Source organism: Anomaloglossus baeobatrachus, chromosome 1 (genome assembly GCF_048569485.1).
Source record: "Anomaloglossus baeobatrachus isolate aAnoBae1 chromosome 1, aAnoBae1.hap1, whole genome shotgun sequence".
NCBI classification, from domain to species: domain Eukaryota; kingdom Metazoa; phylum Chordata; class Amphibia; order Anura; family Aromobatidae; genus Anomaloglossus; species Anomaloglossus baeobatrachus.
Window position 1 is genome coordinate 756662833 of NC_134353.1, and position 1153433 is coordinate 757816265.

Below are 1153433 nucleotides of genomic sequence, written 5' to 3' on the forward strand. Positions count from 1 at the left end.
TGTGAATAATGAATTGCATACCTGCTATGAATATTAGGAAAAAGGAGATATTTAGCAATCGCATTGATCAATGTAACTGAGCCCCAAAGCCTCGTCAAGGCATATCTCTATATTGGGGTCCCTAGCTCTGTGACCCTAACTGTGTGTCATCTCATTGCAATTAAAAACTGCTGTGGGTGGAGAGGGGTAACTAAGGACTTTCTTATATAGGAGATGGAAAAAACATGGCCGAAAGGGGCGGAGCTGTGTTCACATTCAGAAAAAAAACTACATATAACTGAATAGGATAACTGAAGTGAGCACTAATATATATATTATGAGTGCAAGCCAAAAAATACATACTATACAAAGGATAAGGCTGCACATCAAACATAGATAATGGTATAATGCCTCAAGCATATGGAAAAATATTGGAATATACAATGAAAAATGCTACTTGCTAATTTGAACATGTGAATAATGAATTGCATACCTGCTATGAATATTAGGAAAAAGGAGATATTTAGCAATCGCATTGATCAATGTAACTGAGCCCCAAAGCCTCGTCAAGGCATATCTCTATATTGGGGTCCCTAGCTCTGTGACCCTAACTGTGTGTCATCTCATTGCAATTAAAAACTGCTGTGGGTGGAGAGGGGTAACTAAGGACTTTCTTATATAGGAGATGGAAAAAACATGGCCGAAAGGGGCGGAGCTGTGTTCACATTCAGAAAAAAAACTACATATAACTGAATAGGATAACTGAAGTGAGCACTAATATATATATTATGAGTGCAAGCCAAAAAATACATACTATACAAAGGATAAGGCTGCACATCAAACATAGATAATGGTATAATGCCTCAAGCATATGGAAAAATATTGGAATATACAATGAAAAATGCTACTTGCTAATTTGAACATGTGAATAATGAATTGCATACCTGCTATGAATATTAGGAAAAAGGAGATATTTAGCAATCGCATTGATCAATGTAACTGAGCCCCAAAGCCTCGTCAAGGCATATCTCTATATTGGGGTCCCTAGCTCTGTGACCCTAACTGTGTGTCATCTCATTGCAATTAAAAACTGCTGTGGGTGGAGAGGGGTAACTAAGGACTTTCTTATATAGGAGATGGAAAAAACATGGCCGAAAGGGGCGGAGCTGTGTTCACATTCAGAAAAAAAAAACTACATATAACTGAATAGGATAACTGAAGTGAGCACTAATATATATATTATGAGTGCAAGCCAAAAAATACATACTATACAAAGGATAAGGCTGCACATCAAACATAGATAATGGTATAATGCCTCAAGCATATGGAAAAATATTGGAATATACAATGAAAAATGCTACTTGCTAATTTGAACATGTGAATAATGAATTGCATACCTGCTATGAATATTAGGAAAAAGGAGATATTTAGCAATCGCATTGATCAATGTAACTGAGCCCCAAAGCCTCGTCAAGGCATATCTCTATATTGGGGTCCCTAGCTCTGTGACCCTAACTGTGTGTCATCTCATTGCAATTAAAAACTGCTGTGGGTGGAGAGGGGTAACTAAGGACTTTCTTATATAGGAGATGGAAAAAACATGGCCGAAAGGGGCGGAGCTGTGTTCACATTCAGAAAAAAAACTACATATAACTGAATAGGATAACTGAAGTGAGCACTAATATATATATTATGAGTGCAAGCCAAAAAATACATACTATACAAAGGATAAGGCTGCACATCAAACATAGATAATGGTATAATGCCTCAAGCATATGGAAAAATATTGGAATATACAATGAAAAATGCTACTTGCTAATTTGAACATGTGAATAATGAATTGCATACCTGCTATGAATATTAGGAAAAAGGAGATATTTAGCAATCGCATTGATCAATGTAACTGAGCCCCAAAGCCTCGTCAAGGCATATCTCTATATTGGGGTCCCTAGCTCTGTGACCCTAACTGTGTGTCATCTCATTGCAATTAAAAACTGCTGTGGGTGGAGAGGGGTAACTAAGGACTTTCTTATATAGGAGATGGAAAAAACATGGCCGAAAGGGGCGGAGCTGTGTTCACATTCAGAAAAAAAGTTTTTTCTGAATGTGAACACAGCTCCGCCCCTTTCGGCCATGTTTTTTCCATCTCCTATATAAGAAAGTCCTTAGTTACCCCTCTCCACCCACAGCAGTTTTTAATTGCAATGAGATGACACACAGTTAGGGTCACAGAGCTAGGGACCCCAATATAGAGATATGCCTTGACGAGGCTTTGGGGCTCAGTTACATTGATCAATGCGATTGCTAAATATCTCCTTTTTCCTAATATTCATAGCAGGTATGCAATTCATTATTCACATGTTCAAATTAGCAAGTAGCATTTTTCATTGTATATTCCAATATTTTTCCATATGCTTGAGGCATTATACCATTATCTATGTTTGATGTGCAGCCTTATCCTTTGTATAGTATGTATTTTTTGGCTTGCACTCATAATATATATATTAGTGCTCACTTCAGTTATCCTATTCAGTTATATGTAGTTTTTTTTCTGAATGTGAACACAGCTCCGCCCCTTTCGGCCATGTTTTTTCCATCTCCTATATAAGAAAGTCCTTAGTTACCCCTCTCCACCCACAGCAGTTTTTAATTGCAATGAGATGACACACAGTTAGGGTCACAGAGCTAGGGACCCCAATATAGAGATATGCCTTGACGAGGCTTTGGGGCTCAGTTACATTGATCAATGCGATTGCTAAATATCTTCTTTTTCCTAATATTCATAGCAGGTATGCAATTCATTATTCACATGTTCAAATTAGCAAGTAGCATTTTTCATTGTATATTCCAATATTTTTCCATATGCTTGAGGCATTATACCATTATCTATGTTTGATGTGCAGCCTTATCCTTTGTATAGTATGTATTTTTTGGCTTGCACTCATAATATATATATTAGTGCTCACTTCAGTTATCCTATTCAGTTATATGTAGTTTTTTTTCTGAATGTGAACACAGCTCCGCCCCTTTCGGCCATGTTTTTTCCATCTCCTATATAAGAAAGTCCTTAGTTACCCCTCTCCACCCACAGCAGTTTTTAATTGCAATGAGATGACACACAGTTAGGGTCACAGAGCTAGGGACCCCAATATAGAGATATGCCTTGACGAGGCTCTGGGGCTCAGTTACATTGATCAATGCGATTGCTAAATATCTCCTTTTTCCTAATATTCATAGCAGGTATGCAATTCATTATTCACATGTTCAAATTAGCAAGTAGCATTTTTCATTGTATATTCCAATATTTTTCCATATGCTTGAGGCATTATACCATTATCTATGTTTGATGTGCAGCCTTATCCTTTGTATAGTATGTATTTTTTGGCTTGCACTCATAATATATATATTAGTGCTCACTTCAGTTATCCTATTCAGTTATATGTAGTTTTTTTTCTGAATGTGAACACAGCTCCGCCCCTTTCGGCCATGTTTTTTCCATCTCCTATATAAGAAAGTCCTTAGTTACCCCTCTCCACCCACAGCAGTTTTTAATTGCAATGAGATGACACACAGTTAGGGTCACAGAGCTAGGGACCCCAATATAGAGATATGCCTTGACGAGGCTTTGGGGCTCAGTTACATTGATCAATGCGATTGCTAAATATCTCCTTTTTCCTAATATTCATAGCAGGTATGCAATTCATTATTCACATGTTCAAATTAGCAAGTAGCATTTTTCATTGTATATTCCAATATTTTTCCATATGCTTGAGGCATTATACCATTATCTATGTTTGATGTGCAGCCTTATCCTTTGTATAGTATGTATTTTTTGGCTTGCACTCATAATATATATATTAGTGCTCACTTCAGTTATCCTATTCAGTTATATGTAGTTTTTTTTCTGAATGTGAACACAGCTCCGCCCCTTTCGGCCATGTTTTTTCCATCTCCTATATAAGAAAGTCCTTAGTTACCCCTCTCCACCCACAGCAGTTTTTAATTGCAATGAGATGACACACAGTTAGGGTCACAGAGCTAGGGACCCCAATATAGAGATATGCCTTGACGAGGCTTTGGGGCTCAGTTACATTGATCAATGCGATTGCTAAATATCTCCTTTTTCCTAATATTCATAGCAGGTATGCAATTCATTATTCACATGTTCAAATTAGCAAGTAGCATTTTTCATTGTATATTCCAATATTTTTCCATATGCTTGAGGCATTATACCATTATCTATGTTTGATGTGCAGCCTTATCCTTTGTATAGTATGTATTTTTTGGCTTGCACTCATAATATATATATATTAGTGCTCACTTCAGTTATCCTATTCAGTTATATGTAGTTTTTTTTTCTGAATGTGAACACAGCTCCGCCCCTTTCGGCCATGTTTTTTCCATCTCCTATATAAGAAAGTCCTTAGTTACCCCTCTCCACCCACAGCAGTTTTTAATTGCAATGAGATGACACACAGTTAGGGTCACAGAGCTAGGGACCCCAATATAGAGATATGCCTTGACGAGGCTTTGGGGCTCAGTTACATTGATCAATGCGATTGCTAAATATCTCCTTTTTCCTAATATTCATAGCAGGTATGCAATTCATTATTCACATGTTCAAATTAGCAAGTAGCATTTTTCATTGTATATTCCAATATTTTTCCATATGCTTGAGGCATTATACCATTATCTATGTTTGATGTGCAGCCTTATCCTTTGTATAGTATGTATTTTTTGGCTTGCACTCATAATATATATATTAGTGCTCACTTCAGTTATCCTATTCAGTTATATGTAGTTTTTTTTCTGAATGTGAACACAGCTCCGCCCCTTTCGGCCATGTTTTTTCCATCTCCTATATAAGAAAGTCCTTAGTTACCCCTCTCCACCCACAGCAGTTTTTAATTGCAATGAGATGACACACAGTTAGGGTCACAGAGCTAGGGACCCCAATATAGAGATATGCCTTGACGAGGCTTTGGGGCTCAGTTACATTGATCAATGCGATTGCTAAATATCTCCTTTTTCCTAATATTCATAGCAGGTATGCAATTCATTATTCACATGTTCAAATTAGCAAGTAGCATTTTTCATTGTATATTCCAATATTTTTCCATATGCTTGAGGCATTATACCATTATCTATGTTTGATGTGCAGCCTTATCCTTTGTATAGTATGTATTTTTTGGCTTGCACTCATAATATATATATTAGTGCTCACTTCAGTTATCCTATTCAGTTATATGTAGTTTTTTTTCTGAATGTGAACACAGCTCCGCCCCTTTCGGCCATGTTTTTTCCATCTCCTATATAAGAAAGTCCTTAGTTACCCCTCTCCACCCACAGCAGTTTTTAATTGCAATGAGATGACACACAGTTAGGGTCACAGAGCTAGGGACCCCAATATAGAGATATGCCTTGACGAGGCTTTGGGGCTCAGTTACATTGATCAATGCGATTGCTAAATATCTCCTTTTTCCTAATATTCATAGCAGGTATGCAATTCATTATTCACATGTTCAAATTAGCAAGTAGCATTTTTCATTGTATATTCCAATATTTTTCCATATGCTTGAGGCATTATACCATTATCTATGTTTGATGTGCAGCCTTATCCTTTGTATAGTATGTATTTTTTGGCTTGCACTCATAATATATATATTAGTGCTCACTTCAGTTATCCTATTCAGTTATATGTAGTTTTTTTTCTGAATGTGAACACAGCTCCGCCCCTTTCGGCCATGTTTTTTCCATCTCCTATATAAGAAAGTCCTTAGTTACCCCTCTCCACCCACAGCAGTTTTTAATTGCAATGAGATGACACACAGTTAGGGTCACAGAGCTAGGGACCCCAATATAGAGATATGCCTTGACGAGGCTTTGGGGCTCAGTTACATTGATCAATGCGATTGCTAAATATCTCCTTTTTCCTAATATTCATAGCAGGTATGCAATTCATTATTCACATGTTCAAATTAGCAAGTAGCATTTTTCATTGTATATTCCAATATTTTTCCATATGCTTGAGGCATTATACCATTATCTATGTTTGATGTGCAGCCTTATCCTTTGTATAGTCTGCTTTCTGAGTCTGTTGTTCAGGCAACTGAGCATGCTCAGGCACTTAGTGCTTCAGAGGCTAGGTCCGGTAAGGACCTCACTGAGCATGTCCGTGAGGTGGCAGGTCCTGATAGGGCAGAGGGTGTCAGGTGTTCTGATGACGTGGCTACTCCGGACTGGCTCGCAGACGCCCACCCCTATGACCTGGCACCTCAACATTAGTCGTCAGATGATGACTGGTTAAGTGTTTGGGGCATGGCTGCCATGAGGTCATCAATGATGTGCGGTTTCGGATAGGCCGCTGGTGACATCGCTGATGATATGGCACTCTGCTATTGGACCTTGGTGGTTCCACCCTGGGTTTGGGGAGGATCTAGGTTATAAAAGGGGCTGGAGACAACATGGAGATATGCAGTCTTCACTCATATTCATTTAGAATTCATGGTGGCATAAACCTAGTTGGAAGCGGTAGGTAGGGCTAGGCAAACAGTGCCTTTCACGTCAAGATTCATGGCTCAGCACTTGAGGGTCAGGTGCCGTGCTTCCTTGCTACCGTCCCTGTTGTGCTATAGCAGTCCAGTGGCGTCAACTGGGCTGCGGCTGCTGCGTCACCTGTCCAGTTGTGCCTCCTACGCACACAGACAGCATACCTGCTGCGTCACCTGTCCGAGAGTGCCCTCTACGCACAGAGACAACGCAACTGTTGTGCCACCTGTTCGGTTGTCCCTCCTACGCACACAGACCGCATACCTCAGGACCCCTGTGGAGTTAACAGGGTGTTCTAGGATGCGGTGTGTGAACCTATTATCTTCCTTGGCTTCCCAGTCAACGCTACTGGTGTGATCCCTTGGCCTGACGTGTCCTCTACACACATGGCCATTTGAGTAGTGACCAGAAACGCTAATCAAAGGACCACTCGACCTGTCGTCTCTGACACACGTGGCCGACAGGGCGCTGTCGCAGCGGTCTTCTCAGTCAACGCTACCTGGTCACCATCTGGCTTGATGTGTTCCCTGCACACGTGGTCGGGGTTGCGCCAATTCCACCGAAACGCTAACTGGGTTGTCGTCCAGTCTGATGTGTCACTATAGACGTGACCGGTTCCCTGGGTTATCTCAGAGCCATCCAGCTCTATAGTCTCCGCCTAACCTACAGGGTGCCAGCAGCTCCATTACCATCTGAAGCATGGTGGGCCCCGTCTGGCGATTGGGAAATATACCCCCTGGTCCTAATCTGCCGGTTCCCCCGTAACACGCAGCCTATTAGGTGACGCCCATACTATTAGATCAGGCGGGCTGCCAAGCCATACCCCACCTGTGTATCATGCAGGGACAGAAACTCTAAAATGCAAGGCCCAACAGAAAGAGGCCTGGCTGTATTCTGTACAAAAAAATATCAGGTTTTAGTTGGTATTTATGGCCATAAAACAGAAGCCTACAACCCTCGTCATGGGACCTCATGCTTGTAGGCCCCTACACTAAATATAAAAATAGTAGCAAAAAGAGGAATAAATATCCTTCAAAAATTAAGTATTGCCTAATGCTTATGTGATGCCCTGGACTATCCAGGTTGTCCCAGGTAGGCACATAACAACACTACACCCCTCTTCCAGTTAGGTCACACCAGCCAAACCAAAACCCTTGTCACCACCCTCCAGGTTTGATGTCCACACCAGGGGGGCGGAGCCAGGTGGTTGACTCCGCCCACCGAGGAGTTCACAGGCCTGGAGGCAGGAACCTAAGTAGTCAAGTTCAAGTTGAAGTACAGAGTAGTTTTGACAGTGAGAGGTAGGAGGGAGAGGAGAGCATTAGGGAGTTGTAGCTCCCGGGCTGCTGCTAAAAGAGAGGTGAAGACCCATATAGTGAAGCGTGTTCCAGGAGAGCCGGGACAGGCTGTGCGTGAGGAAGGGACCTGAGGTGATCGGGACAGGGTAGTGGCCCGATGATACCGAGAGAGGGCCCGGATCACCTCAGGGGAGTGGGCTCCCCGTTCCCGGCCGAGGAGTAGAATAGAGAAGGAGAGAGAGGGCCTTGCTGTACCGCAGGTGGGATCTGAATAACACCCGCCGAGGACCTACGGACATCGGCAGTTTCTGGATAAATACAGACTCTGTGTGTGTTATTCTCAAGGTGACAGTGAGTACCGCACACCATCCCCCGGTCCCACCTGCACCATCACTCCCTGCACTACCTCACCAGGCCCCGGGGCACCCATCCCTACCCGCAGAGGGTTAACTCCATCTAGCTGCTGAAGTCCAACTCCCCGGGTGTCCCCCTAAAGCAGCGGTGGTACACACACATTACCAAACACCGCGGGTAGCGTCACGGACAATCAGAACTTTATCCAAAATCCAATCCCCATTTTCACTCACGGGCGAGGAGCGCTGCTCGAGCCCCGGGTCTGGCCCCACTCAAGCCACCAAGGAGAAGGTACCGGACCCGAGCGTGGTCCCCGAGCAGCCCCCGGGACGGAGGACTGGCCCCCGCCCGCGACACTTACAGCAAAGATGGGATGCAGTGTGTACACATCGCCCAGGCCAAAAACTAGTACTCTACCAGGATACAGCTAAACCTGGTAGAGTATTAGTTTTTGGCCTGGGCTATGTACACACTGAAGCCCATCCTTGCTGTAAGTAATACTTAATTTTTGGAGGATTCCTCTTCTTGTTGCTAATTTTGCATCATATTGACAGCACAAATTAACATGACATGCTAACAAATGCTAAATCAAATGCGGAGTCTATGGTTCATCTAAGACAGTAGGTCTCTTTTCATTGACTAGGTCGATTACAAGTAGAGATGAGCGAACCAGTCATGGTTCGGCTCGAGTGCGGTTCGTCGAACGGAAGTCTCGTTCGATTTCAGTTCGTCGAACGTTCGACGAACCGAACTCGAACCGCATAGGAAACAATGGCAGGCAATCACAAACACATAAAAACACCTAGAAAACACCCTCAAAGGTGTCCAAAAGGTGACAAACAACTCACAACACAACACAAACACATGGGAAAGTGACAAGGACATATACTCATGCGAAAACAAAAGAGCAGGACAAGGAAAAAGAGGAGGAGACACAGATATATGAGTATATGCAAGGAAACGTCGATGCCATTACTGTGCAACTTGAGCCCTGCTCATTTTAGGCTTCCAATCTGGATAAATTGCCTGAGCTTGCCATGTACGCCTTGGGGATCTTGTCGTGTCCTGCAGCCAACGTTCTCTTGGAACCTGTCTTCAGTGCTGCTGGGGGTCTGCTGGCAGATAAGCACATGTGTCTGTCCACTGACAATGTGGACATGGCTCTCAGAGGACTTTTCTTCCCCTGGCTCATCCAGGGGAGGTGAAAGGCACGCGTATTTTTGAGAGTGCTTCATGCAAAGCATGTTTTTCTTTTTCAAAAGGGGGGTCAACTGATGCCAGTCAAGTGGGGTGTGTGTGGCCCAATTAGTGGCAACAAGGGAGACTGTGGTTGGAGTCCCCTCGCTGTGTTTGTAAAAGAACCAAGATGAACAAGTCATGGCTCTCAGAGGACTTTTCTTCCCCTGGGTCATCCAGGGGAGGTGAAAGGCACGCGTATTTTTGAGAGTGCTTCATGTCAAGCATCTTTTTCTTTTTCAAAAGGGGGGTCAACTGATGCCAGTCAAGTGGGGTGTGTGTGGCCCAATTAGTGGCAACGAGGGAGACTGTGGTTGGAGTCCCCTCGCTGTGTTTGTAAAAGAACCAAGATGAACAAGTCATGGCTCTCAGAGGACTTTTCTTCCCCTGGGTCATCCAGGGGAGGTGAAAGGCACGCGTATTTTTGAGAGTGCTTCATGCAAAGCATCTTTTTCTTTTTCAAAAGGGGGGTCAACTGATGCCAGTCAAGTGGGGTGTGTGTGGCCCAATTAGTGGAAACGAGGAAGACTGTGGTTGGAGTCCCCTCGCTGTGTTTTACATGATTTTCGAAGGGCATGAAATGCCTAAGAGGTTGAGTTTCATCATCTGCAACTTGTTGGCAACAGAAAGGCTGCCTTTACACCCTTTTGAGACCGAGGATTTTTGAGACCTTATGCCCATTGCAGTGCCCCAAGAGCCGATGGCCAGTCGTCACTCCTTCTCCAAGAAAGGCGTGCCCGCGCTACCACAGCAGGTCGCACACAACCTCACCGATTCCTTGAGAAACTCTGTGTATGACAGGGTGCATTTCACCACAGATACCTGGACCAGTAAGCATGGACAGGGGAGTTACATGTCGCTGACTGGGCACTGGGTAACTATGGTGAGAGATGGAGAAGGGTCTGCTGTACAAGTTTTGCCATCCCCACGAGTTGTGTGTCAATCCTTCCTCTGTATGTAGACGTTCCTCCACTGCTTCTGCCTCCTCAACCTCGTGTGGGTCCTCCACCTAGGCCCAAACCCTGTGTGGTCAGGCCACCCGCGTTGTAACTGCGCACAAGGAATCCCACACACCTCCTTACTATGCTGGCAGCAGAGCTCAACAGCATGAGGCGGTCGACTGTTTTCTTTGAAATGTCTGTGAATTGTGAGTCACACCGCTGAGGAGTTGTGGACGGTGAGCTCTGGAGAGTGAGACCGAGTTTCAGCAATGGTTGTCTCCACTCAACCAGCAGCCAGGGAAGGTCGGGTGCGACAATGATTCAAACCAGTCTGCGACCCTTCTTCAGGGCAATGTGACACATGTGCCTTGTATGGCTCACGTGTTAAACCTAGTTGTCCAGCAATTTTTAAAACTCTATCCCGGCCTACATGGCCTTCTGCAGAGGGCACGGTGTAACGCCTGCCTGGATCGACACACTCAGATGGGCTGTAAAGGATAGGCTAGAGGCAAGCCACTCACCAAGCTGGACACCCAGAACCCTGAAACCCTTTAACCCCTATACAGTGATTTGGAATTACACAGGGCCCAAGTTGATCAATACCTGTGGAAGGCTGCAGTTCCAGAGAATAGTAGTCATGCAGGGTCAAAAGCATTAATTGAGGAAGAGGAACAGAATGGGATGGCCAGGACTTAATCAGAAAACAAGCAGAGGTGAAATGCGGATCGGCCAACGAGGTACATAAACAGCAAGCAGGAAAAGTAGTCAGTTAACAAGCACACAAAATCATAAAACTGAACTGGGGGTAACAGTAACAAGAGGTTCATAGCTTTGTCTGGCAGTGGTCTGCAGACAGGAGGGGCCTAAAAAAGGGTGTGGTGTCTTCCCATTGGTTGTAGCTGAATGATGGTACTTCATCTGTGAGATACCCACCACCTACATTCAGCCTGTGGTTCTGTATCTGTCAAGGTAACGCAACCCAGTGGGTGACCATAACCTGCGTCCACCTGCGCCGCTGGCATCGACTCCTTTCCCATCATCAGCACTATGCACGAAAGGAACATGTTGTCACCTGGTGACCGGAGTACAAATTGATTGAGTGGACTACGTTGGTGACTTAACAGCCGTGTGCGGCAATGATGTAAACCTGTCTGCGGCCCTTCGTCAGGGCAATGTGACACACGTGCCTTGTATGGCTCACGTGTTGAATCTGATTCTCCAGCAATTTTTAAAATACCATCCCCGGCCTACATGGCCTTGTGCAGCGGGCACGCTGCTATGTGCTCACTTTCATCCATCGCACCCAGCAGCTCAACAACTTTCATCGCTCCGGAAGTCTTAGGGTCTGGCGGTTAAACGCCGGAAATGCGATGTTCCGACATGCAGGAATTGGAATCTGCACATGTTGCAGCGTCTGTGGCAGCACCGCAGAGCCCTGCTGAAATACGGACTGACGTATACCCTGGGCTAACTTGATCCAGAGGTGGTGCAGATCACGCTGCTGGAGTGGTGTCAGATCAAGGACCTATGCACCCTTCTACACAGTTTACAAATGTCGACGAAGATGTTTAGCACTGGCGATGCCATTCTCAGCATGACAATTCTGGTCATCTACAAGATGGAGCACACTGTAAGCATTATTCAGAGTCAGGTGTTGGTCCAAGAGGAAGGGGAGGAAGTACAGGAGGAGTCATATGCAGAAGGGATAATAAGATCTACAAGGTCCAGACGGTGAGCGGCACCTAGGCGGCAGTCATGGTGGGGGAGAGGGATTAACAAGGGCGCATAGTATCAGCAAAAAGTGTTGAGGAAGGTGCAGGATCCCATGAAGAAATGGAGGATGAACTGGCGATGGGCATGGAAGACTCAGCAGATGAGTGAGAGCTTGCTCACATTTCGGTTGTGCGAGGTTGGGGGGAGAGGGCAGAGGAAGGTGGCACGATTCTCACCTCTCTGCCACCAACACACCAAGGACTTGGTCCTCCTGGATGCACAAGACACATGAGCGCCTTCTTGCTGCACTACCTACAACATGACCCTCGGATTGTACGAATTCGAAGTAATGCTAACTACTGGGTTGCCACACTGTTAGATCCCTGGTACAAGACAAAATTTGGCGAAATAATTCCTGCCATAGAAAGGGACGCACGTATACAGGAGTATCTGCAGAAGGTGGTACAGATTCTTAGATCTGCTTTTCCACTAAACACCAGTGCTGCACAGAGTGAATCTCAACGCTTTGTCATGGATAGGAGGAAATGGTATTTTACTTGTCCACATCTGAGGGATCGAGGGCTGGCTGCTGTGCTGAGATGGCATTGAGTACGGTGTCCCTGCAGAGTTGCACTTTTGGTCATATACAAAATGAGTTGAAAAAGGACAGATGCTGGTGGAAAGGGGAACAGTTGTGTTGGAAAGGGGAAAAACGTTTTTGTCCGTGGGTTTGGTGGTTAAGCAAAAGTAACATTTGCTGAAGAAACACCATCTGTTACGGTGGGACTGGCAGATTTAGATAAGGTGGTATATACTATATTACCACTATATAACGAAAATTAATAAGAAAAGAAAGAGAAAGGTATATATCCCCATCAGCAGTCAATGTCCACTGTGCTCCCAGATGGAAAAAGAGAGGTTGGCAACTGGAAGGTTAGGTGGAGGATACAGATCTGTGTGGCTATGAAACTAATAGTTGCCTGAACTGAGTTAGACGCCACTGGGATCTGGAGACTTGGAGCCCTGTTAGCGTCAAAGGGTCCACACGCCCACCCAGCCCAGGAACACCCTGTTAACATCACAGGGGCCATTGAGTACGCTGACCGTGTGCATTGGGGCCACACCTGTGGACAGCAGGCGCTGCAGCAGGCCTGTTAATGCCACTGGGCTGCACAAGCAGGAATGGTAGGACAGGAGCTGGTCTTAACCGTTCTGCGTTACCAACTGTGGTGGCGGCCTGCATCGACGCCCTATCCCTGCCTACCTTTGGCCTAAAGCCGCAATGGGTTCAACACATGGAGGTGTGCTCTTTCGAAGCATAATAGAAGACTGCGCACCTCCTTGTTGGCTCCAGCCCGTTTTATAACCTGGGTCCACCCCAAACCAGGGTGGACCACAATGCACCTCCTGAAGACAAAAGCAGAGTGACACATCATGAGTGGCATAACTAGCGTCCTATTTGGAACCGCAACTTCAATAATGACCTCATGGCTGCCACGACACAAACACCTCACCAGTCATCGTCTGACCATCAATAATGAGGTGACAAGTCATAGGGGCGGGCCTCTGCAAGCCATTTGGGAGTGGCCTGGCCACATCGTCAGGACACCTGATGCCCTGTGGTCTATATGGGCCCCCCACATCAGGGGCAGTGCCAAAGAGTTCATTACCGGACCTAGTCTCTGATGCAGTAAGTGCCTGAGCATGCTCAGTAGCATGAAATACAGTCTCCGAAAAAAGACTATCAGCTTTAGCATGGTGTCTAGGCACAACACAGGACTTAGACCTGGCACGGAATGCAAGTACCTGTGCAAAGAGGTTTTTCGCACTAAATGTGGGAGCATGCGCTGTATCCCGAAATGAAGACTTAGCCTCAGGAATGGCACAGTCAGGCTGAGCATACTCACTAGGCGAAACACTGTAGTTAGGCTGCAGCTGGGGTAAATCGACACACGCATGCGCACTAGCTGCCTCTCCACACTTAGACGTGGAGGAGAAATTGCTCTTTGGGTGTGGACTTGGAGATGCTGTCTATGAACAGAAGGAAAAGATAAAGGAAGCCTCACTTTCTATCCCTCCGATTGATCAAATGCAGCAAGGAATTCCCTGAGTTTGCTATAAAATTAGCGTAGCAAAATGTGCATGAGGGTGTCATGCAGAGGTGCTGCACATAGATTTGCACCAGTGGGACACTAATGGAAGTCCAACAGCCAGTTCTTGTATGCCACTAAATGGCAGGATTTTTTGCTATCATTATAGCTTATTAAAAACAACGCAGGAGGGTGTCCTGCACAGGTGCTAGAAATAGCTTGGCACCAGTGGGACAATAATGAAATACAACAGCCAGTTCTTGTATGCCACTAAATGGCAGTATTTTTTGCTATCATTATAGCTTATTAAAAACAGAGCAGAAGGGTGTTATGCAGAGGTGCTGCACATAGATTTGCACCAGTGGGGCACTAATGGAGTACAACAGCCACTTCTTGTATGCCACTAAGTTTACTCAATTTTTGGTATTATAATTTATAATGTCTTAGTAACAATGAGTTTGAGTGTGCAATGGAGGCAGACGTGCTGCAAATATCTTTGCACTAGTGGGACAATACAGAAGTCCAACAGCCACTTTTATGATGCCACTAAGTTCACTCAGTGTTTGCTAGTATAATGGCTTGTAACAATGAGTTTGAGTGTGCAAAGGGCAGGAGGGTACAGTGGCAGGGTTGTGGGTCTCTGGGTAGAGGAAAGGAAGCCTGCCTTTCTATCCCTCCTAATGGGGAAATGCAGCGAGGAAATCCCTGACCTTAGCTACACAGACGCTGTCATCTTGTGTAGCTGGGTCATAATCCAAAGCTTATATTAAAAAGGTATAATTTTATTCAATACAAAATTCATACAAATAACACTAGCTATACTACCACAGTATGAGTAGTTGGTGAGTATCAAGGGATTCCAAATGGCATGTAGTGCAAACCACATCCGATACAGTTAATATTTATGTAATGGTGCTGATATCTGGGTTAGCCAGATCTTTAAACATACTGCAGTAACACCAGTAAGCCTGGGGATCCTCCTCCCACCATATAACATAGGCTGCTGTCAGTGACACGACAGAACCTGTTACATTATGGTAAGTATTTATAATATGGTGGTAGAGGCAGGGATCCCAGTAGCCACATGGAAATATACCACAGGTGTGTAGTGAATAGCAAACACCCAGAACTCAGCACATATAATAGAGTTAGTTACATCGGATGTATAACAAAGCTGCACACCAGCCAACATAGAATGTAAAGTTTACATAAGGTTATAAATGCTCACCCATAGTATGAGATGCGGTAGGACTGGCCATTATCCATACAGCAGTGATCTGAATGCGCTGTTCCCGCACACTATACACTGAAATTTCATAATAGTGTGAGTCACAGAGTGACTTACACTATTACAGCGGAAAGCCAGCTAGGAATTAGCTGGTCTCTTTGCTGCTAGAACCGTTCTCGAACGTATCTAGAACTATCGAGCTTTAGCAAAAAGCTCGAGTTCTAGTTCTATCTAGAACAGCCCCCAAAATCACTCGAGCCGCGAACTGGAGAACCTCGAACCGCGAACCGCACTCAACTCTAATTACAAGTCACTAATTCTACATCTCACTTTATATGTTAGAGAATTGCCTAAAGTTGAGGCTCCATTTAGACCATCAACATGGGTGACAGAACATCTACAGTATGGTCAACACAGTCCGCCTAACATAAGCCTGAAACAAAAAGAATCTAGTCTAGGGGCTGGTTCACACTAAGCGACAGCGACAATGAGGTCACTGTTACGTCACCATTTTCTGTGATGTAACAGCGACCTTGTAAGTCGCTGTTATGATCACTGCTTAGCTGTCAAACACAGCAGCCGAAGCAGCGATCATAACCGCGAGAGCAGGGAGCCGCGCACACTGCTTAGCGCTGGCTCCTTGCTCTCCTAGCTACAGTACACATCGGGTTAATTAACCCGATGTGTACTGCAGCTACATGTGCAGAGAGCAGGGAGCCGCGCACACTGCTTAGCGCTGGCTCCCTGCTCTCCTAGCTACAGTACACATCGGGTTAATTAACCCGATGTGTACTGCAGCTACATGTGCAGAGAGCCGGAGCCGGCAGCACAGGCAGCGTGAGAGCTGCGGAGGCTGGAAATTAAGGTAAATATCGGGTAACCATCTTGGTTACCCGATGTTTACCCTGGTTACAGCTTACCACAGCTGCCAGATGCCGGCTCCTACTCCCTGCTCGCTTCATTTCGTCGCTCTCTCGCTGTCACACACAGCGATCTGTGTGTCACAGCGGGAGAGCGCCTTTGAAGAAAACGAACCAGGGCTGTGTGTAACGAGCAGCGATCTCGCAGCAGGGGCCAGATCGCTGCTCAGTGTCACACACAGCAAGATCGCTAATGAGGTCACTGTTGCGTCACCAAAACCGTGCCGTAGCAGCGATTTCGGTAGCGATCTCCCTATGTGTGAAGCACCCCTAAAGCCCCCGTCACATTTAACTATATGTTCTAATCTCATATAAGGCTGATCTGACCTGGTATGACTAATATAACTACAAAGATAAGGCATGATAAGGCTGCACAACCAAGCACTGATGGAAGAAACAAAGCCCTGGTAAGAAAGTGTGTACTGCAGTACCAGATTAGGTGGTAAGGTGTGTACAGGAGTACCAGCATAGGTGGTATGGAGGTGTGGTACAGGAGTACAAGAATAGGTGGTAAGGAGGTGTATACAGCACTACCAAAATAGGTGGTAAGGAGATGTGCACGGGAGTACCAGAATATGTGTTAAAGAGGTGTGTAGTGGAGTACCAGATTAGGTAGTAAGGAGGTGTGTACAGGAGAAACAAAATAGGTGGTAAGGAGGTGTGTACAGGAGTACCAAAATAGGTGGTAAGGAGGTATGTACAGGAGTCTCAGAATAGGTGGTAAGGAGGTGTTTATAGGAGTACCAAAATAGGTGGTATGGAGGTGTGTGTCTGTTTATAGGAGTAACAGAATAGGTGGTATGGAGATGTGTACAGGAGTACTAGAGTAGGTGGTAAGGAGGTGTGTACAGGAGTACCAGAATATGTGGTAAGGAGGTGTGTACAGTAGTACCAGATTAGGTGGTAAGGAGGTGAGTACAGGAAGCTGCAGCGCTATAGCAATAAACTTATAACTGCTTTTCTGTTTCTTGTGACAGGGCTTTACTTTGCAGCCTTATCATGCCTTATCTTTACAGCTATAATAGTCATACCAGAGCAGATCAGCCTCATACGAGATTATGAACATCCAGACAAGATTCTATCCCTGTTACTGCATCTATACATTCCATCTATATGGTTATTCTAGTTTTGCTTTATGAGTTCTTATATTGATATGTATGGATTTATGCTCACTGTAGTCTGTGGTCTTGCCTAATGCTTGTAAATTTCTGTACACATTGTATGCTATTATTGCTTATTTGTATGTTCAATTTTACTTTTTTATTGCAAATTTTCATTTACACTGTTTCTTTTGTTTATTTTTGTAGTGCTTACTTGATAAAGGTCTACCATTGACAGAAACCTTACAATTTTTTCACAAGTATGGTTAGATTTTCATAATAAAAGCATCTATTATCTCGAATATATGCCTTGTTGAGTACCGGATTTCCTATATATTTATGCTAAGGACTGGGAACCTATCAGGGCACCTACTCCCAAGAGTTGCATGTTTCATTCATAAATATAAGCCTGAAACATTTATGTGCAGCCGAGCCACTCGGATCCGGGCTCGTTGGTGGGAGGCTCGAGCGCCTCCGGACCCGGAATCACTTCGCTCTGAAGGATGCTGGCGCTACGTAGGGGGTTAGGTTTACGGCCGGGGCCGTGGTTTTTAGTTAAGTTTGTGGCGCCACCCATGGGCTGTGGTGAATGTGGACACCACCGCTGCTGTTTACTAGGCACCCGGGGGAGATGTTGCGCAGCAAAGGTGTTAACCCCTCTGTGGGAAGGGGTGATGGCCTGGCGACTTGATTGGGATGGTATGTCGGTGCAGGGCGGTGCGTGGCCCGAGGGCACAGTTGTACTCACTATGATTTATGCACAGGAGTCTCTGGTAAACCAAGATGATGGTGGTCGGTGCCCGCAGCCGGCTGCGTCTGCTCCCCCATCCGGTTCGGTGGTCTTTGCCTTTCTCCTGGACCGTGTAGTGTGTATGTAGACTGCCTTCGCTTCAGCGACGGAAGTCTGCTCCCCTGCGGTATGTGTGTCGCGAAAGCCCGTTTGCCCGCAGCCGCTGGCCCGTGGGATCTCTCTGCCTGTGTGGTGGCTTTCTTTCCCCCTCGTGGGCTGTTGTCTTCAGTCGGGACTTGGGTAGGAAAGGACCTATAGTCCAGACTTCAATCAGTGAATTAACTCAGTCCAGTGGCTTCTGGACCTCGTTTCAGGGTCTGAGTGAGTACCCCCCTGTGTGCTCCGGTTTCCAGTTGGTTCCCCGGTTCGGTACCGGCGGGCCACTACCCTGTCCCGGTCCCTTACGGTTCCACCTGGCCATCTTTCCGGCTCCTGCAGGCTGAAGCCACTGTATGCCTCCTAGCCAGAGGTGACTAGGCCCCGACCCAGACACCTGTTGTCAGTCTGCGGCAGACCTGGGCACAGGTCTGCTGCACTTGAACTTCACCACTCAAAACTCAACTCAGAACTGACTGAACTGTTTCCTACCTCAGGCCCTCTGAACTCCTCGGTAGGTGTGCCAACTGCCTGGCTCCGCCCCCCTGGTGTGGCCATTAAGCACTGAGGGAGGTGACTAGGGTTTTACGTGTTTGGCGGGTGTTACCTAGTGTGGGACTGGTGTTATGCAAGGGCCTACCTGTGACTACCTGGCTAGTCCAGGGCGTCACATTTATATACACCCAACCAACATACAATATTAGGAAAGTCTTTAAATATTTTTTTGAAGCCCCCATAAAATATTATTAGCCAACAGTATGTTTAAATATGCCCTCATCATATGATTAACTGTATAACCCCTTAGCGACCGCCACCAAAGATGAGCTGAGCTATATACAGTTGTGGTGCTGGCGCTATTATATATCCAGCTTTGGAGAGTAACCCATATAATTCAACTTAGTTGCAGATTGACCCCTTAAAGGGAAGGTGTCGTGATTTTTTTTATTTTTGTATTAAAAATAGGGATTATGAAATCAAGTATTTTTAATACAAAATTAAAATCACTGCTTATTTAGTTTTTATTTAATTCTAATTTTACTGGAGGCACTGCGGGCTGCCAGGCTGGATTTGCTGTGTATGTAATGACAGTTACTCACTGCTTTATGGCAGCCCCTGTGCATAGACTCTGATAGTCGGAATCCAACCCCTAGGCTTATTACAGTAGAGTTCCCTACTGTGACTTGGACGCGCCCCCTGGGCTGTCCAGATCACAGCACAGGGAGGAGATCAGCGCCATCTTTCTGCAGCACACAGCGGTCATGCTGTGTGCAGAACTTTTCCCCCTGTCACCTGTTCGGCCCGTGGGAGTAGTGTACTGGTGCCCCTCCCCCCGCCGCCAATGCTACCATCTCTGATAATACCCCCACGCTCTCTCCCCTTGGCCTGTCACCTGTCGGCCTGTGTGAGTAGTGTACGGCCCCCCTCCTTCCCCGGCCGCAGCGGGCATGCTTGTGTGTGTGTGGCAGAGCATTTTGCGTGTGTGCTCGCAGAGCATTGTGTATCCGTGCGTGTGGCAGAGTGTTTTGTGTGTGTGCTTGTGTGTGCGTGTGGCAGAGCATGTTGTGTGTGTGCTGGCAGAGCAATGTGTGTGCATGCTTGTGTGTTTGTGTGTGGCAGAGCATTTTGTGTGTGTGCTGGCAGAGCATTGTGTGTGCGTGTGGGAGAGCATTTTGTGTGTGTGCTTGTGGGTGTGTGCATGTTGCAGAGCATTTTGTGTGTGTGCTGTCAGAACATTGTGTGTGCGTGTGGCAGGGCATTTTGTGTGTGTGCTGGCAGAGTAATGTGTGTCCGTGCTTGTGTGTGTTTGTGGCAGAGCATTTTGTGTGTGTGCTGGCAGAGCATTGTGTGTCCGTGCATGTGGCAGAGCGTTTTGTGCGTGCATGTGGCAGAGCATTGTGTGTACGTGCATGGCAGAGCATTGTGGGTAAGCGTGCAGCAGAGCATTGCTCCGCTCTACCCAGCCCCCTCTACTGCTGCCGCCCCTCCTCCCGCCGTTACCATCTCTAATGACACCCCCTCCCTCCCCTCTACTCAGCCCCCGCTCTGCCCACCGCTGCTCTGTGTGTGTGTGTGTGTGTGTGTGTGTGTGTGCCACTGCATGTGTGTGTACCGGTGATACTGTCTGCAGGGTAATGTGTCTAATCCTATCCTGTGTGGTACTGTCTGCTGAGCCGTGTATCTAATCCTCTCCTGTGTGATACTGTCTGCTGAGCCATGTATCTAATCCTCTCCTGTGTGATACTGTCTGCTGAGCCGTGTATTTAATCCTATCCTGTGTGATACTGTCTGCTGAGCCGTGTATCTAATCCTATCCTGTGTGATACTGTCTGCTGAGCCGTGTATCTAATCCTATCCTGTGTGATACTGTCTGCTGAGCCGTAAATCTAATACTCCCCTGTGTGATACTGTCTGCTGAGCTGTGTATCTAATCCTATCCTGTGTGATACTGTCTGCTGAGCCGTGTATGTAATCCTATCCTGTGTGATACTGTCTGCTGAGCTGTGTATCTAATCCTGTCCTGGGTGATACTCCTGCTGTCCTTGGTGACACTTTAGACATTTCTGGTCACCAACTATATGGCTCTGCACTATGTCCCTACATGTCATTCTCTGTTATCTGTTGTAAACACTCAGATTGGAAGGGGGAGGCGTGCCATCACACACAGGAGAGCAGACTCCGCCGACTTTTACTGCAGTTGTAATGCGAGCTTTTTCTACAGTAGGATTTCTGTAGGATTTCAGAAGCTTCTCCCCCTAGTGTTTAACAGTGAAAAATATCAAACTTTTTAATTTTTTTTTATATTTTAGAAAAAGAAACTCCCTCTCCAAAAATATAACTGATATAATCACTTCTGTTTCCCCCTTCACTCTTCCATAATAAAAGTACTTGTGGCATGTTCCGTTTTGACCATCCATGTCGCCATCCATATGTACGTGTATGTGTCATACGTGTACTATCCGTGTGCCGTCCAGAATGGCTATATTGGCTCCAGAGGTGACCACACCCCACAGCCTAAAAACATGCTGATTGGCTTCTCTCCTACCTTTCAAGAAGTTTTATTTGGGTGACAAACCCGAACAAACCAGTACAGACCCTAAACTTTACAGTTTAGGTTCAGTCATCCCTAGTTACTGCTGTTCAGGCTCGCCAAGATACCAGGTCACTCCAGGGCATTCTGCACTGTGCTAGACGAAGCCTCTGAAGAGCAGTGACATTATTAATGTTACCGCTCATCAGAGCTACCAGGTCTCATGTAGCACACATTGACCCAGAGTGTCTCATTGACTCTCATGAGCAGTAGCATTAATGATGTCACCAATCATCAGAAGCACTGGGGCACCAGGTCACTCTGGGTCACGTTGTGCTGTATGTTAACCGGTGCCTCTGATGAAAGATAACATGAGTTACATTACCGCTCCTCAGTGGTGCAGCATGACCAGGAGTGTCCTGGTGACCAGCACCTCTGATGAGCAGTGACATCATTAATGTTACCGCTTATCAGAGTCGCAGAGTCACTCTGGGTCACACTGTGCTGCTGAACAGTGGTAACATTACTGATATCATCACTTTTCAAAGGCAACAGGTCTGATACAGCACACTGTGCTAAGTCTATGGCGTGTCAGAATGAAGTTCCATAGACGTTGTTCATCAGATTCGCTCTGGACTATGTCTGATCAGCTGGGAAAATTTTTCTTTTAAAAAAAGTGGTGAGCGAGAGTACAGCGCTTTATTTCTCTCTGTTTGTGTTTATATCTATGCGTTTTTTTCAGATATCCTTTTTGGACTACAACAAATTCCATAGACTACAGCGGATTCCCTGGACTACGATGGAGCTGCATGGCTTTTTTTACTTTTTAAAAAAAATGGTAAATGAGGAAACGTTTTGAGGAGTGTTTATTGGAATAATTTTTTTCTCGTGCGTCTTTTTTTTTTTATAGATAATCACCCATTACTAACCTTTGGGCTCGATGCCAGTTGTCAATACAGAGCTGACATCAATCCAATTAACTATTATACCGATTGACACTGCACCAGGGAAATTGGGAAGAGCCATGCAATGCACCAGATTTGGCACAACTAATAGATGCACAACTTCTGGGACAGCTGTGGGCTGCTATTTTTAGGCTGGGAAGGGCCAAATAACTATGGCTCTTCTCATCCTGATAACACCAGCCAAAAGTGGTCTGCTTTACCTTGGCTGTTTATCCAAAATAAGGGGGAACTTCATGCCATTTTTTTATTGCAATGAAAAAGGGTGCAATTGTGTCGCCCAGGGATAGGGGGTACTCAGATCCGGACCAAGGGGTCACTTCTGTAGGTATCACGGTGTCGTGACCCGGTCTGTGATCCCAGGCTCCACAACAAAAAAGGGGATTAGGTAAGGGAGATTGTCCGTGACGCCACCCGTGGGTTGCGGTGATGAGATGGTGGCACCGCCGCTGCCTCTGGGGATCGTGCCCGGGACTGGTTGTGTGTGGCAGCAAGGTGGAATTCCCTCCATGGGTAGGGGAGGTGTAGTCCCAGGGCCCAATTGGGAGTTGTGGTGGTGGCAGGGATTGCAGAGAGCAGGAAACTCACAGTTCGGTTGTCTTGGTGTTGGATGAAGCTAGGCTGATGTGTGTGGTCAGGAAACACAGAGTCCTCTGTAAACCAACTTGCCGGTGACCGGGAGCCTTTTGGAGGGGTGTGCTGGTCCCACACACAGTGCAATGAGCAGGAGCCCTCTTTTGCTGCACTGCACCTTGTAGTCTGCTTAGCTCCTCTGGTTGGAACAGGGGAAGTCCACTTCTCTGCACTATTCCAGGTTCCCGATGCTGGCAGGCCACTACCCTGCCCCGGTCCACTTTGGGTCCCCTCCTAGTGCCTGACCTGTTCCTGCAGTCCAGGGGCTCCAACCCCTGACCGCTCTGCAACTTTCTCTGCAGCCCAGGAGACACACTCCTGACTGCTCTGCTGCTCTCCTCCGACTGCCTGAACTCCTCCACTGCTGCTCTTTTCAGCTCCTAACTGGGGGGGCAGCTGCTCATATGCACCACGTGGGGGTGGGGGTGTGTAATCCCAAGGAGGAAGCAATTCCTGTACCCTTGGTGGGGGGGTGCAGTCATCTGTGACTACCTGGTTTTGCCAAGGCATCACATTCCCCCTTGGTTAAACACAGCCCGTCCGCGGGCTGTCCGGCCACTGACGTTTATTTTTACGGGAAAAAGAAAAAGTTAACACATTACAACCATACATCTTCCCACATCGGGAGGTACGTTTGCTCAAACTTTTAAAGTCTTAAACATTACAGCGCCCATAGCCCACCTCCCACCAGTCCACAGCAACAAACAGGTCACCGGTCCTCATGGTGACTGGACCTCGGTCACCTTCATCACAGGCCACTCCTCGGACAGTTCACTCCATGTATACTTTCATTTACTTTCTACTCGTGCCAGCGATGCACCTTTGGCGTTTTACCTTCTCCCGCTGACACGCCTGGCACGCCTCTCCATTATTTTCTGTGCTCAGTTTCATTCATGTATGGCTGATTAGGATTTTGTTTTTCACCTTCCATCATTGCCTTACCTTAGTGCTCCATGACTATTGTGAATTAGATTCATATACAACCATTTCTGAGATTACATTGTTTCATTTTTCATATATTCTTTCCTTTCTTTTATGACTATATTTAGTCATTTTTTTCATCTTATATTCACATACTACCTTACCTCTTCACTCCATGACTACTTTTTAATCTTTTATTTAGCTTTACTACTCTGCTTTTTGACTGCTGTTGCAGTGATTCTCTTGGTATTACAGCTATACCTCTCTGTTACTCGACTATCTTTATTATTCACCTCATGTTAATTATTTTACCTTTTACTTTTTAGTTACTTTTGGTATATGGATGCACCAGCAGTCCCCAGTATCCACAATAATTTTTATTGTGTACTATTTTCCCTTTGGCATTCCTTGTTTTATACAGGCTTATGTATCTGGGCTTTTTTAATTCCCACCCATTTTTCTGTGCTAGGGATAGGAGGTACTCAGATCCGGGCCAAGGGGTCACTTCTGTAGGTATCACGGTGGCGTGACCCGGTCTGTGATCCCAGGCTCCACAACAATAAAGGGGATTAGGTAAGGGAGATTGTCCGTGACGCCACCCATGGGTTGCAGTGATGAGATGGTGGCACTGCCTCTGCCTCTGCCTCTGGGGATCGTGCCGGGGACTGGTGGTATGGGGCAGCAAGGTGGAATCCCCTCCATGGGTAGGGGAGGTGTAGTCCCGGGGCCCAATTGGGAGTTGTGGTAGTGGCAGGGATTGCAGGGAGCAGGAAACTCACAGTTCGGTTGTCTTGGTGTTGGATGAGGCTAGGCTGATGTTTGTGGTCAGGAAATACAGAGTCCTCTGTAAACCAACTTGCCGGTGACCGGGAGCCTTTTGGAGGGGTGTGCTGGTCCCACATACGGTGCAATGAGTAGGAGCCCTCTTTTGTTGCACTGCACCTTGTAGTCTACTTAGCTCCTCTGGTTGGAACGGGGGAAGTCCACTTCCCTGCACTATTCCGGGTTCCCGATGCCGGCGGGCCACTACCCTGCCCTGGTCCACTTTGGGTCCCCTCCTAGTGCCTGACCTGTTCCCCAAATCCAGGGGCTCCAACCCCTGACAGCTCTGCAACTTTCTCTGCAGCCCAGGAGACACACTCCTGACTGCTCTGCTGCTCTCCTCCAACTGCCTGAACTCCTCCCTGCTGCTCTTTTCAGCTCCTAACTGGGGGGAGAGGTGGCTGCTCATATGCACCATGTTGGTGTGTGTGTGTAATCCCAAGGAGGAAGCGATTCCTGTTACCTTTGGTGGGGGTACAGTCATCTGTGACTACCTGGTTTTGCCAGGGCGTCACACAATCCCCACTATTTTTGATAACCAGCCAAGAGAAAGAACTGCTGGGGGTTGCAGCACATAGCTGTTTTACCCGTGTGTGTGGTTGTTTTTTTGTTTTGTTTTTTTTAATTATTGCTTATTTCTTTTTTTTACTAATACAACTGACTTATTGAAATTAATCAAGATGCAAAGATGCTGGCACAGAGGGTTGGTGGAGTAAGCAGGGAATATTCATGTAGTTTAATGGGCAGGCCAGAAAAGAGTATGACTGCTGTGTTATCTTTGGAGAAACACAGTATGCATAATTGTCCTGCTACTATTCCCATTTTCATTGCTTTTGCAGTCCCCTGGCCCTTATTACAACCATTTTACAGCACAGACTTGTATGCGGCTCATTGTCCAGGATCAAGTTTGGGTCAAGTCCAGTTCCCGAACCAAACTTTCTTTTTTAAGTTCAGCTGAACCTGCCGAAGCCAAACATCCATGGGTCCGCTCATCAGTACTCAGTGAAAATCTATAACAACCAGAACGAGGCTGTCACAGATTTACATTGAAGCGTAACTTCAGTCTTGCTCCATGAAACACTGGAGCAGCCAGCAGGTTACAAACTGCAGAACACTAACCTGAACGGTAGTGATAGAAGATGGAGATGGCGGTAAGTATATGAATAGAGTCAGGGAACTTAAATTTAAAGCACCACTCCAGCAGTAAAGCAAAATAAAATGTTGAAGTCGTGTTTTAAGTTTACAGTATGAACATCACACACAAAAATACACACACTTACATGCCTTGGCTGTTGTTAATAAGGTAGTTAATGGTTGCCTGAGCAATGTTATACCACACTGAATGCACTTAGGCAGTGGTAGTCGTGCGTGCAGGGGTCGTCAGGCTGAAGCGCAGCCGCTCAGCAACCCCTTACCTCTCTGTCGCCACACCACTCACAGGAGGAATCCACAACAATCCAATCTTTACAGCCTTCTTTCTCAGAGACAAAAAATCAGAGGCACATTTTCTTCTTGCAACCATCTGGACCTTATTGTTCTTTAACTCAGGTACAACTTCTGATTGCATCACATGGGCATTGTCACTGGTCCCATCCAGGTTCCCTCCAAACTTCACTATAGTATTCATTTTAACAGTCGACCATTCTCCTGGCACCTGGGCTCTATAAGACAATGCTAGGCCCCTCATCCTTTTGTCTAACGTAACACTAGCATGGACCGAATCATAGTCTTTTTGGCAACTCCATCCCATCCACAGGGACTGCATGTGCATATGAAAGGCCATACATGATGGCACTCCTCCGTCCATGCTCAGGCCAGGACCAAGACATACCCTACTTCTGAGGGCTAAACTAACCTTTGGTCTCGCAGAAGGAATCTTCGAGTTTTCGATCCAGGAGAAATTGGACACCTTCCCCCGACCGATCGGACTATACCCCGCTTCTGGGGATGCAGTTAGCCAATACTTTCCGTACAGGATCCCGCATGTCCGTGATCGTAGGGGCGACCCTTAAGGGGGCTTTACACGGTAGCGATATCGCTAGCAATTTGTAGCGATAGCGAGTGTGTAAGTACCCGCCCCCGTCGCGCATGCTATTGTTTGTGATTGCTGCCGTAGCGAACATTATCGCTACGGCAGAGTCACACGCACTTACCTGGTCGTCGTCGTCGCTGTGACTGCCGAACAATCCCTCCCTCAAGGGGGAGGGACGTTCGGCATCACAGCAACGTCACCGCAACGTCACTAAGCGGCCGGCCAATCAAAGCGGAGGGGCGGAGATGAGCAGGACGTAACATCCCGCCCACCTCATTCCTTCTACATTGTGGCCAGCGGCAGGTAAGGAGACGTTCCTTGCTCCTGCAGTGTCACACACAGCGATGTGTGCTGCCACATGAGCGATGAACCACCTGGATAAACAACCATTACCGATTTTTGAGTTTGAGACGACCTCTCCATGGTGAACAATTTTCACCATTTTTGAGGTCGCTTAAGGTCGCTGGTCAGTGTCACACGCTGCGATATCTTTAATGACGCCGGATGTGCGTCACTAATAACTTGACCCCGACGACAAAACATTAACGATATCGTAGCGTGTAAAGCCCCCTTTAGGATCAGAATCGACAATGTTGGTCTTTCATCTGTAACTACTAGAGTTGAGCGCGGTTCGCGGTTCGAGGTTCTCCAGTTCTAGGCTCGAGTGATTTTGGGGCCTGTTCTAGATCGAACTTGAACTCGAGCTTTTTGCAAAAGCTCGATAGTTCTAGAAACGTTCGAGAACGGTTCTAGCAGCAAAAAAACAGCTAATTCCTAGCTTGATTTCCGCTGTAATAGTGTAAGTCACTCTGTGAATCACACTATTATGACATTTCAGTGTATAGTGTGCGGGAACAGCGCCTTCAGATCACTGCTGTTTCTATAATGGCGATCGCCATTTTTATTTTTTTTTCCTTGTCTTCCTTCCCTAAGCGCGCGCGTCTTGTGGGGCGGGCCAGCATGTCAGGCAATCCCAGACACACACACAGCTAAGTGGACTTTTAGCCAGAGAAGCAACGGCATGTGTGATAGGATGTCCATGTCACATGTCCCTGCATTATAAAACCGGACATTTTCCTCCAGGACGCCATTATCTCTTCTGCGTCTTTGGTGTCAGACATCACTGTCGCAGCTCCGTCCTTTGTCCTATCGCTGATACAGCTGTATGCGCTCCATACACAGCACTAGACAGCTTAGGGAGAGCACTTTCTATCAGTCCTTTTAAGGGCTCAAACCGGCAGGGTCAGAGCCATAGGTGACAGGTCCTGAAAACAGCGACAGCGTCTATGTAGCAAAGGTCAGGGATTTCCTCCCTGCATTTCCCTATTAGGAGGGAATAGAAAGGCAGGCTTCCTTTCCTCTACCCAGAGCCCCACAATCCTGGCACTGTACCCTCCTGTCCTCTGCACACTCCAACTCATTATAACTAAGCCATTATACTAGCAAACACTCAGTGTACCTAGTGGCATCCTAAATGTGGCTATTGGACTTTGCTATAGTCCCACTAGTGCAAAGACATTTGCAGCACCTCTGCCTGCATTGCACACTCCAACTCATTATAACTAAGCCATTATACTAGCAAACACTCAGTGTACCTAGTGGCATCCTAAACGTGGCTATTGGACTTTGCTATAGTCCCACTAGTGCAAAGACATTTGCAGCACCTCTGCCTGCATTGCACACTCCAACTCATGATAACTAAGCCATTATACTAGCAAACACTCAGTGTACCTAGTGGCATCCTAAACGTGGCTATTGGACTTTGCTATAGTCCCACTAGTGCAAAGACATTTGCAGCACCTCTGCCTGCATTGCACACTCCAACTCATGATAACTAAGCCATTATACTAGCAAACACTCAGTGTACCTAGTGGCATCCTAAACGTGGCTATTGGACTTTGCTATAGTCCCACTAGTGCAAAGACATTTGCAGCACCTCTGCCTGCATTGCACACTCCAACTCATGATAACTAAGCCATTATACTAGCAAACACTCAGTGTACCTAGTGGCATCCTAAACGTGGCTATTGGACTTTGCTATAGTCCCACTAGTGCAAAGACATTTGCAGCACCTCTGCCTGCATTGCACACTCCAACTCATGATAACTAAGCCATTATACTAGCAAACACTCAGTGTACCTAGTGGCATCCTAAACGTGGCTATTGGACTTTGCTATAGTCCCACTAGTGCAAAGACATTTGCAGCACCTCTGCCTGCATTGCACACTCCAACTCATGATAACTAAGCCATTATACTAGCAAACACTCAGTGTACCTAGTGGCATCCTAAACGTGGCTATTGGACTTTGCTATAGTCCCACTAGTGCAAAGACATTTGCAGCACCTCTGCCTGCATTGCACACTCCAACTCATGATAACTAAGCCATTATACTAGCAAACACTCAGTGTACCTAGTGGCATCCTAAACGTGGCTATTGGACTTTGCTATAGTCCCACTAGTGCAAAGACATTTGCAGCACCTCTGCCTGCATTGCACACTCCAACTCATTATAACTAAGCCATTATACTAGCAATTTTTGCTGCCAGTTTAAGGGCCGTAGTTGCATTGTCAGGGATATTTATTCCTTATTATTCTGCTGTTAATAAAGCTAGACCACCACTGCAATCTACACCACCTTTCAATTTTTACTACCACATTTTCAGTCCACAATCTTGTCGCAATCAACATGAGTGGCAAAATGACAGATGCTGGTGGAAAGGGGAAGAGGCGTGGTGGAAAAGGCAAAAAAGGTTTTGTCCGTGGGGAAGGTGGCAAAGCTCCATTATCATCTGCTGAAGATAGACCATCTACCAGCAAAAGTAAGATGTCTACTACTTACCGTGGACAATCCGATGTGCTCCCTTTTTTACGGACACGAACAACAGGAACAAAGGTAGATGATGGCCAAAAAAGGAAAACGCTTGAATGGATCTCAAGTGGTCCAACAAGTGCCCTCTCAGCCACTTCAAGTACCGCATCCAAAAAACACCAGTCCTCTGAGTTGTCATCCCAATCAAACTTGATTTCTCCCAGCTCTGAAGTCTCCATCAGCCCTGCACAGTATGGTGGAACTGAGATGGTTGAGTCTGCAGAGCTGTTCAGTCACACTATAGCCTGGGAATCAGAGGTCTGCTCCCAAGCTACAGTGAGTACAGAACAGGAAATGGTCTGCAGTGATGCCCAGAACCTTTGTGACTCTGATTCAGGCCATGAGGACCAAGTTTCGGAGCATAATGTTGACCCTTTGTCACAAACTGTAACACCTGTGGTTATAGACAATGAGGAACATACTGATGAAGATGAGACTCAGATACCCGATTGGGATGACAACTTAAATATTTGGTCAGGGCAAGAAGAGGCTCGGTCTGAGGGGGAGGGGAGTGGAAACACAACAATTGATGATGAAGTTCTAGATCCCACCTACTGTCAACCCACAGTCAGGCACTCGAGGAGGTCAACAGAGGTGGTGGAGGAGGATGCAACTGATGACGAAGTTAACTTGCGCCTTCCTGGACAGAGTCGGAGTACTGGTAGCACGTCTACAACTGCATCCTCAGCCACCACTCTGCCTCTGAGCATTATTCGGGGTGGATCAACAGGTCGCATGGCCTCTAAGCCTTGCCTAGCCTGGTCCTTTTTTGACATAGAAAAAGATCGCCCAAATTATGTGATCTGTAAAATTTGTCATGATTCTCTTAGTAGAGGTCAAAACCTCAGCAGTTTGACAACTTCTTCCATGAATCGTCACATGAATAAATATCATATGGCCCGGTGGGATGCTCACCGTGCTGCAATGCGGCCTAGCAGAGCGAACCATCCACCGCCTGCCCCTTCCAGTGCATCCGCGCGCTCGTCATCTTCTAGGACTGTGGGGACAGCTGTCACACCTTTTTTTCCACCCACAACTTCCACCACTGTAACCGCAACAGGCAGTTTGCTTGGTAGGTCGTCAGTTGTTTTGGAAGGGGAAACAAGTGAGTGTGTACAGCTCTCTCAGACATCGATAGCACCAACTTTGGATGAAGGCAACATCATGTCTCCTCCTGCACTTTCCTCACAAACCTGCATTTTTCCAGGGACACCCTACTCAACACCGTCTACACACAGCAGCCAGATCTCTGTCCCTCAGATGTGGACAAATAAAAGGCCATTTCCTGCGACCCATGACAAAGCTAAGAGGTTGACTCTATCCCTCTGTAAGCTGTTGGCTACCGAAATGCTGCCTTTCCGCCTAGTGGACACACAGGATTTTAGAGACCTTATGTCTGTCGCTGTGCCCCAGTACCAGATGCCTAGTCGCCACTACTTCTCTAAGAAAGGTGTGCCCGCGCTACACCAGCATGTCGCACACAACATCACCGCTTCCTTGAGAAACTCTGTGTGTGAACGGGTGCATTTCACCACCGATACTTGGACCAGTAAGCATGGACAGGGACGTTACATGTCGCTCACTGGGCACTGGGTAACTATGGTGATAGATGGTGAAGGGTCTGCTGCACAAGTCTTGCCATCCCCACGACTTGTGTGTCAATCTTCTGTCTGTCCAAGTTCCGCCACTGCTTCTGCATCCTCCACCTCATCTGGGTCCTCCACCTCCGCCCCAAGCCTGCCTGGTCAGGCCACCAGCGTTCTCACTGCGCAGAAGGAATCACGCATACCCTCATTACTATGCTGGCAGCAGATCGCAACGGCATCAGGCGGTCTTTAGCTTGACATGTCTTGGGAATAAGAGTCACACAGCTGAGGAGTTGTGGTCAGCTCTGCGGTCCGAGTTTAATAAATGGTTGTCTCCACTCAACCTGCAGCCTGGTAAGGCCGTGTGCGACAATGCTGCAAACCTGGGTGCGGCCCTTCGCCTGGGCAAGGTGACACACGTACCTTGTATGGCTCACGTGTTGAACCTTGTCGTGCAGCAATTTTTAACACACTATCCCGGCCTAGATGGCCTTCTGAACAGGGCACGAAAACTGTCTGCTCACTTCCGCCGTTCAAGCGCCGCAGCTGAGCGACTTGCATCGCTCCAGAAGTCTTTCGGCCTGCCGGTTCATCGCCTGAAATGCGATGTGGCGACACGTTGGAATTCAACTCTCCACATGTTACAGCGACTGTGGCAGCACCGCCGTGCCCTGGTGCAATACGTCATGACGTATAGCCTGGGCCAACGAGATGCAGAGGTGGGGCAGATCACCCTGATGGAGTGGACTCAGATCAAGGACCTATGCACCCTTCTGCACAGTTTCGACATGGCGACGAATATGTTTAGCGCTGACAATGCCATTATCAGCATGACGATTCCAGTCATTTACATGCTGGAGCACACGCTAAACACTATTTGGAGTCAGGGGGTGGGACAACAGGAAGGGGATGAACTACAGGAGGATTCATATGCGCAAGACACAACAACATCACCAAGGTCCAGACGTTCATCATCACCAAGGCGACAGGCATGGGAGCATGGGGGACAGGGATCAACAAGGGCGCATGGTAGCAGGCGAGATGTTGAGGAAGGTGCAGGAGGACATGAAGAAATGGAGGACGAACTGTCCATGGACATGGAAGACTCAGCAGATGAGGGAGACCTTGGTCAAGTTTCAGTTGAAAGAGGTTGGGGGGAGATGTCAGAGGAAGAAAGAACGGTTAGCACCTCTATGCCACAAACACAGCGTGGACTTGGTCCGCATGGCTGCGCAAGACACATGAGTGCCTTCTTGTTGCACTACCTCCAACATGACCCTCGTATTGTCAAAATTAGAAGTGATGATGACTACTGGCTTGCCACACTATTAGATCCCCGGTACAAGTCCAAATTTTGTGACATAATTCCAGCCATAGAAAGGGACGCACGTATGCAGGAGTATTAGCAGAAGCTGTTACTCGATCTTAGATCCGCTTTTCCACCAAACAACCGTGCAGGTGCAGGGAGTGAATCTCCCAGTTGTAACTTGACAAACATGGGACGGTCTCGTCATCTTCAACAGTCTACACGTACCAGTAGGACCGTATCTGGTGCTGGTAACAGCAATTTTATGGAATCTTTTCATAATTTTTTTAGACCCTCCTTTGCAAGGCCACCAGAGACAACAAGTCTGACACATAGTCAACGGCTGGAGAGGATGATACAGGAGTATCTACAAATGAACATCGATGCCATGACTTTGCAAATGGAGCCTTGCTCCTTTTGGGCTTCAAATCTAGAAAAATGGCCAGAGCTATCCAGTTACGCCTTGGAGATTTTGTCGTGTCCAGCTGCCAGCGTTGTCTCTGAACGTGTCTTCAGTGCTGCTGGGTGTGTGCTGACAGATAAGCGCACGCGTCTGTCCAGTGACAATGTGGACAGACTGACGTTCATCAAAATGAACAAGTCATGGATCCAGAAGGAATTTACTACCCCTGTGTCATCCTGGGGAGAGTAAATGCTTGTGGATTTGGAATGTGCTTGATGCAAATCTAGCTGTGAAGTGTACAACTAGGGCACAAGTGCTGCCACTGAATGGGTGGGTGTGTGGGGCACAATTTTTGGAAAAAAAGGAGGCTCCGCTTGGAGTAACCCTTGCTTGATGTGTTTTTAAAAGAAGCCAAGATGAACAGAGCTGGGATCAGGAAAGACTTTGCTACCTACCCCGGTGTCATCCTGGGGACGGTTAAGAACAGCGTATTTTTGAATGTGCTTGATGCAAATCTAGCTGTGAAGTGTACAACTAGGGCACAAGTGCTGCCACTGAAGGGGTGGGTGTGTGTGGGGCACAATTTTTGGAAAAAAAGGAGACTCCGCTTGGAGTAACCCTTGCTTGCATTGTTTTTAAAAGAAGCCAAGATGAACAAGTCATGGTTCAGCAAAGACTTTGCTACCTACCCCGGTGTCATCCTGGGGACGGTTAAGAATAGCGTATTTTTGAATGTGCTTGATGCAAATCTAGCTGTGAAGTGTACAACTAGGGCACAAGTGCTGCCACTGAATGGGTGGGTGTGTGGGGCACAATTTTTGGAAAAAAGGGTGGCTCCGCTTGGAGTAACCCTTGCTTGATGTGTTTTTAAAAGAAGCCAAGATGAACAGAGCTGGGATCAGGAAAGACTTTGCTACCTACCCCGGTGTCATCCTGGGGACGGATAAGAGCGGCGTATTTTGGAATGTGCTTGATGCAAATCTAGCTGTGAAGTGTACAACTAGGGCACAAGTGCTGCCACTGAATGGGTGGGTGTGTGGGGCACAATTTTTGGAAAAAAGGGAGGCTCCACTTGCAGTAACCCTTGCTTGATGTGTTTTTAAAAGAAGCCAAGATGAACAGAGCTGGGATCAGGAAAGACTTTGCTACCTACCCCGGTGTCATCCTGGGGACGGTTAAGAATAGCGTATTTTTGAATGTGCTTGATGCAAATCTAGCTGTGAAGTGTATAACTAGGGCACAAGTGCTGCCACTGAAGGGGTGGGTGTGTGTGGGGGGCACAATTTTTGGAAAAAAGGGAGACTCCGCTTGGAGTAACCCTTGCTTCCATTGTTTATAAAAGAAGCCAAGATGAACAAGTCATGGTTCAGCAAAGACTTTGCTACCTACCCCGGTGTCATCCTGGGGACGGTTAAGAATAGCGTATTTTGAAATGTGCTTGATGCAAATCTAGCTGTGAAGTGTACAACTAGGGCACAAGTGCTGCCACTGAAGGGGTGGGTGTGTGTGGGGCCCAATTTTTGGAAAAAAGGGAGACTCCGCTTGGAGTAACCCTTGCTTGCTGTGTTTTTTAAAAATGATCCAAGATGAACAGAGCTGGAGTCAGGAAAGACTTTGCTACCTACCCCGGTGTGATCCTGGGGACGGATAAGAATGGCGTATTTTTGAATGTGCTTAATGCAAATCTAGCTGTGAATTCTACAACTGGGGCACAACTGCTGCCACTGAAGGGGTGGGTGTGTGTGGGGCACAATTTTTGGAAAAAAGGGAGACTCCGCTTGGAGTAACCCTTGCTTGCTGTGTTTTTAAAAGAAGCCAAGATGAACAGAGCTGGGATCAGGAAAGACTTTGCTACCTACCCCGGTGTGATCCTGGGGACGGATAAGAATGGCGTATTTTTGAATGTGCTTGATGCAAATCTAGCTGTGAATTGTACAACTGGGGCACAACTGCTGCCACTGAAGGGGTGGGTGTGTGTGGGGCACAATTTTTGGAAAAAAGTGAGACTCCGCTTGGAGTAACCCTTGCTTGCTGTGTTTTTAAAAGAAGCCAAGATGAACAGAGCTGGGATCAGGAAAGACTTTGCTACCTACCCCGGTGTGATCCTGGGGACGGATAAGAATGGCGTATTTTTGAATGTGCTTGATGCAAATCTAGCTGTGAATTGTACAACTGGGGCACAACTGCTGCCACTGAAGGGGTGGGTGTTTGTGGGGCCCAATTTTTGGAAAAAAGGGAGACTCCGCTTGGAGTAACCCTTGCTTGCTGTGTTTTTAAAAGAAGCCAAGATGAACAGAGCTGGGATCAGGAAAGACTTTGCTACCTACCCCGGTGTCATCCTGGGGACGGATAAGAATGGCGTATTTTTGAATGTGCTTGATGCAAATCTAGCTGTGAATTGTACAACTGGGGCACAACTGCTGCCACTGAAGGGGTGGGTGTGTGTGGGGCCCAATTTTTGGAAAAAAGGGAGACTCCGCTTGGAGTAACCCTTGCTTGCTGTGTTTTTTAAAAATGATCCAAGATGAACAGAGCTGGAGTCAGGAAAGACTTTGCTACCTACTCCGGTGTGATCCTGGGGACGGATAAGAATGGCGTATTTTTGAATGTGCTTGATGCAAATCTAGCTGTGAATTGTACAACTGGGGCACAACTGCTGCCACTGAAGGGGTGGGTGTGTGTGGGGCCAAATTTTTGGAAAAAAAGGGAGACTACGCTTGGAGTCACCTTGCGGTGTTTTACATGATTTTAGAAGGGAGTGCCATGCCTATATCTGTGTGTCCTCCTCTTTTTCCTTGTCCAGCTGTTTTGTTTTCGCATGAGTATATGTCCTTGTCACTTTCCCATGTGTTTGTGTTGTGTTGTGAGTTGTTTGTCACCTTTTGGACACCTTTAAGGGTGTTTTCTAGGTGTTTTTCTGTGTTTGTGATTGCCTGCCATTCTTTCCTATGCAGTTCGAGTTCGGTTCGTCGAACGTTCGACGAGCCGAACTCGAACGGGACCTCCATTCGGCGAACCGACCTCGAGCCGAACCGGGACCGGTTCGCTCATCTCTAGTAACTACTACTCGGGGACTCTCCTAACCTTCCACTGTCTCCCGTCCTTTTTATATACCAACTTCTCCCCCTCTTTCTTAACTGTTTGTCTGCCTACCTAGGCGCCAGGACTACTGTTCCTAAGTAGGGCTAAGTGGATCCAAACTGTAAAAATCCGGATCCACGGGGTTTCAAAGATTTCCAAGTGCCGGACCTGGATCCGGAATTCCGGGTGCACAATCCAGATCTGGCACTGGCGAAAATAATTGAGAAATAAAGAAAAACAGGAAAAAAACAGCGTTTCATAATTACCAAGAGGGTGTCATGGTAGCACACTGCTTCCGGGTCGCACATTCACTTCCTGTACTGTGCATCGTATACACACAGCTTTCCGTGTTTTCCCCACCCACCACCCGTTCTCTCATCTGTGATTGGTTGCAGGCACAGCCTGTGACAGTATCTACTTGCTGTGCAGTCATCGCAGTTCAGTCATTGTCTGCACAGCCAGCTGTCGTGCTCTATGGCCGCTGGCTGTATGTAGCAGAGGTGAAGCGTCGTGGGACCTCATGTGGATTATGCTGGACATGCAGGGTGTTGGGGGTTAATAAAGTGGTGAAGGAGGGTGTGTGTTTTGTACTTTATTTCAAATAAAGGATTTTTCTCTGTGTCTGTGTTTATTTACTTTCATTTACAGGTTAGTGTGATGCTGTTATGTCCAGGTGGTGGAAACTCTGGACCGTACACCGGTTTCCCTTGAGGAGGCAGCCAGGCCGGTTACCCCGCCAGGGGGTCTGGATGCACGGCAGCCGAAGCACTGTTGGTAGTCAGACAGTCCGTAGGAGAGCTGGAAAGTTGGATGTCGTGGAACAAACGGAGTTCTGGACGGTAGTCCGGGTGACGAGGCTCAGGGTCCAAGGCCGGGTAGTAGGGTCAGGCGGGATCCGGAACCTGCTGAGCGATGGGACGGGTCACCAAACGGAGCCAGAGACTGGAGACTGGCGGAGCTACAGAGGTGGTGGAACATCCGCCGAAGTCACCGTCAGGGTACTGTAGTGGACGTGGTTCGGAGCGGCTGGCGTGGCAGAACAGGCTCTACGAGACAGGACAGGGTTAAGACAGAGCAAGCAATATAGGGACCTGAACTCCTAGTCTATCAAACACGTAGAACAGGCCCCGCCCACCAGGAAAGTGAATCTTAATATACCCTGTACCTGTCTATGCAATTTCCTGTTTCTAGGTGCTGGCCCTTTAAGAAAGGGTCAATGACCGCGGGCGCGCCCTAATGCGCATGCGCGAGGCCCGAGTACCAGAAGCCAGTCCAGGGAGCGGTGCAGAGGAAGCAGGGGTGCCCAGCTGGGTGTCCCACGTCGCAGAGGAGCGCCGGGAGCGGGGAGCTGGACGCATGGAGGCCGCAGGCGGGGAAGAGGAGGCCGGGACCGGAGTGGTGAGCAGGGGACGCCACCGGGGAGTGGGGAGCGGGCCACGGGGACTGGAGAGCGGGGCCAGGGGACCAGGAAGCGTGACAGTACCCCCTCCCCCACGCCCCCCTCCCCGCAACCGGGACAGGAAGGCACGAATCAGAGGAGTGCCAACATTCTCCCGGGGCTCCCAGGACCTATCCTCGGGACCATAACCCGCCCAGTCTACCAGGAAGTATTGCCGACCTCGCACGGTCTTCATGGCCACGATATCCCTTACCGCATAGATGTCATCGTCAGCAATAGGAGGAGGAGCAGTACCGGCATCAGCGGAGAAGGGACCAAGGACAACAGGCTTGAGCAAGGAGACATGGAAGGAGTTGGGTATCCGCATCGTGGCCGGGAGCTGCAGCTTGTAGGAGACTGCATTGATCTTGCTGATGACCTTAAACAGCCCGATGTAGCGAGGACCCAACTTGTACGAGGGTAACTTCAATCGGACATATCTGGATGCAAGCCAGACCAGATCACCTGGGGAGAAACACGGGGTATCCAGGCGCCTCTTGTCCGCATGTCTCTTCATCCGCAAAGAAGCACGTTCTAGGGAAGACTTGAAAAAGTTCCATATACCTGAGAAGTCCCGAACCAGAGCATCTGCTGCGGGGACATCGGAAGCCGAGGATACTGGCAACGGGACAGAAGGCTGCAGTCCGTAAACGACCTGAAAGGGAGAGCTGGAGGTGGACTCACTGATGTGCTGGTTATGGGAGAATTCAGCCCAAGGTAGGAGCGTGGACCAATCGTCATGATGGATGTTGACGTAGTGGCGCAGGAAGGAGGTCAGGATCTGATTGACCCGTTCCACTTGGCCATTCGACTGAGGATGGTAGGCCGAAGAAAAGTCCAAGGACACTCCCAGATGTTTGCAGAGAGCCCTCCAGAAGCGCGAGGTAAACTGAGTTCCTCTGTCGGACACAATGTGTGCGGGGAAGCCATGCAATCGGAATATGTGCTGTATGAAGGAGTCAGCTAGCTCCTGGGCAGAGGGCAGCCCTGCCATGGGAACGAAGTGAGCCATCTTTGAGAAGCGATCCACCACAACCCATATGACCGTATGTCCGGAGGATAAGGGTAAGTCCGTAATGAAGTCCATTGCGATATGTTGCCACGGAACGGAAGGAATGGGCAAAGGCAGAAGACGTCCATATGGTAGGTGCTTGGGTGTCTTGTTCCGGGCACAGGATGGACAGGCTGAGACGAAGGTTGCGACGTCTTTATGGAGGGACGGCCACCAGTAGTGACGGACAATCGTACTCCAAGTCTTCTTCTGACCAGCATGGCCGGCGATCTTCGAGGCATGGCCCCAGTGCAGGACTCTCTGTCTGTCAGTATCTGAGACATAGGTTTTCCCAGGGGGTATCTGAGTTAGAGCAACAGGATTCACCGGAATGACTTTACTGGGGTTGATGATGGGCTGGAACGTCTCCTCCTCCAACTCCACGGGCACGAAGGACCTGGACAAAGCGTCTGCCCGCACGTTCTTATCCGCAGGCCGAAAATGGAGTTGGAAATCAAATCGAGCAAAAAACAAGGACCAGCTGGCTTGTCGTGGGTTCAGTCTTTGGGTAGACCGCAGGTACTCCAGATTCTTGTGGTCCGTGTATATGATCTCAGGGTATACTGCTCCCTCCAAGAGGTAGCGCCATTCCTCCAAGGCCAGCTTCACGGCCAGTAGTTCCCGATCCCCGATGGTGTAGTTGCGTTCGGGTGCCGAGAAGCTCTTGGAGAAGAATCCACAAGTGACCATCTTTCCGGAGGGGGAGTTCTGCATCAACACTGCCCCGGCTCCTGAGGAGGAGGCATCCACCTCTGAGGTGAACTGTCGGTTCAATTCAGGGCGATGGAGAACCGGGGAAGAAGCAAATGCCTGTTTCAAGGAGCAGAACGCGGCATCGGCCGCCGGGGGCCAGTCCTTAGGATTAGCTATCTTCTTAGTCAAGGCAGAGAGAGGCGCTGTCAAGGCAGAGAAATGCGGGATGAATTGACGATAATAGTTCGCAAAGCCGAGAAAGTGTTGGATAGCCTTCAGTCCGGAAGGAGGAGGCCAGTTGATGAAGGCAGACACTTTCTCTGGGTCCATCTGCAGGCCAGTGTCCGAGATTACATAACCCAGGAAGGGAAGAGACGACTTTTCAAAGATGCATTTCTCGTACTTGGCGTACAGACGGTTCTCTCTAAGCCTCTGGAGAACTAGCTGCACGTTCTCTCTGTGGGTCTGTAGATCCGGAGAGAAGACCAGGATGTCATCCAGATATACCACGACACAGACATAGAGGAGATCTCTGAACACGTCGTTCACCAATTCTTGGAAGACTGCCGGAGCATTACAAAGACCAAAGGGCATGACACAATACTCGTAGTGCCCATCCCGAGTGTTGAATGCGGTTTTCCATTCGTTTCCAGAGCAAATGCGAACCAGGTTATAGGCCCCACGGAGGTCCAACTTGGTGAATACACGGGCTCCTCGGAGCCGATCGAATAGTTCGGGGATAAGCGGCAGAGGGTATTTGTTTTTTACGGTGATCTGGTTTAATCCCCGGTAGTCAATGCAAGGGTGCAGATCATCTTCCTTCTTCTTGACGAAGAAAAAACCTGCTCCGGCAGGGGACGAGGACCTCCGAATGAACCCCTTAGCCAGGCTCTCGGTGATATAGGCAGACATAGCTCGTGTTTCAGCAGGGGACAAGGGGTATATCCTTCCTCTAGGAGGCGTAGTTCCTGGCAGTAAATCGATGGCACAGTCGTAGGGACGATGAGGCGGTAGTACCTCTGACTCTTTTTTATCAAAAACGTCCGAGAAGGACCAGTAGGCAGAAGGCAGTCCTGGTAGACACTCTGGAACCGGAGGGCGTCGGACGGGCTGGATGGATTTCAGACATCTCTCGTGACACGAGGAGCCCCATCGGGTGATTTCACCTGTACTCCAGCTGACCGACGGTTCGTGTGTCCGTAACCATGGGAGTCCCAGCAGGATCTGATGAGACATGCGCGGGAGGACGTAGAAGGTGATCTTCTCGGTGTGCAGAGCACCGATCCGTACTTCCACAGGCTTGGTGATCAGTGAGACGGTGTCAGAGAGGGGTCTCCCATCTACAGAGGCGATCACCAGCGGTTTCTCTAGAGGGAGGACAGGCACCTGGTACTTATCCACCGTGGCCTGCTGGATGAAGTTGCCTGCTGCTCCGGAATCGAGATACGCCTCTTCCGTGAACCGGGTCTCTTCTGTAGTGACTTGAATAGTCCAGGTAATGGAGTCTGAGAGAGTCCCAGCACCTAGGGTGGCCTCTCCTACCAAGCCTAGTGTGAACGTTGCTTACCGCAACCCGGGGGTTTTACTCGCTTGCAGCGATGCAGGGTAGCTTAGGCATACACAGGCAACACAGTCTCTCAAAAATGCAGCAGTTTATTAGTAACATAAACTGCCCTTCCAAAACACAATGAAGCCTCTCCTGGCTTAAAGGAAAAGGTAAACAAAACACCTTCACATACCGTGGGCTTCAAGTCCATTTAAATGTCCATAGTGAAGGTATGGCTGTCTCCCCAGGAGACACGGATTTCTGGTCAGTCTCTGTAGTGGACCGCCCACACAGGTTTGGACACGAGTGTCAGAGTGGAGCTCCCTCAGCCTCCACACACTCAGTTCCAGAAGGTTGAAGGCAACCTACGCTTCCTTGGGCAGGTTCCTTCCAGAGGCTCCAACCTCTCTGAGAATAGCAGCCTCTTTACCTGCCGGAGGCTGCTCCTCGTGCAGGGCTGCTCCACACACACTGACAGTCTCCTAAATCAGCCTCGACACACCCACAGGTGGAGGTTTGTGTTTTCAGACCTGCACAGCATACTGGCATTGTTAAAGGGAACCTGACCCTTATATGCAGAACCAAGCCTTTGTGGAACTACAAGTCCCATAGCAACTTCTTCACTTTAATATCGCAGGGACCTTCTCCATTGCGACACATAGCGACCATTTACCACATTGGTGGTCGCTACCTAACATATCCCCCCCCTCTGTTCAAACTCGTAGGGTTGAACACTTGACACCCAAAGGGGCCCCGAGACAGGGCATCAGTGTCACCTTGTCCTACCAGTTGAGAGGGCCCTCTTTGACAAACTTGAGCTTCAGCTCCTGACATAAAGTCGGTCATTGTCACCAGACTCGTCTCAGTCAACCCCCTTCTCAGACACGCCCCCCGGTCAGACCTATCTCTCCATGACTGTCTCCAACGGCTAGTGTAGTAGCGAAACTCTCTTCCAGTCGAAACTACTGTCTGGTCCGACTCTGAGCTATCTAATCCACTAGAGAGGCTACTGTCTGGGCACCTCAGCAATGAGCTGATAGATGATCTGCCATATCTAGACCGTCTGCATTCTCTTTTTGCAGATTTACTATGGCTTGTTCTTCCATTGCGTCTTCGGTCGTCATCGCTCTGTTGGCGTGTTTTCTCAAGACCATCCTTCGCTGTAGATATATTACTCCCTTCATCCATTCCTTTGGAGTTTAGAGTAGAGGGCTTGGACCATTCAGAGTTTATGCTATAGCCCAAAGTGTAGTTAGGTCTTCCATGACCTTGGTTCCTTTCTTTATAGGACCTACTTTCTGTGCCAACTGAGGCAACACCTTTATCAGGTGGGCAACCCTTCTCCTGGCCCCAGCCTGAAAGCTGTCTCCACCTCATAATAACTTGATGGAGTTGTTCTGCAATATTCTGCCTTTTTAGGGTCAACTGCCTTAGTTCTTCCAGGTAACCCAGGCGGTACTCTAGGAGGACTCGTACATTTCCAACACACTCTTTTGTTCCCACAATGACACATGGAACCATACCGACTTCACAGAGTATCTTGGCTTCATTATGAATATTAATTCTTACTCTCGTCACACCGGACTTGTCAACCATCTCCTGCATGACTCTTCCATTTCTTCCAATCAGTTTCTTAACCAGTTCTCTGGGTACTTGTGTGACCTCTTCCACAAACTCCAACAACCTTCGAGCTGTCTTGACTGCTTCTGCAGTTTTCCCATAGATTCGGAATGTTCCACTGTTTTTTTCCACTTCAATAGCTGTAATACCTGGAACCTTCCTGGCTTGCTGAATGTTACTTCTCAGCGCTCTTATTGCAAGCCCAATTAATGGTTTCTTCACAACCACCACTTCCTGAAACGCTGCGGTGAGCCGCTTCATATGCTCCAATCGTCTGGTGTCTTCTTCCGTCTTTGTAGAGATGAGCCACTTCGTGGGAAGACACTGTAGGTGCATGCCACTCAGGATAGCCACCCGCTTCTTTGTTACATCACTTACAGAGCACACCACCAACCGACAAGACTCTGGGGCAAAGTACACTTTATAGGCTCCTACGGCAGTCTTGAATTTTTCATGTACCGCCTCACTGGCACAGGCTTTTCTCAAGTCTGCAGGGACTTCTACCATGCACGTAAAGACTGGCCGTATTTCTTTAGCTGTAAGGCCATCGGACCGTTCCTTGGGTCTTCCATATCCATCCTCTTTTCTTATCACAGGCTCCACCTTTGGAGTTGCATTCTCCTCAGCTTTTTCCATAGCCTCAGAGCCTTTGAATTTTTCCTCATCTTTGGCCTCAAGATTCTCAATCTTCTGTACCAAGTCCATCTTTCTGGCCTCCATCTTCGTCTTACCAGTAAGTTCAGTTAAGCTCTCAGCTGCTGATGGGACTTCTGGGCTAGATTTTCCTACTTTAAGGGTTCTCTCAATTTCTGCAGCTTCAGCCATCTCTTGGGACTCTGCAGCATCTTCCTCAATTTCCTCTTGATTCTCTGCAACTTCAGAGGCTTTCTTGCACTTCATACCTTCGACCTCAAATTCTCTGGGGTCTACAACAGCTTTTGTGCCGTTTGCACTATTATTCACCCCAGCACTGGGTGGATCACTGGTCTGCTCACCATGACCTTTGTGGATTTTTCCTCCACCAACATCCTCCAGGATTTCTTCTCCTATAGTGTTATCACTCAACAGACTATCAGCTTCACACCAGGAAATCATAGGGGACATCACCACTACTGTTTTGGTCGGCTTCTTTTCTGCACTTTCACCCTGCTGATTTCTGCCGTTACAATGTGTCAGTTCCAGCTCAGACTCATCTTTCTTTTGCATGATTTTGCTGTCCAACTCTAAATTAGCGGTTGCTATTGGCAACGTGCCTTTCTCCACCTTCTCTGCACACTCAGATTCTGGAAGGGAATCCACCCTTTTGGCAGAAATACATGACACTGTCTCTACCTGGACCATATTTTCAGAGGATGTAGCTCGCTCCGCCTCTCTACGCCTGTTGCGCCTCCGGCGACGGGAGGAGGTTTTCCCCTGTTTGCTCATCAGTACGTCACTGTACTCGTTTGTCACTTTAGTAGAGTCAGTGTATTTACTGGAGTCATCGTCACTCAACCTGGTGTCCTGGGCTAACATGTTCCCACCTAACCAGGTGTTGGCTCCCTTTTCTGGAGCTCCCCTGTCACTAACGGTCATATTGTCATTTATTTTCTTACACATCATGTCACTAAGTTGGGCATGTCCACCTTTTTCTCTGCTCCCCACTAACTTAGGACAGTCACCTTTAGGGGGTGCTATCTTCACCTTACCACACACAGCCACCCCACAAGGACTCTTTTTAATCTCCCACTGTGGTGGAGCTTCCTTTGGACTGTTACGGCTCTTACAAAAGCAACCGTATACGTCCCCCTGCTTCCACAAGTCTACAAATAATTTAGAGTCCCAACCTATAATAATTGGGTGCTGTAAATCTGAAACTACACCAACATCATGAGAACCAATGTCCCTGTCCGTCTTAATGACCACGCTGGACATTGGGTATTCTTTATCATTATTGTGGGTGCAGTTGGCGTGGAACTTCTTTCCAGGAATCAGGTAGACATCAGATGTGGCCCTCACCAGGGTCACCAAACTCCTTGAGTCTACAAGTCCAGTTACAGATTCCCCATCCACTTCCACGGTACACAGACGTGGCTTCTCGTCAGATGGGTGGTCTATACTGCAGACAGGACACTTGCAGCATGAACACCTTTGTGCTTGACTACTGTCCATCTGCGCCACTGCACCCTTGTCTATGGGATGCTCCATCCCCTTTTGGGCAACCACCCCTTCATGGGATTCCACCCCCTTTTGGGGTTTCTGTGGCTTCCTTGCAGTGTCTTTAGACCCCAGTTCACACAGTTCCCCTTTATCTTGCTGGGCACCCTGTGTTCGTACTGGCCCCAGAAGGGAGTTTATCAACTGGTCCACTGCTGCCACATCGGTCCACACTGACGGCTCCTGCTGTCCACGCACAAGGAACTGGTACAGCTCCTCCATAGCATCCATTTGTGCACCCTCCATGCTGAAACAAGAAAACAAACAGCAGGGGCGCTCCAATGGGTAATACCCGGTGGTCTAAAGAGGGGGGAGGGGGTTAGAGAACCACTAACCTTTCCAGGTTGTACCGCCCGTACAACCAGGATCTCCAGCCTGTGGTGTATCACTGCTCACCAAACAGGGCCCCGCAATTCCGGGTTGGCCTGGAACCTCCAGTCACTGGTCTCTCGCCACTGCAGCACAGAACCCTGCAGACCCACTGATTCACCGCCAGCAGCTGGAGCACGCTGTCCCTGTTCGTGGACCCGCCGATCCACCGCCAGCTGCTTGAGTGCGCAGACAAAATTTTCGTGGACCCGCCGATCCACCGCCAGCTGCTTGAGTGCGCCGACACGATTTTCGGAGACCCGCCGATCCACAGCAATACGTCCTAGGCAGTTGCCCTTAGCAACCAGGCTGCGTAGCCCCTAGCAACCAGACCGCATGCCCGCATTCTCCACCATATGTGAACGTTGCTTACCGCAACCCGGGGGTTTTACTCGCTTGCAGCGATGCAGGGTAGCTTAGGCATACACAGGCAACACAGTCTCTCTCAAAAATGCAGCAGTTTATTAGTAACATAAACTGCCCTTCCAAAACACAATGAAGCCTCTCCTGGCTTAAAGGAAAAGGTAAACAAAACACCTTCACATACCGTGGGCTTCAAGTCCATTTAAATGTCCATAGTGAAGGTATGGCTGTCTCCCCAGGAGACACGGATTTCTGGTCAGTCTCTGTAGTGGACCGCCCACACAGGTTTGGACACGAGTGTCAGAGTGGAGCTCCCTCAGCCTCCACACACTCAGTTCCAGAAGGTTGAAGGCAACCTACGCTTCCTTGGGCAGGTTCCTTCCAGAGGCTCCAACCTCTCTGAGAATAGCAGCCTCTTTACCTGCCGGAGGCTGCTCCTCGTGCAGGGCTGCTCCACACACACTGACAGTCTCCTAAATCAGCCTCGACACACCCACAGGTGGAGGTTTGTGTTTTCAGACCTGCACAGCATACTGGCATTGTTAAAGGGAACCTGACCCTTATATGCAGAACCAAGCCTTTGTGGAACTACAAGTCCCATAGCAACTTCTTCACTTTAATATCGCAGGGACCTTCTCCATTGCGACACATAGCGACCATTTACCACATTGGTGGTCGCTACCTCACACTAGGCTTTGGAGTTTCCCGGCTTCTCGGGACAAGAGCATAGCAGGTGTGTGCCATCACCGCAGTAGAAGCAGAGACCCTTTGCTAGTCGTTCTGCTCGGCGTTGCTCCGACTGCCTCAGGCGGTCAATCTGCATGGGGTCGTAGGTAGACGCGCCAGGTGACGCCAACTGGGGAGCGATGGACTTCTGTGGTGGGGAGGAGTGCCATATCGGACACCTCTCGCGGGACACCTCTTTGGATCGTTCCTGAAAGCGAAGATCCACTCGAGTCGCTAGAGCAATCAGGGCATCCAGGGTGGAAGGCACGTCACGACCAGCCAGCTCATCTTTAATACGACCCGAGAGTCCTTCCCAGAAGGCGGTGGTTAGGGCCTCATTGTTCCACCCGAGTTCCGAGGCCAAGGTGCGAAAACGAATAGCATATTGGCCCACCGTCAGAGTCCCCTGACGTAGCCGGAGGAGGGATGAGGCAGACGCGGAGGCGCGTCCGGGCTCGTCAAAGGTGCTACGAAATGCCTGCAGGAACTCCTGGATGTTGGTGGTTACCGGATCCTCCTTCTCCCACAAGGGGTTCATCCAGGCCAGTGCCTCTCCCTCTAGATGGGACATCATGAACGTGACCTTGGCTTGGTCAGAGGCAAAAAGGTGCGGCAGCAGCTTGAAATGGAGGGAGCATTGATTTATGAATCCCCTGCAGGTCTTGGGATTTCCGGCGTACCGGGGTGGTGAGGCCAAACGAAGCTTGGAAGCATCCGAGGAGGCTGCCACAGGAGCTGCGGCCGTGGATTGTGCAGTGGAAACCTGAGAAGCCAAGGACGTGGCCGTTGCTTGCAGTGTGTTCAGGCGGGTATCCACAGAAGACATGAAAGACAGCATGCGGGTCTGGGTCTCGCGCTGTCGTATGAGTTCCTGCTGCAGGGCCGCTAGTGCTTCGGCGGGATCCATGGTCTGTTCTAGCTGTTACGTCCGGGTGGTGGAAACTCTGGACCGTGCACCGGTTTCCCTTGAGGAGGCAGCCAGAACGGTTACCCCGCCAGGGAGTCTGGATGCACGGCAGCCGAAGCACTGTTGGTAGTCAGACAGTCCGTAGGAGAGCTGGAAAGGTGGATGTTGTGGAACAAACGGAGTTCTGGACGGTAGTCCGGGTGACGAGGCTCTGGGTCCGAGGCCGGCTAGTAGGGTCAGGCGGGATCCTGAACCTGCTGAGCGATGGGACGGGTCACCAAACGGAGCCAGGGACTGGAGACTGGCGGAGCTGCAGAGGTGGTGGAACATCCGCCGAAGTCACCGTCAGGGTACTGTAGTGGACGTGGTTCGGAGCGGCTGGCGTGGAAGAACAGGCTCTACGAGACAGGACATGGTTAAGACAGAGCAAGCAATACGGGGACCTGAACTCCTAGTCTATCAAACACGTAGAACAGGCCCCGCCCACCAGGAAAGTGAATCTTAATATACCCTGTGCCTGTCTATGCAATTTCCTGTTTCTAGGTGCTGGACCTTTAAGAAAGGGTCAATGACCGCGCGCGCGCCCTAATGCGCATGCGCGAGGCCCGAGTACCAGAAGCCAGTCCAGGGAGCGGTGCAGAGGAAGCAGGGGTGCCCGACTGGGTGTCCCACGTCGCAGAGGAGCGCCGGGAGCGGGGAGCTGGACGCATGGAGGCCGCAGGCGGGGAAGAGGAGGCCGGGACCGGAGTGGTGAGCAGGGGACGCCGCCGGGGAGCGGGGAGCGGGCCACGGGGACCGGAGAGCGGGGCCAGGGGACCGGGAAGCGTGACAGATGCAGGTATTCATAGATGCCTGTGCTATCACTAACGTAGGGCTTAGTAGCAGCTGTGCGTTGCTATTAACCTCTTATTACCCCAATTGCCACCACTCCAGAGCAATCAAGAAGAGTCGGTAAAGCACCGGGATTGTCACATCTAATAGATGCGGCAATACTGAGCGGCTGCGGGCTGAGAATACCTGTTTTATCCTGGCTGGGGATGAAAATTAGAGATAACTGCACGTCGTTTTTTTTAAATTTATTTAAATAAAAAAAAAAAAAAAAGCTGCATCACTGACACAGCCGCACACACTTCTGACAGCAACGTGCATCTGTTTCTAGGTACATGCACGCGCATGCTCAAAGAGCGCAGGCTGTGCCGGCTGATGTTATGTCAGACTTGTACGAGTCTGACACCACATTACCGGCACAGCCACGCACACTTCTGACAGAAGCGTGCATGTGTTTCTGTACATACAGAAATTGATCAAAGAAAACACGACTGTACACAACACTATAAAATTTATAATATAAAATGACAAGTGCAGATATTTACACAGTGTGAGGGTCATATGGATGTAGTAGACCTACGAGAATGATATAAGGCAACAATTTTTAGAACAAAAAATTCTAAGATAAACTGATTTGGTCAAAGATAACAATTTTATTAATGGTTAAAAATTAATGAATGCCGACTAGCAGAATGACTAGAACAGGGGTATCACATGTATAAATATAAAATAGTTAAATACAGGTGTTGCTGCTTAGGTATTAAATTAGATACAAAAATTCTATAGCTCTAAACTTGTTTACCTGTAAAAAATAGAGTAAGTGACGACATAAAATACCATAAAAGTTAGAATCAAGTGTTACTAGAGATGAGCCACCCCCCTAACATTCGAGTTCGGTTCGGTTCGCCGAACGGAGGCTCCGTTCGCCGAACGTTCAAAGAACCGTCCGACGAACCACTCGAACCCCATTGAAAACAATGGGAGGCAAACACAAACACATAAAAACACATTATACATGTACACATACAGTTAATAAACATTGCCATAACACTTACAGGTCCCCGCGAAGCGTCCTGCACTCTGTTTCCCGCCGCTTTTCCTTCCGATAATCGCTGCGTCCTCCCGGTAACCAGCACTGATAATAGGACCTATTGTGACATCAAAATAGCATGTGACCAGTCACGTGTCTATTATCTCATTGGCTACAGACTGGTCACATGGCTAGTTGTCATGCTAGGTCCTGTCAGTGCATCTTTCCGGTACGCGGTTTTCATTCCAGCATCTCTGTGTACCAGTGAAATGCTCTGGCACATGGTCGACTCAACGTTCATGCATGTGGGCGCTCTTTACAGAGTCAGCCACATGAAAGGACTGGATGCCACAGCTGTTGAATAACGGAGATCACCGTTGCTATAGCAACCCGCCTGTCAGCGGTAACGTCACCGCTTACAGCACACAGCTTCTGCTCACTCGCTGAGTGATTAGACTGCACAGGAAGCAGCAGCGTCTTCCTCCCATGCAGTGCTGTCTAATGTAGAAGAGCTGCATGGGTTGAAGGAGAAAGAAGACAAAAGACCATGGATCGTGGAGGGCTGACAGGGAGTAATAAACATGGAGTCTCTAAGTGTGTCTGTGTATTTATTTCTATTAAAGTATTTTTTCTCTGCGTGGTGTATTTTTTTTAACCCTTTATTGGAGATTCTTAATGGCCGGGTGAAACTTGCCTGACATTAAGAATCTCTGGCTTAATACTAGCTAGTAAAACAAATCTAGTATTAACTCATTATTACACAGCAAGCCACCCGGCTTCAGGGCTACTGGAAGAGTTGGATACAGCGCCAGATGATGGCGCTTCTATGAAAGCGCCATTTTCTGGGGCGGCTGCGGACAGCAATTCGCAGCAGAGGGGCCCAGAAAGCTCGGGCTAATCTGTGCTGCGTATTCCAATACCCTGCTGCCTAGTTGTACCTGGCTGGACACAAAAATGGGGCGAAGCTCATGTTAATTTTTTTTTTAATTATTTCATGAAATTCATGAAATAATTAAAAAAAGGGCTTCCCTATTTTTTTAGTTCCCAGCCGGGTACAAATAGGCAGCTGGGGGCAGCCCGTACCTGCCTGCTGTACCTCGCTAGCATACAAAAATGTGGCGAAGCCCATGTCATTTTTTTTGATGGGCAAAAAACTCCTGCATACAGTCCTGGATGGAGTATGCTGAGCCTTGTAGTTCTGCATCTTCTGTCTGCTCTCCTGCATACACTAGCGAATGAAGCATGCTGAGCCTTGTAGTTCTGCAGCTGCTGTCTTCTCTCCTCCATACTGACAGACAGCAGCTGCACAACTACAAGGCTCAGCATACTCTATCCAGGACTGTATGCAGGAGTTTTTTGCTCCCCCAAAAAATGACGTGGGCTTCGCCATGTTTTTGTATGCTAGCCAGGTACAACAGGCAGCTATCGGCTGCCCCCAACCCCAAGCTGCCTATTTGTACCCTGCTGGGAACCAAAAATATAGGAAGCCCTTTTTTTTAATTATTTCATGAATTTCATGAAATAATTAAAAAAAAAATGACGTGGGCTTCGCCCAATTTCTGTGTCCGGCCAGGTAAAACTAGGCAGCTGGGGATTGGAATCCTCAGCTCAGGGTGCCCAAGCTTTCTGGGCACCCCTGATGCGAATTGCAGTCCGCAGCCACCCCAGAAAATGGCGCTTTCATAGAAGCGCCATCTTCTGGCGCTGTATCCAACTCTTCCAGCTGCCCTGGTGACGGGTGGCTCGCTGGGTAATAATGAGGTTAGGGCTAGCTGTACATTATCAACTGGCCCTAAGCCCGAAATTCATGGTGTCACGCCAATATTAGACATGGCCACCATGAATTTCTAGTACAGATTAAAAAAAAAACACAACTCACAGAAAAATATTTTTATTAGAAATAAAACACAACACAATTAGTGACTCCATCTTTATTGAAATAAATTACCCCCCTCCGCAGTAATCCTGGGTCAAGGGTCCCGCGCCGTCCAATCCGGATCCAATATCATCTGATCGCTTTGCTGGAAGGCAAAAGCGATCAGATGATGTGTCAGGTTCAAGGGCCTGAATCACATGACACAGCAGCTGATTGTATAAACAACTTTTATACAATCAGCTGATACATCAGTGTAAAAAACCCCAAAAATCTACACACTTCAGTGCAGACTCATGTCCGACAGCATCAGCTGATAGTTTAGCCGGTCGGATGGTAAAAAGCCGGCCTCACCACTCGACTTATAGTGTCAGCTGATTCCGTCAGGTGACCGCATCAGCTGATCATCGCCAGGTCTGAGAGAGAGAGAAGGAAGAGAAAGAGAGAGAAAAGAGAGAGAGAAGAGAGAGAAAAGATAAGAGAGAGAGGGAGAGAGGGAGAAGAGAGATAGAGAAGAGGAAGGAGAGAAGACAGAGAGAGGAGAGAGAGAGACGAGAGAGAGGAGAGAGAGAGAAAAGAGAGAGAGGAGAGAGAGAAGAAAGAGGAGAGAAGAGAGAGAGATAAGAGAGAAAGAGAGAGAGAGAGAAAGAAAGAAAAAGGAGAGAAAAAGAGAGAGAGCAAGGGAGAGCGAGAGAGGAGAGAGAGAAGAGAAAGGAGAGAGAAGAGAGAGGAAAGAGAGAGAGGAGAGAGGATGAAAAAGAAAAAATAGAGACTGAGAAAAAGAGCGAGAGAGAAAAAGAGAGAGAGAGAAAAAGAGAGAGGGGGAGAGAGAGAGGGAAAAAGAGAAAAAAAAGAGAGACTGAGAAAAAAGAGAGAAAGAGAAAAAAAGAGAGGGAGAGCGAGAGAGAGAGAAAAGAGAGTGAGGAGAGAGAGAAAAAAGAGAGAGGAGAGAGGAGAGAGAGAGGGAAAAAGAAAAAAAGAGAAACTGAGAAAAAGACAGCGAGAGAGAAAAATAAAGAAAAAGAGAGAGAGAAAAAGAGAGAGAGGGGGAGAGAGAGAGAGAGAGGGAAAAAGAAAAAAAGAGACTGGGAAAAAGAGAGAGAGAGAGAATGAGAGAGAGAGAGAGAAGAGAAAGAGGGAAAAAGAGAGACTGAGAAATAGAGAGAGAAAAAGAGGGAGAGAGAGAGAGAAAAAGAGAGAGGGAGAGAGAGAATAGAGAGAAGAGAGAGGAGAAAAGAGAGAGGAAAGAGAGAGAGAAAAAGAGAGAGAAAGAGAGAAAAAGAGAGAGAGGGGGAGAGAGAGAGGGAAAAAGAGAAAAAAAGAGAGAGAGAAAAAGAGAGAGTGAGAGAAAAAAATAGAGAGCGAGAAAAAAGAGAGAGAGAAAAAGAGAGAGAGAGAAAAAGAGAGAGAGAGAGAAAAAGAGAGAGAGGGAAAAAGAGAGAGAGAGAGAAAAAGAGAGAGAGAGAGAAAGAGAGAAGAGAGAGAGGAGAGAGTAATGCAGCCTCATTCTGTGAACTGCTCCGATTTTAGAGGTGTGTCCCACGGCTTACAGCTGATGTCCAGCTCCTCCCCTCAGTGCATAATTAAATTAAATTATAACTATAAATAAGTAATAATTTAAAATTAAATTCTTTACCAGGCGGCCAGGCATTGAACACGTAAACTAATGCTTCTTAGGCGGTAGCTCTATCCATTGAGCCACTGCCTCCAATGAGAAGCAAAGGCAGATTTGGTAATCTTTAGCTCTATACTGCAGGAGATAATCTAGAAGCAGATTGTTCAGCTGCAATGATGGATGGATGGGCGGATGTGCGGGCAAACACCGGCAGTACCGCACTCATCACCGCACACACGCAGGCACTACAACCCCCATCATTCACCCCTCAGTGCATACTTAAATTAAATTATAATTATAAATAATAATAATTATAATTTAAAATAAATTAAATTATTTTCCAGGACGGCCAGGACTAGAACTCATGAACTAATGCTTCTTAGGCAAGTGCTCTAACCATTTAGCTACTGGCTCTAATGGTAAACACAGGCAGATTTGGTAATCTTGACGTCTGCATTGCAGACTGAAGTCTCTAGTGACAGCGCGGCTCACTTCAGGTGCTACGTGGAGAAGACACAGAGCGATCGTGTTCTACAGTGCTCCTGCATCTTCATGTAGCAGAGCTGACAGTGTCGTGTGGATTACGTCGGACCTGGAGGGGTATTTGGGGATTTTAATAAAATGGTGAAAGAGGGGATTTTTTGCCTTTTATTCCAAATAAAGGATTTTTCGCTGTGTGTGTTTCTTTACTTTCACTTACAGTTTAATCATGGAAGGTATCTCGGGGAGACGGAGGCAAAGATTAACTCATTATTACCCCAATTGCCACCGCACCAGGGCAATTCGGGATGAGATGGGTAGAGTCCCGGGACTGTCACATTTAATGGATGCGGCAATTCCTGGTGGCTGCTGGGTGATATTGTTAGGGTGGTGGGCTCCCCATGATGTGGCGCTCCCCATCCTGACAATACCAGCCCCCAGTCGTGTGGCTTTATCCTGACTGGTATCAAATATGAGAGGAACCACATTTTTTTTTTATTATTTATTTATTTATTTTACTGCACTTAATAGAGCCGCCCGCCGGCGGCTGTGATTGGTTGAAGTAAGACAGCTGTCACTCATCGTGGGGGCGTGTCTGACTGCAACCAATCATGGGCGCCAGTGGGTGGGGAAGGCATGGAATAACTAATTGAATAATGAAGTGGCAGCCATTTTCAAAAGAGGAAATACCGCTGGAGATTTGTGACAGCCGTGCAGCGAGACGCCCGTGATCAGTGAGTAAGAAAGAGAGAGGGATTGTGCTGGGGAAGCAGGACGCATGCAGATAGCCACGTGTGCACATAGCCTTACTGTGAAAAGCCCCACTTTTGGTTCTCGAACCGTTCTCAAATGTAACTCGAACTGCCGAACTTTTAGCAAATCGTTCGAGTTCGTCGAACGACTCGAACACCCCCAAAATCACTCGAACATGAAAATTATAAACCTCGAACATCGCTCATCTCTAGTGTTTACATATGTAGTATGTATAGCAATCATGCAATAACAATAGCCAGGATATATAATGTTGTAAAGATATTGAGCTGACTATTAATGTTATTGGGGGTCAGAACTAGAGATGAGCGAACCGGTCGCGGTTCGGCTCGAGGTCGGTTCGCCGAACGGAGCTCCCGTTCGAATTCGGTTCATCGAACGTTCGACGAACCGAACTCGAACTGCATAGGAAACAATGGCAGGCATCCACAAACACATAAAAACACCTAGAAAACACCCTCAAAGGTGTCCAAAAGGTGACAAACAACTCACAACACAACACAAACACATGGGAAAGTGACAAGGACAAATTCTCATGTGAAAACAAAACAGCGTTACGAGGAAAAAGAGGATGAGACACAGATATAGGCATGGCATGCCCTTCTAACATCATGTAAAACACCGCAAGGTGACTCCAAGCGGAGTCTCCCTTTTTCCATAAATTGGGCCACACAGACACCTTATCAGTGGCAGCACTTGTGCCCTAGTTGCAAACAGGATGTTTTGATTTGCATCAAGCACATTCAAAAATACGCCATACTTAACCGTCCCCAGGATGACACCGGGGTAGGTAGCAAAGTCTTTCCTGATCCCAGCTCTGTTCATCTTGGATCATTTTTAAAAAACACAGCAAGCAAGGGTTACTCCAAGCGGAGTCTCCCTTTTTTTCCAAAAATTGGGCCCCACACACACCCACCCATTCAGTGGCAGCACTTGTGCCCTAGTTGTACACTTCACAGCTAGATTTGCATCAAGCACATTCAAAAATACGCTATTCTTAACCGTCCCCAGGATGACACCGGGGTAGGTAGCAAAGTATTTCCTGATACCAGCTCTGTTCATCTTGGATCATTTTTAAAAAACACAGCAAGCAAGGGTTACTCCAAGCGGAGTCTCCCTTTTTTTCCAAAGATTGGGCCACACAGACACCTTATCAGTGGCAGCACTTGTGCCCTAGTTGCAAACAGGATGTTTTGATTTGCATCAAGCACATTCAAAAATACGCCATTCTTAACCGTCCCCAGGATGACACCGGGGTAGGTAGCAAAGTCTTTCCTGATCCCAGCTCTGTTCATCTTGGATCATTTTTAAAAAACACAGCAAGCAAGGGTTACTCCAAGCGGAGTATCCCTTTTTTTCCAAAAATTGGGCCCCACACACACCCACCCATTCAGTGGCAGCACTTGTGCCCTAGTTGTACACTTCACAGCTAGATTTGCATCAAGCACATTCAAAAATACGCTATTCTTAACTGTCCCCAGGATGACACCGGGGTAGGTAGCAAAGTATTTCCTGATACCAGCTCTGTTCATCTTGGATCATTTTTAAAAAAACACAGCAAGCAAGGGTTACTCCAAGCGGAGTCTCCCTTTTTTTCCAAAAATTGGGCCACACAGACACCTTATCAGTGGCAGCACTTGTGCCCTAGTTGCAAACAGGATGTTTTGATTTGCATCAAGCACATTCAAAACTACGCTATTCTTAACCGTCCCCAGGATGACACCGGGGTAGGTAGCAAAGTATTTCCTGATACCAGCTCTGTTCATCTTGGATCATTTTTAAAAAACACAGCAAGCAAGGGTTACTCCAAGCAGAGTCTCCCTTTTTTTCCAAAAATTGGGCCACACAGACACCTTATCAGTGGCAGCACTTGTGCCCCAGTTGCAAACAGGATGTTTTGATTTGCATCAAGCACATTCCAAATCCACAAGCATTTACTCTCCCCAGGATGACACAGGGGTAGTAAATTCCTGGTGGATCCATGACTTGTTCATTTTGATGAACGTTAGTCTGTCCACATTGTCACTGGACAGACGTGTGCGCTTATCTGTCAGCACACACCCAGCAGCACTGAACACACGTTCAGAGACAACGCTGGCAGCTGGACACGACAAAATCTCCAAGGCGTAAGTGGAGAGCTCTGGCCATTTTTCTAGATTTGAAGCCCAAAAGGAGCAAGGCTCCATTTGCAAAGTCATGGCATCGATGTTCATTTGGAGATACTCCTGTATCATCCTCTCCAGCCGTTGACTAGGTGTCAGACATGTTGTCTCTGGTGGCCTTGCAAAGGAGGGTCTAAAAAAATTATGAAAAGATTCCATAAAATTGCTGTTACCAGCACCAGATACAGTCCTACTGGTATGGGTAGACTGTTGAAGATGACGAGACTGTCCCATGTTTGTCAAGTTACAACTGGGAGAATCACTCCCTGCACCTGCACGGTTGTTTGGTGGAAAAGCCGAGCTAAGATCGAGTAACAGCTTCTGCTGATACTCCTGCATACGTGCGTCCCTTTCTATGGCTGGAATTATGTCACAAAATTTGGACTTGTACCAGGGATCTAATAGTGTGGCAATCCAGTAGTCATCATCACTTCTAATTTTGACAATACGAGGGTTATGTTGGAGGTAGTGCAACAAGAAGGCACTCATGTGTCTTGCGCAGCCATGCGGACCAAGTCCACGCTGTGTTTGTGGCATAGAGGTGCTAACCGTTCTTTCTTCCTCTGACATCTCCCCCCAACCTCTTTCAACTGAAATTTGACCAAGGTCTCCCTCATCTGCTGAGTCTTCCATGTCCATGGACAGTTCGTCCTCCACTTCTTCATGTTCTCCTGCACCTTCCTCAACATTTCGCCTGCTACTATGTGCCCTTGTTGATCCATGTCCCCCATGGTCCCATGCCTGCTGCGTTGGTGATGATGAACGTCTGGACCTTGGTGATGTTGTTGTCCCTTGCGCATATGAATCCTCCTGTAGTTCCTCCCCTTCCTGTTGTCTCACCCCCTAACTCCAAATAGTGTTTATCGTGTGCTCCAGCATGTAAATGACTGGAATTGTCATGCTGATAATGGCATTGTCAGCGCTAAACATATTCGTCGCCATGTCGAAACTGTGCAGAAGGGTGCATAGGTCCTTGATCTGAGACCACTCCATCAGGGTGATCTGCCCCATCTCTGCATCTCGTTGGCCCAGGCTATACGCCATGACGTATTGCACCAGGGCTCGGCGGTGCTGCCACAGTCGCTGTAACATGTGGAGAGTCGAATTCCAGCGTGTCGCCACATTGCATTTCAGGCGATGAACCGGTAGGCCGAAAGACTTCTGGAGAGATGCAAGTCGCTCAGCTGCAGCGGTTGAACGGCGGAAGTGAGCAGACAGTTTTCGTGCCCTGGTCAGAAGGCCATCTAGGCCGCAATAGTGTGTTAAGAATTGCTGGACGACAAGGTTCAACACATGAGCCATACAAAGCACGTGTGTCACCTTGCTCAGGAGAAGGGCCGCACCCAGGTTTGCAGCATTGTCGCACACGGCCTTACCAGCCTGCAGGTTGAGTGGAGACAACCATTTATTAAACTCTGACCACAGAGCTGACCTGTTATGGTTGCTGCGAGCACTGGAGACTATGTCCAGATTTCTTGCTACTGCACATGTGCGAGCGCTGGAGACTAAGTCCAGATTTCTTGCTACTGCACATGTGCGAGCGCCGGAGACTAAGTCCTATCTTGGAGCCATTGCACATGTGCGGGTGACATCATCGCTGACACGAGGTCACATGTCTCTGACACCTTCTATGCCGATTGGTCACTGGTCATGTGCTTGTGATGCCTTGCTCGGTGATAGGCCAGCATGACGTCACTCCTGTCGTTCTGGCAGCGGATTGGCTCTGGTGTCCTCCATCTTGGATGAGGCACAGAGTCTATATAAGACCCTGACACACGCCGCATGGCGCTCAGTCCTCTTGGTTCATGCATAAGAGTAGACGCTCTGTGCGCGTTCCTCTAGGCATTCCTCTGTCTATGCTAGGTGAGCGCTACCGGCAGGGTAGCGTTCTTATACCTTACAGCTTCGGCTGCTGTCCGTATCCTTACCTCTTAGGGGAGCGGACATAGGCAGGTGCCTGAGGCACATGGTCTGGCTGGGCCTTGTGGTTCAACTCGTAGGTGGACGTTGCCGCTAGGGTAACGTTCCTTATACTGCGTCTGGCAGTTGTTCGTATCCTCGCACACTAGGGGAGCGAACAGAGGTAGGAGCTTTGTGCGGCTTACGCTGCTGTTCGTCTCTTTTGCACCACTAGAAGAGCGGACCTAGGCAGGTGCCATATCTAGTGGTTCGTGTCCTCGCACACTAGTGGAGCGAACGCAGGTAGGAGCTTTGTGCGGCTTACGCTGCTGTTCGTCTCTTTTGCACCACTAGAAGAGCGGACCTAGGTAGGTGCCATTTCGCACACATTGCCTTTGTCTCTGTGATTATTAACAGAGATCATTCCACACACCCTCCAAGTAAGGGAGGAATTGCTTTACTTACTTATTATATCGTTCTGTGAGCTAACAGAGGTATTGCACTCTGCCATAGTCTGCAGCAGAGTCTTTGCACGGTGGACCCTGACTGTCTGATACTCCTTTAGGTTATTATCAGACAGCCCCCCGTAACATTAGGACTGAGCCAAGGGTCTGGCAGTTATGGCAGAATATCAGCAGTTACACCGTTACATACAAGTACTTGAGTCACGGCTCAGTCCTAATGTTACGGGGGGCTGTCTGATAATAACCTAAAGGAGTATCAGACAGTCAGGGTCCACCGTGCAAAGACTCTGCTGCAGACTATGGCAGAGTGCAATACCTCTGTTAACTCACAGAAGGATATAATAAGTAAGTAAAGCAATTCCTCCCTTACTTGGAGGGTGTGTGGAATGATCTCTGTTAATAATCAGAGAGACAAAGGCAATGTGTGCGAAATGGCACCTACCTAGGTCCGCTCTTCTAGTGGTGCAAAGGAGACGAACAGCAGCGTAAGCCGCACAAAGCTCCTACCTGCGTTCGCTCCACTAGTGTGCGAGGACACGAACCACTAGATATGGCACCTGCCTAGGTCCGCTCTTCTAGTGGTGCAAAAGAGACGAACAGCAGCGTAAGCCGCACAAAGCTCCTACCTCTGTTCGCAATTCCTCCCTTACTTGGAGGGTGTGTGGAATGATCTCTGTTAATAATCACAGAGACAAAGGCAATGTGTGCGAAATGGCACCTACTTAGGTCCGCTCTTCTAGTGGTGCAAAAGAGACGAACAGCAGCGTAAGCCGCACAAAGCTCCTACCTGCGTTCGCTCCACTAGTGTGCGAGGACCCGAACCACTAGATATGGCACCTGCCTAGGTCCGCTCTTCTAGTGGTGCAAAAGAGACGAACAGCAGCGTAAGCCGCACAAAGCTCCTACCTCTGTTAGCTCCCCTAGTGTGCGAGGATACGAACAACTGCCAGACGCAGTATAAGGAACGTTACCCTAGCGGCAACGTCCACCTACGAGTCGAACCACAAGGCCCAGCCAGACCATGTGCCTCAGGCACCTGCCTATGTCCGCTCCCCTAAGAGGTAAGGATACGGACAGCAGCCGAAGCTGTAAGGTATAAGAATGCTACCCTGCCGGTAGCGCTCACCTAGCATAGACAGAGGAATGCCTAGAGGAACGCGCACAGAGCGTCTACTCTTATGCATGAACCAAGAGAACTGAGCGCCATGCGGCGTGTGTCAGGGTCTTATATAGACTCTGTGCCTCATCCAAGATGGAGGACACCAGAGCCAATCCACTGCCAGAACGACAGGAGTGACGTCATGCTGGCCTATCACCGAGCAAGGCATCACAAGCACATGACCAGCGACCAATCGGCATAGAAGGTGTCAGAGACATGTGACCTCGTGTCAGCGATGATGTCACCCGCACATGTGCAATGGCTCCAAGATAGGACTTAGTCTCTGGCGCTCGCACATGTGCAGTAGCAAGAAATCTGGACATAGTCTCCAGTGCTCGCAGCAACCGTAACATGATCACAACTCCTCAACTGTGTGACTCCTATTCCCAAGACATGTCAAGCTAAAGATAGCCTGATGCCGTTGCGCTCTGCTGCCAGCATAGTAATGAGGGGTGCGTGATTACTTTTGCGCAGTGAAAACGCTGGTGGCCTGACCAGGCAGGCTTGGGGAGGAGGTGGAGGACCCAGATGAGGTGGAGGAGGCAGAAGCAGTAGCGAAACTTGGACAGACAGAGGATTGACACACAAGTCGTGGGGACGGCAAGACTTGTGCAGCAGACCCTTCACCATCTATCACCATAGTTACCCAGTGCCCAGTCAGCGACATGTAACGTCCCTGTCCATGCTTACTGGTCCAAGTATCGGTGGTGAAATGCACCCATTCACACACAGAGTTTCTCAAGGAAGCGGTGATGTTGTGTGCGACATGCTGGTGTAGCGCGGGCACACCTTTCTTAGAGAAGTAGTGGCGACTAGGCATCTGGTACTGGGGCACAGCGACAGACATAAGGTCTCTAAAATCCTGTGTGTCCACTAGGCGGAAAGGCAGCATTTCGGTAGCCAAGAGCTTACAGAGGGATAGAGTCAACCTCTTAGCTTTGTCATGGGTCGCAGGAAATGGCTTTTTATTTGACCACATCTGAGGGACAGAGATCTGGCTGCTGTGTGTAGACGGTGTTGAGTAGGGTGTCCCTGGAAAAATGCAGGTTTGTGAGGAAAGTGCAGGCAGAGACATGATGTTGCCTTCATCCAACGTTGGTGCTATCGATGTCTGAGAGAGCTGTACACACTCACTTGTTTCCCCTTCCAAACCAACTGACGACCTACCAAGCAAACTGCCTGTTGCGGTTACAGTGGTGGAAGTTTTGTGGTGGAAAACCAGGTGTGACAGCTGTCCCCACAGTCCTAGAAGATGAAGAGCGCGCGGATGCACTGGAAGGGGCAGGCCGTGGATGGTTCGCTCCGCTAGGCCGCATTGCAGCACGGTGAGCTTCCCACCGGGACCTATGATATTTATTCATGTGACGATTCATGGAAGAAGTTGTCAAACTGCTGAGGTTTTGACCTCTACTAACAGAATCACGACAAATTTTACACATCACATAATTTTGGCGATCTTTTTCTATGTCAAAAAATGACCAGGCTAGGCAAGGCTTAGAGGGCATGTGACCTGCTGAGCCCCCCGACTAGTGCTCAGAGGCAGAGTGGTGGCTGAGGATGCAGTTGTAGACGTGCTACCAGTGCTCCGACTCTGTCCAGGAAGGCGCAAGGTAATTTCGTCGTCGGTTGCATCCTCCTCCACCGCCTCTGTTGACCTCCTCGAGTGCCTGACTGGGGGTTGACAGTAGGTGGGATCTAGAACTTCATCATCAATTGTTGTGTTTGCACTCCCCTCCCCCTCAGACCGAGCCTCTTCTTGCCCTGACCGAATATTTAAGTTGTCATCCCAATCGGGTATCTGTGTCTCATCTTCATCAGTATGTTCCTCATTGTCTATAACCACAGGTGTTACAGTTTGTGACAAAGGGTCAACATTATGCTCAGAAACTTGGTCCTCACGGCCTGAATCAGAGTCACAAAGGTTCTGGGCATCACTGCAGACCATTTCCTGTTCTGTACTCACTGTAGCTTGGGAGCAGACCTCTGATTCCCAGACTATAGTGTGACTGAACAGCTCTGCAGACTCAGCCATCTCAGTTCCACCATACTGTGCAGGGCTGATGGAGACTTCAGAGCTGGGAGAAAGCAAGTTTGATTGTAATGACAACTCAGAGGACTGGTGTTTTATGGATGCGGTACTTGAAGTGGCTGAGAGGGCACTTGTTGGACCACTTGAGATTCATTCAAGCATTTTCCTTTTTTGGCCATCATCTACCTTTGTTCCTGTTGTTCGTGTCCGTAAAAAAGGGAGCACATCGGATTGTCCACGGTAAGTAGTAGACATCTTACTTTTGCTGGTAGATGGTCTATCTTCAGCAGATGATAATGGAGCTTTGCCACCTTCCCCACGGACAAACACTTTTTTTCCTTTTCCAGCACGCCTCTTCCCCTTTCCACCAGCATCTGTCATTTTGCCACTCATGTTGATTGCGACAAGATTGTGCACTGAAAATGTGGTAGTAAAAATTGAGAGGTGGTGTAGATTGCAGCGGTGGTCTAGCTTTATTAACAGCAGAATAATAAAGAATAAATATCCCTGATAATGCAACTACGGACCTTAAACTGGCAGCATAAATTGCTAGTATAATGGCTTAGTTATAATGAGTTGGAGTGTGCAATGCAGGCAGACGTGCTGCAAATATCTGTGCACTACTGGGACTATACAGAAGTCCAACAGCCACGTTTAGGATGCCACTAGGTACACTCAGTGTTTGCTAGTATAATGGCTTAGTAACTATCAGTTGGAGTGTGCAATGCAGGCAGACGTGCTGCAAATATCTGTGCACTAGTGGGACTATACAGAAGTCTAATAGCCACGTTTAGGATGCCACTAGGTACACTGAGTGTTTGCTAGTATAATGGCTTAGTTATAATGAGTTGGAGTGTGCAATGCAGGCAGAGGTGCTGCAAATATCTGTGCACTAGTGGGACTATAGAGAAGTCCAATAGCCACGTTTAGGATGCCACTAGGTACACTCAGTATTTGCTAGCATAATGGCTTAGTAACTATCAGTTTGAGTGTGCAATGCAGGCAGACGTGCTGCAAATATCTGTGCACTACTGGGACTATACAGAAGTCCAACAGCCAGGTTTAGGATGCCACTAGGTACACTCAGTGTTTGCTAGTATAAAGGCTTAGTAACTATCAGTTGGAGTGTGCAATGCAGGCAGAGGTGCTGCAAATATCTGTGCACTAGTGGGACTATACAGAAGTCCAATAGCCACGTTTAGGATGCCACTAGGTACACTCAGTGTTTGCTAGCATAATGGCTTAGTAACTATCAGTTTGAGTGTGCAATGCAGGCAGAGGTGCTGCAAATATCTGTGCACTACTGGGACTATACAGAAGTCCAATAGCCACGTTTAGGATGACACTAGGTACACTCAGTGTTTGCTAGTATAATGGCTTAGTTATAATGAGTTGGAGTGTGCAATGCAGGCAGAGGTGCTGCAAATATCTGTGCACTACTGGGACTATACAGAAGTCCAACAGCCACGTTTAGGATGCCACTAGGTACACTCAGTGTTTGCTAGTATAATGGCTTAGTAACTATCAGTTGGAGTGTGAAATGCAGGCAGAGGTGCTGCAAATATCTGTGCACTAGTGGGACTATACAGAAGTCCAACAGCCACGTTTAGGATGCCACTAGGTACACTCAGTGTTTGCTAGTATAATGGCTTAGTAACTATCAGTTTGAGTGTGCAATGCAGGCAGACGTGCTGCAAATATCTGTGCACTACTGGGACTATACAGAAGTCCAATAGCCACGTTTAGGATGACACTAGGTACACTCAGTGTTTGCTAGTATAATGGCTTAGTTATAATGAGTTGGAGTGTGCAGAGGACAGGAGGGTACAGTGCCAGGGTTGTGGGGCTCTGGGTAGAGGAATGGAAGCCTGCCTTTCTATTCCCTCCTAATGGGGAAATGCAGCGAGGAAATCCCTGACCTTAGCTACACAGACGCTGTCTCTGTTTTCAGGACCTGTCACCTATGGCTCTGACCCTGCCGGTATGAGCCCTTAAAAGGACTGATAGAAAGTGCTATCCCTAAGCTGTCCAGCACTGTGTATGGAGCGCATACAGCAGTATCGGCGATAGGACTGAGGACGGAGCTGCGCCAGTGATGTCTGACACCAAGGACGCAGAAGAGATAATGGCGTCCGGACGGGCAGATACTCGTTTTTATAATGCAGGGACATGTGACATGGACATCCTATCACACATGCCGTTGCTTCTCTGGCTAAAAGTCCACTTAGCTGTGTGTGTGTCTGGGATTGGCTGACATAATGGCCCTCCGCACTACACGCGCGCGCTTAGGGAAGGAAGACAAGGGAAAAAAAAAAAAATGGCGATCGCCATTATACAAACAGCAGTGATCTGAAGGCGCTGTTCCCGCACACTATACACTGAAATTTCATAATAGTGTGAGTCACAGAGTGACTTACACTGTTACAGCGGAAAGCCAGCTGGGAATTAGCTGTTTTTTTTGCTGCTAGAACCGTTCTCGAACGTATCTAGAACTATCGAGCTTTTGCAAAAAAGCTCGAGTTCTAGTTCGATCTAGAACAGGCCCCAAAATCACTCGAGCCGCGAACTGGAGAACCACGAACCTAGAACCGCGCTCAACTCTAGTCAGAACTTTATATGTTGCTAATAACACTTATATTGGTATATGTAGTGATTGTAGTTGTAATTTATAGTGTGAATATGCTGTGAAAAAATGCTGCGAAAAAATTGTATAATTACAGCATAAGGTATCACATACAGTATATAGCTTGTTATACACTGATGTCCAGAGCAAGTGTGTAGGGAGGCCCCCCAATTAAAGACATGATAGATATGAAGTATTTACCTGTGCAGGAGAATACCTGTGTACACATGTGACGTCAGCCCCAATGTGCACGTTTCGGCGTCACCTAAATCAGGGGGTCTGTGTTTCTGTGTACCTGCACGCTCATGCTCAGAGAGCACAGGCTGTGCCGCCTGATGTCATGTCAGACTTGTACGAGTCTGACATCGCATCACTGGCACAGCCGCGCACACTTCTTACAGGAACGTGCATGTGTTTCTGAAAGCCATGCACATTCACCATACTGACCCGAAGACACTTGCACTGCTTTCTCCGCCCACTGGCCATCCTGCTGCCTGTTATTGGTTGCAGTCAGCTGACACGCTGCCACTCAGGGTGGGGGCGCGTCTAACTGCAACCAATTACACGCACCGGTGGGCGGGCAAAACAATGAATATTGAATTGTCAGCTCTGGAAGGGAAAAGCGTGACCCGGAAGGAGTTTGCTGCCATGACACAGCCTCGAGCAAGTACACCGCGCACTCTCCTAACCCCCTACCCCCTCCACCACCATTTTCAATCTCCATAATCTGGTCCCCATAGTCTTATATGGGCACCGGTATCCAGAGCGGATCCGAATTTTTTTTTCCAATCCGGCAATGATCCGCTGGTCTTTGATTTTGGCGGATTCAATCCACTTTGTTCCTAAGACTTTCTGCACTTGGTGGCCATTTACATCAAATGCCATACAACGTATACATTAAATGTAACCCTACAGTGTGCTGACTACTCCTGAAAAGGTGGGCGTAGCCCTGACCCCTCCACACCAGGTGCCTGGAGAAGTACGGTATCATCATGTGTGTTTGTGTGCATTCCGTGGTCTGGTGAGTATGATTGGGGGGGTTTTCTTTATTCTCTCTTTTGGGGATGTCTGCTTTCTGTAAGGAAGGGTCCTGCAGTATTCTCTAACTTTTTTAGCTGCATCGACACTTCATTATTGAACAACAACTAGGGCTTATTTTTGGGATAGAGCTTATTTTTGGGAAAATGCGGTACTTAATTTGTTGCAAAGCGGATGAATTGGAATCTCAAAAGATTTTCTCATATCTACAATCTTGTACAGATTACCGTATAAAAAAAAATGTGTTTGGAGTTGGAAAACTTCTTTTATGGTATTTGCACACTGCACCATTTACACACCAGCGCAGCCTTAGTTTTTTTTTCCACGCAGATACATTTAATTAAAATAGTCCTTTTTCTGAGGTTGCTTTACCAGTGACTTTGCCGTCGCCCTTGCAGTAGCTGCACAGTTGTCTGCTTTCACTGTATGCTGTACGAGTAAAGTATAGAGAGCGGCTGCTTCTGCTCAGAAAAATAATGAGCATGTCTCCTCTTTTAGCAGTTTAAGGATTTCTGAACACTTAAGCTGTTAATAGAAGTGACATAAGTTGGAAAATATGCACAGCAATATCAATATGTTCATTTTTAGGGCACTTTTGAGGGGCAGAAATCACCTAAAAAAATATGTCATGTGCACATATCCTAACAGAGTTTTCCGTATAATGTTTCTTATATTACTTGGAATTTATACCTTGTCTTTACATACCACAATACATCTAATGGTTATCTTGATTGCTTAAGGGTTTATAACCCAACTAGACAACTTATCTAGGTGTCTAACTGTTTTTAGGTATGTGTAGCCATCACACCATTCTAATATGGACATTTCTGAGCCCTATTCTTTAGATCAGTAGGTGTCCCTGACCCTACTGTTATTGCGAGTGTGAGATGGTGACCAGTGATGAAGTTAATGGGAGGTATGTTGGACACGATTGGTCTGAGCATCGATAATGCTGGTGTAGCGCCCGGGGGCAGGGGGTAGTCAGGCATGGGTCTCGTACCTGTTTTACTCATCACCGAGTCGGTGTGGTGGTCTGGGATGTCGCGATGGCCTGCCCGGCTTCGTGCCACCAGGTGTACACCAATAAGGAGGGGGGATGATTGGGCTTGTAATAGGATCTCAAAAAGAAGGAGCCAGCACTATTTCTATACTGTATTTGTTGATAAATTAGAGATTTTTGGCAAAACATTGCAATATTTTGAGCCACCCCGCCAACGTCACGGAAAATTCCATGGGGCAGTCCTACACTAAATATTATATTTTGTTTGGGGTGCCATATGGCCTCACACATCAAATGCAGAACTGCTTGAGGCAGCACTTACCTAGTGCTTTTCATACCCGTACCTGTGACTGAGTCACAGCTGTGGGCGGGACAGGCCCAGGCAAGTGCTGCCAAGATTAAAAAGCCTGTGGACAGGGCCGGTGGCTGTGTGTGAGCAGTCACCAATAGCTAAACCAGTTTACAGATAGAACAACCAAAAAAGGGTGCACGGCCTGGTGGAGGCTAACCACCTGCCAAAAAAAATTCAAAAAGAAGGAGCCAGCACTATTTCTATACTGTATTTGTTGATAAATTAGAGATTTTTGGCAAAACATTGCAATATTTTGAGCCACCCAGCCAACGTCACGGCAAATCCCATGGGGCAGTCCTACACTAAATATGATTTTTTGTTTGGGGTGCCATATGGCCTCACACATCAAATGCAGAACTGCTTGAGGCAGCACTTACCTGGTGCTTTTCATTCCCGTACCTGTGACTGAGTCACAGCTGTGGGCGGGACAGGCCCAGGCAAGTGCAGCTAAGATTAAAAAGCCTGTGGACAGGGCCAGTGTGTGAACAGTCACCAATAGCTAAACCAGTTTACAGATAGAACAATCTTAATCTTAGCTGCACTTGCCTGGGCCTGTCCCGCCTGTGACTCAGTCACAGGTACGGGAATGAAAAGCATCAGGTAAGTGCTGCCTCAAGCAGTTCTGCATTTGATGTGTGAGGCCATATGGCACCCCAAACAAAATATAATATTTAGTGTAGGACTGCCCCATGGGATTTGCCGTGACGTTGGCGGGGTGGCTCAAAATATTGCAATGTTTTGCCAAAAATCTCTAATTTATCAACAAATACAGTATAGAAATCATGCTGGCTCCTTCTTTTTGAACTTGTAATAGGATGATTGTCGTGATGCCACCTGTGGTACGAGGCCAGAGATTAGCCGCCGCTGCTCTGTTTTCCGCGCCCCTGCCTACCATGAGAAAATCCCCACAGAAGGCACAGTGAAAAAAAATGAGATTACTGAAATTCCCGACTGCTGTCACACTATTTCTGCAACCACTCAGTAGATTTCATACATATGCACTGCTTCCCCCAGCCACACTTTCTGCCGGTGTCTCTGTCTGGCTGCCTTCGCAGTAGCTGTCTGGGTCACCTACTGGTGTTTAAAAATACATAAATAAATAAATTAAATTGTTGCCGTGTCTCCCGTATATAGATACCCAGTCTTGCAGATCCCAGCCGTATGTATTATCTTGGCTGTGAATCAAAACAGAAGGGACCCCATGTGGGGTTTTTTTAATCATGTAAATAAATAATTTGTAGATAAGACTGTGGTCCCAATAACCATGGGCCTCCCCAGCCTGAGAATACTTGCCCCCAGCTGTCGGCTTTATTTTGTCTGGATATCAAAATTGAGGGGACTGCATGCTTTTTTTTAAAAAAAAAAAAAATAGTTATTTAAATAATTTTTTCCCTTTTATGTTCATACACAACCAAGATAACGAGCGCACCTGGGGGCTGCAGCCAGTAGCCGTCGGGTTTATCTGTGCTGGGTATCTAGAAATATATTTTATTTATTTTTTTTCTCCATTCGGGGTCCCAGTGTCACGGGGTGTAACGGGGTATGTAATGATGGGACAAGTGACTCTAGGCTGGCCCTCAGACTAGAGCCCCTGCGCTGTCACTTATCTCAGAGGTAGGTTTGATGGTAACCAGGTCCAGGTTACCATGAATCAAACTCACTCTTTCAACTATTTGAATTCATTTTAAACTTAAGCTTCACACTGATGAAATCTTAGTTGTATCTTAGTGCTGTTCATTTTTCACTGACTTTTTGCTAGGAAAAGCTTAAGAAACCTTCATCTTTTTTTTGCATACTAGTAAATCGGTTAAAATACTGACAATGAGAAAACAAGGATGAAAATTTGATTCAAAATACAGATTAGTGTTTTTTTGCAAGCAGAAAAAATATACATCTGAATAAGCCCTTAAATAAGGGGGCAGAGTAGTCAGATGGAAATTTCGGTGTCACACCTGTGTCCCACAAGGCTGGTATACATTGTCATGCTCAATGCAGGCACCATTCTGTGCCTGGCCAGCTTGCTGAGCTTTCTCATGCAACTCTCTTAGCTTTGCTGCATCTGCCTGTTGCTGGTGAGTCTCCTCCTGCCTATAGGGAGACATGCACAGGTTCAGCAGGAATTTGTATTCCTTACATCATACATAGTGTTTACTCCCCAGCCAATCCCTTAGCAGCACTTGGTATATCATGCAGCCCCTCCCTAAGGCCGGGGCCACCCGAGGATCTACTGCAATCCTCGCATGAAACTTGGCTCACGCTGGCAGTACAGCGGCAGCCGAGTGTCATGTGAGTATCACTGCGACTGAGGTCCGATCATGCGATCGGACCTAAGCTACAGGGGGGCGGGCCAGCAATTAGGAGGGGCGGGCCAGTGCTGAGGAGGAGAGGGAGGGATTTATCTCCCTCTCTCCTCTGTTGCCCGCTATTGCCATTCTCGCCCTGCACTTGCGGTACACCTGTGTACGGCGAGTGCAGTGCGATTTTTTTCTCGCCCCATAGACTTGAATGGGTGCAAGAGAAAGAGTCTCACATTAAAGTCACAGCATGTTGCGATTGTTTTCTTGGTCCGATTAGGACTGAGAAAATCATCGCTCATGGGTGCTGACACATAGGCTAATAATGGTCCGAGTGGAATGCGATGTTTTATCGCAGCATCCCACTCGCTCCGATTTTCACGCCGTGTGTCTTAGGCCTAACACAGATGCCTGATCTTTAGTTCTTGTTCTGTTTGCTTCAGGGCTCTGTCTGTTTGGCCTGGCCATTTAGTCTCTCCAGATTTTGCCCTGGCTTGCCTCCTGCTCTAGCTTGCCTCCTGTTTGTCCTGATCTTTCCACTCCTGTCCTCACCTAGGTTTTCTGTATCTGTTCTGTTTGTCCCATTTCTGTCCTGCCACTTGTGAGAACGTCTCTGAGTTTTGCCTTTTACTTCTGCACCCTGACCTACCAGTCAACTGCTGCTGGCCCAGAAACTGCCCTGGAAAAGAACCTGGTGACTATCTGCAACTCAAGCCTATCCTCATCATCAGAGGCTCTAGTGAAAACCAGGTAGCTGCCTAGTTACGCACTTCCAGTGTAAAGCCTGCTTTACACGTTGCAATTAGTTGTACAATCGCATTTGCGATGTGACACGCCCAGGTTGCATACGGGATCTTATGAGATCACACGTAGGTCATTCATTTGCTGTCACACGTGCGTTAGTAGTCTATGTTAAATTGATCAATTTTGTGTGCGATCCTTTAGATCATGTGTTCTGTGACGTATGCATTGGGCACCTTTTTTTTTTTAATTTATTTATTGACTTGCCAAGCGTGTGTAATGTGTAGGGATGCATTTTTACTATGTCATCTGCCATTCAGCTCTGCTACATGGCCGCTAACAGCAGACACAGACAGCCATGTAGCAGAGCTGAATGGCAGATGACAGCAGACACAGACAGAGCCGCACTGTCAGAATGAACTCGGGTGAACTTCACCCGACTTCATTGTCATGCTGCGGCTCTGTCTGTGTCGCGCCCTGATTAGCGGTCACCTGTGAAGGGCTCACCGGTGACCGCTAATCTCCTAAGTGACTTAAGTTAGCAGCCCTCTCTCATACTCACCAATCCCCGATCCCCGGCACTGCACGGCATTCACACTGCTCCGGCGGCTTTTACTGTTTTGAAAAAGCCGCCGCCCATTAAACAATCTCGTATTCCCTGCTTTCCCCGCCCACCGGCGCCTATGATTGGTTACAGTGAGACACGCCCCTACGCTGAGTGACAGGTGTCACACTGCACCCAATCACAGCAGCCGGTGGGCGTGTCTATACTGTGTAGTGAAATAAATAATTAAATAATTTAAAAAAACGGCGTGCGGTCCCCCCCAATTTTAAAACCAGCCAGATAAAGCCATACGGCTGAAGGCTGGTATTCTCAGGATGGGGAGCTCCACGTTATGGGGAGCCCCCCAGCCTAACAATATCAGCCAACAGCCACCCAGAATTGCCGCATACATTAGATGCGACAGTTCTGGGACTGTACCCGGCTCTTCCCGATTTGCCCTGGTGCGTTGGCAAATCGGGGTAATAAGGAGTTATTGGCAGCCCATAGCTGCCAATAAGTCCTAGATTAATCATGTCAGGCGTCTATGAGACACCTTCCATGATTAATCTGTAAATTACAGTAAGTAAACACCCACACCCGAAAAAAATCCTTTATTAGAAATAAAAAACACAAACATATACCCTGGTTAACCACTTTAATCAGCCCCAAAAAGTCCTCCATGTCCGGCGTAATCCAGGATGCTCCTGCGTCGCTTCCAGCGCTGCTGCATGGAGGTGACCGGAGCAGCAGAAGACACCGCCTCTCCAGTCACCTCCACACAGCAACTGAAGACAGCCACGCGATCAGCTGAGCTGTCACTGAGGTTACCCGCTGTCACTGGATGCAGCGGTGGCCGCGGGTAACCTCAGTGACAGCTCAGCTGATCGCGCTACTCACCGCCGCTCCTCTCACCTCCACGCAGCAACTGAGGTGAGTAGCGCGATCAGCTGAGCTGTCACTGAGGTTACCCGCGGCCACCGCTGCATCCAGTGACAGCGGGCAACCTCACTGACAGCTCAGCTGATCGCACGGCTGTCTTCATTAGCTGCGTGGAGGTGACCGGAGCGGCTGTGTCTGCTGCAGCTCCGGTCACTTCCATGCAGCAGCGCTGGAAGCGACGCTGGAGCATCCTGGATTACGCCGGACATGGAGGGCTTTTTGGGGCTGATTAAAGTGGTTAACCAGGGTATATGTTTGTGTTTTTTATTTCTAATAAATGATTTTTTCGGGTGTGTGTGTTTATTTACTGTAATTTACAGATTAATCATGGAAGGTATCTCGGGGAGATGCCTGACATGATTAATCTAGGACTTATTGGCAGCTATGGGCTGCCAATAACTCCTTATTACCCCGATTTGCCAACGCACCAGGGCAAATCGGGAAGAGCCGGGTACAGTTCCAGAACTGTCGCATCTAATGTATGCGGCAATTCTGGGCGGCTGCTGGCTGATATTGTTAGGCTGGGGGGCTCCCCATAATGTGGAGCTCCCCATCCTGAGAATACCAGCCTTCAGCCATATGGCTTTATCTGGCTGGTTTTAAAATTGGGGGGGACCGCACGCCGTTTTTTTTAATTATTTAATTATTTATTTCACTACACAGTATAGACATGCCCACCGGCTGCTGTGATTGGGTGCAGTGTGACACCTGTCACTCAGCGTGGGGGCGTGTCTCACTGTAACCAATCATAGGCGCCGGTGGGCGGGGAAAGCAGGGAATACGAGATTGTTTAATGGGCGGCCGGCTTTTTCAAAACAGTAAAAGCCGCCGGAGCAGTGTGAATGCCGTGCAGCGCCGGGGATCAGGGATCGGTGAGTATATGAGAGAGGGGGATAGACTGACATGGACAGAGAGTGAGGGACAGAGATAGTGACCGACTGACAGAGATTAGTGAATGACAGACATTGTGAGGCGCTTCAGAACGCAGCTTTTCAGCTGCGCTCTGAAGCGGACCTTTTTTAAGCTGCGGTGCAGAGCACACACCTGCGCACATAGCCTCAGACATCAAAATCATATGAGGGATGTCACACGTTACAATTGACTAGGTTCGTGCAACAAAACGCCCAATTCTAGACAAAGATACGATGTGTTTGCGATCAACGGTTTTGCGTTCAATCCTGATCGCACGTAGCTGTCACACGCAGATACCTCACAAACTATGCCGGATGTGCGTCACTTACAACTTGACCCCAACGACGGATTGTGAGATATATTGAAGCGTGTAAAGTGGGCTTAAGTCTGGCTAGTGGCGCATTAGGTCCACATTCCGTTAGTTTTATATCTGTTATCTATTTATTTGTCAATAAACTTTAATATTTAATGTCATTTATGTATATTCACCTTTTGCCATTGCCTGTATATTCATTGTGGCTTTGGCATGTTTTGATTTTGTGATTATTCTGAGGGAATAATAATAAATGTATCAATAAAGGACTATTTGCTAGCAAACAATTTTTGCCAGAATTCTGGTGAAAACAAAGAAATGTTGCAAAAGTTTTTGCACAGCTCGAAGTTGAGGACAGCAGTATTGCGCAATAGGGTCACCACATGCGAGAAAAATTCTTTAAAATTTAACTTTTAATTAAATTATTCATAAAAATGAGGATAATCCTCACTGACAAACAAACAAACAATACAAGAATAGGTTTGGCCCCTCCTACTTTTCAAGAGTTCAATGCAAACCACAAGTAGATTATTACCGCTAATATAAAGTGGAACTTTTTGCCCATAAATCAGGTGCCAGTTTCATAAAGTCCACTAATAAATAAAGAATTGGAATTATCTCACCAAATTCTGATATACCACATATTAAATTCGAATGGGTTCAGGCATCCTCCTGGCGGAACCTCATGATTATGAAATTGTACCTCCCAACGCGTTTCGTTAGAAAAGCAAACTCATCAGGGGAGCTTATAATTGTGGCAATTACATCTCAGATCTCATAAAAAATGAGTCCAAAAAGTTCATATGCAAAGATCATAGACTCAATGTGCGGTCAATCCAATTCAGGTCCCACAAGCCATGGACCTCACTTGCAATGGCATGCTGAAATACATTTATAGATAAACAGACATCAGCATGTCAGGAACGATTCATTCCATGACAGCATGCAGACAGAGCAGGGGGACTCACCACATGGCAGGAGCGGCCGTGCTTCTCGCTCTAACAAGAGAGCCACCGCAGACTGTCAGGGTTTAAATGTTCCCACCCTGCACCAGCGTGTGACGTGGTTTCCGCCCATTCCGGTCACATGACCGCAGAGGAGCACACCACGTCATGATGTTTACACTGTAGCCGTGGTGATGTGCACCTCCCCTCAGCAAGTCATGTGACAGAACGTCACACAAACAAGGGAAACAGCCCGATATTAAACTGCAGGCACACAGTATCATTCCGGCTTGCATGCAGATTCAAAGAATCGTCCAATCCTCCAGCATTCATTCACAAGTAATCACTAGGAGGGTATTGTTTGTACAGAACAGACTGCTCATGACTCAGTGATTTATATCCGCTTATTTTGAACAGTCGGTTTCACCAGTGTATATCACAAGCAGTATAATGGTGATTGCATACCATACTCGAAAGGTCACAGCCATACCACCACAATAATCAAAGACATGCCCGTGGAGAACAAAAGCCCCACTTTAGAAGGATGTCACCCAGAAATATGGGGACCTCAAAAAAGCTCAAAATCAATATTATACTCAAAGGGCAAAATAGCAAAGGGGCTCCGATGTCATACTAATAGTCAGATTAAAATATCCTACTGAAGAGCTAGCAATAAATTGTGCCCATATCGATCACAGCAAACCTCCAAAACCTATGAGGTTCATCAGGGGAACCTTTAAGAATACCAATCAGAAATAGAATTTGAAACCGCCACATAGGTATTAGCCTGACCCTACTTAAACCAAATTTCAGGGATGGCCCTACCTATCACGTGGGGGTCGGCGCCGTAAGACAGAACGATGTGTGGGCGCCCCCACTCGGCCGACGTCTCACCCTCCTAACTAAGCTCACCCTACAACACCACTAAATAAAGGGTGCGAAAGAGAGTTCTTCATTTAAACCATTAGGATGAAGTGTTTTCAACCAGAAAATCCATCTGGATTCTTGCTGCAACAGTCTCTTATCCCAGTCCCCTCCTCTAGGTGGAGGCCTGATGTGATCGATACCCTGAAATTTCAAAACAGTGGAGTCTCCATTGTGTACTTTATTAATGTGCCTCGCCAATGATGTATCATTATTAAGTCTAATGTCCCTCAGATGTTCTCCTATCCGTCGTCTTAGTTCCCTGCGAGTTTTACCTACATACTCCATATTGCATATACAGGTCGCCTTATATATCACACCTCGTGTTTTACAATTAATAAACGACCGGATGTCATACTCTTTCTTGGTCACTTGACTGTGGAATTTGTTTCCCACTATGATGGAGTTACAGGCAATATATCCGTCACATCTAAAACAACCCTTCAACGTTGGTATAGCCTCAAAAGGATTTTTTGGGGCGAGATAGCTGTGAACCAGCCGGTCCTTCAGCGATCTCGCTCTCCTATACGTAACGGATGGCCTGTCTGTAAGAAGGTCTCCTATATCACCATCCATTTTCAATATGGGCCAATACTTCTCAAGGATGTCTCTTACATCCCCCGCTCCATTGTTGAAAGTTGTTATAAATCTCATCACATCCCTGCCCTCGTCCTTCACCAATTTTTTAGGGGGGTATAGAAGATCCGTTCTTTTGACCTTCTTTATGTCAGCAGCCGCTCTACTTATCACTTGTTCTGGATATCCTCTTTCAAGAAATCTTTTCTCTAGATCTTTAGACTGGTTTTTGAAATGCAATTCATCAGAGCAGTTCCTCCGAATTCTGGCGAACTGTCCCTTAGGGATGCCCCTCTTCAAACTCAGGGGGTGACTGCTTTCCCATTTTAGTAACGAGTTAGTTGAAGTCGGTTTACGATAAGTACTCGTTACCAGGTTGCCTCCCGAGTCTTTCTCGATCAAAAGGTCCAAAAAGGATAATTTTGACTTGTTCATCTCAAAAGTGAAAAAGAGACCCAAGTCGTTTTTATTCAAATCATCCATAAACCTCTTTAGTCCAGCTTCATTGCCTTTCCACACCATAAAAATATCATCAATGAATCTATACCAGATTCCGATGTTCTCATTGATGGACTCACGGTCCTCTCTGAAGACCACTGTTTCCTCCCACCAGCCCAGGAGCAGATTTGCGTACGACGGGGCACAGGGGCTCCCCATCGCTGTGCCCCTGAGCTGGTGGAAGGTGTGGCCATCAAAGGAAAAAACATTGTGTGTCAGGCAAAACTTGAGGATATCCATGATAAAACCAGTGTGTTCTTCACACTGTATTCCCCTGCCCTTCAAAAAATATTGGGCCGCCGACAAACCCAAGTCATGGCGTATGGACGAGTACAAGGATTCAACATCAATACCCACAAGGAGCGTCTCTTCCTCAAATGTAAGTCCTTCCACTTTTCTCAGCAGGTCAGTTGTATCTGACAGATAAGAGTCCAAGCCTAAAACAAATGGCTTAAGGATGTTATCCAGATAAACACCAAGATTCTGTGTCAGATTATCGACACCAGAAATTATAGGTCTACCTTTCAGGGGGTTAGTCCCTTTATGCAGTTTGGGTAGGCTGTAAAATGTAGCCATCACTGGGTGCCTTGGGAGGAGGAAGTCAAACTCAGACTTACTGATCAGTTTCTTCTCCAGAGCAGTCAGGAGAATCAATCTCAAATCCTTCCAATACTGTTGTGATGGATTGGACTTCAGTCTCACATAACTATTTTTGTCCCCTAAGATGTTATAACACATTTCAAGATATTTTTCTCGATCCATCACAACAGTGTTCTCCCCTTTGTCAGATTGCTTAATAATTATATCAGTCGCCTTCCCCAAAGCGTTAAGACTCACCATCTCCTCCTTAGTCAGATTAAATTTTACCTTATGGTTGGGTTTCAACCTTTCCAACTCCTGAGAGACAAGGTTACAAAAGACATCAATTGCACTGAGATCATTCTGGATTGGTGGCATTCTAGTACTCCTCAGTTTGAGATCTGTGAAGGGACCCTGACCCGTTAATTCAGGTCCCATCACATCCAAACTATATAGGAGTCGGACATCTTCCAGGATGTCATCCTGAATACCTAGATCAGTGCATGTCTTTTTGTTATCCCTAATGAAGTATTTCTTCCACTTCAGTTTCCTAATGAAGAGATTGAGGTCCTTAACGCTTTCAAAGCCATTGTAATCTGTCGTCGGCACAAATGAGAGACCCTTACTAAGCACACTTAATTCGATGGTGGTAAGTACCCTGTTGGAGAGGTTAACTACTTGCTGGTGTCCGGAGGATTCTGATAACCTCCTCGGTTCGTTCGATTTCTGAGGAAATATTCCCTCGGCTCTAAAAAATGGCCACTCTGATAAGGTTGATTAAACCTGCCCCTCCCATTCCCAAAGTTCTTTTTCCTTCTACCTCTAGCTCCTATATTTCTTCCTTCGGAATCAGATACATCAGTATCCGTTGTGGAGCACTCTGTCTCACTGGGTTTCACAAAACGTGGCGGGGCAAAGTTATATATTTTATTTTCCCTAAAATCTTGCAGATCTCTATTATAGAATTTATGTTTTTTATCTTTCAAATGATACTGATATTTTTCAATTGTATTCTGCAGAACTTTTTCTTTACCCGAAAATTCTGATTCTTTTGAAAAAGTATTAGTCATTTCTATCTGTTCTTTAAGTGCTATCTCTAGATCTGCAAGATTCTTTTTCTCTTCATCTAAGAGTAAGGTCATCAACCTTAGAGAACTCTCAGTGGCTTCTTTCTCCCATTTTGCAGCCAGTTCCTGGCTTCTATATCGGTAACCCGGCTGAAGGGAGATCCTCAGATGCCTAGGGACAATCCTATCACGAAGATAAACCTCCAGAGACTGTACTTCCCACCAAGAAGCTGTCCTGTTTTTGTAAATTTTAGTTAGTTCACGAAAAGCCCCATTAAGGGTAGGAGTATATTTTTTCTGTACGAAAGTTTTCTCTGAGAAAACATCCTTTGCTTCATTTGCCCAGGAGCCTATATCAATACCTGTACTCAGGAAGCCCGCCATACCAAATCAATATATTAAATAGCCACTGGGTTAAATACACAGATTAACGGTTCAGGACAGCAGTATTGCGCAATAGGGTCACCACATGCGAGAAAAATTCTTTAAAATTTAACTTTTAATTAAATTATTCATAAAAATGAGGATAATCCTCACTGACAAACAAACAAACAATACAAGAATAGGTTTGGCCCCTCCTACTTTTCAAGAGTTCAATGCAAACCACAAGTAGATTATTACCGCTAATATAAAGTGGAACTTTTTGCCCATAAATCAGGTGCCAGTTTCATAAAGTCCACTAATAAATAAAGAATTGGAATTATCTCACCAAATTCTGATATACCACATATTAAATTCGAATGGGTTCAGGCATCCTCCTGGCGGAACCTCATGATTATGAAATTGTACCTCCCAACGCGTTTCGTTAGAAAAGCAAACTCATCAGGGGAGCTTATAATTGTGGCAATTACATCTCAGATCTCATAAAAAATGAGTCCAAAAAGTTCATATGCAAAGATCATAGACTCAAAACAGGAGTCATATGTGCGGTCAATCCAATTCAGGTCCCACAAGCCATGGACCTCACTTGCAATGGCATGCTGAAATACATTTATAGATAAACAGACATCAGCATGTCAGGAACGATTCATTCCATGACAGCATGCAGACAGAGCAGGGGGACTCACCACATGGCAGGAGCGGCCGTGCTTCTCGCTCTAACAAGAGAGCCACCGCAGACTGTCAGGGTTTAAATGTTCCCACCCTGCACCAGCGTGTGACGTGGTTTCCGCCCATTCCGGTCACATGACCGCAGAGGAGCACACCACGTCATGATGTTTACACTGTAGCCGTGGTGATGTGCACCTCCCCTCAGCAAGTCATGTGACAGAACGTCACACAAACAAGGGAAACAGCCCGATATTAAACTGCAGGCACACAGTATCATTCCGGCTTGCATGCAGATTCAAAGAATCGTCCAATCCTCCAGCATTCATTCACAAGTAATCACTAGGAGGGTATTGTTTGTACAGAACAGACTGCTCATGACTCAGTGATTTATATCCGCTTATTTTGAACAGTCGGTTTCACCAGTGTATATCACAAGCAGTATAATGGTGATTGCATACCATACTCAAAAGGTCACAGCCATACCACCACAATAATCAAAGACATGCCCGTGGAGAACAAAAGCCCCACTTTAGAAGGATGTCACCCAGAAATATGGGGACCTCAAAAAAGCTCAAAATCAATATTATACTCAAAGGGCAAAATAGCAAAGGGGCTCCGATGTCATACTAATAGTCAGATTAAAATATCCTACTGAAGAGCTAGCAATAAATTGTGCCCATATCGATCACAGCAAACCTCCAAAACCTATGAGGTTCATCAGGGGAACCTTTAAGAATACCAATCAGAAATAGAATTAGAAACCGCCACATAGGTATTAGCCTGACCCTACTTAAACCAAATTTCAGGGATGGCCCTACCTATCACGTGGGGGTCGGCGCCGTAAGACAGAACGATGTGTGGGCGCCCCCACTCGGCCGACGTCTCACCCTCCTAACTAAGCTCACCCTACAACACCACTAAATAAAGGGTGCGAAAGAGAGTTCTTCATTTAAACCATTAGGATGAAGTGTTTTCAACCAGAAAATCCATCTGGATTCTTGCTGCAACAGTCTCTTATCCCAGTCCCCTCCTCTAGGTGGAGGCCTGATGTGATCGATACCCTGAAATTTCAAAACAGTGGAGTCTCCATTGTGTACTTTATTAATGTGCCTCGCCAATGATGTATCATTATTAAGTCTATCGCATATGGTGACCCTATTGCGCAATACTGCTGTCCTGAACCGTTAATCTGTGTATTTAACCCAGTGGCTATTTAACAGCTCGAAGTTGAGCCAAAATGTAACAACTGTGTTAATGACAAAATGCATGCGTTTTGCTTCCCCAGCAAAGTCTATGAGAAGTCAAAATTTCCATCCGCACATTGCTTTTTTTTTAGACAGTGTTTTGTTTGACAATTATTTGTCAAAATTGTTGCGTAAAAAAAACAGCATGTCACTCCTTCATTGCGTTTTGTGAACATTTTCCACCCATTGAAATGAATGAAATGTGTCAAAATGCAACCAAAATGTTTAGCTGTGCACTGCACTGCGTTTTGGTTGCATTTTGGATCTGTTCTTCTCAACAAAAATGCAGGTCTCTCGGTATCGGTGTCCCTCTCTCTCTGCCGGTCTCGGTCTCTCTCTCTCTGTTGGTCTCTCCCTCTCTCCTTCATACTCACCGATCACAGTGCTCCTGTGGCTTCTCCTGCTTCTTGTTACGGTTGCTGCGAGCACTGGAGACTATGTCCAGATTTCTTGCTACTGCACATGTGCGAGCGCTGGAGACTAAGTCCAGATTTCTTGCTACTGCACATGTGCGAGCGCTGGAGACTAAGTCCAGATTTCTTGCTACTGCACATGTGCGAGCGCTGGAGACTAAGTCCAATCTTGGAGCCATTGCACATGTGCGGGTGACATCATCGCTGACACGAGGTCACATGTCTCTGACACCTTCTATGCCGATTGGTCGCTGGTCATGTGCTTGTGACGTCTTGCTCGGTGATAGGCCAGCATGACGTCACTCCTGTCGTTCTGGCAGCGGATTGGCTCTGGTGTCCTCCATCTTGGATGGGGCACAGAGTCTATATAAGACCCTGACACACGCCGCATGGTGCTCAGTCCTCTTGGTTCATGCATATGAGTAGACGCTCTGTGCGCGTTCCTCTAGGCATTCCTCTGTCTATGCTAGGTGAGCGCTACCGGCAGGGTAGCGTTCTTATACCTTACAGCTTCGGCTGCTGTCCGTATCCTTACCTCTTAGGGGAGCGGACATAGGCAGGTGCCTGAGGCACATGGTCTGGCTGGGCCTTGTGATTCTACTCGTAGGTGGACGTTGCCGCTAGGGTAACGTTCCTTATACTGCGTCTGGCAGTTGTTCGTATCCTCGCACACTAGGGGAGCGAACAGAGGTAGGAGCTTTGTGCGGCTTACGCTGCTGTTCGTCTCTTTTGCACCACTAGAAGAGCGGACCTAGGCAGGTGCCATATTTAGTGGTTCGTGTCCTCGCACACTAGTGGAGCGAACGCAGGTAGGAGCTTTGTGCGGCTTACGCTGCTGTTCGTCTCTTTTGCACCACTAGAAGAGCGGACCTAGGTAGGTGCCATTTCGCACACATTGCCTTTGTCTCTGTGATTATTAACAGAGATCATTCCACACACCCTCCAAGTAAGGGAGGAATTGCTTTACTTATTATATCCTTCTGTGAGTTAACAGAGGTATTGCACTCTGCCATAGTCTGCAGCAAAGTCTTTGCACGGTGGACCCTGACTGTCTGATACTCCTTTCGGTTATTATCAGACAGCCCCCCGTAACATTAGGACTGAGCCAAGGGTCTGGCAGTTATGGCAGAATATCAGCAGTTACACCGTTACATACAAGTACTTGAGTCACGGCTCAAGAGTATAGAGGATAAACCTCAGACCATGGTGACATCTGCACATGATCCTCGACTTGCTCTGCCAAACAGATATTCTGGCGATGCCAGATCATGTCGTGGTTTCATTAGTCAGTGTCAGATACACCTAGAGGTCAACTCTTCTCGCTTCTCTATGGAGAGGTCCAGAGTAGGCTTTATCATCTCCTTACTTCAGGACAAAGCCTTAGAATGGGCGACTCCCCTATGGGAGCGCTCTGATGTGGTTACTCTGAGACATCAAGACTTTCTTGATGCTCTTAAGGCGGTATTCATGGGTCCGCAGGTTACCCATGATGCGGCCCTGAGACTGTTAGATCTATCTCAGGGTTCGTTATCCACTAGTTCTTATGCCATTGCTTTTAGAACTCTGGTGGCAGAACTAGATTGGCCAGAGAAGGTGTTGATTCCTATCTTCTGGAGAGGGTTGGCAGGCTATGTCAAGGATGCTCTTGCTACTCGTGAGGTCCCTGCTTCTCTGGAGGACTTGATCACAGTAGCAACGAGAATCGATGTACGCCATAAGGAACGTAGACTCGAGGTCTCTTCCTCACGCCCTAAGCATCGGGCTATTCCAGTTGTTGAGGGTCCACTATCATCTTCCTCAGCATCTGAAACATCTCCCACTCCTATGGAGTTAGGTCATACGTTCTCCAGACTACGCAAGTCTGGTCCTCCTATATGTTACGTATGTCGTCAGGCTGGGCACTATGCCAACAAGTGTCCTAGTCGTCAGGGAAACTCCCTGGCCTAGTAACCATTAGAGGGGGGTTACTAGAGACGTCTTCTGCACCCTCTAAGTGTTGTATCCCAGGTCAGCTCTCGTTATCTGAGAATACATGGCCTATTATGGCTTTTGTGGATTCCGGAGCTGACGGGATTTTTGTGTCCTCAGGATTTGTAAAGGGACACAATATTCCCTCTATCATGTTAGAGGCGCCTATTCCTGTCCGTGTTGTTAATGGAACTATGTTGTCTGACTCCATTACATTGAGGACAGTTCCCTTGCGCCTTTCCCTGTCTCAGGGTCACATAGAGGAGATTTCTTTTCTTGTTTTGCCTGAGGGTATAGACGACGTCCTTCTGGGTCTTCCATGGCTTCGGACTCATGCTCCTCACATTGACTGGGAGTCTGACAGCATTATTAGTTGGGGTTCGAAATGTCAGTCCCGATGTCTTCCCTTACCACCTAAGGTCGTTGCGGTTGCATCCACTGATCTCTCTCCCATACCTACACCATATATGGATTTCGCTGACGTGTTCTCCAAACAGGGTGCTGAGGTTCTTCCACCCCATAGGCCGTATGACTGTGCCATAGACCTTATCCCAGGTTCGGTTCCACCTAAAGGCAGGGTTTACCCCCTGTCGATACCTGAGTCGGAGGCCATGTCGACCTATATAAGAGAGAGTTTAAAGAAGGGGTTCATTCGTAAGTCTGTCTCTCCCGCGGGAGCTGGGTTTTTCTTTGTTCGGAAGAAAGAGGGTGATTTGCGTCCCTGCATAGATTACCGGGGTCTCAACGCAATCACAATAAAGAACAAATACCCATTACCTTTAATTTCGGAGCTCTTTGACAGACTGAGAGGAGCTCAAGTTTTTACGAAGTTGGATCTGCGGGGTGCGTATAACTTGGTACGAATTCGAAAGGGTGACGAATGGAAGACCGCTTTTAACACCCGAGACGGTCACTATGAATACCTCGTCATGCCTTTTGGGTTATGTAATGCACCCGCAGTATTTCAGGACTTCGTAAACGATGTGTTCAGGGATTTACTGTTATCCTCAGTAGTGGTGTATCTGGACGACATCCTGATTTTTTCTCCTGATCTGGAGACTCATCGTCAGGATGTCGTTCGTGTCCTTTCCCGTTTAAGGGAGCACTCATTGTTTGCTAAACTCGAGAAATGTGTATTCGAGCAATCCTCATTGCCTTTTTTGGGTTACATTATCTCACAAGAGGGTCTGGCTATGGATCCTGCGAAGCTCTCTGCTGTCCTGCAATGGTCCGAACCTCATTCCTTGAAGGCGGTGCAACGCTTCTTAGGATTCATAAATTATTACAGGCAGTTCATACCCCATTTTTCTACCTTGGTGGCCTTGACTAAGAAAGGTGCTAATCCCAAAGCCTGGTCTACTGAGACATCTCAGGCTTTTGAGGCAGTAAAAAGACACTTTTCAACTGCTCCCGTTCTTCAAAGACCCGATGAGAGTAAGCCCTTCCTCTTAGAGGTTGATGCCTCTTCAGTGGGTGCTGGTGCGGTCTTGTATCAAAAGAACGGTGCAGGTAGAAAAAGGCCGTGTTTCTTCTTTGCTAAAACCTTTTCACCAGCAGAGAGAAACTATACCATTGGGGATAGGGAACTGCTCGCCTTGAGATTAGCCTTGGAGGAGTGGCGTCACTTGCTGGAAGGAGCGAAACATCCTTTCCAGGTCTATACAGACCATAAGAATCTGACGTACTTACAAACCGCCCAGCGTCTGAATCCTCGCCAAGCCCGCTGGTCCTTGTTTTTCTCCCGCTTTCACTTCTCCATCAACTATCTGTCTGGGAGTAAGAATAACAAGGCAGACGCCCTGTCTCGCTCTATGCTTTCTACTGAGGAAGAGATTGACGAACCTCGTCTTATCCTTCCCTCCAGGGTTTTTCATACGCTCTCCCCTGTGACGTTAGACCAAATCCCACCGGGCAAGACCTTTGTTCCGCCTGATCGACAGAATGATATACTGTCATGGGCCCACACCTCAAAGGTGGGTGGGCATTTTGGTATTAGGCGGACACGAGAGTTACTGGAGAGGTGGTATTGGTGGCCACACTTAGCCAGCCACGTCAAGAGATATGTCGGTTCCTGCTACTCGTGTGCTCGCAACCGTCCATTACGGCAGAGACCGGCTGGGCTCTTGCATCCTTTACCAGTGCCAGATAGACCATGGGAGGTGGTAGGCATGGACTTTGTGGGTGATCTTCCAAGTTCACAGGGACATAGATTTGTGTGGGTCATTACGGACCATTTCTCCCGGATGGTTCATCTCGTACCGTTATCGAGAATCCCATCTTCCAGGGTACTAGCCAAACTATTCCTCAAGCATGTCTTTAGGCTTCACGGGATGCCAGATCGTATCATTTGTGATAGAGGCCCGCAATTTACTTCCCGTTTCTGGCGAGATCTTTGTAGCCTTCTGCAAATTGAGTTGAATCTCTCTTCGGCATACCATCCGGAGACTAATGGTTTGGTTGAACGTACCAATCAATCTATGATTATATACCTTCGACACTTTGTTGCTGAGAACCACGATAACTGGTCCTCCCTCCTACCCTGGGCAGAATTTGCCCTTAACAATTCGCTGGCTGAGGCCACTGGGCAGACACCGTTCGTACTCAATAATGGGCAACACCCTAGGGTACCGGTACCATTTCCCGCTGCTGCACCTCCTCCTCTTGTGGCCGACTGGGCAACTAATGCCAGAGAGGTTTGGGATCGGACTCAAGAGTCGATCCAAGCAGCTAAGGACCGTATGAAGACGGTGTCCGATCGGTTTCGTCGCCCGGCTCCTGTCTTTTCTCCAGGGGACTTTGTGTGGCTCTCTGCAAAACACGTGAGACTTAGAGTGAGCTCTGTCAAATTTGCTCCTCGCTTCCTGGGTCCTTATGAGGTTCTTCGACAGGTAAATCCTGTAGTCTATCAATTGAAGTTACCTGTCCATCTTAGGATTCATGACAAATTCCATGTCTCACTGCTAAAGCCGGCTATTTTACCTCACGCTCGTGAAGCGCACTCTCCTGCCTCTGATTCCTCTCGCTCTAGCTATGAGGTACGAGCCATAGTAGGTTCTAAGATGGTTAGAGGGCGCAGGTTCTTCTTGATAGATTGGGAGGGCTATGGCCCGGAACATCGCTCTTGGGAGCCCGAGGAGGCTGTCCATGCTCCCGACTTAGTTGCCGATTACCTGCGTCGCCGGGAGGGGGGCCCTTGAGGGGGAGGTACTGTTACGGTTGCTGCGAGCACTGGAGACTATGTCCAGATTTCTTGCTACTGCACATGTGCGAGCGCTGGAGACTAAGTCCAGATTTCTTGCTACTGCACATGTGCGAGCGCTGGAGACTAAGTCCAGATTTCTTGCTACTGCACATGTGCGAGCGCTGGAGACTAAGTCCAATCTTGGAGCCATTGCACATGTGCGGGTGACATCATCGCTGACACGAGGTCACATGTCTCTGACACCTTCTATGCCGATTGGTCGCTGGTCATGTGCTTGTGACGTCTTGCTCGGTGATAGGCCAGCATGACGTCACTCCTGTCGTTCTGGCAGCGGATTGGCTCTGGTGTCCTCCATCTTGGATGGGGCACAGAGTCTATATAAGACCCTGACACACGCCGCATGGTGCTCAGTCCTCTTGGTTCATGCATATGAGTAGACGCTCTGTGCGCGGTCCTCTAGGCATTCCTCTGTCTATGCTAGGTGAGCGCTACCGGCAGGGTAGCGTTCTTATACCTTACAGCTTCGGCTGCTGTCCGTATCCTTACCTCTTAGGGGAGCGGACATAGGCAGGTGCCTGAGGCACATGGTCTGGCTGGGCCTTGTGATTCTACTCGTAGGTGGACGTTGCCGCTAGGGTAACGTTCCTTATACTGCGTCTGGCAGTTGTTCGTATCCTCGCACACTAGGGGAGCGAACAGAGGTAGGAGCTTTGTGCGGCTTACGCTGCTGTTCGTCTCTTTTGCACCACTAGAAGAGCGGACCTAGGCAGGTGCCATATTTAGTGGTTCGTGTCCTCGCACACTAGTGGAGCGAACGCAGGTAGGAGCTTTGTGCGGCTTACGCTGCTGTTCGTCTCTTTTGCACCACTAGAAGAGCGGACCTAGGTAGGTGCCATTTCGCACACATTGCCTTTGTCTCTGTGATTATTAACAGAGATAATTCCACACACCCTCCAAGTAAGGGAGGAATTGCTTTACTTATTATATCCTTCTGTGAGTTAACAGAGGTATTGCACTCTGCCATAGTCTGCAGCAAAGTCTTTGCACGGTGGACCCTGACTGTCTGATACTCCTTTCGGTTATTATCAGACAGCCCCCCGTAACACTTCTAAACGTGCCAGCCACTGATTAGGGTAATCTCATATTCACAGCTTCCCCCGCTCCCCCGCCCACTGGTGCCTATGATTGGTTTCAATCAGATGCGCCCTCTTGCTGAGTGACAGCTGTCTCACTGCAACCAATCACAGCCACTGGTGGGCGAGTCTATATCATTCAGTACAATAAATAAATAAAAAAATAAAAAACGTTGTGCGGTGCTCCCCAATTGATACCCAGCCAAGATAAAGCCTTACAACTTCTGGCTGGTATTCTCAGACTGGGGAGGCCTATCGTTTTAGGCTGCCCCCCAGCTTCAGAATATTAGCCAGTGTAGTGCCCCTGAACCCATCAGGGCACTACAAGGTACTGCATACTCTCAAAGATGAAAGGCCTACCCCCCAAGGACCTGGAAGACCAGTGCTGGTAACAGCAAAACACATTAAAATCCCAGTTTTTCCCCATCTACAGACTGGTGACAAACTAGAGTTGGACCCAATGGATGGCCACCCAGGGGTGGAGCCAATCCAGTCCACAAGATGATGACCAGGTGGGAGGGGACTGACAATTATACAGTTAGTAAGTGGAAGTGAGAGGAGACGGACGAAACTGCTCTGACAGGAGAGTGTAACGACTACCTGAGGGCCCAGGCGTGTGGTTGCCGGAGAAGTACAGTGGAGTACTCCAGGAACCCTAGCACCGAAGGGGTACAGAACCCTAGGTCAGGCAAACGCTCCAGGCAGACCTGATAAAATCTACACAGTGAGGGGACCATCCAGGACCTCACTGAACTTAGAAGTCCGGGGGCACCAGCAGTAATGGGAGAACCAGGGACTGGAATACCTACAGGGTTCACACTGCCCACCGTATGGACCAGAGACTGGGAGGCTACCAGGAGAGGACTCCCAAACGCTCCAAGCCATGGGGACCCTCCAACTTGAGAACGGTTCAGGGGAAAGAAGCCATGAGGTCACCAAACCGGCATTGGGACTAAGAGGACCCGCGGTGAGAACCAGCCTTCCTCCGGGTACCAGCTATCCACCTGCTGTGAGTAAAGAGAACCAGTTACACTGCAATCACTTGTGTGGCCTACCTTCCTTTCTGCGCCTAACTCCATCACCTACCCACCTGGGGCTCCGGCGCTACTTGTGGAGGGCCCAACATCCAGGCTACAATCAACATCAGCCCCAGCGGAGAGACTGTGCAGTGGCGGTTCTATCTCCATAACTGCAACCCGCAAGTGGCATCATGAGATAAACTCTATTATTTCTCCCCAGGGTCATGGAACTGGGCAATGGCCACCCAGTGACACATTCCAGTAGTACACCGCTCGGGACCGAGTACCCCATAGCCCTGGGGAGAGTCACCAGCAGTTGCCCAGAATTGCCTCATCTATTAGATGCAACAGTCCCGGGACCTTACCTGGCTCATCCTGGTGCAGTGGCAATCGGGGCAATAAGGAGTTAATGGCAGCCCATAGCTGCCACTAAGCCCTACGTTAATCATGGCAGGCGTCTATGAGATATCTCCATGATTAATCTGTAAGTGAAAGTAAATAAACACATACACCCAAAAAAATCATTTATTTGGAATAAAAGACAAAAAAGCCCCCTCTTTCACTCTTTCACTGCTTTATTAACCCCCAAACACCGCTGCACGGACGACGTAATACACACGAGGTCCCAAGATGCTTCCAGCTCTGCTACATGGGAAGCTCACAGCGAGCACCCATAGAACAAGACTGCCCACTGTGAGTTTCACGCAGCAACTGAACTGAGTCGCGCTATCAGCGGTGACATCACTCAGGTGATTTCCAGTCACAGCTGGAGTCCTCCACATGCAGTACGCAAAAAAAAACGGAAGGCACACGGATGACAAACAGATGACATACGGACCGTATACGGAACGAAAACGGATGCCACACGGATGCACCCGTGAAAAAAACGGACAGTTTTTTGTGGACCGCAAAAACGGATTGGTCGTGTGAATGCAGCCTTATTCTGATCTGCCGTTTATAAGCAGCAGGCAGAAATAAGTGAATAGCGCCCCCCAGCATCAGAAATTCTCCGGGGTTTCAGGGGTAGCTGAGACCCTGGAGATCATGATTCCGGCCGTTTTTTCCGGTCCCCGCTCACGTGATCACAGGTATACACTGTATACCGATGATCACGTTACAGTAAATGACAGCACCGGTAAAAAATGATTTATCTCCCATCTGGCATGAACAAACATGTCAGATGGGAGATAAATCTCCCCCCTGGTCCCCACCGGTCCCCCGGTGTTGTCAAAGTGCCCCCCCCGACACCCTCCCGGAAATCCAAGATGGCCACGCGCACAGCAGCACGCCGGCCGCATTCACCCTACTCCTCTAATTTCTGTCGCATGTGCCATGACACATGCGACAGAAAACTCCTCCCCAGGCCCTGCCAGGTCACCCCCCATAACACCACCGGTGTTCCCCAGTGTCCCACGGTATCTGTGCAGTGTTGATCCCCCTAGCATGACTGCCAGCCTTATCCTTATGTACTCTGTATTTTTTTGGTTTGCACTCATAATATATTAGTGCTCACTTCAGTTATCCTATTTAGTATTATGAAGGGTTTTTTTGAATGTGAACACAGCTCCGCCCCTTTCGGCCATGTTTTTCCATCTCCTATATAAGAAAGTCCTTGGTTACCCCTCTCCACACATAGCAGTTTTTAATTGCAATGAGATGACACACAGTTAGGGTCATAGAGCTAGGGACCCCAATATAGAGATATACCTTGACGAGGTTTTGAGGCTCAGTTACATTAATCAATGTGATTGCTAAATATCTCCTTTTTCCTAATATTCATGGCAGGTATGCATTTCATTATTCACACTTTCAAGTTAGCAAGTGGCTTTTTTCATTGTATGCTTCAATGTTTTTCGGTATGCTTATAGCATTATACTATTATCTAACTTTGATGTGCAGCCTTATCCTTATGTACTATGTATTTTTTTGGCTTGCACTCATAATACATATTAGTGCTCACTTCAGTTATCCTATTTAGTATTCTGAAGTTTTTTTTCTGAATGTGAACACAGCTTCGCCCCTTTCGGCCATGTTCTTTCTATCTCTTATATAAGCAAGTCCTTGGTTACCCCTCTCCACACATAGCAGTTTTTAATTGCAATGAGATGACACACAGTTAGGGTCATAGAGCTAGGGACCCCAATATAGAGATATACCTTGACGAGGTTTTGGGGCTCAGTTACATTGATCTATGCGATTGCTAAATATCTCCTTTTTCCTAATATTCATGGCAGGTATGCATTTCATTATTCACACTTTCAAGTTACATACAGAAATTGATCAGAGAAATATGCGACCATGCACAACACTAAAAAGTATATGGTGTAAAATAATAAATATATGTTCCAAAAAAATAGTGTGTGGGTCCTATGGATATAGCTGACCTACGGTAGCAGAGACTAGGCACCGAAAATTAGAAAAAAAAATTCTACGGAGAACCGATTTGGTCAAAAAAGTATAACAAATTTTATTATTAAAATGCCAACTGGTAGAGGGCTAAAAACAGGGGCATCACATGTATAAATATTGAACAGGTAGGGACAGGTGTCAATGTACAGGTATAAGGATACTAGACCTGATGGTTTATAAAGGAAAAAAAATTCAGGTATACAAAGCCATATCAAGTTAACATAGTTATTCACAGCAAAATCAATGGTAAATATACAGTAATAAACCATCAGGAATTCGTTTAATAAAAGATGGGGTAATGATGAACACATATATAACCAGCCAATGAGGGTGTTAAAAGCCACACCATATGTATAGTTGTCAACTTTAACATTAGTATATGCAGTAGTGAGAGCTGTGGTATGCTGTGTAAATGGATGTTAAGGAGGTGTGCATATACAGCTCAAAGAAATCATTAATATGGCCTATTGTGCAAAAATAGAGACATATGTGTCCACATAAATAGGGGAGTAGTGGTAATAAGAAAAGGTTGTTTTACCTGGATACAAGAAGACCTGTGTTCACATATGACGCCAGCCCCGACACGCACGTTTCGGCATCACCTTTGTCAGGGGATGGAGTCATCATGGTCAGGGTCACGATATATATATTAGAGAAGCAGAATGGTGGTCCAATGGGAGGAGGCAGTGTTGATAAGTGTTGTGTGTCATGTGACTTTAACAACAAAGTCCGTGAGTGGCTGCAGTGCAAGTCACTCACAGACTAAATGAAACATGTGACAGGAAGTCAATAACAAAGTCTGTGAGTGGCTGCTGTGCAAGTTACTCACAGACTAAATGAAGCATGTGACAGGAAGTCAATAGCAAAGTCCATGAATGGCTGCAGTGCAAGTCACTCACGGACTAGCTGAAGCATGTGACAGGAAGTTAATAGCAGAGTCCGTGAGTGGCTGCAGTGCAAGTCACTCACAGACTAAATGAAACATGTGACAGGAAGTCAATAACAAAGTCTGTGAGTGGCTGCAGTGCAAGTCACTCACAGACTAAATGAAGCATGTGACAGGAAGTCAATAGCAAAGTCCGTGAGTGGCTGCAGTGCAAGTCACTCACAGACTGGCTGGAACAAGTGGGCAAAAATATATCCCACAGTGGGGGCACGCGCACGCTAGCCACTCCCCCACCCTCCACAGGAGACGATCATGAACGTAACTACATCAAAGGAGGGCACAGGGGAGCGCGAACGCGGAGACGCAAAGCCGGGAGGCACACACAGGAAATGCACGTCAGCGCCCTGCCCCCACACCTACCACCAGAATGCCAGTCACGGACATGACGGCACTCAGGGAGGAGGCGCAAGGAGCGTGCTAGTGACGACGCGCACCCGGAATATGCATCCCGGATTACAAGTAAAAGCACCGCCCCCGTGTTTCCAACTGACGACATCCAGAGGGGAGGCGCAAGGGGGCATGAGTGTGATGACACGCAAATAGGGGCGTCTCCAGGCGGCACAACACACGAGCCGCCCCCGCAACCTGCCACAGGGATGATGATATCCAAGGGGAGGAGACAGAAGTGAAGGTGTCGGACGCACAGCCCGGAGCCCAATAAAAATGCCACTGGGACACCTGTCACAGTGTTATGTAGCACTGTAGCCAAAAAGATGGCCAAAATGAAAAATAATGATAATAAAATAGTAGAGGTAGTGATGGGATATATTGGGGAGTAAGTGATTGATGTGGTAATGGGATAAAGATGATGGTGGAGTATATGGAAAAGGGGAGGGGGGGGATTATTGATGTACATAGTAAAGTACAAGAAATAAGTTAAGTGAATTAATTAAGTAAATTAAATCAGTGTGAAAAAAGTGTATATATATAAATATATAAAAAAGTGGATGTATATATAGGATGGAAGAATAATGAGTGAGGGGTGGAAAAATATGAATACATTATATGAATAAACACCGTAAATAGGTCTCCAGGGTCTGGTTAGCCCTTTCAGTCTGACCGTTAGTCTGAGGATGAAACGCCGAGGAGAAAGACAGCTGAACACCCAATTTGGAGCAAACAATCCTCCAAAACCTGGATACAAACTGTACCCCTCTGTCAGAAACAATGTTTTCGGGAATACCATGCAAACGAACAACATGTTGGAAAAACAAAGGTACCAACTCTGATGAAGACGGCAACTTAGATAGGGGAACCAAGTGGTCCATCTTGGAGAATCTATCACAGATCCCCCAAATCACAGTCATTTTCTGAGAGACGGGAAGCTCTGAAATAAAATCCATAGAGATGTGCGTCCAAGGTTTCTTAGGTACCGGCAAAGGCAATAATAGCCCACTAGAACGTGAACAACAGGGCTTGGACCTAGAACAAACTCCACACGACTGCACAAAACGACGGACATCCCGGGACAGGGAAGGCCACCAAAAAGAGCGTCTCACAAGATCCCGAGTACCAAAAATGCCAGGATGACCCGCCAAAACAGAGCAATGAACCTCAGAGACAACTCGGTCTCTCCATTGGTCCGGGACAAACAGTTTCCCTGTAGGACATTTCTCAGGTTTATCCCCCTGAAATTCCGCCAGTGCCAATCGCAGATCAGGTGAAATAGCAGAGAAAACTACACCATCATTTAGGATAGAAGACGGCTCGACAACCTCCAAAGAGTCAGCGCAGAAACTCCTGGAAAGGGCATCGGCCTTAACATTCTTGGTGCCCGGCAAAAAAGAGACCACAAAATTAAACCGGGTAAAAAACAAAGCCCACCTGGCCTGCCGAGGATTCAACCTCTTGGCCGATTCCAGATAGATGAGATTCTTGTGGTCCGTAAGCATCACAACTTGATGTCTAGCCCCCTCCAACCAATGCCTCCACTCTTCAAATGCCCACTTCATAGCCAATAATTCCCGGTTCCCCACATCATAATTCCGTTCAGAAGGAGCAAACTTCCGAGAGAAAAAGGCAAAGGGCTTAAATTTACCTGAAGTAGCGTCTCGTTGAGACAGAACAGCTCCTGCTCCAATATTTTGAGGCATCAATCTCAACTTGAAATGGGCGAGACACATCAGGTTACTGCAGCACTGGGGCAGAAGTGAATCGCCTTTTAAGCTCCTGGAAGGCCACAATCGCCTCTGGGGTCCAATGCTCAGCATCAGCTCCCTTCTTTGTCAAATCTGTCAGAGGCTTGACAATGGCAGAAAAATTGGCTATAAATTTACGGTAAAAATTAGCAAACCCCAAAAACTGCTGCAGGGATTTTAGAGAAGTCGGTTGCACCCAGTCGTAAATAGCCTGAACCTTAACCGGGTCCATTTCGATAGTGGAGGGAGACAAGATGAAGCCCAAAAAGGAAATCCTTTGCACCCCAAAGAGGCACTTTGACCCCTTAACGTACAGTGCATGATCCTTGAGTATCTGAAAATCAGCCCATACTTGCCCAACATGAGAGTCCCAATCATCAGAAAAAATCAAGATGTCATCCAAATACATAATCAAAAATTTACCAATAAGGTCCCGAAAAATATCATTCATGAAGGCCTGGAAGACGAAGGGTGCATTAGTGAGCCCAAAAGGCATCACAAGGTACTCAAAATGCCCCTCAGGAGTATTAAAAGCCGTCTTCCATTCATCACCCTCCTTAATACGGATGAGATTATACATACCCTTGAGATCCAGTTTCATAAACCATTTGGCGCTCTTCACTCTAGAGAAAAGTTCAGACATCAGAGGCAAAGGGTACTGATATTTGACCGTAATTTTATTATGAAGATGGTAATCAATACAAGGCCTCAACGACCCATCTTTCTTAGCAACAAAGAAGAAGCCAGCACCAAAAGGAGAAGATGAGGGCCGAATGTGCCCCTTCTCCAATGATTCCCTGATGTATGACCGCATGGCATCATGTTCGGGCACAGACAAGTTGAAAATCCGCCCCTTGGGAAATTTACAACCTGGCACCAGCTCAATGACACAGTCACAGTCCCGGTGGGGGGGCAGAGAATCAGATTCCTGGTCATTAAATACATCACGGAAATCAGACAAAAAGGCCGGATGTACTGTTATGACACTGAACCATGGAAGACCACCATAACTCATTGGTAAAAGGTGACAAGAGCATTGGCAACTAATCTGGCCGCCATCCCCTTACTAACCATCAACACTAGAAGTAGCCGAGGGGTGAACTAACATCCTGTGCACCGCGAACCCAGCCGGAGAACTAGCTATCCTAAAGGAAGGAAAGATGAACAACTCTCTGCCTCAGAAAAACAGACAAAGAATATCAAGCCCCCCACATTCAAAGACTGAGGTGATATAGGAAAACACAATACACAGATAGATAGGATTAGTAAAAGGGGAGGCCCCCACTGACTAAAATAGGAAAGGACAGGAAAGGGGCTGATGGTGGCCAGAGAAAAACCCTGCAAAATTCCAAATTCCTGATAGTACAAAAAGGCCCTCAGATCGCACGATCTGAACTCCGTCCTATACCAGACGCTCTTGTCATACCAATGAACAGAAAACAAGAATCATTACAAATTGAAAAAGCCACAAACACATGGACTTATAGGAGCTATACTCCAAACAAAACTGCAGGGAAATTCTCAGCTAAGCAACGGAGAGGGAAAATCTCTGCATGCAAATAAACTGAAAACAACCACAGCAAATGACAAACCCAGATAAGAGTAAAAGAACCAAACAACAAATAAAGAATAAAGCACTTATCTGGGGTAGATGTGGTGTGGAGCAGAATGAAGCAGGCTGGTGAACAAAGAACAACTGACATCCGGCATAGCCTGCTATCAGACCAGGATTTAAATAAGCAGAGAGTTAGCAATGGAAACGCCCATTGCTCAACACACCTGGTCTATGTCCAAACCATTCCTGGCCACAAGAGGGAGCCTCCCAGCAGCCAAAGCATAACTGACATTCACAACACATGCCCTTACCTCATGAGCAGGGCATTGCAGCTTTGATAGCAACAGTTACAACATGGACGCTGCTGCTGTGGATCTGTGGAGAGTGAGTGCAGATTCATTGCACCCACACCCCCCACATGGAGGGTCTGCACTCCTAGAAAATGGGGGATTCGTTCCCTGAGCGTGTCCCCCCATATTGAAGACGGTCCAGAGTCGTCGTGGGACCCCCTTATTTTTTTTCCTTACAATAAATTGGTGAAAGAGGGAATGATTTGGGAAGTGTTTTTTCAAATACATTTTTTTTTGTCTATATTTTTGTTAGTACTGACAGTTTGTGATGTCGGGTATCTGATAGACGCCATGACATCACAAACTGCTGGGCTTGATGTCAGGTGACCTTACAGCTAGTATCAACCCCATTTATTACCCCGTTTGCCACTGCACCAGGGCACGGGAAGAGCTGGGGTGAAGCGCCAGGATTGGCGCATCCAGTGGATGCGCCACTTCTGGGGCACCTACAGCCTGCTATTTTTAGGCTGTGAAGGGCCAATAACTATGGACCTTCCCACCCTGAGAATACCAGACCACAGCTGTCCGCTTTACCTTGGCTGGTGATCCAATTTGGGGGGGGACCCTACTTTTTTTTTGTAATTATTAATATTTATAAAATAATTATAAAAAAAGAGCCTAGGGTGACCTCCACATTGGATCGCCAACCACGGTAAAGCTACCAGCTGTGGTTTTCAGGCTACAGCCGTCTGCTTTATCCTAGCTGGCTATCAAAAATGGGGGGACCCAACGTCTTTTTTTTTAACTATTTTTGTAAATAAAAAAAAATAATGGGCTTCCCTTTATTTTGATTGATAGCAAAGGTAACACCAGGCAGATGGGGGAGGCAACCTGTAGCTGTCTGCTTTATCTGTGCTGAGAATCAAAAATACCGCATGGCGCTACGTCATTTTTTTTAATGATTTTTTACAGCACTGTCATGTCAGGCAATCAAAATACAGGGAAGCCCATTTTGTTTTTAGTTATTTAAATAAATAATTAAAAAAAATATATGGGCTCCTGCTGCATTTTTTTGCATTGCTAGCAAAGGGTAATCCAAGCAGCTACTGGCTGCTCAACCCCACTGCTTGGTGTTACCTTCACTGTCAATGGAAAATCCAGGGAAGCATTTTTTATTTTTTTTGCCAAAAAACTAAAAAAAAAATGACGTGAGGTTCGCCATATTTTTGTATGCTAGCCAGGTACAGCAGGCAGGTACAGCTGCCCCCAGCTGCCTATTTGTACCTGGCTGTGAACTAAAAAAATAGGGAAGCCCTTTTTTTAATTATTTCACTTATTTCATTAAATAATTAAAAAACAAATGACGTGGGCTTCGCCCAATTTTTGTGTCCAGCCAGGTACAACTAGGCAGCTTGGGATTGGAATCCGCAGCACAGGTTAGCCCGAGGTTTCTGGGCGACTCTGCTGCGAATTGCAATCCGCAGCCGCCCCAGAAAATGGCACTTTCATAGAAGGGCCATCATCTGGTGCTGTATCCAACTCTTGCAACAACCCTGGAGCCGGGTGGCTTGCTGGGTAATCATGAGTTAATACCAGCTTTGTTTTACTAGCTAGTATTAACCCCTTAACGACCCATGACGTACTGGGTACGTCATGGATCGTGTGCCGGTAAGCCCCGCCTCCTGGCGGCGATCCGCGCACATATCAGCTGTTATCAAACAGCTGACATGTGTGCCTGCTAGCCGCGGGTGGAATCGCTTCCACCCGCGGCCATTAACCCCTTACATTTCGCTGCCAAAATCTGGCAGCGATATGTATATGGGCGCCGCCATGACAGTCAACTTACCCCGCCCCCACCGGAAGTCACGTGACATGATCACATGACTTTTGGTGGTTGCCATGGTAGCACAGGGTCATGTGATGACGCCTGTAGCTAACATGACTCACTTCCTCTCAATGCCGGAATACAGCCGGCATTGAAGGTAAAGCAGCAAATCTGCAGTTCTCAGCTCTGTAGCTGAGATCTGCAGATAGATAATAGCGATCGGATTGCTGATCGCTATAGCCCCCTAGGGGAACTAGTAAAATAAAAAAAAAAAGTAAAAAAAAAAGTTTTAAAAAATTAAAAAAAATTAAAAAAACCTAAAAGTTCAAATCACCCCCCTTTCACCCCATTGAAAATTAAAGGGTTAAAAAAATAAAAAATACACACATATTTGGTATTGCCGCGTTCAGAAATGCCCAATCTATCAAGATATAAAATCAATGAATCTGATTAGTAAACGGAGAACCGGCAAAAAAATTCCAAACGCCAAAATTACGTTTTTTGGTCGCTGCAAATTTTGCGCAAAATACAATAACAGGCGATCAAAACGTAGCATCTGAGCAAAAATGGTACCGTTAAAAACGTCAGGTCAAGTTGCAAAAAATAAGCCATCACTGAGCCTCAGATCCTGAAAAATAAGAACGCTACGGGTTTTGGAAAATGGCGCAAAACGTGCGCCACTTTTTGTGGACAAGCTTGTGAATTTTTTTAACCCCTTAGATACAAGTAAACCTATACATGTTTGGTGTCTACAAACTCGCACTGACCTGAGGCATCACATATATACCTCAGTTTTACCATATAGTGAACACGGTGAATAAAATATGCCAAAAAACTATTGTACGATCACACTTTTTTTGCAATTTTTCCGCACTTGGAATTTTTTTGCTGTTTTCCAGTACACTATATGGTAAAACTTATGGTTTCATTTAAAAGTACAACTCTTCCCGCAAAAAAACGCCCTTATATGGCAAGATTGATGGAAAAATAAAAAAGTTACGCCTTTCGGAAGAAGGGGAGCAAAAAACAAAAACGCAAAAACGGAAAGTGCCCGGGGGCTGAAGGGGTTAAGCCAGAGATTCTTAATGTCTGGCAAGTTTGACCCAGCCATTAAGAATCCCCAATAAAGGGTTAAAAAAAGACACCACACAGAGAAAAAATACTTTAATAAAAATAAATACACAGACACACTTAGGAACTTCATGTTTATTACTCCCTCTTACCCCTCCACGATCCATGGTCTTCTGACTTATTTCTCCTTCAACACATGCAGCTCTGCTACATCAGCAGCGCTGCATGTGAGGAAGGACGCTGTTTCCCGTGCAGCCTTTTCACTACGGGAGTGAGAAGGAGCTGCTGCCTGTAAGCGGTGACGTCACCACTGACAGGCGTGTTACTATAGTAATGGTGATCTCCGTTAGTGACCGGCTGTGGCAGCTGGTTAAAAACGGAACGGGGAAGCAGACCGGGAACCCGATTGTGTGTCAGAGTATGTCGCCGGTACACGGAGATACACAAACGATCACCGCGTACTGGAGAGATGCACTGACAGAAACTAGGACAGGACATGACATCTAGCCATGTGACCAGTCTGTAGCCAATGAGATAATAGACACGTGACTGGTCACATGGCTATTTTGACGTCACGATAGGTCCTGTCATCACTGCTTGTTACCGGGAGGACGCAGCGATTATCGATGGAAAAGCTGCGAGAGAGAGAGTGCAGGACGCATCGCGGACACCGGTAAGTGTTATGGCAATGTTTATTAACTGTATATGTACATTTATAATGTGTTTTTAGGTGTTTGTGATTGCCTCCAATTGTTTTCATTTGGGTTTGAGAGGTTCGTCGAACGGCTTGTTGAACGGGGCACCATTCGACTAACCGAACCAAACTCGAACTCTAGGGGGGTGGCTCATCTCTAGTCAAGAGTCTGCCAGAAGGTGTATTTTTGTTGTTAAACCAGAACGCAGCGTGCGGACATAGCCTTAGTGTTTTTGCACCATTTCTGCCCAGCTCTGCCAAGTTTTAAAAATTCTTATTTGAAAAGGGATGTGGCTGACCACAGCTTACAAATCCATTCTATTTATGGTAAAAAAGTAACAAACTACAACCAATACCTGACTGGTGTGCATTTTTTGCAGTGGTGATGGCTGGGGAAATATGTGCCACTCTTCATCATGACTGGTGTACAAACTGGGCCCAATGTTCTTTTTAAGAATGTTCTACATGTCAGTTCACTATATGCAATAGAAACTTAAGAAAGTATCAAATCCTTTTCTCTAATTTTTAATATTTTTTATCATTCAAGTATAAGCAGATTGTTTGGGTTTGATACCAAGTTTGCAGCTTAAGAGACAAAAGTGCACAGAGTGGAGTACGGATTCAATACAAAGCGTGGCTTTGTAGTGTTTGCTCTCTATTATATTCATACGCAGCTTTGTGTCTACACTTTTGAGCAGCACACTTCACTGGCGTTTTTCTGAGAATCCGCACCCCACTGACATGCTTGCAATAAAGAGGATGCAAATATATACATATATATATATATATATATATATATATAAAACAATGTTTCAAACTTCAGTTACCCTTTATCTGCAGTGATATGTAGGATTTCCCATGTAAACACTTGGTGCTGAGCAGTGTTAAATAACTTTAGCCAGTTTAGTATCAAATATTATATATATTACATGAATGCATAATAACTATGTAAAGATGAATGAATAAATTAATGAATCTGTTAAGACTGAGAATCTTTACTGGCACCATCAATTATGAAACAGAGTATTTGGAGAATGGTAAAGAACTGAGACATTCTATAAAGCCCTCGCTTCTGCAGCACCATTGAATTGTACAACGATCATTCTAAACTTTGCATTGATCCAGCTGTGAGCAGTGCCACAGTGACCATCCTGCATCTCAGCGGTAAGGCTTAGCATTTCATCAAGAACTGAAAATGACCTGCACTGTTCTATATAAGCCATAATAAGGGAACATCTGATCTCCTGTCAGACATAGCAAAAAGAAAATAGTCTAGAGTTGGGAAAGGTAGATATGAGCGCACAGGCTATTTATATACTGAAAACAGATATGCCTTTTACATGAGGGATTTTAGAAAAGGTCTGAATTAAGCCTGCTTTACATGTTACGATTCTGCATACGATATCGTATCCGATCGTAACCGCCCCCATCATATGTGCGGCATGTTCAATTTTGTTGAATGTGTCGCACAAACGATTAACCCCCGTCACACGTACTTACCCGTCCATACGACCTCCAAACATCCCGCCCACCTCCTTCCTTCCGCATTGCTGGCCGGGAGCCGCAGGACGCAGGTAAGCTGTGTTCATCATTCCCGGGGTATCACACACTGCGATGTGTGCTACCCCGGGTACGATGAACAACCTGACATTCAAATCATGAGGAATGAACGACGTGCGTGCGATGAACGTTTTACCGTTCATTCACAATCGCACGTAGCTGTTACATGCTACAATGTACCTTACGATGCCGGATGTGCATCACTTACGACGTGACCCCGCCGACACATTGTAAGATATATTGTAGTGTGTAAAGCGGGCTTTAGACATTCAGAAGATATACTTAAAAGGCGTTGTCCTACAGACAAAATACTTTTTAATTAATAGATCATGGAATAAAAATAAATTCCAAAATTGAATGTATTGAAGAAAATATTCCTGTGGTGAGATAATGTTATAAATGTGGCCCTGTTATGTACTGTGTAATGGCTGTGTCTGACCGTACAGGCAAATGGTCTAATCATAACACAGCTTCTGGCTGGGAAGAAAGAAATAGAGTATATAGACATTACAGAACGGGATATTAGTTGATTCTTTCTGTGAGGTAAAACAATTTTTTAAACAGGGAAATGTTTTTCCTTACAGACAGCAGCAGATGTGATCCCATGCTGTAATGTTTTTATACTCTTTTTACTTCCTCGCCTGTCTAGGAGCTGTGGTATGATCAGACCATGACCCTGTTTGGTCACACACGGCCATTACACAGCACATAGCAGGGACACATATATAAGATCTCATCACAGGAAAATTTATTTTTTAAACGCATTCAATTGTGGAACTTATTATTCTAAATCTAATGATGATAGTGAACCTTGTTCAAGGGGCAACCCTTTTTAACCAAGGCTTTTATTGTCACATTAAAATGAATTTATTACTTAAATTCCCTTTAAAGGGGTTGTCCACTAATTGGACAACCCCTTCTCATTCATCTTAAAAATAAAAAAGCCTATATTCAATTCCGGCGTAGTTGCAGCAATTTTTATGACACGTGAGGCCTACTACCAATCAGCACCAGCTTCTGTCTCCCTGCCTTCGGACACAGGAGCAATTAACAGGAAGTAAGTGGGAGCCATAGCAATCACTTCCTGTTAATTACTTAAAGGTTTATTCCCATCTCCAAGATCCTATCCAAATATGAAGTAGGTGTCGCGGGCGGGGAGGAGGGTGTCAGCACACCGCGCTCACCCCTTCTGCTCGGGTCCGGCAGCTGCTCAGTGTTGGCTCGAGCGGTGGGCCGGATCCCGGGGTGTCTCGAGCGACACTCCTCGCCCGTGAGTGAAAGGGGGGTGTTTGTTGGGTGTGGGGATTGTTATAGTTCGTGACGCCACCCACGGTTGTGGTAATTGCACCACCGCTGCTCAGTGTGGGGGTCCCGGGGATGGTGATGCGGAGCAGCCAGGTGTTGTGTTGCCCCTCCGTGGGTAGGGGTTGGTGATCCCGGGGCCCAGTGATGAGATGTATAGTGTAGGGCCTGGAGGGCGCAGGGACGCGGGGGCAGCGCTGTGCCTTGCGGCACTATGGTACTCACTCAGCCTGACACACGGACACAGTTTGTACGGTAAACCAACGGCTGGTAGGACGGTCCCACAGACGGCTGCACCTGCACTCCCGGTAGGTGACGGTGATGTCCCTCTTCCTTGCACCTTTGTTTGACTTGTGGTAGCGGTGGATTCCCTCTGGTTACCCGCTCCCCGGCTGCAATCTGGGCCGGAGGAGCTCTACACTTTGCCCGCAGGCGCTGGCCCTGGGGAAACTGGTGCCCTGGCGGTGGCGGTGTCTCCCCGGTTCAGGTTGGGCTGTTGCCTTCACTCGGGACTTGGTTGTTGGGGGAGCTGCGTCCCCGTCACTGACGGATTTGGCAAATCTGGCGACTCCTAGCCTTGCCGGGGTCCGAGAGGCCCCTGCCCTGGTGCTGACTGTCCTTCGGAACACTGCTCCAGACCACCGGGCACACAGCCAACGGGGTCCTTCCAGGAACTTCCAAACGGTCCCCCTCCAGACAGTCACCGCCGTTGCTGACCTTGCTGATCTGGCCCTAAACAAAGCTGGACCCTTCAGGCTTCTTTCTCTTCTGTCACTTCACTTGCTTTCCTACTTTACTACTTTCACTTTCACTTTCTTAGCTCCTCTCCTCCCTGAGCTGAACTCTGCTGTTTACTCAAGCTCGTCCCTGAGCTATCTGCCTGGTTACTTCCTGCCTCCAGAGCTGTGAGCTCCTTGGTGGGCGGAGCCAACCGCCTGGCCCACCCCCTGGTGTGCATCATCAGACTCCTGGAGGAAGGCAACAAGGATTTCTGGTTAGCTGTGATGTGCCTACCTGGAGTGTGGGGTGTGGTGGTGTGTGACCTGTGTCCCCTGGCTTGCCCAGGGCGACACATTCCCCCTTAGCAAAATGCAGACCGTCCGCGGGCTGCCGTCCTACACCGGTTTTATTTTTCTGTAAAAAGGGGATAACAGGGTTAAGCAAAACATAAATACATTTTTAATCAAAACTCTTCCCAAGACGGGAGGCACATTTACTTAACGTTGCAACGGTATACGGTCACGGTTTCCGCTCTCTCCCACCCAAGCAACCTGGCCCTGATGCTGCCCCTAAAACCCAGGCAGCACCCCTTGACCCACAGTCCAGCACAAGTTACCCGAGCGGGATCTGTCCTTCCCCTCCAGAGGGTGGCCACCGGTTCCTTTGGTGGCTGGGCCCTGGCCTGCTCTGCTCAGGGCCCTCCCTCCAACCTGCCTCTCCGGAGGTGGCATTGCGGAAACGGTAACGGTATCCAACATATTTACAAGCTACTTAACGTTTGTGGTGCCCTGCTAGTTCACGGGCTTGTCCATGGATAGTTCCCATGCAAAACTTTAAACGGTCCCCACGGGGACAACGGTGCCGGCTCCTGCCGGTTGCAAATCAACACACAAATCAGGTGAAGTACTCGGTATCATTTTCATTTTCCTTATCATTTCAAACTTTTTAAACTTTTTCAAACAAACAGCAACACTCTTTTACATTTGCGGACCCCTTTCACTCATAGAACGGTCTCCCTGTACCTAAGTGGGGGTCTACCTAGGTTGGAACGGGTGGACCTCCGGGGCCCGGTGTCAGTGGTGCTAGACAGTGGGGTAGAGGGAACAATCGGTTCCTCCTCCCTGCTACAGTGTGGGGCAGGCGGAGGTGCAGGGGAGCTGGGTACAGGTTCGTCCCTGGGCACTGGCACTGGTTCTGGCTCACGGTTAACCGCTTCCACTACTTCTTCATCCACGGATTGTGGGAACAGTATCACTGGAAGTATCACCGCGCCGTTCTGTGTAGGCCAGTCTGCTGGGAAGTCACCCATTACAGTGTGGATTACCTCTGCTGCCTTCTCCACTGGTGGAGGAACCGGTACTTCAGCCTCTGCCTTCAGCGCTGGGGGGCATTTTTTTAGATGGTCCCGGGAAACTGTGGCTAGGGTGTCCCCCTGGTCACGACTGATCTGGTAGGTCTTCCCATCTCCCCATTCTGTGGGTTGTATGACATAAGGGACTTGCTCCCACTGATCATCCAGCTTGTGGGTTTTCCTCTTCCGTTTCAGCACCACATCTCCTGGCTGGAAAGGACCTGCGGGCGCCTTCTGGTTGAACCGGTGCTCCTGCTGCTCTCGACTTCGACTGAGGTTTTTCTCCACATACTCCTGGATTTGCCGGTACTGTGCCCTCCTCCGACTTTCCCACTCTGCCGTTGAGGGGAGTGCTTCCGGGGCTTCCAACCCCATCTCCAGATCCACCGGCAGGCGGCCAGGCCGAGCCCTCATCAGATACGCTGGGGTGCACTTCGTCGAGCTGGACGGGATATTATTATACATGTCGACCAAGTCAGGTAGCTTTTCCGGCCACATGTTCCGTTCTTCCAGCGGTAGCGTCTTGAAGAGCCCCAGGACCAAGTGATTCATTTTCTCGCACATGCCGTTGGTTTGGGCGTGGTACGGAGTGGTCCAGATCTTCTTGCAGCCGTACAACTGGCAGAATTCGTGAAACACCTCTGCTTCAAAAGCCGGGCCTTGGTCAGTCAGCACCTTCTCGGGGTACCCATGGGGTCGGCAGAAATAAGCCTGGAACGCTCGAGCAGCGGTTCGACCAGTTAGGTCCTTAACGGGGACTACCACCATAAATCTTGAGTAGTGGTCTACCATGGTCAATGCGTAGGTGTACCCACTTCGGCTAGGGGTGAGCTTGACATGGTCCAGGGCGACCAGCTCCAGCGGCTGATGGGTGACTATGGGATGTAACGGTGCCCTCTGGCTAGTCTCGTCCTTTCTCCTCAGTGTACAAGGACCACACTCTCGACACCAGGCTTCCACCGATTCACGCATCCCACTCCAATAGAACCGCTCCCTCAACAGCATCTCCAGCTTCTTCCACCCGAAGTGGCCAGCACCATCATGGTATGCCCGCAGGACAGTAGCGACCTCAGCTTGAGGAACGATCAACTGGCATATCTTCTCATGGGTCTTCGGGTTGATCAGCTCACGGTACAGCCTCCCTTGGTGTAGGTAAAGCCGTTTTCGTTCTTTCCACAAGCGTTGAGCTTCGGCTGGAGCGGCAGGGTCTATTCCCATAGCACCTTGTTCCACCAGAGTCTTGACAAGGCGGACAGCCGGCGCTTGGTCCTGGGCGTCCTGCCACTCTTGACTGGGCCGCGGGTCCAGATCCACCCTTTGCTGACAGACTTGTACCCTCCCAGTAGGCAGCTGGTGAAACGCAGGCAACTCGATCTCCTCGAGGTCGTCATCCTCGCACCCCTCTTCTGACAAATGGGGCATCCGGGAGAGAGCATCAGCATTTATGTTGACACGACCAGCTCGGTACTTTATGGTGAAATCATAGTTGGCTAGCCGGGCTACCCACCGCTGCTCCAGCGCGCCCAACTTGGCCGTGTTCAGGTGAGTCAGCGGGTTGTTGTCCGTAAACGCGGTGAATTTGGCTGCCGCCAAGTAGTGGCGGAACCGCTCTGTGATAGCCCACACCAACGCCAATAGCTCAAGCTTGAAGGAGCTATAGTTCTCAGGGTTCCTTTCGGTCGGCCGGAGTTTTCGGCTAGCGTAGGCAATCACCTTCTCCTTTCCATCCTGGACCTGGGATAGGACCGCTCCTAGCCCCACATTACTGGCGTCCGTGTGGAGGATGAACGGGCTCCCATAGTCAGGGTACGCCAGGACCTCTTCTCCGGTCAAGGCCGCCTTCAACTGGCAAAAGGACTCCTCATGCTTGTCCTCCCACGACAGTGGGGCCCCAATGGGTCTACCACCTTTGGTCTGTCCCACGAGGAGATCTTGCATGGGGGCAGCCATCTTCGTGTATCCCTTTATAAAGCGCCGATAGTACCCCACCAGACCCAGGAACTGCCTTACTTCCCTCACTGTAGTTGGTCTCGGCCAGCTCTGGATGGCAGTAATCTTCTCAGGGTCGGGGGCGACACCATCCGCACTCACCACATGCCCTAGATACTGCACTCTGGGTTTCAGCAGGTGGCATTTTGAGGGCTTCAACTTCATCCCGTACTGGGCAAGGGACGCGAACACCTCAGCCAGGTGCTCCAGATGGGCTTCATACGTCTGGGAATAAACAATCACATCATCCAAATACAGCAGGACGGTCTCGAAGTTTAAATGTCCCAGACAGCACTCCATCAACCGTTGGAAGGTCCCAGGGGCATTGCACAGCCCAAACGGCATGCTATTGAATTCGCAGAGTCCCATCGGGGTGGTGAAGGCGGTCTTCTCCCGGTCCTCTGGGGCCACGGCCACTTGCCAGTATCCGCTGGTGAGGTCAAGGGTCGAGAAGTAGTTTGCGGTTCTCAGTGCAGCCAAAGACTCTTCAATACGAGGTAAGGGATAGGCATCTTTATGGGTTATCTGGTTGATCTTCCGGTAGTCCACACACATCCGCATGGTACCATCCTTCTTCTTGACCAGTACCAACGGAGCGGCCCAGGGACTACAGCTGTCCCGAATAACCCCTGCCTCCTTCATATTCCTCAACATATCTTTGGCACACTGGTAATGTGCAGGGGGAATAGGTCTATACCTCTCTTTGATAGGGGGATGTTCACCTGTGGGAATGTGGTGTTGGACCCCCTTGATCCGCCCAAAGTCTAGGGGGTGCTTACTGAAAACCTGTTCGTACTCCTGCACCACCCTGTGTACCCCGGCCCTGTGATGTGTAGGGGTATCATCAGTGCCTACATGTAGCTGTTGGTGCCACTCCTTTGTGTCCCCCTGGGGTGGGGAAGTGCTGGGGGTAGGTGGGAGTGTGGATGGACTGGCTTCATGGATAGTGTGGGGGTCCAGGGTGAGCAGCTTGGCAATGGTGGCATACCGGGGAAGCCTGACTTCTTCCTCCCCACAGTTCAACACTCTCACGGGCACTCTCCCTTTCTTCACATCTACCACCCCTCGGGCGGCCACTACAGTGGGCCAGTGTTCGGAGGGCATGGGCTCCATCATCGCAGGGTAGTCACGCCCCTGAGCCCCTACTGCTGCCCTACACCAGATCATCATCTCACTCCTAGGGGGCACAGTCAATGGAGCAACATCCATCACTCGCACTCCACCAATCTCCCCTCCGGTTGAGCTTACATGCTGGCGGTAAATCAGGGCGCGGATCTCACGCTGCACAGCCCTCTGCCGGCTCCCCGCCGCTGTGGCGGCTAGCTGTTGCAATAGGTTCAACACATCAGCCATGCAGTGTTCCATCACATTGGTTCCCAGCACTATTTTCGGGTTATGATCACTGGGTTCATTCATGATCACAATCATACCCTGGTGTTGCAGTTCAGCTTGCCCCACTGTCATAGCCACTTGTTTATACCCCACCTGGGTCAATGGAAGTCCATTAGCGGCAATCAAATTTATACTATTGTCTGGAGGCGCCAGCTCGTCTGTGGCCCAATACTGCCGATACAACGTGTACGGTATGGTAGTTACCTGTGATCCAGTGTCCAAGAGAGCCATCACTGGTATGCCGTCCACAGCCGCGGGGATGATAGGGCGGGCCCCGACATATCGGTCTCGCCAGTCCGGGGGGCCACGGTGTTCTACTCCTGAGGATTGGCCCGGGGCCCCAGGGGTTGCTCGTTTAACGGGCACTGTCGGTAATAATGGCCCGGCTTACGGCACTTGTAGCAGATTGGGGGTCTGCTCCGCGGGTTGTTAGCGCTTCTCCGCTGCATCCAGGGAACATCTTCGGGACTGTCAGCAAGCTGTATCTGCGCTGGAGGCTGAGATCTGGTCAGAGGTTGTAGCGCAGCAAGGATCTTGGCAAGGTCTCCGTCCAGGCGACGGACCTGGGCTGCCAGTTCTTCCACGGTGCTGCTCGGGGCTGCAGGTATTAAGGAGGTTGGTTTGGCTGGGGCCGCCACAACGGGAGCTGTCTCGAAGGGCCACGGGACGGGTTCCAGGACTTCAGCAGCTGGGGGCTGTAGTGCCTTGATAGCCCGCTCCTTTAACACAGCAAAGTCCACATCAGGGTGTTCCAGGGCCCACAGCCGGAGTTGTTTACGATCCTCAGGGGACCTCATCCCCTGCGCAAATTGCTCCACTAACATCTTGTTGCTATCCGCCTCATTAATAGAGTTCACCCGCTTCAGCGTGCGGAGGGCGGTCTGCAGACGTAGAGCATAGTCCCGAATGCTATCTCCAGCTCGTTGCCGGCACTGGTAAAACTGCATTCTCAGCTCAGCTTCAGTCCGGGTCTCGAAGGCAGTCTGTAGCTTCTCGAAGATGGTGGCTACAGAGAGCCGGTCCCCCTCGGCCCAGGTCTCCGCCTCCTGCTCCGCCGCACCGGTTAACTGGCCTAGCACTATCGCTGCAAGTTGCTTATCAGTCAGGGGATACAGCTCTAGCAACGGGTTAAGCTTTTTCCGGAAGGCCTGTAGGGCATCCGGTTTCCCGTCATACCGCGGTAGCCAGGCAGCTCCGGGCGCATAGGGCAAGGAAAACGGCATGACCTGAGCAAACGCGGGGGCCGCGGCACCTCCCGCCGGTACGACCGGGACCTGGGCAGGCCCATTCCCATCCGCGGGTGCCGCCGCGGCTGCGACCACCGCTCCTCCAGCGGCTCCGTCGGGCGCAGACATCTTGTTTCCGTCCCCCTTAGCTCTTTCCGGCCCCTCCTCTCTCGGGGCGGAGTTTTGGCCTCGCGCTTCTACTGCTCGAGAAGACGCTCGAGCGGGAACTTTTCGCGCCAAAGATGGCGGCTTCTGAAATTTTTCTGCCGGATGCCTCCGGCGGTAACAAGGCGCACCTCTACCTGACGGCAGAGCGGTAAGATCCTGTTCGTGACGCCAAGTTGTCGCGGGCGGGGAGGAGGGTGTCAGAACACCGCGCTCACCCCTTCTGCTCAGGTCCGGCAGCTGCTCAGTGGTGGCTCGAGCGGTGGGCCGGATCCCGAGGTGTCTCGAGTGACACTCCTCGCCCGTGAGTGAAAGGGGGGTGTTTGTTGGGTGTGGGGATTGTTATAGTTCGTGACGCCACCCACGGTTGTGGTAATTGCACCACCGCTGCTCAGTGTGGGGGTCCCGGGGATGGTGATGCGGAGCAGCCAGGTGTTGTGTTGCCCCTCCGTGGGTAGGGGTTGGTGATCCCGGGGCCCAGTGATGAGATGTATAGTGTAGGGCCTGGAGGGCGCAGGGACGCGGGGGCAGCGCTGTGCCTTGCGGCACTATGGTACTCACTCAGCCTGACACACGGACACAGTTTGTACGGTAAACCAACGGCTGGTAGGACGGTCCCACAGACGGCTGCACCTGCACTCCCGGTAGGTGACGGTGATGTCCCTCTTCCTTGCACCTTTGTTTGACTTGTGGTAGCGGTGGACTCCCTCCGGTTACCCGCTCCCCGGCTGCAATCTGGGCCGGAGGAGCTCTACACTTTGCCCGCAGGCGCTGGCCCTGGGGAAACTGGTGCCCTGGCGGTGGCGGTGTCTCCCCGGTTCAGGTTGGGCTGTTGCCTTCACTCGGGACTTGGTTGTTGGGGGAGCTGCGCCCCCGTCACTGACGGATTTGGCAAATCTGGCGACTCCTAGCCTTGCCGGGGTCCGAGAAGCCCCTGCCCTGGTGCTGACTGTCCTTCGGAACACTGCTCCAGACCACCGGGCACACAGCCAACGGGGTCCTTCCAGGAACTTCCAAACGGTCCCCCTCCAGACAGTCACCGCCGTTGCTGACCTTGCTGATCTGGCCCTAAACAAAGCTGGACCCTTCAGGCTTCTTTCTCTTCTGTCACTTCACTTGCTTTCCTACTTTACTACTTTCACTTTCACTTTCTTAGCTCCTCTCCTCCCTGAGCTGAACTCTGCTGTTTACTCAAGCTCGTCCCTGAGCTATCTGCCTGGTTACTTCCTGCCTCCAGAGCTGTGAGCTCCTTGGTGGGCGGAGCCAACCGCCTGGCCCACCCCCTGGTGTGCATCATCAGACTCCTGGAGGAAGGCAACAAGGATTTCTGGTTAGCTGTGATGTGCCTACCTGAAGTGTGGGGTGTGGTGGTGTGTGACCTGTGTCCCCTGGCTTGCCCAGGGCGACACATAGGTATAATAATACTATTAGTAATTACCTCCAATTAAAAAATATAGTATAGTGCTCCTGATATAGAAATGTCTCTTACCTCATGTGCAAGGCATTACAGCTTAGTTTTCCATGGTTAGGTTCACTCATATAGTGAAAATTAGTTAGTTGCTAGTGGTACTAACCATGCATACCTGGGAGCTTGGGCAAAGGACCTCTTACCTCTATTGAAACACCGGAGTCCCCTGATGATTCGAATATGATGAAATGCATCGGGACGAGGCTAGGAATGGTATAGGGGTTCCAAGAGAGGGTTAGATGTGGTCTGCCCTTGTCAGGGCGGAAGCTATTGGGGTAACAGAAGAAGTTAGCTCTCCTAGGGATTTATAGGGTCAGTGACAGTTTGAAAATGAAAAGACTCATACAGAGGAGACTTTGATGTACCTCAAGATGCAAAGAATGGGTGAGATTCTTCCTATTTTCTCATCTATAGTACCTGTGAATACTGAGGGTTCTATTGTATAGGAACATGATATAGTATTTTGGTTGTTTATATTGAGTTTTTTCATTATTTTTTAGTGTGTGCTCACATATTGGACCACTGTCCCATTCTGGGCCAAATAACCATACTCGATATTTTTGCATCTATTTGCTACTTTTACGCACAATAAACAATAACTTGCAGAAATTATAATTTTTGCATTGCCATATTCTGATAGCTGTAGCTTTTTTTTTATTTTTTTGCTGAATGAGCCATATAAGCGTTTGTTTTTTGCGAGACAGTTTAGTGTTTTCATTTTTCACCATCTTCTTTTAACACATGACGTTTTGGTCGATATTAATTCACCTTATATGTGTCAGTGTGATGAAAAAGTGATATTTGGACATGTTGTTTGTTATTATTTTGGACTGTTTTCCATACAAAATAAATAACAAGGCAATTTTATAGTTTGTGTCATTCCAGATGCAACAATACCAATAATGTATATATTTTTTTGTTAATACATCTTTTACAGTGGCCATTAAGGTGTTAAGTACAGAGCACACTTCAATAAAGCACTGTGGATATATTACATATACACCATACACTTCACATAAGCACATAGCCCACATCAGAAATATCAAATAAAAAGGGCCCCATAGGAAAAGTCCTAATTAGGCCCTCCATAAAAAAAATAAATATTCTGTGGTGTCACAGAAGAGGATATCTCACACCTTTGCACCCAAAGTAATTTTCTTTCTATTCAAGCCTCTTAGTGTTCCCACATATTAATATGCTTCTTTCATGGCCAGTATACAGTATGATACTTACAAAAGTGTCCCCAAACACAGTATGATACATTCACAATGACTCTCTCCACAATATCCCCCCACACACAATATGATGACCTGATGACCCTACAGTATCCCCTCACCCGCAAAATATAGTGACCCCAAAGTATGATGCCCCCACAGTAACCCCAACACAGCCCTCCACACAATATGATGACCCCTACACAGCCTTCCATACAGTATAATGGACTTCCATACTGAATAATGGCAATCCATACACTATTACGGACACCATATAACCCTCCACACTGTATAATGGCCCACACACAACATAATGGCCTCCAGTAGCCCACCAAACAGTATAATGGCTCTGTGGCGCCCATGCTGGGTCAGTACAAACAGGTAATCCCAAAGGCTGAGTAGAGTGTGTACGCACAGACACAAAGTACCCAGAACACACACACAGCTTAGAGGGGACTCCTGGGCAGACCCAGGAAGGGGGTGTAGCCCTCGAATCCCAGCTAGTGGTGGGTAGTGGGACTGGAGATGGGGAGTGTGCAGTGGCAGTCAGAGGAGAAGGAGTGGAGCAGCCGAGTCTGAAGTGTAGAGCTAAAAAGCAGGACACTAGTCATAACCTGCACCTGTAGTGGCTGCTGGCGGGGGAGTTCAGTCACAGAAGTTGGAAGGAAAGACGCTGGGGAAAATCAGCTAGTCTGGAGGACGCTGAAGGGAACCAGCTGGTCGTGTACGGAGACTTCTGGAGGACTAGGCACGCAGGGGAAACAGGTTCCTGAAGTAGGCTCAAGATTAACTAACTACTAAACCTGCCGGTGGGGTGGACAACAAGTCCCACACCAACCATCACAGAGTCCGCAGAATCAGCAGCAACGAACGAGGGGGCCCATAAGTGGGAACGGGCAAGAAGCCAGTGTGACGACATGGACCCTGTCAATGCCTAGCAGGGGTTACATTTCTTAAAATTCAGCCAGACATGAAGATAGTTTGTTTATAGACTGGGGATAAGCCCCTCATTGTTTTTACAAGGCTCTTGTTGACTCAAGTAATTGTGTTGGCCACTAAAGGCCAGACACCCAGATAACTCAATTATGCGAACTTCCCATTGTATTACTAAGTGAATTGTTAGATGTGATGTAATTTACCTGTATCAACCTTGTCTATGGATATTTGAATACAGCTTGAAATTCATCCAATAAAGCCTGCTTTACACGTTGCAATTTCGCATACGATATCGTATGCGATTTGCAACGCCCCCATAGTATGTGGGGCACGTTCAATTTGTTGAACGTGCCGCACAAACGATTAACCCCCGTCACACGTACTTACATTCCATACGACCTCGATGTGGGCGCCGAACATCCACTTCCTGGAGTGGGAGGGACGTTCGGCGTCACATCAACGTCACGCGGTAGCCGGCCAATAGAAGCGGAGGGGCGGAGATGAGCGGCACATAAACATCCCGCCCACCTCCTTCTTTCCGCATTGTGGACCAGGAGCCGCAGGACGTAGGTAAGATCTGTTCATCGTTCTCGGGGTGTCACACACTGCGATGTGTGCTGCCCCGGGTACGATGAACAATCTGACATGCAATTCTAGAGAAAGGTACGATGTGTATGTGATGAACGTTTTAACGTTCAATCGCAATTGCACGTACCTGTCACACACTGCAATGTAACTTACGATGCCGGATGTGCGTCACTTATGACGTGACATCGCCGACACATTGCAAGATACATTGCAGCGTGTAAAGCAAGCTTTAGAGAAGCAACCTTGTACAACCAATCTGATAAGGGCAAAGTTTATCCTAAAGCCTGCTTTACACGTTGCAATTTCACATACGATATCATATGCGATTTTCAACGCCCCCATCGTATGTGTGGCAGATTCAATTTGTTGAACGTGCCGCACAAACGATTAACCCCCGTGACACGTACTTACCTTCCATACGACCTCGATGTGGGCGGCGAACATCCACATCCTGGAGTGGGAGGGACGTTCGGCGTCACATCGACGTCACGTGGCAGCCGGCAAATAGAAGCGGAGGGGCGGAGCTGAGCGGGACGTAAACATCCTGCCCACCTCCTTCCGCATTGTGGGCCGGGAGCCGCAGGACGTAGGTAAGATCTGTTCATCGTTCCCGGGGTGTCACACACTGCAATGTGTGCTACCCCGGGTACGATGAACAATCTGACGTGCAATTCTAGAGAAAGGTATGATGTGTATGCGATGAACGTTTTAACGTTCAATCGCAATCGCACATACCTGTCACACACTGCAATGTACCTTACGATGCCGGATGTGCGTCACTTACAACGTGACCCCGCCGACACATTGTAAGATACATTGCAGTGTGTAAAGCAGGCTTAAGGGAAGTTTATGGCTATAAAAGGTGACTTCTTGGAGTCACCAGGATGTTGCATGATCCTGTCTAAGCTCTTAGGAGCTGGCTAGGGGATCAGAACCAGGATGCCTTGTGGACTCAGTCTAGGGACTTTGGCTCCGACTAGAGGATCACTTGGCTACATAGCTTCAAACTAGGGACTTCGATTCCGATTGGAGACCATACCACAGACTAGGGATTTTTACTCCGGCTGCCAGGATTATATTATCTCATCATACCAGAGACTACTTAAGGAAGAAACCTAGGTTGGAACAATTTGGTCACCTGGCTACAGACTTTGGGGACCTCAGCCAGCTTCCTAAATCTGGCGTTATTCCATTCTCGGTGGGTGCCCGCCAAAAGCGGGGTGCTGCTGGATTGGAGTAAGTAGCCGTGGAAGCTCTGAAACACGGACATTGTAAATCCCTGGTGAGCCAGCGGAAGGGTGAGACTCTGCTGCCTGTTACATTTGTGTGTTTTGCTGGTTATGTGCTATGTGCCATTAATTGTTTGGGGATCCAATAAAGTCTTAATATTGTGATTCCCACATCCTGTGTTGTCTGAGTAGTGTTCCGTCCATTGTTTAGGAGGTCGGCGTTCAGTTTGGATGAGACCTGGGCCATGCTGTCTTTCTAAAGGCGGCCGGGCCAGCGGACAAGAGCAATCACTGACCCCCGTGTCTCCACAGCCAGTTCTTTACTTGGTCCACACTGCCAGCAAACGGGCCAGAAAGGGGAGAAAGGCAGTTGCAACTTCCCTGGGTGATTCCCGCAGCACTCCAAGTCAGGGGTTATACGAAACAAGAAGGGCTAGGAAGGCGAGTTGACAGTCACCCCTATATTAGCCTGATGGATACCCGATTCCACCTGGTTCATCATAACATCGCCCGGGTTGTCTCACTCTACCAGCAAAAAGTGAGTAAAAACCCTGAAAGACATTGCTGCCTGTGTATGAGTTCTTCTGCGACCTGTGGTACTACACACTTATACCTGAGCCCCTGGGGCCAGCCTCACTCTTGGGAGGCATGACATCAGACTGCATTTACCATCAGCCCCAGAAGCTCTCTAAACTGCAGTGGCGGTCATCCCCTGACCGCAATTACCAAGAGTGGCGTCACGATTCCTATTGAAGTTAACCTGACCTACCTGTTGCCAAAAAATTCCCAGCACGTGAAGACTCTGAGGCGACCTGCAGGTGAGCGGGGGCTTCACAGCTCCTATATAGCCCTCATTACAATGGCCCACACAGTACTCAGCACAGTATGATGGAACCTACACAAACTTCCACACTGTATAATTGATTGCTTACAGTATAATGACCCTCATTAGCCCTCAAAACAATAGAATGACCCTCACTAGCCCTCAAAACAGTATGATGGACACCACAACACTCCACACAGTATGATGGTCCCCATACAAACTTCCACACTGGATAATTGCCTGTTTACAGTATAAATGGCCTCCACGTAACCTTCCAAATAGCATAATAGGCTTCCATATAGCCCTTTAAACAGTATAATAGCACCCAAATAAGTATAATGACCCCCATATAGCCCTGTAAACAGCATAATGGCCTCCACATAGTCATGAAAATAGAATGATTGTAGCTCTCCAAACAGTCTAATGGCACCCACATAGACCTGCAAATATTATAACAGCTCACATATAGCCCTGCAAATCATTTATTGGCTCCCATATAGCCCTTCAAATATTATAATGGTCTCCATACTGCCCTACACACAGTATAATGAGCTCTGTATAGCCCTCTAAAGAGTATAATAACCCATGCATAGCCCTCAAAATATTATAATGACTCCTTATAGCCCTCCAAACAGAATGACCCACACATAGCCCTGCAAATATTATAATGACCCCCTCACATAACTCTGTAAACTGTATAATGGCCCCCTCATAGCCCTTCAAATGCACTAACGGTCTCCATACTGCCCTCATAACAGTATGAGGTCCGTATAGCCCTCCAAGGAATATAAAGGACCCCACACAGTCCTCCAAATAATATAATAGCCCTAATATAGTCCTCCAAACAGTAAAATATCCACTACATAGCCCTCCAAAGAGTATAATAGCACCTCATATAGCATAATGGATCCCACATAGCCTTGTTAAAAGTATAAATGGCCTCCATATAGTCCTGCAAACAATATAATGGCCATCACAAAGCCCTTCAAATAGTATAATGGCCCCTACATAGGTAGCTATTAGTGCATCTGCACGCACAGTGAGGCAAAGTATTTTAGATGCTGGCCAGGTGTTAAGGGCAGGAAATAAAAAAAAAATCACTTCTCTAAAAAGAAATACCTCAACAAGTAAAGGAATTGGACTACGGAGGACTGAAGTTAAATTATTTTCTGTGATGAAGTTCACTTCAAACTATTTGGGACATTTTGAAGAATGACTCTCAAGAGAAGAAAAAGTGAGCTCTGTCTTAAGTCCTTTGTCATGGAAACAGTAAAGAATCCTTAAAGCATTCAGGTGTGGGCACACTCAAAATTTTGCATAGGAATTCTGCCATGAAAAAAGAATGATATCCAAACATCCTCCAAGAGCAACTTTTCCCAATGATCTAGCAACAATTTGTTGATGAAAAATGCTTTTTCAAGTATGATGGAACACTATGTCATAAAGCAGAAGTGATAACTAAGTGGCTTGCTGAACTAACATTGAAATTGTGTAACGCCTGCCTGGAACCACAGACTCAGACTGGCTGTAACGGACAGGCTAGAGGAAAGCCGCTCACAAAGCAGGACCTCTAGAACCCTGAAACCCTTTATCCCCTATACAGGGATTTGGAATACACAGGGCCCTGGAGATCACTACCTGTGGTAGGCTGCAGTCCGATGTGAGTAGTAGTCAGGCAGGGTCAAACCAGGAAATGCAGAACAGGGACAAAATGAAGCAGGCAAAGACGTAAATCAGAAAACCAGGCAGAAGTTAAATCCAGATTGGGCAGTAAGGTACAAAAACGGCAGGCAGGAAGTTACTCAGAGAACAGGCAGAAGTCAAAACACAGGAATCACCATACAAAACAGACCAGGAAGCAGGAAGTCAGAACTATCTCTAGCAGTGACCAGCAGACAGGAGGCGGAATTAGAAGGGTGTGGTGTCTTCCCATTGGCTGTAGCTGACTGGTGCTAACTTCAGCTGGAAGACACACGCCACCTACAGTCAGCCAGTGGTACTGCAGGTTCCAGGGAAACCCAGCCTAGTTAATGAGCGGAGCCTGCGCCCACCAGAGCCACTGGCACCGACTCCTCTCCTATCACCAGCACTATCCACAGCAATGCCTGGTGATCGAAGCAGAAGTCATAGGAGTGGACTCCGGTGGGGACGTGACAAATTGTGCTTCCAGTGCCAGGAAACTTCCCTAATTACAATCACATTGTAAACTTGTGGTCAATTCTCAAAAAGTGAATGGACAAAACAACACAAAAATTGTGATAAACTCCCAGCATTGATTAGGCAAGAATATTTTGTCATCAATCAGGATTTAGCCTAGAAGCTGATATCTAGCATGCAGAAATATTGAAAATTAAGGGCAGTTCTAAAGAACAGAGTTAATTATGATTACAGCAGTAGAAGAGTTAATAAGCAAACAGATAGCCACTGCAGGTATTGATCTAAAGGAAAAACAGTTTGTAGAGTAGATACAGTTTATTGCAGCAGTTTTTGTAATGTGAACAGCAGCAAAGAAGAGTTTGTTATGCTTAAAGAAAACAAATGGTTAGCGCGAGTCCGAACTACGAAGTAAATAAGCAAATGTAGATTTTAGAAAAAAACAGGAGTTTGCCGAGATGACTGAAAGCTGAGAGAACTTCTGAAACAAATACATGATGAACACAAAGCTTACTAAGGGTGTGGTTCCACTTGCATTTTGCACAGACGAGTGCAATCCGATAAAACATTGGACTGCACTCACACCAGTGCAAAACTATGGTTCATTGTTCATCTGCGATTGATTTCTCATGCCATATTGGCCTGAGAAATGAATTGCAGGCTGCTGCGTTTGGTAGTGATTCTCGGCTCACGCACCCCCATACAAGTCTATGGGAACATGTCAAACATGGCACTGCACTCGCATGTCATCCGACTGCAGTGCGATGTACACAGAGATAGGCAGCAGAGGAGATGGGGAGAAAGTACTCCCTCCTTCTTTTCCGCAGCTGCGATATGATCGCAAGATTGTGTAAGGGGTGGGCAGACCCCTTACAAGGAGGTGCAGTGTCCCCCTGAGAGTTGTTAAAAATTGATGTTATTTAATAAAAATGTTTTACTGTTTTAGTGGGTTCCCCTAGTGGCCGGGTGGGACGGCTGTCCCCATAGAAACTGTACAGGAGGGAGGAGGAGCCGGCAGTAGCAGGGGAAGGGAGTGTGTGTTGAAGGCAGTTGAGTCCGGGACGGGAGAGAAGCAGCAGAAGGGGCAGAGTGTGGGAGCTGGGTGAACAGGAAAGCAACAGAAAGAAGAAGTTTCCTCAAGTGTGAAGCAGTATTGGTGTGGGTCCAGTCTGTGTTAGCCGGAGTGGGAGCCTAGGCGAAGTAGAGTAGCCGGGCACATCCCCACTAGAGGAGACGTCCAGAAAAGGTTTTTCCCCAGCAAGCGTTGTGAAGTCATCTGTTTATTGCCTCTGTGTTTGGAAGAAGTGTACAATAAACATGCCTACTGGTTCAACCGACCTACGTCTGCAAAGTGTTTGTACATCTGACAGCGCTATCTGCACCGCCACACTCTGCCCCACCAAGTCATCTCCTGTCTAGAGATGAGCGAACCGGTCCCGGTTCGGCTCGAGGCCGGTTCGCCGAACGGGGGTCCCGTTCGAGTTCGGTTCGTCGAACGTTCGACGAACCGAACTCGAACGTATAGGCTATAATGGGAGGCAATCACAAACACATAAAAATGCATTATAAATGTACACAAACAGTTAATAAACATTGCCATAACACTTACCGGTCCTCGCGATCCCTTCTGCACTCTGTCTCCTGCCGCTATTCCATCCGATGATCGCTGAATCCTCCCGGTGACCTGCACTGCCAGCAGAGAAGCAGGACCTATCGTGACGTCAAAATAGCCATGTGACCAGTCACGTGGCTATTATCTCATTGGCTACAGACTGGTCACATGACTATGACACGTCATGTAGGACCTGCGAGTGCATCTCTCCGGTACACGGTGCACATATGTGTATCGCCGTGTACCGGCGACATGCTCTAGCACACGGTCGACTCCCCGTTCCGTTAGGGACCGGCTGACACAGCCGGTCATTAACGGAGATCACCGTTGCCATAGCAACGCAGTTAGCGGTGACGTCACCGCTAACCGCGGCTCCGGGAGCACCGTTGCTATGGTAACGCGTCTGTCAACGTTACCGCTAGCAGCCAGCAGTGATCACTCACGGAGTGAAGGCTGCACGCTGCTTCCCGATTGTAGTGAGCATTGTAGTTAGGATGGAGGTTCCCCAGCCCCAAGTGATGCCCCTCACTACAATCGTCACTACTACTACACTAGAAAGAAAGAAGACAGAAGAGCAGGATCGTGGAGGGCTGACAGGGGTAATAAAGATGGAGTCTCTAATGTGTCTGTGTATTTATTTCTATTAAAGTATTTTTTCTCTGTGTGGTGTCTTTTTTTAACCATTTATTGGAGATTCTTAATGGCCGGGTCAAACGTGCCTGACATTAAGAATCTCTGGCTTAATACTGGCTGGTAAAACAAAGCCAGTATTAACTCATGATTACCCAACAAGCCACCCGGCTCCAGGGCTGTTGGAAGAGTTGGATACAGCGCCAGATGATGGCGCTTCTATGAGAGCGCCATTTTCTGGGACGGCTGCGGACTGAAATCCGCAGCAGAGGCGCCCACAAACCTCGGGCTAACCTGTGCTGCGGATTCCAATCCCCAGCTGCCTAGTTGTACCCGGCTGGACACAAAAATAGGGCGAAGCCCACGTCATTTGTTTTTTAATTATTTCATGAAATAAGTGAAATAATTAAAAAAAACGGGCTTCCCTATATTTTTGGTTCCCAGCCGGGTACAAATAGGCAACTGGGGGTTGGAGGCAGCCCGTGGCTGCCAGCTGTACCTGGCTAGCATACAAAAATATGGCGAAGCCCACGTCATTTTTTTGGTGGGCAAAAAACTTCTGCATACAGTCCTGGATGGAGTATGCTGAGCCTTGTAGTTCTGCAGCTGCTGTCTGCTCTTCTCCATACAGACAGACAGCAGCTGCAGAACTACAAGGCTCAGCATACTCCATCCAGGACTGTATGCAGAAGTTTTTTGCCCCCTGAAAAAATTATGTGGCTTCGCCATATTTTTGTATGCTAGCCAGGTACAGCAGGCAGGTACGGCTGCCCCCAACCCCCAGTTGCCTATTTGTACCCGGCTGGGAACCAAAAATAAAGGGAAGCCCTTTTTTTATTATTTCATGAATTTCATGAAATAATTAGAAAACAAATGACGTAGGCTTTGCCCCATTTTTGTGTCCAGCCAGGTACAACTAGGCAGCTGGGATTGGAATCCGCACCACCGGTTGGCCTGAGCTTTCTGGGCCCCACTGCTGCGAATTGCAGTCTGCAGCCACCTCAGAAAATGGCATTTTCATAGAAGCGCCATCTTCTGGCGCTGTATCCAACTCTTCCAGCACCTGCCTGCTATACCTGGCTAGCATACAAAAATATGGCGAAGCTCACGTCCTTTTTTTGTAGCTTTTTGGCAAAAAAAAAAAAAATGCTTCCCTGGATTTTCCATTGCCAGTGAAGGTAACACCAAGCAGTGGGGGTTAGCAGCCAGTAGCTGCTTGGATTACCCTTAGCTAGCAATACAAAAAATGCAGTGGGAGCTAACATATATTTTTTTTAATTATTTATTTAAATAACTAAAAATAAAATGGGCTTCCCTGTATTTTGATTGCTGGACATCACAGTGCTGTAAAAATAAATCTTTAAAAAAATGACGTAGCGCTCCGCGGTATTTTTGATTCTCAGCGCAGATAAAGCAGACAGCTATGGGTTGCCACCCCCATCTGCCTGCCGTTACCTTGGTTGGCAATCAAAATACAGGGAAGCCCATTAATTTTTTCTATTTAAAAAATAGTTAAAAAAAAAAAATTACGTTGGGTCCCCCCATTTTTGATAGCCAGCTAGGGTAAAGCAGACGGCTGTAGCCTGAAAACCACAGCTGGCAGCTTTACCGTGGTTGGGGATCCAATGTGGAGGTCCCCTCAGGCTCTTTTTTATAATTATTTTATAAATATTAATAATTACACAATAAAAGTAGGGGACCCCCCAAATTGGATCACCAGCCAAGGTAAAGCGGACAGCTGTGGTCTGGTATTCTCAGGGTGGGAAGGTCCATAGTTATTGGGCCTTCACAGCCTAAAAATAGCAGGCCGCAGGCACCCCAGACGTGGCGCATCCACTAGATGCCCCAATCCTGGCGCTTCACCCCAGCTCATCCCGTGCCCTGGTGCAGTGGCAAACGGGGTAATAAATCGGGTTGATACTAGCTGTAAAGTCACCTGAGATCAAGCCCAGCAGTTTATGATGTCATGGCGTCTATTAGATACCCAACATCATAAACTGTCAGTACTAACAAAAACAAAAAATCGACAAAAGAAATTTATTTGAAAAAACAGTCCCCAAAACATTTCCTCTTTCACCAATTTATTGTAAGAAAAAAAATAAAGGGGTCCCACGACGACTCTGGACCGTCTAGAATATGGGGGGGAGACACTCAGGGAACGTATCCCCCATTTTCTAGGAGTGCGGACCCTTCATGTGAGGAGTGTGGGTGCAATGAATCTGCACTCACTCTCCCCGGGTCCACAGCAGCAGAGTCCATGTCGTAATGGTTGCTACCAAAGCTGCAATGCCCTGCTCATGAGGTAAGGGCATGCCTAATCAGGAGAACTACTGTAGAGGAAGCTCTGCTCACTGGTATATAGGTGCTCAGAGGTAATAATAGATAAAATTAGTGAGTAACCTCGGCACTCTATATCTCCCAGACTAAGTCAGTAAGTCACAACGGATAGTAATGCAAAATCACTCTTTATTGGTCCGTATTAAGAAAATTTTTTTTTCATAAGCATATATGTTTTTGTCCAAAACAAGTTACAAATGACGTTTCGGCCTGAGCCTTCGTCAGATTGGACTTATCTGCATGTAATCATGAAAAATGACAATAATCAGTATCACATAAGAGTGAGAGAACAATAACATAAACTCGAACAATGTAGAGGTACAATTGGGATGCAGCAAAAAAATTGCAACACAGCAAGAAATGAAACACATGATACAAATGTCATAATACAGTACAAGGACAATATAGTAATGACAAATATGGGGTCAGAGTAGACTTAGACAGCTCTGGTACGAAAGAGATGTCAATCATAAAGTAACATGTGCAGTAGGTGTAGAGCTACACTATGCATGGCAGAGCTAATGGGTAGACCGACCATAGAAAAAGTAGAGAAAAAGTGGAGAAAAAGTGGAGAATAAGTGGAACATAAGAGGAGAAAAAGTGGAGAAAAAGTGGAGAAAAAAGTGGAGAAAAAGTGGAGAAAAAGTGGAGAAAAAGTGGAGAAAAAGTGGAGAAAAAGTGGAGATTAAGAGGAGAAAAAGTGGAGAAAAAAGTGGAGAAAAAGTGGAGAAAAAGTGGAGCATAAGTGGAGAAAAAGTGGAGAAAAAGTGGAGAAAAAGTGGAGAAAAAGTGGAGAAAAAGTGGAGCATAAGAGGAGAAAAAGTGGAGAAAAAAGTGGAGAAAAAGTGGAGAAAAAGTGGAGCATAAGAGGAGAAAAAGTGGAGAAAAAGTGGAGAAAAAGTGGAGCATAAGAGGAGAAAAAGTGGAGAAAAAGTGGAGAAAAAGTGGAGCATAAGAGGAGAAAAAGTGGAGATTAAGAGGAGAAAAAGTGGAGAAAAAGTGGAGCATAAGAGGAGAAAAAGTGGAGAAAAAGTGGAGAAAAAGTGGAGAAAAAGTGGAGAAAAAGTGGAGCATAAGAGGAGAAAAAGTGGAGAAAAAAGTGGAGAAAAAGTGGAGAAAAAGTGGAGAAAAAGTGGAGATTAAGAGGAGAAAAAGTGGAGCATAAGAGGAGAAACAGTGGAGAAAAAAGTGGAGAAAAAGTGGAGAAAGTGGAGAAAAAAATGGAGAAAAAGTGGAGAAAAAGTGGAGAAAAAGTGGAGAATAAGAGGAGAAAAAGTGGAGAAAAAGTGGAGAAAAAGTGGAGAATAAGAGGAGAAAAAGTGGAGAATAAGTGGAGAAAAAAATGGAGAAAAAGTGGAGAAAAAGTGGAGAAAAAGTGGAGCATAAGAGGAGAAAAAGTGGAGAAAAAGTGGAGAAAAAGTGGAGAAAAAGTGGAGCATAAGAGGAGAAAAAGTGGAGAAAAAAGTGGAGAAAAAGTGGAGAAAAAGTGGAGCATAAGAGGAGAAAAAGTGGAGAAAAAGTGGAGAAAAAGTGGAGCATAAGAGGAGAAAAAGTGGAGAAAAAGTGGAGAAAAAGTGGAGAAAAAGTGGAGCATAAGAGGAGAAAAAGTGGAGAAAAAAGTGGAGAAAAAGTGGAGAAAAAGTGGAGCATAAGAGGAGAAAAAGTGGAGAAAAAGTGGAGAAAAAGTGGAGAATAAGAGGAGAAAAAGTGGAGAATAAGTGGAGAAAAAAATGGAGAAAAAGTGGAGAAAAAGTGGAGAAAAAGTGGAGCATAAGAGGAGAAAAAGTGGAGAAAAAGTGGAGAAAAAGTGGAGAAAAAGTGGAGCATAAGAGGAGAAAAAGTGGAGAAAAAAGTGGAGAAAAAGTGGAGAAAAAGTGGAGCATAAGAGGAGAAAAAGTGGAGAAAAAGTGGAGAAAAAGTGGAGCATAAGAGGAGAAAAAGTGGAGAAAAAGTGGAGAAAAAGTGGAGAAAAAGTGGAGCATAAGAGGAGAAAAAGTGGAGAAAAAAGTGGAGAAAAAGTGGAGAAAAAGTGGAGCATAAGAGGAGAAAAAGTGGAGAAAAAGTGGAGAAAAAGTGGAGCATAAGAGGAGAAAAAGTGGAGAAAAAGTGGAGAAAAAGTGGAGCATAAGAGGAGAAAAAGTGGAGAAAAAGTGGAGAAAAAAGTGGAGAAAAAGTGGAGAAAAAGTGGAGAAAAAGTGGAGAAAAAGTGGAGAAAAAGTGGAGATTAAGAGGAGAAAAAGTGGAGAAAAAGTGGAGAAAAAGTGGAGCATAAGAGGAGAAAAAGTGGAGAAAAAAGTGGAGAAAACGTGGAGAAAACGTGGAGAAAAAGTGGAGAAAAAGTGGAGAAAAAGTGGAGCATAAGAGGAGAAAAAGTGGAGAAAAAGTGGAGAAAAAAGTGGAGAAAAAGTGGAGAAAAAGTGGAGAAAAAGTGGAGAAAAAGTGGAGAAAAAGTGGAGATTAAGAGGAGAAAAAGTGGAGAAAAAGTGGAGAAAAAGTGGAGCATAAGAGGAGAAAAAGTGGAGAAAAAAGTGGAGAAAACGTGGAGAAAACGTGGAGAAAAAGTGGAGAAAAAGTGGAGAAAAAGTGGAGAAAAAGTGGAGCATAAGAGGAGAAAAAGTGGAGAAAAAAGTGGAGAAAACGTGGAGAAAAAGTGGAGAAAAAGTGGAGAAAAAGTGGAGCATAAGAGGAGAAAAAGTGGAGATTAAGAGGAGAAAAAGTGGAGAAAAAGTGGAGAAAAAGTGGAGAAAAAGTGGAGAAAAAGTGGAGCATAAGAGGAGAAAAAGTGGAGAAAAAAGTGGAGAAAAAGTGGAGAAAAAGTGGAGAAAAAGTGGAGATTAAGAGGAGAAAAAGTGGAGCATAAGAGGAGAAAAAGTGGAGAAAAAAGTGGAGAAAAAGTGGAGAAAGTGGAGAAAAAAATGGAGAAAAAGTGGAGAAAAAGTGGAGAAAAAGTGGAGAATTAGAGGAGAAAAAGTGGAGAAAAAGTGGAGAATAAGAGGAGAAAAAGTGGAGAATAAGTGGAGAAAAAAATGGAGAAAAAGTGGAGAAAAAGTGGAGAAAAAGTGGAGCATAAGAGGAGAAAAAGTGGAGAAAAAGTGGAGAAAAAGTGGAGAAAAAGTGGAGCATAAGAGGAGAAAAAGTGGAGAAAAAAGTGGAGAAAAAGTGGAGAAAAAGTGGAGCATAAGAGGAGAAAAAGTGGAGAAAAAGTGGAGAAAAAGTGGAGCATAAGAGGAGAAAAAGTGGAGAAAAAGTGGAGAAAAAGTGGAGAAAAAGTGGAGCATAAGAGGAGAAAAAGTGGAGAAAAAGTGGAGAAAAAAGTGGAGAAAAAGTGGAGAAAAAGTGGAGAAAAAGTGGAGATTAAGAGGAGAAAAAGTGGAGAAAAAGTGGAGAAAAAGTGGAGCATAAGAGGAGAAAAAGTGGAGAAAAAAGTGGAGAAAACGTGGAGAAAAAGTGGAGAAAAAGTGGAGCATAAGAGGAGAAAAAGTGGAGATTAAGAGGAGAAAAAGTGGAGAAAAAGTGGAGAAAAAGTGGAGAAAAAGTGGAGAAAAAGTGGAGAAAAAGTGGAGCATAAGAGGAGAAAAAGTGGAGAAAAAAGTGGAGAAAAAGTGGAGAAAAAGTGGAGAAAAAGTGGAGATTAAGAGGAGAAAAAGTGGAGCATAAGAGGAGAAAGAGTGGAGAAAAAAGTGGAGAAAAAGTGGAGAAAGTGGAGAAAAAAATGGAGAAAAAGTGGAGAAAAAGTGGAGAAAAAGTGGAGAATAAGAGGAGAAAAAGTGGAGAAAAAGTGGAGAAAAAGTGGAGAATAAGAGGAGAAAAAGTGGAGAATAAGTGGAGAAAAAAATGGAGAAAAAGTGGAGAAAAAGTGGAGAGAAAGTGGAGAAAAAAATGGAGAAAAAGTTGAACACCCTTTGGTACCTTTCATGTGGCACTAAGGGGTGCTTAGCTTTGTATTTAGCCAAAAAAATGAAAAAAAAATGACATAGGGTTCCCCCTAGTTTTGTAGCCAGCTAGGGTAAAGCAGACGGCTGCAGCCTGCAGACCACAGCTGGCAACCTCACCTTGGCTGGTAATCCAAAACTGAGGGCACCCCACGCTGTTATTTTAAATTAAATAAATAATTAAAAAAAAAAACACGTAGGGGTCCCCCAAAATTGGATCACCAGCCAAGGTAAAGCAGACAGCTGGGGCCTGATATTCTCAGACTAGGGAGGTCCATGGTTATTGGAATCTCCCCAGCCTAAAAATAGCAGGCCGCAGCCGCCCCAGAAGTGGCGCATCCATTAGATGCGCCAATCCTGGTGCTTCGCCCCAGCTCATCCCGCGCCCTGGTGCGGTGGCAAACGGGGTAATATTTGGGGTTAATACCAGATGTGTAATGTCACCTGGCATCCAGCCCTGGGGTTGGTGAGGTCAGGCGTCTATCAGATACCCGACATCACCAACCCAGTCAGTAATAAAAAAAAAATAGACGACAAACACATTTTTATTTGAAAAAACACTCCCCAAAACATTCCCTCTTTAACCAATTTATTAGATTGAAAAACAAATCCAGGTCTGGTGTAATCCAAGGGGTTGCCATGACGATGCACACTGTCCCAGTCAATGAAGAGCAGGATGTTCCCCATTGGCTGGGAGAGCAGTGCAGTGACCTGAGCTAACATCAATGGGTCAGCCCAGGTCACTGCAGGGGGGTGACAAGTGCTGCTGTCAGTGAGGTACATTACCTGCGCTGATCTCCAGCACACTGACAGCCCCTGTCACTGAGGTCAATGACCGGCGCCTTCACATCAAGTATCGCGAGAGGTCCGTGACGTCACCGCCAGTGTCAGTCTCGGGTCGGAAGCGATAGGTGATGTGACAAGCGGCGGCCATGGAGGACAGTGACAGCGCTGAGGTCGGGATGGCGGGACTTCATCACCGCAGGTAAGCCGAGCGAGCGAGCGAGCGAGCGGGCGGGCGGGGGGGGGGGGGTGGATGTGTGTGTGTGTGTGTGTGTTTGTGTATGTGTATGTATGTGTACATGCCGCGGGCAGGAGGGGGTGGAGCGAGCTGAGCGGGAAAGTGTGGGCTTCCTGCACGTAACTAAGATAAACATCGGGTTACTAACCAAAGCGCTTTGCTTGGATACCCGATGTTTATCTTGGTTACCAGCTTGTGGCAGGCTGCCAGCGATGGCTCCTGCTCACTGTAGCTGTAAAAAGCCCTGCTTTTTGCTGCTAGAACCGTTCTCGAACGTATCTAGAACTATCGAGCTTTTAGCAAAAAGCTCGAGTTCTAGTTCGATCTCGAACAGCCCAAAAATCACTCGAGCCTAGAACTGGAGAACCACGAACCACGAACCGCGCTCAACTCTACTCCTGTCCCAAAAGTGACGGCGGAGCCAGGGGTAAGCCTGACAGAAAAAGGGGCCACGACTACAACCCCCGAGGCACCCCTGGCACCCCGTTACATGTGGCGTAGTCGGCAGGATCCGGATTATTGGCGACGGGTCCCGATCCCATGGTGGGAAGATCAAGTGGTGCCTGAGGCGTTGGACCGGGCACAAGATGGAGGCAAGATGGCCGCCGTCTTTATGGACACAGTGAGCGCGTGAAGAATTGGCGCCAAAAGAAGAGCCTGGGGCTGGCCGGTGAAGAAAAAGAAGTGCGGAGTGCGCTGCTCAAAGAGGGGAGGTGCTGGCCCCAGGATGCTGATGAAGATACGTGAAGAGGGCGGCGGTACAGAAAAAAAGAAGAGCCGCCTTGGCCGGGTTGATGTGATGTGTGAGACCGGGGGTGGAGTATACCCAAGAGCGGGAAAAGAAGGCCCGCCTCCACCTTCCCCAGTATCTCCACTGTCCCCAGCGCCATTGCAAGAAACGCCAACGCAGAGACTGACTCCGAGCAAAATGGAGACTCCGAGAAAACAGCATGCTGCAGTGGGCGCGCTGGTAGCAACCAGCCTGGGCAGAGGACGCCCGAAGCAGACTGCGGACACGGAAGGACTTGCCCTTGCTTTACCGGCTGTGCCAGAAGAACCAGAGCGGCCTACAAAAGTAACCTGGGCCACTACCTGGGATGCCGCGACCGGTGAGACCTCGACTGAAGTCCGGGCCACCTACAAGGCACAGCTACATCCGGGAAACAAAGTCCTGGGAACTCCACACCAGTGTCCGGAGGTATTCCCGCCAGTCGAGGTGGGATCTCCAACCCACACAGTAGTTCCGGCCCCGGAAGAGCGATATGTCCGGGAGCTAGAAGAGGACGAGTGGGGATTCTTTTGGGAGTCGGTGAAACCAACGCCCCTGATGCAGCGAAAGTCCCCATCACCTGAACCCGACCCGGTGCAGGAGAGGTTGCTGGCCGAGACCGTGGCCCGCAAGATGATGGCCGGTCCTCTTAGCGACGAGTTCGACCGGCAGTGCACCATAGGCACCGTAGTCAAATTTAACCAGAAGGAGGGCTATGGATTCATTGAAGATGAAGAGACCGGAGACCATTTCTTCTACAACCGGGTTAACCTGGACACTGAGGGCTTACCACAACGCCTTCATACGCTATACCCGGGAGAAAAGGTTAAGTTCCGGAGAGAAGTGGGATGCCGGGGCCTGTTTGCCGTGGGAGTGACCCGGATGCCCACTACACAAGAGGCTGCACAATGGCAGCATGAAATCGATTGGGAAGAGTGCCAATACCGGAGGTGTACCCAACAGAGACCGGTACTGGCTGATATGCCTCGTCCGAGAAATATGCTGGCGGTATCGCCCGAAGTCGTGACAGGACTGAGTGCTGATTCCGAGAAGGGGACACCGGCGGTGTTGGCAATTCACCAGAGTCTGGTCACACACCCGGTGATCATCGTGGGCAGTCCCCAGCCGTCCCGTTCAGCGACCCCATCACCCCCGTCGGGGGTTGAGGAGGCAAAACCGGAGACAGAGGCGCCAGAACCACCAGTCAACTACGAACCGTTCCGGAGACTGCGCCGCTTGCCAGGTCAGTCCATTTCTGATTACGTGAGGGCCCAGCGGGCCGAATGGCAGCGCGCTTACCATCCCGAGTGACCCGTAATGACCGGAGGTAATGGACATGTTCGTGTTGAATTCCGGCAGTGTTAAAGAGCCGGGAAAGTTCCACAGTTTGCAACCTGTTCAAGCTACAAGCCCGGAAGGAGCCTGATGCTGGACTGAGCCAGGGGCTCCCTCCGTGTTGTTAAAGAAGACTTTGTTGTTTTGTGCTCCTATCTTCCAAGACCGGGAGTGTTGTGAAAACCTCCGGGCAGAAGACCTGCAAAGACCGGGAGTGCCTGCTAAAGGTCTCCGGGCACACTATCTACTAAGACCGGGAGCTCCCAGGAGGGACTCCGGTCACCAGACTCGTGCGCCCTTTAAGTGTGCCTTGATGTGAACCTGTTTAGAGTTTTTATAAAAATGACTTTGCTGCTAAAATGTGTTTTTAGGTTCATGCCTTGCCGGGAGGCTTAGGCAGAAAGAGGGGAGGAATGTAAGGGGTGGGCAGACCCCTTACAAGGAGGTGCAGTGTCCCCCTGAGAGTTGTTAAAAATTGATGTTATTTAATAAAAATGTTTTACTGTTTTAGTGGGTTCCCCTAGTGGCCGGGTGGGACGGCTGTCCCCATAGAAACTGTACAGGAGGGAGGAGGAGCCGGCAGTAGCAGGGGAAGGGAGTGTGTGTTGAAGGCAGTTGAGTCCGGGACGGGAGAGAAGCAGCAGAAGGGGCAGAGTGTGGGAGCTGGGTGAACAGGAAAGCAACAGAAAGAAGAAGTTTCCTCAAGTGTGAAGCAGTATTGGTGTGGGTCCAGTCTGTGTTAGCCGGAGTGGGAGCCTAGGCGAAGTAGAGTAGCCGGGCACATCCCCACTAGAGGAGACGTCCAGAAAAGGTTTTTCCCCAGCAAGCGTTGTGAAGTCATCTGTTTATTGCCTCTGTGTTTGGAAGAAGTGTACAATAAACATGCCTACTGGTTCAACCGACCTACGTCTGCAAAGTGTTTGTACATCTGACGGCGCTATCTGCACCACCACACTCTGCCCCACCAAGTCATCTCCTGTCCCAAAAGTGACGGCGGAGCCAGGGGTAAGCCTAACAGAAAAAGGGGCCACGACTACAACCCCCGAGGCACCCCTGGCACCCCGTTACAATCGCATCACAGTCGCATGACCCTCGGCTTATGCTCGCAGCAGACAGTCATTAGCATATTGCTTCCTATGCTCTCGCATCGGAAGCTATGCACAAGTGGAACTGTACCCTGAATATGATGCTAGTCACTATTTACGAAAAAGCATGAGACAGGGTAGTCAAGAGATCCGGGGTCAGATACCAATAGAGCTTGTCATAAACAAAGGAGTAAGAAAAAGGCATAGTCAGGTCACAGTCAGGGGTCAGAATTCCAGGAAGGTAGCAGATCAAGACAAAGTTGCTAGGCAAAATCGATAGTCCAGAACCCAGATTGCTGGATTGTGGGACACTGTTGCACAGCACTCCAGCAGTTCAGCATTCAGGTCATCGGAGTTCATACTTGGGACTCTCTCGCTGCTCTCAGTGATCTGCAATGAACCCGCTTCTGGATTGCTGCATTGTCGGATTGTGGAACACAGTTGCACAGCAGTCCAGCAATACGGCAGTGGGTTCAACTGAGTTCACTGACGGCAGTGAGGGAGCCCCTGAGTGTGAATTTTAGTGACCTTACTGCTGTTGTGCCACCGTGTCCCACAATCCAGCAGCCTGGCAATCCGGCAGCAGGTTTACCCGTGGTCACACTTGGTACCATTGTAACCTGGCTGTGAACTCCGGTAACCTGACTGATGTCACCTGTTCACATAGCCAGGTCTCCCATTGTGTGGATTATGTTGGACCTGCGGAGGTGTTTCAGGAGTTAAAAAAATGGTGAAAGGTTGTGTTTTCTTTATTATTTAAAATATAGGATTTTTGTATGTTTGTTTTTTTTCTTAATTACGCTGGTGGTAATGGGGGGTCTCATAGACACCTTGCCATTACCAACCCAAGACTTGAGGAAAGCTGTGATTTTTGACAAATCACAGCTGACATCAACTAATTATATTATCCGGATTGCTACTGCACCAGGGCAATCGGGATGAGCTGGGTAAAGCACTATATATAATGGATGTGCCAATTGTGGAGAGGCGGCAGGCTGCTATTTTTAGGCTGGGGAGGACTCAATAACCTTGGACCTTCCCAGCCTGAAAATACCATTCCCCAGCTGTCTGCTTTATCTGCGCTGGTTATCAAAAATTGGCAGGAGCCCACAATGTTTTTTTTTATTATTTATTTCAGTGGCTTAATACTCAGACGACATTTTTCCCAGAAGCGACCTGTGTTTCAGACATGTATCTTCCTTATGCTGTTCCCATTCAATTTCAGCACTTTTTTATCCCTTTCAGCATTTTTGTAGCCTCACCAGACATCCTGGGAGGGTCCGTCAGAAACTTATTTGAGTTTCCCATTGACTTTCATTAGATTCGTTATTCGTCACAAATACATGAATAGTATAAAATATTCAAAACAAATAATCCAAACCTGAATATTTCACAATTTGCTCATCACTACTTTTCATCTCATTCGAAGGATATTCTTCAAAATAATGTGCTAACTGATTTAAAGCAGTTGATTTCAAGCCAAACAGAATCAAATGTCAAGTATTCAACATGGCATGCCGTAGGGGGCCAGCGGTTTTCACCTTTGTGACAATACTTCTAGTTGGGTTCTTAAATCCTCCCTCTTTGTTCAGATCACTCCTGGCAGGACCCACAGACTTTATTCTCAGTACCCATGATGGAAGAGACTGACAGCTGATTGTGAACCCAGCTGGAGAAATCATTGTACCCAGAGCAGTGAAAATGAAGAACTGACAGAAAAAATATCTCTTCTAAACACATGATGTAATAAATGTCATCATTGTGGAATGAGTGCATTGACAGCTTCTATTTTTCACTTTAATTTTACAACTCAATTATGCCAGAGTAAAATAAATAAATGATAAAGTTGCCTTTTATCGCAAATTAATTAAATTAGCATTAACTTGAATTTTCACCTTGTGTTTTGACACATAAAAATGTTACGAATGGAAAATCAGGAAGCAAATTATATATTCTGTTTTGTACATTTTGCTTCTGTTACATATAAATGTATTTTTTATAATGAATAAAGGGTTCAAGTTTAATGTTTTTTCCACCTGTCATTTTTTTTTTGCAAAGCTTTATTACTATACTGTACCTGGCGTATGCCCCTCTGTTCCCAGGTGCCTTTCAGGTCTCCCTGCTTCCGTTAACTGATGGGATAAGCATGTGAATGCTGTAGCCAATCACTAAACAATGCATCACCAATGAATGCAGTGGTTGGTTGCAGAGGTCACATGTATATGTAGCGCCCCTGAGAGCCTCAAGGCACTACAAAGAGCTACATCCTCTAGGAAATGCAGGACCTACCCCCTGGGACCTGGAGTACCAGTGCCGATTCCACCAACACACATCTAAATCCTAGTTCTCCTCTCCACACTGGGCATAAAGAGTTAACCATGTAAGGGGATGGTCGCCATGGGAACGAGTCCCTGGGTATAGCCAGCCTGTTGGGAGGGGTCAGAGAGTGGTCTAGAAGAGGAGAGCACACAGGAGAGGTGTGCAGACGTGCCTGAGCTGGGTCCGTGTAACGGTGACCCCGGGGCACAGGAGAGAGGTCACCAGGATGGGTACCGAGATACCACTGGGACTGAAGCATGCATGGAGCACAGGGCCCGAGGTCAAGCGCAAGATTTAGACTGTTTGGAAAATACCTGTATGGTGAAGACACCTTCACGGACTTTATCGAACTAAATAATCCGGGGGCATCAGCAGCAAACTAGGATCGGGGTTCGGACACTTACCTCCTCGCAGGGTCCGCACTGCCCCCCGTATTGAGAAGGAGACTGTACCCCAAAAGGGACAGTCGGGGTTCCCAAATGCTCCATGCTACGGGCACTCAATTTACAGAGAGTGCCGGGTACAGAGCAACCTGGGTCACTACATTGGCACTGATACTCCTGGGACCGGAGCCAGCAAGCCAAGGGTCCATGTGAGTAGAGACTGTTAAAGTTAACTTGGTGTGGTCTCCATCATTATACATCATACATCTCCCAGGCACAGCCCTACCTGCGGAGGGCCTACCACCATAGCTGCCACTATCACCATCCCTGGGAGTACCCCTGTTGACCAGCGGCGGTTCCCCATTCCTAACCGCAACCTGCAGATGGCATCACGAACATTAACTCTATTATCCCCTGTAAATACCCCCTTTTATTAAGCGTCCCCAGGGCACGGGACCGGGCAATGGCCACCTGAAGTGACATTCCCGTTTGCAACCGCCCGGGACCAATTACCCCCTTCCCTGGGCAACACATATATATGGATGGTCACCGCTGTAACAAGTGATCTGCCGCAGCCACGTGTCCATCCAATTAGAAAAAGTATGCATGGAGACTGGTGGGGCTCTCTAGCAGAAAAAGAAGAGGTCCAGTATGGCGAGTGTGCCATGAAAAATATGTCAATGGTGGAAAACCCTGTATAGACTATGATGCATTTTCATCATTGATTGATATGTATCGCCACATACTATTGGTAAATAAGTCTGTATTTCTGGCCCCTAAATTAGGTTTGCTCACATTATTATATAGCTTAAGAGCTTCAGTTCATGTCTATATTATATATATCTATATTATCTGTTCTGTGTGAAGTCATAATGGGACACCACTAGAGGTACAAGATGCCTTACAGTGAGCCTCACAGATATTTAGTAGAATTGGCAAGTATGATATAAGATATCGATTTATTTTAGTATTTAAAGCAATGAGAGCTTTAAAAATCTTTATACAGTTAATTTCACATGGAGATAGGATATTGTAATGCGATGTCCTCTTCCACAATAAGCACCATGACAATGCCCTATCTCTATAGTAGGTACAGGACCAGTTTTAGGCAAAGTGGGGCCATGAGCAAACATTTAAAGTGGGGACCCAAAAGCTTACATAGCGCACGACCACACACAAACATTTAGGTAGCACTTACATGGGCTGAGTTCAGACAATTAAATAACCACAATCAACAATATTGAAATCTTTCGATGCTTGTTGACCATCTTCCTGGCACAGGCAGAGGGAGAGTGATTGGCACAGAACAATCACTAATAGAGAATTCTGTCCCAATACAGCATCATGTTATCAGCAGCACATTTTCAGTTTACATTGGATGATGTGCTACTGGAAAACAATGATTTTTGTTATGGCATAAAAAATCCAATCAACCGATGAATAATCAGAATTTTACACAATCGTTCGGTGATTGCTGACATGTATACCACTATAAAATTGCATCAATGCTGCTGGTATTTATTCATGTTGATACTGCTTATACACACTATATACATACACTGATACAAATGTATGAACACAATGCATGTTACGCACACATGCACTGACAAGCAAATGGGTAACAATGTTTTGAACTTTTGATTTTCAAACTCCATATCTCACTATTCACTGAAGCTTCAAACGTGAGACTACCATTTTATAGGCAATCATCTTGGCTATCTCCTACATAAATTTGACTTACAACTATTTAGCACATGATTTGCATTGTTTCCTGGTGGTGGAAAAATATTTTTCCTCCTGCATACTACAAATTACAACCTGTTCTCACATTCCCTAATAGCTCAGGTGGATATTAGGTTTATTCCCAAGCAAAAAGGTCACTTGTTCAAATTGAGGAGCAGCCAGTAAGATTTCCAAAGAAAAGAAAAATAGCATCATCTAGCAAGCTCATCTACTGCAGTTTCTCGACCAAGAAAATGGTCAAACTGCATCATGTGCCATGACAGTTGGAAGTATATGAAATTAAGTGCATCCATTGTTTCAAAAGCCAATAGTGGACATCAAGGCAAAGTATTGGAGTCAACAAATCTGCTCATCACAAGGTCTATCAGTTCTGGAGGGACAAACACAGGAGTGGATGTGGCTTGTATGCTTCACTATAGTAAGATAATAGATATCCATGTAGCGCCCCACGGGGCAGGTGTGTTTACCCTACTCATCGCCGGGCCGTCGACTGTCATAGTCACGGGCGGCCTAGCCTGTCTCCGTTGCCCAGAGGTGTACAGAAGATGGCTGGGGAAGGATGATAGGGGTAGTTGTGAGGTGTTTGTCGTGACGCCACCTGAGGTATGCGGCCAGGGAATGGGCCACCGCTGCTGTCTCTGTCCTCCGGGGAAGATCGTTTTAGCAGCTATGGGTGGTATCACTTCCCACAGGTGGAGCAGGCCCTGGGGAGGATGATGAGAGGAGCAGTAATGGCGGCTCAAAGCAGCAGTATGGGTAATAAAAAGTCAGCGTCTATGGCTGCGGTTTCAGGTTGTTTACTCACTTGTGTACGGTGCCGCTCACTCAGGTAATACCGGTCACTTGCTATGATGGGCTCTGTCGAACCCGAATCCCTTTAGAGATCAGTCCGGTTTGGTGTTCGGTGAGTTTCTCCTTGTAACGCCTCTCTGTGGATTCCCTGGCTTAAAGCTATGAGGGGACCCTGGGTTTCACGAGATGTACTCTTGTCCCCATCTGCAGGTGCCGCGTTTCCTATGTGGGGTCCGGCTTGATGCGAGGCCCCGGATCCTGTATGGCACTGTGCTGTTGGGCTCTGTGTGGTCAGGGAAGCTTGAAACTTTCCCCATCCAGGCAGATTCTGGAAAACCAACATGAGGTATGATCTTCGCTAGGGTCCTGCCACCCTGCGTGGTATCGATTCCCTGTGAAGCAGATTCACTCCCCCCACGGCAATTGTGTGAACTTCTCCTCCTACCCATGGATGTGATTGCTCCCTTCCTCTCCTCCTGGAGATCTTCCTAGACTGCGTTGTTGGCTCCTGACTCCCCCCTGCTGGCTGCACCTTCCCCATCCCAGGTCCTAAGCTAGTAGGACTGGGGCCCCTGTTGAGGGCATCCTGTAAATGCCACTCTGTCGGTGACCCCTTTATTACCCGACCCTAGCCCAGTCCTCAGTGTGTATTTGAGTGTGTAATATGGTGAAACCAGGATGAAACCAGGACTTACCTCCTCAGGAACCAGGTTTAGCATTATACCCAATTTGGATGCAATACTCTGTGGTGACTGAAGCCTCAGGGGCGCCACATCCATACAAGCACAATGTGATGCAACTTACAGAAGTCTGGAATGATGAACTGAAAAAAGGAGAACTCAATATCATCATAAGAAGCGTTGACTCGAGATTGCAAAAAAGTACTAAAAGTTAACAGTTGAAAATTGTAAACAGGTGGTTTAGAGCAATAAGATAAAAGTCCATAGACTTGGTGCGTCGGCCATTTACAGTCATGCCATTACTCGGCATTAATGTGATGGCTGAATTAGTGCCCACAGCCAAAAAGCTTGTTGTTTGGCTGTGCAGGCTGCCTGCGTCACACAGAGGCTGTCTCCTTGAGTAGTGATGGGCGGTCCTGAACTGCAAAGATCGGGGATCGTACCGATCACATAGTGATCGTGTAGACGATCCTGATCACGAGCTTTCCTAGGAAGCTCGTGTTACAGATAGGGTACAAATTGAGTCCAGGGGCTGTAAACAAACAAACATTGTCATTATACTTACAGGTCCCGCGACACATCCTGCAGACTCTGTCTCCCGGCCGCTTCTGCTTCCGATCATTGCTGTGCCCCCGGGTTAAAGGACCTTCCGTGATGTCATGGCCATGCGACCAGTCAGGTTTGAATGTCGTATTACCTCATTGGTTATAGACTGGTCACATGACTATGACTTCATCAAAGGTCCTGTTAAGTGATTGTCACTGGGCGAGTGTTGCATCTAATTACGGCGCACACTCTCCCGACAAGAGCGATCAGCTGCATGTGTTTCCATGCAGCTGAGGCGCTCCTGTCATGAGAGCATCAGGCTTTGCAGTGTGATCCTAACCTAGTTTTACCTGACTGGCTATCAAGAGCCCTTGCATTTTTTTTAAATTATTTTTTTTAAATGATTAAAAAAAAACAACTTAATGGCTTCCCTGTATTTTGATTGCCAGCCAAGGTAAAGCCAGGCAGATGGGGGTGGCAGCCCATAGCCGTCCACTTTATCTGCACTAAGAATCAAAAATACCGCGGAGCACTATGTCATTTTTTTAATGATTTATTTATGTTTACAGTACTGTGATGTGAGGCAATCACAGACCCGACACAGAGAATGGGCGTCTGTGATTGCCTGTTGGAGCAACCTGAAAAGAGAAAAATTAAGAATAATAAAGAGAAAAATAAAGAGAAAAATGAGAAAAACTGAATATTTTGCAGTGGTCTCTTAATTTTTGCCAGAGCTGTATATATATATATATATATGTGTATGTGCCGCCCCCGTGCCAGCAACCGGGCTGCTCGGATCCGGATCCGCGGTGGCTCGAGGGGTCTCTGGATTCGGGGGTCGTGCGGCCACTCGATTTAAAGGGGGGTAAACTATGTACAGGGGGAATTGGCAGTTCATGACGCCACCCACGGTGCGTGGTAATGTGGAATACCACCACTGCTGTTGGGGAGGGGGGAGCCCGGTGGCAATGGTGTAGCAGCAGGATGTTTTAACCCCTCCATGGGTATGGGGTTTGTGCCCCGGGGCCCGTTAGGTGTCAGTGACAGGGTGCCATTGGGAAGAGGCAAAGGGGGTTTTCAGCGTACTCACTCAGTCTAAGAATAATAACACCGACAGCTTGTAAACCAGAATTCTGAGCACCGCTGCAGCATGGAGGGAGCAAGCCTGGATCCATGTCCTTGGTATTGCTGTTAGCCTGTGGCCTTTTTCGTGGCACCTTCTCACTATTGGACCCTCAAGCTTGGAACTATTCGGGTCCCGCTCACCCGTATGGCTAACGGAGTGAGCTTGCTCTCAGGGTTCACACATAGTATTTCTTTGGACCGTAGTTTGGGAAAGTCCTATCCCATCGGTGCACTAGTACCCCGATTTTGGAGCAGGTTGGGGATCATATCTTGAAGTCTTCATCCCCGTCGAGTAAATTACCGGGACACGTGAAGCTACTTCCCAGCCTAGGGTCCACGTACACCGTCGTGCCCTGGCCCCTGCCCGGTGATGGCTCAAGGCCGCCGGCTGCCCTTCTCGGCAGTCCGTGCCCCTTGACACGATCCCCTGCGACCGGGGTTCCAGCTCCTACCAGGCCCAGACCAACATCTGCCACCTAGTACTCAAGGAGCCAAGCTCCTAACCTGTGACCTCTCCTCTTGAGAGTCAACACACAACTCCTCTTACTCCTTTTCCACCTTGTTCCTAGGATTTTGACTGGCAAAGCTGTTAGCAACACCAAAGGACCAGGATCCGTAACCAAGGAGGAGTGGATACCGTGCAGAAGGGCAGATTGCACAATACCATGTGACGACTTGATAAGCTAGGCCGTCACATATACACACACAGACACATATATATATATATATATATATATATATATATATAGTACAGACTAAAAGTTTGGACACACCTTCTCATTAAAAGAGTTTTCTTTATTTTCATGACTCTGAAAATTGTAGATTCACATTGAAGGCAGCATCAAAACTACGAATTAACACATGTGGAGTGAAGTACTTAACAAAAAAGTATGAAACAACTGAAAATATGTCTTATATTCTAGGTTCTTCAAATTAGCCACCTTTTGCTTTGATTACTGCTTTTCACACTCTTGCCATTCTCTTGATGAGCTTCAAGAGGTAGTCACCGGAAATCATTTTCCAACAGTCTTGCAGGAGTATATATATATATATAGGAAAAAAATCCAGCGCAGTCCTCAGAGTGTAGATTTTAAAATCATCGGCGTTTATTCATGAAAATCCAATAAAAACATAATGTACAAAGCGGTCAGCAGAAAAATACAAGGGATTACAGGTTATAGGGACCCCATCGAACTACGCGTTTCGACACATAGTCTTACTCATGTTCCTTTTTTCTTAGATATATGTATATTACACATACATACATGTATATACACACGTTATAAAGGACTTACTAGCCTGTCTCCTACTTTTCTGTTCTTCTACACCCCCATATGGTACAGGACCTGTGGTGACATATCGGTCACATGAATTTGTTGTCACCAAAGGTTCTACTCCACTCTCAATGTCAGACACTACAATGATAATGCTGCTATTATCAATAGTTTCTGCAGTGAACATTGGAGACCTCTAAGGGAGTGGGGGCCTTGGGAAATTAAACAGTTTTCCTCCTCACCCCCTAACACCGTCCCTGGATAGGAATTTCACATGGAAGTGGATTCCAAATAAAGTGAATGGCTGGATTTACACACAAATAAAGTATATACTTCTCATACGGAGTGTCACGCCAGTAATCCCCTCGTGTTTACAGCAGCGGTCCACTCACCATGCTGCTCCACTCAGCCTCAGGCCTGCACACTGAAATGCCTGTTTGTTGCACTCTCCTGCTGTCTCCCATTAGCCAAGTATGTTTGGCATGTGACAATCACCTGTCCTAAGTGCACCAGAAATAGGTACCTCAGTAACAAGCCTGCTGGCCTTTTTCAACCTCTGCTGGATCCTTCTGTCCCCTGGCAACACATAGCCATGGATTTTATCAAATCAAATCAAATAGGCTTTATTGGCAGGACCAAAATACAATCAGTATTGCCAAAGCAAGAAAAGAAATGTGACAGGGGAGTGGGTTAGGGTTGTGGGGTGTTGGGGCCACAATTTGGGGAATGATGGTCCATTTGGAGGTCTTTAGTACCCCTCAGCTTATGACATGTGGTGAGTGACATATTGGGCGGCGATCTCCACCATTGAGATCACTTTGAGGGTTGTAACACGATCTGGGTCATGATGGACTATTTCTCCAATATAGCTCATTTAATCCCTCTGGTCTCCCTTCCGCTCCCAAACTTGCTATGCAATTTATTCAGCATGTGTTTCATCTCCATGGTCTTCCCTTCTATAAAATCTCTGATCAAGGGGCCATGGTCACATCAAAGTTCTGGAGAGCCGTTTGCAAGCTCCTGAATGTTCAGCTGGACTTCTCTGCTTATCATCCTCAGAGAAATGGGTAAGTGAAATGGGTTAACCAGGTTCTTGAGAATTACTTACGTCATTATTTCTGCTCATCAGAACCATATACAATCACTGCACAGAACCTTTCACATAGCATACACGATCACAATTTATTACCATTTTTCTGAGATATTTTAAAAGGGAAACTTCTAAATGAGTCATAGGTGATAGTGAATTCATTAGGCAATTAAATACACCCCATTAGCTTAAAGGTGCTATCCACTACACAACCCTAGTTTAATCAATTCTCGACACCATGCAAAATAAAAAAGGGTATAATTGTCATGCGCTGTCCAGTTCCGCACACACGAATTACTATTATGGCGTTGGTCTCTGTTCACATTGCAGAGTCTGACATGCAGCCTAGTCTCACTTAAGTGCGCATTTCGGTTGGGCGTTGGCTGAGTTGTTTCACTGCTCCCAGCTGTGCAGGAGTTAATCCTTTTTGAAGGAGTGTATAACTCTTCTGAGAGCCAGGCTGCTAATTACCATCTCCAGCTGGTTTCTTCCTATATGGCTGGGGAGTGTAGTAAGAGGCCGCTGAAGATAGCACCAGTGATTCCAGTCTCTTTTTGTTCATGGTGAACAACAGTTGCTTTGTTAGATGGTGTGAACATTCCCCTCGTGTGAGTTTTTCCCTACCCTTTTCTTTATTCCCCTGTACACATATTGTCTCTCCTCTGTGTTTGAGTGTAGTATGTACGAAGTTTTGTTCTCCCTTGTCCATGTCTTTTCTGTGGGATTTTGTACCGAGTTTCTTGCCCACTCCCAGGGTTTGGGGGGAGTAAGATAAAAGCTCGGACAGAAGACATGGCCAGGTCGGGGATCCAGACCTCCCTACATTCAAGGGTACCTCTGGGGTGAGGGTGAGTGTAGGGGTCCCAGTATAGGGCCTGCTTAGAAACCCCTGGTCTGTCAGTACCACCCCCGTGACATTACTCACCTCTTTCAGCAGCACCATACCAGCAACATCAGTTATGCTGTTCCCAGTGATGATGTGACTTTGTGGTGTCATGTACCAGCTGCTGCCAATGAGTTGCTGTTTGTCAGTTGAAGCCTTTACTATTTCATCAGGTCAGACAGCAACCTGACAGAGGTTTAATGAGCTGTATCTAAAGAGTGACTGGTTATTGGCTGTGGCCTTCATACGACGCATGTCACTCTCTGGGATGGCGCCACTAAGGAGGTGTGTGTACACTTCTTTTATTGTATATTGTTTCTTGATTCTATTACTTTGGGCTTGTATCGTACTGGAGAACTTCATTAAACAAGGCACGAAAATGTGAAAAAATAAAAAATAAAGCTGTCATCTACAACTCATTCTCTGTAAAATGATAAAGAAGAGTTTTTAGTAAATAAAAGGAAAGCCAATTCTGAAAAGAATGGTACAAAAGTATTGGCCATTGTATTTATATTCTAAAAGTCTGCATCTACAACAATTTAAAACTTGGTGAATGTCGCTATGTTGCATTCTTGGCATAAGAAAAGCAGCCGTTGCATAGGCTTGTGTTACTGTCATCCATCAGGAGTTAGCAGCAGTCGCTGAAAGATAAGTCAGCAGTGAGATTATTCTCCAGACTCGGTGGAAAATAAATGGTTTATTTCCGTCGTATACTTTACTCACCCTTTCCTAATAATGTTAGAATTTCATCTTGATAAAAATATTGTAAATAAACTCCTTTAGGACGATTTCTTGATAAGATTAACTTTTTCTATTTTTTCTCCGTTTACATAGTTTGGAGGGTATTCTGGTTGTGACATTTAGAAAGCAGAGGTCGTCTTTAAAATTTATTTTTGCAAAATCTGATTAATATTCCACAAGAGATAGGCAAACATGAGATTTGAGAGCTGCCAAGTTTCATACCCTGTGCCCTGAATTCAGAGGCTCTAAAAGCCTGGCAAATAAGATTATTAATCAGAGGCACACTAGTTTAGTTGCCTGGACAAGCGGCCTGACACCCCCCTATAAAAAGCTGACACTATCAAAAAATGTTTTATTAAGCAGCGTGAGTGATGTATCTTTATTTCACTATTAAAAAAGGATTCACAGCAAAAAATCAATCTCCCTTTTGGTTTTAGTGAAATTTAAAGGCTGCAGTTGATCAGAAGTTACTGAGTAAGGCCCTATACACACTAGAAAATGGAATTTTCTGAAGAAAATTAGTCACGCTCTGAAAGATTACCGCACCTGTGGTAAAAAAACGGAGCAAAGTTCACCCAAAATCCACATGCGGTTTTACCGCGGTTTGCTGCGGACTTGCTGTGGTTTTCCTGCGGTATGTCCCTGCGTTATTTTGATATCACAGGGAGATACTCACCAGTCCCCTGCTCCTTCTGTCCATGGTGCTGAAGTCTCCTGCGATGCTGTGCCCCGTGTGTCTGTCTCCGATGCTCTGCTACTTACGGGTCGGCTGTGCAGTGCATAACTGCATATGCATGAGCCGGCCTGGAATCAGGAGATGTAGTGCCCCTGAAGCCATCAGGAGCTACAGGGAACAGCATTCTATCAAGGATGCAGGGTCTACCACCATTGACCCAGAAGACCAGTGCCGGTAACACGAAAACATTCATTTTAATCCCTGTTTTTCCCGTTCCCAAAGACTGGTGATAGGCTAGGGTTGGACCGATTGATTGGCCACCTAAGGGTGGAACTGATCCAGTCCACTAGACGACAACCAGGGGGGAGGGGTCAGACAGTCTGTAAGTGGAGGTGAGAGGAGATGGATGTAACTGTACTGACGGGAGAGTGTAGCGGTGACCTGAGGGCCCAAGCGTGGAGTACAGCAGAGTATTCCTGGAACTATAGCCACAACAGGGTACAGAGCCCTAGATCAGGAAAACGCTCCAGGCAGACCTGATATAATCTGCACAGTGAAGGGACCATCCAGGACCTCACCGACCATAAAGTTCGGGACACAGTAGCAATGGGAGAACAGGGGAACAGGAACAGAGAAACCGACCACACAGGGTTCAAGCTACCTGTCATATGGACTAAGACTGAAAGACGACCAGGAGGGGACCCCCAGATGCTCCAAGCCACGGGGACCCACCAACCAGAGACAGGTGCAGTGGAAGACAGTCACCATGTCACCAAACTGGCACTGGATCTAAGGGGACCAGTGGTGAGGACCAGCCTTCATCGGGTTGCCAGCCATAACAACGCTGTGAGTAAAGAAACCAGTTACTCTGCAATCCCTTGTGTGGCCTACCTTCTTTCCGTGCTCCAGCACCATCATCTATCCTCTGGTATCTGGCCCTACTTTCGGAGGGCCCAACATCCAGGCTGCCACCAACACCAGCCCCAGTAGTGAGAAACTGTGCAGCAGCGGCTCCATCTAAATAGCCACAACCCGCAAGTGGCGTCATGATAAAACCTTTATTATCATTCCCCTGTAAATAACTCTTTTCAAGCCCCCAGTGACCCCCAGGGTCACGGAACCGGGAAACAGCCACCCAGTGAACTGTTCCAGTGAATCTACTGCCCGGGACCAAGTACCCCATAGCCCTAGGGTGCATCAGAGACCAGCGTTCAGAGGCAGCCTCGTTGGAGAAGGTGAGTATAATATCAGCGGTGACTTCAGTCAGCGGATGTGCAGTTGTGATGCCCTGGCAAAACCAGGTAGTCACAGATGACTGTACCCCCCACCAAGGGTAGAGAAATCGCCTCCTCCTTGGCAATTTACACCACACATCCCACAAACAGGAACATCAGCCACATAGCCTAGTCGCCCAGCCCCATGACAGCCAGGACACACCAGTGGGCAGGACCAGGCGGATGGGAATGCCCACCTAGGGGTCTTGAGGTGACAAGGGGTGGGAACCAGGGAGTTCAGTGAGAGTGGAGTGGAGTGTTGGAGTTGAAGGGGAGTCTGTAGCAGGAGCAGAAGTGCAGCGTGGTCAGGGTTGGAGCCCTGGGACCACGGGATAACCGACTAGGTGGCAGACGGCAGTGTAGGGCCTCAGGCGACTGAGATCCGATCGCGGGAGACCTGAAATAGACCGGGGCAGGGTTGTAGCCCGACGGTACCGATGACGGGAACCCAGTCCGGAGGCCGTGCACGGGCGGGGTACCTGGACCCTAGGATGAGGCAAGCTTCAAGCCCCTTGTTAATTGACCAGTGGGACAAGGTACCAGGCTTTGTTCTCAAAGAGAAAAGCCCAGATAGAGGAGACCGGCAGCCCATCGCGGGGGACAGGGTGTCCGCCAAGAACCCATTGAAGTCTCACGGGTCAGCATCTGTGGGCAACTGCTCCCTCTGCATCCAAAGCTGCAGGGGAGCCGATTTCTCCCGTTCCAAGTGGGGTTAATCCATACACCAAAAGACACGAGTGCAGGAGGAAGGGCCCCTACATTGTTAACCCGTGTGCGGGACCAGCACACCCCTCCAGAGGCAACCAGCATCCGGCCTTGGTTTACAGTACGGACTCTGTGTGGATTATTCATAATCGTGAGTACACCGGTGTCACCTGGTCCAACCTGCCGACAACGCCCCAGGCCTGCTCCTTACCCACACCTGGGCCCCGGGACTACACCAAACCCCTACCCGTGGAGGGAAAACCACCTTGCTGCCCCTACATCACTGGTCCCGGACGTCGGCTCTAAGAGGCAGCGGCGGTGCCACCATCCCATCACAACAACCCACGGGTGGCGTCACAGACAATCTCCCCTGTAAATACCTCCCTTTTTCACTGTGTGCGAGGATGGGTGGTTGCACGAGCCCCCAGGTTTGGTCACCACTCGAGCCCAAGACACAATCCCGGATCCGAGCGCCCCTCGAGCAGCCCCGGCCACCGCAGCGGAGGTGGCACCCGTCCACAACACAGTGACAGCTAGAGTCCTCCACCTGTCACTGCAAAGCTTATGAGTGAAGTCACCGCTGATCCCGCTCGGCTCACTTCGCTTGTGGCCTGACCCTCACAGTGAGCAGTCATGGTCTATGGTGCTCGCTGTGAGTCAGGTGTAGTTGAGCTGGAAGCATCATGGAAACTCGCGTGGATTACGTCAGACCTGGAGGGCTGTTATTGGTGGGGTTAATAAAGTGGTGAAAGAGGGGGCTTTTTTGTCTTTTAGTTCAAATAAAGGATTTTTGGGGTGTTTGTGTTTATTTACTTTCACTTACAGTTTAGAGATGAGGGGGGTGTCTCATAGACGCCTGCCATCACTAAACAAGGACTTAGTGGCAGCTATGGGCTGCTGCCATTAACTCCTCATTACCCCGATTGCCATTGCATCAGGGCAACGGGAAGACTGTGGAAAAGTCCTGGGACTGTCGCATCTAATAGATTACTGGCGGCTGCTGGCTGATATTTTTAGGCTGGGGGGCTCCCCAGCCTGAGAATACCATCCCCCAGCTGTGAATCTTTATCCTGGCTGGTTATCAAAATTGGGGGACCGCAAACCGTTTTTTTAAAATTATTTATTTATTTTATTTTATTTTACTGTATTTTATTTTACTGTACGCTATAGACCCGCCCACTGGCGTCTGTGATAGGTTGCAGTCAGACAACTGTCAGTCAGCATGGGGGCGGGTCTGATTGCAACCAATCACAGCCACCAGTGAGCTGGGAAGGCGTGAATATGTTATGAGACTAATGTGCGGCCGGCTCAGGAAAATGAAAGAGCCGCGGCAGCAGTTTGACAGTCGACTGGTGATCGGTGAGTATGTAGCGCTTCCTCCTACCCCTTTGTGTCCGTTTGCGTTCCCCATATACTTTATATGGGGAGCAGCATCTTACCAGATACTAGGGATCAATCCTCCGCCGGCCCAGAGTCAGCGGGTGATTGATCTGCCAGCCCTCCAAAACGCAGGGACCTGCGGAAAATAAGTGATATGCAACTTCTTTTCCACTGCAGAAATTCCGCAGCAAAACCTGTTGGTGAAAAAAACGCAGTGTGCACACAGTATTTTTTTTTTTTACCATAGGTTTTGGTGGGGAAGGACTGCAGCAAGGTTATGAACATTTTCTGCAGCAAAACATGCAGCAAAACTAAGGTAAAAAACACAGTGTGCGCAAAGGGCCTAACTGTAGAGATGAGCGGACCCATGGAAGTTTGGTTTGGCAGGCTCAGGCGGACTTTAGATAAAGTTCGGTTTGGGATCTGGACTTGAACTTTTGGGAGTCACTAATTGGGGAGTTTGGGTCTCGGCTCACATGCAGCCAGCCATAAACAGAACACTTCCGGGGGAGAGTGGGCAGAGTTTTTCCATATTATTTTTTGCTGCACGCTATATCGAACCATGTTGTTGTTACCCTTAGTGCGAGACATTCAAACACTTCAAGCAGCTCGCACTGGACTGAGCACCGAAAGTACCCGAACACAGCGACGCTCACACAAGTGGTTTACATACATAAATCACCTGTTTATTTTCTAAAGTCTGTGTTTGGTATGAATCGAACCTTAAACCTCAGGTTAGCTTATCTCTAACTGGCTGTAGTCATCAGCAGACATACAGCAGAGCAGCAGATCAACAGGGTTTGGGAACTTAAAGCGTAACTGGTGTTTTAATTTTTATTCCATAAATCAATAGTTCATATCAAAATAAACAACTTTGTAATATATCTTATCTGACAAATTAGATTCTTTCTCTAACAGAATTGATCAATCATTATCAAAATTCTCAATTCTGATGTAAAATCTGTATTCAGTGAAGAATTTCCCATTACTGAGATAGGAGGTGGCACTTGTTAATAGTGAGTGTGATGGTGGGATATGGGGGGAGGTGTGTCTAGCTGTACAGATTTCTATTTTAAGCTTGGTTCACTGTGCATTATTTGTACTGCTTCTGTGTACATTGTATTGTTTGTAAGTAATCACCCCCTATAGGGCAAGGTTATAGCCTCTTGAGGTGCTTCCGTCCCAGGGTGTGGGGGAAGGTGGGCCTAGACTCCACCTACTGTGGACTCTCTGCTTACCAGGGAGATTTGGTAGTCTTTTTGGAGAACTTGAAGTAAGAAGGATTGAACCTCTGGGAGAAGCTGGAACTTCTCAGAGAGACCTGGACATTTATCGCTTATTGGATTATATTCATATTTCTAGATTAATTTTGCCCTCTGTTTTGTGGATTATGTTATGCACCATTTGATTTGCTTGGAATAAATGCTCTTTGGATTGTACAGCCATCTCTTGCTCTGTTGATTGTGTGATATGGGAGAAGGACCCCGTTACAACTGGTGGCAGCAGTGGGATCAACAGAGCGCAGCCTAATGGAGAACCACCCACAGACTGAGTACAGAAACTGGACAGCATCCGGTCTAAAGGAGAGAGACAAAGATCTGGGCCTGAACTACCAAGGACTGAGTAAAGAAGCCTTGATTGAGCTATTTGTGGGTGAGAGCCAGTCCACCTCCTCCCAGATGTCTGACAGACAAGCACTGTAGACGGGGATCCCTGCCCCAAAAAGACAGTGGTTGGTGTGGTTCGAAGACGAGATGGCAGCTGTAGGCCCTGGTGTATCTCAGTAGTATAAGGAGGAGGCTGCTCTCCGAGCACAGCGGAGACAAGCAGCAATGGAGTCAGACAGAGAAAGTAATGTGAGTTGGAGTGTAGACCCAGCGATCCAGGAGTGTGTGCGGATCAACCGGGCGGACTTCAAGCCATTTGATGAGGCTTCTGGAGGTATGGAAGGGTTCTTCAAAGACTTTGAGCAGCAGTGTGTCATGATGGAGGTTCCCCACTCTGGCTGGGTGCGTTTGTTAGTGGGACTCCTGAATGGAAGCATGGCAGAGGCTTATCGCACCATTGACTCACAGCAGAATCGGGATTACAACATTGTAAAGCGGACTATCCTAGATTACTATGCCATCACCCCAGACTCACATAGGGCACAGTTCCGAGTCCTCCCATGCACCACAGGGGATCGTTTAGGATGTATGCCCATAAGATGTCCCAGGCATGTCGGAGATGGCTGGAAGCGGAAGACGCCTTCACCATGGAAGACATTCTGCAGGTATTTCTTATAGAACAATTTCTTTACAAGTGTCCCTCAGAAATACGGGAATGGGTCAGAGAGCGCACGCCGTGCACCTTGGATAGAGCTGCAGCACTGGCTGATGAGGCCCTTACTATCCGACCGCAATGGAGGACGCTTCTGGACAATAAGCCACATTCTGATCCTCCTGCGACTCGGTCCTCTCCAGTTATATCTGACCCTCCACCCAGCTGCAGGCCGATGACATCCACGGCTCACAATTCTGGGCTCCAAAAGTTCCAACCACGCCATGGGGGAATCATAGAGAGGACATGTTATGGGTGCGGGCAACCTGGGCACCTGCAATCCAGTTGTCCCACAAGGACTCGGAGGGACACCCACGCACCTCCATCTCGTTAGGACATTTTGTGCACTCCATCCCGCCTGAGGAAGATTTACCACCAACTCCACCGGAGTGTACCACTGACCCTTGCACCATAGATGCCCCTGTTGGAGTGTATGGCCTCCGGCCTTTGTCACCAGGTTCTCCTACTGCCTTCTCCAGAATGCACGTTGAAAGGAGTACGACACAGCGTAGATGTTATCGATGTGGGCAGCCTGGACATCTGCAAAACACTTGCCCTGCTGGTCGATTGAGGAATGACTTTGCACCAAATCGAGCTATTCATTCTCTACAGCCAATACAATAGGGGAAGAGTTCTCACCCTTTCAAGTTGACTGTCCTAATGACTCAGACACTCGTGGTCGACCACTAGGGGTTTATGGGGTGCGAGCCACAGCCCCAAGTTCCTCTTACCATCAAAGTAAGCACTTACAGGAGGTTATGCTGGATGGACAGAGAGTCATTGGATTTTGTGACTCCGGGGCATTTCTCATAATAGCTAATGCCCGAGTGGTTCGGCGAGACGTAATAAATCATGGACCAGGGATTGTTATTGAAGTGGCTGGAGGACAAAGGAGGAATATCCCAAAGGCGACAGTAGATCTGGACTTTGGCTTTGGGGTCAAACAATGTGTGGTTGGGGTGATGAGCGGCCTGCCTGCAGATATTCTCCTAGATAATGATGTGGGAGATCTACAATGCCGATTTGTGGGTGCAGGAAACACAGTTTGAGTGAAGGAGGACACAAAGGTGAAGCTTATCCTTACAACTCTACAGCTTCTCCATCCAATACACGCATGGAAGCCAACACCAGAATGCTGATGGACTGTCCTGGCAAGAAGAACCATAGACTATCCACAGCTGAGCAACATGAATTTAAGTGAGATGGCCAGAGTTCTGTGTAGACCTCATGGCATACTCACTTATTAAGAAGAAGGGAGAGATTGTGATGGTGGGATATAGGGGAGGTGTATCTTGCTGTACAGATTCCTATTTTAAGCTTGGTTCACTGTCCATTATTTATACTGCTTCTGTGTACATTGTAATGTTTGTAAGTAATCACCCCCTATAGGGCAAAGTTATAGCCTCTTGAGACGCGCTCTGTCCCTGGGTGTGGGTGGAGCTGGGCCTAGAGTCCACCTACTGTGGACTCTCTGCTTACCTGGGAGATTTGGCAGTCTGTATGGAGAACTTGAAGTGAGAAGGATTGAACCTCTGGGAGAAGCTGAAACTTCTAAGAGAGACCTTGACATTTATCGCTTACTGGATTATATTCATATTATTAATTTTGCCCTCTGTTTTGTGGATTATGTTATGCACCATTTGATTTGCTTGGAATAAATGCTCTTTGGATTGTACAGCCATCTCTCGCTCTGTTGAGTGTGATATGGGAGAAGGACCCCGTCACAGTGAGATTCTATGTACATAGAGGGGAAAGGGGGCAGAGCTCTTCATCTAGCTCCTCCCTCTTCATCTAGCTCCTCCCTCTGACTCTAGCTCATCCCTCTGCCTCTAGCCCCTCCCTCCTCTCATTATCATATAATCTAAACAGTAACATCTGCCATTTCCTATCACAGTAATGGGAAAGAACCAGATTTGTCTGTATTACAATTTTGCCTATTTTCATTTGTACGATTGAAGGTTGTTGATGGTTATACACAAAAACGTGTAATTGTAATTAGTTTTTGGGATAAATACTTCATTTTCTGGAACAATTTCAAGCGTGCCTACACTCTGGGCCTTGACAGTTTATTGCTGTGTGAAAAGTGTTTTTTTTAAATTAAAATATTTGACTTTTTCAGAGTTTTTCTATTTAAATATCCTCTATTTTATAATTGATAACTGAATACTGGTGTTTTGTATTTCTTCATATCCTATATACAGTCATGGCCAAAAGTTTTGAGAATGACACCAAAATTATATTTTCACATGATCTGTTGCCCTCTGGTTTTTAATTGTGTTTGTCTGATGTTTACATCACATACAGAAATATAATTGCAATCATATTATGAGTACCAAAAGGTTATAAAGACAGTTAGAATGAGTTAATGCAGCAAGTCAATATTTGCAGTGTTGACCCTTCTTCTTCAGGACCTCTGCAATTCTCCATGGCATGCTCTCAATCAACTTCTGGATCAAATCCTGACTGATAGCTGTCCATTCTTGCATAAGCAATGCTTGCATTTTGCCAGAATTTGTTGGTTTTTGTTTGTCCACCCGTCTCTTGATGATTGCCCACAAGTTCTCAATGGGATTAAGATCAGGGGAGTTTCCAGGCGATGGACCCAAAATCTCTATGTTTTGTTCCATGAGACATTTAGTGATCACCTTTGCTTTATGGCAAGGTGCTCCATCATGCTGGAAAAGGCATTGTTGGGCGCCAAACTGCTCTTGGAAAGTTGGGAGAAGTTGCTCTTGGAGGACATTCTGGTACCATTCTTTATTCATGGCTGTGTTTTTAGGCAAGACTGTGAGTGAGCCGAGTCCCTTGGCTGAGAAGCAACCCCACACATGAATCGTTTCAGGATGCTTAACATTTGGCATGAGACAAGACTGGTGGTAGCGCTCACCTCTTCTTCTCCTAATAAGCTGTTTTCCAGATGTCCCAAACAATCGAAAAGGGGATTCATCTGAGAAAATGACTTTACCCCAGTCCTCAGCAGTCCACTCCCTGTACCTTTTGGAGAATATCAGTCGGTCCCTGATGTTTTTTTCTGGAGAGAAGTGGCTTCTTTGCTGCCCTCCTCGAAACCAGGCCTTGCTCAAGCAGTTTCCGCCTCACAGTGCATGCAGAAGCACACACACACCAGTCTGCTGCCATTCCTGAGCTAGCTCGGCACTGCTGGTAGTCCGATCCCGCAGCTGAAACAGTTTTAAGATACGGTCCTGGCGTTTGCTGGTCCTTCTTGGGCGCCCTGGAGCCTTTTTGGCAACAATGGAAGCTCTCTCCTTGAAGTTCTTGATGATGTGATAGATTGTTGACTGAGGTGCAATCTTTGTAGATGCGATACTCTTCCCTGTTAGGCCATTTTTGTGCAGAGCAATGATGGCTGCACGTGTTTCTTTAGAGATAACCATGGTTAACTGAGAAACAATGATACCAAGCACCAGCCTCGTTTTAAAGTGTCCAGTGGTGTCCTTCTTACTTAATCATGAATGATTGATCGCCAGCCCTGTCCTCATCAACACCCACACCTGTGTTAATGGAACAATCACTAAAACAATGTTAGCTGCTCCTTTTAAGGCAGGAATGCAATGATGTTGAAATGTGTTTTGGGGGTTAAAGTTCATTTCCTTAGCCAATATTGACTTTGCAAGTAATTGCTGTTAAGCTGATCACTCTTTATGACATTCTGGAGTATATGCAAATTGCCATTAGAAAAACTTAAGCAGTAGACTTTGTATAAAATAATATTTGTAGCATTCTCAAAACTTTTGGCCATGACTGTACAGATACTTTAGAAGTGGCCCAAGAGGTAAGTGGGCCCATATAAGCTTCTTGCACAGGGACCCTCTTCTGTCTGTGTCCTTCCCTGATTTACAGTCATATGAAAAATTTTGAAAAGTAGACAAGGCACTCCCAAAATGCTTTGCATGAAAATGTATTTATGTGCTTTATAACGTTTTCGGTCCTATTTGGACCTTCATCAGTAGTACATACGTAGTGAACAAGGTGTACGTGGGCTGTCAGGCGCGGTATCCACCGCTGCATGGATACCGCGCTTGACAGCCCACGTACACCTTGTTCACTACGTATGTGCTACTGATGAAGGTCCAAATAGGACCGAAAACGTTATAAAGCACATAAATAAATTTTCATGCAAAGCATTTTGGGAGTGCCTTGTCTACTTTTCACTTTATGGCTTTGGAACCTAAAGTGCACCCCAATATCTTGTTGACACACTGACAGGAGGTGCCATCCTTTTTCTTACCATATGAAAAATTTTGGGCACCCCTATTAATGGTAACCTTTTTTCTTTATAACAATTTGGGTTTTTACAACAGCTATTTCAGTTTCATATATCTAATAACTGATGGATTGAAATGAGGTTTATTGTACTAACAGAAAATGTGCAATCCGCATTTAAACAAAATTTGACTGGTGCAAAAGTATGGGCACCCTTATCAATTTCTTGATTTGAACACTCCGAGTCCTAACCACTTTTTACTGACTTACTAAAGCACTAAATTGGTTTTGTAACCTCATTGAGCTTCGAACTTCATAGTCAGGTGTATCCAATCATGAGAAAAGGTATTTAAGGTGGAACTTACAAGTTGTTCTCCTATTTGAATCTCCTATGAAGAGTGGCATCATGGGCTCCTCAAAACAACTCTCAAATGATCTGAAAACAAAGATTATTCAACATAGTTGTTCAGTGGAAGGATACAAAAAATCGTCTCAGAGATTTAAACTGTCAGTTTCCACTGTGAGGAACATAGTAAGGAAATGGAAGAACACAGGTACAGTTCTTGTTAAACCCAGAAGTGGCAGGCCAAGAAAAATATCAGAAAGGAAGAGAAGAAGAATGGTGAGAACAGTCAAGGACAATCCACAGACCACCTCCAAAGACCTGCAGCATCATCTTGCTGCAGATGGTGTTAATGTGCATCGGTCAACAATACAGCGCACATTGCACAAGGAGAAGCTGTATGGGAGAGGGATGTGAAAGAAGCCGTTTCTGCAAGCACGCCACAAACAGAGTCGCCTGAGGTACGCAAAAGCACATTTGCACAAGCCAGTTACATTTTGGAAGAAGGTCCTATAGACTGATGAAACAAAGATTGAGTTGTTTGGTCATACAAAAAGGCGTTATGCATGGAGGCAAAAAAACACGGCATTCCAAGAAAAGCACTTGCTACCCACAGTTAAATTTGGTGGAGGTTCCATCATGCTTTTGGGGCTGTGTGGCCAATGCCGGCACCGGGAATCTTGTTAAAGTTGAGGGTCGCATGGATTCAACTCAGTATCAGCAGATTCTTGACAATAATGTGCAAGAATCAGTGACGAAGTTGAAGTTACGCAGGGGATGGATATTTCAGCAAGACAATGATCCAAAACACCACTCCAAATCTACTCAGGCATTCATGCAGAGGAACAATTATAATGTTCTGGAATGACCATCCCAGTCCCCAGACCTGAATATCATTGAAAATCTGTGGGATGATTTGAAGCGTGCTGTCCATGCTCGGCGACCATCAAACTTAACTGAACTGGAATTGTTTTGTAAATAGGAATGGTCAAATATACCTTCATCCAGGATCCAGGAACTCATTAAAAGCTACAGGAAGTGACTAGAGGCTGTTATTTTTGCAAAAGGAGGATCTACAAAATATTAATGTCACTTTTATGTTGAGGTTCCCATACTTTTGCACCGGTCAAATTATGTTTAAATGTGGATTGCACATTTTCTGTTAGTACAATGAACCTCATTTCAATCGAGAAATATTACTCAGTCCATCAGTTATTAGATATATGAAACTGTAATAGCTGTTGCAAAAACCCAAATTGTTATAAAGAAAAAAGGTTAACATTAATAGGGGTGCCCAAACTTTTTCAAATGACTGTACTTCAATTGACATATTGGGCTAATTTTATCTGAAGTCGCCGATATTGATGGGTTCGGCTCATTGTGATATTTGTTTGGTAGCCCCGACAGATGATTGTAAGGCAGATGAAGATCTAGCATGTCCAATTTTGGACTTCCAAAACTTGTTTTTTTAACAGATAAGCCATCGCTGTAACATGTTTCTGTGGCCAAAAGCTCAAAAGGGCTATTTCAGACAAATGTGGCACAAGCAACTCCATTTTGTAGAATCTAGAGAAACCCTGCCACCCTTTAACTCTTACACAGTGATCTGGATTTACAACGGGGTTTAATGGATAGCTACCTTCGGATGGGCTGCCATCTGGAGGTGCCAACCAAAGTCAGGAATGGTCAGCAAGCAGAGTCTAAGCAAGGTCAAGTAAAGGATAAAATTATGATCCATAAGATTAGTTAGGGAGCTGGATCAAAACCGAGAGAGCAGCAAGGAGCAAAATCACCAGGAAGGCGAAGCGTCAAATAACCAACGTCAAACAGATAACTAAGCAAGAGAACAAAACCAGACTTATCCAGGAAAGCACAAGGCATACTGGGCAGTTTCCAGCAGTATGCTGGAAGCTTTATTGGGGTGTTGTGCCATCTAATAAGCTAAAGCCAGAGCTAACAACTCCAGCTGGAGAGCACACAAACACATTCTGTCAAACTGGAAAGTACTGCAGGTCCCAGCCACTCTAGTCTGCACTGTCCAGAGCTTCTGGTACTAACAGCTCCTCTATCCCTAGCACTCACCACATAGTGAATATGTGGCGCCCCTGCGACCTCAGGCGTCACAGGGAATTGCACCCACTAAAGGTGTAATGTCTTCCTGAACTCCAAGGGACCAGCCCCAGTATGTACAAGCCAGACCAAATTGCCCACACCTGTCCAAGCCCAGGGGAAGAAGTCAGTTTGCCGGAGGAGAATAGAAACACAGGGAGTTGAGGGTTGGAGGTTGAGCAGTGAGGAGCTCTCCTGGCAACCTCTGTGGACTGTGAGGAGGAAAGGGAATAGTTGCCGGTGGAAGTCAGACAGGACTCCCGGAATCGTGTGTGTCAGGTGCAGAAACCTAAACCAGGGAGAAGTTCCAAGCCCCTGGTAAAACTGCAAAGGGGAAGAGAAGGACAGAATGGTGTCTGCCCCATCAGAAGCCTGAGACCTAGCTGCAAGAGAGTGAGCCCAGGTAGAGAAGTAAGGAAGCCTACCCCAGAGAGGTTCCCAGGGTGCAGGCCAGTTCTAGGACCAGTGCAGGAAAGCGTCCCCCAAGAACCACAGGTTACAGGGACCAAATTACTAGGACACAAAGCGGGAAGAGTCTGCAGGGGAGAATACCGGTGTCGGAACCTGAGGAGAGAGGGATCCTAAGGCCCACTTTGGTGAAGACCAGCCGTCGGGGCCCAGCAACACTCCCAGGGAGTAAAAAGACTTTTAAACGACTTCACTGTGTTGTCCCAGTGACTTTTGTGCATACACTTACACTGACTACTACTCTCATCCTCCCCTGGGGCCAGTCCTACCCACGGAGGGCTTACCAACCTGCTGCTCATAACACCGGTGCCAGCAGGAGTGAAACACAGTAGCAGTGGCCATTCCACCTGGCCACACTACCGTGGGTGGCGTTACAAACGTTTCCACTTAAACTATCCCCCTTTTATTGTGGCGCCACACCAGGGCACAGGACCGGGCACTGCCACCAGTGACCTGTTAAGCCCAGGACTGAGTGACTAAGTCTGAGTGACTAAGTCCCTGATCCCTGGGACTGCGCCCCTAATAGCGCAGGGTGACACAAATACGACAATGCTTGATGACAGAAGCAAACAAGGCAGGAGCAAGTTCTGGTAGAAATGTGACAGTGACCATAGATACCTAACACAACATAGGAGCCCTCGGCATTTTGAGTGTTCACATGCATATTAAAGTTTGGGGAGATGCCTGCCAGCCAAATGATCGTCTTAAGCATTGTTTGGCTGACTGCTATCTAATGACAGAGGTAGTATCGGTAAATCCTAAATAATGAAGGGGGAATCATCGCCGGCTGCTGCGCTGAACCGGCGCTGATCTCTGCACATGTCAGCTGATGTGAACAGCTCACATGTGGGCTTCATAGGTGCAGGTGGATCTGTGATCCACCAGCGCCTGTTAACCCCTTAAATCATGCTGTCAAAATATGACAGCATGATTTAAATCCCTGCAGCGGGGAATTCGTCTTTCCCCGCTGCCATCGGAGGCCCCGTGACGTGATCACAGGGAGCTCATGGTTGCCATATTAGCACAGGATCATGTGCTGACTCCTGTGCTATTATGACCTAGTATCACCTCCTGTAAGAGGCGGCAGAGCTGCCGCTGTTACAGGAGATGAGCATTTCTGGTGATCTGAGCTGTGCAGCTCTGATATACAGAAATGAATCAGCGACCAGACTGCTGATCCTTATAGCCTTTTAGGGGGACTAGTAAAATAAAAAAAGTGAAAAAAAACTTTTAAAAAATTTAAAAAAAGATAAAAAAACCCTGAAAGTTCAAATCACCCCCATTTGCCCCATTGAAAATGAAAGGGTTTAAAAATAAAATTTGTATACATATTTGATATCACCACTGTCAGAAATGCCCAATCTATGAAAATATAAAATCAATTCACCTGATTGGTAATTGGGGTAGCAGCAAAAAATGTAAACGCCAAAATTATGTTTTTTGGTCTATGCAAATATTACACAAAATGCAATAAAAGGCGATCAAAACATAACATCTGTGCAAAAATACTACCATTAAAGACGTCAGCTCAAGACACAAAAAATAAGCCATTATTGAGCCTCATATCCCTAAAAATCAGGAATGCTACAGGTAGCGGAACATGGCGCAAAAAGTGTGCCTGTTGTGGGACAAACGTCTACATTTTTTTAACTCCTTAGATAAAAGTAAACCTATACATGTTTGGTGCCTACAAACTCGTACCGACCTGAGGCATCACACCAATACATCAGTTTTACCATATATTGAACATGGGGAATAAAATATCTCTAAAATCCTCATGCAGTCGTACATTTTTTGCAATTTTTCCGCACTTGGAAATTATTTTGCCATTTTTCAGTACACTATATGTAAATCCTATCCAAAATAAATGAACAAAGGCCAGCTTACCCTGGTCAGTCGTCTGATGAGAGGGCTATAAACTCAGGAGGATTCAGCATGGGAGGGAAGGATTGAATCACACCCAGAAACAAATATAGATAATTCAAGTTTTTTTTCTCTTCCAGCATATCACTCCAAATGAATTCTTATAAAATATAACTTTTATTGAATAAAGATAAAAAAGCCAATCTTCGTACAGTAAAGACCAAAAGTTTGGACATACCTTCTCATTCAAAGAGTTTTCTTTATTTTCATGACTCTGAAAATTGTAGATTCACATAGAAGGCATCAAAACTATGAATTAACACATGTGGAATGAAATACTTAACAAAAAAGTGTGAAACAACTGAAAATATGTCTTATATTCTAGGTTCTTCAAAGTAGCCACCTTTTGCCTTGAATGAGAAGGTGTGTCCAAACGTTTGGTCTGTACTGTATATCTGACAGACAGTTTTAGATCTTGAATGTAAGTCTCAGACTGCGTGTTTCGACATACTGCACTTCTTCGTCATGGTCTAAATTAAAAAAGAATCCCAGCCACCATTTTAAAAACATAGTAATTAGATCATGTGGTATTTCAGTTGGAATAATTGATTAATTATGGGTGTATATACCACAAGTCCTCCTAAGGTGGAAAAAGAAGTATTTAAACACTAAATGTGAATACAAAACATTCAAGAAAAATTAATATGTATGATCTATATGGATATAATTAGAATATATTCAATAATAAGATATGAAGAAATACTTTTATAAGTAGATAATAATAAATAGAGCCATACTCACTACATTGTCAAGGCAGACATGACCAAACTAAGTGTTGAAAAAGTCGAAAATAATTAGATGATAAAATTAGTAATTTTTCCCAAAATTCGAAGTCAAGATAAATAGTACAAGTATTATGGAAAGGAAATGGTTAAATAACAGCATTAATAATATTTTCAGGATGCAAAATCAAATTGATTATATCAAAAAAGTCCAATAAATTTTTAATATTGCATGATCATGTCTTGCCCAAGATTCAAACCACATGGCATTCTGGTTTCCAGTGTAAAAATCCATTTAAGTTCTCTGTTTAAGATCTTCCTGCGGTAATCTCCTCCACCCACTCGTCTGGCACCAAGATATCTTTGAAAGCGCGCGAATCTGGACTTTTATAGACTGGATCCGCTCAGCCCTAGTTAAGAGATCTATTTAATAGTACATGTGTTGCAGGGCTGATGGATTGAAGGGAAAATATAATTGCTTAAATCGCAACCCAGGGTTCACCGTGCAGAGATGGTATACTGCTGCTAATAGTCCAGAGGACAAAGCAGACAAACAGCTTGTAGGTAAAAATAAATTTAAACCCAATAGGCTGCGTTGATGGCACACAATAGTATATAGTGGGTCGCAATAACCTGTGGTCACATCACAGATGTTATGCAAATTAAATGAAGATAGTTGCCATAACCACTATCAACCCCACAGAGTCTACGCAACTCAACAACTCAAAGTAAAGCCTCATGCACACCCACACTCAGAACACATGCCTAACCAGGTAATCTGAAGCGGCATTGGAGTGTGACACACCCATCCTGCATGCACACAAAGGGAACGTCTGTGGACAACCTTGAACACGCTGTGCTTACCACAGATCATGTCCAAATCTAATCTGCCTAAGCGGCCCGCATAAGGTGCAGAGAATCTCTCATAGCACCAGGCCATGGCACGAGCAGTACCTGCCCAGGTGACCTGCACAAGATGTGGAGTAACTCTCTCACAGTACCGAGCCACCAGATGTACGGTATGAGTAGTACCTGCCTACGTGACCTGCACAAGATGTGGAGTAACCCTCTCACAGTACCGAGCCACCGGATGTACGGTATGAGTAGTACCTGCCTAAGTGACCTGCACAAGATGTGGAGTAACCATCTCACAGTACCGAGCCACCGGATGTATGGTATGAGCAGTACCTGCCTAGGTGACCTGTCTAAGGCGTGGAGTAACTCTCACAGACCCAGATCACAGCAATGGTAATGTCCTTTCTTTGTTACTACCTTATAAATAACAAGTTAATTAGCAAAGATCTGAGGTTCTTGTGGGCACAAATGACAATGTTGGCATTCATTAAGCATTTTTTAACAGTTTTCTGGTGTAAAACTGCTTAATATCTGGCAAATTTTTGGCTTATCTCATAACTGCACAACAAAGTTGCCACTGTTGTCAGTTCTACACCAGTCCCGGCCAAGTGCAACAATGTTTTGTAAAGAGGGCCGAGCTTAGCACACAGGCCACATGGATGGGCACAGCCAACAAGTTGATCCGATTTGAGAACTTTTTTTGTGGTCACACTGCAGCTGAAAAATGTGCCAAATTCAATAAGAGATACATAACTCCTCATCAAGACAAGACTACTTTGTGAAACGCCAGTCTACATCAATCAGGGCCTTAATTTGTGTTTATTTATCCACATCTGGTCAAGTTCCTTATAACCAAGATGGGAATACATTTATCTAACGTTAAGAAAAAATATTTAGGTTAGTAAATCTAAACATGGAGTAAGAATACAGAAAATTGCTTTCAGTCAGTAAATGTTTGCTCAATATTTATGACTTTATTCCTGGTTTAATAATTCTCTCTTGTAATGAAAGCGGTAGGCTAGCAATCTGAAGAACTGCTAGCTGATACAAGTTTTATTGGTTTAATCATACCGATGTCAAATAAATATTGTAAATTGTAAGTTCTGCAAATATTACTTGCTCATGCCAAGATTTAATTACTTTTGACAGTTTACTCAGTGCTAATGATATAAACAGGGAAACATACAGTGTACATGAAGTTTACATGAAATGAATGGAATTAACTCTGGTCTTGTCTATGACTTTAAGAGGACCTTCCATAAATTGTGACCTTATAAACAGTATATTCTTGCGCATAGCAGTAGGAATCTAGATAAAAATGTGTTTTTGCATTATTTTCTCCACTGTGTTAAAGGGCACCGAAATTGCAGGAGCTAAAAATGTTAATCTTCTTGTTATCCAATAGAGGTTTTACATCACTGGTTGTGTAATTTCAACTCACAATGATGGTGTGTTTTTTTTATAGGCAGCGTCATAGGGAGAAAAAAGTATATGCCCATAATTCTGTGTCAGCATTGAAAACGCTACACTATCTGTCTTACATGAACACACTGACAATACACTGTGTGCAGAATTATTAGGCAAATGAGTATTTTGATCACATGATATTTTTTATATATGTTGTCCTACTCCAAGCTGCATAGGCTTGAGAGGCAACTACCAATTAAGTAAATCAGGTGATGTTCATCTCTGTAATGAGGAGGGGTGTGGTGTAGTGTAATGACATCAACACCCTATATAAGGTGTGCTTAATTATTAGGCAACTTCCTTTCCTTTGGCAAAATGGGTCAGAAGAGAGATTTGACTGGCTCTGAAAAGTCCAAAATTGTGAGATATCTTTCAGAGGGATGCAGCAGTCTTGAAATTGCCAAACTTTTGAAGCATGATCACCGAACAATCAAGCGTTTCATGGCAAATAGCCAACAAGGTCGCAAGAAGCGTGTTGGGCAAAAAAGACACTAAATAGCTGCCCATGAATTGAGGAAAATCAAGGGTGAAGCAGCCAAGATGTCATTTGCCACCAGTTTGGCCATATTTCAGAGCTGCAATGTTACTGGAGTATCAAAAAGCACAAGGTGTGCCATACTCAGGGACATGGCCAAGGTAAGGAAGGCTGAAAAACGACCACCTTTGAACAAGAAACATAAGATAAAAATGTCAAGACTGGGCCAAGAAATATCTTAAGACTGATTTTTCAAAGGTTTTATGGACTGATGAAATGAGAGTGACTCTTGATGGGCCAGATGGATGGGCCAGAGGCTGGATCCATAAAGGGCAGAGAGCTCTACTCCGACTAAGACGCCAGCAAGGTAGAGGTGGGGTACTGTTATGGGCTGGTATCATCAAAGATGAACTTGTGGGACCTTTTCAGGTTGAGGATGGAGTAAAGCTCAACTCACAGTTTCTGGAAGACAACTTCTTCAAGCAGTGGTAAAGGAAAAAGTCGGTATTGTTCAAGGAAAACATGTTATTCATGCAGGACAATGCCCTATCACATGCATCCAACTACTCCACAGCGTGGCTGGCCAGTAAAGGTCTAAAAGATGAAAAAAAAATTACATGGCCCCCTTGTTCACCTGATCTGAACCCCATAGAGAACCTGTGGACCCTCATAAAATGTGATATATACAGGGAGGGAAAAAAGTACACCTCTCGTAACAGTGTCTGGGAGGCTGTGGTGGCTCCTGCATGCAATGTTGATCGTAAACAGATCAGTCAACTGACAGAATCTATAGATGGTAGGCTGTTGATTGTTATCATAAACAAACGTGGCTATATTGGTCACTAATTTTTTAGGGTTTTGTTTTTGCATGTCAGAAATGTTTATTTGTAAATTTTGTGCAGTTCTATTGGTTTACCTGGTGAAAACAAACAAGTGAGATGGGAATATATTTGGTTTTTATTAAGTTGCCTAATAATTCTGCACAGTAATAGTTACCTGCAAAAACAGATATCTTCCTAAGATAGCCAAATCTAAAAAAAAACACTCCAACATCCAAAAATATTAAGCTTTGATATTTATGTCTTTTGGGTTGATTGACAACATAGTTGTTGATCAATAATAAAAAAAAATCCTCTAAAATACAACTTGCCTAATAATTCTGCACACAGTGTAATACTTATAATAGGTCTGCCGCCATGGCTGCTCCTGCAATTCTCCTCACTCTTACAGCTGCTTCAACAGTATGGTGCTGGTGACTGCTCCACTCTCAGCGCTTTACTAGGAGGTAGTGCTGGGAGTGAGGTGTTGCCAGCTTGGTCACATGAGATAAAGTCTTGCATGATTACTCTGGCACAGTTTTAATATTCTTTGTGGGAAGGCCCCTTTTGTACTCACTGGTGATAAGCGGGCTTGCAGATAACCGGCCAACTTATCTGTCACGCTCCCCGGGTCCTCGGCTCCCCTCCCCGGGTCCTCTGCTCCGCTCCCCGGGTCCTCAGCCCCGCTCCCCGACTCACCTGCCACGCTCCCCGCTCCCCAGCCTCCGGTGCCCGTCCTTCCCAGGTTCCCTGGCCTCCGATCCCGGCGTCTGACGGCTTCCCAGGTCCTGGCCGGCTCCCCTGCGTCCTCCCCTCAGCTTCCTTCCCTGGCTTCTGGCACCCGGGCGGCGCGCATGCGCATTAGGGCGCGCGCGCGGTCACTGACCCTTTCTTAAAGGGCCAGCGTCCATTAACAGGAAATGAAGCTAAACAGGTACAGGGTATATAAGGGTTTATTGTCCAAGGGGGCGGGGCCTGATCTTCGTGTTTTCCAAGCTAGGAGTCAGGTCTCCTTGTGTCTCCTTGCCATACTCACGTATCTCTCTTCTAGAGCTGATCCTGCCTCGGCATCCGGTCCTGCTGAATCCCGAACCCCGCACGCTGTCCGTCTGCCATCTGACAGTCCGTACCATCTCGGATCCCTGCGGTGACCCGTCATCTCGCTCCAGAGGTTCCGGACCCCGCCTGACCTCATCTCGGCTTCCGAACCTGAGCTACGTCACCCGGACTACCATCTGTGACTCCGTGGTCCCAGGGACTTCTCCGTTACACACTTGCACGGACTGTTCTGCTGCCCATAGTGCTTCAGCTACCGGACTCCTTACCACCATCTTAGAGTTCGGACCAGTGGATCCACCTCCTGGGTCTGCCCGACTGCCTGGCCCTGACAGTAAGATCAGGCCATGGATCCCGCTGCAGCACTAGCGGCCTTGCAAGAGGAACTCCAACGCCAGCGTGAAGTCCAGACCCGCATGTTGGACTTTATGACTTCCGTGGACACCCGCCTGTACACGTTACAAGCGGCAGTTACGCCTTCAACATTCCGGGCCTCCACTAGTCAATCCACGGCTCCCGCACCCGTGGCAGCCTCTTCGGATGCTTCCCGACTCCGTTTGGCTTCACCACCTCGTTATGCCGGAGATCCCAAGACCTGCAGGGGCTTCATAAACCAATGCTCCCTTCATTTCACGCAGCTGCCACATTTGTTTGCCTCCGACCAAGCCAAGGTCGCCTTCATCATCTCTCACCTAGAGGGCGAGGCACTGGCGTGGATGAATCCCTTGTGGGAGAAGGAGGACCCTATGACCAAGGACCTTCAAGAGTTCCTGCAGGCCTTTCGCAGCACCTTCGACGAGCCGGGACGCGCCTCTGCGTCTGCTTCATCCCTTCTCCGCCTGCGTCAAGGAACACTGACGGTAGGCCAATATGCCATCCGTTTCCGCACTTTGGCTTCAGAACTCGGGTGGAATAATGAGGCCCTAACAGCCGCCTTCTGGGAAGGACTCTCGAGTCGTATCAAAGACGAGTTGGCGGGTCGTGACGTGCCCTCCACCCTAGATGCCCTGATTGCCCTAGCAACTCGAGTGGACATTCGTTTTCAGGAACGCTCCAAAGAGCTATCTCGTGAGAGACGTCCGGTACGGCATTCCTCTCCTCCACGGAAGTCCTCCGTACCTCAGTCATCAACAGAGGGGATTCCCGTCCACGAGCCCATGCAGATTGACCGAGTACGGCGGTCTGAACAACGTCGAGCAGAGCGGCTCGCCAAGGGTCTCTGCTTTTACTGCGGAGAGGGCACACACCTGCTACGCTCCTGTCCAGAGAGGCCGGGAAACTCCAAAGCCTAGGGTTGGTAGGAGAGGCCACCCTAGGTGCTGGGACTCTCTCAGACCCGGTTATGTGGACCGTGCAAGTGTCAGCGGGAGAGACGCGCTTCACGGCTGAGGCATACCTCGACTCTGGAGCAGCAGGCAATTTCATCCAGCAGGCCACGGTGGACAAGTACCAGTTGCCTGTTACTCTACTCGATAAGCCCCTAGTGATTGCCTCTGTGGATGGGAGACCCCTCGCTGATACCATCTCCTGGGTCACCAGGCCGGTCGAACTGCGTATCGGTGCCCTGCACACCGAGAACATCGCTCTCTACGTCCTTCCACACATGTCCCATCAAATCCTGCTGGGACTTCCCTGGTTGCGGACACACGAACCATCAGTCAGCTGGGGTACTGGCGAAATCACCCGATGGGGCTCCGCCTGTCATGAGAGGTGTCTGAAGTCTATACAACCCATCCGACGACCTCCGGTTCCAGAGAACCTACCGGAACTGCCCTCGGCCTATTGGTCCTTCGCAGACGTTTTTGACAAGAAGGAGTCTGAGGTACTTCCGCCTCACCGTCCCTACGATTGCATCATCGACCTGCTCCCAGGAACAACACCACCTCGAGGACGGATATATCTGTTGTCTCCAGCCGAAACCAGGGCCATGTCTACCTACATCACAGAAAGCCTGGCAAAGGGATTCATCCGGAGATCCTCCTCTCCTGCGGGAGCAGGCTTCTTCTTCGTTAAGAAGAAAGAGGGTGACCTACGTCCATGCATTGACTACCGGGGTTTGAATCAGATCACCATAAAAAACAAGTACCCCCTGCCGCTCATCCCCGAATTGTTCGACCGGCTCAGAGGAGCCCGTGTGTTCACCAAACTGGATCTTCGGGGTGCCTACAACCTAGTTCGTATCCGCTCTGGGGACGAATGGAAGACCGCGTTTAATACTCGCGATGGGCACTATGAATACTGCGTAATGCCCTTCGGTCTGTGTAACGCTCCTGCCGTATTCCAAGAATTGGTGAACGACATTTTCCGGGACCTCCTCTACATCTGTGTAGTAGTTTATCTGGATGACATCCTTGTCTTCTCTCCGGACCTCCAGACCCACAGAGAGAACGTACGGCTGGTTCTACAGAGACTGAGAGAGAATCGTCTCTACGCCAAATATGAGAAGTGTGTCTTTGAGCAGTCTTCTCTCCCTTTCCTGGGATACATCATCTCGGGTACAGGGCTGCAGATGGATCCACAGAAGGTCTCCTCCATTCTCAACTGGCCTCCCCCTTCTGGACTGAAGGCAATCCAACGGTTCCTGGGATTCGCCAACTACTACCGCCAGTTTGTCCCTCACTTCTCTGCCCTGACTGCTCCTCTCTCCGCCTTGACCAAGAAGGAGGCTAATCCAAAGGACTGGTCACCTGCGGCCGACGCCGCGTTTTGCTCTCTGAAGCGAGCATTTGCCTCCTCTCCTGTACTCCACCGACCGGAGTTAAACCGCCAGTTCACCTTGGAGGTGGATGCCTCCTCCTCAGGAGCCGGAGCAGTGCTCATGCAGAAGTCCTCCTCCGGGAAGATGGTGACTTGCGGTTTCTTCTCCAAGAGCTTCTCAGCGCCTGAACGTAATTACACCATCGGTGACCGAGAACTATTGGCGGTCAAACTGGCTCTGGAGGAGTGGCGCTACCTCCTGGAAGGAGCAGTGTACCCCGTGATTATCTACACGGACCACAAGAACCTGGAATACCTGCGGTCCGCTCAGCGACTGAACCCACGGCAAGCCAGGTGGTCCTTATTCTTTGCCAGGTTTGATTTCCAGCTCCATTTCCGACCCGCGGACAAGAATGTACGCGCTGATGCCCTGTCTAGGTCTCTCATGCCCAAGGAGCAGGAGGAAGAGAGTACCCAACCTATCATCTCTCCTAGCAAGATTATTCCGGTAGCTCCTGTCACCCTGGCCCAGATACCGCCCGGGAAGACCTATGTCTCCGAGACCGACAGGCAAAAAGTCTTACACTGGGGTCATGCCTCAAAAACAGCCGGTCATGCAGGTCAGAAGAGAACATGGGGTGCGATTGTACGCCATTACTGGTGGCCATCCCTTCGCACGGACGTCGCTGCTTTTGTCTCTGCCTGCTCCTCTTGTGCCAGGAACAAGACGCCCAAGCACCTGCCATATGGCCGTCTTCTGCCTCTGCCTATACCCTCAGTTCCATGGCAACACATAGCGATGGACTTTATTACGGACTTGCCATTATCCTCCGGGCACACAGTCATATGGGTCGTGGTGGATCGGTTCTCCAAAATGGCTCACTTCGTCCCTATGGCCGGACTGCCCTCTGCTCAGGAACTCGCGGAAGCCTATATACAACACATCTTCCGCTTGCATGGCTTTCCATCCCACATCGTGTCCGACAGGGGAACTCAGTTCACCTCCCGCTTCTGGAGGGCGCTATGCAAACATCTGGGAGTGACTCTGGACTTTTCTTCTGCTTACCATCCTCAGTCTAATGGCCAAGTGGAGAGGGTCAATCAGATCTTGACCTCCTTCTTACGTCACTATGTCAACGCCCATCACGACGACTGGTCCACGCTTCTGCCTTGGGCTGAATTCTCCCATAACCACCACATCAGTGAGTCGTCCTCCAAGTCTCCCTTCCATGTCGTTTACGGACTTCAGCCCTCCGTCCCGTTGCCTATATCCCCGTCTTCGGATGTCCCTGCTGCTGATACTGTAGCCCGTGACTTCGCTACCATTTGGGACTCTGTCAAGGCGTCCCTTGGGCGAGCTTCCCAGCGGATGAAGAAACACGCCGACAAGAGGCGCCTGGACCCTCCGTGTTTCTCTCCTGGTGACCTGGTGTGGCTTGCTTCCCAGTACATCCGATTGAAGATACCTTCCTACAAGCTGGGTCCTCGCTACATCGGGCCGTTTAAGGTCCTCAGCAAGATCAATGAGGTCTCCTACAAACTGAGGCTTCCGGCCACGATGCGGATTCCCAACTCCTTCCACGTCTCTCTGCTCAAGCCGGTTTTCCTTGGTCCCTTCTCCTCTGCTGCCAGTCCGGCTCCTCCTCCTATTGCCGAGGACGACATCTATGCGGTAAGGGATATTGTGGCCATGAAGACTGTTCGAGGCCGACAGTTCTTCCTGGTGGACTGGGAGGGGTATGGTCCTGAGGATAGGTCCTGGGAGCCCAGGGAGAACGTGGGCACTCCTCTGATCCGTGCCTTCATGTCCCGGTTGCGGGGAGGGGGGCGTGGGGAGGGGGGTACTGTCACGCTCCCCGGGTCCTCGGCTCCCCTCCCCGGGTCCTCTGCTCCGCTCCCCGGGTCCTCAGCCCCGCTCCCCGACTCACCTGCCACGCTCCCCGCTCCCCAGCCTCCGGTGCCCGTCCTTCCCAGGTTCCCTGGCCTCCGATCCCGGCGTCTGACGGCTTCCCAGGTCCTGGCCGGCTCCCCTGCGTCCTCCCCTCAGCTTCCTTCCCTGGCTTCTGGCACCCGGGCGGCGCGCATGCGCATTAGGGCGCGCGCGCGGTCACTGACCCTTTCTTAAAGGGCCAGCGTCCATTAACAGGAAATGAAGCTAAACAGGTACAGGGTATATAAGGGTTTATTGTCCAAGGGGGCGGGGCCTGATCTTCGTGTTTTCCAAGCTAGGAGTCAGGTCTCCTTGTGTCTCCTTGCCATACTCACGTATCTCTCTTCTAGAGCTGATCCTGCCTCGGCATCCGGTCCTGCTGAATCCCGAACCCCGCACGCTGTCCGTCTGCCATCTGACAGTCCGTACCATCTCGGATCCCTGCGGTGACCCGTCATCTCGCTCCAGAGGTTCCGGACCCCGCCTGACCTCATCTCGGCTTCCGAACCTGAGCTACGTCACCCGGACTACCATCTGTGACTCCGTGGTCCCAGGGACTTCTCCGTTACACACTTGCACGGACTGTTCTGCTGCCCATAGTGCTTCAGCTACCGGACTCCTTACCACCATCTTAGAGTTCGGACCAGTGGATCCACCTCCTGGGTCTGCCCGACCGCCTGGCCCTGACATTATCTGGTTCTTAAAATACGGTTCTGGGTCGGATTCCAGTCCCTTGCAGGTGGCCGCTCATTCACTTTCAGGGCCGATAATTTACCTTCATTGCATATGCACTGCTTTCCCCACCCACCAGTGCCTGTGATTGGTTGCAGTCAGACGTGCCCCCACGCTGAGTGGCAGCATGTCAGGTGACTGCTTCAAATCACAGGCGCTCTCTGAGGGTCAGTGTTACGGGGGGCTGTCTGATAATAACCGAAAGGAGTATCAGACAGTCAGGGTCCACCGTGCAAAGACTTTGCTGCAGACTATGGCAGAGTGCAATACCTCTGTTAACTCACAGAAGGATATAATAAGTAAGTAAAGCAATTCCTCCCTTACTTGGAGGGTGTGTGGAATGATCTCTGTTAATAATCACAGAGACAAAGCCAATGTGTGCGAAATGGCACCTACCTAGGTCCGCTCTTCTAGTGGTGCAAAAGAGACGAACAGCAGCATAAGCCGCACAAAGCTCCTACCTGCGTTCGCTCCACTAGTGTGCGAGGACACGAACCACTAGATATGGCACCTGCCTAGGTCCGCTCTTCTAGTGGTGCAAAAGAGACGAACAGCAGCGTAAGCCGCACAAAGCTCCTACCTCTGTTCGCTCCCCTAGTGTGCGAGGATACGAACAACTGCCAGACGCAGTATAAGGAACGTTACCCTAGCGGCAACGTCCACCTACGAGTAGAATCACAAGGCCCAGCCAGACCATGTGCCTCAGGCACCTGCCTATGTCCGCTCCCCTAAGAGGTAAGGATACGGACAGCAGCCGAAGCTGTAAGGTATAAGAACGCTACCCTGCCGGTAGCGCTCACCTAGCATAGACAGAGGAATGCCTAGAGGAACGCGCACAGAGCGTCTACTCATATGCATGAACCAAGAGGACTGAGCACCATGCGGCGTGTGTCAGGGTCTTATATAGACTCTGTGCCTCATCCAAGATGGAGGACACCAGAGCCAATCCGCTGCCAGAACGACAGGAGTGACGTCATGCTGGCCTATCACCGAGCAAGACGTCACAAGCACATGACCAGCGACCAATCGGCATAGAAGGTGTCAGAGACATGTGACCTCGTGTCAGCGATGATGTCACCCGCACATGTGCAATGGCTCCAAGATTGGACTTAGTCTCCGGCGCTCGCACATGTGCAGTAGCAAGAAATCTGGACTTAGTCTCCAGCGCTCGCACATGTGCAGTAGCAAGAAATCTGGACTTAGTCTCCAGCGCTCGCACATGTGCAGTAGCAAGAAATCTGGACTTAGTCTCCAGCGCTCGCACATGTGCAGTAGCAAGAAATCTGGACATAGTCTCCAGTGCTCGCAGCAACCGTAACAGTCAGTATCGGACAGTAAAAATAAATAAATAAAATAATTGGCTTAGGGTCCCCCCATATTATGATACTCAGCACAGATAAAGCATATGGCTACAGGCTGCAGCCCCCAGCCGTACACCTATCCTAGCTGTGTATCCCAATAAGAGGAACCGTATGCTGCATTTTTTTTAAATTATTTATATAAATAATTTTAAAAACACTGTGCGGTCTCCTCAATTTTGATACCGAACCATGATAACTCGCAACAGCTGGGGGCTGGTATTATCATCCTTGTAATCCCATGGTTATTGGGACCCCCCCAAGCTAAGAATAGTAGCCTACAGCTGGCCCAGAATTGTTGCAAGCATTAGATGTGTCAATCCCGGCACTTTACTCGGTTCCTCCCGATTGCCCTGGTGCGGTGGCAATTGGAGTAATAGGGTTAATGGCAATGTACAACAGTCATCAAGCCCAGAATTGGGCTTGATGGGTAGGGGTCGATCAGACCCCCTCTATCACTAATCCTAAAAGTAAAATTAAACACAAACACAGAGAAAAATCATTTATTTGAAATAAAATACAGCACTCTCTTTCCCCTGTTTATTAACCCCAAAAAGACCCTTGAAGTTCTCGCTAATTTACTCGATGCCCCACGACAGTCCTAGCTCTCACAACTACAAAATTTTAATTTTGTTTCTCTCACTGAGAGCAATCAATCATTTTTCAACTGGCTAACACGGTACCAAAACCTTTTTCTTTTAACTAAGTCTTAGCTCTGCAACATCCGAGGCTGGAGAGACCAAAAACATGTCCGATCTCTCCAGGCTCTGGCAAACACTGACAAGGGGAGCAGCAGTGACGTCATTCAGTTCACTGAAGGTCATACCCAGTTCCCATGGTATGACCTCTGGTGATAAGAGTACTGCACTATGGCTTAAAGTGCGGGGCCCTGCTCTGGATCCCATCAGCCCTTTAACAATGCCAGTGACAGCCGGGGGTGAGGTAGTGCGTGGCAGCCCCACACCGCCCTCCTCCCAGTCTGCACTGTCAGTATTAAAGGGCTGGTGGGGTGCGGGACACAGCCCTACACTTTAACAGTGACCGTGCCAGTTAGGTCAGTGGGTGAGGAGTTGCTTCGCTCTCTCTGACCCCTGGCCATCACTGTCAGTGTTAAAGGGCTGGTACACTTTCACAGTGTCAGTGCAAGTCAGGAGAGGGGTGCGGGGCATACCCGCATTCCCCGACCCCTGGCTGGCACTGTCAGTGTTAAAGGGCTGGCAGAGTGTGGGACACGGCCCAGCACTTTAAGCCAGAGTGCTTCAGGTCCTTAGAGGTCATACCGTAGGAACCCAGGTATGACCTCTGGTGAACTGAGTCACTTCACTATTGTCAGCCAGTTCATCCTTGTCAGTGTTTCCTGGAGCATGGAAATATCAGACATGTTTTGGTCTCTCCAGGCTCGGATGTAACAGAGCCAAGACCATCATGAGACATCTTGCGGATTACAGCAGAATGTCAAGGGTCTTTTTGGGGTTAATAAAGAGGGCAAAGAGGGTGCTGTATTTTATTTCAAATAAAGGATTTTTCTCTGTGTTTGTGTTTATTTCTTCTTACTTTTAGAATTAGTGGTGGGGAGGGGTCTCATAGACCCCTACCTATCACTAATTTTGGGCTTGATGACAGTTGTGCACTGTCATTAACCCCTGTTACCCCGATTGCCACTGCACCAGGGCAATAGGGAAGAGCTGGGTAAAGCGCTGGGATTGTCGCATCTAATGGAGACAACAATTCCAGGGTGGCTGTAGGCTGCTAGTCTTAGCCTGGGGAGTACCAATAACCAAGGGACTCCCCAGGATGAGAATACCAGCACCCTGCTGTTGGGCTTTATCATGGCTGGCTATCAAAAAATGAATCACTGCTACATGCATTGTGATGTGATGTTGATTCATGTTTTGGCATGATGTGTAGATTGGGAACAGGAATATGGCGTAAAAATTTTGGCACCAAATCTGCATCTCTTGGTAAAAAAAATGCAGTTTTCTGCAAGGAGATGGAGGTCTGTGAACTCAGTGAGAGTTCATTAAGGTCACCTGTTTTCATTTTACCTGTGATCACAGGTGGAGGACTGTGGGAACCTCCAGCTGTGACCACAAACTAACCTTAGTGACGTTACCACTGATCGCGGCTCATTCTCTGCCTAATCCTCAGAGTGGCCTTTAGTAATGTAGCAGAGCTGGAATTGTCATGGTACGGCGTGTAGATTATGTCATACCTGCACTGGTGTTTTTGGGGTTAATATAGTGGGAAAATGGTGTTTTTTTGTCTTTTATTTCAAATAAAGGAATTTTTTGGTGTTTGTGTTTATTTACTATCTATCACTTACAGATTGATAATGGGGAGTTTCATAGACACCAGCCATTACAAATCTAGGGCCTAGTGGCAGCTGTGGGCTGGGATTAACCGCTTATTACCCCAATTGCCACCACACTAGGGTAATCAGGAAGAACCGGGTAAAGTACTGGGGTTGTCACATTTAATGGATGCGCCAACCCTGGGCGGCTGCAGGCTGATATTTTTAGGCTGGTGGGCTCCCAATAACCATAGGTCTGCTCAGCCTGAGAACACCAGTATAAAAATTGGGGAGAAAGGGGGGACCACAAGCTGTTTTTTTTGTTTTTTTTTAATTTATTTAAATAATTTAAAAAAAAGCTGCATGCGGTTCCTCTCAATTTGATTCACAGCCAAGATAAGCACATGGCTGGGGGCTGCATCCTTTAGCTGTGGGCTTTATCTGTGCTGGGTATCATAATTTGGGGGGACCCCAAGCCAATTTTTTTATATATTTATTATTACTTTACGATTTAGAGCTGCAGACTGGGTCTGTGATTGTAAGCATCAGACAGGTTGTCACTCAGGGTGGGGGCATGTCTGACTGCAACCAATCACAGATGCTAATGGACAGGTAAAGTAGTGCAAATGCATGAGCCTAATGTGCGGCTCCGGAAGTGAATGGGTGGCCATAGGACCAGTTACAGCCATGGCTTGATAAGTATAACACCACTCACTTTATTATTTCTTTCTATATTTTTCCTTTATTTTTTTTGTATTACCCAAGTGCCAGACCCAGATCATTAGTTGTAGTTCCATGAGAACTGCAAGCACGGGTTCGGTATCTGGTTACATTTGAAACCACGCGGCTCTGGACTTTTACAGTCCGGTCCGCTCCGCTCATCACTACTCCTGACCACTCATAGACTGCAGATCTAAAGCAAACTATGAAGGTATAAGTGATGCATTCTGATGATGGGGATAAAGTGGAAAGTGGAGATTGCCTGGGGATCTGTGTCCTCATGCCAAATAATAACGACGACTGCTAGAGATGCCTCCAGCATGCAAAATTTCTTTCTTCAAGGTACCTTACAATAATTCTAAGAATTGCCAAATGGCCAGTCTGGCTTTGATGAGAAGTGCTGTAATTCTCTGTTCATAGTAAAATGGGCCCCTGCCAAGGGTGAAATCAGATGTCTGTGAAAGAGGGTCTCTGTAGGGACTGTGATGCACAGACTGGCCTCAGGTCTCCTAACCTGAAATTGACAACCTCATCGGAATATATTAGGCTGTTAAGTTCAAGTTGGGAGACCCACGGCACTATAGTCCGCACTATACTCCATACATGGACCGTGTCTCATGAATGGCCATTTCATCTCCTGATACTACTCCATTACCCCTTTCTCGCTTGCTCATTATTAGTAAGGGAGATGGAGATCATTATGAAAATCTTAAACACATCTCTTCTGTATAAAAGTGCGCTTATTTAGACTAGACCCACATTACACTTCTTACATTTAGTCAGTTCCACACTTGCAAGTTGCAAACTGAAAAATTGAGCTAAATCAAAATCTTCTGAATGATATAATCAAAGATTTCTCAGCCAATGTTTTCCTGAAACTGAGCGTTCACACAGCTCATGGGCTGATTTATGTTGTACACACTGATTCAAACCATTGTTCCTGCGTATCTTCTACAGATTACATTCCTCATGGATATTTGTCGAAACAATCTGTTCTTTTTGTAAGGACAAAAATAAAATGCTGGTGTTAAATTCCCATTCCAGATTTTATAATAAACACAAATTGGTTTCATGTTGGGTTTTTTAGATAACTATACTCAAGAGAAACATACATTGAGAAGTGCTACTAACTTGTAGAGGTAATATTGCAGAGAAGTATAAGATTTTAGAGCTGGTGGATCAGGCACATGGGCACATTTATAGATCCTGGCATGGACACAATGCAGAGGAATTGTGGGGAAATAAAATAATAAAATGGCTGTTGTGTTTCAGCAGCCAATAAACTTTACTCATAAAACAGTCGTGTTACACTGTTTCAAATAGTATTACTTTGGCAGGAATAGTGAATACGGGAACAGAATTACTTTCTTCTGAATCGCCCACAAGCTAATGTCATTCCCAAAAGTTCACCAGCAAACTGTCAATGATAAAATATTTTGCATTTACCTCTAGTCACATTTATAAAATCTAGTTTGACTATACTAGTTAAGTGTTTAAAGGTCTCCATACGCATAGAGTCGTGTCTGCCAAAGGCGGCAAGTACGTGCGGACTGAGGCCTCCGGTTTTACCCCAACAGATGATGTTGGGTAAGTGAAGGGACAAACAATTTAAATTCAAAATTTCAATTAAAAAAACATATCTTTTTACTCTCAGGGAGAGTAAAAGAGTAAACTACAACATCTGGCAGTGACTTTCTTCCATTTTAACTTTATTGAAAACACGTAAGTGCTTGGCCGAGCTAATCGTTCATAGGTATGGGGGTGTCAGAAGAGATAGCTGTTCGTCAAAATAACCTTCTTATGTGTATGAACACCTTCTCACACACAAATTAAGGTACTGTAGATAGGATCTAAGGGGTACTTTGCACGTTGCGACATCGCTACTGCGATATCGTCGGGGTCAAATCAAAAGTGACATACATCTGGCACGGGTGATGACGTCGCAACGTGTAAAGCCTAGGAGAGAAGATGAACGAGCGTGAAACAGTCAAAAATCGGTGATCTGTGTCACATCGTTCATTTTCATAATGTCAGTGCATCCGCAGGTACGATGTTGTTTGTTTTCCCTGTAGCTCCACACATCGCTGTGTGTGACGCTACAGGAGCGACAAACATCTCCTTACTTGCGCCCGCTGTCCACCGGCAATGCGGAAGGGAGAAGGTGGGCGGGATGTTTACATCCCGCTCATCTCCGCCCTCCGCTTCTATTGGCCGGCTGATTAGTGACGTCGCGGTGACGTCACTGTCACGCCGAACGCACCGCCTCCTTGAAGGAGGGATTCTTCGGCAGTCACAGCGACGTCGCCGACCAGGTATGTGCGCGTGAAGCTGCCGTAGCGATAATGTCCAGAAAGTGTATTGGTATTGTTTACATTACAAAGTTATACAAAGTTGATTAGGGCGTAACTATGCAACATACATATTCATTAATCTACATTCATTAAGGCGTGGATTGCATATTCCCAGCAAGAGAAATTAATATAATGACTTATACTCCCATAATAGTCTATTCCGCCTCTCATTCTCATAACAAGATGTTTGTCAGTCATTTCTAAGTCAAAACATTCTGCGTCCTTGAAGTTGGTCTCATAGTTTATGACGCAAATAAGTCTGGTTCGGTCTTGCCAGGGAGAATGAATTTCTATTATTTTCTAAGTCAGTGAAAAAGGTTAACTCTTTCCTCACAATCCCCCCTATTGGCGTGATTGATGGACAGGGGGCCATCGAGAAGCTATGGACTATAGTGAAAGCAGGCTAGCCTCCAGATACTTTCTGAGCCGCGGGTTTGCTCAGGGAGTGTCGTCTCACATCCGTCACCCAGGACTGCCTGCATGCCTCTCGATAGGAGTCTCATCATGATACGCCAAGGTGATTTCTAGAGGAAAGAGTAGAGAAGAAAAAAAAACATATTAGTGATTTCATACGGGTGCTGAATAATCATTGTATCTACATTGCTTCAAGCAGCGGGAAAACAAAGCCATTAGCAACTTGAACACTACATAAGCAACTAGTAAACAGAGTAACACTTGGAACACTGATAGTCTGTTGTAACAGCCTCCCCATTGAAACACTTTGTTTATTGGGATGGGTATGGCTAAGTATTGCATGGAAGAGGCTGTCACAAGTGCGTGTGTACATATCCAGCAGTCTGTGATCTCAAGTTTTTCAGCTAACACTTCATGATGGGTCTCAAATGAATTCTGCCGTGGTGTAGAAGGCCCCAAATGGAGTACACATAGAAATACTTATCAGCAGTATTGGGCCTTCTTGCAGTGGCTGGCATGGACCCATGTCGATCTCCCCTCAAGTTTGACGGAGGTTGGAGTGGTCAGCTGGACAGTCAAAGGCCCTTCGAGTCATGGCGCAAGGGTCTTTTTCACGTGCTTCTTTAGGTAGACCCGGTCACCAGGCTTTAGGGAGTGGGTTCCTGGAACAGCATCAGGATCAGGTAGAGAAGAGTAGACCCTTTGGTGGGTTTCAGTTAGTCTCTTCTGCAGGGAAACAACATAAGACGTTAGGCTATCACATTGCAGGTGTAACTCCTGTGGGAAGTAGCATCCTAATCTGGGTGCACTACCAAAGAGTATTTCAAAGGGTGAGAGCCTGTGCTTTCCCTGCGGGGTAGTCCTTATAGAGTAAAGAGCTATGGGGAGACATTCTGTCCATGGTCTACCAGTCTCCTCCACTGCCTTAGCTAGTTTGAGCTTTAGCGTTCCATTTAACCTTTCCACTTTCCCTGATGACTGTGGGTGGTAAGGTGTGTGTAAGGCTGACTGAATGCCTAACAGGGCACAGGTGTTCTGGAAAACTTGTCCAGTGAAATGAGTACCTCGGTCTGACTCTATGATTTCAGGGAGTCCAAACCGGGGTACCAGCTCACAGGCCAATTTTTTTGCTGTAATTCGGGCTGTGGCTGAACTGACAGGGTAGGCCTCTGGCCATCCTGAGAAGAGGTCTACACAGACAAGTACAAACTCGTAGATGCCATGTTTTGGCAACTGTATATAGTCTATTTGTACTCTTTGAAATGGGGCAAACGTCTTTGGCATGTGTCTTTGCGGGGTTTTAGTTAGCTGGCCTGGATTGTGTTGTTGACAGATGTGACAAGCTTTTATTCTCTGGGAGGCGTATTGTCTTAAGCCGGGGGCTATCCAATATTGTTGCATCTGGTTCATGATTGAGTTTGTGCTACTGTGTGTAGGTTAGTGGAGTACTTGGAAAATGGCAGGGAACCAACTGCGTGGCAGGACGGGAAGTCCGTTTAGGCGCCAAATCCCCTCCACCTTTTCTGCCCCCTTGGCCCGCCATCCGGCCTTTTCTTCCTCAGAGGCGTTTTCTTGTGTCTCAAAGAGGTTCTGCATTTCTTCCTCCGTCGTTGACACTGTTTCCGTCTCCTTCAAAGGGAGTAAGGCGGCTTGTTTTGCTGTTTGATCGGCCAAGCGATTTCCCCTTGCCTCGGGTGTTTGAGCCTTGGTGTGGGCAGCAACCTTTATGATTGCTAGCTGTTTTGGTATCAAGGCTACTTCCATTAGTTTCTTCACTGAGGCTGCATGCCTGATGGGATTTCCTGTTGCTGTGAGGAATCCTCTAGTCTGCCAGATAGTGCCAAAATCGTGCACAATGCCGGGTGCATAGGCTGAGTCCGTGTAGATGTTCGCTGTTCGTTCTTCCAGAAACTCAATTGCCCAGATGAGGGCAAAAAGTTCTGCTTCTTGAGCAGATATGCGTGGAGGTAGCGGTTGTTTGGCTAGGACTGCATATAGAGTCACTACTGCAAATCCGGTGTGGAACTTGCCTGCTTCATCAGCGTATCTGCTACCATCCACAAAAAGTTCAAAGTCTGGATTTGTAAGTGGTGTTGCCTGAATATTGTGCAGGGGCTTTGCCTCATGTTCAATGAGTTCCTGACAATCATGATCAAATGGTGCGCTGGTACGTTTGTCACTCTCTTCTGTCCTCTCTTCTGTCCCCCCTTCTAAACCTGTAAAGATCAGCAGATCAGCAATGTTTAGACTTGTAACTCGAGCAAATGAGATGTTTGGGGGGTTGCTACAGCGTGCACTGAAGTCTGACTTGTCTTGCCATGGAGAGGTGTTTCAGCTGCACTTGATTGAGAACAGCATAGATGTAATGGCTGGTAAGGATGGGGGTCGGGAAATCAAGTGAGATTTCAGATGCTTTCTGCAGTATGTTTGAAACTGCTGTAACAGCACGGACACAGGTTGGTGCTGCTCTGGTGACGTTGTCGAGTTGAGAGGAGTAGTACCCGATTATGTGATGTTTGTCCGTCTTCTGGGTGAGTACTCCTACGGCAAATCCTTGAAGCTCTGCTACGAACAGATTAAAGGTGAGATCATAGTTTGGTAGTGCCAGAGCAGGTGCATCAATCACTAGTTCCTTGAGCTTTTGAAAATTTTGTCGAGCTTCTTCTGTGAGGGAGAAAGGAACATTCTTTGTGCAATCATACAGTGGTTGCATGAGTAGCGATGCATTGGGAATCCACTGTCTGCAAAATGATATTAGCCCTAAAAATCCTCTGAGCTGCTTGAGATTTCTAGGAATGCTTGCTTTCCTGATAACTTCTTGTCTGTCCGGGCTGAGGTGTTTTTGTCCCGCAGAAAGGCAATGACCCAGGAAAATGACCCTCGTTTTGCAGAACTGCAATTTATCTCTGCTCGCTTTGCATCCTACTTCTGCCAGAAAGGTAAGAAGGCTTATTGAAGCAGTTGTGCATTTTTCTTCACTAGGGCAGCACAGTAGTAAATCATCCACGTACTGGTAGATGTACTGCGAGAGGTAGCGGGAGGGGGGATTGTCTCAGCTGCGGTGGCGTAATTCCAGGCTTGACTGAAACTTTTACTGTGGGCACGGGTAGTGTGCCGAGGTCAGTTTTTGATGTGGACCAGAGTTTTGCAGGAACTTGTAGAAGTATTGGGTCCGTGTTTACTTCATGCGGGCGGCACGGTGGCTCAGTGGTTAGCACTGCAGTCTTGCAGCGCTGGGGTCCTGGGTTCAAATCCCACCAAGGACACCATCTGCAAGGAGTTTGTATGTTCTCCCCGTGTTTGCGTGGGTTCCCTCCGGGTACTCCGGTTTCCTCCCACACTCCAAAGACATACAGATAGGGACTCTAGATTGTGAGCCCCAATGGGGACAGTGTTGCAAATGTATGTAAAGCGCTGTGGAATTAATAGCGCTATATAAATGAATACAATTATTATTATTAATTATTATGTGTAACTTCAGATTCTGGTCGGTCTTCTATCATCTGGAGAGTGCACAGGATTTCTTCTGGGATATCTTCTAGAATTTGCAGGATACCATCTTCATTGTAGACAATCTGAGCTTGCAGTCTTGATAGTAGATCTGCTCCCACTAAGGCATCTCCACCCAGGGGGGACACTAAGAATTTAGACACGAACATGTGTGGTCTCAGTTTCACCTTCAGTGGATGTGTTATTGGGATTATCTGGGCTTGTCCATCAAATCCGGATACTACAGTAGCTTCAGATGAGATGGATCCTTCAGGCACTAGGTTCCTGGGGTTCAGGAGCGTGAGGCTCCTGAGTCCACCAAAGCTCTTATTTCCTTGTTGCCAATGTGAAGGGGGACATGTATAAATGGACCTCTGGCATCCCTATCCCGTGCTGCCGCAAGTCAGGCAGTCTTCTCCTCCTGACTCTCACAATAGTAGCAGGTCGGTGCCTTCCTTCTTGTACCTTCTGGCTGACCGTCCACTGCTGCTATGACAACTTTCTTGTTGCTCCTTTTATCCTTTACGTCGGTTTCTAAGCCACTTGCTTTGTTAACTAGAAGATCTATGTCTTCCATGTTCCTCCATTCTGGGCAGCACGCTTTCAATCTTTCTGCCAGAGGTGCATGTATTCCATCCATGAAGGATCTTACCATCAGGCGACGTATTGCACCCGCTTGTAAGTCCAGCCCTTCCTCTGCGAATGACTGCATCAATCTGTAGTAAAATGAGCTGACATTCTCCACAGGACCTTGATGCACTGGTCCCATTGTGCCCTTAGTTCTTTGCTCCTGGGCGCAGAAGAGATTGAGTCTTATCATGAAATCTTGGCCCGATTACACATTACGGGTATTGTCCGGAACATGTGAGCATGTCCTGTCAGGTGGGCAGTGAGTTTGGCATACAGTTCGGGAGACATTTTAACTCTACACAAACCTTCCATGTCCAACCAAGTGCTTCTGTAGGAGACCTGTATTTGGTTCACGTAACGTGAAAAACTGACTGGGTTTCTAGTCGGGTCTGGAGCATTTTGCAGGAAAGCCATCTGCTCGGCTGGAGTCCAGGGTACGTAGTCTTCATACGTACGGGGAACTGCATCTCTAGGAGCATCTGAGTTTTGTGGATTAACAGGTGGTCTTATCAGAACTCTTCTTTCCACTACGGGATAAAGAGGCACTGGTGCTGTGGCTTGTAGCTTGTGCTGTGGGGCTCCACAGGCTAGGCATGTTTCACTCCAGTCCGGATTTTGTTGGCCACAGTTTGTGCAGGTCCATCCCGGGGATCCTGCTATTTTTGGAGCTGTTCCAGGAGTAGCTGACAGGTACGGAGTGGGCTGCGGATCCTTATTAGCTTGCTTCCCAGCTTCCTCCCATGTGTCTGATTCTTCATGATATATCCAACCTTGATCGTGGGCTGTTTTTGCCATGTCAGAAAGAGTTCTGATCAGTTTAGTCCATGATTTATCTGCTATCACTCCTGCTCTAGTAGCTGTTATTGTATCCCATTTGTTGGGGTCCAATTGATCCTTCCCCTTCAATCCAAATGTCTTGAAAACTTCCTTGGACTGACTGGCTGTCCTCTTGCCATGATAACACGTAATGAGATGTTGCAGGGTGCATCCAGCTCTTCTGTCTTTTGATATTCCTTGCCCCATTCTTCGTCTTCTATCTTCTTCAGCTTTTAGACCCTTGAACGTCCTTTGGACTAAACCTACCTATCCTGGAGATACTCAGAGACTAACTCCTTTTGTATTCCTACCTAAGGTGAGGTCTAGAACCACCTTTCCTGGAGATACCCAAAGACTGATTCTTGATGTGTATTCCTACTGAAAGGTGGTGTCCTAACTTCAGAGGGGGCTGAGAATGTTGAATGGCGCTGGGTTACCCTTCTTGTACCAGAGATACACTCTATATCCGATAGCAATGGCAAACAGGGCTATTCCCACTAACACTAGGGCAGTGAATATCACATCCATTGGACAGAGCAGGTACACTATTCCCTTTCAACGCTCACTGATGTATGGGATCTATGACAACCAACAAAGAAAACAGCACAGAAGCAAAGCACAGGAGAGCAGACACGCGATACACGGAGAGGCAGAGAAACACAGAGAAACAAACAAGCAAACAACCAAACAAAGCACAGAAAACATCAGCTGGCAAGGCTCTCTCAGAGTTCAGTAGAAACCCGCCAATAACCCAGTATCTACTCACAGTGTACCATTTTGCGCGTTGAGGAGAGGGGAGATCAGATGTGGGGAGCATAAAGAGAAGAATAAGGTTCAACTCTTACCTGGCCAGGTATTTCTGGTCCCCACGTCTGGTCACCTCCTCCTCGGCTTGGCAAGACAATCCACTGCGTCCTGGGATTACAAACACGGGTCCCTGTTCGGGCGCCAGATAATGTTAGGTTGACCTAACGGTCACAGCTGTTGCCAGCGATGTCCGAATGCAGAGAGGGTACCAGTGACCCCCCCCCTCTGCTACTCCGTCTCAATGAAAACAAGCGAACGCCGTTATACACATAAGACTGGAGATGTGCGGCTCCGAATAGAAAGTGTATTGGTATTGTTTACATTACAAAGTTATACAAAGTTGATTAGGGCGTAACTATGCAACATACATATTCATTAATCTACATTCATTAAGGCGTGGATTGCATATTCCCAGCAAGAGAAATTAATATAATGACTTATACTCCCATAATAGTCTATTCCGCCTCTCATTCTCATAACAAGATGTTTGTCAGTCATTTCTAAGTCAAAACATTCTGCGTCCTTGAAGTTGGTCTCATAGTTTATGACGCAAATAAGTCTGGTTCGGTCTTGCCAGGGAGAATGAATTTCTATTATTTTCTAAGTCAGTGAAAAAGGTTAACTCTTTCCTCACACTATCATCGGCTAGCAATGTCACAGCGTGCAAAGTACCCATTAGTGTCTGTTAGCCACATGGATCATATTTGAGCTTAATGACAACTTCCTGTGCTTTCTGTAATATGTAGTCACCATTGCTTATAAACATGGTTCTTGAAAATTAGTTTGTCTTTTGACCTGGTTTTAGCAAAATTTTGTTACTGTTGCATGCAGGCAGAAATAGTTAAATTAGCTCTCCACCCCAGACACAGCAAATGGCAAAACTTGAGTCAAGTGTTGTCGGTGAACGTTTGACTCTATCACATGCCTCAATTGGCTCCCAGTCCGCCTCTGCATCCAATGCAAACTACTAACGCTGACCTACAAAGTTCTCCATATCTGTCTTCTACGTATATTTCCGAACTAATTTTATGATACACTACTACACGTAATCTCCAGTCCTTAGAAGATCTCCTTCTCTCCTCTTCACTCTTTCACTCCTCATCCAACCACCTCCAAGACTTCTCCGGAGCATCCTTTGTCCTCTGGAATTTTCTGCCTCAACACGTCAGTTTATATGCTACAGTTGCAAGCTTCAAACGGAGCTTGAAAGCTCATCTGTTCAGAAATGCCTATACACTCCCTGACAGAAGTTCTGTCGCTTATCCATGTTATGTAAATAAAAGCTTATAACCTGACTTTAAATTCATCCATTGGTTTTATAAATTACTCTTTTGAAAACTGAAACCCTATCAAATTTGGTTTAGGTTATGAAAATAAAGTTGCTGGAAAGCTGAAATATTGATCATTTAATGAACACAGAAAGGTCAGATTTTGGCAAGACAAAGGTTTGTCACCCACACAAATTAATGTGAAATTCAAACAAATAATTAACTTCTAATACAAAGATATGTTGCATAACATTAGTGAATGAAGTTGTGGTGCTGTTAGAGACATTTTTAATATTTTGTGTGACTTCCATGAGCTTGAAGGACTGCATCCATACGGTTCAACAATGATTCATACAATTTATTGATGAAGTCATCAGGAATAGCAAAGAATGCAGTCTTACATGCTTCCCAGAGTTCATCTAGATTCTTTGGTTTTGTCTTAAAAGCTTCCTCTTTCATCCTTCCCCAAAAATGCTCAATGATGTTCATGTCTGGTGACTGGGCTGGCCAGTCCTTGAGCACCTTGCTCTTCTTTGCCAGGAGTAACTTTGTTGTAGAGATGGATGTATGAGATAGAGCACCATCCTGCTGCAGAATGTGACCCCTTTTATGATAGGGAATGTAAGAGATAGCTAATACTTCTTGATATTTTAGGCTACTGATATTGCCTTCTACCATGCAAATGTTTTGCACACCCCATACTGAATGTAACCCCAGACCATTATCTTTTCACCACCAAACTTAACTGTTTTCTGGGTGTATTTTGGATCCATACGGGCTCCAGTAGGTCTCCTGCAGTATTTGCGGTGGCTGTGGTGTAATTCAACTGAAGATTCATCAGAGAAATCCACCTTCTTCCACTTTTCCAGCGTCCATCTGTTTAGCAGGCTGTGGGACTTAGCAAATGCTACACGTTTTTTTAATTGCCTTTTGTTTAGTGCTGGCTTCTGGGCACTGATTCGACAATGGAGGCCATTTCGAGACATAAACCTACAAACTGTTCTAGTTGAGACAGGGACTTGAGGTGATCAGGCCTGTTGGAGCTCTGCTGCAGTGGAAGAGGGGCTGGCTTTGGATTTTCTAATGAACAAACGTTCCTCCTGAGCAGTTGTCTCGCGGGGGTCTGCCGAACCTGGGCTTGTCAAAAACACCTCCAGCCTCTTCAAATCTTTTTTTTAATTCTTTGTACTTGACGCTGAGACATATTAAGGGTGCCAGCCACCTCTGCAGTGGATCTGGTCTTCAGCCTCTTAATAATCAAGGCTTTAGTCACAGGGTGGATTTTTGGCATGTTGTCAGAGGTCAAGTTGCAGTTCAAGTGAAGGTCTGGGGTGCTGGGTTTCTTTTTATACACACCCACTAATTAACCGATCATCTAGTGAGCACAGGTGAGGATGTAAACTAGGATTGGGTACATTATATGACAAGGCGACAACATTTTTGTCTTGCCAAAATCTGATCTTTCTGTTTTCATTAGATGATCAATATTTCAGCTTTGCAGCAATTTTATTTTCATAACCTAAACCAAATTTAGCAGGATTTCAGATTTCAAAAGAGTAATTTATAAAACCAATGGATGACTTTAAAGCCAGGTTATAAGTAGAGATGTGCGAGCCTCTAGAGGCTCGAGTTTGGTTCGGTTCGTCGAACGGAGGCCGCGTTCGTGTTCGGTTCGGCGAATGGCTCTATGAACCTCTCGAGTCCCATTGAAACCAATGGCAGGCAAACACAAACACATAAAAACACATTATAAATGTACACATACAGTTAATAAACATTGTCATAAAACTTTCCTGTCCCCTCGACGCGTCCTGCACTCTGTTTACCGCCGCTTTTCCTTCCGATAATTGCTGCGTCCTCCCGGTAACCAGCACTGATGATAGGACCTATGATGACATCAAAAAAGCATGTGACCAGTCACGTGTCTATTATCTCATTGGCTACAGACTGGTCACATGGCTAGACGTCATTGCTAGGTCCTGTCAGTGCATCTCTCTGGTACGCCGTGCTCGTTTGTGCATCCCCGTGTACCAGCGAGATGCTCTGGCACATGGTCGGCTCCCCGTTCTGCTTCCCCGTTCCGTTATTCATCGGCTGCAACAGCCGGTCAATGGTCAATGACGGAGATTACCATTGCTATAGCAATGAACCTGTCAGCGGTGATGTCACTGCTTACAGCACGCAGCTGCTGCTCACTCACTGAGCATATAGACTGCACGGGAAGCAGCGTCTTCCCCCATGCAGTGCTGTCTGATGTAGCAGAGCTGCATGGGTTGAAGGAGAAAGAAGACAGAAGACCATGGATCGTGGAGGGATGAGAGGGAGTAATAAACATGGAGTCACTAATGTGTCTGTGTATTTATTTCTATTAAAGTATTTTTGCTCTGTGTGGTGTGTTTTTTTTAACCCTTTATTGGAGATTCTTAATGGCCGGGTCAAACTTGCCTGACATTAAGAATCTCTGACTTAATACAAGCTAGTAAAACAAAGCTAGTATAAACCCATTATTACGCAGCGAGCCACCCGGCTTCAGGGCTGCTGGATGAGTTGGATACAGCACCAGGACTGTAATTCACAGCAGAGGCGCCCAGAAAGCTCAGGCTAACCTGTGTTGCGGATTCCAATCCCCAGCTGCCTAGTTGTACCTGGTTGGACACAAAAATGGGGCGAAGCTCACGTCGGTTTTTTTTAAATTTTTTTCATGAAATTCATGAAATAATTAAAAAAAGGGCTTCAATATATTTTTAGTTCCCAGCCAGGTACAAATAGGCAGCTGGAGGTTGGGGGCAGCCGTACCTGCCTGCTGTACCTAGCTAGCATACAAAAATATGGCGAAGCCCATGTCTTCTTTTTTGGTGAGCAAAAAACTCCTGCATACAGTTTTGGATGGAGTATGCTGAGCCTTATAGTTCTGCAGCTGCTGTCTGCTGTTCTCCATACAGACAGACAGCAGCTGCAGAACTACAATACTCAGCATACTCCATCCAGGACTGCATGCAGGAGTTTTTTGCCCCCCCCCGGAAATTATGTGGGCTTCGCCATGTTTTTCTATGCTAGCCAGGTACAGCAGGCAGCTATGGGCTGCCCCCAACCCCCAGCTGCCTATTTGTATCCGGCTGGGAACCAAAAATATAGGGAAGCCCTTTTTTTTTTATTTCATGAATTTCATGAAATAATAAAAAAAAAATGATGTGGGCTTCGCCCAATTTTTGTGTCCAGCCAGGAACAACTAGGAAGCTGGGGATTGGAATCCGCAGCTCAGGGTAGCCCGAGCTTTCTGGGCACCTCTGCTGCGAATTCCAGTCCGCAGCTGCCCCAGAAAATGGCGCTTTCATAGAAACGCCATCTTCTGGCGCTGTATCCAACTCTTCCAGCTGCCCTGGTGATGGGTGGCTCACTGGGTAATAATGGGGTTAGGGCTAGCTGTATATTATCAACTGGCCCTATGCCCGAAATTCATGGTGTCACACCATTATTAGACATGGCCACCATGAATTTCTAGTACAGATAAAAAAAGAAAAAAAAATATTTTTATTAGAAATAAAACACAACACAATTAGTGACTCCATCTTTATTGAAATAAAGAACCCCCCTCCTCAGTAATCCTGGGTCAAGGGTCCCGCGCCGTCCAATCCAGATCCAATATCATCTGATTGGTTTGCTGGAAGGCAAAGCAATCAGATGATGTGCCAGATTAAAGGGCCTGAATCACATGACACAGCAGCTGATTGTATAAACAGCTTTTAAACAATCAGCTGATGCATCAGTGCAAAAAAACCCAAAACAAACTACATACTTCAGTGCAGACTCCTGTCCGACAGCATCAGCCGATAGTTTAGCCGGCCGGGCGGTAAAAAGCCGGCCTCACGGCTCGTCTTATAGTGTCAGCTGATTACGTCAGGTGACCGCATCAGCTGATCATTGCTAGGTCTGAGAGAGAGAGAGAGAGAGAGAGAGAGAGAGAAGAAAGAGAGAGGAGAGAGAGAGAAGAGAGAGAGAAGAGAGAGAGAAGAGGGAGGAGAGAGAAAGAGAGGGAGAGAGAGAGAAAGAGAGAAGAGAGAGGAGAGAGAGGAGAGAGAAAAAGAGAGAGAGAAGAGAGAGAGAAGAGAGAGAGGAGAGAGCAATGCAGCCTCATTCCGTGAACTGCTCCGATTTTAGAGGTGTGTCCCGCGGCTCACATCTGATGTCAGGCTCCTCCCCTCAGTGCATAATTAAATTAAATTCCAATTATAAATAAATAATAATTATAATATAATATAGTATGTTTTCTCTGCCCTCTCTGAAACACTTTCTTTCCTCTCCTTGTCCATAGTATGTGTTCTCTGCTCTCCCTGAAACACTTTCTTCCCTCTCCTTGTCTGTAGTATGCTTTCTCAGCCCTCCCTTAAACACCTTCTTCCTTCTCCTTGTTCATAGTATGTTTTCTCTGCCCTCCCTGAAACACTATCTCCCCTCTCCTTGTCTATAGTATGTTTTCTCGGCCCTCCCTGAAACACTTTCTTCCCTCTTCTTGTCCATAGTATGTTTTCTCTGCCCTCCCTGAAACACTTTCTTCCCTCTCCTTGTCTGGGGGAACCACATTTTTTTTTTATTATTTATTTATTTATTTTACTGCACGATATAGACCCGCCCGCCGGCGGCTGTGATTGGTTGCAGTGAGACAGCTGTCACTCAGCTTGGGAACTTGACTGACTGCAACCAATCATGGGCGCCGGTGGGCGGGGAAAGCACGGAATAACTGATTGACTAATGAAGCGGCAGCCATTTTCTAAAGAGGAAAAGACACCGCAGATCTGTGACAGACGTGCAGCGAGGCGCCCGTGATCGGTGAGTAGGAAAGAGAGAGGGATTGTGCTGGGGATGCAGGACACCTTCTTCCTTCTCCTTGTTCATAGTATGTTTTCTCTGCCCTCCCTGAAACACTATCTCCCCTCTCCTTGTCTATAGTATGTTTTCTCGGCCCTCCCTGAAACACTTTCTTCCCTCTTCTTGTCCATAGTATGTTTTCTCTGCCCTCCCTGAAACACTTTCTTCCCTCTCCTTGTCTGTAGTATGCTTTCTCAGCCCTCCCTGAAACACTTTCTTCCCTCTCCTTGGGAGACAGAGAGAGAAAGAGAGAGAGAGAAAGAGAGAGAAAGAGAGAAGAGAGAGAAGAGAGAGAGGAGAGAGAGGAGAGAGCGAGCAATGCAGCCTCATTCCGTGAACTGCTCCGATTTTAGAGGTGTGTGCCGCAGCTCAGAGCTGATGTCCGACTCTTCCCCTCAGTGCATAATTAAATTCAATTATAATTATAAATATATAATTATAATTTAAAATTAAAAAAAAAGAAATAAATAAATAAATTCTTTACCGGGAATAGAACTCCTGAAGTTCTTAGGAGAGCGCTCTATCCACTAGTCTACTGCCTCTAATGATAAAGATAGGCTCATTTGGTGATCTTGACTTTTGCATTGCTGAAGTCTCTGCTGACAGCGCGATTCACTTTATTGCTACGTGGAGTTGATGCAGCGCGATCGTGTTATACAGTGCTGCCGCAGCTTCATGTAGGCGAGCTGACAGTGTCGTGTGGATTACGTCGGACCTGGAGGGTTATTTGGGGATTAATTAAGAGGTAAATGAGGTGTTTTTTTGTCTTTTATTCCAAATAAAGGATTTTTCACTGTGTGTGTTTCTTTACTTTCACTTTCAGTTTAATCATAGAAGGTGTCTCGGGGAGACGCCTGGCATGATTAAACTCATTATTACCCGAATTGCCACCGCACCAGGGCAATTCAGGATGAGCTGGGTGGAGTCCCGGGACTGTCGCATTTAATGGATGCGGCGATTATGGGCGGCTGCTGGGTGATATTGTTAGGGTGGTGGGCTCCCGATAACGTGGTGCTCTCCATCCTGACAATACCAGCCTCCAGCCGTGTGGCTTTATCCTGGCTAATATCAAACATGGGGGAACCACATTTTTTTTTTTATTATTTATTTATTTATTTTACTGCACGATATAGACCCGCCCGCCGGCGGCTGTGATTGGTTGCAGTGAGACAGCTGTCACTCAGCTTGGGAACTTGACTGACTGCAACCAATCATGGGCGCCGGTGGGCGGGGAAAGCACGGAATAACTGATTGACTAATGAAGCGGCAGCCATTTTCTAAAGAGGAAAAGACACCGCAGATCTGTGACAGACGTGCAGCGAGGCGCCCGTGATCGGTGAGTAGGAAAGAGAGAGGGATTGTGCTGGGGATGCAGGACGCAAGCAAATAGCAACGTCTGCACATAGCCTTACTGTGAAAAGCCATGTTTTTGGTGCTCGAACTGTTCTCGAACCTAACTCGAACTGTCGAGCTTTTAGCAAAAAGCTTGAGTTCGAGCTCGAGCTCGAACACCCCCCAAAATCACTCGAACATAAAATTGGCGAACCTTGAACATCGCTCAACTCTAGTTATAAGCTTTTATTTACATAACATAGATACGCGACAGAACTTCTGTCAGGGACTGTAGTCTCCAATGACCCCCACCGTTTCACCAACTCTGGAGCTGCCACCTAACCACCGCCAGAGCTGCCCCCTTACCACCCCCCACCTACTGTTTCCTCAACATTATCCTATAAAATGTAAGCCTGCAAGGGCAGGGTCCTTTTCCCTCCATACCAGTCTGTCTATTGTAACTTGTATATGTATTCTGTATGTAACCCTTTCTCATGTACAGCACCATGGAATCAATGGTGCTCTATAAATAAATATTATTAATAATAATTATTATTATTAATAATAATAATTCACTAGCTTTCCAACCTAGATTTTCAGCTTGCTTATATGAGGTTTTTGCTTGTGCTCCTAATCTATATTACAATTTCCATCCACTAATTTAATTTTCATCAACACTGTAGAAGCCTCAATTCTAAGGTGGCATGCTGTTGTTTGTGTCAGCCTAGAACACCCTAGTAGAGTGACATGAAAGTTGCTTGTCAGGTTCTGTGGTAACCCAACGCACACAAGAGCAGAGGGAGCTAGCTACTGAAGAAGTAAGATACAAAGTCCGGCACTGGAGCCAGGTCTAGTGAGATACACAAGATTAACAATATGTCAAGAGATAATCTCTATTCACTCAGGTATGGTTTACAATATATTCAGTAACACAATACACGGCAGTCAATATTAATATATTTTGCATTAAAATGAAAATCAATGTTATCCATCATCATATACTTTCCTGATAATTTTGGGGGTTATAAAAAAAAGCTATAAATGGACAAGGCTGATGTGAATTTAGTTTTATATCTTATTTTTATACGTGTTTCTACTCTCTATACTTTTTTAATTCCCCACAATTTGCTTGATTGACAAGTCACATGTTTTTTTTGTTTTTACAACTACAATATTTTGTGCAAACAAACAGGCTACAAACAGAAGGTTCTATACTTCTGAACTGAATGTCTACTAAAACATATGCAAAGTGATATGAAACAATGAAGTTCATATTCGTCTATTTTTTACTATGACAATACATTTTCTATGATTTTGTAAAATTTGAGGAGACTTTGCTAAATGATAAATAAATTATTTCAATTAGTCTGTATAATGTAACAATCCAGACATTAAAGAATAGTTTTCAGTGATATACAATGGGTTGGCTTTATAATGGCATGTTTTTGTATGCATTTCCATAAAATGCTGCTAAAAAATCTGCAGCTGTATTTACTACAGTGTATATTATTGTAAAAATGATACCGGTAAGCAATTTTACACCTTGCATTGCAAAGGATGGAATATACAGTAACAGACACAGGATAAATGGACATGCTGCAGATTTTAATACTGCAAAACTGGTCAACTCAAACTGATGATTATTTTTAAGCATGAGCTTTCGAAAAACCTTATACACACTGTTGCTGCTATTATTAAACACATGTGAATACTCAAACATGCAGTTGAGCTTAGATAGCTATTGAATTATCAAGTGAACAGTCAGGGACCGACTGGGTCGGGGGGCAAACCTGGCCCCCTCACCCAGTAGCTGTGCAGGGCTGCCATGTGACTGTGGCTTTGTAGGGCGTCACTTTAACAGACGTAGCCAGACACAGTGCACTGTGCCACCATGTCTGCTCCATGCCGACCCAGCCGCACCATTGCTAGCAAACATAGCCGCACAGTGCATTGCGTGCAGCCATGTCTGTTTGTGATTGCCATCAAGCAGTGCACCTTGCTCTGTCACAGCTGGCATTAACCCACAAAATACTACCGTGATTGCAACCACACCATGATAATCAGGAAGAGCAGGGTAAATCGCTATAATTGGCTCATCTAATGGATGCGCTACCTCTGAGGCTTCTGCAGGCTTTTATTTTTAGGCTAGGAAGAGTCAAATAACCATCAGTCTTCCCAGCCTGATAATTCCAGCCTCCAGCTGCCTGCTTTGCCTTGGCTGGTTATAAGAAATAGGGGGGACCCTATGCCATATTTTTAAAATGTATTTATTTATAAATAAATATTTTTTTAAAATGGCTTGGGATCTATTTTTGAAAACCATCCAAGGTAAAACAGACATCTGATTGCTGCATCTCGCTTGGCTGATTATCAAAAATAGGGCAGACCCGAGGTAATTTTTTTAAATTATTCCCAGCTGCATCCAGGCATCTTTTCCATGCTGGAAGCTTGTTGATTGGATGCGCTTATGCCTTTCAACAAGCTTTATTCATCCAAACAGCATCAGAACTCTTGTCTCAGACACAGACTTCTGTGAAAAGTCTGTGTTTAAGTTCGAATTTGAGCCCATGACACCAGGTGTCTGGTAAAAAGCCCAAACTTTACCTAGCAACTATGTCACCATAGGGCTGTGCTTGTATGGAGCGGGTTCAGAAGCTTATCCCACCCCATACCAGGGAGATGATGACTGTGATACATCTGCCTGTGACAGCAGTGATCAGAGCTCACCTTGATTGCTGCTGTTTTAAGTATTTAAATGCCTGTGTCAATCACTGCCAGCTGCAATTAGATAGCATATTGTCCGATGCATGAACTCACCAGCTTCCATCAGCCCCAAGTGACGCATTTGCGGGTTGCCATGTGTTGCTGTCATATTGGTTGTTCTATGAAGCCAGCCTGAGTCTGGGCTCATTGAAAGATGTGACAAAAATGCCGGCATGCTCACTTTGTAATGAGTGCTGACTGTAACAGCTCTTTGCACTGCCCATATGTAGCCAGTGCTTTTCCAGTACATTGGTTAACCAGGCTTTAGTGACTACTTACCTGCAGATTATTCCTATATCTGTAGATAAAGCATTTCTTGATGTGATATGTTCCTTTTAAAGAGGTGTCAAGCACACATGTAGAATTTCATTCTGATTCTTATTATTGTGTCATGTACTGTTAGGGTTCAGCTGTTTTCACACTCTCTGCACTCATCCCATTACCGCTCCATATGCAATGTGCATAGAGACAATCACGTGACACTAGCTTACTTTTCTGCTTCTTTCATTGTTTCAATTGAGAAAAGTAGTAGAGAAAGGTTGGCACTTGATTGTAAATAGGCAAACTGCAGAAGGAGCAGTGATGTGAAGAGTGCAGAGAGTGTGAAAACATCTGAATCCTAAAACAAAAGCAGAATATACTTTTTGAAGGTGAAAAAAAGTTTACAACTGTCCTTTTTTTTTTTAAAGGTGGTGTGCAAAAGGGCCCCACTATATAACTTTAGTATAGTGTTCGTTTTTTGTCAACACAACCTGCTCGTTGATGAATTAGGCAAAACTATGAGAGTATTTTGCAATTTCCAATCCACAGACCATTTATTCTGACAACATATTGTTCTGTTTTTGTATCTATGCAGAAAGCTCAGCTGTTTCCGTATTTATGTAGAAAGCTCAGTTCTGGTTCCATATCTATGTAGTAAGCTCGGATCAGTTTCTGGATCTATTCATAAGCTTGGTTCTGTTTCTGTATATATGTAGTAAGCTGCGTTCTGTTCCCTGTAACTATGTAGTAAATGCTGTTCCGTTTTCTTATCTACATAGTAAGCTCAGTTCTTTTCTTGCATCTATGTAGTAAGATCATTACTTTGACTGTATAGTAAGCTCAGTTCTGTTCCTGCATCTATGTAGTAGGCTTGGTTTTGTTCCCCTATCTATGTAGTAAGCTTGCTTTTGTTTCCATATCTATGTAGTAAACTCAGTTTTGTTCATGTAGCGATGATGTAAGCTCGGGTGTGCTCATGAATCAATGTAGTTAGTGTCATTCTATTCCTGTATCAATGTAGTAGGCTCTGTTTTGTTCTTGTATCTAAGTAGTAAGCACAGTTATGGTCTTGTGTCTATGCAGTAAACTCTATTCTGTTTCTGCATCTATCCTGTAACCTGTGTTCTGTTCCTGTATCTATGTAGTAAGTAGAGATGTGTGAACTGGAGGTTTAGTGTTTGTACCAAACACTGACTTTAAAAAAACAAAAACAACAAAGTTCGGATTCAGAGTTTGGGTGCTTTATGTATGCAAACCCCTTGTGTGAGCATCACTGTGTTTGGGTACGCTCTGTGCTCAACACAATGCAAGCCGCTTGCAGTGTTTTAGACAGCTCGCACTGGGGGTAACAACTGTATGATCGGATGTTGTGTGCACAAAAAAAAGGAAAAACCCTGTCCACCATCCCCCTGAAGTGTTTTGTTTATGACTGGCTGCATATGAGTGTAGACCCAAACTGCCCAATTAGTGACTTCCATTAGTCTTCAGGTCACATCTGGGTACCAAATCAAATTTTATCTAAAGTCCAGCTGAACCTGCTGAAATAAACTTCCACGGGTTCCCTCATCTCTAGTAGTAAGCTCTGATCTGTTCCTGTATCCATGTAGTAAGCTCTGTCCTGTTCATGTATCTACGCAGTAAGCTCCATTTCGTTCCTGTTGTTATGCAGTAAGCTCTGTTCTGTTTCTATGCAATAAGCTCCGTTCTGTTCCTGCATCTATGTAGTAAGCTCTGATTTGTTTCTGTATCTATGCATTATCCTCCATTATATTCCTGTGCCTATACAGTAAGCTCCATTCTGTTCCTGCATCTGTGTGGTAAGATCTGTTCTGTTCCTGTATCTATGCAGTAAGCTTTATTATGTACCAGTATCTATGCAGTAAGCTCAATTCTGTTCCTGTATCTATGTAGTAAGCTCTGTTATGTGCCTGTATCTATGTAGTAAGCTCTGTTCTGTCACTGTATGTATGAAGTAAACTCCACTCTGCTCCAGTATCTATGCAGTAAGCTCCATTCTGTTCCTGTATCTATGCACTAAGCTCTGTTCTTCTCGTGTATCTATGCAGTAAGCTCCGTTTTTTTTGGGTATCTATGTAGTAAACTCCGTTCTCTTGCTGCATCTATGCAATAAGATCCATTCTGTTCCTATATCTATGCAGTAAGCTCCGTTCTGTTCCTGTATCTATGCAGTAAGCTCCATTCTATTCCTGCATCTATGCAGTTAGCTCGGTTCTGTTCCTGTATCTATGCAGTAAGCTCTATTCTGTTCCTGTATCTATATAGCAAGCTCCATTCTGTTCCCGTATCTATGTAGCTGCCATCATAATTTTGAAAGCCTTTTACCTCTGCTTCTTTAATCTAGCAGCCAGACAAAAGCTTGCTAAAGGTGGGCTGCCGCAACATATGGGCAACTGCTTTGTGATTGCCCGATGCCAAATTTGCCAGCCCCTGGTACACTCATCACTCAATTAAAAAAGACTATCATAGACCAATAGGGATGAGTGAGCACTAAAGTGCTTGGTACTTGAATTAAGCAGGTTGGACGCACGGACCAGCTTAATTCACATACCTAGTATAAAGGAAATTCAATGGGAAACTCATACGTTAAAGAATATCCGCTGTCTAGAGTGGTCATTAAAACAGCCAAAGGTATGAAGTTCCATGACCTGGGTGTATTGGAAAGTGCATTAAAGTAGAGCCGAGTAAAAAGGGTAAATTGTTCTCCCTATGCCAGAGACAGAGACATATACTGAACCTGCTGATAAGAAAAAGCAAAAAGACATAGAGATTGACTGCCCAACAGACTGAGAAACCAGAGGTCCAGACTCTTCAGCAGCAGGTCAACAATGCTGGAGACAGAGCATGGGGTGCTGCAAAGCGAGCTTTTCATTGAACGGGAGCTGTGTGAGAAAGCCAAAGGGGATGTGCCTGCATTAAACCATTTTATCCAGCTTGTAGAATAGTAGTTGGATTGCGCTCAGGTGCATTTAGCTACAGAGTGATAAAAACTGAAAGATGGCTTCAGAAGACCCAAGCAACTCAACAATGGCAATGAAGGAGAAGCAATCTGTTCTGTATCCCATTTCAGTCCCAACATGGAAGATGTGATGGGGGAGTTGCCTTTTTTGCTTTCTAAAAGAGAGTCGTGAAAGATGTTCCTGACGTTTTGAGAGAAGTTTGTGCCAGTGAGACAGTGTATGAAAAACTTGAAGCAGCCACCAGACACTTAGAGCATATGAAGCAGCTGACCGCAGCATCTAACAAAGAGCTTGTAGATAGAAGAGATAAAATAGGACTCGCGCAATATTTACACTAGAAAGTAATGTAAAGCAAGCCAGAAAAATCGCAGGTATCACAGTTATCAAATTCGAAGAAGATAAGGGAACATTTTGAATTGATGGAGAGAGTGCGGAACTAGTGAAGAGAGCTTAAAGTTTAGAGAAATTTGTGGAAGACTTCATCTAAGTACCCAGAGATCTTATCAGAAACATTGGTGGAAAGAATGGAAAAGTCATGCGGGACTTTATGAATAAAGCTGGACTTGTGAGTGTAAGTGTTGAAGATTCTAATAAAGCCAAAGCACCCAGTGGATATGGTATGGTTTTATTTGTTGTGACAGTATCGAGGGAAAGGGTTGGAATTGTACAGGTTCCTCTAGAATATCATATTCATATTACATCCCTGGAAGTAGTAGAGCAGTTAAGCTTGAAAGGATGGAATATTGTGCAGCAACTTCTTCAAGAAGTGTGGTCTACCTGATAAATATGTTGCCTCATAAGTCAGAGGAAGCAGGCTCTACAGTGGAAGGAGCTAAGGTTATGGAGGACCCAATTACACAGTAGGCTATGGTGCGAATGCTGAATGGTTCAAGCACGCTGAAGTGGAATTCAAAATAAGGGATGAATGGAGTGACTGGTGTCTAGCTGGAGATCTAATTAACAACATTAACAGAAATAAACACTTGAAAACGATCACTCTGTTTGTAATGACTCTATGTAATATATGTATTTCCATTTTTGTACTGAATTACTAAAATAAATTAACTTTTTGATGATATTCTAATTTATTGAGATGCACTTTTTTATATTTATATATGTATATATATATATATATATATATATATATATATATATATATATATATATATATATATATTGTAAACTACACCAACATCATGAGAACCAATGTCCCTGTCTGTCTTAATGACCACGCTGGACATTGGGTATTCTTTATCATTATTGTGGGTGAAGTTGGCGTGGAACTTCTTTCCAGGAATCAGGTAGACATTAGTTGTGGCCCTCACCAGGGTCACCAAACTCCGTGAGTCTACGAGTCCAGTTACGGATTCTCCATCCACTTCCACGGTACACAGACGTGGCCTATCGTCAGATACGTGGTATACACTGCAGACAGGACACCTGCAGCATGAACACCCTTGTGCTTGATTACTGTCCATCTGCGCCACTGCGCCCTTGTCTATGGGATGCTCCACCCCCTTTTGGGCAACCACCCCTTCATGGGATTCCACCCTCTTTTAGGACACCCAGTCCCGAGAGGGTACATTCCATGGCCTTTCCATGGAAAACGCATGTCCCAAACCACGCAGTACCTCGGTGCCCCAGGTATCCTTCTGAGTCCCCTGTGTGTGCACTGGCCCCACAAGGGACTGTACCCACTTGTCCAGCGCCACCAAGTCCAGACGCTCTGCCAGCGACTCCTGTCGCCGCTGCAGCTCATGCTGCTGTACCTCCTGGCGGCCGGTCTCCTGCAGTCGCTGCTCACCAACCCACACTAGGTACTTTAACAGTAGCTCCTCCACACAAGCTGCTCCAGTCATGGCCGCTCAGCTCCCACGGACCTTCGTGGACCCGCCGATCCACTGCAAACAGCTTCGAAAATTGTTTTCATGGACCCGCCGATCCACCGGCAACACTTCCTTGCAGTGTGTAGACAGCAGGAAAAAAAAAAAAAACCTTTGCAGCTGCTAGATGTGTTGCCTGGATTGCTGCCCGCATTCTCCACCATATGTAAACGTTGCTTACCGCAACCCGGGGGTTTCACTCGCTTGCAGCGGTGCTAGGCACCTTAGACAGCATAGGTATCACCGTCTCTTATAAAACGCAGCAGTTTATTTATTAGACTCAACATAAACTGCTAAACAAAATGTAACAAAGCCTCTCCTGGCTTAAAGGAAAATATAACATCCACATACCATGGGCTTCCAGTCCAATTAAATGTCCATAGTTGATTCTCCACACTCTGGCTCCAGCCAGCGAACACAAGCACTGTGGTTGCTTCCTGCAGCCTCCAGCCCTCTCCAGCCAGGCTGCAGTATTTTCCCCAGTCCTCACCTGGACTGATTTCCAAACGTCTCTCTTCAGTCTTCACACAGACTCAGATCTCCAGCACACATCCTCCATGTGCAGCACTCTCAGGCTTCCCCCTGTCTCTAAAACCAAACAGTCTCTTAAACCCAACTGGATACACCCACAGGTGGAGGTATGTGATTCTCCAGCCCTGTCCATCACACTGGTCACAGTTTAAAGGGAACCTAACTTTTAATTACAACCCAAGTTCTGTGGAACTACAGGTCCCACAGTCACACCTTCAGTTCAATATCACAGGGGGATCCTTCTCCACTGCAACCATCCACAACATTGGTGGTCGCTACCTCACATATCCCCCCCTTCTGTTCAAACTTGTAGGGTTGAACATTTGATAACCCACAGGGGCCCTGAGACAGGGCATTAGTGTTACCTTGCCCTACAAGTCGAGAGGGCCCTCTCTGATAACTTTGAGCTTTAGCTCCTGACATAAAGTCGGTCATTGTCACCACACTCGTCTCAGTCAACCCCCTTGTCAGATACGCCCCCCGGTCAGACCTATCTCTCCATGAATGTCTCCAACGGCTAGTGTAGTAGCGAAAGTCTCTTCCCGTCAAAACTACTGTCTGGTCTGACTCCGAGCTATCTAATCCACTAGAAGGGCTACTGTCTGGGCACCTCAGCACTGAGCGGATAGACGATCTGCTATATCTAGACCGTCTGCATTCTCTTTTTGCAGATTTACTATGGCTTGTTCTGCCATGGCATCTTCGGTTGTCATCGCTCTGTTGGTGTGTTCTCTCAAGACTATCCTTCGCTGTAGATACATCACTCCCTTCATCCATTCCTTTGGAGTTTAGAGTAGAGGACTTGGACCATTCAGAGTCTATGCTATAGCCCAAAGTGTAGTTAGGTCTTCAATGACCTTGGTTCCTTTCATTATAGGACCTACTTTCTGTGCCAACTGAAGCAACACCTTTATCAGGTGGGCAAACCTTCTCCTGGCCCCAGCCTGAAAGCGGTCTCCACCTCATACCCACTTGATGGAGTTGTTCTGCAATATTCTGCCTTTTTAGGTTCAACTGCCTTAGTTCTTTCAGGTAACCCAGGCGGTACTCTAGGAGGACTCGTACATTTTCAACACACTCCTTTGTTCCCACAATGACACATGGAACCATACCAACTTCACAGAGTATCTTGGCTTCATTATGAATATCAATTCTTACTCTCGTCACACCGGACTTGTCAACCATCTCCTGCATGACTCTTCCATTTCTTCCAATCAGCTTCTTAATCAGTTCTCTGGGCACTTGTGTGACCTCCTCCACAAACTCCAACAACCTTCGAGCTGTCTTGACTGCTTCTGCAGTTTTCCCAAAGATTCGAAATGTTCCACTGTTTTTTCCACTTCAATAGCTGTAATACCTGGAACCTTTCTGGCTTGCTGAATGTTACTTCTCAGCGCTCTTATTGCAAGCCCAATTAATGGTTTCTTCACAACCACCACTTCCTGAAACGCTGTGGTGAGCTGCTTCATATGCACCAATCGTCTGGTGTCTTTTTCCATCTTTGTAGAGATGAGCCACTTTGAGCGAAGACACTGTAGGTGCATGCCACTCAGGATAGCCACCCGCTTCTTTGTGACATCACTTACAGAGCACACCACCAACCGACAAGACTCTGGGGCAAAGTACACTTTATAGGCTCCTATGGCCGTCTTGAATTTTTCATGTACCGCCTCACTGGCACAGGCTTTTCTTAAGTCTGCAGGGACTTCTACCATGCACGTAAAGACTGGCCGAATTTTTTTACCTGTAAGGCCATCGGACCGTTCCTTGGGTCTTCCACATCCATCCTCTTTTCTTATCACAGGCTCCACCTTTGGAATTGCATTTTCCTCAGGTTTTTCCAAAGCCACAGAGCCTTTGAATTTTTCCTCATCTTTGACCTCAAGATTCTCAATCTTCTGAACCAAGTCCATCTTTATGGCCTCCATCTTGGTCTTACCGGTAAGTTCAGTTAAGCGCTCAGCTGCTGATGAGACTTCTGAGCTAGATTTCCCTGCTTTAAGGGTTCTCTCAACTTCTGCAGCTTCAGCCATCTCTTGGGACTCTGCAGCATCTCCCTCAATTACCTCTTGATTCTCTGCAACTTCAGAGGCTTTCTTGCACTCTATCCCTTCAACCTCAGATTCTCTGGAGTCTACAACAGCTTTTGTGCCGTTTGCACTATTATTCACCCCAGCACTGGGTGGATCACTGGTCTGCTCACCATGACCTTTGTGGATTTTTCCTCCACCAACAGCCTCCAGGATTTCTTCTCCTATAGTGTTCTCACTCAACAGACCATCAGCTTCACACCAGGAAATCATAGGGGACATCACCACTACTGTTTTGGTCAGCTCCTTTTCTGCATTTTCACCCTGCTGATTTCTGTCATTACAATGTGTCAGTTCTAGCTCAGACTCATCTTTATTTTACATGATTTTGCTGTCCAACACTATATTAGCGGTTGCTATTGGCAACATGCCTTTCTCAACCTTCTCTGCACACTCAGATTCTGGAAGGGAATCCACACTTTGGGCAGAAATATATGACACTGTCTCTACCTGGACCATATTTTCAGAGGTTGTAGCTTGCTCCGCCTCTCTACGCCTGTTGCGCCTTCAGCGACAGGAGGAGGTTTTCCCCTCTTTGCTCATCAGTACGTCACTGTACTTGTTTGTCACTTTAGTAGAGTCAGTGTCTTTACTGGAGTCGTCACTCGCCCTGGTGTCCTGGACTAACGTGTTCCCACCTAACCAGGTGTTGGCTCCCTTTTCTGGAGCTCCCCCGTCACTAACGGTCATATTGTCATTTATTTTCTTATCCATCATGTCACTAAGTTGGGCATGTCCACCTTTTTCTTTGCTCCCCCCTAACTTAGGACAGTCAACTTTAGGGGGTGCTATCTTCACCTTACCACACATAACAACCCCACAAGGACTCTTTTTAACTTCCCGCTGTGGTAGAGCTTCCTTTTTACCGCTCCGGCTCTTACACAAGCACCCGGACACTTCCCCCTGCTTCCACAAGTCCACAAATAATTTAGAGTCCCAACCTATAATAATTGGGTGCTGTAAATCTGAAACTGCACCAACATCATGAGAACCAATGTCCCTGTCTGTCTTAATGACCACGCTGGACATTGGGTATTCTTTATCATTATTGTGGGTGCAGTTGGCGTGGAACTTCTTTCCAGGAATAAGGTAGACATTAGTTGTGGCCCTCACCAGGGTCACCAAACTCCGTGAGTCTACGAGTCCAGTTACGGATTCTCCATCCCCTTCCACGGTACACAGACGTGGCCTATCGTCATATGGGTGGTCTACACTGCAGACAGGACACCTGCAGCATGAACACCCTTGTGCTTGATTACTGTCCATCTGCGCCACTGCGCCCTTGTCTATGGGATGCTCCACCCCCTTTTGGGCAACCACCCCTTCATGGGATTCCACCCTCTTTTGGGCAACCCAGTCCCGAGAGGGTACATTCCATGGCCTTTCCATGGAAAACGCATGTTTCAAACCACACAGTACCTCGGTGCCACAGGTATCCTTCTGAGCCCCCTGTGTGTGTGCACTGGCCACACAAGGGACTGTACCCACTTGTCCAGCGCCACCAAGTCCAGATGCTCTGCCAGCGACTCCTGTCGCCACTGCAGCTCATGCTCCTGTACCTCCTGGCTGCCGGTCTCCTGCAGTCACTGCTCACCAACCCGCACTAGGTACTTTAACAGTAGCTCATCCACACAAGCTGCTCCAGTCATGGCCGCTCAGCTCCCACGGACCTTCGTGGACCCGCTGATCCACAGCAAGCCACTTGAGTGCGTCGTCAACGTTCGTGGACCCGCCGATCCACTGCAAACAGCTTCGAAAATTGTTTTCGTGGACCCGCCGATCCACCAGCAACACTTCCTTGCAGTGTGTAGACAGCAGGAAAAAAAAAAAAACCTTTGCAGCTGCTAGACGTGCTGCCTGGATTGCTGTCCGCATTCTCCACCATATGTAAACGTTGCTTACCGCAACCCGGGGGTTTCTGTGGTTGCTTCCTGCAGCCTCCAGCCCTCTCCAGCCAGGCTGCAGTAGTTTCCCCAGTCCTCACCTGGACTGATTTCCAAATGTCTCTCTTCAGTCTTCACACAGACTGAGATCTCCAGCACACATCCTTCATGTGCAGCACTCTCAGGATTCCCCCTGTCTCTAAAACCAAACAGTCTCTTAAACCCAACTGGATACACCCACAGGTGTGGAGGTATGTGATTCTCCAGCCCTGTCCATCACACTGGTCACAGTTTAAAGGGAACATAACTTTTAATTACAACCCAAGTTCTGTGGAACTACAGGTCCCACAGTCACACCTTCAGTTCAATATCACAGGGGGATCCTTCTCCACTGCGACCATCCACAACATTGGTGGTTGCTACCTCACTATATATATATATATATATATATATATATATATAGTGCATCTCAATAAATTAGAATATCATCGAAAAGGTAATTTATTTTAGTAATTCAATACAAAAAGGAAAGACATATGTTACATATATATATATATATATATATATATATATAGCATATATATGCTTGTTTACTAGGCACAGTGTATTTGTATTAATTTAATACTAAAGATGTGATGGCCCTTTTTTCTGGGGGGCATCATACTGTATGGGGCCATAATACTATGACAAGACTATGGAGGTCATCTTGCTTTGTGGGGCTTTGTGGGGGCTGCCATTCTATGTGGTGGCCAAAAACTATCTGGGGGCCTTTTTAGGGCATTATACTGTATGTCAGGCTAAGGAAGCCATCATACTATGTTACAAGCTGTGGAGGCCATCATACTGTATACTGGACTGTGGGGGCCATCATTCTTTGCTGCTTTATTAGTACATAATTGGGGGTGATACTTGATTAGTTATGGAGTGTATATTCTTTATTTCCTTCCTCAGATATAAGACTTCTGACAACATTTGCATTAGGCCTCTTTCACACGTCCATGAAAAACCATGCACGTTTTTCACGGACGTGTCAAAGGTGCGGTTTGCCCTCCGTGAGCCGTGTTTATGGCACATGTGTGTTCTCCGTGTGTTGTCCGTGATAACACATGGAGAACGGGAACTTTCTACTCACCTGTCCCTGGCTTCGCTGTCCGTGGTGCTGATCTTCGGTCTCAGGTCCTGCCGACTCCCCACTGCTGCTGCTTCCGGCCGCAGTTAAGTGAATATGCAATGAGTATAATGAGCGGTGGTCAGACGCAAGTGACAGCAACGCAGAGACAGCAGTGCTGGAGAAGGTGAGTAAAGTTTTTTTAGTTTTTCTCAGACACGTGTGTTTTCTCCGGCGCGTGTCACACGGAACATCTCCGTTTGGTCCGTTTGCATTCCATGTGACACCCGTGATGCCGGAGAAAAACGGACATGTCTACGTGTGGAGCACACGGGCACACGTATGCTCCACACGTACACATGGTCCATGGCAGAATACGTGAGCACAGACCCATTGATTTAAATGGGTCTACGTGTGCCCGTGTCTCCGGTACGTGAGGAAATGGACCAAACACGTGCCGGAGACACGGACGTGTGAAAGAGGCCTTAGAGTGGGTCCTATTCCAGGGTATGTCTCTTAGGCTATGTGCGCACGTTGCATAATTTCATGCGTTTACGCTGCATATTGCACTGGAACGTAAACGCATTGTTACGTCACCGCCGGAGTCTGCTCCAGTGACTTCTGCTCCGATCGCCAGGCGACGCCGTTTTCCTGCCGTGGATGGTGCTGGTGATGGGAGAGAAGTCAATTCCAGCGGCACCAGTGGGCGCAGGGTCCTATCATCCACTGGGTTGGGTTAGCTTGGGATCTGCAGTACCACTGGCTGACTGTGCGTGGCATGTGTCTTCCAGCTGAAGTTGCCAGCATTCAGCTACAGCCAATGGGAAGACACCACACCCTTCTTATTTCCCCACCTGTCTCATGATCACTGCCAGATATAGTTCTGATTTTCCTGGCTCCTGTTACGTCCTATTCTGTTGGTGATTCCTGTGTTGACTTTTGCGTGTTTTTGACTACCCTTCTGCCTACTGTTTTTGTACCTTGCTGCTCGACCCGGATCTGACCTCTGCTACGTTTGCTGACTACGTCACTGCCTGCTGGTTCTGTCCCTGTTCCGCAATTTCTGGTTTGACCCTGCCTGACTACTACTCTCATCGGACTGCAGCCTTCCACAGGTAGTGATCTCCAGGGTCCTGTGTAATTCCAAATCCCTGTATAGGGGTTAAAGGGTTTCAGGGTTCTGGGGGTCCTACTTGGTGAGTGGCTTCCCTCTAGCCTCCCCTTTACAGCCCATCTGAGTCTGTGTATCCAGGCAGGCGTTACACGCATGCATCCTGCGTCACCAGCACAATTTATGAAGATTGTGTAAAATCCATCCGCACGTTGCGTTTGAGAGTGCAGCGATTTGCATGCTGAAATTTTGATCCAAATTGCTGCGCTCAATAAAGCAGCATGTCACTTATTTTGTGCGCTTTGGATGCTGCTCCCACTCTGTCTATGGGAGAAGCAGCATCCAGAGCGCATTAATTCGGCATCTATTCTGCAGACACATTGCATCCATTACGCAGTGTTTCTGCAGCGATTTGAAGCGCACATGTACTGCCAAATCGCTGCAGAGTTTTCAGCATGGACACTACTCAACATGCGCAATAGCCTTACTGTAATCATAAACCTTATTGCTACTTATAACATATAGCTTCACTTTCCAATATAAAAGTTCTCTCGCTCTCTTCCTAAGTTTCTAATTCGACACTGCATCTATTTGATCATTTGCTGTCTTTCTACTCTGCCTCGGTTTATTATTATATCGGCACATTGTTGACCTGCAGTCAGCATTTTCGCCTGAAATTCAATAGTGTGTCCTAGGCTTTACGTATCATTTTTGTTGCAATAGTGCACTATTGTAATTAGGATATTATGTCCTGTGTGCCGAATCTTCTCCTATGAGACTCTTTTTACTTTATTTGAGATTTCTTAACACAATATGTTTTTGTTATTTTGTGATATTTATTTGTATGTTAACTAGGGATGATCGAATACTTCGATTATTCGGCTTCGCGAATATTTTCCGAATACCACGCCGTTATTCGACTATTCGTGAATATTCGATGCGCAATGTAAGTCTATGGGAAACCCGAATAACAACTATTCGGGCTTCCCATAGAATTACATTGCGCATCAAATATTCGCATAGCGACGAGGTATTCGGACAATATTCGCGAAGCCGAATAATCGAAGTATTCGATCATCCCTAATGTTAACCTCTTATGACGATTCAATTGATACTGTGTATAGCAAATATTTTCTCCGGGAGATCTGCTGTATTTACGGAAGCGAACTGAAAATGTTATTGATACAAAAGTCAGACAAAACTTACACAACACAGGATACAAAATCCTGATGCAAACAAAACAAATAGTATTGACTTTTGTGGTGATTGGGACTTAGATTGTCCTTGCGTTACTGTCTAGTGCAGTATTTAATAGTAATAGGACTTGGAGCTTAGCAGCGAATTCCTTCAGCTGTAAAATTTACAGTATTGGAGGCAGTCACAGAACTAAGATCTGCTAACAACTTAATGGATCTGTTACTGCAATTTTTCAAAAATATCTTTCTTTTCAGGCTAGTCCATTGCTGTCGACTAAAAAAAAAAAAAAAATTCAAATATATGCCAAAATAATGTGTAGAAGGCTAAACATTGTGGTGTAAAATGATCACATTTTCAGGATTGCTTTCTTTTTTCATGTGATGTGGGCTGTACATCAGCACACGTCAGCATATTAAACGTGCCCAGGAACAATAACGTACGAGAAAGAAGCCGAGGCTGTGATTCCACATTCCCCAGCACACATGGCACTTAATGAGTTAAGCAGTAGGCAGTGCTGTGGGCCTTTGAATATAGTGCAGCTGAGTGGAGCTGCAGCAAGGAGAGATCTGGATAGAGATGTTAACTAAGGGAGATCAGAGAGTCTTACAGTCCTGCTAGAGCACATCACTGGCTACTATATTTAGAGTCTGGGAGAGACCTCCAGCTCCTGCTTCCTGGGGGCTGTCAGCAGAGGTGGGATCCCCTTTTCAGCACTGCAAGGATGGACAGCTATTCTCTGGAAGCCAAACCTGGGGATTTCTAGGAGAGGTTTCTGCAGACTTGCTATCTTCAGTGAGTGAGCTTAGACTTACTCTGAAGCACAAACTGCTGAAGCTGCTGTATCTTTCTGCTCTCACCCAGAACAAGACATGAAGAAGCCAGGCTGTGGACAGCTTATGACATTCACCTCCAGGATCATGCAGCAGTTGACAGGCTAAAGGTTGGGGATGCCTCTGGAGAAAGGAGCTGAGCTAGAAACTAGCTGAGTAGTACAGCCAAACCTGGCAGGTAAGGAGCACAGATAACCTTACTAAGCATGCCTTCCTAATTAACCCTGGTTAATGATTCATTAACATACAGTAGACATTACTTAGCTGAAACCATGATATCTAAAGGCAAAGCCTAAAAATACAAGTCCTCTGCCTGGGCAAACTTTACAACCCATCTGATATATGGCTGCGTAATACTCTATAGATGAATGTCTTGGAAATCCTTTTCTTTTAGGTATAGATAGCATTGGGGGATGGAATTTGTGAATAAATGCCCATCTCTATTGGTTTCCCAGGTGTGTGATTTGCAGCATATTTGGGAAGATTTGATCAACTCTAGTCTAATATGTGCAGATGGGTAAAATGCTGAGAGATAAAGCAATGTTTTATTAATACCTGGTGGATCTGTAGATGGACAACATGGACAGTATACCTGTGTTCTTCAGGTTTCTAAGTTATATTAGATAGAATACAATGCTTATGTGACAGACCCAGAGAAGTGGATCTGGTTATTCCATTATTCATGTTGGAAAGGTCATTGCACAAATACAGCAGAAATTTGGTAAATTCTTGTCCAGCAGTTTGCCATCAGTTACATTCGAGAATGAAATAAAAGCCAATTTGTATGGTTTTAGATTTAGGCAGGCAAGTTTCAGGCTCGTTAGCTTCATGGCAAGTACAGCAGTGTCACAGAGTGAGGCAGATGGCTGAACGACAGGTGAGCAGGGCAAGTACTGCGACCAGCTCAATCCCTACATCCAAGAGTTTGCCTGGTACACTCCAGCACACATCAATGTGCAGATTGCTGCTTAATGCACCACTGCTTTTCATAAATCTGTTCTTTCGGCTTCTAGCTGATCCTTGCAGAAAAATGGAGTTTAAGCAAGACTAGTTTTATGTATTCCTGCAGCCTGGAAATTTCCCAAACCTTCTGCATTCAGAGGACAGTGGTCTGATGTACTGAGCACATACATGAAAGGAGCGAGGAGCATTTCATTAGAATATTACATAGCATATGGTGCCCTTATGGGGAAGTAGTTCATCATATGTCACAAATGTTTAATTCATTGAATAAAAGCTTTTTCCATTAGTTTACATTAGTGTGACTTTATTCTTAGCCCTATACACTCTTAATATACTACTAAGATCCAGATATAGGTTCTAATACATCAACTACAATTGGTCACATCATAGTGACTCTACGCCATGAACTTGTCATTGGGTTGCCTAGGGGTATAACATTCTTACCGGACTAATCACTGAAATATACCATGCACTGCCCATATTGAGGATAGATATTAAAGGTTCAGTAGCTGTGATGGCTACAATGTTACACAACTTTCCTTCATTCAAATCAAACCTTGTTTTCTTAGTGCATATCCCCTGCAAGAGTTAAGTGTAAGTACAAGTGGCAATGAAAGGGTGGCATTGGCAAATTTCACAAATTTTAGATGCGGCAGCGGTCGGGCACTAAGTGGATTATTGGCGTAATATGACAAGGATTACATGTGATATACCATAATATGACGGGATTTAGCTTGTGGTGCATGCTCATCAATAATGCCTGTCATTTGCAGAGTTTGCCTCCCTTATTATATATGGAGGTAAGTCTGTGCTGACAAGTAGAGTGCTTATGTGCTGGTGCATAAAATAATCCATGTTATATAGTGTAGTTCTATCTTATCTTATCTATCTATCTATCTATCTATCTATCTATCTATCTATCTATCTGTCTGTCTGTCTGTCTGTCTGTCTATCCATCCATCTAATTTAGCATCTATCTATTCTCTATCTATCTCTATCTATTCTCTATCCATTATCTCTATCTATCTATTCTCTATCCATTATCTCTATCTATCTATTCTCTATCCATTATCTCTATCTATCTATTCTCTATCCATTATCTCTACCTATCTATCTATCTATCTAGCGATCTATCTATTATCATCTATCTATATGTATCTATCTTTGTTTTTTATATTTTGTTCGCCCAGAACCAAAAAGTTTTAGTAATCAATTTATATTTCAATGTTTTACAGTCAACCACACAAAATTTTTCCCCTAAAGGGTTACCTTACCAACATTTTTGATATTTCTTCCATGAAATAATGAACTGAATGGATGAGAACAATACCATCACATATCAAACCCAAATCATTAAAAGAGCGTAGTAACTGACAGCTGTCACAATGTCGTATTTTTAGCGCTTTTGTCTTCATTCATTACCATTCATCATCATCGTTTCATCCCATGATAATACAACAGTGGAGCCTACACAATATAGCAGCTATTACTAGATATATCTGCCTAGTTTCAACCTGAACTGACTCTGAAAACAGCACATTGAACCACCGGATGGATGTCTGGAAAGGTGTTAGCGCATTGATTGGACGGTCCAGTGGTTTTCACACACATGGAATTGTCGGATATGACTGGCACTGTGATTACTAAGCTGTGGTCAGAAATGCAGATTTTTGGGCAGAATCACAAATAACATTTCATTCTACCATCGTAGCCGAGCCACCAGACACACATTTGTTGTCATTGGCATTTGAGGCAGGCTAGAACAGTATAATATGAACACCGTGAAATCCAAAGAAATTGTTAGCTTTGATTGTGAGACACATTTTGTTCTCAACTAGCTTTAAAACATGGTGAAATCCATTGATTGGAAAGTACTTTGAGAAAAGTGCCATTGTATATAACTTCTTCTCGAACTCAGCAGATTACTGACTTGTTTTCTTCCTTTATTTCCTGAGACATTTCTCAATCTAAAGTTAAGTTCATAGACCAATACCATCCTATAGTAATCCTAATGTGCAATATCTGGTCTATTTTTATTCAAAACCCTGAATATATATATATAATATATATATATATATATATATATATATATATATATATATATTATATATATATATATATATATAATATAAATTTTTTTTTAATAAAAAACAATTTACTTATGAGGGTAGATATCATATACAGCAGCAAAATGTAAGGAAACCGGCCGCAAAACTGTGATTTTGGAGACTGTTAACATAGTATGGCTTCAGAACAATAATATTAACCAGCCAGAAAAGATAAATGAAAGTTTAACCTTGGATTCTGTTGGAAACCTCTGTCCAGAAATGAAAATAGCTTTTCCCTCCTCATCTCAGTATGGTATGAAGGGGTTGTCGACTACTTATTTTTATTTTAGAAGTATGTCATGAGTGTAAGCAAAATGCACTCCTTTTATGCCATTGGAACTCCAAATTAGTAAGATTTGTTTTACAAGCGCTCGGGAAATCATTGTAGCACACACGCTTTGTGTTGTACTGAAAGTTTTTGCTTTATTATATCATGTGACCAGTTTATATAGTATCCCAAACAAAGAAATAACTTCTCCGAACTATACACCAATAAGAGGCGCAGGGGTGTGTGTGAAACTTCCCACCTATCAGTGTTAGCTAGGCCCTATGACATCATTCAGTTATAAAACAAGATGTTTTCTCTAAGAACAAAATGGATTGTATTCTCTCACATTAGGGTCTTATAATAAAAAAAAATCCACACCTTCCAAACCCCATCATTCCATCGCCCTTGTTCGTCTCTGGTCTTCTCCAGTGGCTATTTTTTGGCTGCAGATCTGAAGCTCTATCCGAACTGGAAGAGTGAACTGGTAGACTGTCCCTGCTGGTTCAGATGTATGGTCAGATATGAATCCAATTTGGAACCACAGGGACACAGGGATAAGTATTAAAAGGGTTGAGGTCTACACTATATAGACAATTGAGAAATACTCCTGTATTCCTGTATTTTACCATTTTAATTTTAGAATAGATTTTACAAGAATCGTGTTTATGCTCTTGACACTTATCGGTAGAGTTGTCAGTAGAGTTGTAAGCTGTGATACTTATATTACTGTATTTTTACTTGATTGTGGTTGGTTGAACAGTACAATCATAAGGGTGCAGTGAAGGTTGAACTTTTGTATTACATTTTCCTCTGCAGTTTATGGTGGAAAAGTCATACTCCAAGCCCTTTTTAAAATTTAATATATATATATTTTTGGCACGTATTTATGTTTATAAGCGTAAAGTAGTGTTATTCAGTTCTCTGTTTCAAGAAAGAAGAAGTGGTCAAAAATGAAAGATAAGAAAGACTCTAGTACAATCTACGCAATCCTATATAAGTGTATGTCTTATGAACTGACAACACTAGCTAAAAGCATAACAATGAAGATGAAATGTTTCATGTAAAACAACCTCTAAATTTGGATCCACTGCAGCCAAACAAAGGCCTTAGAGGTCATTTATTCCATAAGCTAACATCATGGTTTAGGACAGAGATTAGCTACAATGGTCATCTGCTGCTGCAGCACCTCAACCCTCAGGAAAATATCTCCAGCAGGGAAAACCGAATCATACTCACTGTAGTGACAGAGGATTAATATTTCAGTATTTTTTTCCTATAGTTTATAACATTTCTTGCACTTGATTTAGTTAATAAACATTTTGACTACCCTTGTAAAACCAAGTCTTCAAGCTTGATCTATCTGTATACAGAAGGGAAGAAGTCATCATAAAGTTTTGAAATACATACCTATCTAAACTTCTACAATTTATTAAAAGAAGTGCATCAACTAGGGTAATGTTTCTCTTGGGACTTGTAGTTCTATGGGACATAATTCATTTAATGCTGTGCATTTCATAAGGCTTTTAATGGAAACTTAGTAAAAAGACTTTTCACTATGTACTAGTTACAATTTTTGGGTTAATCTTAATGACTCAAGAAAAAAGTAACTGGTAATACAATTACTTACATGGTTATTTCCCAGATGCCCATTGCGAACAGATAAGTGATACATTTTTATCAGGTAGTCTTCTTTATCCCCTTCATGACATTGGACGTACTGGTACATCCAAGGTCGTGTCACTCCTTTTGATGTGGACTCACACCCCGAGCCTTCACCTTTCCCTGCACATGTAGCCTGATCTGATTAGCCGACACGTGCCTTCAATAGCCGTGAGTGGATTTCTGATACACTCGCGTCTGTTAACTAGTTAAATACATCTGTCAATCTCTGCACCAATCAGGGCCTGGTCTTTTGACTTTTGTCTCATCACTTCAAGTCAACCATTTCCAATCTTCTACTGTCAACTTTTTGTACTTTTTGTGCAAACTCAAGCCTACGCATCTATGACAATATTGAAGTGAGGCTTCTTCTCCTTTTTTTCTGGGTATCAATCCAGACTTGTATAACGTGTGTCGCATGGTGCTTGCATGTATGTCTGTGGTCTCACTATTACGAAGCATACAAGCCACCTCCACTGTCGTGTTTGTTGCTCTAGAACTAATAGATCTTGTAAGGACCTTGTACTAAGTACTTGTTGACCCTCAAGAAAAAGTCCACACAAAGCGCTCATCAGGGGAACCCTGTATGTACATACCTGACTAATTGTGGTAGCTACTATATAACTGAGTTTTTTTGCATTGTTACAACACTGTTCTCAGACCCCTTCTGTTCCCAAAATAAGAGGTTTATTGTATGGGATGTTTTTTACAAGATATCATGACATGCAATATACATCACTAAGTTTGCAATTTAGCATCTCTATCTAAAATACTGTTTGGTTCATTATATCAGCATTTGCGTTAAGCACCTTATCATAATGTTCTTGGATCCAATTCATCATACCAGTATGCATATTTAATACCTGTTTTATATTTAAAGAATAATCATCTTTTTAATTTTTATTGAATAAATCAATAGTACACATAAAAATCAGCATCTTTATTATAAATCTTATCAGACAAATTTGCTTCTCTCTTTGCCAGAATTCTCAACTGGTGGATTTCAGTATAAATGACCACCTATGTCATAGATTTTCAACTCCTTGAAATTCCACTGATTGTCGTAGGACCAAATTTCTTATTGACAACATTGGAGCCAAATGGTTTAAAAAGCCAGATTGTAATTCATATTTGTTTAAATGACAGTTTCACAATTTCTTGGAGTGCACTGACAGCTATCATACAAGAGCATTCTTAAAGGGAACCTGTTGCTATGAAACATGGTCCAATCTGAATGCATCATGAAATAGAGCAGAGTGAGCTGAGTGGTTTGATATATAATGTTGTAAGAAAAGATTCCATATAACCTTTGTTTTAATCATGTATTCCTCTCTGGGAATTTTGATGCAGTGGGTGGTTCTATCAGTGAATGATAGCTTTCTTAGTATACATGAGATAGCTGTCAATCACTGATAGGACCGCCCACTGGACCTAAAGTCCCAGAAAGAGTAGAGGACTCAGTTATTAAAACACATGTTATACTGAATCTTTTTTCACAAAACTATATATCCTTCTACTCGGCTCCTCCTGCTCTTTAACATGAGGTCTACAGTTTGGACTGAATTTTCCTGGTGACAGGATCCTTATAATAATGCTTTTCTCACCATCTTTCAGTTTACAACAGACTGCTGATCAAGCAAACCGTTCGTTTATCGGGTGAAATGATCTGCATCATGAAATGCATAAGCTCATCATTCTTGGCAGTGCATCATACTGTGTAAACAGAACTCATGCTGCTGACAGTGTCAGCCGATGTGCACTGAGCAATCTATTACCGATCTCTCAGAGTGCACCACTTACTTTAGTCTGCCTGTGTAAACAGTCGTTTAAATGACTGCTGATTGGTAAAAGTTTACTGATTGGTGATTGTTTAGTGGCATCAGTCAGCCAATGTAACAAATCCTTGATCTCCGCTAATCATAACCAATTTAAATATGTAATTGTAAAACCCCACTACAGTAGCCACACACCTGTATAAAAGCTTCATACTGTGTGTCATGTAGATGCTAGTTATGAGGGCTTGCTGAGTATTGATGATATTGTGTGACTTCTTAGTTCATGACTAGTGGTTTGTGAACGTGTTTGCCATTGTTTGGTACTTGATCGAGCATCGGGGTGCTCTGGTACTCTCGGTGCTGGGTTGAGTATTGCAGGTGCTCAGATTTGTTGTCCATGAAACAATGAGCACAACGCACTGACTTTTCACTGCAGGATGGCATCCGCAGTCTCTGAATGGCTCTCCAGGGAATAAAACTATATTCTTGGACGTGGTGTGTCTCTACCCCAAAAAAACCCCGCCCTCACTACTTCCAGAAATCCTCTGTTTATATTTGGCTGTGTGTGGGCGGAATCCCTAATAGGCCAATCATTGACTTCCATAATACTCGTTTTTTGCATCCAAGCGTCTGATCAGCTCGAACTGAAAAACAAACATTCAAGCAGCATTTTAGTCCTCGCCCATCACTATTCATGACCTTTCATTCCACTATGGTGAATATTTCTGTTCCCTAATGCGAACACACTTTTAACAATAATATCCTCTGAAAACCTAGCACTGTAGTGTAATAAAGAAATCCCATGAAACATTTTTTTTATAAACCACCTACATTTTCAGACCATTGTGTGCAAGGACTAAAGGAAGTCTATTCATCCTACATTTAATAACAGTCATTGTTTTCACCTTCTGAACTCATACGTTGTTGTTATTCTTACTGATAATACGAACTTCTAATAGTACATTCTGTCATTTATACTGAATTCACTCAGTCATTGCTTTTTTCATTGGATTTATTGTAGAATATGTATATACATGTACTATTAATACAGTGCCCCAACAAAATATCTGCTGACATATATACAACGATCATTTCTATACCCAATATGCAAAAATAGCCATAGTAGATTAGAGTTTAGAGCAGTAGATAAAGTGTGTTTTGTTATATTTATTTTGACTAGAAGAAATTTGCAAAAGAACAAGAGGACATGTCTCCATATTGGTTGGGACTTTTCATTCGCTTCTCAAAGACTGATGACCTCTGTCATTCTGTAGCCTATTTCATCAATTATAATTTGACAGTGGCTGCCAACACTGAAGACTAATTTATGAGTAGTTAAAATTTATGGTGGAGTTTGTTTTCATAAATGAGATAAATCAAGAGAATTGCACATGAAATGTATTACCTCTTTGACAGCATTTTAGAAAAATAGTCTTGAAAAATACTACTCCCGAGTGCACATTTCACATCATCTAGTTCAACAACTTAATATTTGGAAGGCACATAGCTGGCAGCAGACAATAATATCTTAATTAACCTTAAGGAGGTTGTCTGGTACTTTTATATTGCTGGTCTATTCTAGAATCGCGGACTCAATGAAGTTCGAGTTCAGTGGTTAAGCCGGACTTTAGATAAAGATCTGTTTGGGATCTCGGATTTGACCTGGACCGCAATGGAAATCACTAATCTGGCAGTTCAGCCCACCGCCCACATGCAGTCAACTATATACAGAGCATTTCCAGAAGAAATCTGATAATGCTGCTTTTACCCCCAGTGCGAGCAATTCAGACAAGTGATTCACACTGGGCAAGGCACCGATCGCACCTGAACACAATAATGATCAATCAAATGGTTTTCATACAAAAAGCACGTAAACTCCAAACTTGAATACTGATTTTTCGTAAAGTCTATGTTTGCTACAAACACTGAACTTTATTGTTCGGGTTTACTCATCTCTAGCCATTAATAGTAGATTGGTATGGGTGTGACACCCATTACCCTCCCCCCAGTACCCTTCCCCCACTTAGCTTCTTCATCATAGCTGTGCTCCATCATCCATATAATGGCTGCAGCAAGATATGCATTCAAATAGGGGTGAATGTGCAGTACATGCAGCGACTATTTAGTTGATGGTGATGTGTTTTGCTGTTTTACAGCTGATCACATCCGGCCACAACCAGCATCATGAGCAACTAATCGGCGGGGTGCAAGTTATCCCCCCCCCCAAACTGATCTGGTATTGATGATGTATTCTATGGATAAGCCTCAATTATTGAACTACTGGACAACTCTTTTAACACCTTAACACAAAATCACATAGAAGTATGTGATTACAGAGGTTTCCATGTGTGAAGTGGGCTCAGGAGCTGAGCTCTCTCTATGCCCTGTGGATGCCAGCTATCCTACATATTGGCATCTATGCCTCACAACAGCTCTAGGAGCTGAGTTCTGATCACTAAATATTAATTATTAAGCTGTTAACTATTTAAAATCTGCTGCCAATCCCAATCTATGACGGTGGCATTTAAATTGAATGAGTGCTCACACCGTTCCATGCAATCATGGGCATCAGTGGGACACCATAGCAGCATGGGCCCTGCTGAAGCACAGGCCATAGGAGACCTGGATTTTCATTATGTACCGCAATACAAAAGTATTGTATAGTGATAATCTAGGTCTCCTATCAAATGATAACAGGTTCAAGCCTGCTAAGAAAATAAAAATAAAGTAAAACAAATTAAAAAAAAAAATGGAATTCATTCCTCCGCAAATAAATATATAAGTTCCTCACACAGCCACAGCTCAATCAATAGAAAAATGAAAATGTTAAAGGTTTCAGAAAATGGCGACAAAAAAAAAATTGTTTTATACAAACTTCAGAATTTTTTTATTCACTTTAATGAAATAAGAAAATATTTGCAAGTTTGGTATTACCATAATTACAATGACCTGGAGATACATTATTCAAAGTCACTTTTACCATAGAATGAATGCCATAAAAACAAAATCCCAAAAACATTCCAGAATTGCATTATTTTCAGCATTTCATTGTACTAGGATTTTTTTTTTCTGTTTTTTACTATAATGTAATATGAGCGGAGTAATTGAAAACGACAACCCATGCCAGAACAAACAAGTTGTCATATGGCAATGTCAATGGAAAAATAAAGTTTTGGCTTTTGGAAGAAGGGGAGGAAAAAACAAGTGTGCAAAAATGAAAAATGGTATTAATTGACATAAAAGTGATGGTTTAGATGACATTTTTGCAATTTACAGATAAAAAAAAAACAAAAAGCCAGCACCAAATGTGCACTGCGGCACTAAACATTCCAAACTGTACTTATTTTAAAAATTTTGAGATTTTTGGCAAAAAATTGCAATTTCTTGAGCTGCTTCGCCACGTCACGGCAAATCTCATTTGAAGCAGTCCTACACTAAAATATTTTTATAAAGTGTGCCATACGGCCTCACATATGAATAGTAGAACTGCTCTTAGCAGCACCCACCTGGTCTATTTCAATCCCGTACCCATGACTGAGTCATGGCTGTGGGCGGGACAGGTCCAAGCAAATGCTGCATGAAGTAAATAGCCTGTGGACAAAGCCTGATGACTTAATGTGAACAGTCACCAACCGCCAAAATCCAGACAGATGGAATACATCCCAAATTGGGGTGCATAGCAAGGTGGAGGTCAACCACCGACCAATTCAATGAAGAAAAAACAAAAAGCCAGAACCAAATGTGCACTGCGGCACTAAACATTCCAAACTGTACTTATTTTAAAAATTTTGAGATTTTTGGCAAAAAATTGCAATTTCTTGAGCTGCTTCGCCACGTCACGGCAAATCTCATTTGAAGCAGTCCTACACTAAAATATTTTTATAAAGTGTGCCATACGGCCTCACATATGAATAGTAGAACTGCTCTTAGCAGCACTCACCTGGTCTATTTCAATCCCGTACCCATGACTGAGTCATGGCTGTGGGCGGGACAGGTCCAAGCAAATGCTGCATGAAGTAAATAGCCTGTGGACAAAGCCTGATGACTTAATGTGAACAGTCACCAACCGCCAAAATCCAGACAGATGGAATACATCCCAAATTGGGGTGCATAGCAAGGTGGAGGTCAACCACCGACCAATTCAATGAAGAAAAAACAAAAAGCCAGAACCAAATGTGCACTGCGGCACTAAACATTCCAAACTGTACTTATTTTAAAAATTTTGAGATTTTTGGCAAAAAATTGCAATTTCTTGAGCTGCTTCGCCACGTCACGGCAAATCTCATTTGAAGCAGTCCTACACTAAAATATTTTTATAAAGTGTGCCATACGGCCTCACATATGAATAGTAGAACTGCTCTTAGCAGCACTCACCTGGTCTATTTCAATCCCGTACCCATGACTGAGTCATGGCTGTGGGCGGGACAGGTCCAAGCAAATGCTGCATGAAGTAAATAGCCTGTGGACAAAGCCTGATGACTTAATGTGAACAGTCACCAACCGCCAAAATCCAGACAGATGGAATACATCCCAAATTGGGGTGCATAGCAAGGTGGAGGTCAACCACCGACCAATTCAATGAAGAAAAAACAAAAAGCCAGCACCAAATGTGCACTGCGGCACTAAACATTCCAAACTGTACTTATTTTAAAAATTTTGAGATTTTTGGCAAAAAATTGCAATTTCTTGAGCTGCTTCGCCACGTCACGGCAAATCTCATTTGAAGCAGTCCTACACTAAAATATTTTTATAAAGTGTGCCATACGGCCTCACATATGAATAGTAGAACTGCTCTTAGCAGCACTCACCTGGTCTATTTCAATCCCGTACCCATGACTGAGTCATGGCTGTGGGCGGGACAGGTCCAAGCAAATGCTGCATGAAGTAAATAGCCTGTGGACAAAGCCTGATGACTTAATGTGAACAGTCACCAACCGCCAAAATCCAGACAGATGGAATACATCTCAAATTGGGGTGCATAGCAAGGTGGAGGTCAACCACCGACCAATTCAATGAAGAAAAAACAAAAAGCCAGCACCAAATGTGCACTGCGGCACTAAACATTCCAAACTGTACTTATTTTAAAAATTTTGAGATTTTTGGCAAAAAATTGCAATTTCTTGAGCTGCTTCGCCACGTCACGGCAAATCTCATTTGAAGCAGTCCTACACTAAAATATTTTTATAAAGTGTGCCATACGGCCTCACATATGAATAGTAGAACTGCTCTTAGCAGCACTCACCTGGTCTATTTCAATCCCGTACCCATGACTGAGTCATGGCTGTGGGCGGGACAGGTCCAAGCAAATGCTGCATGAAGTAAATAGCCTGTGGACATGGCACATTTTATAAAAATATTTTAGTGTAGGACTGCTTCAAATGAGATTTGCCGTGACGTGGCGAAGCAGCTCAAGAAATTGCAATTTTTTGCCAAAAATCTCAAAAAATTTTTTTATAATAAGTACAGTTTGGAATGTTTAGTGCTGTAGTGCACATTTGGTGCTGGCTTTTTGTTTTTTCTTCAATTTACAGATAAAGTTGCATTTATTTTGCAGAGGTTGAATTTTTGATAAAATGAATTAAAAAAATATTGTATTGAGAAATATTATTAAAAAAGTTAAATAGAGAATTGGATATAAATTTTTGGTACCTTTATTTTAGGCTGGCAGATATTATAAACTATATGTCTTATAAGACGTGCTAGGTACAGTATGAAACTGTGAATATATCAATTGGGAAAGACAAATAAGCACTGAACAATTCATAGTCAGGAACATTCCCGGACCTTTCTCTAAAGGGAAGAGGTGGTAGGGCTCACTCACATGACCGTAAAACAAATCGGAGTGCTATCCAATATTTGGATCACGCGCACCCATACAAATCTAAGTGCAGTCTGATTACTGCGGATACAGGTATAGGCAATGGAGAGGATGGAAAAGTTAAGTTATGATTTTTTGAAGCCCAATCAGTGCACAAAAACACGCAAACATTCGAGCAACCCTGTAGACTATTGTACCACCCCGCGCTCGGCTGCAGCCGAGCCGCTCAGGTCCAGGCTCGTTTGGTGGGTGGCTTGAGCGCCTCCGGACCCAGGGGTCACGTCGCTCTGCAAGGGGGTTGCTGGCGATCTCGATGGGGAGTGGTTAGGTAGGTGTACGGCCGTAGCCGTGTTTGAGTTTGTGACGCCACCCACAGGATGTGGTAAAGGTGTAGACACCACCACTGCAGTTATGGGGCGCCCGGGGGAGATGGTCGTGCAGCAAGATGTTAACCCCTCCGTGGGCAGGGATGGTGGGCCCGGGACCTGTTTGGGGAGAGTGGTAATTGGGTGGTGCAGGGCGGTGCACGACCGGATGGCACTGTTGTACTCACAATTACTGATACACACAAGTCTCTGATGAACAAAGTTGATGGTGGTTGGTGCCCGCCGCTGGCTGCGCCTTGTCCCCCACCCGGGTTGGTAATCTTGGCCTTTTTCCTGCACCTTGTTATGTTTGTGTACACTGCTTGTGCCTCAGCAATGGGAGTCCACTCTCTGGCTCTGTATGTGTTGGTGGAGTCCATTTGCCCGCAGGCGCTGGTCCATGGGATCTCTCTGCCTGTGCAGTGGCTTTCTATCCCCCTCGGTGGGCTGTTGCCTTCTTTCGGGACTTGGGATGGGAAAGGACCTAAGGTCCAGACCTCAATCAGTAAATTCAACGTGGTCCAGTGGCTTCTGGGCCTCGTTCTGGGTCTGAGTACCCCCCCTGGTGCTCCGGTTTCCAGTCGGTTCCCCGGTTCTGTACCGGCGGGCCACTACCCTGTCCCAGTCCCTTACGGTTCCACATGGCCGTCTTCCCGGCTCCTGCAGGCCAGGCCACCGCCTGCCTCCTAGCCAAGGTACCAGGCCTACGACCCTGGCACTTGTCAGTTTCCGCTGCAGACCTGTCACCACAGGCCTGCTGCACTCTACTCCTCTCAACTCCACTGACAACTGACTACTCCTTACAACTGACTGACTGTTTCTCCTGCCTCGGGCCCTCTCGACTCCTCGGTGGGCCTGGCCAACCACCTGGATCCGCCCCCTGGTGTGTCCATCAAGCTCAGAGGGAGGTGACTAGGTTTTAATGTGGTTGGCTGCTGTTAGCTTTTTAGAAGGACAGGTGTTATGTGGGGCCTATCTGTGACTACCTGGCTAGTCCAGGGCGTCACACTATAATGGGTAGATGACTTACAGATGTCTGAATGGGGCCATCATATACAAATCGCTGCATCCGTTATGCAGAAATTGATGTTTAATTGAATATGCTTATTAGGTCGCTTTGTGTGGCCAAAAGGCTCATGCACCGTTCTGACCACTGGTTTTGTATACCCCCACTTCCTTCACTGGTGATTGACCATGGTGACTTGCATGGAGCACTGTGTGCAGATGAAGCTCATTTAGCATATTTGATTAATATTTGATTAAGCTTCAGTTCCAGCAGAATGAAAGCAGCAAAAAGAACTCTAAAGCCTCGCTCAAACAAGCATATATATTGGACTAGTGCAATGTGAGAAAATCTCACATTGCAGTCTGACCAATGTTAGTCACTGAGGCAGAGCAGATCTGCAAGTTTTTCCTCAGCTCTAATTGGACTACAGCAAGTGATTATCAGCGTATCTTAAATCACGCGCATCCATAGAAGTCTATGCATGCTTATGAAACATTGGACTGCACTGATGCACTGATGTCATCTGTGTGCAGTCTGATATGCACAGAGATAGGCAGCAGAAAAGATGGAGAGTTAAATCTCAAATTACAGGTTTGGATCCAACTTCTGTACCACTAACTGTGTGAGTGCCACGATTACTTTATGAATAGAGATGAGCAAACCTGAGGTTTGGTGTTCATACCAAACACAGAATTTACAAAAAAAAACAGAGTTCACATGCTTTACATATGCAAACCACTCTTGCGAGCATTACATTGCGCTCAGTCCAATGTGAGCCGCTTGCAGTGTTCCAACAGCTCGCTCTAGGGGTAACAAAAGCGTGATCCGATGTAGTGTGCAGTAAACACAAAAAAAAGGAAAAACCCCAAGCACACATACCCTGGAAGTGTTCTGTTTATGGCTGGCTGGATGTGGGTGGAGACCCGAACTGCCCAACTAGTATTTCTATTGGGTTCAGGTCAAATCCGGGTCCCAAATCAAACTTTATCTAAAGTCCGGATGAACCCTGCGAGCCAAACGTCCACGGGTTCCCACATCTCTATTTATGAATTATATTTGTGATAGAGACCTCCTTCTGCAGAAACGGAGGAAGAACTATCCTCTGTTCTTTCAAATGTCAAAGCCATATTCCAATCCCAGACTGACTAGGTCACTTACCAGACCAAGTGCTTAGTTTTTACCGTCAGTTTGGGCTGATACACTCCAATGAAGAATTTTCAACTTTAATTGGACTGCTCAATATACTTCCCACCATTCTCATAGCTCCTACTACAGCAGACTGTGAAGAGACCACTGCTGGTTATCACACAGAAAAGTTCCTATTATACACTTCTAAAGAGGAGATTTGGATCCTCTGGTCACAAACACCTCTGCGAAGTGTGCTCTACTGATTATCCCAATCTCCCTGTCCTAGTACTGCTGTGCCAGGAGAGGCCATATAGTAACACCAGTAATGGTCAGTGAGTGTTCTCAGGTCACTTTCTGTCCTCTGCACAGGGTTTCCTACATTCCTTTATCAAACAAGATAGCCCAGGCAATGGACCTGTTAATCCTTGTGCCCTGTTGTGTCAGTTGCATGTTGATGGCATGACTGACGTGTAGCCCACAATCTGTGTATGGCTGATCAGGGAGCTTTGTGCACGGCTATATTAATAAACTGAATCTGCATTATGATGGCATATAAGGGGCTATTTTAGCCATAACCCACTCAATACTGTACTGTGGAAGTCATATTATACTTTTCTAATGCCATTTATTTATTAGGAATCTCTCTAAAGTTCGAACATGGGAAACATATATATCTTTTATTTTCTTTTGCCTAAAGGTGCAAAGCAAACCTCAAATTGAAAACAATACCAACATTACCCTTTTATCATTTATTTCTTGTACTATTTATAACTATTTTACTCATTTTTATATCTGCAAAATTTTCTACAGCAATTTACAAAGAATGTGTCATCAGTCACAGCTAGAGATGGTGTGCATTGATTTGCAGGACGGGGACCATCGGCCACATCATTAATCTGAGATTTCTGAATATGAGCCCAGAGAGTCACCTCCTACCTCCTGCCATCTGTGGCTCTTGTTTAGACTATCCGGCCTAGAACGTTGTCAAATTTGTAGCGTAATGCACATGTGACTTTGCACTAGGCTGGCTAATCAAAAGAAGAACTGTGAATACAGGGAATAGGAGTCAGAGCTCAAGGTTCCTGTCTGGTGGCTAAAGATACTGATGAAGGCAATAGACCAGGTCTTGCTAATTAATTTCCATTAACCATTGGTATGTTTTTTTTTTAAATTGCTGGAGGACACCTATGCAGTAGGGCGAATACAAACCCAATACATATAGTATGCTGCCATTGGTTGGATACAAGACTACACTGCCAACCATGGAGCTGTGTGCCGCACTAGAGCACAAAACACTATATCACTTGGCTCAGACACTATATCACTTGCCTCAGAGTGTCCCTCTAGGAATATTTATACCTTCATTTGTTTTTTAGAGCGGAAAAAATCAAGATATACACTATGTCACAAAAGTGAGTACACGCCTCACATTTTTGTAAAATATTTTATTATATCTTTTCATGGGAGAACACTGAAGATCTGACACTTTGATACAATGAAAAGTAGTCAGTGTACAGCTTGTATAACAGAGCAAATTTTGTGTGCCCTCTAAATAATGCCACACACAGCCATTAATGTCTAAACCGTTGGCAACAAAAGTGATTAAGTGAAAATGGCTAAATTGTGCCCAATTAGCCATTTTCCCTCCCCGGTGTTATGTGACTCATTAGCATTGCAAGGTCTCAGGTGTGAATGGAGAGCAGGTATATTAAATTTTATGTTATTGCTCTCAGACTCTCTCATACTGGTCACTGAAAGTTCAACATGGCACCTCATAGCAAAGAATTCTTTGAGTATCTGCAAAACAGAATTGTTACTCTACATAAAGATAGCCTAGTCTAACAGAAGAATATATCTGCAGCCTGGTGGCCAAGACCATACAGTGGTTTAACAAGACAGATTCCACTCAGAACAAACCTCTCCACGGTTGACCAAACAAGTTTGAGTGCATGTGGTCAGCATTATATGCAGAGGTTGTCTTTTCAAAATAGATGTATGAGTGCTGCCAGCATCACTGCAGAGGTTAAAGCGGTGGGGGATCAGCCTGTCAGTGCTCAGATGATGCATAAAAACGCCGCAAACAGTTTGTTGAAGACAAGCAGACTAAGGAAATGGATTACTGGAATCATGTCCTGTGGCCTGATGAGACCTAGATAAACTTATTTGGTTCAGCTAGTGTCAAGCATGTTTGGCACTAATAGAGTGAGGAGTACAAAGACAAATGTGTCTTGCTTACAGTCAAGCATGGTGGTGGGAGTGTCATGGTTTGGGGCTGCATGAATGCTGCCGGCTGTGGGGAGTTACAGTTTATCGAGGAAACCATGAATGCCAACATGTCCTGTGACATACTGAAGCACAGCATAATCCCCTCTCTTTGAAAATTGGTCCACAGGGCAGAATTTAAACATGGTAATGACCCCAAGCATCTCCAAGATGACCATTTCTAAAAAATCTGAGGGTAAGGCTATGTGCCCATGAGAGTCTCTATCCGCGGATTTTGCCGCTGAAAACCTGTGAATTTATCTGGATTTTCTAGATAAATCCGCAGGTTTTAGCAAGTACAGACACTCCCCTTGTTATCCTATGGGGCATGGGGAGTGTCTGTGTCAATGCTGCAGTATGTGCGGCTGCGGAATATGCTCCGGATGTTCTGCAGCTGCACATAACTGCATTTCAATTATTCCTGCGGAAATCCCAGCCCTCCACTATGGAGATAGAGAACAAGACTTCCGCAGGTAAGTCACATGAATGTCCGCAGGTTTTTCACAGCTATATCTCTGGAATCCCACAGCTATGTATAGCTGCGGATTCCGGGGAGCTGCTGCAGGAAACCTGCGAGCTCCCATGGGCACATAGCTTAAAGGTGCTTATCTGGCCAAGCATGTTTACAGACCTATACCCTATTGAGCATCTGGGGAACATCCTTAAACAGAAGATGGAGGATCGCAAGGTCTCTAATATCCTCCATGATGTCGTCATGGATAAGTGGTAGAGGAATCCACTGGCTCCTGGGAAGCTCTAGTGAACTCCATGGCCCAAGAGAGTTTAGGCAGTGATTGAGAATTCTTTGCCATGAGGTGCCATGTTGAACTTCCAGTGAGCAGTATGAGAGAGTGTGAAAGCAATAACACCAAATTTAATGCACTTAATCCCCATTAACACCTAAGATTATAACACTAAAGAGTCACATGACACCGAGGAGGGAAAATGGTTAATTGGGCACAATGTAACCCTTTTCACTTAGGGGCATACACACTTTTGTTTCCAGCAGTTTAGACATTAATTACTGTGTGTTGAGTTATTTAGAGGGTACATCAAATTTACACTGTGGCAATGGCCAAACAAAATATTGACACTTTGGGTACGATTTGGCCATTTTCACTTAGGGGTTTACTCACTTTTGTTGCCAGCATGTTTTTTTAGTTGTTTAGAGGGCACTAAATTAACACTATTATTCAAGCTGTACACTGACTATGTTCAGTTTTGTTCCACGAAAAGATATAATAAAAAATGTACAAAAATGTGAGAGGTGTACTCACTTTTGTGATATACTATATATATTTAGGAAGAAGTTTCCCTATTCTACTTGCAGTATTAAACAATTCTCCTGTTAGCTATCAAGATGAAAATATATTAAACTGTGTAGTATACGCATGCTCACAGGACAGTATATCATTACCAACATCTCATTTTCGTAAAGCCATTCGAATATAAATATTCTTGTTCTACATCAGCAACAATGAGGAAATGTATCTATGGAAAACATCGTTCTGCAGACAATTTGTGGCAGGAACAGATATATCACACATTGAGGAAAAAAATCAATTCAAGAAATGAAAATCTGCACGGTAGAAATAGAAAGGCAGACTACGTACAGATAATTTAGGCTGTCCACACAGAGAATATATTCAGCAAGTAAAAATACAGCTGGAAGACAGCAGACAGCATATGGCCATGTATTCTGAGACCAATCTGAAAGTTCAATAATATTCTGCTTCTGAAAGAAGTTATACAATAGCGCTCAAAAACATAAGAATATAATCAGTATTTTAGGTTTGAAGAGATATAAACCCAGCATGAATATCACCGCCATTCTACAGATAAAAATACAATTGAGTTTGTAAACCTTGACTGTGCCTTTTCCTCTGAACAAAAAATGTCTTCATATTTTAAAATTTCTTCCTGTGTTTAGCGATGGATAGAATTTTCAATAAAAAAAATAAGTATGTTTAATTCAAAGCTTTCAAATACTAAAGTATAATGGGAGTCTGTCAGCACAAAAATGACCAAGCACATGCACTCGGTGAACCTCGGCATGGCTGATCAGTTCATTCAGTACACTTTCCCACCTATATATTTTCCATTCCCCTTCATCCCGTTATTTAATTTCTCTGGGGACAATATAGATGGAAAACAAGTATCATAGTATCATAGTATCATAGTTTTTAAGGTTGAAGGGAGACTCTAAGGCGGGCTTTGCACACTACGACATCGCAGGCCGATGCTGCGATGCCGAGTGCGATAGTCCCCGCCCCCGTCGCAGCAGCGATATGTGGTGATAGCTGGCGTAGCGAAAGTTATCGCTACGCCAGCTTCACACACACACTCACCTGCCGTGCGACGTCTCTGTGGCCGGCGACCCGCCTCCTTTTTAAGGGGGCGGGTCGTGCGGCGTCACTGCGATGTCACACGGCAGGCGGCCAATCGGAACGGAGGGGCGAAGATGAGCAGGATGTAAACATCCTGCCCACCTCCTTCCTTCCGCATATCCTACGGAAGCCGCAGTGACGCCGGTAGGAGATGTTCCTCGCTCCTGCGGCTTCACACACAGCGATGTGTGCTGCCGCAGGAGCGAGGAACAACATCGGACCATTGCGTCAGCGTAATTATGAATTACGCCGACGCTGCAGCGATGATACGATTACGACGCTTTTGCGCTCGTTAATCGTATCATCCAGCCTTTACACACTGTGATGTCGCATGCGATGCCGGATGTGCGTCACTTTCAATTTGACCCCACCGACATCGCACCTGCGATGTCGCAGTGTGCAAAGTGCCCCTAAGTCCATCTAGTTCAACCTGTAGCCTAACATGTTGATCCAGAGGAAGGCAAAAAAACCCCAATGTGTCAAACAAGTTCCAATGGGGAAAAAAATTACCAGCCTATAATTTCCCGGCTCAGTTTTTGTCCCCTTTTTGAATATTGGCACCACATTTGCTATGCGCCAGTCCTGCGGTACCGACCCTGTTATTAAGGAATCTGAGAAGATTAAAAATAATGGTCTATCTATCACAGAACTCAATTCCTGTAGTACTCTGGGGTGTATGCCATCCGGGCCCGGAGATTTCTCAACCTTAGTGATTTCGAGGCGGCGGCGTACTTCCTGCTGGGTTAAGCAGGTAATATTCAAGGGTGAATTTATGGTATCACTGGTCATGTCATCTGCCATGGCATTTTCTTGTATAAAAACTGTAGAAAAAAAGTCATTCAGCAGGTTGGCTTTACCCTCATCCCCTTCCACTATTTCACCAAGACTATTTTTAAGGGGGCCAACACTATCGCTTTTCAGTTTTTTACTGTTTATGTAGTTAAAGAATATTTTAGGATTATTTTTACTTTCTCTCGCAATGAGTCTCTCTGTCTCAAACTTAGCTAACTTAATTTGCTTTTTACATATTTTATTTAATTTTCTATAATTATATAATGCCTCATCACTACCTACCCTCTTTAATTCTTTTAAGGCTTTCTGTTTTTCTTGTATTGCTTCCCTTACAGCTCTATTTAGCCATAGGGGTTTCCTCCTATTTCTAGCATGTATGTTCCAATAGGGTATATTTTCTGCACAAGCCCTATTCAGGATGCTCATAAAAGTCTCCCATTTGCTTTGTGTACTTTCATTACTTAGTACATCATCCCAGTTTATTGCACTTAGATCATCTCTCAACCGTTTAAGATTTGCTTTCCTGAAGTTTAGTGTCCTTGTAGCCCCTCTACTAGACATCTTACTAAAGAATACATGAAAACTTATTATTTTGTCATCACTATTCCCCAAGTAACCCCCAACTTGTATATTTGATATGCGGTCTGGCCTATTGGTTAGTACAAGGTCTAGTAGTGCTCCCCCTCTTGTGGGGTCCTGTACCATTTGTGAAAGGTAATTATCTTTCATTGTTATCAAAAATCTATTTCCTTTGCTGGAACTGCAAGTTTCTGTTCCCCAATTTATATCAGGATAGTTAAAGTCCCTAGTTAAAGTAAGTTGTGTCACGCTAGGTACAGGGAAGTACCAAGCAAGTGGTGAAGTGGACCCCTACATCTATTGAATTGGGATATGGTGACCCCGGATCAAACCTACTGCTGGTCCCTGGGGTCCTTCACCACCTTAGATAAATTTCGTACCTATGCACCAAGCTGGATATCTTACCCTAGGTATCCCTAGTGCTGAACCCTAAATCAAGAATGGGTAGGATGACCTCTTCATCAACACCCACTAAACACTAAAGGAAGACACAAGGAGGACACACAAGGGCGAAATGCATGAACTACTTATCCATAGATGACTCAGGCAGAAGTTCAGCAAAGCTTTAGCAATATTGCCACAGAGGAGTACAAGCCTCCTGCTTGCAACCAGAACTTGAATGAACTGGAGAATAATACCAGCACAAGTCCAAGGAAGATGGGTGTATTTAAGCATAAGGGAAATAATGATAATTAGCAGCTGGACAGAAGTGTAGCTCCACTGCATCATAAAAGGGAACAGATGAAAATCCAGAGGGAACAATAGAGAGTCAGGGAGCATTTTGCATAGCCAAGTGTTGTAACGTTCTATTGCCAGAAACCAAATGACTGTCTGCCACCCATGACATACCTATAACAGTTTGCCCTGAACATTATGCCCATGCACCTGTGCTTAGTTTGAACATTCCTTTTGTGCTGACAGACTCCCATTACTAATCAGGTGTCTTTGTAGCCTCTTGGCCCTTTATGCTGGGAATGTTAGTACTAGGCAAGGCTGAATCTGTAAAACTGGATAAAGGGAGTCCTATCAAAATAATCTTCTGATATTGTCAAAGATATCCAAGAACATATTTGTGATGTCTGTGGTCTTGGATCTCTTTTAATTTCATGATGTTGAATATCTGACAAAAATGTAATGGAATCCTCTGAGCAGTGCCAAAGGAATTTCATAATGCCAATTCATTGTGGAAACCAGTAGTCTGAGATCATAGACTTTATAAATGCAATTTCTTGTATTGCCTATAAATGACTGGAACATCATTTTGATTAGCTTTTCATTCACTTGTCATCTGATGTAGTATAGATTTGTGTTGTACAGATCCATATTACACGGCTACCTCTAAAATGTAGTGGCCTGAAGAAGAATCCAGTGACACATTCCTTTACAAAAAAGCTTGATGATTAAAGGCCCTGTCACACACAGAGATAAATCTTTGGCAGATCTGTGGTTGCAGTGAAATCATGGACATATTGTTCCATTTGTACACAGCCACAAACCTGGCACTGATTGTCCACAATTTCACTGCAACCACAGATCTGCCGCAGATTTATCTCTGTGTGTGACAGGGCCTTTACTCTTGGTGCAGTTGCAAGATACGTCGAAGCCGGGTGCGAAACGCGCGTCGGGTTGTTTATGGGACCGCGGCACTTATACATCCTCCGTGCAGGTAATTTCATCTCTTTATTTTCATCTTACCATTAAGATGCGCAGAATTCTGGGTGTCATTGGTTGACAGTGTGTACGTAGCCATACACTTGGTCCTCATATGGGGTATTGTGATCTGCCTATAATCTGGAAGTTATGGTGTATGGTAGGATGGGCTCACTTGTTGATTTTGACATGCGAACGATAGCGCATATGACTCTTTTGGTTTACTAGTTTGTAGCACTAGCAGGAGGTGGCAGCTGATGGTCGTCTAAGTCTTTACATGACAAGTAGATTATCTCATAGTGGTGCTGGATTTTATTCACCTATCTACCTCATTTATGATGCATACGCAATTAGGCACTATATGCACTTTGTTAGGAGTGGGTGCTCTTGTCCTGCATTACTTGAATTGATACTTAAAACATTTGTCAGTTTTGAACAGCGATAATGAAATTTGATGCCAATTTTTGCATGCCGCTGGTCCCATTTTTACTTCTTTCTGTATGCATCTCTTTTAATAGTGTGGTGTTTCTTGTTATGCTGATATAAAATAAAAAATTAATTTGTATGTGAATTGGACTGTGTACTCTCTTATTTTGGAGAAAATATATCATTATTTTTTCTTGGAATAATAACCTGTGTGTATGGGAGTGTCCGTATATATATTGACCGTTTTTTGAAAATAATCATATTAGGAATTAGTTTAGATTACCCCAATAAATTGATAGGGATTTGGTTGAAAATGTATTTAGCATTTGGACCACCCCTTTAATGCGTACGTGTTGGTTTTTGACCGTATTCTCAAAATTACTATGGAAGTTATAAGTAGACGGATCGAAATCATACATTATGGTAGCTCTATGCAGTTTGTCCTTTGCGTAGTCAGCAGGTATACTTTTCAGTTTATGTTACATCTCCATGGAAATATTTTTCCAGATCTTTGCCATGGGCTATGTTGAGATTGTGTTGGCGAATATACTTGTTCTCAGACCCCATGGGTTTTTATTGAGCAATATATTCTATGAAATCTGAAGTAGATACAGCGAAGAATTTGAGTAATTTATGTTCTTCCGTGCTAACTCACCGGTGTCAATAATGCATAGATTTTGAGGAATATAGCAAACTTTTCCCATTTGGCTTTTTAGATATCTGCCCTCTGCCATTGCGAAAAAGCCATGTGATAGCTGAAGAGATGAGTATTGCTTCTTATGGGAAAAAAATAAATATTGCAAAATATTTTAGAGACATTACTTGTATTTGCAGCATAATGTTCCCAGCCCTTTCCTGCACGTGATGTAGAAAACAATAAATTGAAAAGCAGAGCGGGGCTGGTAAGAGTAACAGCAACACATAAACAGCCTAGAGGAATGTTATGATGAAGAGCTCCTTTACATTGCTATCCATTTCTATTCTTGCATATGGAATGCTGTGCATGTGTAGAACGGCATCTAAAACCATTACCTGGGAACAGGGAGGCGACCAGAATATCACAAATGTAAGCACACACTGAGTAATGCTCTCTTGATTGACAGTTCTGTTAATTGAGGTTCTTCTTATCACTAGGCTATTCTTAAGGGATCACAAGTGACAGAAATGCACTCTAAAATGCGTTGGTTTCCTCTTATTTGATTGAAGGTAATAATGTGAAAGCTAGGAAGTGACCAGCATGTCCAGAGGAGTAGCTGGACAAATGAAGAAAAAAAGTTTGTGTTTTGCCATAATGTGTGCTTAGAGAATGGTAATGGCACATGCTAAGTGTTCATAGCTTATCCTGCCTATGTTTATTTATTTTACTCATTCACAGTGCCTTGCAAAGTATTCAACCCCCTTCCTTTGGAACTTTCCGTGTTTTGCTACACACAATCTGGAATTTCACTGTTTTGTTTTTTTATTGTTGATAGTTTGCATCAGTGCCTGTAAAGACCATGCCTACCACTGTGAACATTTGTTTTTCATTTTATTGTGAAGCAAACAACAAATAGGACAAAATAACTGAAACTTCAGTGTGCACAACTATTCACCTACCTAAATTCATTTCTTTGTAGAACCTCCTTTTACTGCAATTACAGCTGCAAGTCGCTTTGGATAAGTTCCTATGAGCTTTCCACATCTTGCCACTGGGATTTTTGTCCATTTCGCAAGGCAAAACTGTTCCAGGTACTTTAAGTTAGATGGTTTCCTCTGGTGAACAGGAATCTTCAAGTCTGACCACAGATTCTCAATTGGATTAAGATTTGGGCTTTGACTAGGTCACTGCTATTCATTTACACATTTTCCTTTAAACCACTAAAGTGTTGCTTTAGCACTATTCTATGGGCCATTATATTGTTGGAAGGTGAACCTCCATTCCAGAGACAAATCGCTGACAGACTGAAACAGGTTTTACCACAAGAATATGCTTGTATTTTGCACCATCCATCCTCCCCTCTTGACGTGAACTATTTTCCCTGTCCCAGCTGCTGAAAAACATCCCTAGAGCATGATGCTGCTACCACCATGTTTCACTGTGGGGATGATGTTCTTGGAGTGATGAACTGTGTTGGTTTGAATCCAGACATAGTTAAATTTTGTTTTCATTTGACCACAGCACCTTCCTTCATACATTTGGGGAGTTTCCCACATGTCTTTTGTCAAAATCAAAATGAGCCTTCTAATTTTTTGGCTGTAAGTAAAGGCTTTTTTATGGTCGCTCTTCCATAAAGGCCAGTTCTATGGAATGTACAGCTTATTGCTGTTCTATGGACAGATACTCCAGTGTTACGAGGGGGACCCGGGGAAGCGTGCCAAGATGGGAAATGGACTGCTTCCGCCGGTCAAGGTCCACTGTGCGGTGTAAGGGACCGCCGCTATGGTGGGTGAAGAGTGAGCGGGTTGCTGCTAGCGATCGTCTGGAATGTCACAGACGATCTATGTACACCGATCTGCCCTAACCCGTGAGGGTTGTATGGCACAGATCTCACGGCTCGGTGTACCTGTTGCACGGGGAAGCACAGAGGTGCCCACGCACGTGTGCCAGTGGAAGTCACGAGAATATGGCACGAGGGTAGCACAGAGGTGCCCACGCACGTGTGCTTTCAATAACCAGGTGAGTCCAATGGAGACTTGAGGAGCTCACCTGGGACAGGAACACGGCCTGTTGACGGGGGTACTGCCGGAGCAGCAAGGCAGGAACACGGCCTGCAAACGAGGTACTGCCGGAGCAGCAAGGGCCAAGCCCACAAGAGACAGTAATGCCTGAGCAGTGGCGTGGCAGCACGCTGCCAGACATCCAAACATAGAAGGACGGTCGCGCGCCGCCATGATGGCAGGGGGAGCTTTTAAGGAGGTGCAGCTCCACCCGAGGGCGGGCGCGAGGCGGAGATGACGGACTTGACCCAATCAGGGTCCACGACGTCCCAGCCTGGCCAGTCAGGATTCACCACGTCACCAGCCTTGTCATCAAGCCGTGTGACGTCAGTGAGCGAATCAGGACCCACCACGCATTGCACATGCTCACCCTCCTGCCTCTGGGAAATAGAGGCGGGATCCTCGGTCTCACAATGTGCAGAGATAACGGGAATCTCACTGCTTCCCTGAGCAGTAAACCTCTGCACATTGCGCAGCCTCGCAGACCTTCGGGGCCGCTGAGCAGGAGAGTCTGCGGCAGGCCAGGAATGGGAGACCGCTTCACTCCTTGTAACAGGTGAACCACTAGGTGTCACCCTTCTGCTGCCTCTCTGAGAAGGTATCTCCTGCACACTGCGCAGTCTGGCAGACCTTCGGCGCTGCTGAGAAGGAGTGCTCGTGGCAGGCAAGGAATGGGAGACTGCCTCAGTCCTTGCCTCAGGAGAGCCACGAGATGTAACATTACCCCCCCGTCTAGGCCCCCCCCCCTGGCCGTGCTCGAAGGCCGCTATCAAACCCGGGGCGCGGATATGATCCTCCAACTCCCAGGATCTATGCTCCGGACCACGGCCGGCCCACTCCACGAGGTAGTACCTCTTGCCCTGTATGACTTTTGTCTCCACAAGTTTTGCCACCTCAGGGTCGTCGGACGGGGAGTCGGTTTGAGCCGGCAGGGACCCCGAGAATTTATTAAGTCGTACGGGTTTCAGGAGGGACACGTGAAAGGTGTTGGCTATAGCCCAGCGTGGAGGGAGCTGGAGTCGATATGCCACTGGGTTTACCTGCTGTAGTACTTTAAACGGACCCAGATACCTAGGGGCGAATTTGGCTGCCTGTACCCGTAGGTTAACATTCTTAGAGGACAGCCACACTAGGTCACCAGGGGCGAAGGATGGTGCAGGGCGGCGGCGAACATCAGCCGTTGTCACCATCCGGTCTTTAGCCTTTTTAAGAGCCTCTTGGGTGTCATCCCAGATCTCCCGGGCCTTGGTCGCCCAATCCTCCACTCTAGTATCGGGTGACGTAATGGGCATCGGAACCGGGATTCTGGGATGTTGTCCGTTATTGAGTAGGAACGGAGTCTGGCCAGAGGATTCATGGACCGAATTGTTAATGGCAAATTCGGCCCAAGGAAGGAGGTTAGCCCAGTTGTCGTGGTGCGCGGAGATAAAATGGCGGAGGTAAGTTACCAAGGTCTGATTAGTCCTCTCCACTAGTCCATTGGTCTCGGGATGGTATGCGGAGGAGATGTTCAGCTCTATCTGCAGGAGCTTACAGAGCTCTCTCCAGAAGCGAGACGCGAACTGGGGACCCCGGTCGCTCACCACCTTGTCAGGCATGCCATGCAACCTAAATACATGCCGAATGAACAAGGTGGCGAGAGCACGTGACGTCGGGAGTCGTGGGAGAGGCACCAAGTGGACCATTTTAGAGAAGTGGTCCGTGATGACCCATACGACCCTGTGCCCTGCTGACTTGGGCAGATCTCCCAGGAAGTCCATCCCTACCACTTCCCAGGGACGATCCGGCACTGACAGTGGGTGAAGAAGACCTGCCGGTCTCTGCCGGGACGGCTTATTCCGAGCACACGACATACAGGCTCCCACATACTCCTGTATGTCCTGGGGTAGTCTCGGCCACCAATAATGCCTGGTCACCAGGTCTCTGGTCCTTTTGACCCCGAAGTGACCCCCAACCTTGGAGGCATGGGCCCACGATAGCACCTCGTTCCGTAGTTCAGGGGGAACGAGGGTTTTGCCAGGTGGCACCTGGTCCAAAGAAGTGGGAGTGACCATCCTCAAGCTGTCCGGGGGTAGTATAAGACGAGGCTCCTCCTCGTCCTCCTCCAACACAACCATGCAACGTGACAAGGCATCGGCCCGTACGTTCTTCTCACCGGCCAGGTGGCGGATAATAAAGCGGAACCGGGAGAAGAATAAAGACCAACGGGCCTGCCTTGGGTTCAGGCGTTGTGCTGTCTGGAGGTATGTGAGGTTTTTGTGGTCAGAAAAAACCTCAAATGGATGCTTCGCACCCTCCAGGAGATGCCGCCATTCCTGGAATGCTAGTTTCATCGCCAGTAACTCCCTATCCCCTATGGAGTAGTTCCTCTCGGCCGGAGAAAAGGTCTTGGAGAAAAAGAAACACGGATGTTTCCTTCCTCGTTCGTTTTTCTGGTACAGGACTGCACCTGCACCGACCGAAGAGGCGTCTACCTCCAGTAGGAAGGGTTTGGAGATGTCTGGACGATGAAGGATGGGAGCTCTGGAGAAGTGAGTTTTGAGAGTGTGAAATGCCTCTACCGTTTCCCGTGTCCATGCTTTGGGATTAGCGCCCTTGCGGGTAAGGGCAATGATGGGTGCTGCCACCGTTGAGAAGTTGGGAATGAACTGGCGATAATAATTGATAAACCCCAAGAATCGCTGGATCGCCTTCAGCGAGCGGGGCTCAGGCCAGTTCATCACTGTCTCCAACTTCCCCGGATCCATTGCTAACCCCTGACTGGACACTATGTAACCCAGGAACGGCAAGGATTCCTGTTCAAAAACGCACTTTTCCAGCTTAGCATATAACGAATGGGTGCGGAGCCTCTTAAGTACTCGGATGACATCCCTCCGATGGGTGGTAAGATCGGGGGAGAAGATAAGAATGTCATCCAGGTATGCAACCACGGAAAGATACAAATCCCGGAAAATGTCATTCACAAAGTCTTGAAATACGGCGGGGGCATTGCAGAGTCCGAAGGGCATTACTAGATACTCGTAGTGACCGTCCCTGGTGTTAAAGGCGGTCTTCCACTCATCGCCCTTTCGGACTCGCACTAGATTATACACCCCGCGTAGATCCAGCTTTGTGAAGACCTTTGCCCCGCGGAATCGATCAAATAGCTCAGTAATGAGGGGCAAAGGGTATTTGTTCTTGATTGTGATTGCATTTAATCCCCTGTAATCGATACAGGGGCGCAGATCCCCTTCCTTCTTCTGCACAAAAAAGAACCCTGCACCAGCCGGTGAAATAGACTTGCGAATGAACCCCTTCGCCAGGCTGTCCTGAATATATTTGGACATAGCCTCCGTCTCTGGAGCAGAGAGTGGATACACTCTGCCCCTGGGGGGCTCGGAGCCTGGCTTCAGGTCTATTCGGCAATCATATGGCCGGTGGGGAGGAAGAGTATCTGCGGCCCTTTTGGAAAAGACATCCCTGTAGGCCTCATAAGGTGTCGGTAAACCCGGCCCCTCAGTATTCCCTGAGGACCCAACCGACCTAATGGTAGCGGGTGGTTCGGTAGTCACGAGGTGCTCTCTACAGGATCCTGCCCAGGATGAGATCTCCCCTGTTGCCCAGTTGAGTATAGGAGCATGCTGTCTCAACCAGGGAAGGCCCAGTAGGATCTCATCCGTCCCCCCTGGAAGCACCAGGAAGGACGCCTGCTCATGGTGTCCCGGTGGTACATCCATCCTGAGAGGGATGGTGATCTGGGTGATAGGATCGAGTAGTATGGACCCGTCGACTACCCGGACCCTGAGTGGCTTGGGCAACAGAACCAGGGAAACTGAGTATCGGGTTGCCAGGGAGGTCGAGATGAAATTGCCTTCAGCGCCTGAGTCCAAGCAAGCCAGGGCAGAGAAGAGAGTAGTGCCGAACTGCAACTGGGCGCTGATAGTCAACCTAGAGGGACAAGTAGCGTCTAGAGTCCCCCCTCTGATAGAAACTAGACGCTGACTTTTCCCGACGGTTTGGGACATCGGGTAGCTATGTGTCCCCTCTGCCCACAGGAAAAGCAGATGACACAAGACCGAGAACATGGGGCAGAGGAGACCACCTTGGACACCTCCATTGACTCCACGGAGTCGCCTACAGGACTGGCTGGGGGACCTGTCTGATGGAAGACGGGAGTCAGACGCTTTTTAGGCCGAGAAGACGTGGGTGCTGAAGAGACCTCGAGCCTTCGCTCTGCCTGGCAAATGTCTATGCGAGAGGCAACCTGAATCAAGGACTCTAAAGTGGCAGGCACCTCACGTGTGGCCAGTGCGTCTTTGACAAACCCTGCCAGGCCCTCCCAAAACACAGGGACAAGGACCTTATCCGGCCAGTCCAGCTCTGCGGCCAGTGTCCTAAAGTGTACAGCAAAGTCCCCGACTGAAGCAGACCCTTGCCGAAGTCGTAGGAGGCGCAGCGCGGAATCGTGGGTGACTTGAGGCCCGAGGAACACCATTCTCATGGCCCCAAGATAAGCTGCTAAGTTATTCACCACACGATCTCCGTGCTCCCACAACGGCGTGGACCACTTCAGCGCTCTCCCTGTGAGCAGGGACTGGACGAAGGCTACCTTCGCCTTCTCGGTAGCGTAAAGAGTCGCGGACAGCTCTAAGTAGGTGGTAACCTGGTTTATAAAACCACGGCACTCAGAGCTGTTGCCGCTAAAGCGCTCTGGAAGCGCAAGGCGAGGAGACCTTCCGCCCAATAGCACAGCCTGGGTAGCCGCCTGGGTGGCGACTGTCGTCAGAGTAGTCTTATCGGAGGAAGACTGCTCCACTGCTGCCAATCGTGACTCCAACTGCTGCACATAACGCAGCAACTGCTGCTGCTCTTCAGCCATAGCCAGACCTTTGGCGCGACCGTAATGTTACGAGGGGGACCCGGGGAAGCGTGCCAAGATGGGAAATGGACTGCTTCCGCCGGTCAAGGTCCACTGTGCGGTGTAAGGGACCGCCGCTATGGTGGGTGAAGAGTGAGCGGGTTGCTGCTAGCGATCGTCTGGAATGTCACAGACGATCTATGTACACCGATCTGCCCTAACCCGTGATGGTTGTATGGCACAGATCTCACGGCTCGGTGTACCTGTTGCACGGGGAAGCACAGAGGTGCCCACGCACGTGTGCCAGTGGAAGTCACGAGAATATGGCACGAGGGTAGCACAGAGGTGCCCACGCACGTGTGCTTTCAATAACCAGGTGAGTCCAATGGAGACTTGAGGAGCTCACCTGGGACAGGAACACGGCCTGTTGACGGGGGTACTGCCGGAGCAGCAAGGCAGGAACACGGCCTGCAAACGAGGTACTGCCGGAGCAGCAAGGGCCAAGCCCACAAGAGACAGTAATGCCTGAGCAGTGGCGTGGCAGCACGCTGCCAGACATCCAAACATAGAAGGACGGTCGCGCGCCGCCATGATGGCAGGGGGAGCTTTTAAGGAGGTGCAGCTCCACCCGAGGGCGGGCGCGAGGCGGAGATGACGGACTTGACCCAATCAGGGTCCACGACGTCCCAGCCTGGCCAGTCAGGATTCACCACGTCACCAGCCTTGTCATCAAGCCGTGTGACGTCAGTGAGCGAATCAGGACCCACCACGCATTGCACATGCTCACCCTCCTGCCTCTGGGAAATAGAGGCGGGATCCTTGGTCTCACAATGTGCAGAGATAACGGGAATCTCACTGCTTCCCTGAGCAGTAAACCTCTGCACATTGCGCAGCCTCGCAGACCTTCGGGGCCGCTGAGCAGGAGAGTCTGTGGCAGGCCAGGAATGGGAGACCTCTTCACTCCTTGTAACAGGTGAACCACTAGGTGTCACCCTTCTGCTGCCTCTCTGAGAAGGTATCTCCTGCACACTGCGCAGTCTGGCAGACCTTCGGCGCTGCTGAGAAGGAGTGCTCGTGGCAGGCAAGGAATGGGAGACTGCCTCAGTCCTTGCCTCAGGAGAGCCACGAGATGTAACACTCCAGTCTCTACTTGGGAACTCTGTAGCTCTTTCTGGGTTACCTTTCGATCTCTGTGCTGGTACCATGTTCTTTCCACTTGATGGTTGTCCTGGAGAATAGCAGAGATTGGGATATTTGTTTAGAACCCAATCCTGGCTTGCATTTCTCAACAATTTTTATCTCTGACTTGTTTGAAGATCTCCTTGGTGTTCATGGTGTTTGGTTAGTGGTGCCTATTGCTTAATGGTGTTGCAGCCTCTGTGGTGTTTCAGAAAGGTGTATATGCTGACAGACAACGCAATATATAGATTGCACACAGGTGGACTTCCTTTCGCTAAACATGTGACTTATGAAGGTAATTGCTTGCACCAGAAATATTTAGGGTCTTCATAGCAAAAGGGGTGAATACATATGCACATGACAATTTTTATTTGTATTATCCCAGAAATTTAATTTTTGCCTATATTTTTCTCACTTCACTTCCTCAACTTAGACTATTTAGTGCTGATGCATCACACGCAAATCAGAATATAAAAATATTTAAACACATGTATTACTGTAACAAAGTAGGTAAAAACCCAAGGGGGTGAATACTTTTACAAGGCACTGTATATAGCGCCATTAATTCCTCAGCGCTTTACAGACATCATCATCACTGTACTCATTGGGGCTAACAATATTAATTTCCTAGGAGTACATCTTTGGAGTACTGGAAGAAAACCCACACAAACACAGGGAGAACATAGAAACTCCTTGGAGAGATACCCAGGACTCCAGTGCTGCAAAGAAACAGTGCTTATCACTAAGCCACCGTGCTACCCCTAACAATATGTTTCCAGTGACTACAAAGTATTTTGTTTCTTGTTTTATTTTTTTTTTTATTACAAAGAACATACAGTTCTTAACATATGTTCTAATTATTTTGTAGCTAAATTTTTGCTACTTTATAACATAAACAGGACCACAATGCTAAATATTGTATTCCAGTATAAACCTTTGCTTCCTTCAAGTAACCTTAGGGTCACACAACTGTAATTTCGTAATTGGACTTTGATTCAAGTTTGATATGAGTGGGATCCATTTCTCTCACATATGGAGAAAAAAAAATTCCCACCAAACCATAGACTTCAGTGGCCAAGTGCGATCCGATTTACGGAGGCAAAAAGTGCGTGCAGTGATTTATTTCCTCAGATCACTAGGTCCAATGAAAAAATGTGCATTGAATAAAATTGGTCCAAATGCTATCTGATATATTTTTGGACCAAAAATATGGTCGTCTGCACCAGCCTTAACAGTAATGACATGAAGGACCCTTACAACTGTGAACATTTGTTTTTCATTTAATTAATTATTAATTCAAATAATGCTAAATTAATCAATAGAATCTTCCCTGAGAACTTTCTTGAGAACTTTCTTCTTCAGAAATTAGGAAAAAGTTCTCTGAAGCTAATTGTAAGTCGTCATGCATATACTGTACCTTTGTTACAGCTCCGTACAAGTTTAAAATAATACAGCACCCATAATAGTTTGTGAGCTAATACTGCACCTCAGTACACAGGCAGAGGAATATTTTCTTTTATATCCATTTGAATGCAACATAAAAAAAATTATATGTTTCATTATATGCGATATAGAAATTTTCTTTCCAAAAAGCTTAGCTCCATATGGTGGCACAAAACTGCCTACAAATCCACAGTATAAAACCATATTGATTAGGTGTACCTGCTACATGCAGTGGGACTAGTTAAAGGGAACCAATCACCAGGATTTTCCTATATAACCTAAAGCCAGTGCTATACTGGCACTATCATGCTGATTCTATACATACATACCTGTAGTTGTCAGATTGGATGTATAGTTTTAGAAATACAGGCAAGTAAAGTTACAGACATGTACAGCTTTTTGATTGGCAGCAGCTGCAGAATAGCTAATGTGTGGGTGGAGGTTTGCTATGTATTCTCACCCCTGTCTGCTGTCTGGCCTCTGTAGATGTTAGACTGTAAGGGCTGCATTTCTAACACGCCCCAATCACGTGACAGAAATAACTCATATCTGGAAGGATCACATACAGTCTAACACCTACAGAGGCCAGGCAGCAGACATAGGTGGGAATATATAGCAAAACCCCACCGACATATTAATTATTCTGCAGCTGCTGTCAATCAAATAGCTGTACATTTCTGTAACGTTACTTGCCTGTATTTCAAAAACTATACATACATCTGACCACTAAAGGTTTGTATAGAATTAGCATGATAGTGCCAGTATACCACTGGCTTTAGGTTATATAGGAAAATCCTGGGGATCGGTGCACTTTAAAACCATGACTTCAAACTTATGTCTGCTAGTACTTAGACATTTAGAAACATCACCTGTACCTTTTGAGAAAGGCTATGTTTTCATGGTCACTCCCTGAGGAAGCGTTTGTGAAATGCGCGTTGGAGTGCATGACAGGGGAACAGCATCACGCTCAGACTCAAAACATGACAGCAGGTAACTGGTAGCGACTTTCCCTGTGTAGCTAGGGGATCATGTAATTGCAGCCACATTCATTGTGAAACATAAATATTACTGTGGATTGTATGTTGATTTGCAGTGTTTTGACCACTTAGTTGAAGGGAATAATACTGTAATATAAAGAAATAGAAAAAAAATCTTATCATTGTTTTTCCTTACTGCCTTAATTTATTTATATATTTTTTTGGGTCATGAGTGTGACCTGTTCCCTTGCCATATGTTTTTATGGTTGTAAACATGTCTTTTGTGATACATGTTTTTTTTTCTTTTTAAAATGTTGCTATCAATAAAGATGTAATTATGATTGCTAATTAATGTTTTTAGAGAGTTTTTTTCTGGGACATTTTGGTTGGGTTTATGTTCGCATATTGATCATGTGGTGCAGAAATTTTCTGCATTAAATCTGCACCTTTTGGCAGATTAATGCACCAAAAAATGCATGCCTTTTTGGTGCGTTTTTGATGCTTTTTTGCCATGCATTTTTCATAATGAAATCAATGGGTGGAAGGGCCCAAAATGCAGACAAAAATGTAGACAGAAACGCACCAAAAACTGAGATGCTGCAGATTATTTTGTGCACCAAATTTGCAAGGAAAAAATAATCAATGTGTGAACAACACTTCAGAATTATCATTGGCTTTGGTGGCATAAGGATGACATGCAGATTTAGGACTTAACTTCACCAAAAAATGCATCAAAAACTGCATAAAAAATGCAGTGTGTGCACAAATCTTTAGATGGAAGTAACATGGAATCATTTGACAAACATAGCTTAGAAACTAACTTCCCAGTATATGTAAAAAACAGCAGTCGTCAACGGAACATTCCTAGTTGTGAGCGACAGTCAAAAACAGTTCAGATTCCACTTGTCTCAAAGCAAAACAAAAAATGAAAAAATATCTTGGCAGCGCTCACCAGAGGTTGTCAAAACAAGAGATAAAGATGTATTTCTCCATACACAAAGCAATGTCTTTATCAAGCTTCTATAAGCTGTGTATCATAGAAATAGTAACAGGGATATATCCCAATCTACTGTCTCCTTCCCCCATAGCCGGTAAGCCCCCAAGGGCATGGCCGTCTCTATCATTGTTAGTTTGTTTATTATAATGTATTACTGTATATTTCTTAAAACCCCTTCTCATGTACAGTACCTCGGGAATCAATGGGGCACCAAAAATAAATATTAATAATAATAATAATAATATATTATTTTGGAAACCATTCGGAAGAACAATTTTATGGGAATTCCACTGGGAAACTATGGACACTTCAGTGTGACGTGAATTGTGATCTGTTACGCACACTGATTCTAGGATTGATAATTGCACAGTTCTTTGTGGCTTTTGTGTCCGGTACTTGGCATGTAGAAGGCTTAGCTTCCCACCTAAAATATTTATTGAAGATGCAAAATGCATAACATTCATAAATAACGAAAGATGTTTTGAAGGCTTCTAGAAGACTATTAGGAAAAGGTCTTTGCCCTAATATGTGAAAATTTCGATAAGTTTCTTTACAGAAATTGGATATGAAGTTTAGACCAATGTGTTTCATTTTAGAAACATGCAAGTGACATAAAACGTCTACACCTCTGTTAAAAAGCCAAGTTTTTGTCAAGTTAAAAATACCAAGAAGAATTATTTCAGAACTTTAACAGGAGTGTGTAAACTTTTTATCTTCTTTTATATCAACACTTTTTATTTTATACACTGTGTGTATTAAATAGGTAGAGAACAGACCTAAAACACAAATACACAACTTAAAGACAAACTGATGGGTAAATTAGAGTAAGGAGAATGATGATATCTGGAAATTGCTGGAGAATATTATGGCACTATATAAGCCAGTAAATTAATAATAAAGTTGCAGTTAGTAAAAAAAGACCCTCAGATCTTCATCTTGTGAACAAAATAAAAAATTCAAAGGACCATTGGAACAATGGCTTAAAATAAGTGGTGAAAAAAAGAACCAAAAAAATCGTTGGGGGATTTCAGTGGTGTGTTCTACAGCAATCACCAATGTATCCATTATCCTGTAAATAAGTGATAAATGTTTTTCGTGTTAAAACCCTTTTAACACCTTTGTGACGTGGCCAATTTTCGTTTTTGTTTTTTTCTCTACTTCTTCCCAGAGTTATAGTTTTGTTTTTTCTGTGTCCACACAGACATATGAGGGCTTGTTTTTTTCCAGGATGAGATGCACTTTTGAGTGCCACCATTCATTTTAAGATATAGCATACTGTAGAAGGATGAAAGAAATCAAAATGTGGAGGACTTGTGAAAAAAAAACAAATTCTGACATAATTTGGGGTTTGTGTTGCCTTTTGCAGCAAACAGAAAAGCGTAATTTTGCCGTTCTTAAATTTTGTGCGTTTACCGATCATGTTAATTATACTTTGATAGTTCAGACTTTTTTGAAAGTGGTGATACCACATACAGTGCTTGCCAAAAGTATTGGCACCCCTGCAATTCTGTCAGATTATACTCAGTTTCTTCTTGAAAATTATTGCAATCACAAATTCTTTGGTATTATTATCTTCATTTAATTTGCTTGCAATGAAAAAACACAAAAGCGAATGAAACAAAAATCAAATCATTGATCATTTCACACAAAACTCCAAAAATGGGCCAGACAAAAGTATTGGCACCCTTAGCCTAAAGGGGGCTTTACACGCTACGATATCGTTAATGGTTTGTCGTTGGGGTCAAGTCTTTAGTGACGCACATCCGGCGTCATTAACGATATCGCAGCGTGTGACACTGACCAGCGACCTTAAGTGACCTCAAAAATGGTGAAAATCATTCGCCATGGAGAGGTCGTCCCAAACTCAATAATTGGTAAGGGTTGTTTATCCAGGTTGTTCATCGCTCATGCGGCAGCACACATCGCTGTGTGTGACACCGCAGGAGTGAGAAACGTCTCCTTACCTGCCTTCACCGACAATGCGGAAGGAAGGAGGTGGCCGGGATGTTACATCCTTCTCATCTTCGCCCCTTCGCTTTGATTGGCCGGCCGCTTAGTGACGTTGCGGTGACGTCGCTGTGATGCCGAACGTCCCTCCCCCTCGAAGGAGGGATTGTTCGGCAGTCACAGCGACGCCGACGACCAGGTAAGTATGTGTGACGCTGCCGTAGCGATAATGTTCGCTACGGCAGCGATCACAAACAATCGCATGCACGACGGGGGCAGGTACTTACACACTCGCTATCGCTACAAATTGCTAGCGATATCGCTACCGTGTAAAGCCCCCTTAATACTTGGTTGCACAACCTTTAGCCAAAATAACTGAAAAACCACTTCCAGTAACCATCAATGAGTTTCTTACAATACTCTGCTGGAATTTTAGACCATTCTTCTTTGGCAAACTGCTCCAGGTCCCTGAGATTTGAAGGGTGCCTTCTCCAAACTGCCATTTTGAGATCTCTCCACAGGTGTTCTATGGGATTCAGGTCTGGACTCATTGCTGGCCATTTTAGTAGTCTCCTGTGCTTTCTATCAAACCATTTTCTAGTGCTTTTTGAAGTGTGTTTGGGTCAATGTCCTGCTGGAAGACCCTTGACCTCTGAGGAAGACCCAGCTTTCTCACACTGGGCCCTACATTATGCTGCAAAATTTGTTGGTAGTCTTCAGACTTCATAATGCCATGCACACGGTCAAGCAGTACAGTGCCAGAGGCAGCAAAGCAACCCCAAAACATCAGGGAACCTCCGCCATGTTTGACTGTAGGGACCGTGTTCTTTTATTTGAATGCCTCTTTTTTTTTCCTGTAAACTCTATGTTGATGGCTTTTCCCAAAAAGCTCTACTTTTGTCTCGTCTGACCAGAGAACATTCTTCCAAAACGTTTTAGGCTTTCTCAGGTACATTTTGGCAAACTCCAGCCTGGCTTTTTTATGTCTCGGGGTAAGAAGTGGGGTCTTCCTGGGTATCCTACCATACAGTCTTTTTTCATTCAGACGCCGACGGATAGTAAGGGTTGACACTGTTGCACCCTCGGACTGCAGGGCAGCTTGAACTTGTTTGGATGTTAGTCGAGGTTCTTTATCCACCATCCGCACAATCTTGCATTGAAATCTCTCGACAATTTTTCATTTCCTTCCACATCTAGGGAGGTTAGCCACAGTGCCATGGGCTTTAAAATTCTTGATGACCCTGCGCACCATAGACACAGGAACTTTCAGGTCTTTGGAGATGGACTTGTAGAATTGAGATTGCTCCTGCTTCCTCAGAATTTGGATTCTCAAGTCCTCAGACAGTTCTTTGGTCTTCTTTCTTTTCTCCATGCTTAATGTGGTACACACAAGGACACAGGACAGAGGTTGAGTCAACTTTAATCCATGTCAACTGGCTGCAAGTGTGATTTAGTTATTGCCAACACCTGTCAGGTGCCACAGGTAAGTTACAGGTGCTGTTAATTACACAAATTAGAGAAGCATTTCATGATTTTTCAAACAGTGCCAATACTTTTGTCCACCCCCTTTTTTATGTTTGGTGTGGAATTATATCCAATTTGGCTTTATGACAATTTTTTTTTTTTCATTGAAGACAAATTAAATGAAGATAATAATACCAAAGAATTTGTGATTGCAATCATTTTCAAGAAGAAATTGAGTATTATCTGACAGAATTGCAGGGGTGCCAATACTTTTGGCCAGCACTGTATGTACAATTTTTGGGGTGTTTTTTATTATATATTTTTAATGGGGCAACTATTATGGGGTTTTTTACCTTTTTCCTATTTTTTAAAACTTATTTTTTTACTTTTCATTGTTTTCATTAGTCTATTTAGGTAACCATAACTTGCGATTATCGGATCACTTGTACTATATACAGTGATGCAATAGCATTGCTATATACAGCTGTAATCACAATTTCCTTTGAAGCTTGGCCACAGGCAGGGTTTCAAAGGAGCTCTGTAATGACAAGCATGGAGGTCTTAAGCAGACCACCTGCTGTCATAGCAACCCATCGGTGCCCCACGATCAAGTCCTAAGCGTGCTGGTGGGCACTTAAAATGGTGCCCTCCACTGTGTTAAATCCCATGTCAGAGTTTGACAGTGGGGTTTAACAGATTAACAATGACAGGTGAAATTCCGCTGTACCTGCGTCTGTTAGTAGCAAGTCCTGGCTGTAACATATCCTGCCGAGTGTAGGCTGGGCTCACCCCGTAATCCCGCTCTATACACCCACTTCTGACATGCTCTGTGTATGTACAGTCAATGTAGTAAAGGGGCTAAGCACAAAGTATTATTACTGTATCAGTTATTGCAGTGGTTTAGGTCTATTAATTGGGGTGGACATTTAGGTAGTGTACCACTCCATCAAAACAGAACCTGACACCAAGACAGTAGGAGCTAGTGTAATACTTTAAAGTGTCCCTCTCTTTTCAGCTAAAACATGAGTAAAAGCTTGTACCTGCTGACCCCGTCCCTCACAATATGGTAAGGCTTTTGGTGCATATATTGTACCAGTCTAATATGTCTAATAACAACTGTGCCGATTCTCATGCCCCTGTAATTTGCAATCTACATTTTTTGAGTTTGCAGTTATTTTTATCAGTATTCTGCCAGCACTAATAGTGCAGGAACTTCCTATCATTCACTTCCAAGTTTGCATTGTTCCTGCCATTGTCTAATGACTTTTTTTGCACAAAACTAAAAGCCCATGTTTGTTCTATCTGTATAGAGTTTGTCAGACATGAGAGCAGAAGTAGTGACACAGCTTAAGGAGACTGAAAGGAAAAGCTTTTGTCAATATAGTATACTGGAACCTTAGTTTATGAGCATAATTTGTTCCCGGAGTGTGCTCTTAAACCAAGTTACTCTTATAGGAAAGCAAATTTTCCCATAGCAAATAATTGAAACAAAGACCATTCGTTCCACAACCCAAAAATAGCAAAATGTACAGTACAATACTGTACTATATCCACAAATGCAAATTGACAAACAGTATAGGATAGTATAAAGAATATAGTGTATACTATACAGTAATGTACAATGGAATTGTAACGTTATACTGGGGAGACACTGGAGCTAACTAAGGGAGTATTTAGCAAACCAATCACTTGGGGGCAATAGGATAGTAGAACAAGCCTTGCCTAATGTAATGCTACCCTGAAGGGAAGCACTGAAGATCACCTAAAAGAGCAGTAAGCAGGCAAGCCCAGTGGAGGGCATGATCACTGGAACAGGGACACAGGTCAGAGGGAAATGGGCAAAGAGACAAACGAACAAAGAAGGACTCAGGAACGGAGGGGAACCGAGGAGGAGACAAGGACAAGACGGGAGACACAGGTCAGGTCTGGTTCGGTGGGAGACAGAGGTCAGATTGGGTCCGGGGGGAGGCGAAAGTCAAATCAGGTCAGTGGGAAGACAGAGGTCAGGATGGCACAGGGCAGAACACAGGTCATTCACGGTAATGTAATGCAGGTGAGCTGAAATATCACTGGTGAAGCACTGGAAATGCAGGGCCAGGATATAGTGGATTGTCTACTGTATAGACAGAAAGTTACCTCTAGGTTTACACAGAGCCAGAGGCAGATCAGAGCGCACTGACAGGACAGAACCGGAAGTGTGCGCGGTGAGAATTTACTCGTATTGCGAGTTCCTGCTCATAAACCAAGTTACAAATTTGTGAAAAGCTTTGCTCATCTAGTGGAAAGCTCGCAAACTGGGTTACTCATAATCCAAGGTTCACTGTACAGGTAAAAGTTGAGAGACGATGGTTATATACATACCCCACATGTACTGAATGTTTTTGCTGTGGTTTCCTCAGTGGGAAAATATCTACTTTTCAATTCTTAAAAAGTAATCCCTATAAAGTCCTCTAAATTACACATATATGCTGCGAGGGGAGAAAAATGAGCTCCCATTAGAGATCATGGGACATCAAGGAGCGCATATGTATTATGTCTGTATGGTGCTTGTGAGTTCACATTAGAGAATCAATTTACATTTATATTATTAGAGTGAGCTCCTAGGCTTCTATCACACGCTCATCCCTATTTTTGGAGTGTGGTTTATGACTGGTGTGTGTCCATACCAACTGACGATCTGCACCGGTATTAGTAGCCATCTTTTTTCTAGTCATTCACATCTATTAGAATATACAGCAGTTGCAAATCTTTATTCCTCCATTAAACGTAGGGATGAATTTTTAGAACTGTCAGATGGGATGTGATACCAAACAGACTGATTTCTGGAAGATTTGTCAGTCCCTCCAGCTCGCTTGTGTAAATGCCATTAATAGTGCACTTGTTTTATGCTCTGAGGATGGCTGGCTGGGTAGCGGTTGACAAAATGGGATCCATGTAGTCAGAGACGTGTCACAGAAGTTGGTTCAAATTGAGTTTCTCCTTTATTTTGTTGTACAATATAAAAGGCAAACATTTACTTCCCTGACTACACATGTGGTCTACTATACCTCCTCTTCCCCCACAAAAAGGAAACAAAAAGTTTATATGCTACTCACACCTAGATCATCAACTTGAGGTTGCCAGCCCTTGGACAAAGATCTTCTGTCCCTTCACACAATTTTCCGCTAACTAAAGTGCAGTGATAAATCAGTCCAACACCAGGCCGGCTGTGGGCTACAGAGAAGACCAGGACAAGAAGGGAATGACAAGCCAGCCTACTAAACCTGTCTGGAATTTTAGAAAAATCCAGGCCCAAAAATAGAAATTACCAAAGCCCTTAGCAAAATAACCTATGGCTAGGGATATTCAGCTTTACCACGTTCATTATACGTCACTCAGCTTTTCCCAGATGAGATATATATTTCTTGTAGCTTAGTATGCTAATGAGAGAAATCCTGAGGAAAGGTAGTGATCTCGGATCCTTGTCTAGTTCCTATCTCACATATCTATGGCCCGGATTCATCATTGTCTTTGCATCCATTTTTTGTCTAGTTTTGTGTATTTTGTGCTCATGGTGGGAACATAGCCTTATTTTTCTTTTCTGCTTTTTGGTAGAATTTAATGAATACAGATGTTTGAGATTTTTTCTTGCTAAGTCATCAATTCCTGCATTTTATCAATTGTGGCTATGACAGTTTAGAAATTATCATATCTTGTGCAGTGGTGGTCAGTAGTACCTGGCCCATCACAGCAGAGTTATATGGTGAGTTTTTCTCCAATTTAAGTTTAATTTCTTATGGTCAGAAAGATCTTTTTTTCTGTCTCATGTTGAGTGTAAACTCTTATGGGGCAGTGGGATTTCACCCTCTCCTGTAGAGTTTAAGCTGTTATGGTCAGGAGGGTCCTCTCTCCTATAGAATGTAAGCTTTTATGATCAACGGGGTCCTCTCTCTATCTTTCTTGTAGAGTTTAAGCGATTGTGATCCACAGGGTCCTCTCTCTATCTCACTCTCTTCTGTAGTTTGTAAGATCTTATGATCAGCAGGGTTCTCTCTCTGTCTCTTTTTCTCTCCTGATCTTATAGGGCAGTAGGATTCTCTCTCACTTCTGTAGAGTGCTAGCTCTTATGATCAGCAATGTACTCTCTCCTGTAACGTGTAAGTTTTTATCTTCAGCAGAGTCCTCTCTCTCATGTAGAGTGTAAGCTCCTATCATCAGCAGAGTCCACTCCTTTTCTCTTTCCTGTACACTGTAAGCTCTTATAGTCAGCAGGGTCCTCTCTCCCATGTAGAGTGTAAGCTCTTATAGTCAGCAGGGTTCTCTCTCTCTCTCTCTCTCTCTCTCTCCTGTAGAGTGTAAGCTCTTATAATCAGCAGGATCCTCTCTCCCATGTAGAGTGTAAGCTCTTATAGTCAGCAGGGTTCTCTCTCTCTCTCTCTCTCTCCTGTAGAGTGTAAGCTCTTATAGTCAGCAGGATCCTCTCTCCCATGTAGAGTGTAAGCTCTTATAGTCAGCAGGGTCCTCTCTCTCCTTTAGAGTTTAAGTTCTTAAGGGGCAGTGGGATCCTATCTTTCTTGTAGAGAGTAAGTTCTTATGCTAAGCATGATCCTTTATATCTCTCTTTTTCTATAGAGTGTAAGCTCTTATGATCAGCATGGTCCCCTCTCTCTTTTCTGTAGACTGTAATCTTTTATATAGGGCATTGGGAATCTCTCTCTCTCCTGAAGAGTGTAAGCTCTTATGGTCAGCAGGGTTCTCTTTTTCCTGGAAAGTGTAAGCTCTTATGGAGCTGTGGGATTCTCTCTTCTGTGGAAAGTGTAAGTTCTTATGGACAACAGCGTCCTCTCTTACTTTCTGTAGGGTTTATGCTCTTTTGGTGTCTTTCCTGTAGTGTGTAAGCTCTTATGAGGCAGTGGGATTCTTTCTATTGTGTACTGTTTAAGATCTTATGGTCAGCATGATCCTCCCTCTCTTCTGTAGAATGTAAGCTCCTATGGTCAGTAGAATCTTCTCTCTCTTTTCTGTAGAGTGTAAGGTCACATGGGACAGTGGGATTCTCATTCTCTCCTGTAGAATGTAAGCTCTTATAACAGTGTCCCTTCTCTCTCTCTCTCTCTCTCTCTCTCTCTCTCTCTCCCTCTCTCTCCTGTATGTAAGCTCTCATGGTCAGCATGGTCTTCTTTCTCTCTCCCTGTTCTGTAAAGTTTAAGCTCTCATGGTCTCTTTTCTGTAGAATGTAAGCTGTTATGATCAGAAGAATCCTCTCATTCTTTCTCTTTCCCTCTCCTGTAGAAAGTAATCTCGTAATCAGAAAGGTCCTCTCTCTCTTTCTCTCTCTCTTTCTTCTGTATAGTGTAAGCTCTTATGGGGCAGTGGCATTCTCTCTTTCACTTTCTCTCTCCTGTAGAATGTAAGTTCTTACTATCAGCAGGGTCCTCTCTCTCTCTCTCTCTCTATCTTCTGTATATTGTAAGCTCTTATGGGGCAGTGCCACTCTCTTTCTCTCTCTCTCTCTCTCTCTGTCCTGAAGAATGTAAGTTCTCACTCTCAGCAGGGTCCTCTCTCTTCTCTCTCTCTCCTCTCTCTCTCTCTCTCTCTTATTCTATCTTTTGTACAGTGTAAGCTTTTATGGGGCAATAGCACTCTTTCACTCCTGTAGAATGTAAATTCTTACTATCAGCAGGGTCCTCTCTCTCTCTATCTTCTTTTTAGTGTAAGCTCTTATGGGGCAGTGGCACTCTCTCTCTGTCCTGTAGAATGTAAGTTCTTACTATCAGCAGGGTCCTCTCTCTCTCTCTCTCTCTCTTTCTCTCTCGCTTTCTCTCTCCCTCTTTTTCCTATCTCAGTCTGCTGTATAGTGTAAGCTCTTATGGGGCAGTAGCACTTTCTGTCTTGTAGAATGTAACTTCTTACTATCTTACTATTAGCAGGGTCCTCACTCTCTCTTTCCCTCTCTCTATCTTCTTTATAGTGTAAGCTCTTATGGGGCAGTGGCACTCTCTCTCTCTGTCCTGTAGAATGTAAGTTCTTACTATCAGCAGGGTCCTCTCTCTCTCTCTCTCTCTCTTTCTCTCTCACGTTCTCTCTCCCTCTTTTTCCTATCTCAGTCTTCTGTATAGTATAAGCTCTTATGGGGCAGTAGCACTTTCTGTCTTGTAGAATGTAAGTTCTTTCTATCTTACTATTAGCATGGTCCTCGCTCTCTCTTTCTCTCTCTCTTTCTCTCTCTCCCCTTCTTTTTTTTATCTTCTGTATAGTGTAAGCTCTTATGGGGAAGCAGCACTCTCTCTGTCCTGTAGAATGTAAGTTCTTACTATCAGCAGGGTCCTCTCTCTCTCTCTCTCTCTTTCTCTCTCGCTTTCTCTCTCCCTCTTTTTCCTATATCAGTCTTCTGTATAGTGTAAGCTCTTATGCGGCAGTAGCACTTTCTCTCTGTCTTGTAGAATGTAAGTTCTTACTATCAGCAGGGTCCTCTCGCTCTCTCTCTCTTTCTCTCTCTCTCTCCTTCTTTTTCTCTATCTTCTGTATAGTGTGAGCTCTTATGGGACAGTAGCACTTTCTCTCTGTCTTGTAGAATGTAAGTTCTTACTATCAGCAGGGTCTCCTCTCTCTCTCTCTCTCTCTCTCTCTCTCTTTCTCTCTCCCTCTCTCTCTCTCTCTTTCCTATCTCAGTCTTCTGTATAGTGTAAGCTCTTATGGGACAATGGCGCTCTTTCTCTCCTGTAGAATGTGGGTTCTTACTATCAGCAGGGTCCTCTCTCTCTCTCTCTATCTTTCTCTCTCCCTCTCTCTCTCTCTTTCCTATCTCAGTCTTCTGTATAGTGTAAGCTCTTATGGGGAAGCAGCACTCTCTCTGTCCTGTAGAATGTAAGTTCTTACTATCAGCAGGGTCCTCTCTCTCTCTCTCTCTCTCTCTTTCTCTCTCTCTCGCTTTCTCTCTCCCTCTTTTTCCTATATCAGTCTTCTGTATAGTGTAAGCTCTTATGCGGCAGTAGCACTTTCTCTCTGTCTTGTAGAATGTAAGTTCTTACTATCAGCAGGGTCCTCTCGCTCTCTCTCTCTTTCTCTCTCTCTCTCCTTCTTTTTCTCTATCTTCTGTATAGTGTGAGCTCTTATGGGACAGTAGCACTTTCTCTCTGTCTTGTAGAATGTAAGTTCTTACTATCAGCAGGGTCTTCTCTCTCTCTCTTCTCTCTCTCTCTCTCTTTCTCTCTCCCTCTCTCTCTCTCTCTCTCTCTTTCCTATCTCAGTCTTCTGTATAGTGTAAGCTCTTATGGGACAATGGCACTCTTTCTCTCCTGTAGAATGTGGGTTCTTACTATCAGCAGGGTCCTCTCTCTCTATCTCTCTTTCTTCTATAGAGTGGGAGCTCTTATAAGGCAGTGGGATTCTCTATCCTGCAAAGTGTAAGCTCTCACGGTCACAAAGGGTTTTCTCTCCTGTAGAGCGTAAGCTCTTATGGTCAGCAAGGTTTCTTGTTCTTCTCAGCTCTCTGACACATGTATTTTTTGAGTAATTACAAGCTTTCTAGTATTGCAATTTGTGTAAATTTATTTGCCGCAAATCAAATTTGGGGAGAGGGAGATTCAGTAAATCTGGTGACTTTGAATTTCAAAAGATGTTTTAATACAAATGCACTTCTTAAGTACGAATGCATGCATGCAGTCATCTGGTCTTGTATGGACCAGCCTTCTACAAGTCAAAAGCAGTCAGCTCCTGCATCAGTCTGATATGTGGATGTGGAGCTGCACATGGAGTCTGTAACTTCTGCAATTTACAGATATGACTTGCCCTACTTTTAGTATGGCTGTGTGCATCTGGCCTAAATCAGTCAAATATTCTACAGAGATAACAAGAACATTTTACACTATGCATAATTTTTATTTTATTTTGGAAAATATTATTTTCGTCATAAAAGTACTCATCTTCAAATCTGCATTGACAGATAATAGACGTGTATCATAACTTTACCGCCATGATATTTTTCTTCTGTCCTTCGCTCCGTATGTTGAACAAATAGCTAAAATTCTTTTATAAAAAATAGCCCTAGAAACAAAAATATTATTTAGAATTGTAGGCACTTTGTGATGTACTTGCAAATAGTTAATAAATGATGTCTGATCCATGGGGAGCGAAGTATATAGCTCAATTATATTTGGCGAGATGACATATTTTGATCCATTACGAAGACTATAATGTCCATGCCAACTTTTTCAATTATGAATCATGGGTACATTTTAAGAATGAATGACAACGTTACTTGGTAAAAAACATTTGAAACAGCCCACAGAGTTACAGTTATCCGAAAAGATTGATGGAACTGTCTGCAGTAAAACTACGGATTTAGATTTTTCATGTGTTCTGGGATCAGATAGTAAAGAAAAGATGTTCATCAATGAAGTACAATACAACAAAGGTTATGCATCATTCAGACATTACTACATTGGAAATGACAAAATGTCGAACATAAAAGGAAGGCGAAAAATGATCATTACAGAAAGAATATCTATGACAGGAGAAAAATCCATATTCTACCCGAGATAATGAAAGGAGGACTTTTAAGTGGATTTACTAATATGTTTGGTCAATACTAAGACGAGAGCATTGATCGAACAGTATTTCATATTGCTACCTATTGTATATCATTAACATAGTTTGTCTCAGTGCTAGGGTCATTATTGAATATGCATATCCTATTAGTGATAAAATATCTCTTGTAAGGATTTTATTTCCATAGAAGCACTTTTTTATACAGGCCCCAATATTTTATGAAGAGAGCAGATAGTCCAACTTCTTGCACCATCAAAAATGCAATGTTTGGCTAGCAAATAGCTTTCACTACTTTGTGATGTAGAATGTTTGCTATGGAGCACAAATTACAACATATACCAGTTAACAACCAATTGCACATTACATCTTGAAGAGAAAGGTATACAGTGGGTGACATAAATATTGCACGCATCACCAATTTTACAAGTAAATATATTTCTAAAGATGCTATTGGCATGAATTTCTTGACAGATGTCAGTTACAACCCAATCAATCCACAGAAGCAAAAAAATAAAATCATAGCTGTCCATAAATTATAGGTTATAATGAGAAATGACACAGGGAAAAAGTATCGAATACATGCAAAAAGAGAGGTTCAAAAAGCCATGGAAAGTCATGACAGTGAAAATCTGTGTGTAATTAGAACGCAATATTGCCACGTACTGAACAATAATATCCACTGGTTCAATTGTTGAACTATAAAAAGGTTTCTAATTACCAATGTGGCACAAAAGAAACATCTCACGATTGATAAAACCAGTGGCTCTCTCAATACCTTTACAACCTTTTTGTTCCCAAACATAGTGATGGCATTGGTTACAAAAGAATTTCTCAACTTCTGAATGATCGAGTGAGCATTGTTGGGGCCATAGTCCAGAAGTGGAAAGAACATTTCACCATAAATGCCTCAACCAGGTGCTCCTTACATGATGTAAGTCAGAGGAGTGAAAATAATTATCTTAACACTTGTGCAAAAGTCAAGGACCATCTGTGGAGAGTTATGGAAAGACCTAGAATCAGCAGGTAGGATTGTTTCAAAGAAAACGATAAATAATGCACTCAATCTCCATGGCCTGTATGTATGCTCACCAGGCAAAACTCCATTGCTGAACTAAAAGCATATTCATGCATGTTTAAAGTTTGCTTAACAGTATTTAGACAAACCTGTGAAATACTAATAGAATACAGTCTTTTTGGATGCCATAATACACACCATTTTTGGAGGTCAAAAGACACTGCACATTACTCCAAAGACACCATACAAATAGTGAAATTTGGGGGGGGGACATCATAGTGTGGGGCTATTTTTCAGCCCTCTGCAAACTTCATATAATTAAAGGAAGGATGAATGAACAAATGCACCAAGACATTCTTGATGAAAATGTGCTGCCATCTATCAGCATGATGAAGAAGAAATCAGGGTGGACATTTCAGCAAGACAATGATCCCAAACACACAGCCAAGGAAACTCTTAATTGGTTTCAAAGAAAGAAAATAAAGCTGCTAGAATGGCCGAGCCAATTACCTGACCTGAATTCATTAGAAAATTTATGGAAGGAGCTAAAGTTCAGAGTTCATAGAAGGAGCCCATGGAACCTTCAGTATTTGAAGACTGTGTGGAAGAATGGTCCGAAATAACACCTGAGCAATGCATGCCACTATTTTCTTCATACAGAAGACATCTTTTAGCTTTCAGCACCAACAATGGCTTTTGTACAAAGTATTAAATACTTTTCAGTAAGTGTGTTCAATACTTTTTCCCTGTGTCATTTTTCATTATTGCACTAAATTTATGGAAATCTATGTTTTGATTTCTTTGTCTGTCTGCATATGATGGGTTGATAATAATATCTGGTGAGAAATTCATGTCAATAGGACCATTACAAATATATTTACTTAAAAAATTGTAACGAGTTCAATACTTATTTCACCAGCTGTATGTCCTTACAGTTTTATATAACAGTCAGGATGTACAGTTAGTCCCTGAATTATGAACAACTGATGTATGACTCGTACTTAGAAACATAAGATGTAAAAAGACAAGCAAAAATAATATTCACTTCATCGCTCACCTCTCCAGCCACACCGCTAACCTGCCATCTGGTCCTCTTCTTTTGCTGTGATGCCTGCATTGCTGCATTTTTCATTAAAGTAGAGAATATCTGGCCACTTTTAGGCTTTGAAGGTCACTGCGTGTCAGGAAGTCCCAATGTCATGATGTCACGACATACACCACAACCTTACAATAGCACAAGGAGAAGTGAGTAATGAGGTATTAGCTTTTTTACTTTTTTTATATTTACTAGCCCTATACCGTTCAGCAAAATGGTGGCCAGTTGGCCTCCATTTTGCTGAATAAATATGGAGTGAAATGTGAAAAATGTGTAGTTTGGAGAATAGAGATTTTTTTTGATAATCCTAGTAGAATTCAATTCCACTCAAATAATTTTACCCATCTCTAGTGTTAACTCTTCCATATGCTACAAAAAAAAAACCCAAAAATATTAACTGTAGTTACACTTAAAAATGTACTTGTTCCAACTTGCATACACATTAAACTTAGGAAGAAACCTACAGAACCTTCCTTGTTCATAAAATGGGGGCTACCTGTAACTGTAGGGATAGGGAGGTAGCAGTGACACAAGTGTAATGGTGCCTTAGGAAACTCAATAGCACTTCTGCTATATGGAAACAAAACAGTATTATAAGTTTCATATGGTTGGTAGGAGTGGCCCTGTTACAGATTTTGCATTTGGGCCCTGGAGCTTAGTAACACCTCAATTAGTAGTTCACTTGTGGTCAATCTACTGCTCTTTTTTAATGGACTTACATGGGAACTGTCACCTTTTCTGCATTTATTAACCACTCCTGGTTTTGGCTTACAAATACTGAGGTAAAAAAACCTAACCAAAAACGTGGCCTTAGGCTTTAAAACAAAATAAAAACTTTTTTTTTTGTAAACTTAAGTGTTCAACTGCAAAAAAACTCAGCCACAAATATTTCAAGGCAAAAAAAGAAAAATGACTTCAAGAAAATGTCAAGTGATGAATAGGGGCTTAAAGGGAACTTGTCACCAGATTTGTCCCCCTATATATTCATCTGCGGGGCGGTCCTATGGGCCTCTCTGGTCTTCATCTGGGGCCTCCTCTCTACTTGCAATTGCCGTCCTCCTTCCCTGCTCCATGTGGCTGACATGTCCTATGTCATCCACACATAGGCCTGCATTATGTTCCTGTGTATGCGCACTTCTCTCTGTCCTGCTGAGAGCAGATCAAAGTATTGTATTGCACTTGCGCAGTCGTTCTTTGAACTTACCCTGTGCCTGCGCATTGCAGTACTTTGCTCTGCCTTCAGCAGGGCTGAGAGAAGTGGAGGCCTCTGTGTGGATGACATAGGATGCCTCATTCACATGGAGCAGGGAAGGAGGACGGTGATCGCAAGAAAACACGAGGCACCAGACCAAGACCAGCGATGCCCATTGGACCCAACTGCCCCAAGGTAAGTATGATAAAAGCTGTTTTTTAAGTTATAAAGAGTGACTGGGGCTCTTATATACAGCATTACAGAACACTGTATACAAGGGCTTGCAGGTAGTGGCCGCAGTTTATAGGGGACAAATCTGGTGACAGGTTTCCTTTAAATGTCTACCAAGAAAGCAAACTGCAATTTCCTTTGGAAGGAATGTTCTAATCAATGAATCCTGTGGAAGCTGTAACTGTCTGCAAGGATTGAAATTGTTATTGTAAGTATGAAACTTATTTGGAAGTATGATATAGTTAATTCTAGTCTGCAGCAGACAGGAGAGTGATATTTAAGCAATACTAGATTGAACATTTTTAGGTGAAATCTTCCCATTCTGCTGGGCTACATACTGAGTTTGGGTGTTGATTCTCCAGCCAATTATGCCTTTTCTTCATGAAATGTTTTTCCAGAGCAAAAAAGTGTAAATACTGTAGAATCTAATATATGAGAGTATGAATAATGATACGAATGAATCATTAGCTTTTATTGTGATCAGTATAATTTTTATACATGGAAACCAAGCCACATTTTTTATTATTTTTATGTCAGATTCTGGCTTTATTTGCTGTTTGAATTTGCTCCAGATCATAAGTCATCACTTGTATCGATTTCAGCAATGCAGCTTCATAAATTATCCCTTGTGTTGATGGTTCGCTTTGTGCAGCTTCTAGAAATGTGCCGAGATGTTGCTTTAGCATAGAGAGCCCATTTTCTCAGTTACAGTTTTGGGCTACGCTTGTTATAAAATTCCATTTCTATAAGTGTATGAGCTATAGAAGTCAATGTGTGTACTGTCTTTAAAAAGTTAATTTTACGTTATAATTCCTTAACTACTATTACTAAGCAATTTCTGCAATGCGGCATGGTGACTGCTGAAAGAACTCATTCCTTAAAGGAATACGGTTGCCATGAAAGGTTTACCTACAAAATTGTTCAGGAGTAGTATCAAGGGCAGGCATACAAAAGGTAGCCCCCACCTCCAAAGCAAGCAATTTTTGTCATAGACACAGAGTGGACCATATGCTGCACAGGGGCCTTCATCTGTGTATGTCCTCCACTGAATAGTAGGTAGAAAACTTACATCCATAACAATACAGAATACAAGGATCCAAGGTATCCTAAAACAACATTGTCTAGCATCACACTGCCTCTAACAGCTTGCCTTTTTCTTTTTATGCATCTGTGCTGCCCCTGCAACAGTCGAACTGCTCTGATCCAGGGTTACTGTGGCTTTAGGGTCTCCGGACCCGGGGGCTTGCGACCACTCAGATGTAAAGGGAGTATTTACAGGGGATAAATGTTTATGACACCACCTGAAGATTGCAGTAAGGGGAGTACTGGGGCTGATGGTGTGGGGCAGCAAGGTGTCAGTCCCTCCCCAGCTCCTCACTGTTTGAGGGCTACTACTCAACTCCTTGTCTCCCCTCCCACCAGTCTGCCTGACTCCTAGGTGGGCGGCCATTCTCCAACTTGACCAACCCACTGGAGTGTCTGTACAGGTCATGGTATGAGGTGTGGTTGGCATTTGTAGTGCGGATGTTAGTGACACCGCTGTTGGGAACCTGGAACCATGGGGGGTAGGCCCAGCACCCTGGGTGACAGGATACAGTTCCCTGTAGCACCCTGATGTATTCAGGGGCACTACACATCATGTTATCATACATTCTGTTAATCAGAAAGATAGCACTTTCCCTTAGCGGTGATTCCGCATGTCCATATGCGCCTCTACCTTCTGTAACTGAATAGGATAACTGAAGTGAGCACTAATATATATTATGAGTGCAAGCCAAAAATTACATACTATATACGGATAAGGCTGCACATCAAACTTAGATAATAGTATAATGCCTCAAGCATATGGATAAATATTGGAATATTAAAAACTGCTTTTTCTGAATGTGAACACAGCTCCGCCCCTTTCGGCCATGTTTTTTCCATCTCCTATATAAGAAACTCCTTAGTTACCCCTCTCCACCCATAGCAGTTTTTAATTGCAATGAGATGACACACAGTTAGGGTCACAGAGCTAGGGACCCCAATATAGAGATATGCCTTGACGAGGCCTTGGGGCTCAGTTACATTGATCAATGCGATTGCTAAATATCTCCTTTTTCCTAATATTCATGGCAGGTATGCAATTCATTATTCACATGTTCAAATTAGCAAGTAGCATTTTTCATTGTATATTCCAATATTTGTCCATATGCTTGAGGCATTATACTATTATCTAAGTTTGATGTGCAGCCTTATCCGTATATAGTATGTAATTTTTGGCTTGCACTCATAATATATATTAGTGCTCACTTCAGTTATCCTATTCAGTTATATGTAGTTTTTTTTCTGAATGTGAACACAGCTCCGCCCCTTTCGGCCATGTTTTTTCCATCTCCTATATAAGAAAGTCCTTAGTTACCCCTCTCCACCCATAGCAGTTTTTAATTGCAATGAGATGATACACAGTTAGGGTCACAGAGCTAGGGACCCCAATATAGAGATATGCCTTGACGAGGCCTTGGGGCTCAGTTACATTGATCAATGCGATTGCTAAATATCTCCTTTTTCCTAATATTCATGGCAGGTATGCAATTCATTATTCACATGTTCAAATTAGCAAGTAGCATTTTTCATTGTATATTCCAATATTTGTCCATATGCTTGAGGCATTATACTATTATCTAAGTTTGATGTGCAGCCTTATCCGTATCTACCTTCTGTAAGCCACAATTGACCACAAATTTCATGTGAGTTTGGAAAAGGTCCAAGAAAGGATGGAAACGTCACTAATTGGCACACCTTGTGGTCTTTGTCGTTGAAATACATTTCAGAATTTTCTTTGATCTATTTCTTTGAGTGACAGATTTCTTTTCTGCTATATATGAATGGACTGCGATCCTATCCGAACACCTATATTTAGAAGGGAGTCCATTTTGACTTATACTATTGGACACATCAATATTAAGTCATCTACATAAAGTTAAAGACAAGGTAATTTATTGGACTTGATTACATTTTTCCATTGCTCTATGATCCAGTTTTAATTTCCTGTGTTCATTGTATTTTAATATGCACAGTTACGAGAAAAAGGGTAACAATGTTCTGAACTTTTTACTTTCAGTCTCCATATCTCACCCTCTACTACAGCTTTGAGCATATGACTACCGTCATTTTATAGACAGTAATCATGCTTATCTTATACATGTTGACTTGCAACTATTTACCATATGATTACTCTTGCAGATTCTTGTCATGTTACTGCATTATTACTGTTTTGCTCCTGGTTTTTGAAAAAAGTGTTACTTTCTGTATACTACATATTACAACCTGTTCTCATTCCGTAATAGCTCAGTATTTTCAAAAGGGTGATTCCCAAGTAAAAGTTCACTGGTTCAAATCAAAGAACATCCATGAAGAAGATTTTCCAACCGAAGAGAATCAACATCATCAAGCTTATCGATAGTGGTCTCTGGGCAAAGAAAATTTACAAACTACATTATGTGAGTACCATGATAGTTGTAGTAATACAAAATGAAGTCCATCTATCCATTCAAAAGCCAAGAGGTGGATGTCCAGGCAAAATATCGTAGTCAACAAGTTGGCTCATCACAAGGTCTGTCAGTTCTTATGTGACAAGCATGACAGTGGAGCTAACGGGTATGCTTCGTAATAGTGGTATCACAGACATCCATGCAAACACTGTGCAATGCATGTTACATAAATCTAGAATGGTGGCCCGAAAAAAGTTCCTCGACTTCATTATCATTATGTGAAGCGTCAGTTGGAGTTTGCAAAGAAGTACAAAAAGTGGAATGTAGAAGATTGGAAATGGGTGATTTGGAGCAATGAGACAAAAGTCAATAGACTACGCTCTGATGGGTGCAAATGGGTCTTAAAGAAACAAGGGAAAAAAGGGGCTAATTGATCAGGAAATTGAAGGAACTGTCAAGTACAGTGGAAGAAGCCTGATGATATGCGGTTGTTTGACATCAAAAGGCAATATTTGAACAGGATTGATGATGTTCTCAATGCTGAGCTATATGTGAGTATCCTACAAGACGAATTACTTTGTACACTAGAGTACTATGGGTATAAAAAGGACAACATAGAGTTCCAGCAGGACAAACAAAGCATACATTGAGATTGGCAAAGAAATGGTTCAATGGCAATGAAGTAGAGGTGTTGTATTGGCCTCCATAGTCCACAGACCTCAACTCAATTGAACACTTGTGGATAGAATTGAAGTAAAAGCTGTATATATACCCAAGTGAGTTGACCAGTATGTACCAACATTGGGAACGTGTAGAAGAGACATGGGATCAGATGTCAGTCAAGACATGCTTGAATCTGATCGAGAGCATGTCTAGAAGGATTCAGGCAATGATGAAAGCCAAAGTTGATTTAAAATACTAATAAAATTATAAAAAATTTAATTTAAATTTTTAGGAGCAAAACAGTAACAATGCAATAACATGACAAGAATCTGCATAACTAATCATATACTAAATAATTGCAAGTCAAACTTATATATGAAATAGCCAATATGATTGTCTATTAAAAAAAAGTAGTCTCAAGCTCAAAGATCAAAACCAAAAAGGTCCCAGTGGCCAAAAACTCCAATAAACAGGGTAAAAGGGAAGACCACTGGTGGAAAAAAGACCAGAAACAAGTTCTTAGTGAAATACAAAATCCATTTTAATGAAATATATGTGACATAAGGACAGACAGTGGTGATGAATAAGATCTAAAAATCGCCAGACACAAAATTGCACAAACACCACAAGCAGATGTAACGGAGCTGCTAGACACAAGAGGGTTAATAAAAAAAAACAAGGAGAAAATTGTAGAAAAAATACCCTGACTATAAATAAATAAATTGCAAGTGCTTAATAAACAGGGTACTTAGTATATACATTTTTGCAAAAAGGTAAGAAGCTGTCTCACCTCGTCACGGTGTACCCATCTGAGACAGTCCCTAACCTACTAAAGTTAAAAACATATTCTGTACCTGACTAGTGTCATGTCAAAACTTCAATATGGATGGTAAAGTGGTTAGCTGGGTCCCAGATTAAATACACAGCAAAAAGTGAGAAGCAGGTAATTGTTCAGCCTCAGTATCAGGAGGGCTGCACCCCCAACTTGCATTAAAGCAAGATAACAGACAAAAAAACCAAAAAACTGAGCTGTGACAAATGTTCAATAAACATGCAACATTACAAGCATGTGAATTGCAGCCTCAAGACTAGAAAAAAACCAAGGAGAAAATTGTAGAAAAAATACCCTGACTATAAATAAATAAATTGCAAGTGCTTAATAAACAGGGTACTTAGTATATACATTTTTGCAAAAAGGTAAGAAGCTGTCTCACCTCGTCACGGTGTACCCATCTGAGACAGTCCCTAACCTACTAAAGTTAAAAACATATTCTGTACCTGACTGGTGTCATGTCAAAACTAGTGATGAGCGAGCATGCTTGTAACTACTCGGTACTCGCACGAGTATCGCTGTACTCGGGCTGCTCGGCGGGTACCGAGTAATTTTGCAATACTCGTGCTTTACTCGTGGTCTTCATCCCTGCATGTTGGCGCTCTTTTGAGAGCCAGCCCTCATGCAGGGATTGGCTGGCAGACCACTGCAATGCCACAGCCCTGTTAGTTGTGGAATTGCAGTGATTGGCCGGCCTGCACAGCGTGACCGAGCCTTTATACCGGCCGGCGCGCTGTGCTCTGTACACAGCCATCTCATATTCCCTGCTTTCCACGCCCACAGGCGCCTATGATTGGTTGCAGTGAGACACGCCCCCACGCTGAGTGACAGGTGTCACACTGCACCCAATCACAGCAGCCGGTGGGCGTGTCTATACTGTGCAGTAAAATAAATAAATAAATAATTAAAAAAACGGCGTGCGGTCCCCCCCAATTTTAATACCAGCCAGATAAAGCCATACAGCTGAAGGCTGGTATTCTCAGGATGGGGAGCCCCACGTTATGGGGAGCCCCCCACCCTAACAATATCAGTCAGCAGCTGGCCAGAATTGCCGCATACATTATATGCGACAATTCTGGGGCTGTACCCGGCTCTTCCCGATTTACCCTGGTGCGTTGGCAAATCGGGGTAATAAGGAGTTATTGGAAGCCCATAGCTGCCAATAAGTCCTAGATTAATCATGTCATGCGTCTATGAGACACCCTCCATGATTAATCTGTAAGTTACAGTAAATAAACACACACACCAGAAAAAATCCTTTATTAGAAATAAAAAACACACACATATACCCTGGTTCACCACTTTAATCAGCCCCAAAAAGCCCTCCTTGTCCGGCGTAATCCAGGATGATCCAGCGTCGCATCCAGCGCTGCTGCATGGAGGTGACCGGAGCTGCAGCAGACACCGCCGCTCCGGTCAACTCCACACAGCAAATGAACACAGCCGCGCGATCAGCTGCTGTCACTGAGGTTACCCGCTGTCACCGCTGCATCCACCGGTGGCCGCGGGTAACCTCAGTGACAGCAGCTGATCGCGCGGCTGTGTTCATTTGCTGTGTGGAGGTGACCGGAGCGGCTGTGTGTGCTGCGGCTCCGGTCACCTCCATGCAGCAGCGCTGGATGCGACGCTGGATCATCCTGGATTACGCCGGACATGGAGGGCTTTTTCGGGCTGATTAAAGTGGTGAACCAGGGTATATGTGTGTGTTTTTATTTCTAATAAAGGATTTTTTCTGGTGTGTGTGTGTTTATTTACTGTAATTTACAGATTAATCATGGAGGGTGTCTCATAGACGCATGACATGATTAATCTAGGACTTATTGGCAGCTATGGGCTGCCAATAACTCCTTATTACCCCGATTTGCCAAAGCACCAGGGTAAATCGGGAAGAGCCGGGTACAGTCCCAGAACTGTCGCATATAATGTATGCGGCAATTCTGGGCGGCTGTTGGCTGATATTGTTAGGGTGGGGGGCTCCCCATAACGTGGAGCTCCCCATCCTGAGAATACCAGCCTTCAGCCGTATGGCTTTATCTGGCTGGTTTTAAAAATGGGGGGAACCGCACGCCGTTTTTTTTAATTATTTATTAATTTTAATTATTAATTTTAATTATTTATTAAATAATTAAAAAAAACGGCGTGCGGTTCCCCCCATTTTTAAAACCAGCCAGATAAAGCCATACGGCTGAAGGCTGGTATTCTCAGGATGGGGAGCTCCACGTTATGGGGAGCCCCCCACCCTAACAATATCAGCCAACAGCTGCCCAGAATTGCCGCATACATTATATGCGACAGTTCTGGGACTGTACCCGGCTCTTCCCGATTTACCCTGGTGCGTTGGCAAATCGGGGTAATAAGGAGTTAATGGCAGCCCATAGCTGCCACTAAATCCTAGATTAATCATGTCAGGCGTCTCCCCGAGATTCCTTCCATGATTAATCTGTAAATTACAGTTAAAAAACACACACATCCGAAAAATCCTTTATTAGAAATAAAAAACACTAACAAAGTCCCTCATTACCAATTTATTAACCCCGACAAACCCTCCATGTCCGGCGTACTCCACGGACTCCGGCGTCGCGTCCAGCTCTGCTGCATGGAAGTGACAGGAGCTGCAGAAGACACCGCCGCTCCGGTCACCTCCACGCAGCTAATGAAGACAGCCGTGCGATCAGCTGAGCTGTCACTGAGGTTACCCGCTGTCACTGGATCCAGTGACGGCGGGTAACCTCAGTGACAGCTCAGCTGATCGCGCTACTCACCTCATTTGCTGCGTGGAAGTGACCGGAGCGGCTGTGTCTTCTGCAGCTCCGGTCACCTCTATGCAGCAGCGCAGGATGCGACGCTGGAACATCCTGGATGACGCCGGACATGGAGGGCTTTTTGGGGCTGATTAAAGTGGTGAACCAGGGAATGTGTGTGTGTTTTTTATTTCTAATAAAGGATTTTTCGGGTGTGTGTGTTTATTTACTGTAACTTACAGATTAATCATGGAGGGTGTCTCATAGACGCCTGACATGATTAATCTAGGATTTAGTGGCAGCTATGGGCTGCCATTAACTCCTTATTACCCCGATTTGCCAAAGCACCAGGGCAAATCGGGAAGAGCCGGGTACAGCCCCAGAACTGTCGCATATAATGTATGCGGCAATTCTGGGCGGCTGCTGACTGATATTGTTAGGCTGGGGGGCTCCCCATAACGTGGAGCTCCCCATCCTGAGAATACCAGCCTTCAGCCGTATGGCTTTATCTGGCTGGCATTAAAATGGGGGGGACCGCACGCCGTTTTTTTTAAATTATTTATTAATTTATTTTACTGCACAGTATAGACACGCCCACCGGCTGCTGTGATTGGGTGCAGTGTGACACCTGTCACTCAGCGTGGGGGCGTGTCTCACTGCAACCAATCATAGGCACCGGTGGGCGGGGAAAGCAGGGAATAGGAGATTGTTTAATGAGCGGCCGGCTTTTTCAAAATAGTAAAAGCCGCCGGTCACCTCCACGCAGCTAATGAAGGGAATAGCGCGATCAGCTGCTGTCAGTCAGGTAACTCCCGGCCACCGCTGGATCCAGCGGTGCCGCGATTAACCTCAGTGACAGCAGCTGATCGCTCTACTCACCTCAGTTGGTGCATGGAGCTGACTGGAGCGGCGGTGAGTAGCGCGATCAGCTGAGCTGTCACTGAGGTTACCCGCGGCCACCGCTGCATCCACCGCTGGATCCAGGTAACCTCAGTGACAGCTCAGCTGATCGCTATACTCATCTCATTAGCTGCGTGGAGGTGACCGGAGCGGCGGTGTCTTCTGCAGCTCCTGTCACTTCCATGCAGCAGAGCTGGACGCGACGCTGGAGGACTGTGGATTACGCCGGACATGGAGGGTTTGTCGGGGTTAATAAATTGGTAATGAGGGACTTTGTTAGTGTTTTTTATTTCTAATAAAGGATTTTTCGGGTGTGTGTGTTTTTTAACTGTAATTTACAGATTAATCATGGAAGGAATCTCGGGGAGACGCCTGACATGATTAATCTAGGATTTAGTGGCAGCTATGGGCTGCCATTAACTCCTTATTACCCCGATTTGCCAACGCACCAGGGTAAATCGGGAAGAGCCGGGCACAGCCCCAGAACTGTCGCATCTAATGTATGCGGCAATTCTGGGCGGCTGCTGACTGATATTGTTAGGGTGGGGGGCTCCCCATAACGTGGAGCTCCCCATCCTGAGAATACCAGCCTTCAGCCGTATGGCTTTATCTGGCTGGTATTAAAATTGGGGGGACCGCATGCCGTTTTTTTTAATTATTTAATTATTTATTTCACTGCACAGTATACACACACCGGCTGCTGTGATTGGTTGCAGTGAGACAGCTGTCACTCAGTGTGGGAGCGTGTCTCACTGCAACCAATCATAGGCGCCGAAAAGCAGGACAGCAGAGAATAGGAGATTGATTAATGAGCGGCCGGCTTTTTCAAAAGAGGAAAAGCCGCCGGAGTTTAGTGAACAGCTGTGCAGCGCCGCGGCAGTGATCGGGGAACGGTAAGTAAGAGAGAGGGGGGGGAACTGACCGACAGACTGTGAGAGGGGGACAGACAAGACAGAGAGAGACAGACCGACGGACTGAGGGAGATAGAATAAAAAAAAAAAAATGACCGACATCGCTAGTAAAAAGCACAAAACGTGCGTTTTGGACATCGGAGTGCCACACAAGGTTTTCATGTAAAATCTTTCATGTATTAATCTCAAAAAGTAACATACACCAGCTCTATCTCACTATTGGGTATGTGCCCTTAACATTTCCGCCATGAAAATTCATTTTGGTGTCATTTTGGAAGGTTTTCTGGTGAGTCCGTAAAAATGGCGTAAAACTCGGACAAAATTGTTCACATCTGTGACTTTTGAGTGATAAATGCTTCAAGGGGTCTTCCCCATGCTGATGCCATGTCATTTGAGCACTCTTCTGAGACTTTTGTGACATTTTTAGGGTTTCTCCATGCTGCCGGGGGGTCATTTCACAAAAATACTCGGGTCTCCCATAGGATAACATTGGGCTCGGTGCTCGGGCCGAGTACACGAGTATCTTGGGAGGCTCGGCCCGAGCTTCGAGCACCCGAGCTTTTTAGTACTCGCTCATCACTAGTCAAAACTTCAATATGGATGGTAAAGTGGTTAGCTGGGTCCCAGATTAAATACACAGCAAAAAGTGAGAAGCAGGTAATTGTTCAGCCTCAGTATCAGGAGGGCTGCACCCCCAACTTGCATTAAAGCAAGATGGTTAATGTCAGAAACCCAAAAGCCAGAAGATGGGGAGATCATGTAGTAGATAATGAACTAATTATTGTCACCCATGTGTTTCTCTCCCTATATGAGCCAAAGGAACATGTCACTAAGTGAGCATATAAAAGGAAATACCTTGAGACATGTTGGAAAATGCTAGCAGGCAAGGCAGGTGGCGGTGGGCGGGACCTCGACACACGTTTCACCGGGCGTGGCTTTGTCAGCCACGCCCAGTGCCACAAAGCCAAGCCCGGTGAAACGCGTGTCGAGGCCCCACCCACCTCCACCTGCCTTGCTTGCTAGCATTTTCCAACATGTCTCAAGGTATTTCCTTTTATATGCCTATTTAGTGACATGTTCCTTTGGCTCATATAGGGAGAGAAACACATGGGTGACCATAATTAGTTCATTATCCACTACATGTTCTCCCCATCTTCTGTCTTTTGGGTTTCTGACATTAACCCTCTTGTGTCTAGCAGCTCCATTACATCTCCACGTGGTGTTTGTGCAATTTTGTGTCTGGCGATTTTTAGATGTTATTCGTCATCACTGTCTGTCCTTATGTCACGTAGATTTCATTAAAATGGATTTTGTATTTCACTAAGAACTTGTTTCTGGTCTTTTTTTCTACCAGTGGTCTTCCCTTTTACCCTGTTTATTGGTGTTTTTGGCCACTGGGACCCTTCTGGCTTTGCTGGCCTAATTGAGACCTTCAAGGGAAACTGTAGTTTTATATCAAGGTCAAAGATGTTGTGGATGGTGAGATATGGAGCCTGAAAATCAAAAGGTCAAAACATTGTTACTAGTGATGAGCGAGTACTAAAAAGCTCGGGTGCTCGAAGCTCGGGCCGAGCCTCCCAAGATACTCGTGTACTCGGCCCGAGCACCGAGCCCAATGTTATCCTATGGGAGACCCGAGTATTTTTGTGAAATGACCACCGGCAGCATGTAGAAACCCTAAAAATGGCACAAAAGTCTCCGAAGATTGCTCAAATGACATGGGAACTGCATGGGGAAGACCCCTTGAAGCATTTATCACTCAAAAGTCACAGCTGTGAACAATTTTGTCCGCGTTTTACGCCATTTTTACGGACGCACCAGAAAACCTTCCAAAATGACACCAAAATGATTTTTCATGGCGGAAATGTTAAGGGCACATACCCAATAGTGAGATAGAGCTAATGTATGTTACTTTTTGAGATCAATACATGAAAGATTTTACGTAAAACATTGTGTGGCACTCCGATGTCCCTGAGAAGAGACGTACATAAAGGCCTCTGAGTCTAATGTGCCCATTTTGAGGAACTGAGTCTTTGTAGTATTTTCCTTTGCCAGGGCAGTCCAAAATTGTGAGGTTCACCAATGCCCCTGCATACAGACGTGCATGATGGCCTGTAAACCTGAAGTGCCCATTGGAAGGAAGTGGGTCTATTGTAGTATAGCCCTTAGGCAGGGCAGCCAAAAATTGTGAGGCTCCACGTTGTCCCTGGATAGAGACGTGCATGAGGGCCTCAAAACATTAAGTGTCCATTGTCAGGAAGTGGGTGTATTATAGTATAGCCCTTAGGCAGGGCAGCCAAAAATTGGGAGGCTCCACGTTGTCCCTGGATAGAGACGTGCATGAGAGCCTGTAAACCTGAAGTGCCCATTGGAAGGAAGTGGGTCTTTTGTAGTATAGCCCTTTGGCAGGGCAGCCAAAAATTGGGAGGCTCCACATTGTCCCTGGATAGAGAAGTGCATGAGGGCCTCAAAACATTAAGTGTCCATTGTCAGGAAGTGGGTGTATTATAGTATAGCCCTTAGGCAGGGCAGCCAAAAATTGGGAGGCTCCACGTTGTCCCTGGATAGAGACGTGCATGAGGGCCTCAAAACATTAAGTGTCCATTGTCAGGAAGTGGGTGTATTATAGTATAGCCCTTAGGCAGGGCAGCCAAAAATTGGGAGGCTCCACGTTGTCCCTGGATAGAGACGTGCATGAGGGCCTCAAAACATTAAGTGTCCATTGTCAGGAAGTGGGTGTATTATAGTATAGCCCTTAGGCAGGGCAGCCAAAAATTGGGAGGCTCCACGTTGTCCCTGGATAGAGACGTGCATGAGGGCCTGTAAACCTGAAGTGCCCATTGGAAGGAAGTGGGTCTTTTGTAGTATAGCCCTTTGGCAGGGCAGCCAAAAATTGGGAGGCTCCACGTTGTCCCTGGATAGAGACGTGCATGAGGGCCTCAAAACATTAAGTGTCCATTGTCAGGAAGTGGATGTATTTTAGTATAGCCCTTAGGCAGGGCAGCCAAAAATTGGGAGGCTCCACGTTGTCCCTGGATAGAGACGTGCATGAGGGCCTCAAAACATTAAGTGTCCATTGTCAGGAAGTGGGTGTATTATAGTATAGCCCTTAGGCAGGGCAGCCAAAAATTGGGAGGCTCCACGTTGTCCCTGGATAGAGACGTGCATGAGGGCCTGTAAACCTGAAGTGCCCATTGGAAGGAAGTGGGTCTTTTGTAGTATAGCCCTTTGGCAGGGCAGCCAAAAATTGGGAGGCTCCATGTTGTCCCTGGATAGAGACGTGCATGAGGGCCTCAAAACATTAAGTGTCCATTGTCAGGAAGTGGGTGTATTATAGTATAGCCCTTAGGCAGGGCAGCCAAAAATTGGGAGGCTCCACGTTGTCCCTGGATAGAGACGTGCATGAGGGCCTCAAAACATTGTTCCCATTGCAAAGGAGCGGGTCTCCTGTCGTTGTAATGTCCATTCTGCAAAGAATGGGCGAAAAAATTTACCACTGGGGGTATACCTGAAACAAAGGCCTAACTCTTGTAACGGTCATCATGGTGGCGCATGAGGAGAAGGAGGAGCAGTCCAGCGATTATCCAAAGTCCAGAAGTGTGTACCCATGGGTGACTGGAGGTACATGGCAAATTCCCGTTACAAACTTTAAATTCCGCTCTCATTTGCTGGTGGTGTGGTGAAGTCTGGCCCAATCCAACCCTTGTTCATCTTGATCAGAGTCAGCCTGTCAGCATTTTCAGTTGACAGGCGGGTGCGTTTATCTGTAATGATTCCACATGCGGCACTAAAAACACGCTCTGACAAAACGCTAGCGGCAGGGCAGGCCAGGACTTCCAAGGCGTAGAGAGCCAATTCATGCCACGTGTCCACCTTGGATACCCAATAATTGTAAGGCACAGAGGAATGTCGGAGTACAGTTGTTCGAACTGCAAGGTACTCCTTGAGCATCTGGGCAAACTTAGGATTTCTTGTGGCACTACCCCGCACCTCAGGGGCTGTGGTACGTGAGGGGCTGAGAAAACTGTCCCACATCTTAAAGACTGTTCCCCTACCTCTGGCGGATTGGACTTGTGCCTCTCTCGGCTGTACGCCTTGGTTGTCCACTGATTCCTGACCTATGCCGCTAGCGTTTTGTGAGGGGAATGCTTTGCCTACTTCCGTGACTATGGCCTTCCGGAACTGCTGCATTTTGGTTGACCTCTCCGCTTAGGGAATAAGAGACATAAAGTTCTCCTTGTAGCGTGGGTCTAACAGTGTTACCAACCAGTAATGATTGTCGGCCAAGATGTTCTTAATGCGAGGGTCACGAGACAGGCAGCTTACCATAAAGTCAGCCATGTGCGCCAGACTCTTAACAGCCAGGACTTCAGTAGCCTGACCAACACGTTGACTGAACATGCTGTCCTCCTCCTCCTCCTCCTCATCTACCCTGTCCACGCTGAACCGAGGATATGACTGGTGTGCATGTGATATCCTCAATTTGGCCGGAGATTTGCTCCATGTCTTCATCCTCCTCCTCGTCATAGTCCTCCACTGCACGTTGTGATGAGACGAGGCTGGGCTGTGTGTTATCACCCACACCCACTACTGTTTCTTGCTGCAACTCATCGCGCTCCGCCTGCAATGCATCATGTTTGGTTTTGAGCAGAGACCGTTTTAGAAGGCAGAGTAGCGGTATGGTGACGCTAATAATGGCGTCATCACCACTCACCATCTTGGTGGAGTCCTCAAAGTTTTGGAGGATGGTATATAGGTCGGACATCCATCTCCACTCCTCAGGTGTTATGTGTGGAGTTTGACCCATTTCCCGACGGTTTAGGTGATGCAGGTACTCAACAACTGCCCTCTTCTGCTCACATATCCTGACCAACATGTGCAGAGTTGAATTCCAACGCGTGGGGACATCACACACCAGTCTGTGAGCCGGAAGATGCAAACTGCGCTGAAAGCCGGCAAGGCCGGCTGAAGCAGTAGGTGACTTTCGAAAATGTGCAGACAGGCGGCGAACTTTTACCAGCAGATCAGACAGCTCTGGTTATGACTTTAGAAACCGCTGAACCACGAGGTTGAGCACATGGGCCACGCATGGAACATGTGTCAGCTGGCCTCGCCTCAAAGCCGCCACCAGGTTCCGGCCATTGTCAAACACGACCTTTCCTGGCTTTAGGTTCAGAGGTGTGAGCCAGTGATCTGCCTGCTGTTTCAGAGCTGTCCACAGCTCTTCTGCATTGTGGGGTTTGTCACCTATGCAGATTAGCTGCAGCACAGCCTGTTGCCGCTTCGCCGAGGCAGTGTTCCAGTGCTTCCAGCTTGGGACTGGTGTGGAGGGTACAGTGGATGAGAATGCGCAGGAGGAGGAGGAGGCTGAAGAGCATGACATTCCGGAGCTGTAGAGTGTGAGTGAAACACTGACTGAGGTAGGGCCTGCAAACCTTGGTGTGGGAAGGACGTGTTCCGTCCCTCGCTCAGACTGGGTCCCAGCTTCCACAATATTAACCCAGTGTGCCGTCAACGAGATGTAGCGGCCTTGCCCACAAGCACTTGTCCACGTGTCTGTGGTTAGGTGGACTTTGGGTGAAACAGCGTTGTTCAGGGCACGTGTGATGTTTTGTGACACGTGGTTATGCAACGCGGGGACGGCACACCGGGAGAAATAGTGGCGGCTGGGGACCGAGTAACGTGGGACAGCTGCCGCCATCAGGTCGCGGAATGCTTCTGTCTCCACCAGCCTAAAAGGCAACATTTCCAGCGCAAGCAGTCGCAAAATGTTAGCATTTAGAACTGTGGCATGTGGGGTGTTGGCAGTGTATTTGCGCCTGCGTTCAAAGGTTTGCTGAATGGATAACTGAACGCTGCGCTGGAACAAGGACGTGCTTGATGATGGTGTTATTTCTGTGTAGGCAACTGCAGGTGCAGGACCGGAGGAGGCTTGTTCGCAGGCAGCATGGACAGGGGATTGGCTCGCATGCACAACCAGTGAAGACGTAGCAGTGACAATAGCAAGCACTGCTCCTCGACTCTGTTGTACTTCCCACAAAGTCGGGTGCTTGGCTGACATGTGCCTGATCATGCTGGTGGTGGTCAGGCTGCTAGTTTTGGTACCCCTGCTGATGCTGGCACGGCAGGTGTTGCAAATGGCCTTTTTAGAATCATCTGGATCCAACTTAAAACACTGCCAGACTCGGGAAGACCTAACATTTGTACAGGCACCTTGTGTCGTGTTGTTGTTCCGGGGAATGGTTGCCTGACTTCTGCCTGGAGCCACCACCCTGCTTCTTACTGCCTGTTGGGATGCTACGCCTCCCTCCCCCTGTGCACTGCTGTCCTCGCTCTGCATATCCTCCTGCCAGGTTGGGTCAGTTACTGGATCATCCACCACGTCGTCTTCCTCTTCCGCACCCTGATCCTCCTCCTGACTTCCTGACAATTGTGTCTCATCATCGTCCACCCCTTGTTGAGACACGTTGCCAACTTCATGAGACCGTGGCTGCTCAAATATTTGGCCATCTGTACATACGATCTCCTCATGACCCACTTCAACATGAGCTGGCGAGAGGCCAGAATGTGCGAATGGAAACGTGAACAGCTCTTCCGAGTGTCCAAGTGTGGGATCATTAATGTCCGAGGACGTGTACTCAGCCTTGTGGTAGGAAGGAGGATCAGGTTCTGAAATGTGCGGTGCAGTATCACGGCTACTGACACTTGACCGTGTGGAAGACAGAGTGTTTGTGGTGGTGCCAATCTGACTGGAAGCATTATCCGCTATCCAACTAACAACCTGTTGACACTGGTCTTGGTTCAAGAGCGGTGTACTGCTGCGGTCCCCAAGAATTTGGGACAGGACGTGCGAGCGACTAGATGTGGCCCTTTGTTGTGGCAAAATTAGAGCTTGCCCACGACCTCGGCCTCTGCCTGCACCACCATCACGTCCACTTCCTTGTTCCTTGCCAACGCCCTTGCGCATTTTGCAATGCTGTGCTGACGTGTATTCACTAGACTTGGGCGTTATATCAAAGTTTGTGCAAATCGTGCACCTGTACGCTGCCACCGACAGGCACACACGTGCGGTTTTTAAATGCAAGCACGGACGCACTAAGAACCTAACAGGTTTTAGGAGCAAAAATTAATGACGAGAACTCTGACACTATCAGCCACTGCTGACTGACGTGTATTATACACTACACTTGTGCGTTATATAATAGTTTGGTAAAAACGCACACAAGTGCACCTGTACGCTGCCACCGACAGGCACACACGTGCGGTTTTTAAATGCAAGCACGGACGCACTAAGAACCTAACACAGGTTTTAGGAGAAAAAATTAATGACGAGAACTCTGACACTATCAGCCACTGCTGACTGACGTGTATTATACACTACACTTGTGCGTTATATAATAGTTTGGTAAAAACGCACACAAGTGCACCTGTACGCTGCCACCGACAGGCACACACGTGCGGTTTTTAAATGCAAGCACGGACGCACTAAGAACCTAACACAGGTTTTAGGAGAAAAAAATTAATGACGAGAACTCTGACACTATCAGCCACTGCTGACTGACGTGTATTATACACTACACTTGTCCGTTATATAATAGTTTGGTAAAAACGCACACAAGTGCACCTGTACGCTGCCACCGACAGGCACACACGTGCGGTTTTTAAATGCAAGCACAGACGCACTAAGAACCTAACAGGTTTTTAGGAGCGACAATTGCTGAGAAGTCTGACACTATCAGGACTGTTTTAGACTGTGTACACCAGCCCCAGATATGATGAAGGCTGGTATACGGTCACCACTAGGAATGGCTATATACCCTGCCTGCCTGCCTGCCTGCCTGCCTGTATACTGCTACAATAGTCCTGACAAGGACTCTTTTGGTCACTAGCCTGTATTCCATCCTGGCTATACCCTGCCTGTATACAGCAACAATAGTCCTGAGAAGGACTCTGCTACTGTACTCCGACCTGGCTATACCCTGCCTGCCTGTATACAACTAGAATAGTCCTGAGAAGGACTTTTGGTCACACTGTTTGCAGCCCTGCTACGGAAATAGCTATAAAGGGCCGCAAACCTTTCCCTGAAGCAGCGACCCTCTCTCTGCACTGACTGTCTGGATAGCTGTGAGCAGAGCACAGCGCGCCCGCCGGTATAAAGGCTCGGTCACGCTGTGCAGGCCGGCCAATCACTGCAATTCCACAACTAACAGGGCTGTGGCATTGCAGTGGTCTGCCAGCCAATCCCTGCATGAGGGCTGGCTCTCAAAAGAGCGCCAACATGCAGGGATGAAGACCACGAGTACAGCACGAGTATCGCGAGATTACTCGGTCCCCGCCGAGTAGACCGAGTACAGTGATACTCGTGCGAGTACCGAGTAGTAACAAGCATGCTCGCTCATCACTAATTGTTACCCTTTTTCTTGTAAATTTATATGAGAAGTAAAGGGTGTCAGTTTCCAATCCCAAAATATAAGCAGATCAACGTCTGAACACTTTTTTCTGAATTTTATATTTTTATAGAGAAACAATTCACTTTATATAGAATTAGAGTAAAATTTTGAGGAATTCACTGAACTTGACAAATGCAAACAATTAGTGATTCACTTTGCAATGATTGCCTAAAATGGAAGCCAACATGTTTCACATTGTAGAGGATTAGAACCAGAGAAAACTCACATGACCTTGGGTGCAGCCATCCAGTTACTAGATCAAATGGTATAACACTGCCAATAAGAAAAGACTGTCATAACCTATATTTAAGCGAAAGCATATAAAACAATAGGCAGCCATTTTGGTGTGAATCTGGATGGTGAAAGGACATCACATATCATAATTTTTGCACTGAGATGTGGATAGAAAGCCATAATACATTGATAGGTATGTATAAATACTGCGTGTATTAGCACAGCAGAGCAGAACAATTATCATCGATTATCATCGATTTACCATAACCATATACTGTATATTTAGGTCATTTTGACATCACTAAGGCTGTGTTTGCATTAGAGCTTGAAAAGAGTGTCATACAATCCTTGGATACCTCAAAGTATTAGATGCATTTTATCAGGGTGATTGAAGGATTTGCACTTCTTGCAACTCATGGAAAATCTATTCAACACAATCGTATTTTTTGGTTAAATCAGACAAAACTGTCTAAGGCTACTTTCACACTTGCGTTGTGCGGCATCCATCGCATTGCGTTGTGTGACGGATGTAACGGATGCGTTGCATATAGTGTCACAACTGATGCAATGGATCCTGCAAAACAACGCAATCCGTTGTAGCTTTTTTTTCAGTGATAACTCAACTGAGCATGCTCAGTTGTGTAAAGACGGATCCGTCACAGGAATCCGTCAAATGATGGATTCCAAAGGATTCCACCACCATTGGCTTCCATTATAAAAATGACGGAGGCCGACGGAATCCTGCACATTGCTTTTTTGTGACGCTCTGGGAAGCGCAGAAAAACACTACATGCTGCGTTCTTTCCGCCCGGCGGATGCAACACGGCATCGGCCGACGGGTACAACGCAAGGCCTTCCATCGCAATGCATCGTCAATACAATTCTATGGGGAACAGCGCACATCCTTTAACGGATTGCTCGGTTTACCAAAGCGGCGGATTGCGACGGCTGCCAAATGATGCATGTGTGAAAGTAGCCTAATTTGAATTAAAAAACATGATCTCTTCTTTATTGTTCATGTATGTAAATACATAGTGATACATCATGTATGTGACAAAGACGTATGCTTGCAATCAAATTATTTAACCCCATTCACAAATTAGCTTTCTTAGCAGATGTAGTGGAGGAAAAAAAAATAGTAAAATAACATAAGATCCTACAGTTATGTGATCAGAGTCGCCACAGAATGATGTCCTGGTCAGGTGCACTCTCAAATCGTAATAAAGAAGTGTCAAGTAGCTAGATGAGTGAAATTAGTCATGTGATTGTGTGACCTTTAATTTATTGCTTGTGCTATGCGTTCAAACCATTAGATCCATGATGTATTATAATGTAATGACCCAATTGGATAGTTTGTTTTATTTCATTTTCAGCTCTGTATTTTACAGATAGTTTGATGAAGATCTTTTTACCACAATAATCTGTCTTAACTGGATTTTGCTATAAGCAAAAGGATCTTTACATCAAGAAATGGTTGTGCAGGCGTTTAATACATCTGCCTATTGTAGTACATTTGGCAGTGGAGCAATGGAAGAGAGGCGCGTAGACTCACTGTTCTCAGAACCAGGCTTACCCCGAGAGTGGCATGACTAAGTGCCTATTCAACCTTTACCAGAGCCTCTGTGTTACGTCACCACCGGGGTCTGCTCCAGCGACTTCTACTCTGATCGCCAGGCGACACCGTGTTCATGCCGTGGATAGTGCTGGTGATGGGAGAGGAGTCGATGCCAGCGGCGCCGGTGGGCACAGGCTCCACTCATCAATTGGGCTGGGTTATCTTGGGATCTGCAGTACCAATGGCTGACTATAGGTGATGTGTGTCTTCCAGCTGAAGTTACCATCATTCAGCTACAGCCAATGGGAAGACACCACATCCTTCTTAATTCACCTCCTGTCTGCTGACCACTGCCAGAGATAGTTCTAATATTCTGGCTCCTGGTCTGCCCTGTTCTGTAATTCTGGTGTTCTAACTTTTGCTTGTGTTTTGACTACCTCTCCTGCCTGCTGTTTATGTACCTCGCTGCCTGATCCGGATTTGACCTCTGCTACGTTTTCTGATTACGTCCTTGCCTACCGATTCTGTCCCTGTTCTGCAATTCCTGGTTTGACCCTGCTTGACGACTACTCTCTTGGACTGCTGGTAGTGATCTCCAGGGCCCTATGTAATTCCAAATCCCTGTATAGGGGTTAAAGGGTTTCAGGGTTCTGGGGGTCCTTCTTGGTGAGTGGCTTCCCTCTATCCTGTCCATTACAGTCGTCTGAGTCTGTGGATCCAGGCAGGCGTTAGACTATGATAGTGAGAATGGACTTGTTTGATGATAGGCACCAGGTACCACTTCAGGGCAGCTCCAAGATCGGTACAAGGCGAGATGGGAGAAGGGATGTACTGCCATTAGGAAAGGATGTGGAAGAGTCTGGATGTGTCTTTCCCTGGACAGAGCCCTGTCTAGTGAGCATGGCAGTGGGAACAATAGTCCCACTCTAGGTTAAAGACACAGAGAGGATAAAATAGACAGAAGTAAAATAAACAGCAATCATACACTGGAATCCAAACAATTTGCTCTAGTTTCCTCCCTTTTTGTATTGTCTTATACCTCTGTGATTGTGTGCTGTGTGACAGAGTTTTGATTTCCCCGTCCGTCTATTTTTGTGGGTTTACTCTCAATCTTGCCCAGTTCCTCCTGGGTGAGGGGGTATCAGATCAGGGCGATTCAGGAGTAGGGCTAGGAAAGAGACTCAGGCATCCTCACCTTTAGTGGTATCCTTGAGATTAGGGATAGGAAAGGGCCCCCTAGCATGATGGTCAGCTTAGAAGCCCCAGTTTCCTGCTATCCCCATAGTCATCATGACATGTTTTTGGTACTTCGGTACTAGCCACTACACATTAGAATCACCAGATTTGGCTAGCCAACATAATTTGGCTGTTGTTTACTTTGTCTTGGACCCTTCGACTTGCCTATTTTTGCTTCTTCCAAAACATCAACTTCAAGATCTCACATGCTGTCTTTTACATCCTTGTCCTTAGACTGGTGCCATAGATGCCTTCCTAATTCAAAGTTAAACAAAGGGTAAAGTTATTCATTTAACCTGTTAATGATTTTTATGTTATGGCTGCTAGGTGAATATATAGGACAAATCCCATCATCCACGCTGAGCTTCTGACTCCTGGGACAGATAACTTAAAACAGCCCAGGGTTTGCCTTGGGTAGAGAGAAGAGTCTTGTCCTACATACAATGCTATATTTAACTCTAGATTAAATTTAGTTCTTTTTTTGTATACCTTGGTATGCAAATGGTGAATGTTTGATACAGAATAATTAAAAATAGAGTTTAGAAAAAACCTTTGACTTTTGTCTTGATAAAATCAGTGTTTTCTAATCTCCATCAATAATCTTCTGCTTTAGTTTTTGCCTTAGGCAGCCATCATAGCTTGCCTCATTACACAGAGCCTAAATATTCCTCCTAAATTTAGAGAACAGAGGAAATAGTATCAATTTGTACATAACTCAAACTTCTAACCAGTTTAGAACCGGGAATGCATTCATTACAAAGTTAATTGAATTGTAATTGTGCCGCTAACCCACCTTAAATCGCAATCTATACTTTAGTATGTGAAATGATACATTTTCCTGGTGCTGCTACCTTCAGACAGAGTGATCTTTCTTTGCCTCTCATGGCATGCAAATAAGCCAGTTTGGTATGCCAGGGAAGTAAGTGCCCTTAGCACATCTACTTTCCTATACTTGATTTACAGTCTTAATCACAGCAGCCTTCTACATCTCCAAATCAATGTCTCCATATATTTTTGTCACAGTGGTATCTATCTACTTGCAGCTGTTCCTTATTTGCCACATCAGTCTTTGTATCTGTTCTGCAAATTAAACTATGCCTCTCTAATTGAATTATTTATATGCTTAGCTTCCTGCAACAGCTCGTATATATGTACATACATCATGCCGACATTTGTGTACACCAAGAAGAAAAATACGTCACTTTAATACTTGTATATTTGACAGATATACATTGGTGTTTTTATATACATAAAAAAAGTCGGTGGTCTGAAATATTTATTAAAAAGACCTTGAAATCATTGATTAGTTTATTGTATATTGTATATCATTTTAAAAGATAAATTAAGGGTCAAGGTTAGTGATGAGCAGATTCACAGATAACTGGTCTATGGGGACTAGAATGCGGCAATTAAAAATGGTGGGAGAAAAGATAGGGGGATGGGAGTAAGGACACTCTACTTAATGAGGCTCCGGCATGACTGTAACTGCTCCCCCGGCCGCCCATTCACTTTTGGGGCCGTGCATTAAGCTCATTCATATGCACTGCTTTCCCCACCTACCGGTGTCTATAATTGGTTGCAGTCAGATGCTCCCCCACACTGAGTGACTGTGTGTCTGTATCGGGGTATAAAAATAAATAAATAAATGAAAAAATTGTCTTAGGGTCCCCCCATATTATGATATCCAGCACAGATAAAGCATATGGCTACAGGCTTCAGCCCCCAGCCGTGCGCTTATCTTGAAGGAAGAGCTGAGAAAATTGCTGGGATTGTTGCATCTAATGGATGCGACAATTCTGGTCAGTTACAGGCTGCTATTTTTAGGCTGGGGTGCGGCCCTTTAACCATGGGTCTCACCAGCCTGAGATTACCAACCCCCTGTCGGTCTTTATCATGGCTGGATATCAAAATTGGGGGGGAGCACATGCTGTTTTTTTAATTATATATTCATTTTGATACACAGCCAAGATAAATGCACAGCTGGGGGCTGTAGCCTGTAGTTATAGGTTTTATCTGTGCTGGGTATCATAATATCAAGGGACCGTATGTCAAATATTTTATTTATTTGTTTTTACTGTACAGTATTGGCCTATGATTGGAAGTGACAGACACACTGGGGGCGTGTTTGACTGCAATGAATCACAGACATTGGTGGGTGGGGAAAGCAGTGCATATGCATGCATGAGCCTAATGTGCGGCCTCAGAAGTAAATGAGCGGCCGTGGGAACACTGTACAGCCACACTGGGGCTTGGGTAAGTATGAAGTGCTTGCTTCAGTCTTATTTTCTTTGTTTTTCCTTTATATTTTTATTTCCCAAGTTGTCAGATCTGGATCAACACCTGGAATCCCAGGCCCGGGTCCGGCACTCAGGTAAGTTTGAAACCACGTGGCTCCGGACTTTTACAAGGTCAAGGTCTAGTTATGCGCCCTTTTATTATAGTTTGTATCTGCAGTAAAGACTTTATTTTCTACACTACACCTATTTTTTTATAACGCCATCTGCAATGCAAACTCCACTAAGGCCAGAGTTGTATAGGGAATTTTGTAGAACAGTAATGGTGGTCAAAAGCAGAAGATTTGCTCTAGAAATTTCTGACACTGTTCCATACTTCTAAATGGGGTTTCTAAAATTCCATGGGCATGGGCATGGAGAAGAAACAAGATGCAAGAAATAGATATAAAATTACTAAAATTTACACAAACATGACCATTCCTTTACCATTGTGTAATCTTTTAATTACATATTTTCCCCAAATTTGTTTTTGTTTTACTGTATTATATTAACTAGAAGTCATTTTATTTTATTAATTTCAGCAGTCAATTATTTGTTTTCCTTAATGAGGTTGTGCCATGAACGAAGTTCATTTTAATCAATATATCTTGGAATTATAAAAATGTGCACAATTTTATGTGTTAAACAAAATGTTCCTGTGCTGAAATAAGCTTAAAAATTAGATCCTGCTAAAGTGTGTGGAATGGTTGTGTCTGACCGTACAGGAATATAGTCTGATCACACCAGATCTCCTGGGCAAGGGAGTATGCAAAAGAGTATATAGACAGGACAGCATGGGATTACAGCTGCTACTTTTTGTGAGGTAAAACATCTATATATAATTGTCTAACACTGTCTGTCTGTAAAGGAAATCTAGCGTCGCTGATTGGTCGCGGGCAGCTGGCACGACGAATTAGCACTGGCCCAGCAGGCTGGGAGACGCGGCTGCTTCCTATTTCCTCCTCGGCATGTCCCGCCAACCTCTCTGCTCAGTTGCCTCCAGATTGGATGTGGGTGTTGAACCTGTGATAGAGAGCAAATGGAGGGAAAGGGGAAAATTAACAAATGCAGGGGAAAATAATGATTGCGGCGTGATGGCATGATGTGTGTGGGCGTCGGTGGGTGCTGACGCCGGCCCTGTGTATCTAGAATACCCGATGCGCCAGAATCGGGCAACCATCCAGTGTTTAATAAGAGGCAGGAAACTGTTTAACTTCACCAAAAGAATCATCTGCGATCCCATGAGATGTGGTATGTTCAGATCATCTTCCTGCATGGTCAGAAACAGTTAATTGAGGTAATTATGATTTTTACAATTTCTATTAAAATGTATTTTGTTTTGGGACAGCATCTTTAACTAATTCCAGACCACCTAAATACATTTCCAAGCAGGCTGCATTCTACCCTGTATTAGCAAAGTGTCTGCAGGAACAGAAATGTGGCTGTCAGACACAGTCGGACTCCTTCAGAAAAGGGAGGGATAACTGTATGGCCTTGTGCGCACTAGGTGTTTTTGCTGCGTTTTTAGCGGCGTTTTTTACCTCATTTTTATGTTGAAAACGCAGTGACATTGCTTCCCCAGCAATGTCTATGGGTTTTCATAAGTGCTGTCCGCACACAGCGTTTTTTTGTAGTTGCGTTTTTGTGGTGACCACAAAAATGCAGCATGTCAATTATTTCTGCGTTTTTCACTGCGTTTTTCACCCATTGAGTTCAATGAAATGTTTAACAACGCAATGAAAAACGCATATAGCTGCGTTTCTATGACTAAAAACGCAGGTATAAACGCAAGGGGTGGGTACTAAAGTGATGTGTACAGGAAGAGGATTCCTTCTGTTGGTAAACACAGAAGCATGAATCCTCCCGGTACCGTCATCGCTGCGTCCACAACCCGCCCGGTGCCATGTCAGCTCCCATGCGGCGTCATGTCTGGGCGGGAGGTGGATGCAGCGGCAAAAACTAAAGTGAACAGTAAAAAAAAAAATGTCATACTCACCTGTCTGCAGACTCCCGGTGCCATGCCCGCTCCCAGCTCCTGTCCCGGTACTGCTGCTCTGGCTGTGTGCAGTCTCCCTGGGCTCGTACGATGCTTGCAGGACCTGGCGATGGATCACCTGATGCAGTCACCTGACGCATCAGCTGATCATAATTCTCGCGGTTTTGCTGGCTTTTTAGTGCTCGGCCGGCTTAACTTATCAGCTGATCCTGCCGTCAGGAGACTTCATCAGCTGATCACCGGCAGCTCCTGCAGCGATGGGACAGGATCAGACTCTCATCCGATCGCTCCAGGAGCTGCCGGTAATCAGCACATAAGTGAGTATTTATTTATTATTTTTTTTCTACTGATGCATCATCTGATTGTATAATCGGCTTTTATTCAATCAGCTTATGTGTGATGTGATTCACGTCCTTTAACCTGACATCATCTGATCAGTATGCCTTCCAGCAAACCGATCAGTTGATATTGGATCCGGATAGGACGGGGCAGGACCTTTGACCCAGGATTACTGCGGAGGGGGGCTTCTTTATTTCAATAAAGATGGAGTCACTAATTGTGTTGTGTTTTATTTCTAATAAAAATATTTTTCTGTGTGTTGTGTTTTTTTTTTATCATTACTAGAAATTCATGGTGGCCATGTCTAACATTGGCATGACACCATGAATTTCGGGCTTAGGGCCAGCTGATAATATACAGCTATCCCTAACCCCATTATTACCCAGCGAGCCACCGTCACCAGGGCAGCTGGAAGAGTTGGATACAGCGCCAGAAGATGGCCATTTTCTGGGGTGGCTGCGGACTGCAGTTCACAGTGGGGGTGCCCAGAAAGCTTGGGCACTCTGCACTGCGGATTCCAATCCCCAGCTGCCTAGTTGTATCTGGCTGGACTCAAAAATTGGGTGAAGCCCATGTCATTTTTTTTTTAATTATTTCTTGAAATTCATGAAATTAAAAAAAAAAAAGGCTTCCCTATATTTTTGATTCCCAGCCGGGTACAAATAGGCAGCTGGGGATTGGGGGCAGCCTGTACCTGCCTGCTGTACCTGGTTAGCATACAAAAATATAGCGAAGCCCATGTCATTTTTTTTTCTTTTTGGGCAAAAAACTCCTGCATACAGTCCTGGATGGGGGATGCTGAGCCTTGTAGTTCTGCAGCTGCTGTCTGCTCTCCTGCATACAATGAAGAACATATTGAAGAAGGAAATGACATCAGACCTTTTTTTTTTTTTCATCAACAATCGTTAATGGCATTGTGCACTGATTAAAAATGCAGTGAGCAAAAACGCAGCAAAAAATGCACCAAATCGCGGTAAAAACGCATGCGTTTTTGTCACGGTTTTTAGCCGCGGGTGCGTTTTTTGAGACAAAAACGCACATAAAAACGCAGCGTGAAAAAAACACCTAGTGCGCACATACCCTATCTGAACAAGCGTTGTGTATGCAGTATTAAAAAGTGTTGTTGGTGATGCTCCTCCTGACTCATTGGTCATGCAATCACTGGGTCTAGTGAAGTAGTAGGAGCTGCTAGATCCACACAGGCTATCAACCTGCACTTCTTCTGTAAATTTATATATATATATATATATATATATATATTCTCCCAATATGTCCAATTATTTTTCTTTTATAAAGAGGGGAATGACAAGCAAAGAAGCAGAAAGCCCCATATATCATGAAAATAAATAAATTAGGAGTACCAATGGGTTACCATGTAGCCAAAGGTCTGCTGAAAAACCCTGTGCTTGTCATTCTGGATAAGAATGAGAGCCAGAATTTAGCTAGTATCCATCGGAGATCATGATTTTCACTATACACAGCAGTGATGATAGTGTTGAACGGAGATTGTGATTTTCACTATACATAGCAGTGCTTGTGCCCTACTCTGCATAGTACAAGCATTCAAATTATCACAGACTCAAGTTCCCTAAGGGAATTACCAAATACAGTAAAAGGTGAACCATTATATCTATCTGTATAATATATATACAGTACAGACCAAAGGTTTGGACACACCTTCTCATTCAATGAGTTTTCTTTTTTTTCATGACTCTGAAAATTGTAGATTCACATTGAAGGCATCAAAACTAAGAATTAAAACATGTGGAATGAAATACTTAAAAAAGTGTGAAACAACTAAAAATATGTCTTATATTCTAGGTTCTTCAAAGTAGCCACCTTTTGCTTTGATTATTGCTTTGCACACTCTTGGCATTCTCTTGATGAGCTTCAAGAGGTGGTTTTCCAACAGTCTTGAAGGAGTTCCCAGAGATGCTTAGCACTTGTTGGCCCTTTTGTCTTCATTCTGCGGTCCAGCTCACCTCAAACCATCTCGATTGGGTGCAGGTCTGGTGACTGTGGAGAGCAGGTCATCTGGTGTAGCACCCCATCACTCTCCTTCTTAGTCAAATAGCCCTTACACAGCCTGGAGGTGTGTTTGGGGTCATTGTCCCGATGAAAAATAAATGATGGTCCAACTAAACGCAAATCGGATGGAGTAGCATGCCGCTGCAAGATGCTGTGGTAGCCATGCTGGTTCTGTATGCCTTGAATTTTGAATAAATCCCCAACAGTGTCACCAGCAAAGCACCCCCACACCATCACACCTCCTCCTCCATGCTTCACGATGGGAACCAGCCATGTAGAGTCCATCCGTTCACCTTTTCTACAATGACACGGTGGTTGGATCCAAAGATCTCAAATTTGGACTCATCAGACCAAAGCACAGATTTCCACTGGTCTAATGTCCATTCCTTGTGTTCTTTAGCCCAAACAAGTCTCTTCTGCTTGTTGCCTGTCCTTAGCAGTGGTTTCCTAGTAGCTATTTTACCATGAAGGCCTGCTGCACAAAGTCTCCTCTTAACAGTTGTTCTAGAGATGAGAAGGTGTGTCAAAACTCTTGGTCTGTACTGTATATATATTTATATATATATATATATATATATATATATATATATACATATACACTGCGCAATAAAATAAAGGCAACACTTAAACAACAAAATGGTATTTCAGTGTACCCTTTATATTTTTGAGCAGTGTATATAGATATAGATATACTGTAGTATATCTAACATCAAACCATCCCCTTTTTGCCCCATTAAAAATGTAAAAATAAAACAATTAAAAAAATGATTTTAATCTACCAAAATCTAAAATAAATTAATTACACGGGTAAATAATGTAACGAGAAAAAAAAAGCAAAATGCCAGAATTATGTTTTTTTGGGGGGCAGCTGCAATTTTGCAATAAAATACAATTAGAGACAATCAAAACATTATATCTACCCCAAAAAGATTTCAGTAAAAACATCAGCTCAGGCTCAAAAAGAAGTCCTCACACAGCCCCATATCCTAAAACTTGAAAGCATTATGGCTCTTGGAAAATGGCGACACAAGTATATAACGTTCTCTTTCTTCATCTTCCCTTTGCATCAAGACTTTGCACACAGAGTTGGACTATGACATTGCAACACATATGATTAGATTGCAGCAGGCATATGCAGCATATGCCTCTGACATTAGGTGACGTCAGAGGCATATTTTAAGCTTAATACTCAGCACAGAGTGAAAATGGAGGAAAAAGGCATTAAATGCCGTAAAGAAGTTACCGGGGACCTGTCATGTAAAAAAACAATACTATTAACCTGCAGATATGGGGTTAATCGGTAGTTTAATAGCGTCTGAAGCTGCCTGAGAGCCACACTTCTTGGAGAAAATTAACTTTATTCCTCCCTGAAGCCTCAGGCTTTCAGTCATAAGTGTGGCGCAGGCATGGCTTCAGTCACCACTCTGTGCATAGTGAACAGCAGCTGTAGCTGCGCCTCTGGCACTGACTGACGTCAGCTCAGCAATTTTTTACATGACCGGCTCTCTTTAAGAAGAATTGGGGGAAGCTAATCTTAGGACTGGCTGTAGGGCTGCAAGGTGAGTGATATATTTTTATGTTTTGCACCTCTTTTCTGACCGTCTACAAATCAGCAAAATGACCCTTGACTGGCCTCCATTTTTCTTGATTTGCCCTACATTGAATCACAGAAAAATTGCATTCAGAAAGAGACAATTGTTTTGCAAAATTCAAAGTAAATTACCAATTTTTTCATCTACAATTAAAGCTTAACAAAATAATTCTGGAATATTAATGTTATCACAGAGATTCTTCCCTATGGTAAATATTTTTTTAAAAAATCTATGGCCTGCAACTGTTCCATAAAAGCTAATATAATTACATATAAAATATTAATGCATTATACCTTGTATCCTGTAAATATATGGTACTTGTTTTCCTTTCCGCTATTAAAATAGATTACTTGGCCTCTCAATGAAATTCGCAGCCCACTAAGTGTGACAGATCGTATGTTATATGCTTGTTTTCAATACAGATATTCAACCTTGGTCAAACGCTATTGTTCAAGGACCACAACTGGACGTCTTTCAATATGTCATTTAGATTATGCTCTCGGCACATCATCCTCTTAAGACGTTTAGTTTCCAAACTCAAAATTCTATTTTTAAAACTCAAATGTGGAGGAATCAGCTAGAAATGTGTGAAATCGGCTCTTGGATTTCCTCTGCGTCTTCTAAAACACAAGCTCCCCAGGGGAATTCTTCATCTTGCAGTCTTGATTCAATTTGTAATGCATACTCATGTCACAAGTATATATTCCTAGCTGGACTGAAGTCTACTTCTGGGGGATTATGTGACACTGTTTTATGAGATTTAGTGCAGATGGATAGTGCAGATAATGGAGGACATCGTAGTTTAATATACATTTACAGTGGGAGCCATTTGGGCAGATGTATTCTCAATGTCAAGACCAAGGTCCATTTTGCTCCGGTAACTCGCAGAAATCTTCATAGCTATGCATAATTCAAAGTGAAGAATATTCTGAACAGTTCCATTAGAAGAAGTTATTCTTGGTGTCAATGTAAAAACATGAAGACTAGTAATTTTAATTACAATATTGATCAGTGTTTTGTAATGTAGCCAAAAAGCTTATTTGAAGAGTTAAAGCAGTAGCCAATGTTTCTCCATTATCTTATTACTTACAGAAATATTGACATTCCTCTTTTATTGTGTCTGCCATTCTGCAAGTGACAACAGGAAGTGCGGACATATTGGTTGTCATTTCTTAATTAGTTCTTCAGAAGGTAATAATCAACTGTCAATTTGACTGTCAACAACAAAGTGATATTAGTGACCTTCAGTGTCAGACTGGCTATCGGAGATACCGCCAGTAATACCAGTCCTGGCCGCGGTTACCTGCATTGAACTCCGGAGCTCTCACCTGAACTCCAGTGTGTAGCCTGGACTGAACTAAGGGTTTGCAGGACTGAACCGCGAGCGCCGACTGATTCCCCGGCGATTGCGGTTCAGTTCATGACAGCTGCGGACAGGCTGGGCTGCACTCTTGTGCTCAGGTGAGAGCTCCGGAGTTCAATGCAGGTAACCGCAGCAAGGCTTGGTATTACTGGCGGTTTCTCCAGTAGCCAGTCCGACACTGGTGACATTAATTGTTGAGGTGCTAGAAAAGCAATCAATGTGCCTCCTTTTCCTGTTGTAGTCCTCAAAAATGTCTTCCATAAGAAATCCTTAAATATTGCTAAGTAAAAAAAAATTATATTTCGAAAGTTTGTATTGTGCTCTAAATCTTAGTTTACTAATATTTGTCAAATATTACATTTTGAATGCAAAATGGCATATTAATATTTGAATGGACAATTTAATGAGGGACATCTTTATGGACCTGCCCACCAGTATAAGGCTGGGTTCATACAACCTTATTTTCTCTATTTGAGAAAAATTGACCGATTATGCTAATCAGACTCTGATCAGAGTTTGATTGGTGTGGGATCCATTTTTGTCGGAGGTAGAGAAGAAAAAAACAACTTTTTTCATCTTCTCCATTTTGTTAGTCAGTGAAAATTGGACTGCACTCGGATGTCATCGAAGTGCGGTGTGATTTATTTTCACGTCACGCCATTTGATTCTCAGAGGCAAATAGCTCATTCTGCAGTTTTTCTCCTCTGATCACTCACTACAAGGAAAAATTGGACATGTTCACTGTCTCATTACATAACATTGTTTTAAGCGCGATCCATTATTTTGTTTGATTACACTCGAACCAAAAATATGGTTCTCTTCATGAGCCCTAAAGGAAACATGTTGGTTTAGAAGCCTCCGATCAAGTAATCAGTTGAATTTAAGACTCTAGGATAGTTGGTGCTTTAAATATCTGAAAACTATGGTGGAAAATATCGGTTTTCACCAAAATTTCCCAGAAACATATAAATAAGGCCAAATAGTATTAGAAAAAAACTCAACAACTTACTGTATATGTACTATAATAAATTTAGAAAATGTTTCTAAAGGTCTAATATCAAATATTCTGCATCTCAACACTTTACCTTCCCATTGAGGAATAGTCATCGAAAGTGTTTTTTTCCAGATTTGTTTTTTATATTACTGTGCTTTGTGAAAGCATTTACTCCCCTTGGCATTTTTTGTGTTCTACTACCTTATGACCTGGAATTTCACAGGTATTTTTGAGGGTTTGCATTAGGTCATGTAAAGAACGTGCCTACAACTGTGAACATTTGGTTTGCAAACAACAAATAGGACAAAATAACTAAAATCTTCACTGTGCATAACTATCACCTAAAGTCAGTACTTTGTAAAGCCTTCTTTTGCGGCAATTACAGCTACAACTCATTTTGGATAAATCTCTATGAGCTTTCCACATCTTGCCACTGGGATTTTTGCCTATTCCTTAAAGCAAAACTGCTCCAGCTCCTTCAAGGGAGATTGTTTCCTCTGGTGACCAGCAATCTTCAAGTCTGACCACAGATTCTCAATTGGATTAAGGCCAGGGCTTTGATTAGGCCACACTAATACATTTACATGTTTCTCCTAAAACCACTTGTGTGTTTCTTTAGCAGTATCCTGAGGGTCATTGTCTTGTTGAAAGGTGAACCTCTGTCCTAAGGCCCCGTCACACACAACGAGATTGCTAACGAGATCGTTGCTGAGTCACAGTTTCTGTGATGCAGCAATGATCTCACCAGTGATCTCGTTATATGTGACAACTCCCAGCAATTAAGCCCCTGCTATGAGATCGCCAGTCATTGCAGAATGGTCCGGACCATTTTCTTCAAAGGCAATGTCCTGCTGGGCAGGAGACATCACTGTGTTTGACACTGTGTGACATGGTCCCAATGAACGCCGAGATCGTTATACAGGTCGCTACTGCGACCTGTATCATTACTGTGCCGTTGGTAAGACCTGATTGTGTGACATCTCACCAGCGACCACCCAGCGACTTACCAGCAATCCTTATCACGTCGTATTGTTGTTGGGATCGCTGGTAAGTCGTTGTGTGTGACTGGGCCTTTAGTCTCAAATAACTGACAGGTGCAGAGAAAACCTCGCATCACCTCTTGTGGGTGCTCTGGAGAAAAATGAGTCAGACAATAGTCTTCAAATAACTGACAGACTGAAACAAGTTTGGTACTACCACCAACTGCACAAACTACAGATATCAGTAGGAGTAGTACCGCAGGACTTATAGGATCCTATCTGGGGGGGGACCTTTCTACCTTATTACACATGTCTATCTATCATCAGCTAACCTGCTCAGCCAACTGTATGTAAATCATCATATTTAACCTTATCCTCATAGACACACTCCGTCTTACCACACTTTTTTTTATTACCTATTTTAGGCTACTGATACCTCGTTAATACCTAGCCGCATGCAACGGATTGTCTGCTACCTCAGAAATCAATCCCTTTTATCTATTTTCAGGTAGGCAATTCTGTGTTGGTTTCCAAGATACCTACTAGTCTTAATGGGATTTTGGGGAAACCATAAAAGATTCCTATGCTTCAATAATATTTTATTTACTAGTACAGGAACTTTGCGGATTGGCATGCCTATCAGGATTCTATAGCCAAAGGCAAAATTCCTAAAATCCCAAAGGTAATACATATTGGTTATTAATTATTTTACATGTATTCATTCCTACTCTATTTATATAACCCCCCTTTTATAGTAGCTACATTTTGGAACGTATCTACTAAATCAATTGTACTGACTTCAATTAGTACGACTGCTTACTCTTATGTAGTTACTCAATTATATACAGTATATATACTGCTCAAAAAAATAAAGGGAACACTTAAACAACAAAATGGTATGTTAGTGTTCCCTTTATTTTTTGGAGCAGTATATAATTGTACTACAAAATATTTCAACAAAAATTGTAATGTAACAAAATAGGTAAAAAGCCAAGGGGAGTGAATACTTTCACAAGGCACTGTATCGTGCAATAACTGTAGAAAAAGACAAGAACCGTACCTCCAAAAATTATACTTTGATCTAATGCCGCCAGGGAAAACTGTATATATCTGAACATGAGGCTCTTGGTTTAACATTGTATACACTGTATCTTGCATAAAAGTGTAATTTAAAGCTCTTTGTGCCCCAATGCAAAACCGTTTCAGGGTCCCTCAAGTACAAAACTTTATTTGTATTTTTGGTTTCCTCCTTTGCAGAGGGTATCTTTAGTGTCCATAAGGCTACAAAGACTAAAATGCTACTGCAACCTTTGCATCCCTTTAGCCACTCAGTGGGTCTTAGCTGTTGATAACTTGCTAAACTACAATAGGTATGTTATACAGTGACGCCTTCAGGACCTGGCGATTTTTTTTGCATTTGTGATTTTCTTTTTCCCTTTTTCCAAGAGCCATAACTTTTTTATTTTTTTCAATGGCATTGCCATGTGAGGCTTGATTTTTTTTTTTGTGTGACAATTTGTAGTTTTGAATAACTCCATCCATTTTGCCATAAAATATGTTAGAAAGCAGATAAAATTTCCAATTGTACTAAAGTTAAAAAAAAAAACAAAAACCCCACAATTTCAACATTATTTTTTGGATTTTGTTTTTACGATTTTCATTGTTTAGTGAAGAGACCTGGCAATATTATTCTCAAGGTGTTCCAAGTCCCATATTATTATTATCTTCCGGTCGATTGAGCTGTGTGAGCTGATGTTTCTATTGATTCCCTTTTGATGTAGATGCAAAGATTTTAGCGCTTCTTACTGCGTTTTCTGGCTTAGTTTCTGTGACCAAAGAACAGTAGTTCAGACTTTTTCATTTTTTTTTTCCTTTTCAGTGTTTACCGAATGGGTTAATTTTATCTTTTGATTGGTCAGAATGTTATGGATGCAGAGATACCTCATGTTTCTTTTTTACATTTTTTTTCATATCCGTTTATTTTTGATTGCGGAGAATGGCAGTAATTTGAATGTCTATGTTTTTTTTATATTTTAAAAATATGTTTTTCTTTTTTGTTAGATCACTTACACCACAGTACAAGCACATTATTTCAATATATAATACAAATAGACAAGTTCCATAAATGCCAGCCTCAGGTCATGGCAGCATTTCATGTCAAGCATGGGTGTTTTCAGTAAACCCCACCTGCCCCTCCAAATGAATGCCAATGCCAATGGGCAGGGCCTGCTCCAGGTTTTTGTATGCCCTGGGTGAAAGAGTCTCAGTAGACCCCATCCACACGCAGACATGCATATACACCGATACGTACATATACATATTTAAAGATAAATTCAGAAAAACACATATAATCAGGGCTGTGGAGTCGAAGTCGTGGAGTCGGAGTCGGAGTCAGTGTTCATTTTGGTGGAGTCGGAGTCAGTATAAAATGGACTGACTCCGACTCCTTAAATATATAATAAATTGATATCGATATGTTTGTGACAACAAAAAAATTGTTACCAAGGCACTGGCAGTAAAAGATACTAAAGCTCATCACACCAGCCAGTTTCTCCAGGCCTTAGTGGAAAAATGTCTGCAAGATTACGAACTCAAAAAAGAACAGGTTCCTGACAGTGCTACTGCTGCCATATCTTCATCCTCATCAGATGAGGAGTTTAACTTTGACAAGTATTTGTATGACATGGAGCAGGCAAAGCATTGTCGCAAGGAAAAAGATTTCACACCATATCCTATAGCAAGCAGATTGACCATATTTCAGCAAAATTTCTCACTTGCTCTCAAAGAAATAGAAAAATTCAACCGTTCATCAAAACTGACTGTGCATGAGGCAATTCCTTTATACCCGGAAATTGTTAGAGATGTTGCCCATGTGGTTACGGCTTTGCCTCCAACCCAAGTTAGTGTAGAGAGGTTGTTCTCTAGCCTTAAAATTATTAAGTCAGATTTGAGGTCATCTATGAAGGAGGATCTGATGGAGGCAATTCTATTTCTTAGAAGAAATTCATAGACGGCACAAAAAGTCAGAGTCGGAGTCACAGGTTTGGCTTACCGACTCCACAGCCCTGATAAATATACATAAATATATACACAGTTATATACACTGACATATATAGCTATATACATCATACATGCACACACAGACACATTAGAAGTATTTTTAATATGGGGAAGCCAGCAGCAGCCTTACTAACCTCCACTGCTTGTTTCCCGTGAAACCCCTCCTGGGCATGTGGCTGCACCTCGCTAATTTGTGGCCATCACTAATGGACATGGCGCACACAGAGCACACTGACACTGCTGTATATACATCACTGAAGAGACTAAAAACGTACTAATTACTGGGGGTGTACACATTAGTGGGGAGGGGGGGATACTGCAATGGGGGAATATAGCTCGAGAGAGAAGAATTCAGCTGTAGATGGGAGCATTCAGCTCTGGGATGGGGAACATACAGCTCTGGGGGAACATGCAACTCTGCGAGGCATACAGCTTTGGGGTATACAACACTGTGGTTGTGGGACGTGCAGCTCTGGAGGGGTTTACAGTACTGAGCTGGGGAGACATTCAGCTCTGGGGGTATACAGCACTGCTTTGAAGTGAACTTACAGCACTGCTTTTGAGTGAAAATACAGCTCTGGGATGTATGCAGCACTGGAATGGAGGGGATATACAGCTCTGGGGGGTAAACAGCACTGGGGTGGAGGGGACATACAGCTTTAAGGACTATACAGCACTGGGGTGGAGGGGACATAGAGCTATGAGGAGTATACAGCAATGGGGTGGAGGTGACATACAGCACTGGGGTGGAGGGGACAAAAAGCTTGTTGCTGGCAGGATGCTGGGAGCACTGAGGCTCCGCTTCATTTATTGGATGGGAGTACACAGCACACTAGCTCCGTCCACACGGGAATTTTAATGCCCCTGCACACAGCATTCAGCAGTGAACACTGCGTGCAAGTGCCAAATTTATAGGCCAGCTGCCAGGATTTCGGCCCAGGGGGCCACAGAATACATCACTGTCCCTGCTGACTGAGAGTGGGCCCCCTACCGGCGGTCCAGGGCCTCGGCACTTGCCCGGGTGAGCTGGGAGCTGACTCTGCCAAAGAGATATTATGATTTATATTTCTGATACATTATCTAACAAGATTTTTTTAAATAAGATAAGATATCTTTCTTACTTGAATAAAAATAAATTATTTATCAGCACAGCTTTTTGAAATACGATTAACGATTATTGGTTGTTGCTGCATTAACAGAAAAAACCCAAGTGTAGTAACATGTAACTTTTTTCTTAAATTAACATTTAATACACCCTTATCAAAATGCAATATCGAGGGATCCTGACGGACGCGTTTTTTTGCTTGCTAATTTGACGTTCTGAGTTTGTTTTTAATTTCCAATTCTAATTGATTTGGCATGGTAAGAAGTCTTCAGAAGTGCACAAAATGGTATATTGCAAGTTTTACATGAATTATCTTCCTTTTTTTTCAAAACAAATTCATCATAGTTATAAAGATAAAAGTAAAAGTATTGTTTAGTTCCTTTAATAGGATAAGAAATCAATTTACAAAAATGTCCTTGGGGTATGCTACACGATAACAATATTTGGGAGTTTCAAAATCTCATTATAAACCAATTAATATATGGCAGCCTCTTACACAACCTTGAAAAAATGTTTCTAAAATGCATTGGGCCTTCACATGTAGACCATATACAATACATCAACAAAAACAGATTTTTTTTTTCATAGTGCTGCACTATTTTTGGTAGTTAGCTGCCCTTGAACTGAATAGTGTGCATATTTTTTTTTCATACTATGAAAATAATGAATAATATTGGATTCCTAAACATTTTGTGTGTATGTTACCCATGATTGACAGTATTGCCTACAGCCAGTAATCAGACACAAAAACTGACAGATATATAGTCCAACATATAGGACTACAGAAATAGTATACTACCGTATTTTAGTTTTATAAAAATCACCCCAAATTTAGAACAAAAAAAAGGTACAAAAAATGAGGTCCGTCTTATACTCCGGTGGTGTCTTACCGGGTGGGCGGCAGCAGTGGAGGAGCAGGGTCTCAAGACGCATGGGCAGTGCTGGAGTAGGATGATGCTGCAGGCGCTGCGGTGAGGGCTGTGCTGTCAGCGGTGGGGGCTGTGCTGGCTGCCGGGGCCCTGCTGGCTGTTTGGAATAGGGCGGTGCAGTGGGTGTCTGAGATACTCTGTCGACGGTGAAGGCTTAAAAAAATAGTGCCAGAAGTTGGCACATGCACAGACTGAGCTTTTGGCTCAATGACAAGCCGAGATCTCATCTGCGCACGCGCCACCTCTGGGTGCCATTGTCATATAGTCCGCTGCTGGGAGATAAATGAGCTGTAGGCGGCATGTGTGCAGATGAGATCTTGAACCAAGAACTCCATCTGCACATGCGTCTACTCCGGGCGCCATTATTTGAAACCTGCACTACCAAAAGTGCATCTGGGACACCCACCACACCGCCCTGCTCCCCACAGCCAGAACCGTCGCTCGTTTCCAGCATGGCCCCTGCAGGAGGCACAGCCTCCGTAGCCAACACAGCACCCACTTCCAACACAGCCCCCGCCGCCAGCACAGTGCCCGCCTCCAACACAGCGCCTGCCTTCAGCACAGCACCCGCAGCCAGTACAGCACCTACTCTCCACCTCCCGGTAAGCTGCATTCGTATTGTAAGATGCACCCCTCATTTTCCTCCCAAATTTTTCAGAGGAAAAGTGCATCTTATAATCTGAAAAATGCGGTACTTTAAAGGAAATCTGTCACCAGGTGTTTGTTATCCTATCTGAAAGCAGTATGATATAGGATAGAAACCTTGATTCCAGCATTTTACCTGCTGCACACCTACCAGTTCTCTTCAGGCTGAGCTCTGCATAACCCCGCCAACGCCATTGATGGAGGTTGATTTCTATGTATACTATGTATAGACAGAAAGCTGGCAATCAAAGGTTGGAGTAGGGTATACAGAACTCATGAATAAGGAGGACTACATTGCAGCAAATGTACTAGTGCACTAGTGATAATATCCTGATGATAGTGAGTTTATAAAAACTGCAGCAAGCATCCCACTAAGTGATACATCCCTGGAATTAGGGTCTCTTTCTGTACTCCATGTAGCTCTCAGATTAGTGGTAATAGTCTGGTAACAGATTGTTTGTTTTTTTTCATTTTTTTTAAATGACAGTCCATTTTTTAATACATACAGTGCCTACAAGTAGTATTCAACCCCCTGCAGATTTAGCAGGTTTGATAAGATGCAAATAAGTTAGAGCCTGCAAACTTCAAACAAGAGCAGGATTTATTAACAGATACATAAATCTTACAAACCAACAAGTTATGTTGCTCAGTTAAATTTTAATAAATTTTCAACATAAAAGTGTGGGTCAATTATTATTCAACCCCTAGGTTTAATATTTTGTGGAATAACCCTTGTTTGCAATTACAGCTAATAATCATCTTTTATAAGACCTGATCAGGCCGGCACAGGTCTCTGGAGTTATCTTGGCCCACTCCTCCATGCAGATCTTCTCCAAGTTATCTAGGTTCTTTGGGTGTCTCATGTGGACTTTAATCTTGAGCTCCTTCCACAAGTTTTCAATTGGGTTAAGGTCAGGAGACTGACTAGGCCACTGCAACACCTTGAAATTTTCCCTCTTGAACCAGGCCTTGGTTTTCTTGGCTGTGTGCTTTGGGTCGTTGTCTTGTTGGAAGATGAAATGATGACCCATCTTAAGATCCTTGATGGAGGAGCGGAGGTTCTTGGCCAAAATCTCCAAGTAGGCCGTGCTATCCATCTTCCCATGGATGCGGACCAGATGGCCAGGCCCCTTGGCTGAGAAACAGCCCCACAGCATGATGCTGCCACCACCATGCTTGACTGTAGGGATGGTATTCTTGGGGTCGTATGCAGTGCCATCCAGTCTCCAAACGTCACGTGTGTGGTTGGCACCAAAGATCTCGATCTTGGTCTCATCAGACCAGAGAACCTTGAACTAGTCTGTCTCAGAGTCCTCCAAGTGATCATGAGCAAACTGTAGACGAGCCTTGACATGACGCTTTGAAAGTAAAGGTACCTTACGGGCTCGTCTGGAACGGAGACCATTGCGGTGGAGTACGTTACTTATGGTATTGACTGAAACCAATGTCCCCACTGCCATGAGATCTTCCCGGAGCTCCTTCCTTGTTGTCCTTGGGTTAGCCTTGACTCTTCGGACAAGCCTGGCCTCGGCATGGGAGGAAACTTTCAAAGGCTGTCCAGGCCGTGGAAGGCTAACAGTAGTTCCATAAGCCTTCCACTTCCGGATGATGCTCCCAACAGTGGAGAGAGGTAGGCCCAACTCCTTGGAAAGGGTTTTGTACCCCTTGCCAGCCTTGGGACCCTCCATGATCTTGTCTCTGATGGCCTTGGAATGCTCCTTTGTCTTTCCCATGTTGACCATGTATGAGTGCTGTTCACAAGTTTGGGGAGGGTCTTAATTAGTCAGAAAAGGCTGGAAAAAGAGATAATTAATCCAAACATGTGAAGCTCATTGTTCTTTGTGCCTGAAATACTTCTTAATACTTTAGGGGAACCAAACAGAATTCTGGTGGTTTGAGGGGTTGAATAATAAATGACCCTCCGAATAAACTTTTCTCAATTTAAAAAAAAAAAAAAGAAATAACATTCTTTTTTGCTGCAGTGCATTTCACACTTCCAGGCTGATCTACAGTCCAAGTATACCACTATTAAAACTACTCTCATAAAAAAATATTTTATTAAATTCAATAAATATTAAGATAGAACATCCGTAGTGTTCTTATCTTTCAATTTCGTACATCACATAAACATATAACAAGTGCAAGTGTAAACCAGGGTTAAACCCACGCCTGAGCGTAGCCTTGAACAGTGGTTGATAGAGAGGGGGACAGATGTTAATACGTCACTGTCCAGCTGGTAGTCGTTTGATATATACTGTATCTACCTCCTTGTTAGTAGATATATATATACTAATTTTACTCAACTATAAGGTATATAGCCCTCACTGTCCTTGTCAACCTCCAGCAGGGTAACCACCACCAGAAAAGTGATAAAGTGCAAACAATTAGACCGTAGACAAACAAACAGTGGCAATGCGTTAGCTGTCCAGGGTTCTCATATTAGGTATAGTTTCCCTAATCAAAGGTTGCTGGATAGGTTAGGTAGGAGCCTGGAGTTCCACTTTACTTATGGATCCCCCCGCTCTCCTGACGCGTTTCACCCCCCTTAACGCAGTAAAAAGGGGATCATCAGAGGATATTTTATGAGTCACTTCTCTGTGGTAGGGTGTTGGTCTTGCTTACACACCACTGCTGGCCCTTGCAGGACAAACTATCCTTCATATCTTATATATTCGCCTGCAAAGGGGTCACCTATACATTTAGAATATACAATCTGATATAATCATAAAACCATACGTCTCCTGGAGAAGTCTAGTGGACACAAAAACTGCCTCTTTATATATTAAAAGTGTATATACCGCTACATCTATATACAGGGACTAACTACTAAATAGCTTCATTTTTCTCCTGGACATTTGAACAGTCCGCCCATTAAACTACATTGTAAGAGGGAACATATATTATTACTCTGAACAAGAGGACTGGTCCCCTGTGTCCTTTTTGAGAAGTGACTCATAAAATATCCTCTGATGATCCCCTTTTTACTGCGTTAGGGGGGGTGAAACGCGTCAGGAGAGCGGGGGGATCCATAAGTAAAGTGGAACTCCAGGCTCCTACCTAACCTATCCAGCAACCTTTGATTAGGGAAACTATACCTAATATGAGAACCCTGGACAGCTAACGCATTGCCACTGTTTGTTTGTCTACGGTCTAATTGTTTGCACTTTATCACTTTTCTGGTGGTGGTGATCTACAGTCCAAATGTCACAATGCCAAGTTAATTCCGAATGTGTAAACCTGCTAAATCTGCAGGGGGTTGAATACTACTTGTAGGCACTGTATGTTGTTATGTCTCCTATCATAGTTACTGAAAATGGATGGACAATGCATGTTACATATGTTGTTATGTTTCCTAACACAGTTACTGATAATGGCTGGACAATGCATGTTGCATATGTTATGTCTCATATCCCAGTTATTGATAATGGCTGGACAATGCATGTTGCATATGTTATGTCTCATATCCCAGTTATTGATAATGGCTGGACAATGCATGTTGCATATGTTATGTCTCCTATCAGAGTTACTGATAATGGCTGGACAATGCATGTTACATATGCATACCTCCCAACCGTCCCGGATACAGCGGGACAGTCCCTCTTCTGAGCCTTTGATCCCGGGTCCCGCCCATGAGGCTGTCTGTCCCGGGCTCCACCCACCCACTGTAGCCCCGCCTCGCTGTTTCTCCCTTCTATTCATTACAGAGTCGAGCGCGCACCTTGAAACTCCTGTGACTGCTGCTGAGGTATGAATCACCCCCTGCAGCAGAGCGACCCCCCCCTGCAGCAGAGCCGACCCCCCCTCCCCCAGAGCGGACATCCCCAGCCCGGAGCTTCCCTGCAGCTGTTCTCTGATTCCCCGTGTGCGGCTTCTCACTGCTGCAGACACGCGGGGAATCAGGAAGCTGAGGAGACCGTGCAATCAGCACTTCTCTCTCCTGCAGATAGCACTGGCAATAACCTATGCAGAGTGACATCTGCAGACTTCTATTAGCTTACTGATCAGTGGTCTCCTGCCTGTGGAGCTGCTGGGTCCTAGCTACCCAACAGCTTCAGCTCTGCTTTATCCTGGCTGCCCTACCAGTTAAAGGGAAACTGTCAGCAGAAATTTCACAATGAAAGTAATAGATTCCCCTCTGCAGCTCCTGGGCTGCTTCTAGAAAGGTTCCTGTTGTTATTGTGCCCCCTTTGAGACCTACAAAAATACTTTATGAAGTCTTACCTTTTTGTATGCAAATGTGTTTTTATGGTCACGGGGGCGGGCTGTCTGGCGTCCGTTATTCCCCCTCCTGCCGCTTTACGCAGTCCCCCATTGCTCATTTTCATACACAAGGACGCCTTCCTCATGTAACTGTCCTCCCGAAGTTTTGCGCATGTGAACGCTTTTTCAGGTGATTGCGCAGGCACGAGATTATGGGCGGTGCTGTGATTGTCATCAGCAGCATTAACCAAGTACCCGCCCATAATCTCGTGCCCGCACTTTTCCCTCTGACTCCACCGTTAAGTGCTGGCCATATGAACCATGTTACCTATTACTGCTTGCACGAGATTATGGGCGGGTACTTGGATGACTTTGCTGATGACAATCACAGCGCCGCCCATAATCTCGCGCCTGCGCAATCACCTCAAAAGCGTTCACACTTTGCACAGTGCTCAGTCCCGCGAGAGTGGCACTGGGCATGCACAAAACTTCAGGAGGACAGTTACATGAGGAAGGCATCCTCATGTATGGAAATGAGCAATGGGGGACGGCGTACAGCGGCAGGAGGGGGAATAACGGACGCCAGGCAGCCCGCCCCCGTGACCATAAAAACAGATTTGCATACAAAAAGGTAAGACTTCATAAAGTATTTTTTTAGGTCTCAAAGGGGGCACAATAGCAACAGGAACCTTTCCAGAATGCAGCCCAGGAGCTGCAGAGGGGAATCTTTTATTTTTTTTGCTAAATTTCTGGTGACAGGTTCCCTTTAAAGGGAACCTGTCAAGTGCAATCTGCACTCAGAGCCAGGAGCAGTTCTGGGTGTATATTGCTAATCCCTCCCTAACCGTCCCTGTATACACTAGCATAGATAAAGGCATCTATAGAAAAAGTATTTTTAAAGATCTTATATCTTATGCTAATGAGCGCGGGGACTAGTCACAAGGGCGTTACTTCACTTGGCTAGTCGGCTCACATAGCGTGTTAGTACTCACACAGGGGCGTAATAACATGCTAACATGCTATGCGAGCCGACTAGCCAAGTGAAGTAACGCCCTTGTGACTAGTCCCCGCGCTCATTAGCATAAGATATAAGATCTTTAAAAATATTTGTTCTTGATCTCTTTATCTATGCTAGTGTATACAGGGACGGTTAGGCAGGGATTAGCAATATACACCCAGAACTGCTCCTGGCTCTGAGTGCATATTGCACCTGACAGGTTCACTTTAAAGGGAACCTGTCACCAGATTTGGGGCCTATAAGCTGCGGCCACCACCAGTGGGATCTTATATACACATTCTAACATGCTGCATACCTCCCAACCGTCCCGGATACAGCGGGACTTTCACGCTTTACGTTATTTGTCCCGTTGCCACGGGCGGGACGGCCGGCTCCCGGGCTCCGCCCACCCACTCTCTCTCCGCCTCCCTGCTTTTCCCTCCTACCATCCTAGTAGACGTGGCATAGAGAGGAGCGCTGCCTGTGCTGCTGCTGGTACAGTAAACTAATCTCCCCAGCGCTGATTTCCCTCCCTCCCCCCTCACCCCCGGCCGGAGCCTGTCTGTGCGGTTGGCCCGCCATCTGTCTGTGTGGGCGCCCCCCTGCCGGCTGTCTGTGTGGGCGCCCCCCGCCGCCTGTCTGTGCGGGCGCCCCCCGCCGCCTGTCTGTGCGGGCGCCCCCCTGCCGCCTGTCTGTGCGGGCGCCCCCCTGCCGCCTGTCTGTGCGGGCGCCCCCCTGCCGCCTGTCTGTGCGGGCGCCCCCCTGCCGCCTGTCTGTGCGGGCGCCCCCCTGCCGCCTGTCTGTGCGGGCGCCCCCGCCGCCTGTCTGTGCGGGCGTCCCCCGCCGCCTGTCTGTGCGGGCGTCCCCCGCCGCCTGTCTGTGCGGGCGCCCCCCGCCGCCTGTCTGTGCGGGCGCCCACCGCCGCCTGTCTGTGCGGGCGTCCCCTGCCGCCTGTCTGTGCGGGCGTCCCCCGCCGCCTGTCTGTGCGGGCGCCCCCCGCCGCCTGTGTGTGCGGGCGGCCGGCCGCCTGTCTGTGAAAACGACCGGCTGCCTCTCTGTTCGGGCCGCCTCTTTGTGTGGTCGGCCCACGCCTCTCTGTGCCGCAGCTCACCACCTGTCTGTGCGGGCGGCCCGCCGCCTGTCTGTGAAGGCGGGTGGCCGGCCGCCTGTCTGTGAAGGCGACCGGCCGCCTCACTGTGCGGGCGACCGGCCGCCTCACTGTGGCTGCCTGCGTGTCCGTGCTGGAGGCCCGCCGGCTGCCTGCGTGTCCGTGCTGGAGGCCCGCCGGCTGCCTGCGTGTCCGTGCTGGAGGCCCGCCGGCTGCCTGCGTGTCCGTGCTGGAGGCCCGCCGGCTGCCTCCGTGTCCGTGCTGGAGGCCCGCCGGCTGCCTGCGTGTCCGTGCTGAATGGGTGTGGATGGGGAGTGGATATGGGCGTGACTGTGAAATGGGTGTGGTTAGGGGGCGTGGCCTAAAAATTTGCCGCAGCGCACTATGCGCGCCGCAAACTTTGTCCCTCTTTTCCTTCTTTAAAAGTTGGGAGGTATGCATATGTTGTTATGTCTCCTACCACAGTTACTGATAATGGCTGGACAATGCATGTTACATATGTTGTTATGTCTCCTATCAGAGTTACTGATAATGGATGGACAATGCATGTTACATATGTTGTTATGTGTCCTATCACAGTTACTGATAATGGCTGGACAATGCATGCTACTTTGGAGCCCCGCATTACCTTTTGATGCCGGACGCAGCAGAGTCTACACGGGCTGGGTAATCTTCTGGTCACGGGTAGGTTAACTTCAATGGGGGATTCGTGACGCCACTCTCGGTATTTGCGGTCAGGGGGGTGACCGCCACTGCAGTTTAGGGGATGCCTGGGGCTGATGTTAGATGCAGTCAGATGTTGTAGCCTACCTAGAGTGAGGCTAGCCCCAGGGCCCAGTGTAAGTGTGTAGTACCACAGGTCACAGAAGAACTCACACACAAAACAGTAATGTCTTTCAGGGTTTTTACTCACTTTCAGGTGGCAGGGGTGAGTTTACCCAGGCGATGCTATGGTGGACCAGGAGGAACCAGATATCCCTTCGGCTGATGTAGGGGTGACTGCTGACTTGCCTTCCTAGCCCTTCTTGTTTTGAGGTGACCCCGACTTGAAGTCCTGCTGGGATCACCCAGGGAAGTCGCATACGCCGTTCTCCCCTTTCTGGCTCGTTTGCGGGCAGCGTGGACCAAGTAATTCTGCCTGCTTGCCTTCTGTCACTTATGGGCCCCCTCGTTGCTGCTGTAGCTGCGGACTCTGTGTAAGTTTGGTGAGGCGCATAAACTGCCCTCACCAGCAGGTTGAGCAGGCCAACTGAATGGGCCCCTGCTCTGGGGACCTGTACCCTGTGCGGGCAGGGTCTACTGGGAGTCCCTGTACTCAGCCACCTCTCTGCACCAGATGGTTTTCGGGCGGCACTACCAAGTAGCCCTTTCTCCCCTGCCAGCAGCCACGAATGGTGCAGTGTCTGGAAGGGCCCTGCTCCACTGCTCTGCCCTCCAGACGCAACTCCTCCACTTCCTTCTCCTTCGGCTGCCTCTGCACATCTCCCATGTTCCCAGTGACACCACCCACCACTAGCTGGGAGGTGAGGGCCACGCCCCCTCCCTGAGTCTGCTCAGAGGTCCCCTCTAGCTGTGCTTGTATTCTGGTTACCAGTGTTCCGTGTGTCCACACCCTAGTCAGCCTTGGGGATTAACTGTGTTGTACTGACCAAGCATGGGTGCAGCACTCAGTGGCGCCTGACCAGTTCAGGGGCGCCACACTACATATGCTATTATGTCTCCTATCGAAGTTACTGATAATGGCTGGACAATGCATGTTAGGCTAAGTTCACATTTCCGCTAAAATCTATCAGTCACAATCCGCTGCTCTTGTAAACAGCGGAATCCGTTTAGCGGATTCCGCTGCTCCCATAGACTTGTATGAGCAGCGGATTGTGACTGATGATGCTGCGTTGCACCCTCCGCCCGACTGATCAGTCGTGGAACGACTGACCGCCGGGCGGGGGGAACGCATCATGTAACGTTTTTTGAGCAGCGAGATCCGTCGGATTTCGCTGCGCATGCTCTCTGGCTCCCTGCACACGTCACCAGCTTTGGTTGGTTACCCGATATTTACCCTGGTTACGGTGCAAGGAGCCAGCGCTAAGCGGTGTAGGCCCGTAACCAAGGTAAATATCGGGTAACCAAGGTAAACATCGGGTGCTTTGCTGTTACCCGATATTTAGGCTGGTTACGTGTGCAGGGAGGCCGACACTTCCCCGCTCGGTCCCGCCCCCTCCCGCACTCCGCACATGTATGTACACACACACACACACACACACACACACCTGTCCCCAGCCATGCAGACAAGCACTGCCACTGACATCCTCGTCTGGCCCCGCCCCCTGCTCGGCTCCGCCCCCTCCCGCACTTTGCATGTGCACACACACACACATACATACATACATACATGCACATACACACACTCACTCACACATACACTCACCTGTCCCCAGCCATGCAGACCGCAGCACTTCTACTGACATCCTCAGCACCTGGCCCCGCCCCCCGCTCGGCTCCGCCCCCTCCCGCACTTTGCATGTGCACACACATACATACATACATACATACATACATACATGCACATACACACACTCACTCACTCACAGATACACTCACCTGTCCCCAGCCATGCAGACCGCAGCACTTCCACTGACATCCTCAGCGCCTGGCCCCGCCCCCCGCTTGGCTCTGCCCCCGAACTCCGCCCCCCGCACACAACGGAATCCGACAAAGAATTCTGTTCTTTGTCATCCGTTGAACAGCGTTGAACAGCGCATCAGTCACATGCGTCAAGCGACGCATGTGACTGATACAAATCAACGGAAATGTGAACTTAGCCTTACATAGAATGAAAGTGACCACAGTTCAGCCTCCCTGACTTTATACTTATGTAATATTCTGTTAGTTATTTAGTAGAATATAGCAGAAAGGATGATCACACTCTTCAAGCAGTGATAATACTGACTCTAGTTGTGCTATAATGCTGTACTGATACATCATGAGATTAAAGCACAGAGGAATAAAATGCAAGGGGAAATATGGGACTCCAGATGGTCTCTGGAGAGTGGTAAGAGGAGGCATGGATGCTTCAGGGATGGAAGCACACCATGTGTAAGTGAAATGCAGAGCATCTTAAACTATTGGGTGCAGGAATGAAACTAATTTGGTGGACTGCTTTTTTAAAGCACCCCTTCAGCATTTTTTAGACTGGAGTGGTGCTTCAATTCTAAGTTCACTGCTCCTAGTCTTATACTTATTCATCATCGTCTTCACCTTCTATCACCACTGCACCCATCAGTCTCCAGCAGTTTGTGTCCTGTTGGATCTCTCCAGTGTTTGTTGGAGCAAGCCTTTTTGATGCAAGTCTATAGAAGCCTCCTGCTGGCTCTGATAGACTTGCATTGGGTGCTTATGACAGTTACCTATTACTTCCAACAGTCAGAGGTTGCGGGACTGGAGTGGTGCTGAGAAAAGGAGACGATGCCAGTGGATAAGTATAATACTAGGACAGGGACCTTAGATTACAAGGACCACTCCAGCAACAAAAATAAAACAATCTTTAGAGATTGTTTTATTTTTGTTGCTGGAGTGGTTTAACTTTTTCTAAAACTTTATAAACTAGATATTCTGAAGAGATTTAAACTCTTGACATTTGTAGCATTTTGAATCTGTAAATCACAAGAACTTGTGTAGGGTTGAGATTTAGCCATAATTTTGGAACTTGTCATAAAAAAGGATGGCTATGGAAGGAAGATAAAATAGGGGGCCAAGACCAGCAACACTCATCGGACCAGACCGCCTGCAGGTAAATATAATAAAAACCTGTTATTTTTATGTTATACAGCGCAGCCTGGGCTACTCACACGAACAGTCGGCATTCGGGTTACTTTTTGCATTGCGAGTATTCCCCATTGACTTGCAATGTAGACACTATTCGGAATGCATATGCGAGTATTAGACAGTACTCGTTACGAGTATCGCAAATCCGAGTATTTGGAAACTTGCTCATCATTAGCCGTCTACTACCCCTTCTGATTCTACATGTTTCCCCCAGTTAAAATAAAAAAGCCTATACACCTCCGTGGCCGCGAAGTGCCGGGGCTCATGTTCCTTTTGCTCATGTGACCTTGTGACTTTTTTAATTCAACTGTAGAAGTAATGTAGCATTATATACATTGTTTATTACATAATTTTTAAAATGTGTTATCATCACCGCTTAAAATGTAGTAAGGCTGCTTTCACACTACGTTTTTTTAACATGCGTCCTGAACGTTTTTTTAACGCAAAAACGGATCCAGTGCAAATGCGTTTTCATTTCAATGTATTTGCAATGGACTTGCGTCAACATGCGTTAACCTGCGTTTGCGTGCGTTATAGTGAGGATCCAGCGAGTTGCAGTTTTTTAACATTTTTCAAAAACGCTACTTGTAGCGTTTTTGAGCTGCGTCCAAACACTGCAAATTGCTGGATCCTGACTATACTGCATGCAAACGCAAGTGAACGCTGGCATGCTGATAGACAGGATCCTACTTGCTCTACTGAGCATGCCCAGAAACCAGCCTAGGGTGATCAGTCCCTCCCTCCCCCTCCCTCTCTGTCTCTCTCCCCCTTCCTCTCGATCTCTCTCTCCCTCTCCTCTCTCTCTCTCCCCCGCCTGAGAGCTGCGGACACTCGTAACCAAGGTAAATATCGTGTAACAAAGCAAAGCGCTTCTCTTAGTTACCCAATGTTTACGTTGGTTACATGTGCAGGGAGCAGCAGCCCGGGTCCTAGCACCTGCGGATGCTCGTAACCAAGGTAAATATCGGGTATCCAAGCAAGTTACCCGATGTTTACCTTGGTTACGAGCCTCTGCAGCTGTCAGAAGCCGGCTCCCAGTCTCTCACATTCAGTTCCACTGACTCCCGATCACATGACTCCAATGCCCGCCCATAAACTTAAAGTGACAGTATCCTGCAAAATAACACGCGTTTGCATGCGTTTTTTTGCTGTAAAAGCAGGATCCGCTTATACAGCAAAAAAACGTTCATGACGCATGTTAAAAAAACATAGTGTAAAAGCAGCCTAATTAGTATTTAAACATGATTAGTTAAAGATGAGCTAAGTGAGTCTATACCAGAAATAATGGCTTTGCAGTTGTATTTAAGTAATAAATTCTAATTTGACATTTTTAAGTCAGTAATGTCTGTATCCTTAAACTCTCTAAACTGCTTCTATTTTGCCACTGAGAACTCTGCAGAACCCACTGCCTTCTGTTTGCTAGCCCTTTTTTACCCTCTTGTATCTGGTTGGTGTGTGGCAATGGCCTCACTTACCTCCACCTTTCATTTTAGTCCATCTTTTTTGCTTGGTATCTTCGACTTTCTTTCTTGACTTTGTTCTTATTCATCATCAGAGTAAAGAACAAAGCAAATGGAAAAACAAAATCAGAGAGCAGTCAAGATCGAATGTTAAGTATTTGGATGTTATGACTTTTTCTTTGATATATGAGCACTTTTATCATTATATCTTCATGTTTAGTACCAGCAGAGTGGGTGTTTTTCATTGCCCTCATCATAAAATGTTACGTGAAATCTTATTTTTATTTTTTACAATGTCTTGCTGCCTGTGACCTATAATTTTTAAGTTAAAAAAAAAAGTTTGTAATGTAATTTTTTGGGGCTTTGTTGTTTTCCATACTAAGTTTGTCACAGTCCGTAAAATGACTCATTGACCCCTATTATTAATGTGATGTTGCCCAGGAACTGAGCACAAAAGGGCCCGGAGCAAAAATTTTGTATGTCCTCTAGCTCTTTCTTAAGGGGGTTTTTCATTTCTGCTCATTGTCTTGGGCTTGGAAAAGAATAATAAAATTAGACACATCACACAAGCACAGCGTACACATTCAACACATCACACAAGCACTCCGTACACATTCAACACATCACACAAGCACAGTGTACACATTCAACACATCACACAAGCACTCCGTACACATTCAACACATCACACAAGCACAGTGTACACATTCAACACATCACACAAGCACAGTGTACACATTCAACACATCACACAAGCACTCCGTACACATTCAACACATCACACAAGCACAGTGTACACATTCAACACATCACACAAGCACAGTGTATACATTCAGCACATCGCACAAGCACAGCGTACACATTCAACACATCACACAAGCACAGCGTACACATTCAACACATCACACAAGCACAGTGTACACATTCAACACATCACACAAGCACAGTGTACACATTCAACACATCACACAAGCACAGTGTACACATTCAACACATCGCACAAGCACAGTGTACACATTCAGCACATCGCACAAGCACAGTGTACACATTCAACACATCACACAAGCACAGCGTATACATTCAGCACATCGCACAAGCACAGCGTACACATTCAACACATCACACAAGCACAGCGTACACATTCAACACATCACACAAGCACAGTGTACACATTCAACACATCATACAAGCACAGCGTATACATTCAACACATCACACAAGCACAGTGTACACATTCAACACATCACACAAGCACAGCATATACATTCAACACATCACACAAGCACAGCGTACACATTCAACATGTCACACAAGCACAGCGTATACATTCAACACATCACACAAGCACAGTGTACACATTCAACACATCACACAAGCACAGCGTACACATTCAACACATCACACAAGCACAGCATATACATTCAACACGTCACACAAGCACAGCGTATGTGGCGCCCCTGACCTGGTCAGGCACCACTGAGTACTGTACCCATGCTGGGGACAGTACAATACAGGTAATCCAGAAGGCTGACCGGGGTGTGGAACACAGGCGCATAGTGATCAGGTCTCACACATGTACCCATGAGAGGACCCCTGGGGATCCCAGGAGGGGGCAAAGCCTATACCTCCACTGGAATAGTGGCAGGGGGTTAAAAAGCCTCCATCTCCTCTCAAGGGGTGTGGTGGAGAGTCTGGTTGCTAGGTGGCGTAGGCAAGAACAGGAGAGGAGGAGCAGTGAGTCAGTTAGAAGGAGAACTCCAGAGGGCTCAGTGAGGAGCAGACCTGTGGGGCTGATGCTGTCTAACAGCGCCCGCGCAGTGACTACAGACGGGGGAGAACGGTCAACTAGGAGTGCTGCCTGAAAGCCAGCTTCAGCTAGAGAGTGCACGGAGTGGGAAGTAAGGAGACTTCTAGAGAGCACCAGGCCCAACCGGGCGGCAGATCCCGAAGCGAGGATAGATTCACCTTTCCCTGCTAAACCTGCCGGTGTGGGGCTCTTACAGCCCACACCACAACAACCAAAAGCCGCAGCCACGTAACCGCAAGTAGGGCCCATAGGTCACAGGAGGCAAGAGGCTGGAGTGGCCTGGCCCGGGGAACAAGCACACGGCAAAACAAGAAGGGGAGAGAGGCTTGGAGCATCTTCCCTGGGTGACCCCCATAGGGACTCAAAGTCGGGGTCACCCCAAACCACCAAGGGCTAAGGAAGGCGAGTTTGTAGTCACCCTCATACAGTCAGCCGGAAGGATACCTGGTTCCCACCTGGTTCATCCCAGCTACGCCCGGGTTACTCACCCTGCCACCTGAAGTGAGTAAAAACCCTGAAAGACACTCTGCCTGTGTGTGGTCATTCTGCGACTTGTGGTACTACAGCTTTACAAAGGGCCCTGGGGCTTGCCTCACTCTCAGGAGGCTACTACACCCGACTGCACCCACCATCAGCCCCAGGTGCCTCCTAATCTGCAGTGGCGGTCCCCTCTGACCGCAAATCTGAGAGTGGCGTCACGATAAAAACAGAAGATTTCCTACCAGTGACGGAGATCCAGCAACGTGGAGTCCCTGAAGGTAACGCACCGACACCGACACAACACCTGTGGGGCTTCACATCTGGCGTCACGAACAGGATAAGGACTAGACCTGTTCAGACAGGTGACCATGTGCCTGGGCGGTCCGCTTGAAAAATTGGAAGCGCCGCCATATTGCCACCATGAAAAGCGCGCTGAAAAACAACAGCAGCCCGCGCTGGAAGAAGTTACCGCCCACGAAGAGGCGTGGCTACCCAGAGATCCCCTGCAGAGTTCTGACCTTGCCAGCTATGAGAGTGGAAGCGTCGAGAGACGGCGGGAAGGAAAGAGAGCCACAAGCCTGCTGCTGGGAGCGGAGCTGCTGAAAGAGGCAGAGCAGAAACTGGACAGCTTGTTACAGGAGGCAGCGAAGAGTCCACTGCTAGGAGACCGTGCAGAAGACGGCGCAGAAGAAATGGCGTCTGACCGCAGGAACCCAGAACCAGGCTCCGCTGCCTGGTGGTACCGAGAGCTGGCCCAGTTTTGCAACCGGCTGGAGACCCGGGTCGTGGAGCAGATTCGGGAGGAACGGATGGAACTGCAGGAGCTGACCGCGGCGGTTCGGGCCTATGAAGGGAGAGCTGCATGCCGGGTGTCAGGCGGGACGGCGACGACGCAGACCCCAGTGCTACCAACAACGGGTGAGTCGAATGATGCCCCGGCCCGCGCAAGTGCCCCGACCCCTGCTGCCACGTCCGCGGTCCCTGAAGAGGCGTCCGGTGCGGCGACGCTGAAGCAGGCCGCAGCCACGCCAGGTGCGGCCCTCCAAGCCCCAGCGGCTGCAGCGATGCCCTGCTCGGCCCTCCAAGCCCCAGCGGCTGCAGCGATGCCCTGCTCGGCCCACCAAGACCCAGTCCCTGCAGCGATGCCCTGCCCGGCCCGCCAGGACCAGGCCGCCGCCATCTTGGGCGCGGCCCGCCAAGACCAGGCCGCCGCCATACAGGGCGCGGCCCGCCAAGCCCAGACTGCTGCAGCGACGTCCAGCCCGGCCTGCACAGAGCCCCCTGCAACAGCGACACTGATCCAGGCCGCCGCCATGCCAGGCGCGGCCCGCCAAGACCAGGCCGCCGCCATTCAGGGCGCGGCCCGCCAAGACCAGGCCGCCGCCATGCCAGGCGCGGCCCGCCAAGGAAAGACTACCTCAGCATTTACCCCGGCCTGTAAGGCCAGAGCAGACACCGCTCCCCGGTCCACAGAGGTCCCTGATAGGCAGCCCACGGTGGGTGAAGACCCTGCATATTGGCAGATGAAGGCTGACCTGGAGGCCAAATTTCCACAATGGCTGGTGAGCCAATACATACCCCCTCCGCATACCCCGAAGAGTCTCCTGCTAACTCCAGCAGCAGCTACACCAGAGAGTCTCTCACCTGGGCCAGCTGAAGAGCATCCATCCCCGGCACTGCCACAGCTGGAGTGCCAGGAAGAACTAAGGGGGAGAGGAGGCCAGGGAGCAGAAGGGTTGACTCCGACTCCAGTGCCACCAGTAGCAGATGTGTATTCAGAGCCGGAAATGCTGCCATACTCCCGCTGGGACGAGGAGGACCTGACCCCCTCTGCAGAAGAAGAGCTGCCTAAGAGCTTCACCTGGGAGCCCACAGGCATGGATCCAGCCCGCAAGACACGGCGCAGAAGAACACAGTTTGCTCCAGCACCACAGTCTCCTGAACAGAGAGCAGTCACCGCCAGAGACCTAAAGGAGAAGCGTATGTTGAGAGAGTCCAAAGCCCAGGCTAGAGGACCCCTGTGTTATGGCGTAGTGGAAGATTTCAACTTGAAAAGTGGTTATGGCTTCATTGTAGCACCAGGAATAAAAGAAGGGATATTTGTAAACCGCAGAGATGTGAACGCTCATCTGCCAAGAGGACACCCTTGCAGAAATCTAAAGATGGGAGATTCCGTTCAGTTCACCCTGCATCAAGGCGAACGAGGATTGTATGCTCTGGACGTAACGCTATGTCCCAACAAACCTTACAGCCATCCCCTGCAACAAGAAAGACAAGAAAGACAAGAAAGACAAGAAAGACAAGAAAGAAAAGACAGAGATAAAGAAACAGATACAGAAAAGGAATCAGATGCAGACCAAGAAAGGAAAGATAAAGATCCTACAGATGAGGCAACCACAGATGAAGACAGAGACAAAGAGCAAGAAAGTCACAGGTGCCAGTGCCCAACGTGCCCTCGCCCTAGTGAAAAAAGAGGAGTAAAGTAAAGTACAGAAAAGAAGTACAGAAGTTAAAGTTTTGAAAGTTTGGTTTGCAACGTTTTAAAGTTCAAGAATGTGCCCACATAAACTGATGTGAGAAATAAACTTAAGGCTATGAACTTGCTATAGCCACAAACTCTCGCAGTGTAAATAGTTACACCAGTGGCACCACCACCAGGGCCAGCCTGTTTAGGGGCTTGGCTCGTCTGCAACCAGGGGGGCCCGTCCGTAGAAAAGGGCCTTGGCTCACCTGCGACCAGAGAGCACGCCTGTTTATGGGGCCTTGGCTCACCACCACAAAGAGGGTACCTGGTCAGCACCAACTGTGGAGGCCGCCTCTGCATCCTGCCAGAAGAGGTTGAAGGCGCGGATCCACCAGGCCAGGTATACCCTGAAACCACCAGCCCATGAAAGCCGCCTCTACATCCTGCCAGAAGTGGCTGAAGTCGCGGCCAACGGGAGAGGAAGATTGGAGGAAAGGTCTGGGGAAACGGATGGCCCAGACCTGGTTACCAACAGGACCGGTGACCTGCCTCCTGAGAGGGTTTTGGGTGGGTTAACGGACTTGTGGGTGGAGGGTGGTGATGTCTGATACCTGGTGCTTTTAAATGTTTTTACATGTTTTAATGTTTTATGCATTTTAAAATGTTGTCTTGCAGCCCGAGGACGTGCTGGTGATAACTAAGGGGGAATGTGGCGCCCCTGACCTGGTCAGGCACCACTGAGTACTGTACCCATGCTGGGGACAGTACAATACAGGTAATCCAGAAGGCTGACCGGGGTGTGGAACACAGGCGCATAGTGATCAGGTCTCACACATGTACCCATGAGAGGACCCCTGGGGATCCCAGGAGGGGGCAAAGCCTATACCTCCACTGGAATAGTGGCAGGGGGTTAAAAAGCCTCCATCTCCTCTCAAGGGGTGTGGTGGAGAGTCTGGTTGCTAGGTGGCGTAGGCAAGAACAGGAGAGGAGGAGCAGTGAGTCAGTTAGAAGGAGAACTCCAGAGGGCTCAGTGAGGAGCAGACCTGTGGGGCTGATGCTGTCTAACAGCGCCCGCGCAGTGACTACAGACGGGGGAGAACGGTCAACTAGGAGTGCTGCCTGAAAGCCAGCTTCAGCTAGAGAGTGCACGGAGTGGGAAGTAAGGAGACTTCTAGAGAGCACCAGGCCCAACCGGGCGGCAGATCCCGAAGCGAGGATAGATTCACCTTTCCCTGCTAAACCTGCCGGTGTGGGGCTCTTACAGCCCACACCACAACAACCAAAAGCCGCAGCCACGTAACCGCAAGTAGGGCCCATAGGTCACAGGAGGCAAGAGGCTGGAGTGGCCTGGCCCGGGGAACAAGCACACGGCAAAACAAGAAGGGGAGAGAGGCTTGGAGCATCTTCCCTGGGTGACCCCCATAGGGACTCAAAGTCGGGGTCACCCCAAACCACCAAGGGCTAAGGAAGGCGAGTTTGTAGTCACCCTCATACAGTCAGCCGGAAGGATACCTGGTTCCCACCTGGTTCATCCCAGCTACGCCCGGGTTACTCACCCTGCCACCTGAAGTGAGTAAAAACCCTGAAAGACACTCTGCCTGTGTGTGGTCATTCTGCGACTTGTGGTACTACAGCTTTACAAAGGGCCCTGGGGCTTGCCTCACTCTCAGGAGGCTACTACACCCGACTGCACCCACCATCAGCCCCAGGTGCCTCCTAATCTGCAGTGGCGGTCCCCTCTGACCGCAAATCTGAGAGTGGCGTCACGATAAAAACAGAAGATTTCCTACCAGTGACGGAGATCCAGCAACGTGGAGTCCCTGAAGGTAACGCACCGACACCGACACAACACCTGTGGGGCTTCACACGTACACATTCAACACATCACACAAGCACAGTGTACACATTCAACACATCACACAAGCACAGTGTACACATTCAACACATCACACAAGCATAGTGTACACATTCAACACATCACACAACCACAGCGTACACATTCAACACATCACACAAGCACAGCGTATACATTCAACACGTCACACAAGCACAGCGTACACATTCAACACATCACACAAGCACAGTGTACACATTCAACACATCACACAAGCACAGTGTACACATTCAACACATCACACAAGCACAGCGTACACATTCAACACATCACACAAGCACAGCGTATACATTCAGCACATCGCACAAGCACAGCGTACATATTCAACACATCACACAAGCACAGCGTATACATTCAGCACATCGCACAAGCACAGCGTACACATTCAACACATCACACAAGCACAGTGTACACATTCAACACATCACACAAGCACAGCGTACACATTCAGCACATCGCACAAGCACAGCGTACACATTCAACACATCACACAAGCACAGTGTACACATTCAACACGTCACACAAGCACAGTGTACACAATCAACACGTCACACAAGCACAGCATATACATTCAACACATCACACAAGCACAGTGTACACATTCAACACATCACACAAACAGCATATTCATTCAACACATCACACAAGCACAGTGTACACATTCAACACGTCACACAAGCAGAGTGTACACATTCAACACATCACACAAGCACAATGTACACATTCAACACGTCACACAAGCACAGCGTACACATTCAACACGTCACACAAGCACAGTGTACACATTCAACACATCACACAAGCACAGCGTATACATTCAGCACATCGCACAAGCACAGCGTACACATTCAACACATCACACAAGCACAGCGTACACATTCAACACATCACACAAGCACAGTGTACACATTCAACACATCATACAAGCACAGCATATACATTCAACACATCACACAAGCACAGTGTACACATTCAACACATCACACAAGCACAGCATATACATTCAACACATCACACAAGCACAGCGTACACATTCAACATGTCACACAAGCACAGCGTATACATTCAACACATCACACAAGCACAGTGTACACATTCAACACATCACACAAGCACAGCGTACACATTCAACACATCACACAAGCACAGCATATACATTCAACACGTCACACAAGCACAGCGTACACATTCAACACATCACACAAGCACAGTGTACACATTCAACACATCACACAAGCACAGTGTACACATTCAACACATCACACAAGCATAGTGTACACATTCAACACATCACACAACCACAGCGTACACATTCAACACATCACACAAGCACAGCGTATACATTCAACACGTCACACAAGCACAGCGTACACATTCAACACATCACACAAGCACAGTGTACACATTCAACACATCACACAAGCACAGTGTACACATTCAACACATCACACAAGCACAGCGTACACATTCAACACATCACACAAGCACAGCGTATACATTCAGCACATCGCACAAGCACAGCGTACATATTCAACACATCACACAAGCACAGCGTATACATTCAGCACATCGCACAAGCACAGCGTACACATTCAACACATCACACAAGCACAGTGTACACATTCAACACATCACACAAGCACAGCGTACACATTCAGCACATCGCACAAGCACAGCGTACACATTCAACACATCACACAAGCACAGTGTACACATTCAACACGTCACACAAGCACAGTGTACACAATCAACACGTCACACAAGCACAGCATATACATTCAACACATCACACAAGCACAGTGTACACATTCAACACATCACACAAACAGCATATTCATTCAACACATCACACAAGCACAGTGTACACATTCAACACGTCACACAAGCAGAGTGTACACATTCAACACATCACACAAGCACAATGTACACATTCAACACGTCACACAAGCACAGCGTACACATTCAACACGTCACACAAGCACAGTGTACACATTCAACACATCACACAAGCACAGCGTATACATTCAGCACATCGCACAAGCACAGCGTACACATTCAACACATCACACAAGCACAGCGTACACATTCAACACATCACACAAGCACAGTGTACACATTCAACACATCATACAAGCACAGCATATACATTCAACACATCACACAAGCACAGTGTACACATTCAACACATCACACAAGCACAGCATATACATTCAACACATCACACAAGCACAGCGTACACATTCAACATGTCACACAAGCACAGCGTATACATTCAACACATCACACAAGCACAGTGTACACATTCAACACATCACACAAGCACAGCGTACACATTCAACACATCACACAAGCACAGCATATACATTCAACACGTCACACAAGCACAGCGTACACATTCAACACATCACACAAGCACAGTGTACACATTCAACACATCACACAAGCACAGTGTACACATTCAACACATCACACAAGCATAGTGTACACATTCAACACATCACACAACCACAGCGTACACATTCAACACATCACACAAGCACAGCGTATACATTCAACACGTCACACAAGCACAGCGTACACATTCAACACATCACACAAGCACAGTGTACACATTCAACACATCACACAAGCACAGTGTACACATTCAACACATCACACAAGCACAGCGTACACATTCAACACATCACACAAGCACAGCGTATACATTCAGCACATCGCACAAGCACAGCGTACATATTCAACACATCACACAAGCACAGCGTATACATTCAGCACATCGCACAAGCACAGCGTACACATTCAACACATCACACAAGCACAGTGTACACATTCAACACATCACACAAGCACAGCGTACACATTCAGCACATCGCACAAGCACAGCGTACACATTCAACACATCACACAAGCACAGTGTACACATTCAACACGTCACACAAGCACAGTGTACACAATCAACACGTCACACAAGCACAGCATATACATTCAACACATCACACAAGCACAGTGTACACATTCAACACATCACACAAACAGCATATTCATTCAACACATCACACAAGCACAGTGTACACATTCAACACGTCACACAAGCAGAGTGTACACATTCAACACATCACACAAGCACAATGTACACATTCAACACGTCACACAAGCACAGCGTACACATTCAACACGTCACACAAGCACAGTGTACACATTCAACACGTCACACAAGCGCAGCGTACACATTCAGCACATCACACAAGCACAGTGTACACATTCAACACATCACACAAGCACAGCGTATACATTCAACACATCACACAAGCACAGTGTACACAATCAACACGTCACACAAGCACAGCATATACATTCAACACATCACACAAGCACAGTGTACACATTCAACACATCACACAAACAGCATATTCATTCAACACATCACACAAGCACAGTGTACACATTCAACACGTCACACAAGCAGAGTGTACACATTCAACACATCACACAAGCACAATGTACACATTCAACACGTCACACAAGCGCAGCGTACACATTCAACACGTCACACAAGCACAGTGTACACATTCAACACGTCACACAAGCGCAGCGTACACATTCAACACATCACACAAGCAGAGTGGAGGGGTTAACATCTTGCACAATATCTCCCCCGGGTGCCCCGTAACAGCAGTGGTGGTGTGACACCTTACCACACACCGTGGGTGGCGTCACGAACCTATTACTGCCTAGCCTATAAATCTATGTCCCCCATTGTATTCGGCATTTCCGCGAGACCCTCGGGTCCGGAGACCCTCGAGCCACCACCCCTGAAGGGCCGGATCCGAGCAGCGTCGGCTGCTGACACGGGGGGCGGCACATATACTGGAACCAACATCCCAGATATACAGAGGAGATTTCATAAGAAGGGCCTTTTACTGGGTCTGTGGCCCATCAGGATTTAGCAGTTCCCTGGTGAGTCAGTCAGACCCTGGCAATATACAATATTTATAAGAGTTCATGGCCCTCCCCACTGGGCCCCAATGCAGCTGCACTAGCTTTATGTTCGCCACTGATGTTGCCTCTACTGACATAATACACAATACTAATGTAAAGATTATCAAGAAAAAGCTTTTTTAGGAAGCCTCATTGCACAATAAACATAAAGAGTGAGCAGGCTGCTGATCACCCAATAAACAAACAAAATGCTCAATTGTTTGGCCAAATAATCTATTCTGCTGCACAAAAGCTCATCATTCTCGTCAGAGCATCACCCTGTGAACAGCACTGTTGCTGTTAAGAATAATGTGCATTGAGCAATCTATTACACATCATTCTATGTATGTTTTTTTACTAAGTGTAGTCTGTGTATATAAACAGACTATTAAGCAGCGGCCAATCGAAAATTTGTTACTGATTGTTAGTTGTTTAATACTGCGAATCGGTTATTGTAAGAGTACCTTTAGCTCAATTTAGGTATTCCATCCCTTAGATTACCTAATTAGATGTAAAACTCTTCCCTACTAAAGCAAGTCCCTTCATTCATCATCAGTACTAAATATATTCAGGACCAACATTTCATGACTAGTGATGGGCAAACCTGCAGATACCCAGGATTGGTGGGTCCATCCGGATTTTTACAAAAATGGATCGAGCCTGGAATTAATCCCCCTGATATCTTGCTGGATGCCTGTCCCCATATAAGTCTATGGGGACCAGAATCAAACGCTTTAAAATAGTAGTGGAAAGAGCTAGGGGGATCAGACCAGGCGCATTATACTTAACAGGCTCCGTGCGGATGTAACGCTACTTTTGTGGCCGGTCATTATCCTCATGAATATGCACTGCTTCCCCTGCCCACCGACAGTCCTGACGTCTCTGATTGGTTGCATCAGATCGCGCCCCCAGTGTGACTGCTTGTGTGACGCCCTGGCAAAACCAAGTAGTCACACATTAGGCCCCCACATAATACCTTCCCTCACAGGGTTACATACTGCAGACCTGAAACCCTAGTCACCCCCCTCAGGGCAAGACAGGCACACCAGTGGGCGGGACCAGGCAGTTAGGGAACGCCCACCTAGGGGTCTAGACAGCCCGGGGTGGGAAAACAAGCAGTTCAAGTCTAGAGTTCAAGTTGAGAGGAGTGGAGGCTGGGGCTAGGTGTAGCTCCAGCGGAGGAGACGTCCAAGTTGAACGGTGCCAGGGTTGGAGCCTTGGTACCTTGGCTAGGTGGCAGATGGTGGTCTGCATCGGCAGGCGACGGGAAGGCAGCAGCCGGAGATCCAAGGTGGACCGGGACAGGGTTGGAGCCCACCGGTACACACACCTGGACCCGACCCGGAAACCATGCACAGAAGGGGTACTCGGACCCTGAAGCCAGGACTGGAACCAACGGCCTAGCTAATCAACCGATTGAGGGCAGGATTATAGGTCCTGTCCCAATGAAAGTCCCTAAAGCAGACAACCACCCACAGAGAGGGATAGGGCAACCGCCAGGGCCCATAGATCCCACGGGTCAGCGTCAGCAGGCACAGCTCCTCAGGTACACAAAAAGCCGGGAGCGGACTCCCGTGTTCCATACAGGGAAGTCTAAACAAACAACAGAACTAGTGCAGAGGAAAAGACAGCGACCACCAGCCCGGGTGAGGGACCAGAGTACAACCGGCCGCGGCGGCCAGCCACCAGCACCTTGGTTTACCAAAAGACTCATGTGATTCATTTAATTGTGAGTAACCAAACATTCCCTGGTACGTCCGGGCGCACAATCTCTTGCTATCGCCATACCCTGCACAGAGACACTGGGTCCCGGGGCAACCATCCCCACCCATGGAGGGGTTAACATCCAGCTGCCACTACATCTCCCTCGGGTGTCCCACAACAGCAGCGGTGGTGTCCCACTTCACCACACACCGTGGGTGGTGTCACGAACTGAATATGGCCAAGCCCGTACAACTATGTCCCACTTTTCATTTGGCGTGTCCGCGTGACCCCCGGTCCGGAGGATCCCTCGAGCCACACAGCGGGTCCGGATCAGAGCGGCCCGGCTGCTACAGGCGTGGGGGCGGCACACTGTTACACTGTGTGACCCTCTCATGGTGTAAAAATAAATAAATAATGAAATGGCTCATAAAGGAAAAATATGGTAAAACCAGTATAGCCTATAAGAACTGATAAACAATGCGATTGTTTAATTTGAAAAAAAAAACAGTCTGTTTAGGTTAAAGTAAGATCCACAAAAAATATCACATATCTTGTACACTGGGACGGACTAGCCCACAGGGGAATGGGTGAATCTGCTGGTGGGCCTCTGTGGAGTGGGCCTCGTATATGAATCATAGTACACTTGATTAACGCATAGTACATTTAATTAACAAAGCACTCAGTTTATTGTTATATAGCATAGGCAAATTTGTGAATGAGGGACTGTTCATATTTGCATATAGCTGTACAGTAGGCCCATGGTGTCAATGTTATTAGTGGGCACTTGGCAACCCAGTCCAACACATATTTACTATTTATTTTCTTTATGTTAAAGGACAATAGGGTTATTATTACCTAAGGCTGACAACTTTACCAGTGTAAGAAAATCAGGCCACCATTTGTTAGATCAGCCATATTCTCTAGAGATTAGGAAAGGCAGGATACTCTGCTGAGTTGAGATCTATATTTGACAATTACCTTACCTTTGCAGCTTACAATCTTTTACAGCTTCCAAATGTCAAACCCTCCCTATTTCCAACATTTATGATTTATTAATGTCTGGAACTGGCCTCACGATTCCAATAAATGTTTGCGCGGACAGTGCATCTATATAACAATAAAATTATGTTTAGACAGAAACTCACTATTATTTGACTCCTTTATTGAACCTTGTATATTCAAGCATTACTATCGTCTTCGCAACTGTCAGAATGCATTGCTGAATTTGGCCTCTGCCTAAAGATTTATTCACTGTTTAATGATTTGATTTTAATTTATGCACACCGCAGAAAGGCTATGGGACCTTGAAATGAAATGCTAATTCTAAATCTTCAACTCTGGAAAGAGATTAAACTACACTACGTCTCTTTGTTGTGGTATTTTATGAAGCAATTATCCCAATCAGTTTCTATGAAAAATAGAATGAGCATTTGACCTTCGCTAGGTAGTAGGGCAGGCTTGAATCCTGAATCTCAAATATTTCAATTACACACTATTTCTAAGGGATGCTCTGCACCCTCTGGTGTATTGTATGAGGTCAAGAGGTTTCATCTTAGCAGGACCTGGTTACCTTACTTAGCACATCTATAGCTTACAGTCATGGCATTTTGGGTTTCCTTGGCTGTTCATAATGCACATCCAAGAACCTATTGACATTTGTTCTGGAGCTCATTTCTCTGGCCATTGACATAATGAGATTGAAGACATTTCATGCATGAATTGCTTGCTGAATAGATGAATGCGATGGATGGTGTAAATGCAAACAGAACTGTCTGGCAATGAGCTGTTCCTCAAATAGCTCAAGATTGGAAAAAGAATGACCTGGTGAAGTCTGTCTTTATGGCTCTGCATCTTACTTTTTACGTAAGGGTGATATCAGCTTCTTTCATTTAAAAATAAAATGCCTCTGGTCCTATACCAAATTACTAACAGAAACCACTAGATTATATCTAACCATGGGTTACTGAGAAATAATATATCTCAATGGCAACATAGAAAGAGATTAGAATAAGTTAGTCAAACAACGTGAATGTGAACCTCATTGTGTTTAATCTGCATATACACTGCAAGATAATCATGAATGTGCGTTATTAAAAACTATTGTTTCACGATTATCTTACAGTGTAAACAGGCTGACGATCATCGGATCAACAAGTAAATGCTTATTCATTGGGTGAAATGATCTTTTAAGCAGCACATTGTCCTAGGTGGAGTATTGTCCTGTGTAAACAGGACTTAAGGCCCCTTTACACACTGAGACTTTCTAGCGATCCCACCAGCGATTCCCGACCTGGCTCAAATCGCTGGAAAGTCGCAGGTGAGCTGTCAAACAGACAGATCTGGCCAACGACGCAGCAGCGATACGGACCTTCAGAACGAACTCGCTGGTCGTTGGGAACGTGTCACACAGCAAGGGTAAGGGAACACTATAGCACTGTGGGTTCTAAGTCACTAATGATGTCATTGTAACGGTGTCAAACACACCGATGCATGATGCGCAGCAGGACACAAAGGACCAAAAAATGGTCCTGAAAGATTTGTAGCGATCAGCGACCCCACAGCGGGGGCCAGGTCGCTGATGTGTGTCACACACTGCAATGTCGCTGGAGAGGTCGCTATTACACCACAAAACCGGTGACATACAGTGATATCGCTAGCGATGTTGCAGTGTGTAAAGGGGCCTTAACACTGCCGAGGATAATGGCAGCCTATGTGTACTGAGCGATCTTGTATAGATCACTCAGTGCGCACTGTTTACTTTGGCCTGCATGTGTAAACAGGTATTCAGATGACCGCTGATCAGTAAAAGTTTACCAATCGGTGGTTCTATTGTGCCACCAGTTGGACCTTTAGTTATAATCTCGCATCTAAGCTCCTGATCAAAGTATACTTTATATTAGATGAATAGTTGTTCTATTGTGTAAATTACATATATAACAACCTTGGTATATTATACATTACATTACAGCTCATTTAGTAATATGTGGGTTAAGTATGGATGTAGGTAATTAGATTGTCTTCATCAAAGACTTGTTGGCTGAAGGCTATTCATTCACACCTTCGATACACATGCATACCCAGATTAGTTGAGCCTGCACGTATCATCAATAAAGAGTGGAGTAAGATGCTGCCAGAAATCTTAACTCCCTTGAAAACAAATTATCTGACATGTTGAAATCTAACTTGCCTGACCTTTCTGTCTTCTGATAAACAGAACTAGTAAAGGTTACCTTGACTTAGGTAACACAGCGCTGCAATATTACTGCATAACAGAAGTGTAATATCATTCATAACTTGACATAAATTAAATTCTTGCATAACGTTAAGTTATCTTCATTTTATTAAGCAAGATAACATTCTGTGACAAGTTGTCAAGCTGGTGTATTGTGGGTCATAATAACCTATGCTACATCTGGATGTTGTTGCAGGTGAGTTTAGAGGTCCTTATTAGAGATGAGCGAACCGGTCCTGGTTCGGCTTGAGTTCGGTTCGCCGAACGGAGGTCTCGTTCGAGTTCGGTTTGTCGAACGTTCGACGAACCGAACTCGAACTGCATAGGAAACTATGGCAGGCAATCACAAACACATAAAAACACCTAGAAAACACCCTCAAAGGTTTCCAAAAGGTGACAAACAACTCACAACACAACACAAACACATGGGAAAGTGACAAGGACATATACTCATGCGAAAACAAAACAAAAACAAAAGAGCTGGACAAGGAAAAAGAGGAGGACACACAAATATATGAGTATATGCAAGGAAACGTCGATGCCATTATTGTGCAACTTGAGCCCTGCTCATTTTAGGCTTCCAATCTGGAAACATTGCCTGAGCTTGCCACGTACGCCTTGGGGATCTTCTCATGTCCTGCAGCCAGCGTTCTCTCGGAACCTGTCTTCAGTGCTGCTGGGGGTCTGCTGGCAGATAAGCACATGTGTCTGTCCACTGACAATGTGGACATGGCTCTCAGAGGACTTTTCTTCCCCTGAGTAATCCAGGGGAGGTGAAAGGCACGCGTATTTTTGAGAGTGCTTCATGCAAAGCATCTGTTTCATTTTGAAAAGGGGGATCAAGTGATGCCAGTCAAGTGGGGTGTGTGTGGCCCAATTAGTGGAAACGAGGGAGACTGTGGTTGGAGTCCCCTCGCTTTTGAAAAAAGATCCAAGATGAACAAGTCATGGCTCTCAGAGGACTTTTCTTCCCCTGGGTCATCCAGGGGACGTTAAAGGCACGCATATTTTTGAGAGTGCTTCATGCAAAGCATCTGTTTCATTTTGAAAAGGGGGATCAAGTGATGCCAGTCAAGTGGGGTGTGTGTGGTCCAATTAGTGGAAACGAGGGAGACTGTGGTTGGAGTCCCCTCGCTTTTGAAAAAAGAACCAAGATGAACAAGTCATGGCTCTCAGAGGACTTTTCTTCCCCTGGGTCATCCAGGGGAGGTGAAAGGCACGCGTATTTTTGAGAGTGCTTCATGCAAAGCATCTGTTTCATTTTGAAAAGGGGGATCAAGTGATGCCAGTCAAGTGGGGTGTGTGTGGTCCAATTAGTGGAAACGAGGGAGACTGTGGTTGGAGTCCCCTCGCTTTTGAAAAAAGAACCAAGATGAACAAGTCATGGCTCTCAGAGGACTTTTCTTCCCCTGGGTCATCCAGGGGACGTGAAAGGCACGCGTATTTTTGAGAGTGCTTCATGCAAAGCATCTTTTTCTTTTTCCAAAGGGTTGTCAACTGATGCCAGTCAAGTGGGGTGTGTGTGGCCCAATTAGTGGAAATGAGGGAGACTGTGGTTGTAGTCCCCTCGCTTTTGAAAAAAGAACCAAGATGAACAAGTCATGGCTCTCAGAGGACTTTTCTTCCCCTGGGTCATCCAGGGGACGTGAAAGGCACGCGTATTTTTGAGAGTGCTTCATGCAAAGCATCTGTTTCATTTTAAAAAGGGGGATCAAGTGATGCCAGTCAAGTGGGGTGTGTGTGGCCCAATTAGTGGCAACGAGGGAGACTGTGGTTGGAGTCCCCTCACTTTTGAAAAAAGAACCAAGATGAACAAGTCATGGCTCTCAGAGGACTTTTCTTCCCCTGGGTCATCAAGGGGAGGTGAAAGGCACGTGTATTTTTGAGAGTGCTTCATGCAAAGCATCTGTTTCATTTTGAAAAGGGGGATCAAGTGATGCCAGTCAAGAGGGGTGTGTGTGGCCCAATTAGTGGAAACGAGGGAGACTGTGGTTGGAGTCCCCTCGCTTTTGAAAAAAGAACCAAAATGAACAAGTCATGGCTCTCAGAGGACTTTTCTTCCCCTGGGTCATCCAGGGGACATGAAAGGCACGCATATTTTTGAAAGTGCTTCATGCAAATCATCTTCTTCTTTTTCCAAAGGGTTGTCAACTGATGCCAGTCAAGTGGGGTGTGTGTGGCCCAATTAGTGGAAACGAGGGAGACTGTGGTTTGAGTCCCCTCGCTTTTGAAAAAAGAACCAAGACGAACAAGTCATGGCTCTCAGAGGACTTTTCTTCCCCTGGGTCATCCAGGGGAGGTGAAAGGCACGCGTATTTTTGAGAGTGCTTCATGCAAAGCATCTGTTTCATTTTGAAAAGGGGGATCAAGTGATGCCAGTCAAGTGGGGTGTGTGTGGTCCAATTAGTGGAAACGAGGGAGACTGTGGTTGGAGTCCCCTCGCTTTTGAAAAAAGAACCAAGATGAACAAGTCATGGCTCTCAGAGGACTTTTCTTCCCCTGGGTCATCCAGGGGACGTGAAAGGCACGCGTATTTTTGAGAGTGCTTCATGCAAAGCATCTTTTTCTTTTTCCAAAGGGTTGTCAACTGATGCCAGTCAAGTGGGGTGTGTGTGGCCCAATTAGTGGAAATGAGGGAGACTGTGGTTGTAGTCCCCTCGCTTTTGAAAAAAGAACCAAGATGAACAAGTCATGGCTCTCAGAGGACTTTTCTTCCCCTGGGTCATCCAGGGGAGGTGAAAGGCACGCGTATTTTTGAGAGTGCTTCATGCAAAGCATCTGTTTCATTTTGAAAAGGGGGATCAAGTGATGCCAGTCAAGTGGGGTGTGTGTGGTCCAATTAGTGGAAACGAGGGAGACTGTGGTTGGAGTCCCCTCGCTTTTGAAAAAAGAACCAAGATGAACAAGTCATGGCTCTCAGAGGACTTTTCTTCCCCTGGGTCATCCAGGGGAGGTGAAAGGCACGCGTATTTTTGAGAGTGCTTCATGCAAAGCATCTGTTTCATTTTGAAAAGGGGGATCAAGTGATGCCAGTCAAGTGGGGTGTGTGTGGTCCAATTAGTGGAAACGAGGGAGACTGTGGTTGGAGTCCCCTCGCTTTTGAAAAAAGAACCAAGATGAACAAGTCATGGCTCTCAGAGGACTTTTCTTCCCCTGGGTCATCCAGGGGACGTGAAAGGCACGCGTATTTTTGAGAGTGCTTCATGCAAAGCATCTTTTTCTTTTTCCAAAGGGTTGTCAACTGATGCCAGTCAAGTGGGGTGTGTGTGGCCCAATTAGTGGAAATGAGGGAGACTGTGGTTGTAGTCCCCTCGCTTTTGAAAAAAGAACCAAGATGAACAAGTCATGGCTCTCAGAGGACTTTTCTTCCCCTGGGTCATCCAGGGGACGTGAAAGGCACGCGTATTTTTGAGAGTGCTTCATGCAAAGCATCTGTTTCATTTTAAAAAGGGGGATCAAGTGATGCCAGTCAAGTGGGGTGTGTGTGGCCCAATTAGTGGCAACGAGGGAGACTGTGGTTGGAGTCCCCTCACTTTTGAAAAAAGAACCAAGATGAACAAGTCATGGCTCTCAGAGGACTTTTCTTCCCCTGGGTCATCAAGGGGAGGTGAAAGGCACGTGTATTTTTGAGAGTGCTTCATGCAAAGCATCTGTTTCATTTTGAAAAGGGGGATCAAGTGATGCCAGTCAAGAGGGGTGTGTGTGGCCCAATTAGTGGAAACGAGGGAGACTGTGGTTGGAGTCCCCTCGCTTTTGAAAAAAGAACCAAAATGAACAAGTCATGGCTCTCAGAGGACTTTTCTTCCCCTGGGTCATCCAGGGGACATGAAAGGCACGCATATTTTTGAGAGTGCTTCATGCAAAGCATCTGTTTCATTTTGAAAAGGGGGATCAAGTGATGCCAGTCAAGTGGGGTGTGTGTGGTCCAATTAGTGGAAACGAGGGAGACTGTGGTTGGAGTCCCCTCGCTTTTGAAAAAAGAACCAAGATGAACAAGTCATGGCTCTCAGAGGACTTTTCTTCCCCTGGGTCATCCAGGGGACGTGAAAGGCACGCGTATTTTTGAGAGTGCTTCATGCAAAGCATCTTTTTCTTTTTCCAAAGGGTTGTCAACTGATGCCAGTCAAGTGGGGTGTGTGTGGCCCAATTAGTGGAAATGAGGGAGACTGTGGTTGTAGTCCCCTCGCTTTTGAAAAAAGAACCAAGATGAACAAGTCATGGCTCTCAGAGGACTTTTCTTCCCCTGGGTCATCCAGGGGACGTGAAAGGCACGCGTATTTTTGAGAGTGCTTCATGCAAAGCATCTGTTTCATTTTAAAAAGGGGGATCAAGTGATGCCAGTCAAGTGGGGTGTGTGTGGCCCAATTAGTGGCAACGAGGGAGACTGTGGTTGGAGTCCCCTCACTTTTGAAAAAAGAACCAAGATGAACAAGTCATGGCTCTCAGAGGACTTTTCTTCCCCTGGGTCATCAAGGGGAGGTGAAAGGCACGTGTATTTTTGAGAGTGCTTCATGCAAAGCATCTGTTTCATTTTGAAAAGGGGGATCAAGTGATGCCAGTCAAGAGGGGTGTGTGTGGCCCAATTAGTGGAAACGAGGGAGACTGTGGTTGGAGTCCCCTCGCTTTTGAAAAAAGAACCAAAATGAACAAGTCATGGCTCTCAGAGGACTTTTCTTCCCCTGGGTCATCCAGGGGACATGAAAGGCACGCATATTTTTGAAAGTGCTTCATGCAAATCATCTTCTTCTTTTTCCAAAGGGTTGTCAACTGATGCCAGTCAAGTGGGGTGTGTGTGGCCCAATTAGTGGAAACGAGGGAGACTGTGGTTGGAGTCCCCTCGCTTTTGAAAAAAGAACCAAGACGAACAAGTCATGGCTCTCAGAGGACTTTTCTTCCCCTGGGTCATCCAGGGGAGGTGAAAGGCACGCGTATTTTTGAGAGTGCTTCATGCAAAGCATCTGTTTCATTTTGAAAAGGGCGATCAAGTGATGCCAGTCAAGTGGGGTGTGTGTGGCCCAATTAGTGGAAATGAGGGAGACTGTGGTTGGAGTCCCCTCACTGTGTTTTACATGATTTTCGAAGGGCATGACATGCCTAAGAGGTTGAGTTTCATCATCTGCAACTTGTTCGCAACAGAAAGGCTGCCTTTACACCCTTTTGAGACCGAGGATTTTCGAGACCTTATGCCCATTGCAGTGCCCAAGAGCCGATGGCCAGTCATCACTCCTTCTCCAAGAAAGGCGTGCCCGCGCTACCACAGCAGGTCGCACACAACCTCACCGATTCCTTGAGAAACTCTGTGTGTGACAGGGTGCATTTCACCACAGATAATTGGACCAGTAAGCATGGACAGGGGAGTTACATGTTGCTGACTGGGCACTGGATAACTATGGTGAGAGATGATGGAGAAGGGTTTGCTGTACAAGTCTTGCCGTCCCCACGACTTGTGTGTCAATCCTTCCTCTGTATGTACAAGTTCCTCCACTGCTTCTGCCTCCTCAACCTCGTGTGGGTCCTCCACCTCGGCCCAAACCCTGTGTGGTCAGGCCACCCTTCCTTGTAACTACGCCCAAGGAATCCCACACACCTCCTTACTATGCTGGCAGCAGAGCTCAAGGCCATCAGGCGGTCAAATGTTTACTTTGAAATGTAGGGGAAATGTAGACACCGCTGAGGAATTGTGGAAGGTTAGCTCTGGAGAGTGAGACCGAGTTTCATCAATGGTTGTCTACACTCAACCAGCAGTCAGGGAAGGTCGGGTGCGACAATGATGCAAACCAGTCTGCGACCCTTCTTCAGGGCAATGTGACACACGTGCCTTGTATGGCTCACGTGTTGAGCCTGGTTGTCCAGAAATTTTTAAAACACTATCCCGGCCTACATGGCCTTCTGCAGAGGGCACGGTGTAACGCCTGCATGGATCGACACACTCAGATGGGCTGTAAAGGATCGGCTAGAGGCAAGCCACTCACCAAGCTGGACACCCAGAACCCTGAAACCCTTTAACCCCTATACAGTGATTTGGAATTACACAGGGCCCAAGTTGATTAATACCTGTGGAAGGCTGCAGTTCCAGAGAATAATAGTCATGCAGGGTCAAAAACATTAATTGAGGAAGAGGAACAGAATGGGATGGCCGGGACTTAATCAGAAAACAAGCAGAGGTGAAATGCGGATCGGCCAACGAGGTACATAAACAGCAAGCAGGAAAAGTAGTCAGGTAACAAGCACACAAACTCATAAAACTGAACTGGGGGTAACAGTAACAAGAGGTTCATAGCTTTGTCTGGCAGTGGTCTGCAGACAGGAGGGGCCTAAAAAAGGGTGTGGTGTCTTCCCATTGGTTGTAGCTGAATGATGGTACTTCATCTGTGAGATATCCACCACCTACATTCAGCCTGTGGTTCTGTATCTGTCAAGGTAACGCAACCCAGTGGGTGACCATAACCTGCGTCCACCTGCGCCGCAGGCATCGACTCCTTTCCCATCATCAGCACTATGCACAAAAGGAGCACGTTGTCACCTGGCGACCGGAGTACAACTTGATTGAGTGGACTACGTTGGTGACTTAACAGCCGTGTGCGGCAATGATGCAAACCTGTCTGCGGCCCTTCGTCAGGGCAATGTGACACACGTGCCTTGTATGGCTCACGTGTTGAATCTGATTCTCCAGCAATTTTTAAAATACCATCCCGGCCTACATGGCCTTGTGCAGCGGGCACGCTGCTATGTGCTCACTTTCATCCTTCGCACCCAGCAGCTCAACAACTTTCATCGCTCCGGAAGTCTTAGGGTCTGGCGGTTAAACGCCGGAAATGCGATGTTCCGACACGCAGGAATTGGAATCTGCACATGTTGCAGCGTGTGTGGCAGCACCACAGAGCCCTGCTGAAATACGGTATGATGTATACCCTGGGCTAACTTGATCCAGAGGTGGTGCAGATCACGCTGCTGGAGTGGTGTCAGATCAAGGACCTATGCACCCTTCTACACAGTTTACAAATGTCGACGAAGATGTTTAGCACTGGCGATGCCATTCTCAGCGTGACAATTCTGGTCATCTGCAAGATGGAGCACACTGTAAGCATTATTCGGAGTCAGGTGTTGGTCCAAGAGGAAGGTGAGGAAGTACAGGAGGAGTCATATGCAGAAGGGATAATAAGATCTACAAGGTCCATACGGTGAGCGGCACCTAGGCGGCAGTCATGGTGGGGGATAGGGATTAACAAGGGCGCATAGTATCAGCAAAAATTGTTGAGGAAGGTGCAGGAGCCCATGGAGAAATGGAGGACAAACTTGCGATGGGCATGGAAGACTCAGCAGATGAGTGAGAGCTTGCTCACATTTCGGTTGTGCGAAGTTGGGGGGAGAGGGCAGAGGAAGGAGGCACGATTCTCACCTCTCTGCCACCAACACAGCAAGGACTTGGTCCTCCTGGATGCACAAGACACATGAGCGCCTTCTTGCTGCACTACCTACAACATGACCCTCGGATTGTACGAATTCGAAGTAATGCTAACTACTGGGTTGCCACACTGTTAGATCCCCGGTACAAGACAAAATTTGGCTAAATAATTCCTGCCATAGAAAGGGACGCACGTATACAGGAGTATCTGCAGAAGGTGGTACGGATTCTTAGATTTGCTTTTCCAGTAAACACCAGTGCTGCACAGAGTGAATCTCAACGCTTTGTCATGGATAGGAGGAAATGGGCTTTTACTTGTCCACATCTGAGGGACTGAGGGCTGGCTGCTGTGCTGAGATGGCATTGAGTACGGTGTCCCTGCAGAGTTGCATTTTTGGTCATATACCAAATGAGTTGAAAAAGGACAAATGCTGGTGGAAAGGGGAACAGGTGTGTTGGAAAGGGGAAAAAAGTTTTTGTCCGTGGGTTTGTTGGTTAAGCAAAAGTAACATTTGATGAAGAAACACCATCTGTTACGGTGGGACTGGCAGATTTGGATAAGGTTGTATATACTATGTTACCGCTATATAATGAAAATTAATAAGAAAAGAAAGAGAAAGGTATATATCCCCATCAGCAGTCAATGTCCACCGTGCTTCCAGATGGAAAAGGAGAGGTTGGCAACTGGAAGGTTAGGTGGAGGATACAGATCTGTGTGGCTATGAAACTAATAGTTGCCTGAACCGAGTTAGACGCCACTCGGATCTTGAGACTGGGAGCCCTGTTAGCGTCACAGGGTCCACACGCCCACCCAGCCCAGGAACTCCCAGTTAACATCACAGAGGCCATTCAGTACGCTGACTGTGTGCATTGGGGCCACACCTGTGGACAGCAGGAGCATCAGCAGCAGCAGGCCTGTTAATGCCACTGGGCTGCACAAGCAGGACTTGTAGGACAGGAGCTGGTCTTAACCATTCTGCGTTACCAACTGTGGTGGCGGCCTGCATCGACGCCCTATCCCTGCCTACCTCTGGCCTAAAGCCGCAATGGGTTCAACACATGGAGGTGTGCTCTTTCGGAGCATAATAGAAGACTGCGCACCTCCTTGTTGGCTCCAGCCCGTTTTATAACCTGGGCCTGCCCCAAACCAGGGTGGAGCACAATGCACCTCCTGGAGACAAAAGCAGAGTGACACGTCATGAGTGGCATAACTAGCGTCCTATTTGGAACCGCAACTTCAATAATGACCTCATGGCTGCCACGACACAAACACCTCACCAGTCATCGTCTGACCATCAATAATGAGGTGACAAGTCATAGGGGCGGGCCTCTGCAAGCCATTTGGGAGTGGCCTGGCCACATCGTCAGGACACCTGATGCCCTGTGGTCTATATGGGACCCCCACATCAGGGGCAAGGCCAAAGAGTTCATTACCGGACCTAGTCTCTGATGTAGTAAGTGCCTGAGCATGCTCAGTAATCATGAAATACAGTCTCTGAAAAAAGACTATCAGCTTTAGCATGGTGTCTAGGCACAAAACAGGACTTAGACCCGGCACGGAATGCAAGCACCTGTGCAAAGAGGCTTTTCGCACTAAGTGTGGGCGCATGCGCTGTATCCGGAAATGAAGACTTAGCCTCAGGAATGGCACAGTCAGGCTGAGCATACTCACTAGGCGAAACACTGTAGTTAGGCTGCAGCTGGGGTAAATCGGCACACGCATGCGCACTAGCTGCCTCTCCACACTTACACATGGAGGAGAAATTGCTCTTCGGGTGTGGACTTGGAGATGCTGTCTATGAACAGAAGGAAAAGCTGAAGGAAGCCTCACTTTCTATCCCTCCGAATTATCAAATGCATCAATGAATTCCATGAGTTTGCTATAACATTAGCGTAGCAAAATGTGCATGAGGGTGTCATGCAGAGGTGCTAGAAATAGCTTGGCACCAGTGGGACAATAATGAAATACAACAGCCAATTCTATGATGCCACTAAATGGCAGTATTTTTTGCTATCATAATAGCTTATTAAAAACAGAGCAGGAGGGTGTCCTGCACAGGTGCTAGAAATAGCTTGGCACCAGTGGGACAATAATGAAATACAACAGCCAGTTCTTGTATGCCACTAAATGGCAGTATTTTTTGCTATCATTATAGCTTATTAAAAACAGAGCAGGAGGGAGTCATGCAGAGATGCTAGAAATAGCTTGGCACCAGTGGGACAATACAGAAGTCCAACAGCCACGTTTAGGATGCCACTAAGTTCACTCAGTGTTTGCTAGTATAATGGCTTAGTTATAATGAGTTGGAGTGTGCAATGCAGGCAGACGTGCTGCAAATATCTTTGCACTAGTGGGACAATACAGAAGTCCAAAAACCACATTTAGGATGCCACCAAGTTCACTCAGTGTTTGCTAGTATAATGGCTTAGTAACAATGAGTTTGAGTGTGCAATGCAGGCAGACGTGCTGCAAATATCTTTGCACTAGTGGGACAATACAGAAGTCCAACAGCCACGTTTAGGATGCCACTAAGTTCACTCAGTGTTTGCTAGTATAATGTCTTAGTAACAATGAATTTGAGTGTGCAATGCAGGCAGAGGTGCTGCAAATATCTTTGCACTAGTGATACAATACAGAAGTCCAACAGCCACGTTTAGGATGCCACTAAGTTCACTCAGTGTTTGCTAGTATAATGTCTTAGTAACAATGAGTTTGAGTGTGAAATGCAGGTAGACGTGCTGCAAATATCTTTGCACTATTGGGACAATACAGAAGTCCAACAGCCACGTTTAGGATGCCACTAAGTTCACTCAGTATTTGCTAGTATAATGGCTTAGTAACAATGAATTTGAGTGTGCAATGCAGGTAGACGTGCTGCAAATATCTTTGCACTAGTGATACAATACAGAAGTCCAACAGCCACGTTTAGGATGCCACTAAGTTCACTCAGTTTTTGCTAGTATAATGCCTTAGTAACAATGAGTTTGAGTGTGCAATGCAGGCAGACGTGCTGCAAATATCTTTGCACTAGTGCGACAATACAGAAGTCCTACAGCCACGTTTAGGATGCCACTAAGTTCACTCAGTGTTTGCTAGTATAATGGCTTAGTAACAATGAGTTTGAGTGTGCAATGCAGGTAGACGTGCTGCAAATATCTTTGCACTAGTGGGACAATACAGAAGTCAACAGCCACTTTTATGATGCCACTAAGTTCACTCAGTGTTTGCTAGTATAATGGCTTAGTAACAATGAGTTTGAGTGTGCAATGCAGGCAGACGTGCTGCAAATATCTTTGCACTAGTGGGACAATACAGAAGTCCAACAGCCACTTTTAGGATGCCACTAAGTTCACTCAGTGTTTGCTAGTATAATGGCTTAGTAACAATGAGTTTGAGTGTGCAATGCAGGCAGACGTGCTGCAAATATCTTTGCACTAGTCGGACAATACAGAAGTCCAACAGCCACTTTTAGGATGCCACTAAGTTCACTCCGTGTTTGCTAGTATAATGGCTTAGTAACAATGAGTTTGAGTGTGCAATGCAGGCAGACGTGCTGCAAATATCTTTGCACTAGTGGGACAATACAGAAGTCCAACAGCCACGTTTAGGATGCCACTAAGTTCACTCAGTGTTTGCTAGTATAATGACTTAGTAACAATGAGTTTGAGTGTGCAATGCAGGCAGACGTGCTGCAAATATCTTTGCACTAGTGGGACAATACAGAAGTCCAACAGCCACGTTTATGATGCCACCAAGTTCACTCAGTGTTTGCTAGTATAATGGCTTAGTAACAATGAGTTGTAGTGTGCAATGCAGGCAGACGTGCTGCAAATATCTTTGCACTAGTGGGACAATACAGAAGTCCAACAGCCACGTTTAGGATGCCACTAAGTTCACTCAGTGTTTGCTAGTATAATGACTTAGCAACAATGAGTTTGAGTGTGCAATGCAGGCAGACGTGCTGCAAATATCTTTGCACTAGTGGGACAATACAGAAGTCCAACAGCCACGTTTATGATGCCACTAAGTTCACTCAGTGTTTGCTAGTATAATGTCTTAGTAACAATGAGTTTGAGTGTGCAATGCAGGCAGACGTGCTGCAAATATCTTTGCACTAGTGGGACAATACAGAAGTCCAACAGCCACATTTAGGATGCCACTAAGTTCACTCAGTGTTTGCTAGTATAATGGCTTAGTAACAATGAGTTTGAGTGTGCAGTGCAGGCAGACGTGCTGCAAATATCTTTGCACTAGTGGGACAATACAGAAGTCCAACAGCCACGTTTAGGATGCCACTAAGTTCACTCAGTGTTTGCTAGTATAATGGCTTAGTAACAATGAGTTTGAGTGTGCAAAGAGCAGGAGGGTACAGTGCCAGGGTTGTGGGTCTCTGGGTAGAGGAAAGGAAGCCTGCCTTTCTATTCCCTCCTAATGGGGAAATGCAGCGAGGAAATCCCTGACCTTAGCTACACAGACGCTGTCATCTTGTGTAGCTGTTAAACTCTGTTTTCACGGACCTGTCACCTATGGCTCTGACCCTGCCGGTATTAGCCCCTAAAAGGACTGATAGAAACTTCTATCCCTATTCTGTACAGCGCTGTGTATGGAGCGTACACAGCAGTATCGGAGATAGGAGCTGCGCCAGTGATGACTGACACCAAGACGCAGAAGGCAGACAATGGCGTGCTGGAGGAAAATGTCCGTTTTTATAATGCAGGGACATGTGACATGGACATCCTAACACACATGCCGTTGCTTCTCTGGCTAAAAGTCCACTTAGCTGTGTGTGTGTCTGGGATTGGCTGACTTGCTGGCCCGCCCCACTACACGCGCGCGCTTAGGGAAGGAAGACAAGGAAAAAAAAAATGGCGTTCGCCATTATACATACAGCAGTGATCTGAATGCGCTGTTCCCGCACACTATACGCTGAAATTTCATGATAGTGTGAGTCACAGAGTGACTTACACTATTACAGCGGAAAGCCAGCTAGGAATTAGCTGGTCTTTTTGCTGCTAGAACCGTTCTCGAACGTATCTAGAACTATTGAGCTTTAGCAAAAAGCTCGAGTTCTAGTTCGATCTAGAACAGCCCCCAAAATCACTCGAGCCGCGAACTGGAGAACCTCGAACCGCAAACCGCGCTCAACTCTAGCCCTTATACATATTAGATGGTCATTTTGTGCCCAATCAAATCTGTTGCAGCATGGGAGTAATTGTAACTACTGCTATGGCGCCCATTCAGATTCAGGAAAATAATTTATTTCTTTACTGCCATCAAGATCCTTTATTGGAATAATGAATTTATATTCATATATTACAAAAATGTGCATTCACCAAAATGCAGATTTTTGTAATTTGTTTCTGTCACGGGTGTGTCACGGGTGACAGACAGTCTGTGGTTTATAGCAATAGAAGGTCACAGCATTTAGCTGCGCCAAATGCTCCCTGAAATTCTATTGTTCCTACTGTTAGTATTCATTGCATTAGGTACCTTTCCTGATGAGTTTTCATCTTTCCCTCTTTAGGACCCAGCAGACCCCTCCTTCCATCTAGCAGCTGATTATCAGTATTCTCCGTGTGCTTAAATACTCCCATCTTCCCTGGACTGATGCTAGTGATATTACTCAGTTCATTCAATCTCTGGTTGCAAGCAGGAGGCTTGTACTCATCTATGGTATCATTGCTGAAACTTTGCTGAACTTCTACTTGAGTCACCTATGGATAAGTAGTTCATGCATTTTCCCTCCATGTGTCCTCCATATGACTTCTCTAGTGTTTAGTCGATGTAGACTCAATCCTTATTTAGAGTCAGGAATCCAGTTCAGTGCCTATCTAGGGTGGTGAGAGACCCACGAGACCAGCGGTAGGCTTAGTTAGGGGTCTTCATCTCTCCCTTCCCTACATGCGTGGTTTTCCTTCCCTTCCCTTTCGACGTTCGCTTGGTACTTCCCCTTACCAAGTGTGACAGTTTCCTTATGGATTTAGCAAAATGGAGGCTGTTGGCCGCCACTTATTGAAATGTTAGTCATCAAAAGGTTAGTATTAATAAATACTTATACTATATACAGTACAGACCAAAGGTTTGGACACACCTTTTCATTCAAAGAGTCTTTATTTTCATGACTCTGAAAATTGTAGATTCACATTGAAGGCATCAAAACTATGAATTAACACATGTGGAATGAAATACTTAACAAAAAAGTGTGAAACAACTGAAAATATGTCTTATATTCTAGGTTCTGCAAAGTAGCCACGTTTTGCTTTGATTACTGCTTTGCACACTCTTGGCATTCTCTTGATGAGCTTCAAGAGGTCGTCACCGGAAATGGTCTTCACTTCACAGGTGTGCCCTGTCAGTTTTAATAAATGGGATTTCTTGCCTTATAAATGGGGTTGGGACCATCAGTTGTGTTGTGCAGAAGTCTGGTGAATACACAGCTGATAGTCCTAATGAATAGACTGTTAGAATATGTATTATGGCAAGAAAAAAGCAGCTAAGTAACGAAAAATGAGTGGCCATCATTACTTTAAGAAATGAAGGTCAGTCAGTCCGAAAAATTTGGAAAACTTTGAAAGTGTCCCCAAGTGCAGTGGCAAAAACCATCAAATGCTACAAAGAAACTGGCTCACATGAGGACTGCCCCAGGAAAGGAAGACCAAGAGTCATCTCTGCTGCAGAGTATAAGTTTATCCGAGTCACCAGCCTCAAAAATCGCATGTTAACAGCAGCTCAGATTAGAGACCAGGTCAATGCCACACAGAGTTCTAGCAGCAGACACATCTCTAGAACAATTGTTAAGAGGAGACTTTGTGCAGCAGGCCTTCATGGTAAAATAGCTGCTAGGAAACCACTGCTAAGGAGAGGCAACAAGCAAAAGAGGCTTGATTGGGCTAAAGAACATAATGAATGGACATTAGACCAGTAGAAATCTGTGCTTTGGTCTGATAAGTCCAAATTTGAGATCTTTGGATCCAACCACCGTGTCTTTGTGCGACACAGAAAAGGTGAACAGATGGACTCTACATGCCTGGTTCCCACTGTGAAGCATGAAGGAGGAGGTGTGATGGTGTGGGGGTGCTTTGCTGGTGACACTGTTGGGGATTTATTCAAAATTGAAGGCATACTGAACCAGAATGGGTACCACAGCATCTTGCAGCGGCATGCTATTCCATCCGGTTTGCATTTTAGTTGAACCATCATTTATTTTTCAACAGGTCAATGACCCCAAAGACACCTCCAGGCTGTGTAAGGGCTATTTGACTAAGAAGGAGAGTGATGGGGTGCTATGCCAGATGACCTGGCCTCCACATTCACCAGACCTGAACCCAATCGAGATGGTTTGGGGTGAGCTGGACTGCTGAGTGAAGGCAAAAGGGCCAACATGTGCTGAGCATCTCTGGGAACTCCTTCAAGACTGTTGGAAGACTATTTCAGGTGACTACCTCTTGAAGCTCATCAAGAGAATGCCAAGAGTGTGCAAAGCAGTAATCAAAGCAAAACGTGGCTACTTTGAAGAACCTAGAATATAAGACTAAAGGCCGCTTTACACGCTGTGATATCATTACCGATATCGCTAGCGTGCATACCCACCCCCATCGGTTGTGCGACACGGTCAAATCGCTGCCCGTGGCGCACAATATCGCTCAGACCCGTCACACTACTTACCTGTTTAGCGATGTCAATTTGACCGGCGAACTGCCTCCTTTCTAAGGAGGTGATTCATTCGGCGTCACAGCGACGTCACTAAGCGGCCACCCAATAGAAGCGGAGGGGCGGAGATGAGCGGGACGTAACATACCGCCCACCTCCTTCCTTCCTCATTGACGGCGGCCGCAGGTAAGGTGAGGTTCCTCGTTCCTGCGGTGTCACACATAGCGATGTGTGCTGCCGCAGAAACGACGAACTACATCGTACACGCAGCAGCAACGATAATTGGGAATAGGGGGCATGTCACCGATTAGCGATTTTGAACGTTTTTGCGATGATTCAAAATCGCTCATAGGTGTCGCACGCAACTACGTCGCTAAAGCGGCCGGATGTGCGTCACCAATTCCGTGAACCCAACAAGATCGCTTGAGCGATGTCATAGCGTGTAAAGTGGCCTTTATTATCAATTGTTTCACACTTTTTTGTTAAGTATTTCACTCCATATGCTAGTTAATTCATAGTTTTGATGCCATCAATGTGAATCTACAATTTTCAGAGTCATGAAAATTAAGAAAACTCTTTGAATGAGAAGGTGTGTGCAAACTTTTGGTCTGTACTATATATATATATATATATATATATATATATATATATATATACAGTTAGGTCCAGAAATATTTGGACAGTGACACAATTTTCGCGAGTTGGGCTCTGCATGCCACCACATTGGATTTGAAATGAAACCTCTACAACAGAATTCAAGTGCAGATTGTAACGTTTAATTTGAAGGTTTGAACAAAAATATCTGATAGAAATTGTAGGAATTGTACACATTTCTTTACAAACACTCCACATTTTAGGAGGTCAAAAGTAATTGGACAAATAAACCAAACCCAAACAAAATATTGTTATTTTCAATATTTTGTTGCGAATCCTTTGGAGGCAATCACTGCCTTAAGTCTGGAACCCATGGACATCACCAAACGCTGGGTTTCCTCCTTCTTAATGCTTTGCCAGGCCTTTACAGCCGCAGCCTTCAGGTCTTGCTTGTTTGTGGGTCTTTCCGTCTTAAGTCTGGATTTGAGCAAGTGAAATGCATGCTCAATTGGGTTAACATCTGGTGATTGACTTGGCCATTGCAGAATGTTTCGCTTTTTTGCACTCATGAACTCCTGGGTAGCTTTGGCTGTATGCTTGGGGTCATTGTCCATCTGTACTATGAAGCGCCGTCCGATCAACTTTGCGGCATTTGGCTGAATCTGGGCTGAACGTATATCCCGGTACACTTCAGAATTCATCCGGCTACTCTTGTCTGCTGTTATGTCATCTATAAACACAAGTGACCCAGTGCCATTGAAAGCCATGCATGCCCATGCCATCACGTTGCCTCCACCATGTTTTACAAAGGATGTGGTGTGCCTTGGATCATGTGCCGTTCCCTTTCTTCTCCAAACTTTTTTCTTCCCATCATTCTGGTACAGGTTGATCTTGGTCTCATCTGTCCATAGAATACTTTTCCAGAACTGAGCTGGCTTCATGAGGTGTTTTTCAGCAAATTTAACTCTGGCCTGTCTATTTTTGGAATTGATGAATGGTTTGCATCTAGATGTGAACCCTTTGTATTTACTTTCATGGAGTCTTCTCTTTACTGTTGACTTAGAGACAGATACACCTACTTCACTGAGAGTGTTCTGGACTTTAGTTGATGTTGTGAACGGGTTCTTCTTCACCAAAGAAAGTATGCGGCGGTCATCCACCACTGTTGTCATCCGTGGACGCCCAGGCCTTTTTGAGTTCCCAAGCTCACCAGTCAATTCCTTTTTTCTCAGAATGTACCCGACTGTTGATTTTGCTACTCCAAGCATGTCTGCTATCTCTCTGATGGATGTTTTCTTTTTTTTCAGCCTCATGATGTTCTGCTTCACCTCAATTGAGAGTTCCTTAGACCGCATGTTGTCTGGTCACAGCAACAGCTTCCAAATGCAAAACCACACACCTGTAATCAACCCCAGACCTTTTAACTACTTCATTGATTACAGGTTAACGAGGGAGACGCCTTCAGAGTTAATTGCAGCCCTTAGAGTCCCTTGTCCAATTACTTTTGGTCCCTTGAAAAAGAGGAGGCTATGCATTACAGAGCTATGATTCCTAAACCCTTTCTCCGATTTGGATGTGAAAACTCTCATATTGCAGCTGGGAGTGTGCACTTTCAGCCCATATTATATATATAATTGTATTTCTGAACATGTTTTTGTAAACAGCTAAAATAACAAAACTTGTGTCACTGTCCAAATATTTCTGGACCTAACTGTGTATATATATATATATATATATATATATATATATATATATATATATATATATATATATATATATATAGTATATATACTTTATATACTAAAAGTATGTACTGCAGCTTGTAAAATAGATTGGGATTACAACTGTTGCTGTACTTTGTTTATCATGCCATCTTTACCTTTGTCTCTTAGGCTATGTGCGCACCTTGCGTAAATTCATGCAGTTACGCTGCGCTTTGTAGCGCAGCGTAACTGCATGCGTCCTGCGTCCCCTGCACAGTCTATGGAGATTGTGCAGGGGCCGTGCGCACGTGGCATATTACAACGCAGCGCTTCGGCTACTGCCGAAGCGCTGCGTAAAAAGAAGTGACATGTCACTTCTTCCGTGCGCTTTGCCGGCAGCTCCTGCTCTGTCTATGGCAGGAGCTGCAGGCAGAGCGCACGTTCTCGCCGGCACCATGTGCCTCAGAACGGAGCTTTTCAGCTGTGCTCTGAAGCGCACCTTTTACGGTGCTGGGCTAGTACGCAACGTGCGCACATACCCTTATATGTGAGATGGGAGGGAGTTGTGACTTACCTACTCCCTACCTTGCACTTTAGCTCCTCTGTTTTTATCCCATATTGTTTTACATGTAGTTTTTTGATTAATAAAATTCTGGTTGAACTGTTACTCAGTAGTTTCTATAATATTAATTTTGAGCAGAATTAATTTCAACCTATTGGTTTGGCCCTCCACACCAGTCATGGTCTCTCATGTGGCCCCTCAGTTAAAGGAGTTGTCTGACATTAGCTTAACAAAAAATTTTGAGTTTATCTGTGCTGTATTGTCATATAAATCACACCTACATTGTTATTTTTTGTTTTCTAACTTTTGTTCCTCTTGAATTATCCCTTTATTCTCTGCAGCTCTTGTTTACATTCAGATCCAGCAAATATGACTACTTCCTGTGCTAAACCTCAGTCAGAGCTGTCACCACCCACCCCAGTGTCCAGCCTCAGTGTCCAGCCCCACCCCAGTGTCCAGCCTCGCCCCCTGCCCGCCACCTGCACACACATTCCATGTCAGTATTCTTCCCCAGCACCTGACCTGGTATCACTACAGCATTGCAAATAACAGCCCCACATCGGGCTCTGCACCGCACACGCACACCTATGGCTCTGTACCGCACACGCACACATATGGCTCTGTACCGCACACGCACACATATGGCTCTGTACCGCACACGCACACATATGGCTCTGCACCGCACATGCACACATATGGCTCTGCACCGTACATGCACACATATGGCTCTGCACCGCACACATATGGCTCTGTACCGCACACGCACACATATGGCTCTGCACCGCACACGCACACATATGGCTCTGTACCGCACACACACACATATGGCTCTGTACCGCACACGCACACATATGGCTCTGCACCGCACATGCACACATATGGCTCTGCACCGCACACATATGGCTCTGTACCGCACACGCACACATATGGCTCTGCACCGCACACGCACACATATGGCTCTGCACCGCACACGCACACATATGGCTCTGCACACGCACACATATGGCTCTGCAACCCCCCCATCCCCATCCCCATCCCCATCGGGAACACATGTGGAGTACATACTCACCTGTCCTCGGTCCCCGCCGCTCCTGCACGTTCGTGCGCTGTCTGTGCTCTCTTCAGCACAGTAGTGACGTCACCACTGTGCTGAAGAGAGCACAGACAGCGGGAGGGACAGTGATGAGAAGCTGCGCTGCGCTGCTTCTCATCAGCACTTTCAAATGTACCGGCATCGGTGATCTGTGATGCCGGTACATTTGAATGTGCGATCCTGGGCAGGGGCCCGGTGCTGGTGCTGACACCACGGCAGCTGCCGCCAGGCCCCGCCCCCAGATCATGGACCCCACAGCAGTGCAGGGGGAGGTTACTGGAGGTGCGGGGGAATGTGTGGGAGGGTGCAGGGAAGGGGGGCGTGGCTCATCACACTGTAGACACCCAGCAGGGAGGCGACAAGCTGTTCCCCATTTGCATGTCAACATGGCCCTGCCCATGTAGACATGAAATGACCGGAAGCAGAAAAATCGCGGCAGGAGCGGTCACATGACCGCTCTGAGCCGGGGGAGAGGGGCTGACAGCAGGGCAGGTAAGTGGTCTCTATCTACTTACCTGCCCCAATGTAGCCCAATAGGGAAATAAAAAAAAAAATGTCAAAGAAGCCGGATAACCCCTTTAAATTAATTGCCCACCCTATAGTGTTCTATGAACTCTAAAAATGGGGCATTAATAGGATATTAATGAATGCCTTTGTCTTTTCTAAATAATCAATGCAGACTACTTTTTGCTCTGACACTGGAACGATGTGCCATAGGAATGAGCGGAGAACAGGAGTGCTATTTTAATGTTGTGTTTAAGCTATCAGATTTACAATAATGGGTTGGTTGCGTGTCAAAAATCGAAACTCTCTATCTGCTTGATTACTACCCTGCCATCTCTTACCCACACAGTGTAGTATTCTCTGTAAAATCAAGCAATTATGCCTGATGCAAAGTTATACTGCCTATTGACAGAATAACCACGTGGAAAGATAATGCCAGATATAGATCTTGTTCAGTCAGTTTTATGGCCATTATAAATATTATTTTATGTAGAAAATATTCTAAAACTAATCGTGCCATTTTTTTGCAATATATTTAATACAATTCTGACATAGAATGTTGCACAATTATTATTTGTATATCAGGTATTGAGAATATTCAAAGCAAGAAGGCCTGCGGAGATACCATCACATGTTTCTCAACGCTGGCAGGAAACTAGCCAGGTCTTTCACCGGGAAGGAACAACCATGGGAAGGGCAGTCTCCAGTCAAGGAGACCACCTATACCAAACATGTTATCCATCCACAGACAGCCGTTTCGGGGTATTTGCCCCTCATCAGTGTGGAGTAGGAATCTGGCTAGTGGGACATTGCCTAGTAAAAGACTATGTGAGCAAGGATGGTTGACCTTAGGGAGATCAACATCCACCACTACAGAGACACCATCACATGTTTCTCAACGCGGGTTCACTCCACACTGATGAGGGGCAAATACCCCGAAACGGCTGTCTGTGGATGGATACCATGTTTGGCATAGGTGGTCTCCTTGACTGGAGACTGCCCTTCCCGTGGTTGTTCCTTCCCGGTGAAAGACCTGGCTAGTTTCCTGCCAGCGTTGAGAAACATGTGATGGTGTCTCCGCAGGCCTTCTTGCTTTGAATATTTCCCAGGGGGCATTGCTCTAGAATCACTGCGTTGAGAAACACGTGATGGTGTCTCCGCAGTGGTGGATGTTGATCTCCCTAAGGTCAACCTTCCTTGCTCACAAGGTATTGAGAATAAACATAGATGTCCTGTAATAAAAATGTCCTTCAGGTATAGGGTTAACTTGCAGGTAAACAGCCTTTAAATCTTAAGTGGCTGTAGACAAAAAATGAAAATCACAGAAGAATATTCCTAAAATTTTTTACCTTTATTGATTATCAGCATGTTAAAAATTTTGAAAAATAGGATTATTATATATATTATACCCTTAGGGGTACTTTGCACACTACGATATTGCAGGTGCAATGTCGGTGAGGTCAAATCGAAAGTGACGCACATCCGGCGTCGCTGTCAATATCGTAGTGTGTAAATCCTTGATGATACGATTAACGAGCGCAAAAGCGTCGTAATCGTATCATCAGTGTAGTGTCCAACATTTCTATAATGTAGCTGCAGCGACGGTACGATGTTGTTCCTTGTTCCCCTGCGGCAGCACACATCACTGTGTGAGAAGCCGCAGGAGCGAGGAACATCTCCTACCTGCGTCACCGCGGCTCACACCGGATATGCGGAAGGACGAAGGTCGGCGGGATGTTTATGTCCTGCTCATCTCCGCCCCTCCGCTTCTATTGGCCGTCTGCCGTGTGACGTTGCTGTGAGGGGAAGAACCCATTTAGGGACAATAAAGAGTGCAAAGTTCAACCTCAGATGAGTGTTTAGGGGTCACCCATACCCTCTCCCCCTATTGCCAGGGCCCCTTGTACCTGTTTCCTTTCCCTTTGCACTGCATGCTGGGCATCATCCTGCCCTGGTGTTACAGCGGCTACAGGAGGAAATGAACTGATGTCTTCCCAGGATCCGCTGGCTTTCAGACATAGAGGTGTGCAGTGAGTGGCTCATAGGAGGAAATAAATTTTCTCCCTGTAGCCATACTTCCAGTAAGGCAACTGAGTAGCATTGTAACTGTTTACCCTCAGATTAACCCAATATCTGCACACAAATAGCATTTTTTCATGTGACAGTTTTCTTTAAAGTCTATAAAAGCTTTTGATTTTACTTTTATTATCTCTCTATCTGAAATAACAAAAAAGGGATAAAAGAGTCATGATATTATTTACCTATACAAAGATTATATAGGTGTTCTTATCACTTTTCCTGACACCTCTTCCCAGGTGATTTTCTGTTTCTGGTACTGTCCTTTCTTAGATTTCTTTCTTAAACTACAAGACAGGTCTTTGTACTGCTGTCATTGTAATGATCAGTAGAACAAATTGCGCTCAAGCTCTTTGGTTACACTAAAGCCAAGGAGAATACGTGATACCTTCTGTGAACGTTCAGCCTCTTGATAACTGTCTTAAACAGCAAAAACAACACTATGTTTAGCCGGTATTTTTGGTAAGCTAGCTTTTTTCCTCCACCTAAAGTATTCAAAACAAGATTTAAGACTTTAAGTCCCAACTTTTTTTTATGATGTACATTTTGTTTGCAGGCAAAGTAAATGAACATTTTCTGATGTGGGTCAAATATATCATAATGTATTATGCATGAGCAGATGCACATAATGACTCAGCTAATGCTTGGCATACTCACATTGTTGCAGCGGGCATGGTATCACTCCTAAATGCACCTGCTCCTTTTAACATTTGCTTATATGTATAGTACCACCAATTCCGTACTTAGTTTGACTTAAAATTCAGATAAAAATCCCTTCCACTATATCGGTGACTGATATATGGATTAATTTAATAAAGATTAAAATAGTTTAAATCAAACAACTTAAATTACATTTCTTTGTCTTTTGAGTTTAAAGCAAATCACAGGAATAAGAAATGCTTTCAGAGGTAGACATCTTCCAGAAGGCCAATGAGATATATATATAACTACAAAATTATGAATGCAAAATATGTCACTATCACTCTGGGGAATCTTTTAGACTAGCTATTTCTAATCTTGGTTCGTTCGCTGTTAATACATTAATATATTACTGAATATGTATGTATTGTATGTTAACTGATAGCAAGCTGCTTAAGTAATTATTCAAAATAGTCAGTAAATGGCAAAATGGGTATCAAGGTCAAAATTAATAGAAGAATCTAACAGGCGTGTATGACCCTGATTCATCATTTTGTATTTTTTAAGTCACTTTTCTTTTTTCCCATGTGGCATTAGTTGTCTTTTTTTAAGCCAAATGCATCAAAATGACAGCCGCGATTCCTGAATTTGCACAAAATATAGAATAATCCTAATTCATGTCTTGAATTGTTTTTGTGACTTTTGGTGCAAAATTTTGGGTGTTCTCAAAATCACATGTGGGGGACTGGAGTGGAGTTGCACCAAATTTTACGACATTTTCAAATATCACAATTCATGGAAATTGGGAAATTGATGGCTAAAATATCTGGAAAATAGTAAAACAACAAACAAACAGGCAAGCACATATAAAAAAAAATGTGCTAATAGAATAATGAATTGCAATGAATTGTGCGAAAAGAACACAAAATTAGACAAAAAAACAACAAGCCAAAGGCAAGATGATATGGGGTTTTAAAAGAAATTTGTAATGTAAAAAAATAAACCTGCAGATATGGGATAATTTGCAGATTTATAGCATTCTGACGCCGTGTGGTCAATGAGAGCCCTGCTGCCAGGAGGAAATTATCCCCCCCCCCCCCCCCCCGCAGCCTCAGGTTTTCAATCATAGGGGTGCGGTGAGAGGCAACAGTAACCACGTCCCCGGCACTGACTGACAACTGGCTCAGCAGTGCATCAGTACGGAGCCGGCTTTCAGAACGTTATTAACCTGCAGACTTTTTTTTTACATTTAATTTAGTAATCGCCAAATTACAATGGTCTCATTATTCTTAACATTCCACAGCCTTTTGTTTTTTGATAAAGCAATAGGAACGTTTTCTTCAACCATTTGCTAAGAATTAGTTTGGTAATGATATTATACCTTGGGCCTTCACAAGAACCAGAGCGCTAGACCAACTTTTATTTCTGCACCTTTTCTATACCACTGGTAATTCTCTTTATAGGCATTATACTATTATATTATCCTTCACTTGTTCCAGGTTTACTGTTGTCTAAATACAGTTAGGTCCATAAATATTTGGACAGTGACACAAGTTTTGTTATTTTAGCTGTTTACAAAAACATGTTCAGAAATACAATTATATATATAATATGGGCTGAAAGTGCACACTCCCAGCTGCAATATGAGAGTTTTCACATCCAAATCGGAGAAAGGGTTTAGGAATCATAGCTCTGTAATGCATAGCCACCTCTTTTTCAAGGGACCAAAAGTAATTGGACAAGGGACTCTAAGGGCTGCAATTAACTCTGAAGGCGTCTCCCTCGTTAACCTGTAATCAATGTAGTAGTTAAAAGGTCTGGGGTTGATTACAGGTGTGTGGTTTTGCATTTGGAAGTTGTTGCTGTGACCAGACAACATGCGGTCTAAGGAACTCTCAATTGAGGTGAAGCAGAACATCCTGAGGCTGAAAAAAAAGAAAAAATCCATCAGAGAGATAGCAGACATGCTTCGAGTAGCAAAATCAACAGTCGGGTACATTCTGAGAAAAAAGGAATTGACTGGTGAGCTTGGGAACTCAAAAAGGCCTGGGCGTCCACGGATGACAACAGTGGTGGATGATCGCCGCATACTTTCTTTGGTGAAGAAGAACCCGTTCACAACATCAACTGAAGTCCAGAACACTCTCAGTGAAGTAGGTGTATCTGTCTCTAAGTCAACAGTAAAGAGAAGACTCCATGAAAGTAAATACAAAGGATTTACATCTAGATGCAAACCATTCATCAATTCCAAAAATAGACAGACCAGAGTTAAATTTGCTGAAAAACACCTCATGAAGCCAGCTCAGTTCTGGAAAAGTATTCTATGGACAGATGAGACCAAGATCAACCTGTACCAGAATGATGGGAAGAAAAAAGTTTGGAGAAGAAAGGGAACGGCACATGATCCAAGGCACACCACATCTTCTGTAAAACATGGTGGAGGCAATGTGATGGCATGGGCATGCATGGCTTTCAATGGCACTGGGTCACTTGTGTTTATTGATGACATAAAAGCAGACAAGAGTAGTCGGATGAATTCTGAAGTGTACCGGGATATACTTTCAGCCCAGATTCAGCCAAATGCCGCAAAGTTGATCGGACGGCGCTTCATAGTACAGATGGACAATGACCCCAAGCATACAGCCAAAGCTACCCAGGAGTTCATGAGTGCAAAAAAGTGGAACATTCTGCAATGGCCAAGTCAATCACCAGATCTTAACCCAATTGAGCATGCATTTCACTTGCTCAAATCCAGACTTAAGACGGAAAGACCCACAAACAAGCAAGACCTGAAGGCTGCAGCTGTAAAGACCTGGCAAAGCATTAAGAAGGAGGAAACCCAGCGTTTGGTGATGTCCATGGGTTCCAGACTTAAGGCAGTGATTGCCTCCAAAGGATTCGCAACAAAATATTGAAAATAAAAATATTTTGTTTGGGTTTGGTTTATTTGTCCAATTACTTTTGACCTCCTAAAATGTGGAGTGTTTATAAAGAAATGTGTACAATTCCTACAATTTCTATCAGATATTTTTGTTCAAACCTTCAGATTAAATGTTATAATCTGCACTTGAATTCTGTTGTAGAGATTTCATTTCAAATCCAATGTGGTGGCATGCAGAGCCCAACTCGCGAAAATTGTGTCACTGTCCAAATATTTCTGGACCTAACTGTATATTGTGCCGATTTCTACCTGTGACAGGGCAAATGGCTCCTAGAATTATTTGGTAAAAAGGACTGCACTGTGTGTATATTTGTATATTTTATAGATCTCTGAGAAAGCTCCTCCTGTCCTCGTTACAAAAAGAGTATTTGCTTGCCTTAATTGGCACTTTGTGACCTTTGAATTAGTATTATAGTAGTAATTACCACAGTGTGTGTATATATATATATATATATATATATATATATATATATATATATATATATACAGTACAGACCAAAAGTTTGGACATACCTTCTTATTCAAAGAGTTTTCTTTATTTTCAGGATTCTGAAAATTGTAGATTCACATTGAAGGCATCAAAACTATGAATTAAAACATGCGGCATGAAATACTTAAAAAAATGTGAAACAACTGAAAACATGTCTTATATTCTAGGTTCTTCAAAGTAGCCACCTTTTGCTTTCATTAGTACTTTGCACACTCTTGTTATTCCCCTGATGACCTTCAAGAGGTAGTCACCGGAAATGGTTTTCCAACAGTCTTGAAGGAGTTCCCAGAGATGTTTAGCACTTGTTGGCCCTTTTGCCTTCACTCTGCGGTCCAGCTCACCCCAAACCATCTCGATTGGGTTCAGGTCTGGTGACTGTGGAGGCCAGGTCATCTGGCGTAGCACCCCATCACTCTCCTTCTTAGTCAAATAGCCCTTACACAGCCTGGAGGTGTTCTTTAGCCCAAAGAAGTCTCTTCTGCTTGGTGCCTGTCCTTAGCAGTGGTTTCATAGCAGCTATTTTACCCTGAAGGCCTGCTGCACAAAGTCTCCTCTTAACAGTTGTTCTAGAGATGAGAAGGTGTGTCCAAACTTTTGGTCTGTACTGTATGTGTGTATATATATAAAGATTTCTGGGTCGCAGTAATTTATCCAGCTAGTCTCTAAAGGATTTATTGAAGGGCTTCATGACTGTGCTTTTCATCAGATGTCCGGATTAATGCATTTTAGGTTGAATAACAATAGACAAAGTTATTTTTTTAACACTTTTTCCTTATTATCCAGTTTCCAGCTTTATGTTGCAGCTTTCCAAGTATAAATGATTATGGAATAATATTTTGGCAGAAGGTCTTTTGGGGGGGACAGAACTTCCTACTACTTACTCTCTTCTAAAGGTTATTTCCTCAAATGACCAACTAAAAATAAACTATGTTTTACAAACACTCGATCCATCTATGCTTTATGTAGATATTCATTCTCTGCAGATACCTTAATCAGCTGTAGACGCTGTAAGTGGAAATTCTTAGTATGGATAATGTTCTTCTGTCTAAGATAAACCACATCCAGTTCCATTTACTTTGCATTAACCACATGACAAATGGTGATTGAAAGCTTCTCAATTGTGCTACTTAATAAGGGCAGAGTAATTTGTAGATAAGATTCCAATATGATTTATTAGCAGTTCAGGTGCTAAAGTCACACAGGCTGTTCCTGTAACACAGAGGAATGAAATATGTAACGATAGCACAAAATAATTAATTGGATAATACATCAATGAAACATGGTTACATGTATACATTATAATAGATAGATACAGTGCCTACAAGTAGTATTCAACCCCTGCAGATTTAGCAGGTTTACACATTCGGAATTAACTTGGCATTGTGACATTGGGACTGTAGATCAGCCTGGAAGTGTGAAATGCACTGCAGCAAAAAAGAATGTTATTTCTTTTTTTTTTTTTTTTAAATTGTGAAAAGTTTATTCAGAGGGTCATTTATTATTCAACCCCTCAAACCACCAGAATTCTGTTTGGTTCCCCTAAAGTATTAAGAAGTATTTCAGGCACAAAGAACAATGAGCTTCACATGTTTGGATTAATTATCTCTTTTTCCAGCCTTTTCTGACTAATTAAGACCCTCCCCAAACTTGTGAACAGCACTCATACTTGGTCAACATGGGAAAGACAAAGGAGCATTCCAAGGCCATCAGAGACAAGATCGTGGAGGGTCACAAGGCTGGCAAGGGGTACAACACCCTTTCCAAGGAGTTGGGCCTACCTGTCTCCACTGTTGGGTGCATCATCCGGAAGTGGAAGGCTTATGGAACTACTGTTAGCCTTCCACGGCCTGGACAGCCTTTGAAAGTTTCCACCCGTGCCGAGGCCAGGCTTGTCCGAAGAGTCAAGGCTAACCCAAGGACAACAACGAAGGAGCTCTGGGAAGATCTCATGGCAGTGGGGACATTGGTTTCAGTCAATACCATAAGCAACGTACTCCACCGCAATGGTCTCCGTTTCAGACGAGCCCGTGAGGTACCTTTACTTTCAAAGCGTCATGTCAAGGCTCGTCTACAGTTTGCTCATGATCACTTGGAGGACTCTGAGACAGACTGGTTCAAGGTTTTCTGGTCTGATGAGACCAAGATCGAGATCTTTGGTGCCAACCACACACGTGACGTTTGGAGACTGGATGGCACTGCATATGACCCCAAGAATACCATCCCTACAGTCAAGCATGGTGGTGGCAGCATCATGCTGTGGGGCTGTTTCTCAGCCAAGGGGCCTGGCCATCTGGTCCGCATCCATGGGAAGATGGATAGCACGGCCTACTTGGAGATTTTGGCCAAGAACCTCCGCTCCTCCATCAAGGATCTTAAGATGAGTCGTCATTTCATCTTCCAACAAGACAACGACCCAAAGCACACAGCCAAGAAAACCAAGGCCTGGTTCAAGAGGGAAAAAATCAAGGTGTTGCAGTGGCCTAGTCAGTCTCCTGACCTTAACCCAATTGAAAACTTGTGGAAGGAGCTCAAGATTAAAGTCCACATGAGACACCCAAAGAACCTAGATAACTTGGAGAAGATCTGCATGGAGGAGTGGGCCAAGATAACTCCAGAGACCTGTTCCGGCCTGATCAGGTCTTATAAGAGACGATTATTAGCTGTAATTGCAAACAAGGGTTATTCCACAAAATATTAAACCTAGGGGTTGAATAATAATTGACCCACACTTTTATGTTGAAAATTTATTAAAATTTAACTGAGCAACATAACTTGTTGGTTTGTAAGATTTATGCATCTGTTAATAAATCCTGCTCTGGTTTGAAGTTTGCAGGCTCTAACTTATTTGCATCTTATCAAACCTGCTAAATCTGCAGGGGATTGAATACTACTTGTAGGCACTGTAGATAAATAGATAGATAGATAGATAGATAGATAGATAGATAGATAGGTGGGATATGCAGCGCTGCTTACAGAGGACCTTAGAAAAAAACCCCTCAGCTTCCCTGATGCTGGAGTTATTTTTCTTTTTGTAATAATAACATTTGCTACTTTTCAATTCAATATGTGAAATTTCTGCAAACTTTGCATTTCTTCATAGTCTCATCTGGAGGAGGGTGGGCCTATTATTTTACCTCTTCTTCCCAGAAGCTGCCAATCACAGCTCAGTAGCTTGAGACCGCAAGATCAGCTGCTAAGCTGTGATTGGCAGCATCTGCGAGAGAGAGGTGAAAGTGCACGTCCACAGAGATGACTGAAGTTGGTCTGTGAGCAGACATTTCACAAATTGCGCTCCAAAATCAACAAATTTAAATATCTCGGCAATGGAGTGATTCCACATAAAATAGAATAGAGTAGCAGAATCAGAGACACCCAAGGATTTTTAGTTGGTGTGTAACTCAATTTAATAGTTAACCTATTCATATAATAATATTTATTTACTTATTTAGCAACATTAATTCCATAGCGCTTTGTATATATCAGCAAAACTGTCCCCATTGAGGTTCACAATTTAAGTTCCCTATCACTGTGTCTTTGGAGTGTGGGAGGAAACTGGAAAACCCGGAGGAGTTCCACGCAAACACGGGGAAAACATACAAAGTTGATGCAGATGTTGTCCTTGGTGAGATTTGAAACCAGGACCCTAATGCTGCAAGACTGCAGTGCTAACCACTGAGCCACCGTGCCCAGAGGTATCAATTGCACATGGATCCCTGTTATTGTAACAATCTGTTATGTCCTGGATTGTGGATACACTGCACCGGACTCCCCTGGAGGAGCAACCAAGAGCTAACCCCTGTACAGGGACTGTCTGGTCACCCCACCAGAGGGCCTAAATGCACGGTAGCTGGAACACAGGAGGTCCAAAGTCCAAGTCCACTTAAGGAGTGCAGGAGTCCAAGGGGATCCGTAAGGCAGAGAGGACGACTGGGACCAGGTTCAGGTGCCGCGTAGGAATAGCAGACGGGGGTCCAGGTCCAGTGAGACTTGCAGACTGAAGCACCAGGTAGGGTCGGGAATCGGTGACGGGTGCAGGCAGACGAGAGATGGCAGTATTCTCAGTACACAGTCACCGGACACTTTCTGGAAAAACCAAGTCAGGACCAGCGGACGGACTCTGTGGACAAGACAGTGTTAGTAACAAGATCAAGCACAAGGGGACCTGAGCACCTAGCTTAGAGAACACATTGATCAGGCGCCGCCCACATGGAAAGGGAAGTCTTATATACCCTGTCCCTGTAACATGTCATATGCTGCTTCAGGAGTGCTGGGCCTATAAGACTAGGTGAGTGGACGTGGCCCCGCCCTATACACATGCATGTGCCTAAGAATCAGAGTCAGACACAAGAGGTCAGGGACCGGACGCCGGAGAGCACGAGCGGGAGGGGCAGCCGTGACCGGTGGGCACGTGCACTGGATCAGTGGGTAAGGAGCAGTGCCGTGATGGTGAGACCGGATCAGTGGGTAAGGAGCGGTGCCATGACACCGGGAGCGGGACATAATCACTAATATGGTCACTGTGGTGTGATAAGTGAAATGTATAAGGCTACTTGTGAAGTGTAATTCGCATTAAAAGTAAGTTGGAACGTACATATACTAATACCAATTACAAGACATCAGCAACATCAGACATCATACAACATGAATAGTCTAGGATTACTTTAGGAATTGTCTAAATTTATGACACTTTTGATTAATGTCGGCCAATGTCTAGATCAATGTTAGTTATTATACCTGGACCAATATTTATTGTTTTTGTTTCTTTTATTTAACAGGATTTTATAGATGGGAGCACAAATAGAAAATTAATGAAATCCAAGTGGAAATATCGGTACAGTGTGTTAAGAACTTGATCTCAAAAGGTAATTATGTTTTTATTCTTTTATACTAGAACCTGCTTCATCACAGATGTCTGTATTGTGATTTAGGTGCCATACTGTCTTTAATATTTATGCTTCAATTAGAATGCTATCCATTCATTACAGACTCTCTCTTACACAGCCTGTGTCAAGTTACTTGTGTTTCATCTTAGAATAGCAGGTGGCTGTATCATTCAATTAAACGACTAGTTTATTCTTACTCTTGACCTCTCGGAGTGACTGGAAAGCCATAACACAGAGGGTATCAATATTATGTTTCTTGTTTTAGGTTTATTTTGTTATGTTATAACTTCAATGTTTAATGTGTAGTTAGAGGTTTAACCCCCAATACACATTATATGGCTCTCAGTCAAACAAAGCTTTGGTTGACCCTTTCGGCCACAGCCATTTTGGCCGCCTCTCCCATGCACCTTAGTACTCATCTCTGACAAGAGCTTATCTCTGAAAGAGCAAATCTATTGCTAGTCCTAAATTAGACATGCCTGATCAACATTTTCCCCCACAGTCAATTGGCTGGCACCGCCATACACATTAGAGTGTCATCCGAACCAGTTAATATCAGTGGGTGTGGGCGACATTAGTCTAATGTGTATAGATGCTGGGTCAGACATATTATTGGTGCAACCAGGTTCCCAAGAGGTAATGGGGCCCATTTCTACCTCCCAAGCAGGTGTAACTGTGCATTATGATGAGCAAAAGGCCCATTTACTGTTCTTCCACATGGGCCATCTTCTGTCTGTGTCCGCTAGTGTTTAGAAGGCTTTAGTTATGTATCACCTGATGTTAGGAAATGTACAGCTTGCCTCAGTGATCAATTTAGACTTTTTTCTCTGTAAATATTGTTTATTGTTTACACATGACAATATGTCTCTGCATCTAGCGATAAGATAAATGATAACTGACAGCGTGTAGTATTTCTAAACGTTTTCAAGCATATTTTATATACATTAATAGGATAGCTAGTTCATCAGGAAAGGAGAAAAATCAAATAAATGACACAATCCATAGATCGTATACGAAAACCCATCTTCCATTATGGTTAAGGTAGGAACAATTGTCATAGAAAGTCAATACTAGTCTGTATTGGTGTGTTATGTCGATGAGCAAATAAAATGGAGTGTCGTCTATACGGCCAAATGGTCATTTATTTTTCTTTATATAGTGCCATAATATTCCACAATGTTTTATAGACATAATTATTATTGTGCCCATTTGGGTTCCAAATCTGAACACCCTACCAGTATGTCTTTAGAGATTGGAAGATAACCCACACATCATGCAAAGAACATACAAACTCCTTGCAGATATTGTCCTTGGTGAGAATCAAACTCAGGACACAAGCTCTGGAAAGTAACAGTGGTAACCACTGCGCCAACGTGATGCCCGTAGAACAGAACTGGGTATGCTGTAATTAAAATAAGACTCGGGTCAGAAAGGATCAGGATTTAGTGACTTGAAATTAATAAATCTGTATTCAAACAAGTCAGAGTTTAGGTAATGGCATTCAGACATGATCATTTTGTAGTACCGTGGAAAATCTGAAAAGTAATAGAAATCAAGTATACACTTTAAGGCCTCTTTCACACGTCCTTGAAAAACACACACTTTTTTTATGGACGTGTTAAAGGTGCATATGGCCCTCCGTGTGCTGCGATTTTGGCACACGAGTGTTCTCCATGTGCTATCCGTGAATACACACAGAAAATCGGAACTTTATGCTTACCTGTCCCTGGCGCTGCTCTCCGTGGTGCTGATGTCTCCTGCTCTGCGGTCTCCGTCCCCGCTGTTACTTCTGGTCTGTGGTGCAGTGAATATTTATGAGCATAATTAGCCAGCCTAGAAGCAACAGACAGCATAGGCAGAGACAGCAGCACTAGAGAATGTGAGTATAGAAAATCATTTTATTTCACAGACACATGTTTTCAAAAACGAACATGTCTACGTGTGGAGCACACAGACACATGTATGCTCCACTCGGACACACAGTCAGTGTGAAAACACGGACATGGGCACAAACCCATTGATTTTAATGGTTCTACTTGTGTTCGTGTCTCCGGTACGTGTGAAAACGGACATCATACGTACCGGAAACACGGACATATGAAGGAGGCCTAAACCAAAGAAACATAAGCAGTCATGTAACAGATATAACTACCACAATGACCAGTGTGGGGCCTTTGGTTTTGGTTGGCCAAATCATGAAACCATATATGCATACCAAAGATTCAGCTCTGAAGCAAGGGGAGGTAATATTTATATATTAGGCCTCTTTCACACGTTCGTGAAAAACCACGAACGTTTTTCACGGACGTGTCAGAGGTGCGTTTTGGGCTCCATGAGCCGTGTTTATGGGCTATGTGTGTTCTCCGTGTGTTATCCGTGATAACACACGGAGAATGGAAACTTTTTACTCACCTGTCCCTGGCTTCGCTGTCCGTGGTGCTGATCTTCGGTCTCCAGTCCTGCCGATTTCCCGCTGCTACTGCTTCCGGCCGCAGTGAAGTGAATATGCAATGAGCATAATGAGCAGCAGTCGGCAGCAAGTGACAGCAGCGGCAGAGGCTGCAGGGCTGGAGAAGGTGAGTAAAGTTTTGTTTTTTATGTCACAGACACATGTCTTTTCTCTGGTGCATGTCACATGGAACCCATCCGTGTGGTCCGTTTGCATTACGTGTGACATGTTTGCGTTCCGTGTGACACCCGTGATGCTGGAGAGAAAACGGACATGTCGGCGTGAGAAACACACGGACACACGTAAGTACGGAATAGACACACATTCCGTGTGCAAATAATTACGTGTGTCCAAAACCATAGGAATACCTAGGTCTACCTGTGTACGTGTCTCCGGTACGTGAGAAAACTGCCAAACACGTACCAGAGGCATGTATGTGTGAAAGAGGCCTTAAATTGATGTTAGAAATGCATGCAAAACATCTGCAAGATGGAAGTAAGAAGCATTACACAGTACATCATAGATAGTTTTGTCAGAAGTCGTGTAATCAGGATATTAACATAGGTCCTCTAATCCTGAAAAAGAAAACCATTAACATTTGCATCATTTGTAACAATAAAGAAGAAATTCCACTTATAAATAAATATATTGTTAGTTTTCTACAGGTCGAGGCAAAACTAATCTTGGAAATACCAATTGTCCCCTGTAACTAATCACAATTATTGCCCTGAACAGTAGTTTTGTTAATTAAATATTGACCTTTTAGGTTAGTTGTCGGCAGCTTCTCTAATGGAGATGCTGGGAATTCCTGGCAATGTCTCACTTTACCAAAGACATTATAGAAACCTAAAAGAAAAAGTATGATATGGTGGAAGAAAATTGTTGTTAGATGGGAAAGTCTTAAAGGGAACCTGTCATGTCATGTTTCAACGTTAACCCCTTCACCCCCGGGCGATCTTCCATTTTTCATTTTCATTTTTTCTTGCCCTTCTTCCAAGAGCCATAACTTTTTTATTTTTCGGTCAATATTGCCATATAACCCCAATCATTTTACCATATAGTGTACTGGAAAAAAGAAAAAAAATCCAAATGTGGAGAAATTGTGAAAAAAAGTGAAATTCCATAATGGTTTTTGGATTTTTTTTATTCACCACATTCACAATATGATAAAACTGATGAATACATATGCTGCCTCAGGTTGGTACAAGTTTGTAGCTCCAAAAATGAATACTTTTACTTTTATCTAAGTGGTAAAAAAAAATTCTGACATTTGTTAAAAAAAAAAAAATAGCGCTTTTGTGGCCATTATCGGAGACCTGTAGATTTCCCATTTATTGGGATCTGGGTCTCAGTGATAGCATACTTTTTGAATCTTGAGCTGGTGTTTTTAAGTATATCATCTTTGTGTAGATGTGATATTTTGATCGCCTGTTATTGCATTTTAATGCACTGTTGAGGTGACCAAAAAAATGTAATTTTGGCTTTTCAATTTTTTTTTCTTGCTACGCCGTGTACCGATCAAATTAGTTGATATTTTATTTTGATAGATCGGGCATTTGTGATCTCGGCAATACCAAATATGTGTATTTTTCTATTATTGTTTATTTTCAATGTTGCAAAAGGAGGGTAATTTGAACTTTTAAGGGTTTTTATATTTTAAAGCTTTTTTACATTTTTACTGATTTTTCTAGTCCCCCTAAGGACTTTATGACTCTACAGTCTGATAGCTTCCCCTGATCAGAGTGATAACCCTGCACTGTCATGGTAAAATATTGATGCCCCATTATCGCATCATAGGACCAGGAAATAATGTGATCCCCGACGCAGTGCTTTAGATCTCGCTGTCAGAGTTTGACAGTGCGATCTAAGGAGATAACAGGCATGGGTGGATCTCTGATCCACCCATTTATGCTAGCCACACATGTCTGCTAATCAGGTTGAGCAAGCGGTTATCAGGTACACTGCCTCCAATGTTTTATTAGTGATGCAATGGACAGTATTTATCTAATTTAAACACTTTTTATCATTAGGTGAATGCATCACAGACCTCGGCGTGGCACTTTGTGGTTTTTCAGTCACGGCCCTAATTAAGCACACCCATTGCAGCCTGATTGATGATTGCCATAACTGGCAAGGCACGGCAATATCCTAGTAAATCCCATGCTGGCACACTGCCCATCAGCTCCCCGTGCATACACACTGAATCTGAATGTACATCCCTGGCGACATTTTATATGTGTGCATGCTTCGGAGTCTGGGGATGTACACCCAAATTCAGTGCACATTCCTCAGGAGCTGATGTGCAGTGCATAAGCCTGGATTTATTAGGATATTGCCTTGACTTTGGTCAATCAATCAGACTGTTTGGGGTGTGCATAATTTGAAGAGGAATATGGCTGACCGTGATTGAAACACTACAAAGTGCACCCCGAGGTCTGTGATGCATTCACTTAATAATAAACAGTGTTTTTTTAGATAAACACTAGGACGTTTTGTTTGAGAACACCATGTTAGTGATGCATATTGCATCACTAACAAAACATTGAGGGCATTTTAATATAGAAAAATGACATGACAGGTTCCCTTTAAAAAGAGATTGTACTGGATTCATTTACAGCAGCTAAATCACCATGGTTACCAGAAAGTGTGTTAGGCAGTAAGCACTTGCTTAAAACTCGATATATGCTCCTAATAATACTGTTTACTGTTCACTGATACGCTTCGGTATTATCAAAGATTTTGGGCTGAATACTGTGACCCATTGGTTACCTACCCGGCTTCTTCTAAGGCCTGTTTCACACGTCAGTGAAAAACACAGATGTTCTTCACTGACGTGTAAAACACGCACATGTCCCTCCGTGTTCCGTTATTCATGGCACACGTGGGTTGTTCATGTGCAATCCGTGATCTGTGATTGCATATGGACATTACTCACCTGCCTTCGCTCCTGCTGTCCATGGTACTGAGGTCTCCAGCTCTGCAGCGTCCGCCCACCACTCTCGGCACCTACTTCCTGGTCGGGTTTTCCTGCTCTCATGAATATTCATGAGCCAGGCAGAAGCTGCCGAGAGCGGAGGCTCCAGAGCAAATCGCAGGCAAGGTAAGTTGAAAATATTTAATATGTCCGTGATTTTCTGGTACATGTTTCACTGATCGCACATGGATCACACCATAGTGTGGTCCGTGGGTCATCAGTGGTGCCAGAAAAAAACTGACTTGTCTCCGTGCAGAATCACGGTCACGCGTGCACGCTGCACGGAGACACGTTCAGTGAAAAATCACTGATGTGTGAGCAGACCCATTGATTATAATGGGTCTGCGTATGTCAGTGATTCTGGTACGTTTTAAAAAAAGCACAAACGTACCAGAATCACTGACGTGTGAAAGGGGCCTAAGTATTCAGCGCTAATTGTTTTAGTTATTACTGATTTTCTGTGTCATCTTAAGTCGGCTGCCAACTATGGACTCCCTTTTATACTTTTTATAGCATAAAATGAAAGTTATTTGGCTATTTTTTTGGCCAGGTAGAGATTTGAAAAAAAAAATATAAGAACAGGAGAAAATTCAATAAAATAAAATAAAAGATAATATATAACTTATATAGCTGATAAATTCCTATCCACACAAATGACATTGGCCTGGTGGTCTCCGCTTGATTTTGTTGAATTTCTTGGAGTGGTGACGTGCCAAATATCCACATGATTGCTTCAGCCCATCACTGGCAATCCAAAATCACTATTGAGACCAGTGACTGTCTGCAGTGGTCACCAGTGTATGGAAGGTACAAGAAAATGAACAAATACAGGCAGGAAACCCCATAAGATATCACCTGATTTATTAATTTAATGTTATCAAAGCTTACCAATACACAGAATAAGTGATAAAGGATCTATTGCTAAGAGCTGCCCAACAATTTCTGGAACATGAACCCATGTGTTTCTGTTTCCTTTAACCTTCATGACTATATCATGGAAATATAATGGGCTTGCCATATACCTTGTGATCAACAATGACCATATAATGGAAATGTCTGGGGCTTACCATATACCATGTAACTGACCAACAGTGACCATATAATGGAAATATCATGAGCTTGCCATAAACCTTGTGACCAACTATGACCATATAATGGAAACATGATGGGCTTGCCATATGCCTTGTGATCAACAATGACTATATAATAGAAATGAAAATACCAAAAAACTGCAGCACCTAAAGTCACTGACCGCCTGTGTAGACACACAAACTGGCGGTATTGGTACGCCCGTCCAGTATTACCAAGTAGTACCAAGGGATCACTTGGTTTCACATACCATGTAGAGAACAGGAATGAAAGCGTCCACTTGAGTGAAAAAATCTTCCTTCTTTTTATTCCATCAAAGGGCAAAAAACAGTGCAACGCGTCGACATAGAATGTCTTTGTCAAGCATGACAAAGGCATTCTATGCATATAATAGAAATGTCTGGGGCTTACTATATACTATGTAGCTGACCAACAGTGACCATATAATGGAAATATCATGGGCTTGCCATAAACCTTGTGACCGACCAACAATGACAATATAATGGAAACATCATGAGCTTTCCATAAACCTTGTGACCAACAATGACCATATAGTGGAAACATCGTGGGCTTGCCATATATCTTGTCACCAACAATGACCATATAATGGAAATATCATGGACTTGCCAAATATCTTGTCACCAACAATGACCATATAATGGAAACATCGTGGGCTTGCCATATATCTTGTCACCAACAATGACCATATAATGGAAACATCGTGGGCTTGCCATATATCTTGTCACCAACAATGACCATATAATGGAAATATCATGGACTTGCGATATACCTTGTGACCAACAATGACCATATAATGGAAATATAATGTACTTGCCATATACCTTGTGATCAACAATGACGATATAATGGAAATTTCGTGGACTTGCCATATACCTTGTAACTGACATAGAATTGCACTGCAGAGGCTTTTACTTTTGCAGTGACATGGTCAGTTATGCGATATCCAGGAAGGAATGGTGATGAAACTTACGGCTGATTATAATGTCACTGCTTTCTTAGACACCGGAGCCAGTGGGGGCCTGATGCAGATGTCAACAGGAGAGCATTAATTATACAATATTCAGTAACTTGTGTTTAACTATATTCTTATAGTTTTTCCTCATTAATACTACCTTTGCACAAATAGTCATTTACAGGATAGTGCAAGGTAAAACATTCTAAAAGTTGCCTATTACAGCACCATCCACTATGCCATTGTACCAAAATTCAACTTTTCATTTATTGTTATGCAAATTAGGTAAAAAAAAGGACTGTTGGAAGTATCAGTGAACTTGCAGTCTTTGGCTGTTCTATGTTTCTCCCAATTGGCATCATTATTGACAGAAGAAACAGAGAATCTGCTGCATAACATAAACTTTCCTCTCTACTGTTAATCATGATGTGGAGGTGGTGCTTGTGGGGAGAAGTGAAGAGGAGCCATAGACTGCAAGTGCGCTGAGACACCAGCCATTGTAGTTACAATGCTCATTTTCATAACATTAAAATCATAATTTTGCTGCAACGACACAGTGGATGATTCTGTAATAAGCAACTTTCATATTGTTTTATATTGCCCTATCACTTTACTACCTCTACTTGTGCAGGGGTAATGTTACTGTAAGGTTTCCTTTAAAGTAATATTAAATGGAGAATACAATTAAAATAACTAAATTATCTGTGGCTTTGTTGGTAAAATCTCACATTTTACTTTCTGCAATGATGTTCAGCCACATTGTACATGATACAGCATTATTTTGTGATATGTTTATTTTATGTTGCTTATTATTTACAGATTTTTTTTAGACATTGGACCAATACTGTCAAATATGGAATGAGTAACATTTGTTAATGAATAATTAATATTCGAGGCAACACTTGATCTTGCAGTCAAGAGAGTAGCATCACATTTTGACTCTTTTGAAAGGATTATCATGCAAAACAAAATAATTCCTAATGGCATATGTGTCAAGCCTGTTCATTTTCACTTAAATTCTTTAGTGATGACAAACTGAAAAACCTAAACACTCTTATGAGAAGGAGCATTCATATAAACATGATACAGTTATGGCGAAAATGTTAGCACCCTTGAAATTATTAAAAAAATTGAGTATTTCTCAGAAAAAAATATTTCCATATGTTTTGCCATACACGTATTTACTTTCTTGTGTGTATTTAAACAACACAAAAAAAAACTAAAGAAAAAAAGGTAAATTGGACGGAATTTCACACAAAATCCCCAAAATGGACTGAATAAAATTGTTGGCACTCCCAAGTTAATATTTGAATGCACTCCCTTTGGAATAAATAACTGCCATCAATCACTTCCTGGACCCATCAACAAGCTTCTTACACCTCTCAACTGAAATTTTGGGCCACTCTTTTGCAAACTGCTCCAGGTCTCTCATATGTGAACTGTGCCTTCTCCTAACATCATTTTTAAGATCTCTCCTCAGATATTCAATGATATTTAGTTGCAGATTCATTGCTGCCACTTCAGAACTCCTCAGCACTTCTTTGTTGCCATCCATTTCTTGGTGCTTCTTGGTCATTGTTCTGCTAAAGATCCATGACCTAGGACAAAAAACAGCTTTCTGACACTGGGCACTATATTGCAACCCAAAATCCTTTGGTAATATTTACAAGGACTGCTTCATTTAAAAAGGGGATGTCCAGACAGTGGATGTCTCCTTTAAACCTCGTCTGGTACCATGGAAAAAAAACACTAGTGGTATTAATTTGCATGGAGCCATATTGATGTCATGATATGAACCCCTGCAGATTGATATTATAATGTCATTGATAAAATTGGTGTCATTAACCCCATGTCATTGATATCATTGATGTGGATAAACACAGCACTTCTGTGGTATTTGTGTGGTAAGTGCTCAAGTAGTATCTAGTCCCATATGTAGGAAAAAGCAAATACTTGGCACTCAAATAGTAGAATAAACTGGTATTTTATTGAGTAAGCTTGACTATATGCAGCACAGATGTTTCGGTCTAACATAGAACTTCATCAGTGTGCAGTGTAGATGGTCTGCTCAGCTTGTGAGTGAAAGTAGCGCTGGTGTAGATCATGGTGTCCACCTCTGTATGGCTGAGCGGACACCGTGAGCTACACCAATGCTACTTTCACTCACAAGCTGAGCAGACCATCTACACTGCACACTGATGAAGGGCTATGTTAGACCAAAACATCTGTGCTGTATCTGGTGAAGCTTACTCAATAAAATACCAGTTTATTCAACGATTTGAGTGCCAAGTATTCACTTATTGATATCATTGAGGTCATGATATGACTCCCATGATATCAGGCAAGGGGTAAGGGTGCTTTACACGCTGCGACATCGCTAACGATATATTGTCAGGGTCACGTCGTTAGTGACGCACATCCGGCACCGTTAGTGACATCGCAGCGTGTGACACCAATGAGCGACGATCAACGAGTGCAAAAATGTGAAAAATCGTTGCTCGTTGACACGTCGTTCATTTCCTTAATATCGTTGCTGCTGCAGGTACGATGTTGTTCGCCATTCCTACGGCAGCAAACATCGCTATGTGTGACACCGCAGGAACGACGAACATCTCCTTACTTGTGTCCACCGGCAATGAGGAAGGAAGGAGGTGGGCGGCATGTTCCAGCCACTCATCTCCGCCCCTCCTCTGCTATTGGACGGCTGCCGTGTGACGTCGCTGTGACGCCGCACGAACCGCCCCCTTAGAAAGGAGGTGGATCACCGGCCAGGGCGACATCGCAGGGAAGGTAAGTCTGTGTGACGGGTGTTAGCGATGTTGTGCGCCACGGGCAGCGATTTGCCCGTGTAGCACAACCGATGAGGGCGGGTATGCTCGCTAGCGATATCGGTACCGATATCACAGCGTGTAAAGTATCCTTTAATGTCTGCCATTTTGGTGAACTAATTGTATTACTATTAGAGTTGAGCGCGGTTCTAGGTTCGTGGTTCTCCAGTTCGCGGCTCGAGTGATTTTGGGGGCTGTTCTAGATCGAACTAAAACTCGAGCTTTTTTGCAAAAGCTCGATAATTCTAGATACGTTCGAGAACGGTTCTAGCAGCAAAAAAACAGCTAATTCCTAGCTGGCTTTCCGCTGTAATAGTGTAAGTCACTCTGTGACTCACACTATTATGACATTTCAGTGTATAGTGTGCGGGAACAGCGCATTCAGATCACTGCTGTATGGATAATGGCGATCGCCATTTTTTTTTTTTCCTTGTCTTCCTTCCCTAAGCGCGCGCGTGTAGTGGGGAGGGCCAGCATGTCAGCCAATCCCAGACACACACACAGCTAAGTGGACTTTTAGCCAGAGAAGCAACGGCATGTGTGATAGGATGTCCATGTCACATGTCCCTGCATTATAAAAACGAGTATCTGCCCATCCGGACGCCATTATCTCTTCTGCGTCCTTGGTGTCAGACATCACTGGCGCAGCTCCGTCCTGAGTCCTATCGCCGATACTGCTGTATGCGCTCCATACACAGCACTGGACAGCTTAGGGATAGCACTTTCCATCAGTCCTTTTAAGGGCTCATACGGGCAGGGTCAGAGCCATAGGTGACAGGTCCTGAAAACAGAGTTTAACAGCTACACAAGATGACAGCGTCTGTGTAGCTAAGGTCAGGGATTTCCTCACTGCATTTCCCCATTAGAAGGGATAGAAAGGCAGGCTTCCATTCCTCTACCCAGAGACCCACAACCCTGGCACTGTACCCTCCTGTCCTCTGCACACTCCAACTCATTATAACTAAGCCATTATACTAGCAAACACTGAGTGTACCTAGTGTCATCCTAAACGTGGCTATTGGACTTCTGTATAGTCCCAGTAGTGCACAGATATTTGCAGCACGTCTGCCTGCATTGCACACTCCAACTCATTATAACTAAGCCATTATACTAGCAAACACTGAGTGAACTTAGTGGCATCCTAAACGTGGTTATTGGACTTCTGTATAGTCCCACTAGTGCAAAGATATTTGCAGCACCTCTGCCTGCACTGCACATTCAAACTCATTGTAGCTAAGCCATTATACTAGCAAACACTGAGTGAACCTAGTGGCATCCTTAACGTGGCTGTTGGACTGCTGTATTGCCCCAGTAGTGCAAAGATATTTGCAGCTGGTCTGCCTGCATTGCACACTCCAACTCATTATAACTAAGCCATTATACTAGCAAACACTGAGTGAACTTAGTGTCATTCTAAACGTGGCTATTGGACTTCTGTATAGTCCCAGTAGTGCAAAGATATTTGCAGCACGTCTGCCTGCATTGCACACTCAAACTGATAGTTACTAAGCCATTATACTAGCAAACACTGAGTGTACCTAGTGTCATCCTAAACGTGGCTATTGGACTTCTGTATAGTCCCAGTAGTGCACAGATATTTGCAGCACGTCTGCCTCCATTGCACACTCAAACTCATTATAACTAAGCCATTATACTAGCAAACACTGAGTGTACCTAGTGTCATCCTAAACGTGGTTATTGGACTTCTGTATAGTCCCAGTAGTGCAAAGATATTTGCAGCACGTCTGCCTGCATTGCACACTCCAACTCATTATAACTAAGCCATTATACTAGCAAACACTGAGTGAACTTAGTGGCATCCTAAACGTGGCTATTGGACTTCTGTATAGTCCCACTAGTGCAAAGATATTTGCAGCACCTCTGCCTGCACTGCACACTCAAACTCATTGTAGCTAAGCCATTATACTAGCAAACACTGAGTGAACCTAGTGGCATCCTAACCGTGGCTATTGGACTTCTGTATAGTCCCAGTAGTGCACAGATATTTGCAGCACCTCTGCCTGCATTGCACACTCAAACTCATTATAACTAAGCCATTATACTAGCAAACACTGAGTGAACTTAGTGGCATCCTAAACGTGGCTATTGGACTTCTGTATAGTCCCACTAGTGCAAAGATATTTGCAGCACCTCTGCCTGCACTGCACACTCAAACTCATTGTAGCTAAGCCATTATACTAGCAAACACTGAGTGAACCTAGTGGCATCCTAAACGTGGCTATTGGACTTCTGTATAGTCCCAGTAGTGCACAGATATTTGCAGCACCTCTGCCTGCATTGCACACTCAAACTCATTATAACTAAGCCATTATACTAGCAAACACTGAGTGAACTTAGTGGCATCCTAAACGTGGCTATTGGACTTCTGTATAGTCCCAGTAGTGCACAGATATTTGCAGCACCTCTGCCTGCATTGCACACTCAAACTCATTATAACTAAGCCATTATACTAGCAAACACTGAGTGTACCTAGTGTCATCCTAAACGTGGCTATTGGACTTCTGTATAGTCCCAGTAGTGCACAGGTATTTGCAGCACGTCTGCCTGCATTGCACACTCCAACTCATTATAACTAAGCCATTATACTAGCAAACACTGAGTGTACCTAGTGTCATACTAAACGTGTCTATTGGACTTCTGTATAGTCCCAGTAGTGCACAGATATTTGCAGCATGTCTGCCTGCATTGCACACTCCAACTCATTATAACTAAGCCATTATGCTAGCAAACACTGAGTGAACTTAGTGGCATCCTAAACGTGGCTATTGGACTTCTGTATAGTCCCTCTAGTGCAAAGATATTTGCAGCACCTCTGCCTGCATTGCACACTCAAACTCATTGTAGCTAAGCCATTATACTAGCAAACACTGAGTGAACCTAGTGGCATCCTAAACGTGGCTATTGGACTTCTGTATAGTCCCACTAGTGCAAAGATATTTGCAGCACGTCTGCCTGCATTGCACACTCCAACTCATTGTTACTAAGCCATTATACTAGCAATTTATGCTGCCAGTTTAAGGGCCGTAGTTGCATTGTCAGGGATATTTATTCTTTATTATTCTGCTGTTAATAAAGCTAGACCTCCGCTGCAATCTACACCACCTCTCAATTTTTACTACCACATTTTCAGTGCACAATCTTGTCGCAATCAACATGAGTGGCAAAATGACAGATGCTGGTGGAAAGGGGAAGAGGCGTGGTGGAAAAGGAAAAAAAGGGTTTGTCCGTGGGGAAGGTGGCAAAGCTCCATTATCATCTGCTGAAGATAGACCATCTACTAGCAAAAGTAAGATGTCTACTACTTACCGTGGACAATCCGATGTGCTCCCTTTTTTACGGACACGAACAACAGGAACAAATCTAGATGATGGCCAAAAAAGGAAAATGCTTGAATGGATGTCAAGTGGTCAAGTACCGCATCCAAAAAAAAACACCAGTCCTCTGAGTTGTCATCCCAATCAAACTTGCTTTCTCCCAGCTCTGAAGTCTCCATCAGCCCTGCACAGTATGGTGGAACTGAGATGGCTGAGTCTGCAGAGCTGTTCAGTCACACTATAGCCTGGGAATCAGAGGTCTGCTCCCAAGCTACAGTGAGTACAGACCAGGAAATGGTCTGCAGTGATGCCCAGAACCTTTGTGACTCTGATTCAGGCCGTGAGGACCAAGTTTCTGAGCGTAATGTTGAGCCTTTGTAACAAACTGTAACACCTGTGGTTATAGACAATGAGGAATATACTGATGACGGTGAGACCCAGATACCAGATTGGGATGACAACTTAAATATTCGGTCAGGGCAAGAAGAGGCTCGGTCTGAGGGGGAGGGGAGTGCAAACACAACAATTGATGATGAAGTTCTAGATCCCGCCTACTGTCAACCCCCAGTCATGCACCCGAGGAGGTCAACAGAGGCGGTGGAAGAGGATGCAACCGACGACGAAGTTACCTTGCGCCTTCCTGGACAGAGTCGGAGCACTGGTAGCACGTCTACAACTGCATCATCAGCCACCACTCTGCCTCTGAGCACTAGTCGGGGGGGCTCAGCAGGTCGCATGCCCTCTAAGCCTTGCCTAGCCTGGTCCTTTTTTTGACATAGAAAAATATCGCCCAAACTATGTGATGTGTAAAAATTGTCGTGATTCTGTTAGTAGAGGTCAAAACCTCATCAGTTTGACAACTTCTTCCATGAATCGTCACATGAATAAATATCATAGGTCCCGGTGGGAAGCTCACCGTGCTGCAATGCGGCCTAGCGGAGCGAACCATCCACGGCCTGCCCCTTCCAGTGCATCCGCGCGCTCTTCATCTTCTAGGACTGTGGGGACAGTTGTCACACCTGGTTTTCCACCCACAACTTCCACCACTGTAACCGCAACAGGCCGTTTGCTTGGTAGGTCGTCAGTTGGTTTGGAAGGGGAAACAAGTGAGTGTGTACAGCTCTCTCAGACATCGATAGCACCAACATTGGATGAAGGCAACATCATGTCTCCGCCTGCACTTTCCTCACAAACCTGCATTTTTCCAGGGACACCCTACTCAACACCGTCTACACACAGCAGCCAGATCTCTGTCCCTCAGATGTGGTCAAATAAAAGGCCATTTCCTGCGACCCATGACAAAGCTAAGAGGTTCACTCTATCCCTCTGTAAGCTCTTGGCTACCGAAATTCTGCCTTTCCGCCTAGTGGACACACAGGATTTTAGAGACCTTATGTCTGTCGCTGTGCCCCAGTACCAGATGCCTAGTCGCCACTACTTCTCTAAGAAAGGTGTGCCCGCGCTACACCAGCATGTCGTACACAACATCACCGCTTCCTTGAGAAACTCTGTGTGTGAACGGGTGCATTTCACCACCGATACTTGGACCAGTAAGCATGGAGGAGGGACGTTACATGTCGCTGACTGGGCACTGGGTAACTATGGTGATAGATGGTAAAGGGTCTGCTGCACAAGTCTTGCCGTCCCCACGACTTGTTTGTCAATCCTCTGTCTGTCCAAGTTCCGCCACTGCTTCTGCCTCCTCCACCTCATCTGGGTCCTCCACCTCCGCCCCAAGCCTGCCTGGTCAGGCCACCAGCGTTCTCACTGCGCAGAAGGAATCACGCACGCCTCATTACTATGCTGGCAGCAGAGCGCAACGGCATCAGGCGGTCTTTAGCTTGACATGTCTTGGGAATAGGAGTCACACAGCTGAGGAGTTGTGGTTAGCTCTGCGGTCCGAGTTTAATAAATGGTTGTCTCCACTCAACCTGCAGCCTGGTAAGGCCGTGTGCGACAATGCTGCAAACCTGGGTGCGGCCCTTCGCCTGGGCAAGGTGACACACGTGCCTTGTATGGCTCACGTGTTGAACCTTGTTGTCCCGCAATTCTTAACACACTATCCCGGCCTAGATGGCCTTATGACCAGGGCACGAAAACTGTCTGCTCACTTCCGCCGTTCAACCGCCGCAGCTGAGCGACTTGCATCTCTCCAGAAGTCTTTCGGCCTGCCGGTTCATCGCCTGAAATGCGATGTGGCGACACGCTGGAATTCGACTCTCCACATGTTACAGCGACTGTGGCAGCACCGCCGAGCCCTGGTGCAATACGTCATGACGTATAGCCTGGGCCAACAAGATGCAGAGGTGGGGCAGATCACCCTGATGGAGTGGTCTCAGATCATGGACCTATGCACCCTTCTGCACAGTTTTGACATGGCAACGAATATGTTTAGCGCTGACAATGCCATTATCAGCATGACAATTCCAGTCATTTACATGCTGGAGCACATGCTAAACACTATTCGGAGTCAGGGGGTGGGACAACAGGAAGGGGAGGAACTACAGGAGGATTCACATGCGCAAGGGACAACAACATCACCAAGGTCCAGACGTTCATCATCACCAACACAACAGGCATGGGACCATGGGGGACAGGGATCAACAAGGGCACATAGTAGCAGGCGAAATGTTGAGGAAGGTGCAGGAGAACATGAAGAAATGGAGGACGAACTGTCCATGGACATAGAAGACTCAGCAGATGAGGGAGACCTTGGTCAAATTTCAGTTGAAAGAGGTTGGGGGGAGATGTCAGAGGAAGAAAGAACGGGTAGCACCTCTATGCCACAATCACAGCGTGGACTTGGTCCGCATGGCTGCGCAAGACACATGAGTGCCTTCTTGTTGCACTACCTCCAACATGACCCTCGTATTGTCAAAATTAAAAGTGATGATGACTACTGGATTGCCACAGATCCGCGGTACAAGTCCAAATTTTGTGACATAATTCCAGCCATAGAAAGGGACGCACGTATGCAGGAGTATCAGCAGAAGCTGTTACTCGATCTTAGCTCGGCTTTTCCACCAAACAACCGTGCAGGTGCAGGGAGTGATTCTCCCAGTTGTAACTTGACAAACATGGGACGGTCTCGTCATCTTCAACAGTCTACCCGTACCAGTAGGACTGTATCTGATGCTGGTAAAAGCAATTTTATGGAATCTTTTCATAATTTTTTTAGACCCTCCTTTGCAAGGCCACCAGAGACAACAAGTCTGACACATAGTCAACGGCTGGAGAGGATGATACAGGAGTATCTCCAAATGAACATCGATGCCATGACTTTGCAAATGGAGCCTTGCTCATTTTGGGCTTCAAATCTAGAAAAATGGCCAGAGCTCTCCAGTTACGCCTTGGAGATTTTGTCGTGTCCAGCTGCCAGCGTTCTCTCTGAACGTGTCTTCAGTGCTGCTGGGTGTGTGCTGACGGATAAGCGCAGGCGTCTGTCCAGTGACAATGTGGACAGACTAACGTTCATCAAAATGAACAAGTCATGGATCCACCAGGAATTTACTACCCCTGTGTCATCCTGGGGAGAGTAAATGCTTGTGGATTTGGAATGTGCTTGATGCAAATTTAGCTGTGAAGTGTACAACTAGGGCACAAGTGCTGCCACTGAATGGGTGGGTGTGTGTGGGGCACAATTTTTGGAAATAAAGGGAGACTCCGCTTGGAGTAACCCTTGCTGTGTTTTTTAAAAATGATCCAAGATGAACAGAGCTGGGATAAGGAAAGACTTTGCTACCTACCACGGTGTCATCCTGGGGACGGTTAAGTATGGCGTATTTTTGAATGTGCTTGATGCAAATCTAGCTGTGAAGTGTACAACTAGGGCACAAGTGCTGCCACTGAATGGGTGGGTGTGTGTGGGGCACAATTTTTGGAAAAAAGGGAGACTCCGCTTGGAGTAACCCTTGCTTGCTGTGTTTTTTAAAAATGATCCAAGATGAACAGAGCTGGGATAAGGAAAGACTTTGCTACCTACCCCGGTGTCCTCCTGGGGACGGTTAAGTATGGCGTATTTTTGAATGTGCTTGATGCAAATCTAGCTGTGAAGTGTACAACTAGGGCACAAGTGCTGCCACTGAATGGGTGGGTGTGTGTGGGGCACAATTTTTGGAAAAAAAGGGAGACTCCGCTTGGAGTAACCCTTGCTTGCTGTGTTTTTTAAAAATGATCCAAGATGAACAGAGCTGGGATAAGGAAAGACTTTGCTACCTACCCCGGTGTCATCCTGGGGATGGTTAAGTATGGCGTATTTTTGAATGTGCTTGATGCAAATCTAGCTGTGAAGTGTACAACTAGGGCACAAGTGCTGCCACTGAATGGGTGTGTGTGTGTGGGGCACAATTTTTGGAAAAAAAGGGAGACTCCGCTTGGAGTAACCCTTGCTTGCTGTTTTTTTTTAAAAATGATCCAAGATGAACAGAGCTGGGATAAGGAAAGACTTTGCTACCTACCCCGGTGTCATCCTGGGGACGGTTAAGTATGGCGTATTTTTGAATGTGCTTGATGCAAATCTAGCTGTGAAGTGTACAACTAGGGCACAAGTGCTGCCAATGAATGGGTGGGTGTGTGTGGGGCACAATTTTTGGAAAAAAAGGGAGACTCCGCTTGGAGTAACCCTTGCTTGCTGTGTTTTTTAAAAATGATCCAAGATGAACAGAGCTGGGATAAGGAAAGACTTTGCTACCTACCCCGGTGTCATCCTGGGGACGGTTAAGTATGGCGTATTTTTGAATGTGCTTGATGCAAATCTAGCTGTGAAGTGTACAACTAGGGCACAAGTGCTGCCACTGAATGGGTGGGTGTGTGTGGGGCACAATTTTTGGAAAAAAAGGGAGACTCCGCTTGGAGTAACCCTTGCTTGCTGTGTTTTTTAAAAATGATCCAAGATGAACAGAGCTGGGATAAGGAAAGACTTTGCTACCTACCCCGGTGTCCTCCTGGGGACGGTTAAGTATGGCGTATTTTTGAATGTGCTTGATGCAAATCTAGCTGTGAAGTGTACAACTAGGGCACAAGTGCTGCCACTGAATGGGTGAATGTGTGTGGGGCACAATTTTTGGAAAAAAAGGGAGACTCCGCTTGGAGTAACCCTTGCTTGCTGTGTTTTTTAAAAATGATCCAAGATGAATAGAGCTGGGATCAGGAAAGAGTTTGCTGCCAACCCTGGTGTCATCCTGGGGATGGTTAAGTATGGCGTATTTTTTAATGTGCTTGATGCAAATCTAGCTGTGACGTGTACAACTAGGGCACAAGTGCTGCCACTGAATGGGTGGGTGTGTGTGGGGCACAATTTTTGGAAAAAAAGGGAGACTCCGCTTGGAGTAACCCTTGCTTGCTGTGTTTTTTAAAAATGATCCAAGATGAACAGAGCTGGGATCAGGAAATAGTTTGCTACTTACCCCGGTGTCATCCTGGGGACGGTTAAGTATGGCATATTTTTGAATGTGCTTGATGCAAATCTAGCTGTGAAGTGTACAACTGGGGCACAAGTGCTGCCTCTGAAGGGGTGTCTGTGTGGCCCAATTTTTGGAAAAAAGGGAGACTCCGCTTGGAGTCACCTTGCGGTGTTTTACATGATTTTAGAAGGGCATGCCATGCCTATATCTGTGTCTCGTCCTCTTTTTCCTCGTAACGCTGTTTTGTTTTCACATGAGAATTTGTCCTTGTCACTTTCCCATGTGTTTGTGTTGTGAGTTGTTTGTCACCTTTTGTACACCTTTGAGGGTGTTTTCTAGGTGTTTTTATGTGTTTATGATTGCCTGCCATTGTTTCCTATGCAGTTTGAGTTCGGTTCGTCGAACGTTCGACGAACCGAACTCGAACGGGAGCTCCGTTCGGCGAACCGACCTCGAGCCGAACCGCGACCGGTTCGCTCATCTCTAATTACTATATACCTATACTGCCCATTTTTTAACCCACCCTCTGAAAATAAAACTTTAAAGATATAGTAATTTAAACATTAAAAATGAAAGTGTTCAATTGAAATGATAATAAAAAAGAGTTAATACTAAACGTTAAAATCATAGATTTTTTTGTATGTTTTGTTTCCATTTCACAAAGTAAATTTCTTGCTTCCGCATTAGGCTGTTGTTATGCTTCTCCGGCGTTGCAGCCACTGTATGTGTTACTTTTTGACAGCTGATAGAGCAGATTTGCAAATCAAGAACTCACATAATACATTTCCAGCTGGGAAATGTACTTAATTGCTTTAAGAGCTAATGCTTAAGTCTGATTCATCACAGTTTCTCATTGTTAGATTGTGTTATATGTTGGAGACTGTTTAGCAGCAGGAGACAAAGTTGAAAGGTCCCATTGATATGTTTACGACTGCAAATAGCACATCTGATGGAGCTAAAAGATATCATTTCATTCAACGTGGAGTCTGGACATTCTGTTCTAATGCGTTATTAGGAGTGGAAAAGTGCCGTTCGGCTAAGCTAAGCTGAAATTTTCTTTGCAAACATTTGCTAGCTGGGAGCAATATGGGAAACAAATGATCTATTTGAGGCTACGAGGAAGCATATTAATGAAGGATATATGCAAATACTCTGTAATGGACCTAACATGCATTAAGTTCATAGTAAAGAAGAATGATCTCCAGATGGCAGAATGATAGTAATTCAAGTCACTTCTATATAAAGTATGTCACATTTGTAAAGGAAAAAAGCACAAACAAGTAAGTTCACTAGTTTAATTTTGCCCTTGACAGAGATATGTTAAAGAAAAAGCTTCATAGCATCCAGAATAAGCCCATAGCGGAGTAGATATTGCTCTCTAGTGTTCTACAAATTATACATCAAACTGAGAAAATGGAGATTTAGACAAACATTTTTACAAAAATGTTGTAGGATAAAGATTGAATTAAACCTTACTTATTAAGGTATAAAAAATGCAAAAATACAAAAAAGGGAAAGCTAAGGGCAAAAAGGAAAGTCTCCTGAGGGAGAGGTTAAAGTTCAACATATAAAAACATTTTAGAGAGAGTTCTTTAATACAAGAAAACTTTGATTCCATATATTAGATGCATAGATAACTGAGATTTAATAAGAGCAAAGACAGAAAAGCAGCAGGATCAGTATTCAGAGGCAATGTATACATTTAGGGCACCGCCTGTATAGCAAAAAGACACAAAGGAGTAAGGAAAGGAGAATAGAGGCTTCCAATGGTGCCTTATGCTATTTTTTCACACCAATCCAAATTCTCCAGCGGCAAGGAATGACTAACGTTTTGAGTTATGTTATATCTCGATTAAGCCAAAGGGAACATATAGGAAACCTGTCATGTTAAAAACTCTAATAACCAACAGATATGGGGTTTATCTGCAGAGGATAATAACATTCTAAAACTACCTGACTGCCACACTTGAAGCTTGGCTAATGGGAGAAATGAACTTTATTCTTCCTGGCTGCCTCAGGCTTGTAGTCATAGAGGAGCAGTTTCAGTCACCGCTCAGTACATAGTGAGCTACAGCGGTAACCAAACTCCAACACTGACTGACAGCAGCTTTGGACTCGTGCACTGCTGAGTCGGCTATCAGTCAGTGCAGGGATGTGTGTACTGCCGTTGCTTACTATGAACTGAGTGGTGACTGAAACCTCTCCTCCTCCTATGACTGTAAACTGGAGAATACCGAGACTTCATTCCTCTTGGTAGCTGGGCTTTCTGTGCGGTGGCTGAGCAGTCTTACAGCACTATTTACCTGCAGATTCATCCTATGTCTATTTTTTTATTTTACATGACAGGTTCCCTCCCTATAAAGTAACTTGCAGCCCCAGGGTATTAGGGATGTTAACACCAATCAACTTGCAGATAATTTAGAGGACGAAGCCTAAACTGCTATTGGGCTTTGTTTGCAATAAAACACCTTTTAAAATAGAAATTGTACTTGTTGGACATTGTGAATTGTTTACTAAGTAAATTATAACAAACATGTGAAGGATAGGGGAGTTGTTGAAGTAGGTAAGAAATTAGGATTTAATAAATGTAGACATTTTAATTTAGGAAAGTTTTTGACTTTATCAAAATGTTAAGTCACTCATCGTATGATGCCAAAATCACAATGTGTTTTCAAAACTAAGTGGTGGAGGGCTCTTAAATTATTTAATGGCCATGGTGAAACAAGACTCGAACTGCGAAGAACTATGGCAGAGTAAGAACCTTGAGCAATCTATTATAGATTACTTCATCCACATTGTTTACTTTGGTCTGCTTATATAAGTCTAAAGGCCACTTTACATGCAATGACATCGCTAACGAGATGTCGTTGGGGTCACAGAATTCGTGACGCACATCCGGCCTCGTTAGTGACGTTGTTGCGTGTGAAACGTATGAACGACCGCTAATGATCAAAAATACTCACCATATTGTTGATCGTTGACACGTCGTTTTAATCTCATATATTGTTGCTGCTTTTGGACGCAGGTTGTTCGTTGTTCCTGAGGCAGCACACATTGCTACGTGTGACACCCCAGGAACAATGAACAGCACCGTACCTGCGTCCTCCGGCAACGAGGTGGGCAAGTCTTTCCTTTGACTGCTCTCTGCCCCTCCACTTCTATTGGCCGCCTGCCGTGTGACGTCGCTGTGACGCCGCACAAACCGCCCCTTTAGAAAAGAGGCTGTTCGCCGACCACAGCGACGTCGCTAGTCAGGTAAGTACATTACAGACCAAAGGTTTGGGCACACCTTCTCATCTCTAGTGCAGCAGGCCTTCATGGTAAAATAGCTGCTAGGAAACCACTGCTAAGGACAGGCAACAAGCAAAAAGAGACTTTTTTGGGCTAAAGAACATAAGGAATGAGTCCAAATTTGAGATCTTTGGATCCAACCACCATGTCTTGGTAGAAAAGGTGAATGGATGGACTCTACATGCCTGGTTCCCACCGTGAAGCATGGAGGAGGAGGTGTGGTGGTGTGGGGGTGCTTTGCTGGTGACACTGTTGGGGATTTATTCAAAATTGAAGGCATACTAAACTAGCATGGCTACCACAGCATCTTGCAGCAGCATACTATTCCATCCGGTTTTTGTTTAGTTGGACCATCATTTATTTTTCAACAGGACTATGACCCCCAAACACACCTCCAGGCTGTGTAAGGGCTATTTGACTAAGAAGGAGAATGATGGGGTGCTACGCCAGATGACCTGGCCTCCACAGTCACTAGACCTGAACCCAATCTACAATTTTTAGAGTCATGAAAATAAAGAAAACTCTTTGAATGAGAAGGTGTGTCCAAACCTTTGGTCTGTACTGTATGTGTGATGGGGACTAACGATGTTGTGAGTCACGGGCAGCGATTTGCCCGTGACGCACAAACGACGGGGGCGGGTGCGATCGGTAGCGACTTTGCTAGTGATGTCGCTGTGTGTTAGTCTTTCTGTACCTGTAAACAACTACTCAAAAGACCTCTAATCAGAAAAAATATACTGATGAGTGGTCGTATCGTGCTGCCAGTTGCTCCATGTTAACGGATCCTTAGACAGCTACCTTTACCTTTCATCGTCTGGTGAGAATCATAAATATTTTATTTAGATATGCTTTTAAAAATATCCCAACCAATGTGCAAAAAACCCCAAAATTTCTAAGTGGACAGAAATGGGAGAGATAAACTGATCCTGTAAGAGTCACTCCCTCCTGTGCCCTATCTAGCAGCAGAGGTCGGCATGCTAGATTGCAATGTGGCGCCCCGACTTACCGTAGACTTACCCTACTAATCCCTTCTATCCCTGCCAGAAAAAGGTGCAGTGCCTATAAAGTGCGACAATAGTGTCATAAAGTGCGCAGTGCTAATATTCAAAAATTAATGATGATATACGCAGGTTACGCAGGTACAGGGTACTGATATGATGAGAGTATAAAAGGTTACTTATCACTCTCCTTTGGAGATGGACCGTGTCACATTATTTGAAGGTTGCAAGCCTCTCTCAAGCTTCTCAAGCCTTAAGAGGCTTGAGAAGCTTGAGAGAGGCTTGAAAAGCTTGAGAACTTTGCGACCTGCAAATAATGTGACACGGTCCATCTCCAGAGGAGAGTGATAAGTAACCTTTTATACCCTCATCATATCAGTATCCTGTACTTATATATATCATCATTAATCTTTGAATATTAGCACAGTGCACTTTATGACACTATTGTTGCACTTATAGGCACTGCACCTTTTTCTGACAGGGATATGCAGGTTTAAGTAGGGTAAGTCTACGATGAGCGGGGGCACCACATCGCAATCTAGGGTGCCGACCCCACTGCCAGGTAGGGCACAGGAGGGAGTGACTCTTAGAGGGTCAGTTTAACGCTCCCTTTTCTGTGCACCTAGAAATTTTGGGGTTTTTTTGCACATTGGTTGGGATATTTTAAAAAGAGTATCTAAAAAAGTATTTATGATTTTAAAGAGAATTTTGTTCTATGATATACTTTGATGCTACCTTGATTATTTTACCTTTTTTATGTGAGTTTACTATAATATTTCATTTTGCCATGACTAGCACTTTAATTGTGACATCCTCATGGGGTATATACAGTAGACCCCAGTAGACCCCAGTAGATAGTGACCCAACTACCTTAACTACTTAACTACATGTAATTTTCATAATAGTTGTCCGTCCTCAGAAATATGCTTTATAAATTTAAAAACATTTAGTTTTTTGCTAACTGAAATAAAAATGTGAATTTCCAAACGGATTTTTTGGTTAGGAGAATTTTGAAGCTCACCTTGTCCAGTTTCCTCTCACGCTGCTAAAATAAGTACAACCTATTATCTCTTATCTTTCTTATGCTGGACACTCCGTTGCTGTCTCACCACATAAGGCAAAGAGCTTTCAAGGAATATGTGCTGAACATTTGTTGCAGGATTCATGAAATAACAAGGGAAAACGACTCTAAATCTTTAATCTGCCTAGAGATATTTATATTTAGAACAGTGAAAATGTCAGGCCCTAAGGAACAAAGTGAGAGTAGTAAAAGAAGACTGTAATGATAGCTGTACTGATTTATGGAGGAGGTGGAAGGTCCAAGAAATGTTTGGCAGTCATATGTGTCTCAGATATTTGCCCTTCATTAGATGCTGGCAGGAGGATGAAGAATAGAAAATCTCTGTGTGGAGTTGTCCAGCATTAAAGTAAATATTCAGTACAGTGATATCTAAACTGTTATGTGTGGATATGATATTTGAGAGCGTAGTATGTGCTACCAAAAAGTCACCTTCAGCGCTGGAGTTACTGCTTACCTCCATCTCTAACAACTACGGGTATGTAAGGAGGATTGGACTTGGAATTTTGTTGGTGTTGGAATAAAAGATCAGTTTTATTCAGTATTATTATATCAGAAATATAAAATGTATCCCCCAAAAAATGTAATATGTCATCAGAGCCAATATGGGCAGCATGGTGGCTCAGTGATTAGCACTGTTGCTTTGCAGCACTGGGGTCCTGGGTTCCAATCCCACCAAAGAGTTTGTATGTTCTCTCTGTGTTTGCATGGATTTTCCGCCAACCTCCAAAGACATACTGATAGGGAATTTAGATTATGAGCCTTGATAAGGTCATTGATAACGATGTCCATATAGAGCTGCGGAATATGATGCCTCTGTATAAGCAAAGCATAATAAATAGTGATGAGCGAGTACTAAAAAGCTCGGGTGCTCGAGGCTCGGGCCGAGCATCCCAAGATACTCGTGTACTCGGCCCAAGCACTGAGCCCAATGTTATCCTATGGGAGACCCGAGTATTTTTATGAAATGACCCCCCGGCAGCATGTAGAAACCCTAAAAATGTCACAAAAGTCTCAGAAGAGTGCTCAAATGACATGGCAACAGCATGGGGAAGACCCCTTGGAGCATTTATCACTCAAAAGTCACAGCTGTGAACAATTTTATCCGAGTTTTATGCCATTTTTACAGACTCGCCAGAAAACCTTCCAAAATGACACCAAAATGAATTTTCATGGCGGAAATGTTAAGGGCACATACCCAATAGTGAGATAGAGCTGGTGTATGTTACTTTTTGAGATTACATGAAAGATTTTACGTGAAAACATTGTGTGGCACTCCGATGTTCCTGAGAAGAGACGTACATGAAGGCCTCTTGAGTCTAATGTGCCCATTTTGAGGAAGTGAGTCTTTGTAGTATTTTCCTTTGCCAGGGAAGTCCAACATTGTGAGGTTCAGCAATGCCCCTGCATACAGACGTGCATGATGGCCTGTAAACCTGAAGTGCCCATTGTAAAGAAGAGGGTCTATTGTAGTATAGCCCTTTGGCAGGGCAGCCAAAAATTGGGAGGCCACACATTGTCCCTGGATAGAGACGTGCATGATGGCCTGTAAACCTGAAGTGCCCATTGAAAGGAAGTGGGTCTATTGTAGTATAGCCCTTTGGCAGGGCAGTCCAAAATTGTGAGGTTCACCAATGCCCCTGCATACAGACGTGCATGAGGGCCTGTAAACCTGAAGTGCCCATTGTAAGGAAGTGGGTCTATTGTAGTATAGCCATTTGGCAGGGCAGTCCAAAATTGTGAGGTTCACCAATGCCCCTGCATACAGATGTGCATGAGGGCCTGTAAACCTGAAGTGCCCATTGTAAAGAAGAGGGTCTATTGTAGTATAGCCCTTTGGCAGGGCAGCCAAAAATTGGGAGGCCACACATTGTCCCTGGATAGAGACGTGCATGATGGCCTGTAAACCTGAAGTGCCCATTGAAAGGAAGTGGGTCTATTGTAGTATAGCCCTTTGGCAGGGCAGTCCAAAATTGTGAGGTTCACCAATGCCCCTGCATACAGACGTGCATGAGGGCCTGTAAACCTGACGTGCCCATTGTAAGGAAGTGGGTCTATTGTAGTATAGCCCTTAGGCAGGGCAGCCAAAAATTGGGAGGCTCCACGTTGTCCCTGGATAGAGACGTGCATGATGGCCTGTAAACCTGAAGTGCCCATTGTAAGTAAGTGGGTCTATTGTAGTATAGCCCTTAGGCAGGGCAGCCAAAAATTGGGAGGCTCCACATTGTCCCTGGATAGAGACCTGTTAGGGTCTTAGTGCGTCCGTGCTTGCATTTAAAAACCGCACGTGTGTGCCTGTTGGTGGCAGCGTTCAGGTGCACTTGTGTGTGTTTTGCACAAACTTGGATATAACGCATATAACGCACAAGTCTAGTGAATACACATCAGCACAGCATTGCAAAATGCGCAAGGGCGTTGGCAACGACAATTACTGAGACGTTTGACACTATCAGACACTGCTGACTGACGTGTATTATTCACTAGACTTGTGCATTATATACTAGTTTGTGCAAAACGCACACAAGTGCACCTGTACGCTGCCACCGACAGGCACACACGTGCGGTTTTTAAATGCACGCACGGACGCACTAAGAACCTAACAGCTTTTTAGGAGCGACAATTACTGGGAAGTCTGACACTATCAGGACTGTTTTAGACTGTGTACACCAGCCCCAGATATGATGAAGGCTGGTATACGGTCACCACTAGGAATGGCTATATACCCTGCCTGCCTGTATACAGCTACAATAGTCCTGAGAAGGACTCTTCTGGTTACTAGCCTGTATTCCGACCTGGCTATACCCTGCCTGCCCTGCCTGTATACAGCAACAATAGTCCTGAGAAGGACTCTGCTCCTGTACTCCGACCTGGCTATACCCTCCCTGCCTGTATACAACTACAATAGTCCTGAGAAGGACTTCTGGTCACACTGTTTGCAGCCCTGCTACGGAAATAACTATAAAGGGCCGCAAACCTTTCCCTGAAGCAGCAACACTCTCCCTGCACTGACTGTCTGGATGGCTGTGTGCAGAGCACAGCGCGCCCGCCGGTATAAAGGCTCGGTCACGCTGTGCAGGCTGGCCAATCACTGCAATTCCACAACTAACAGGGCTGTGGCATTGCAGTGGTCTGCCAGCCAATCCCTGCATGAGGGCTGGCTCTCAAAAGAGCGCCAACATGCAGGGATGAAGACCACAAGTACAGCACGAGTATCGCGAGATTACTCGGTCCCCGCCGAGTAGCCCGAGTACAGTGATACTCGTGCGAGTACCGAGTAGTGACAAGCATACTCGCTCAACACTAATAATAAATCAAATTAAAAGTTTTATAGAGGGCAATATGTTTATTCAGAGTCAATGGAAGGTTGGTAGAGGACAATAATTTGGAAGAGGTAGTTTCCAATATAAAGCCGACCATACACATGGGATAGCTGTCACCCAATTAATGTGTGGGCCTATTGTTTGTCCTATAGCCATCTCCAACATTGAGAGAGCTGCCGCTGGACATGTCTGGCGATGGTTTATCTCTGGGAGAACAAATTAATTCTGCTCTCTAAAATTGGACAATCCGAATCGATATCTATGAATTGTTTTGGGCTCCCATACACATTAGACTGTCGGGCAGACCTGTCATTATCAGCAAGTTTGGACTATATTATGTGCATGGGGACCTTAACAAAGATACAGTCATATGAAAAAGGTTGGGCACCCCTATTAATGTTAACCTTTTTCCTTCATAACAATTTGGGTTTTTGCAGCAGCTATTTCATTTTCATATATCTAATAACTGATGGACTGAGTAATATTTCTGGATTGAAATGAGGTTTATTGTACTAACAGAAAATGTGCAATCCGCATTTAAACAAAATTTGACTGGTGCAAAAGTTTGGGCACCTCAACATAAAAGTGACATTAATATTTTGTAGATCCTCCTTTTGTAAAAATAACAGCCTATAGTCGCTTTCTGTAGCTTTTAATGAGCTCCTGCATCCTAGATGAAGGTATATTTGACCATTCCTGTTTACAAAACAATTCCAGTTCAGTTAAGTTTGATGGTCGCCGAGCATGGATAGCCCGCTTCAAATCATCCCACAGATGTTCAATGATATTCAGGTCTGGGGACTGGGATGACCATTCCAGAACATTGTAATTGTTCCTCTGCATGAATGCCTGAGTAGATTTGGAGCGGTGTTTTGGATCATTGCCTTGCTGAAATATCCATCCCCTGCGTAACTATAACTTCGTCACTGATTCTTGCACATTATTGTCAAGAATCTGCTGATACTGAGTTGAATTCATGCGACCCTCAACTTTAACAAGATTCCCGGTGCCGGCATTGGCCACACAGCCCCAAAGCATGATGGAACCTCCACCAAATTTTAATGTGGGTAGCAAGTGCTTTTCTTGGAATACTATGTTTTTTTGCCTTCATACATAACGCCTTTTTGTATGACCAAACAATTCAATCTTTGTTTCATCAGTACACAGGACCTTCTTCCAAAATGTAACTGGCTTGTCCAAATGTGCTTTTGCATACCTCAGGTGACTCTGTTTGTGGTGTGCTTGCAGAAACTGCTTCTTTCACATCACTCTCCCATTCAGCTTCTCCTTGTGCAACATGCACTGTATTGTTGCCCAATGCACATTGACATCATCTGCAGCAAGATGAAGCTGCAGGTCTTTGGAGGTGGTCTGTGGATTGTCCTTGACTGTTCTCACCATTCTTCTTCTTGGCCTTTCTGATATTTTTCTTGGCCTGCCACTTCTGGGCTTAACAAGAACTGTACATGTGTTCTTCCATTTCCCTACTATGTTCCTCACAGTGGAAACTGACAGTTTAAATCTCTGAGACAACTTTTTGTATCCTTCCCCTGAACAACTATGTCGAATAATCTTTGTTTTCAGATCATTTGAGAGTTGTTTTGAGGAGCCCATGATGCCACTCTTCATAGGAGATTCAAATAGGAGAACAACTTGCAAGTGGCCACCTTAAATACCTTTTCTCATGATTGGATACACCTGCCTATGAAGTTCAAAGCTCAATGAGGTTACAAACCAATTTAGTACTTTAGTAAGTCAGTAAAAAGTAGTTAGGAGTGTTCAAATCAAGAAATTGATAAGGGTGCCCATACTTTTGCACCGGTTAAATTTTGTTTAAATGCGGATTGCACATTTTCTGTTAGTACAATAAACCTCATTTCAATCCAGAAATATTACTTAGTCCATCAGTTATTAGATATATGAAACTGAAATAGCTGTTGCAAAAACCCAAATTGTTATAAAAAAAAAAGGTTAACATTATTAGGGATGCCCAAACTTTTTCATATGACTGTATAATGTGTTGCTCACCTCCTTTTCCAGTGTTTGAAAAAGCTTACATAGTATTCACAGTATGAACATAATAAATATTAAATACACTGACTTATTTGACACCTATTCATTTTAAAGGATGACCAGATTTTTCAGAGTTAGCAATGTGGGTATCAGAACAAGGAGAATGGAATTTAAACAATTAAACAATTTGTTAATAATTTGCATTAGGAAAAGCTGCATAATTTTCTTCTTCTGCCCCATATTAATATTATTTAGCATTTTGAGGTACATGTCTACACTTTTTATACTCCTGTGTCTTATGTGGGTATTACTAGCTATTACTGAAGGGGCCTGAGATGTGAATGACTCTGGGCAATTGCCGTTGTATGTCATGCCCATGTTTTCATCTGAAGGATTATTTTTTATCTACTCCTCTTGTGATGAGAAATATGTAAAGAGCTGCTGCCTTTCAACAAGCTTTATTAACAAAACAGTGCTAGAACACTGAACTTGGACACAGACTTTTTTTTAAAAGTCTGTTTTCAAGTCCAAGACCTGTATACCTGGTGTTCGGTGTGAAACCCCAACTTTCCAGTTCGGGTTCGCTCATCCCTATTCAATATACAATCACATATGCACAAATCATTTGCAGATATATGTAATTATATCTGTGCCGCCCCCATGCCAGCAGCCGCCGCTGCTCAGATCCGGACTTTCAGGGGTGGTTGCTCGACAGTCTCAGGACCCGGGGGTCTCGTGGACACGCCGAATAAAATGGGGGACATAGATGTACGGACTGGGCTGTATTGAGTTTGCGACGCTACCCACGGTGTGTGTGTGTGTGAGTCCTGGCCTCAATCGGTTAATTAACCAGTTCCAGTAGGTTCTGGTTTCTGGCTTCAGGGTCCGAGTACCCCCCTTTGTTTATCTGACTAGTGTTTATAAATATGTGAGCAAGGATGGTTGACCTTAGGGAGATCAACATCCACCACTGCGGAGGCACCATCATGTGTTTCTCAACGCAGTGATTCTAGAGCAATGCCCCCTGGGAAATATTCAAAGCAAGAAGGCCTGCGGAGACACCATCACATGTTTCTCAACGCTGGCAGGAAACTAGCCAGGTCTTTCACCGGGAAGGAACAACCACGGGAAGGGCAGTCTCCAGTCAAGGAGACCACCTATGCCAAACATGGTATCCATCCATCCCAGGGGGCATTGCTCTAGAATCACTGCGTTGAGAAACACATGATGGTGTCTCCGCAGTGGTAGATGTTGATCTCCCTAAGGTCAACCATCCTTGCTCACTGGCTAGTGGGACATTGCCTAGTAAAAGACTATGTGAGCAAGGATGGTTGACCTTAGGGAGATCAACATCCACCACTGCGGAGACACCATCACGTGTTTCTCAACGCAGTGATTCTAGAGCAATGCCCCCTGGAAAATATTCAAAGCAAGAAGGCCTGCGGAGACACCATCACATGCAGGCCTTCTTGCTTAGTGTTTATAAATAGTGATGGGCGATCCCCCCGATGGTTGGTATCGGAAGCCTCGCCCGATCATTTTGTAAAGATCGGGATTGGGATCGAGATAACACGATCTTGCCTTTGATCACCGATCTCAGGCTTTACAGTTATGGGATGGGGCGGAGGGGGGCTGTAAAATAAAGAATATAGTTAATAAACATTGTTATTATACTTACAGGTCCCACGACGCGTCCTGCAGACTCTGTCTCCTGGCCACTTCTGCTTGATCATTGCTGTGCCCCCGGGTTAAAGGACCTTCTGTGACATCATGGCCATATGACCAGTCAGGTGTGGATGTTGTATTACCTCGTTAGTTACAGACTGGTCACATGGCTATGACGTCATCAAAGGTCCTGTCCTGTTAACTGAACTTTAACACTGTGCGAGTGTCGCATCGCATCACTGAGCACAATCTCCCGACAGCAGCGGTCTGCTGCATATATTTCCATGCAGCTGAGGTGCTCCTGTCCGGAGAGCGTCAGGCTTTGCGGGGTGATGCAATGCGACACGCAAGTGCAATCACTGTACAGAGCGATGTAGCAGAGCTGACAATGCTCTCCCCCTCCCCCTGTTGGAATTAGCATAATTATGTTACCATCAATTTAAATTTTGAGTTGCAGGAACTGTGCTAAGGTCATACCCATGTGACCAGAAGGGGTGGGGCTTCAGCCAACAGAAAAATGTTGCTTCCTGGTATCAGGTTTGTTGGCTGAGTCCACGCCCCTTTTAGTCACATGGGTATGACTTCACACAGGTCCTGCAAGTCAAAACTTTAATCGATGGTATAATACTTATGCTAATTCTAACAGGAAGAGGGGATAACTATGAATACCCTCCAGCTATTATCTGATCCTCAGCTGTTGTCACTCAAGAAGCTTATGATTTATAAACTTTACTTTCTTGGATTTAAAAACCTAAACATCCGAGCTGACCACTAAAGGTATGTATAGAATCAACCTGATAGTGCCAGTATAGCACTGGCTTTAGTTTATATACGAAAATTCTGGTGATTGGTTCCCTTTAAAGGTATTTGTTTATTCATTAATGGAGTGTATGTGCTCCAGGAAACACTGCCAACAAAGCCTAGAGAAAAAATAAAATATTTTAACATTTGTTTATGCCATTAAGTAATTTTGACTCATTTACACAATTTTGTTCATTGCTAAAAATAATAATAAAAAAGAAACTGATATCATAGGTCTCAATTTCTCAAGTAATCTTTTCTGTTTAATCAGTAGAACAATTGTTATTGCTAAAAACAAAATGCCCCCTGCACTACTTGGTGAAAAACCTTTTTTTTGTTTTCTTTTGTTAATCGTATCTGTACTGTTCCGATTTTATCATGTGTGCTGAACCTTTCTGACCTATCCAATTTAAAAGCTACACAAAGTTTTAGCTTTATGAACTCAAGTTTCCTACTTTAATGAGAATGAGAAGCCTTTAAAAGTAACAATTACTATTTACCCTTTAAGGGCAAAGATAATTCTAGTCTTAAGATATTTTGCCAAACTTGTAACTGAACGTTTGTTATGATTTTTATATATATATATATATATATATATATATATATATATATATATATATATATGTGTTATTCTCTTAAATACAAGTAAATCGATGGGAGTCTTCATTATGAAACGTCCATCTATCACTGAAACACCACAAGAGGAGAACAGCTTAGTAGACAGGAACGCACAGCATAGGCTTTGTACTGTATCCATAACCCTCTGTGTGTGCTGCGGCAGGAGTTGTATGTCCCTATCCCCTGAGCTGTGTATGAGCTGACATAGTCCTCCTGGAGGGGCCCGCATCCAGGTCATCTCCCGCTGATTTTACCTGCACTGATGGAAAAATTCCTTGAATAAACTTTTCCGGCACAGCAGCTGTATGCAGTCAGGTTTCTTTCTTGCTTCATATGATAAACTTAACCATATAGAGTATTGGAAAAGTGTGGTAAAAGTGCAAAAAAAGTGCAACTCCACACAATTATTTTTTTTTTCATTTACCATGTTCACTATATGATAAAACTGAGTGGGTAATAATATTCCCCTGGTTAGTATGAGTTCATAAATACAAAACTTGAATAGTTCTTTTTATTTAATTACTGAAAAAAAATCTGAAATTTGTAAAAAAAAAAGGTCTCTTTTGTTGCCGTTTTCCGCGATCCATACCATTCTCATTTTGGGGCATCTGGGGCTGTTTAGGGATGAATCTATTATCAATAACTGCTCTTACTATGGTGATCGGGTGACTATTGTTGTGCCCACATGTTAATATAAATGTACACAAATAATGCCTGAAATGTTTGTTGAGACAATTATATAGAGTCCCCAATACAGGAATGGGTTAATAAATTCATGCATCATGTTAAATGAAGAAAACAAAAATAGAAAACTTAATTAGACATAGGTTAATCTGTCCAATTAATAAAATATTTTGAATGATTAAAAAAGTAATGTAGGCAGAACCATATACTTTTGACTAAATGAACTTTGTATAAAATTACCCTCTCTAAGGACAATTTACAGCATAAGTGACTTGTGTTATCCATGACCTCTATTCAATGAAGGGAATTGCCATATATTAAAAACAAAGGAACTAAAAGTAGGTGAGAGCTAGCAGATTGTCTTTCTTATTTCCCTTAAGGAAGCTTCATCAGCATGCCATCTTGGTTTACAAACCACTTAGATGTGTTTTTCCTGACTATGCTCCCTCGGGATTAATATAACCGCTTAAGAAATATGCAATTAATAGTCTTGTGGTATTTGATTTGGATTCTTCTCATGAAACCCCTGACAGCAATTGTGAGTATAAACATAGAGAACAATCAACATTTCCATACCTATTTGTTAATAATTTATTCTTTAAAGCATGATGTCGTGAAAATGGCAAAAAAAGTATATATGCGCAACAGCTGGTTAGGTTTGTTTAATATAGCATATGTATATCTAATGCTTATGTAATAGCTGATATGGCCACTGAGTCTGGGACAATGGCCACTATAAATAATTAGGTACTGTGGGATCTGCTGTAAGTCCGGCACTACAGATAGTGCTACTGTACCAATTAAGGCTGCATTGTTCTTTATGATTAAATAAAATGTTGACCAGAGAAATCTAGAGAAAGGTTCCTTTGTGCAAAAAATTGTAAGTTTTCTGTTTTAACCACGGGTACTTATCCCACTTTGCCATGTCCAGTTACTAGCATAGGGTTACATTTTACATTGTGTTCTAAGCAGCAAATAATATCTACATGTTTATTTTACCAAAACACATGGGCATGTGATCTATCTTCAAATTGATTATTTTTCTTTAAAGTTTACATCTTATTTTTGAAAGCCAAGATACTTTAGAAGCCACAATTTTTCGGCTGATACAAATGGGCAGTGAGCCTGTACAGCATTGCATAAAAGCCTTGCAACTTATTTATATAGAATCACAAGTTTTCTGTATTAGAAGCATTTCTAGGGAAAAAAAAGTGAGCTAATATATAGCAATTTTAATTTAAAATTGGTTTATATAATTAAATCTTTATTTCTAATCTCTCTTATTTCTATGGCAGTGTACAAGGGTTCACAAATTACTTTTAGGGTCAGAGTGATTCTTACATTTTCACATCCCATAATTTAATTGTTTCTTACCATCACCTACACAATTTAACAGTTGTCTCATGGTCTACTAGAAAGACCACAGGTTTAAATTAAGTGTGTCATTTTAGTTCTTAAAATATTTACCAAAATGAAGCAGAAAAAATCTTCTAAATATAAAAAAAAGAATTTGCCATTTCCCATTATGAAAAAAAGTGAATAACAAATTTAGCAATTTATTCACTGGTAGCTTTGATCAAAAACTTTTTGTGACAGTCAACGTTCACTTAAAGAGAACCTGTGAGCACGATTTTGAAATGTAAAGCAAATACATGGCTGTAATACTCGTTAAATTGTTACCTTTTATTTGAAGTTTTCTAGTAATTAGGTTTTGGTACATATGCACTGGATTGTACAACACATACATGTCTACCTGAGCAAACTTGTGTATGTTATGGACCCATCTAGTGAGGTGAATTCTCTATGCTGCAGATAATGGAGAGCAACATGGACCAAAGGAGATAGCACATCAGACAGGATTAGCCATATATTACATAACCCAATGAGGAGAAAGACAGCAGGACATGCAGGATGACAGGTAGATATGCAGAACAAGAAAGACCAAAAGTGCGGGAGCAAAGAGTGGATATATTTATAGGAGCTGTTGATGCTTACTCAGCTCAGCACTTAAAGTAATCAAACACTAATGTCAAAGTTGTATGCAATTAGCAAAATGTCAATGGCAGAGATACAGTATATGCAATTGAAAAACAAATGTTTAGTTACAGGTGGTAGTGATGAATAGTCAAACTAAATACCAAAATGTTACAGACTGTTGCAACAGTGTAGTAGTGGAAAAGGCAGCAGTACTAAAGAATACATTGTCATGCTTACAGCAAATGATTGGTTAATCCACAGGTTAGGCAGCTAGGAAGTAAATTCAGATGGTTGGTAAATAAGAAGGCATGATTAGCCAGCAGAGAGAAATGGATTGTGAAGTAAAGTCCAGAAATATATGTGGTAACTGAATACACAGTTTACGGAATACAGAGTCTGCCATAAAAGGAAATGGGTTATGATGTCAGAGGAGTTCGCTGGTTTCCTTAAAAACCCTGCATGTACTAAAAAAAAGGAAAGTGGCCATAAGAGAAAGAAGCAGGACTCCGCACTGATGCTGGGACAGTTCAGTAAGGCCTCTTTCACATGTCAGTGAATAACACACATGTTTTTCACTGACAGGTTAAAGATGCATATGGCCCTCCGTTTGCCATGATTTTGGCCCACGTGTGTTCTCCGTGTGCTATCCGTGATAACACATGGAGAGGAGGAACTTTATACTCACCTTTCCATGCACCTGCTGTCCGTGGTGCTGATGTCTCCTTCGCTGCTGTCTCTGGCCGCTGCCATCTCACCGTTGCTTTTGCTTCCGGGTTGTGGTGCAGTTAATATTCATGAGAATAATTAGCCGGCCTGAAGCAGGAGACAGCAGTGGTGAGAGACAAATGAGTATAAAAATCATTTTATTATAAAGATACATGTTTTTCTGGTACGTGTTACACTGATCATACCACTGTGGTGTCCGTGTGACATCAGTGATGAAAAAGAAAATCGAACTTGTCTCCGTGCGGAACACACAAACACACGTGTGTGTGCCACATGGAAACATGGTCAGTGAAAAATCACTGATGTGTGTGCACACCCATTGATTTTAATGGGTCTGCGTATGTCTGTGATTCTAGTACGGATAAAAACAGTAACATACGTACCAGAATCACTGATGTGTGTAAAGGGCCTGACAGTTTATATGGAGTCAGGAGATAAGTCTAGCTTTCATGGTCTTCAGAAATGTAAATTTACAAGCAATTGCATTTAGGTCACGTAATTCTCTCCAAATAGAACTGTGTTCTGGATTTTTGGCAACTCCGTTCCAGAGGATTGTGTTGTACAGTACTTTGTTGGTCCAGTCAAGCCCTATTAGTTTGGTTTCCTGATCAGCATTTATTATTTACAGCACATAGATACTGTCAGTTTATCAAACAATTTTTCTGTTAATTTTAAGATGCAAATTTATTTGTTTAAAAAAAAAAGTATGTGGAAAAAGCATGCAAAAAATATCTGATGCATGGCTACATTCTGTCATTGTTAGTTCTAATGGTTCTTGTAAACGCTTCTAACTGAAGGGTTTAAGCACATCTCACCTCTTCATTCTTGATATTTGTATATGGTGTTCCAGCGTGTTTAATCCCTTCCATTAACCTCTTATCACACGTTTTTCTCCATGTAACATTTCTAAAATATCTATTTTATACATTTTCATGTGACTGACAGCAGAAAGAAACAAATATTTTACATGGTTATAAATAAATCTCCTTACTCTATTCTGTGTTACATTTATGTGAACCTGTGAAGTGACCTATTCTCTGATGTCTCTATGTCTCTGCCTTCTGCATCTTTGTCGAGTGTTGATACTTCACATTCCTCCTCTTTCAGTTGTACATAATCCAACATTGTTATCCATAACCAAATCAAAGCATTTTTTTTTTTCGTCTCAACATTTCCAAGTTTGTGGTGTGTGAGAAAGGAAGAAATAAAAAGATTGCTCTTCTTTCAAAGAAATAAAAGCAGAATTATTCACATAATAAAGCAAGGGACATGATCAAATGTAAAATGCATTCAATAAGAGCTTTGTACTTTTTTTTTTATTATTTTCTCCATGAAAAGATGCTGAATGTATTGTATAACTTTCACCAATGCAAAAGTTTAAAGAAAACATAAAAATACCAAAAATATAAAAAGTCAGAACCAAACATCTTATTTTCTCGAGGTCATGGAATTTGTCTTTCTTCCCAAAAAAAGATAAGGCCTTGTGCGCACTTGACGGATTTTACCACGGATTTCCCGCGGATTTGCTGCATGTTTCGCTGCAGAAAACGTTTATAACCTTTCTGCAGTGAATCACCAGCCAAACCTATGGGGAAAAAAAATGCTGTGCGCACTAGGCGGATTTTGACAGCTACCGGTTTTGCTGCGGGATTCCCGCAGCAAAAACAATTGCATGTCACTTTTTTTCCGCAGGTAGCTGCGGCATTTCACTCCATTGACTGTAATGTAATCATGAAATCCCGCAGGGAATAACGCAGGCAGCAAATTCTGTGTGATTCATTGCGTTTTCCTGCGTTATTCCTTGCGGAATTTTACATTTTTCAGGACATAATGTTCATCACTGCCTGCGTTTTGCAGGGAAGTGATGTCATTATGACAGGAAGAGGAAGCAGAGCAGAGAGTAAACACACACAGATCACACTCACACACAGACACAGACATATAGAATGCACATAGAAATCAAACGTACATATAAAAATAAAAAAAAAACAAAACGCTGGCTCCGCCATATTTTTACCATCCAGCCGAGGTAAACACACAGTGGTGGGCCGGTATTCTCAGGCAGGGAAGGGCAAGAGCCAGGGTTAATGCCTCCCCCCCCCCTGCAGCCGAGAATTTCATCCCGCAGCTGCTCCGGGACTGTCGCATCTATTATGCGACAGTTCCGGAGTGTCCCCGCCTCTTCCATATTGCCGTGATGCGGTGGCAATTCAGGTAATAATGAGTTAATGGCAGCGCATCACTGCCACTAAGTCCAAGCTTAATTATGGCAGCATCTATGAGACAGCTTACATGATTAACCCGTAAGTAAAGTGAATAAACACAAACACCGAAAAATCCTTTATTTTAAATAAAACACAAAAAAGCCCTCTCTTTCAGCACTTTATTAACCCCCCAAACACACAGCTCCAGCGTAATCCAGGGAGCTGAAACTCAATGTTGCTGTAATGCTCATGGCTGGTGAAAATCAAAAAGAAGAAAATAGCCAAAAGGACAAAAAGTATATAACAATAATATTAATCAATTATATAAATATAAAATATTAAAATTCAATGATCAAAGTAATGATAAGTGCACAAGCAACACCAACACGTGTTTCGGCCGAAGTCTTCGGCCGAAGACCACACCTCCCTTATGAAGGTTTCGGCCGAAACACATGTTGGTGTGGCTCAGCAGTGGTGAACAATGGCGACAGGTATTCACTCCTATTTTTGGAAGTTTGGGAATATTTAATCTTGTTTCTGTGCCATATAATTACATGTGAGCAGTTTTTGAAATTCCTTTTGACATTTGGTGTTGAGCATTTGTTAATTTTTCATGGGGTATTTTTAACTCCTTGATGGATATGTTTATATAGTGTTGCACCTTCGTAGTATTGCTATACCTTTTAGGAAAAATACCCATTAGGGGAGTTACTATTTTTCTACATTTATTTAGCAAACAATTTTTCTGCTTACAATCATCTTTGCTGAACTCTGTGGTGCTTGTGCATTACTTTGATCCTTGCATTTTAATATTTTATATTTGTATAATTGAATAATAAATATTATTGTTATATACTTTTTGCCCTTATGGCTATTTTCTTCTTTTTGGTTTTCAATTGATCCAATAGCCAGGTTCTATTTTTGTTACCTGGAGATGTTTTGATACATGTATCTCCTTGTGGCGACACGTTTTAGTAATTATATGCACGCGGCTGCAGGGGAGCGAGTGGGGTTAGTGGACCCACAAGACCACAGGGAACCCTTTAGTGGGAGGGGCTTAACTAAGCACCTACTCCTAGGCAGATGCCTGGTATCACTCCTAGTGCAGGGCCCGTGACTGTGGCAACTGACCCCCAGGGCAGGTAATGGACTTAGGTATGGACACAGATGCAGGCAGGTAAAGGAGGGATAGCTGAGACACACAGGAAGGCGGGTATTAACAGAAATAATAGGCACTGCAGAGACAGATAGGTATGGGAAGGCAGGTAAAGGTGATGAACACAGGATAATGGGACAAGAGCTTGGGACCTGACAACTAGCTAGCAAATTAGTAGCCAAACTAAGGACATTGTGCAGGCACATCCCCTAATGGGAGGGTGCCTTAAATACATAGTGCCTCAGCCATAAGCTTAGAGACATTTCCTGGAAATGGCATTCCAGCCCTTTAAAAAGAAGGCCAGTGTGCGAAGGCGCATCTTAGGTGCGCTCCCGGGAATTCTGTGCGGCATGTACATGGCCCAGGAGGGGAGCAAGGCAGGAGAGCAGGTAGCTTGGAAGAATGGGACCCAGCTGGGGTGGTGAGCAAGTCGGCGTCCTTGCAGGAACGCCGGTGCTAACGTTGCCCAGTGACAGCACCAACACCTGAAAGATCAAAACTTTCAAAATCAGCAGTGTAGTAAATATTTATTTTCCCCACTGTATGCATTTGTCTCCTGAATAAAAAATTCCCTATACCATGCTGCTTTTTTTTCCACACAAATTTGTTGTGGGAAAATATGCAATGTTTTACAGTACAGTATAAGATTTCTGAAATCTCAAATTCATTCTGCTTATTTTTTCTTGAAAATTTGCAGCAGATTAAAATCTGCAGCATATCAATTCTAGTGTATTTCACTCTTGCTAATGAGTGGGGAAAATACGCAAATTATTTTATTAGGGTCTTTGCCCCTTACTGCTATCATTTCCCTCCAATCCTCCTGTCATGCCAGTAATAATGCCCTCTATCCTTGTCTTCTTTCTGGTATATTATCCCAAATCCTAGACCCCTTCCTGGTATAATGTCATATAATGTCACCCATCCTGGGCCCCTTTCTGGTGTAATATGCCCCATCCAGGGCACCCTCTAGTTATCATGTCCTCCATCCTGGAAAATTATAAGAATAATGTCCCTCATCCTGGGCCCTTTCCAGTAATAATGTCCTCATCCTAAGCCCCATCCATATATAATGTCCCCCATCTTGAGTCCCTTCCTGGTATAATTTCCTTCATACTGGGCCATTTCCATTAATAATGTCACCAATTCTTTCTGAAATAATATCTCACATCCTTGACAACTTCTTGATATAATGTGACCCATTCTGAGCCCTTTTCAGTAGTAATGTGGCCCATCCTTCACCCATGCATGGCATAATGTCCCCTAGTTCCAGACGATTCCTGTTAAAATGTTCCCTGTTATTCTGCTCTTCTGCAACACATTAAAAAAATTCTTCTTACCATACTCTACTCCCATGACATGCAGTGTCCTCTTCTATAGTTGACACAGGAGCTAGCAGCTCACTTTGGCTTGCCTGCTATGGTGCATGATGTCACTTCCATTCGTTGCCTTTTATGGGCATGCTGACATCAGCTGCCAGCCTCTGATTGGCCAGTTTGGTGTATTAAAGTGCAAGAAGACAGCGGGTTTCTGCGTCTCAATACATGTCAGAAGAATATGCATGTTCGGTTGCACATTCAGCTGAAATAGGCACTGGTGTAGGTAGGACCCCTCCACCTCTAGGCTACGGTGGTGCTGCACTTGCTGCACTGGCTGTATGTCTGCCCGTGGAACAGTGTAAAGGATTAACACAGCACTGTGGTATTTAATTACACTCAGGATTTTTTTTAATCACAGAGACACATGTGTCTGCATAGGAGCTTTTTACACAAAATCATCTTTTTTCTATGCAATGGAGCTATTAAAAAATGATGCAAACTTGAACGTATCTCTACATTTTTAAAGTAATCTTGTGCTTGACAAAACAAGGAATGTACTCTTCAATAACCAAAGATGCACGTTGTACTGCTGATAATTTCATAGTTTTTTTTAGAAAAAGAAGTGGCAATGTGTTAGTTTTAAGGCCCGTTTAGACTTGCCAATAATAAGGGAATGCTCCTTCCTAACTATTAACCCATCTAAACTCACCAGTAAACATTAGGAAAATGCTCATTCAATACGTGCAATGTTATTGGCAGCACATCATGTGTAAAGAAGAGATGTGCTACTGATAATATGATATTTTATGTGTATAGAACAATTGTATTAATGATTATTTTGTGCACAAAGAATCATTAAATAACCATTGATCAGCCTATATCCCGTCAATCGTTTGGCGGTCATTTAACTGCCACAGTCAGCACGTCTAAGCCCAGCATTAATAGATAGAAATTCAGCACGCCAGACAGATGAAATGGTGAGGATAAGTATTATAAGAGCAATCCAAAATGGTAATAAATGTTTCAGCCAACAATAGAACTTTGTCAGTACCCAGATTGCAATGTTGGGACTGCTAGGAGCTTAATCTGATGCTGCAGTGTCCACCGCTAGTAGAATGCAGAAGAGCGCTCTCCTACATTCTACTAGTGGTGGACGCCACAACATCACACAACTGCTAAGCTTCTAGCAGTCTCAGCTTTGCAATCTGTATACTGACAAAGGTCTGTTGTTGACCTGAAAAGATTATTATTAGGGATTATCGAATACCTCAATTATTCAGCTTCGCGAATATTCGACGAATAGGTCGCCACTATGCGAATAAGTAAGTCTATGGGAAGCCCGAATAGTTCTGAATAGTTGTTATTCAGGCTTTTCATAGACTTACAATGCGCATCTAAAATTCGCGATTAATCGAATAGCGACGACGTAATTGGAAAATATTCGCAAAGCCGAATAATTGAGGTTTTCGATCATCCCTAATTATTACCATTTTGGATTGCTCTTTATAATTATCCTCACCATTCCACCTATCTGGAGTTCCAAATGTATGTCTATTTATCTACCAGACAGGAGCCTATTTGTGCACCCACCCAGAGACGTGCCTTGGCTTCCTATTATAAATCCAGCATTAGTCTGTCAAGAAAAAACTGTAAAAAAAAATACATTTAAAATGCTATTATAACTTTTTCTAAAGTGTTCTTCTGTATAGCCAAACAGAAATTTTGTTTTTATGCACATTTTCCAGAAAAAAGTGTGTGAAAATGCTTGTTATTGTCAACACCAAAAGGCTAAGCTCTTGAAAATCATTCTACTTCACTTGTTCTCTTGTGTAGCACTTCAGAACTGCCATCAGGACAGTAATGAATGTAAAATTAATTCTGTACCATTTATTTCAATGAAAGCTGCAAAAGGCGAAAAATGGAAGGCATAACCACCATTAGTTTAATGGCCTTTAATCTTAAACCAGCTGTGTTTGATGAAGTAATGCATTGCAGGAGCATATGGTGCAAATTATAAATAAATATTTAAATTCTAATGTCTATTTTAGTTTAATGAGAACTTTAGAGCCATCACCCAAGCCTTTGTAAAAATAATAAATCCAGGCATTTGTATTACAATGCATAATGGGGTTATCCCACGATATTTCCCAACTACCTCAGGTCCTGTGCCCCTTAATAACAAACTATCACAGGTCCCATACCTCTTATTTTTAATTAATTTCCATAGACTTTGAATGTAGCAGTGTTATGCATATAGGGAAGAGGTGGCAGTGTGTGGTTAAATGGGAAGGGGTGGCGTTTCCTGCAATCAAATATTCATTACAAATCCTATGAATTCATCATACTGTACAGTGGTGCAGAGCGGTAGTCGTGGTTGAGGAATTGGCTCCAGATGCCCCTGAACACTACATGAAATACATGGTCCTGGCTGGATGTGTGCACTTGTGTCATGTTGCTGCTCACCTGAGTGGGACATCTGTTGTCGCTGATTTCAGCTACCTAGGACCAGGTGATGACTCATCATGAGACCATGAGTCCATTTTAAACAATAATTATTTACTTAACAATTCCTCAACAACAACTTTACACATGAGATAGTGGGCACATAACTTCCAAGTGGTTCTGTTTGCACACAACAGTTACAAGCTCAGTTCCCTCTGGCTTTCCTCCATTTTTACTGATCTTGTGAGTCCCAGAGCAACCCAGTCTGCCACAACGATAGAATTTGTGACAGTTATTTCCCTATCTATATCTCGACGTCTCTTCTCCTTATAAAGGAGGGGGTAAGGCGGTTTGCCACTATGGCGTAGAAAAGACTAGGCTCTTCAGATGCTTGGGGTAGATTCTGCCTAGATAAGCCAACTAAAATTGCACGCCAGTTTGGATTAACCTATTACCTTGATGGCTGAGGAACTGGCCACTAGAGTCCTGTCTTGGCTGCTCCGTTCGAGAGTCGGTTTCTAACTTCACTATTGTTCCTACACAATGTCCCAGCCAACACTTGAAGGTTACGCTATCTCCGTATGGAACTCCTTCCTCCATATACCACAAGTAACCTACTGCAAATGGCTTTGACAGCCTACAGACTATACTTCCATCTCTGTTACACACCGGGCCTTCACTAACTTTCTAGAAGGAACTGTTCTTTCCTTAGCAACTAATGCCTCACATGTGGACTTGTCCCAACACTTAACTCTAACTGTTTCTATAGTCTGTTGCTGGGCAGAACTCAACCCCCTTATCAGGATGGTGCAAATCATATACATTAATACTGTTATACATTATACCTTACATAGCATTACCAGCACTGCATATATTACACAGGAACACACTGTTCATTACAATTCCTATATCACAATATTTACAAAAGACACAAGGTATTCACATTACACTGCACAACATGATTACTATCTGCAGGGGCAAGATTGTGACAACTATAGTCCACTACTTTTACTATACAATGGACATAACCTTTGAACAGACCCTCTTAATGAATCAGGAGCCTCTGACAAGTGATATGTGTCACAAATCTTTTCTAGTATAAGGTATGCCACAACTCATCCTGAATTAGACAAGATGTATAGTCACACCCACATTCTCCCCCGTTCCACTCATTTTGCAGGAGCTGGACATAACTGACATAAAAATGCCAAAAGTCATACAATTTTGTGACTTTTCAAAGTGATTTACAGCAGAATTTGGGTGTATTCACTTTGATGAATCAGGTCCACAGAGTTGATAAAAAAAAAATCACTGCACCTTGATCCAGCAGTTATGTCGGCAGCGTGTGACTGCTGGAATAGAGCAGTGTAAACGTCCTACTGCCTGCAACATCCTTGATGCATCTATTGATTTGTAGTAGATAGATGCAAATCTACATTACCCCAATTGAAATGCTGTATCGGGAGCAAGAGAGCGGTGCCTAAACGAATGCCCACAAACCTCAGTGAACTTAAAAAAGTTCAGCAGAAGAGTGATACAAATTGTAGACTGATAAAGTCATACAGAAAAAGATTACTTCAATTTATTGCAACTACGGGTGTTCTTACGGAATATTGATTCACGGGATGTACTTAATTTAAAAAGAAACCAAACACGCTTCTGCATTTTTACTATTTTGTGTTATATAAATGTTTACACAATCTTAATTGTTGTGAGTTGGTTATTTTTAGGTTTTATTTATCTATTTTTTACACCTCCTAAGAAACAGATATTTTTTGTAATTATGTCCTGATAGGCAGAAACAAAGAATTTTAAAAGGGCCGACTTAATTTTTCTCATGACTACAGTAGCTCATAGGAAGAAAATACTATTGCCCAAAGGAGTGTATAAAGAGTATACATAGGCCCCAAGCTGGTAAAAACTGTGGCCCCCAGTCACATGATTTGGGTTATTTGATTAGGGTAATGTGACATAGCAATGTCATATGACAAATCAAGTGACAAACAGAGAGATGCTCTGGTACTTAATGGTAAACATTGGATGGGCATGCATTTTTTTTTTACTTATGCATTGTTTATCCTTTGACAATTGAACCCAAAATAAATGCATACCTTACCCTTGACAAATACAAACCAAACACAGAGGCATTAATAACTGTATATATAAGGTCACTTTATATGGTAATATTAGGAGACAACACTGTAAATATTAGTGAGGATACTGTATATAATAAATGATGATGTTATTGTAACGCCTGCCTGGATCCACAGACTCAGACGGACTGTAATGGACAGGCTAAAGGGAAGCCACTCACAAAGCAGGACCCCGAGAACCTGAAACCCTTTAACCTATATACAGGGATTTGGAATTACATAGTTTCCTGGAGATCACTACCAGTGGTAGGCTGCAGTCCGATGAGAGTAGTAGCCAAGAAGTGTCGAACCGGGAAATGCAAAATAGGGACAGAATCACGCAGGCAAAGACGTAATCAGAAAACAAAACAGAGGTCAAATCCGGATCGGGCAGTGAGGTACAGAAACAGCAGGCAGGAGGGTAATCAGGAAACAAGCAGAAGTCAGCACACCAAAATCAGTAAACAGAACAAGGCGGGACAGGAACCAGGAATACAGAACTATCTCTGTCAGTAGCCAGCAGACAGGAGGGTAAATAAGAAGGGTCTGGTGTCTTCCAATTGGTTGTAGCTGAATGATGGTAACTTCAGCTGGAAGACACACGCCACCTACAGTCAGCCAGTGGTACTGCAGATCCCAAGGAAACCCAGCCCAGTGGATGAACGGAGCTTGCGACCACCGGCGCCGCTGGCATCGACTTCTCTCCCATCACCAGCACTATTCACAGCAGTAACATGGCGTCGCCTGGTGATCGAAGCAGAAGTCGCTGGAGCAGACTCCGGTGGGGACGTAACAGTTATATATAATAAGGGAGGACATAACGTCATGTCAAGCTAATGATTGCAAAGTAGCTTTATTTATTTATTTATATTTTTTAAACCCGTGCTTATTAAAAAAAAATCCAAAAAACAAAAAACAAGGTACACAGCCATATCCAAGATAAAATAAAAGGAAAAAAAAGGAAATACAGTTTGTCAGTAGTACAACAAAAGAGCGGGGATTAGATGGCATATTTTAAGTATAAATCAACAAATTGGGAGAGCTTCCTAGAAATGCACATCTGCCTCCTATAGATTTGAATAGGACCTGGCCGCTGTCAGAAGACAGGGCAGCAGCGGAACTGAACATTTCCTGCTGCCGCCACCTGGACCAAGAATAGGTGATCGGTGGGGCGGAGGTGCAGGTCGTCGGCCCTCGGCCAATCAGACATTGATGACCTATCCTAAAGATACGCCATCAATATAAAAGTAGTGGACAACCCCTTTAAGCCTAGAATTTGAAAGTTCAATAACATAAAATTTATGTGATAGTAACGAATTGTAAGTTTTACAAATGGGCAAAATATCCTCTACCAATAACCTTATAGGAAGAATACCCCTTTAAGTAATAGTATTATTGACCTAAACTATACCTCCAAAAATATTAAAGGGCTTTTACTTACCTGCAAAGTCTTTTGTACAAAATAGTATCAATTTGTTTTGGGCAGGAAGAAAGAAAAAAATATGTCTAAAAATCTCTTCTGTTAATTAATATTTACAATATGAAGTAATTTGAAGCACTCTTATAATTGAGTCTGTGCTTAAAATTTTTGACAATGCCATTAGACTGTGAAGAAAATTATTCATGTAACGTATTAATATATCCTGCATGTAAGCAGCGACCTGCCTAAAATTGGGAAACATAATGACTAAACAGTACATGAAAGCGGACTTAATGCATTTCTCAGCCAAACCCCCCTGGGCAGTTCCTTCACGATTTTCTAATAAAGCAGTTTTATGCAGGATGGAGATGTGTATCCAGAGGGCCTTTGTTCATCAAAGAAAAAAAAAAAGTTTGATGCTTGAAATTCTGTCCTGCAAGCCTTAAGAGTCTTTATTATTCTTTATCACCAGTAAAGTAAAATTGTTACATTGCGCTTTTCTTTTGGGAGAACTTCATCTTGACATGCAGAAAAAAAAGCGAGTGGTTTCACACAGCAAGGCGGATACTTGTTAGGGAAGAGTTATATATCACAAGAGGACCTATTAATCAAATGAGTGATCATACTATGCTATTCTATGAGCATGACTCATGAAAATGTCTAAAGTGAACTGTGCGTGATGAATGGACACGCTTAATATACTATAGATGGTGAGGAAAACTGTAGCTATTGAGCACCTGGGGAACTAATAATCCCAGCCATTCTTCAATCTGTACTAGAAGGTGGTAAGTTATCAGTTGCTATTACTTTTATTACTATTATTCTTTTTATATAATAATAATAATTAATCATGTATTATCTGCAATACACTGGTATAGATATTAGAAAGTCACAGGATGAGTCTATTTGGCTTCTCTTGAAGTCAAAGGAGAACCCCTGATTGTCACGCTAGGTACGAGGAAGTATCAAGCGCATGACGAAAGGCAAGGGAAGGGAAACCTTGTATCTAGGGAGAGGGAAGATGGTGACCCCTGACCAAACCTACTGCTGGTCCCTGGGGTCCCTCGCCACCTTAGATATGTTCTGCACCTATGCGCTGAACCGGATACCTGACCCTAGGTATCCCTAGTGCTGGGATGGGATGGAAATTGATGGGATGAGCTCTTAGTCAACCCCACTAAACACTATAGAAGGCACAAGGAAAAGGGGGAAAAGCATGAACTACTTATCATTAAATGACACAAGTAGAAGTTCAGAAAAGCTTTCAGCAATTATACCACAGAGGAGTACAAGCCACCTGCTTGCAACCTCGGCTTGAAGGAACTGAAAATATCACCAGCACAGTCCAAAGGAAGGAAGGGGTATTTAAACACCAAGGGAATACTGATAATCCCCAGCTGGGTGGAAGGCAAGCTCCTGCTGTGTCTAAAAAGGAGAGAGCTACCTACACCAATGAATACTGACAGCAGTAAGGCTATGTGCCCACGGGAGCTCGTAGCTGCAGATATATCCACAGGTACGGCCGCAGGTTTATCACAGCTGCCCGCCAGCATCCACAGCTATTTTTAGCTGCGGTAGTACAGCGGAATAGCTGTGGTAAACCTGCGGATATTCATGTGATTTACCTGCGGACGTCCCGGCCTCTATCTCCATAGTGGAGGGCTGGCATTTCCACAGGTAATTTTGCAGGAATAATTGACATGCAGTTATCTGCGGCTGCGGGACATCCGCAGCATATTCCGCAGCCACACATTCCGCAGCGTGGACACAGACACTCCTGATGTCCCATAGGATTTCATGGGGAGTGTCTGTACTTGCTGAAACCTACGGATTTATCTGGAAAATCCAGATAAATCCGCAGGTTTTCCGTGGCAAAATCCGCAGAAGCAAGCTCTTGTGGGCACATAGCCTAACAATGGAAAGTCATAGAGTATTCTGCGCAGTCAGACACTGTGACCTTCTACCATATGACTGTCTGTCACATGTGACACACCTGTTACTCTGGTACTGCGCATTTATAAAATGGCAGCTAAAATGCCCAAAACTGATTATGGAAATGCTACAGACAGCTTTATCATTCATATAACCAGGGTTACTAATTATAAAGTAGTTCTGCCATCCATTAGTTGGCCCGAGGCAAAAAGAGGGTTTAAATAGTATCTCTGTCCTTCATTTTCTCAAGGACCAAGTACACAAAAAGCCCATTGATCTTAATTGGTATCATGTAATACTTCATTTTTCATGTGATGGTTGTGAGTGAACTGAAGCTTGCCGACAGATTTCCTTCCAGCCAGAGTTGCTGCAGATATAGGCACCCAGTGGTCATCTTATTTTTGAGCTGTCCAGCTCAATGATGGGGTTAGATGGGATTGTCCAAAGCAGAAAACATTCTTTAATGAAGGGTAATCATGGGACAGTGCCCTCAAATTGAACGCATATTGTCTGTTCAAATAAACAGCATAATCAAAGAGATTTGGGGCCTTTTCGTAGAAGGATAAATCGAAATTAGACCACTTTAGCTACATTTGTTTTTGGTGCAATATTGAATTATGTTCAATTCTTATGATCATAGTTTGAGATCTGCTACCTTTATTGTCAGAAATAGAAAATGTACCAGGGAAATGATCAGAAGCAGCAGAAATCGACTGCAAAGAAAAGGTTGTTTTGAATGTCTGTCCTATTATATCCCTGGAACAAGCAATTCTATCTACACTCTATACTCACTATTTAATAAGCATTGGTAAGAAATGTTACTACTTTTGTGATAACAAATTTTAAGGAGTTAACTGTTTCAGAATTAAGATGGTAATACACCTTAGCTGATGGCAGAACGCTCTTTCGGTAAACAGCTACTCTTCCTGACCCCATCATACACATATCAAAAAAACTGACTAGAACCTCCAAGAATAAGACAAGTGTGAACAGGTGCAAGCCGAGACAACAAGTCAATATAACTAAAAACGTACAGCTGCACTCTGAAATGCTATAATATGTAAATATGGAATATATGAAATAGGAATTTCTCTACTCCCATCAGTCTAGGGCATTATTAATGAAAACTGCATCCTCTCTGCCCTTAAAATTGTAAGTTAAAGGTACATAAGGTTAAGGTCCCAACAAAAAAATAGGTCTTCTCGTTGGATGATGGTATCTCATGAATTGACCAATTTGTGCATTAAGTACCTAATTTTTTAACATAATTTCTATAGCAGTAGTGCAATTCAAATTTCATATAGACAATGTTTACATATTATAACATTTCAGAGTGCAGCTTTATTTTTCTGGTTATATTGACATTATATACACATGAATGCTTGATTCCTCTAAGTAAAGATGTGCTCTCAGTGCGGAGCATAAAAGAAGCAGTTGTCAATCTCCTTTGCTTTATCTCCTGTGGCTGTCCCTCATTTGAACACTATTTATTTGCAGATTACCACTGTATCTGGACGTTTTTGGAGGTCTTTAGGTTTTTTGTAGTGTACTGTACAAAAAGATTTCCACTCCATAAAACCAATCACAGTGATGTAATGTTTAATAGGGTTAAGGGTTATGAAGGAGAGCTTGGGAGATGTGACCTTGACTCACCTTATCAGTGCCATCACTGCAGCTTAGAATAATCAAAGCAGACAAAACACATTTGAGAGAAAATAAAAAACACTTGTGATTAATTGGATTGTCTACAATAAATTGCTTTGTAATTGCAGTAGGTAGTGTGTTTGTCTTTGACGACACTAATGTGTCAATATAAGAAATATATACAATCTAAAAAAAAAGAGACCTATGGAAATTCTTCTAGTTTGTAATCCAATTTATTCATTGTAAGAAAAAGGTCTTAATTATGCAATTCTAGTAAGTGACAGTTACATTTTCTGATGCTGTAGTGCCAAATCAATAAAGAATAATACACTAGACTTGTTATGTAATGTCCAACTAAATAATATATTAATAGCAGGATATTAAATAAGATGCACATAAGGGGTGATTAGGATGTAAGTAAAAACTTTTTTTCTTGATATAAGAAGGAATTTATATAGCGATAGGTGGACCCAAACTGAAAAAGTCTGAATCTGTATGGGTTCAAAAGTACCCGAGCGCTTGGCCTAGAGTTCTCAGGGAACTCCAGGTAATGATTCGGGTCAGGCAACTCGGGTAATAAAAAAAAAAAAATAAATAAAATAAAATAAGAATAAATCAGGCGAGCTATACTTATCTCTTGCGAAGCTGTAACTGCTTCCGGGGCTGCTCATTCTACTTCCAGGGTCGCTCATTATCCTCAAACATGTTCCCTGCTTCCTCTGCCCACCAGCAGTCAAGGCGTCTATGATTGGCTGCAGTCAGATGCACTCCATCCTGTGTGACAGCATGTTTGACTGCTTGGAATCACAGACGCTGTTTGTATGTCTATATAGTGGTGTAAAAATAAATAAAAAAATTGGTGTATGGTGCCCCCATATTATGATACTCAGCACAGATAAAGCATATGGCTACAGGCTGCAGTCCCCAACCGTGTTCTTCTCTTGACTGTGTATCAAAATAAGAGGAACAACATGTGGCTTTTCTAACAAATTATTAAAATAAATCATTTAAAAAAATGGCATTCGGTCCACTCCAATTTTGATACCCAGTCATGATAAAACCCAACTGCTGGGGGCCGGTATTCTCAGGCTAGGGAGACCCATGTTTATTGAGTCCTCACAGCCTAAAAATAGAAGCCTGCAGACCAGGATTGTTGCATCCATTAGATGCATCAATTGCGGAACTTTATGCAGCTCATCCTGATGCAGTGGCAATCGAGGTAATAAGTAGTTTATTTTTTACAGCAATAGAGATGCAGACACAGCTCTCTTGATTGGTTGCAGTCAGACATGCTGTCACACAGGGTAGGGACGCATCTGACTGCAACCAATCAAAGATGCTGGAACTGTCGGTTGGCAGGGTAAGAAGTGAATATGTATAAAGGATAAAGAGCTGCCCCAGAAGTAGCATTAAAATTGCACGGAGACTCGGTAAGTATAATGCGCCTTCTCCAATCCCCCTATTCCTTCTACCACCAGTTTAAAGTACCGGATTCTGGTCTCAATACACTTATATGGGGATGATCATCCGGCCATATATCTGGGATCAATTCCAAGCCCAAACCCTTTTTTTAAACTATGTATAGAGAACAGAATGAGGAGATGAGAACTATCTGAGGACTTGAGAAGGAAAATTGTTGAAAAATATCAACAATCTCAAGGTTACAACTCCATCTCCACAGATCTTGATGTTCCTTTTTTCACGGTGCACAACACAATCAAAATGTTTACAAGCCATGTTACTGGACGTGAAAGGGCTGAGAAAACTTGATGAAATGTTGCAGGATAGTCCAGATGGTGGATGAGTAGCCCCAATCAAGTTCCAAAGAAATTCAGGATGTCCTGCAAATTTAGTGGAGATTCAAAGATGTTTTTGGGTTGTTTTGCTGCAACTGGCACTGGGTGCCTTGACTGTGTACAAGGCATCATGAAATCTGAAGATCACTAAAGGATTTTGGGTTGCAATGTAGTGCCCAGTATCAGAAAGCTGGGATTGCGTCCTAGATCATGGTTCTTCCAGCAAAACAATGACCCCAAACCTACTTCAATAAGCAACCAGAAATGGATGGAAACAAAGCACTAGAAAGTTTTGAAATGGCAGCAATGAATAAATCCCATTGAACACCTGTGGAGAGATATTAAAATTACTGTTGGGAGAAGGCACTCTTCATCTATGAGAGACCTGGTGCAGTTTGTAAAAGAAGAATCCAAAATTCCAGTTGAGAGGTGTAAGAAGCTTGTTGATGGTTATACAAAGTGATTGCAGTTATTCTATCCAAAGGGCATGCAACCAAATATTAAGTTTAGGGTGCCAACAATTTTGTCTGGCCCATTTTTTTTTTCTTTTTGTGAAATTATGTAAAATTTTCTTTTTTTTCTTTGTTTTTTTTGTGTTTTTCCAATACACACAAAGAAAATAAACATATTTATAACAAATCGTGTATTTGTATTAATTTTCATTTTTTGAAACAATTTAAAGGGTGCCAACACTTTCAGCCGCCATGACTGTATATAATGCTTCTTTTATCTCTAAGGGCCGTTTCAGATCAGCGGTATTTTGCCGCACTCGCAGATCCGGCATAAGGGCAGTACAGTACTTTACAGTTCACAGGCAAGCTCCGGGCACATAGGGTCATGTCACCGGAGCCAGTGACAGCATGTGACCGGGGCTTGCCGCACTGTCTGTGAACTGTATTGTACTGTATTGACTTTGTGCCAGATGTGCGAGTGCGGCAGAATACAGCTGATCTGAAACGGCCCTAAGTGACAGGTCACTGCTCAAAACCTGCCTATTACCAGCTCCAGACTTATTTTACCATGTGATATTCTAGCTATCACATGGTTTGCAGTCTCTCTATATATTTATTATTATATTGAGCATCGGTGTTTCCTTTATTAGCGCTATCATTTTTTCTTGATATGGCAACCCACAATTAATAACACATAAGACTGGGAAATATAATGTATTCTTTGAATCCCTACTCAAACAGAACATGTATACTAAAATGAATAGAATGAATAGAAAGTAGAATAGAAAAAAAATAAATATATATGGAAAAACGACACTGTTCAAACTACATTACTAACATCACAGAATCGAATGCCATGTTATCTTGAATAACCGCAATAGCTGAATTTTACTTTAAAATAGCAATTGAATGTTGAATAGAATACATTTTTCAACGCCAACGTAAAATAAATCCCCCACCTCCTTGAGGGTCGAATTTAAAATAGCTTGCGGGAAGCTTTGTCTGTCTTTCCCCAGATCAAGCTACAAGGTCTGACAAAAGGTTAAACATGATGGACAAGTGATTTTTTTTTTAATTACCTATAGTAGCTTTGTAAGTCCATGTGCACAAATTGACTATTTAGGGATTTTTTTTTTACCTCAGTATCTGTAAGGCCTCGTGCACACCTTGAGTATTTGGTGAGCTTTTTACCTCAGTATCTGTAAGCCATAACCAGGAGTGGGTAAATAATGCAGATGTGGTACATGTGTTTCTATTACACTTTTTTTCTGGTTTTGGCTTACAAATACTGACGTAAAAAAACTCACCAAATACTCCACATCTGCACGTGGCCTTATAACAATTTAAGGCTTCATTCAGGTGTCAGTTTTGTTCATGTACGAGAAAAACAGGCTGAGTTTCACCAGTTATTTTTATTAGAGCCTCATCTGATTTTCATCAGAGGTTGGTCTGAGTTTCATCAGTTTTTTCACAGATGAGAAAAATAAAAGTTTCATCAAGTCTTAATGCTGTTTGTGACGCCCTGACAAAATCAGGTTGTCACAGGAGGCTGATGCAGGACATTCTCCTCCTTGTCCTACCAACACATCCCCACACAGGTACAAACACCAGCCACAAAGCCTAGTCACCCCCCAAGGATAATAGGGACACACCAGTGGACGGGGCCAAGCAGATGGTGACCCCCACCTAGGGGTTTTGAGTAGAGATGAGCGAACCGGTCGTGGTTTGACTCGAGTTCGGTTCGTCGAACGGAGGTCCCTTTCGAATTCAGTTCGTCGAACGTTCGACGAACCGAACTCGAACCACATAGGAAACAATTACAGGCATTCACAAACACATAAAAACATCTAGAAAACACCCTCAAAGGTGTCCAAAAGGTGACAAACAACTCACAACACAACACAAACACATGGGAAAGTGACAAGGACATATACTCATGCGAAAACAAAAGAGCTGGACAAGGAAAAAGAGGAGGAGACACAGATGTATGAGTATATGCAAGGAAATGTCGATGCCATTATTGTGCAACTTGAGCCCTGCTCATTTTAGGCTTCCAATCTGGATAAATTGCCTGAGCTTGCCATGTACGCCTTGGGGATCTTGTCGTGTCCTGCAGCTAGCGTTCTCTCGGAACCTGTCTTCAGTGCTGCTGGGGGTCTGCTGGCAGATAAGCACACGTGTCTGTCAACTGACAATGTGGACATTGCTCTCAGAGGACTTTTCTTCCCCTGGGTCAGCCAGGGGAGGCGAAAGGCACGCATATTTTTGAGAGTGCTTCATGCAAAGCATCTTTTTCATTTTGAAAAGGGGGATCAAGTGATGCCAGTCAAGTGGGGTGTGTGTGGCCCAATTAGTGGAAACGAGGGAGACTGTGGTTGGAGTCCCCTCGCTTTTGAAAAAAGAACCAAGATGAAGAAGTCATGGCTCTCAGAGGACTTTTCTTCCCCTGGGTCATCCAGGGGAGGTGAAAGGCACGCGTATTTTTAAGAGTGCTTCATGCAAAGCATCTTTTTCATTTTGAAATGGGGAATCAACTGATGCCAGTCAAGTGGGGTGTGTGTGGCCCAATTAGTGGAAACGAGGGAGACTGTGGTTGGAGTCCTATCGCTTTTGAAAAAAGAACCAAGATGAACAAGTCATGGCTCTCAGAGGACTTTTCTTCCCCTGGGTCATCCAGGGGAGGTGAAAGGCACGCGTATTTTTGAGAGTGCTTCATGCAAAGCATCTGTTTCATTTTGAAAAGGGGGATCAAGTGATGCCAGTCAAGTGGGGTGTGTGTGGCCCAATTAGTGGAAATGAGGGAGACTGTGGTTGGCGTCCCCTCGCTTTTGAAAAAAGAACCAAGATGAACAAGTCATGGCTCTCAGAGGACTTTTTTTCCCCTGGGTCATCCAGGGGAGGTGAAAGGCACGCGTATTTTTGAGAGTGCTTCATGCAAAGCATCTTTTTCATCTTGAAAATGGGGGTCAACTGATGCCAGTCAAGTAGGGTGTGTGTGGCCCAATTTGTGGAACCGAGGGAGACTGTGGTTGGAGTCCCCTCGCTGTGTTTTACATGATTTTCGAAGGGCATGACATGCCTAAGAGGTTGAGTTTCATCATCTGCAACTTGTTGGCAACAGAAAAGCTGCCTTTACACCCTTTTGAGACCGAGGATTTTCGAGACCTTATGCCCATTGCAGTGCCCCAAGAGTCGATGGCCAGTCGTCACTCCTTCTCCAAGAAAGGCGTGCCCGCGCTACCACAGCAGGTCGCACACAACCTCACCGATTCCTTGAGAAACTCTGTGTATGACAGGGTGCATTTCACCACAGATATTTGGACCAGTAAGCATGGACAGGGGCGTAACATGTTGCTGACTGGGCACTGGGTAACTATGGTGAGAGATGGAGAAGGGTTTGCTGTACAAGTCTTGCCGTCCCCACGACTTGTGTGTCAATCCTTCCTATGTATGTACAAGTTCCTCCACTGCTTCTGCCTCCTCAACCTCGTGTGGGTCCTCCACCTCGGCCCAAACCCTGTGTGGTCAGGCCACCCTTCCTTGTAACTGTGCCCAAGGAATCCCACACACCTCCTTACTATGCTGGCAGCAGAGCTCAAGGCCATCAGGCGGTCAAATGTTTACTTTGAAATGTAGAGGAAATGTGAGACACCGCTGAGGAATTGTGGACGGTTAGCTCTGGAGAGTGAGACCGAGTTTCATCAATTGTTGTCTCCACTCAACCAACAGTCAGGGAAGGTCGAGTGCGACAATGATGCAAACCAGTCTGCGACCCTTCTTCAGGGCAATGTGACACACATGCCTTGTATGGCTCACGTGTTGAACCTGGTTGTCCAGCAATTTTTAAAACACTATCCTGGCCTGCATGGCCTTCTGCAGAGGGCACGGTGTAACGCCTGCCTGGATCGACACACTCAGATGGACTGTAAAGGATAGGCTAGAGGCAAGCCACTCACCAAGCTGGACACCCAGAACCCTGAAACCCTTTAACCCCTATACAGTGATTTGGAATTACACAGGGCCCAAGTTGATCAATACCTGTGGAAGGCTGCAGTTCCAGACAATAGTAGTCATGCAGGGTCAAAAACATTAATTGAGGAAGAGGAACAGAATGGGAGTGCCAGGACTTAATCAGAAAACAAGCAGAGGTGAAATGCGGATCGGCCAACGAGGTACATAAACAGCAAGCAGGAAAAGTAGTCAGGTAACAAGCACACAAAATCATAAAACTGAACTGGGGGTAACAGTAACAAGAGGTTCATAGCTTTGTCTGGCAGTGGTCTGCAGACAGGAGGGGCCTAAAAAGGGTGTGGTGTCTTCCCATTGGTTGTAGCTGAATGATAGTACTTCATCTGTGAGATACCCACCACCTACATTCAGCCTGTGGTTCTGTATCTGTCAAAATAACGCAACCCAGTGGGTGACCATAACCTGCGTCCACCTGCGCCGCAGGCATCGACTCCTTTCCCATCATCAGCACTATGCACGAAAGGAACACGTTGTCACCTGGCGACCAGAGTACAAATTGATTGAGTGACTACGTTGGTGACTTAACAGCCGTGTGCGGCAATGATGCAAACCTGTCTGCGGCCCTTTGTCAGGGCAATGTGACACACGTGCCTTGTATGGCTCACGTGTTGAATCTGATTCTCCAGCAATTTTTAAAATACCATCCCGGCCTACATGGCCTTGTGCAGCGGGCACGCTGCTATGTGCTCACTTTCATCCTTCGCACCCAGCAGCTCAACAACTTTCATCGCTCCGGAAGTCTTAGGGTCTGGCGGGTAAACGCCGGAAATGCGATGTTCCGACACGCGGGAATTGGAATCTGCACATGTTGCAGCGTGTGTTGCAGCACCGAAGAGCCCTGCTGAAATACGGTATGACGTATACCCTGGGCTAACTTGATCCAGAGGTTGTGCAGATCACGCTGCTGGAGTGGTGTCAGATCAAGGACCTATGCACCCTTCTACACAGTTTACAAATGTCGACGAAGATGTTTAGCACTGGCGATGCCATTCTCAGCGTGACAATTCTGGTAATCTACATGATGGAGCACACTGTAAGCATTATTCGAAGTCAGGTGTTGGTGCAAGAGGAAGGTGAGGAAGTACAGGAGGAGTCATATGCAGAAGGGATAATAAGATCTACAAGGTCCATACGGTGAGCGGCACCTAAGCGGCAGTCATGGTGGGGGATAGAGATTAACAAGGGCGCATAGTATCAGCAAAAATTGTTGAGGAAGGTGCAGGAGCCCATGAAGAAATGGAGGACGAAGTTGTGATGGGCATGGAAGACTCAGCAGATGAGTGAGAGCTTGCTCACGTTTCGGTTGTGCGAGGTTGGGGGGAGAGGGCAGAGGAAGGAGGCACGATTCTCACCTCTCTGCCACCAACACACCAAGGACTTGGTCCTCCTGGATGCACAAGACACATGAGCGCCTTCTTGCTGCACTACCTACAACATGACCCTCGGATTGTACGAATTCGAAGTAATGCTAACTACTGGGTTGCCACACTGTTAGATCCCCGGTACAAGACAAAATTTGGCGAAATAATTCCTGCCATAGAAAGGGACGCACATATACAGGAGTATCTGCAGAAGGTTGTACGGATTCTTAGATCTGCTTTTCCAGTAAACACCAGTGCTGCACAGAGTGAATCTCAAAGCTTTCTCATGGATAGGAGGAAATGGTCTTTTACTTGTCCACGTCTGAGGGACCGAGGGCTGGCTGCTGTGCTGAGATGGCATTGAATACGGTGTCCCTGCAGAGTTGCACTTTTGGTCATATACCAAATGAGTTGAAAAAGGACGAATGCTGGTGGAAAGGGGAATAGGTGTGTTGGAAAGGGGAAAAAAGTTTTTGTCCGTGGGTTTGTTGGTTAAGCAAAAGTAACATTTGATGAAGAAACACCATCTGTTATGGTGGGACTGGCAGATTTGGATAAGGTGGTATATACTATGTTACCGCTATATAACGAAAATTAATAAGAAAAGAAAGAGAAAGGTATATATCCCCATCAGCAGTCAATGTCCACCGTGCTCCCAGATGGAAAAGGAGAGGTTGGCAACTGGAAGGTTAGGTGGAGGATACAGATCTGTGTGGCTATGAAACTAATAGTTGCCTGAACCGAGTTAGACGCCACTCGGATCTTGAGACTTAGCGTCACAGGGTCCACACGCCCACCCAGCCCAGGAACTCCCTGTTAACATCACAGGGGCCATTCAGTACACTGACCGTGTGCATTGGGGCCACACCTGTGGACAGCAGGCGCATCAGCAGCAGTAGGCCTGTTAATGCCACTGGGCTGCACAAGTAGGTCTTGTAGGACAGGAGCTGGTCTTAACCGTTCTGTGTTACCAACTGTGGTGGCGGGTTGCATCGACGCCCTATCCCTGCCTACCTCTGGCCTAAAGCCGCAATGGGTTCAACACATGGAGGTGTGCTCTTTCGGAGCATAATAGAAGACTGCGCACCTCCTTGTTGGCTCCAGCCCGTTTTATAACCTGGGTCCGCCCCAAACCAGGGTGGACCACAATGCACCTCCTGGAGACAAAAGCAGAGTGACACGTCATGAGTGGCATAACTAGCGTCCTATTTGGAACCGCAACTTCAATAATGACCTCATGGCTTCCACGACACCAAAACCTCACTAGTCATCGTCTGACCATCAATAATGAGGTGACAAGTCATAGGGGCGGGCCTCTGCAAGCCATTTGGGAGTGGCCTGGCCACATCGTCAGGACTCCTGATGCCCTGTGTTCTATATGGGCCCCCCACATCAGGGGCAGGGCCAAAGAGTTCATTACCGGACCTAGTCTCTGATGCAGAAAGTGCCTGAGCATGGTCAGTTGCATGAAATACAGTCTCTGAAAAAAGACTATCAGCTTTAGCATGGTGTCTAGGCACAAAACAGGACTTAGACCCGGCACGGAATGCAAGTACCTGTGCAAAGAGGCTTTTCGCACTAAGTGTGGGAGCATGCGCTGTATCCCGAAATGAAGACTTAGCCTCAGGAATGGCACAGTCAGGCTGAGCATACTCACTAGGCGAAACACTGTAGTTATGCTGCAGCTGGGGTAAATCGGCACACTCATGCGCACTAGCTGCCTCTCCACACTTACACGTGGAGGAGAAATTGCTCTTCGGGTGTGGACTTGGAGATGCTGTCTGTGAACAGAAGGAAAAGCTAAAGGAAGCCTCACTTTCTATCCCTCCGAATTATGAAATGCAGCAATGAATTCCCTGAGTTTGCTATAACATTAGCGTAGCAAAATGTGCATGAGGGTGTCATGCAGAGGTGCTAGAAATAGCTTGGCACCAGTGGGACAATAATGAAATACAACATCCAGTTCTATGATGCCACTAAATGGCAGTATTTTTTGCTATCATTATAGCTTATTAAAAGCAGAGCAGGAGGGTGTCATGCAGAGGTGCTGCACATAGATTTGCACCAGTGGGGCACTAATGGACTACAACAGCCACTTCTTGTATGCCACTAAGTTTACTCAATTTTTGGTATTATAATGTCTTAGTAACAATGAGTTTGAGTGTGCAATGCAGGCAGACGTGCTTCAAATAACTTTGCACTAGTGGGACAATACAGAAGTCCAACAGCCACGTTTAGGATGCCACTAAGTTCACTCAGTGTTTGCTAGTATAATGGCTTAGTAACAATGAGTTTGAGTGTGCAATGCAGGCAGACGTGCTGCAAATATCTTTGCACTAGTGGGACAATACAGAAGTCCAACAGCCACTTTTAGGATGCCACTAAGTTCACTCAGTGTTTGCTAGTATAATGGCTTAGTAACAATGAGTTTGAGTGTGCAATGCAGGCAGAGGTGCTGCAAATATCTTTGCACTAGTGGGACAATACAGAAGTCCAACAGCCACTTTTAGGATGCCACTAAGTTCACTCAGTGTTTGCTAGTATAATGGCTTAGTAACAATGAGTTTGAGTGTGCAAAGGGCAGGAGGGTACAGTGGCACGGTTGTGGGTCTCTGGGTAGAGGAAAGGAAGCCTGCCTTTCTATTCCTCCTAATGGGGAAATGCAGCGAGGAAATCCCTGACCTTAGCTACACAGACGCTGTCATCTTGTGTAGCTGTTAAACTCTGTTTTCACGGACCTGTCACCTATGGCTCTGACCCTGCCGGTATTAGCCCTTAAAAGGACTGATAGAAACTTCAATCCTTATTCTGTACAGCGCTGTGTATGGAGCGTACACAGCAGTATCGGAGATAGGAGCTGCGCCAGTGATGACTGACACCAAGGACGCAGAAGTCAGATAATGGCGTGCTGGAGGAAAATGTCCGTTTTTATAATGCAGGGACATGTGACATTGACATCCTATCACACATGCCGTTGCTTCTCTGGCTAAAAGTCCACTTAGCTGTGTGTGTGTCTGGGATTGGCTGACATGCTGGCCCGCCCCACTACACGCGTGCGCTTAGGGAAGGAAGACAAGGAAAAAAAAAAAAAATGGCGATCGCCATTATCCATACAGCAGTGATCTGAATGCGCTGTTCCCGCACACTATACACTGAAATTTCATAATAGTGTGAGTCACAGAGTGACTTACACTATTACAGCGGAAAGCCAGCTAGTAATTAGCTGGTCTTTTTGCTGCTAGAACCGTTCTCGAACGTATCTAGAACTATCGAGCTTTAGCAAAAAGCTCGAGTTCTAGTTCTATCTAGAACAGCCCCCAAAATCATGCGAGCCGCGAACTGGAGAACCTCGAACCGCGAACCGCGCTCAACTCTAGTTCTGAGGTGTCAGATGAAGGGAACACGTCAGTAGAGTGGAGGAGTAGAGTGGAGGAGTAGAGTAGTGGAGGCAGTCTAGTGGAGACAGAGGAAGTGAGAGGAGTGAAGTGGTAGTCGAGGGTTGTAGCTCCCGGACTGCCGGACTACCTGAGCTGACTAGGTGGCAGACGGCAGAGCAGGGCCACAGGTGATGAAGATCCAGTCACGGGAGACCTTAAGTGGACCGGGGCATGGTTGTAGCCTGCCGGTGCCGACAGCGGGACTCTGGTTTAGAGGCCGTGCACAGTCGGGGTGCCTGGACCCCAGGGCGAGGACAGCTTCAAGCACCTTTCCGATTAACCAGCAGGGGACAAGATTCCACATCTTGTCCCACTAGTAGCCCAGATAGAGCGAGATGGAAGCCCAACGTGGGGGATAGGGCATCTGCAAGTGCCTGCAAAAATCCCAAGGGTCAGATCTCGCGGGCCACAGCTCCCACAGCAAAGACACCGGGAGTGGACTTTTCCCGTTTTATGCGGACTAGTCAACACACCAGACACCAAATAAGAGTGCAGGAGGAAGAGGAAGGGCCCCTGTTCTGTTCACCGGTGTGCGGGACCCGAGCACATCCCTCCAGAGGCTACTGGTATCCGGCACTTGGTTTACTACTTGGACTTTGTGTGACTTATTTCCAAATTGTGAGTACACCGGTATCATCCGGTCCACCTGCTGATTGCGCCCCAGCGTTCCGCTCCACCTACACCTGGGCCCCGGGACAACACCTCCTCTACCCGTGGAGGGCATACCATCCTGCTGCCCTGCTCCATCAGCCCCGAGCGCCCATATAAAGGCAGCGGCGGTGTTACCAACCATCACCGCAACACACGGGTGGCGTCACTGACAAACTCTCCCCTGTAAATAATTCCTTTTATACAGTTGTGGGCGGGCTGCTGCACGAGCCCCGGATTCGGCTGCCACTCGAGCTACAGCCACGATGTCGCATCCGAGTGCCTCGGGTGGCCTCCCCTGCCGTGGTCCGTGCCCCTGCCCAAGACACTGTTCACTGATGAAAGTCGATTCTCGCTGAGCAGAAATGATGGCTGCCAAACATGTTGGAGATATCAAGGAGAGCGCTATGTATCAGTCACTGTTGTCACCAGACGAGCCTTTGGTGGTGGTATTACAGTGTGGACAGGTGTGTCTAGTCAATACAGAACTGCTGTATACTTTGTGAATGGTACAGTGATAAGCCCCTACTACTTGAATAACATCATTAATCCAGTCATTGTGCCTCTGAATGAACAACACAGACCGAACTGTTTATTATTCCCTTTATGGTTTTTAGATGGTTTATAAAAAAAGTTTGTTTAAAAGAACTGAGAGTCCTCAGTAGTTGATACCTTTTAATGGCTAACTGATAAGATGACAAACTTTTTTTTATCTCTACTGGCTAACACGGTACAAAGATATATTTTACCTAGATGGTTTATACAAATTTATGTTTTTACATACTTTGTTCCCAGGAGATCATGTGGAGAGCATTTTTTCTGTTATTGTCCATTTTTTTCCCACTGTAACTAGGGCATCCATAGGAGCAGTAGTTGCAAAAACTGCATTCAAAAGACTGAACATATGCCCAGCAAGTAGTTTTTACATTTCACAGAATATATTCATTCTTTCTTCAGCGCTCTATTGGGAGACCCAGACGATTGGGGTATAGCTACTGCCCTCTGGAGGCCACACAAAGCACTACACTAAAAGTGCAAGGCCCCTCCCCCTCTGGCTATACCCCCCCGTGGTATCACGGGTTCTCCAGTTTTAGCTTTGTGTGCGAAGGAGGTCAGACATTCCATGCATAGCTCCACAGATTTTAGTCAGCAGTAGCTGCTGACTGTTTCGGATGGAAGAAAAGAGGACACATATAGTGTCCCCAGCATGCTCCCTTCTCACCCCTGGATGGTGTTGTAAGGTTGAGGTACCTATTGCTGGTACAGGGCTGGAGCCTGACATGCTGTTTTCCTTCCACATCCCCTGGTAGGGCTCTGTGGAAGTGGGATCCTGCCGGCCTCTCAGCTCTGATGCCGGGCTCCATCCACAGACCCATTAGAACCTGATGGAGACGGAGCAGGAGTACGATCAGGGACAGGCCCTGCATCATACAGGTACTCTGTGTCCCCGGCAGGCACAGACACACTCCGGGCTGGCTGGGTGTTGTAGTGCGCCGGGGACCGCAACGTGGAGTTGGTGTCCCTACAGATTACTGGGGGACTTTTTTGTGTATGGGAACGCAGCGCCGACCCCCTCTGGATTGGGCGGCGCTGCTGTGACTTGTGGTGCGCCGGGGATCCGCCGTCCGCGCTTTTACGGCGGCGGCGGTTATAAATTTAGTCCCCGGCTTTTTGGGCCTAGGACGCCGGCAGCTCCGATTCGTTCCCGCCCCCACCCTGTCATTCAGGGTAGGGGAGAGACGCTGTTCGCTAGCAGCGACGAGGGCTGGAGCCTGATTTACATGCTCCAGCCCTCTCACTTGGCACAGAGGGAAGCAGGCTTCCCGCTCTTGGCCAGGAACGCCCAGGGCCCGCCCCCCTTCCTCTCTCGAGACGCCGGCAGCCATTACATGCATGCCTGGCTGGAGGAAGGACGCAAGGCTCTGGGAGACCTGGACTAGGGGCTATCGGGCGACCACACACCCGCTTTTTTCAGCGGGCGGTAAGCGATTTGTCTGTGCTGGTCCCTCTATTGCCTCACAGTGTATCGGTGTACTGTGTACAGATATATAGATATTGTATTTCTTGCACTGTGAGGTTGCTTCTGGCTGCATATCCCAGATCGCTCTGTGGAAGCAGCAACATGTCATCCTCAAAACGCAAGGCGGCCAAGGCAAAAAGGGCTGTGTATACTGCGTGTGCTGCATGTGGGGCTAATCTACCAGCAGGCTCCGATGACCCCCATTGTGTGCAATGCTCCGACCCGGTGCTGCTTCGCCAGCCGGAGTCAGGAGAGGTAGCGACCCAGGCTGAGACGCTTGTCAGTTCTGCCCCGGTGACAGGGACAGACTTTGCAGTTTTTGCAGATAATATGTCTGTGTCTATGGCAAAAATCCTTGAAACCTTGCAATCTATGCATGGGGCTCAGTCTCTGGGCACGGCGAGGCCTCTGTCCTCAGGTCCCCCTTACTTGGAATGTATCCAGCCCACAGGGGGGTCCCCGGCTTCACAGGCCGAGGATTATGACTCAGATGATGGCCCCAGCCACCCTAAGCGAGCTCGCTGGGAAAGACCCTCGACGTCTTCACACTGCTCAGGGTCTCAGCGCAATCAGTCTCCCTGTGCTGTGTCTGATGAGAGTGATCAGGAATCCACTCCTGGAACCCCTCTCAACCTGGATACCCCGGATGGGGATGCCATGGTAAACGACCTTATCTCAGCCATCAATAGGCTGTTGGATATTTCTCCCCCAGCCCCTTCAGCAGAAGAGGCGGCTGCGGAGCAGGAGAAGTTTCGTTTCCTTTATCCCAAGCGTAAATTGAGTGCCTTGTTAGATCACTCTGACTTCAGAGAATCAATCCAGAAGCACGACGCTCACCCAGAAAGGCGTTTCTCTAAACGATCTAAAGATACGCGTTTCCCTTTCCCCCCTGAGGTGGTCAAGCGCTGGACACAGTGTCCAAAGGTAGACCCCCCGATTTCCAAACTTGCAGCTAGATCCATAGTTGCAGTGGAGGATGGCGCTTCACTTAAAGATGCCAATGACAGACAGATGGACCTTTGGTTAAAATCTGTCTATGAAGCTATCGGCGCGTCGTTTGCTCCGGCATTCGCAGCCGTATGGGCACTCCAGGCTATTTCAGCTGGCTTAGCAAAAGTGGATGCTATCATGCATCCAGCAGTGCCGCAAGTGGCGCACCTTACCACGCAGATGTCGGCGTTTGCGTCTTACGCTATCAATGCGGTCCTAGAATCTACCAGTCGCACCTCAATGGCGTCCGCCAATTCGGTAGTTTTGCGCAGAGCCTTGTGGTTAAAGGACTGGAAAGCAGATGCTGGTTCCAAAAAATGTTTAACCAGTTTGCCTTTGTCTAGAGATAGACTGTTTGGCGAGCCATTGGCTGACATCATTAAGCAGTCCAAGGGTAAAGACTCCTCTTTACCACAACCCAGAACATCCAAACCTCAGCAGAAAAAGTGGCAGCAGAGGTTTCAGTCCTTTCGAGGTTCGGGCAAGACACCATTTACCTCGTCCAAAGGGACTCAGAGGACGCAAAGAAACTCAGATTCGTGGCGGACTCACACACGCCCCAAGAAAGCAAATGGAGGTACCGCTTCCAAAGCGGCTACCTCATGACTTCCAGCCCCCCCCCTCCGCATCGCCGGTCGGGGGCAGGCTCTCCCGCTTTTCCGGCATTTGGATGTCACAGGTCAAAGACCGGTGGGTGACGGACATTTTGTCTCGCGGGTACAGAATCGAGTTCAATTCTCGTCCTCCAGCTCGGTTCTTCAGAACCTCCCCACATCCAGACCGAGCAGATGCTCTGCTGCAGGCGGTGGATTCCCTAAAAGCGGAAGGAGTGGTGATCCCAGTCCCTCCTCAGGAACAAGGGCAAGGGTTTTACTCCAATCTCTTTGTGGTTCCAAAAAAGGACGGCTCGTTCCGTCCTGTTCTGGACCTAAAACGGCTCAACAAACATGTGCACGCCAGGAGGTTCCGGATGGAAACCCTCCGCTCTGTCATTGCCTCAATGTCCAGAGGAGACTTCCTTGCCTCAATAGACATCAAAGATGCTTATCTCCACGTGCCAATTGCTACAGAACATCAACGTTTTCTACGTTTTGTGATAGGAGACGACCATTTTCAGTTCGTAGCTCTTCCGTTTGGTCTGGCGACAGCCCCACGGGTCTTCACCAAGGTCATGGCGGCGGTGGTAGCAGTCTTGCACTCTCAGGGACACTCGGTGATCCCTTACCTAGACGACTTATTGGTCAAAGCTCCCTCTCAGGAGGCATGTCAGCACAGCCTGAATGCTACGCTGGAGACTCTACAGTCTTTCGGATGGATCATCAACTTTCCAAAGTCGATCCTGTCACCGACTCAGTCACTAACGTATCTTGGCATGGAGTTTCATACTCTAGCAGCGATAGTGAAGCTGCCGCTGAACAAGCAGCGGTCACTACAGACAGGGGTGCAATCTCTCCTGCAGGGCCAGTTGCATCCCTTGCGGCGTCTCATGCATTTCCTAGGGAAGATGGTGGCAGCCATGGAAGCAGTTCCCTTTGCGCAGTTTCATCTGCGCCCACTTCAATGGGACATTCTCCGCCAATGGGACGGGAAGTCAACGTCCCTGGACAGGAAAGTCTCGCTTTCCCAGACGGCCAAGGACTCTCTACAATGGTGGCTCCTTCCCACCTCATTATCTCAGGGAAGATCCTTCCTGCCCCCATCCTGGGCAGTAGTTACGACAGATGCGAGTCTGTCGGGGTGGGGAGCAGTGTTTCTCCACCACAGGGCTCAGGGGACGTGGACTCCGCAGGAGTCCACCCTTCAGATCAATGTTCTGGAAATCAGAGCAGTGTATCTTGCCCTACTAGCCTTCCAGCAGTGGCTGGAAGGAAAGCAGATCCGAATCCAATCGGACAACTCCACAGCGGTGGCATACATCAACCACCAAGGAGGGACGCGCAGTCGGCAAGCCTTCCAAGAAGTCCGGCGCATTCTAATGTGGGTGGAGGACAGAGCATCCACCATATCCGCGGTTCACATCCCAGGCGTAGAAAACTGGGAAGCAGACTTCCTCAGTCGCCAGGGCATGGACGCAGGGGAATGGTCCCTTCACCCGGACGTGTTTCAGGAAATCTGTCGCCGCTGGGGAGTGCCGGACGTCGACCTAATGGCATCCCGGCACAACAACAAGGTCCCGGCATTCATGGCGAGGTCGCGCGATCAAAGAGCTCTGGCGGCAGACGCCTTGGTTCAAGATTGGTCGCAGTTTCAGCTCCCTTACGTGTTTCCGCCTCTGGCGCTCTTGCCCAGAGTGCTACGCAAGATCAGATCCGAGTGCAGCCGCATCATACTCGTCGCTCCAAACTGGCCGAGGAGGTCGTGGTATCCGGATCTGTGGCATCTCACGATCGGTCGACCGTGGTCACTGCCAGACCGACCAGACTTACTGTCCCAAGGGCCGTTTTTCCATCAGAATTCTGCGGCCCTGAACCTGACTGTGTGGCCATTGAGTCATGGATCCTAGCATCTGCGGGATTATCTCAAGGAGTGGTTGCCACAATGAGACAAGCTAGAAAGTCGAATTCTGCTAAGATCTACCACAGGACGTGGAAGATTTTCTTATCCTGGTGCTCTACTCAGGGAGTGTCTCCCTGGCCATTTGCATTACCCAAGTTTCTTTCCTCCCTGCAATCGGGGTTAGAAAAGGGCTTGTCGCTCAGCTCCCTTAAAGGGCAAGTTTCGGCACTATCCGTGTTTTTTCAGAAGCGTCTAGCACGTCTTCCTAAGGTGCGCACGTTCCTGCAGGGGGTCTGTCATATTGTGCCCCCGTACAAGCGACCGTTAGATCCATGGGATCTGAACAGGGTACTAGTTGCTCTCCAGAAGCCGCCCTTCGAGCCTCTGAAGGAAGTTTCCTTTTCTCGGCTGTCGCAGAAAGTGGCGTTTCTTGTTGCGATCACATCGCTTCGGCGAGTGTCTGAGCTGGCAGCTCTGTCATCCAAGGCTCCCTTCCTGGTGTTCCACCAGGACAAGGTTGTGCTGCGCCCTATTCCGGAGTTTCTTCCTAAGGTCGTATCCTCTTTTCATCTTAATCAGGATATCTCCTTGCCTTCGTTTTGTCCTGATCCGGTTCACCGGTATGAAAAGGACTTGCGTTTGCTAGATCTGGTGAGGGCACTCAGAATCTACATTTCCCGCACGGCGCCCATACGCCGTGCCGATGCACTTTTTGTCCTTGTCGCTGGTCCGCGCAAGGGGTTGCAGGCTTCTAAAGCCACCCTGGCTCGATGGATCAAAGAACCAATTCTAGAGGCCTACCGTTCTGCGGGGCTTCCGGTTCCTTCAGGGCTAAAAGCCCACTCAACCAGAGCCGTGGGTGCGTCCTGGGCATTACGTCACCAGGCTTCGGCTCAACAGGTGTGCCAGGCAGCTACCTGGTCCAGTCTGCACACTTTCACCAAGCATTATCAGGTGCATACCTATGCTTCGGCGGATGCCAGCTTAGGTAGAAGAGTCCTGCAGGCGGCAGTGACACCCCCGTAGGGGAGGGCTGTTTTGCAGCTCTAACATGAGGTATTTATTTACCCACCCAGGGACAGCTTTTGGACGTCCCAATCGTCTGGGTCTCCCAATAGAGCGCTGAAGAAGAAGGGAATTTTGTTACTTACCGTAAATTCCTTTTCTTCTAGCTCTTATTGGGAGACCCAGCACCCGCCCTGTTGTCCTTCGGGATGTTTTTTTGTTGTTTGCGGGTACACATGTTGTTCATGTTGAACGGTTTTTCAGTTCTCCGATGTTATTCGGAGTTAATTTGTTTAAACCAGTTAATGGCTTCCTCCTTCTTGCTTTGGCACTAAAACTGGAGAACCCGTGATACCACGGGGGGGTATAGCCAGAGGGGGAGGGGCCTTGCACTTTTAGTGTAGTGCTTTGTGTGGCCTCCAGAGGGCAGTAGCTATACCCCAATCGTCTGGGTCTCCCAATAAGAGCTAGAAGAAAAGGAATTTACGGTAAGTAACAAAATTCCCTTCTTTTAGGCCTCTTTCACACGTCAGTGATTCTGGTATGTATGTGACAGTTTTTATACATACCATACCATACTGTGTGCTCCGCACAGAGACAAGTCCATTTTTTTCTAGCATCACTGATGTCCCACGGACCACACTATGATGAAACACGTACCAGAAAAACACAGACATTGAAAATAAAATGATTTTTATATTCACCTTCTCCAGCGATGCTGTGTTCAGCCGCTGCTGCCTGTTGTTCCAGCCCGGCTAATTATGCTCATGCATATGCATTTATGCATGGAGCAGCCGACCTGAAAGTAGCTTCAGTGGAGGTATGCGGCAGCCGGAAACACAGCAGAGCCGAAGAGTTCAGCACCACGGAGAGCAGAAGCGGAGACAGGGGAGTATACATCCATGTGCTATCACGGATGGCAGATCACGGATTACGGAAAGCACATGGATAACCCACATCTGCTGTGAATCACGTCACATGGAGGGACATATGCGCTTTTTACACGTCAGTGAGAAATGTCTGTTTTTCACTGACTTGTGAACCAGGTCTTAGACTGGGGGAATACGAGTGTATGAATCAGACGAGCGCAGTTCAAAAAAATCTCGCATTTCACTCTGAACAATGTTATTGAGGCAAAGTAGTAGTACGATCGCAGCACAGTTTCAGCCGAGTGTCATTAATATATCGCATTTAATGCTACCTGCTTGTGTGAGCCCGGCCTTAATATTTAATGAGTGCTTTTTAAGGTGAGTTAATAATAAAATGCCTTTCCATCAGTCTTCTACGCCTTGCTAACTTACTAATTGCAATCTATCAAAAAGTAGGAGAAAGATAAAATGGAGAACAGGAGTTTGTTTAGTATTATATTGAGTATTTGTGGCCTTTTAGCATGGTAACACATTGGTTGCAGCTAGAAATAAAGCTTTAGGGCATTTTTAATTAAAAATCAATGCATGATAATCAATTTTTATCGAGTCTTCTAAAAATCTAGATTGTCATTCAATTCTGGGCTGAGAACATTTTCTTGGTTACCAAATTGTATTGTGAATCACGTCTGTGAATTTTACTTTTTACGCTTATCTACAGATCCATTTTTGTTTATATTATTTTTCATTCTGAAGATGTAAGTTTTGTAGTAAGATTAAACTGCATGGGATTGTTGGTAGAAGTGTTTAGTGTCTGCAGTGGGATGTAATAAGCCTCGGCGCTTTTTAATAGATTGCTGGATGTTGATCGTATTGACGGGATTAAATGAGCTATTCTTGGGTGTGACATGCTGCTCTCTGGAGCGCTGTTCTCACCATGATCACCTTTCATTGCAGCTATACCAAGAACTTTATTAGAGGAAAATATATTTATATTATGTTACTCACTGTTCATCAATCAGGGATCAGGGAACATAAGTAATGTCAAGAGGGCACATGCATTAAATAAAAATCTTAGTATGTATAGTGGCTAATTAGTACTATTATAAGGCCGTAGTACCTAATAAGGCCCCAAACCACACTGTCACATTAGAAGAAATGAGTTTTATAAATGGCACATAGTAGGTGTGTTCCTATTACACAGTATAACACTGAGATACATTTTTTCTCTGAATTCTTTGTATATTACCAGTATTACTATACTAGTTTCAAAGGGATCTTTTACCTTTTTTTTAGCTGCTCACTCTTAGTTCTTATATACAAGGCAGAGCCATGTTCCTCTGAGGTACGGAGCCACAGGCACGTCACATGTTGCCATATGGTATCTAATTTGGCACTGTTACTGCTAATTAAGTATCTTTCTTTAATACAGTCTCTGATGGGAACATTCCACATAGGGAATAATGATACAATAATACATTTCTCATCTGGTTTCAGAAGGTTTTTTTTTTTTATCACTTTGAACATATGCCTCAACACAATGAAAACCTTTCAAAATAAATGCATGTGACTGCCCAAAGTAAACATCCTGATTCTTCCTTATCTTTAGGCACTGGTCATATTATGTCTGGGCCTACCATTAACACTAGAACTACTGGACTCGGGAAACCTATATAGAAATACATGGTGCAAATAGTCAAAATGACTACCTCAGTAGTTCTAGTGTTAAACATATTGTATATACCGCAGCACTAAAGCTCCAACATATCAAGACTTGGTGACTGGGTATGAGGATCAATACACCTTAGACAAGTGTCTTTCTGACATCCTACTATATGCTTTGGTCCAAATTTGGTATACAATTATTTGTATAAATATTTGTACAGTTATTGTATCATTAATTCTATAGAATTCTTGTAAATAATCAAACAAGCATTAGAGGAGCACGCCAGCATTTTTTTTTATTGCCCCATATTTTATCAATCAATAATGTGTGTGCAGTGTTTATATAAAATACTTACCCATAACTGTCATCCGTCATTTCCAGCGCTGCTTCAGGACTCTTCTACATCATGGGACTGCAGCACTTTATTGCCAACCCACACTGAAAATGTTGCTTTCTTAAACTAAGGCCCGTTTCACACGTCAGTGAAAAACACAGACGTTCTTCACTGACATGTAAAACATGCACATGTCCCTCCGTGTTCCGTGATTCACGACACACGTGGGTTGTCCATGTGCAATCCGTGATCCGTGATCCCGTGATTGCATATGGACATTACTCACCTGCCTTCACTGCTACTGTCCATGGTGCTGAAGTCTCCAGCTCTGCAGCGTCCGCCCACCACTCTCTGCACCTACTTCCTGGTCGGCAGTTCCTGCTTTCATGAATATTCATGAGCCAGGCAGGAGCTGCCGAAAGCAGAGGCTGCAGAGCGAATCGCAGGCAAGGTAAGTTGAAAATTTTTAATATTTATTATGTCCGTGATTTTCTTGTACGTGTTTCACTGATCACACCATAGTGTGGTCCGTGGGTCATCAGTGATGCCAGACAAAAACTGACATGTCTCCGTGCAGAATCACGGCCAAGGGTGCACGGTGCACGGAGACACGTTTAGTGAAAAATCACTGATGTGTGAGCAGACCCATTGATTATAATGGGTCTGCATATGTCAGTGATTCTGGTACGTTTTAAAAAAAGCACAAACGTACCAGAATCACTGATGTGTGAGCAGACCCATTCATTATAATGGGTCTGCGTATATCAGTGATTCTGGTACGTTTTAAAAAAAGCACAAACGTACCAGAATCACTGATGTGTGAAACAGGCCTAAATCTTTGACAGCCTTGTTCTGAGTCTCATAGACTTACATTGAGAAAGAGAACTTTGGTTGACACAGAAGGCGCTGCATGAGCCAACAGGTCACCACTTCACTCACATGATGCAGAAGAGAGATTGGAGCAGTGCTGAATATGGCAGACGTCAGCAATCATAAACACATATTACTAATTGCTAACACGGTGGCCAATAAAAACTCACATGATTACACCGTTAAATGTTGTATGAACATTTAAAGTACATGTACACAGCATGTATGTTCTTACATTGTCTTATTGTGATGTATCCTCAGAAAGCAATTTTGAACATAAAAAGCCCAAACATATGATGGTTTATATGTATAAAGAGTCCTACATTAACAATGGACTCCCATTGAAAAAAGTAACATAGCATGTAATTTACATTTTTTATTTTTACTGGATGTCTCTGAATACTCTGTAAAGGCCCCATCACACACAACGAGATCGCTAACGAGATTGTTGCTGAGTCACAGTTTCTGTGACGTAGCAACAAGAGATGAGCCACCCCCCTAGAGTTCGAGTTTGGTTCGGTTCGTCGAACGGAGGACAAGTTCATCGAACGTTCGATGAACGTTCGACGAACCAACTCGAACTCCATTGAAAACAATGGCAGGCAAACACAAACACATACAAACACATAGAAAACACCTTCTAAGGTGTCAAAAAGGTGACAAAAAACTCACAAGACACCACAAACACATGGGAAAGGGACAAGGACATATACTCATGCAAAAACAAAAGAGCTGGAAGGGTAAAAAGAGGAGGAGACACAGATATAGGCATGTCATGCACTTCTAAAATCATGTAAAACACAGCAAGGGGACTCCAAGCAGAGTTTCCCTTTTTTCCAAAAATTGGGCCACACACACCACTTTAGTGGCATCCCTTGTGCCGCAGTTGCAAACTTGACATGTTGATTTGTATCAAGCACATTCAAAAATACACCTGCCTTAACTGTCCCCAGGATGACACCGGGGTAGCAAAGTCCTTACTGATCCATGACTTGTTCATCTTGATGAACGTTAGTCTGTCCACATTGTCACTGGACAGACGCGTGCGCTTATCTGTCAGCACACACCCAGCAGCACTGAAGACACGTTCAGAGACAACACTGGCTGCGGGACACGACAAGATCTCCAAGGCGTAATTGGTGAGCTCAGGCCATCTTTCAAGATTTGAAGCCAAAAATGAGAAAGGCTCCAGTTGCACAGTCATAGCATCGATGTTCATTTGGAGATACTCCTGTATCATCCTCCCCAGCCGTTGATTATGTGTCAGACTTCTTGTCTCTTGTGGCCTTGCAAAGGATGGTCTGAAAAAATTATGAAACGACCCCATAAAATTGCTGTTACCACCAGATACGGTGTTGCTAGTACGGTTTGACTGATGATGACGAGACAGTCCCATACTTGGCAAGTTACAACTGGGAGATTTACTCTGTGCACTACTGGTGTTCGGTGGAAAAGCCGAGCTAAGATTGCATAACAGCTTCTGCTGATACTTCTGCATACGTGCGTCCCTTTCTATGCCTGGCATTATTTCGCCAAATTTGGACTTGTACCGGGGATCTAAGAGTGTGGCAACCCAGTAGTCATCATTACTTCTAATTCGGACAATCTGAGGGTCATGTTGTAGGTTGTGCAGCAAGAAGGCGCTCATGTGCCTTGCGCATCCATGCAGACCAAATCCTTCCTGTGTTTGTGGCGTCGAGGTGATAACCGCGTTTCCTTCCTCTGACATCTCCCCCCAACCTCGAACATCCGAAATTTGACCAAATTTGCCCATCACCAGTTCGTCCTCCATTTCTTCCTGGGCTCCTGCACCTTCCTCAACATTTTGGCTGCTACCATGCGCCCTTGTTAATCCCTCTACCCCACCGTCCCATACCTGCCACCTTGGGGATGCTGAACGTCTGGACCTTGTAGATCTTGGTATCCCTGCTGCATATGAATCCTCCTGTACTTCCTCTTGTCCCACCCCCTGACTCCGAATAGTGTTTAGCGTGTGCTCCAGCATGTAAATGACTGGAATTTTCATGCTGATAATGGCATTGTCAGTGCTAAACATATTCGTCGCCATGTCAAAACTGTACAGAAGGGTGCATAGGTCCTTGATCTGAGACCACTCCAGCAGCGTAATCTGCCCCACCTTTGCATCTCGTTGGCCCAGGCTATACATCATAAGGTATTGCACCAGGGCTCGGCGGTGCTGCCACAGTCGCTGCAACATGTGGAGAGTCGAATTCCAGCGTGTCGCCACATTGCATTTCAGGTGATGAACCGGCAGGCCAAAAGACTTCTGGAGCGATGCAAATCGGTCAGCTGCGCCGGTTGAATGGCGGAAGTGAGCAGAGAGTGACCGTGCCCTGTGCAGAAGCCCATCTAGGCCAGGATAGTGGGTTAAAAATTGATTTACAACAAGGTTCAACACATGAGCCATACAAGGCACGTGTGTCACATTGCCATGGCGAAGGGCCGCACCCAGGTTTGCAGCATTGTCGCACACGGCCTTCCCTGGCTGCAGGTTGAGTGGAGACAACCATTCGCTAAACTCGCTCTCCAGAGCTGATCACAACTCCTCAGCTGTGTGACTCTTATTTTCCAGACATTTCAACGTAAAGACCGCCTGATGCCATTGCGCTCTCCTGCCAGCATAGTAAGGAGGTGTGCGGGATTCCTTGTGTGCAGTTACAACGCGGGTGGCCTGACCAGACAGGCTTTGGGTGGAGGTGGAGAACCCAGACGAGGTTGAGGAGGCAGAAGCAGAGGAGGAACTTCGACATACAGAGGATTGACGCACATCTCATTGGGACGGCAAGACTTGTACAGCAGACACTTCTCCATCTCTCACCATAGTTACCCGGTGCCCAGTCAGCGACATGTAATGCCCCTGTCCATGCTTACTGGTCCAAGTATTGGTGGTGAAATGCACCCTGTCACACACAGAGTTTCTCAAGGAATCGGTGATGTTGTGTGCAACATGCTGGTGTAGCGCAGGCACGCCTTTCTTGGAGAAGTAGTGGCGACTAGGCATCTGGTACTGGGGCACAGCGACGGACATAAGGTCTCGAAAATCCTCTGTGTCCACCAGGTGGAAAAGCAGCATTTCTGTAGCCAACAGCTTACAGAGGGTGAAAGTCAACCACTTAGCTTTGTCATGGCTAGGAGGAAATGGTCTTTTAATTGTCCTCATCTGAGGGACCGAGATCTGGCTGCTGTGCGGAGACGGCGTTGAGTAGGGTGTCCCTAGAAAACTTCTGGTCTGTGAGGAAAGTGCAGGCGGAGACATGATGTTGCCTTGATCCAAAGTTGGTGCTCTCGATGTCTGAGAGAGCTCTACACCAACACCTGTTTCCCCTTCCAAAACAACTTACAACCTGCCAATCAAACTGCCTGTTGCGGTTAAAGAGGTGGAAGGTCTGCGTCGAAAAACATGTGTGACAGCTGTCCCCACAGTCATAGAGGATGAAGAGCACGCGCATGCACTTGAAGGGGCAGACGGTGGTTGGCCCGCTCCGCTAGGCCGCATTGTAGCACAGTGAGCTTCCCACTGGGACTTATGTTTGTTATTCATGTGACGGTTCATGGACAAAGTGGTCAAACTAGTGAGTTTTTGGCCTCTACTTACAGATTGGCGACATATCTTACAGATCGCATGAGTTGGGTGATTCTTTGTGATGTCAAAAAAGGACCAGGCTAGGCAACTATTAGAGCCCATGCGACCTGCAGAGCCACCTCGACTTGTGCTCAGAGGCATAGTTGTGGCTGTGAATGCAGTTGGTGACGTGCTTCCAGTACTCTGTCTTTGTCCAGGAAGGCGCAAGCTAACCTCATCGTCAGTTGCATCCTCCTCCACCGCCTCTGCTTACCTCCTCGAGTGCCTGACTGTGGGTTGACAGTAAGTGGGATCTACAACCTCATCATCAACCTGTGTGTTTGCACTCCCCTCGCCCTCAGACCTAACCTCTTCCTGCCCTGACTGAATAGTTAAGTTGTCATTCCAATCAGGTATCTGAGTCTTATCATCATCAGTATGTCCCTCATTGTCCCCACCAAGAGGTGTTACAGTTTTGGAATGAGGGTCTACATTATGCTCAGAAACTTGGTCATCAGGGCCTGAATCTGACTCACAAAGCTTCTGGGCATCACTGCAGATCATTTCCTGGTCTGTACTCACTGTAGCTTGGGAGCAGACCTTGGCTCCCAGGCTATAGTGTGACTGAACAGCTCTGCAGACTCACCCATCTCTATTACAACATACTCTGCAAGGCGGGTGGAGACTTGAAAGCTGGTAGAAAGCAAGTGCGATTGAGGTGCCAACTCAGAGGACTGTTGTTTTTTGGATGTTGAAGTTGAGGTGGAGGAGAGGCCACTTGTTGGAGCACTTGAGATCCATTTAAGCATGTTCTTTTTTTGTGCATCATCTATCTTTGTTAGAGTTGTTCGGTTCCATAAAAAAGGGAGCACATCAGAGTGTCCACGGAAAGTAGTAGACATCTTACTTTTGCTGGAAGATGGCCTTTCTTCAGCAGATGTTACTGTAGCTTTACCACCTACCGCACGGATACAAACTTTTTTTCCCTTTCCAACGCGCCTGTTCCCCTTTCCACCAGCATCTGTCCTTTTGCCACTCATTTTGTTTGTGACCAGATTGGACACTTAAAATGTCATAGCAAAAATGGAGAGGTGGTGTACAATGCAGAGGTGGTCTAGCTTTATTGACAGTTTAATAACCAACACTGACTAACCCTTACAATGAAACTATGGCCCTAAAACTGGCAGCACTTTTTGCAATTTAAAATAGCATAGCAAAAATGGACATGTGGTGTACAATGCAGAGGTGGTATAGCTAAATTGTCAGCAGAGGAACCCTAACGTAGCATCTCAGACAATGAAAGTATGCCCCTAAAAATGGCAGCACTTTTGGCAATTAAAATTGCGTAGCACAAATGGACACGTGCTGTACATTGCAGAGGTGGTATAGCTAACTTGTCAGCAGAGGAACCCTACCGTAGTATCCCAGACAATGAAAGTATGCCCCTAAAAATGGCAGCACTTTTGGCAATTAAAAGTGCGTATGCGTAGCACAAGTGGACAGGTGCTGTACAATGCAGAGGTGGTATAGCTAAATTGTCAGCAGAGGAACCCTAATGTAGTATCCCAGACAATTTTAGTATGCCACTAAAAGTGTCAACACTGTTTGCAATTAAAATTACGTAGCAAAAATAGGCAGGTGTGTAGAATGCACAGGTGCTGTAGCTAGCTGGACAGCAAAGGAACAATAAGTTAGTATCCCAGACAATTTTTAGTATGCCACTAAAAGTGTCAGCACTGTTTACAATTAAAATTGCATAGCAAAAATGGGCAGGTGTGTAGAATGCACAGGTGCTGTAGCTAGCTGGACAGCAAAAGAACACTAAAGCCTGCTTTACACATTACGATTAAGCATACAATATCGTATGCGATCGTAACCGCCCCCATCCTATGTGTGGCACGTTCAATTTGTTGAACGTGTTGCACAAACGATTATTTGCTGTCACACGTACTTATCCTTCCATACGACCTCGATGTGGGCGGCGAACGTCCACTTCCTGGAGTGGGAGGGACGTTCGGCGTCACATCGACGTCACGCGACAGCCGGCCAATAGAAGCGGAGGGACAGAGAGGAGCAGGACGTAAACTTTCCGCCCACCTCCTTCCTTCCACATTGCCGGTGGGAGTCGCGGAATGCAGGTAAGATCTGTTCATCGTTCCCGGGGTGTCACACACTGCGATGTGTGGTACCGCGGGAACATTGAACAACCTCACGTTCAATTTTTAGCAATTGAATGACGTGCATGCGATGAGCGTTTTAACGTTCAATCGCAATTGCACGTAGCTGTCACACGCTACAATATAACTTAAGATGCCGGATGTGCGTCACTTACGACGTGACCCCGCCGACACATCGTAAGATATATTGTAGCGTGTAAAGCCCGCTTCAGTTAGTATCCCAGACAATTTTAATATGCCACTAAAAGTGTCAGCACTGTTTGCAATTACAATTGCGTAGCAAAAATGGGCAGGTGTGTAGAATGCACAGGTGCTGTAGCTAGCTGGACTGCAAAGGAACACTAAGTTAGTATCCCAGACAATTTTAGTATGCCACTAAAAGTGTCAGCACTGTTTGCAATTAAAATTCCGTAGCACAAATGGGCAGGTGTGTAGAATGCACAGGTGCTGTAGCTAGCTGGTCAGCAAAGGAAGCCACACTTTCTATCCCTGCCAATGAAACAATGCACCAAGGAATTACCTGAGCTGATGTAGCCAGACACTGTTATAGAAACCCCTGCACAGTGTTGGCACAGACCTTCCTAGCAACAATGGCTATGAAAGGCTGTAATGCAGCCCTGAAAAGGGCTGAAATTACAAGTAATCCCTAATCCCTAAAGCACTGTGTAGATTGCACTGTATGTCTATAGCGCACACAGCAGCAGGAGTGGGAGCGGTTACTGTCACCCACCCGCAGCAGACAGATAATGGCGGCGATGGGGAAAATGGCCGTGTCTTATAAGGCAAGGACATGTGACATGCACAGCCTATGACACATGCCCTTGCTTGTCTGGCAAAAATCCCCTTTGCTGTGTGTGTGTCTGTGATTTGCTGACAGCCTGGCCCGCCCCACTGCACGCGCGGTTAGGAAAAAAGAAAAAAAATATGGTGATCGACATTCTTTCAGCGCTCAGCAGCAGCACTGATTTAAACCCCGACCCCCCGCACACTATACACTGAATTTTGATAATATCATGATTCACAGTGACTCACACTATTACAGTGAAAAGTCAGCTAGTAACTAGCTATGCTTTTTGGTGATCGAACCGCTTTCGAACGTAACTCGAGCTGCCGAACTTTTAGCAAATCTTTCGAGTTCATCGAACGACTTGAACACCCCACAAAATCACTCGAACTTGAAATTGGCGAACCGTTCGACTTGAACATCGCTCGTCTCTAGTAGAAACAATCTCGCCAGTGAACCCGTTATGTGTGACACCTACCAGCGATCAGGCCCCTGCTGTGAAATCGCTAGTCGTTGACGAATGGTTCGGACCATTTTCTTTAAAGGCGATGCCCTGCTGGGCAGGACGCATCGCTGTGTTTGACGCCTACCAACGACCTCCTAATGACCTTGTTGACGACTGCAAACTGAGACACTTAGGCGTGCATTGTGCATCGCCTTTTCCACGCCCCTTCAGTTCCGATTGGTGGCCGCTACTGCGTTGTGATTGGGCGGCCTTAACTTTCGGATCGTCGTTCCAACTCCACCCAGATTCATTTAACCAGGAACAAATGAACCGGGGACGAATGAATCCCGGTGGAGTCGCAGCTACGATCCTGAAAGCAAGACGACAACAGGAACAAAGGGTGAAGCGTTGCTATGCTACCTTTTAAAGGCTGGCCGCCCAATCAGAACGCAGTAGCGGCCACCAATCAGAGCTGAGAAGCACGGAAAAGGCGACACATATGCACTCCTACGTGTCTTACATCTTCAAACACTACACCCCTATTCAAGGTCTGAATCGTCACACTAGCTGATGTGTGACAGGGTCCCAACAACTGCTGAGATCGTTATAGAGATCGCTCATCATTACTGCATCGCTGGTAAGGTCTGACTGTGTGACATCTCACCAGCGACCTCCCAGCGAGTTACTAGCGATCCTTATCAGGTCGTATCGTTGTCGGGATCGCTGGTAAGTCGTTGTGTGTGACTGGGCCTTAATGCGATTCTGTACAGCAATTAAAATGAAAAACCGAGGTGTACCAACCCAAAGGAGGTGAAAGGGTGGTCCCATATTTCTCCTCCTTTGTAAAGTGGGCCTTATGGATATATTTGAAGTACATTCTGGAATCATTACTGGCATACATGGCAAATATAGGGCACAAAAGCAATCTGTCTCAGCCAGACTTGTATTTTGCCCAAACCAATTCTCTGCTGGAAAAAGAAGCGTTTACAAGGAGCAAAGTCACTAATTACAGATGAGCCAAGATGTGTGACTGTCCTATAAAATGTAATTGAAAATCAAAGGGAATCTGCGGAATTACTGCTGAGCATGCAATTATCAATGTTAATGGCTCAGTGAAAATCAATTATAGATAAATACAATGTATATTCATAAAACAGGACTGAATTATCACCCTTTCTCCTTCACTGTAGTGAAGAACCTTTTCTTTCAGGCTTTTTAGATAAAACATTGTTTTCCTTTTTATTGTAAGAGACTTTGAGATTTTAAAAAGCATAGCAGCAATAATACATAGAATTTATCATGTTAGCCTTATACCAAACAGACTTGGGTTATGTTCACAGACTTGAGTTATGTTGATCAGAGTGTCAAAGTAATGTGGTTTGGTTCTGGGCTGCATGGTGGCTCAGTGGTTAGCATTGGTTATCATTGCACGGTGGCTCAGTGGTTAGCATTGCACAGTGGCTCACTGCAGTCTTGCAGCGCTGAGTTCTGGGTTCAAATTCCACCAAGTACACCATCTGCAAGGAGTTTGTATGCTCTCCCTGTGTTTGCGTGGGTTTTCCCCGGGTACTCCGGTTTCGTCCCACACTCCAAAGACATACTGATAGGGAATATAGATTGTGAGCCCCAATGGGGGACAGTGTTGCTGATGTATGAAAAGCGCTGCAGCATATGTCAGCACTGTGTAACAATTATTATTCTTTCGCATAAAAGAAACATAGAACAGGTGAGGAGGAGGAACAAAAATTTCCCAATCTTTTGCATTCTGTGAGTCCGTGGAAATAGAAATAAACTTTGATGACATCCGAGTGCACACTAATGGTTTCCATGCACCCATAGACTTGAATGGGTGCCCGACGCCTGGTATACACTGCTAATCACAATATGCGGAAATTTTTTAGGTCATGTCAAAGAATGAGAAAACAATACGATGATCGGCACTGCCCCATTATATAACATTGGGCCAAGTGCTACCCAACAAAACATCAGATAGTACTGATTTGAGCCTAAGGGGTACTTTGCACACTACGACATCGCAAGCCGATGCTTGCGATGATGAGCGTGATAGTCCCCGCCCACGTCGCAGCTGCAATATTTTGTGATAGCTGCCGTAGCAAACATCATCGCTACGGCAGCTTCACATGGACTTACCTGCCCTGCGACGTCGCTCTGGCCGGCGACCCGACTCCTTCCTAAGAGGGCGGGTCATGCGTCGTCACAGCGACGTCACGCGGCAGACGGCCAATAGAAGCGGAGGGGCGGAGATGAGCGGGACGTAAATATCCCGCCCAGATAGGACGCAGGTAGGAGATGTTCCTCGCTTCTGCGGCTTCACACACAGCGATGTGTGCTGCCGCAGGAACGAGAAACAACATCGGAACATCGGTCCTTCCAAAATTATGGAAATGACCGACGCTACACCGATGATACGATTTTGACGCTTTTGCGCTCGTTAATCGTATCAAAAACGATTTACACACTCCGATATCGACAGAGACTCTGGATGTGCGTCACTTTCGATTTGACCCCACCGACATCGCAGCTGCGATGTCGTAGTATGCAAAGTACCCCTAACGCTGTCGTTTTATTGATATGTCATGTTTTAAATAAAGCTGCTTTGTTTTTGGTACTTCCTTTTTTAAAATTTGTTGATACAGTCATGTGTGAATTACATGTGTTTATTCCATGTTTAAATGCATGTGCACTTTTTTAACTGCATTTTTTCTGCATCTAATACAAGTCTACGGGGAAAATTTGCATATGAAGCTCAGCGTACCCGCAAAAGAAATTGACATGTTGCGGATTTCAAACATGCAAGGCCAGGTTACACTCAGTAAAAAAGAAGCACAGTGTGCATGAGAATTCTATAAATCCCATTCATTTTGCTGGAATTGCAAAAAAAACTTGGCTTTTTATTCATAGGCAACCAGTCTGATTCCATATGTCATTTCTCTAGTACAGATTTAAAAAAGAAAACTATATAGTTGCCTTGGCATGGCAATTTTATTAGATACTGGAAGAGGTACTCTGGGAAGATAGAAACTTTTTCCAATGGCCATGTTCTCATATACTATAAAGATGAGATCTACAGTGCTGTTCCTCTCCCTCACAGTACTTGTAATTCAGTGTCACAGGAGCTCCTCCTTGCTGCTCCCCCTCCCCTCTGGGAAGTTACATCACACATCAGTAGGCGCAGCCTGCTCCATGCTGTTGGTAACAGCCCATCCCCTAATAAAATCTGCTTCCTTACAGTCCGAGAACAGGGTGGCATGGTTCCTGCTCTCTTTTTTATATTTTTAGTTGTACCCCTCCCAATTAAATCTTGTATGAATGTGTATATATGTAAAAAAGCAAAAACAAGGACAACAATTTTTTCAGAAGATAACAAATATACAAGATTGGGTAAGGCAGGGTACGATGTAAAACAAAAATAGGGAGTAGAGTTTAATATGGATTTACTGTATATAAGGATCACATTCTCTCTAGAATAAAAGTCAAAAAAGAGTCTCCTATGACTGTGCTTCTAATTAGTAATAGTAACCATATACAATATATGAAAAATATAATAAATAAAAATAAATAATAAGTTACAGCACAAATTATAAGACTAGTAGCATGCAGTAATTTAGAAGACGAAAAAACTCGATATACCGGTGTATAAAGAAATATATAATTGTATCTGCAATAATAACACTAGCATACAGAAGTAGAGAGCACCAAAAGACTCACTGACTTAAAGAGTCATGGACCCATAGTGAGCAATATTCCCCAGGAGACATTTACAGTATAAATGTCACATCATAACACCTTCAGAAATTGTGCATGAGATGAGCCAAAGGGAGGACATGAGGGGGTGCACAGGCACTAAACGCACGGAGGTGCCTCTACTTCCTATTTACTTTCTAAGTCGTATACTTCCTCACCAAATATTATATATTTGTTATCTTCTGTTATTTTTTGTTAAATTAACTTTATGGAATGATTTTTGTTGCTTGGTTTGCCTTCGTTGTTGTTTTTTTCCTGGCTGTTTACTAATTATATTGCTGTCAATTGCTTCACGGGATAATTGAAAAAAAAAACTCCTTCTGGTTTTTCATACATTAAATATTATTTACAGTTAGGTCCAGAAATATTTGGACAGTGACACAAGTTTTGCTATTTTAGCTGTTTACAAAAACATGTTCAGAAATACAATTATATATATAATATGGGCTGAAAGTGCACACTCCCAGCTGCAATATGAGAGTTTTCACATCCAAATCGGAGAAAGGGTTTAGGAATCATAGCTCTATAATGCATAGCCTCCTCTTTTTAAAGGGACCAAAAGTAATTGGACAAGGGACTCTAAGGGCTGCAATTAACTCTGAAGGCGTCTCCCTCGTTAACCTGTAATCAATAAAGTAGTTAAAAGGTCTGGGGTTTATTACAGGTGTGTGGTTTTGCTATTTGAAAGCTGTTGCTATGACCAGACAACATGTGGTCTAAGGAACTCTCAATTGAGGTGAAGCAGAACATCCTGAGGCTGAAAAAAAAGAAAAAATCCATCAGAGAGATAGCAGACATGCTTGGAGTAGCAAAATCAACAGTCGGGTACATTCTGAGAAAAAAGGAATTGACTGGTGAGCTTGGAAACTCAAAAAGGCCTGGGCGTCCACGGATGACAACAGTGGTGGATGATCGCCGCATACTTTCTTTGGTGAAGAAGAACCCATTCACAACATCAACTGAAGTCCAGAACACTCTCAGTGAAGTAGGTGTATCTGTCTCTAAGTCAACAGTAAAGAGAAGACTCCATGAAAGTAAATACAAAGGGTTCACATCTAGATGCAAACCATTCATCAATTCCAAAAATAGACAGGCCAGAGTTAAATTTGCTGAAAAACACCTCATGAAGCCAGCTCAGTTCTGGAAAAGTATTCTATGGACAGATGAGACAAAGATCAACCTGTACCAGAATGATGGGAAGAAAAAAGTTTGGAGAAGAAAGGGAACGGCACATGATCCAAGGCACACCACATCCTCTGTAAAACATGGTGGAGGCAACGTGATGGCATGGGCATGCATGGCTTTCAATGGCACTGGGTCACTTGTGTTTATTGATGACATAACAGCAGACAAGAGTAGCCGGATGAATTCTGAAGTGTACCGGGATATACTTTCAGCCCAGATTCAGCCAAATGCCGCAAAGTTGATCGGACGGCGCTTCATAGTAGAGATGGACAATGACCCCAAGCATACAGCCAAAGCTACCCAGGAGTTCATGAGTGCAAAAAAGTGGAACATTCTGCAATGGCCAAGTCAATCACCAGATCTTAACCCAATTGAACATGCATTTCACTTGCTCAAATCCAGAGTTAAGACAGAAAGACCCACAAACAAGCAAGACCTGAAGGCTGCGGCTGTAAAGGCCTGGCAAAGCATTAAGAAGGAGGAAACCCAGCGTTTGGTGATGTCCATGGGTTCCAGACTTAAGGCAGTGATTGCCTCCAAAGGATTCGCAACAAAATATTGAAAATAAAAATATTTTGTTTGGGTTTGGTTTATTTGTCCAATTACTTTTGACCTCCTAAAATGTGGAGTGTTTGTAAAGAAATGTGTACAATTCCTACAATTTCTATCAGATATTTTTGTTCAAACCTTCAAATTAAACGTTACAATCTGCACTTGAATTCTGTTGTAGAGGTTTCATTTCAAATCCAATGTGGTGGCATGCAGAGCCCAACTCGCGAAAATTGTGTCACTGTCCAAATATTTCTGGACCTAACTGTATTTAGGGACTGACTTTGTTTACTAATGGAGGTTGTTTTAAGCTTATAAGATGGGTGCAATGATTTTTAAGAAGACTGAAAAATCATCATTATTGGCAGCACATCATACTGTGTAAGTTCACATGTTCAGGAATCTGATAGAACAGATCCAGCAGCAATCTATTGGCCAAAAAGATGTACAGACCACTTTTTGGTCTGTTTTAAATAATTGATTTCAGCTGAATTTGTTTTCTTACATGGTCTATAAAAAACGGATCCGTTAATGGATTGCTATTTAGCCATCCAATTTTCTTTCATTTGTAAAGGATGTTTTCTGTTTACTGGATCAGTTTCAAATGCAAGATAATTAGAAATCGGTTAATGGATCCGTTTTTCATAGACTCCAATGTCAAACAAATTATTCCAGCTTAAATCAATTATTTAAAAACTGACAAAACAGTTATCACTATAGGTGAGTAGACCCGTGGAAGGTTCAGCTGGACTTTGGATAAAGTTCGGTTTGAGACCCAGACTTGACCTGAACCCCAATGGAAATCACTAATGGGCAGTTTAGGTCTCTGCCCACATGCAGCCAGCCATAAACAGAACACTTCCAGGGGAGGGTGAGCAGAGTTTTTCCTTTTTTTGGGTGCACGCTACATCCAATCATGCTGCTGTTACCCCCAGTGTGAGCCGTTCAAACACTGCAAGCGGCTCTCACTGGGCTGAGCACCAAGCATACCTCAGCACACCAAGGCTTGCTCAAGTGGTCATCATATGTAAAGCACCCGAATTCTGAACCCAAATTCAGTTTTTTTTTATAAAGTCTATGTTCGGTACAAACACCAAGCTTTGGGGTTCCTTCATCTCTTTTGCCAGCATATTTCTGCTGGATCCATTCTAACTGATGATAACTGGACAAGTGAACTTAGCCTAAACAGGACATGTGCTTTCAACAGTGTGGTAAACAATGTTGTCCACACTATAATTATACGAACATACAAACCATTATTCTGTGGTTTTGGGAATGTGCTCTTCTTTTCTAAAAACAGTCAGTAAACATCTGCTGATAGGCTTGTATATTGCTGATAAGGAATCGTTTAACAGTTGGAGTAAGGCAGTGTAAATGGTTAGTTAACCCATGCTGAAGCCATCAATAAAACAGTGAAACACAAAGCAACACATCATCTATAGAAGGCAAATGATGCAAAATGTTTAATGAATCCAAATTCAAAAAAGATTTTTAGTCCAAAATATGTTTAACTTCTTCCTGACATAGGACATAATAGTATGTCTTATTTCGAGTTTCTATGTATGATGCAAGCTCAGCTCTCCTAAATGACAAATGATGGCTGTGTTACGTAGCTGTCATCTGTGTCTAACGGCAGATATTGGTACTTGCTCTAATTGCTGAAATTTTCCACTGAGAATTTTATTTTGTGAAAGGGGACTAAAAAGTAAAGTAAAAATAAAATTCAAACCTCAAATTCAAATTTCCCCCTTTTTTCTCCATAAAGAAGTAAATAAATAGACAAATAACTAAAAAACAATATTCAGTATTTCCTCACCCATAAATGTCCAGTCAATCAAAATCTAAAATGAATCAAAGCGAACAGTAAAGCGGGCTTTACACGCTATGATAATGTTAATGTTTTATCGTTGGGGTCACGTCATTAGTGACGCACATCCGGCGTCATTAACGGTATTGCAGCGTGTAACACTTACCAGCGACCTTAAACGTCCTCTAAAGTGCTGAAAATCGTTCACCGTGGAGAGGTCGTCCTAAAACCAAAAAATGTTAATGGTTGTTTATAGATGTTGTTCCTCGTTCCTGCGTCAGTACACATCGCTGTGTGTGACACCGCAGGAGCGAGGAACCTCACCTTACCTGCGTCCTGCCCGCCCGTTTACATCCTGCGCATCTCCGCCCCTCCGCTTTGATTGGCCGGCCGCTTAGTGACGTCGCGGTACGTGACGTACTCTCGGAAGATAGAAACTTTTTCCAATGGCCCTGTTCTCATTTACTATAAAGATGAGATCTACAGTGCTGTTCCTCTCCCTCTCAGTACTTGTAATTCAGTGTGACAGGAGCTCCTCCTTGCTGCTCCCCCTCCCTTCTGGGACGTTACATCACACATCAGTAGGCGCAGCCTGCTCCATGCTGTTGGTAACAGCCCATCCCCTGATAAAATCTGCTTCCTTGCAGTCTGACAACAGGGTGGCATGGCCATGTCCCCGCCATGCCTCCTGCTCTTTTTTATATTTTAGTTGTACCCCTCCCAATTAAATCTTGTATGAATATGTGTATATGTAAAAAATCAAAAACAAGGGCAACAATTTTTTCAGAAGATAACAAATATACAAGATTGGGTAGGGCAGGGTACGACGTAAAACAAAAATAGGGAGTAGAGTTTGATATGGATTTATATAAGGATCACATTCTCTCTAAAATAAGAGACAAAAAAGAGTCTGCTATAACTGTGCTTTTAATTGATAATAGTAACCATATACAATATATGAAAATTATAATAAAAATAAATAAGTAATAAGTTACAGTACAAATTATAGAACTAGTAGCATGCAGTAATTTAAAAGACGTAAAAACCCGATATACCGGTGTATAAAGAAATGTATAATTGTATCTGCAATAATAACACTAGCATACAGAAGTAGAGAGCACCAAAAGACTCACTGACTTAAAAGTGAGCAATATTCCCCAGGAGACATTTATGGTGTAAATGTCACATCATAATACCTTGAAAAATTGTGCATGAGATGAGCCAAAGGGAGGACATGAGGGGGTGCACAGGCACTAAACGCACGGAGGTGCCTCTACTTCCTATTTACTTTCTTAGTCGTATACTTCCTCACCAAATATTATATATTTGTTATCTTCTGTTATTTTTTGTTAAATTAACTTTATGGAATGATTTTTGTTGCTTGGTTTGCCTTCGTTGTTGTTTTTTTCCTGGCTGTTTATTAATTATATTGCTGTCAATTGCTTCACGGGATAATTGAAAAAAACCTCCTCCTGGTTTTTCATACATTAAGTATTATTTATTTAGGGACTGACTTTGTTCATTAATGGAGGTTGTTTTGTGCTTATAAGATGGGTGCAATGATTTTTAAGAAGACTGAAAAATCATCATTATTGGCAGCACATCATACTGTGTAAGTTCACATGTTCAGGAATCTGATAGAACAGATCCAGCAGCAATCTATTGGCCAAAAAGATGTACAGACCACTTTTTGGTCTGTTTTAAATAATTGATTTCAGCTGAATTTGTTTTCTTACATGGTCTATAAAAAACAGATCTGTTAATGGATTGCTATTTAGCCATCCAATTTTCTTTCATTTGTAAAGGATGTTTTCTGTTTACTGGACCAGTTTCAAATGCAAGATAATTAGAAATCGGTTAATGGATCCGTTTTTCATAGACTCCAATGTCAAACAAATTATTCCAGCTTAAATCAATTATTTAAAAACTGACAAAACAGTTATGCCTATAGGTGAGTAGACCCATGGAAGGTTCAGCTGGACTTTGGATAAAGTTCGGTTTGAGACCCGGACTTGACCTGAACCCCAATGGAAATCACTAATGGGCAGTTTGGGTCTCTGCCCACATGCAGCCAGCCATAAACAGAACACTTCCAGGGGAGGGTGAGCAGAGTTTTTCCTTTTTTTTGGGTGCACGCTACATCCAATCATGCTGCTGTTATCCCCAGTGTGAGCCGTTCAAACACTGCAAGCGGCTCTCACTTGGCTGAGCACCAAGCATACCTCGGCACACCAAGGCTTGCTCAAGTGGTCATCATACGTAAAGCACCCGAACTCTGAACCCAAATTCATTTTTTTTTTTTATAAAGTCTGTGTTCGGTACAAACACCAAGCTTTGGGGTTCGTTCATCTCTTTTGGCAGCATATTTCTGCTGGATCCATTCTAACTGATGATAACTGGACAAATGAACTTAGCCTAAACAGCACATGTGCTGTCAACAGTGTGGTAAACAATATTGTCCACACTATAATCATACGAACATACAAACCATTATTCTGTGGTTTTGGGAATGTGGTCTTCTTTTCTAAAAACAGTCAGTAAACATCTGCTGATAGGCTTGTATATTGCTGATAAGGAATCATTTAACAGTTGGAGTAAGGCAGTGTAAATGGTTAGTTAACCCATGCTGAAGCCATCAATAAACAGTGAAACACAAAGCAACACATCGTCTGTAGAAGGCAAATGATGCAAAATGTTTAATGAATCCAAATTCAAAAAAGATTTTTAGTCCAAAATATGTTATCTTCTTCTTGACATAGGACATAATAGTATGTCTTATTTCGAGTTCCTATGTATGATGCAAGCTCAGCTCTCCTAAATGACAAATAATGGCTTTGTTGCGTAGCTGTCATCTGTGCCTAACGGCAGATATTGGTACTTGCTCTAATTGTTGAAATTTTCCACTGAGAATTTTATTTTGTGAAAGGGGACTAAAAACTAAAGTAAAAATAAAAACAAAATTCAAACCTTCAATTCAAATTTCCCCCTTTTTTCTCCATAAAGAAGTAAATAAATAGACAAATAACTAAAAAACAGTTTTCAGTATTTCCTCACCCATAAATGTCCAGTCAATCAAAATCTAAAATGAATCAAAGCGAACAGTAACGCGGGCTTTATACGCTACGATATCGTTAATGTTTTATCATCGGGGTCACGTCGTTAGTGACGGACATCCGGCTTTATTAACGGTATTGTAGCGTGTAACACTTAACAGCGACCTTAAACGTCCTCCAAAGTGCTGAAAATGGTTCACCATGGAGAGGTCATCCTAAAACCAAAAATTGTTAATGGTTATTTATAGATGTTGTTTCTCGTTCCTGCAGCAGCACACATCGCTGTGTGTGACACCGCAGGAGCGAAGAACCTCACCTTACCTGCGTCCCGCCCACAATGAGGAAGGAAGGAGGTGGGCGGGATGTTCGTCCCGCTCATATCCGCCCCTCCGCTTTGATTGGCTGGCCGCTTAGTAACGTCGCGGTGACGTCACCGTGACACCGAACGCACCTCCCCCTTGAGGGAGGGATTTTTCGGCAGTCACAGCGACGACGACAACCAGTTAAGTGCGTGTGACGCTGCTGTAGCGATAATGTTCACTGCGGCAGCGATCACACGATATCGCATGCACGACGGGGGCTGGTGCTTTTGCGTACGATATCGCTAGCAATTGCTAGAAATATCGTAGCATGTAAAGCCCACTTTAATGCTATAAAGAGAAAAATAATCAAGATGTCGAAATTAAGCTTTTTAATTGCCCCATTTCCCTAAACAAATCCAATAAAAAAATGATCAAATTGTTGTAAGTAACTCAAAATGGTTCAAAGAAACCTTTAGTATTACTTGCAAAAAAACAAGCTCTCACACAGCAACATTGATGGAAAAATAAAAATCCCATGTGTCTCAGTAAATGGCAAGAAAACAAGTTTATTTTTTCTTTGCAAATTTCTATCTTTTTTCACCTTAATTTAAACACAATCAAAAACCCAATTCTCACATGAGAATTCTATTTTTAATTATTTCTTTATGCTTTTCTAGATAGAAAAATAAAAAGTTGTCTCTTGGAAGAAGGGGAATGTAAAAAAGAAAGTTCAAAAATGAAAATTGCACTCGGCAGGAAGGTACAAAAGCAATTCTGCAATGCAGAGAGATAATGCCCAATAGTCCTAAATCAATAAATATAATAGCAGGGACTAAGGGGTACTTTTCACGCTGCGACGTTGCTAGCGATCTCGTTAGCGATGTGAAATGCTAGATCGCAAGTGTGATCTTTCGAGATCGCACATAGGTAATTTAACGCATGTGCGATCTCGAAAGTTCTAGCATTTCACATCGCTAACGAGATTGCTAGCAATGTCGCAGTGTGCAAAGTACCCCTAACACTTGACACCAACATTCAAGCACTACACACAATCTGGCTTGAGTGAAGAGCTTGTGTTGTGAGGATTTTTCTTAAATGGCAGTCATTAATTCTGGTATCTGTAAGATTGCACATATTGACCTATATGAAGGCAGATTATTATAGAGCAAGAGGACCTGAACAGTTTGATTAGATAAATGTTTGGAAAAATACTCAGTATCTTGCCATACACATGAATGCTTGGCTCAGGTGAGCGTTCATGTGTTCTCTATGGTGAGAGGGGAGTAAGCTGCTACCAGACAGTTGGAATCAGCTTATGTAGTGAGACAACAAAATAATTTAGTGTCTGAATTCAAACTGATCAATTCTCCACTCTCTGAATCTGAACATTATTTGTCAGAGGTGAGAGGAGAAGCCCCCATTCACATTAGTTGGTCTCCAGTGTAATTGATGATAGGCCCTTCCTCATGTGCACAGGACTAATCTCATTATTATTATTATTATTTATTATTATATCGCCATTTATTCAATGGTGCTTTACATGTGAAAAGGGTAAACATAAAAAGAAGTACAATAATCATGAACAATACAAGGCACAGACAGGTACAGGAGGAGAGAGGACCCTGCCCACGAGCGCTCACAGTATAGAGATTATAGGTGAGGGTACAATAGGTGAGGACAGAGGTGGTTGTGAAGTAGTTTACTGGTCTGAGGGTTACTGCAGGTTGTAGACTTGTCAGAAGAGGTGGGTCTTCAGGTTACTTTTGAAGCTTTTCACGGTAGCTGAGAGTCTGATATGCTGGGGTAGAGCATTCCAAAGTATAGAGGAGGCCCAGGAGAAATCTTGTATGCAATTGTGAGAAGAGAAGCTAAGAGTGGAGTGGAGAAGGAAATTTTGTGAGGTTCTGAGGTTGCGTTTAGGTAAGTACCGGGAGACTAAAGGGTGCCTTACACGCTGTGACATCGCTAGCGATCTCGTTAGCGACGTGACACACCAGATCGCAGATGCAATCTGCTGAGATCGCACATAGGTCGTTTTTTTTTATAGCGCCGGTCACATGTGCGATCTCGGCAGATCGAATCTGCGATCTGGCGTGTCACATCGCTCACGAGATCGCTAGCGATGTCGCAGTGCGTAAAGCACCATATAATCACAGATGTCATATGACACATTGGTCATCGATCGACTCTTCAAACTATGATTTCCCTGGCTACAATCATGCAGTCAGGCACTGATTCATGCTGCTTGTTGTTCATGCAGCAGGAATTGAATTACAGGTTACCTTTAAGCCCTCTATGGATGAGAATTAAATATACTACAAATTATGCTAATCTGTTTCTCACAAAACTAAGTATTGATTTAATCATCTCATCTTGTTCTATATCATGCTACCTGATCAGTGAGAGTTCATTGTCACTGGTTTTTGTTAACAGCTGATATAAATATTTTTCCATTCTTTGCTTTTCCGTGTTTACTTGTATTTAGATCTCATTCTGTTGTACTGTTAAAAATATTCTTTCTTTTTCTTACGTTTTTTTTTAAGCTGAAATGTCCCAAATGACTAAGGAGGTTATTTTCCATTTGACTTGTAGGTGCAGCATTTTCATCTTGGACCAAAGTGAATGACGGTTTATTTAACAAAAGGTTCCTCTGAGTGTTTTGTACCTGGGGACCTTTCTTCTTTACAGAAAAAGAAGTGGTGTCATTTCCATTAAAGTGATGCTTCCAAGATTCTGTGCTCAAGAACTGAAAACAGAAAGAATGAGCGAAAGCTGTGTCAGCTGATCGGCTTTCAAACCACCTTCATACTCTCAATTTTCTTAAAATGAACTGTCCATCAATGGCGTCTCTAGGGTCCCTCTTTGGAACCTTTATTGGCTAGGAGTAGACTGAGCAGAAATGGAATACACAGCACAGTCACTTGTAAAGCAATCGCTTCTTATTTTTACAGCACGCTGCTTTTTAGTGCAAAGAAATGTTTTCTCCTTCAGATAATTTAAAAATTGCAGTATATTTTCTTAAACAGCCCACTTCTGCTTAACTATTCTGACCGTGTCTATAATACAGGATGTTGTGAACAGAATGTGGCAGATATGGAAGCTGAATATTGTGATTAATTAAACTAGTGAAAAGGCTTTTAAAATAAACTCAGATAATGTACAAGATATGGCCAAGATAATTGCAAAATTTCAGAGGTATTTTCGACGGAAGCCTATTCGCTTTTTCACGTTTATAATCTTATATTTAACGGCTGGAAGTGTTGTATTTTTGCACGCAAGTTTTGAAGGAGAACATATTGTGTCAGAAAGTGATAAGACGTTGGTTGATGGCATCAGTGATCGAGGAGACCTCCCAGAACCTGGAACAGCCCCGTTAGTTAGGGTTTTTAAGGAAGCACCAGAGTCACCAAGCACACCAAGGAGATATGGACCATGGTTCAAAACATCAGGCAAAGAGTCTCTGGAGAGGACTAAGCAAGGAGACTTTGGAGGTACATGGAATAGAGCTCTGAAAGGGAGAAGTATGAGAGAACAGGAAGAAGGGAGAGGTAAGAAGAAACAGATCTGTGATACAGATGTTCTTTGTCTTGTTAAAAAAAATTGCAGTTCAAATTTGAAGAGAAAAGGGTTAATAGACCACACTACTGTAGAAATCAGGATCCATGTAGAAGGAATTATTTTATTTGTCTACGTGTTTCAAAGCCTTAAAGCTTCTTCCTCAGGTATATGATTGGTCCTGAAGAAGAAGCCATAAGGCTTTGAAATGCGTAGACAAATAAAATAATTCCTTCTACATGGATCCTCCTTTGTACAGTAGTGAGGTTTATTAACCCTTATCTCTCCAAATTTGAACTGCATCTTGATGTGGGTTCTGCTGCAGCCGTATTTACACCATTACAGTGGTTGTGACTCTCACAACCACACCAGTTGAGTCTACCCTCCCTTACAGCACATTGCTGACAGTGTTTTAGGATAAGACCCTATTTGTACTTTCTGTCTCTTCCAGCATTTTTAACAATTGTTAAAAAAAGTTATAATTTATGTGCTGCATTATTCCTAAATCAACCTCAAAGAAAACTAAAAGTACTACAACTAGTAAATTTAGAAAATAATCCACTTAATGACCTGTGATGTACATTTCCATCACAGGCCTCTGCAGGATGTATATAGAGCAGGCTCAGGAGCTGAGCACACTTCATATCTGTCACATGCCATCTCTCTGTAACAGCAGATAGAGCTAGTACCAGTCGCTGCTGTTAACCATTAAATCCTTACGTCAATCACCAACATCCCCATTTAAATGTCTTGCTTGCTGATTTGCCCAAGCACTGGCACATATTCCCTACCTACTTTCCTGGGGCGCAGAAGGGTAAATATAGCAGCCACGGGCACACTGATAGCTCCCATGGCTTCACAGTTACCCTGTGAAGCTCAGCCACATGCTGAGCAACATAGGAGAACCACAATTATACTATAAACTGCAGCATATAGTATAAGCAATCAAAAAATCAGGTTCAGAAATAAAATGAAAAAGAAAAACATAAAAGTTTAAATCACCAACCTTTTCCACCATTTAAAAATAGAGAAATAAATATGTTATTATTGTGTCCATAAAAATCCAATCTATCGAAATATAAAATGAGTGAAACAGTACATTAAACCCCCCAAAAAATAAGAATTGTTGTTTCAGTCTTTGAATTTCTCAAAAAAAATAGGATAAAAAGTGATTTAAATGTCCTATGTGCCTGAAAATAGTACCAATAAAAAATAAAGCTCAAAGCTAAAAAGAAAAACAATAAAAAACAAACCCTGACATAGGTCAATGTTTGTTTATCACATTGTTCAGATTTATTTTTAACCACTAAAATGCTAAAAGAAAAAGACAGCCTTGTATGGCATCAGTGCAGTCTGAGGCTGTCTGTGCACATTTCGTAATTGCATGCAGTGACGTCCCCAGCACAATCTATGAAGATTGTGCATGAGACGTGCGCACGATGCTTTTATGAATGTAGCGATTTGGGTGCTAAAATTTTGACCCAAATCCGTGCGTTCATAAAATGAGCATGGCAATTATTCCGTGCGCTATGGATGCAGCTCCCGCTCTGTCTATGGTAGGGGCAGCAGCCATAGCGCATGAAATCGTCTTTTTTTGTACAGAAAAATGCATCCATTACGCATTGTTTCTGCAGCGATTTGAAGCGCACATGTGCTGTCAAATCGCTGCAGAATATTCAGCAGTTACGTGCGCAGGAGCCCTGAGGGTATGTGCGCACATCAAATGCAGAAAAAAATGCACCCTCTGGTAGACTGGACAACTGTAAACACTGCGTTTGACAAAACAAAATGCATCCATAAAGCATGCATTTTGAATGTGTTTTGAATGCGTTTTGAATGCAATTTGGATGCATTTTTGACAGTGCAGTCCCACTCGGCTCTGCTACATCCCCATAGAGCATGGCTGGCTGCCAGACAGAGACGCACGATCAGAATGAACTCGGATGAACTTCACCCAACTTCATTGTCATTGCTCTGTCTGTGTGCCATGGCCTGATTTGCAGTCACCAGTAAAGGACTCACCGTTGATTACAAATGCCCTGAGTGACTGAAGTGAGCCGCGCGATCAGCGGTGCCGCCACTCAAGTTACCCGCGGCCAGCAGGAGTCCACCACCTGAGAATTCAAATCACCTGAGTGAGGGCACCACTGATCGCGCAGCTCACTTCAGTCACTTGGGCGACTTGCTGTCACAGTTGGAGGATCCAGCGGTGGTCACGGGTAACCTGAGTGATGTCATCGTTAATAGCGCGACTCACTTCAGTTGCTGCGTGGAGCTGACAGAGTGGTCGTGGTCTGTCTCACTGTCAGCTTCCGATGTAGCAGAGTTGAAAGCATCGTGGGACCTCATGTGGATTACGTCGGACCTGGAGGGCTGTTTGGGGATTAATAAAGTGGTAAAAGAGGATGTTTATTCTTTTTTTTCTTTTATTCCAAATAAAGGATTTCTTGGGTGTATGTGTTTATTTTCTTTTACTTACAGATTAATCATGGGGGGGTGTCTCATAGACGCCTGCATGATTAACCTAGAACTTAGTGGCAGCTATGGGCTGCCATTAACTCCTTATTACCTCGATTGCCACCGCACCAGGGCAATTCGGGATGAGCCTGTCAGAGTCCTAGGACTGTCGCATCTATCATAAGCTGCTGGCTGATATTTTTAGGCTGTGTAGGGCCCCCCATTCTGAGAATACCAGCCCTCAGCCATGTGGCTTTATCTTGGCTGGTATCAAAATTGGTGGGGACCGCACGTTGTTTTTTTTTAAATTATTTATTTATTTATTTTACTGCATGACATAGACCTGCTCAACGGCGGCTGTGATTGGTTGCACTGAGACAGCTGTCACTCAGCGTGGGGGCTCGTCTGAATGCAACCAATCATAGGCGCCGGTGGGCGGAGGTAGCAGTGAATACAAGATGGAATAATGAGTGGCCGGGATTTTCAAAAGCTGGAGAAGCTTTGCGATAGCTGTGCAGTGCTGCCCGGTGATCGGTTAGTATGGCAATAAGTAAGGAAGGCTGAAAAACCACCACCTTTAAACAAGAAACATGAGATAAAACGTCACGACTGGGCCAAGAAATATCTTAACCCCTTCACGATCCATGACGTAGATATCCATCATGGATCGTGTGAGGTTAATCATGAATTAATGATTTCAACAGCTGACGTGTGTCTGCAAGTTATGAGTTGAATCGCATTCCACCAGCAACTTTGAACCCCTTACATCTCGCTGCCAAAATCTGGCAGCGAGATGTATATGCGCGCGGCCATTACTTTTACTTACCGCCGCCCCCACCGTAAGTCCCACTCATGATCTCATGACTTCTGGTTGCTGCCATGGTAGCACAGGGTCATGTGATGATGCCTGTAGCTAACATGATTCACGTTCTCTCAGTGGCAGCATAGTGCTAGCACTGAGAGTAAAGCAGCATATCTGCAGATCTCAGCTCTGTAGCTAAGCTCTACATATATGGCATATTTGGAGTGATCAGATTGCTGATCGTTATAGTCCCCTAGGGGGACTAGTAAAATAAATAAAAAGTAGAAAAAAGTTTTAAAAAATTAAAAAAAATATAAAAACCTAAAAGTTAAAATCACCCCCCTTTCGCCCCATTGAAAATTAAAGGGTTAAAAAAATAAAAACTATACACATATTTGGTATCGCCGTGCTCAGAAATGCCCAATCTATCAAAATATAAAATCAATTAATCTGATCAGTAAATGGCGTAGTGGCAAAAAAATTCCAAACGCCAAAATTACGTTTTTTGGTCGCTGCAAGTTTTGCGCAAAATGCAGTAACAGGCGGTCAAAATGTAGCCTCTGCGCAAAAATGGTACTATTAGAAATGACGGCTCGAGTCGCAAAAAATAAGTTGTCACTGAGGTATAGATCCCAAAAAATGAGAACGCTACGGATTTTGGAAAATGGCGCAAAACGTGGGCCACTTTTTTTGGACAAACTTGTGAATTTTTTTTAACCACTTAGATACAAGTAAACCTATACATGTTTGGTGTCTACAAACTCGCACTGACCTCAAGCATCACAACTAAACATCAGTTTTACCATATAGTGCACATGGTGAATAAAATATCCCAAAAACGTTTGTGCAATCACACTTTTTTTGCAGTTTTTCCACACTTTGAATTATTTTGCTGTTTTCCAGTACACTATATGGTAAAACTTATGGTTTAGTTTAAAAGTACAACTCATCCTGCATAAAACAAGCTTTCATATGGCAAGATTGACAGAAAAATAAATAAGTTACAGCTCTTGGAAGAAGGGGAGCAAAAGGAAAATGGAAAACACCCTGGGGCTGAAAGGGTTAACACTAATTATTCAAAGGTTTTATGGACTGATGAAATGAGTGTGACTCTTGATGGGCCAGATGGATAGGCCAGAGGCTGGATCAGTAAAGGGCAGAGAGATACACTCTGACTCAGACGCCAGCAAGGTGTAGGTGGGGTACCGGTATGGATGGGCTGGTATCATAAAAGATGAACTGCCAGTTTCTGGAAGACAACTTCAGCAAGCAGTGGTACAGGATGAAGTCGGTATCATTCAAGAAAAACATGATTTTCATGCTGGACAATGCTCCATTCCATACATCCAACTACTCCACAGCGTGGCTGGCCAGTAAAGGTCTAAAAGAGGAAAAAATAATGGCATAGCCCCCTTGTTCACCTGATCTGAGCCCCATAGGGAACCTGTTGTCCCTCATAAAATGTAAGATCCACATGGAGGGAAAGCAGTACACCTCTCGGAACAGTGTCTGGGAGGCTGTGATGGCTGCTGCACGCAATGTTGATCGTAAACAGATCAAGCAACTGACAGAATCTATGGATGGTAGGCTGTTGAGTGTCATCCTAAAGAAAGGTGGCTATATTGGTCACTAATTTTTTGGGTTTTGTTTTTACATGTCAGAAATGTTTATTTTTAAACTTTGTGCAGTTATATTGGTTTACCTGATAAAATAAACAAGTGAGATGGGAATATATTTGTTTTTTATTAAGTTGCCTAAGAATTCTGCTCAGTAATAGTTACCTGCACAAACAGATATCCTCCTAAGATAGCCAAATCTAAAAAAAACCCACTCCAACTTCCAAAAATATTATGAGTCTTTTGGGTTGATTGAGAACATAGTTGTTTATCAATAATAAAAAAAAATCCTCTAAAATACAACTTGCTAATGATTCTGCACACAGTGTATTGCTAAGGGTAACCCAAGCAGCTACTGGCTGCTAACCCCCACTACTAGGTGTTACCTTCACTGGCAATGGAAAATCCAGGGAAGCCTTTTTCTTAAGTTTTTTTGCCCAAAAACTAAAAAAAAATAAAAAAAAATGACGTGAGCTTCGCCCTATTTTTGTGTGCTAGCCAGGTACAGCAGGCGGGTATGGGCTGCCCCCAAGCCCCAGCTGCCTATTTGTACCCGGCCGGGAACTAAAAATGTAGGGAAGGCCTATTTTTTAATTATTTCATCAATTTCATGAAAGAATTAATAAAAAACAATGTGGGCTGCGCCCAATTTTTGTGTTCAGCCAGGTACAACTAGGCAGCTGGGGATTGGAATCTGCAGCACAGGGTAGCCCAAGCTTTCTGCCCTCCCCGCTGAAAATTGGAGTCCGAAGCTGCCCTGCTTTCATAGAAGTGCTATCTTCTGGCGCTGTATCTAACTCTGCTAGCGGCCCTGGTGCCGGATGGCATGATGGGTAATAAGAGGTTAATAACAGCTGTGTTTTACCAGCTGATATAAATCCCAAGATTCTTAATGTCAGGCCAAGTTTGACCCAACCATTTAGAATCTCCAATAAAGGGTTAAAAAAAAACACCACACAGAGAAAAAATACTTTATTAGAAATAAATGCACAGACACTTTATTACAAATAAATACAAATACACACTTAGGAACTCCATCTTTATTATTCCCTCTCACCCCTCCACAATCCTGGTTTTCTGTCTGAGAGAGAGATTTTGGTACTGACCATGCCAGGCTGCTTTCTGGGCATGCTTAGTACAGAAAAAAGGATCCTGTCTATCAGAATGTGGTGACTTCCAGTAGAGCAGGATCCGGCTCATTGAAACACATTGCAGGTACCGTCGCAATCTAATGGATCCATTGACATGCAGTATTTTGACCGAAAACAAAAACTCTGCAAGTAGCATTTTTGAAAAAAAGTAAAATACCGCAAAGCAACGGATTCAGTGTGTTAAACAAGCAATCGCAAGTGACCGCATATTGCTGCAATTCCATAGAAATGACAACGCATTTGTAAAGGATCCAGCTTTGCGCCAAAAAACCATTTGTGCCGCAGTTAAAAAAAAGTTGATGTGAATGTAGCCTTAACCGTATTCCCCCTATTTTCTTAAAGGAGTTGGTCAATTGATTAAAACAATTTTAAAATAAGCTGAGACTAATATTAAAATATCAGAGGAGATACGTCCTGCCAGCAGTTCTTACTCAGTCTCGTATTGACATCAGAAAGGTCAGGAAATGCCCTCTTAAAGCGCACTAATCACCAGTATTTTCCTTTATAACCTAAAGCCAGTGCTATACTGGAGTTAACATGCTAATTCTAATACATACCTTTAGTGATCAGCTCGGATGTACAAGTTTTGAAACACATGCAAGTAAAGTTTGTCAATTGAACAGTGTTTTTGATTGTCAGTAACTGGCGATCAGCTAATAGCTGGGATGTGGTTTGATAGTAATTCCCGCCCCCTTGTCTGTTGTTCTTCCCCCTATCATTTATTTATGCTAATTTCATTATAGAAGCATTTTACTAATGGTTGTGGCTAGAAGGACCTTGCCAACATCATACCCATGTGACCAAAAGGGGCAGGGCCTCAGCCAACATAGCTGATACCAGAAGCAACATTATTTTTCTGTTGGCTGAGGCCCCACCTCTTGTGGTCACATGGGTATGACATCAGGAAGGTCCTTCTAGCCACAGTGATTTATAGCCACAACCTTCTATAATTAATGAAATTAGCATAAATTATAGATAGTGGGAGAATGGACAGGCAGAGGGCGGGAATCATTATCAAACCCCACCCCAGATATCAGCTGATCGGCAGATGCTGCCAATCAAAAAGATGCTCATTTTACAAACTTTACTAGCTTGTGTTTCAAAAACTATACATCCTAGCTGACAACTAAAGGTATATATAGAATCAGCCTGATAGTACCAGTATATCACTGGCTTTAGGTTATGTAGGAAAATCCTGGTGATTGAGGCGCTTTAACCATTCATTGGCTGCAGTGGTGACCTCAGAAATTAATTGGAGATTTTCTATCACTCCCATTGCGTAAAAACTAGCCAAGGAAGGTAGGACTGAGAAAGTTTTGGACTGAGACCTTTAGGGGATTACTTTTATTTTTAATATCAGTCTTAATCCGTCAAGGCATAGGTTTAATCCACTAGACAACTCAAACGTCTCAATGCTCCTCACAATTATAATATTTGTTCTCTACTTTGATGATAAGTGTTGATAAAATGTATTTCCATGATACAAAGTATCTGTATATATAAACATTGTATTATTTTCAGCTTTAATTTCGCAGCAGTACAGTGATTCCAACAATTTATCTTTTTTATGTTTGTTTTTTATCTGCAGAATTGCTACACATGACACAGCATGCACTGTACACAAGCAATTTCAGACAAAATTTCAAAGCATTTTCAGAGAAAAAAAACAAACAAGTAAAAGACTAGTCAAAGAAAAATAGTCTTTGTATTTCTGCTGAGGAGCTTAGAGTGAAACATGAATTATTACACCTGCATGATGGAAACAAACAGCACAGCTCACCTGAGATTCCATTGTTCTTGTGTAAGATGTTTGACCAGCACAATGATTCCATTACCAAGGTTATCTCTGTATAGGTTCAAACTTAGCAAACCACTTGAAATTGTTATTTAATGCAAATAGATTTTTTGGAGTTGGAATAAGTGTCAGAATTCAATGCAATTAATCTATCGCATTTGAGCTTGAAGAATGAATACCAAATTGTGTTGCCAGAAGGAGATATACACGAATGAACAAAGAAAATTAATAAATAATAAATAAGTAATCTCCAAAATGGAGTCAGGCTACTACGCCAGAACAAAACCAATAGAAAAGGTAGCCAAGGACAATACAATAATAAAATATAGAATTTTTATTAAAGATAATGGTAAAAACAGTACATGCAAGGGTGAGTAATGAACAAAGTGCCGAGGCACCACAAGATTCAGCAATTGGGTTTGCAAACAGAAAATCAATAGATTACATAGGGATAAAGGTATATGTTACATTCTAAATATCTGTCCCCATCATGGGTATAACAGTAATTTAGATGAATGTGATCTTCAAGCAAATCATATGATATAATTAACTGTTTGCATATCACTAAAAGGCATAAACACAGGCAGGAAAAGCCAAGGAAAAATACCAAGGAAATCCCATCATAGGGGTAGATTACCTGTCGCCATTAGCCACTGCTGAGCCACACCAACACGTGTTTCGGCCGTAGCCTACGTCAGGGAGGTGTGCATTTGAGCTTGCCAATATCATTTCTGTAATCAGGACATAAAAGAAATAATCATTATTAGAGATTTGCGAATCCGAGGTTCGGTGTTCGTAGCAAACACAGACATTACAAAAAAAAACAGAGTTCGAGTTTGGAGTTTGGGTACTTTATTTATACAGGGTGGGCCATAAGTAAGGATACATCCTGGGTGGGCCATAAGTATAGATACACTCTGATAAAAAAAGAGTAAAGTTGAATTCAAAATGGCGGCTTTGCAGATGGCTGCCTTCGGCATCACTCGGCCACAAACGGTAAGGTGATATTAGCAACCACTTCCATTTTATCAGGGTGTATCTGTACTTATGGCCCACCCTGTAGTAACCACTCGTGCGAGTATCGTTGTGCTCGGGTACACTTGGTGCTTAGCCCATTGCGAGCCACTTGCTGTGTTTCAATGGCTCGCACTGGGGGTATCAACAGCATGATTGGATGTAGTGTGCACCAAACAAAAATAATAAAAAAAACCCTGCCCCCCCGCCCCTGGAAATGTTCTCTTTATGGCTGGCTATATGTGTGTGGAGACCCGACCTGCCAATCAGTGACTTCAGTTGGGGTTCAGGCCAAGTCTGGGTCTAAAACTGAACTTTATTTAAAGTCCGGTTGAACCCGCTGAACTGAACTTTCACGGGTATACTCGCGTCTAATCATAATGCAATTTATTTCTTCAGCACATAATAATCAATATAAGAGTTTTAACTTTGGGAAAGGTAATCCAGGAGTCTAGTAGATTGTAATTTGTGACGCATACAATATAATGCATTAGACTGCAAAGGTGTACATATAAATCACATTCGGAGATGAGTGGATCGATACATGGGAGATCAAGTTTGAGTCGAATTTCCTGAATTTCACAGTTTGACACAAATTTGAATAATTTAAGATTTGATTAATGGTTTGCAAAAAGAGATAAAACTTGCCCTTCATCATTTCTCACGCTGCTGAAACATTAGAAAGCAAAGCTAACATTATATTGCTTGCCGCGCGGGCCTCCCCAAAAAGCCATGCAGTTATAATACAATCTATATTATAATGTGCCCCTAATATGTCACTTTATTTTCTTATATGCCACTTTGTCCTCCAGAATAAAAAAAAACCAATCACCTCCCATCCTACCCTCTTTGTACAGACTTCTAGGTGCGCTTCTACTGAATGATGCCAGCAGCGCATTTACATCATTATGCCAGGCATCATCACAGAGAAGACATTGAACAATGCAGAAAGGAGCTGTCTTTTGACATTTTGAAGAGCCGCTGCTATATTAAATTTTAGGATCTCAGATGCAGATTGAATATATCTGCGGCAATACAGGAGCCATGATTTCCCCCCAGGTCACCTCTAATCAATATGATACCATTTATACACCAACAAAAGAGATAAGAGCAATGCTTCAGGGATAGTGAACAATACATCTAGTTTATTCACCAACGTTGTACATCCATCATTGTAGCTTCCTTATCAAGAATTTCTCAATATAAGTGATATGCATTGTGCCTCCTTGAATTCAGTTCAAGTCTCTTCTCTCTGAAGAGAAAATTTGTATATTTAATTTCCCAGAGGAGCATTGCATGGATCATAAGCCTCCTCACACTGGCATGGCAGGCATGCCACAGTCCAAAAGGAGAAACGTTACCCCTTAGATCTCAATGTGGGTGAAAAAGTAGAATGCCTTGTTCATTATTTTTGGGCTGTTACCTCCAGTCTCCATTGTTGGCTTCATTTTTATGGGAACCTTCAGGTTCCAGGAGGCTTTTTCTAAAACTTTGAACAGTGTGCTGCTTCTTTTTCACATTTATATGTGCGATTTATTAATATGTTGCAGAAAGATAGATATATGTATGTTTTATTTTTCTGGCTTTTATTTCATTAACATACTACTTCAGTTTTACAACCTGTAGCTTTTTATTATGCTAATTTTATCATTCTGGTGGTTATGCCATGAAATGTCTTGATCAAGCTACATGTGTAAATGGATAACAAAAAAGTGAGCTGGAGTATGAGTTGGTGTGCATGCAGCTTGTAAGCTCATGTTCATACTAGCGATAAAACATAAAAATCCAAAACCGAAAATAATATAAACATATACCCTGCTGTAACTAATTAAAAGTATAATGCATATAAATAAGCATAGGGTACTTAGTAAACACTATTTTTGATCAAAAAAGTGTAAAGCCATCCCAACGTGATAAGGTGTACCCAATCAGGACAGTACTACACTCTCTAATATTAAAGCCTCTGAAGATTTGAAAAAAAAAAAGAATTATTGTTCTATATGAAGATGGCCTAGGCTATAAGAAGATTGTGACACCCTGAAACTGAGCTACTGCACGGTGGCCAAAACCATACAGCTGTTTAACAAGAAAGGTTCCCCTCAGAACAGGCCTCACCATTGTCGATCAAAGAAGTTGAGTCCACGTGCTCAGGGTCATATCCAGAGGTTGTCTTTTCAATTAGATGTAGATTGTAGATTGTAGATTTCAATCCTTTCTTGAAAAATTTAATATTACCAGTTATGTATATTAGATTTTATGACAGGGTATTGATCCAGGGAACTAGTCTGATTGCCGGATCTGGAGTCAGAAATTTTTTCCCCATTGGAACTTGTTTGCCACATTGGGGTTTTTTTTTTGCCTTCCTCTGGATCAACATGTTAGGCTACGGGTTGAACTAGATGGACTTAGAGTCTCCCTTCAACCTTAAAAACTATGATACTATGATACTATGATACTATGTATGAATGCTGCCAGCATTGCTGCGGAGTTTAAAGGGGTGGGGGAGATTGGTTTGTCAATGCTCAGACTATATGCCGCACATTACATTAAAGTGGTCTGCATCATCCAAGAAGGAAGCCTCTTCTAAAGATGATGCACAAAAAAAATGCAAACAGTTTGCTAAAAACAAGCATACTAAGCACATGGATTACTGGAACCATGTCTTGTGGTCTGATGAAGCTAAGATAAACTTATTTGTTTCAAATGGTGGCAAATATGAGACAGCAACCAGGTGAGGAGTACAAAGACAACTGTGTCTTGCCTACAGTCAAGCATGATGGTGGGAGTGTTATGTTTTCTGGCTGTATGAGTACTGCTGGCTGTGGAAGTAAAGCTCATTGAGGGAACCATAAATGTCAACATGTACTGTAAAATACTGAAGCACAACACAATCCCCCTCCCTCGGAAACTGGGTTGCAGGGCAGTATTCCAATATGATAAGAAACCTGAACACTACTTTATGATGGCCATTGCCATGTTACTGCTGAGGATAAAGGTACTAGACCTAAACCTTATGGAGCATCTGGGGGCCTTCTCAAATGTAAGAGTGGAAGAGGCTTCAAGTGGTTCCTGTGAACTTCATGCTCAAGAGAGTTAAGGCAGGGCTTGAAAATAATGGTGACCACACAAAATATTGACGCTTTGGACACAATTTGGTCATTTTCATTTAGGAGATGTACTCATTTTTATTGCCACTTGTTTAGCCGTTAATGGCTTTGTGTTGAGTTATTTAGTGGGCACCAAATTTACACTGTTATACAAGCCGTACACTGACTATTTTACATTGTATTAAAGTATAATATCTTCAATGTTGACCCATAAAAATGATATAATATAATATTTACAAAAATGTGAAGAGTTTATTCACTTTTGTCAAATACTGTGTATGTATATAAAACATCATTTAACATCATATAAAAATATCAGAGATTGATTTCTGCAAAAACAATCTCATAGCTTGTAGTGCTGGATGTGTGTTGGCAGTGATGAAGTGAGCTGGTGCAGAGATGCAGTATAACATATTGCTACAGAACAATGCTCCCATGACAGTTGAATAATGAATTACTCTGGTATTTAGGGAAATTGTGGCTGCTGAACGTACAATATGAACATACAATTAGAAGTAACAATGACCACTGAAGGCATACAATGCTTCTATTTATATGAAAATAAGCCTTCTGCTTATTATTTACTATATTTTGCCTGGGGATACACGGTATGACATTCAGGTATATGGGAATACTCTTGAATAGTGTGTGTGTATTGGTACAGCTTTATATATCTGAGTACATTATGCATTTGCTTGTTTTGAACAAACCAAAATAAAATATACATTTTCTTGCACAATTATGTTAGCCATGTACATGATACATGGTTAATGAAATAAGTTACATTGTTATACAGTATATGCACTGATGCCATACATTTACTAAGCTCACTTTTTAGCTATCTTTAATAAGTAGGGATGAGTGAACGTGAACTGTAAAGATTGGGGTTCGAATCAAGCACAGACTTATAGAAAAAATCAGTCTCCAAATTTGGAGTTTGGGAGGTGCACATATGCTAACCACTCGATCCAGCATCGGGGTGCTCTGATATGCTCGGTGCTCTGCCTTAAAGAAGCCTCTTGTAATCTCTTAATGGCTCTCACTAAGGGTAAAAACTGGTGACAGGTTACCTAAAAAGCATTCAGGAAAGTGGGTCCCAAACTGTGTAAAATACCTAAAATAATAAACTGAGCTAATACTCACACTCTTGGATCCAGCACCAGCTCCCAACCACTTCGCCAGTTGCAGTGTTTAGGCTGCAGCGGTGACATCATGTGAACAGTGCGTGTCACCGCTGTAGTCAGTTAGTTCAGTGACTCATGCCCTGCACTCAGTGGTTGTGCTGTACTGGACGACATGCTTCGTTGACCTCAATGATTGTCACTGGGCTAAGCGATTGGATCGGTGACACGCACTGTTGACATAATCTAACCACTGTAGTCAAAACACTTGGAATGGAGACTAGTTGGGAAGCCAGCACTTGGACCCATATCTGCCTAATAATTCCCAGAGGGGCATTGCAGCTATAAGTCCCCTCACCACTGACAGCCAGACTGGTTTGTCAGGCCTCCATAAGGAGAATAGTCTTCCCCCATGTTCCCCACAAAGCTTCTCATAAGCCAGATCAGTTACCCACACTTTGCACTGACGAGGGGCAATCACCCCGAAACACCGTGTCTGCAAATTGGGATTCTGATCTGGAAAATATCCTAGGTCATATGAAAAGGCTTGTTAAAAGGCCACTTTTGACTTTTAGGATTGCTACTTCTAAAAGGTGGCACTAGAGTTTGTCTCCATTCCTGGAGAGACAATTTGAATAATTCTCAAAGGGGCATTAGAGCTGTAAATCCCCTCACCACTGACAGCCAGACTGGTTTGTCAGGTCTCCGTAAGGAGAATAGTCTTCCCCTGTGATCCCCACAAAGCTTCTCATAAGCCAGATCAGTTACCCACACTTTGCACAGACGAGGGGCAATCACCCTGAAACACTGTGTCTGCAAATTGGGATTCTGATCTGGCATATATCCTAGGTCAAATGAAAAGGCTTGTTAAAAGGCCACTTTTAGCTTTTAGGATTGTACTTCCAATAGGTGGCGCTAGAGTTTGTCTCCTTTCCTGGAGAGACAATTTGAATAGTTTATTTCAGTAAGTTTACACAGTTTGGGGTCCACTTTCCTGAATTTAAACAACCCCTTTAACTTCTTCTGGATACAGCTATTTTGATCCTTGAGAACTTTTTGCAAGACAAGTTATATTTTTTAGTGCCCATATGTTTGCTTTTCAAATTTCTTTTTGGTGCCATTCATTGTGCAATATGACATTTCAGCTTTATTCAGTTGCTCAGTTCTAAATCAAAACTACTTAAATTATTATTATTATATTTGCCATGTTCATCGTACAGGGTATATAATGCTCTAAATAACATATTTCTATTGGTCAGGTCATTACGAATGTGGGGATGCCAATGAAGGGTGTTATTTTCATTTTTTTATTTATATCTCCTAATAATGCAAGTGGTCAGGAGAAAAAGCTGATCTTTCTCTTTTGTGGGTTCTGGCTAATGGAACCCCACAATCGTGAAACAAAAGGGCTTGATGTGCTGACAGGGAGGGCCCCATACTTCTGTCTGACCAGATAGATGCCAGGGCAGCGTTGACCATGGCATTTAATAAGCTTTGACTCTCCTATCCACCGCAGCTTCAGCAGGAGCTCATCTATGTGTATCAGGCAGGGTACTTCTGCTGATCTCATGAGAACTGTATTTCATTAACATGACAAATATATCCGTCACAATGCAGGTATTTATCCCCACTCATGACAGATATAAACAGCATGGTACTTGAAGGGATTACATGGAAAATGACATAACTGGAGTTCTTCTGAGGGCTGATTGTAAAGACTGTCAACAGTGTAAAGCGGGCTTTACATGATATGATATATCAAACGATATGTCATCGGGGTCACGTCGTAAGTGATGCACATCCGGCATCGTTTGACATATCATAGCGTGTGACAGCTACAAGCGAGTGTGAACGAGCAAAAATACTCACCTTATAGTTTCTCGTTGACATGTCGCTCATTTTCTAAAAATCGAATGTACGGTTGTTCATTGTTCCCGAGGCAGCACACATCGCTCCGTGTGACACCCCGGGAATGATGAACTGCAGCTTACCTGTGGCCCGCCGGCAATGCGGAAGGAAGGAGGTGGGCGGGATGTTTATGTCCCGCTCATCTCCGCCCATCCGCTTCTATTGGCCAGCCACTGTGTGATGTCGCTGTGACGCCGAATGTCCCTCCCCCTTCAGGAAAAGGATGTTCGCTGCCCACAACGACGTTGTCCGGGAGGTAAGTACGTGTGATGGGGGGTTACGACTTTGTGCGACATGGGCAAGAAATTACCGGTGCCGCACAAATGATGGGGATGGGTGCGATCGCTCATGCAATCGCACGAGAAATTGCAGCATGTAAAGCAGGCTTAAGGGTGGGTTTACACTGAGCAATTTGCGAGGTTAAAAGACTGCCGATCAGCTCCATGTTTGCCAATAGGCAGCCAGTTTAGAAAGACTGATCACACTTTCGATGTATACAGAATAATCAGCAATAGATCATTCTGTACGCATACGAAGCATTGTTCCCTGTAGCACATGTCCTGCGTAGAGCAATGCAGCAATGATTTTTTGAAATTTGTTTATCGGATGATCACCAATCTGTGTACATTTCACAATTATTGGCAAACTAGAATTATTAGGAACACTTATTGCTAGTAGTCATGCAGCGTAAATGCATCCTAAAAACCCTGATACACATTTGAGTTATATTGGCTAAATTTGCTGTTGTTTGGAAGCTTCACCAATGATCTGCTGTGTATGGGCCCCTCTCAACTCTGCTTTGATGGATAATGTCAAGGGAGATAAGGATTTGGCATTCCCAATTTTGGATTCACCATCATTTTGGCAAAGATAGGCCAAGCTAAATGCTCCTGTTTATCCATGAAAGAGTTTGGAGAGTTAGTTATCGAACAAACTTCTCGCTGACAGAGCTGGAATGTGGCTTAAAGGGATTCTGTCAGGTCCCCTATGCTCTCCAACCCAGCAGCACTGATACCTGTATGCCTAAATTCCCACCCTAACACGCCTTGTATAATGCCATTCACTAATATGAATGTTTTAAAAAAATTACTTATAAACCTCACTGTCCCTATGCTAATTAGGGCCTTGACTAGTCACAGGAGCATTAGTTCCCCATACTAGTCTGCCTTTTTCATGCTATCACACCCCTGTGGATGTGATAACATTGTTCCCACGAGCTGGTGATGTGTCGCCCCAGCGATGTTGCTCCAGCTCTAGGGATGCCACAGGACCTTCTTCTGTATATGGCAACAGGTATGTCAAATTTGTATATGTGTCGTGACGCCACTCACAGTTTGTGGTCTGGGATATGGGTGACCGCCACTGCAAATTTAACAAGCGTCTGGGGCTGATGGGGTCTGTATTCGGATGGTGTGGCCTCCCGTGAGTGAGGCTGGCCCCAGGGGCTCGGGTGTGTAAGGATAGCGGGTCAGAAATAACTTAGGCTCAGTCCAAAAGTCTTTCAACTCGTTTTTACTCATTGTTGGTGTTATTGTGAGGTAACTCGGGTGATACTGCGATAAACCATGTGAGAACCAGGAGCTACTTCAGGCCGGTCTGAGGGTAACTATTAACTCGCCTTACTAGCACTCTTTGTTCGGATATCCCCTGACTTGAAGTACCGTGGGGTTTATCCAGGGAAGTTGCTACTGCCTTTTCTCCCCTTTTTGGACCATTTGTTGGCAGTGTGGACCAGGTGAGATGGCTTCTGGCTCTGTCTCCTTATGGGTCCCTGCGTTGCTGCTGAGGCTCGAACTCTGTGTGGTTGGTCAGGTACTTGTAGTACCCTCACCGGCAGGTTTAGCAGATAGTTAAACTTGAGTCTACTCTAGGGACCTGTTCCCCGTATGTGCCTAGTCACCAGGAGTCCCCGAACTCAACTGACTCTCTCTCTCTGTCTTTCTGACTAACTGGTAACCGTTCTCCCCCACTAACGGGTACTCCACGTGCAGGGTCTGACTAGTGTGAGTGCGCGTCTGCGTCTCCTAGCAACCGCCGCTCACCACTACCAGACTGGCTCGCTCCACTCCTTTCCTGACAGCCCCTGCATTTTAGCTCCCAGCCCCCCCCACTACACACCTTAACAAGAATTGAAGGCCAGACCCCTCCAGGGTCTGCCCAAGGGTCCCATCTAATGGTGTTGGAGACCTGGTTGCTATGTGTCTGTGCATACACACCTCATTCCGACCATTAGGATTACCTGGAAGTACTGTCCCAGCATGGGTGCAGTACTCAGTGGTGCCTGACCGGGTCAGGGGTGCCACAGTGTCAAAGCTCGCTCCTGGAAATCTCATGCATGTGTGTGGCTCATTTCGGTCACATCATTGCACTCTTGAATCTGGGTGTATGTGAGCCTTAGGAAGCCAAGAAGCGTCCACTCAGCTACTGAAGTGCACTGACGCTGCTAAAATCAGCCACGCGCATGAGCGAGATTTCCATTAGCTGGTGGTGACGTTGAATCGTGGAAATAATTTTATCATGCCCATAGGAGCGTAATAATATGGAAAAAGGGCCGACTAATCTGGGGAATTAATGCCCATATGACTAGTTAACGCCCTAATTAGCATAGGGACAGTAATGATTATAAGTCGGTAAACATTCATATTAGTGAATAGCATTATACAGGGCGACTTAGGGAGGGAGTTTAGGCATACAGGCATCAATGCTGCTGGGTTGGCGGGTATAGGGGACCTGAAAGATCCCTTTAACACTGCAATAGTCTGGAGATCATTTTCATGCGTATCTGAAACATAATGCAGTTGTAGAATATCCCCAAATACCATGGGCATCAAAGATGTGAGAGTTATAAAAATAAAGTCTCGTCTTGGTACCTACTTTGATACATGACATTACCTGTAGATATTATCACTTTGTATCCCATTTAAACAACATCTTACTTTAATGCCTTATCTTGCTTGTGTCTATTATAGTTGTGGTATCTTCTTGTCCTTTGTTACCTGCATCATCTCTCCTCACTTTCTGTAAGATCTGTTTGACCTGCTTCCTTCCAGGCATCATTATACCTGTGAAACATTTACATGTAGAAAGAAACTCAATGAAGTTGGAGGATGTGGAAGTAAAAATAATCCATAAAGTAGAAAATTACTCTGATAAATGGTGCAATTAAAATGTACACAACATTGAGGATGTGTGCAAACCACAGCAGGAAAACACAATACAAACTTCTCATTACTTTTATTTTGATTGGATATGTTTCATTTTTCTTTTGTTTGAAAAAGAAGTGTAACTGTAATGCAAGTCATTACTTATGGGTCGTACAGATGGAAGAGTAGTCCGGAAAGCTGGGGTCTGGTAACAGGAAGGCACATATGGATACAGGGAGAAAACAGAGATGTAGTCAGGTCACAATCCGAGGGTCAGAATTCCAGGAAGGCACCTAGTAGATACAGGGAGTAAACTGAGACGTGGTCAGGTAATGATCCAAGGTAAAAGCCAGTTGGTCACGATAAGAACAGGGAGCAGGCAGAGAGGAGTCAAACAACAGTCTGGGGTCAGAAAACAAAGATCATGATCTAACAGAAAGACAGGCCAACAGCACAACAACTGAACCAGAATGTACAACTGGCAAGATTCAGAGAGAGCATGCTCAGTAAAGAAACAGAGCAATCAATCAACCTACCAGCTCAGTAGTCCATGAAAACACAGCAGAGAATCTCCCAGTGCAAAATGCTCTGCAGAGAGAAATCGTGATGATGCCAGCTCAGTAGTTCAGAAAAACACAACAGAGCATCTCCTAGTGTGCAAGATGCTCTGCACAGACGAATCGTGTCTAACTCTGTTAAATAAATTATTAAAATATGCGTTTTTTAATAAATACTTAATGTTTTATTGTAGAACATAATCTTTAGGTTTTCTGCAAAAATCAAAGTTGTATGCAGAGACCCTAAAACATGGCTCCATAAGATTCTATATTGTAAATCTGTAGGGAGTTTTTGTAGGGGTCAAAGTAATAATTCTAGTGGAAAATTTCTACATAAAGCAACATGTACAAAATCATTAGATCAAGAATCACAGACTCAACATGAATCCTTGAGAGAGAACAGTTTACATCTATAGTCATTGTAGGATTGATCTTCAGAATACAAATCCATAATGTCCATATGTGCATGAGGTCTAAAGAGCTCATGTTCTCTGAGGACCATAGAATCATTAACATTTGAATAAACTTATTTTTTGATTTCTTTATCATTTATTTTTCATCACCGTCATTTCCATATTTGATAAATATTGACAATCTGACACATTTCTGCTCTCATGGACACTAGATGAATGGACATGTGCTATACAATGAATACTGTATTGCCCAAGGTGTTGAACATTCACAATTGTAATCAGGTACAAAGACAAGTGATTGGGAGTATAGAAATCCGAGGCTCCGCGGCTGAGCATTGACGAGTCTGGTCCCTTCTTGTCAGCCTGATTGTGCCACATGTTTTTGTACTCTAAATGCTTGAGCTGTGCTTTGATTCAGCCGTAATTCAGCTCCTCTTCAGATCCTTAATTAAGCTTTTGTAGCAAATGAGAGAGAACTAGAATAAAGAGGAGGGTATGAGATATGTCGTCAACGAGTATAATCTCTGGCTAATTTTAATCAAAAACAGAATCCAGAAAATAAGGACACACTTATCTCAGCATATATATTCTAAGGTTGTAGCCCCTTTACAAATGCGGTATTTTCAGCCTTCATAGCTTTATGGTTGTTTCAGGTGCTGATTTAATGGCTCTTTAATTATGGTGTGGTCCATTTATCTTTATTAATATTGTTTATAACTAGAGCATAATTTATAGCATCAATAGATTACAGCTTATTAGTAGAGATGATCAAATCTTCTAAAATTCAAATTCAACCTGTTTTTTGTGAGACGAGTTGTAGCTTTGAATGACATCCTTTATTTTACCGTATATTGTACTGAATCATATAAAAATAATTCCAAGTGTGATAAAATGGTGAAAAAAATGCCCATCCACTTTATTTTTGCGGTTTTGTTTTTACGGCTTTCATTGTATGGTAAAAATAACCTGGAAATAGGATTGTCCATTTCATTCTGATTATGGTAATACTAAATGTCAATCAATTTTTTAATCTTTTTAAGTGAAGAAAAAAAAAATCCTGCAAATTGTTTTTTTTTCTTTGCCTGGTGTCGCCATTTTGCAAGACCTGGAAGATTTTTTTTTTCTTTTTATGGACCTAATTGAGGGATTGTATTTCCAAGCTCAGCTAATGTTTCTGTTGATATTAATTTTGTGTACATACGATGCTTTGATTGTTTGCAGTTACATTTTTCAAGGATGTGTGATGACCAAAAAAAATGCAGTTGTACTATTTTATTTTTTTTCTGTTTTGTAACATTTACTGATTAAGTTATTTAAATCCAAATTTTAAAAGATCGCACTTTTACAAGCGCAGTGTTATCAAATATGTTTATTTTTTTATTTTTTATTTGAAACAATGTAAAATGGGGTGATTTGAACTGTTGTTTTATTTTTACTTTTTCTATTTTTTAAAATGTTTAGTCTTTAATTCTTGTATTATCTTTTAGTCCCTTCATACTTCAAACTACTATTGTTTTATCATGTATGCCACATGCTACAATACCACAGTATTGCAACATATAGAAAAAATTTCCATCTCCTTTGGAACTCGAGCTATGGCTGGAGTCACACTAACGAGTGACTCACATGTAACTCGCATGAGTGTCGCATCATTTCCCCCGGCATGGCTGCACACTCTCCTGACAGGAGCAGGTCAGCTTCATGTATTTCTATGCAGCTGAGACACTCCTGTCCGGAGAGCATCAAGCCGTGCTAGGTGATGTGATGCGAGACTCGTGCGAGATATGCGCAAGTGTGACTCCGACCTATGGGTGAGTTTCACAGGATGAACGAGATGACAGTGATGGAGTTCGTCATCGGATTCTTGGCGATCATGGTAACCTCTCGGTCACCCGCGATTGCGTTATGGGTTGATGGGAATTGGTGCATACTAGCACCAGCACGCGTTCCAGATTGTTAGTAGCATTTAACTGGTTTACAGACATGGCCATAATTCAGTCCCAGGTGTGGCTGTTAGAGACAGATTACGAGTATATAAAATAGCCAATATCTGCAGCGTGTGGAGGGAGTTCAACTTTTGAGACCCATCCGCTCCTGAGGACTCCTTCTCAGGGCATGAACACAATGTCCTTTAGCGGGAAGGGATTAACATTGCAATGGGTAGAAGAAGTTTGCAATTTTTTTTACATTTTTTTGGCATACAAGAAATCACTGGTGGTAGAAATAAACATACTGACCAACTACTGATTCAAAATAGGTTCTTTTTACCACATATGTCTGAATGAGGCCAAAAGCAGACCAATCTCATTTCACATAACTGACAACATGTAAAAAACAAATACTAAATACAACATATGTACCATAGTTTTCGTTTTATAAGATGCACCGAATTATAAGACGCACCCAAAAATGTAGAGATGGAAAATAGGAAAAAATAATTTTTTAAATGTTAACATGAGGGTCCGTCTTATCATTCTAGTGCGTCTTAATCCTAATGCTCACCAGGGGGAGTGGTGGTGGTGGAGCGGCTCAGGAAGGTCACAAGAGGCAGGGTCAGCGACTCTGTGGGCTCAGAGGAGGGGATGTTGTGGCTCAGGAGCGTCAGCGATACTGCGGGCTGCGGGGGTGTCATTGCAGTGGAGAAACTCAGGAGGGCCACAGGATGGGGTTTCTATGTGGCGGGTGCCATTGATCTGACTGCAGGCTCCATTCAATTGCCCGTGGTTGACAAAATGGACTTAAAAAATATGGCCGCGGAGGCGGTGCATGTTCAGATAGGACTCCATGGCCATTTTCGTGAAGTCCATCATGTCAATCTGCACACGCGCTGCCTCTGCGGCCATTTTCTTGAAGTCCATCGTGTCAACTGTGGGCAATTTAATGAAGCCCGCAGTCAGGTCAATGCACCCACCGCCGAGGCACCCTATCCTGTGACCCTCCTGAGCAGCTCCACTGCTCCTCTGAGCCCTCAGTATCGACAACCCTGCCTCCTATGACCCCGCTCCACCACCGCCACCCCGTTAAGCCATATTCGAATTGTAAGATGCACCCCCATTTTACCACCAGTTTTGGGGAAAAAATATGTTTTATAATCCAGAAAATATACATATTGCTTGATAACTGTAAGGGTTTGTATTGCTCTTTGAAGATATAATACTGATAGTATCTGGATAAGAACATGTTGCATATTTACTATATTTTCCATTTTGTAGGTACTGTACCTGCTCTAGCCTGTGTAATAAACATCAACTCCCTACTCTTCATCTCAGAGTGGCTTGATATGACATTACGGTCTTCTGATGTTAAACCATCTAAAGAGAAAATCCCTTAATGTACTTGAAAGATTCATGTGCAAATTGTTTTTGCAAAGCTCCACACATTCAGAATGACTTAAATATGCAGTGAGCACATTAATAATGCCTGTTGCCTGAAGAGATTGAAGTATTTGGAAGGCTTCTCCTGCACTAGAGTGAATTAGCATGTCTAATATCACCTACAAAATGAAGCTAATGACAGCAATTAAAGTGTGATTATGAGATGTCCAGGTTTTTCATTCCTGGGGGAATAGAGGCTTAAGTGGATTTCTGCATGTGACTAGAAAATAAAAATGTGATAGGATTAAGCATTATGGTAAAAAAGGTGTTCTGGTAGACCAGGCCTGCCAGGATTTATCAGTGAAATATTAGTACTGTATTTTAATAGAGAAAACAATATATTTTGTTCAAAAGAATTAACACAAAACCACACTAAGGCCCTCTTCACATGTCACACACGTTTTTCACTGACGTGAGAAAGATGCATATGTCCCGTGTGCCATGATTTTGGCACACGTGTGTTCTCCGTGTGCTATCCATGATAGTACACAGAGATCGGGTACTTATAATCACTTGTCCATGTTACTGCTGGTGCTGATATCTCCCTCGATGCTGTGTCTGGCAGCCGCTGTCTCACCGCTGCTGCTACTTCCGGGTCGGCTGTGCAGTGAATATGCATGAGCATAATTAGCCAGCCTGGAAACAGGAGATAGCAGCAGCTGAAGGCAGCATTGCTGGAGATGGGTGAGTTTAAAATGCTTTTTATTTTAAATGTATGTGTTTTTTCTGGTATGTGTTTCACTGATCACACTACTGTGTGGCCCATGAGACATCAGTGATGCCTGAAAAAAAACGGTCTTGTCTCCGTGTAGAGCACACAGACAGCCGTGTATGCCACACGGAAACATGTGAGTGAGAAATCACTGATGTGTGTGAAGATCCATTAATTTTAATGGATCTGCATATGTCTGTCATTCTGGTACGTATAAAAACTGCAACATATGTACCAGAATCACTGATGTGTGAAGGGGACCTATAATGTAGTCCAGCTATTGGTTTATCAATACATGAGCAGTATGGTCGCTAATTTGATGAAGTCATAGTTTTTATCATTGGAGCCCTTTTATTCATGTAATCGTAGATTTTCCTCTTGGGCAGGCAAAATAGGGCAATATCGAAGGGTGCACAATTCAGAGGTGAAAAAATATTTATTGTTTCATTTACAATTTTTTATCTGCATGTTTAAATAGTTTAGGGGGGTTTCTGGTTTTGCAAAACCTTTGTCACTTGGCCACAGTTTGTTTTTTCTAAACAAATTGCAGCTGAGAAATGGGATTTCCAAAATCGGAAAACATTTTAAATGTATATGAATATATTAAAGAAAGTAATAGTTTATGCAGCTTAACCTATACACTTTTAAAAAAATTACTTTATTTACAGAAGATTAGGAACGTAGGTAATGTTCAGAATGTGTTGAAGGATTTTTTTTCTTGCACTGAGATGTAATTTTCTTCTTGTGCTGCATTGAAAAGGATTTTAATGATTATTATTATTATTATTGAAAAAAGTTATTTTTTTAAAAAAATAGGGATTAGGTAAGATATACTTTAATGTTTAAATGCCCCACAGTGGGGATGTTCTAGGCTCAACAAGATCAAAAATAGACAAGTGGTAGTTTTTTTATATCATCTAAAAGAATTTCACCCTGAATTGTGGTTTCATCCTGTGCCATATGAACTACAAATTAAGGAAGTTTTTTTGTTTCTTTTTGGTCATCATGTTGAATGGTATCACTGTCGCTGACCTAATAAAAAGGCTGCACAGGCAAATGTAGGACTTATTTAAGGCCCTTTTATTCAGGCCAATAATCGCCTCAATGTACATTAGAAGGAACTCTAAAACGGGGTTTACACGCTGCGACATCGCTAGCATCGGCTAGTGATGTTGAGCGTGATAGCACCCATTACCGTCATACGTGCGATATTGTGTGATTGCTGCCGTACCAAACATTATCGCTACGGCAGCATCACACACATATACCTGCTCTGCGACGTTGCTCTGGCCGGCGAACCGCCTCCTTTCTAAGGGGGCGGTTCGTGCGGCGTCACAGCGACGTCACACGGCAGGCGTCCAATAGAAGCGGAGGGGCAGAGATGAGCGGGAAGTAACATCCTGCCCCCCTCCTTCCTTCCGCATTGCCGGTGGAGGCAGGTAAGGAGATGTTCGTCGCTCCTGCGGTGTCACACACAGCGATGTGTGGTGCCGCAGGAACGAGGAACAAATCAATCGCTAAAAAACCCCCCAATTTTTTGTTTCAGGACGACCTCTCCGCGGCAAACGATTTTGACCGCTTTTGCGAACGTTTAAGGTCGCTCATAAGTGTCACACACTGCGATATCGTTAATGACGCCAGGTGTGCGTCACAAACAACGTGACCTCGACAATAATTCATTAACGATATCGTAGCGTGTAAACCCCGCTTTATTCATGCTAATTGCCCCATGTATTTACCTTGTGGCAGTGATCAGATGATCACTTCTTGTATGCTGCCCCCAAATAATATTTGTCATAACTAGAAATGAGCGAACCTGAAGTTCGGTTTCCAAACCGAACTCCAACTTGAAAAAAATCAAGGTTTAGGTTTGGATGCTTTAAGTGCGAACTTCACTGTCACGAACAGTGCTGTGCTCAGGTACTCTTGGTGCTCAGCCCTGTGGGAGCCTCTTCCAGTGTTTGAACGGCTAATACTGGGGGTAACATCAGCACAATTAGATGTAGCGTGCAACACCAAAATGTTTTTTGAAAAAGAACGCACACCCTCTCTTGGAAGTGATCTGCTTATGGCTGGATGTTTATCGGCGGAGACTCAAGCTCTCAATCAGTTACTTGCTCTGGGATTCAGGTGAAGCTTGAACCAGTGGAGGCTTGGCTCCTTGACTGCCGGCGAATCCAACCTCTACGGAACCGCTCATCTATAGTCATAAACACGGTATGTACTGCAATGCAATATGTATACTGTTTGGCGGCTGAGCAATCTAATTAACAATTTATCACATCTCATTCCAGCATGCAAATCAGCTATAAATTAGTTTTATATTCAGTTATATGTTTATACTTTGTGAAAATGTTTGATATACTTTAATTTTTGGCTGTATTGTAGACATATAGACCCTAATTCAAAAAATCCAGCATTGTTCAGGCCGGTCTTGATGAAGGAGTGTGTTGGAGTCAGAGACGTCTGATTCATTAAGAAACACATGTCTCTTAAAGGGAACCTATTATGTAAAAAAAAAAAAATTATTAACGCTCCTTCCCATCCACATCCTATCCCAGCTTAGCCCATTTTGACAAAATTGTGTGAAATCGCCAAAAGTAGCAAGATTTTTGCATAAAGTCACACTGCATAAAAATGTTACAACTTTTCAAAGTGTTTTACTGGCTGAAACACTTTGATGAATGGAGTTATTGTTTATCAATAGAGAACACATTTTCAGTGAATACTACGAAACTGTGAAATTGGCTAAAGAATTTTCACAGGATCCTTATTGACACAAGACCAGAAGGTATATATAATTCTATCCACTAGGAAAAACCCTGGGATAAAACATATATCATAACTCATTCAAGGGGTTTACTAAATCAATAGTGTAAGAAAACACAGATATCAAGTAGTAACAGTACAAATAGAATACGTTAATCCTAGACATGTACAAATATGCCTAGAGTGAAAAAGAAAATGTATGTGTGATCACTGCCAAACATACAAAGAACAGCAAGCCAAATATAAAGACTAACTTTTCTATACCCGTATAGATTTAGCATTTCTTAATCTAACATAAATATAAATATGGTTGTCTGATATACACTGATGAGCAAAAGGATAACAATGTTTTGAAATTTTGATTTTCAGGTTCAATATCTCACCATCCACTACAGCTTCAAAAGTGAGATTACATTCATTTTATAGACAATCTTCTTGGCTATCTCATACATAAATTTGACTTGCAACTATTCAGCATATGATTAGTTATGCAGATTCTTGTCATGTTACTGTTACTGCATTGTTACTTTTTTGCTCCTAAAAATCTAAATTTTGCAAATCCACCTTTGGCTTTCAACACTGCTTGAATCCTTCTGGGCATGCTCTAGATCAGATTCAAGCATGTGTTGACCGAAATCTGATCCCAGCTCTCTTCTACACGTTCCCAATGTTGGTGCATACTGGTCAACTCACTTGGATATATATATACAGTTAGGTCCAGAAATATTTGGACAGTGACCCAAGTTTTGTTATTTTAGCTGTTTACAAAAACATGTTCAGAAATACAATTATATATATAATATGGGCTGAAAGTGCACACTCCCAGCTGCAATATGAGAGTTTTCACATCCAAATCGGAGAAAGGGTTTAGGAATCATAGCTCTGTAATGCATAGCCTCCTCTTTTTCAAGGGACCAAAAGTAATTGGACAAGGGACTCTAAGGGCTGCAATTAACTCTGAAGGCGTCTCCCTCGTTAACCTGTAATCAATGAAGTAGTTAAAAGGTCTGGGGTTGATTACAGGTGTGCGGTTTTGCATTTGGAAGCTGTTGCTGTGACCAGACAACATGCGGTCTAAGGAACTCTCAATTGAGGTGAAGCAGAACATCCTGAGGCTGAAAAAAAAGAAAAAATCCATCAGAGAGATAGCAGACATGCTTGGAGTAGCAAAATCAACAGTCGGGTACATTCTGAGAAAAAAGGAATTGACTGGTGAGCTTGGGAACTCAAAAAGGCCTGGGCGTCCACGGATGACAACAGTGGTGGATGATCGCCGCATACTTTCTTTGGTGAAGAAGAACCCGTTCACAACATCAACTGAAGTCCAGAACACTCTCAGTGAAGTAGGTGTATCTGTCTCTAAGTCAACAGTAAAGAGAAGACTCCATGAAAGTAAATACAAAGGGTTCACATCTAGATGCAAACCATTCATCAATTCCAAAAATAGACAGGCCAGAGTTAAATTTGCTGAAAAACACCTCATGAAGCCAGCTCAGTTCTGGAAAAGTATTCTATGGACAGATGAGACAAAGATCAACCTGTACCAGAATGATGGGAAGAAAAAAGTTTGGAGAAGAAAGGGAACGGCACATGATCCAAGGCACACCACATCCTCTGTAAAACATGGTGGAGGCAACGTGATGGCATGGGCATGCATGGCTTTCAATGGCACTGGGTCACTTGTGTTTATTGATGACATAACAGCAGACAAGAGTAGCCGGATGAATTCTGAAGTGTACCGGGATATACTTTCAGCCCAGATTCAGCCAAATGCCGCAAAGTTGATCGGACGGCGCTTCATAGTACAGATGGATAATGACCCCAAGCATACAGCCAAAGCTACCCAGGAGTTCATGAGTGCAACAAAAAGTGGAACATTCTGCAATGGCCAAGTCAATCACCAGATCTTAACCCAATTGAGCATGCATTTCACTTGCTCAAATCCAGACTTAAGACGGAAAGACCCACAAACAAGCAAGACCTGAAGGCTGCGGCTGTAAAGGCCTTGAAAAGCATTAAGAAGGAGGAAACCCAGCGTTTGGTGATGTCCATGGGTTCCAGACTTAAGGCAGTGATTGCCTCCAAAGGATTCACAACAAAATATTGAAAATAAAAATATTTTGTTTGGGTTTGGTTTATTTGTCCAATTACTTTTGACCTCCTAAAATGTGGAGTGTTTGTAAAGAAATGTGTACAATTCCTACAATTTATATCAGATATTTTTGTTCAAACCTTCAAATTAAACGTTACAATCTGCACTTGAATTCTGTTGTAGAGATTTCATTTCAAATCCAATGTGGTGGCATGCAGAGCCCAACTCGTGAAAATTGTGTCACTGTCCAAATATTTCTGGACCTAACTGTATATATACAGCTTTTTCTTCAATTCTACCTACAAGTGCTCTATTGGGTTGAGGTCTGGGGACTGTGATGGGGCCAATTCTGCACCTCTACTTCATTGTTATTAAACCATTTCTTTGCTAATCTTGACGTAGTATTGTCTTGCTGGAACACTATGTTGTCCTTTTCATACCCAAAATACTCTAGTGTACAAAGTAACTTGTCTTGTAAGATACTCACATACAGCTCAGCATTAAGACCACCATCAATCCTGTCCAGGTATCCAATGCCTTTAGCTGTGAAACCATGCCATATCATCAGGCTTCATCAACCGAACTTGATAGTTGCTTCAGTTTCTCTATCCATTAGCCCCTTTTTCCCTTGTTTCTTCCAGACCCATTTGCAACCATCCAAGGCTAGTCTATTGACCTTTTGTCTCATCTCTCCAAATCACCAGTTCAGTCTTCTACTGTCCACTTTTCGTACTTCTTTACATACTCAAGCTGACACTTCTTATAACAATTTTGAAGTGGAGACTTCTTCACCTTTTTTGGGCCACCATTCCAGACTTGTGTAACATGTGTCATATGGTGCTTGCTTGGATGTCTGAGATCTTATGATTAAAAAGCATATGAACCACCTCCACTGCCGTATTTGCGAGCCAGAACTGATTGACTTTGCAATAAGTTGACTTGTTGACTCCAATATTTTGCCTGGATATTCACCTTTTGATTTTTCAATGGCTGGAAAGACTTAATTTCATATTCTTCCAACTGTCATGGCACACACATGCTGCAGTTGGACAATTTTCTTGGCCAAGTAAAGATTGTAAGAAAAGATTGTAATTTCTAATATACAGTAAGAAATAATATTTTTACACCACCAGAAGCAAAACAGTAACAATGCACTGACATAACAAGAATGTGCATAACAAATCATATGCTAAATAGTTGCAAGTGAAATGTATGTATGCGATAGGCAAGATGATTCTCTATAAAATGATGATAGTCTCACGTTCAAAACTGTAGTGGATGGTGAGATATGGAGCCTGAAAGTCAAAAGTTCAAAATATTGTTACCCTTTTGCTCATCAATGTGAGAAGTAAAGGACACATATATTACCTCAAGACAGCATGCTGCTTGAGAGTAAAGGCCACTTTACACACAGAGATAAATCTTTGGCAGATCTGTGGTTGTAGTGAAATCATGGACATATTGTTCCATTTGTACACAGTCACAAGCCTGGCACTGATTGTCCACAATTTCACTGCAACCACAGATCTGCCGCAGATTTATCTCTGTAGAAACAACAAAGAGCCAGCACCAATGTGCACTAAGGCATCAAATATTCCAAACTGCATTATAAAAATTTTTTTTTGAGATTTTTGGCAAAAAATTGCAATTTCTTGAGCTGCTTCGCCACGTCACGGCAAATCTCATTTGAAGCAGTCCTACACTAAAATATTTTTATAAAATGTGCCATGCGGCCTCACATATAAATAGCAGAACTGCTCTCAGCAGCACTCACCTGGTCTATTGCAGTCCCGTACCCATGACTGAGTCATGGCTGTGGGCGGGACAGGTCCAAGCAAATGCTGCATGAAGTATATATATAGCCTGTGGACAAAGCCTGATGACCCAATGTGAACAGTCACCAAACGCCAAAATCTATACAGATGGAATACATCCCAAATTGGGGTGCATAGCAAGGTGGAGGTCAACCACCGACCAATTCAACAAAGAAACAACAAAGAGCCAGCACCAATGTGCACTAAGGCATCAAATATTCCAAACTGCATTATAAAAAATTTTTTGAGATTTTTGGCAAAAAATTGCAATTTCTTGAGCTGCTTCGCCACGTCACGGCAAATCTCATTTGAAGCAGTCCTACACTAAAATATTTTTATAAAATGTGCCATGCGGCCTCACATATAAATAGCAGAACTGCTCTCAGCAGCACTCACCTGGTCTATTGCAGTCCCGTACCCATGACTGAGTCATGGCTGTGGGCGGGACAGGTCCAAGCAAATGCTGCATGAAGTATATATATAGCCTGTGGACAAAGCCTGATGACCCAATGTGAACAGTCACCAAACGCCAAAATCTATACAGATGGAATACATCCCAAATTGGGGTGCATAGCAAGGTGGAGGTCAACCACCGACCAATTCAACAAAGAAACAACAAAGAGCCAGCACCAATGTGCACTAAGGCATCAAATATTCCAAACTGCATTATAAAAATTTTTTTGAGATTTTTGGCAAAAAATTGCAATTTCTTGAGCTGCTTCGCCACGTCACGGCAAATCTCATTTGAAGCAGTCCTACACTAAAATATTTTTATAAAATGTGCCATGCGGCCTCACATATAAATAGCAGAACTGCTCTCAGCAGCACTCACCTGGTCTATTGCAGTCCCGTACCCATGACTGAGTCATGGCTGTGGGCGGGACAGGTCCAAGCAAATGCTGCATGAAGTATATATATAGCCTGTGGACAAAGCCTGATGACCCAATGTGAACAGTCACCAAACGCCAAAATCTATACAGATGGAATACATCCCAAATTGGGGTGCATAGCAAGGTGGAGGTCAACCACCGACCAATTCAACAAAGAAACAACAAAGAGCCAGCACCAATGTGCACTAAGGCATCAAATATTCCAAACTGCATTATAAAAATTTTTTTGAGATTTTTGGCAAAAAATTGCAATTTCTTGAGCTGCTTCGCCACGTCACGGCAAATCTCATTTGAAGCAGTCCTACACTAAAATATTTTTATAAAATGTGCCATGCGGCCTCACATATAAATAGCAGAACTGCTCTCAGCAGCACTCACTCACCTGGTCTATTGCAGTCCCGTACCCATGACTGAGTCATGGCTGTGGGCGGGACAGGTCCAAGCAAATGCTGCATGAAGTATATATATAGCCTGTGGACAAAGCCTGATGACCCAATGTGAACAGTCACCAAACGCCAAAATCTATACAGATGGAATACATCCCAAATTGGGGTGCATAGCAAGGTGGAGGTCAACCACCGACCAATTCAACAAAGAAACAACAAAGAGCCAGCACCAATGTGCACTAAGGCATCAAATATTCCAAACTGCATTATAAAAATTTTTTTGAGATTTTTGGCAAAAAATTGCAATTTCTTGAGCTGCTTCGCCACGTCACGGCAAATCTCATTTGAAGCAGTCCTACACTAAAATATTTTTATAAAATGTGCCATGCGGCCTCACATATAAATAGCAGAACTGCTCTCAGCAGCACTCACCTGGTCTATTGCAGTCCCGTACCCATGACTGAGTCATGGCTGTGGGCGGGACAGGTCCAAGCAAATGCTGCATGAAGTATATATATAGCCTGTGGACAAAGCCTGATGACCCAATGTGAACAGTCACCAAACGCCAAAATCTATACAGATGGAATACATCCCAAATTGGGGTGCATAGCAAGGTGGAGGTCAACCACCGACCAATTCAACAAAGAAACAACAAAGAGCCAGCACCAATGTGCACTAAGGCATCAAATATTCCAAACTGCATTATAAAAATTTTTTTGAGATTTTTGGCAAAAAATTGCAATTTCTTGAGCTGCTTCGCCACGTCACGGCAAATCTCATTTGAAGCAGTCCTACACTAAAATATTTTTATAAAATGTGCCATGCGGCCTCACATATAAATAGCAGAACTGCTCTCAGCAGCACTCACCTGGTCTATTGCAGTCCCGTACCCATGACTGAGTCATGGCTGTGGGCGGGACAGGTCCAAGCAAATGCTGCATGAAGTATATATATAGCCTGTGGACAAAGCCTGATGACCCAATGTGAACAGTCACCAAACGCCAAAATCTATACAGATGGAATACATCCCAAATTGGGGTGCATAGCAAGGTGGAGGTCAACCACCGACCAATTCAACAAAGAAACAACAAAGAGCCAGCACCAATGTGCACTAAGGCATCAAATATTCCAAACTGCATTATAAAAAATTTTTTGAGATTTTTGGCAAAAAATTGCAATTTCTTGAGCTGCTTCGCCACGTCACGGCAAATCTCATTTGAAGCAGTCCTACACTAAAATATTTTTATAAAATGTGCCATGCGGCCTCACATATAAATAGCAGAACTGCTCTCAGCAGCACTCACCTGGTCTATTGCAGTCCCGTACCCATGACTGAGTCATGGCTGTGGGCGGGACAGGTCCAAGCAAATGCTGCATGAAGTATATATATAGCCTGTGGACAAAGCCTGATGACCCAATGTGAACAGTCACCAAACGCCAAAATCTATACAGATGGAATACATCCCAAATTGGGGTGCATAGCAAGGTGGAGGTCAACCACCGACCAATTCAACAAAGAAACAACAAAGAGCCAGCACCAATGTGCACTAAGGCATCAAATATTCCAAACTGCATTATAAAAATTTTTTTGAGATTTTTGGCAAAAAATTGCAATTTCTTGAGCTGCTTCGCCACGTCACGGCAAATCTCATTTGAAGCAGTCCTACACTAAAATATTTTTATAAAATGTGCCATGCGGCCTCACATATAAATAGCAGAACTGCTCTCAGCAGCACTCACCTGGTCTATTGCAGTCCCGTACCCATGACTGAGTCATGGCTGTGGGCGGGACAGGTCCAAGCAAATGCTGCATGAAGTATATATATAGCCTGTGGACAAAGCCTGATGACCCAATGTGAACAGTCACCAAACGCCAAAATCTATACAGATGGAATACATCCCAAATTGGGGTGCATAGCAAGGTGGAGGTCAACCACCGACCAATTCAACAAAGAAACAACAAAGAGCCAGCACCAATGTGCACTAAGGCATCAAATATTCCAAACTGCATTATAAAAATTTTTTTGAGATTTTTGGCAAAAAATTGCAATTTCTTGAGCTGCTTCGCCACGTCACGGCAAATCTCATTTGAAGCAGTCCTACACTAAAATATTTTTATAAAATGTGCCATGCGGCCTCACATATAAATAGCAGAACTGCTCTCAGCAGCACTCACCTGGTCTATTGCAGTCCCGTACCCATGACTGAGTCATGGCTGTGGGCGGGACAGGTCCAAGCAAATGCTGCATGAAGTATATATATAGCCTGTGGACAAAGCCTGATGACCCAATGTGAACAGTCACCAAACGCCAAAATCTATACAGATGGAATACATCCCAAATTGGGGTGCATAGCAAGGTGGAGGTCAACCACCGACCAATTCAACAAAGAAACAACAAAGAGCCAGCACCAATGTGCACTAAGGCATCAAATATTCCAAACTGCATTATAAAAATTTTTTTGAGATTTTTGGCAAAAAATTGCAATTTCTTGAGCTGCTTCGCCACGTCACGGCAAATCTCATTTGAAGCAGTCCTACACTAAAATATTTTTATAAAATGTGCCATGCGGCCTCACATATAAATAGCAGAACTGCTCTCAGCAGCACTCACCTGGTCTATTGCAGTCCCGTACCCATGACTGAGTCATGGCTGTGGGCGGGACAGGTCCAAGCAAATGCTGCATGAAGTATATATATAGCCTGTGGACAAAGCCTGATGACCCAATGTGAACAGTCACCAAACGCCAAAATCTATACAGATGGAATACATCCCAAATTGGGGTGCATAGCAAGGTGGAGGTCAACCACCGACCAATTCAACAAAGAAAACAGATTTGTCTCTGTGTGTAAAGTGGCCTTTAATGTAGAACGATGCACGGAAATGGCAATATCGGGTTTAGGTAAATTAGTAGAGGAAGAAAACACACGAAGTTCATTTTTTCACAGATTCAGTTTTAGACCTAGTCTAGGAGTGAACCTTGAAGAGCCGTAACAGTAAGGGGAAGAGGAGAGGAACATGAGCCAGTAAATGATACAGTGAAGGAGCGTTCAGAGAGTCAGAAGGACAACTAAGAGAAAGCGGCATCCATAAGACCTATAGAGGACAGCATAGTGAGGAAGAGCTGAAGATTCACAGTGTCAAATGCTGCAAAGAGATCTGAGAGAATCAAAAGAAAGTAGTGGCCATTAGATTTACCTGTAAGTAGATCATTAGTCATTTTAGTGAGGGTTGTTTCTGTGCAGTGGAAAGAGCAGAAGCCAGATTATAAAGGGTTGAGATTAGTGTTGAGCGGATCTGCGCGGTTTTAGCGGCAGATCTGAGTCCGACCCGGATGCGGGATTCCAGTTGCACAATCCGGATCCTTTTTTTTCTTTCTCTCTCTCTCTGTCTCTCTCTCTCTCTTTCTCTCTCTCTCTCTTGTCCCGGATTCCGCTCCCCATTGACATATATGGGGCCGGATTCCGGATCGGATCCGGACTTCTTTGTCAACCCGCCGGTGATCCGCCGGGCCCGGATTATTCACAGTCCGCTCAACTCTAGTTGAGATTTATCTAAGAGATAGCAGATTTGTCTCAGGCGTTCCAGCAGTGTAATGATAAATGGAAGGTTAGAGACAAGTCTATAGACAGCAGTGCAGTTCTGGTCAAGGGGTGATTTTTCTATTTATTTTTTTAATGATGGGTTTAAAAGATGGAGGAAAGTTACTTTTTGAAAGAGAGAAGTTAAATATTTTAACTATGTGCTAAACTTCTACAATTTAAAAATTCTATATCTTATGTGTCTATAAAGATTTACAGCCAGTCAAGATTTCTGAAGCAAAATATAATTTAATAGATCACCTACATACTGTAACATAACACATACTTCAATTTCTTTATATGAAAGCAGTAATGTACTGGTATGTGTGTGGAAAAGCCATCTCAGTAATGAAGGAATAGGATCTGTCTGTCTCAAGGTCAGGACATTTTTCTGCTTACTGTAGTGCATTATATTAGAAGTTATTGCTAAGGAAATCAAAGAGACATGGTATTTCTCAGATTATTATTATTAGTGATGGGCGAGCATGCTCAGCAATACTCGGTACTGGATTGAGCACTGCAGATACTCTAGCTAAATACTGAACCCAGTTCTCTTACCTGCCCTGGATACAGCCTACGGCCAACATAGTTACCACAGCAGCAAACATTGACCAACAGCTTCCGTTCCGTCTTCCCAGGCTTCATCAGTCTCTAACATATGGGTGCATTCTGCATCATCCAGCAACTTCCATTCCATTTGTACCGTCCAAACTGTGTTCCCTGGCTAAAGTAACTGTGCAGTTAGTTCCGCTCAAGTCCCCGTTCTGGAAAAGAAAGGAAAAGGGACTCCAGCAGAATTTATCATAAAGTTACTTAGGTGGGGGAGAAACACTTGGATGGAACTTGCCGGCGATGCTGGCTGCACTCTGGATGATGGAGACTGATAGAGGCTGGGAAGACAGAACAAAGGCTGCTGAACTATGTCTGCTGCTGCGAGGACTGGACTGTGGTGGCCGGGAGCTGTGTCCAGTAGTGTTGAGCCACCCCCCTAGTGTTCGAGTTCGGTTCATCGAATGGTGGGTTAGTTCGGCGAACGTTCGACAAACGTTTGACGAACACCTTCGAACCCCTTTGAAAACAATGGCAGTCAAACACAAACACATACAAACACATTATACATATATATATATATATATATATATATATATATATATACAGTTAATAAACATTGCCATTATACTTACAGGTCCCCGCGATGTGTCCTGCACTCTCTCTAACACCGCTTTTCCTTCCGATCATCGCTGCGCCCTCTCGGTGAAGATAGGACCTTCCGTGACGTCGTCATAGCATGTGACCAGTCACGTGTGTATTATCTCATTGGCTACAGACTGGTCACATGACTAGACGTCATGCTAGGTCCTGTCAGTGCATCTCTCCGGTACGTGGTGCGGAGTTTGAGCATCTCCGTGTACCGGCGAGATGCTTGGGCACATGGTCGGCTCCCCGTCCCTGCAGAGTCAACCCACATGCAAGGACTGGATGCCACAGGCAGTGAATAGGGAATCAGGTGATCGGAGATCACCGTTGCTATAGTAAACCGCCTGTCAGATTACTATTTCAACGGTGGCAGCGGTGACGTCACCGCTTACAACCCGCAGCCTCTGCTCACTCACTGAGTGATTGGACAGCACGGAGGCAGCAGCGTTCTTCCTCCCATGCAGTGCTGTGTGATGTAGCAGAGCTGCATGGGTTGAAGGAGAAAGAAGACAGAAGACCAGGATCATGGAGGGGTGAGAGAGGGAGTAATAAACATGAAGTCTCTAAGTGTGTCTGTGTATTTATTTCTATTAAAGCATTTTTTCTCTGTGTGGTGTCTTTTTTCTAACCCTTTATTGGAGATTCTTAAGGGCCGGGTCAAACTTGCCTGACATTAAGAATCTCTTGCCTAATACTAGCTAGTAAAACAAAGCTAGGATTAACCCATTATTACCCAGCGAACCACCCGTCACCAGGGCAGCTGAAGAGTTAGATACAGTGCCAGATGATGGCGCATCTATGAAAGCGCCATTTGCTGGGGTGGCTGCGGACTGCAATTCGCAGCAGAGGGGCCCAGAAAGCTCGGGCAAACCTGTGCTGAGAATTCCAATCCCCAGCTGCCTAGTTGTACCTGGCTGGACACAAAAATGGGGAAAAGCCCATGTCATTTTTTTTTTTTAATTATTTCATGAAATTCATGAAATAATTAAAAAAAGGGCTTCCCTATATTTTTAGTTCCCAGCAAAAATAGGTAGCTGGGGGTTGGGGGCAGCCGTACCTGCCTGCTGTACATGGCTAGCATACAATCTTCGATGGAGTATGCTGCGCCTTGTAGTTCTGCAGCTGCTGTCTGTTCTCCTGCATACACTAGTGAATGGAGCATGCTGAGCCTTGTAGTTCTTCAGCTTCTTTCACCTCTCCTTCATACAGACAGACAGCAGACAGAAGCTGCAGAACTACAAGGTTCAGCATAGTCCATGCAGGACTGTATGCAGGAGTTTTTTGCCCCCCAAAAAAATTACATAGGCTTCGCCATATTTTTGTATGCTAGCCAGATACAGCAGGCAGCTACGGGTTGCCCCCGGCTGGGAACCAAAAATATAGAGAAGCCCCTTTTTTTTTTTATTTCATGAATTTCATGAAATAATTAAAAAAAAAATGACATGGGCTTCGCCCAATTTTTGAGTCCAGCCAGGTACAACTAGGCAGCTGGGGATTGGAATCTTCAGCGCAGGGTGCCCAAGCTTTTTGGGCACCCCTGCTGCGAATTGCAGTCCGCAGCCGCCCCAGAAAATGGCGCTTTCATAGAAGCGCCATCTTCTGGCGCTGTATCCAACTCTTCCAGCTGCACTGGTGACGGGTGGCTCGCTGGGTAATAATTAGGTTAGGGCTAGCTGTATATTATCAACTGGCCCTAAGCCCGAAATTCATGGTGTCACTCCAATATTAGACATGGCCTCCATGAATTTCTAGTACAGATAAAAATATTTTTCTGTGTTGTGTTTTTTTTATTAGAAATAAAACACAATACAATTAGTGACTCCATCTTTATTGAAATAAAGAACCCCCCTGCGCAGTAATCCTGGGTCAAGGGTCCCACACCGTCCAATCCGGATCCAATATCATCTGATCAGTTTGCTGGAAGGCAAAGCGATCAGATGATGTGTCAGGTTCAAGGGCCTGAATCACATGACATAGTAGCTGATTGTATAAACGGCTTTTATACAATTAGCTGATGCATCAGTGCAAAAAAAAACAACTAAATACCTCTGTGCAGACTCCTGTTCGACAGCAGCAGCTGATAGTTTAGCCGGCCGGGTGTTAAAAAGCCGGCCTCACCGCTCGACTTATAGTATCAGCTGATGCCGTCAGGTGACCGCATCAGCTGATTATCGCCAGGTCTGAGAGAGAGAAAAGAGAGAGATAAAGCAGAGAGGGAGAGAGAGAGAGAAAAGAGAGGGAGAGCGAGAAAAGAGAGAGAGGAGAGAGAGAAAAGAGAGAGAGGAGAGAGAGAAGAGACAGAGAGGAGAGGAGAGAGAAGAGGAGAGAGAGGAGAGAGAGAAGAGAGAGAGAGAAGAGAGAGAGAAGAGAGAGACAGAAGAGGAGAGAATAGAGAGAGAGGAGAGAGTGTTAGAGAAGAGAGACAGAGAAGAAAGAGAGAGGTGGGAAGAGAGAGAGGAGAGAGAGGAGAAAGCAATGCAGCCTCATTCCATGAACTGCTCTGATTTTAGAGGTGTGTCCTGTGGCTCACAGCTGATGTCAGGCTCCTTCCCTCAGTGCATAATTAAATTAAATTATAATTATGAATAAATAATAATTATAATTTAAAATTATAAATAAATTAAATTCTTTACTGGGCTGGCCGGGACTCGAACTCATGAAGGAATTCTCCTTAGGCAGCAGCTCTACCCATTGAGCCACTGCCTGTAACAAAAAGCATAGGAAGATTTGGTAATCTTGACCTCTGTATTGCAGTAGGGAATCCAGAAGTGGATTATTCAGCTACAAAGAGGAGAGAGAGAGGGAGAAAGAGAGAAAGAGGGAAAAAGAGAGAAAGAGAGAAAGAGAGAGAAAGAAAGAGAGAAAAAGAGAGAGAGCGAAAGAGAGAGAAAGAAAGAGAGAACAAGAGAGAAAAAGAAAGAAAGAGAAAGAGAGAAAGAGGGAAATAGAGAGAAAGAGAGAGAAAGAGAGGGAAAGAAAGAGAGAGAAAAAGAAGGAGAGAGAAAGAAAAAGAGAGAGAAAGAGGGAAAAAGAGAGCGAGAGAAAGAGAGAAAAGGAGAGAAAAGGAGAGAGAAAGAGAGAAAAAGAGAGAGAGAAAAAGAGAGAGAAAAAGAGAAAGAGAGCAAGAAAAAGAGAGGGAGAAGAGAGAGAGGAGAGAGGAGAGAGAGAGAAGAGAGGAGAGAGAGAAAAGAGAGAGAGAGAGGAGAGAGAGGAGAGAGGAATGCAGCCTCATTCCGTGAACTGCTCCGAATTTAGAGGTGTGTCTCGCGGCTCACAGCTGATGTCCGTCTCCTTCCCTCAGTGCATAAATAAATTAAATTATAATTAGAAATAAATAATAATTATAATTTAAAATTATCAATAAATTAAATTCTTTATTGGGACGGCTGGGACTTGAACTCGTGAAGTAATTCTCCTTAGGCGGCAGCTCTACCCATTGAGCCACTGCCTGTAATGAAAAGCACTAGGAAGATTTGTTAATCTTGACCTCTGTATTGCAGAGAGTGAGAGAGAGATCTCACACGCAGGTACTACCTGAGTGAAGTCTCTGGTGACAGCGCTTCTTACTTCAGTTGCTACGTGGAGCTGACACAGAGCGCTCGTGTTCTACAGCGCTCCCTGTCAGCTTCATGTAGCAGAGCTGAAAGCGTTGTGTGGATTACTTCGGACCTGGATTGTTGTTTGGGGATTAATAAAGAGGTAAATGAGGGGTTTTTTTGCCTTTTATTCCAAATAAAGGATTTTTCGTTGTGTGTTTTTATTTACTTTCACTTACACGTTAATCATGGAAGGTATTTCGGTGAGACGCCTGTCATGATTAACCTAACCTTATTACCCTGATTGCCACCGCACCAGGGCAATTCGGGATGAGCCAAGTAGAGTCCCGGTACTGTCGCATCTAATGGATGAGGCAATTCTTGGCGGCTGATGGCTGATATTGTTAGGGTGGTGGGCTCCCCATAACATGGCGCTCCCCTACCTGACAATACCAGCCTCCAGCCATGTGGCTTTATCTTGGCTGGTATCAAAATTGGGGGGGACCGCAGGTTTTTTTTTTTAATTATTTATTTATTTATTTTACTGCACAATATAGACCCACCTGCCGGTGGCTGTGATTGATTGCAGTGAGACAGCTGTCACTCAGCGTGGGGGTGTGTCCGACTGCAACCAATAATGGGCGCTGGTGGGCGTGGAAAGCAGGGCATACCAGATTGAATAATGAGCAGCAGCCATTTTCAAAAGAGGAAAAGCTGCCGGAGCTTTGTGACAGCTGTGCAGCGCCGCACCAGTGATCGGTGAGTAGGAAAGAGAGAGGGATTGTGCTGGGGAGGCAGGACGCATGCAAATACACAACGTGCGTACATAGCCTTACTGTGAAAAAACACGATTTTGGTGATCGAACCGTTATTGAACGGTAACTTGAACGGCCGAACTTGAAGCAAATCGTTAGTGTTCGTCAAACGACTCGAACACCGCCCAAAATCACTCGAATTTGAAATTGGTGAATGATTCGAATCGAACATCGCTCATCTCTAGTGTCCAGGGCAGGTAATAGAACAGGGCGCTAAAGCAAAAACATATGCTCAAGTCCCCAATTGACTTCTATTGTGCTTGGTAGTCAAGTCGAGCACAAGAGCATTCCGATTCGATTTGAGTACCATGCACCCGGGCACTATTGTGCTCGCCCATCACTAATTATTATGCATGTTCTTCTTTGTAAACTTTGCAGAACAATTAAAACTAAAGAAGCTGTTTAGGAATGATTACTGTAGCATTTAATTACAATGTTATTCCTGTCTGCTTTTTTAAGCAACTGCAGTACAATATATAATTTGGAGTACTCTGAAATCAGTTCTTTAAAAGTCAATTTCTTGAGGTGCTGAAGGTCTGTCGGTAGATTTACATGAGCATTTTTCTAACTTTTACAAAAATATCATCTATCTTCCTGCGCTATTTAGAGACCTGTATTCGTGTGTCACAAGGAGGTTTTTGCAGGCATTGCCGATTGTCATGATGGCATTAGGATGTGGGGAAATTTCAGATTCTTGCACACTGCCTGCTAACTTCCCTGATGTCTGGGATCAGTGCAGGGTGACTCAGGCATGGTTTATGGGCAGTCTAGCAAGAGTTAATCTCTGCTGGACTGCTTGTTAGCCTCCTTGGTCACATGCTATGGGAGAGCTAGTCACATTCACTCTCCTCCTATATATATTTGCTGAACTGTTCTTATGGTGCTAGATATAGCTTGACTATACCTGGCCAGGAGAGGTGCATTTATCCAGGCTTACTGGTGGTTGTGATTAGAGATGAACAAACCTTTAAAAGTTCGGTTCACCAATCTTTACCAACCCTCCCGGTTTCCGCTGGACAGTATGGCGAACATACCAAACATACCATGTAAAATGGTGTAAGAGGGCTGTAAAAGAAAGAGAATAAATAAGGACATACTTACCAAGTCTCCGGCGGAGCTGTAAGTGCTCCCGCGGCTGTAACTGCTCCCGCGGCTGTAATTTCGGTGCCGCTGATTATCCCTCATCCATATTCACTGCTTTCCCCGCCCACCAACATCTTTGATTGGCTGCAGTCAGACCCCACCCCCAGACAGCGCCAATCCTGGGTAACTATAGGCTGCTATTTTTAGGCTGGGGGGCCCTAATCAGGCTTTATCTTGACAGAGTATCAAAATTGGGGAGGACTGCACACCGTTTTTTTTTAATTATTTATTTAGATAAGTAAAAAAGAAAAGAAAGCCGTATGCGGTTCTTCCTATTTTGATACACAGCCAAGATAAGCGAATGGCTGGGAAATGCAGCCTGTAGCCATGGGCTTAATCTGTGCTGGTATTAAGAGATGGCGGAAATTGCTAGTTTATTTATTTATTTATTTTATACCGTGAAAGACCCGCAGATAGTGTCTGTAATTCCAACCAACCACAGATGCTAGTTGGGGGTGAGGTCTGACTGCAGCCAATTAGAGACACCGGTGGGAAAGGAAAGCAGTGCATATGGATGAGGGGTAATCAAGAATTGTAGCTGCGAGAGACGTTACAGCCGCAGGTTGATTCAGTAAGTATTTTGTGTTTTAAACCTTTTGCTTCCTTTTTTTACAGTGATTTCTCTGGCCAGTCACAGCCATGCCAATACTTAACATAGCTGTGATGGGCCCGGGAGGGTTTTTCTGCAAATGAACACTTACCAAACATTGATGACTTTTGAGCAAAGTGTTCAGTAAGCTAAGCCCGAACAAAAAGGCCACGGCTTGTACCGAATCAGAAATTTGCGAACGCAAACCAAATAGATTTATTCATCTCTAGTTGTGATGTTAATGTTGTATGCGGTTGTGGTGTTAACCCTTTGTTGTTCTTTTGTTTCTGTATTGCTTTCCTTGCTTTTCCCTTTTGTTACTTACTGTTTATGCCTCATGGTGTGCAGTGTGACTGAGTTTATGTTATCCCTGTCTATCTTATCTGTTTTTCCATCACACTCCTGCCCCTTCCTTCCCTTGGGAAAGGAGGAGCAGATCAGCTTTACTCAGGAGTATAATAAGGCATGGGACTCCGGCATCTCCACCATGAGGAGTAATTAAGAGGACAGAGAGAGTCTAGGGTGCCCTATCATGAAGGACAACATAGGAGCCCCTTTTCCCTTGCTATCCCAAAGTCAAATTGTGACTAGTGATGAGTGAACCCATGGCTATTCCAGTTCACCTAACCAACACAGGAAAATCAAAATTGGGATTGGTGAATGACCTTGACGTCAAACTTAATCCCTACCAACAAACCCCTTACCAACAAACCCCTTACAAGTCAATGGGGACAAGACATTCAGGGCTATAAAATGGCCGCAGCAAATACTAGGGGAATGTGGTGGAATTTAAATGGTAGTAAGAGCAGGATAGTTATACTTACTGTGTTTCCAAGTGTCTTCCAGAAGATCACAGCGCAGTCAGACTCTCTTCCAGGCTCTCTAATTAAGGTTCATGAATATTCACTGCTTCCCCCTCCCACCCTGTGCCAGTGTCTGCCCAGCTTTTTAGCAGTAGTCACTACACTGTAACCCAAAAGCCTTTGGTAATCTTCTAATTTCATGTTGCCTTGCACACAGTCAAAGCACCCAGTTCCAGAGGTACCAAAACAACCCCAAAGCACCTTTGAATCTCCACCATATTTGACTGTTACGAGGGGGACCCGGGGAAGCGTGCCAAGATGGGAAATGGACAGCTTCCGCCGGTCAAGGTCCACTGTGCGGTGTAAGGGACCGCTGCTATGGTGGGTGAAGAGTGAGCGGGTTGCTGCTAGCGATCGTCTGGAATGTCACAGACGATCTATGTACACCGGTCTGCCCTAACCCTTGAGGGTTGTATGGCACGGATCTCACGGCTCGGTGTACCTGTTGCACGGAGAAGCACAGAGGTGCCCACGCACGTGTGCCAGTGGACGTCACGAGAATATGGCACGAGGGTAGCACAGAGGTGCCCACGCACGTGTGCTTTCAATAACCAGGTGAGTCCGGTGGAGACTTGAGGAGCTCACCTGGGACAGGAACATGGCCTGTTGAAGGGGATACTGCCGGAGCAGCAAGGCAGGGACACGGCCTGCAAACCAGGTGCTGCCTAAGCAGCAAGGGCCAATCCCACAAAAGACAGTAATGCCTGAGCAGTGGCGTGGCAGCACGCTGCCAGACATCCAAACATAGAAGGACGGTCGCGCGTCGCCATGAAGGCAGGGGGAGCTTTTAAGGAGGTGTAGCTCTACCCAAGGGCGGGCACGAGGCGGAGATGACGCATTTTACCCAATCAGGGTCCACGACGTCCCAGCCTGGCCAGTCAGGATTCACCATGTCACCAGCCTTGTCATCAAGACGTGTGACGTCAGTGGGCGAATCAGGACCCACCACGCATTGCACATGCTCACCCTCCTGCCTCTGAGAAATAGAGGCGGGATCCTCGGTCTCACAATGTGCAGAGATAACGGGAGTCTCACTGCTTCCCTGAGTAGCAAACCTCTGCACATTGCGCAACCTCGCAGACCTTCGGGGCCGCTGAGCAGGAGGACTTGCGGCAGGCCAGGAATGGGAGACCGCTTCACTCCTTGTAACAGGAGAACCACTAGGTGTCACCCTTCTGCTGCCTCTCTGAGAAGGTATCTCCTGCAGTCTGGCAGACCTTCGGCGCTGCTGAGCAGGAGCGCTCGTGGCAGGCAAGGAATGGGAGACTGCCTCAGTCCTTGCCTCAGGAGAGCCACGAGATGTAACATTACCCCCCGTCTAGGCCCCCCCCCTGTCCGTGCTCGAAGGCCGCTATCAAACCCGGGGCGCGGATATGATCCTCCAACTCCCAGGATCTATGCTCCGGACCACGGCCGGCCCACTCCACGAGGTAGTACCTCTTGCCCTGTATGACTTTTGTCTCCACAAGTTTTGCCACCTCAGGGTCGTCGGACGGGGAGTCGGTTTGAGCCGGCAGGGACCCCGAGAACTTATTAAGTCGTACGGGTTTCAGGAGGGACACGTGAAAGGTGTTGGCTATAGCCCAGCGTGGAGGGAGCTGGAGTCGGTATGCCACCGGGTTTACCTGCTGTAGTACCTTAAACGGACCCAGGTACCTAGGGGCGAACTTGGCTGCCTGTACCCGTAGGTTAACATTCTTGGAGGACAGCCACACTAGGTCACCAGGGGCGAAGGATGGTGCAGGGCGGCGGTGAACATCAGCCGTTGTCACCATCCGGTCTTTAGCCCTCTTAAGAGCCTCTTGGGTGTTATCCCAGATCTCCCGGGCCTTGGTCACCCAATCCTCCACTCTAGGATCGGGTGACATAATGGGCATCGGAACCGGGATTCTGGGATGTTGTCCGTTATTGAGCAGGAACGGAGTCTGGCCAGAGGATTCATGGACCGAATTATTAATGGCAAATTCGGCCCAAGGAAGGAGGTTAGCCCAGTTGTCGTGGTGCGCGGAGATAAAATGGCGGAGGTAAGTTACCAAGGTCTGATTGGTCCTCTCCACCAGTTCATTGGTCTCGGGATGGTATGCGGAGGAGATGTTCAGCTCTATCTGCAGGAGCTTACAGAGCTCTCTCCAGAAGCGAAACGCGAACTGGGGACCCCGGTCGCTCACCACCTTGTCAGGCATGCCATGCAACCTAAATACATGACGAATGAACAAGGTGGCGAGAGCACGTGACGTCGGGAGTCGTGGGAGAGGCACCAAGTGGACCATTTTAGAGAAGTGATCCGTGATGACCCATACGACCCTGTGCCCTGCTGACTTGGGCAGATCTCCCAGGAAGTCCATCCCCACCACTTCCCAGGGACGATCCGGCACTGGCAGTGGGTGAAGAAGACCTGCCGGTCTCTGCCGGGACGGCTTATTCCGAGCACACGACATACATGCTCCCACATACTCCTGTATGTCCTGGGGTAGCCTCGGCCACCAATAATGCCTGGTCACAAGGTCTCTGGTTCTTTTGACCCCGAAGTGACGCCCGACCTTGGAGGCATGGGCCCACGATAGCACCTCGTTCCGTAGTTCAGGGGGAACGAGGGTCTTGCCAGGTGGCACCTGGTCCAAAGAAGTGGGAGTGACAATCCTCAAGCTGTCCGGGGGTAGTATAAGACGAGGCTCCTCCTCGTCCTCCTCCAACACAACCATACAACGTGACAAGGCATCGTCCCGTACGTTCTTCTTACCGGCCAGGTGGCGGATAATAAAGCGGAACCGGGAGAAGAATAAAGACCAACGGGCCTGCCTTGGGTTCAGGCGTTGTGCTGTCTGGAGGTATGTGAGGTTTTTATGGTCAGAAAACACCTCAAATGGATGCTTCGCACCCTCCAGGAGATGCCGCCATTCCTGGAATGCTAGTTTCATTGCCAGTAACTCCCTATTCCCTATGGAGTAGTTCCTCTCGGCCGGAGAAAAGGTCTTGGAGAAAAAGAAACACGGATGCTTCCTTCCTCGTTCGTTTTTCTGGTACAGGACTGCACCTGCACCGACATAAGAGGCGTCTACCTCCAGTAGGAAGGGTTTGGAGATGTCTGGACGATGAAGGATGGGAGCTCTGGAGAAGTAAATTTTGAGAGTGTGAAATGCCTCTACCGTTTCCCGTGTCTATGCTTTGGGATTAGCGCCCTTGCGGGTAAGGGCAATGATGGGTGCTGCCACCGTCGAGAAGTTGGGAATGAACTGGAGATAATAATTGATAAACCCCAAGAATCGCTGGATCGCCTTCAGCGAGCGGGGCTCAGGCCAGTTCATCACTGTCTCCAACTTCCCCGGATCCATTGCTAACCCCTGACTGGACACGATATACCCCAGGAACGGCAAGGATTCACGTTCAAAAACGCACTTTTACAGCTTAACATATAACGAATGGGTGCGAAGCCTCTTAAGTACTCGGATGACATCCCTCCGATGGGTGGCAAGATCGGGGGAGAAGCTAAGAATGTCATCCAGGTATGCAACCACGGAAAGATACAAATCCCGGAAAATGTCATTCACAAAGTCTTGAAATACGGCGGGGGCATTGCAGAGTCCGAAGGGCATTACTAGATACTCGTAGTGACCGTCCCTGGTGTTAAAGGCGGTCTTCCACGCATCGCCCTCTCGGACTCGCACTAGATTATACGCCCCGCGTAGATCCAGCTTTGTGAAGACCTTTGCCCTGCGGAATCGATCAAATAGCTCCGTAATGGGGGGCAAAGGGTATTTGTTCTTGATCGTGATTGCATTTAATCCCCTGTAATCGATACAGGGGCGCAGATCCCCTTCCTTCTTCTGCACGAAAAAGAACCCTGCACCGGCCGGTGAAATAGATTTGCGAATGAACCCCTTCGCCAGGCTGTCCTGAATATATTTGGACATAGCCTCCGTCTCTGGAGCAGAGAGTGGATACACTCTGCCCCTAGGGGGCTCGGAACCTGGCTTCAGGTCTATTCGGCAATCATATGGCCGGTGGGGAGGAAGGGTATCTGCGGCCCTTTTGGAAAAGACATCCCTGTAGGCCTCATAAGGTGTCGGTAAACCCAGCCCCCCTGTATTCCCTGAGGACCCAACCGACCTAATGGTAGCGGGTGGTTCGGTAGTCACGAGGTGCTCTCTACAGGATCCTGCCCAGGATGAGATCTCCCCTGTTGCCCAGTTGAGTATAGGAGCATGCTGTCTCAACCTGGGAAGACCCAGTAGGATCTCATCCGTCCCCCCTGGAAGCACCAGGAAGGACACCTGCTCATGGTGTCCCGGTGGTACATCCATCCTGAGAGGGATGGTGATCTGGGTAATGGGATCGAGTAGTAGGGACAAGTCGACTACCCGGACCCTGAGTGGCTTGGGCAACAGAACCAGGGGAACTGAGTATCGGGTTGCCAGGGAGGTTGAAATGAAATTGCCTTCAGCGCCTGAGTCCAAGCAAGCCAGGGCAGAGAAGAGAGTAGTGCTGAACTGCAACTGGGCGCTGATAGTCAACCTAGAGGGAGAGGTAGCGTCTAGAGTCCCCCCTCTGATAGAAACTAGACGCTGTCTTTTCCCGACGGTTTGGGACATCGGGTAGCTATGTGTCCCCTCTGCCCACAGGAAAAGCAGATGACACAAGACCGAGAACCTGGGGCAGAGGAGATCGCCTTAGACACCTCCATTGACTCCACGGAGTCGCCTACAGGACTGGCTGGGAGACCTGTCTGATGGAAGACGGGAGTCAGACACTTTTTAGGCCGAGAAGACGTGGGTGCTGAAGAGACCTCGAGCCTCCGCTCCGCCTGGCGGATGTCTATGCGAGAGGCAACCTGAATCAAGGACTTTAAAGTGGCAGGCACCTCACGCGTGGCCAGTGCGTCTTTGACAAACCCTGCCAGGCCCTCCCAGAACACAGGGACAAGGACCTTATCCGGCCAGTCCAGCTCTGCGGCAAGTGTCCTAAAGTGTACAGCAAAGTCCCCGACTGAAGCGGACCCTTGCCGAAGTCGTAGGAGGCGCAGCGCGGAGTCGTGGGTGACTTGAGGCCCGAGGAACACCATTCTCATGGCCCCAAGATAAGCTGTTAAGTTATTCACCACCCGATCTCCGCGCTCCCACAACGGCGTGGACCACTTCAGCGCTCTCCCTGTGAGCAGGGACTGGACAAAGGCTACCTTCGCCTTCTCGGTAGCGTAAAGAGTCGCGGACAGCTCTAAGTAGGTGGTAACCTGGTTTATAAAACCACGACACTCAGAGCTGTCGCCGCTAAAGCGCTCTGGAAGCGCAAGGCGAGGAGACCTTCCGCCCAATAGCACAGCCTGGGTAGCCGCCTGGGTGGCGACTGTCGTCAGAGTAGTCTTATCGGAGGAAGACTGCTCCACTGCTGCCAATCGTGACTCCAACTGCTGCACATAACGCAGCAACTGCTGCTGCTCTTCAGCCATAGCCAGACCTTTGGCGTGACTGTAATGTTACGAGGGGGACCCGGGGAAGCGTGCCAAGATGGGAAATGGACAGCTTCCGCCGGTCAAGGTCCACTGTGTGGTGTAAGGGACCGCTGCTATGGTGGGTGAAGAGTGAGCGGGTTGCTGCTAGCGATCGTCTGGAATGTCACAGACGATCTATGTACACCAGTCTGCCCTAACCCGTGAGGGTTGTATGGCACGGATCTCACGGCACGGTGTACATGTTGCACGGGGAAGCACAGAGGTGCCCACGCATGTGTGCCAGTGGAAGTCACGAGAATATGGCACGAGGGTAGCACAGAGGTGCCCACGCACGTGTGCTTTCAATAACCAGGTGAGTCCGGTGGAGACTTGAGGAGCTCACCTGGGACAGGAACATGGCCTGTTGAAGGGGATACTGCCGGAGCAGCAAGGCAGGGACATGGCCTGCAAACCAGGTGCTGCCTAAGCAGCAAGGGCCCAGCCCACAAAAGACAGTAATGCCTGAGCAGTGGCGTGGCAGCACGCTGCCAGACATCCAAACATAGAAGGACGGTCGCGCGTCGCCATGAAGGCAGGGGGAGCTTTTAAGGAGGTGTAGCTCCACCCAAGGGCGGGCGCGAGGCGGAGATGACGGATTTGACCCAATCAGGGTCCTTGACGTCCCAGCCTGGCCAGTCAGGATTCACCACGTCACCAGCCTTGTCATCAAGACGTGTGACGTCAGTGGGCGAATCAAGACCCACCACGCATTGCACATGCTCACCCTCCTGCCTCTGGGAAATAGAGGCGGGATCCTCGGTCTCACAATGTGCAGAGATAACGGGAGTCTCACTGCTTCCCTGAGTAGCAAACCTCTGCACATTGCGCAACCTCGCAGACCTTCGGGGCCGCTGAGCAGGAGGACCCGCGGCAGGCCAGGAATGGGAAACTGCTTCACTCCTTGTAACAGGAGAACCACTAGGTGTCACCCTTCTGCTGCCTCTCTGAGAAGGTATCTCCTGCAGTCTGGCAGACCTTCGGCGCTGCTGAGCAGGAGCGCTCGTTGCAGGCAAGGAATGGGAGACTGCCTCAGTCATTGCCTCAGGAGAGCCACGAGGTGTAACATTTGACTGTAAATACTGTGTTCTTTTTTTTGTAGACCTCATTCTGTTTTTAGTAAACAGTAGAAGCATGTGCTTTACCAAAAAGCTCCATCTTGTTCTTTTTCATCTACAAGACATTTTCCCAGAAGGATTATGGCTTATTCACATACATTTAAGGAAAACTGCAGTCTCCCTGTGTTATGTTAATGTGTCAACATAGAGGTCTCCTTGGGACTCCTGCCATACATAGTGTTTCATTTCTTTCAAATGTTGTTGTATAAATCACGATGACAATGATGCACCCTGAGCCTACAGGACAGCTTTAATTTTTTGGGAACTTGATTGAGGCTGTTTATCCACTATCCAGACTATCTTGCATTGCAATTATTCATACACTCAATCAATCACACTCCAACCTCTCCATCATCGTCAAGATCAAAGAGCTGTGTAAAGACACCAGGGACAAAGTTGTAGACCTGCACAAGCTGGGATGGGGCTACAGGGCAATAGGAAAGCAGCTCGGTGATAAGACAACTGTTGGCGCAATTATTAGACAATGTAAGAAACACAAGATAACTATTACTCAGTCTGGGGCTACGTGCAAGATTTTGGCGCGTGATGTAAGGATGTTTCTGAGGAAAGTCAGCAATCAGCCCAGAAATGCACAGGAGGCCCTGAGCAATGACCTGAACAGAGCTGGGACCACAGTCTCAAAGATTACAGTTAGTAACACACTATGCCGTCATGGATTAATATTTTGCAGTGCATGCAAGGTCACCCTACTTATGTCAGCCCATGTTCAGGCCCATTTGAAGATCGGCAATGACCATAGGAGGTATGTGGTCAGATGAGACCAAAATAGAACTTGATACAAAAAAACTCTACTTGCCATATTTGGGGGAAGTAGGATGAGATCGACCTCATGAACACTGTCTCCACAGTTAAGCATAAGTGTGGAAACATCATACTTTGTGTGTGCTTTTCTGCAAAGGGACAGGATGAGTGCACCGTATTGAAGGACGGATGGATGAGGTCAAGATTTTGACCAACAACCTCATTCCCTCAGTAACAGCATTGAAGATGGGTTGTGGCTTGGTCTTCCAGCATGGCAATAAAACTAAACACACAGCCAAGGCAACTAAAGATTGGCTCCATAACAAGCACCTAAACCCAATAAAAAATCTTTGGAGGGAGCTGAAACACAATGTTGTCCAATGACAGGCTCGAAACCAGAAAGATCTGGAGAAATCTGTATGGAGGAGTCGGCCAAAATCCCTACTGCAGTGTGTTCAATCTTGGTCAAGAACTACAGGAAACATCTGACCTCTGGAATTGCAAACAAAGGTTTCTATAATAAATATTAGGTTCTGTTTTTCTATTGTATCAAATACTTATCTTATTCAATAAAATGCAAATTATTTATTTAAAAATCATACAATATGATTTTCTGGGTTTTAGGGGGATTCTGTCTGTCACAGTTGAAATGTACCTACGATAAAAATTACAATCTCCATTCTTTGAAGGTGGGAAAAAAAAATAGCAGAGTATCAAATACTTATTTTCCTCATTGCATATATCATGTGTGTGTTTGGTTTAAATAACTCAATACAATAACTTTAATATATTATTGGATTTTCTTTACTTTCTTCAACATGTTTCAAAGGTTTAGTTTTCTGAACATAGCAAAGCTCCTGTCTGTCATATGGTATCTTGAGACAGGGTAATTCTGATGAGGATGTGTTTTTAGTCTCTTTATATTTTGAGTGTGGTTGCCATTAATTGTTGTCGTTCTTCAAAAATTTGTTTGAGAAAGATAAGATATCATTATCATCTAAATGCATAAGAATTCATAATCTGAATGAGTAGGAAACATTCCATGTTCCAAACCTGAATTCAATTCAATACCACTGGCACCTTTATTAAGGAAATAGATAAATATAATCTCCACCTTGTCTTATTGTACTAGTCTACCCTCCATGTAGGACGTTGACCCCCTGGTGGACTTTTAAGGGATATTTCCATCTCGGGGTAAATAGCAGTATACTAACAATAGATCCACAGTAATTGACCAAATTAGCTGGGTCAAAATTATAGGATAAGGACTACACCTAAAAAATAACTTTTAATATATATGCGGATAAAAGTGAGCATAAGCTCACAGGTTAGAAACAAAGGTGGCACAAATCCACCCAAACTAAAATTGGGCTAAATATAGAAGGCCCAAAATACTATGTGTTACGGGGGGCTGTCTGATAATAACCGAAAGGAGTATCAGACAGTCAGGGTCCACCGTGCAAAGACTTTGCTGCAGACTATGGCAGAGTGCAATACCTCTGTTAACTCACAGAAGGATATAATAAGTAAGTAAAGCAATTCCTCCCTTACTTGGAGGGTGTGTGGAATGATCTCTGTTAATAATCACAGAGACAAAGGCAATGTGTGCGAAATGGCACCTACCTAGGTCCGCTCTTCTAGTGGTGCAAAAGAGATGAACAGCAGCGTAAGCCGCACAAAGCTCCTACCTGCGTTCGCTCCACTAGTGTGCGAGGACACGAACCACTAGATATGGCACCTGCCTAGGTCCGCTCTTCTAGTGGTGCAAAAGAGACGAACAGCAGCGTAAGCCGCACAAAGCTCCTACCTCTGTTCGCTCCCCTAGTGTGCGAGGATACGAACAACTGCCAGACGCAGTATAAGGAACGTTACCCTAGCGGCAACGTCCACCTACGAGTAGAATCACAAGGCCCAGCCAGACCATGTGCCTCAGGCACCTGCCTATGTCCGCTCCCCTAAGAGGTAAGGATACGGACAGCAGCCGAAGCTGTAAGGTATAAGAACGCTACCCTGCCGGTAGCGCTCACCTAGCATAGACAGAGGAATGCCTAGAGGAACGCGCACAGAGCGTCTACTCATATGCATGAACCAAGAGGACTGAGCACCATGCGGCGTGTGTCAGGGTCTTATATAGACTCTGTGCCTCATCCAAGATGGAGGACACCAGAACCAATCCGCTGCCAGAACGACAGGAGTGACGTCATGCTGGCCTATCACCGAGCAAGACGTCACAAGCACATGACAAGCGACCAATCGGCATAGAAGGTGTCAGAGACATGTGACCTCGTGTCAGCGATGATGTCACCCGCACATGTGCAATGGCTCCAAGATTGGACTTAGTCTCCAGCGCTCGCACATGTGCAGTAGCAAGAAATCTGGACTTAGTCTCCAGCGCTCGCACATGTGCAGTAGCAAGAAATCTGGACATAGTCTCCAGTGCTCGCACATGTGCAGTAGCAAGAAATCTGGACATAGTCTCCAGTGCTCGCAGCAACCGTAACAGTACCTCCCCCTCAAGGGCCCCCCTCCCGGCGACGCAGGTAATCGGCAACTAAGTCGGGAGCATGGACAGCCTCCTCAGGCTCCCAAGAGCGATGTTCCGGGCCATAGCCCTCCCAATCTATCAAGAAGAACCTGCGCCCTCTAACCATCTTAGAACCAACTATGGCTCGTACCTCATAGCTAGAGCAAGAGGAATCAGAGGCAGGAGAGTGCACTTCACGAGCGTGAGGTAAAATAGCCGGCTTTAGCAGTGAGACATGGAATTTGTCATGAATCCTAAGATGGACAGGTAACTTCAATTGATAGACTACAGGATTTACCTGTCGAAGAACCTCATAAGGACCCAGGAAGCGAGGAGCAAATTTGACAGAGCTCACTCTAAGTCTCACGTGTTTTGCAGAGAGCCACACAAAGTCCCCTGGAGAAAAGACAGGAGCCGGGCGACGAAACCGATCGGACACCGTCTTCATACGGTCCTTAGCTGCTTGGATCGACTCTTGAGTCCGATCCCAAACCTCTCTGGCATTAGTTGCCCAGTCGGCCACAAGAGGAGGAGGTGCAGCAGCGGGAAACGGTACCGGTACCCTAGGGTGTTGCCCATTATTGAGTACAAACGGTGTCTGCCCAGTGGCCTCAGCCAGCGAATTGTTAAGGGCAAATTCTGCCCAGGGTAGGAGGGAGGACCAGTTATCGTGGTTCTCAGCAACAAAGTGTCGAAGGTATATAATCATAGATTGATTGGTACGTTCAACCAAAGCATTAGTCTCCGGATGGTATGCCGAAGAGAGATTCAACTCAATTTGCAGAAGGCTACAAAGATCTCGCCAGAAACGGGAAGTAAATTGCGGGCCTCTATCACAAATGATACGATCTGGCATCCCGTGAAGCCTAAAGACATGCTTGAGGAATAGTTTGGCTAGTACCCTGGAAGATGGGATTCTCGATAACGGTACGAGATGAACCATCCGGGAGAAATGGTCCGTAATGACCCACACAAATCTATGTCCCTGTGAACATGGAAGATCACCCACAAAGTCCATGCCTACCACCTCCCATGGTCTATCTGGCACTGGTAAAGGATGCAAGAGCCCAGCCGGTCTCTGCCGTAATGGACGGTTGCGAGCACACGAGTAGCAGGAACCGACATATCTCTTGACGTGGCTGGCTAAGTGTGGCCACCAATACCACCTCTCCAGTAACTCTCGTGTCCGCCTAATACCAAAATGCCCACCCACCTTTGAGGTGTGGGCCCATGACAGTATATCATTCTGTCGACCAGGCGGAACAAAGGTCTTGCCCGGTGGGATTTGGTCTAACGTCACAGGGGAGAGCGTATGAAAAACCCTGGAGGGAAGGATAAGACGAGGTTCGTCAATCTCTTCCTGGGTAGAAAGCATAGAGCGAGACAGGGCATCTGCCTTGTTATTCTTACTCCCAGACAGATAGTTGATGGAGAAGTGAAAGCGGGAGAAAAACAAGGACCAGCGGGCTTGGCGAGGATTCAGACGCTGAGCGGTTTGTAAGTACGTCAGATTCTTATGGTCTGTATAGACCTGGAAAGGATGTTTCGCTCCTTCCAGCAAGTGACGCCACTCCTCCAAGGCTAATCTCAAGGCGAGCAGTTCCCTATCCCCAATGGTATAGTTTCTCTCTGCCGGTGAAAAGGTTTTAGCAAAGAAGAAACACGGCCTTTTTCTACCTGCACCGTTCTTTTGATACAAGACCGCACCAGCACCCACTGAAGAGGCATCAACCTCTAAGAGGAAGGGCTTATTCTCATCGGGTCTTTGAAGAACGGGAGCAGTTGAAAAGTGTCTTTTTACTGCCTCAAAAGCCTGAGATGTCTCAGTAGACCAGGCTTTGGGATTAGCACCTTTCTTAGTCAAGGCCACCAAAGGGGCCACCAAAGTAGAAAAATGGGGTATGAACTGCCTGTAATAATTTATGAATCCTAAGAAGCGTTGCACCGCCTTCAAGGAATGAGGTTCGGACCATTGCAGGACAGCAGAGAGCTTCGCAGGATCCATAGCCAGACCCTCTTGTGAGATAATGTAACCCAAAAAAGGCAATGAGGACTGCTCGAATACACATTTCTCGAGTTTAGCAAACAATGAGTGCTCCCTTAAACGGGAAAGGACACGAACGACATCCTGACGATGAGTCTCCAGATCAGGAGAAAAAATCAGGATGTCGTCCAGATACACCACTACTGAGGATAACAGTAAATCCCTGAACACATCGTTTACGAAGACCTGAAATACTGCGGGTGCATTACATAACCCAAAAGGCATGACGAGGTATTCATAGTGACCGTCTCGGGTGTTAAAAGCGGTCTTCCATTCGTCACCCTTTCGAATTCGTACCAAGTTGTATGCACCCCGCAGATCCAACTTCGTAAAAACTTGAGCTCCTCTCAGTCTGTCAAAGAGCTCCGAAATTAAAGGTAATGGGTATTTGTTCTTTATTGTGATTGCGTTGAGACCCCTGTAATCTATGCAGGGACGCAAATCACCCTCTTTCTTCCGAACAAAGAAAAACCCAGCTCCCGCGGGAGAGACAGACTTACGAATGAACCCCTTCTCTAAACTCTCTCTTATATAGGTCGACATGGCCTCCGACTCAGGTATCGACAGGGGGTAAACCCTGCCTTTAGGTGGAACTGAACCTGGGATAAGGTCTATGGCACAGTCATACGGCCTATGGGGTGGAAGAACCTCAGCACCCTGTTTGGAGAACACGTCAGCGAAATCCAAATAGGGTGTAGGTATGGGAGAGAGATCAGTTGATGCAACCGCAACGACCTTAGGTGGTAAGGGAAGACATCGGGACTGACATTTCGAACCCCAACTAATAATGCTGTCAGACTCCCAGTCAATGTGAGGAGCATGAGTCCGAAGCCATGGAAGACCCAGAAGGACGTCGTCTATACCCTCAGGCAAAACAAGAAAAGAAATCTCCTCTATGTGACCCTGAGACAGGGAAAGGCGCAAGGGAACTGTCCTCAATGTAATGGGGTCAGACAACATAGTTCCATTAACAACACGGACAGGAATAGGCGCCTCTAACATGATAGAGGGAATATTGTGTCCCTTTGCAAATCCTGAGGACACAAAAGTCCCGTCAGCTCCGGAATCCACAAAAGCCATAATAGGCCATGTATTCTCAGATAACGAGAGCTGACCTGGGATACAACACTTAGAGGGTGCAGAAGATGTCTCTAGTAACCCCCCTCTAATGGTTACTAGGCCAGGGAGTTTCCCTGATGACTAGGACACTTGTTGGCATAGTGCCCAGCCTGACGACATACGTAACATATAGGAGGACCAGAATTGCGTAGTCTGGAAGACGTATGACCTAACTCCATAGGAGTGGGAGATGTTTCAGATGCTGAGGAAGATGGTAGTGGACCCTCAACAACTGGAATAGCCCCATGCTTAGGGCGTGAGGAAGAGACCTCGAGTCTACGTTCCTTATGGCGTACATCGATCCTCGTTGCTACTGTGATCAAGTCCTCCAGAGAAGCAGGGACCTCACGAGTAGCAAGAGCATCCTTGACATAGCCTGCCAACCCTCTCCAGAAGATAGGAATCAACACCTTCTCTGGCCAATCTAGTTCTGCCACCAGAGTTCTAAAAGCAATGGCATAAGAACTAGTGGATAACGAACCCTGAGATAGATCTAACAGTCTCAGGGCCGCATCATGGGTAACCTGCGGACCCATGAATACCGCCTTAAGAGCATCAAGAAAGTCTTGATGTCTCAGAGTAACCACATCAGAGCGCTCCCATAGGGGAGTCGCCCATTCTAAGGCTTTGTCCTGAAGTAAGGAGATGATAAAGCCTACTCTGGACCTCTCCGTAGAGAAGCGAGAAGAGTTGACCTCTAGGTGTATCTGACACTGACTAATGAAACCACGACATGATCTGGCATCGCCAGAATATCTGTTTGGCAGAGCAAGTCGAGGATCATGTGCAGATGTCACCATGGTCTGAGGTTTATCCTCTATACTCTTGAGCCGTGACTCAAGTACTTGTATGTAACGGTGTAACTGCTGATATTCTGCCATAACTGCCAGACCCTTGGCTCAGTCCTAATGTTACGGGGGGCTGTCTGATAATAACCGAAAGGAGTATCAGACAGTCAGGGTCCACCGTGCAAAGACTTTGCTGCAGACTATGGCAGAGTGCAATACCTCTGTTAACTCACAGAAGGATATAATAAGTAAGTAAAGCAATTCCTCCCTTACTTGGAGGGTGTGTGGAATGATCTCTGTTAATAATCACAGAGACAAAGGCAATGTGTGCGAAATGGCACCTACCTAGGTCCGCTCTTCTAGTGGTGCAAAAGAGACGAACAGCAGCGTAAGCCGCACAAAGCTCCTACCTGCGTTCGCTCCACTAGTGTGCGAGGACACGAACCACTAGATATGGCACCTGCCTAGGTCCGCTCTTCTAGTGGTGCAAAAGAGACGAACAGCAGCGTAAGCCGCACAAAGCTCCTACCTCTGTTCGCTCCCCTAGTGTGCGAGGATACGAACAACTGCCAGACGCAGTATAAGGAACGTTACCCTAGCGGCAACGTCCACCTACGAGTAGAATCACAAGGCCCAGCCAGACCATGTGCCTCAGGCACCTGCCTATGTCCGCTCCCCTAAGAGGTAAGGATACGGACAGCAGCCGAAGCTGTAAGGTATAAGAACGCTACCCTGCCGGTAGCGCTCACCTAGCATAGACAGAGGAATTCCTAGAGGAACGCGCACAGAGCGTCTACTCATATGCATGAACCAAGAGGACTGAGCACCATGCGGCGTGTGTCAGGGTCTTATATAGACTCTGTGCCTCATCCAAGATGGAGGACACCAGAACCAATCCGCTGCCAGAACGACAGGAGTGACGTCATGCTGGCCTATCACCGAGCAAGACGTCACAAGCACATGACAAGCGACCAATCGGCATAGAAGGTGTCAGAGACATGTGACCTCGTGTCAGCGATGATGTCACCCGCACATGTGCAATGGCTCCAAGATTGGACTTAGTCTCCAGCGCTCGCACATGTGCAGTAGCAAGAAATCTGGACTTAGTCTCCAGCGCTCGCACATGTGCAGTAGCAAGAAATCTGGACATAGTCTCCAGTGCTCGCACATGTGCAGTAGCAAGAAATCTGGACATAGTCTCCAGTGCTCGCAGCAACCGTAACACTATGTCTCAGAATGGTACCACGGTAGGAGATTCCTAAAAGTTACTGGTCACCACCTGAGGCATAGACACACCAAGAGCCAACAGTCAGAACCCCATCCAAGGGAAAATGTATGTCTGTGTGTATCAGAAAAGCAAAGGAAAACCTCCTAGACCTTTATGAGCCGTATATTTCATAAATCCCACTCCAAATGGGAACGGTCTTACCAGGTCCGGAGATTCCACGGGCATAAAACATAGGTTAGAGGTTCAGGCGGGGGGCTGTTTCAACAGCGTCTCTAGATCCCTCTGAGGCCTCAACCAAGACAGGCATATAATCACCGTGCCCACTCCCAACGTTTCAAAGGCAGATCATCAGGGGAGTTCCAGTGGGGAAGTGCAGTCAAACGGTATCTCCACCGGATGACTATCAAAAGATGCCCAGGTCACTGTGAAAAAAATACATAGGATAAGCCCTAGGGCCGTCAGTCAGGCCATATGTGTCTAGCCCATAGGTTCCCAACACTCACCGCATCGTGGCGTACAGATCAGACCCAAAGTTCATAAATGCCGCGCTTAGCGTCCACAGGACGCTCCATAAATAGCACGGCGCATGCGCGTATGGGTACGTCATCGGTGACGTGCACTCCCAGAATGCTTCCGGGCCGGAAGTGACGCGGCATCGATCACCATCAATGACGTTCACTCCCGGCATGCATTCGAACCGGAAGTGACTCATCATCTATCGCCGCGTCGCCACATAAGCGTCACGGCTAATACCCGATGTGGAGACATCCGGGTATATGGAACGCAAGCTCTATACTGTATTCAAAGTGAAACAGGATGCGCCCATAGTGATATGAGCGTCCGGTATATTAGCCGCGGACCAATCAAACAAAAATGGGCACGTAGGTTCAAGTCCATAGACGTGCCGGTATACAAACATAATGGCAATGGTCAGACTCAACACAGCAGATAATTAAAAACAAGGGCTTTAGTCAAATATAGTCATGGAAAGTGTCCAAAAATCATGAGAGGAGGAAAAAAGGGGGAGGGGGGGTTTTACATCAATGGGGCGGGACTTACTACAATATACAAGAGGAGGCAAAACTCCGTATCCAAGGATGGGACAAACCTAATCCATCCTCCAGGGATCCATGACGTAGACAAGGAAGGTAGTTGGACGGGGGGGGGGGGGAGAAAAGAAAGTGGGACATATAACCATAGAACCCATATCGAACAGGTTAAGATCCTAGGGGGACAGTCATAGTCAGGGTGGAAGGCAGAGAAAACTAAAGTGCACACTCGCCACGCACCCTAACTGAAAAGGCCCTACCTATCATGTGGGGGTCGGCACCCTAGTACTCCCCCGCCTGTGGTGCCCCCACTCGGGCGTCGGCTATCCCTCCTTTAAACCACCCTACTGCTAGGGTGCTCCTAAAAAAGGTATGAAAGACAGGGATTCATTCAGTCCTCCTGGTGTCATTGTGTCCAAGCTGTAAATCCAGAAACACTCTTTCTGAAGGATGGTCCTGTCCCAGTTGCCACCCCTGCAGGGGGGGGGAATGAGGTCAATGCCCATTACTCTAAAACTTCCCAGGTCACCATTTTGACAGATGTTAAAGTGTCTCGCCACAGGTGTGTCGTTCTTCTTAAGAATGTCTCCCTTATGCTCCCCCACTCTGCGTCTCAGTTCCCTGATCGTCTTACCCACATACATTTTGCCACATCCACAGGTCACCTTATACACTACCCCTTTCGATTTGCATGTTATTAACGACCGAAGGGAGTATACCCTGGTACCACTAGAGTTCTTGAAGTCCTTCCCTTCCTCAATAAACTTGCAATTTATGCAGTCATGGCATTTGAAACAACCTTTTGTTCCAGTTGCTGTCCTCACCGGTCTTTTTTCCTCAAAGTGACTGTGCACCAGTCTATCACCTAGGGATTTTGATTTTCTAAAGGTGATTGACGGGTAGCTGAGGAGAAGTTTATTGATTGTGGGATCCATGTGCAATATAGACCAATGTTTGCTTAATGTCTGTCTCAGGTCCGTTGCACTGTTGTTAAACGTTGTAATAAATCTCAGGACATCGGAGTTATCATTATTCCTATGGTTGGAGTTTAATAGGCTACTGCGATCAAGCTCACATGTGGACTTGTATGCCCTTGCAATCACCCCCTCTGGGTAACCCCTCTCTCTCAAACGTCCCATAAGGTCAGAAGATTGTGAGCGAAAGGACATATCATCGGAGCAGTTCCTCCACATCCTGATAAACTGTCCCTTAGGGATTCCTTTTTTTAGAGAAACAGGATGGGCACTATCCCACTTCAAGAGTGAGTTTGAAGAGGTGGCTTTCCTATAGGTTGTTGTCTTTAGGCGACCCTCCGGACCCTTCTCGACCAACACATCCAAAAATGCCAGACTGTCCCCGCCCACTTCACAGGTGAAGTGCAAACCAATGTTGTTGTTGTTGAGGACAGCCATGAAGGAATGGAAGTCTACCTCCAATCCCTTCCAGATAACGAAGACGTCGTCTATGTAGCTTAGCCACAAGACGACGTCCTCGGTATCCACATTGCCACCAAAAACAACCTTCTCCTCCCACCAGCCCAAGAGGAGATTAGCGTACGATGGGGCACAGCACGTCCCCATCGCAGTCCCCCTGAGCTGATGGAAGAACCTCCCATCGAAGGTGAAAACGTTCTTGGTTAGGCAGAAGGTGAGTGTTACGGGGGGCTGTCTGATAATAACTGAAAGGAGTATCAGACAGTCAGGGTCCACCGTGCAAAGACTTTGCTGCAGACTATGGCAGAGTGCAATACCTCTGTTAACTCACAGAAGAATCTAATAAGTAAGTAAAGCAATTCCTCCCTTACTTGGAGGGTGTGTGGAATGATCTCTGTTAATAATCACAGAGACAAAGGCAATGTGTGCGAAATGGCACCTACCTAGGTCCGCTCTTCTAGTGGTGCAAAAGAGACGAACAGCAGCGTAAGCCGCACAAAGCTCCTACCTGCGTTCGCTCCACTAGTGTGCGAGGACACGAACCACTAGATATGGCACCTGCCTAGGTCCGCTCTTCTAGTGGTGCAAAAGAGACGAACAGCAGCGTAAGCCGCACAAAGCTCCTACCTCTGTTCGCTCCCCTAGTGTGCGAGGATACGAACAACTGCCAGACGCAGTATAAGGAACGTTACCCTAGCGGCAACGTCCACCTACGAGTAGAATCACAAGGCCCAGCCAGACCATGTGCCTCAGGCACCTGCCTATGTCCGCTCCCCTAAGAGGTAAGGATACGGACAGCAGCCGAAGCTGTAAGGTATAAGAACGCTACCCTGCCGGTAGCGCTCACCTAGCATAGACAGAGGAATGCCTAGAGGAACGCGCACAGAGCGTCTACTCATATGCATGAACCAAGAGGACTGAGCACCATGCGGCGTGTATCAGGGTCTTATATAGACTCTGTGCCTCATCCAAGATGGAGGACACCAGAGCCAATCCGCTGCCAGAACGACAGGAGTGACGTCATGCTGGCCTATCACCGAGCAAGACGTCACAAGCACATGACCAGCGACCAATCGGCATAGAAGGTGTCAGAGACATGTGACCTTGTGTCAGCGATGATGTCACCCGCACATGTGCAATGGCTCCAAGATTGGACTTAGTCTCCGGCGCTCGCACATGTGCAGTAGCAAGAAATCTGGACTTAGTCTCCAGCGCTCGCACATGTGCAGTAGCAAGAAATCTGGACTTAGTCTCCAGCGCTCGCACATGTGCAGTAGCAAGAAATCTGGACTTAGTCTCCAGCGCTCGCACATGTGCAGTAGCAAGAAATCTGGACATAGTCTCCAGTGCTCGCAGCAACCGTAACAGTACCTCCCCCTCAAGGGCCCCCCTCCCGGCGACGCAGGTAATCGGCAACTAAGTCGGGAGCATGGACAGCCTCCTCAGGCTCCCAAGAGCGATGTTCCGGGCCATAGCCCTCCCAATCTATCAAGAAGAACCTGCGCCCTCTAACCATCTTAGAACCAACTATGGCTCGTACCTCATAGCTAGAGCGAGAGGAATCAGAGGCAGGAGAGTGCACTTCACGAGCGTGAGGTAAAATAGCAGGCTTTAGCAGTGAGACATGGAATTTGTCATGAATCCTAAGATGGACAGGTAACTTCAATTGATAGACTACAGGATTTACCTGTCGAAGAACCTCATAAGGACCCAGGAAGCGAGGAGCAAATTTGACAGAGCTCACTCTAAGTCTCACGTGTTTTGCAGAGAGCCACACAAAGTCCCCTGGAGAAAAGACAGGAGCCGGGCGACGAAACCGATCGGACACCGTCTTCATACGGTCCTTAGCTGCTTGGATCGACTCTTGAGTCCGATCCCAAACCTCTCTGGCATTAGTTGCCCAGTCGGCCACAAGAGGAGGAGGTGCAGCAGCGGGAAACGGTACTGGTACCCTAGGGTGTTGCCCATTATTGAGTACGAACGGTGTCTGCCCAGTGGCCTCAGCCAGCGAATTGTTAAGGGCAAATTCTGCCCAGGGTAGGAGGGAGGACCAGTTATCGTGGTTCTCAGCAACAAAGTGTCGAAGGTATATAATCATAGATTGATTGGTACGTTCAACCAAACCATTAGTCTCCGGATGGTATGCCGAAGAGAGATTCAACTCAATTTGCAGAAGGCTACAAAGATCTCGCCAGAAACGGGAAGTAAATTGCGGGCCTCTATCACAAATGATACGATCTGGCATCCCGTGAAGCCTAAAGACATGCTTGAGGAATAGTTTGGCTAGTACCCTGGAAGATGGGATTCTCGATAACGGTACGAGATGAACCATCCGGGAGAAATGGTCCGTAATGACCCACACAAATCTATGTCCCTGTGAACATGGAAGATCACCCACAAAGTCCATGCCTACCACCTCCCATGGTCTATCTGGCACTGGTAAAGGATGCAAGAGCCCAGCCGGTCTCTGCCGTAATGGACGGTTGCGAGCACACGAGTAGCAGGAACCGACATATCTCTTGACGTGGCTGGCTAAGTGTGGCCACCAATACCACCTCTCCAGTAACTCTCGTGTCCGCCTAATACCAAAATGCCCACCCACCTTTGAGGTGTGGGCCCATGACAGTATATCATTCTGTCGATCAGGCGGAACAAAGGTCTTGCCCGGTGGGATTTGGTCTAACGTCACAGGGGAGAGCGTATGAAAAACCCTGGAGGGAAGGATAAGACGAGGTTCGTCAATCTCTTCCTGGGTAGAAAGCATAGAGCGAGACAGGGCGTCTGCCTTGTTATTCTTACTCCCAGACAGATAGTTGATGGAGAAGTGAAAGCGGGAGAAAAACAAGGACCAGCGGGCTTGGCGAGGATTCAGACGCTGAGCGGTTTGTAAGTACGTCAGATTCTTATGGTCTGTATAGACCTGGAAAGGATGTTTCGCTCCTTCCAGCAAGTGACGCCACTCCTCCAAGGCTAATCTCAAGGCGAGCAGTTCCCTATCCCCAATGGTATAGTTTCTCTCTGCCGGTGAAAAGGTTTTAGCAAAGAAGAAACACGGCCTTTTTCTACCTGCACCGTTCTTTTGATACAAGACCGCACCAGCACCCACTGAAGAGGCATCAACCTCTAAGAGGAAGGGCTTATTCTCATCGGGTCTTTGAAGAACGGGAGCAGTTGAAAAGTGTCTTTTTACTGCCTCAAAAGCCTGAGATGTCTCAGTAGACCAGGCTTTGGGATTAGCACCTTTCTTAGTCAAGGCCACCAAAGGGGCCACCAAAGTAGAAAAATGGGGTATGAACTGCCTGTAATAATTTATGAATCCTAAGAAGCGTTGCACCGCCTTCAAGGAATGAGGTTCGGACCATTGCAGGACAGCAGAGAGCTTCGCAGGATCCATAGCCAGACCCTCTTGTGAGATAATGTAACCCAAAAAAGGCAATGAGGACTGCTCGAATACACATTTCTCGAGTTTAGCAAACAATGAGTGCTCCCTTAAACGGGAAAGGACACGAACGACATCCTGACGATGAGTCTCCAGATCAGGAGAAAAAATCAGGATGTCGTCCAGATACACCACTACTGAGGATAACAGTAAATCCCTGAACACATCGTTTACGAAGTCCTGAAATACTGCGGGTGCATTACATAACCCAAAAGGCATGACGAGGTATTCATAGTGACCGTCTCGGGTGTTAAAAGCGGTCTTCCATTCGTCACCCTTTCGAATTCGTACCAAGTTATACGCACCCCGCAGATCCAACTTCGTAAAAACTTGAGCTCCTCTCAGTCTGTCAAAGAGCTCCGAAATTAAAGGTAATGGGTATTTGTTCTTTATTGTGATTGCGTTGAGACCCCTGTAATCTATGCAGGGACGCAAATCACCCTCTTTCTTCCGAACAAAGAAAAACCCAGCTCCCGCGGGAGAGACAGACTTACGAATGAACCCCTTCTCTAAACTCTCTCTTATATAGGTCGACATGGCCTCCGACTCAGGTATCGACAGGGGGTAAACCCTGCCTTTAGGTGGAACCGAACCTGGGATAAGGTCTATGGCACAGTCATACGGCCTATGGGGTGGAAGAACCTCAGCACCCTGTTTGGAGAACACGTCAGCGAAATCCAAATAGGGTGTAGGTATGGGAGAGAGATCAGTTGATGCAACCGCAATGACCTTAGGTGGTAAGGGAAGACATCGGGACTGACATTTCGAACCCCAACTAATAATGCTGTCAGACTCCCAGTCAATGTGAGGAGCATGAGTCCGAAGCCATGGAAGACCCAGAAGGACGTCGTCTATACCCTCAGGCAAAACAAGAAAAGAAATCTCCTCTATGTGACCCTGAGACAGGGAAAGGCGCAAGGGAACTGTCCTCAATGTAATGGAGTCAGACAACATAGTTCCATTAACAACACGGACAGGAATAGGCGCCTCTAACATGATAGAGGGAATATTGTGTCCCTTTACAAATCCTGAGGACACAAAAATCCCGTCAGCTCCGGAATCCACAAAAGCCATAATAGGCCATGTATTCTCAGATAACGAGAGCTGACCTGGGATACAACACTTAGAGGGTGCAGAAGACGTCTCTAGTAACCCCCCTCTAATGGTTACTAGGCCAGGAAGTTTCCCTGACGACTAGGACACTTGTTGGCATAGTGCCCAGCCTGACGACATACGTAACATATAGGAGGACAAGACTTGCGTAGTCTGGAGGACGTATGACCTAACTGCATAGGAGTGGGAGATGTTTCAGATGCTGAGGAAGATGGTAGTGGACCCTCAACAACTGGAATAGCCCGATGCTTAGGGCGTGAGGAAGAGACCTCGAGTCTACGTTCCTTATGGCGTACATCGATCCTCGTTGCTACTGTGATCAAGTCCTCCAGAGAAGCAGGGACCTCACGAGTAGCAAGGGCATCCTTGACATAGCCTGCCAACCCTCTCCAGAAGATAGGAATCAACACCTTCTCTGGCCAATCTAGTTCTGCCACCAGAGTTCTAAAAGCAATGGCATAAGAACTAGTGGATAACGAACCCTGAGATAGATCTAACAGTCTCAGGGCCGCATCATGGGTAACCTGCGGACCCATGAATACCGCCTTAAGAGCATCAAGAAAGTCTTGATGTCTCAGAGTAACCACATCAGAGCGCTCCCATAGGGGAGTCGCCCATTCTAAGGCTTTGTCCTGAAGTAAGGAGATGATAAAGCCTACTCTGGACCTCTCCGTAGAGAAGCGAGAAGAGTTAACCTCTAGGTGTATCTGACACTGACTAATGAAACCACGACATGATCTGGCATCGCCAGAATATCTGTTTGGCAGAGCAAGTCGAGGATCATGTGCAGATGTCACCATGGTCTGAGGTTTATCCTCTATACTCTTGAGCCGTGACTCAAGTACTTGTATGTAACGGTGTAACTGCTGATATTCTGCCATAACTGCCAGACCCTAGGCTCAGTCCTAATGTTACGGGGGGCTGTCTGATAATAACTGAAAGGAGTATCAGACAGTCAGGGTCCACCGTGCAAAGACTTTGCTGCAGACTATGGCAGAGTGCAATACCTCTGTTAACTCACAGAAGAATCTAATAAGTAAGTAAAGCAATTCCTCCCTTACTTGGAGGGTGTGTGGAATGATCTCTGTTAATAATCACAGAGACAAAGGCAATGTGTGCGAAATGGCACCTACCTAGGTCCGCTCTTCTAGTGGTGCAAAAGAGACGAACAGCAGCGTAAGCCGCACAAAGCTCCTACCTGCGTTCGCTCCACTAGTGTGCGAGGACACGAACCACTAGATATGGCACCTGCCTAGGTCCGCTCTTCTAGTGGTGCAAAAGAGACGAACAGCAGCGTAAGCCGCACAAAGCTCCTACCTCTGTTCGCTCCCCTAGTGTGCGAGGATACGAACAACTGCCAGACGCAGTATAAGGAACGTTACCCTAGCGGCAACGTCCACCTACGAGTAGAATCACAAGGCCCAGCCAGACCATGTGCCTCAGGCACCTGCCTATGTCCGCTCCCCTAAGAGGTAAGGATACGGACAGCAGCCGAAGCTGTAAGGTATAAGAACGCTACCCTGCCGGTAGCGCTCACCTAGCATAGACAGAGGAATGCCTAGAGGAACGCGCACAGAGCGTCTACTCATATGCATGAACCAAGAGGACTGAGCACCATGCGGCGTGTATCAGGGTCTTATATAGACTCTGTGCCTCATCCAAGATGGAGGACACCAGAGCCAATCCGCTGCCAGAACGACAGGAGTGACGTCATGCTGGCCTATCACCGAGCAAGACGTCACAAGCACATGACCAGCGACCAATCGGCATAGAAGGTGTCAGAGACATGTGACCTTGTGTCAGCGATGATGTCACCCGCACATGTGCAATGGCTCCAAGATTGGACTTAGTCTCCGGCGCTCGCACATGTGCAGTAGCAAGAAATCTGGACTTAGTCTCCAGCGCTCGCACATGTGCAGTAGCAAGAAATCTGGACTTAGTCTCCAGCGCTCGCACATGTGCAGTAGCAAGAAATCTGGACTTAGTCTCCAGCGCTCGCACATGTGCAGTAGCAAGAAATCTGGACATAGTCTCCAGTGCTCGCAGCAACCGTAACAGTGAGTGCCTCTATGACAAATTTGTTGTGTTGAATAAACTGATTACCTCTGGTCCCAAGGAAAAATTGTACAGCCTCGAGCCCAGCCGTATGGGGGATGGAGGAATATAAAGCCTCGACGTCGATGCTGCACAGTATCATACCCTCCTCTAAGAAAATATCGTCGATTCTCCGAAGAAAATCCGTAGTATCTCTCAGATAGGAGTTGAGTGAAAGAACGAATGGTCTTAGGATTCTGTCTACATAAATGCTCAATTTTTCCGTCAGACTACCTATCCCAGACACAATTGGGCGACCCTTTAAAGGGCTACAGCCCTTATGTATTTTAGGTAGAATATAAAAGGTCGCCATGACTGGGAAGGTCGGTAGTAAGTATTCGAACTCATTTCTGTCTATAATGTTCCTATTCAGGGCTGTTTCTAACATACTCCTTAATTCGTTTTTAAAACCCAGTATTGGGCTTGAATCAAGTTTTGCATAGGAAGACTTATCCTTCAGGATATCTAGACAGATGTTTTTATAGTCCCTGGAGTCCAGTATCACCAGGTTGCCCCCTTTGTCAGAGGGTTTTATGGTGATACTGGAGTCCCTTTCTAAACATTGTAGACTGGACATTTCGGACTTTGACAGGTTAAACTGACCCTTACGTCTGCCCACGTTCCTTCTTAGGTCCCTGGTTACCATGTTCACAAAGATGTCTATAGCATCAACCTCTGCCGCTGTAGGGGGCATTCTTGCACTCTTATTTTTTAAATTCGTGAAAGGTCCTTCCCCCAGGTCATTGGGATTTATGTCGCTCAAGTGAAAAAGTAACCTGACATCTTCTAGAAGATCTTCTGAGATCCCCAGTTCACCTGAGGTTTTCTCATTTTGTCTGCCAAAATACTTCTTCCACTTAAGACGTCTAGCAAAAAGATTTAAGTCTTTAATCGCTGTGAATTCATCGAAATCCGAGGTGGGGACAAAGGACAAGCCTCTATCCAGAACTCGTTGTTCAGTATCGCTGAGGGGTCTAGAGGACAAATTCATCACCTGAGGTGCCACACACATTATTGCGGATTTATTTGGCTCTTGCTTCTCAGGTGGTATTGATTGTCCAAAAAACCACCCCGGCCAAAGTTGTGGTTGGCTCCCCTATAGCTCGATCGGCCTCTCCCTCTCTGCTTTTTAAATTGTTGTGGTCTGAACTGGTTGTTCCTAGTATCAGTGTCCGATACTTCTGCATCCGTTGAGGAAAAATCTGTCTCGCTCTGTCTAGTCGCTCGATTGCCCGATGGAATATAAACTCTATTATCCTTGAAGTCCTAGAGATCCCTAATGTAGAACTTGTGCTTTCTCTCTTTTAGTTTATATTGGAACTTCTCAATTACACCTTGTAACACAAGTTCTTTATTTGCAAAATCGCCTTCACTGGAGCACTTGCGTGTTATATCAATATGTTCCCTTAGGGAATCCTCCAGAGTAGACAGATTTTTCCTCTCTTCCTCAAGAAGTAGTTTCATGAGCCTAAGGGAGCTTTCAGTGGCCTCTTTTTCCCACTTCGCTATAAAGTCAGTATTTTTATGCCGGTACCCTGGCTGTAGTGTTATTCTTAAATGCCTGGGAACGATTTCCTCCTTCAAATAGCTCTCTAGCGATTGGACCTCCCACCAGGATACAATGCGTTCCTTATATACCCTGGTGAGGTTCTTGAACGCCCCACTCAAAGTTGCTGTATACCTCTTGAGGACTAAGTTTTTTTCCGAAAACACTTCCTTGGCCTCAGAGGCCCATTGCCTTGTGTCAATATCCGACGATAGGAAGCCCGCCATCGGCCACGTAGTTGAACAGGGTAAATAGCAGTATACCAACAATAGATCCACAGTAATTGACCAAATTAGCTGGATCAAAATTATAGGATAAGGACTACACCTAAAAAATAACTTTTAATATATATGCGGATAAAAGTGAGCATAAGCTCACAGGTTAGAAACAAAGGTGGCACAAATCCACCCAAACTAAAATTGGGCTAAATATAGAAGGCCCAAAATACTATGTCTCAGAATGGTACCACGGTAGGAGATTCCTAAAAGTTACTGGTCACCACCTGAGGCATAGACACACCAAGAGCCAACAGTCAGAACCCCATCCAAGGGAAAATGTATGTCTGTGTGTATCAGAAAAGCAAAGGAAAACCTCCTAGACCTTTATGAGCCGTATATTTCATAAATCCCACTCCAAATGGGAACGGTCTTACCAGGTCCGGAGATTCCACGGGCATAAAACATAGGTTAGAGGTTCAGGCGGGGGACTGTTTCAACAGCGTCTCTAGATCCCTCTGAGGCCTCAACCAAGACAGGCATATAATCACCGTGCCCACTCCCAACGTTTCAAAGGCAGATCATCAGGGGAGTTCCAGTGGGGAAGTGCAGTCAAACGGTATCTCCACCGGATGACTATCAAAAGATGCCCAGGTCACTGTGAAAAAAATACATAGGATAAGCCCTAGGGCCGTCAGTCAGGCCATATGTGTCTAGCCCATAGGTTCCCAACACTCACCGCATCGTGGCGTACAGATCAGACCCAAAGTTCATAAATGCCGCGCTTAGCGTCCACAGGACGCTCCATAAATAGCACGGCGCATGCGCGTATGGGTACGTCATCGGTGACGTGCACTCCCAGAATGCTTCCGGGCCGGAAGTGACGCGGCATCGATCACCATCAATGACGTTCACTCCCGGCATGCATTCGAACCGGAAGTGACTCATCATCTATCGCCGCGTCGCCACATAAGCGTCACGGCTAATACCCGATGTGGAGACATCCGGATATATGGAACGCAAGCTCTATACTGTATTCAAAGTGAAACAGGATGCGCCCATAGTGATATGAGCGTCCGGTATATTAGCCGCGGACCAATCAAACAAAAATGGGCACGTAGGTTCAAGTCCATAGACGTGCCGGTATACAAACATAATGGCAATGGTCAGACTCAACACAGCAGATAATTAAAAACAAGGGGTTTAGCCAAATATAGTAATGGAAAGTGTCCAAAAATCATGAGAGGAGGAAAAAAGGGGGAGGGGGGGGTTTACATCAATGGGGCGGGACTTACTACAATATACAAGAGGAGGCAAAACTCCGTATCCAAGGATGGGAAAAACCTAATCCATCCTCCAGGTCTAGGAGGTTTTCCTTTGCTTTTCTGATACACACAGACATACATTTTCCCTTGGATGGGGTTCTGACTGTTGGCTCTTGGTGTGTCTATGCTTCAGGTGGTGACCAGTAACTTTTAGGAATCTCCTACCGTGGTACCATTCTGAGACATAGTATTTTGGGCCTTCTATATTTAGCCCAATTTTAGTTTGGGTGGATTTGTGCCACCTTTGTTTCTAACCTGTGAGCTTATGCTCACTTTTATCCGCATATATATTAAAAGTTATTTTTTAGGTGTAGTCCTTATCCTATAATTTTGATCCAGCTAATTTGGATATTTCCATCTCCAAGATCCAATCCCAAAATGTATTAGGGGTAATAATATTAGTATTGGCAAATACCTCCAATTAGAAATGTAGTATAGTTCTTCTAATCCGCTGTGTCTCTTACCTCATATGCAGGGCATTGAAGTGGCTTATTTATCCATGATTATGACCACTCATATAGTTACAGTTGGTTTTGTTAATTGATAGTGGTCATAATCATGGATAGCTATGCTGCTGCAATGCCCTGCACATGAGGTAAGGGACATAGCTAATCAGGAGAACTATACTATATTTTTAACTGGAGGTATTTGCTATTATTATTATTATTATTATTATTATTACCACCACATATTAGGATTGGAGATGAGAATTACCCTTTTCATGCTACCAGCCTGGCCATTCTCTATTAATAATCTCAATGTTAGTCACCTTTCCTGTCATGTTTTTATCTTTCAATATCCAGAACGCTCACCCTCCCTCAATTGTTTATTGGACTGCTCAATGTAGCTCTGCTTTTAGATGTTTGTCTTTTTTATAATATTCCTCGTAGTTTTCTAATCTTAACTCATTGCCTCTCAGAAATCACAGAATGAATTATTCAGTACTTTAAAAGTATAAGCAATTTAATTTTGTACCACACCAAAAATAGTTTTTTTACACTTAAAATTAAGAAGTTTATATTTCCAGATATTGTTACTAGTGATGAGCGAGTATGCTTGTTACTACTCGGTACTCGCACGAGTATCACTGTACTCGGTCTACTCGGCGGGGACCGAGTAATCTCGTGATACTCGTGCTGTACTCGTGGTCTTCATTTCTGCATGTTGGCGCTCTTTTGAGAGCCAGCCCTCATGCAGGGATTGGCTGGCAGACCACTGCAATGCCACAGCCCTGTTAGTTGTGGAATTGCAGTGATTGGCCGGCCTGCACAGCGTGACCGAGCCTTTATACCGGCCGGCGCGCTGTGCTCTGCTCACAGCCATCCAGACAGTCAGTGCAGGGAGAGGGTCGCTGCTTCAGGGAAAGGTTTGCGGCACTTTATAGCTATTTCCGTAGCAGGGCTGCAAACAGTGTGACCAAAAGTCCTTCTCAGGACTATTCTAGTTGTATACAGGCAGGCAGGGTATAGCCAGGTCGGAGTACAGTAGCAGAGTCCTTCTCAGGACTATTGTTGCTGTATACAGGCAGGGTATAGCCAGGTCGGAATACAGGCTAGTGACCAGAAGAGTCCTTGTCAGGACTATTGTAGCAGTATATAGGCAGGCAGGCAGGCAGGGTATATAGCCATTCCTAGTGGTGACCGTATACCAGCCTTCATCATATCTGGGGCTAGTGTACACAGTCTAAAACAGTCCAGATAGTGTCAGACTTCTCATTAATTGTCGCTCCTAAAAACCTGTTAGGTTCTTAGTGCGTCCGTGCTTGCCTTTAAAAACCGCACGTGTGTGCCTGTCGGTGGCAGCGTACAGGTGCACTTGTGTGCGTTTTTACCAAACTATTATATAACGCACAAGTGTAGTGTATAATACACGTCAGTCAGCAGTGGCTGATAGTGTCAGAGTTCTCATTAATTTTTGCTCCTAAAACCTGTTAGGTTCTTAGTGCGTCCGTGCTTGCATTTAAAAACCGCACGTGTGTGCCTGTCGGTGGCAGCGTACAGGTGCACTTGTGTGCGTTTTTACCAAACTATTATATAACGCACAAGTGTAGTGTATAATACACGTCAGTCAGCAGTGGCTGATAGTGTCAGAGTTCTCATTAATTTTTGCTCCTAAAACCTGTTAGGTTCTTAGTGCGTCCGTGCTTGCATTTAAAAACCGCACGTGTGTGCCTGTCGGTGGCAGCGTACAGGTGCACGTTTTGCACAAACTATTATATAACGCACAAGTCTAGTGAATAATACACGTCAGTCAGCAGTGTCTGATAGTGTCAGACTTCTCAGTAATTGTCGCTCCTAAAAACCTGTTAGGTTCTTATTGCGTCCGTGCTTGCATTTAAAAACCGCACGTGTGTGCCTGTCGGTGGCAGCGTACAGGTGCACGTTTTCACAAACTATTATATAACGCACAAGTCTAGTGAATAATACACGTCAGTCAGCAGTGTCTGATAGTGTCAGACTTCTCAGTAATTGTCGCTCCTAAAAACCTGTTAGGTTCTAATTGCGTCCGTGCTTGCATTTAAAAACCGCACGTGTGTGCCTGTCGGTGGCAGCGTACAGGTGCACGTTTTTCACAAACTATTATATAATGCACAAGTCTAGTGAATAATACACGTCAGTCAGCAGTGGCTGATAGTGTCAGACTTCTCAGTAATTGTCGCTCCTAAAAACCTGTTAGGTTCTTATTGCGTCCGTGCTTGCATTTAAAAACCGCACGTGTGTGCCTGTCGGTGGCAGCGTACAGGTGCACGTTTTTCACAAACTATTATATAACGCACAAGTCTAGTGAATAATACACGTCAGTCAGCAGTGGCTGTTAGTGTCAGACTTCTCAGTAATTGTCGCTCCTAAAAACCTGTTAGGTTCTTATTGCGTCCGTGCTTGCATTTAAAAACCGCACGTGTGTGCCTGTCGGTGGCAGCGTACAGGTGCACGTTTTTCACAAACTATTATATAATGCACAAGTCTAGTGAATAATACACGTCAGTCAGCAGTGGCTGTTAGTGTCAGACTTCTCAGTAATTGTCGCTCCTAAAAACCTGTTAGGTTCTTATTGCGTCCGTGCTTGCATTTAAAAACCGCACGTGTGTGCCTGTCGGTGGCAGCGTACAGGTGCACGTTTTTCACAAACTATTATATAACGCACAAGTCTAGTGAATAATACACGTCAGTCAGCAGTGGCTGATAGTGTCAGACTTTTCAGTAATTGTCGCTCCTAAAAACCTGTTAGGTTCTTATTGCGTCCGTGCTTGCATTTAAAAACCGCACGTGTGTGCCTGTCGGTGGCAGCGTACAGGTGCACTTGTGTGCGTTTTTCACAAACTATTATATAACGCACAAAGTGTAGTGTATAATACACGTCAGTCAGCAGTGGCTGATAGTGTCAGACTTCTCAGTAATTGTCGCTCCTAAAAACCTGTTAGGTTCTTATTGCGTCCGTGCTTGCATTTAAAAACCGCACGTGTGTGCCTGTCGGTGGCAGCGTACAGGTGCATGTTTTTCACAAACTATTATATAACGCACAAGTCTAGTGAATAATACACGTCAGTCAGCAGTGGCTGATAGTGTAAGACTTCTCAGTAATTGTCGCTCCTAAAAACCTGTTAGGTTCTTATTGCGTCCGTGCTTGCATTTAAAAACCGCACGTGTGTGCCTGTCGGTGGCAGCGTACAGGTGCACTTGTGTGCGTTTTTCACAAACTATTATATAACGCACAAGTGTAGTGTATAATACACGTCAGTCAGCAGTGGCTGATAGTGTCAGACTTCTCAGTAATTGTCGCTCCTAAAAACCTGTTAGGTTCTTATTGCGTCCGTGCTTGCATTTAAAAACCGCACGTGTGTGCCTGTCGGTGGCAGCGTACAGGTGCACGTTTTTCACAAACTGTTATATAACGCACAAGTCTAGTGAATAATACACGTCAGTCAGCAGTGGCTGATAGTGTCAGACTTCTCAGTAATTGTGGCTCCTAAAAACCTGTTAGGTTCTTATTGCGTCCGTGCTTGCATTTAAAAACCGCACGTGTGTGCCTGTTGGTGGCAGCGTCAGGCTCCATATTGTCCCTGGATAGAGATGTGCATGAGGGCCTCAAAACATTGTTCCCATTGCAAAGGAGCGGGTCTCCTGTCGTAATGCCCATTCTGAAAGAATGGGCGAAAAAATTTACCACTGGGGTATACCTGAAACAACGGCCTAACTATTGTAACGGTCATCATGATGGCGCATGAGGAGAAGGAGGAGCAGTCCAGCGATTAGCCAAAGTCCAGAAGTGTGTTACCATGGGTGAGTGGAGGTACATGGCAAAATCCCTTTACAAACTTTAAATTCCGCTGTCATTTGCTGGTGGTGTGGTGAAGTCTGGCCCAATCCAACCCTTGTTCATCTTGATCAGAGTCAGCCTGTCAGCATTTACAGTTGACAGGCGGGTGCGTTTATCTGTAATGATTCCACCTGCGGCACTAAAAACACGCTCTGACAAAACGCTAGCGGCAGGGCAGGCCAGGACTTCCAAAACGTAGAGAGCCAATTCATGCCACGTGTCCAGCTTGGATACCCATTAATTGTAAGGCACAGAGGAATGTCGGAGTACAGTTGTTTGATCTGCAAGGTACTCCTTGAGCATCTGGGCAAACTTAGGATTTCTTGTGGCACTACCCCGCACCTCAGGGGCTGTGGTATGTGAGGGGCTGAGAAAACTGTCCCACATCTTAAAGACTGTTCCCCTACCTCTGGCGGATTGGACTTGTGCCCCTCTCGGCTGTACGCCTCGGTTGTCCACTGATTCCTGACCTATGCCGCTAGCGTTTTGTGAGGGGAATGCTTTGCCTACTTCCGTGACTATGGCCTTCTGGAACTGCTGCATTTTTCCTGACCTCTCCGCCTCGGGAATAAGAGACATAAAGTTCTCCTTTTAGCGTGGGTCTAACAGTGTTACCAACCAGTAATGATTGTCGGCCAAGATGTTCTTAACGCGAGGGTCACGAGACAGGCAGCTTACCATAAAGTCAGCCATGTGTGCCAGACTCTTAACAGCCATCACTTCAGTATCCTGACCAACACGATGACTGAACATGCTGTCCTCCTCCTCCTCCTCATCATCATCTACCCTGTCCTCTGGCCAGCCACGCTGAACCGAGGATATGACTGCATGTCATATCCTCAATTTGGCCAGAGAGTTGCTACATGTCTTCATCCTCCTCCTCGTCATAGTCCTCCACTGCACGTTGTGATGAGACGAGGCTGGGTTGTGTGTTATCATCACCCACACCCACTACTGTTTCTTGCTCAAACTCATCGCGCTCCGCCTGCAATGCATCATGGTTGTTTTTTGAGCAGAGACCATTTTAGAAGGCAGAGAAGTGGTATGGTGACGCTAATAATGTCGTCATCGCCGCTCACCATCTTGGTGGAGTCCTCAAAGTTTTGGCGGATGGTACATAGGTCGGACATCCATCTCCACTCCTCAGGTGTTATGTGTGGAGTTTGACCCATTTCCTGACGGCTTAGGTGATGCAGGTACTCAACAACTGCCCTCTTCTGCTCACATATCCTGACCAACATGTGCAGAGTTGAATTCCAACGCGTGGGGACATCACACACCAGTCTGTGAGCCGGAAGATGCAAATGGCGCTGAAAGCCGGCAAGGCCGGCTGAAGCAGTAGGTGACTTTCGAAAATGTGCAGACAGGCGGCGAACGTTTACCAGCAGATCAGACAGCTCTGGGTATGACTTTAGAAACCGCTGAACCACGAGGTTGAGCACATGGGCCACGCATGGAACATGTGTCAGCTGGCCTCGCCTCAAAGCCGCCACCAGGTTCCGGCCATTGTCACACACGACCTTTCCTGGCTTTAGGTTCAGAGGTGTGAGCCAGTGATCTGCCTGCTGTTTCAGAGCTGTCCACACCTCTTCTGCATTGTAGGGTTTGTCACCTATGCAGATTAGCTTCAGCACAGCCTGTTGCCGCTTCGCCGAGGCAGTGCTGCAGTGCTTCTGTGTTGCCCTGGACAAGCCAGGGGCCACAGAGCACAACACTTACACACCCCACACTCCCTGCAGGCATATCATAGTCAAAACACAAAATCCTTGTTGCCTTCCCCAGGGGCTGTTGTCCACACCAGGGTGTGGAGCCAGGCGGTTGGTCTCCACCCACCAAGGAGGAGGGAAAACACAGGCAGTGAGAGTTAAGCTAAGGAAGTGGAAGGAGGAAAGTAGTAGAGAGGAGAAAAGTGACAGCAAAGAGCCTGAAGTTGGTCCGGGTGTGTGGCCCGGACAGGACAGCAAGGTTGGCAGGATGTGGTGACCGTCTGCAGTGGAGGCCGATTGGAGTCTGCCGTAAGGACCGTGGACGGGTGGTGACCCGGCCGTACCGGACCGGTATACAAAGAGAAGCCAGCACCATTGGCAGGGGCCTTTCGGATCCCGGCAAGGCTTGGTGTCGCCGTGAATTTGCCAAATCCGTTAGTGAAGGGGACCTCAGGGTTTCCAAACAGCCAAGTCACGATAGAAGGCAACCGTCCAACCGTGAAGGGGAGACACCGCCACCGCCAAGGGCAACCGTCTCCCAGGGCCAGCGCCTGTGGGCAAAAGGGGCTCCTCCGGCCCATATCCAGGTCAGGGAGCGGGTTACCGGTGGGAAACCATCACTACCAACACTGAACTTAGGTGCAGGGAGAGACAGTCATCACTAACCTGCAGGGAGGAACAACCGCAGCCGTCCGAGGGACCCGTCCATCCAGCCACTTGTTTTACCGTGAACTGTGTCATCATCATTGGGCTGAGTGAGTACCTCCGTGCCGTGCAGCACAGCGCTGCCCCTGCGACCCTGCACCTCATCAGGCCCCGCAACCCGCCTGTCATCCATCTCTACCCCATCACCGGGCCCTGGGACAACCAACCCCCCTACCCACGGAGGGGAGAAATAACAACAAAGCTGCTCCCTGTCACAGGCTCCCGGGATCCCCGTCCAGAGCAGCGGTGGTGTCCACACAATCACCACAACCGTGGGTGGCGTCACGGACAATATCCCCAAAACCCAAACGACCCCTTTTCACTCACGGGCGATGAGCGCCGCTCGAGTCCCCGGGATCCGGCCATCGCTCGAGCCACCGAGCAGCAGCAGCCGTAGAGCAGCGGCAGCCGGACCCGAGCAGTGGGAGAGCGCAGCGTCCCCTCCTCCGCCCGCGACACTTCCAGCTTGGGACTGGTGTGTAGGGTAAAGTGGATGAGGATGCGCAGGAGGAGGAGGAGGCTGAGGAGCATGACATTCCGGAGCTGTAGAGTGTGGGTGAAACCCTGACTGAAGTAGGGCCTGCAAAACTTGGTGTGTGAAGGACGTGTTCCGTCCCTCGCTCAGACTGGGTCCCAGCTTCCACAATATTAACCCAGTGTGACGTCAACGAGATGTAGTGGCCTTGCCCACATGCACTTGTCCACGTGTCTGTGGTTAGGTGGACTTTGGCTGAAACAGCGTTGTTCAGGGCACGTGTGATGTTTTGTGACACGTGGTTATGCAATGCGGGGACGGCACACCGGGAGAAATAGTGGCGGCTGGGGACCGAGTAATGTGGGACAGCTGCCACCATCAGGTCGCGGAATGCTTCTGTCTCAACCAGCCTAAAAGGCAACATTTCCAGCGCAAGCAGTCGCGAAATGTTAGCATTTAGAAGTGTGGCATGTGGGGCGTTGGCAGTGTATTTGCGCCTGCGTTCAAAGGTTTGCTGAATGGATAACTGAACGCTGTGCTGGGACAAGGACGTGCTTGATGATGGTGTTATTTCTGCGTGGGCAACTGCAGATGCAGGGCCGGAAGAGGCTTGTTCGCGGACAGCATGGACAGGGGATTGGCTCGCATGCACAACAAGCGAAGACGTAGCAGTGACATCAGCAAGCACTGCTCTTCGACTCTGTTGTACATCCCACAAAGTCGGGTGCTTGGCTGACATGTGCCTGATCATGCTGGTGGTGGTCAGGCTGCTAGTTTTGGTACCCCTGCTGATGCTGGCACGGCAGGTGTTGCAAATGGCCTTTTTAGAATCATCTGCAGCCAACTTAAAAAACTGCCAGACTCATGAAGACCTAACATTTGTACAGGCACCTTGTGTCGTGTTGTTCCGGGGAACAGTTGCCTGACGTCTGCCTGGGGCCACCACCCTGCTTCTTACTGCCTGTTGGGATGCTACGCCTCCCTCCCCCTGTGCACTGCTGTCCTCGCTTTGCATAGCCTCCTGCCAGGTTGGGTCAGTTACTGGATCATCCACCACGTCGTCTTCCTCTTCCGCACCCTGCTCCTCCTCCTGACTTCCTGACAATTGTGTCTCATCATCGTCCACCCCTTGTTGAGACACGTTGCCAACTTCGTGAGAACGTGGCTGCTCAAATATTTGGGCATCTGTACATACGATCTCCTCATGACCCACTTCAACATGAGCTGGCGAGAGGCCAGAATGTGCGAATTGAAACGTGAACAGCTCTTCCGAGTGTCCAAGTGTGGGATCATTAATGTCCGAGGACGTGTACTCAGCCTTGTGGTAGGAAGGAGGATCAGGTTCTGAAATGTGCGGTGCAGTATCACGGCTACTGACACTTGACCGTGTGGAAGACAGACTGTTTGTGGTGGTGCCAATCTGACTGGAAGCATTATCCGCTATCCAACTCACAACCTGTTGACACTGGTCTTGGTTCAAGAGCGGTGTACTGCTGCGGTCCCCAAGAATTTGGGACAGGACGTGCGAGCGACTAGATGTGGCCCTTTGTTGTGGCGAAATTAGAGCTTGCCCACGACCTCGGCCTCTGCCTGCACCACCATCACGTCCACTTCCTTGTTCCTTGCCAATGCCCTTGCGCATTTTGCAATGCTGTGCTGACGTGTATTCACTAGACTTGTGCGTTATATAATTGTGCTTCTTACTGCCTGTTGGGATGCTACGCCTCCCTCCCACTGTGCACTGCTGTCCTCGCTCTGCATATCCTCCTGCCAGGTTGGGTCAGTTACTGGATCATCCACCACGTCGTCTTCCTCTTCCGCACCCTGCTCCTCCTCCTGACTTCCTGACAATTGTGTCTCATCATCGTCCACCGCTTGTTGAGACACGTTGCCAACTTCGTGAGAACGTGGCTGCTCAAATATTTGGGCATCTGTACATACAATCTCGTCATGGCCCACTTCAACAGGAGCTGGCGAGAGGCCAGAATGTGTGAATGGAAACGTGAACGTACAGCTCTTCCGAGTGTCCAAGTGTGGGATCAGTAATGTCCGTGGACGTGTACTCGGCCTGGTGGTAGGAAGGAGGATCAGGTTCTGAAATGTGCGGTGCAGTATCACGGCTACTGACACTTGACCGTGTGGAAGACAGAGTGTTTGTGGTGGTGCCAATCTGACTGGAAGCATTATCCGCTATCCAACTAACAACCTGTTGACACTGGTCTTGGTTCAAGAGCGGTGTACTGCTGCGGTCCCCAAGAATTTGGGACAGGACGTGCGAGCGAGTAGATGTGGCCCTTTGTTGTGGCGAAATTAGAGCTTGCACACGACCTCGGTCTCTGCCTGCACCACCATCACGTCCACTTCCTTGTTCGTTGACAACGCCCTTGCGCATTTTGCAATGCTGTGCTGATGTGTATTCACTAGACTTGTGCGTTATATCCAAGGTTTTGCAAAATGCACACAAGTGCAGCGGAAAGCTGCCACCAACAGGCACACACGTGCGGTTTTTAAATGCAAGCACGGAGGCACTAAGAACCTAACAGGTCTCTATCCAGGGACAACGTGGAGCCTCCCAATTTTTGGCTGCCCTGCCAAAGGGCTATACTACAATAGACCCACTTCCTTACAATGGGCACTTCAGGTTTACAGGCCCTCATGCACGTCTCTATCCAGGGACAACGTGGAGCCTCCCAATTTTTGGCTGCCCTGCCAAAGGGCTATACTACAATAGACCCACTTCCTTACAATGGGCACTTCAGGTTTACAGGCCCTCATGCACGTCTCTATCCAGGGACAACGTGGAGCCTCCCAATTTTTGGCTGCCCTGCCAAAGGGCTATACTACAATAGACCCACTTCCTTACAATGGGCACTTCAGGTTTACAGGCCCTCATGCACGTCTCTATCCAGGGACAACGTGGAGCCTCCCAATTTTTGGCTGCCCTGCCAAAAGGCTATACTACAATAGACCCACTTCCTTACAATGGGCACTTCAGGTTTACAGGCTCTCATGCACGTCTCTATCCAGGGACAACGTGGAGCCTCCCAATTTTTGGCTGCCCTGCCTAAGGGCTATACTATAATACACCCACTTCCTGACAATGGGCACTTCAGGTTTACAGGCCATCATGTACGTTTCTATCCAGGGACAACGTGGAGCCTCCCAATTTTTGGCTGCCCTGCCTAAGGGCTATACTATAATACACCCACTTCCTGACAATGGACACTTAATGTTTTGAGGCCCTCATGCACGTCTGTATGCAGGGGCATTGGTGAACCTCCCAATTTTGGACTGCCCTGGCAAAGGAAAATACTACAAAGACTCACTTCCTCAAAATGGGCACATTAGACTCAGAGGCCTTTATGTACGTCTCTTCTCAGGGACATCGGAGTGCCACACAATGTTTTACGTAAAATCTTTCATGTATTGATCTCAAAAAGTAACATACATTAGCTCTATCTCACTATTGGGTATGTGCCCTTAACATTTCCGCCATGAAAATTCATTTTGGTGTCATTTTGGAAGGTTTTCTGGTGAGTCCGTAAAAATGGCGTAAAACGCGGACAAAATTGTTCACAGCTGTGACTTTTGAGTGATAAATGCTTCAAGGGGTCTTCCCCATGCTGTTGCCATGTCATTTGAGCACTCTTCTGAGACTTTTGTGCCATTTTTAGGGTTTCTACATGCTGCCGGTGGTCATTTCACAAAAATACTCGGGTCTCCCATAGGATAACATTGGGCTCGGTGCTCGGGCCGAGTACACGAGTATCTTGGGATGCTCGGCCCGAGCCTCGAGCACCCGAGCTTTTTAGTACTCGCTCATCACTAATTGTTACCTTTCTCACTTTTATCTTCTTTGTATTTGGTCCTCCTAATAGTTATCCCCTGTTGTACTGCATATACAGTGCCTTGAAAAAGTATTCATACACCATGAACGTTTCCACATTTTTCATCTGACACCCAAAACTTAAATCTATTTTATTAGGTTTTAATGGGATATATCAACACAAAGCAGCAAGTATTTATGAAGTGTAAAGGAAATGATACATGGTTTTCTAAATTTAAAAAATATGAATCTGAAAAGTGTGATGTGCATTTGTATTCAGCTCCCGATGCCCATTAATAAAATCATGAGTGACCAATTGCTTCCTGAAGTCACTTAATTAGTAAATTAAGTCCACATGTGTGTAATTTACTCTCAGTATATTTAGGAATATTAGCAATCAAAAAGCATAATCAAAACCAAGGAACACACCAGACAGGTCAATAATAAAATTATGGAATAGAGTAAAGCAGGGTTAGGTTCTAAGAAATATAGCCCCAGCTCCATCATCCAAAAATGTAAGGAGTATATAACAATTGAAAACCTACTAATACATGTCTGTCCATCTAAACCGACATTCCAAGCAAGAAGAGCAGTAATTGGAGAAGTAACGAAGAGGCTCATGGTTACTCTGAGGAAGCTGCAGAGATCCACAGCTCAAGTGGGAGAATCTGTCCACAGGACAATTATTAGTCATATATTCCACAAATCAGGACTTTATGAAAGAGTGGCAAGAAGAAAAACATTTTTGAAAGCAAGCTATAAGAATTCCAGTTTGCAGTTTGCAAAAGGCCATGTAGGAGACACAGCGAGCATGTGGAAGAAGGTGGTCTGGTCCGATGAGACCAAAATAGAACTTTTTGGGATAAATGCAAATTGCTATGTGTACCAGAAAACTAACACTGCACATCATCCTCATTAAAAGTCCTCACCATCAGACATGGTAGTGGCATCATCATGTTGTGGAGATGCTTTTCTTCAGTAGGGACAGTATGGCTGGTCAGTATTGAAGGTAAGATGGATGGAGCTAAATACAAAGCAATTCTGGAGGAAAACCTGTTAGGGGCTGCAAAACACTTGAGGCTGGGGCATAGCACACCTTCCAGCAGGACAAAGACCCTTAATATCCTGCCTGAGCTACAATGGATGGTTTAGATCAAAACATAGTGTTTTGAATGCCCCAGTCACAGTCCAAACCTAAATCCCATTAAGAATCTGTGGAAAGACTTGAAAACTGCTGTTCATAAACGCCTCCATACAACCTCACTGAGCTGGAGTATTTAGCAAAGAAGAATGGGCAAAAACGTCAGTCTCTAGATGTGGAAAACTGATAGAGACATACCCCAAGTGACTTGCAGCAGTAATTGCAGTGAAATGTTGTCCCACAAAGTATTGACTCAGGGGTTGAAAACAAATGCAGATCACAATTTTCAATTTTATATTTTTAAAACTTTTAAAAAATAATGAATTGTTTCCTTTCCAATTCACACATTCTTGCTACTATGACCTAGTATATCACATAAAATCCCAAAAAACTACATTTAAATTTGTAAGTGTAACGTTAAAAAGTGTGGAAAAGTTCACGGGGTATTAATACACCTGCCATACATATTGGGGTACAAATAAAGATGGCCACTTAGGGTACAAAAAAACAATTTGCTTGTCTGAAAATCTTGGTTTGGCCTTAAGGCTGCTTTACATGCGTCGATATCTTGTGCGTTTGCATGAGCGATCGCACCCGCCCCCATCGTTTGTGCGGCATGGGCAATTTGTTGCCCGTGTCGCACAAAGTCGTAACCCCCCGTCACACGTACTTACCTTCGAAACGACCTCGCTGTGGGAGGTGAACATCCTCTTCCCTGAGGGAGAGGGACATTCGGCCCCACAGCGATGTCACACAGAGGCCGGCCAATAGAAGCGGAGGGGCGGAGATGAGCGGGACGTAAACATCCCGCCCACCTCCTTCATTCCGCATTGCCAGCGGGACGCAGGTAAGCTGTGTTTATTGTTCCCGGGGTGTCACACGGAGCGATGTGTGCTGCCTCGGGAACAATGAACAACCGGACGTTCGATTTTTAGAAAATGAACGACGTGTCAACGAGCATTGATAAGGTGAATATTTTTGCTTGTTCACACTCGCTCGTAGCTGTCACACGATACGATATGTCAAACGATGCCGGATGTGCGTCACTTACGACGTGACCCCGACCACATATCGTTTGATATATCGTAGCATGTAACGCCCGCTTTACTGCAATTTCCCAACCCTTTGCTTTCTGACTAAATGTATGGTTACCTGTCATTTTGCATCTGCTTATGACGGACTGCCTTTACCAGTTGCTGTCATGCCTGTCCTGCTTCTATTTCTCTCAGGTTTTACGTTTCTAGTTACATCTGTAGACTTTGTTGTTGTCTATTATCGCTATTTTTGGTCTGGTTTTGCTGGCTGACATTAGCTGAAAGATTTCTGAAGGCTTAGGTAAAAGCACCTAAGTCCTATAACCAGTGTCTTACCTAATTGAACTTGTGGGATAACAAGAATCTGTAGGTTAAATTGTTCTTTCTGATCTTGTTAGAAAACCAAGTGTCACATATTTATGAATAATCAGAAGCTATATGGAATGGAAATCTGAGACAAAATACTTAAAAAGTAAGCAATGATGTAAGCTTTGTGCTTTGAAGGCTCATCAAAGTGGGAACATCACAACCGATTTTTAAGCTAAATTGATTAAATCCATTAGATTGATTTGAATTGACATGTAAAGATTTGTGAGCAGATGGTTAGCTAAAATAAGCCGTCAATCAGTGGTAACGCATGCAGCATTTCTTTATGGACATATGTGAAGTGTCCACAGTAATTAGCCTCTGATAAAACATGTTCTAATTCCTTAAGATGGATATCCAAGGGTTGTCTTATCAATAATGATTATCAATTTAAGAAAGCAAAATACAGGCTTAATTTGGATTCTACTCTGATCAGTAAATAAATCTAAAGATTATATTCCTTTCACAGAAAAGTAATATTTATTAATTTCCTGCTTGAATAGTGCCAACATACTCTACAGAAGAAATTCTCATCCCTTGTATACGTAGGTCTCAGATCCCAAAGTCGCCCAGAATCTAATATTTCTCAAACACATACATTATGACCAATTTTGTGGAAAACCTTTTTTTCTGGTTGCCTTTTTACTTGTGGGAGGAAGCCAAAACATACATAGAGATGACATAGGGACTCTGTACAGATATGATTGGTCTGATTCAAACTCAATACAAAGAAAGAATACTAGCTAAATTAAAACCACAAGTATTATTTCTAAATCAAAAATGTTTCACTGTCCAAGTGCTCTGTACTAAATGGGAACCCATAAATAGTGTGTTCAGATCTCTAACTTATAACTGTAAACATTACTAGAAGGTGCCAATATTGGAATAACACAATCTTGAGAAAATACAATATTATCACTTATAGAGATGAACAGATCCTTTGAAACTCAAGGTTGCTGGCTTTGCCAAATTTTCTCTCCAAATTTGATTTACAGTGAATAAATTTGTTCTAATGTCAATACTGGAAACCTTGTAATTGCTCAGAAAATACAAGCGGTAGAGAAAACCCAGAGCTTTATACATCCAAGGCTGTATGCTTCTCAGTGCTGTATGTCCCCCCCAGCAACGTGTATGCCCCTCCAAAGCTGTATGGCCCCTAGAGCTGTATGCCCCACAAGTGCTGTATGCCCCCTACTTCAGTATTGTGTATGCCTCCCTAGTGCTCTATCTCCCAAACCCCAGTAATGTATATGCCCTCCAGTAATGTCTATGCTCCCCAGTGTTGTATGCCCCTCAGTAATGTGTATGCCACCAGTAACGTGTATGCCATCAGTAACGTGTATTCTCACAGTAACGCGTATGCCCCACAGTAATGTGTATGCCCCCTAGTAATGTGTATGCTCACCTATAATGTGAATGCCCTAAAGTAATGTGTATGCCCCCAGTAACGTGTATTTGACTCAAACTCGTTCTTCCACAGATCAATCTACTCAATTCTAATCAATTTACATTGAGCTGGCTTTGGCTGGCAAAGAAAAAAAGTAAGAATAGGCAGAAGATATAAAAATGTATCTAAAATGATAGACTTAAAACCTTGCTTGTTTTTCTCACTATCTGACATGAAATCAGAATAAACCTTTCCCGTTTTAGGTCAATTAGGATTATTAAAATTATTTATATTTGTCAAATGCCAGAATATTGAGAGAGAAAGAGAATGTTGTAAGGCATTTTTATAACTTTCTGCAAAGTCAAAGGTTTACATCCACTAAGAGTACTATGCGACCCATGACGTACTGGGCACGTCATGGATCGTGTGCGGTTAATCCCCGCCCCCTGCCGTGGGCAGGCCGCGGCAATCCGCGCACATATCAGCTTTTTTCAACAGCTGACATGTGTGCCTGCTAATCACGAGTGGAATCACTTCCACCCGTGACTATTAACCCCTTGCATCTCGCTGCCAAAATCTGGCAGCGAGATGTATATGCGCGCCGCCATTAGAGTGACTTACCCCGCCCCCATCAGAAGTCATGTGACATGATCACGTGACTTCCAGTGGTTGCCATGGTAGCACAGGGTCATATGATGACGCCTCTAGCTAACGAGTCTGTTCCTCTCAATGCCGGAATACAGCCGTCATTGAAAGTAAAGCACCATATCTGCAGTTCTCAGCTTTGTAGCTGTGATCTGGAGATATGGCAGAGCGATCGGATTGCTGATCGCTATAGCCCCCTAGGGGGACTAGTAAAATAAAAAAAAAAGGAAATAAAAAGTTTTAAAAAATTAAAAAAAAATAATAAAACCTAAAAGTTCAAATGACCCTCCTTTCCCCCCATTGAAAATTAAAGAGTTAAAAAAATAAAAAATATACACATAATTGGTATCGCCGCGTTCAGAAATGCCCGATCTATCAAAATATAAAATCAATTAATCTGATCAGTAAACTGCGTAGCGGCAAAATAATTCCAAGCGCCAAAATTACGTTTTTTTGGTCGCCACAAATTTTGCGCAAAATGCAATAACAGGCGATCAAAATGTAACATCTGCGCAAAAATAGTACCATTAAAAACGTCAGCTCGAGACGCAAAAAATAATCCATCACTAAGCCTCAGATCCTGAAAAATGAGAACGCTATGGGTTTTGGAAAATGGCACAAAACGTGACCACTGCAGCAGGCTGTTTGTAGCAGTGGTCTTCTTGAAAATTGTTGTTTCGAGGTTTCCCATTTCTCACTTCTAGACATCCTTATAACAATTGGACATATGGGAAACCTCGAAACAACAATTTTCAGGAAGACCACGGCTACAAACAGCCTGCTGCAGTGGTCCAGCCATCATCCTGAATTCCTAAAGAAGGGAATACCGAAGGGGCAGTTCCTTTGAGTATGAAGGAACTTCTCCTCCTTTCGGGAATATGATAAGAGAGCAGGAGAACTGGCTGGGAGATTTGAGAGGAGGGGCTATCCCACCAGGGTTATAGAGACAGCAAACCATCATGCAAGAGCAGCAGACAGAACATCCCTACTTTTCCCGAAGAAAAAAGCAGAGGACACAAAAACCATAAGATTTATTGGGACATATGATGATAAGTGGAGTCAAGCCAAGCCGTACACTGGGAAGTATTGAGATTAGACCCAGATGTAGCTGTTTTTTTACCTGAGAGGACGTCAATAACATACAGGAGAGGACGTAATTTGAAGGACCGACTTGTCCATAGTCATCTAGGTAAATCAGCTGAGAGCACCACATGGCTGAATAAAAGTCCAGTTGTGGGCACCTTTAAATGTGGCTTGTGTAAGGCCTACACTTATATAAATAAAAGTAACAGCTTTCATAGTGAAGTGACAGGCATAACGTACACTAATCGGGAGTTCATTAATTGTAACACTATGGGTATAGTGTACTTGTCTAAGAGCACATGCCCAAAGATGTATGTAGGGAAAACAATTCGTCAGTCAAAGGATATTGGAACATATTGGTAATACGAGAAGGAAAGAAGATACTCCTATCTCTAAACATATGTGGGAATTTCATGGAGGGAATTGTGCTGAGATTTCCTTCCAGTGAATTGAAAAAGTGAGGGAGTCTGGTAGGAGGGGAGATATTGACAATAAGGTGCAGAGGAAGGAGACACAGTGGATATACAGGTTGAAGACTGTGTCCCCCAGTGGTCTTAATGAGTCTATCTCCTTTACTCCCTTTATCTAATTAGTGTTTCCTAATGTGTCCTACTGATGCAAATTTCCCTAGTACGTGATGTTAATTTATCCTGTAGGATTTTGGAATAAAATATATATTGATGCCCTGTGCTAGTTTATAAACAATACCTCCTTTCTATAATGGCTGTGAACACTATAAAGTGGTGTGTTTACAATATAGTATATGTGCTCATAACATATCTGTTTGTACCTTAGCCCTCCCTTTAGTCCATATACACTCTTATAAAGGCACTAATCTTTTATTTTGAATAAGTGGAAGCTTCTTTTAATAATAACGCTGCTTCTATTAATCTCTGCGAGTCATGTGACGACGCTAGGTCACGTGACGCTGTTTCTTTCTGTGTCCTAGTAACTCTATGAAGCTCCTGCGATGATGCTGATGCGTTTCCGGGTGATATGGCCAGCTACTATTGGTCCGGTAAGACGGCCTGTGTGATTGGCTAACCTGGAGCGCGCGCCAGGAAGGAGAGGGGCGGGCACTTCCCTATTTCAGTGGCAGCGTTGGGCGCGGCACGTGCTACTGACATAGGGGTCACACTGAGGCATATCTGAGCCATACTGTGTAGCGCTCTGCACTAACATGCATCAGGCAGGGCTGTGAAACATGAATCGAATGTGTTGCTGACACTCTATGCAATAGACTGTTTCCTGTGGTCTGCATCTATGATACTCATCAGTCGTATGGTGCTGTTATACTGAGGGACCCAGGCACAGCATAACACCGGGTCTGACAATACTGACCTGAGTGTTTAAATAACCTCATGATGTGTCTCACCGTTAGAGGTGAGAAGAAACGCGTTTAGGTATTGAGGTACTAATAGGAACAATTCTATAGGCAGTAAAACTTGAACTGCCAGAATTGCCCTATAGAGTTCTATCTACGGATCTGGAAGTGAAATATAATACTGTAGGTGATAATATCACTCCCTATATCCCAGCAGCAATCATTGATTTAGCATGGATAATTGGGTATGGGGATGAAATGAATGCTTTATAATATCCACCTCATGTGAAAATTAATCTAACCCTGATCCTGGTTAGGGAATTACCACTTAGTGCATAATCCCGTATCCCTCTTATATATATTCTTGAGGGCCTATTGATAATAGGGACTCTGAAGGATCCAGTTGGTGAAAACTGATCCTAGTATGTATATTATCCCTATTTAGTATATTTATGAGATCTATTTTTCCCCTTTATCATGGGTATATTAAACATTAATATACTTTCTCAATAGGTACAACAGGCGAGTGGGAATTGTATAGCCTGTAAAAGTGGGCACATTTGGTTTTCCCTATAGTACCGGGGTAACAGTTAGAATTATGTGTCCTGATTGAAATATAGTGGCTTATATGATTCTACATGAGAGTAATTACTCATTTAGGATTGGACACTTTTTTAATATTAAAATATAGCAGTTTTGACTGAAGTGATAATTGCCAGTCTTACTGCTAATCTAGTATCTGAACCCAGTTATTTGTAACTATGTGGTTCAGATAAGCTTCGAATATATAAGTGTGGAATTGGTTATCTGAGTTTTTAAGCATTTATTAATAAAGGTTACATTTTATACACTGTCCACACAGCCAGTGATTTTTAATATTAATGGACAGATCAATAGGTCGCTGCAGTGACAAATTTTCCAGTAACTATATAGTAAAACTTATGGTTTCAGTTAAAATTGCAACTCGTCCCACAAAAAACAAGCCCTTATATGGCAAGATTGACGGAAAAATAAAAAAGTTACGGTTCTCGGAAGGAAGAGAGGAAAAAAACAAAACGGAAAAACGCAAAATGCCTGGTGGCTGAAGGGGGTAAACAATATGGTACAACCCATATCATGATGTCATGTCTTTGGAAGCTTCTGATAATTTTATTGCCAATATCTGCATTAATTAGAGACACACCTGTGGTTGTATTTTAATGCACATCGAAAACGCACTGCTTTTTTGTGTAGCATCGTGGGAAAGTAAAAAGAAATCAGCCAAGATCTCAGGAAATTAATTTTGGACTTGCTCAAGTCTGGTTAATCCTTGGGTGCAATTTCCAGATACTTGAAGGTGCCTCATTTATATGTACAAGCAATTATACTCAAGTACAAACAAGATGGGAATATCCAGTCATCATACCCCTCAGGAAGGGGATGGGTTTTGTGTACCAGAGATGAACGTGCTTTAGTCGAACATATACATATCAATCGAAGAGCAAAAGCAAAAGACCTTGTGCTGGTGGAAGCTGGTAAGATTGTGTTATTATCCACAGTGAAATGAGTACTATATCAACATGGGCTGAAAGGCCACTCTGTCCTGTCAGAAAGAAGCCTTTACTCCAAAGGCCACATAAAAAAGCCAGATTAATGTGTGGAGATGCACACAGGAACAAATACCTTAATTTTTGGAGACATGTCTTGTGGTCTGACAAAACAAAAATTGAACTGTTTAGCCATAATGAACATCGATACGTTTGGAGGAAAAAGGGAGAAGCTTTGAAGCCTAAGAAAACATCCCCACTATGAAACACAGGGTTGGCAGCATCATGTTTTGGGGTTGTTTTGTTGCATGAGGGCCTGGTGCACTTCACAAAATAAATGGCAAGAAGATTATATGGCAATACAGAAGCAACATCACAAGACATCAGCTGGAAACTTAAAGTTTGGATGGAAATGAGTCTTCTAAATAGACAATGACCCAAAGCATACTGCCATACTGGTTACAAAGTGGCTTAAGGATAACAAAGTCAATATTTTGGAGCGGCCATCACAAAGCCATGATCTCAATCCTATTGAAAATATGTGGGCAAAGCTGAAAAGGCCGGTGTGAGCAAGGCAACCTACAATCATGGCTCAGTTACACCAGTTCTGTCAGGAGGAATGGGCTCAAATTTCTACCAACTATTGTGAGACGCTTGTGGAAGAGATCCAAAACGTTTGACCCAAGTCATAGAGTTTAAGGGCAGTGTTATCAAATACTAATGAAATGTATGTAAACTTTTGACTTTGCAGAAAGTAAAAAATGCCTTCAAATATTCTCTCTTATTATTCAGGCATTTGGCAAATATACCGTAGATAATTTTTGTAATCCTAACATACATATGTCTTTTTAGGCCTCTTTCACACGTTCGTGAAAAACCACACACGTTTTTCACGGACGTGTCAGAGGTGCGTTTTGCCCTCCGTGAGCCGTGTTTATGGCCTACGTGTGTTCTCCGTGTGTTATCCATGATTTTTGATCCCAGAATTTATCCGTGATAACACACAGAGAACGGGAACTTTCTGCTCATCTTTCCCTGGCGTCGCTGTCCGTGGTGCTAATATTCGGTTTCCGGTCCTGCCGACTCCCTGCTGCTGCAGCTTCCAACCGCAGTGAAGTGAATATTCAATGAGCATAATGAGAGGCGGTCGGAAGCAAGTGACAGCAGCGACAGAGACAGGAGAGCTGGAGAAGGTGAGTAAAGTTGGTTTTTTTTCTCAAACACGTGTGTTTTCTCCAGCGGGGTCCGTTTGAGTTCTGTGTGACACCCGTGATGCCGGAGAAAAACGGAAAAGTTGACGTGTGGAGCACACGGACACACGTATGCTCCACACGTACACATGGTCCATTGCAGAACATGCACGTGAGCGCAGACCCATTGATTTTAATGGTTCTACGTGTGCCCGTGTCTCCGGTATGTTAGGAAAAGGACCAAACATGTACCGGAGACAAGGACGTGTGAAAGAGGCCTTAGATAGTGTATGTAAACTTCTGGTGTTAACTGTATATTTACAGTTATTCTTAATATACAGTACTGTATACATACACCCATAAAATTGAAAAAAATCCAGCACTCAAAGCATTCAACTGAAATTGTTTTATATTTTATTCATTGATCTGTGTAATTATTAAAGACTTTTCGGTCATCCGACCTTCATCAGTTTACACTACAATAAAAAGATACATGAAAAATTTTTTAGTGTACAGAAATAATGGCATTATACAATCATGGTAACAAAAAAGGGCAGAAATATTCACCACATTATAATGCATGAACCATAAACTATGATATACAAAAAATGTCAACAAAAAGACAAAAATGAAGAATCTGTCAGTTGAGCCGCTTCACTAGCAGATATACTGTCCACCTAAAGATATAATTGAAATACAGATAAAATGTAGCATAATAGAACCATTATACAACAAAAAGGGGAACCAAACAGGAAACCCAAAAATTTATCCAAAAAATGTATATCTTGCTAATATAGAAGGACAAAGAGCCTAAGCACCAGCACTGAGACACTATTCTAATCTAATAAAACAGACAATACACAGAAATGCCATGTAATGAACACTCACCAGAAAGGGCTCTGTAGAAATATATGGAAAAGCTGGACCAGAGGAAAAAGCTGCCCGTCTGGGTCTGCAGTCAATGTAATCTGACAGTCCAATGTCCAGATTTAAATAGACCGCTCAATTAGCTCATTAACAAGTTACAGAGCGTCACTTCCGGTCCGAAGACCGGAAGTGACGTCACGGGGCGTCACTTCCGGTCCGAAAACCGGAAGTGACGTCACCGGCTGGCAAAGTGTAAATCCTGATGGTTGGCAACTGTAGACATACACAGACAGCCACTCCTCACCGCAGGACGTCACTTCCGGTCCGCAAACCGGAAGTGACGATCCTGGTTGGCAAAATGTAAACCAGATGGTTGGCAATTTAAAGACAAATTACCTAAAAGATCAAATAAAAGAAAAAATAGAAGAAATAAGATAAGGGGACTAAGGGAATGGTGTATTTATTCAGAATCAATTTAATAATTCTTTAATTTTTTATCAACTATAATCAACCCTAGTAAAAAAAGAAAAAAAAAAAAGAAAAAAAGAAAAGAGAAAAAAGAAAAACTAAGAGGAATATAAGTCAGGAAATGGAGGGGGGGGGGGAAGGGGGGAAGGGAAGGGAAAGGAAAAGGGGGTGGGCATTGGGAAGGGAGGAGGGGGGGAGTGGGGGGAGTGGGGGGGGGAAGGGGAAAGGGAAAGGAGAAACTATGGAAAAAAGGGAACAAGGGAAAATGAGTAATGCGTAGAAAAAACTAAAACTAGGGAAAAAGCAGAAAAAAGGATTATGTTAAGAAAGAAACAGGAAAAAGATTATAAGACAATACCTAAAGGGACCGGCCATCATCAAATCAGTGATCAACTCCTCTGAAAAAGATAATAATAAGTAGGCATAAATGAATGAAAAGCTATAAGAAACTAGAAGTATCAAAATCACGATTAAGGCCTTTGGGCTCCAAAGTCTGAAGAGTAAAAATCCAATACGCCTCCCTTTGTTTCAATTTTTTAACCCTATCACCTCCTCTTCTATTTGGCAAGACCTGCTCTAACACCTGGAACCGTAATTGACTAACACTATGTCCCTGTTTATGAAAATGAGATGGAAGAGGTAAAGTCAATCTCTCACACCTAATGGTGGATTTATGTTGTGATATACGTTCCTTAACAGTCTGGGTGGTTTCGCCTACATAGAGTAGGCCACAAGGACACTTCACTACATATACAACATAAGATGTCTCACAGGTGAAAAAACCTCTAATTGGATAACCCCGACCACTGTAGGGATGCAAAACTCTATCACCTTTCAGCACATTACTGCATTGGGCACAATTTAAACATGGAAAAGTACCACGTCTCTGGGTATAAAGATGAGTTTGAACGGGTCCAGTCACACCGGCGCCCACATCAGCTCTCACCAATTTATTACTGAGGTTGGACGGTCGTCTAAAACAAGGAAGAAAAGGTGATTTAAATTCTTCCACCTCCGGGTACCCTTTACGCAAGATGTTCCAATGACTTCTGATGAATTTATGAATTTTGTAAGAAAAAGGATGGTAAGTATGAACGAAAGCCAAACGTTTATCTCTAGTCTTACCAATAGAAGATTCGGTATTCACACTAGCACTATTCAAAACCTCCTGTGGATAACCCCTCGCCAGAAACTTAGTCCTCATCTCCTGTAATCTGGTATCTTTAATTTCTTGTTGGTTAACAATCCTATGTACCCTAAGAAACTGGGACTTAGGTATAGAATTCTTCATGGCTTTGGGATGACAACTATCATATGCGAGTAAGTTATTCCTGTCCGTCGACTTTATGTACAAATCTGTTTGTAAATGTCCATTCTCTAATTTCGTAACAGTGACATCTAAAAAATTGATATGATGTAAATCATATTGTATAACAAATTGAAGTTCAGACCAAATGCTCTTAATGTAATTATGGAACTCCATGATGGAATCCAACGGGCCAACCCATATGCAAAAAACGTCGTCAATAAATCTCTTCCAACACTTGCAGTGCTCTTGGAATCCCTTATGTGGATATATGAATGTATCTTCAAAGTAAGACATGTACGTATTTGCATACGGGGGCGCTACGTTGGACCCCATCGCGGTCCCCTGTTTTTGAATATAATAGATGTCCTGAAACAAAAAGAAATTTTCAGTTAACACTATTTGTAATAAGTCCAGACAGAAATCACTTGTATCACTCGAAAAGTTATGTTGTAACAATAACTCACGAACTGCTAACATGCCCTTCTGATGTACAATAGACGTATATAAACTTGTCACATCCCAAGTCACGAGAAAAGCATCAAATGGAATAGTATCAAGTCCACGAATCACCTCTAGGAAGTGACCAGTATCCAACAGGAAAGAAGGAATGTTTTTAGTCAAAGGAGTAATAATCTTCTCAAGTAGAATAGCTAAAGGGGAAAGGATAGAATCTGTGCCCGCCACTATAGGTCTACCAGGAGGGTTCACCAAGGTCTTATGAATTTTGGGGAGTACATAAAAGACAGGAATGATTGGATTCTGCTTTTGTAAGAAATCAAATGTCTTCTGATCTATTACTCCCTTTTGTAGATAGTGGCCGGTCACAGATCTAATCCTATCTCGAATCCTATTCGTCGGGTTACTTGCCAAAATTCCATAGACATTACTGTCCCCCAATTGTCTCAGTATTTCCTGTAAATACATGGATTTGTCCATAACTACCAAAGCTCCGCCTTTATCGGCTTGTTTGATAATTATGTCTTTATCCTGCATAAGAGATGCCAACGCATTTTTATCCTTATCTGAAAAATTGGAAGGACAGTGTAATGATTTGTTAGACACATCTTTGAAAAATGACGTAATGTCATGTTCCAATAAACCTATGAACGTTTCCACTGGAGGGTTACTTTTGGGAGGCATGAAAGTGCTCTTAGTTTTGAGTCCCAATCCTTGGATATTGATAGGAGCAATAGAGGTAGATTGTGTCGATGGTCTCAGACCTATATCAGATAATGATGAAAAATGGGCCTTAATACGTAAATTTCGATAAAATCTTAATAAGTCCATTTGTAACTGGAATGTATTGAATTTGTAGGAAGGAAAAAAAGATAAACCCTTCTGAAGAAAACTAATTTGATCCGGTAACAAATTCTTAGAAGAAATGTTGACTACAATGGTATCCGGCGTACCTGGGATCTGGTGACCATCGTTGTTCTTGCAGGTTCGGTGGCGTTGTCCCCCCCGCCTAGGTTTCCTCTTTGACCTCTGCGGTTTCTTTGACCTAAAAAATGTGGTTTTGGTCGTCTGGTAAAGGAAAATTCCGAATCCGAAGCCGAATCACCACTAGAGGAATATTGGAAACGTCTTGGAAACACTCTGGAGGATGTATCACGCCACCGATAAACTCGATTATTTTTATAGTCCTCAGTATCCCGTAGGAATTTTTCTCTTTTAATTTTTTGACTTTCAATTTTATGGATTTGTAAATCTCTTGTAACTTGATCTTTGATTTTCGCCAGATCCTCAGCCGAAGAGGTGGAATTTAATTGTTGCTCAATCACGACAATCTCTTCACGTTTGGTAATGATTGCTTGATTTAAATAATCCAAAGTCAAAGTCATTAAGTCAAAAGAGCATTTGTTAAGAATCTGTTCAAAACGATTACAAAAATCAGGGTTGTCACTGAAGATGGTCGGTCTTACACCAACCCGTAGTCCTCTTGGAATTCTTTGAACACGTACGTATTCTGCAATAGTGGCACAGTGCAATTCCAAATTTTGTAATTTTCTAGATTCCTTCTGAAAATCACGGGTTCGAAGCTCAGAAGTAGGAATATGCAAAAAATCACTCTGCACTGTGGTACGGCTCATAATATCTGCCATTTCATCCGCAGTATAAGAAAACGCCACATTGGCCATTATAAGAAAAAATGAGGGTGCACACACTAAAGGATATACTATATAGAATATAGAAATGTGGCACTCCTATAGTCGCTGGTGCTTGGATAGGGTCCCACCCCAGATCAAAAAATTGAAAAAAATCCAGCACTCAAAGCATTCAACTGAAATTGTTTTATATTTTATTCATTGATCTGTGTAATTATTAAAGACGTTTCGGTCATCCGACCTTCATCAGTTTACACTACAATAAAAAGATACATGAAAAATTTTTTAGTGTACAGAAATAATGGCATTATACAATCATGGTAACAAAAAAGGGCAGAAATATTCACCACATTATAATGCATGAACCATAAACTATGATATACAAAAAATGTCAACAAAAAGACAAAAATGAAGAATCTGTCAGTTGAGCCGCTTCACTAGCAGATATACTGTCCACCTAAAGATATAATTGAAATACAGATAAAATGTAGCATAATAGAACCATTATACAACAAAAAGGGGAACCAAACAGGAAACCCAAAAATTTATCCAAAAAATGTATATCTTGCTAATATAGAAGGACAAAGAGCCTAAGCACCAGCACTGAGACACTATTCTAATCTAATAAAACAGACAATACACAGAAATGCCATGTAATGAACACTCACCAGAAAGGGCTCTGTAGAAATATATGGAAAAGCTGGACCAGAGGAAAAAGCTGCCCGTCCGGGTCTGCAGTCAATGTAATCTGACAGTCCAATGTCCAGATTTAAATAGACCGCTCAATTAGCTCATTAACAAGTTACAGAGCGTCACTTCCGGTCCGAAGACCGGAAGTGACGTCACGGGGCGTCACTTCCGATCCGAAAACCGGAAGTGACGTCACCGGCTGGCAAAGTGTAAATCCTGATGGTTGGCAACTGTAGACATACACAGACAGCCACTCCTCACCGCAGGACGTCACTTCCGGTCCGCAAACCGGAAGTGACGATCCTGGTTGGCAAAATGTAAACCAGATGGTTGGCAATTTAAAGACAAATTACCTAAAAGATCAAATAAAAGAAAAAATAGAAGAAATAAGATAAGGGGACTAAGGGAATGGTGTATTTATTCAGAATCAATTTAATAATTCTTTAATTTTTTATCAACTATAATCAACCCTAGTCTTTTTTACTAGGGTTGATTATAGTTGATAAAAAATTAAAGAATTATTAAATTGATTCTGAATAAATACACCATTCCCTTAGTCCCCTTATCTTATTTCTTCTATTTTTTCTTTTATTTGATCTTTTAGGTAATTTGTCTTTAAATTGCCAACCATCTGGTTTACATTTTGCCAACCAGGATCGTCACTTCCGGTTTGCGGACCGGAAGTGACGTCCTGCGGTGAGGAGTGGCTGTCTGTGTATGTCTACAGTTGCCAACCATCAGGATTTACACTTTGCCAGCCGGTGACGTCACTTCCGGTTTTCGGACCGGAAGTGACGCCCCGTGACGTCACTTCCGGTCTTCGGACCGGAAGTGACGCTCTGTAACTTGTTAATGAGCTAATTGAGCGGTCTATTTAAATCTGGACATTGGACTGTCAGATTACATTGACTGCAGACCCGGACGGGCAGCTTTTTCCTCTGGTCCAGCTTTTCCATATATTTCTACAGAGCCCTTTCTGGTGAGTGTTCATTACATGGCATTTCTGTGTATTGTCTGTTTTATTAGATTAGAATAGTGTCTCAGTGCTGGTGCTTAGGCTCTTTGTCCTTCTATATTAGCAAGATATACATTTTTTGGATAAATTTTTGGGTTTCCTGTTTGGTTCCCCTTTTTGTTGTATAATGGTTCTATTATGCTACATTTTATCTGTATTTCAATTATATCTTTAGGTGGACAGTATATCTGCTAGTGAAGCGGCTCAACTGACAGATTCTTCATTTTTGTCTTTTTGTTGACATTTTTTGTATATCATAGTTTATGGTTCATGCATTATAATGTGGTGAATATTTCTGCCCTTTTTTGTTACCATGATTGTATAATACCATTATTTCTGTACACTAAAAAATTTTTCATGTATCTTTTTATTGTAGTGTAAACTGATGAAGGTCGGATGACCGAAACGTCTTTAATAATTACACAGATCAATGAATAAAATATAAAACAATTTCAGTTGAATGCTTTGAGTGCTGGATTTTTTTCAATTTTTTGATCTGGGGTGGGACCCTATCCAAGCACCAGCGACTATAGAAGGAGTGCCACATTTCTATATTCTATACATACACCCATAGTAACGTTTTAGTTAATAAGGGAGGATGTATAGGTTAATCTCTTTCCTCACCAACAGATGGCACATGCTGTTTCCTGCACCAGAATGGGGAGGGAGAAGAACATCAGTGCAGCGCCTCTCTTCTCTCTTCTTACAGATTACATGAGCTATGGCAGCTGTTGAGATTTTGGTCGCCTTTTGTCCTCTACTATAATTTTTTCCCCACATTTGATGGTTTTAATAGAATTAAGGCGTTGCTGTAAAATATGTAATTTTACATCTGATTCTTGCAGATTACATAAAATATCAGATCTTGAGTAAATGATCTGTATCTGCCATGTTGTACTTAGAGAGGAAATTTCATAATACATCGACAAATATTATTCAAGGCTCATAGTTGCTATGGAAACAGAAATATTAATGCATGTATTTTGTTTGAATGTATTTCTCCAGCAGTTGATTTAATATATTTACTGATATCACATTGAAGCCTGTGGCCACTCTGTTTGTTCCAAAGATGAAAAGTGTATCTACACTGAGACCCATACCATGATTATTATTTTTATTGGTGGAGGGTACTAACCACTTCACTCCCCACTAGTTACTCCTTGAAAGCCCCTCACAATGGGGCATGTTTGTCACAGCCTGGATGGAAAGAGTTGTCTCTCTCCTAGTACTATACAATTTTCCTTAGCAGTATGAAGGCTCTATAAATTTCTAAAAGAAAAATTTGGTTTCTTGTTGTTTTTTTATGGTGTGGCACTGCCAATAACCCAATGCCACTCATGTAGTGAAAATGGTTATAACAGTGTGTCCCTCCCCCGCCTGTGCTCATGGTGTAATAGTCTGTCTCTCCTTGACTGTCCTGTATGTACTACTGGTGGGGGATTGTTTGTTCTTCTCAGCATGGGACTTCTCCATAACCACAACTTGGTAAACAGAACAGAGCCAGGAGTCTAAAGTCCATTCATGTATCAAATGTCATCAAATATCCAGGCGGAGTTGGGCCCACCTTAGGGGGCTGATCCCAGGAGAGAAGAACAATGAGACCTATGTTAGGTCAGTTAGTTGGATCTCAGCTGGAAAAGGACTAGGATCTATAGCTGAGGCTGGATCCTAGAGCCTGTGTATGGACTGTTACAGACTGAAGATCAGTGGCCACGTGGGATTGTGTTTTGTTGTTCACCCTGTTGGACTCAAGGAACTCATATAAGGACCATTACCATATTTTCCCTGGTGTTGAAATACTGGGAGACGCCCCTGGATCTTTTGTTTTGTTGTGAACTCCTTGTAGACTGTAAGGATTTATATTTATGTTTGGTGCTTTATCTTTGTGATTCCAATAAAGCCCTTTGGATTGTTCATTGGCCTGGCATCCCTCACTGCTCTGTCGCATACCCCGTCACAACCTGGTGGCAGCGGCGGGATCAGAGCAGAAGAAATGGAGGACAACGGTCCATCAACGTCTGAAACCAGAACCTCAGGATACAGGAACTTGACTATGTCAAACCTCAAAACAAAGGCCCGTGAATTAGGAGTTGGCTACAAAGGACTCTCCAAGGAACAACTAATTGAGGCTTTGGAAAATGCTTGCTTGCAAGATGGCACCGAGGAACAATTTCCACAGCAAGGACAGGAAGGACGGGAGCTAAAGGTAAATACCCAAAAAAGTCAGTGGGTTGTGTGGTATGAGGAGGAGATGGCACTGCTTGGAGATGAGGTCACCATTGAATAAAAGATGGATGCTATTTGCAGAGCTCAAGAGAGGGCATTGCTAGAGAGGATGTTTGCTGTGGAAACAACTAGAGGCTCCAGACAAACTGTAACCACAGCACCAACTATGAGGGAATTCTCAAGAGTTTCCCGCAAGGACTTTAAGCCATTTAATGAAGCTGCAGGCGACATTGAGGGCTTCTTCCAGGACTTTCAGCATCAGTGCCGATTAATGGAAGTCCCAGAAAGAGAGCGAGTGAGACACCTGGTGGGCCTTTTGGAGGGTGGAGCTGCCGTCGCCTATAGAGTAATGGACCCTCAGTGGAATTGTGAGTATGGGGAGATAAAACAGACCATTCTAGAACATTATGCCGTGACCCCAGATACTTATAGGACTCAGTTCCGTACATTAGCCTGTGATGGGGAAGTGTCTTTCAAGATGTATGCCCATAGATAAATATCAGCAGTGAGAAAGGGGATAATACATAACTTTTAATATAATTATCGTTTTAAAAAAATTGCGTAGTGCTGCAATTTATAAAAAAAATTTGTGCAAACAAATGAAACATCATTCATGTCCAAAAGGACCAACATAGATAGTGTTAGAGCCCCCCAATGGTAGCCGTCAATAATAATTACCAGATGGGTACCGAGGGGGTTCAACACCCAAATCAGTGTCCAAGATTCATAGACACTGTAAAGTAATAACCGCTATGAACCGGATAAGCAGGGCATGGACCTGTAATCCTGTCTGTTAGTTAGGTTAGGGTCATAGGAGGATATATTCCAGTGGGAACCAAGCCTCCCATAATGACTCACCAGTGTAATATTCAGTATGGGGTTAGTGAATCCCCTAAGAGACAGGTTTTTGACCATACATGTGAACACCAGAATTGCCGACTGTTGTCTAACAAAAAAATCAATCCAAGATCACAATGGTGTTTCCTGGATTTAGTTCAGAGTATGGTTATGGCAGTAGATATATATGTATAATCGTTGCCTGTTGCTTGTTACATCCGGTTAATAATACATCATGCAATTATACAAAAGAAGAAATGGATTGGTCTCATCCAGTTGTAGGTACAGGTCAGTTGTATGAAGGGGGTCATCAAAATAGATAAGTCGGGTGGCTGTCCATAGCCGGGCAAGAGCTCTCTCCCTGGCAGGAACTAGCTGAACCCTCAAACCCCATTAGCTCCAGCCTTTACAAGTGTCATCCCAAACTGACCCTGGATAGCTTGGCCCTAAAAGTTCATCACCATGGAGCCTCCCGACGCGTTTCCTCCACCAAGATTCATCAGGGGAGATGCTATAGGTGAAGGGCTAAAGATGCATATATGGAGACCCAAAATACAGACCCTATAGTCTAACCACTTGTATTTTGGGTCTCCATATATGCATCTTTAGCCTTTCACCTATAGCATCTCCCCTGATGAATCCTGGTGGAGGAAACGCGTCGGGAGGCTCCATGGTGATGAACGTTTAGGGCCAAGCTATCCAGGGTCAGTTTGGGACGGCCCTTGTAAGGGCTGGAGCTAATGGGGTTTGAGGGTTCAGCTAGTTCCTGCCAGGGAGAGAGCTCCTGCCCGGCTATGGACAGCCACCCGACTTATCTATTTTGATGACCCCCTTCATACAACTGACCTGTACCTACAACTGGGTGAGACCAATCCATTTCTTCTTTTGTATAATTGCATGATGTATTATTAACCGCATGTAACAAGCAACAGGCAACGATTATACATATATATCTACTGCCATAACCATGCTCTGAACTAAATCCAGAAAACACCATTGTGATCTTGGATTGATTTTTTTGTTAAACAACGGTCGGCAATTCTGGTGTTCACATGTATGGTCAAAAACCTGTCTCTTAGGGGATTCACTAACCCCATACTGAATATTACACTGGTGAGTCATTATGGGAGGCTTGGTTCCCACTGGAATATATCCTCCTATGTCCCTAACCTAACTAACAGACAGGATTACAGGTCCATGCCCTGCTTAACCGGTTCATAGCGGTTATTACTTTACAGTGTCTATGAATCTTGGACACTGATTTGGGTGTTGAACCCCCTCGGTACCCATCTGGTAATTATTATTGACGGCTACCATTGGGGGGCTCTAACACTATTTATGTTGGTCCTTTTGGACATGAATAATGTTTCATTTGTTTGCACAAATTTTTTTTATAAATTGCAGCACTACGCAATTTTTTTAAAATGATAATTATATTAAAAGTTATGTATTATCCCCTTTCTCACTGCTGATATTTATCTTAATTTTGAGAGGTAACTTAGGAACGGCTTCCATCATCTGTTTCTTTACTGCTGGTATTCATGTATGCCCATAGACTGAAACAAGTATGTCATAGCTGGCTGGAGGGAGAGGGGGCCTTAACTTGGGAGACGTTCGTCCAGGTCATCCTAAAAGAACAGTTTTATGCCAAGTGCCCTACTGAGATCCGGGAATGGGTGCGCGAGAGGAGACCAGAGACAGTGGAACAAGCTGCTGCTCTAGCTGATGAGGTGCTCACTATCAAACCTCAATGGAAGAAGCTGCTAGCAGAGGAAGCAAAAATGACCAACTCCCCAACACCAGAGGTTCCTTGTGCTTCAGTGCCCAATGTTCCTCAACCTCCTAGATCCCCACCTCATGTGGATACCCGTGTGTATGTGCCTCCAGTTGTTTCTACAACATTTCCTGGAATGCAACGAGGAGAGAAAGTAGCAGAGCGAAGATGTTATAGCTGTGGGCATCCCGGGCATCTGCGGGCCACATGCCCATCTATCCAGTGGAGTCATCCCCCAAATCGACAACCACATCCAGTACCTGCACCTCCCTATCAGTCACCAAGGTCTCCTACCTACTTCTCTAGAATGCAAACTTGAAGGAGTGAGATGCAGAGCAGATGTTATCAATGTGGGCATCTTGGTCATCTGCAAGCTCACTGTCCAGGCGTTCGGAGGCTGAACAGCTGCAGACCACCTTTGCCTGTCCATTATGTACAGACTGCCTCAGTAGGAGAAGAGCTGGATTCACTCCCTGATGATTTGCCAAGTAACTCTGATATGTTGACTTCCCTACCAGGAGTCTATGGGGTGCGAACCACAGCCACCCGTTCTTATGATCTTCAGCATAAACATCTACAGGAGGTCGTGCTGGATGGCTAAAAAGTTGTTGGTTTTCGTGACACTGGGGTTTTTCTCACCATAGCAGATCCCCGAGTAATTCAACCAGAAGCAATTCAAAAGGGACCAAGAATTGCCATTGAATTGGCTGGAGGTACTCAAAGATCCATTCCAAGAGCAAGTGTAACCCTGGATTATGGCTTTGGGGAAAAACAATGCATAATCGGTGTGGTGAGCGGCCTTCCTGCAGACATTCTCCTAGGCAATGATGTGGGAGATCTACAATGCCAATTTGTGGGTGCAGGAAGCAGAGTTTAAGTGAAGGAGGATACAATCTGGAGCCGAACATTCAACCCTACATCTTCACCCAACACCAAAATGCAGATAGATTGTCCAGGCAGGAGGAGCCCTGAGTCAGGTCCACCATGTTTATATGTACTTGACAAGCGACCTGTTGAGGTCACTAGTCCGTACACAAATTGAGGGGGGAAGGGGTTTTAACAGTGTGTTCCTCCCCTGCCTGTGCTCATGGTTTAATAGTTTGCCTCTCTTTGACTGTCCTGTATGTACTACAGGTGGGGGATTGTTTGTTATTCTCAGCATGGGACTTCTCCATAACCACAACTTGGTAAACAGAACAGAGCCAGGAGTCTAAAGTCCATTCATGTATCAAATGTCATCAAATGTCCAGGCGGAGTTGGGCCCACCTTAGGGGGCTGATCCCAGGAGAGAAGAACAATGAGACCTATGTTAGGTCAGTTAGTTGGATCTCAGCTGGAGAAGGACTAGGATCTATAGCTGAGGCTGGATCCTAGAGCCTGTGTATGGACTATTACAGACTGGAGATCAGTGGCCACGTGGGATTGTGTTTTGTTGTTCACCCTGTTGGACTCAAGGAACTCATATAAGGATCATTGCCATATTTTCCCTGGCGTTGGAATACCGGGAGGCGCCCCTGGATCTTTTGTTTTGTTGTGGACTCCTTGCAGACTGTAACGATTTATATTTATGTTTGGTGCTTTATCTTTGTGGTTCCAATAAAGCCCTTTGGATTGTTCCTTGGCCTGGCGTCCCTCACTGCTCTGTCGCATACCCCGTCACAATGATGGCCGGATCTGTGTCACTGTGGCACAAGGAGAGGACAGAACATAAAAAAATATGAACTAAAAGCTAGAGAAGGTGGTTGACAAAACCCTGTGTGAAAGAAAAAAAAAGAGGTTTCATGGAGGTTGTTGTAGCACATGGTCATAGTGAAATAAGAAGGACTCATTTCCTTGGCTCCAGATCAGATCAGGATTCTGTAAGCCCTGCAAAATGATTGTGGGTGAAGAAAAAGGACATGGAGAAAGGCGCTGTACTGGCCTTTAGGTGTGAATCGGGACATAGAATCTTAAAATATTCCATAGTAGTTACTCTATTGTATGGAATATCACAAAAGTGAGTACACCAAATGTAACACATCTGCTCCCCATTTACAATTGAGACTTTGTGACACTAATTAGTCACAAGACATGGGAAAGGTAAAATAGCTCAATGGACACAATTTAGCCATTCTTTCTTAGGGGTGTACTCACTTTTGTTGGCAGCAGTTTTTACATTAATGGCTTTACAGTTTTGTACAAGCTGTGTACAGACTGCTTTACAGTGTATCAAATTTTAATTTCTTCAGTGTTGTCCCATGAAAGATATAATAAAATATTTCCAAAAATGTGAGGGGTGTAATCACTTTTGTCATATACTGTGTCTGGCTTAAAGAAAAGAACAACTAACAATGAAACTGATGTGATTTCCTGTTGGTATAAGAGCTGAACAAAGATATTGATTGGCTTTGAAGAGAGGCTGAGCACTAGAGATGAGCGAACCGGTCCCGGTTCGGCTCGAGGCCGGTTCGCCGAACGGGGGTCCCGTTCGAGTTCGGTTCGTCGAACGTTCGACGAACCGAACTCGAACGTATAGGCTATAATGGGAGGCAATCACAAACACATAAAAATGCATTATAAATGTACACAAACAGTTAATAAACATTGCCATAACACTTACCGGTCCTCGCGATCCCTTCTGCACTCTGTCTCCTGCCGCTATTCCATCCGATGATCGCTGAATCCTCCCGGTGACCTGCACTGCCAGCAGAGAAGCAGGACCTATTGTGACATCAAAATAGCCATGTGACCAGTCACGTGGCTATTATCTCATTGGCTACAGACTGGTCACATGACTATGACACGTCATGTAGGACCTGCGAGTGCATCTCTCCGGTACACGGTGCACATATGTGTATCGCCGTGTACCGGCGACATGCTCTAGCACACGGTCGACTCCCCGTTCCGTTAGGGACCGGCTGACACAGCCGGTCATTAACGGAGATCACCGTTGCCATAGCAACGCAGTTAGCGGTGACGTCACCGCTAACCGCGGCTCCGGGAGCACCGTTGCTATGGTAACGCATCTGTCAGCGTTACCGCTAGCAGCCAGCAGTGATCACTCACGGAGTGAAGGCTGCACGCTGCTTCCCGATTGTAGTGAGCATTGTAGTTAGGATGGAGGTTCCCCAGCCCCAAGTGATGCCCCTCACTACAATCGTCACTACTACTACACTAGAAAGAAAGAAGACAGAAGAGCAGGATCGTGGAGGGCTGACAGGGGTAATAAAGATGGAGTCTCTAATGTGTCTGTGTATTTATTTCTATTAAAGTATTTTTTCTCTGTGTGGTGTCTTTTTTTAACCCTTTATTGGAGATTCTTAATGGCCGGATCAAACGTGCCTGACATTAAGAATCTCTGGCTTAATACTGGCTGGTAAAACAAAGCCAGTATTAACTCATGATTACCCAACAAGCCACCCGGCTCCAGGGCTGTTGGAAGAGTTGGATACAGCGCCAGATGATGGCGCTTCTATGAGAGCGCCATTTTCTGGGACGGCTGCGGACTGAAATCCGCAGCAGAGGCGCCCACAAACCTCGGGCTAACCTGTGCTGCGGATTCCAATCCCCAGCTGCCTAGTTGTACCCGGCTGGACACAAAAATAGGGCGAAGCCCACGTCATTTGTTTTTTAATTATTTCATGAAATAAGTGAAATAATTAAAAAAAACGGGCTTCCCTATATTTTTGGTTCCCAGCCGGGTACAAATAGGCAACTGGGGGTTGGAGGCAGCCCGTGGCTGCCAGCTGTACCTGGCTAGCATACAAAAATATGGCGAAGCCCACGTCATTTTTTTGGTGGGCAAAAAACTTCTGCATACAGTCCTGGATGGAGTATGCTGAGCCTTGTAGTTCTGCAGCTGCTGTCTGCTCTTCTCCATACAGACAGACAGCAGCTGCAGAACTACAAGGCTCAGCATACTCCATCCAGGACTGTATGCAGAAGTTTTTTGCCCCCTGAAAAAATTATGTGGCTTCGCCATATTTTTGTATGCTAGCCAGGTACAGCAGGCAGGTACGGCTGCCCCCAACCCCCAGTTGCCTATTTGTACCCGGCTGGGAACCAAAAATAAAGGGAAGCCCTTTTTTTATTATTTCATGAATTTCATGAAATAATTAGAAAACAAATGACGTAGGCTTTGCCCCATTTTTGTGTCCAGCCAGGTACAACTAGGCAGCTGGGATTGGAATCCGCACCACCGGTTGGCCTGAGCTTTCTGGGCCCCACTGCTGCGAATTGCAGTCTGCAGCCACCTCAGAAAATGGCATTTTCATAGAAGCGCCATCTTCTGGCGCTGTATCCAACTCTTCCAGCACCTGCCTGCTATACCTGGCTAGCATACAAAAATATGGCGAAGCTCACGTCCTTTTTTTGTAGCTTTTTGGCAAAAAAAAAAAAAATGCTTCCCTGGATTTTCCATTGCTAGTGAAGGTAACACCAAGCAGTGGGGGTTAGCAGCCAGTAGCTGCTTGGATTACCCTTAGCTAGCAATACAAAAAATGCAGTGGGAGCTAACATATATTTTTTTTAATTATTTATTTAAATAACTAAAAATAAAATGGGCTTCCCTGTATTTTGATTGCTGGACATCACAGTGCTGTAAAAATAAATCTTTAAAAAAATGACATAGCGCTCCGCGGTATTTTTGATTCTCAGCGCAGATAAAGCAGACAGCTATGGGTTGCCACCCCCATCTGCCTGCCGTTACCTTGGTTGGCAATCAAAATACAGGGAAGCCCATTAATTTTTTCTATTTAAAAAATAGTTAAAAAAAAAAAATTACGTTGGGTCCCCCCATTTTTGATAGCCAGCTAGGGTAAAGCAGACGGCTGTAGCCTGAAAACCACAGCTGGCAGCTTTACCGTGGTTGGGGATCCAATGTGGAGGTCCCCTCAGGCTCTTTTTTATAATTATTTTATAAATATTAATAATTACACAATAAAAGTAGGGGACCCCCCAAATTGGATCACCAGCCAAGGTAAAGCGGACAGCTGTGGTCTGGTATTCTCAGGGTGGGAAGGTCCATAGTTATTGGGCCTTCACAGCCTAAAAATAGCAGGCCGCAGGCACCCCAGACGTGGCGCATCCACTAGATGCGCCAATCCTGGCGCTTCACCCCAGCTCATCCCGTGCCCTGGTGCAGTGGCAAACGGGGTAATAAATCGGGTTGATACTAGCTGTAAAGTCACCTGAGATCAAGCCCAGCAGTTTGTGATGTCATGGCGTCTATTAGATACCCAACATCATAAACTGTCAGTACTAACAAAAACAAAAAATCGACAAAAGAAATTTATTTGAAAAAACAGTCCCCAAAACATTTCCTCTTTCACCAATTTATTGTAAGAAAAAAAATAAAGGGGTCCCACGACGACTCTGGACCGTCTAGAATATGGGGGGGAGACACTCAGGGAACGTATCCCCCATTTTCTAGGAGTGCGGACCCTTCATGTGAGGAGTGTGGGTGCAATGAATCTGCACTCACTCTCCCCGGGTCCACAGCAGCAGAGTCCATGTCGTAATGGTTGCTACCAAAGCTGCAATGCCCTGCTCATGAGGTAAGGGCATGCCTAATCAGGAGAACTACTGTAGAGGAAGCTCTGCTCACTGGTATATAGGTACTCAGAGGTAATAATAGATAAAATTAGTGAGTAACCTCGGCACTCTATATCTCCCAGACTAAGTCAGTAAGTCACAACGGATAGTAATGCAAAATCACTCTTTATTGGTCCGTATTAAGAAAAAAATTTTTCATAAGCATATATGTTTTTGTCCAAAACAAGTTACAAATGACGTTTCGGCCTGAGCCTTCGTCAGATTGGACTTATCTGCATGTAATCATGAAAAATGACAATAATCAGTATCACATAAGAGTGAGAGAACAATAACATAAACTCGAACAATGTAGAGGTACAATTGGGATGCAGCAAAAAAATTGCAACACAGCAAGAAATGAAACACATGATACAAATGTCATAATACAGTACAAGGACAATATAGTAATGACAAATATGGGGTCAGAGTAGACTTAGACAGCTCTGGTACGAAAGAGATGTCAATCATAAAGTAACATGTGCAGTAGGTGTAGAGCTACACTATGCATGGCAGAGCTAATGGGTAGACCGACCATAGAAAAAGAACGGAGAAAAAGTGGATAAAATGTGGATAAAAAAGTGGAGAAAAAAGTGGAGAAAAAAGTGGAGAAAAAAGTGGAGAAAAAAGTGGAGAAAAAAGTGGAGAAAAAGTGGAGATTAAGAGGAGATTAAGAGGAGAAAAAGTGGAGAAAAAAGTGGAGAAAAAAGTGGAGAAAAAAGTGGAGAAAACGTGGAGAAAACGTGGAGAAAACGTGGAGAAAAAGTGGAGCATAAGAGGAGAAAAAGTGGAGATTAAGAGGAGAAAAAGTGGAGAAAAAAGTGGAGAAAACGTGGAGAAAACGTGGAGAAAACGTGGAGAAAAAGTGGAGCATAAGAGGAGAAAAAGTGGAGATTAAGAGGAGAAAAAAGTGGAGAAAAAAGTGGAGAAAAAAGTGGAGAAAAAAGTGGAGAAAAAAGTGGAGAAAAAGTGGAGCATAAGAGGAGAAAAAGTGGAGAAAAAGTGGAGCATAAGAGGAGAAAAAAGTGGAGAAAAAAGTGGAGAAAAAGTGGAGATTAAGAGGAGAAAAAGTGGAGATTAAGAGGAGAAAAAGTGGAGAAAAAGTGGAGAAAAAGTGGAGAAAAAAGTGGAGATTAAGAGGAGAAAACGTGGAGAAAAAGTGGAGCATAAGAGGAGAAAAAGTGGAGAAAAAGTGGAGAATAAGAGGAGAATAAGTGGAGAAAAAAGTGGAGAAAAAGTGGAGAAAAAGTGGAGATTAAGAGGAGAAAAAGTGGAGAAAAAGTGGAGAAAAAGTGGAGAAAAAGTGGAGAAAAAGTGGAGCATAAGAGGAGAAAAAGTGGAGAAAAAGTGGAGAAAAAGTGGAGAAAAAGTGGAGAAAAAGTGGAGAAAAAGTGGAGAAAAAGTGGAGAATAAGAGGAGAAAAAAATGGAGAAAAAGTGGAGAAAAAGTGGAGAGAAAGTGGAGAAAAAAATGGAGAAAAAGTGGAACACCCTTTGGTACCTTTCATGTGGCACTAAGGGGTGCTTAGCTTTGTATTTAGCCAAAAAAATGAAAAAAATAATGACAGGGTTCCCCCTAGTTTTGTAGCCAGCTAGGGTAAAGCAGACGGCTGCAGCCTGCAGACCACAGCTGGCAACCTCACCTTGGCTGGTAATCCAAAACTGAGGGCACCCCACGCTGTTATTTTAAATTAAATAAATAATTAAAAAAAAAAACACGTAGGGGTCCCCCAAAATTGGATCACCAGCCAAGGTAAAGCAGACAGCTGGGGCCTGATATTCTCAGACTAGGGAGGTCCATGGTTATTGGAATCTCCCCAGCCTAAAAATAGCAGGCCGCAGCCGCCCCAGAAGTGGCGCATCCATTAGATGCGCCAATCCTGGTGCTTTGCCCCAGCTCATCCCGCGCCCTGGTGCGGTGGCAAACGGGGTAATATTTGGGGTTAATACCAGATGTGTAATGTCACCTGGCATCAAGCCCTGGGGTTGGTGAGGTCAGGCGTCTATCAGATACCCGACATCACCAACCCAGTCAGTAATAAAAAAAAAATACACGACAAACACATTTTTATTTGAAAAAACACTCCCCAAAACATTCCCTCTTTAACCAATTTATTAGATTGAAAAACAAATCCAGGTCTGGTGTAATCCAAGGGGTTGCCATGACGATGCACACTGTCCCAGTCAATGAAGAGCAGGATGTTCCCCATTGGCTGGGAGAGCAGTGCAGTGACCTGAGCTAACATCAATGGGTCAGCCCAGGTCACTGCAGGGGGGTGACAAGTGCTGCTGTCAGTGAGGTACATTACCTGCGCTGATCTCCAGCACACTGACAGCCCCTGTCACTGAGGTCAATGACCGGCGCCTTCACATCAAGTATCGCGAGAGGTCCGTGACGTCACCGCCAGTGTCAGTCTCGGGTCGGAAGCGATAGGTGATGTGACAAGCGGCGGCCATGGAGGACAGTGACAGCGCTGAGGTCGGGATGGCGGGACTTCGGGACTTCATCACCGCAGGTAAGCCGAGCGAGCGAGCGAGCGAGCGGGCGGGCGGGCGGGGGGGGGGGTGGATGTGTGTGTGTGTGTGTGTTTGTGTATGTGTATGTATGTGTACATGCCGCGGGCAGGAGGGGGTGGAGCGAGCTGAGCGGGAAAGTGTGGGCTTCCTGCACGTAACTAAGATAAACATCGGGTTACTAACCAAAGCGCTTTGCTTGGATACCCGATGTTTATCTTGGTTACCAGCTTGTGGCAGGCTGCCAGCGATGGCTCCTGCTCACTGTAGCTGTAAAAAGCCCTGCTTTTTGCTGCTAGAACCGTTCTCGAACGTATCTAGAACTATCGAGCTTTTAGCAAAAAGCTCGAGTTCTAGTTCGATCTCGAACAGCCCAAAAATCACTCGAGCCTAGAACTGGAGAACCACGAACCACGAACCGCGCTCAACTCTACTGAGCACTCATCCCATCAGTCTAAAGCCTGCTTTACTTGTTACGATTCTGCATACGATATCGTATGCGATCGTAACTAGAGATGAGCGAACCGGTCCCGGTTCGGCTCGAGGTCGGTTCGCCGAACGGACGTCCCGTTCGAGTTCGGTTCGTCGAACGTTCGACGAACCGAACTCGAACTGCATAGGAAACAATGGCAGGCAATCACAAACACAGAAAAACACCTAGAAAACACCCTCAAAGGTGTCCAAAAGGTGACAAACAACTCACAACACAACACAAACACATGGGAAAGTGACAAAGACATATACTCATGCGAAAACAAAACAGCTGGACAAGGAAAAAGAGGAGGACACACAGATATATGAGTATATGCAAGGAAACATCGATTCCATTATTGTGCAACTTGAGCCCTGCTCATTTTAGGCTTCCAATCTTGATAAATTGCCTGAGCTCGCCACATACGCCTTGGGGATCTTGTCGTGTCCTGCAGCCAGCATTCTCTCGGAACCTGTCTTCAGTGCTGCTGGGGGTCTGCTGGCAGATAAGCACATGTGTCTGCCCACTGACAATGTGGACATGGCTCTCAGAGGACTTTTCTTCCCCTGGGTCAGCCAGGGGACGGGAAAGGCACGCGTATTTTTGAGAGTGCTTCATGCAAAGCATCTTTTTCAGCTTGAAAATGGGAGTCAACTGATGCCAGTCAAGTGGGGTGTGTGTGGCCCAGTTAGTGGCAACGAGGGAGACTGTGGTTGGAGTCCCCTTACTGTGTTTTACATGCTTTTAGAAGGGCATGACATGGCTTAGAGGTTGACTTTCAGCATCTGGAAACTGTTGGCTACCAAAATGCTGCCTTTCCAACCTTTTTAACCGAGGATTTTCGAGACCTTATGCCCATCGCAGTGCCCCAAGAGCCGATGCCCAGGCGCCACTCTTTCTCCAACAAAGGCGTGCACGCGCTACACCAGCATGTCGCACTAAACATCACTGATTCCTTGAGAAACTCTGTGTGACAGGGTGCATTTCACCACAGATAATTGGCCCAGTAAGCATGGACAGGGGCGTTACATGTCGCTGACTGGGCAATGGGTTACTGTGGGGAGAGGTGGAGAAGGGTCTGCTGTACAAGTTTTGCCGTCCCCACGAGTTGTGTCAATCCTTCTTCTGTATGTAGAAGTTAATACACTGCTTCTGCCTCTTCAACCTCGTGTGGGTCCCCCACCTTGGCGCAAACCCTGTGTGGTCAGGCCACCCTTCCTTGTAACTGCGCACAAGGACTACCACACACCTCCTTACTATGCTGGCAGCAGAGCTCAATGCCATCAGGCGGTCAAAGGTTTACTTTGAAATGTATGGGAAATGTGAGTCACACCGCTGAGAAGTTGTGGACGGTTAGCTCTGGAGACCGAGTTTCATCAATGGTTGTCTCCACTCAACCAGCAGCCAGGGAAGGCCAGGTGCGACAATGATGCAAACATGGGTGCGGCCCTTCGCTGTGACAATGTGACACACGTGCCTTGTGTGGTTCACGTGTTGAACCTGGTTGTCCAGCAATTTTTAAAGCACTATCCTGGCCCACATGGCCTTCTGCAGAGAGCACGGTGTAACGCCTTCCTTGATCCACACACTCAGATGGGCTGTAAATGATAGGCTAGAGGGAAGCCAGTCACCAAGCAGGACCCCTAGAACCCTGAAACCCTTTAACCCCTATACAGGGATTAGTAATTACACAGGGCCCAAGGTGATTAATACCTGTGGAAGGCTGCAGTTCCAGAGAATAGTAGTCAGGCAGGGTCAAAACATTAATTGAGGAACAGGAACAGAATGGGACGGCCAGGACTTAATCAGAAAACAAGCAGAGGTGAAATGCGGATCAGCCAACAAGGTACATAAACAGCAAGCAGGAAAAGTAGTCAGGTAACAAGCACACAAAATCATAAAACTGAACTGGGGGTAAAAGTAACCAGAGGTCATAGCTATGTCTGGCAGTGGTCTGCAGACAGGATGGGCATAAAAAAGGGTGTGGTGTCTTCCCATTGGTTGTAGCTGAATGATGGTATTTCATCTGTGAGATACCCACCAGCTACATTCAGCCAGAGATTCTGCATCTGTCAAGGTAATGCAGCCCAGTGGGTGAGCATAACCTGCGTCCACCTGCGCCGCTGGCATCGACTCCTCTCCCATCATCAGCACTATGCATGAAAGGAACACGTTGTCACCTGGCGACCGGAGTACAAATTGACGGAGCGTACTCCGTTGGTGACTTAACAGCCGTGTGCGGCAATGATGCAAACCTGGCTGCGGGCCATCGTCAGGGCAATGTGACACACGTGCCTTGTATGGCTCACGTGTTGAACCTAATTCTCCAGCAATTTTTAAAACACCATCCCGGCCTACATGGCCTTGTGCAGCGGGCACGCTCGCTATGTGCTCACTTCCATCGTGCGCACACAGCAGCTCAACAACTTTCATCACTCCGGAAGTCTAAGACTATGTGCGCACTAGAGCTTTTTACCCGCGGATTTACCCGCGGATTTGCCGCGGAAATTTCTTGAGAAATGTCTGCAATCTTTGTGCAGACATTTCCCAGCAAATTCTATGGAAAAAAAAAAAAGCTGTGCGCACTGGTGCGGATTTTTCTCAAGAAATTTCCGCGAGAAGAATTTCTCGAGAAACTTTCTTGAGAAAATGAACATGTCCATTATTTCCGCAGGTACCCTGCGGATTTCGGCAGTACAGCCTGCAGAAATCCGCAGGGAACCACCCGCGGGAAAATCGCGGCAATTCCGCGGCAATTCCGCGGCTAATCCGCGGCAAATCCGCATGCGGATTTGGTGCGGATTTTTTCCGCAGGTCCGGAAATCTTTCACTGGCAGAAGTTTCTCAAGAAATTTTCTTGAGAAATTTCACATCTCTAGTGCGCACATAGCCTTAGGGTCTGGCAGTTAAACGCCGGAAATGCGATGTTCCGACACGCAGGAATTGGAATCTGCACATGTTGCAGCGTGTGTGGCAGCACCGCAGAGCCCTGCTGAAATACGGTATGACATATAGCCTAGGATAACTTGATCCAGAGGTGGTGCAGATCACGCTGGTGGAGTGGTGTCAGATCAAGGACCTATGCACCCTGCTACACAGTTTACAAATGTCGACGAAGATGTTTAGCACTGGCAATGTCATTCTCAGCGTGACAATTCTGGTCATCTACATGATGGAGCACACTGTAATTATTATTCGGAGTCAGGTGTTGGGACAAGAGGAAGGGGAGGAAGTACAGGAGGAGTCATATGCGGAAGGGATAACAAGATCTACGAGGTCCAGATGGTCAGTGGCACCTATGCGGCAGTCATGGTGAGGGAGAGGGATTAACAAGGGCGCATAGTATCAGCAAAAAGTGTTGAGGAAAGTGCAGGAGCCCATGAAGAAATGGAGGACGAACTGGCGATGGGCATGGAAGACTCAGCAGATGAGTGAGAGCTTGCTCACATTTCGGTTGTGCGAGGTTGTGGGGAGAGGGCAGAGGAAGGAGGCACGATTCTCACCTCTCTGCCACCAACACACCAAGGACTTGGTCCTCCTGGATGCACAAGACACATGAGCGCCTTCTTGCTGCACTACCTACATGACCCTCGGATTGTACGAATTCGAAGTAATCCTGAATACTGGGTTGCCACACTGTTAGATCCCCGGTACAAGACAAAATTTGGCAAAATAATTCCTGCCATAGAAATGGACGCACGTATACAGGAGTATCTGCAGAATGTGGTACGCAATCTTAGATCTGCTTTTCCAATAAACACCAGTGCTGCACAGAGTGAATCTCAACGCTTTGTCATGGATAGGAGGAAATGGTCTTTTCCTTGTCCACATCGGAGGGACCGAGGGATGGCTGCTGTGCTGAGATGGCGTTGAGTACGGTGTCCCTGCAGAGTTGCACTTTTGGTCATATACCAAAATGAGTTGAAAAAGGACAGATGCTGGTGGAAAGGGGAACAGGTGTGTTGGAAAGGGGAAAAAAGTTTTGGTCCGTGGATTTGGTGGTTAAGCAAAAGTAACATTTGATGAAGAAACACCATCTGTTACAGTGGGACTGGCAGATTTGGATAAGGTGGTATATACTATGTTACCGCTATATAACGAAAATTAATAAGAAAAGAAAGAGAAAGGTATATATCCCCATCAGCAGTCAGTGTCCACCGTGCTCCCAGTTGGAAAAGGAGAGGTTGGCAACTGGAAGGTTTGGTGGAGGATACAGAGCTGTGTGGCTATGAAACTAATAGTAGCCTGAACCGAGTTAGACGCCATTCGGATCTGGAGACTGGGAGCCCTGTTAGCGTCACAGGGTCCACATGCCCACCCAGCCCAGGAACTCTCTGTTAACAACACAGGAGCCATTGAGTACGCTGACCGTGTGCGTAGGGGCCACACCTGTGGACAGCAGGCGCATCAGCAGCAGCAGGCCTGTTAATGCCACTGGGCTGCACAAGCAGGACTGGTAGGACAGGAGCTGGTCTTAACCGTTCTGCGTTACCAACTGTGGTGGTGGCCTGCATCGACACCCTATCCCTGCCTACCTCTGGCCTAAAGCCGCAATGGGTTCAACACATGGAGGTGTGCTCTTTCGGAGCATAATAGAAGAATGCGCACCTCCTTGTTGGCTCCAGCCCCTTTTATAACCTGGGTCCGCCCCAAACCAGGGTGAACCACAATGAACCTCCTGGAGACAAAAGTAGAGTGACACGTCATGAGTGGCATAACTAGCGTCCTATTTGGAACCGCAACTTCAATGATGACCTCATGGCTGCCATGACCCAAACACCTCACCAGTCATCGTCTGACCATCAATAATGTGGTGACAAGTCATAGGGGTGGGCCTCTGCAAGCCATTTGGGAGGACACCTGATGCCCTGTGGTCTATATGGGACCCCCACATCGGGGGCAGGGCCAAAGAGTTCATTACCGGACCTAGTCTCTGATGCAGTAAGTGCCTGAGCATGCTCAGTAGCATGAAATACAGTCTCTGAAAAAAGACTATCAGCTTTAGCATGGTGTCTAGGCACAAAACAGGACTTAGACTCGGCACGGAATGCAAGTACCTGTGCAAAGAGGCTTTTCACACTTAGTGTGGGAGCATGCGCTGTATCCCGAAATGAAGACTTAGCGTCAGGAATGGCACAGTCAGGCTGAGCATACTCACTAGGCGAAACACTGTAGTTAGGCTGCAGCTGGGGTAAATAGGCACACGCATGTGCACTAGCTGCCTCTCCACACTTAGACGTGTAGGAGAAATTGCTCTTCGGGTGTGAACTTGGAGATGCTGTCTATGAACAGAAGGAAAAGCTAAAGGAAGCCTCACTTTCTATCCCTCCGAATTATCAAATGCAGCAATGAATTCCCTGAGTTTGCTATAACATTAGCGTAGCAAAATGTGCATGAGGGTGTCATGTAGAGGTGCTAGAAATAGCTTGGCACCAGTGGGGCACTAATGGAATACAACAGCCAGTTCTATGATGCCACTAAATGGCAGTATTTTTTGCTATCATTATAGCTTATTAAAAACAGAGCAGGAGGGTGTCATGCACAGGAGCAAGAAATAGCTTGGCACCAGTGGGGCACTAATGGAATACAACAGCCAGTTCTATGATGCCACTAAATGGCAGTATTTTTTGCTATCATTATAGCTTATTAAAAACAGAGCAGGAGGGTGTCATGCACAGGTGCTGCACATAGATTTGCACTAGTGTGACTAGACAACAGTCCAATAGCCACGTTTAGGATGCCACTAGGTACACTGACTGTTTGCTAGTATAATGGCTTAGTTAAAAAGAGTTGGAGTGTGCAATGCAGGCAGACGTGCTGCAAATATCTTTCCACTAGTGTGACTACACAAAAGTACAATAGTCACGTTTAGGATGCCACTAGGTACACTGACTGTTTGCTAGTATAATGGCTTAGGTAAAAAGAGTTTGAGTGTGCAATGCAGGCAGACGTGCTGCAAATATCTTTCCACTAGTGTGACTACACAAAAGTACAATAGTCACGTTTAGGATGCCACTAGGTACACTGACTGTTTGCTAGTATAATGGCTTAGTTAAAAAGAGTTGGAGTGTGCAATGCAGGCAGACGTGCTGCAAATATCTTTCTACTTGTGTGACTACACAAAAGTCCAATAGCCACGTTTAGGATGCCACTAGGTACACTGACTGTTTGCTAGTATAATGGCTTAGTTAAAAAGAGTTGGAGTGTGCAATGCAGGCAGATGTGCTGCAAACATCTTTCCACTAGTGTGACTACACAAAAGTCCAATAGCCACGTTTAGGATGCCACTAGGTACACTTACTGTTTGCTAGTATAATGGCTTAGTTAAAAAGAGTTGGAGTGTGCAATGCAGGCAGACGTGCTGCAAATATCTTTCCACTAGTGTGACTACACAAAAGTACAATAGTCACGTTTAGGATGCCACTAGGTACACTGACTGTTTGCTAGTATAATGGCTTAGTTAAAAAGAGTTGGAGTGTGCAATGCAGGCAGACGTGCTGCAAATATCTTTCCACTAGTGTGACTACACAAAAGTACAATAGTCACGTTTAGGATGCCACTAGGTACAATGACTGTTTGCTAGTATAATGGCTTAGTTAAAAAGAGTTGGAGTGTGCAATGCAGGCAGACGTGCTGCAAACATCTTTCTACTAGTGTGACTACACAAAAGTACAATAGCCACGTTTAGGATGCCTCTAGGTACACTGACTGTTTGCTAGTATATGTCACGCTCCCCGGGTCCCCTGTCCCGCTCCCCGGCTCACCTGCCACGCTCCCCGGCTTCCCTGCGTCGCTCCCCGGTTCTTCTGTCCGGTCTCCGCCGCTCCCCGGTCTCCAGCCCCCATTGCCTGCGCTTCCCAGGCTTCCTGGTCCCCGCTCCCGGCGCCCGTCGGTTTCTCAGCCCCAGCCCGGCTCTGCTGCTTCCTCCTCACCGCTTCCTGCTCTGGCTTCTGGCACCCGGGACTCGCGCATGCGCATTAGGGCGCGCGCGCGGTCATTGACCCTTTCTTAAAGGGCCAGCGTCCACTGACAGGAAATGAAGCACACATGTACAGGGTATAAAGGGGTTTAGTGTCCAAGTGGGCGGGGCCTGTTCTTCGTGTTTCCCAAGCTAGGAGTCAGGTCTCCTTGTGTTCCTGTGAGATACTCACCTCTCTCTCTTCTAGAGCCGATCCTGCCTTGCCATCCGGTCCTGCCGAATCCCGAACCCCGAACGCTGTCTATCTGCCATCCTGACAGTCCGTACCATCTCTGATCCCTGCGGTGACCCGTCATCTCGCTCCAACGGTTCCGGACTCCGCCTGACATCATCTCGGCTTCCGAACCTGAGCTTCGTCACCCGGACTGCCATCGGTGACTCCGTGGTCCCAGGGACTTCTCCATTGTGCTCTTGTGCACAGACTGTCCTGCTACCTATAGTGCTCCGGCTACCGGACCCCTTGCCATCATCGGGGAGTTCGGCCCAGTGGATCCACCTCCTGGGTCTGCCCGTCCACCTGGCCCTAACAGTAAGAACAGGCCATGGATCCCGCTGAAGCACTAACGGCCTTGCATGAGGAACTCCAACGCCAGCGTGAGACCCAGACCCGCATGCTGAACTTTATGACTTCCGTGGACGCCCGCTTGAACACGCTACAAGCGTCGGTTACATCTTCAGCATCTCGGGCTTCCACTAGACAATCCACGGCTCCAGCTCCCGTGGCAGCCTCCTCGGATGCTTCCAGGCTTCGTTTGGCCTCACCACCCCGGTACGCCGGAGATTCCAAGACCTGCAGGGGATTCCTAAACCAATGCTCCCTCCATTTCACGCAGCTGCCGCATTTGTTTGCCTCCGACCAAGCCAAGGTCGCCTTCATAATGTCTCATCTTGAGGGCGAGGCACTGGCGTGGATGAACCGCTTGTGGGAGAAGGAGGACCCTATGACCAAGAACATCCAGGAGTTCCTGCAGGCATTTCGTGGCACCTTTGACGAGCCCGGACGCGCCTCCGCTTCTGCCTCATCTCTTCTCCGGTTACGTCAGGGAACTCTGACGGTGGGTCAATACGCCATCCGTTTTCGCACCTTGGCTTCGGAACTCGGGTGGAACAACGAGGCTCTAACCGCCGCCTTCTGGGAAGGACTCTCGAGTCGAATTAAAGATGAGCTGGCTGGTCGTGACGTACCGTCCACCCTGGATGCCCTGATTACCCTAGCGACTCGAGTTGACATTCGCTTTCAGGAGCGATCCAAAGAAGTGTCCCGTGAGAGACGTCCGGTACGGCATTCCTCTCCTCCGCAGAAGCCCGCCGTACTTCAGTCAACGGCATCTGGTGTCTCCGTCCACGAGCCCATGCAAATTGACCGTGTGCGGCAGTCTGAACAACGCCGAGCAGAGCGGCTCGCCAAGGGCCTTTGCTTTTACTGCGGAGAGGGCACACACCTTCTACGTGCCTGTCCAGAGAGGCCGGGAAACTCCAAAGCCTAGGGTTGGTAGGAGAGGCCACCCTAGGTGCTGGGATTCTCTCAGACCCGGTTACGTGGACTGTGCAAGTGACAACGGGAGCGACGCGGTTCACGGCTGAGGCGTACCTCGATTCTGGGGCAGCAGGCAATTTCATCCAGCAGGCCACAGTGGACAAGTACCAGGTGCCTGTTACTCCACTCGACAAACCCCTCGTGATTGCCTCTGTGGATGGGAGACCCCTCCTTCTCTGACACCATCTCCTGGATCACCAGGCCGGTCGAACTGCGTATCGGTGCCCTGCACACCGAGGATATCGCTCTCTACGTCCTTCCACACATGTCCCATCAAATCCTGCTGGGACTTCCCTGGTTACGGACACACGAACCATCAGTCAGCTGGGGCACTGGTGAAATCACCCGATGGGGCTCTTCTTGCCATGAGAACTGTTTGAAGACCATACAACCCATCCGTCAACCTCCGGTTCCAGAGTCCCTACCGGGACTGCCCTCGGCCTATTGGTCCTTCACGGACGTCTTTGATAAAAAAGAGTCAGAGGTACTTCCGCCACATCGTCCTTACGATTGTGCCATCGACCTGCTCCCGGGAACTACACCACCTCGAGGACGGATATATCCACTGTCTCCAGTGGAAACAAGGGCCATGTCTACTTATATCACAGAGAGCCTGGCTAGGGGATTCATTCGGAGATCCTCCTCTCCTGCTGGAGCAGGCTTCTTCTTCGTTAAGAAGAAAGAAGGCGACTTACGCCCATGCATAGACTACCGGGGATTGAACCAAATCACCGTGAAAAACAAGTACCCCCTGCCGCTCATCCCCGAATTGTTTGATCGGCTTAGAGGAGCTCGTGTGTTCACCAAGTTGGATCTTCGGGGTGCCTACAACCTGGTCCGCATCCGCTCTGGGGACGAATGGAAGACCGCGTTAAATACTCGCGATGGGCACTATGAATACTGTGTGATGCCCTTCGGCCTGTGTAACGCACCAGCAGTCTTTCAAGAATTGGTGAACGACGTTTTCCAGGACCTTCTCTACGTCTGTGTGGTGGTGTATCTGGATGATATCCTTGTCTTCTCTCCGGACCTACAGACCCACAGAGAGAACGTGCAGCTGGTTCTACAAAGACTGAGAGAGAATCGTCTGTACGCCAAGTACGAGAAGTGTGTCTTTGAGCAGTCTTCACTCCCCTTCCTGGGTTACATTATCTCCGATACCGGACTGCAGATGGATCTAAAGAAGGTCTCCTCCATTCTCAACTGGCCACCTCCTTCTGGACTGAAGGCAATCCAACGCTTTCTGGGATTCGCCAACTATTACCGCCAGTTCATCCCTCACTTCTCTGCTCTGACTGCTCCTCTCTCCGCCTTGACCAAGAAGGGGGCTAATCCCAAGGATTGGTCACCCGCGGCTGACGCCGCGTTTAGCTTTCTGAAGCGGGCATTTGCCTCCTCTCCTGTACTCCATCGTCCGGAGATAAACCGACAGTTCACCTTGGAGGTGGATGCCTCCTCCTCGGGAGCCGGAGCAGTGCTCATGCAGAAGTCCTCCTCCGGGAAGATGGTGACTTGCGGTTTCTTCTCCAAGAGCTTCTCAGCGCCTGAACGCAACTACACCATCGGTGACCGAGAGCTATTGGCAGTCAAACTAGCTCTGGAGGAATGGCGCTACCTTCTGGAAGGAGCAGTGTACCCCGTTGTTATTTACACGGACCACAAGAACCTGGAATACCTGCGGTCTGCTCAGCGACTGAACCCACGGCAAGCCAGGTGGTCCTTGTTCTTTGCCAGATTCGATTTCCAGCTCCATTTCCGACCCGCGGACAAGAATGTACACGCTGATGCCTTGTCCAGGTCTTTTATGCCCATGGAGCAGGAGGAAGAGACATCCCAACCCTTCATCTGTCCTAGTAAAATCATTCCGGTGGCCCCTGTCACCCTGGCCCAGATACCGCCCGGGAAGACCTATGTCTCTGAGACTGACAGGCAAAAAGTGTTACACTGGGGCCATGCCTCGAAAACAGCCGGTCATGCTGGTCAGAAGAGAACATGGAGTGCGATTGTACGTCATTACTGGTGGCCATCCCTTCACACGGACGTCGCTTCTTTTGTCTCTGCCTGCTCCTCTTGTGCCAGGAACAAGACACCCAAACACCTGCCATATGGCCGTCTTCTGCCACTGCCTATACCCTCAGTTCCGTGGCAACACATTGCGATGGACTTTATTACGGACTTGCCATTGTCCTCCGGACACACAGTCATATGGGTCGTGGTGGATCGGTTCTCTAAAATGGCTCATTTCGTCCCTATGGCTGGACTGCCCTCTGCCCAGGAACTCGCTGACGCCTATATACAACACATCTTCCGCTTGCATGGCTTTCCATCACACATTGTGTCCGACAGAGGGACTCAGTTCACCTCCCGCTTCTGGAGGGCTCTCTGCAAACATCTGGGAGTGACTCTGGACTTTTCTTCTGCCTACCATCCTCAGTCGAACGGCCAAGTGGAACGGGTCAATCAGATCTTGACCTCCTTCTTACGTCACTACGTCAACGCCCATCATGACGACTGGTCCACGCTTCTTCCTTGGGCTGAATTCTCCCATAACCACCACGTCAGTGAGTCCTCCTCCAGCTCTCCCTTCCATGTCGTTTACGGACTTCAGCCTTCCATCCCACTGCCTGTATCCTCTTCCTCGGATGTCCCTGCTGCTGATGCTGTAGCCCGTGACTTTGCAACGATTTGGGACTCTGTCAAGGCGTCCCTTGGACGTGCTTCCCTGCGGATGAAGAGACACGCAGACAAGAGGCGTCTGGACCCTCCGTGTTTCTCTCCAGGAGATCTCGTCTGGCTTGCCTCCAAGTACGTCCGATTGAAGCTACCATCCTACAAGCTGGGACCTCGTTACATCGGGCCGTTTAAAATCCTCAGCAAGATCAATGAGGTCTCCTACAAGCTGCAGCTCCCGGCCACGATGAGGATACCCAACTCCTTCCACGTCTCCCTGCTCAAGCCGGTTGTCCTTGGTCCCTTCTCCGCTGCTGCCTGTTCGGCTCCTCCTCCTATTGCCGATGACGACATCTATGCGGTAAAGGATATCGTGGCCATGAAAACCGTACGGGGTCGACAGTTCTTCCTGGTGGACTGGGCAGGGTATGGTCCTGAGGATAGGTCCTGGGAGCCCCGGGAAAATGTGGGCACTCCTCTGATCCGTGCCTTCCTGTCCCGATTGCGGGGAGAAGGGCGTGGGGGGGGGTACTGTCACGCTCCCCGGGTCCCCTGTCCCGCTCCCCGGCTCACCTGCCACGCTCCCCGGCTTCCCTGCGTCGCTCCCCGGTTCTTCTGTCCGGTCTCCGCCGCTCCCCGGTCTCCAGCCCCCATTGCCTGCGCTTCCCAGGCATCCTGGTCCCCGCTCCCGGCGCCCGTCGGTTTCTCAGCCCCAGCCCGGCTCTGCTGCTTCCTCCTCACCGCTTCCTGCTCTGGCTTCTGGCACCCGGGACTCGCGCATGCGCATTAGGGCGCGCGCGCGGTCATTGACCCTTTCTTAAAGGGCCAGCGTCCACTGACAGGAAATGAAGCACACAGGTACAGGGTATAAAGGGGTTTAGTGTCCAAGTGGGCGGGGCCTGTTCTTCGTGTTTCCCAAGCTAGGAGTCAGGTCTCCTTGTGTTCCTGTGAGATACTCACCTCTCCCTCTTCTAGAGCCGATCCTGCCTTGCCATCCGGTCCTGCCGAATCCCGAACCCCGAACGCTGTCTATCTGCCATCCTGACAGTCCGTACCATCTCTGATCCCTGCGGTGACCCGTCATCTCGCTCCAACGGTTCCGGACTCCGCCTGACATCATCTCGGCTTCCGAACCTGAGCTTCGTCACCCGGACTGCCATCGGTGACTCCGTGATCCCAGGGACTTCTCCATTGTGCTCTTGTGCACGGACTGTCCTGCTACCTATAGTGCTCCGGCTACCGGACCCCTTGCCATCATCGGGGAGTTCGGCCCAGTGGATCCACCTCCTGGGTCTGCCCGTCCACCTGGCCCTAACAGTATAATGGCTTAGTTAAAAAGAGTTTGAGTGTGCAATGCAGGCAGACGTGCTGCAAATATCTTTCCACTAGTGTGACTACACAAAAGTACAATAGTCACGTTTAGTATGCCACTGAGTACACTGACTGTTTGCTAGTATAATGGCTTAGTTAAAAAGAGTTGGAGTGTGCAATGCAGGCAGACACGCTGCAAATATCTTTCCACTAGTGTGACTACACAAAAGTACAATAGTCACGTTTAGGATGCCACTAGGTACACTGACTGTTTGCTAGTATAATGGCTTAGTTAAAAAGAGTTGGAGTGTGCAATGCAGGCAGACGTGCTGCAAATATCTTTGCACTAGTGTGACTACACAAAAGTCCAATAGCCACGTTTAGGATGCCACTAGGTACACTGACTGTTTGCTAGTATAATGGCTTAGTTAAAAAGAGTTGGAGTGTGCAATGCAGGCAGACGTGCTGCAAATATCTTTGCACTAGTGTGACTACACAAAAGTCCAATAGCCACGTTTAGGATGCCACTAGGTACACTGACTGTTTGCTAGTATAATGGCTTAGTTAAAAAGAGTTGGAGTGTGCAATGCAGGCAGACGTGCTGTAAATATCTTTCCACTAGTGTGACTACACAAAAGTACAATAGTCACGTTTAGGATGCCACTAGGTACACTGACTGTTTGCTAGTATAATGGCTTAGTTAAAAAAAGTTTGAGTGTGCAATGCAGGCAGACGTGCTGCAAATATCTTTGCACTAGTGTGACTACACAAAAGTCCAATAGCCACGTTTAGGATGCCACTAGGTACACTTACTGTTTGCTAGTATAATGGCTTAGTTATAATGAGTTGGAGTGTGCAGAGGACAGGAGGGTACAGTGCCAGGATTGTGGGGCTCTGGGTAGAAGAATGGAAGCCTGCCTTTCTATTCCCTCCTAATGGGGAAATGCAACGACGAAATCCCTGACCTTGGCTACACAGACGCTGTCTCTGTTTTCAGGACCTGTCACCTATGGCTCTGACCCTGCCGGTTTGAGCCCTTAAAAGGACTGATAGAAAGTGCTCTCCCTAAGCTGTCTAGCGCTGTGTATGGAACGCATACAGCTGTATCGGCGATAGGACAAAGGACGGAGCTGCGACAGTGATGTCTGACACCAAGGACGCAGAAGAGATAATGGCGTCCGGACGGGCAGATACTCGTTTTTATAATGCAGGGACATGTGACATGGACATCCTATCACACATGCCGTTGCTTCTCTGGCTAAAAGTCCACTTAGCTGTGTGTGTCTGGGATTGGCTGACATGCTGGCCCGCCCCACTACACGCGCGCGCTTAGGGAAGAAAGACAAGGAAAAAAAAAAATGGCGATCGCCATTATACAAACAGCAGTGATCTGAAGGCGCTGTTCCCGCACACTATACACTGAAATTTCATAATAGTGTGAGTCACAGAGTGACTTACACTATTACAGCGGAAAGCCAGCTAGGAATTAGCTGTTTTTTTGCTGCTAGAACCGTTCTCGAACGTTTCTAGAACTATCGAGCTTTTGCAAAAAGCTCAAGTTCTAGTTCGATCTAGAACAGGCCCCAAAATCACTCGAGATTAGAACTGGAGAACCTCGAACCGCGAACCGCGCTCAACTCTAATCGTAACCGCCCCCATCGTATGTGCGGAACGTTCAATTTTGTTGATTGTGCCGCACAAATGATTAAGCCCCGTCACACGTACTTACCCGTCCATATGACCTCGCTGTGGGTGGTGAACGTCCACTTCCTGGAGTGGGAGGGACGTACGGCGTCACATCGACGTCACGTGGCAGCCTGCCAATAGAAGAGGAGGGGCGGACCTGAGCAGGACGTAAACATCCCGCCCACCTCCTTTCTTCCGCATTACCGGCCGGGAGCCGCAGGACACAGGTAAGATCTGTTCATCGTTTCCAGGGTGCCACACACTGCGATGTGTGCTACTCCGGGTACGATGAACAATCTGACGTTCAATTCATGAGGAATGAACGACGTCCGTGCGATGAACGTTTTACCATTCAATCGCAATCGCACGTACCTGTCACACACTGCAATGTACCTTACGATGCCGGATGTGCGTCACTTACGACGTGACCCCGCCGACACATTGTAAGATACATTGCAGCGTGTAAAGCAGGCTTAAGGATATCTGTGCATAATGTCTTTTAAACCTGTCTGAGTTCACAAATTTTTTAACGGAACCCCCTTCAAGAAATGCTGTTTTTATCTGAATTTCTAATGCTGCAAAAGACCATGTGTCTTACATCTGTTTCTTTGGGCCCCTCCATAGACATCTTGTTTTAGTTTGTGGCATCTACCAGTAGAAGATTCCAGAAAAACAGTGACTTCTTTAAACTTCTTTGTGGCTTTTGAAATGTGAAGTGATTAAGAGATGATCAAAAGACTGAACATGATACAGCATATTATTGCTCTCTTCAGCATTTTTTAGGCAAGTTTCAGAGCAGACCTGCCTGGGATGAGCCGGGTAAACTTCCATGTTTGTCACATCAAATGGATGCAGCATTCCTGGGCAGGGGGGGGGCTCAATAAGCATGGGTCTCATCAGCCTGAGATTAAAAGCCCGCAGCTATCGGCTATATCATGTCTGGATATCACAATTGGGAGGAACCGCATGCTGGTTTTTTAAATTATTTATTTAAATAATTAATTAAAAAAAAAAACACATGCAATTCCTCTTATATTGATACACAGCCAAGATAAGCCCACAGCTTTATCTGTGCTGGGTATCATAATATGGGGGCAACCTACCCCAATTTTGTTTCATTTATTTAGTTTTACGCCATGATAGTGACCAGCACACAGAGTCTGTAATTGCATGCAGCCAGACACGCTGTCACATAGGCTGGGGGCGCGTCTGACTGCAACCAATTGTAGATGCCAGCTGGTGGGGGAAGCATTGAATATGGATGAGCAATAATGAGTGACCCTGGAAGTAGAATGAGCAAACCTGGAGCAGTTAAAACCGCGCTGGAGACTTGGTAAGTATAACGTGCTTGCTTGAGTCTTATTTTATTTATTCTTCCTTTATTTTTTTTTTTTTTTATTTCCGAATCGCCACATCCAAATCATTACCTGGAGTTCTCTGAGAACTCTAGGCCCTATCCAAGTGCACTCGGGCACTTTGAAATTGCGAAGATCCGGACTTCAACAGTCCGGATCTGCCTATCACTAGTCATGGGCACATACCCTTAGGTTGTTTTTAATTAGGGCTGGACCCTTACTTGCACTTTAGTTTCTGTACTCTATTGGCCATAGAGAGGTGTGATTAGGGTTCTGTTAGAGAAAGGTACTTCTTCTCATGTCTGCTGGACATACATAAATAGGCCAATTTATGTGTCAAGTACCTCAATCTTATTTGGTAGTAAAGTATTTTAAAATTCATACATTTAATGTTTGCTTGTACTGTCATGGCCAAAAATGTTGATCCCTTTAAAATAATTCCAGAAAAGGAAGTATTTATCTCAGAAAATTATTGCAATTACACATATTTTGTTATATACTTGTGTATTTCCTTTTGTGTATTGGAACAACACAAATAACATTAAAAAAAGGGAAATTGGACATAATTTCCCACCAAACTCCAAAAATAGGCCAGACAAAATTGTTGGCACTCTCAACTTAATATTTGGTTGCACACCCTTTGGACTAAATATCTGCATTAATTGCTTCTCATAACCATCAACAAGGTTCTTACACCTCTCAGCTGGAATTTTGAATAACTCTTCTGTTGCAAACTGCTTCAGGTCTCTCATATTTGAAGAGTTTCTTCTCCCAACTGCATTTTAACAAATCTCCATTTCTGGGTGCTTTTTGAAACATGTTTGGGGTCATTACCCTACTGGAAAACCCATGACTTAGGTTGGAAACCCATCTTTCTGACACTGGGCACTATATTGTAACCCAAAATCCTTTGGTAATCTTCAGATTATAGTGATTCCTTGCACATAATCATGAAATACAGTGCAAGAGGCAGGAAAACAAACCAAAACATCTTTGAACTTCCGCCATATTTGACTGTAGGTACTATGTTCTCTTCTTTGAAGGCCTTATTCCAATTTCAGTAAACAGTAGAATGATGTGCTTTAACAAATAGGTCTAATGTCATCTCATCTGTCCAAAAGATGTTTTCCCAGTAGATTTCTGGCTTAAGCCCACTTTACACGTTGCAATTAGTTGTACAATCGCATTTGCGATGTGACACGCCCAGGTTGCATACGGGATCTATGAGATTTCACGTTGGTCGTTCATTTGCTGTCACACGAGCGTTAGTAGTCTATGTTAAATTGGTCAATTTTGTGTGCGATCCTTTAGATCATGTGTTCTGTGACGTATGCATTGAGCACCTTTTTTTTTTTTTATTTATTGACTTGCCAAGCGTGTGTAATGTGGGATGCGTTTTTACTATGTCATCTGCCATTCAGCTCTGCTACATGGCCGCTAACAGCAGACACAGACAGCCATGTAGCAGAGCTGAATGGCAGATGACAGCAGACACAGACAGAGCCGCACTGTCAGAATGAACTCGGGTGAACTTCACCCGACTTCATTGTGATGCTGCGGCTGTGTCTGTGTCGCGTCCTGATTAGCGGTCACCAGTGAAGACTCACCGGTGACCGCTAATCTCCTGAGTAACTGAAGTTAGCAGCCCTCTCTCATATACTCACCAATCCCCGATCCCCGGCGCTGCACGGCATTCACACTGCTCCGGCGGCTTTTACTGTTTTGAAAAAGCCGGCCGCCCATTAAACAATTTCGTATTCCCTGCTTTCCCCGCCCACCAGCGCCTATGATTGGTTACAGTGAGACACGCCCCCACTCTGAGTGACAGGTGTCACACTGCACCCAATCACAGCAGCCGGTGGGCGTGTCTATACTGTGTAGTGAAATAAATAATTAAATAATTAAAAAAAACGGCGTGCGGTTCCCCCCATTTTTAAAACCAGCCAGATAAAGCCATACGGCTGAAGGCTGGTATTCACAGGATGGGGAGCTCCACGTTATGGGGAGCCCCCCACCCTAACAATATCAGCCAACAGCCGCCCAGAATTGCCGCATACATTAGATGCGACAGTTCTGGGACTGTACCCGGCTCTTCCCGATTTGCCCTGGTGCGTTGGCAAATCGGGGTAATAAGGAGTTATTGGCAGCCCATAGCTGCCAATAAGTCCTAGATTAATCATGTCAGGCGTCTATGAGACACCCTCCATGATTAATTTGTAAGTTACAGTAAATAAACACACACACCAGAAAAAAATCCTTTATTAGAAATAAAAACACACACATATACCCTGGTTCACCACTTTAATCAGCCCCAAAAAGCCCTCCTTGTCCGGCGTAATCCAGGATGATCCAGCGTCGCTTCCACCGCTGCTGCATGGAGGTGACCGGAGCTGCAGCACACACAGCCGCTCCGGTCACCTCCACACAGCAAATGAACACAGCCGCGCGATCAGCTGCTGTCACTGAGGTTACCCGCGGCCACCGCTGCATCCACCGGTGGCCACGGGTAACCTCAGTGACAGCAGCTGATCGCACGGCTGTCTTCATTTGCTGCATGGAGGTGACCGGAGCGGCTGTGTCTGCTGCGGCTCCGGTCACCTCCACGCAGCAGCGGTGGAAGCGACGCTGGATCATCCTGGATTACGCCGGACAAGGAGGGCTTTTTGGGGCTGATTAAAGTGGTGAACCAGGGTATATGTGCGTGTTTTTATTTCTAATAAAGGATTTTTTCGGGTGTGTGTTTATTTACTGTAACTTACAGATTAATCATGGAGGGTGTCTCATAGACGCCTGACATGATTAATCTAGGACTTATTGGCAGCTATGGGCTGCCAATAACTCCTTATTACCCCGATTTGCCAACGCACCAGGGCAAATCGGGAAGAGCCGGGTACAGTCCCAGAACTGTCGCATATAATGTATGCGGCAATTCTGGGCGGCTGTTGGCTGATATTGTTAGGGTGGGGGGCTCCCCATAACGTGAAGCTCCCCATCCTGAGAATACCAGCCTTCAGCCGTATGGCTTTATCTGGCTGGTTTTAAAAATGGGGGGAACCGCACGCCGTTTTTTTTAATTATTTAATTATTTATTTCACTACACAGTATAGACACGCCCACCGGCTGCTGTGATTGGGTGCAGTGTGACACCTGTCACTCAGAGTGGGGGCGTGTCTCACTGTAACCAATCATAGGTGCTGGTGGGCGGGGAAAGCAGGGAATACGAAATTGTTTAATGGGCGGCCGGCTTTTTCAAAACAGTAAAAGCCGCCGGAGCAGTGTGAATGCCGTGCAGCGCCAGGGATCGGGGATCGGTGAGTATATGAGAGAGGGGGATAGACTGACATGGACTGAGAGTGAGGGACAGAGATAGTGACGGACTGACAGAGATTAGTGAATGACAGACATTGTGAGGCGCTTCAGAACGCAGCTTTTCAGCTGCGCTCTGAAGCAGACCTTTTTTAAGCTGCGGTGCAGAGCGCACACCTGCGCACATAGCATCAGACACCAAAATCGTATGAGGGATGTCACACGTTACAATTCACTAGGTTCGTGCAACAAAACGCTCAATTCTAGAGAATGATACGATGTGTTTGCGATCAACGGTTTTGCGTTCAATCCTGATCGCATGTAGCTGTCACACGCAGATACCTCACAAACGATGCCGGATGTGCGTCACTTACAACTTGACCCCAACGACGGATTGTGAGATATATTGAAGCGTGTGTAGCGGGCTTTACTCATGTAGATTTTAGCAAACTGCAGACAACTTGTTTTATGTCTCTGTGTCAGCGGTGAGGTCCTTTTGGGACTCCAGCTATTGCACTTCATTTCAGCATGGATTTCTTTGGAACTTGATTGAGGCTGTTTATCCACAATCTGGATTATCCTTCATTGCAACCCTTCATCTATTTTTCTCTGCCATCCACATCCAAGGAGATGAGCTACAGTGCCATGTAAATTTTGTGATTTTTTTTTTGTGAACCCTTGACAAAGGAACATCCTTGGAGATGGACTTGTAACCTTAAGATTGTTTATATTTTTCAACAATTTTTGTTCTCTGGTCCTCAGACAGTTCTTTTCTCCTCTTTCTGATATCTGCCAGCAAAGAGCAGCCACTGACCATTCCTTTTTTCTATTCAGCTGCTCCATGTCAACAGAGCATCTCTTTGTCTTCCTGGCTTCTCTCTTGACAGAGCATGGCTCCTATTATCATGGTGACTGACATCTGTCTCCTTGCAGATAGTCAATGGGGAGCCAGTTGTCATTAAGCATGACATCCACAGTCACACCCTTAGAGCAGCAGTATGTCTTCTGCTTTTCTCTATCAACGTGATGTTAGTGGAAGCTGGTGAATCACCAACAAAAGTAGTCTGTAACCTCTCTGTGCCGAAAGAAATTGGCGCCATTCATAACAGGCAAGTGGTTAGCAACTACCTGCCTGTTATTTCTGAGGTTCGTAGTAAAAAAATAGTCTTCAATAACCCCCTTTTATTCACAAAAAAATTGTAATATATTTCAATTAAAATAATTTTGCATATAAAAGATAACTAAACTTCTTCAATAGTCATGTAACAGTCAGATGTCAAACAATCAGAAGTGTTTGTTTCAACTATTTCTGCTAAAGATGAGCCATCCAGATATTAAAATGGTGGTATCATCAAGAAGAAAGTCTACATATAGGCCTTAAGATGTTGCTTTGTGCTTGGAACTCCAATATAAGACAAAGTGGAGAACAAGTAAGACACAGCACCTCTTTCTTCGTCAGACTTGGCACAGACCTGTAATACCTAATTTCTTCTCCTGTTGACATTAAGGGGTACTTTGCATGTTGCAACATTGCTAGCAAATGCTAGCGATGCCGAGCGCGATAGCCCCCGCCCCCGTCGTACATGCGATATGTAGTGCGAGCTGCTGTAGCAAACATTATCGCTACGGCAACTTCACACCCACATACCTGGTCGGCGATGTTGCTGTGACTGCCAAAGAATCTCTCCTTCAAGGAGATTGTGCGTTCGGCGTCACAGCAACGTCACCGCGACATCACTAAGCGGCCGGCCAATAGAAGCGGAGGCGCAGAGATGAGCGGGATGTAAACATCCCGCCTACCTTCTTCCTTACGCATTGCCGTTGGACGGCGGGCACAGGTAAGGAGATGTTTGTCGGTCCTGCGGCTTCACACACAGTGAGGTGTGGAGCTGCAGGAACGACAAACAACATCGTACCTGCGGACGCACTGACATTATGAAAATGAACGACGTGACAGATCAGCGATTTTTTACTGTTTCACGCTCGTTCATCTTCTCTCCTAGGCTTTACACGTTGCGACGTCGTTACCGGTGCCGGATGTGCATCACTTTCGATTTGACCCCGACAATATCGCAGTAGCGTTGTCGCAACGTGCAAAGTACCTCTAAGACTTGGAAGTTTTATGAGCCAGGAAAGTGTTTTTTGACTGATTCTACTGTAAATAGCATCTATATAAAAAGAGATTGACTTATTGAGATGGCACATTATACGTTTAGGGGACAACAGTTCTACAAGACATACGGCAGTTAAATTATTGTTTTCCAAGACATATATGCATGTGTGGTAGTGCCTGGCACTAAATTTGTTGTGCTGCTCTTTTTGGATTCCCACAGATAATACTTTGGCAGAATATCGTAACGATAGGCGACTATTTAGAATTCTTGAAATAAAACATAAAAAAGAAGTTGTTTGGGTTTGAACAATTGCTGACCTATCCATATGATAGGACATCAACATGAGATTGGTGGAGTCTGACCGATCAATTCCACAAATCAACTTATACAATCACCAGCAGCCCCATGCTTTACTTAGTATTTTAATCAAGAAAATCCAAAATAAAGTATAGTACAAAACAGCTTCAAAAAGCAATATGCTGGGATGCTAACCCTGTACATCACTATTTCTGGCTGCTGTCGATAATGATTACAAGTGACCTCCACCCATTACATACACATGATGTGACATCACCACAGGTCCTGGACTACCCCTTCTCCTCTGCTGATCTCCAGAACTCAGCATTGGAGAAGTGGTCCTGCAGGGCCTGTGGTGAAATCTCGATCATGTGTGCATAATCGGAGGAGCTCAGCAGAGAAGGGATGGTGAAGGATCTGTGGTGTCATCAATTACAATGCGGGGGGGCTTGATTAAGTTAAGAAAATAATTATGCCTGAACTTGAGAGACAGTGACTGAACCCAGCAAAAGTGCCGCCCCTATGACTGAAACCTAAGGTATGTACTGCATTCAACTAAGCATATAAGGTCTTTTTAAGATAAATACATGGAATTTGTTTTTGTTTTTTTTTTAAACCATGATAGTGATGCACATTGCATTATTCAAAACACATTAGGGGTGGTTTAATATAAATAAAGACATGACAGGTTCCCTTTAAATAACCATTATCTGTTCATGATTTCCATTCTAATTTGCTTTTTTAACCTTCCTTATAAACGTTACTACTCATTATTCACTGAGTTTTATTGGACTTATTAATATACCATTCTGCCATTTTCACATATCTTTAGTGGTGCTATTCCTATTCTCAACAAGCACAATGTGAATTGACATTCTCCTGCATCCCCTGTGTTATATCGCTGAATGAATACTAGCAGATATATTTGTTGCATATACTTCCATTGCTTTTCTTGCCCATGTCTTCACTCCCCTGGCTTTGTTTGAAACATAAGCAATATAGCACTTGAATTGTCTAAAGTCTGCTGGTGGGAGGAAGTTGGCTGCACATTTATGTATGTGAATATACAGAAATTCACATTTTATTTTCCCGTTTCTATTCATAAAATGAAAATCAGTCGCTTTGTGCCTGGATTCTGTGACATTTTCAGCATATAATATATTTATCTGGTATAAATAATGGAACTCCACAGCATATGTAGACCAGTGTGCCTGATGGAAAATCAGTAACCCAGCAAAATATTATATTCATAATGCCTAAGGAGCTCGGACACTTATATAGTAAATTAATTATACATCTTCTAAATGTTGCAGCAGTTTTTCACGCAGATTATAATTGAGTCGTTTAATGAACTGGAATGGGAGTAGCCATTGTTTCATTCAAACTGTTGATCCTGCACAAACACTTTCCATAGATGTAATTGTACCGCGAGAGGTGTTTGCTCTGGAGGGTTAGACAATTGGCTGAAAGTGTTCAGACGGAAGGCTCCTCTATAATTTTCTTTTTGACTAAAGTGTCATTGTAATTCGCTAGTAGGAAATGATGGACTCATAAAGACTTTATAGAGCTGGCGATGCAGAGCCTATTTTGTGGTTGTAGAAATTAATTTTTTATTTTTTTTTATTCAAATGTCACAAAAAAAATGTCAGCACTTTGCAATCAGGAAAAAGTAAGTACAATCCATGACAGAGAAGCAGATTGAAATTAAATACATTTTGTATAATTAACTGCCAGGCTCCCGATAATGATTTGTGTCATATAACACACATTTTGTTAACAGGGCGGCAAGTAAATATTAAGTAATTATTGCTTAAGAATCAGTAAGGAGTGCCTTTGATTGAATTTTATCATCTGTCATTATGAGATATTTTTAGAAATTTTCAGAAAAAGTCACATCTTTTGAGATATACTGTATTTTTCGGTTTATAAGACATCTCGGATTATAAGAAGCACCCCAAATTTAGAGGCGGAAAATAGAAAAACATAATTTTTAATGTTAAAATAAAGTTCCGTTTTATAATCCTAGTGTGTCTTAATCCTAATGCTTACTGGGGGGAGCGGCGGTGGTGGAAGGGCTCAGGAAGGTCACAGGAGGCAGGGTCAGTGATGCAGCAGGCTCAGAGGAAGGGGTGTTATTCTTGAAGTCCATCATGTCGGTTTTCGCAGCCATTTTCTTGAAGTCCATCTCATCAACTGCAGTTAGATAAGGCACCCTCTGACACCGCAACACTGCTGTGACACCATCAGTGTCGGTGACCCTGCATCCTATGACCCCCCTCCACCACCACCTCCCTGATAAGCCATATCCGTATTGTAAGACGCATCCCCACTTTACCTCCAGTTTTGGGGGAAAAAAGTGCTTGTTACAATCTGGAAAATACGCTAGTTGGTTGTCCATTTAAGGTCTCCTTCACACGTGGGTATAAAACACATTTGTGAATGTCAATAGTGATCTCCATCAGTGGAGAGGATCTGCAAGGAAGAATGGCAGAGGATCCCCAAATCCAGGTATGAAAAGCCTGTTGCATCATTCCCAAGAAGACTCATGGCTGTACTAGCTCAAAAGGAGGCTTCTACTCAATACTGAGCAAAGGGTCTGAATACTTATGACCATGTGATATTTCAGTTTTTCTTGTTTAAAAAATTTACAAAAATTTCTACATTTCTGTTTTTTTCTGTCAAGATGGAGTGCAGAATGTTCATTAATGAGAGAAAAAAGATGAACTTTTTTGAATTCACCAAATGGCTGCAACAAAACAAAGAGTGAAAAATTTAAAGGGGTCTGAATACTTTCCGTACCCACTGTACATGTGAATGGGGCCTAAGAACAACTTCTAAATACTATTAATATTATTTAGATATTTTTATAATTTCATCAAATAGTTGATAATCTAAAAAGTATTTTTCTTGAAAGAAAATTCCCCAGAATATTTGTATTCTGTTCACGGAAAGATTACTTGTTCATCTCCTTGGAGTTATTATACATACTGCCAGTTAGAATGATTGAACTGGATAATATAGACTATAATGTCTAAGGCTCCATCTACGTAATGATCGTTTGCCAAATGGCAGTTGTTCAGCAATCGTCCTATTTCAGTTTACTATGTATTAGCAGATTGACAAGAGTTGGATCCTTAAAGATGTCATATTGAGGACTTATCCTAAAGACAACCCATCCATTTAGTTTTAGGACTTGAACACCTTTTGAATAGGTCAACAGCTTAAAACACTCACCTTGGTCACTCATTATTTATATTGGGTAATGTTATTTTTCCATATGTTGCAGATCACTGTAGATTTGGACTAAACTTTGGGCTATTTTCTGACTTTCATCTTTAAATGTCAAAAACATGAAGCCCAAAGCACAAAAGTTGAAATATTTGTAAGTAAATTTGGTGCATGCAACAAATTGCAACATTTTAAGGTGCAGTTTATTCCCATAAAAAATGTGTGGAAACTGCCTACAGTGGGCCTTTTTCTATACAGGAGATTTGCAGCTCAGCTCTGGTTCCTGAAAACATAAAAATTAGTACAGAGCTTAAAGCTGGGGTCACACATAGCAATGCAGCAGCGATCACAAAGGCGGCCTGACCTTATCAGGATCACTGCGGCGTCGTTACATGGTCGCTGGTGAGCTGTCAAACAGGCAGATCTTACCAGCGACCAGTGACCAGCCCCCAGCCAGCAGCGAGGCGTGGAAGCGATGCTGCGCTTGGTAACTAAGGTAAATATCGGGTAACCAAGGAAAGCACTTCTCTTGGTTACACGATATTTACCTTAGTTACTAGCGTCCACCGCTCTCACGCTGCCAGTGCCGGCTCTCTGTTCCCTGCACTCCTAGCCAGAGTACACATCGGGTTAATTACCCAATGTGTACTCCAGCTACGTGTGCAGGGAGCAGGGAGCCGACACTGGCAGCGTGAGAGCACACAGCTTAGCGCTGGCTCCCTGCACTCCTAGCCAGAGTACACATCGGGTTAATTACCCAATGTCTACTCCAGCTACGTGTGCAGGGAGCCAGCGCTAAGTGGTGTGCTCTCACGCTGCTAGTGCCAGCTCCCTGCTCACGTAGCTGGAGTACCCATCGGGTAATTAACCCGATGTGTAATCCGGCTACGTGTGCAGGGAACAGGGAGCCAGCACTGGCAGCGTGAGAGCGGCGGACGCTGGTAACGAAGGTAAATATCGGGTAACCAAGGAAAGGTCTTCCCTTGGTTACCCAATGTTTACTGTGGTTACAGCTTACCGCAGGCTGCCAGAAGCCGGCTCCTGCTCCCTGCTCACTTCAGTTCGTCACTCTCTCACTGTCACACACAGCGATGTGTGCTTCACAGTGGGAGAGCAACGAGCAAAAAATGAAGCAGGACAGTCAGCAACGACCGGCAACCTCACAGCAGGGGCCAGGTCATTTCTGGATGTCACACATAGCGACAGCGACGGGAAGTCACTGCTACATCACAGAAAATGGTGACGTAGCAGCGACGTCGTTGTCGTCGTCGCTGTGTGTGACACCACCTTTAGACTATGTAGTTAAAGAGAAGAACAAAATGTGTGTGGACACTGGTTTCAAATTTTGCATAAATAAATAGCACATGAAGTTCCAGCTCACGGAAGGATTAGATTATAGCAGTATATTCAAGCCTATAGAGATTAGAGGGTTAAAAAGAGCAGAGAGATGGAGGTAGCGTGACATACCAAAATTGTGCTTTATAGTGTTTATCTTCCTCCAAAGATGGATTCACAGCTCCACTACTCAGTAATGCTGTAAATGTGCTCTAAGCTGCTGCTGCATTTGACCATGTACAAGAGCATCTCAATAAATTAGAATATCATCCAATAGTTAATGTATATCAGTAACGCAATACAAAAAGGGAAACACATATATTATATAGAGTCATTACAAACAGAGTGATCTATTTCAAGTGTTTATTTCTGTTAATGTTGATGATTATGTCTTACAGCCAATGAAAACGCAAAAGTCTTTATCTCAGAAAATTAGAATATTATATAAGATCAACTGAAAAAATGATATTAAACTCAGAAATGTTGGCGCCTACTGAAAAGTCTGTACAGTATATGCACTCAATACTTGGTCGGAGCTCCTTTTGTATGAATTACTGGATCAATGCGGTGTGGCATGGAGGCGATCAGTCTGTGGCACTGCTGAGGTGTTAAGGAAGCCCAGGTTGCTTTGATGGTAGCCTTCAGCTCATCTGCATTGTTGGATATGGTGTCTCTCATTTTCCACTTGACAATACCCCATAGATTATCTATGAGGTTTAGGTCAGGCGAGTTTGCTGGCCAATCAAGCACCGTGGTTTATTAAACCAGTTATTGGTACTTTTGGCAGTGTGGACAGGTGTCAAGTCCTGCTGGAAAAATGAAGTTTCAATCTGCAAAAAGCTCGTCGGCAGAGGGAAGCATGAAGTGCTCTAAAATTTCCTGGTAGACGGTTGTGCTGACTTTTGTATTGATAAAACACAGTGGACCTACACCAGCAGATGACATGGCTCCCCAAACCATCACTGAATGTGTAAACTTCACACTAGACTTCAGCTTGGCCTCTCCACTCTTCCTCCAGACTCTGGGACCTTGATTTCCAAATGAAATGCTAAATTTAGTTTCATCTGAAAACAACATCTTGGACCACTGAGCAACAGTCCAGTTAGTTTTCTCCTTGGCCCATGCAAAATGCTAGTGGAGTTGTCTATTGGTCATGAGGGGCTTGACACAAGGAATGCAACAGTTGTTGTCCATGTCCTGGATACGTATGTGTGTGGTGGCTCTTGAAGCACTGACTCCTGCACCAATTCACTTATTGTGAATCTCCCCCAAATTTTTGAATGGCCTTTCTTAACAATCCTATCAAGGCTGTGGTTATCCTGGTTGCTTGTACACCTTTTTTTTACCACACTTTTTCCTTCCACTCAACTTTCCATTAATATGCTTGGATTCAACACTGTGAACAGCCAGCTTCTTTAGCAATGACCTTTTATGGTTTACCCTTCTTGTGGAGTGTGTCATTGACTGTCTTCTGGACACCTGTCATCTTGTAACCTACTGAACCAGACTAAGGGACCATTTTAAATGCTTAGGAAACCTTTGCAGGTGTTTTATGGTAATTATTCTAATTTTCTGAGATAATGACTTTTGGGTTTCCATTGGCTGTAAGCCATAATCATCAACATTAACAGAAATAAACACTTAAAATATATCACTCTGTTTGTAATGACTCTATAATATATATATATATATATATATATATATATATATATATATATATATATATATTTCCCTTTTAGTATTGAATTACTGAAATATATTAACTTTTTGATGATATTCTAATTTATTGAGATGGACCTGTAGTTCATAGAGATACTAAAGCAACAATCCCTTATCTCTGTGTCTGCCATATATGCCATACTGTATATCATAGCAGTTAGTCTCCAACCACTAACTCAGAGGCTTTAATATGAGCCACTAATTTTTAATGTTTCAGACAATAATGCAGCAGTAAATAGGTTCTATGTGATCAAGGTTGTTATTATTATTATTATTTATTATTATAGTGCCATCAATTCCATGGCGCTTTACATGTGAAAAAGGTATACATAATAGGGACAAGTACAATAATCATAAACAATACAAGGCACAGACAGGTACAGGAGGAGAGAGGTCCCTGCCCGTGAGGGCTCACAGTCTACAAGGGATAGGTGATGATACAGTAGGTTAGGGTAGAACTGGTTGTGTGGCACAATATCAGATTGAGGGTTACGGCAGGTTGTAGACTTGTCGGAAGAGGTGGGTCTTCAGGCTCCTTTTGAAGCTTGTCAATGTAGGTGAGAGTCTGATGTGTTGTGGCAGAACATTCCAGAGTATGGGGGAGGCACAGGAGAAATCTTGGATGCGATGGTGGGAAGAGCAGATGAGAGGGGAGTAGAGAAGAAGATCTTGTGAGGATCGAAGGTTACATGTAGGTGAGTACCGGGAGACTAGGTCACAGATGTAAGGAGGAGACAGGTTGTGGATAGCTAAAGGAGACCAGTAAATACACTCTTTTAAGGCCACCATTCTCAAAACACAATTTTCAGTACTTGGTGTGCAAGCTGTATATACCATTAAACTGTAACATTGTTAAGTATAAATTAAGTAATAAAACTGCCTAGTCAGATGTGAGAGTTTCAGAGCATGAAAAGATAATACATTTTGATCCCATACAAGATATATTGTTGACCCTGAATTGAGGCAATAAAGTGAATTTTTACCAACAAAGCACATTCTTTGATCATTAGAAAATAATCTAGAATAATTATACACTATAATTTCAACTAACATTGATTAGTTACGCATTAAAATACATCACAAGTCTCTCTTACATAACATCCAAATTATAATTACACTGTAATCTTGCTGACACAGCTGTTTTCCTGAAAAGCAGAAAAGAGAATTGTAGGCATAGAACTGCTTAGCTTATGTGCTGAAACTTCTGCTTAATTGAAATGTACACTCTTGTTATTGCCTCCATTATTTTAAGTATTTGAAATCTATATAAGTGAGAGTTGGCCAAAATGTTTCTTCTCCCTTATTAGATACAATTTTCACCATTGATTTTGCAGTTTGGGGGAAAATGTATTTATTTATTTCCACTAAGGGATGATGCAATGTTTATGTGAAAGAACCTATCTCTACAACACAGAATGGTGGAAATGTTTGCAGAGGATTGCAATATGCTGTTTAGGTGTGTTAGATCTCAGCTTCATATCAGTAGAGCTGTGATCTGTGACTAGGTATTGCTACAGTGCTGACAGGAATCCTGATGTAGTCTGAGACACGCCTCCTGTCTTTGTCCATTGGTTAGGACTGCTGCTGTTTCCGTACTCCAAAAAGGTCTGCTTTCTTTGATTGGCTGCTATCGATCAATACAAGTCTCTCACAGATTCATCTGAAATTCAGTGCATGGTGATTAGAGTTGCATTACAACAAGGGTAAATTGAATACAAATTACAGATACCAAATCACCAGTCAGAAATAGATTACCTTAGATTTGAAGCACCAACCCAGCAGTAAAATTAAAAACCCAACACACTGCAAAGGTGCTTTAAGACGTATACTACATTGTATTGTACCCTGATATTAGCACTTTTTACCACAAAATTAATAGTATTCTATTTCTATGTAGCTACATGCTGAGCCCCAAGAATAATTTTCTCTGGTGGGCCCATGGTAGTCCTGTCCAATTCTGGCTGTACAGTACCATTTAGCCACATGGCGACACTTGCAAGGGAGGGAAAGAGCGCTATTTGACTCTTGGAGCACAGATTTTCCTAGAATAGATTGCAGACTCCATATACAGAGCGCCTAAGTGCCAGAAGAGCAGAATCCTCCCTCAAGTGTCCCATTTGGAAAATAACACCCATCTGTGAATTTCTCCATCAGTGTTGTGACTTTTTATAGTCCATGGGTGTTTCCCAGAAACAAGCAGGAATGGATGATGCTGAGTGAAAATTTCAAATCACTCATTGTAGTGCCCATACATTGTAGTGCCCAAAGAGTGTGCCGAGCTCATGCTTTTGGAGACATGCACCTGGTAAACTAAAGGGGCTCTCCTCACTAGAGATGAGCGATGTTCGAGGTTCGCCAATTTCATGTTCGAGTGATTTTGGGGGGTGTTCGAGTAGTTCAACGAACTTGAGCCTTTTGCTAAAAGTTCGACAGTTCGAGGAACGTTCGAGAACAGTTCGATCAACAAACAGCCTAGCTAGTTACTAGCTGGCTTTTCACTCTAATAGTGTAAGTCACTGTGAATCACGCTATTATCAAAATTCAGCATATAGTGTGCGGGGGGGGACAGGATTTAGATCAGTGTTGCTGCTGAGTGCTGAAAGAATGCCGATCGCCATTTTTTTTCCCCTAACCGTGCGTACAGTGGGGCGGGCCAGGCTGTCAGCCAATCACAGACACACACAGCTAAGTGGATTTTTGCCAGACAAGCAAGGGCATGTGCCATAGGCTGTGCATGTCACATGTCATTGCCTTATAAGACACGGCCATTTTCCCCGTCGCCGCCATTATCTCTCTGCTGCGTGTGGGTGACAATCACCGCTCCCGCTGCTGCTGCGTGCACTATAGAGATACAGTGCAATCTACACAGCGCTTTAGGGATTAGGGACTACTGGTTATTTCAGCCCTTTTCAGGGCTGATTTACAGGTGTTCATAGCCCTAGCTGCTAGGCAGGTCCATGCTAACGCTGTTCAAGGCTTTAGATAAGAGCGTCTGGCTACCTCAGCTCAGGCAAGTCCTTGCTGCATTTTTTGATTAGCAGGGATAGAAAGTGAGGCTTCCTTTGCTGTCCTGCTACCTACAGCACCCGTGCATTCTACCCACCTGCCCATTTTTGCCACGCTATTTTATTTCCCTAAAGAGCTGACACTTTTTTTGGCATCCTAAAAGTGTCTGGAAAACTAAGTTAGTGTTCCTTTGCTGTCCAGTGACCCACAGCACCCGTGCATTCTACCCACCTGCCCAGTTTTTGCTACGCAATTCTAATTGCAAACTGTGATGCCACTGTTAGGGGCATCCGAAAATTATCTGGGATACTACCTAAGGCGGGCTTTGCACACTACGACATCGCAGGTGCGATGTCGGTGGGGTCAAATTGAAAATGACGTACTTCCAGCATCGCATGCGACATCGTAGTGTGTAAAGGCTCGATGATACGACTAATGAGCGCAAAAGCATCGTAATCTCATCATCGGTGCAGCGTCGGCGTAATCCATGATTACGCTGACGCGACAGTCCGATGTTGTTCCTCGCTCCTGCGGCAGCACACATCGCTGTGTGTGAAGCCGCAGGAGCGAGGAACATCTCCTACCGGCGTCACTGCTGCTTCCGAAGGATATGCGGAAGGAAGGAGATGGGCGGGATGTTTACATCCCACTCATCTCCGCCCCTCCGCTCCGATTGGCCGCCTGGCGTGTGACGTCGCTATGGCGCCGCATGACCCGCCCCCTTAACAAGGAGGCGGGTCGCCGGCCAGAGCGATGGTCGCAGGACAGGTGAGTCCATGTGAAGCTGCCTTAGCGATAATGTTCGCTATGGCAGCTATCACAAGGAAATTGCTGCTGCGACGGGGGCGGGTACTATCGCGCTCGGCATCGCAGCATCGACCTGCGATGTCGCAGCGTGCAAAGTACCCCTTAGTGTCCCTTTGCTGCCAATCACGGTACCGCACCTGTGCATGCTACACACCTGTCCATTTTTGCTACGCAATTCTAATTGCAAACTGTGCTGCCACTGTTAGGGGCATACTAAAATTGACTGGGTTAGTCAGTGTTGTTCTTCAGCTGTCAACAAAGCTAGACCACTTCTGCAATCTACACCACCTCTCCATTTTTGCTACCACATTTTAAGTGTCCAATCTTGTTGCTAACAAAATGAGTGTCAAAAGGACAGATGCTGGTGGAAAGGGGAACAGGCGTGTTGGAAAAGGAAAAAAAGTTTGTGTCTGTGGGGTAGGAGGGAAAGCTACATTAACATCTGCTGAAGAAAGGCCATCTTCCAGCAAAAGTTAGATGTCTACTACTTTCCGTGGACAATCGGATGTGCTTTTTTACGGAACCGAACAACTGTAACAAAGGTAGATGATGCACAAAAAAAGAACATGCTTGAATGGATCTCAAGTGCTCCAACAAGTGGCCTCTCCTCCACCTCAACTTCAAAATCCAAAAAACACACCAGTCCACTGAGTTGTCATCCCAATCAAACTTGCTTTCTCCCAGCTCTGAAGTCTCCACCCGCCCTGCAGAGTATGGTGTAACAGAGATGGCTGAGTCTGCAGAGCTGTTCAGTCACACTATAGCCTGGGAATCAGAGGTCTGCTCCCAAGCTACAGAGATTACAGAAAAGGAAATGGTCTGCAGTGATGCCCAGAAGCTTTGTGAGTCAGATTCAGGCCCTGATTACCAAGTTGATGAGCATAATGTAGACCCTCATTTCCAAACTATAACACCTGTTTGTGGAGACAAGGAGGAACATACTGATGTGTATGAGACGCAGATACCTGATTGGGATGACAACTTAATTATTCAGTCAGGGCAGGAAGAGGTTAGGTCTGAGGGCGAGGGAAGTGCAAACACAACGCTTGATGATGAAGTTCTAGATCCCACTTCCTGTCAACCCACAGTCAGGCACTCGAGGAGGTCACCAGAGGCGGTGGAGGAGGATGCGACTGACGACGAAGTTACCTTGCGCCTTCCTGGACAGAGTTGTAGTACTGGAAGCACGTCAACAACTGCATCCTCGGCCACAACCCTGCCTCTGAGCACAAGTCGGGGTGGCTCTGCAGGTCGTATGGGCTCTAAGCCTTGCCTAGCCTGATCCTTTTTTGACATCGCAAAGGATCTCCCAAATCATGTGATGTGTAAGATTTGTCGCCAATCTATAAGTAGAGGCCAAAACCTCACTAGTTTGACAACTTCTTCCATGAATCGTCACATGAATAACAAAGATAATTCCCAGTGGGAAGCTCACCGTGCTACAATGCGGTCTAGTGGAGCGGGCCAACCACCGTCTGCCCCTTCAAGTGCATCCGCTCGCTCTTCATCCTCTATGACTGTGGGGACAGCTGTCACACATGTTTTTCCACGCAGACCATCCACCTCTTTAACCACAACAGGCAGTTTGCTTGGTAGGTCGTCAGTTGTTTTGGAAGGGGAAACAAGTGCTGGTGTAGAGCTCTCTCAGACATCAAGAGCACCAACTTTTGGAAGGCAACATCATGTCTCCGCCTGCACTTTCTTCACAGACCTGCAGTTTTCCAGGGACACCCTACTCAACACCGTCTCCACACAGCAGCCAGATCTTGGTCCCTCACATGTGGACAAATAAAAGGCCATTTCCTCCGAGCCATGACAAAGCTAAGAGGTTGACTTTTTCTCTCTGTAAGATCTTGGCTACCGAAATGCTGCCTTTCCACCTGGTGGACACAGAGGATTTTCGACAAATTATATCAGTCGCAGTGCCCCAGTACCAGATGCCCAGTCGCCACTACTTCTCCAAGAAAGGTGTGCATGCGCTACACCAGCATGTCGCACCCAACATCACCGCTTCCTTGAGAAACTCTGTGTGTGACAGGGTGCATTTCACCACCCGATACTTGGACCAGTAAGCATGGACAGGTGCGTTACATGTCGCTGACTGGGTACTGGGTAACTATAGTGAGAGATGGAGAAGGGTCTGCTGAACAAGTCTTGCCGACCCCACAACTTGTGCGTCAATCCTCTGTATGTAGAAGTTCCTCCACTGCTTCTGCCTCCTCAAGCTCGTCTGGGTCCTCCACTTCCGCCCCAACCCTGCCTGGTCAGGCCACTCGCGTTGTAACTGTGCACAAGGAATCCCGCACACCTCCTTACTATGCTGGCAGCAGAGTGCAACGGCATCAGGCGGTCTTTACCTTGAAATGTCTTGGAAATAAGAGTCACACAGCTGAGGAGTTGTGGTCAGCTCTTGCGAGCGAGTTTAGTAAATGGTTATCTCCACTCAACCTGCAGCCAGGGAGGGCCGTGTGCGACAATGCTGAAAACCTGGGTGTGGCCCTATGCCGGGGCAAGGTGACACACATGCCTTGTATGGCTCACGTGTTGAACCTTGCAGTCCAGCAATTTTTAACCCACTTTCCCAGCCTAGATTGGCTTCTGTACATGGGCACGGTCACTCTCTGCTCACTTCCGCCGTTCAACGGCCGCAGCTGACCGACTTGCATCGCTCCAGAAGTCTTTCGGCCTGCCGGTTCATCACCTGAAATGCGATGTGCCGACACGCTGGAATTCGACTCTCCACATGTTGCAGCGACTGTGGCAGCACCACCAAGCCCTGGTGCAATACGTTATGACGTATTGCATGGGCCAATGAGATGCAGAGGTTTGGCAGATCACACTGCTTGACTGGTCTCAGATCAAGGACCTATGCCTCCTTCTGCACAGTTTCGACATGGCGACGAATATGTTTAGCGCTGACAATGCCATTATCAGCATGAAAATTCCAGTCATTTACATGCTGGAGCACACGCTAAACACTATTCGGAGTCAGGGGGTGGGACAAGAGGAAGGGGAGGAAGTACAGGAGGATTTATATGCGCAACGGATACCAACATTTACAAGGTCCAGACATTCATCATCACCAAGGCGGCAGGCATGGGACGGTGAAGGAGAGTGATTAACAAGGGCGCATGGTAGCAGCCAAAATGTTGAGGAAGGTGCAGGAGACCAGGAAGAAATGGAGTACGAACTCTCGATGGGCATGGAAGACTCAGCAGATGAGGGTCTTGGTCAAATTTCATTTGAACGAGGTTGGGGGGAGATGTCAAAGGAAGAAAGCATGGTTATCACCTCTCCGCCACAAACACAGAGAGGACTTGGTCTGCATGGATGCGCAAGACACATGAGCGCCTTCTTGCTGCACTACCTACAACATGACCCTCGGATTGTCCGAATTAGAAGTAATCATGACTACTGGGTTGCCACACTATTAGATCCCCGGTAGAAGTCCAAATTTGGCGAAATAATTCCAGCCATAGAAAGGGACGCACGTATGCAGGAGTATCAGCAGAAGCTGTTACTCGATCTTAGCTTGGCTTTTCCACCAAACACCAGTGGTGCACGGAGTGAGTCTCCCAGTTGTAACTTGCCAAGCATGGGACTGTCTCATCATTATCAGTCAAACCATACCAGAAACATCGTATCTGGTGCTGGTAACAGCAATTTTATGGAATGGTTTCATAATTTTTTTAGACCATCCTTTCCAAGGCCACCAGTGACAACAAGTCTGACACATAATCAATGGCTGGAGAGGATCATACAGGAGTATCTCCAAATGAACATCGATGCCATGACTTTGCAACTGGAGCCTTGCTCATTTTGGGCTTCAAATCTTGAAAAATGGCCTGAGCTCGCCACTTACGCCTTGGAGATCTTGTCGTGTCCCTCAGCCAGCGTTGTCTCTGAACGTGTCTTTAGTGCTGCTGGGTGTGTGGTGACAGATAAGCGCACGCATCTGTCCAGTGAAAATGTGGACAGACTAACGTTCATCAAGATGAACAAGTCATGGATCCACAAGGACTTTACTACCCCTGTGTCATCCTGGGGAGAGTAAAGGCTGGCATATTTCTGACTGTGCTTGATGCAAATCTACCTGTCAAGTTTGCAACAGGGGCACAAGTGATGCCACTGAAGTGGTGTCTGTGGGGCCCAATTTTTGGAAAAAAGGGAGATTCAGCTAGGAGTACCCTTGATGTGTTTTACATGATTTCAGAAGGGCATGACATGCCTATATTTGTGTCTCCTCCTCTTTTTCCTCATCCAGCTGTTTTGTTTTCACATGAGTTTATGTCCTTGTCACTTTCCCATGTGTTTGTGGTGTCTTGGGAGTTGTTTGTCACCTTTTGGACACCTTTGAAGGTGTTTTCTTTGTGTTTTTATGTGTTTGTGTTTGCCTCCCATTGTTTTCAATGGGGTTCGAGAGGTTCGTAGAACGGGGCCTCCGTTCGACGAACCGAACCGAACTCGAGCCTTCAGAGGTTTGCTCATCTCTACTCCTCACTAAGCAATAATTCTAAACATGTAGATGCTAAATGTGGTTTAGGCACATTGTGCCACTCAGAAGGGAGTTGTGCATTTGGATCTGGGAGTGCAGTTTTTGCTGGATTTTTTTTTTGCGGGGTGAGAAGCCATTTTGCATTCCAGAGCTTTTGAGTAACCAGTAAAATGGAAACACCCTATATTTCTGTTGACATATGATAGACCTGAGTGGAAGCTTTTTTTTTTTTTTGTGGACTAAAGGGGCTTTACACGCAACAACATCGCTAACGAGATATGTCGTCGGAGTCATGGAATTCGTGACACACATGCGTCCTCATTAGTGACGTCATTGCATGTGAAATGTACGAAGGACTGCTAGCGATCAAAATTACTCACCTAATCGTTGATGTTTGACACGTTGTTCTAATCCCAAATATCGTTGCTGTTGCAGGATGAAGGTTGTTCATCGTTCCTCAGGCAGCACACATCGCTACGTGTGACACCCTAGGAATGAGGAAGAGCACCGTACCTGTGTCCTCCGGCAACGAGGTGGGCATGTCTTTCTTTTGGCTGCTTTACTCCCTTCTGCTTCTATTGGACGGCTGCCGTGTGACATCGCTGTGACGCCGCACAAACCGCCCCCTTAGAGGCGGTTTGCTGGCCACAGCGACGTCACAGGGAAGGTAAGTATGTGGGACAGGGACTAACGATATTGTGTGCCACGAGCAGCGATTTGCCCGTGATGCACAACCGACGGGGGCAGGTGCGATCGGCAGCAACATTGCTAGTTATGTCGCTGCGCGTAAAGTGGCCTTAAGTTGAAGCTTTAATTGGGAACATATTACATTTTATTTTAGATCACATTTATCCTGTGCTCTACACTCAGCACTTACATCCTAATGATGTGATTCACATGACACCCCAGAAAAATGCATTCACTATAATGCAGTAGGGTTACTCTGAACTCCGTCTCGCATCTTTTTAGTGGTATCTAGCTTTTCAGAAGTGCACAAAACTGTGGCCGACTGCACTTTTATGAATGCTTAAAAAGACAGAAACCACAGAATTTTATGCCAGAGAGAATCCACATTGTTTGCTGTGCCTGCATGATTGCCAGGACGTTCCAGTACTTCCATTGGCAGGAACACACTGCAATATAAGGCGTATTGTTACTTCCAATGTCAGGAAGGGCTGAATCTGTTGAATTGCAGTTGAGAGGGGCCACATTAATTAAAGTAGAGGAACCCAGATTTGATGTTAAAGAAATATGTTGAAAAAATAGTATATTAATACTAATTTAAACCTTCCCTACATGTGATATGCATAATTGTCACATAGTGGGTGCGAATGTATGGAGCAGACTCAGGAGCAAAATCTACTTTAACCTCTTCATGACATATGATGTATAATAACATCATATCTTGTTTCCCTGACTTTGATGAGGGCGCGCACATCGAGCGTGCATCTTTCCCGTCAGCGTATGGCTGAATTATTCAATCATAATCTGCCTCTAACAACTGCTATGACATTGTGCCGGCAGAGGGTCACATTGTTCTATGCGCCCATTAGCATGCACGTGATGTTATCACTAAAGGTACCGTTCCACTAGCATATAGCTTCTGATGCGAGAGCTATATGACCCTCTGCTGTGAGCGTGAGCCGAGGGTCCTGCGACTATGATGCAATCTTGCAATCGCATCACAGGTGTAGAGAAGAGGGAGGGAACACTTTCTCCCTCTCCTCTGCTGCCTGTCTCTTTGTATATCACACTGCACTCGGATTACAGGCAAGTGCAGTGTGATGTTTTACAACCTCCCCGAGACTCGCTGAAAAAGCAGCATGCTGCAATGCATTCTGCATGCCGCTATAGCATTAGAAATCAATCACAAATGGAGAATGCCCCACAGTTTTGCACTAGAGTGAGAGCAATCCAATGTTTTATCGGATCGCACTCGCAAAACGCAAAACGCAAGTGGATCGAACCCTAAATGTTAGACCATGATGAAGGCTTTTTAGCTGAAATGCGTAGTCTCTTTTACTCATTATTTTTATTCTATCTTGCCAGACATCTTGTTCTCATTTTTAAAGATATTAAATAAATAGTATATTTTTTACAAATTTTGGGATTCCTGTTCCACGCTGGATTCCTTCATCTGCTTACCAGATCAATTTATTTCTTTTGAGCATGGATCTAATCACTGCACCATTTACACTACTGTTTATTGATAGTCTGTAATCTGAGTATGTTTTCCGTTTGAATCTGTGTTGGCCTCAATAACTCTGATATCTATAATCTACGGTTAAATGGTGGATATAAAGACTTGTTTTTGACTACTACATTTTTCATTTCATAAAACACTCTGAATTCTAAGACGCACCCTAAAATTAGAGGAAGAAAATAGGAAAAAAAAATATTGTTAATATCGGGGTCTGTCTTATAATCCTAGTGCGTCTTATAATAGCTCACCAGGATGGAGTGGCGGTGGCAGAGTGGCTCAGGAGGGTCACAGGAAGCGTTGTCAGTGATGCTGAGGGCTCAGAGGAGGGGGTGTCATGGCTCATGAGGGTCAGTGGACGGAGAGTCAGTGATACTGCGGGCTCTGTGGTATCACGGTGGCAGTGGCAGGTGGTATTGATCTGCTGACGCACTGCGGGCTCCATTGATCTGCAGGGGGTTGATGCAGCGGACTTCAAGAAAATTGCCACAGAGGTAGCACGTGTGCAGATTTGCCTCCGCGGCCATTTTTTTTATGTCCATCGCGACATGCGCCTGCACATCAATGGAGCCCGCAGTGCGACGGTAGATCAATGGTGCCCGCTGCCAAAATACCCACAGGCCGGCAGTTATCGCCGACCCGCTGTCCTGTGATCCACCTGAGCCACTCCAGTGCAGCGACACTCCCCCCGCCTCCGAGCCCTCAGTATCGCCGACCCTGTGCCACCACATCTGTCCTGGTAAGTCATCACAACCAGATTATAGGACGCACCCCTATTTAACCCCCCCCCCAGTTTTGGAAGAAAAAAGTGCGTCTTATAATCCGGAAAATATTGTAATTTTTCAATGTTTTTACTGACAAGTGTGTTTTACTAAAGGACTATTAAAGGTTAAGTTTTAAAATGTCTTTCTGTTGGATTTGTATTGAATTAACTAGTTAAATTGAAACAAGAATTAATTTGCTCAGTCCTGTACATCAATCCAACAGTGCGGCAGCTCTTATGTGTTGGGTCCCTTTGCAGTTGCACATTTGGTATATTGTCCTTGTTGCTTATATTTCAATGAATGAATACAATGAAGTCAGTGAGTGGATCACTTCATTCTATAAGATCACCTGGAACCAGGTGCATTCACAATGTCATATAGCTAAGCCATAGATTCCCTTAATGAGATTAGCGGATACTTAGGGTACACATTGACGTGGGGGTATTTGAGTCTTATTTCAATAAAGTGCTCATTCTATAGTCAAATTCACCTGAAGAATTTTATGTAAACAGTCTCAGGCATATCATTTGCTCTCCTGAGATTTTATCAGTATGCTACCTCAGCTGCATTATGGCTTATGAATACCAATGTACTCGTCCTGTGCTTGTATGATAGAAAAATTACTTTCAAGAGACTAGTACAGTCAAGAATAATAAATAACCTCAGCGAGCCTTCTCTGCCTTACCATAGATTTACTGACTCATTTTAAATCGTACAAATGCTGACATAATTATATTTATATCCTTGTGATAGTCCTACATACGTAAATGCCACATCGACTCCTGGTCTCCTAGAATTTGCCATTTTTCAACTTGAACTCTTTATAATAAAGATGAAAGGTTTTTATTAAGATGCAATTAAATTTATAAATATCTTGTCTGTTCACCTTTATAAAGACGTAACGTTGTATGTTATAATCTTGAAATTTACATTGATTACAGTTCTTAATAGATAGTAGAGAATGTAAAAGCAAGACACAATTGGGCATAGAAGCCAAGGACTTTGGTCCCAGAATTAATCCAGTAATTTGAAGAAGATCTTTTATAGATTTTACAATAAAAACTGCATCCATTATTAATTAGATCTCCTAGACTTGATGAAGCTGCTGTACTTACTATATAAATTCATATTTGAATAGCTGTATAAAATGATTGAAAGTTTAACCCCCTTCCCGCCGCAGCCAATTTTCATTATTTCATTTTCATTTTTTCCTCCCCATTAGAGATCTATAACTTTTTTCTGTCCATTTAGGTGTATATGGGGTTGTGTTGGGTGGCACAAATTGTACTTTTGAATGGTAGCATTTATTTTTACCAAATAATATATTAGAAAATGGGAAAAAAGTTGCAATTGTATAAAAAAATAAAATTTTGGGGGGGGAATGTTTTTACGGTGTACAATCTGTTGTAAAAATGACCTCCTCATTAGAGATGAGCCAACCGGCCGTGGTTCGGCCCGAGTTCGGTTCGCCGAACAGAGGTCTCGTTCGAGTTCGGTTCGGCGAACCGGTTCAGCGAACCACTCGAACCGCATAGGAAACAATGGGAGGCAATCACAAACACCTAAAAACACCTAGAAAACACCCTCAAAAGGTGTCCAAAAGGTGACAAACAACTCACAACACAACACAAACACATGGGAAAGTGACAAGAACAAATTCTCATGCGAAAACAAAACAGCGTTACGAGGAAAATGAGGAGGAGACACAGATATGAGTATATGCAAGGGAACATCGATGCCATTACTGTGCAACTTGAGCCTTGCTCATTTTAGGCTTCCAATCTGGATAAATTGCCTGAGCTCACCACGTACGCCTTGGGGATCTTGTCGCGTCCTGCAGCCAGTGTTCTCTCGGAACCTGTCTTCAGTTCTGCTGGGGGGTCTGCTGACAGATAAGCACACGCGTCTGTCCACTGACAATGTGGACATGGATCTCAGAGGACTTTTCTTCCCCTCATCCAGGGGAGGCAAAAGGCACGCGTATTTTTGAGAGTGCTTCATGCAAAGCATCTTTTTCATTTTGAAAAGGGGGATCAACTGATGCCAGTCAAGTGGGGTGTGTGTGGCCCAATTAGTGGAAACGAGGGAGACCGTGGTTGGAGTCCCTTCGCTGTGTTTCTAAAAGAACCAAGATGAACAAGTCATGGCTCTCAGAGGACTTTTCTTCCCCTGGGTCATCCAGGGGAGGCAAAAGGCAGGTGTATTTTTGAGAGTGCTTCATACAAAGCATCTTTTTCATTTTGAAAAGGGGGGTCAACTGATGACAGTCAAGTGGGGTGTGTGGCCCAATTAGTGGAAATGAGGGAGACTGTGTTTGGAGTCCCCTCGCTGTGTTTCTCAAAGAACCAAGATGAACAAGTCATGGCTCTCAGAGGACTTTTCTTCCCCTGGGTCATCCAGGGGAGGCAAAAGGCAGGCATATTTCTGAGGGTGCTTCATGCAAAGCATCTTTTATATTTTCAAAAGGGGGGTCAACTGATGACAGTCAAGTGGGGTGTGTGTGGCCCAATTAGTGGAAACGAGGGAGACTGTGGTTGGAGTCCCCTCGCTGTTTTTTTACATGATTTTTGAAGTGCATGACATGCCTAAGAGGTTTAGTTTCAGCATCTCAAAATTTTGGCTACAGAAAGGCTACCTTTACACCCTTTTGTCACCGAGGATTTTCGAGACCTCATGCCCATTGCAGTGCCCCAAGAGCCGATGGCCATTTGCCACTCCTTCTCCAAGAAAGGGGTGCCCGCGCTAACACAGCAGGTTGCACACAACATCACCGCTTCCTTGAGAAACTCTGTGTGTGACAGGGTGCATTTTACCACAGATACTTGGAACAGTAAGCATGGACAGGGGCGTTATATGTCGCTGACTGGGCACTGGGTAACTGTGGTGATAGATGGAGAAGTGTCTGCTGTACAAGTCTTTCCGTCCCCACGAGTTGTGTGTTTCAATTCTTCTTTTGTATGTACAAGTTCCTCCACTGCTTCTGCCTCATCAACCTCGTGTTGTTCCTGCACCTCAGCCCAAACCCTGTGTGGTCAGGCCACCCTTCCTTGTAACTGCGCCCAAGGAATCCCACACACCCCCTTACTATGCTGGCAGCACAGCTCAAGGCCATCAGGCGGTCAAATGTTTACTTTGAAATGTAGGGGAAATGTGAGACACCGCTGAGGAGTTGTGGATGGTTAGCTCTGTAGAGGGAGACTGAGTTTCATCAATGGTTGTTTCCACTCAACCAGCAGCCAGGGAATGCCAGGTGTGACAATGATGCTAAACAGTCTGCGGCCCTTCTTCAGGGCAATGTGACACACGTGCTTTGTATGGCTCATGTGTTGAATCCGAATCTCCAGCAATTTTTAAAACACTATCCCGACCTACATGTCCTTCTGTTAAGGGCACGGTGTAACACAGGCCTGGTCGACACACTCAGACGGGCTGTAAAGGATAGGCTAGAGGGAACCCACTCACCAAGCTGGACCCCCAGAACCCTGAAACCCTGTAACCCCTATACAGTGATTTTGAATGACACAGGGCCCAAGTTGATCAATACCTTTGGAAGGCTGCAGTTCCAGAGAATAGTAGTCATGCAGGGTCAAAACATTAATTGAGGAAGAGGAACAGAATGGGAGAGACAGGACTTAATCAGAAAACAAGCAGAGGTGAAATGCGAATCGACCAACGAGGTACCTAAACAGCAAGCAGGAAAAGTAGTCAGGTAACAAGCACACAAACTCATAAAACTAAACTGGGGGTAACAGTAACCAGAGGTTCATAGCTATGTCTGGCAATGGTCTTCAGACAGGAGGGGCCTAAAAGAGGGTGTTGTGTCTTCCCATTGGTTGTAGCTGAATGATGGTACTTCATCTGTGAGAAACCCACCACCTGCATTCAGCCATTGGTTCTCCATATGTCAAGGTAACGCAGCCCAGTGGGTGAGCATAACCTGCGTCCACCTGCACCGCTGGCGTCGACTCCTCTCCCATCATCAGCACTATGCACGAAAGGAACACGTTGTCAACTTGCAACAGGAGTACAAGTTTACGTAGCGGACTACGGTGGTGACTTAACAGCTGTGTGCGGCAATGATGGAAACATGGCAGCGTGCCTTAGTCAGGCCAATGTGACACTCGTGACTTGTATGGCTCACGTGTTTAATCTGATTCTCCAGCAATTTTTAAAACACCATCCCGGCCCACATGGCCTTGTACAGCGGGCACGCTCACTATGTGCTCACTTCCATCGTTCGAACCCAGTAGCTCAACAACTTTCATCGCTCCTGAAGTCTTAAGGTCTGGCGGTTAAACGCCTGAAATGCGATGTTCCGACATGCAGGAATTTGAATCTGCACATGTTGCAGCGTCTGTGGCAGCACCGCAGAGCCCAGCTGAAATACGTTATGATGTATACCCTGGGCTAACTTGATCCAGAGGTGGTGCAGATCACGCTGCTGGAGTGGTATCAGATCAAGGACATATGCACCGTTCTACACAGTTTACAAATGTCGACGCAGATGTTTAACACTGGCGATGACATTCTCAGCGTGACAATTTTGGTCATCTACATGATGGAGCACACTGTAAGCATTATTCGGAGTCAGGTGTTGGTCCAAGAGGAAGGCAGGAAGTACTGGAGGAGTCATATGCAGAAGGGATAACAAGATCTACAAGGTCCAGACGGTCAGCGGCACCTTGGCGGCAGTCATGGTACGGTGGGGGAGAGGGATTATCAAGGGTGCATAGTATCAGCAAAACAGTTGAGGAAGGTGCAGGAGCCCAGGAAGAAATGGAGGACGAACTGGCGATTGGCATGGAAGGCTCAGCAGATGAGTGAGAGCTTGCTCACATTTCAGTTGTGCGAGGTTGTAGGGAGAGGGCAGAGGAAGGAGGCACGATTCTCACCTCTCCGCCACCAACACACCAAGGACTTGGTCCTCCTCGATGCTCAAGACACATGAGCGCCTTCTTGCTGCACTACCTACAACATGACCCTCGGATTGTACGAATTCCAAGTCATGCTGACTACTGGGTTGCCACACTGTTAGATCCCCGGTAGAACACAAAATTTTGCGAAATAACTCCTGCCATAGAAAGGGACGCACGTATGCAGGAATATCAGCAGAAGATGTTACGCAATCTTACATCTGCTTTTCCACTAAACACCAGTGGTGCATAGAGTGAATCTCAACGCTTTTTCATCGATAGGAGGAAATTAATTGTCCACATCTGAGGGACCGAGGGCTGGCTGCTGTGCTGAGACGGCGTTGAGTATGGTGTCTCTGCAGAGTTGCATTTTTGGTCATATACAAACTGAGTTGAAAAAGGACAGATGCTGGTGGAAAGGGGAACAGGTGTGTTGGAAAGGGAAAAAAGTTTGTGTCCGTGGGTTTGGTGGTTAAGCAACATTAACATTTGCTGAAGAAACAACATCTGGTATGGTGGGACTGGCAGATTTGGATAAGGTGGTATATACTATGTTACCGCTATATAAAAAATATTAAGAAGAAAAGAAAGAGAAAGGTAAATATCCCAATCGCCATTCGGTGTCCACCGTGCTCACAGATGGAAAAGGAGAGGTTGGCAACTGGAAGGTTAGGTGGAGGATACAGAGCAGGTTGACTCTCAAACAAATAGTAGCCTGAACCAAGTTAGACGCCACTGGGATCTGGAGACTTGGAGCCCTGTTAGCGTGACAGGGTCCACATGACCACCCAGCCCCGGAACTCCCTGTATACAACACAGGGGCCATTGGTTATGCTGTCCGTGTGCGTAGGGGACACACCTGTGGACAGCACTAGCAGGACTAGTAGGACAGGAGCTGTTCTTAAACGTTCTGTGTTACCAACTGTGGTGGCGGCCTGCATCGATGACCTATCTCTGCCTACCTCTGGCCTAAAGCCGCAATGTGTTCAACACATGGAGGTGTGCTCTTTCGGAGCATAATAGAAGACTGGGCACCTTCTTGTTGGCTCCAGCCTCTTTTATAACCTGGGTCCGCAACAAACCAGGGTGGACCACAATGCACCTCCTGGAGGCAAAAGCAGAGTGACACATCATGAGTGGCATAACTAGCGTCCTATTTTGAACCGCCACTTGAATGATGACCTCATGGCTGCCACAACCAAAACACCTCGACAGTCATCGTCTGACCAACAACAATGAGGTGACAAGTCATAGGGGCGGGCCTTTGCAAGCCTGTTGGGAGTGGCCTGGCCAAATTGTCAGGACACCTGATGCCCTGTGGTCTATATAGGCCCCCCACATCAGGGGCAGGGCCAAAGAGTTCATTACCGAACCTAGCCTCTGATGCAGTAAGTGCCTGAGCATGCTCAGTAGCATGAAATACAGTTTCTGAAAAAAAGACTATCCGCTTTAGCATGCTGTCTAGGCATAATACAGGACTTAGACCCGGCACGGAGTGCAAGTACCTGTGCAAAGAGGCTTTTCTCAGTCAGTGTGAAACCCCACAGGAGTTGTGTTGGTGCATTACCTTCATGGACTCCACGTGGAGGAAGAGTCTAGTCACACTTAGGTTGCTTCTTTATATGTATTTTCATGACGCCACTCTCGGTATTGCGGTCAAGGGCAGGGCCAAAGAGTTCATTACCAGACCTAGGCTCTGATGCAGTAAGTGCCTGAGCATGCTCAGTAGCATGAAATACAGTTTCTGAAAAAAAGACTATCCGCTTCAGCATGCTGTCTAGGCACAACATAGGACTTAGACCCGGCACGGAGTGCAAGTACCTGTGCAAAGAGGCTTTTCTCAGTCAGTGTGAAGCCCCACAGGTGTTGTGTTGGTGCATTACATTCAGGGACTCCACGTGGAGGAAGAGTCTGGTCACACTTAGGTTGCTTCTTTATATGTATTTTCGTGACGCCACTCTCGGTACTGCGGTCAGTGGGGACAGCCTCTGCAGTGTAAGGGGACACCTGGGGCTGATGTTGGGTGCAGTTAGTTTTAGTGGCCTCCCGAGAGTGAGTCAAGCACCAGGGCAATGTGTAAGTGTGTTGAGCCGCAGGTCGCAGAATGACTCAGGCACAGTCCAAACGACCATGGGCTGTAGCCCAAAATTAAGACTTTGCCTCAGTAGTGACACAGTCAGGTAGAGCATACTCAGTTGGCGAAACACTGGAGTTAGGCTGCGGCTGGGGTAAATCGGCACACAGGAAGGAGCAACTGCGGAAACACTTCGTTGAATTGCGATGGGAGTCATTTTGGAGTTTGGTGAGGAGTACCGTAACGCCAGTGAGCAGCATCCTGTGCCACCGACCAAAATTCTTCTGGTGCTGTCTATACTGTTAACCATGATAGGAGCGTAAAGTCTGTATTTATGGCAACTGGACATCACAGTACCCGTGTACGGTAGGCTGTGCCCAAACAGTAATGCATGCACGCAACACTTTGTTTTATTATGAAAACACATATCTGTTCTGGGTAGGATGACTATATAGACAATCACACTTGCTGCCTCTGCACTGTCAAATTGTCACGTACAGTTTAAATCATAGAGGGACAGCGACACATGTTTGCATTGAATGTTGCTTTTCAATATTTACATGACTGTGTTGCAGAGCTGTGTGGTTTGCATTCACACTGTTATCATCTGCCTTATCTGTGAGGCTTCAGCTAACAAGGGTATTCAGGATGGGTGATGTGTTTTGTCTATGTTTAAGGTCCAGTCACACTAAGCAACTTACCAGCGATCCCAACAACGATAGGGATCGCTGGTAAGTTGCTAGGAGGTTGCTGGTGAGATGTCACACTGCGACGCTCCAGCGATCCCACCAGCAACCTGACCTGGCAGGGATCGCTGGAGCGTGGCTACACGAGTTGCTGGTGAGCTCACCAGCAACCAGTGACCAGCCCCCAGTCTCCTAGTTACAGCACACATCAGGTTAATTAACCCGATGTGTGCTGCAGCTAAATATGCACAGAGCAGGGAGCAGCGCACAATGCTTAGCGCTGGCTCCTTGCTCTCCTAGTTACAGCACACATCGGGTTAATTACCTGATGTGTGCTGCAGCTACATGTGCACAGAGCAGGGAGCAGCGCACAATGCTTAGCGCTGGCTCCTTGCTCTCCTAGTTACAGCACACATCGGGTTAATTACCTCATGTGTGCTGCAGCTAAATGTGCTCAGAGCAGGAGCCGGCACTGACAGTGAGAGCGGCGGAGGCTGGTATCATAGGTAAATATCGGGTAACCAAGGACAGGGCTTCTTGGTTACCCGATGTTTACATTGGATACCAGCCTCCGCAGAAGCCGGCTCCTGCTGCCTGCACATTTAGTTGTTGCTGTCTCGCTGTCACACACAGCGATCTGTGCTTCACAGCAGGACAGCAACAACTAAAAAATGGCCCAGGACATTCAGCAACAACCAACGACCTCACAGCAGGGGCCAGGTTGTTGCTGGATGTCACACACAGCAACATTGCTAGCAACGTCACAAAAGTTGTTCGTTACCAGCGATGTTGCTAGCGATGTTGCTTAGTGTGACGGGGCCTTTAGGTAGATAACTGGGAAGCTCTTGTGATGCGCCACTAGTAAGTTGTCTTCGCACACACACACACACACAAACACACAATTACTGCTTCTACGCAGAGGGCTTAGCAAGCAGTAGGCAACTGAATAGATTGTTCTATTATTTCAATTTAATGCATGGTTCTTATTGTTTGTTTTGGGAAAGTGAAACAATCATTTATGAACCCAACTGCAAACAGTGCTTTTCAAGTTGCATGGTTTTGCTGCATACTGTGGATCCCATCAAATACAAGACTTAAAATGAAGCATAAGTCGCAAAGGGAATTTCACTGTGCTACAATGCGGCCTAGCGGGGCTGTGCAACCACTGCCTGCCCCATCACGTGCATCTGTGTGCTCGTCATCCTCTGTGACTGTGGGGACAGCAGTCACACATGCTTTTTCACACTGAACTTCCACCCCGTTACCCGTAAGCGGGAGTGTGATTGGCAGGTCGTCACTTGTTTTTTAAGTGCAAACAGATGGTATTGTTGAGCTGTCAGACATCGAGAGAACCACCATTGGATGAAGGCAACATTATATCCACACCTGCACCTTCGTGAAAGATTGGCTGGACTACCTGCAGTTAATTATTGCGTTCCACAAATGGAAAGGAGTGTAGAATGCACATGTGTTGTACCTTGCTTGGCAGCAAAGGAACAATAACTTAGTATTCCAGACAATTTTAGGATGGCAGAAAAAGTGTCAGCTCTTTTGGCAAATTAAATAGCGTGGCAAAAGTGGGCAGGTGGGTACAGTGGCCGTGTTCTGTGTGTACCAGGACAGTAAAGGAAGACTCACTTTCTATCCCTCCTAATGATCAAATGCAGCAAGGAATTCCCTGAGCTTGCTCTAAAAATAGCGTTGCAAAATGTGCATGAGGGTGTCATGCAGAGGTGCTAGAAATAGTTTGGCACCGGTGGGGCACAAATGGAGTACAACAGCCACTTTTTGGATGCCACTAACTGGCAGCATTTTTTGCTATTATTATAGCTTATTAAAAACAGAGCAGGAGGGTGTCATGCAGAGATGCTAGAAATAGCTTGGCACCAGTGGGGCACAAATGGAGTACAACAGCCACTTTTTGGATGCCACTAACTGGCAGCATTTTTTACTATTACTATAGCTTATTAAAAACAGAGCAGGAGGGTATCATGCAGAGGTGCTAAAAATAGCTTGGCACCAGTGGGGCACAAATGGAGTACAACAGCCACTTTTTGGATGCCACTAAGTTTACTCAGTGTTTTCAAGTATAATAAAACTTTGTGAACCCTCCCCAACCACACCTATTGCCAATCCATATCATACGCATAAATAGCCTGGGTCTCAGCATCCCATACATGGTAGGTTTTTTAACTGGATGAGAGGACACACACAAGCTAGGGACCCCAACGTAGAGAAATACTTTGGCGTAGTGTTGGGGCTCTATTGCATTGATCAATTCAGTAGCTAAATTTCTCTTGATTCATATGTTCATGGCAGTAATGCAGATTCCATTTTTCACATATTAACTCTTGCATATAGCTATTTGATTTTTCAAGTCAGTATTCACACAGCAGTTTCTGCTATTTCATGTATTCCCCTTACATAGTCACTGGTGTGCATACCTTATCTCCCCATTTTCAAGTATAATGGCTTAGTAAAAATGATCTTGAGTGTGCAATGCAGAGGTGCTGCAATTAGATTTGCACTAGTGGGACACTAATGGAAGTCCAACAGCCACTTTTAGGATGCCACCAAGTTTCCTCAGTGTTTGCTAGTATAATGGCTTTGTAACAATGAGCTTGAGTGTGCAATGCAGAGTTGCTGCAAATAGATTTGCACTAGTGGGACACTAATGGAAGTCCAACAGCCACTTTTACAATGCCACTAAGTTTCCTCAGTGTTTGCTAGTATAATGGCTTAGTAACAATGAGCTTGAGTGTGCAATGCAGAGGTGCTGCAAATAGATTTGCACTAGTGGGACACTAATGGAAGTCCAACAGCCACTTTTAGGATGCCACTAAGTTTCCTCAGTGTTTGGTATTTTAAAGGCTTAGTAAAAATGACCTTGAGTGTGTAATGCATAGGTGCTGCAAATAGATTTGCACTAGTGGGACACTAATGGAAGTCCAACAGCCACTTTTAGGATGCCACTAAGTTTTCTCAGTGTTTACTAGTATAATAGCTTAGTAACAATGAGCTTGAGTATGCAAAGGGCTGGAGGGTACAGTGGCCGGGTTGTGGGTCTGTGTAGAGGAAAGAAAGCCTCACTTTATATCCCTCCTAATGGTGAAATGCAGCGAGGAAGTCCCTGATCTTAGCTACACAGATGCTCTTATCTGTAGCTGTTAAAATCTCTTTCCACGGACCTGACTGTCACCTATGGCTCTGAGCCTGCTGTTATTAGCCCTTAAAAGGGCTAAAAGACACTTCTATCCCTATTATGTATAGCGCTGTGTGTAAAGCGTACACAGCAGTATCGGAGACAGGAGCTACGCCAGCGGTGACTGACACCCAGGCGCAAAAGGCAGATAATGGCGTCCTGACGGGCAGATACCCGTTTTTATAATACAGGGACATGAACACAAGGGGAGGAAGGGCACTACCCATGGGATCTCCAAGTATACAGAAAACTATGCCAATTAATGGAGGAGAAAAGAGGTATACCAAGCACGGGATCACCACATAGTCAATTAATACAAGGAGTTAATTTTATTGTACAAAAAACCACATGTCCACACCGGAAGTGTGGCACACACAGAAGATAATAAAAACACTTAAAAAGCCTATGGCATGTTAGTCCTATCACATTGGGAAACAATACATATAATGAGAAAATTGTATATCAATATAATATTAGAAACCTCTCCTTAATGCACCATACATATATTTCAAACAGTATTTACACGTTACATTGCTACCAAGTTTATCCAAAATAATTGATCAGTTGGATCCACCACAGATGATAACAGGATTTATAATACTACATACAATTTAGTAGAGGCTTAGACCTCCAATAATATCCAAGAGATGTAAATAAAGGATGCTACATTACCATCAAACTGCAGTATTACATCCTAATATCCTAGATCATTAACTAGCTACAGGAATCTGACTATACTGAGACGACATGACCACAATCCAGTGTAACCCAGAATAAATCAGAGCAGTTGTCCTACACCAAGGACTTTCTCCTTTCCCCTGAGGAAGCCACCCTTAGAGGTGGCGATACGCGTGGGGTAATCCCGTGGGAAACCCTCTCCTCATGCTACCTTTATTTGCACGATTTTTTTGGTGTATTTTGCTGGCATCTCACCGATAGTGAGTATAGACTAAAGGGACCCTGAAGGCTTGGTGTAGGACAACTGCTCTGATTTATTCTGGGTTACACTGGATTGTGGTCATGTCGTCTCAGTATAGTCAGATTCCTGTAGCTAGTTAATGATCTAGGATATTAGGATGTAATACTGCAGTTTGATGGTAATGTAGCATCCTTTATTTACATCTCTTGGATATTATTGGAGGTCTAAGCCTCTACTAAATTGTATGTAGTATTATAAATCCTGTTATCATCTGTGGTGGATCCAACTGATCAATTATTTTGGATAAACTTGGTAGCAATGTAACGTGTAAATACTGTTTGAAATATATGTATGGTGCATTAAGGAGAGGTTTCTAATATTATATTGATATACAATTTTCTCATTATATGTATTGTTTCCCAACGTGATCGGTCTAACATGCCATAGGCTTTTTAAGTGTTTTTATTATCTTCTGTGTGTGCCACACTTCCGGTGTGGACATGTGGTTTTCTCCTCCTATAATACAGGGACATGTGACATGGACATCCTATCACACATGCCGTTGCTTCTCTAGCTAAAAGTCCACTTAGCTGTGTGTGTGTCTGGGATTGGCTGACATGCTGGCCCGCCCAACTACACGCGCGCGCTTAGGGAAGGATTATTCCAGCAGCAGTGATCTGAACGCGCTGTTCCCGCACACTATACGCTGAAATTTCATAATAGTGTGAGTTACTTACACTATTACAGCGGAAAGCCAGCTAGTAATTAGCTTGGCTTCTTGCTGCTAGAACCGTTCTCGAACGTAACTAGAACTATCGAGCTTTAGCAAAAAGCTCGAGTTCTAGTTCGATCTAGAACAGCCCCCAAAATCACTCGAACCGCGAACTGGAGAACCACGAACCGCGCTCAACTCTACTCCTCATCAGTATGATTATGTACATTTTTTTTAATTATTTTAGTGGTGAGAAAATTTCAGAATTTTTTTTTAATTTTTTTTTTTATTGTGTTGTCATTTTATTGAGACGCGTAATGTTTTAATTTTGTTAGTCTATGGAGCTGTGTGAGGGCTTATTTTTTGGGGGGTCTCATGATGTTTTCATTGATACAATTTTGAGGTACATATGATATTTTTATTACTTCTTACAGCATTTTTTTTTGCGGTTTTGCAATGACCAAAGAAAACCCCTTAATTTGTGGATTTTTAATATTTTTCTCTTAACGGCTTACGCTGTTTTCCTGGCACAATATCAGCTGTTTATTAGGTAATCCTATTGCAGGATCTAGATTGATTAACTGATTACTTTGTGGGTTGTAATCTTGAAGAGGTAGTCTGATTACTTGATGAATGAGGGTTTGACATGCTAAATATTAATAGCATATCAAAAATGTGTGATATCTGTACTACATCTGGGGGAAAGGCTGCTGGATTCCCCAGAAACAACTACTAAAAAACGGCAACTGTGCTTCACCTGAAAGTCACAGTGCCACTTCCAACCCAGTGCATAGGGGGTTGCCATACAGGACTGAGTATGGAGTTCAGCTATGTCACAAATAAGGCAACAAAATTGTGACTCCAATAAACCAAATTGCATTTCCGCTGTATAGGTTTGCCCATTGCCAACCCATTTGTACCCTTTTATGCTGCCAGAACAAGACCAATTCAACTGTTTAAAGAGGTTATCCAGTTTTGTTTTGTTTTTAATGTGGATGAGTTATCCTTAGAATAAGCAATCAATATCAGCTTGGTGAGGGTATGATACCTAACACCAACATCAATAAGGTGTTCCTGATGCTGGCATTAGCCAGATATGATCAATTATGGAGCTGCATAGCACAGCTCTGTTAACTGTATAGTGGCCACCATTGGGTACCACATATCCACCTCTATTTGAATTAGTAGAGATAGATATTCAGTACCCCTCTGTGGCCACTATAGTGTTGATGGTGTTGCGCTGACAAGCTCCAAAACTGATCAAATGTGTCCGCCATCGGCATAAAGAACAGCTAATCAGGGCCATGTGGGAATAAGATGCGCTGAATTCATAAAGAAGTGTACATCACGTTATGAATTTGGCACAACTTCTCAATATCATGCATCTTCATACACCTCAACAGAAATGTTACTTTAGTAATGAAAAAACATTACAACTTTCCATGAATTTAGCAGACGGTAAAAGCCATGCCCTATTGTTGTGAACACATTTGGACTGGGTTCCAGTTTGGGGCTCCCTCTTGTGGCCAGTGCTTGTAGTAGAGTTAGTCTGCTTAACAGAAGCCAAAGAGCTGATGATGATTGGAAATCAGGCTGCTCAGACTGGGCCTATATAACTGAGTAGTGTTCTCTTGGTCTGAGCCGGTGATCAATGTTGTCTCCTGTGGTGCTGTGGACATTCTGGAGCCTGCCCCATCTTCTGTTTCCACCTGAACTCTTTGCAGATAAGTTTTGTCTTTGTACCATTTGCTGGTTTGTCTCCACTTTCTTGTTGTTTTTATTTCTGTGGTATTAAGGCTTGTTTCCTGGTTTCTGTTTGTGTGGAGTTCTGGGTGGATTTGGATTATTCCCTGTTGGTAATGTCTGTGTACCCAGCTCTATATTCTGCACTGTATTTTTGTTTTGTCATGCTTGATATTAATTTCAGTCCTTCCTCTATATTAGTGTTTTGCTTGGATCCCAGAAACACCAGAGTACTGATATAGTAGTGGAAAGATCATGTGTTCTCAGTTTTTTCATATCAGGTGTGTTGGTTTTTTGTTAGGGTTTTGCGCGGCTGCAGACAGTCCTCTTTTCTGTCTTTTGCTATATAGATAGTTTGGGCCTCAACTTTGCTGAATCTGTTCTCTACCTGTGTACTGTATTTCATCTTGTCTCAACGACTTTAAATCTTTGGGGGCTACCTATAATATTTGGGGAACTGCTCCGAGGCAGATTAGCTTTCCTTGTTTTTCGCTCTTTAGGAACAAATAGTTCTCTGGCTGTGTCGAGGCGACCAGGTCATCGTAGGCACCACCCATGGCTACTAGTAGTTGTGTTTTCAGTTAGAGGTCTGCAGCCAGCTGAGTTTCCAACCACTCTGTTGATTCTCTGGGTTTCCTAGCCCCTTTGATCATCCTCGATTACTGAATCATAGCACCCTATACTACAACGATGTCAGTCAAAGCTGATTGAAACTGTTGTAAAGCATTAAAAGTCACACATCTTCGACTATTCCGAGCATTTTACTCCAGAAAAGACTTTGATATATCGGTCCTGTAGAGTTACAGTTTTGGCCAATATCACGCTGCGGGAACCATATTACAGATCAGTGCAGCACAATTCTGTAATATTGCATTGTGCACGAGACCTTGTATCAGCAGGGTACAAATGATATGTCAGTTCTCATCATAGTTTTAGCAAACTCTCTTGTTTTTTGAAGAATGCATTTAAGTAGGAAATCTATTTAAAAAACTTTGAATTGCTATAGCATGTAAAATTTCATCTACAAATTCTGAAAGTTCTCTTACGTCTACATAATGATATGGTAAAGAACTATAATATAAAACTAAGGTTTCACTATAATATTAACATAGTTTTCATCTAAAGATTACATATTTGATAAATAAAATGTCAGTTATAGATGTATCGGAAAAGGGAAACTTAAAAATTAAAAAAATACCTTTAGTTATAAGATTTTCTTTTCTGAGAGTAGGAAAAATTGTTTGGTATATTTTCCTTTTTTACTTTTACTTTGCAGTAAATAGCAGATTTTAGAGCTGTTTCATCCTGACCTCTTGCCATCATTGTTCAATGATCTTCTTCAAGCAATCCACAGTACTGACAGATGAGCCACCGACATAGGAAAAGTAATAGGCATTTCTTCAATGTTTCTAACCACTATCATACTATTTCTAACATAAAATGGACTTCTAATGACTATTCTACAGACTATCATTTTTCTAAAGTCATGTTACTCTCATTACAAAAATAGCATATGATGGAGTAACAATAATACCACACATGATCATGGCATTAGATTTCACAGATTCTGCTGATTCTTTCCAAGAATTAGAAATGACTAGCACCTCAATTTTTTGGGAATGCTGGATCTGAATAATCCACTAGCATTGCAGGGTTATTCCCACTTTATTAACATGTCACTGGGATATGATTATGATTTGGAGAGATTAGGCCTTTGGGACTCTCATTGATTCTGAGATAGGATAGGTCTAATCCTCTTTAAAGGTTTCTTAACACTGCATCCACTGCCATTGGATTTTGCTGTAGTTCCATTCAAAGTAGAATACAAATGATAAAAAGTTAAGGTGACATGAGACTGCATCCCCTATATTTTTAGAATCAGCGGGGGTCATACCAACACTAAACTTATACAATATACCTGTAATGATAGTCCTGGGAGTGGACCCACTGGACCGTGCACCGGACTCCCCTGCAATGCTGCCTCGAGCGAACCCCTATACAGGGACTGTTGGGCGTAACCACAGAGGGCCTAGATGCACGGAAGCTGGATCAGCAAGAGTCACTGGATAGAGTCTTATAGATACAGGATCCGTCTGAACAAGGTACAGGTTATTGAGATAAGGCAGAAGTCCAGAACCGAAGACTGGTGCAGGTCACAGGGATTAGGCTGAGGTCCAAGAGCAGAGACTGGTGCAGGTTAACGGGATCAGGCTGAGGTCCAGGGGGTGGAGACTGGTGCAGGTTAATGGGATTAGGCTGAAGTGTGTGCTCAGAACAGTAGTCAGTATCTGCAAGCAGAGACAGAGTTACACAAAGCACAGGCATAGAGGGACCTGAACAACTGGTACAAGAAGCAAGCTACAGTGACGCGATGAACAAGCACTGGCTATGGGGAATTGGAAGTCTTAAATACCCAAGGTTAATTAGTAGTCAAAACCCGGACAGCTGTGCTGGCCCTTTAAGTCTAAGTTAGTGCACGCGTGCGCCCTCTAGTGGGCATGTGTGAGGACCGCAACCTGGAAGTCAGAGCTTAGACCACAGGAGGAGAAGCAGAACCCTGGAGCGCAGGTGGCTACAGTGAGTTTGCGGCGCGATGCCGGGACCGATGGGGAAAAGGTATGGACGGGGTAGCAGGAGAGCGGGCTCGGTGGGAAGCGTGGACCCCAGGAGTTGGAGTGACGGGTGGTGGGGAGCGTGGTTTAACCGGGAGCGTGACAATACCATCCCTTTATTAATTAAAATGATACATTTAGCAAATATAAACAATTAGAGATGAACAAATCTCTCAATTTTACAAGCTTCATAAAATGTTTCCCAAAAATTCATTCACAGCAAATCAATTCACTGTGAATTGCAAGTACTGAAAAAAAAAACCCAACAACTCATGTGTAACACTCTTAGGTCTTCTAGGACTCTACTAAACACTTTTCAAGCTTTTTACTAAGACATAGCATTAGTAATGACTTCAACGTATATGACTATAAGTAAACAGATGGTGGCTGTTTCTCACTACTGTGTTTGTGAATGTATTCAGTGATTTGAAACATTATCTACCCATTTTTATGGCTAAGCTGTAAAGCTGTTCTTTCACTATCCAGATATACCACAAAGTGGCTGTTGCATTCCCTCCCTTTTGTTTTTATACAGGCTTTGATTGTCCATAATGATTGACTGTGCTTTTTCAATGTGATGGGATAGCTACAAGTAGTATGGGGAAACGTATATGGCCACGCATAAGCCTATGTGAGCCTTCTGCATTAATTTAAACCGGCATTGGGCTTTTCTTTAGTGATTGACACAAATCAAATCACTAATTGTTTATACTCACCAGGTCCAGTAAAGTTCCTAAAATTTTATATAAAATTAATTCTCTTATCTCTATCAACAATCTAATGAAATTCACCCAATTTGTTGAAATTGGAAGTCCCAAACTAAAGCTTAGGAATGAGATCTATGTCAAACTGAAAAATGTTTTATTGCATCATTGAATCTCTATACCTTAAAAGCTCAACTTTATAATAGTAAAGTTTTTCTGGAAAGTTATGCCCATGAGTCTAGTTGCTCATGAATGCCTCTTCTCCACCCATCTCATATATCCAACTACTGTATGTATGCCTTTGACTCTTTAAGCCTTTGAGTCACATTCATACATATTAGGAAGCTGGTGAACGAACGATAACTTAAGTGGCATATTCATTGTTAAGTATTTTAAATGTGAAGAAATAAGATTTTCAATCATAGTTTCGGTAATGACATGCAGTTATTATAGAAAACTAACCAAATTTCTATTGAAAGTGGCTTTCTTTATTCACATTTTCAGTTCCTGGAACATATATTCCATGTATATATGGTGATAAATGAGTTGAGACATGGAAAAAGACTGTAATCATACCTGGAAATGGGATGTTGAGGGGACTAAAAATGTCAGTGGAACAACCTTTCTCAATACCTTACACAGATGAATGAACATTTTTGGTCAGAAAAGTAGAATTGCAGACAGCTGTAATCTCCATACAAGCTTTCCTGTGCACTTTACATTTGTCAAAAATATGTAATTTTAAAACCTTAAAGCAGATTATTGTCTTTCTCTCTTTTCATTACTCGAGAAAGAAAATTAGTAACAAGCGACTACACTCTACCAACAGAAGTATTGTTGTGCTTATTTTAAGAAGACATAAACCAAAACGTGAATGCAAAATATGGAATATTAGGCAATTTGTCAGAAATCCATTTTCTATCTAGTCTGTGCGGACTGGTGAGAATTTAGGGCATGATTGATTATCACATTTTTTTTTCTAGTTTTTTTGTGTTTTTCAGCCTGTTTTTGATTCATGCCAAATTCTCTTTTAATTTCTGCCCTTTTTTAGTTTATTTTATGCATTATTTTGTTTTATTTTTATATTCGTCAGTATGAGATTCATTATATTTCCGATTTTTGCCGTCGATTCATCAGTTGTAACTTTGTAAAATTTACTTATACATGAAATTTTCACTTAAAACTTGTAAAATTTTATTATGTGAAAAGGTAAAAGACCAAAAAATACCTATAACGTCCCTCTCACACAGGAGTGAGAGATGCAGTAAGAAGGCTGTACACTAGTTGGCACTGGGGATACCTAAAGGCTGAGGGAAGTCAGGCAGGCTGGGGTCAGAACCGAGAGGACACGGAGAGACACAGAGCAGACAGGAGAAAGGTCATAAGACAAGCCGGAGGTCGGGTAACCAGGAGAGAAAGTATGAACACAAGGGGCAGACAACCGAATAGTCAGGAGAGAAAGCCGGGGTCAGGAGCCAGACGGGAATGGAGAAGCCAGAGGGGAGAAGACAGAGGCAAGTCAGGAGGTCAGTCCAGGGTTGAGCACCAAGATCAGTCACTATACCAGGAGATAGATACTTTCAGCAACAGAGCCAGAAAATAACACAACTGGCAGAGTTCTGGAGGATCATGCACAGTAAAGAAGCCTGAGCAATTACCCAGAAGGTGGAACAGGTGAGCAATCAGCACCTCCCAGAACCAACCTGGACTCCAGTATAGTGACCAAGCTGCTAGATCTCTAAGTGACACAGAGCATCTCCAGGTCTGTGAGATCCTCTGCACAGAGAACCATGACAATGCATTGTTTATTTTGCACAAAATTAGTGAAGCACAGGTACCATTTAGAAGAATGTAGGCAAAACATTTCAACAAATTCCACAAGACAAATTCACATCTACTGGTGGAGTAGAGCAGGTAGGAAGATAAATAAGCTAAGCTGGAGATAGAATGATAATGTCATTAAGAAGGGTGCTTCAAGCTTTATATGATAGAGTTATGGGAGTGGTTGATGTGGGAATACCAAATAGGGATGAGGTATGAATCCCTGGATGTAAGCAGGTTGCCTAAAAGGGAGAGGGACACAAATGGTCAGTTTTATTTCTGTATGCCAGCTTTGGTTGTTATACTGTTAATGCAGTAGTGAGGGCAAGAGGTGGACTGTATGTCACAACTCAAGATGCTCCAAATGTAGCTGTAGGATTGAGAGTGATGCTTATCTTGCCTCCATAATTCCCCATAGGTGCTCAATTGGGTTCAGATCAAAAGATAATTGGCCACTGAATAATTTTCACCCTGTTCTTCAGAAATGTAACAGTGGCTTTAGATGTATGTTTTGGATCATTGTCATGTAGGAAAAGAGCACGTCTACCAAGGGCAGGAGTGAAAATAGCATCTTCTTTTTCAGTATAGAGCAATATATCTATGAATTCATGATACCATCAATAAAATGTAGTTCCCCAACAAAAGCAGTGCTCATGCAGCCACACATAAGGATACTGCCACCACCATGTGTTACTGTAGGCACCATGCCTTTTTTCTTTGTACTTCTCACTTTTGCAACTCTACTCAGTTTTGAAACCATCAATTCCAAAAACATGGATCTAGGTCTCATCACCCTTGAGTATAGTGTCCAATTAGTCTTACTATTTTTCTGCATGGGCCCTGGCAAATTGTAGGTAGGCTTCTTTGTGCAAGGGCTTTAAAAGAGGCTTCCTTCTTTGATGACACTCATGCATGCCATTCCTCTGAAGTGTACACTGTATTATGATACAATGTATTATGTCATGGGAAACACCCATCCAAATTTGTCTTTTACTTCTTTAGCTAACAGCAGTGAATTGCAAATCAGTTTTCTTCAATGCTTCTCATTAAAATTGCTCCTCTTTCGGTATTCACTTCCATTGTCTGGATGTCTTTGTGAGATGGCTGTAGTTCCATTTTTGTTCCATTTTTGTATCACTTTTGCTACAATATTCTGATTGATAAGTAAAGGTTTACTGATCTTCTTGTAGTTTTCCCCTTTCGTGTGTAAAGAAATAATTTTCTTTCTCGGGTTTTGTTACATTTCTCTTTTATGTGGTGCCATTTTTTATACCATGAATCGGGAAGTGTTTTTTTGTTACGGAACACCCTTTTATAGTCAACTGTCTGCTGGACACCTGTTTAATGAATAATTAGATTTACCTTTAGTGGAATTCTTGTTAATTGGAATTTTGCAGTCTAAACTTTAGCGTCGCTCCTAAGAATTTCAATGATGTATACTCATTTTTATAACATAGTCTTGGATAAATTTGTGAAGAAAAGTACTTTTTTCGATGTGCAAAATGTTAAATCTTATTTGTAATCAATGACCCCCATTGGATTATTTTGTAATATGGTATCCCATAGAAAATATTGATTCTATATATTTAATTGTTTTTCTTCAAATCTATAAATAGCAGAGCACTATATACCCATAAAGTATGAAAAGAACAGAACAATGAAATATAGCTACAGATATGGATTCCACTGGGAGTATCTAAGTAGCCTAGCGTTTGGAAAAAAGTAGAAACATTCTGTCACTGAGGGGAAACAAGAGAACATAAAGGTTAAATCAATGTATCTGGAATAACATAGGGAGGCTCAGAAAATAAATAGAAAATAAAAGGAATAGAACAAGTGCAAAGGGATAAATGTACGAAAAGTGGTACTGTTACCTGTTTATATTATTCAGTAGGCAAAGAAGTAACATGTATATCTGGAGTGAAGTGATTTGATGATGCCCAAAGCAATAACCTGTAAATATATAAGGTATCATGCTAAAATGTTATCCTTTATATTAGGGTATCAAATTCCACATACAGTACACATTTCCATATTGTTCATTAGGACAACTGGATATTGTAGAAAAATGATCCATTCTTGGGATCATATTGTTTGGGTTATAGTGGTAATTCGCTAACAATGAGGGACTGTATTGTGTGTCACATTTGAGAAACCAATTAAAGAATATACGTCTGGAACACCATGGTGTGAACAGGGTGCAAGACTCAAAAATATACAACTAAACAATAGGATAAAGAGTTGCACACCAGTCACAATGTATAGGGGAATAATGAAAAGCAGAACTGCTATGGGAATACTAGACTGAAAAATACAATGGACTATCTGAAAAACGTGAAAAACATGAAAATGGTATATGCATAACTGCTATGAATAATAGGAATGAGAGATGTTTAGCCATTGTATTGATCGATGCAAAGGAGCCCCAAACAAAACGCCAAGGTAATCTCTATTTTTGGGGTCCCTAACCTATGTGTAACCTCACCTGCAGTTTAAAAACTTGCTCTGTATGGGAAGCAAAGGACCAAGCTATATATGTGAAATAAGACACATGGCTATGGGTGGGGCAGGGTTCTCAGACAGAAAATGCATACTAGGTGAGGTTACACATAGGTTAGGGACCCCAAAAACAGAGATCACCTTGGTGTTTGGTTTTGGGGCTCCTTTGCATTGATCAATACAATGGCTAAACATCTTTCATTCCTATTATTCATAGCAGTTATGCATATACCATTTTCATGTTTTTCACTTTTTTCAGATAGTCCATTGTATTTTTCAGTCTAGTATTCCCATAGCAGTTCTGCTTTTCATTATTCCCCTATACATTGTGACTGGTATGCAACTCTTTATCCTATTGTTTAGTTGTATATTTTTGAGTCTTGCACCTTGTTCACACCATGGTGTTCCAGACGTATATTCTTTAATTAGTATGCATTTTCTGTCTGAGAACCCTGCCCCACCCATAGCCATGTGTCTTATTTCACACATATAGCTTGGTGCTTTGCTTCCCATACAGAGCAAGTTTTTTAACTGCAGGTGAGGTTACATATCGGCTAGGGACCCCAAAAATAGAGATTACCTTGGCGTTTGGTTTGGGGTTCCCTTGTATTGATCAATTCAATGGCTAAACATCTCTAATTCCTATTATTCATAGCAGTTATCCACATATCATTTTCATGTTTTTCACTTTTTTCAGATAGTCCATTGTATTTTTCAGTCTAGTATTCCCATAGCAGTTCTACTTTTCATTATTCCCCTATACATTGTGACTGGTGTGCAACTCTTTATCCTATTGTTTACATTTGAGAAACCAGCATATAAAACTACCTTCCAATTATATGGCCACCCAGAAAATAGATACCAGTTAAACTATGTGGGTACTAAAGCCAGACCATTAGCATATAGTTGAAAAAAAACCCCACAGAAAACCTCAATGCTGCAATAAATATAGCTGAAAAATTTCATGCAAATTAGCTATGTGGTGGTATCAGAGGCAGTGGGGAAGAGGAGTGCACGTCATCCTTGCCTGACATTCAGCAGTGTGATGAGGTCTTCATGCTGCAGGCCTCACGTAGGTGATGAGGAATGGTAAGCACTCCATGGAGAAGCTGAAGATTATACAGTGCCTTGCAAAAGTATTCGGCCCCTTTGAATTTTTCAACCTTTTCCCACATTTCAGGCTTCAAACATAAAGATAAAAAATTAACATTTTATGGAGAAGAATCAACAACAAGTGGGACACAATTGTGAAGTTGAACGAAATGTATTGCTTATTTTAAACTTTTATAAAAAATAATAAACTGAAAATTGGGGCGTGCAATATTATTTGGCCCCTTTAAGTTAATACTTTGTAGCACCACCTTTTGCTGCGATTACAGCTGCAAGTCGCTTGGGGTATGTGTCTATCAGTTTTGCACATCAAGAGACTGAAATTCTTGCCCATTCTTCCTTTGCAAACAGCTCGAGCAGAGTGAGGTTGGATGGAGAGCGTTTGTGAACAGCAGTTTTCAGCTCTTTTCACAGATTCTCGATTGGATTCAGGTCTGGACTTTGACTTGGCCATTCTAACACCTGGATATGTTTATTTGTGACCCATTCCATTGTAGCTTTTGCTTCATGTTTTGGATCATTGTCTTGTTGAAAGACAAATCACCGTCCCATTCTCAGATCTTTTGCAGACTCCAACAGGTTTTCTTCGAGAATAGTCCTGTATTTGGCTCCATCCATATTCCCATCAATTTTAACCATCTTCCCTGTCCCTGCTGAAAAAAAGCAGGCCCAAACCATAATGCTGCCACCACTATGATTGACTGTGGGGATGGTGTGTACATGGTCATGAGCTGTGTTGCTTTTACGCCAAACATATCATTTGGCATTATTTCATCTGACCAGAGCACCTTCTTCCACAAGTTTGGTGTGTCTCTCAGGAGGCTTGTGGCAAACTTTAAACAACACATTTTATGGATATCTTTGAGAAATGGCTTTCTTTTTGCCACTCTTCCATAAAGGCCAGATTTGTGCAGTGTACGACTGATTGTTGTCCTATGGACAGACTCTCCCATCTCATCTGTAGATCTCTGTAGTTCATTCAGAGTGATCATGGGTCTATTGACTGCATCTCTCATCAGTTTTCTTCTTGTTTGAGATGAAAATTTGGATGGACGCCGGGTGAGTTTGAGTGAGTTTGCTGCACTGAAAGTAAAGGGGACCAATAATATTGCCCGCAGCACTTTTCAGTTATTTATTTTTTAAGAAAGTTTAAAATAAGCAATAAATTTCATTCAACTTCACAATTGTGTCCCACCTGTTGTTGATTCTTCACCATAACATTACAATTTTTATCTTTATGTTTGAAGCCTGAAATGTGGGAAAAGGTTGACAAATTCAACAAACACAAAATCTTTTTTTCCACTCATGGTTAGTGGTTGGGTGAAGCCATTTATTGTCAAACTACTTTGTTTCCTCATTTTAACTTTTAAATCATGATGACAACCAAAAACATCCAAATGACCCTTATCAAAAGTTCACATACCTTGGTGATTGTGGCCTGATAACATGCACAAGAGTTGATACAAAAGGGTATATATATATATATATATATATATATATCCAAAAGAAAACAAGGTTCTACAGCTACTTCAACGGTAGGATAACACGTGAAGTTTTATTTTCATCAGTTAAAATTATTGTAGACATGCAAGCAAAATGTCTTCACACCATTAGCCACCAAAGGACTGGGTTTGGGACCTTGTAGAAGGCACATTTAGTGCCTACACATGTACTCCTTGGGTGGCTAATGGTGTGAAGACATTTTTGACCATATTAACCACATGTACATTGAAAAAACGTGAAATATTGTCCCTGATTTCCCATTTTCACTTTTTTTAACCCCTGCACCAGCGATGATGTATATTTACGACATCAGCTATGTATCTGCCTTTGATGAGGGCTCAAACACTGAGCCCACATCTTCCTATACATTTGATGGTTGATTAATCAGCCATGAAGTGCCTCTAATAGCCGCAAGAGGATTCGAGATCCACCCATATCCGTTAACCAGTTAAATGTCGCTAGCAATCACTTACACCGGCATTTAACCCCTTAACAACTGCGGGCAGTAATATTACGTCCTAGTGGTCACAGCAGCCGGGGGAGATCAGCGCACATCTTGGCTCATTTGTACAGCTGACATGTGTGCCTGCTAAGCACTGGTGGAATCGCTATCCACCTGTGCCTTTTAACCCCTTAAATGGTGCTGTCAATATGTGACAGCGCCATTATAATAGCGATTGCGCTATAACTTTACTCACAGGCCGATACCGGAAGTCACGTGACGTGATCACGTGGATCCGGTGGTTGTCATGGTAGCACAGGGTCATGTGATGACTCCTGTGCTCACATGACTCAGGTCCTGTAAGAAACAGCTGAGTGCTGCTTGTTACAAGAGATGATCATCTCCCGGTCTGAGCGGTGCTGCACTGATAGAGAGAAATGGAAGAGCGATCAGACAGCTAATCCCTATGGCCCCCTAGGGGACCTAGTAAAACAAAAAAAAAAGTTTAAAAAATAAAAAAATAAATGTAAGAAATAAAAGTTCAAATGACCCCCTTTTTGCCCCATTGAAAATTAAAGGGTTAAATAAAAAAATATACACACATTTGGTATCACCACATTCAGAAATGCACAATCTATAAAAATATAAAATCAATTAATCTGATCGGTAAACGGTGTAGCAGCAAAAAAAATCCAAGCGCCAAAATTACGTTTTTTGGTCGCCACAAATTTTGCACTAAATGCAATAACAGGCGCATCTGTGCAAAAATGGTAATATTAAAAACTTCAGCTTGAGATGCAAAAAATAAGCCATCACTGAGCCATAGGTCCCGAAAAATGAGAACGTTATGGGTCACGGAAAATGGCGTAAAATGTGCGCCACTTTTTTCGGACAAACTTCTGATTTTTTTAGCCTCTTAGATAAAAGTAAACTTATACATATTTGGTGTCTATGAACTCACACTGACACATCACTTTTACCTTATAGGGAACACAGTGAATAAAATATCTCAAAAACAATCGTTCAATTGCACTTTTTTTGCAATTTTTACGTATTTGGAATTTTTTACCAATTTCCAGTACACTATATGGTAAAATTCATGGTTTCATTTAAACGTACAGCTCGTTCTGCAAAAAATGAGTCCTCACATGACCACTTTGACCGAAAAATAAAAAAGAATAAAAAAATTACGTCTCTTGGAAGAAGAATGGCAAATCCCCACCGAAAAGCACAAAATTGGCCAGTCGTGAAGGGGTTAACTTGCGCAGACAGGTTGCACGTCAATTATCCTTCCCACCTCGTGAACGTGGGGCACCGATAGATTGTTAGAGTCTTTGGTTACCACAATATTTCAATAAAATGAAATAAAAGGTGATAAAAACATTATGTCTATCTCAAAAGGGTATTAGTAAAAAACATTAGCTCTGGGCGCAAAAAAATAAGCCCTCACACAGCCTCAGAACCTGAAAAATGAAAATTTTACAGGTCTCACAAATAGCAGAATTTTTTTTTTTGATAAACGTTTTAATGTCTTTCTTCATTTAAATAAAAAAAATACCATACATGTTTTGGTATATGCATGCTCATACTGACCTGGGTAATCATATTTCCAAGTCAGTTTTACCATATACTGAACATAGTAAATAAATAAATTAAAAAAAAATATATTGTGGAATTGCACCTTTTTGCAATTTCACCACACCTGGAATTTTTTTCCCTTACTTCCAGTACACTGTGTGACAGAATGAATGGTGTGATTCAAAAGTGCATCTCTTTCTGCAAAAAACAAGCTCTCATATGACCATATTGAGAGAAAAATAAAAAAGTTATGGTTTTTGGAAGAAGGGGAGGAAACACAAAAACGAGAAATGAAAAATCACCGGGGGATAAAGGTGTCAAATCACTGTCCATTTTTAAATCTAGTGGCATTAGTTGCCTTTCTTTGCGCTTAATCCTTCAAAATAGCACAAACAAGATGGGAATGTCCAGCCATCATACTATAAACAAAAAGACTGACGGCACTCACGAAACTGCAATGTGAACAGGTGCATAACTGAACATGACATAAAGTACAAAAAAAGACAGTTTGCTCTCTGAAATGCTAAAGCATGAAAACTATGAATATAGACCAGCATTACTGCTAAGGGAAATCTAAGAAAAATGAGATATTTAGCATATAGAAACGGACATTTCTGTATCTGCCCAGTAGCCACATCACGGCATATCTCATAACTGGGTACCTACTCTATGTTGAAGCCTCTCTCTGGGTTAAAAATCCTCCTGTGTATGGGCAAGTAGGAACCTGCTATACAGGATAAAATAATCTATGGCAAGTGGGGGAGGGGTGCACGGTCAGTAGGTATGACCCTCTTGAATATAGACAAAAAGACTGACGGCACTCAACAAACTGCAATGTGAACAGGTGCATAACTGAACATGGCATAAAATACAATATATATTCTACATTCAAGAGGATCATACCTTCTGACCGTGCACCCCTCCCCCACTTGCCGCAAAATGTGGACACTGTTTTCTAGAGCACTTTCTCAGTGCAATAATATATTTTAGGAGGCAATTTTACCATCTAGAGAGCACAAAGGAGGCATTTTACTTTGTAAGAGACAAGGTGGGGGGCATTATTATGTGGGGCACTAAGAGGACCCTGTTTTTGTGCTAAACAGCAAATAGGGACATATTCTGCAGCAGGGAATGAGTATTGGAGTAGCAGCAGGGTGAGGAGTTTGTGTAGGTTGGGAATAGATTGGGACAGTACTGGAAATGTGAGAAGGCAAATATGTCTTTGTTGTAATCTCTGCAGATGACTCCTGGCTGGAAGAGGATGTTATATGGGTCTGGGGCACATGGAAAAGATGGAAAAAGTGAAAGACTTCATAAGAAAAAACGTCAGCTGGAAGTCACTATCTATAACTGCACTGTAATCTCTTACATGTTCTGCAGGACTAATATCTACCACAGTATGGTCATTGTATGGCGGTAATATCAGTGCTGGTCTTCGTATAGTGATTTATTTTTAGCAACAGCATGGTCATCTGCTGAGGATCCCATATGCTTACAATTAGGGTGCGCCACTGTAGTTTTAATCAGGATTCTCTAGTTAGGGTCCTACTCAGATGTGCCCCCCCGGCGCTGAACATACAGATTCCTCTGCCGGCAGGTAGAAGTCAGCTGACGACTTCTGCATCAGCTATAGAGAAGGACACTGCAAATCGTGGGTTCAGGTAGAGGTGAGAATAATTGCTTGTTTCTATATATCATGTACTAATAACGGAAGGGACCAAGCAAGGGGGATATTATTACAGAATGGGGCAAAGAAAATTGGATATTATTGCAGAATGGAGGCCCAGGACAGGGGACACTATTACAGAATAGCGGCCTAAGACAGGAGACATTATTACAGGATAGGGGCCAGGAAAAGGGACGTTATAAAAGAAAAGGGCCAGGATGGGTGACATTGTTACAGTATGGGGGAAAATATTACAGAATGGGGGACATTATTACAGGATGGAGGAAAATATTACAGGATGGGGACATTATTCCAGGAAGAGGGAAAATATTACAGGATGGGGTAAAATATTACAGGATGGGGACATTATTACAGGATGGGGGAAAATATTACAGGATGGGGACATTATTCCAGGATGAGGGAAAATATTACAGGATGGGGGAAAATATTAAAGGTTGGGGGACATTATTACAGTAACATTTTTCATCTGACCAACATGCTGTCGGGGGCCGAGGTCCAAATTTTGCATTGGGGCTAATAGGATGGTAGTTACGCCACTGCTTCATGGCAATCTAATTTTACTGCACAAACTACAAAACATAATGTATATATATATATATATATATATATATATATATATATTTATATATATATTTATTTATTATACATAACTAAGGGTGGGGTTATGTACCACACGTGGAAGTCACTAGCCACATTTAGGACATGATCTAGTTTTCTAATTTTACACATCATGCCTATGATAATAAATAATAAGTTAATATTAATTTGTTTAGGAGGGTGACCAGAAAATCTGTAACCAGCTGGTACAAAGTGCTTGCTTTGGTACACATCAGCCTCGAGTGAACCAGTCTTTAATACGCAAAGAAGCAGTCAGATATCCTTTTAGGATTTCTCCCAGCTGCTTGTGTGGTCTGTGATTGTATGTCAATCTGTTCACCTTCCAGATCAATGATATCAGATTCGCAGCACTTACAGTGCAGCACGGATTTCTGCCTGTGATGTCACCTTGTCCCTTGCTTAGTTTAATTAACTGGAAATTATAGAACTGCTGCATTTTGGGTTTTTTTCTCTTGATCTACAAGATATGTTATCAGGTTCTGTGATGCACAAACTGAACTGACCTCTTGCCCTTAATATCCTAAAATATTATAATTGTTTGTTCCACTTCTATAATGAGCATTAAAACACCTAATTTTTTCTTTTACCTTGTACATAGTAGAGAGTAATAGGTGTGCACGTTGTTTATCCCTATTGTAAGTGGAGTGAGTCATGCAGTGCATGTCTTGGAGATTTGTCTTCATGAATTTATGCATCACTTTGATGAATACTGTTCGAACTGGGTTATATTTGCTCAAGGCATTCACTTTAAAAGGATGTTTGTTTTACAGAGTTGACAGTGGGTTTTTATGCCTTTGATGATTGCTGCATACCTTAAATGCCATATTTTTTTGAAAACACATATCTTCAGATTCTCATGTTAGTAATCTTTTAGTAACATTTTGTAATTGTTAGTAATCTTTTAGTAACATTTTGTAATTAGTTTGGAGATAAGGTGGATATGTGCAGTGCCAGCTGCCCATTTCTATTATATCGTAAGCACAGGAGACACTGAAGACAACCGGTGCCCACAAGTACTTACGGCAGATGGGTTTAAAGGGACGAAAGGCGTGGTGTGAATATTAATTCTGGTCCTGAAACAGAGAGAATGGACTCCGACTGTGACGTGGGTTTTGGCTGAATATAGTATCATTTTTACTAGAATGTCTGACAAAGGCGGGATGTGACTCAATAGAACTAATAAATCACACAGGTGGATAATAAAGTACACATTGAAATTCTGGCTAAGAAAAAAAATGAATAAAAAAAAAGTACTAAAGGTTTATGCAGGTATGAAAAAAATGCTGAAAAGTAAGAATGCTTTAAAAAATAAAATTATTGATGGTTTATAATTAGCAGCAGGAAAATATGAGTATTTAAAATACAACTGTTAATAATTCATTTAACCCCTTCAGCCCCAGAGCGTTTTCTGTTTTTGCGTTTTTGTTTTTTGCTCCCCTTCTTCCAAGAGCCGTAACTTTTTTATTTCTCTGTCAATATTGCTATATGAGGGCTTGTTTTTTGTGGGACGAGTTTTACTTTTAAATGAAACCATACGTTTTACCATATAGTGTACTGAAAAACAGCACAAAAATTCCAAGTGAGGAAAGACTGCAAAAAAAGTGTGATCGCACAATAGTGTTTGAGATGTTTTATTCACCGTGTTTACTATATGGTAAGACTGATATGTCATTGTGATGCCTGAGGTTGGTGTGAGTTTGTATACACCAAGCATGTATAGGTTTACTTGTATCTAAAATGTTAAAAAAAATTCACAAGCTTGTCCAATAAAAGTGGCTTACGTTTTGTGCCATTTTCTGAAACCCGTAGCGTTCTTATTTTTTGGGATCTATGGCTCATTGATGGCTTATTTTTTGCATCTCGAGCTGACATTTTTAATGGTACCATTTTTGCACAGATGCTACGTTTTGATCGCCTGTTATTGCATTTTGTGTAAAACTTGTGGCGATCAAAAAACGTAATTTTGGCATTTGATAAATGGCGTAGCGGCAAAAAAATTCCAATCAGATTAATTGATTTTATATTTTGATAGATCAGGCGTTTCTGAATGCAGTGATACCAAATATGAGTATATTTTTTATTGTTTTAACCCTTTAATTTTCAATGGGGTGAAAGGGGGGGTGACTTGAACTTTTAGGTTTTTTTGTTTTTTATTATTTTTTAAAACTATTTTTTTTTACTTTTTTTTTTATTTTCATAGTCCTCTAGGGGGCTATCGTGATCAACAATGCGATCGCTCTGCCCTATCTGCTGATCACAGCTACACAGCTGTAAACAGCAGATATGATCACTTTCTGATTGACTCGGCTCCAGGCCGAGTGAAACCGAAAGTGACTCCTGATAGCTACAGGCGTCATCACATGACCCTGTGCTACCATGGCAATCACTGAAAGTCACGTGATCATGCACATGACTTCCGGTGGGGGCGGTGGTAAGTGAAAATAATGGCCGCGCGGGGTTTAAATGTTGCGAGTGGAAGCGATTCCACTCGTAACATGCAGGCACACATATCAGCTGTTGAAAACAGCTGATATGTGCGCGGATCGCCGCGACCCGCCCACGGCAGGGGGCGGGGATTAACCTCACACGATCCATGACGAATAGATCCGTCATTGGTCGTGAAGGGGTTAAGATAGTAGAGACACAAATATGATGTGTACCTATACTGAAAAACAAACAACAAAAATATTTTGTCCTAGCCAGCCTTTTTGGTGAAAGGTACTGGAAAAAATACCAAAAGAAAAGAGGAGTTTAGGTCCCAATAAATATGTCTACCCTGTTAAATCCAGATATAACAGTTAGTATAAAGAAATGGAATGAGCTCAGCCAATTCTTAACGTCAGCCGTGTCATAGACGTGATAAACTGGTTCACGGTGCCCTCTTCATTTATATTCAGGGGAGCAATCCATCCAAAATTTGGCCTATCTAACCCTATAAGGCTATAATAACACTGACCCCAGTGAAATTCCCTCTCTTACAAGGGCAGTCATGCACAGCTGACCCTAAAAGGCTTGCCCTGTAAGTCTGAACTGGCTCCCAATGCGTTTTCTCCTATATGGATTTATTGCCTTGATCCAATTCCCTGTATAGGGAGAGTTTTATGTGAAGGACTACTGCATATTATAAAGAAATACCTTTTATTATACTCATCTATAAAGTGGTCTGGTCCGCTAGGCATCGCTGGTCTTGATTTGGCGCCTCCTCTCTTCTTGCTTCTTGTGTATACCGCATCCTACATCATCCACACAGTGTCCTCCACTGCGCTCCTTCTCTCTGCCCTGCTAAGGGCAGAGCAAAGTATTGTATTGCACATGCCCGGTCATTGGCCTACGCATTACAGTACTTTGCTCTGCCTTTGGTAGGGCAAAGAGACAGAGTGTAATGGAGGATACTGTGTGGATGACCTAGGTCTCGTCATCCACATGAAGCAAGAAGAATAGAGGCACCGGATCAATTCCAGCAACGCCCATCAGACCAGACCACTACGTACGTGATTATAATAAAAAATCTTTTTTTTATATCTTGCAGATTGGCTTGGGGTCTTAAATACAACATTCTAGAATGCTGTATCTAAGGGATTACTGGTGGTGGCCGCAGATTATAGGGGAAAACCTTGTGACAGGTTTCTTAAATTTCCTTCACAGCTGTTTAAGTAAATGACTATCTTTAAATCTATCTATATATATAATTGCCTTATTCTGTCTGTCTGTCTGTCATGCTCCAAAATTGTGTCCTTACGGTGACACAAAGCTGATTGGCCGCTGGGTTCGCCATGGCCCCGCCCCCCCACGGATTGGCCTCTCGCCCCGGCTCTCTGCAGGCCCCGCACCCCTCACGCAATGCACGCTCGCTCTGGCCCCGCCCCCCGCACGCATTCCCCCAACTGACACGAAGCCCCAGGTGAGTACACACACACACATCAGATCACACTCACTCTCACACACACCTCACACATCACATCCACACACTCACAACATCCTGGGATATCGCTTGCTTCTCGGCCGCGATACTGTGCTGTGAGCTTTCAGGACCTGCCGGAGGATCACATGGCCAGAAGCATGTGGTATCTCCGGATGTTGTGAGTATGAGCGCGTATGTGTAATATCGTCAATGTGTGTGTGCGTGAGTGTATGCGATCGGGTGGGTGTGAGTGTATGCGATCGGGTGCGTGTGTGTGTGTGTGAGTGTATACGATCGGATCTGTGAGTGTCGGCAGAGGAGCACGGCGTGCTGGAGGAGGCTGGGAGGAGAGAGGCTGATCCTGGGGAAGGCTGGGAGGGTGGAGGCTGAGAGAAGAGAGGCTAATGTTGGGGGAGGCTGAGGCTGGGGTAGGCTGGGAGGAGAGAGGCTGATGCTGGGGACAGAAAAGGCTGATGCTGCGGGCATAGAGGCTGATGCTGCGGGCAGAGAGGCTGATGCTGCGGGCACAGAGGCTGATGCTGCGGGCAGAGAGGCTGATGCTGCGGGCATAGAGGCTGATGCTGCGGGCACAGAGGCTGATGCTGCGGGCACAGAGGCTGATGCTGCGGGCACAGAGGCTGATGCTGCGGGCACAGAGGCTGATGCTGCGGGCATAGAGGCTGATGCTGCGGGCAGAGAGGCTGATGCTGCGGGCACAGAGGCTAATGCTGCGGGCACAGAGGCTCATGCTGCGAGCACAGAGGCTCATGCTGCGGGCACAGAGGCTGATGCTGCGGGCACAGAGGCTGATGCTGCGGCCAGCATGGGGGATGGAGCACGTTTGGGAGTGCGCAGCATGGCGGATGAAGCACGTTTGGGAGTGCGCAGCATGGCGGATGGACCACGTTTGGGAGTGCACAGCATGGCAGATGGACCACGTTTGGGAGTGCGCAGCATGGCGGATGGACCACATTTGGGAGTGCGCAGCATGGCGGATGGAACACGTTTGGGAGTGCGCAGCATGGCGGATGGAGCACGTTTGGGAGTGCGCAGCATGGCGGATGGAGCACGTTTGGGAGTGCGCAGCATGGCGGATGGAGCACGTTTGGGAGTGCGCAGCATGGCGGATGGAGCACGTTTGGGAGTGCGCAGCATGGCGGATGGAGCACGTTTGGGAGTGCGCAGCATGGCGGATGGAGCACGTTTGGGAGTGCGCAGCATGGCGGATGGAGCACGATGGGGAGTGCGCAGCATGGGAGATGGAGCACATTTGGGAGTGCGCAGCATGGCGGATGGAGCACGATGGGGAGTGCGCAGCATGGGAGATGGAGCACGATGGGGGGTGCGCAGCATGGCGGATGGAGCACGATGGGGAGTGCGCAGCATGGGGGATGCAGCACGTTTAGGAGTGCGCAGCATAGCGGATGGAGCACGTTTGAGAGTGCGCAGCATGGCGGATGGAGCACGTTTGGGAGTGCGCAGCATGGCGGATGGCGCACGTTTCGGAGTGCGCAGCATGGCGGATGGAGCACGTTTGGGAGTGCGCAGCATGGGAGATGGAGCACGATGGGGAATGCGCAGCATAGGGGATGGAGCACGATGGGGAATGCGCAGCATGGGGGATGGAGCACGATGGGGGGTGCGCAGCATGGGGGATGAGCACGATGGGGGGTGCACAGCTTAGGGGATGGAGCACGATGGGGGGTGCGCAGCTTGGGGGATGGAGCACGATGGGGGGTGCGCAGCATGGGGGATGGAGCACGATGGGGGGTGCGCAGCATGGGGGATGGAGCACGATGGGAGGTGCACACCTCCCCCAACACACACACGCGCACTGCACAACACACACACACTGGGAAACACAAACACCGCCCTACACAGACACCCACACACACAGTCAACGCTGCACACACACAACACCCAACACACAAACACCGCGGCATACATAAATATACGCACATACCGCGCAACACACACACTGCACAAAACATACCTCCCCCCAAAACACACACAAACCACGCAACACACACACAATGCTACAGACACACAGCGCTCCACAAACAACGCAACACACGCAACACACACAACGCAACACACAAACACCGCTCTCACCCCCCGCCACACCCAGACAACACCCAGAACATGTACAGCGCCCTACACAAACACTAGGTAACTACACACAACAACATCTATATATATATAACAAAAATCATACATGAACTACACAATACGTAAATTCTAGAATACCCGATGTGTAGAATCGGGCCACCTTCTAGTATATATATAATTGCCTTATTCTGTCTGTCTGTCTGTCTTGCTCCAAAATTATGTTGTTACAGTGACAACCGTCGCATTGGCTGCTTGCCCCGGCCCCCTGCACGCATGCCAGGCCATGCCCCCCTCACGCATTGGTTGCTCGCCCTGGCCCCACCCCCGCACGCATTCCCCGAACTCACACGGACTGCCAGGTGACTGCTGCACCCCCGGAAGCCCACACCGGCAAGACAACGTGGAGAAAAGCTGTGTGAAACCACTAGCTTACCCCGGCTCCCGGCACACGTGTGTCGGAGTCGGCGTAGGCTGGTAACCATGGTACACATCGGGTAAATATAGAAACTGCTTTCCTTAGTTACCCGATATGTAACATGGTTACTAGTTTACTAGTTTACCCCGGCTCCCGGCACACATCAGCACTGTCGCTTTGAATAGTTACTTACCTTTTCTCCACTTTGTTGGATCCGGTGCGCTCCCCTGCACTGCGTACACTACAGTGGCCGCGGGACAAGCTCTGATCACGTGTTGTCATGTGACCGGAGCATGTGACCAGGAAGTTCCGGCGCGGCCACTGTACTGTACACAGTATATGACTGCTTTCAGACGTCCGTGTTTAATCAGGTACCAGTCACATATATGGTTATGGTCATACGTGTGTCATCCGTGTTTGCATGCGTGTGACAGGTACTGGAGAAAACACGGGTGTGTGAAATAAAAATATTTTTCATATTTACTTCCTTTCTCTGACTCTGCTGCCTCCCGCTCCTGGCAGCCTATCAACACACACACACACACACACACACTGAGCACATATACACACATAGCAGACACACATAGCGCACATGCATGTATACACACATAGCGCACATGCATGTACACACACACACTGAGCACACACACACTGAGCACATATACACACATAGCAGACACACATGGATACACCAAGCGCATACATACAGAGCGCACATGCATGTATAAACACACACACTAAGCACATATACACATATAGCAGACACACATAGCGCACATGCATGTATACACACATAGCGCACATGCATGCACACACACACACACTGAGCACATATACACACATAGCAGACAGACATAGCGCACATGCATGTATACACACATAGCACACATGCATGTATACACACACACACACAGCACACACACTGAGCACATAAACACACATAGCAGACACATATAGATACACCGAGCGCATACACACATAGCGCACATGCATGTACACACACACACTCTGCTGTATACTCACCCAGCGATGCAGTCCCTGGCACTGAAGTCCCCAGCGCTGTTCCCGCTTCCAGCACCACAGGGCACTGAATATTCAGTGAGTATAATGAGCGGCGATAAGGAGCTGGAGGCAGCAGAGCCGGAGACAGTATCGCTGGAGAGAAGTAAATATAGAAAATATTTTTATTAAAAAGACCCATATTTTCTCCGGTATCTTTTACACTGATGTCACACTGATCACATCAGTGTGTGATCAGTGTGACATCCGTGCTGCCGGAGATGCCTGCGTGCGTGCGTGCGGGGTCATAAAAAGTCACACGGTCCGTGTGCAAACACAGACATGTGAGGCACATAATAGAATAACATGGGTACGTGTGACATCTGTGTTAAAAACGGATGTCACACGTACCTAAAACATGGACGTCTGAAACCAGCCTACGACAGCACGCCGGATCCGACAAAGTGGAGAGAAGCCGGATGTGTGAAACCACTAGCTTACCCCGTTGTTAACCAGCGTACACATCGGGTAACTATGGAAACCGCTTTGCATAGTTACCCGATGTGTACCATGGTTACTAGCTTACCCCGGCTCCCTGCCCATTCAGATCGTTGGTCTCCCACTGTCAAACACGCCGATGCGTGCTGCACAGCAGGAAACCAACGAGCAAAAAATGAACCATCATTATTCAAGACTTACTGATCATATTATTTTTCAATCTGCTAACCTACATACACATTCTAGACTACCTGATACGTTAGAATCGGGCCACCTTCTAGTCTATATATAAAAATGATGATTATTATCACCATTGGTTACTCATACAGCTAACTATAATCCTACAAAATATCTGAATTGTGAAAGTTTAACTAGAAGAATAGATGCTGTTTTCAAGGCAAAGGATGCTCACACTAAATATTCATTTGATTTTGTTTTCCCTATTATTCCTTCCCTTTGCATATTGTAAATTGGTATAAATAACCTATAAATATTTACATTTTGAATGCATTCTTACTTTGCATCATTTTCCACATCTGACTAAAACTTTTTCAACATTGAAATTGCATCACCAAGAAGAAAAAGTAGAGAAATTATAGAAATTACAGGATCAATAGACATGTTAATGATAGATTTGTCCTGTGTGACTAACACCTCTTTATCTGCTCTGGACTGTGGAACATTGGATTTTAAAATTTGTATAATAAAGACTATTTTTTAATTGAAGAAAAACTTTTCCAATACATTTTTTGGATTTTTCTATTTTTCTTAATGATAGTAACCTCATACATATTCACTGCTTCGCCAGGCTATTGGCAGTCCCGGTGTCTCTGATTGGCTGCAATCAGACCGCACCCCAACACTGTGTGACAGCATGCATGATTGCTTGGAATCACACACGCTGTCTGCATCTCTATAGTGGTGTAAAAATAAATACATTAAAAAATTCGCCTAGGGTCCTCCCATATTATCATACCAAGCTCAGATAAAGCAAATGGCTACAGGCTGCAGCCTCCAATCGTGTGCTGATCTTGGCTGTGTATTAAAAAAAAAGGAACCCCATGTGCCGTTTTTTAAAATTATTGAAACAAATATTTTTAAAAAATGGCGTGCAGTCCGCTCCAATTTTGATATCCAGCCAACCTCTCTGGAGGGAATTTGTAATTAATCTTAATTCCCTGAGTAGAATGAATAGCAGTGAAAAAATACTGATTAATAATATGAAAGTATGATACAAATGGGTTGAAAATGCATTGTGGGTGATCATGAGTGTTCTTCTCTAGTAAATGCCTGGTGTCACCCTTCTCACCCTACACCAGCCAAGCACCTAGAAGGTGGTGGGGATGTTGTAGAAAGCGCATGCACTTGTCATGTACCAGTCTGCCCAAATCAATTCCAGCCTCATAAGCATATATGCTCAGGACAGGATTTTTCCATGATGGGGCACACTTTGGGGCTTTATAGGTATCACTTAACTGCATTTTCAAGACCTACATAGCAATTTATTCCATTAGGAATCTAAAGTTGATGACAGATTCACATTAATGATGGCCTTGCAACACTTCGACTTACATAATTAAAATTTCCATGAAAAGTCACCAAATTCAACACTAAGGGGTACTTTGCACACTGCGACGTCGCTTCTGCGATATCCTCGGGGTCAAATCGAAAGTGACGCACATCCGGCGCCGGTAACGACGTTGCAATGTGTAAAGCCTAGATGCGCTGATAAACGATCGCAAAAGCGTTGAAAATCGATGATCTGTGTAGCGTCGGTCATTTTCATAATGTCGCACCAATAGGAGATACGATGTTGTTCCTCGTTCCTGCGGCAGCACACATTGCTGTGTGTGAAGCCACAGGAGCGAGGAACATCTCCTTACCTGCTTCCACCGGCTATGCGGAAGGAAGGAGGTGGGCGAGATGTTTACGTCCCGCTCATCTCCGCCCCTCCGCTTTTATTGGCCGCCTGCCGTGTGATGTCGCTGTGATGCCGCACGACCCACACCCTTAGGAAGGAGGCGAGTCGCCGGCCAGAGCAACGTCGCAGGACAGGTATGTGCGTGTGACTCTGCCGTAGCGATAATGTTCGCTACGGCAGCTATCACAAGATATCGCATGTGCGACGGGGGCGGGTACTATCGTGCTCAGCATTGCTAGCCAATGCTAGCAATGTCGCAACGTGCAAACTACCCCTTAAAATCAACTCCAGACCCTCTTTCTCTGTAATTTGTAATTAAATAGTGAGGTAATAAGTCAAACTGAATAATGAAATGGCTTATCAGGCAATCTTTCAATAACTTTTAATCTCACAAAGTGTAGTTTGTCTGTACGCGTTAGGTAACTAAAAGAGCGTGTCACAAAATAAACTTCTGATAACATGCTTTTCTAATCACCTGACCTGACCAGTATTCTAGGTGTGGTCTGCCCTGGTCAGACCCCACCTGGAATATGGTGTACATTTCTGGGCCTGTCAATTCAAGAAAGTCATCAATATATTGGAGCAAGTCCAGAAAAGAGCAACCAAGATGGTAGAAGGTCTGCAAACCATGTCATATGAAAATCTGCTAAAGAATTAGGAATGTTTAGTTTGCAAAAGAGAAGGCTGAGAGGAGACTTAATAGCGGTCAACAAATATCTGAAAGGTAGGCACAGTGCAGGGGGAACTACCCTGTTCTCATTAGCTAAAGAAGCAATGGAACGATACTAAAAGGAAGGAGATTCAGAGTAGACATTAGGAAAAATTTTCTGACACTAAGGGCAGTCAGAGAGGTGAACAGGCTAGCACGGGAGGTGGTCAGCTCTCCATCAATGTAAATCTTCAAGTGAAAGCTGGATAAACATATAGCTGGGATGACTTGGGAAAACCTACACTAGCAGGGAGTTGGACCCGATGGCCCTTGAGGTCCCTTCCAACTTACCTTTCTATGATTATATGACCACTGCAGTCAATCACAAGCTGCAGCGGTCCTTGTAACTTCTAAACAGAATGGACATTGCTTCATCACAGATCTGTAGGAGAGCCGGAAGGTGAGTATGCCTTTGTGTATTATTTTACAACTATACCTAGAAAATAATTATCTTGAAGTGTTGGCCGACCTTTATAAATCTGTATTTGCAAGTAGCTCAAGATATATTAACTGATTCTCATCTCACTGCTAGAAATTTGACTATTAAAGATCGGAGACAATACAAGCAAGTGTGCAATACTATACAAAGCAGTTTTCTATAGGATTTCTAAGCTTGTTATGGCATGAAGTCCCATTACAGACTGCCTTTAACATGTTTCATTTCTGTTGTTTTGCAGCAAAATATATTGGATGCTACATGGATGACACGCGGCAAAGAGCGCTCCGTGGAGTGTCCTTTTTCGACTACAAAAAGATGACAGTGTTTCGTTGCCAGGACAACTGTGCTGAACGGTAGGTTGGTGATTGCTGAATGAATAGAGCTTTATTAGTTTGTGCACATCAACAAATTCTTTTCCCCTGCCAAAACCGTATTTTATTATTTAATTCCTAATGTTGAACTGTAAGATTTATTCAGCATTTATACTAAACAGAATCCTCTATAAGGCTTAATCAAATAATGGAGAACACACTTTATACTGTATCTTAAAGTGCTGAAAAAGAAGTAATATAAATGTTTCAAAAATAATAGGTACATTTCTGACAGGATACTGGCGAAAAGCAGCAGTACTTGGCAGTTTAATAGACAGGCTTCTTTCCATTAGAACATTAATATATAGCTGTCCTTTGAAAACACTGGTCCATTTTTACAGATAACTCCGCTTTGCCAGGATCTCGTGGGGAATTTCTTTGGGCAATTTGTAGTCATAGTAAACCTAGCAACTGGCCATTCTGACTCCCATAAGGTAACATCAGTCATAGTCATTTAATGAATGCACTTAATTATTGTTGAAATCCAATTACCCTAATTCCCTCCAGTATATACAGTACTTGTGAGGTGTTATTGTAAGAGATTTGTGGCTTTCAAACACATATTTGTGTGTCTGGCATCCAAAATACTAATATTAGAAATGAGCGTACTATTATAGTGTTAACCCATTCTTCAACTTACAGTTGAAACCAACGTTTCCATACACTATCTAAAAAGACACATCTGGATGTTTTTCTCACTGACATCAAATCAGTATAAACCTTTCCTGTTTTAGGTCATTTAGGAATCAAAATTATTCATATTTGCCAAATGCCATAAAAATGAGAGGGAGAATGTTTTAAGACATGTGCAAAAAAGGAAGATTTTCAGCTTACCTGTAGCGGGTGCCTCAGGGCTTCAGAATGGTGCACGGATTCTTCCAGACAGGCCAGGTTTAGTATGGCAAACAAGCAGGAGAGGGGAAAAGGAGTAGATCCAGCACCAAAAACGTATATATAAAATAAACAAACTTTTATTCCATTATTATTAAAAAAAAAATCAAAAAAGGGCACTATATATAAAAAAAAATGCAGGCATGGAAATACCTGACGCGTTTCGGACAAATAATTTAAAAAACGTCCTTACTCATAGGTGAGCACATATTGGCAGTCTGCACACTTGTGTCTTGAGGAATAGTGCCAAAATGGAACTCCATGCCTGCAGTTTTTATATGTAGTGCCCTTTTTTTTTTTATTGTTTTTTAAATAATAATGGAATAAATGATTCTTTATTTTATATATACATTTTTGGTGCTGGATCTACTCCTTTTCCTCTCTCCACCTTGCTCGCCCCTGCCTTTTCAGCTTTGCCCATAAATTTTCAATAGGATTGAGATCAGGGTTTTGTGATAGCCACTCCAAAACATTGACTTTGTTATCCTTAAGCCACTTTATAACTAGTTTGGCAGTATGCTTTGGGTCATTGTCCATTTGGAAGACCCATTTCCACCGAAGCTTTAAGTTCCTGGCTGATGTCTTGAGATGTTGCTTCAGAATTGCACATAATCTTCTTTTCTCATGATGCCATCTATTTTGTGAAGTGCACCAGTCCCTCCTGCAGCAAAACAACCCCACAACATGATGCTGCCACCCCCGTGTTTCACAGTTGGGATGGTGTTCTTAGGCTTCAAAGTTTCTCCTTTTTTCCTCTAAATGTAACGATGGTCATTATGGCCAAACAGTTCAATTTTAGTTTTGTCAGACCACAGATCATGTCTCCAAAAATTAAGGTCTTTGTTTCTGTGTGCATTTGCAAACATTAATCTGACTTTTTTATGTTTCTTTTGGAGTATTGTCATCTTCCTGGCAGAGTGGCCTTTCAGTGCATGTTGATACAGTACTCGTTTCACTGTGGATAATGACACAAACTTACCAGCTTCCACCAGCATCTTCACAAGGTCTTTTTTGCTTTTGTTCTTGGGTTGATATGCACATGTCTGACCAAAGCACATTTGTGACGCCCCTGCACTAGTCAGGGTGTCACAAGTAACTGCACTCCTGTCCTTATAGTTCAAAACCCACCCTCTTTTGTTCCAGGTTCCACCCAGTGGTATTGCTACCAACCGTATTCAAATCCCCAATCCACACTCACACCAGTACAGGACAGACAAGCCAGTGGGTAGGTCTAGAGAGGAAAAAGCCACCCTCCAAAGGGTTAAGCAGACTGGTGGGAGTTGACAAGTCAGTCAGCTCCAGGGGAGCAAAGGGAGAGGAAATGTAGTAGAACCTCTCAAAGGGAAAGGGAACTGGAGGTTGGAGCCCCCAGGAGAAATGAAGTAGTAGGCCCCATAGTGTGAGGGGACGAGGAGTCGAAGCTCCCAAGACAACAGACTAAATTGGGACACAGCAAAAGCAATACTATTTGGAGCGGATACCTGTACGTGCTCCCCTTCCCATGCAGCAGTGGTGCACTGGGACTTTTGGTTCACCTGCAGCATGTGTTTGTAATGACTTTACAAAACATCATCCAGCACCACAATAACCAACCTGAGTGAGTACATGGTCATCCCCTGCTTCCAGCAAGCCTGCGCTCCCCTGCACCCCACCATCCAGAGTCCTGGGGCCTTCCTTTCCCATTGAGGGTAACGTCATCTGGCTGCCCACATTCCATCACCCCCGGGTACTCCCATCGGCAACGGCGGTACTCCCCGTTACTGCACACCATGGGTGGTGTCACAAACTATATCTCCCCTGTTAATAGCCCCTTCTTCATTTGAGTGTGGCCGCTAGCCCCCTGGTCCGGAGACCCTCGAGCCATGAGTAATCACACCCGGATCCGAGGGGTTCGATCGCTGCAGGGCAGCACACATTCATCTCTGGTACACAGAACTTATCCCCTTCCTGAGTGGTGCGATGACTGGACATTCCCATCTTGTTTCTTCTTGCGTATAATTGTACAGATGAACAAGGCACCTTCAGGTATCTGGAAATTGCACCCAAGGATGAACCAAACTTTTGCAAGTCCAAAATTCTCTTCCTGAGATCTTGGCTGATTTTGTTTGACTTTCCCATGATACTACACATAGAATCAGTGTGTTTCAGGTGTGCATTAAAGTACATCCACCGTAGTGTCTCTAATTTGTCTCAGAAGCTTCCAACGATATGACATCATCATATGGGCTGTCCCAAGGCATAGTACTCTAAAAGGTGCTTTACACGCTGCAATCTCGCTAACGAGATCACTAGCGAGCGTACCTGCCCCCGTCTGTTGTGCATCACGGGCAAATTGATGCCCGTGGCGTAGAACATCGCTTACACCCGTCACACGGGCTTAACATCCCTGCGACGTTGCTGTGGCCGGCAAACCGCCTCCTTTCTAAGGGGGCGGTTCGTGCGGCGTAACAGCGATGTCACACAGCAGCCGTTCAATAGAAGCGGACGGGCGGAGATGAGCGGAACGAACATCCCGCCCACCTTCTTCCTTCCTCATTGCGGCCGGCCGCGGGTACGAGGTTGTTCCTTTTTCCTGCGGTGTCACACATAGCGATTTGTGCTGCCACAGGAATGACAAACAACCTCACTACTGACCAGACAACGATTTTTGGTAAATGAACGACGACATTTACCAACGATTTTTGCCTCTTTTGCGATCGTTTAAGGTCGCTCATAGGTGTTACATGCTGCGATGTCGCTAACGATGCCGGATGTGCGTCACAAACACCGTGACCCCGACGATATATCATTAGCGATGTCGCAGCATTTAAATGGCCCTTAAGTGTATGTAAACATTTTATTTTGAGGAAAGTAATAAAAATGCCTTAAAACATTTTTACTCTAATTATTCTGGCATTTGGCAAATATAAATAATTTTGGTTCCTAATTGGCCTAAAACAGGAAAGGTTGATTCTGATTTGATGTCAGATAGTGAGAAAAACATGCATATATGTCTTTTTAGATAGTGTATGGAAACTTATGGTTTCAACTGTATGTATTCCAATGAGAAATCAAATTAATAATTTTGAGTTCCAAAATGTCCACTGCAAAATAGCTTTTTTGACTACTACATCAGCCCATTGTTATTTTGTGGCTTCAAGGCTATTCTAATACCATAATGTTCCTTAGCAATGAAAATTCCCCAATAGTGTGTCCACTACTGTTTTCAATAGAAGAAGGCAGCTGGCCAATACAGAAAAACATTAAAGAACTAAATAGGACAATTGTTCAAGACATTATAAAAATAAGAACAAGAGAACCAACAGACTGAATAAAGGGAACCTTTAAAATACTAAGCAGACTTCTTAAAATAATACATACAGTTAGGTCCAGAAATATTTGGACAGTAACACAATTTTCGCGAGTTGGGCTCTGCATGCCACCACATTGGATTTGAAATGAAACCTCTACAACAGAATTCAAGTGCAGATTGTAACGTTTAATTTGAAGGTTTGAACAAAAATATCTGATAAAAATTGTAGGAATTGTACACATTTCTTTACAAACACCACATTTTAGTAGGTCAAAAGTAATTGGACAAATAAACCAAACCCAAACAAAATATTTTTATTTTCAATATTTTGTTGCGAATCCTTTGGAGGCAATCACTGCCTTAAGTCTGGAACCCATGGACATCACCAAACGCTGGGTTTCCTCCTTCTTAATGCTTTGCCAGGCCTTTACAGCCGCAGCCTTCAGGTCTTGCTTGTTTGTGGGTCTTTCCGTCTTAAGTCTGGATTTGAGCAAGTGAAATGCATGCTCAATTGGGTTAAGATCTGGTGATTGACTTGGCCATTGCAGAATGTTCCACTTTTTTGCACTCATGAACTCCTGGGTAGCTTTGGCTGTATGCTTGGAGTCATTGTCCATCTGTACTATGAAGCGCCATCCGATCAACTTTGCGGCATTTGGCTGAATCTGGGCTGAAAGTATATCCCAGTACACTTCAGAATTCATCCAGCTACTCTTGTCTGCTGTTATGTCATCAATAAACACAAGTGACCCAGTGCCATTGAAAGCCATGCATGCCCATGCCATCACGTTGCCTCCACCATGTTTTACAGAGGATGGGGTGTGCCTTGGATCATGTGCCGTTCCCTTTCTTCTCCAAACTTTTTTCTTCCCATCATTCTGGTACAGGTTGATCTTTGTCTCATCTGTCCATAGAATACTTTTCCAGAACTGAGCTGGCTTCATGAGGTGTTTTTCAGCAAATGTAACTCTGGCCTGTCTATTTTTGGAATTGATGAATGGTTTGAATCTAGATGTGAATCCTTTGTATTTACTTTCATGGAGTCTTCTCTTTACTGTTGACTTAGAGACAGATACACCTACTTCACTGAGAGTGTTCTGGACTTCAGTTGATGTTGTGAACGGGTTCTTCTTCACCAAAGAAAGTATGCGGCGATCATCCACCACTGTTGTCATCCGTGGGTGCCCAGGCCTTTTTGAGTTCCCAAGCTCACCAGTCAATTCCTTTTTTCTCAGAATGTACCCGACTGTTGATTTTGCTACTCCAAGCATGTCTGCTATCTCTCTGATGGATTTTTTCTTTTTTTTCAGCCTCAGGATGTTCTGCTTCACCTCAATTGAGAGTTCCTTAGACCGCATGTTGTCTGGTCACAGCAACAGCTTCCAAATGCAAAACCACACACCTGTAATCAACCCCAGACCTTTTAAATACTTCATTGATTACAGGTTAACGAGGGAGACACCTTCAGAGTTAATTGCAGCCCTTAGAGTCCCTTGTCCAATTACTTTTGGTCCCTTTAAAAAGAGGAGGCTATGCATTACAGACCTATGATTCCTAAACCCTTTCTCCGATTTGGATGTGAAAACTCTCATATTGCAGCTGGGAGTGTGCACTTTCAGCCCATATTATATATATAATTGTATTTCTGAACATGTTTTTGTAAACAGCTAAAATAACAAAACTTGTGTCACTGTCCAAATATTTCTGGACCTAACTGTAATTGTATTTCTGAACATGTTTTTGTAAACAGCTAAAATAACAAAACTTGTGTCACTGTCCAAATATTTCTGGACCTAACTGTATATTAGAAGGAAGTACCTGAATTTTTGTGTAAATATTGTACTATCAACACTACACGTAGACTATGCCTCAACACTGAAAAGATGGAAGAAAGAAATTCTTCCTACTAATGTATTTTATTTTTGATCCAGCAAACAGGAAGGACAGATAATGTCCAATGTTTTGACCAACAGTGGTCTTTGTCAAGGACATTTGTATATGTGGAGAGCTGGGGCTACGGAAGATTGCCTTACTTCCACTACATTATCTTCCTTAACCTCTGCTCTCCACATATACAGATGACCTCCACAAAGACCACTGTTGGTCGAAGCGTTGAACTCTTTCTGCTCTTCCTGTTTGCAGGTTAAAAAATAAAAATACATTATTAGCACTAAGAATTGCTACCATCCATCTCTTTCAGTACAGAGATTTACTCTACATTAAGTTAAGACTTTCCTCGAGCATGACCATTTTGGAGTTGTGCCGGTCTCAACACAAATCTCACTAGACATGATTGAAAATGATAAAACTGAAAGGAACGGAATGTGCCATGATTGTGGATTATCAATTAATAATATGAGCAGTATGCGCTTACATGATTGAATTATAAATAAGGGCAATGGTCACAATAAAAATGCAAATCGTGGAAAGATGATAAATATACAATAATAGATGATAAATAGACAATAATAACAAATCATTTATTATTACAAATAGGGCTGTAAACTAGAAAAAAAAGTAAATGAAAGGGACACGATTCATGAATTGTACAAAAAAACAGACATTACATGAAACAACAAGAATTAGAGTACATTCACATAACTGTTTTTTCGGTCAGAATGCTGTGAAAAAAATAACCCTGACCTTACACAGGCAGCACTAGCACCAATGTAGTTGGGCTGTTCAAAAAGTTGTGGACTTTTTTTTATGAACTTAGCCTTATACTAACTCTATTGCACAATATTCCACGTTTAACTACTATTTCTGTTACGGGGGGACCGGCAGATTAGGACCAGGGGGTATATATCCTAATCGCCAGTCGGGGCCCACCGTGCTCCAGATGACAAAGGAGCTGCTGGCACCTGAGGGTTAGGCGGAGACTATAGAGCTGGATGGCTCTGAGATAACCCAGGAACTCTGGGAACCGGTCACGTGTGTTGGGACACGTCAGACCGGACGACAACCCGATTAGCGTTTTGGTGCACCTAGCGCTACACCAACCACGTGTGCAGGAAACACGTCAGGCCGGGTGGTAACCAGGTAGCGTTGACCGGAAAACCGCCACGAAAACGCCCTGTCGGCCACGTGTGTAGGACATGTCAGGCCGAGCGGTCCTCCGATTAGCGTTTCTGGCCACCTCTCGACTGGCCACGTGTGTGTAGGACACGTCAGGCCAGATGGGTACACCAGTAGCGTTGACCGGGAAGCCGAGGAGGATAAGGAACACCCTGTTAACTCCACAGGGGTCCTGGGGTACGCTGTCCGTGCGCGTAGGGGACACAACCGAACAGGTGGCGCAGCAGGTGCGTTGTCCGTGTGCGTAGGGGGCACAATCGGACAGGTGGCGCAGCAGGTGTGTTGTCCGTGTGCGTAGGAGGCACAATCAGACAGGTGGCGCAGCAGGTGCGTTGTCCGTGTGCGTAGGGGGCACAATCGGACAGAAAGCACAGCAGCCGCAGCCCAGTTAACGCCACTGGACTGCTATAGCAAGACTGGAACGGCAGGAGGGAAGCACGGCGCCTGACCCTGATGTGCCGAGCCACGAATCTTGGCGTGACAGGCACCGTTCGCCTAACCCTACCTACCGCTTCCCAACATAGGCTTATGCCGCAATGAGGCTCTAACATGGAGGTGTGCTCTGACTGAGCAAAAGTGAAGACTGCGCACCTCCATGTTGTCTCCAGCCCCTTTTATAACCTGGGTCCGCCCCAAACCCAGGGTGGAACCACCAAGGTCCAATAGCAGAGTGCCATGTCATCAGTGACGTCACATGCGACCTATCCGGAACCGCCACATCATTGATGACCTCATGGCAGCCACGCCCCAAACACTTCACCAGTCATCGTCTGACGACCAATACTGAGGTGCCAGATCATAGGGGCGGGCCTCTGTGAGCCAGTCCGGAGTTGCCACGTCATCAGGACACCTGACACCCTCTGCCCTATCAGGGCCTGCCACCTCACGGACATGCTCAGTGAGGTCCTTACTAGAGTTGAGCGCGGTTCGTGGTTCGAGGTTCTCCAGTTCTAGGCTCGAGTGATTTTGGGGCCTGTTCTAGATCGAACTAGAACTTGAGCTTTTTGCAAAAGCTCGATAGTTCTAGAAACGTTCGAGAACGGTTCTAGCAGCAAAAGACCAGCTAAATCCTAGCTTGGTTTCTGCTGTAATAGTGTAAGTCACTCTGTGAATCACACTATTATGACATTTCAGTGTATAGTGTGCGTGAACAGCGCCTTCAGATCACTGCTGTTTCTATAATGGCGATCGCCATTTTTTTTTTTTTTTTTCCTTGTCTTCCTTCCCTAAGCGCGTGTGTAGTGGGGCGGGCCAGCATGTCAGCCAATCCCAGACACACACACAGCTAAGTGGACTTTTAGCCAGAGAAGCAACAGCATGTGTGATAGGATGTCCATGTCACATGTCCCTGCATTATAAAACCGGACATTTTCCTCCAGGACGCCATTATCTCTTCTGCGTCTTTGGTGTCAGACATCACTGTCGCAGCTCCGTCCTCCTGAGTCCTATCGCCGATACAGCTGTATGCGCTCCATACACAGCGTTAGACAGCTTAGGGAGAGCACTTTCTAGCAGTCCTTTTAAGGGCTCAAACCGGCAGGGTCAGAGAGCCATAGGTGACAGGTCCTGAAAACAGAGACAGCGTCTGTGTAGCCAAGGTCAAGGATTTCGTCGCTGCATTTCACCATTAGGAGGGAATAGAAAGGCAGGCTTCCATTCCTCTACCAATACCCACAATCCTGGCACTGTACCCTCCTGTCCTCTGCACACTCCAACTCATTATAACTAAGCCATTATACTAGCAAACAGTCAGTGTACCTAGTGGCATCCTAAACGTGGCTATTGGATTTTGCTATAGTCCCACTAGTGCAAAGACATTTGCAGAGCACGTCTGCCTGCATTGCACACTCCAACTCTTTTTAACTAAGCCATTATACTAGCAAACAGTCAGTGTACCTAGTGGCATCCTAAACGTGGCTATTGGACTTTTGTCTATTCACACTATTGTAAAGATATTTGCAGCACGTCTGCCTGCATTGCACACTCCAACTCTTTTTAACTAAGCCATTATACTAGCAAACAGTCAGTGTACCTAGTGGCATCCTAAACGTGGCTATTGGACTTTGCTATAGTCCCACTAGTGCAAAGACATTTGCAGAGCACGTCTGCCTGCATTGCACACTCCAACTCTTTTTAACTAAGCCATTATACTAGCAAACAGTCAGTGTACCTAGTGGCATCCTAAACGTGGCTATTGTACTTTTGTGTAGTCACACTAGTGGAAAGATATTTGCAGCACGTCTGCCTGCATTGCACACTCCAACTTTTTTAACTAAGCCATTATACTAGCAAACAGTCAGTGTACCTAGTGGCATCCTAAACGTGGCTATTGTACTTTTGTCTATTCACACAATTGTAAAGATATTTGCAGCACGTCTGCCTGCATTGCACACTCCAACTTTTTTAAACTAAGCCATTATACTAGCAAACACTCAGTGTACCTAGTGGCATCCTAAACGTGGCTATTTTACTTTTGTCTATTCACACTACTGCAAATCTATGTGCAGCACCTCTGCATGACACCCTCCTGCTCTGTTTTTAATAAGCTATAATGATAGCAAAAAATACTGCCATTTAGTGGCATCATAGAACTGGCTGTTGTATTCCATTAGTGCCCCACTGGTGACAAGCTATTTATAGCATCTCTACATGACACCCTCCTGCTCTGTTTTTAATAAGCTATAATGATAGCAAAAAATACTGCCATTTAGTGGCATCATAGAACTGGCTGTTGTATTCCATTAGTGCCCCACTGGTGACAAGCTATTTATAGCACCTCTACATGACACCCTCCTGCTCTGTTTTTAATAAGCTATAATGATAGCAAAAAATACTGCCATTTAGTGGCATCATAGAACTGGCTGTTGTATTTCATTATTGTCCCACTGGTGCCAAGCTATTTCTAGCACCTGTGCAGGACACCCTCCTGCTCTGTTTTTAATAAGCTATAATGATAGCAAAAAATACTGCCATTTAGTGGCATCATAGAACTGGCTGTTGTATTCCATTAGTGCCCCACTGGTGACAAGCTATTTATAGCACCTCTACATGACACCCTCCTGCTCTGTTTTTAATAAGCTATAATGATAGAAAAAAATACTGCCATTTTGTGGCATCATAGAACTGGCTGTTGTATTCCATTAGTGCCCCACTGGTGACAAGCTATTTATAGCACCTCTACATGACACCCTCATGCACATTTTGCTACGCTAATGTTATAGCAAACTCATGGAATTCATTGCTGCATTTCATAATTCGGAGGGATAGAAAGTCAGGCTTCCTTTAGCTTTTCCTTCTGTTCATAGACAGCATCTCCAAGAGCAATTTCCCCTCCACGTCTAAGGGTGGAGAGGCAGCTAGTGCGCATGCGTGTGCCGATTTACCCCAGCTGCAGCCTAATTACAGTGTTTCGCCTAGTGAGTATGCTCAGCCTGACTGTGTTATTCCTGACGCTAAGTCTTCATTTCGGGATACAGCGCATGCTCCCACACTAAGTGTGAAAAGCCTCTTTACACAGGTGCTTGCATTCCGTGCCGGGTCTAAGTCCTGTTTTGTGCCTAGACACCATGCTAAAGCTGATAGTCTTTTTTCAGAGACTGTATTTCATGCTACTGAGCATGCTCAGGCACTTCCTGCATCAGAGACTAGGTCCGGTAATGAACTCTTTGGCCCTGCCCCTGATGTGGGGGTCCCATATAGACCACAGGGCATCAGGTGTCCTCCCAAATGGCTTGCAGAGGCCCACCCCTATGACTTGTCACCGCATTATTGATGGTCAGACGATGACTGGTGAGGTGTTTGGGTCATGGCAGCCATGAGGTCATCATTGACGTTGCGGTTCCAAATAGGACGCTAGTTATGCCACTCATGACGTGTCACTCTACTTTTGTCTCCAGGAGGTGCATTGTGGTTCACCCTGGTTTGGGGCGGACCCAGGTTATAAAAGGGGCTGGAGCCAACAAGGAGGTGCGCAGTCTTCTATTATGCTACGAAAGAGCACACCTCCATGTGTTGAACCCATTGCAGCTTTAGGCCAGAGGTAGGCAGGGATAGGGTGTCGATGCAGGCCACCACCACAGTTGGTAACGCAGAACGGTTAAGACCAGCTCCTGTCCTACCAGTCCTGCTTGTGCAGCCCAGTGGCATTAACAGGCCTGCTGCTGCTGATGCGCCTGCTGTCCACAGGTGTGCCCCTACGCACACGGTCAGCGTACTCAATGGCCCCTGTGTTGTTAACAGGGAGTTCCTGGGCTGTGTGGGCATGTGGACCCTGTGACGCTAACAGGGCTCACAGTCTCCAGATCCGAATGGGGTCTAACTCGGTTCAGGCTACTATTAGTTTCATAGCCACACAGCTCTGTATCCTCCACCAAACCTTCCAGTTGCCAACCTCTCCTTTTCCAACTGGGAGCACGGTGGACACTGACTGCTGATGGGGATATATACCTTTCTCTTTCTTTTCTTATTAATTTTCGTTATATAGCGGTAACATAGTATATACCACTTTATCCAAATCTGCCAGTCCCACTGTAACAGATGGTGTTTCTTCAGCAAATGTTACAGTTGCTTAACCACCAAATCCACGGACCCAAACTTTTTTCCCCTTTCCAACACACCTGTTCCCCTTTCCACCAGCATCTGTCCTTTTTCAACTCATTTTGGTATATGACCAAAAGTGCAACTCTGCAGGAACACCGTACTCAACGCCATCTCAGCACAGCAGCCATCCCTCGGTCCCTCCGATGTGGACAAGTAAAAGACCATTTCCTCCTATCCATGACAAAGCGTTGAGATTCACTCTGTGCAGCACTGGTGTTTAGTTGAAAAGTAGATCTAAGATTGCGTACCACATTCTGCAGATACTCCTGTATACGTGCGTCCATTTCTATGGCAGGAATTAGTTTGCCAAATTTTGTCTTGTACCGGGGATCTAACAGTGTGGCAACCCAGTATTCAGGATTACTTCGAATTCATACAATCCGAGGGTCATGTAGGTAGTGCAGCAAGAAGGCGCTCATGTGTCTTGTGCATCCAGGAGGACCAAGTCCTTGGTGTGTTGGTGGCAGAGAGGTGAGAATCGTGCATCCTTCCTCTGCCCTCTCCCCACAACCTCGCACAACTGAAATGTGAGCAAGCTCTCACTCATCTGCTGAGTCTTCCATGCCCATCGCCAGTTCGTCCTCCATTTCTTCATGGGCTCCTGCACTTTCATCAACACTTTTTGCTGATACTATGCGCCCTTGTTAATCCCTCTCCCTCACCATGAATGCCGCATAGGTGCCGCTGACCATCTGGACCTCGTAGATCTTGTTATCCCTTCCGCATATGACTCCTCCTGTACTTCCTCCCCTTCCTCTTGTCCCAACACCTGACTCCGAATAATAATTACAGTGTGCTCCATCATGTAGATGACCAGAATTGTCACGCTGAGAATGACATTGCCAGTGCTAAACATCTTCGTCGACATTTGTAAACTGTGTAGCAGGGTGCATAGGTCCTTGATCTGACACCACTCCAGGAGCGTGATCTGCACCACCTCTTGATCAAGTTATCCCAGGCTATATGTCATACCGTATTTCAGCAGGGCTCTGCGGTGCTGCCACACACGCTCCAACATGTGCAGATTCCAATTCCTGCATGTCGGAACATCGCATTTCCGGCGTTTAACTGCCAGACTCTAAGACTTACGGAGTGATGAAAGTTGTTGAGCTGCTGTGTGCGCACGATGTAAGTGAGCACATAGCGAGCGTGCCCGCTGCACAAGGCCATGTAGGCCGGGATGGTGATTTAAAAATTGCTGGAGAATTCGGTTCAACACGTGAGCCATACAAGGCACGTGTGTCACATCGCCCTGAGGATGGCCCGCAGCCAGGTTTGCATCATTGCCGCACACGGCTGTTAAGTCACCAACGGAGTCCGCTCCGTCAATTTGTACTCCGGTCGCCAGGTGACAACGTGTTCCTTTCATGAATAGTGCTGATGATGGGAGAGGAGTCGATGCCAGCGGCGCAGGTGGACGCAGGTTATGCTCACCCACTGGGCTGCATTACCTTGACAGATGCAGAATCTCTGGCTGAATGTAGCTGGTGGGTATCTCACAGATGAAATACCATCATTCAGCTACAACCAATGACCCAATTTTCAAGATGAAAAAGATGCTTTGCATGAAGCACTCTCAAAAATACGCATGCCTTTCCCGTCCCCTGGATGACCCAGGGGAAGAAAAGTCCTCTGAGAGCCATGACTTGTTCATCTTGGTTCTTTCAGAAACACAGCGAGGGTGTTACGGTTGCTGCGAGCACTGGAGACTATGTCCAGATTTCTTGCTACTGCACATGTGCGAGCGCTGGAGACTAAGTCCAGATTTCTTGCTACTGCACATGTGCGAGCGCTGGAGACTAAGTCCAGATTTCTTGCTACTGCACATGTGCGAGCGCTGGAGACTAAGTCCTATCTTGGAGCCATTGCACATGTGCGGGTGACATCATCGCTGACACGAGGTCACATGTCTCTGACACCTTCTATGCCGATTGGTCGCTGGTCATGTGCTTGTGACGCCTTGCTCGGTGATAGGCCAGCATGACGTCACTCTTGTCGTTCTGGCAGCCGATTGGTTCTGGTGTCCTCCATCTTGGATGAGGCACAGAGTCTATATAAGACCCTGACACACGCCGCATGGCGCTCAGTCCTCTTGGTTCATGCATGAGGGTAGACGCCCTGTGCACGTTCCTCTAGGCATTCCTCTGTCTATGCAAGGTGAGCGCTACCGGCAGGGTAGCGTTCTTATACCTTACAGCTTCGGCTGCTGTCCGTATCCTTACCTCTTAGGGGAGCGGACATAGGCAGGTGCCTGAGGCACATGGTCTGGCTGGGCCTTGTGATTCGACTCGTAGGTGGACGTTGCCGCTAGGGTAACGTTCCTTATACTGCGTCTGGCAGTTTTTCGTATCCTCGCACACTAGGGGAGCAAACAGAGGTAGGAGCTTTGTGCGGCTTACGCTGCTGTTCGTCTCTTTTGCACCACTAGAAGAGCGGACCTAGGCAGGTGCCATATCTAGTGGTTCGTGTCCTCGCACACTAGTGGAGCGAACGCAGGTAGGAGCTTTGTGCGGCTTACGCTGCTGTTCGTCTCTTTTGCACCACTAGAAGAGCGGACCTAGGTAGGTGCCATTTCGCACACATTGCCTTTGTCTCTGTGATTATTAACAGAGATCATTCCACACACCCTCCAAGTAAGGGAGGAATTGCTTTACTTACTTATTATATCCTTCTGTGAGTTAACAGAGGTATTGCACTCTGCCATAGTCTGCAGCAGAGTCTTTGCACGGTGGACCCTGACTGTCTGATACTCCTTTAAGTTATTATCAGACAGCCCCCCGTAACATTAGGACTGAGCCAAGGGTCTGGCAGTTATGGCAGAATATCAGCAGTTACACCGTTACATACAAGTACTTGAGTCACGGCTCAAGAGTATAGAGGATAAACCTCAGACCATGGTGACATCTGCACATGATCCTCGACTTGCTCTGCCAAACAGATATTCTGGCGATGCCAGATCATGTCGTGGTTTCATTAGTCAGTGTCAGATACACCTAGAGGTCAACTCTTCTCGCTTCTCTACGGAGAGGTCCAGAGTAGGCTTTATCATCTCCTTACTTCAGGACAAAGCCTTAGAATGGGCGACTCCCCTATGGGAGCGCTCTGATGTGGTTACTCTGAGACATCAAGACTTTCTTGATGCTCTTAAGGCGGTATTCATGGGTCCGCAGGTTACCCATGATGCGGCCCTGAGACTGTTAGATCTATCTCAGGGTTCGTTATCCACTAGTTCTTATGCCATTGCTTTTAGAACTCTGGTGGCAGAACTAGATTGGCCAGAGAAGGTGTTGATTCCTATCTTCTGGAGAGGGTTGGCAGGCTATGTCAAGGATGCTCTTGCTACTCGTGAGGTCCCTGCTTCTCTGGAGGACTTGATCACAGTAGCAACGAGGATCGATGTACGCCATAAGGAACGTAGACTCGAGGTCTCTTCCTCACGCCCTAAGCATCGGGCTATTCCAGTTGTTGAGGGTCCACTACCATCTTCCTCAGCATCTGAAACATCTCCCACTCCTATGGAGTTAGGTCATACGTCTTCCAGACTACGCAAGTCTGGTCCTCCTATATGTTACGTATGTCGTCAGGCTGGGCACTATGCCAACAAGTGTCCTAGTCGTCAGGGAAACTCCCTGGTCTAGTAACCATTAGAGGGGGGTTACTAGAGACGTCTTCTGCACCCTCTAAGTGTTGTATCCCAGGTCAGCTCTCGTTATCTGAGAATACATGGCCTATTATGGCTTTTGTGGATTCCGGAGCTGACGGGACTTTTGTGTCCTCAGGATTTGTAAAGGGACACAATATTCCCTCTATCATGTTAGAGGCGCCTATTCCTGTCCGTGTTGTTAATGGAACTATGTTGTCTGACTCCATTACATTGAGGACAGTTCCCTTGCGCCTTTCCCTGTCTCAGGGTCACATAGAGGAGATTTCTTTTCTTGTTTTGCCTGAAGGTATAGACGACATCCTTCTGGGTCTCCCATGGCTTCGGACTCATGCTCCTCACATTGACTGGGAGTCTGACAGCATTATTAGTTGGGGTTCGAAATGTCCGTCCCGATGTCTTCCCTTACCACCTAAGGTCATTGCGGTTGCATCTACTGATCTCTCTCCCATACCTACACCCTATCTGGATTTCGCTGACGTGTTCTCCAAACAGGGTGCTGAGGTTCTTCCACCCCATAGGCCGTATGACTGTGCCATAGACCTTATCCCAGGTTCGGTTCCACCTAAAGGCAGGGTTTACCCCCTGTCGATACCTGAGTCGGAGGCCATGTCGACCTATATAAGAGAGAGTTTAGAGAAGGGGTTCATTCGTAAGTCTGTCTCTCCCGCGGGAGCTGGGTTTTTCTTTGTTCGGAAGAAAGAGGGTGATTTGCGTCCCTGCATAGATTACAGGGGTCTCAACGCAATCACAATAAAGAACAAATACCCATTACCTTTAATTTCGGAGCTCTTTGACAGACTGAGAGGAGCTCAAGTTTTTACGAAGTTGGATCTGCGGGGTGCGTATAACTTGGTACGAATTCGAAAGGGTGACGAATGGAAGACCGCTTTTAACACCCGAGACGGTCACTATGAATACCTCGTCATGCCTTTTGGGTTATGTAACGCACCCGCAGTATTTCAGGACTTCGTAAACGATGTGTTCAGGGATTTACTGTTATCCTCAGTAGTGGTGTATCTGGACGACATCCTGATTTTTTCTCCTGATCTGGAGACTCATCGTCAGGATGTCGTTCGTGTCCTTTTCCGTTTAAGGGAGCACTCATTGTTTGCTAAACTCGAGAAATGTGTATTCGAGCAGTCCTCATTGCCTTTTTTGGGTTACATTATCTCACAAGAGGGCCTGGCTATGGATCCTGCGAAGCTCTCTGCTGTCCTGCAATGGTCCGAACCTCATTCCTTGAAGGCGGTGCAACGCTTCTTAGGATTCATAAATTATTACAGGCAGTTCATACCCCATTTTTCTACTTTGGTGGCCCCTTTGGTGGCCTTGACTAAGAAAGGTGCTAATCCCAAAGCCTGGTCTACTGAGACATCTCAGGCTTTTGAGGCAGTAAAAAGACACTTTTCAACTGCTCCCGTTCTTCAAAGACCCGATGAGAGTAAGCCCTTCCTCTTAGAGGTTGATGCCTCTTCAGTGGGTGCTGGTGCGGTCTTGTATCAAAAGAACGGTGCAGGTAGAAAAAGGCCGTGTTTCTTCTTTGCTAAAACCTTTTCACCGGCAGAGAGAAACTATACCATTGGGGATAGGGAACTGCTCGCCTTGAGATTAGCCTTGGAGGAGTGGCGTCACTTGCTGGAAGGAGCGAAACATCCTTTCCAGGTCTATACAGACCATAAGAATCTGACGTACTTACAAACCGCTCAGCGTCTGAATCCTCGGCAAGCCCGCTGGTCCTTGTTTTTCTCCCGCTTTCACTTCTCCATCAACTATCTGTCTGGGAGTAAGAATAACAAGGCAGACGCCCTGTCTCGCTCTATGCTTTCTACCCAGGAAGAGATTGACGAACCTCGTCTTATCCTTCCCTCCAGGGTTTTTCATACGCTCTCGCCTGTGACGTTAGACCAAATCCCACCGGGCAAGACCTTTGTTCCGCCTGATCGACAGAATGATATACTGTCATGGGCCCACACCTCAAAGGTGGGTGGGCATTTTGGTATTAGACGGACACGAGAGTTACTGGAGAGGTGGTATTGGTGGCCACACTTAGCCAGCCACGTCAAGAGATATGTCGGTTCCTGCTACTCGTGTGCTCGCAACCGTCCATTACGGCAGAGACCGGCTGGGCTCTTGCATCCTTTACCAGTGCCAGATAGACCATGGGAGGTGGTAGGCATGGACTTTGTGGGTGATCTTCCATGTTCACAGGGACATAGATTTGTGTGGGTCATTACGGACCATTTCTCCCGGATGGTTCATCTCGTACCGTTATCGAGAATCCCATCTTCCAGGGTACTAGCCAAACTATTCCTCAAGCATGTCTTTAGGCTTCACGGGATGCCAGATCGTATCATTTGTGATAGAGGCCCGCAATTTGCTTCCCGTTTCTGGCGAGATCTTTGTAGCCTTCTGCAAATTGAGTTGAATCTATCTTCGGCATACCATCCGGAGACCAATGGTTTGGTTGAGCGTACCAATCAATCCATGATTATATACCTTCGACACTTTGTTGCTGAGAACCACGATAACTGGTCCTCCCTCCTACCCTGGGCAGAATTTGCCCTTAACAATTCGCTGGCTGAGGCCACTGGGCAGACACCGTTCGTACTCAATAATGGGCAACACCCTAGGGTACCGGTACCGTTTCCCGCTGCTGCACCTCCTCCTCTTGTGGCCGACTGGGCAACTAATGCCAGAGAGGTTTGGGATCGGACTCAAGAGTCAATCCAAGCAGCTAAGGACCGTATGAAGACGGTGTCCGATCGGTTTCGTCGCCCGGCTCCTGTCTTTTCTCCAGGGGACTTTGTGTGGCTCTCTGCAAAAAACGTGAAACTTAGAGTGAGCTCTGTCAAATTTGCTCCTCGCTTCCTGGGTCCTTATGAGGTTCTTCGACAGGTAAATCCTGTAGTCTACCAATTGAAGTTACCCGTCCATCTTAGGATCCATGACAAATTCCATGTTTCACTGCTAAAGCCGGCAATTTTACCTCACGCTCGTGAAGTGCACTCTCCTGCTTCTGATTCCTCTCGCTCTAGCTATGAGGTACGAGCCATAGTTGGTTCTAAGATGGTTAGAGGGCGCAGGTTCTTCTTGATAGATTGGGAGGGCTACGGCCCGGAACATCGCTCTTGGGAGCCTGAGGAGGCTGTCCATGCTCCCGACTTAGTTGCTGATTACCTGCGTCGCCGGGAGGGGGGCCCTTGAGGGGGAGGTACTGTTACGGTTGCTGCGAGCACTGGAGACTATGTCCAGATTTCTTGCTACTGCACATGTGCGAGCGCTGGAGACTAAGTCCAGATTTCTTGCTACTGCACATGTGCGAGCGCTGGAGACTAAGTCCAGATTTCTTGCTACTGCACATGTGCGAGCGCTGGAGACTAAGTCCAGATTTCTTGCTACTGCACATGTGCGAGCGCTGGAGACTAAGTCCTATCTTGGAGCCATTGCACATGTGCGGGTGACATCATCGCTGACACGAGGTCACATGTCTCTGACACCTTCTATGCCGATTGGTCGCTGGTCATGTGCTTGTGACGCCTTGCTCGGTGATAGGCCAGCATGACGTCACTCTTGTCGTTCTGGCAGCCGATTGGTTCTGGTGTCCTCCATCTTGGATGAGGCACAGAGTCTATATAAGACCCTGACACACGCCGCATGGCGCTCAGTCCTCTTGGTTCATGCATGAGGGTAGACGCCCTGTGCACGTTCCTCTAGGCATTCCTCTGTCTATGCAAGGTGAGCGCTACCGGCAGGGTAGCGTTCTTATACCTTACAGCTTCGGCTGCTGTCCGTACCCTTACCTCTTAGGGGAGCGGACATAGGCAGGTGCCTGAGGCACATGGTCTGGCTGGGCCTTGTGATTCGACTCGTAGGTGGACGTTGCCGCTAGGGTAACGTTCCTTATACTGCGTCTGGCAGTTGTTCGTATCCTCGCACACTAGGGGAGCAAACAGAGGTAGGAGCTTTGTGCGGCTTACGCTGCTGTTCGTCTCTTTTGCACCACTAGAAGAGCGGACCTAGGCAGGTGCCATATCTAGTGGTTCGTGTCCTCGCACACTAGTGGAGCGAACGCAGGTAGGAGCTTTGTGCGGCTTACGCTGCTGTTCGTCTCTTTTGCACCACTAGAAGAGCGGACCTAGGTAGGTGCCATTTCGCACACATTGCCTTTGTCTCTGTGATTATTAACAGAGATCATTCCACACACCCTCCAAGTAAGGGAGGAATTGCTTTACTTACTTATTATATCCTTCTGTGAGTTAACAGAGGTATTGCACTCTGCCATAGTCTGCAGCAGAGTCTTTGCACGGTGGACCCTGACTGTCTGATACTCCTTTAAGTTATTATCAGACAGCCCCCCGTAACAGAGGGGACTACAACCACAGTCTCCCTCGTTGACACTAATTGGGCCACACACACCCCACTTGACTGGCATCAGTTGAGCCAATTTTCAAGATGAAAAAGATGCTTTGCATGAAGCACTCTCAAAAATACGCGTGCCTTTCCCGTCCCCTGGCTGACCCAGGGGAAGAAAAGTCCTCTGAGAGCCATGACTTGTTCATCTTGGTTCTTTTAGAAACACAGCGAGGGGACTCCAACCACAGTCTCCCTCGTTGACACTAATTGGGCCACACACACCCCACTTGACTGGCATCAGTTGACCCCCATTTTCAAGATGAAAAAGATGCTTTGCATGAAGCACTCTCAAAAATACGCGTGCCTTTCCCGTCCCCTGGCTGACCCAGGGGAAGAAAAGTCCTCTGAGAGCCATGACTTGTTCATCTTGGTTCTTTTAGAAACACAGCGAGGGGACTCCAACCACAGTCTCCCTCGTTGACACTAATTGGGCCACACACACCCCACTTGACTGGCATCAGTTGACCCAATTTTCAAGATGAAAAAGATGCTTTGCATGAAACACTCTCAAAAATACGCGTGCCTTTCCCGTCCCCTGGCTGACCCAGGGGAAGAAAAGTCCTCTGAGAGCCATGACTTGTTCATCTTGGTTCTTTAAGAAACACAGCGAGGGGACTCCAACCACAGTCTCCCTCGTTGACACTAATTGGGCCACACACACCCCACTTGACTGGCATCAGTTGAGCCAATTTTCAAGATGAAAAAGATGCTTTGCATGAAGCACTCTCAAAAATACGCGTGCCTTTCCCGTCCCCTGGATGACCCAGGGGAAGAAAAGTCCTCTGAGAGCCATGACTTGTTCATCTTGGTTCTTTTAGAAACACAGCGAGGGGACTCCAACCACAGTCTCCCTCGTTGACACTAATTGGGCCACACACACCCCACTTGACTGGCATCAGTTGAGCCAATTTTCAAGATGAAAAAGATGCTTTGCATGAAGCACTCTCAAAAATACGCGTGCCTTTCCCGTCCCCTGGCTGACCCAGGGGAAGAAAAGTCCTCTGAGAGCCATGACTTGTTCATCTTGGTTCTTTTAGAAACACAGCGAGGGGACTCCAACCACAGTCTCCCTCGTTGACACTAATTGGGCCACACACACCCCACTTGACTGGCATCAGTTGACCCCCATTTTCAAGATGAAAAAGATGCTTTGCATGAAGCACTCTCAAAAATACGCGTGCCTTTCCCGTCCCCTGGATGACCCAGGGGAAGAAAAGTCCTCAGAGAGCCAGGAATTGTTCATCTTGGTTCTTTTAGAAACACAGTGAGGGGACTCCAACCACAGTCTCCCTCGTTGACACTAATTGGGCCACACACACCCCACTTGACTGGCATCAGTTGACCCCCATTTTCAAGATGAAAAAGATGCTTTGCATGAAGCACTCTCAAAAATATGCATGCCTTTCCCGTCCCCTGCCTGACCCAGGGGAAGAAAAGTCCTCTGATAGCCATGACTTGTTCATCTTGGTTCTTTTAGAAACACAGCGAGGGGACTCCAACCACAGTCTCCCTCGTTGACACTAATTGGGCCACACACACCCCACTTGACTGGCATCAGTTGACCCAATTTTCAAGATGAAAAAGATGCTTTGCATGAAGCACTCTCAAAAATACGTGTGCCTTTCCCGTCCCCTGGATGACCCAGGGGAAGAAAAGTCCTCTGAGAGCCATGACTTGTTCATCTTGGTTCTTTTAGAAACACAGCGAGGGGACTCCAACCACAGTCTTCCTCGTTGACACTAATTGGGCCACACACACCCCACTTGACTGGCATCAGTTGACCCAATTTTCAAGATGAAAAAGATGCTTTGCATGAAGCACTCTCAAAAATACGCGTGCCTTTCCCGTCCCCTGGCTGACCCAGGGGAAGAAAATTCCTCTGAGAGCCATGACTTGTTTATCTTGGTTCTTTTAGAAACACAGCGAGGGGACTCCAACCACAGTCTCCCTCGTTGACACTAATTGGGCCACACACACCCCACTTGACTGGCATCAGTTGACCCCCATTTTCAAGATGAAAAAGATGCTTTGCATGAAGCACTCTCAAAAATACACGTGCCTTTCGCCTCCCCTGGATTACCCAGGGGAACAAAAGTCCTCTGTGAGGCATGACTTGTTCATCTTGGTTCTTTTAAACACAGCGAGGGGACTCCAACCACAGTCTCCCTCATTTCCACTAATTGGGCCACACACACCCCACTTGACTGGCATCAGTTGACCCAATTTTCAAGATGAAAAAGATGCTTTGCATGAAACACTCTCAAAAATACGCGTGCCTTTCCCGTCCCCTGGCTGACCCAGGGGAAGAAAAGTCCTCTGAGAGCCATGACTTGTTCATCTTGGTTCTTTTAGAAACACAGCGAGGGGACTCCAACCACAGTCTCCCTCGTTGACACTAATTGGGCCACACACACCCCACTTGACTGGCATCAGTTGACCCAATTTTCAAGATGAAAAAGATGCTTTGCATGAAGCACTCTCAAAAATACGCGTGCCTTTCCCGTCCCCTGGCTGACCCAGGGGAAGAAAAGTCCTCTGAGAGCCATGACTTGTTCATCTTGGTTCTTTTAGAAACACAGCGAGGGGACTCCAACCACAGTCTCTTTCGTTGACACTAATTGGGCCACACACACCCCACTTGACTGGCATCAGTTGAGCCAATTTTCAAGATGAAAAAGATGCTTTGCATGAAGCACTCTCAAAAATACGCGTGCCTTTCCCGTCCCCTGGCTGACCCATGGGAAGAAAAGTCCTCTGAGAGCCATGACTTGTTCATCTTGGTTCTTTTAGAAACACAGCGAGGGGACTCCAACCACAGTCTCCCTCGTTGACACTAATTGGGCCACACACACCCCACTTGACTGGCATCAGTTGAGCCAATTTTCAAGATGAAAAAGATGCTTTGCATGAAGCACTCTCAAAAATACGCGTGCCTTTCCCGTCCCCTGGCTGACCCAGGGGAAGAAAAGTCCTCTGAGAGCCATGACTTGTTCATCTTGGTTCTTTTAGAAACACAGCGAGGGGACTCCAACCACAGTCTCCCTCGTTGACACTAATTGGGCCACACACACCCCACTTGACTGGCATCAGTTGACCCAATTTTCAAGATGAAAAAGATGCTTTGCATGAAGCACTCTCAAAAATACGCGTGCCTTTCCCGTCCCCTGGCTGACCCAGGGGAAGAAAAGTCCTCTGAGAGCCATGACTTGTTCATCTTGGTTCTTTTAGAAACACAGCGAGGGGACTCCAACCACAGTCTCCCTCGTTGACACTAATTGGGCCACACACACCCCACTTGACTGGCATCAGTTGACCCAATTTTCAAGATGAAAAAGATGCTTTGCATGAAGCACTCTCAAAAATACGCGTGCCTTTCCCGTCCCCTGGATGACCCAGGGGAAGAAAAGTCCTCTGAGAGCCATGACTTGTTCATCTTGGTTCTTTTAGAAACACAGCGAGGGGACTCCAACCACAGTCTCTTTCGTTGACACTAATTGGGCCACACACACCCCACTTGACTGGCATCAGTTGAGCCAATTTTCAAGATGAAAAAGATGCTTTGCATGAAGCACTCTCAAAAATACGCGTGCCTTTCCCGTCCCCTGGCTGACCCAGGGGAAGAAAAGTCCTCTGAGAGCCATGACTTGTTCATCTTGGTTCTTTTAGAAACACAGCGAGGGGACTCCAACCACAGTCTCCCTCGTTGACACTAATTGGGCCACACACACCCCACTTGACTGGCATCAGTTGAGCCAATTTTCAAGATGAAAAAGATGCTTTGCATGAAGCACTCTCAAAAATACGCGTGCCTTTCCCGTCCCCTGGCTGACCCAGGGGAAGAAAAGTTTTCTGAGAGCCATGACTTGTTCATCTTGGTTCTTTTAGAAACACAGCGAGGGGACTCCAACCACAATCTCCCTCGTTGACACTAATTGGGCCACACACACCCCACTTGACTGGCATCAGTTGACCCAATTTTCAAGATGAAAAAGATGCTTTGCATGAAGCACTCTCAAAAATACGCGTGCCTTTCCCGTCCCCTGGCTGACCCAGGGGAAGAAAAGTCCTCTGAGAGCCATGACTTGTTCATCTTGGTTCTTTTAGAAACACAGCGAGGGGACTCCAACCACAGTCTCCCTCGTTGACACTAATTGGGCCACAGACACCCCACTTGACTGGCATCAGTTGACCCAATTTTCAAGATGAAAAAGATGCTTTGCATGAAGCACTCTCAAAAATACGCGTGCCTTTCCCGTCCCCTGGATGACCCAGGGGAAGAAAAGTCCTCTGAGAGCCAGGACTTGTTCATCTTGGTTCTTTTAGAAACACAGCGAGGGGACTCCAACCACAGTCTCCCTCGTTGACACTAATTGGGCCACACACACCCCACTTGACTGGCTTCAGTTGAGCCAATTTTCAAGCTGAAAAAGATGCTTTGCATGAAGCACTCTCAAAAATACGCGTGCCTTTCCCGTCCCCTGGCTGACCCAGGGGAAGAAAAGTCCTCTGAGAGCCATGACTTGTTCATCTTGGTTCTTTTAGAAACACAGCGAGGGGACTCCAACCACAGTCTCCCTCGTTGACACTAATTGGGCCACACACACCCCACTTGACTGGCATCAGTTCAGCCAATTTTCAAGATGAAAAAGATGCTTTGCATGAAGCACTCTCAAAAATACGCGTGCCTTTCCCGTCCCCTGCCTGACCCAGGGGAAGAAAAGTCCTCTGAGAGCCATGACTTGTTCATCTTGGTTCTTTTAGAAACACAGCGAGGGGACTCCAACCACAGTCTCCCTCGTTGACACTAATTGGGCCACACACACCCCACTTGACTGGCATCAGTTGACCCCCATTTTCAAGATGAAAAAGATGCTTTGCATGAAGCACTCTCAAAAATACGCGTGCCTTTCCCGTCCCCTGGCTGACCCAGGGGAAGAAAAGTCCTCTGAGAGCCATGACTTGTTCATCTTGGTTCTTTTAGAAACTCAGCGAGGGGACTCCAACCACAGTCTCCCTCGTTGACACTAATTGGGCCACACACACCCCACTTGACTGGCATCAGTTGACCCAATTTTCAAGATGAAAAAGATGCTTTGCATGAAGCACTCTCAAAAATACGCGTGCCTTTCCCGTCCCCTGGATGACCCAGGGGAAGAAAAGTCCTCAGAGAGCCAGGAATTGTTCATCTTGTTTCTTTTAGAAACACAGTGAGGGGACTCCAACCACAGTCTCCCTCGTTGACACTAATTGGGCCACACACACCCCACTTGACTGGCATCAGTTGACCCCCATTTTCAAGATGAAAAAGATGCTTTGCATGAAGCACTCTCAAAAATATGCGTGCCTTTCCCGTCCCCTGCCTGACCCAGGGGAAGAAAAGTCCTCTGATAGCCATGACTTGTTCATCTTGGTTCTTTTAGAAACACAGCGAGGGGACTCCAACCACAGTCTCCCTCGTTGACACTAATTGGGCCACACACACCCCACTTGACTGGCATCAGTTGACCCAATTTTCAAGATGAAAAAGATGCTTTGCATGAAGCACTCTCAAAAATACGCGTGCCTTTCCCGTCCCCTGGATGACCCAGGGGAAGAAAAGTCCTCTGAGAGCCATGACTTGTTCATCTTGGTTCTTTTAGAAACACAGCGAGGGGACTCCAACCACAGTCTCCCTTGTTGACACTAATTGGGCCACACACACCCCACTTGACTGGCATCAGTTGACCCAATTTTCAAGATGAAAAAGATGCTTTGCATGAAGCACTCTCAAAAATACGCGTGCCTTTCCCGTCCCCTGGCTGACCCAGGGGAAGAAAATTCCTCTGAGAGCCATGACTTGTTTATCTTGGTTCTTTTAGAAACACAGCGAGGGGACTCCAACCACAGTCTCCCTCGTTGACACTAATTGGGCCACACACACCCCACTTGACTGGCATCAGTTGACCCCCATTTTCAAGATGAAAAAGATGCTTTGCATGAAGCACTCTCAAAAATACACGTGCCTTTCGCCTCCCCTGGATTACCCAGGGGAACAAAAGTCCTCTGTGAGGCATGACTTGTTCATCTTGGTTCTTTTAAACACAGCGAGGGGACTCCAACCACAGTCTCCCTCATTTCCACTAATTGGGCCACACACACCCCACTTGACTGGCATCAGTTGACCCAATTTTCAAGATGAAAAAGATGCTTTGCATGAAACACTCTCAAAAATACGCGTGCCTTTCCCGTCCCCTGGCTGACCCAGGGGAAGAAAAGTCCTCTGAGAGCCATGACTTGTTCATCTTGGTTCTTTTAGAAACACAGCGAGGGGACTCCAACCACAGTCTCCCTCGTTGACACTAATTGGGCCACACACACCCCACTTGACTGGCATCAGTTGACCCAATTTTCAAGATGAAAAAGATGCTTTGCATGAAGCACTCTCAAAAATACGCGTGCCTTTCCCGTCCCCTGGATGACCCAGGGGAAGAAAAGTCCTCTGAGAGCCATGACTTGTTCATCTTGGTTCTTTTAGAAACACAGCGAGGGGACTCCAACCACAGTCTCTTTCGTTGACACTAATTGGGCCACACACACCCCACTTGACTGGCATCAGTTGAGCCAATTTTCAAGATGAAAAAGATGCTTTGCATGAAGCACTCTCAAAAATACGCGTGCCTTTCCCGTCCCCTGGCTGACCCATGGGAAGAAAAGTCCTCTGAGAGCCATGACTTGTTCATCTTGGTTCTTTTAGAAACACAGCGAGGGGACTCCAACCACAGTCTCCCTCGTTGACACTAATTGGGCCACACACACCCCACTTGACTGGCATCAGTTGAGCCAATTTTCAAGATGAAAAAGATGCTTTGCATGAAGCACTCTCAAAAATACGCGTGCCTTTCCCGTCCCCTGGCTGACCCAGGGGAAGAAAAGTCCTCTGAGAGCCATGACTTGTTCATCTTGGTTCTTTTAGAAACACAGCGAGGGGACTCCAACCACAGTCTCCCTCGTTGACACTAATTGGGCCACACACACCCCACTTGACTGGCATAAGTTGACCCAATTTTCAAGATGAAAAAGATGCTTTGCATGAAGCACTCTCAAAAATACGCGTGCCTTTCCCGTCCCCTGGCTGACCCAGGGGAAGAAAAGTCCTCTGAGAGCCATGACTTGTTCATCTTGGTTCTTTTAGAAACACAGCGAGGGGACTCCAACCACAGTCTCCCTCGTTGACACTAATTGGGCCACACACACCCCACTTGACTGGCATCAGTTGACCCAATTTTCAAGATGAAAAAGATGCTTTGCATGAAGCACTCTCAAAAATACGCGTGCCTTTCCCGTCCCCTGGATGACCCAGGGGAAGAAAAGTCCTCTGAGAGCCATGACTTGTTCATCTTGGTTCTTTTAGAAACACAGCGAGGGGACTCCAACCACAGTCTCTTTCGTTGACACTAATTGGGCCACACACACCCCACTTGACTGGCATCAGTTGAGCCAATTTTCAAGATGAAAAAGATGCTTTGCATGAAGCACTCTCAAAAATACGCGTGCCTTTCCCGTCCCCTGGCTGACCCAGGGGAAGAAAAGTCCTCTGAGAGCCATGACTTGTTCATCTTGGTTCTTTTAGAAACACAGCGAGGGGACTCCAACCACAGTCTCCCTCGTTGACACTAATTGGGCCACACACACCCCACTTGACTGGCATCAGTTGAGCCAATTTTCAAGATGAAAAAGATGCTTTGCATGAAGCACTCTCAAAAATACGCGTGCCTTTCCCGTCCCCTGGCTGACCCAGGGGAAGAAAAGTTTTCTGAGAGCCATGACTTGTTCATCTTGGTTCTTTTAGAAACACAGCGAGGGGACTCCAACCACAATCTCCCTCGTTGACACTAATTGGGCCACACACACCCCACTTGACTGGCATCAGTTGACCCAATTTTCAAGATGAAAAAGATGCTTTGCATAAAGCACTCTCAAAAATACGCGTGCCTTTCCCGTCCCCTGGCTGACCCAGGGGAAGAAAAGTCCTCTGAGAGCCATGACTTGTTCATCTTGGTTCTTTTAGAAACACAGCGAGGGGACTCCAACCACAGTCTCCCTCGTTGACACTAATTGGGCCACACACACCCCACTTGACTGGCATCAGTTGACCCCCATTTTCAAGATGAAAAAGATGCTTTGCATGAAGCACTCTCAAAAATACGCGTGCCTTTCCCGTCCCCTGGATGACCCAGGGGAAGAAAAGTCCTCTGAGAGCCAGGACTTGTTCATCTTGGTTCTTTTAGAAACACAGCGAGGGGACTCCAACCACAGTCTCCCTCGTTGACACTAATTGGGCCACACACACCCCACTTGACTGGCATCAGTTCAGCCAATTTTCAAGATGAAAAAGATGCTTTGCATGAAGCACTCTCAAAAATACGCGTGCCTTTCCCGTCCCCTGGCTGACCCAGGGGAAGAAAAGTCCTCTGAGAGCCATGACTTGTTCATCTTGGTTCTTTTAGAAACACAGCGAGGGGACTCCAACCACAGTCTCCCTCGTTGACACTAATTGGGCCACACACACCCCACTTGACTGGCATCAGTTGACCCCCATTTTCAAGATGAAAAAGATGCTTTGCATGAAGCACTCTCAAAAATACGCGTGCCTTTCCCGTCCCCTGCCTGACCCAGGGGAAAAAAAGTCCTCTGAGAGCCATGACTTGTTCATCTTGGTTCTTTTAGAAACACAGCGAGGGGACTCCAACCACAGTCTCCCTCGTTGACACTAATTGGGCCACACACACCCCACTTGACTGGCATCAGTTGACCCCCATTTTCAAGATGAAAAAGATGCTTTGCATGAAGCACTCTCAAAAATACGCGTGCCTTTCCCGTCCCCTGGCTGACCCAGGGGAAGAAAAGTCCTCTGAGAGCCATGACTTGTTCATCTTGGTTCTTTTAGAAACTCAGCGAGGGGACTCCAACCACAGTCTCCCTCGTTGACACTAATTGGGCCACACACACCCCACTTGACTGGCATCAGTTGACCCAATTTTCAAGATGAAAAAGATGCTTTGCATGAAGCACTCTCAAAAATACGCGTGCCTTTCCCGTCCCCTGGATGACCCAGGGGAAGAAAAGTCCTCAGAGAGCCAGGAATTGTTCATCTTGTTTCTTTTAGAAACACAGTGAGGGGACTCCAACCACAGTCTCCCTCGTTGACACTAATTGGGCCACACACACCCCACTTGACTGGCATCAGTTGACCCCCATTTTCAAGATGAAAAAGATGCTTTGCATGAAGCACTCTCAAAAATACGCGTGCCTTTCCCGTCCCCTGGATGACCCAGGGGAAGAAAAGTCCTCTGAGAGCCAGGACTTGTTCATCTTGGTTCTTTTAGAAACACAGCGAGGGGACTCCAACCACAGTCTCCCTCGTTGACACTAATTGGGCCACACACACCCCACTTGACTGGCATCAGTTCAGCCAATTTTCAAGATGAAAAAGATGCTTTGCATGAAGCACTCTCAAAAATACGCGTGCCTTTCCCGTCCCCTGGCTGACCCAGGGGAAGAAAAGTCCTCTGAGAGCCATGACTTGTTCATCTTGGTTCTTTTAGAAACACAGCGAGGGGACTCCAACCACAGTCTCCCTCGTTGACACTAATTGGGCCACACACACCCCACTTGACTGGCATCAGTTGACCCCCATTTTCAAGATGAAAAAGATGCTTTGCATGAAGCACTCTCAAAAATACGCGTGCCTTTCCCGTCCCCTGCCTGACCCAGGGGAAAAAAAGTCCTCTGAGAGCCATGACTTGTTCATCTTGGTTCTTTTAGAAACACAGCGAGGGGACTCCAACCACAGTCTCCCTCGTTGACACTAATTGGGCCACACACACCCCACTTGACTGGCATCAGTTGACCCCCATTTTCAAGATGAAAAAGATGCTTTGCATGAAGCACTCTCAAAAATACGCGTGCCTTTCCCGTCCCCTGGCTGACCCAGGGGAAGAAAAGTCCTCTGAGAGCCATGACTTGTTCATCTTGGTTCTTTTAGAAACTCAGCGAGGGGACTCCAACCACAGTCTCCCTCGTTGACACTAATTGGGCCACACACACCCCACTTGACTGGCATCAGTTGACCCATTTTTCAAGATGAAAAAGATGCTTTGCATGAAGCACTCTCAAAAATACGCGTGCCTTTCCCGTCCCCTGGATGACCCAGGGGAAGAAAAGTCCTCAGAGAGCCAGGAATTGTTCATCTTGTTTCTTTTAGAAACACAGTGAGGGGACTCCAACCACAGTCTCCCTCGTTGACACTAATTGGGCCACACACACCCCACTTGACTGGCATCAGTTGACCCCCATTTTCAAGATGAAAAAGATGCTTTGCATGAAGCACTCTCAAAAATATGCGTGCCTTTCCCGTCCCCTGCCTGACCCAGGGGAAGAAAAGTCCTCTGATAGCCATGACTTGTTCATCTTGGTTCTTTTAGAAACACAGCGAGGGGACTCCAACCACAGTCTCCCTCGTTGACACTAATTGGGCCACACACACCCCACTTGACTGGCATCAGTTGACCCAATTTTCAAGATGAAAAAGATGCTTTGCATGAAGCACTCTCAAAAATACGCGTGCCTTTCCCGTCCCCTGGATGACCCAGGGGAAGAAAAGTCCTCTGAGAGCCATGACTTGTTCATCTTGGTTCTTTTAGAAACACAGCGAGGGGACTCCAACCACAGTCTCCCTTGTTGACACTAATTGGGCCACACACACCCCACTTGACTGGCATCAGTTGACCCAATTTTCAAGATGAAAAAGATGCTTTGCATGAAGCACTCTCAAAAATACGCGTGCCTTTCCCGTCCCCTGGCTGACCCAGGGGAAGAAAATTCCTCTGAGAGCCATGACTTGTTTATCTTGGTTCTTTTAGAAACACAGCGAGGGGACTCCAACCACAGTCTCCCTCGTTGACACTAATTGGGCCACACACACCCCACTTGACTGGCATCAGTTGACCCCCATTTTCAAGATGAAAAAGATGCTTTGCATGAAGCACTCTCAAAAATACGCGTGCCTTTCCCGTCCCCTGGCTGACCCAGGGGAAGAAAAGTCCTCTGAGAGCCATGACTTGTTCATCTTGGTTCTTTTAGAAACACAGCGAGGGGACTCCAACCACAGTCTCCCTCGTTGACACTAATTGGGCCACACACACCCCACTTGACTGGCATCAGTTGACCCCCATTTTCAAAATGAAAAAGATGCTTTGCATGAAGCACTCTCAAAAATACACGTGCCTTTCGCCTCCCCTGGATTACCCAGGGGAACAAAAGTCCTCTGTGAGGCATGACTTGTTCATCTTGGTTCTTTTAAACACAGCGAGGGGACTCCAACCACAGTCTCCCTCATTTCCACTAATTGGGCCACACACACCCCACTTGACTGGCATCAGTTGACCCAATTTTCAAGATGAAAAAGATGCTTTGCATGAAACACTCTCAAAAATACGCGTGCCTTTCCCGTCCCCTGGCTGACCCAGGGGAAGAAAAGTCCTCTGAGAGCCATGACTTGTTCATCTTGGTTCTTTTAGAAACACAGCGAGGGGACTCCAACCACAGTCTCCCTCGCTGACACTAATTGGGCCACACACACCCCACTTGACTGGCATCAGTTGACCCAATTTTCAAGATGAAAAAGATGCTTTGCATGAAGCTCTCTCAAAAATACGCGTGCCTTTCCCGTCCCCTGGATGACCCAGGGGAAGAAAAGTCCTCTGAGAGCCATGACTTGTTCATCTTGGTTCTTTTAGAAACACAGCGAGGGGACTCCAACCACAGTCTCTTTCGTTGACACTAATTGGGCCACACACACCCCACTTGACTGGCATCAGTTGAGCCAATTTTCAAGATGAAAAAGATGCTTTGCATGAAGCACTCTCAAAAATACGCGTGCCTTTCCCGTCCCCTGGCTGACCCAGGGGAAGAAAAGTCCTCTGAGAGCCATGACTTGTTCATCTTGGTTCTTTTAGAAACACAGCGAGGGGACTCCAACCACAGTCTCCCTCGTTGACACTAATTGGGCCACACACACCCCACTTGACTGGCATCAGTTGAGCCAATTTTCAAGATGAAAAAGATGCTTTGCATGAAGCACTCTCAAAAATACACGTGCCTTTCGCCTCCCCTGGATTACCCAGGGGAACAAAAGTCCTCTGTGAGGCATGACTTGTTCATCTTGGTTCTTTTAAACACAGCGAGGGGACTCCAACCACAGTCTCCCTCATTTCCACTAATTGGGCCACACACACCCCACTTGACTGGCATCAGTTGACCCAATTTTCAAGATGAAAAAGATGCTTTGCATGAAACACTCTCAAAAATACGCGTGCCTTTCCCGTCCCCTGGCTGACCCAGGGGAAGAAAAGTCCTCTGAGAGCCATGACTTGTTCATCTTGGTTCTTTTAGAAACACAGCGAGGGGACTCCAACCACAGTCTCCCTCGCTGACACTAATTGGGCCACACACACCCCACTTGACTGGCATCAGTTGACCCAATTTTCAAGATGAAAAAGATGCTTTGCATGAAGCTCTCTCAAAAATACGCGTGCCTTTCCCGTCCCCTGGATGACCCAGGGGAAGAAAAGTCCTCTGAGAGCCATGACTTGTTCATCTTGGTTCTTTTAGAAACACAGCGAGGGGACTCCAACCACAGTCTCTTTCGTTGACACTAATTGGGCCACACACACCCCACTTGACTGGCATCAGTTGAGCCAATTTTCAAGATGAAAAAGATGCTTTGCATGAAGCACTCTCAAAAATACGCGTGCCTTTCCCGTCCCCTGGCTGACCCAGGGGAAGAAAAGTCCTCTGAGAGCCATGACTTGTTCATCTTGGTTCTTTTAGAAACACAGCGAGGGGACTCCAACCACAGTCTCCCTCGTTGACACTAATTGGGCCACACACACCCCACTTGACTGGCATCAGTTGAGCCAATTTTCAAGATGAAAAAGATGCTTTGCATGAAGCACTCTCAAAAATACGCGTGCCTTTCCCGTCCCCTGGCTGACCCAGGGGAAGAAAAGTTTTCTGAGAGCCATGACTTGTTCATCTTGGTTCTTTTAGAAACACAGCGAGGGGACTCCAACCACAATCTCCCTCGTTGACACTAATTGGGCCACACACACCCCACTTGACTGGCATCAGTTGACCCAATTTTCAAGATGAAAAAGATGCTTTGCATGAAGCACTCTCAAAAATACGCGTGCCTTTCCCGTCCCCTGGCTGACCCAGGGGAAGAAAAGTCCTCTGAGAGCCATGACTTGTTCATCTTGGTTCTTTTAGAAACACAGCGAGGGGACTCCAACCACAGTCTCCCTCGTTGACACTAATTGGGCCACACACACCCCACTTGACTGGCATCAGTTGACCCAATTTTCAAGATGAAAAAGATGCTTTGCATGAAGCACTCTCAAAAATACGCGTGCCTTTCCCGTCCCCTGGATGACCCAGGGGAAGAAAAGTCCTCTGAGAGCCAGGACTTGTTCATCTTGGTTCTTTTAGAAACACAGCGAGGGGACTCCAACCACAGTCTCCCTCGTTGACACTAATTGGGCCACACACACCCCACTTGACTGGCTTCAGTTGAGCCAATTTTCAAGCTGAAAAAGATGCTTTGCATGAAGCACTCTCAAAAATACGCGTGCCTTTCCCGTCCCCTGGCTGACCCAGGGGAAGAAAAGTCCTCTGAGAGCCATGACTTGTTCATCTTGGTTCTTTTAGAAACACAGCGAGGGGACTCCAACCACAGTCTCCCTCGTTGACACTAATTGGGCCACACACACCCCACTTGACTGGCATCAGTTCAGCCAATTTTCAAGATGAAAAAGATGCTTTGCATGAAGCACTCTCAAAAATACGCGTGCCTTTCCCGTCCCCTGGCTGACCCAGGGGAAGAAAAGTCCTCTGAGAGCCATGACTTGTTCATCTTGGTTCTTTTAGAAACACAGCGAGGGGACTCCAACCACAGTCTCCCTCGTTGACACTAATTGGGCCACACACACCCCACTTGACTGGCATCAGTTGACCCCCATTTTCAAGATGAAAAAGATGCTTTGCATGAAGCACTCTCAAAAATACGCGTGCCTTTCCTGTCCCCTGCCTGACCCAGGGGAAGAAAAGTCCTCTGAGAGCCATGACTTGTTCATCTTGGTTCTTTTAGAAACACAGCGAGGGGACTCCAACCACAGTCTCCCTCGTTGACACTAATTGGGCCACACACACCCCACTTGACTGGCATCATTGTCAGTGGACAGACACGTGTGCTTATCTGCCAGCAGACCCCCAGCAGCACTGAAGATAGGTTCTGAGAGAACGCTGGCTGCAGGACACGACAAGATCCCCAAGGCGTACGTGGCGAGCTCAGGCAATTTATCCAGATTGGAAGCCTAAAATGAGCAGGGCTCAAGTTGCACAATAATGGAATCGATGTTTCCTTGCATATACTCATATATCTGTGTGTCCTCCTCTTTTTCCTTGTCCAGCTCTTTTGTTTTCGCATGAGTATATGTCCTTGTCACTTTCCCATGTGTTGTGAGTTGTTTGTCACCTTTTGGACACCTTTGAGGGTGTTTTCTAGGTGTTTTTCTGTGTTTGTGATTGCCTGCCATTGTTTCCTATTGGCTCGAGTTCGGTTCGTCGAACGTTCGACGAGCCGAACTCGAACGGGACCTCCGTTCGGCGAACCGACCTCGAGCCGAACCGGGACCGGTTCGCTCATCTCTAGTCCTTACCGGACCTAGCCTCTGGTGCACTAAGTGCCTGAGCATGCCCAGTAGCCGGAGCAACAGGCTCAGAAAGCAGACTATCAGTTTGAGCATGCTCAGTAGGCACATCCCAGAACTTAGACACAGCACGAAGTCCAAGTACCTGTGCAAAGAGGCTGTTAGGGTTAATTGTGGGAGCATGCTCAGTAGCCTGAACTGAGGACTTAGTCTCAGACATAACACAATCAGGCTGAGCATGCTCACTAGGCAAAACACCGGGCTTAAACTCTGGCTGGGGTAAATCGGCGCACGCATGCGCACTAGCCGCCTCTCCACACTTAGACGGGGTAGAAGGAACAGCCAACTGGACGACCCGAGGCACGGCCAAGAACGGCAGCCGGCGCCTGGGCGCAACAGGAACCGCAGCAGGCTGCTTGCGGCTATGGCGGCGCCGGTTCGTAACAGTACCCCCCCCTCTAGCGGCCCTCCCACTCGAATGGTCTATAGTCACCACAGATACCACTGAGCGACGGGCTGAAGATGGAGACATGCAGTGGGAGCTACAAGACTCGCTCCACCGCGTAATCACCTCAGACGACCAGTCGATATGTGGGGAATGTTGCTTCAACCAAGGAATACCCAGCAGAATATCATCTGCCCCCTTAGGGAGAACCAGAAATGAAATGGTCTCCCTATGCCCAGATGACATGGCAAGGGTAATGGGCACTGTCCGCTGGTGAATTACCTTGGGCAACAAGGACCCATCCAATACACAGACTCTCACTGGCCTTGGCATTTGCACCAGTGGGATGGCATGCCCCGGGCAAAAGAGGAGGAGATGAAACTATCCCCAGCACCTGTGTCCACACTTGCCCTTGTGGACCATGTTGACCACTTAAAGGAAATGGACGCGGGAAACGTCACCCTAATGGATGACGCAGAGTCCAGTCTACCTTCAGCTATGGTCACCAATCGCGGTCGCTTACCCTGACGCTTTGGGCAACGGTTGGCATAATGACCATACTGCCCACAAGCGAAACAGGAAATGCCCTTGCGAATCAAAGACCTAGCAATACCAACCCTAGCGATGTCCAAAGGGACAGAGATGTCCTCTAAGGGAGGTGCAGTAGGAGAGACCACTACAGTGGCTGAATGACCCTATGACCTGCGCTCCAGCTGACGTTCGGAGGTCCGCAGGTCAATGCGGGTAGCCAGAGTCAAGAGGCCCTCAAGGGTAGTTGGTACCTCACGCGACGCTAATGCCTCCTTCACGTGCGAGGCTAATCCTCTCCAGAACAGTGGAATGAGAGTCCTCTCTGACCACCCCAGTTCTGCAGCAAGTGTCCTGAAACTCACAGCATATTGACTTGAGGAGGTACGCCCCTGCTCCAAAGTCAGTAGCTGTAGGGCCGAGTCGTGAGTGACCTGAGGCCCCAGGAACACTTGTCGCAAGGACTCCAAAAACTCCTTAGAGTCTTGTACTACGGGGTCATTCCTCTCCCACAATGGTGTAGCCCACTCCAGTGCTCTATCAGAGAGCAAGGAGATGATAAACCCCACCTTCGACCTCTCTGTAGGAAACCGTGCAGCCAACAGCTCTAGATGGACTGAGCACTGGTTCACGAATCCCCTACATGCCTTGCTGTTCCCCGTAAACTTGTTGGGCAGCGAGAGGTGAGGGAGGGTTGGAGTAGGCTTGGTGACTGACACCATTGCAGCCGCTTGAGCCACCACATCATCCATATCAGCAGCAAGAGCAGACTTCTCCAGAGACCTCACTCTGGCATCAAGCTGCAGCATGAACTGACGTAGCTGCTCCATCTTCGCCATGCCAGCCAGACCCTGGCGCAGTCTTACTGTTACGGGGGGACCGGCAGATTAGGACCAGGGGGTATATATCCTAATCGCCAGTCGGGCCCCACCGTGCTCCAGATGACTGGCATCAGTTGACCCAATTTTCAAGATGAAAAAGATGCTTTGCATGAAGCACTCTCAAAAATACGCGTGCCTTTCCCGTCCCCTGGCTGACCCAGGGGAAGAAAATTCCTCTGAGAGCCATGACTTGTTTATCTTGGTTCTTTTAGAAACACAGCGAGGGGACTCCAACCACAGTCTCCCTCGTTGACACTAATTGGGCCACACACACCCCACTTGACTGGCATCAGTTGACCCCCATTTTCAAGATGAAAAAGATGCTTTGCATGAAGCACTCTCAAAAATACGCGTGCCTTTCCCGTCCCCTGGCTGACCCAGGGGAAGAAAAGTCCTCTGAGAGCCATGACTTGTTCATCTTGGTTCTTTTAGAAACACAGCGAGGGGACTCCAACCACAGTCTCCCTCGTTGACACTAATTGGGCCACACACACCCCACTTGACTGGCATCAGTTGACCCCCATTTTCAAAATGAAAAAGATGCTTTGCATGAAGCACTCTCAAAAATACACGTGCCTTTCGCCTCCCCTGGATTACCCAGGGGAACAAAAGTCCTCTGTGAGGCATGACTTGTTCATCTTGGTTCTTTTAAACACAGCGAGGGGACTCCAACCACAGTCTCCCTCATTTCCACTAATTGGGTCACACACACCCCACTTGACTGGCATCAGTTGACCCAATTTTCAAGATGAAAAAGATGCTTTGCATGAAACACTCTCAAAAATACGCGTGCCTTTCCCGTCCCCTGGCTGACCCAGGGGAAGAAAAGTCCTCTGAGAGCCATGACTTGTTCATCTTGGTTCTTTTAGAAACACAGCGAGGGGACTCCAACCACAGTCTCCCTCGTTGACACTAATTGGGCCACACACACCCCACTTGACTGGCATCAGTTGACCCAATTTTCAAGATGAAAAAGATGCTTTGCATGAAGCACTCTCAAAAATACGCGTGCCTTTCCCGTCCCCTGGATGACCCAGGGGAAGAAAAGTCCTCTGAGAGCCATGACTTGTTCATCTTGGTTCTTTTAGAAACACAGCGAGGGGACTCCAACCACAGTCTCTTTCGTTGACACTAATTGGGCCACACACACCCCACTTGACTGGCATCAGTTGAGCCAATTTTCAAGATGAAAAAGATGCTTTGCATGAAGCACTCTCAAAAATACGCGTGCCTTTCCCGTCCCCTGGCTGACCCAGGGGAAGAAAAGTCCTCTGAGAGCCATGACTTGTTCATCTTGGTTCTTTTAGAAACACAGCGAGGGGACTCCAACCACAGTCTCCCTCGTTGACACTAATTGGGCCACACACACCCCACTTGACTGGCATCAGTTGAGCCAATTTTCAAGATGAAAAAGATGCTTTGCATGAAGCACTCTCAAAAATACGCGTGCCTTTCCCGTCCCCTGGCTGACCCAGGGGAAGAAAAGTCCTCGGAGAGCCATGACTTGTTCATCTTGGTTCTTTTAGAAACACAGCGAGGGGACTCCAACCACAGTCTCCCTCGTTGACACTAATTGGGCCACACACACCCCACTTGACTGGAATCAGTTGACCCAATTTTCAAGATGAAAAAGATGCTTTGCATGAAGCACTCTCAAAAATACGCGTGCCTTTCCCGTCCCCTGGCTGACCCAGGGGAAGAAAAGTCCTCTGAGAGTCATGACTTGTTCATCTTGGTTCTTTTAGAAACACAGCGAGGGGACTCCAACCACAGTCTCCCTCGTTGACACTAATTGGGCCACACACACCCCACTTGACTGGCATCAGTTGACCCAATTTTCAAGATGAAAAAGATGCTTTGCATGAAGCACTCTCAAAAATACGCGTGCCTTTCCCGTCCCCTGGATGACCCAGGGGAAGAAAAGTCCTCTGAGAGCCATGACTTGTTCATCTTGGTTCTTTTAGAAACACAGCGAGGGGACTCCAACCACAGTCTCTTTCGTTGACACTAATTGGGCCACACACACCCCACTTGACTGGCATCAGTTGAGCCAATTTTCAAGATGAAAAAGATGCTTTGCATGAAGCACTCTCAAAAATACGCGTGCCTTTCCCATCCCCTGGCTGACCCAGGGGAAGAAAAGTCCTCTGAGAGCCATGACTTGTTCATCTTGGTTCTTTTAGAAACACAGCGAGGGGACTCCAACCACAGTCTCCCTCGTTGACACTAATTGGGCCACACACACCCCACTTGACTGGCTTCAGTTGAGCCAATTTTCAAGCTGAAAAAGATGCTTTGCATGAAGCACTCTCAAAAATACGCGTGCCTTTCCCGTCCCCTGGCTGACCCAGGGGAAGAAAAGTCCTCTGAGAGCCATGACTTGTTCATCTTGGTTCTTTTAGAAACACAGCGAGGGGACTCCAACCACAGTCTCCCTCGTTGACACTAATTGGGCCACACACACCCCACTTGACTGGCATCAGTTCAGCCAATTTTCAAGATGAAAAAGATGCTTTGCATGAAGCACTCTCAAAAATACGCGTGCCTTTCCCGTCCCCTGGCTGACCCAGGGGAAGAAAAGTCCTCTGAGAGCCATGACTTGTTCATCTTGGTTCTTTTAGAAACACAGCGAGGGGACTCCAACCACAGTCTCCCTCGTTGACACTAATTGGGCCACACACACCCCACTTGACTGGCATCAGTTGACCCCCATTTTCAAGATGAAAAAGATGCTTTGCATGAAGCACTCTCAAAAATACGCGTGCCTTTCCCGTCCCCTGCCTGACCCAGGGGAAGAAAAGTCCTCTGAGAGCCATGACTTGTTCATCTTGGTTCTTTTAGAAACACAGCGAGGGGACTCCAACCACAGTCTCCCTCGTTGACACTAATTGGGCCACACACACCCCACTTGACTGGCATCATTGTCAGTGGACAGACATGTGTGCTTATCTGCCAGCAGACCCCCAGCAGCACTGAAGATAGGTTCTGAGAGAACGCTGGCTGCAGGACACGACAAGATCCCCAAGGCGTACGTGGCGAGCTCAGGCAATTTATCCAGATTGGAAGCCTAAAATGAGCAGGGCTCAAGTTGCACAATAATGGAATCGATGTTTCCTTGCATATACTCATATATCTGTGTGTCCTCCTCTTTTTCCTTGTCCAGCTCTTTTGTTTTCGCATGAGTATATGTCCTTGTCACTTTCCCATGTGTTGTGAGTTGTTTGTCACCTTTTGGACACCTTTGAGGGTGTTTTCTAGGTGTTTTTCTGTGTTTGTGATTGCCTGCCATTGTTTCCTATTGGCTCGAGTTCGGTTCGTCGAACGTTCGACGAGCCGAACTCGAACGGGACCTCCGTTCGGCGAACCGACCTCGAGCCGAACCGGGACCGGTTCGCTCATCTCTAGTCCTTACCGGACCTAGCCTCTGGTGCACTAAGTGCCTGAGCATGCCCAGTAGCCGGAGCAACAGGCTCAGAAAGCAGACTATCAGTTTGAGCATGCTCAGTAGGCACATCCCAGAACTTAGACACAGCACGAAGTCCAAGTACCTGTGCAAAGAGGCTGTTAGGGTTAATTGTGGGAGCATGCTCAGTAGCCTGAACTGAGGACTTAGTCTCAGACATAACACAATCAGGCTGAGCATGCTCACTAGGCAAAACACCGGGCTTAAACTCTGGCTGGGGTAAATCGGCGCACGCATGCGCACTAGCCGCCTCTCCACACTTAGACGGGGTAGAAGGAACAGCCAACTGGACGACCCGAGGCACGGCCAAGAACGGCAGCCGGCGCCTGGGCGCAACAGGAACCGCAGCAGGCTGCTTGCGGCTATGGCGGCGCCGGTTCGTAACAGTACCCCCCCCTCTAGCGGCCCTCCCACTCGAATGGTCTATAGTCACCACAGATACCACTGAGCGACGGGCTGAAGATGGAGACATGCAGTGGGAGCTACAAGACTCGCTCCACCGCGTAATCACCTCAGACGACCAGTCGATATGTGGGGAATGTTGCTTCAACCAAGGAATACCCAGCAGAATATCATCTGCCCCCTTAGGGAGAACCAGAAATGAAATGGTCTCCCTATGCCCAGATGACATGGCAAGGGTAATGGGCACTGTCCGCTGGTGAATTACCTTGGGCAACAAGGACCCATCCAATACACAGACTCTCACTGGCCTTGGCATTTGCACCAGTGGGATGGCATGCCCCGGGCAAAAGAGGAGGAGATGAAACTATCCCCAGCACCTGTGTCCACACTTGCCCTTGTGGACCATGTTGACCACTTAAAGGAAATGGACGCGGGAAACGTCACCCTAATGGATGACGCAGAGTCCAGTCTACCTTCAGCTATGGTCACCAATCGCGGTCGCTTACCCTGACGCTTTGGGCAACGGTTGGCATAATGACCATACTGCCCACAAGCGAAACAGGAAATGCCCTTGCGAATCAAAGACCTAGCAATACCAACCCTAGCGATGTCCAAAGGGACAGAGATGTCCTCTAAGGGAGGTGCAGTAGGAGAGACCACTACAGTGGCTGAATGACCCTCTGACCTGCGCTCCAGCTGACGTTCGGAGGTCCGCAGGTCAATGCGGGTAGCCAGAGTCATGAGGCCCTCAAGGGTAGTTGGTACCTCACGCGACGCTAATGCCTCCTTCACGTGCGAGGCTAATCCTCTCCAGAACAGTGGAATGAGAGTCCTCTCTGACCACCCCAGTTCTGCAGCAAGTGTCCTGAAACTCACAGCATATTGACTTGAGGAGGTACGCCCCTGCTCCAAAGTCAGTAGCTGTAGGGCCGAGTCGTGAGTGACCTGAGGCCCCAGGAACACTTGTCGCAAGGACTCCAAAAACTCCTTAGAGTCTTGTACTACGGGGTCATTCCTCTCCCACAATGGTGTAGCCCACTCCAGTGCTCTATCAGAGAGCAAGGAGATGATAAACCCCACCTTCGACCTCTCTGTAGGAAACCGTGCAGCCAACAGCTCTAGATGGACTGAGCACTGGTTCACGAATCCCCTACATGCCTTGCTGTTCCCCGTAAACTTGTTGGGCAGCGAGAGGTGAGGGAGGGTTGGAGTAGGCTTGGTGACTGACACCATTGCAGCCGCTTGAGCCACCACATCATCCATATCAGCAGCAAGAGCAGACTTCTCCAGAGACCTCACTCTGGCATCAAGCTGCAGCATGAACTGACGTAGCTGCTCCATCTTCGCCATGCCAGCCAGACCCTGGCGCAGTCTTACTGTTACGGGGGGACCGGCAGATTAGGACCAGGGGGTATATATCCTAATCGCCAGTCGGGCCCCACCGTGCTCCAGATGACTGGCATCAGTTGACCCAATTTTCAAGATGAAAAAGATGCTTTGCATGAAGCACTCTCAAAAATATGCGTGCCTTTCCCGTCCCCTGGCTGACCCAGGGGAAGAAAATTCCTCTGAGAGCCATGACTTGTTTATCTTGGTTCTTTTAGAAACACAGCGAGGGGACTCCAACCACAGTCTCCCTCGTTGACACTAATTGGGCCACACACACCCCACTTGACTGGCATCAGTTGACCCACATTTTCAAGATGAAAAAGATGCTTTGCATGAAGCACTCTCAAAAATACGCGTGCCTTTCCCGTCCCCTGGCTGACCCAGGGGAAGAAAAGTCCTCTGAGAGCCATGACTTGTTCATCTTGGTTCTTTTAGAAACACAGCGAGGGGACTCCAACCACAGTCTCCCTCGTTGACACTAATTGGGCCACACACACCCCACTTGACTGGCATCAGTTGACCCCCATTTTCAAAATGAAAAAGATGCTTTGCATGAAGCACTCTCAAAAATACACGTGCCTTTCGCCTCCCATGGATTACCCAGGGGAACAAAAGTCCTCTGTGAGGCATGACTTGTTCATCTTGGTTCTTTTAAACACAGCGAGGGGACTCCAACCACAGTCTCCCTCATTTCCACTAATTGGGCCACACACACCCCACTTGACTGGCATCAGTTGACCCAATTTTCAAGATGAAAAAGATGCTTTGCATGAAACACTCTCAAAAATACGCGTGCCTTTCCCGTCCCCTGGCTGACCCAGGGGAAGAAAAGTCCTCTGAGAGCCATGACTTGTTCATCTTGGTTCTTTTAGAAACACAGCGAGGGGACTCCAACCACAGTCTCCCTCGTTGACACTAATTGGGCCACACACACCCCACTTGACTGGCATCAGTTGACCCAATTTTCAAGATGAAAAAGATGCTTTGCATGAAGCACTCTCAAAAATACGCGTGCCTTTCCCGTCCCCTGGATGACCCAGGGGAAGAAAAGTCCTCTGAGAGCCATGACTTGTTCATCTTGGTTCTTTTAGAAACACAGCGAGGGGACTCCAACCACAGTCTCTTTCGTTGACACTAATTGGGCCACACACACCCCACTTGACTGGCATCAGTTGAGCCAATTTTCAAGATGAAAAAGATGCTTTGCATGAAGCACTCTCAAAAATACGCGTGCCTTTCCCGTCCCCTGGCTGACCCAGGGGAAGAAAAGTCCTCTGAGAGCCATGACTTGTTCATCTTGGTTCTTTTAGAAACACAGCGAGGGGACTCCAACCACAGTCTCCCTCGTTGACACTAATTGGGCCACACACACCCCACTTGACTGGCATCAGTTGAGCCAATTTTCAAGATGAAAAAGATGCTTTGCATGAAGCACTCTCAAAAATACGCGTGCCTTTCCCGTCCCCTGGCTGACCCAGGGGAAGAAAAGTCCTCTGAGAGCCATGACTTGTTCATCTTGGTTCTTTTAGAAACACAGCGAGGGGACTCCAACCACAGTCTCCCTCGTTGACACTAATTGGGCCACACACACCCCACTTGACTGGAATCAGTTGACCCAATTTTCAAGATGAAAAAGATGCTTTGCATGAAGCACTCTCAAAAATACGCGTGCCTTTCCCGTCCCCTGGCTGACCCAGGGGAAGAAAAGTCCTCTGAGAGCCATGACTTGTTCATCTTGGTTCTTTTAGAAACACAGCGAGGGGACTCCAACCACAGTCTCCCTCGTTGACACTAATTGGGCCACACACACCCCACTTGACTGGCATCAGTTGACCCAATTTTCAAGATGAAAAAGATGCTTTGCATGAAGCACTCTCAAAAATACGCGTGCCTTTCCCGTCCCCTGGATGACCCAGGGGAAGAAAAGTCCTCTGAGAGCCATGACTTGTTCATCTTGGTTCTTTTAGAAACACAGCGAGGGGACTCCAACCACAGTCTCTTTCGTTGACACTAATTGGGCCACACACACCCCACTTGACTGGCATCAGTTGAGCCAATTTTCAAGATGAAAAAGATGCTTTGCATGAAGCACTCTCAAAAATACGCGTGCCTTTCCCGTCCCCTGGATGACCCAGGGGAAGAAAAGTCCTCTGAGAGCCATGACTTGGTCATCTTGGTTCTTTTAGAAACACAGCGAGGGGACTCCAACCACAGTCTCCCTCGTTGACACTAATTGGGCCACACACACCCCACTTGACTGGCATCAGTTGAGCCAATTTTCAAGATGAAAAAGATGCTTTGCATGAAGCACTCTCAAAAATACGCGTGCCTTTCCCGTCCCCTGGCTGACCCAGGGGAAGAAAAGTCCTCTGAGAGCCATGACTTGTTCATCTTGGTTCTTTTAGAAACACAGCGAGGGGACTCCAACCACAGTCTCCCTCGTTGACACTAATTGGGCCACACACACCCCACTTGACTGGCATCAGTTGACCCAATTTTCAAGATGAAAAAGATGCTTTGCATGAAGCACTCTCAAAAATACGCGTGCCTTTCCCGTCCCCTGGCTGACCCAGGGGAAGAAAAGTCCTCTGAGAGCCATGACTTGTTCATCTTGGTTCTTTTAGAAACACAGCGAGGGGACTCCAACCACAGTCTCCCTCGTTGACACTAATTGGGCCACACACACCCCACTTGACTGGCATCAGTTGACCCAATTTTCAAGATGAAAAAGATGCTTTGCATGAAGCACTCTCAAAAATACGCGTGCCTTTCCCGTCCCCTGGATGACCCAGGGGAAGAAAAGTCCTCTGAGAGCCAGGACTTGTTCATCTTGGTTCTTTTAGAAACACAGCGAGGGGACTCCAACCACAGTCTCCCTCGTTGACACTAATTGGGCCACACACACCCCACTTGACTGGCTTCAGTTGAGCCAATTTTCAAGCTGAAAAAGATGCTTTGCATGAAGCACTCTCAAAAATACGCGTGCCTTTCCCGTCCCCTGGATGACCCAGGGGAAGAAAAGTCCTCTGAGAGCCATGACTTGGTCATCTTGGTTCTTTTAGAAACACAGCGAGGGGACTCCAACCACAGTCTCCCTCGTTGACACTAATTGGGCCACACACACCCCACTTGACTGGCATCAGTTGAGCCAATTTTCAAGATGAAAAAGATGCTTTGCATGAAGCACTCTCAAAAATACGCGTGCCTTTCCCGTCCCCTGGCTGACCCAGGGGAAGAAAAGTCCTCTGAGAGCCATGACTTGTTCATCTTGGTTCTTTTAGAAACACAGCGAGGGGACTCCAACCACAGTCTCCCTCGTTGACACTAATTGGGCCACACACACCCCACTTGACTGGCATCAGTTGACCCAATTTTCAAGATGAAAAAGATGCTTTGCATGAAGCACTCTCAAAAATACGCGTGCCTTTCCCGTCCCCTGGCTGACCCAGGGGAAGAAAAGTCCTCTGAGAGCCATGACTTGTTCATCTTGGTTCTTTTAGAAACACAGCGAGGGGACTCCAACCACAGTCTCCCTCGTTGACACTAATTGGGCCACACACACCCCACTTGACTGGCATCAGTTGACCCAATTTTCAAGATGAAAAAGATGCTTTGCATGAAGCACTCTCAAAAATACGCGTGCCTTTCCCGTCCCCTGGATGACCCAGGGGAAGAAAAGTCCTCTGAGAGCCAGGACTTGTTCATCTTGGTTCTTTTAGAAACACAGCGAGGGGACTCCAACCACAGTCTCCCTCGTTGACACTAATTGGGCCACACACACCCCACTTGACTGGCTTCAGTTGAGCCAATTTTCAAGCTGAAAAAGATGCTTTGCATGAAGCACTCTCAAAAATACGCGTGCCTTTCCCGTCCCCTGGCTGACCCAGGGGAAGAAAAGTCCTCTGAGAGCCATGACTTGTTCATCTTGGTTCTTTTAGAAACACAGCGAGGGGACTCCAACCACAGTCTCCCTCGTTGACACTAATTGGGCCACACACACCCCACTTGACTGGCATCAGTTCAGCCAATTTTCAAGATGAAAAAGATGCTTTGCATGAAGCACTCTCAAAAATACGCGTGCCTTTCCCGTCCCCTGGCTGACCCAGGGGAAGAAAAGTCCTCTGAGAGCCATGACTTGTTCATCTTGGTTCTTTTAGAAACACAGCGAGGGGACTCCAACCACAGTCTCCCTCGTTGACACTAATTGGGCCACACACACCCCACTTGACTGGCATCAGTTGACCCCCATTTTCAAGATGAAAAAGATGCTTTGCATGAAGCACTCTCAAAAATACGCGTGCCTTTCCCGTCCCCTGCCTGACCCAGGGGAAGAAAAGTCCTCTGAGAGCCATGACTTGTTCATCTTGGTTCTTTTAGAAACACAGCGAGGGGACTCCAACCACAGTCTCCCTCGTTGACACTAATTGGGCCACACACACCCCACTTGACTGGCATCATTGTCAGTGGACAGACACGTGTGCTTATCTGCCAGCAGACCCCCAGCAGCACTGAAGATAGGTTCTGAGAGAACGCTGGCTGCAGGACACGACAAGATCCCCAAGGCGTACGTGGCAAGCTCAGGCAATTTATCCAGATTGGAAGCCTAAAATGAGCAGGGCTCAAGTTGCACAATAATGGAATCGATGTTTCCTTGCATATACTCATATATCTGTGTGTCCTCCTCTTTTTCCTTGTCCAGCTCTTTTGTTTTCGCATGAGTATATGTCCTTGTCACTTTCCCATGTGTTGTGAGTTGTTTGTCACCTTTTGGACACCTTTGAGGGTGTTTTCTAGGTGTTTTTCTGTGTTTGTGATTGCCTGCCATTGTTTCCTATTGGCTCGAGTTCGGTTCGTCGAACGTTCGACGAGCCGAACTCGAACGGGACCTCCGTTCGGCGAACCGACCTCGAGCCGAACCGGGACCGGTTCGCTCATCTCTAGTCCTTACCGGACCTAGCCTCTGGTGCACTAAGTGCCTGAGCATGCCCAGTAGCCGGAGCAACAGGCTCAGAAAGCAGACTATCAGTTTGAGCATGCTCAGTAGGCACATCCCAGAACTTAGACACAGCACGAAGTCCAAGTACCTGTGCAAAGAGGCTGTTAGGGTTAATTGTGGGAGCATGCTCAGTAGCCTGAACTGAGGACTTAGTCTCAGACATAACACAATCAGGCTGAGCATGCTCACTAGGCAAAACACCGGGCTTAAACTCTGGCTGGGGTAAATCGGCGCACGCATGCGCACTAGCCGCCTCTCCACACTTAGACGGGGTGGAAGGAACAGCCAACTGGACGACCCGAGGCACGGCCAAGAACGGCAGCCGGCGCCTGGGCGCAACAGGAACCGCAGCAGGCTGCTTGCGGCTATGGCGGCGCCGGTTCGTAACAGTACCCCCCCCCTCTAGCGGCCCTCCCACTCGAATGGTCTATAGTCACCTCAGATACCACTGAGCGACGGGCGGAAGATGGAGACATGCAGTGGGAGCTACAAGACTCGCTCCACCGCGTAATCACCCCAGACGACCAGTCGATATGTGGGGAATGTTGCTTCAACCAAGGAATACCCAGCAGAATATCATCTGCCCCCTTAGGGAGAACCAGAAATGAAATGGTCTCCCTATGCCCAGATGACATGGCAAGGGTAATGGGCACTGTCCGCTGGTGAATTACCTTGGGCAACAAGGACCCATCCAATACACAGACTCTCACTGGCCTTGGCATTTGCACCAGTGGGATGGCATGCCCCGGGCAAAAGAGGAGGAGATGAAACTATCCCCAGCACCTGTGTCCACACTTGCCCTTGTGGACCATGTTGACCACTTAAAGGAAATGGACGCGGGAAACGTCACCCTAATGGATGACGCAGAGTCCAGTCTACCTTCAGCTATGGTCACCAATCGCGGTCGCTTACCCTGACGCTTTGGGCAACGGTTGGCATAATGACCATACTGCCCACAAGCGAAACAGGAAATGCCCTTGCGACTCAAAGACCTAGCAATACCAACCCTAGCGATGTCCAAAGGGACAGAGATGTCCTCTAAGGGAGGTGCAGTAGGAGAGACCACTACAGTGGCTGAATGACCCTCTGACCTGCGCTCCAGCTGACGTTCGGAGGTCCGCAGGTCAATGCGGGTAGCCAGAGTCATGAGGCCCTCAAGGGTAGTTGGTACCTCACGCGACGCTAATGCCTCCTTCACGTGCGAGGCTAATCCTCTCCAGAACAGTGGAATGAGAGTCCTCTCTGACCACCCCAGTTCTGCAGCAAGTGTCCTGAAACTCACAGCATATTGACTTGAGGAGGTACGCCCCTGCTCCAAAGTCAGTAGCTGTAGGGCCGAGTCGTGAGTGACCTGAGGCCCCAGGAACACTTGTCGCAAGGACTCCAAAAACTCCTTAGAGTCTTGTACTACGGGGTCATTCCTCTCCCACAATGGTGTAGCCCACTCCAGTGCTCTATCAGAGAGCAAGGAGATGATAAACCCCACCTTCGACCTCTCTGTAGGAAACCGTGCAGCCAACAGCTCTAGATGGACTGAGCACTGGTTCACGAATCCCCTACATGCCTTGCTGTTCCCCGTAAACTTGTTGGGCAGCGAGAGGTGAGGGAGGGTTGGAGTAGGCTTGGTGACTGACACCATTGCAGCCGCTTGAGCCACCACATCATCCATATCAGCAGCAAGAGCAGACTTCTCCAGAGACCTCACTCTGGCATCAAGCTGCAGCATGAACTGACGTAGCTGCTCCATCTTCGCCATGCCAGCCAGACCCTGGCGCAGTCTTACTGTTACGGGGGGACCGGCAGATTAGGACCAGGGGGTATATATCCTAATCGCCAGTCGGGCCCCACCGTGCTCCAGATGACAAAGGAGCTGCTGGCACCTGAGGGTTAGGCGGAGACTATAGAGCTGGATGGCTCTGAGATAACCCAGGAACTCTGGGAACCGGTCACGTGTGTTGGGACACGTCAGACCGGACGACAACCCGATTATCATTTTGGTGCACCTAGCGCTACACCAACCACGTGTGCAGGAAACATGTCAGGCCGGGTGGTAACCAGGTAGCGTTGACCGGAAGACCGCCACGAAAGCGCCCTGTCGGCCACGTGTGTAGGACACGTCAGGCCGAGCGGTCTTCCGATTAGCGTTTCTGGCCACCTCTCGACTGGCCACGTGTGTGTAGGACACGTCAGGCCACATGGGTACACCAGTAGCATTGACCGGGAAGCCGAGAAGGATAAGGAACACCCTGTTAACTCCACAGGGGTCCTGGGGTACACTGTCCGTGCGCGTAGGGGACACAACTGGACAGGTGGCGCAGCAGGTGCGTTGTCCGTGTGCGTAGGGGGCACAATCGGACAGGTGGCGCAGCAGGTGCGTTGTCCGTGTGCGTAGGAGGCACAATCGGACAGGTGGCGCAGCAGGTGCGTTGTCCGTGTGCGTAGGGGGCACAATCGGACAGGAAGCACAGCAGCCGCAGCCCAGTTAACGCCACTGGACTGCTATAGCAAGACTGGAACGGCAGGAGGGAAGCACGGTGCCTGACCCTGATGTGCCGAGCCACGAATCTTGGCGTGACAAGCACCGTTCGCCTAACCCTACCTACCGCTTCCCAACATAGGCTTATGCCGCAATGAGGCTCTAACATGGAGGTGTGCTCTGACTGAGCAAAAGTGAAGACTGCGCACCTCCATGTTGTCTCCAGCCCCTTTTATAACCTGGGTCCGCCCCAAACCCAGGGTGGAACCACCAAGGTCCAATAGAAGAGTGCAATGTCATCAGTGACGTCACATGCGACCTATCCGGAACCGCCACATCATTGATGACCTCATGGCAGCCACGCCCCAAACACTTCACCAGTCATCGTCTGACGACCAATACTGAGGTGCCAGATCATAGGGGCGGGCCTCTGCGAGCCAGTCCGGAGTTGCCACGTCATCAGGACACCTGACACCCTCTGCCCTATCAGGGCCTGCCACCTCACGGACATGCTCAGTGAGGTCCTTACCGGACCTAGCCTCTGGTGCACTAAGTGCCTGAGCATGCCCAGTAGCCTGAGCAACAGGCTCAGAAAGCAGACTATCAGTTTGAGCATGCTCAGTAGGCACATCCCAGAACTTAGACACAGCACGAAGTCCAAGTACCTGTGCAAAGAGGCTGTTAGGGTTAATTGTGGGAGCATGCTCAGTAGCCTGAACTGAGGACTTAGTCTCAGACATAACACAATCAGGCTGAGCATGCTCACTAGGCAAAACACCGGGCTTAATCTCTGGCTGGGGTAAATCGGCGCACGCATGCGCACTAGCCGCCTCTCCACACTTAGACGGGGTGGAAGGAACAGCCAACTGGACGACCCGAGGCACGGCCAAGAACGGCAGCCGGCGCCTGGGCGCAACAGGAACCGCAGCAGGCTGCTTGCGGCTATGGCGGCGCCGGTTCGTAACAATTTCCATAGCAAAATCTCAATAGAAAAAAACAAACAGGACCTGACCAAGTCCTACAAGGGACAATTGTGTAAAACATTGTAAGAATAAGAACAAGAGAGTCAACAGTCTGAAAAGCAGGCACATTTCAGGACTGAATAGGCAGTTTTCTTAATTAGTATATGCCAAATATGTACAGTGGCATGTAAAAGTGTCTGCATTCCTGGTCAAAATTACTGTTATTGTGAACAGTTAAGCAAGTTGAAGATGAAATGATTAGTGATGAGCAAATATATTCGGCACTATTCACTACTCACACAAAACACTTTGCTATCTTCTTATAGCCATCTCCTGCTTTGTGGGACTTCACCATTTTCATTTTCAGAGTGCTAGTCAGCTGTTTAGAAGCACATGTTTTTGGCACCAGTTTAGAGGAGTCTGGGTATTTATGAAGCTATGAAATTTGCATCACTTGGCCTTTCCTAACTATGATAAGGAATCATCCATAACCCAAACAGGCTAATTAATGTCTTGGTCAAAGTTATCTGAGTACACAAATCTCAAAGGGTGAACAAACTTTTTCATCGGCACATTATCCTTTTTGTAATTCTTCAAATGTAAAAGATGAAAATCATTTTTACCCCTAACATACTAATGAAATTCGTCATTTTTAACTTTATGCCATTTAGATTTAATTTCATCTTTACCTTGCTTAACTGTTCACAAAAACAATAATTTTGACCGGGGGTGCCCAAACTTTTACATGCCACTCTTCACTGGGGATGGATCAGTCTAGAGGTCTTTACATCAAATAGGATAATAAATATTAAACAGTAAACAAATGAATTCTGGGGAAGAGCTTAGAGAGAGAGATAAAGAGATAAAGAGATAAAAAAATAGTGGGAGAGGTACCAGTTGAGATATGAAGAGGAATAACAAAGTAGGCAAGGGAAAAAAGAACCAAAAAGGTTACAGATATATTCCACAATGTCATGTCACCTCCCCCTCTCCACTCTCTATCCAGCCATTGCCCGGCCAGTCCTTGATTGATGCAGATTTCGTCATGCAGTAGGTTATGATGCAAGTTATACTTCTGAGCTACACTGAATTAAATGATGACTTAATAGGGACCAGGATTCCAGTCCCTAATGGACTGACTGACAGAAATGATGAATTTTAACTCTATTGAACAAGCTAAAGTCAGTCATATTTCTGTGGGAAGCTAAAGAAGTTATAAATTGAAGCTTTCATTAAAGATGTTGGCAACTTTATCATTATTTTGACAAATATGAGGACATGATTTTGTGGCATTTACTAATACATAAGTATGACAGGTTCTCCTCCTGTGCTTGTTAGTGCTGCCTTTCTTGTAGACTGCATAGCTCTCTTGTTCTCTAAATGGAAATTGATGTAGGGTCATGTACCAAACCTGTCCAATAGCCTCCTCCATCTTAAAATAATTATGTGTAGTGGCTTTTAATTCCTTTGCTCTGTAGCCAACTTTCATTTTTGTGCTTTTTTCGCCCTTTTTTCCAACAGCCAGAACTTTTTTACTTTCCCGTGAACGTAGGTGTATGAGAGCTCATTTTTTAATGGTTGTAGTTTTGAATTATTTCATCCATTTGTACCATATAATATACATAAAAATGGGAAAAAAAATCCAAATGAGATGAATGGTGAAAAAAAATGCAATTCAAACATTATTTTTTCTGTTTCAGCCTGTATTTGCGCTTCACAGGCATACCAAGATAGCCTTTAGTAGGCCCTTGGGTAGACATGGTAACCCAGCTATCGTCTGCAATTGCAACAAGAATGGGGCAATTTGTGCTAAGGCTAACAATTTCATAGTGGTGCGAGGCAGTAGTCGTCGGTGGGTGAGGGATTGACTTCGGATTCCATGGCACGCTACATGAAAGAACTGTGTGAACATGTATTGTGTGGGCTGTGAACCCGTGCAATAATAGTCCTTTTGCAAGGACACAGTCCAGAAAATATGCAGTGTTCCCAATTATAAAGAGGGATGGGAAAACAACTTCAGGTATCTGCGGTCAACAACAAGGAGTTGTGGATCCGACTGGATTCTAGACCATTCAGTTACTCATAAACCATCCTGGTCTGAGGGCAAAATAGGCACAGCAAGGACCCCCGGGCATCCGACTCCATTCTCCTCTCAAGTGGGTTTGCGGACTGTTCGTGCTCTGGTACCGGCAATATGCCCAATCTAAAAACAAAAGCCACATGCTCTTGTACCACCTAGATCACAGTAATCCCTCGAGCAACCGAATATGCCTTTTGGATTGGCTCCTGTGCAACAACTGCACTTCCATCCAATCTGCAATGGTGATGTTTTCGTCGCTCATGTCCTCCACCCCACGTCTTGCCCCCAGCTCTCTTTCAGGATCAGGGCTTCCAGCAGGGTTGTTGAGAGAACTACTAGCAGCTAGGCTCATATGGCCTCCAATCGCTCTACCTGTCTGCAGGACAGGGACCAGACTTACATGTACGCCTCAGCTTTGGGCTCCGAAGACTGAGTGACCCTGTCTGCCAAGCCACCCGATAGCATATTCTAAAGAATATTGTCAATAGAGTGTTCTGCACTCTGTGAAAGAGTGTCTGTAACCCATTTCAAGGAAAGGAAGCCATGAGTCCTTGTACCAGAGAGGGATTGACTCCAGACGCCCCAGAATGCTACATGAAACAGCAGTCTGTGAACCCGTGCATGTCGCATGTTGCCGCTGACATCGACTGGCGTTGACTGGATAATGGCTCATATTCACAAGTGGACCACCCATTCGTTTCCATCAACAGAACTTTATTTAACGTTTCATTCTCAGCAACAACTTTACATCTTGGAGAGTGGGCACATATATTCCAGCACATTACAATACTACAAGGCATATTTAGAAACAGTCTTAAGGGTGCTTTACACGCTGCGACATTGCTAACGATACATCGTCAGGGTCACGTCGTTAGTGACGCACATCCGGCGTTGTTAGCAACATCGCAGCGTGTGAAACCTAGGAGTGACGATCAACGATCTCAAAAACGTTAAAGATCGTTGACACGTCGCTCCTTTTCATAATATCGTTGCTGCTGCAGGTACGATGCTGTTCGTCGTTCCTGCGGCATCACACATCGCTATGTGTGACACTGCAGGAACGACAAACATCTCCTTACCTGCGTCCACCGGCAATGAGGAAGAAAGGAGGTGGGCGGGATATTCCGCCCGCTCATCTACGCCCCTCCTCTGTAATTGGGCAGCTTAGTGATGCCACTGTGATGTTGCTATGACACCGAACGCACCTCCCCCTTGAAGGAGGGATTGTTTGGCGGTCACAGCGATGTCGCTGAAAAGGTATGTGCGTGTGACGCTGCCGTAGCTATAATGTTCGCTCCGGCAGCGATCACCAAATGTCGCACGAATGACGGGGGCGGGTGCTATCGCACACGACATCACTAGCTATCGCTAGCGATGTCGCAGCATGTAAAGTACCCTTTAGTTCTCCCTGGATTGCTTCCAACGTTACTGGTCCTGTGATGTCCAGCACAACCCAGCCTAATACTACAGTCCAACTCGTGAATGTAACTTTCTATTTCAGTGGCTCCATGTCTAGTCTCCTTACAGGGGTGAGGATTAGGAGTCCAATCACAACCGCTAAAACAAAGCCTTACAGTCTCAGACACTTGGGAAGAATCCACTAGGGTAAGCCAACTCCGTTCACATGCCAGTTAAAATTATCCTGTTACCTTGATGTAGCATGGCCACTAGAGTCCTGTCCTCTGGCTCCTATTGTCTGAAGCTGCTCTGTTCGAGAATCAAGCTCTATTCTTGATCAACAGTCAAAGATCACATTATCTAATAGCCAGTCTTTTTTGTTTACTTTTGCTGCCACAAGTCACCCACTGTATGTGACCTTCATGACCTACAAACTATCCATCTGTGACCTTTGCTCTCTTGGTCTTCAATTCACTGATCCATCTAGAATTAACCGTCTCTTTCCTTATCAACTAGCACCTCCAATTGGAGGCTAGTCCCAGTACTTAACCATTACTTATCCTATAGTCTGGTAATTTCCTATATAAGTACTATGCAATGTTGCGGATGGGGGCCAGGCCACTGCAGGGGCTGCTCGGATCCGGGTTCGTTACTGCGGCTCGAGTGGTAGCCGGACCCAGGCTCGTACGAACATACGCCTTCACAACCGTAGAAAAGGGTGGTATTTAGAGGTGATGGTTTTGTCAGTGACGCCACCCGTGGGTTGCGGTGAGAGTTTGTAGCACCTCCGCTGCCTGGTGATGGGAGGCCCGGGGCTGATGGAGCTGGGCAGCAAGGTGGAATCCCCTCCATGTGTAGAGGGGGTTAGTCCTGGGGCCCAGGTGTTTACGGGAGCAATGGCTGGTGAAGGTGACATGCAGGGTTGGACTGGGGGTGAATGGTGATGTACTCACAGTTCAAAGAATTGCACACAAAGTTCAGTGTTAAACCAAGTTGCCAGTGACCGGTCGCCTCTGGCGGGTGTATTTGGGACCCACACCCGGGTGTAGCAAACTAGAGTCCATTCCTCCTGCACTCAGTGTTTGTGTCTTCAATGGAACAACTCTGCTTGGAACGGGGAAGTCCACTCCCGGAACTGTGTATGTTGGGAGCTGTGGCCCGCGAAATCTGACCCGTGGGATCTCTGTGGGTTCTCACGGACACCATATCCCCTGCATTAGGCTACCATTTTGCTCTCTGGGCTTCGGTAGATCAAGGCCTGAAACCTCATCCACGGCTGGTTAATTAACAAGGGGCATGCAACCTTCCTCGTCCTTGGGTCCAGGCACCCCGTCTGTGCACGGCCTCTGGACCGGATTCCCGCTGTCGGCATCGGTGGGCTACAACCCTGCCCCGGTCCACTTTAGGTCTCCCGGGACCGGATCTCCGTTACCTGTGGTCCAGCTTGCCGTCTGTCACCTAGTCAGGTAGTCCAGGGACCCCTACCCCTGACTCCACTGCACTCCACATTCCTCCACTGTCAACTGTCAGCACTGTTCCCTGACTCAGACTGTTCTGTCTTGTTCCCTCCCCTGACACCTCAGGACCCCTAGGTGGGCGCTCCCATCCGCCTGGTCCCGCCCACTGGTGTGTCCCTATTGTCATGAGGGGGTGGCTAGGCTTTACTGGCTGGTGTTGTGCACCTGGGTGTGGGTTTTTGTGTCGGTAAGCCAAAGAGGGTGGAGTATTGTACCTGAGAGAGATTTGTACATCCTCTGTGACTACCTGGTTTTGCCAGGGCGTCGCAGCAACACATTGCTTATAATAGTACATTACATTACACATCACATTATCAACACTACATCTCACAGGAACACATTACCTTAAATTATATTACAATACAGTCCACATTGCACAAATTTTCCAAAGGACGCCAGGCATTAGTAAAATTACACTATGCAACGCAATTGGAATCTTCAGGGGCAGAAATGTGACAGCAACATTCCACTACTCTTAGGGGTGCTTCACACATAGCGAGATCGCTACCGAAATCGCTGCTACGTCACGGTTTTGGTGACGCAACAGTGACCTCATTAGCGATCTCGCTGTGTGTGACACTGAGCAGCGATCTGGCCCCTGCTGTGAGATCGCTGCTCGTTACACACAGTCCTGGTTTGTTTTTTTATTGTTGCTCTCCTGCTGTGACGCACAGATCACTGTGTGTGACAGCGAGAGAGCGACGAAATGAAGCGAGCAGAGAGCAGGAGCCTGCATCTGGCAGCTGCGGTAAGCTGTAACCAGGGTAAACATTGGGTAACCAAGGTGGTTACCCAATATTTACCTTCGTTACCAGCCTCCGCCGCTCTCACGCTGCCAGTGCCGGTTCCTGCTCTCTGCACATGTAGCTGCAGTACACATCGGGTTAATTAACCCGATGTGTACTGTAGCTAGAAGTGCAGGGAGCCAGCGCTAAGCAGTGTGCGCTACTCTCTGCACATGTAGCTGCAGTACACATCGGGTTAATAAACCCGATGTGTACTGTAGCTAGGAGTGTAGGGAGCCAGCGCTAAGCAGTGTGCGCGGCTCCCTGCTCTCTGCACATGTAGCTGCAGTACACATCGGGTTAATTAACCCGATGTGTACTGTAGCTAGGAGAACAGGGAGCCAGCGCTAAGCAGTGTGCGCGGCTCCCTGCTCTCTGCACATGTAGCAACTTTATGATCGCTGCTGCGTCGCAGTGTTTGACAGCTAAGCAGCGATCATAACAGCGACTTACTAGGTCGCTGTTAGGTCACAGAAAATGGTGACGTAACAGCGACGTCGTTATCGCTGTCGCTATGTGTGAACCCAGCCTTAACACGAGCACTGGCAACTACATCACTTAATGCTGCTATCATAGATTGATAGCGGCATTTTAATGTTTAACAGCAGTGAATGAAGGTCTGCTGTGTCAGCTGCTGATAGACACATATGCAGGCTATGTAACATAGCTGGCATCAGACATGTGTGGAGAGAGCTCAGATTCTAAGCACACATGGTCACCACTTTGGTCAACTCCTATAAAAGATTGAGCTTTAAAGGGATATTGCCATCTTCAAGATTCTATCCAAATATGTAGTAGGTGTAATAATAATAATATTAGCAAATGTCTCCAATTAGTAATGTAGTGTAGTTTCCTGATATAGCCATGTCTGTTACCTCATGTGCAGGGCATTTTACCTTAGGTGTCCATTAACTGGTTAACAGATTTAACTGATCTCCAATACAGCAATACCTGTTAATTGCACATGTCGGCTGATTAGATCAGCCGACATGTGTGGGGAAACATGTGGGCTCACAATGAATATGAGAAATGGAGGGCACCACAAAATAGCCAAGAAGGGGATCTATTTGGCAAATACCAATCAAAAAGTGTATAATAAAGAAGAACGAGGTATGCCACACATGGATGATCACCCAAAAATATTACAAATTTTATTAAATAAACACCATGCAAAAATTGAAGGAACAACTCAAGTGATAAAAACAGACTGATCCCAATGAGCTGTATGAAACAGCAATTAACACAGGACCACATTAAGCCGATCAGTATACTCAATAACAGATATAAGTTAAATAATTAAATATAAATATAAAAGAAGCCAAGAAACATACATAAATTGCACAAGCGTGGAAATAAGTTCACAAGGCAGGTTAGTCTGCAAAGGTGCTGCAATAAAAACAAGACCTAAGCATAACATCAAAGATACAGCAAGATCAAACCTAGGTCAGAGAAATGAAGCAACCTCAATGTTTGGAGAGAATATGTGAATCTGCAATGCAAAACGTAAGGTCACAGTGTGGGAGAACCCCACGCGTATTGCACCGAAATTGGGACTTCACCAGGGGTAAAAAGGTGTCCCTCCAGAGCACATTGGAGGATATAAATAAGTAAATAATAATGAATACTTGGTACAGTTGTGTGGGAAATCTAGCTGCTAGCAGCATGTCGGTGGTACTACGGTGATGAGTGTGTCAAGATGGCAGTCGGCAAAAGAGCATGGCCGAACCAGAAATGAAAAGAGCCTGACCCGAACAGGAACTGGTCATGTAACTGCACAATGAATAAAGGAATGTGTGGTTGCGTAGTTTAGCAAAGGTAGCCTGGACATAGAGGGCTGAGGCCAGATACAAAGTGCGGTTGTGTAAAAAGACAAAAAAGAGAGTATTTACTGTAGCTCTGAGGACATGTATTGGCGTGCAGGTGCATCAGGATCCTGACAGGGACAATGAGACCCAAGGGAAATAGAATACAAAGGGTGGTAAAAGAAAATAGTATGGTACACATTATGTAGGTAAGCAGGGTGTGACAACAAAAAGGATCATGCAGAAAAGCAAAGATAGTAAAGAATAGTCATGTATGGAAAATGTTAGCATAATAAATGATTAGATAAAAAAATAATAAAAGATTAGTGATAATGATAAATTAATAAAGAAAAATAAAGAAAAACTAAAAAAAACTAAACTAAAAAAAAGTAGGCTCGCAGCACGACTCCGCATTAAAGGGACATGACGTATTATATACTGGTATGTCATAGGTTGTGAAGAGGTTAAGGACACCTTTTATCTGCTTTCCTCTTTACCTCAGCTAGAGGATCTGAATGACTTAAGACAATGCATCGATTAGCTGGCACACCTCTAGACAGAGCTGGACTATCGCCTATGCTTCTGCAATGTCACTGAAGGATATTACTTTAAACATTTGTAGGGTATAGAAAAAACTTTGATAGGTAGCGCGTCTGTTCATGTTAATAGGTGTGTGTTATACTATCTTCAGTTATGAATACCCAGATTATAATATTACACCATCCTTTTTAAATTACCCTGTACTAGTAAAAACCGCAAAATCATCTCCCCAACATTTTCGATAAGATAAAGATAAAGTGGAGCCATTTCAAAAACCTCAAAGGTTATGTGACACAGGGATTTTGACCCAATGGAGCACTAACAAGTTAACCTACAGTGTAAAAATGTCAAACTGACCATTTTGCCCCAGGTAGATGAAAGTCTGGCTGGGTATCTTGAAAAAACATTAGCGCTCCCTGAAGGAGTCTTTACACACGAAACGCGAGTCGAGGTTTGCAGCATGCAGAACTACCAGACCATCTACCAAGGTAGTTAGCTCATTTTTGTATTGCCGACCTTCACTAATTCCAATAAGTATGATTACTGATTAGTCAAATAGGGCATTCTGTTGGTATAGCACCTGTACACTCGTACAATATATTTTGCTTTCTTATATTGAGTAGTTTTCACAAATAATGGACACTGGGGCATCAAATAAGATCTGATTACATTAGGTAAACCAAACACACTTGTTTACAGTACCTGCATTAATCAGCTTCTGTCGTCTAATTGTTATTTTTATAATTATATGAGTCCTATCCGTTTGGTAGAATAAATGATCTGTTATGCATTACAAGCACATTAGTACCTGTTTATTTGCTGCTATAAGGGAACATCCTTGTCTATATATTTCTTACTTGGCAATAATCTGTAAGCATTGCTTTTAGTATTTTAATAAAGTCTGTTTTTTTTATTCACACGCATTTTGTCTTGGTCACTATCCCCTTTATTGTTGTTTTTTGCCCACACCTTAATGGGGATCTTTTTTATTTGATATGGGTATCTCGAAAAGCCTACCTGAAAATTTATTCTGGATATCTTGAAGAATTGACAAAATGTGAGCATCTGAAATATGCCAATTTGTATAGACTAGTATGTAAAATATCTGGCATTTTTATAATAAATTCATTTGTTTTATTTTTAATATAAACATCTTTAGTCTTTTCATTCTTTAGGTAAAATAGAAAAAGTTTTAACATTAGCATATTGTAAACGATTATTTATGTGCTCAATGTTTTCTTATATGTATACCAACAATATAATAAACCTTACGGAATAGGATTACATACATGATAATGTACAACTGCCAAATGATCAATATAGATATAGAGAAAATGACACTATTTCTAAGCCCAGGTGCACCAGGCTACCTGATTAAAATATAGTGTAGGAGCAGAATGATTTCTTTCAATTATTGCACAGGGAATTATCCCAGGTGAGTCTCTACTATAGTAACAAACACATGAGCTATAAATGAATTGGCCACAAGCATCAGGGACTATAAATCTGACCCAGAAGAGAGAATTAAGTATACAGAAATAGAAGCGTATACATGACCAGCGAGAATTGTCATTTCCATATTTCAGACTGTATCATGATGATGGATATTCACTGTAGCACATTCTGTGTAGCTGTCTTATTTCTAAAGACTTGTACAAACATCTTCATTCTTATTCATTCATAAACAGAGACAGAGGTTGGTATAAAGCTGGAATTCAATTAGTGAATAATTTATTAATCTATGAAAACGTCACCTATAAAACAGTCCAGTAGGTTGGCCACAGTATGAGGAACGTGATTACCGTAATTCAATCAATTGTACTTCATTATTGTTTATTCCTATGCACATTGTTTTTTTGCAGGGGTTACATGTACGCTGGGCTGGAGTTTGGCGCAGAATGTTACTGTGGTCACAAAATTAAAGCCTTAAATGTTAGTGAATCGGAATGTAACATGGAGTGCAAAGGAGAAAAAAGCAACATGTGCGGTGGAGTAAATCGCTTGTCCATCTACAGACTGGAGCTCACACAGGAGTCTGCGAGGAGGTGTGAGTACTGTTTTCTTTGTATTATTTTCTTAACTTTTATAAGTGGATCTGAACTTCATAACATAAAATATTATTTTCCGTGTCGAGACTGCTAATAGAGGCTCCACGGACCCTTTGATTTGCATACTTCCCAGGGGGCAATGCACCTAGGATTTCACTGTGTTGAGCGCCTTCGCTGGCTGCCGGCAGTGTTTTCTGGCTGGTCTCCCCGAGATCAGTGATTGTTTTGTCTTGTTGGTCTACTAGGCATTGCTCCCACCTAGCCAGAATCCTACTCCACACTGATGAGGGGGCAATACCCCAAAAAAGCTGTCTGTGGATGGATAACTGGCCTTGGTATTTCCCTTGTCATATCTTTAAACTTGTCACGAGCTGGATATTGACTAAAAGGGCCACTTAATATGGTGGTTATGGTGGTCTCCTAAAAAGAGCCAAACGTTGGCTAGGTCCTTCCCGGAGGAATATCTGGCTATTTTTGAGACTCCTAACAGAGGCTTCAAAGACCCTTTTGAATAACATAACATATGGCTGAGCTATTTGGTCTTCAAACAATCTCTCCTTCTGTGTTAATTGGGACCATTGATTTATTAGGACACATTCATATGTTTGATTTTTCAAGTGCGCAAAAAAGGTCAGAGTGTCGTCATTGTCTTGGTTCGGGAGTTTCCTTAGTGAATCAGGCTTTATCATTAGAATTTTATCAGAAATTTTAATAAATCATTTATAAAGCTTCTCCTCTTCATTGCAATGTTAATCACTGACAGCATACAGATAGCACACTGATGTCATCCATGTGTTGTCCATGATTTTCACAGACCAATAGATCTGTATAGGTAATTTTGACTTGTGACTTCATTAAAAAAATGAATATGCCTATGTGATTTTTTTTTGTGGAAATCTGGTGCGCAAGAATGCACAGACCTTAGAACAACACCGTAGATTTTAATGAGTACTTGTTCTAGAACTTCGGGTATTGTTAGAAACATATTTTCCTTATGCTTCTTACACAATTATATTGCTAGTCAATTCGTCCATGTTTCCTAAATAGATGAATAGCACTAAGATGTACACTGGTGACACCATCATTATTTAGTTTCTCTAGTTATTTAGCACTGAATATTTGCAGGATACCACCCAATTGATTGTGTTACCACACTCACTGTTCCTTTCCAATTGTCACACAACACACATGGGGATCGTGTTCAGAAGAACCGAGGTCTGACGCACAATGAAAAACACAACTAAAAAAACACCACAGACAAAAGGGAACACCGGAACACTGAGGACACAATAACAATGGTGGGCCCTGGGACTAGTGAGAGGGTTGATGGGCACCTCCTAATCTCACCTGTAGCTGTCCCTACTCTCCTAGCCAGTCTCTATACAGTCTCCGCAACTGTCACCGAGCAGCACCCTGGGTCCCTACGAAAATCCTATAGAGGCCCTGACTAGTGAGAGGCAGGTGAGGTACACTAAACCCACCGCTGCACTAAAGAGATAAGAAGGTAGGAGAAACAAACCCTGCTGGTATATATGTCCTCAACCTGTGACCCTCCTGGTATATGTCCCCATCCTTGGCCCTTGCTGGTATGTATGTCCACATACTGGTATATATATTCTCTTTCTGGTATATATGTCACCCTCATAGTATATATGTCTTCATCCTGAGCCTCTCCTGGTATATATGTCCCCTTCCTAGTATATACTGTCCCCCTCTTGCACCCCTCCTGGTATATACTGTCTCCTTCCTAGTATATAGGGATATAGTGTCCCCCTCCTGGTATATATTGTACTCACCTTCCCTAGATCCCAATCTCATGGCGTTCTCCTGTGTAGCCAGCGCGCAGTGGCTGGCAACTTTCATCGGCGTCTGTATTATGGTAATGCATGACTTCATTGTCATGCGCTGCCCTCAGTCACTGGGACGGTGATGAAAGCTTCTGTCTTCTGTTTGGCTAGCAGCATGTATCACAGGGTAGCAACTCGACTGGTCTCTGCACTGCGATGCATTTCAGCTGGATGTGTGCCTCCAATGCACATCCAGCTGAAGCTGGGGTTGGCGGGCCACCTGCACCCCCAGGCCTGGTCACAGTCACGATCCCTGCGACTGCAATCGTTACGCCCTGTCTACAATACACATGTACATTTACACAAGTTTAGCCAATAAAATGTTTAATGGGATTGTTTTCTTTTAATTAGTCGGGCAGCACAGCATTAGATAAGAGTAAAAATAGTTTCTGTGTGGGATGCACAAATTTCCACTCTGATGGCGACACCATCCCACAGTGTAAATAATCATGTTGCCTAGCTTTGATTGACAGCAATGACCTCCCTTATGTAGTGCAAATCTAGCAATAATTCTTGTTTTGTTCACGCAAAGCTTGGTGCATGTGCATAGGCGAGCTTTTTTACTCTCTAAAAAGTGAAATAAGAATGTGCCATTCTTTGGATAAGCAGAGAAAGCACAAAATTTATTAAATCCAGATGATGTAGGGGAAATCACCAATGTCAAATAAGACAAGGGGTCAGGAGTATCTCCACTGCAAGAGCTTTCAAGGACAGTCCAGGTTCTCACATAAGACTGGAGAGGGGGGATTTACAATTGATGCAGGTCAGAAATAATGGCATCCACTTCGGTGGTGAGCAATTATACATTCAGAAAGGTAATTTCATTATGAGCACTGCGATGAGAACAAATTAGAACATAAAAACCTACTGAGTCACAGGTTCACAAAGGCTAACAATAATGTAAAAGTCTTAAATGGATTATGAGAGTGAATCAGCGCGGATATATTTTTTATGCACAAGGGGGGGAGGTCTTGTTACATTCACAAAATTCGCCACCATTACCTCTTACAGAAAGCTGTAACTTCCATTGAGCAATAAATTCCTGTTATTATTGTACACTGTGTACCTTGAAATGTTATGAATGGTTCAGGTCAAGTGAACAGCACATCACTCATCTTGTCCGATTACAGTTTTGGCCATTAAGAGCACATAATGTTGTATGTATTTCTTTGAATGAGAAAAGTCAATGAGAACTGAATGAGGAGTAGTGCCTATTTCTGAAATGTTGCCATGTCTTAACTTAATTTTCACCCCCGCGTCATCCACACATCTAACTTTATTGATAGAGATGGCAGTTATCCATTAGAGCCTCCTCATAGAACACAGCATACTTTTTCTAGTACAGCGTGACAATGAGTGCAGCTACATGGTCACTACAGAAGCATTACCTGTAGAGATAAACCTAATATATCAACATATTTCATATCAAAGGGAAACTGTTAGCACTACAGATGGGCAAATTTATTTGAGTATTCAAATTTCTGTAATTTGCTCTGTGTGAATTATGCAAAATGGCGGCCAGTTACAGCCACATCTTGCTGAACAGTAAAGGGCTGGCATAAGTTTAAAGAGCTAAAAAACAAAACATACTCACTGGTCACCTCTCCGGCCTTCCCTGCTGCTATCTGCCGAAGTGAATTTCCAGAACCTACTCATTGATGGAAGCCCCAGCCTAGAGTGAACACCAGGTGCGACACAACAGTGGTGCGAAGGACCGGACAATGGACATAGAGGTGCCTCCTCCTGCCTGGCTGATGGGTCTTTTGCCTCAATTCAAACATCATAGAGCTGTCAGTCAAGAATGAGGAGGCAGCACTGGATGGGGAATAGAGCTGGAGTGATCGAGTATTCAGATATACAGGCTCATTTGCATATCAGTTCAAACACTGATTTCTCAGTAACACATGAATGAACTGTCCAGATAAATCCATATAAGTTAAAACCTAGTACGGCAGGCCTTAATGAGATGCACCTGGCTAGCTTTGACTTAAGATCAGGTTGTGTGTTCCCCTGGGTCTCTGAGTCTGTGAGGGATTGAACAGAGTACAGTGTGTGGAAACTGAGTAAGCAGGCTGTGCATGGAGGTGAATACTTCTGTTTGGTGTGGGAAACTGCTGTAGCTCAGGCTGAATGAGACACCTAAACTGGTAGGACTCTACGCCTTATGTAAGGAACGTTCTCTCAAGAAAAATGGACTGTAATCTGTTTGGGTAAGCCTGCACTGACATACATGAGCCTGTATGAACTGTTTATTTGCTGGTATACCTTTGTGTCCAGAAGACGTTATTTTGGTTGTCGAATCTTTTGGAGTTTATGAAATCAATAAAACTGCACGTTTGGACCAAACCACTTTACCTGTGTGAATATCTAACGTCTATATAAGGGCTTGAATTCAAATAGATGAGTGCCAGATCATTTATATATATATATAACTATGAGACCTGAAAATATGACATACAAAGCATTGCAGTTATATAAATAAATATATATATATATATATATATATATATATATATATATATATATATATATATATAAAAAAAATTATCTGGCACTCTTCTGTCAACAACTTTAGGATAAGAGCAGTGACCTTAGAGCGTGTTTATAATGCATCCCCTTTTGATGTCAACATACAGTCATATGAAAAAGTTTGGGCAATGTTAACCTTTTTTCTTTATAACAATTTGGGTTTTTGCTACAGCTATTTCAGTTTCATATATCTAATAACTGATGGACTGAGTAATATTTCTGGATTGAAATGAGGTTTATTGTACTAACAGAAAATGTGCAATCCGCATTTAAACAAAATTTGACCGGTGCAAAAGTATGGGCACCTCAACATAAAAGTGATATTAATATTTTGTAGATCCTCCTTTTGCAAAAATAACAGCCTCTAGTCGCTTCCTGTAGCTTTTAATGAGTTCCTGGATCCTGGATGAAGGTATATTTGACCATTCCTGTTTACAAAACAATTCCAGTTCAGTTAAGTTTGATGGTCGCCGAGCATGGACAGCAAGCTTCAAATCATCCCACAGATTTTCAATGATATTCAGGTCTGGGGACTGGGATGGCCATTCCAGAACATTGTAATTGTTCCTCTGCATGAATACCTGAGTAGATTTGGAGCGCTATTTTGGATCATTGTCTTGGTGAAATATCCATCCCCTGCGTAACTTCAACTTCGTCACTGATTCTTGCACATTATTGTCAAGAATCTGCTGATACTGAGTTGAATCCATGCGACCCTCAACTTTAACAAGATTCTTGGTGCCAGCATTGGCCACACAGCCCCAAAGCATGATGGAACCTCCACCAAATTTTACTGTGGGTAGCAAGTGCTTTTCTTGGAATGCCGTGTTTTTTTGCCTTCATGCATAACGCCTTTTTGTATGACCAAACAACTCAATCTTTGTTTCATCAGTCCACAGGACCTTCTTCCAAAATGTAACTGGCTTGTCCAAATGTGCTTTTGCATACCTCAGGCGACTCTGCTTGTTGCGTGCTTGCAGAAACGGCTTCTTTTGCATCACTCTCCCATACAGCTTCTCCTTGTGCAACGTGCGCTGTATTGTTGACCGATGCACATTGACACCATCTGCAGCAAGATGATGCTGCAGGTCTTTGGAGGTGGTCTGTGGATTGTCCTTGACTGTTCTCACCATTCTTCTTCTCGGCCTTTCTGATATTTTTCTTGGCCTGCCACTTCTGGGCTTAACAAGAACTATACTTGTGTTCTTCCATTTCCATACTATGTTCCTCACAGTGGAAACTGACAGTTTAAATCTCTGAGACAACTTTTTGTATCCTTCCCCTGAACAACTATGTTGAACAATCTTTGTTTTCAGATCATTTTAGAGTTGTTTTGAGGAGCCCATGACGCCACTCTTCATAGGAGATTCAAATAGGAGAACAACTTGCAAGTGGCCACCCTAAATACCTTTTCTCATGATTGGATACACCTGCCTATGAAGTTCAAAGCTCAGTGAGGTTACAAAACCAATTTAGTGCTTTAGTAAGTCAGGAAAAAGTAGTTAGGAGGGTTCAAATCAAGAAATTGATAAGGGTGCCCATACTTTTGCACCGGTCAAATTTTGTTTAAATGCGGATTGCACATTTTCTGTTAGTACAATAAACCTCATTTCAATCCAGAAATATTACTCAGTCCATCAGTTATTAGATATATGAACTGAAATAGCTGTTGCAAAAACCCAAATTGTTATAAAGAAAAAAGGTTAACATTAATAGGTGTGCCCAAACTTTTTCATATGACTGTAATCTGCAGCGGGGGTTCATGTGAAAGTCCACATCTCCGGCCGGAGCGGTATTCTTCTTCGTACAGAAGTAGGAAGGCGACTTCCGGCCGTGTATAGATTATAGGGGATTGAATGCGATTACCATCAAGAACAAGGATCCTCTCCCTTTAATCTCGGAGCGGAGGGCTAAGATCGAAATTTGAATTACGGGGGGCTTACAATCTCATCCGTATGCGAAGGGGTGACGAATGGAAGGCCGCCTTTAACACCAGGGACGCTGACTACGAGTACCTCTAAATTCAGAGAAATATGAACAAGCATAACTGCATTTTAATACATAAGGAATGAAAAATACAATTAGCCATATGAACAATTGAAAAATTTCAATTTTTCAATTTCTCATATGGCTAATTGTATTTTTCATTTCTTATGTATTATAAAGCAGTTATGCTTGTTCATATTTCTCTGAATTTGGTGTGCAGCTTTCACTTCATATAGATTGTGTATACAGTTAGGTCCAGAAATATTTGGACAGTGACACAAGTTTTGTTATTTTAGCTGTTTACAAAAACATGTTCAGAAATACAATTATATATATAATATGGGCTGAAAGTGCACACTCCCAGCTGCAATATGAGAGTTTTCACATCCAAATCGGAGAAAGGGTTTAGGAATCATAGCTCTGTAATGCATAGCCTCCTCTTTTTCAAGGGACCAAAAGTAATTGGACAAGGGACTCTAAGAGCTGCAATTAACTCTGAAGGCGTCTCCCTCGTTAACCTGTAATCAATGAAGTAGTTAAAAGGTCTGGGGTTGATTACAGGTGTGTGGTTTTGCATTTGGAAGCTGTTGCTGTGACCAGACAACATGTGGTCTAAGGAACTCTCAATTGAGGTGAAGCAGAACATCCTGAGGCTGAAAAAAAAGAAAAAATCCATCAGAGAGATAGCAGACATGCTTGGAGTAGCAAAATCAACAGTCGGGTACATTCTGAGAAAAAAGGAATTGACTGGTGAGCTTGGGAACTCAAAAAGGCCTGGGCGTCCACGGATGACAACAGTGGTGGATGATCGCCGCATACTTTCTTTGGTGAAGAAGAACCCGTTCACAACATCAACTGAAGTCCAGAACACTCTCAGTGAAGTAGGTGTATCTGTCTCTAAGTCAACAGTAAAGAGAAGACTCCATGAAAGTAAATACAAAGTGTTCACATCTAGATGCAAACCATTCATCAATTCCAAAAATAGACAGGCCAGAGTTAAATTTGCTGAAAAACACCTCATGAAGCCAGCTCAGTTCTGGAAAAGTATTCTATGGACAGATGAGACCAAGATCAACCTGTACCAGAATGATGGGAAGAAAAAAGTTTGGAGAAGAAAGGGAACGGCACATGATCCAAGGCACACCACATCCTCTGTAAAACATGGTGGAGGCAACGTGATGGCATGGGCATGCATGGCTTTCAATGGCACTGGGTCACTTGTGTTTATTGATGACATAACAGCAGACAAGAGTAGCCGGATGAATTCTGAAGTGTACTGGGATATACTTTCAGCCCAGATTCAGCCAAATGCCGCAAAGTTGATCGGACGGTGCTTTATAGTACAGATGGACAATGACCCCAAGCATACAGCCAAAGCTACCCAGGAGTTCATGAGTGCAAAAAAGTGGAACATTCTGCAATGGCCAAGTCAATCACCAGATCTTAACCCAATTGAGCATGCATTTCACTTGCTCAAATCCAGACTTAAGACGGAAAGACCCACAAACAAGCAAGACCTGAAGGCTGCGGCTGTAAAGGCCTGGCAAAGCATTAAGAAGGAGGAAACCCAGCGTTTGGTGATGTCCATGGGTTCCAGACTTAAGGCAGTGATTGCCTCCAAAGGATTCGCAACAAAATATTGAAAATAAAAATTTTTTTTTTTGGGTTTGGTTTATTTGTCCAATTATTTTTGACCTCCTAAAATGTGGAGTGTTTGTAAAGAAACGTGTACAATTCCTACAATTTCTATCAGATATTTTTATTCAAACCTTCAAATTAAACGTTATAATCTGCACTTGAATTCTGTTGTAGAGGTTTCATTTCAAATCCAATGTGGTGGCATGCAGAGCCCAACTCGCGAAAATTGTGTCACTGTCCAAATATTTCTGGACCTAACTGTATTTCGGCTAGCACCCTGTTCACATTTACAATGGTGTTACAGCAGTCTTTTTGATTATTACTAAGAGTATCTCATTATGCCCTTCGGGCTATGTAATGCCCCTGCGGTTTTACAAGACTGATGATGTCTTCCATGATGTACTCCAGTCCTTGGAAGTCATTTATCTGGATGATATTGTCATCTTTTCTCCAGATAAAGTGACTCACCGAGAGGATGTGGCATGGGTACTAGGTCGGCTGCATGAAAATGCACTCTATGTTAAGTTGGAGAAGTGCTTTTTCAAACAGGAGTCCATACCTTTCCTGGTTATATCATCTCAAGCTCAGGATTGGCTATAGATCCTGTAAAGGTGGAGGCTTTCATGAATTGGCCCGAACCCGGGTTGCTGAAGGTTGTACAGCATTTCCTGTTGTTCGTGAATTACTATCTCCAGTTTCTACCCCACTTCCCCACTTTAGCTGCACCCCTAGTAGCCCTGACTATAAGGGTGCGAACCCCAAGGACTGACTGAACTCCTTCACTTCCCTCAAAGCCCACTTTTCTGGTGCTTCCATTCTTCACCATTCGGATGTGGATAAGCCCTTGATCTTGGAAGTGGATGCTTCAAAACTGGGTGCAGGGGCGGTCCTTTACCAAAAGGATCCACAGGGGTGAAAACATCCTTGCTTTTTCTTCTCAAAGATGCTTTCCCCTGATGAGTAGAACTACTCCATCAGAGATCAGGAGCTGCTGGCTGGCCATGAAGCTGGTGTCGTCCGAATGCAGGCACCTACTTGAGGGAGCTAAGCACCCTTTCTTAGTGTACATGGACCATAAGAACCTGTTATAACTGCAGTCCCCCCAGCGTCTAAGCCCCAGAGAAGCTAGTTGATCCCTCATCTTCTCTCGATTCGATTTTGTTTTACGGAGAGAAGAACGCTCGGGCGGATGCACTTTCTAGGTCCATGTACACAGAGGATGAGGAGGAGGAGCCTTGCCTCATTGTCCCCCTGACAGCCTGAGGACGATCTCTCCTCTGTATCTTGATCAGGTACCCCCGGGAAAACGTATGTGCCTCCTGAGAGTCAAGTGGAGTTTTTAGCTTGGGCCCACACTTCCAAGATAAGAGGTAACTGTGGGGCCAAGAGGACACAGAAGCTCTTAGAGAGGTCCTTTTGGTGACCACATCTTGCACAGGATGTGTGAGAATACATCCTAGCATGTGTCTTGTGTGCCACCAACCGTCCATCCAGGCAGAGGCCCCCAGGCTTGTTGCATCCACACCCAATGCCTGACTGCCCTTGGAAGATAGTGGAGATGGACTTTGTTGGAGACCTCCTCAAGGAAATCACTCAAATGCCAAAATGTCATAAAACAACAATTTTTTATTAACATATTCATTAAAAAATGACAGTTTTAATTATTGGCACAATGGGACAGTGTAAACCACAAGTGAGTCCCTCCTAACAAAGGAGGGGTAGGTGCGGGCGCAGTCAGACCATCCGTATAGGTCAGAGATTAAATACATATAGTCCAAAATATGGTCATGGGACCTCAAGGGTACATCTCATATGCAGAAAGCACATCGCTGGGACACCACCATAAAGTACACACAAAAAGTGTTGTTCTAAACCACTTATATCCAATCAGTATGGGTATACCCAGGAGGTTTGCAAGGACATTTATACATAGAGAGTTCTATTTACTGGTAAGAGTACATAACAGTCCCATCAACCTCCAAATGACCGTTCATACTAATCAATATGGGCATAACCAGATGGTTGTTAGGATGCTGATACATACAAAGTTTTACTTATAGTAGAAAGAATTTTATAACAATCCTATCAACTCCAGGTGACAGCTCATGCACATATAGTATAGATCACCTTAGAGGTAGTGAAAGAGGGCATCACCGCTATACTAAAGAGTATACTAGTTAATCAAAGTCAAAGCGGCGATGACCAGTCCCACCAACCGCCTATCAACTTCATAAGTCATCCGGACCATACTAATACAAAAAAGTAAACAGACCTGACTGGTGAGCCGACCACGCACCCGCAGCCACCACGCCTCGACGCATTTCACTGCTGCTTCTTCGGGAGGCAGGTGTACAATGAAGGAGTGTAAGGAGCTATTTATACCCTGGTTTAATAAGGGAGCACAATGTATCATGTGTTTTTTCGGCGCGAACGCCACCATGCTACGTGGATCTAAACAGGAAGTGACCCAGCGCTAGTTCCGGTCATGACGCGGGGCCGTCAGTCACGGGGGCCATGGCAACGCGATGCCATAGACACCGCGCATGCGCGGCCCCATGTCATTCGACCGTACTAGAGCGCTGGGAATCCACTGCAGGGCTTTGCCGCGCTCCACATGTATCGCGCTACGGAATCCTTTTGGCATAGGGATATTAATCATACTAATGCTACATAACTAACAGGGCTTCCCAGATTAAAGGGGAAGCCTTATAATCCCCCAATTATTATGGAGTAATCACATACCAATATGGCCAGGAATACAGGTAATGTATTGGGATGGTTAAACTTAATATGTATGCAGATCTTATTTACCCATAATGGGACTGGGAATCAAAAGTCCCTAACAATTGCACAATATTGTTATACATATTGTGGAACCTAGATAGACCAACAAATTTCAGTCCACCAAATGCGGCAAAAACACATGTTATTGGTCAAAATTCCACAGTCCATATCCATGGTGAATCAAAACATGTATGACACGAAGTTGATGAATAAGGGTCGATAATGGTCCTCCAATTCCATTCCGTAATTCGATGTATTAACTTCCTGTTTATCCAATCGGAGATAAATTCATCTTTTTCACTCCTGGACCCCACATCTGACCATATTAGACGATTCCTCCGTCATATAGAAATATCACGAAAAAATTCCTAAACTCCATAAACTCAATCAAGACGAGAAAGGGAAAATATTAGTACACCTCAAAGTGATCCATTATTATCCTTAAAAGGTCATTATATATTTTAAAATAATAAAAACAAGTATGTTACAAACGTCTCCGAACAAGAGTCGGCGTGATCACTTAGAGAAAGGCATTAAAGCCAAAATTCTCATTTAACCCACTTGGAGATACCGTGCCCAACCGGTATATCCATCGGCTCTCCAGCCTAGCTAGGGATTTTCCTATATCTCCGCCACGTATATCGATATTAATCTGATTGATTGCTTTGATCAGGAGGAGTCGAGAATCGGAATTATGGAACTCCTTAAAGTGGCGGGGGATGGTTTTTAACTTTTCTTCATCCTGAGCCTCCTTAGAATTCTTAATATCGCGCACATGCTCGCCCACCCGGGTTTTAAGTTCCCGAGTGGTCATGCCGATATAGAATAAGTTGCAAGGGCATGAGGCCTGGTAAATGACTGCTTTGGACGTACAACTAAGGTATAACCTAATGTCGTACTCCTTGTCATCCCTGGTCCCCCTAAAGGTCTTGGCCTTACGCATGTTTGCACATGCTTTGCATAGGCCACAAGGATAGAAGCCCACGGTTCCAGACGCCATTCTGCCACTATACCCTAATCGGTAGTGACTGTGGACAAGGTGATCCTTAATGTTCCTTGCCCTACGTGCAGTCATAAGAGGGGATGATGATAAATTCCTACTTAAAATAGGGTCGGTCTTGAGGATGTCCCAATGTTTTTTAAGGATCCCTCCTATATCCCTCCAACGATTGTTATACGTTGTAATCAATCGTACTTCATTTACCTTCTGAATTCTGGGTTCAGAGTAGTTGGGATACAGGAGGGATTCCCTGGTACATACCCTAGCCCGATCTAGACCACGCTTTATGATCTTTTTGTTATAGCCCCGATGCAAAAATCTTTCTGTTAAATCATCGGCTTGCCTAGAAAAAGCCCCCTCAGTAGAACAAATCCTCCTTGCCCTTAAAAACTGGGCCACAGGAATACCCCTGATGGTGGCCGGGGTGTGGGAGGATTTGGCGTGAAGGAAGGCATTAGTAGCCGTAGGCTTCCTATATATTTCAGTGCCCAATGCACCCTGTTCCGTCGTCCTAATTTTAATATCAAGAAATTCCATCTCTTGGCCAAATTTGTATGTCAAGAAGACATTGATGGGGTTCTGATTAAGCCTATCTATAAAATCGGCCAACTCGTTGGGGGACCCCTCCCACAGGAACCAGATGTCATCGATATACCTCATCCAGTTATGTACCTTTCCGATATCGACATCTGGTTCCGTGAGGAAAATCTGTCTCTCCCAGGCCCCCAAAAACAAATTTGCATAGGCCGGGGCGCAGGCCGCCCCCATAGCGGTCCCGCGCCTCTGGATATAGACAGACCCCCCAAAAGTGAATACGTTATGTGTGAGAACGTATTCTAGTAATATAAGTAGCAGTTCTACAAGTGCCCTCTCGAGATTACTGGAGTTCAAAAACAATGCTGCCGCTTTGAGACCATCATGGTGACTGAAGGACGTGTAGAGACTTTCCACGTCCATGGTCACCATGATGGTCCCACTATCCAAAATAATATTATCCAACCTCCTGAGGGCTTCCGTAGTGTCTTTTATGTACGATGGTAGGGCAGCGGCCAGAGGCTTTAAATAGAAATCCAACAACTGGCACACTCCCTCACATAGCCCATCCATACCCGACACTATGGGGCGTCCAGGAGGATTGGAATAATTCTTATGTAGTTTGGGGATCAGGTAGAAAGTGGGCATCCTGGGGTGCCTGACAACCAGGCAATCAAAAAGCTTCTTAGGGATAGTGCCCCTAGTACAGGCCTCCTCCAGGATACCCACTAATTCCACCTGGAATTCTTGTGTTGGGTCAGCATATAGTTTTTGGTAGCAGATTCGATTGCCCAGTTGTTTATAGGCCTCCTTCTCGTACATAGTGTTAGGCCAGATGACAAGGTTGCCACCCTTGTCAGCTGGCTTAAACTGTACATCATGCCACTCCTTCATCTCCCCTAGGGCTCTACGTTCCTGCAGACTCAAGTTGGAGTATCTATTGGGTTTGAAATTAAGGCCTTCAATGTCTTTGGTGACCATTCTCACAAATATGTCTAATGCAGGACATACACTGAGTGGAGGGAATTTTTTTGATTTTGCATAAAGATGGACTGGAAACTTACTTATTTGGGCTCCTGCAGATTCTTCCGCTAAGGCCTCTAGTATTTCTACCGCCGCTTCCTCCCTTTCCACTTCGGAGGGCCCCCCTGTAGATGGTTGGGTAAAAATACGTTTGAACAATAATTTACGTGCGAAAAGGTGGACATCTTTGATAGCCGTAAAGGTATCCAATTGCATGGTAGGGGCAAAGGACAAACCCTTCTCAAGTAATTGGATCTGGGTGTCAGATAATACATGATTAGAGAGGTTGGTTACCTTAAGTTGGTCCGTCCTTTCTTTTGCTGCCTGAAAGAGGGGAGCTGTTCTTCTAACACCACCTGATCTGGTGCTGATAGAACTGACCGATGGTAATTCGGTTTCAGATTGATCCACCTCACTGGCCGTTGTTGCTGATGAAAAGGAACCCATTTTGGATCTACCCCTCTTAGATGGTCCAGTCTTAAATTGCCATCGAAAAATTTTTTTATTAGCATAATCGGACACATCTCGCTGATATTTCTTAGACTTTGTTGCACTAATTTCTTTCTCCCATTTTTGCATATCCTTCTCTACTTCTTCAAAGAACTGTTGAACAGCTTCTGGGGGGAGATCTCTACGTAAATTATTTGCTGTTTCCATCATTTCAGTATCCAGCGTTGCTAAGGCCATTTTATTCTTATCAATGATAATCTGTAGAAATGATTTTGAGCACAAATTTGCAGCCTCCTCCCATCTATTAATAAAAATTTCATCCTCTAAAGGAAAGGACGGGTATGTTTGGATTCGAAGACCCCTAGGGATGATGTTATTGGTTAAATAATTTTCTAGAGACAGATTTGTCCACCAGATTTTCATCCTTTTATGGACACTGTCTCTGTACGTAACGCACAACTCTTTATTGTCAGGAGATGTTTGTTGTAAAATGAAGGAGGAGTCACACTTGCAAAGGTCCGCTGCCCTACTGCGCCAAACTGCTTCTTTACTTTTGAAATCCATTTGGATTAGTGGTAGAAAAAATCCTGCAAGGATACAGGAAATTATTAATCTACTGAACCACAAATACCACATTTTAATATCCATCAGACGGCATCATAACCATGCAAATACACTAAGTAACTCCTCAAGGAAATCACTCAAATGCCAAAATGTCATAAAACAACAATTTTTTATTAACATATTCATTAAAAAATGACAGTTTTAATTATTGGCACAATGGGACAGTGTAAACCACAAGTGAGTCCCTCCTAACAAAGGAGGGGTAGGTGCGGGCGCAGTCAGACCATCCGTATAGGTCAGAGATTAAATACATATAGTCCAAAATATGGTCATGGGACCTCAAGGGTACATCTCATATGCAGAAAGCACATCGCTGGGACACCACCATAAAGTACACACAAAAAGTGTTGTTCTAAACCACTTATATCCAATCAGTATGGGTATACCCAGGAGGTTTGCAAGGAAAGACCCACAAACAAGCAAGACCTGAAGGCTGCGGCTGTAAAGGCCTGGCAAAGCATTAAGAAGGAGGAAACCCAGCGTTTGGTGATGTCCATGGGTTCCAGACTTAAGGCAGTGATTGCCTCCAAAGGATTCGCAACAAAATATTGAAAATAAAAATTTTTTTTTTGGGTTTGGTTTATTTGTCCAATAACTTTTGACCTCCTAAAATGTGGAGTGTTTGTAAAGAAACGTGTACAATTCCTACAATTTCTATCAGATATTTTTATTCAAACCTTCAAATTAAACGTTACAATCTGCACTTGAATTCTGTTGTAGAGGTTTCATTTCAAATCCAATGTGGTGGCATGCAGAGCCCAACTCGCGAAAATTGTGTCACTGTCCAAATATTTCTGGACCTAACTGTATTTCGGCTAGCACCCTGTTCACATTTACAATGGTGTTACAGCAGTCTTTTTGATTATTACTAAGAGTATCTCATTATGCCCTTCGGGCTATGTAATGCCCCTGCGGTTTTACAAGACTGATGATGTCTTCCATGATGTACTCCAGTCCTTGGAAGTCATTTATCTGGATGATATTGTCATCTTTTCTCCAGATAAAGTGACTCACCGAGAGGATGTGGCATGGGTACTAGGTCGGCTGCATGAAAATGCACTCTATGTTAAGTTGGAGAAGTGCTTTTTCAAACAGGAGTCCATACCTTTTCTGGTTATATCATTTCAAGCTCAGGATTGGCTATAGATCCTGTAAAGGTGGAGGCTTTCATGAATTGGCCCGAACCCGGGTTGCTGAAGGTTGTACAGCATTTCCTGTTGTTCGTGAATTACTATCTCCAGTTTATACCCCACTTCCCCACTTTAGCTGCACCCCTAGTAGCCCTGACTATAAGGGTGCGAACCCCAAGGACTGACTGAACTCCTTCACTTCCCTCAAAGCCCACTTTTCTGGTGCTTCCATTCTTCACCATTCGGATGTGGATAAGCCCTTGATCTTGGAAGTGGATGCTTCAAAACTGGGTGCAGGGGCGGTCCTTTACCAAAAGGATCCACAGGGGTGAAAACATCCTTGCTTTTTCTTCTCAAAGATGCTTTCCCCTGATGAGTAGAACTACTCCATCAGAGATCAGGAGCTGCTGGCTGGCCATGAAGCTGGTGTCGTCCGAATGCAGGCACCTACTTGAGGGAGCTAAGCACCCTTTCTTAGTGTACATGGACCATAAGAACCTGTTATAACTGCAGTCCCCCCAGCGTCTAAGCCCCAGAGAAGCTAGTTGATCCCTCATCTTCTCTCGATTCGATTTTGTTTTACGGAGAGAAGAACGCTCGGGCGGATGCACTTTCTAGGTCCATGTACACAGAGGATGAGGAGGAGGAGCCTTGCCTCATTGTCCCCCTGACAGCCTGAGGACGATCTCTCCTCTGTATCTTGATCAGGTACCCCCGGGAAAACGTATGTGCCTCCTGAGAGTCAAGTGGAGTTTTTAGCTTGGGCCCACACTTCCAAGATAAGAGGTAACTGTGGGGCCAAGAGGACACAGAAGCTCTTAGAGAGGTCCTTTTGGTGACCACATCTTGCACAGGATGTGTGAGAATACATCCTAGCATGTGTCTTGTGTGCCACCAACCGTCCATCCAGGCAGAGGCCCCCAGGCTTGTTGCATCCACACCCAATGCCTGACTGCCCTTGGAAGATAGTGGAGATGGACTTTGTTGGAGACCTGCCTAAGTGCAAGGGCAACATGATCATCTGGGTGGTGACTGACCATTTTTCCAAGATGGTCCATTTAATCCCTCTGCCACGTGTACCATCCTCCAGGGCACTGGCATCACTATTCATAAAGCACATCTTCCGTTTGCACCGGTCAAATTTTGTTGAAATGTGGATTGCACATTTCTGCTAGTACAATAAACCTCATTTCAATCCAGAAATATTACTCAGTCCATCAGTTATTAGATATATGAAACTGAAATAGCTGTTGTAAAAACCCAAATTGTTATAAAGAAAAAAGGTTAACATTAATAGGGGTGCCCAAACTTTTTCATATGACTGTATACACCAGGGTGAGGAACATATAAACCAGGATGGGTCCAGGATGGGTCCAGGATGGAGAACATATATGCCAGGATGGGGGACATTAGTACAGGATAGGGGACATTGCTACATAAAAGGGGAGATGGGCAATCTATATGTCCATATTGGATTTAAAACACTGCAATGCTCATATATCTGACCAAAATGCAGTGTGGGGGCCTGGTACAAATTTGGCATCAGGACCTATTGGACTCGAGTTACGCCACTAGCAGGGAGGTTGTTCCAAACATCTTGGAGAACTGACCTGTGAATGTAAGCTGAAGCAAATTTCTCTGTCTTTTAAAGGGATGGTTAACCCGTTTTCATTACTGGCCACAAAAATATTATGTTGAGAAACAATGTTGAGTGGCACTATTGCAGTCCGCTTACTCCTGTCGTGTGACCTCTGGGCTCCATGACCTCTGGGATCTAGTGATGTCACATCAACTGAAAGGGGCTGCAGTCTTCCTGAGTGACTGGGCTGAGGGCGGCGTTTTACCGCTCTTCACAGCCCAGCATCACAGCCCATCATCTCCCTGCTCCTTCACTGCTGAGTGCACAAGCAGGAGACATGCTGGGCTGTGACGAGTGGTGAAACACCGCCCACAGCCCAGTGACTCATGGAGACTGGGGCCAGCCATGGTTATGTCAGGTGAACTGGAAGTTGACGTGACATCACCGGATCCCAAGGGTCATGAAGCCCTGGGGGGTCACACCATGGAGATGAGCGGTCCACAATAGCGCTACTCACAGGCACTATAGCCAACAGAAGTTATTTGAGAGAAATCGTGTTTCTCAACATAATATCGATGTGGCCAGTAATGAAAAGGGGTGAACTACCTCCTTAATGTAATCCCAGATAAATACAATGATGTTGAGATCAGGGCTCTGTAGGAATCACATAACTACTTCCAGGACGCTTAGTTCTTCTTTACTTTGAGATAATTCTTAATGTCATTGGTTCTATGTTTTGGGTCACTGTGCTGCTGCAGAATAAATTTGACCTCAGATACAGTCAAATACTTTCCCATCATGCAGTGCCATCAGGGAAGCTTCTGATTGGCTCCCAATTTATTCTGCATGACAACTCTAAAGAAACAGCCAATGTCATTATGAAGTATCTTACGCATAAAGGAAAACAAAGAAGTCCTTGAAGTTATGTTATGGTCCTCACAGAAAACTGATCTCAACATTATCCAGTCTGTCTGGGATCACTTGAAGAAACAGAAGGATTTAAATCCACAGATGATCTGTGGTTAGTTCTGAAAAATGTTTGGATCAACCTCCTTGCTAATTTCCTTCAAAACATTTGTGCAACTGTACGTAAAAGAATTGTTTCATTCTGTTTTGAAGGCAAAAGGAGGTCACACCAAATATTGAATAGATTTTGACTTCTCTTTTGTCCATTTACTTAGCGTTTTGTAATTGATAAAAATAAAAAAAATAAAGTACTATATTTTTAAAACATTCTTAACTTGCAACATTTTTTCCATACCTGCCTAAATCTTTTATATAATACTGTGTAATACTGACCTGACAGTATAGTTACAAATGCAGAAAAATTCTAATATTCTCATAATGAATTGAGCATTCATTGCTCCCATGTCAGCAGATGACAAAAAGGTGATACAGTACTCTGTCCCAGCATGAAATGTAGTTAAGGAAAAATGACATTTATTAACACAATTTCCAGTTATCTTCATGGTCATAGGATTGCTGTGAAATTGGTGCAAGTCTTCTACAAGAACTGTCAGTTCTGTGACTTATGAGGCATCTTTGTGTGGATGATGTTTTATTCAAGTACACGAGGACGTCCAGAGCAAAATGTAATATCCACTTCTAGTCCTCAGCCAGATATCATCATATCTCATCAGCGCTTTTTACTTCTCAGATATTGTGACTTTCTGCTGATAACTCAACTACCTTGACTTGTGCAGATAAAATTGCTCTACAGATTAACAGATCTATAACATGCTGGCTAATCATCTTCACGGAACAATTGTTCATCAAGACTTGCTGTCATCACGAATTTAATTTTTTTTTCTTGGTGCAGCCAAGTAGCAACTGTCTGTTTGAAAGATTATTCTTTTCCATTTGGACCATCTCAGCATAATACAACACAAAGAAATACCTAGAACAAAGACAATTTTTTCTTGATAATTTGTATGGAAACTGCTAAGATCAGGAGAAAATGAAAAGTTAAAGAAGTGGTTCACCCCTTTTCATTACTGGCCACATCGATATTATGTTGAGAAACAAGGTTTCTCTCAAATACCTTGTGCTGTCAATAGTGCCTGTGAGCGGCGCTATTGCGGTCCACAAACCCCCTTTGAGTAACCCTCAGGCTTCGTGACATCTGATGTCCAATCATGACAAGTCTTCCTAAGTGATTCATCACAGCCCAGTGTCACAGCCCATCATCTCGCATGCGCTCTGCAGTGAAGGACGGAGCAAAGCCCTGGGCTGTGATGAGCGGTGAAACGCCGCCCACAGCCCAGTGACTCAGGAAGACTGCGGCCTCCAGACATCAGAGGTCACGGAGCCCGGGGGTCATATGAAGGGGATGAGTGTAACAGTGCCGCTCTCAGGCACTATTGGCAACACAAGGCATTTGAGAGAAACCTTGTTTCTCAACAGCATATCGATATGGCCAGTAATGAAAAGGGGTGAATCACCTGTTTAAAATTTACATCGTTACAAATAGTTACATAGTTACTTAGGCTGAAAAAAGCCCTAGGTCCATCTAGTTCAACCTTCCTCCACCAGTTCTACATTTGGTCACTAAGTCATTTATAACCAACAATGTTGTGTGTACTGAGGAAATCATCCAGCCGTTTTTTAAAAGCTGTTATAGTATCTGCCATTACTACCTCTTGTGGTAGGGCATTCCACAGTCTGACCGCTCTAACTGTAAAGAACCCTTTCCTATTTAGCTGTCGGAATCGCTTTTCTTCCACTCGCAGTGAGTGCCCCCTGGTCCTTAGTATTGTCTTTGGAAGAAATAAGTCATGTGCCAGTCCTTTATATTGACCACACATGTATTTATATATATATATATATATATATATATATATATATACATATATATATATATGTATATATATATATATATATAAATGAGATCTCCTCTGAGACGTCTTTTTTCTAAGCTAAACATATCTAACTTTTTCAACCTGTCATCATATGGAAGGCCTTCCATTCCTTGTAGTAGTCTAGTTGCCTGCCTTTGAACTGACTCTAACTTCTGAATGTCCTTTTTAAAATGTGGAGCCCAAAACTGGATCCCATATTCCAGATGTGGCCTTACAAGTGATTTATAGAGGGGTAACAATACATTGGGATCACGTGATCTAATCTCTCTTTTTATACACCCTAAAATCTTATTTGCTTTAGCAGCTGCTGCTTGACATTGAGTACTGTTGTTTAGCCTATTTGTAATGAGAATGCCCAAGTCCTTCTCCTGTTCTGTAGTCCCGAGTTTACCACATTTAATATTCTGACATGATTATTAACCCTTATATAATCAGCAGCAATTAATATTTTTTTGTCCATAAAATTAATAGAGCTAACTAACCCTTATCATTGTTTTATTATTTAATTACTAGTGGTGGGCGAGCACTACAATGCTCCGTACTGGAGTTGAGCAATTTGTAATGCTTGAGTGCTCGTCTCGAACAACGAGCATAATGGAAGTCAATAGGAAACTTGAGCATTTTTGCCAGCAGACTTTCCCAAGAGGTCTGGAGGGCAGGAATATCACTAAAATGGATAGAAACAGAGTTCAAATAGGATGGAAACAGCATGATGAAGATGCCTGGATTCATCTCTGACTCCCAGATCGCTGTTGGGAAAAATATTAACAGAGTATTATGCCACTTTTATGGACTAACAATTAAAAATACCAAACTGAAGATAATATGGTTTTAACAGGAAAAAAATAACTTGTATATAAGGCAAATTTAATGAGAGAAAAACCACCTCCTCTACACCTCAGGCTATGTTCACACTTTGCACTTTTGAGCTATCATTGCTTTCAATTGTAAAAAAAAATGCTTAAAAAAAAGCAGAAAGCAATGACATGCTTCTTCTTTCAAAAATTCAGTATTTTTCCATTTCAGTCAAGAAAATAAAAAGAGTCGTGCATAAGATTTCAAACATTTTCTTACCATTTGTAAGGTGTGGGACTTCTAGACCGGTGAAGCCTATGCACTAATTGTAAGGCCTGTCAAAAATTGAAATGAGGGATTGCAGTACACCCTGGAATACACATAATTGATGGCAACAGAAAACATTTTTTCCCCAGTGGGACTCCAAAACTGGTAAAGCATGTATTGCATTATGTGCAAGGGCTGAAAAAAATTATTGGGAGAAGTGGCAATACACCCTGGACTACATACTTCTCAACCTCCCACAATGGCGAGTCCCAGGAGACAAGTGATTCCAGTCGGACACTCCAAGTAGCCAGTCTTTACATTTCCATTGATTGATTTCATCTTCTCAACCTATGTTCTTACAACAAGTCACAAAGTAGTAAAGGTAAATAACTAAAAACTGTAACTGACTATGCCAGATCCTTTACAAACCAGATATCCCAACCCTGCAGTCCCTTAATGTTACTGCTGGAAATGGAATAGCTCTGACCACAGACTAAACATTGGCATCTCGGGCCTATTCTACCTGATCGGCCATTGAGCACTTCATGTTCCTCCTAAGGAACTGAAGCGTGGAGCAGAGTGCAAATTTCATACAGAATGGAAGGTGTACTGAAGTAGAAAGTGATCACAGATTGAGCAAGACAAACAACAAATACTAATAAAAGAGAAGGTGAATAGTGCTAAAGAATATGCCGCCTACTTGCTGACAACAGATGTAAGATAAATGCATGAGGGAAAAAAAAAAAGAACAGAGAGAAATAACCTAACCGGTGTTCTACTAACTGACAGAAACTAACTGCAATATGGTTGGACTTCAAAAGGAGATATCACCAGCAGGAAATACCAGTAGAAGGAACGTATTAAAAGCCACATAAAAAAGGTTATTGAGCAGGAAAATGATTATATCAATGCACCTGTTACCCTAATAAAACCAAAGCATTGATAACAGAAACTAAACATCTAAAGAAAAAATGAATTTACTGTTCTCCGGTGGACAGAGAAGCCAACTACAGAGCACAGACTCCAGGGATCGAATCCAGACACATGAGAGAAAGAAGGCCAATTGTTCCCTACAGTACCCACATGTTGCAAGTTCCCAGGGTAAGGTTTAGGTGTTTCTTTTTATCCCTGGTATATTCTCATGCACACCTTCCCACCTAAAAAGGTTATATGGTTCATGGTTTATTATTTTTCTTGTCCTCCTCCCCCATATAGACAGTGTCATCATGCGGCCCTTGCTACGAAGTTTAAGAGGATGAACAGGCGGTCCTCACTGCATATTGCAGCAAGGTCAGTAACGCCAGAATCCCTGCCTATTTGCCTCTAATACATTATCCTTTTTTCAGCAGCTTACCCTACACTAAATGCAGATAAAAGCAGTATTTTTATAGAATAGAATAGATTTTTTTTGCATAGCAGCAGCAAGATCTGTAAGGCTAAATCCCTGCCTACATGACTTTAATACACTATCTCTTCTCTGGCATATAACTCTACACTTATTGCAGCTAAGAGTGATATTATTAGAGAATATAATTGATTTGAATTAGCCCTGAAAAGGACTTTTGGGTTAATGTAGCAACAGCAAGGTCTGCAAGGCTAGAATCCCTGCCTATATGCACTATCCCTTCACCAGCAGCTTGCCCTACACCAAATGCAACAGAGAGTGGTGTTATTATAGAATTAGCCCTGAAGAGGACTGTTGGTTTAATGTTACACCAGCAGGTCCTGTCACGCTATAACATACTGTCCCTTCTCTAGAAGAACTTTTCCCTACACTATTTCCAGGTATAGTGCACTGCGCATGGCGTCACTGGGTCTTATGCAGTCCAGCCAATCACAGTAAAGCCTATAGCCAACATGGCTATGGCATTTCCTTATTTATATATTTATTTGTATATACAGTTTGTTATTTATCTTTATTATGCCGGATGACTTTATGAATGTTTTAAATGATCTCTTTTGTCCGGTCCTCTTACCTGTATCACTATAGCAATTTGTATGTGAATTTTGTATTTTAGGTTTATACAATAAAATTAATTATTTTAGACCTTATACTTTGTTTTGTTGTTTAAACTTGGCTCAGTGCCTAATCATGTTGGACATGTTGTTACCATGTCTAATGTGACTAATGAGATATTGCCCTTTTTGGACAGGGATTATACTAATAGGATAACTTCTATAACATATTTTAATATGGATGTTCTTAGAGTTTGCTTGGATATATTTTGCGCTTTCCAACTTCCACACAAACAGAAAGAACATGTAAATCTGGCTGTTACGGGGGGTTGTCTGATAATAACCGAAAGGAGTATCAGACAGTCAGGGTCCACCGTGCAAAGACTTTGCTGCAGACTATGGCAGAGTGCGATACCTCTGTTAACTCACAGAAGGATATAATAAGAAAGTAAAGCAATTCCTCCCTTACTTGGAGGGTGTGTGGAATGATCTCTGTTAATAATCACAGAGACAAAGGCAATGTGTGCGAAATGGCACCTACCTAGGTCCGCTCTTCTAGTGGTGCAAAAGAGACGAACAGCAGCGTAAGCCGCACAAAGCTCCTACGTGCGTTCGCTCCACTAGTGTGCGAGGACACGAACCACTAGATATGGCACCTGCCTAGGTCCGCTCTTCTAGTGGTGCAAAAGAGACGAACAGCAGCGTAAGCCGCACAAAGCTCCTACCTCTGTTCGCTCCCCTAGTGTGCGAGGATACGAACAACTGCCAGACGCAGTATAAGGAACGTTACCCTAGCGGCAACGTCCACCTACGAGTACAATCACAAGGCCCAGCCAGACCATGTGCCTCAGGCACCTGCCTATGTCCGCTCCCCTAAGAGGTAAGGATACGGACAGCAGCCGAAGCTGTAAGGTATAAGAACGCTACCCTGCCGGTAGCGCTCACCTAGCATAGACAGAGGAATGCCTAGAGGAACGCGCACAGAGCGTCTACTCATATGCATGAACCAAGAGGACTGAGCACCATGCGGCGTGTGTCAGGGTCTTATATAGACTCTGTGCCTCATCCAAGATGGAGGACACCAGAGCCAATCCACTTCCAGAACGACAGGAGTGACGTCATGCTGGCCTATCACCGAGCAAGACGTCACAAGCACATGACCAGCGACCAATCGGCATAGAAGGTGTCAGAGACATGTGACCTCGTGTCAGCGATGATGTCACCCGCACATGTGCAATGGCTCCAAGATTGGACTTAGTCTCCGGCGCTCGCACATGTGCAGTAGCAAGAAATCTGGACTTAGTCTCCAGCGCTCGCACATGTGCAGTAGCAAGAAATCTGGACTTAGTCTCCAGCGCTCGCACATGTGCAGTAGCAAGAAATCTTGACTTAGTCTCCAGCGCTCGCACATGTGCAGTAGCAAGAAATCTGGACATAGTCTCCAGTGCTTGCAGCAACCGTAACACTGGCACAGATACTTCCCTCGATGGGTAAAGTTCCCTAGCCACAACTCTGCACGACAAGTATGCTAATCAATCACACAATTTTCTATCCCGGCATACAATGGCATTTCTATCAGCTTTAAAAAAAAAACATTTTTTCCTCAATATCTAGCAGTAACTTAGGGAAGACTTTGATAGGCTTTAAGCCAAAATGTGTTGCCCTTTATGTCTCACCTGACTATTACACTTCACTGGCTTACAAATAAATGGAAAAAAATATAGCGCTGAGAAATTCAATTGATCCTTAGAGAATTCAAATATTATTGTAAAATTCTAAAAATTATAGTCTGGCTTTGAATATGAAGACGTCTTCACCTTTGAAGTCTAGGGAATTGCTGATAATTTGTAAAGTATCTTCTTTTTGTCCTTAAGAAGACATTTCAATTGGATTAAAGTAACAGACTTATCTAACTTATTGAACCTGTTTGACCATTTACTGTTCTAGAAATCTCAATTTATTTGGGCACAAAGTCAAGTTAAAATATCTAGCTGTGTCCTTCATGGACATAAATGCTATAATACCTTAGCTTTAAAGTGTTTGATGTTTTACTTTCCATTTGATTTTCATATCTCAGCCAATATAGTGTCTTAAAAATACCTGCTATTGCCAGGGAAGCTAGAAGGATTGACATTGTTGAATAACTGCACAAAGTAATACGTCATTACTAGAAATGAGCAGATCTTTTGAAATTCAAATTTAACGGCGTCACCAAATTTTCTCCAAAAATTTGATTAGCAGGCAATAAATTTGCATAAATCTCAATACTCAAAAGCTTGTAATTGCTTGGAAAAGTCATGTGAGGGAGAAGAGGGAGAAAGAGAGAAAGAACACCCAGCTGACCATAAGAGCGTACACTGTACAGAGAGAAAGATAGAAGACACCACTGACCAAGTACCACTGTACTCTACATGAGAGAGAGAGAGAGAATACCCTACTGATCATAAGAGCTTACATTACACATTACAGAAGAGATAGAGAGGTGCCTGCTTAACAAAGAAAGCTTATACTTTACAGGTGAAAGAGAGAAACAGGAAACCCTGCTGAGCATAGGAGCTTACACTCTAAAGAAAAAGGTATTACACAGTGACTCCGAGGGTGAAATGTGATTCTACCATAGAAAGTGTTCTTCACTGGGATTTGCTGATCTATGATGGCCTGGGTACTTACCATCACTGCACAAGTTATAATAATCCGTAAATAGAAAGAAGTGAACCTGAACTGTAAAAATCAAGGTTCGTACCGAACAGCAGGTGTATAGGTCTCTGACTCGAACACGGACTTTCAAAAAAAGTCTATGTCCGAGTTCAGGTGCTATTCGTATCCTTACCACTCGAGTGAGCTCTGGTACGCTCGATGCTCGGATCAGTGAGAGCCGCTTTTTTGCATGCTGTGTGTAACAAAAAAATGGAAAAAAAACCTCCACCTGCTCTCCCTCCCCACAAATGCTCTGTTTATGGCTGGCTGCATGTGGCTGAACAGTCCAATCAGTGACTTGCATTATACTCGTTATTTGAGCTGAGCCCGTTAGTTCTTCATTTCTATGGGCTTCGGTCTTCGGGATCAAGTTCTGGTCAAATCCGTGTCTCGAACTGAATTTTTAACTAATATCCGGCTGAACGCAGGAAACTCAAACTTCCATGGGTCCGCTCATCTCTATCCGTAAGATAAATAATGGGGAGGCCCAAGGAGCCACCCAACATGTCATTATGCCACTCTCTGATCCTTCAGCAGTATGGTAAATGGTGATTAGGATGGGCCTTTTTTTTTTGCAAACGGCGAACCAAATCTCAAGATGTTCAAATTAATCAAATTCATGTGAAACAGAGAATTTCAGGAAATTCAATTCAGACTTGAACAATTCGCCCATTTCCAGGCATCACACGAATGCTTTTAGGGTGAGAGATGTATTTTTCACTGGCTCTTTGCACTAACTAGTAGAGAAGACCAGAGCAGTGACAACCATGTGTCCAAATAACACATATCCAGTTGGGGCAGTCACTTCATTGTTACACTGTCTACAATTAAAATGACAGTTTGTAGTCACGTGCTAAATCTTATTTTCCCCTACTTGTTATTTGGTGGAAAATACGATTCATAGATCCTATTCTGCTATTCTGCAACCTCAGCAGGTCAAAAATGTGTGGAAACTACTGGATCTATTTGAGAACCCCCCCCCCCCAAAGATTTAATTTCACTTTCTGGATATGGGTAATACTATTTTCACATTAGGAATGTAATGATAAATATATTTATTTTATGTCTGTTTAAGGAAATCAACCTTTATGGACACAGGCAATCCAATTAACCTTATTTTCCCACAATAAGGGTATATGCACATGTTGAGTATTTGGATACAATCCTTTCAGTGCATCTCTTGGCAGAAAAGCGCAGATGCTAAAACACGCTTTTTTTTAAGTGTTTTCAATGCATTTTTCACCTGCGTTTTTATATTCTTTTTGGACACCAATAAATGGTATAGCGATAGAAAATAGAGATAAATAACATATATAAATACAGACAGACATATCATTATACCGACATATAGACAGACATATAAACATATAATTGTACAACCCCCCGTCTTATATAAAAATTACACCCTGTGGAGCTTATTGGACAGCTTTTTATTATTAAATAAATAAGTGGAAAAAAACACCATGGGATTCCCCCTATTTTTGATAACCAGCAAAGGTAAATCAGACAGCTTCTGGTTGATATTATCAAGCTGAGAAGATCCATGGTTATTGGGCCCTTTTCAGCTTAAAAATATCAGCCTGCAGCTGCTCCTGAAGTGGTGCATCACATTACATGGTGGCAATCATGGTAATGGTTTTAAGGGATGATGTCATTTGTGTAGTGTCTTTTATTATTATAACAGGATAAGGCACAACCACAGTAGTGGAAAAAATGGAGGTGCACTTGTCGGCTTCCAAACCATCAATCTTCAAGTAAATGCAAGGCACTCTTCAAAGTATAATTTGCATATAATTACCAAAATAAGGTTGACAATATGTGACATTTCGGCCACGTGATGGCCTTCACCAGACAACTCATGTAAATGATCAATGTAAGCACTGGAGTAGAATCACAAGTAGCAGTGTATACTGCTACAGTTAGGTCCAGAAATATTTGGACAGTGACACAAGTTTTGTTATTTTAGCTGTTTACAAAAACATGTTCAGAAATAGAATTATATATATAATATGGGCTGAAAGTGCACACTCCCAGCTGCAATATGAGAGTTTTCACATCCAAATCGGAGAAAGGGTTTAGGAATCATAGCTCTGTAATGCATAGCCTCCTCTTTTTCAAGGGACCAAAAGTAATTGGACAAGGGACTCTAAGGGCTGCAATTAACTCTGAAGGCGTCTCTCTTGTTAACCTGTAATCAATGAAGTAGTTAAAAGGTCTGGGGTTGATTACAGGTGTGTTGTTTTGCATTTGGAAGCTGTTGCTGTGACCAGACATCATGCGGTCTAAGGAACTCTCAATTGAGGTGAAGCAGAACATCCTGAGGCTGAAAAAAAAGAAAAAATCCATCAGAGAGATAGCAGACATGCTTGGAGTAGCAAAATCAACAGTCGGGTACATTCTGAGAAAAAAGGAATTGACTGGTGAGCTTGGGAACTCAAAAAGGCCTGGGTGTCCATGGATGACAACAGTGGTGGATGATCGCTGCATACTTTCTTTGGTGAAGAAGAACCCGTTCACAACATCAACTGAAGTCCAGAACACTCTCAGTGAAGTAGGTGTATCTGTCTCTAAGTCAACAGTAAAGAGAAGACTCCATGAAAGTAAATACAAAGGGTTCACATCTAGATGCAAACCATTCATCAATTCCAAAAATAGATAGGCCAGAGTTAAATTTGCTGAAAAACACCTCATGAAGCCAGCTCAGTTCTGAAAAAGTATTCTATGGACAGATGAGACCAAGATCAACCTGTACCAGAATGATGGGAAGAAAAAAGTTTGGAGAAGAAAGGGAATGGCACATGATCCAAGGCACACCACATCCTCTGTAAAACATGGTGGAGGCAACGTGATGGCATGGGCATGCATGGCTTTCAATGGCACTGGGTCACTTGTGTTTATTGATGACATAACAGCAGACAAGAGTAGCCGGATGAATTCTGAAGTGTACCGGGATATACTTTCAGCCCAGATTCAGCCAAATGCAGCAAAGTTGATCAGACGGCGCTTCATAGTACAGATGGACAATGACCCCAAGCATACAGCCAAAGCTACCCAGGAGTTCATGAGTGCAAAAAAGTGGAACATTCTGCAATGGCCAAGTCAATCACCAGATCTTAACCCAATTGAGCATGCATTTCACTTGCTCAAATCCAGACTTAAGACGGAAAGACCCACAAACAAGCAAGACCTGAAGGCTGCGGCTGTAAAGGCCTGGCAAAGCATTAGGAAGGAGGAAACCCAGCGTTTGGTGATGTCCATGGGCTCCAGACATAAGGCAGTGATTGCCTCCAAAGGATTCGCAACAAAATATTGAAAATAAAAATATTTTGTTTGGGTTTGGTTTATTTGTCCAATTACTTTTGACCTCCTAAAATGTGGAGTGTTTGTAAAGAAATGTGTACAATTCCTACAATTTCTATCAGATATTTTTGTTCAAACCTTCAAATTAAACGTTACAATCTGCACTTGAATTCTGTTGTAGAGGTTTCATTTCAAATCCAATGTGGTGGCATGCAGAGCCCAACTCGCGAAAATTTTGTCACTGTCCAAATATTTCTGGACCTAACTGTATATCAGGTTAAAGCAGCCAATGTCAGCGTGAAAACAGCATTGCAAGCAGTAGTAGAAAACACTACATTAGTTATACAGTTAGGTCCAGAAATATTTGGACAGTGACACAAGTTTTGTTATTTTAGCTGTTTACAAAAACATGTTCAGAAATACAATTATATATATAATATGGGCTGAAAGTGCACACTCCCAGCTGCAATATGAGAGTTTTCACATCCAAATGGGAGAAAGGGTTTAGGAATCATAGCTCTGTAATGCATAGCCTCTTCTTTTTCAAGGGACCAAAAGTAATTGGACAAGGGACTCTAAGGGCTGCAATTAACTTTGAAGGCGTCTCCCTCGTTAACCTGTAATCAATGAAGTAGTTAAAAGGTCTGGGGTTGATTATAGGTGTGTGGTTTTGCATTTGGAAGCTGTTGCTGTGACCAGACAACATGCGGTCTAAGGAACTCTCAATTGAGGTGAAGTAGAACATCCTGAGGCTGAAAAAAAGAAAAAATCCATCAGAGAGATAGCAGACCTTCAAATTAAACGTTACAATCTGCCCTTGAATTCTGTTGTCGAGATTTCATTTCAAATCCAATGTGGTGGCATGCAGAGCCCAACTCGCGAAAATTGTGTCACTGTCCAAATATTTCTGGACCTAACTGTAGATAGCGCCTTTGACAAAGGGCCAATGTCAGCATGGTAATGGCGATATAAAGCAGCGGTGTCCACCGTTATGCAACATGTATGTATTTATTAAAAATAAATACCTTCCAGGTCCGATGTAGACCAGAGATTCTGACGTAGCCCATGGAATGTGATGTAGTCCACAAATGGAAATCTGAAATACATAAAAAAAAGAGAGAATAAAAGTAAAAACACTGTAGCTTGTTCACCAATTTATTAGAAAGCAAAGTTCCCAGCTCCAATATAGTCCAGCGGTTCTCATGACGTTCCTCAGAATGAGTTTCCATAGAATTTAAACAGCAGCAACCACTCCCGGGTAATGCTGCAATCCAGCAGACCAGGAATACTGATGAGCAATGATGTCAGAAACGTCACCGCTAATCGCTGTGATGAGTGTTGATGTTCCTGATGTAACTGCTCATCACAGTGGCTGGATCTCACCAACAGATTGCAGTGTTCGCCGTTAATGGCTTCTGCTCTAAGTCTATGGAGCCTCCTTCTGATTCCTCGTTCTGATGCTTCATAGCCTTTGAAAGATGGGATCTAGGAACTTCTTGGGAAGCACTGGACTATTTTGGACCTGAGATCTTTGCTTTCTAATAAATTGGTGAACAATGGATAGTCTCATGTTTATTTCTCTTCTTTTATGTATTTCAGCTTTCTATTTTGGAGTATATTGGATTCCCTGAACTACATCAGAATTCCTGGACTATATGGGACTTGCATGACTTTTTTGAATGAGGGAAAGTGTGGGTGGAGTATTTAATTAAAAGAATATGAGAGGCTATCAGTGAGTGTGGGGGAGTGGCTACATCTCATACTCTCTATATACACGGTGGTGACTGAACTTGCGCCTGTGTCACCTCCACGGCTGAAAACGGAACGCTACCGGGATGATTAAAGTACTTTTCCTCCTAGCAATGAGATTTTATGTGCATCCGCCATGCAGATTTAGTATGTTATTAACCTGCAGATGAACCCCGTATCTGCCTCCCAGTCATATCAATAGGAGCTGGATGTGCAGTAAAGATGCAAGTAAATAAGCGCCTAATCACTTGTATATAGTTGGCTCGTAAAATGGTTTGAAATTGACTCATATAACTACACCCTAAATGTTTGTGTGAGTGTATACAATGTGGCACTTTGCGGTAGCTGGGAGTGAGGTACTTGTCTGTTGTGCCAGACCAAGCATGCTTCATGAAGCGGAAGGTCCTGAGTATGCTACTCTTTAGATCTGCTAACACTCTCAGACTGGTCATCGCCACCTCTTAAAACATGTTGAAACCCTTCATTTTCCATAGAAATGAGCCATGTGTTGTTATTAAAACATTTTCCTGTTTGCTGGTCATGAAAACTATATACAAAGAGTATACACAAATTACTTGTTTAAACTCTTTACTTGTGGATATACCATTTACTTGTGTATATAATTTATGTACATTTAGTAGTATATGTCTAAGACTAAAAACTTCTTACATTTTCGAAACGTGTAAGACGTTTTATACATTGTGGATGTCCATCCAACCTCGTGTTAGTTTTAGCGTTATTGAATAAAATAGATTTTTAACCCTACTTTTGATGCTGGAATTAACTATTTTCTGTTATCTAAATATATGTATTTGTAGCTTAGCCTTCACTAAGACACTTTACCCATCCCTAAGCGCCTAAGACAAAAAAAACAAAAAACTTTGTATTAGTGCTAATCCTGATTTTTTTTCTTTTTATTCTGCATTGTTGATTACAGATGGCAGTGCCATATTTCGTGGATGTTTCCGACGACCAGATAATATATCTCTGGCCATTCCAGTGAGCAACATTATGTTGAATATGTCTGTGGACAAATGCGTTGACTTCTGCACTGAAAAGGTCAGTATATTTTTTATTTTACATTTACTCAAAATACACTATTAGTTTGAAGGTCGTATAAACAGTTGGAAATTTTATTAGAACCAATTCACTATTTTTTTTTGCATTTCTAACAAACCTTCAAAAGACCAAATAGTCGATAATCTGTGAATTCAAAACAGGCAATCGACTGTTCCTGGAAGATCTCTACTTAATGTTTACATTTCTGCACCTGTAAGTTAATACCACTATTCAATTTTGGATACAAAATAAAGGGAACCAATCACCTCCGATATATATATATATATATATATATATATGTGGCCCTGCTTTGTACTGTGTAATGGCCATGCTTGATTGTACAAGGACATGGTCTGATTATGCCACATCTCCTGGGAGGAGCATGAGAGTATAAAGACATTATAGCATGGGATGACAAATAATTCTTTCTTTGACGTAAAACATTTTTAAAAACAAACAGTGAAATGTTTTACCTCCCAAAAAAAATCATCTTTGATCCCTTGCTGTAATTACTTTACACTCTTTTGCATCGTCCCTGCAGAGGAGATGTGGTATGATGAGACCATTTCGTTGCATGAAGAAAAAAAATCATTTGGGTAAGAAAATATTCCTTTTTTCTTTTTCTTTTTTTACAAGAACCAAGAAAAGTATTTAATCAGATATCAGATTGTCTTAAGTTTTAGGTTTCCAATTTGAGAATCTTGCAGAGAATATTGTTTTACTTACAAACTACATGTTCCTTGATCTTGAAATCCGTTCCATTTTGCTCTTCACTCTTTGGACCTGAGAGTAGTGATCTTCATAGTCAGTCATATTAACACTTCAGCCCATTAATTTGCAAGAAAGAGCTGTTCAATTGTAGTTTATTGACTGTTGATATACTGGTATGGATAGTAATTGAGATGCATCATTATGGATTTCCCATCAGATATACTTGATGGAACAGTGTACTCACAGAATGCATGGAAACTCAATAAAGCTCTTCAGCAATATTCATATGTCCTCTATCACCAGCAGAATTACTTCAATCATGTGCAAAAAGTTACCTGGAAATATCATTAGACTGGGAAAAATGAGCACTTGTATTGACAGGAGAGCAGTGTCTAAGAGGGTTTCTTAATTGAGTTATATTAATCAACTATGTGCTCGGTGAAAACTTGGCTCAAAGGAGAAGCAGAAATTCACATGTGAAGAAATTGATTGTGTTGGGCTAGCTATAGGGACTGCTGACATCATAGATATAATGCAATCACCTATTCTACATAAAGCTTTGCACGATAAATGTTCAAAACTTGTGAATTTACACAATTCATTATTTAAAATGTTTCCTTTTTTTCATACCAATCACTACAATTGCTGTGATAACATAAAGCTACTTTCTTTCTATGGTTTATTAATTTTCAATAACATAACAAATAAAAAAAAATAATTTATATATGTATATTTATGAACTATACATCTTCAAGGAGCGACTTTCTCTCTTTCTCTTTTCTTTTTAATTGTATTCAACTCAACGTTAACATTTTTTTTAAATTGATCATAATATTTTCTTTTGGTATTCGAGAGCTTTGTGCCTATATCAGTGTATTAATAGTGTACAATGTAGATGTATGGCCAATTAGGCCCTTTTTAGGCTTCCAACTACCATTGTAGCATAGAGCCACTGCTGCTACAGTGACATCCCCCGGGTGCTGGTGGAATCTCTGCCCTCTACCAAACTCCTTAGATGATCCAGATGCTGACAACTGGGTAGTACCAAGAAGTCTCCAGTGACTGATATATAGTATATTGCAAACGTGAGCACATAACACACATTTTTGTAAATGTTCTATTATATTATTTCATGAGACAACACTGAAGATATGACACTTTGATATAATGTAAAGTAGTTAGTGTGCAGCTTGTATAGCAGTGTATATTTGGTCTGCCCTCTAAATAACTCAACACACAGCCATTAATGTCAAAACAACTGGAAACAAAAGAGTACATCTTCCATTTGAGGATGACCCACAGATGAGCATTGCGTTTAGATCTGTAGACATGCTTTGCCTGTCCAGTACCTTTACCCTCAATTTCTTTAGCGAGATAGTTGTCATCTTGGAGGAGTGTTTGATGTCCTTATTATGATGAAAAACTGCCCTGTGGCCCAGTTACCAAAGGGAGGGGATCATTCTCTGCTTCTGTATGTCACAGTACAGGTGGGCATTCATGGTTCCCTAACGAAATTATAGCTCCCCACAGTCATCAGCACTCATGCAGCCCCATATCATGACACTCTCACCACCATGCTTGACTGTAGGCAAGACACACTTGATTTTGTACTCCTCACCTAATTGCTGCCATACACGCTTGACTCAATCTGAACCAAATAAGTTAATCTAGGTCTCATCAGACCACAGGACATGGTTCCAGTTATCTACATTCTTAGGGGTACTTTGCACGCTGCGACATCGCAAGCCGATGCTGCGATGCCGAGCGCGATAGTCCCTGCCCCCGTCGCAGCTGCGATATCATTGTGATATCTGCCATAGAGAATATTATCGCTACGGCAGCTTCACATGTACTCACCTGGTGTGCGACGTCGCTCTGGTCGGCGAACCGCCTCCTTATTAAGGGGGCGGGTCGTGCGGCGTCACTGCGACGTCACGCGGCAGTCGGCCAATAGGAGCGGAGGGGCGGAAATGAGCAGGATGTAAACATCCCGCCCACCTCCTTCCTTCCGCATATCCTATGGGAGCCATGGTGACGCAGGTAGGAGATGTTCCTCGCTCCTGCGACTTCACACACAGCGATGTGTGCTGCCGCAGGAGCGAGGAACAACATCGGACCGTCGCGTCAGCGTAATTATGGATTACGCCAACGCTACACCGATGATACGATTACAACGCTTTTGCGCTCGTTAATCATATCATCTAGGATTTACACACTACGATATCGCCTGCGATGCCGGATGTGCGTCACTTTCAATTTTACCCCACCGACATCGCAGCTGCGATGTCGTAGTGTGCAAAGTGCCCCTTAGTCTTGTTGTCTTCAGCAAACAATTTGCTTGACTTTTTATGCATCATCTTTGGAAGAGGCTTCCTTCTTGGACGACAGCCATGAAGACCAATTTAATGCAGTGCATGGCATATGGTCTAAGAACTAACAGACTAACTCACACCCCTTTAACCTTTGAAGAAATGCTGGCAGCACTCATAGGTGTATTTTAAAAAGACAACATCTGGATATGATGCTGAGCACGTGCATTCAACTTTTTTGGTCGACCATGGCGAGGTCTGTTCTGAGTGGGACCTGTCTAGTTAAACCTCTGTATGTTCTTGGCCACCGTGCTGCAGCTCAGTTTCAGGGTGTTGGCAATCTTCTCATAGCCTAGATCATCTTTATGTAGAGCATCAATTCTTTTTTTCAGATAGTGAATTCTTTGCCATGAGGTGCCATTTTTAACTTTCAATGACCAGTATGAGAGAGTGTGCGAGCGATAAAACAAAAATTTAACACACCTGCTCACACCTGAAACCTTGTAACACTAATTAGTCACATGATACCGAGGAGGGAAAATGTCTGATTGGGCAAAAATTAGCCACTTTAACTTAGGGGTGTGCTCACTTTTGTTGCCAGCGGTTTAGGCACTAAAAGCTGTGATATGTTATACAAGCTGTACACTGACTACTTTACATTGTATTAAACTGTCATATCTTCAGTGTTGTCCCATGAAAAGATGTAATAATATATTTTCAAAAATATGAGGGATGTACCACTTTTGTGATATACTTTATATCTGTATTAGACAGAACACACTGGCACTGCAAGAGAGAGGGGGTGAGGTTGGTGGACAATGAATGCTGAGACTTGGAATGGGTGAAACTAGTTAAAAAATATTTGGAATAATGGATAAAATAATTTGATGCAATGGGTAAATGTAAAGGTACATATACAAGAGAGCTGCAGGTAGTAGGCATGGTCTACGCGGGTTCGGTCTAACAAGAAATAAGAAACACTAGTGAGTACTGCTGTGCTATCATAGTGGGGTAGAGAGATGGGTAACATAAATACTTGGATAAGGTGAGATGAGGGGGGGTTGGTTTAGATGTAGGCTCTAGGGTCCCCCATTGGGAAGACCAAGGAAGAAAGCCTGAAAAATGGTTAGTCTGTAGGGTGTGCAAGATAAAATGAGATAAAATATTTGATGTTAGAATAACACAAAATAAAATAGAATGAAAAATGATGATCAAAAATCAAAACTGCTCTAAATAAATGGATGGGTGCAAATAAAAGTATGATGAAATGTAAAAAATTGAAAATGAAATAGATTGATTGGTAATCTAAAGACCAAAATTGTAAGATGTGAATAATAGTAAAAGATGTAAATATGCAGTGGCGCTCAAAAGTTTACATACCTCGGCAGATTTTTTTGCTTTCCTGGCCTTTTTTCAGAGAATATGAATGACAATCTTTTTTCCACTCATGGTTAGCGGTTGGGTGAAGCCATTTATTGTCGAACTACTGTGTTTTCTCTTTTGAAATCAAAATCACATTCAAATGACCCTGATCAAAAGTTCTCATACCCTGGTGATTTTGGCCTGATAGCATGCACAGAAGTAGAGTTGAGCGCGGTTCATGGTTCTCCAGTTCTAGGCTCGAGTGATTTTGGGGCATGTTCTAGATCGAACTAGAACTCGAGCTTTTTGCAAAAGCTCGATAGTTCTAGAAACGTTCGAGAACGGTTCTAGCAGCAAAAAACCAGCTAAATCATAGCTTGGTTTCTGCTGTAATAGTGTAAGTCACTCTGTGAATCACACTATTATCACATTTCAGTGTATAGTGTGCGTGAACAGCGCCTTCAGATCACTGCTGTTTCTATAATGGCGATCGCCATTTTTTTTTTTTTTTCTTGTCTTCCTTCCCTAAGCGCGCGCGTCTTGTGGGGCGGGCCAGCATGTCAGCCAATCCCAGACACACACACAGCTAAGTGGACTTTGAGCCAGAGAAGCAACGGCATGTGTGATAGGATGTCCATGTCACATGTCCCTGCATTATAAAACCGGACATTTTCTTCCAGCACGCCATTATCTGCCTTCTGCGTCTTTGGTGTCAGACATCACTGTCGCAGCTCCGTCCTCCTGAGTCCTATAGCCGATACAGCTGTATGCGCTGCATACACAGCGTTAGACAGCTTAGGGAGAGCACTTTATAGCAGTCCTTTTAAGGGCTCAAACCGGCAGGGTCAGAGAGCCATAGGTGACAGGTCCTGCAAACAGCAACAGCGTCTGTGTAGCCAAGGTCAGGGATTTCCTCCCTGCATTTCACCATTAGGAGGGAATAGAAAGGCAGGCTTCCATTCCTCTACCCAGAGCCCCACAATCCTGCCACTGTACCCTCCTGTCCTCTGCACACTCCAACTCATTATTACTAAGCCATTATGCTAGCAAACAGTCAGTGTACCTAGTGGCATCCTAAACGTGGCTATTGGACTTTGCTATAGTCCCACTAGTGCAAAGACATTTGCAGAGCGCGTCTGCCTGCATTGCACACTCCAACTTTTTTAAACTAAGCAATTTTACTAGCAAACACTCAGTGTACCTAGTGGCATCCTAAACGTGGCTATTGGACTTTGCTATAGTCCCACTAGTGCAAAGACATTTGCAGAGCACGTCTGCCTGCATTGCACACTCCAACTTTTTTAAACTAAGCAATTTTACTAGCAAACACTCAGTGTACCTAGTGGCATCCTAAACGTGGCTATTGGACTTTGCTATAGTCCCACTAGTGCAAAGACATTTGCAGAGCACGTCTGCCTGCATTGCACACTCAAACTTTTTTAAACTCAGCCATTATACTAGCAAACACTCAGTGTACCTAGTGGCATCCTAAACGTGGCTATTGTACTTTTGTCTATTCACACTATTGTAAACATATTTGCAGCATGTCTGCCTGCATTGCACACTCAAACTTTTTTAAACTCAGCCATTATACTAGCAAACACTCAGTGTACCTAGTGGCATCCTAAACGTGGCTATTGTACTTTTGTCTATTCACACTATTGTAACGATATTTGAAGCATGTCTGCCTGCATTGCACACTCAAACTTTTTTAAACTCAGCCATTATACTAGCAAACACTCAGTGTACCTAGTGGTATCCTAAACGTGGCTATTGTACTTTTGTCTATTCACACTATTGTAACGATATTTGAAGCATGTCTGCCTGCATTGCACACTCAAACTTTTTTAAACTCAGCCATTATACTAGCAAACACTCAGTGTACCTAGTGGCATCCTAAACGTGGCTATTGTACTTTTGTCTATTCACACTATTGTAAACATATTTGCAGCATGTCTGCCTGCATTGCACACTCAAACTTTTTTAAACTCAGCCATTATACTAGCAAACACTCAGTGTACCTAGTGGCATCCTAAACGTGGCTATTGTACTTTTGTCTATTCACACTATTGTAAACATATTTGCAGCATGTCTGCCTGCATTGCACACTCAAACTTTTTTAAACTCAGCCATTATACTAGCAAACACTCAGTGTACCTAGTGGCATCCTAAACGTGGCTATTGTACTTATGTCTATTCACACTATTGTAACGATATTTGAAGCATGTCTGCCTGCATTGCACACTCAAACTTTTTTAAACTCAGCCATTATACTAGCAAACACTCAGTGTACCTAGTGGCATCCTAAACGTGGCTTTTGTACTTTTGTCTATTCACACTATTGTAACGATATTTGCAGCACGTCTGCCTGCATTGCACACTCAAACTTTTTTAAACTCAGCCATTATACTAGCAAACACTCAGTGTACCTAGTGGCATCCTAAACGTGGCTATTGTACTTTTGTCTATTCACACTATTGTAAACATATTTGCAGCATGTCTGCCTGCATTGCACACTCAAACTTTTTTAAACTCAGCCATTATACTAGCAAACACTCAGTGTACCTAGTGGCATCCTAAACGTGGCTATTGTACTTTTGTCTATTCACACTATTGTAACGATATTTGCAGCATGTCTGCCTGCATTGCACACTCAAACTTTTTTAAACTCAGCCATTATACTAGCACACACTCAGTGTACCTAGTGGCATCCTAAACGTGGCTATTGTACTTTTGTCTATTCACACTACTGCAAATCTATGTGCAGCACCTCTGCATGACAACCTCCTGCTCTGTTTTTAATAAGCTATAATGATAGCACAAAATACTGCCATTTTGTGGCATCATAGAACTGGCTGTTGTATTCCATTAGTGCCCCACTGGTGACAGGCTATTTATAGCACCTCTACATCACACCCTCATGCACATTTTGCTACGCTAATGTTATAGCAAACTCATGGAATTCATTGCTGCATTTCATAATTCGGAGGGATAGAAAGTCAGGCTTCCTTTAGCTTTTCCTTCTGTTCATAGACAGCATCTCCAAGACAAATTTCCCCTCCACGTCTAAGTGTGGAGAGGCAGCTAGTGCGCATGCGTGTGCCTCATGTACCCCAGCTGCAGCATAATTACAGTGTTTCGCGTAGTGAGTATGCTCAGCCTGACTGTGTTATTCCTGATGCTAAGTCTTCTTTTCGGGATACAGCGCATGCTCCCACACTAAGTGTGAAAAGCCTCTTTGCACAGGTGCTTGCATTCCGTGCCGGGTCTAAGTCCTGTTTTGTGCCTAGACACCATGCTAAAGCTGATAGTCTTTTTTCAGAGACTGTATTTCATGCTACTGAGCATGCTCAGGCACTTCCTGCATCAGAGACTAGGTCCGGTAATGAACTCTTTGGCCCTGGCCCTGATGTGGGGGTCCCATATAGACCACAGGGCATCAGGTGTCCTCCCAAATGGCTTGCAGAGGCCCACACCTATGACTTGTCACCGCATTATTGATGGTCAGACGATGACTGGTGAGGTGTTTGGGTCATGGCAGCCATGAGGTCATCATTGAAGTTGCGTTTCCAAATAGGACGCTAGTTATACCACTCATGACGTGTCACTCTACTTTTGTCTCCAGGAGGTGCATTGTGGTTCACCCTGGTTTGGGGCGGACCCAGGTTATAAAAGGGGCTGGAGCTAACAAGGAGGTGCGCAGTCTTCTATTATGCTCCGAAAGAGCACACCTCCATGTGTTGAACCCATTGCGGCTTTAGGCCAGAGGTAGGCAGGGATAGGGTGGTGGATGCAGGCCACCACCACAGTTGGTAACGCAGAACGGTTAAGACCAGCTCCTGTCCTAACAGTCCTGCTTGTGCAGCCCAGTGGCATTAACAGGCCTGCTGCTGCTGATGCGCCTGCTGTCCACAGGTGTGGCCCCTACGCACACGGTCAGCGTACTCAATGGCCCCTGTGTTGTTAACAGGGAGTTCCTGGGCTGGGTGGGCATGTGGACCCTGTGACGCTAACAGGGCTCACAGTCTCCAGATCCGAATGGCGTCTAACTCGGTTCAGGCTACTATTAGTTTCTTGGCCACACAGCTCTGTATCCTCCACCAAACCTTCAAGTTGCCAACCTCTCCTTTTCCAACTGGGAGCACGGTGGACACTGACTGCTGATGGGGATATATACCTTTCTCTTTCTTTTCTTATTAATTTTCGTTATATAGCGGTCACAGATTATATACCACTTTATCCAAATCTGCCAGTCCCACTGTAACAGATGTTGTTTCTTCAGCAAATGTTACAGTTGCTTAACCACCAAATCCACGGACCAAAACTTTTTTCCCCTTTCCAACACACCTGTTCCCCTTTCCAACAGCATCTGTCCTTTTTCAACTCATTTTGGGATATGACCAAAAGTGCAACTGTGCAGGGACACCGTACTCAACGCCATCTCAGCACAGCAGCCATCCCTCGGTCCCTCCGATGTGGACAAGCAAGCTCTCACTCATCTGCTGAGTCTTCCATGCCCATCGCCAGTTCGTCCTCCATTTCTTCATGGGCTCCTGCACTTTCATCAACACTTTTTGCTGATACTATGCGCCCTTGTTAATCCCTCTCCCTCACCATGACTGCCGCATAGGTGCCGCTGACCATCTGGACCTCGTAGATCTTGTTATCCCTTCCGCATATGACTCCTCCTGTACTTCCTCCCCTTCCTCTTGTCCCAACACCTGACTCCGAATAATAATTACAGTGTGCTCCATCATGTAGATGACCAGAATTGTCACGCTGAGAATGACATTGCCAGTGCTAAACATCTTCGTCGACATTTCAAAACTGTGTAGCAGGGTGCATAGGTCCTTGATCTGACACCACTCCAGCAGCGTGATCTGCACCACCTCTTGATCAAGTTATCCCAGGCTATATGTCATACCGTATTTCAGCAGGGCTCTGCGGTGCTGCCTCACACGCTGCAACATGTGCAGATTCCAATTCCTGCGTGTCGGAACATCGCATTTCCGGCGTTTAACTGCCAGACCCTAAAGCCTGCTTTACACCAGGCAATCTATCGTGCGATAGATCGTCGGGGTCACTGTTTTTGTGACGCACATCCGGCATCGCTGGCGATGCCGGCCTGTGTGACACCTCCTAGCGACGCAGTATCGCTCACAAATCGTGAGTCGGGTACTGCTCGTTAGGTTCCATAAAATCGTTTAATTTAGTTGACCATCGTTTCCGTGGTAGCACACGCCGCTCCGTGTGACACCACGGGAACGATGAGCAGCTCACCTGCCTCCCGCGGCCGCCGCCGGCTCTATGTGGAAGGAAGGAGGTGGGCGGGATGTTTACATCCTGCTCATCTCCGCCCCTCCGCTCTGATTGGCCGGCGGCCGTGTGACGTCACTGTGACGCCGAACGTCCCTCCCACTCCAGGAAGTGGACGTTCGCCGCCCACAGCGAGGTCGCACAAGAGGTAAGTATGTGTGACGGGGGTTACTACCTTTGTGCGACACGGGCAGCGATTTGCCCGTGACGCAAAAAGGACGGGGGCGGGTACGATCGATTGTGAAATCGCACAATCGGTCGTACCGTGTAAAGCAGGCTTAAGACTTCCGGAGTGATGAAAGTTGTTGAGCTGCTGTGTGCGCACGATGGAAGTGAGCACATAGCGAGCGTGCCCGCTGCACAAGGCCATGTAGGCCGTGATGGTGTTTTAAAAATCGCTGGAGAATTCGGTTCAACACGTGAGCCATAAAAGGCACGTGTGTCACATTGCCCTGAGGATGGCCCGCAGCCAGGTTTGCATCATTGCCGCACACGGCTGTTAAGTCACCAACGGAGTCCGCTCCGTCAATTTGTACTCCGGTCGCCAGGTGACAACGTGTTCCTTTCATGAATAGTGCTGATGATGGGAGAGTAGTCGATGCCAGCGGCGCAGGTGGACGCAGGTTATGCTCACCCACTGGGCTGCATTACCTTGACAGATGCAGAATCTCTGGCTGAATGTAGCTGGTGGGTATCTCACAGATGAAATACCATCATTCAGCTACAACCAATGGGAAGACACCACACCCTTTTTTATGCCCATCCTGTCTGCAGACCACTGCCAGACATAGCTATGAACCTCTGGTTAATTTTACCCCCAGTTCAGTTTTATGATTTTGTGTGCTTGTTACCTGACTACTTTTCCTGCTTGCTGTTTATGTACCTCGTTGGTCGATACGCATTTCACCTCTGCTTGTTTTCTGATTAAGTCCTGGCCGTCCCATTCTGTTCCTGTTCCTCAATTAATGTTTTGACCCTGCCTGACTACTATTCTCTGTAATAGCGGTGTGACTCACATTTCCCATACATTTCAAAGTAAAACTTTGACCGCCTGATGGCATTGAGCTCTGCTGCCAGCATAGTAAGGAGGTGTGTGGTAGTCCTTGTGCGCAGTTGCAAGGAAGGGTGGCCTGACCACACAGGGTTTGCGCCAAGGTGGAGGACCCACACGAGGTTGAAGAGGCAGAAGCAGTGTATTAACTTCTACATACAGAACAAGGATTGAAACAACTCGTGGGGACGGCAAGACTTGTACAGCAGACCCTTCTCCATCTCTCACCATAGTTTGCCAGTGCCCAGTCAGTGACATGTAATGACCCTGTCTATGCTTACTGGTCCAAGTATCTGTGTTGAAATGCACCCTGTCGCACACAGATTTTCTCAAGGAAGTGGTGATGTTGTGTGCGACATGCTGGTGTAGCGCGGGCATGCTTTTCTTGGAGAAGCAGTGGTGATTGGGCATCTGGTACTGGGGCACAGCGACAGACATAAGGTCTGTAAAATCCTGTGTGTCCACTACGCGTAAAGGCAGCATTTCGGTAGCCAACAGCTTACAGAGGGATAGAGTCAACCACTTAGCTTTGTCATGGGTCGCAGTAAGTGGCCTTTTATTTGACCACATCTGAGGGACAGAGATCTGGCTGCTGTCTGTAGACGGTGTTGAGTAGGGTGTCCCTGGAAAAATGCAGGTTTGTGAGAAAAGTGCAGGCGGAGACATGATGTTGCCTTCATCTTGCCTTCAGATCTGTTCATCTTGTATCATTTTTAAAAAACACAGCAAGCAAGGGTTACTCCAAGCGGAGTCTACCTTTTTTCCAAAAATTGAGCACACAGACACCCCATCAGTGGCAGCACTTGTGCCCTAGTTGCAAACAGGATGTTTTGATTTGCATCAAGCACATTCAAAAATACGCCATAATTAACCGTCCCCAGCATGACACCGGGGTAGGTAGATAAAGTCTTTGCTGAACCATGACTTGGTCATCTTGGCTCCTTTTAAAAACAATGTAAGCAAGGGTTACTCCAAGCGGAGCCTCCCTTTTTTCCAAAAATTGTGCCCCACACACACCCACCCATTCAGTGGCAGCACTTGTGCCCTAGTTGCAAACAGGATGTTTTGATTTGCATCAAGCACATTCCAAATCCACAAGCATTTACTCTCCCCAGGATGACACAGGGGTAGTAAATTCCTTCTGGATCCATGACTTGTTCATTTTGATGAACGTCAGTCTGTCCACATTGTCACTGGACAGACGCGTGCGCTTATCTGTCAGCACACACCCAGCAGCACTGAAGACACGTTCAGAGACAACGCTGGCAGCTGGACATGACAAAATCTTCAAGGCGTAACTGGAGAGCTCTTGACATTTTTCTAGATTTGAAGCACAAAAGGAGCAAGGCTCCATTTGCAAAGTCATTGCATCGATGTTCATTTGGAGATACTCCTGTATCATCCTCTCCATCCGTTGACTATGTGTCAGACTAGTTGTCTCTGGTGGCCTTGCAAAGGAGGGTCTAAAAAAATTATGAAAAGATTCCATAAAATTGCTGTTACCAGCACCAGATACGGTCCTACTGGTACGGGTAGACTGTTGAAGATGACGAGGCCGTCCCATGTTTGTCAAGTTACAACTGGGAGAATCACTCCCTTCACCTGCACGGTTGTTTGGTGGAAAAGCCGAGCTAAGATCGAGTAACAGCTTCTGCTGATACTCCTGCATACGTGCGTCCCTTTCTATGGGTGGAATTATGTCACAAAATTTGGACTTGTACCGGGGATCTAATAGTGTGGCAAGCCAGTAGTCATCATCACTTCTAATTTTGACAATACGAGGGTCATGTTGGAGGTAGTGCAACAAGAAGGTACTCATGTGTCTTGCGCAGCCATGCGGACCAAGTCCACGCTGTGTTTGTGGCATAGAGGTGCTAACCGTTCTTTCTTCCTCTGACATCTCCCCCCAACCTCTTTCAACTGGAATTTGACCAAGGTCCCCCTCATCTGCTGAGTCTTCCATGTCCATGGACAGTTCGTCCTCCATATCTTCATGTCCTCCTGCACCTTCCTCAACATCTCACCTGCTACCATGCGCCCTTGTTGATCCCTGTCCCCCATGGTCCCATGCCTGCCGCGTTGGTGATGATGAACGTCTGGACCTTGGTGATGTTGTTGTGTCTTGCGCATATGAATCCTCCTGTAGTTCCTCCCCTTCCTGTTGTCCCACCCCCTGACTCCGAATAGTGTTTAGCATGTGCTCCAGCATGTAAATGACTGGAATCGTCATGCTGATAATGGCATTGTCAGCGCTAAACATATTCGTCGCCATGTCGAAACTGTGCAGAAGGGTGCATAGGTCCTTGATCTGAGATCACTCCATCAGGGTGATCTGCCCCACTTCTGCATCTCGTTGGCCCAGGCTATACATCATGACGTATTGCACCAGGGCTCTGCGGTGCTGCCACAGTCGCTGTAACATGTGGAGAGTTGAATTCCAGTGTGTCGCCACATCGCATTTCAGGCGATGAACCGGCAGGCCGAAAGACTTCTGGAGCGATGCAAGTCGCTCAGCTGCGGCGCTTGAACGGCGGAAGTGAGCAGACAGTTTTCGTGCCCTGTTCAGAAGTCCATCTAGGCCGGGATAGTGTGTTAAAAATTGCTGGACGACAAGGTTCAACACGTGAGCCATACAAGGTACGTGTGTCACCTTGCCCAGGCGAAGGGCCGCACCCAGGTTTGCAGCATTGTCGCACACGGCCTTACCAGGCTGCAGGTTGAGTGGAGACAACCATTTATTAAACTCGGACCGCAGAGCTGACCACAACTCCTCAGCTGTGTGACTCTTATTCCCAAGACATGTCAAGCTAAAGACCGCCTGATGCCGTTGCACTCTGCTGCCAGCATAGTAATGAGGGGTGCGTGATTCCTTCTGCGCAGTGAGAACGCTGGTGGCCTGACCAGGCAGGCTTGGGGCGGAGGTGGAGGACCCAGATGAGGTGGAGGATGCAGAAGCAGTGGCGGAACTTGGACAGACAGAGGATTGACACACAAGTCGTGGGGACGGCAAGACTTGTGCAGCAGACCCTTCACCATCTATCACCATAGTTACCCAGTGGCCAGTCAGCGACATGTAACGTCCTTGTCCATGCTTACTGGTCCAAGTATCGGTGGTGAAATGCACCCGTTCACACACAGAGTTTCTCAAGGAAGCGGTGATGTTGTGTGCGACATGCTGGTGTAGCGCGGGCACACCTTTCTTAGAGAAGTAGTGGCGACTAGGCATCTGGTACTGGGGCACAGCGACAGACATAAGGTCTCTAAAATCCTGTGTGTCCACTAGGCGGAAAGGCAGCATTTCTGTAGCCAACAGCTTACAGAGGGATAGAGTCAACCTCTTCGCTTTGTCATGGGTCGCAGGAAGTGGCCTTTTATTTGACCACATCTGAGGGACAGAGATCTGGCTGCTGTGTGTAGACGGTGTTGAGTAGGGTGTCCCTGGAAAAATGCAGCTTTGTGAGGAAAGTGCAGGCGGAGACATGATGTTGCCTTCATCCAAAGTTGGTGCTATCGATGTCTGAAATGAGAGAGCTGTACACACTCACTTGTTTCCCCTTCCAAAACAACTGACGACCTACCAAGCAAACTGCCTGTTGCGGTTACAGTGGTGGAAGTTGTGGGTGGAAAAACAGGTGTGACAGCTGTCCCCACAGTCCTAGAAGATGACGAGCGCACGGATGCCCTGGAAGGGGCAGGCGGTGGATGGTTGGCTCCGCTAGGCCGCATTGCAGCACGGTGAGCTTCCCACCAGGCCATATGATATTTATTCATGTGACGATTCATGGAAGAAGTTGTCAAACTGCTGAGGTTTTGACCTCTACTAAGATAACCATGCCAAATGTTACAGATCACATAATTTGGGCGATCTTTTTTTATGTCAAAAAAGGACCAGGCTAGGCAAGGCTTAGAGGCCATGCGACCTGTTGATCCACCCCGAATAATGCTCAGAGGCAGAGTGGTGGCTGAGGATGCAGTTGTAGACGTGCTACCAGTGCTCCGACTGTGTCCAGGAAGGCGCAAGGTTACTTCGACGTCGGTTGCATCCTCCTCCACCGCCTCTGTTGACCTCCTCGAGTGTCTGACTGTGGGTTGACAGTAGGTGGGATCTAGAACTTCATCATCAATTGTTGTGTTTGCACTCCCCTCCCCCTCAGACCGAGCCTCTTCTTGCCCTGACCGAATATTTAAGTTGTCATCCCAATCGGGTATCTGCGTCTCATCTTCATCAGTATGTTCCTCATTGCCTATAACCACAGTTGTTGGAAAGGCAGCATTTTGGTAGCCAACAGTTTGCATATGATGAAAGTCAACCTCCAAGCCATGTCATGCCCTTCTAAAAGCATGTAAAACACAGCGAGGGGACTCCAACCACAGTCTCCCTCGTTTCCACTAACTGGGCCACACACACCCCACTTGACTGGCATCGGTTGAGCCCCCTTTTGAAAAAGAAAAAGATGCTTTGCATGAAGCACTCTCAAAAATACGCGTGCCTTTCCCGTCCCCTGGCTGACCCAGGGGAAGAAAAGTCCTCTGAGAGCCATGACTTGTTCATCTTGGTTCTTTTAGAGACACAGCGAGGGGACTCCAACCACAGTCTCCCTCGTTTCTACTAACTGGGCCACACACACCCCACTTGCCTGGCATCGGTTGAGCCCCCTTTTGAAAAAGAAAAAGATGCTTTGCATGAACCACTCTCAAAAATACGCGTGCCTTTCCCGTCCCCTGGCTGACCCAGGGGAAGAAAAGTCCTCTGAGAGCCATGATTTGTTCATTTTGGTTCTTTTAGAAACACAGCGAGGGGACTCCAACCACAGTCTCCCTCGTTGCCACTAATTGGGCCACACACACCCCTCTTGACTGACATCAGTTGATGCCCCTTTTCAAAATGAAAAAGATGCTTTGCATGAAGCACTCTCAAAAATATGCGTGCCTTTCCCATCCCCTGGCTGACCCAGGGGAAGAAAAGTCCTCTGAGAGCCATGACTTGTTCATCTTGGTTCTTTTAGAAACACAGTCTCCCTCGTTGCCACTAATTCGGCCAGACACACCCCACTTGACTGGCATCGGTTGAGCCCCCTTTTGAAAAAGAAAAAGATGCTTTGCATGAAGCACTCTCAAAAATACGCGTGCCTTTCCCGTCCCCTGGCTGACCCAGGGGAAGAAAAGTCCTCTGAGAGCCATGACTTGTTCATCTTGGTTCTTTTAGAGACACAGCGAGGGGACTCCAACCACAGTCTCCCTCGTTTCCACTAACTGGGCCACACACACCCCACTTGCCTGGCATCGGTTGAGCCCCCTTTTGAAAAAGAAAAAGATGCTTTGCATGAAGCACTCTCAAAAATACGCGTGCCTTTCCCGTCCCCTGGCTGACCCAGGGGAAGAAAAGTCCTCTGAGAGCCATGACTTGTTCATCTTGGTTCTTTTAGAAACACAGCGAGGGGACTCCAACCACAGTCTCCCTCGTTTCCACTAACTGGGCCACACACACCCCACTTGACTGGCATCGGTTGAGCCCCCTTTTGAAAAAGAAAAAGATGCTTTGCATGAAGCACTCTCAAAAATACGCGTGCCTTTCCCGTCCCCTGGCTGACCCAGGGGAAGAAAAGTCCTCTGAGAGCCATGACTTGTTCATCTTGGTTCTTTTAGAGACACAGCGAGGGGACTCCAACCACAGTCTCCCTCGTTTCCACTAACTGGGCCACACACACCCCACTTGACTGGCATCGGTTGAGCCCCCTTTTGAAAAAGAAAAAGATGCTTTGCATGACGCACTCTCAAAAATACGCGTGCCTTTCCCGTCCCCTGGCTGACCCAGGGGAAGAAAAGTCCTCTGAGAGCCATGACTTGTTCATCTTGGTTCTTTTAGAGACACAGCAAGGGGACTCCAACCACAGTCTCCCTCGTTTCCACTAACTGGGCCACACACACCCCACTTGACTGGCATCGGTTGAGCCCCCTTTTGAAAAAGAAAAAGATGCTTTGCATGAAGCACTCTCAAAAATACGCGTGCCTTTCCCATCCCCTGGCTGACCCAGGGGAAGAAAAGTCCTCTGAGAGCCATGACTTGTTCATCTTGGTTCTTTTAGAGACAGAGCGAGGGGACTCCAACCACAGTCTCCCTCGTTTACACTAACTGGGCCACACACACCCCACTTGACTGGCATCGGTTGAGCCCCCTTTTGAAAAAGAAAAAGATGCTTTGCATGAAGCACTCTCAAAAATACGCGTGCCTTTCCCGTCCCCTGGCTGACCCAGGGGAAGAAAAGTCCTCTGAGAGCCATGTTCACATTGTCAGTGGACAGACATGTGTGGTTATCTGCCAGCAGACCCCCAGCAGCACTGAAGACAGGTTCCGAGAGAACGCTGACTGCAGGACACGACAAGATCACCAAGGCGTACGTAGCGAGCTCAGGCAATTTATCCAGATTGGAAGCCTAAAATGAGCAGGGCTCAAGTTGCACATTAATGGAATCGATGTTTCCTTGCATATACTCATATATCTGTGTGTCCTCCTCTTTTTCCTTGTCCAGCTCTTTTGTTTTCGCATGAGTATATGTCCTTGTCACTTTCCCATGTGTTGTGAGTTGTTTGTCACCTTTTGGACACCTTTGAGGGTGTTTTCTAGGTGTTTTTCTGTGTTTGTGATTGCCTGCCATTGTTTCCTATGCAGTTCGAGTTCGGTTCGTCGAACGTTCGACGAGCCGAACTCGAACGAGAGCTCCGTTTGGCGAACCGACCTCGAGCCGAACCGGGACCGGTTCGCTCATCTCTACACAGAAGCTGACACAAATGGGTTTGAAAGGCTAAAAAAGGTAACATCCTCACCTGTTTGCTTGTAATCAGTGTGTGTGTGTGCATAAAAGATGTATGCGTTTCTGGGATTCAGACAGACTCTTGCATATTTCATCGAGCCACTGATGTTTCTGGATTGGGAGTCATGTGGGAGGCAAAATAATTGTCAAGGTATCTACGGGAAAAGATACTTGAACTGTATAAAACCGGAAAAACGATACAAAAAGATATCCAAAGTATTGATAATGCCAGTTAACAGTGTTCAAACTGTGATTAACAAATGGAAAATCAGAAGTTCTGTGAAAATCAAATCATGATCAGGTAGACCAACAAACATTTCAGCCACAACTGTTAGGAAAATTGTTTGGGATGCAAAGAAAAACCCACAAATAACATCAGCTTAAATACAGGACTTAATGAAAACTAGAGGTGTGGCTGTTTCAAGGTGCACAATAAAGAGGCACTTGAAGAAAAATGGGTTGCATGGTCGAGTCGCCATTTGAAAGCCATTACTGCAAAAATGCCACAAAGTATCTCGCCTACAATACGCCAAACAGCAAAGAGACAAGCCTCCAAATTTCTGGAACAAGGTAATTTTGGAGTGATGAGACCAAAATAAATCTTTTTGACCACAACCATAAACATTACATTTGGAGAGGTGTCAAAAAGGCCTATGATGAAAGGAACATCATTCCTACTGTAAAGCATGGAGGTGGATCGCTGATGATTTGGGAATGTGCGAGCTACATGGCACAAAAGAAAATAAAGAGCTGCATCCACAACTACCACAAAATACTTCAAGCTCTCATTGTTGTTAGAGGGGGCAATACATGGTATTAAGAACTGGGGTATGTGAACTTTTGATCAGGGTCATTTGCATGTTTTTGGTTGTCATTATGATTTAAAAAGAGAAAACAGAGTAGTTTGACAATAAATGGCTTCACCCATCCATTAACCATGAATGAAAAAAAGATTTTGTGTTATCATTCATATTCTCTGTAAAATGACCAAGAAAGCAAAAAAATGTACCGGGGGCAGGAACCTTTTGAGCACAACTCTAAATATATCTATCTATACTATAAAAATATATAAAGTAAAAAGTCTAAAAATCTATAAGTTGAGAGATTGAAGGACTAACTGTAGATGCACATGGGAGGCAGAACTGATATAAGAACCGCTTGAGGATGTTGCCTCAAATCAGCAGATAGTAATGGTACCTGAAAATACTGTGAAGGTTAATGGATGGATGGTTTAAAGAGTTAAAAGTCAGATGAGTGTCAATGTACATCTGACAGTAGATAACCTCACACTGTGAAAAAGACTTAAGGCCCCTTACACACTGAGACTTTCTAGCGATCCCACCAGCGATCCCAAACTGGCCGGGATCGCTACAAAGTCTCTGGTGAGTCGCTGGTGAGCTGTCAAACAGGCAGACCTGGCCAACGACGCAACAGCGATCCGGACCTGCAGAACAACCTAGCTAGTCATTGGGGACGTTGTAAAGCAGCTTTTTGAAAGGGAAGTCGCTAAAGAAGTCGCTGTAAAGTCCCCTTTATACACTGAGACTTTCTAGCGATCATGCTGCACAGCGGGAAACAAAGGACCAAAGAATGGTCCTGAACGATTTGTAGCGATCAGCAACTTCACAGCAGGGGCCAGGTCGCTGATGTGTTTCACACACTGCAATGTCACTGGGGAGGTCGCTATTACGTCACAAAACCGGTAATGTTACAGTGATGTTGTTTACGATGTTGCAGTGTGTAAAGAGGCCTTTAGATATACTAATACATCACAAACTGAACATGAGTCAACAGTGTGATGCAACAACAAAAAAGGCAAACACTATTCTAGGATGTATTAACAGAAGCATACAGTCTAGATCATGTGAAGTCATTATCCCCCTTTAGTCCTCTTTGGTCAGACCTCATCTGGAATATTCTGTCCAGTTTAGGATTGTTTAGCTTGCAAAAGAGAAGACTGAAAGGAAACCTAATAGCTGTCTACATATATCTTAAAGGCTGTCACACTGTAGAGGGATCAGTTTTAATCTCATTTTCACAACAATATTATTTATTAATTCTAATGCTTTCGTCTTCTTGGTGAGGATTCTAGCATTAGTGTACATGCACCTTATGTATTGCTCTGTACCTCTGTTTTTGCTTTAGTGCATTGACTTTCCTAACACCTCCACCTCAAGTTTCATTACTTATGGAAAGGTCATTATCTGCACTATTTTCCCCACCTGTATAGTAAGTTGCCTCTTCCAAGTCCCTAAACACCCCTCCAAACATATAGCCATTTCTCCTTTAGCACAGATGCACCTTACTCATTGATGTGTAGCCCATCTCTAGTGTAGAGCTTGTAGCCAACAGAGAAGTCAACCCAGTTCTGCAGAAACCCCAAATTTTCCTTCCTATACCAATTGCTGAGCCACTTATTTAGCTTCGTAATCTTCCTCTCAGGCAGTATTTCAGAAAATGCCAGCCTACTTCCCAGAAATCATTTTTAAGGACCTTCTACCTACCACTAACTTTTTAATTAGTGCTGAAGTACACCATGACCACTGGGTCATCACCAGCCCCTCCCAGTAATCTGTGAACCCGATCATCGATGTGCCAGGAAGACAACAGAGTGTTTGGTTATTCATGTCTTTATGTCAGATTGCCCTATCTGTTCCCCTAATAATGGAGTCTGCCACTACTAGCACCTGTCTGGCCTGCCCCCCTTAATGGTGCACACACTTCTCTGGCTCTCAGAGGACGTGTCTTACTGCAGCAGTTCTACTCCTGTACGGACACCCCCTCTTTTGAAAACTTAGCAAACTTGGTGGGGTGTGCCAGAAGAGGGCTAGCCTACCTGGCACTCTTCCCTCTATCCCACTTTCTGTCACCCAGCTAGCTGCCTCACTGTCCTGCAGCTCTATACTACCATCCTTCCTCATCTCTACCCCATTGCTCCACGGGCAGCAAACTCCTTTCCATAAGGTCTATGGAACTAGCTGTTGCCAGCTGTTCAATTAGATCCAATACTTAGACTTCCAAAGGCACTTTCACAACCTCACCGCCAGCGGATCCAGTAAGGCGGCGAGTGTCCGAGAGTAGAGTGGACCCACTTAACCTCAGGGGAACCATGACTTACCCTTTAGAAGAGTGAGGGGCTTGAGTAAGCTCTCGCGGGATGCCAGGTGCCACTCCCAGGGCAAGCGACCGGGACTGTGGCAGCTGAACAGGCTAGGGTGACAGACGGACTGGGGAAGCAGAAACAGAGCTGGGACTGAACAGGAACAAGCAAGGTAAGCACCAGCAGGCATCAGGCTCAAGACACCAGGAATAGAACCTCAGGCACGGGTCCTCAGGCATAGGTCATGGACATTGTGTCAGCCTCTAGACATCAGGCAGAAGTCATCAGACACAGGACCTCAGGTAAGGCTCCAGACTTCGAGCAGAGGTCATCAGACACCGGACATCCGGTTCAGCAGGCACAGATCGCAACAGGGCAGTGCAGTCACAGTCATGGACCACAGCAGAGTGATATCAGCACAGCAGGTACATCCAAACTTCAGGTTACATAAAACATGACTTTATTCACAGGACATGGAAGGATGGATAGATCCACTCAGCAGGATAACAGGTAACACAGCAGGGCTTCGGGTACATCACACGGCAGGATATCAGGGTACATTACATGGCAGGATATCAGGGTACATCACACTGCAGGATATCAGGGTACATCACATAGCAGAAACACAAATACAGGACACAGGACCAGGCTGGAATACAGGGAAATTGCGAGTAACCAGATACGCCAGTCCCTGAATATAAATACACAATACCAAAAGACACGGCCGATCCCGTGCCATATTTCCAATATGGATACATCCATATACAGAATATTTAGTACACAAAGAAAGAACAGATCTGTACAACGACTTAATGCAAAAGACTTGAATTTTATTAATACAAAAGCGTGATAACAAATAGACAATCTATAAAAAGTAGAAACAGGTGGTATATGCCAGCAGGTGGCGCCCTCACCATATACAAGGCAGATATGAGCACATAGTGAATGAGTTCATGAGTACACAGCCAGGGCCTACTCATAAAGTAGGCAACCCAAGGCTGGACTGATTACAGGCAAACCAACAGTGCTCCTATGCAGTTAATACAGAATATAATGAACACAATGTACAAGATAAATAAATGCATAGCCCTGAATCAACTGCAGAAATTAAAACATACCTATGGGTGTAGTGAGAGCCCAAAACCCCGACCTATAGGTTTCGGTGTCAATCCTTCTTTCGGGGGTGGTCTCTGATTAAAACAGCTGCCCTTTTAAATGGTAACTACCCAATCACATCTATTTAAGTCTCCACCAATCCCATCCTAAAATGTATGGAAATTCCTCCTGGTACAATACAACAAACATCCTGATTGGAGGATACTTCCAAGTGCCGATCTTATCCACGCCTCATATCAGAGACGTTAAACCGGAAGCGGAAGTGACGCAACCATCACGTCACTCCCACCAGGGCATCCCCATCAAATAACTCATAGAGGGGTGTGTGCATGTGTGTGTGACCGCGACGTCCGCATCACGACCACGCCTCCAGAAGACAAGGTATGTATTCACTATTACCGCGCGCCCCATTCATTAACGTCGCACCGGAAGTGAGGTAGCGTAGGCATCGTGTCGCTACCATGGAGACGTATATCACGGCACTCAATGAGGTGCGGCTATCAGACCCACATGGGGCGGTATCTCCAGCAGCCGTGGCGTGATTGCCAGTGTTTACAAGTGTATCCTGGCAACTGGGTAGACATCCCCACATGTCTACGTGCAGCAACGTGGCAGCCCCGTGCTTCCGGGCACGTGAATAAGGATATGTATCCGGAACCAGAAAAAGCACTGGAAAATAACAATAAAGATATTCTCCACGCCCCATATCGGAGGCGCTTACACCGGAAGCACAGGTGACGCAAACATCATGTCGCTCCCACCAAGACATCCCCATCAAGTGACTCATGGGGGGGGGAGGGGGAAAAATTCTGTATGTGTACATGTATGTATAACTGCGAAGTTCGCATTACCGCCACGCCTCTAAGAAACGCGATATATAATTACTGTTACAGCTCGCCCCATTCACTAGCACCGCACCGGAAGTAAGGTGACGTGAGCGTCATATCGCTACCATGGAGACGTATATCACGTCACTCAAGGAGGCACGGCTGTCAGACACATATAGAACGATATCTCCAGCAGCCGTGGCACAAATGCCAACGTTTGCAGATGCGTCACGGCCACCGGATAAGCGTCCCCGCACAACTAAGTGTATTAAACGCCACGGCCCCACACACATAAATAAGGATAAATGTATTGCACCAAGGGAAACACTGGAGAATGACAATACCTCAAAGGACATAGTGTGGAACGCAATCCACTCGCGGTATATACCACCTGTCTCTACTTTTTATAGATTGTCTATTTGTTATCACGCTTTTGTATTAATAAAATGTAAGTCTTTTGCATTAAGTCGTTGTACAGATCTGTTCTTTCTTTCAGTCCCTGAATATGCAGATACCTGAAGACCTGGGACAATTTTTAATCGGACTGCAAACGGAATACCAGCTTCAAACATCTGAAAGGACTCAGGGAGTTAACTGGACTTGGGAACAGAAGAGACCAGCCCTTCAGGAAACACATATCAAGACATGTACAAAAATGATACAAACTGCTCTGCCCCTCCTATCAGGGGGAGGAGCCTTAAATATCTGGTGCCTCCCAGTAATAGGCTGGGGTCACCTCAGCAAGGTGCGCACATCTCCCTATAAAAGATGAGGAAGTGTGTGCGTGCCCTCTAGGCTGGAGAGCCGGAAACCCCACACAACATGTGCAGAGTCTGCAGCCTAGGTGGGAGCAGAGCCAACCATCACATGGGCATCCACTGGGAACAACAGTCTGGGACTGCACTTATACACGGATGGCAGAGAACAGAGAAGCAAGTACACTGCACAATGTACATCCCTAGTATGTTGGCATGACACGCACAATGTGCAGACATCTCTCATAGCAGTATGCACCCTCAAACACTGTCCAAGGTTTGCATACATTCTACAAGATGTGCAATAGATGGCATTATCAATAATGGAGCACATTTTCCTAATGGGAATAGCATAGAGATATTATTAAGAAAATAAGAAAGAGATATTATTAAACAAATAAGAACATACAGCAATTTATTATGAGTTATGCTCTTCTAAACTCCCTGAATCCAACATCACAGAATCACAAGTCACGCTTAAGGCTGCTTTCACACATCAGTTTTTTGGTATCAGGCACAATCCGATATAAAAACTGATGCAATGGATCAGGCGAAAAAACGGATCAGTTGCATTCGTTTTGGTTTTTTTCCATCAGTTCCTTCAGTTTTTTGACGGATCATTGTGCTACTGAGCATTCTCAGTAGAAAAAAAACGGAATCAGTCGCTGTAATGCGTTGTATGCCACATTACAACGGATCCGGCGCCCATAGGCTTTCATTGTATATAATGCCGGACGGCGCGGTCCATTTTTTTGCCGCTGCCAAAGAACGTTGCATGATGCGTCCTTTCCAGCAGCTGGGTACATACATTTTGCTGGATCCGTGCACGACGGATGCCGATGACACACAGATCTACCTCTCTGGACCTGACATTACCTCTCTACTAACCAAAATCCCACAATGTCTGTCTGCTATTTCATCCTTCTTCTCTGCACGATTCCTAAAACTTAACATGGACAAAACAGAGTTCATTGTCTTTCCTCCTCCACACTCATCTCCTCCAACAAGCCTTTCCATCAAACTTGATGGTTGCTCACTCACCCCAGTCTCACAAGCTCGTTGCCTTGGAGTAACCCTCGACTCTGCTCTATCCTTCAAGCCACACAACCAAGCCCGCTTCAACTCATGCCGATTACAACTCAAAAATATCTCCCGGATCCGTGCTTTCCTTAACCAAGAATCTGCAAAAACATTAGTGCATGCCCTCATCATCTCCCGCCTCGACTACTGCAATCTCCTGCTCTCTGGCCTCCCTTCCAACACTCTTGCACCCCTCCAGTCTATCCTAAACTCTGCGGCCCGCTTAATCCACCTCTCCACTCGCTACTCCCCAGCCTCACCACTCTGCCAATCCCTTAACTGGCTTCCCATCGCCCAACAACTCCAGTTCAAAACATTAACCATGACATACAAAGCCATGCACAACCTGTCTCCTCCCTACATCTGTGACCTAGTCTCCCGGTACCTACCTGCACGCAACCTCAGATCCTCACAAGATCTCCTTCTCTGCTCCTCTCTTATCTCCTTTTCCCACAATCGCGTACAAGATTTCTCCTGTGCATCCCCCATACTCTGGAATGCTCTACCTCAGCACATCAGACTCTCCACTACCGTGGACAGCTTCAAGAGGAACCTCAAGACCCACCTCTTCCAACAAGCCTACAACCTACAATAGCCCTCAGTCCAGTAGACCACTGCGCAACCAGCTCTGTCCTCACCTATTGTACCATCACCCATTCCCCGTAGACTGTGAGCCCTCGCGGGCAGGGTCCTCTCTCCTCCTATACCAGTCTGTCTTGTACTGTTAATGATTGTTGTACGTATACCCTCTCTCACTTGTAAAGCGCCATGGAATAAATGGCGCTATAATAATAAATAATAATAATAACTCAAGGGCATCAGGCACAATCCGGTGCTAATATCATTCAATGAGGAAAAAATTGGATCCGGCTTTATCCATTTTTCACCGGATTGTGCCTGATGGCAAAAAACTGATGTATGAAAGCAGCCTAATCTAAATCACACTTAGGCTGGGTTCACACATAGCGACAGCGATAACGACGTCGCTGTTACGTCACCATTTTCTGTGACGTAACAGCGACCTAGTAAGTCGCTGTTATGATCGCTGCTTAGCTGTCAAACACAGCGACGCAGCAGCGATCATAACGTCGCTACATGTGCAGAGAGCAGGGAGCCGCGCACACTGCTTAGCGCTGGCTCCCTGCTCTCCTAGCTACAGTACACATCGGGTTAATTACACAATGTGTACTGCAGCTACATGTGCAGAGAGCAGGGAGCCGCGCACACTGCTTAGCGCTGGCTCCCTGCTCTCCTAGCCACAGTACACATTGGGTTAATTACCCGATGTGTACTGCAGCTACATGTGCAGAGAGCAGGAGCCGGCACTGGCAGCGTGAGAGCGGCGGAGGCTGGTAACGAAGGTAAATATCGGGTAACCACCTTGGTTACCCGATGTTTACCCTGGTTACAGCTTACCGCAGCTGCCAGATGCCGGTTCCTGCTCTCTGCTCGCTTCATTTCATCACTCTCTCACTGTCACACACAGCGATCTGTGCGTCACAGCAGGAGAGCAACAATAAAAAAAACGAACCAGGGCTGTGTGTAACGAGCAGCGATCTCACAGCAGGGGCCAGATTGCTGCTCAGTGTCACACACAGCGAGATCGCTAATGAGGTCACTGTTGCGTCACCAAAACCGTGACGTAGCAGCGATTTCGGTAGCGATCTCATTATGTGTGAAGCACCCCTAAGTGAGAAATCACACTCGCAATGAAAGATTATATAAATAGATACTTTTTTCCATTAGCTGCAATACAACATGCAACTCAATGCACTGTTTGCAAAGTCAATATTATCAAAAGTAAACTATAGAATTAAGATAACCCTCCATTCTCGAGAATGAAAAGGAATTTTATTATTATGTAAATTGCAATGTTGCTTGTTTTTACAAGGTCTTTGCAATTTTACCCATTTGATAACAGGAGACAACCCCTTTTAGTTCTAATTCTAGAACCACAGGGCAAGAATGAAATAATAAGTGTGTGAACATACAAATACAGCATATATTTATTTTATTACTTTTATTTAGATTTTAGGGTTTTATCTTGATCACAGACATCTAGCTGAAATTTGGTGCAGTTTTCTAAATTGAAAAGATAAAAAAGAATATGGAGTTTTACAACCATTGTAAAAAGTGACATTTACACGACGCATCAAATCCTGCGCTGTGTTCCCATCGTCGTCTAATGTTAAATATTTCAGGGTATTTAAGCCTCAAGGTCTAAAGTAGTTTATCATATTTGCTTTCTGTAATTTGCTGGAATTACATGAAAATGTTATTGCATTTATTAAATATGTAAATTGTACAAGAGATTAGTATAAATTTCATGATAAAGATTGCTAGATTGGTTTAAGAATTCATGAACTATCTGATAATAGTGACTCACCATAACTTACTACAGTTTTCCTTTGAAAATCTCAGTTATAATTATCAATTTTTTTGCAGTGTGCAGTGAGATTGTGAGTCCAAAATGAACAATATGGGAGAAGTTTCCATCTTTCCAATTGCTCATGTGGATTTAAAATGTTATAATATCATAATATATATGCCAGCACTGAATGATAGAAATATTTTTTAGCATAGTAGTAGAAGAGACTTTGTTATAGAAGATCACCTCTGTAATGCAAACATCTGATTGAAAATTACCTGATTTGTTTTTTCATAAACTATGTATGATGTATCACATTGGTACACTACGGCCCCATGCACTTCTAGTGATGTTATATTACAGCGCCATAGAATGGGTATGTTATACAGAACCATAATCCAGTTATCTATTTAAACATTAAAAGCATGGTGAGGAACTTAATTGGTCCGGTTTCCATAGACTCCCGTGTTAAAAAAAACCCCAATCCTGGAAAAATCAATTTTTTCAAAACGCACAAAACAGTTGTGTTTGCATAACATTTTTTGCCAACAGTTTGCAGCTGGATCCACTATAATGGATGATTACTGGGCATGTGAATTTACGATAACAGAGGCAGCTACCTGCCTGTTGTACTCGGCGCCGCCACAAATTGGTTATTGACCACTCCTGCAAGTGACTCAGCTGTTACATGTCAACAGAGCAACTCTTGCTTTTGAGGGCTGCTCTGTCGACGGGATGTGACTGCTAGCATCATGGTGATTGACAGCTGGCTTTCCGCAGTGGAGCAGTGGGGAGACAGCTGTCAAGCAGCATAATGTCATCAGTCATTCCCGTTCAACAGAGCAGAAGAGAAGCTGCGGCTCTACTGACATGATGTCATGAATCAATGGCAGAAGCGGTCTATTAAAGAAAAAACAAACATATTTTCAGCCTACCATAATGTCTGTAATGTAAATCCAATATGATGCATGGATAACACCAGGATTGGGGTTCCCAGGATAGAGCAACAGTGGAAATTGTAGGTAAATTCCAGCACAAAATAGGATATCATCCAAAAAATTGTGTAAAAATAGAAAATTCTTTATTTGATCTTCATGCTAAAAATAGAACATACAGTTAAAAGTCAATGAATAACACCTGACGCGTTTCGAATCTATAGATAGATCCTTACTCATAGGTGAGTGAGTGACCTATAAGGATCTTATCTAAAGATCCCAAACTCATCAGGTGTTATTCATGGACTTTTAACTGTATTTTCTATTTTTAACATGATGATTCAATAAAGAATTTTCTATTTTTACACAATTTTTGGATGGTATCCTATTTGGTTCTGGAATTTACCTACAATTTCCACTGTAATCTATCCTCGAAGTGGTCAATGACATTATTCCAGCAGAGAAGGATATTCGGTACAACAGGCAGGTACTTAGCAACTACCTACCTGTTAGTTTTTAGGCACAGAACTAGGGTATACTCACATGAGCGTATGAAACGGCCGAGTGTAATGTGAGAAAATCTTGAATTGCTCTCGGACCAATGTTATTCAATGAGATACAGCTTTTTTTCTCATCCAGATTCTGAATAAGAGAAAAGACACAGCATGCTGCAATTTTCAGTGAAAGCCATGTCACTGGCACCCATACAAGTCTATGAGTGCGAGTGAAACATCGGACTGCACTCGGATGATATCTGAGTGCAGTGCAATAATTGCATCAGCTGACAATGGAGGAGATGGGGAGATTATTCCTTACCTCTCCTTTGCAACTCCTGCAACTCCCACCCTCTCCTCCACAGCTGTGATCCGATTGCAGGATCGGGTCACAGTTGCATGACACTTGGCTCACTCGCATCGGTTGCCATACCATCGTGTGAATCCAGCCTTAAAAGAAGTCCCCTTTAGTACTTAACTTCAACAAACACACCATTAAAATCCATTTTTATGTTATTGTCTGAGATATTATATGCTCCTCTTTGTGAAAGAAGTGACTTGTGGCATTATATGTCAGTCATTTATCAAGAACACTAATACTGAGATACACAGAGAGAGCAATAAGACATTAGAAGAAATAGAAGTATAAAATTATATTATGCAATATTTTATGTAAGTTCTTTTAGACATTTTGGGCAGATCCACAATTTTGTTAGAGAAAGGAGCTGTAAATAAATATCTGCAATCTTGTCTAAGCTCATGGTGTTACATTTTCTGGCAGCTTTAGAAATTCTTCCTCATAATTCTGCCCTTTTTACATCGAGATAAGGCTGTGGAAGCTTCTGTCTAGTAATCACTCTGTAGGTGATAAAAGTTTAAAGTTTGACATGAAAGGGGATGATTTCATTGAAGTCTGTTTGCTTTTTTAAGTGGTTAATGTGCAGAAATAGGCTTGTTTTATAATGAGCCACCATTCTATTAATATGAACACTTGCATTTAGATAACTGTTTGATCCAGCCGATGACCTAATAAGCACTCAATACTTGAATTAAATATTTTGCAAGTTTCCCAAAAAAGTCTTACAGAAATTGCATATTATTTTTCATCTTCACAGTGGGAGACATAATTAGATCTAGTCTGCCAAAATCTTCACTATTCTCTTTAAAAAGTAAGATAAGGAGAAGTGGCAAATAATTTGATGCTTTCCCCTTTAGGTGACCCAGTGTTCGAGTTCTTATCTTGTAAAAATTACTCATTTTGCTGCCCAAAATTGCTCAATTGTGCAGAATGTTAGCAAGAGTTTTTTGTATTTTAGTACTGGCAGTCATCTTGCACACCTTTATTTCAAAGTATTAATAAAAAATCAATAAATCATTTGAATAAATGTGAATAAATTGCATAGAATCATAGAATGGTGGAATTGGAAGGGACCTCAAGGGCCATCCGGTCAATCCCCCCGCGAGTGCAGGCTTTCCTAATTCATCCCAGCTATATGTTTATCCAGTTTCCGCTTGAAGTTTTCCATTGAAGAAGATCTCACCACCTCCCGAGGTAGCTTATTCCACTCTCTGACTGCTCGTTTCGTCAGAAAGATTTTCCTAATGTCTAATCTGAATCTCCTTCCTTTTAGTTTCATCCCATTGGTTCTTGCACTTCCTTGTGCTAATGAGAATACAGTAGTTTCCTCTGCACTGTGACAACCTTTCAGATATTTGTAGACCACTATTAAGTCTCCTCTCAGCCTTCTCTTTTGCAAATTAAACATCCCTAGTTCTTTTAGCTGTTCTTTATATGACATGGTTTGCAGAACCTCTACCATGTTGTTGCTCTTCTCTGGACTTGCTCCAATATATCTATGTCTTTCTTGAATTGGGGCACCCAGAAGTGTACACAGTATTCCAGGTGGGGTCTGACCAGGGCATTTGAGAAGAATATTAATTCCATACTCCATTCTTAGGAGAACTGTAACAGGACTTATGAGTCAGTGGTTTGCAAATATCTCTGGTGGTTTAGTGGTTTAGTAAAGTATATTTTAGTCATCTACCATCTGAAACAGTTCAGGACCAGGTCATTTTCCTTCATTTCTGACCAGGTAAATTTTGTGAGTTTATCATTTATGAGCTTTTAAGGGCGTTAAAAAAATTCTCCCTTGGATATTCACATAATTGTTGCCTCTTTTTTGCTATACATGGAGCTTAATTTTTGTCATTGTTATACTCCTTTATTTTTTTTATGATATCGGGGAAAAATGTCAAGAAAAATAAGAAATACTGGTCTATTTTTCAACATTTTGCAGTTGTTATTTGTTTTTTAACAACTGCGAAGGACCTCTGGAAAAAAAAAATCAAAATTGTGTTATTCTTTAATTACAAAAATATTTTATACATTGACATTTATTTTCCATGGGGGCAGAGCTACAAACAGAGACTGGTGTTATTTCTATTTTTTTAGTTAGTTTAATTTTTTTTTTTATTTATTTATTATTTATTTATTATTTTTTTATTTTTATTTTACACACTGTGCACTCTGCCAGGTCTTAAAAGACCTTTTCACCAAATTTGAACACTTAATAAATTATTTTTGATTTCCCCTGTAACCGGGCCCGTTTACAAGGGAAATTCAGCCTTCAGCATAGCAGAGCTTACTGGATTTCCTAGATCCTGTTCCTTCCCTACACCCAGATATCACATGATCACTGGGTCTGAAGGAGGAAGTGCAGACAGTGTGTTCTAACCTGTATATATAACGCTTGTTCAGTTTTGTGTACACAGCGATCAGAAAGGTAAGCATGATAATAAGTCATCTCTGTCTCCTCCTTGGCGAGTTAAGCTATGTCTGACTGCCAATAGCCCTGCCCCGTAGTTGCACAATGTCTTTCAAACTGCATGATGTTTTGGAACTTCAGTGCAAGAGTGAAGAGGGAACTGCGCAGTAATTTAACACCTTCAAAACCAAGGACATATATATAAGTTCTAGGGTACCTCTGTCCCTTTTAGGCTATGTGCACACAGTGCGTTTTTCGCAGCATTTTTGAGCGTTTTTCAGGTGCGTTTTTAGCCTCAAAACTGCATGACTTTCCTTCCCCAGCAAAGTCTATGAGTTTTCATTTTTGCTGTTCGCACACAACTTTTTTTTTAAGCTGCGTTTTTGAGCTTAAAAAAGAAAAATGGACATGTCAATTCTTTCCTGCGTTTTTCTGCGTTTTCCCCCCATGCAATGCATTGGAAAAACGCAGAAAAACGGAGAGATCAAAACCGCAGCAAAACGCAGCCAAAAACGCACCAAAATGCGGTAAAAACGCATGCAAGTTTTGCCGCGCTTTTTTGCCGCGGGTGCGTTTTTGTGCGTTTTTAGCGGCCACAAACGCACAAGAACGCAGCGTCAAAAAAAATGCAGCGTGTGCACATAGCCTAATGCAGGCTTGTGTGGCGAACCCACATTATTCCCCACAGGTATCTGCTAATCCAATCAACAGACCTATTCAGGTAACATGCCTGGGTGGACCTCTGACCCATCCCCTCCTGTTAACCCCTTAGATTGTGCTGTCAAACTCTGACTGCGCAATCTAACACACTCTGGTGGAGATTATATTGTTTTCCATCGCCATCGACCCTAGGGGGACTAGTAAAATCATTAAAAACAGTAAGACCCGCAACACACATCCGTTTTTTTTGTACGTGTGCGGTACGTATTTGCACGTTCCGAAGACATGTACACACGGAGACCCATGTTATTCAATGGTAGATGGCACACACACGTAAAATCACACGGAACGTGTGTCTGTGTGATAAGTACGTGTGTGCGCTTTTCTGCACGGACGACATGTCCGTTTTTTGCCGGCAGCACACAGGCACGGACCCGCTAAAGTCTATGGGTCCGTGCCTGCATGGACCGCACACGGAGTATGTCCGTGTTAAGCACGTTTCGTGCGTGTGCGTTTTTACACTAGCGATCTTATTTTTATTTTTTTTTAAATTAAATTCAGTATACTTACCTTTTTTTTCTGCTGTTCTCAGTCATACTTACATTGGCGCTCGGTTTTTTTCTTTCCCCGGCTCATACCGCTCCCCGATCACCAGCGCGGCGAGGAACAGCTGTGCAGAGAATACGCGGCAACAATTACTTTGAATATGCCGGCCGCTCATTAATCAATCTCGTATTCCCTGCTTTCCCCACCCACAGACGCCTGTGATTGGTTGCAGTCAGACACGCCCCCCACGCTGATTGACAGCTGTCTCACTGCACCCAATCACTGCAGCCGGTGGGAGTGTCTATACTGTGCAGTAAAATAAATAAATAAATAATTAAAAAAAACGGTCCCTCCCAATTTTAATACCAGCCAGATAAAGCCATACAGCTGAAGGATGGTATTCTCAGGATGGGTAGCCCCACGTTATGGGGAGCCCAGCCTAACAATATCAATCAGCAGCCGCCCAGAATTGCCGCATACATTATATGCGACAGTTCTGGGACTGTACCCGGCTCTTCCCGATTTGCCCTGGTGCATTGGCATTCGGGGTAATAAGGAGTTTTTGGCAGCCCATAGCTGCCAATAAGTCCTAGATTAATCATGTCAGGTGTCTCCTCGAGATACCTTCCATGATTAATCTGTAAATTACAGTAAATAAACACACACACCCGAACAATCCTTTATTAGAAAATAAACACTAACAAATTGCCTTGTTCAATTTTATAAGCCCGAAAAAGCCCTCCATGTCCGGCGTAATCCAGGATGGTCCAGCGTCACATCCAGCTCTGCTGCATGAAGGTGACCGGAGCTGCAGAAGACACCGCCTCTCCTGTCAGCTCCACTCAGCTAATGAAGGGAATAGCGCGATCAGCCGTATTCAGCGTTGGCCGCGAGTAACCTCAGTGACAGCTCAGCTGATCGTGTTATTCCCTTTATTTGCTGCGTGGAGCTGACAGGAGCGGCGGTATCTTCTGCAGCTCCGGTCACCTTCATGCAGCAGAGCTGGAAGCGACGCTGGACCATCCTGGATTACGCCGGACATGGAGGGCTTTTTCGGGCTTATTAAATTAGTGAACAAGGCAATTTGTTAGTGTTTTTTTTTCTAATAAAGGATTGTTCGGGTGTGTGTGTTTATTTACTGCAATTTACAGATTAATTATGGAAGGTATCTCGGGGAGATGCCTGACATGATTAATCTAGGACTTATTGGCAGCTATGGGCTGCCAAAAACTCCTTATTACCCCGAATGCCAATGCACCAGGGCAAATCAGGAAGAGCCGGGTACAGTCCCAGAACTGTCGCATATAATATATGCGGCAATTCTGGGTGGCTGCTGACTGATATTGTTAGGCTGGGGGGCTCCCCATAACATGGGGCTACCCATCCTGAGAATACCAGCCTTCAGCCGTATGGCTTTATCTGGCTGGTATTAAAATTGGGGGGGACCGCACGCCGTTTTTTTTTATTATTTATTTATTTATTTTACTGCACAGTATAGACATGCCCACCGGCTTCTGTGATTGGGTGTAGTGAGACAGCATGGGGGGCGTGTCTGACTGCAACCAATAATAGGTGCCGGTGGGCGGGGAAAGCAGGGAATACGAGATTGATTAATGAGCGGCCAGCATATTCAAAGTAATTGTTGCCGCGTATTCTCTGCACAGCTGTTCCTCGCCGCGCTGGTGATCGGGGAGCGGTAAGTATGAGAGAGGGCTGCTCACTTCAGTCACTCGGGAGATTAGCGGTCACTGGTGAATCCTTCACAGGTGACCGCTAATCAGTACGCGGCACACAGACAGAGCCGCGGCATGACAATGAAGTCGGGTGAAGTTCACCCGAGTTCATTCTCATCGCGCAACTCTGTCTGCTGTCAGCCGACATGTATCAACGACATTGTGCAACACACAAACGGACATTCCACACGGACATTCCACGTACACATACACGGGCATTTTACACACAAACACGGACATTTTACACGTACACACGGCTCGCATACGACATCACACAGATGCCATACGTACCGGAGAAACGCCCCAAAAAACCGGAACACGGACCCGAAAAACGGACCGTGTCACATGGACATTTTTTTTGCGGAAGTGTGTTTTAGGCCTAAAAAAAAGTTCTAAAAAATATGAAAATAAACTAATAGTTCAAATCACCCCCTTTTGCCTCATTGAAAATAAAACAATGATAATAAAAAAGCATATATTTGGTATCGCCACTTTCAAAAATGCCTGAACTATCAAAATGTAATATCAATTAATCTGACTGGTAAACAAAAAAATTATAATGTCACAATATTGCATTAAAATGCAATAACAAGCAATCAAAATATGGAATCTACCTCAAAATAATATAATTAAAACTGCCACCTCAAGATGCAGAAAATACGCTGTCACTGAACCCCAGATCCCAAAAAATGAAAACACTACAAGTCTCTGAAAATTCACCATTTAGATAAAAGTAAATTATACATGTTTAGTATTTATGAACTCGTACTTACCTGGGGAATTACACTGTCAGGTCAGTTTTACCAAATAGTGAACATGGTAAATAAAAAACCTCAATCGTGCAATTGCACTTGTTTTGCAATTTCACCGCACTTGGAATTCTTTTCCTGTTTTTTAGTACAATATGGGGCACAATGAATGGTGTCATTCAAAAGTACAACTTGTTCTGCAATAAACAAGCCATCACATGGCTACATTCATGGAAAAATAAAAAATGTTATAGCTCTTGGAAGAAGGGGAGGAAACAACGAAAATTAAAATCGTCTGGGCATGAAGGGGTTAAAGTCTATGGTCAGTCCAGAAGTATTTCATAATGATCTCCGCTCTTACAGATTTGTCCTTTCTTATTGTTTCTCTTAACAAATCCCAAGATGAATCAGAAAGAAATGGAATATAAATATAAAAGACTGACCAGCACATCCAATCGGTGTGAACAGCTGAAAATTCAATATAATTACAAATATACTGTATATACAGTAGCACTCTCAAAAGCTAAAATACAGTGGCATGTAAAAGTTTGGGCACCCCTGAACAAATTTACAGTAATTCTGGACAGATCACCTGCTCTGCTCTGCAGACAGGGTGGGACAGCTGACGTCATACTGATTGACAGCTGGCTCCCCGGTTAGGCAGTAAGGAGCCTGTTATCAATCAGCATGACGTTGGCTGTTCTACCCCCTCTACAGAGCAGAGATGAAAATTAGCCTCCACTATGTTGACAAAGCCATTATTGTATCTATGCCAGTAGCGGTTTCTGACTGCTCTGTGCCAGCGAAGAATAGTAGGTAGCAACTACTTGACTGTTAGTGCTTGGATACATTTTTTTATTATAATTTTTAAGTCCCTGATGGGACTTAATAGGAACTGTCTCAAGGTTTTTCCTTATAAGCTGTGCCGACCACCACACCAGTGAGCTCTTATTTAAAAAATTCCAGAATACTATATATAAGAGCTCATGCACACTGTAGAAAGTAAAAACACCTTTATAATACTCACCTAGGGGGTGGTCCGGCACCTCCTTCATCTTGTGCATTCGCCATCCTCCTGCCGACCCTTGTGTGGAGGGTGCATACTATGTCATCCACACAGAAGCTTCCATTGCGATGCTGCGCAGAGTAGCCTGGGCTCTTATATGCAGTATTCTGGACGGCTGTATATAAAAGCTCACTGGTGGTGGCCGCAGCTTATAAGGGAAAAACCTGCTGACAAGTTCCCTTCAAGAGAATTATTGATTTAGTTATTTTATTACACATCCAGTCTCCTGAACAAACTTTTATTTTTCCCAGGCAACCCCTTTAACAAAATCTGTGAAAAGTGAAGAAAAAAATATTATTTATTTCTGATTATTTATATATCACAATAATATCTTGTAGTGCTGTACACAAATTATAGTCACCCATACCAATTACTGAACCCAAAAGGGCTCCTAATGTACTCCCTGTTACCATATACACATACATCGCTGTGGCTAATGTTGTAGCGAGCAGAAAAATAGTTAGTGCATCTGTACACACCATGGTAAAATCTACGTATTTAGGTCAAGTGCGTACTAGAAAGTGACTTTTTCTTAAGGAAATCTTAATTTTTCTTAATGGACCCTCTTAAAGAATCCTGCACCCACGGTAAAAAAACACACCAAAACCGCAACGAAATCTGCATGTGGTTTTGCCACGGTTTGCCGCAGATTTACCGTGGATTTGCCGTGGATTTTCTGCAAGTTGGTCCCTGCAGATTTTTACCATTATCTATGGCAAAAACTGCAGGTACCTGCTCATTAATTCCGCAGCGGAAAATCCGCGGGCATAAAAAAACGAAGTGTGTGCACAGCATTTGATAAAACCCATAGGAGTTGCTGGGGAATGACTGCAGCAATGTTAGGGTAAGAACGCACTTTGCGTTCACCTACTTGCAGTTCTAAACGCACGTTTTGGGCTTAATTGATTTGACCAAAGTTGCCTTTTTCAGAAATTTAGCGCAGAAAATGCATGCGTATTTACCGCATTTTTGATGCGTTTTCAGCGCTTTTTACATGCTTTTTCACCTGCGTTTTGACAGATGCGTTTTGAAAATCAAGACACTGCTAAATAAAGTTTAAACAGTCAAACATAATGAAAAAAGAGGAAAAAAAGGATCATATCTATATTAATGGGAAAAATAATGAAAATAGATATATTTCATCAAATTATAGCGGTAATATACATTTTATCGCTAAAATAGCAATAAATGCATATTTTTCTTAAATTTAATTGTTGGATTATGTGTGTGTGTAAAGGGACATATCAAATCATTATTTTGATGTCCAAAAAGCATGCATTTTGGTACTACAAAACGCATGTTTTCTACACTGAAAAAGCAGGTAAAACACAGGAATTTGAAGGAATCTTGGTTTTTGCTATTTCTCATTGACTTCAATGTTAGCAAAACGCACCCAAAATGGCAAAAACAATTGACATGCTCCTTCTTTGAACGCATGGTTTTAGCCACAAAATATGCAAATTAACCCCTTAAGGACGAAGCCAGATTTGTACTTAATGCCCAGGCCATTTTTTGCAATTTTGACCAGTGTCACTTTATAAGGTTATAACTCTGGAACGCTTCAATGGATCCCAGTGATTCTGAGATTGTTTTTTCGTGACATATTGGGCTTCATGTTAGAGGTAAATTTAGGATGATATTTTTTTATTTTATTTGTGAAAAAATCTGAAATTTGACAAAAAAATTAAACATTTTGCAAGTTTCAAACTTTTAATTTTTATGCCCATAAACCGGAGAGTTATGTCACACAAAATAGTTAATAAATAACATTTCCCACTAGTCTACTTTAGATCAGCGCAATTTTTGAAACAAAATTTTTTGGGGTTAGGAAGTTAGAAGGGTTCAAAGTTCATCAGCAATTTCCCATTTTTTCAACAAAATTTACAAAACCATTTTTTTAGGGACCACATCCCATTTGATGTGACTTTGAGAGGCCTGGGTGACAGAAAATACCCAAAAGTGACACCATTCTAAAACCTGCACCCCTCAAGGTACTCAAAACCACATTCAAGAAGTTTATTAACCCTTCAGGTGCTTCACAGGAACTAAAGTAATATGGAATGAAAAAAAATAAAAATTAACATTTTACCTAAAAATGTTAATTTAGCACTAATTTTCTTACTTTTTCAAGAGGTAACACCAAAAATTGGACCTCACACTTTGTTACCCACTTTCTTATGAGCGCGCCGATACCCCACATGTGGTCAGAAACCTTTGTTTGGGTAAATGGGAGAGCTCGGAATGAAAGGAGCAATATTTGAATTTTGGAAAGCAAAGTTGGCTGAAACAGATTGCGGGCACCATGTTGCTTTTACAGATCCCCTAAGGTACCTAAACAGCAGGAACCCCCCTCAAGTGACCCCATTTTGGAAACTAGACCCCTTAAGGCTTCTATCGAGGGGTATACTGAGCATTTTGGACCCACAGGTACTTCACAGATTTGATAACGTTACTTTGTCATATTGAAAATTGTAATTTTTTTCTCAAAAATGTTGCTTTAGCATCAATTCTCTCACTTTTTCAAGAGGTAATTCCAAAAATTTGACCCAAATGTTTGTTACCCACTTTTTTATGAGCGCGGTGATACCTCACATGTGGTCTGAAACCTTTGTTTGGACAAATGGGAGGGCTTGGAAAGAAAGGAGCAATATTTGAATTTTGGAAAGGAAATTTGGCTGAAAAAGATTACGGGCACCATGTTGCATTTGGAGGACGCCTAAGGTACGTAAACAGCAAAAAAACACCACAAGTGACCCCATATTGGAAACTAGGCCTCTCAAGGAATTTATCTAGATGTTTGGTGAGTACCCTGAACCCCCAGGTGCTTCACAGAAGTTTATAACGTTGAACCATGAAAATGAAAAAATAAAATGTTACCACAAAATTGTTACTTCAACCAGGTAGCTTTTTTTTTCACAAGGGTAACAGGAAAAAAATCACCATGAAATGTATTCTGCAATTTCTCCTGAGTTTGGTGATATCTTATATGTGGTGGAAATCAACTGTTTGGGCACACGGCAGGTCTTGGAAGGGAAGGAGTGCAATTTGACTGAACATTTGGCTGGAATAATTAGTGGACGCTATGTCGCATTTGGAAAGCCCCTAAAGTGCCTAAACAGTGGAGGCCCCCCACAAGTGACCCCATTCTGGAATCAAGAAACCTCAAGGCTTTTATCTAGGTGTATATTGAGCATTTTGAATCCACGAATACTTCACAGAATTTGATAAGCTTAGGTTGCCATATTGAAAATTTTCATTTTTTTCACAAAAATGTTTCTTTAGCATCACATTTCTCACTTTTTCAAGAGGCAGCAACAAAACGTGGACCCCACAGGTTGTTATCCAATTTCTTGTGAGTGCAGGGATACCCCATATGTGGCCAAAAACCTCTGTTTGGATATATGGGAGGGCTTGGAATGGAAGGAGCACCATTTGAATTTTGGAAAAGTTGAAATAAATTGCGCGCACCATGTCACATTAGCAGGGCCTCTTGGGTACCTATACATTAGAAACCCCCCACAAGTGACTCCATTTTGGAAACTGGACCCCTCAAGGATTTTATTCAGGAGTATAGTAAGCATTTTGAATCCACAGGTACTTCACAAAAATGTTGCTGTAGCAACAAATTTCTCTCTTTTAGGCTATGTGGCCATGATCCAGCGACACGGCGTCCAGTACACAGTGTCAGCCTTCCTGCAGAGATGTGAGTGTTGTCCACGGGAGAACGCAGCTGCCCATGCCCACGATTTGGGTTCAGGCTGCTGTGGAGCTCTATGCTACCTGCAGAGCACACTCATCTCCGCAGCATAAATTGACATGCTGAGGCTCGGGAAGCTGTGCCACAGGTCGGTTTATGCTGCGGAGAAAAGAAGCACAGTGGGCACGGGATTTCTAAAAATCCTTCAACTGTGCTTCTACTGCACAACACAGCGCTATGGACGCAGGGAAAACACTCTGCGCCCAAAATGCTGCAAACCCTGATTGTGGTCACATAGCCTAAAATGCTACAATCGATGAATGGATAGATGTCAAACATATATAACGTCCCACCCCCCTGCATATTCTAAGCTGGCGCCCTTTAGTGCCTTTCATGTGGCACTATAGGGTGCCTAGCCTTGTATTTAGCCCAAAAAGAAAAAAAAATAATTAAAATAAATGACGTGGGGTCCCCCCTATTTTTGATAGCCAGCTAGGGTAAAGCAGACAGCTGTAGCCTGCAAACCACAGCTGACAGCTTCACCTTGGCTGGTGATCAATTTGGAGGGCTCCCCAAGCTGTTTTTTTTTTTAATTATTTATAAATAAATAATTAAAAAAAACAAACAAACGTAGGGTCCCCCCAAATTAGATCACCAGCCAAGGTGAAGCTGACAGCTGGGGTCTGGTATTCTCAGGGTGGGAAGAGCCATGGTTATTGGACTCTTCCCAGCCTAAAAATAGCAGGCCGCAGCCGCCCCAGAAGTGGCGCATCCATTAGATGCGCCAATTCTGGCGCTTCGCCCCAGCTCATCCCGCGCCCTGGTGCGTTGGCAAACGGGGTAATAAATGGGGTTGATACCAGGTGTGTAATGTCACCTGGCATCAAGCCCAGCAATTAGTTATGTCACGGCGTCTATCAGATACCCGACATAACTATTTGACAGTAATAAAAAAAAATTGACAACAAAAAAAAATTATTTTAAAAAACACTCCCCAAAACATTCCCTGATTGACCAATTTATTGAAAAGAAAAGAAAAAAAAAATCCGCTGTAATCCATTTGGACGTCCCACGTCGACTCTGGACCTTCTAGAATATGGGGGACACGTTCAGGGAACGTATCCCCGATTTTCTAGTATTGCAGACCCTCCATTTGAGGAGAGTGGGTGCAAAGAATCTGCACCCACCCTCCCTGGGTCACAGCTGCAGTGTGCCGAGCAGCAGCAGCAGCCAGCGTCCTGAACACAGGAAGCTGACAGCTGCGCTCTGCACATGTGACCGGCGTCTGCTGTGAAGGAGCCGGAGGAGGGGGCCGCAGGGGATCAGCGCTCCGACAGGTATGTATGACACGGGGGAACACCGGGGGGGTAGGGGGGGACCCGGCAGGGCCTAGGGAGCAGGTTTCTGTCGCATGTGTTATGGCACATACGACAGAAACCATAAGAAAAGTGTAAATGCGGCCGGCGCGCTGCTGTGCTCGTCGTTGCGCGCGGCCATCCTGGATTTTCGGGAGGGGGTTGGGGGTCGGAGGGGGCACTTTGGGGATACCGAGGGGACCGGAGGGAACCGGAAAAAAGATTTATCTCCCATCTGGCATGTTTGTTTATGCCAGATGGGAGATAAATGATTTTTTACCGGCGCGGTCATTTACTGTAACCTGATCATCGGTATACGGTGTATACCGGTCATCAGGTGAGCGGGGACCGGAAAAAACGGCCAGAATCATGATCTCCAGGGTCTCAGCTACCCCCGGCAGCCGAGACCCCGGAAATTTTCTGACTCTGAGGGGCGCTAGACCCTTTTTTCCGACCGCCGTTAAAAAGCGGCGGATCGGAAGAAGTACCCTAATTTGTCGCCGTTAAAAGGCGTATCGGCGGTCGTTAAGGGGTTAAACGCAGCATTTAGAAACGCAAAGTGCGGTCTAGAAATCCCCATTTTCCATAGACTTTGCTGTGAAATCAAAATGCATGCCTTTTGGCATGAAAAAGGCGCTTCTCAAAATGGACCTAAGAAGCAGGTGAAATGCAAAGTGCGTTCTTACCCTAAGGCCCTGTGCGCACTTACCGGATTTTGCTGCGGATTTTCTGCGGATTTGCTGCATGTTTCGCTGCAGAAAATGTTCATAACATCTCTGCAGTGAATCACCAGCAAAACCTATGGGAAAAAAAATCCTGTGCGCACTAGGCGGATTTTGACAGCTGCATGTTTTGGGATTCCCGCAGCAAAAACAATTCTTTTCCACACGTCGCTGCGGGATTTCACTCCATTGACTGCAATGTAATCATGAAATCCCACAGGGAATAATGCAGGCAGCAAATTCTATGCGGTTCACTGCGTTTTGCTGTGTTATTCCCTGCGGTATTTTGCGGTTTACCTCCGGTAATGTACATCGCTTGCCTGCAGTTTTGCAGGGAAGTGATGTCATTACAGGAAGAGGAAGCCGTGCAGAGCGTAAACACACACATCACAGACACACACAGACATCACAGACATATAGAATACACACACAGACACATAGAACACACATAGAAAGCAAACGGAAATATAGAAAACAAAACACGTGGGCTCCGCTGCATATTTACTGTCCAGCCGAGGTAAGCACACAGCGGCGGCCCGGTATTCTCAGGCTGGGGAGGGAGAGGGACAGGGTTAATGTCCCCCGCCTCACTCCCCCTCCCGCAGCCGAGAATATCAGCCGCAGCTGCCCCGGCACTGTCGCATGCATTATGCGGCAGTATCGGCGTGTCCCTGGCTCTTCCTGCCGCCATGTAGCAATGGCAGTCAGGGTAATACAAGGAGTTAATGGTGGTGGATCACCGCCATTAACTCCAGGCTTGATCATGGCAGCATCTATGTGACAGCTGACATGATCAACCTATAAGTAAAGTGAAAAAACACACACAGAAAAATCCCTTTATTTTAAATAAAACACAAACAAGCCTCGTTCACCCTTTTATTAACCCCTCCCGAAACAAAGCTCAGGCGTAATCCACAGCTCTGACGTCCTGCGATGCTTGCATCCAGCCGCGACTGACACAGACACTGCTGAATGCAGCCTCGCAGCGAGACAGCAGAGGTAACTCCAGGGCATTTCCCACGGCCGGTAATGTGAACTCACTGCCGACCGTGAGAAATGCAGAGTGTGCTCACAGGGACTCTATCTATCTATCTATCTATCCCTCTATCTATCCTTCTATCTATCCCTCTAACTATCTATTCTTCTATCTATCCTTCTATCTATCTATCTATCTATCTATCCCTCTATTTATCTATCCCTCTATCTATCCTTCTATGTATCCCTCTATCTATCTATTCTTCTATCTATCCTTCTATCTATCTATCTATCTATCCCTCTATCTATCTATCTATCTATCTATCTATCTATCTATCTATCTATCTATCTATCCCTCTATCTATCTATCCCTCTATCTATCCTTCTATGTATCCCTCTATCTATCTATCTATCTATTCTTCTATCTATTCTTCTGTCTATTTCTCTATCTCAGAATGAAATGACTTTTTTTTTTTTTTTCAATGTGCTTTATTGCATTGAATGCAATAAAGCACATACCAACCCGCACGCGGCAAAACCGCGGCAATACCGCGAACAATACCGCGGTAAAACCGCAGCAAGCCGCGGCAAACCGCATGTGGTTTTCGGGTGCGGTTTGCCGCGATTTTTTACCGCGGGTGCGGTAATCTTTGAATACCTGCAGAATTTTCTTGAGAAAATTCCATTTTCCAGTGCGCACAGGGCCTTAGACACATTTTCTGCAGCAATTCTACGGCAAATCTGAGGAAAATCTGCAGCGTGCGCACAGGGCCTTAAGATCTCTTTTATTTAAAGGCAATACTTCTGCCACCCTACACTATATAGTTGCCAACTTTACCGATACATGTGTGTTGAAAATAATAAATGAATGACTTGTGTAGATATTGATTGGGTTTGGGGTTCTGTTAAAAGAAATAGGTTTGAAACTTTTCAGCAAAAGTATAATAAGTGTTATTCATGAAGAATCTGACTTTTTTTTTTTACATTTAATTAAATGTTTCTGTTTGAAGAGAGAATGTGAAAGATTGAGTCACATCAGTGGAAATATATGACATTCTGTGTTCCTCTTCCATTACACTAAGTTACTGTTCTCATTGACTTCCCACAGGAATATCCATTGGCAGTACTTGCAGGAACAGCCTGTCACTGTGCTTTCCCCACAACTTATTTCACACTTCATGAGCGGGAGGATGAGCAGCTGTGCGCTCAGAAATGTACTGGAGAGGAATTTGAGAGCTGTGGCACACCAGATTACTTCATAGTGTATCAGACACAAGTGCAAGGTAGGACCGCAGATGCCTTCCAGTAAATCTTTTTTAATATAATGGGTCATTATGGTGCCTGGAGTGCTTATGTCTTGCACTTCAGATCCACATTGGGTGTATCATATTTTCCTAACACTTTCGAGAAAATATTTTTTGCTGCCTGTAATGATTGCAGGGCAATGCTACAAAGGAAAAAGTTTTTCTTATTTTAGATTAAAGGTATTAGTCATTTTATGTGTATTATAATAATTGTGTTAAGGCCGCTTTACACGCAACGACATCACTAACGAGATATCGCTGGGGTCACGGAGTTCGTGACGCACATCCAGCCTCGTTAGCGACGTCGTTGCGTGTGACACCTACCAGCGACCTCTAACGATCCGAAAAATGGCAAAAATCGTTGATTGTTGACACGTCGTTCCTTTCCCAAATATCGTTGCTGGTGCTGGACGCAGGTTGGTCGTCGTTCCTGAGGCAGCATACATCGCTATGTGTGACACCTCGGGAATGACGAACAACAGCGTTCCTGTGTCCTCTAGCAATGAGGTTGGAGTGATGTGAATGGGGCTGCGCTGTGCCCCTCCGCTTCTATTGGTGGCCCGCTGTGTGACGTCGCTGTGACACTGCACAAACTGCCCCCTTAAAAAGAGTTTATTCTCCGGCCACAGTGACGTCGTTAGTAAGGTATGTGCGTGTGATGCGTACTAGCGATATTGTTCTCAACGGACAGCGATTTGCCCGTGACGCTTGCACGACGGGGCGGGTGCGATCACTAGCGATGTCACAGCGTGTAAAGAGGCCTTTAGTGATTTGATTTTTTTGCACTTGCTAATATTGTAAATATTAGGCCCTGAGCACACGCTGCAGTTTTTGATCCAGTTTTGATTTTTTTTTTTTTTTTTTAAATCTGCATCAAAATCTCCATGTCTCTCCTGAAGTCAGCTAAGTCAATGGGTTTTTTGATTTACCGTGCACACACTGCGCTTTTTTCCCTCCAGTTTCGGTCCTGTTTTTGATGGAGAAAAAAATCTGCAGCATGTCAATTATCAGTCCAGTTTAGCAGCGTTTTTCACCCATTGGCTTCAATGTTGTCATGAAATTACATTGCTAAGCCGCAGGTGTATCATGTCCTGATGAGAAAAATATATTCACTCTCAATCTCTTTCACACACTCTCACTCTCTCATACTCTCTCACACTCTCTCTCTCTCACATACTCTCACTCTCACACACTCTCTCTCTCACTCCAATACACTCTCACTCTCACAAACTCTCACTCTCACACACTCCCTCACACACTCTCTCACACACTCCCTCACTCTCACACACTCACACACTCACTCACACACTCACTCACACACTCTCTCACGCTCTCTCACACTCACACACTCACACACTCACACACTCTCACACTCTCACACACTCTCACACTCTCTCACACACTCCCTCATTCTCACACACTCTCACACACTCTCACACATACTCTCACGCTCTCTCACACTCACACACTCACACACTCTCACACTCTCACACACTCTCTCACACTCTCTCACACACTCCCTCATTCTCACACACTCTCACACACTCTCACACATACTCTCACGCTCTCTCACACTCTCACACACTCTCACACACTCTCACACACTCTCACACATACTCTCACGCTCTCACACGCTCTCACACGCTCTCACACACTCTCACACACTCTCACACACTCTCACACACTCTCACACACACTCTCACACTCTCTCTCTCTCACACACACTATCACACTCTCTCATTCTCTCACACACTCTCTCTCACACTCTTATTCTATCACACTCTCTCACACTCTCTCTCAAACTCTCTCTCACATTCACACTCTCAAACTCGCACACACTCTCACACTCTCTCACACTCTCTCACACTCTCTCACACTTTCTCACACTTTCTCACACTTCCTCACACTCTCTCATACTCTCCACATCAGGTGCCTGCATCGTGGGTAAATGGACCCCAGCCCGCATCCAATTTTAACATGTGGTTCTCTGCCGAACATTTCGGTTTACATGCAGAAAATTTCTGCAACTCATCTGCACCGTGGTCACATAACCTTACAGGTTTTCTTCCTTGGTGAAATGCCGACTTTTGTTAGTGAAGTCTTTCAAACAAACTGCACAGTGCTTCTGTTCTCCACATGGCAACCAATGGAGAAGAATGTGACCAGATCGTGTCCATCAGCCTCTTCCAACTGAAAAACAATACTTACAGAAAAGCAGCATTTTAATTGGAGGAGATGAATGGACAGGTCTGGTCACATTCTTCTCCATTAGTAGCCATTTTGTGTACAGGAGCGCTATGCAATCTGCAAGGAAGGGTTGATTAACAAGTGCCGGTAAATGCCACAAAATCATGACCCTAACACATTTACAGACAAAGATGGGTAACTCCTTTGACGTGTACAGCAACATGAATCATATAACTCAAGTGTGTTTTTAGCGGTTGTCCAGTGAAAGCAAACTATCACCTATCCACAGTAAAGGTGATTGTTTGCTGATTGTAGGTGTCCAAGTGCTGTGACACCCACCAATCAGTAAGTTGGGGAATTTTAATCCCGCTAGGGACCTTTTATCTCAATTACAAAATGGTGCATCTGGTCATACGCTCCATTGTCCTGGAGCAGCATTTGTGTGTGATATGCCAGCACTGGGCAGACGTGTCATTGGTAGAGATGAGCGAACCGGTCCCGGTTCGGCTCGAGGTTGGTTCGCCGAACGGAGGTCCCGTTCGAGTTCGGCTCGTCGAACGTTCGACGAACCGAACTCGAACTGCATAGGAAACAATGGCAGGCAATCACAAACACAGTAAAACACCTAGAAAACACCCTCAAAGGTGTCCAAAAGGTGACAAACAACTCCAACACATGGGAAAGTGACAAGGACATATACTCATGCGAAAACAAAACAGCTGGACAAGGAAAAAGAGGAGGACACACAGATATAGGCATGGCACGCCATTCTAAAATCATGTAAAACACCGCAAGGTGACTCCAAGCGTAGTCTCCCTTTTTTTCCAAAAATTGGGCCCCACACACACCCACCCATTCAGTGGCAGCAGTTGGGCCCCAGTTGTACAATTCACAGCTAGATTTGCATCAAGGACATTCAAAAATACGCCATAATTAACCGTCCCCAGGATGACACCGGGGTAGGTAGCAAAGTCTTTGCTGAACCATGACTTGTTCAACTTGGCTCCTTTTAAAAAACACAGCAAGCAAGGTTTACTCCAAACGGAGTCTCCCTTTTTTTCCAAAAATTGGGCCCCACACACACCCACCCCTTCAGTGGCAGCAATTGTGCCCCAGTTGTACACTTCACAGCTACATTTGCATCAAGCACATTCAAAAATACGCCATTCTTATCCGTCCCCAGGATGACACAGGGGTAGGTAGCAAAGTCTTTCCTGATCCCAGCTCTGTTCATCTTGGCTTCTTTTAAAAACACAGCAAGCAAGGCTTACTCCAAGCGGAGTCTCCCTTTTTTCCAAAAATTGGGCCACACAGACACCCACCCCATCAGTGGCAGCACTTGGGCCCTAGTTGCAAACAGGATGTTTTGATTTGCATCAAGCACATTCAAAAATACGCCATTCTTATCCGTCCCCAGGATGACACAGGGGTAGGTAGCAAAGTCTTTCCTGATCCCAGCTCTGTTCATGTTGGCTTCTTTTAAAAACACAGCAAGCAAGGGTTACTCCAAGCGGAGTCTCCCTTTTTTCCAAAAATTGGGCCACACAGACACCCACCCCATCAGTGGCAGCACTTGTGCCCCAGTTGTACACTTCACAGCTACATTTGCATCAAGCACATTCAAAAATACGCCATTCTTATCCGTCCCCAGGATGACACAGGGGTAGGTAGCAAAGTCTTTCCTGATCCCAGCTCTGTTCATCTTGGCTTCTGTTAAAAACACAGCAAGCAAGGGTTACTCCAAGCGGAGTCTCCCTTTTTTCCAAAAATTGGGCCACACAGACACCCACCCCATCAGTGGCAGCACTTGGGCCCTAGTTGCAAACAGGATGTTTTAATTTGCATCAAGCACATTCAAAAATACGCCATTTTTATCCGTCCCCAGGATGACACAGGGGTAGGTAGCAAAGTCTTTCCTGATCCCAGCTCTGTTCATCTTGGCTTCTTTTAAAAACACAGCAAGCAAGGGTTACTCCAAGCGGAGTCTCCCTTTTTTCCAAAAATTGGGCCACACAGACACCCACCCCATCAGTGGCAGCACTTGGGCCCTAGTTGCAAACAGGATGTTTTGATTTGCATCAAGCACATTCAAAAATACGCCATTCTTATCCGTCCCCAGGATGACACCGGGGTAGGTAGCAAAGTCTTTCCTGATCCCAGCTCTGTTCATCTTGGCTTCTTTTAAAAACACAGCAAGCAAGGGTTACTCCAAGCGGAGTCTCTCTTTTTTCCAAAAATTGGGCCACACAGACACCCACCCCATCAGTGGCAGCACTTGGGCCCTAGTTGCAAACAGGATGTTTTGATTTGCATCAAGCACATTCAAAAATATGCCATTCTTATCCGTCCCCAGGATGACACAGGGGTAGGTAGCAAAGTCTTTCCTGATCCCAGCTCTGTTCATCTTGGCTTCTTTTAAAAACACATCAAGCAAGGGTTACTCCAAGCGGAGTCTCCCTTTTTTCCAAAAATTGGGCCACACAGACACCCACCCCATCAGTGGCAGCACTTGGGCCCTATTTGTACACTTCACAGCTACATTTGCATCAAGCACATTCAAAAATACGCCATTCTTATCCGTCCCCAGGATGACACCGGGGTAGGTAGCAAAGTCTTTCCTGATCCCAGCTCTGTTCATCTTGGCTTCTTTTAAAAACACAGCAAGCAAGGGTTACTCCAAGCGGAGTCTCCCTTTTTTCCAAAAATTGGGCCACAAAGACACCCACCCCATCAGTGGCAGCACTTGGGCCCTAGTTGCAAACAGGATGTTTTGATTTGCATCAAGCACATTCAAAAATACGCCATTCTTATCCGTCCCCAGGATGACACCGGGGTAGGTAGCAAAGTCTTTCCTGATCCCAGCTCTGTTCATCTTGGCTTCTTTTAAAAACACAGCAAGCAAGGGTTACTCCAAGCGGAGTCTCCCTTTTTTCCAAAAATTGGGCCACACAGACACCCACCCCATCAGTGGCAGCACTTGGGCCCTAGTTGTACACTTCACAGCTACATTTGCATCAAGCACATTCAAAAATACGCCATTCTTATCCGTCCCCAGGATGACACCGGGGTAGGTAGCAAAGTCTTTCCTGATCCCAGCTCTGTTCATCTTGGCTTCTTTTAAAAACACAGCAAGCAAGGGTTACTCCAAGCGGAGTCTCCCTTTTTTCCAAAAATTGGGCCACACAGACACCCACCCCATTAGTGGCAGCACTTGGGCCCTAGTTGCAAACAGGATGTTTTGATTTGCATCAAGCACATTCAAAAATACGCCATTCTTATCCGTCCCCAGGATGACACAGGGGTAGGTAGCAAAGTCTTTCCTGATCCCAGCTCTGTTCATCTTGGCTTCTTTTAAAAACACAGCAAGCAAGGGTTACTCCAAGCGGAGTCTCCCTTTTTTCCAAAAATTGGGCCACACAGACACCCACCCCATCAGTGGCAGGACTTGGGCCCTAGTTGCAAACAGGATGTTTTGATTTGCATCAAGCACATTCCAAATCAACAAGCATTTACTCTCCCCAGGATGACACAGGGGTAGTAAATTCCTTCTGGATCCATGACTTGTTCATTTTGATGAACGTCAGTCTGTCCACATTGTCACTGGACAGACGCGTGCGCTTATCTGTCAGTACACACCCAGCAGCACTGAATACACGTTCAGAGACAACGCTGGCAGCTGGACACGACAAAATCTCCAAGGCGTAAGTTGCGAGCTCTGGCCATTTTTCTAGGTTTGAAGCCCAAAAGGAGCAAGGCTCCAGTTGCACAGTCATGGCATCGATGTTCATTTGGAGATACTCCTGTATCATCCTCTCCAGCCGTTGAGTATGTGTCAGACTTGTTGTCTCTGGTGGCCTTGCAAAAGAGGGTCTAAAAAAATTATGAAAAGATTCCATAAAATTGCTGTTACCGGCACCAGATACGGTCCTACTGGTACGGGTAGACTGTTGAAGATGACGAGACCGTCCCATGTTTGTCAAGTTACAACTGGGAGATTCCCTCCCTGCACCTGCACGGTTGTTTGGTGGAAAAGCCGATCTAAGATCGAGTAACAGCTTCTGCTGATACTCCTGCATACGTGCGTCCCTTTCTATGGCTGGAATTATGTCACAAAATTTGGACTTGTACCGGGGATCTAATAGTGTGGCAATCCATTAGTCATCATCACTTCTAATTTTGACAATACGACTGTCATGTTGGAGGTAGTGCAACAAAAAGGCACTCATGTGTCTTGCGCAGCCATGCGGACCAAGTCCACGCTGTGTTTGTGGCATAGAGGTGCTACCCGTTCTTTCTTCCTCTGACATCTCCCCCCAACCTCTTTCAACTGAAATTTGACCAAGGTCTCCCTCCTCCGCTGAGTCTTCCATGTCCATGGACAGTTCGTCCTCCATTTCTTCATGTTCTCCTGCACCTTGCTCAACATTTCGCCTGCTACTATGCGCCCTTGTCGATCCCTGTCCCACATGGTCCCATGCCTGCTGCGTTGGTGATGATGAACGTCTGGACCTTGGTGATGTTGTTGTCCCTTGCGCATATGAATCCTCCTGTAGTTCCTCCCCTTCATGTTGTCCCACCCCCTGACTCCGAATAGTGTTTAGCGTGTGCTCCAGCATGTAAATGACTGGAATCGTCATGCTGATAATGGCATTGTCAGCGCTAAACATATTCGTCGCCTTGTCGAAACTGTGCAGAAGGGTGCATAGGTCCTTGATCTGAGACCACTCCATCAGGGTGATCTGCCCCACCTCTGCATCTCGTTGTCCCAGGCTATACGTCATGACGTATTGCACCAGGGCTCTGCGGTGCTGCCACAGTCGCTGTAACATGTGGAGAGTTGAATTCCAGCGTGTCGCCACATCGCATTTCAGGCGATGAACCGGCAAGACGAAAGACTTCTGGAGCGATGCAAGTCGCTCTGCTGCGGCGCTTGAACGGCGGAAGTGAGCTGACAGTTTTCGTGCCCTGTTCAGAAGGCCATCTAGGCCGGGATAGTGTGTTAAAAATTGCTGGACGACAAGGTTCAACACGTGAGCCATACAAGGTACGTGTGTCACCTTGCCCAGGCGAAGTGCCGCACCCAGGTTTGCAGCATTGTCGCACACGGCCTTACAAGGCTGCAGGTTGAGTGGAGACAACCATTTATTAAACTCGGACCGCAGAGCTGACCACAACTCCTCAGCTGTGTGACTCTTATTCCCAAGACATGTCAAGCTAAAGACCGCCTGATGCCGTTGCGCTCTGCTGCCAGCATAGTAATGAGGCGTGCGTGATTCCTTCTGCGCAGTGAGAACGCTGGTGGCCTGACCAGGCAGGCTTGGGGCGGAGGTGGAGGACCCAGATGAGGTGGAGGATGCAGAAGCTGTGGCGGAACTTGGACAGACAGAGGATTGACACACAAGTCGTGGGGACGGCAAGACTTGTGCAGCAGACCCTTCACCATCTATCACCATAGTTACCCAGTGCCCAGTCAGCGACATGTAACGTCCCTGTCCATGCTTACTGGTCCAAGTATCGGTGGTGAAATGCACCCATTCACACACAGAGTTTCTCAAGGAAGCGGTGATGTTGTGTGCGACATGCTGGTGTAGCGCGGGCACACCTTTCTTAGAGAAGTAGTGGCGACTAGGCATCTGGTACTGGGGCACAGCGACAGACATAAGGTCTCTAAAATCCTGTATGTCCACTAGGCGGAAAGGCAGCATTTCGGTAGCCAACAGCTTACAGAGGGATAGAGTCAACCTCTTAGCTTTGTCATGGGTCGGAGGAAGTGGCCTTTTATTTGACCACATCTGAGGGACAGAGATCTGGCTGCTGTGTGTAGACGGTGTTGAGTAGGGTTGTTACGGGGGGCTGTCTGATAATAACTGAAAGGAGTATCAGACAGTCAGGGTCCACCGTGCAAAGACTTTGCTGCAGACTATGGCAGAGTGCAATACCTCTGTTAACTCACAGAAGGATATAATAAGTAAGTAAAGCAATTCCTCCCTTACTTGGAGGGTGTGTGGAATGATCTCTGTTAATAATCACAGAGACAAAGGCAATGTGTGCGAAATGGCACCTACCTAGGTCCGCTCTTCTAGTGGTGCAAAAGAGACGAACAGCAGCGTAAGCCGCACAAAGCTCCTACCTGCGTTCGCTCCACTAGTGTGCGAGGACACGAACCACTAGATATGGCACCTGCCTAGGTCCGCTCTTCTAGTGGTGCAAAAGAGACGAACAGCAGCGTAAGCCGCACAAAGCTCCTACCTCTGTTCGCTCCCCTAGTGTGCGAGGATACGAACAACTGCCAGACGCAGTATAAGGAACGTTACCCTAGCGGCAACGTCCACCTACGAGTAGAATCACAAGGCCCAGCCAGACCATGTGCCTCAGGCACCTGCCTATGTCCGCTCCCCTAAGAGAAAAGGATACGGACAGCAGCCGAAGCTGTAAGGTATAAGAACGCTACCCTGCCGGTAGCGCTCACCTAGCATAGACAGAGGAATGCCTAGAGGAACGCGCACAGAGCGTCTACTCATATGCATGAACCAAGAGGACTGAGCACCATGCGGCGTGTGTCAGGGTCTTATATAGACTCTGTGCCTCATCCAAGATGGAGGACACCAGAGCCAATCCGCTGCCAGAACGACAAAAGTGACGTCATGCTGGCCTATCACCGAGCAAGACGTCACAAGCACATGACCAGCGACCAATCGGCATAGAAGGTGTCAGAGACATGTGACCTCGTGTCAGCGATGATGTCACCCGCACATGTGCAATGGCTCCAAGATTGGACTTAGTCTCCGGTGCTCGCACATGTGCAGTAGCAAGAAATCTGGACTTAGTCTCCAGCGCTCGCACATGTGCAGTAGCAAGAAATCTGGACTTAGTTTCCAGCGCTCGCACATGTGCAGTAGCAAGAAATCTGGACTTAGTCTCCAGCGCTCGCACATGTGCAGTAGCAAGAAATCTGGACATAGTCTCCAGTGCTCGCAGCAACCGTAACAGTACCTCCCCCTCAAGGGCCCCCCTCCCGGCAACGCAGGTAATCGGCAACTAAGTCGGGAGCATGGACAGCCTCCTCAGGCTCCCAAGAGCGATGTTCCGGGCCATAGCCCTCCCAATCTATCAAGAAGAACCTGCGCCCTCTAACCATCTTAGAACCAACTATGGCTCGTACCTCATAGCTAGAGCGAGAGGAATCAGAGGCAGGAGAGTGCACTTCACGAGCTTCAATTGATAGACTACAGGATTTACCTGTCGAAGAACCTCATAAGGACCCAGGAAGCGAGGAGCAAATTTGACAGAGCTCACTCAAAGTCTCACGTGTTTTGCAGAGAGCCACACAAAGTCCCCTGGAGAAAAGACAGGAGCCGGGCGACGAAACCGATCGGACACCGTCTTCATACGGTCCTTAGCTGCTTGGATCGACTCTTGAGTCCGATCCCAAACCTCTCTGGCATTAGTTGCCCAGTCAGCCACAAGAGGAGGAGGTGCAGCAGCGGGAAACGGTACTGGTACCCTAGGGTGTTGCCCATTATTGAGTACGAACGGTGTCTGCCCAGTGGCCTCAGCCAGCGAATTGTTAAGGGCAAATTCTGCCCAGGGTAGGAGGGAGGACCAGTTATCGTGGTTCTCAGCAACAAAGTGTCGAAGGTATATAATCATAGATTGATTGGTACGTTCAACCAAACCATTAGTCTCCGGATGGTGTGCCGAAGAGAGATTCAACTCAATTTGCAGAAGGCTACAAAGATCTCGCCAGAAACGGGAAGTAAATTGCGGGCCTCTATCACAAATGATACGATCTGGCATCCCGTGAAGCCTAAAGACATGCTTGAGGAATAGTTTGGCTAGTACCCTGGAAGATGGGATTCTCGATAACGGTACGAGATGAACCATCCGGGAGAAATGGTCCGTAATGACCCACACAAATCTATGTCCCTGTGAACATGGAAGATCACCCACAAAGTCCATGCCTACCACCTCCCATGGTCTATCTGGCACTGGTAAAGGATGCAAGAGCCCAGCCGGTCTCTGCCGTAATGGACGGTTGCGAGCACACGAGTAGCAGGAACCGACATATCTCTTGACGTGGCTGGCTAAGTGTGGCCACCAATACCACCTCTCCAGTAACTCTCGTGTCCGCCTAATACCAAAATGCCCACCCACCTTTGAGGTGTGGGCCCATGACAGTATATCATTCTGTCGATCAGGCGGAACAAAGGTCTTGCCCGGTGGGATTTGGTCTAACGTCACAGGGGAGAGCGTATGAAAAACCCTGGAGGGAAGGATAAGACGAGGTTCGTCAATCTCTTCCTGGGTAGAAAGCATAGAGCGAGACAGGGCGTCTGCCTTGTTATTCTTACTCCCAGACAGATAGTTGATGGAGAAGTGAAAGCGGGAGAAAAACAAGGACCAGCGGGCTTGGCGAGGATTCAGACGCTGAGCGGTTTGTAAGTACGTCAGATTCTTATGGTCTGTATAGACCTGGAAAGGATGTTTCGCTCCTTCCAGCAAGTGACGCCACTCCTCCAAGGCTAATCTCAAGGCGAGCAGTTCCCTATCCCCAATGGTATAGTTTCTCTCTGCCGGTGAAAAGGTTTTAGCAAAGAAGAAACACGGCCTTTTTCTACCTGCACCGTTCTTTTGATACAAGACCGCACCAGCACCCACTGAAGAGGCATCAACCTCTAAGAGGAAGGGCTTATTCTCATCGGGTCTTTGAAGAACGGGAGCAGTTGAAAAGTGTCTTTTTACTGCCTCAAAAGCCTGACATGTCTCAGTAGACCAGGCTTTGGGATTAGCACCTTTCTTAGTCAAGGCCACCAAAGGGGCCACCAAAGTAGAAAAATGGGGTATGAACTGCCTGTAATAATTTATGAATCCTAAGAAGCGTTGCACCGCCTTCAAGGAATGAGGTTCGGACCATTGCAGGACAGCAGAGAGCTTCGCAGGATCCATAGCCAGACCCTCTTGTGAGATAATGTAACCCAAAAAAGGCAATGAGGACTGCTCGAATACACATTTCTCGAGTTTAGCAAACAATGAGTGCTCCCTTAAACGGGAAAGGACACGAACGACATCCTGACGATGAGTCTCCAGATCAGGAGAAAAAATCAGGATGTCGTCCAGATACACCACTACTGAGGATAACAGTAAATCCCTGAACACATCGTTTACGAAGTCCTGAAATACTGCGGGTGCATTACATAACCCAAAAGGCATGACGAGGTATTCATAGTGACCGTCTCGGGTGTTAAAAGCGGTCTTCCATTCGTCACCCTTTCGAATTCGTACCAAGTTATACGCACCCCGCAGATCCAACTTCGTAAAAACTTGAGCTCCTCTCAGTCTGTCAAAGAGCTCCGAAATTAAAGGTAATGGGTATTTGTTCTTTATTGTGATTGCGTTGAGACCCCTGTAATCTATGCAGGGACGCAAATCACCCTCTTTCTTCCGAACAAAGAAAAACCCAGCTCCCGCGGGAGAGACAGACTTACGAATGAACCCCTTCTCTAAACTCTCTCTTATATAGGTCGACATGGCCTCCGACTCAGGTATCGACAGGGGGTGAACCCTGCCTTTAGGTGGAACCGAACCTGGGATAAGGTCTATGGCACAGTCATACGGCCTATGGGGTGGAAGAACCTCAGCACCCTGTTTGGAGAACACGTCAGCGAAATCCAAATAGGGTGTAGGTATGGGAGAGAGATCAGTTGATGCAACCGCAACGACCTTAGGTGGTAAGGGAAGACATCGGGACTGACATTTCGAACCCCAACTAATAATGCTGTCAGACTCCCAGTCAATGTGAGGAGCATGAGTCCGAAGCCATGGAAGACCCAGAAGGACGTCGTCTATACCCTCAGGCAAAACAAGAAAAGAAATCTCCTCTATGTGACCCTGAGACAGGGAAAGGCGCAAGGGAACTGTCCTCAATGTAATGGAGTCAGACAACATAGTTCCATTAACAACACGGACAGGAATAGGCGCCTCTAACATGATAGAGGGAATATTGTGTCCCTTTACAAATCCTGAGGACACAAAAATCCCGTCAGCTCCGGAATCCACAAAAGCCATAATAGGCCATGTATTCTCAGATAACGAGAGCTGACCTGGGATACAACACTTAGAGGGTGCAGAAGACGTCTCTAGTAACCCCCCTCTAATGGTTACTAGGCCAGGGAGTTTCCCTGACGACTAGGACACTTGTTGGCATAGTGCCCAGCCTGACGACATACGTAACATATAGGAGGACCAGACTTGCGTAGTCTGGAGGACGTATGACCTAACTCCATAGGAGTGGGAGATGTTTCAGATGCTGAGGAAGATGGTAGTGGACCCTCAACAACTGGAATAGCCCGATGCTTAGGGCGTGAGGAAGAGACCTCGAGTCTACTTTCCTTATGGCGTACATCGATCCTCGTTGCTACTGTGATCAAGTCCTCCAGAGAAGCAGGGACCTCACGAGTAGCAAGGGCATCCTTGACATAGCCTGCCAACCCTCTCCAGAAGATAGGAATCAACACCTTCTCTGGCCAATCTAGTTCTGCCACCAGAGTTCTAAAAGCAATGGCATAAGAACTAGTGGATAACGAACCCTGAGATAGATCTAACAGTCTCAGGGCCGCATCATGGGTAACCTGCGGACCCATGAATACCGCCTTAAGAGCATCAAGAAAGTCTTGATGTCTCAGAGTAACCACATCAGAGCGCTCCCATAGGGGAGTCGCCCATTCTAAGGCTTTGTCCTGAAGTAAGGAGATGATAAAGCCTACTCTGGACCTCTCCGTAGAGAAGCGAGAAGAGTTGACCTCTAGGTGTATCTGACACTGACTAATGAAACCACGACATGATCTGGCATCGCCAGAATATCTGTTTGGCAGAGCAAGTCGAGGATCATGTGCAGATGTCACCATGGTCTGAGGTTTATCCTCTATACTCTTGAGCCGTGACTCAAGTACTTGTATGTAACGGTGTAACTGCTGATATTCTGCCATAACTGCCAGACCCTTGGCTCAGTCCTAATGTTACGGGGGGCTGTCTGATAATAACTGAAAGGAGTATCAGACAGTCAGGGTCCACCGTGCAAAGACTTTGCTGCAGACTATGGCAGAGTGCAATACCTCTGTTAACTCACAGAAGGATATAATAAGTAAGTAAAGCAATTCCTCCCTTACTTGGAGGGTGTGTGGAATGATCTCTGTTAATAATCACAGAGACAAAGGCAATGTGTGCGAAATGGCACCTACCTAGGTCCGCTCTTCTAGTGGTGCAAAAGAGACGAACAGCAGCGTAAGCCGCACAAAGCTCCTACCTGCGTTCGCTCCACTAGTGTGCGAGGACACGAACCACTAGATATGGCACCTGCCTAGGTCCGCTCTTCTAGTGGTGCAAAAGAGACGAACAGCAGCGTAAGCCGCACAAAGCTCCTACCTCTGTTCGCTCCCCTAGTGTGCGAGGATACGAACAACTGCCAGACGCAGTATAAGGAACGTTACCCTAGCGGCAACGTCCACCTACAAGTAGAATCACAAGGCCCAGCCAGACCATGTGCCTCAGGCACCTGCCTATGTCCGCTCCCCTAAGAGAAAAGGATACGGACAGCAGCCGAAGCTGTAAGGTATAAGAACGCTACCCTGCCGGTAGCGCTCACCTAGCATAGACAGAGGAATGCCTAGAGGAACGCGCACAGAGCGTCTACTCATATGCATGAACCAAGAGGACTGAGCACCATGCGGCGTGTGTCAGGGTCTTATATAGACTCTGTGCCTCATCCAAGATGGAGGACACCAGAGCCAATCCGCTGCCAGAACGACAAAAGTGACGTCATGCTGGCCTATCACCGAGCAAGACGTCACAAGCACATGACCAGCGACCAATCGGCATAGAAGGTGTCAGAGACATGTGACCTCGTGTCAGCGATGATGTCACCCGCACATGTGCAATGGCTCCAAGATTGGACTTAGTCTCCGGCGCTCGCACATGTGCAGTAGCAAGAAATCTGGACTTAGTCTCCAGCGCTCGCACATGTGCAGTAGCAAGAAATCTGGACTTAGTCTCCAGCGCTCGCACATGTGCAGTAGCAAGAAATCTGGACTTAGTCTCCAGCGCTCGCACATGTGCAGTAGCAAGAAATCTGGACATAGTCTCCAGTGCTCGCAGCAACCGTAACAAGGGTGTCCCTGGAAAAATGCAGGTTTGTGAGGAAAGTGCAGGCGGAGACATGATGTTGCCTTCATCCAACGTTGGTGCTATCGATGTCTGAGAGAGCTGTACACACTCACTTGTTTCCCCTTCCAAACCAACTGACGACCTTACAAGCAAACTGCCTGTTGCGGTTACAGTGGTGGAAGTTTTGCGTGGAAAAACAGGTGTGACAGCTGTCCCCACAGTCCTAGAAGATGAAGAGCGCGCGGATGCACTGGAAGGGGCGGGCGGTGGATGGTTCGCTCCGCTAGGCCGCATTGCATCACGGTGAGCTTCCCACCGGGACCTATGATATTTATTCATGTGACGATTCATGGAAGAAGTTGTCAAACTGCTGAGGTTTTGACCTCTACTAAGAGAACCATGACAAATTTTACAGATCACATGATTTGGGCGATCTTTTTCTATGTCAAAAAAGGACCAGGCTAGGCAAGGCTTAGAGGCCATGCGACCTGTTGATCCACCCCGAATAATGCTCATAGGCAGAGTGGTGGCTGAGGATGCAGTTGTAGACGTGCTACCAGTGCTCCGACTCTGTCCAGGAAGGCGCAAGGTAACTTCGTCGTCGGTTGCATCCTCCTCCACCGCCTCTGTTGACCTCCTCGAGTGCGTGACTGGGGGTTGACAGTAGGTGGGATCTAGAACTTCATCATCAATTGTTGTGTTTGCACTCCCCTCCCCCTCAGACCGAGCCACTTCTTGCCCTGACCGAATATTTAAGTTGTCATCCCAATCGGGTATCTGCGTCTCATCTTCATCAGTATGTTCCTCATTGTCTATAACCACAGGTGTTACAGTTTGTGACAAAGGGTCAACATTATGCTCAGAAACTTGGTCCTCACGGCCTGAATCAGAGTCACAAAGGTTCTGGGCATCACTGCAGACCATTTCCTGTTCTGTACTCACTGTAGCTTGGGAGCAGACCTCTGATTCCCAGGCTATAGTGTGACTGAACAGCTCTGCAGACTCAGCCATCTCAGTTCCACCATACTGTGCAGGGCTGATGGAGACTTCAGAGCTGGGAGAAATCAAGTGTGATTGGGATGACAACTCAGAGGACTGGTGTTTTTTGGATGCGGTACTTGAAGTGGCTGAGAGGGCACTTGTTGGACCACTTGAGATCCATTCAAGCATTTTCCTTTTTTGCCCATCATCTACCTTTCTTCCTGTTGTTCGTGTCCGTAAAAAAGGGAGCACATCGGATTGTCCACGGTAAGTAGTAGACATCTTACTTTTGCTGGTAGATGGTCTATCTTCAGCAGATGATAATGGAGCTTTGCCACCTTCCCCACAGACAAAACCTTTTTTGCCTTTTCCACCACGCCTCTTCCCCTTTCCACCAGCATCTGTCATTTTGCCACTCATGTTGATTGCGACAAGATTGTGGACTGAAAATGTGGTAGTAAAAATTGAGAGGTGGTGAAGATTGCAGTGGTGGTCTAGCTTTATTAACAGCAGAATAATAAAGAATAAATATCCCTGACAATGCAACTTAGTTATAATGAGTTGGAGTGTGCAACGCAGGCAGATGCGCTCTGCAAATGTCTTGGCACTAGTGGGACTATAGCAAAGTCCAATAGCCACGTATAGGATGCCACGAGGTACACTGAGTGTTTGCTAGTATAATGGCTTAGTTATAATGAGTTGGAGTGTGCAACGCAGGCAGATGCGCTCTGCAAATGTCTTTGCACTAGTGGGACTATAGCAAAGTCCAATAGCCACAGATAGGATGCCACTAGGTACACTGAGTGTTTGCTAGTATAATGGCTTAGTTATAATTAGTTGGAGTGTGCAACGCAGGCAGATGCGCTCTGCAAATGTCTTGGCACTAGTGGGACTATAGCAAAGTCCAATAGCCACGTATAGGATGCCACTAGGTACACTGAGTGTTTGCTAGTATAATGGCTTAGTTATAATTAGTTGGAGTGTGCAACGCAGGCAGATGCGCTCTGCAAATGTCTTGGCACTAGTGGAACTATAGCAAAGTCCAATAGCCACGTATAGGATGCCACTAGGTACACTGAGTGTTTGCTTGTATAATGGCTTAGTTATAATGAGTTGGAGTGTGCAACGCAGGCAGATGCGCTCTGCAAATGTCTTGGCACTAGTGGGACTATAGCAAAGTCCAATAGCCACGTATAGGATGCCACTAGGTACACTGAGTGTTTGCTAGTATAATGGCTTAGTTATAATTAGTTGGAGTGTGCAACGCAGGCAGATGCGCTCTGCAAATGTCTTGGCACTAGTGGGACTATAGCAAAGTCCAATAGCCACGTATAGGATGCCACTAGGTACACTGAGTGTTTGCTAGTATAATGGCTTAGTTATAATTAGTTGGAGTGTGCAACGCAGGCAGATGCGCTCTGCAAATGTCTTGGCACTAGTGGGACTATAGCAAAGTCCAATAGCCACGTATAGGATGCCACTAGGTACACTGAGTGTTTGCTAGTATAATGGCTTAGTTATAATAAGTTGGAGTGTGCAACGCAGGCAGATGCGCTCTGCAAATGTCTTGGCACTAGTGGGACTATAGCAAAGTCCAATAGCCACGTATAGGATGCCACTAGGTACACTGAGTGTTTGCTAGTATAATGGCTTAGTTATAATGAGTTGGAGTGTGCAACGCAGGCAGATGCGCTCTGCAAATGTCTTGGCACTAGTGGGACTATAGCAAAGTCCAATAGCCACGTATAGGATGCCACTAGGTACACTGAGTGTTTGCTAGTATAATGGCTTAGTTATAATGAGTTGGAGTGTGCAACGCAGGCAGATGCGCTCTGCAAATGTCTTGGCACTAGTGGGACTATAGCAAAGTCCAATAGCCACGTATAGGATGCCACTAGGTACACTGAGTGTTTGCTAGTATAATGGCTTAGTTATAATGAGTTGGAGTGTGCAACGCAGGCAGATGCGCTCTGCAAATGTCTTGGCACTAGTGGGACTATAGCAAAGTCCAATAGCCACGTATAGGATGCCACTAGGTACACTGAGTGTTTGCTAGTATAATGGCTTAGTTATAATGAGTTGGAGTGTGCAACGCAGGCAGATGCGCTCTGCAAATGTCTTGGCACTAGTGGGACTATAGCAAAGTCCAATAGCCACGTATAGGATGCCACTAGGTACACTGAGTGTTTGCTAGTATAATGGCTTAGTTATAATGAGTTGGAGTGTGCAACGCAGGCAGATGCGCTCTGCAAATGTCTTGGCACTAGTGGGACTATAGCAAAGTCCAATAGCCACGTATAGGATGCCACTAGGTACACTGAGTGTTTGCTAGTATAATGGCTTAGTTATAATGAGTTGGAGTGTGCAACGCAGGCAGATGCGCTCTGCAAATGTCTTGGCACTAGTGGGACTATAGCAAAGTCCAATAGCCACGTATAGGATGCCACTAGGTACACTGAGTGTTTGCTAGTATAATGGCTTAGTTATAATGAGTTGGAGTGTGCAACGCAGGCAGATGCGCTCTGCAAATGTCTTGGCACTAGTGGGACTATAGCAAAGTCCAATAGCCACGTATAGGATGCCACTAGGTACACTGAGTGTTTGCTAGTATAATGGCTTAGTTATAATTAGTTGGAGTGTGCAGAGGACAAGAGGGTACAGTGGCAGGATTGTGGGGCTCTGGGTAGAGGAATGGATGCCTGCCTTTCTATTCCCTCCTAATGGTGAAATGCAGGGAGGAAATCCCTGACCTTGGCTACACAGACGCTGTTGCTGTTTGCAGGACCTGTCACCTATGGCTCTGACCCTGCCGGTTTGAGCCCTTAAAAGGACTGATAGAAAGTGCTCTCCCTAAGCTGTCTAACGCTGTGTATGGAGCGCATACAGCTGTATCGGCGATAGGACTGAGGAGGACGGAGCTGCGACAGTGATGTCTGACACCAAAGACGCAGAAGGCAGATAATGGCGTGCTGGAAGAAAATGTCCGGTTTTATAATGCAGGGACATGTGACATGGACATCCTATCACACATGCCGTTGCTTCTCTGGCTCAAAGTCCACTTAGCTGTGTGTGTGTCTGGGATTGGCTGACATGCTGGCCCGCCCCACAAGACGCGCGCGCTTAGGGAAGGAAGACAAGAAAAAAAAAAAAAAATGGCGATCGCCATTATACAAACAGCAGTGATCTGAAGGCGCTGTTCACGCACACTATACACTGAAATGTCATAATAGTGTGATTCACAGAGTGACTTACACTATTACAGCAGAAACCAAGCTAGGATTTTGCTGTTTTTTTGCTGCTAGAACCGTTCTCGAACGTTTCTAGAACTATCGAGCTTTTGCAAAAAGCTCGAGTTCTAGTTCGATCTAGAACATGCCCCAAAATCACTCGAGCCTAGAACTGGAGAACCACGAACCACGAACCGCGCTCAACTCTAGTCATTGGTGCAACCTGTGCAGCCAGACATTGGCCCATTACCACCTCCAAAGTTGATGAAATTGTTCATTATGATGAACTATTGGGCCAATATACTGTTCTTGAACAGGGGCCCTCTGCTTTCTATGTCTGTGGGTGGTGTCAGTGCTGGCTAACAAAAAGATGTATCAGAAACAATGGAACCCAAGAGATTAATGGGCCATCCATCTAGTGGCCAGTATTGCAAATCAATCCACTCATCACTAATTCATACAAATATAAACACTTTTCTATCACCTTCCCTCCTATCACTCGCCATCAGTTTGTGACCTGCTGGTAACTCCAGTGTTTCATGGAGCCTGCTGGAGGTCACATCTTAATGAAAGTCTATAAGAGCCTTGTTCTTGCTCTCATAGATTTGTATTGAACGCTTGCTTGTGATGTAACTTATGACTTCCAACCAGTCAGAAATTAAAGTCACAAGATGGTATTTTGGGACTGGAGCGGCACCAGAAAGCATGAAATTGCTAGATGGTAAGGGGCTTACATTTAAAACACCACTCCAAACGTGAAAGAAACCCCCACTGGAGTGGCCCTTTAAAAATAATCATGAACAAGCATTCAAGTGTCCAAACAGGCTACCGATAACTTAAAGAACAAGCAAAATGCTTGTTCATTAAGCTGGTGTCACACATAACGACGACGACAACGACGTCGCTGCAACGTCACCATATTCTGTGACGTTGCAGCGACCATAGATGATCGTTAGTAAGCTGTCAAACATGCTAAATAAAGCAGCGACGGAGCAGAGATCATAGCGACGTCGACGGTCGTTGTGTGGTTTCAGACATGTCATTGCACGACGAGTCAGAGGTGTGGTTTTAACCCCTAGATACGGTTTGCGTTATCTCTTTTCACGCCCCTCTGTTCCTATTGGTGATCGCTACAGCGCTTTGCGTTGTCTTTCTTCACGCCCCTCTGTTCCGATTGGTCATCACTACAGCGTCGCCTGATTGGGTGACCGTATCAAACAAAAGACGACGCAGTAGCGCTTCCATTCACTCTACCTGAGCTTTTTCAGAACGCAGTTTGTTGCAGTGATTCTTTCAATTTGTTGATTTCGTCTTGGATTTTTAATATTCTCCTGACTTAAAGGTAGGTAATTTTTTTGGGCAGTATTATACCAATATTCTAGTACATCGTGACATTAATATAGCAACTGTATTCTTGTATATTGTGGCAGTATTATAGTTATATTTATCTATGTACATAGGGGGAAGTATTATAGCTTTTCTATTCCTGACGTTATATATTCAATACCGCTGTACATATAGTTATGTTCTTGTACATAGGGGCAGTATTATAGTAGTTATATTCTTGTGCATAGGGGCAGTATTATAGTAGTTAAATTCTTGTATATAGGGGGCAGTATGATAGTAGTTATATTCTTGTACATAGGGGGCCGTATTATAGTAGTTATATTATTGGACATAGGAGCAGTATTAAAGTAGTTGTACGTAGGTGGCAGTATTATAGCAGCTATATTCTTGTGCTTAGTTTATAACAATGTAGTAATACATTAATTTCCTTTTTTTTCAGATGTCTTCCAACAAACAAGAATTCATAAGGGAGGTGATTGATATGTATCAATCCCTGCCTTGTTTGTGGAAGATAAAGTCTGTCGATTACAGCAATCGATACAAGAAAAAGCAGGCCTATGAGCAGCTTATTGAATTGTTCCAGAGGCATAACCCTACTGAGACCATTACGACAGAGATTGTGCGAAAGAAAATCCAGGGTCTTCGCACCGTTTATAAAAAGGAACTAAATAAGGTGGAAAAGGCCAGCAAATCTGGTGCCGGAACGGAGGAACTTTACGTTCCAAAGCTTTGGTACTACGATTTGCTGGCCTTCATAAGAGACCAAGAGGTACCACGGACAATAACATCGCTGTCCTTTGGTCCCGGAACACAGCCTGAGGTCCGGTCTGACACCACAGTTGGAGATGTAAGTACCTTTGTGAAACTTTTGATGTACATGGCATTATTTAATTGAAAATAGTTACTACGGTTTTCTATGATTACTGTTGCAGATTTCAAAATGTATCCCTTCCAGTTCAGATAAGTATACTCCTTTACTAGTTTATCCACACTCTATTTTCATACCATGTAATGACATTTCATATCTTGTAGTACTAGTCTGCCCCTCCCATTAGTTTCCAGTGCATGTGTATCCCTGTGCCTGCTGCTCATGATATCTGATTTTAACATCATTTTTATTGTTCCGCAGGATCGTTGTGAAGCTGGGCCAATAGTGACAGGTGGTGATGATGAAATTGCCGGGACTTCCGAGGAGACCGCAGAAGCTCCATTACCGCGGCGGATCTCCTCAACCCGTAGGAGGCAGCCGAACAACTCATCTTCAACAGACCTTATGGATATGGCGAAGAAAATCCTGGAGCAGCACAGCAGACCATCCATTTGTGGATTTGCCCAGCTTACGGATGAAAGACTCCGTAAGCTGGATGACAAACAAAGAGTTCATGTCGAAAGGGTCATGCTGGAGGCCCTCAACAAGGCGGCAGAGGGGAAACTGACAGACTCCTCAAAAGTGTGTGACGTAGAACATCGACAACAGTCTTCATGGGATCAAGTGCCATGGATGAGGATGGAGCCTCCACCACACCTCCAGCATGACCCCCCCGCACAGTATCCCATGTTCCCCCCAACGAACCAATTTTTCAGCCCACAGAGGCAACATTTAAATGACTCGAATAAGCAATACCAAAATTTATAGTTTTTGTTTTTTGTTATAATATTTATGCTGTTTTTGTTGTTATTTAAGCAATGTTAGGGAATTGTAATAAAAAATGTCTTTGTTTTCAAACTTTTGTACAGCTTTCATGAATTCTGCATAACATTATTCACGGGGTAAAGGGTTGGGTGGAGGTCAGGGTCGCCATCATGGCACAACTCTACAGATGCACATATATAATGTGTGTGTGTGGGTGTTTTTTTTTATTTTTTTTAAATAAAAATGTTTTTGTGGGTTCTTTGTTTTAAAGCTGTGGTGGGGAACATAGTGCTCTCCCTGCTGCCTTCTAGTGCTGTCACTGTCAGTGCTGTTTGTGTTATGCCACCTACAGCTCTTTGTGCTGCCACCTATTGCTGTGTTGCCCAGGGATTGGGGGGGAAATGAGATCCTGGCCAAGGGGTTACTTCTGCAGGTATCCCGGTGTCGTGACCCGGTCTGTAATGTCAAGCTCCCAAAAAAGAGGGGGATTAGGTAGGGGGAATTGTCTGTCACGCCACCCGTGGGTTGCGTTGATAAGGTGGTGGCACCGCCACTGCCTCTGGGGACCGTGCCCGGGACTGATGGTGTGGGGCAGCTAGGTGGGATACCCTCCACGGGTAGGGGGATTTATAGTCCCACGGACCAATTGGGAGAGGTAGTTTGTAGAGTGACGGGTACAGTCCTCGCCTTGTACCGGGTGGTGCAGGAGTACTCACAGTATAAACCAATAACTAACCCCAGTCCAGTAATTAACCAAGTTGCTGGTAACAGGTGCCAACGGCCCGCTGCTGTGAAGACGGGTCCCACACCCGTGTGTGTAATTCAGGTGATCTTTTCCTGCCCGAGGTATGTGTCTTCTTTTCACACTGGTCCGTACTGGGTCCCGACAGCTGGCACCCCTCTCCTGGTCCACTTCGGGTCCCACAAGAGGCTGGCCCATTCCTGAGGCCGTGAGTACCACTCACCCCAGCCCCACACAGGGGCTGCTTATGTGACGCCCTGGACTAGCCAGGTGGTCTCAGAGGTAACATCACACACACACACACACCCTCCCCTGGACAGTCAAGATCATTGAAAAAAAAAACAAAACATTGTTGCCACTCTACAGTCTTGATGTCCTCCTGTTTTCGTGGGGAGGGGGTGAGTGGGGTCTGATTGGCTGGTGTGTGTTTGTGTGTGGGAACCTCCCCAAGGGAGAGTTAAATCAGCATCAATAACATGTATGCAGACCTCTGTAACACCCAGGTTTTGCCAGGGCGGCACAGTGCTCTTTGTGCTGCCAACTACTGCTCAGGGTGATGTATATGCCCCATACTCTTAAGGGATGTATATGACGCAGCCTCTCCTGGGATGTATATGCCTCAGTGTTTCCTGTGATGTATATGCCCTAGCTTCTCCTGTGTTGTGTATGCCCCCAGCCTCTCCAGACCAAGACATACATGGAAATGTAGTGGTGAGAATCAAAATGATCAATCTCACCGAACATCACAGTCTCTCCAGCCACCACTCTGGGGCTGATTTTATTAATTATTTTAACAAATATAGCCTGGTCGTGTTCAAGTTGATAATTTGGTGTGGCCCCCGTTGGTTGGTAGAAAATTCCAAATGGTCCCCGGCAGTAAATAGGTTCCCAAACCCTGTTTGAAAGTTTTGTCCAAAAATGTAAGCAACAGCAAAAATAAACTAGAAAGATTTATGTGACATACAAAACAAAAAAAACATTTAAATCACAAACATTCACATTTAGTGGCCCTGCTGTTGGGCTGCCAAAAACTGTTCCAGCAGCTCCCCATGACGCCGGACGGCTTCTGACAAACGCCGTTGCGAATCCAACATGTCCTGTAGTGTGGGGATTTCTGTGGAGGGAATGGGAAAAGTTAACCATCCTTGTTCCAACATCGAACTGTCAGGTATATGTTTTTGGTTGACCACTTACGGTTCTGGGGTTCATCACCTTCTTCTTCTGAGGCGCTGATGGCCCAACCAGATCCTGTGGCTAGGGAACACAAATCAAATATTAGTACACGACAGCCCACCATCATTTAAACATCCATGTATCCTTTACAACTTGTAGGGACACCATGTTATGTGCATAAATTACAGGAAGGGTAGCCTGCACAAAACTCACCAACTGATGCGGGGGAGAAGGCATCGTTAGAAGGAGAAGTATGGGGAGACAGGGTAGAAGGTGGTGATGGGGTTGAAGGAAGAGATGGGGTTGCAGCAGGTGATGGGGTTGGAGAAGGAGAGGGTGTCCCAGCAGGCGCAGCAGGCGGAGGTGGTGGATCTGCAGCAGGAGATGTTGGAGCCGGCGGGGATGATGGCTCCGCAGCAGGAGATGCTGGAGCTGGCGGAGATGGTGGATCCACAGCCGGAGAGGGTGGAGATGGTGGAGCTGCCTGTGCAGCTGGAGGTGATCCTAGGTATAGGAGAAATCTTTTATTGAGCGCATAACTCCAGGCCACCATGGCTTACGCCTACTTTACACCATACAATTCTGCATACGATATCGTATGTGATGTGACACGCCCCCATCTTATGTGCGACAACTGAAATTTGTTGACCGTGTCGCACCTATGCTTTGTTCCTGTCACAAGTACTTACCCTTCTATACGACCATCCATACGTAAGAAGCGGGACGCAGGTAAGTTGCAGTTCATCATTCCCGGGGTGTCACACACTGCGATGTGTGCTGTCTCGGGAACATTGAGCAACCAGACGTTCAATTTTTAGTAATTGAATGACGTGTATGCGATGAACGGTTATTCGTTTAATCGTAATCGCATGTAGGTTTTACAGACTACAATATCTCTAACGATGCCGGATGTGCATCACTTACAACGTGACCCCGCCGACACATCGGTAGATATATTGTAGCATGTAAAGCCCGTGTATAGCCTGCTTTTTTACGTATGTTTGACAAACCTTTTTCTAGGGGCACCAGACACATGGGGACCACTTGCCTCAAAGCAGCAAACATGCTGCATTCATTGGAAAAACAAGGCACAAAAATCAATCACTTAAATTCTTCTATTTTATTCTGTTCTGTAAATAGTATAACATATGGCTTGTACTCAAGGCTTCTAATGTCACTCTGATATGCACCGAGATAACAATGATAATCAGAGATTCAAATGCAAAGATAAAATAAACCCATTATACCCCAGGAGCATTGAAGTTTTGAGGTATCTGAAATTTACCTATGATCAAGTTAGATAATTAGCTCTTTTTCGCCACCTTGACCCTCTGATATGCACACTAGATATCTAGGTATAATGTAATTATTTTCTTTAGATATGCACTGAGATAACAATGATAATCAGGTCAATGGACAATACTCCAAACGCGATTACACAGCATGGTTTATTGTGAAATGGTTTTTGTAAAGACTGGCACAGTGTTGATCAAATCCTAATATATGCAAAGAGTAAATAATCCCATTACCCCAGGAGCATTGAAGTTTTTAGTTATCTGAAATTTACCTATGATCAAGTTTGCATACCATACCTTTTACAAAGGATAATTAGCTCATTTTCGCCACCTTGTCCCTCTGATATGCACACTAGATATCTCGGTATAATGTGATTATTTTCTTTGCAATATATTGCATTTGAACTACACTGTGCTTTCCAAACAACCTTGTTCTAATCGCGTTTGGAGCATTGGCCAGTCATCTGACTATCCTTCTTATCTCGTTGCATATCTGAGTGAGCAAGTTTAGAAGCCATATGTGTGTGTATATTTCTAGTGCATATGTTTCAGAAATAAATCCCCTCCTTTGGGTCCTCGCCAAACTACCTCATATTTTACACAATTGTATTATTATTCTTTGTAAATTTTATATAAATTAAGATTATTTTTTTTTATTTTAATGATTGGTCATTGGCATTTTGTGCCATGTTTTTCCAATTGTAATCGCTGGGTCACCAGTGTCGGGGAAGAATATCACAGTTAATGTCCATGTTATGAAAGTATGTATGCTGCATTCATTGCTGCACTTATGCATGCGTGGGGAGTGGGTGACAGGTCCTCGATAACTCGTTCAGCACCCATGTGTTCGATTATTTTTGTTTTACTGATTTTTTTCAATACCTTTCATTTTTCCACCAGACAGAACTTTTCAGATTTTTCAGTCAATGTTCCCATATGTTTTCTGCGGGAACCTCACAGCACTTTTTATTGCTGTAAGCTGCGTCCAACACCATTAAAGGGGGATTGACACACCACGACATCGCAAATATAAGTCGATGGCTTCACGGAAATCTTGACGCACAAACTGCCGCATTAGCGATGCCGTCTGTTGCGTGTGACTCCGATGAGCGATTTTGCATCGTTGAAAAAACGTGCAAAAACGCTAATCGGCGACATGGGTGTCCATTCTCAAAAATCGTGAATGCAGCACTAACGAAGTTGTTCCTCGTTCCTGCGGCAGCACACATCGCTGCGTGTGACGCCACAGGAACGAGGAAGCTCCCCTTCCATGCCTCCCGGCCACATTGCGTAAGGAAGGAGGTTTTACCCAATACTGTATATAACATATATACTATCCTTCATACACAAACAGTAAGTTACGGACTGTGTGACCCCTCGTGGCCCTGCACGCACACCTATCCTTTTTTTCTCTGGCAGCACAGGTGTCACACGGATCGCACACTGATGTGATCTGTGTGACATCAGTGTGACAAATACCAGAGAAAACACGGGTCTTTTTAATAAAAATATTTTCTATATTTACCTCTCTCCAGCGCTGCTGTCTCTGGCTCTGCTGCCTCCCGCTCCTTATCGATGGTAATTATACTCACTGAATATTCACTGCAGTGAGCAGCTGGAAGCAGGGACAGTGATGGGGACCGCATCGCTGGGTGAGTATACAGGTGTGTGTGTATGTTGAGAACCTGGAAGCCGGAGCATCTCGGGGACTCGTCACAGTTCCCAATGAACTCTGATGAACCCATGAAGCTGTAGCGTGGGTGTCGCAGGATGGTCATCAAAGTTCATTGGAAACTCTGATGACCTCCTGGAGGCCACTGAGCTTGCAGAATACTCACCTGTCCCTGCGTTGATGCCCTCAACGGTGCTGTGCCCGGTGCTGTCATCGCGCCGCTCCGGCTTCCAGGTCCTGAGTGCGGTGAATAATCAATGAATGAGCAGTGGTCAGGAGCGGGAGGCAGCAGAGCTGAAGAAAGCAGGTAAATATCCATGATCCATGAACCATAAAGCCATGGGTTGTTCATGGGTAAACAAAACCGAACAGGACCAAAGCCGCTAAACAGCACTCACCATGACGCCTCTCGATGTCTGCTCGGATGCTGGCGAGGAGTTCACTGGACTTATACCGCAGGTCTGCCAGTTTCTTCCTAATTTGGGTTGTGGATCGCTCCACCCCAAATCGACGGGCCAGGCCTCTACTAATTAGCCTCAGCACAGCCTGCTTATGAAGCATGGGATGGTCATGCTGTGCCTCGCAGAAATAGTCTTTTTTTACCATCATTTTTACTAAATAACGGACCTCCACAGGCCCCCATGGAGAACTGCGACTCCTAGCCGCCATGTTCCCGCCTCTGAGCATTAACAGAACATGTACGCCGCCCAACAGACTTCAAAGGCGACGTGAGCAACGTCATCACGTCACGTTCTGAACAACGTCGCAATAGCGATCCCGCTAGCGGTCTCGTTATCAACGAGGCGCTCGAACCGCGTCACAGTAGCGTTCCCGTTCGTGAAACTAGCGGTCTGAATAAAGCTAGCACAGAGTCACAGTAGCGTTCCCGTCTGCGATCCCGGCTGTAACCGAGTCAGATAGCAAAAGGCATAGATAGCACTTAAATCTTTGATTTATGTTTGTGTATTGGATTTTTGTGTTATGGAATTATGGAATGTAAAGTTATGGAATATTCTTGTACATAGGGGCAGTATTATAGTAGTTATATTCTTGTACATAGGAGCAGTATTATAGTAGTTATATTCTTGTGCATAGGGGCAGTATTATAGTAGTTATATTCTTGTGCATAGGGGCAATATTATAGTACTTATATTCTTGTACATAGGGGGCAGTATTAAAGTATTTATATTCTTGTACATAGGGGGCAGTATTATAGTAGTTATATTCTTGTGCATAGGGGCAATATTATAGTAGTTATATTCTTGTGCATAGGGGCAATATTATAGTACTTATATTCTTGTACATAGGGGGCAGTATTAAAGTATTTATATTCTTGTACATAGGGGGCAGTATTATAGTAGTTATATTCTTGTGCATAGGGGCAATATTATAGTACTTATATTCTTGTACATAGGGGGCAGTATTAAAGTATTTATATTCTTGTGCATAGGGGCAGTATTATAGTAGTTATATTCTTGTACATAGGGGCAGTATTATAGTAGTTATATTCTTGTGCATAGGGGCAATATTATAGTACTTATATTCTTGTACATAGGGGGCAGTATTAAAGTATTTATATTCTTGTGCATAGGGGCAGTATTATAGTAGTTATATTCTTGTACATAGGGGCAGTATTATAGTAGTTATATTCTTGTACATAGGAGCAGTATTATAGTAGTTATATTCTTGTGCATAGGGGCAATATTATAGTACTTATATTCTTGTGCATAGGTTGCAGTATTATAGTAGTTATAATCTTGTACATCGGGGCAGGTGGGACACCACCGCTGTTGTTGTTGGGCACCCAGGGGAGAGGTAGTGGCAACTGGATGTTAACCCCTCCGCGGGTAGGGAGGGTTGTCCCGGGGCCCAATGACTTTTTGCTGGGTATAGCAATGGCATAAAGTGTTAGTGGTATCATTTTGATTTACAAATCTATTATGGGAAGGAGAATAGAGCGGACATGCAATTATACTCGATGGGGTATCGGTACAGAGGACCTAAATAGTTGTTGGTCCAAATGGCAGTCAATGTAATAAAAGTCATCAACCATAATAGTATATATAACATTTTATTGAACAAATGCAAACATTATAAAATTCAGAAAGATTAAAATAAAACGGACAACAAAAATATATTATTAAAAAAACAGTATAGACAGCAAAATGCTCAGTAGGCCTCTATAACATCTGTTGCTGCCAACTTACAGCACCAGGACCGTTAAAATATTGGCAGTAGTTTTCTCGGCAGGCCTTCGCATCATCCTTGTTTCTGCCATGTATGACCGGTTGAAGGCCTGCGATTGCGGGAGCGTTAGCACGCCACTCACCAAGAACCACTTCCCCATTTGTTGGTTCCACAGAGTCCACGAAACCAGGCGGACTGTACGCATTTACATCTTGACGACGAAGGAAGTTGTGCAGCGTGCAACAGGCCAAAACAACAGAGTCTATTGATTGTAGCTTTAGGTTAATCGGAGTGTGGAAAAGTCTGAAGCGGTTGGCCATGATCCCGAAGGCATTTTCTACTACCCGACGTGCCCTTGACAAGCGGTAATTGAAAATGCGTCTTTCCTGCGTAAGAGCGTTTTGTGGAAACGGTTTTAGAAGATTGGCATGAAGTGGGAAGGCTTCATCGCCGACAAAAACAAAATTAAGGTTTCCTGTGGTCTCAGAGTTGGGTGGCAAGTGCAGGGCACCGTTCTGCAAATGCTCACCAAATGCTGTGTGCTCCAAAACACCACCATCAGAAACCCTGCCGTTCATGCCAACATCGACATTTATGAATTCATAGTTTGCATTAACAAGGGCCATCATTATGAGGCTGAAATAGCCCTTGTAATTGTAAAAATAGGATCCGCTGTTCCGTGCTTGCGTGATGCGCACATGTTTTCCATCCAAAGCCCCACCACAGTTTGGGAACTGCCAGAGCTGCTCAAAATCCTTGGCAATTTTATTCCATGGCTCCACTGTTTTAGGAAATTGATTATCGCTGCGTAGACTGCGAACAATTGCATTACATGTCTCAGGAATTATTACGCTGAGCAGGGACCTTGAAACAGCAGCAGAAAAATGCAAGTCTTGGAGGGAGCGTCCTGTGGCCAGGAATCGCAGTGTGACTGCCAATCTTTCATCTGGGGGGACAGCAGCACGCATCTTTGTATCCTTTCGTTGAATGAGTGGCGTAACTCTTTCCAGTAAAATTTTGAAGGATTCCTCTGACATCCGCAGATAGTTGCGGAAATCATGAGGATCCTTCTCCTGCAGCTCTCTGATAAGTTGCATGTGTGAGAATTCGGACCTCCTCTGCAGCCACTCTGGTCCACATGCGCCGCTTTCGCTTTGAACGCCTCTCTAGCATCCGTGCCTCATCTTGTCGCCGAGCTTCCTCCACCAGCATTGCAGCAACTACAACAGCACACTGCATATCATCCATGATGTGAAACTGCAAAAATAAAACGAAATAAGAGAATTTTCAACAATATGTATGTATATTCCTATATACCGGAATATAAAAAATATAATACTTCCAGCTATGTAAATAAATTAATATAACAACTATAATACTGCCCCCTATATACAAGAATATAAGTACTATAATACTGCCCTCTATATACAAGAATATAACTACTATAATACTGCCCCCTATATACAAGAATATAACTACTATAATACTGCTCCTATGTACAAAATTATAACTACTATAATACTGCCCCCTATATGCAACAATATAACAACTATAAAACTGCCCACTATATACAAGAATGTAAGTACTATAATACTGCCCCCTATATACAAGAATATAAGTACTATAATACTGCCCTCTATATACAAGAATATAACTACTATAATACCGCCCCTATATACAAGAATATAACTACTATAATACTGCCCCTATATACAAGAATATAACTACTATAATACTGCTCCTATGTACAAGAATATAACTACTATAAAACTGCTCCTATGTACAAAATTATAACTACTATAATACTGCCCCCTATATGCAACAATATAACAACTATAAAACTGCCCACTATATACAAGAATGTAAGTACTATAATACTGCCCCCTATATACAAGAATATAAGTACTATAATACTGCCCTCTATATACAAGAATATAACTACTATAATACCGCCCCTATATACAAGAATATAACTACTATAATACTGCCCCTATATACAAGAATATAACTACTATAATACTGCTCCTATGTACAAGAATATAACTACTATAAAACTGCTCCTATGTACAAGAATATAACTACTATAATACTGCTCCTATGTACAAAATTATAACTACTATAATACTGCCCCCTATATGCAACAATATAACAACTATAAAACTGTCCACTATATACAAGAATGTAAGTACTATAATACTGCCCCCTATATACAAGAATAAAAGTACTATAATACTGCCCCCTATATGCAACAATATAACAACTATAAAACTGCCCACTATATACAAGAATGTAAGTACTATAATACTGCCCCCTATATACAAGAATAAAAGTACTATAATACTGCCCCCTATATGCAACAATATAACAACTATAAAACTGCCCACTATATACAAGAATCTAAGTACTATAATACTGCCCCCTATATCCAAGAATATAACTACTATAATACTGACCCAGAATACAACTATAATATTGCCCACTATATCCAAGAATATAACTACTGCTCCCTGTGTATAAGAATATAAATATTATAATATTGGTTCCCTAAGTACAAGAATTCAAGTAGTACAATACTGTTCCCGTATACAAAAGTACTATCCTATATAAAACAATTTCAAAGCATACCTACCTTTTCAATCACAAGGTCTGATGAAAGATCCAGAAAACACGACACACTAGCGACGCCAAACAGAGAATGTAGTTCGTAGAACAAAAAATAGAACTTAAAGAATGAAATCACAGTGACGCCTTCGGCAAGGTACCCAATCGGAACGCTGTTGTAACCACCAATCGGAGACGTAGGGGCGTTGCAAAATAGAGCGCAAAAACACGCCCTTATCCTGCCTTCAGCCCTACGTCACTGTTTTCAGCGTCGTAGCGATGGTCGCTGCTGTGGTGTCAAATACAAGAATGCAGCGCTTATCAGCATGCGCAGCGGGATAACAGCGATCAAAAAATGACCTGGAACATTCAGGAGCGAGCAGCGATTTCGCAGCAGGGGTCTGATCGTTGTTATGTGTCACACTTAGCGACGTTGCTGTTGAGGTCGCTGCAACGTCACAGAATATGGTGACGTTGCAGCGACGTCGTTGTCGTCGTCGTTATGTGTGACACCAGCTTAAGGTGAAATAATCTTTTGTCCTGCACAAAAGTTCATCATTATCAGGAGCTTGTGTAAACAGGACTTTTACATCCAATAACAATGGCAGCCATTGAAACTGAGCGATCTATAAGATATAAGATAACTTCACAAATCACATGATCTATTCTTGAAATATTCATATCCATTAATAGGCTTATACTGGTGTAATAGAATGAGGATGTTCACTTATTTGTAAAAAGAAGTCTATTTTCTATTAAAATTGATAAATCAACTGCTTTAGTTCCTATTTTTCAAAGACCTAATTGGATAGAATGTATTATGTTTTTTAGATAACCGGTGTATGGACAGGAGATTTCTACCAAATCGTGCTAAACAATTGATTGCCTTGGCAAGCTTTCCTGGTGCCGGAAACACATGGGCACGACATCTAATAGAACTGGCTACTGGCTTCTATACAGGAAGCTATTACTTTGATGGATCATTGTATAATAAAGGTGGGTTGAAGCATAAAGTTTAAGTACCTAAACAGATTGTAGGATTGTGATGGGAACTTTCCGCCTTTCCAGCTGTGTTGTTAAGTGCAAGTGCTCAGGAAAGGTCAGCATCTGTGCTCTGTAAAGCTACCCAGACAATAAATAATACATCCGCAGACTGTTCACATAGAATTTATTTGTAAGATTTCTAGAGCAGAGAAAATAATCAACTACTTTTACATATAATGAAGTGAAAAATAAAAAGTATATTTTCTGCATTGTAGAAAATCTAATTTGCTGGCAACAAACTGAGAGTGAAATTATATTGCACTCCTCTGTGCCGTACAGTAATATTAATAATATTGGAATATCAAATTATATTTTAGGTTTTTTTATATTGTCATTATATTTTACTAAACTTAAGGGGGCTTTACACGCTACGACATCGCTAATGCAAACTCGTTGGGGTCACGGAATTGGTGACGCACATCCGGCCGCATTAGCGATGCCGTTGCGTGTGACACCGATGAGCAATTTTGCATCGTTGCAAAAACGTGCAAAATCGCTCATCGGTGACATGGGGGTCCATTCTCAAAAATCATTACTGCAGCAGTAACGAAGTTGTTCCTCGTTCCTGCGGCAGCACACATTTCTCCGTGTGACACTGCAGGAACGAGGAACCTCTCCTTACCTGCCTCCCGGCCGTTATGCGGAAGGAAGGAGGTGGGCGGGATGTTACGTCCCGCTCATCTCCGCCCCTCCGCTTCTATTGGGCGGCGGTTCAGTGACGCAGCTGTGACGTCGTTGTGACGCTGAACGAACCACCACCTTAGAAAGGAGGCGGTTCGCTGGTCACAGCGACGTCGCCGGGCAGGTAAGTAGTGTGACGGGTCTGGGCGATGTTGTGCGGCACGGGCAGCGATTTGCCCGTGTCGCACAACAGATGTGGGCGGGTACCCACGCTAGCGATATCGGTAACGATATCGCAGCGTGTAAAGCGGACTTTAGACGTATTTATTCTGTGTTCAGTAATATAATAAAGTAAAAAAATAAAAATAGTAATAATGATACCAGTGCATGATATTATAAATAAATGATAGGTGCCCATATAAAGTAAGTATATACTTCTAAATAGGCCACTAGTGTGTTGTCAGTAAAGTTACATTATAAGGATCTGGAAATAGGTCAGATGCCTCCGGAGTGATTGACAGCATTGGTCAGAGGACATGTCTTATCTACACGGCTTTAGAAGAAGGAAATTTAGGATTACAACAATATGGAATATGAAGATTATCTGAAAAGATCACTATGGATGCATGATTATTTTAATTTGGGTTCAACCCCATCCATGGAACATATTTGTAATAGTTTTTATTACCTCAATATAATTGTATAATCTTTTAAGGATACATTGTAATTATAATTACCGTATTTTCTGGATTATAAGATGCGCTTTTTTCACCCCAAAACTAGGGGTAAAATGGGGGTGCGTCTTACAATACATATATGGCTTACCAGATCATAGGAGGCAGGGTCAGCAGTACTGAGGGCTTGGAAGAACAGTGGAGTGGCTCAGGAGGGTCACAGGACAGGGTGTCTCAGTGGCAAGTGCATTGATCTGACTGCATCGTTAACGCGATAGACTTCAAGAAAATGGCCATAAAGTACTATTCTGCGCATGCGCCGCCTCCGTGGCCATTTTCTTGAAGTCCATCTCGTCAACTGCGGGCAATTTAATGTAGCCTGAAGTCAGATCAATGGCACCCACCACCAAGACACCCTGTCCTGTGACCCTCCTGAGTAACTCCACTGCAGTGACATCTCTGCAGCCCGCCGGCAGATCAATGGTGCCTACTGCCGCCACAACATCCCTGAACCACAATATTGCCGACCCTCCTGAGCCGCAACACCCCCTCCTCTGAGCCCTCAGCACCGCTGACCCTGCCTTCCGTTACCTTCCTGAGCCGCTCGTCCACCACCGCTCCCCCCAGTGAGCATTAGGATTAAGATACACTAGTATTATAAGACGGACCCTTATTTTAACATTAAAAATTATTTTTTTCTATTTTTCGCTTCTAAATTTGGCGTGCGTTTTATAATAGAGTGCATCTTATAAAATTAATAATACGGTATAATTCTCTCCACTTTAATGTACGTTTTAACCATGGTCTGATTACCACATTTGGCTAAGAGGATATGCTTTCAAAGGTTAAATGATTGACACCACAACCATTTTCTCTCCATGTGAGAAAAACGGTCTGTTTCTGCTATTCAGACTCTGATCAGTGGGGTCACTTTTTCTAAGAGTTGGAGAGAGAAAAGAAAGTTTCTCCACCTTCTCCATTATGTCAGCCCTTGAAATTCAGACTGCACTTTGATGTCATCCCAGTGCAGTCCAATAGCAATTTTTTCCATGGACTCATAGACTTGCATTGTCAATTTTGATCTGATACTCGGATCAGAATTGTACATGTCACCAATATGAACTGACTAGTCCAAGGAAACAAAGAAATAAACAGATATGTACATAAGTCCAAGTGCAATCCATCAAAACCACAAATTGTACTCGGACCAGAAAATTAATCATGTGGACAAACTCTAACAGTGTTTAAAAAGCTTCTAACTTTCTACCAAACTTTTAAGCAGCATTTTACATTTTGGAATCAAGGAAACATGTAAAATGACAGGTACAAATAAGTTACATTTACAATAGAAAAAAGTGATGGTGCAGTGGTACAGTAGACACACAGGGTCTTAATTTGCCCCAGCAGGGCATGCCCTTGTATTAGCAAAGGGATTATATATATAAAGTACATGAATCAGATAATCAACAATATATGGGCAATTTGCAGTCCAGTAGCTCATCATTCTGCGTAATTCCACCTAGTTTTTGTCACGCTGTACAAAAGGCTAGTAAGACATAGTACAGCATAATCCCCACTAGGATGCAGCAGAGGAGTGAAGGAAAGACAAAGTAACACTGTAACAGAAAGGCAGCTGAAGTATAGCAGAGTAACTTCAGCAATGTTAACAGGCGAACCACCAGGGGGCAATAGAGTAGTCAAACAGTCAGGGTCTAGCAAGGAAAGTTGAGTTTGCAGTCGCAAAGGGAGGATCAATATCAGAGTAAGAAAACAGAACCGAATCGGAAGCCGGGAGATCAGGTATGCAAAGGGAAACACAAACAACAGAGAGGAACAGGTCAGGGCATGGTAACAAGGAGTCAGATCAAACAGGAATTCTCACCAGAGCAAGTCACAGGCTGCAAAGCAAAACTATAACCAGCACAGGAATGCAGGTTCAGAGACCATATATAGTGTCTCCTGAAACCAGAATGAGGTTAATGGGAGTTAACCCCTGACATGACCAGGCTGGGTCTGTGAAACTCTGGAGTGGAGAATACCGGTTCTGGATCATTACAGTTTTGAGGTGGACTCCTTTCCTCGTGGGCCCCTGTGTGACTGCACAGGTTGCATCAAAATATAATTACAATTTATCATGGAAATCTGAATTATGACTGGGAAATGTATGGACCAGGTTGACATGATAATTACATTTTTATATGTTAACTGAAAAATGGTCATCAATTATGATGAAAAAATTAAGTCCACAAAAATTATGTATGCATGTGTAATGCAAGGGTAGTGATGGAATGATCGGATTGCAGGCCAGCAAATGCAATATGCCAGACACACTTTGTGCTAGCCGTCATGCAACTGTACACCTTAAAGGGCTGGGGTACTTTTCACCCACCCTCTGGTCCTGGAGGGGGGGACTTTGGTAGAGCCCTTCCCAGGTGACAATAGCAGGGTGGCTGGTAGCTGGGCACACAGGTTACAATCAGATCAAATGCACCAAACCCAGCAAGGAAAGTAGTAACCACTAAATAGGTATTAGGTAAGGCTAGGGACTAAGCCAAAACCAAAAGACCAGATCAGAGAACCAACCAGCAGAAAAGCAACTAATAACATTCCTACCCAAGCACAACTGAAAATAGTCAGCACTGGCCCAGAGGAGATGGTGGGTTTTAATATCCCTCTCATGGATCAGTTGACACTACTGAGGTAACGCCCAGTCTCCACCTTGAACCTAGAGATGCAAGGAAGGGGGTGAGGAAGACTAAATAGAAGGAACCTCCCAGCACTCTGCTTAACCAGGAGACATGGCATCCTATATAACCTGGCAACCGCTGACACTAGACGACCCAGCGTCCAAAGATCCCTGAAAAGTATAATTGCTGGGAGCGATGGCGCCTCACCTCCCAGCAATACCACATCCCAAAGAGAGTCTTTTAGAGCACAAAATACGGCCAGAGTGAGCACCTGCACTAGCTCAGGCCCCTGGAGGTGAAACCCCACCCCTCATGGCCAGCGAGGGGTGATAGGTGACCTAACGGAAAGCTGGAGTCTGCCCAGGAGTGCGAGGGACTCACTTGGGTGAAGAGGTATGAGAAGGATTAACCCCTGGAGACCTACCATGAAGCCCACCAACATGCATATCTCCAGACCTCACAGCATATAGCATAAAAATTATCAATTATTTACTTATACTGTTAAATTTCTTCTAATACATAAGAATAACCTGATTATAGACCATTGTCTAGTGATAACTGTGTTTCTAACGCAAATAAACCTTGATTGAGGAAGATAGACTTTAGCATTTGTTTACTTCTTAAAAAAGGATAACCTGGGTCATGCAGTACTGAACTCATATGATCCCATTTATAATCAAGCAGAAGAATAAGAACTTGTTCTACTTAAAGATATTTATCCCTCTCATGGATCAGCTGACACTACTGAGGTAACGCCCAGTCTCCACCTTGAACCTAGAGAGGCAAGGAAGGGGGTGAGGAAGACTAAATAGAAGGAACCTCCCAGCACTCTGCTTAACCAGGAGACATGGCATCCCATATAACCTGGCAACCGCTGACACTGGACAACCCAGCGTCCAAAGATCCCTGAAAAGTATAATTGCTGGGAGCGATGGCGCCTCGCCTCCCAGCAATACCACAACCCAAAGTGAGTCTTTTAGAGCACAAAATACGGCCATAGTGAGCACCTGCACTAGCTCAGGCCTCTGGAGGTGAAACCCCACCCCTCATGGCCAGCGAGGGGTGATAGGTGACCTGACGGAAAGTTGGAGTCTGCCCAGGAGTGCGAGGGACTCACTTGGGTGAAGAGGTATGAGAAGGATTAACCTCTAGAGACCTACCATGAAGCCCACCAACATGCATATCTCCAGACCTCACAGCATATAGCATAAAAATTATCAATTATTTACTTATACTGTTAAATTTCTTCTAATACATAAGAATAACCTGATTATAGACCATTGTCTAGTGATAACTGTGTTTCTAACACAAATAAACCTTGATTGAGGAAGATAGACTTTAGCATTTGTTTACTTCTTAGAAAAGGATAAGCTGGGTCATGCAGTACTGAACTCATATGATCCCATTTATAATCAAGCAGAAGAATAAGAAGAACTTGTTCTACTTAAAGATATTTACCTGCAATCTTGCAAGGAATCTTCAGCCTTGATTACATCTATTCATTGAAAGCCCTTTCGTCATTCTCTCTACCTCACAATGAAATTATGATTAGAAATATTTCTTGTAATTTACAAATGTCAAGCACCGTTCAGTGAGTATTCTGGGCTGTTTTTTGCTCATTTGACGAAGCAACAATGTATCCAGGCAACTATTAGATTAGCCACCATGCAACTCTGCTGCCTAGCATAACTCAGAAAAACAAATTACACATCCATAATTGATGTAATACAGCTACTTACATCTTATGTTTCCCCTGGCTAGAATCATTTGCTTAAAGATTGTTTGTTTATTTGCTCATAGTTCTCCTCTCTCTGTCTCAGAAAGGACTTTGGGTCATTGATAGAGAATTGGGATCTGTCAGCACAAACAATTTCATTTCTATCTTAAATGGATATGTAGAAAATGAGCTTGAAAAGCAAATACAATAAATGCAATTGCCTGCTTCCCTTGCAAACAATGATAGAAGATTTATCAAATAAAACATTCAAAAACTGCCTGAAGTGAGAACATTTTTTTACTGCCTAAACGTAACAGTTTGATGATAAGGAAGTTAGAACTATACTAAATTAAAATACTAGACGAGCACACAAATAATCTATAAAGTACAGTGCAGCTCTACTGATAACTGAGAACCAAAATTTGGTTACATTTGACTTCATCCTTTCTTCTGAAAATCAGTCCTGATTATCTTCATTACCTAATTATATGTTAAAGGGAACCTGTCAAGTAAAAGCCTGCAAATTTGGGGTTAATCTGCATATTAATAGCAATGTGAAGCTGCCTGGTGCTGGCACTGAAAGCCCCGCTGCTGGGAGGAAATTATCTTTATTCCTTCCGGCAGCCTCGGGCTTTCAGTCATAGGGGTGGCGTCGGGGTAGCTTCAGTTACCACTTTGTACATAGCACAGCACAACAAATAAACACTTTTTGTCTGCTACTTGGCAAAAACCATGTGCGCTATACTAAATCGAATGCGCTGAATCCAAATCTGAAGTTAGTTTTTTTGTAGCACGTCAGGATATTAAGTTATTCCAATTTTTGTGAAAATTAAAATAAGCAATTAATAAAGATACAGAATCGTAATGTCCCACAGTTTCACAACATGTATTATCATTTTTATTGAAAAAGAAGTATAGGTAAATAAACAAAAAAAAAAAACTTTATTGAACACTGTCCAACAGTTGTCTGTAAATCTGGTGTCAGCACTCCCTATATATAGCCATAACTGGTTAATGCTGACATCAGCTCCCAGACATGTCTGGACATGTCTGGATAGGTCCTACATATAGCCATAACTGGTTAGTGCTGATATCAGCTCCCATACCTGTCTGGACATGCCCGGAATATTTTCAACAATGCCTGAATAGGTGTATGGCCTTTTCTAAGTATAACTCAAAATCTGGACGTGCTGTGCAAATTCTGAGTTCATATTTGGAATCAGCATGTTCAAATTAGTAAAGAACACATGTTTTACCCTCAGTAGCAAAAACATTGTTGTGCTGTGTAGTCAGTGGTGGCTGTAATCATACCCCCAGCACTGACTGACATCTGGCTCAGCATTGGAGCTGACTGTCAGTCACTGTTGAGAGGCAAGGTTACAGCTGCCGCTTTAGTGAGCAATGACTAAAGCTCATTGCCACCCCTATGACTGAAAGCCCGAGGCTGCCAAGAGGAATAAAGTGTATATCCACCTGGCAGTTGGACACTATTAACCTACAGATTAACCCTATATTAGCAGGTTAATAGCATATTTACCTGACAGGTTCTCTTTAAAGGAGTATTTCCATCCCAAAATGGTACAGTATATTACCAGGACATGTTTGTGGGAGTCGATAAACAGATACTAATATTATACATAATAGTTTAAAAAAAGTAACAATTCTTGTCCAATGCAATGTAGGAATTATCGTTAAAAATATTGTTAATAATGAAAATATAATCTCATAACCAGTACACATTTTGTATGCTCTGCTACATAGTACCCATAATATTGTAAAAACTATATGGACAATGAAGGTGTAAGACTGTAAACAGACTATCTTTATATAAAAAAGTGAAGCTATTATAATATGATGTTTTGAAAGTATTGCAAGGGTTAAAACAGAAAATTCAGGGCTACCTGTCTTGTCACAATCAATCTGTTGTTTATTTACTATGTTTGTTTAAGCAACAGGACTCTTGTCATTGCTCAGGCTACAAAGTCATGTGCAGGGCAGTCTGACACGCCCCATCCTCTGATTGATACCTCACTGTCAATGTAGTCTCCATAGAGAGCCTGGTCTGGGCAGGAGCAGCTCTCTAAGCTCTGCTAGATGCTAAATCTAAACATTCTGATTGTGTCAGAATGGCTGCAGCCAGTAATCTAAGTGATACATCATTAGATTCATGATCTCTATTCCTTCATCATGTTGCTCTCACATAAACTAGCAAAAACCTGCTGACAGATTCTCTTTAAGGCTATTTTCACAAGGTGCATTTTTGCTGCATTTTTTGGCATGGCTTTTTCATTTTATGCAAATAAATGCAAACAAAAAGCTGCTTTTTACAATACCAGCTCTATCAGATTCTAATATTCTCATGCACACACAGACACAGACCTGCTTTTTTATCCTTAAGGAAATGGAAAACTGCTATGTTTTTGCGGCATTTTTTAAAGAATCAGCACGCAGATTCTTTCAGTGTTTTTGTTGCTTTTTCCATCATTGAAAACAATGAGAGTGAAAAAACGCAGCTACGTTTTTTGATGCATTTTTGCTTCTTTTTTGCTGAATGAAACAAACTTTATTTAAACTGTACTGTAGTCAAATGACACAGAAAAAAGCGCATAATAAAACACAATAAAAATGTAGCTTTTTTACTGTCAACAGATCAGGTTTTGCTGCCAAAAATAGCTGGAAAATGCTTTCGGTGAACATATTCCCTTAAAGTCATTCAATTATGTAATTTGTCAAAAGTTTTGGCAAGAGCTTATTTGTAATATATATTGGGCAGGCTTTAAAGGGGAGAGAGACCACTGGAGAAACGGGCGCACAGTTTGCATAAAGACTCATGAAAGTGGAAGGAAGGAGATTGAAGCCTTTGATGCTGCTGTTTTACTTATTCGGAATCCATACAAAGCATTAATGGCAGAATTCAACAGGAAATATGGTGGACATATTGGATTTGCATCCCAGGCTCACTGGAAAGGAAAAGGTAACGATTTATTCTTTCTATGAAGTCTAAAAGTTGGATGTCTTATGTTATGTATTCAGTGCGACTCCTGTTATAACCTGTGGGAAAAATAAAGTTCCATGCAGCTTTCTAGATTACATATTAAGATATGGATGTCTCTTGCTTGCGACATGTTCCAGAAAATCCTATCTGGACCTTTTCTGGTAAACATTTTTTGTTGCTAATTAGTGTAAATTTGAGGGACATTTTTCTGTTAAGCACTACCCACTTTTTTGAATATTTACGTAATTGGCAGAAAAGTAACAATTTGTAGATTAGGTGAGAGCTTTGTGATTCCTCTGTACAATAACTAATATAACTTAATAATTATGAACATATCAATCACTCAAAGAGGTTTTTATCTTTTCTAACCTATTTTTGCTAGTAAGTAGCCCCCCACAAAAAATGTGCCACCGATTTAACCTCCACTGAGACTTTCAGAAATCAATTACAATCTCTTGGAAAAACTGGTAGCAAGTATTCAATTTCTTTTTAGTATGGTAGATGAAGCGTTTCATGGTGTGCATGTAAATCAATGGGTTATCCATGTGTACAGGCTTTTTGTAGCTGCTCTCTTCTGCTTATTGATAGGAAACCAATGATATGGTCAGCTAGTTGGGGAGATGGGTAATTCCTATCCAAGTATTCATTATGCTGATAGTCCGATATTCACTAAGATTTTATTCTGTAGACTTAACAAATAGGTTTGTAATGCAGCAATCAAAATTGCACACAATAATTTTAAATAGACCACTTTGCACAAATATCAATGTTGTCCATGCGGCATTGCTTGCTCACTTGCTAACATCTGTCCAACTAAAGGGCTCGTTACACGCTACGATATATCTAACGATATGTCGTCGGGGTCACGTCGTTAGTGACGCACATTCGGCATCGTTTGACATATCGTAGCGTGTGACAGCTACGAGCGACTGTGAACGAGCAAAAATACTCACCTTATCGTTGCTCGTTGACACATTGCTTGATTTCAAAAAATCGATCATCCTTCTACGCGGCGGTTGTTCATTGTTCTCGAGGCAGCACACATCGCTCCGTGTGACACCCCGAAAATGATGAACTGTAGCTTACCTGCGGCCGCCGGCAATGCGGAAGGAAGGAGGTGGGTGGGATGTTTACGTCCCGCACATCTCCGCCCCTCCGCTTCTATTGGGCATCCACTGTGTGACGTCGCTGTGACGCCGAACGTCCCTCCCCTTCAGGAAGAGGATGTTCACCGCCCACAGCGAGGTCATTCGGGAGGTAAGTACGTGTGACGGGGGTTACTGACTTTGTGCAACACGGGCAACAAATTGTTCAGTTCTGATCACTACAAATCGTTCAGGACCATTCTTTGGTCCTTTGTTTCCTGCTGTGCAGCAAAGACTCAGTGTGTAAAGGGGACTTAAAACACTGGAAACGAGTGATGTGTCACAATATCTGTCAATCACTATTCTCTGTCAGTCGGTCTCTCCCTCTCGGTCTCTATTCTCTCTCTGTCGGTCCGTCACTATCTCTGTCCCTCTCTCACAGTCTGTCGGTCATTTTCCCCTCCTCTCTCTCACCGTTCCCCGATCTCCGGCGCGGCGCTGCACGGCATTCACACTGCTGCGGCGGCTTTTCCTCTTTTGAAAAAGCCGGCCGCTCATTAAACAATTTCGTATTCCCTACTTTCCCCGCCCACAGGCGCCTATGATTGGTTGCAGTGAGACACGCCCCCACACTGAGTGACAGGTGTCTCACTGCACCCAATCACAGCAGCCGGTGGGCGGGTCTATACTGTGCAGTGAAATAAATAATTAAATAATTAAAAAAAACGGCGTGCAGTCCCCCCAATTTTAATACCCGCCAGATAAAGCCATACGGCTGAAGGCTGGTATTCTCAGGATGGGGAGCTCCACGTTATGGGGAACCCCCCAGCCTAACAATATCAGTCAACTCCCGCCCAGAATGGCCGCATACATTATATGCGACAGTTCTGGGACTGTACCCGGCTCTTCCCGATTTGCCCTGGTGCGTTGGCAAATCAGGGTAATAAGGAGTTTTTGGCAGCCCATAGCTGCCACTAAATCCTAGATTAATCATGTCAGGCGTCTCCCCGAGATTCCTTCCATGATTAATCTGTAAATTACAGTAAATAAATACACACACCCGAACAATCCTTTATTAGAAATAAAAAACACAAACACATTCCCTCATCACCAATTTAATAAGCCCCAAAAAGCCCTCCTTGTCTGGCGTAATCCACGGACCTCCAGCGTCGCTTCCAGCTGTGCTGCATGGAGGTGACCGGAGCTGCAGCAGACACCGCCGCTCCTGTCACCTCCACGCAGCTAATGAAGACAGCCGCGCGATCTGCTGAGCTGTCACTGAGGTTACCCGCGGCCACCGCTGCATCCACACTGGATCCAGTGACAGCGGGTAACCTCAGTGACAGCTCAGCAGATCACGCGGCTGTCTTCATTAGCTGCGTGGAGCTGACAGGAGCGGTGGTGTATTCTCCTGCTCCGGTCACCTCCATGCAGCACAGCTGGAAGCGACGCTGGAGGTCCGTGGATTACGCCGGACAAGGAGGGCTTTTTGGGGCTTATTAAATTGGTGATGAGGGAATGTGTTTGTGTTTTTTATTTCTAATAAAGGATTTTTTCGGGTGTGTGTTTATTTACTGTAATTTACAGATTAATCATGGAAGGAATTTCGGGGAGACGCCTGACATGATTAATCTAGGATTTAGTGGCAGCCATGGGCTGCTAATAACTCCTTATTACCCCGATTTGCCAACGCACCAGGGCAAATCGGTAAGAGCCGGGTACAGTCCCAGAACTGTCGCATATAATGTATGCGGCCATTCTGGGCGGCTGCTGACTGATATTGTTAGGCTGGGGGGCTCCCCATAACGTGGAGCTCCCCATCCACAGAATACCAGCCTTCAGCCGTATGGCTTTATCTGGCTGGTATTAAAATTGGGGGGGACCGCTTGCCGTTTTTTTTTAATTATTTAATTATTTATTTCACTGCACAGTATAGACCCGCCCACCGGCTGCTGTGATTGGGTGCAGTGAGACACCTGTCACTCAGCGTTGGGGCGTGTCTCACTGCAACCAATCATAGGCACCTGTGGGCGGGGAAAGTAGGGAATACGAAATTGTTTAATGAGTGGCCGGCTTTTTCAAAATAGTAAAAGCCGCCGCAGCAGTGTGAACGCCATGCAGCGCCGCGCCGGGGATCGGGAAACAGTGAGTATGAGAGAGGAGGGGAAAATGACCGACAGACTGTGAGAGAGGGACAGAGATAGTGACGGACCGACAGAGAGAGAATAGAGACCGAGAGGGAAAGACCGACTGACAGAGAATAGTGATTGACAGATATTGTGACACATCACTCGTTTCCAGTGTTTGACTAGCTAGGTCGTTCTGCAGGTCCGGATCGCTGTTGCGTCGTTGGCCAGGTTTGCCTGTTTGACAGCTCACCAGAGACTCACCAGAGACTTTGTAGCGATGCCGGCCAGGTTGGAATCTCTGGTGGGATCACTGAAAGTCTCAGTGTGTAAAGGGGCCTTAAGAGCTGTGAAGTTGTGGTTAAGTCTTATTTGGGATTTGCTTTAACAGTGGTTGTGTCAAGAAAAGTTCATGCCCTTGCTTTAGACAGCATAATGAGAAGAAAAGATAAACCCAACAGAAGATGCCTAAAGTCATTCCTAGAATTCCTTAACCTCACACAAAATGTATAATTTAACCTCCTTAAAGAGCAACTATGGAGTTAAAAACAAAAAAATAATAAATAAAAAAATAAAAAAAGTCATTAGATCATTGACTGATAAGCCATTTCATAACTATGTATGGCTCGTCCTGTGTATATTTCATGACAAATTAAGAAGATTGAAGGTTGAGAGTTGTTCCCAACTGTTGAATTTTCATTTGGTATTTGTTCATGGAAAAGCTCAATATTCAATATTCTGTCCCAGGAAGTGTCAGAGCAATTGAAGGAGGCCATCAATAGGCCATAATAAAAATACCTTTCAGGAAGATGGCAGAAGCTTTAGGAACATCCACCTCACAAATTGGTACAGTCGTAAAATGAGGGAGTTGAGTAGTGAGATCAGTAATACTAGAAGATTTGGCAGGACACGCTTGGTGACTAAAATATATGATCACAGAATTTTTTCCTTTGGTAAAGACAAAGCTTTGTGCAACACCAAGCTAAGGCAAGACCGATCTTAAGGAGGTAGGCATAGAATTTTGAAAATCTACCATTAAAAGACCCCATCACTAAATTATGTAAGGGGGGCAGTGTCATGGCATGGGCATGCATGGCTGTTAAAGGAACAGGGTTATTGGTATTCACTGATGATGTGATTATGAATAGTCATAGCAAGATGTATTCTGAAGTGCATAGTGCTATACATTGTGCTCAAATTCATTCAGTTAAGTGCTAGAGTGTTGTACTTGACAGAGTATTAATGGATCATTACTAGAGATGAGCGGACCTGTTGAAGTTTGGTTCAGCGTATTCCACCAGAGTTTAGATAAAGTTCGGATCAGGACCCGGACTTGACCTGAACTCGATTGGATGTCACTGATTGTGTAGTTCCACTCTTTGCCCACATGCAGTAATCAATAAACAGATCACTGACAGATTCCCTCTCAGTCCTTGACAGCAAAATATTTGTACCTATTGTACAGTCTTAAGGTGGCTTTACACGCTATGAGATCGCTAAAGCGATCTCGTTGGGGTCACGGAATTTGTGACGCACGTCCGGCCGCTTTAGCGATGTCGTTGTGTGTGACACCTATGAGCGATTTTGAATAGTCGCAAAAAAGTTCAAAGTCGCTCATCGGTGACATGCCCCCCTCTTCCCAAATATCGTTGCTGCTGCAGTAACAATGTTGTTTGTCGTTCCTGCGGCAGCACACATCGCTATGTGTGACGCCGCTGGAATAACAAACATCTCCTTACCTGCGTCCACCGGAAAAGGAGGAAGGAAGGAGGTGGCGGCATGTTCCGGCGCTCATCTCTGCCCCTCCTTTTCTATTGAGCGGTGGGTCAGTGACGCTGCTGTGACGTCGCTGTGACGTCGCTGTGATGCTGAACGAACCGCCCCCTTAGAAAGGAGGCGGTTCGCCGGTTACAGCAACGTCGCTGCACAGGTATGTGTGTGTGATGCTGGTGTAGCGATAATGTTTGCTATGGCAGCGATCACCACATATCGTTACAACGACGGGGGAGGGTGAAATCACGCTCAACATCGCTAGCAATTGCTAGCGATGTCGCAGTGTGTAAAGCGGCCTTTAATAATTCTTATATTTATAGTTGTTAATTGGTCCAAATGCTGTAAATCATGGATGCAATTATTCGTTTTACTCGCTGAATTAAGGGTGAAAGTTATTACTTTAATCATACGGGCAAAATTAGGGAAACATTATCACTGTACGAGTACAATTAATTTTTGAGTAAAAAAGAGTGTTATTCTATTTTTCCATAGGTCACCACTATTTAGCTTTATAGAAGAGCATAGTCCAGTAATTACTTCCTAATTGTAAAAATGACTGTGTATAGTCAGTAGCTCCGATTACATTTAGCTGTAGCTTTGCTTATATAGCTCATTCCAATTTTAAGTGGGACACTATAAAGCACAGATGATGATGGAGACCCTGTACAGAAGCATGCAGGCTCCGTGCAAACATCCAGGAAGGGAGGAGCACGGATGACTGAGGACAATAAAGGAGGTGGTATGGGAGGCTAGAGTGGACATTGTAGACTAATCGGGATCATGCAGATCTATGGTGGTTATTGACAGCAATCTTGCATCTTGACTAAAATGTTATCATTTTAAAAGTTTGTAGAAAAAGCAATGATTTACATCAAACATAAAACTTTTTATTACTTTTCATTTCGAACTGGTTTTCACTGGAAATTGTAGAATATTCACAGTAAATACTTAGCTCATCGAACCTTTAGAAAATCCAATAGGTAACAATATTTCTGATTGAAGCCATTGGACATTTTTTTCTCTTCTTCCAACCAAACTATAACCGATTCATCTGCGAACACAGAGGGTGCATTATTGGCGGATATGAACCTGTCTCTTCTACAGAAAGGGCCTTGTATTAAATACGGAGCATTATCTGTGAATGCAACTGATTAACATTGTGTGGAGAGCCCAGGATCTGTCTTTTCAATGTGGGACTATTATCAGCAGACATCGAGGAGCTCTATTGAGGCACTCTGTGTTTGCAGTGAATTGGGCTTTCATACAATTCTAGCCTGTCATCTCTTACTTCTCATATCTCAGCTGACAAGGGAATACTGATTTATTATTATTTTTGCTTGCAGAATATGAATAGCATCTATACTGAATTAGTGTATTTTGGTACAATTTAATATAACTCAAAATTAGTGATGATATTAACTGGAAAATTAGAGTCATTTTGCATTCAAAATGAATTGTAAACTCTATTGTGTGCTACACCTGCCATTATAGCTCATTCCTCATTTGTCATTCACCACAGCACATAATCTAGACTCATTTATTTGGTATAATTTATGTTCCCTTAAGTGGCCTGATAATCATTTTCAATTCTAAACAGATTATCTTTTTTGTTACAGGTGTTACATTTTTAAAATGTCCATTTTACGTGTTATCTAGCTCAATGATACCAGAATAATTATTATTGCCAATTTTTAATATTTCATTAAAAACAACAATTATACAACTGGATAGTCATACATACAGAATGACTAGTGTTGTCAAAGCATGGTGAAAATGACATTTTGTTTTGGAACATAAAATAAAAATATAAAATTATCAAAACTGCACTGATCGTTTTTAATACTTCTTTACCAAACACCTTTGCCGAGGTGCTAAAACAAAAAGTTAAGAAGTAGCACTTCCGCTAGTGTACTTAAGACAGTAATTAAAATGTCTACATCATTTAGTATTTCATGTTTTTTTGTGCTGCATATGCGATACAGACCCTATACATAAGCATATACCAATCTATAGTTATGAGCGTACAGGGTGGGCCATAAGTAAGGATACACCCTGGTTGAGCCATAAGTATTTGATACACCCTGATAAAAAAGAGTAAAGTTGAATTCAAAATGACGGCTTTGCAGATGGCCGCCATGGGTGTGACCCGGCCTCAAATGTTTTGCCCCTCCCATGTACTAATAATATGTCGCAAACGGTAGGGTGTATCCATACTTATGGCACACCCAAGGTGTATCCAAACTTAATGCCCACCCTGTACATAGAACATTCTATACAAAGGTGGAATATAGCCAGAAATAGTAAGTACAAAAATGTCACTTTATTTATATTGTATATCATAAAAAGTTTAAAAACAAAGTAGTATACAATAGCTGTTGAATGACATGAGTCGCACATCCAAAAATCATACTTTGACCTAATGCCGCTATGCAAAAATGTATATACCTGAACATGAGGTTCTTGGTTTAATATTCTGATCAGACTGTATGAAACCCACTGCCACGTCACGGCGAACCTGCCGCACACAAAGCATGAAGAAATAATAATAATAATTTTCATTTCTATAGCGCCAAAATATTCCACAGCACTATACAATATAGAGGGGACATATACAGATAAGGTTATAGTAACACAAGTGTTTGTTGTGTAAGGTCCGAACATCAGTATAATAAATAGGGACACTCAAATATCACTGCATAAAGCGGTCACCAGCCAGTGTCTGTACAAGTACAAAGAGCTACCAAATATGTGGAAGAGAGAACAGGGGGATAGTTTGTTAGTTGAGTGAGGTGAGCTGATAGCCTAGTCTGAAGAAATGTGTTTTTACTGCATGCTTGAAACTGTGGTTACTTGGAATTAATTGGATTGTCTGGGGTAGTGCATTCCATAATATTAGTGCAACATAAGAGAAGTCGTGGAGACAGGAGTGGGAGGTTCGGATTATAGAGGATTTTATTCTTAGCCCAATAGCGTGACGGAAAGGATGAGTAGGTTGATGGACAGAGACGAGGGAGGAGATTATATATATAACTGTCCCTCACCGTGTCTTATTTGAATGATGTAGTCTGCTTTGTTTGTGTGGGTCTCCAGCCACAGTTTGGACTCCGAAGCTTCTCATGAAAAAGGGTAAAGTGGCGAGTCCCATAATTAAAATCTTCATCTTTATTCAGCAAATTTTTAAAACATCATGATAGTTGAATTATAGTCTCAACATGTTTCAGGCAAGCATGCCCTTAGTCACTGAGATGGGAGGAGATGTAGGGTAGTCCAGAGCTCTAGAGAGCTTTGTGTGTAAAAGTGATAAGATTATACTGGATTCTGTATAATTGGGATTCTGGGTAACCAGCACAAAGACTGGCTCATAGTGGCAGCATCAGTGTAGCGGTTGGACTGAAATATGAACCTAGCATAAATTGCATACAAATATAGTCTGGCCAAAGGAAGTGATAATGAGCATATAAAATTACAAATTTCACAGTGATATTTAGTTTAGACAAATCTCATGTGCAGTAGATAACAGCACAGCATAAGGATGCAGGTAACAGTTTAGCATTTCATTAAGATTTCAAACATTTTCAGAAAGAAAAGTAATGAGAATAAGTTTTACCTATATGAGTCTGCTTCTGCAAAAATGGCGTTTAGCCCCGACACGCATTATAGTGCCAGACTGAAGCAGTCTATCTATCCATCCCTCTATCTGTCTATCTATCTATCTATCCATCCCTCTATCTGTCTATCTATCTATCTATCTATCTATCTATTGTGATGGGGTTACTCACTCTACTTGCTCCATAAGGTAGCGACAGGAACACTTTCATTTATATAGACTAGCAGGTTTTTATTTCAGCAACACGTAAGCCTGCTCTCTAGCAACAGAATTCTACTTTTTTTCCAGATTCCAGGCACATATCAAGGTATACAGTCTTTTTCACTGGTGGTACACCCACTCATGTTCAATTACACTTCTCCTCCGAAGTATCCCAGTGGAGGTATCACACTCTCCACTCACTGACCCCAATCAGTACACACAACTTCTCTCTCAGAGGTTCCTCCCAAGAGGCCTAGCAGCCTCCACACACTGACTATGTGCCAAACAACCAGTCTCTATCTTAACACATGAGACATACCCATGGGCGGAGGTATGTGGATAGCCAAATCCACCCGTCTCTCCAACTATCCGTAAAACCTGTCCCTGGAATGCCCTAGACTTGTGGTACTACAAGTACAAGAGTGGACATTCAGGTTTACACCACCTTCATGATGCATATGTAGCACCCCTGAAGCCATCAAGGTGATACAAGGTTCTGCATCCCCACAAAGATGCAGGGCCTAACCCCTTTGAGACCCAGTACCCCAGTGACGGTAACAACAAAATCCCAGTAATCCCAGTTTTCCCCAACAATCTCCCATACAATGGTACCCAGCTATGTTGGAACCAATGGATGGTCGCCTAGAGGTGGAGCCACTCCAGTCCACTTGTTGACCAGGTGGGAGGGGCAGACTTTAGACAGAGTAGTCAGTCTAGGAGAGAGTTGAGAGAAAAGACATCCTGACTCAGGTTAACAGTGACCTGGTACCCAGGAGAGGTGGTTGCTGGTGGAGTATTGTGGAGTACTCCTGGAACTATGCACTGACGGGATACAGGACCCTAGCACAGGAAAGAACCTCAAACCGACCTGTTAACACCTGCACAGCAAAGGGGAAAATCAAAGACCTTGCTGACCCTAAATAATCTGAAGACTCAGTAGCAAAGGGAGAACCACGGACAGGACCAGAGACTCCAACCCCGCAGAGTTCACGCTACCATCAGGCGGACAGAAGTGGACAAACCACAGAATGGGGACCCCCAGTGTTCTATACCACGGGGACCCACTTACCACAGACAGGTGCAGACGAAGAAGGTACCAGAGAAACCAGACTGGCACTGGGACAAAAAGGACCTCAAGGCGAAACCAGCCAAGCTCGGGCCCCCAGCTACCATCTCAAGAAAGTGATTAAACCAGTTGCACTGAATACCTATGTGGACTCTCTTCTTCCAACACCCACTGCACCATTCACCTGCTGGGGCAAAACCCTATTTGTGGAGTGACTACCATACTAGCTGCCAATACCACCAGCCCCAGTAGAGACATTCTGCAGCGGCGGCTCCCTACACTTAGCCGCAACACCGCAAGTGGCATCACATATAAACTTTATTCAACAATCCCCTGTAAATATCCCCATTACAAAAAGGGCTCAGGGCATGGACCCGGGTAACGGCCACCACTGTGACATTCCCAAGACGTACACTGCCTGGAACCAAGTACGCCATATCCCTGGGTGCTACACATACCTTCTGCCATGTTACACTATGTATGTATCTATCTATCTATCTATCTATCTATTTACTAGAATTTGTGCTGTGCCTGTGACCCAAGATCTATTGATTCATAGATTCCAGAGTATCATCTCCCCTGGCTCCACACACAGACGTGGCTATTAGTAATAACTGCTGTTTACAGCTTAATGTTGTGAAATAAACTCCATTTAAGACATGTCAGGTATTGAGGCTGAGAGCACAGCTGTTGTCTTTTATATATTGTACAATTAGTAGATTATGTTCTGGCAGTGATTATATAACTAGCTGGTGAGTCTAACGTCTCCCTATAAAATTGTCCACATATTTTCACTCTGCAGAGTACAAGTAAAGGATACTTACCTGCAGTAGCTTTCCTCTGTGGAGACACATTTTATGTTGAGCAGACGTGTTTTATTCTGTTACTTGATAAAAAATAATATTGATTGCATCCAATAAATGTTTCAAAAATATACTGACTGTAAATTAGGAGTTTCATCTCTCCCACTCTGTGACTTAACCTTGATCTGGCAGATTCATTGAAAATTCCACAATGCGAGTGGTTCTTTACAAACAGCAAATTTACTTTGTATTGGCTGCAATAATCACCATTAAAGTAACATATATCCTGTTATCAGCCTTTTCCCAATATAATTGAAAGGCATTTACAACCTTAAATGGAATTTGTTATAAAATTCATATTGCCCGATCCACAGGCAGCATGAAACAGGGACAGGCTCCCCCAATTGCACACATTCATGCTTCAGTATATAAGGCCCTCTTCACACTTTTGTGATTACGGTAAATATGACACCCATTGTCATACGTACCTGAGACATAAACATACGCAGACCTATTAAAATCAATGGGTCAGGTCACACATCCCTATTTTCTCACATACATGTGTCCGTGCGGAGGACACGCGTGTCCATGTGCTCCACATGGCAACATGTCAGTTTTTCTCCGGCAACACAGGTGTCACATGGACCACACACTGATACCGGAGAAAACACTTGCCTTTAAAATAAAATTATTTTCCATACTTGCCTGTCACCAGCCTTGCTGTTTTTGGCGCAGCTGTCACTTGCTTCTGAGCCCGCTCATTAGGCTCATGAATATTCACTGCAATGCAAACCTAGAAGCAGCAGCTGCGCTGGCAACAGCAGCACAGGGGACAGGTGAGTATAGAAGTTTCTGCTGTCTGTGTGCTATTACGGATAGCACACTGACATCACACGCTACACACAAACACAGAACATACACACACATACGCACCCACACCATGGACCATGAAAACCGTGTGTTTTTTTCACAGACGTGTGAAGGGGACCTAAAAGATGTTTTATTTAAGTACTAGGAACAAAGAGTCAGGCGGCTCTTCATGAATAAGAAGCGCCTAACTCCAGCACACACCCTCATCACCACCGGCATGAGCTCCAGTATCGCTGTATTGGGCATATACAGTGCCTACAAGTAGTATTCAACCCCCAGCAGATTTAGCAGGTTTGATAAGATGCAAATATTTTAGAGCCTGCAAACTTCAAACAAGAGCAGAATTTATTAACAGATGCATAAATCTTACAAACCAACAAGTTATGTTGCTCAGTTAAATTTTAATACATTTTCAACATAAAAGTGTGGGTCAATTATTATTCAACCCCTAGGTTTAATATTTTGTGGAATCACCCTTGTTTGCAATTAAAGCTAATAATCATCTTTTATAAGACCTGATCAGGCCAGCACAGGTCTCTGGAGTTATCTTGGCCCACTCCTCCATGCAGATCTTCTCCAAGTTATCTAGGTTCTTTGGGTGTCTCATGTGGACTTTAATCTTGAGCTCCTTCCACAAGTTTCAAGTGGTTAAGGTCAGGAGACTGACTAGGCCACTGCAACACCTTGATTTTTTCCCTCTTGAACCAGGCCTTGGTTTTCTTGGCTGTGTGCTTTGGGTCGTTGTCTTGTTGGAAGATGAAATGACGACCCATCTTAAGATCCTTGATGGAGGAGCGGAGGTTCTTGGCCAAAATCTCCAGGTAGGCCATGCTATCCATCTTCCCATGGATGCGGACCAGATGGCCAGGCCCCTTGGCTGAGAAACAGCCCCACAGCATGATGCTGCCATCACCATGCTTGACTGTAGGGATGGTATTCTTGGGGTCGTATGCAGTGCCATCCAGTCTCCAAACGTCACGTGTGTGGTTGGCATCAAAGATCTCGATCTTGGTCTCATCAGACCAGAGAACCTTGAACCAGTCTGTCTCAGAGTCCTCCAAGTGATCATTAGCAAACTGTAGACGAGCCTTGACATGACGCTTTGAAAGTAAAGGTACCTTACGGGCTCGTCTGGAACGGAGACCATTGCGGTGGAGTACGTTACTTATGGTATTGACTGAAACCAATGTCCCCACTGCCATGAGATCTTCCCGGAGCTCCTTCCTTGTTGTCTTTGGGTTAGCCTTGACTCTTCGGACAAGCCTGGCCTCGGCACAGGTTGACACTTTCAAAGGCTGTCCAGGCCGTGGAAGGCTAACAGTAGTTCCATAAGCCTTCCACTTCCGGATGATGCTCCCAACAGTGGAGACAGGTAGGCCCAACTCCTTGGAAAGGGTTTTGTACCCCTTGCCAGCCTTGTGACCCTCCACGATCTTGTCTCTGATGGCCTTGGAATGCTCCTTTGTCTTTCCCATGTTGACCAAGTATGAGTGCTGTTCACAAGTTTGGGGAGGGTCTTAATTAGTCAGAAAAGGCTGGAAAAAGAGATAATTAATCCAAACATGTGAAGCTCATTGTTCTTTGTGCCTGAAATACTTCTTAATACTTTAGGGGAACCAAACAGAATTCTGGTGGTTTGAGGGGTTGAATAATAAATGACCCTCTGAATAAACTTTTCACAATTTAAAAAAAAAAAAAAAAAAGAAATAACATTCTTTTTTGCTGCAGTGCATTTCACACTTCCAGGCTGATCTACAGTCCAAATGTCACAATGCCAAGTTAATTCCGAATCTGTAAACCTGCTAAATCTGCAGGGGGTTGAATACTACTTGAAGGCACTGTAGTGTCCAATTCTATTGCTGCATTTACCAGAAATTTGCTTATGAGGCGCTCAGCACAATCTTGTAGTGGTTGGGTAGTTCAGTGCCCCTTCTTACCTACGTGTTTTCCAAATGTCTTCTGTAAAATCACAGTTGTCAATCAAGGAAGAGAAAGGCATATGTCTGGCAAGCACAAAAAGGGGATTTGAAATAAAAACTATGATTTTTATTAGGGCTATAACATCAGTTGCGTTTTTCCTGTGTTTTTCTGCAGCCAAAACCTTGTCTGTAAAAAAGCTGCTTCCATATAGCAGATTTTGTTGAATTTTTGTTGCGTTTTTTGCCTGTGTTTTTGGTGTCATTTGTCTACAATACATGTTTAAAAAAAATAGTTTCATTCACCATAACAGCAGCAAAAATGCAGCGGTTGCGATCGTACAGCTTTTTTGCACTTTCTTATTGCTTTCAATAGAGAAAGAAATGCTGCAAAAAATGCTTCTTCTTTAAAAAATGCAGTAGTTTTCCATTTCAGCCAGGAAGAAAAATGAATCATGTGCAGGAGATATGGCTGGTACTGTAAAATGCAGATTTTTATTTGCATAAAATTCATGAAAAATGCAGCAAAAACGCAATGTGTGATCATAGCCTTAATCCCTGTCTAATATCTGTAAATGTACAATACAAGTTGTTAGTGGGTGTATGGCGCAGACTCAGAGGTTGAGCCCATACCATACCCGACAGATAATGGCTATCACACCCATCCAGGATTTTCCTCGAACTGCTGGAACCCCACCAGCTGCTTTTACCCTGTTAAATGCCACTGCTAGTCATTTACAATTCGCCAGCATGGGGCGTGCCATTTATCTCTACAACACAATTGTGAAGTACCAATATGGTGCTGTGACATCCAAGGGTCTGCTGAAGACTACCAGTTCTGATATCATGGCACTCCATTGAGACCCAGCCTGTAGCTTTACTTCAAAAGAGACTGTAATTTTTTCCTATACACAGTAATAATAATGTATTGCTCTATATAGTGTAGGTGATCAAGACATTCAAAGGTTTAGTTCATTGTGAGGGCTGCAATATAAAGTAAAAAAGTTATAAAAAGATGTTAAAATATGTATATCTATATATGTGCTGCCCCTGCGGCTTCAGGCACCACAGAGTACTGCACCCCATTAGGGTGTAATACTCATCCTAGGTCCAAGGAAGGTTGAGGCCGGTTTACACATACACAAACTTACAGTCACAGGGTTGCCCTCCCCAATGGGGGGTGGGCCAGGGTCGGATCACAGTAGGGGGTCACGACAGCTGTGGGTTTACAGGACGCCACCGCACCAGAGGCTCCCCAGATCCACTGGACTGGGGACTCAGGGTCAGGGAGAAGCAACTATTAGGGGGAGTCAGGAGCATATAGTGAGAAGAGCAGATTGACATAGTGAGAGTAGTCAACCAGTCGGTGGCAGCGGCTGGGGGCAACCGCTCAGACCACAGAACACCACAACCACAAAGAAAGGGGAGTTCAGCTTCAGACACAGAGCAGAGCGGATGTGCCGCATGCAGCTCTGTGGGCCAAGGCTTTCAACATACAGTCGATGGGGAGAAGCAGGGAAGCTGCTTCCACAGGACTGGTGCTGTCGGGATACAGAATTCTAGGGCAGGCAAACTTCACCCATAAGGAAACCGTGTTATTAGCATACAGAACAGGACACACTTTACTGACACCAGGACCCTCAAGTGCTTCACGCCACGGGGGCCCGATACTTAGCGCACAAATGGAGAAGAGAGCTCACAGACTGACACACACTCACCCGACTTGACCTTCCACGGATTCGGGATTGGCTGGAGCCTATCGTGGCAGAGAATGGTACCTCGGGCAGCGTCTGAAAGACTTGTGAGTAAAAACACCTGGAATCACATCCCCTGTCTCTGCCTCTTGTTTACTGGCGCCGTCGCCCAGTGTTGCGATGCTAATGGGACAACGACTACCCCCGCCATCCTCCCCAGGGTAATCCTGCTCCACCTGTGTGGGAGAGACACCATCCATCCCGGCTGCACCTGACATCTGCCCCAGTGAGAGAGACCCTGTAGCAGTGACCCCCATCCCTGGCCACATACCACAGGTGGCGTCTCGATCCTAATAAACTTTCCTAAACCTCCGACTGGTACCTCCATTCTCCCTGCCACCCTCCAATCCTCCTTCCTGTACACCCCAGGGCAATGGAACCGGGCCAGGCCACCCCGTGACAACGCAGAAGAATCTGCACTCCGACCCAGCAATAAGTAGGTTAAAACACCTGCCCCGTGGGGCGCTACATATATACATATTTTATTTGAAAAAAAATAAAAGTATTTATTCTGTGTAAAAAAAAAATTCACGAATTTGGTAATTCCATGTTCATAACAGTCTGATCTATGAGAGTATAAAGCGAATGATCCATAACATGATATAGCACTTTGTGCATTATTTGTATTGTTGGACATATTTACTCAATTGAAAGGTGCAGGTGATTCGTACCAGTTATATACATTGCAGATGATGTAGATTCAGGGAATGCTTTTTTAAATACTTTCATACCAGAGACACCATCAGATTGAACATAACATCACAAGTGTGATGTTGCTGCAAAATTGGAAAATGTACTTTATAGCCCCACAAGGCTGAGATATATAGAACCTAATATTATAGAGTTATCGCTCTGTCAATAGCTATGAAACTGTGCTGTGAAGAAAGACTGCTTTCATAGCGATTGGCATTCAGGTGTGGTCTATTAATCTTTTTTTTCATGATTACTGCAGTACAGAAAATGAATAAGAAGAGGAGCAAGGGAACTGCCGTATGTGAATATATATATATATATATATATATATATATATATATATATATATATATATATATATATATATATATATATATTATAATGTACAGTAGTTGTTAGAGTTCTCCTTCAAATAATATGAAGTCTGTTTTATGGACGCACCAGTTCTGTAAGCACATGGAACCAGCTTACTTATATTCAGTTATTGATTTTTTTAATAAGACACCTTAATAGTTCAACAATTCATCCTTAGTGAAGCCCCATATGGTAGCTTTGATCTTATGTTTGCCTTTGGGTCCAGAATATCCTCTGCATTTTGCACTGCCTGATTTGTGCTCCCTTTAAGAATTTCTGTCCTTAAAGGGGTTATCTTCTACTCGAACAATCGCTTCTCAATCCGTATGTTTCCTTCCTTTAAAACAATAACACATACTCCCCTCCAGGGCCACTGCCGTTCCAGCAGTGTCAGCACTGTCTTTCCCATGATAGCATAAATGTCTGGGGTCACATGATCCTAGCGGACAATTAGCATCTGCTTAAAGGGAATCTGTCAGCAGGTTTTTGCTAAGTAATCTGAAGACAGCGTGCTGGAAGAGTTAACACAGATATTTCAGCCTTGTGTCTGGTATCGCAGAGTGTGTTTTTATTTACCTACAATGTTAAGGTACAGTCACACTAAACAACTTACCAGCAATCCTAACAACAATAGGGATCGCTGGTAAGTTGCTAGGAGGTTGCTGGTGAGATGTCACACTGCGACGCTCCAGCGATCCCACCAGCAACCTGACCTGGCAGGGATCGCTGGAGCGTCGCTACATGAGTTGCTGGTGAGCTCACCAGCAACCAGTGACCAGCCCCCAGCGCCGCGTGGAAGATGCTGCGCTTGGTAACTGAGGTAAATATCGGGAAACCAATCCGATATTTACCTTGGTTACCAGCGCACGCAGCTACATGTGCAGAGAGCAGGGAGCAGCGCACACTGCTTAGCGCTGGCTCCCTGCTCTCCTAGTTACAGCACACATTGGGTTAATTACCCGATGTGTGCTGCAGCTACATGTGCACAGAGCAGGGAGCACCGCACACCGCTTAGCGCTGGCTCCCTGCTCTCCTAGCTACAGCACACATCGGGTTAATTACCCGATGTGTCCTGCAGCTACATGTGCACAGAGCAGGAGCCGGCACTGACAGTGAGAGCGGCGGAGGCTGGTAACGAAGGTAAATATCGGGTAACCAAGGACAGGGCTTCTTGGTTACCCGATGTTTACCGTGGTTACCAGCCTCCGCAGAAGCCGGCTCCTGCTGCCTGCACATTTAGTTGTTGCTGTCTCGCTGTCACACACAGCGATCTGTGCTTCACAGCAGGACAGCAACAACTAAAAAATGGCCCAGGACATTCAGCAACAACCAACGACCTCACAGCAGGGGCCAGGTTGTTGCTGGATGTCACACACAGCGACGTCACTAGCAACATCGCTGCTACGTCACAAAAGTTGTTCGTTAGCAGCGATGTTGCTAGCGATGTTGCTTAGTGTGACGGGGCCTTTGGTTTCAGCTTCAGTAGCTTCATCATTAGTTGAACTGAGGAGAGAGTGAGCTCAGGTCCGTCTGACTCCGTCTCACTCTGTGTTTAGCAGCTTCTGTCTATAGAAATGTGCACTGAAAGCCTGGTGTGGCCAGGGCTGTTTTTTAAGCTCTTCTGCTTTGGTAAAACCAAAATCCTTGATTATGTGAGACCCACTACACCCAGTAATCTAAGTAATACATCATTGTATTTAGAGTCTCTTTGCCTAGATCTTGCTGCTCTCAGATGACGTAGCAAAAACCTACTGACAGATTCCCTTTAACTCTCCCCACCTTCAAGGCAAGCCAGGGGTCACAGGTAATGACATCACCACACCCTACACCCCGGTTAGGCACATCAAAGCTAGACCAGAAATCCTTGTTGCCTTCCCCAGGGGCTGATGTTCACACCAGGGGGTGGAGCCAGGTGGTTGGTCTCCACCCACCAAGGAGTACACAGTCCTGGAGGAGGGAAACACAGGCAGTTAGTTAGAGTTAGTGAGAGTTGAGTAAAGGAGAGAGGAGTTGAGTGGTAGAGGAGCAAGTGGAAGGAGAAAAAGTGACAGTTCGACAGAGCCTGAAGTTAGTCCGGGTGTGTGCCCCAGACAGAGACAGCAAGGTTAGCAGACGGCGGTGACCGTCTGCAGTGGAGGCTGATCGGAGTTACCGTAAGGACCGCGGATGGGTGGTGGCCCGGCGGTACCGGACCGGTACACAAGGAGAAGCCAGCATCATTGGCAGGGGCCTTTCGGATCCCGGCAAGGCTAGGAGTCGCCGTGAATTTGCCAAATCCGTCAGTGAAGGGGACCTCCGGGTCTCCAAACAACTAAGTCCCGATTGAAGGCAACAGTCCAACCGAATGAGAGAGACACCGCCACCGCCAAGGCACCAGTTTCTCAGGGCCAGCGCCTGCGGGCAAAGAGGGGCTCCTCCGGCCCATATCCAAGTCGGGGAGCGGGTAACCGGTGGGAATCCATCGCTACCAACACTGAACTTAGGTGCAGGAAAAGAGACAGTCACCGTTAACTACCGGGGAAAAGCAACAGCAGCCATCCGTGGGAACCATCTTTCCAGCCGTGTGTTTTACCGAGAACTGTGTCACCGTCTCAGGCTGAGTGAGTACCACCGTGCCGTGAGGCACAGCGCTGCCCCCGCGACCCTGCACCTCACCAGGCCCTGCACCTGACCTGTCATCCCTCATCCCCCACCCCATCACTGGGCCCCGGGACAACCAACCCCTACCCACGGAGGGGGGAACTAACAACTCTGCTGCTCCCTGTCACCGCTCCCGGGATCCCCATACAGAGCAGCGGTGGTGTTACCAAAAATCACCACAACCGTGGGTGGCGTCACGGACAATAAATCCCCAAAACCAAACCCCTTTTCACTCACGGGCGAGGAGCGCCGCTCGAGTCCCCGGGATCCGGCCCATCGCTCGAGCCACCGAGCAGCAGAGGCCGCAGCAGCAGCGGCAGCTGGACCCGAGCAGTGGGAGAGCGCAGCGTCCCCTCCTCCGCCCGCGACAGTATCATATACATGCAGAAGAAAAAAGAGCAGCAACCCCTTTTACCAAAATATATATATACTTTTCCTTCCATACAGACTGTAAAACAATGAGCATTTTCATAACTTATACACCTCACACTAACCCAACAGGAAGCGGCATAGGAAGTAACAAGAGCAAAGTCCTGGCATATTTTGGTCTACACTAGAACGTTTGTGTTTTATTTCCAAATTTAGATGTATTGTTATTGCAGGATTTTGGGGTGGCCGCTCACAGTTTTTCAACAAGCTCTTAGCATTATTTAGTTGGCAAGGAGATTAAACACTTTTATTTAAAGAAGAGTGGATGTGTTGAGATTCAAAATGGACAAATCACTCTGCTTATTTGATCCAAAGTAAATGTTCCTTATTATATGCTATAATTTCTCCATAATACACATAGTATAGACAATAAATGTAATGCTCACCTCACTGTCTGATCTGGTCCTCTGCACCTCTTCTTTCCCCTTTAGCTGTCTTACAGTTTTGCTTTGGCTGCTTCATACCATCCCTGACTTTCGACTTTCGGCACCTGTAGACCTTCTGACATTGCCCCGTTGTGTGCCATCACTTGGGCAACAAACAACCTAAGGGGTTGTAATAATGTGTGACTGCATGGCGAACAGAGGCCTAGTCGTGCTGAAAATCCTGCCTTGGAATGAAGCAGTTATTATGTACTTCTATTATTTTAAGCAATATCCATGACATAACGAAGCACATTGTATGAGGAACCCTTAGTTTTATATACCATGAAATATAGGACTTATTAGTAGGACTTAACTATTACTTGTTTAGGTCATGATTTTTACTGCCCATAGTTGCTTATTTCTGTACAGGACTTTCATGACATTTCACTGCTGTTATTATTGCATACTAGTTATAAATATATACAATGTTTATCACTGTTTTTGCCAATTAAAATCTAGAATTAAAGCCTATTTTACATAATTTATTTTGTATTTTTATTATATTTTGAAATTCTACAATAATAGAAAAGGCTGTGAATCAGATTTTTTTTTTCATTTTCCTGCTGGTTTATTTCCCAATATCACCCTGTACTAGTTTCCACAGATGTGATTTAGCTGTACCACTGCCTCCACGTCTCGATATACAGCAGGCTTGTGGTGATTATCACAGCTGGGACATAGAAGGCATTGTAAATGTAAAAAATATGTTTGGTTATGCTTATTTCACTCGCATCTCTAGATTTGAATTAAAAGGGTTTTCAGTCTAAGAGGAAAAGTGTTCAGTCACTGGATGTGACTGGAGACTGACAAATCATGACAGCATGCAATGTGCACACTGTCAGGATTCTGCTTACAAAGAAGGGAGGAAAGTTCCAGCAACCTGGTCCAAAAAAATAGATTAAAAATTACAAAATTTTATTTCATGGTGATTAAAAAAAGATTCCATCATGACATCATAGTGAAATAAGTGAGTACGCGTTTCGAACGTATTGTTCTTAGTCCCTTCTTTATATGCTGCTCAGGTTTACCGACCTAATACTCTCCGTGCACGATCCAAATAGTGGTCTCAGAGGAACAGGTGAGCGGGTTAAACCCCTTTTTTTCTCCTTGTCATGATTCTGCTGTATTCTCCATGCAAGTGGATGGCCACGTGATATGTATTATGCTTTGAAATTTCCGGTCATGTGCTGACTAGTCTCGTCTGGCTTCTATCAATGGAATAGAATTGAAAGAAGCTGGACAAACATATTGTCATGTGATCATTAGTTTGCAAGTGATCACATGAGCGTCCACCCGTACGAAGAATAATGAGTAATCATGACAGTGTGTGCAATGCAGTGTCCCAATTCAGAGTAACAAAATACTGCAAACCTTTCTCTTTAAACTGTAAAACCCTTTAAATATTACAGATATAGTCTGTGGTAGTTTTACCTTATCTGTAACATATAGAAAACACCAAAAATACTTCTGTACACAAAATCTACATGTAGCTTAAATAGCTTTACAATAATCAGGCATGTGGATGAGGATAAATTATAAAAGTAACTGTTAATGCTAAAAGTTTGATTCATAATTACTGAAAATCCGATTGGAGTTCCAAGAGAGTATAGACTACAGAAGCTGTAGATATTTATTGCTAGTATTTTAATTTTTCTGTACAAAAATATTTGTCAATTGAGTAAATTGAGCTGCTGATATTACTTTGTCTTTCTTTAAAATGATTGTGAGGCTTTTTTTGCTAAGAATCATAGAATCATAGAATATTAGAGTTGGAATGGACCTCCTGGGTCATCTATTCCAACCCCCTGCTCAAAAGTCTGAGGTTCTTAAAGTCTCAGACCTAAACATTGTGAGCAAAACTTCCTTAGGCCAAACGTGCACCAATGTTAATCTATGATTGTGGTCACACGTGCGTTATTTCATTATGTCCGTGTGTGCGTGTCCGTGATCCGTATGTCTTTGCGTTTTGCACGGATGCATGTCCGTTATCTGCACGGAGCACGCACACGTGGACACAATGAAAGTCTATGGGTATGTGCACACACGTTAGTAAACACGTATGCATCTACCTATAGTCCGTGTCCGTTTGGTGTTTTTATTTCTAGTGATGTCGGCTATTCTTTCTATTTCTGTGTATGTCGGTCAATCTCCCTGAGTCCGTCGGTCGGTCTCTCTGTCTCTCTGTCGGTCTCTCTGTCTTTCTGTCCCTCTCTCACAGTCTATCGGTCAGTTTCCCCCCCCTCTCTCATACTTACCGTTCCCCGATCTCCGGCGCAGCGCTGCACGGCATTCACACTGCTGCGGCGGCTTTTACTATTTTGAAAAAGCCGGCCGCTCATTAAACAATCTCCTATTCCCTGCTTTCCCCACCCACCGGCGCCTATGATTGTTTGCAGTGAGACACGCCCCCACACTGAGTGACAGGTGCCTCACTGCACCCAATCACAGCAGCCGGTGGGCGTGTCTATACTGTGCAGTAAAATAAATAAATAAATAATTAAAAAAAACGGCGTGCGGTCCCCCCCAATTTTAATGCCAGCCAGATAAAGCCATACGGCTGAAGGCTGGTATTCTCAGGATAGGGAGCTCCACGTTATGGGGAGCCCCCCACCCTAACAATATCAAAGCAAGAAGGCCTGCGGAGACACCATCACATGTTTCTCAACGCTGGCAGGAAACTAGCCAGGTCTTTCACCGGGAAGGAAAAACCACGGGAAGGGCAGTCTCCAGTCAAGGAGACCACCTATGCCAAACATGGTGTCCATCCACAGACAGCCGTTTCGGGGTATTTGCCCCTCATCAGTGTGGAGTAGGAATCTGGCTAGTGGGACATTGCCTAGTAAAAGACTATGTGAGCAAGGATGGTTGACCTTAGGGAGATCAACATACACCACTGCGGAGACACCATCACGTGTTTCTCAACGCAGTGATTCTAGAGCAATGCCCCCTGGGAAATATTCAAAGCAAGAAGGCCTGCGGAGACACCATCACATGTTTCTCAACGCTGGCAGGATACTAGCCAGGTCTTTCACCGGGAAGGAACAACCACGGGAAGGGCAGTCTCCAGTCAAGGAGACCACCTATGCCAAACATAGTATCCATCCACAGACAGCCATTTCGGGGTATTTGCCCCTCATCAGTGTGGAGTAGGAATCTGGCTAGTGGGACATTGCCTAATAACTACTGGATCCAGTGACAGCGGGTAACCTCAGTGACAGCTCAGCTGATCGCACGGCTGTCTTCATTTGCCGCGTGGAGGCGACCGGAGCGGCAGTGTATTCTGCAGCTCCGGTCACCTCCATGCAGCAGCGCTGGAAGCGACGCTGGAGCATCCTGGATGACGCCGGACAAGGAGGGCTTTTTCGGGCTGATTAAAGTGGTTAACCAGGGTATATGTGTGTGTTTTTTATTTCTAATAAAGGATTTTTTTCTGGTGTGTGTGTGTGTGTTTATTTACTGTAATTTACAGATTAATCATGGAGGGTGTCTCATAGACGCCTGACATGATTAATCTAGGATTTAGTGGCAGCTATGGGCTGCCATTAACTCCTTATTACCCCGATTTGCCAAAGCACCAGGGCAAATCGGGAAGAGCCGGGTACAGCCCCAGAACTGTCGCATATAATGTATGCGGCAATTCTGGGCGGCTGCTGACTGATATTGTTAGGGTGGGGGGCTCCCCATAACGTGGAGCTCCCCATCCTGAGAATACCAGCCTTCAGCCGTATGGCTTTATCTGGCTGGCATTAAAATTGGGGGGGACCGCACGCCATTTTTTTTTAATTATTTATTTATTTATTTTACTGCACAGTATAGACACGCCCACCGGCTGCTGTAATTGGGTGCAGTAAGGCACCTGTCACTCAGTGTGGGGGCGTGTCTCACTGCAACCAATCATAGGCGCCGATGGGCGGGGAAAGCAGGGAATAGGAGATTGTTTAATGAGCGGCCGGCTTTTTCAAAATAGTAAAAGCCGCCGCAGCAGTGTGAATGCCGTGCAGCGCCGCGCCGGGGATCGAGGAACGGTGAGTATGAGAGAGGGGGGGAAACTTCAGTCACTCGGGGGATTAGCGGTCACCGGTGAATCCTTCACTGGTGACCGCTAATCAGTACTCAAGTTCACTGAAGTTCACCCGAGTTCATTCTCATCGCGCAACTCTGTCTGCTGTCAGCCGACATTTATAAACGACATTGTGCATCACACACACGGACATTCCACACGGACATTCCACGTACACATACACGTTAATTCCACACGCACACACGGACGTTCTGCACACAAACACGGCTAGCATACGCAATTCACACAGGTGCCACACGGACCATAAAAACGGACACAAAAACGGGACACGGACCCGAAAAACGGCCCGTAACACACGTGCGTGTTTTTCACGGACGTGTGAAGGGGGCCTTAAATAGCTATAAAAAATTAAAAGAAAATCAAGGTGAAAATACCTTTGTGACCTTTCAATAAATGAGAGAATTAACTTATCACATACCCAGTGAGGTGTAAAGTGGCTGGTGGTCCCGAGCCTGTAATGTGCTAATGTGGCACCCTGGACTAGCCAGGGGCCACAGGTAACAACACACACACTCCCCCACCCCCAGTAGTTCATAGCAGTCATCAATGGTGAGACCTGATTTCTTCCCTCGGGTTCAGACAGACACACCAGGTGGGCGTAGTTAAACAGATAGGCACGCCCACCGAAGAGTCTAGCTGGCCTGAGGCAGGAAACTAGTTCAGACAAGTCCAGGCAGAGGAAGGGAGAGGAGGTGTGCAGAGTGGCAGAAGCAGATGGGGGCCTAGGTTGAAGCCTAGGGCCCTCGTGTAGCAGTCAGGCAGACGGTAGTGGCCGTCTGCGGGAGCCGGGAAGACAGTCTTGGTGGAACCGTAGGTAGCCTGGGTTGGGCGGTGGCCCACCGGTATCGAACCGGGGAGCCAGCTGGAAACCGGAGCACAGGAGGAGCGTACAAGGAGGTGTAGGAAAGGACTTACACTACCAAACTGGGGTCAGGGGAAAAACACCGCAGCCGCCTGTGGGACCCGTCCATCCAGCCGTTTGTTTTACCAGAGACTCTGTGTACGTTACTGGCTGAGTGAGTACCACCGTGCCGTCTGGCACCGCGCTGACCCCCGTGACCCTGCACCTCGCCAAACCCCGCCATCTACCTTCCAGTCAACATCACCGCGCCCCGGGACCACCAAAATTCCCCCTACCCATGGAGGGGATAGAACCATCCCAGCTGCTCCCTGTCAACGCTCCTGGGATCCCCGTACAGAGCAGCGGTGGTGTCCCAACCTCACCACATACCGTGGGTGGTGTCACAAACCGACATCTTAAACACCAACAAAACCACCCCTTTCTCTCACGGGCGAGAAGCGCCGCTCGAGTCCCCGGATCCGACCCAATGCTCGAGCCACCGAGCAGCAGCAGCAGCGCCGGACCCGAGCGTGGTGAGCGCAGCACCCTCCCCGCCCGCGACAACTTGGCGTCACGAACAGGATCTTACCATTCTACTGCCTGGTAGAAGTGCACCTTGTGTCCCGCCGGAGGTGTCCGGCCGAAAATTCTCAGAAGCCGCATCTTGGACGCGAAAAGTTCCCCGCTCGAGCGTCTTCCCGAGCAGTGGAGGCGCGAAAGCCGAAGCTCCGCCCCTGAAGAGGAGGTGCCGGAAAGAAACCAAGGGGGGACGGATGGCGTCTTGCCGCATGTGAACCGCGGCTGTGGAAGCAGGGATGCCAGGACTCTGCAAGTATTTGGTTCCTGGAGCACTGCTGCACGAGATGTCCCATCTGTCCGGCACCGCTGAAATCTCAGTACCCATGCCCGCGGCCAACGCCCCGACTGATCCGTTACCCCTGTCACTGGTATAGGAGCTCGCAGCGTCTGTGAGGGAGGGCCCAGACCTGGGGTCCCCAGGCCTTAACTTTGTCACCGCCCTGCCACCGGCCCCGGCTTCCATCCAGGCCGCAACGCAGATGACGACGGCTCCGGCAGTCCACCCAGCCGCAACGGCAGCGAAGTACCCATCCCGTTAACAAATCTGGGCCCGTTCCTGGACTGGGGTCAAGGGGTGCTGCCCACTTCTTAGGGGCAGCATCAGGGCCAGGTTGTTTGGGTGGGTGACTGAAGGACCCGTTCCGTTGTTATTATTAAAAGTGTTGTATTGTTGTTGCAACGGTTGAAGTGATATGCCTCCCGTAAGGGAAGATTTCTGAGCATGCTTGTTTATTTTCTTTTTCAGTTGTGAAAATAAAACCGGTGATGGACGGGCAGCCCGCGGACGGTCTGCATTTAACGAAGGGGGAATGTGGTGCCCTGGACTAGCCAAGGGCCACAGGTAACAACACACACACCCACCCCCAGCACTTCACAGCAGTCATCCCCGGTGAGACCTGATTTCTTCCCTCGGGTTCAGACAGACACACCAGGTGGGCGGAGTTAAGCAGATAGGCACGCCCACTGAAGAGTCTAGCTGGCCTGAGGCAGGAAACTAGTTCAGACAAGTCCAGGCAGAGGAAGGGAGAGGAGGTGTGCAGAGTGGCAGAAGCAGATGGGGGCCTAGGTTGGAGCCTAGGGCCCTCGTGTAGCAGTCAGGCAGATGGTAGTGGCCATCTGTGGGAGCCAGGAAGACAGTCTTGGTGGAACCGTAGGTAGCTGGGGTTGGGCGGTGGCCCACCGGTATCGAACCGGGGAGCCAGCTGGAAACCGGAGCACAGGAGGAGCGTACAAGGAGGTGCAGGAAAGGACTTACACTACCAAACTGGGGTCAGGGGAAAAAAAACGCAGCCGCCTGTGGGACCCGTCCATCCAGCCGTTTGTTATACCAGAGACTCCGTGTACATTACTGGCTGAGTGAGTACCACCGTGCCATCTGGCACCGCGCTGACCCCCGTGACCCTGCACCTTGCCAAACCCCACCATCTACCTTCCAGTCAACATCACCGGGCCCCGGGACCACCAAAATTCCCCCTACCCACGGAGGGGAAAGAACCATCCCAGCTGCTCCCTGTCAACGCTCCCGGGATCCCCGTACAGAGCAGCGGTGGTGTCCCAACCTCACCACATACCGTGGGTGGCGTCACAAACCGACATCCCAAACACCAACAAAACCCCCCCTTTCACTCACGGGCGAGGAGCGCCGCTCGAGTCCCCGGATCCGGCCCAACGCTCGAGCCACTGAGCAGCAGCAGCAGCGTCGGACCCGAGCGTGGTGAGCGCAGCGCCCCACCGCCCACGACACTAAAGTGCCCATTATAGTCTTGGTAAACCCTTCCCTTTGCTTTCCTCTTCTACTGCTGTAGTATTGTCTTCTGCTGCACTGTATAATGCTAGTACACCTCTGTGGCCATGAGGCTACTTGTGATAGGCCCACCATATCACGTCCTGTCAGAAGGAGCACATGCGGTGCGACTATTACTGCATTACATTTACTACAAAATAGCTCCTTCTAAGGCTGGGTTCACATAAAGTATTCTCCTACAGTCAGTGGTTTTATCTGGGCTTACATCCGACCCCCCCTTAAAATTAGATTCGGGCCTATGTGCCGACGTGGTCATTGACTATATAATGCAAACGGACTCAGTGTCACAGCTGCTCACACCTAGTTAAGGCGAGACCCAAGACGAAGTTGACTATGGAGCTACAGACCATAAAGATAAAAAGCTACATGAACCCAGCCTAATTTACTAAGTTTATCAAGAAAAATATTAGAAGAAAAAAATCCTATTTGCGCATATATGACAATTTTTAATCAGGAATAGTGTAGCAGAATAATTACCGGGAACAACAAATGTACCCATCCCTTCACTTGGTATACATGGAGCCTCACTGCCAGCAGATAATGTATTGTATTGTTCGTACATCCAATAAACAGTATTGGAGCAGTACAGTGACAAGCAAAAGGGTAACAAAGTTTTGAACTTCTGACTTTCAGGCTCTATTGATTTTCTATATTAATCGGGTCACTAGTGATATTGGAATTTGTAGTCCCACATTCTTGGAAGACCTTGTCCAGTTGGGTACGCCACGCTTGGTCGCGTGAGCGAAAATTCATAATGGTTGGCTTAAGGACTGTGAAAAACACAGAAAAGCGAATTAGATACAACAATTTAGCCATAATAATTATATCACCAAGGAGAGCCACGTAATAAATAGTGCCTCCTAGGGCAAGAGCCTACTCCAAAGAGCATACAAAACCAGAGGAAGGAGGAGATAAGGCAGAATTTGCGTTTGGAAAAATACATTTTATTAGATAAAAATCACATAATATTATATAGTACAAAGACACATAATTTAGGACAGGTCTAGCATTTGTGTGGGAATTTGAGAAGTAGTTAATGTATGGGCAAACAAATTGCCTCACAACCAGCCAATTTGGTTATGACAGGAGTAGGAATCTATGATGCCACCACATACCATAGCAGTGTGGTGTGATGGAATTGCAGCAGGGTGATGGCCTAAATGGGGAGATGGGAAGAAGATACACCATGAAAATTTATATTCACTACTTTAGGAGACGAAGTGTCAAAGTATATTTCCCCATTGGGGCACACTGCTGCAACAATAAGGGTTAACTCAGGCGCTGCAAAGACTCCCCGGCTAGGATGAGGAAAACCTATTTAATGTCCCAGCATAAGTATGCACATTTAGTTCATCCCAGCCTGGGGGGCTCAGCAAGCAGAGAGAGTCAACCAGTGAATGGCAAGACAGATTACAATACCTGAGATGTATAGCAGGGCTGGTTGTAGAGGCAAGGAGAGCCTCCTTGACAGCTGTTTCACCGCGTTGCTTTATCAAAAGGAGGTGTTGGTGCAACGTGTATGCAGAGACTTTATTAGGGGCAAGCAAGATGTGCACAATCAATCCTGATTGCGATGATTCAACTGTGCGTGCGCCGGCGCCAGAGTACGGAGGGCAGGAGGGAACGCTGGACACCGCTGTGTATAGCGAACGCGCGGGACCACGGGACGCGTCACCATGGTACCCGCGCGCGCGCACTAGATGGGCTCGCTCCTAGCTGCCGCCCGCAGTCAGTACGCCGGAGAACGCGCAACATCACAGTCAGGTAAGTAGAAGAAAACATACACTGACAATTTTGCAATTGTATATATCATATAGAATATAACATAATGAGGATTCCAATGAAGGACCATAAATTTCACAATGGAGCCAGTGTGCAGTGGAGGAGTGTTCTTGTCCCAATAAACAGTATAAAAAGACCTAGAGGACATAAAATAAAAATAATGAATGTGTTTGAGGCATACACCATTAAAATGTAAGCCCCACAAAAACCACCAATTATAATTTTGTATATCCTGCAACAAAATATATGCCACAGGGGACCCAAAAGAGAACAGGGAAAAGTACTTTAAACAGACAATAGGTTGTGAAACCACCATTATACAATTTTTATGAAGCAGACCAGGGTGGAGAATTGCAGGGATTAGCTCATCATAAAAACGGAGCATAACTAACCACTTTGTTTAATCCGAAGGGCATGAGGGTGTTCAGGGAGACAATCCACTTAGACTCCCGCTGTGCGAGAGTCTTGCGTAGATTGCCACCCCGGACACCCCTGTGAATCACATCAATGCCCCTAATCTGTAACGACTTGGGGCTATAATTGTGGGCAGCCCTAAAATGACGAGGCAATGTTTTCAACAATGTGGTATCCTCCACTGAAGCAGCCGCAAGAATATCTCTCACGTGCTCTCTGACCCTAACGCGGAGCTCACGGGACGTGAGCCCCACGTAGATCAGGGAGCACGAGCATGTAGCATAATAGACCACATGTGTGCTACTGCAAGTAATGTATTCATTAATGGAGAATACCTTTTTACCATCTGAAGAGGCAAAAGTGGGTGCCCTAATAATGTTGCCACATGCGGCATAATGGCCGCATGGGAAACAGCCCCGGAGAGGACCCCTAGATGCAAAGAAATTTTGTCTTGGAGGGATATAATGGCTCCTGACGAGAAGATCCCCCAGGTTTTTTGCCCGCCTAGCTGACATGAGGGGTCTCCTGGGAAGCACTCCGGCCAAAGTAGGCTCGGTGAAAAGTACCGGCCAGTGCCTCTCGAGGATTCCCCTCATCGTGTCCCACTCATGATTATATGTCCCAATAAAACGGATCTTATTGTCCATGGTTGGCCGACGTTGTTTATATTGGAGAAGATGTTCCCTGGGGGTATTTTTTGCACGTAGATAGCCTTTCTTAATACATCTATTGCTATACCCCCTTGCTCTAAACCTGCATCGGAGATCAGACGACTGGGTTTCAAAGGTGGAAGAAGTGGAGCAGATCCGCTTCATCCTCAAGAACTGTCCGGTCGGGATGGCGCGTATGGTTGACATGGTATCACCCGAGGATGCGTGTAGGAGGGCATTGATCGACGTGTCCTTGCGGAAGACGTCGGTCTGAATGCCCCCCAACGCATCCACATATATACTGATATCCAGGAAGTCCACCCGAGTTTTACTGGATCTGTATGTCAATTTGATGTTAAGAGAATTGGAATTAAGGTCATCCATGAATTGATCGAGCTGCCCGACCGTGCCCTACCAAATAATAAAAACATCATCTATGTAGCGGAGCCAGCACTGCACATGGGAGCCCCCCACAGCGCCTCCATCTCCAAACACCAACCCCTCCCAGAACCCCAGGAAGAGGTTGGCGAAGGCGGGCGCGCAGGAAGCACCCATTGCAGTGCCACGCCGCTGTAGATAAAATAAATCTTTGAAAACAAAAAAATTATGTGTCAGGGCAAAGTCGAGCAGCTCCAAGACCAGTGTAACCATGGCGCCATCAAGACCGGACGTTGAGAGGTAGAAGCGGACTGCCTCCAGACCGTCAGTATGTCCGATGCAGGTATAGAGCGACTCCACGTCGGCACAAACCATGAGCATATCCGATCCATAAAGATGCCATCAAGACGCCTCAGGACGTCCGTGGTATCCTTGACATAGGAGGGTAAGTTTTCAACTAAAGGTTTTAAATAAAAATCAATAAATCTACAAATTGGTTTACATAACCCTCCTATGCCAGACACAATCGGACGCCCCGGGGGGCTGAGGGCATCTTTATGGATTTTGGGTAACAAATAGAAAGTAGGGACACGCGGACAACTGGTAAGCAAACCCTGGAGCATCTTCTCGTCAATAATGCCTTTTTGGTGAGCCTGGGTCTGGATTTTCTTTAATGCAAGGGAAAAGGAAGTCGTAGGATTATAGCTGATTCGTAAATAAGTTGTTTTATCCCTAAGTTGCCTTAGTGCCTCTTTCTCATATTTATCCACTGGCCAGACCACTATATTCCCCCCTTGTCTGCCGCCTTGATAACAACATAATCGTAACTCTGTAGAGAGGTGACCGCTGACCTTTGACGGTGAGTTAAATTGTCAAATTTACGTTTTGTAGAAACTTATTTGAGATCCTCGGTCACCAATCTAAGAAAGATATCGATGGCCGGGCAGAGAGACAAGGGGGGAAAACGCATGGATTTAGGCCGTAGAAAGTCAGGTGACCTACCTGGAATGGAGTTTTGTTCCTCAAGTAGGTCCTGTAAGTCCTGAAGGGCACCTCTCTCGGTCTCGTCCAAATCACTCAATTGTTGCCTCCGAGAATATATTTTCTTTAGAAGTAATTTTCGGGCAAATAAATTCATATCCTTTAATGCTATAAAAAAGGTCAAAGGAATTGGTAGGACAAAAATTAAGACCCCTGGAGAGCACATCAAGTTCAACACAAGACAGGACACGTGTAGACAGATTAATTACCTGTAATTTGCCTCTATTGTTAGCTCCCCCAAGTTGTTTGGAAGTAACATCAGGTGTCTTTTGACGGCTTCGAGTTGTAATGCCAATGGGATTCGCAAGGCTGCGTGTCCTGTCAGTTGAGCCCGATGGTGCCTCTTCCAGGGATGACTCTGAAAAGAGTGAAGTTGAACGAGAACGAGAGGGGGGCCCTTGTCTGGAGAATTTTCTGCCCCGGGTGAAACGATGACTCCACCTGTAGGCTGTCTCTGAAGAATAATCATGGGCATCACGTTGGAACTTTTTTGATTTTACGTCACAAACTTCCTTTTCCCATTTCTGGGCATCATCGGAAACTTCTTTATTAAATTTATTAAAGGCATCCACTGTGCACAGGCACTGTATGGTCCTTTCCAGACCCTCCAATTCGGATTCAATAAAATCAAGTGCCGTGCTGTTATATTTAGACAAAAGGTCCATGCACTTGAAGGAGCATGATTGTAAATTCTCCTCCCACTCCTTTTTAAATATATTCTCAACAATAGGGAAGGAGGGAAATACTTGGACGCGGAGTCCCCGGGGTACAAAGGCGTTCTCCACATACTTGGTCAGGAAGGCACGATTCCACCACAATCGAATTCTCCTCCTGTACAGTTCCCTGTATTTTTGCATAGTAAGCTGTAATGATTGATTTTCTATATTAACGGGTCACTAGTAGAGATGAGCGAACCGGTCCCGGTTCGGCTCGAGGCCGGTTCGCCGAACGGGGGTCCCGTTCGAGTTCGGTTCGTCGAACGTTCGACGAACCAAACTCGAACGTATAGGCTATAATGGGAGGCAATCACAAACACATAAAAATGCATTATAAATGTACACAAACAGTTAATAAACATTGCCATAACACTTACCGGTCCTCGCGATCCCTTCTGCACTCTGTCTCCTGCCGCTATTCCATCCGATGATCGCTGAATCCTCCCGGTGACCTGCACTGCCAGCAGAGATGCAGGACCTATCGTGACGTCAAAATAGCCATGTGACCAGTCACGTGGCTATTATCTCATTGGCTACAGACTGGTCACATGACTATGACACGTCATGTAGGACCTGCGAGTGCATCTCTCCGGTACACGGTGCACATATGTGTATCGCCGTGTACCGGCGACATGCTCTAGCACACAGTCGACTCCCCGTTCCGTTAGGGACCGGCTGACACAGCCGGTCATTAACGGAGATCACCGTTGCCATAGCAACGCAGTTAGCGGTGACGTCACCGCTAACCGCGGCTCCGAGAGCACCGTTGCTATGGTAACGCGTCTGTCAGCGTTACCGCTGTTACCGCTGACAGCCAGCACTGATCACTCACGGAGTGAAGGCTGCACGCTGCTTCCCGATTGTAGTGATGATTGTAGTGAGGATGAGGTTCCCCAGCCCCAAGTGATGAGCTGGTGAACCTCATCCTTCCTCACTACAATCGTCACTACTACTACACTAGAAAGAAAGAAGACAGAAGAGCAGGATCGTGGAGGGCTGACAGGGGGTAATAAAGATGGAGTCTCTAATGTGTCTGTGTATTTATTTCTATTAAAGTATTTTTTCTCTGCGTGGTGTTTTTTTTTAACCCTTTATTGGAGATTCTTAATGGCCGGGTCAAACGTGCCTGACATTAAGAATCTCTGGCTTAATACTGGCTAGTAAAACAAAGCCAGTATTAACTCATGATTACCCAACAAGCCACCCGGCTCCAGGGCTGTTGGAAGAGTTGGATACAGCGCCAGATGATGGCGCTTCTATGAGAGCGCCATTTTCTGGGACGGCTGCGGACTGAAATCCGCAGTAGAGGCGCCCAGAAACCTCGGGCTAACCTGTGCTGCGGATTCCAATCCCCAGCTGCCTAGTTGTACCCGGCTGGACACAAAAATGGGGCGAAGCCCACGTCATTTGTTTTTTAATTATTTCATGAAATAAGTGAAATAATTAAAAAAAAACGGGCTTCCCTATATTTTTGGTTCCCAGCCGGGTACAAATAGGCAACTGGGGGTTGGAGGCAGCCCGTGGCTGCCAGCTGTACCTGGCTAGCATACAAAAATATGGCGAAGCCCACGTCATTTTTTTGGTGGGCAAAAAAATTCTGCATACAGTCCTGGATGGAGTATGCTGAGCCTTGTAGTTCTGCAGATGCTGTCTGCTCTTCTCCATACAGAAAGACAGCAGCTGCAGAACTACAAGGCTCAGCATACTCCATCCAGGACTGTATGCAGAAGTTTTTTGCCCCCTGAAAAAATTATGTGGGCTTCGCCATATTTTTGTATGCTAGCCAGGTACAGCAGGCAGGTACGGCTGCCCCCAACCCCCAGTTGCCTATTTGTACCCGGCTGGGAACCAAAAATAAAGGGAAGCCCTTTTTTTATTATTTCATGAATTTCATGAAATAATTAGAAAACAAATGACGTAGGCTTCGCCCCATTTTTGTGTCCAGCCAGGTACAACTAGGCAGCTGGGGATTGGAATCCGCACAACAGGTTGGCCCGAGCTTTCTGGGCCCCACTGCTGCGAATTGCAGTCTGCAGCCACCTCAGAAAATGGCATTTTCATAGAAGCGCCATCTTCTGGCGCTGTATCCAACTCTTCCAGCACCTGCCTGCTATACCTGGCTAGCATACAAAAATATGGCGAAGCTCACGTCCTTTTTTTGTAGTTTTTTGGCAAAAAAAATAAAAAATGCTTCCGTGGATTTTCCATTGCCAGTGAAGGTAACACCAAGCAGTGGGGGTTAGCAGCCAGTAGCTGCTTGGATTACCCTTAGCTAGCAATACAAAAAATGCAGCGGGAGCCCATATATATTTTTTTTTTAATTATTTATTTAAATAACTAAAAATAAAATGGGCTTCCCTGTATTTTGATTGCTGGACATCACAGTGCTGTAAAAATAAATCTTTAAAAAAATGACGTAGCGCTCCGCGGTATTTTTGATTCTCAGCGCAGATAAAGCAGACAGCTATGGGTTGCCACCCCCATCTGCCTGCCGTTACCTTGGTTGGCAATCAAAATACAGGGAAGCCCATTAATTTTTTCTATTTAAAAAATAGTTAAAAAAAATGACGTTGGGTCCCCCCATTTTTGATAGCCAGCTAGGGTAAAGCAGACGGCTGTAGCCTGAAAACCACAGCTGGCAGCTTTACCGTGGTTGGTGATCCAATGTTGAGGTCCCCTCAGGCTCTTTTTTATAATTATTTTATAAATATTAATAATTACACAATAAAAGTAGGGTCCCCCCAAATTGGATCACCAGCCAAGGTAAAGCGGACAGCTGTGGTCTGGTATTCTCAGGGTGGGAAGGTCCATAGTTATTGGGCCTTCACAGCCTAAAAATAGCAGGCCGCAGGCACCCCAGACGTGGCGCATCCACTAGATGCGCCAATCCTGGCGCTTCACCCCAGCTCATCCCGTGCCCTGGTGCAGTGGCAAACGGGGTAATAAATCGGGTTGATACTAGCTGTAAAGTCACCTGAGATCAAGCCCAGCAGTTTGTGATGTCATGGCGTCTATTAGATACCCAACATCATAAACTGTCAGTACTAACAAAAACAAAAAATTGACAAAAGAAATTTATTTGAAAAAACAGTCCCCAAAACATTTCCTCTTTCACCAATTTATTGTAAGAAAAAAAATAAAGGGGTCCCACGACGACTCTGGACCGTCTAGAATATGGGGGGGAGACACTCAGGGAACGTATCCCCCATTTTCTAGAAGTGCGGACCCTTCATGTGAGGAGTGTGGGTGCAATGAATCTGCACTCACTCTCCCCGGGTCCACAGCAGCAGAGTCCATGTCGTAATGGTTGCTACCAAAGCTGCAATGCCCTGCTCATGAGGTAAGGGCATGCCTAATCAGGAGAACTACTGTAGAGGAAGCTCTGCTCACTGGTATATAGGTGCTCAGAGGTAATAATAGATAAAATTAGTGAGTAACCTCGGCACTCTAAATCTCCCAGACTAAGTCAGTAAGTCACAATGGATAGTAATGCAAAATCACTCATTATTGGTCCGTATTAAGAAATTTTTTTTTTCATAAGCATATATGTTTTTGTCCAAAACAAGTTACAAATGACGTTTCGGCCTGAGCCTTTGTCAGATTGGACTTATCTGCATGTAATCATGAAAAATGACAATAATCAGTATCACATAAGAGTGAGAGAACAATAACATAAACTCGAACAATGTAGAGGTACAATTGGGATGCCGCAAAAAAATTGCAACACAGCAAGAAATGAAACACATGATACAAATGTCATAATACAGTACAAGGACAATATAGTAATGACAAATATGGGGTCAGAGTAGGCTTAGACAGCTCTGGTACGAAAGAGATGTCAATCATAAAGTAACATGTGCAGTAGGTGTAGAGCTACAGTATGCATGGCAGAGCTAATGGGTAGACCGACCATAGAAAAAGAACGGAGAAAAAGTGGAGAAAAAGTGGAGAAAAAGTGGAGAATAAATGGAGAAAAAGTGGAGAAAAAGTGGAGAAAAAGTGGAGAAAAAAATGGAGAAAAAAATGTAGAAAAAGTGGAGAAAAAAATGGAGAAAAAGTGGAGAAAAAGTGGAGAAAAAGTGGAGAAAAAGTGGAGAAAAAAATGTAGAAAAAGTGGAGAAAAAATGGAGAAAAAGTGGAGAAAAAATGGAGAAAAAGTGGAGCACCCTTTGGTGCCTTTCATGTGGCACTAAGGGGTGCTTAGCTTTGTATTTAGCCAAAAAAATGAAAAAAAAAAAATGACGAAGGGTTCCCCCTAGTTTTGTAGCCAGCTAGGGTAAAGCAGACGGCTGCAGCCTGCAGACCACAGCTGGCAACCTCACCTTGGCTGGTAATCCAAAACTGAGGGCACCCCACGCTGTTATTTTAAATTAAATAAATAATTAAAAAAAAAAACACGTAGGGGTTCCCCCAAAAGATTCATTAGATGTGCCAATCCTGGTGCTTCGCCCCAGCTCATCCCGCGCCCTGGTGCGGTGGCAAACGGGGTAATATATGGGGTTAATTCCAGATGTGTAATGTCACCTGGCATCAAGCCCTGGGGTTGGTGAGGTCAGGCGTCTATCAGATACCCAACATCACCAACCCAGTCAGTAATAAAAAAAAATAGACGACAACCACATTTTTATTTGAAAAAACACTCCCCAATACATTCCCTCTGTAACCAATTTATTAGAATGAAAAACAAATCCAGGTCTGCTGTAATCCAAGGGGTTGCCATGACGATCCACACTGTCCCAGTCAATGAAGAGCAGGATGTTCCCCATTGGCTGGGAGAGCAGTGCAGTGACCTGAGCTAACATCAATGGGTCAGCCCAGGTCACTGCAGGGGATGACAAGTGCTGCTGTCAGCGAGGTACATTACCTGCGCTGATCTCCAGCATACTGACAGCCCCTGTCACTGAGTTCAATGACCGCCGCCTTCACAGCCAAATATCGCGAGAGGCCCGTGACGTCACCGCTAGTCAGTCTCGGGTCGGAAGCGAGAGGTGATGTGACAAGTGGCGGCCATGGAGGACAGTGACAGCGCTGAGGTCGGGATGGCGGGACTTCATCACCGCAGGTAAGCCGAGCGGGACCATGTGTGTGTGTGTGTGTGTGTGTGTGTGTGTGTGTGTGTGTGTGTGTAAGTATGTGTACATGCCGCGTGCAGGAGGGGGCGGAGCGAGCTGAGCGGGGAAGTGTGGGCTTCCTGCACGTAACTAAGATAAACATCGGGTTACTAACCAAAGCGCTTTGCTTGGATACCCGATGTTTATCTTGGTTACCAGCTTGTGGCAGGCTGCCAGCGATGGCTCCTGCACACTGTAGCTGTAAAAAGCCCTGCTTTTTGCTGCTAGAACCGTTCTCGAACATATCTAGAACTATCGAGCTTTTGCAAAAAGCTCGAGTTCTAGTTCGATCTCGAACAGCCCCCAAAATCACTCGAGCTTAGAACTGGAGAACCGCGAACCGTGCTCAACTCTAGTCACTAGTGATATTGGAATTTGTAGTCCCACATTCTTGGAAGACCTTGTCCAGTTGGGTACGCCACTAGTGATGAGCGAGCATGCTTGTTACTACTCGGTACTCGCACGAGTATCACTGTACTCGATCTACTCGGCGGGGACCGAGTAATCTCGCGATACTCGTGCTGTACTCGTGGTCTTCATCCCTGCATGTTGGCGCTCTTTTGAGAGCCAGCCCTCATGCAGGGATTGGCTGGCAGACCACTGCAATGCCACAGCCCTGTTAGTTGTGGAATTGCAGTGATTGGCCGGCCTGCACAGCGTGACCGAGCCTTTATACCGGCGGGCGCGCTGTGCTCTGCTCACAGCTATCCAGACAGTCAGTGCAGGGAGAGGGTCGCTGCTTCAGGGAAAGGTTTGCGGCCCTTTATAGCTATTTCCGTAGCAGGGCTGCAAACAGTGTGACCAAAAGTCCTTCTCAGGACTATTCTAGTTGTATACAGGCAGGCAGGGTATAGCCAGGTCGGAGTACAGTAGCAGAGTCCTTCTCAGGACTATTGTTGCTATATACAGGCAGGGTATAGCCAGGTTGGAATACAGGCTAGTGACCAAAAGAGTCCTTGTCAGGACTATTGTAGCAGTATACAGGCAGGCAGGCAGGCAGGGTATATAGCCATTCCTAGTGGTGACCGTATACCAGCCTTCATCATATCTGGGGCTGGTGTACACAGTCTAAAACAGTCCTGATAGTGTCAGACTTCTCAGCAATTGTCGCTCCTAAAACCTGTTAGGTTCTTAGTGTGTCCGTGCTTGCATTTAAAAACCGCACGTGTGTGCCTGTCGGTGGCAGCGTACAGGTGCACTTGTGTGCGTTTTTACCAAACTATTATATAACGCACAAGTGTAGTGTATAATACACGTCAGTTAGCAGTGGCTGATAGTGTCAGAGTTCTTAATTTTTGCTCCTAAAACCTGTGTTAGGTTCTTAGTGCGTCCGTGCTTGCATTTAAAAACCGCACGTGTGTGCCTGTCGGTGGCAGCGTACAGGTGCACTTGTGTGCGTTTTTACCAAACTATTATATAACGCACAAGTGTAGTGTATAATACACGTCAGTCAGCAGTGGCTGATAGTGTCAGAGTTCTTAATTTTTGCTCCTAAAACCTGTGTTAGGTTCTTAGTGCGTCCGTGCTTGCATTTAAAAACCGCACGTGTGTGCCTGTCGGTGGCAGCGTACAGGTGCACTTGTGTGCGTTTTTACCAAACTATTATATAACGCACAAGTGTAGTGTATAATACACGTCAGTCAGCAGTGGCTGATAGTGTCAGAGTTCTTAATTTTTGCTCCTAAAACCTGTGTTAGGTTCTTAGTGCGTCCGTGCTTGCATTTAAAAACCACACGTGTGTGCCTGTCGGTGGCAGCGTACAGGTGCACGATTTGCACAAACTTTGATATAACGCCCAAGTCTAGTGAATACACGTCAGCACAGCATTGCAAAATGCGCAAGGGCGTTGGCAAGGAACAAGGAAGTGGACGTGATGGTGGTGCAGGCAGAGGCCGAGGTCGTGGGCAAGCTCTAATTTTGCCACAACAAAGGGCCACATCTACTCGCTCGCACGTCCTGTCCCAAATTCTTGGGGACCGCAGCAGTACACCGCTCTTGAACCAAGACCAGTGTCAACAGGTTGTTAGTTGGATAGCGGATAATGCTTCCAGTCAGATTGGCACCACCACAAACACTCTGTCTTCCACACGGTCAAGTGTCAGTAGCCGTGATACTGCACCGCACATTTCAGAACCTGATCCTCCTTCCTACCACAAGGCTGAGTACACGTCCTCGGACATTAATGATCCCACACTTGGACACTCGGAAGAGCTGTTCACGTTTCCATTCGCACATTCTGGCCTCTCGCCAGCTCATGTTGAAGTGGGTCATGAGGAGATCGTATGTACAGATGGCCAAATATTTGAGCAGCCACGTTCTCACGAAGTTGGCAACGTGTCTCAACAAGGGGTGGACGATGATGAGACACAATTGTCAGGAAGTCAGGAGGAGGAGCAGGGTGCGGAAGAGGAAGACGACGTGGTGGATGATCCAGTAACTGACCCAACCTGGCAGGAGGATATGCAGAGCGAGGACAGCAGTGCACAGGGGGAGGGAGGCGTAGCATCCCAACAGGCAGTAAGAAGCAGGGTGGTGGCTCCAGGCAGAAGTCAGGCAACCGTTCCCCGGAACAACAACACGACACAAGGTGCCTGTACAAATGTTAGGTCTTCCCGAGTCTGGCAGTTTTTTAAGTTGGATCCAGATGATTCTAAAAAGGCCATTTGCAACACCTGCCGTGCCAGCATCAGCAGGGGTACCAAAACTAGCAGCCTGACCACCACCAGCATGATCAGGCACATGTTAGCCAAGCTGGTTGTGCATGCGAGCCAATCCCCTGTCCATGCTGCCTGCGAACAAGCCTCCTCCGGTCCTGCACCTGCAGTTGCCTACGCAGAAATAACACCATCATCAAGCACGTCCTTGTCCCAGCGCAGCGTTCAGTTATCCATTCAGCAAACCTTTGAACGCAGGCGCAAATACACTGCCAACACCCCACATGCCACAGTTCTAAATGCTAACATTTCGCGACTGCTTGAGCTGGAAATGTTGCCTTTTAGGCTGGTGGAGACAGAAGCATTCCGCGACCTGATGGCGGCAGCTGTCCCACGTTACTTGGTCCCCAGCCGCCACTATTTCTCCCGGTGTGCCGTCCCCGCGTTGCATAACCACGTGTCACAAAACATCACCCGTGCCCTGAACAACGCTGTTTCACCCAAAGTCCACCTAACCAAAGACACGTGGACAAGTGCTTGTGGGCAAGGCCGCTACATCTCGTTGACGGCACACTGGGTTAATATTGTGGAAGCTGGGACCCAGTCTGAGCGAGGGACGGAACACGTCCTTCCCACACCAAGGTTTGCAGGCCCTACCTCAGTCAGTGTTTCACCCACACTCTACAGCTCCGGAATGTCATGCTCTTCAGCCTCCTCCTCCTCCTGCGCATCCTCATCCACTGTACCCTCCACACCAGTCCCAAGCTGGAAGCACTGCAGCACTGCCTCGGCGAAGCGGCAACAGGCTGTGCTGAAGCTAATCTGCATAGGTGACAAACCCCACAATGCAGAAGAGCTGCGGACAGCTCTGAAACAGCAGGCAGATCACTGGCTCACACCTCTGAACCTAAAGCCAGGAAAGGTCGTGTGTGGCAATGGCCGGAACCTGGTGGCGGCTTTGAGGCGAGGCCAGCTGACACATGTTCCATGCGTGGCCCATGTGCTCAACCTCGTGGTTCAGCGGTTTCTAAAGTCATACCCAGAGCTGTCTGATCTGCTGGTAAAAGTTCGCCGCCTGTCTGCAGATTTTCGAAAGTCACCTACTGCTTCAGCCGGCCTTGCCGGCTTTCAGCGCAGTTTGCATCTTCCGGCTCACAGACTGGTGTGTGATGTCCCCACGCGTTGGAATTCAACTCTGCACATGTTGGTCAGGATATGTGAGCAGAAGAGGGCAGTTGTTGAGTACCTGCATCACCTAAGCCATCGGGAAATGGGTCAAACTCCACACATAACACCTGAGGAGTGGAGATGGATGTCAGACCTATGTACCATCCTCCAAAACTTTGAGGACTCCACCAAGATGGTGAGTGGTGATGACGCCATTATTAGCGTCACCATACCGCTACTCTGCCTTCTAAAACGGTCTCTGCTCAAAACCAAACATGATGCATTGCAGGCGGAGCGCAATGAGTTGCAGCAAGAAACAGTAGTGGGTGTGGGTGTAAACACACAGCCCAGCCTCGTCTCATCACAACGTGCAGTGGAGGACTATGACGAGGAGGAGGATGAAGACATGGAGCAAATCTCCGGCCAAGTTGAGGATATGACATGCACACCAGTCATATCCTCGGTTCAGCGTGGCTGGCCAGAGGACAGGGTAGATGAGGAGAAGTAGGAGGAGGAGGAGGAGGAGGAGGACAGCATGTTCAGTCAACGTGTTGGTCAGGCTACTGAAGTCCTGGCTGTTAAGAGTCTGGCGCACATGGCTGACTTTATGGTAAGCTGCCTGTCTCGTGACCCTCGCGTTAAGAACATCTTGGCCGACAATCATTACTGGTTGGTAACACTGTTAGACCCACGCTACAAGGAGAACTTTATGTCTCTTATTCCCGAGGCGGAGAGGTCAACCAAAATGCAGCAGTTCCGGAAGGCCATAGTCACGGAAGTAGGCAAAGCATTCCCCTCACAAAACGCTAGCGGCATAGGTCAGGAATCAGTGGACAACCAAGGCGTACAGCCGAGAGAGGCACAAGTCCAATCCGCCAGAGGTAGGGGAACAGTCTTTAAGATGTGGGACAGTTTTCTCAGCCCCTCACGTACCACAGCCCCTGAGGTGCGGGGTAGTGCCACAAGAAATCCTAAGTTTGCCCAGATGCTCAAGGAGTACCTTGCAGATCGAACAACTGTACTCCGACATTCCTCTGTGCCTTACAATTATTGGGTATCCAAGGTGGACACGTGGCATGAATTGGCTCTCTACGCCTTGGAAGTCCTGGCCTGCCCTGCCGCTAGCGTTTTGTCAGAGCGTGTTTTTAGTGCCGCAGGTGGAATCATTACAGATAAACGCACCCGCCTGTCAACTGAAAATGCTGACAGGCTGACTCTGATCAAGATGAACAAGGGTTGGATTGGGCCAGACTTCACCACACCACCAGCAAATGAGAGCGAAATTTAAAGTTTGTAACGGGAATTTGCCATGTACCTCCAGTCACCCATGGGTACACACTTCTGGACTTTGGATAATCGCTGGACTGCTCCTCCTTCTCCTCATGCGCCACCATGATGACCGTTACAAGAGTTAGGCCTTTGTTTCAGGTATACCCCCAGTGGTAAATTTTTTCGCCCATTCTTTGCAGAATGGACATTACAACGACAGGAGACCCGCTCCTTTGCAATGGGAACAATGTTTTGAGGCCCTCATGCACATCTCTATGCAGGGACAACGTGGAGCCTCCCAATTTTTGGCTGCCCTGCCAAAGGGCTATACTACAAAAGACCCACTTCCTTCCAATGGGCACTTCAGGTTTACAGGCCCTCATGCACGTCTCTATCCAGGGACAACGTGGAGCCTCCCAATTTTTGGCTGCCCTGCCAAAGGGCTATATTACAAAAGACCCACTTCCTTCCAATGGGCACTTCAGGTTAACAGGCCCTCATGCACGTCTCTATCCAGGGACAACGTGGAGCCTCCCAATTTTTGGCTGCTCTGCCAAAGGGCTATACTACAATAGACCCACTTCCTTCCAATGGGCACTTCAGGTTTACAGGCCCTCATGCACGTCTCTATCCAGGGACAACGTGGAGCCTCCCAATTTTTGGCTGCCCTGCCTAAGGGCTATACTACAATAGACCCACTTCCTTCCAATGGGCACTTCAGGTTAACAGGCCCTCATGCACGTCTCTATCCAGGGACAACGTGGAGCCTCCCAATTTTTGGCTGCCCAGCCAAAGGGCTATACTACAAAAGACCCACTTCCTTCCAATGGGCACTTCAGGTTAACAGGCCCTCATGCACGTCTCTATCCAGGGACAACGTGGAGCCTCCCAATTTTTGGCTGCCCTGCCTAAGGGCTATACTACAATAGACCCACTTCCTTCCAATGGGCACTTCAGGTTTACAGGCCCTCATGCACGTCTCTATCCAGGGACAACGTGGAGCCTCCCAATTTTTGGCTGCCCTGCCAAAGGGCTATACTACAAAAGACCCACTTCCTTCCAATGGGCACTTCAGGTTAACAGGCCCTCATGCACGTCTCTATCCAGGGACAACGTGGAGCCTCCCAATTTTTGGCTGCCCTGCCAAAGGGCTATACTACAATAGACCCACTTCCTTCCAATGGGCACTTCAGGTTTACAGGCCCTCATGCACGTCTCTATCCAGGGACAACGTGGAGCCTCCCAATTTTTGGCTGCCCTGCCTAAGGGCTATACTACAATAGACCCACTTCCTTCCAATGGGCACTTTAGGTTTACAGGCCCTCATGCACGTCTCTATCCAGGGACAACGTGGAGCCTCCCAATTTTTGGCTGCCCTGCCTAAGGGCTATACTACAATAGACCCACTTCCTTCCAATGGGCACTTCAGGTTTACAGGCCCTCATGCACGTCTCTATCCAGGGACAACGTGGAGCCTCCCAATTTTTGGCTGCCCTGCCTAAGGGCTATACTACAATAGACCCACTTCCTTCCAATGGGCACTTCAGGTTTACAGGCCCTCATGCACGTCTCTATCCAGGGACAACGTGGAGCCTCCCAATTTTTGGCTGCCCTGCCTAAGGGCTATACTACAATAGACCCACTTCCTTCCAATGGGCACTTCAGGTGTACAGGCCCTCATGCACGTCTGTATGCAGGGTCATTGGTGAACCTCAAAATTTTGGACTGCCCTGGCAAAGGAAAATACTACAAAGACTCAGTTCCTCAAAATGGGCACATTAGACTCAGAGGCCTTTATGTACGTCTCTTCTCAGGGACATCGGAGTGCCACACAATGTTTTACGTAAAATCTTTCATGTATTGATCTCAAAAAGTAACATACATTAGCTCTATCTCACTATTGGGTATGTGCCCTTAACATTTCCGCCATGAAAATTCATTTTGGTGTCATTTTGGAAGGTTTTCTGGTGAGTCCGTAAAAATGGCGTAAAACGCGGACAAAATTGTTCACAGCTGTGACTTTTGAGTGATAAATGCTTCAAGGGGTCTTCCCCATGCTGTTGCCATGTCATTTGAGCACTCTTCGGAGACTTTTGTGCCATTTTTAGGGTTTCTACATGCTGCCGGTGGTCATTTCACAAAAATACTCGGGTCTCCCATAGGATAACATTGGGCTCGTTGCTCGGGCCGAGTACACGAGTATCTTGGGAGGCTCGGCCCGAGCTTCGAGCACCCGAGCTTTTTAGTACTCGCTCATCACTATACGCCACGCTTGGTCGCGTGAGCGAAAATTCATTATGGTTGGCTTAAGGACTGTGAAAAACACAGAAAAGCGATTTAGATACAACAATTTAGCCATAATAATTATATCACCAAGGAGAGCCACTTAATAGTGCCTCCTAGGGCAAGAGCCTACTCCAAGGAGCATACAAAACCAGAGGAAGGAGGAGATAAGGCAGAATTTGCGTTTGGAAAAATACATTTTATTAGATAAAAATCACATAATATTATATAGTACAAAGACACATAATTTAGGACAGGTCTAGCATTTGTGTGGGAATTTGAGAGCTTTAATCCTGAGACTACTTTCATTTTGTAGACAATTACTGCATCTTGGCTATGTCATATATAAATGTGACTTGTAACTATTTAGCATATAATTAGTTATGCACATTCTTGTGATGTCACTGCATTGTTATTGTTTTGCTCCTGGTGTTTGAAAATTCTTTTTCCTCCTGTATACCACAAATTACAACCTGTTCTCACATTCCCTAATAACTTAATGTTTTAGTAAGTTGATTTTCAAGAGAAAGTCACTGGTTCAACTTTAGCTTCAGCAATTCTTACATAGCTGAATGTGAACAGTCACTTCTATCAAAGTTGTGTAAACATAGCTTTTTTTGTCCGTTGTTAAGTAACTGATGTCTGCCGGATCCAGTTTCGTAACATTGGAGTCTATGAAGAACAGATCAGTTAACGGATTGCTATTTATCTTCCATTTCAAACAGATCCTGTAAGGAAAAAATGGATCTGTTACAAATGCAAGAATAATGGATGACTAAATAGCAATCCACTAATAGATCTGTCCTCCATAGACTCCAATGTTAGAGATATGGATCCAGCAGACATCAGTTTCTTAATAACGGATAAAAAATGTATGCTTCCACAACTTTTTTCCCAACGGATCTCTGTAGGATCTGTTCTAACAGATGATTACTGGACATGTGAACTCAGCCCAACAGATGACAGTGTGTGGAGGACAGTCAAAGGAACAGGACAGTGACTGAACGATTTGAATATCTGAAAATCTCTAAAATGATTGCCTATACTTGACTGTACATATGCTATGCTATTTTTGCACTAAATGGCTGTATATGAGAACAATTCCCAATGAAAGAGCCATATGGTGTGCATGCTGTCGGTATGTATGTACACTGGCAGGGTGCATGCACTACTCACACAATATACAAAAACAGGAGATACAGCGAGTATATATGCAAATAGAATAAATTTTATTGATATGAATAAGATACACGCAGGACAGCAATGGAAAATAAAAACAACTACCAATAAATCAAGGGGGGGCATAAGGTATTGAGTGTGTGAAAAATTGACAACCAATGATAATTTTTTACACACTCAATACCTTATCCCCCCCTCCATTTATTGGTAGTTGTTTTTATTTTCCATTGCTGTCCTGCGTGTATCTTATTCATATCAATAAAATTTATTCTATTTGCATATATACTCGCTGTATCTCCTGTTTTTGTAAATAGCTGTATAGTAGCAAGCATTTAGACTTGACTGAATGTACTTGAGGTAGATTGATTTTGGCAAAAATTTTACCAAAAGAATTTGAATTTGCCTGAATCTGATTTTTTTCACTTTAAATTGAAAATGGCAGCCAGACAGCCACCATTTTGCTGAACTCTAAATAGTAATTAAAAAAATCTCACCTTGCTGTTCCCTTGCCCCACTGCCATAGTCTTCCATCCAGTGATCCACAAGTCCTTGTATCTACTTCCATCATTTTCACCAGGCGCTAGGTCTTCCTGTTATAAGTAGGCCTCACACATCCTATCTTCTTTCATGATCTTTATTCAGCCCTAGGGCTTCGAACACTGAATAGCCCTCAGATGTAACAACACTCATCATGATGTCATGATGCACTTCTTGCCATCATGGCTCATATCATGGTGTCCGAGGCTTACGCCGGAGTCACACTTGCGAGGAACTCGTACATGAGTCGTGCGGGTCTCGCATTGCATCACCCGGCACAGCCTGATGCTCTCTAGAAAAGGGGCACCTCAGCTGCATAGAAATACATACAGCTGACCCACTTCTGTTAGGAGCTTGTACAGCCGTGCCAAGGGATGGAATGTGAAACTCCCGCGACTCACACATGAGTCACTCACAAATGTGCCTCCGGCCTTACTCAGTACCTGAGGTCCCAGTATCCGATGAAGATCTCTGAAGAACACATGGAGATGCCTGAGCTTTGCTCAGAACTGGAAGCTCAATGGTGACTGAGAATCATGGAAGAAGACTCAACCATGTTCAGAACACTGGAGGGCATGCTGTGTGTAAGGCTACCAGCAGGAGGAGCTGGGGTCTTTCAGGGAAAGACACTACAGCTGAATGAGCAAGGTGGGGAACTCCCAGTGTGTGCTGATGCAGTGTCTGACAGCATCAGCCGGACAGCTGAAGCTGTGGGGCATGCGGGGGATGGTCAGACGGGTCCGGGTCATACACAGTACGGGCAGCAGGAAGACCGGAGGAACTAGCAGAGGAGGAGTTGAGATCAGGCCGAGGTCAGTACCAGAGGAAACAACTGAGTGGGGAGGTAGGAGAGGGAGGTAGGAGAGGGGGGAACAACCGGGGCTATTGTGGGAAGGAAAGAGGTGGCACAGAGGAATGGCAGAATGACTATGGGACAGAACACAGACAGAGGCTTAGGGCACAGAGAGGGAACGGATCAGGATCACACTTACAGGGACCAGCACTCACAGGCAAAGCAGCGCTAAGTTTATATCCGGCACTGGTTCACCGGAGATGACAGTATTTAAAGCATCCCAGCTCCGGAAATTAGGCCCGGGAGATGGATCCACCCCCTAGCCATGTGGACAGGGAGGGGAAACCGTGACACTGTGGCAGTAGAACAGGTGTGCACGATGTCATTATTAATTTTTACTCCATATTTATTGTGCCCTTGGTTCTGGAGAAAGAAGTGCTTCATTTCCTTCATTGAATTTCCTGAACAAATACGAGCAAACTACTAAATTAGAACTTTGACAGCGCTTAAACACACATGCAATACCGAGCTTTAGTTCTGCTGCCATTTTGCTTCTTGGTTATCTTTACGGAAAATCTATATTTTGTTCCATTGCATTAATTTTATGATTTGCCTGGAGTAGTTCCAAAGCAAAGCTTTATATGATTCCATTACACAAGGTGAATGCTATAATATCTGTTAAATGAAATAGGTAGTTTGTTTAATGGTTCTTATGAGAATTCAGTGGATTTAGACTATTAATTAGTCTTTGGTCCTTTAAGTATAAGAAGTTCACATTCCAAGGCTTCCTCGACTCTTAATCGGTTGTAGAGATGTCATGGTGTCTTCAGATCACTGCTAATTATTTATGTTCCATTCTCATTTTATTGCATGATTTTTATTGTGGAGAACAATTAAATGGAAGCCAGTGCTATAATTAACTTATTCCCTGTTAAACAAGCAGCGAACTGCTTTTATTGCAGTATACAAGGGCATAACCCAGGCACTGTGGTCTGATATTAAATTAATCTATCATACCGCACCGTACTATTAAATTTCCAAAATGACCCAACTATCAAAAGCTGCTCTGTAAAGCTATTGAGTTATGGACTTCTGTGATCTAAAACCCATAATTTATCTAAAATTCCCATCAGAAGTATTTTAAAATTCAGACCTCATTATTATGCTGTCTTGTAGAAAAGACATTCCTAATTTATATCTGGAGCTGAGATCAGACAAATGCCGTACAGACTCTCTTGTATTGTACTGGAACAGTGAATGCAACCCTGCTGAATCTCACCAAATTCACTGTAATTACAAACTGTCATGATATTTATGATCTTAGATTGCCTACTAGCAATAGTCTAAAGGTAGCAATTCACATGAACTAGTTATTGACAACATGTTTGCTCTCACCTGAAACCCCATATACATGAGTTCTCAGTTTGGACTAGTATTCATGTTTTTTCTTCAAGGAGAAAGAAGAAAGCTGCAGCCAGGCACCTCTGATGGTGGCTTGTCACCCATGTTAACAAAAGGATAGGGTTATGGAATTGCAACTGCTCTGACATATACCAGATGGTCAGTAAGTCCCGCTAGAAAGGTCTAGTTGGCTGACTTTCGTCTAATGCGTATGGGCCATGAGGCTCTGTGTTTTCTGAAGCATGTAGATTAATGTTTCTTATTTTCATCTGCAGACCAATAGACAATGAATGGTGTGCAAGTGACGCCACAGATGTTTTTAAAGGGGACACTTTAGAGCCTTGAGGTGATGCCCTGTGAGATACCCAGTAAGCAATGTTATTTCCTATCTTTTGGGATAATTCCTTTAACATTTTCATGGTACATCTTTAGCCGTGTCTGTCCCTTTACCGCAGGCTCCGGTGGCGAGCCCATGGTAATCCCCACACATGTCTGCTGAACTTTTCAGATCTCCGATCCACCTGCACCTTTTAACCCCATAGATCGCACTGTCAAACTCATGACAGTGTATCATAGTATGATAGTATCATAGTTTTTAAGGTTGAAGGGAGACTCTAAGTCCATCTAGTTCAACCTGTAGCCTAACATGTTGATCCAGAGGAAGGCAAAAAACCCCCAATGTGGTGAACAAGTTCCAATGGGGAGAAAATTTCGTTCCTGACTCCACATCCGGCAATCAGACTACTTCCCTGGATCAGGGATCTAATGCACTCCGGCTGGGATTGTGCTGTACCCCATCACCATCGACGGCCTCATGACGTGATCACAGGGTGCCAATTAGTTGCCATGGCAGCTCAAAGTCAGATGCTGACCCTTGTCACTACCATGACTCACAGGAACATAGCATTTCTGCTGATCAGAGAGATGCTGAAGATGTATATGCGCGCAGCCATAACAATGACATACGCGCCCCTGTCGGAAGTCAAGTGATGTGACCACGTGACTTCCGGTGGTTGCCATGGTAGCACAGGGTCATGTGATGATGCCTGTACCTATCATGAGTCACTTTCTCTCAATGCCGGCAGTGATAGTAAAGCACCGCAGATCTCAACTGTGTAGCTGTGATCTGGAGAAATGGAAGAGCAATCAGATTGCTGATCATTATAGTCCCCTAAGGGACCTAGTAAAATAAAAAAAAAAGTTAAAAGTAAATGGTAGAAATGTAATTGCCTTACCAATTTGATGTTTAATAAATTTCTCATATCAACATTTCATCATATCAGGACAAATTTGTGAAAAGTGATAAAATTTATAGTTGTCACATTGCTTGCTCTCTGTATCACAAAGTCAACAGAAAGTGTAGTGATGAAATAAATATATATAAATACTCACACACTATATATATAATGGTATTTTAGCAACTACATCATACATTTTTAGCAATATTTGGACTTACCTAACAGGGGCTTGTTGTAAAGTTTATTATTTCATAACTTTGAGGACAAAATTCCTCAATAATTTTGGATACATTCCTTAAATCATGTTTAATGAAAGGAAACATTCATTTGGTTAATGTGTTGGCAGTCAGTATACTTAGTATGCATGGGCTTTATCTTCAAAACCCAATATATCATACATCATGTATTTTGTGTGCCTGTGGTGCCAAAGACAGTATCTGTCATGCAGGATATGTCTCAAGCCTTGGCAGAGGAACATTGTGAGATGGCAGCCAGTGGGAAATAGTTGTTTTCTTCGCTACAGACATAACTCATCCTGCTATTTTTGAGAGATGCTTGGTTGATTGAAAGTTGTAAGGAGCACTTGGGGAACATATTTTACAATTTCTGCAATGCAAGACAACACAAATGACCTCAGTTTATAAACTTTTTGAATTCACTATACAAGGCTGCTGACATTTAAAGGGGAAATATGTAATGTAATCTAAGGATTTTAAAATCATATGAAAGAAGCTAAATCCTCAGACGTTACTGCAGAGCTGTATTTGCAATTCTCCAGCTAGGCAAATATCCAGTGTGGCATTGTAATGGCAGTACATGACCACAGACACAAAATGGTTAACCCGAACCGACTAGGGCAAGCCACTCACTAAGCAGGATCCCGGGGTACCCTGAAACCCTTTAACCCCTATACAGGGATCTGGATTTGCTGCATGGTTCAGGCGATTGCTGCCTATGGAAAGGCTGCAGTCCACAGATGGAAATATTCACCAGGCAGGGTCAAAACCAGGAAGCCAGCAAGGTACAAAATCGGAAGGCATGAGAAATGTCCAGAAAACAGACCACCAGTGCTACTGGTACTGACTCCTCCCCATCAGCACCACCTGTAGTGGGAATACGGCAGTGCCTGGGGACTGGAGCAGAAGTCGCAGGAGCAGACTCTGGTGGTGATGTGACAGGCGGCAACTCCTATAAAATCTAAGGTTATCTTTACCTGTTAAAAATTGCATTGAGTTAGGCTATGTGCCCACGGAAAAGTGTCCTGTGGATATATCTGCAGGACATTCCGCAGAAGCTCCCAGAAAATGGCAGCACAACTGTGTCTGTTTTAATGCTGCGGTTGTATTGCGGAATGTCCTTCAGATATGCTGTGGCCATTCTGCATTGAGGATACAGTACCATGGCTTCGGCAGTGCATCCTCAATGCAGAACAAGTGCTGGAGTAATCGGTGAGGTCATACTTAACTCCATCACGCAGTACTTCACTTTCCAGCTGTGTCCGTCTGCATTTTGCAGGAAAAGGTAGGCGGGCCTGAACTAGCTCCATCTGTCACATGACCGAAGCTCGTGCAGAGCCCCCCAACCTCCTGTTCTTGGCTCCACCTCGCTCCTCTGCACCGGAGGAAGTGACTCCAGTGTCTTCTATCAAGGCAGGTAAGCATAGAGATCGCGCAGAAAAATCCACAGGAATAATTGACATGCTGCAGATTTTTCTGCAGGGAATTCCGCATTATTTCCGTCGCGGAAAAAAACGCAGCATAGGTACAGCACTTCCAAAATGCCATAGACATGGCTGGGGACTCGCTGTACTGCAGATTTTTGAGAAATCCGCAGAATTTCCGCAAAAAAAAATTGCTGCAAATTTCGCAAATTTTCCGCAGCGCAGACACATAGCCTAAGGGTGCATTTACACTGGCCAATAATGACAACGAACATTCCTAGGAACTTTCATTCTGATTATCGTTCTTTCTATATTACCCAGAAATAACCCAATTCACAAGCAAATTGTTAGTTCTTCAGCTTAGAATATGTTAAGTAAGCTTAAAGAATCATTCCTGGCAGCACTTTGTTCCATGTATACAGGAACATTATGTGCTATGCACACAGAACAATAGTGTAAATTGATCTATTAGCATTGAAGTGCAGTCAGCCTGTCTAAACAATCCATCAAACAACCACGATCAGCTTGCATGTTGACCACTAGTGGTCATTTATCTAAATGCGACCCAAGTCTGGAATCATTGTTCTTGGCAGCAAATTGTCATTTGCAAACTGAACAAGACATATGTTGTTAAGAGCTATTATTTTTCATGTGATATTCTAAACAGTTTGTTAAACATCTGCCAATCAGCTTGCATTTAAGTTTTCAGCAGTCATTTAATACTTTCAAAAAGAAAAACATTTATAGTTTATTTTTACAATTAACAAAATTCAAAGTAAATACAAATCAATATTTTGCGTGATTCAGCCTTTGCTTTCAAAACAACCTTCATTTTCATGGTCCACTTGCACAAAGTCAGTGATTTTGTAGGATTATAGTCAGGTGTATGACTAAACATTTATACAATGAGATGATAATGATCTTCATTTCCATAAGTGGGTTGAAAGGGTCATCAATTAAAAGTGAAACAGCTGTATGTGAATCTTAAAGCTGGGTGAGGAACAGCCAAACTCTTCTACAAAGGTGAGGTTCTGGAAGACAGTTTCATGTAACAGCTCATACTCAATGTGACAAGATGTAATACTATTGTATGTCTGAGGATTTCGATAGCGTTAGGGCAATGACAACCAGAGACGAGTTCTTGGTGCAGAGATGTTTATAATACGTAACCAACGATAGGTACACAAACGGAACAAACACAGTAGAACAATAACACAAGAAATACCTTCCCGGATCGGAGCAAAGGGAATTCCCGGGGCCACGCACCGGACTCCCCCAGGGAGACCACCAAGAGCGAACCCCTATACAGGGACTGTCTGGCAATCACCCCGGAAGGCCTAAATGCGTAGCAGCCGGGACACAAGGGGCAATAGGTAAAGTCCAGAAGTGTCCGTACGGAATGAGAGTCCAGAGGTTACGAACCGGAAGGAACCGGGCAGAAGTGCTGACCAAAGACGGCAGACGGAGTCCGGGCACAGCTTGATGAAACCGGGTAAAGTCCAGAGTCGGTGTCGGTTGTCTTTCAGGAGGATCCAAATGTCAATCAGGAAATAGGAGCAGCAAAGCAGGAGCACACAGCAAGCAGTATACTCAGGCACTGGACTAGGCTTAGAGGCGGCCTTTTAAGCAGCTGGACAGGAAGTAGGGCAACAGAACAGCAAACTCCATGTTAACCGAGGGCAAGCTCTTTCAAAAGAGAACTGGAAATCCCGGAAACCTGACACAAGACAGGACAAAACAAAAAGGCACACGGTAGTTATACTGCATCAGCAAGGCCTCTCCCGGACAAAGACTTCAAAGCAGTGTCCCTATTCTACACTATCGCTCTCCTATCTATCTCAACTACCTATCATTAAACCCCTAGCTAAGCTAACTGTCTAGCAGCATCGGCAGCAGTACTTTCCTAATGTTTTACATTAACAAAATAGCACTGACGCCACATTTCTGCATTTTATATGCAGACAAACATGTGGCTTAGGCAGCCACTGACACTAGCTCTTGTGTCTGAACCTTGTGGATATTTGCTGTGTCATGATTGGCTGCAGGAACATCTGCAAATAAAGTTAAGGAAAAAAAAATGGTACCACGCTCCTCTGGCTTCTCCCGAGTCCCCACCCCCTCCACTCATTAAACACATCTCCCCATTCATCATACAGAACCAAAATCCTAACCTAAAGCATAACATGTTATTAGAAAAGCAATTTTTAAAATGCGATCAGTGATCGAACAAAACAGAACATTGCCGACTGTTGGGGAAAGTGCCTGGGTTACCAAACCCGAACCAAACAGGCTAACATTTGTACCGAATTGGAAATTGGCAAATCTTTATTGAACAGATTTGCTAATCTGTATTGAAGAATAATGTTGCACAGGCCCTTTCCAATAGGGGAGGGTGCCTTAAATACCTGGTACTCCCCAGCAATAGGCTGAAGAAGAGATTTACAAAAGTTTAGGCAAATGCAGATTTTTGTATTGTTTCAGTATAATTCATTTCCACTCAAGTATATTATTAGCTCATCTTTAGTTTAGAGGATATAATAGGTTAAGTGCATGATTCTTCAACACATTAGGACATTTCTCAATGTATGAAGTATAATGCTGCATAGAAGCCTATCAAATATATTAAATAAAGCATCTTTGCAAAAATGAGTTTATTATGCTGAGCTGATATCATTTACTAATCATTTTTTTGACTGATCATTTTATCCTTTTTGATATGTCAGCTTTATCTTCTATTTAGGGTGTGCTGTCTTGCTTTCAGTTCCCAAAGATTACGACAACTAATTTACTGGTGCAAATCACAGTTGGTGATTATTGTTCACAGAAACATAAAAAGCTTGGAGTTTTTCTATAAAGCGGTCTGAGTCATTTATACAACATTTCAGAATAGCAAAACACCGACAAGTGCAGTCTTTGGAATGACAATGGTAAATTGACTTTCAAAGACATTAATCATCATGGGCTATCGAAGGATAACAACATGTCTTTGTATCATTTAAATTGTAAATAGGTTGATCCTTACAAATGACAATTTTGGGGTCTAATTGTCAGAATAGTTCATATTAACATACAACATACAATAATGTAACACTAATTGGAAACAGTTCATAGTTAATCTAATAGGACACACAATTACAGCCAAGTAATAAGACTAAACAAAAAAACTGCTCAATTAAAAATGACTGGTTGAATTTAAAACCATGTCCTCCAGAAATAAAGTTGTTGCTGAAATGTATCAATGTGAAAATGGCTTATGGTGCTGAAACTCCGACACCATATGTGCCCTTGAGAGAAATTGATTCTCTTAACAAGCTGCTAAAGAAAGCAAAAGGATTATGTATATGAGAACTATGGAAAGGCGAGGACACCCACGATATTGATTGATGAATACCTGCATGGAATAGAACAGGCAGAGATTAATAGCAGTTGAAAGCCAAAAAGAGTTGTACGAAATACCATCTCCTTTCAACAATCGTGCCAAATAGGATACAAATGACCGTCTGTTTTCCATTTTATCTCAGACTTTAATGGGAAATTTCTTTACAAAATGTTTTCACATTTATCCACTCTTTAAATAACATTTTTTTTCTTGTTTTTTTTCTTCATCACTGCATTCTAAGGCTTATACAATTTAAAGGGGAATTTTTACCACTTTTGAGCTATATAACCTATTAATATGAACATACAGGTTGTAGAATGCTGAAAAAAGTCATGTCTGTATGCCTCATATCAGATGCCTTATTGTGGATACATCAGTTTTTATTACTTTATGCAAATTAGTTCTTCTAGGCTATGGAGAGGGCACTGCCCAGAAGATATCTCTGCTTCTGTTCTCCCTTCATATATATCACCTCCCACACCGCCCTTGTGTTCCTGTTTTTCATCTTGTAATATCATGCCTGCGTATTGCCAGTGCCGTCATTGCTCTTCATTGTTCCACCCTTCTCTGGGTATTGACTTCACGTTGCTCCTGCACAGGCACCGTCAGGTTTTTTATTTTAGTTTTATATTTCTAGTAGTTATTTTTATTAAACTGGGGAATCAGAAATGAGATATTCACTCCTCAGGGTGGGAAGAAGGAAGTCGGGAGTGCACCTTTTCCAGAGAACACTGGGAGTGGATTTTAATGCTGCAGGTTGTTATGATTATGAATATACCAGAATTTGTTTTTAAAGCTATATATTTTTTTACAAATAAGTAGGATTCAGGATATACATTTTTTCTGTGGTCATTGAAGTTTATTTTGTTACCATTTAAGTTTACTTTTTTTTTTTTATTAAGTTTATTCCTTTTTTGAGAGAAGGATAAACAAAAAAATACAAATCCACTTATTCTATTTATAGCATTAACTAAGTATGATAAATGTTATAGTATCTATTGGTATGGTTTTTGCAATCCAGACTAGAAGAAGACCAGCATCCGCAGATAGTATATTAAAACATAAACACCGTCCGGTCTACGTGTTTCGAACAAAAAATGTTCTTAATCATTTTTTTTTTCGAAACGCGTAGACCGGATGGTGTCTATGTTTTAACTTTTGGAAGAATACAACAAAGGTTTTAATATACTATCTGTAGATGCTGGTCTTATTCTAATCTGTGTTGCTTCTGTTCAGTAACTGGCCTGATATTTTTCCATGCATCGCAGCTTCTTAGATATCCTATCTACTCTAGTGAGCTGAACTGGTCTCTTGTTTCTGTATTGGATGGTTTATGCAATGCCAATGTTATATACATTTTTTTAATATTGTCATATGGTTTTTTTTATCCATAATAAAGGATTTTGTAAACTGGAAACATTTTTTTCCTTTGGATTTTTCAACTAGTTCCAAACCTTTCTTTAACTTTTTTATTAATTGTTTTAGTCTCACACTATGCATTTTTTTATGGTTACATAATACACAGTAAGGCTATGTGCCCGCGTTGCTTTTTTCAGCACACAAAAATCATGTTTTGGCAGGAAAAAAGCTGCTTTTTGTGCTTTTTCATGCTTTTTTCATACTTTTTTGTTGCTTTTCATGCTTTTTTTTCATGCTTCTTTTTATGCTTCTTCTTATCTATTGAGATAAGGAAAAAATCAGGAAAAAAAGCAGAAACAATTGACATATTGCTTCTTTTTTTGGCAACAAAAAAGCAAGGGAAAAACAAGCAACTTCGGCACAGCAATTCTCATAGACTTTACTGGAATGATTTTTCCTTGCTTTTTATTGATTAAAAAAGCAAGGAATAAAAGCATGAAAAAAAAGCTCTTAGGCTATATGCCCATGTGGCTTTTTTTGCATTTTTTCAAACAATTTTCCTTTAATAAAAGCTGATTTTGTTGCTGAAAAAAAGAAGCTAATATTGCACTACTTTAAGTGACTGTTCACCTACTCACCTATTAGCTCCAGGGGTCATCGCAATGATTCATGGGGTCTTCCATGGTCTCACAGAGGTGGTCATTCAGATGTCATGATTGCTGTTCACTGCTGAACAAACGCTGTGTCCATTCCACACTTTTATACAACTTAGTGCTATCTATTAAGTGTCAGAATTGTAACTGTGGCTCAATTAATAATGTTTTTCGAAAATCACACAGGATATATTGCAATTAGCGATAACCAAATCTTTTGAAATTCAAATTTGCCAAAGTCGCTGATTATTCCCCAAAAAGAATCTGTTTTCCAGAGAATACATTTGCTCAAATTGTATAATTAAAATGACTCTAATTGCCTGGAAAATATGCGTAGGACAATATGACTTCTTCCCATTTGAGTCAATTGAACTTGTTTTGAGCTTTGTAATACAAACACAGACTTTTTATTGTACAAATGACTGCAACATATCTCTCTAGTAGAAAACAGTAGATAACTAGAAATAACTAACAGCATATTTAATAACACACTGCAGTACATGTCTTTTTAGCCTTATAAAATTTCTAAAAATTATCCCTTATTGGCTGGGGGGTCAAATTCATGCAATGTTGTGTTTATAGGCAGATACTGCAAACGTTAGAAGCTGTTACATTTTTACACGGTTGGGTGCAAGAGTTATCCCTGAGACTTTGGTCTTACCTGATCAGAGTATCTTCTTCCGTGTGTTACCTGTGTCCCCTATATGGCATTGTGAAAGAAGGTATTCTGGTCAGATGAGAACAAGTAGAACTTTTTGGGCCAAACGCAAAACTCTATGTGTGGCAGAAAACTAATACTGCATATCACCCTGAAAACATCATCCCCACCATCAAACATGGTGGTGGCAGCATCATGCATTGGGGATGCTTTTCTTCAGAGATAAGGAAGCTGGTCAGAGGTGATGGAAAGATGGATGGAGCTAAATACAGGGAAATCTAGGAAGAAAATCTGTTTGATGCTAAAAAAACACTTGAGACTCGGGTGTAGAGTCACCTTTCACAGGAAAAAAAATCTAAACACACTTTCAGAGTTACAATGAAATGGTTTAGATCAACGCATATTCATATGTTTGAATGACCCAGTCACAGTCTAGACTTAAATCCCATTGAAAATTTGTGTCATTACTTGAAAATTGCAGTTTACAGATTTCCTCCATCTAATCTCACTGAGATAGAGCTATTTCCATAGAAGAATGTGCAAAAATTTCAGCCTGAGGATGTGAAAAGCTAGCAGAGAAATACCCCAAAAGATTTGCAGCAGTAATTGCAGCATAAGGTGTTCCTACAAAGTATGGACAAAAGGAGGCTGAATACAAATGCACATCACAATATTCAGTTATATTTTAAAAATATTTTGAAAACAATGTATCATTTCCTTTACATATTTCCAACATACTTGCTACTTAGTGTTGGTATATCACAAAATCCTTTTAAGTTTGTAGGTGTAATGTGAAAAAATGTAAATTCATGGGGTGTGAATATTTTTTCAAGGCACTGTAGATACTGAGGTCCCACAAGTCAGAACTATAATAACCCAGAGTGTTTAGAAAAGAGATAGATCTTAGAGGGGTGTGGCAGCTATAAGTCCCCTTACTTGGCAGCCAGACTGGCTTGCAAAGTCTCCTTAAGGAGAATAGTGTTCCCCCGTGGTCCCCACATAGCTTTCTCATGAGCCAGATCAGACACCCCCATACTTTGCACTGACGAGGGGCAAGCACCCCGAAACACCGTGTCTGCAAATTGGGATTCTGATCTGGCTTATATATCCTGAGTCATATTGCAAAGGATTGTTAAAAATCCACTTGTGACTTTTAGGATCGCTACTTCCAATAGGTGGCGCTGTGCTAGAGTTTGTCTCCTTTACTGGAGAGACAATTTGAATATTTCTTAGAGGGGCGTGGCAGCTATAAGTCCCCTTACTTGGCAGCCAGACTGGCTTGCAAAGTCTCGTTAAGGAGAATAGTGTTCCCCCGTGGTCCCCACATAGCTTTCTCATGAGCCAGATCAGACACCCTCATACTTTGCACTGACGAGGGGCAAGCACCCCGAAACACCATGTCTGCAAATTGGGATTCTGATCTGGCTTATATATCCTGAGTCATATTGCAAAGGATTGTTAAAAATCCACTTGTGACTTTTAGGATCGCTACTTCCAATAGGTGGCGCTGTGCTAGAGTTTGTCTCCTTTACTGGAGAGACAATTAGAAAAGAGATACTAATTCAGAACATCTACTATTCAAACCAAATCAGCACAAGAAGCCACACTACATGGCCAAATTATAAGGAAATATTTAGTCAGGGTAATTTTTTCCCAGTTTACTCTGTCAGTAAATGTTTGATGGACTTTATTGTGTGAAAGATGCTGTGTCAATCTGAAACGTGAAATAAATTTCTACAAACTATTACTGAAAATTTAGAAACTGACAATTGTCTAATATTTTCTTCAGTGTAACTAAGAGAACTCCAATCTTGAAAGCTTCCCCAACCTATTATTTCTCCTGCACTGTTATAGTTCACACTATGCATTAGATCAGGAATTGTTCTCTTGGCATTAAAGTCAATTTAATTTGTTAGATTTTCAGAAGCTGAAAACTCATAAAATCAATACAGGGAAGGTGTTTCTGTTGCTTGACAGTACAATAAAAGAATGCTTTACACCATCTGAGCCAATGATTGGCATTCATATGGTGATCACGGGCTTATGGGCAGCTCCTTGCTCAAGTAACCGTTATCTACAATTCTGCTGAACATTTTGTGCTGGCGGTGCACAAAACAGTTTGTAACTTAGAAATTTAATTGCAACATTCCATTACCACTTACTAGTCCTGTACTGTGAGAATATGTTGATGATTGCTTAGCTGATACGTTTTTGGTACTGTGAAGGTATGTTCACACAGGAGATGACATATCAATTCTGCAGTCTGTGCAGCCGAATGGGGGCCCAAGAGCTAAGGGTTACTACTACCACCGCCAAAGCAGCTTCAGTCATAGCAGAACTACTGAACTGCAAAGATCTCATATACTGTTCCTGCACAGGGCCCCTTTTCTTACTGTGCCCGCCATTGTGTTGACATGATGTCAGCATACCAGCATCATTTTTACAGAAGATGCCGGCAGGGTTTTCTTTGAGTCGTCTTCGTCTTCTCTGACGTCTTCCTGGAAGTCTTTAACTGCATTTTTTTTATTATTCCATGTATAAAAGTGGTGGCTTCTGAGTCTCTAGAAGCATGAACCAGTCACTTCTTTTATCTGCTTCAAAGCTTTCAAAGCTTGAAGTGGTTAAAAGAAGTTACAAAATAAGGAAAATAGTCACAACAAGTTGGTTTGACATTGCTGTGAATATATTAATTATTTTTGGTGGCTTTGGGGACATCATCATAAATATCGATACACGTATTTACATTGATACTTGTGGATAAAATCTTTTTTAGTGTTTAGGGTTAATTTTTTTTCCAGCATAGAGAAGCATCTTTACCCTGTCCCACCTAATAGCCCTAATAAATGAGCAGGTTTCAAACTTCCATTTGGCTAGATCTCCCAATTGACTTATTCTCTGCAGAGAACAGAAACATTAATCAGGCATTTCACAAATTACAGATGCTGACTCACATTGTCTGCTGCTAATGTCCTTTAACTTTTTCAGATACAAAAGCCTTTACTACTAGTTTGGAGTTTCAAAGCTCTGAGAGTTTTCCTTGTCATTCTATTTTTGCCGATGATACATTTTGACTGCTAAAAGTGAACAAGTCATATATACTACAAAATGAGAAATACATTGAAGAAATCCCAATTTTGAGATATATATATATATATATATATATATATACAGTTAGGTCCATAAATATTTGGACAGTGACACAATTTTCGCGAGTTGGGCTCTGCATGCCACCACATTGGATTTGAAATGAAACCTCTACAACAGAATTCAAGTGCAGATTGTAACGTTTAATTTGAAGGTTTGAACAAAAATATCTGATAGAAATTGTAGGAATTGTACACATTTCTTTACAAAAACTCCACATTTTAGGAGGTCAAAAGTAATTGGACAAATAAACCAAACCCAAACAAAATATTTTTATTTTCAATATTTTGTTGCGAATCCTTTGGAGGCAATCACTGCCTTAAGTCTGGAACCCATGGACATCACCAAACGCTGGGTTTCCTCCTTCTTAATGCTTTGCCAGGCCTTTACAGCCGCAGCCTTCAGGTCTTGCTTGTTTGTGGGTCTTTCCATCTTAAGTCTGGATTTGAGGAAGTGAAATGCATGCTCAATTGGGTTAAGATCTGGTGATTGACTTGGCCATTGCAGAATGTTCCACTTTTTTAGCACTCATGAACTCCTGGGTAGCTTTGGCTGTTTGCTTGGGGTCATTGTCCATCTGTACTATGAAGCGCCGTCCTATCAACTTTGCAGCATTTGGCTGAATCTGGGCTGAAAGTATATCCCGGTACACTTCAGAATTCATCCGGCTACTCTTGTCTGCTGTTATGTCATCAATAAACACAAGTGACCCAGTGCCATTGAAAGCCATGCATGCCCATGCCATCACGTTGCCTCCACCATGTTTTACAGAGGATGTGGTGTGCCTTGGATCATGTGCCGTTCCCTTTCTTCTCCAAACTTTTTTCTTCCCATCATTCTGGTACAGGTTGATCTTTGTCTCAGCTGTCCATAGAATACTTTTCCAGAACTGAGCTGGCTTCATGAGGTGTTTTTCAGCAAATTTAACTCTGGCCTGTCTATTTTTGGAATTAAAGAATGGTTTGCATCTAGATGTGAACCCTTTGTATTTACTTTCATGGAGTCTTCTCTTTACTGTTGACTTAGAGACAGATACACCTACTTCACTGAGAGTGTTCTGGACTTCAGTTGATGTTGTGAACGGGTTCTTCTTCACCAAAGAAAGTATGCGGTGATCATCCACCACTGTTGTCATCCGTGGACGCTCAGGCCTTTTTGAGTTCCCAAGCTCACCAGTCAATCCCCTTTTTCTCAGAATGTACCCGACTGTTGATTTTGCTACTCCAAGCATGTCTGCTATCTCTCTGATGGATTTTTTCTTTTTTTTCAGCCTCAGGATGTTCTGCTTCACCTCAATTGAGAGTTCCTTAGACCGCATGTTGTCTGGTCACAGCAACAGCTTCCAAATGCAAAACCACACACCTGTAATCAACCCCAGACCTTTTAACTACTTCATTGATTACAGGTTAACGAGGGAGATGCCTTCAGAGTTAATTGCAGCCCTTAGAGTCCCTTGTCCAATTACTTTTGGTCCCTTGAAAAAGAGGAGGCTATGCATTACAGAGCTATGATTCCTAAACCCTTTCTCCGATTTGGATGTGAAAACTCTCATATTGCAGCTGGGAGTGTGCACTTTCAGCCCATATTATATATATAATTGTATTTCTGAACATGTTTTTGTAAACAGCTAAAATAACAAAACTTGTGTCACTGTCCAAATATTTCTGGACCTAACTGTATATATATATATATATATATATAGCAATAAATATCGTTCAACTTCACAATTGTGTCCCACTTGTTGTTGATTCTTCACCATAACATTAAATTTTTTAATGTTATGGTGAAGAATCAACAAGTGGGATACAATTGTGAAGTTTAACGATATTTATTGCTTATTTTAATCTTTTGTAAAAAATAATAAACTGAAAAGTGGGGCGTGCAATATTCGGCCCCTTTAAGTTAATACTTTGTAGCACCACCTTTTCCTGTGATTACAGCTGCAAGTCGCTTGGGGTATGATCAGTTTTGCACATTGAGAGACTGAAATTCTTGCCCATTCGTCCTTTGCAAATAGCCCGAGCTGAGTGAGGTTGGATGGAGAGCGTTTGTGAACAGCAGTTTTCAGCTCTTTCCAGTTTCTCGATTGGATTCAGGTCTGGACTTTGACTTGGCCATTCTAACATCTGGATACGTTTATTTTTGAACCATTCCATTGTAGATTTTGCTTTATGTTTTGGATCATGGTCTTGTTGAAAGATAAATCTCCGTCCCAGTCTCAGGTCTTTTGCAGACTCAAACAGGTTTTCTTCAACAATGGTCCTGTATTTGGCTCCATCAATCTTCCCATCAATTTTATCCATCTTCCCTGTCCCTGCTGAAGAAAAGCAGGCCCAAACCATGATGCTGCCACCACCATGTTTCACAGTGGGGATGGTATGTTCAGGGTGATGAACTGTGCTGCTTTTATGCCAATCATATCATTTGGCATTCTGCCCAAAAAGTTACATTTTGGTTTCATCTTACCAGAGCACCTTCTTCCACATGTTTGGTGTGTCACCCAGGTGGCTTGTGGCAAACACAAATGACACTTTTTATGGATATCTTTGCGAAATGACTTTCTTCTTGCCACTCTTCCATAAAGGCCAGATTTGTGCAGTGTACGACTGATTGTTGTCCCATGGACAGACTCTCCCACCTCAGCTGTAGGTCTCTGCAGTTCATCCAGAGTGATCATGGGCCTCTTGGCTGCATCTCTAATCATTCTTCTCCTTGTTTGAGATTAAATTTTTGAGGGACGGCCGGGTCTTTGTAGATTTGCAGTGGTATAATACTCCTTCCATTTCAATATGATCGCTTGCACAGTGCTTCGTGGGATGTTTAAAGTTTTGGAAATCTATTTGTAACCAAATCCGGCTTTAAACTTCTCCACAACAGTATTACAGACCTGTCTGTTGTGTTCCTAGGTCTTCATAATGCTCTCTGTGTTTTAAAAAGAACACTGAGACTATCACAGAGCAGGTGCATTTATACGGAGACTTAATTACACACAGGTGGCTTATATTTATCATCATCAGTCATTTAGGACAACATTGGATCATTCAGAGATCCTCAATGAACTTCTGGAGTGAGTTTGGTGCACTGAAAGTAAATGGGCCGAATAATATTGCACACCCCAATTTTCAGGTTATTCTTTGTTACAAAAGTTTAAAATAAACAATAAATTTCGTTCAACTTCACAATTGTGTCCCACTTGTTGTTGATTCTCCACCATAACATTAAAATTTTTATCTTTATGTTTGAAGCCTGAAATGTGGGAAAAGGTTGAAAAATTCAGGGGTGCAAATACTTTCACAAGGCACTATATATATATATATATATATTGTGAGAGTCATGTGGGATTAGTGGATGAGGGCAGGTATATCTCACCCCGGTATCGGTCCTATGTGACTTAGCCTGGCCAGGATCACCTGGCTACTAATGGATTAATGGGAGGTGAAGGACGGAGGTAAAAGGAATCTGGGAAGTTGGGGGAGGGTCTCCATCTGGGAACACAGTAAGCTTGTCTGTGTAGGAGACACTTGTGAGGAGCAGTGCCTGATGTATGTATGGTTTAGCTGGAAGGGAGAAGCCCTCCAGTTGGTAGTTAGGATAACACCGTGTATAGTTAGTGCCGAACAGGCAAGGATTTATTTTGTTGGTGTTTTTTTTCTTTTTGTTTATGCTTCACTGCAATAAACCTGACCAAGCGTCAGTTACACCTTGAATTCGGCTGTCTGCCTGAGGTGAATACGTGCCCTTTGAACCCAGCAAAGGCGATCCCGGAGCGTGTTATCACAATATATATATATATATATATATATATACATACAGTATATACTGTGTATTTATATATATATATATATATATATATATATATATATATATATATATAAATATACACTCTAAATACATCAAATTAGGTTAGTAGCAGATTATCTTTTATTTCCGTACTACAATGTTCCTGCATTATAACCATTTTCTAAGGATTTTATGTTTAAGAGGAAGTTTATGTGTTATTTCCTATTCACGAAATAGGGGCTGAATAGGATGAAGATTGATCATGTCCACTATCACTCCATTCATTCTTAATAGGGACGTGGGAACCATGTATACCAACATACAGTACAGACCAAAAGTTTGGACACACCTTCTCATCTCTAGAGCAACTATTAAGTGGAAACTTTGTGCAGCAGGCCTTCATGGTAAAATAGCTGCTAGGAAACCACTGCTAAGGACAGGCAACAAGCAGAAGAAACTTGTTTGGGCTAAAGAACACAAGGAATGGACATTAGACCAGTGGAAATCTATGCTTTGGTCTGATGAATCCAAATTTGAGATCTTTGGATCCAACCACCGTGTCTTTGTACAAAAGGTGAATGGATGGACCCTACATGCCTGGTTCCCACCATGAAGCATGGAGGAGGAGGTGTGATAGTGTGGGGGTGCTTTGCTGCTGACACTGTTGGGGATTTATTCAAAATTGAAGGCATACAGAACCAGCATGCCTACCACAGCATCTTGCAGTGGTGTGCTAATCCATCCGGTTTGCATTTAGTTGGACCATAATTTATTTTTCAACAGGACATTGACCACAAACACACCTCCAGGCTGTGTAAGGGCTATTTGACTAAGAAGGAGAGTGATGGGGTGCTACACCAGATGACCTGGTCTCCACAGTCACCAGACTTTAACCCAATCGAGATGGTTTGGGGTGAGCTGGACCGCAGAGTGAAGGCAAAAGGGCCAACAAGTGCTAAACATCTCTTGGAACTCCTTCAAAACTGTTGGAAGACCATTTCCGGTGACTACCTCTTGAAACTCTTCAAGAGAATACCAAGAGGTTGCAAAGTAGTAATGAAAGCAAAAGGTGGCTAATTTGAAGAACCTAGAATATAAGACATATTTTCAGTTGTTTCACAATTTTTTAAGTATTTCATTCCCCATGTTTTAATGCATAGTTTTGATGCCTTCAATGTGAATCTACAATTTTTAGAGTCATGAAAATAAAGAAAACTCTTTGAATGAGGAGGTGTGTCCAAACTTTTGGTCTGTACTGTATACTGTCATATACTGAATCAGAGCATGATCCCCCGCTTTGGATACTGGGCCGCAGGTCAGTAGTCCAACATAACAACCACAAATGAACCTCCAAGACGACCACTTCCTTGCTAAGAAAACAGAGGGTAAAGGTGCTGGACTGGCCAAGAATGTCTTAAGATCTGAACCCTATTGAGCATCGGTGGGACATGCTCAAACGTAAAGTGGAGAAGCGCAAGGTCTCTAACATCTATCAGCTCCATAATGTCATCATGGAAGTGGATTTCAATGGAAACCGGTAAAGCTCTAGTGAACTTCATGCCTCAGAGAGTTAAGGCAATGCTTTAAAATAATGATAGCAACACAAAATATGGTATGAAAAATTACAGCATAGGGAGCGATATAACCTAAGGTCAACCATTGATATATTGATTGATGTGTATACTTTTGATAACTTATGTATAAGATTCTGTCAATGCAAATTAAAATACATGGTACCTTAACTTGCAACAATATATACACTATCTGTTTTAGAATATATAAAGTTACTGTTATTTCTTGTGTTCCCTGTGTAAAGAATAACTGCTCTTTTGATAATAATCACTCAGATTATTCTCAAACTAGATATACTATTACTAATGTTGAGCACTAACTGCTCAAACTATCATTCACACAACATCATGAACATGACAAAGTCCACTAATAGGAGTATATTAAAACCCAGTTTTTATTACAATAAGGAAATGATAATACAATACTATACTTTAATACAAGTGCTGCTAATACACCGTGTGCAGAATTATTAGGCAAGATGTATTTTAGAGGATTTTTTATTATTGATCAACAACTATGTTCTCAATCAACCCAAAAGACTCATAAATATCAAAGCTTAATATTTTTGGAAGTTCGAGTGGGGTTTTTTTTTTTAGATTTGGCTATCTTAGGAGGATATCTGTGCAGGTAACTATTACTGTGCAGAATTATTAGGCAACTTAATAAAAACCACATACAGTTAGGTCCAGAAATATTTGGACAGTGACACAATTTTCGCGAGTTGGGCTCTGCATGCCACCACATTGGATTTGAAATGAAACCTCTACAACAGAATTCAAGTGCAGATTGTAACGTTTCATTTGAAGGTTTGAACAAAAATATCTGATAGAAATTGTAGGAATTGTACACATTTCTTTACAAACACTCCACATTTTAGGAGGTCAAAAGTAATTGGACAAATAAACCAAACCCAAACAAAATATTTTTATTTTCAATATTTTGTTGCGAATCCTTTGGAGGCAATCACTGCCTTAAGTCTGGAACCCATGGACATCACCAAACGCTGGGTTTCCTCCTTCCTAATGCTTTGCCAGGCCTTTACAGCCGCAGCCTTCAGGTCTTGCTTGTTTGTGGGTCTTTCCGTCTTAAGTCTGGATTTGAGCAAGTGAAATGCATGCTCAATTGGGTTAAGATCTGGTGATTGACTTGGCCATTGCAGAATGTTCCACTTTTTTGCACTCATGAACTCCTGGGTAGCTTTGGCTGTATGTTTGGGGTCATTGTCCATCTGTACTATGAAGCGCCGTCCGATCAACTTTGCGGCATTTGGCTGAATCTGGGCTGAAAGTATATCCCGGTACACTTCAGAATTCATCCGGCTACTCTTGTCTGCTGTTATGTCATCAATAAACACAAGTGACCCAGTGCCATTGAAAGCCATGCATGCCCATGCCATCACGTTGCCTCCACCATGTTTTACAGAGGATGTGGTGTGCCTTGGATCATATGCCGTTCCCTTTCTTCTCCGAACTTTTTTCTTCCCATCATTCTGGTACAGGTTGATCTTGGTCTCATCTGTCCATAGAATACTTTTCCAGAACTGAGCTGGCTTCATGAGGTGTTTTTCAGCAAATTTAACTCTGGCCTGTCTATTTTTGGAATTGATGAATGGTTTGCATCTAGATGTGAACCCTTTGTATTTACTTTCATGGAGTCTTCTCTTTACTGTTGACTTAGAGACAGATACACCTACTTCACTGAGAGTGTTCTGGACTTCAGTTGATGTTGTGAACGGGTTCTTCTTCACCAAAGAAAGTATGCGGCGATCATCCACCACTGTTGTCATCCATGGACGCCCAGGCCTTTTTGAGTTCCCAAGCTCACCAGTCAATTCCTTTTTTCTCAGAATGTACCCAACTGTTGATTTTGCTACTCCAAGCATGACTTCTATCTCTCTGATGGATTTTTTCTTTTTTTTCAGCCTCAGGATGTTCTGCTTCACCTCAATTGAGAGTTCCTTAGACCGCATGTTGTCTGGTCACAGCAACAGCTTCCAAATGCAAAACCACACACCTGTAATCAACCCCAGACCTTTTAACTACTTCATTGATTACAGGTTAACGAGGGAGACACCTTCAGAGTTAATTGCAGCCCTTAGAGTCCCTTGTCCAATTACTTGTGGTCCCTTGAAAAAGAGGAGGCTATTCATTACAGAGCTATGATTCCTAAACCCTTTCTCCGATTTGGATGTGGAAACTCTCATATTGCAGCTGGGAGTGTGCACTTTCAGCCCATATTATATATATAATTGTATTTCTGAACATGTTTTTGTAAACAGCTAAAATAACAAAACTTGTGTCACTGTCCAAATATTTCTGGCCCTGACTGTATATGTTCCCATCTCACTTGTTTATTTTCACCAGGTAAACCAATATAACTGCACAAAATTTAGAAATAAAACATTTCTGACATGTAAAAACAAAACCCCAAAAAATTAGTGACCAATATAGCCACCTTTCTTTATGATGACACTCAACAGCCTACCATCCATAGATTCTGTCAGTTGCTTGATCTATTTACAATCAACATTGCGTGCAGCAGCCACCACAGCCTCCCAGACACTGTTCCGAGAGGTGTACTGTTTTCCCTTCCTGTACATCTCACATTTTATGAGTGACCACAGGCTCTCTATGAGGTTCAGATCAGGTGAACAAGGGGGACATGTCATTATTTTTTTTATCTTTTAGACCTTTACTTGCCAGCCACGCTGTGGAGTAGTAGGAGGCATGTGATGGAGCATTGTCCTGCATGAAAATCATGTTTTTCTTGAACGATACCGACTTCTTCCTGTACCACTGCTTGAAGAAGTTGTCTTCCAGAAACTGGCAGTAGGTCTGGAGTTGAACTTCACTCCATCCTCAACCCGAAAAGGTCCCACAAGTTCATCGTTGATACCATGCCCATGCCCCAGAGAGTTAAGACAATGCTTTAAAATAATGGTGGCCACACAAAACATTGTCGCTTTGGGCACAATTTGTACATTTTTACTTGGAGGTGTTCTCACATTTGTTGCCAGAAGTTTATACATTAATGTCTGTGTGTTGAGTTATGCAGAGGGCACCAAACTTACACTGTTATAAAAGTTGTGCAAAAATTTGAGGGGTTCACTTACTTGTGTGAAAGACACACACACATACACACACACACACACACATAGATAGATACACAGTATATATATATATATATATATATATATATATATATATATATATATATATATAGATAGATATATGTATATATATATATACACATATATATATATACATATCTATATATATAATTGCCTTATTCTGTCTGTCTGTCTGTCTGTCTGTCTGTCTATCTGTCTGTCTGTCTGTCATGCTCCAAAATTGTGTCCTTACGGTGACACAAAGCTGATTGGCCGCTGGGCTCGCCATGGCCCCGCCCCCCCACACGGATTGGCCGCTCGCCCAGGCTGCGCCCCCACACGGATTGGCCAGCCGCTCGCCCAGGCTCCGCCCCCCCCACAGATTGGCCTCTCGCCCCGGCACCCTGCAGGCATTGGCAATTCGGCCACGCCACGCCCCGCCCCCCTCACGCAATGCACGTTAGCTCTGGCCCCACCCCCTCCCTCCTCCCGCGCATTTCTCGAACTGACACGGCTGTCACGGAGGTGAGTACGGTACTCCCTGCCCACCCCCCCCCCTCCCCCCCCCGCCCCCGCCCCCGCCCCCGCCCCCGCTCGCACAGGACTGGTGTGGATACGTTGCTAACCATGCTCGCATGGTTACAAGCGCTGTCACGGAGGTGAGTACTGTACTCCCTCCCCCCCCCCCCCTCCCCCCCCGGCCCCCGCTCGCACGGCAGTGGTGGGAGTGGTGTGGATACGTTGGTATCAAGCCCATCAAGGTCCTGCTGCGCCAGAAGATCCACACGCACACACACAAACATACACACACATCAGATCACACTCACACTCACTCTTACACACACCTCACACACACCTCACACACACCTCACATCGCATCCACATACTCACAACATCCTGGGATATCGCTTGCTTCTCGGCGGCGAAAATGTGCTGTTGTGATCTTCCAGGACCTGACGGAGGATCACATGGCCAGAAGCATGTGATATCCCCGGATGTTGTGAGTATGAGCGCGTAAGTGCGATATCGTCAGTGTCTGTGTGTGTGAGTGGATGCGATCGGGTGTGTGTGAGTGGATGCGATCGGGTGTGTGTGAGTGTATGCGATCGGGTGTGTGTGAGTGGATGCGATCGGGTGTGTGTGAGTGGATGCGATCGGGTGTGTGTGAGTGGATGCGATCGGGTGTGTGTGTGAGTTGATGCGATCGGGTGTGTGTGTGAGTGGATGCGATCGGGTGTGTGTGTGAGTGGATGCGATCGGGTGTGTGTGTGAGTGGATGCGATCGGGTGTGTGTGTGAGTGGATGCGATCGGGTGTGTGTGTGAGTGGATGCGATCGGGTGTGTGAGTGTCGGCAGAGGACCAGGCCGTGCTGGAGGAGGCTGGGAACAGAGAGGCTGATCATGGGGAAGAGGGGAATGCTGATGCTGAAGGAGGCTGGGATGGGAAGGCTGGGAGGAAGGAGGCTGGGACGAGAGAGGCTGATCCTCAGGAAGGCTGAGGAGGGGAGGCTGATGCTGAGGGAGGCTGGAAGGAGAGAGGCTGAGCAAACGTGCTCCATCCGCCATACTGCGCACTCCCCATCGTGCTGCATCCCCCATGCTGCGCACTCCCAAACGTGCTCCATCCGCCATGCTGCGCACTCCCAAACGTGGTCCATCCGCCATGCTGCGCACTCCCAAACGTGCTCCATCCGCCATGCTGCGCACTCCCAAACGTGCTCCATCCGCCATACTGCGCACTGGAGCACGTTTGGGAGTGCGCAGCATGGCGGATGGAGCACGTTTGAGAATGCGCAGCATGGCGGATGGAGCACGTTTGGGAGTGCGCAGCATGGCGGATGGAGCACGTTTGGGAGTGCGCAGCATGCCGGATGGTGCACGATCGGGAGTGCGCAGTATGGCGGATGGAGCACGTTTGGGAGTGCGCAGCATGGCGGATGGAGCACGTTTAGAAGTGCGCAGCATGGCGGATGGACCACGTTTGGGAGTGCGCAGCATGGCGGATGGAGCACGTTTAGGAGTGCGCAGCATGGCGGATGGAGCACGTTTGCAAGTGCGCAGCATGGCGGGTGGAGCACGATGGGAGGTGCACACCTCCCCCCAACACACACACACACGCGCACTGCACAACACACACACACTAGGAATCACAAACAACGCCCTACACAGACACCCACACAGACAACGCTGCACACACAAATATACGCACATACAGCACAACACACACATTGCTCAAAACATACCTCCCCCCAAAACACACCACACCCACACAAACCGCACAACACACACACACACACACAACGCTACAGACACACAGCGCTCCACAAACAACGCAACACACATACAACACCGCTCTCACCCCCCGCGACACTCAGAACATGTACAGCGCCCTACACAAACACTTGGTAACTACACACAACAACATCTATATATATATATATATATATATATATATAACAAAAATCATACATGAACTACACAATACGTAAATTCTAGAATACCCGATGCGTAGAATCGGGCCACCTTCTAGTATATATATATACACATACAATCATTTTTTTATTTTTGATGATTAATTTTATTTTTTAATAACTACAGTTGTTTGTCAATCCAAAAGTATCTTTCTTAAGAAAATGTTTATGCAAGCATAATTATTGGGCAACTATTAGTGTACAGAATTATTATACAACAAAATGAAAAATTAAAATGTTCCCATTTCAATTGTTTATTTTCATCTGCTAAAGTGAACATAATAACTTAACTAATTATGATGCCCCATTAGTCCCTTAACATGTTATACTGGCCTTACAGTCTACCCAATGCCATATGTTGGCCACCACAGTCCTTCAACACTGTATGACAGTTCCGAACACTGCATTAAGGCCCCACAGTCCCCCAACAGCATACAATGTTCCCCAGAGTTTCCCAACATGGTACGATGGCCACCATAGTCCCTCAACACCTTATGATGGCTCCCTCAGTCCCCAATACCGTATGAAGGCCCTCACAGTCCCTTCACATCATGCGATCACCCTACAGTTCTCCAACACTGTATGATGGTCCCAAAGACTACCCCAACACAGTGTAATAAATTTACCCATGTAGCCATCTACACAGTATGATCACCACTGCACAACCCTCCACACACAATAATACCCTCCACACTGTATGTTCACCACCAGGCAGCCCACCATGCAGTAAAAAAAGTATAATGGCCCCACACAGACCTCCACACAGTATAATTTTCCTCACATAGCAGTATAACCACCAACACACAGCCCTACCCACAGTATAATGGTATGCAATTATCCATCTACAGAGTATAGTGACACACACAAAGTACATAGATACATAGAACCATTACCCCCACACAGCCCTCCATTCAGTATAATGGCCCCCAGAGAGCTCTCCACACAGCATGATTGCCACAACACAGCCTGCCACACACTATTAATGACCCCAAATAGCCCTCCACACAGGATTATCATCCCCACATAGCTCTCCACACAGTATAATGGAACAAACAGCCCTCCACACACAACAATAACCCCCTCACAGCCCTACACTCAATAAAATGGCACACACAGTCCTCAACACAGTATAATGGCCTCAACACAACCCACACACTATGATCAGCAACACACAGCCCTCCACACAGTATACTGGCCTTAAACAGTTTGACCATGACCACACAGTATGAAAATCCCCAATACACCCACACACACTATATTTTTGCCACATACCCAGTTTTTTTCATCCTCAGTCTCCACCACATGCATTTGATGGTCCCCAATATCCTCATACTTTATGATGTCCCACAGTATATTAAGATACATGTACTCATTGATGAAGTGAAAATAGAATAAGAAAGCTACTCAACTCTCCCGACTCCTCTAGGCTCTGCTGTATGTGTTGTGAAGCTCCACATAGCAGAGCAGGTGCAATGCAATAACATAATTGTACCTGTTTTGCTTAAAAATTAGAGCTCAGACACACAGAGTGTATTATGGTCCAGGGAGCTGATGGCTCCCTGTTCCATCATTGTTTATAACTTTATCTGCATACACAATGCAGATACTGTTGAAAGCATGATGTCCGATGGGGGTCCCTGTGCCTCCACCAGACACTCTTTGACTCATGGCCCCATAGTGGAAGCATGGTCTGCTGCTGTTAGTGGTACGCCACTGCTCTTACCTCCTCCTGCCTGTTTACATGCACTCCTATCCTACTGCCTTTTACATGTAAGAAAAGCTTTTTTAATTCCAGTATAAAATAAATGAAATATTAGACTCATATAGAAGTCTATTTCAAGCATGTTGTATGTCTACTATGTTGGATTAACTAAAGGCTTTAATGGACAATTATGCACCAGGTGGAATGCTGCTGACTCTTCTTTGTTCCACAATTTACTGCATATATTATATTGAGTTTTGGTTGAAATTATTGCAACTACAATTCAGTTCAGAATGAAATATAAGGTTGAAGATTACTTTTTCCAAGGGTTGTATAGGAGCTGGAGAGCTTCTTTAAAGGGAACCTGTCAGGTGCAATGAGCAGTTCTGGGTGCATACTGCTAATCCCTGCCTAACCGCCCCCCAAACACTAGCATAGATAAAGAGATCTTTAGAAAAAGTATTTCTAAACATCTTTTATAATATGCTATTGAGGCCAGGGACTAATGGCAAGGGCATTAATTCCCTTGACTAGTTTGCTCCATTAGCATGTTAGCACGCCCCTGTGGGCATGCTACCATGCTAATGAACGTGCAGTGTCAGAGGCATGGTCAGAGGCAGGAATGGTTTTTATGTATGCTACTAGATACAGGGACAGTTAGACAGGGATTAGCAATATGCACCCAGAACTGCTTGTGGTTCTGGGTGCATATTGCACCTCCTCACAGGTTCACTTTAAATATGTACAACAATATTTCATTGTAATGCTTGTTTAACATTATCATATAATTACCTAAATTATTTATATTTTTAGTAATTAATATGGTTTTCTTTCTATTTCAGAATGGCCTGAATTTGTAAGTAACTATGCACCTTGGTGGGCAACGCATACACTAGACTGGCTAAAGTATGGAAAAAATGTGCTGGTTGTAAATTTTGAAGACCTTAAGGAAGATTTATTCTTTCAACTCAAAAGAATGATAAACCTTCTTGGACTACCAGTCTTAGCAGACAGACTTCTGTGTGTTGAAGGCCAAAAGGATGGAAACTTCAAACGTTCTGGTCTCAGAAAGTTGGAGTATGACCCATATACTGCAGACATGAGAAAAATGATTAGCAATTACATTAGGACAGTAGATGCAGCCCTGAAGCTAAGAAATCTCAGTGGTGTTCCAGGAGACTACTATCCAAGATGATGACACTGATCGGTCAAGAAGATATCTGGGATAATGGTTCTCAGCTGATGGCTACTTCCACCCAGTGGGTGGCTTGAAGACTTTTGCTGCTAATAATTGTTAAAATTTCTTATGTGCATGAAATATGAACATCAAACAGTGCTTCAAATATTGGCAAGAAGGTTTGACATGTCCGATTAGACTATATTCAGTTATTTTATCTCAATGCAGATTTTCTGCATGAATTTAAGTACATGTTGATGAATACAATTGGCATCTTCATAACTTACATCTAGAAAGTCAGCAAATAATTTTCTTGGCATCTGGCAATTTCTGCCATTATTAAAAGCAGCTTGAGCACTCCATTGTCATAGAGAATAATGACTGCACAGTTGAGCTAAAAAAATGTATGATTTATTAGTGCCTATGAATCACAGATCATCCGCAACAGATCTTTACACATAGAGAATGCATGAGTAAGGGTGCGGAAATCTACACCTAGGTCTTGCTGATTGACCAGGACATGCACAATCCTAATGATTATCCCTAACAAGCGTTATATATGTTTGGGGATTTTGGAGCTGGATTAAAATGGTTTATCAATCTCAGAAAGTGATGGTACCCTGCTGCTTGAATTGGGCCATTTCCTGCACAGCCGGGTGGTCTGGACCGCTGCTGTGCTTTGGAAAAACATTAAAGGGGATGCAGTGCCAGCTCTCTGTTCCCTTTCATTCCAGGATCAGTGGGTGTCCCATTTGATGGACTGGCACTGATTATGAAGAGATTATCTATTCCAGAAATATACCATCACTTCATGAGACAGAAAAACACCTTTAAGCACTGGTTCACATAGGAATAGAAATAAAATATTCCCCTAACATAAGACAATGCAGAATATACATGCCAGTCTTAGATCAGTTTGATCTGATAGTTTTTTTTGCTTGAGATGTTATAATGCTTGTAGAACAAGGACACATAAAGCACATATATTACCTAATTCTGCTTCTTTAGAGAGGATCTGTCAGCTCTTGTGGCATGTCTGTCTAGAAAATAATTGTACTCCCCATGAAATAACAATAATGGCGTATGTTATGGCAGATTCCTACTGTGTGGAGACAAGTAGAGCTGTAGCTACAAGTGGTTAATTTATTAATACATTTCCAGAAGGAATAACAGATGAGTGGTCTAATATTGTTTATGTCCCTAGGTAATACAAGTATTTGCTAAAACAGATATGTCAGAAAAGCTGACAGGTTGTCTTATATTTGTTTACCGTTAGACTAAAATTGTTCATCCAGCCCTAAAAATACGAAAAGAAAAGATAAGTAGAGAATGTAAAAGTTTGAGGATCTAGCTGAAATTTCCAACTTAGAATGGATGCAATGGGAAATGGTTACATTGCTTTTGTAGCACAATGGAAATATTTAGAAATGAGTGGATCAATAGCCAGACTTCCAGACGTCAAGGCGAATTTCCTAAAATACGAGGTTCCATGCAAATCTAAACATTTTAAGGTTTGATACACATTTTGGGAAAAAGAAGATGCCAACTTGCCCAGCACCATTTCCCACACTGCGGAAACATCAGAGTGCCAGCTAGCATCATTTTGCATTGAGGTACAGGACTGTCCATAAAGCCATACACCTATCACATCTTATGGATTATCATACCTTGTGCTGTGGTGGTCAATATCTGGGTCATCAAAGAGCAGCAGTTCCCAGTAGAGCACAGTTTGTACAGCAAAGTTGTTTTCCATCTCTACAATCACTGAGAAGTTATTCTCTTCTTCAGAGTATAAGCTCTTATGGTCATCAGGGTCTTCTCTCTCTCCCTCATCTGTAGAGTATAAGTTCTTATCGTCAGCAGATCCCTTCTCTCTAGCTTGAAGAGTGTAAGCTCTAATGGTCAGCAGGTCGTCCCTCGTTTGTAGAATGTAAGCTCTTATGGTCAGCAAGGTCCTCTCTTTTGCCTATAAAGTGTAAGCTCTTATGAACAGCAGATCCTCTTTCTCGCTTGAAGTGTGTATGATGTTATGGTGAGCGGGGTCCTCTCACTTGTAGAGTGTAAGCTTTTATAGTCAGTGGGGTCCTTGCTCTCTCCCGTAGAGCATAAGCTCTTATGGTCAGCTGGAACCTCTCTCTCTTCTGTAGAAGTGTAAGGCTATGTGCGCACTAGAGATGTGAAGTTTCTCGAGAAAATCTTCTCGAGAAACTTCTGGGAGTGAAGATTTGCTGAACTCCGGAAAAAATCCGCGGCAAAACCGCATGCGGATTTGCCGCGGAATTGCCGCGAAATTGCCGCGAAATTGCCGCGATTTTCCCGCGGGTGGTTCCCTGCGGATTTTTGCAGGCTGTACTGCAGAAATCCGCGGGATACCTGCGGATTTAATGGACATGTTCATTTTCTCAAGAAAGTTTCTCGAGAAATTTCCGCACCGAAACTTTCTTGAGAAAAATCCGCACCAGTGCGCACAGCTTTTTTTTTTTCTCATAGAATTTCATGGGAAATGTCTGCACAAAGATTGCAGACATTTCTCAAGAAATTTCCGCGGCAAATCCGCGGGTAAATCCGCGGGTATTTTGCTCTAGTGCGCACATAGCCTAAGATCTTATGGTCAGCATGGTTCTCTCTAGGTTCTCTCTCTTTTTCACTCAACTGTGGAGTCTCAGCTCATGTGGTCAGTGGACTTCTTTCCCTCTTTCACTTGTAGAGTGTAAGTTCTTATGGTCAGCAGCATTCTCTCTGTTTTCTCCATATGTGTATTTTTTGAGCAAGTACAAGTAGCACACCAAAGAAGTGTGATAACCAATAACTTTTTACATTGATGATGTTCTAGTGGATGAACTTTCACTTATGTGGACAGCAGTTTGGGCTTTAGTCAAATAATGAAGATATAAAAGTCCAGCAGTTGGGAATAAAATAGATTCAGTAAAGAAAGTATAATGTTATTCTCAATTTAAAGCCAAAATGTATTGATGTTGAACTTCGACAACCTTTGATTTACAGTACACACATTCTAGATCACTTTTAAAGTGTTATTTTCCCATTGTAGTTTTTCTTTTAAATTGGTCAATAATTGGACAATTGTCTCTGATTTTCACTAAATAACAGCTCAGATGTGTCCAGGTCTCTTTTATGCAGTGCTAGGTATGGATGGGGGGGAGCCACCCTTTTGTGTAGTTTTGTGGTAAAGGTTTCCTGGTCTTTCTGTTGAGCATCAGAGCCTAGCCCTGGAATAAGGACAATTTAGTAAGGCTGGGTCCACATATATTCGTCTCCTCATCATTTCTATACATCATTTAAAAAACCCTGGATGGAACTGAAGGAAGAACTAATCTCATTGTTTGCAGTGGGATTATTCTCACCTGTTTGGTGAATCAGTTCACTTCAGACAGGTCCAGGCACAATGGCTTAATCATTTGGCAACAGATAAATGCAGGTGAGGTAGTCTGATCACGTTTCATGTAACATTGGGATCCAGCCCCAGACGTTTGCCTTTTGGTTAACCTCTTACCGACATTGGACCTACTGGATACGTCCTTGATCATGTTGGTGTAATCTCCACCACCTGCTGCGGTGAACCGGCGGTGATCCCTGCACATGTCTGCTGATTTGTACAGCAGACATGTGCGACTATCAGCTGTCAAGTGCAGGTGGATCCACGATCCACCCATTCCTGTTAACCCCTTAAATCACACTGTCAAAATGTGACAGCACAATGTAAATAGCCATGTTGAGGAAATCGCTTCACCGCGATCAAAGGCCCCGTGCCGTGCTCACACGGAGACGACGGTTGCCATGGAGGCACATGTTCATGTGACTCCTGTCGCTATCATGACATAGTTCCTGTTACAGCCAACAGAGCGCAGGCTGTAACAGGAGAACAGCATTTTTGCTGATCAGAGGTGTTCAATTCTGATCAACAGACATGAATCAGCGATCAGACTGTTGATCCTTATAGACCCCTAGGGGGACTAGTAAAATAAAAAAAGTAAAAAAAAAAGTAAAGGGGTAAAGAAAAAAAAATATACACACAATTAGTATCACTTCATTCAGAAATGCTCAATCAATCAAAATATAAAATCAATTAATCTGATTGGTAATTGGTAGAGTTGAGTGAGTATCTAACTATTCGTACTCCCTATACTCTTACCGAGTACCGTCTACTAGAGTTGAGCGAGTACCTAACTATTCGTACTCGCTATACTCACACCGAGTACTGTCTGTCTAATACTCGCGTATTCATTCCAAATAGCGTGTACAATGCAAGTCAATGGGGAAAAACTCGCAAAGTAATGAGTAACCTGAATGCTATACTATTCATGTGAGTAGCAAATAGTGCGGAATTTAGGTTATTCGTTACTTTATGAATTTTCCCCATTGTCTTGCATTACACATGCTATTTGGAGCAAATATGCGAGTATTAGACAGTACTCATTATGAGTATAGCGTGTACGAATAGTTAGGTACTCGCTCAACTCTACTGTCTACTACACACGTATTCATGCCGAATAGCATGTGCAATGCAAGTCAATGGGGAAAACTCACAATATAATGAGTAACCCAAATTCCGCACTATTCGCTACTCGCACGAATAGTGCGGCATTCAGGTTACTCGTTCGTTACTTTGCAAGCTTTTCCCCACTGACTTGCATTGCACACGCTATTCGCAATGAATACGTGAGTATTAGACAGTACTCGTTATGAGTATAGCGAGTACGAATAGTTAGGTACTTGAACTGTAGTAAATGGTGTAGCCGCAAAAAAATTCCAAAAGCCAAAGTTGTGTTTTTTGGTTGCTGCAAATTTTGCGCTAAATGCAATAACAGGCGATTAAAACCTAGCATCTGTGCAAAAATGGTACCATTAAAACATCAGGTCTAGATGCAAAAAAGAAGCCATCACTGAGCCCCATATCCCAAAAAAATGAGAACGCTACAGGTCGCAGAAAAATGGCACAAAAAAGTGCACCACTTTTATTGGACAAACTTCTGAATTTTTTTTAATCCCTTAGATAAAAGTAAACCTATGCATGTTAAGAATCTACAAACTCGTACCAGCCTATGGCATCACGCTGATATATCAGTTTTACCATATAGTGAACATGGTGAATAAAATACCTTCAAAACTATCATGCAATCATACTTTTTATCTATTTTTTTCCGCACTTGGAAATATTTTTGTAGTTTTCCAGTAAGTAAAATTCCTGGTTTCATTTAAAAGGACAACTCATCCTGCAAAAATCAAGCCCTCATATGGCAAAATAAAAAAGTTGCGGCTCTCGAAAGAAGGGGAGTATAAAACAAAAACGAAAAAACAGAAAATCGCCTGGGGGTGAAGGGGTTAATGGTGAAAAAAAAGAGTGCAACTGATGCATTTTTTTTTATATACTTTTATATACTTTTGCCTTCAGTTCTGATCATTTCTGTTGCATGAAGGTAAAAGAATGAGTTTGACTTTTAAGGCTACATGTGAACCCAGACTAAGTATGTGCCTCTAGCTTTAGCTTCTTTTTCAGCACAACATTTAACACTAGAAGTCCCAGAAATTGAGAGCTCCCCCTTGCAATCCCGAAAGAGGGTCAAATGAGCTGAAATGAAACTGAATAGAAATAACTAGAAACTAAATGGCTAAACTCAATGGAAAACAACAACCTCCTGTGGTGCGACAGTAATAGCCTTAATTACAGAACAAAAGACGGTGATTATAGGATGTTAGCTAAAATCCTTCAGGTCATTTGACTCATCTCTGGGTTCCAAAGGTAGAAATGTTAAATGACCCCTCTCTGGGACTTCTAGTGTTAAAAGTGTCTGGATGAAGGAAGGGCAATATATACTTTATGGACTTTATTTCTCCCTGTTGGAGTTGTTCGACCACAAGATTATAATAGTAAAGTTTAACAAACTTTCTTTTCTAGGATTCTGCTTTGCTAAAAAGTATGTTCTATGTATTCTTATATTAAACTCATGTCTGTGCATACAAGAGTTTGAGCGCGAGAGCTCATATTCATGTTCCATTGCCCCAAAATTCTATATAAATTAGCTTGTGCACAAGCCAGTGTCAATTACTGAATAACTCTCAGCTGAACATAAATGCTCACACAGCTATTATAATCAACAAAAGGTTTTAAAAAGATAAAGGGGTTTGAGACAAGCTGGCAGCAAAATATATTTCTGCTCTCTACCGAGTTCTGCTGCCTTAGGCTTGCCTAAGCTTACAACTACACACAGTCCTCCCTCCAGATCCAATTAACTTCTAAAACTTTTACTTCTCTGTTGGGAAAGAAAACACCCAATTGTGCTATATAGTTCCAAATGAAAAGTTTTTACAAAATCCCAGCTTTCTTTTCTTTTTTGAGATTTTACATGTAAGTCAGCATTGTTATCTCCTTATAACAAGCCCGTCTTGTGATGGAATATTTTATTTTACAGTTGTTTAAAAAGAAAAAAAAGCTGTGAAATAAGATTACACTGTTGTAAATGGCATTTATTTTGAGAATATATGTTATAAAAGAATATATTTAAGATTTTAGGTATTTTATTAACACCATTCAATACATAAACAGTGTATATAGACATAGGCTGATGGAAAGATTACCACTTTCTTTTGGATAGCACTGGGTTAATTATCACATTTAATGAACTGAAGGGCTCTGGAGAACATTTAAGGACTCACTTATACCACCGTAGTTTAGGTCTGTGTGCCATCCAACAAAACATCAGATCACACTTGGACCAATGTAATTCTATGGGGCCATGCACATGTCTGATATTTTCTCGGACCAAGCTTGCCAAGGAAAAAAATCACAGCATGCCCAAGTTTAATCAGATCAGATCTCACATGGCCATACAAGCTAATAGGTCCATTGATAATATTGGACTGCACTCAGATGACATTTGAGTGCAGTCAGATTTTCCCAGACAGACACAATGGAGAAGTTGGAGAAATATTTTTCTCCACCTTCTCATCCGAGAAAATCGAATCCCACTATGCTGACACTCAAATCAAACTCTGATTAGAATGTGATTCCAATACTCTGCCGGATTCTCTCGGATTAGAGAATTTAAGGCCGTCTGACTCTAACCTAAATATGAACAATATGAGTCTCTTTCTTAAGGCCCCGTTACACGCAACAACATCGCTAACGAGATATCGTTGGGGTCATGGAATTCATGACGCACATCCAGCCTTGTTAGCAACGTCGTTGCGTGTGACACGTACGAGCGACCGCTAACTATGTAAAATACTCACCAAATCGTTGATTGTTGACACGTCGTCCATTTCCCAAATGTCATTGCTCGTGCAGGACGCAGGTTGTTCATCGTTCCTGAGGCAGCACACATCGCTACCTGTGACACCCCAGGAACGACGAACAACACCGTGCTTGCGTCCTCCGGCAACGAGGTGGCTGTGACTTCCATGCGGCTGCTCTCAGCCCCTCTGCTTCAATTGAATGCTTGCCGTGTGACGTCGCTGTGATGCCGCATTAACCTCCCCCTTAGAAAAGAGGCTGTTCGCCGGCCACAGTGACGTCGATAGGAAGGTAAGTATGTGTAATGGGTACTAGCAATATTGTGCACCATGGGCAGCGATTTGCCCGTGACGCACAAACGATGAGGGTGGGTGCTTTCACGAGCGACATTGCTAGCGATGTCGTTGCGTGTAAAGCCCCCTTTAGTATTCTAGCATAAATCAATAGCAGAACTGAAGATGAGAACATTTTATAATAGAGATGCGTGAATCTCCCAAAATTTATTTTGTTCAGATTTGCTCAAATCAGATTATATTTGGAACAGATAATGATCAAATCTGCCCTGAATAGTCATTTATTGTGCTCTGAAGTCCTTAATGCCCCAAATCACAACAAATGGAGAGCTGAGAAGGGATCAAAAAATAATACGAGTATTCTCCCCGAATTTGGCCTGCCCCTCACATGTCCTTCTGCCACAGCGCTCTGCCTGGTCCTAGAGCAGGTGAGTATAATCTTTTTACTATTCCTCAACTCTTTCAAGACCCTCAAAAGAATGCAACAAAATTATACACTATTGAAGTGCACAACATTCATTTTATTTGCATTTTATGTTTTAATTTACTGTTGCCATTATTAATATTTATTAGAGAAAAGCAAATACAGCCTATTCTAACAAGAAGAGTCCTAAAAATTATAAAATGTATACAGAATAAATAGTGTATACATAAGCGGTAAATAAGATCATTATTAGGCCTCATTCAGACTGCCGTAGATCACATGTGGGTTCTATCTGTGTTTTTCCTGATAGAACATGTACCTATTATATTCTATGGGGCCCTTCACGTGCCCATGTTTTTATGCTGACTATGTGTCCGTGTAAAAATCAGGGAGATATATCCTTATTTACTGGTATCCTGGATGAAAAATAACAATACAAGTCTAGGAATCCATGCAAATCAAGGACAACACACGAATGGTACCAGTATACAATCCATGTGCTGTCTGTGAATGGCAATGAATATACTAGGATAGGAGAAGACTTGTAGTCTACCGTATTTATTTATTCATCCGTAGTAGAAGTCACTGATGAAGTACTGGAAATCAGATCCAATACATTGATGACATTTGTACAAGTTTTTATGTGGGGAGAAAAGTTTGATCCAGCAGATTTACTCCAGAGTCCAATGAGTTGAAACTTAACATTTTAAAAATAGACCGTGATTAAGACAGGGAGTTGAAACGCGTTGGTCTGCACCTACAGCTATATATTGTGTGCTGCCTTTGTAATTTACACCATCTTTCCTCAATTCATGTATTTTTATTACAATATAAATGTTAAGTTTTAACTCAGTGGACTCTGGAGTAAATGTGCTGGATCAAATTTATTGGGGACATTGCCAGCGGGATCTGTGCGGAATCCTTCATTTCTGGAAAGTAGACAACATATAGAAGGTGAGCTGATGTTATTCTTTTTTCATTTTTTTGCATAGGTGAACAGGTATGCCTCTATAAGTCTGTATAAGACACAATTTCCACATCAAATGATTTTTTGGCGTTCAGCAGTTGGTTTTGGCTGTTTTTTCAAGATGCAACTGACATATTTCCTGGTATAAAGTTCTCTTCATAAATTGAAGGAGCTTCATCAATATTTGTACAAATAAAAAAAAAGTTGAAGTTTTCCATGGAGGATTGCTTGTTTTGTTGTCAAAAATGTACCTGAAAAATTATATCTGCAATCTGAGTAATCACTTTGTGCAATCGTACCATTTTCTCATTTCACCAGTTTTGATAAATCTAACCTAATGAGGTTTGGGCGTTCCCATGGCATATTTTCCATTACACAGAAGGTGTGGTATTTTATCACCAATACAACTCATTTAAGCAAGAATTACACCAAAATTTGCCACTACTTATTTGATTTGTGCAATTTTTCAAGTGGAATTTTAGCTGTGTTTATTTATTTTTTAAAAAAAATAACTTTCATTCACTTTTGTATCAGGATTTGAAAGGAAACATCTTCTTGCAATACTTATCTTCTGACCAAAATTCTAGAACTCCAATGAATCCCATTATAAGTCAGTGGGGTCTGTCAGCTCCTAATGGAAGCCATCATATGACTGAGCGGACAGAGCATGGTGACTGCTATTACAAGCGGTGTTTGCACAGTGTACAGTAATTGGATGGTGCAGCTTTATTTGTAAGACTTTTGCACTTGAAAACAAAAACAATATTAACAACAATATGTTTCAAACATTTGTAAAAAGAAAAAAGTGTGTACATTTGTTATATCTTTTGAAATGCTATATTTGAAGAATATGAAGAAGAACACTGGCTTCTACGAGAGACAGATGGCGCTCACTATTGATGACATTCTCACTAAGTGTATTAAGAGATATGACATCCTTAAATATATTTCAAATCTTTTCCTGCCAAATGTATGTATAATTATAATGTGTTTATGGCATCAGAGTAGCTAGTGGTCACCATCAAGCTGGAGCTCTCCCTAGTCCTGATATTGAGCTGATGTTGTAAATTATAGGAATTCCCAGGTAAACAGAACTACTATGATTAACATTTAGAATCTTAGGGAGAGATCATAACTATTTACCGTTCTTAGGTTAATTACCTCCAGAAGCAAAAAAAAATAAAAAATTAGAGCTTGGGTCAATGGATGTCAAATTGATTGCATGACCGGTATTTTTTCTAACACATATAGTAATTAGCACTTACAATTCTTTATCTTAAAGGGAACTTGTGACAAGATTTGGCAACTATAAGCTGAAGCCACTACCACTGAGCTCTTATATACAGCATTCCAGAATACTGTGTATAAGTGCCCAGGCCTCGCTTTATAACATAAAAACACTTTTATAATACTCATCTAAGGGGCGGAACAGTCCGACGGGCAATACTGCCCTCCAATCCTGGGCCTCCTCTCTCCTGCGATCTTTGATCTCCTTCTACCCAGCCCAGTATGGATTATGTGTACTATGTCATCCACACAGGCCGGCATTGCAGTCTTGTGTGGAGGCACACTTTAATCTGCTGAGGAAGATTAAAGCAGTGTAATGCACAGGTGTGAGGAAAGGTTAAAGACCATCCACGCATGCGCACTACAATACTTTGATCTGCCCTGAGAAGGACATATGAAAGTGCACCTGCGCAAGACATTAATGCCGGGTAGTGTGGATGATGTAAGACCGAATCGCCCCCTAGGTAAGTATTAAAATAGTGTTTTTTATGTTCTACACAGTGGCCTTATATTCTTATATACAGTATTCTGGAATGCTGTATATGAGAATCCTCTGGTGGTGGCCACAGCTTATAGTCGCCAAATCTGGTGACAGGTTCTCTTTAAAGAAATATAATACACACACCTTTTTGAAAAATGAATTCTTACATATACTGAAATTGATAATGTCTTTTAATATCTAATGGGACCACTAATGGTGGCTGATTTGTTTTCTAGTCACAGAACTTTAGGGAATTTAGGGAATCAAGACTTCAGGCCACCAAACAATTAGAATAAAATTTTGATCTGCTCTAACACTTAGTAAAGAATTGGTAAAAGGTTTTTGATTGCTTCACCTATCACATTATTATTGATATTATATAATTTCAGTAGTCATGCTTAATCTTGATTTGATGGTTGTTTTTCTCTGAAAAAAGGAAAAAATAGTGTACTGTATAAAAATATTAGTATATTAAGCAATTAAGGCAGATTTAATAAGAAAAATGTGCTAGAAATCTATTATAATTTGCCCCTAAAAATGGAGTACTTGATGTCAAAAATCTCTCATGCAAGTTAGATACTTTGGACCCAATTCATCAAGCAGATCATGTCAGATTTCTGTCACAGAACTGCTCAAAATTTTCCAAATATTTATTTATATTAGCACAAAAATTCTGTGACTTTTAGTAATTTTATGCCAGTCCAGGCCAACTCTGCCAACTTTTTAACAAGTGAGAGGAGCTCGACTATTTGGGAATAGACAAGCATACCCGACAAATTCAATAAAATTTTTGCCATAAGAGTGACTGGCATAAAATAAGGCCAAAATATTATCCAGCCATTGACTGGAGTTTATTTCCTGCAGTAGAAAAGGACAGCTAAAGATCTGCTAATTTCATTAAGAATCAGACACAATAGTTTGGGCGCATCTTACTCCAGCAAATTCTTCAATCGAGGTCTTTGTGTATCTTTTGCAACATAGTGTCAAAAAACATGGAGCCACATGTCTGATGAAGTAAACTTGGTGTGCGCAACTTGCAATGAGCACAGCAGGCGTCTTCATTAATTTACGCTTTCTGATTATTTTTCAACCTTTGTAGAACTTTTTATATCATTTATGTTCATTTCTGATATCTCGGTTATTTTTATGTAAAATGTGATTATTATTTCCCATGCATACCCTTTGAAAACTAACTGGGTCCACATCTGCCATGTTTTATTTATCTTATAATTCGATTTTTTTGTTGTTTTCTACTTTGTATTTTATTATTCTTGATTAAGCAGATTTTGGCCAGATACCTTTATGACCCTATTTTTTTTCCTGTGTGGCTCCATGTCTGTGACCTATTTCCAGTAAATGTTTTTAATTTTGTTCTAGTGTATACCAATAAAGAATGTGTTTTTTTATTTGTCATAACTTTGGTCTTATTCAGGTCTCATAATATCTTAAACAAAACGTTAATGAATATTTGCAGTCCATCAAAATTTGTATTGTGCTATTCAGAGAAGTTAATGACGAAGACTTGCAAATATTACATACTGTATTTATAGTCTACATTATTGTAGAACATAAGTTATATTTATACTTTCATTTAGTCATGCTACTAATATAACCAATGAGGAGTCAGGTTTGTTTTATTCTCTAAGCTTCAAATTAAAAGAAAATAATATATAAGCAATGTTTCTTAAAAGATGCCCATTCACAGATTGTCATGGCGGCACAGTTAGGTTATTAAAATTCTTTGCTAAATTCATTACATGCTTTTTGGAGAAAATAATTCTATTTTCCAGTAAACAAAATTAATATAAAAAAAAAATCTATTTTATAGGAGTCACTAAATCAATTCTTCATTACTCTAAGCACTTTGGTCAGAGAAGCTACTTGGAAGAAAACCTTTGACCGGATTTTTCAAAAAAATTTTCAAGTTACTGCTGTTCTACTGATTCTGGAACAAGTTTTCATTTTTTTTCTGGGTCCCTTCATTCCAAAGTTAAGCCCCTTGTTAAGAAATATGCTGATTTTCCTTTCAATCAATTGAAACAATGGCAATTGGAACAGGTACTCAGTTTAAATTTTAAAAACTATGTGAAATATCCTCTTAAAAGGGTCATTTCCATCTTCATAGTAGGATAATGTTGCACAGTTGTTATTAAAACAAACACTTTTACAATTTACTGCTTATTAAAATTTGCAATCCTTTTTGATGTATTAACATTTCTCAGCTCGGTACCTTCTAGAATAATCACCATTGCTGTCTAACTTGTAAGTATTGTGCTGAATCTGGTCAGGATTGGGAGGTTATTTCCATCTCCAGTGATCCTAGCCAATTTCAAAATAGTCAGTACAAGCTCGAAAGAAAACAGCTTGTAAGCACTGCACAAGTTTTGAGGTCTAGCAGTGATGGTCAGTCTCCAAGGCAATGAAGCGTAAACAAAAAAGTGTACAGTAGAAAAATTTCTTGAATTTACCAGTACTATCCAACAATACATATTTATGAACATGGGAATAAACTTTTAATACAAAATGTTTATTGTTACTAATTAAAAGTCCAAATTTAAATTTGTCCACTGGATAAAATTATAATGGTAAAATTGGTTGCTTGTTTAGTCCTCAGCAGTAAAAGGATTGTGTAATGCTTTATGTAAAATACTAAGCTAAGCTTCAGTAACATTGTATAGAGTAGAGATGAGCGTACCCGAGGTTCAGTGTTCATACCAAACACAGACTTTACAAAAAACAGACTTTGAGTTCCATGATTGGGTGATTTACGTGTGCAAACAACTTGTACGACCATCACTGTGCTTGGGTATACTCGGTGCTCAGCCCAGTGCAAGCTGCATGCAGTGTTTGAACAGCTCACATTAGGGGTAAAAACAGCATGATCGGATGTAGTATGCTTTTTCCCCCTAACAATGGAAAAATCCCACCTACCTGCCCCTGGAAGGGATCTGTTTATGGTTGGCTGTATGTGGGCGGAGACCCAAACCGCTTAGTTAGTGACTTCCCTTGGGGTTCAGGTTAAGTTTGCGTCCCGAACTGAACTTTATCTAATGTCCAGCTGAATCCGCCAAACCGAACTTCCATGGGTCCGCTCAACCCTAGACATGAGCGATGCAGGCAAAATTCTAATTTGTATATTTGTGCAGACTTCCCAGAAAATTCGATTCATGGAGATGCTATTCTCCACAAATTTAATGTCCCTTATTATTGAACCACAGAGAATAATAAAAGTAATTTGTGAAAATTAAAAATATAGTTATGCTAAACTGTACTCATCTATTCAGCCCCTCTGCTACTCACCACTACCCTACCTCACATTGAAATTTCCAGGCCTTTCACACTGTGCCAGACATCATCTTGCTGAGTCCACGGGGAAGCAAATTACAAAAATGTCCTACTTTTTGTAAAATTTGAATAGAATTCAGTATCACTCAATTTTTTTTGCTCATCTCTATACTGATTACCTTGCTGAGTTATTTACTTGGTCAGGTCCTCAGTGATGTTTTTGACCTTTGTGACCTATTATCCTATGTCAGAATTGTATAAAACAGCCATATTAGGTTACAGTACTATGGGCGTATAGGGTTCAACACCACACTTTATGGGTCTGGAATATTTCACAAATTATTAACTCCCTCTTAGTAGTCAAATTACTGGGCTTTGTCCTCCATTTATATTCATTTCATACCCAATGTTCATAGAACTGTGGAATCATGGATACGCTCCTTCCCCATACATCGAGATCCTCTGTCATGTGATGTTTTGGGGGAAACAGAGCCTCTTCCATACTATTGGTGCAATATCAGACAACTCGATGGAAAAAGAGGTGATGAGCTGAGCAGGATTGAGGCATAATTTTTAGAGTAAAAATACTGAATAAATGTTGAGATTCTTTATGTAATTTGCTTGAATTTCAGGCAGTCTTTTTAAAAACCAAAGGTTCTTAAGTATGGTTGTGGGAGAAGTTGCAAAGATCTTCATAGCACTTTTCAGAGCTTGAATTATGATATTGATTCATTTCCATTTGATCAGTTCCTGGCTATAGTCAGTGCAATCAAGAAAAAGCTGCAAATTCTCTAGACATAGAAGCTAAAGCCATAAATTGTGAACAGCCTATTTTATATAGCAATTTCTCGTAGGCTTTTAAAGCTTGATGGAAAGAGTACATGCAACCAGAATACATATATATATATATATATATATATATATATATATATACTGTATATATATCACAAAGCAAAGAAAAATCAAACATGACTAGTAAATAAAAAATATGAAGAAAATGGTATATTTTTCTAAGGTCTAATAAATATTATCAGATGAGATCAGAGTGGGCAACAAAGACGTGTTTCATTATGATTGTTGTTATAATTTTTATAGCTTTCAATTCTGTTCTTAAACAGGAGCACTAAAATATTTATGAGATCAGATTGAAGTATTTTTTTAAGGAGCACTGGAGATGCTTGTTGGCTATTTATTTTAGTGGTTTTCTAAAAAATGTTAATTTTTTTCTTTCCAATTTTACTGTTCAAAAGTCAAAATAAAGTTGATTTAAAATCTGCATCATTGTGTATTCCCTGAAAAACAGCTGAATTGTTATATTTGATATATTTTATACCCGTGAATATTTAACATAAGGAATATGTTAAATATCTAAATGTAAAAAATGTATTATTGACAGTTGCTACAACAGGACTTTATATTGCAATATTTTTGAATTAAGGGGGTTGCCTGAGATTTTTATATTGATGACTTATACTTAGGATAGGTCATCAACGTCTGATTGGCAGAGGTGCAACACACAAAACATCTACGAATCAGCTATTCGTGATGCCATTATCAGCGGAGACTATCTAGTTGCAGAGCTGCACAGCTTCATCATCTGTATAGTAGCCGCAGCCAGGTACTGCATATCCACCCCCTATTTATTGGACATAGTTGACATTCTGCACACTAAAGGCCGCTTTACACGCTGCGACATTGCTAGCGATGTTGCTAGTGATCGCACCCGCTCCCGTCGTGCATGTGTCACGGGCAAATCGCTGCCCGTAGCAAACAATAGTACGCGTCACACGCACATACCTTCCTAACGATGTCGCTGTGTCCGGCAAACAAACTATTTTTTAAGGGGGAGGTTCATGCGGCGTCACACAGTGGGTCACCAATAGAAAGGGAGGGACGGAGAGCAGCTGCATTAACGTCACTCTAACCTTGTTGCCGGAAGATGCAGGAAGGCTGTTGTTAATCGTTCCCGGGGTGTCACACGTAACGATGTGTGCTGCCTCAGGAATGATGAGCAACCTGCGTCCAAAATGAGCAACGATATTTGGGAAAGGAACGACGTGTCAACAATCAATGATTTTTGCCTTTTTGCGGATCGTTAGCGGTTGCTCGTAGGTGTCACACGTAATGACGTTGCTAACGAGGTCGGATGTGCGTCACGAATTCCGTGACGCCAGCGATATCACGTTAGCGATGTCGTTGCTTGTAAAGCGGCCTTAACTCCTGGAACTTCTACCAACTTCTCCTTTTGCTTCTTGAAAACCCTTCCCAGGTAGTGAGCTTGGGTAACTTTTACCTCTCTCTAATCCTGGAATCTTCATTGTTATTTTCTATTTCCCAATACAAGTGCATAAAGGGGCTTTATTTACAGATTAAACAATTACATCAAATTTCGCCATATCAAAAAGGCTGCAATATAATGCGTATCAGCACCATACAGTCTTCAGAAGGGCATTTCTTTTCTTTCCACGCTCGTATGTTGTTTGCAAAAATGTTTTCTTACACTTAGCCAACCCTAAATAAATATGAAATCAACCAGAGATGCTGGGTAGGGAACATATTAGGGGCAAAAAGGCTAATGCAACACAGTCCAATCTGCCCAATTTCTAGAGCAAGGTAATCTTCTCTGATGAGTCTAATTTTCAGCTTTGCCCAACACCTGGTTGTCTAATGGTTAAACGAAGACCTGGAGAGGCGTACAAGCCACAGTGTCTTGCACCCTCTGTGAATTTTGGTGGAGAATGATATGGGGATGCTTCCGCAAGGCTGGAATTGGGTAGATTAAACTTTGCGAAGGACGTATGAATCAAGCCGCATACATGGTTATCCTGGAAAAACAGTTGCTTCCTTCTGCTCAGGCAATGTTCCCCAACTCTGAGGACAGCTAGGTCAATCAATTTGTGGATGAAGGGCACCACATCAAAACCCTGCCAAGGCCAGCCCAATCTCCAGTCCTGAACCCCATTAAAAACCTCTGAAATGTAATCAAGAAGAAGATGGCTAGTCACAAGCCTTCAAAAAAAGAACTGCTTACATTTTTGCATCAGGAGTGGCATAAGGTCACCCAAAAGCAGTCTGAAAAACTGGTGGAAAGCATGCCAAGACGCATGAAAGATGTGATTAAAAATCATGATTTTTCCACAAAATATTGATTTCTGAACTCTTCCTGAGTTAAAACATTAGTATTGTTGTTTCTAAATGATTATGAACTTGTTTTCTTTGCATTATTTGAGGTCTGAAAGCAGTGCATTTTTTTGTTATTTTGACAATTTCTCATTTTCAGAAAATAAATACAAAATTTATTGCTTGGAAATTCGAAGACATGTTGTCAGTAGTTTATAGAATAAAAGAACAATTCACATTTCACTCAAAAATATACCTATAAAGAGAAAAATCAGAAAAACTGAAAATTTTGCATTGGTCTCTTAATTTTTGCCAGAGCTGTACATATATATTTAAATACTAGGATTTCCCCAGACAAAGAACTGTAACCAAGAATGCAGCGTTGGTTGGGAGGTACATGGATGGAAAGGAACTTGTGGCTGCATAAAGCAGTGTTATTGCAGCAGATTGCTTGTAAAATTGTGCTATTAAAATAGTTACTATGATACTTACAGTATAACAAAAAATAACTCTTACTTAATATGTTAAGAATAAAAAATAATTAAAAAATAAATAAATAAAAAACAAGCGATTATATTTCAACGTCAACTAAATCTGTATTGATGTATACCTTATCAGTGCCAGCTAATAAAAAAACAGATACTACAATATAAGTATGTTAGCAATAGATCATAAGAAACTGAGTGTCCTGACAGTGGCTAGGCCTACCACAGCAGATAAATACCTGTCACATCATGTGGATCAGTTATCTTGATGAGGTGACATTGACAATGGTCACATACCATCAAATCATTTGGCATCCTTAACCATATATGTTAAATAGTGATCATGGCTAGAGAAGAGCGGACCCATTGATGTTTTGATTCTGCAGGTTCAGTCGGACTTTAAAAAAAGTTTGGTTTGAGAACCAGACTTGACCTGAATTTGATCCTGGATTTCAAACCGAATACAAGTCAATATACTTCTGTGCTGAAAAAATGGATGTAAAATAGTCTAGTAAGAGCTAGGGGGCTGCAAAAAAAAGCAAACTAGGGGTAAGAGCATGCCAATTGCCCTGCAAAGAAATGTGAATAGTAACAGTGACAACACAGAGATTGATTTCAGAGCTTCTCCATAAATCAGTAATTTTTCAAAAGGTCCTTAGAGAGCCTGATTACACAGTTGACCCACACAGCCAAGGTTAGCAGAGTTCACCAACAGAGCAAAAAAATCACAAAAATGCCCCTACAGAGCCTCTTTGCACAGTTGACCCTCACAACCAAGATTAGCATAGTTTAACCACAGGGCACAAATTTTAAATAGCGGCCTCAACAGAGCTTCTTTCCCCAGTTGATCCACACAGCCAAGAAACATTAAAAATTATGTTTAATACAGACAGCAAGGACTGAATACTACAGCTAGGAATAATGGAATAAGACTCTGTTTCCCTAGTTGGTTTGGTGGCACTGGGGCCAAGATTAAGAGCAGACCTATTTGCGCTCCAGTGATAGAAGTAAGGATGGCATCTTTTCATTGTAGTCGGCATCCAGCAGGATGGCCATCCAGGAGTTAACACTGGTGACAGTGAGCAGAACTTGGGCATTACTTAGCAAACACTGCAGCATGTATATTGTCATGTCTGCCAGGCTTCCCAGATCCCAGAGGCAATGACAAGTTATCGTCGGTGGAAGGTGTATCATCGAGATACCCACAGAGCCTCTTTTCAGAGTTCTCCCCCACAGGCAAAATTTGAAGATTTCCCCCACAGTACAACAATTGTAAAAAGGTCTATATGATGACCATCTACAACTTTGGCGTGGTGGGGGATTTCAACCCCAAACAGATGAGTCTCAGACTTCAGCACAGCCAGGTGTAAATAACAGCAGGCCATTATTAAACTTATCTGCCTGGGGGACAAACATCATACTGTGAGGAGCTGTTGACAATAATAAAATAACAAACAGATAAGTGGCTGTTGAAAGTGAACCTACAGCTTGGTCTGGTGATTAGAGTTGAGCGCGGTTCGCGGTTCGTGGTTCTCCAGTTCTAGGCTCGAGTGATTTTTGGGCTGTTCGAGATCGAACTAGAACTCGAGCTTTTTGCTAAAAGCTCGATAGTTCTAGAAACATTCGAGAACGGTTCTAGCAGCAAAAAGCAGGGCTTTTTACAGCTACAGTGTGCAGGAGCCATCGCTGGCAGCCTGCCACAAGCTGGTAACCAAGATAAACATCGGGTATCCAAGCAAAGCGCTTGGTTAGTAACCCGATGTTTATCTTAGTTACGTGCAGGAAGCCCACACTTCCCGCTCAGCTCGCTCCGCCCCCTCCTGCCCGCAGCATGTATACATACATATACACACACACACACACACTCTCACACACGCACCCCCCCCCCCCCCCCGCTCGGCTTACCTGCGGTGATGAAGTCCCGCCATCCAGACCTCAGCGCTGTCACTGTCCTCCATGGCCGCTGCTTGTCACATCACCTCTCGCTTCCCACCCGAGATGTCACGGACCTCTCGCGATACTTGATGTGAAGGCGCCGGTCATTGACCTCAGTGACAGGGGCTGTCGGCAGTGCTGGAGATCAGCGCAGGTAATGTACCTCGCTGACAGCAGCACTTGTCATCCCCTGCAGTGACCTGGGCTGACCCATTGATGTTAGCTCAGGTCACTGCATTGCTCTCCCAGCCAATGGGGAACATTCTGCTCTTCATTGACTGGGACAGTGTGGATCGTCATGGCAACCCCTTGGATTACACCAGACCTGGATTTGTTTTTCATTCTAATAAATTGGTTAAAGAGGGAATGTTTTGGGGAGTGTTTTTTCAAATAAAAATGTGTTTGTCGTCTATTTTTTTTTATTACTGACTGGGTTGGTGATGTCGGGTATCTGATAGACGCCTGACCTCACCAACCCCAGAGCTTGATGCCAGGTGACATTACACATCTGGTATTAACCCCATATATTACCCCGTTTGCCACCGCACCAGGGCGCGGGATGAGCTGGGGCGAAGCACCAGGATTGGCGCATCTAATGGATGCGCCACTTCTGGGGCGGCTGCGGCCTGCTATTTTTAGGCTGGGGAGATTCCAATAACCATGGACCTCCCTAGTCTGAGAATATCAGGCCCCAGCTGTCTGCTTTACCTTGGCTGGTGATCCAATTTTGGGGGACCCCTACGTGTTTTTTTTTTTAATTATTTATTTAATTTAAAATAACAGCGTGGGGTGCCCTCAGTTTTGGATTACCAGCCAAGGTGAGGTTGCCAGCTGTGGCCTGCAGGCTGCAGCCGTCTGCTTTACCCTAGCTGGCTACAAAACTAGGGGGAACCCTACGTCATTTTTTTTTCATTTTTTTGGCTAAATACAAAGCTAAGCACCCCTTAGTGCCACATGAAAGGTACCAAAGGGTGTTCCACTTTTTCTCCATTTTTTTCTCCACTTTTTCTCCATTTTTTTCTCCACTTATTCTCCACTTTTTCTCCTCTTATTCTCCACTTTTTCTCCACTTTTTCTCCTCTTATTCTCCACTTTTTCTCCACTTTTTCTCCCCTTTTTCTCCATTTTTTTCTCCACTTTTTCTCCACTTTTTCTCCACTTTTTCTCCTCTTATGCTCCACTTTTTCTCCACTTTTTCTCCTCTTATGCTCCACTTTTTCTCCACTTTTTCTCCACTTTTTCTCCACTTTTTTCTCCACTTTTTCTCCTCTTATGCTCCACTTTTTCTCCACTTTTTCTCCACTTTTTCTCCACTTTTTTCTCCACTTTTTCTCCTCTTATGCTCCACTTTTTCTCCACTTTTTTCTCCACTTTTTTCTCCACTTTTTTCTCCACTTTTTCTCCTCTTATGCTCCACTTTTTCTCCACTTTTTTCTCCAATTTTTCTCCTCTTATGCTCCACTTTTTCTCCACTTTTTCTCCTCTTAATCTCCACTTTTTCTCCACTTTTTCTCCACTTTTTTCTCCACTTTTTTCTCCACTTTTTTCTCCACTTTTTCACCTCTTATGCTCCACTTTTTCTCCACTTTTTTCTCCACTTTTTCTCCTCTTATGCTCCACTTTTTCTCCACTTTTTCTCCACTTTTTCTCCACTTTTTTCTCCACTTTTTCTCCTCTTATGCTCCACTTTTTCTCCACTTTTTTCTCCACTTTTTTCTCCACTTTTTTCTCCACTTTTTCTCCTCTTATGCTCCACTTTTTCTCCACTTTTTTCTCCAATTTTTCTCCTCTTATGCTCCACTTTTTCTCCACTTTTTCTCCTCTTAATCTCCACTTTTTCTCCACTTTTTCTCCACTTTTTCTCCACTTTTTCTCCACTTTTTTCTCCACTTTTTTCTCCACTTTTTCTCCTCTTATGCTCCACTTTTTCTCCACTTTTTTCTCCACTTTTTTCTCCACTTTTTTCTCCACTTTTTCTCCTCTTATGCTCCACTTTTTCTCCACTTTTTTCTCCACTTTTTCTCCTCTTATGCTCCACTTTTTCTCCACTTTTTCTCCAGTTTTTCTCCACTTTTTCTCCACTTTTTCTCCTCTTATGCTCCACTTTTTCTCCACTTTTTCTCCTCTTATGCTCCACTTTTTCTCCACTTTTTCTCCACTTTTTCTCCACTTTTTTCTCCACTTTTTCTCCTCTTATGCTCCACTTTTTCTCCACTTTTTCTCCACTTTTTTCTCCACTTTTTCTCCTCTTATGCTCCACTTTTTCTCCACTTTTTTCTCCACTTTTTTCTCCACTTTTTCTCCTCTTATGCTCCACTTTTTCTCCACTTTTTTCTCCAATTTTTCTCCTCTTATGCTCCACTTTTTCTCCACTTTTTCTCCTCTTAATCTCCACTTTTTCTCCACTTTTTCTCCACTTTTTCTCCACTTTTTCTCCACTTTTTTCTCCACTTTTTTCTCCACTTTTTCTCCACTTTTTTCTCCACTTTTTCTCCTCTTATGCTCCACTTTTTCTCCACTTTTTTCTCCACTTTTTCTCCTCTTATGCTCCACTTTTTCTCCACTTTTTCTCCACTTTTTCTCCACTTTTTTCTCCACTTTTTCTCCTCTTATGCTCCACTTTTTCTCCACTTTTTTCTCCACTTTTTTCTCCACTTTTTTCTCCACTTTTTCTCCACTTTTTCTCCTCTTATGCTCCACTTTTTCTCCACTTTTTTCTCCACTTTTTCTCCTCTTATGCTCCACTTTTTCTCCACTTTTTCTCCTCTTAATCTCCACTTTTTCTCCACTTTTTCTCCACTTTTTCTCCTCTTATGCTCCACTTTTTCTCCACTTTTTCTCCACTTTTTCTCCTCTTATGCTCCACTTTTTCTCCACTTTTTCTCCTCTTATGCTCCATTTTTTCTCCACTTTTTCTCCTCTTAATCTCCACTTTTTCTCCTCTTATGCTCCACTTTTTCTCCACTTTTTCTCCACTTTTTTCTCCCCTTTTTCTCCTCTTATGCTCCACTTTTTCTCAACTTTTTCTCCACTTGTTCTCCACTTTTTCTCCTCTTATGCTCCACTTTTTCTCCACTTTTTCTCCACTTTTTTCTCCACTTTTTCTCCTCTTATGCTCCACTTTTTCTCCACTTTTTCTCCACTTTTTCTCCTCTTATGCTCCACTTTTTCTCCACTTTTTCTCCTCTTATGCTCCACTTTTTCTCCACTTTTTCTCCTCTTAATCTCCACTTTTTCTCCTCTTATGCTCCACTTTTTCTCCACTTTTTCTCCACTTTTTCTCCAATTTTTCTCTTCTTATGCTCCACTTTTTCTCCACTTTTTCTCCACTTTTTTCTCCACTTTTTCTCCTTTTATGCTCCACTTTTTCTCCACTTTTTCTCCTCTTATGCTCCACTTTTTCTCCTCTTATGCTCCACTTTTTCTCCACTTTTTCTCCACTTTTTCTCCACTTTTTTCTCCACTTTTTCTCCTCTTATGCTCCACTTTTTCTCCACTTTTTCTCCTCTTAATCTCCACTTTTTCTCCACTTTTTCTCCACTTTTTCTCCACTTTTTCTCCACTTTTTTCTCCACTTTTTCTCCTCTTATGCTCCACTTTTTCTCCAATTTTTCTCCACTTTTTCTCCTCTTATGCTCCACTTTTTCTCCACTTTTTCTCCTCTTATGCTCCTCTTTTTCTCCACTTTTTCTCCTCTTAATCTCCACTTTTTCTCCTCTTATGCTCCACTTTTTCTCCACTTTTTCTCCACTTTTTCTCAACTTTTTTCTCCACTTTTTCTCCTCTTATGCTCCACTTTTTCTCCACTTTTTCTCCACTTTTTCTCCACTTTTTCTCCTCTTATGCTCCACTTTTTCTCCACTTTTTCTCCACTTTTTTCTCCACTTTTTCTCCTCTTATGCTCCACTTTTTCTCCACTTTTTCTCCACTTTTTCTCCTCTTATGCTCCACTTTTTTCTCCACTTTTTCTCCTCTTATGCTCCACTTTTTCTCCACTTTTTCTCCTCTTATGCTCCACTTTTTCTCCACTTTTTTCTCCACTTTTTCTCCGTTCTTTTTCTATGGTCAGTCTACCCATTAGCTCTGCCATGCATACTGTAGCTCTACACCTACTGCACATGTTACTTTATGATTGACATCTCTTTCGTACCAGAGCTGTCTAAGCCTACTCTGACCCCATATTTGTCATTACTATATTGTCCTTGTACTGTATTATGACATTTGTATCATGTGTTTCATTTCTTGCTGTGTTGCAATTTTTTTGCTGCATCCCAATTGTACCTCTACATTGTTCGAGTTTATGTTATTGTTCTCTCACTCTTATGTGATACTGATTATTGTCATTTTTCATGATTACATGCAGATAAGTCCAATCTGACGAAGGCTCAGGCCGAAACGTCATTTGTAACTTGTTTTGGACAAAAACATATATGCTTATGAAAAAAAAATGTTCTTAATACGGACCAATAAAGAGTGATTTTGCATTACTATCCATTGTGACTTACTGACTTAGTCTGGGAGATTTAGAGTGCCGAGGTTACTCACTAATTTTATCTATTATTACCTCTGAGCACCTATATACCAGTGAGCAGAGCTTCCTCTACAGTAGTTCTCCTGATTAGGCATGCCCTTACCTCATGAGCAGGGCATTGCAGCTTTGGTAGCAACCATTACGACATGGACTCTGCTGCTGTGGACCCGGGGAGAGTGAGTGCAGATTCATTGCACCCACATTCCTCACATGAAGGGTCCGCACTCCTAGAAAATGGGGGATACGTTCCCTGAATGTCTCCCCCCATATTCTAGACGGTCCAGAGTCGTCGTGGGACCCCTTTATTTTTTTTCTTACAATAAATTGGTGAAAGAGGAAATGTTTTGGGGACTGTTTTTTCAAATAAATTTCTTTTGTCGATTTTTTGTTTTTGTTAGTACTGACAGTTTATGATGTTGGGTATCTAATAGACGCCATGACATCACAAACTGCTGGGCTTGATCTCAGGTGACTTTACAGCTAGTATCAACCCGATTTATTACCCCGTTTGCCACTGCACCAGGGCACGGGATGAGCTGGGGTGAAGCGCCAGGATTGGCGCATCTAGTGGATGCGCCACGTCTGGGGTGCCTGCGGCCTGCTATTTTTAGGCTGTGAAGGCCCAATAACTATGGACCTTCCCACCCTGAGAATACCAGACCACAGCTGTCCGCTTTACCTTGGCTGGTGATCCAATTTGGGGGGGACCCTACTTTTATTGTGTAATTATTAATATTTATAAAATAATTATAAAAAAGAGCCTGAGGGGACCTCCACATTGGATCCCCAACCACGGTAAAGCTGCCAGCTGTGGTTTTCAGGCTACAGCCGTCTGCTTTACCCTAGCTGGCTATCAAAAATGGGGGGACCCAACGTCATTTTTTTTTTTTAACTATTTTGTAAATAGAAAAAATTAATGGGCTTCCCTGTATTTTGATTGACAACCAAGGTAACGGCAGGCAGATGGGGGTGGCAACCCATAGCTGTCTGCTTTATCTGCGCTGAGAATCAAAAATACCGCGGAGCGCTACGTCATTTTTTTAAAGATTTATTTTTACAGCACTGTGATGTCCAGCAATCAAAATACAGGGAAGCCCATTTTATTTTTAGTTATTTAAATAAATAATTAAAAAAAATATATATGGGCTCCCGCTGCATTTCTTGTATTGCTAGCTAAGGGTAATCCAAGCAGCTACTGGCTGCTAACCCCCACTGCTTGGTGTTACCTTCACTGGCAATGGAAAATCCAGGGAAGCATTTTTTATTTTTTTTGCCAAAAAACTACAAAAAAAGGACGTGAGCTTCGCCATATTTTTGTATGCTAGCCAGGTATAGCAGGCAGGTGCTGGAAGAGTTGGATACAGCGCCAGAAGATGGCGCTTTTATGAAAATGCCATTTTCTGAGGTGGCTGCAGACTGCAATTCGCAGCAGTGGGGCCCAGAAAGCTCAGGCCAACCGGTGGTGCGGATTCCAATCCCCAGCTGCCTAGTTGTACCTGGCTGGACACAAAAATGGGGCAAAGCCTACGTCATTTGTTTTCTAATTATTTCATGAAATTCATGAAATAATAAAAAAAGGGCTTCCCTTTATTTTTGGTTCCCAGACGGGTACAAATAGGCAACTGGGGGTTGGGGGCAGCCGTACCTGCCTGCTGTACCTGGCTAGCATACAAAAATATAGCGAAGCCCACATAATTTTTTCAGGGGGCAAAAAAATTCTGCATACAGTCCTGGATGGAGTATGCTGAGCCTTGTAGTTCTGCAGCTGCTGTCTGTCTGTATGGAGAAGAGCAGACAGCAGCTGCAGAACTACAAGGCTCAGCATACTCCATCCAGGACTGTATGCAGAAGTTTTTTGCCCACCAAAAAAATGACGTGGGCTTCGCCATATTTTTGTATGCTAGCCAGGTACAGCTGGCAGCCACGGGCTGCCTCCAACCCCCAGTTGCCTATTTGTACCCGGCTGGGAACCAAAAATATAGGGAAGCCCGTTTTTTTTAATTATTTCACTTATTTCATGAAATAATTAAAAAACAAATGACGTGGGCTTCGCCCTATTTTTGTGTCCAGCCGGGTACAACTAGGCAGCTGGGGATTGGAATACGCAGCACAGGTTAGCCCGAGGTTTGTGGGAGCCTCTGCTGCGGATTTCAGTCCGCAGCCGTCCCAGAAAATGGCGCTCTCATAAAAGCGCCATCATCTGGCGCTGTATCCAACTCTTCCAACAGCCCTGGAGCCGGGTGGCTTGTTGGGTAATCATGAGTTAATACTGGCTTTGTTTTACTAGCCAGTATTAAGCCAGAGATTCTTAATGTCAGGCACGTTTGACCCGGCCATTAAGAATCTCCAATAAAGGGTTAAAAAAAAGACACCACACAGAGGAAAAATACTTTAATAGAAATAAATACACAGACACATTAGAGACTCCATCTTTATTACCCGCTGTCAGCCCTCCACGACCCTGCTCTTCTGTCTTCTTTCTTTCTAGTGTAGTAGTAGTGACGATTGTAGTGAGGAAGGATGAGATTCACCAGCTCATCACTTGGGGCTGGGGAACCTCCATCCTCACTACAATGCTCACTACAATCGTGCAGCAGCGTGCAGCCTTCACTCCGTGAGTGATCACTGCTGGCTGCTAGCGGTAACGCTGACAGACGCGTTACCATAGCAACGGTGCTCTCGGAGCCGCGGTTAGCGGTGACGTCACCGCTAACTGCGTTGCTATGGCAACGGTGATCTCCGTTAATGACCGGCTGTGTCAGCCGGTCCCTAACGGAACGGGGAGTCGACCGTGTGCTAGAGCATGTCGCCGGTACACGGCGATACACATATGTGCACCGTGTACTGGAGAGATGCACTCGCAGGTCCTACATGACGTGTCATAGTCATGTGACCAGTCTGTAGCCAATGAGATAATAGCCACATGACTGGTCACATGGCTATTTTGACGTCACGATAGGTCCTGCATCTCTGCTGGCAGTGCAGGTCACCGGAAGGATTCAGCGATCATCGGATGGAATAGCGGCAGGAGACAGAGTGCAGAAGGGATCGCGAGGACCGGTAAGTGTTATGGCAATGTTTATTAACTGTTTGTGTACATTTATAATGCATTTTTATGTGTTTGTGATTGCCTCCCATTATAGCCTATACGTTCGAGTTCGGTTCGTCGAACGTTCGACGAACTGAACTCGAACGAGACCTCCGTTCGGCGAACCACCTCAATCCGAACCGCGACCGGTTCGCTCATCTCTACTGGTGATGTGAGCTATTGGCAGAAATCTTGTTGCAGCTCTGTGTCTATGTGGCTTGACACATATCTCTTGCCTGGCACATGTGCTGCATTTAGTGGTGCAGAGTGTCCTCAAAAATTACCCACATATGTCAGAGCTTCTGCTCAATGAGCGGGCAGTATGTGTGCATTTTCATTGTTCTCATCTTAATGCTGTTCGTCTGTTTCCGCTGCAAAGTCACTTCAACGTTCCTGCTCACCACTAGAGATGAGCGAACCGACCGTGGTTCGGCTCGAGTTCGGTTCGCCGAATGGAAGTCTCGTTCGACTTCGGTTCAGTGAACTGGTTCGGCGAACCACTCGAACCGCATGGGAAACAATGGGAGGCAATCACAAACACATAAAAACACCTAGAAAACACCCTCAAAGGTGTCCAAAAGGTGACAGACAACTCACAACACAACACAAACACATGGGAAAGGGACAAGAACAAATTCTCATGCGAAAACAAAACAGCTTGAAGAGGAAAAAGAGGACGAGACACAGATATAGGCATGGCATGCCCTTCTAAAATCATGCAAAACACCGCAAGGGTTACTCCAAGCAGAGTCTCCCTTTTTTTTCCAAAAATTGGGCCACACAGACACCCACCCCTTCAGTGGCAGCACTTATGCCCCAGTTGTACACTTCACAGGTAGATTTGCATCAAGCACATTCAAAATTACGCAATCCTTAACCGTTCCCAGGATGACCCCGGGGTAGGTAGCAAAGTCTTTCCTGATCCCAGCTCTGTTCATCTTGGATCATTTTTAAAAACAATGTAAGCAAGGGTTACTCCAAGCGGAGTCTCCCTTTTTTCCAAAAATTGGGCCACACACACACCCACCCCTTCAGTGGCAGCACTTGTGCCCCAGTTGTACACTTCACATGTAGATTTGCATCAAGCACATTCAAAAATATGCCATAATTAACCGTCCCCAGGATGACACCGGGGTAGGTAGCAAAGTCTTTCCTGAACCCAGCTCTGTTCATCTTGGATCATTTTAAAAAACAATGTAAGCAAAGGTTACTCCAAGCGGAGTCTCCCTTTTTTCCAAAAATTGGGCCACACACACCCACCCTTTCAGTGGCAGCACTTGTGCCCCAGTTGCACACTTCACAGGTAGATTTGCATCAAGCACATTCAAAATCCACAAGCATTTACTCTCCCCAGGATGACACAGGGGTAGTAAATTCCATGTGGATCCATGACTTGTTCATTTTGATGAACGTTAGTCTGTCCACATTGTCACTGGACAGACGCGTGCGCTTATCTGTCAGCACATACCCAGCAGCACTGAAGACTAGAGATGAGCGAACCGGTTCCGGTTCGGCTCGAGGTCGGTTCGCCGAACGGAGGTCCCGTTCGAGTTCGGCTCGTCGAACGTTCGACGAACCGAACTCGAACTGCATAGGAAACAATGGCAAGCAATCACAAACACAGAAAAACACCTAGAAAACACCCTCAAAGGTGTCCAAAAGGTGACAAATGACTCACAACACAACACAAACACATGGGAAAGTGACAAGGACATTGTTACGGGGGGCTGTCTGATAATAACCTAAAAGGAGTATCAGACAGTCAGGGTCCACCGTGCAAAGACTTTGCTGCAGACTATGGCAGAGTGCAATACCTCTGTTAACTCACAGAAGGATATAATAAGTAAGTAAAGCAATTCCTCCCTTACTTGGAGGGTGTGTGGAATGATCTCTGTTAATAATCACAGAGACAAAGGCAATGTGTGCGAAATGGCACCTACCTAGGTCCGCTCTTCTAGTGGTGCAAAAGAGACGAACAGCAGCGTAAGCCGCACAAAGCTCCTACCTGCGTTCGCTCCACTAGTGTGCGAGGATACGAACCACTAGATATGGCACCTGCCTAGGTCCGCTCTTCTAGTGGTGCAAAAGAGACGAACAGCAGCGTAAGCCGCACAAAGCTCCTACCTCTGTTCGCTCCCCTAGTGTGCGAGGATACGAACAACTGCCAGACGCAGTATAAGGAACGTTACCCTAGCGGCAACGTCCACCTACGAGTAGAATCACAAGGCCCAGCCAGACCATGTGCCTCAGGCACCTGCCTATGTCCGCTCCCCTAAGAGGTAAGGATACGGACATCAGCCGAAGCTGTAAGGTATAAGAACGCTACCCTGCCGGTAGCGCTCACCTAGCATAGACAGAGGAATGCCTAGAGGAACGCGCACAGAGCGTCTACTCTTATGCAAGAACCAAGAGGACTGAGCACCATGCGGCGTGTGTCAGGGTCTTATATAGACTCTGTGCCTCATCCAAGATGGAGGACACCAGAGCCAATCCGCTGCCAGAACGACAGGAGTGACGTCATGCTGGCCTATCACCGAGCAAGACGTCACAAGCACATGACCAGCGACCAATCGGCATAGAAGGTGTCAGAGACATGTGACCTCGTGTCAGCGATGATGTCACCCGCACATGTGCAATGGCTCCAAGATTGGACTTAGTCTCCGGCGCTCGCACATGTGCAGTAGCAAGAAATCTGGACTTAGTCTCCAGCGCTCGCACATGTGCAGTAGCAAGAAATCTGGACTTAGTCTCCAGCCCTCGCACATGTGCAGTAGCAAGAAATCTTGACTTAGTCTCCAGCGCTCGCACATGTGCAGTAGCAAGAAATCTGGACATAGTCTCCAGTGCTCGCAGCAACCGTAACAGTACCTCCCCCTCAAGGGCCCCCCTCCCGGCGACGCAGGTAATCGGCAACTAAGTCGGGAGCATGGACAGCCTCCTCAGGCTCCCAAGAGCGATGTTCCGGGCCATAGCCCTCCCAATCTATCAAGAAGAACCTGCGCCCTCTAACCATCTTAGAACCAACTATGGCTCGTACCTCATAGCTAGAGCGAGAGGAATCAGAGGCAGGAGAGTGCACTTCACGAGCGTGAGGTAAAATAGCCGGCTTTAGCAGTGAGACATGGAATTTGTCATGAATCCTAAGATGGACAGGTAACTTCAATTGATAGACTACAGGATTTACCTGTCGAAGAACCTCATAAGGACCCAGGAAGCGAGGAGCAAATTTGACAGAGCTCACTCTAAGTCTCACGTGTTTTGCAGAGAGCCACACAAAGTCCCCTGGAGAAAAGACAGGAGCTGGGCGACGAAACCGATCGGACACCGTCTTCATACGGTCCTTAGCTGCTTGGATCGACTCTTGAGTCCGATCCCAAACCTCTCTGGCATTAGTTGCCCAGTCGGCCACAAGAGGAGGAGGTGCAGCAGCGGGAAACGGTACCGGTACCGGTACCCTAGGGTGTTGCCCATTATTGAGTACGAACGGTGTCTGCCCAGTGGCCTCAGCCAGCGAATTGTTAAGGGCAAATTCTGCCCAGGGTAGGAGGGAGGACCAGTTATCGTGGTTCTCAGCAACAAAGTGTCGAAGGTATATAATCATAGATTGATTGGTACGTTCAACCAAACCATTAGTCTCCGGATGGTATGCCGAAGAGAGATTCAACTCAATTTGCAGAAGGCTACAAAGATCTCGCCAGAAACGGGAAGTAAATTGCGGGCCTCTATCACAAATGATACGATCTGGCATCCCGTGAAGCCTAAAGACATGCTTGAGGAATAGTTTGGCTAGTACCCTGGAAGATGGGATTCTCGATAATGGTACGAGATGAACCATCCGGGAGAAATGGTCCGTAATGACCCACACAAATCTATGTCCCTGTGAACATGGAAGATCACCCACAAAGTCCATGCCTACCACCTCCCATGGTCTATCTGGCACTGGTAAAGGATGCAAGAGACCAGCCGGTCTCTGCCGTAATGGACGGTTGCGAGCACACGAGTAGCAGGAACCGACATATCTCTTGACGTGGCTGGCTAAGTGTGGCCACCAATACCACCTCTCCAGTAACTCTCGTGTCCGCCTAATACCAAAATGCCCACCCACCTTTGAGGTGTGGGCCCATGACAGTATATCATTCTGTCGATCAGGCGGAACAAAGGTCTTGCCCGGTGGCGGTGGGATTTGGTCTAACGTCACAGGGGAGAGCGTATGAAAAACCCTGGAGGGAAGGATAAGACGAGGTTCGTCAATCTCTTCCTGGGTAGAAAGCATAGAGCGAGACAGGGCGTCTGCCTTGTTATTCTTACTCCCAGACAGATAGTTGATGGAGAAGTGAAAGCGGGAGAAAAACAAGGACCAGCGGGCTTGGCGAGGATTCAGACGCTGAGTGGTTTGTAAGTACGTCAGATTCTTATGGTCTGTATAGACCTGGAAAGGATGTTTCGCTCCTTCCAGCAAGTGACGCCACTCCTCCAAGGCTAATCTCAAGGCGAGCAGTTCCCTATCCCCAATGGTATAGTTTCTCTCTGTCGGTGAAAAGGTTTTAGCAAAGAAGAAACACGGCCTTTTTCTACCTGCACCGTTCTTTTGATACAAGACCGCACCAGCACCCACTGAAGAGGCATCAACCTCTAAGAGGAAGGGCTTATTCTCATCGGGTCTTTGAAGAACGGGAGCAGTTGAAAAGTGTCTTTTTACTGCCTCAAAAGCCTGAGATGTCTCAGTAGACCAGGCTTTGGGATTAGCACCTTTCTTAGTCAAGGCCACCAAAGGGGCCACCAAAGTAGAAAAATGGGGTATGAACTGCCTGTAATAATTTATGAATCCTAAGAAGCGTTGCACCGCCTTCAAGGAATGAGGTTCGGACCATTGCAGGACAGCAGAGAGCTTCGCAGGATCCATAGCCAGACCCTCTTCAGAGATAATGTAACCCAAAAAAGGCAATGAGGACTGCTCGAATACACATTTCTCGAGTTTAGCAAACAATGAGTGCTCCCTTAAACGGGAAAGGACACGAACGACATCCTGACGATGAGTCTCCAGATCAGGAGAAAAAATCAGGATGTCGTCCAGATACACCACTACTGAGGATAACAGTAAATCCCTGAACACATCGTTTATGAAGTCCTGAAATACTGCGGGTGCATTACATAACCCAAAAGGCATGACGAGGTATTCATAGTGACCGTCTCGGGTGTTAAAAGCGGTCTTCCATTCGTCACCCTTTCGAATTCGTACCAAGTTATACGCACCCCGCAGATCCAACTTCGTAAAAACTTGAGCGCCTCTCAGTCTGTCAAAGAGCTCCGAAATTAAAGGTAATGGGTATTTGTTCTTTATTGTGATTGCGTTGAGACCCCTGTAATCTATGCAGGGACGCAAATCACCCTCTTTCTTCCGAACAAAGAAAAACCCAGCTCCCGCGGGAGAGACAGACTTACGAATGAACCCCTTCTCTAAACTCTCTCTTATATAGGTCGACATGGCCTCCGACTCAGGTATCGACAGGGGGTAAACTCTGCCTTTAGGTGGAACCGAACCTGGGATAAGGTCTATGGCACAGTCATACGGCCTATGGGGTGGAAGAACCTCAGCACCCTGTTTGGAGAACACGTCAGCGAAATCCAAATAGGGTGTAGGTATGGGAGAGAGATCAGTTGATGCAACCGCAACGACCTTAGGTGGTAAGGGAAGACATCGGGACTGACATTTCGAACCCCAACTAATGATGCTGTCAGACTCCCAGTCAATGTGAGGAGCATGAGTCCGAAGCCATGGAAGACCCAGAAGGACGTCGTCTATACCCTCAGGCAAAACAAGAAAAGAAATCTCCTCTATGTGACCCTGAGACAGGGAAAGGCGCAAGGGAACTGTCCTCAATGTAATGGAGTCAGACAACATAGTTCCATTAACAACACGGACAGGAATAGGCGCCTCTGACATGATAGAGGGAATATTGTGTCCCTTTACAAATCCTGAGGACACAAAAATCCCGTCAGCTCCGGAATCCACAAAAGCCATAATAGGCCATGTATTCTCAGATAACGAGAGCTGACCTGGGATACAACACTTAGAGGGTGCAGAAGACGTCTCTAGTAACCCCCCTCTAATGGTTACTAGGCCAGGGAGTTTCCCTGACGACTAGGACACTTGTTGGCATAGTGCCCAGCCTGACGACATACGTAACATATAGGAGGACCAGACTTGCGTAGTCTGGAGGACGTATGACCTAACTCCATAGGAGTGGGAGATGTTTCAGATGCTGAGGAAGATGGTAGTGGACCCTCAACAACTGGAATAGCCCGATGCTTAGGGCGTGAGGAAGAGACCTCGAGTCTACGTTCCTTATGGTGTACATCGATCCTCGTTGCTACTGTGATCAAGTCCTCCAGAGAAGCAGGGACCTCACGAGTAGCAAGAGCATCCTTGACATAGCCTGCCAACCCTCTCCAGAAGATAGGAATCAACACCTTCTCTGGCCAATCTAGTTCTGCCACCAGAGTTCTAAAAGCAATGGCATAAGAACTAGTGGATAACGAACCCTGAGATAGATCTAACAGTCTCAGGGCCGCATCATGGGTAACCTGCGGACCCATGAATACCGCCTTAAGAGCATCAAGAAAGTCTTGATGTCTCAGAGTAACCACATCAGAGCGCTCCCATAGGGGAGTCGCCCATTCTAAGGCTTTGTCCTGAAGTAAGGAGATGATAAAGCCTACTCTGGACCTCTCCGTAGAGAAGCGAGAAGAGTTGACCTCTAGGTGTATCTGACACTGACTAATGAAACCACGACATGATCTGGCATCGCCAGAATATCTGTTTGGCAGAGCAAGTCGAGGATCATGTGCAGCTGTCACCATGGTCTGAGGTTTATCCTCTATACTCTTGAGCCGTGACTCAAGTACTTGTATGTAAAGGTGTAACTGCTGATATTCTGCCATAACTGCCAGACCCTTGGCTCAGTCCTAATGTTACGGGGGGCTGTCTGATAATAACCTAAAAGGAGTATCAGACAGTCAGGGTCCACCGTGCAAAGACTTTGCTGCAGACTATGGCAGAGTGCAATACCTCTGTTAACTCACAGAAGGATATAATAAGTAAGTAAAGCAATTCCTCCCTTACTTGGAGGGTGTGTGGAATGATCTCTGTTAATAATCACAGAGACAAAGGCAATGTGTGCGAAATGGCACCTACCTAGGTCCGCTCTTCTAGTGGTGCAAAAGAGACGAACAGCAGCGTAAGCCGCACAAAGCTCCTACCTGCGTTCGCTCCACTAGTGTGCGAGGATACGAACCACTAGATATGGCACCTGCCTAGGTCCGCTCTTCTAGTGGTGCAAAAGAGACGAACAGCAGCGTAAGCCGCACAAAGCTCCTACCTCTGTTCGCTCCCCTAGTGTGCGAGGATACGAACAACTGCCAGACGCAGTATAAGGAACGTTACCCTAGCGGCAACGTCCACCTACGAGTAGAATCACAAGGCCCAGCCAGACCATGTGCCTCAGGCACCTGCCTATGTCCGCTCCCCTAAGAGGTAAGGATACGGACAGCAGCCGAAGCTGTAAGGTATAAGAACGCTACCCTGCCAGTAGCGCTCACCTAGCATAGACAGAGGAATGCCTAGAGGAACGCGCACAGAGCGTCTACTCTTATGCAAGAACCAAGAGGACTGAGCACCATGCGGCGTGTGTCAGGGTCTTATATAGACTCTGTGCCTCATCCAAGATGGAGGACACCAGAGCCAATCCGCTGCCAGAACGACAGGAGTGACGTCATACTGGCCTATCACCGAGCAAGACGTCACAAGCACATGACCAGCGACCAATCGGCATAGAAGGTGTCAGAGACATGTGACCTCGTGTCAGCGATGATGTCACCCGCACATGTGCAATGGCTCCAAGATTGGACTTAGTCTCCGGCGCTCGCACATGTGCAGTAGCAAGAAATCTGGACTTAGTCTCCAGCGCTCGCACATGTGCAGTAGCAAGAAATCTGGACTTAGTCTCCAGCGCTCGCACATGTGCAGTAGCAAGAAATCTGGACATAGTCTCCAGTGCTCGCAGCAACCGTAACAGACATATACTCATGCGAAAACAAAACAGCTGGACAAGGAAAAAGAGGAGGACACACAGATATAGGCATGGCACGCCCTTCTAAAATCATGTAAAACACCGCAAGGTGACTCCAAGCGGAGTCTCCCTTTTTTTCCAAAAATTGTGCCCCACACACACCCACCCATTCAGTGGCAGCACTTGTGCCCTAGTTGTACACTTCACAGCTAGATTTGCATCAAGCACATTCAAAAATACGCCATAATTAACCGTCCCCAGCATGACACCAGGGTAGGTAGCAAAGTCTTTCCTGATCCCAGCTCTGTTCATCTTGGCTTCTTTTAAAAACAATGTAAGCAAGGGTTACTCCAAGCGGAGTCTCCCTTTTTTTCCAAAAATTGGGCCACACACCAACCCACCCCTTCAGTGGCAGCAGTTGTGCCCCAGTTGTACACTTTACAGCTAGATTTGCATCAAGCACATTCAAAAATACGCCATACTTAACCGTCCCCAGGATGACACCGGGGTAGGTAGCAAAGTCTTTCCTGATCCCAGCTCTGTTCATCTTGGCTTCTTTTAAAAACACAGCAAGCAAGGGTTACTCCAAGCGGAGTCTCCCTTTTTTTCCAAAAATTGTGCCCCACACACACCCACCCATTCAGTGGCAGCACTTGTGCCCTAGTTGTACACTTCACAGCTAGATTTGCATCAAGCACATTCAAAAATACGCCATTCTTATCCGTCCCCAGGATGACACCGGGGTAGGTAGCAAAGTCTTTCCTGACTCCAGCTCTGTTCATCTTGGCTTCTTTTAAAAACACAGCAAGCAAGGGTTACTCCAAGCGGAGTCTCCCTTTTTTTCCAAAAATTGTGCCCCACACACACCCACCCATTCAGTGGCAGCACTTGTGCCCTAGTTGTACACTTCACAGCTAGATTTGCATCAAGCACATTCAAAAATACGCCATTCTTATCCGTCCCCAGGATGACACCGGGGTAGGTAGCAAAGTCTTTCCTGACCCCAGCTCTGTTCATCTTGGCTTCTTTTAAAAACAATGTAAGCAAGGGTTACTCCAAGCGGAGTCTCCCTTTTTTCCAAAAATTGGGCCACACAGACACCCACCCCATCAGTGGCAGCACTTGGGCCCTAGTTGCAAACAGGATGTTTTGATTTGCATCAAGCACATTCAAAAATACGCCATAATTAACCGTCCCCAGCATGACACCGGGGTAGGTAGATAAAGTCTTTGCTGACCCATGACTTGTTCATCTTGGCTTCTTTTAAAAACAATGTAAGCAAGGGTTACTCCAAGCGGAGTCTCCCTTTTTTCCAAAAATTGGGCCACACAGACACCCACCCCATCAGTGGCAGCACTTGGGCCCTAGTTGCAAACAGGATGTTTTGATTTGCATCAAGCACATTCAAAAATACGCCATAATTAACCGTCCCCAGCATGACACCAGGGTAGGTAGCAAAGTCTTTCCTGATCCCAGCTCTGTTCATCTTGGCTTCTTTTAAAAACAATGTAAGCAAGGGTTACTCCAAGCGGAGTCTCCCTTTTTTCCAAAAATTGGGCCACACAGACACCCACCCCATCAGTGGCAGCACTTGGGCCCTAGTTGCAAACAGGATGTTTTGATTTGCATCAAGCACATTCAAAAATATGCCATAATTAACCGTACCCAGCAAGACACCGGGGTAGGTAGATAAAGTCTTTGCTGACCCATGACTTGTTGATCTTGGCTTCTTTTAAAAACAATGTAAGCAAGGGTTACTCCAAGCGGAGTCTCCCTTTTTTTCCAAAAATTGTGCCCCACACACACCCACCCATTCAGTGGCAGCACTTGTGCCCTAGTTGTACACTTCACAGCTAGATTTGCATCAAGCACATTCCAAATCCACAAGCATTTACTCTCCCCAGGATGACACAGGGGTTGTAAATTCCTTCTGGATCCATGACTTGTTCATTTTGATGAACGTCAGTCTGTCCACATTGTCACTGGACAGACGCGTGCGCTTATCTGTCAGCACACACCCAGCAGCACTGAAGACACGTTCAGAGACAACGCTGGCAGCTGGACACGACAAAATCTCCAAGGCGTAAGTTGCGAGCTCTGGCCATTTTTCTAGGTTTGAAGCCCAAAAGGAGCAAGGCTCCAGTTGCACAGTCATGGCATCGATGTTCCTTTGGAGATACTCCTGTATCATCCTCTCCAGCCGTTGACTATGTGTCAGACTTGTTGTCTCTGGTGGCCTTGCAAAGGAGGGTCTAAAAAAATTATGAAAAGATTCCATAAAATTGCTGTTACCAGCACCAGATACGGTCCTACTGGTACGTGTAGACTGTTGAAGATGACGAGACCGTCCCATGTTTGTCAAGTTACAACTGGGAGATTCACTTCCTGCACCTGCACGGTTGTTTGGTGGAAAAGCGGATCTAAGATCGAGTAACAGCTTCTGCTGATACTCCTGCATACGTGCGTCCCTTTCTATGGCTGGATTTATGTCACAAAATGTGGACTTGTACCGGGGATCTAATAGTGTGGCAAGCCAGTAGTCATCATCACTTCTAATTTTGACAATACGAGGGTCATGTTGGAGGTAGTGCAACAAGAAGGCACTCATGTGTCTTGCGCAGCCATGCGGACCAAGTCCACGCTGTGTTTGTGGCATAGAGGTGCTAACCGTTCTTTCTTCCTCTGACATCTCCCCCCAACCTCTTTCAACTGAAATTTCACCAAGGTCTCCCTCATCTGCTGAGTCTTCCATGTCCATGGACAGTTCGTCATCCATTTCTTCATGTCCTCCTGCACCTTCCTCAACATCTCGCCTGCTACCATGCGCCCTTGTTGATCCCTGTCCCCCATGCTCCCATGCCTGGCGCCTTGGTGATGATGAACGTCTGGACCTTGGTGATGTTGTTGTGTCTTGCGCATATGAATCCTCCTGTAGTTCCTCCCCTTCCTGTTGTCCCACCCCCTGACTCCGAATAGTGTTTAGCGTGTGTTCCAGCATGTAAATGACTGGAATCGTCATGCTGATAATGGCATTGTCAGCGCTAAACATATTCGTCGCCATGTCAAAACTGTGCAGAAGGGTGCATAGGTCCTTGATCTGAGACCACTCCATCAGGGTGATCTGCCCCACCTCTGCATCTTGTTGGCCCAGGCTATACGTCATGACGTATTGCACCAGGGCACGGTGGTGCTGCCACAGTCGCTGTAACATGTGGAGAGTTGAATTCCAGCGTGTCGCCACATCGCATTTCAGGCGATGAACCGGCAGGCCGAAAGACTTCTGGAGCGATGCAAGTCGCTCAGCTGCGGCGCTTGAACGGCGGAAGTGAGCAGACAGTTTTCGTGCCCTGTTCAGAAGTCCATCTAGGCCGGGATACTGTGTTAAAAATTGCTGCACGACAAGGTTCAACACGTGAGCCATACAAGGTACGTGTGTCACCTTGCCCAGGCGAAGGGCCGCACCCAGGTTTGCAGCATTGTCGCACACGGCCTTACCAGGCTGCAGGTTGAGTGAAGACAACCATTTATTAAACTCGGACCGCAGAGCTGACCACAACTCCTCAGCTGTGTGACTCTTATTCCCAAGACATGTCAAGCTAAAGACCGCCTGATGCCGTTGCGCTCTGCTGCCAGCATAGTAATGAGGGGTGCGTGCTTCCTTCTGCGCAGTGAGAACGCTGGTGGCCTGACCAGGCAGGCTTGGGGCGGAGGTGGAGGACCCAGATGAGGTGGAGGATGCAGAAGCAGTGGCGGAACTTGGACAGAAAGAGGATTGACACACAAGTCGTGGGGACGGCAAGACTTGTGCAGCAGACCCTTCACCATCTATCACCATAGTTACCCAGTGCCCAGTCAGCGACATGTAACGTCCCTGTCCATGCTTACTGGTCCAAGTATCGGTGGTGAAATGCACCCGTTGACACACAGAGTTTCTCAAGGAAGCGGTGATGTTGTGTGCGACATGCTGGTGTAGCGCGGGCACACCTTTCTTAGAGAAGTAGTGTCGACTAGGCATCTGGTACTGGGGCACAGCGACAGACATAAGGTCTCTAAAATCCTCTGTGTCCACTAGGCGGAAAGGCAGCATTTCTGTAGCCAACAGCTTACAGAGGGATAGAGTCAACCTCTTAGCTTTGTCATGGGTCGCAGGAAATGGCCTTTTATTTGTCCACATCTGAGGGACAGAGATCTGGCTGCTGTGTGTAGACGGTGTTGAGTAGGGTGTCCCTGGAAAAATGCAGGTTTGTGAGGAAAGTGCAGGCGGAGACATGATGTTGCCTTCATCCAAGGTTGGTGCTATCGATGTCTGAGAGAGCTGTACACACTCACTTGTTTCCCCTTCCAAAACAACTGACGACCTACCAAGCAAACTGCCTGTTGCGGTTAAAGTGGTGGAAGTTGTGGGTGGAAAAACAGGTGTGACAGCTGTCCCCACAGTCCTAGAAGATGACGAGCGCGCGGATGCACTGGAAGGGGCAGTTGGTGGATGGTTCGCTCCGCTAGGCCGCATTGCAGCACGGTGAGCTTCCCACCGGGCCATATGATATTTATTCATGTGACGATTCATGGAAGAAGTTGTCAAACTGCTGAGGTTTTGACCTCTACTAAGAGAACCATGACAAATTTTACACATCACATAATTTGGGCGATCTTTTTCTATGTCAAAAAAGGACCAGGCTAGGCAAGGCTTAGAGGCCATGCGACCTGATGATCCACCCCGAATAATGCTCAGAGGCAGAGTGGTGGCTGAGGATGCAGTTGTAGACGTGCTACCAGTACTCCGACTCTGTCCAGGAAGGCGCAAGGTAACTTCGTCATCAGTTGCATCCTCCTCCACCACCTCTGTTGACCTCCTCGAGTGCCTGACTGTGGGTTGACAGTAGGTGGGATCTAGAACTTCATCATCAATTGTTGTGTTTGCACTTCCCTCCCCCTCTGACCGAGCCTCTTCTTGCCCTGACCGAATATTTAAGTTGTCATCCCAATCGGGTATCTGAGTCTCATCTTCATCAGTATGTTCCTCATTGTCTATAACCACAGGTGTTACAGTTTGTGACAAAGAGTCAACATTATGCTCCGAAACTTTGTCCTCACGGCCTGAATCAGAGTCACAAAGGTTCTGGGCATCACTGCAGACCATTTCCTGCTCTGTACTCACTGTAGCTTGGGAGCAGACCTCTGATTCCCAGGCTATAGTGTGACTGAACAGCTCTGCAGACTCAGCCATCTCAGTTCCACCATACTGTGCAGGGCGGATGGAGACTTCAGAGCTGGGAGAAATCAAGTTTGATTGGGATGACAACTCAGACGACTGGTGTTTTTTGGATGCGGTACTTGAAGTGGCTGAGAGGGCACTTGTTGGACCACTTGAGATCCATTCAAGCATTTTCCTTTTTTGGCCATCATCTACCTTTGTTCCTGTTGTTCGTGTCCGTAAAAAAGGGAGCACATCGGATTGTCCACGGTAAGTAGTAGACATCTTACTTTTGCTGGTAGATGGTCTATCTTCAGCAGATGATAATGGAGCTTTGCCACCTTCCCCACGGACAAAACCTTTTTTGCCTTTTCCACCACGCCTCTTCCCCTTTCCACCAGCATCTGTCATTTTGCCACTCATGTTGATTGCGACAAGATTGTGGACTGAAAATGTGGTAGTAAAAATTGAGAGGTGGTGTAGATTGCAGTGGTGGTCTAGCTTTATTAACAGCAGAACAATAAAGAATAAATATCCCTGACAATGCAACTATGGCCCTTAAACTGGCAGCAAAAATTGCTAGTATAATGGCTTAGTTATAATGAGTTGGAGTGTGCAATGCAGGCAGAGGTGCTCTGCAAATGTCTTTGCACTAGTGTGACTATAGCAAAGTCCAATAGCCACGTTTAGGATGCCACTAGGTACACTGAGTGTTTGCTAGTATAATGGCTTAGTTATAATGAGTTGGAGTGTGCAATGCAGGCAGACGTGCTGCAAATGTCTTTGCACTAGTGGGACTATAGCAAAGTCCAATAGCCACGTTTAGGATACCACTAGGTACACTGAGTGTTTGCTAGTATAATGGCTTAGTTATAATAATGAGTTGGAGTGTGCAATGCAGGCAGACGTGCTCTGCAAATGTCTTTGCACTAGTGTGACTATAGCAAAGTCCAATAGCCACGTTTAGGATGCCACTAGGTACACTGAGTGTTTGCTAGTATAATGGCTTAGTTATGAGTTGGAGTGTGCAATGCAGGCAGACGTGCTCTGCAAATGTCTTTGCACTAGTGGGACTATAGCAAAGTCCAATAGCCACGTTTAGGATGCCACTAGGTACACTGAGTGTTTGCTAGTATAATGGCTTAGTTATAATGAGTTGGAGTGTGCAATGCAGGCAGACATGCTCTGCAAATATCTTTGCACTAGTGTGACTAGACAACAGTCCAATAGCCACGTTTAGGATGCCACTAGGTACACTGAGGGTTTGCTAGTATAATGGCTTAGTTATAATGAGTTGGAGTGTGCAATGCAGGCAGACGTGCTCTGCAAATGTCTTTGCACTAGTGGGACTATAGGAAAGTCCAATAGCCACGTTTAGGATGCCACTAGGTACACTGAGTGTTTGCTAGTATAATGACTTAGGTATAATGAGTTGGAGTGTGCAATGCAGGCAGAGGTGCTCTGCAAATGTCTTTGCACTAGTGTGACTATAGCAAAGTCCAATAGCCACGTTTAGGATGCCACTAGGTACACTGAGTGTTTGCTAGTATAATGGCTTAGTTATAATGAGTTGGAGTGTGCAATGCAGGCAGACGTGCTGCAAATGTTTTTGCACTAGTGAGACTATAGCAAAGTCCAATAGCCACGTTTAGGATGCCACTAGGTACACTGAGTGTTTGCTAGTATAATGGCTTAGTTATAATGAGTTGGAGTGTGCAATGCAGGCAGAGGTGCTCTGCAAATGTCTTTGCACTAGTGTGACTATAGCAAAGTCCAATAGCCACGTTTAGGATGCCACTAGGTACACTGAGTGTTTGCTAGTATAATGGCTTAGTTATAATAATGAGTTGGAGTGTGCAATGCAGGCAGAGGTGCTCTGCAAATGTCTTTGCACTAGTGTGACTATAGCAAAGTCCAATAGCCACGTTTAGGATGCCACTAGGTACACTGAGTGTTTGCTAGTATAATGGCTTAGTTATGAGTTGGAGTGTGCAATGCAGGCAGACGTGCTCTGCAAATGTCTTTGCACTAGTGGGACTATAGCAAAGTCCAATAGCCACGTTTAGGATGCCACTAGGTACACTGAGTGTTTGCGAGTATAATGGCTTAGTTATAATGAGTTGGAGTGTGCAATGCAGGCAGACGTGCTCTGCAAATGTCTTTGCACTAGTGTGACTAGACAACAGTCCAATAGCCACGTTTAGGATGCCACTAGGTCCACTGAGTGTTTGCTAGTATAATGGCTTAGTTATAATGAGTTGGAGTGTGCAATGCAGGCAGACGTGCTGCAAATGTCTTTGTACTAGTGTGACTATAGCAAAGTCCAATAGCCACGTTTAGGATGCCACTAGGTACACTGAGTGTTTGCTAGTATAATGGCTTAGTTATAATAATGAGTTGGAGTGTGCAATGCAGGCAGACGTGCTCTGCAAATGTCTTTGCACTAGTGTGACTATAGCAAAGTCCAATAGCCACGTTTAGGATGCCACTAGGTACACTGAGTGTTTGCTAGTATAATGGCTTAGTTATGAGTTGGAGTGTGCAATGCAGGCAGACGTGCTCTGCAAATGTCTTTGCACTAGTGGGACTATAGCAAAGTCCAATAGCCACGTTTAGGATGCCACTAGGTACACTGAGTGTTTGCGAGTATAATGGCTTAGTTATAATAAGTTGGAGTGTGCAATGCAGGCAGACGTGCTCTGCAAATGTCTTTGCACTAGTGTGACTAGACAACAGTCCAATAGCCACGTTTAGGATGCCACTAGGTCCACTGAGTGTTTGCTAGTATAATGGCTTAGTTATAATGAGTTGGAGTGTGCAATGCAGGCAGACGTGCTGCAAATGTCTTTGTACTAGTGTGACTATAGCAAAGTCCAATAGCCACGTTTAGGATGCCACTAGGTCCACTGAGTGTTTGCTAGTATAATGGCTTAGTTATAATTAGTTGGAGTGTGCAATGCAGGCAGACGTGCTGCAAATGTCTTTGTACTAGTGTGACTATAGCAAAGTCCAATAGCCACGTTTAGGATGCCACTAGGTACACTGAGTGTTTGCTAGTATAATGGCTTAGTTATAATAATGAGTTGGAGTGTGCAATGCAGGCAGACGTGCTCTGCAAATGTCTTTGCACTAGTGTGACTATAGCAAAGTCCAATAGCCACGTTTAGGATGCCACTAGGTACACTGAGTGTTTGCTAGTATAATGGCTTAGTTATGAGTTGGAGTGTGCAATGCAGGCAGACGTGCTCTGCAAATGTCTTTGCACTAGTGGGACTATAGCAAAGTCCAATAGCCACGTTTAGGATTCCACTAGGTACACTGAGTGTTTGCTAGTATAATGGCTTAGTTATGAGTTGGAGTGTGCAATGCAGGCAGAGGTGCTCTGCAAATGTCTTTGCACTAGTGGGACTATAGCAAAGTCCAATAGCCACGTTTAGGATGCCACTAGGTACACTGAGTGTTTGCTAGTATAATGGCTTAGTTATAATGAGTTGGAGTGTGCAATGCAGGCAGACGTGCTGCAAATGTCTTTGCACTAGTGGGACTATAGCAAAGTCCAATAGCCACGTTTAGGATGCCACTAGGTACACTGAGTGTTTGCTAGTATAATGGCTTAGTTATAATGAGTTGGAGTGTGCAATGCAGGCAGAGGTGCTCTGCAAATGTCTTTGCACTAGTGTGACTATAGCAAAGTCCAATAGCCACGTTTAGGATGCCACTATGTACACTGAGTGTTTGCTAGTATAATGGCTCAGTTATAATAATGAGTTGGAGTGTGCAATGCAGGCAGACGTGCTCTGCAAATGTCTTTGCACTAGTGTGACTATAGCAAAGTCCAATAGCCACGTTTAGGATGCCATTAGGTACACTGAGTGTTTGCTAGTATAATGGCTTAGTTATGAGTTGGAGTGTGCAATGCAGGCAGAGGTGCTCTGCAAATGTCTTTGCACTAGTGGGACTATAGTAAAGTCCAATAGCCACGTTTAGGATGCCACTAGGTACACTGAGTGTTTGCTAGTATAATGGCTTAGTTATAATGAATTGCAGTGTGCAATGCAGGCAGAGGTGCTGCAAATGTCTTTGCACTAGTGGGACTATAGCAAAGTCCAATAGCCACGTTTAGGATGCCACTAGGTACACTGAGTGTTTGCTAGTATAATGGCTTACTTATGAGTTGGAGTGTGCAATGCAGGCAGAGGTGCTCTGCAAATGTCTTTGCACTAGTGGGACTATAGTAAAGTCCAATAGCCACGTTTAGGATGCCACTAGGTACACTGAGTGTTTGCTAGTATAATGGCTTAGTTATAATGAGTTGGAGTGTGCAATGCAGGCAGACGTGCTGCAAATGTCTTTGCACTAGTGGGACTATAGCAAAGTCCAATAGCCACGTTTAGGATGCCACTAGGTACACTGAGTGTTTGCTAGTATAATGGCTTAGTTATAATGAGTTGGAGTGTGCAATGCAGGCAGAGGTGCTCTGCAAATGTCTTTGCACTAGTGTGACTATAGCAAAGTCCAATAGCCACGTTTAGGATGCCACTAGGTACACTGAGTGTTTGCTAGTATAATGGCTCAGTTATAATAATGAGTTGGAGTGTGCAATGCAGGCAGACGTGCTCTGCAAATGTCTTTGCACTAGTGTGACTATAGCAAAGTCCAATAGCCACGTTTAGGATGCCACTAGGTACACTGAGTGTTTGCTAGTATAATGGCTTAGTTATGAGTTGGAGTGTGCAATGCAGGCAGACGTGCTCTGCAAATGTCTTTGCACTAGTGGGACTATAGCAAAGTCCAATAGCCACGTTTAGGATGCCACTAGGTACACTGAGTGTTTGCTAGTATAATGGCTTAGTTTTAATGAGTTGGAGTGTGCAATGCAGGCAGACGTGCTCTGAAAATGTCTTTGCACTAGTGTGACTATAGCAAAGTCCAATAGCCACGTTTAGGATGCCACTAGGTACACTGAGTGTTTGCTAGTATAATGGCTTAGTTATAATGAGTTGGAGTGTGCAATGCAGGCAGAGGTGCTCTGCAAATGTCTTTGCACTAGTGTGACTATAGCAAAGTCCAATAGCCACGTTTAGGATGCCACTAGGTACACTGAGTGTTTATTAGTATAATGGCTTAGTTATAATGAGTTGGAGTGTGCATAGGACAGGAGGGTACAGTGGCAGGATTGTGGGGCTCTGGGTAGAAGAATGGAAGCCTGCCTTTCTATTCCCTCCTAATAGGGAAATGCAGGGAGGAAATCCCTGACCTTGGCTACACAGACGCTGTCGCTGTTTTCAGGACCTGTCACCTATGGCTCTGACCCTAACGGTTTGAGCCCTTAAAAGGACTGCTAGAAAGTGCTATCCCTAAGCTGTCCAGCGCTGTGTATGGAGCGCATACAGCTGTATCGGCGATAGGACTCAGGAGGACGGAGCTGCGACAGTGATGTCTGACACCAAAGATGCAGAAGAGATAATGGCGTCCTGGAGGAAAATGTCAGTTTTTATAATGCAGGGACATGTGACATGGACATCCTATCACACATGCCGTTGCTTCTCTGGCTAAAAGTCCACTTAGCTGTGTGTGTGTCTGGTATTGGCTGACATGCTGGCCCGCCCAACTACACGCGCGCGCTTAGGGAAGGAAGACAAGGAAAAAAAAAAAAAAATGAGATCGCCATTATAGAAACAACAGTGATCTGAAGGCGCTGTTCCCGCACACTATACACTGAAATGTCATAATAGTGTGATTCACAGAGTGACTTACACTATTACAGCGGAAACCAAGCTAGGAATTAGCTGTTTTTTTGCTGCTAGAACCGTTCTCGAACGTTTCTAGAACTATCGAGCTTTTGCAAAAAGCTCGAGTTCTAGTTCGATCTAGAACAGGCCCCAAAATCACTCGAGCCTAGAACTGGAGAACCTCGAACCACGAATCGCGCTCAACTCTACTGAAGACACGTTCAGAGACAACGCTGGCAGCTGGACACGACAAAATCTCGAAGGCGTAAGTGGAGAGCTCTGGCCATTTTTCAAGATTTGAAGCCCAAAATGAGCAAGGCTCCATTTGGAAAGTCATGGCATCTATGTTCATTTGGAGATACTCCTATATCATCCTCTCCAGCCGTTGACTATGTGTCAGACTTGTTGTCTCTGGTGGCCTTGCAAAGGATGGTCTAAAAAAATTATGAAAAGATTCAATAAAATTGCTGTTACCAGCACCAGATACAGTGCTACTGGTACGGGAAGACTGTTGAAGATGACGAGACCGTCCCATGTTTGCCAAGTTACAACTGGGAGATTCACTCCCTGCACCTGCACGGTTGTTTGGTGGAAAAGCCGAGCTAAGATCGAGTAACAGCTTTTGGTGATACTCCTGCATATGTGCGTCCTTTTCTATGGCTGGAATTATGTCACAAAATTTGGACTTGTACCGGGCATCTAATAGTGTGGCAAGCCAGTAGTCATCATCACTTCTAATTTTGACAATACGAGGGTCATGTTGGAGGTAGTGCAGCAAGAAGGCGCTCATGTGTCTTGCGCAGCCATGCGGACCAAGTCCACGCTGTGTTTGTGGCATAGAGGTGCTAACCGTTCTTTCTTCCTCTGACATCTCCCCCCAACCTCTTTCAACTGAAATTTAACCAAGGTCTCCCTCATCCGCTGAGTCTTCCATGTCCATGGACAGTTCGTCCTCCATTTCTTCATGTTCTCCTGCACCTTCCTCAACATTTCGCCTGCTACCATGCGCCCTTGTTGATTCCTGTCCCCCATGGTCCCATGCCTGCCGCCTTGGTGATGATGCACGTCTGGACCTTGGTGATGTTGTTGTCTCTTGCGCATATGAATCCTTCTGTAGTTCCTCCCCTTCCTGTTGTCCCACCCCCTGACTCCGAATAGTGTTTAGCGTGTGCTCCAGCATGTAAATGACTGGAATTGTCATGCTGATAATGGCATTGTCAGCGCTAAACATATTCATCGCCATGTCGAAACTGTGCAGAAGGGTGCATAGGTCCTTGATCTGAGACCACTCCATTAGGATGATCTGCCCCACCTCTGCATCTTCTTGGCCCAGGCTATACGTCATGACGTTTTGCACCAGGGCTCGTCGGTGCTGCCACAGTCACTGTAACATGTGGAGAGTCGAATTCCAGCATGTCGGCACATCGCATTTCAGGTGATGAACCGGCAGGCCGAAAGACTTCTGGAGCGATTCAAGTCGCTCAGCTGCGGTGGTTGAACGGCGGAAGTGAGCAGACAGTTTTTGTGCCCTGTTCAGAAGGCCATCTAGGCCGGGATAGTGTCTTAAAAATTGCTGGACAACAAGATTCAACACGTGACCCATACAAGGCACGTGTGTCACCTTGCCCAGGCGAAGGGCTGCACCCAGGTTTGCAGCATTGTCGCACACGGCCTTACCAGGCTGAAGGTTAAGTGGAGACAACAATTTATTAAACTCAGTCTCTATAGCTGCCCACAACTCAGCCGCTGTGTGACTCTTATTTCCAAGACATTTCAAGCTAAAGACCGCCTGATGCCGTTGCGCTCTGCTGCCAGCATAGTAATGAGGGGTGCGTGATTCCTTCTGCGCAGTTAGAATGCTGGTAGCCTGACCAGGCAGGCTTGGGGCTGAGAGATCCTATAGACAACAATATCAGGTCCACAAAGCAAATATACGTGTAATCATGCTCAATTTATTAAATGTTACAAAAACATACATATAAAAATGTGACAATACATGTTATTAGATAAAGGCTACACGGATATGGAATTAGGGAAAGAGTCGCACTACTCAGGGTGACCACACGGGACCAGTGCAGTCCGTAGCCACATATATATAAAGGCTGATTACCTACGGGCTATGATTAACACTGAGGGTGCTGGTGGTGTCAAGTTACTCACGGTATATTAGAATTAATCAACACTTGTACATCCGAAAACATTAGAAATGCACAACCACTCAGCAGTCTCTAAATCAATCTTCTATTATGCCCCTAATATGATACAGGACTTAAGTGGTAAGTTACCTGCAGCCATTTGTCTATCGGTAAGCACCTGCTCGTGTAGCCACTCCCACCTCGACGCGCGTTTCACCTCTTCCGGTTTCGTCAGGAGGCATGTCAGGAATGTAGTGTGTGCCTTAGATATACTACGTGGAATTACTCCCAGCTGGTGGTCAATTGCCGGAATCGGACGCTCCGAACGTCATGATGAGCGTCCCATGGGTGAGTCGCACTGCGAGCACGTCAGCAGTCCACGTGACCGCGTGTCACGCGGTACGCGTCCCTGTGACGTAGAGTGTCCATGGAGACCGGACCGAAGTCCCGCCCCCATGTCACTCGCTCTAGTGGCGCGTCACCCATGGAGTCTGCACAGCGCATGATCACAGAGCGGCCCCCGGATCACATGGTGAGTGAAGCCCTGACCACACGGGTGGTAACTTACAGTATGGGAATACATATTAGATTGAATCAAGACGTGAAGCATACATACTGGGGTGGCGTACGTCATATATGAGCATAGAAAAGGTGCAAAAGTTAAACTGCACTATTTCATATGCATATAAAGAGACAGATCTCAATCACATGCTCATACCGGACGTATTACGCCAATCATAGGCAAGCATACACAAATATCGACGGTTATATGTACGCACACATCACGCGTTCTGCAACCCCGTGCGTACATGCCGTATAATATTAAATCTCCAAAATTCCATGTATAAATGTGTCCAGTGGGGCAGATAATGTCTCACAAATCATTAGGTTTCTTTATATGGATGTCCAGTCATCTAGATGTCAGTATTTTGGACACATGTATACACGGAATATCCATATTATGGGAAGCAAGCCCATATCAAACAAGGCCTATCAGGCACCCCCAAATCAACAACGCCAAATGCGCACAGCACGCCGCAGACCCACGTGACCTGTCGCCCAAATGTCGCCCTCACCATATGCCCAAATAACGAAGATGGGAATACATATTGGATTATATCAAAACATGATACATACATACTGTGGTGGCATACGTCATATATGAGCATAGAAAAGATGCAAAAGTTAAATTGCACTATTTCATATGCATATAAAAAGACAGATCTCAGTCACATGCTCATAACGGACGTATTACGCCAATCATAGGCAAGCATACACAAATATCGACAGTTATATGTACACATACATCACGCGTTCTGCAACCCCGTACGTACATGCCGTGTAATATTAAATCTCCAAAATTCCATGTATGAATGTGTCCAGTGGGGCAGATAATGTCTCACAAATCATTAGGTTTCTTTATATGAATGTCCAATCATCTAGATGTCAATATTTTGGACACATGCATACGCAGAATATCCATATTGTGGGGAGCAAGCCCATATCGAACAAGGCCCATCAGGCACCCCCAAATCAACAACGCAACATGCACACAGCACGCCGCAGACCCACGTGACCTGTCGCCCAATTGTCGCCCTCACCATATGCCCAACCACAGAAAGAATCTTTATCACTGCAGGAAATTCCCATATGATACCTAATCTGCATCAATAAGCACATAATGAGGGCCACATACTAACCAAAAATAGGCATAATACCAGACACCAGGTCACGTCCAATTGCATGCCCCCGCTGCTGTATCCAATTTCATTGGCAGCAGGACATATCCACCAAAAACCAGCCAAACGTATGACTTAAGTATACATATAAAATATGGGGTGTGTTGCTGTCGCCGATGCTTCTATCTGTCATCATCTTGACTGTTGTCAATAAGGGATCAGGATATTATATCGATCATGCCGACTTCCATATTCTTATGCGGTCCATGTGATGTCGTATCAGGCTCCAAATCAAACGCTGGAATTCCATGAAAGGCACAAAGAGAGTATCGAGAAAAGAAAAAGGAGGAATAAAAGAAAAATTAAAATACAGATACAATATGTACAGCTTAAAATTCGCGCTACGTTGGTAAGAAGGGTTTGAAACTCAAGGCCTCATTGAGACCAATGGGCATTACAGTGTCGAGGACAACCATCCATTTTGTCTCCTTTTTTAGGAGTTCCGTCCTATAGTCACCCCCTCTCGCACCCAAGCTAACGTGGTCTATACCTTTGACTCTTAAGTCCTTGGGATTACATTTGTGGTAGTTGAAAAAATGCCGTGGTATAGTCTTTAACTCGCTAATGTCTTTACACCCTTGGGCATTTACAATGTCCCGAACATGTTCCAATGTTCTTACCCGTAGCTGTCTGTTGGTCATCCCTACATAGATTTTTTTGCAGGGGCAACTAGCATAGTAAATTACCATGTCAGTTTTGCATGTTATATTGTGCGTGATGGAAAAGCATTTAGTTTCTGCACTATTCGCAAATGTGGTGCTCCTCTCTATGTACCTGCATGCCGTACAGTTGCCACATTGGAAGCAACCCCACTTAGGTCCCTTCTGAGTAAATGGATTTTGAAGTAGTGGGACATAATGGCTACGGGTAAGCAGATCTTTTAGATTTCTCGATCTACGCCAAGTGATGGATGGGTAAACTGTAAGATGTTTGGCCAGATCTTGATCAGCCAACAGGATCCCCCAATGTTTTTGAAAAATGTTTCTTATATCATGCCATTTGGTGTTGAAGTTTGAAATAAATCTGACAGGTTGTAACTCACTATTGTCCCTATGTGACATAAGCAGTGTCTCTCGTTTACTGTTAAGTGCTCTAATGTAACCCTGTTTGATGTTTTGAGGTTTATATCCTCTCTCTTTGAGACAGGTACTGAGTCGAGTGGCTTGGGCCTCAAAATCCACCTCCCTTGAACAAATCCTGCGCATACGCAGGAATTGTCCTGTTGGTACTGCCTTAATTGTTTGTGGGTGGTGAGAGGAGGATGCGTGTAAAAGTGAGTTAGTTGCCGTGCTTTTACGAAAAACATCTGTCACTAAGCCGCCATCCTCACCTCTAATTATTGAGATGTCCAAGAATTCCGCTTTGTTGTAATCATATTTAGATGTAAGTTTAATGTTCAACTGATTGTCATTGAGTTGTTGTAAAAACCCAACCAGGGATGCCTCAGAGCCCTGCCACACGAATAGAATGTCATCTATGTACCTGTACCATGACACCACTGCATCGAAGCCCTCTATGGATTGCACAACCTCCCGCTCCCACAGCCCCAGGAAAAGATTTGCATATGAGGGCGCACAAGTCGCCCCCATTGCCACTCCCTGGAGCTGTAGGTAGTAGCGGTCATTGAATAGCAAATAGTTGTGTTTCAATATGAAGTCTAGCAATTCCATTACAAAGTTGATCAAGTCATCATCCATATTCGTCATTCGCAGATAAGTTCTCGATGCAGTGGTGCCATGGCTATGTGTAATAGATGTGTACAGCGACTCTACGTCACATGTGACCAGCATCATGTCCGGTTCTAATTGGACACTGTGTAGCCGCTTGAGTATATCAGTTGAGTCTCTGATATATGATGGCAGAGTCCCGACACATCCCTGGAGGTAAAAATCAATGAATCTACAGATCTTCTCATTCAGCCCCCCTATACCTGATACAATTGGTCTTCCCGGGGGGTTGTCTTTGTTTTTGTGAATCTTTGGGGTTAAGTAAAAAGTCGGAATCCTCGGACATTTGGTGATAAGACCATCCCTCATTTTCTCAGTGATGATTCCCCTCCTAAATCCATTTTCAATGATTCCGTCTAATGTTTTTTTATATTGAATTGTCGGGTTGTTACTTAATCTTTGGTAACAGCTAGCAGCATTAAGTTGTCGGAATGCTTCGCCTTCATACATACCTGCAGGCCACACAACAAGGTTCCCCCCCTTATCGGCCGGTTTTATGACCACATCCTTCATATCTCTTAGTTCTTTAATAGCTCTTCTCTCCTGAGCTGTCAGATTGTAATTTCTTGTTTTTTCTGAGATAGTCAATATTTCTTTTTTAACTAGTTTAACAAAGATGTCAACATTTGGACTAATGCCATGGGGGGGAAGACTTGCGTCCGGCTGTGCAGGTATGTAGGGAACCGAGAGTGTATAGGTTCCTCAATCTCTTGTTCATCCAACAATATTTGAAGATAAGATAACGCTTGTTGTTCTCTGAAAGTAGGAAAACCATCGTCATCTTTTGAGGCAAAGAACTTTTTATATCTTAGCTTTCTGGCAAATAGTTCTAAGTCCTTTATGAGTGTAAAATGATCAACATGTGCAGTGGGGGAAAAAGTAAGCCCCTTCTCCAGTACACATATCTGTGCACTGGTAAGGTTTTTACTCGACAGGTTTATTACCTTTAGTTTATCTTTGTTTTGTATCCCCACTTTTTCTGGTTCCTTAGAACTCTTCCAGAACTTCCTGGATTTTGGGCAATTGATGGAGGGTTTCGTTCTGGACCATCTCCCCTCCCTTGCCGCTTGGCTAAAAAATGTTCTCCACATATTTCTTCAGATTGATTAGATGTAGTAGAAGAGGCTTGTGATCCTCGTCTGTTTCTGTGTCCTTGATTATTATTATACCACCGATATACTTTTTTGTCTTGGTAATCGGAAAGGTCTCTCTGGAATTTTTTAATTTTTCTTTCCTGTACCTCTTTCTCACATTTATTGATTTCAACATCCAGATCTTTATCAAATTTGGAGAATTCCTCCGATGAGAGATTCTCCTGGATGTGTACTCTATATGTGTCAATATCTTTTTCTACAGTCTCTATAGATTTTTTATCCAGTCCAATCAATAATTCAATTAATGTACGAGAACATTTAGTAAGCGTATCCTCCCATCTCTCTATGAACAATGGATCAGGTGTTACAGTAGTGGGGAATATCTGCAATCTAAGTCCTCGAGGGATAATGTTTTTCTGCAGGTAGTTCTCTAATGATACCTTATTCCACCACAGGCGCGTACGTTTTTTTAAGGAGTTGGTGACCTTGAGTTTCAAATCCTTAACATTACAAGTTTCACTCTCAACGACTCCCCCCTCACCAAACAGTGAGCCTATCTGATTAATCCAAGCTTTATCTCGTTTTTTAAAGTCCATGTAGCTAGTGCTCGAGGCATCTGAAAATACAGAAAAGAGGAAATAGCATACAACCTATAGTTAGCCTCATATATACAATACAGCGTGTCCCTGGGAATGAGAGATCCTATAGACAACAATATCAGGTCCACAAAGCAGATATACGTGTAATCATGCTCAATTTATTAAATGTTACAAAAACATACATATAAAAATGTGACAATACATGTTATTAGATAAAGGCTACACGGATATGGAATTAGGGAAAGAGTCGCACTACTCAGGGTGACCACACGGGACCAGTGCAGTCCGTAGCCACATATATATAAAGGCTGATTACCTACGGGCTATGATTAACACTGAGGGTGCTGGTGGTGTCAAGTTACTCACGGTATATTAGAATTAATCAACACTTGTACATCCGAAAACATTAGAAATGCACAACCAGCAGTCTCTAAATCAATCTTCTATTATGCCCCTAATATGATACAGGACTTAAGTGGTAAGTTACCTGCAGCCATGTGTCTATTGGTAAGCACCTGCTCGTGTAGCCACTCCCACCTCGACGCGCGTTTCACCGCTTCCGGTTTCGTCAGGAGGCATGTCAGGAATGTAGTGTGTGCCTTAGATATACTACGTGGAATTACTCCCAGCTGGTGGTCAATTGCCGGAATCGGGCGCTCCGAACGTCATGATGAGCGTCCCATGGGTGAGTCGCACTGCGAGCACGTCAGCAGTCCACGTGACCGCGTGTCACGCGGTACGCGTCCCTGTGACGTAGAGTGTCCATGGAGACCGGACCGAAGTCCCGCCCCCATGTCACTCGCTCTAGTGGCGCGTCACCCATGGAGTCTGCACAGCGCATGATCACAGAGCGGCCCCCGGATCACATGGTGAGTGAAGCCCTGACCACACGGGTGGTAACTTACAGTATGGGAATACATATTAGATTGAATCAAGACGTGAAGCATACATACTGGGGTGGCGTACGTCATATATGAGCATAGAAAAGGTGCAAAAGTTAAACTGCACTATTTCATATGCATATAAAGAGACAGATCTCAATCACATGCTCATACCGGACGTATTACGCCAATCATAGGCAAGCATACACAAATATCGACGGTTATATGTACGCACACATCACGCGTTCTGCAACCCCGTGCGTACATGCCGTATAATATTAAATCTCCAAAATTCCATGTATAAATGTGTCCAGTGGGGCAGATAATGTCTCACAAATCATTAGGTTTCTTTATATGGATGTCCAGTCATCTAGATGTCAGTATTTTGGACACATGTATACACGGAATATCCATATTATGGGAAGCAAGCCCATATCAAACAAGGCCTATCAGGCACCCCCAAATCAACAACGCCAAATGCGCACAGCACGCCGCAGACCCACGTGACCTGTCGCCCAAATGTCGCCCTCACCATATGCCCAAATAACGAAGATGGGAATACATATTGGATTATATCAAAACATGATACATACATACTGTGGTGGCATACGTCATATATGAGCATAGAAAAGATGCAAAAGTTAAATTGCACTATTTCATATGCATATAAAAAGACAGATCTCAGTCACATGCTCATAACGGACGTATTACGCCAATCATAGGCAAGCATACACAAATATCGACAGTTATATGTACACATACATCACGCGTTCTGCAACCCCGTACGTACATGCCGTGTAATATTAAATCTCCAAAATTCCATGTATGAATGTGTCCAGTGGGGCAGATAATGTCTCACAAATCATTAGGTTTCTTTATATGAATGTCCAATCATCTAGATGTCAATATTTTGGACACATGCATACGCGGAATATCCATATTGTGGGGAGCAAGCCCATATTGGGGCTGAGGTGGAGGACCCAGACGAGGTGGAGGAGGCAGAAGCAGTGGCAGAACTTGGACAGACAAAGGATTGACACACAAGTCGTGGGGACGGCAAGACTTGTGCAGCAGACCCTTCACCATCTATCACCAAAGTTACCCAGTGCCCAGTCAGCGACATGTAACGTCCCTGTCCATGCTTACTGGTCCAAATATCGGTGGTGAAATGCCCCCGTTCACACACAGAGTTTCTCAAGGAAGCGGTGATGTTGTGTGCGACATGCTGGTGTAGCGCAGGCACACCTTTCTTAGAGAAGTAGTGGTGACTGGGCATCTGATACTGGGGCACAGCGACAGTCATAAGGTCTCTAAAATCCTGTGTGCCCACCAGGCGGAAAGGCAGCATTTCGGTAGCCAAGAGCTTACAGAGGGATAAAGTCAACCTCTTAGCTTTGTCATGGGTCGCAGGAAATGGCCTTTTATTTGTCCACATCTGAGGGACAAAGATCTGGCTGCTGTGTGTAGACGGTGTTGAGTAGGGTGTCCCTGGAAAAATGCAGGTTTGTGAGGAAAGTGCAGGCGTAGACATGATGTTGCCTTCATCCAACGTTGGTGCTATCGATGTCTGAGAGAGCTGTACACAAGCACTTGTTTCCCCTTCCAAACCAACTGACGACCTACCAAGCAAACTGCCTGTTGCGGTTACAGTGGTGGAAGTTGTGCGTGGAAAACCAGATGTGACAGCTGTCCCCACAGTCCTAGAAGATGAAGAGTGCGCGGATGCACTGGAAAGGGCAGGCGGTGGATGGTCCGCTCCGCTAGGCCGCTTTGCAGCATGGTGAGCTTCCCACTGGGACATATGATATTTATTCATGTGACGATTCATGGAAGAAGTTGTCAAACTGCTGAGGTTTTGCCCTCTACTAACAGAATCACGACAAATTTTACATATCACATGATTTGGGCAATCTTTTGCTATGTCAAAAAAGGTCCAGGCTATGCAAGGCTTAGAGGGCATGCCACCTGCTGAGCCCCTCCGACTAGTGCTCAGAGGCAGAGTGGTGGCTGAGTATGCAGTTGTAGTTGTGCCACCAGTACTACTCCTCTGTCCTGGAAGGCGCAAGGTAACTTCGTCGTCAGTAGCATCCTCCTCCACCGCCTCTGTTGACCTCCTCGAGTGCCTGACTGTGGGTTGACAGTAGGTGGGATCTAGAACTTCTTCATCAAGCGTTGTGTTTGCACTCCCCTCACCCTCAGACCGAGCCTCTTCCTGACATGAACCAATATTTAAGTTGTCATCCCAATCTGGTATCTGCGTCTCATCGTCATCAGTATGTTCCTCATTGTCTATAACAACAGGTGTTACAGTTTATGAATAAGGGTCAACATTATGCTCAGAAACTTGGTCCTCACGGCCTGAATCAGAGTCATAAAGGTTCTGGGCATCACTGCAGACCATTTCCTGGTCTGTACTCACTGTAGCTTGGGAGCAGACCTCTGATTTCCAGGCTATAATGTGACTGAACAGCTCTGCAGACTCAGCCATCTCAGTTCCACCATACTGTGTAGGGCGGATGGAGACTTCAGAGCTGGGAGAAAGCAAGTGTGATTGGGATGACAACTAAGAGGACTGGTGTTTTTTGGATGCTGTAGTTGAGGTGGCGGAGAGGGCACTTGTTGGACCACTTGAGATCCATTCAAGCATTTTCTTTTTTTGGCCATCATCTACCTTTGTTCCAGTTGTTCGTGTCCGTAAAAAAGGGAGGACATCGGATTGTCCACGGTAAGTAGTAGACATCTTACTTTTGCTGGAAGATGGTCTATCTTCAGCAGATGTTAATGGAGCTTTGCCACCTTCCCCACGGACAAACCCTTTTTTTCCTTTTCCAACACGCCTCTTCTCCTTTTCACCAGCATCTGTCATTTTGCCACTCATTTTGATTGCGACAAGATTGTGCACTTAAAATGTGGTAGTAAAAATTGAAAGGTGGTGTAGATTGCAGCGATGGTCTAGCTTTATTAACAGCAGAATAAACAACAATAACTATCCCTGACAATGCAACTATGGCCCTTAAACTGGCAGCATAGTTTGCTATTAGAATGGCTTAGTAACATTGAGTTTCAGTGTGCAATGCAGAGGTGCTGCAAATATCTTTGCACCAGTGGGACAATAATGAAGTCCAACAGCCACTTTTAGGATGCCACTACGTTTACTCAGTGTTTGCTAGTATAATGGCTTAGTAACAATGAGCTTGAGTGTGCAATGCAGAGGTGCTGCAAATAGATTTGCACTAGTGGGACACTAATGGAAGTCCAACAGCCACTTTTAGGATGTCACTAAGTTTCCTCAGTGTTTGCTAGTATAATGGCTTAGTAAAAATAAGTTTGAGTGTGCAATGCAGTGGTGCTGCAAATATCTTTGCACCAGTGGGACAATAATGAAGTCCAACAGCCACTTTTAGGATGCCACTAAGTATCCTCAGTGTTTGCTAGTATAATAGCTTAGTAACAATGAGTTTGAGTGTGCAATGCAGAGGTGCTGCAAATAGATTTGCACTAGTGGGACACTAATGGAAGTCCCACAGCCACTTTTAGGATGCCACTAAGTTTACTCAGTGTTTTCTAGTATAATGGCTTAGTAACAATGAGCTTGAGTGTGCAATGCAGAGGTGCTGCAAATAGATTTGCACTAGTGCGACACTAATGGAAGTCCAACAGCCACTTTTAGGATGCCACTAAGTTTACTCAGTGTTTGCTAGTATAATGGCTTAGTAACAATGAGCTTGAGTGTGCAATGCAGAGGAGCTGCAAATAGATTTGCACTAGTGGGACACTAATGGAAGTCCCACAGCCACTTTTAGGATGCCACTAAGTTTACTCAGTGTTTGCTAGTATAATGGCTTAGTAACAATGAGCTGGAGTGTGAAAAGGGCAGGAGGGTACAGTGGCAGGGTTGTGAGTCTGTGTAGAGGAAAGGAAGCCTCACTTTATATCCCTCCTAATGGGGAAATGCAGCGAGGAAGTCCCTGACCTTAGCTACACAGATGCTCTTATCTGTAGCTGTTAAAATCTGTTTCAACGGACCTGACTGTCACCTATGGCTCTGAGCCTGCTGTTATTAGCTCTTACAAGGGCTAAAAGAAACTTCTATCCCTATTCTGTATAGCGCTGTGTGTAGAGCGTACACAGCAGTATCGGAGACAGGAGCTACGCCAGCGGTGACTGACACCCAGACGCAGAAGGCAGATAATGGCGTCCTGACGGGCACATACCCGTTTTTATAATGCAGGGACATGTGACATGGACATCCTATCACACATGCCGTTGCTTCTCTAGCTAAAAGTCCACTTAGCTGTGTGTGTGTCTGGGATTGGCTGACATGCTGGCCCGCCCCACTACACGCGCGTGCTTAGGGAAGGAAGACAAGGAAAAAAAAAAAATGGCGATCGCCATTATCCCAGAAGCAGTGATCTGGATGCGCTAATCCCGCACACTATACGCTGAAATTTCATAATAGTGTGTCACAGAGTGACTTACAATATTACAGCGGAAAGCCAGCTAGTAATTAGCTTGGCTTTTTGCTGCTAGAATTGTTCTCGAACGTAACTAGAACTATCGAGCTTTAGCAAAAAGCTCGAGTTCTAGTTCGATCTAGAACAGCCCCCAAAATCACTCGAACCGTGAAGTGGAGAACCACGAACCACGAACCACGCTTAACTCTACTCACCACCTCATATGTGATGTACTATCAAGGTGGAACGCCACTTTGCATATGGTGGAGGGACTGTGCAAGCAGCAACAGGCAATAGTGGAATTTCAGCTGCAGCACACCTGGCAGAATTACTTTGTGGACAAACACCACTTCACTACCAACAAGTCAAGTGGGTCCTCCATGCTGAACCTGTGTGCCATGTTGCGCTGTTTTGAATACTTTACCAAAATTGCTAGCACCGATGATGGCATAATAAGTATCACTATGCTGATTTTATGCATGCTGGAAAAAATGCGGGAGGCTATGAAGTATGAGGTGGGGGCCCAGGAGGCAGAGGAGCAGAAGGAAACATTGAATATTATCTAGGCTGTCATCCACAATAAGCTTCGATGTACAGTTTCTGGGCTGAAAGCAGGCATGTCTCAAACGTTTCAGCCAAAGGACAGTTTTGAAGGAGGAGGAACTATCTGCCCAGCAGGGTGATTGGGCAGTTAGGTTAGCGGCACCTTTGCATCGTGGCAAGGGGAATACAGAGGAGCCAGACCACACATGTGTGACAGAGGACAGCTGGTCATTGACTCTGGGAAGCTTAGCACACATGAGCCAATAAATGCTGTTGTGCTTTTGCAATAACCTTCGAGTTGCAAGAATTCTGACCAGGGGTGGTTACTGGGTGGCGATCCTGCTGAAACCAATCTACAAAGACCATATAGCAGCACTACTTTTGCCACTGGTGTGGGATCAAAAAATGTAAGTCCAAGCAGTGTAAAACTGTACTTGTGGCATTCCCACCAGGCATCGGGTGCTCGGTGGAACAACAAAGTGACGTAGGAGGAGGAGGAAATGAAAAATGCAGCGGTTGCACCAGCTACATCTCTGGAGGGACAGTCATCATGTTAGCAATGTGTCAACAATTGATGTGCAGCCCTCCACACCATCCAGCAACACCACCTTCTATAGTGCATATTTACAAAAGTCCGCATTAAGCAAACATGGTGGAAGAGTGCGTGTTCACATGTATCAGTGTTATCTGATGGTCATGCACGATTTAGTTTCTGATTGGAAAATGTAATATATGGCCAGAGCTTGCATAATACACCCTGGAGGTGCTAGCCTCTCCTGCTGCAATTCTACTGTTTGAACATGTATTCATCATGGCAGAGGTGGTCATCACAGACAGACGCATATACGCATCTGCCTGTCCTCAGCTAATGTGGACAAGCTGACTTTCATTAAAATGAATGTCGTAGATTACAACAGACTTGTCCCTACTTTTGACTGAATAGACAACTAGACCTCCCGCAAACAGACATTTATATACTCTTATTTGCCATATATTTTCAAACTATTAATTTTTATGCCCTTACGGCCTGTTTCACACTTCATTGATTCTGGTATATATGTGCTAGCTTTTATACGTACCAGAATCATGGACATACGCAGACCCATTAAAATCAATGGGTCTGCACACACATCAGTGATTTTAACTGGCCGTATCTCCATGCGGCATACCCGCATGTCCGTGATTGCCGACGGAGACATGTCCATTTTTTCTGGCATCACTAATGTCCCACGGACCACACAGAAAATCATGGAAATTGAAAATAAAAAGCTTTTTATACTCACCTTCTCCGGCGACACTCTCTCTCTGGCCTCTGCATGCTGCTGTTTTATAGCCGGTTGCTCATTCTAATGCATATTCATGTAAGCAGCCACAGCTGACCTGTAAGTAGCTGCAGAGGGGGTGGAAACACAGCAGAGCCAAGAAATTCAGCACCACGGACACCACGAAGGTGAGTTTATCTCCATGTCCAATCACGGGTGACGGATCACGTCTTACGGATTGCACATGGACAACCCACGTGTGCCATGAATCATGGAACACGGAGGGACATATACGTTTTTAACACGTCGGTGAAAAACATCTGTTTTTCACTGATGTGTGAAATAGGCCTAAACCAGTGAGTTATGTCACACAACATACGTTAATAAATAACATTTTCCAAGTCTACTTTTCATCAGCATCATTTTTGAAAAATCATTTTTTTAGGAAGTTAGAAGTGTTAAAAAATTATCAATAATTTCTCACTTTTGCCAACAACATTTGCACATTTAAGAAGTGTATTAACAATTTAAATGCTTCACAGGAATTAAAGCAATGTGAAAGAAAAAATAAAAATGTTCCCTTTTCCCACAAAAATGTTGCTTTGGCCCTTAATTTTGCATTTTCATAAAAACAACAGGAGAAATGGTCTGTTTGTTGTGCAATTTCTTCTGAGTATTCCAATATTCCATATGTGCTGAAAAACTACTGTTTAAGTGCACGGCAGGTCTTGGAAGGGAAGAAGCATCATTTAACTTTTCAAGGGCAAAATTGGCTGAAATAGATAGCCAACGCAGTGTCGCATTTGCAGAGCCCCGATTTACTTAAGCAGTAGAAATCCCCCACAAGTGACCCCATTTCCTAAATTTTACCTCTGAAATAATTTATTTAGAAGTGGGGTGAGCACCTTGAACCCAAAGGTACTTCATAGAATTTTATAACATTGAGCCGTGAAAATAAAAAAAATACATTTTTACCACAAAATGTTGCTTTAGCCCCAATTTTTTTCATTTTCACAAGTGTAATATGAGAAATTTGACCATACGTTTGTTGTGGAACATCTCCTGAGTAAGCTGATACCCCATATATGGTGGAAAAGTACTGTATGAGTGCACATCAGGGCTAAGAAGGGAAGAAAAGCTATTTGAATTTAGGGGGCAAATTGGCTGGAATCGTTAGCAAATGCCATGAGCCTCTGATGTGCCTTAATAGTTGAAATCCCCCAAAAGCCACCCCATTTTTGAAACTATACTTCTCATGGAATTTTTTCTGAGTGTGTGGTGAGCACCTTGAACTAACAGATGATTCACAGAATTGATGATTCACATTTTATAACTTTGACATGTGAAAATAAAAAATAAGTTTTTACCAAAAAATGTTGCTTTAAACTAAAATCTTTGTGGGTGCCGTGTCACATCGGTAAAGGCCAATATGAGCCAGAACAGTAGAAATTCCTCACAAGTGAGCCCATTTTACAAACTGCATCCCTCAATGAATTAATCTAGGGGTGCAGTGAGCATATTGACAGTACAAGTGCATCACAAAATGTTATACTATTGAGCGGGGAAGAAAAAATAATTACATTTTTACCCCTAAAATGATATTTTAGCCCCAGATTTCAAATTGTTGCAATGGGAATAAGTAAAAAAGCCCCATAATACATTACACAGTTTCTGCTGAACATGACAATGCCGCACACCATCATGTGACTATACAGTACCGTTTGGTCACATTGCAGGGCTCAAAAAGGAAAGAGCACCATTTGACTTTTGGAGCAGAGATTTCTCTAGACTAGTATGCGGACTCCAATTGTAGTGCCCTTAATTGCCAGAACAGCAGAAACACCTTCAAGTGTAATTACACCCGTTTGGGAATTTATCTACAGGAGTAGTGACGATTTTATGTCTGGAAAACAGCCAAGGAGTCAAACGCAATGAATGTTGCAGAATTAAAAATTGCAATTAAGCCCTTGTAATGCTCAGTGCGTTGTAGGGTTAGTACATTGTGCCCAGTTCTTGCTTCTGGAGACATACACAGCCCAAATATTGAGCAGGCCTTCCTCACTACAATAATGCCAAACATGTACATGTTAAGTGTTGTTTAGACACATTCTAAGCTCAAAAGGGAGGGGGGCATTTTGATATGGGAGTGTAGGTTTTTCAGGATTTAGTTTTTGAGGGAAGGAGCCATAGCACGTTTCCAGAGCTTTTCTGCTACCAGTAATGTAGAAGCTGTCCTATATATACAGTATAGACCAAATGTTTGGACACATCTTCCCATCTTCCCATCTCTAGAACAACTGTTAAGAGGAGAGTTTGTGCAGCAGGCCTTCATGTTAAAATAGCTGATAGGAAACCACTGCTAAGGACAGGCAACAAGCAGAAGAGACTTGTTTGGGCTAAAGAACACAAGGAATGGACATTAGACGAGTGGAAATCTGTGCTTTGGTTTGATGAGTCCAAATTTGAGATCTTTGGATCCAACCACTGTGTATTTGTAGAAAAGGTGAACGGATGGACTCTACATGGTTGGTTCCCACCGTGTTAGCATGGAGGAGGAGGTGTGAAGATGTGGGGGTGCTTTGCTGATGACACTGTTGGGGATTTATTCAAAATTGAAGGCATACTGAACCAGCATAGCTACCACAGCATCTTGCAGCGGCATGCTATTCCATCCAGTTTGCGTTTAGTTGGACAATCATTTATTTTTCAACAGGACGATGGCACCAAACTCACCTTCAGGCTGTGAATGGGCTATTTGACCAAGAAGGAGAGTGATGGGTTGCTATGCCAGATGACCTGCTCTCCACAATCACCAGACCTGAACCCAATCGAGATGGTTTGGGGTGAGCTGGACCGCAGAGTGAAGGCAAAAGGACCAACAAGTGCTAATCATCTCTGGGAACTCCTTCAAGACTGTTGGAAGACTATTTCTGGTGACTACCTTTTGAAGCTCATCAAGAGAATGCCAAGAGTGTGCAAAATAGTAATGAAAGCAAAAGGTGGCTACTTTGAAGAACCTAGAATATAAGACATATTTTCAGTTGTTTCACACTTTTTTAAGTATTTCATTCCACATGTTTTAATTCACAGTTTTGATGTCTTTAATGTGAAACTACAATTTTCAGAGTCCTGAAAATAAAGAAAACTCTTTGAATGAGGTAGAAAGGTTAAAGTCTCCAGCGGAAAAACTCCAGAATTTCAATATTTGTACTTAAAAAATTTCTTCTTGCTGAGCAAGTTTTTTTATTTAAATATTAGCATAAAATCGGGTCCACAAATTCAGGCAATAAAAAAGATCTAAATAGGGGGTGGTAGCCTCTCGGACTACGCGTTTCGGCGTATGTGCGCCTTCTACATGGACCATGGACAAAAAAATGACGTGTGCTTCGCAATATTTTTGTATGCAAGCCAGGTACAGCAGGCAGGTACGGCTGCCCCCAACCCCCAGCTGCCTATTTGTACCCGGCTGGGAACTAAAAATATAGGAAAGCCCCTTTTTTAATTATTTCATGAATTTCATGAAATGATTAAAAAAAAAAAAAAACACGTGGGCTTCGGCCCATTTTTGTGTCCAGCCGGGTACAACTAGGCAGCTGGGGATTGGAATCCGCAGCTCTGGTTAGCCCGAGGTTTCTGTGCCCTTGCTGTGAATTGCAGTCCGCAGCCGCCCCAGAAAATGGCGCTCTCATAGAAGCGCCATCATCTGGCGCTGCATCCAACTCTTCCAGCAGCCCTGAAGCCGGGTGACTTGCTGGATAATAATGAGTTAATACTAGCTTTCTTTTACTAGCTAGTATTAAGTCAGAGATTCTTAATGTCAGGCAAGTTTGACCTGGCCATTAAGAATCTCCAATCCCTCTTATCCCTCCACGATCCATGGTCTTCTGTCTTCTTTCTCCTTCAACACATGCAGCTCTGCTCCATCATCAGCACTGCATGTGAGGAAGACGCTGCTGCTCCCCGTGCAGGCTTTTCACTCCGTGAGTGATCAGTGCTGCTGGCTGTTAGCGGTAAAGTCACCACTGACAGACGGGTTGCCATTGCAACGGTGCTCTGATCACGTGATTCCCCGTGCCGCTGCGGCTGTTAGCGGTGACGTCACCACTAACAGGCGCGTTGCTATGGCAACGGTGATCTCCGTTATCTACCGCCTGTGTCAGCCGGTCAATAACGGAATGGGGAAGCAGAATGGGGAGTCGACCGTGTGCCAGAGCATGTGGCCGGTACACGGCGATACACAAACGTGCACCATATACCGGAGAGATGCAATGACAGGACCTAGCATGACGTCAAAGCGATGTGACCAGTCTGTAGCCAAAGAGATAATAGACACATGACTGGTCACATGCTATTTTGACGTCACGATAGGTCCGGTCATCACTGCTGGTTACCGGGAGGACGCAGCGATTATCTGATGGAAAAGCTGCGGGAGACAGAGTGCAGGACGGATCGCGAGGACAGGTAAGTATTATGGCAATGTTTATTAACTGAATGTGTACATTTATAATGTGTTTTTATGTGTTTGTGATTGCCTCCCATTTTTTCCTATGGGGTTCGAGAGTTCGACGAACGGTTCACCACCAACGGGGCACCATTTGGCGAACCAAACCGAACTCGAACTCTAGGGGGGTGGCTCATCTCTACTTTCTACATTTATCTTTGGAGGCTGACTCCTGCCCTAGCATTCTTGCGGTAATCTCTGGATGACACTAAGGATTCCACATATCGGGAGGTACTGGTAAGCTGGCTGAAGGAATTATTTTATATATTTTCTCTTTGCATGAGGTGTGTCTAAACTTTTGGTCTGTACTGTGTATATATATATATATATATATATATATATATATATACAGTATATATATATATATATATTTATATATATATATATATATATATATATATATATATATATATATATATATGTTTCCGTTAAGAGATGACATACTTGGGTGGCAACTTGATTTTTTTGTGGCTTAAGTTGAATGCTATTGGTGGCAAATTGGGGTGCGGAAAACTTTGGATTAGTTCACATTTACCATTAAGAGGGACCTCTTGAAGTGTTTCACATGAAACGGCTGTAGTCCATAATGTTCTTAGCTGCTCCCTTTGTTCTTTTTTAAAGATGAACTAATAAAGTACAAGCATTTTATATAAGAATGGTGAGTGCGTGAGTGCTACTTCCATTTTTCTCTGCATTATTTGAAGATCACATTTATCATGTGCTCTATGCTGAACACTTACATTAGGGTTTTCATCTACATCTCTGAAACCCATGATTCAGGTGAAACCCCCAACATACCTATTCACTATAATGTGGCAACAGAGTTAAGCGGGCTTTACACGCTACGATATCGCTACAGCGATCTCGTTGGGGTCACGGATTTTGTGACGCATATCCGGCCGCTGTAGCGATCTCATTGTGTGTGACTCCTAGGAGCGATTTTGGATTGTTGCAAAAACGTCCAAAATCGCTCCTCGTTGACGCTCCTCGTCGTCCATTCTCAAATATCGCTGCTGTTGCCTGGGCGAAGTTGATCCTCGTCCCTGCAGCAGCACACATCGCTATGTGTGACGCCGCAGGAACGAGGAACCTCTCCTTACCTGCCACACACCAGCAATGAGGAAGGAAAGAGGTGGGTGGGATGTTCGTCCCGCTCATCTCCACCCCTCCACTTTGATTGGCCGGCCGCTTAATGACGTCGCGGTGACGTCGCTGTGATGCCGAACGTCCCTCCCACTTGAGGGAGGGATTGTTCGGCAGTCACAGCGCCGACGCCGACCAGGTAAGTGCGTGTGATGCTGCCATAGCGATAATGTTCGCTGCGGCAGCGATCACCAAATATCGGCATAACGATGGGGCCGGGTGCTTACACGCTCGCCATCGCTAGCATCAGCTAGCGATGTCGCAGTGTGTAAAGCCCGCTTTACTCCAGATTCTGTTTGGCTTCTATTCACTGGTGACTGTCTTTTGAAAGGTGCACAAAACTGTTGTTGATCGCACTGTTGTGCACACCTAAAAAGATGCTTAAAAAAAAGGACATTAATGGACCATAGACTTTAAAGTGACTCCCTCTGCCTCAATACAGTGAATTTTCCTATAGGAATTTTGTCCAAATCATATTTTTATGAGGTTTACACATAAACTACGATGTAAGCACTCACCATAGAGCACAGAATAAATGTGAGCCACACCTTACTGTGACCTTTGCAAGGAAGAATGAACAAATCAAGAACAGTTGAAGAATTGGCTATATTTATTTATTTTATTTTTTTCTGATGTTCACTTTGCTGTATAAGTGATAAGGCTTTTTTCCTCAGTTCACCACAATTGCAGCGATACCAGATTCATATTTTTTTTTAGGTTTAACTACTATCACAGTAAAAAACATTTTACAAATATAGATTTTTTGCATGTCCCTTTACGGTTAGACACGGCCATTACACAGTACAGAGTAGGGGCACCTGTATTAGATTGTCTCAGCACAGAAACATTTTTTTTAATAACAGGCAATAACGGAATTTATTAATTTCCAAGATCTATTGATTAAAATGAACTTTATTTGTGGGACAACCCATTTTGCCCTCCAGCTTGACTTTCATACATATTTTTATTACAATATTTTCAGCATAATGTCAATTACTCTCCTTTGGAGACACCATTCTTGAGGGGTTCTGGGTAGAGATGAGCCACCCCCCTACCATTCGAATTTGGTTCGGTTCATCGAATAGAGGTTCTCTTCGCCAAACGTTCGCCGAACCATTCGACGAACCACTCGAACCCCATTGAAAATAATGGGAGGCAAACACAAACAAATTAAAACACATTATATATGTACACATACAGTTAATAAACATTACCATAACACTTACAAGTCCCCGCGACGCATCCTGCACTCTGTCTCCTGCTGCTTTTCCTTCCGATAATCGCTGCGTCCTCCTGGTAACCAGCACTGATGATAAGACCTATTGTGATGTCAAAATAGCATGTGACCAGTCACATGTCTATTATCTCATTAGCTACAGACTGGTCACATGGCTAGACGTCATTGCTAGGTCCTGTCAGTGCATCTCTCTGGTATGCGGTGATCGTTCAAGCTTCTCCGTGTACCGGTGAAATGCTCTGGCATATAGTTAACTCCCCGCTCCTGCATGTGGGCGCTCTTTACAGAGTCAGCCCACATGCAGGGACTAGCTGTCACAGCCGGTAAATAGCGGCACCGGGAATCACGTGATTGGAGCACCCTTGCTATGGTAACCCGCCTGTCAGCTGTCAGACGTCACCGCTTACAGCACACAGCTTCTGATCACTCACTGAGTGATTAGACTGCACGGAACAGCAGCGTTTTCCTCCCATGTAGTGCTGCCTGATGTAGCAGAGCTGCATGGGTTGAAGTGGAAAAAAGACAGAAGACCAGGATCGTGGAGGGCTGACAGGGAGTAATAAACATGGAGTCTCTAAGTGTGTCTGTGTATTTATTTCTATTAAAGTATTTTTTCTCTGTGTGATGTCTTTTTTTTAACCCTTTATTGGAGATTCTTAATGGCTGGGTCAAACTTGCCTGACATTAAGAATCTCTGGCTTAATACTAGCTAGTAAAACAAAGCTAGTATTAACCCTTATTACCCAGCAAGCCACCCGGCTTCAGGGCTGCTGGAAGAGTTGGATACAGCGCCTGATGATGGCGCTTCTATGAGAGCGCCATTTTCTGGGGAAGCTGCAGACTGCAATTCACAGCAGAGGGGCCCAGAAAACTCGGGCTGACCTGTGCTGTGGATTCCAATCCCCAGCTGCCTAGTTGTACCTGGCTGGACACAAAAATGGGGCGAAGCCCAAGTGTGTTTTTTTTTAATTATTTCATGAAATTCATGAAATAATTAAAAGAGGGCATCCCTATATTTTTAGTTCCCAGCCGGGTACAAATAGGCCGCGGGGTCGGGGACAGCCGTACCTGCCTGCTGTACCTGGCTAGCATACAAAAATATGGCGAAGCTCACATCATTTTTTTTTCAGTTTTTTGGCAAAAAAAATAAAAAATACTTCCCTGTATTTTCCATTGCCAGTGAAGGTAACACTAAGTAGTGGGGTTAGCAGTCAGTAGCTGCTTGGATTACCCTTAGCTAGCAATACAAAAAATCCAGCGGGAGCCCATATATTTTATTTTTAATTATTTATTTAAAGAACTAAAAAAAAATGGGCTTACCTGCATTTTGATTGCCTGACATCACAGTACTGTAAAAATAAATCATTAAAAAAATGACGTAGCGCTCCGTGGTATTTTTGATTCTCAGTGCAGATAAAGCAGACAGCTACGGGTTGCCACCCCCATCTGCCTGGCGTTACCTTGGCTGGCAATCAAAATACAGGGTAGCCTATTAATTTTTTTTATTTAAAAAAATAGTTTAAAAATAAAATGGCGTGGGGTCCCCCCATTTTTGATAGCCAGCTAGGGTAAAGCAGACGGCTGTAGCCTGAAAACCACAGCTGGCAGCTTTACCGTTGCTTATGATCCAATGTGGAGGTCACCCCAGGCTCTTTTTTATAATTATTTTTATAAATAATAATTACAAAAAAAAGTAGGGTCCCCCCCAAATTGGATCACCAGCCAAGGTAAAGCGGACAGCTGTGGTCTGGCATTCTCAGGGTGGGAAGGTCCATAGTTATTGGCCCTTCATAGCCTAAAAATAGCAGACCACAGGTGCCCCAGAAGTGGCGCATCCACTAGATGCGCCAATCCTGGCGCTTCACGCCAGCTCATCCTGTGCCCTGGTGCAGTGGCAAACGGGGTAATAAATGGAGTTGATTCTAGCTGTAGGATTACCTGACATCAAGCCCAGCAGTTTGTGATGTCATGGCGTCTATCAGATACCCAACATCACAAACCGTCAGTACTTGTCAGTACTAACAAAAGAAATTGACAAAAAAAATGTATATTAAAAAACACTCCCCAAAACATTCTCTCTTTCACCAATTTATTGTAAGGAAAAAAAAATAAGGGGGTCCCACGACGACTCTGGATCATCTAGAATATGGGGGGACACGCTCAGGGAATGTATCCCCCATTTTCTAGGAGTGCAGACCCTCCATGTGAGGAGTGTGGGTGCAATGAATCTGCACCCACTCTCCCCGGGTCCACAGCAGCAGACTCTATGTCGTAGCTGTTGCTACCAAAGCTGCAATGCCCTGCTCATAAGGTAAGGGCATGCCTAATCAGGAGAATTATTCTATATTTCCAAATATTGGTGTTTTCTGATATTATTGTTATTCCACCTACTATATATTGGGGATAGGATCTTGGAGATGGAATACCCATTTAAGTTCAGTTATCCAGCTGAATGAATACTAAACAACAGAGCTCGCTATTTAGACATGTTTTCTTGTGGCGTATAACGGACTCTCATGTTTGGTAGTCGTTCAGCAGGGCAACTATAAAATCAAATACCTCCATTTGGAAATGTAATATAGCTCCCCTGATCAACTATGTTCCTTACCTCATGAGCAGGGCATTGCAGTAGCTTACAGATGCATGGTTACCACCACTCACTGTCTGAACACAGGAAGCTGAGCTAACAGCCGCTCTGTGCATGCAGCAGTGTATATTGTGAAGGAGGGAGCCGCGGGGATCAACGCTGCACAGGTACCGTGGAACACTGGGGAACACCGGTGTGGTTATAGGGGGTTACCTGGCAGGCCCTGGGGAGTAGTTTTCTGTTGCATGTGTCATAGAACATGCGACAGAAAGCAGAGGAGTAGGGTGAATGCGGCCGGTGCGCTGCTGTGCGCGCGGCCATCAAGTGCTGATGTCAGGAGGATAGCGAGGTACATTACCTGCGGTGATTGCTGCACTCCTGACAGGAGCGCTGTCACTGAGTTCAATGACCGCCGCCTTCACAAACCAAGTATTGTGGGTGCCTGTGACGTCACCGCTAGTGACGGTCTCGGGTTGGCAGCGAGAGTAGATGTGACAAGTCGTGGCCATGAATGACAGTGACAGCGCTGACGTCGGGAGGGCAGGACTTCGTCACTGCAGGTAAGAAACTTCACTAACCTCCTGATGGCAGCACTTGTCATCCCCGCTGCTGCTGTCACTGCAGTGTGAGCAGCTGCGGACACCGTACAATGCGGGCAGCTGTGGACACTGCTGAGTGGGCAGCTGTGGACACTGCTGAGCGGGCAGCTGCAGGGCTGGGGCTGGGGCTGGAGTGGGACACAGACTGCAGCGGCATCTGACGGAAGTCACACGGAAGTGCTTCTGTGTGGCTTTCGGGGATTTTTGCACACATAGCGGAGGGTAAACATTGGGTTACTAAGCAAAGCGCTTTGCTTGGATACCCGATATTTACCCTGGTTACCAGCTTACCGCAGGCTGCCAGCAATGGCTCCCTGCACACGTAGCTGTAAAAAGCCACACTTTTGGTGATCGAACCGTTCTCGAACGTAACTCGAACTGCCGAACTTTTAGCAAATCGTTCGCGTTCGTCGAACGACTCGAACTCCCCCCAAAATCACTCGAACATGAAATTGGCGAACCTCGAATGTTGCTCATCTCTAGTTCTGGGTGCCTATTATCCCATTTCAGAAAAGATTTTATAACTGTGTTTTTTTTCAATGCCAAAGTATTAAGCTTCCTGTTTGTTGTTTTTTGTTTCCCAGTAGATAAAGAGTGTTGACTAGTTTGAAAGGTGAAGCTTCAGATGAAATCATTATATAGTTAATTTGGTCTCAAATTCTGTAGATTCCTCATTGGATCCTTTCAAGACAACAAATGTGTTATCAATATGTTGCATCCATGGAACAACCCTGTTAGTGATTGGATCGAAATCGATGCCGATTGTTCAAATTCGTGGGGACCTGCAAAATACACAAAATTCAATTTGAAGTTATTCAATTTGCACTGATTCAATCTACTCAACTCTCTCATCCACCATTTTTCTTGATATGTTTTATAGATAAATGTCTTAAGGAACAGCAACTTCTAACAGGTTAGGAAAGTTTTCCAGAGCAAACTTTGCTCATATGAATTAGTTTAAGAATGCCACTCCACGAGACCAAGAGTCACTTGATGAGACCTGCCCTCTATTTTTACCTAAAGAGGAGTCCAACAAAGACAAATGAACAGGGGTTATGTGAATAAGTCATGTATATTTTATTTTCTGTTGTTACTATATTATGGTTGGATTCATCAACTCCTGTGCTGTATATTAAAATGGTTATGCCTAAAGCCTGCTTTACACGCTGCAATGTATCTTACAATGTGTCGGCGGAGTCACGTCGTAAGTGACGCACATCCGGTATCGTAAGGTACATTGCAGTATGTGACAGGTACGTGCGATTGCAATTGAACGGTAAAACGTTCATCGCATACACTTCGTACCTTTCTCTAGAATTGCACATCAGATTGTTCATCATACCCGGGGTAGCACACATTGCAGTGTGTGACACCCCGGGAACGATGAACAGATCGTACCTGCGTCCTGCAGCTCCTGGCCCACAATGCGGAAGGAAGGAGGTGGGCGGGATGTTTATGTTCCGCTCAGCTCCGCCCCTCCACTTCTATTGGCTGCCTGCCGCGTGACGTCGATGTGACGCCGACCGTCCCTCCCACTCCAGGAAGTGGATGTTCGCCGCCCACATCGAGGTCGTATGGACGGGTAAGTAAGTACGTGTGACGGGGGTTAATCGTTTGTGTGGCACATTCAACAAATTGAACGTGCCACACATACGATGGGGGCGTTGCAAATCGCATACGATATCGTATGCGAAATTGCAATGTGCAAAGCAGGCTTAAGACTTCATGGTCAATTAACATTTTTTATTTTCTAGATTGAGTTAGGGTACCTTCACACTTTAGCGATGCAGCAGCAATCCAACCAGCGATCTGACCTGGTCAGGATCGCTGCTGCATCGCTACATGGTCGCTGGTGAGCTGTCAAACAGGCAGATCTCACCAGCGACCAGTGACCAGCCCCCAGCCAGCAGCGACGTGCAAGTGACGCTGCGCTTGCACGGAGCCGGCGTCTGGAAGCTGCTGACACTGGTAACTAAGGTAAACATCGGGTATGGTTACCCGATGTTTACCTTAGTTACCAGCTCACACCGCTTAACTTAGCGTGTGCAGGGAGCAGGAACCGGCACTGGCAGCGTGAGAGCTGCGGAGGCTGGTAACGAAGGTAAATATCGGGTAACCACCTTGGTTACCCGATGTTTACCTTAGTTACAGCTTACCGCAGGCTGTCAGAAGCCGGCTCCTGCTCCCTGCACATTAAGGATTGTTGCTCTCTCGCTGTCACACACAGCGATGTGTCCTTATCAGCGGGAGAGCAACAATAAAAAAAACGAACCAGGGCTGTGTGTAACGAGCAGCGATCTCACAGCAGGGGCCAGATCGCTGCTCAGTGTCACACACAGCGAGATCGCTAATGAGGTCACAAAAAACGTGACTCAGCAGCGATCTCAGTAGTGATCTCGCTGTGTGTGAAGTACCCCTTAAACTATTTAAATGAAAATTGTTTACAATAGCCCCTGAAAGGTCATTGTGATGTTAATCACCTAGTTCCATTTATCATTTGATTCCAAGTTTCCTTTTCATTTTATATATCAGGTAAGAAAATCTTAAGTCATTTTTATTAAACTGTCATGGTCATATGGGATCAACAATACTCCATAGAGCCATGTGCTGCTGGACCCCTGGCTCTGATTGGATTAACCTCTTTGTTATTAGAGATACCACAGACTTTAAACTACTTCAAACACTCAGATTTTTATTATTCTTTTGTTGAGACATTTAACCTTCAGTAAAACTGTAGGTTACATAAGGTGTAGGAAGAATTTCTATAAATAAACCACAGCAGTCTTTCAACTTTCTACCTACTGTGTTGCAGAGAGGAAAAAGCTTGCTAGAAAATTAGGACAGTATCTCCGCTTGTCAAATTATATGTTTATTGGCTAAAAACACATTTGAAACACATTTCTTTAAGTTTCTGAAAAAATAAATGTGTATTGATAGACAAATAATAGATCTAGTTAGAATATTAAAGCTATTACAATTTAGAAATGTAATTTTTAATTTACATTAATTATTCAGTATGTGTGTTTATGTATATATATATATATATATATATATATATATATATATATATATATATATATATATATATATATATATATCAGAGACTAGACAGACCTGTGGCTCTCACTGCTTAACCCAAAAGCATGCATGGTTATCTGGCCATTATCTGGAAGTGGCACTGAAGCTTGGCAGACTCGCAGACATACCGTGCCTGGCTCAGGTGTTCAAATTAGTGGTTCAGTGGTTTCTGAAAACCTATCCAGATTTGCCTTGACTACTTGTGAAAGTACACCTCTTTTATGCCATTTCTACAAGTTAGCTACATCTCCTGCTGGCCTGGCAGTGTTGCATAAGTGCTTGAAAGGGCCAGGTCACCGACTGGTGTGTGACATGCCAACGTGCTGGAACGCCATATTACAATTGTTGGCAAGATTTTATGAGCAACAGAGAGCAGTAGTTGAATTACAGCTACAATATGTCCGTTGGTATACCAGTAAGCATCTGCACATAAGAACTGATGAGTGACCATTTATGTCTAACATCTATGAAGTTCTGGAACACTTTGAGGAAACAACCAAGATGGTTAGTGGTGATGATGCCATAATCAGTGTAACCAATCCCCTTTTGTGTCTACTTAAAAGCTCACTGTTCACATTTAAAGAGGAAGCTTTGCATGTGGATGATGTGGAGTTAAAGAAACAAAGTACACAGAGTGATACTACCCAAACCAGCCTCATCTACTATCTGCATGGATTGGATGATAATGAGTAGAGGAGGCTAAAGGTACCGTCACACTAAGCAACTTACCAGCGATCCCAACAACGATAGGGATCGCTGGTAAGTTGCTAGGAGGTTGCTGGTGAGCTGTCACACTGCGACGCTCCAGCGATCCCACCAGCAACCTGACCTGGCAGGGATCGCTGGAGCGTGGCTACACGAGTTGCTGGTGAGCTCACCAGCAACCAGCCCCCAGCACCGCGTGGAAGATGCTGCGCTTGGTAACTAAGGTAAATATCGGTAACCAACCCGATATTTACCTTGGTTACCACTGCACGGAGCTACACGTGCAGAGAGCAGGGAGCAGCGCACACTGAGCGCTGGCTCCCTGCTCTCCTAGTACAGCACACATCGGGTTAATTACCCGATGTGTACTGCAGCTACATGTGCACAGAGCAGGGAGCAGTGCACAATGCTTAGCGCTGGCTCCCTGCTCTCCTACTTACAGCACACATCAGGTTAATTAACCCGATGTGTCCTGCAGCTAGCTACATGTGCACAGAGCAGGAGCCGGCAGCAAAGGCAGTGAGAGCGGGGGAGGCTGGTATCAAAGGTAAATATCGGGTAACCAAGGACAGGGCTTCTTGGTTACCCGATGTTTACATTGGTTACCAGCCTCTGCAGAAGCCGGCTCCTGCTGCCTGCACATTTAGTTGTTGCTGTCTCGCTGTCACACACAGCGATCTGCGCTTCACAGCAGGACAGCAACAACTAAAAAATGGCCCAGGACATTCAGCAACAACCAATGACCTCACAGCAGGGGCCAGGTTGTTGCTGGATGTCACACACAGCAACATCGCTAGCAACGTCACAAAAGTTGTTCGTTAGCAGCGATGTTGCTAGCGATGTTGCTTAGTGTGACGGGGCCTTAAGGAGGAGAAAGGGGAGGAGGAACATGAAATGTTTGTCTGTGCTACAGAAGGTTCTACGCATACCAACTTCATCACATCTGTTCAGCAATGACGGGCTGAAGAGGTGGAGGAGGAGAGGTAGGAGGTAGAGGAAATGGAGAGTCATCCTCCTGGTGAGGACAGGAACTCTTGCCTGTTTTGAGTCTAGCACACATGGCTGACTTTATCTCCTGCTGCATTTCCATTGAAAAAAGAAAGATCCAGCTTCCGGAGTAGTAGTAAAACTGATGCAAAATTTTATTAAAGGACGTAAAAATTAATGTGATGACAAAAATAGGGAGCCCATATGCGGCGTAAGGCTACGCGTTTCGAACGCTGCCTGCGTTCTTTGTCAAGCCTGAGTGAACATGTCTTGCTCACAAGCATTTAAACTCACTCCTACCAATGGGAGGAGTGTGTTTAATCAGAAAGCACATGTGCCAGCATGGGGTAGATAACATACAAAGCAACAATACAAAAATTCAACAATAAGTGAACAGATTTTTTTTTTTTTTTTTTTTTCATATATACAGAAAAGATTTTTGATATTAAAATTCCACATAAATGAACTCTATCATCCGAAATGTACATGCGAACATTATCTACCAAGATTTAATAATGAAACATGACATCTCGTCTCAGATTAAGACCATTGGGTATTCTAGTTCCCAAAAGAAATATCCAAAAAGCCTCACGTGTGAGAACCTGATGTTGGATATCACCACCACGAGGAGAGATTTTAACTTTTTCTAAGCCAAAAACACGCAGGGAGTCAGTATTGCAATTGTGATGTGAAATAAAATGTCTGGATGCCGATGAGAGATTTCTGGCTGGAATAACGGTGCCCTTAGAATTATAAATATCCCGGATATGTTCATTAAAACGCACCTTGAGTTTTCTCACTGTACAACCAATATAAAGTAGGTTGCAGCTGGTGCACTTAATGCAATAAACCACATTGGTGGTATTACAATTAATGTACCTCGAAATGGAATATGTGGCAGTCTCACCAGTATTTGAAAATGAGCTACAAGGTAAGGCAAATTCACATGTGCGGCAACGTGAGGTGCCGCACCTAAAAAATCCCTTGTGTTCAAGCCAGGTGGAAACAGGTTTATTTTTTACAAAAAAACTAGGTGAAAGAATGTTGCCCAGTGAAGGTGCTTTTTTAGCAACCACATTGCAACCAGATTGCAGTATGGTTGCAAGAACAGGGTCTTCATTTAAAACGGGTAAATAACGTTTAATAATATTTTTGATGTGATTAAATTGTTTGCTGTATTGTAAAGATAGCACTTTGTTATGCAAATTCATATTATTCTTATTGTTTTTACATTCAGAGTTTTTATTTGAAAAATCTATCAAATGATCACGTTTTTTATTTTCTACTATCTTGCGTGCTCTCTGAAGTGTCCAGGATGGATAACCCCTTGCACTTAATCTGGATTCAGCTGATCTGACTTCATTGTTATATACAGAATGCTCACTGCAATTACGCAAAACCCTGGTAAATTCACCCACTGGTACAGCTTTGATTGTATGATTAGGATGACTACTCATAGCATGTAAAATTGTATTTCCAGCCAGTGGTTTACGATAAATACAAGTGGATATAATCTGGTTAGGCATGCCTGTGAAAGTCAAATCCAAAAAATTAATTTTATTATTGTCACAAAAATGGGTGAATTTTAGATTGAATTGATTATTGTTTAAATAATTCATGAACTCCGGAATTAATAAAATGGGACCATTCCAAATGAATAACTGGTCATCAATAAATCTACCGTACCAGTGGATGAATTTACAGTAAGGGTTATTAATATCATATAAGTATTTTTCCTCCCAATGAGCCATAACCAAATTTGCAATTGAAGGCGAAAATTTGGCACCCATAGAAACTCTGTGGTACTGTAAATAAAACTGTTTATTGAACACGAAAAAATTATGCTCCATCAAAAATTGCGCAACTTGTATGATATAATTTTGAAACACTGAAGAATAGGAGCTATATTTATTCAAATGAAAAATCAAAGCTTGTATAGCTACAGATAAAGGAATAGTAGTGTACAATGATATAACATCGCAACTAAGCCAACTAAAGCCTGTTTGCCAAATTTTATTGGAGAACTGATCAAGAATGTCAATACTATCTTTGATGTACCCTGGAGTTCTATGGGTTAAAGGCTGCAGTATTGAATCCAGCCATTCACTCATGTGTTCATTGGAAGAGCCGATACCTGAGACTATTGGCCTCATTGGGGGAGGTGATATTCCCTTGTGTGTTTTGGGTAAAGCGTGCAGAGTCGGGGTAACAGGATGTTGTACAATGAGATAATCCCTTTGTTTCTCAGTAATATAATTCAAATGTACACCTTCATCAATCAATCGGACAATCAATGCAGAAAATTTCTCAGTAGGATCAAAATCCAATTTTTTGTATACAGTGGGGTCGTTGAGCATGGATTCAACCTGGGTGCAATAAGCCAGTGAATCCATTACTACAACAACCCCACCCTTATCTGACATTATAATTACAATATCAGTCATTGTTTCAAGATCCTGCAGTGCTTTTCTTAATTTAAAAGACAAATTGTGCCTGGCAGGTAGAGTGTGAACACTGTCATGCAGCTTTTTTAAATCCTGTTCTATTAAATCCTGAAATCTATCCATGCATTCAACCCGTGAATTTATTGGATAAAATGCAGGGTTTTTTGGAAAAAACTGAGTAGCTTGATCAATGGAATTATCATCAGCAGTATTCACACTCAAATCCTCCAAGCACAACACTGCACGTTGTTCTGAAAAGTCATAAGAACGATAAGGGTTAATACTGACAGGATTATTCACATTAGAAAAATTTTCACCAACAGCATCATGAAAAAAATGTTTTTTAACAGTGAGAATTCTCATAAACCTGTTAATATCCAGTAATGTTGAAAATAGATTAAAGTTCCGTGCAGGAACAAAGTTCATACCTCGTGATAAGAGTTCAATATGGTCATCTGATAAAAGACGCGATGACAAATTAAGAACGCTGTTCTGATTTAGCGGTAATTGTGCTTCTTGCCTCTTGTTATAACATTGTAGGTTCCTCCGATGTTTCCTCCCCCTCCTCCGTTTTTTGATTTAGAAGGTACAAAAGTCCTGGGCAATTCATTGAAGGAGGAATTGTTGGAAACATTATCAGTGTCCACATTATGTCCATCAGACATTTCTGCCTCAGAAGAACTGAAACTCACACGTGAAGCTCGATTAAATTTTTTCTTCTTGAGAATGGATTTTGGTGTCCTGTTATAGAAGAATTCCTCATGCCAATCATAAATTTTGTTTGCAGCATAGTCATTGAGATCCCTTTGGAACTTTTTCTTTTTTAAAAACATAATGTTATTATCCAAATTTGAAACTGATTTGTTAATTCGTTCCATGGCAGTATCAAATTCCTGTTTGTTATATTGTGAGATAACACTCTGCTTTAATGTGGAAATGTCCTTTTGAAGTTCTGTTAATTTGAGCTCCTCATACTTGACAATGAGTCGCATCAGGTTCAATGAACAGGTACTGAGAATATGATTCCATTCCTCTTGAAAGGCAGAACAGAAAATCGTGGTAGGTGATTTTTTAATGCGAAGACCTCTTGGGATCATGTCCTTTGAAACATACTTGTTTAAGGTTGTACAATCCCACCACGTTTTATTTTCTATAAACAATAATTTTTCCAGCTCACGCATATCCGATAACATGGAGCCTGATGATGATTGAGGATTAACACTTTCATCAAACACAGAGGCAGCTTTGGCTTCCCTATTAGCCATAATATTGTCCGTTCATGAATTATTGATTTATAAGTAATAGAGTATAAATCAAACGTCCAGCTTACCACCAGGAACGCGGAGTGTCAGAAGTCCATGAGAAGGAAAAAAGGTGATCCAGCTCAACTGGGGCAAAGTCCGGCATGCAAGGATAACACTCTGTCAGTGCAAGGGTCCAATAGAAGAAAGAAAGATCCAGCTTCCGGAGTAGTAGTAAAACTGATGCAAAATTTTATTAAAGGACGTAAAAATTAATGTGATGACAAAAATAGGGAGCCCATATGCGGCGTAAGGCTTTTGTTTTGAGTCTAGCACACATGGCTGACTTTATCTCCTGCTGCATTTCCATTGACCCTCACGATATATGCCTTTTGGCCAACAATGATTACTGGTTGTTCACCCTTCTTGACCCAAGATACAAAGGAGAAATTTCCATCTCTCCTTCCTGTGGTAGAAAGGGCTCATAAAATGGTGCAACACCAGAAGACCCTAGTTGAAACAGTTAGCACAAAAATTGCCATCTGACAATGCTGGCGGCAGACATAATAGTACCTTAGGCATTCAAGGAGGAGAAATGAGTGAGACGCACACCACGTCCAACAGAGGAAGGGAAACATTATCAAAGGTCTGGTATAGTTTCATTAGACCCTCCCAGCACCCAGACCCTGATGCATGAGGTAGTCTAACACAGAGGGAAATGTTTTGGAAGATGGTGAAGGAGTACTCAGCTGACTGTACTATAATCCTCATTCCTCTGTGCTGTATAATTATTGGGCATGGAAGCTGGACACGTGACATGAATTGTCCCTCTACACCTTGGAGGTGCTGGACTGCCTAGCCACTAGTGTTTTGTATGAGTTTCTTTTTAGTGTTGCCAGGGGCATAATAACTGATTGATGCATACACCTATCAACTGCAAATGTTGACAGGCTGACTCTTATCAAAATGAACAAGGCCTGGATTGGCAAAGACTTCTCAACCCTACCGGTATGACAGCAGTGGAACGTAAAGCCAATTCAAATGTTCCTATTTTTCTGTTGTATTCTCATGCACCACTTACCTCCTTAAAAAGGACATATGGTTTATGGTTTATTCTTTTTCTTATCCTTCTCCTTTTCCACCATATCAACAGGGTCATCGGGCAGCCCTTGCTCAAAATCTTGAAAGGGTAATCAGGCAGCCTTTGTACCAAATTTTTAGAGGGTCATAAGGCGGCACTCGCTCCAAATTTAAAAGGGTAAACAGGCAGCTCAAAATCTTTAAAAGGTCATCAGGTGGCCCTCACTCAAAATCATTTGAGGTTCATCAGGTGGCCCTCACTCTAAATTTTTAGAAGGTATTCAGGTGGCCTCTACTCCAAATTTTTAGAGGGACATTAGGTGACCCTTGCTCCAAATTGTTAGAGGGTCATTAAGAGGCACTTGTTTCTCTACACATTTCGGAGAATCTTTCTCTTTCTTCAGGAAAAACTCACATACAGGGAATATGCACAGCCAATTATAAATAGAGACAACTCGTTAAAAGTAACGGCGTGCTGTGCTGGGCCTGTGCAGTGGCGGTGGGCTGTGTTGGGGCCTGTGCAGAGGTGGGCTGTGCTGGGGCCTGTGCAGCGGCGGGCTGTGCTGGGGTCTGTGCGATGGCAGTTGGCTGTCCTGTGGCCTGTGCAGTGGCTGCCTGTGCTGGGGCCGGTGAGGTGGCGGGCTGTGCTGAGGCCAGTGCGGTGGTGGTCTAAAAGGCAGGGGCATTCTGAAAATGTTGGCGGTGCGAGGTTCAAATAACGGCACCCGGAAGTGGTGAGCGCCCAAATAGAGCTTTCGGCTCAAAATGCGCTGCCTCTGGACCATTGATCTCCCAGCTGCGGAGGTGGCACATGCGCAGATGAGATCATGGCTTGTAATTGAGCCGATAGATCAATCTGTGCACATGCCAACTCCGGGCATCATTTCTTTGATGCCCGCACTGCTGATGGTTTCTGGAAGTTGCCAACTAACAGCATCTGGGACACCTGCCGCCCGCAGCATCGCCCTGCTCCACCACTGTCCACTGTGACCCTCTCCACCACCGTTGCCAGCCCCCCGGGTAAGAGACCACCGGATTGGAAGACAAACCCCTTTATTTTACCTTTTCTTTCTCTAAATTTGGGGTGCATCATAAAATCCGGTGCATATTATAAACCAAAAAATACAGTATATTATTTTTTCATTTTGTATGCTTCATACCTTTTTCACTATTGTTATAGATTAGTGATGAGCGAGTACTAAAAAGCTCGGGTGCTCGAAGCTCGGGCCGAGCCTCCCAAGATACTCGTGTACTCGGGCCGAGCAACGAGCCCAATGTTATCCTATGGGAGACCCGAGTATTTTTGTGAAATGACCCCCCGGCAGCATGGAGAAACCCTAAAAATGTCACAAAAGTCTCAGAAGAGTGCTCAAATGACATGGCAACAGCATGGGGAAGACCCCTTGAAGCATTTATCACTGAAAAGTCACAGCTGTGAACAATTTTGTCCGCGTTTTACGCCATTTTTACGGACTCACCAGAAAATCTTCCAAAATGACCCCAAAATGATTTTTCATGGCGGAAATGTTAAGGGCACATACCCAATAGTGAGATAGAGCTGGTGTATGTTACTTTTTGAGATTAATACATGAAAGATTTTACGTGAAAACATTGTGTGGCACTCCGAAGTCCCTGAGAAGAGACGTACATGAAGGCCTCTTGAGTCTAATGTGCCCATTTTGAGGAAGTGAGTCTTTGTAGTATTTTCCTTTGCCAGGGCAGTCCAAAATTGTGAGGTTCACCAATGCCCCTGCATACAGACGTGCATGAGGGACTGTAAACCTGAAGTGCCCATTGGAAGGAAGTGGGTCTATTGTAGTATAGCCCTTAGGCAGGGCAGCCAAAAATTGGGAGGCTCCACGTTGTCCCTGGGTAGAGACGTGCATGAGGGCCTTTAAACCTGAAGTGCCCATTGTAAGGAAGTGGGTCTATTTCAGTATAGCCCTTTGCCAGGGCAGCCAAAAATTGGGAGGCTCCACATTGTCCCTGGATAGAGACGTGCATGATGGCCTTTAAACCTGAAGTGCCCATTGTAAGGAAGTGGGTCTATTTCAGTATAGCCCTTTGCCAGGGCAGCCAAAAATTGGGAGGCTCCACATTGTCCCTGGATAGAGACGTGCATGATGGCCTGTAAACCTGAAGTGCCCATTGTAAGGAAGTGGGTCTATTTCAGTATAGCCCTTTGCCAGGGCAGCCAAAAATTGGGAGGCTCCACATTGTCCCTGGATAGAGACGTGCATGATGGCCTTTAAACCTGAAGTGCCCATTGTAAGGAAGTGGGTCTATTTCAGTATAGCCCTTTGCCAGGGCAGCCAAAAATTGGGAGGCTCCACATTGTCCCTGGATAGAGACGTGCATGATGGCCTGTAAACCTGAAGTGCCCATTGTAAGGAAGTGGGTCTATTTCAGTATAGCCCTTTGCCAGGGCAGCCAAAAATTGGGAGGCTCCACATTGTCCCTGGATAGAGACGTGCATGATGGCCTGTAAACCTGAAGTGCCCATTGTAAGGAAGTGGGTCTATTTTGTATTATAGTATAGCCCTTAGGCAGGGCAGCCAAAAATTGGGAGGCTCCACGTTGTCCCTGGGTAGAGACGTGCATGAGGGCCTCAAAACATTAAGTGTCCATTTTAAGGAAGTGGGTGTATTATAGTATAGCCCTTAGGCAGGGCAGCCAAAAATTGGGAGGCTCCACGTTGTCCCTGGGTAGAAACGTGCATGAGGGCCTCAAAACATTGTTCCCATTGCAAAGGAGCGGGTCTCCTGTCGTTGTAATGTCCATTCTGCAAAGAATGGGCGAAAAAATTTACCACTGGGGGTATACCTGAAACAAAGGCCTAAGTATTGCAATTTGTAACGGTCATCATCATGGTGGCGCATGAGGAGAAGGAGGAGGAGTCCAGCGATTATCCAAAGTCCAGAAGTGTGTACCCATGGGTGAGTGGAGGTACATGGCAAACTTTAAATTCCGCTCTCATTTGCTGGTGGTGTGGTGAAGTCTGGCCCAATCCAACCCTTGTTCATCTTGATCAGAGTCAGCCTGTCAGCATTTTCAGTTGACAGGCGGGTGCGTTTATCTGTAATGATTCCACCTGCGGCACTAAAAACACGCTCTGACAAAACGCTAGCAGCAGGGCAGGCCAGGACTTCCAAGGCGTAGAGAGCCAATTCATGCCACGTGTCCAGCTTGGATACCCAATAATTGTAAGGCACAGAGGAATGTCGGAGTACTGTTGTTCGATCTGCAAGGTACTCCTTCAGCATCTGGGCAAACTTAGGATTTCTTGTGGCACTACCCCGCACCTCAGGGGCTGTGGTACACGAGGGGCTGAGAAAACTGTCCCACATCTTAAAGACTGTTCCCCTACCTCTGGCGGATTGGACTTGTGCCTCTCTCGGCTGTACGCCTCGGTTGTCCACTGATTCATGACCTATGCCGCTAGCGTTTTGTGAGGGGAATGCTTTGCCTACTTCCGTGAGTATGGCCTTCCGAAACTGCTGCATTTTGGTTGACCTCTCCTCCACGGGAATAAGAGACAAAAAGTTCTCCTTGTAGCGTGGGTCTAACAGTGTTACCAACCAGTAATGATTGTCGGCCAAGATGTTCTTAACGCGAGGGTCACGAGACAGGCAGCTTACCATAAAGTCAGCCATGTGCGCCAGACTCTTAACAGCCAGGACTTCAGTAGCCTGACCAACAAGATGACTGAACATGCTGTCCTCCTCCTCCTCCTCCTCCTCCTCCTCCTCATCTACCCTGTCCTCTGGCCAGCCACGCTGAACCGAGGATATGACTGGTGTGCATGTCATATCCTCAATTTGGCCGGAGAGTTGCTCCATGTCTTCATCCTCCTCCTCGTCATAGTCCTCCACTGCACGTTGTGATGAGACGAGGCTGGGCTGTGTGTTATCACCCACACCCACTACTGTTTCTTGCTGCAACTCATCGCGCTCCGCCTGCAATGCATCATGTTTGTTTTTCAGCAGAGACCGTTTTAGAAGGCAGAGTAGCGGTATGGTGACGCTAATAATGGCGTCATCACCACTCACCATCTTGGTGGAGTCCTCAAAGTTTTGGAGGATGGTACATAGGTCTGACATCCATCTCCACTCCTCAGGTGTTATGTGTGGAGTTTGACCCATTTCCCGACGGCTTAGGTGATGCAGGTACTCAACAACTGCCCTCTTCTGCTCACATATCCTGACCAACATGTGCAGAGTTGAATTCCAACGCGTGGGGACATCACACACCAGTCTGTGAGCCGGAAGATGCAAACGGCGCTGAAAGCCGGCAAGGCCGGCTGAAGCAGTAGGTGACTTTCGAAAATGTGCAGACAGGCGGCGAACTTTTACCAGTAGATCAGACAGCTCTGGGTATGACTTTATAAACCGCTGAACCACGAGGTTGAGCACATGGGCCACGCATGGAACATGTGTCAGCTGTCCTCGCCTCAAAGCCGCCACCAGGTTCCGGCCATTGTCACACACGACCTTTCCTGGCTTTAGGTTCAGAGGTGTGAGCCAGTGATCTGCCTGCTGTTTCAGAGCTGTCCACAGCTCTTCTGCATTGTGGGGTTTGTCACCTATGCAGATTAGCTTCAGCACAGCCTGTTGCCGCTTCGCCGAGGCAGTGCTGCAGTGCTTCCAGCTTGTGACTGGTGTGGAGGGCACAGTGGATGAGGATGCGCAGGAGGAGGAGGAGGCTGAAGAGCATGACATTCCGGAGCTGTAGAGTGTGGGTGAAACACTGACTGAGGTAGGGCCTGCAAACCTTGGTGTGGGAAGGACGTGTTCCGTCCCTCGCTCAGACTGGGTCCCAGCTTCCACAATATTAACCCAGTGTGCCGTCAACGAGATGTAGCGGCCTTGCCCACAAGCACTTGTCCACGTGTCTGTGGTTAGGTGGACCTTGGGTGAAACAGCGTTGTTCAGGGCACGTGTGATGTTTTGTGACACGTGGTTATGCAACGCGGGGACGGCACACCGGAAGAAATAGTGGCGGCTGGGGACCGAGTAACGTGGGACAGCTGCCGCCATCAGGTCACGGAATGCTTCAGTCTCCACCAGCCTAAAAGGCAACATTTCCAGCGCAAGCAGTTGCGAAATGTTAGCATTTAGAACTGTGGCATGTGGGGTGTTGGCAGTGTATTTGCGCCTGCGTTCAAAGGTTTGCTGAATGGATAACTGAACGCTGCGCTGGGACAAGGACGTGCTTGATGATGGTGTTCTTTCTGCGTAGGCAACTGCAGGTGCAGGAGTGGAGGAGGCTTGTTCGCAGGCAGCATGGACAGAGGATTGGCTCGCATGCACAACCAGCGAAGACGTAGCAGTGACATCAGCAAGCACTGCTCCTCGACTCTGTTGTACTTCCCACAAAGTCGGGTGCTTGGCTGACATGTGCCTGATCATGCTGGTGGTGGTCAGGCTGCTAGTTTTGGTACCCCTGCTGATGCTGGCACGGCAGGTGTTGCAAATGGCCTTTTTTGAATCATCTGGATCCAACTTAAAAAACTGCCAGACTCGGGAAGACCTAACATTTGTACAGGCACCTTGTGTCGTCGTGTTGTTCCGGGGAACGGTTGCCTGACTTCTGCCTGGGGCCACCACCCTGCTTCTTACTGCCTGTTGTGATGCTACGCCTCCCTCCCCCTGTGCACTGCTGTCCTCGCTCTGCATATCCTCCTGCCAGGTTGGGTCAGTTACTGGATCATCCACCACGTCGTCTTCCTCTTCCGCACCCTGCTCCTCCTCCTGACTTGCTGACAATTGTGTCTCATCATCGTCCACCACTTGTTGAGACACGTTGCCAACTTCGTGAGAACGTGGCTGCTCAAATATTTGGCCATCTGTACAGACGATCTCCTCATGACCCACTTCAATATGAGCTGGCGAGAGGCCAGAATGTGTGAATGGAAACGTGAACAGCTCTTCCGAGTGTCCAAGTGTGGGATCATTAATGTCCGAGGAGGACGTGTACTCAGCCTGGTGGTAGGAAGGAGGATCAGGTTCAGAAATGTGCGGTGCAGTATCACGGCTACTGACACTTGACCGTGTGGAAGACAGAGTGTTTGTGGTGGTGCCAATCTGACTGGAAGCATTATCTGCTATCCAACTAACAACCTGTTGACACTGGTCTTGGTTCAAGAGCGGTGTACTGCTGCGGTCCCCAAGAATTTGGGACAGGACGTGCGAGCGACTAGATGTGGCCCTTTGTTGTGGCGAAATTAGAGCTTGCCCACGACCTCGGCCTCTGCCTGCACCACCATCACGTCCACTTCCTTGTTCCTTGCCAATGCCCTTGCGCATTTTGCAATGCTGTGCACTGCTGACGTGTATATTCACTACTTGTGCGTTATATCAAAGTGTGTGGAAATTGCACACAAGTGCACCTGTACGCTGCCACCAACAGGCACACACGTGCGGTTTTAAAAACCAAGCACGGACGCAATAATAACCTAACAGGTTTTTTTGGGGAGCGACAATTACAGACAAGTCAGACACTATCTGGACTGTTTTACACTGTGTACACCAGCCCCAGATATGATGAAGGCTGGTATACGGTCACCACTACCCTGCCTGCCTGCCTGCCTGTATACTGGTACAATAGTCCTGACAAGGACTCTTTTGGTCACTAGCCTGTATTCAGACCTGGCTATACCCTGCCTGTATATAGCAACAATAGTCCTGAGAAGGACTCTGCTACTGTACTCCGACCTGGCTATACCCTGCCTGCCTGTATACAACTAGAATAGTCCTGAGAAGGACTTTTGGTCACACTGTTTGCAGCCCTGCAACTGAAAAAGCTATAAAGGGCCGCAAAGCTTTCCCTGAATCAGCGACACTCTCCCTACACTGACTGTCTGAATAGCTGTGAGCAGAGCACAGCGCGCCGGCCGATATAAAGGCTCGGTCACGCTGTGCAGGCCGGCCAATCACTGCAATTCCACAACTAACAGGGCTGTGGCATTGCAGTGGTCTGCCAGCCAATCCCTGCATGAGGGCTGGCTCTCAAAAGAGCGCCAACATGCAGAAATGAAGACCACGAGTACAGCACGAGTATCGCGAGATTACTCGGTCCCCGCCGAGCAGCCCGAGTACAGCGATACTCGTGCGAGTACCGAGTAGTGACAAGCATGCTCGCTCATCACTATTATAGATTCATTTTTCAGGCTTTTTTTTTAATAATGTCTAGTATTTAAACATTTCACATGCATTGTTTTTAATTCATCAATTAATTTGCTCTCTGCTTTTATATAAAAAAAGGTTTTTTATTTAATTTAATTTAATACATATTTTTTCAAAACACTTCATTCACATTTTTCTTACATATATGGTTCTTATGGTATTAAGGTAATGTTTTTTAACTGCATTTATTCACAAGCTGGAACAAGGAACCAGTTTAATTAATTCTTTCATTAAATTCATAAAAAAAGAAGAAATTTGCTGATTTTCACTATTGTGTAAACTTTTATGTGCTAGTCCTACAGCTGCTAAGTTTAATAAATGCATTATGCTTCCCTCTTCTAATATGGCACAATAGGCCTACTTGAAATGTGTGCACATTCAGTAGCTTCCTCCCTACCCTCACCTGGCATCCAATCACTCATCAGTCAGCGCACACATGCGTAGCTGCTGTTTGGCATTCCAGGTGCGGCGTTTGATGGAGTGACTGTCGGGAGGCGGGCACCAGTTATAAAATGGGTGAGCATTACTGTACACTATTTAGAGCGACCAGAAGACTTTCCAGTGCCTCCTAAAAAAGCTGAAGGCAAAACGCGCATCGGGGCACTCGGCATTGTGGTCTCTAACTTGGCACATGTAATATAGCACAATCTGGTGGTACCTGCATGTAATGCACTATGGCACGTTATACATTATTACATTACATTTATTTTAAAAATGGGTGTTGATAGGGTTTGCATCTATACTGCTTTACTAGATTTATTATTGTATGACTGATTTTTATTTGGCTAACCTTAGCTTTTTCAGATCTGGTGTTTGTCATTGGCTAAGCTCCATTGTTCAGTATACTATATTATTTTTATTTATTTATGTAATTATGTACCCAATTCTGTATGAATTTTTCCATGGTTATTTTACTTAATCCATCATGTTATTCACCATGTTGACCACACTGTTACATAGTTACATAGTTAAATAGATTGAAAAAAGACCTAGGTCCATCTAGTTCAACCTTCCTGCACGAGTTCTACATTTGGTCACTAAGTCATTTATAACCAACAATGTTGTGTGTAGTGAGGAAATCATCCAGCCCTTTTTTAAAAGCTGTTATAATATCTGTCATCACTACCTCTTGTGGTGGGGCATTCCACAGTCTGACTGCTCTAACTGTAAAGAACCCTTTCTTATTTAGCTGCCGGAATCGCTTTTCTTTCACTCGCAGTGTATGCCCCCTGGTCCTTAGTATTGTCTTTGGAAGGAATAAGTCACGTGCCAGGCCTTTATATTGACCACACATGTATTTATACAAATAAATGAGATCTCTTCTGAATGAGATCTCTTCTGAGACATCTTTTTTCGAAGCTAAACATATCTAACTTTTTCAACCTCTCATCATACGGGCCGACTCCATTCCTTGTAGTAGTCTAGTTAACCACCTTTAAACTGACTCTAAGTTATGAATGTCCTTTTTAAAATGTGGAGCCCAAAACTGGATCCCATATTCCAGATGTGGCCTCACAAGTGATTTATAGAGGGGTAACAAAACATTGGGATCACGGTATGTAATCTCTCTTTTTATACACCCTAGAATCTTGTTTGCTTTTGCAGCTGCTGCTTGACATTGAGTGCTGCTGCTCAGCTTATTTGTAATGAGAATACCCAAGTCCTTCTCCTGTTCTGTAGTCCCGAGTTTACTTCCATTTAATGTATACGCAGTTATAGAATTACTCTGTCCTAGGTGCCTTACTTTATATTTATCAACATTAAATCTCATTTGCCAACAATATGCCCATTCTGATATCTTATCCAGATCTCTTTGTAATATTGTACTATCAAGGTCAGTTTTTAACCCCTTCACGACCATGGACGGATCTTTCCGTCATGGATCGTGTCCCGGTAAGCCCCGCCCCCTGCCGCGGGCAGGCGGCGTGGATCGGCACACATATCAGCTGTTTTCAACAGCTGACATGTGTGCCTACATGTTTCGAGTGGAATCGCATTCCACCCGGAACATTAACCCCTTAGATCTCGCTGCCAAAGTCTGGCAGCGAGATCTATATGCGCGCGGCCATGTTTTCTACTTACCGCCGCCCCCTCCGGACGTCACGTGAGTGATCACGTGACGTTCGGTGGTTGCCATCGTAGCACAGGGTCATGTGATGACGCCTGCTGCTATGAAGTTTCACTTTCATTCTTCCTCGGCACGGAGCAGAGGAAAAAAGAAAGTGACTATTTCTGCTGTTTACAGCGGTATAGCTGTGATCAGCAGATAGCGATCAGCAATCGGATTGCTGATCGCTATAGCCCCCTAGGGGGACTAGTAAAATAAAATAAAAAAAGTAAAAAAAAGTTTTAAAAAATTAAAAAAAAAACAAAAAACCTAAAAGTTCAAATCACCCCCCTTTCCCCCCATTGAAAATTAGGGTTAAAAAATAAATAAATATACACATATTTGGTATCGCCGCGTTCAGAAATGCCCGATCTATCAAAATATAAAATCAATTAATCTGATTGGTAAACGGCGTAGTGGCAAAAAAATTCCAAACGCCAAAATTACGTTTTTTGGTCGCCGCAAGATTTACGCAAAATGCAATAACAGGCGATCAAAATGTACCATCTGCGCAAAAATGCTACCATTAGAAACATCCGCTCGAGACGCAAAAAATAAGCCATCACTGAGCCATAGATCCCAAAAAATAAGAACGCTACGTGTTTCGGAAAATGGCGCAAAACGTGCGCCACTTTTATTGGACAAACTTGTGAATTTTTTTAACCCCTTAGATACAAGTAAATGTATACATGTTTGGTGTCTACAAACTCGCACCGACCTCAGGCATCATACCCACACATCAGTTTTACCATATAGTGAACACCGTGAATAAAACATCCCAAAACTATTGTGCCATCACACTTTTTTTGCAATTTTTCCACACTTGGAATTTTTTTGCTGCTTTCCAGTACACCATATGGTAAAACTTATGGTTTCATTTAAAAGTACAACTTTTCCCGCAAAAAACAAGCCCTCAAATGGCAAGATTGATGGAAAAATAAAAAAGTTACAGCTCTTGGAAGAGGGGGAGCAAAAACCAAAAATGCAAAAACGGAAAGTGCCCCGGGGCTGAAGGGGTTAATATCCTGCATAGTTTGGTGTCATCAGCAAAGACTGACACTTTACTATCAATCCCATCCACAAGGTCATTAATAAAGAGATTAAAAAAATCAGTCCTAGCACAGATCCCTGCAGCACCCCACTGCTGTCTATAGCCCATTTAGAAAATGTACCATTTATGACTACTCTTTGTTTCCTATCTTTTAGCCAATTCCTTACCCAGTTGCATATAGTTTCCCCTAGTCCTTGCTTCTGGAGCTTTAGTATAAGGCTATTATGTGGTACAGTATCAAATGCCTTTGCAAAGTCCAAATAAATCACATCAGCTGCTTTACCAATATCCAGATTTGCACTTACCTCCTCATAGAACCCCAACATGTTGGTTAGACATGACTTATCTTACATGAATCCATGCTGTCTGTCAGTTATTATATTATTTTCTGCAATATATTTTTGCATGTCATCCCTTAAAATGCCCTCAAAAACTTTGCGTACTATTGATGTCAGGCTTACTGGACGGTAGTTGCCTGGATCCACCCTCTTACTTTTTTTAAATATTGGAACCACAGAAATCATCCAATCCTGAGGCACCAACCCTGTTACAAGCGAGTCTCAGAAGATGAGATACAGTGGTCTGTAGATTACTAAGCTCAATTCCCTCAATATTCATGGATGAATGCCATCTGGCCCATGGGATTTGTCAATGTTTAATTTACTCAGACACAGGCATACTTCTTCTTGTGTTAAATTAATTATATCGGGTGGTGAACTTTGATTTTTCACTTGTTGAATGATCCCTGGAACAGTCCAGTCAGTTCCTTGGTGAACATGGATGAGAAGTACCTATTTAATATCTCAGTCTTTTCTTTGTCCTCTATAACTAACTTGTTATTATATTTTAAGGGGCCGATACCATCCTTTGCTTTCCTTTTGGCATTAATGTAGCTATAAAAGATTTTAGGATTTATTTTAATGTCCTTGGCGATTTTCATTTCAGTAGCTAATTTTGCTTGCTTGATTTCTTTTTTACATTTCCTATTGATGTCTTTATACTTCTGAAAAGGTTTATCTGTATTCTCAGCCTTCAAGATTTTAAACGCCCTTTGTTTTTGTTTTATTATACTTTGTACAGTCTTATTTATCCATAGTGGTTTCTTTTTGTGTTGTTTTTAATGGGGTGGTTTTAGCATTTTTTTTTTTTTGCTACAGTTATGAGTAAATAAAATGATTTATTAAAATTGCATTGACTATACAACTGGTTGCAATCAGTACTTTCCCTACAAATTTCTGGTAGGCACGTATTGGTGTTTTTGGCTTTTTTGGTGACTCTAGTAGAAATATAATATTGAATAGCAATAAGGGTTGTTACATCCTATATTGGTTTCTCTTTTAGAATCGACTCTGTCTCTGAAACCAGGCCAGATATTTAAACAATGATTTCTCTGAAATGAAGAGCATCGCATAGAAAACCATACCTGGCTGCAATCGTGCAACCAGGTGCTGATTCATGCTGCCAAGACAACAAATGAAGTGGCCATGCATCAAGTGACAGGATTAGAGTTGAGCAATGTTTGATTCGAACGGTTCACCAATTTCAAATTCGAGTGGTTTTGGGCGGCATTCAAGTCGTTCGACAAACTCGAACGATTTGCTTCAAGTTCGGCAGTTCGAGTTACGTTCGATAACGATTTGATCACCAAAAGCGTTGCTTTTCACAGTAAGGCTATGTGTGTCCTGCATCCCCAGCACAATCCCTCTCCCTTAATTATTTCACGAATTTCATGAAATGATATAAAAAAAAAAAAAAAGGCGTGGGCTTCGCCCAATTTTTGTGTCCAGCTAGGTATAACTAGGCAGCTGGTAATTGGAATCCGCAGCACAGGTTGGCCCGAGCTTTCTGGGTCTCTCTGTTGTGAATTGCAGTCCACAGCCGCCCCAGAAAATGGCACTTTCATAGAAGCGCCACCATCTGGCGCTGTATCCAACTCTTCCAGCAGCCCTGAAGCCGGGTGGCTTGCTGGTAATAAGGGTTAATACTAGCTTTGTTTTACTAGCTAGTATTAAGCTAGAGATTCTTACTGCCAGGCAAGTTTGACCCGGCCATTAAGAATCTCTAATAAAGGGTTAAAAATAAGACACCACACAGAGAAAAAAATACTTTAATAGATATAAATACACAGACACACTTAGAGACTCCATGTTTATTACTCCCTCTCAACTCTCCATGATCCTGGTCTTCTGTCTTCTTTCTCCTTCAACCCATGCAGCTCTGCTACATCAGACAGCACTGCATGGAAGGAAGACGCTGCTGCTCCTCCGTGCAGTCTAATCACTCAGTGAGGGAGCAGAGGCTTCGGGTTGTAAGCGGTGACGTCACTGCTGCCACCATTGCTAAAGTAATCTGACAGGCGGGTTACTATAGCAACGGTGCTCCGATCACGTGATTCCTGGTGCTGCAATTCACCGGCTGTGCCAGATAGTCCCTGCATGTGGGCTGACTCTGTAAAGAGCGCTGACATGCAGGAACGGGGAAGCCTACCACGTGCCAGAGCATCCCGCCGGTACACGGAGATGCTCAAACAAGCACCGCGTACCGGAGAGATGCACTGACAGGACCTAGCATGACGTCTAGCCATGTGACCAGTCTGTAGCCAATGAGATAATACACATGGGAGTGGTCAAATGCTATGACGACGTCACGGAAGGTCCTATCATCAGTGCTGGTTACCGGGAGGACGGAGCAATTATTGGAAGGAAAAGCGGCGGGAGACCGAGTGCAGGACGCATCGCGGGGACCTGTAAGTATAATGGAAATGTTTATTAACTGTATGTGTATATGTCTAATGTGTTTTTATGTGTTTGTGTTTGTCTGACATTGTTTTCAATGGGTTTTGAAGGTGTTAATCGAACGTTCGCTGAATGTTCGCCGAACGGAGCTGCCGTTCGACGAACCGAACTCGAACACTAGGGGGGTGGCTCAACACTAGACAGGATCATCCTAAAGAGTAACTATTGTTTTAATTTAAAAAGAAAATCTGCTTTATTCTCCTCCTGTACCTATCTTTCACTCTCAATTCACAGGCAAAGTCTGTTTTCAGTGAATACAGACCTTCTTAATACTGAGATAGGTGATGGTTGGTGGTTCTCATGAAGTTCTATGGAAAAAGGGAGTAGGACAGCAGCAAACAAAGACAGCAAGTTCTCGCGAGTCAAAAATTACAATCTACACTCTACCCCGTGGGCCACATATGGCACTCTTGATGTTCTAGTCAAGCCCGTGCATCAAAATAGCCACAGGTCTGAAAACAGTGGCCCACAGGCTGCACCATGCCCTCCACCGCCCATCACCACCCATGTGTTGTGTCTGTACTCATACTGTATATAGAGGAATGTGTGTGGAATAATACAGTAGCTAGGGGGCCATGTGTCGGCTCATACTGTATATACTGTGGGAGGTGCTAAGTGTGGGCTCAAACATGTATATAGGGGGTGCTGTGCGTGAGTTCATACTGTATATACAGTATGTGGATGTGTGTGGACGTGTGTGGAAAAATACTGTACTATGGGCTTATGTGTTGGCTCATACTGTATACAGTATGCTGTAAGGGGGTGCTACGTGTGAGCTCATACTGTATATAGGGGGTGCTGTGTGTGAGTTCATACTGTATATATGTGTAAGGTCCAGGAGGTGGATCCACTGGACCGTGCACCCCAGCGGAGGCCTGGGTACACGGTAGCCAGAGCACTAGCGTGGCCGGGACGGGGACAGCGTCCCACAGGGGACGGGTAGAACAAAGTCACTGGGGTCACAGAGTTCTTGGAGACTGTACGGTATACTGGTACAGGTGCCGGGTAGGAAAGACGGGTAGTAAGCAGTAGTACAGGTAATGGGACACGGCACAAGGGGACCTGAGTACCTAGCTTTCAAAGACTAGCTTCAAGACACGTTGATCAGGCGCCGCCCACATGGAAAGGCCAGTCTTATATACCCAGCACTGCCCTATGTCATATCCTGCTTCAGGTGTGCTGGGGCTATAAGACCAGGAGAGTGGGCGCGGCCCGGTCCTATACAGAAGCATGAGCCTCAGAATCAGAGCCAGACAACTCAGAGTCAGACCACTCAGAGTCAGACACAAGGGAGCAGGACGCAGGGGAAAACGAGCGGGAGTGGCAGCCGTGACTGGTGGGCATGTGGACTGGATCAGTGGGTACGGAGCTATGCTGGGATGGTGCGACCGGATCAGTGGGTAAGGAGCAGTGCTGGGACATTGGGAGCGTGAAAGTACCCCCCCTTTAAGCCCCCCCTCTGAACAAAGTACCCCCGGGGCACCCTGGGCCGGGCCTCCAGGCCGCAAATCAGCTCATCAACAGGGAAGGACCGTGAAGTCCTCACCCTCCTCTTGGCCACTACACCTCTCACCGGAACCCCATGGCAGCAGCAACGGGGAGAGGGAGAGTACTGGCAGCAGGAGAGAGGGTATCAAGAACGACCAGCTCGGGTGTCTCGGACCGGACACAGGACATTGTCTCATCATCAGAAGTCGGTGGTATCAGAGTCTCAATTGCCAGGGACGGTGGAACGACGCTGGACTGCATCGTCTCTTCTTCTGGTTCCGGTGGCACCACAAGCACAAGTGACAGGAGTTGTGGTACGGCGCTGGACTGCGTCGTCGCCTCTTCTTCCTGCGGCATAACAGGCTCAGGTGCCAGGGGCCGAGGAACAGGCTGTAAACAGTTATCATGGCACAAGGGACTCCAGCGAGTGATTGCGCCAGAGTGCCAACTGATGTCAGGGTCATGGAGTTGTAGCCAGGGCAGACCCAGCAGAAGCACGGGAGCCATTCTCGGGATGACATACAAGGCAATAGTCTCAGTGTGCAGAGCACCAACACGGAGTCTCACGGGTTCGGTGGTATATAAGACGGGTTCGTATAACGGTTTTCCGTCCATAGAGGCGAACCAGAGGGGTTTAGCAAGCGGGATGACGGGTATCCAATAACGATCCACTGTAGCTTGTAGGATGAAATTACCCGCTGCCCCCGAATCAATGTGAGCCTCTGCCGTGAACCGGGTCTTCTCAGTCGTTACCTGGACAGTCTGTGTAACCGGGACTGAGGGGATTCAGGTACCAAGGGTGGCGGTTCCCACCATCCCTTGGACTTGGGGTCTTCCTGGCCTCTCAGTGCAAGAGCGGAGCAGATGTGAACCGCTTCCACAATAGAAACACAGGCCCCGGGCGAGCCGCTCTGCACGGCGTTGCTCAGCTTGGCTCAGCCGGTCTATTTGCATAGGTTCGGGAGTTGAATCACAGGAAGGCAATGGCGGGAGAACGGTAGACCTCTGCAGGACAAAGGCGTGATGGACTGGTCGCTTCTCCCGGGATACCTCCTTGGTCCGTTCCTGAAAACGGAGATCAATCCGAGTGGCTAGGGATATCAGAGCATCCAACGTACGGGGAACGTCACGACCGGCTAATTCGTCCTTAATGCGGCCCAACAGGCGCTCCCAAAAGGCCGCCGTCAGTGCCTCGTTGTTCCAGCCTAGCTCGGAGGGAAGCGTGCGGAACTGGATGGCGTACTGGCCAACAGTTAGGGTCCCTTGGCGTAGCCGGAGGAGCGAAGAGGTAACCACGGTAGCACGTCCTGGTTCATCGAAGGTACTTCTAAAAGCCTGAAGGAATTCCCGGATGTCGGTGGTCACCGGATCCTCTTTCTCCCACAACGGATTTATCCAGGCCAGAGCTTCGCCTTCTAAGTGTGACATTAGAAATGCCACTTTTGCTTGGTCCGAAAACAAACAGGTGCGGGAGCAGCTGGAAATGCATGGAGCACTGGTTCAAGAAGCCTCTGCAGGTCTTGGGATCCCCCGCATAGCGAGGCGGTGCAGCGAGGCGGAGTTTCGAGGCCGAGGAGACAACGGGTTCAGAAGTAGTCGCTGTACGCTGTGTGGATGAGGTCGAGGCGGCGGTCTGTAACGTATACAAGCGGCTGTCCACAGACGTCAGGAAATTCAATATACGGGTTAAGGTTTCTCTCTGTCGCACCAGTTCCTGGAGCAGTTCAGCCAGTTCAGACGTCTGTGCTCCGGCGGAATCCATGGCCTGATCAAACTGTAAGGTCCAGGAGGTGGATCCACTGGACCGTGCACCCCACCGGAGGCCTGGGTACACGGTAGCCGGAGCACTAGCGTGGCCGGGACGGGGACAGCGTCCCACAGGGGACGGGTAGAACAAAGTCACTGGGGTCACAGAGTTCTTGGAGACTGTACGGTATACTGGTACAGGTGCCGGGTAGGAAAGACGGGTAGTAAGCAGTAGTACAGGTAATGGGACACGGCACAAGGGGACCTGAGTACCTAGCTTTCAAAGACTAGCTTCAAGACACGTTGATCAGGCGCCGCCCACATGGAAAGGCCAGTCTTATATACCCAGCACTGCCCTATGTCATATCCTGCTTCAGGTGTGCTGGGGCTATAAGACCAGGAGAGTGGGCGCGGCCCGGTCCTATACAGAAGCATGAGCCTCAGAATCAGAGCCAGACAACTCAGAGTCAGACCACTCAGAGTCAGACACAAGGGAGCAGGACGCAGGGGAAAACGAGCGGGAGTGGCAGCCGTGACCGGTGGGCATGTGGACTGGATCAGTGGGTACGGAGCGGTGCTGGGATGGTGCGACCGGATCAGTGGGTAAGGAGCAGTGCTGGGACATTGGGAGTGTGACAGTATGTTAATGTGTGTGGAATAATACTGTACTATGGGGCCATGGGTGGCCTCATACTGTATATACTGTAGGGGGTGCTATATGTGGGCTCATACTGTCTATAGGGGGTGCTGTTTTTGAGTTTATATTGTATAAAGGCGGTGTTGTGTGTAGGCTCATACGGTGTATAGGGAGCTGTCAGCATACTTAATTCTGTTCAATATTAATATAAAATAATTACATGTTAATATTAATATTGAGGGGCATTCATTTCAGCTTATTGGTTCGGCCCTCTGCAATTGTCACGGTCTCTTATGTGAACCCCCGAGAAAATGAATTACTCACCCCTGCACATTCAAATACTTTGCTATCTTTGTTATTTTTTTGCACCACTTTCTTGACTTGGCCATATTTCTAAAATTCAAGCAAAAGTTACAATCAACAAATCCCTAGCCATTGCAGGTATTGAACATGTTTTATCTCATGCACCTAATGAAGCCCTCGATTAGTTACATCAATTGTGGTTAGAACAATAGCAGCTATGCAAATTGGACTATTATGAGGGATTCTGTTTAGGAGATGAATAATTGTTAGACTGCAGTAGTCATTAGAAGTGGCATTTTGTGTTGCATTTTGAGAAACCACTTGTTAAGTTAGTTGTGTTCAGCTATTTACATTGTGTATTTAGTTTATTGCAAACGGTAGACAATTTGTAAATTTTAGTAATAAATCGAGTTTGCAATGAGAGTTGGATCATTTTGATTGCAACTGTACAAAAAGAATGCATCAATTGACAGAAAATGTCATGTAAGAGAGTCATTGATGTCACCACAACAGTATCACTCAGTGACAGTTCAGATTTTCACACTTGTCAGATAATAAGTCACTAGTTGTTCTCAATTAGCAATGGCATCCAAACTGAAAAGGAAGTTACTGCATAAAGATAATATAAGATGTCAATGCAATACATTATTTAAACGCATGATTAAAAACAAAATGTTTGCCAACATGTTAAACACCCCCTCCCCACCCCCATATATCTCATTTAAAGGCTGCTAAGTGATGTAGATGTTGACATGTATGTACTATGGCAGCATACAGCTGATTACTATTTATTCATGTTTTATAAATGTTATACACATTTTAGAAAGCATGAACAGCAATCAAATATGCTGTCCACAGTATGAACCACTGAAGTGGAAAATGTAATTGACCTTAATTTGACGGTGTACTCTTCCTGAGCACTATCAATTAACACTTGCACACATAAATTGCACTGCTAAAGTATCTTCCCGTAATACAGCTTTCAGCAGGTAGTAGAAATTACCAGTCTGTAAAATACATAATCAGAAGGGATCTCTTCTGTGCTGCAAATGTGACAGCTGGATCGAGCATTTAACCATATGGTTCATTCCCTTGAGAGCTAGGAGGAAAGCTAAAGAATTCCACACTCGCACTGTGGCAAACATGCACATTATCCACCCTGGGTATACAGCAGCCCATATTTACTAAGCAGTCTTCATCTTCTTCATAGATCTCATATGACGATGATCTATGATTAATGGATTATACAACAAAGAATATTAATACAAATGGGAGTAATTTGAGGATTACTGATTTAACATCAGCAGGACAATTCTCTGCAATCTCTTCTGCCGTCTTCAGAAGCGTTGAATTATTATTTAAAGTTTTCCTTATGTTGTGTTGACATGATGTAGAATGGTTAGTTTCACTGACAAAAACATGAACAGTCTTTAATTGTAAGGGTAGGTTAATTTTAACAGTGAGAGATAGAATATCCAAAACAAAAAACAGAAAATCACATTGTATAAGTTATATAAATTTATATTCACTTGGGGGACGTGGCTTAACCATGGTGGTGTGAGGATGCGTCTCACAAGAGCTCCTCTGATCCAGGCGTCAAATTGCAGCTAAATCCCCGGACAGAGTTGCAGAAAATGTCCAGGAGGAAAGCCACGGGGGCACAGAGCACTCCTTCTAACTCCTGGAGCAGCAGTGCTGCGCCATCCCTTTTTTTCAAGGTGGGATGCTGTCTCCAACATCCAGGCCAGGCCCAGCAATGGCACCAGCTGCCTCTCAGACTTCGCCGGAAGTCGAGGTGCGTGACCCGCGAGGTGATGGAGCTGGCAGGGGAACTGCTGTGGTGGTGAAAGTTACAGAGCAGCAGGGTCTGGGTCCTCACTACCGAAACCCCTGCTTCATCCTGCACCTCTGACACAGGCAGAGTCCCGCCGGGCGGGTACTACATGTGAGTGACGTTGATGAGCTGCTGAGCTCCCAGACATCCCGAGGTATGGAGAGTTAGGCAGCTAGGATAGAGTGAGGGGATACCGGTTCCCTGGGAGCACTCCCTGGGGCACAGATGCTTTGAGAGAGCGGGAAGCCCTTCATGGGATGCCAGAAGATCAGCAATCAGGTAAGCATGGGAGGCAAGATGACGTCCAGACCCTTGCAAGGTCACAACTTCACTATGTCTCAAGCATATGCTAGTCACATTATACAGTTACTGGCAGCCCTCCCAACTAAAAATGATATGGACTCTCTCATGACCAGGATGGAGTCTACACATGAAAGGGCACTCTCTATTGTCAAAGGAGACATAGACCTGCTTAACTCCCACACTGCTGCAGTGGAGAATGATGTGGCGGCCTCTCGGAGAGAGTTCATATTCTGGAGCAGAATCATTCCAGGTCCAAAATGCATGTGCAAAACATCTCCACTATGTTAGATGATCAAGAAAACAGAGGGAGGCGCAATAATATTCACCTGAAAGGAATTCCAGAGAGTATCCTAGCAGCTGCCCTATCTAAGACTGTCATTTCAATTTTCAACACGGTTTTGGGAAGCCCGATGATACTTCATACATCATTGACAGAGTTCATCTGGTGTATCTTCAGGACCCACTCGACGACGCCAATCCACGAGATGTCCTGTGCAGACTACATTACTATACAGATAAGGAGGCCATACTGAGACATGCTTGGGCTCATGGAACAGTCTTTTTGGAGGGGTCTGATATAAAGCTTTTTCCAGATGTCCCATCCCAGACCCTGTACATGAGGCGTCAGCTTCTGCCCGTTCTGCAAAAAATCAAGAAGAAAGGAGCTTCCTACCATTGGGGCCACCCATTCCATCTCATTGTACATTATAATGGAGCTCAATACATGCTGAAGCAGGTGGAGGATCTGGAGGGTCTCTTTCTCTTTTTGGACACCCCTGCACTTGAAATCTCCAACAGGCTCTAGCTGGATAGACCTGCCGCTCTGCCTTAAAGAAAGAGAAGGAGCTGTCGTCCACCTTCGAGGCCACAAGGAAGGGCACAGGAGAGTTCGGCTACAGGAGAGCCAGCATGTGGCCTGAATTATGGACTGGTCCCTGATGCGGAGTCTGTGGCATCTTCGTAGTGATGGTAAGCAGCGGGTGTCATTTTTCGGGGCTCTGGAGGAGTTCAAGCTCTCTGACCTTAAAAAGACATCCCACCTGGGACTCCCTCGTATTTTATATTTCCCTGTTTGCACTCTGATGGGCTCACTGCCATAACTTGTGATATCTCTTATGTCTTGATTATTGATATTCTAATTGACCGTCAAATGTAACTTAAGCTGGGTACCTCTCCCCTCGGTGCCTTTGGCGCAGTGGGGAGACGATGGATGAAGCACATCCTACTTAGTCATTTAGGCCTAGGGTCTGATCGGCTCTAACCCCTGGTTTTCCTCATTCCCCAAGGGTCGCTCTTCGGTTTGAAGGAGAGAAATGGGTCTCAATTGTTCTTTGAGACCGTAAATATTTGTATTTCTAGAATATGTATTGATTTTTCAGTTGCATCACTGCTCTTACTTTCCCTTTTATGTTTATCCTCTTCCTCCTATCCTCCTTCAAATAATCTTTTTACCTTCTTCTTTTTTCCTTACTGTCCACCTCCCCTCTCCTCCTCTGAGTGGTCCTTCCCCCCAACCCTTATACCTATCCCCTTCATTTCTACCCCGCCTTCCATTCGCAGGGGGTCATCTCCATCTCATCTATCCATCATGCATAGAACAGTGAATTCTGAAGTGAAGTGTGGAACTATTAATGTTAAGGAACTACACAGTCCTGGTAAGAGATCCATTTTGACAAATATGACAAATATGTTAAGAAGGGAACATGTTCAAATTTCTTTCTTACAGGAAATGCACATGTGTGAGCACCAAACGTTCAAGATGTCAAGCCGCTGGTTCCCCGAGATATACCACAACCTCTTCCCCGACTCAAAGTCCCGAGGGTCAAGTATCCTCATATCCTGCTTTATACAATCAGCTGATGCATCAGTGCAAAAAAACAAACTGCACACGTCCGTGCTGACTCCCGTCCGATCGCTGGAGGAGCTGCCGGTAATCAGTGATGTGGTCTCCTGACGGCATCAGCTGATTGTTTAAGCCGGCTGGGCGGTAAAAAGCCGGCGTCACCATGAGACTTACAATCAGCTGATGCGTCAGGTGACCGCATCAGGTGATCACTGCCAGGTCCTGCAGCTATTGGACGTGCCCGGGATTCGACACACAGCCGGAGCGGGGGTGGCGGTACCGGGAAGAGGAGCTGTTAGCAGGCATGGCACCGGGAGTCTGCAGACAGGTGAGTATGACTTTTTTTCTACTGTTCACTTTTGTTTTCACAGCTGCTTCCACCTCCTGCCCGGACATGGCGCAGGATGAGAGCGGACATGGCGCCGGATGGGAGGTGGAAGCAGCGGTGGCAGTACCGGGAGGATTCACACTTCTGTGTTTACCAACAGAAGGAATTATTTTCCTGTACACGTCACTGTACTACCCACCACTTGCATTTATAGCTGCGTTTTTAGTCATAGAAACGGACTAAAACGTAGCTATATTTGAAATTTGCATTTTTCATTGCATTTTTGAACATCTCATTGAACTCAATGGGTGGAAAACGCTGTGAAAAACGCAAAAATAATTCACATGCTGCATTTTTGTGGGCACCACAAAAACGCAGTTAAAAAAAACCCCGCTGTGTGCGGACAGCAAAAATGAAAACTCATAGACTTTGCTAGGGAAGCAAAGTCATGCAATATTCTGAGCAAAAACGCACTCAAAAAATGCACAAAAATGCAGCGAAAAACACACTGTGCGCACATAGCCTATAGGTGACAATTTAAGATAGCTATCTTTAATGCAGATAACGAGTTGATTAGGAACATCTAAGTACCTTAACTGGTCTGTAGGAGCCAGATCTCTTAATTGGTAGGAGATCAAATACTTATTTCTCTCTGCAAAATGCATATTAATTTATGTAATTTATACAATGTGATTTTCTGGGTTTTATTTTGGATATTCTATCTCTCACTGTTAAAATTAACCTACCCTTAAAATTATAGACTGGTCATGTCTTTGTCAGTGGGCAAACCTACAAAATCAGCAAGGGATCAATTACTTATTTCCCCCACCGTATGTCAGGATTGCATGTAATTACAGTTGATTATTAAGATTATGAAATAAAAGGGAGGAAGAGAAAATTGGTGATATCAGCACTGTTAGTCCAATAGACTTGGAAAGGAATGGAAAATTTAAACCTATGTTTCATTCAAACTCCAACAGAATGGGGACTCACATTTTACAATCTAGTGATCTAGTGGTTGGTATGGATCCCATCAAAGGGTGTGAGGGGGCTAATCACTTAGCTTCTTGTTTAACGTAGCACACAGTAACACTACAGTTTCAAAAGTTCAGCAGATTTATTTGAACAGCATAAACCACTCACAAGCAACATAAAAGAGATCCATTTCTAGCAAAAAGAAAACAAAAAAAACATACAGCTCAGTCCATATCTGAGGAAGGCCTGCTACCTCTACCACAGAGAGCCATGTGTTAAACAGACAGACACCATTAAAAGACACGGGACACACCCATGGGTGGAGATATGTGCAATGCAAGATACGATAACTCTAGCTATTTGTAACCCTGGCCCTGAATGCCTTAGCAAATCTCGTGGCACTACAGGTCCAGGGGAAACTCTCTCACAGAGAACAACCACTTCCATGATACATACCAGCCATTCACAGTGTAGTCAGTCAACATCTTACAAGGGGTAGAACTGAAAATACATTCTTGGGCATTATTCAAGATCCATACTGTTCTAGGGCACTGAGTGTTTAAGGACAGATCCGATTTGTTCTATTCAACAGTTAGTGAAAAGTTTATTGAATAAATTGTTGTTGTGGGTACAGGGAAGTTGATTATGGTGTTTTATGGAACAAAATGGTTAATCTGGTATATCCACCATTACTTTTGTTAGAATTTTTTCAAGGACTTCAATTTCTTATGTTATGAATTTAAAACATACTGGGAAATCCTACGACAGGCTGCAACTCACAAGATATACACTATCTGACCATCTACTGGTTACCTCACATAAACATCTCATGACTGAATAGCACAAAAGCTTGTTTTTTTTAAAGCAGGTCATCTTGTGCCACACATCTTGGTGTATGTTGTGCCAAGAGGAAAAGTAATAAAGGACATCTGTATTCTTGGTTGTTTATGGAAGTAAAATGTTTATTAGATGGATTACTGTTAGTAAACGAAAGTGAAAGGGTAAATGAAGCATGTGAGTAATGGTTTGTAATGGTCCCTGACATTGAAGGGGTTAATGGGAAGATTCTTGAATAGTCTTGTTTAGGTAAAAAGGTTAAAATCACCTCTTTTTTTTCTGGTTTGAGTCTGGACCGGGATTATTTTGGCTTGTTGCTATTGGTGCTTGGTTTCTGAGTTTTCAGTTAAAGGATAAGTTCCAGCATAAGAGTAGAAAAGGACTTCAGGGAAGATACATTACACATGAATCCAACTGCCCTGCAACCTTATTTAGTTCTCGGGTGCTTTGAATATGATGACCACTAGCGTGAGCATCGCTGTGTTCAGGAACACTCAGTGCTCAGCCCACTGCAGCCACATGCAATGTTTGAATGGCTCACACTGGGTATAACAACAGCATGATCGGATGTAGTGTGCAACCAAAAGAAAAAGAAAAGAAAAACCACGCCCACTTTCCCCCGGAGGTGATCTGCCTTTGGCTGGATGTATGCTTGCGGAGACCTTAATTGCCAATCAGTGACTTCCATTGGGGTTCAGGTCAAGTCCGTGTGGCACCCACCAGACTGAACTTCCATGGATTTGCTCATGTCTAGTTCTAACCCATGCATTGCATTTTTATATGAATAATATATATGTGTGTAAATAAAGAATAATTCATGTATAAAAAAATATGAATAAAATAAATGAAAAAGAAATAATACACATTGAAATAAAACATAAGGGATAAAAAACAGAAATAAAGAATAAAAAAAATTAAATAAAATTGATAGTAAATAAAATATAATAATGAAATAAAAAATAATATCATATAACTCAAAAGGATTTAATAGTATCAAGATAGTGATCCACTTGGTTTCTCTCTGTGCTAATGATTTTTTTACATCACCACCTCTAGCACCCAACTGAACTCTATCATGGCTTTGGCATAGTGGAGTTCCAGTGTCCCCTATTTCACCTCTCTTCCCCCACCATATAAACGTACCCACTACGAAATAACCACAGACACGAAGCTAGATGTAATGGCCACAGCAGCCTTTATTTAAAACAAAGAACAAAACGAACATTAATAGGCGTGTGGTCCTCGAAGCCTATAAGTCTTGTGATTAACAATACCCAAACATTACCTTCCCCCTGAACCAACTTACTCCCAGCCGCAACCACCAACTCGGGAGCACCAATGTAAAAGGGAGGAGAAAGGGTTAAACCACCACAGAAGGGACCCAATAATTGATAGCCAGCGTTGACCCAAAATCACCAGACCACCCACCAAACCAAGAAATTAAAGGGATCCACATCTCCCTGGACGCCAATCCAATTACACCAACTTCAAGGACCCACCCCCACTGCCACCACAAGAGCACTTTGACCCCTCAAATGCTCGAGACGTCGCTGCCAGGCAAAGCCATGGCCCTCTCAATACCTTCCTGGATCCCCAAGGACCATAAATCAATCCCACCGCATTCAGGTGGCCCCCGTCAGCTAGCCAATAATCCTGATCCAATTCTCCAGCTCAAAATGACGCACAGCCACCCCAACATTCCTTACTACAAAAGCCGAGATTGCATGGTTAATCTTAATCCGGGTCTTGTTAAGCCTTACCACTGACTGCGCCTTACGCCACTTCCATCTCGGGACTATATCCGACCAAACCGTCTGAAGTCCTGGCAGGGATACCCAAAGCCACAACAAGTCATGCTTAATGTCCCGGATCAGCTCCCGGCCCGCCACCATCCCCACATCGTTCCCCCTGACATGCAACACCAAAATATCAGCGGCACGATCGAGGTGAACCGCCCTATGGACTTCAGGCAACACCCTCACCCAACGCATGCCCCGAAAACCCAATCACCTGATCATCGCTGCACTCCTCGCAAACCCCAGCTGCCTGCCTTCCACACGGACATCCACCCGGATCGCTCAACGCACAAATGAGTGGCCTAAGATCCACACCAACCGAATAACTTCTCCTGAAAAACAATAACAAAACCATGACAGAACCGATAATGCAAGCCAGCCACCGTCACAAACTAAAAGTCCACTTAGCTGTGTGTGTGTCTGGGATTGGCTGACATGCTGGCCTGCCCCACTACACGCGCGCGCTTAGGGAAGGAAGACAAGGAAAAAAAAAAAAATGGCAATCGACATTTTCCCAGCAGCAGTGATCTGAATGCACTGTTCCCGCACACTATGCGCTGAAATTTCATAATAGTGTGAGTCACAGAGTGACTTACACTATTACAGCGGAAAGCCAGCTATTAATTAGCTTGGCTTTTTGCTGGTAGAATTGTTCTCGAACGTAACTAGAACTATCGAGCTTTAGCAAAAAGCTCAAGTTCTAGTTCGATCTAGAACAGCCCCCAAAATCACTCGAACCGCGAACTGGAGAACCACGAACCGCGCTCAACTCTACTAACAATATATATCGTCGGGGTCACGTCGTTAGGGATGCACATCCGGCACCTTTAGCGACTTCGCAGCGTGTGACACCAAGGAGCGACGATCAACGATCGCAAAAGCATCAAAAATCATTGATCATCGCTCCTTTTCATAATATCGTTGGTGGTGCATGCACACATCGCTATGTGTGACGCCACAGGAACAACGAACATCTCCTTACCTGCGTCCACCGGAAATGAGGAAGGAAGGAGGTGGGCGGCATGTTCCAGCCGTTCATCTCCGCCCCTCCTCTGCTATTGGGCGGCCGCTTAGTGACGCCGCTGTGACGTCGCTATAACGCCGAACGCACCTCCCCCTTGAAGGGGGAATTGTTCGGCGGTCACAGCAACGTCGCTGAAAAGGTATGTGCATGTGACGCTGCCGTAGCGATAATGTTCGCTACGGCAGCGATCACCAAATGTCGCACGAGGCCGGGTGCTATCGCGCACGACATCGCTAGCTATCGCTAGCGATGTCGCAGCAAGTAAAGCACCGTTAAGCCTCAGGAATGGCACAATCAGGCTGAGCATGCTCACTAGGCGAAACACTGGACTTAGGCTCTGGCTGGGGTAAATCAGCACACGCATGCACAACAGCCGCCTCTCCACATGTAGACGTCAAGGAGGAAGCAGCCATCTGGACAACCCGAGGCATGGCCAAAAACGGCGGTTGGCGCCTGGGCATAACTGGAACGGCAGAAGGCTGCTTGCGGCTATGGCGGCGCCAATTCGTAATAATATGTAAGAGAATTTGTGAGGAAGGCATCCAAAAATAATGAAGGAGGGCATTGTACATACCCTTGAAAATTTAGGAGCAAGGGTTGCATGATCACCCTGTTGATATGGTTGAGGAGGAGCAGGAACTAGTATAGCAGGTGGGGAAAACCTTGATGGCATTAGAACCCACAATCCTTGGCATTGGTAGTGTGGGAGCTGTTCCATGGTCTTACTTGGTCCCGGCCTCCACAAATGTCTCCCAGTATGCCGTCAGAGAAATGTAGTGTCTGTGACCACAAGCAGTTGTTCATATGTCTGTAGTTAAGTGGACCTTCCAAAAAAATTGCGTTGGTCAAGGCACAGGTGATGTCATTGGACATATGCAAGTGTAATGCGGCGAAAGCACACCAGGAGAATTAGTGGCGGCTGGGGAGAAAATTCCAAGGAACCGCTGCCACCATAAGGTTGCGGAAAGCCTCAGTGTCCACAAGCCAAAATGACAACAGTTCCAGGTAAAGCAGTCAATTTGGGCTAAGTTTAAAGGAGGAATTGAACTACACCCTAATACATGTAGAGGAGGGTCTCAGAATACATTTGTGGACAATTTTAAAAACAGTGCGACTCCTACAGTGGTAAAACCCATGCACTAAATCCAAGCTATATAAAAAATTTAAAGAAGGACTTGTTGTAATACACATTGGAAGATAAGTAGAAGAGGTCCTTAGAATAATTTTTGAACAATTTTAAATAGAGTGAAACTCATTCAGTGGTAAAGGCTGTGCACTAAGTGCAAGGTATAGCAAAAAATTAAAGAAGTTATTGTAATACACCCTGTAACATACGTAGAGGAGGGCCTCAGAATAAACTTGTAGACAATTTTAAAAAGAGTGGGACTCCTACAGTGGTAAAGACAATGCATTAAAGGCCGCTTTACACGCTACGACATCGCTAAAGCGATCTCGTTGTGGTCACGGAATTTGTGACGCACATCCGGCCGCGTTAGTGATGTCGTTGCATGTGACACTTATTAGCGATCTTGAATCATTGCAAAAACATTCAAAATCGCTAATCAGTGACATGCCCCGCTAATCTCGATTATCGTTGCTGCTGCAGTAACGATGTAGTTCGTCGTTCCTGCGGCAGCACACATCGCTATGTGTGACACCGCAGGAACGAAGAAACTTCACCTTACCTGCGTCCCGTCCGCAATGAGGAAGGAAGGAGGTTGGCGGGATGTTCGTCCTGCTCATCTCCGCCCCTCCGTTTTGATTAGGTGGCCGCTTAGTGACGTCGCTGTGATGCCGAACGAACCACCCCCTTAGAAAGGAGGCAGTTCGCCGGTCACAGCGACGTCGCTAGGCAGGTAAGTAGTGTGACGGTTCTGAGCAATGTTATGCACCACGGGCAGCGATTTATCTGTGTCGCACAACCGATGGGGGTGGGTATGCACGCTAGCGATATCGGTAACGATATCGCAGCGTGTAAAGCGGCCTTAAGTGCAAGACCTAGCAAAAATGTAATGGAGGGATTACAATGTACAATGGAAGACACGTAGCGGAAGACCTCACAATTTTATTTTTCATATTATTGAGAGTGAAACTCCTAGACTAGTAAAGCCTATGTACTATATGCAAGGACTGCTAAGAATTAGAAAGGGGTGCTCTAAGAAACATTGGAAGACATGAAGAGGAGGACCTAGGAAAACCATTTTCTCCCAGTATTAAGGATTGGAACTCAAAGACTGGGGAAACCTACGCACTAAGTGCAAGGGATGAAAAACATTTACCCCTGGGGAGAAACATATATCATAGAAATTTTGTGGTAGGCATCTAAAAATTATGGAGAACATCATACACAGCTTTGAAAAATTAAGAGCATGATCACCCTGTTGATATGGTGGAGAATGAGAACGCGAAAAAGCAGAAATCATGAACAATATACCCTTATTTAGGTGGTAAAAAGTGCCTGGGAATACCCCACAAAAAAAGGAAGATTGGAATTGGCTTTATGTTCTGCTGTCATCAGGCGGTGTTGAGAAATCTGTGCCAATCCAGTCTTTGTATATTTTGATAAGAGTGAGCCTGTCAGTACTTTCAGATGATAGACTGATGCCCATATCAGTTATTATGCCCCACGTCCATCTTGGATACCCATCTTGGATAACCAATAGTTGTACGGCACAGGAGATTCAAGGAGGATGCTGGTATGGTCGACTAGGTAAGTTCACCATCTCCGAAAACTTAAGGGTACTTTACATGCTGCGACATCGCTAGTGATCTCGTTAGCGATGTGAAATTCTAGGTCGCAAGTGCGATCTTTCGAGATCGCACATGCGTAAAATGACCTGTGTGCGATCTCGAAAGATCGCACTTGCGATCTAGAATTTCACATCGCTAACGAGATTGCTAGCAATGTCATAGCATGTAAAGTACCCTTTAGTCTAATTAAATTGTCTCGGACCTCTTATAGTGTTCCCCTGACTCTGTTGGACTTGCTGTGTATCTCCCTTGTCTTTCTTCCATGGTTGCCCAAAAAACTATGACCTCTGCCACCAGCATTCTCAGATAGGCATATTTGACTATAGCCTTCTGATTTTGTTCCATTTTATTAGCCCTCTCCATCAAGGAAGCATAGCTGGAAACTCCCACAAGTATATGGGTAAAGAAGGGTGAACAACCAGTAATCAGGAATAGCAAAAATGCATATAACGTGAGGGTCATGGGAAAGGCAGTGAGACATAAGAATGGCCATGTGTGCCAAACTCCCAACAGGCAAGATTTTCCTGTCTCCACAAGGAAGACGACTTTCTATCCCCTCCTATTCCTACTTCAGCCCATTCACCTTGAACAGACTTGGTAAAGCTGGTGTGGATAGTATCCTCTGTAGCACAGGCAACTATCTCCTGTTCCTCCTCCTCCTCAGCCTCCTCCACCTCATTATCACCCAATTTGCACTGAGAAGATTAGATGAGTCTGGTAGTATCAACCTGTGTACTTTCTTCCTTCATTTATATCTGGTCCACATGCAAAGCTTCATCTTTACTTGTCACTAAGTTATTTATAACCTACAATGTTGTTGGTACTGAGGAAATCATTCAGCCCTTTTAAAGTTGTTATAGTGCTTGCCATTACTACCTCTTGTCATAGGGTATTCCACAATCTGAATTACTCTAAAGCGGGGTTTACATGCTGCGACATCGCTAGCATCGGCTAGAGGGCCCGTCACACACAGAGATAAATCTTTGGCAGATCTGTGGTTGCAGTGAAATCATGGACATATTGTTCCATTTGTACACAGCCACAAACCTGGCACTGATTGTCCACAATTTCACTGCAACCACAGATCTGCCGCAGATTTATCTCTCTGTATGACAGGGCCTTAACGATGTCAAGCATGATAGCCGCCCCCGTCATACGTGTGATATTGTGTGATCGCTGTCATAGCGAACATTATCGCTAAGGCAGCGTCACACGCACATACCTGTGCAGCGACATCGCTGTGACGGCCGAACAATCCCTCCCTCAAGGGGGAGGTGCGTTCGGCGTCATAGCGACGTCACTGCAGCGTCACTAAGCGGCCAGTCAATAGAAGCGGAGGGGCGGAGAAGAACGGGACATAACATTCCGCCCACCTCCTTCCTTCCGCATTGCCGGTGGAGGCAGGTAAGGAGATGTTCATCGTTCCTGTAGTGTCACACATAGCGATGTAAGCTGTCTCAAGAACGACGAACAACATCGTACCGGTGGCAGCAGCGATATTAAGGAAATGAATGACGTGTCAACGAGCAACGATTTTTAACGTTTTTGTGCTCGTTGATCGTCGCTCATTTGTGTCACACGCTGCAATGTCGCTACTGGCGCCGGATGTGCGTCACTAACGACGTGACCCCGACGATATATCGGTAGCGATGTCACAGTGTGTAAAGTACCCCTTAGGGGCACTTTGCACACTATGACATCGCAAGCCGATGCTTGCGATGCTGAGCGCGATAGTCCCCGCCCCCGTCGTTGCTGCGATATCATGGTGATAGCTGCCGTAGCGAACATTATCGCTACGGCAGCTTCACATGCACTCACATGCCCTGCAACATCGCTCTGGCTGGAGAACCGCATCCTTATTAAGGGGGCAGGTCGTGCATCGTCATAGCTACGTCACACGGCAGGCGGCCAATAGAAGCAGAGGGGCGGAGCTGTATGGGACGTAAACATCCCGCCCACCTCCGTCCTTCCGCATAGCCGGTGTGAGCCGCAGGACGCAGGTAAGGTGAGGTTCCTCGCTCCTGCGGCTTCACACACAGCGATGTGTGCTGCCTGCTGGAACGAGGAACAACATCGTAACATCGGTCATTTCCAAATTATGGAATTGACAGACGCTACACCGATGATACGATTACGATGATTTTGCGCTCGTAAATCTTATCAAAAAGGCTTTACACACTACGATATCGCCTGCGACGCCGGATGTGCGTCACTTTCGATTTGACCCCACCGACATCGCACCTGCGATGTCGTAGTGTGCAAAGTGCCCCTTACTGTAAAGAACCCTTTCCTATTTAGCTGCTGGAATCATCTTTCTTCCACTTGCAGTGAGTACCCCCTGGTCCTTAATATTGTCTTTGGAAGGATTAAGTCATGTGCCAACACATGGTATTTATACATATAAATGAGATCTCCTCTGTGATGTCTTTTTTCTAAGCTAACCAAATCCAACTTTTTCAACTTCTCATCATATGACTCCTGCAGACATCGATTGTGGACCCAGACATTCAGCCCACCTAGTCCCTAGTTTGCTGCTTTGATGATCTGTACCTGAGCATGCAGGGGGAGATCAGTCTGGTAGTGGTCAGGCCCCTGTTAACCTTGGAGCGGCACAGGTTTTAAATGACCACTTTTTTTTCTCTGCACTTTCTTTTATTAAGTGTGATACTGGGGAACACCTAACCCTTGGCCTGGGAACTTGCCACATGTGGGTGCTCTGGGAAACAGTTGCCCGCCTTCTCCTTCTGGACCCCCTCTGCTTTTTCCTGCCTGTTGTGGTGCTGCAGATCCCTCACTGTCAGTGCTGCTCTCGTTGCTCTGCATGGCACCTTCCCAGGTTGGGTCAGTGACTTCATCGTCCACCACCTTGTCTTCCACTTCTGCACTCTGGTCCTCCTTCTGACTTGACTTAACATCACTTGTTGGCAACTGTGTCTCATCATCATCTTCCCCTTGAGACACTAATTTCCAGTCCCCATTGTCATCTACTTCTGACAATGGCTGCTCAAATATTTGGGCATCACTGCACACAATCTCCTCATATCACTCTTGAAACATACACAAAACAGGAGGAACGAGTAGAATTGCTTCAAAAAAATATATATGTATTTTTATGCTTTTTAGTAGTATATATTTTTGATGAATAAAACACAATAGGTCAAAATACATATATGTCAATATATGAGAAAGTTACAAATAGATAGGGGCGGCCAAGAGCAGGGATGTTAAAAAAGACACTTACATATCCTGCCAAACCTATAGTACATGGTATTTGCAAACAATAGGAAGATTCAAGTGTGAGAATAGTTCACATAGAAAAAGTAAATACTCATTCCTAAGTAAAAAATGACCAAAACATATTGTTACACCAGGAGGGGATTGATTCAGTATAGACAGACTGACTCTGGATTGTTACACCAAGGAGGGTTATGCATGAAGCTCAAACCACATATTACAGACACTGCTGACCACATCAGTTAGTCAAAATTGGAATAAAGTCAAAAAAATATAATAGGCATGCTGTGGAAATAGTATGCCACAGGAAGATTTAGACTAAATCAGTGGGGCAGTGTGGGCATATGTAGAATGAGAGCCTCCGCACACCTCATTAAAAAATCCCACCACTGGTGCTATCTCATGAAAGCACATGAATCAGTGACCAAAGGCAGTCATGCAAGGGTCCTATCCGCATAATGCCAGAGTGCTGCCATGACAGTCAGAGAAGTAAATAGCAATAATATGCAAATAGATGAACTATAACGTTAGTATACCAGGGACATATGTCATTGCAGCAAAACAGGCATATGCAAAGAAAGAACCGCTACATACCGCAGTGTACTGGTTTCACGGAGGAAAGAAGGCAGGCAGGTTAGTCAGGTGAGGAGGGGGTTAAAACCCAGGGATGGACTCCAACGTACGTTTCACAAGGAATATGTACTATTGCTTCATCAGAGAGTAATTAGTCCCTGTAACCAGCAGGTTTAAATAGCCAGAAGCAGCCTGTAAACAGTTGTGTCCAGTCAGTGGATAATCATGGTGCATGCGCGCGCGGCGCCTCCAGATCCTGAGAATCCTCACAAGCCGTCATGGCGTCAGCGCATGCGCGGGAGCGGGGACGCGTCACCATAGCACCCGAGCATGCGCCGACGCCACCCAGAGATGGCTGGGAGGAGGACGGACCAGAGGCACAGCACGCGCACTTTCCACGACAGATAGAGAAGAGCAAGGTATTTGTGCTGCAAAGCGCACTTAGGTTCTAAATTAGATAAAAACACCGAAAATGCGACTGCCAATGACATATACAGTTCAATAAGCAATATTAAGATACATTATGACATGATCTGTATTCAGTCCGGTTTCTGTGTTCATTTCAGTGGCAGATACATCAATCAGAATGTTTATTCCATATGTCCATATGTCATGTTTCAGCTGTTTCAGATGGAATAGAACAGGATCCAAGCTGCTTTTAAGGGACATGTGAAAGAAGCAAAGGAATAAATAAGTAATTGATAGAAAAACAAACATATGACATTAAAAACATAGCTCCCTCAAACAAATAGGAGGGAAATAACCCAATGGGGCGATGTCAGAGGAAGGAGGCAAAGCTTAAAGCCTCATTGAGGCCCGAGGGGGTGACTGTGCCAAGTGTTACCATCCATCTTGTCTCACGTTGGGCAAGCCTTCTCCTAACATTGCCTCCCCTAATCCCACCATGGACCACCTCAATCCCACGTATAGATAGGGATTTCGGGTCACACCCATGGTGGACCTTAAAGTGGCGTGGGATAGTCTTCAGAGAGGCAATATCGTCCACGGTCTGGGCCGCCGCAATGTCCCTTACGTGTTCCCGGATGTGCACACGTCCCCACGTCCCCATACTTTCCAGTCTCCATTGTCATCTACTTCTGACAATGGCTGCTCAAATATTTGGGCATCACTGCACACAATCACCTCATATCGCTCTTGAAACATGCAGGGCAAAAAGCCAGATTTAATAGATAGTTTATATAAAGAGCTCGTCTGAGTTTCTGAGTGTGGGATCACTTGTCTTCTGAAACTCGCCATACTGGGTGGAAGGAGGATCAGGGTAAGGATTATGTTGCCCAGACTCTTGGCTAGTGAGACTGGACTGTGTGGAAGAGAGGGTGGTGCCAGGAAACATACTGTAAGCACTTACTGCCATCTAACTGACCCCCTGCTGCATTGTTCTGGCTTCAAGAGAGGTGTCCCGCACCCCACTGCAAAGTGGAACAGGAAAATAATTCTTGTGGATGAGCATATGTCTTTTTCAACTGTAGAAGGTGCATTTTTACCTGGTCCATGGCCTTGGCCTAATGTGTGACATTTTATAAGACCAAGTAACTTTTGGCTCATGACTGGATAAAAAAAACAAGGTAAAATAAAAATATAAAAAGCGTTTACTGCATCTTACCCCATTACACGCTTCAAGACTGGGGTCCAAAATGTCAGTCTTGATGAACGGGGATCATAATCTGCATAGCAGCTGTAAAATAAAAACTTTTTTTAGCAAATTATTTCAAAGTTACTTTATTTTCCATTTTATATAAATAAATCAAACAATATAATTGTATTGAGGCCATCAACTTTAAACACTAGGTAAGTAAGCAAATTAAATTACCTAAATATAGATATAAAGTTTTAAAACATCTTTTTGCTATAAACCAAATTTATATGTGCTGATTCTGCTTGGCATGAGTTCACATTGATTAGCAATTCAATGTTATGTCCTTATTGCTTTGGAGCTAATAATTTAGCAGATTACCTTGAAAGAAAGGTTTCTTCACATTTCCATTAAGTCAACTGCTAAGTCAGAAGCACTTAGCCAGCAAATTCTTCTACAATTTCTTTCTTCACAATTCTGTTTGTAAGGCTTCGCTCCCACTTGCTTATAAATAATCACTCCGACACTCTGCCATAAAAGTGGGACGAGTGTCATGCGTATGTCCTGCGTATGTCACTCCACATGTAAGGCAAGTGTGCAATTTTTTTCATGCCTAGCCTTTGCATGACATGCATATGACATGTATGCCATCTTTATGCAATGCATTTTTAACATAATCTTTTACATACTAATAACTAATAGTAATTTTAAGCTAGTTATAATTAATAAAGTAGTATTATATCAAGATATAGATAGTTAGATGATGGAAAGATAATTCATATTTAACAAATAGATAGATAGATAGATAGATAGATAGATAGATAAATAGATATGACTAAGAGAAAAACAGTCGCACACTGTAATGGCAAACTAAGAAAGACTAATAAATTTTTTTACAGGTGTTTGGCATATTACAATAGCCATTGTAATACCTGCTCAGCAGCCACATCACGGCAACCTCTATTGTTGGGTCCTCTCTATACTGCATCTGTCTAGGTTCCTGAAAACCTTCATATAACATCAGTGAGTGACCATGGAAGTTAAAAACACATGAGGCTAATGGGTAAGGCGGGGGATGGCATACAAGGCCTGTCTAAAAGACATCCCTCCTTTTATATATATATATATATATATATATATATATATATATATATATATATATACACAGTCAGGGCCAGAAATATTTGGACACTGACACAAGTTTTGTTATTTTAGCTGTTTACAAAAACATGTTCAGAAATACAATTATATATATAATATGGGCTGAAAGTGCACACTCCCAGCTGCAATATGAGAGTTTTTACATCCAAATCGGAGAAAGGGTTTAGGAATCATAGCTCTGTAATGCATAGCCTCCTCTTTTTCAAGGGACCAAAAGTAATTGGACAAGGGACTCTAAGGGCTGCAATTAACTCTGAAGGCGTCTCCCTCGTTAACCTGTAATCAATGAAGTAGTTAAAAAGTCTGGGGTTGATTACAGGTGTGTGGTTTTGTATTTGGAAGCTGTTGCTGTAACCAGACAACATGCGGTCTAAGAAACTCTCAATTGAGGTGAAGCAGAACATCCTGAGGCTGAAAAAAAAGAAAAAATCCATCAGAGAGATAGCAGACATGCATGGAGTAGCAAAATCAACAGTCGGGTACATTCTGAGAAAAAAGGAATTGACTGGTGAGCTTGGGAACTCAAAAAGGCCTGGGCGTCCACGGATGACAACAGTGGTGGATGATCGCCGCATACTTTCTTTGGTGAAGAAGAACCCGTTCACAACATCAATTGAAGTCCAGAACACTCTCAGTGAAGTAGGTGTATCTGTCTCTAAGTCAACAGTAAAGAGAAGACTCCATGAAAGTAAATACAAAGGGTTCACATCCAAATGCAAACCATTCATCAATTCCAAAAATAGACAGGCCAGAGTTACATTTGCTGAAAAACACCTCATGAAGCCAGCTCAGTTCTGGAAAAGTATTCTATGGACAGATGAGACAAAGATCAACCTGTACCAGAATGATGAGAAGAAAAAAGTTTGGAATAGAAAGGGAATGGCACATGATCCAAGGCACACCACATCCTCTTTAAAACATGGTGGAGGCAACGTGATGGCATGGGCATGCATGGCTTTCAATGGCACTGGGTCACTTGTGTTTATTGATGACATAACAGCAGACAAGAGTAGCCGGATGAATTCTGAAGTGTACCGGGATATACTTTCAGCCCAGATTCAGCCAAATGCCGCAAAGTTGATCGGACGGCGCTTCATAGTACAGATGGACAATGACCCCAAGCATACAGCCAAAGCTACCCAGGAGTTCATGAGTGCAAAAAAGTGGAACATTCTGCAATGGCCAAGTCAATCACCAGATCTTAACCCAATTGAGCATGCATTTCACTTGCTCAAATCCAGACTTAAGACGGAAAGACCCACAAACAAGCAAGACCTGAAGGCTGCGGCTGTAAAGGCCTGGCAAAGCATTAAGAAGGAGCAAACCCAGCATTTGGTGATGTCCATGGGTTCCAGACTTAAGGCAGTGATTGCCTCCAAAGGATTCGCAACAAAATATTGAAAATAAAAATATTTTGTTTGGGTTTGGTTTATTTGTCCAATTACTTTTGACCTCCTAAAATGTGGAGTGTTTGTAAAGAAATGTGTACAATTCCTACAATTTCTATTAGATATTTTTGTTCAAACCTTCAAATTAAACGTTACAATCTGCACTTGAATTCTGTTGTAGAGGTTTCATTTCAAATCCAATGTGGTGGCATGCAGAGCCCAACTCGCGAAAATTGTGTCACTGTCCAAATATTTCTGGACCTAACTGTATATATATTAGAGAGAGAGAGAAAAAGACAAAAAATAGAAGACTTGCCGCACTTCCAATAGTGTGAGCAGGTGCGTATCTGTTCATAATGAATAGTATGACTAAGAGAAAAACACCCTGAAAGGGTGAACTTCCTTTGCATCTACAACATTTTATTAGAGGCCTGAAGGATATTAATGCCAAATTGATTATTAAATGGAACTATTCATAATGCCCTACACCTTTACTAAAAAGAGCTGAAAAACAGCCTCAAAGCATAATGCTTTCGCCACCATGCTTTGCTTTGGTTATGGTTATTCTTCTCATGATGCACCGTATTGGCTTTGCGTCAAACTTATCTTTTGGAATTATGGCCAAGAATTCCAAAGTTGGTCTCATCATGGTTTCCCATGTGATTTTGGCAGATTTGTTGAAGTTTTAGGCAAAACATAGCTGGACTTTAACATTTTTCTTTGTAAGAAAAGTCTTGCCATCATACCCCACAGGCCATCATATCCTCCTGAGGGCAGATCAAAGTATTCTAGTGTGCATGCGAGGATTGTCTTTATGCTTTCCTCTTGCCTGCGCATTACAGTACTTTGCTTTGCTCTCAGCAAGGTAGATCAAAGTGCGCATGAGCGCAATGGAGGCTTCTGTGTGGATGACGTGAAACAGAGCTATGAAGGAGGACAGCGATGGGAGGAAGAGAGGAGGTGCCAGACTCGAGAGTAACAACGTCCATCCGACCCAACTGCACCGCAGGTGAGTATAATAAAATGTCTTTTCTATGTTATACAGAGTGGCCTGGGCTCTTACAGTATACAGTGTGTCCACCAATATCCTGTCCACCGCCATTAACTTGAGAACGGCGGCAGCTATAGGCATAGAAGTGGTGTCTAGGTATAGTAAAGTAGCCATGCGCTACGCAATGAAACCCCCTATAGCGCCACCTATTGGAAAACAATGGAGTTAACATTTTTATCTCAAAAACGGAACGAAATAGAGAAAAAAGTGAATTACAAAGTTGTAGAGCATCATCAATTCAATTCGAATTGACACCTTGCATACAGAAATGTTATGATTAAAACGTGTAAAACTCACAAGGCTGCGGATGTGAAGCGATACCTCATTGAGACCTTCCTACAAGTCATTGGGTATGGTGGCTGCGTGGAGTGGCCTCCACGCTCACCTGACCTGACTACATTGGACTTCTTTCTGTGAGTGACATCAACCAGCAGGTGTATGTGACCCCTCCACCAACATTGCAGGACCTACGACGACGTATCACAGATGCTTGTGTAAACGTGTCACCTACCATATTGCACAACGTGCAGCAAGATACAGTATGCTGTCCAGAGTCCAGATGTGCATTGCGGCTGACGGTGGCCACTTTGAGCATCAAAGTTAAATGAGCGCCATATGCGTGACCAGCATTCAATGTTTTGGGGTGGTCATGGGTTTCATTTCATAGCATTTCTGTATGCAAGGTGTCAATTCGTATTGAATTGATGATGCCCTACAACTTTGTAATTCACTTTTTTTCTCTTTCTCATTTTTTTTTTCTAGATAAAAATGCTAACTCCGTTGTTTTCCACCAGGTGGCGCTATAGGTGGTTTAATTGCGTAGTGCTTGGATACATAGACACCACTTCTATTCCTATAGCTGCTGTCGTTCTCAAGTTAATGGCGGTGGACAGGATATGGGTGGACACACTGTATACAGTATTTTAGAATGCTGCATATAGAGGCTCACTGGTGGTGGCTGCAGCCTATAGGGGAAAAACCTAGTGACAGGTTCCCTTTAAATAAAAAAATACTTTTAAATATCCTCTGTAAATGAAATCAAAACCTACTTCTGGACGTGACTGTCTTCTTGAGCAAATAGTAGCGTATATACCTTCCCTGGATCACACACAGTCTAAAATGTTATTTCTTTTTCTTGTGATTTCTTATTAATTGTAAAGGTATAGCTTTGTTTAAAGAATCAGTCCTATGTTTCATCAGCCTGATCCAGTAAAATCTCTTTCTGATATTTCATTGCCATTGCCATTGCCATTGTTTGCTCTCTTTATGAAAAAAATGATGCTTTGCTGCTATTGTCTTTTTACAAAGCCGTCAGTCTGGCCAGATGCTATTTGTTTTTAAAGCAAACAAAACAGACACAGTGAGGTCTATGAAACAGAAGTGTTTGATGAGCTTATCTTAGCAAAGTTCAAGTTCTAGCATATTTACAAGGCTCTAGGCCCATCTTTCTTCTGCAGAACAGTTTGTGTATGCTCTTCTTTTTATTATTGTAGAACTCTTCTATAGTTACAACTACGTTTCTTCTTCAAAGTTTACAAACATCAAGACAACAAGCATTCTAGAGAAACTAGTCATTCGTCTACATAGCCTATAAAATATATATTCCATTAAAAAGCGTAAAATTAAGACTTTGAACTTTTCTTTGAACACATTTCAGCCAGTCTTTCTTTTTATAACTTTTAAAGTAAGAAGAAGAAACCAGTGCTTCTTAAGGCTCAACTTGATTCAATCTCATAGTTTCTAAATTAGGATATATTCTCTCAAAAAGCCCCTTTTACTGTTTAGGGCTCATTGTGATGTAACTTTCCCAAAAACATTCTTGTCTGCATTACAATTTAATTGCTTACTCATATTGTGAGGGTATTCTGTACATGGTTTGCTTAATGCATCAATCTATGCAGAAAATACATGCCTGCTTTTAGAGATGCAGACTTATTCAATGTATATCAAATTTATGTTGAATTTTAGGAAATTTACTGAAACTGAATTTGCTAGGTCAAATTATTTATAATTCAATTTATCTGAATCACAAAAAAGATGCCTGGCCTATTTTACATAAACCAGAAAATTACATCAGACAGGGGCAGCTTACACATTCTCAGGTATGTCCACAAGGTCTTCCTCATAATGCTTTACAACTATAAAATCACATAATATAGTTCAGCAAATCAAGATAGGCTATCATAGGCTGAATAAAAGCCGAGGCAGTGGATGCAGCAGTGTCATTTTGGCAGATTCTGGATCATTAGATGTCTTTTATTGAATACCAAGAACATTTTTTGTCATTACATGCACAAATGCACACATTTAATGTAGAATGAGTGTAATAATATACTCACCTACCATTGATTTCATCAGTATCTGGCATCATTCTGCTCCTTTTCTCAGTGACATCACCACTATTCAGACTATCCGGCTCACTCTATGTACCATGCGTGAACCAGAAGACACATTTACCATGTAAGCCTATGGAGCTTCATACTGATTCTACATAGGCTTACACAGGGCAATCAAGGTGGGCTATCAGCCTGAATAAAAGCCGAGGCAGGGAATGCAGCAGTGCCATTTTTGCAGATTTTTGATCATTAGATGTCTTTTATTGAATACCAAGAACATTTTTTGTCATTAAATATGTGCATATGTGCATGTAATGTAGTATGAGTGTATTAATATACTAACCTACTACCAATTTCTCCAGTATCTGAGATCATTCATAGTATCATAGTATCATAGTTTTTAAGGTTGAAGGGAGACTCTAAGTCCATCTAGTTCAACCCGTAGCCTAACATGTTGATCCAGAGGAAGGCAAAAAAACCCCCAATGTGGCAAACAAGTTCCAATGGGGAAAAAATTTCCTTCCTGACTCCACATCCGGCAATCAGACTAGTTCCCTGGATCAATACCCTGTCATAAAATCTAATATACATAACTGGTAATATTACATTTTTCAAGATAGGCATCCAGGCTCTGCTTAAATGTTAGTAGTGAATCACTCATTACAACATCATGCGGCAGAGAGTTCCATAGTCTCACTGCTCGTACAGTAAAGAATCCTCGTCTGTGATTATGATTAAACCTTCTTTCCTCAAGACGTAGCGGATGCCCCAGTCGCAGGCCTAGGTGTAAAAAGATCTTTGGAAAGGTCTCTGTACTGTCCCCTCATATATTTATACATTGTGATTAGATCCCCCCTAAGCCTTCGTTTTTCCAAACTAAATAACCCCAAGTTTAATAACCTGTCTTGGTATTGCAGCCCACCCATTCCTCTAATAATCTTGGTCGCTCTTCTCTGCACCCTCTCCAGTTCAGCTATGTCCTTCTTATATATCGGTGACCAGAATTGTACACAGTATTCTAAGTGCGGTCGCACTAGTGACTTGTACAGAGGTAGAACTATATTTTTTTCATGAACACTTATACCTCTTTTAATACATCCCATTATTTTATTAGCCCTGGCAGCAGCTGCCTGACACTGTCCACTAAAGTGAAGTTTACCATCCACCCATACACCCAAGTCTTTTTCTGTGTCTGTTTTACCCAGTGTTCTACAATCATTCTGCTCCTTTTCTCAGTGAGGTCACCACTATTCAGACTATTCGGCTCTCTCTATGGACCATGCGTGAGTCAGAACACACATTTTCAATGTTAGCCTATGTAGCTTCATACTCATTCTTCATAGGCTTACACTGTAAAAACCAATTCCAGTTCACGCAGAGCGCTGTGTGACCCAGAGAGTCTGAATAGTGGTGACGTGACTCAGAAGAGGAGCAGAACAGCGATGGACACCAGAGAAAGCGGCTGTAGGTGAGTATATTAATAAACTCATACTACATTACATGCACAATTTTAATCACAAAAACAACTTCAAGGGAGTTCCTCTTTAACAAAATTACTTTAAAGGCTCCATATCCTCTGCTACTCATCTACTCATTAATTTCTATGATCAATTGTTGGAAACTTGTTGGTTTAGCAAACTTAATCTCAGGGAAGCATATTATCTTATCTGTATAAGGCCCGTTTCACACGTCAGTGAAAAACAGTGACGTTTTTCACTGGCGTGTAAAACACGCACATGTCCCTGCGTGTGCCATGAATCATGGCACACGTGGGTTGTCTAAGTGCAATCCGGGCTCCGTTATCCGTGGCCCGTGATTGCACTTAGAAATCAACTCACCTGCGCCCGCTCCCGCTGTCCATGGTGCTGAATCCTCCCGCGGTGCAGCATCCGGCCGGCACTGACCCCCGCAGCAGCTGCTTCCGGGTCGGCTGTGTCGCGCATAATGAATATGCGTGACAGTAATCAGCCGGCTTAGAAGCAGCAGGGAGGACGGGCTGCAGAGGACATCGCTGGACGCCGGGTGAGTTAAAATGTTTATTATTTTAAAAGCACGTTTTTTTCTGGCACGTGTTTCACGGACCACATCACTGCGTGGTCCGTGGGACATCAGTGATGCCAGAAAAAAATGGACATGTCTCCGTGCAGCAATCACGCACACGCGGGTACGCTACATGGAGACACGTGCAGTGAAAAATCACTGACGTGTGAGCAGACCCATTCATTATAATGGGTCTGCGTATGTCAGTGATTCTGGTACGTTTAAAAAAAAGCACAAACGTACCAGAATCACTGACATGTGAAAGGGGCCTAAGGCCCGTTTCACACGTCAGTGAAAAACACTGACGTTCTTCACTGACGTGTAAAACACGCACATGTCCCTTCGTGTTCCGTGTTTCACGGCACACGTGGGTTGTCCATGTGCAATCCTTGATCAATGATTGCATATGGACATTACTCACCTGCTTTCACTGCTGCTGACCATGGTGCTGAAGTCTCCAGCTCTGCAACGTCCGCCCACCGCTCTCAGCACCTACTTCCTGGTCGGGTTTTCCTGCTCTCATGAATATTCATAAGCCAGGCAGGAGCTGCCGAGAGCAGAGGTTGCAGAGCGAATCGCAGGCAAAGTAAGTTGAAAATATGTAATATTTCACATGTCCGTGATTTTCTGGTACGTGTTTCACTGATCACACACGGATCACACCATAGTGTGGTCCGTGGGTCATCAGTGATGCCAGAAAAAAACTGACTTGTCTCCGTGCAGAATCACGGCCACGTGTGCACGCTGCACGGAGACACGTTCAGTGAAAAATCACTGATGAGTGAGCAGACCCATTGATTATATGTCAGTGATTCTGGTACGTTTTAAAAAAAGCATAAATGTACCAGAATCACTGACGTGTGAAAGGGGCCTAAAAAAGAGTCGAAATCAGCATTTACCACATACTTGAGGGTCACTAGGAGTTTCCTTTGATGCCTTTTGGGATACATAACGCAACAGTTGTTTTTTAAAATGTTGTTCATAACATATTCATGGATATAAGTGTTATGTTTATGTTGTTGTCTATCTGGATGACATCTTAGTCAAACATTCAACGTGTGTACTAGGGTGATAATTAATGATGAGCGAATATACTTGGCACTATTCATTACTCTCATAATACTCAACGAGCATTTTGCTCCTGGCCTCGTGAGATTTGAGTCTTCTTCGAGCATGTTTGGTGCCTGCTTTTCAGCCACTAAACATGCTGGGATAGCTTGCCAAACACAATAATGTTATGGCCATCTTTGCTACTGGCATTACTGTGAATGGCTGGCCAGATCATGTCATCAGGTCTATCTTAGGGACATTTCATCCAGAATGAGCGTAGGGACAGCTGCTGCTGTATAAGGGACAGTGTTAGTGTGTGGCAGGACCTGCTTGACGATTCAACCAACAGCCCTTTTCAGGGCTAAATCACAAAACTGCTGGAAGCTGAGTGTGGTGCAGGGAAAGATCTCTGATTAGGGTACAGTATGTTTAAAAGGGTATTCAGCAAGGGTTAATTGTTTTAAATGATCGACTGCTCCTACAAAGTAGACTCCATTTTAAGGGATTATTCCATAATTGCTGCTCAATTTGCTTATTAGGGAAAGGTAATATATCTGATTAGGGTTCAGTATGTTTAACCCCTTTACCCTCGGGCAATTTTCCATTTTTCTTTTTGTTTTTTTTGCTTCCCTTCTTCCAAGAGCCATAGCTTTTTTATGTTTCGTCAATTTTGCCATATGAGGGCTTATTGTTTGTGGGACGAGTTATACTTTTGAATGAAACCAATTAGTTTTACCAAATAGTGTGCTGGAAAATGGGAACAAATTTTAAGTGCGGTGAAATTGCAAAAAAAGTGTAATTGCACGATGGTTTTGGGGATATTTTATCCACCGTGTTCCCTATATGGTAAAACTGATGTATCAGTATTATGCCTCAGGTCAGTATGAGTTCGTAGATACCACACATGTATAGGTTTACTTTTATCTAAGGGGTTAAAAAAATTCAGAAGCTTGGCCAAAAAAAAGAATGGTGCTTTTTGCGCCATTTTCTGAGAACTGTAGCGTTCTCATTTTTTGAGACATGGGACTCAGTGATGGCTTATTTTTTGTGTTTTGAGATGACATTTTTAATGATATCATACTTGTGTGGATGCTAAGTTTTGATTGCCTGTTATTGCATTTTAAAAAATGTTTGCGGCGACCAAAAACCTAATTTTGGTGTTTGGAATTTCTTGGTCGTAAAGAGGTTAATAAGGTATTTAGGCAGGATTGAGTAAAATACCTGCTGCACCAAATAAAACACCATTTTAAAGTTAGAATTCTAAAACAGCTGCTATCTGAGTTGGTTAGTGCTTATAAGTTTAATGGCGTAAAGGCTACAGTATGTTCAGAAAACCATTTAGACAGGCTTGATTGCCTTCAATTACCTGGTGCTGCTCCCACCAAAATGCCATTTTAAAGGGAGAATTCTAAAACTGCTACTATTGTTTCTTGTTACTGCTTATAGAGTTTAAGCCAGAAAGATCTACAGAGTGGTTGCAAAAATATTTTTAGAGCTCATGCGCACTTTGCGTACTACTGACATGCATTTACGCTGCATATATCACTGCAGCGTAAATGCATGCGTCCTGCGTTCCCTGTACAATCTATGAAGATTGTGCATGAGACGTGTGCATGATGCTTTTTTGAACGCAGCGATTTGGGTGCTAAAATTTTAACCCAAATCCGTGCGTTCATAAAAGCAGCGTGTCAATTATTTGTGCGCTCTGGGTGCAACTCCCGCTCTGTCTATGGTGGGGGCAGCAGCCATAGCGCATGAAATTGGCTTTTTATAACAAAAATACTGCATTCATTATGCAGTGTTTCTGCAGCAATTTGAAGCGCACATGTGCTGTCAAATCGCTGCAAAAAAATTAGCAGTTCCGTGCGCTTGAGCTCTTAGGCAGGCTTGATTGCATTCAATTACCTGGTGTCATCCTAAACAAAAAGAGAGAATACTATAATTGCTACTCTCTCCTGTAAGACCAATTAAACAGTCCCTTAAAGGAATAATTCCAATACATTCTATTAATTAATAAGAGTTTGCTTAGCTGCATACCTAATTAAAAATGTACAAGTCATGTGTTAGGCCTAAAACACACTTCCGCATAAAAAACGTCCGTGTGACACGGTCCGTTTTTCGGGTCCGTGTTCCGTTTTTTGGGGGGCGTTTCTCTGGTACGTATGGCATCCATGTAATGGCGTATGCGAGCCGTGTGTACGTGTAAAATGTCCGTGTTTGTGTGTAAAATGCCCGTGTACGTGGAATGTCCATTTGTATGTTGCACAATGTCGTTGATACATGTCGGCTGACAGCAGACAGAGTTGTGCAATGAGAATGAACTCGGGTGAACTTCACCCGACTTCATTGTCATGCCGCGGCTCTGTCTGTGTGCCGCGTACTGATTAGCGGTCACCTGTGAAGGATTCACCAGTGACCGCTAATCCCCCGAGTGACTGAAGTGAGCAGCCCTCTCTCATATTTACCGCTCCCCAATCACCAGCGCAGCGAGGAACAGCTGTGCAGAGAATACGCTGTTGAGGATAAAGAATTGAGTATCCAAAAATACTTAATTCAGCCATTTCATAGACTCAGTTATATAGTTCAGTAGATGTGAACTAACACACATATTTGTGAATGCTTTTGTTTCTTACTAACATGTATATATGTATATTGCATATTCAGTGTATTTTCCTTAGACACAGTATATACCACCACATGTAATTGTAAAGATGGCTGCTATTTCCTGTTCCACATCCAACACAGATGGACAAAGGAAAATTCCTGGAGCCTGGACTGTCCAATCCAAGAAGAATATGCAGATCTCTCTACGTCATGAAGCCCTGACCTACGATACTTGATTGGACTAAAACTTTTGTTTACACCCCCTTACTGTTTGGTCTAGAGTTTCTTTCAAACAATAAAGAACACACTTGGTCAAGAGCCAGTCATGGAGATAGACATAACTGACTTGCTGTGCAGTTATTTTTCATTCTCGTGTGCACACATGACATTTTTAATTAGAAGCAGCAGCCGGATATCGAGAGATCCTTTGAGTCTCATCATCATCGTCATTCTGACCTTGACAGTTGGCACCCCAGATGGGACCACCGAGAAGGGTGAGTCAGAGCTTCCATTTTCCGGACGTCTGGGGGCTGCTCCACAAGTATCCAGGTGTTGCTCGATATCGAGGACTTGATCACCCTCCGTTTCGCAGGTAACCATCATATACATTGTGTGTGCTGTTTTACCTGTGGTTCGAGAGACACCTGGCGAAAGGGGGTGGTCACTAGTCCGGAGAATGGTAGTGCACCGGAGACCTAACGGTGTGACTGTCACTCGCCGGTGGGCAAGAAACGGACCCAGTCCCCATAGGGGCTAGGGGTAGGTTTTAAAGTATCCGGCTGTCTGTAATTAGAAATGGGTTTTTTTTTTCTTGAGTAGCTGTTTTTATTTGTATATAAGTGTATGGTTAATCAAGCTTGTGATTTCTCTGTTTGGTTCTCGGAGAGTTAATTGCCTGTAGTTTTTTCTTCTTCGCTGTGAACAAAGGAAGAAGGGGGGTAGACAGGGACTGAGAGCGGGAGTTGTATTACACGCTGTGTCTGCAGTCTCTTAGACAAAGAAAGCAGGGGGGGAAGTTAATCACCCACTGCCTGCATTTCTCCACTAAGAGGAAAGTTTGTGTGTGTTAGAAAGCGGGGGGGAGGGTTGATAGTGCCCACATAGACACAGCCGCTGTCTTTGTTCTGTGGATGAGAAGGGGGGTGGAAGAGGGAAGAGGCAGATACCGAGGGTTAAAACAGCGCAGCTCTTTGGAGCGAGGAGAGAGGATGGGTCAGTGGGCTAATATACAGGAGATGGCTGCAGCCTTTGTATAGTAGAGCAATCAGGGTTGTAATGATTTGAAAGAAAGACAAGTGTTATTTTGGTTTGGATTTGAGAGAAATTAACTAGTTTATGCGTTTTTCAGCATTTTGTAATCGTTGGTTTGTTTTTGGAACAGAGAGATAAGGGAATTGGCGTGTCCTCCAGTGTTTTATTTTGTATATAACACATTGATTTCTGTTTATAGCCGGAAATAGGAACACGTGGAGAACGGTATTAGTATCCACGTGTTGGACGCTGAAAAGTGCGTCCTCTTACACGGAAAAGACGGGGAGGGATTCCGGTGGTGGAGAAAAGTGTTTTGAACCAGCGTATTCCCCTAAGTATTAACTCATGCACTGCTATGTGAGACGCCGGAAATAGGAACGTACGAGGAACGGTATTGTATTCGTACGTTGGACGTCGCAGTATGTCCTTATTGCATAGTAGGGAAGTGGGAAGAGGGTTCAGTTGGATGTGGCCAATCCAGCTAGAGCACTGTATACTCTGTTCAAGAAGGGATTGTTTTTTAGTAGGAGCTGAGAACGCTGTCGCCCTAGTTATAAAAAAAACGGAAAAAAATATAAAAGATTGCAAAAAGTTGTGTAAAATCGTTGGACTACCACTAGATGGCAGGCTGCAACCCATGTATTGAAGTTCAGATTAATCTGTAGTGAGTTTATAATGAAGAACAAAGACCTCATTCACTGTCTGTTGCTGTTTGTAGAATCACTAAATGTTTTTCTCTAGCGGTGCCTCATTGTTCTGCTCTAGAAGTCATTATATCTGGTGCTAATCATATCTCTCCTTTGTATGCTGGAATGCAAATTTACAGGCACTAAAAGTATCCCTGGTTTACTACGTAGTTCCAGCCACTCCCAGTACACCCAGGGAGTCACAACATGGATGCTGCACCCGGAAGTCAGGTGCATGGAACTTCCTGTGGCAGCCGTCTTGCTACACCCACTGATGGCAGTACACCTCATAAGCCACACCCCTCGCAATGGCTCTTTGTTCAAAGCTCTCCACCCATCCCCGGTGGGAGGTGTTCTGTGGTATAAATGACTAACACATTTGAATAAGTATAAATTGTATATTTGTTTACTCAGTTATCCCATAAATGCAAGTCAAAGATAAGTAAGTGAAACTTTTACGGAATTGATGTGGAAAGATCTGTTCACATGGAGTCAATTGGTATTTTAGAAGTCCTGCAGCATTATATCATAAAATTAAATAGAGGAAGGTAAATATATATATCTTTGTACTGTGTTGGTTAATTTAAAACAAAAATTGTAAACGACTTACCCCTACTGATGTCAAAATGTATCAAATCCATTTGTAAAAAGGAATTAGGAAAAATGTATCATGCATCCAATGTAGATATGGGAAATGGATGTGTTCACTGCTACGTCTTTGTTATAACAAAGGATGAGTTTTTTTCTTCTTCCTCTCTCGCTTTTAAGAGACAGGGATGGAATGTGTCTTGATGGAATGTCTCTTTCCCCAATAGTGAAGTAAGTTTGGTTTAACCCTTAGAGTTCAGGATTTCACATTTTTAGTTTGCTGTTTATACCTGAATAGGGAATATTACATTTTATGGGATGTGCGATATAATTTGTGTTGTTTTTGTTTTTTAATGGCGATTTCTTCGAACAATATATTTTTATTTTGTGACTATCACCTTCTCTGTTTTTATGATTATTTCTAAACATTTCATATATTTTTGCAAGTTAGTCGCCTAGTCACAGCTGTCATTTCATCATGTCTCAGTCGTTTCTACTATGAAATGTTTTTCTTTTCTTTATGGATAGTGTTTATTGTAAGGTTTTTAAAATTTCTCAGTAATGTATAGTGTTGTGAGATGTACGTTATTTTCAGTGTTTGTTCATTTTAGGTTTTAGTATGTGGCTAATTTATTACCTGCTGTTTTATTTTTTCTTTTAGGGAATACCAGTATAAAAATGCTGAATTTTGCCATATTGGTAAATAAACAATTAAACAAGGGGGGAATAAGGTATTAATTATATTCTCCAGTTTCTTGGAGGGCGCAGCAGGTATATTACATAGGTTTTGAAGCTGACCTTTTTTCCCATAAGTTATGTTTATTAGATTACTATGAGGTATATCTGTTAACTGAAATAGGAAAGTCTTGTCTTATATGTTTATTTGTTTATTTGTTTGTTTATTTATTTAGTATTCTCAGTCATGTGAGGTATAGATGACCACTAACTGTATTATGATCAGAGATGAAGCTATAAGAATGATCTAATGTATATTTTTTTAGTTTTTGTTTTTATAGATGAAACCAGATGGTGGTCGATTCTGCACTGGATATGCTGCTGTTTACACCACATGAGGTAGTCTAAATTCGACCACTCCCTCCAATCCTATTGATACAGGAGACAGTGATGCATTAAATGCCTCTCTTGATGGGTAGAACAGGAGTGGGTAAGAGTCTTTAGAGGTGTATGTAGGTTGTAGATTTTTTCCTGTTGTCAAATGAATTAGGTATGCCGAAAAGAAAGTCTAGATCTGAGCTGATGGATTCGGATGGAGATCCTCGCACAGGTGCAGCTGACCAAGAAGCAGTAAACGGGCCTAGAGTTGAGAGTCTTTCACCAATACCGACCATGCCTTGGTGACATTGGTCACGTCAGTGACTTCTGTCACTCCTTGTGTTCTTAAATCCCTACAGGAACAAGCGATACAACAAGGAATGGAGTGTGACATGCAGGGAGTCAGCTGACTGAAGAAGGTCTGTGGACAAAGGGTGGTAAGCTTTCTCTGCCATGAGAGCTCTTCTTAATGATGGCCCAGGTAACATCTGTGAAAGACAATTGTCAGTGTGTGCTTTGGTGACACCGGGTTCAGTACCCAGGTGGGCAGATTCACCCAGTCTTGTGAGACAAGTGCCTAGAACGAAGTGAGAAAAAAACTGTAAAGAGTCCGTAGAAACACCCTGTACCTACGCTACCCATTCTTAGAGACTGCAAACTGATTATAGATGTATATCATGAGCACGTTGTATGCAAGTCTGTGCGTGTTGTGTAAATTTCTTTCCAGGTTTGGTCAGAGGTATTCCAGTGCAGAAAACAACATTATTGTTGAGAAGCACATGAAGGTGGTATGTAAGAAAAATGTGTTTACAAAAAGTGTATATTTTATAGAAAAGTGGAAACTAGTAAATCGTGTATAAAATGTATATGTTTTGTTTCCTTCTTGCAATAAGCAGGTCTTTATGTAAGATGTTTTTGGTTTAACATAGACATGTATATTTTTATATAATTGACTGAATAGTGTGATAAACAGGTGTATTCTCCAATTCCAGATCTTAAATCAGAGCTATTAGCATATGGTCTCCAGGCAGGAGACTGATTGATCCTAAAGGACAAGCGAGAAAGAGCCATGAGTCAACACTAGATGAGCCGATCCAACCACAGAAACATCTATGGATCCACACCTCGCATTGCAGAAGGGTTGATCAACCAGAGCTGCACTGAGTGTTCTGCTCATACTTATCCTTTTCAGAAAACCCTGTACAGTCTTAGACCAGCATTGCCAGAACAGTTAGAAGAGAGGACTTAGAGAACCTTGAGACATGGGAAAGTCTAACTACAAAGGGTGAGGACTCGCCTAGGAGTCCTTGGTCTCAAACCGGTGAAGAAAACCCCTTTCCCCTTTCCGCCCATGTTTCAACGTTCAGTTAGGCAGGTTTTTCAACAGATCTTTCTACCTCTCTTCCTAAGGGAACACAGTACCCTTAGAATTTAGAAATGGCAGAAGTAAGTCTTTAGGGGGGACTGTTGAGGATAAAGAATTGAGTATCCAAAAATACTTAATTCAGCCATTTCATAGACTCAGTTATATAGTTCAGTAGATGTGAACTAACACACATATTTGTGAATGCTTTTGTTTCTTACTAACATGTATATATGTATATTGCATATTCAGTGTATTTTCCTTAGACACAGTATATACCACCACATGTAATTGTAAAGATGGCTGCTATTTCCTGTTCCACACCCAACACAGATGGACAAAGGAAAATTCCTGGAGCCTGGACTGTCCAATCCAAGAAGAATATGCAGATCTCTCTACGTCGTGAAGCCCTGACCTACGATACTTGATTGGACTAAAACTTTTGTTTACACCCCCTTACTGTTTGGTCTAGAGTTTCTTTCAAACAATAAAGAACACACTTGGTCAAGAGCCAGTCATGGAGATAGACATAACTGACTTGCTGTGCAGTTATTTTTCATTCTCGTGTGCACACATGACATTTTTAATTAGAAGCAGCAGCCGGATATCGAGAGATCCTTTGAGTCTCATCATCATCGTCATTCTGACCTTGACAACGCGGCAACAATTACTTTGAATATGCCGGCCGCTCATTAATCAATCTCGTATTCCCTGCTTTCCCCACCCACAGATGCCTGTGATTGGTTGCAGTCAGACACGCCCCCCACGCTGACTGACAGGTGTTTAACTGCACCCAATCACAGCAGCCGGTGGGCGTGTCTATGTCACGGGTGGAGGAGGGGACGCTGCGCTCTCCCTCTGCTCGGGTCCGGCTGCCGCTGCTGCTGCGGCCTCTGCTGCTCGGTGGCTCGAGCGTTGTGCTGGATCCCGGGGACTCGAGCGGCACTCCTCGCCCATGAGTGAAAAGGGGATTGGTTTTGGGGATTTATTGTCCATGACGCCACCCACGGTTGTGGTGATTGTGTGGACACCACCGCTGCTCTGTATGGGGATCCCGGGAGCGGTGACAGGGAGCAGAAAAGTTGTTAGTTCTCCCCTCCGTGGGTAGGGGGTGGTTGTCCCGGGGCCCAGTGATGAGGTGGGGGGGATGAGGGATGGCAGGGCCGGTGCAGGGCCTGGTGAGGTGCAGGGTCGCGGGGGCAGCGCTGTGCCACACGGCATGGTGGTACTCACTCAGCCTGAGACGGTGACACAGTTCTCGGTAAAACACACAGCTGGAAAGACGGTTCCCATGGACGGCTGCTGTTGCTTTTCCCCGGTAGTTGACGGTGACTGTCACTTTTCCTGCACCTAAGTTCACTGTTGGTAGCGATGGGTTCCCACCGGTAACCCGCTCCCCGGCTTGGATATGGGCCGGAGGAGCCCCTCTTTGCCCGCAGGCGCTGGCCCTGAGAAACTGGTGCCCTGGCGGTGGCGGTGTCTCTCTCCTACGGTTGGACTGTTGCCTTCAATCGGGACTTAGTTGTTGGGAGACCCAGGAGGTCCCCTTCACTAACTCAGTGATTTGGCAAATTCATGGCGACTCCTAGCCTTGCCGGGATCCGAAAGGCCCCTGCCAATTGTGCTGGCTTCTCTTCGTATACCGTTCCGGTACCGCCGAGCCACCACCCGTCCACGGTCCATTCGGCAATCTCCGATCAGCCTCTCCTGCAGACGGTCACCGCCGTCTGCAAACCTTGCTGTTCTCAGTCCGGGGCACACACCCGGACCAACTTCAGGCTTTCTCAACTGCCACTTTCTCTTCACTTTAACTCCTCTCCCTTGCTCCTCTACCACTTCCTTCCTACTTCAACTCTCTACTCCACTGCACTCCTTCACTTCCCTAGCTTAACTGCCTGTTTTTCCCTCCTCCAGGACTGTGAACTCCTTGGTGGGCGGAGCCAACCGCCTGGCCCACCTCCTGGTGTGAACATCAGCCCCTGGAGGAAGGCAACAAGGATTTTTGGTGTAGCTTCGGTGTACCTATCCGGGGTGTAGGGTGTGGTGGTGTTAGGACCTGTGACCCCTGGCTTGCCCAGGGCGTCACATCTATACTGTGCAGTAAAATAAATAAATAATTTAAAAAAATGGCGTGCGTTCCCCCCCAATTTTAATACCAGCCAGATAAAGCCATACGGCTGAAGGCTGGTATTCTCAGGATGGGGAGCCCCACGTTATGGGGAGCCCCCCAGCCTAACAATATCAGTCAGCAGCCCCCCAGAATTGCCGCATACATTATATGCGACAGTTCTGGGACTGTACCCAGCTCTTCCCGATTTGCCCTGGTGCATTGGCATTCAGGGTAATAAGGAGTTTTTGGCAGCCCATAGCTGCCAATAAGTCCTAGATTAATTATGTCAGGCGTCTCCCCGAGATACCTTCCATGATTAATCTGTAAATTACAGTAAATAAACACACACAACCGAACAATCCTTTATTAGAAAAAAAAACACTAACAAATTGCCTTGTTCACCAATTTTATAAGTCCAAAAAAGCCCTCCATGTCCGCTGTAGTCCAGGATGGTCCAGCGTCGCATCCAGCTCTGCTGCATGGAGGTGACCAGAGCTGAAGAAGACACCGCCGCTCCTGTCAGCTCCACGCAGCTAATAAAGGGAATAGCGCGATCAGCTGAGCTGTCACTGAGGTTACTTGCGGCCAACGCTGAATACATCTGATTGTGCTATTTTCTTCATTAGCTGCGTGGAGCTGACAGGAGTGGGGGTGACTTCTGCAGCTCCGGTCACCCCACTAGGTAGTCTGTACAAAACTAGAGTCTGAGGATGAAACCGCTGACACTTCTCCTGGGCTATAAGCTTCCCAATCTGCTGTCCACGAAATAGGTGTGGATGCCTCCTCCCCTGAACCTGTTATTGCATAAACACAACTAACACCCCCAACCATGTCCACTTCCTTGTCTCAGTGCAGCATTCAGTTGTCCCTACCCCAGACTTTGGAAGACAAGTGGAAAAACTCAGCCAGTAACAAAGAAGAAATCATAGATATATGTAAAAGGAAAGGGTTAACCCGTGCTGCCGTGTGGCATGAGGAGATCACTCGGGAATATATTCATGATTTTATTATTCAACGCATTTCAGTGTTTTGAGAACTCCTTCTTCAGGAATCAAAATCACTGATGTACATTAACCCTTTCCTTCTACTTTATGTATAGCTATTCATCTTCTGGGTCTGCAGCAGCCTCCATGATATTGATTTCTTGCTCCTAAAGTAGTTGTGACTCTCACAACTACCCCAGGTGAGTGATTCCCTGTTGTTTTGTTGTGATACCAACAGGATAAGACCCTATTTGCGCCTTTGTCTTTTCCAACTATTTTTAAAGAAGAAATCATATCACTCGCAAAAATATTTTTGTTGCACAGACCTAACATAAAAAAGGATAAGGTAGCTGGAATATTAAAAGGGAATCTGTCAGTAGGATCAAACCTCCTAAGCCATCTATGCGGGCACATAGGGTGTAGAAAGTTGAATAAACGATGCCTTGATATGTGATTCCTTGTCTTATTGCAGGGAAATCCACATTTTTAATACGTAAATAAGCTGTTAAAGGGAATCTGACAGCAGGTTTTTGCTACCTCATATGAGAGCAGTATGAAGTAGACAAAGAAACCCTGAATCCAACAATGTATCACTTAAATTATTGTCTACAGCAGTTCTAACATAATCAGAGTTTTTCTGAGAAAGCTGCCCCTGCCCACACTAGTATCTCTATGTAGAATGTCTATAAACAATGAGATGCTAATGACAAAAGGGGAAGTGACGGTCTAGGGCTCATGCATTGATGTAGCTGACCTAGTTCGGCAATGATAATCCTTGAAGCTAAAGCAAGCATTGTAGGTAAACAATAGCAAGGACCTTGATAAGAGAAGCATAGGTGAGATCTGTGTTTTAGTTCTCACAGCATGCTGTTTACAGATTACATAGCAAAACCTTGCTGACAGATTCCCTTTAAGATCTATCGGCCAGACACACATCTCCCTGAGAATCTGCCTTTAGAGCTTATTTTAAATGAAACGGGTGTTACCAGTGTGAGCTATATTATGACTGACAGTCTGCTCTCCGGATCTACATGTATCACACTGGTAACTCCCTATTTCATTTAAAATAAGCCATTGAGGCAGATTCTCATACATATCTTCGTCCCGCTCTAATATCTTAACCTTTTTACATAATAATATAAATGTGAATTTCTCTGACATACAACATCAGATGGCAGATATCCAGGTATCTTTTTATTCAACTTTGTATGACCTAAATTCCCTTTAAATGGACAAAACTGAAAGATTCCTCAGATCTTGAAGACAAAGTTCATATGCCCTCAAGATGCCTAAAGAAAACATTTTTTGTATGAGATGCTGTAAAGTACATACATAATTTAAGAAATAAATTGAAAACAGATATACGGTAGTAAAAGGTAGTATACCTAAAAATAATTAATGAGGATTGTACAATCTTATACAAGTAGATTATACAAATGACGAATAAATATGTATATGACTTCTTCAATGCATGATCATAAAATGTTAAAAACATAACTTATATTTTACATTATTCCTTTGCTTTTTTTGAGCTTTTAATTATACATGGTAGAATCTTAAAATTAATGCTACTTACTAAGATGATGATCAAATAATATATTTGTAAACAAAAAAAATGTTTTATATATACTATATATATCATAAATGACTTTCTTTTATTGTGAAGAAAATGTAAAAATATTGTAGCATGCAGCATATAGTCGTCATTCTTCATTCGTGATTAATGTAGGTGTCACATCTATATATGCTGTCATTGAAGATTATTCTCACCACATGCAATGTATTTTACAATTTGAGAGGGATGCTATATCAATTTGACCCTTGGGATCAAAAAAACATAAGGATAGTCTACATTCTATCAGCGACATGTGTCATCTTACACTGACATAGAAATGTGGTTTATATTATTAAGAAAAGAGCTGAGCTATTTCTGCGCTGCACTATCTACACTGTATGACATATGAATTACTGAACTGGAAAGAGAAATATTTAATACCGAGAAGCTACACACGAACTAACACTTTTATCACTATCTTTTCTGCTTTCGGTGACTAACAACAAAATTAGTAAGAAAAGCACAAGGAGCGCACCCACATATCAATATAATTAGGCTATCAAGGGGGTGCTATCTGGTGCGGTAAGTGATGATGAGAAAAAGGAGAAGAAGGCAACCGCACATGAATCAAATGCACACCGATAGTAAAAAATATATAATTTGCCTTTATTGTATATCAATATTTAAAACCATTTAAAACCAGAAATACAAAGGTGAACATGCAAACAAGAGGTGAGGTCGGTTCACCCTGGGCAAATAATAAAAATAACAGCATTACATAGGAGATGGTAAAGATAAATACATAAGTAAGAAATAAATAACCAAAGTTTAGATGCTGTAAATGATGCCAAATAGAAATGCTGAAATGTACCCAATGTTTGATCTGGACCCACACAAGCAGCAACAACGTCTCTTAGGTAAACGTCTGTAACATATCCCTATAAGATATATAGTCATAGAGAGGGAAAGGGTTACCTACAGATGCATTGGATATAACGATTATATAGAAGGACAATCACAGGACATAAAGGGAAATTCCTGATCTTAAATATCCTGAGCATGTACATAAACCATGGACGTTTGAGCACATATCCATAAACAATACAGAACCTCCTAGGGGGTTTGTTAATAGTGCATGCTGCAGCTGAAGTCTAATGCACAGGTAAAATGCCAGTTAAACCAATAAGTGCATGCAATCTGATAGTCAAGAGAGACCAGACCAGTAGTGGGGAGTCAAGCATGAATATAAAGCGGCAGTATACCCAGGGTTAGCAGGCCATGCATTTTACCTGTGCATTAGACTTCAGCTGCAGCATGCACTACAAACCCCCTAGGAGGTTCTGTATTGTTTATGGATATGTGCTCAAACGTCCATGGTTTATGTACATGCTCAGGATATTTAAGATCAGGAATTTCCCTTTATGTCCTGTGATTGTCCTTCTATATAATCGTTATATCCAATGCATCTGTAGGTAACCCTTTCCCTCTCTATGACTGTATATCTTATAGGGATATGTTACAGACGTTTACCTAAGAGACGTTGTTGCTGCTTGTGTGGGTCCAGATCAAACATTGGGTACATTTCAGCATTTCTATTTGGCATCATTTACAGCATCTAAACTTTGGTTATTTATTTCTTACTTATGTATTTATCTTTACCATCTCCTATTGTGAAGCCCCACAGGTGTTGTGTCGGTGCATTACCTTCAGGGACTCCACTCGGCTGGATCTTGTCACAGGTAGGAGATCTTCTTCTTGTCGTGACGCCACTCTCAGTATTGCGGTCAGTGGGGGACCGCCACTGCAGGTTGAGGGACGCCTGGGGCTGATGGTGAGTGCAGTTAGTTGGAATAGCCCCCTGAGAGCGAGGCAAGCCCCAGGGCCCTGTGTAGGTGCGTAGTACCACAAGGCGCAGAATAACTCCACACAGGCAGAATGTCTTTCAGGGTTTTTACTCACTTCAGGTGGCAGGGTGAGTAACCCGGGCGTAGCTGGGATGAACCAGGCGGGAACCAGGTGTCCTTCAGGCTGACTTGTGAGGGTGACTACTAACTCGCCTTCCTTAGCCCTTGGTGGTTTGGAGTGACCCCGACTTTGAGTCCCTATGGGGGTCACCCAGGGAAGTTGCTGAAGCCTCACTCCCCTTCGTTTGCCGTGTGCTTGTTGCCTGGGCCAGATCACTCCAGCTTCTTGCCTCCTGTGAGCTATGGGCCCTAACTGTGGCTACGTGGCTGCGGCTTTTGTGGTGTTGTGGCGTGGGCTTTGAGAGCCCCACACCGGCAGGTTTAGCAATAGAAAGCTGGATCTATCTCCGCTTCGGGATCTGCCGCCCGTTTGGGCCTGGTACTCCCTAGCAGTCTCCTTACTTCCCACTCTGTGCTCTCTCTCTAGCTGGAGATGGGTTTCGGGTAGCCCTCCTAGTTGACCGTTCTCCCCCGTCGGTAGCCACTGCGCGGACGCTGTCAGACTACAGCAGCCCAGGGGAAGGGGTCAGCTCTCCTCGGAGCTCCCTGGACTCTGCTCTGAACTGGCTCACTGCTCCTCCTCTCCTGTTCTTGCCTACGCCACCTAGCAACCAGACTCTCTTACCACACCCCTTGAGAGGAGATGGAGGCTTTTGGCCCCCTCCACTATTCCAGTGAAGGTGAAGGCTTTTCCCCCTCCTGGGATCCCCAGGGGTCCTCTCATGGGTACATGTGTGAGACCTGATCACTATGCGCCTGTGTACCACACCCCGGTCAGCCTTCTGGATTACCTGTATTGTACTGTCCCCAGCATGGGTGCAGTACTCAGTGGTGCCTGACCAGGTCAGGGGCGCCACATTCCCCCTTAGTTATCACCAGCACGTCCTCGGGCTGCAAGACAACATTTTAAAATGCATAAAACATTAAAACATGTAAAACATTTTTAAAAGCACCAGGTACCATACATCATCACCCTCCACCCACAAGTCCATTAACCCACCCAAAACCCTCTCACGTTGGCCGCGGCTTCAGCCACTTCTGGCAGGATGTAGAGGCGGCTTACATGGGCTGGTGGTTTCAGGGTATACCTGGCCTGGTGGATCCGCGCCTTCAGCCTCTTCTGGCAGGATGCAGAGGCGGCCTCCACAGTTGGTGCTGACCAGGTACCCTCTTTGTGGTGGAGAGCCAGGCCCCATAAACAGGCATGCTCTCTGGTGGTGGTGGTGCCCTCTGGTGTAACTATTTACACTGCGAGAGTTTGTGGCTATAGCCAGTTCATAGCCTTAAGGTTCATTTCTCACATTAGTTTATGTGGGCACATTGCTTAAACTTGAAAACGTTGCAAAACAAACTTTCCAACTGGTCAAAACTTGCTGTACTTTACTTAAACTTAGGCGGATTCCTCTTCACCAGGGCTTGGGCCTGTAGGGCTGCGGCACCTGTTGCTTTCTTGACCTTTTTCCTCATCTGTAGTTGTCTCTTCATTAGGTCTTTGGTCTTTTCTTTCTTTATTACTGTCTTTCCTTTCTTCTTTGGGACATGGCACTACATCTAGGGCATACCAGCCTCTTTCTCCTTGATGCAGGGTAAACTGTACGGAGTCTCCTGTACGCAGGTTCCTTCCAGGATGTCCTCTGGGCAGATTAGCTCTGACGTCTCTTCTGTTGACGAAGATACCTTCCTTTATGCCAGGTGCTACGATGAACCCGTATCCTGACTTGAGGCTGAAGTCCTCCACTACTCCTCTGCAAAGGGGTCCTCGGACCTGTGCTTTGGCTCTTCTCAGGAACCTTTTTTCTTGTAGGTCTCTGGCCGTGATGTCATCTCTCTGCTCTGGGGATGGCGGTGCAGGGGAAAACTGAGTTCTGCTGCGGCGCTGTGTCTTGCGGGCTGGATTCTGCGAAGTGCAGCTTACAAGCTCCCAGGTGAGGCTTTGGGGCAGATCTTCTTCTTCAGCAGGAGGTGTCAGGTCTTCCTCGTCCCAGCGGGAATATGGCAGCATCTCCGGCTCTGGGACTAGCACTGCTGCTGGCTCCGGGGGCAACTCCTCAGCTTCTTGCCCTCCTCTCCCCCTTAGTTCTTCGCTGCACTCTGGTCGTGGCAGCACTGGGGATGAGTGTTCCTCAGCTGGCCCAGGCGGTGGACTCTTCAGCGTGGTTGCTGCAGGGGTTGCCTTAGGGGTGTTCGGAGGGAGCATGTATCGGTCCACCATCTCCTGTGGGAACTTAGCCTCCAGGTCAGCCTTCAGCTGCCAGTATGCGGAGTCTTCACCTATCAGGGATTTCCTAGTAGGGACTTCCTTAGGCTGGGGAGCGGTGTCTGCTCTGGCCTTGCAGGCCGGGGTAAATGGTGATGCAATCTCTTGGCGGGCCGCGCCCTGTATGGCGGCGGCCTGGTCTTGGCGGGCCGCGCCCTGTATGGCAGCGGCCTGGTCTTGGTGGGCCGCGCCCTGTATGGCGGCGGCCTGGTCTTGGCGGGCCGCGCCCTGTATGGCGGCGGCCTGGTCTTGGCGGGCCGCGCCCTGTATGGCGGCGGCCTGGATCGGCGTCGCAGCTGCGATGGGATCTGTGCAGGCTGGGCTGGGCGTCGCTGCAGGGACCGGGTCTTGGTGGGCCGAGCAGGGCATCGCTGCGGCGGCCGGGGCTTGGCGGGCCGAGCAGGGCATCACTGCGGCGGCCGGGGCTTGGCGGGCCGAGCAGGGCATCGCTGCGGCGGCCTGGGCTTGGCGGGCCGCACCTGGCATGGCTGCGGCCTGGCTCAGCGTCGCCGCGCCGGGCGCCTCTTCTGGGACCGCGGTCGTAGCAGCAGGGGTTGGAGCACTTGCGCTGGCCGGGGCAACTCTGGACTCACCCATCAGTGGCACCATCGGGATCTGAGTCGTCGCCGCTCGATCTGGCAGGCGTCGCGCGGCTCCCTCCTCGTAGGTCCGAACCGCCGCAGCCATCTCCAGAAGCTCCGTGCGTCCCTCACTGAGCTGTCGCATGATCCTGGCCTCCAGCTGATCGCAGAAGATAGCAAGCTCCCGGCACCACCAGGCAGCAGAGCCTGGTTCTGGGTATCCACGTCCGGACTCCATCTCTTCTCTCTGCAGCAGCAGGCTTGTGGCTCTCTTTCCTTCCCGCCGTCTCTGGACGCTTCCGCTCTCTTCACAAGCGAGGTCAGAACTCTGCAGAGGATCTCTGGGTAGCCACACCTCTTCGTGGGCGGTAACTTCTTCCAGCGCGGGCTGCTGTTGTTTTTCGGCGCGCTTTTCATGGTGGCAATATGGCGGCGCTTCCAATTTTTCAAGCGGACCGCCCAGGCACATGGTCACCTGTCTGAACAGGTCTAGTCCTTATCCTGTTCGTGACGCCAGATGTGAAGCCCCACAGGTGTTGTGTCGGTGCATTACCTTCAGGGACTCCACTCGGCTGGATCTTGTCACAGGTAGGAGATCTTCTTCTTGTCGTGACGCCACTCTCAGTATTGCGGTCAGTGGGGGACCGCCACTGCAGGTTGAGGGACGCCTGGGGCTGATGGTGAGTGCAGTTAGTTGGAATAGCCCCCTGAGAGCGAGGCAAGCCCCAGGGCCCTGTGTAGGTGCGTAGTACCACAAGGCGCAGAATAACTCCACACAGGCAGAATGTCTTTCAGGGTTTTTACTCACTTCAGGTGGCAGGGTGAGTAACCCGGGCGTAGCTGGGATGAACCAGGCGGGAACCAGGTGTCCTTCAGGCTGACTTGTGAGGGTGACTACTAACTCGCCTTCCTTAGCCCTTGGTGGTTTGGAGTGACCCCGACTTTGAGTCCCTATGGGGGTCACCCAGGGAAGTTGCTGAAGCCTCACTCCCCTTCGTTTGCCGTGTGCTTGTTGCCTGGGCCAGATCACTCCAGCTTCTTGCCTCCTGTGAGCTATGGGCCCTAACTGTGGCTACGTGGCTGCGGCTTTTGTGGTGTTGTGGCGTGGGCTTTGAGAGCCCCACACCGGCAGGTTTAGCAATAGAAAGCTGGATCTATCTCCGCTTCGGGATCTGCCGCCCGTTTGGGCCTGGTACTCCCTAGCAGTCTCCTTACTTCCCACTCTGTGCTCTCTCTCTAGCTGGAGATGGGTTTCGGGTAGCCCTCCTAGTTGACCGTTCTCCCCCGTCGGTAGCCACTGCGCGGACGCTGTCAGACTACAGCAGCCCAGGGGAAGGGGTCAGCTCTCCTCGGAGCTCCCTGGACTCTGCTCTGAACTGGCTCACTGCTCCTCCTCTCCTGTTCTTGCCTACGCCACCTAGCAACCAGACTCTCTTACCACACCCCTTGAGAGGAGATGGAGGCTTTTGGCCCCCTCCACTATTCCAGTGAAGGTGAAGGCTTTTCCCCCTCCTGGGATCCCCAGGGGTCCTCTCATGGGTACATGTGTGAGACCTGATCACTATGCGCCTGTGTACCACACCCCGGTCAGCCTTCTGGATTACCTGTATTGTACTGTCCCCAGCATGGGTGCAGTACTCAGTGGTGCCTGACCAGGTCAGGGGCGCCACACTATGTAATGCTGTTATTTTTATTATTTGCCCAGGGTGAACCGACCTCACCTCTTGTTTGCATGTTCACCTTTGTATTTCTGGTTTTAAATGGTTTTAAATATTGATATACAATAAAGGCAAATTATATATTTTTTACTATCGGTGTGCATTTGATTCATGTGCGGTTGCCTTCTTCTCCTTTTTCTTAACAACAAAATTATAGAATTCACAGTTAACCTCATATTTTATACAATGAATGCAGCAAAATGTGACTTGACTGCATTAAGCCTCTAAAGTCTTGCCCTTCGCACACATGCAAATCATTGATTTGACTTTAGTATTTTTTGGGTCAGTTGCCTGATTTTGTCAGAACAGAAACATTAGAGCTATTCAAAGAAAACCTGATGTTGGATTTGATTTCAGTCGAAACCTAACTGGATTAAGAACTATTTTAAATAAGCCCTCCCACAAAAGTCCTTATAGCATAAACCTGTGTGGTTATGTGCGCACGCTGCTGATTTGGTGCCGAAATTTTCTGCATGAAATCTGCACCTTCTGGCAGAAAAAATGTATCAAAAAATGCATTCTTTTTGATGTATTTTCGAGGCATTTTTGGGGGTGCGTTTTTGATGCGTTTTTGTGACACTTTTTTTTAAATAGAGTTAATGGGTGGAAGAGCTTTTTAGCAGGGAAAAACATCAACAATTGACATACTGCAGATTATTTTCTGCACCAAATCTGCAAGTAAACGTGCAACGTGTGCACAGCACTTCAGACTGCTCATTGACTTTGCTGGCATAAAGATAGACATGTAGATTTGGGAAACAATGTGCACCAAATCTGCATAAAAAATACTCCATGCTCACAAAGCCTAAATGTATATGTAAAGTAAATACAGTAATATACTCACTGATCACTGTCTTCCCTGAACTTCAGCATAGTTCCTTTCCTCTGGGACATGTGGCTTCTAGTCAGGCTTGCCAGTTTATACCAGGTGTATGTGTGAGCCGGAAGTCACTTTTAGGGTACGCTCACACGAGCGTGAAAATCGGACGAGTGCAATGCGAAAAATTCTCGCATTGCACTCTGACCAATGTTAGGCAATGAGGTTGAGCTGTTGGTCAGCTTTTCTCGCATCCAGATTCTGGATGCGAGAAAAGCGGCAGCATGCTGCGTTTTGCTGCTACCGCCGTATCTCTCACACCCATTCAAGTGAATGGATGCGAGAGATACATTGGACTGCACTCGGATGTTATCCCAGTGCAGTGCGATCTACGCACAGGCTGACAGTGGAGGAGATGGGAGGATTAACCCCTCCCTCTCCTCTGCAGCGCCTGCACTCAGCTTCACAGCTGTGACCCGATCGCAAGATCGGGTTACAGTCACATGACACCCGGCTCACGCTCGCAGCAGAGCCTGAGCCGGGGGACATTAGCATATCGCATCCGATGCTCTCGCATCGGATGCCATACGCTCGTGTGAGTCCAGCCTTACATTGTAAACCTATGAAGCTTCATTTTAAAGCTGAGCACACATAGCGAGAACAACAGAACGAGTGGAATGCAATAAAAAAAATTGCATTCTACCCGGATCCATGTTACTCTATGGGGCAGCTACCATGAGCGATTTTTTTTCTCAGCCCTAATCGGACCGAAGAAACAATCGCAGCATTCTGCAGGTGGAATCCGATTTGTTTCAACTTGCACCCATACAAGTCTATGGATGAGAGAGAAACATCGTATTGCATTCGCATTACACCTGTGTAATGCGAATGCAGTGCGAGAATTGCATCAGCTGCCAATGGAGGAGACAGAGAGATTAGTCCCTACCTCTCCTCTGCTGCGCGCACTCACTCCTCCCCGAATGTGCTGTGATCACAAGATCGCAGCAAAGTAGCATGACACTCGGCTTATACTCCAGCAGAGCGGGAGCCGTGTCATGTAAATGACTCCCATTAATGCCTGTGTGGCCCCAGCCTAACAAGTGAAATATTCAGGTATGTTTTGTTTGGCAATAAATTGAATTTTTAAAAATTTATCTCTGAAAGTATAAAACTGAAAGGTTAAGATTACTTAGCGGGTGACCATCTCCTTGGTTAGTCCCATTCCCTTATCCAAGAGATGCATCCTGTGAATCAAACAAATGTCCTAAATTTTTACTTGTACTTACCAAGAACCTTTTTCCATTAAGAGACCAGAAATGCTTTTATCTGACCTAAAGTTCGACTACAAATTCTACTGAACGGTTTTATTTCACAGAATGGCCAAGGCAGGGGTTTCAGAATGAACCTTCCCACTTTTCTTGTTGAAGTCCAGTTTTATTGCTGTCAGATGGAATATCATTAGTTTAATCTCACCCTGTGGTTTGACCTTACCCAACCCTAGTGTTAAAACTTAACGTGCACACTTCCTCTTTACCAACATCCCCTCTACACTTGTGCAGTTCTTGATAAAGAGAATAGTGCATGAACAGGAATAAAAATAACCCCCAAATGTAAATGATCCCTGAAAGTGAAAAAGGCATCAGACAAAAAAAATAAAATGAGCACATGTATTCAAATATAATTTAGATATATGGAAATTTGCTGAGCACACATTTAGAAAAATGAATGCCACCTGCAGCCACCATTTTGCTGATCCATAGAGTCCTTTTCAGCATCATCACTTCATTGCTGAATAGGCCTCTGATGTGACTGTGTACTGTGATGTTGCATCTCAAGTCATAATGTCACAACATTATGACGTTCGTTGCCTGATGTCTCATCAGCAAAGTGATATCACCAGCAATAAATCTCATGGGAAGGAGTGAAGCGACTGAAGAGAATGTGTAATCGGACATGTCTATATGATTTTTATTTTGAGACAAAATCTGCAAAATGATGTGTGACGCCCTGGCCTATCAGGTGATCACAGGGTATTGTGCAATCTGCCCTTCTGCACAGTATTCACCCTCCTTAGTTACGGATCCTGGTCCTTTGGTGTTGCTAACTAGAGCTGAGCGAACCGGTCATGGTTCGGCTCAAGTTCGGTTCGGCGAACGGATTCGGCGAACCACTCGAACCGCATAGGAAACAATGGGAGACAATCACAAACACATAAAAACACCTAGAAAACACCCTCAAAGGTGTCCAAAAGGTGACAAACAACTCAGAACACAACACAAACACATGGGAAAGTGACAAGAACAAATTCCCATGCGAAAACAAAACAGTGTTACGAAGAAAAAGAGGACGAGACACAGATATAGGCAGGGCATGCCCTTCTAAAATCATGTAAAATACCGCAAAGTGACTCCAAGCAGAGTCTCCCTTTTTTCCAAAAATTGGGCCACACAGACACCCACCCCTTCAGTGGCAGCACTTGTGCCCCAGTTGTACACTTCACAGGTAGATTTGCATCAAGCACATTCAAAAATATGCCATCCTTAACCGTCCCCAGGATGGCACCGGGGTAGGTTGTTATGGGGGGCTGTCTGATAATAACTGAAAGGAGTATCAGACAGTCAGGGTCCACCGTGCAAAGACTTTGCTGCAGACTATGGCAGAGTGCAATACCTCTGTTAACTCACAGAAGGATATAATAAGTAAGTAAAGCAATTCCTCCCTTACTTGGAGGGTGTGTGGAATGATCTCTGTTAATAATCACAGAGACAAAGGCAATGTGTGCGAAATGGCACCTACCTAGGTCCGCTCTTCTAGTGGTGCAAAAGAGACGAACAGCAGCGTAAGCCGCACAAAGCTCCTACCTGCGTTCGCTCCACTAGTGTGCGAGGACACGAACCACTAGATATGGCACCTGCCTAGGTCCGCTCTTCTAGTGGTGCAAAAGAGACGAACAGCAGCGTAAGCCGCACAAAGCTCCTAACTCTGTTCGCTCCCCTAGTGTGCGAGGATACGAACAACTGCCAGACGCAGTATAAGGAACGTTACCCTAGCGGCAACGTCCACCTACGAGTAGAATCACAAGGCCCAGCCAGACCATGTGCCTCAGGCACCTGCCTATGTCCGCTCCCCTAAGAGGTAAGGATACGGACAGCAGCCGAAGCTGTAAGGTATAAGAACGCTACCCTGCCGGTAGCGCTCACCTAGCATAGACAGAGGAATGCCTAGAGGAACGCGCACAGAGCGTCTACTCATATGCATGAACCAAGAGGACTGAGCACCATGCGGCGTGTGTCAGGGTCTTATATAGACTCTGTGCCTCATCCAAGATGGAGGACACCAGAGCCAATCCGCTGCCAGAACGACAGGAGTGACGTCATGCTGGCCTATCACCGAGCAAGACGTCACAGGCACATGACCAGCGACCAATCGGCATAGAAGGTGTCAGAGACATGTGACCTCGTGTCAGCGATGATGTCACCCGCACATGTGCAATGGCTCCAAGATTGGACTTAGTCTCCGGCGCTCGCACATGTGCAGTAGCAAGAAATCTGGACTTAGTCTCCAGCGCTCGCACATGTGCAGTAGCAAGAAATCTGGACTTAGTCTCCAGTGCTCGCAGCAACCGTAACAGTACCTCCCCCTCAAGGGCCCCCCTCCCGGCGACGCAGGTAATCGGCAACTAAGTCGGGAGCATGGACAGCCTCCTCAGGCTCCCAAGAGCGATGTTCCGGGCCATAGCCCTCCCAATCTATCAAGAAGAACCTGCGCCCTCTAACCATCTTAGAACCAACTATGGCTCGTACCTCATAGCTAGAGCGAGAGGAATCAGAGGCAGGAGAGTGCACTTCACGAGCGTGAGGTAAAATAGCCGGCTTTAGCAGTGAGACATGGAATTTGTCTCTGGCATTAGTTGCCCGGTCGGCCACAAGAGGAGGAGGTGCAGCAGCGGGAACGGTACTGGTACCCTAGGGTGTTGCCCATTATTGAGTACGAACGGTGTCTGCCCAGTGGCCTCAGCCAGCGAATTGTTAAGGGCAAATTCTGCCCAGGGTAGGAGGGAGGACCAGTTATCGTGGTTCTCAGCAACAAAGTGTCGAAGGTATATAATCATAGATTGATTGGTACGTTCAACCAAACCATTAGTCTCCGGATGGTATGCCGAAGAGAGATTCAACTCAATTTGCAGAAGGCTACAAAGATCTCGCCAGAAAAGGGAAGTAAATTGCGGGCCTCTATCACAAATGATACGATCTGGCATCCCGTGAAGCCTAAAGACATGCTTGAGGAATAGTTTGGCTAGTACCCTGGAAGATGGGATTCTCGATAACGGTACGAGATGAACCATCCGGGAGAAATGGTCCGTAATGACCCACACAAATCTATGTCCCTGTGAACATGGAAGATCACCCACAAAGTCCATGCCTACCACCTCCCATGGTCTATCTGGCACTGGTAAAGGATGCAAGAGCCCAGCCGGTCTCTGCCGTAATGGACGGTTGCGAGCACACGAGTAGCAGGAACCGACATATCTCTTGACGTGGCTGGCTAAGTGTGGCCACCAATACCACCTCTCCAGTAACTCTCGTGTCCGCCTAATACCAAAATGCCCACCCACCTTTGAGGTGTGGGCCCATGACAGTATATCATTCTGTCGATCAGGCGGAACAAAGGTCTTGCCCGGTGGGATTTGGTCTAACGTCACAGGGGAGAGCGTATGAAAAACCCTGGAGGGAAGGATAAGACGAGGTTCGTCAATCTCTTCCTGGGTAGAAAGCATAGAGCGAGACAGGGCATCTGCCTTGTTATTCTTACTCCCAGACAGATAGTTGATGGAGAAGTGAAAGCGGGAGAAAAACAAGGACCAGCGGGCTTGGCGAGGATTCAGACGCTGAGCGGTTTGTAAGTACGTCAGATTCTTATGGTCTGTATAGACCTGGAAAGGATGTTTCGCTCCTTCCAGCAAGTGACGCCACTCCTCCAAGGCTAATCTCAAGGCGAGCAGTTCCCTATCCCCAATGGTATAGTTTCTCTCTGCCGGTGAAAAGGTTTTAGCAAAGAAGAAACACGGCCTTTTTCTACCTGCACCGTTCTTTTGATACAAGACCGCACCAGCACCCACTGAAGAGGCATCAACCTCTAAGAGGAAGGGCTTATTCTCATCGGGTCTTTGAAGAACGGGAGCAGTTGAAAAGTGTCTTTTTACTGCCTCAAAAGCCTGAGATGTCTCAGTAGACCAGGCTTTGGGATTAGCACCTTTCTTAGTCAAGGCCACCAAAGGGGCCACCAAAGTAGAAAAATGGGGTATGAACTGCCTGTAATAATTTATGAATCCTAAGAAGCGTTGCACCGCCTTCAAGGAATGAGGTTCGGACCATTGCAGGACAGCAGAGAGCTTCGCAGGATCCATAGCCAGACCCTCTTGTGAGATAATGTAACCCAAAAAAGGCAATGAGGACTGCTCGAATACACATTTCTCGAGTTTAGCAAACAATGAGTGCTCCCTTAAACGGGAAAGGACACGAACGACATCCTGACGATGAGTCTCCAGATCAGGAGAAAAAATCAGGATGTCGTCCAGATACACCACTACTGAGGATAACAGTAAATCCCTGAACACATCGTTTACGAAGTCCTGAAATACTGCGGGTGCATTACATAACCCAAAAGACATGACGAGGTATTCATAGTGACCGTCTCGGGTGTTAAAAGCGGTCTTCCATTCGTCACCCTTTCGAATTCGTACCAAGTTATACGCACCCCGCAGATCCAACTTCGTAAAAACTTGAGCTCCTCTCAGTCTGTCAAAGAGCTCCGAAATTAAAGGTAATGGGTATTTGTTCTTTATTGTGATTGCGTTGAGACCCCTGTAATCTATGCAGGGACGCAAATCACCCTCTTTCTTCCGAACAAAGAAAAACCCAGCTCCCGCGGGAAAGACAGACTTACGAATGAACCCCTTCTCTAAACTCTCTCTTATATAGGTCGACATGGCCTCCGACTCAGGTATCGACAGGGGGTAAACCCTGCCTTTAGGTGGAACCGAACCTGGGATAAGGTCTATGGCACAGTCATACGGCCTATGGGGTGGAAGAACCTCAGCACCCTGTTTGGAGAACACGTCAGCGAAATCCAAATAGGGTGTAGGTATGGGAGAGAGATCAGTTGATGCAACCGCAACGACCTTAGGTGGTAAGGGAAGACATCGGGACTGACATTTCGAACCCCAACTAATAATGCTGTCAGACTCCCAGTCAATGTGAGGAGCATGAGTCCGAAGCCATGGAAGACCCAGAAGGACGTCGTCTATACCCTCAGGCAAAACAAGAAAAGAAATCTCCTCTATGTGACCCTGAGACAGGGAAAGGCGCAAGGGAACTGTCCTCAATGTAATGGAGTCAGACAACATAGTTCCATTAACAACACGGACAGGAATAGGCGCCTCTAACATGATAGAGGGAATATTGTGTCCCTTTACAAATCCTGAGGACACAAAAATCCCGTCAGCTCCGGAATCCACAAAAGCCATAATAGGCCATGTATTCTCAGATAACGAGAGCTGACCTGGGATACAACACTTAGAGGGTGCAGAAGACGTCTCTAGTAACCCCCCTCTAATGGTTACTAGGCCAGGGAGTTTCCCTGACGACTAGGACACTTGTTGGCATAGTGCCCAGCCTGACGACATACGTAACATATAGGAGGACCAGACTTGCGTAGTCTGGAGGACGTATGACCTAACTCCATAGGAGTGGGAGATGTTTCAGATGCTGAGGAAGATGGTAGTGGACCCTCAACAACTGGAATAGCCCGATGCTTAGGGCGTGAGGAAGAGACCTCGAGTCTACGTTCCTTATGGCGTACATCGATCCTCGTTGCTACTGTGATCAAGTCCTCCAGAGAAGCAGGGACCTCACGAGTAGCAAGGGCATCCTTGACATAGCCTGCCAACCCTCTCCAGAAGATAGGAATCAACACCTTCTCTGGCCAATCTAGTTCTGCCACCAGAGTTCTAAAAGCAATGGCATAAGAACTAGTGGATAACGAACCCTGAGATAGATCTAACAGTCTCAGGGCCACATCATGGGTAACCTGCGGACCCATGAATACCGCCTTAAGAGCATCAAGAAAGTCTTGATGTCTCAGAGTAACCACATCAGAGCGCTCCCATAGGGGAGTCGCCCATTCTAAGGCTTTAAGGAATAACGTTTGGAACTCCATTCTATGTCTGAACTGGGTGCAAAAAACCTAAAAAACATCACTATGGGGAGATAAGGTATGCACACCAGTGACTATGGAAGGGGAATACATGGAATAGCAGAAACTGCTGTGTGAATACTGACATGAAAAATTCAATAGCTATTTGTAAGAATGAAATGTGAAAAATGGAACCTGCATTACTGCCATGAATATATGAATAAAGAGAAATTTAGCTACTGAATTGATCAATGCAGAAGAGCCCCAACACTACGCCAAAGTATTTCTCTACGTTGGGGTCCCTAGCTTGTGTGTGTCCTCTCATGCAGTTAAAAAACTTACCGTGTATGGGACGCTGAGACCCAGGCTATATATGCGTATAATGTGGATTGGCAATAGGTGTGTATGGGGAGGGTTCACAAACGAAAAACTACTAACATTAAGGAATAACGTTTGGAACTCCATTCTATGTCTGAACTGGGTGCAAAAAACCTAAAAAACATCACTATGGGGAGATAAGGTATGCACACCAGTGACTATGGAAGGGGAATACATGGAATAGCAGAAACTGCTGTGTGAATACTGACATGAAAAATTCAATAGCTATTTGTAAGAATGAAATGTGAAAAATGGAACCTGCATTACTGCCATGAATATATGAATAAAGAGAAATTTAGCTACTGAATTGATCAATGCAGAAGAGCCCCAACACTACGCCAAAGTATTTCTCTACGTTGGGGTCCCTAGCTTGTGTGTGTCCTCTCATGCAGTTAAAAAACTTACCGTGTATGGGACGCTGAGACCCAGGCTATATATGCGTATAATGTGGATTGGCAATAGGTGTGTATGGGGAGGGTTCACAAACGAAAAACTACTAACATTAAGGAATAACGTTTGGAACTCCATTCTATGTCTGAACTGGGTGCAAAAAACCTAAAAAACATCACTATGGGGAGATAAGGTATGCACACCAGTGACTATGGAAGGGGAATACATGGAATAGCAGAAACTGCTGTGTGAATACTGACATGAAAAATTCAATAGCTATTTGTAAGAATGAAATGTGAAAAATGGAACCTGCATTACTGCCATGAATATATGAATAAAGAGAAATTTAGCTACTGAATTGATCAATGCAGAAGAGCCCCAACACTACGCCAAAGTATTTCTCTACGTTGGGGTCCCTAGCTTGTGTGTGTCCTCTCATGCAGTTAAAAAACTTACCGTGTATGGGACGCTGAGACCCAGGCTATATATGCGTATAATGTGGATTGGCAATAGCTGTGTATGGGGAGGGTTCACAAACGAAAAACTACTAACATTAAGGAATAACGTTTGGAACTCCATTCTATGTCTGAACTGGGTGCAAAAAACCTAAAAAACATCACTATGGGGAGATAAGGTATGCACACCAGTGACTATGGAAGGGGAATACATGGAATAGCAGAAACTGCTGTGTGAATACTGACATGAAAAATTCAATAGCTATTTGTAAGAATGAAATGTGAAAAATGGAACCTGCATTACTGCCATGAATATATGAATAAAGAGAAATTTAGCTACTGAATTGATCAATGCAGAAGAGCCCCAACACTACGCCAAAGTATTTCTCTACGTTGGGGTCCCTAGCTTGTGTGTGTCCTCTCATGCAGTTAAAAAACTTACCGTGTATGGGACGCTGAAACCCAGGCTATATATGCGTATAATGTGGATTGGCAATAGGTGTGTATGGGGAGGGTTCACAAACGAAAAACTACTAACATTAAGGAATAACGTTTGGAACTCCATTCTATGTCTGAACTGGGTACAAAAAACCTAAAAAACATCACTATGGGGAGATAAGGTATGCACACCAGTGACTATGGAAGGGGAATACATGGAATAGCAGAAACTGCTGTGTGAATACTGACATGAAAAATTCAATAGCTATTTGTAAGAATGAAATGTGAAAAATGGAACCTGCATTACTGCCATGAATATATGAATAAAGAGAAATTTAGCTACTGAATTGATCAATGCAGAAGAGCCCCAACACTACGCCAAAGTAATTCTCTACGTTGGGGTCCCTAGCTTGTGTGTGTCCTCTCATGCAGTTAAAAAACTTACCGTGTATGGGACGCTGAGACCCAGGCTATATATGCGTATAATGTGGATTGGCAATAGGTGTGTATGGGGAGGGTTCACAAACGAAAAACTACTAACATTAAGGAATAACGTTTGGAACTCCATTCTATGTCTGAACTGGGTGCAAAAAACCTAAAAAACATCACTATGGGGAGATAAGGTATGCACACCAGTGACTATGGAAGGGGAATACATGGAATAGCAGAAACTGCTGTGTGAATACTGACATGAAAAATTCAATAGCTATTTGTAAGAATGAAATGTGAAAAATGGAACCTGCATTACTGCCATGAATATATGAATAAAGAGAAATTTAGCTACTGAATTGATCAATGCAGAAGAGCCCCAACACTACGCCAAAGTATTTCTCTACGTTGGGGTCCCTAGCTTGTGTGTGTCCTCTCATGCAGTTAAAAAACTTACCGTGTATGGGACGCTGAGACCCAGGCTATATATGCGTATAATGTGGATTGGCAATAGGTGTGTATGGGGAGGGTTCACAAACGAAAAACTACTAACATTAAGGAATAACGTTTGGAACTCCATTCTATGTCTGAACTGGGTGCAAAAAACCTAAAAAACATCACTATGGGGAGATAAGGTATGCACACCAGTGACTATGGAAGGGGAATACATGGAATAGCAGAAACTGCTGTGTGAATACTGACATGAAAAATTCAATAGCTATTTGTAAGAATGAAATGTGAAAAATGGAACCTGCATTACTGCCATGAATATATGAATAAAGAGAAATTTAGCTACTGAATTGATCAATGCAGAAGAGCCCCAACACTACGCCAAAGTATTTCTCTACGTTGGGGTCCCTAGCTTGTGTGTGTCCTCTCATGCAGTTAAAAAACTTACCGTGTATGGGACGCTGAGACCCAGGCTATATATGCGTATAATGTGGATTGGCAATAGGTGTGTATGGGGAGGGTTCACAAACGAAAAACTACTAACATTAAGGAATAACGTTTGGAACTCCATTCTATGTCTGAACTGGGTGCAAAAAACCTAAAAAACATCACTATGGGGAGATAAGGTATGCACACCAGTGACTATGGAAGGGGAATACATGGAATAGCAGAAACTGCTGTGTGAATACTGACATGAAAAATTCAATAGCTATTTGTAAGAATGAAATGTGAAAAATGGAACCTGCATTACTGCCATGAATATATGAATAAAGAGAAATTTAGCTACTGAATTGATCAATGCAGAAGAGCCCCAACACTACGCCAAAGTATTTCTCTACGTTGGGGTCCCTAGCTTGTGTGTGTCCTCTCATGCAGTTAAAAAACTTACCGTGTATGGGACGCTGAGACCCAGGCTATATATGCGTATAATGTGGATTGGCAATAGGTGTGTATGGGGAGGGTTCACAAACGAAAAACTACTAACATTAAGGAATAACGTTTGGAACTCCATTCTATGTCTGAACTGGGTGCAAAAAACCTAAAAAACATCACTATGGGGAGATAAGGTATGCACACCAGTGACTATGGAAGGGGAATACATGGAATAGCAGAAACTGCTGTGTGAATACTGACATGAAAAATTCAATAGCTATTTGTAAGAATGAAATGTGAAAAATGGAACCTGCATTACTGCCATGAATATATGAATAAAGAGAAATTTAGCTACTGAATTGATCAATGCAGAAGAGCCCCAACACTACGCCAAAGTATTTCTCTACGTTGGGGTCCCTAGCTTGTGTGTGTCCTCTCATGCAGTTAAAAAACTTACCGTGTATGGGACGCTGAGACCCAGGCTATATATGCGTATAATGTGGATTGGCAATAGGTGTGTATGGGGAGGGTTCACAAACGAAAAACTACTAACATTAAGGAATAACGTTTGGAACTCCATTCTATGTCTGAACTGGGTGCAAAAAACCTAAAAAACATCACTATGGGGAGATAAGGTATGCACACCAGTGACTATGGAAGGGGAATACATGGAATAGCAGAAACTGCTGTGTGAATACTGACATGAAAAATTCAATAGCTATTTGTAAGAATGAAATGTGAAAAATGGAACCTGCATTACTGCCATGAATATATGAATAAAGAGAAATTTAGCTACTGAATTGATCAATGCAGAAGAGCCCCAACACTACGCCAAAGTATTTCTCTACGTTGGGGTCCCTAGCTTGTGTGTGTCCTCTCATGCAGTTAAAAAACTTACCGTGTATGGGACGCTGAGACCCAGGCTATATATGCGTATAATGTGGATTGGCAATAGGTGTGTATGGGGAGGGTTCACAAACGAAAAACTACTAACATTAAGGAATAACGTTTGGAACTCCATTCTATGTCTGAACTGGGTGCAAAAAACCTAAAAAACATCACTATGGGGAGATAAGGTATGCACACCAGTGACTATGGAAGGGGAATACATGGAATAGCAGAAACTGCTGTGTGAATACTGACATGAAAAATTCAATAGCTATTTGTAAGAATGAAATGTGAAAAATGGAACCTGCATTACTGCCATGAAGATATGAATAAAGAGAAATTTAGCTACTGAATTGATCAATGCAGAAGAGCCCCAACACTACGCCAAAGTATTTCTCTACGTTGGGGTCCCTAGCTTGTGTGTGTCCTCTCATGCAGTTAAAAAACTTACCGTGTATGGGACGCTGAGACCCAGGCTATATATGCGTATAATGTGGTTTGGCAATAGGTGTGTATGGGGAGGGTTCACAAACGAAAAACTACTAACATTAAGGAATAACGTTTGGAACTCCATTCTATGTCTGAACTGGGTGCAAAAAACCTAAAAAACATCACTATGGGGAGATAAGGTATGCACACCAGTGACTATGGAAGGGGAATACATGGAATAGCAGAAACTGCTGTGTGAATACTGACATGAAAAATTCAATAGCTATTTGTAAGAATGACGTAGAGAAATACTTTGGCGTAGTGTTGGGGCTCTTCTGCATTGATCAATTCAGTAGCTAAATTTCTCTTTATTCATATATTCATGGCAGTAATGCAGGTTCCATTTTTCACATTTCATTCTTACAAATAGCTATTGAATTTTTCATGTCAGTATTCACACAGCAGTTTCTGCTATTCCATGTATTCCCCTTCCATAGTCACTGGTGTGCATACCTTATCTCCCCATAGTGATGTTTTTTAGGTTTTTTGCACCCAGTTCAGACATAGAATGGAGTTCCAAACGTTATTCCTTAATGTTAGTAGTTTTTCGTTTGTGAACCCTCCCCATACACACCTATTGCCAATCCACATTATACGCATATATAGCCTGGGTCTCAGCGTCCCATACACGGTAAGTTTTTTAACTGCATGAGAGGACACTGTTACGGGGGGCTGTCTGATAATAACCGAAAGAAGTATCAGACAGTCAGGGTCCACCGTGCAAAGACTTTGCTGCAGACTATGGCAGAGTGCAATACCTCTGTTAACTCACAGAAGGATATAATAAGTAAGTAAAGCAATTCCTCCCTTACTTGGAGGGTGTGTGGAATGATCTCTGTTAACAATCACAGAGACAAAGGCAATGTGTGCGAAATGGCACCTACCTAGGTCCGCTCTTCTAGTGGTGCAAAAGAGACGAACAGCAGCGTAAGCCGCACAAAGCTCCTACCTGCGTTCGCTCCACTAGTGTGCGAGGACACGAACCACTAGATATGGCACCTGCCTAGGTCCGCTCTTCTAGTGGTGCAAAAGAGACGAACAGCAGCGTAAGCCGCACAAAGCTCCTACCTCTGTTCGCTCCCCTAGTGTGCGAGGATACGAACAACTGCCAGACGCAGTATAAGGAACGTTACCCTAGCGGCAACGTCCACCTACGAGTAGAATCACAAGGCCCAGCCAGACCATGTGCCTCAGGCACCTGCCTATGTCCGCTCCCCTAAGAGGTAAGGATACGGACAGCAGCCGAAGCTGTAAGGTATAAGAACGCTACCCTGCCGGTAGCGCTCACCTAGCATAGACAGAGGAATGCCTAGAGGAACGCGCACAGAGCGTCTACTCATATGCATGAACCAAGAGGACTGAGCACCATGCGGCGTGTGTCAGGGTCTTATATAGACTCTGTGCCTCATCCAAGATGGAGGACACCAGAGCCAATCCGCTGCCAGAACGACAGGAGTGACGTCATGCTGGCCTATCACCGAGCAAGACGTCACAAGCACATGACCAGCGACCAATCGGTATAGAAGGTGTCAGAGACATGTGACCTCGTGTCAGCGATGATGTCACCCACACATGTGCAATGGCTCCAAGATTGGACTTAGTCTCCAGCGCTCGCACATGTGCAGTAGCACGAAATCTGGACTTAGTCTCCAGCGCTCGCACATGTGCAGTAGCACGAAATCTGGACTTAGTCTCCAGCGCTCGCACATGTGCAGTAGCAAGAAATCTGGACTTAGTCTCCAGCGCTCGCACATGTGCAGTAGCAAGAAATCTGGACATAGTCTCCAGTGCTCGCAGCAACCGTAACAGTACCTCCCCCTCAAGGGCCCCCCTCCCGGCGACGCAGGTAATCGGCAACTAAGTCGGGAGCATGGACAGCCTCCTCAGGCTCCCAAGAGCGATGTTCCGGGCCATAGCCCTCCCAATCTATCAAGAAGAACCTGCGCCCTCTAACCATCTTAGAACCAACTATGGCTCGTACCTCATAGCTAGAGCGAGAGGAATCAGAGGCAGGAGAGTGCACTTCACGAGCGTGAGGTAAAATAGCCGGCTTTAGCAGTGAGACATGGAATTTGTCATGAATCCTAAGATGGACAGGTAACTTCAATTGATAGACTACAGGATTTACCTGTCGAAGAACCTCATAAGGACCCAGGAAGCGAGGAGCAAATTTGACAGAGCTCACTCTAAGTCTCACGTGTTTTGCAGAGAGCCACACAAAGTCCCCTGGAGAAAAGACAGGAGCCGGGCGACGAAACCTATCGGACACCGTCTTCATACGGTCCTTAGCTGCTTGGATCGACTCTTGTGTCCGATCCCAAACCTCTCTGGCATTAGTTGCCCAGTCGGCCACAAGAGGAGGAGGTGCAGCAGCGGGAAACGGTACCGGTACCCTAGGGTGTTGCCCATTATTGAGTACGAACGGTGTCTGCCCAGTGGCCTCAGCCAGCGAATTGTTAAGGGCAAATTCTGCCCAGGGTAGGAGGGAGGACCAGTTATCGTGGTTCTCAGCAACAAAGTGTCGAAGGTATATAATCATAGATTGATTGGTACGTTCAACCAAACCATTAGTCTCCGGATGGTATGCCGAACAGAGATTCAACTCAATTTGCAGAAGGCTACAAAGATCTCGCCAGAAACGGGAAGTAAATTGCGGGCCTCTATCACAAATGATACGATCTGGCATCCCGTGAAGCCTAAAGACATGCTTGAGGAATAGTTTGGCTAGTACCCTGGAAGATGGGATTCTCGATAACGGTACGAGATGAACCATCCGGGAGAAATGGTCCGTAATGACCCACACAAATCTATGTCCCTGTGAACATGGAAGATCACCCACAAAGTCCATGCCTACCACCTCCCATGGTCTATCTGGCACTGGTAAAGGATGCAAGAGCCCAGCCGGTCTCTGCCGTAATGGACGGTTGCGAGCACACGAGTAGCAGGAACCGACATATCTCTTGACGTGGCTGGCTAAGTGTGGCCACCAATACCACCTCTCCAGTAACTCTCGTGTCCGCCTAATACCAAAATGCCCACCCACCTTTGAGGTGTGGGCCCATGACAGTATATCATTCTGTCGATCAGGCGGAACAAAGGTCTTGCCCGGTGGGATTTGGTCTAACGTCACAGGGGAGAGCGTATGAAAAACCCTGGAGGGAAGGATAAGACGAGGTTCGTCAATCTCTTCCTGGGTAGAAAGCATAGAGCGAGACAGGGCGTCTGCCTTGTTATTCTTACTCCCAGACAGATAGTTGATGGAGAAGTGAAAGCGGGAGAAAAACAAGGACCAGCGGGCTTGGCGAGGATTCAGACGCTGAGCGGTTTGTAAGTACGTCAGATTCTTATGGTCTGTATAGACCTGGAAAGGATGTTTCGCTCCTTCCAGCAAGTGACGCCACTCCTCCAAGGCTAATCTCAAGGCGAGCAGTTCCCTATCCCCAATGGTATAGTTTCTCTCTGCCGGTGAAAAGGTTTTAGCAAAGAAGAAACACGGCCTTTTTCTACCTGCACCGTTCTTTTGATACAAGACCGCACCAGCACCCACTGAAGAGGCATCAACCTCTAAGAGGAAGGGCTTATTCTCATCGGGTCTTTGAAGAACGGGAGCAGTTGAAAAGTGTCTTTTTACTGCCTCAAAAGCCTGAGATGTCTCAGTAGACCAGGCTTTGGGATTAGCACCTTTCTTAGTCAAGGCCACCAAAGGGGCCACCAAAGTAGAAAAATGGGGTATGAACTGCCTGTAATAATTTATGAATCCTAAGAAGCGTTGCACCGCCTTCAAGGAATGAGGTTCGGACCATTGCAGGACAGCAGAGAGCTTCGCAGGATCCATAGCCAGACCCTCTTGTGAGATAATGTAACCCAAAAAAGGCAATGAGGACTGCTCGAATACACATTTCTCGAGTTTAGCAAACAATGAGTGCTCCCTTAAACGGGAAAGGACACGAACGACATCCTGACGATGAGTCTCCAGATCAGGAGAAAAAATCAGGATGTCGTCCAGATACACCACTACTGAGGATAACAGTAAATCCCTGAACACATCGTTTACGAAGTCCTGAAATACTGCGGGTGCATTACATAACCCAAAAGGCATGACGAGGTATTCATAGTGACCGTCTCGGGTGTTAAAAGCGGTCTTCCATTCGTCACCCTTTCGAATTCGTACCAAGTTATACGCACCCCGCAGATCCAACTTCGTAAAAACTTGAGCTCCTCTCAGTCTGTCAAAGAGCTCCGAAATTAAAGGTAATGGGTATTTGTTCTTTATTGTGATTGCGTTGAGACCCCTGTAATCTATGCAGGGACGCAAATCACCCTCTTTCTTCCGAACAAAGAAAAACCCAGCTCCCGCGGGAGAGACAGACTTACGAATGAACCCCTTCTCTAAACTCTCTCTTATATAGGTCGACATGGCCTCCGACTCAGGTATCGACAGGGGGTAAACCCTGCCTTTAGGTGGAACCGAACCTGGGATAAGGTCTATGGCACAGTCATACGGCCTATGGGGTGGAAGAACCTCAGCACCCTGTTTGGAGAACACGTCAGCGAAATCCAAATAGGGTGTAGGTATGGGAGAGAGATCAGTTGATGCAACCGCAATGACCTTAGGTGGTAAGGGAAGACATCGGGACTGACATTTCGAACCCCAACTAATAATGCTGTCAGACTCCCAGTCAATGTGAGGAGCATGAGTCCGAAGCCATGGAAGGCCCAGAAGGACGTCGTCTATACCCTCAGGCAAAACAAGAAAAGAAATCTCCTCTATGTGACCCTGAGACAGGGAAAGGCGCAAGGGAACTGTCCTCAATGTAATGGAGTCAGACAACATAGTTCCATTAACAACACGGACAGGAATAGGCGCCTCTAACATGATAGAGGGAATATTGTGTCCCTTTACAAATCCTGAGGACACAAAAATCCCGTCAGCTCCGGAATCCACAAAAGCCATAATAGGCCATGTATTCTCAGATAACGAGAGCTGACCTGGGATACAACACTTAGAGGGTGCAGAAGACGTCTCTAGTAACCCCCCTCTAATGGTTACTAGGCCAGGGAGTTTCCCTGACGACTAGGACACTTGTTGGCATAGTGCCCAGCCTGACGACATACGTAACATATAGGAGGACCAGACTTGCGTAGTCTGGAGAACGTATGACCTAACTCCATAGGAGTGGGAGATGTTTCAGATGCTGAGGAAGATGGTAGTGGACCCTCAACAACTGGAATAGCCCGATGCTTAGGGCGTGAGGAAGAGACCTCGAGTCTACGTTCCTTATGGCGTACATCGATCCTCGTTGCAACTGTGATCAAGTCCTCCAGAGAAGCAGGGACCTCACGAGTAGCAAGGGCATCCTTGACATAGCCTGCCAACCCTCTCCAGAAGATAGGAATCAACACCTTCTCTGGCCAATCTAGTTCTGCCACCAGAGTTCTAAAAGCAATGGCATAAGAACTAGTGGATAACGAACCCTGAGATAGATCTATCAGTCTCAGGGCCGCATCATGGGTAACCTGCGGACCCATGAATACCGCCTTAAGAGCATCAAGAAAGTCTTGATGTCTCAGAGTAACCACATCAGAGCGCTCCCATAGGGGAGTCGCCCATTCTAAGGCTTTGTCCTGAAGTAATGAGATGATAAAGCCTACTCTGGACCTCTCCGTAGAGAAGCGAGAAGAGTTGACCTCTAGGTGTATCTGACACTGGCTAATGAAACCACGACATGATCTGGCATCGCCAGAATATCTGTTTGGCAGAGCAAGTCGAGGATCATGTGCAGATGTCACCATGGTCTGAGGTTTATCCTCTATACTCTTGAGCCGTGACTCAAGTACTTGTATGTAACGGTGTAACTGCTGATATTCTGCCATAACTGCCAGACCCTTGGCTCAGTCCTAATGTTACGGGGGGCTGTCTGATAATAACCGAAAGAAGTATCAGACAGTCAGGGTCCACCGTGCAAAGACTTTGCTGCAGACTATGGCAGAGTGCAATACCTCTGTTAACTCACAGAAGGATATAATAAGTAAGTAAAGCAATTCCTCCCTTACTTGGAGGGTGTGTGGAATGATCTCTGTTAACAATCACAGAGACAAAGGCAATGTGTGCGAAATGGCACCTACCTAGGTCCGCTCTTCTAGTGGTGCAAAAGAGACGAACAGCAGCGTAAGCCGCACAAAGCTCCTACCTGCGTTCGCTCCACTAGTGTGCGAGGACACGAACCACTAGATATGGCACCTGCCTAGGTCCGCTCTTCTAGTGGTGCAAAAGAGACGAACAGCAGCGTAAGCCGCACAAAGCTCCTACCTCTGTTCGCTCCCCTAGTGTGCGAGGATACGAACAACTGCCAGACGCAGTATAAGGAACGTTACCCTAGCGGCAACGTCCACCTACGAGTAGAATCACAAGGCCCAGCCAGACCATGTGCCTCAGGCACCTGCCTATGTCCGCTCCCCTAAGAGGTAAGGATACGGACAGCAGCCGAAGCTGTAAGGTATAAGAACGCTACCCTGCCGGTAGCGCTCACCTAGCATAGACAGAGGAATGCCTAGAGGAACGCGCACAGAGCGTCTACTCATATGCATGAATCAAGAGGACTGAGCACCATGCGGCGTGTGTCAGGGTCTTATATAGACTCTGTGCCTCATCCAAGATGGAGGACACCAGAGCCAATCCGCTGCCAGAACGACAGGAGTGACGTCATGCTGGCCTATCACCGAGCAAGACGTCACAAGCACATGACCAGCGACCAATCGGCATAGAAGGTGTCAGAGACATGTGACCTCGTGTCAGCGATGATGTCACCCACACATGTGCAATGGCTCCAAGATTGGACTTAGTCTCCGGCGCTCGCACATGTGCAGTAGCAAGAAATCTGTACTTAGTCTCCAGCGCTCGCACATGTGCAGTAGCACGAAATCTGGACTTAGTCTCCAGCGCTCGCACATGTGCAGTAGCAAGAAATCTGGACTTAGTCTCCAGCGCTCGCACATGTGCAGTAGCAAGAAATCTGGACATAGTCTCCAGTGCTCGCAGCAACCGTAACAGACACACACAAGCTAGGGACCCCAACGTAGAGAAATACTTTGGCGTACTGTTGGGGCTCTTCTGCATTGATCAATTCAGTAGCTAAATTTCTCTTTATTCATATATTCATGGCAGTAATGCAGGTTCCATTTTTCACATTTCATTCTTACAAATAGCTATTGAATTTTTCATGTCAGTATTCACACAGCAGTTTCTGCTATTCCATGTATTCCCCTTCCATAGTCACTGGTGTGCATACCTTATCTCCCCATAGTGATGTTTTTAAGGTTTTTTGCACCCAGTTCAGACATAGAATGGAGTTCCAAACGTTATTCCTTAATGTTAGTAGTTTTTCGTTTGTGAACCCTCCCCATACACACCTATTGCCAATCCACATTATACGCATATATAGCCTGGGTCTCAGTGTCCCATACACGGTAAGTTTTTTAACTGCATGAGAGGACACACACAAGCTAGGGACCCCAACGTAGAGAAATACTTTGGCGTAGTGTTGGGGCTCTTCTGCATTGATCAATTCAGTAGCTAAATTTCTCTTTATTCATATATTCATGGCAGTAATGCAGGTTCCATTTTTCACATTTCATTCTTACAAATAGCTATTGAATTTTTCATGTCAGTATTCACACAGCAGTTTCTGCTATTCCATGTATTCCCCTTCCATAGTCACTGGTGTGCATACCTTATCTCCCCATAGTGATGTTTTTTAGGTTTTTTGCACCCAGTTCAGACATAGAATGGCGTTCCAAACGTTATTCCTTAATGTTAGTAGTTTTTCGTTTGTGAACCCTCCCCATACACACCTATTGCCAATCCACATTATACGCATATATAGCCTGGGTCTCAGCGTCCCATACACGGTAAGTTTTTTAACTGCATGAGAGGACACACACAAGCTAGGGACCCCAACGTAGAGAAATACTTTGGCGTAGTGTTGGGGCTCTTCTGCATTGATCAATTCAGTAGCTAAATTTCTCTTTATTCATATATTCATGGCAGTAATGCAGGTTCCATTTTTCACATTTCATTCTTACAAATAGCTATTGAATTTTTCATGTCAGTATTCACACAGCAGTTTCTGCTATTCCATGTATTCCCCTTCCATAGTCACTGGTGTGCATACCTTATCTCCCCATAGTGATGTTTTTTAGGTTTTTTTCACCCAGTTCAGACATAGAATGGAGTTCCAAACGTTATTCCTTAATGTTAGTAGTTTTTCGTTTGTGAACCCTCCCCATACACACCTATTGCCAATCCACATTATACGCATATATAGCCTGGGTCTCAGCGTCCCATACACGGTAAGTTTTTTAACTGCATGAGAGGACACACACAAGCTAGGGACCCCAACGTAGAGAAATACTTTGGCGTAGTGTTGGGGCTCTTCTGCATTGATCAATTCAGTAGCTAAATTTCTCTTTATTCATATATTCATGGCAGTAATGCAGGTTCCATTTTTCACATTTCATTCTTACAAATAGCTATTGAATTTTTCATGTCAGTATTCACACAGCAGTTTCTGCTATTCCATGTATTCCCCTTCCATAGTCACTGGTGTGCATACCTTATCTCCCCATAGTGATGTTTTTTAGGTTTTTTGCACCCAGTTCAGACATAGAATGGAGTTCCAAACGTTATTCCTTAATGTTAGTAGTTTTTCGTTTGTGAACCCTCCCCATACACACCTATTGCCAATCCACATTATACGCATATATAGCCTGGGTCTCAGCGTCCCATACACGGTAAGTTTTTTAACTGCATGAGAGGACACACACAAGCTAGGGACCCCAACGTAGAGAAATACTTTGGCGTAGTGTTGGGGCTCTTCTGCATTGATCAATTCAGTAGCTAAATTTCTCTTTATTCATATATTCATGGCAGTAATGCAGGTTCCATTTTTCACATTTCATTCTTACAAATAGCTATTGAATTTTTCATGTCAGTATTCACACAGCAGTTTCTGCTATTCCATGTATTCCCCTTCCATAGTCACTGGTGTGCATACCTTATCTCCCCATAGTGATGTTTTTTAGGTTTTTTGCACCCAGTTCAGACATAGAATGGAGTTCCAAACGTTATTCCTTAATGTTAGTAGTTTTTCGTTTGTGAACCCTCCCCATACACACCTATTGCCAATCCACATTATACGCATATATAGCCTGGGTCTCAGCGTCCCATACACGGTAAGTTTTTTAACTGCATGAGAGGACACACACAAGCTAGGGACCCCAACGTAGAGAAATACTTTGGCGTAGTGTTGGGGCTCTTCTGCATTGATCAATTCAGTAGCTAAATTTCTCTTTATTCATATATTCATGGCAGTAATGCAGGTTCCATTTTTCACATTTCATTCTTACAAATAGCTATTGAATTTTTCATGTCAGTATTCACACAGCAGTTTCTGCTATTGCATCTATTCCCCTTCCATAGTCACTGGTGTGCATACCTTATCTCCCCATAGTGATGTTTTTTAGTTTTTTTGCACCCAGTTCAGACATAGAATGGAGTTCCAAACGTTATTCCTTAATGTTAGTAGTTTTTCGTTTGTGAACCCTCCCCATACACACCTATTGCCAATCCACATTATACGCATATATAGCCTGGGTCTCAGCGTCCCATACACGGTAAGTTTTTTAACTGCATGAGAGGACACACACAAGCTAGGGACCCCAACGTAGAGAAATACTTTGGCGTAGTGTTGGGGCTCTTCTGCATTGATCAATTCAGTAGCTAAATTTCTCTTTATTCATATATTCATGGCAGTAATGCAGGTTCCATTTTTCACATTTCATTCTTACAAATAGCTATTGAATTTTTCATGTCAGTATTCACACAGCAGTTTCTGCTATTCCATGTATTCCCCTTCCATAGTCACTGGTGTGCATACCTTATCTCCCCATAGTGATGTTTTTTAGGTTTTTTGCACCCAGTTCAGACATAGAATGGAGTTCCAAACGTTATTCCTTAATGTTAGTAGTTTTTCGTTTGTGAACCCTCCCCATACACACCTATTGCCAATCCACATTATACGCATATATAGCCTGGGTCTCAGCGACCCATACACGGTAAGTTTTTTAACTGCATGAGAGGACACACACAAGCTAGGGACCCCAACGTAGAGAAATACTTTGGCGTAGTGTTGGGGCTCTTCTGCATTGATCAATTCAGTAGCTAAATTTCTCTTTATTCATATATTCATGGCAGTAATGCAGGTTCCATTTTTCACATTTCATTCTTACAAATAGCTATTGAATTTTTCATGTCAGTATTCACACAGCAGTTTCTGCTATTCCATGTATTCCCCTTCCATAGTCACTGGTGTGCATACCTTATCTCCCCATACATTCTAAGGCTTTGTCCTGAAGTAAGAAGATGATAAAGCCTACTCTGGACCTCTCCGTAGAGAAGCAAGAAGAGTTGACCTCTAGGTGTATCTGACACTGACTAATGAAACCACGACATGATCTGGCATCGCCAGAATATCTGTTTGGCAGAGCAAGTCGAGGATCATGTGCAGATGTCACCATGGTCTGAGGTTTATCCTCTATACTCTTGAGCCGTGACTCAAGTACTTGTATGTAACGGTGTAACTGCTGATATTCTGCCATAACTGCCAGACCCTTGGCTCAGTCCTAATGTTACGGGGGGCTGTCTGATAATAACTGAAAGGAGTATCAGACAGTCAGGGTCCACCGTGCAAAGACTTTGCTGCAGACTATGGCAGAGTGCAATACCTCTGTTAACTCACAGAAGGATATAATAAGTAAGTAAAGCAATTCCTCCCTTACTTGGAGGGTGTGTGGAATGATCTCTGTTAATAATCACAGAGACAAAGGCAATGTGTGCGAAATGGCACCTACCTAGGTCCGCTCTTCTAGTGGTGCAAAAGAGACGAACAGCAGCGTAAGCCGCACAAAGCTCCTACCTGCGTTCGCTCCACTAGTGTGCGAGGACACGAACCACTAGATATGGCACCTGCCTAGGTCCGCTCTTCTAGTGGTGCAAAAGAGACGAACAGCAGCGTAAGCCGCACAAAGCTCCTACCTCTGTTCGCTCCCCTAGTGTGCGAGGATACGAACAACTGCCAGACGCAGTATAAGGAACGTTACCCTAGCGGCAACGTCCACCTACGAGTAGAATCACAAGGCCCAGCCAGACCATGTGCCTCAGGCACCTGCCTATGTCCGCTCCCCTAAGAGGTAAGGATACGGACAGCAGCCGAAGCTGTAAGGTATAAGAACGCTACCCTGCCGGTAGCGCTCACCTAGCATAGACAGAGGAATGCCTAGAGGAACGCGCACAGAGCGTCTACTCATATGCATGAACCAAGAGGACTGAGCACCATGCGGCGTGTGTCAGGGTCTTATATAGACTCTGTGCCTCATCCAAGATGGAGGACACCAGAGCCAATCCGCTGCCAGAACGACAGGAGTGACGTCATGCTGGCCTATCACCGAGCAAGACGTCACAAGCACATGACCAGCGACCAATCGGCATAGAAGGTGTCAGAGACATGTGACCTCGTGTCAGCGATGATGTCACCCGCACATGTGCAATGGCTCCAAGATTGGACTTAGTCTCCGGCGCTCGCACATGTGCAGTAGCAAGAAATCTGGACTTAGTCTCCAGCGCTCGCACATGTGCAGTAGCAAGAAATCTGGACTTAGTCTCCAGCGCTCGCACATGTGCAGTAGCAAGAAATCTGGACTTAGTCTCCAGTGCTCGCAGCAACCGTAACATAGGTAGCTAAGTTTTTGCTGAACCATGACTTGTTCATCTTGGCTCTTTTTAAAAACACAGTAAGCAAGGGTTACTACAAGCGGAGTCTCCCTTTTTCCCAAAAATTAGGACACACAGACACCCACCCCTTCAGTGGCAGCACTTGTGCCCCAGTTGTACACTTCACAGGTAGATTTGCATCAAGCACATTCAAAAATACGCCAACCTTAACCGTCCCCAGGATGACACCGGGGTAGGTAGCAAAGTCTTTGCTGAACCATGACTTGTTCATCTTGGCTCCTTTTTAAAAACACAGTAAGCAAGGGTTACTCCAAGTGGTGTCTCCCTTTTTTCCAAAAATTGGGACACACAGACACCCACCCCTTCAGTGGCAGCACTTGTGCCCCAGTTGTACACTTCACAGGTAGATTTGCATCAAGCACATTCAAAAATACGCCATCCTTTACTGTCCCCAGGATGACACCGGGGTAGGTAGCAAAGTCTTTGCTGATCCCAGATCTGTTCATCTTGGATCATTTTTAGAAACACAGCAAGCAAGGGTTACTCCAAACGGAGTCTCCCTTTCTTCCAAAAATTGGGCCACACAGACAACCACCCCTTCAGTGGCAGCACTTGTGCCCCAGTTGTACACTTCACAGGTAGATTTGCATCAAGCACATTCAAAAATACGCCATCCTTAACCGTAACCAGGATGGCACCGGGGTAGGTAGCTAAGTTTTTGCTGAACCATGACTTGTTCATCTTGGCTCCTTTTTAAAAACACAGTAAGCAAGGGTTACTCCAAGAGGAGTCTCCCGTTTTTCCAAAAATTTAGCCACACAGACACCCACCCCTTCAGTGGCAGCACTTGTGCCCCAGTTGTACACTTCACAGGTAGATTTGCATCAAGCACATTCAAAAATATGCCAACCTTAACCGTCCCCAGGATGACACCGGGGTAGGTAGCAAAGTCTTTGCTGAACCATGACTTGTTCATCTTGGCTCCTTTTTAAAAACACAGTAAGCAAGGGTTACTCCAAGTGGTGTCTCCCTTTTTTCCAAAAATTGGGACAAACAGACACCCACCCCTTCAGTGGCAGCACTTGTGCCTCAGTTATACACTTCAAAGGTAGATTTGCATCAAGCGCTTTCAAAAATACGCCATCCTTAACCGTTCCCAGGATGACACCGGGGTATGGTAGCAAAGTCTTTGCTGATCCCAGATTTGTTCATCTTGGATAATTTTTAGAAACACAGCAAACAAGGGTTACTCCAAGTGGAGTCTCCATTTTTCCAAAAATTGGGCCACACAGACACCCACCCCTTCAGTGGCAGCACTTGTGCCCCAGTTGTACACTTCACCGGTAGATTTGCATCAAGCACATTCAAAAATACGCCCTACTTAACCGTCCCCAGGATGACACCGGGGTAGGTAGCAAAGTCTTTGCTGAACCATGACTTGTTCATCTTGGCTCCTTTTTAAAAACACAATAAGCAAGGACTACTCCAAGCAGAGTCTCCCTTTTTTCCAAAAATTGGGCCACACAGACACCCACCCCTTCAGTGGCAGCACTTGTGCCCCAGTTGTACACCTCACAGGTAGATTTGCATCATGCACATTCAAAAATACGCCCTACTTAACCGTCCCCAGGATGACACCGGAGTAGGTAGCAAAGTCTTTGCTGAACCATGACTTTGTTCATCTTGGCTCCTTTTTAAAAACACAATAAGCAAGGGCTACTCCAAGCAGAGTCTCCCGTTTTTCCAAAAATTGGGCCACACAGACACCCACCCCTTCAGTGGCAGCACTTGTGCCCCAGTTGTACACTTCACAGGTAGATTTGCATCAAGCACATTCAAAAATACACCCTACTTAACCGTCCCCAGGATGACACCGGGGTAGGTAGCAAAGTCTTTGCTGAACCATGACTTGTTTATCTTGGCTCCTTTTTAAAAACACAGTAAGCAAGGGTAACTTCATGCGGAGTCTCCCTTTTATCCAAAAATTGGGCCATACAGACACCCACCCCTTCAGTGGCAGCACTTGTGCCCCAGTTGTACACTTAACAGGTAGATTTGCATCAAGCACATTCAAAAATATGAAATCCTTAATGGTCCCCAGGATGACACCGGGGTAGGTAGCAAAGTCTTTACTGATCCCAGATCTTTTCATCTTGGATCATTTTTAGAAACACAGCAAGAAAGGGTTACTCCAAGCGGAGTCTCCCTTTTTTCCAAAAATTGGGCCACACAGACACCCACCCCTTCAGTGGCAGCACTTGTGCCCCAGTTGTACACTTCACAGGTAGATTTGCATCAAGCACATTCAAAAATATGCCATCCTTAACCGTCCCCAGGATAACACCGGGGTAGGTAGCAAAGTCTTTGCTCATCCCAGATCTGTTCATCTTGGATCATTTTTAGAAATACTGCAAGCAAGGGTTACTCCAAGCGGAGTCTCCCTTTTTTCCAAAAATTGGGCCACACAGACACCCACCCCTTCAGTGGCAGCACTTGTGCCCCAGTTGTACACTTCACAGGTAGATTTGCATCAAGCACATTCAAAAATACGCCATCCTTAACCGTCCAAAGGATGACACCGGGGTAGGTAGCAAAGTCTTTGCTGAACCATGACTTGTTTATCTTGGCTCCTTTTTAAAAACACAGTAATCAAGGGTTACTCCAAGTGGAGTCTCCCTTTTTTCCAAAAATTGGGCCACACAGACACCCACCCCTTCAGTGGCAGCACTTGTGCCACAGTTGTACACTTCACAGGTAGATTTGCATCAAGCACATTAAAAAATACGCCATCCTTAACTGTCCCCAGGATGACACCGGGGTAGGTAGCAAAGTCTTTACTGATCCCAGATCTGTTCATCTTAAATCATTTTTAGAAACACAGCAAGCAAGGGTTATTCCAAGCGGAGTCTCCCTTTTTTCCAAAAATTGGGCCACACAGACACCCACCCCTTCAGTGGCAGCACTTTTGCCCCAGTTGCACACTTCACAGGTAGATTTGCATCAAGCACATTCAAAAATATGCCATCCTTAACCGTCCCCAGGATGACACCGGGGTAGGTAGCAAAGTATTTTCTGATCCCAGATCTTTTCATCTTGGATCATTTTTAGAAACACTGCAAGCAAGGGTTACTCCAAGCGGAGTCTCCCTTTTTTCCTAAAATTGGGCCACACAGACACCCACCCTTTCAGTGGCAGCACTTGTTCCCCAGTTGTACACTTCACAGGTAGATTTGCATCAAGCACATTCAAAAATACGCCCTACTTAACCGTCCCCAGGATGACACCGGGGTAGGTAGCAAAGTCTTTGCTGAACCATGACTTGTTTATCTTGGCTCCTTTTTAAAAACACAGTAAGCAAGGGTTACTCCAAGCGGGGTCTCCCTTTTATCCAAAAATTGGGCCATACAGACACACCCCTTCAGTGGCAGCACTTTTGCCCCAGTTGTACACTTATCAGGTAGATTTGCATCAAGCACATTCAAAAATATGCCATCCTTAACCGTCCCCAGGATGACACCGGGGTAGGTAGCAACGTCTTTACTGATCCCAGATCTTTTCATCTTGGATCATTTTTAGAAACACAGCAAGCAAGGGTTACTCCAAGCGGAGTCTCCCTTTTTTCCAAAAATTGGGCCACACAGACACCCACCCCTTCAGTGGCAGCACTTGTGCCCCAGTTGTACACTTCACAGGTAGATTTGCATCAAGCACATTCAAAAATATGCCATCCTTAACCGACCCCAGGATGACACCGGGGTAGGTAGCAAAGTCTTTGCTCATCCCAGATCTGTTCAACTTGGATCATTTTTAGAAATACTGCAAGCAAGGGTTACTCCAAGCGGAGTCTCCCTTTTTTCCAATAATTTGGCCACACAGACACCCACCCCTTCAGTGGCAGCACTTGTGCCCTAGTTGTACACTTCAGAGGTAGATTTGCATCAAACACATTAAAAAATACGCCATCCTTAACCGTCCCCAGGAGGACACCGGGGTAGGTAGCAAAGTCTTTGCTGAACCATGACTTGATCATCTTGGCTCCTTTTTAAAAACACAGTAATCAAGGGTTACTCCAAGTGGAGTCTCCCTTTTTTCCAAAAATTGGGCCACACAGACACCCACCCCTTCAGTGGCAGCACTTGTGCCCTAGTTGTACACTTCACAGGTAGATTTGCATCAAGCACATTAAAAAATACGCCATCCTTATCTGTCCCCAGGATGACACCGGGGGAAGGTAGCAAAGTCTTTACTGATCCCAGATCTGTTCATCTTAAATCATTTTTAGAAACACAGCAAGCAAGGGTTATTCCAAGCGGAGTCTCCCTTTTTTCCAAAAATTGGGCCACACAGACACCCACCCTTTCAGTGGCAGCACTTGTGCCCCAGTTGTACACTTTACAGGTAGATTTGCATCAAGCACATTCAAAATACACAAGCATTTACTCTCCCCAGGATGAAACAGGGATAGTAAATTCCTTGTGGATCCATGACTTGTTCATTTTGATGAACGTTAGTCTGTCCACATTGTCACTGGACAGACGCGTACGCTTATCTGTCAGCACACACCCAGCAGCACTGAAGACACGTTCAGAGACAACGCTGGCAGCTGGACACGACAAGATCTCCAAGGCGTAAGTGGAGAGCTCTGGCCATTTTTCAAGATTTGAAGCCCAAAATGAGCAAGGCTCCAGTTGCAAAGTGATGGCATCTATGTTCATTTTGAGATACTCCTGTGAGATTCACTCCGTGCACCACGGGTGCTTGGTGGAAAAGCCGAGTTAAGATCGAGTAACAGCTTTTGCTGATACTCCTGCATACGTGCGTCCCTTTCTTTGGCTGGAATTATGTCACAAAATTTGGACTTATACCGGGGATCTAATAGTGTAGCAAGCCAGTACTCATCATCACTTCTAATTTTGACAATACGAGGGTCATGTTGGAGGTAGTGCAGCAAGAAGGCGCTCATGTGCCTATAATGTGTTTTTATGTGTTTGCTTCCCATTTTTTTTAATGGGGTTCGAGTGGTTTGTTGAACGGTTCGTCGAACGGAGCCTCCGTTCGGCGAACCGAACCGAACTCAAACGCTAGGGGGGTGGCTCATCTCTAGTCTGGGAAAATAGATTTTAATCGGACATCTTTTTGCAGTAATGGTTGTAGTTTCCATGCAGCTCCTCTTAACACCTCTGGATTTCTGTTGTAGGTGATCCCAGGAAGGTAGCCGGTTGTTTTATTTTTTAGTTTTATAATGTAGGAGATGGTTTCTTGATATTCTGGTGGCTCTTGTAATTTGGTTTTCAGTTGTTCTTGAGTGGTAGCCTTGATTCAAAAAAGGTCATTCTGAGGCCCTTAAGGTGATTGTCTCTATAAATACATTATGGCGCCCCTACTCACCGATGACTCCCCCTCAGCACAGCTTATACTTAGTGGCTAGTATGTGCTGCTCCCCTAAGTGACGGGCATTATGGATGATCGAATACCCTATTATTCACTTTGACAGTTATCCAACAAATACCTCATCACTATTTGAGTATTCGTGAATATTCGACCCCCAATGTAAGTCTATAGGAAATCAGAATAATTTTACGTCGGACCTGTCCGTGACCTGTGGTGACTGAGGAAAAGGCTGAAATGGAAGGGAAAAGGCTGAAACAGCCTGTAGAAAGTGTCTCACTGCATTTCTGGTGTCTTTAAATAATGTGGTCAGAGCATCACGCGGAGTTTACGTAGTCGCCAGAACAGCTCTCAAACCAAAGTAAAAAAGGGTAAATTGCTAAGAAACAGTTTCTAGTGCCTAATCACTGTAATAAAACATCAAATCAAGCCCCGACCTCCAAAAAACACCACTTTAGCATATGTTCACACATTTCGTTTTTTACATTTTTCCTTCTTTTTCGATTAGAAAGGGCTGTAACTTATACATTATATTGATGTCTGTCTCACACCTCCTTTTTTGGGACATATTTGACAGCACTTTAAAAGGTCAGCTACAATGTGCCCATTGGCATGTTGCCCTTGCCCTCCTCCTCCTCCAACAGCACCAGCGGCTCCAGTGGCCCTCTACTCAAATGTAGGAAGGAACACTGGCTGTACTCAAATCTCAGACTTCTTAGGGCTCTCAGGTGGGCCCTGTAACATACGTTGGGGAGGGATGGCAGTCATTTGTAGTTTTCTTCGTCCCCTATATCATTAGTGTGAAAGTTGTTATACGTACTCCATAACACTTTACAGTGCTATTGCCAATGTGGCCATTTGGGTTTTGTCCTCCTCCTCCACCTTCACCAACACCACCGGCTCCAACACCACCGGCGCTCTATTCAAATGATTCAGAAATGTATGTTTTGTGGACAAACGAACGCCAAGCTGGGATATCGAAGCTGATATCATTGATGATAATTGCATCTGACCAAAAGCAGGTTGGGAGCAGGAGGCATCATCGTCTGCTTCCTAGACCGCAGTTTGTGAAGCATGCAGCACCGTGGAAGTGGCAGATGTTTCATTGTGGAACTCAGGCTTTATTCCACTAGCTAACACTGAGAATTTAAAAAAAATCAGTTTCCCCAGGGGATAATGGTTCAGACACCATGGAGCACTGCGTCAGTAGGTACTCCCAACAGCTTTTTTTTAAAAAAAATTGTTAGGATAAGCAACAGGGCATAACATGCCAAGAAGTTTAATAAATTCATTTTCTAACACCGCCAAAAGGTTACAGAAAGCCTCTGTTCCCACAAGCCTATACGGCAACAGCTCAAGGGCTATCAATCATGCAATGTGTGCAGTTATGGTTTCTGCTCTTGGGTGCGTAATGGGGTATTTTCGCTTCTTTTCGAAGGTCTGTGGTAAGGACAACTGAAGGGATTGCTGGGACATTGAAGCTGATGTCGGTGATGATTGAGTTTGGCCAACATCAGGTTGGGAGAAGGAGGCATCAGCGCTACCTTCTTGCACATCAATTTGAGAAGCAGGCTGCCATGGGGAAGTGGTAGAGTTTTGAGTCTGGAAATCGTGTTTTTCACCTAGAGCTGTCAACCACCTAGTGGTGTGCTTGGCTAACATATGGTTTCTCATGCAGGAGATGTCCAAGCTGGAAGTATTTTTGCCTCTTTTAAGCTTGGTCTGACAGATTTGTCCGAAGAACTCTTGGAAAAAAACTCCCACACAATTGCACCATGGACACTTGGACTCTGAGACGGCTGAGGTGGTGCACGGAACCTTGGGCTCTGAGATGCCACAGGTGGTGGCGTCATGTGCACAGTTGATTGACTTCTGGCAGTGGTAGAAACCCTATGTCTTACAGCATTTTTGCGGACTTTGGGCACATGCTCCTCTGCACTGCTGCTCTCGCAATCCATGCCCACCCGTCCATGTTGGATCAGTCACCTCATCATCGACCAGGTCGTCTTCAAATTCCTGAAGGTCAATATCTTCGGGAATGGAGGTTTCAGGCTGACCTGAGCGCAACTGTGTCTCATCATCCTCCAACACTTCCACCTGATTGCCAAGCATGTAACGGCCAACAACATGGCTTTCTTCTGGCCTCGGGTGCTCAAAGATCTATGCATCTGTAAAGTCCTGGTGGTGGATACACTAGACTGTGCACCGGACTCCCCCAGTGAGGCAACCCGGAGCTAACCCAGCGGACGGGGTCTGTGGATGAGACAGTGTTAACGGAGAGACAAAGCACAAGGGGACCTGAGCACCTAGCTTAAGGAACACGTTGAACAGGTACCGCCCACCAGATAGGGAAGTCTTATATACCCTGTACCTGTATCTGTCATATCCTGTTCCCGGGCGGGAGGCACGGAGGACGCAGAGGAGGGGGAGTGAGAGAAGCAGCCGCGGGCAGAGGGACCGGGGACCGGAGCGGTGAGTGGCAGGCGGCGCCGGGGAGCGGGAAGCGTGACAGCATCACTGCACACCACGGCCTCACCTGCGTTGTTGGTGTTGTGCGGCGAGAGGCAAGAAAGGTCAAAGGGTCCCGTAAACAGTTCCTCAGAGTAACCTGCTTTGGTGTCATATGTTTCCTTAGAATACTGATGTTGTGAGGAAGGATGACAAGGCTGAGGATTCGATGGGCCAGCCTCTGGGCTGCTCAAGTCTGTCTGTGTCGACCCTTGGAATTTGCTACTCGACAAGTAACTGGAGGCATTTTCTGCTAGCCAACTCGTTACTTGTTCGCACTGTTCAGGGCACAAGAGTGCTTTCCCATGTGGACAAGAAAATTGGGATAGGAAGGAAGAGGTAGATAAAACAGGAACCTCTTTCTTTGGCTCGATCACATTGCTTGGGCGACCACCACTGTCACTACCACCTCGTCCACGGCCCTTACCCCCTCTTTTTCCCATTTTTTTTGGTTTGATTATTTGAAGGTGAATACTGTAACATGACCTTTTCTACAGGCAGTGGAACAACACTTATGCCGGGTTGTTAAACTTGTGCTAATAGTTTGTCACGATAGCTGTTTCTGTAAGTATAAAAACCAAAAGGTACCTTTATTAGACAAACTACTACTTGGAGGAGTCGACAAAGATGTTGTGAATGTCTTTCAGCCCCAAAAGAAAAAAGGGTTTGACAACACTTTTATTTCAGTATTGGTTTTTGGCACTCAGACTGTGTTTTAGTAAGAGCAAGCCACTATCTAAGTTCTGTAAGATATGAAGTCCCCAAAATTACACTAGTTGGCTGATAGGAAGGTACTGGCCTTGAGGCACAAGTAGTGCCCCTGATACCAAGTATTAATAAAAATTGGGTAACACTGAGACTGTGTGTTAGTTGCAGCAAGGCACAATCTAAGTTCTGTAAGATATGAAGCCCCCCAAAGTATGCTAGGTTGCTGACAGGTGGATACTGGCCTTGAGGCAGAAGTAGTGCCTCTGACACCAAGTATTAATAAAAATTGGGTAACACTGAGACTGTGTTTTAATAAGAGCAAGCCACTATGTAGGTTCTGTAAGATAGGAAGCCCCCAAAAATATGTTAGGTTGCTGATAGGAAGGTACTGGCCTTGAGGCACAAGTAGTGCCCCCAACACCAAGTATTAACAGAAAATTGGGTAGAACTCTCCTGAGGGTTTCTTCGTTTTCCTCTGGATCTTTGGGTCCAGTGCCTCTCAACGGGTCCCCAATGACCACAGCTGGTTCTGTAGTCCGTACGGGGCTGACCTGACAGTCACTGTGACCATTGTTTAATTTCTAAAAGGGCCAGTAATACTTTCAATACAATGCTGCTTATTGCTCTTCTAATTAAAAAAGCAACTTATATATTGATATATATTGTGTTGTGTGCTTTTTTTGTGTCTCCTTTTTTGGGTCTCCTTACACAGTGATAAAGATGGGAATGATCAGTACTACTCTGAATATACCACAGCTAGAACCGGGCAGTATAGGGGGGTCCATGCAGAGGACAGATGTCATCATTTCAACTCCTTACCCAAATTACACTACAATTATTATGGGATTCAGTCTCTGTGATTGGGGCTCTAACATTGTACACAACATACTACCTAAAAGAAGAATGAAGACCGGGATACAGAGCAGAAGAATACAGGATACACAGGATCTTGTATAAAAGTAAAAAAAATTACTAAAGAGGTTCAACAAGCAGAGAGGTGGCCCCCGGAGGCAACCAGGAGGGAGGCCGCACTCGGCAATGGTCACTATTTAGAGAAAATAGCCAACATGTATTAAGTGGCAAACCTTACTCTATGCATATTGTGTCAAGATGGAGCAATTTGTGCCAATATGTTAAAACTTGAAGGCCTCTTAATAAAAGTGGCGCATTTGGAACAATCCAATGGACACTTGTTGCGTTTGTTCATCGCCAACGTTGTCCTTGCAACTACTAGGCCACTGCTGGAATTCTGTTCTGACTGGTCTTTGTATGGAAAAAGATGTAAGAAACCAATGGTAAGAAATGGGTGGATGTGGCTACACAATGTATTACAAAACCTGCATTACCTGCATTATGAATATGATTAGGAGAACATTGGCAAATTTTAGCTTGAGGGACAGTCATGAATAGAGATGAGCGAACCGGTCGCGGTTCGGCTCGAGGTCGGTTCGCCGAACGGAGCTCCCGTTCGAGTTCGGTTCGTCGAACGTTCAACGAACCGAACTCAAACTGCATAGGAAACAATGGCAGGCATTCACAAACACATAAAAACACCTAGAAAACACCCTCAAAGGTGTCCAAAAGGTGACAAACAACTCACAACACAACACAAACACATGGGAAAGTGACAAGGACATATACTCATGCGAAAACAAAACAGCTGGACAAGGAAAAAGAGGAGGACACACAGATATATGAGTATATGCAAGGAAACATCGATGCCATTACTGTGCAACTTGAGCCCTGCTCATTTTAGGCTTCCAATCTGGATAAATTGCCTGAGATTGCCACGTACGCCTTGGGGATCTTGTCGTGTCCTGCAGCCAGCGTTCTCTCGGAACCTGTCTTCAGTGCTGCTGGGGGTCTGCTGGCAGATAAGCACACGTGTCTGTCCACTGACAATGTTGGCATGACTCTCAGAGGACTTTTCTTCCCCTGGGTCAGCCAGGGGAGGCGAAAGGCACGCGTATTTTTGAGAGTGCTTCATGCAAAGCATCTTTTTCTTTTTCAAAGTTGGGTCAACTGATGCCAGTCAAGTGGGGTGTGTGTGGCCCAAGTAGTGGCAACGAGGGAGACTGTGGTTGGAGTCCACTCGCTGTGTTTCTAAAAGAGCCAAGATGAACAAGTCATGGCTCTCAGAGGACTTTTCTTCCCCTGGGTCAGCCAGGGGACGGGAAAGGCACGCGTATTTTTGAGAGTGCTTCATGCAAAGCATCTTTTTCTTTTTCAAAAGGGGGGTCAACTGATGCCAGTCAAGTAGGGTGTGTGTGGCCCAATTAGTGGCAACGAGGGAGACTGTGGTTGGAGTCCCCTCGCTGTGTTTCTAAAAGAACCAAGATGAACAAGTCATGGCTCTCAGAGGACTTTTCTTCCCCTGGGTCAGCCAGGGGACGGGAAAGGCACGCGTATTTTTGAGAGTGCTTCATGCAAAGCATCTTTTTCTTTTTCAAAAGGGGGCTCAACCGATGCCAGTCAAGTGGTTGGAGTCCCCTCGCTGTGTTTTACATGATTTTCGAAGGGCATGACATGCCTAAGAGGTTGAGTTTCATCATCTGCAACTTGTTGGCAACAGAAAGGCTGCCTTTACATCATTTTGAGACCGAGGATTTTCGAGACCTTATGCCCATTGCAGTGCCCCAAGAGCCGATGGCCAGTCGTCACTCCTTCTCCAAGAAAGGCGTGCCCGCGCTACCACAGTAGGTCGCACACAACCTCACCGATTCCTTGAGAAACTCTGTGTGTGACAGGGTGCATTTCACCACAGATACTTGGACCAGTAAGCATGGACAGGGGAGTTACATGTTGCTGACTGGGCACTGGGTAACTATGGTGAGAGATGGAGAAGAGATTGCTGTACAAGTCTTGCCGTCCCCACGACTTGTGTGTCAATCCTTCCTCTGTATGTACAAGTTCCTCCACTGCTTCTGCCTCCTCAACCTCGTGTGGGTCCTCCACCTCGGCCCAAACCCTGTGTGGTCAGTCCACCCTTCCTTGTAACTGCGCCCAAGGAATCCCACACACCTCCTTACTATGCTGGCAGCAGAGCTCAAGGCCATCAGGCGGTCAAATGTTTACTTTGAAATGTAGGGGAAATGTGAGACACCGCTGAGGAATTGTGGACGGTTAGCTCTGGAGAGTGAGACCGAGTTTCATCAATGGTTGTCTCCACTCAACCAGCAGCCAGGGAAGGTCGGGTGCGATAATGATGCAAACCAGTCTGCGACCCTTCTTCAGGGCAATTTGGCACACGTGCTTTGTATGGCTCACGTGTTGAACCTGGTTGTCCAGCAATTTTTAAAACACTATCCCGGCCTACATGGCCTTCTGCAGAGGGCACGGTGTAACGCCTGCCTGGATTGACACACTCAGATGGGCTGTAAAGGATAGGCTAGAGGCAAGTCACTCACCAAGCTGGACACCCAGAACACTGAAACCCTTTAACCCCTATACAGTGATTTGGAATTACACAGGGCCCAAGTTGATCAATACCTGTGGAAGGCTGCAGTTCCAGAGAATAGTAGTCATGCAGGGTCAAAAACATTAATTGAGGAAGAGGAACAGAATGGGATGGCCAGGACTTAATCAGAAAACAAGCAGAGGTGAAATGCGGATCGGCCAACGAGGTACATAAACAGCAAGCAGGAAAAGTAGTCAGGTAACAAGCACACAAAATCATAAAACTGAACTGGGGGTAACAGTAACAAGAGGTTCATAGCTTTGTCTGGCAGTGGTCTGCAGACAGGAGGGGCCTAAAAAAGGGTGTGGTTTCTTCCCATTGGTTGTAGCTGAATGATGGTACTTCATCTGTGAGATACCCACCACCTACATTCAGCCTGTGGTTCTGTATCTGTCAAGGTAACACAACCCAGTGGGTGACCATAACCTGCGTCCACCTGCACCGCAGGCATCGACTCCGTTCCCATCATCAGCACTATGCACGAAAGGAACACGTTGTCACCTGGCGACCGGAGTACAAATTGATTGAGTGGACTACGTTGGTGACTTAACAGCCGTGTGCGGCAATGATGCAAACCTGTCTGCGGCCCTTCGTCAGGGCAATGTGACACACGTGCCTTGTATGGCTCACGTGTTGAATCTGATTCTCCAGCAATGTTTAAAATACCATCCCGGCCTACATGGCCTTGTGCAGCGGGCACGCTGCTATGTGCTCACTTTCATCCTTCGCACACAGCAGCTCAACAACTTTCATCGCTCCTGAAGTTTTAGGGTCTGGCGGTTAAACGCCAGAAATGCGATGTTCCGACACGCAGGAATTGGAATCTGCACATGTTGCAGCGTCTGTGGCAGCACCGCAGAGCCCTGCTGAAATACGGTATGATGTATACCCTGGGCTAACTTGATCCAGAGGTGGTGCAGATCACGCTGCTGGAGTGGTGTCAGATCAAGGACCTATGCACCCTTCTACACAGTTTACAAATGTCGACGAAGATGTTTAGCACTAGCGATGCCATTCTCAGCGTGACAATTCTGGTCATCTACAAGATGGAGCACACTGTAAGCATTATTCGGAGTCAGGTGTTGGTCCAAGAGGAAGGGGAGGAAGTACAGGAGAAGTCATATGCAGAAGGGATAATAGATCTACAAGGTCCAGACGGTGAGCGGCACCTAGGCGGAAGTCAAGGGACGGTGGGGGAGAGGGATTAACAAGGGCGCATAGTATCAGCAAAAATTGTTGAGGAAGGTGCAGGAGCCCATGAAGAAATGGAGGACGAACTTGCGATGGGCATGGAAGACTCAACAGATGAGTGAGAGCTTGCTCACATTTCGGTTGTGCGAGGTTGGGGGGAGAGGGCAGAGGAAGGAGGCACGATTCTCACCTCTCTGCCACAAACAAACCAAGGACTTTGTCCTCCTGGATGCACAAGACACATGAGCGCCTTCTTGCTGCACTACCTACAACATGACCCTCGGATTGTACGAATTCGAAGTAATGCTAACTACTGGGTTGCCACACTGTTAGATCCCCGGTACAAGACTAAATTTGGCGAAATAATTCCAGCCATAGAAAGGGACGCACGTATGCAGGAGTATCTGCGGAAGGTGGTACGGATTCTTAGATCTGCTTTTCCAGTAAACACCAGTGCTGCACAGAGTGAATCTCAACGCTTTGTCATGGATAGGAGGAAATGGGCTTTTACTTGTCCACATCTGAGGGACCGAGGGCTGGCTGCTGGGCTGAGATGGCATTGAGTTCGGTGTCCCTGCAGAGTTGCACTTTTGGTCATATACCAAATGAGTTGAAAAAGGACAAATGCTGGTGGAAAGGGGAACAGGTGTGTTGGAAAGGGGAAAAAAGATTTTGTCTGTGGGTTTGGTGGTTAAGCAAAAGTAACATTTGATAAAGAAACACCATCTGTTACGGTGGGACTGGCAGATTTGGATAAGGTGGTATATACTATGTTAGCGGTATATAACGAAAATTAATAAGAAAAGAAAAAGAAAGGTATATATCCCCATCAGCAGTCAATGTCCACCGTGCTCCCAGATGGAAAAGGAGAGGTTGGCAACTGGAAGGTTAGGTGGAGGATACAGAGCTTTGTGGCTATGAAACTAATAGTTGCCTGAACCGAGTTATACGCCACTCGGATCTTGAGAGAGGGAGCCCTGCTAGCGTCACAGGGTCCACACGCCCACCCAGCCCAGGAACTCCCTGTTAACATCACAGGGGCCATTGAGTACACTGACCGTGTGCATTGGGGCCACACCTGTGGACAGCAGGCGCATCAGCAGCAGCAGGCCTGTTAATGCCACTGGGCTGCACAAGCAGGACTTGTAGGACAGGAGCTGGTCTTAACCGTTCTGCGTTACCAACTGAGGTGGCGGCCTGCATCGACGCCCTATCCCTGCCTACCTCTGGCCTAAAGCCGCAATGGGTTCAACACATGGAGGTGTGCTCTTTCGGAGCATAATAGAAGACTGCGCACCTCCTTGTTGGCTCCAGCCCGTTTTATAACCTGGGTCCGCCCCAAACCAGGGTGGACCACAATGCACCTCCTGGAGACAAAAGCAGAGTGACACGTCATGAGTGGCATAACTAGCGTCCTATTTGGAACTGCAACTTCAATAATGACCTCATGGCTGCCACGACACAAACACCTCACCAGTTATCGTCTGACCATCAATAATGAGGTGACAAGTCAGAGGGGTGGGCCTCTGCAAGCCATTTGGGAGTGGCTTGGCCACATCGTCAGGACACCTGATGCCCTGTGGTCTATATGGGCCCCCCCACATCAGGGGCAGGGCCAAAGAGTTCATTACCGGACCTAGTCTCTGATGCAGTAAGTGCCTGAGCATGGTCAGTTGCATGAAATAGAGTCTCTGAAAAAAGACTATCAGCTTTAGCATGGTGTCTCGGCACAAAACAGGGACTTAGACCCGGCACGGAATGCAAGTACCTGTGCAAAGAGGCTTTTCACACTAAGTGTGGGAGCATGCGCTGTATCCCGAAATGAAGACTTAGCGTCAGGAATGGCACAGTCAGGCTGAGCATACTCACTAGGCGAAACACTGTAGTTAGGCTGCAGCTGGGGTAAATCGGCACACGCATGCGCACTAGCTGCCTCTCCACACTTACACGTGGAGGAGAAATTGCTCTTCGGGTGTGTACTTGGAGATGCTGTCTATGAACAGAAGGAAAAGCTAAAGAAAGCCTCACTTTCTATCCCTCTGAATTATCAAATGCAGCAATGAATTCCCTTAGTTTGCTATAACATTAGCGTAGCAAAATGTGCATGAGGGTGTCCTGCACAGGTGCTATAAATAGCTTGGCACCAGTGGGACAATAATGAAATACAACATCCAGTTCTATGATGCCACTAAATGGCAGTATTTTTTGCTATCATTATAGCTTATTAAAAACAGAGCAGGAGGGTGTCCTGCACAGGTGCTGCAAATATCTTTGCACTAGTGGGACTATACATAAGTCCAACAGCCACGTTTAGGATGCCACTAAGTTTCCTCAGTGTTTGCTAGTATAATGGCTTAGTAACAATGAGTTTGAGTGTGCAATGCAGGCAGACGTGCTGCAAATATCTGTGCACTAGTGGGACTATACAGAAGTCCAATAGCCACGTTTAGGATGCCACTAGGTTCACTCAGTGTTTGCTAGTATAATGGCTTAGTTATAATGAGTTTGAGTGTGCAATGCAGGCAGACGTGCTGCAAATATCTTTGCACTAGTGGGACTATACAGAAGTCCAATAGCCACGTTTAGGATGCCACTAGGTTCACTCAGTGTTTGCTAGTATAATGGCTTAGTTATAATGAGTTTCAGTTTGCAATGCAGGCAGACGTGCTGCAAATATCTGTGCACTAGTGGGACTATACAGAAGTCCAATAGCCACGTTTAGGATGCCACTAGGTTCACTCAGTGTTTGCTAGTATAATGGCTTAGTTATAATGAGTTTGAGTGTGCAATGCAGGCAGACGTGCTGCAAATATCTTTGCACTAGTGGGACTATACAGAAGTCCAACAGCCACGTTTAGGATGCCACTAAGTTTCCTCAGTGTTTGCTAGTATAATGGCTTAGTAACAATTAGTTTGAGTGTGCAATGCAGGCAGACGTGCTGCAAATATCTTTGCACTAGTGGGACTATACAGAAGTCCAACAGCCACGTTTAGGATGCCACTAAGTTTCCTCAGTGTTTGCTAGAATAATGGCTTAGTTATAATGAGTTTGAGTGTGCAATGCAGGCAGACGTGCTGCAAATATCTTTGCACTAGTGGGACTATACAGAAGTCCAATTGCCACGTTTAGGATGCCACTAGGTTCACTCAGTGTTTGCTAGTATAATGGCTTAGTTATAATGAGTTTGAGTGTGCAATGCAGGCAGACGTGCTGCAAATATCTTTGCACTACTGGGACTATACAGAAGTCCAATAGCCACGTTTAGGATGCCACTAGGTTCACTCAGTGTTTGCTAGTATAATGGCTTAGTTATAATGAGTTTGAGTGTGCAATGCAGGCAGACGTGCTGCAAATATCTTTGCACTACTGGGACTATACAAAAGTCCAATAGCCACGTTTAGGATGCCACTAGGTTCACTCAGTGTTTGCTAGTATAATGGCTTAGTTATAATGAGTTGGAGTGTGCAATGCAGGCAGACGTGCTGCAAATATCTGTGCACTAGTGGGACTATACAGAAGTCCAATAGCCACGTTTAGGATGCCACTAGGTTCACTCAGTGTTTGCTAGTATAATGGCTTAGTAACAATGAGTTGGAGTGTGCAAAGGGCAGGAGGGTACAGTGGCAGGTTTGTGGGTCTCTGGGTAGAGGAAAGGAAGCCTGCCTTTCTATCCCTCCTAATGGGGAAATGCAGCGAGGAAATCCCTGACCTTAGCTACACAGACGCTGTCATCTTGTGTAGCTGTTAAACTCTGTTTTCAGGACCTGTCACCTATGGCTCTGACCCTGCCGGTATGAGCCCTTAAAAGGACTGATAGAAAGTGCTATCCCTAAGCTGTCCAGCGCTGTGTATGGAGTGTATACAGCAGTATCGGCGATAGGAGCTGCACCAGTGATGTCTGACACCAAGGTCGCAGAAGGCAGATAATGGCGTGCTGGAGGAAAATGTCCGGTTTTATAATGCAGGGACATGTGACATGGACATCCTATCACACATGCCGTTGCTTCTCTGTCTAAAAGTCCACTTAGCTGTGTGTGTGTCTGGGATTGGCTGACATGCTGGCCCTCCCCACTACACGCGCGCGCTTAGGGAAGGAAGACAAGGAAAAAAAAAAAATGGCGATCGACATTTTCCCAGCAGCAGTGATCTGAATTCACTGTTCCCGCACACTATGCACTGAAATGTCATAATAGTGTGAGTCACAGAGTGACTTACACTATTACAGCGGAAAGCCAGCTATTAATTAGCTGTTTTTTTTGCTGCTAGAACCGTTCTCGAACGTATCTAGAACTATCGAGCTTTTGCAAAAAAGCTCGAGTTCTAGTTCGATCTAGAACAGCCCCCAAAATCACTCGAGCCACGAACTGGAGAACCACGAACCACGAACCGCGCTCAACTCTAGTCATGAAGCACTTGCTAACAAGCTGTGGCAGTCTATCTTTTGCCAGCTAACATCTGACTGCTGCATTAACCCCTTAATAACAAAGGACATGCTTTGCACACCATGAGTCATTTCCCTAGGGGCCTTTGATGCTCACACACTGATCCCACATCTTTCCCTGCAGATAAAGACTGAATTATTCAGTCTTCATTTGTCTCTAACAGCCACGGGTGGAGCAGCACTTCCCCTATGGCTGTTAACCTGTAAATGCCACTGTTAATCTCAGAGAGCGGCATTTAATGCAAGCTGGCAGGGGAGAATGCTTTGCGTAAAGCACTGTGGAAATAATAGCACTATATATGTGAGTAAAGTAAATAAAATAAATGTCATGACAGCCAGAGGTCAGTTGATGTGCCCTGTGTTGAGGGCACTTTACACGCTAATATATATCTTACGATGTGTCGGCGGGGTCACGTCGTAAGTGACGCACATCCAGCATCGTAAGTTACATTGTAGCATGTAACAGCTACGTGCAATTGCGATTGAATGGTAAAACGTTCATCGCATGCACGTCGTTCATTTCCTAAAAATTGAACAGCAGGTTATTCATCGTACCCGGGGTAGCACACATCGCAGTGTGTGACACCCCGGGAACAATGAACAGATCTTACCTATGTCCTGCGGCTCCCGCCAGCAATGTGGAAGGAAGGAGGTGGGCGGGATGTTTACGTCCCTCTCATCTCTGCCCCTCCGCTTCTATTGGCCAGCTGCTGCGTGACATCGATGTGATGCCGAACGTCCCTCCCACTCCAGGAAGTGGACGTTCGCCACCCACATCGAGGTCGTATGGATGTTTAAGTACGTGTGACGGGGAGTTATTCGTTTGTACGACACGTTCAACAGGTTTGGGAGAGATTTAGCTGAGGGGTTGCCAGCTAGTATAGAGGTGTAGCCTTAAGTTCTGGCCGGGCTTTAACGCACACCGCATAGTCATAAATTAGTGTAATCCGGACACCACCAAGATAGCAAAAATGTTCAGACAGAGGAGACAGAAAGCTGAGAGGCCTGAAGGTTCACAAAATGTGTTAGAGCTAGTTGCAGAGAGAGAGAAGGGAAGAAAGCTATACGTCATGCCCCGGAGATTTTCAGAGTATTACTTGTTGATTGATGCAAAGTAGTTTGGCAGAGTAACGCAGATATTGCTATCAGAAAGATATATTGAGCTCAAAGATGAAGATTAGCAAGGGGATGTTGTGTTTTCCTATAGGTTGCCCATGTTTGAGGATGGTTTTAGGGGCACTTGACAAGGTTGTTTTGTTGCTACTTTGCAGCCTGATTCTGGACAAGCTCTGGAGTTATTCACAGATGCTGCAGTCCCACCCACTAGCCAAAATTCCTGAACTCTTTCTGTACTGCCCACTCCTGCCTCTATCCATCCAGAAGTACCAATTGAGAAACCACCCCCATACGATCCAGCCAGCTGCACATGTTACCAGTGTGGCTACCAAAACACAGACTGGAGAGATGGTTGTAATGATTGTACAGCTCACCGCCAACATTTGAGTCACGGCCATAAGCCTGTCCCAATCCTCCCTGTTTTAACTCTACATCAGAGAACAACCGAGCAGACTCAGGAGCTGTTATCCACACCCATACCCCTGGTCCCTCCTGTACCTGCAATGCCGTCTTTCCCCCCACCAGCCAGTCTGACGTCACGCTCCCCAGTCACTGACCCCTTCCCCCTGTACCCTGTATCCCCCTCTTTCCTCTAGGTCACATAGTGAACCTTACCCCGAACCTGAGGAGAAACAGCCCTCATTCAAATATGTCCCTTTCAACTCCGCCCAGTCAGCGGCATTAATCCACCACCTGCCAGATCCCAAAATTAACCCTATGCAATTTTATAGGGAAATGCTACAGGTCCATCGGTTGTATTCAGCTGCTCAGAAGGACCTGGATAATCTCACCAAGGTAAAAGCAGGCACTGATGATACCACTTTCCAAAGTGGACAACAGTATTGTGCTGCTTTAAAAAGATGGGCTCAAGATCAATTAGTGGAACAAGCCACTAATTTGAAGGATGTTGTGCAGGAGAAAGGGGAATCTGCTGAAAAATATTATGCCAAGCTCCAACGAGTCTTTTTAAATCTTGGGTTCACCATGACCAATAAGTCACAAGCCACCCTCCTAACCACCTCCTTTATTGAAGGTCTGCAATCAGATCTTAAGGACATGGTGATGTCCACTCGACCTGAGATCATAAATCTTCCTGCCAAAAATGCTATCCTGGTTGTTAAAAGTTTCAGGAAAAGCCTGGTAAAGCATCCAGCCCCCAAATCCAAAAGGAACGCCCCAGTATTAGTGTATACAAACGCGCCGGTGCAGCCCCCACCACAGCCCATGCCCCAACAGGGCCCAAACCCCGTATACATAGCTCCCAATCAACAAAAACAGCTGAGCCAGCAACGGAATTGTTGGCGTTGTGGTCAGCCCGGTCACTATCAAAGAAAGTGTCACACCCCCAAATCTCAGTGTTTGGCCAGGTACCCTCAAAACCGTAACCAAAACTTGCAGCACACAAATCCACAATAAAGGTGTCCCCTGTAGATCCAGTTATGATCTACCTGAAGCCTGGTGTGCCTCTTCCCAGAGTATCACAATATCCCTTTAAATCAGCCCCAGGAAATCTCCCAAGACACTGCCCACAGTCCAGGCTGCACTCACGAGTCTGCCCCAACCTTCCCTAATGACACAGAGGGGAGCCCCGGACTGCTTGCCTCCTTGCTGCAGGGATCCCGATCCCAAGCCACCCGTTCTAATGATGCCCTCCATACCACCCCATCAATCTTACAGTTTCTATAGAATATGTGTCTGTAGTGAAGGTTATTTACTGTGACTGTCATAAAAGTTCTGTCCATGGGCTTTCCTGTATCTGTAATGTTGTTTCTTTCCACCAGCTGTTCTGAAAACACCACCCTAACTCTTGCTGTCCGCAGTGAGACATAGGAGTGACAGGGAAAGGTAGGGGCTAAGTCAGCTCCTAGGGAAAAAAAAACCCCTAAGTAGAGGGAAAAAAATGGTGTCAGTAGATTTACAAAGCTGTTTGTGTCTTATGTACTAACGAGTGCTTTTTCCAGCTGGTGGGGCAGATTTTGGTTAATCCTTAGAGTTCAAAATTTCACAGGAGATTATCAATAGTATTCTGCTAATACCTAAATAATTAAATACATTTTGAAAAAATTATATATTTCTTAAATTATGCAAATTAGTTTTTTTTTTTTATGGATATATTTTGATTTTATGTTTCTGCATACAAACTGCCAATATTAATTAGTTTCCTATCTTTTGTAGATACAGAATATATATGAACCTTGTTGTAAGGTTTCAAAATTCCCCAGTAGAGTATAAGTTATATTTATTAGTTGTTTAATCATATTGTCTGCTGTTATAAACCTATACATTTTGCCAAAGTAGTACATAAAAACAAAAAATAAAGGGGGGGGAAGTAGATATATATTATATTTTCCAGCAGTAAAAGGCACAGCAGACATATTGGATAGGCTTTAAGGCTATGTGCGCACGTGTGCGCTCTGCACTGCACCTAAAAGGTGCGCTTCAGAGCGCAGCTGAAAAGCTCCGTTTTGAAACGCATGGTGCCGGCGAGAATGTGCGCTCTGCCTGCAGCTCCTGCCATAGACAGAGCAGGGGCTGCCGGCAAAGCGCACGGAAGAAGTGACATGTCACTTCTTAGAACGCAGCAATTCGGGCAGCAGCCGAATCGCTGCGTTCTAATATGCCACGTGCGCACGGCCCCTGCACAATCTCCATAGACTGTGCAGGGGACGCAGGACGCATGCAGTTACGCTGGCTACAAAGCGCAGCGTAACTGCATGAATTACGCACACGTGCGCACATAGCCTAAAGCTGGCCTTTCTTTTGCAACAGTTATCTCATGTTTATTGGACTATTATGAAACATGTCTGTTATAAGAATGATCTAATGCATATTTCTTTTAGTTTTTGTTTTTATAGATGAAACCAGATGGGGGTCGATTCTGCACTGGATATGCTACGGTTTGCACAACATGAGGTAGTCTAAATTTGAACCACTCCCTCCCCTCCTATCGGTACAGGAGGAAGTGACGTAAATGCCTCTCTAAACGGGTGGAGCAGTAGTAGGTAAGAGTCAAAATGCGTATGTAGGATGTAGATCTTTCCCGTTGTCAAATGAGCTAGGTATGCTGAAGATAAAGTCTAGATCTGAGCTGATGGAATGGGATGGAGATCCCTGCACAGGTGCAGCTTACCAAGAAGAGCAGTGAATGGCCCTAGAGTTGAGGAGTCTTTTACCATGCATATAGACCATACCTCGGTGACACCTGTCACGTCAGTGACTTCTGTCCCTCCTTGTGTTCTTAAATCCCTACAGCAACAAGCGAATCAACAAGGAGGGGAGTGCGAGACGCAGGGAGCCAGCTGGCTGAGGAAGGTCTGTGGATAAAGGGCGGTAAGCTTTCTCTGCCATGAGATCTCTTCTTAATGATGGCCCAAGTAACATGGACTAAAATCTGTGAAAGCCGGATATCAGTGTGCATTTTGGTGACTTCAGGGTTCAGTACCCAGGTAGGCAAACTCACCCGGTCTTGTAAAACACATTCTTGAAACATTGAAGAAAAAATGTAAAGAGTCAGCAGAAACACCCTGCACCTGCTCTATCCATTCTTACAGACTACAAACTGATTAGAGATGTAAATCATGAGCACGTTGTATGCAAGTCTGTGCGTGTTGTGTAGATTTCTTTCCAGGTTTGTTCAGAGGCATTCCAGTGCAGAAAGCGACATCATTGCTGAAAATTCACATAATGCAAGTGGTATGTAAAAAAACAAATTAATAAGTTGTAAACCAATGCGTGTTTTGTTTCTCTTTAGTAACAAACATGTTTCTATGTAAAATGTTTTTTGGTTTAGCACAAAACACGTACAATTTTCATATGATTGACTAAATAGTGAAATAAATGAATGTATTTTCTAATTCCAGATTCTAAATCAGAGTTAGTAATATATGATCTTCAGTCAGGAGACTGATTAATCCTAAAAGGACACACAGAAATTTCGATAAAGCTCAACGGCAGGACAACATGGATTTACGCCCCGTATTGCAGAAAAGTCGATCCACCGGAGCTGCACTGAGCGTCCTACTCATATTTATCCTTTTCAAAAAGACCTGTACATTCTCAAACCATCATTGCCAAAACAGTTAGAAAAGAGGACTTAGAGAGCCTTAAGACATGGGGAAATCCAACTTCAAAGGGTAAGGACTCGCCTAGGGATCCTTGGTCTCAAACCGGTGAAGAAACCCCTTTCCCCTCTCCACCCATGCCTCAACGTTCAGTCAGGCAGGATTTCCCAACAGATCTTTCTTCCTCTTTTCCTAAGGGAACACAGTACCCTTGGTATTTAGAAATGGCAGAAGTGAGTCAAGGAGGGACTGTTAAGGGTACGAATTAAGTAATCTAAAATACTTAATTCAGCCATTTCATAGAACCAAAAATGTGGTTTGGTTAGTGTAACCTAACAATTTATAAATGTTTTTGTCTCCTACTAACTCATATGAATATATTCAGTGATTTTCCTTAATACAAAATGCTAGCTATTGACACTCTCATCTCGTGAAAAGTTTTGGAAGAGCCTATCCCATCAGTTAACGTCACATCTCAGAAACCGACACACCTGAAACAACCGAAGAAGAAAGTGGAAGTAAGAATATCTGTGTATGTAAAGAATCAAAATATAGATGTAGTTGCATAATTACCTGTCTGTCTATGTAGCCATCGCATAGACCCATAATATAATTCTAAGCCGTATAGTCATGAAGGGGTTACCAAGGATAAGTGAACAGATGTATAAACAATGAACAAAGAAAGTATTTATGCTTATCAGTAGTTCCACACAAAGAAGGATTGTGCCATCCATGGGATGAAATGTGGGTACCTACACTCCCTATGCAGCTTCGATGTGTGAGAGAAAACAAATTGATACTTTTTGTACATGTCTGAAATGTCTGAAGGTTGGAATGTAATACTAAAATCTGAGCTATAGATATACACGAGTTCAGTTGGTGACACTGGCTCAAGGAGAACATGTCTCATGTATTCATTGTCTGATTCATTAATATCGGCTCTGATATATATAGCTAATACGGCACCGTCTCTGGATACCCTGTATGAAGATACCATTAGCTATCTTTACCCAAAATTTCTACCTTGACATGCATAGCAGTGTTGAAAAGATATTAGAGTGTATGGAAAGTAGTGAAAAGGCTAAATTTGCCCATCAAGAGACTGCATGGACAGAAACATTTATGTTCTGAAAGTAGTACGCCCACCCTGGGAGAGATCAGCTAAAGTATGGTTAATTCTGGATGGAGTCAGTGAAGGCCTAGTGAGCGAACATGACAGACGTTTAAGGGGTTGGTCGTGAAGGTCACATACAGTGAGTGGTGTGTGGCAATGGAGCAAAGGAGACAGAAAGCAAGATAGCGGGAATCTCTAGAGAGGTGGGAGACATAGGATGTTAACAGCATTGTAACTAGTGACCGATCCTCGGACAGAAAGGCTCTAGAGTATAGGACCTGGAGGATGGAATTCCAGGCCCTTAACCATCAAGCTACCGGGTAACTTCTACTGGTGTAGGACTCTAGTGGCCAAACCCCTTAACTGTCAAGGTACCGGGTTAACTTCTACTGGTATGTGACATAGTCAAACAACCTAGTGGTGTTCTGCTAGATGTCTGAATGTGCAAAGCTTTACTCCGGTCATTGCGGGACCCCTGAGGAGACCTGATGTGGAACTGCAGGGAGGGAAGGAGACTGTCACTTTGTGCACTGTAACACTGGATTGGGTTGCACTGGTGCTCACTGGCTCAGTTAGATCAGATGGAACCTATAGGGAACTTGAACTGTGTCTATTAATGCAAAGTGAAACTGTAATGATCTGGAGGATATATGCTTGCTATCTAGAGGGCAAAAGTTGTAAATGGCAATTAACTATCCAGTAAAGAGTTGTGATTTAAAGCAAACAGTTGGTTTCCTTGTGCTTGTGAGTTATCATCCGGTGAGACCAGAGGCAGTATGTGGCCTGCAGGGAATCCGAGCACACACGGCCGAAGCCTACACATCCAGCCTAGGTCAAGTCAATCCTTCGCCCGCAAGTATCGCTCTGCAGCACTCCACACTATTATTTTTCTTCTAGAATGCTCCACATGCATAATGGAACACTTATTACCAGTGTTAAATAACTTGTCTGCTTTTAAGAAAATGGTAGATAAACCTTATCAAAATGCTTGGTTTTGTTATGAGTTAATAACCACAATTTAACATTTTCCTAAAAAAACCTGGGGTTTGAGTGATATGTCCATTTTTCTTTTACTCTTATATAAATAGCACTGTTATCATTTTTTGATTTCCAGTGTAAATCCATTTTTCAACTTTGCTGAAAGTAGCAATGGAAATGTCATTCTTAAAGACACTTTTGCAGCAAAAGGATTTAGTAAGAGGATGTATTTATCCTTCGATCCAAGCTCAGGTGGTAAGTTATCTGGGTTTGGTAGCACAGATCTATTTTACAAGTGACAGCAAGCGGAAGAGGCATCCATAGCAAAATAGTATGTCTTGAGAATAAGACATATTAGGATCATTTTACAAACAATTACTTGATATTGTGTAATTCCAAATCAATGTGGCAACATTCTTCATCATCTTTTATTGGAGCAAATTGGACATTTTTGTAACAATATTTTTATTGTTATATAAAATATAGTTTCATATATTGTAGGCTACCTAAGACTAGTAACACATTTAAAAGTATTTCTTATCTTTTTCTAAATGCACACACATTTTTTTTAACCTCCTGTTTTAAAAGAGAATCTGTCACCAGTTTTTTACTATGTAATCTGAGAGCACCAAGATGTGGTCTAAGGGGTACTTTGCACGCTGCAACATCACAAGCCGATGCTGCGATGCCGAGCGCGATAGTCTCCGCCCCGTCGCAGCTGCAATATCCTTGTGATAGCTGCCGTAGAGAACATTATCGCTACGGCAGCATCACATGGACTCACCTGTCCTGGGACGTCGCTCTGGCCAGCGACCCGCCTCCTTATTAAGAGGGCGTCGTACAGCGTCACTGTGACGTCACACAGCAGGCGGCCAATAGGAGCGGAGGGGCGGAGATGAGCGGGATGTAAACATCCCGCCCACCTTCTCCCTTCCGCATATCCTACGGGAGCTGTGGTGACGCCGGTAGGAGATGTTCCTCACTCCTGCGGCTTCACACACAGCGATGTGTGCTGCTGCTGGAGCGAGGAACAACATCGGACCATCGCGTCAGCGTAATTATGGATTACGCCGACGCTACACCGATGATACGATTACGACGCTTTTGCGCTCGTTAATAGTATCATCTAGGCTTTACACACTACGATGTCGCATGCGACGCCGGATGTGTGTCACTTTAAATTTGACCCCACCGACATCGCACCTGCGATGTAATAGTGTGCAAAGTACCCCTAAGAGAGTCTGATTATAGTGATGTGTCACTTACAGGCTGTATTTGCTGTTTCTATACAATCAATGTTTAATCAGCAGGAGATTATCACTACAGGACAACTAGCCTCTTGCCTTCTAATCCAACCCTCTTCCATCACTGATTAGCAGTTGAAAGCGGTGGTGTGAGCGGGTTATACACAGCTCACCATCAGAGCTGAGCTAGAATTGCAGCAGAGAAAACTTTATCTGCTGCACCAAGTATGGAATGGTGAACCGAAAAAGGTAAAGAAGCCTCGACTAATATTATTATAAGATGAGTTTGCAAGAAATTACTACAAGTGGATAATCGAAGACTGGAAATGGGTGATTTGGAGCAATGAGATGAAAATTAATAGACTACGCTCTGATGGGTGCAAATAGGTCTGGAAGAAACATGGGAAAAAGAAGCTAATGAAGAAACTTTCAAATTCAGTGGAGGAAGCCTGATGATATGGCGTTATTTCACACACCATAGGTATTGGATTTCTGACTAGGGTCGATGGTGTTCTCAATACTGAGGTATACAAGTGCATCTCAATAAATTAGAATACCAAAGAATTTGGTATAGCACTGAGGTGCACATTATTCATTGTTTTATATGTTTTAACCTGAAGAATGCTCTACGAATAGAGCCGAAATGCAATGTCTTATTACATACACACATATGCATTTTTTATTAAAATAATTTACCAAGACCGACCTTATCAAGGCTAAATATGTTGGAAGCGCCACATGTGATCTATTGTATCTTTTTAGACTCTATCTGTGGTATCTCTGACAGAGGGGATTATTCGCAGCACATTGAGCAGCAGACCAGATCACCAGCAATAAGGATATATATTACATGAGCCTTATGTGCTCACTATAGGTGAGTGCAATAATTACATATATTTCCAATAAAAGTTTAAAGGTTTACTACGCTCAAAAAAAGCACTGCACCATATCATGGAAATGTAGTTGGTCATGTGCACATCCACTCCATTCATACAGGGCTATTTAAAGCTCCAGTTCTTGGTATTGGTGAAGTCCCAGCATTTGGACCCCCCGTGATTTGCATGACTATGTGAAGCCAAAATGCTAAACCTAGTATTGTGCCTTGATCGGAGGAGGATTTTTAAAACATGGGGCCTAGCTGGGTTTTGGATGCCAGGGTTACTGCTTCCTGCAATGTCCGGTCTTCTAAGACTCAATTGTGTTGAATCTCCAGCCTGCTGTTCACTTTATGCCTGGACTTATGCCTGGACTTATGGCTGCCATTAGGCCACAAAGTATGTGCAGGGAAAACCAAGTCCTAGAAGTCCTAGAAGCACTGGCCAGGAGTGAACACTGAGCCTGATGTGTGGAGTGATGGGGACGCATAAGATCGGAAAGCATGCTGGGAGCAGTAGGAAGAGCCAGGGCAGTGAGCAGTGAGATTCTTTTTTTTTTCTTTTTTTACCACTTTCTGGACCTTTACTGTTCTCAGAATAAAGAGTTTTGTCAAATTTGAGCAAATTTAAATTTACTTGAATAAATTGCCCTTCTCTAGTTACAGGAGGTCAATGAATCTCACAATATTTCACTATTCTTTGGGGCTATTTCATTCCTAGCTCTACCTCCTCATTGTCCTGTCACAATACTTAGTCAATAGCAGGTACTACATAAAAAATAGAGCTACTAGAAATAAGAGTTGTCAGTTAAACAATTTTTTACGGTGACGTCAGCTGTGCCCATGGGTAACCCTGACTCTGACATCAGTGCTCTCACTGCCAACAAGCGCTCACTTTACGGCAGTGTTACAGTGACGTCAGTCGAGGTTACCCGGGGGCTCAGTTTACCGGCCTCAGCTGTGCACTCGGGTGAAGTCATTGACAGCTGTCAGCTGAGTCTGTGTGGGCAGACTTGTGTTTGTCTTCTCGCACAGATGTACCCACATCTGCCTGGCTTTACCTTGGCTGGCAATCAAAATACAGGGAAGCCCAATAATTGTTTTTAATTATTTAAAAAAATAATAATAAAAAAAAAAGCATGGGCTCCCATCGTATTTTGATTTTGATTTTGCCAGTCAGGAAAAATCCGGCAGCTGGAGGCTGGGATTCTAAGCGTAGTAAGGCCCAAGCATTCTGGGCCCCCATGCTAAAACTGCAGCCCACAGCCGCCCCTGGAAATGTGTCTTAGTGCCATTTCCAGGCACTTTACCCGGCTCATCCAGCGGCTCTGATGGTTTTGGCATGCTGGGTAATAAAGGGGTTAATACCAGCTTTGTATTCTGAGCTGGTACTAAGCCCGTTATTTATGGTGTCACACCAAATTAGACATGGCACCCAAGAATTTCTAGTAAATAGTAAAAAAAACAGCACTTAGAAATTGTTTTTTATTAGAAATAAAACAAAAAAAAACATTTAGAGACTTCATCTTTATTACTTAAGTATAAAAAAATCTTTAGTGCGATGTAATTCACAAGGAAAGTAATGTCAGCTCTGCTTCATTGCTCTGTAAAGACAAAGCGTCTCTACAGAGCAATTGGGTCCATGGCAAAGCCATCGACTCGGGTGAACCCTGGCGTCAACGCGAACACGGCCAAAACCAGCCGGAAAGACTGCCGAGTGATGAGCAGTTCAGGGAATACCTCTGGAAGTTAATGATTGGACCCGGAAGCAGAAGCGGCCAGAAGACAAAGTGTGCAGGACACGTCGCAGGACCTGTAAGTATAATGACAGTGTTTATTATTAACTATATTCTTTATTTTACAGCCCCCCCACCCTTTCCCATAACTGTAAAATCCAAGCTTGTGGTTCAGACACAACTTCGCGTTATCTCCGACCCCGAACATGGATTTTACAAAAAGCTCGGGTGAGTCTCCTGATCTCAACCATTGGGGGAGTTCACCCATCACTAGTGCCCATGATAGTCACCACACTACACTATGGCCCCTAAAATCCCTCAACAAATACTATTAAACTAAAACATAAACATCATATACTCACCTAACCCTGGATCCTGGTAAGTCTGCCGTGAGACAGCGGTACGAAGTAGGCAGACTAATGCATTGATGTTGTCATTAGAGTTGAGCGCAGTTCGCGGTTCGAGGTTCTCCAGTTCTAGGCTCGAGTGATTTTGGGGCCTGTTCTAGATCGAACTAGAACTCGAGCTTTTTGCAAAAGCTCGATAGTTGTAGAAACGTTCGAGAACGGTTCTAGCAGCAAAAAAACAGCTAATTCCTAGCTTGGTTTCCGCTGTAATAGTGTAAGTCACTCTGTGAATCACACTATTATGACACTTCAGTGTATAGTGTGCGTGAACAGCGCCTTCAGATCACTGCTGTTTCTATAATGGCGATCGCCATTTTTTTTTTTTTTTCCTTGTCTTCCTTCCCTAAGCGCGCGCGTGTAGTGGGGCGGGCCAGCATGTCAGCCAATCCCAGACACACACACAGCTAAGTGGACTTTTAGCCATAGAAGCAACGGCATGTGTGATAGGATGTCCATGTCACATGTCCCTGCATTATAAAACCGGACATTTTCCTCCAGGACGCCATTATCTCTTCTGCGTCTTTGGTGTCAGACATCACTGTCGCAGCTCCGTCCTCCTGAGTCCTATCGCCGATACAGCTGTATGCGCTCCATACACAGCGTTAGACAGCTTAGGGAGAGCACTTTCTATCAGTCCTTTTAAGGGCTCAAACCGGTAGGGTCAGAGCCATAGGTGACAGGTCCTGAAAACAGAGACAGCGTCTGTGTAGCCAAGGTCAGGGATTTCGTCGCTGCATTTCACCATTAGGAGGGAATAGAAAGGCAGGCTTCCATTCCTCTACCCAGAGCCCCACAATCCTGGCACTGTACCCTCCTGTCCTCTGCACACTCCAACTCTTTTTAACTAAGCCATTATGCTAGCAAACAGTCAGTGTACCTAGTGGCATCCTAAACGTGGCTATTGGACTTTTGTGTAGTCACAGTAGTGCAAAGATATTTGCAGCACGTCTGCCTGCATTGCACACTCCAACTCTTTTAAACTAAGCCATTATACTAGCAAACAGTCAGTGTATGTTACGGTTGCTGCGAGCACTGGAGACTATGTCCAGATTTCTTGCTACTGCACATGTGCGAGCGCTGGAGACTAAGTCCAGATTTCTTGCTACTGCACATGTGCGAGCGCTGGAGACTAAGTCCAGATTTCTTGCTACTGCACATGTGCGAGCGCTGGAGACTAAGTCCAGATTTCTTGCTACTGCACATGTGCGAGCGCCGGAGACTAAGTCCAATCTTGGAGCCATTGCACATGTGCGGGTGACATCATCGCTGACACGAGGTCACATGTCTCTGACACCTTCTATGCCGATTGGTCGCTGGTCATGTGCTTGTGACGTCTTGCTCGGTGATAGGCCAGCATGACGTCACTCCTGTCGTTCTGGCAGCGGATTGGCTCTGGTGTCCTCCATCTTGGATGAGGCACAGAGTCTATATAAGACCCTGACACACGCCGCATGGTGCTCAGTCCTCTTGGTTCATGCATATGAGTAGACGCTCTGTGCGCGTTCCTCTAGGCATTCCTCTGTCTATGCTAGGTGAGCGCTACCGGCAGGGTAGCGTTCTTATACCTTACAGCTTCGGCTGCTGTCCGTATCCTTACCTCTTAGGGGAGCGGACATAGGCAGGTGCCTGAGGCACATGGTCTGGCTGGGCCTTGTGATTCTACTCGTAGGTGGACGTTGCCGCTAGGGTAACGTTCCTTATACTGCGTCTGGCAGTTGTTCGTATCCTCGCACACTAGGGGAGCGAACAGAGGTAGGAGCTTTGTGCGGCTTACGCTGCTGTTCGTCTCTTTTTCACCACTAGAAGAGCGGACCTAGGCAGGTGCCATATCTAGTGGTTCGTGTCCTCGCACACTAGTGGAGCGAACGCAGGTAGGAGCTTTGTGCGGCTTACGCTGCTGTTCGTCTCTTTTGCACCACTAGAAGAGCGGACCTAGGTAGGTGCCATTTCGCACACATTGCCTTTGTCTCTGTGATTATTAACAGAGATCATTCCACACACCCTCCAAGTAAGGGAGGAATTGCTTTACTTACTTATTATATCCTTCTGTGAGTTAACAGAGGTATTGCACTCTGCCATAGTCTGCAGCAAAGTCTTTGCACGGTGGACCCTGACTGTCTGATACTCCTTTCAGTTATTATCAGACAGCCCCCCGTAACAGTGTACCTAGTGGCATCCTAAACGTGGCTATTGTACTTTTGTCTATTCACACTATTGTAAAGATATTTGCAGCACGTCTGCCTGCATTGCACACTCCAACTTTTTTTAACTAAGCCATTATACTAGCAAACAGTCAGTGTACCTAGTGGCATCCTAAACGTGGCTATTGTACTTTTGTCTATTCACACTATTGTAAAGATATTTGCAGCACGTCTGCCTGCATTGCACACTCCAACTTTTTTTAACTAAGCCATTATACTAGCAAACAGTCAGTGTACCTAGTGGCATCCTAAACGTGGCTATTGTACTTTTGTCTATTCCCACTATTGTAAAGATATTTGCAGCACGTCTGCCTGCATTGCACACTCCAACTTTTTTTAACTAAGCCATTATACTAGCAAACAGTCAGTGTACCTAGTGGCATCCTAAACGTGGCTATTGTACTTTTGTCTATTCACACTATTGTAAAGATATTTGCAGCACGTCTGCCTGCATTGCACACTCCAACTTTTTTTAACTAAGCCATTATACTAGCAAACAGTCAGTGTACCTAGTGGCATCCTAAACGTGGCTATTGTACTTTTGTCTATTCACACTATTGTAAAGATATTTGCAGCACGTCTGCCTGCATTGCACACTCCAACTTTTTTTAACTAAGCCATTATACTAGCAAACAGTCAGTGTACCTAGTGGCATCCTAAACGTGGCTATTGTACTTTTGTCTATTCCCACTATTGTAAAGATATTTGCAGCACGTCTGCCTGCATTGCACACTCCAACTTTTTTTAACTAAGCCATTATACTAGCAAACAGTCAGTGTACCTAGTGGCATCCTAAACGTGGCTATTGTACTTTTGTCTATTCACACTATTGTAAAGATATTTGCAGCACGTCTGCCTGCATTGCACACTCCAACTTTTTTTAACTAAGCCATTATACTAGCAAACAGTCAGTGTACCTAGTGGCATCCTAAACGTGGCTATTGTACTTTTGTCTATTCACACTATTGTAAAGATATTTGCAGCACGTCTGCCTGCATTGCACACTCCAACTTTTTTTAACTAAGCCATTATACTAGCAAACAGTCAGTGTACCTAGTGGCATCCTAAACGTGGCTATTGTACTTTTGTGTAGTCACACTGGTGGAAAGATATTTGCAGCACGTCTGCCTGCATTGCACACTCCAACTTTTTTTAACTAAGCCATTATACTAGCAAACAGTCAGTGTACCTAGTGGCATCCTAAACGTGGCTATTGTACTTTTGTCTATTCACACTATTGTAAAGATATTTGCAGCACGTCTGCCTGCATTGCACACTCCAACTTTTTTTAACTAAGCCATTATACTAGCAAACAGTCAGTGTACCTAGTGGCATCCTAAACGTGGCTATTGTACTTTTGTCTATTCACACTATTGTAAAGATATTTGCAGCACGTCTGCCTGCATTGCACACTCCAACTTTTTTTAACTAAGCCATTATACTAGCAAACAGTCAGTGTACCTAGTGGCATCCTAAACGTGGCTATTGTACTTTTGTCTATTCACACTATTGTAAAGATATTTGCAGCACGTCTGCCTGCATTGCACACTCCAACTTTTTTTAACTAAGCCATTATACTAGCAAACAGTCAGTGTACCTAGTGGCATCCTAAATGTGGCTATTGTACTTTTGTCTATTCACACTATTGTAAAGATATTTGCAGCACGTCTGCCTGCATTGCACACTCCAACTTTTTTTAACTAAGCCATTATACTAGCAAACAGTCAGTGTACCTAGTGGCATCTTAAACGTGGCTATTGTACTTTTGTCTATTCACACTATTGTAAAGATATTTGCAGCACGTCTGCCTGCATTGCACACTCCAACTTTTTTTAACTAAGCCATTATACTAGCAAACAGTCAGTGTACCTAGTGGCATACAAGAAGTGGCTGTTGTACTCCATTAGTGCCCCACTGGTGCCAAGCTATTTCTAGCACCTGTGCAGGAAACCCTCCTGCTCTGTTTTTATTAAGCTATAATGATAGCAAAAAATACTGCCATTTAGTGGCATCATAGAACTGGCTGTTGTATTCCATTAGTGCCCCACTGGTGCCAAGCTATTTATAGCACCTCTACATGACACCCTCATGCACATTTTGCTACGCTAATGTTATAGCAAACTCAGGGAATTCATTGCTGCATTTGATAATTCGGAGGGATAGAAAGTCAGGCTTCCTTTAGCTTTTCCTTCTGTTCATAGACAGCATCTCCAAGAGCAATTTCCCCTCCACGTCTAAGTGTGGAGAGGCAGCTAGTGCGCATGCGTGTGCCGATTTACCCCAGCTGCAGCCTAATTACAGTGTTTCGCCTAGTGAGTATGCTCAGCCTGACTGTGCCATTCCTCACGCTAAGTCTTCATTTCGGGATACAGCGCATGCTCCCACACTAAGTGTGAAAAGCCTCTTTGCACAGGTGCTTGCATTCCGTGCCGGGTCTAAGTCCTGTTTTGTGCCTAGACACCATGCTAAAGCTGATAGTCTTTTTTCAGAGACTGTATTTCATGCTACTGAGCATGTTCAGGCACTTACTGCATCAGAGACTATGCCCGGTAATAAACTCTTTGGCCCTGCCCCTGATGTGGGGGTCCCATATAGACCACAGGGCATCAGATGTCCTCCCAAATGGCTTGCAGAGGCCCACCCCTATGACTTGTCACCGCATTATTGATGGTCAGACGATGACTGGTGAGGTGTTTGGGTCATGGCAGCCATGAGGTCATCATTGAAGTTGCGTTTCCAAATAGGACGCTAGTTATGCCACTCATGACGTGTCACTCTACTTTTGTCTCCAGGAGGTGCATTGTGGTTCACCCTGGTTTGGGGCGGACCCAGGTTATAAAAGGGGCTGGAGCCAACAAGGAGGTGCGCAGTCTTCTATTATGCTCCGAAAGAGCACACCTCCATGTGTTGAACCGATTGCGGCTTTAGGCCAGAGGTAGGCAAGGATAGGGTGTCGATGCAGGCCACCACCACAGTTGGTAACGCAGAATGGTTAAGACCAGCTCCTGTCCTACCAGTCCTGCTTGTGCAGCCCAGTGGCATTAACAGGCCTGCTGCTGCTGATGCGCCTGCTGTCCACAGGTGTGCCCCTACGCACACGGTCAGCGTACTCAATGGCCCCTGTGTTGTTAACAGGGAGTTCCTGGGCTGGGTGGGCATGTGGACCCTGTGACGCTAAAAGGGCTCCCAGTCTCCAGATCCGAATGGCATCTAACTCGGTTCAGGCTACTATTAGTTTCATAGCCACACAGCTCTGTATCCTCCACCAAACCTTCCAGTTGCCAACCTCTCCTTTTCCAACTGGGAGCACGGTGGACACTGACTGCTGATGGGGATATATACCTTTCTCTTTCTTTTCTTATTAATTTTCGTTATATAGCGGTAACATAGTATATACTACTTTATCCAAATCTGCCAGTCCCACTGTAACAGATGGTGTTTCTTCAGCAAATGTTACTGTTGCTTAACCACCAAATCCACGGACCAAAACTTTTTCCCCTTTCCAACACACCTGTTCCCCTTTCCACCAGCATCTGTCCTTTTTCAACTCATTTTGGTATATGACCAAAAGTGCAACTCTGCAGGGACACCGTACTCAACGCCATCTCAGCACAGCAGCCAGCTCTCGGTCCCTCAGATGTGGACAAGTAAAAGACCATTTCCTCCTATCCATGACAAAGCGTTGAGATTCACTCTGTGCAGCACTGGTGTTTAGTGGAAAAGTAGATCTAAGATTGCGTACCACATTCTGCAGATACTCCTGTATACGTGCGTCCATTTCTATGGCAGGAATTATTTTGCCAAATTTTGTCTTGTACCGGGGATCTAACAGTGTGGCAACCCAGTATTCTGGATTACTTTGAATTCGTACAATCCGAGGGTCATGTTGTAGGTAGTGCAGCAAGAAGGCGCTCATGTGTCTTGTGCATCCAGGAGGACCAAGTCCTTGGTGTGTTGGTGGCAGAGAGGTGAGAATCGTGCCTCCTTCCTCTGCCCTCTCCCCACAACCTCGCACAACCGAAATGTGAGCAAGCTCTCACTCATCTGCTGAGTCTTCCATGCCCATCGCCAGTTCGTCCTCCATTTCTTCATGGGCTCCTGCACCTTCCTCAACACTTTTTGCTGATACTATGTGCCCTTGTTAATCCCTCTCCCTCACCATGACTGCCGCATAGGTGCCGCTGACCATCTGGACCTCGTAGATCTTGTTATCCCTTCCGCATATGACTCCTCCTGTACTTCCTCCCCTTCCTCTTGTCCCAACACCTGACTCCGAATAATAATTACAGTGTGCTCCATCCTGTAGATGACCAGAATTGTCACGCTGAGAATGACATTGCCAGTGCTAAACATCTTCGTCGACATTTGTAAACTGTGTAGCAGGGTGCATAGGTCCTTGATCTGACACCACTCCAGCAGCGTGATCTGCACCACCTCTGGATCAAGTTAGCACAGGCTATATGTCATAACGTATTGCAGCAGGGTTCGGCGGTGCTGCCACAAACGCTGCAACATGTGCAGATTCAAATTCCTGCGTGTCGGCACATCGCATTTCAGGCGTTTAACCACCAGACCTAAAGACTTCTGTAGCGACGAAAGTTGTTGAGCTGCTGTGTGCGCACGATGGAAGTGAGCACATAGCGAGCGTGCACGCTGCACAAGGCCATGTAGGCCGTGATGGTGTTTTAAAAATTGCTGGAGAATTAGGTTCAACACGTGAGCCATACAAGGCACGTGTGTCACATTGCCCTGATGATGGCCCGCAGCCAGGTTTGCATCATTGCCGCACACGGCTGTTAAGTCACCAACGGAGTCCACTCCGTCAATTTGTACTCCGGTCGCCAGGTGACACCGTGTTCCTTTCATGAATAGTGCTGATGATGGGAGAGTAGTCGATGCCAGCGGCGCAGGTGGACGCAGGTTATGCTCACCCACTGGGCTGCATTACCTTGACAGATGCAGAATCTCTGGCTGAATGTAGCTGGTGGGTATCTCACAGATGAAATACCATCATTCAGCTACAACCAATGGGAAGACACCACACCCTTTTTTATGCCCATCCTGTCTGCAGACCACTCTGCTTTTACCCCCAGTTCAGTTTTATGATTTTGTGTGCTTGTTACCTGACTACTTTTCCTGCTTGCTGTTTATGTACCTTGTTGGCCGATCTGCATTTCACCTCTGCTTGTTTTCTGATTAAGTCCTGGCCGTCCCATTCTGTTCCTGTTCCTCAATTAATGTTTTGACCCTGCCTGACTACTATTCTCTGGAACTGCAGCCTTCCACAGGTATTAATCACCTTGGGCCCTGTGCAATTCCTAATCCCTGTATAGGGGTTAAAGGGTTTCAGGGTTCTAGGGGTCCTGCTTGGTGAGTGGCTTCCCTCTAGCCTATCATTTACAGCCCATCTGAGTGTGTGGATCAAGCAAGGCGTTACACCATGCTCTCTGCAGAAGGCCATGTGGGCCAGGATAGTGCTTTAAAAATTGCTGGACAACCAGGTTCAACACGTGAACCACACAAGGCACGTGTGTCACATTGTCACAGCGAAGGGCCGCACCCATGTTTGCATCATTGTCGCACCCGGCCTTCCCTGGCTGCTGGTTGAGTGGAGACAACCATTGATAAAACTCGGTCTCCAGAGCTAACCGTCCACAACTTCTCAGCGGTGTGACTCACATTTCCCATACATTTCAAAGTAAAACTTTGACCGCCTGATGGCATTGAGCTCTGCTGCCAGCATAGTAAGGAGGTGTGTGGTAGTCCTTGTGCGCAGTTACAAGGAAGGGTGGCCTGACCACACAGGGTTTGCGCCAAGGTGGAGGACCCACACGAGGTTGAAGAGGCAGAAGCAGTGTATTAACTTCTACATACAGAAGAAGGATTGAAACAACTCGTGGTGACGGCAAGACTTGTACAGCAGACCCTTCTCCATCTCTCCCCACAGTAACCCATTGCCCAGTCAGCGACATGTAACGCCCCTGTCCATGCTTACTGGGCCAATTATCTGTGGTGAAAAGCACCCTGTCACACAGAGTTTCTCAAGGAATCAGTGATGTTTAGTGCGACATGCTGGTGTAGCGCGTGCACGCCTTTGTTGGAGAAGGAGTGGCGCCTGGGCATCGGCTCTTGGGGCACTGCGATGGGCATAAGGTCTCGAAAATCCTCGGTTAAAAAGGTTGGAAAGGCAGCATTTTGGTAGCCAACAGTTTCCAGATGCTGAAAGTCAACCTCTAAGCCATGTCATGCCCTTCTAAAAGCATGTAAAACACAGCGCGGGGACTCCAACCACAGTCTCCCTCGTTTCCACTAACTGGGCCACACACACCCCACTTGACTGGCATCGGTTGAGCCCCCTTTTGAAAAAGAAAAAGATGCTTTGCATGAAGCACTCTCAAAAATACGCGTGCCTTTCCCGTCCCCTGGCTGACCCAGGGGAAGAAAAGTCCTCTGAGAGCCATGACTTGTTCATCTTGGTTCTTTTAGAAACACAGCGAGGGGACTCCAACCACAGTCTCCCTCGTTGCCACCAATTGGGCCACACACACCCCACTTGACTGACATCAGTTGATGCCCCTTTTCAAAATGAAAAAGATGCTTTGCATGAAGCACTCTCAAAAATACGCGTGCCTTTCCCGTCCCCTGGCTGACCCAGGGGAAGAAACGTCCTCTGAGAGCCATGACTTGTTCATCTTGGTTCTTTTAGAAACACAGCGAGGGGACTCCAACCACAGTCTCCCTCGTTGCCACTAACTGGGCCACACACACCCCACTTGACTGGCATCGGTTGAGCCCCCTTTTGAAAAAGAAAAAGATGCTTTGCATGAAGCACTCTCAAAAACACGTGTGCCTTTCCCGTCCCCTGGCTGACCCAGGGGAAGAAACGTCCTCTGAGAGCCATGATTTGTTCATTTTGGTTCTTTTAGAAACACAGCGAGGGGACTCCAACCACAGTCTCCCTCGTTGCCACTAATTGGGCCACACACACCCCACTTGACTGACATCAGTTGATGCCCCTTTTCAAAATGAAAAAGATGCTTTGCATGAAGCACTCTCAAAAATACGCGTGCCTTTCCCGTCCCCTGGCTGACCCAGGGGAAGAAAAGTCCTCTGAGAGCCATGACTTGTTCATCTTGATTCTTTTAGAAACACAGCGAGGGGACTCCAACCACAGTCTCCCTCGTTGCCACTGATTGGGCCACACACACCCCACTTGACTGACATCAGTTGATGCCCCTTTTCAAAATGAAAAAGATGCTTTGCATGAAGCACTCTCAAAAATACGCGTGCCTTTCCCGTCCCCTGGCTGACCCAGAGGAAGAAAAGTCCTCTGAGAGCCATGACTTGTTCATCTTGGTTCTTTTAGAAACACAGAGAGGGGACTCCAACCACAGTCTCCCTCGTTTCCACTAACTGGGCCACACACACCCCACTTGACTGGCATCGGTTGAGCCCCCTTTTGAAAAAGAAAAAGATGCTTTGCATGAAGCACTCTCAAAAATACGCGTGCCTTTCCCGTCCCCTGGCTGACCCAGGGGAAGAAAAGTCCTCTGAGAGCCATGACTTGTTCATCTTGGTTCTTTTAGAAACACAGCGAGGGGACTCCAACCACAGTCTCCCTCGTTGCCACTAACTGGGCCACACACACCCCACTTGACTGGCATCGGTTGAGCCCCCTTTTGAAAAAGAAAAAGATGCTTTGCATGAAGCACTCTCAAAAACACGTGTGCCTTTCCCGTCCCCTGGCTGACCCAGGGGAAGAAACGTCCTCTTAGAGCCATGATTTGTTCATTTTGGTTCTTTTAGAAACACAGCGAGGGGACTCCAACCACAGTCTCCCTCGTTGCCACTAATTGGGCCACACACACCCCACTTGACTGACATCAGTTGATGCCCCTTTTCAAAATGAAAAAGATGCTTTGCATGAAGCACTCTCAAAAATACGCGTGCCTTTCCCGTTCCCTGGCTGACCCAGGGGAAGAAAAGTCCTCTGAGAGCCATGACTTGTTCATCTTGGTTCTTTTAGAAACACAGCGAGGGGACTCCAACCACAGTCTCCCTCGTTGCCACTGATTGGGCCACACACACCCCACTTGACTGACATCAGTTGATGCCCCTTTTCAAAATGAAAAAGATGCTTTGCATGAAGCACTCTCAAAAATACGCGTGCCTTTCCCGTCCCCTGGCTGACCCAGGGGAAGAAAAGTCCTCTGAGAGCCATGACTTGTTCATCTTGGTTCTTTTAGAAACACAGCGAGGGGACTCCAACCACAGTCTCCCTCGTTTCCACTAACTGGGCCACACACACCCCACTTGACTGGCATCGGTTGAGCCCCCTTTTGAAAAAGAAAAAGATGCTTTGCATGAAGCACTCTCAAAAATACGCGTGCCTTTCCCGTCCCCTGGCTGACCCAGGGGAAGAAAAGTCCTCTGAGAGCCATGACTTGTTCATCTTGGTTCTTTTAGAAACACAGCGAGGGGACTCCAACCACAGTCTCCCTCGTTGCCACTAACTGGGCCACACACACCCCACTTGACTGGCATCGGTTGAGCCCCCTTTTGAAAAAGAAAAAGATGCTTTGCATGAAGCACTCTCAAAAATACGTGTGCCTTTCCCGTCCCCTGGCTGACCCAGGGGAAGAAACGTCCTCTTAGAGCCATGACTTGTTCATCTTGGTTCTTTTCGGAAACACAGCGAGGGGACTCCAACCACAGTCTCCCTCATTGCCACTAATTGGGCCACACACACCCCACTTGACTGGCATCAGTTGACCCCCCTTTTGAAAAAGAAAAAGATGCTTTGCATGAAGCACACTCAAAAATACGCGTGCCTTTCCCGTCCCCTGGCTGACCCAGGGGAAGAAAAGTCCTCTGAGAGCCATGTCCACATTGTCAGTGGACAGACACGTGTGCTTATCTGCCAGCAGACTCCCAGCAGCACTGAAGACAGGTTCCGAGAGAACTCTGGCTGCAGGACACGACAAGATCCCCAAGGCGTACGTGGCGAGCTCAGGCAGTTTATCCAGATTGGAAGCCTAAAATGAGCAGGGCTCAAGTTGCACAATAATGGAATCGATGTTTCCTTGCATATACTCATATCTGTGTGTCCTCCTCTTTTTCCTTGTCCAGCTCTTTTGTTTTCGCATGAGTATATGTCCTTGTCACTTTCCCATGTGTTGTGAGTTGTTTGTCACCTTTTGGACACCTTTGAGGGTGTTTTCTAGGTGTTTTTCTGTGTTTGTGATTGCCTGCCATTGTTTCCTATGCAGTTCGAGTTTGGTTCGTCGAACGTTCGACGAGCCAAACTCGAACGGGACCTCCGTTCGGCGAACCGACCTCGAGCCGAACCGGGACCGGTTCGCTCATCTCTAGTTGTCATGCACTGCCTGGATCCACACACATGGATTACTCTTATGGTGTCGGACTCTGTTCACATTGCAGAGTCCAACAGGTAACCTGGTCTCTCTTAAGTGCTCAGCTCGGCTGAGAATCGGCTGAGTTGTTTTACTGCTTCCAGGCAAGCAGGAGTTAATCCTTTTTGGAGCAGTATGCTACTCTTCTGAGAGCCAGGTTGCTGATTACCTTCCTCAGCTGATCTCCTGTATTTAAGGCTGGGGCGTGTAGTAGGAGACTACCAAAGATAGCTCCTGCTTGTGTTCCACCCTTTGCAGCAGTCGAACTGCTTTGATCCGGGGGTTGCTGTGGCTCGAGGGTCTCCGGACCCAGGAGCTTGCAGCCACTTTGAAGTGTAAAAGAGGGGATATTTACAAGGGAGAGTTTGTGACGCCACCCATGGTTTGCGGTAAGGGGAGTACCGCCGCTGCCGATGGGAGTACCCAGGGGAGATGGAGCGGGGCAGCCTGGTGATGTTCCCTCTATGTATAGGGGAGGCCCCGGGACTCTAGAGGATAGGTGAGAGGATGGCGTGGTGCAGACCGTGTGAGCAGGCAGGACAAAGGGAGAGCAGTGTACTCACTCGAGCTGTGTGGATGTTGGCGCAACCATGAAGCAGACTCTGACACAGAAGTAAACCAAGTCACTGAGTGCCACTGCCCCTCTGGGGACCTTGTCCGGGAATCCGTCCCCGGTAGTATTGTCTGATGGAATGGAACCTGCGTCCATGCACATGTGGATAATGTTTCTGAGTGACCCCTCGGCCAGAAGCTGTCGAGGTCCCGCTCCCTATATTTAAATAGGGGAGCTGTGCTCTTGATGGCTGACATTTGGGATTTCCGTAGGCCGCATAAGCTGGAAAACCCTATTCCCCTCGTTGTGTTGATGCCTTCTATCTCTGAGCCTTTGGGGAAAGTTCAGAAAGAGACTATCCTCCACAGGTGAATTACCAGGTTGCGTGAAGCTACTCCCTGATCTAGGGTCCTGTACCCTGCCGTAATTGGTACTGGTCTGGTTACTGGACTTTCCTGTGCCGACTATTCTCCAAAACTAAGTCTGGGCACCCTTCTCCAATACTCTGCGACCGGGTCTCCGACTCCTCCAGTCCCAGACCACCGTCTGCGACCTAACCAAAGTCTCCCAGGGAGCTACAACTCCCTCAGCTCCTCACTGTCTGAGGGCTACTCTGAACTGACTATGTCCCTCCCACCAGTCTGCCTGACTCCTCGGCGGGTGGCCCTTTTCCAGCTAAACCACCCACTGGTGTGCCTGACAGAGTATGGTTTGAGGTGTGGTTAGGATTTGAGTGCTGATGGGAACAATACCAAAGTTAGGATCCCAGAACCATGGAGGATGAGTTCTGCACTATAAGAGAAAGGAGTGCAGTTCCTTGTGACACCATGAAAAGGTCAGGGGCGTCACACTTGCAGTTACGATATTCCGGTGTCTGTGGTGATAATGCATTTGTTGACCAGCGATTTTGTCTGCACTGTATGATAGCTCCCTGGTGTTACTTTCTCCTTTCCCTTTGTTTCATTCCCTCTGGTGTCTTTTTGTCTCTCCTCTGTAGATATTTGCAGTGTCAGTTTTACCCCTTTGTCTTTGTCTTGTGGAAGGTGTATTACTTCTTTGACCTGCCCAGCCCTGGGTTGGGGGTCAGGAGGTATTAGGTCAGGGCCATGCTGGAGGCTCAACCCTGACTACCTTCAAGTCTATCGTTGAGATAAGGGACACCACAGAGTCCTCAGTCTTAAAGTCAGCCTAGTAGTCCCTATACCATCCCTACCTCCCTGTGACAGAGGTCATCATGCCGAGGCACCACTCTGTCCAGGACTCTCACTGAGTGTTGACATGCTATTTTATTGGCTGTATGCCTAAAGCGATCCTAGGGGCCTAAAAGCATTATCATCATTGAACTGAAAGTGGTATTGAAGGTCTCCCTGTTCTACCTGTAGTGATTCATTCAACTTTGAGCAGCAGAAAGCATACACCCAGGTATTGTCTCTGATCCAACAAGACAAGGCCGAATAACTTCATAAACATTCAGTGGACTCCAAACAAAAAAAAAAACAAAACAGTCTATGTAAGAAGCTTGCTGACACAGGAGGTTTCCTCATTTCCAGGCATGATTAATCACATTGTGCATCTCAAAACCCTCTCCTAAGTGTCAGCATGCCTACTATGGTGAGGATAAAGGGACAATATGTATCATTAAAGAATTTAGTTTATTTTTACATATCACAAAATAAAATTAAAAATATATAATGTGCATGTAATTATAAAAAGCCAGGGTATCTCCTGTATAGGGATTAACAGGTGTGATAAACGTTATTACAGACTGCCCAGCAGGTGATGCCCTTCATATTACAAAGAAAGATGATAAAATAGATATTTAACAATCATGGAAATAAAGAAAATTGATCAATGCACTGGTAAAGAGCTAAATTGCTCATTAATTTAAAGTGCAAAGATGAGGTAGAGTGTATATAAATAAAATGTGATTTAAGAGCTAGGTGACCCACACACTGTTATGATGAATAGACAGCTAATAAAATATATATACTATATGTGCATGGGGCTAGGTGGCCCACATAGCAAAAAATCCCAGGGAATGTGTGACGCCCTGGCAAAACTAGGTTATCACAGAGCCTGCACAAATACACCAAAGTGCAAGCCATTCTCTTCCATGGCAACAACACAGTCTCCACACAGATATACACCAGCCAATCAGGCCCCACTCACCCCCCTCCCCAGGAAAATGGGAGGGATCGAAAGAGCTTAGAAAGTGACAGAGCAGAGTTCAGCTTCAGTTTGAGCTGTAGTCAGTGAAGAGCTGACAGGAGGGAGTTGGAGCTCCCTGGAGAGGTTGGTAGTAGGGGTTGGAGCCCTGGACTATTGGACTAGGTGGCAGTGAGGGCCACAGGCACGGTGATCTGGTCGCGGGAAACCTGAGGTAGCCAGGGGCAGGGTTGTAGCCCACCGGTGCCGAGAGAGGGGATCCGGTCCGGAGGCTGTTTCAAGTGGAGAGAGAGACAGATGGAGAGTGCAGGAAAAAGGGTCCCTGGCTGTATATCAGTGTGCAGGACCAGCACACCCCTCCAGAAGATCCCGGCATCCGGCCTTGATTTACAAAAGGACTCCATGTGTTCACTGACCCTCCAAATCAGCACCAGCTCATCCAGCACCATGACAACTGAACTGTGAGTTTCCTTCTCCCTGCAATCCCTCACCATTCTCTGGGCCCCGGGACTACACCTCCCCTACCCGTGGAGGGGATTCCACCTTGCTACCCCGCTCCATCAGCCCCTGGCACCCACATACAAGGCAGCGGTGGTGTCACCATCCCTCACCGCAACCCACGGGTGGCATCACCAACAAAGATTCTGTCCCCTGTAAATAACCCCTTTTCAGTCGTGGGTGACGGACGGCTGCGCGAGCCCTGGATCCAGCTTCCACTCGAGCCACAGCCACTGCCCGGATCTGAGTGTCTAGAACGGCCCGCCGGTTGTGATCTGTTCCCCGCCCGCAACAAATGCTGTAAGCAAACAATACGGTAAAATGTGTACAAAAAGTGTTAGCACTGAGCTGAATAGCCTACACAAAATAAGCACGTACAGTAGTATGTTATGACAGATAAGCGCTGCAAGTTATACCTGATAAGTGGGCAGTCAGATAATCCTGTGACCCTATGGCCTCGACGCGCATTTTGTCATAGATGGTTTCCTCAGGGGAGCAGAGCAGTTCCTTTTTTTTCAAGTGAAACTAGCACAATAGGGGGCGCTGCAAAACAAACTCCTCATTGCAGCAACAAAATCTTCCAACACTGCGGTCCTCAAACGCAGGTCTCCTTCAAGTCAGCCCTCCTTACAGGCACAGCTGAATGCGCTCCTTCACCCAGGTGTACGATGGCTGAGTAAACTGCCACCTCCAATTGGCCTGTAGATTTTGTGCCTACAGTGCAAGCCAAGATGCTGGAATCATTCTCTTCACTGCTCCTCCTGGCACATTCTATAGAACTCAGAATATAGAGACTTTTGCTGTGTGCTCCTCCTGCTAAGGTCTAGTGATGGCCTGGGGGTCCTCACCTTTTGGTCGCACATGTGTCACCCAGAGCAAATATTGGCCCTATGGGTCATCTTCTTTTATTAAATGGATCCGGTATCCCCACCTCAGACCAGCACTTTCACAGTTGGCATTCACATAGACTCTATCGTGCATTCTTTCTTCCTGAATGAAGCTGTACCCTTTCTTGAGATGTGCTTCACAATCCTGTACATTACTCAGCCATTGACTGCTTGCTCCCCCCCAGGAAACTCTAGCTGTGCTAACACTCACTGCTCTCTCTGCTTCTGCCTGCGCATATCTCCTGCCACCCACTTAGCTTTAGCGGGTTTCAGAGCTAAGGGCTCTTCTTCCACAAACATCTGCAGCCATGGTATCATGGCTGCCTCCGAAATGGACACTTGTTAGGGAGGCTTGAGGTACTCATGCCCCACTCGGCCTTCAGGGACTCCAAGCGTTCCACACTGCTGCAAATGACCTTGCAGCCTTAGGCTCAGATACTGGATCCCAGACCACTTGTGGGTCCTCTGGTTGTAGCAATTCAACCAGCCGCTTCTCTTCCAACTGCATGGCAAACCACCTTTTTCAGTCAGTCCACCCTGGTCCTTCACAGACTGGAACTTCGTACCACTGGCCATCTCTCTTGGGGATCACTTTGCGATGCTCCATCCTCTGCTGCGCTCTTACCAACAATGGTGCCGTCCCACTCTTCAGCAGGCATTCTCCTGCTCCGCCTCTTCTAAGGCGGGGCCTTTTTCGATTCACCTGCCCATTTCTTTAGAGCCGTGGCTTGTTCTCTATCAGCTTGCTTTGATTGGTGGGGTCTTTTCTGCAGCTGCATCCACAGAACACGGACACCACTCACTAGAGGTCAGCCTCTCCATAGAGGGCCTTTCACAGGCCTGACACATCTTTGTGCCTCTACAATGCTGCAATGCCCACAATGCACAGAGCTTCTTCTCTTCCCTGTGCCATTGTCCACCATCTTTGCTAACACCTCTCTGTTGCTGACAGAATTTACCCACATAATGTTCCTACATTGCAGTCCTATACCTAAATGTTACATTATTCATAACATTTCTACCTTGCTACATATATGCATATAATACATGACAATTCACAAGGCAAAATACATAACAAGACGTTGCTACCCTTGGTGTTTTCAGGGGCAAAAATATGACCGTCGGTCTACCTCTTTACACTAAGAATAGAATCCTCAGATATTTCTTTGCATAATTATGATCTCTTCAAGTGACCTGCATGACTGAGCTAAACTACTAACCTGCCTTTCAGATGCATTTCTTCAAATGTTAAATTCCAAGTGGATTTCCAGTTGTTATAAAACTACTAATTTCCCATTTTGGGAGTTGCAGTTTTACAGTGGTGAAGTTACATTACACTTTGTGCTCATCTGAAGACCAGCCTGTTGCTGAACAGCCTGTTGCTGGAGTTCATAGGATACCATGATTTTTACTATATACTGCAAAATAATACTATTCCATTATATAGTACAAGCAATCTGACGATTTAGATTTATATCCCCTAAGATAACTGTGAAAAAAAGTAAAAATTCAAGTCACTTTAAAGTCTTTAAAGATAAAGAAATGGAAAAAAACATATTTGGTATTGTCACATCCATAAAAGTGAGGACTATCAAAATAAAAAATTACGGTAATTAATCCAATTGTTAAACAGCGTAATAAGAAAAAAAAAACAAAATTCTAGAATTGCATTTTTTTATAGCCACGGCAATGCCACAAAAAATACAATAAGAAATTATCCAAGCATATCTACAACAAAACTGTGTAAATAGAAAGATCAGATTGTTGTCACACAAAAGATAAATCCTCACACAAACCCTCTACTAAAAAATGAAAACATTATGGGTCACGGAACATAATGAAGCAAGAGAATTTTTTTCTTTTCGTGAATTTCTAACTATTTTTCACTACTTAATTAAAAAACAGCATACACATTTAGCATCTCTATAATAATAATAATGATTGTATTATGTTATTTTTACCAGGCAATTAATACCAAAAAAGAAAACCTAAAAAACAATTATCAAATCATATTCTTTTTTCTGCAATTTCACTGCACTTCAATTTTTTTTCCTATTTTCCATTTGATTAAATGGTAAAATGAATGGTGACACTCAAAACGATAAGTCCTTCTGCAAAAAAAACAAGCCCCATGTGGATGGAAAAGTAATAAAGTTATTCATTGGAAAAACAAATCCCAAAAACAGAAAACCTTCTCAAGGAGGGGTTTACAAAATAAAATTTCAATTCTTAAAGTATATTTTAATTTTATACAGTTTTCAATACTTTAAAAATAAGAACATCAATGTGAATTAATTTTTTTAGGCTAATTGACTGTTTCCGACAAAACATCTTTTTTATTTAAAAATCTTGATAATAAGTAAAATAACTGACTTGTTAGCTGAAATGCTGTAGGTATCGTTATAAATTGCATACCCGTAAATAAACATTCATGAAAAATAAAAATAAAAGCAAAATCAAAATGGTCAAGGAGGTATGGACCAGATCTTTACTGCTGGATGTTGAAAGCCTGTGAAGTATATCCTGCTTCTAAGGTGTTTCAGTATTAGGAAATGATGGAAGATACAGGACAAGGCTTGGAATAGAAATGGCATTCATTACTTCACATACTGACTTTGTGTTACATTTCTTGATATATATTTTTATGGGTTGAACTTGAAGAGAATAACAGAAACTGACTTTTTTTTTAAATCATGTTTATTGTTAAAAGTTTTTTTCCATAGCACAAGTCTTTTGAGCTTTTCTAGACTCAATACTGTAATACTGTTGTCTACAGGAGACTATTCAGATGTTATTATCACAGACAGAATTGCAATGACAGGGAATATCCTTAAACTGTAAATAGCTGATACAAGACCCAACATTTACAATGGGTCATGTCATAGCTGACCCTGCTTCCTTTCCTTCACAATGACCTTTGCACAAGTTTGTCAGATGTTTCCAATACAAAGAAAAAAGATAGTGCCTGAAGCAGTCTAGTACCCCCTTAACAACTGCCGATACGCCTTTTAACGTTTAACGGCGGCAATTAAGGGTACTTCTTCTGATCTGCCGCTTTTTAATGGCGGTCGGAAAAAGGGGTATAGCGCCCCCCAGAGTCAGAAAATCTCCGGGGTTTCAGCTACCGGGGGTAGCTAAGACCCTGGAGATCATGATTCGGGCCAGTTTTTCCGGTCCCCGCTCACGTGATCACCGGTATAGACCGTATACCGATGATCACGTTATAGTAAATGACAGCGCCGGTAAAAAATGATTTATTTCCCTTCTGGCATGATCAAGCATGTCAGATGGGAGATAAATCTCTTCCCCGGTCCCCTCCGGTCCCCCGGTGTCCCCAAAGTGCCCCCCCGACCCCCAACCACCTCCCGAAAATCCAAGGTGGCGGCGCGCATTCACCCTTTTCCTCTGGTTTCTGTCGCATGTGCAATTACATATGTGACAGAAAACTGCTCCCCAAGCCCTGCCATGTCACTCCCTATTCCCCCCGGTGTCCCCCGGTAACCCCCGTACCTGTCGCAGCTCTGATCCACCGCGGCCCCCTCCTCCTTCACAGTACACACCGGTCACACATGCAAAGCAGCTGACAGCCAGCTTCCTGTTTTCAGAAACGCTGGCTGCTGCTCGCAGTCTGCAGCTGTGACCCGGGGAGAGTGGGTGCAGATTCTTTGCACCCACTCTCCTCAAAAGGAGGGTCTGCACTCCTAGAAAATGGGGGATATGTTCCCTGAATGTGCCCCCCATATTCTAGAAGGTCCAGAATCGCCGAGGGACGTCCAAAATGGATTACAGGGGACATCTTTTTTTTTTTTTTATTTTCAATAAATTGGTGAAAGAGGGAATGTTTTGGGGAGTGTTATTTCAAATACATTTTTTTTTGCTGTCAATTTTTTTTTTGTATTAGTGTCAATTAGTTATGTCTGACATCACTAATTGCTGGGCTTGATGCCAGGTGACATTACACATCTGGTATCAACCCCATATATTACCCCGTTTGCCACCAGGGCAATGGGATGAGTTGGGGCGAAGCACCAGGATTGGCGCATCTAATGGATGCGCCACTTCTGGGGCGTCTGCGGCCTGCTATTTTTAAGCTGGGAAGAGTCCAATAACCATGGCTCTTCCCACCCTGAGAATACCGGACCCCAGCTGTCAGCTTCACCTTGGCTGGTGATCTAATTTGGGGGACCCCACTTTTTTTTTAATTATTTATTTATAAATAACTAAAAAAAAAAACAGCTTGGGGAGCCCTTCAAATTAATCACCAGACAAGATGAAGCTGTCAGCTGTGGTTTGCAGGCTACAGCTGTCTGCTTTACCCTAGCTTGCTATCAAAAATAGGGGGGACCCCACGTCATTTATTTTAATTATTTTTTTTTTGGGCTAAATACAAGGCTAGGCAGCCTTTATTGGCACATGAAAGGCACTAAAGGGTGCCAGCTTAGAATATGCAGGGAGTGGGATGCTATATATGTTTGACATCTATCCATTCATCCACTGTAGCATTTTCCGCTGTGTGCCCACTGCCCACAATCAGGGTTTGCAGCATTTTGGATGCAGAGTGTTTTCTCTGCATCCATAACGCTGCGTTGTGCAGTAGAAGCACAGTGGAAGGATTTTTAGAAATCCCATGCCCACTGTGCTTCTTTTCTCCGCAGCATAAACCAACCTGTGGCGCAGCTTCCTGAGCCTCAGCATGTCAATTTATGCTGCAGAGACGAGAGTGCTCTCTGCAGGTAGAATAGAGCTAAAGTCCACAGCAGCCTGAACCCAAATCGTGAGCATGGGCAACTGCGTTCTCCCGTGGACAACACTCACATCTCTGCAGGAAGGCTGGCACTGTGTACTAGACACCATGTCACTGGATTATGGCCACATAGCCCAAAAGTGAGAACATTGTTGCTAGAGCAACATTTTTGTGAAGTACCTGTGGATTCAAAATGCTTACTATACTCCTGAATAAAATCTTTGAGGGGTCCAGTGTCCAATATGGGGTCACTTGTGGGGGTTTCCGATGTATAGGTACCCAAGGGGCCCTGCTAATGTGACATGGTGCGCGCAATTTATTTCAACTTTTCCAAAATTCAAATGGTGCTTCTTCCATTCCAAGCCCTCCCATTTATCCAAACAGAGGTTTTTGGCCACATGTGTGGTATCCCTGTGCTCACACGAAATTGCATGACAACCTTGGGGTCCACATTTTGTTGTTGCCTCTTGAAAAAGTGAGAAATTTGATGCTAAATCAACATTTTTGTGAAAAAAATGAAAATTTCTATATGGCAACCTAAGCTTATCAAATTCTGTGAAGTACTCGTGGATTGAAAATGCTCACTATACACCTAGATAAAAGCCTTGAGGTGTCTTGTTTGCAGAATGGGGTCACTTGTTGGGGACCTCCACTGTTTAGGCACCTTTGGGGCTTTCCCAATGCGACATAGCGCCCGCTAATTATTCCAGCCAATTGTTAAGTCAAATGGCACCTTTTCCCTTCCGAGCCCTGCTGTGCACCCAAACAGTTGATTTCCACCACACATAAGGTATCAGCATACTCAGAAGAAATTGCACAATACATTTTATGCAGATTTTTTTTCGTTTTACCCTTGTTAAAAAAAGCTATCTGGTTGAAGTAACAATTTTGTGGTAAAAATATATTTTTTCTATTTTCACAGCTTAACATTATAAACTTCTGTGAAGCACCTGGGGGTTCAGGGTACTCACCAAACATCTAGATAAATTCCTTCTGGGGTCTATTTTCCAGAATGGGGTCACTTGTGGGGGACCTCCACTTTTTAGGCACTTCAGGGGCTCTCCTATTGATTCCAGCAAATTTTGCAGTCAAATGGCACTCCTTCTCTTCTGAGCCCTACCGTGTGCCCAAACAGTTGATTTCCACCACATACAAGATGTCACCAAACTCAGGAGAAATTGCACAGTAAATTTCATGGTGATTTTTTTCCTGTTACCCTTGTGAAAAAAAACTACCTGGTTGAAGTAACAATTTTGAGGTAAAATTTTTTTTTTTTATTTTCATGGCTCAACATTATAAACTTCTGTAAAGCACCTGGGGGTTCAGGGTACTCACCAAACATCTAGATAAATTCCTTGAGGGACCTAGTTTCCAATATGGGGTCATTTCTGGGTTTTTGTTGCTGTTTACGTACCTTAGGGGTCATCCAAATGCGACATGGTGCCCGCAATCTTTTTCAGCCAAATTCAATTTTTCAGCCTTTCCAAAATTCAAATATTGCTCCTTCCGTTCCAAGCCCTCCCATTTCCCCAAACAAAGATTTCAGACCACATATGAGGTATCACCGCGCTCATAAGAAAGTGGGTAACAAACATTGGGGTCAAAGTTTTGGAATTACCTCTTGAAAAAGTGAAAAAATTGATGCTAAAGCAATATTTTTGAGAAAAAAATGAAAATTTTCAATATGACAATGTACCGTTCTCAAAATCTGTGAAGTACCTGTGGGTCCAAAATGCTCACTATACCCCTAGATAGAAGCCTTGAGAGGTCTAGTTTCCAAAATGGCATCACTTGTGAGGGGTTTCTGCTGTTTAGGTACCTTAGTGGACATGTAAATGCAACATGGTGCCTGCAATCTATTTCAGCCAAATTTGCTTTCCAAAATTGAAATATTGCTACTTCTGTTCCGAGCCCTCCCATTTGTTCAAACAAAGGTTTCTGACCACATGTAGGATATGTGCACGTTCATAAGAAAGTGGGTAACATGTTTTGGGGTCCATTTTGTTGTGGTATCTAATATATAAAGCTGAATGTGTGTATGTGTGTGTGTGTGTATGTGTGTATGTATGTCCAGGATTGGCATTCACACCGTCGCAGCTACAGCCACAAAATGTTGCACACTCATACTTCTGGACCCCGAGAGCGTCATAGGTAATGTTTTGAGGGGAAATTTTAACCCCGCTCTTTACAGTTATTCAACAAAAAACCTGCCTCCATTAAAGCGAATGGAGCTGGGAGCCACAGTGCAGCCAGAACTTCAGAAGAATGCGCGGCCACGCCCTTATATGGAATGTTGGCGTGTCACAATGCAGCCAGGGAGAGAGACAGACACAGACACGGAAAGAGGCAGACACAGATAGGGTAAAAAACAGACATAGACAGGGTAAGAGACAGACACAAAGAGACAGACACAGACAAAGAAACAGACTGACAGGGAAAGAGACAGACAGGCAAAAAGAGGGAAAGAGACAGACAGGGAAAGAGAGGGAAAGAGACAGACAGGGAAAGAGACAGATAGATAGACAGACAGGGAAGGAGATTGAGACAAATGGAGAAAGAGACAGAGACAGTCAGGGAAAGAGACAGACAAAGAGAGAGAGAGACAGAGAGATATATACAGAGGGGGAGACAGACAGAGAATGGGAGAGAAACAGAGAGACTGTTACTATCCCGGGCAATACCGGGTGCTATGTTGTGAGGCGAAATTTTAACCCTGCGCGTTCCAATTTACCAATCAATTTTGCCCCTATCTACATAATGGGGAAAAAGTGAAATGAAAAGTGTTGGGGGAAAATTGACAGCTGCCAGATGTGAACTAGGGGGACTTAAAGAATGAGAGCGATGGCGCCAAAGAGTATATACCGTACAGTTGCTAAGGTGGGGCCCCGACATGGGATACTCACCACACTCGGGGATATGAACACACACACAAAATGCGCCACACACTACCACGTACTTGAACACATATACCACCCTCAGCACACATCTCACCACACATACATCAACCTCGCCACATAATCGCCCTAAACACACACAAGTCTGGTATTATCCTTAAAAAATAAAAATCTGATTAATAAGCAGCCAAACTACAAGAACAACAAATGTACCACATAGGAAATACGGCAGCTGTCAGTCACATGACCTGTCTATTATGTGTATGTGTGAGCTAATATATACTGTCAGGGGGAGGGCTTTCTGTTGCCTGGAAGTTTATCAGGCTGACAATAGCAACAAATCACAGCTTAGCTTCTATTTTGCTACAGTTAATTAATCTGAGCTCTGATTGGTTAATATAGGCAACAATTTAATAATTACATTTCTCTTTGTTTTGTGTTTTTTGTGTGTAGAATACATTTTTGTTAATACATTCTATTTTGTTAACAGGAGTTATTAACCCGGGCGAAGCCGGGTAGTCTAGCTAGTTTCTTATAAAAGTGAATACATTTGGAGTAGAGCAACATTTTAGGTAAAATTTTATTTTTTGCTATATTCATTCCACTTTGCTTTAGTTCCTGTGAAGCACCTGAAGGGTTAATAAACTTCTTGGATGTGGTTTTGAGTACTTTGGGGGGTGCAATTTTTAGAATGGTGTCACTTTTGGGTATTTTCTTTCACCTAGGCCTCTCAAAGTCACTTCAAATGTGATGTGGTCCCTTGAAAAATGGTTTTGTGAATTTTGTTGAAAAAATGGGAAATTGCTGATGAACGTTGAACCCTTCTAACTTCCTAACCCCAAAATATTTTGTTTCAGAAATTGCGCTAATGTAAAGTAGACATGTGGGAAATGTTATTTATTAACTATTTTGTGTGACATAACTCTCTGGGTTAGGGGCATGAAAATTAAAATTTAGAAAATTGCAAAATTTTCATCAAATTTCCAATTTTTTCAAAAATAAAAGCAAAAAACATAATTCTAAATTTATAACTATCATGAAGTACAATATGTCACGAAAAAACAATGTCAGAATCACAGGGATCTGTTGAAGCGTTCCAGAGTTATAACCTCATAAAGGGACACTGGTCAGAAAATGGCCTGGGCATTAAGTACAAAACTGGCTTCGTCCTTAAGGGGTTACTAATGCAACATGTTGATCTCGTGAAACAACAGGAAGTTTTAGCCCAGCATAACCTTGGTGGCCACTGTGAAAAGTACAAGAGAATATATATATATATATATATATATATAAATATATATATATATATATATATATATATATATATATATATATATATATATATATATTTTTTTTTTTTTTTTGTTTTATATGATGCACCAGATTATAAGACGCACCCCAAATTTAGATAAAGAAAGGGTAAAATATGGAGTCCGTCTTATAATCTGGTGGTGTCTTACTGGAAGGGGGGCGATGGCAGCGGTGGTGGAGTGAGGTCACAGGAGGCAGAAATGGTGGTGGAGTAGTGCGGTGCTTCAAAAGGTGCAGCAGATACCACAGATCCACGCTGCGGGCAGTGTGAGGCAGGAAGAGCATCCAGAAACTGTTGGCACCCAGAGTGGGTGCATGAGCAGATGGAGCTCTCGGCTCAATGACTAGCCGAGATCTCATCTGCACACGCAAAACCTCAGGACACCATTAAGTCCATCGGAGGGAGATCAATGGCCTGAAGGCGACACGTGCGCAGATGAGATCTTGACCTTGGCACTACACCTGCGCATGCGCCGACTCCAGGCACCATTATTTGAAGCCCACACTGCAGACATTTTCAGAATGGTGGCCCCTGCCTCATAGCCCCCGCAGTGTGTGTATATATATATATATATATATATATATATACAGTTAGGTCCAGAAATATTTGGACGGTGACACAAGTTTTGTTATTTTAGCTGTTTACAAAAACAGGTTCAGAAATACAATTATATATATAATATGGGCTGAAAGTGCACACTCCCAGCTGCAATATGAGAGTTTTCACATCCAAATCGGAGAAAGGGTTTAGGAATCATAGCTCTGTAATGCATAGCCTCCTCTTTTTAAAGGGACCAAAAGTAATTGGACAAGGGACTCTAAGGGCTACAAATAACTCTGAAGGCGTCTCCCTCGTTAACCTGTAATCAATGAAGTAGTTAAAAGGTCTGGGGTTGATTACAGGTGTGTGGTTTTGCATTTGGAAGCTGTTGCTGTGACCAGACAACATGCGGTCTAAGGAACTCTCAATTGAGGTGAAGCAGAACATCCTGAGTCTGATAAAAAAGAAAAAATCCATCAGAGAGATAGCAGACATGCTTGGAGTAGCAAAATCAACAGTCGGGTACATTCTGAGAAAAAAGGAATTGACTGGTGAGCTTGGGAACTCAAAAAGGCCTGGACGTCCACGGATGACAACAGTGGTGGATGATCGCCGCATACTTTCTTTGGTGAAGAAGAACCCGTTCACAACATCAACTGAAGTCCAGAACACTCTCAGTGAAGTAGGTGTATCTGTCTCTAAGTCAACAGTAAAGAGAAGACTCCATGAAAGTAAATACAAAGGGTTCACATCTAGATGCAAACCATTCATCAATTCCAAAAATAGACAGGCCAGAGTTAAATTTGCTGAAAAACACCTCATGAAGCCAGCTCAGTTCTGGAAAAGTATTCTATGGACAGATGAGACCAAGATCAACCTGTACCAGAATGATGGGAAGAAAAAAGTTTGGAGAAGAAAGGGAACGGCACATGATCCAAGGCACACCACATCCTCTGTAAAACATGATGGAGGCAATGTGATGGCATGGGCATGCATGGCTTTCAATTGCACTGGGTCACTTGTGTTTATTGATGACATAACAGCAGACAAGAGTAGCCGGATGAATTCTGAAGTGTATCGGGATATACTTTCAGCCCAGATTCAGCCAAATGCCGCAAAGTTGATCGGACGGCGTTTCATAGTACAGATGGACAATGACCCCAAGCATACATCCAAAGCTACCCAGGAGTTCATGAGTGCAAAAAAGTGGAACATTCTGCAATGGCCAAGTCAATCACCAGATCTTAACCCAATTGAGCATGCATTTCACTTGCTCAAATCCAGACTTAAGACGGAAAGACCCACAAACAAGCAAGACCTGAAGGCTGCGGCTGTAAAGGCCTGGCAAAGCATTAAGAAGGGGGAAACCCAGCGTTTGGTGATGTCCATGGGTTCCAGACTTAAGGCAGTGATTGTCTCCAAAGGATTCGCAACAAAATATTGAAAATAAAAATATTTTGTTTGGGTTTTTGTTTTTTTTGTCCAATTACTTTTGACCTCCTAAAATGTGGAGTGTTTGTAAAGAAATGTGTACAATTCCTACAATTTCTATCAGATATTTTTGTTCAAACCTTCAAATTAAACGTTACAATCTTCACTTGAATTCTGTTGTAGAGGTTTCATTTCAAATCCAATGTGGTGGCATGCAGAGCCCAACTCGCGAAAATTGTGTCACTGTCCAAATATTTCTGGACCTAACTGTATGTTTCGGGCGGGGGCCAGACCCCACTTTGGCCTTTTCATTGGGAAAGTGAGAAGCATTAAGTGCCAGGTGTATTTGGCACTGGCTGACAAACCCCCGACATGTCTTGCTATTACCCGAGTACTTATTTGGGAGAGCAAGACAGGGTTCATGAGAGGAAGTCAGTACTGCAGTAACAGGTTTTTCCTCAACAGACTTGAGTCTATCCTCAAGCTGTTGAATATAGCGCTGTAGATGCTGTAACTCTGCCATCACAGCCAGGCCCTTGGCTCAGTCGTAATGTTACGGGGCTGCCTGGTATTATAACTAATTACGAGTAACAGGCAGTCAGGGCCCACCATGCAGCTGCTGCTAGTGACAGCAGAAAAGGGTGTCTGTACCACAGAAGTAGTACTTGTTCCTGTTACTTCACAGCAACACAAGGACTAATGCGACACACCCGGTTTAACTCACAGCGAGTACCGTATTAGCATAAACTAATATGTGGTAGCAAATAAATAAGTTAGGGTGACTACCCCATACGGGAAATACCTCTGTTACTTCACAGAAGTAAGCTGGTAAATTAACAAAGCATAAACAATGCTCCTAGGTAAGGAGAGAATTCACAGGTCTCCTGTTAATGGCCACAAGCAAACCTAAGAACTAACCTCTATTATGCTCATAGAGGAAGTGTAATATGACAATTGATAACAGAGAGCAATAGCTTTCTCTGAAATGGCTCAAGTGCAAGTCCCTGTCCAAGCCCCGTGTGCTAACCGCACTATAAGGATCCAGGGAACTCTCTATGCTATCTGCAGAGAGTAAACAGGAGCGAAGGTGGAGAAGTTCCTACCTAGCCCAACTCCCCTAAAGCATGGGATGCGGATATAACGACGCCCGAATCGGTACTAGGTCCCTGCTTAACCCGGTACCACTATAGAGATTGGTAGTGGGGATATTATGCAGACTCGCATGGAGCGTCTTCTCCCACACAAGCACATGTAACAACTGAGCGCCGAGAGGCAGGCTCCAGGGCCCTTTATAAACTTGGCTCCGCCCACAAGATTGAGGATAATTAACAGGAACGACCCTGGACCAATAGTAATGAGCAACGACAGAAGTGACCCCACCCTCGGCCAATCATGTAATGCCACTTCACATGCCGAGGACCATGTGATCCCCGCATCATCTGTGACATCACCCACGGCCAATCATGTAATGCCACGTCACATGCCAAGGACCATGTGATCCCGCATCATCTGTGACATCACCCACAGCCAATCATGTAATGCCACGTCACATGGTGAGGACCATGTGATCCCCACATCATCTGTGACATCACCCACGTCCAATCTTGTAATGCCACATCGCAGACATGCTCAGAACAGAGTACACACTTAGCCTCAGAAATGACTAAGTCCGTGAGCATGCTCAGTAGCTCAAAATTGGGACTTAGACTCAGGAAGCTAAGAAGTTCCCAAACAACTGGAACGACGCAAACGAGAAGCAGAAGGGAAAAGGGGAATGTGGAGCAACAGACCCAGGGCCGTAACAGTACCCACCCCTCTAGAGTTCCCCCCGGCGATGCAGGTAAGCAGCTATGAGGTCAGGAGCATTAATAGCCTCCTCCGGCTCCCAAGACTGGTATTCCGGACCATAACTCTCCCAATCAACTAAGAAAAACCTGCGACCTCGTACCCATTTAACGGAAACAATAGCCCGTTCAGGGTAGTCGGTTCGGGACGAGTCAGAAGATGGAGAAGATTCATCCCTAGCATGAGGGAGAATAGCAGGTTTCAATAGGGAGACATGAAACTTGTCATGAATTCGGAGATGGGACGGTAACTTCAACTGGTACACTACCGTTTTTTTTTGCCGGAGAACCTCATAGGGACCCAGGTAACGTGGAGCAAACTTGGCTGACCCCGTTCTGACTTTGATGTTCCTGGCGGAGAGCCAAACAAAGTCACCTGGGGAATACACTGGTGCCGGGCAACGGAGATGATCAGCCCTCAGTCTCATGCGGTCCTTGGCCGCTTGAATAGCAGCTTGGGCATGATCCCATATATCTCTGGCGTTAGTCGCCTAATCAGAAACCAGAGGACTGGGAGTAGTGGCAGGAAAAGGCATAGGGACCCGGGGATGTTGTCCATTGTTAAGGACAAAAGGGGTTTGACCCGTTGCCTCAGCCACTGAGTTGTTAAGGGCGAACTCTGCCCAAGGAAGGAGTGAAGACCAATCATCATGGTGTGCGGAAACAAAATGACGAAGGTATGTAAGTAATGTCTGGTTCGTACGTTCCACCAACCCATTGTTCTGGGGATGATAGGCCGAAGAGATGTTTAACTCAATCAGCAATAGGCTGCAAAAGTCACGCCAAAACTGATATGCAAACTGAGGGCCCCTGTCACATACTATGTGATCAGGCATCCCATGAAATCTGAAGACGTGCTGGAGAAAGAGTCTGGCCTAGACCCTAGATGAGGGAAGACCACGCAGAGGAACCAGATGTACCATTCGTGAAAAGTGATCAGAGAGTACCCAGATGAAACGATGGCCTTGTGAGGATGGGAGTTCTCCTACAAAATCCATTCCCACATTTTCCCAAGGTCTATCGGGTACGGGCAATGGGTGTAGAAGACCAGCCGGTCTCTGATGCGAAGGATGGTTTCGTGCACAGGAATAGCAAGAACGAATGTACCTCCTGACTTGGCTAGCCAGATTAGGCTACCAGTACCATCTCTCGATTAGCTCTTGCATCTGCCTGACACTGAAATGCCAACCAAGCTTAGAAGTATGAGCCCAAGACAGAATATCATTCTGTCTTGTTGGAGGTACAAAGGTATTTGGTCAAGAGTAGAGTTGAGCGCGGTTCGAGGTTCTCCAGTTCGCGGCTCGAGTGATTTTGGGGGCTCGATAGTTCTAGATACGTTCGAGAACGGTTCTAGCAGCAAAAAGAGAAGCTAATTTCTAGCTGGCTTTCCGCTGTAATAGTGTAAGTCACTCTGTGACTCACACTATTATGAAATTTCAGAGTATAGTGTGCGGGAACAGCGCACTCAGATCACTTCTGTTTGGATAATGGCGATCGCCATTTTTTTTTTTTTCCTTGTCTTCCTTCCCTAAGCGTGCGCGTGTAGTGGGGCGGGCCAGCATGTCAGCCAATCCCAGACACACACACAGCTAAGTGGACTTTTAGCCAGAGAAGCAACGGCATGTGTGATAGGATGTCCATGTCACATGTCCCTGCATTATAAAAACGAGTATCTGCCCGTCCGGACGCCATTATCTCTTCTGCGTCTGGGTGTCAGTCACCGCTGGCGTAGCTCCTGTCTCCGATACTGCTGTGTACGCTCTATACACAGCGCTATACAGAATAGGGATAGAAGTTTCTATTAGTCCTTTTAAGGGCTAATACCGGCAGGGTCAGAGCCATAGGTGACAGTCAAGTCCGTGAAAACATATTTTAACAGCTACACAAGATGACAGCGTCTGTGTAGCTAAGGTCACGGATTTCCTTGCTGCATTTCCCCATTAGGAGGGATAGAAAGGGAGGCTTCCTTTCCTGTACCCAGACCCACAACCCTGCCACTGTACCCTCCTGCCCTTTGCACAATCAAACTCATTGTTACTAAGCCATTATACTAGCAAACACTGAGGAAACTTAGTGGCATCCTAAACGTGGCTGTTGGACTTCTGTATTGTCCCATTAGTGCAAAGATATTTGCAGCACGTCTGCCTGCATTGCACACTGAAACTCATTGTTACTAAGCCATTATACTAGCGAACACTGAGGAAACTTAGTGGCATCCTAAAAGTGGCTGTTGGACTTCCATTAGTGCCCCACTGGTGCCAAGCTATTTCTAGCACCTCTGCATGACACCCTCCTGCTCTGCTTCTAGTAAGCTATAATAATAGCAAAAAATGCTGCCATTTAGTGGCATACAAGAACTGGCTGTTGTATTCCATTATTGTCCCACTGGTGCCAAGCTATTTCTAGCACCTCTGCATGACACCCTCCTGCTCTGTTTTTAATAAGCTATAATAATAGCAAAAAATGCTGCTATTTAGTGGCATACAAGAACTGGCTGTTGTATTCCACTATTGTCCCACTGGTATCAAGCTATTTCTAGCACCTCTGCATGACACCCTCCTGCTCTGTTTTTAATAAGCTATAATAGCAAAAAATGCTGCCATTTAGTGGCATACAAGAAGTGACTGTTGGACTTCCATTAGTGTCCCACTGGTGCAAATCTATTTGCAGCACCTCTGCATGACACCCTCATGCACATTTTGCTATGCTAATTTTATAGCAAACTCAGGGAATTCCTTGCTGCATTTGATCATTCGGAGGGATAGAAAGTGAGGCTTCCTTTACTGTCCTGGTACCCACAGAACACGGCCACTGTACCCACCTGTCCACTTTTGCCACGCTATTTAATTTGCCCAAAGAGCTGACTCTTTTTCTGCCTTCCTAAAATTGTCTGTAATACTAAAGGCTGCTTTACACGAGTCGATCTATTGTGCGATGCATCGTTGGGGTCACGGATTTTGTGACGCACTTCCGTCATTCGTAATGACATCTCCTCATGTGACAGCTCCTTGCGAGTCCAACCGATGCCTAATCGTTTGAAATTCGGCCATCGTGTACACATCGTTTAATTCCATAAAATTGGTCAGTTTAGTCTTAATGAACGACACATTGCAAAGTGTGACACCGTGTAATCGGCCATTCTCGTAGTTGTTTGTGACGTCAGTAAACGTTCAGGGCGTATTTGTGGTTTTAAATAATCACGCCTAATCTAATCTAATTGGTTGTAGCAGATGCGTTGTGATAGGTTATTACTGTTATAAAAGACGGCGCTGAAGCGAAACTATATATATGGTATGTAACCAATCAACCACATTAGCAGAACTGGATTGAGCAGGTCAGAAGAATTCAGGGCGTGCAACAATCCAGACAATGTCACGGAGGGCTGTATAGTTTGCCTAATTACGCCCATATAAAAGACAGATTGACCAAAGGAAAACACGTGTGAAGCCTTTTGGATGTCCGCCATGGCCAATCAATATATCGATGAACGCTTTGTGGTCGTTTGACAACACTCAACGTGTGACACATGGACAAATACCTATCAGCGATACAAAAAAAAAAAAAAAAAGACTTTGCCAAATAAATCGCACGATGGATTGACTCGTGTAAAGCAGGCTTAAGTGTTCCTTTGCTGCCAAGCAAGGTACAACACATGCGAATTCTACACTCCTTTCCATTTCTGGAATGCAATTATTAAATGCAGGTAGTCCAGCCAATCTGTGACGAAGGTGCAGGTGTGGATATAATGTAGCCTGCATCCAATGTTGGTTTTCTCGATGTCTGACAGCTCAACAATACCATCTGTTTCCACTTCCAAAACAAGTGATGACCTGCCAATCACACTCCCTGTTGCGTGTAAAGTGGTGGAAGTTCAGTGTGAAAAACCATGTGAGACTGCTGTCCCCACAGTCACAGAGGATGAAAAGCACGCAGATGCACTTGATGGGGCAGGCAGTGGTTGCACAGGCACGCTAGGCGGCATTGTAGCACAGTGAAATTCACATTGCGACTTATGCTTCATTTTAAGTCGTGTACAGGGTGGGCTCCCCAGTATGCAGCAAAACCAGGCAACAGGAAAAGGACTCTAGTCAATTGGGTTGATAAATGATTGTTTAACTTTACCAAAACAAACAATAAGAACCATGCATACAATTTAAATAATTGAACAATCTATTCTGTTACCTACTACCTGCTAATCCCTCTGCGTAGCAGTAATTGTGTGTGTGTGTGTGTGTGTGTGTGTGTGTGTGTGTGTGTGTGTGTGTGTGTGTGTGTGTGTGTGTGTGTGTGTGTGTGTGTGTGTGTGTGTTTGCGAACACGACTTACCAGTGGCGCATCACAAGAGCTTCCCAGTTATCTACCTAAACATAGACAAAACACATTACCGCCCCTGAATACCCTTGTTAGCTGAAGCCTCACAGATAAGGCAGATGATAACAGTGTGAATGCAAAAAAAACACAGCTCTGCAACACAGTCATGGAAATCTTGAAAATCAACAGTCAATGCAAACATGTGTTGCTGTCCCTCTATGATTTAAACTGTACGTGACAATTTGACAGTGCAGAGGCAGCAAGTCTTATTGTCTATAAATAGTAGGCCTACCCAGAACAGATATGTGTTTTGCTAATAAAACAAAGTGTTGCGTGCCTGCATTATTGTCTGGGCACAGCCTACCGTACCCGGGTACAGTGATGTCCAGTTGCCAGAAATACAGACTTTACGCTCCTCTCACGGTAAGCAGTATAGACAGCACCGTAAGAATGTTGGTCTGTGGCACAGGATGCTGCTCACTGGCGTTACCGTACTCCTCACCAAACTCCAAAATGACTCCCCTCACAATTGAACGAAGTGTTTCCACGGTGGCTCCTTGCTGTAACACACACCTTTAGCTTTTCCTTCTGTTCATAGACAGCATCTCCAAGTCCACACCCGAAGAGCAATTTCTCCTCCACGTCTAAGTCTGGAGAGGCAGCTAGTGCGCATGCGTGTGCCGATTTACCCCAGCCGCAGCCTAACTACAGTGTTTCGCCTAGTGAGTATGCTCAGCCTGACTGTGCCATTCCTGAGGCTAAGTCTTCATTTCGGGATACAGCGCTTGCTCCCACACTTAGTGCGAAAAGCCTCTTTGCACAGGTACTTGCATTCCGTTTCGGGTCTAAGTCCTGTTTTGTGCCTAGACACCATTGTTACGAGGGGGACCCGGGGAAGCGTGCCAAGATGGGGAATGGACAGCTTCCGCCGGTCAAGGTCCACTGTGCGGTGTAAGGGACCGCTGCTATGGTGGGTGAAGAGTGAGCGGGTTGCTGCTAGCGATCGTCTGGAATGTCACAGACGATCTATGTACACCGGTCTGCCCTAACCCGTGTGGGTTGTATGGCAGGGATCACACGGCTCGGTGTACCTGTTGCACGGGGAAGCACAGAGGTGCCCACGCACGTGTGCCAGTGGAAGTCACGAGAATATGGCACGAGGGTAGCACAGAGGTTCCCACGCACGTGTGCTTTCAATAACCAGGTGAGTCCGGTGGAGACGTGAGGAGCTCACCTGGGACAGGAACACGGCCTGTAGAAGGAGCTACTGCCGGAGCAGCAAGGCAGGGACACGGCCTGCAAACCAGGTGCTGCCTAAGCAGCAAGGGCCAAGCCCACAGAAGAAGATAATGCCTGAGCAGTGGCGTGGCAGCACGCTGCCAGACATCCAAACATAGAAAGACGGTCGCGCGCCGCCATGATGGCAGGAGGAGCTTTTAAGGAGGTGTAGCTCCAGCCAAGGGCGGGCGTGAGGCGGAGATGACGGACTTGACCCAATCAGGATCCACGACATCCCAGCCTGGCCAGTCAGGATTCACCACGTCACCAGCCTTGTCATCAAGCCGTGTGACGTCAGTGGGCGAATCAGGATCCACCAAGCATAGCACATGCTCACCCTCCTGCCTCTGGGAAATAGAGGCGGGATCCTCGGTCTCACAATGTGTAGAGATAACGGGAGTCTCACTGCTTCCCTGAGCAGCAAACCTCTGCACATTGCGCAACCTCACAGACCTTCGAGGCTGCTGAGCAGGAGGAGCTGCGGCAGGCAAGGAATGGGAGACCGCCTCATTTCTTGCAATAGGAGTACCACTAGGTATCACCCTTGTGCTGCCTCTCTGAGGAGGTTTCTCTTGCACTCTGCGCAGTCTGGCAGACCTTTGGCGCTGCTGAGCAGGAGCGCTCGTGGCAGGCAAGGAGACTGTCTCATTCCTTGCCACAGGAGAGCCACGAGGTGTAACATTACCCCCCCGCCTGTGCTCGAAGGCTGCTATCAAACCCGGGGCGTGGATATGATCCTCCAATTCCCAGGATCTATGCTCCGGACCACGGCCGAACCACTCCACGAGGTAGTACCTAGTGCCCCGTATGACTTTTGTCTCCACAAGCTTCGCCACCTCAGACTCGTCGGCCGGGGAGTCAGTTTGAGGCGTCAGGGACCCCGAGAACTTATTAAGTCGTACGGGTTTCAGGAGGGACACGTGAAAGGTGTTGGCTATAGCCCAGCATGGAGGGAGCTGGAGTCGGTATGCCACCGGGTTCACCTGCTCTAGTACTTTAAATGGACCCAGGTACCTAGGGGCGAACTTGGCTGCCTGTACCCGTAGGTTAACATTCTTAGAGGACAGCCACACTAGGTCACCAGGGGCGAAGGATGGTGCAGGGCGGCGGCGCTCATCAGCCGTTGTCACCATCCGGTCTTTAGCCCTCTTAAGGGCCTCTTGGGTGTTATCCCAGATCTCCCGGGCCTCAGTCGCCCAATCCTCCACTCTAGGATCGGGTGACGTAATGGGCATCGGAACCGGGATTCTGGGATGTTGTCCGTTATTGAGCAGGAACGGAGTCTGACCAGAGGATTCATGGACCGAATTATTAATGGCAAATTCGGCCCAAGGAAGGAGGTTAGCCCAGTTGTCGTGGTGCGCGGAGATAAAATGGCGGAGGTAAGTTACCAAGGTCTGATTGGTCCTCTCTACCAGTCCATTGGTTTCGGGATGGTATGCGAAGGAGATGTTCAGCTCTATCTGCAGGAGCTTACAGAGCTCTCTCCAGAAGCGAGACGCGAACTGGGGACCCCGGTCGCTCACCACCTTGTCAGGCATGCCATGCAGCCTAAATACATGCCTAATGAATAAGGTGGCGAGAGCACGTGACGTTGGGAGTCGTGGGAGAGGCACCAAGTGGACCATTTTAGAGAAGTGATCCGTGATGACCCATATGACCTTGTGACCTGCTGACTTGGGCAGATCTCCCAAGAAGTCCATTCCCACCACTTCCCAGGGACGATCCGGCACTGGCAGTGGGTGAAGAAGACCTGCCGGTCTCTGCCGGGACGGCTTATTCCGTGCACACGACATACAGGCTCCCACATACTCCTGTATGTCCTGGGGTAGTCTCGGCCACCAATAGTGCCTAGTCACAAGGTCTCTGGTCCTTTTGACCCCAAAGTGACCTCGACCTTGGAGGCATGGGCCCACGATAGCACCTCATTCCGTAGTTCAGGGGGAACGAGGGTCTTGCCAGGTGGCACCTGGTCCAAAGAAGTGGGAGTGACCATCCTCAAGCTGTCCGGGGGTAGTATAAGACGAGGCTCCTCCTCGTCCTCCTCCAACACAACCATACAACGTGACAAGGCATCGGCCCGTACGTTCTTCTCACCGGCCAGGTGGCGGATAATGAAGCGGAACTGGGAGAAGAACAAGGACCAACGTGTCTGCCTTGGGTTCAGGCGTTGTGCTGTCTGGAGGTATGTGAGATTTTTATGGTCGGAAAATACTTCAAATGGATGCTTCGCACCCTCCAGGAGATGCTGCCATTCCTGGAATGCTAGTTTCATCGCCAGTAACTCCCTATCCCCTATGGAGTAGTTCCTCTCGGCCGGGGAAAAGGTTTTGGAGAAAACTAAACATGGATGCTTCCTTCCTCGTTCGTCTTTCTGGTACAGGACTGCACCAGCACCGACCGAAGAGGCGTTTACCTCTAGTAGGAAGGGTTTGGAGATGTCTGGACGATGAAGGATGGGAGCTCTGGAGAAGTAAGTTTTGAGAGTGTGAAATGCCTCTACCGTTTCCCGTGTCCATGCTTTGGGATTAGCGCCCTTGCGGGTAAGGGCAATGATGGGTGCTGCCACCGTCGAGAAGTTGGGAATGAACTGGCGATAATAATTGATAAACCCCAAGAATCACTGGATCGCCTTCAGCGAGCGGGGCTCAGGCCATTTCATCACTGTCTCCAACTTCCCCGGATCCATTGCTAACCCCTGACTGGACACGATATACCCCAGGAACGGCAAGGATTCACGTTCAAAAACGCACTTTTCTAGCTTAGCATATAACGAATGAGTGCGGAGCCTCTTAAGTACTCGGATGGCATCCCTCCGATGGGTGGCAAGATCGGGGGAGAAGATAAGGATATCATCCAGGTATGCAACCACGGAAAGATACAAATCCCGGAAAACATCATTCACAAAGTCTTGAAATACGGCGGGGGCATTGCAGAGTCCGAAGGGCATTACGAGATACTCGTAGTGACCGTCCCTGGTGTTGAAGGCGGTCTTCCACTCATCGCCCTCTCGGACTCGCACTAGATTATACGCCCCGCGTAGATCCAGCTTCGTGAAGAGCTTTGCCCCGCGGAATCGATCAAATAACTCCGTAATGAGGGGCAAAGGGTATTTGTTTTTGATCGTGATTGCATTTAATCCCCTGTAATCGATACAGGGGCGTAGATCCCCTTCCTTCTTTTGCACGAAGAAGAACCCCGCACCGGCCGGTGAAATAGACTTGCGAATGAACCCTTTTGCCAGGCTGTCCTGAATATATTTGGACATAGCCTCCGTCTCTGGAGCAGAGAGGGGATACACTCTGCCCCTAGGGGGCTCGGAGCCTGGCTTCAGGTCTATTCGGCAATCGTATGGCCGGTGGGAAGGAAGGGTATCTGCGGCCCTCTTGGAGAAGACGTCCCTGTAGGCCTCATAAGGTGTTGGTAAACCTGGCTCCCCTGTATTCCCTGAGGACCCAACCGACCTAATGGTAGCGGGTGGTTCGGTAGTCACGAGGTGCTCCCTACAGGATCCTGCCCATGATGAGATCTCCCCTGTTGCCCAGTTGAGTATAGGAGCATGCTGTCTCAACCAGGGGAGGCCCAGTAGGATCTCATCTGTCCCCCCTGGAAGCACCAGGAAGGACACCTGCTCATGGTGTCCTGGTGGTACTTCCATCCTGAGTGGGATGGTGATCTGGGTGATGGGATCGACTAGTAGGGACCCGTTGACTACCCGAACCCTGAGTGGCTTGGGCAAGAGAACCAGGGGAACTGAGTATCGGGTTGCCAGGGAGGTCGAAATGAAATTGCCATCAGCGCCTGAGTCCAGGCAGGCCAGAGCAGAGAAGAGAGTAGTGCCAAACTGCAACTGGGCGCTGATAGTCAACCTAGAGGGAGAAGCAGCGTCTAGGAACCCCCCTCTGATGGAAACTAGACGCTGTCTTTTCCCGACGGTTTGGGACATCGGGTAGCTATGTGTCCCCTCTGCCCACAGGAAAAGCAGATGACACCAGACCGAGAACCTGGGGTAGAGGAGACCGCTTTGGACACCTCCATTGACTCCACGAAGTCGCCTACAGAGCTGGCTGGGAGACCTGTCTGGTGGAAGACGGGAGCCAGACGCTTTTTAGGCCGTGAGGACGTGGGTGCTGAAGAGACCTCGAGCCTCCGCTCCGCCTGGCGGATGTCTATGCGAGAGGCAACCACAATCAAGGACTCTAAAGTAGCAGGCACCTCACGCGTGGCCAGTGCGTCTTTGACAAACCCTGCCAGGCCCTCCCAGAACACAGGGACAAGGACCTTATCGGGCCAGTCCAGCTCTGCGGCAAGTATCCTAAAGTGTACGGCAAAGTCCCCGACTGAAGCGGACCCTTGCCGAAGTCGTAAGAGGCACAGCGCGGAGTCGTGGGTGACTTGAGGCCCGAGGAACACCATTCTCATGGCCCCAAGATAAGATGCTAAGTTATTCACCACCCGATCTCCGCGCTCCCACAACGGCGTGGACCACTTCAGCGCTCTCCCTGTGAGCAGGGACTGGACGAAGGCTACCTTCGCCTTCTCTGTAGCGTAAAGAGTCGCGGGCAGCTCTAAGTAGGTGGTAACTTGGTTTATAAACCCACGGCACTCGGAGCTGTCCCCGCTAAAGCGCTCTGGAAGCGCAAGGCGAGGAGACCTTCCGCCCAATAGCACAGCCTGGGTAGCCACCTGGGTGGCGACTGTCGTCAGAGCAGTCTTGTCGGAGGAAGACTGCTCCACTGCTGCCAAACGTGATTCCAACTGCTGCACATAACGCAGCAACTGCTGCTGCTCTTCAGCCATAGCCAGACCTTTGGCGCGACCGTAATGTTACGAGGGGGACCCGGGGAAGCGTGCCAAGATGGGGAATGGACAGCTTCCGCCGGTCAAGGTCCACTGTGCGGTGTAAGGGACCGCTGCTATGGTGGGTGAAGAGTGAGCGGGTTGCTGCTAGCGATCGTCTGGAATGTCACAGATGATCTATGTACACCGGTCTGCCCTAACCCGTGTGGGTTGGTATGGCAGGGATCACACGGCTCGGTGTACCTGTTGCACGGGGAAGCACAGAGGTGCCCACGCACGTGTGCCAGTGGAAGTCACGAGAATATGGCACGAGGGTAGCACAGAGGTGCCCACGCACGTGTGCTTTCAATAACCAGGTGAGTCCGGTGGAGACTCGAGGAGCTCACCTGGGACAGGAACACGGCCTGTAGAAGGAGCTACTGCCGGAGTAGCAAGGCATGGACACGGCCTGCAAACCAGGTGCTGCCTAAGCAGCAAGGGCCAAGCCCACAGAAGAAGATAATGCCTGAGCAGTGGCGTGGCAGCACGCTGCCAGACATCCAAACATAGAAGGAGATGACGGACTTGACCCAATCAGGATCCACGACATCCCAGCCTGGCCAGTCAGGATTCACCACATCACCAGCCTTGTCATCAAGCCGTGTGACGTCAGTGGGCGAATCAGGATCCACCAAGCATAGCACATGCTCACTCTCCTGCCTCTGGGAAATAGAGGCGGGATCCTCGGTCTCACAATGTGTAGAGATAACGGGAGTCTCACTGCTTCCCTGAGCAGCAAACCTCTGCACATTGCGCAACCTCACAGACCTTCGAGGCTGCTGAGCAGGAGGAGCTGCGGCAGGCAAGGAATGGGAGACCGCCTCATTTCTTGCAACAGGAGTACCACCAGGTGTCACCCTTGTGCTGCCTCTCTGAGGAGGTTTCTCCTGCACTCTGCGCAGTCTGGCAGACCTTCGGCGCTGCTGAGCAGGAGCGCTCGTGGCAGGCAAGGAGACTGTCTCATTCCTTGCCACAGGAGAGCCACGAGGTGTAACACACCATGCTAAAGCTGATAGTCTTTTTTCAGAGACTGTATTTCATGCTACTGAGCATGCTCAGACACTTACTGCATCAGAGACCAGGTCCGGTAATGAACTCTTTGGCCCTGCCCCTGATGTGGGGGGCCCACATAGACCACAGGGCATCAGGTGTCCTGACGATGTGGCCAAGCCACTCCCAAATGGCTTGCAGAGGCCCGCCCCTATGACTTGTCACCTCATTATTGATGGTCAGACGATGACTGGTGAGGTGTTTGTGTCGTGGCAGCCATGAGGTCATTATTGAAGTTGCGGTTCCAAATAGGACGCTAGTTATGCCACTCATGACGTGTCACTCTGCTTTTGTCTCCAGGAGGTGCATTGTGGTCCACGCTGGGTGGGCGTGTGGACCCTGTGACGCTACCAGGGCTCCCAGTCTCCAGATCCGAGTGGCGTCTAACTCGGTTCAGGCTACTATTAGTTTCATAGCCACACAGCTCTGTATCCTCCACCTAACCTTCCAGTTGCCAAGCTCTCCTTTTCCATCTGGGAGCACGGTGGACATTGACTGCTGATGGGGATATATACCTTTCTCTTTCTTTTCTTATTAATTTTCGTTATATAGCGGTAACATAGTATATACCACCTTATCCAAATCTGCCAGTCCCACCGTAACCGATGGTGTTTCTTCAGCAAATGTTACTTTTGCTTAACCACCAAACCCACGGACAAAAACTTTTTTACCCTTTCCAACACACCTGTTCCCCTTTCCACCAGCATCTGTCCTTTTTCAACTCATTTTGTATATGAGCAAAAGTGCAACTCTGCAGGGACACCATACTCAATGCCATCTTAGCCCAGCAGCCAGCCCTCGGTCCCTCAGATGTGGACAAGTAAAAGCCCATTTCCTCCTATCCATGACAAAGCGTTGAGATTCACTCTGTGCAGCACTGGTGTTTAGTGGAAAAGCAGATCTAAGATTGTGTACCACCTTCTGCAGATACTCCTGTATACGTGCGTCCCTTTCTATGGCAGGATTTATTTCGCCAAATTTTGTCATGTACCGAGGATCTAACAGTGTGGCAACCCAGTAGTTAGCATTACTTCGAATTCGTACAATCCGAGGGTCATGTTGTAGGTAGTGCAGCAAGAAGGCGCTCATGTGTCTTGTGCATCCAGGAGGACCAAGTCCTTGGTGTGTTGGTGGCAGAGAGGTGAGAATCGTGCCTCCTTCCTCTGCCCTCTCCCCCCAACCTCGCACAACCGAAATGTGAGCAAGCTCTCACTCATCTGCTGAGTCTTCCATGCCCCTCGCCAGTTCGTCCTCCATTTCTCATGGGCTCCTGCACCTTCCTCAACACTTTTTGCTGATACTATGCGCCCTTGTTAATCCCTCTCCCCCACCATGACTGCCGCCTACGTGCCGCTGACCATCTGGACCTCGTAGATCTTGTTATCCCTTCCGCATATGACTCCTCCTGTACTTCCTCCCCTTCCTCTTGTCCCAACACCTGACTCTGAATAATGCTTACAGTGTGCTCCATCATGTAGATGACCAGAATTGTCACGCTGAGAATGGCATTGCCAGTGCTAAACATCTTCGTCGACATTTGTAAACTGTGTAGAAGGGTGCACAGGTCCTTGATCTGACACCACTCCAGCAGCGTGATCTGCACCACCTCTGGATCAAGTTAGGCCAGGCTATATGTCATAACGTATTGCAGCAGGGTTCGGCGGTGCTGCCACAAACGCTGCAACATGTGCAGATTCAAATTCCTGCGTGTCGGCACATCGTATTTCAGGCGTTTAACCACCAGACCTAAAGACTTCTGGAGCGACGAAAGTTGTTGAGCTGCTGTGTGCGAACGATGGAAGTGAGCACATAGCGAGCGTGCCCGCTGCACAAGACCATGTAGGCCGGGATGGTGTTTTAAAAATTGCTGGAGAATTAGATTCAACACGTGAGCCACACAAGGCACGTGTGTCTCATTGTCACGGCGAAGGGCCGCACCCATGTTTGCATCATTGTCACACTCGGCCTTCCCTGGCTGCTGATTGAGTGGAGACAACCATTGATGAAACTTGGTCTACAGAGCTAACCGTCCACAACTTCTCAGCGGTGTGACTCACATTTCCCATACATTTCAAAGTAAACATTTGACCGCATGATGGCATTGAGCTCTGCTGCCAGCATAGTAAGGAGGAGGTGTGTGGTTTTCCTTGTGCGCAGTTACAAGGAAGTGTGCCCTGACCACACTGGGTTTGGGCCGAGGTGAAGGACTCACACGAGGTTGAGGATATATTCTTGTAAAGAGATGGGTGTTTAGGTAAGCGGATGGAGCGGATGCTCCTGAAACGCGTAGACCTGAACATGGAATAAAGTCACGTTAATTTCATCTACTGTATTAGTTACCTAAACACCCATCTCTTTACAAGAATATAACTTCATCCTAGGGGTGACTGCTGCCGCTGACCCAGTATATATGTTTGTATAGTGGTTGTGACTTTCACAACTCCACTTGGTGAGTAACCTCTGTGAATTATACCCTATCTGTTTGTAGGGTAAGACCCTATTGCGCTCTCTTTCCACAGTGTTTTCACGAGGTTGAGGAGGCAGAAGCAGTGTATTAACTTCTACATACAGAGGAAGGATTGATACAACTCGTGGGGACAGCAAGACTTGTACATCAGACCCTTCTCCATCTCTCCCCATAGTAACCCATTGCCCAGTCAGCGACATGTAACGCCCCTGTCCATGCTTACTGGGCCAAGTATCTGTGGTGAAATGCACCCTGTCACACAGTTTCTCAAAGAAGCGGTGATGTTTGGTGCGACATGCTGGTGTAGCGCGTGCACGCCTTTGTTGGAGAAGGAGCGGCGCCTGGGCATCGGCTCTTGGGGCACTGCGATGGGCATAAGGTCTCGAAAATCCTCGGTTAAAAAGGTTGGAAAGGAAGCATTTTGGTAGCCAACAGTTTGCAGATGCTGAAAGTCAAGCTCTAAGCCATGTCATGCCCTTCTAAAAGCATGTAAAACACAGCAAGGGGACTCCAACCACAGTCTCCCTCGTTTCCACTAATTGGGCCACACACACCCCAGTTGACTGGCATCAGTTGACCTCCATTTTCAAGATGAAAAAGATGCTTTGCATGAAGCACTCTCAAAAATACGCGTGCCTTTCACCTCCCCTGGCTGAGCCAGGGGAAGAAAAGTCCTCTGAGAGCCATGACTTGTTCATCTTGGTTCTTTTTTCAAAAGCGAGGGGACTCCAACCACAGTCTCCCTCGTTTCCATTAATTGGGCCACACACACCCCACTTCACTGGCATCAGTTGACCCCCATTTTCAAGATGAAAAAGATGCTTTGCATGAAGCACTCTCAAAAATACGGTGCCTTTCGCCTCCCCTGGCTGAGCCAGGGGAAGAAAAGTCCTCTGAGAGCCATGACTTGTTCATCTTGGTGAACGTTAGTCTGTCCACATTGTCAGTGGACAGATGCGTGTGCTTAGCTGTCAGCACACCCCCAGCAGCACTGAGGACACGTTCCGAGAAAACGCTGGCTTCAGGACACAACAAGATCCCCAAGGCATACGTGGTGAGCTCAGGCAATTTATCCAGATTGGAAGCCTAAAATGAGCAGGGCTCAAGTTGCACAGTAATGGCATGGACGTTCCCTTGCATATACCCATATCTGTGTCTCCTCCTCTTTTTCCATGTCCAGCTCCTTTGTTTTTGCATGAGTATATGTCCTTGTCACTTTCCCATGGGTTTGTGTTGTGTTGTGAGTTGTTTGTCACCTTTTGGACACCTTTGAGGGTGTTTTCTAGGTGTTTTTATGTGTTTGTGATTGCCTGCCATTGTTTCCTATGCGGTTCGAGTTCGGTTCGTCGAACGTTCGCCAAACTGAACTCGAACGAGACCTCTGTTCGACGAACCGAACTCGAGCCGAACCGCGGCTGGTTCGCTCATCTCTAGTCAAGAGTCACTGGAGAAAGGGTGTGAGACGCCTGAGATGGTAAGATAAGGCGAGGGACATCATCCTTCTCATGAGTAGACTCCATGGACTGCGAGAGAGCATCTGCCTTATTCTTCTTGTCTCCGGAGAGAAAATGTACCGTGAAATGAAACTGGGAAAAGAACAAGGCCCAACGTGCCTGTCGAGGGTTTAGACGTTGTGCCATCTGGAGGTAAGTAAGGTTTTTATGGTCAGTAAAAACCTGGACAGCATGTCTAGCAACCTCAAGCAGATGACGCCACTCTTCAAAAGCCAATTTCATGGCAAGAAGTTCTCTGTCCCCGATGGCATAATTTCTCTCTGCTGGAGAGAAAGTCTTGGCGAAAAAGAAACAGGGTCTTTTCCTCCCGATGGTATCTTTTTGAAACAGCACAGCCCCGGCTCCCATAGAGGAAGCGTCCACCTCCATGATAAAAGGTTTTTTCTCATCAGGTCACTGGAGAACAGGCGCACTACAGAAATAAGACTTGACAGAGACAAACGCCTGTGTAGTCTCAGCCGACCAAACCTTGGGATTTGCTCTCTTTTTGGTCAGGGCCTCCAAAGGAGCGACTAGGGTGGAGAAGTGGGGAATAAATTGCCGGTAATAGTTAATGAACCCTAGTAATCTCTGTACCGCCTTGAGAGACCTAGGTTCAGACCATTCCTGCACTGCAGACACCTTAATGGGATACATCGCCAAGCCCTCATTGGATATAATATATCCCAATAAGGAGACCGACCTTTGCTCGAAGATGCACATCTCGAGCTTTGCAATTAACGAATGCTCCCTTAGCCGAGAAAGCACTCGAATCACATCCTGCCGGTGCGTATCGAGATCAGGAGAAAAAATTAATATGTCATCCAGATAGACGACGACAGATGACAGTAGAAGGTCTCGAAACACATCATTTACGAAGTCTTGGAAGACTGCTGGGGCATTGCATAAACCAAAGGGCATAACCAGGCACTCACAGTGACCATCTCTGGTATTAAATGTGGTCTTCCATTCATCGCCCTCATGGATGCGTACCAGGTTATAAGCCCCACGTAGATCTAACTTGGTAAAGATGTGAGCACCTCGGAGTCTATCAAAGAGCTCTGCAATAAGAGGTAGGGGATACTTATTTTTCCCAGTAATGGCATTGATCCCGCTGTAATCTATACATGGTCGCAAATCACCCTCTTTTTTGCGCACAAAAAAGAACCCTGCTCCTCCGGGGGAAACGGATTTGCAAATAAACCCCTTCTCTAGGCTCTCATTGATATAAGCAGCCATAGCCTCAGACTCGGGTATAGAAAGGGGGTAAACTTTGCCCTAGGTGGAATGGCACCTGGAATGAGGTCTATGGTGCAATCGTAGGGTCCGTGAGGAGGAAGTTTCTTGGCACCCTGCTTGGAGAAAACGTCTGCATACTCCAGGTAAGGAGTAGGTAGAGAGGAGACGTCAGGGGTCTTGATGGTAGACACTGTCTTGGAAGTTTTGGATAGACAATGAAACTGACACTCTGCATCCCGTCTGCTAATACCATCAGACTGCCAATCTATCAAAGGCGAGTGCAGATGCAACCAGAGTAAGCCTAAGAGCACGTCATCAGTACTCTCAGGTAACACGAGAAACGAGATCTCCTCAGAGTGACCATGCGGTAAGGTAAGTTGTAAGGGTACAGTCCTTAGTGTTATTGCTTCTGAGAGTATAGTACCATTGACCACTCATACCGGAATAGCACTAGGTAAGATAGTGGATGGGATGTTATGTCTGGAAACAAAGGCATAGGAGAAAAAGTTGCCATCTGCTCCAGAATCCACAAATGCCTGAATGGGCAATGGTTGGGAAGAAGTAAAACACAAATGGCCCTTAAAAAAGCATGTAGAGGGTGAAGGTGACTTATCTAGCAACTCCCCTCTAATAGTCACTATAGACCTTACGTGAGGAACACTTATTGGCATAGTGTCTTGCCCAGTGGCATACAAAGCAAACTGGGGGAGTAGCTTTGTGGGGTGTAGGAGACGTACTGCTTAATTCCATATAGCCTGGGGAATTCTCCGAGGTAGACGGCAAAGTTGGCAAGACCTGTAAGTCAGGTACTGGACTGACTTTAGGACGAGAGGTAGCTACCTCGAGCTTACGCACTTTATGGCGTACGTCTATCCTCGTTGCCACAGTGATAAGCTCCTCCAATGTTAGAGGAACTTCTCTAGTGGCAAGAGCGTCTTTAGCCAGCCAGACCTCGCCAAAAAATAAGAATCAGAACTCTCTCTGGCTAATCCAGCACAGAGACCAATGTTCGGAAGTTAATAGCATACAGGCTAGTAGAGGAAGACCCCTGAGCCAAGTCTAGAAGCCTTAAGGCCGCATCATGTGTGACTTGCGGACCTAAGAAGACAGCCTTTAATGCCCTTAAGAAGGATGTAGCAGAATGTAAAACTACATCCTCACGTTCCCAGAGAGGCGTAGCCCCCTCTAAGGCCTTATCTTGGAGGAGTGAGATAATAAACCCCACTTTGGCCTTTTCATTGGGAAAGTGAGAAGCATTAAGTGCCAGGTGTATTTGGCACTGGCTGACAAACCCCCGACATGTCTTGCTATTACCTGAGTACTTATTTGGGAGAGCAAGACAGGGTTCATGAGAGGAAGTCAGTACTGCAGTAACAGGTTTTTCCTCAACAGACTTGAGTCTAACGTCAAGCTGTTGAATATAGCACTGTAGATGCTGTAACTCTGCCATCACAGACAGGCCCTTGGCTCAGTAGTAATGTTACGGGGCTGCCTGGTATTATAACTAATTACAAGTAACAGGCAGTCAGGGCCCACCGTGCAGCTGCTGCTAGTGACAGCAGCAAAGGGTGTCTGTACCACAGAAGTAGTACTTGTTTCTGTTACTTCACAGCAACACAAGGACTAATGCGACACACCCAGTTTAACTCACAGTGAGTACTGTATTAGCATAAACTAATATGTGGTAGCAAATAAATAAGTTAGGGTGACTACCCCATACGAATAGGAAATACTTCTGTTACTTCACAGAAGTAAGCTGGTAAATTAACAAAGCATAAACAATGCTCCTCGGTAAGGAGAGAATTCACAGGTCTCCTGTTAATGGCCACAAGCAAACCTAAGAACTAACCTCTATTATGCTCATAGAGGAAGTGTAATATGACAATTGATAACAGAGAGCAATAGCTTTCTCTGAAATGGCTCAAGTGCAAGTCCCTGTCCAAGCCCCGTGTGCTAACCGCACTATAAGGATCCAGGGAACTCTCTATGCTATCTGCAGAGAGTAAACAGGAGCGAAGGGGGAGAAGTTCCTACCTTGCCTGACTCCCCTAAAGCATGGGATGCGGGTATAACGATGCCCGAATCGGTACTAGGTCCCTGCTTAACCCGGTACCACTATAGAGATTGGTAGCGGGGATATTATGCAGACTCGCATGGAGCGTCTTCTCCCACACAAGCACATGTAACGACTGAGCGCCGAGAGGCGGGCTCCAGGGCCCTTTATAAACTTGGCTCCGCCCCACAAGATGGAGGATAATTAACAGGAACGACCCTGGGCCAATAGTAATGAGCAACGACAGAAGTGACGCCACCCTTGGCCAATCATGTAATGCCACGTCACATGCCAAGGACCATGTGATCCCCGCATCATCTGTGACATCACCCAGGGCCAATTATGTCATGCCACGTCACATGCCGAGGACCATGTGATCCCCGCATCATCTGTGACATCACCCACGGCCAATCATGTAATGCCACATCGCAGACATGCTCAGAATAGAGTACACACTTAGCCTCAGAAATGACTAAGTCCGTGAGCATGCTCAGTAGCTCAAAATTGGGACTTAGACTCAGGAAGCTAAGAAGTTCCCAAACAACTGGAACTACGCAAACGAGAAGCAGAAGGGGAAGAAGGGGAACGTGGAGCAACAGACCCAGGGGCCATAACAGGGGGCTGCTCGGGGATGCTCGGATCCGGGGCTTTACTGTGGCTCGAGTGGGAACCGGACTCGGAGGCTCGACCAGCGGTCCACATCCCACAAGTGAAAAAAGGGGGGGTATGTACAAGGGAGATTGTCTGTGACGCCACCCGTGGGTTGGGTGGGTTGCGGTGATGGATGGTGATACCGCCGCTGCCTAGATATGGGGGTGCCCGGTGCTGATGAAGCAGGGCAGCAAGGTGGGATCCCCTCCATGGGTAGGGGAGTTTCGGGGCCCAGTGTCTCTGTGCAGGTTATGACAATGGCTGAGGCTTGCACGCCTGGATGGACCGGGGGATGTTGGGTTACTCACGAGTAAATGAATCACACGAGTCCTTTGGTAAACCAAGGTGCTGGTGGCCGGCCGCCGCTGCCGGTTGTACTCTGGTCCCTCACCCGGGCTGATGGTCGCCGTCTTCTCTCTCTGCACTAGTTGTGGTTGTGTTTTGGACTTCTCAGCATGGAACACGGGAGTCCGCTCCCAGCTTTCTGTGTGCCTGAGGAGCCATGCCTGCTGACGCTGACCCGTGGGATTTATGGGCCCTGGCGGCTGCCCTATCCCTCTCTGTGCATGGTTGTCTGCTTTTGGGACTTTGGTTGGGACAGGACCTATAATCCTGCCATTAATCGGTTGATTAGCTAGGCCGTTGGTTCCGGTCCTGGCTTCAGGGTCTGAGTACCCCCTCTGTGCACGATTTCCGGTCGGGTCTCCAGTGAAGATCGCGGCGGGCTCCAACCCTGTCCCGGTCCACCTCGGTTCTGCCGAGCCATCTTCCCGTCTCCTGCCGACGGAGACCACCATCTGCCACCTAGCCAAGGCACCAGGGCTCCGACCCTGGCACCGTTCAACTTGAACCTTTCCTCCACTGGAGCTACACCTAGCTCCAGCCCACACTCCTCTCAACTTGAACCACAGACGTCTATTTAGAACTACTGTTTTTCCCGCACCGGGCTATATAGACCCCTAGGTGGGCGTTCCCTAATGCCTGGTCCTGCCCACTGGTGTGCCTGTCTTGCCCTAAGGGGGGTGACTAGGGTTTCAGGTCGGCTGTGTGTGACCTAGGTGAAGGAAGGTGTTATGCTGGGGCCTAATGTGTGACTATCTGGTTTTGCCAGGGCGTCACATATATACAGAGCGAGAGACAAAAATGTGAAGAAAATATAACATTGCTAAATTTAACAAAATAAATTTAATACTGTATCCTGGTTTAAAAAGAGGCCATTTTCTGATGTTACATTTAATGAATTATGTATTTGGGGCAAAAAGAGTTGTATGTCTCTTTCCTAAGATGTAATCATGGATCTAACCTTCTAAGTATAATTTGTTAAAATTTTCAGTTTATTCCTTGTTGTTATGACATTCTCTGTCAATTAAAGTGACAGTAACCCCAAAAAAAAAACAGGCCATAAATATAATTTTACTAGTCATCTTCATCGTTGCTCTTGCATTCTATGATAAGATTTAATTCAGCCTTACTAACAGAGAGCCAGTTGTAGAGATGGCTATGGCCAGCAGTGGCTTTCCTTTTGCACGGTCCTTTCAATGCTAATTTATACTTTCTCATCATGATGATAATAAGGCTAATAAATTCATTCCAACGTAAGCGCAGGTGTCTTGTCAAAGGCGTCTGCATTGAGTTTCCTTGACTAGAGCTGTATTACCAGGCAAAGTGGGGACTTTCATGGACCTATCAGGTAGTGTGACAGGTCATTGCATAAAATATGGTATGAAGCAGCTCATCTATTATTCCTACTTATGATTCATGATGCAAAATTGCAAATTAAATCCCGTTGCCTTTAATACCTGACAAAAAGCTGTCAGATCCGAATGCATGTTCAAATCACAAGATTGCCAGGACTGAGCTCCGAACATCTGCAGTGTGGATAGATATGGTTAAATCCTGGGTTTTACCACTGTTATTAGATACAATCCCTCGGTACTTATATAAATTCTACAGTATGCAACATTGGAAAAAAATATTTACAAAATATATAATACTGCTTAATATTTAGCAAATCTTGCAGTCGTGATCACGTACAGCAATGATATCGACATACTGCAAATCGTGCACACCTGCTGCTTATGCAGTTAATTACTGGCACTCATATGTACAAACTGCGAAGCTCAATTAGGAGCAACTCTTCCTGATTTTGCTTTCTGGATCTCAAGAGAAAACAACATCATATGGAGGAAATCATTTAAGGTAAGGATCAATAGCATGGCAGAAGAACTGCATCAGTGCTACAGACCACTGGAGGTGAACTACAGAAGAGGACCCTGGATAAGAGCTTTGCTTTCCAATAGCTCATCATAATGTACAATTCAACCTGATTTTGAGGTGAAAATGGGTTCACTTACCTCTTGGTTCCCTCTGCGGCTGACCAGGGTGCACCAATGATACATCACCCCCACATTATGCTACCTACCAACTTTAGTGGACCTACGGATAAAGATATTTTAACAGACAGATTTGGTGACTATAAGCTGCGGCCACCAGTATTGGGCTCTTATATACAGCATTCTAACATGCTGTATATAAGAGCCCAGGCCGCTGTCTAGAATGTAAAAATGACTTTATAATACTTAACTAAACAGTGGGTACGGTGCAGACTGGTTGGATGGGTGGTTCCGTTCTCCGGTTCCGGTGCCTCCTCATTCGGCCATCTTTGTCCTCCTTCTTCTGAAGCCTGGGTGCATGACGCATTCTACATCATACCCACGTGCCGGACCTCAATGCCAGCCTGTGTGAATGACGTAGTACATGTCATGAACCCACGCTTCAGAAGAAAGAGGAGAAAGATGGCCGAAAGAGGAGGCGCCGCACCCGGAGAACGGAGACACCCATTTGACTGGTCTGCACTGAACCGACCATTTAGGGGAGTATTATAAAGTGATTTTTACGTTCTACACAGTGGCCTGGGCTCTTCTATACAGCATGTTAGATTTCTGTATAAGAGCCCACGAGTGGTGGCTGCAGCTTATAGGCCCCAAATCTGCTGACAGGTTCCATTTAAGGATGAATAAATATTGCGTTAAACGGGCTAATAAAGACCACTTTATCTTTTTTTTGTTTTTCATTTTCTGGAGTGCTGTCTCTTTTGGATTATTTGTCTCTCTGTTAGATATGAGTGAATCAATTCCTGAAATTTGCAGTCTCACAAATTCAAACACTGACATTTAATTTGTGGTTTGCAAACAAAAAAACTTGCCCAACACCATTTCTCACACTGCTGAAGCATCAGAGGGACGGATCATGGCTTTTTGTGTGGCCGTGCAGTCTTCTCTATTATGCCCACCAGACATAGCGGATTATCACTAGAAATGAGCGAACTTGTTCCAAAAAGGTTCGCCAATTTCAAGATTGTTACGAGCCTTGGCCAGCTCAGCTTGAGCACGGATTTCTGAGCACTTTTATGAAAGGTTGCTAATGTTTATTTTTGTTTGGTAACTGTTCACATCTTTTCTAATACCTTACAATTACTTTGGCTACGATAGTGGTGCTGTATGATGTGTTTATTAAGAGGAGGGGGTGGGGAGTAATGCAATTACATGAGCCCAAGGGTTACTGAGACAGCAGTGGTGAAATAAGGATCTCCTGATCAGTCAGCTGTGTTGGCCTTTTAGACCATTCCAGGAGCATGGTGTAAGCATTAGGCTGGAGTCACACTAACATATGGCATATGATGTGAGTGCATTTGATGCGATTTGCTAGTAACTCTTTTCCCCACTCTGCTGCCAGCATGAGCCGAGTGTCATGCAACTGTGATCCAATCTTACAATCGGATCACAGCTGCAGAGGAAAGGGAGAGATTAATCCATTGTCAGCTGATGCGATTATCGCACTGCACTCGGATGTCATCCGAGTGCAGTCCGATGTTTCACAGACTTGTATGGGTGCGAGTGACACGTCTCTCACTGACAATTGCAGCATGCTGCCATTTTTTTCCTCAGTCTGATAACGGCTGAGAAAAAAAAACCTTGCAAATGTGAGCTGCAGCATTGTCTTACAAGGGGCCAAGTGCAATGCAAGATTTTCTCACATTGCACTCGTATGAGTCATACGTTTGTATGAACATACCCTTATAACAGCGATCAGACTAATAAACCATAAGGTCCCATAAAAGGATTAGGTAAAAAATGAAAAAAAAGTTTAAATAAATTGTAAACATATTAAAAAACACACAAAATGAAGATAAAAAAACAAACAAATATCACGTAATAAATACAAATATTTATGAAATAACTAAAATAAACAAAAAAAAGTATATATATTTGGTTTCACCACTTCCAGAACAGCCGGTCTATAAATCTGTCACACTAGTTTAGTTAACCCCTTCAGTAATTTTTTTTTTTTTTTTTTTTTTTTTTTTAAAAAGTGACAAAAATGAGGCTTTTTAATCAAGCCTCTGGAAAAAAGTGGAATAAACCATGATCAAAAAGACAAATGTAAATAAATATCTCCTTGAAAAGGTCATCTCTTCCTGCAAAAAAACAGCTACAGCTCTGTTATCTGGAATAAAAAGCTATATCTTTCAGAATATAATGATGCAAAATCAAAATATTCTATAAAATTTATATTGTGTAAAGGAGGCAAAGGATGAAAACCCTCCATATGAGGTAGCTCTGCAAACGTACTGACCTGAGGAATTAGGCTATGTGCTCATGTTGCGTAATTTCATGCATTTACGCTGCATATTGCACTGCAACGTAAACGCATGCGTCCTGCGTCCCAAGCACAATCTATGAAGATTGTGCATAATCCATCCACACGTTGCGTTTGAGAGCACAGCGATTTGGATGCTGAAATTTTGATCCAATTTGCTTCGTTCAATAAAGCAACATGTCACTTATTTGGTGCGTTTTGGATGCTGCTCCCACTCTTTCTATGGTGGGGGCAGCATCCAGAGCGCATAAAATCAGCATCTATTCTGCAGACACACTGCATCCATTACCAGTGTTTCTGCAGCAATTTGAAGCGCACATGTACTGCCAAATCGCTGCAGATTATTCAGCATGGACACTACGCAACGTGCGCACATAGCCTAAAGCCGTCTTATCACTTTTACAAAGAGTGAACAATATAAACCCCCCCTCCCCCCCAAAATTTCTGAAATGCTAGTTTTGTTCATTCTGCCTCCCAAAGATCAATATGCGATTAAAAAAAAATGTGTTTGAAAATGGTGCCAAGAAAAATGTAAACTCATCCCGTAAAAAAGAAGCCCTTACTAAACTTTGTCAGCAGAAAATTGAAAAAAATGATAGCTCTCAAGTATGTTATGTATGGTATTTTAATATTTATGCATTTTAACCTCCATTGGCCTTGATCAGCTTTCTGTTGGATCAAATTTTTAATAAATACTGATGGAAAACTGCATTGTTAGTTCTGAATTCACTCTCTGCAGAGGCCTACAACAGGATACTTCATCTTGCTTTAGGCTATGTGCGTACGTTGCGTAGTGTCCATGCTGAAAAATCTGCAGTGATTTAGCAGTGTATGTGCGCTTCAAATCGCTGCAGACACACCACGTAATGGATTCAGTGTGTCTGCAGAATAGAAGCTGATTTCATGCACTCTGGATGCTGCCTCTCCCATAGACAGAGTGGGAGCTGCATCCAAAGCGCACAAAAAAGGTGACGTTACTTTTTTGACCGCAGCAATTTGGATTAAAATTTCAACATGCAAATCGCTGCGCTCTCAAACGCAACATACGGATGGATTATGCACAATCTTCATAGATTGTGCTGGGGACACAGGACACATGCATTTATGTTGCAGTGCAATATGCAGCGTAAACGCATGAAATTACGCAACGTGCGCACATAGCCTTACAGCTGTCAAATATGGTGATGCAAAAACTTTTTTAAAGCATTGATAGTACCTAAACACAAAAACTCGATACAAATTTGGTCATGCGGTAATCTCACGTATTAAAAAAAAGAAAATCATCTTATCATTTATACTGCAGGGTGAGTAGCATAAAAAAAAGAAAAAAAGTTAAATTCTTGCACCTGCTGTTGATTTGTTTATTCTGTCTCCTAAATAGCATAGTAAAGGCGGCGTTACATGGGACGATTTATCGTGAAATTGCATGAGCGATCGCACCCGCCCCCGTCGTTTGTTCGTCACGGGCAATTCATTGCTCGTGGCGCACAAAGTCATTAAACCTCCGTCACACATACTTACCTCCCTATTGACGTCGCTGTGGGTGGCGAACATCCTCTTCCTGAAGGGGGAGGGATGTTCGGCGTCACAGTGACATCACACAGCAGCCTCCCAATAGAAGCGGAGGGGCGGAGATGAACGTGACGTAACATCCCGCCTACCTTCTTCCTTCCTCATTGCCGGCGGGACGCAGGTAAGCTTTGTTCGTCGTTCCCGAGGTGTCACACGTAACAATGTGTGCTGCGTCGGGGATGACGAACAACCGGCGCACAGAAGGAGGAACGACATTATGAAAATGAACGACGTGTCAACGAGCAACGATAAGGTGAGTATTTTTGCTCGTTAACAGTCGTTCGGAGGTGTCACACGGTACAACATCTCTAACGATGCCGGATGTGCGTCACGAATTCCGTAACCCTGGCGACATATCGCACGGCATATCGTACCGTGTAACGCCGCCTTAAGACATTTATCCTGCGCTCTATGCTGAATGCATACACCTGCATCTCTGAACTACTTAATTTAGATAAAACCCCAGCAGAACATTCAGCATAATGAAGCAGATGGAGACAATGTAGACTGGCTCTGGCCTATAACTCAATGGTGTCCTCCTTTTTAAGGGTAAGTTCACACAGTGCGTTTTTTGCGGCGTTTTTGCGCTTTTTCAGGTGCGTTTTTGCACAGAAAACTGCATGACTTTGCTTCCCCAGTAAAGTTTATGAGTTTTAATTTTTGCTGTCTGCACAGAGCGTTTTTTTTTAGCTGCGTTTTTGTGGGCACCACAAAAACGCAGCTAAAAAAACCGCTGTGTGAAGGTGAAAAATTGTCTGTCAATTATTTTTGCGTTTTTCACTGGGTTTTCCACCCATTGAGTTCAATGAGATGTTCAAAAACGCAATGAAAAACGCAAATTGCAAAGATAGCTGCATTTTATTGCGTTTCTATGACTAAAAATGCAGCTATAAACGCAAGGGGTGGGTAGTAAAGTGATGTGTACAGGAAGAGGATTCCTTTTGTTACTATTCACAGAAGCATGAATCCTCCAGGTACCGCCACCGCTGCTTCCACCTCCCGTCCTGTGCCATGTCCGCTCACGTGCGGCGCCGTGGCCGGGCGGGAAGAGGAAGCAGCTGCGAAATCAAAAGTGAACAGTAGAAAAAAAAAATCTCATACTCACCAGTCTGCAGACTCACGGTGCCATGTCCGGTCCCAGCTCCTCTTCCCGGTACCGCCGCTCCAGCTGTGTGCAGACTTACGATAGCTGCAGGACCTGGCGATGATCACCTGATGCGGCACCTGACACATCAGCTGATCGTAAGTCTCGCGTTGACGCCGACTTTTTACCGCCCGGCCAGCTTAAACTATCAGCTGATGCCATCAGGAGACTTCATCAGCTGATTACCGGCAGCTCCTGCAGCGATCGGACGGGAATCAGCACAGACGTGTGTTTTTTGCACTGATGCATCAGCTGATTGTATAAAAGCCATTTAAACAATCAGCTGAAGTGTGATGTGATTCACATCCTTGAACCTGACACATCATCTGATCGGTATGCCTTCCAGCAAACCGATCAGATGATATTGGATCCGGATTGGACATCGCAGGACCCTTGACCCAGGATTACTGCGGAGGGGGGTTCTTTATTTCAATAAAGATGGATTCACTAATTGTGTTGTGTTTTATTTCTAATAAAATATTTTTCTGTGTGTTGTGTTTTTTTTATATTTACTAGAAATTCATTGTGGCCATGTCTAATATTGGCGTGACACCATGAATTTCGGGCTTAGGGCCAGCTGATAATATACAGCTAGCCCTAACCCCATCATTACCCAGCGAGCCACCCGGCATCACGGCTGCTGGAAGAGTTGGATACAGCGCCAGAAGATGGCACTTCTATGAAAGCGCCATTTTCGCGGGTGGCTGCGGACTGCAATTCGCAGGGGGTGCCCAGAAAACTTGGGCACTTTGTACTGCGGATTCCAATCCACAGCTGCCTAGTTGTACCTGGATGGACTCAAAAATTGGGCGAAACCCACGTCATTTTTTTTTTTAAATCATGAAATAGTTAAAAAAAAAAGGGCTTCCCTGTATTTTTGGTTCCAAGCCAGGTACAAATAGGCAGCTGGGGGTTGGGGGCAGCCCATATCTGCCTGCTGGACATGGCTAGCATGCAAAAATATGGCGAAGCCCACGTCATTTTTTTGGGGGGCAAAAAACTCCTGCATACAGTCCTGGATGGAGGATGCTGAGCCTTGCAGTTCTGCAGCTGCTCTCTGCTCTCCTGCATACACCAGTGGATGGAGTATGCTGAGCCTTGTAGTTCTGCTCCCCCTGTCTCTCCCTCCAGCAAACAGTTCTGGATGGAGCATGCTGAGCCTTGTAGTTCTGCAGCTGCTGTCTGCTCTCCTGCATACAGTCCTGGATGGAGCATGCTGAGCCTTATAGTTCTGCAGCTGTCTGCTTTCCTGCATACACTAGTGGAGAATGAAGAACATATTGAAGAAGGAAATTACATCAGACTTTTTTTTGTTCAACAATCTTTAATGACATTGTTCACTGATAAAAAAACGCATGAAAATGCAGTGAGCAAAAACGCAGCAAAAAACGCACCAAAACGCAGTAATAACGCACACGTTTTTTGCTGCGTTTTTTTTTGCCGTGGGTGCATTTTTGTGCATTTTTTGCCGCAAAAAAAACCACAAAAACGCAGTGTCAAAAAAACGCAGTGTGTGAACTTAGCCTCAGCGTCCATAAAAGCACACTTGGCCACAGTTTTGTTCATTACTGAAAAGCTGGACACAACTGAAGAGAGGCCACATGGAGACCAGAGTAACTCTGCTGCCTAATTATAGCAAGTTAATCCCTTGGGAGTTTCATCTGATTCATGTCATTCAGAAATTTAGACGTAAACACCAAGGTAAGTGCTCAGAGTAGAGCACAGGATAAATTTGATAAAAAATGTCATGTAAAATGTTTCAATAAAAGCTTCAACTCATTTCACAAGAATAAACCAAGCCTTCACTTAGGTCCGTCATCTGTCACTGTAATTATGCGAGGCATCCACGTTACTGGTAACACAAAGGCTCTGGAAAAGCGTCATGGCTTCCCCCAAAAAGAAGCTCAGCATTATCTGCACTCCCAAATCTAAATGTCCCCCTCCCTTCTGAGCCACACAGTGTGCTAAACCACAACTAGAGTCCCCTTGTTTTGCATTTCTGCAGCAAGGAGTGCCTGCTTAATTTACCAGTTGCATGTTTTCAGAAGTACAAGATTGGCACAATCTATGGGCACTACAATGTACAGGCACTGTAATGACAGATTTGCAATTCTCAGCAATATTCATTGTTGCTTGCTTCTGGTAAAAACACGTGGAGTCAAAGTAGTCACTACACTTGTGGATAAATTCACAGATGGGTGTTATTTCCAAAATGGTAACACTTGAGAGAGGATCTTGATATTCTAGCAGTCATGGGTTCTGTATATGGAGTCCACAAACTATTCTTGGAAAATATGTGCTCCAAGGGTCAAATAGCGCTCCTTCCTTCCCTCTCAAGTCTTGCCATATGGCTAGGCAGTACTGGACAGCAACATATTGGTGTTAATATGATCAACAGAAATTGTGTGCCACATTTTGGTGCCATTGTTACCTATTTTTCTATATGATAATGTAAAATCTGGGGCTAAAGCTAAATGTTTGTGGTAAAAATGTAATTCTTTTCTCTTCACTGCCTAATGGTTAGAGATGAGCGAACCGGTCCCGGTTCGGCTCGAGGCGGTTCGCCGAACGGGGGGTCTGGCTCGAGTTCGGCTCGTCGAACGTTCGACGAACCGAACTCGAGCCCATAGGAAACAATGGCAGGCAATCACAAACACAGTAAAACACCTAGAAAACACCCTCAAAGGTGTCCAAAAGGTGACAAACAACTCACAACACAACACAAACACATGGGAAAGTGACAAGGACATGTACTCATGCGAAAACAAAACAGCTGGACAAGGAAAAAGAGGAGGACACACAGATATAGGCATGGCACGCCCTTCTAAAGTCATGTAAAACACCGCAAGGTGACTCCAAGCGGAGTCTCCCTTTTTTCCAAAAATTGGGCCCCACACACCCACCCCTTCAGTGGCAGCAGTTGTGCCCCAGTTGTACACTTCACAGCTAGATTTGCATCAAGCACATTCAAAAATACGCCATTCTTATCCGTCCCCAGGATGACACCGGGGTAGGTAGCAAAGTCTTTCCTGATCCCAGCTCTGTTCATCTTGGCTTCTTTTAAAAACACAGCAAGCAAGGGTTACTCCAAGCGGAGTCTCCCTTTTTTCCAAAAATTGGGCCACACAGACACCCACCCCATCAGTGGCAGCACTTCGGCCCTAGTTGCAAACAGGATGTTTTGATTTGCATCAAGCACATTCAAAAATACGCTATTCTTAGCCGTCCCCAGGATGACACTGGGGTAGGTAGCAAAGTCTTTGCTGACCCATGACTTGTTCATCTTGGCTTCTTTTAAAAACAATGTAAGCAAGGGTTACTCCAAGCGGAGTCTCCCCTTTTTTCCAAAAATTGGGCCCCACACACACCCACCCATTCAGTGGCAGCAGTTGTGCCCCAGTTGTACACTTCACAGCTAGATTTGCATCAAGCACATTCAAAAATACGCCATTCTTATCCGTCCCCAGGATGACACCGGGGTAGGTAGCAAAGTCTTTCCTGATCCCAGCTCTGTTCATCTTGGCTTCTTTTAAAAACACAGCAAGCAAGGGTTACTCCAAGCGGAGTCTCCCTTTTTTCCAAAAATTGGGCCACACAGACACCCACCCCATCAGTGGCAGCACTTCGGCCCTAGTTGCAAACAGGATGTTTTGATTTGCATCAAGCACATTCAAAAATACGCTATTCTTAGCCGTCCCCAGGATGACACCGGGGTAGGTAGCAAAGTCTTTCCTGATCCCAGCTCTGTTCATCTTGGCTTCTTTTAAAAACACAGCAAGCAAGGGTTACTCCAAGCGGAGTCTCCCTTTTTTCCAAAAATTGGGCCACACAGACACCCACCCCATCAGTGGCAGCACTTGGGCCCTAGTTGCAAACAGGATGTTTTGATTTGCATCAAGCACATTCAAAAATACGCTATTCTTAGCCGTCCCCAGGATGACACTGGGGTAGGTAGCAAAGTCTTTGCTGACCCATGACTTGTTCATCTTGGCTTCTTTTAAAAACAATGTAAGCAAGGGTTACTCCAAGCGGAGTCTCCCCTTTTTTCCAAAAATTGGGCCCCACACACACCCACCCATTCAGTGGCAGCACTTGGGCCCTAGTTGCAAACAGGATGTTTTGATTTGCATCAAGCACATTCAAAAATACGCTATTCTTATCCGTCCCCAGGATGACACCGGGGTAGGTAGCAAAGTCTTTCCTGATCCCAGCTCTGTTCATCTTGGCTTCTTTTAAAAACACAGCAAGCAAGGGTTACTCCAAGCGGAGTCTCCCTTTTTTCCAAAAATTGGGCCACACAGACACCCACCCCATCAGTGGCAGCACTTGGGCCCTAGTTGCAAACAGGATGTTTTGATTTGCATCAAGCACATTCAAAAATACGCTATTCTTAGCCGTCCCCAGGATGACACTGGGGTAGGTAGCAAAGTCTTTGCTGACCCATGACTTGTTCATCTTGGCTTCTTTTAAAAACAATGTAAGCAAGGGTTACTCCAAGCGGAGTCTCCCCTTTTTTCCAAAAATTGGGCCCCACACACACCCACCCATTCAGTGGCAGCAGTTGTGCCCCAGTTGTACACTTCACAGCTAGATTTGCATCAAGCACATTCAAAAATACGCCATTCTTATCCGTCCCCAGGATGACACCGGGGTAGGTAGCAAAGTCTTTCCTGATCCCAGCTCTGTTCATCTTGGCTTCTTTTAAAAACACAGCAAGCAAGGGTTACTCCAAGCGGAGTCTCCCTTTTTTCCAAAAATTGGGCCACACAGACACCCACCCCATCAGTGGCAGCACTTGGGCCCTAGTTGCAAACAGGATGTTTTGATTTGCATCAAGCACATTCAAAAATACGCTATTCTTAGCCGTCCCCAGGATGACACTGGGGTAGGTAGCAAAGTCTTTGCTGACCCATGACTTGTTCATCTTGGCTTCTTTTAAAAACAATGTAAGCAAGGGTTACTCCAAGCGGAGTCTCCCCTTTTTTCCAAAAATTGGGCCCCACACACACCCACCCATTCAGTGGCAGCAGTTGTGCCCCAGTTGTACACTTCACAGCTAGATTTGCATCAAGCACATTCAAAAATACGCCATTCTTATCCGTCCCCAGGATGACACCGGGGTAGGTAGCAAAGTCTTTCCTGATCCCAGCTCTGTTCATCTTGGCTTCTTTTAAAAACACAGCAAGCAAGGGTTACTCCAAGCGGAGTCTCCCTTTTTTCCAAAAATTGGGCCACACAGACACCCACCCCATCAGTGGCAGCACTTCGGCCCTAGTTGCAAACAGGATGTTTTGATTTGCATCAAGCACATTCAAAAATACGCTATTCTTAGCCGTCCCCAGGATGACACCGGGGTAGGTAGCAAAGTCTTTCCTGATCCCAGCTCTGTTCATCTTGGCTTCTTTTAAAAACACAGCAAGCAAGGGTTACTCCAAGCGGAGTCTCCCTTTTTTCCAAAAATTGGGCCACACAGACACCCACCCCATCAGTGGCAGCACTTGGGCCCTAGTTGCAAACAGGATGTTTTGATTTGCATCAAGCACATTCAAAAATACGCTATTCTTAGCCGTCCCCAGGATGACACTGGGGTAGGTAGCAAAGTCTTTGCTGACCCATGACTTGTTCATCTTGGCTTCTTTTAAAAACAATGTAAGCAAGGGTTACTCCAAGCGGAGTCTCCCCTTTTTTCCAAAAATTGGGCCCCACACACACCCACCCATTCAGTGGCAGCAGTTGTGCCCCAGTTGTACACTTCACAGCTAGATTTGCATCAAGCACATTCAAAAATACGCCATTCTTATCCGTCCCCAGGATGACACCGGGGTAGGTAGCAAAGTCTTTCCTGATCCCAGCTCTGTTCATCTTGGCTTCTTTTAAAAACACAGCAAGCAAGGGTTACTCCAAGCGGAGTCTCCCTTTTTTCCAAAAATTGGGCCACACAGACACCCACCCCATCAGTGGCAGCACTTGGGCCCTAGTTGCAAACAGGATGTTTTGATTTGCATCAAGCACATTCAAAAATACGCTATTCTTAGCCGTCCCCAGGATGACACCGGGGTAGGTAGCAAAGTCTTTCCTGATCCCAGCTCTGTTCATCTTGGCTTCTTTTAAAAACACAGCAAGCAAGGGTTACTCCAAGCGGAGTCTCCCTTTTTTCCAAAAATTGGGCCACACAGACACCCACCACATCAGTGGCAGCACTTGGGCCCTAGTTGCAAACAGGATGTTTTGATTTGCATCAAGCACATTCAAAAATACGCTATTCTTATCCGTCCCCAGGATGACACCGGGGTAGGTAGCAAAGTCTTTCCTGATCCCAGCTCTGTTCATCTTGGCTTCTTTTAAAAACACAGCAAGCAAGGGTTACTCCAAGCGGAGTCTCCCTTTTTTCCAAAAATTGGGCCACACAGACACCCACCACATCAGTGGCAGCACTTGGGCCCTAGTTGCAAACAGGATGTTTTGATTTGCATCAAGCACATTCAAAAATACGCTATTCTTAGCCGTCCCCAGGATGACACCGGGGTAGGTAGCAAAGTCTTTCCTGATCCCAGCTCTGTTCATCTTGGCTTCTTTTAAAAACACAGCAAGCAAGGGTTACTCCAAGCGGAGTCTCCCTTTTTTCCAAAAATTGGGCCACACAGACACCCACCACATCAGTGGCAGCACTTGGGCCCTAGTTGCAAACAGGATGTTTTGATTTGCATCAAGCACATTCAAAAATACGCTATTCTTATCCGTCCCCAGGATGACACCGGGGTAGGTAGCAAAGTCTTTCCTGATCCCAGCTCTGTTCATCTTGGCTTCTTTTAAAAACACAGCAAGCAAGGGTTACTCCAAGCGGAGTCTCCCTTTTTTCCAAAAATTGGGCCACACAGACACCCACCACATCAGTGGCAGCACTTGGGCCCTAGTTGCAAACAGGATGTTTTGATTTGCATCAAGCACATTCAAAAATACGCTATTCTTAGCCGTCCCCAGGATGACACCGGGGTAGGTAGCAAAGTCTTTCCTGATCCCAGCTCTGTTCATCTTGGCTTCTTTTAAAAACACAGCAAGCAAGGGTTACTCCAAGCGGAGTCTCCCTTTTTTCCAAAAATTGGGCCACACAGACACCCACCACATCAGTGGCAGCACTTGGGCCCTAGTTGCAAACAGGATGTTTTGATTTGCATCAAGCACATTCCAAATCCACAAGCATTTACTCTCCCCAGGATGACACAGGGGTAGTAAATTCCTTCTGGATCCATGACTTGTTCATTTTGATGAACGTCAGTCTGTCCACATTGTCACTGGACAGACGCGTGCGCTTATCTGTCAGCACACACCCAGCAGCACTGAATACACGTTCAGAGACAACGCTGGCAGCTGGACACGACAAAATCTCCAAGGCGTAACTGGAGAGCTCTGGCCATTTTTCTATGTTTGAAGCCCAAAAGGAGCAAGGCTCCAGTTGCACAGTCATGGCATCGATGTTCATTTGGAGATACTCCTGTATCATCCTCTCCAGCCGTTGAGTATGTGTCAGACTTGTTGTCTCTGGTGGCCTTGCAAAAGAGGGTCTAAAAAAATTATGAAAAGATTCCATAAAATTGCTGTTACCGGCACCAGAAAAGGTCCTACTGGTACGGGTAGACTGTTGAAGATGACGAGACCGTCCCATGTTTGTCAAGTTACAACTGGGAGATTCACTCCCTGCACCTGCACGGTTGTTTGGTGGAAAAGCCGAGCTAAGATCTAGTAACAGCTTCTGCTGATACTCCTGCATACGTGCGTCCCTTTCTATGGCTGGAATTATGTCACAAAATTTGGACTTGTACCGGGGATCTAATAGTGTGGCAATCCAGTAGTCATCATCACTTCTAATTTTGACAATACGACTGTCATGTTGGAGGTAGTGCAACAAAAAGGCACTCATGTGTCTTGCGCAGCCATGCGGACCAAGTCCATGCTGTGTTTGTGGCATAGAGGTGCTACCCGTTCTTTCTTCCTCTGACATCTGACCCCAACCTCTTTCAACTGAAATTTGACCAAGGTCTCCCTCATCCGCTGAGTCTTCCATGTCCATGGACAGTTCGTCCTCCATTTCTTCATGTTCTCCTGCACCTTGCTCAACATTTCGCCTGCTACTATGCGCCCTTGTCGATCCCTGTCCCCCATGGTCCCATGCCTGCTGCGTTGGTGATGATGAACGTCTGGACCTTCGTGATGTTGTTGTCCCTTGCGCATATGAATCCTCCTGTAGTTCCTCCCCTTCATGTTGTCCCACCCCCTGACTCCGAATAGTGTTTAGCGTGTGCTCCAGCATGTAAATGACTGGAATCGTCATGCTGATAATGGCATTGTCAGAGCTAAACATATTCGTCGCCATGTCGAAACTGTGCAGAAGGGTGCATAGGTCCTTGATCTGAGACCACTCCATCAGGGTGATCTGCCCCACCTCTGCATCTCGTTGGCCCAGGCTATACGTCATGACGTATTGCACCAGGGCTCTGCGGTGCTGCCACAGTCGCTGTAACATGTGGAGAGTTGAATTCCAGCGTGTCGCCACATCGCATTTCAGGCGATGAACCGGCAGGCCGAAAGACTTCTGGAGCGATGCAAGTCGCTCTGCTGCGGCGCTTGAACGGCGGAAGTGAGCTGACAGTTTTCGTGCCCTGTTCAGAAGGCCATCTAGGCCGGGATAGTGTGTTAAAAATTGCTGCACGACAAGGTTCAACACGTGAGCCATACAAGGTACGTGTGTCACCTTGCCCAGGCGAAGTGCCGCACCCAGGTTTGCAGCATTGTCGCACACGGCCTTACCAGGCTGCAGTTTGAGTGGAGACAACCATTTATTAAACTCGGACCGCAAAGCTGACCACAACTCCTCAGCTGTGTGACTCTTATTACCAAGACATGTCAAGCTAAAGACCGCCTGATGCCGTTGCGCTCTGCTGCCAGCATAGTAATGAGGGGTGCGTGATTCCTTCTGCGCAGTGAGAACGCTGGTGGCCTGACCAGGCAGGCTTGGGGCGGAGGTGGAGGACCCAGATGAGGTGGAGGATGCAGAAGCAGTGGCGGAACTTGGACAGACAGAGGATTGACACACAAGTCGTGGGGACGGCAAGACTTGTGCAGCAGACCCTTCACCATCTATCACCATAGTTACCCAGTGCCCAGTCAGCGACATGTAACGTCCCTGTCCATGCTTACTGGTCCAAGTATCGGTGGTGAAATGCACCCGTTCACACACAGAGTTTCTCAAGGAAGCGGTGATGTTGTGTGCGACATGCTGGTGTAGCGCGGGCACACCTTTCTTAGAGAAGTAGTGGCGACTAGGCATCTGGTACTGGGGCACAGCGACAGACATAAGGTCTCTAAAATCCTGTGTGTCCACTAGGCGGAAAGGCAGCATTTCGGTAGCCAACAGCTTACAGAGGGATAGAGTCAACCTCTTAGCTTTGTCATGGGTCGGAGGAAGTGGCCTTTTATTTGACCACATCTGAGGGACAGAGATCTGGCTGCTGTGTGTAGACGGTGTTGAGTAGGGTGTCCCTGGAAAAATGCAGGTTTGTGAGGAAAGTGCAGGCGGAGACATGATGTTGCCTTCATCCAACGTTGGTGCTATCGATGTCTGAGAGAGCTGTACACACTCACTTGTTTCCCCTTCCAAACCAACTGACGACCTTACAAGCAAACTGCCTGTTGCGGTTACAGTGGTGGAAGTTTTGCGTGGAAAAACAGGTGTGGCAGCTGTCCCCACAGTCCTAGAAGATGAAGAGCGCGCGGATGCAGTGGAAGGGGCGGGCGGTGGATGGTTCGCTCCACTAGGCCGCATTGCAGCACGGTGAGCTTCCCACCGGGACTTATGATATTTAGTCATGTGACGATTCATGGAAGAAGTTGTCAAACTGCTGAGGTTTTGACCTCTACTAACAGAATCATGACAAATGTTACATATCACATGAGTTGGGCGATCTTTTTCGATGTGAAAAAAGGACCAGGCTAGGCAAGGCTTAGAGGCCATGCGACCTGTTGATCCACCACGAATAATGCTCATAGGCAGAGTGGTGGCTGAGGATGCAGTTGTAGACGTGCTACCAGTGCTCCGACTCTGTCCAGGAAGGCGCAAGGTAACTTCGTCGTCGGTTGCATCCTCCTCCACCGCCTCTGTTGACCTCCTCGAGTGCCTGACTGGGGGTTGACAGTAGGTGGGATCTAGAACGTCATCATCAATTGTTGTGTTTGCACTCCCCTCCCCCTCAGACCGAGCCTCTTCTTGCCCTGAACGAATATTTAAGTTGTCATCCCAATCGGGTATCTGCGTCTCATCTTCATCAGTATGTTCCTCATTGTCTATAACCACAGGTGTTACAGTTTGTGACAAAGGGTCAACATTATGCTCAGAAACTTGGTCCTCACGGCCTGAATCTGAGTCACAAAGGTTCTGGGCATCACTGCAGACCATTTCCTGTTCTGTACTCACTGTAGCTTGGGAGCAGACCTCTGATTCCCAGGCTATAGTGTGACTGAACAGCTCTGCAGACTCAGCCATCTCAGTTCCACCATACTGTGCAGGGCTGATGGAGACTTCAGAGCTGGGAGAAAGCAAGTTTGATTGGGATGACAACTCAGAGGACTGGTGTTTTTTGGATGCGGTACTTGAAGTGGCAGAGAGGGCACTTGTTGGACCACTTGAGATCCATTCAAGCATTTTCCTTTTTTGCCCATCATCTACCTTTGTTCCTGTTGTTCGTGTCCGTAACAAAGGGAGCACATCGGATTGTCCACGGTAAGTAGTAGACATCTTACTTTTGCTGGTAGATGGTCTATCTTCAGCAGATGATAATGGAGCTTTGCCACCTTCCCCACGGACAAAACCTTTTTTGCCTTTTACACCACGCCTCTTCCCCTTTCCACCAGCATCTGTCATTTTGCCACTCATGTTGATTGCGACAAGATTGTGGACTGAAAATGTGGTAGTAAAAATTGAGAGGTGGTGAAGATTGCAGTGGTGGTCTAGCTTTATTAACAGCAGAATAATAAAGAATAAATATCCCTGACAATGCAACTTAGTTATAATTAGTTGGAGTGTGCAACGCAGGCAGACGTGCTGCAAATGTCTTTGCACTAGTGGGACTATAGCAAAGTCCAATAGCCACGTATAGGATGCCACTAGGTACACTGAGTGTTTGCTAGTATAATGGCTTGGTTAGAATGAGTTGTAGTGTGCAACGCAGGCAGACGCGCTCTGCAAATGTCTTTGCACTAGTGGGACTATAGCAAAGTCCAATAGCCACGTATAGGATGCCACTAGGTACACTGAGTGTTTGCTAGTATAATGGCTTGGTTAGAATGAGTTGTAGTGTGCAACGCAGGCAGACGCGCTCTGCAAATGTCTTTGCACTAGTGGGACTATAGCAAAGTCCAATAGCCACGTATAGGATGCCACTAGGTACACTGAGTGTTTGCTAGTATAATGGCTTGGTTAGAATGAGTTGTAGTGTGCAACGCAGGCAGACGCGCTCTGCAAATGTCTTTGCACTAGTGGGACTATAGCAAAGTCCAATAGCCACGTATAGGATGCCACTAGGTACACTGAGTGTTTGCTAGTATAATGGCTTGGTTAGAATGAGTTGTAGTGTGCAATGCAGGCAGACGCGCTCTGCAAATGTCTTTGCACTAGTGGGACTATAGCAAAGTCCAATAGCCACGTATAGGATGCCACTAGGTACACTGAGTGTTTGCTAGTATAATGGCTTGTTTAGAATGAGTTGTAGTGTGCAATGCAGGCAGACGCGCTCTGCAAATGTCTTTGCACTAGTGGGACTATAGCAAAGTCCAATAGCCACGTATAGGATGCCACTAGGTACACTGAGTGTTTGCTAGTATAATGGCTTAGTTATCAGTTGGAGTGTGCAGAGGACAAGAGGGTACAGTGGCAGGATTGTGGTGCTCTGGGTAGAGGAATGGAAGCCTGCCTTTCTATTCCCTCCTAATGGTGAAATGCAGGTAGGAAATCCCTGACCTGGGCTACACAGACGCTGTTGCTGTTTGCAGGACCTGTCACCTATGGCTCTCTGACCCTGCCGGTTGGAGCCCTTAAAAGGACTGCTATAAAGTGCTCTCCCTAAGCTGTCTAACGCTGTGTATGCAGCGCATACAGCTGTATCGGCTATAGGACTCAGGAAGACGGAGCTGCGACAGTGATGTCTGACACCAAAGACGCAGAAGGCAGATAATGGCGTCCGTGAAGAAAATGTCCGGTTTTATAATGCAGGGACATGTGACATGCAGATCCTATCACACATGCCGTTGCTTCTCTGGCTCAAAGTCCACTTAGCTGTGTGTGTGTCTGGGATTGGCTGACATGCTGGCCCGCCCCACAAGACGCGCGCACTTAGGGAAGGAAGACAAGAAAAAAAAAAAAAAAAAATGGCGATCGCCATTATAGAAACAGCAGTGATCTGAAGGCGCTGTTCACGCACACTATACACTGAAATGTGATAATAGTTTGATTCACAGAGTGACTTACACCAATGTATGTAAAGTGCTATGGAATTAATAGCGCTATATAAATGAATAAAATTATAATTATTATTATATTACAGCAGAAACCAAGCTATGATTTAGCTGTTTTTTGGCTGCTAGAACCGTTCTCGAACGTTTCTAGAACTACCGAGCTTTTGCAAAAAGCTCGAGTTCTAGTTCGATCTAGAACATGCCCCAAAATCACTCGAGCCGCGAACTGGAGAACCACGAACCACGAACCGCGCTCAACTCTACTAATGGTATAAAATTCTGTGACACACTTGTGGAGTCAATATGATCATTGCATAGATGACTTCTAGAGAGGTGTGTTTTGTAAAAGGTAGATAACTTATGTTTTTTTTCTCTATCATCGTTAAGTGCTATGCCAATATGACATGGCACCAACAAATCATAACAGCAAAATTTGCACTATAATATGGTACTCCTTCCCTTCTGGGCTTTGCACCATGTCTCAAAAGTAGTTTTCAACCATATTTGAGGTATTGGTGTACTCAGGAGAAATTGAATAATAAATTGTACTACTCTTTTTTACCTTTTACCCTTTTTGAAAATTAAAAACTTATAATATGGCGCTCCTTCCCATCTGAGCTTTCCACTGTGCCTGAACAGTAATTCCCAATTACCCGTAAGGTATTTGTGCACTCAAGAAAAATTGTACAACAAACTGTGTGCTCCATTTTTTACCTTTTAGCCATTATAAAAATTATAAACTGAGGCTAAACAACATTGTAGTAAAAATGTTATTATTCTTTTTCACCACCCAATGGTATTAAATTATGTGAGGCACATGTGGTGTCAATGTAGCACCCCACGGGACAGGTAGTAAACTTACTTGTTGCCGGGTCATTTCGGGTTAGGTCAGGTGATGTCACAGGTGGCCTTGCTCAGTTCCGTTGCCCTGAGGCGTACAGTTAATGGTGGGGAAAGATGACGCCACCTGTGGTATGCGGCTAGGGATTACCCGCCGCTGCAGGGTTCCTTGCTGGGGCTGGTGGTAGTGCAGCTCGGGTGTGATCACTCCCCATAGGTGGAGCGGGCACCAGGAAGAGGGTGAGGGTTGTAGTGGTGCAATGAGATGCAGGGCTGGGATGCCGACAATAACTTGATGACACAGGTTGGTAGTTTCCTCTTTACCTTTACTGGTCAGGTGTTATGGTCCAGGTTTACAGTGGTCCAGTCAGCTCAGAAGCAGCGTGGATCTCTCCTTGCCTGGCAGGTTGGAGGCCTTCCTTAATGCGCTCTTGGTGGGAGCCACTGCGTCCTGAGGCAGCACAGCATCACCTTCTCTCTCTTTGCTTTCAGATGACTGTCCCCTGTGACGGGAAACGTGAAACGGTTGTGGGACCCGCTTGTATTACTGTGATCCCGAGTTCTATATTGCTGCTGTGTCTTGGAACTATGGTGGGCCAGGAAAGTAGAATCTGTTGCCCTCTGGGTTTTGCTACTAGGCCGATAGCACCCAATAACCAAGGACCCCGGTGTCCTGTCCTAGCGCTCGGTCCTGGAGAACTCACACAGAAGCTCTCAAACAGCAACTGCTCTTTCTCCTCCTCAACACTGTTCAGCCTCACTTCCTGCCTGTTCACTCTAATCTTTCCCTCACGTCAGCATGTACAGAGAGACTCCCTTCAAAACAGGTTATGAGCTCCCCCTGCTGGCCTGGAGAAGGAGATTTTGCACGTAATGTTCCTGACAAGGAGAGGTCCCTATGCTGCCTCCAAGCATAGCATTTATCCCTGTCAGGAGAACAACGCCACTGTGGCTCCTGTGACCACTGAGGTGCAACATCAACATGCTCAGTGCACCCTTAGATGAATTCAATGAGGGGAGTAGTTTGCAAAATGGGGTCACTCATGGGAATGTGTCTGTTTTACTAGCACCTCAGGGACTCTGTCACGGTCGTCTCCCTGCTGTTTTGAGACTAGTGACTGGAGCCTCCCATTTCCATCTTGACTCTTCATTTAAACACATTTTCCTTTTCTTTGGTGTCTCATGTGTTAATTTCAGTTTTGTTGCCAGCAGCTCTGAGCAGGGCAGGTCAGCTGTCGTTGCTTTGGGCCCACGCCCATTTAGGTTAAATACTGGAGTTTTCCCAGCAGACCTTGCTGCTGTTAGAAATATTTTTACTTTAGCCAGCCTGGTGGAAGGAGCTGCTGAGGTATTCTGCTGTGCCCATTCACCTGCAACTATTGAGTCTGTCTGCTACAGTGAAATTTCGTGTTTTGTATCCTTCTGTTTATTCCCCATCTGTATTTCCTTTCTTCCATGTTTATTAGTTGAGGGGCGAGTCTAGTGTTCTTGTTGGCCTAATCACTAGATAGTGTGAGTTTAGGGCCCACTGAGGGACTCAGGTATCCTGCTTGCTGACAGGTTGAAATAACCTGTATAGGGACACTATGGAGTTCAGCTTGAAGTGAGTTACCCAGGTGTTTCCCCCTTTTCACGGTGTTTTTTGGTAGTGCCTTAGACATCCATTGGTCTGATTGCATGTGTCACGCGTTATATACGGACATATTTTACTCTGCGCATGACACACTGCAAATGTGACATGGTAGCCTCAACCTTTCCAGCAATATCTGCACTGCAATATATTTCTCCTTCCCTTCTGAGCTTTGCACTGTGCCTAAGAAGTAGTTTTCGACCACATAAAAAGTAGTGGTGTACTTTTGAGAAATTGTGTAATAAATTCTACTATTGGTTTTCTCCTATTACCCTTTATGAAAACTCACATAAAGTCGTAGATTAAGGAGTTTCTTTAATTATAAGCCAATTGTTTCAGCTCAGTTGCTGTTGAAAGCTTGGGAGAAGCTGAAACGTTCAGATGGTAATTAAAGAAACTCCTTAGGGTATGTGCGCACGTTGCTTTTTACCTGCTTTTTACCTGCTTTTTTGCTGCTTTTTCTTCAGCGCTGTTTAATGCCAAAATGGATGTGTTCTTCTATTCAAGCAAAGTCTATGGGAATTTGGGTTTCTTGTTCACACTATGTTGTTCAAAATGCTGCCTTTTTGTGGCAGAACTTTGGTCAAAAACTCAGCTTTGCAGTGCAAAACCCAAATAGCAAAAACAATTGACATGTTGCTTCTTTGAAAAGCTGAGTTTTTGACCAAAGTTCTGCCACAAAAAGGCAGCATTTTGAACAACATAGTGTGAACAAGAAACCCAAATTCCCATAGACTTTGCTTGAATAGAAGAACACATCCATTTTGGCATTAAACAGCGCAGAAGAAAAAGCAGCAAAAAAGCAGGTAAAAAGCAGGTAAAAAGCAACGTGCGCACATACCCTTAATCTACAAATTCATGTTATTTCTTTTCACTGAAAAACGTGATCTGACCATTCTTCACATACTAAATAAAGAAATCTTTGGGAGGCACAACAAGGCAGATGGAAGATGCCTGGAGTCTTTTTTATCATTTTAACAACACTGCAGAAAATACTGGCATTTCTGAAGCGCGTTACACTAAAAAAAACTCAGGGGTCACCCGAGTTTAAAAGATGTTGTGCGCCCATAACCTTAAAGCCTACAAAATAAAGCAAAAAAAGAAAAAAAGCACCTTTGAATTTGCGCCGATCCATCAAACACTGTTTTTTCTGCTGTATATGGCATAAAATATGCCAGCACAAAAAGAAAGACAAGAAAAAAAATGTATTGAAAAAAGAAAATGATGAATCAGGGCTGAAGTTTGTTGTATGGACACTTTTTCTGTTTCCATTTTTTTTTTATTGAGCTTTTAACGTCTAAGAAAAACAAAGAAAATGCATTCAGCTAATAGTGACTAAAGATTGAACAATAAACAGAGATGACTTTGTGATATATAATGTATACAGGTGCATCTCAATAAATTAGAATATTATCAAAAAGTTAACTTATTTCAGTAATTCAATACAAAAAGGGAAACATATATTATATAGAGTCATTACAGAGTGATCTATTTCAAGTGTTTATTTCAGTTTATGTTGATAATTATGGCTTACGGCCAATGAAAACCCAAAAGTCATTATCTCAGAAAATTAGAATAATTACCACAAAGCACCTGCAAAGGCTTCCTAAGCATTTAAAATGGTCCCTTAGTTTGGTTCAGTAGGCTCCACAATCAAGGGGAAGACTGCTGACTTGACAGATGTCCAGAAGGCAGTCATTGACACACTCCACAATGAGGGTAAGCCACAAAAGTTAATTGCTAAAGAAGCTGGCTGGTCACAGAGTGCTGTATCCAAGCATATTAACCCCTTCACGACCGGCCGATTTTTCGCTTTCCGTTTTTTTTTTCGCCATTCTTTTTCTGAGAGACGTAACTTTTTTATTTTTCAGTCAATATGGTCATGTGAGGGCTCATTTTTTGCGGAACGAGCTGTACTTTTAAATGAAACCATCAGTTTTCCCATATAGTGTACTAGAAAATGGCAAAAAAATTCCAAATGCTGAAAAATTGCAAAAAAAGTGCGATAGCACTATGGTTTTTGAGATATTTTATTCACTGTGTTCACTATATGGTAAAACTGATGTGTGGGTGTGATGCCTTAGGTCAGTGCGAGTTCGTAGACACCAAACATGTATAGGTTTACTTTTATATAAGGGGTTAAAAAAAAATCGGAAGTTTGTCCGAAAAAAGTGGCGCACGTTTTACGCCATATTCCGTGACCCGTAGCGTTCTCATTTTTCGGGATCTTAGGCTCAATGACGGCTTATTTTTTGCGTCTCGAGCTGACGTTTTTAACGGTACCATTTTTGCGCAGATGCTACGTTTTGATCGCCTCTTATTGCATTTTGCGCAAACGTTGTCGCGACAAAAAAAAGTCGTTTTGGCGTTTGGAATTTTTTTGCCGCTACGCCGTTTACTGATCAGATTAATTGATTTTATATTTTGATAGATTGGGCGTTTCTGAACGCGGCGATACCAAATGTGTGTATATTTTTTATTTTTTTAACCCTTTAATTTTCAATGGGGCGAATGGGGGGTGATTTGAACTTTTAGGTTTTTTTGTTTTTTTTTAATTTTTTAAAACTTATTTTTTAACTTTTTTTTTTATTTTACTAGTCCCCCTAGGGGGCTATTGCGATCAGCATTCCGATCGCTCTGCAGTATCTGCTGATCACAGCTGCAAGGCTGTAAACAGCAGATACGCTCTCTT

The 1153433-nt window shown here is 45.0% G+C and overlaps 1 protein-coding gene across 3 annotated transcripts; it reads left to right on the forward strand.

Moving 5' to 3' along the window:
* Positions 1-202653: 202653 nt before the first annotated feature.
* WSCD2 (WSC domain containing 2) lies at positions 202654-888613 on the forward strand. 3 transcript variants are annotated; one of them, XM_075324018.1, is made up of 12 exons: positions 202654-203199; positions 286797-286879; positions 349690-349776; positions 442477-443432; positions 632993-633107; positions 693333-693517; positions 725202-725323; positions 768936-769110; positions 801167-801331; positions 809852-810052; positions 884063-886553; positions 887000-888613. In XM_075324018.1, exons 4-11 carry the CDS (start codon positions 443051-443053, stop codon positions 884413-884415), a joined length of 1698 nt encoding a protein of 565 aa, XP_075180133.1. In that variant the 5' UTR covers positions 202654-203199; positions 286797-286879; positions 349690-349776; positions 442477-443050; the 3' UTR covers positions 884416-886553; positions 887000-888613. The 3 variants fall into 3 exon arrangements, with proteins under 3 accessions (XP_075180133.1, XP_075180126.1, XP_075180141.1); XM_075324011.1 differs by lacking the exon at positions 286797-286879; XM_075324026.1 differs by lacking the exons at positions 286797-286879; positions 442477-443432.
* The last annotated feature ends 264820 nt before the right edge of the window (positions 888614-1153433 follow it).

What these genes read in the sequence shown, in the direction of transcription:
- WSCD2 (XM_075324018.1), top strand. Translation starts at nt 443,051, where the DNA reads ATGGCCAAGATAATTGCAAAATTTCAGAGGTATTTTCGACGGAAGCCT. An exon ending in ACAGGAGTCTGCGAGGAGGT is followed by an intron (nt 693,518 to 725,201) that starts GTGAGTACTGTT and finishes TGTTGATTACAG; the next exon opens with ATGGCAGTGCCATATTTCGT. An exon ending in GGCTCACTGGAAAGGAAAAG is followed by an intron (nt 810,053 to 884,062) that starts GTAACGATTTAT and finishes TTTCTATTTCAG; the next exon opens with AATGGCCTGAATTTGTAAGT.